This window comes from Pseudorca crassidens, chromosome 2 (genome assembly GCF_039906515.1).
Source record: "Pseudorca crassidens isolate mPseCra1 chromosome 2, mPseCra1.hap1, whole genome shotgun sequence".
Taxonomy (NCBI): Eukaryota; Metazoa; Chordata; class Mammalia; order Artiodactyla; family Delphinidae; genus Pseudorca; species Pseudorca crassidens.
Window position 1 is genome coordinate 11493069 of NC_090297.1, and position 893647 is coordinate 12386715.

At 49.4% G+C, this 893647-nt stretch overlaps 21 protein-coding genes, 6 long non-coding RNA genes, 3 other non-coding genes and 2 pseudogenes across 71 annotated transcripts; 19 read left to right on the plus strand and 13 right to left on the minus strand.

Annotated features, from left to right (window-relative positions):
• Window positions 1-34379: 34379 nt before the first annotated feature.
• Window positions 34380-239524, plus strand: LOC137215627 (transmembrane protein 51). Of its 4 annotated transcripts, XM_067721146.1 has the most exons (30): window positions 75731-75861; window positions 105238-105344; window positions 125561-125767; window positions 141820-142090; window positions 150024-150133; window positions 153223-153459; window positions 164846-164969; window positions 168580-168710; window positions 170979-171068; window positions 172112-172216; window positions 175745-175852; window positions 178592-178675; window positions 179712-179864; window positions 180737-180932; window positions 191909-191979; window positions 193591-193743; window positions 196913-197020; window positions 203901-204008; window positions 206405-206578; window positions 208710-208932; window positions 210451-210535; window positions 212129-212235; window positions 214023-214182; window positions 215397-215529; window positions 220081-220210; window positions 220880-221004; window positions 223924-224019; window positions 224442-224662; window positions 225204-225369; window positions 236828-239524. In XM_067721146.1, exons 2-30 carry the CDS (start codon window positions 105252-105254, stop codon window positions 236942-236944), a joined length of 4086 nt encoding a protein of 1361 aa, XP_067577247.1. In that variant the 5' UTR covers window positions 75731-75861; window positions 105238-105251; the 3' UTR covers window positions 236945-239524. The 4 variants fall into 4 exon arrangements, with proteins under 4 accessions (XP_067577227.1, XP_067577217.1, XP_067577236.1 ...); XM_067721126.1 differs by lacking the exons at window positions 105238-105344; window positions 125561-125767; window positions 141820-142090; ... (24 more) ...; window positions 225204-225369; window positions 236828-239524 and adding exons at window positions 34380-34618; window positions 71246-71320; window positions 71834-71898; window positions 77962-79104 and having other exon boundaries at window positions 75326-75861; XM_067721116.1 differs by lacking the exons at window positions 105238-105344; window positions 125561-125767; window positions 141820-142090; ... (24 more) ...; window positions 225204-225369; window positions 236828-239524 and adding exons at window positions 34380-34618; window positions 71246-71320; window positions 77962-79104 and having other exon boundaries at window positions 75326-75861.
• LOC137215641 (uncharacterized) lies at window positions 143640-155251 on the minus strand. The gene is made up of 3 exons (XR_010939357.1): window positions 155096-155251; window positions 150868-150945; window positions 143640-144299 (listed from the first exon to the last, which is right to left on the minus strand). It is a non-coding gene; the product is annotated as an uncharacterized lncRNA (long non-coding RNA).
• On the plus strand, window positions 188086-188192 carry LOC137220260 (U6 spliceosomal RNA). Its single transcript, XR_010941572.1, has one exon. It is a non-coding gene; the product is annotated as a U6 spliceosomal RNA (small nuclear RNA).
• An 8203-nt stretch (window positions 239525-247727) lies between the features above and the next one.
• EFHD2 (EF-hand domain family member D2) lies at window positions 247728-264518 on the plus strand. The gene is made up of 4 exons (XM_067721169.1): window positions 247728-248112; window positions 260226-260373; window positions 261573-261707; window positions 262741-264518. The coding sequence occupies exons 1-4, from the start codon at window positions 247808-247810 to the stop codon at window positions 262870-262872; spliced, it is 720 nt and encodes a 239-aa protein (XP_067577270.1). The 5' UTR covers window positions 247728-247807; the 3' UTR covers window positions 262873-264518.
• A 4160-nt stretch (window positions 264519-268678) lies between these two features.
• On the plus strand, window positions 268679-277080 carry CTRC (chymotrypsin C). The gene is made up of 8 exons (XM_067711596.1): window positions 268679-269362; window positions 270625-270716; window positions 270813-270910; window positions 271803-271928; window positions 272805-272941; window positions 273749-273894; window positions 274750-274902; window positions 275441-277080. Exons 1-8 carry the CDS (start codon window positions 269323-269325, stop codon window positions 275453-275455), a joined length of 807 nt encoding a protein of 268 aa, XP_067567697.1. The 5' UTR covers window positions 268679-269322; the 3' UTR covers window positions 275456-277080.
• An 8867-nt stretch (window positions 277081-285947) lies between these two features.
• LOC137220232 (chymotrypsin-like elastase family member 2A) lies at window positions 285948-305513 on the plus strand. The gene is made up of 8 exons (XM_067729989.1): window positions 285948-286011; window positions 286277-286362; window positions 291546-291646; window positions 292792-292920; window positions 296239-296379; window positions 301031-301172; window positions 302153-302305; window positions 305496-305513. The coding sequence occupies exons 1-8, from the start codon at window positions 285948-285950 to the stop codon at window positions 305511-305513; spliced, it is 834 nt and encodes a 277-aa protein (XP_067586090.1).
• On the minus strand, window positions 304519-335225 carry CASP9 (caspase 9). Of its 5 annotated transcripts, none has more exons than XM_067721299.1 (10): window positions 335085-335225; window positions 334633-334731; window positions 330533-330929; window positions 320559-320593; window positions 319459-319635; window positions 318941-319030; window positions 317617-317764; window positions 309077-309256; window positions 308335-308444; window positions 304519-306777 (listed from the first exon to the last, which is right to left on the minus strand). In XM_067721299.1, exons 2-10 carry the CDS (start codon window positions 334648-334650, stop codon window positions 306688-306690), a joined length of 1245 nt encoding a protein of 414 aa, XP_067577400.1. In that variant the 5' UTR covers window positions 334651-334731; window positions 335085-335225; the 3' UTR covers window positions 304519-306687. The 5 variants fall into 5 exon arrangements, with proteins under 5 accessions (XP_067577400.1, XP_067577411.1, XP_067577391.1 ...); XM_067721310.1 differs by lacking the exon at window positions 335085-335225 and adding an exon at window positions 331032-331189 and having other exon boundaries at window positions 334633-334771; XM_067721290.1 differs by lacking the exon at window positions 335085-335225 and having other exon boundaries at window positions 334633-334818.
• Window positions 335226-336767: 1542 nt separating this feature from the next.
• DNAJC16 (DnaJ heat shock protein family (Hsp40) member C16) lies at window positions 336768-374290 on the plus strand. Its single transcript, XM_067721274.1, has 15 exons — window positions 336768-337103; window positions 338940-339124; window positions 343718-343784; window positions 344803-345136; window positions 354198-354382; window positions 356169-356273; window positions 356974-357132; window positions 364666-364796; window positions 366486-366669; window positions 367648-367830; window positions 367972-368048; window positions 369187-369267; window positions 369359-369457; window positions 370030-370200; window positions 370700-374290. Exons 2-15 carry the CDS (start codon window positions 338958-338960, stop codon window positions 371094-371096), a joined length of 2340 nt encoding a protein of 779 aa, XP_067577375.1. The 5' UTR covers window positions 336768-337103; window positions 338940-338957; the 3' UTR covers window positions 371097-374290.
• Window positions 374291-374912: 622 nt separating this feature from the next.
• On the minus strand, window positions 374913-383346 carry AGMAT (agmatinase (putative)). The gene is made up of 7 exons (XM_067721336.1): window positions 383028-383346; window positions 381839-382041; window positions 379535-379583; window positions 378288-378483; window positions 377671-377850; window positions 376440-376524; window positions 374913-375112 (listed from the first exon to the last, which is right to left on the minus strand). The coding sequence occupies exons 1-7, from the start codon at window positions 383324-383326 to the stop codon at window positions 375039-375041; spliced, it is 1086 nt and encodes a 361-aa protein (XP_067577437.1). The 5' UTR covers window positions 383327-383346; the 3' UTR covers window positions 374913-375038.
• Window positions 383347-401755: 18409 nt separating this feature from the next.
• DDI2 (DNA damage inducible 1 homolog 2) lies at window positions 401756-443657 on the plus strand. 12 transcript variants are annotated; one of them, XM_067721190.1, is made up of 10 exons: window positions 401756-402031; window positions 411450-411579; window positions 414177-414413; window positions 416545-416671; window positions 419776-419903; window positions 423516-423644; window positions 427180-427283; window positions 430281-430470; window positions 435147-436679; window positions 442006-443657. In XM_067721190.1, exons 1-10 carry the CDS (start codon window positions 401894-401896, stop codon window positions 442068-442070), a joined length of 2781 nt encoding a protein of 926 aa, XP_067577291.1. In that variant the 5' UTR covers window positions 401756-401893; the 3' UTR covers window positions 442071-443657. The 12 variants fall into 12 exon arrangements, with proteins under 12 accessions (XP_067577291.1, XP_067577298.1, XP_067577355.1 ...); XM_067721197.1 differs by having other exon boundaries at window positions 443590-443657; XM_067721254.1 differs by having other exon boundaries at window positions 435147-435367; window positions 443590-443657.
• Window positions 428726-428829, minus strand: LOC137220281 (U6 spliceosomal RNA). The gene has a single exon (XR_010941592.1). It is a non-coding gene; the product is annotated as a U6 spliceosomal RNA (small nuclear RNA).
• A 5092-nt stretch (window positions 443658-448749) lies between the features above and the next one.
• Window positions 448750-490602, plus strand: PLEKHM2 (pleckstrin homology and RUN domain containing M2). Of its 4 annotated transcripts, XM_067721367.1 has the most exons (21): window positions 452691-452805; window positions 469906-470678; window positions 474491-474597; window positions 474989-475098; window positions 475669-475768; window positions 476317-476404; window positions 477248-477434; window positions 478756-478815; window positions 481853-482081; window positions 483570-484415; window positions 484726-484795; window positions 484942-485032; window positions 485395-485459; window positions 485793-485881; window positions 486436-486568; window positions 486807-486997; window positions 487358-487423; window positions 488166-488325; window positions 488649-488828; window positions 488911-489027; window positions 489675-490602. In XM_067721367.1, exons 2-21 carry the CDS (start codon window positions 470676-470678, stop codon window positions 489810-489812), a joined length of 3030 nt encoding a protein of 1009 aa, XP_067577468.1. In that variant the 5' UTR covers window positions 452691-452805; window positions 469906-470675; the 3' UTR covers window positions 489813-490602. The 4 variants fall into 4 exon arrangements, with proteins under 4 accessions (XP_067577450.1, XP_067577458.1, XP_067577478.1 ...); XM_067721349.1 differs by lacking the exons at window positions 452691-452805; window positions 469906-470678 and adding an exon at window positions 448750-448865; XM_067721377.1 differs by lacking the exon at window positions 469906-470678 and having other exon boundaries at window positions 452654-452805.
• Window positions 490603-492101: 1499 nt separating this feature from the next.
• Window positions 492102-496437, plus strand: SLC25A34 (solute carrier family 25 member 34). 3 transcript variants are annotated; one of them, XR_010939421.1, is made up of 6 exons: window positions 492102-492822; window positions 493441-493506; window positions 493607-493759; window positions 494118-494252; window positions 494894-496132; window positions 496224-496437. XR_010939421.1 is itself a non-coding variant. In XM_067721413.1 (5 exons), the coding sequence occupies exons 1-5, from the start codon at window positions 492403-492405 to the stop codon at window positions 495074-495076; spliced, it is 957 nt and encodes a 318-aa protein (XP_067577514.1). In that variant the 5' UTR covers window positions 492102-492402; the 3' UTR covers window positions 495077-496437. The 3 variants fall into 3 exon arrangements, 2 of the variants coding, with proteins under 2 accessions (XP_067577514.1, XP_067577515.1); XM_067721413.1 differs by having other exon boundaries at window positions 494894-496437; XM_067721414.1 differs by lacking the exon at window positions 494894-496132 and having other exon boundaries at window positions 492104-492822.
• A 560-nt stretch (window positions 496438-496997) lies between these two features.
• Window positions 496998-516008, plus strand: TMEM82 (transmembrane protein 82). The gene is made up of 10 exons (XM_067721410.1): window positions 496998-497226; window positions 497369-497441; window positions 497642-497816; window positions 498412-498829; window positions 500269-500456; window positions 500785-509061; window positions 509740-509867; window positions 510187-511386; window positions 515445-515546; window positions 515979-516008. Exons 1-6 carry the CDS (start codon window positions 497139-497141, stop codon window positions 500872-500874), a joined length of 1032 nt encoding a protein of 343 aa, XP_067577511.1. The 5' UTR covers window positions 496998-497138; the 3' UTR covers window positions 500875-509061; window positions 509740-509867; window positions 510187-511386; window positions 515445-515546; window positions 515979-516008.
• Window positions 511719-538251, plus strand: FBLIM1 (filamin binding LIM protein 1). 3 transcript variants are annotated; one of them, XR_010939396.1, is made up of 9 exons: window positions 511719-511755; window positions 515449-515546; window positions 515979-516248; window positions 521289-521467; window positions 522029-522146; window positions 524448-524617; window positions 530499-530677; window positions 530905-530985; window positions 531497-531614. XR_010939396.1 is itself a non-coding variant. In XM_067721389.1 (9 exons), the coding sequence occupies exons 3-9, from the start codon at window positions 515999-516001 to the stop codon at window positions 535654-535656; spliced, it is 1128 nt and encodes a 375-aa protein (XP_067577490.1). In that variant the 5' UTR covers window positions 511719-511755; window positions 515449-515546; window positions 515979-515998; the 3' UTR covers window positions 535657-538251. The 3 variants fall into 3 exon arrangements, 2 of the variants coding, with proteins under 2 accessions (XP_067577490.1, XP_067577502.1); XM_067721389.1 differs by lacking the exon at window positions 530905-530985 and adding an exon at window positions 535543-538251; XM_067721401.1 differs by lacking the exons at window positions 521289-521467; window positions 522029-522146; window positions 530905-530985 and adding an exon at window positions 535543-538251.
• LOC137215802 (uncharacterized) lies at window positions 516257-519737 on the plus strand. The gene is made up of 2 exons (XR_010939441.1): window positions 516257-518193; window positions 518306-519737. It is a non-coding gene; the product is annotated as an uncharacterized lncRNA (long non-coding RNA).
• Window positions 538252-545553: 7302 nt separating the features above from the next.
• LOC137215906 (uncharacterized) lies at window positions 545554-557403 on the plus strand. The gene is made up of 2 exons (XR_010939481.1): window positions 545554-545851; window positions 546905-557403. It is a non-coding gene; the product is annotated as an uncharacterized lncRNA (long non-coding RNA).
• On the minus strand, window positions 551909-557883 carry LOC137215905 (uncharacterized). The gene is made up of 4 exons (XR_010939480.1): window positions 556932-557883; window positions 555904-555985; window positions 553738-553868; window positions 551909-552207 (listed from the first exon to the last, which is right to left on the minus strand). It is a non-coding gene; the product is annotated as an uncharacterized lncRNA (long non-coding RNA).
• A 2168-nt stretch (window positions 557884-560051) lies between these two features.
• LOC137220233 (dehydrodolichyl diphosphate synthase complex subunit NUS1 pseudogene) lies at window positions 560052-563094 on the minus strand (annotated as a pseudogene).
• An 8812-nt stretch (window positions 563095-571906) lies between these two features.
• LOC137215899 (COP9 signalosome complex subunit 8 pseudogene) lies at window positions 571907-572730 on the minus strand (annotated as a pseudogene).
• A 4536-nt stretch (window positions 572731-577266) lies between these two features.
• On the plus strand, window positions 577267-672044 carry SPEN (spen family transcriptional repressor). 5 transcript variants are annotated; one of them, XM_067721418.1, is made up of 15 exons: window positions 577267-577905; window positions 613404-613724; window positions 616826-617302; window positions 642837-642997; window positions 645209-645409; window positions 648988-649139; window positions 652203-652328; window positions 652679-652792; window positions 653912-654025; window positions 654991-655091; window positions 660229-668335; window positions 668759-669232; window positions 669399-669593; window positions 669923-670081; window positions 670555-672044. In XM_067721418.1, exons 2-15 carry the CDS (start codon window positions 613525-613527, stop codon window positions 670684-670686), a joined length of 10713 nt encoding a protein of 3570 aa, XP_067577519.1. In that variant the 5' UTR covers window positions 577267-577905; window positions 613404-613524; the 3' UTR covers window positions 670687-672044. The 5 variants fall into 5 exon arrangements, with proteins under 5 accessions (XP_067577519.1, XP_067577517.1, XP_067577516.1 ...); XM_067721416.1 differs by lacking the exon at window positions 577267-577905 and adding an exon at window positions 588435-588557; XM_067721415.1 differs by lacking the exon at window positions 577267-577905 and adding an exon at window positions 588968-589380.
• Window positions 658418-658490, plus strand: TRNAK-UUU (transfer RNA lysine (anticodon UUU)). Its single transcript has one exon. It is a non-coding gene; the product is annotated as a tRNA-Lys (tRNA).
• A 1115-nt stretch (window positions 672045-673159) lies between the features above and the next one.
• Window positions 673160-703598, minus strand: ZBTB17 (zinc finger and BTB domain containing 17). 5 transcript variants are annotated; one of them, XM_067721421.1, is made up of 16 exons: window positions 703460-703598; window positions 701225-701311; window positions 679252-679458; window positions 678194-678382; window positions 677416-677556; window positions 676967-677086; window positions 676133-676371; window positions 675911-676053; window positions 675522-675822; window positions 675131-675218; window positions 674933-675049; window positions 674723-674843; window positions 674366-674496; window positions 673830-674039; window positions 673621-673710; window positions 673160-673544 (listed from the first exon to the last, which is right to left on the minus strand). In XM_067721421.1, the coding sequence occupies exons 3-16, from the start codon at window positions 679454-679456 to the stop codon at window positions 673261-673263; spliced, it is 2379 nt and encodes a 792-aa protein (XP_067577522.1). In that variant the 5' UTR covers window positions 679457-679458; window positions 701225-701311; window positions 703460-703598; the 3' UTR covers window positions 673160-673260. The 5 variants fall into 5 exon arrangements, with proteins under 5 accessions (XP_067577522.1, XP_067577525.1, XP_067577534.1 ...); XM_067721424.1 differs by lacking the exon at window positions 679252-679458; XM_067721433.1 differs by lacking the exon at window positions 679252-679458 and having other exon boundaries at window positions 677416-677578.
• Window positions 703599-709974: 6376 nt separating this feature from the next.
• Window positions 709975-712306, plus strand: SRARP (steroid receptor associated and regulated protein). The gene is made up of 2 exons (XM_067711610.1): window positions 709975-710169; window positions 711474-712306. Exons 1-2 carry the CDS (start codon window positions 710076-710078, stop codon window positions 711902-711904), a joined length of 525 nt encoding a protein of 174 aa, XP_067567711.1. The 5' UTR covers window positions 709975-710075; the 3' UTR covers window positions 711905-712306.
• A 6206-nt stretch (window positions 712307-718512) lies between these two features.
• Window positions 718513-722292, minus strand: HSPB7 (heat shock protein family B (small) member 7). Its single transcript, XM_067721539.1, has 3 exons — window positions 722092-722292; window positions 721501-721634; window positions 718513-720335 (listed from the first exon to the last, which is right to left on the minus strand). Exons 1-3 carry the CDS (start codon window positions 722273-722275, stop codon window positions 720156-720158), a joined length of 498 nt encoding a protein of 165 aa, XP_067577640.1. The 5' UTR covers window positions 722276-722292; the 3' UTR covers window positions 718513-720155.
• A 3171-nt stretch (window positions 722293-725463) lies between these two features.
• Window positions 725464-738190, plus strand: LOC137215916 (chloride channel protein ClC-Ka). Its single transcript, XM_067721509.1, has 20 exons — window positions 725464-725559; window positions 726159-726265; window positions 726926-727054; window positions 727805-727933; window positions 728896-729035; window positions 729377-729454; window positions 729547-729625; window positions 730164-730289; window positions 730659-730743; window positions 730854-730955; window positions 731509-731593; window positions 731851-732024; window positions 732489-732558; window positions 732728-732838; window positions 733202-733415; window positions 734275-734408; window positions 736072-736160; window positions 736308-736391; window positions 737152-737238; window positions 737720-738190. The coding sequence occupies exons 2-20, from the start codon at window positions 726166-726168 to the stop codon at window positions 737765-737767; spliced, it is 2064 nt and encodes a 687-aa protein (XP_067577610.1). The 5' UTR covers window positions 725464-725559; window positions 726159-726165; the 3' UTR covers window positions 737768-738190.
• Window positions 738191-738667: 477 nt separating this feature from the next.
• Window positions 738668-758286, minus strand: FAM131C (family with sequence similarity 131 member C). Of its 3 annotated transcripts, none has more exons than XM_067721490.1 (7): window positions 758055-758284; window positions 744700-744815; window positions 743780-743815; window positions 743421-743514; window positions 740738-740920; window positions 740361-740471; window positions 738668-739541 (listed from the first exon to the last, which is right to left on the minus strand). In XM_067721490.1, exons 1-7 carry the CDS (start codon window positions 758074-758076, stop codon window positions 739273-739275), a joined length of 831 nt encoding a protein of 276 aa, XP_067577591.1. In that variant the 5' UTR covers window positions 758077-758284; the 3' UTR covers window positions 738668-739272. The 3 variants fall into 3 exon arrangements, with proteins under 3 accessions (XP_067577591.1, XP_067577601.1, XP_067577598.1); XM_067721500.1 differs by lacking the exon at window positions 758055-758284 and adding an exon at window positions 744048-744130; XM_067721497.1 differs by lacking the exon at window positions 743780-743815 and having other exon boundaries at window positions 758055-758286.
• Window positions 758287-793345: 35059 nt separating this feature from the next.
• Window positions 793346-820791, minus strand: EPHA2 (EPH receptor A2). 2 transcript variants are annotated; one of them, XM_067721527.1, is made up of 17 exons: window positions 820575-820791; window positions 815846-815913; window positions 813430-814099; window positions 804997-805152; window positions 804559-804891; window positions 803906-804021; window positions 803282-803435; window positions 802705-802804; window positions 802176-802231; window positions 801804-801929; window positions 801525-801710; window positions 801291-801352; window positions 800977-801186; window positions 800620-800769; window positions 799666-799859; window positions 798908-799063; window positions 793346-794293 (listed from the first exon to the last, which is right to left on the minus strand). In XM_067721527.1, the coding sequence occupies exons 1-17, from the start codon at window positions 820657-820659 to the stop codon at window positions 794188-794190; spliced, it is 2928 nt and encodes a 975-aa protein (XP_067577628.1). In that variant the 5' UTR covers window positions 820660-820791; the 3' UTR covers window positions 793346-794187. The 2 variants fall into 2 exon arrangements, with proteins under 2 accessions (XP_067577628.1, XP_067577622.1); XM_067721521.1 differs by lacking the exon at window positions 820575-820791 and adding an exon at window positions 819325-819444.
• Window positions 817521-822071, plus strand: LOC137215945 (uncharacterized). The gene is made up of 2 exons (XR_010939500.1): window positions 817521-817612; window positions 820273-822071. It is a non-coding gene; the product is annotated as an uncharacterized lncRNA (long non-coding RNA).
• A 32155-nt stretch (window positions 822072-854226) lies between these two features.
• ARHGEF19 (Rho guanine nucleotide exchange factor 19) lies at window positions 854227-871540 on the minus strand. Of its 4 annotated transcripts, XM_067721573.1 has the most exons (16): window positions 871403-871540; window positions 864760-865203; window positions 864054-864338; window positions 863771-863879; window positions 863619-863695; window positions 863038-863300; window positions 862059-862219; window positions 861802-861954; window positions 861455-861584; window positions 861235-861309; window positions 860971-861060; window positions 860637-860797; window positions 858543-858701; window positions 858145-858224; window positions 856433-856537; window positions 855378-855981 (listed from the first exon to the last, which is right to left on the minus strand). In XM_067721573.1, the coding sequence occupies exons 2-16, from the start codon at window positions 865172-865174 to the stop codon at window positions 855827-855829; spliced, it is 2418 nt and encodes an 805-aa protein (XP_067577674.1). In that variant the 5' UTR covers window positions 865175-865203; window positions 871403-871540; the 3' UTR covers window positions 855378-855826. The 4 variants fall into 4 exon arrangements, with proteins under 4 accessions (XP_067577664.1, XP_067577674.1, XP_067577656.1 ...); XM_067721563.1 differs by lacking the exon at window positions 855378-855981 and adding an exon at window positions 854227-854765 and having other exon boundaries at window positions 863619-863879; XM_067721555.1 differs by having other exon boundaries at window positions 863619-863879.
• A 591-nt stretch (window positions 871541-872131) lies between these two features.
• LOC137215989 (uncharacterized) lies at window positions 872132-877958 on the plus strand. Of its 2 annotated transcripts, XR_010939527.1 has the most exons (4): window positions 872132-872356; window positions 872665-872783; window positions 873509-873782; window positions 875157-877958. It is a non-coding gene; the product is annotated as an uncharacterized lncRNA (long non-coding RNA). The 2 variants fall into 2 exon arrangements; XR_010939529.1 differs by lacking the exon at window positions 873509-873782.
• A 6239-nt stretch (window positions 877959-884197) lies between these two features.
• CPLANE2 (ciliogenesis and planar polarity effector complex subunit 2) lies at window positions 884198-891970 on the minus strand. Of its 2 annotated transcripts, none has more exons than XM_067721609.1 (6): window positions 891046-891970; window positions 890542-890664; window positions 890146-890216; window positions 889079-889231; window positions 887915-888051; window positions 884198-887675 (listed from the first exon to the last, which is right to left on the minus strand). In XM_067721609.1, the coding sequence occupies exons 2-6, from the start codon at window positions 890651-890653 to the stop codon at window positions 887426-887428; spliced, it is 723 nt and encodes a 240-aa protein (XP_067577710.1). In that variant the 5' UTR covers window positions 890654-890664; window positions 891046-891970; the 3' UTR covers window positions 884198-887425. The 2 variants fall into 2 exon arrangements, with proteins under 2 accessions (XP_067577710.1, XP_067577705.1); XM_067721604.1 differs by lacking the exon at window positions 890146-890216 and adding an exon at window positions 888351-888475 and having other exon boundaries at window positions 891046-891673.
• Between the last annotated feature and the right edge of the window lie 1677 nt (window positions 891971-893647).

An 893647-nucleotide genomic window follows, 5' to 3' on the forward strand; every position in this document is an offset into this window, starting at 1 on the left:
CTCTCACCCGGGAGTTCTAGCAAAGTCTCAGCGTGGAATCTCACTGGCTCAGTGGGGTAAGGTCACAAGCCCACCAGGGGTGGGATCAGCCCAGTGAGTCTCACATCTGGAGAGAGAATGGAGTGCCCTGGGACTCTCAGGGGACCATGTGGCGTGGAATCCTTTAACGTGGCCCAGGGGGCGGAGAGGGGCGTGGTTCTTCTTTCCTGAGATGTTTCCTCTCCCTAGCAGTGGGGCAGGGCAGCTGGACCCCAGGGAAGATGAGCCCCCTGATATTCAGAGAGGAAAAGAAACTTGAGTTCAGGTGCCTGACAGCTTACAGAAGCACCAGAAACAGGACTGAGAATTCAGTGGTCAGATCTAGTAGGAGCCAACATTGACCGGACGCTTGCCCCTGTCCTTTACGGCAGGGTTTCTCAACCTCCGCACGGCCAGCATCCTGGAGGTGCTTTGCGGGGAGGAGGAGGGCTGTCCTGAGCATCGCAGGATGTCTAGCAGCATCCCTCGTCTCTACTCAGTAGAAGCCAAGAGCATCCCACCTCCCGTCGTGACAGCCCCACATTTCTCCAGACTTTGCCAAATGTCCCCCGGGGAGGCAAAACCATCTGCAGTTGAGAATCACAGCTGTACATGGTTTTGCTCTGGATTGGCATGGTTCTTCTCATCGGACAGGTGGGAAAACTGAGGCACGGAGCTGTTACATAGACTCCCAGGGTCCTTGTGTGTGGAGCTAGGGCATGGGAGCTGGGATCTTAGCCCTGCCGACTGGCTCTCTACGGAGTCTGGGCTGGTACCCACTGGCCTGAGGCTGGCTGGCCACACCCAGCTGTTTACAGTAAAAAGTTCCTGAAGCCAGATGTTCCCAGGGCTGAAGAGACTTCCCATTGTTAAGTGCGTTGATACCGGAACACTCCCTCCACCTGGCAGACAAATGCTCTGTAAATTACGGGTTTAAAGGGCAAAGGCAGCCCCTGAGCTCTTGATTTCAAACAGGGTAATAATTTAGAGGTCAGAATGGTCTGGTTGAGTGAGCACTTATAATAGCTAATCTCACACCACATCTCTATCCTCCCCATCTTATTAAAAAACAAACAAAATAGGAAATAAGCAAATTAGCCATGCAGCCTGGCAGCAGCTGACGTGCCAGCCCACATTCCTCTCCCAAACACGCTAGGAGTTGGAGATCTAGCAGGGGCCGGCTGTCCCGCACCCCCCCCCACCCCCCACCCCCACCCCCGGCTCAGCCACAGACACAGGCTGTGTGGCCTGGGCCACTTCCTTTCCCTGACTGGGCCTCAGTGTCTCTGCTGAGCACACTTTCCCCTCTTCTGCTGGCCTTGTTCCACGCTCATCTCGGGTAATTCCTGGGGTTGGGGCCCTGCTGATCACGGTGCCCTGTTGCCCTGTGGCATCCACCATCCGCATCGCCCCCACCCGCGACTTCAGGTCACAGAGCACGTGATCCTGGCTGGAACAATCCCAACCCTGCAGCACCCCCATCCCGCCACTGCCGGTGGCCCCAGGAGTTGGCCCTGAGATCTGAGTAGGAAAGTCAGAACCTCTATCTAAACGGTTTCAAATCGTGAGTGGAAGGTTAGCTCTTGCTTTCCTTTCAGGTCTTGAGCTATGAGATGTTCCCCAGAGTCACAGGCTGCCATGTCCCTCCCACAAGGAGAAGCCTGAGAGAATGAGGCCAAACCAGATCCCCATATAAGAGGGGGGAGGGAGCAGGGCGGATTACCATATTCCCTGGATCCAACTGTCCCTTAAGCCAGCTTCCTGCGGGTTGGTTAAGTGATACCCTAACCCCTCCCACCTCTCCCATTCCTTCCCTGTATTAGTTTGCTAGGGTCAGCATAACAATGTGGCTTTTTAAAAACCAGAAATTTAATTTCTCACAGTTCTAGAGTCTAGAAATCCAAGACCAAAGCGTTGGCAGCGTTGGTTTCCCCTGAGGCCTCTCTCTTTGGCTTGTAGATGGCTGTCTTCTCCCTGTGTCCTCCCATGGTTTTCCCTCTGTGTGTCTCTGTGTCCTAATCTCCTGTTCTTATAAGGGAACCAGTCATACTGGATTAGGGTCCACCCTATAGACCACATGTTAACTTAATCACCTCTTTAAAGACCCCCATCTCCAAATACAGTCACCTTCTGAGGTACTGGGGGATAAGACTTCAACATATGAATTTGGGGGACATACTTCAGTCCACAGCACTCCCGCACAGGCCCCCCACTGCCTGCTTAAGTCGACTGGAATTGGGTTTCAGTCTCTTGACCCTAAAAGAGATGAGTTAAGCTACTCAACGTCCACTAGGCGTGACCCCAAAGCGATTCCTGTCCCTTCTCCTACCCCCTACATCCCACATACATATGCACACATGCTCACATGCACGCACGCACACAACCTACCCCTGAATTTCAAGCACTCTATCTGCATCACATAGAATAACATGGAAAGATGAAATAATCTTAAATTCTTTTTTTTTTTTTGGACTTCCCAGCTAGAGATGCCCTCCTTTGAACTTGTGACATTGCAAAGTTAGAGGCCAAACTGCATTTGTGGGAAAGATGCCAGCCTGTGTCTCCTCACTGCCACCCGCTGTCTGGATACCCCGAGGAATGTCGCCCCACTTTCCATTTCCTGACGGGTTTCAATGCCACTCTGTCCAGAAGGGTCTTCTCTGGGACCACTTAGCTCTAGCTCACAACACAGGTCAGTCCAGAGCCACGAGGGCAGAGCCAGTGTCACCCGAGGAACACTGAGCCCGAGAACACCTGGAGCCTGGCACTCCAGGCAGATAGCACTGTCTGAGGGAGAGCTGTAGACCCAACAACGCCTCTGGCCTCAAATAGTGGACAAAAAAGAAACAGAACCTGAAAGCAGGGGCTGTGAGGAAGGGGAGAAGCCTGTGGGAGATGCCTGTTAGGTGCGCAGGGGGCCAAGCAGCTAAGTTCACTGGCACCTTCATTCTCAGGAACTACCCGTGGCTGTTGTTTTGCGGCCACTTAACCCACGAACTCCAGCGTCGAGGTCGTCAGTAGCATCAGGCTGGCTTGCTAAAGATGGCATCCCTTTCACAGAGGCAGCCCCTCAGGTGTGTGGAGGCGTGGGGTGCAGTCTACGTTCATGGCAAAGCAACCTGCAACATCACCGAGGCCCATCTCCAAACCCAAGCAGAAAGTTCCTCTGAGGCTGGGCTCCCCAAGACTACCCTGACTGTGTCTGCCACACCCACAAACCAGCTCTACATTATCGATGTCACGTCTTAGTCCATTTGGGCTGCTATAACCTAGTACCCTAGACTGGGGGCTTCCAAACAACAGAAATGTATTTCTCACAGTTCTGGAGGCTGGAAGTGTGAGATCAGTGTGCCGGTAGGGTTGAGGGCTCTCACCAGAGCCCTCTTCCAGGTGGCAGACAGCTGTCTTCTCATTGTGTCCTCAAGAGGTGGAGGGGACCAGGGAGCTCTCTGGGGTCTTTTTAAATAAGGGCACTAATCCCATTCATGAGGGCTCCACCCTTGTGACCTAATCACCTCCCAAAGGCCCCACTGCCAAATACCAAAGCACTGGGGATCAGGTTTCAACATATGAATTTAGGGGGTATAACACTTCAGTCCATAACATTGCATATACATGTATTTTAAATTTGGCTCAGGCCCTACATTGCTACTTACTTCTGTGAAACCACAGACCCGTGATGCTGACTTTATTTTTTCTAACACATCAACATCCATATACACACGTGTACAAGTATGTACAAAGTATACGTACCTACATGTGAAGAGTGTGCCCATAACTATGTGAAGAGCTACTGCAGCAAATGCTTGTGTGTGCATCCCCCATGATCAGGCCACACTCCATGAGGGGTACAGGCGCGGCACTGGGAGCCACTCGTGTTCCAGAGCACAGACAGTGTTCTCATTCAGCGTCTGAAGACCTTGCATGACGGCAACCTGGTGTTTCTTAAGCAGCACACACACGTTGCACCTCTGACTCCCAGTTACAGACCCTCAAGCCTTCTCCTTGGTTCTTCTTCACGGTCTCCTCTCCTCTCCCTTCCATCTCCTCCTCTTCTGGACATCCCCTTCATAAATATGTCACTGAAATTAAACACGGAGCTCCCAATGGATCTGAACAGTAGACTCTTAATACAGGGCCCGTTTGCTGAGGGCCAGGCCCCTGTGTCAAGTGCTCTACACGTTATTTATGGTCTCAAGTTCTCGCAACAACCCCGAAAGACAAGACCTTGGCCCAAGGTCACAAAACCGGCAGTAGCAAAAGTAGGACTCTTGAACCCAGATACTTTTAATCACTATATTACATCCTTCCTTCACCTGGATGTTATGTTTCTAATAGTATGACCAAATAGAGCATCAGCTTTTTTTAAAAAAAAAAGTGCACATCCCACAGTTGGCCATTTACCTTATGGGCTGCTAAAATCAGTGGTGTTCAAGTCAAGCTGCCCTTGAGAGTCACTGGAGAAGTCATGGTAAGAATTCAGATTCCCAGGTCTTATCCCAAACTTAGTAAATTAGAATTTAGAGGTAGGGCTTGGGGATCTACATTCTAAAGCTAAACTGCAGGTTTTCTGATGAAGGAGGTGTGGAGTGGGGCTCAAGCAGATGTATTTTTCAAAACCTCTTTGCATGATTCTGTGGTACAGCTTGGGACCACTGCCCTAGGGTAATAACTCCAGTGTAGACGGTCCTTGGGCAGTTACAGCTTGCCGTCCCTCACCTCTCCACTAGATGGTGAGGTGATACGTCCCTCACCACCCCAGCCCAGCCCAACCCAGGAAGAGCAAAGCAGCACAGACGGCACAGCAATTCAGGCCCAACAAACCAGCTTCACAGGGATCCCTGTCCCCTCCCTGCAAGCCAAAAAGGGTGGCCCTTGTTTCCCCACAGAAGGCAAGAAACACATCTTCAGTGGGACAGGCAAAATTTGGAAGCCGGCCTCAGGACAAATTTGGAACCTGTTGACCCACCCAGATTCCCTCCCACCCAGGCGACCCCCCAGCGGGAGTCGAGCTGCGATATGGGCTGATACCAACCAGGACGCCTTCCTCTGCTGATGCAACTCCATCACGAGGCGCCAGCGGTTTCCCTTCCCCTGAGAGGGCCCGGGGGGGGGGTGGCCTCCAGGAGCAGGACACCTGTGGTGAGGCAGCTGGGGAGCAGCTATAAAAGCAGCCCCACAGGACCACGTGGGCAGCCCGGAGGGAGTCAGACACACAGCTGGGGCACCTGAGGAATGGCCATAAACTTCACCTTGTCCAGCACCTGCCTCCTCCTCACGTTCCTGCAGAAAAAATGCACCTTCATCCTGGCCTCTGGGCATGCCAAGGAGGGCCCCTCCCTCTGGGTGCCAGGACACCACAGGGACAATGGGGCAGCCTGTGGACTTATGGCTCCGCAAACATCTACCTCCTAATCCCCAGAACATGTGACTATGTTTCCTTACGTGGCAAAGGGGAATCACAGTTGCTGATGGAATTGATTGCTAATCAGGTGACCTTAAAATAGGGAGATTATCCTATTTTAGTATGGTCTGGGTGGGCCCACTGTAATCCCATGGGGCCTTAAAAGAGGACGAGGGAAGCAGAAGAGGAGAGCGGAGGGAGGTGTGACTAGGGAAGAGGGTCAGAATGAGGTGATGTGTAAAAAAGCCTCAACCACCATTTCTGGCTTTGAAGATGGAGGGAGGGGCCGCAAGCCAAGGAACTCAGGCACCTCTAGAAGCCGCAAAAGGCAAGGAATTGGATTCTCTTCCGGAGCCTCCAGAAAGAATGTGGTCCTTCCGGAGCCTCCAGAAAGAATGTGGTCCTGCCAACACCTTAATTTTTAGCCCAGTGAGGCCCGTGTCAGACTTCTGACCTACAGAACTATAAAATAATGCATTTGGATGTTTAAGCCACTACGTTTGGTAATTTGTTACAGCAGCCCTAGGAAACTAATACACGGGTCAAGGCAGCCTATCAAGGCGGATCACACTTGATCCTCAGCTCGGCCCCAGTGGCGCAGGCGAAACGACCTCCATTTTACAGACAAGGGTCAGTGAGGCTGAGAAATGTGCAAGTTTCACATCGCAGGTAAAGAGGAAAAGCTGGCATCAAACTGTTTCTGCCTGACTCCAAACCCGTGTTCTTTCTAAAGCACCTGATCTCAAATTGGTGCCCCAGGGGTGGCAGGCAGCTCCTAAAACAGCTCCAATGGTTCCACATCCTGGTGTTCATGCTCTAGTCAAACTCCCTCCCCTGGAGCATGACTTGCTTCTAAGAATACGAAACAGCAAAAAGGATGGGTGTCACTCCTGAGATTAGCTTATAAAAGACTGAACTCACTCACTCTCCATCTCTCTGTTGTTCTCTGGCCCTTCTTTGCTCTCATCGATGAAGCCACCTGCCAAGTTGTAAGCTGAGCTACGGAGAGCCCCATGTGGCAAGGAACTGAGGGCGCTCTCAGACCAACAGCCTGCAAGGACCTGATCCTGCCAGGGGATGAGGCTGGAGGCAGCTCCTGCCTTGTGGAGTCTTGAGCTGATGCAGCTCCTGCTGGTACCTTCACTGAAGCTTGTGAGTGACCCTGAGCCAGGGACCCCCAGCTAAGCCACGCCTGAATCCTGACCCTTAGAAGCTGTGAGATAATGAATGTTGTTTTTCCCGGGACCATCAAGTTTGGGGGAAATTTGTTACACAGCAGTAGATAACTAATACACCAAAGTAACAATGATTTACAGAAACACAGCACTTCCTTTCCGAAGTGTGTATGTGACTCTTAAAATTGTGATGAAAGCTGGGATGGGGACCACGCACCTCTAACTGATAAATGACATCTATTTCATAGGTAACAGAAATTAATAATGATAATAATAATAGTTCGTCTTACATAGTGCTTACTAGGTGCCAGGCACTATTCTAAGTTCTTTAAATACAATAAAATTCATTCAGTCCTCACAGCAACCGCACAAGCAAGTATTCTTAGTATCACTATTTTACAGATGGAGAGACTGAGGCACAAAAAGTTTAGGTTGTACTGTATATATTAAAGCAAATGTGAAGATTGTTTTTATTTTATACATATAGGGGTTTGTGTTTATTTAATATGGTGCTATTAATTATGTATCATCTTTTATATGTAGTGATAATCAGTAAATTTTTCAATGTGATTAAAGTTATATAATTATTTCTAACAATGCCACACATGTGCTATAATACATTGTTTTGTTTCCTTCTGTTGAACGGTCATACCTGAAGCATTAGCATGCCATGTTACAACTCACCCTGTCAGTGAGTCAGTGAATAATATAACTGAATTATTAGTATAAAAAATGCAAATGTCACACGCAGTTTTATGCATTTCATCCAAATATCCCTGAAGCCTATGCCAATGTTATCCTTGGAAGAAGAGCCTGAAAAGCTGTTGAACCACAGAAATACAGTTAAGCATTGCCATTCAGATCACCATTATTGTGAACATTTTAAAACAGACATAGTGAAAGAATTTTACGGCAAGCATAGGTATATTCACCACCCAGACTGTACCATTCACATTTTACTAAACTTTCTCTATCACATATCTATCTGTCTCTTATGCCTTTACCCATCCATCCATACATCTGATTTTTTATGCATTCAAATGTGTTTTATTGAGAAGAATGTAAAAGTTGCACGAATTTGTTTGAGGTAAACCACAGTATTGTACAGCAAGTCCGTGCTTGCCGAGATGTATTTCCAGCTCTGCCCCCGATCCCGGGGCACGGGCGCACTTCTTTTCAGGCAGGGCAGAGTTTGAGAAATGGCATCACATGGAGCCTGGGGGTTCTGGCCACGAATGAGCAGGTGTCTCTGCGGGAAGCTGTTGCCCAGGACAGAGGCCACCCGACAGAGGCCACCAGCCCTCACAGCACAAGGCTGAGGACATAAACACCCCAGGCTTGAAACACGGGGACATCCGAGGGAGCCTGGGGCAGGACCAAGAGCTCCAGGCTAATAATCTCAGCCCCCGGCCTGAGAACACGCACACCCCATGCTGTATTCTTTATGCTTCCTGTTGAAGTGGCACCCTCCTCACTCTGAGGGACTGGCCAACATTTATCAGTCACTTCCCACATGCCAGGTAATGTGATGGGCACTGGCCATTCATCAAGCGACCAAAAGTGCCCTGGCTGCTGCCCTCACGGAGCTGACAACATGGAGGGAACAGGCACCAGAGATTTTTTTTTTCCCTAAGTTTTCAAATTTTTTAATTTATTTTTCATTTTTTATTGGAGTATAGTTGGTTTACAATGTTGTGTTAGCTTCAGGTGTACAGCAAAGTGAATCAGTTATACATATACATATATCAACCCTTTTTCAGATTCTTTTCCCATATAGGGCAGTACAGAGTATTGAGTAGAGTTCCCTGTGCTATCCAGTAGGTCTTTATTAGTTATCTATTTTATATACAGTAGTGTGTATATGTCAATCCCAAACTCCCAATTTATCCAGATGACATTTGCGATAAATGTCACAAAGGCACAACCCAGCAGAGCTGAACTCCACCTTTCAGAGAAGGAGAAAGTGCTTTTCATTCTTTTCTTGATTTCTGCCCCCAGCTCTTACCCCATGAACCTCTTACAACGGTGGCCGGGAGCCCAGTTTGCAGTGCTGGGTCCCAAGGGTATGTAAGCACAGAGGAGGTCATTTCCCCTGCCCCAGCTGGGTACGTGCAGCCACTGGACCGCATCCTCCAAATTGCCACTTCCAGTCTAGTAGTAGGTCCGATTCCAGGGGAATGAGCCTCTCCTCAGAGCGCGATCACGGAGACTAAGACCCTGCCCGTGAGCCTGCCTGCTTGCCTGGGTTCAGATGCCCATGCAGCCGCTTACCGGCTGTGGGACTGCTAACCTCTCTGAGCCTCAGTCTGGTCATCTGTAAAATGGGGTGGCAGTAACCCTTCCCGGGTTGTCGTGAGGATAAAATGGGAAGGGACCCGTAGGCGTTTGGCAGCGTCTCCCCCAGGCGGTTGTTAGGGTTTACCGGTTACAGCTCTTGTAATTCTTCTTCTCTTCCTTGCACAGTTGTCCGAGTGAGCCCTTGTGACCCGTTGGGAAATTGCTGCCTCTGGGGGTGGGGGGTCATCTCCAGCCTGAGGCCGAGGAGCTGGGGCAAGGCGATAGCAAGATGCTGCTGCCTGGGCTCCTCGGGAAGGGCTGTGATGGGAGGAGGTGGGATGCGGGGACGTCGGGGAGGAGCCGGGCCAGGGAGACGGCCCTGCCAATGCTCCTTCCCCCGGGCCTCCTTCCGGGTCCTCAGCACAGCTGTGTGCCTGCTCGTCTCCAGCTGCTCCCTGAACTTCTGAACTCCCTCAGCCTGAGAAGTGGCCTTGTCCAGGAACCACTGCAGGCACAGAACCCACATTCTTCAGGAATCTTCCAGAATTGCCCAAGACAGGAAGACTCCTCGCCAGCCACAGGATCAGAGGAGCCTGGGATCAGCGCTTTGTTTCTTGACCAGGCCAGCCCAGGGACATGGGGGCTGGCTGGCGGGGCCCTGCCTTTCTCATGGACAGCGGGGCCATGAGTTCTGATGAGCTCACATCACAGGTGAGGGTGTCGAGGCTCAGAGAGGAGACGCGGCTTGCCCAAGTTGACGCAGCTTGCAAGGGTCAAAGCCAGGTATTTAAAAAAAAAAAAAAGAAAAGAAAGCCAGGGCTGGAGCTACAACTTGGATCTCGTTCTTCTTAATCCTGGCAGAGAGAACGGCTCTACAATCATCACTTAAAGAAGAAATCCCCAAAGCAGTGGTGGCTAAACGGAACCTCACGGAACCCCAGAAGCACACGGAGGAACACGCAGTCCACAGCTCCCCCCTGACCAGCAGCTACTTTGCTGCCACCCAGGGAGGCTCACTTGCAGCCGAAAGAGACAGGATTTAGCACCCGGACCTGTCTTCAAGGTTGGTCCCGGCACTTACCTCCTGCATGACCTTGGCCTAGATGAGAACCCAATCTCAGTCGCCACGTCTGGAAAGGGTCAAGGGAATAGTTGTATCCTTCTCTCCCTGGGCTGCTGGGGCACTGGATGAGCCTCGAGTAGAGGACATGGTGAGCAGCAAAGCCTTTAAATCCTGGGATAAAATAGTCACAGCTGAGCTCACCATACACCACGCACTAGAGCTCAGACTGGGGAGTGGTTCTAGCTGAGAGGGGGCAGGTGGCGCAGAGGAATAGTTTGGAATTCTATCTGGAACAAAAATACAGTAAGTCCCCTACGTACCAACCTTCAAGTTGCGAACTTTCGAAGACGCGACATGCGTTCGCATGTCCAAATACATGTTAGTTCATGTGTCTGGTGTACGCTGTCACGTGCGTGCATCCTCCACAGGTGGCTGTGCAGCTGGCCCACCATCTCCTATTGCTGACGGTCCTTCAGCTCTACCATCTCCCACCTCCTCTCCCTCCTCCAGTCAGTAACTCTTCTTGCCTGTTCACTCGATGCCAGCCCCTGGATGCCAGCTGTTTTACTGTACTACTGTGCTTTTCAAGGTACTGTACTGTAAGACAAAAATGTTTTCTTGGGCTTCCCTGGTGGCACGGTGGTCGAGAGTCCGCCTGCCGATGCAGGGGACACGGGTTCGTGCCCCGGTCCGGGAAGATCCTGCATGCCGCGGAGCGGCTGGGCCTGTGAGCCGTGGCCGCTGGGCCTGCACGTCCGGAGCCTGTGCTCCGCAACAGGAGAGGCCACAGCAGTGAGACGCCCGCGTACCGAAAAAAAAAAAAAAATTCTTTATTTTTTGTTTGTTTGTTTTTTTATGTATTATTGTGTGAAAAAGGATTATAAACCCATTACAGTACAGTCCTATATAGCCGATTGTGTTAGTTGGGTACCTAGGCTAACTCTGTTGGACTTATGAACAAATTGGACTTACAAACGTGCTCTCAGAAAGGAACTCGTTCGTATGTAGGGGACTTACTGAACATCACGCTGTGACGCTCACACGTTCATTCATCAAACACTTATCAAGTGCCTTCTCTGGGTGGGACCCCAAGCTTGTCATGGGCAATAAGGAAACCAATGGGACACAGTCCCTCCCCTCAAGGAGCTTACATTCTACTAGAAGAAGACATGTAAGCAAATAAATTCCCTGAAGAGTAATGGGAGCCTCAAGGGGCACCCGAGGCCCAGAAAAGGACAGAAAGAGGGGTGCCCGACCCCCTGGGACTCTCCAGTGTGCTTCATATGTGTGCTTGGAATGATAGAACAGCTGCTGTCTTTAACCAGAATTTGAGAAACATACAGGAAAGAGGAGAGAGGTGTCAGAGCAGAGTAGAAAGGGCCCTGCACCAGTGGTCAGAATATGTGAGTTCAAGGCCAGCACCGCCTCTGATTGGCTGTGGGACCCTGGGCATGAGAGCCACAGCCTTCGCTGGCCTCAGCTTCCCATCCGGAAATGAAAGCATCCGGATATTGCAGCCCTTCCAGCCCCGACAACAGGGATGCTGGAAAAGATGGCGATGTTATGATTAGGACACCTGGCCAAACAGGCCCTGAACTAGGTGGCCCAGCTGGACTGTGCTCCCCAGGGAGACAGCGGGGTGGGGGCGTGAGGGGCAGCCCCAGGCCCCTCCCTCAGTTCTGTGCCTTTGTCCCAGAGGTATCCTCCACCCTTCACAGGCTCATCTTCAACGTCCTCGTGGCTCTCCTTGAGAAGCAGAGCCCCGGTAATTAACGTTTCTGCCACACAGCACGTAGGGCTGCTGGGTTACTCAGCACGGCCAGGAGTGGGCGGAAACGACCTGTGTGGGATCACCACCTCGGGCTCAGCTGAGGGTGAACAGTAGGGCTGTGGATGGCCGGCTCCCTTATGCGTGTCGATCATGAAAGACGGTCATTATCGGGGCGGCCACTGATAAATGTGTTTGTCACACACCACTCATTTGCTGTACTATTATTCTATTATGCTGTACTATTATTCCATTATTCATTATTCTATTATTCATTTGCCTCATGAAATAAAATGGACACGGAAGATAGAACATGGAAAAACAAAAAAGATAAACGTATTGTACTATATGCCCAAAATATATGTATTAAGAGGGAGATGTAAATAGTTTTCTAATGACACATTCTATTAACTCTGAATCAGTACTTTTTTTCTATCAAAAATGTTAGATAACTTTTATAAATGAAAAGTTATTCCTATTGTTCCATTCCAGCACTTTCTACAGTTATTCATAGGACTTGCATAGATCCTTGTGGGCTAGCTTGAAAAACCACCTTGGTTTTCTTTTCTTTTTTCTTTCAATTTTATTATTTATTTATTTATTTATTTATTTATTTTTGGCTGCATTGGGTCTTCATTGCTGCGAGCGGGCTTCCTCTGATTGCGGCGAACCAGGGCTGCTCTTCCTTGCGGTGCACGGGCTTCTCATTGCGGTGGCTTCTCTTGTTGTGGAGCACGGGATCTAGGTGCGTGGGCTCAGTAGTTGTGGCGCATGGGCTTAGTTGCTCTGTGGCATGTGGCATCTTCCCAGACCAGGGCTTGAACCCATGTTCCCCTGCATTAACCACTGTGCCACCAGGGAAGCCCCACCTTGATTTTAATAACACTGTTGCTATAAGAAAATAATTTTTTATTCCCAATCACACACTTATCAAGAAATCTTTGGAATATAACCAGCTCCCATAAAGCTTTCTTGAATATTACAATCAGGAAAATTCAGTGTACAATTGTCACTGGTAATGTCATTGGGTAAATAAGGACAGAATAACTTTTTCTCCCCCAGGTAGCCATTCTGTTAAAGAAGCTCCATTCTGTTAAAGGAGGTCCGCACCTAGGAGAGAACTAGTTCTCAAGTCAACACCAGAGGCAAGATCTAACTTAAAACCTTCCAAGGAAGACACCGTTAATTTCACAGGAAAATGAGCCTATCAGGTAATGAAACTGGGGTCCTTCTACAGGGGGTAGGGCAATTTTAAAGATTCACAGACTCATAAAAGAGAACTTGGATCAAGTTCGCACTGCAGAATGGTGACAGAGTGCCTGAGATATTCATCCTCTCAGCCCTCAGGTGGCCCGCAGATGCACCCAGGCCTTACACCTCTGGCCAGGAGCAGCCTTATCTGTTGATCCCAGGGTGCCAAGCTGTGATGGAAAGCAGAGCCTTATTCAGGGGCCCTCAAGCAATAATAAGCATAGGAAACACCTGGCTGGCTGTTAGACCTACAGATGCCTCACCCAAGACACACTGAGCTACCCAAGGGGTTCTTAGTCCTGGAGGCTAGGTGCATAGAAACACCTGGAGAGGTTTCCTTAACCCTAACATGAGGGTCCCACCCCCAGAGATTCTTATTCAATTGGTCTGAGGTGGGGCCCATAGTTATTCTTTAAAAGGTGATTCTAACACACAGCCAGGGTTGAACACCACCGATTTTTCAACCCAAACTCCCACCCAATGTAAGAGTTTCCAAAGACACCTTAACAGGTATATATGTAGCCTAATTCCCAGACATCCTCGCTCTTTCTTGCCACTGAGACCAGAGTAAGCACTATGTAAATGCTGGCTGCCATTATTATTCTTATTGTTATTATCATTATTACTATCATCATTGGTATTTGGTCATACCTGTAAGTTCAGCCCACCGGTCCCCATATCCCAGATGCCATGACCCTCTGGTTTGGGTGGAACATGGCTAAGCCAATCAGAGTACTACTCCATTCCCTACATGCTCGCCCTCCTCCCAGTGATTGGTTCAGCAATGAGCATGTAACCCAATCAGAGCCAAAAAAGGTTTATATTGACATTGTTGGCCAAGACGATCTCTCTCTTTTCCCCCTTGTACCTGGGAGGATTGTCAGCCTAGAGCAGCCAGGGCCACCGTGATGAAAGAGAGGCTGCCTAAGATAAAGGCAGCACAGAGAAAAGATAAGCCAAGAGATGGAGAGAGACCTTATCTAGATGATGTCGTTATATAGGTGCCCTGGATCTAACCATACCTGAAGCTGGTTGTAGGCATAGATTTTACATTCCCTTTTCTGTGAGTCAATGTGAGATTGGTTTTCTAGGACTTGAATTGACAAAGACACCCTATCACATTACCTAACATCCCAGCTCACCTTGGACCCTACCCATGCTGACTACAGCCTGGAAGAGGGCTTCTGCCCCTGAGCCTCCTACTGGTGACTAGGGCATTGCTACCTGATTACAAGTTTCCCAGGTGCTAACTACCTGCTAGGCCACAATTATTCTCCATTGCTGTGCTCTGCTCACATGTCAGGACACCTCTGGGTCATCTTGAATTAGGATGACCAACCGTCCCAATCTGCCTGGCACTGAGGGGGCTCCCAGGATGTGGGACTTTTAGTGCTAAAACGGAAAATCCCAGGCAAACGAGGGAGGGTCACCTTATTTGTATTAGAACCAGAAACTGCTAGAACCACTGGAAATCGTCGTTGGCTCCAACAGCAGCCAACACAGCTGGGATTGCCCCCACGGGGCTGGCCTGCCCCAGAGGGAGGGGAAACACTGCCAGACCTTTCATCCTGCCAGCCTGCGCCCACCCACGCCTGAGACGGCCACCTCCAAGAAAGCAAGCACAGTACAAAGAGCCCACAGACGCATCCTTCCCACTGAGGGGAGCCTCATTGCCTCACAAGGCAATCCATTTTTTGGTTGGAAAATTTAAGGTGTTAAAAATAACGAGATCGGGACTTCCCTGGTGGCGCAGTAGTTGAGAATCCACCTGCCAATGCAGGGGACATGGGTTCGAGCCCTGGTCTGGAAAGATCCCACATGCCGCGGAGAAGCTAAGCCTGCGAGCCACAACTACCGAGCCTGCACTCTAGAGCCCACGAGCCACAACTACTGAGCCCTCGTGCCTCAACTACTAAAGCCCACACACCTAGAGCCCATGCTCTGCAACAAGAGAAGCCACCGCAATGAGAAGCCCGTGCACCGCAATGAAGGGTAGCCCCCGCTCGCCACAACTAGAGAAAGTCCGTGCGCAGCAACGAAGACCCAACAACGAAGACCCAATGCAGCCAAAAATAAATAAATAAATAAATAAATTTATTTTTAAAAAAATAACGAGATCATGCATATAAAGATTTTAGCACATCTGTAACTCTGTTTTGTAGATAAGTTCATTTGTACCCTTTCTTTAGATCCCACGTATAAGCTATATCAAGTTACGATGTAGAAAACAACTTACGGGCTTCCCTGGTGGTGCAGTGGTTGAGAGTCCGCCTGCTGATGCAGGGGACACGGGTTCGTGCCCCGGTCCGGGAGGATCCCACATGCCGCAGAGCGGCTGGGCCCGTGGGCCATGGCCGCTGAGCCTGTGCGTCCGGAGCCTGTGCTCCGCAACAGGAGAGGCCACTGCAGTGAAAGGCCCGCGTACCGCAAACAAAACAAAACAAAAAAACTTATGATTTCCAGGGGGTAAGGGGGGGAGGGATAAATTGGGAGATTGGGATTGACATATACACACTACTATGTGTAAAATAGATACTTAATAAGGACCTACTGTATAGCACAGGGAACTCTACTCAATACTCTGTAATGACCTATACGGGAAAAGAATCTAAAAAAGGGTGGAGATATATATATATGTATAACTGATTCACTTTGCTGTACAGCAGAAACTAACACAACATTGTAAATCATCTATACTCCAATAAAAAATTTTAAAAAAAGATTCTAGCACAGTACCTGGTATGCTGTGAAACCTAAATAACGATGGTTAGCTGATGCCCCTGCTCAAAACAAGGGTTGATTGTTTTCCCAATTAGCACTAATTTTATGGAGCTTCCTATATACCAGGTCTTATTCTAAGTACTTGAATGCTATTGACTCATTTAATCCTTAGAGTAACCTCAAGAGGTAGGTATTCCCATTATCCCCATTTTACAGGAGAGGAAACCCCAAAACTTACCTCATGGAGATTGAATCCATCAGCCATTATTCTGGAGTCAGCCTTCCCTTCAGGCCTGACTATTGTATAGTAATTCGACAAACATCTAACTGAACACTTGCTATGTGCTAGGCACTGTTCTAGGCACTGGGGATACTGCACTGAGCCAGACAGTCCCTGCTGTCCTGGAGCTTACATTCTAGTGGAAAGGACAACAATGAAGAAGGGAATCAATTGCAGAAACCAGCCATGCCAAGAAAGAAAGAGAGAAAAAGGGAGAGAGGGGAAGGAAAGAGAGAGAGAGAGAGAAAGAAAGAAAAAGAACGAAAGAAAGAAAGAACGAAAGAAAGAAAGAAAGAAAGAAAGAAAGAAAGAAAGAAAGAAAGAAAGAAAGAAAGAAAGAAAGAAAGAAAGAAAGAAAGAAAAGAAAAGAAAAGAAAGAAGAAAGAGCAAGTGAAAGAAAGAAAAAGAAACCAGCTGTGCCTGGCTTTTGCAAAAGGGAATTTCCTGGAATACTGGAATGAGCCCTCAGGGCATCACTGAATGAATAGACCTGCTGTAATGCAGATCCAGGGAGGGAACATCTGATTGGCCTGGGCTGTGTCCTGGGCCCACACCGAGGCTATGAGAGGGCGGAGCTTTTGATTACCTTCTTCTCCTCCTGACTGTAATCAGAGGAGATGAGGTAATTCCCCCCCAGAAGACATCAGAGGGGAGTATAAAGGGGAAATCCATGTCCGGCAGCCGGAAAACAACAAACATCATGACACCAGCCCTCAGACATTTCAAGACTTAGCATTCTACCGGTCTCTCCTCTGAGTTGAAACCCCTTGTTCCCCCTCTGGGTTCCATCAACCTAACCCTCGAACTGGATGACGTTAAAGCTGAAATCTACAGTCAACCAGCTGTACAAGTGACCAAGCCCCTGCCTGGTGGAGAAGTGGAGTGCATCCATCAGGGCCCAAGCAGAGAAACAGAACCAGCAGGAGATATGTATGAGGTGATTTATTGCAAGGAATTGGCTTATGCAATTGTGGGAGCTGGTGGGGCAAGTCTGAAATCTTAGGACAGGCATCAGAGAGGGCAGGGGGGAAGCCTGCTGTCCACAGGTTCCCCAGGTAGGATTTTGTCTCCATCAGCGAAGCCTCAGCTCTGCTCATAAAGCCCTTCAACTGATGGGATCAGGGCCACCCAGACTATCTAGGATAAACTCCTTTACTTAAAGTCAGTCATTATGAACCCTGATAACATCTATAACTATGTCTGTCAGCAACACCTAAATTAGCATTTGATTGAATAACTGGCCAAGTTGACACACAGAGGTGACCTCATTAAGCCTCTGGGAAGATGTGGCATGTTTAGGGTTGCCAGATAAAATAGAGGAAAGCTTAATGCCCAATTACATTTGAATTTCAGGTAAACGATGCATAATTGTTTAGTATATGTATGACAGAAAGAGAAAGAGAGGAAGGAAGGAGAGGAGGGAGGCAGGGAGGGAGGGAGGAAGAGAGGGAGGAAGAGAGGGAAGAAATATCCTTTAAAAGCCCACCTGCATAAAAAAAAAAAAAAAAAGCCCACCTGCATATGAAGACTTGGAACTCTGAAGCAACCCTGGGAAGGAGCGTGGCACCGAAGAACCAGGGGCCCCTCTCATTCACTAAACAGCTGTGAGTTTGGAGAATATTTATTGAGCACCTATTATGTGCTAAATACCAAAAGCTATAGCTAATACCCACATAGCATTTTCCATGTGCCAGGCACTGTTCTAGCTGCCTTTTAACTTATTAATTCATTTAATACATAAAACTCAGTGGGAGTAGGTATAATTCCCATTTTATAATGAGGCAATCAAGGCAAAAAGACTAAGAAATGGTCCACAGTCCCAGAGTAGGTAAATGGTAGACCTGGGGTTTGAACCCAAGTAGTTTGGCTCCAGGGCTCATATACTTGATGGCCTATGTACCAGTCAAGGTTCAGAGAAGCTAACCCAGTAGGAGATTAATACACACACACACACACACACACACACACGCGCGTGTGTGTGTGTGTGTGTCTATGTATATACATGTATGAGGGGAGGGAGGGAGAAAAATACCCTTTAAAAGCCTTTATGTATATACGTATACACGTATGTGGCACGGAAGGCACACGCTGTCACCTCCAGCATCACCTCACACTATTGATCACACAGGGTCAGCCCTATTTTGTGTAGAGGAAATGGCCCAAGGGTGTGGATACCAGGAAGGGAGGTCATTCAGGCCATCTCAGAGGCTCTGCCACACTTCCCCGCTAATCTGCCCCTCTAGATCCTCAGCTTGGTACTTGGGGAATTGACAGTCAACAAGACCAGCTCTTTCCCTGTCCTTCTAATGCCTTAGGGTGTGAGGGAAGACACAATCAATAAGTAAACAAATAAATAAATCATTACAAGTTGTGGTATGTGTTACAAAGAAAGCAGCAACTGTACCTGGGGTGACTGATCAGGGAAGGCCTCTCTGAGGAGGTGACATTTGAGCTGAGACCTGAAAGGTAAGAAAGAGCCACTAGTCAAAGAGTAGGGCTGAGCCGCATGTGCAAAGGTCCAGAGGTGGGACAGGCTGGCAGGAGCTGAAGGAGGAAGGTCAGTGGGGCTGGAGAGTGGCCTTACAGGAGTGCCATCGGGCAGGCGCTTGTAGGCCTGGTGAGCAGTTAGAGCTTCATCAGAATGAGCAAAGAGAAAGTGGGGGAGCAGACGAAGGGACAGGAGAGGAAGAATCAAAGTCACTTCCCTGTCCCAAACACACACACCCACACTCACATTTACTTGGCTGGAGGGATTGGGCCCTCACTGGAGGGAGACATAATGAGACCTTTCCCTGCTGACTCTGGGGAAGGGAACCTGAAGGAAGGGTCTAGAAGAATGAGAAAGACCCTTGTACCTGAAACCCAGTGGCCTTCTCCGCAAAGCACATCTGCTTCGCATTTAAGGTGCTGAAGTCTCCTATCAGGACCAGTGTTAACCTGCCAGGAAGTCCTGTTTGTGCCGCCTCAAATCATGACCAGGACACGCCTCCCTCCACTGTCCCCTCCTGGCCAAGCCCCATCATCTGTCACTGGGTTATCGTCACAGCCTCTTAAATGGTCTCCCTGCTTCTGTCCTTGTTCCCATCTATTCTCCATGCAGCAGCCAGCTCCTCTTAGAAACACTGTCAGATCCTGTCACTCCTCTGCAGGAAGCTTCTCTGAAGGCTCCGCATCTCACTCTGAGTAAAAGCCTGAGTCCTTCTGGTAACGCACGTGGTCCTACAGATCCCGTCTGCCCCTCACTTCTCTGACCCCATCTCCCACCACCCTCCCAATTGCTTGACTCACTCCAGCCAAATGGTCCTTCTCAATGTTCCCCAGATACCTTAGCAGACTCAAGCCTCAGGGCCTTTGCACTTGCTGCGCCTCCTACCTAGAACACTCTCCCCATCCTACAGCCCCCATCCCACTCCACGGCACCTCTCACCTCCTTCAAGGTTTCTGAATGTCACTTTCTCTGATCACTCTGTTCAAAACTCCAACTCTCCCCATCCCCCAAGCCTCTAATAGTTTCCATCCTCCTTCCTGCTTTGTTTTACTCTTTTATCTTTATCCAACTTACTTCACTTTCCTTCTTTATATGTTTATTGGTCTTCTCCCCTGACAGAATGCAAGTTATATGAGGGTAGGAATGCTAGTCTGTTTTATCCCCTGCTTATGCCCAGAGACTAAAACAGTACCTGGCACATAGTAGGTGATCAATAAGGTTTACTAAAGGATGAACAGAGTAAATCTAGAATTTGACGCTCAATAATCATAGAAGGATGACTACTAGTAGACTATAAACTTTTGGGATAAGTGTTCCAGTTTAGCCTGATAGCACTGGGGAAGATAAATGAATATAATCCCTTCCTCCCGATTTACCGATGAGGCCCCTAGAGGCCAGGACTCATTGTGTTCTGAGCCCTGTCATTTACCAGCTCTGAGGCTTTCGTCAAGTCACTTTTCGGGGCATCAGTTTCCCTATCTGTAAAATGGGAAGGATGGACTTGATCACCTCTGAGGTCTACCAGACATTCAAACATTTCAACAGGCACCATCAGGAGGGGAAGGGGGGACCTTTCTTCCAAGGTTCAGAAAATCTCTCATGCACATCGCCAGCGAAAGATCAGATGACATTTTTGAAAGGGGAAATGCTGTTGACAAGTAGCCAACTTCTTTTTACATCTTCTTAGAGTGCTGCAGTGCGGTGCCCTCTCTCTCCTTTCTGCCTCTCAGACCCTCACACCTGCAACCCCAGGGTGGCTATGTGGGGGGAAGGGGGAGGGAGGAAAACACACTAATGCCCTTTTCCCTTATTTGGAGCATTTTCAAATAGAATGCCTAAAAGGCCTGGAACCACTCCAGGGTGTATGCCTGACAGAAAAGGGAGCTTCTGTGCACTAAAAACTGGCGCAAATACGATCATAGTTGCTTTATTCTTAACAGCCCCAAATTAGAAACAGCCTGAAGGCTATCAACAGAAGAATGAAAACATCAATTGCAGTATATTCAGACAATGGAATACAGTACAGCAACGAAGAAGAACAAAGTACAGCCATACAAAAAGCCCGCCTGGATCTCCCAGACACAATACTGAATGAAAGAAGTCAGGCACAAAAGAGTACATACTGTATAATTCTGTTTATTCGAAGTTCAAAAACAGGCAACATTTATTTACGGTGATGAAGGTTAGAATTAAGATTACTTGTGGGGGACTTCCCTGGTGGCACAGTGGTTAAGAATCCGCCTGCCAATGCAGGAGACACGGGTTCGAGCCCTGGTCCGGGAAGATCCCACGTGCTGCGGAGCAACTAAGCCTGTGCGCCACAGCTACTGAGCCTGTGCTCCAGAGCCCTTGAGCCACAACTACTGAGCCCACGTGCCACAACTACTGAAGCCCACACGCCTAGAGCCCGTGCTCTGCAACAAGAGAAGCCACCGCAATGAGAAGCCCGCGCACCGCAACGAAGAGTAGCCGCACATGGCAACTCGCCGCAACTGGAGACAGCCCGCACGCAGCAACGAAGACCCAATGCAGCCAAAAATTAATTAATTAATTAATTAAATTTTAAAAGAAAATAAGTAAAACTTCACCTGAAAATATTTTTTAAAAAAAAGCTTTAAAAAATAAATAAATAAGTAAAAGGGGGCTTCCGGTGGTCCAGCAGTTAAGATTCCACGCTCCCAGTGCAAGGGGCCCAGGTTCAATCCCTGGTCAGGAAACTAGATGCCGCACGCCACAACTAAGAGTCTGCATGCTGCAACTAAAAAAAAAAGATCCTGCCTGCCACAACTAAAGATCCCACATGCCAAATAAATAAATAAATATTTAAAAAAAAAAGTAAAAGTCCTGAAACAAAGGAAGTTTCCAACACAGGCAGGTCGTCGACCACCCACCTGTAGCGGATTTCCACAAAATTGGGTGGCAGTTCCCACCTCCCCCTGGCAGCCCACAGAGTCACTAACTCAGAACTCAGCACATCGGGCCACTGCTTCCTCCTTCTGAGCAACCTGGTCCCCAGAAGCCAAGAGGACAAAGGGCCAGCTGCTTCTGGCTCTAGGCTGCGTGATTCACCCACCACCCTCCTACCCCTTCCTGTCTCCCACCTCCCTCTTGAGGGCCAAAGCCTTGGAGGGGTTCCAATTCCTCCATCTTTTGCTGGCCTCCTCCCCCCACAACCACCCTCCCCCTCACACACAGTGTTGCATAATCCTGGATGAGATGGAGAGGAAATCCCAGCCTGGCGCCTGCCTCCGGGCCTTTGTGGCTCTCTAGGTGAATTCCATGGAGCGTCCAGTTGGTTCTCCAGTGCCAACCAAGACGCTGGGGAGTCGAACTCAACTACCAGGACTAGGTCTCTGGCACTGCAATCATAGGTCTGCTGAGACCAGTGACTCCTGACTCAGGGCAGAGACCCCATCACTCCACCCCCTTCCTGACCTGGCTTCATTCACGTTGGGAGTTTCTCTCCAATAACAGTAAGAGTCTCCTTATACAGAGCAACTTTTCATTGCTTGCTGCTTCCTTTCACAGATGTCAACTTGTCAGGACTGTTACTGACCCCATTTTACAGATGAGGAAGCTGAGGCTCTGCCAGGTTAAATGACTCACCCAAGGAGCTGTAAACACAGAGCCAGGACTTGAACTCAGGCAGCTCAGCTTCAGTGCCATGTGCCCAGCAGCAAGCTAGACTACCTCACACAGGCACAAGTCTAAATATAAGTGCCGGCACTGTGAATGCTGCCTGGGATTAGCTAAAAGGCAATATAAGGTGCAAGAAATGGTTACGTTTCTCAAAGGAAAAGGTCCCAATTAATACAAAATTTTAAATGTTGAATTATGTTGAATTATGTAGAGAAAACCACTTTCTCCTTTCTGGCCAGAGGGCCAGTTAGCCTGATGGTGCTGTCCAAACTAGGTCCACAGGCTGTCCAAGCAGAATGGAACCGCTGGGAAAATCCAAAGGCATAGGGCAGGTCTGTCTTTTCCCAGGGCTGCACTGGTGCATTGTTACCAGCCCGCCGGCTGCAGAAAGCCTCAGAGCAGAGCCCGGGGTGGGCAGAGGGTTGGCAGGGCAGATGGCTTATCAGGTGCTCCTACACACCAGAGGTGAGGAAGGAATGCCTTCCCACCCAAGCGCTTAGAGAAAACAGGCCCCCCTCCCCGAAGCCCCAGGGACTTGCAAGCTCTTGGACTGCTCAGGGCCCTTTGACCGGAGACAGCCAAGGGACATGGCGCGAAGCTCTGCAGGGAGCTGAGCAGAAACCCAGGGCGCCCTAGGCTCTGCATTATAATTGGATTTTCCAAGAACTGGCTTTGTGCCGCTTTTCAAGCTGCTGATTTACAAACTGACCTCAGCCAGCATTTACTCTTCCCTGTAACTGGATTTGCCAACTCTCAGACTCGGCCTCTTGTATCATCCTTCCATTTTTATCCCTGCTCTTCTCCAGGGAGTCGACCTGGCCCCGCTGTCTGGACTCTCTTTCTGATGTTTAAGTGGAGTGAAGAGAGTCAATATATTACGCTGTGTCAATAACGGCCTCCTGTCAGTCACAGCCATTCTGCCAATCGTCTAGGGTATAGGCGGGCCTTAGGAAAAGTTCGACCAATGGCTTTTCACTTTCGCCCAGGTGACGCTTGTGACTGGCCCCGGCCCTGAGCAGACGGGCAGGGACTTGGGGGTGCAGGAAGCAGGGAAGGCGGCGGTGAAATAAAACCATACCTTTGTGGGAACCAAGTGGCTAGGAGGATAGGCTCTAGGTACAAGAGCCAACTCTGCCCCCAACTAGCTGTTGATTTGGGACAAACACTCCGTCTCCAATTTAAGGCCTAAATGAGATGCTGCATGTAAAGTGTTTAGCACAGCACCTGGCATGTACAAAGATGATGAAGGGTGACATTTTAACGGATGGTGTTCTTCAGTCCCAGTTTTTCTTCTTGTTTCAAGATCCTCGCCACCCCTAAAATTCAGGCAGCTGTTATCATATGTCTGCTGGAAGGCATGACACAGCGAAAAAAAGAGAGCCAAACAGTCCTGACTTTTGAATTTTGAAAACCTAGGAAGTCAGGGAAACAGAAAGGACTGATGTGAACGGACAACAGAATAGATGGGGGGCGGGGAACAACCCAGATGCTGGACTAGCAAGACTTCCTGCCTCTTAAGACAAAATAAAGCTTCCCACATCGGAAGGAGGAGGGCAAGTCTGAAAGGAAGCAAGGGAAACCGAGAACGGGCCCCTGGGCTGTGTCCCATTGTGTCCCTTTCCGTGTGGAGTCTGGGAGGGCAGCAGGACCCTAGATGGAATGGTCTATCTGGGCTGGTGGATCTGAGACAGCGCCATGATGTTTCTCTGCACCAGCAAGGGGCAGGAGAAAAATCGTCCCGGGGGACCCGAAAGTGGCAGAGGCAGGGAAGAGTGAGGGCTGCCAGCTCAAGTGTGTACACAGGCCAGACAGGTTTTATAAATGAGTGAATCCAGGCTGGATGTGTAACAGGGAGTGTTGGGGACGGTGGTGAATCACAAGCGGGCATGCCTGGTCTGAAGCGGCAGCCACTACACAGGTCCAGCAGATCACTGCTCCACTGGAATGTGTGCCCAGAGCCCTCTGCTCCAGACAGCTAGAGCCTTATGTGAAAATTCCCATTTCAAATATTGGTAACTAATTGTTTTTGTAATAAAATTTTGAAAAATAAATGCTATTTATTTTTCCTTTCAGTTTTCTTGAGATACAATTGAGATACAGCGTTGTGTAAGTTTAAGGTGTACAGCATAATGATTTGGCTTACATACATCTTGAAATGATGAAAACGAAAAGTTTAGAAAGCACCCATCATCTCATATAGATACAAGGCAACTAATTTTCAAAATTACTATATGGACCAAATCAAACCTACCTCTGGACTACACACGAATGAGAGGATGCCAGGTAGGGGCTCGTCATCCTGCCAGGTTTCCCCTGGGCCCAGCAGGGTGTGGGAGTTGGGGTGAGGGATGGCTCAGTGTGGACTTGCAGGGTCCACAGCCAGCAGCCAGTCTGGGTGGATGGCATTGGCTCCAGATGTGCTCCTAAGGTTGGGGGAGTGGGGTGGCACTACAGAAGGCCCTCAGAAGTTAGATGCAACCCCAGCAAAAGGGGGAAGGGAACATTTCTGCCACCTGGCAGAAGAGGGACTTGTGAGACAAATTAGGCTGAGTCATGGAAAAATAGTTACCTTTCCTGCCAGCTTGTGTTTGTGGTCTGAGTCTCACCTCCTCTGGAGATCTGGGACATTCAAATATTTCTATACTGCATGTGATTTTTGAGAATTCTTTTCTTCCTTATGTCCCTATGTATTCATTTATTTTATTAATCTATTATTTGAGTTAAGATCTTTATTTTGAAATAATTAGATTCACAGGAAATTTTGAATATACAGGAAAACCTTGTGTGTCCTTCACCCAGCCTTCCCCAATGGTAACCTCTTGCGTAACTGTGGTACAATAGCACAGTCAGGAAACTGGCACTGGTACAATTCACAGAGCTTATTCAGATGTCATGTTTGACATGTATTTGTGTGTGTGTGTGTGTGTAGTTCTCTGCAGTTTTATCACTCGTGTAAATCAGTATGATCACATGTGATCAGTCAAGATCCAGAACTGTTTCATCACCGTAAGCTCCTTCAGCTACTCCAGTGTAGCCACAACACTTCCCTAATCCCCATCCCCTCATCCCTACCCCCATCCCCTGCCAGTGATCTTCAGCTCTGTAATTTGGTTATTTCAAGAATATTACATCAATGAAATCATAGAGTATGTAACCTACTAAGATTGGCTTTTTCTACTGAGCATGATTCCCTCAGCTCAGCGTAAATTGCTGCATATATTGATCATTTGTTCCTTTTGATGGCTGCATGGTATTCCATGGTATGGATGTGCCAGAATTTAACCATTCCCCTATTGAAGGACACTCAGGTTGTTTCCAGTTTGGGGTTATTATCGATTCTTATGTATTTAAAATTAGTTAGAAAATGTCAGCCAGGGGCAGCTGTGTTCTGAGTTTGGATGGGGTACCATATTTTCTGTGGCCCCTCAGTCATGGAATTTTGCACAGACTTTTTCATTGGAACCCTGCAGAAGCCCTGGGAGGGAGGCAGGGCAGAGATTCAATCAACACAATTTCCTTGAGCACTTACTATGTGCCATGCACTAGATACTGGAGTTACGGTAGTGAATGAAACCAGTTAAAACCCCTCTCCTCATTTATTATCCCCACTACACATGTGGGAAAACTGTGATTTGCTCATGGTCACACAGGTAAGAAGTGACAGAACTGGGACTTGAACCCAGGTCTTCTGACTTCCAGGCCAGTACTTTTCTGATTATATTTCTCTGTCTACCCTCAATGACAGCAATATCAGAGCACAAAGCACATGCTGGGGATCCTGTGTGTGATGCTATAAACAGAGGTTCTTAACTGGGGGTGATCTACTCCCAAGGATGTTTGACCATGTCTGGAGTCAGTTTTGGTTGTCACAACTTGAGAGGGGGTTGCTACTAGCATCTAGTAGATAGAGTCTCAGGGAAGCAGCTAAACATCCTACAAGGCCCAGGATAACCCCCACGGCAACGAACGATCCCACCCAAATGTCAACAGTGCTAAAGTTGCAAAATTCTGGTCTAAAGAGCCAAGGGGGCTTCCCTGGTGGCTCAGGGAATCCACCTGACAATGCAGGGGACACAGGTTCGAGCCCTGGTCCAGGAAGTTCCCACGTGCCACGGAGCAACTAAGCCCGTGCGCCACAGCTACTGAGCCTGCGCTCTAGAGCCCGCGAGCCACAACTACTGAGCCACCGTACTGCAACTACTGAAGCCCGTGCACGTAGAGCCCCTGCTCTGCAACAAGAGAAGCCACCTCAATGAGAAGCCCACGCACCGCAACGAAGAGGAGCCCCCGCTCGCCGCAACTAGAGAAAGCCCGTGCGCAGCAACGAAGACCCAACACAGCCAAAAATAAATAAAATAAAATAAATAAATCTATTTTTTTAAAAAAAGTAGCCATAGGAGTCACGGACAAAGACAACAGCTACCCAGACAACGTAGTGTCATGTTGAACTTCCACCCAAGCCGACACAATCATGTACTTGACAGGTATGGTTAGAGTAGGTACATTGTTGGTTGGGGGCTGATGGAGGGTCCTTATGAAATAAGTACAAAGAACCATCACCTCCTCTATATCGGTGCTGGGAGGATTTTCTGCAGGAGACGAGGGTGCAGGGACAGCAGAAATGGTCGAAGACAGAGACTGGTGATGCAGAAGGGGTAGGAGTCCTATTCCTCCGTTCTGTGCTCTGCCTCCTCTGCTTCTCCTGAAGAACCTTGTTAATCCCCTCCTTCAGGTAGAAATGTACAAGAGGGCGGGGCTGAATACACCCAGCCCTTTGAGGAGCAGCAGGGAAACGATTGGACATTCAATCCACGCCATAAAGCGCACAAGAAACATAACTTCAGTTTTCAAAACGAGACTTAATTTCTACTTCATTTCTGGGTGGAAGAAATGATAGTTAATCAGAGTCTCCCTACTTCCTGTTCTGGATTGTGTCTATGTTTCTTATATGGGGAGAGGAGGTGCTCCCATAGGGCCAGACCTGGGTAGGGGGCAGGGGCGATCCGGTCTTTTCTGGCACCTACTGTGGTGGCCTCGTTTCTGTCTTCCAGGAGGCAGGTGTGCCCTCCCAGGCTTCCTGGAATCCATCTCCAGGCCCAACTTCTCTCTCTTTCTTCTCTCAGCTTCTTCTGCCCTCTTGGGCACACGGGAGACGTTGGCAGGGCCTGGCAAAGCCCTGCAAGGCCGTCTCAGCCCCTCTGCCAATCACTCTATGTGACCATCCCTTCCCTTCCCGTGCCACGCTGGGTAAGGGGAGACATTCTCCGAGGCTTGTCCCCAATCCACACTCCCTCCCCCAGACAGCACAGGGCCGCTGCTTTGGTCACGCCTCATCTCTCTGGAGACCCACATCTTCATAACTCTGCCCTCTACCTGCCCCCCCCCCCCCCTTTGACCTTAACTGGCTTGAGGGAAATGGCTCTTGGGTCTCAGTCTCCAAACATTTTGTTAATGACATAAACGTTATGCCCAGAGGCCTCCAGGCCTTCCTCTTTTGAAACTCAAAGGCCGTGTTCTTGCAACTCAAAGTCCTTGTTCTTGAAATTCAAAAGGGTTATCTCTGCTTTCCTGATGAATTGAGTCTTCCTCCAAAGCAAGAAGCGCCAAGGTCTGGAAAAAAGCAAAAGGGAGAAAAACAACTTTCATCAATATCACCAAATATTAGCCCACTGTGGCAGCCTGGGTGGAAGGAATGGGCCACCAGGACCCTAGCAGGTGTGGAAGACACGGCCATGCTCCTCCTGTTGGCCCCTCTCAGCCAGGGGAGCTGAATCTCTGTCCCCCTGTTCATCTTCCATCTTCTGAACCTGGATCAAGGAGTCCCTCAGGGTTTCATAAACACCACTTACATGAGAACCAGGGTAGAAAAGTAGGTGGGAGCACAGGCTCCAGGCACATTAGGATCATAGGCAGACGCCCCCCCCCCCACTTACCAGCTGAGTGACCTTGATTAGGTCACTTAGCCTCTCTGTGTCTCAGTTTCCTCATCTGTAAAATGGGGGAACTCTAGTACCCTCCTCATGTGGTTATGAGGATGATTAAATGAGACAGGAATTGTAAGGTGGGCAGAACACTGCCTGGCACACCGTCAGCGCTGTATGAATGGTGGCTGCTACTGCTATTCACTTATCCTAGAGGTGGATGTCTTTCCTTGAAATCCAAGTCCCACAGGGCCCTTGTGTTTGCTGCTGGTGGTTTCAATGCAGTTAGTTAACTGGGAGAGGATCAGGGCACCTGTGCTTGGTCTCTGGCCCTGCTTCCAGGCTGCTTGCAAAAGCTTCCAAGGGATTCTCTTAAGGTCCTTTTGTTGCAAGCAATGGAAACTCATCAGACTAGTTTAAGTAAAAAGGAAACTCGGCAGAACAGGAATACTGCTCAGCCTGAAGAACTGGAAGGCCGGCAGGAATCCCGGAAGCATCTCTCTCCCACTCTCTCTGCAGAGGGCTTTGCTGGTTTGGCATGTGCCAGCCCAACATGGAGGCCCTCCTATACTGATGGTGCCTGCTATAGGTGTCTGCCGGGGGCTACCAACAGTCATTGGCTTCTTCATTCTGTTGGCAAATCCTCCTTTTGTCTCAGGTGTCTGCACCAACCCCAAGTGACTCCAGGTCAATCCCAAGAGTCTACCCCAGTCTGGAGGGTCCTCGCTGCGATGGGGTTAGGAGTAGTCATGTGAGCCAGCTCCGGCAAGGGAGCGATCAAGGAACTTTCCTAGGAGCTTCTGGGAAAGGTTTCATCATTGATGGAAAAGGGACCCACAGGAAGAGAGAGCGACAGAGGAGGGAGCCTGAGGGAGCGTGAGTAAGGAGGCTGAGCACATCAGAAGGGCCACCTGATTATGAAGTCCCCGTGTGTCCTTTTCAAGGAGTCTGGACTGGATGCCGAGGGCAGTGGGGAACCGTTGCTCAGATCTGTGTTTCACACCGCTGACCATTCAACGGGGAGAACGGATTCAAGGGCGAGAGCTTGGGAGCCCAGTTAGGAAGTAGCTGGATGAACTGACTGATGATTATGAGATCTAGAGGAAGGTTCTACAGGGTGGGGCACAGAGGAATATGGGGTGATAAGGAGGAAGGATTGCTGGTTCTCTGTGCTCAGGTGTCCCAAAAACCTGTACCCCAAAGCCATGATGTCCTCACCAGCTCCATTCTGGGCCATCTGATCCATCTACACAGGCCCCATTAAGCTGGTAACTCAGGAAGAGATGTATTTCTTGAACAAAAAAATTTCAGGCAACGGGATGAAGTTGTTTTACTTAAACAAATTGTCCAATTATCCAATTTCACTTTGCACTACATGAGCACAATTTCTCACCGTGCAGACCTGATTAAACCTTCAGAGCGGTTGGGCCAGTATGTCATGGGTAATGCCTGCAAGCCATACACATCCTTTCCGGGTAGGTGACTAACGTGAACCACTCCAGGTGAAGGTCAGGTTACAAGTATGGTACGTGTTTTACTGCTGACTTTGGCAAGAGTCACAAGGTAGAGACATCATTCAGATCCTCAGCGTTTAGAAATGAGTAAAGGTGGGAAGAGGGGGTCATCTGCTCAGAACTGAGCAAAGGAAGAGTGGCAGATGGGGAAAGATCACAGCAAGAAAGGGAAGACACAGGGGCAGACAAAGGAGGGTGTGCTCTTGGTGGACCATACAGGTGGTTCCTGGCCCCCCTATTTTTTCTAAGTTTTATTATAAATTTAATACATTCTTTTTGAAAAAAATAATAATTACCTCCTCCATCTCTCCCTCCCTCCCTCCCTCTCTCTCTCTCTCTCTCTCTCTCTCTCTCTCTCACACACACACACACCTCTTCTCAATTTCTAAAGGTAACTACGGTTTGGTTTGGTCTGGTCCCTCCTGAACACTTTCTATGCGTAGTCAAATACATGTGTCTCCATCTGTTTTAAAAACCATTTGTAGGCTTCCCTGGTGGCGCAGTGGTTGAGAGTCCGCCTGCCGATGCAGGGGACACGGGTTCGTGCCCCGGTCCGGGAAGATCCCACATGCCGCGGAGCGGCTGGGCCCGTGAGCCATGGCCGCTGAGCCTGCACGTCCGGAGCCTATACTCCGCAACGGAAGAGGCCACAGCAGTGAGAGGCCCTCATACCGCAAAAAACAAACAAACAAACAAACAAAAACACCATTTGTGTGGCATCAAAATTCTTGGTCTCTTGCTTTTCTCAGTTAATGGTCTATCTTGGATATTCATCCCTGTGAGATAGTGCCTTCTCTCTTCATGACTGCATAGTATTCCAGTATGAGCCTGCACCATAATTAATTTAGCATATCTCTTTTTGGTGGCATTTAGCTTATCTCTTTTTGGTGGCATTTAGCTTGACAATGATTTTTCACCATTATAAATAATCAGCAATGGAACTCCTTGAACACATCTTCTTGAGCACACATGTGAGTTCTTCTGCAAGATGATCTCTTCCTCTAAGTGAATTTTTCAGCCTTACTTTATAACAGATTGTGGTCAGTCACTGACCAGAGACAGTCGAATATTTTAAATTAGTTACTTGCTCACTCAGGCAGAGCAAGTCAAAATGTACGCCAGGAAATGCTCGGAACAGCATCCAGTCCTCCTCAAATCCAGACTTTCAGAGCTGGACAAGTTAATGCCCCAAACGACTCATGTTCAGATGTCACTGGACCATTTATAAGGCACTTCTTCACATTCTGGTTCACCTAATCCTCATATTGGTCCTGAAAAATAGGTATTATTGGCATCACTCTTTTTACAGATGAAGAAACTGAGGCTCAGAGAGGATGAGACATTTGCCCAAGGTCACACAGCTCATAAGTGGCAGAGGATTCAGAAACCAAAGAGAGATCTGATGAAATCCTGCCTTCTTACTAAATCTATGATACAGGTTGTATCATGGTGCCTCACATGAGAAGAGCTTTACAGTGAATAGTTAGCTGAAAAGGTGGGTGAAATAAACATCTGCCCACGTGGCTGAGTTTGCAGGATGTATTGGTTTCCTATTGCTACTGTAACAAATTACCACAAACTCTATGGCTATGAGCAACACAAATTTATTATCTGACAGTTCTGGAGGTCAGAAGTCCAAAATCGGTCTCGCTAGGCTAAAATTTAGGTGTCAGCAGAGCTGTGCTCCTGCTGGAGGGTCTAGGGGAGAATCCATTCCTGACCTTTTCCAGCTTCTAGAGGCTGCCCACATTCCTTGGTTCATGGCCCCCTCCAGCAACTGCATTATTCTGACCTCTGCTTTCAGTGTCGCATCTCTGACTCCCTTATGAGAACCCTTGTGATCACATCAGGTCCACCAGGATAATTCAGGATAATCTCCCCATCTCAAGATCCTTAACTCAATCACATCTGCAAGGTCTCTTTTGCCATGTAAGTTAACATATTCACAAGTTCTGGAGATCAGGATGTGAATATCTTTGGGTGGCCATCATTCTGCCTACCACACGGGGTTCCTAGCATAGTTGTTACGAGCAAGTATATACCTTGGTTCAATTCTTGGCTCTACCACCTGCTAATGGATCCAGGGACGTAACTCCTCTGAGTCTTAGCTTCACCTGAAAAACAGGAATAATAGAATTTTCCTTTTAAGGCTGTTGTGATGATTGAATAACACAATGTTTGTGGAGCACTTGAAACATAGGGCTCGGTAAATGGTAACTGTCATCTTCCCCATTGCCTATGATGGTAACAGGTAACAGAAATTCCACCATTCTAGATTTATTTCTTTGGCTCTTTTCCCAAGGGCATGTCTCAGGCCCTTGTCAGCTGACAGTGGGATAAGGTGGCAGTTAAATTAAGTCAGGCTCCTCAATGGGACATAGAGAACCTGGGAAGATTCAGAGAAACTAACCACATAGAGGGAGAAGGATTGAAGGGGAGGATGACAAAGAGAAATATGGTTCCTTTGCCAGCTTCTGGGTTCTGCCTGTGGCTCAGCTTTGAGAGTTTCTCCAGCCTCTCCCCAGATTAGCCAGTGTCAGCCTGCCTAAAAGGAACACTCTGAAGATGATTTTCTCAGATAGACGAGACCTGCCCAGTTGGGTGTGCAACAGAGCAGGGCGGCTCTGGAGTTGGACCCTGGCATGGAAAAGTACTGAGGCCCTTTGCCTCTGGGTAGGAGCTGGAACAGCTGTCTGAAATGATCACCCGCAGTCCAGGCCTCTCCAAAGTTGGTCTTGCAGAGTGAAACGAAAACCAGATTCCTGGTCTTATCTGAGAGCTATGTGACTGTTTCCCATCACTCCTTCAGAGCCTGGAAGTTTCCCAAATTCATTGTCTAAACTTTGCAGTGGATACGCACAGCTCTCAAATGGGAGCCTGTTATCACAGGTCCCTTCTACACAAAGGTTCTCCCCATTTGCTAAGATAATGTTATTATTTGGGGCTTTCATTCATCCAGCAAATATTTACTAAGCACCTGCAGGGGGCCAGTATGGGGGCGCAGGGGTCCCAGTCCTCAGGAGAGCAGGAGGCAGACTTGTAAAAAATGACACCACTATGCAGAGTGCGACACTGGTGTCTTCTTCCTGAGTGACAGATAGGAAAAGCAGAGGAAGCTTGTCTCAGGGCCCAGAACATGACAAGTGATTTTTCTATAGCAGGGAGAGCACAGACTCTGGAGGGGACCAACTTGGGTCAAGCTCCTGACCCTTCTCAGCTGTATGACTTTGGGCAAATGACCTCAACCCTTTAAGCTTCAGCTTTCTGTTCTATAAAGTGGGCATAACTGATAACCATCTCCAGGGTTGTTATGAGGATTAAATGAGATGGTGCAAGGGCAGCAGGTGGTAACCTGGTGCTTGATCCGCAGTAAGGATGTGAGGAATACAGTTATTGATATACTTATGGAGACCATTACTCTGTTTCTCTAAATGCCTTTCCCACCCCCAAATCACAGGACAGCCCCAAACTGGCTTCTTTATAGACACGAGGGGCCTGTTGAACTGTTGCCATTAAGAAGCAACAACGGGAAAAAATACCCACATGTGACCACTCTGTAGGTATACACACATGGGGACCATGTGTACCCATGAAGTCAGCAGTTTGTAAGTGAGCTTGATTGCAATTACCAGCAGGGTGTCTATTTTCCATCCTGGACAGGGCAGATTCCCAGTAGGAGGCGCCTTCTGTCCTCAGCTAGATTCTCTGACACCCGGCCAGCTGCCTATCAGCTTTTCTCAGGACTTGAACTTCAAAGGGCTGGACACACACTGGAGAAATGGACCCTGGCCTGACCAGTCTTGGAATTCAGAACAATGTAAGGTTGAGAGAGGAGAAGGGCAACCTTCTCCCTCTGTGTTTAGAATCGGGCTGGGTCCCAGCAGCGCAGTTCCACAGCAAACCTCCAGGCAGCGGCCCCACGCAGGGTCGCAGGTTAGAGTCGCCCTCCCAAGCTGTGGTTCACCCTCCCCAGAGCCAGGCCTTGGGCAGCAGCTCTGGGGCTCTCAGCAGAGGCGGACCACCTCCCTGCCACCTGGTCGTTAGGACACCAACCGGTGCTTCCTTGGGCAAGTCCTCCGCAAAGCTGGGAACGGGCCTCCAGCTGGGGAGACACCCGAGCCGGGGCGGCCCCATCACGGGCGCGGGTGCAGGCACCTGGAATGGGCTCCACCCCGACCAAGGCCCAGGTGTGAGACCCGGAGGGCGCCCAGGGAGCCCGGGAGCGGGTGGGGAGCCGAGTCGAGGGCCTGAACAGACTCGCTTTTCAAAAACTCGCTTCCTCCTTTCTTACCTCCGCCCATCAGTTACCTCGCAGGGCCCCAGCCCTGGGCGGTGCAGGCGGGGCTCAGCACCCTGAACCTGCTGGAGGGTGAAGAGGGAGGCGGCAGCCTCCCCAGGAAGGGGCGGGGGAGTGGGGAGGCCGGTGCACCGGCTACCAGGTGAGCGCCTCACCAGGTAAAGGCGCGGCAGGCGGGCCCGCTGAGCTGAGCCACCGGGCCTGGTGGGGAATCTCTGCTCTTACTTAACCCTTAAAACCCGGACTCCGGGCCAAGACGCCTCTCCCCACCCTACCCGCATACATCCAATTCTCGGTCCCCCGCGGGGGTGGAAGGAGTCAGGGCCCTGTCCCCTCCCCCCCCCGCCCCCCACCCCGGTTTAGCCAACTTCATGCGTCCCAGCGCCCCCGGCCCGCACTCCTCCCCCAGGCGACTGGACGGAGTGGGTGTCCGCCCTCCGCAGCTGGGGCTCGGCGCCCCGGGCCTCTGGGTGGAGCAGACGGCCGGGCTTGGCGGAGAGGGTCGACTTGTGGGCGGTGCCTCTCGGGGCCGGAGGCCGCTCTGGGCCGGCACCGCCCTCCGTCTCTCGCGGTCCCTCCCTCCGGCACGCCGGCGCCCAGCGGCCGCGCTTCCTGCGTCCCCATCCCGGTGCGAGAGCGGGCTGCGCGCTCTCCGCCCCCGCGCTCCCTCGACCGAGATTCCCCGGAGCCCCCAGCCCCGGGATCGCGGCACCCGTAGGAGGCAGCCTGTGGGGGCCGGGGTCGTGTGGCCCCCAGCCCCCGGTCGCCCGACCGAGACCGAGTTGGACCCGCCGCTGCCCCGGTGAGTCTGCGCCTTCCGCCCCGCCGTGCCCCGCGGAGGGATTGTTCCCCACAGGGCCCCGGGGGGAGTCGACGGCTATCTGGGTCTGTCTGTCCGTTCGTCTGAGAGCTTCCTGCCCGGGGTCTTCGGCGGGAGGACTGTGTACTCGCATCCTCTGGAGCCGCGCCGGGCCAGTGAGGGACCACCCGGCTCCCGGGCATTGCGCTGAGGACAGCTGGCTTCGCCTGGGGGAAGGCAGCCGGCCTCCGGGCCCCCTGTTGGCGGGGACAGGTGCCATCCGCCTGGCGGATTTCGAACCCTTGGCCAAGGAGGCACCTTCCCTCGGTGCTTAGAGCAGAACGTCTCAGTAGGTCCCAGGAAACCACCCGGCGCTGCCCGAAAGAGCCCTTTCCCCCATCCCTTACTCCTTTTTGGAAAGGGAGACTTTTAAGGGATATAGATTCGTGTGTGTGTGTGTGTGTGTGTGTGTGTGTGTGTGTGTGTGCGCGCGCGCGCGTGTGTGTGTTAGGTACTAGAGGCAAAGGGTGAGAAATTAGTGTGAGCAATGGGGTGTAACTCAGGTTTCTTCACCTAGAAAAATGGGAGTGATAACCTCCCGGGGCGAGGTGGGGCATTAGTGCTTGCCGCAGAGCAAGTATCAATACTACTCAGGTCCAAATCAGATATCTAGTCTGCGCCCTGAAGGGAGCCCTGTGGCCCAGAATGCCAAGTCTGATTAAGAGGGATGGGCACTTTCAGAGCGAAATCTTTCCTAGCCAAAGGACGAGGGTGCAGGAAACCTGGACGTCCCTACGGTTTCCCGAGAAGCTGCGACGGGTCCTCGCTAACTCTGCGGGTGGTCCAGGAGCTGGGAACCCAGGTGTAGCCGGAGCGGGGTGGGCGGGGCCGGAGCCAGCCTGGCGGGAGGCAGGAGAGGGATTGCCCTCTAAGGCTGGCTTCTGGCTTTCGTTTTGAGGGGGGTCACTTCGAGGATGGCCTTCCTAGTGAAGGGTCGGCTCTGGGACCTGTGACTGGCTTTTACACTTTGGAGACGTCACACAGGGATCTTGACCTAAGTTGATAGGGCCAAATGGAATTGGGAGGGGGCCCCTTTCCCTCCAAATGTGTCCCTCCCCAGCTTGCCAGAGCTATCTCCCAGATTGGGAGAAAAGGCAGAAGAGGGAGAAAGGGGAGGAGACTGGCTGTGCATCGGTTCCTCACAATGTCCTGAGCTGCCAGTGGTTCAATGATTAGGGCCTCTTGAGTATCACAGAGGCCTAGGCCGGCCCCCTGGGGATACAGGGCCAAGGGACCTCAGAGAGTTCCCAGCCTAGTGAGTAGTAAATGGCACGTGTCGTGAAGAGGTGGCAATATAGTCAGACCCCACCGCTCCCTGGCTGTGTGACCCACAGTGTCACTTTGCCTCTCTGAGCCTCAGTTTCTTCATCTGTACAGTGGGAATGATAACCTAGGGTGAGGGGGGACATTCATGCCTCGCACACAGCAAGTACTCTGTAGGAAGCTATGGTACAGGTTTAGGGAAGAATGGAAGAAAGAAAGTAACTCAGGGTGAGGCGTACCAGCAGGTCCTGCTAAGAAAAGAACGTTAGTAAATTAAACGGTGAGGTGGAGTCTCAAGGGGACAGTGTAGGAAGGGTGTCTGGGCAGATGGAACAGCACAGGCAAAGGCACGGAGGTATGAAGGTGCACGAGGTGTGCTGGACCGAGGGAGGCGCTCAGGTAGTGGCAGGTGGGTTTGTGGGAGGATGCAGGGAAGTAAAGGGATTGGAGGGTCTGGAGTGAACTGGACTGGAGAGGTGGGGCGAGGTCATCACAGGTGGGACTTTATTCAGTGGACATCTTAGAACCGATCCACAGATGTTGACTGTGTGCCTTCTATGGGCCAGGCACTGTTCTAGGTGCTCAGTATACATCGCTGGACAAGAAAGACACAAATTCCGTTCAGGCTCTTTAAGCAGGAGAGTTATTTGATCCTGTTGCTGTGTTAGGAAGATAAATCTGGCTGCATGGAAGTTTGGAGAAGGCTGCTAGGGGAGAGGAGGCTGGCCCACAGGCTGGTGGAGGCATCAGGAATGAAGAAGCTGGCTTGGTGCCCCGCACAGGAGGCAGAGGTGGTCTTAGCATGTGACCACTGGTCAAGGAGGAGATCTGTGGATTCAGTGTGAGGCTCAGACTGCCAGCCTGTCCTCTACCAGAGCAGGGCCCAAGCCCCTCCAGCTGAGGCTTTCCAGCTCTCTGGTTTGAGAAGTCCCGAGCCCCAGGAGCGTCTGCGTCTATGCGAGGAGTGGCAATGCTGGAGACAGAGTCAGCAGCCCGTCTCCTGTTGGCATTTGCAGTGGGCAGCCTATCCCTTTGGGGGGGCTCCTGTTTTCCTGGGTCACGGTTCTGGTACATGTTCTTTCCTCCCTCTGCAGGGCTGGCAGTAAAGCCCTCAGAGCTCTTGGGCTGGAGGAGACCAGAGCTCCAGGACCTTTGGCTCTGGGCTTCTCATTCGAGGGACTGAGGAGAGTTTTCTCCCTAAGGGCCAGGAAAGTTCCCTAATCTCAGATGCCTTCTGACTGGGGATGGGGTGAAGGGTCTGCTTCTGGCTGCTGGCTTTTGCTTTCCCTTTTGTTGTGTCTGCTCTGAAGTTTAGAGGAGTTTTTTATTTGTTTGGTTGTTTTGTTTTGGTTTTTGCAATTGACAGCTGTAAGAGCATCCTTCTCCTGGTTATAAGTCTCCTTTACTTGGAGGTGGACCATGCACGGCCTTTCACCTGCCACGGGAGGACCCTAGAATGTCCTCTCATTTGACAAACAAAACTCAGAGAGGGGAAGGAACTCACCCAAGGGCCCACAGCAAGTCAGCAGCAGAACCGGATCTAGGTTCCTCTGCATCATCCCAGGAGACTGGCCACGTTCAAGTCAGAGACTTGTTAAGGGCCCCAGGTTAGTCCAGGGTGGGAGATTTTCTCAGCATCTGTCTTGCTCCTCCCCAGTTTGGACAGGTGGCCCCGTTTAGCCTGGTGATGTTTTTTTTCCTCCTTTCTTCTGGATTGAGGATTTGGTGCACCAGCCACCGTGCTGGGAGCTCTGGCTCCGCGGAGAAACGGGTCACTTGTTTGGCTTTGCCTGCTCCAGGCCACCCACACTGCCCTACCCTTCCTGGACAGCCCCGAGACGCTGGCCTGAGGTCGTGCTCCGGGGATCTCTGCTAAGTGCCTCAGGCTCATCCTCTGCTCCTCCCTCGCCTCTGCCCCAAGCCCTGGGTCAAGATGCTGGGCTGGCCCCCGCCTTCTAGTCTGTGTCGTTTACTCGGGCTGAGCAGCTGAAAGTTTCCTTATTCTCTCTTGCCCTAGATTTCTCAGACATAGCAGCCCTTCAGCCTGAGTGCTGGTTCCTTTAGCTCTTAGAATATTGGAGCCAGAAGGGACCTTAGCCATCCGAAAGTCCACTCCATTTGTTTCACGAATTGGGAGATTGAGGCCTAGGGAAGGGGGAAGGGAAAGGACGGGCCTGAGATCAGAGCTGGGGCTAGAACCCAAGATGCCCGATTCTGTCTTGAATGACTTTGAGGATGGTTCTTGAAGAAAAAACAAAACAGAGCACACTCCTCCTGCAAGGGCCCCTTTCTCCCTATACTCCACACTGCCAGGAATTTGGGGGGTACCCACAGTCACACGTCCAGAAGGAGTAAACGCTGGGGCCCCCAGAAGGCAAGGAGTATATGTATCTTGACGTTTTCAGGACCTATCTCTTCAAACTGACTTTCACGCCAGGGACTAAACTAGTGATTAAACTTACTTGCTGCTCCCTGAACCCTACTTTATCATGTACCCCTGGATAGACAGGCTCTTGAAGTTATTTTCTCCCCCAGGTTACAAAGGAAGTACATGCTGATTGTAGAAAACTCGGAAGGAAAACATCACGATACGCTGACAACCACTGTCGCCACGGTGGTGTCTTATTCAGACTTTTTTTGTTTGCTGGCTTGCCTGCTCTGCTATTTCATATCCTGGTCTTCCAATTCATCAATCACGATGTGTACTTTCCCCACGTGACGGTTTTTTCACACCGGTTCTAACCTGCCAGTCTCACGTGCTTCTACCATGTGATGACTGGAAGGTACTTAGGAGGCCAGAATTTTGTGGCCAAAATCAGAACGCTCCAGTAGCCCAAATTCTGTAACGCTATGCAAATTACCACTGTGGGACTTCAGGGGGCCACTTCTCGGGTCACCGTCACCATGGCTGTTGGGAAAAGGGCTGTGTTTACCAAATCTAATGCAAACATTGATTCTCAGTGAGCTTCTTAGAAATGGGGGACATCAGCCATCAGGGGTGGGGTGGGTGTGATCCCAAGATTCTAGGAGGGAGGGAGAGAGCTTCGTCTCTTCTGATCTTTTGCTGTGTTGGTTTTAACCTAGCCAGGTGCTTCCACCCTGTTTTTATCACCCCTTTCCCCAAATCTCCCCAGGACTAGGCACTGGGGTGGCAAGGGCAGGTCCCTCGAAAAATCAGAATTTGGGTTGCTTGTCTCCAAGCCCTACCTCTTGGAGAGGCAAAGATGGCAAAGACGTGCAGAGAATTTGTTACCGACTCAGGTGATAAGGTCAGTCACCCCACCCTGGGGACAGGATTTCCTGGCGTCTCTCATCCTCTAACAGGGTTGAAGCCTTGCTAATGCCATGTAAATTGTCAATACTAGTCGTGATCTTGGGGACTTCCCTGGTGGTCCAGTGGTTAAGTCTCCACGTTCCCAATGCAGGGGGCCCAGGTTCGATCCCTGGTCAGGGAACTAGATCCCACATGCTGCAGCGACGATCCCGAGTGTCACAACTAAAGACCCGGCTCCGGTTCACTGGGTTTTTTTTTTTAAAGATTTTTCTTTTTTTTGATGTGGACCATTTTTAAAGTCTTTACTGAATTTGTTAACAATATTGCTTTTGTTTTATGTTTTGGCTTTTTGGCTGCAAGGCATGTGGGATCTTAGCTCCCTGACCAGGGATCAAACCTGCACCCCCTGCATTGGAAGGCGAAGTCTTAACCACTGGACCGCCAGGGAAGTCCCTCACTGGTTTTTATATGGTGACCCTGGGAAACTTGGGATTCCTTGGACAGGTCCTAGAAGCAACTCAGGGGTTTGTGGGGACAGGGCTGAGTGGTGGGAAGCAGGGCCAGCTGGGCAGAAACTCTGCTTACAAATATTAAAGATGTCATGGTGCGAAGGATCCCTTTAAAGAGATTCTGCGACTTTAAAAAGAAAACGAAACCGCTGCTGGTCTAGCCACCTCGATTCTTAGAAGAAACTGAGGCCAGAAAACAGAGTCTGAGGCCTGTGCGGAGCAGGTGAGGGCTCTGAGGCCTCTCACATTGATGAGGGTCTTCAGATGAGGCACTAAAGTCAGTATCAGACAGAGCTCCTGGCTGGAGACACACGTTGGCCCTGCAGCCCGCTTCTCCTCTGGGCCACACTGGTATGTGCGCTAGGAATTCATGTTTATCATCATGACTGTAACTGTCGTGCCAGTGGTCCAGCTTAAATTGCACAATGCACAAAACAGTCATTTGTTCAATGCCAGCATTTAAAACACATCACAGGGTTGGTTAAGCCTGTTTAATGTCCCCAGAGCTTCCCTAATGGAAACATCCTACAGGCGATGGGCCCAAGGTCACCCAGCAAATCTTGGCAGAACCAGGATGAGAATTCACCAGTGAGAGAGGTCCTTTTTTGAGATTGTGGTCTCATATGATGTATAATTCTGGATGCCTCCAGGAGGTTCTGCTATTTTTTCTATTCAAGATGTCGAACCACGTGGCTCTAATGCTTGGTGAATTTTTTGTCTTTGCCAGTTGTTCCTCTTCACAGCTGGTCTGGGAGAGAAAAGGAGAGACAGAATTTCGTTACCCTTGTTCCACATTTTCCCCACCCCGACTGGCCGGGCTTGTGTTGGTTAGGATGTGGACATGGTTTCCTGAAACTTGGGCATGGGGGGAATATGATAAAAAACAAAACACTCACACTTTCAGACTCCATATATTACAGCTTCATTAGCTGCAGTGTGGTGGGTAGGGATTATATATTGGAGTTGCCTTTGGGTAATTGTTTTCAAACACTGACAAATGCAAATTAGACCATGGGGAGTGGGGAGGAAGTTGTCTTTGGCTGCCAAGAGCTGCCATTTTAAACGAATGTGCTGCTAGCATTGCGTGCTGGTCACGAGCTGGTGGGGACCTGAGAGGCCAGCTGCGCCCCCTCGATGGGGCAGTGGTCCCGGGAGCCACCGTTACAATACAGCTGACCAGTGGCAAGGAAACCCAGGAGCTTGGAGGAGTTGGTTTAACCCAGACTTGGAGAGTGAAGGAAGGATTTTCAGAAAGGGCAGAGTCTCAGCTGAAATCCGAAGGGGGAGCAGAAGGTCAGCAGCTGTGCCTGGCAGAGGTACAGCCTGTGCAAAGGCCCAGCGGCATAAGAGAGCTTAATTCACATGGGCTGATACTAGATGTGAAGGGCAGGGGTGGGAAAAACCATTTACTTGATTTCTTTCATTCAACCAGTATTCACTGAGTTCACTCTACAGGCCAGGTGTCCAGGGTTTTGGGGGGAAATGTTCCATAAGGGAGACTCAGTCCCTGCTTTCCTGGAGCTTACACCATACTGGGTTGGGGGAGGGGTCCGTACATTAGGAAACAAACAAGGGAACTAAACCAATAACCGTATCAGGCACTGAACTGAAATCTTTGCCGCTTCCCCACTGCCTGCAGGGTCAAGTCTGGGCTAAGCCCCTTCGCTTTCAAAGCTCTGAAGACTGGACTCTTTAGAGTTTAGACTCAGTTTACCTTTCCAGAACCATTCCGGCTGCCCCGATCCCTCTCCGCACCCCGGTGCTTTGGTCAGAAGGAACCAGGAACCGCTTCCCACCTCACTTTCCTTCCCCACCCATAGCCACGAACTTTGATGAATTTTCTGTCTAGAAAACCAAAACCAAAAGCAAAACTTGGAGAGGTGAAGGGCATTGTGCATGACCCTAGTGTACGTATCAAAACTAAGAAATTCACATTGCTGCAAGCTGGCTAAACGACAGACTTCACTGGGATCTCACCAGCGTTCCCACTGTCATGTTTCTGCTCCGGGATCTGGTCCAAGACACCACCTTGCGTTTAGTTCTCCATCCCCTCATCTCTACTGATCTGTGACCGTTTCTCAGTCTTTCCTTGAATTCCATGACCTCGAGAGCTCTGATGAGTACTGGTCAGTGTTTTGTAGGATGTCCCCCACTTTGGGTTTGTCTGGTGTCTTCTCATGATTAGACTGAGGTTTGAGGAAAGAATACTGCAGAGGTGAAGTGTTCTCGTGACATTATGTCAAGATTTCCACTATGTCGGCATGACTTATTGGGGGTGTTAACCTTGATCCTTTGGTCAAAGTCATGTCTGCAAGAGTTCTCCACTATAAAGTTACTCAAGCCCCTTTTTGTAAGAGGCTTTTAAAGCATGGTAGTAAAAGGTCAAATTATAAAATAAATTCTTGAAAGTGACTGACAGATTGGGCTTCTAAAGTTAAAAAAATTTCCATAGAGTAAGTATTAAACTGGAGCAATATTTGCAACACATCCAGACAAGGGGCTGTTTTCTGGACACATACAGGATCTCTTCTAGTCAGTGAGGAAAGGCTAAATGCCCTAGTTAAGAAATGGGATAAAGGAATATATAAAGAAGATGTGGTACATATATACAATGGAATATTACTCAGCCATAAAAAGGAACAAAATTGGGTCATTTGTAGAGACATGGATGGACTTAGAGACTGTCATACAGAGTGAAGGAAGTCAGAAAGAGAAGAACAAATATCATATATTAACCCATATATGTGGAGTCTGAAAAAATTGGTATAGGCGATCTTATTTACAAAGCAGAAATAGAGACACAGACGTAGAGAACAAACGTATCGATACCAAGGGGGAAGGGGGAAGGTGGGATGAATTGGTAGAGTGGGGTTGACATATATACACTATTGATACTATATATAAAATAGATAACTAATGAGAACCTACTGTATAGCACAGGGAACTCTACTCAGTGCTCTGTGGTGACCTAAATGAGAAGGGAATCCAAAAAAGAGGGGATATATGTATACGTGTAGCTGATTCACTTTGCTGTACAATATAAGCTAACGCAATATTGTAAAGGAAAAAAAAGAACAAATGGCATTGACCCATAATCATATAGGAAAAAACCCAACAATATTCAACCTCATCATATTAAAGAAGCTGCTAATTAAAACAATGCCATCTTTCACATATAAAATTTTAAATGTTTTGAAAAGTTAAAAAATTTTAAGCTGAAAAAAGGAATGCTGGGGCTTCCCTGGTGGTGCAGTGGTTGAGAGTCCGCCTGCCGATGCAGGGGACACGGGTTCGTGCCCCGGTCCGGGAAGATCCCACATGCTGTGGAGCGGCTGGGCCCATGAGCCATGGCCACTGAGCCTGCACATCTGGAGCCTGTGCTCTGCAATGGGAGAGGCCACAACAGTGAGAGGCCCGCGTACTGCAAAAAAAAAAAACAAAAATGGAATGCTGGGCTTCCCTGGTGGTGCAGTGTTTAAGAATCCACCTGCCAATGCTGGGGACACGGGTTCGAGCCCTGGTCCAGGAAGATCCCACATGCCGCAGAGCAACTAAGCCTGTGTGCCACAACTACTGAGCCTGCGCTCTAGAGCCTGCAAGCCACAGCTACTGCAGCCCGCATGCCTAGAGCCTGTGCTCCGCAACAAGGGAATGAGAAGTCTGCACACCGCAATGAAGGGTAGCCCCTGCTCGTCACAACTAGAGAAAGCCCCCGCGCAGCAACAAAGACCCAACGCAGCCAAAAATAAATAAGTAAAATAAATAAATTTATTTTTTTAAAAAAGGAATGCTGATATGGGGAGATGGTGATTTCACAAGCTCAGGGAGGGATTGTAAATTGGAGGACATTCTGAAAATGCATGTCAAAGCTTTAAGAAAGGTAGCAGTTTCAATACTAGGAATTTATCCAGAGGAAACATGATTGTATAAGGAGTTAGTTTCAACAGTTTTTTTTTCTTATAATAGCAATAAAGTGAGAAACCAACTGTGTGTCTGGCAGTAGAGGATTGGTTGTATAAATGATGGGTCCTCCATGTACTGGAATATTCCTCAGCCACATCAGTTTAGATGAACACTGATGATGTGCAAAATTGTTCATTATGTATCAAAAATTTCAAAGGTCACAAAAGCATACTGCAGTAAGATCTCATTTTTGTAAAATTTTAAAAAGTGTGTTTGTTTACAAAACACTCAAAGTCTGAACACCGTCATAGATATTATCAGTAGTTACGGACGGTGGGGTAATGGATGATTTTAATTTTCTTTCTGCTAATCTAGATTTATTAATTTTTGTTTAATAAACAGGCAGTATTTTTATAACAAGAGAAAATGTTTCACTGTTAAAAATCTCATAGGGTTTTGTGGATCCCCTTAGGGTTCCTACTAGGTAAGGTGCTTTGTGAGCTGTAGAGGGCTTTGCAATTATTAGCCTCTATTCCAGGTGATTCTTTTCTCATTTTTAACTTTGAGCATGTGGGTCTCCTTTCCTACCCTTAGGAAGCTGAGATAGGAGCAACGCGGGAACCACAGCAGCTCACTGATCTGTCTGTGATAGGCTGAATGTTTGTGTCCCCCCCCCAAATTCATATGTTGAAGCCCTAACCCCCGATGTGATGGTAATAGGAAGCAGAGTCTTTGGGAGATGGTTAGGTCATGAGAGTGAGACTATCCTCATGGGACTAGTGTCCTTACATGAAGAGGAAGAGAGACAGAGATCACCAAGGAAAGGCCATAAGAAGGCAACATGAAGGCTGTCATCTACAAGCCAGGAAGTGAGGCCTCACCGGACACCAAATCTGCCGACACCTTGTTCTTGGACTTCCCGCCTCCATAACCATAGGAAATACATGTCTGTTGTTTAAGCACCCCCTCCCCAGTCTACGGCATCTTGTTATAGCAGCCTGAGCTAAGATACGACCTCCCAGCATTATGATGCACACGTATATATATGTGTGTATATATAAAACCTGAAGTGTGTGTGTGCTTTACAAACAGTAAAATGTACCCTTTTTCATGTACAGTTCTGTGAGTTTTGGCAAACACAAACAATTGTGTAACCTCCACCATGAGGAAGATATAGAAAAATTTCATTAACCACCCCCCCACATTCCCTCATGCTGCCCCTTTGTAGTCAACCCCTCTGCCACCCCTGGCCATTAGCAGCCAATCATGTTTGCTGTCCTTGTAGCTTTGCCTTTGTTCCAGGATGTCATGGAAATGGAATCGTACAGTGTGAAGCCTTTTGAGGCTGGCTTCTTTTACTCAGCGTAATGCACACGAGACTCCTCCACGTGGCATTTGTTCCGCTGTGTGGATGTACCACAATTTACGTATTCCTTCACCTGTTGAAGGTTATTTAGATTGTTTCTGGTTTGGGGTGATTATGACTAAAGCTGCTGTAGACATTTCGCATGCAGATTTCAGGATGAACGTGAGTTTCTCATTTTTCTTGGGCAAATACCTAGGAGTGGGATGGCTGGGTATGTATGGTGAGTGTATATTTATCTTTATATGAAGTGGCCAAACTTAGAAAGTTTCATGCTGCGGATCCAAGGCGGGGAGGGGGAAAGAGAATGGACTCTTATTGAGCACCTACTGTGTGCCCCGCACGGAGCCAGGAATTTTACACACACAGCCTCAGGCAATCCTCAGCACAGCCTAGGAAGTAATGAGCTCTGGCCCCCCTTTACAGGTGACCCACAGAAAAGGCAGTTTCACATAATCTGACCTAATAAATGCAGAACTACTCTCCTTGACTCTGGGGGCAGCCAAAGCAGGGGCCATGGTAGGAGACCGTCTAAGCCTCCATGGTATGTCCTTTACTTCTACCCACCCCCGCATTGTTCCAGCATTTATACATCTTTATCACCTCTAGCCTAGCTCAGAGTCCATTTACTTGAGTGTGCACCCCTGAACTTCCGTAAGGTTTTTCCCAGCTCCTACTTCCAGGACCACAGCTGTATAGGGACCTAATAAAATATTAATAACACCCTCCCCTCCAATGTGGAACGTTAATGACCTGTGTTGAACACCCAGTAGAAACCACTTGTCATCTCTCCTTGAGTAATATTTTGCCTTTTCCCACCGTCATTCAGGGCTGCTGGTGACTCCCCCTACCTCCTCATCCTGCCATGCTGCCGCCTTGTGGGTGTCAGCTGAAATGTCCCCGTCTCTGAGAGACCTTCCTTGATCACCCTGTCCAAAAGACCATCTTCCCCCTTTACTCTTTCCTATTCTGTTTCCTTTTCAGAACATCTCTTGTTAATCCATCCCTCCATGTGTTTGTCTCGTTCAGTAGAAGAGAAGCTTCATGAGAACAGGCTTTGTCTTGTTCATGCCTGTGTTCATCATGCCGGACCCCCAGTAGTTGGTCAATGAGCGTTTGTTGAATGAATGAATGAATGACATCAGCAGAGATTTGTTGAGACTTTATGACGGGCATAGTTCCGTGCTCAGGGTTTGAGGAGTCCCAGAGAAATGTAAAAATGCCCCGAGGTGGCAATCAGAAGAACACAGGTATTAAGTCCTGCCTGCTTCACTTTTTTTTTTTTTTTTTTAAGATTTATTTATTATTTGGCTGCGTCAGGTCTTAGTTGCGGCATGTGGGACCTTTCGTTGAGGTGTGTGGGCTTCTCTCTAGTTGTAGCATGCCAGTTTTCTCTTCTGTAGTTGTGGCATGTGGGCTCTGTAGTTTGCGACATGCAGCCTCTCTAGTTGAGGCACGTGAGCTCAGTAGTTGCGGCGCGGGCTTAGTTGCCATGCGTCACGTGGGATCTTAGTTCCCTGACCAGGGATCGAACCTGCGTCCCCTGCATTGTAAGGCGGATTCTTTACCACTGGACCACGAGGGCAGTCCCCTGCCTGCTTAACTTTAAATTCAGTTAAAGAGAGAAAGTGGGAAGGAAAAAGAGTCCCTCAAGACATCCGAGAGCTGCTGGTGGCAGTTGGCTAAGACAGAGGACCTGCATTGACAGCTCAAAGGAGAGCTGCTTCCTGCTGGCTGTGGGGGAAGGGGAATCAGTTGGATGTGGAACCAACCAGGATGCGCCGCCTTCCTGGTTAGCTGGGGGAGGGGAGAAGGCCGAGGCAGAGAGACTCACAGTGTGCAGAGACGGGGAAGCAGACCTACGTGACCTCAGGGGCGACATCAGGACCGTTTCCCTCCCTCGGACGTGTCCCTGATGTTGCACCCATCTTCCTCCTGGGAGAGAGCACGTTTTTATCCATGCTGGAATCGTTGGTGCCTGGTACAGGGCCCTGCACACAGTGGTCACTCAAAGAACATGGGAAGTAAGGTTGAGCGGGGGGGGGGGTGCAGACCACACCCTCCCGGGAGATGGGACTTTGTCCTGTAGGCTCTGAGGGACTCCTTTGACGTTTTGACAGACACAGTGGCTGGAGGGTTGGCGTGGCTGCACTTATAGGCTGAGAAAGCCTTAGAGAAGCAGGTTTTAGTAATTCTCGCAATCAACCAGGCCTGAGGAATAGGAGGGAGATGGTTAGGGTAGGAAGAATCACTGCAAAGAAAGGCTTTGAGAAGGAAGAAGAAACAAGTTTGGGGACCAAGGGGGTGCGGAAGTGAGCAGGGGCTGCAAATGCGCATGTCTAAAAGGATGCAGCAGCGGGTGTTAAGGGGAGAGTCTGGCCAGACATGAGGCAGCAGGGAGTGGTGGGGACTGTGGCAGAGTGGAAGGCAGGCCCCTTCCATAGGAGACAGCTGTGACACAGCACCGGCTGCCTGTTACATGTGAGAACTGGGGCCAGGGCTACCCGGTTTTCAAGTTTTGTGTATGAGGTCACCACGTTCTCAGTGTTGGCAACTACTCTATAGCATATAAAATAAATAACACTTCACGGACTAAATAAGACATGTCCGTGGGCCAGATACAGCCCTTAGGCTGCCAGTTTAAGACCTGGAGGTGTGTCTGGGCTGGGGATGGAGTAGGGAGGAGAAGGAATGCTCAAGCACACTGAGATTTCAAGCCCAGGTCACCGGGAGAATGGTGGCCTCTCACACTGTAATTAGGAAGTCTGGAGGAGCGGGGGCGGGGAAGGATGATGTTGGAATGATGTGGACAAAGGAGGATGTCTGTGATGTATGACGAGGGACACGGACCAGCAAAAGCAGCTTTTCTGTGGAAACAGCTGGATTGCAAAGGCCGTTGGTTAGAGACTGGAGGGAGGGCCTGTGAGTGTGGTTCTTTGGTGATGGGGCTGGAAGTGGTCTCCCTGGGACCTTCTGTAAGGGGTTCATTCGTTTTAGATTCGGCAGAGGGTTCGTTTAAGATTTGCACCCTGCTAGGAGGCAAACGTAAGAACGCGGTGTTAGAGCCTTAGAGACACGGGTTTGAATCCTGGGTCGGCCCCCTGCTGTCAGGGACCTTGGGCCAAGTCTCTCTGGGGCCCCCCTTTCCTGGGTCTCTGTCCCACATGGATGAGAATGTTGGCCTTGACGGGTTGGGAGGAGGTGTCCCCAGCCCCTCCCCAGGTCCCTGTGCCCCACACCGGGCACTAAAATACTTGTCTTACAGTAACCCTCACCCCGCACGACCCCAGCCTCCTCTCCTGGGTCCAGGGCCTCGGATGGGATGCACACGAGGTCCTTCCTGGTTCCCCTCAACCCGCCTGGGCGTCGTGAATCCTACCTCCCCCAGCGTGGCTGCTGCCATCAGCCACCTAGAGCCACGGCACACCCTCAACACCCTTCACCGCGGGGGACTCTCAGCCTCCCGGGGAGAGATCCTGAGGTACAGTGAGTGGCCGCCTCCCTGGTCAGGGCGGCTGGAGGACATCCTGCGGCCCTGGACGCCGGTTCAGGGGTAGTTTTGTGTGACATGGGCCCTGTCCTCATGGAGCTTCTAGTCTCTGGCAGGAGGGAGGGTGACACAGGCTACTCAACACCAGACCACAGTGTTTGTGGTAACATTTATTGAGCACTTACTACAGGCCAGGCACCGGGTTACCTGGCTTCTCTGGGTTGTTTTCCTTAAGTCCCACAACATTGCACTAAGGGTCGTTCTATTATGACACCCACTTTACAGATGAGGAAACTGAGACTCAGCGAAGTCGCTTGCTCCCCTCCCTCCCTAGGTTGCAGAGCTGGGCCCCCCTGGCTCTCAGGAGACCCCACCATTTAGCTGTAGAGAGCCAAGCAAACGGGTGTATTAGGAGCATCACGGACAAGGTGGATTCAAGCTGAGACCGAAAGGAGGGAGAACACAGCTGGAAGGAACAGCCGTGCGCACGAGAGGGCCATGTCCTCTGTGCCCAGGCCCCGTGCGTCTGGGAGTATTTCTCAGTTGTCCACAGTCACCAGCTGCATCCTCCAAACCTAAAGTGGAAGAGAAATAAGCTCCTAGTGCTGCATCAGTACCAACTGGCTGAAGGCTGCCTGGCGTGGTGGTACGTGCCCTACCCGCTCGAGCTCATGGCTTCCTCTGGCAGCTCCATTAGAGAGACACACTTTATATTATGCCCTTTTTACAGCTCAGCTGAAGTAACTTGCTCAAGTTCATAACCAGGAAGCTGTGAAGCTGGGAGTCGAACCTAGAACCTCTTAGCTCCAGAGCCAGAACTTTTAACCCTTGCGAAGGTGGTAGGACTCTGCTGAGTTGACCCACAGGCCACGTGAGGCATGTGTGGCCAGAATCCCTGGGGCAGAGCTGAGAGGCAGTCTTGGTGGAGGAATACATCAGTCCCTGGTCCTCCCTGGCCCAGCTCTTAGCTGTAGCTCTTGCAAGCCTCAGCTCCCGCACTGGGTCCTTCCACCCTGCCTGTCTCTGCATCCTCATGCCCAGCTGACTTCCCAGGCTCCGTCTTGGTCCACACTCAGGATGAGGGTTCTAAGGCTTCCGTAAGCATCGGAATCACTCAGGGAGCTTTGCCAACAGCAGGTCCCGGGCCCCACCCCAGACTCTGCTTCTGTAAGTCCACAAGGGGGCCCTCCAATCTGCATATTTAGCAAGCCCCCCTCCCCACCTCTGTCAGGTAGGGGATGCAGGGGTTCTCAGATAATAGCGGGGCTCAAGTTCCGCTCCCTGACCCCCACCTGCTGCTCAGTCAGCCACGGCCACCTCCTTTATACACCTCCGGTTGCTTAGTCCTTACTCCAGTGCCACGATTAGTACTGCGGGTGCCCCCATTTTACAGATGAGGAGAGCAAGGCTCAGAAAGGGGAAGCGGTTTGCCTAAGGCCACCCAGGCAGACCTGGATTTTAATCACCACTGACTCTACCCACGTTGCTTTACTGCCTCTGCTAAATTGGCATTGGAGCTCCCTGCGGGTCCCCGGTGGGGTTTAGAGGAAGGGCTGTGAATGATGCATTTTCATCACATGCAATCTGTAGACGCTGGGGAAGGAGGCACGAACCTTAGTCAAAGCCTCGGCAACCAGAACACTCCTTGTGTTATCTCCATGGGCTTTTCAGCCTGGTGTGAACAGCTGACGTCATCAGTCAGAACTCCACGGGTTCAGCTTTCAAAGCTACATGTGAATCAAAATGTGGAATGACTCAGATCATTGGCTAGGAGGACGGATTCCTCTGTGACCCAGAGCAGGTCCAGTAACCTCTGGGGGCTTCTCCCCTAGATAGAGGGCTTCTCCCCTAGATAGACTAGGGAATCCCACCCCAACTGGGCTGCAGCACCCAGAGAGAGGGTGAAAGTAAATGCTTCTCCCTGTGCCCCAGCAATTCCACTGCTGGGTATTTATGGAGAGAAAGGCCAACAGCGACCCACCCAAACTCTTACACGTATATTCATAGCAGCTTATACCCAGCGGCCCAAACGAGAAAGCAGCCCAGGTGTCCACCAGAAGGTGACCAGATTAACAAACTGTGGTGTAGCCACACAACGGACTTCTGAGCAAGAGAAAGGAAGCAAACGAACTACAGACACAGGCAACACCGCGGATGAACAAAAGAAGGCGGACAGAACACACGCCGTATTGGTCCATTTATATAAATTCCTAGTACAGGCAAAACTAACCTATAGTGACAAAAAGCAGATCTGTGATTGCCTGGGGTGGGGGATGATTGGAGGAACGCGCACACAGGGAGCTTCCTGGGAGGGGCTTGTATCTTGATCTCAGCAGTGGTTACATGGATATATGTTGTTAAAACTTATCAAACTGTACACGAAGATCTATGCAATCTACTAGATATAAATTATACTTTAAGTAAACAAGTAAATGACCAGATGCCTCTACCCCAGCCCTGGCAACTCAGAGTCAGCAGTCTTGGGTGGGGCCCAGGGGCATCTGCATTTTCAGCAAGTACCACAGACAGCATCGACCTTCAGCCTGGGGTGGGCACCCCAGACTCTAATCGCTAAAGTTTCTTCTGGCCAGGACAGTTGAGTCTTTGAAGAGGTTGAGCATTTGCTCTGAGTCTGTTTTGAAGCATAAACCTAACTGGGGTCAAAGTCTGGTCCCGGGACTGACTCCTGATAACCGGCAGGAGCGGCTCTAAGCCACGCACAAAGCACCCTCAGTTACCGGGCTGATCCTGGCCGTGTGCCGGGCATCACAGGGTCTGCTGTGCTGGGGACAGAGGGCAGGACTCCCGCACAGGGCTGCGGACGCCTGCCAGGCGCTGGGCATCAGGCAGAGCTAGACAGGCCCTCTCTGGGTTCTGTCTCCCTGCCCTCCAGAAAATCATGACTTTGGCTGTGTGTTGAGGAGCTGTTGTGTTATACCGTTTTGTGTATACGTTGAATTTTATAAGAGGATGTTCTTAGGCACCTCAGCTCAGAGTCAGCCTAGGCTCAAGCCCCACATTTCCACAATTAGCTGTGTGTCTTTGTGCAAGTGACTTAACCTCTCTGTGCTCCTTATCTGTGAAACGAAGAAGATGACAATACTTCTTCGCAGTGCCTTGAGCAAGGGAAGCATTTAGCAAATGTTGGCTGTTACAATTACTATTACCTAATTGAATGCTTATAATAACCCTATGAGCATAGGTGCTATTCTTATCCTCATTTTACAGAGCCAAAACTGAGGCTCAGAGAGGTCAAGTCCCTGGTCCAAAGTCACACAGCCAGGACTGTGTGGAGCTGGAATCAAAACTGGGGTCTGCCTAACTCCTGAGGCTTTTCACTGCACCACACTGCCATCAGCTTTGTGGGATGGGGATCATTACAGAAGACCCCCATGCACTGGAATGAGAATCCATCACTAGTTGAACAAGAGATGTGCCCTTCTTCAGGAAGGCTGTGTGTACTGGTTCTGAAAGTGGGTTCACATCCTGGCTCTGCCAACTGTGGAACCCTGGGCAAGCTGCTTAACCACCTCGGTTTCCTCATCTGTAAAATGGGGGCACTAATCCCGACCTTAAAAGGCTGTTGTGAGGATGAAATGAGTCGGTGTGTATGTGGCACACAGAATGGCAGCCAGCACACGGTAAGCCCATAAGCCTGGTCAGCTTTATTTACCATCACTGCAAGCTTGCACACATCTCGGTTCATGACTGAGCCGGGTGGGTTAGAGAGGATGGGAGGTTGTCCTTCATGCCTTCGAGGAAGTGACAGGACAGTCTGCAGGGCGGCCTGGGGCAACAGGCAGAGAAAAGAGCCTTTTGAACCATGTGCAGGGAACCTGAAGTTCTGTGATTAAACCCTCTCGTGGATCCTCTCATTTTAAAAACTCAAAGCCTTGTTCCCCGCCTTGTCCCGTGTTTCCTAACCGTCATGTTTACTCTTTTGGAAGCGATTCGGGGCTGACAGTCCCTGTCATGTCTAAATGGATGGCAGGCTTCTTGCCGCTGGCTCTCAGGTTGGGGGGTGGGGTGGCAGCAGGTGCTAGACAAGACTGAGCTCAAGGTGGACAGACAACCCTTTTGTTTGTTGATTTTTTGGATTTCTGTTTTTGTTGTTGGTTTTTTTTGTTGTTGTTTTTTGTTTTTTTGCCTGCATCTTGGGAACCACAATGTGGGTTTCTCAAGCTGCTCTGTTTCGTTTGGGTTGAAAACAAAAATAAAAGGCAGGCCATCAAACCGTGACATCCAGCTGCCTGCATGAGACTCTGTGAAGGCTGGTTTATAAATGAAAAATGTGTGACCGCACTAGGCTGAAAGCAGAGGGGCCACACAGCACAGCGTGTCTCTTCTGGAGTCCAACCTCTGTGCTCTTCTTGGCCTGAAGAGGTGCCAGTCTGCCTCTCTGAGCCTCGGTTTCCTCATCTATGAAATGGGCACAATTGTGGCACCCACCTCATGAGGCTGTTGTGAGATGAGGCAGTAAAGGTCTTAGTCCAGTGCCTGGTACACAGTACAGATTCAACAAGCATGAGCTAACGGGATTATCGGTTTGCCAGCCCCACTCTGAGTTGAAGTGTTCAAGCTCTGGGTCTCTCACTGACTGGCTGTGTGACCTTGGGCTAATTAGTTCACCTCTCTGAGCTTCAGGTTCTTCATTTGCAAAATTGAGACCCTGTGTTCCCTATGTAAAGGCTTGTCCTGAGGATTAAATTAAGGAGGATAACTCCTAAAGGCAGCCTGGCACCGTCCTTAGGATATTCAAGTGATTGTGCTGCCAACTTGATGCTGGGGGCACACGGCCTTGACTCTCAGGGAGGTTGAACAAGGTCATAAGCCTCCCCCAAAGTGTCCCGGGACTGCGATGCTGGGGGTACCTGGTACAGCCCCTAGGGAATGTAGTTGATGCTTCTTGGAGTGAGGGAGAGGCCAGACACCGGTTACTTACCAGGTGGTGGTGAGGGGTGAAGGTGTGCCAGCCGACAGAGGGCACAGAAATAACAACTGTTCCTAGCTTGAGTGGCCCCTGGGTCTTTCGTGTTGGGCTTGTTTCTGGACTCATGTCTGGGAGTAAAATGTTTCATAGCAACAGTCGTTGGGAACATATGGATAGACAGACCTTGCTTACACAGATTCCGAATACAAAGACGCAATTTACCCAAAAAGCACATGAAGGGATTATGATTCCCCAACAGGAGAATTCTTTATTTTATAGAAGTATTCACTAGGAAATTCTTCTCAATGTCAGGCACCCCTCGTACATGTAGAGTGCTGTTTGATTTATGAATAAGAGGGCGGGATTGTGCAGTGGTAGCAGGTGTAGTTACAGGGGCTAGATCGCTCCCCACTCCACTCCAGGTGGAACCCCTGCTCTGCCTGTTACCATCTATGAGACCGCGTGTCTAATGTGCCTCTATTTCCTCATCTGCAAAATGGGGATTATCATAAATAGTACCTATCTTACCTCATAGGTTTCATGAAAAATAAACAAGATAACCCATGTAAAGAAAAGTTAATGCCACATAGTAAGGGCACAATACTTGTGGCTGTTATTAATTCCAAAAATATTTGCAGAGCATCTTCTATGTGCTGGTGCTGTCTGCCCTGTACCTGCCCTCATGGAGCTTACTCTGGGTTGTGGGATATGAGGGGGAGGGGGGGAGGCAGACAAAACATAACATAAACAAACAAGATGAATTCAGTTGCCGTCGTAGCTGTGTCCCAAAGCAACAGGAAGCTAAGAGGTAGGATCACCTGGGGAAATGCTTGCAAACATCTGGCTTGGAACTGCGATAGTGACATTTAAGTGACAGATGAGAGGGAGCCAGTGATGAGGGCAGAGTGGTGGGAGCATGGGGTGGGGGTGAGGGGCAGACTGGAGCAGCTCTTCAGAGACTTGAGATGCACCTGCACCTCACCTGTGGAAATGCAGGTGCTGCACCAGCAGGTCCAGGTGGATCTGAGGTTCTGCTTTTCTAACTAGCTCCAGGGCCACCAAGGCTGCTGGACCACACTGTGAGTGGCCAGTACCGGAAGACAGAGGGAGCCAGGGTCCAGGTGGCAGAGGGCATGGAAGGCAGGTGGGGAGTTTGGATTTTATTCTCGAAGGCAGTAGGAAGGCAGGCAGGAGAGTGACATGACGAAAGGATGCTTCCAGAAGCTCATTTTGGCTGTGTGGAGAAGACTTGCTGGGGCCAGGGTGGCAGCAGGGAGGCCAGGTAGGAGGCGATGTAATCGCACAGGTGACAGTGGCAGCAATGGAAGAGGCAGGAAGTAGGTTTGAGAACCGTGGGCAAGTAGACTGACGACACTTGCTGAGGTGTTGTATATAGACATCCTTCATAATCCTTTCTATCCTTCCTAATCTTAATAAATATTCTTGTATGCGCTTCACTTTAAAATATTTTAAACCAATAGTCTAGAGCAGTGGTTCTCAGCCCAGGGTGTACTGCCACCCCATCCCCAATCCAAGGGACATTTGGCAAGGTCCCAGCTGGGATCAAGATGCTATTGGCATCTAGCGGGTGGAGACCAGAGATGCTGCTAGATAGCCTATGATGCACGGGACAGCCCCCCAGCAAAGAATTATTGGGCCCAACACGTCAATGGTGCCGAGCTGGGGAAACCCTGGTGTAGAGGCATAGAAAGTCAGACATGCAGAGCCCCCCCCCTCACCCCAGCCCTACAACCCAAAGGGAACCAGTGTTACCAATTTGCTGCACAGCTGTCCAGGCAGTACACTGTGCATATACAGTACGCAGATTTCCTGTATCCCGTCTCACCCCAGAAGGGATGCTAGGGAAATGCTCAGAACCCGGGAGCGCTGAGCTGCACACGGAGGAGGGCATCTGTTTGTTTTGCCGAATCTGTTCCCACTCACTGGAGGTCACACCCAGCGGGAGGGGGGAAGAGGGAGGGGAGGGAGGGTGGGCAAGCGGCCTAAAACCTTATTCCTCTACAAAGTGTGATAGTCTTTCTTTTCTCCAAAACCGCACACTGTGAGGCAGGCAGCCTCTCTAACTGGGACTAACTCAAGGAATCCAGGATTTCAGTGCCAGAGGACACATTGGGATTACCTAGTTCCACCCAACCTCTTATTTCACAGATGGGAAAACTGAGGCCCAAGGCTTTTTGTAAATGGAAAAAATCCTTTTATAATAGTCTCTTCTTAAATTACTGGGATTTTAATGTCAGATCTCCAATGTAACGCACAGTCACAGCTTATGTTCCTGATTTTTTTTTTCTCTTGGACGCGTCCGTATGTGAGGTTGGTTACAGTGGCGGACAAAGGGGACGTAGTTTAACAAAATTAGAAGGCGAAAGACAATGTATTAAATTTCCCTGAAATCAGAATTGATTTCATTTTGAGAGTGTGTCCTCTACTCCAAGGTTCTCTCTTCCTGTCTTTACTGTCACGTCGGTCTTCCTGCTCTGGAAGGATGGCAGTAGCAGAGGGCAGGATGCTCTCGTTTGGCTTTGATGCCCTTACTGAGTGGAAGAGAAAGGTAGCGACCCGATGGCAGTCTTCTCAAAACAGCAGGAGGGATTTTACTGGTCTGTGAACTCCGAGGCGTGAGGAGCACTGGTTTCATCTGTTTTCACGGGCCGAACCGAGGGCGGGATCTGGCATCATTTTCACAGCTTTGGGGAGGTCCGGTTTCAATGCAGCCTCAGGTATGCAGTGCTGCCATGGGGGGGCCCTCCTTCCCTCACCATGCTCCTGTCCTTTACGAGGCCTCAGGGAGCCCCCCACGTGGAAAGAATGAGGCCCTGCCTCTGTAGGACCCCAAGGGAGGAGCGGCAGGTCTGGGAGGTCAGTTCTGGCAGCACTGAGGGCGCCCACAGCTGGAATCCAGCTGTGGTCTCCATCGGCCAGCCCTCTCCCCAGCCCCCCGAGGGGTTTGGCCTCCTGCCTGGAACCTTAGCGAGGAGGGGTGCATTAGGAAGGCTCCCCGGGACTCCTCTGTACCTGTTTTCCCAGATCCCCCAGCTGGAGCAGAGCCTGAACACCGAGCTAAGGGGTTCGGCCTTAGACTCTTTGGCACAGGGGCGCCCCTGACAACTTCTGAGCAGGCGAGAGACAGAACGAAAAAGGCTGTTCCTGGAGCTCAGAACGGCAAGAGCACGCTGGAGGAACTGGACAGGAAGGCGAGGCTGGGGCAGGGAGCCAGGTGGGCACAGGGAGGTGGGAGGGCTCACCCCGCAGCGGCAGCAGTGGAAACAGAAAAGGAGGAAGAGCAGGACGCGTGGGTGGGCCTCGGGCCTGGACGAGGTAGAGCCAGGAGTCACGGACGAGCAGGGTTTCCAGCCCTGGTGAGGAGGACGGCGACTCCGCCAGTGGGAGACTGCAGAGGTCACGGAGCCTTCTCCCAGCCCCAGTTACGTTATCTGCGGACATTGGGTCGTGGGGAGGATGCCGTGAGAGTGTGCGTGGGAACTGCATGGAAATCGGCAGGCCCCAGGGGCCGGCAGGCAGGTGCCAGGGGCCTGTGAGCAGGGCTTTATCCTGAGGGCCCTGGGGAGCCATGGAGGGGTCTTGACGCCGGTGGTGTGATCACATTTGCCTTTGGGAAAGAGCCCCCTGAGAGCAGTGGAGAGACGGCAGGCCGGGAGGCCGGGAGGCAGGGAGGCCCTGGAGGAAGCCTCTGTGGCCAGTATGCAGGTGAGGTGTGAGGTCAGCCTGGGCCAAGGAGGAGGTGGCCCTCCTGGAGCATGGCCGCTCCCCAGGGCGCAGCTCACTTGTCCCCTTTGTGCTCGGGCAACCGCCACGATGAATGCAGGGTGGCCAGTGTGGGTCCCAGCAACTCCGCTCTAGGGCTCTCCGTGACTGTGTCTGTACACACAAACCGTGCGCTGGGCAGGTCCCTGCGACAGCAGCCATCATGGCAGAGGCCCGGCTGTTTGACCAGAGAGGCAGCCGCCGCGGAGTGAGAGCGTGAGGCCCAGCACCAGATCCACCTTTCCTTTCAAAGAATCCCCCCAACCCCCCCCACCCCTCCCCTCCCCTCCCTCCCCCTCCCCCTCCCCCTCCCCCCCCACCGTGCCCGCCACCACGCAGCCCCCCAGCAGTGTCCTGGCAACTCCCCTGCCTCATCAGGGACTAGACCTTCATTACTCCTGCCTCTCCTCTCCTTTCTTCCTCCTGCCATGCTTTCATGGTGTCCACTCCATTTTTGTTCACTTTTCTCTCCTTCTTTGGGTTGTTTGTGCCTCTTTTTTCCTTCCTGTCCCCCTCCCCAATTTGTCAGTTCTCCTAGTTTTTCTTCTCTTTTGCCCCTCTTGGGTGTACAAGGCTGAGGACGTTTTGCTGCTGCTGGCTATCTCGGTGCCTGCCACAGTGCCTGGCCCACAGGGCACAGACGGCAGTCCCCTCGGGCATGTCTGCCTGTCCCCTGACACCACATGCCCTTCCAGTGCATTCCCTTCCAGGGCATTCCCTTCCTGCTTCCTTTCTTGCTCTGTGTGTATCCGTTTGCTAGATGTACATTATAACCTTGGCGATAACGTTTTCAAGGACAGGCCTGGTTCTCCCGCCCTCTATTTCCTGCTAACCACCTAGAGGCAACCCTTGATCACCCTCACCTGCTCTGGCTACCTTTGCTTCGGTGATAACGTTCTATGCCAAAACGCATGGAGTTACGATTCCTCAGCTGATCTTCAGATCTAAACACCCTGCAAGGTAGATTAAGGGCCAGACCTTGCATATATTTAATAAACTCCTGTGTTGTCCAGGCCCCTTGTGGGGCAGAGATGATGGGGCGTAGCTCCTGGCCTGAGGGGGACAAGGGACATGACCGGAACACCCACAGATGCACTGGAGACCGTGACACCCACTGTGGGGCTTCCGGGTAGATGATCCCGGTTCGAATCTGGACAGAGGCTGTCGTCTCTGACTGTTCCCCATCCTCGACCCCCTTCCCTCCTCTTACAGTGGGGATGAGGCAGCAGCCAGAGAGAGCTTTGATGATTCGGGCTACAAAGATGATGTGTGAGAGTGTCCAGCTCGGTGCTCAGGCCCAGGAAGGGCTCTGAGTGTGGGTGTCGGGTCACAACCCCTAACACTGTGCTGTGGCAGCGCAGAGAGGGGCAGAGTCCTTGCACATGAGACGGGGCTTCAAGCAGCCCCATGAGCCCCCAGTCCCAGGGGCTGAGCGAGGCCAGGAGAGGTGCAGGGTCAGCTAAGGCCTGGACCCTTAGCTCTAAGCAGGTTACTTAAGACACTGACTTGCATCTTCGTCACTGAGTGGTCCTGGACACATCCGTTCCATCTCTGTCATCAGCAAATCTCTGATTCTGATATTAGACAAAGGATTGCCGTGTTCATGAAAGCAGCGTGTAGATGTTTAAAAACTCATTCTTTAAAGCATGGCTTGGGGGCAGGTGAGAGGCAGGATTTTAGGGGGACTCTGGACTCAGACTATCTGGTTCACAGCCTCATTCTGCTACTTATTAACGTGAGGCTTTGGGCAAGTCATGTAACCTCTCTGGGCCTCTGTAACACGGGGATGGTGGCAGCGTGTTTGTAAAGATTAAATGAGATAATCCAGGCTCAGAGTAAGCATTCAATGCAGGTTAGCTGTTCTTATCATGACTGAAAGATGCAGGTTTCTGAAAACAAAAGGCCCTCTTGTAAAATATGTAATCCTCGCCCCCATTTGTAATGACACACCTAGTCTATATCCAGGTGCTCCTGATACCTGAGTGGGGATGCTTTTCCTGGCAGACAGTCAGTGAAACGCCGGTGAACCCCTGATGTACAGGAGTGTGCCTGGGGGCCCTTAGGGTATGCTGAATAATGAAATTAGGAATGAATAGTGACCCTCCCCTCCCCAAAGATGTTCACATCCTAATCCCAGAACCTGTGAATACGTTACTTTATATGGTTAAAGGGCCTCTGCAGATTCACATTATCCAGATGGGCATGATGTAGTCACAAGAATGCTTTTAAGTGGGAGGCAGGAGGGTCAGAGTCAGAGAAGGAAATGTGACGACAGAAGCGGAGGTTGGGAGATGGAGAGGAGGGGCCAAGGATTGCAGGCGGCCTCTAGAAGCTGAAGCAGGTGAGGAAACGGATTCTCTCCTAAACCTTCCAGAAGCAATGCAGCCCTGCTCATACCTTGATTTTAGACCTCTGACCTCCAGAACTGTAAGAGAGTGAATTTGTGCTGCTTTAAGCCGCTAAATTTATGGTAATTACCTGCAGCGTTACAGCAGCAACAGGAAGCTAACAGCCCCTCTTGGCGGGGGCGGGGGGTGTCCGTGGGTGTTTATCAGATTTTCATCTGTGTTGGCGGTCAGAGGATGAGCAGTCACTGGTCCCCAGCATCTCACCTGGCCCTGGAAGCCCCTGCTGGGTGTCGCCGTAGCCACTTTCCCCACCTTCCCCGGCCTCCATGTTCTCACAGAGCCCATCTGAAATGCAGGTGCATGTTTCACCACTAATTTCTTCTCTGGAAAGGCCTCTGAAAACAGCTGTCCTGTCACCCTGGGGATTCGTCAATCAGGGCCATGACACGTGCCCACGGAGGGTGCCTCCCCTGGTCCTCAGTCACTGCTGACACCAGGTCTGGGCCTGTCTCCAAGCTGCTGCTGCCCGTCTGGACGGGGAAACGGGCTGCGGTTCCAGCAGCGGGAGCAGCAGAGGCACCTCTTAGCAGCTGCCGGAGGCCACAACCTGGCATGTCACTGGGCTTTATCGTTCACTCACCCAGAAGAGCAACAGCTCCTCGGCAGAGCCCTCCAGCCTCTCACCTTCCCAGGTTTCCCACACACGTGGCGGGGGCAGCGAGCAGTCTCCAATTCTGGGCCAGACCTGGCCTTGGTTACATCACTGGGTCCTCAGAAGCAGCATCTCCCTTTTACAAATATGGAAACTGAGGCCTGCAGAGGTGAAGTGCATTGCCGGGGATGGGTGTACCGAACTGAACAAAGGTCCAACGGACTCTGTATTTTTCATGACACCACTAGGTCAGCTACTCATTCTTTTATTTAATTTTTTTAAATTTTATTTATTTAAAAAATTTTTTGGCTGCGTCGGGTCTTTGTTGTGGCACGCAGGACCTTCATTGTGGCACGTGGGCTTCTCCCTAAGTTGTGGTGCAAGGGCTCCAGGGTGTGTGGGCTCTGTAGTTGTGGTGTGCGAGCTCCAGAGCACGTGGGCTCTATAGTTTGCAGCATGCGGGCTCTCTAGTTGTGGCGCGTGGGCTTCGTTGCCCTGCGGCATGTGGGATCTTAGTTCCCGACCAGGGATCGAACCTGCGTCCCCTGGACTGGAAAGCGGATTCTTTACCACTGGACCACCAGGGAAGTCTCCTACTCTTTCTTTTATTAAATTCCCTGATACCACTATGTCATGCTTTTTTTTTTTTTTTAAGTTTTTTTTTTTCTTGGCCTCACCACGTGGCTTGCAGGATCTTAGTTCTTCGACCAGGGATCGAATCCAGGCCCACGGCAGGGAAAGTGCCAAGTCCTAGCCACTGGATCCCCAGGGAATTCCCCGTCATGCTTTGCATTCGCTCAGTGAACATTTATTCAGCTCCTCCTGCATGGACCAGGCCCGTTCCAGGACTGAGAGAAAGCAGCAAACAAAGCAGACAGAAATTCCCACCCTCGAGAGCTAACATTTCAGAACAGCCCTGTCCAATAGAAATAGAATGTGAGCCCCATATGTAATTTTAAATTTAACTTTTAAATGGGAACCATATGTTTTTAAAAGGTACAAAGAAACAGGCTAAGTTAATTTTAATAATATATTTTATTTAACTCAGTATATCTGAAATAGATCATTTCAGCATGGAATTAATTTAAAATGTTAATGAGATATTCTTATTCTTTCTAAGTCTTTGAAATCTGCTGCGTATCTTACACTTCTACAGCACATCTCACTGCAGACCAGCCACACTTGAAGAGCTCCTTTGCCACCCGTGGCTGGTGGCCATTGTATTGGACAGTGCGGCCCTTGCGTACAGCGAATTCCCACTGGCCATCCCAACAGCCACCTGGGTGTGATTGGTGTCACTCGCACCGCCCAGTGGAACTGAGCAGCCATCGGTCCATTCCTACCGCAGTCAGCTTGGGATTACGCTGGCCGCATTCAGCTCTGTGGCTTCTCACGGCTGGGTTGTTGTGGAACTGGGGAACCAGCATTTCTTTGTGGGGCGGTAGGCAGAGGTGCTGGGCCTCAGCTCAGAAGGTTGGGTTAATCCAGCCCTTACTTTGTGCCACATCCTCATCTGTGGGCCTTGCTGGGCTACTCTCTTGTTTTATTATTGTTGTTATTATTTCGTTTTCTTTTTTTCTCCCCTCCCCCATTCCATTTTATCTTTCCTCCCCAGGGCAACCATCCCAGGGGCATACAATGCCCTGATTGGCCAGACCTGGGGCATATGCCCACCCGTGGAGCCAGAGTTTGGGTCAGACACCTGGGCTGAGAGTGGAGAGGCCCTGGCCAAGGAAAACTAGAGTGCTGTTGCGCTAGGATTAGGAGTGGGCAGGAACAACAGCATCTTCTGAACTTCTCTAGGGTGCTTGAGACTAACTGCTGCCCCTCCTTGTTTGACACCTCCTCCTGGAAGGTCAGAACCTGTACCTTCTGGGGACCTCTTCCTCTCCCTGGGGAGCCCTTCTTGGCTTCTTTGCCCAGGCTCCCCTCTTTCCCCAGCTCTGGCTCTGGCTGTCTCGGAAAGACCATAAGGAGTCTTACAAATAAATTCACTGTTACTATTCACCAGGTCTGGGCTGGTTCAGGTGGTAAAAAGCCCTAAGTAACTGTAAATTCAATAAAATAAATCTTTGTTTTTCTCCCAAGTAAACAGAGTCCAGAGGTCAGCAGTCCAGGGCTGGGGGGCTAGCTCTGTGATTACCAGGAACCCATACCCCTTCTGTCTTGTTGCTTTGCCATCGTCTACCTCATGTTCCAGCATAGCTGCTGAGATCCAGCCATCATATCTGCATTACAGCCAGTAGGAAAGGGGTGGGGCGGGGCGGAAGACATGTCCCTTCCATTTAAGAACCCTTCCTGAATGACCCTCTCCCCTGATACTCACTTCTGTTTCTATCCTGTCGGCCAGAAGTTAGTCATATGGCACGGCCAGCTGCCCGAGAAGCTGGATAAGCCACGGGAAACTGAGCATCAGAAGTTTTCTTAACAATGGAGGAAGGGAAGAGTGGATATTGGGAACCACGCGCAGGCAAAACAAAACCATCCTACTGAGTATCAGGCTAGTGAGTTGTTGTCTCCTCTCAGGAGGTGCCCTATGCTTGGGGGTGAGCTGTGCCCTACAGGTGACATCTCACCTTAGCCAGCTGTGTCTGGCACATCCCTGAAAAGGTCACCCCTTTCCCAGCACTTAGCTGGGTCCTGGTTGGCACTTACAGGTCAGATGGCAGAGAGGAAAGGCAGCTGAGCTGTGCACCCTGAGGCCCCTGAGAAATCATTTTGTGCCTCAGCAGTTTCGTCGGGGCTCGTCTGTAGATGAAGAGGCCACTGCAATATCCCCTGTTGGTTGCAAAGAAAGCAGAATGAGTCTTTTTCTAAAAGTTCTAAAGTTCCTAGGAGACTTTAAAACCTGGGGGAACGAGTGGGTGGTGGTGCGTGTGGACTGGGGGAATCCAAATGTCATCCTTCCCTTGCTGCACCATGTCTTGGCGCTTCCTGTATACCCAGCACTGTACACTTAACGTGGATAAAACATTCACTCCTGAGCCCTGTGAGGTCGATTCTGTCTGTTCTAATCACCTCTGGACAGAGAGGGGTTTAACTCCAACCCTTGCATTGACTGTGCCTTGACCTCTCTGTAAAGTGAGGGTTACAGCAGCACTTCCCTCACAGGCTGCTGGAACAAGGGAGAAGATGTTGGAAAGCATGGGCTATGCCATGGAGGTAGTAAGCTCTCAGCCAGGGGTAGTTCTTGTTTTATCTCCCAATGTGAAAGAGGTCCCAAGCCCCCTAAAGCAAGCTCCCCTCCCTCAGCTGTTTTTCTCCTCCTCTCCTGCAGGCTGCCCCATTTTAACCTCGATTCTGGTTTTATGATTAAACATCATTGTCAATTATTTACAAGCCTGTCCAGATGAGTATCAGGGTTACAGGGGACTGAGTAACTCACACGGGGGAAGCTGGTCCTTGTGGAGGGGAAATGAGGGGAAGGAAAACAAGGAATTCTACCTTCTGACCACAGAGGCTGAGGTCAGCCTAGGGAGGGCTTCCAGCAGCCGGGGCGTGGAGAGGGGACTCTCCATCGCAGTGTGGGGACTGGGACGGGAGGCAATGGGTGGTGGGGCATGCTAGCTCTGGAATCAGACATATCCAGTTTGAACCTTTGCTGTACCATTCGCTGTGTGACTTTGAGTAGGTACCTTAACTTCTCTGAACTTCAGTTTCCTCATCTGCGAAACAGGGATCATTATAGAAACTTCCTCATTAGGGTTTTAGGGAAATTTAAACAGGATAGTAAAGAGTAAATCAAAATATAATTATATTAAATAAATAGTAATAATAGCTAATTAATGAATATTTATACGTGAAATATACTAAATTTTATAAATAATAAACAGAATTATTAATAATAATAAAAAACGCATGGAAAGCACCCAGCACAGTGCCTGGCAGTTGGTGAGTGCTTAGGAAATGTTCATGGGTGTTGCTACAATTCCAAAATGTAACCGTTGGAAAAAGAATTGAGTGTGACAAGTGACTTCCTAAAAATCAGAAGCAGGCGGAGGCCAGGGGGCTGGAGAAAGCAGCTCTGGCTAAAATGCTTCAAGTAGGAATTGCAGGTGGAAAGTGGAGAAGAGGGGGTGGAGAGAGTGTTGGACAGCTCAGCTGTGTTCCCAAAGGGCTCTTGGCAGAAGGTTTGGGAACCACTTCTATGGAGGCAGCGTTTGCTGTAGCTAAAAAAGAAAATGTCCAGATATGGGCAGGATAAACTTTCTCAGTCTGTGTCCTAGTCTCCAGAATCAGGGCCAGTCTGATAAAGGCCTGGGCACAGGGAGGGCTTTGGTTCTGCAAAGTCGGTCTCTCCTCTACACACCCCTGGTTTTGGTTTAAAGCCCCTCATATAAAGACCACATGAAATAGACATCCGCCTTGTTTTGTCCCCAGGGTTTAGGAACTGTAGCTTTGAGCCACTAGAAGAGCCTGCTGATACAAGGCTGAGAGTGCTAGCCTTTATCACAGTTGCTATCCCAGCAGAGTTAGAACAGGTGCAGACTTGGCTCGAGAGTGGAATCTCGGATTAACCTGTAAACCAGGTCAAGGGACGCTGGGTTGCCCAGCTTCCCTTCAACCTGGTCCCACAAGGAATGGGTGCAAAATTCACCAAGAGATTGGTTTTATCAAGACTAAGGAACTGTGCCTGATTAGACCAACTATTGGGTAACCAAACAGTCCAAGTGTCGGCAGGTGCCCATAGAAAGGTATAAACACGAATGCTGCCAGTATTCATTTCCTGTGGCTGCTATAAGGAACTACCCCGAACTTGGGGTCTGAAAACAACACAGATCTGTTCTCTTGCAGTCAGTTTCGTGGGCTAAAGTCACAGTGTCGGAGGGGCTGGCTCCTTCTGGAGCCTCTAGGGGAGAATCCGAGTGCTTGCCTCTCCCAGCTCTCGAGGCCGCCTGCTTTCCTGGGCTCGGGACCTCTCCTCTCATCACGCCAGCCTCTTCCTACCATCATCACATTTCCTACTTCCTCCTTTGACTTTTTGCCTCCCCCTTATAAGGACACTTGTAATTAAGTTGGATCCACCTGGATAATCCCAGCTAATCTCCTCAAGACCCTTGAGGTAATCACATCTGGAAAGTCCCTTTTGCCATACAAAGTAACAGTCACAAATTCTGGGCATTAAGATCCGCATATCTTTGGGGGCTATTATGCAGCCTCCCACATGCCTTTTCCCAAATTCTGAGAAACACAGGGCGGTGAGTCACAAATAGCCCTGAAGTGGACCCCGGATTCTTCTCCGTCCCCAACTTAAATGGCCTTGAATTAGCGACCCACGCGTTCTGGGCCTCTTTAAATGTGGATGGCCTCTCACCTGCCTCCACAGGTGTGTAAATGACAGCTGACGTGTCATTAGAGCAGTCGTTCTCTGCCAGGCACTGGGAGAAGGCCCTTAATGCCTTCACTCATTAATACATCATCTTTACTGTCCTTGGAAACTGTCAGGCCGGCTCCCGGCTCAGGGCCTTCGTTCTGTGGGTCCCTCTGTAGGAGGTGCCCTTCTCCCAGATCTCCCACATGCTTCCTTGGAGCCCTCACCTCCTTCCAGTCTTTGCTCAGATATCCCTTACCCAGTGACTGTGTTCCCTGACCACCAGATTTTATTTTATTTTTTATGTATTTTTATTTTTTGGCCACCCATGCAGCATGAGGGATCTTCGTTCCCCAACCAGGGATCGAACCCATGCCCCCTGCTGTGGAAGTTCAGAGTCCTAACCACGGGACTGCCAGCGAAGTCCCCCTGCCCGCCAGATTTTAAATTGGCACCGCCAGCTCTCCCTCCTGCCCAGCCCAGCATCACAGCTTTCCTCTAGCTTGGATCACCAGGCAACATCCTATAGCCTTTTCTCTGTTAGGCTGGTGGTCTGTGGGCTCTGCGAGACAAAGCTTCTGTCTGTTTTATTCATTCCTCTGTCCCCAGCACTTGAACGGGCCCTGGCACGTGGTGGGTGCTCAGTGACTAGTTTGTTGAGTGCATGAATAAGTACCTGTAACTCAAAACTTGGAGCTCCTAACGCATAACAGCCCGGTGAGGTAGATGCCAGTATCATTCCCCTCTTACAGATGAGGTGACGGGCTGAGAGAGGTAAGAATTCACCCTTCTAGGTAACAATGAAGTAGCAGAGCTGAGATACGGACGCAGCCTCTGGTCCGGAGCCCACCACGTGGTGAGTGGAGTTGACCTTTGCAGTCATCCTCCGTAGTCCCCGATTTTAGAAGTTCTCCCCTCTGCCCTCCTGCACTTTGTGCCGCAAAATGCCTCTTGAGAAGGATAAACCAAACGCATCAGGTTGGCGTCCAAAACGGCCCACTGCACAAGGACAAATGGTGTGTCCGGACGGCGCCCAGGTTCACACGAGCCTGGCCGGCAGCCAGTACCCTGACCGGGGGCAGCGAGGTGAGATGTGCTCCTCACTCCAGTCTCTCCCCACCAGGTCCCCGGTCCCCCCGCCTCCCCAGGCTCGGAGCTGAGCCTCAGACGTCTGTGCTCCTGGTCACAGGTCGGCCGTGACATCTCGCTTAACTTCGTCCTCGTGCCCAGAGGGTAGCCTCAGTGGCGGGACCGTGGAGCCAGCCCTTCGTAACAGGGATGCTGTCCTGCCTTGACCTGAGTTAATCAAGCTTGGCGAAAGGCTGGTCTTTTGTTGTTCTGAGGATGAGGAAGTTCTGAACGGGGTGCTCAGGGCCACCACCTCTAAGCTGTGAGACCTGGGCTAGTTTCTCAACCTCTCTGTGCCTCAGTGTATTAAGGGATAACATGGACAAAGTTGGGGACCTCCTCATATGGTTGTGGGGCAGAAAAAAGGTGCTAACCCGTGCAGAGCGCTTAGCGCGCGCCCGGCGCACGGGCGTGTCCAGGAAGCAGGGGCAGATATTTCACAGTCGCTGATGGTGGGCTGGGGCTGGGGTCGGGGCGGCCGGGTCGCGTGGTCAGAGCCTGTCCTCGGCCCTGCTTACCAGAGCGCGAGGCCATTGGTGGCTCATCCCTAGAGCCTGGAGAAGGATCAGGGTGTCAGACTCGCTTTGATGGTGACAGGAGCTCTCAGACTCCATCCTGGCAGGGAACACATAGAGATGTCACACTTTCCAAGAAATATTGAGTGTGGCCGGAGCCCTCGAGACTGGGCGCCCAGCGCCAGCCCTGTAAGCAGGGTCACACGCCAGCCACTTGCTTAGAGAAAGATACAGTGTCAAGCTCCCGAAGAAAAGGTACCTGGTTTGTTAACTTGCTCCTTCTGTTTATGGCTCCTGGAGTCTTCAGACTTGAATTTGCCTTCCGTAATTTCCTTCCTTAATTTCACCAACACTTCATGGATTAGCAAGGAGACTGGAGACGTCAGGTCTTATAAAATTCACTGATGTCTTATACTGCGGAGGAGAAGCTGCCTCTTTTCTCTGCAGGAAGTGGTGCATCCTGGGAGGTGTCTGCTCTCCCATCTCTGTGCACTTTCCCAGGCTGAACCCTTCCCACGGGACACCTTATCTCCTCCTGCCCCCAAACTCCGCCCAAGGAAAGGTTACAGATGCCTCCAGGTCCTACACAGCTGCTGCTTTATCCTTCCTCCTTCCTGCCCCCTTCAAAGTGAATTGGTCGCTCTCTCTGTAGGCTCATTTTACGTACCCCGTTTTAGTGCTTAGTGGTGCAAAGCATGGGCTTTAAAGTCGGACATACCTTACCCCTGCCTAGCTGTGTGACCTTGGACCAGTTACTTTGCCTCTCTGAACCTCAGTGTCCTAGGTAGAACTAATAACTATTAAATGATTATGCATGGAAAGAGCTCAACAGAGGGCCTGGCACAGAGTCGGCATCCAACGCACGTTCCCTCTTACCTGATGTTCACTTCCCTTCTATAAGAAAGAGTCACCTGTCTTCCTGCTGGACTGTAAAGGCAGTCTCCCACATCTGTGTATCCCCCAAAGCCCCCGGCACACAGTAGGGACCCAGGAATTGTTGGAAACAAATTCTTTAAAAAGTCATTTTAAAAGAAATGCACATATGTTACCCCTCCTGCTCTGGTGATGAAGCATCTCCAGGGGTGAACTGTGTGTTGCCCATTTCTGGCCTGCGTGCCCCACCCAGGGAATGGCCCACAGGGGGCTGGTGTGGTGCAAGGGAAAGGAGGTGGGCCTCCAAGTCAGCTAGATTTGATTGTGAAACTTGAATCTGCAGCTTACAGCTGTGTGACCCAGGGCAAATTACTTAACCTCTCGGAGACTCAGATATAGTGGGGCTAATCATCTTTGAAGGGCATCTGTGAGGATTGGATGCCTTTAGAAAGGGTGCCTGATTCCTTCTTGAACTGTTCCTATTATTATCATTACTCTGCCTCGCAGTTTACTCAATATCCTTTCTTTTTCTTTTTCCCATCAGCGCTCTCTGGCTCAGGCAGCCCTCCTCTCTCCTCTACCTTTAGGACTCATTTGCACAGTGCTTTTCGGTTTTTCCTGAGCGCACAGTCTACAAGAACCTGTTCTAAAAGAATAGGAACCCGACACCCCTTGACCTTGGCTCTTGGGGAGGTAGCCTGAAACTCCCCGGTGGGACAGGGGCAGCGGCAGCGGTGGCTCAGAGCCTTTCCTCCGGCCCCCACCCCTTCCCTGTGGCATGGGACTGGAACTTGGTGACAAAAGTGATTGTGAGCTGAAACTTGGCCAAAGGGCCCCACTGAATTCTTCCTTTGTGATGGGAATGTAGCACAGCCTGGTTCCTGCGAATGGAGCTGGGGATCCCTTTCCCAATTATGCAGCTTGGCAGGAAGAGTTTGGGGCTCGGGGAGAATGGTCAAGGAGCCTCTTTGTCACGGGGGCGGTTGTGCTGCCAGACACCTCCGACTGCCGAGAATCTCCTCCCCCTAAAGCTGGCCAGCCTGGACGCTTCTGGAACTGTGCCTTCCGGGGCCACAGGGTAGAGCTCAAAGGCCACGTGAGGGTCTAGATCAGAGCCCAGGTTTCTGAACTGTGTTCCAGAGAATTGCTGGGATTCGGCGAGACGTGGGGCAAGGGAAGGCTTGCCCATTAACGCTTGGAACCCTGTGCTGTTTCAGCCAGAGCACTGCTGTTTTCTATCGTTTGATTTTCTTTAAAGCATTGTCTTCATATTGTCTCTATGTCTATAGAGAGAGACTCTAATCCAAGTGTGGACTGGTGATAATGACCACACCCAATGCCCCACCCCCAGCTCATCCTGGTGAGCGCTCAGATGTCAGAGCTGTGACTACTCTCCCCAGGGCACAGCCCCTCCCCTGTCCCCAGGGAAATCCCTGGCTCTGGCTCTACTTGGTCAAAGATGTACGGGAAGAAAGACAGCAGGTGCCCAGGTTGGAGGAACAAAGCTCTGGGTGCTTACCTACGTGCTGGGAAGACCAGCGACCAGCTGAAACCTCAAAGCCCACCAGGGAATATTGATAGAGTCACCATCTCGGGTCAGAATGGAAGTCACATTTAACCTGGGTGCCTTTCCCATGTTGCTGGCACATCATTTGCATACAGACACAAGATTTGGGTATCCTGAAAATTAGCTCTATCTAATCCTCTCCTCCTCAGCGCCAACCTTGGACTAGGCATTTCCCCTAATTGATATGGGACATCAGTTAAACTTTTTAACTTGCTAGATAGTCATTCATTCATTCTACAAATAGTTATTAAGCAGCTGGTATGGTCTTGGCACACTATGCTGGGTGCTGGGCATACAGAGGTGAAGAAGGCAGACGAGAACTTACTTTCAGGGAGTTTACGCTCCAGTGGGGGAGACAAGGAAGCAACAGGAAAGCAAAACGAGACGATCATAGACTGAGTTAATGTCATCCATCCATGAGACGGAATGTTATAGGGACCGAAGCATGGGGCTTGAGAGTAGCTGGGTGAGGGAGGGGACATTATTTGTAGTGTGGTCAAGGAAATCCTCGCTGAGGACGTGGCATTTGAGCTGAGAGACAGAAGTAGTAAAGAAGTGGACAAACAAAAGAGACAGGTGGAAAAGTTTCGGGTATCAGGAAAAGTAAGTGCAAAGGCCCTGGGGCAGGGTATGCTTAGTGTGACTAGAAACAGACAGGAAGCCACAGAGGGTTGGTGAGCCAAGAGATAAGATATGAGAGAGGCAGGAGCCCAGTCTAGTCTGGTGGGATTTGAAGGCCACAGCGGAGGAGTTCAGATTTTATGCTAAGAGTTATGGAAAGACATTGACGGACTTTCAGAATCTCCTATTGCAAAATATTCCAGCCAGTCAAAAGAGTACATATAAGATATATGTGACGTTTAAGAAATAATTTAATAAACATCCTTGTACCCTTCACTATTCCTCCCCAGCATCATTTCTCACTCCTCCAGGGAGATAACTGTTATCCTAAATTTTAGTTTATAATTTTGCCTTTCTTCCTAATAATTACAAAGATAAAGCAATACATTGCCTGGTTTTGAACTTCGTATAAATATTATAGGATCATGCTGTGTGTGTTCTTCTGCAATTTGCTTTCCTGTTCAACCTCACATGTGTCAGAATGGGCCACGCTGGTGCATGTAGCTGCAGTTTATTCATTTTCTCTGCTGCGTAGTACCCCACTGGGCTATAACTGCATAGTCAGCTGCTGTCGTGGTTTATCCTTTCTCCTGGGACATGACATTATTCGATTTTCTAATGTTGAATCGACTCTACATTCTTGGGGTAAACATTTTTTAAAAATGTTGGATTCCATTAGGTGATATTTTGTTTAGGATTTTTGTTTCTGTGCCAGCAGATCAAATTGACCTGTCATTTTCCTCTCCTTCCCTGTCACTTTTGGGGTCAAGATTACAGATTCCTCATAACATGACCTGTGGAGTGTTTCTCCTCCTTTTACTCTCAGGAGCACTTGTGTAAGATGGAGAAAACCATGGAAAGATTTTGTCAGTGTAGCCGCCATATCATCATCCTTCTGCAGCCCCACTCTTGGTACAGAATCTTGAATTTTTTTTGCATGTCCCTTCCCTCCAAAAAGCAAACACGTGCCTCCCCCAGGAGTACCTCAAATTGACATGCTCACAGCCTACTTAGAAAGCTGCATTTCTGGTTTTTTACAGGTGGATCCTTAACTCAAGATTTTAGCATGAAGAGTTGTTGTCAGGCCTGCCTGGAGGCTCCCTAGGTAACAACAGGTAGGTGCCTCTCTTAACTGGTTCACCGTTTTCTTGAAAACCCGGATACAGGATCACTCGCTTATCCCTTAGGACTGCCTTGAACCTGAGCCATGATGGATCCAATTCCTGGGTCCAGAGGTGAGTCCGGCTGAGCTGGGACCCCAGGCTGTTCACCAAGGCTCCTCTGTTTTAGGGACATCTTGGAAACTATGTGGTCCAAATCCTCTAAGCACAAAATTAGCTTCTTTCCATTATTTTTGGAAGGGAAAGAACACCATGCTAAATATAACGTGGGTCAACAAGCCAGAAACAAGATAAATAGCTTCCAGCTGCACCTCAGGGAACTGGGTCTCCACACCCGCAGTGAACCGTCAAGATCTGGTCTCCAGAGGGAGGGTGGAAACGACGAACAGTTTTAAGCTACCATTGGACACATAACCCTGCCATGAACCCCCCCAAAAAACGCCTTTATTTCATTTTCTTATTTGAAAAGCAACACATTTCTGTGTTTTCCAATTCTTATCCTCCCAGAAAGAAAAAGAAAAGAAAAATCATTCTAATCCCAGCACACGGAGAAAATAACTGTAAATATCATGGTTTGTATAATTTGAGTGTTTTGAAATTTAATATAATACATTCATTGGTGTCTCTCAACCTTTTCTTCCCCGACTATCGTTCCTTCCCGGAGGAGTCTTTTTAGACCTTCCTTTTGTAATGCTCTCCCAACCCCCGCCCCATGAAATTGTCATGCCCGACATGCTGGGGATCTGGAGGACCACTGACTATTGTAACAGGTAAGATTATTTTGCACCATCCCCAAGAGTCAGTTGTTTCCCCCTTGTGGGTGATCTCACCCCATTGAGAATGCAGGCTTTAAATAATATTAAATAACAAACCTTTCTGTAAGAATTTACCGTGTGCTGGTCACATACTATTCTAGGTACTTTAGGTCTATTCACTTTTTTATGTATCATAACTCCCCTATGAGGTGCGTCCTAGAGAGCTTTTATCTCCATCTTACAGTTGTGGAAACTGAGGCACAGAGAGGTTAAGTAACTTGTCCAAGGTCACTCAGCTGGGAAGGTACAGAGTGAGGATCAGAGTCCAGGCAGCCTCGTTCCGAAGCTCACACTTAACTACCAAGCTATGTTGCCTTGTGACAACACATTCTGATTGTAGGAAATTCAAAATACAGAAATAGAGTAAAAGTTACACTTCCCAAGCCCCCTCCATCCCCAGAAGCAATCTTTGGCACAAGTTTGGAATGTGCCCCTTTTCTGGGACTTTACATACATGTTTGCATACAGGAAAATATATTGTCTCTTTTTCATTTTAACATAAGTAGGATCGTTCGGCCCATTCCCCTGTATATTCATATATACAGACCCATGTATGGAGTTTTATTAAAATTAGAATCACAGTGAACATACTCTTGTTTGACTTTAAAATGTGTCATTAGCTGCTTTGAGACCATAATTGAATAAGTGCGTGTACCATATTTTATTTAACCAAATCCAGATTATCGGCTATTTAAGTAGTTTCTAGTTTCTCGCTACTATAAAGCTATGATGAATATCCTTGCCCTGTGCATAATTTTTAGAAGTGGGAATTAATTGGAGCCTAAGGGTATAAACATTTTTGGAACTTTTGATCCACGACTGCCAAAACTTGCCATCCAGCAACATTGTATGAAATTGCCCATCCCGACACCCTCACGCACACTGAGTATTAGTGCCTGTTTTCAGTCATTGACAATTTAACAGGCCAAAAATGTGTTAGTTCTGACATGTTCATCTCTGCCCGTGTCTCTCATCGGGGACCTGTTTTACTCACGTGACAGCATAAGGCAAAGCTTGAATTGAGAATTAATGAGAAGAGGAAGCAGGGGGAGATAACATGGCCCCATCACTGGTTTAATAAACAGGCTGTCAGCCTCCTGGGAACGAAGCCTGCCTGTCCGGCCCTGAGCAGGTGCTCAGTAAATGGTTTCTTCATCTCTCCTGCTTCCAGCACGAGGCTCGGGCTGCACTTCTCCACCACGGAGCCCTCCAAGTCTGGCCTTGTCTCCAATCCATTTGGCAGGACCTACGCATTCCTAGGGCTGCCAAACCCCTCCTTCCCTTCACTGGCTGTGAGTGATGTGAGAAACACACAGCCTTGTGTATACCGCAGACTGTTCCCAGCTGGTCTCGCTGCAAATGTCTCCAGCAGGAATGGACAGTTGCTTAACAAAATCTGGGCAAGGAAATCCCAGGATGAAGGGCAGAGGCGCCTACAAAGGCCAGAGCTGCCCCTCTCACCACCCGCGGCCCCAACCAGCCCTGGGGGAAAATCAATAAGGATGGAGTCAGGGCTCCCTGTTCAGTGCTCTGTATGCATACACGTGCATGGTCATATACCAGCACGCATGCATGGGTGTGCATGTATGTACACACACGTGCCCAATGCATTCAGGGGCAGATGCAGATCCTATTATGTGAAGTGGGGCTTCTCTCACAGAGACTTTCCATATGCCCTCCAGCCTGACTTAAGACACCCAGCTGCCTAGTGCCACAGTTCCTTTCTTCCCACTTTGTCATTCCCTGTAGACTGTTTTCCTGCTGACCTGGAAGCCCCCCTAATTCTTAACTTGCTCACCAGTGTTTCTCCAGCACCTAACACTGCTTAGCAGACGCACAAGAAATATTTGTTGAGTGGGAAAAAAAAAAAAGAGAGAAGGAACTGACTTCAAGCCGATAGAGGATGTTATCCCAATTATTTTTAGAGTATTTTTGAACAAAGTGGCCAGTTTCGGATGGAGCCCTGTGCTGGATGAGAAAGCATCTCGGCAGCATCGGCTCTCACGTGGCCTGGTTAGCCGTCCTTTCGCAAGGAGCGGAAAGAATGCAGAACGGCAAACAGGACCTTGCCCATCGAAACAGCTGTAAAGTTTTACTGTTCTGCAAAAGTTGCTTAGGCAGGAATAACGTATCTGAGGAGTAATTAGCCAGGAGCCTTGCTCGCTGGTCCCCCCGCCCCCTGAAAGTGTTCTACCCTCAACTCTTCAAGTCACTGGCTGATCCGGCTCCCTCTCCCATCCAGCAAATGGTTACGGACTCCCAGGACGGCTGACCGCTGCCTTTAGCACAAGGTCTCTGAGCTGCTTCACGGGAGAGGGTTTCTCATCCAGTTGGGAACAGCAGCTAAGATGAAGGATGTGCAGGCTTCTGCCCCTTTAAGAAAAGCAAAATTCCGTGTGGCTGAAAAGAAGCGTGTCTTGCAGGACAGCTTCGTCCGGCCTCTGTTCATTTCATTCGTTTGATTCAGCAGACATTTTGGGGGGGGGGGGCCCTGTTACGTCCCAGGAGCAGAGTGAAAAACATGTGGTCACGGAAAGAGAGAGACTTGCCACGGTAGTTGCTGGTGGCTTGCGGGACACACGGAAGGGCAGCTGAGCCCCGGCGATCAGAGAAGGGCAGAAATGCCGGAGGGGATTTGCGAAGGAGGGCAAGGAAGGGCATGAGTGGGAGAGGCAGGGCCAGGTTGAGCCGGCCATGAGCATGATTCCAAGGAGCCTGGATTTTGTGCTGCGGGAAATAGGGAGCCATGGAGGGTGGGGAGGGTCCGCAGTCGGCTGTTGGACCGGGTCATATCATTGACCGATGCCGGTCAGCCAGGCGATTCTGTCACAACTATTGATCATGGCTCAGGCATGCCATCATTCACTCTCCTCGCCATACCCGGTAAGAGGTGAGATTTTATCGCACTTCATTAAATCCCACAAAATGTTTGAACCACCTGCAGCTCTGACCTTTCCGGCCTCTTGCAGGGAAAGGTCGCGCTTTTCCTTTTCAGGTGGGGGTAGGCGGACCACAGAAGGAATAGGAGCACGTAAGACCTCTGGAATGCATCAGAGGCGAGCCCAGCGAGAGCCTGTGACTCAGTCCCGCTTCTCCCCACCTCCAGGAGCACAGCCGCTGTGTCCACCGGAGCACTTGGAACCAGCACTGATTTTCCCCTCTCCTCTCTCTGCTTTCCTTCCAGACCTCCCAGCCGCAGCTGTCCAGACGGGATGCCTCACATTTGCTTGAAACGATCCCTTGAGAGTCTGGTTGCTGTTTCTTCAGCGTGGCGCTAGGGATTTAGCGCAAGGCGTTTACGGAGCTTTTGTTGCTGCTGCTGCCGTTTTTTATTTATTTATTTTCTTCCTTTGAACCCGGGCCTTGCCCCGCTCCCGCTGGCATGATGGCCCAGTCCAAGGCCAACGGCTCGCACTACGCGCTGACTGCCATTGGCCTGGGGATGCTGGTCCTCGGGGTCATCATGGCCATGTGGAACCTCGTCCCCGGGTTCAGCGCTACCGAAAAGCCAACCGCTCAGGGGAACAAGACGGAGATAGGGAGCGGCATTCTCAAGAGCAAGACCTTCTCCGTAGCCTACGTGCTGGTCGGGGCCGGGGTGATGCTGCTACTCCTGTCCATCTGCCTGAGTATCCGTGACAAGAGGAAGCAGCGGCACGCTGAGGAGCTGGCGCACATCCAGCACCCGGGGGTCGAGCCTCACGCCCACGAGGAAGACAGGTGAGGCTGGCCACCCGCCCCAGGCGGGAGATGGACGCGCACCCACATGTGCAGGGCTGAGCAATGACGAGAACATTTTAGTCAAGGAGGCTTTCTCCCATTAACGCTTCTGTAAAACAGTTTATCATTTTACCGATACCTTTGTCCTTCAGTCCCAAAGTTTCCCAAATAATGTGGCTTGAATGCATTACAGGTGTGTCCAGGTTTTGACACCTCCAGGGGTTCTGCATGGCTCCTGGGGTGGCCAGAGCCTGCACACTGGAAGCTTGTCCATTTACCCCAATGTCCTGTGTGTTTATGCTTTTAAGTTGAACAGGTTGGGAAGTAGTGTTCTCTTTGACCCAAAATGCCACGAACAGATTTAAAAGATAAGTGGTAAATTGGGGAACATATGATAAAGGTTGATATCCCTAGTATAAAAAGAGCCCTTACAAATGAATATGAAAGAGAAACACATCAGTAGGAAAATGGACAAAGGACACAAACAAGCATTTCATAGATATTCACACTGTAGATGTTCAACCTCATTAGTCAGGAAATGCAGACAACCAAAAAAAGGCATCGTAATTCCTTGCCTTTCATATTGGCCCAGACGGACTGCCCCCGGGGTTGGAGGTTTGTAGGGAAGTAGGTTGCTGACCGGAGTGTTGATTGACATAACCTTACTGAAGGGGCGTTCACAGTAAGAGGCCATATTAAAGATGTGTGCACCTATCAGTTCTCTTCCTAAGAGCTTATCTTTGGGAGACAATCACACAAGTGCAAAGGGTTTTGTGCTCATATGTTTATCAGAGCATTGCTGAGAACAGCAAAGACAGGTGACAACCTAATATCCATCAGTCGAACTGAAGTATGACACGCCCATTCAGTGGAGTGCTACACAGCCATCACTGATCTATGTTTGCTAATGTGGGTCCGTATCCACCACATGGAGAAAAGGAGGTTGTATATAACACAGCATGTTAGGAAAGGTTTTCATCACATCGTATGTTGTGGCTATGGAATTAGAGAAAGACCTGGAAAGGTATACGACAGAATGTTAACAGTGATTGTCCCTGGGTGGAACAATTTCAGATGTTTTTATCTTCTTCATTAGATTTTTCTGTGTCGTTTGCATTTTCAGTAAGAATGTCTTATCTCTATAGTGGGACGGGAGTTGTTTTTATTTTGGAAAAATTAAACCGATTTTCTGAGAGTAAAAGATAATCAGGCATATTCTAGAAAACTTGGGAAACAGAGAAAAGAACAAAGAAGGAAATCAGTCACCCATCATTACCCACCCTGGCTGTGAGCTCTCAAGTTCATTCCTAAAGGAGATGAGAGGAAAGCCCAGGCAAACAGTGAGGTTTCCGGTGTTGGCCATCATCCCCTGTACAGGGTCAAGTGTAGGGTGCTGGAAAATGGCTATTGGCATTACTCCCTATAAACATGTAAAAACTGCCCTGACCTTCTGGTTTTCTCTTTCAACAGTCAAATGAGACTAAGGCTGAGGACCTGACCTATCCTTTGAGTCTAATGGTGAACGTGGAAGACAAAATTACAGAATAATTCAAGATACATGTAAATTTTACATTCCAGATATTCCTTCTCTACCCAGGGACAACCATTTTGCTTCAAATTTGCAGCCGTTTCATGCATGTTGTCTTTGGTCAAAGGTTGCCCAGCTGGGCATCGGAATAGCCCACCCAGCATGCTATTAAGTGTGAGGCTAAAAGGCAAGGGAGGTTAACTCCCAGATGATATGGTGTAGTAGTTGAGAATGTGGCATTCATTTCCTGCCCTGCCACTTCTTAAAGGTATGACCAAGTCACTTAACCTCAATGTATCCATTTCCCCATCTGTAAAATGGGTATACTAATAGAACCTAACCCATAGTGTCATTAGGAAGATGGCATTGGTTCATATGTACTTGGGACAGTACCTGGCTCATAGCCAACAGTTGAAGTGTTAGCTCTTATTACTTCTTGGACACACTTGTTGTTTACAAGGCTGGCGTACGTGGTCCCAGTGGCAACATGGGATTTGGAGTCCATCTATCTGTGATTTTAAATGACTTGAGCGCAGGCTAACACCCCCGTGTCTGTGCTTGGTGTGTTGCAGCCAAGAGGAGGAGGAGGAGGCCTCCTCAAGGTACTACGTCCCCAGCTATGAGGAAGTGATGAGCACAAACTACTCGGAAGCAAGGGAACCGGACCAGAACCCCAGGATGAGCATCTCTCTCCCCTCCTACGAGTCCTTGACGGGGCTGGATGAGACAAGGCCCACCACAACCAGGGCTGACGTGGAGACCAGCCCGGGGAACCCCCCCGACAGGCAGAACTCCAAGTTGGCCAAACGCCTGAAGCCGCTGAAAGTTCGAAGGATAAAATCCGAAAAGCTTCACCTCAAAGACTTTAGGATCAACCTGCCAGACAAAAATGTGCCTCCTCCGTCCATCGAGCCTCTGACTCCCCCGCCACAGTATGATGAGGTCCAAGAGAAGGCCCCCAACTCCCGGCCCCCGGACTGACGACCCCTCCCGGGCGTGTTCCCTCCTGTCACTCAACCTCCACGCCAACAGATCCCGAATGAAGCCACTCAGCCACCGTTGAGAAGCGGAGGGGCCAGGTGTGTACTTAGCAATTTGGACGGGGCCGGGGGGTGAGGGGTTCTGGGATTCAGGAGCGACTCTGCAGCCCCCAGGACCTCACATAGTAGGTGCATCGGAAAGAGCTGCTGCTTCGGATCTCGTGATGCTGTGACCCTATCAAGGAACGGCACCGGCATCTTCCCCCCTTGTCCTTCCGCGACTCTGAATCGCCAGTGATGACACTCCTCGTCCCAATTAGGAAAGGATACCTAGCAACTGGTTTAGATTGTGGTTCTGTTTTGCTTCCACTAGGACTGTTTTGTTTCCAACTGAAGACAAGTTATGCCTTCGCTTTTTCCCTGGTATCCTGAACTGTGGGTAGGAAAGATGACCCGCTTTATGGAAAGGACATGGGCCCGTTTTGTGAATTAAGCCGAATGAGAGGCTGGATGATTACCCTGGGGTGAGACCCAGGTGGGGTTCTCAGAGCCCCTGATGCCGTCAGTTCTTCTGAGGGCCCAAAGCCTGAGGATGCATGAGATCCTAGTTTGAATTGGTAGACATTCCTAGTCTCTCCTGTGTAATGGCAGAAAAAGGAAAGCCGTCTGGGATGCTCCGTTCCTTCTAAAATGCCTTGCAACTGAGCTTTTTGTAATAAAATGTTTTATATGTCACACATTTGGTGCTGAATTACTTTAGCAGTTCTTCCAATACTGACTTGCTTAGGGAGAAATCTCACTGATGAGAATAATACTAGCTAATATATCCTGAACACGTAGTATCTGCCAGGCGCCGTGCTAAGCACCTCACATATTTATCCCATTTTCAGCTGTACCCAAGCCAGGTATTACTTCCTGTGGGTTAGTTCACGAAGAATCAGGTTAATTAAAGGGCCCCATGTCACACCGCTAGGAAATGACAGAGCTGGGATTTGAACCTAGGCCTCCAGGGCCTGAGTCCTTCAACACTCTAGTGTGCCACTCAGTGGAAAGGGCTTTTTCAGACTTTGAATGAGGACCTGTGCTTCCCAAGAGCTGAGACTGTCCCCGTCAACCCACATGCCCAACAGAAAGTTCTGGGTATTTAGACAGCTGCTGTCTACCTGTCTAAACATCCTATGACAGCTCTTCTGAGAACTGGCCCAGATGGGCTGTATGATCATGCAGAGTGAGCGTGTCCTCGTGGAGAGGGCAGGGTGCCTACCTGCGGAGCCCAGGAGAGAAATTCAACAAACGAGAACATGCAGCGGATGGCAGACTGCTGAGGCTGGGCTGAATGAGAGGACCAGGGACGTCGGGGGTCAGGGTCTTGACTGTGGAGTGGGAGTCTGGGAAGACAAATCTGAGTCCAAAGTTCCCTTCCTGGGACTTCCCTGGTGGCCCAGTGGTTAAGACCCTGCGCTTCCAATGCCGGGGGGCTCGGGTTCAGTCCCTGGTCGGGGAAGTTCCACATGCCATGCGGCGCGGCCCAGTAAAAACAAATAAAGTTCCCTTCCTGGTCCTGGCAAGCGTGGAGCGGGCCGCTGGGGGTCTGTGTAGCTAGGAGGGTGGTTAGAAGAGCACATTCTCAGGCCCTGATGTTTCCTAAAAGCTCCTGTGGGAGAAAAGGAGCGGCAGTTAGGAAGTCAAGCACCTTCTCATATCAGAATTGGCAACCATGCCTAAGTTCCAACCTTTCATTTCCTTATGTAAATCCATCTATAAAAAGGGAGCTGCGATACCGGAGCACCGGGTAACTGCCCGGTGGCCTGGGATACCCGGAGGCCTGGTCTGGTCCCAGCCCACCCCTGAGCCAGCCTGTGCCTCTCCATGTATCTCTGGGCTGGACTTGCTATTCATTTACTCCTTTTTTTAAATAAATTTTTTAAAATTTATCTTATTTACTTATTTATTTTTGACTGCGTTGGGTCTTCGTTGCTGCACGCGGACTTTCTCTAGCTGCGGCGAGCGGGGGCTACTCTTCGTTGCAGTGCACAGGCTTCTCGTTGCAGTGGCTTCTCTTGCTGAGGAGCTCGGGCTCTAGGCACGCAGGCTTCAGTAGCTGTGGTGCACAGCCTCAGTAGTTGTGGTGCACGGGCTTAGATGCTCCACAGCATGTGGGATCTTCCCGGACCAGGGCTTGAACCCGTGTCCCCTGCACTGGCAGGCGGATTCTTAACCACTGCGCCACCAGGGAAGCCCCTCATTTACTCTTAATGCTTCCCCCTGATGAGGACAAACAGGAGGAAAAAAGAAAGGGCAATAGCAAGATTCCAAATGAGCTGAGAAATGACCTTCTAAAAGGGCTCTCGATCTGGCCTCTGGTAGATGTCTGCCCAGCCTAGACCTTCCTCAGGAGAGAAAGAAGTTTAGGGCTTGCAGTGGGCTGACTGGTGGCCCCAAAGATCTCAGGCTCTAATCCCTGGGACCTGAGAATGTTACCTTACAAGGTAAAGTTTTGCGGATAGAAGGATTTTGAGTTGAGACTATCCTCGCCCTAAATGCCATCTGTAAGTGTACTTATAAGTGAGAGACAGTAGGAGATTATACACAAAGAAGAGGCGGAGGCAGTGACCACAGAGGCAGGACTAGAGAGACGCACCTACAAGGCAAGGGATGCCAGCAGCTTCTGTGGTTAGAGTCTTCTGAACTCCTTGGCTTTTCAGCTCCTAGGCTGTAAGACTTGAAGCAGCAAATGCCCCAAGGAGAAAAGCTGTACCAACTGTCAAGCTTGCGTCTGTGTTTCCCTTCTCTCCAGAACTTGGCCCACATGTCTCGGTGTCTCTCTAACATTCAGATGCCAGCGAACAGATGTTTTCTTACTTTATCCAGGTTTTCTAAAATTTCTTTAGACTTCACCTGATCTTATGTTATTATTGAACTATCATCTCAGTTACCCCTAGGAAGAAAATTTACAATTTTTAGAGAAAAGGGAACCCTGGTGCACTGTTGGTAGGAATGTAAACTGGCGCAGCCACTGTGGAAAACAGTATGGAGGGTTCTCAAAAAACTAAAAATAGAACTACCACATGACCTCGCAACTCCACTCCTGGGTATAAATCCGAAAAAAACAAAAACATGTGTTTTCAAAAACATGTATTTGAAAAGATACATGCACCCCAATGTTCGGAACATTGTTATTTACAATTACCAAGACACGGAAGCAACCTAAGTGTCATCAAGAGATGAATGGATAGGGTTTCCCTGGTGGCGCAGGGGTTGAGAGTCCGCCTGCCGAAGCAGGGGACGCGGGTTCGTGCCCCGGTCCGGGAAGACCCCACGTGCCGCAGAGCGGCGGGGCCCGTGAGCCATGGCCGCTGAGCCTGCGCGTCCGGAGCCTGTGCTCCGCAACGGGAGAGGCCACAGCAGTGGGAGGCCCGCGTACCGCCAAAAAAAGATGAATGGATAAAGAAGATGTGGTACATATAGCCAATGGCATACTACTCAGCCTTAAAAAAGAACGAAATTTTGCAGCAACATGGATGGACTTGGAGGGCATTGTGGTAAGTGAAATAAGTCAAACAGAGACAAATACTGTAGGATATCACCTGTATGTGGAATCTAAAAAATACAACAGACAACCGAATGTAACAAAAAAGAAGGAGAGTCACAGATACAGAGAACAAACTAATGGTTGCCAGTGCGGAGGGGGAGGAGGGGGCAATACAGGGGTGGGGAAGTGAGGGATGTGAACTGCTGGGTGTACGACAGGCTCAAGGATGTCTTGTACGACACAGGGAATATAGCCAATATTTTGTAATAACTGTAAATGTAAAGTAACCTTTAAAAAGTACATAAAAATTGTTTTAAAAAGAAATCATATTGAAAACTGGAAACAATTTAAATGTCCACCAACAGGAAAATGCACATATAAATTATTGTATTTCCTTACATGGGAATCCTACATAGCGAGGAAAAAAAAAGGGGGGGGATGCCAGCAGCCACCAGAGCTGGAAGAGGCAAGGGATGGATTCCTCCCTAGAGCATCCAAGGGAGTTGGGTCCTTCTGAAAAACCCTGATTGCAGCCTAGCTGATGCTGATTTGGGGCTCCCGGCCCCCAGACCCATGAGAGGATACGTTCGTTGTTTTAGGCCACTAAGCTTGTGGGAATTCATTACTATGTTTAGCAAACCAACACGGGGCTCCATCTTCAACTCATTAGAGACCAGCCCCCGCTTTGATCTGAACACTTCTGGGCTCTTCCTGTAAGGCAGGAGTGCTGTGGAAATTGCACGAAGGACCTTAGTTGTTTTGCATGTGTGGAAACAATCAAGTAGAAAATTATTCACGTTGTTCAGAGAATAGCTCATGGATGTTTAGTACGTAAAATGTGGAGCATGGACGCACCTCCGTCTAAAAGGAAGGCAGGGAGACTGTTAGCTGGGAATGGTAACGTAGGCTGGAGCCCTGAGCAGTGCCTAGGAAGACAAGGAAGTTATCTGCAAGAGTAAATTAAAACCAAAGCAGGAGGTCACTTTCACCTCAAAATTCCCGAAGGCACACTCGTCCTGCTTGCTCACTGGTTCAGACTTACCAGAGCTCTCTATCTTTTGACTACAAAAAAAGCTAAAAAGGTAAAAACCAGAAGAAAGACCCTGGCCCTTCCTTTCCTCTCCACCGTGTTTTTGTTCTTAGGGTAAATATTAGAAAGGCAGAGCCGGGGGAGAAAAATCAAAAGCCACCCACCTGTTCATGGGCCCTAACTGGCCCCAGGGCTATGAAAGAGCAAAGAAAATTCCCTCCTAGCACTCCCACCCCACCCAAAAGGAGGCATCTCAGCAGCCGTGTTGGTGCCATGTGACCTCCGCCCTCTCAAGTCACAGCCGATAGGTATGTGTTCACCTGACCCAGGAGAACCAATCAGAAGCTGGGCTGGGCTAGGCTCATCTCTCCCAGGTCCTGGGTTGGGCAATGTGGTATCAGGGATTAGGGGGCCACAGGTGAGTGAAGCAGGGGACGTACCTCAGCACAGAGAGAAGCTGACTGCTGAAAGAGGCAGACATGAAGATGAGACCTCAGACATAGCTGTCTCCTGATGACTTTCTGGTCTTTGGTCCTGATCCCTCGGAAAGCCCAGGCGTACTTCTGCCCCTGGGTTCCACAAGAAATGCTGTGTCCTCCCAATAAGTTCCCCTTTTAAGGTCGGATCCTAAATTTAGCCCATGTCCTTGAAGGTGGGCCCTGCCTTTGCATCATATCAGGCAGCGCTGGGCCCGCAGTGGATACTCCACCTGGTCTCAATTTTGATTGTCACTTTTCTCAGACCAGTTACAGTTCTGAGAAGGGGAGCCACAGGCAGATGATTGAGGTAGAAGATCGTGTTGGAGCACAACTGCGACTGCAGTGCAGAGCGCTGCCTCATGTGTGTGTGCAGCTAAGTCAACTGCATCCACCCACAGATAAGTATTGAGCTCCACAGATATGTGCCAGGGCACCGTTCTGGGTTCTGGGGATAAAGCATGAAGCCCTGCTCTCCACGGGAAGGGTCCTTGCTTGGACAGTGTTTCCCAAAGTGGGTCCAATGGCCTTGGGTGACAATGACCATGGTCATTTTGGACTGGCTTCTTGCACTGGATATAATAAACTTGAAAGCCACCAGGGAGCCACGTGACAGAGAAAGCTGGTCTGCAAGACGAGACTCATGAAGCAGAGGTTCACGGAGAAAACAGTCCTTCATAGAAAGAGATCTGGGTTCTCCTTAGCCTGGCCTCACTCACTGTCCTATAGGATGCCCCAGGCTACTTTCAATAAAGTTCTATCTTATGCTTAAATGAATTGCAGTGGGTTTCTGTTGCTTGATGCCACATGTCCTGAGATGCCTTGGTTGGATGAACACGTGTGAGATGGGAAAGCTAAAATAAACCCGCAACCGTGGAGCAGAACTGAAAATGGGACACAGCTTTACCCCTGGAAATGGATGGATCAATCTAAACCACAGGCCATAAAGGGCAGCACACGAAGAGCCCTTCTGAGGATTAATGGTCTCGTTTGTTGCCTTAAGGGCGCTGGCCAGGCCCATTTAGCTCCTAGGACAAATTGTGCTGAGTATTTCAGTGTGGAGGTACAAAAGGACAGCCCTGTTCTGTATGCAAGCGCAGAGGGCGAGAGATGGGCTTTCGATTGGGGAGGAGTTGTTTTAATCCAAGCACTGCTGCTTCCTAGAAGGATGATCGTGGGCTAATAATTTGATCCCTCTGAGCCTTCCTCTCTACACCAGCAAAATGGAGCTTCCTAATTTTGAGCACCTGAGGAAACCACAGACAAAGCGCCAAAGCTACACCTGACACAGAGTGGAGGCGGGGGAGGGGGGGTGCGGGTGGTGGTGGTCGGGGGGGAGTTGCCACGTGGTGGCTGTGACTAGACCACTTGACGATTCAAGCACTTCTCCAAGTGTGAGCCTCACACTCATTTCTGAAAACGTGTTTTGGGAAAATCCACCAGGCGCCACCAGTAGTTTGCAAGGAATCTTCACATAAAGCCATCTCCAGGAAAACGGCAGCAGGGCCACGTAGGTAAGACGAGTTGAGGCAGCCCTGGGGTCAGCCTTGCACAAGGCTTGGTTCCTCAAGGTACGTGATGGCAACTCTCATGGCGTCCGTTTTGTTTGTTTTCAGTCTAACGCCGAGTTGTCTGTGTATTCAGAGCTAAGTGGCTGGTACTAGGAGCCACAGCCGTCAGGATTCTAGCCACCGTCTTCCTGGTGAGTCCCCAAGCACATTTGCCGGGATTTTAATGGGAAAATGTCCCTGATTAGCTACATTTGGGAATCTCCAAGTTAAACAAAGTCTATTCATTCAACACATTTTTATTGAGCACCTACTATGTGCCACATGCTAGGAATAATCTGCAAACAAATGGATCAAGTCCCTGCTGACACAGAGGGCACATTTTGGGTGGAGGGGGGACATAAAATAAACCGATAAATAAAAATAGGATGCAATGTCAGAAAATGAGAAGCGCTGTGAAGAAAAATGAGGCAGGGTAAAGGATAGATGAGAAGGGATCACAGATCTGGGCCATCAGGAAAAGTCTCCGAGGGAAATAACGTTGCAGAAAAGTGACGAGTGAGCCACATGGATATCTGGGTGCAGAGAATTCCAGAAAATCTCTCAAATATCTGTGCGCATTATGAATCTCCAAACAGATGCCGTATGACGTCGCATTTCCCAAACCCATTTGGCCACAGAAACTCTTTTTCCCCACAGAGCATCTTCCAGGGTCAGCTTTCACAGAACACCCTGCAGGGTATGGTGATGGTTCAAATCTGATATTCTGCAGGGGGAGAAACAGGCCCAGAGCAGACAAGGGTTGTCCAAAGTCCTACAGCTCATTGATGAAGTTGTCCATTAGCTTTCTCGCTGTGTGGCATTCAGATCGCATATCACCAGTAAGGGCAAGCCACTAAGATGGCCCAGCGCCTGACAGTGGTGGTGGTGGGCAGCGGGGTAGAACCAAGTTCATGGGTCCAGGATGAGCCAGGCACAGGCGCCTGGAACCTCCAGCTCAGACCTCCCTGTGTCCACTCCCCGACAGGGAAGCGTGTGCCTCTGATGGGAAGCCTGCACCCCCTCATGACAGCCTCATGGCAGAGGGGTGGATGCTTTCCAAAGTTCTTGCCACCTGTGTGGGTGGTGGTTCACAAGGCACCGTCAGACCATTCAGAAGCACCTTTCACGCTGAGCCGACAGGAGAAAGCCATTCCCCGGTTTCTTTTTAGCAATGCAGCTGGCCTAGGAAGCGAGGTCCGAGAGTGACTGAAGATGGGATGGTACGTGACAGCGAGCCACAGCACATCAGGCTCAGATCCTCCAATAACTGAAGGAGAGTAGTGGTCAGGAAACCTGCTCTCCTTGGACACTGTGAAGCAAGCTGACCGAGAGGGAGGGAAAGATAGGGAAATACGAGCGCACAATACACAGATGCAAATTTCTCCAGAAAAGCCGCTAGAGAGAACATGCATACACGTGCACCAGACACCTTTAAAACGTAGCCCTGGCAACAGGAGTTTCCTCGGGGCCAACCCGCCTGACTGCCATGTGTGTCATCAGACCCCTGGAGCTCTGCACTTTCCAGGAAGGCAGTTAGGTGGATGACATGCTGATACAAGCCGACCAGCTCCCAGATGCAACATGGGACAAAACGTTCTCAACTTGCAGTGACGCTGTTAGGGATTCAAGGCAACGCCAGAACTGAATGTTCTCACCTCAGATCAGTGGTTCTCAACCAGGATTGGTTTTGCCCCCCAGGGGACATTTGGCAAAGTCACAGTGGCCGGAGGGGGAGCTGCTGCTGGCATCTAGGAGAGCAGGGATTCTGCTAAACAGCCACCAATGCATAGGACAGTCCCCACAACAAAGAACTGCTCTACCCCACAGTCAATGGGGCCGAGTTTGAAAAAACGCTGCCCTGGACAAAGGAAAATCCATTCTCTTGGGTGGTGAGGATTCCCGTCATAGAGCCTGGCCACCCGGTGTCAGTTCCATAAGAGAGAAGTGGGAAACAGTCATCCTTGGAGACCAGTCTGAGTGTGGTACTTACCATTTTCCTTTAAAGAAACAGTCTTTTACAAAGACTGTTTTCCTATCCCTCCCCAATCCAGAACTATAAATCAAATTCCCCATGGCATGATATAAACAGACTTCTCTTCCCTTTCTCCTTTTCTCTATCTCCAGTCCCAACCCTGTGCATTAAAACCTGGAATTTAATTGTAATATAAAAAATGTGGGAAAGAAAAGAGTCAGTAGTAGTTACAAACTCAAATTGATTTTGAGAAGTTTTAGATTATTTAAAAGCATACTTGGAACTAATGGAGGGTGAATAACAACAACAACAACAAAACGATCTAGAATGCAATTTGGGAAGCAAAAGTTATGGCAAAAACCCTTCTGGGCTATAGGTCTTCCTTATCAGAAAAAAGAACCAATGTCAAACAATACAGCATGCATCTCAGAGATAACCTAGGCTCAATACTGTATAAAATTTGGGAGGTGCGTGGGAACTTTAAACGCAAGAAAATATCCTTAGTGTTTATCCTCAAGATGACTTATTTCAGAATGCATCCTTGATGATTATGTCCAGTCAAGAAAAATCACCAGCATCTACTTTAACAAAACACAAAAGAGAGAAAAATCATATAATAATGTAAGAGCAAGCTTTTTCCTTCACTTTTTGGGTAAAACTTGACAAGCTGTGAATATATGTGTTGGTAAGAGAAATTGTGTGAATATTTGATATAAACAAGTGAATAAATGTACCTGCCTGTGCTTCCCTGGTGGCGCAGTAGTTAAGAATCCGCCTGCCAATGCAGGGGACATGGGCTCGAGCCCTGGTCTGGGAAGATCTCACATGCCGCTGAGCAACTAAGCCCATGCGCCACAACTACCGAGCCTGTGCTCTAGAGCCCGTGAGCCACAACTACTGAGCCCGCGTGCCACAACTACTGAAGCCCATGTGCCTAGAGCCCGTGCTTCGCAACAAGAGAAGCCACCGCAATGAGAAGCCTGCGCACCGCAACGAAGAGTAGCCCCCGCTCGCCGCAACTAGAGAAAGCCAGTGCACAGCAAAAAAAGACCCAATGCAGCCAAAAATAAAAATAAATGTACCTGCCTTATCTACATGCTGCCTCTTTCAAAGCTGAACAACAACCACAAAAAAGATAAAAGCTGCATTTTTTTTTGTTTCTGGCAAATTAGTTGTCTGTTTTAAAAATCAGATTCAAAGTATGAGCCCACAGATTGACTTTTTGATTAGGAAAGGACACACCGTTCTAGCAGCTGCCAATGATAAATTCATTTTAGCACCAAATGGGTTCTTGTAAATCAGCACAAAAGCATCAGAGAGAAAGATTCAGGAATACACATCTCACAGGAGATGCCGTGAGCGGAAGAGAGCAATAATTTGAAAGGTAGTGCTAAGTTTATTGAAAATATCCACTCCATCAATTAAAATGGCAAAGAGGAATTGGGACCAAAAAAATCTAACTGCTATTTACGATAAAAGTTGATTTTGATGTTTATTTCCCGAGTTTAAAAAAAAAATAAATTTAAGACCTAAGAGTTTTCCATTGACCTGAAAGCAGTAAAAATTGTCCATTCATCTTCCCTCAGGCCAATAATAGAAAGGTCTCAAGGGGCAGAATAGGAGCCAGAAATAAGATTGAAGGGGAAACAGTAAGGAGATGCACATCAAATGACTAAATTCTATGCGTAGGTTAAAAACAGACCATCTCATCGTCCTGCTTCATGTATAGCTGAATTCTCAGATGTGTACATTTTTATATGTACTTCCTCTCACTGAAACATATAAGTAAGAGCAATATGATTTTATCTCTATGGATTTCTTCAAGTCAGGGTTTCTCAGCTTTGGCACTAATGACATTTGGCGCCAGAGAGCATTTATGTGGGGGGGGGGCGTCCTGTACACTGTAAGATGTTTAGCAGCATCCCTGGCCTCTACCTACTGGACACCAGTAGCTCCTCCCAGGTGTGACAATCAAAAATGTCTCTAGACATTGTCAAAAGTCCCCTGGGAGGCAAAATATCCCTAACTGAGAGCTACAGCTTTAAGTCTACTGGGGGGAAATGCAGTATGGAGAAGTAGAAAAAAAACAGTATCAGCTGGGTGGCCATTTTCATGTTTATAAAAGGAAGATGTTGGTAACTGCATTCAGTCACAGGACTGGAAGAATCAAATGACTAAACTATAATGTTATATGTAATGAAAATGCTACAAAAGGGAGAGTTTTGAATAGGAATCGTGCTAGAGCTCATTTTGTCCAACTTCCTTGTACAGAGAAGGAAAACTGAGAGGCAGAGTTGTTTGTCTAAAGACCACACCAATGCAATACAAACATAGGTGGTTACAATTAAATACTGCATAGTTTCCACCTGGAAAAACAAAAACGCAGGAGCCAACCTGCATGAACCCCTGAGGTGGCATAGTATGAGCCTCAAACCAAATAATGAGTTCAGTGGATTAAAACACATCTACACTGTTTAAATCGAAGACTTCTAATGATTTTTTTTTTTTTTTTTTTTTTTTTTTTTTTGGCGGTACATGGGCCTCTCACCACTGTGGCCTCTCCCGTTGCGGAGCACAGGCTCCGGATGCGCAGGCTCAGCGGCCATGGCTCACGGGCCCAGCCGCTCCGTGGCATGTGGGATCCTCCCAGACCGGGGCACGAACCCGTGTCCCCTGCATCGGCAGGCGGACTCGCAACCACTGCGCCACCAGGGAAGCCCCCTAATAATATTTTTTAAAACTCACTGGTCACTTTGGCAGCTGCTTCTTTGAATACTGACACATAGAAGGAAAGAACCAATCTTTTATTCTGCCTTTCCTGAACCAACTGTATTTTATGATAAACAAAAATGGTTGATGAAGGATTCTAGCTAATAATGACCAACGGAATAACAATCAGAAAAAAATCACAACTCTGTGACCCCACAAGAAATACGGATCCAGGCAATGATCCTCAAAGGATGCTAAAGCTATTAGGCAAAAAGTTGATGGATGAGCTCAAGTGCCCACTTACAAATGAATCAATAAAACAAGGTATATACACACAATGAAATATTATTCAGCCTTAAAAAGGAAGGAAATTCTGATGCATGCTACAACATGGATGAACCTTCAGGATATTATGTTCAGTGAAATAAGCCGGTCACAAAAAAAGACAAATACTGTATGATTCCACTTATATGAGGTCCCTAGCGTAGCCAGATTCATCGAAGTAGAAAATAGATGGGTGGTTGCCAGGGGCTGGGGTAAGGGGAAAACGGAGAGTAGTTGTTTAAGGGGTACAGAGTTTCGGTTTTACATGATGAAAAGTTTTTGGAGGTTGGTTAAACAACAATGTGGATATCCTTAACATTAGTGAACTGTATATTTTTAAATGGTTAAGATGGTAAATGTTATGTTATGTATATTTTACCGTAATTAAAAATTAAAAATGTTAATTATTGGGGGAAAAAAAAGCTGTTGGGGACTTTGTAATGGATGGCTCAGTCTGTTAGCACTGGACCTACTGTTCAATCTCAATATCATTAAAAACGGGATGACCAGACATTATGTGCTCACTGTGCGATGCTGGACGGATCACACAGTACCGCCTATGAAGGCGTCTGGACAACAAAAAGACTTTGATCTCCTCAGACCTCTAGATCTAACTATTAGTTTACAGGAAACATGGGGAAAAGAGGAACAAGTTAACTGAAACCAAGAAGAAGTGATCAGCCACATCCAGGATGTGAATGTTCTACAGGACAAAAGACCCAGTTTCTCCAACAAATCAGTGGCTGGGGGATAAAAAAGGTCAGGGGCGGGGAGTTGCTGTTACAGAATTAAAGACATTTCAGAGACATTTCACATAACAACCAAATGTGATGTGTGGACCTTGTCTGGAAACCAACAGTAAAAAAGATATCTCTGAGGGAATCAAGGAAATGTGAGCGTGGACTGAATATTAGATGGTATTCAGGAACGATTATAAGTATTTTTAGCTGTGATAATGTCAAGGCAGGGATAAAGTAAAGAAAAAAAAGTCCTTTCAGTTAGGATGTCTTTATGGGTGAAATGACACAACTTGCTCCAAATTAACCTAGAAAAAAACTCAAAAAGGAAGAAAAAAGAAGGAAAGAACATTGGGAAAATGTTGAAGCTGGATGAATACATGGAGTTAATTGCACTCTTCTCTAGTTTTGTGTGTGTTTCCAAAATCCCATAATAAAAAACAATTTTTATGTAGGCAATCTCAAAGGAACATACAGACACACAACACAAACAGAGTGAGCTACAACCAAAGCGTAAGCAAATGAGGAAGCCATTACGTAAGCAAATGAGGAAGCCATAAGTGCAGGAAACGGGAGATGAAGCCCTGGGCCTTTGCAAAGTGAGCTAACCGAGTCTAAGATGCCTGTATTAAGCGGCACCCTCAAAGATGCTCTACCCCCTGGCAAGAGGAGGGCTTAAAAAAATTTTTTTTCTGGACTTTCAGAAAGGGGAGCCTATGAAAACCTGTAGTTTTCAATGTGGCTCTGGAGGGGAAAACTAATAATGGCCACAATAATGATGATGATGATGACCACCCTGAAGGTTTGTAAACACGTGGGGCTGGGGCTCGAGTTTATACTCCATGTATTCAGTGGGAAAACTCCAAGCTGAGGAAATAAATGTCAGTGTTCAGAGGTTATTAGCATCCCCGGCATCCAGCAAAAAAGACTTCCGAGAGAAAAGCAGCCAGGAATCAGACCCCTCAGGATTCCCACAGATTAAGTTCAATCAAAATGAGATCACAGTCAAATTACTAAACATCCAAGCAATAAGTCAGTATGAGCCAGAGTAAGCAGAAACAACAAACAAGACATTGAGACACCCCCCCCCCCGCCACTCCCACCCAAAGACTTCAGATGTTGGAATTATCAGATAACAGATTCTAAAATCACTATGTATTCAATATTTTTTTTAAAAGAAGGTTTTTAAAATGATCAAGGAATGAGACTATCAAAAATGGCCAGACGGGCTTCCCTGGTGGCGCAGTGGTTGAGAGTCCGCCTGCCGATGCAGGGGACACGGGTTCGTGCCCCGGTCCGGGAAGATCCCACATGCCGCGGAGCGGCTGGGCCCGTGAGCCATGGCCGCTGAGCCTGCGCGTCCGGAGCCTGTTGCTCCGCAACGGGAGAGGCCACAACAGTGAGAGGCCCGGGTACCGCCAAAAAAAAAAAAAAAAAAAAAACTGGCCAGGCGTTTGTCCTCAGGAGTTTGTGGGAGCACAGGAGAGCTATTTGACCCCTGTACTTTTGGCTCTTCCATTCTGGTGGGAAAAACAGATTTATTTACAGAATCAAATTATGCTGGCAGTAAAAATTCAAGTGCTTCCAGGAGCCAGAGAGGAAATGTGAGCAGTGCATTGGGCAGGCAGAACATAGGCTGTATCTAAGGAGGGAGCCTCTTCTCAGCCCCAGCAGACTGTTGATCTATATACAAGAAGAGAGTCCAGGTATTGCCAGATATTCCCATTTTCCAAAAAAAAAAAGGCATAAATCCAGATGTTAATGATCTGTACATGTCGGCTACTGTGGTAGACATCTGGTTTTTGTCACCTAATAACAATTCACCTCTCTTCTAAAATATTATGGTGTTACGATTCCCCTTTGGGAACAACACCTTTCTCCTAGTCTCAGTCCAGTTTCTCAGAGACGGTGTTGATTCCACCTCTGGCTGCAGGGATGGGCATGTGGCTCAAGCTCAGCCAATCACAGCAGAGCAGTCTCCTGGGCCACAATAATCGGCTCAGGAATGGGCCTGTGACCCACCCAGAGAAAATGAGAAGCAGTGAGGCCATTGGGGGAAGCTTAGGAAAAAGACTCTTATCCTTCCCTATGGAATTCAAAGCTGAGAAGATGTAAGGGCTGGAGCTTTGGCAGCCTTTTAGTGACCATTATACAGAGATTCTGTCTAAGGTTGGATCCACATGGTCAAAAGAATCCCTGATAGCTGGAGAGAGGCCAAGGCCTCATGAAATCATCTGAGCCTGAACCCAGAGGTTCCCTCTAGACTTTTCATTTTTGGTAATCGGTGAATTTGCATTCATGCTGAAGACAATTTGAATAGGCTTCTCTGTCACTCCACAGAAAGAGGCCTATCCCTTCAGCAACTAATTAACAGTCTTTTAACACACTGGGAAAGCCAGACAAACATATCTGAGGGCTGACCATGGACCTTCAGTTTGCAATCTCAGCACCTGGCCACCCCTCTCCTTCTGTACTACTGTACCTAGCTTCTCTTATTTCTCATCTTCTAGCCTCCATTCCCACTGCTCCTTCCTTGTACCATACTCTTCTCTCCCTGCTCTACCTCCTGAAATCCTACTCATCTTTCAAAACTCAAGTCAAATGGTTCCTTTTTTCTTAGCGCCTTTCCTGACAACCCCACCCTAAGCCCTACCCCAGGCAGAAGAAGATACCTCTCCCTCCATTCCCAGGCCCCTCTGACCCCCCGATGAACACTCAGCCCTTCTGCTGAGGATCCTAATTACCCAGCAACATTCCTGTCTCCCCTGCTTCTTCGTGATCCAAATTCAGACCCAGATTAGAAGGGATGATATTTGAGGCTTAAGTTTCAAAAAACAATCAGTTCTTAGGAGAAGTCAGAAAACATGGTGAAAGATGAGGATGTGGGTAAGGGATTAGAAAGAAAAGAACAGTTGTTCCGGGGAAAAGAGAGGGTCTCTGTGGCGTGCAGTGAGGAAGGAGGAAAAGCTGGACATATTTAGACCAAACGAAATGATTCAGAGGAAACCTGAGAAGCAATGTCTAGAGAGGCGTGAGGTTGATCTGACTGGAAAGGAATATAAAAAATGTGTGACGGGAATGACCCAAAACAACAACGACAAAATGCCCAAAATAGGTGCACTGTTCACATGAGAAAAGAATGCAGACAGCAGCAAGACGCTGAGAACCCTCCAGAAAACAAGAGAGAAGGTGACAAAGGATGAGGTCATCTCAAACCAGATAAACTGGAAGGCGTTCTATTGATTGAAAGGGTTTTTCAAAAGCTAGGGCTCATGTTGACTTGCCACTGATGGAAACTCAGGGCACCGAGGCCTTCTGGAATTTTCTGCTCAGCAGACAGACACAGGGAGGGTCCCAGGAGGCCATTTGCTAGATGTAGCAAAAGAGCTACCATGGGTCAAAGGTCAAAACAAGCAAGGTGTCAGTTTATGGGCCACCCCAGGCAAGCACTGTCTCGCTTTTTACTTCTAAGGACCGTGGGACCTTGTCCACTGTTCCCATGCCTCCTACCCCGGGACCAGTTCTTTCTTCATGTGATAAAATACCTAAGCCGGACAGTGTCCAATCACAGCGGCCCTTAACCTTTACTGGAGACATATCTGGTTGAGGCTCTGGGCCCTCTTCCCAGAAAAACGCACACAGCCTCAGACACAACAAAGTTTCCTTCCCATTTAAGCAGCTCATACCCGCCCTGGGGTCCATCTCTTGAACAATAGTTCCTAAACTCATTCCCTTAATCAAAAAAACATTTATTGAGTGCCAGTTACCTGCCAGGTACTGCTCCGGGCACCAAGGATACAGGGATCCTCGCCTCGTGGAGTGGACCTTCCAGTTTGTATCTGAGCCCTCAAATAGCGGCCCGGGAATTCAGTGATTCTGACATGGGGCCAGAATTAGGACCTGTCGTCCCAAAGAGCCCCAGCTCAAACACCCCTTCTGTAAGGAGAGAGGGGAGGAGTGTATTTAAAGCATGTGCTCTAACTGGGAAGCTCATAGCCTGCTGAGGGAGTGTAGAGGGTACCTGCACTTGGGAAAAATGTTTGGCAGAATCTCGTAAAGCCGGACGTACGTGTGACCCAGAAATTCTACTCCTAGATATATACCCAAGAGATATGTGCACATGTGCATACAAAAAGGTATACACAATAGCCCCCAATTATCCCTGGTGTTCACACCTCTGTGTCCCCTCCCCTTGAGACTGTACTGTATTTCTAATCAGATGCTGCAAAGGTGATGGGGATGTCATTTCTGTGATTATGTTACAGAAGATAGTAACTTCCATCTTGCCTGGAGACTCTCTCTATGGACTCTCACTGGCTTTGATGAAGCAAGCCACCTTATGGAGAGGCCCACATGGCAAGAAACAGTGCAGGATCTCTGGCTAACAGCCAGCAAGGAGGTGAGGCCCTCAGACTAACTAACATCCCGCAGGGAACTGTATCCTGCCAACCACCACATGAACTGGAAAGTGGATCCTTCCCCAGCTGAGCCTCAGATGAGACCCCAGCCCTGGCCACCTCCCTGATTGCAGCCTGGGAGAGACCCTGAGCAGAGAACCCAGCTAAGCAGTGCCTGGATTCCTGACCCACAGAAACTGTGACATAAGTGTGTGTTTTTTGGAGCCGTTAAGTTTGCCATAATTTGTTCTGCAGGAATAGATAACAGAGTGTAATGCAACGCAGCAGTGAGAATGAATGAACCACAGCTACGTCAGACAACGTGGTCGAATCTCACATAGTTGAGTGAAAGAAACCAGGCAGCAAATGGAATCTGTAAGATTCCATTTACATGAAGTTCAAAAGCAAGCAGAACTAATCTATGATTGGAAGTCAGACAAGCGGGAGGGGGTAACCAGAAGGGAGCACAGGGAGACTTCTTGGAGGGGCGGGGGTGGGGGGTGGTGTTCTGCTTCTTGATCTGGGTTCTGGTTAGGGTGGGTGCATACACTTTGTGAAAACTCTTCAAGCGTACACTTATCATTTGTGCTCTTTTCGAGATGTATATTATGTTTTGAAAACAAAAGTTTACAAAAAAGACAGTATGCTGGAGTCAAACAGCTAGGGTTCAAATCTTGGACCTATCACTTACAAGATTTGTAACTGGGCAAGTTACTTGACTTTTCTGAGCCCGCTTCTGTAAAATGGGTTGGGCTAAGAATTAAATAAAACAGTGTATGGCATAGCGGCTGGTACCTAACAAGCCTCAATAAATATTAGCTAGTTTGGTTAACCTCATTCATAATGGTTCATTGTTAATCTCAAAAAAAAAAAGTAGTGGAGGTTGACTTGCCTGGATGCCTGGGAGTCGAATTTACAGAGTTGTCCTGCAGGTGCCAACCCACAGAGACCAGCTGGATTCTCAGAACCCCTCTAGCAGTGATCAGGGGAGGAGCTCAGCCTGCCTCTGACACCCACACCCAGAAAGGTCCCTGGGCAACAAGCAAGATGATAGGCGAGTGTTCAGAGGTCAAGTTTGCTCTGGGTTGGGACTGAGACGATGTAAATCAAAGTTCTCCCCAGGATGTTTGTGATCGGGTTGAGATGGTGCTGTCCTCCCACATCATCAAGAAAACAACAAAAACAAACAGACAGACAGACAGCAATGCGGACATGCACAGAAGGAGTCTGTGGTATCAGGCACAGTTTAGTACTTCACACATATTAACCCATTTGATCTTTACAGTCAATGCTGTTATTACCTCCATTTTACAGGTGAGAGAAGTGAGGTACAGACAGAATAAAACAAACAAACAAACAAAACCAGGCCCATCAGAGGTGGGATCAGCACCCTTCATCTGCAGTTTTCAAACAGAACATACAGACTGGCCTCCCTGGCAAAGCTTTTTTTCTTTTTTCTTTTTCTTTTTTTAGAGAGAGTGACTTTTTGGTTTTGTTTTAATTTTTTTTAATTAATTATTTATTTTTGGCTGTGTTGGGTCTTCGTTTCTGTGCGAGGGCTCTCTCCAATTGTGGCAAGCGGGGGCCACTCTTCATCGCGGTGCGCGGGCCTCTCACTATCACGGCCTCACCCGTTGCGGAGCACAGGCTCCAGACGCGCAGGCTCAGCGGCCATGGCTCACGGGCCCAGTTGCTCCGCGGCATGTGGGATCCTCCCAGCCCAGGGCTCAAACCCGCGTCCCCTGCGTCCCCTGCATTGGCAGGCAGATTGTCAACCACTGTGCCACCAGGGAATCCCCCTGGCAAAGCTTTGGTTTGCAAGAGATGAATGTCCCAACCAGCCTTGTCTCTATCTGAGAAAAAACCTGGGTGTCTTCTCATTTTCTGACAGGGGAAGCGGGTGAGCACAGCTGCAGAAGGCCTCAGTTACCAGCTGTTATTTTGTGGTTTGAATTTATTTTTGTGAACCTGTGTGTGTGTGTGTGTGTGTGTGTGTGTGTGTGTGTGTGTATAAAAACCTGCATTTCCTTAGCCCATAGGGTCAGGTTATTAATGGGCTGTGGAGCCTCTAGTGGCCCTTTGCTCTCTCATCTGTCACCCTACTCAACAGCTTAGCTACTTCCTGCTCTTCGAGCACTCTCTCTTTTACTCTCCCTTTCTCCTGTTCCAGCTCTTTCCCTGGCTCTCTCTTACCCCTTAAAGGCTGGGCAAGCTCCCTACCTCTTCCGGGCCAGAGGCCAGCATTCATTTCTTGTTGGAATGCAGGAGACAACAAGCAGGTCTGGGGAGGGGGCACAGTGGATGGGCTCTCCCAGTCGAGGACAGCCCAGGGAAGGTATGCGGCCGAATGAGATTTTATGGGGCAGAGGTCCTGCAGGGAAGAAGCCCAGTGGGTGGCAGGAGAGGTCCGTGGCGAGCCCCAGCTACCCCCTCCTGGCCTCAGCACCCTTCCCCTCTTGCTGCGGGCACTGCCGAAACTTCAGGACAGCCGGAAGCCCAGATGGTTCAGGGCTGAGGGAAAGCAGGTGGTGAGCATGGGTGTCTCGTGGCTGTGACACCTGTCACCTGTAGTCCCCGGGGGAAAATACCTTCCCATCACAGTCATCTAGATTCAAATCTTTTTCTGGCTGTGCCACCTTGGGCACATACCTCCATGTCTCTTGAGCCTTATTTTCCTGTTCAAGTGGGAGTGATTTGATAGAAATAATACCCATCACGACATTTTTGAGTGCTTCTCTGCTGAGCTCACTGTTCCAGGGGTTTCACACACACCTACTGCCCCAGGTTATGGTGAGGATTAAATGAGATGATCCACAGGAAGGACTGAGACAGTGCCCTGCAGGTGGAAAGCCCAGAGTTAACATCACTCACTCCAGTATTATGAGGACAGCTGGGAACGACGAAGCTGGGACCTGAACCCAGGCCTTTCAGACACCAGCATTCTGATGCTGATGGAGATACAGTACAGCCTTGGTAGCCACCCAGAGCTCAATAAGATTGCTTGATTACAGGCATCACCAAGGAGCCCATATACTCCAGAAACCTCTTTTTTTTTTTTTGGCCATGCCGCGTGGCCTGCGGGATCTTAATTCCCCCACCAGGGATTGAACCTGGGCCACGGCAGTGAAAGCACCAAGTCCTAACCAGTGGACCGCCAGGGAATTCCCCAGGTGCAGTATTTTTAACACCCCATCATTGCAAAGTACAATTCTCACTCAGCCCAGGACATGCTATTATAAAGCCATGAGTTATTGGGGTATTTTATTTTCTGTTTTTGAAATTTAAGTAGATGACATGGAACTGGGTTTTAAGACTTTCACACACCCTTTGAGATGACGGTGCCAACCTGTGGGGAGCGGCAGGATACAATCAAGAGTTGGCAATTTCTGCTCCAGGGAGTCTGAATGTCAGCTTTGTTCTCTGTTTTGTATTTCGTCATTGAGAGATGGACTAATGGCAAATATGCTCTCCCAAGCCTATCAGGGGGCCGTGGGCTGCTCCGGCTCCAGGCTGGCCTCATGGGCTCCGTAGGGTCTGGCTGGCAGTGAGCAGGGTTTTGTTCTGTGCTCATGTTAATGACACTGAAGACAAGCATGGAGATGGGGGTGGGGCTGGGGAGGGCCATGGCTACAGAAGCCTAGGTCCTGGGGTAAGGACAGTTCAGCTCAGCAGCTCAAGAGGTAGGAGGCAAGGCTGTGGGCGGGTGGCAAGGGCTGCCCCTGTTCATTCACTCATTCATTCATACAGGCACTGTTCTAGGTACTGGTGATACAGTAGTGAACAAAAGAGAAAAAAAATCCCTGCCCTCATGGAGCTTAAGTTGGAGGGCAGGGGGGTGTTGGGAGTGGGGAGACTGACAACAAATAAGATAAGGAAACTAAATAAATAGCACGTTAGAGGAGTGGTAAGATGAAGGGAAGAGCAATAGCATGAGGTGTTTGTTTTGTTATTCATGTTTTTTTGGTTTTTTTGGTGGCGTCATGGGGCTTGCAGGATGGACCAGGGATCGAACCGGGCAGTGAAAGCACCGAGTCCTAACCACTGGACCGCCAGGGAATTCCAAGACCATTTTAAATAGAGTGATATTTGAGTAAAAATCTAAAGGAGCTGAAGGAGATCCCTGGGGGAAGTGCCTGGTAGGGAGAAGAAACAGTAACTGCAAAGGCCCTGAGGCAGAAATGTGCCTGGAGAGTTGAGCCTGACCCTCTCTGTTCATCTGAAGTTACCACTCAGGGCCCCAGCCTCTGTGGTCACTCCTCATACTTTCCTAGGGTCTTTCTGGTCGAAAGGAACTAACCCAGGCAGAACCTTCCAGGCAGACTGAGGGCCTGGAAGAGATTTCCAGGGACAAGTTCTGGGAGGGCTCTGCGATTCAACTGCGGGGTTGAATAAATCCTGAGCTTTTGCCAAGGTTTTAACAAGGAATTTGCAAGAATGCAACAAATTCATTCCTGGACCATGCTCCAGAGCTGCTTAATCAGAATCTCTGAGGTCTGTGCCAGGGAATGCGCATTTCTAAGAGCCTCTAGGCATGTGGGAGCATCTTTACCATATATTCCATCCCATATCGATTTCCATGATTTTTCTCTCTTATATCTTCTTCTAATTGACTAGAGTGGAGTCTGCCATCTTTCATCTTTCTTAGATGAATATTTTGAGTTTGTCTTGGGGCACCTTGTCAGTCATTTCCTGCCAGGGAAATGAGGCATTCTGTAGGTAGTCAGCGGGGCTGTGCTGCTCCCACACCAAAAGGGTTGATCTGAAAAAGGTGACATGGGGTGAGGGGAGATAGTTGGGATTTGCATGTCTTCTGCACACGCTCCTTCCCCCCCGTCCCGTGCCCATGGTGGGTGCGGGGGGGCTTCTTAAGGATCTGATCCAGGTCAACACTGGGGCCACCGTCTGACACTTGTAGGGACTCAGGTGATGTTTGTTGAAGTAAAGAACACATGAATGAATAAACGTGAGTTTTGACAGGGAAGGACAGGAACAGTAAGGTTGTGGGCTTGTAAATACCCTTTCCCTAGCACGTGGAAGAATCTTCCATTCTTTCAAAATTGTTCCTTCCACCCCATCCATCTCCCATCTCCACCCCCACCCCCAGAAGTGATGGTCCCCCCAGCTTACTCTATTTTCTCCTCCACAACAGAGAGAACTAGAGATTCGGGTGGGACGGGGATACTAACCTCCAAGCTTCTCGTGGTTCAGCTCCATTACCCTCCCACGCCTGACCACCCCCTCCTCAACGCACCTAGTCTAGAGCTAAGGTCAGTAGGAAGGATTCTTGAGTCTGCTCCTTCCCCGCTGTAAAACTTTGGGCTACTTATGTGAACACTGAACCCGTTTCCCCATCCTTGAAACGGGGCCGGGGACCTCTACGCGGCAGGTCGGGGAGGGCTCGCAGCGCTGCAGCGGGCTGTAATTGGCCGGGTGCTCCCAGCGCACCGCCCCTCGTCCTCTGGCGCCGCGCACGCCACGCCCCTCACCAGCACGGCCGGCTGGGTGGCGTTGCCGTGGCGACGCGCGTACACAGGCCGGGCCGGCGCTCGCGGGCTGTGGGCCGCCGGCTGGAGACTCCGCGGGAGTGCGGCCCGGCGGCCTCGCCCAGAGCGGGCCCGGCGCCTCCCGAGCGGTCAGGGCTCTCGGCGGAGGACGAGGCGTGGGCTTCTTCCTCTGGCCAGGTGAGAGCGGCGCGCGAGGAGGCGGCGGGCGGAAACCTGGGCCGGAGGAGGCCAGCCCTGCGAAGTCAAGGGCGTTGGGGTAGGCAGGGGACCCGGCCGCACCCGAGTCCGAACTCTCTGATCCAGGCTCGGGTCGCCAGGAGCACCCCCAGAGAAGGTGCCCCAATACCAGCCGTTCCTTCCTAAGTGCAGCCCCTACCTCGCCCCCCAAGGTAGCCGGCACGGGAGCTTTAGGCCTCTCCTGGGCACCAGCTCTTGGATGTCCTGTGGGTATAGCTGGGATTAAGAGAGGAACCCCAGTTTCCCCTGATTTATGGACAACACCCACCCAATGGTCAGAGACACACACACACACACACACCCCGCCCCTTACCTGAACTCTCCTTCTTTAAGGAACTTTGAGGCCACTGTAAACCTCAAAAGAAAGTTCGCTCCTATATCCCAATTCTGAGCCATCCAAAGTGGTCAGGGGGGATGCAGATGATTGAAGCTCTTGCTCTTTACCGTGGCTGGTGCTCCATGGCACTGAGTAAGAACGAGTTCACAGAGCTAAACACATTCAAATTACTTTTACAGTGTTTTCAGGCAAGGAGGCGATGCACAGGGCAAAATTAAGGTGGAGAAATATTGTCCAATCCAAAAGCTAAAGAGAGAGAATTTAGGTTTTCCAAGGAGTCATCTAAGATATATACGGACAGGAAAAATGAAAGGTGGTTACTATCAAAACTTCCTAGCCAGCTGGCTGTACTGACTTGCTTTGAGGTGTCTGTTTGTATTTTCATTCACTCAGCAAGTGTTTACCAAGCACCTACTATGTGTCAGGTGCTGCCCCCCCCCACCGCCCCCTACCCTGGAGAAGGGGTAATGCACAGAACTGGCAGGAACTGCAAAGGGTCTGACGTTTTACCCTGTTTGAAAGTTAGTAAGAGCCTGCCCAGCTTATAGTTCCTGGCAGAAGACAAGAGACTCCTGGGCCAGAAACAAAGAACTTTATTACTCACAGCACAGCCGACATAACAGGCAGCCAGAGCTGCATATGCACATTGGTTTCTGTTGCCCGGAAAGTCCCTCGGGGTGGTGCAGAACAGCCAGTGTGGATGCTGTGCCCACAGTGGGTCTGTGTGCCAGGTAAGGAACTCCAAACTTAGGAAACTGCAATCTTTGAAAGGGGCTGCTAGCAAACCTGCCCAACTTTTGCCCCAGAAGGAGCCGTTATCTTTATTATAAACATTACCTATATCCTCCCAGGCTGTTTGCCGTACAAGCATTCTCGGAAAGTTAGTGCAAGACAAAATCTTTCAATGCCTTTGCTCTGAAGATGGGTACAAACACAAAATACCCATGAAGAATCGCTTCTTAACAAAATGAACACAGTTCTGGTTTTCCAGGAACATATATCTTAGTGAAAGAGAAACAAACAGCAAGCATAACTAAATAAAGGAACAGAACATGTCAGAGAATGATAAGTACAAGGAAGGAAACACAGCAGGGGAAAACCAACAGGGGAATAACATGACTGAGGGTGCCTTTAGCCAGAGTGGTCAGGTGGTTGCCCCAAGGGGGGACGTCTGAGCAGAGAGAAGACCCCAGCCTTGGGGACGTCTGGGGTGAGAGCTAAAACACAAATATGCGCATTATCCAAGTTTAAGTTTTAGATGAGCGGCGTTTCCTGTGGTTTTCCTGCAGAAGAGACATTTCTTGAAAGTTTACATTTTAGATTAATTCGACTTGAATGTGTTGCTTGATAACATGGTTCTCTGCAATTGAAAATTAATAACTGAGGGCAACAGAGCATGGTTCTTTGGGAAGAGGAAATGTCTTTTCCCCTATATACATGACAGCGAACTTAATAAAATTTATTTCTCATTATATGAAAGCATATATATATATATATATATATATATTTTTTTTTTTTTTTTTTTTTTTTTTTGCTGTACGCAGGCCTCTCACTGTTGTGGCCTCTCCCGTTGTGGAGCACAGGCTCCGGATGCACAGGCTCAGCGGCCATGGCTCACGGGCCCAGCCACTCCGCGGCATGTGGGATCTTCCCGGACCGGGGCACGAACCCGTGTCCCCTGCATCGGCAGGTGGACTCTCAACCACTGCGCCACCAGGGAAGCCCAAAAGCATCAATATTTGTGGGACATCCACAGGCCTCAAAGTTTACAAATATAAACTATCCTGCTTATTTTTATTTCTCTTACCCTGACGTAGGGTCTCATCTTCCTTTCAGAGGATAGAATGCTGGTTTCAAGGACTTTCTTTTATTACATGTCCCAAGTGTCAGCAGACAGTGCAATTCCCCCACCCCTACTCTGCCCCACCAGCAGCAATGGAGGTTTGTACACTGGTTACATGCAAAGGCCCAGAGTTGTCACACACTTACTATTGTGTGACCGTAACTTCTCTGAGTCTCAGTTTCCTCATTTGTAAAGCGGGACAATCCTGACACCTACCTCGCAGGGTTGTTCTGAGGATGAAAAGAGGCCATGTGTGTAAAAGGATAGCCCAGTGCCTGGCACTTAGTAGGGATTCAGTGATGAAATGATGATGGAAATGTTGATGGAAAGCAGAGCCAGACCGGAGACCCTCTACGGTCACACCTAGATGATTTTTGTTTTTATCCACAGTCTAACAACTTCACACTTCAGTGACCTTTCAGTTGAAAGAGACTTGGGGACTTCCCTGGTGGCTCAGTGGTTAAGAATCCGCCTACCAATGCAGGGGACAGGGGTTCGAGCCCTGGTCCAGGAAGATCCCACATGCCTCGGAACAACTAAGCCAGTGTGCCACAACTACTGAGCCTGCACTCTAGAGCCCACGAGCCACAACGACTGAAGCCCACACACCCTAGGGCCCGCGTGCCGCAACTACTGAGCCCGCGTGCTGCAACTACTGAAGCCTGCACACCTAGAGCCCATGCTCCACGACAGGAGAAGCCACCACAATGAGAAGCCTGCGCACTGTGAGGAAGAGTAGCCTCTGCTCGCCGCCAACTAGAGAAAGCCCGCATGCAGCAATGAAGACCCAACACAGCCACAAAAAAAAAAAAAAAAAATGGAAAAAAAAGAAAAGAAACTTCCTTTGACATGGCATTGAGATGGATCAGGATTCAAATACCATGTGAATTATCATCAACGTCTTGGAACCTACTGAAGTCACTGAAATTTTTATGTTTTAAAAAACATGTATAGGGCTTCCCTCGTGGCGCAGTGGTTGAGAATCTGCCTGCTAATGCAGGGGACACGGGTTCGAGCCCTGGTCTGGGAAGATCCCACATGCTGTGGAGCAACTAGGCCCGTGAGCCACAACTACTGAGCCTGCGTGTCTGGAGCCTGTGCTCCGCAACAAGAGAGGCCGCGATAGTGAGAGGCCCGCGCACCGCGATGAAGAGGGGCCCCCGCTTGCCGCAACTAGAGAAAGCCCTCGCACAGAAACGAAGACCCAACAGAGCCAAAAATAAATAAATAAATAAATTTTAAAAACATGTATAGGATTTACTTTGAAATGCATTAAAATATAAAAGGTATAGATGGGTAAATATGTGATAAAGCAAATATAGCAAAATGTCGATTGTAGAATCTGGGTGTTGGTTATATAGAAGTTCACCATCCTCTTCTTTCAACTTTTCTGTGTGTTTGACATTTTCATAATAAAATGCCAGGAAAAGATATGTACAGAGTCTTGACCGTACAGCCAAGCTATAATCTTGATATTTTGTCTTTGGAAATCTTTTTTTTTAACCTAAATATATGAAGGAATGCAGTGATTTAAAAAGAAAGTATCTTCTAATGCCCATTTCCTTGATGACTGACTCTTTCGCACTTTAAGAAGCTCTGTAGAAGTTGCGGTTCCTTGAGTCAAAGTTCAGAAGCCCAAGATTAATAACAGTCATAATCACAGTAGGACAAATGGGGGTTTAGTGTAGCAATCCCCATTCTAGATGCTTCACATTTAATCCTCACAAAACTCTTTGGGATACAGAGTATTATTAGCCCCATTTTACAGATGAGGAAACAGAGGCATAGAGAGAGAATAAGTAACTCACCCAGAGTCACAGAGCTAGTAAGTGGTGGGTTAGTAACACTGAGCACTTGATTCTGTCAGATAACTAACCCCAAACTAAGCTTAATGGGAGGTGGAGAGCGGTTATCAGTGGAATTCAGATTTGTTTGGGTTTTTTTTTTTTGCTATTGCTTGTTTGTGCTCTGAGTTACATAAAGGATGTCCTCTTGTGATCAGAACCAAGCTCATCTATGCCGGATATCACTGTTAAAAGGACAGTCTTAAAAATGTGAGGAATTCTAATTGTGATCACTGTTAAATCCAGCTATCCACTCCTACCTCTGCTGACTTCTCCTGTGGACATTATGGTGTATTCCATTCATTCTAAATATGATATTGAATAATTAGAGGACTGTATTTTTCTAACAGAATTGTTTTCTGTAAACCTTTTATAGGGGAAGCAGAGAGTATGAGGGCCTATCTAAAGAGCGCAGAAGGCTTTTTTGTCCTGAATAAAAGCACTACGATTGGAAAGCATGAAGATTCAGACCTTGTTTTAGAGGTAAGACCTCTTCCTACCCAGTCCCCGACCCTCCCTACCCCTCACGCCACCAAAAGTCCTTACTGTTCTGTGGACTCCAATCTCTTCTAAAGCACAGCCTCTGGCTAACAGTCCCAGCCTTCCTCGGTGTGCCACCTATAACCAGTCCCCGCATGTGCTGGGTCTCCCTGGCACATGTGGTACGAATGAGCACAGTGCAAAGTGCGATGGGCCCTCTGTCCTTTGCTGACTGTGTCTGCAGTGTCCCACCCTGATGGCGCGGTTTGGAAGGTGGGCGTAGAGCTGATGCTTGACCTTCACCTGCTCCGCGTCTGGCAGCCACGGCCACCTGAAGTGCCCAGCTTGAGCAATGGCCTCTCGCCCTTTCCAGCGCTTCTGGAGACTGTGGGCCCCTCGGAGCCGTCCCCCGCCCCCACACCTCCAAGTAGTAAATCAGGGTAAGCCCCGGGCGTGGCCTCAGCGCTCTCTCATTTCATTTCATTCTCTGAATTAGCTGTGGCTTGGTCCACATTCCCAGCTCATTGACAGCCAAGGAAGTTGGAAGAAATTGTAAGTAAGGAATTATAAAAACAGTGGCTTTGAGCCTTTTAAAATTTTGAAAGGGATTAAAATATTGAAGCAGAAAGAGAAATGCAATGGAATCCCTTTACGACTGTGAAAGGCAGACCTCTCTCAGACTTCACTCGACAGATTTTTTAAAACTTTATTTTGAAATAATTATAGATGCACAAATCGTAGAGAGAATGGCATGAAGCATGTGTGGAGTTCTGTGCCATTTTACCACGTGTGGATTTGTGTGTGGCCATCAAGATACAGAAGTATTCCATCATCAGAGATGTCCCTTGTGATATGCCTTTTATAGTCACAATTCCTCCTCCCACCATCGTCCCCACGCCCCTAAAACCACTCATCTGTTCTCCGTCTCTATAATTTTCATCATTTATGTATGACCTTTGTGATTGATTTTTTTTTTTTTTTACTCAGTGTAATGCCCTTGACATCCATTTAGGTTATTAGCTTGTTCTTTTATTGCTGAGTAATAGTCCACGGTGTGGACGTATCACCTATGTTTAACCATTCACCTTTTGAAGGACATTTTGATTCCATTTGGGGCTATTACAAATAAATCTACTATAAACATTTGTGTACAGGTTTTTGTGTGAACATAAGTTTTTATTTCTCTGCAATAAATGCTCAGGAGTATGATTGCATGGATTAACATATATGTTAATATATATTCGGTTTGTAAAGAAACGGCCGGGCTTATCCAGCGTGGCTGTACCATTTTTCATTTCCACCAGCCACGTATGAGACACATCCTCACCAGCAATTAGCATAAACACTGTTTTTCATTTTAGCCGTTTTAGTAAGTGTGTAGTGGTATCTCATCATAGTCTTAACTTGCATTTCCCAAATCGATAGTCATGTTAAATGTCTTTTCATGTACAATAGTATTTGCCTTCTGCATATCCTCTTCGGTGAAATATCTCTTCCTGTCTTTTAAGCACTTCTAATCGAATTGTTTGGTTTTTTACCATTGAGTTTTGAGAATTCTTTATGTATTTTAGATGTGAGTCCCTTGTCAGATAGATGGTTTGCAAATATTTTCTCCCATCCATAGCTTTTTTCATTCTCTTAGCAGAATATTTCACAGACCAAAAGTTTTAATTTTTGATGAAGTCCAGGTAGTTATTTTTTTCTTTTATAGATCATGCTGTTAGTGTCATGTCTAAGAACATGCCACCAGGTCCCTGACCCTGAGGATTTTCTCTTATGTTTTCTTCTAAGTGTTTTATAGTTTTATGTTTAAATCTATGAACCATTTTGGGTTCACTGTTGTTTATGATGTGAGATTTAGGTCAAAGTTCATTTTTATTGCATGTGGACATTTAGTTGTTCCAGAGCCATTTGTTGAAAAGGCTATCCTTTCTCCATTGAATTGCTTTTGCAAGTTTGTCAAAAATAATCTGGCCATACTTTCTATGGGGGCTATCTCTTAGTTCCCTATTATGTTTCATGGATCTATGTGTCAGTCCCTCTACCATTATGACACAGCCTTGATTACTGTCGCTATACAAGTCTTAAATCAGGTAGAGTGATTCCTCCCACTTTTCTTTAAAAAAATTTTTTAACCTATTCTAGTTCCTTTGCCTTTCCATTTACATTTTAGCATAAGCCTGTCTGTATATACAAAATATCATGCTGTAATTTTGATTGGAATTGTGTTTAATCCTATATATCAATGTGAGAATAATTGATATACTCCTACATTTTCTTCCAATTCATGAACATGGTATATTTCTCCATTTATTCAGTGTCTCTCATGAGTGTTTTGTAGTTTTCAGCATACGAGTCCTGTACATGTTTTGTTAGATTTACACTTAAGTATTTCTCTCTCTTTTTTTTTTTTGAGTGATTGTAAATGGTATTACATTTTTAATTTTGGTGTCCACATGTTCATTGACAGTATATAGAAATTCAGTTGATTTTTGTATGCTTCTTGGTATCTTGCAACCTTAACTGCACTTTCTTATATAAGGGCTTTTGTAGATTTCTTGGGATTTTATACATAAACAATCACGTCATCTGCAAATAAGAACAATTTTATTTCTCCTTTCAGAAAAGGAGATGTGAATGCCTTTAATCTTCTTTTCCTTGCTTTATTTCCCTGGTTAAGACTTCCAGGACTCTGCTGAACAAGAGCAGTGTATAAATCCTTATATTCACTTGTTCCTGACCTTAGGGGAAAGCAGTCAGTCCTTCACCGTTAAGTACGAGGTTAGCTGTAGGGTTTTTATACATGTTCTTACGAAGTGCGAAATTTCCCCCTTTATTCCTCGTTTTCTGAGAATGTTTATTGTAAACTCAACAGATTTAAAGATAACTCCATGAACCTCCCCGTGAGATTCTCCTCCATGATACGGTCTCCCTTCAAGGACACAGAAAATCTGTGCAGTGTGCAAAGTGGGAGGAAAAAGAAGAAGAAGAAGCACTGTAGTTTCTTCTTTATCCTAACAAGGCATAGATTTGGGGTAGTTTTATTTCCTGTCTGGCTAAAGTAGAGACAGAGATCTCTGTTTTGAACCTGACTATGATATTAGAAAACTGTAGTAATTTTTAAAAGCACAGGCTTTGGAGATAGACAGACCTGGGTTTGAATCTCATTAGGCTACTTTGTGGCTGAGTGACTTCAACCAAATTACTTAATCACTCTGAGCTCCTTTTCCCTGTCTGTAAACCCCTTACCTCACAGGGTTATTCTGAGGATTAAGTGAGAAATGCACCTAAAGAGCCTGGCATGTGGTGCTCAGTAAATGACACAATGATCATTATTATGGTCTCATAAAACAGAGACTGAGAAGAATCCTCAGAGGTGCACAGGGTTGAGATGAGGATCCACTGACATTAATAAGCCATTTGGAAGAGGGAACCAATGATGACAGTTATTAACTAGACAGAAATTGAGTTGCATTCATTGTATAAAAATAATTGACTGCTTACTGCTCCTCGGACTTAGCTTAAGAAATACGTCACTGGGCTTCCCTGGTGGTGCAGTGGTTGAGAGTCCGCCTGCCGATGCAGGGGACACGGGTCCGTGCCCCGGTCCGGGAAGATCCCACATGCCGCGGAGTGGCTGGGCCCGTGAGCCATGGCCGCTGAGCCTGCACGTCCGGAGCCTGTGCTCCGCAACGGGAGAGGCCACAGCAGTGAGAGACCCGCGTACCGAAAAAAAAAAAAAAAAAAGAAAAGAAAATAAATACATCACTGCTGCCAGCTACAGTCACATTGATTTATGAAGGAATCAGTTGCATTTCCGGAAGCACGAGCTCATTTGGGATCCCTGGAGGACAGCTGATACATGAATTGCCAAGCGTTTTGGGGATAGACTTTTGACGGGCGCTTCTGTCTTCTCTTAGACAAATCATCTTCCCAAAGCTTAAATGGGAGAGGAGACTTGCTCTGAAGAGGGGTGTGGGGACATGGGTCCATTTTGAAGAATTGAAACCTATAGACATATCAACATTTTCCAGTTTTATAAAACAAGGTAAAAGTTGCCCCTCTGCTGACTTCACTGGGCCTTTCTGATCAGAAGAATCACCCCTGATCAGCTACGAGCCATCCCGAGGAATAATCCAGTAGTCAATTTATAGTTTATGTTATTGAGGCCACTAGAGGTCATTCCACTAAATAAAATTCAGGGATTTATATTAATAAAAAGTCATCCTTGCAATTACCCAGAGGTTACATCTAGCAAATAAAAAAGATTGTTTGTTTTATTTGCCTGGATCAATCCTAAAGAACAGGCAGTCATGCTTCTAAAGATCTCTTCTCATCAGCAAGGCTGACATGTTGTTTTGACTATTGGTATCGTAGTATTTCAACATCATTTACTCTTTCCAATAATGGAAGGTAGTTACATGCTTCTTGTTTTTAAAAATTGGGAGAAAGGAAAATATAAGGAAGAAAATAACAGTCATTTGTAATCATTTGGCTCAGGGAAAAATCAATATTGATATTTGCAGGGTTTTCCCGTCCAGGCTTTTTTTCTATATCCTGTAAGGAGTTTGGTTCCCTAAAGGCAATAGGAAGCCTGTTTATAGCCAGGCTAGTGAGAACTGTTTATAGTCAACAGTGATAACTGTTGTTATCACTCATTATTTGCACAGTATTTACCCAGAGCCTCAGCACCAAGCCAAGTCTAGGGGCACAGCGATGGCAGAACTGGACCTGGTCCCTGCAATCAGGAAGCTGCCAGGAGAGAGAGAAGTAAGTCAGATGATCCCACAAAGGTGTGACTAATTCCATTCCAACATTGGGGCTGTAAAGGAAAGGAATATGGAAGACAAGGAGGACTTAACTAGACAAAAGGAGAAGGGAATGGCATGTGCAAAGGCCCTGGGGTGGAAGAGCATATTGTGAGCCCAAGGGACTGAGAGAAAACCAGGGCGTCCAGAGTCAGAGTGGGAAGGAGGAGGGCTAAGTGACAAGTAGGCCTCCTTCGTGTCACCGTAAGGGTTTTGATCTTTATCTGAAAAGCTATGGGAAGAAGGCTTGAAGGCTGGTAAACAAGGGGCAGACCTGCCAGTGAGCATCCCGGCTGCTGTGTGCAGACGAGCCACCAGGAGCTCTAGTCACAGTCTCCCCTCTCCCGTCTTACACGGCTCAGAAGCCTCAGCCTTGCCCGTTTCACAGCTAAACCTTGCGAGTTGTAATTTATGTGATTTGATGTGTCTTGTAAACTGTAGTTTTTAGAGTTGGATATGGCTGTTATCTAAACGCTGCTGAGAAAGGGGCTCAAGTCTTCCAGAATGAAGAAACACCAAGCCAGTGGTTGTTGGATTTTCCATATGTTTAAGAGTGGTTGTTAAACATGAACTCCTAGACATTCTGACCCAGTGGGTTTGGGGTAAGGCCCAGGAATCTTCACATTTATATGCTCCCCAGGGTCAGGTGGGGGGAATGGAGTCCCCTGGAGTTGGTTCCAGGACCACACTTCGAGAACCCCACCATCAGTGTTCCCTCCCTCTCCCTTCTTGATCAGCAGAGCTCCTGCTTGTGTGGGTGTCTGTGTGTGTGTGTGTGTGTGTGTGTGTATTATTTCAATAAACCTTGTTTTGAGGAAAAGAGAAGCGAAGGTTAAACAATGAAGGGCTGACTGACCCTACCTCCTCCCCAGGGACTCCCCCAGTCCCACCCTGGGGAGGTTCCAGGATCCCTAGAAGACTGAGCTCTAGGACAGCCCAAGTCAGCGCAGGGCTGCAGCTGGGAGGGTGGAGATGGAGGAGAAAAAGAAAGAACAGACATGACAGGGGGATGAAATGCTGGTGTCCGCACCTCCACCCTCGGTGGTCAGTGTCCTGCCAGCTGGCTCCTTTCTTATGGGTAGAGCCATCTCTCCAGCCTGGGTCAGCCCTTCTCGCTTGGGATCGGAGGGTCGTGAAGCCAGACTGAATCTCACACACACACACCAGATCCCATCCAGCCAGATGACTCTCGTCCCTTTTCCTGGCCCTTGCCAGTTCTGGGCTGCCTCTCAGAAAAGAACCAGAGCCTACATCATAATCTTGTTTATTATTATTAAACAAGGCTGCTGGGACTGTCCTATTATTTGCATCATTTCACGGACGTGCAGGTATGTCTGCTCGTCAAAGGACACATACAGCTGTAACGCTGATGGGCATGGCCACGTTGCCCACCAGGGGTTTCCGGATGTGGTGTCCTGCCAGCAGTGGACGCCTGTCTCCCACTCCCTCCCCAGCCTAGGGTGCTGACCACCCATTGGATCTTCACTGATCTATGGGGTGAAGTATGGTACCTGTGTCATTTTAATTCACATTTCTCTTATGCTAAGCGAACACTTACATTGTGAGACATAAGGTGACAGGTGGACTCTCTGTGGGGAAATCCACGGAATGGAACAGGCCTGGGAGGGTGCACTTGCTGGCTCCCCATCTGCATCCCGCTTGTCCTCCCGCCTGGGGCGTGCTCCCATACCCCCCCCACCCCCACCTCACCCCTGGCTTCTCCCCAAGTGCTCCTCGCTCTGGGGGTTCACCTGTTTGGTCTCGCCAGTCCTCAGGGAATGTTTTGTCCCCTGTTTGGGAACTGGCGGCTGATTTCATTGGTCAGTTCCCACCACAGCAACTGATGGACCTAGTTTCTCACCGGCAGATGGAGGGCTTCCAAGAGGAAAAAGTTCAGAGGAAAGGGCTCGATCGTGATCTCATTTTTCTCATTTTTTTATTGTGGTAAGATATGCATAACATAAAATTTACCATCTTAACCACTTTTATTAAGTGTGCAGTTCAGTGGCATTAAATCTATTCACACTGTTGTGCAGCTGTCACCCCCATCCATCTCCAGAACTCTTTGAATCTTGCAGAACTGAAACTGCACCCATGAAACAACAACTCCCCGTGCCCCCCCATCCCAGCCCCCCGCAACCACCATTCTGCTTTCTGTCTCTATGACCTTGACTACTCTGGGTATCTCACAGAAGTAGAATCATAACAGTATTTGTCTTTTCGTGACTGGCTTCTTTCACTGAGTATAATGTCCTTAAGGTTCATCCATGCTGTGGCATGTGTCCAAATATCCTTCCTCATTCATCTACCGATGGACACTTGGGTTGTTTCCACCTTCTGGCTGTTGCAAACAACGCTATGAACATGGGTGTATAAATATCTCTTCAAGCCCCTGCTTTCAGTTCTTTGGGATATATACCCAAAAGTAGACTTGCTGGATCATATGATAATTTTATTTTTAATTGTTTGAGGAACCACCATGCTGTTTTCCATAGTGGCTGCACCAATTTACATTCTCACAACAGTGCACAAGGGTTCCACTTTCCCTGCGTCCTCACCAACACTTGTTATTTCCCTTTTTTTTTAATAGTAGCCATTCTGATGGATGTGAGATGAAAGAAAGATCATAATCTTTTGAATAGCATACGTAATACAAACAGCTACAGCATACATTTATGGACTGCTTACTGTATCTCACATGGCTTTATACATCATCTATGTATGTTCTGTATATCTATTTATAGAATTATATCCTCAAAACAAATCCTGTGCAGGTGAGAACTACTATTATCATTATTATCCTCATTTGATGACACGGAAATGGGACTCAGAAAGGTTAAGGAACTGGCCCAAATCACACAGCTAGTCGGGGGACGTGGGGCTGAGTTTCAGACTGAGCTGACTCAAGCTTCTAAAAAAAGAAGCTTCACTTTTTGAGTGTAAATTTAGCTTTGGGAACATCTAATATCTAAATTGGAAATTCTCAGTTAACTGCGATAACAAGATAATTGACTAAGCTAGGGAAATTCCACCCTGTGGAATCCAGAATGAGGGTTGTCAGTGAAATGTGAGATGAATGTTCTCGTGATCCTCATTCATGCAACGGGCTGAGGTGGCGCCATCTAGTGGGGGATTTGGGTAAAGAGGAAACGTTGACCTGGTGCTTTCCCAGGAAGAGGAGCATTGGGGCTGTTAAGTGGAGGCCCAGCAAGAACCACCACTCATCTCTCCAATCCAGCCAGAGTAAGTTCTCTGCTTATAAAGACTGGTGGGATTAGATTAGTCCCCCCTGGATAACCCAGGATAGTCTCCCTCTTTTTTTTAATTTTTTTTTTTTTTTGGCTGTGTTTGGTCTTCGTTGCTGAGCACAGGCTTTCTCTAGTTGCGGCGAGCGGGGGCTACTCTTTGTTGCGGTGCACGGGCTTCTCATTGCAGTGGCTTCTCTTGTTGCAGAGCACGGGCTCTAGGCGTGCAGACTCAGTAGCTGTGGCACGTGGGCTCAGTAGTTGTGGCTTGTGGGCTCTGGAGCGCAGGCTCGGTAGTTGTGGCACACAGGCTTCGTTGCTCCGCGGCATGTCGGATCTTCCCGGACCAGGGCTCGAACCTGTGTCCTCTGCACTGGCAGGCGGATTCTTAACCACTGCGCCACCAGGGAAGTCCCCAGTGCTCTTTTAAGAGCACTGATTAGTAACCTTGATATCTGCACAGTCCCTTTTGCCACGTAATGGAGCACATCCCCAGGTTCTGGGGATCAGGACATGGGCATCTTTGGGAGACCATTCTGCCCACCACATTAATACTACATTAATACTACATTAATACTACCACCACATTAATACTACCACCTGACTGGACCATTGCTTTGGGACTGGTCTGAGAGCTTTCTGGAGGAATCAGTAGGATCAATGCCACAGGCCATGGAGAAAGATGGCTGGATGAGCTGGAAGGTGATTAATACCATTAACCATTAAGGTTAATACCATTAAGGTTAATACCATTAACCATTAAGGAAGGTGTTAATACCATTAACAAGAGGGGAAGAAGCAGGATTGGTTGAGTGAGCACCAGCTCCAGGAAGCAGCCAGGCAGTTTGGGGCCTGGAGATGAACCAGGGGTTGGAAATACACATCTGCGAATCGAGGGGGTGGTACAGTGGCCCCAGCCCATGGACAGAGTGAGGAGGAAATGGACATCTGAGGGGAGAGCAGCCCGGCATGGAGACCTGGAAGCAGTCAGAGAGGTGAGGGAGCCAGAGAGCTGTTGCCAGGCTGAGGGGATTAATAACAGAGACAGCTTGCTTTGTGCCAGGTACTGTTCTTGGCACTTTCGAGTGTATTAACTCATTTCATCCTTAGGAGGTTAGTGTTGTTTGCCCCACTTTACACATGAGGGCGTTGAGGCACAGATAGGCTGAGTATCCTGCCTGAGGTCACAGAGGGAGGCTGGGGCACTGGGAACCACGCTCGGGCAGTCTGATTTCAGAACCAGCCTCTCCTGAGGCCTTGCCGGTCCACAGGGCTCTCCCGGGGAGACCGAGGAGGAAGGATCCAGCTGACAGGGAAGCAGAGAAGCTTCTTCTTTCCTTCCACTCCCAGACTCGTCGTCTCACCAGCGCCTGGTCATTTCCTCATTTCCTTATTCTTTTGAAAACCCCAATTTTTTACTATTTCTGCACTACATCCCTTTCCTGAGGCAGTGGGGGGATGGGGCTGGGGGATGGGATAGCCAAGAACCAAAAGGTTAAAAGAAATAGATAAAACACACACACACACACACACATACACACACACACACACACACACACACACACACACACACACACACGAGTTAATTTCAAAAATGTTATCCCTTGAGCTTCCCTGGTGGCGCAGTGGTTGAGAGTCCGCCTGCCGATGCAGGGAACACGGGTTCGTGCCCCGGTCCGGGAAGATCCCACATGCCGTGGAGCGGCTGGGCCCGTGAGCCATGGCCGCTGAGCCTGCGCGTCCGGAGCCTGTGCTCCGCAACGGGAGAGGCCATGACAGTGAGAGGCCCGCGTACCGCAAAAAAAAAAAAAAAAAAAAAAAAAAAAAAAAAGTTATCCCACTCCTTTGAACATTTCCCCAAGCAGTACCTTTTGTCAATCCTACGAAGCCCAGCTTATCAAACTCATTTTTGCTGCTCAGGGAGCAACTGAAGAGAAGCAAAGAACCATGCCCAGGCTGCACAGCTGGAAGGTAGCAGAGGTGGGACTTGAACTCAAGGCTTTCTAACTCCAGAGCCCATCCTCTTGCTCTTCATAGAGAACATTTCACATTTGCCATATGTTCTCTCCTAAGGGCTTTTGTATGTATCATTTATACGTCACCAGTAACTTATAAGACTGTCCTTTTGTTACCTTACAGATGAGGAAACTGAGGTATCACTTGCCTAAGGTCACCCTGCTAGGAAGTAGGAGAGCTGGACTCGAGCCCAGTCTAATAACCACCACATTGTCCTGCTTCCCCAACACCTGAACCATCAGGCCACGTGCCTCTCTCTGACAACTGTGTCACATGTCACAGGGAGGCCGAGAGCCCGAGGAGGGCCCCGAGGGCAATGGCAGTGGGTTGAGGACCCAGCGGGAAAGGAACGCTCTTGAAGCCATTTGACAATAAAGGACAGGAAGGGGGAAGGGGAGGCGTTTCTAGGCCGAGGGGATGGTAAGCACGTTCACAGGTTAGACGGAAGTTACACTGTCAAGATGAGGATGCTAAAGCGGAGATGGTTGAGGAGAGGGACCAGACGAGGGTGGGGTGAAGGCAGGACCACCCGGAGGCCCTTGGCAGCTAAGAGAAGCCTTGAAGGTCCCATCTGAGAGTTTCTCCATGCCTGGGAAGTCCAGGTCCTGGCGGGGGGCTGAAGGTACATTCACAGGGGTGTGGGGTGATAGACGGGAGTTTCATGAAGGGACTCCATAGGGAGTGGGCAGGGCTCAGAGAAACCACAAAGGATAGTGCAGGGCCCAGAGCTAGTATAAGTGAGGACTGTTCCCACCCCCAGAGCTGAGGGGTGAGGGGCAGGGGCATTTCCTGGGACCCGGAGACCCCGAGGGCTGGGTAGAGTCCTCTGAGAGAAGCTGTGTGGCCCCACAGAAAGGAAGCCAGGGGAGTAAGTACCCCAACCTCTCTCCTCCCTGCTCTGACCTCTAACCCCCCATTGGCCAAACCCAACCAGAAACCAGAGGCAAGGAGCCCATCAGCCCATGATGCAGCTGCACAGGTGGGCCTGCTGGGCAGAGGGCGCCGTGGAAAGGGATGGAGGAGGGTCGGGAGAAGCAGATGGAGGATGCCGGCAGGTGCGGGAGGTGAAGACCTAGGAGGCTGTTGTCAAAGTAGAATGAAAAGCCTAAGAGCAGGGACTTGCTGGCTGGGGGGCCCAAAGGGCACTGGGCAGCCTCGGGACAGAAGCATGAGGGTGGCAGGAGGGTTTGGGGGCCGGGATGGACTTGAAGGAGCTGGTGGGCTTGAGCAGGGCCCAGGCTGGGTGAGTGTAGGGCATTACCCACAGGGAGGGGAAGGGGAGCAAAGGCTATGTGACTCAAGGAGAGGACGAGAGAGAGGATAAGGAAGGCCGGGATCGGGAGGTTATGGTCTGAGATGGGGCTTCCCAGTTCCAGGTGATGCAGGGTTGAAACCTAGCTCCAAAGGGCGGTTCCAGGTACACGTCGAACCTCAGCGACAACGTCAGCGAACCTCAGGGCAACGTCATAACTAAGTCAGCTTCCCGGGGAGGCTTCCTCAAAGCACAGGAGTCATCAGAGCAGAATGGTCATTGTTGATAGATGTTTAAACGTCTCAATATTTTATGGACTCACTATATACTTTTTAAAGATATTTAAAATGCAGAAGCCTTTAAAAAATGCACTTGCTTTCTATATTAGGTCCTGCCTGTCTCCTCTCTCATTATTAAATCACTCTCTACTCTGGAAATCACAGGGTACAAATCAAAGGTGCAGGTTTTGGAATTAGACTTGGGTTCAAACCCTGACATTGCCCTGTGCCAGCATCTTGATGTTGAGTGAGTCACTTCATCTTAGCCACTTTTTAAATCGTGGTAAAATACATATACATTTTACCATCTTAACCACTTTTAAGTGTACAGATCAGTAGTTGTGAGTGGTTCACATTGTTGTGCAACCAGTCTCAGAATTTTTCATCTTGCAAAACTGAAACTGTACCCATTAAACAACAACTCCCCGTTTCCCCCTTCCCCAGCCCCTGGCAGCCCCCGTTCTATTTTGTTTCTATGAGCTTGACTACGCTATGTACCTCACATAAGTGGAATCATACAAAATTTGCCTTTTTGTGACACTTACTTCACATAATGTCCTCACGGTTCATCCGTGTTGTAGTAAGTGTCAGAATTTCCTTCCTCCTACACTGAATAATATTCCACTGTATGGATGGACCGCATTTTGCTTATCCAGTCATCAGTCAGTGGGCACTTGGGTGGCTTCCACCTTTTGGCAATTGTGAATAATGCTACTATAAACATGAGTGTGCAAATATCTCTTTAAGTTCCTGCTTTCAATTCTTTGGGGTATATACCCGGAAGTGGACTTGCTGGATCGTATGATAATTTTATTCTAAATTTTTTGAGAAGCCGCTATACTGTTTTTCACATCAGCTGCACCATTTTACATTCTCAGCAGTGCATAAGTGTTCCCCTACTCTACATCTTTGCCAACACTTGTTATTTTCTGTTGCTCTTTGTTTGTTTTTGTTGTTGTTGTTGTTTTGCGGTACGCGGGCCTCTCACTGTTGTGGCCTCTCCCACTGTGGAGCACAGGCTCCGGACGCGCAGGCCCAGCGGCCATGGGTCACGGGCCCAGCCGCTCCATGGCATGTGGGATCTTCCCGGACCGGGGCACGAACCTGCGTCCCCTGCATCGGCAGGCGGACTCTCAACCACTGCGCCACCAAGGAAGCCCTGTTTGTTTGTTTTTGATAGTAGCCGTCCTAATGGGTATGGGGTGGTATCTCACTGTGGATTTGATTTGCATTTCCCTAATGACTAGTAATGTTGAGCATCTTTTTATATGCTTGTTGGACATTTGTATATCTTCTCTGGAGAAATGTCTATTCCAGTTCTTTGCCTATATTTGATCAGGTTATTTGGGGGTTTTTTTGTTGTTGTTGTTGAGTTATAATTCTCTATATATTCTTCATATTAACCCTTCTTCAGAGTTGTGATTTGCAACTATTTTCTCCCATTCTCTAGATGGCCTTTCACCCTGTTTATTGTGTCCTTTGATTCACAGACGTTTTAAATTTTGATATAGTTGAATTTATCTATTTTTTACTTTTGCTGCCTATGCTTTTGGTATCATATCCAAAAAAGCATTGCCAAATTCAATGTCATAAAGCTTTCCTCCTGTGTTTTCCTCTAAAAATTTTATAGTTTTAGACTACGTTTAGGTTTTTGATCCACTTTGAGTTAATGTTTGTATGTGGTGTAAGGTAAGAGTTCAACTTAATTCTTTTGCAGTCTTTCCCAGCATCATTTCTTGAAAATACTGTTCTTTCCCCATTGAATAATCTTGGCACCCTTGTCAAAAATCATTTGACCATGTATGCAAAGTTTTATTTCTGTGCTCTCTATTCTATTCTATTGGTCTATGTGCCTGACCTTATGTCAGTATCACACTGTTTTGATTACTGTAGCTTTGTATGCAGTAAGTTTTGAAATCAGGAAGTGTGAGGCCTCCAGCTTTGCTTTTCTTTCTCAAGATTATTTTGGCTATTTGGGGTCCACTGAGATTCCATATGAATTTTAGGATGGATTTTTCTATTTCTGCAAAAACTGCTATTGGGATTTTGATAGGGATTGCATTGAATCTGTAGATCCTGCTGCGTAGTAATGACATCTTAACAATATTAAGTCTTCCAACCCATGAATACAGGGTGTCTTTCCATTTATTTGTGTCTTTAATTTCTTTCAGCAGCACTTTGTAGTTTTCAGTGTACACATCTTTTACCACCTTGGTTAAATTTATCCTAAAATATGTTATTCATTTTGATGCTATTGGAAATGAAATTATTTTCTTAACTTCCTTTTCAGATTGTTCATTGTGAGCATATAGAAACACAACTGATGTTTGTGTGTTGATTTTGTATCCTACGATTTTGCTACTGAATTTTATTTATTGGTTCTAAGAGGGTTGTGGTTTTTCATGGACTCTTTAGGATTTTGTACATGTAAGATCATGTTGTCTGTGAACAGAGATAATTTTAGTTCTTCCTTTCCAATTTGGATGCCTTTATTTCTTTTTCTTGCCTAATTGCTCTGGCTAGGACTTCCAATACTTTGTTGAATAGAAGTGGCAAAAGCAGGTATCCATATCTTATTCTTGATCTTAGAGGAAAAGCTTTCAGTCTTTCACCTTTGAGTATGATGCTACCTATGGGCTTTTTCATATTTGACCGTTATTATGTTGAGGTAATTTCCTTCTATTCCCTGTTTGTTGAGTGCTTTTATCATGAAAGAGTGTTGCATTTTGTCAAATGCTTTTTGTACATCAATCAAGATGATCATTTTTTTCCTTCTCTCTGTTAATGTGATGTATTATTACATGGATTGATTTTCATATGTTGAAACATCAAGTCTGCATTCCAAGAATAAATCCCACTTGGTCATAGTGTATGATCCTTTTAATGTGCTGTTGAATTCAGTTTCCTCATATTTTGTTGAGGATTGTGGTATCAGTGTTCATAAGAGATATTGGTCTGTAGTTTTCTTGTAGTGTCTTTGTCTGGGTTTGGTATCAAGGTAATGCTGTCCTCTCACTTCACCTTTTGAGTCTCAGCTTCTTCATCTCTAAGATGGAGATAATAATAGAACCCTGTTTAGAGCTGTCATGCAGATTAAATGAAAAAAATGCACACAAAATGCTTCAGCAGGGCCCAGTTCACAGGAAGCCCTCAAAATACGTTAGATGATGATAAGGATAATAATAATAATAATAAATAAATAACAGTTCATCTCATAGTTGGACAGCTCAGTAGGATGGAGCTTATACAGTCAGTCTGTATTAGCAGCAGGGCATCTGTCCAGTAGTAGCACTTAGCAATTTTCCAGGTAAAGGGAGCGAGTGATATTATAGGGCAGAACTAGGAAGCTGTCTCCTGGCCTAACACGTGGTAGAGGCTCACCCAATTTTGTGGAGTCATTTAAAACTTCCTGCTTGCTTTGATTTCTTAATAATGGCTTGACAGTTTTTGAGGAACTGAAAGTAGTGAAGCCTGGGAAGAGAAAAACAAAATGTAACACACAGAATTTCTCTCATTCATGGGTTATCAAATGTTCAGAGGACACAAAGATCAATGGGAATGGTGATGAAGATGATGTGGGTGACATTTTCCAAAGAACTAATGTGTTTTAATTTTTTTTAATACTTTATTTTTTTGAACAGTTTTAGGTTTACAGGAAATTGAGCAAAGAATACGGAGAGTTCCCATATATCCACCCCTCCAATACACACAGTTTCCCCTATTATTAACGTCATGCATTAGTGCGGTACATTTGTTACAACTGGTGAACCAATATTGATATGCTATTATTAACTAAGTCCATAGTTTACATTAGGGTTCACTCTTTACGTTGTACGTTCTTTCGTTTTGACAAACGTATAGTGACAAGTATCCACCATTACAGTATCATAAAAAATATTTTCACTGCCCTAAAATCCCCTGAGCCCCAGAGCCCCTGTGCCCCTGGCAAGCACAGATCTTTTACTCTCCTTATAGTTTTACTTTTTCCAGAATTTCGTACAGTTGGAATCATACAGTATGTAACCTTTTCAGACTAGGTTCTTTCACTAAGCAATATGCATTTAAGATTCCTCCATGTCTTTTTGTTATTGGATAACTCATTTATTTTTATCACTAATATTTCATTGTATGGATGTACCACAATTTGTTTATCCATTTACCTTTTAAAGCACATCTTGGTTGCTTCCAGTTTTTGGCAATTATGAATAAAGATGCTGAAGCACGTATCCAAAATAAATGAGTCTTCATGGATATAGAGAACAGACTGTGGTTGCCAAGGGGGAGGGGGTTGGGGGAGAGATGGAGTGGGAGGTTGAGGTTAGCAGATGTAAGCTGTTACATATAGAATGGATAAACAACAAGGTCCTACTGTAGAGCACAGGGAACTATTTTCAATAGCCTATGATAAACCATAATGGAAAAGAATATTTTAAAAAGAATGTATATATATGTATAACTGAATCACTTTGCTGTACAGCAGAAATTAACACAACATTGTAAATCAACTACACTTCAATAAAATAAATAAATAAACAAAAATAAATGAGTCTTAAAAGTCAACAATAAGAAACCAAACAACCCGACTTAAAAATGGGCAAAAGAGCTGAACAGACACCTCACCAGAGATCTACAGATGTCAAATAAGCATATGAAAAGATGTTAAACATCATATATCACTAAGGAATTTCAAATAAACATGAAATATCTCTTCATTTATTTAGACTACTTTGATTTCTTTCATCAACATTTTGTAGTTTTCTTCATATACCTCTTCATATAGCTAAGTATTTTGTTAGATTTATTCCTAAGTACTTCTTTTTTTTTTTTTTTTTTTTGGTGCTAATGTAAATGGTGTTGTGTTTTTAATTTCAAATTCCACTTGTTCATTGTTGGTATATAGGAAAGCAATTGACTTTTGTATATTAATCATGTATCCTGCAACCTGGCTATAATTGCTCACTAGTTCCAGGAGGGCTTTTTGTCAGTCCTTTGGAATTTTCTGCATAGACAATCATGCCATCTGCAAAATGGGCAAAAGACCTGAACAAACACTTCACCAAAGAAGATTTTTTTTTCCTTCCCAATCTATATATCTTTTATTCTCTTTTCTTGCCTTGTTGCATTAGCTAGGACATACAGTACAATGTTGAAAATGAGTGGTGAAAGGGGACATCTTCACCTTATTCCTGATATTAATTGGAAAGCTTCTAGTTTCTCACCATTAAATATGATGTTAGCTTTAGGGTTTTTATAGATGTATTTATCAGGTTGAGGAAGTTCCCCTCCATCCCTAATTTGCCAAGAGTTGTTGTGGTGGTTTGTTGGTTTGTTAGTTTATCATGGATGGGTGTTTAATTTTGTCAAATGCTCTTTTTGCATCTACTGATATGATGCAATTTCTCTTCTCTACACTGTTGATGTGATGGATTACATTAATTGATTTCTAAATGTTGAACCAGCCTTGCATACCTAGAATAAATCCCACTTGACTGTGGTGTATAACTCTTTTTATACATTACTGGATTCAATTTGCTAATATTTTGTTGAGGATTTTGCATCTATGTTCATGAGAGGTATTGGCCTGCAATTTTCCTGTTTTGTAATATCTTTATCTGGTTTTGCTATTAGAATAAGTTTGGCCTCACAGAATGAGCTGGGAAGTGTTCTCTCTTCTTCTATTTTCTGGAAGAGATTATAGAGAACTGGTATCATTCTTTCCTTAATGTTTGATAGAATTTACCAGTGAACCCATCCAGGCCTGGTGATTTCCACGTTGGAAGGTTATTCATTATTGATTCAAATTCTTTACTAGATATGAGTCTATTCAGAGTATTTATTTCTCCTTGCGTGAGTTTCAGTAGATTGTGTCTTTCAAGGAAATAGTCCACTTCATTAAGTTATAAAATCTGTGGGCATAGAATTATTCATAATATTCCTTTATTATCCCTTCAGTGTCCATGAGATCAGTAGTGATGCCATCGCTTTCATTACTGATTTTAGTAATTTGTATCTTCTCTCTTTTTTTCTTGGTTATCCTGCTAGAGGTTTGTCAATTTTATTGATCTTTACAAAAAAAAAATGCTCTTTATTTTGCTGATTTTCTCTGTTGTTTTCCTGCTTTTTATCTCATTCATTGCTTCTTTTCTTCTGCTGTGGTAGGCTTATATTGCTCCTCTTTCTCTAGTTTCATAAGGTGGAAGCTTAGATCTTCTTTTCAAATGTGTGCCTTCAATGCCATAAATTTCCCTCCAAGCACTGCTTTCACTGCATCTTGCAAATTTTCACAGGTTGTATTTTCATTTTCATTTAGCTCAAGATAAATTTTTATTTCCCATGAAACTTCCTCCTTGGCCCATCTGTTATTTAGAAGTGTGTTGTTTAATCTCCAAATATTTGGGGATTTTCCAGCTGTCTTTCTGGTATTGGTTTCTAGCCTAATTCCGTTGTGGTCTGAAAACGTACTTTACATAATTTCTACTCTTTTAAATTTGTTGAGGTATATTTCGTGGCCTGGAAAGTGGTCTGCTTGGTGAACGTTCCATGTGAGCTTGAGAAGGATGTGTGTTGTTGTGGGATGAAGTTGCGTGGTTGCCAGTTAGATCCAGATGACGATAGTGCTATTCAGTTCAACTTCATTCTTACTAATTTTCTGCCTGGTGGATCTGCCCATTACTGACAGAGGGCTGTTGAGGTCTCCAGCTACCATGATGGATTCATCTGCTCCTCCTTGCAGTTCTATTGGTTTTTGCCTCCCATACTTTGATGCTCTATTGTTGGGCACATACAATGAAGGATTGTTATGTCTGCTTGGAGAATCGACCCCTTTATCACTATGTATCGCCTCTCTTTATCCCTGATAACTTTCCTTCCTCTGAAGTTGGCTCTGCCTGAAATTAATATAGCTACTCCCACTTTCTTCTTGTGTTTCAGTATTTTAAGTGCCAGAGTGTTTGGTAGGAATTTGAAAGGCACAGTCATTTGAATCAGGCAAACCTGGGAACAAACCAAGCGAGTCAAACTGGCTGACTGTGGGCACACTTAATCATTCTATGCCTCAGTTTCCTCATCTAAAAAATGAGTAACTATCGGACCTACTGTACAGCACAGGGAACTATATTCAATATCTTGTAGTAACCTGTAATGGAAAAGAATCTGAAAAAGAATAGATATTATATATACGTATAACTGGATCACTTTGCTGTACACCTGAAACTAACACAACATTGTAAATCAACTATACTTCAATAAAAAATTAAAATTTTTTTAAATGAGGAAGTCTCCCTTTGAATTATTGTGAAGATGAAATGGGATAATGCAGTAAAGCACTTAGCAAATTTCCTGGCATTTGTGTAATTGCACATAATGTGTAATTAATATATTCTACTAATATATGCAGTTATATTATTATCTATTCATATAATATAAGCTATTATATTATTAATATAAGCTATTGGTTATAATTATATTGTGGGACGTTAGTATAGGTTTCTAAGTCCAAGTGCACTCTATGAAAGTTGGATGAGGCACTCTGAGAAGAGTAACTTAGAAAATAATTGCAAAGTCTCAGGCTGGGGTGGATGGCTCATAGGCAGTGTCCTGAGAAGACAGAAGACTTCACACGTGCCCTGCAGCCCATAGTACAGGGCACCGGGGCCAGGGGGAATGTGATATTTCCTCCCTGGTGCCGAGTTTTGCTCATTCTTCTTACTAAAGTGGTTACACAAGAGGTTTCTGACTCCACTGACAATTCACTGTCTGGGGTCTCCCTCTTTTGGGGGAAATGTGGTCACACTAGGGCCCCTATTGAAAAATAGATCATCTTTGGTTAGATAAATTCTGATAAGCTTTTAAGAAGCAACAGTAATAATTAATCACATGGGAAAAACCTTCATTGTACACCAAGGCTTTTAAATGTAGTTATAAAACTATGTTTTGTGGTGTGAGCTCAATTGTGTTTAAACTTTTTAAAAAGATTGTAAGCATAGAAAAAAGACTGGAAGGATGTGAACCATCGTGTTCACAGTGCCTGCCTCTGGGGGACGGGAGTCTAAGTGATTTTAATGTCTTTGTGTTTTTCTCTAGTTCTCATTTTCTGCATTATTACAAAAAAAATGTTATTTTAAAAATGAATAGAACAAACAAAAGAAAACAACAGTTATTACAAAACCTCCCCTTAACTTTAACACTTGCAGTAAATGGACAGTTGTCACTTGCCAACTGACCCTTCTGGTTTGTGTTGGGCCATTTCTGCTGTCTTGCCATTCAGGACAACCAAAAGGATACTTGCATGGGATCAGAGAACTACAAAGTGGCCAATTCCCCCCGAGTTCCCTCTTACCTCTGTGTTGCCTGACGCCCTACCCAAAAACTGGGCATCTATCCTGGGTCTGCTGTCAGGGTCTGGTGACCCTCCACTCACTAGCTGTGTGGCCTTAGGCAAGTCACTTCACCTCTCGGACCCTCAGCATCCTCCTCTTAAAATGAGGATTGCAGTGACCATCCAGCCAGATGAAGTGGTTAGCACATTGGGGCACCCAGTGTAAGTGGCACTAGTAAACATTAGGGCCCCCCTTGTTATTCCTGTTTTTCTGGCTCTGACTGTCCCCCTTCTCCATTTCAGTCTGCAGACATCGACAACCATCACGCGCTCATTGAATATAATGAGGCCGAGAGCAGCTTTGTTCTCCAGGACTTCAATTCCCGCAACGGCACATTCGTCAACGGGTGCCACATTCAGAACGTGGCTGTGAAGCTCTTACCCGGAGACATCCTGAGGTTTGGGTCCGGAGGGCTGACCTATGAACTGGTCATCGAAAACCCAGCCTCGGTGAGTCCAGGCCCCTGCGGGGTGGGGGTGGGGTGCAGAGGCGCCGTGTTGTATCACCTTCCGTGCAGCCTAGGGCTCAGATACGGCCACAGGTGGAGTTCGTCTGGAGCGCGTCACTCTGCTTTCGCGATTCCGCCAAGTTCAGACCCATCTCGTGGGTGCCGGGGGAGAGCGAGTCCTCGCGCCCTCTTCTGGGCATTTCGTGGAATTACATGCAAGAGTTGCCTAGCGACCAGCCCGGAGCGAGAGCATTTTCCTGAAAAGTGAAGCTTGGCGAGGGGAGGTGGAAAGCAGATGTGTGCTTTTGAAGATGCAGAGATGGATGCTTCCCTTTTAGGCAGATCAGTGCTCTACAACTTCCTAGCTTTGCGACCTCGGCCAGGGTACTCTGCATGCCTGGGTCTGGGTCTTCTCAGCGGTGCAGGGCGTTGAGAGAGTATCTATGTGTAAAAAGTCAAAGTCTCTGGCGGGAGTAAACGCTCAAGGCCTGATAGCTGTTATCACACCGGATCAGAAAGGTTCCCGGGATCAGGACCTAAAGTATGGCCCCAGGTTAAGCGGAACGTAACCCAAAACTCGCCCAGCAAAGCTCAGTCACAAGAAGTGTCTGGTTCAGTAGGGAGGAAGGATGGGGGCTGGTTAGCGACACAGTCCTGGGTCAGAACCCCAGCTCTGCCACTGGCCTACTCGGTGTGCTCTTGCACAAACCATCGGACCCCTCGGAACCTCGGTTTCCTCATCTACAAAATGGGGCCAACGACAGCAATGACCTTGCAGGCTTATCTCGAGGGCTAAATGAGATGGTTATAATTGTAAAACTCCCAGAATAATGCCCATTCGTGGTGAGCACGCAATTAATACCTGTCATGTGTGTCCCAGAGAGACGGTGTGTTAACCTCACTCGCCAGCACCGAGAACGCTGCATGGACTGAGACCTCCGAGGCTTCAAATCCTTTCTGGGACGAGGCTGGGTATAAATGAACAAAGTTTAGAGAATCTAGACAGAATCCTGGGTTGTGGGTCCCCTAGGCAGCCCTAAATACTCACTCAGAGAAGACCGGCAGCATCCCTCAGGCTGCAGGGCCCGTGACGCCGCATCCACCATGTTTGGCTTTGAAAATCTGGGGCAGTTTTCTCCTGCAGCTGCTCAGACCCCTTTTCCTCCTTGGACCAACATTAAAGTGTGCTCACTCGTGGGATGCACTGGGGTCCACTGGCCGCCCTGAGGAGGGGCTCCTGACCCAGCAGGTGTTGACCTGATCAGGGACTCTCAACCTGGGTTCTAAGGATCCCCCTCGTCAGAACCACGTGGGGAGCAAACCAACAGTGCAGGTCTGGGCTTCACCCCAGGCCTGAGGACTCATAGTTAGGATTCCCAGATGAAATACAGGACACCCAGTTAAATCTGAATTTCAGATAAGCAACAAATAATTTTTAGGTACCGGTGTGGCCCAAATATTGCAAGGAACCACTTATGCTAAAAAAATTATTTGGTGTTTATCTGAAATTCAGATTTAACTGACACCCTATAGTTTATTATGTATTTATTTATTCATTTATTTATTTATGCGAAATCTGGCAACCATACACATCCTCCCTGGGAGAGGGGCCTGGGAATATGCATTCTCACAAGCTCCCTGATGATTCTGATTCCCAATAGTAGGGAAACCCAAATTTAGAATCGTTTGTATGGAACACTTACAGAATTTTTTAGGGATCAAAGAAAAGGGGATTTCAAACTCCCAAGCCTGAAAATCCAAGTTCGCAAAGTTTGATTCAATGTGCCCCAACATGTCTGATTACAAGAATTTTTCAGGAGTGTTCAGTAAAATTACAGGTTCCCAGGCCCCCTCCCTGGGAAGTTCTGACTTTGTGGCTTTGCCCGTGGTGGGAAGAAGAGGGGGAGCAGCAAACAATATCTGCATTTTTTTCTTTTTTTTTTTCCTACAAAGATAGTTATTGAAATATTATTTATAGGGGCATAACATTTGAAACCTAAATTTTCATCAAAAGGGGGCATTGTTAATAAATTATAAGGAGTTCGTTTATATATGGAATACTGTTCTGCCTTTTGAAAACACAGCTTTATTGAGATATAGTTGACATGCAATAAATGGCACAGGTTTAAAGTCTGTAAGTGGATGGGCTTTGACATATGTGTACACCTGGGAAGCCATAGCCACAATCAAGACAGTGAACAGCTCCTTCATCCTCCAAAGTCTCCGATCACAGCATGTGTTGTTTGCTTGCTTGCTCTTAACAGCTTCACTGAAGCACAATTTACATAACAGAAACTTCACCCATTTTAAGTGTCAATTCAGTCAATCTTAATACATTTATGGAGCTGTGCAGCCAACACCACAACCTGCTTTCAGAACATTTTCATCCATTTCTATCACCCCAGACCTCGGAGAAACCTTGGAGGTACTTCACTTGGGGGTTTGTTTTTAACTTTTCATTTTCAAAATTGTGGTAAAATACACATAAAATGTACCATCTTAACCACGTTCAAGTGTACAGTTCACAGTGGCATTAAATCTATTCACGCTGTCGTGCAGCCGTCACCCCCATCCATCTCCAGAACTTTGTTCATCTTCCCAAACTGAAACTCTGTGCCCATCAGATAAAACCCCCTGCTTCCTTCCTCCCCTCCCACCGTGCTTTCTGTGTCTGTGAATTTGACTATTCTAGGTGCCTCATATAAATGGAATCTTACATTGTTTGTCCTTTTGTGACCATCTTATGTCACTTAGTATGATGTCCTCATGGTTCATTCCAGCTGAATAATATTTCATTGTATGGATTTTGTTTATCTGTTCATCCATCCATGGCCACTTGGGTTGCTTCCACCTTTTGGCCATTTTGAGTAAGTTTGTCACGAACATGGGTGTACAGATATGGAATGGGGACTTTATTTGACAAGGTGCTTCTTATATAATTGTGGGAAACAGTGCTGACGACCTCTAACCTTGAGTAGATAAGACGGAAGAAGATGCTTTGTAAGAGCAGCAGGAGGAATCACTGACGTGAACAGCTAAGCGATTCACCTGCTTTCCCTTATCTCACGCTCACAGCAACCTATGAGATGGGCTCTCCCGTGATCCCCATTTTACAGACAAGGAATCCGAAACTCAGAGAGGTTAAGTAATTTCCCCAGGGCCACACAGCTAGTCAGTGCAAATTAAACACGATCCCCACTTGCGGAAAAAGGAGGGGAGAAAACCATTTAGCCTGATGCTAGCTGGAGCAGTAGCCTTGACTGGTTTTCACACAGAGGAAAGCATACTCTCACGGTCACTCGAATATACACGGATTTTTTCAATTCTTATTCAGTACACGCACTTGCACGTTGCTTCATTCCTCGGGTGACTGCAGGCAGCTGCACAAGTGTTGCCCTGGCCTGGGCCCAGGGCACTTTGCAGGACTCTCCCCAACCCCATCTTCTCAAAAGTGCTCTCTGCCGGGGCGTCCCCAGCTTGAGAAGCTTCCATCCGTGACGCTCTTATTCATGGAGGGGCCCTTTGCAGGGCCCGCGTGAGGGCGGCCTGTGGACTGACTGACACGTTGCTACAAATTCCACTTCCTGATGACCCCAACCTGCTGGCTGTTTAAAAGAAGAGAAAGAGGGCTTCCCTGGTGGCGCAGTGGTTGAGAGTCCGCCTGCCGATGCAGGGGACACGGGTTCGTGCCCCGGTCCGGGAAGACCCCACATGCCGCGGATCGGCTGGGCCCGTGAGCCATGGCCGCTGAGCCTGCGCGTCCGGAGCCTGTGCTCCGCAACGGGAGATGCCGCAACAGTGAGAGGCCCGCGTACAGCAAAAAAAAAAAAAAAAGAAAAGAAAAGAAAGAAAGAGGGGAAAAAGGGAGAGGTATTGAAGAGCATCCCTCATCAAATATTTTGAAGCCCAGTTTTTCTAAGAAGTTCGTGGCCGTCTTGCTTCCGGCATGTTCTTGTTTCCAATTGATTTTGGGGTCCCTGGTGAGGGCGCTGTGTTTCCTCCTTGGGTGGAGTTTCCACGGGGGACTGCCCTGCTGTCATACAGGTTAAGTATGATGAGAACTTAACCAACAAAGAGTTCCCAAATGAAAGCACTTATTTCAGGTTTTGTGGTGACCATAACCAATAGAGGAGGGTGTGACAGCATTTTATTGGGGGAGGGGGGTGAGGTGCGGGGCGGTTAGGAATCCAGATGTGTTCGCAGGTGTCACAGTGGTTAGAGCACGTGCCCTGAGGTCAGGCTGACTCCAGCGCCGTCCCAGCCCTGTACTGGCTTTTATACTGGACATGCACAAATCATCTGCCTCTCAGAGCCTCGGTCCCTACTCCTGTAACAATAGTTCCTACCACCTTGAGTGACCGTGGTATTCAGTGGGCAAAGTACGTAAATTGCTTAGTCCAGCGTCTGGCACCTAATAAGCACATGATAACCCTCAGCTTTAGAGTCAAGCAGACCAGCATGGAGCAGCCAGGATGCCTCCTTTGTACGTGTCCTTCTGGACAGGGGAACCTCCCCAGACCTGCCCCCACTAGCACATAAATATATTTGCAGATAAATTACCCATAGAACAACATACAAGATGGAAAAATATAAAGAAAAACTCTTGTTTGACAAAGTACACTGGCAGCCAGGATGTGCCCAGGACCATACTTTGTAAGTCATAGGTCTCTCATCAAAGTATTAGCTAGGGCTGCCATATTGCACAACTCCAGGGTCACCATTCACAACGTGGTCCATGTGGATGGTGCCCACTGAAGCTATGCAGGACATAACCCGCAGGGCCGTCTGCAATGCCCTGAAGCAGCCGTTGATTAATACCATAGAGTCTTGGCACCAGGCGTGGGAAATTGAAGTCATAAGGTCAGGTGTGCCTGCCGTATCGTGGGTTTTGTTTGTTGTTGCCTTTATTCGTGCTTTCTGAGCTCTGGGAAAGGAGGTGTAGAAACAAGCTGTGCTAGTCACAGAGGCGCCATTCTTACAAGGCAGCTGAGTAAGGAAACCCACGTCACCCATATGTATAAATCATGTCTTTCTCTGTTCTGAAATACGGCAAAACGGAGGGAAATGGCCAGAATGAAAAAGGAAGCCAGGCGCCACAAATGACGTGCCGAGTTGCTCCATGAGGGGGTTGACAGCTCCTTGGCAGCAGCCCCCATCCCCATGATAGCCTGTGTCTGGCCTTCCCTGTAGCCTGCTCTGCCCTGTTCCCAGTCCAGCCAGACTCTCCCATGTGTCTCCTGGATACTGTCTTCTGTCCCTGCAATGTCATGACGTCCTGTCTTGCGAGAAGAGCGCCCTCTGTCGGCCAATATTCCTTGCTGCTTTAATGGGGAAGCTCTGCAGAACACAATCGAGAAAGCAAGGGCTTTGGAGTTTGATGGACCCAAGTTGAAATGCCAGCTGCAACTGACTTTACCTTTCTGAGCTTCAATTTCCAATTTCTTCCAAGGAGCTACTCGTTAATCCCAGGTCCCCTTTCCCCCTTCAGTTTTTTTTATAGAGGTCCCTGGGACCACCCCTATCATGGCATAAACTGAGGCTCAGAGAGTTTCAGCGACTTCCCCTAGGTTAGGCATCAGTCATATAGATCCAGAGCCAGGATTAAAAGCCAGCTCTCCTGAGTCCCTTGGAGGCTTTTCCTAATAGCACGAAGCATCGTGGGGCCGTGAGAGCCCAGGCAGGTCCTTCACTGCCCAGCGGTTAAGGAAGGTCTTGCAATTCCCAGTCCAACCTGCAATTTCACACGCTGACAGGGGATGATTCATTATGTGGGTAAAAACGAAGAAACTGATAATAGAAGAAAATGCATTTTCAGTTATCTGGCTTCCTTGCTTGTTGGGTTGGCTCCACTAACTTTTTTTTCAGCTGCACCAACGCAGGATCTTAGTTCCTCAACCGGGGATCAAACCTGCACCCCCTGCATTGGAAGCGTGGAGTCTTAACCACTGGACGGCCAGGGAAGTCCCTGGCTCCACTAACTTTTTTTTCTTTAATTATTTATTTTATTTATTCATTTCTGGCTGCGTTGGGTCTTCGTTGATGCACGCGGGCTTTCTCTAGTTGCGGCGAGCGGGGACTACTCTTCATTGCAGTGCGCGGGGTTCTCATTGCGGTGGCTTCTCTTGTTGCGGAGCACGGGCTCTAGGCGCGCGGGCTTCAGTAGTTGTGGCACACGGGTTCAGTAGTTGTGGCTCGCGGGCTCTAGAGCACAGGCTCAGTAGTTGTGGCCCATGGGCTTAGTTGCTCTGCGGCATGTGGGATCTTCCTGGACCAGGGCTCGAATCTCTGTCCCCTGCATTGGCAGGCAGATTCTTAACCACTGTGCCACCAGGGAAGTCCATCCACTAACTTTTTACCAGGGGTATTGCTGCCGTTCCTGGACAAATTCAGTTGCCCCCTTTCTTCTTCTTTTTTGATGATGATGATAATACCTGATGGCTAATGTTTTATGCTCATTTATTATGGACCAGGAAGTGTTCCAAGCATTTCATGTACACTATCTCACCCACTTCTCACAGACTAAGAAGTGGCTGTTATTATCCCTATTTTTTACAGACAAGGCACAAAAATAACACACTCATCAGGGTCACAGAGGAGGAGCAGAGCAGGGAGCTGGACCAGATTCTGTGTAATGCCAAATCCCAAGTTCTTAACCAGAGGTTGGCAAACTATGGCCCAGGGCCAAATGCAGGCCATCTCCTGTTTTTGTAAAGTTTCATGGGAACACAGCCATCCCATTCATTTCAGTATTGCCTATGTTGTCTGCTCCAACGGCAGAGTTAGCTGGGCAGATCATATGGCACTCAGGGCTGGAAATATTTACTGTCTGGCTCTACAGAAAACGTTTACCAGCCTCTGCTTGTAACACTATGCTGTACTGCCTCTTTCATTTTACTTGGTTTCTGAAAGAAGAACTTAAAATAGAGGGGGGAGCTGGGGAGAAAGAACTCACTCAGATTGAGCCTTACTGTGTGCCGGGAAATGTGCTGGTTAATAGCTTAAGTTTACTGAGGAATAAGAAAAAACAGACAAGCTGGAAAAATAAATTTTGAACAGTCTTTTCAACACCTCTTTAAAAAAGAGCTGGAAATATGTGGTTCTAAATATACATACACATATATATGCATTTGCATATATAGTAATAATATAATTACATTGACATGTATCTGATAAATATACTAGACATGAACATATTATATACACAACAGGTGCATATTATAAATGTTACCTGTTTCTTCAACTGGAAAGTTTTCTTTTAAAACGGTGAAATGTCGGGAATTCCCTGGTGGTCCAGTGGTTAGGACTCAGTGCTCTCACTGCTGAGGGCCTGGGTTCAATTCCTGGTCAGGTAACTAAGATCCCACAAGTGCAGGGCGAGGCCAAAAAACTAAATAAATAAAACTATGGAATGTCTTCCCTGGGTCACTTTTGAAGCAGAAATTTGGGGTTTGTAGCCTGAAGCCTGCTGTAGCTAGAGAACTACTTGTCTGTCAGAGTCTCTCAGCAGCGTTTTACTACTTGTCTTATGATCGGTTCCTTGGTCTTAAATCGTTCTTCTCTGGAGACGCTGCTTTACTTGTATACGTTTAAAGGTACATTTGGTGCGTGATTACAGTCTGGTGGGTTTTATCTGCGCGTGTCATTACCTTTAAAACAACTTTCATTCCGAGTACGTAGTGAGGCTTATGCTGAAGTCTCCATAAGCATACTGTCCAGGAAATCTTATCGTTTGCAAGTGTCAGAAAACCAACTAAAACTAGCCCAGGCAAAAAAAAAAAAAAAAAAAAAAAAGCTCATGTAACTGAAAAGGCCGAACGCTGCAGCGTAGGCCCAGCTGGATCCAGGCGCCCAAATCATGGTCAGGAATCTGACTCTTTCTTCCCTGTTAGCCTCACAATCTCAGAGAGACTCTCGCCTCCCCTGTAGGAAAGTGGCCCCCAGCAGCCCCGGCACCCTACAAAGTAGCCGTTCCAGGGAGAGAGCCAGCATCTTCATTGGCAGTGGCTTGGATCATGGGGCTTCCCCTGAACCAATCACTGAGGCCAGGGGCAAGGAGTGTGCTCTGATTGGCCAGGCCTGGGTTATGGGCTCACCCCTGGAGTGGAAGGGTCAGAGTTATATGGACTCGGGATTGTCAGGGAAAGGGTGTCTTCCCCGCAAAAAATTAAGGTGCCCGTCCAGAAGATGGAAAAAAGTGGATGCGGGGTAGGCAAAAACAAAGAAGATGTCCATGACATTAGGAAGCATTCCTATTGCCTAAGTGGAACCTTCCTAACGGGATTTGCCACTAGGGATCTGGGGGGAGGAAAATGACGAATAATCCACTTTTCCATTGGAAAAGTCCCAGGCCAGTCTCCAAGGAAGCAGAGTTGCTCATTTCTCTCCTCTGGTGAACAGGTGTGATGAGAAGCTCAGAGTCGGGGCCTTAGTTGTCCATGCCCAAGAAGGTGGCGTTTCCACGTTCCTGGGACCTCTGAATAGGGCCCGTTCTTGAGGAAGATGTGGCTTTACTGTACCCGGGGTTGAGAAGCCGGCAACTGAGTGAATGACCAGAGACCATGGTGCCCTTCACAACAAAGCCTCTTTCTGGTCAAGCTCTGTCATCTCCTACCTGACCTTGTAGGATTTCCTCTACCCTGTGCTCTTACAGGTCCTGTGGGGACCTACTGATGTGATGAGAAATCCTGAGGCTGGGCGTTTTATATCAAAGGCGATTTCCCGAGACCAGTGAAGTGGAGGGCATGGGGCAGCAGACAGCCTCAGGCTCGGCATCTGCAGCAAAAACTCACACAAAAGGACCCCTGAGGCTGTGTTGTCACCAGATGTCTACAGACGATGCAGATGACATCAGGGGAGGTGGAGATGGGAGCACGGGCTGAACCCTTAGCATCCTGCTGAGACAGAACCCAGACCCGGCCAGGAACCGGGCCGCTTCCTGCTTCCTCTGGCAGACCACACCCTTTGTTACCAAACCAGAACCACATTGCTCCTTCTCTTAACTTAGTTGATGATCATTCATTCATTCATTCATTCATTCCATCTCTCAATCTGGCAAGACCGAATTGGAGTAGGCCAAGTCTAGGAGTAGCAAAAGCTATTTGCAAAAATCCGGCTGTTTTCTCATTAGATTCTATTTCCCATTTTATGGACTGACCAGGAAGCTGATTAGAACTTGAAAGGAAAGGAAAAACCGTAAGATTGAAGATTTACAAGAAAATGGGGGCTGGGAAAAACCCAAACAAATGACTTTTCTGAACAGCTCAAAGGGACTTAATTCTTTTAAGTTCCAAAACCTAAAAATAATGTATAACTTGGCGGTTCTGTGTTCTAAATGTATAATCCTGATTTCTCACACTGAAACCCCGTACATAATTTACCCTTTTCTCTGAGTTACGGTGACACCCCGGGAGCCGTTGAGATAAAGGCCATTTGTCCTGGCACCAAGTAGCCTCCTCTCCTGGCTTCTGAGATCTACTGGCCATGTTTTATAGTCTCCATTCTGTCTTTCCAGGTCCATGGCTCCTCCATGCTGCGGTCCGTGTGCCTACTTGGCACCATCACCCCTACCCCCCAGGTCCTTCCAGACCTCCACATCTGTGTATGTTAAATTCTTCTGTATAGAAGACGGTCTCTTCTCCCTCCTTTATGTATTTACTCCCTAATGTATCTATGTCAGTATGGACTCATGTATACTTATTTTACACTTTGAGCTATAATCCAACACTCATTAACTATTTCATCGCTCAAATTCTTCCAGCCTTGGCCACTGGGAGCTCTTTCAGGTTGGTTGCTGTGTCCTTGAGCATCTCCCCACCTTTTCGTTTTGGGCACTTCCTTACTCTCCGCTGTTACAAGATGCGCCAGGCTTAGCATGTATTTTCCCCATCCCAGCCCCAGAATCAAAGTCCTTTTTATTTACACTCCATTTGCTAACTGTTCAGCTCAGTCAGCGAACACCTACCATGAGTAGCAGGCACTCTGCTGGGCGCCAGTACAGCCAGTGATTGGCTGGTAAGTATTTAACGACCAGCTCTCTGGAAAAAGTAAAGTACATGATGCATAGCATAAGGTTTACTGATATAAAGAATGTGTAGCGGGCTTCCCCGGTGGCACAGTGGTTAAGAATCCGCCTGCCAATGCAGGGGTCACAGGTTCAAACCCTGGTCTGGGAAGATCCCACATGCCGAAGAACAACTAAGCCTGAGCGCCACAACTACTGAGCCTGCGCTCTAGAGCCCATGCCACAACTACTGAGCCCGCGTGCCTAGAGCCGATGCTCCCCAACAAGAGAAGCCACCGCGATAAGACTGCGCGCCGCAATGAAGAGTAGCCCCCCGCTCACTGCAACTAGAGGAAAGCCCGTACGCAGCAACGAAGACCCAACGCGGCCAAAAATAAATAAATAAATTAAAAAAAAAAAAAAAAAGAATGTGTAGCCCAGTCTTTCCACATAACAAGAAATACAGTACTCTTTCTTGCAAATTCTGTATAGCCAGCTGAGTCTCACAGAATGCTTTCATTGACTTTAGCTGAACTCTTGTATCCACAGCCAATTTCTCATTGCAGTTGACGAATGAGAGAGTTCCCGACCTGAGCGCTGGTGGATATTTGGGGATATTTTGTATTTATGAATAATACAAGTGAAAAAAGAAAGACGTTAGAAGAACATCACACATTCATCAGGGACATGAGTGACTTTTTTGCTGCATCAGATAATAATTTTCAAATACTGGAAGAACGTTTCCCCAATTTTTTGTTCTATTCATAACATAATGGCTAAGACACAACATGCTTTTGTATAATCTGCATTGTTAACGTTTTCTCCATTACCGTCTTAAGTCTAGGCAATCAACAAAACAAACAAACCAAAAAAAATCAAGCTCTACATGAACCACCATTATTAAACCTATTTGTAAAAGTTTCTAAAAATCAAGCCCTGATTTATAACATTTCCTGATTTCTATGGTGTAATACGCCCTCCACGGTCAATTTCAAGCTCCCAATGACACATCCCTGAATACAGAGATGGAAAGAGAGGTGTGGTAACACATCACTATGTAGCATTTCCAACAGACACATATAGTAGAGCGAAATAACCTCAAGAGCATAGGTAATAATAAAATAGAGTAAAATAATTAGGAAGGGGTGAGTTAAGTTTGTATCGCCTTTGTTTCTGATATAATTTAATTGTAAATTTATGTAAGTTAATTCTTATTAATAGCTGTGTTTATCAACCAGTTGGCAAAATTCCTGGTCATTTAACAATCGGTTCTCTGGGCGGGTACCAGCTGGCCCCAGCACTCCTCTGGTACAGCAGTGAACATACCACAGGTCTTCCCGGATGGAGGCTGGGGTCCTCTGAGCTGCTTCCAGGGCATGGCATGTACCAGATGAATAACACATCCATAAGACAGTTGTCAGTGTTCCTAGAAAATCCCATTTCTAAGTAGCCCATGCGATGTCTTGTGGTTTTTCACACCATCTAATGCTCATTTCCTTTTTTTAACTTGGAAAATATCCTATCATTCACTAACCAGCCATCTAAGATCTGTTTGTGAGTATGGAAAGCAGGTAATAAATCATGACTTTGAGTAACCTAGAAGTCCTAAGAGCACAGATATTGGAGTCAAATAGTGTCACCGCTTCCTGGCTGTGAGACCTTGGGCAAGTCATTTAACCTCTCTGAGCTTCAGTTTCTTAATCCACATAATGAGGGGTAAAATGCCTCCTCCAAGATTATTCTGGAGATCAGATGAGACCACATGCGTTAAGTACCCAGCAGAGTGTGTGGCACATCTGTGGCTTCTCTACACAGTGGCTCATAGCCGTTGTATTGTCCACAATTACTTACAAATGGCAGAGCACATAACAAGCTCTCCAAGGGCAAGGTCTAAGTTTCCACCTTCTCTGCAGGCTCTGGGGCTTCCTGGCAGAATTCATGTGTACTGTAGGCACTCAGTGTGCAAACTACCTTGAATTTTTTTTAGGGTCTCCCATTCAACCTACACTCTTTACAGGGTTAGAAGCAGATATTGGAGACATAACACAAAGAACAAGTAGATAATATGAAAAAAAATGGATAGTGATTTCTTGAGTAAATCATTGACCCGTGTTTATTAAAGCTAATATAAATTCAGCCGTGGATGTGGTCATGGTTAATCCAGGTGGTTGACAACCTGCTATTTTAAAGGTAGTATGGAAAAGAAATCAGGAGTATAACATATGCTACCTCAAAAACAAAACAAAAAACCCAACCATGGCAACATACCATATGGTCAGAGAACAGACACAAAGAAAGAGAAAAGGCATTAGCATGTATTTTTAAACTAAAGTTTCTAAAATCAGACTTGGGGACTTCCCTGGTGACACAGTGGATAAGAATCCACTTGCCAATGCAGGGGACACAGGTTCGAGCCCTGGTCCGGGAAGATCCCACATGTTGCGGAGCAACTAAGGCCGTGTGCCACAACTACTGAGCCTGCGCTCTAGAGCCCAGGAGCCACAACTACTGAGCCCGCGTGCCCCAGCTACTGCAGCCCATGCGCCTAGAGCCCAAACTCTGAAACAAGAGAAACCACCGCAAGGAGAAGCCCGTGAACCACAACGAAGAGTAGCCCCCGCTCGCCGCAACTAAAGAAAGCCTGCACGTAGCAACAAAAACCCAACACAGCCAAAAATAAATAAAATTAAATCTAAAATAAATAAATAATAAAAACAGACTTGTCGATAACTGACCTTGACCCCATGCTTCCTGTACAGCCCAGAGCTGGCTTTTGATGTGAGTCTTTTTCTTATGTTTGCTTTTCTCCCTGCCTGTTTCGTTGTAGTTACCAGCAGCAATTTCTGAGAAAACCTTGACCTTCCCTGTGATAGAGCAAGCCGGCAAACTAGAGAAAACCAACTTTAACCATCTGACTAAAGCTACCCTCAACCAACACACTTCGGAGAAAAAGAAAAACGCAAACTTCATTTTTTAATTTTTAAACCCGAAGAGCTTGCAGTCTCTGCTGCATTTACACATCTTTCACTCCTTCCCCCAGGGGCCCTATCGTTCGGGCCCTATGTGCTGCAAGCGACAGAAACCAGCTCTAGCCGGCCTCAGGGATAGAGCCCTTCAGGGTAGCACCCCAGCCAGGGCTCAAAACCAACTTCCTTATCTTCCCCATCATGTTCACAGCAGCATAGTTACAATAGCCAAGAGGTAGAAACCACCCAAGTGCCCATGACGCTTAATGGATAAACAAAATACACTCTAAACTGTATGATGGAATATTATTTAGCCTTAAAAATGAAGGAAATTCTGACATGTTACAACACGGATGAACCTTGAGGACATTATGCTAAGTGAAATACACCAGTCACAAAAAGACAAGTACCATGTGATTTCACTTAGCTGAGGTACTTCGTACTTAGAGTAGTCAAATTCATAGAGACAGAATGTTGGTCACCACGGGCTGGGTGGCGGAGGGAATGGGGAGTTGTTGTCTAATGGTAATAGAGTTTACATTTTGCAAGACGAAAAAGTTCTGGAGATCCATCTCACAGTAATGTGAATATACTTAACACCACTGAACTATATACTTTAAAATGGTTAAGATGATAAATTTTAGGTTGCAGGTTATTTACCACAATTTGAAAAATAAACAGCTTCCCTCTCTCCATGTCTGGGCTCCGCTCCCTCATGCTGGCTGCATTCTGAAGTTCCACCAGGTCACTCCAGATCCTGGTGTCCAGCCAAGTCTTCTTGGGTCTCCTTGGCTCTGATTGGATGACTTGCCCCACCACTGAACCAATCAGTATGGCCAGGGAGTGTGATTGGCTGATTGCTTAGCCCCACCCACAGCAATGGGCCAACAGATTGGGAGGGAGATTCCTGGAATTTCCAGAAGAGCCGGGTGGGTTGTGGCCTGTCCACTACAGCAGTGGACCACTTGAGGCATGAGATATGACCACTCCGTTTAGCACCCTGGCAGTTAGTGGGCAGTGAGGCACATCTACCTGAGCATCCCAGCACAAAAGGAATTTCCTCGGGCTTCCCTGGTGGCACAGCGGTTGAGAGTCCGCCTGCCGATGCAGGAGACACGGGTTCGTGCCCTGGTCCGGGAGGATCCCACATGCCGTGGAGCGGCTGGGCCCGTGAGCCATGGCCACTGAGCCTGCGCGTCCAGAGCCTGTGCTCCGCAATGGGAAAGGCCACGACAGTGAGAGGCCCGCGTACCGCAAAAAAAAAAAAAAAAGGAATTCCTCCACACTACCCGTGGTCTCTAGATTTGTTTTCTAGCAGGCGGGGGTAAAACATATTCAAATTTCCCCCTTCCCACCTTCAGCCCTTTCATTCGATAAATCTTTATTAAATAGATGAGGAAAGGTTATAGGAATGATTGAGGCAAGACAGCCCCAGAGGAGAGGACGGGAAGGGATAGGATGGATGGAGAAGTTAGTGCAAGGCAGGAGCAGGACACCTCAGCTTCTGAAAGAGAGAAAAGAAGAAAGCTTAGGTGGAGACCGAGGTGCCCACACTGGAGAGAAATTCGAATCTTCACATAAGGTAACAGAGTTCTGGAACACTGCCAAGTCCGTTCCTGAAACAGGTTTCAACGGGGCCAGTGTCATCATAAATGCTGGGCCAGGTGTCGCCAGGCAATTGGAGTTTGATTTTCCTGAACAATATTCTCCCTGACTCCAAAAAAGTCTTCAGGGGAATTCACCGGATTCTTGACTTGGCTGGGAAAGACTGGTTTGGGAACCTGAGTGAGTGGAGAACCTTCCTCTTGAATACCATCCAGCTGGATCTATAGGAAGTTCTGTCTGCCAGCGCTCCTATTTCGGAAGCATTCTGTCCTGTTTCTCATTATGTGTCTCCGGTCTGCAGAAAGCGAAACGTGACCCGCCACAGGCAGCAAACCTTTGAACTTAGCTTCTTACTTGAAAAGTGTGTTTTTTTCTGCCAAGAGACTGGGGGCGGGAGGGGGGGCAGAGAAGGGAGAGGGAGACAGAGAGGGAAAGAGCTTTCCAGAACCCCAGTCCCACCACCCTCTCCACCACCACCTGAGCTTGGTGAATTCCTTAACCTCTCCATGCCTCATTTGTAAGCTAGGAATCAGGAGAGCTCCTCCCCTGCAGGGCTATTGTGAGAAATCGGTGAGTAATTACAATAAATGGTAGCATTCACGATGTCACGGTTCAACCACTAGGCTCGGGGTGGGACGGCCACAACAGCATTAACCAAGACAAAGCCAGGTGTCAGCACCTCTCAGCATTTGCTTCTCCCGGTTTAGATGGATTTTGATGTGCTGTCTGTTGAAAGTAGCTACAGACATCTTCCGCTGGGTCAGATGAAGAAAGGTTCCCTCGATAGATGTTTATGGAGCGTCTGCCAGGGATCAGATGTGGCAGATGTTGAGGATCACAGGTTAATGAGCCAGTTGGGGTGCGAGCCAGTTGGGGTGCCGGCCACCCCAGAGCTCTCGGCTTCGGGGAACAGACGGAATGGGAGTGCCAGAGAGAGACACAGTGTGGATGCGTGTGTCCTGGAGAGCTGAATCTCGGAGATGTGTTCCTTCATTCTTTCAACCAGTATTTAAGGACCTACTCTGTATGTGCCAAGGGTGTATTCTAGGAGCTGAGGATACGGTGCTGAGCAAGGTAGACAAAAAGCTCTCACCCTCGAGCTCAGAGGTGGCGTTCTACCTGCTCAGACGCTCACTACCAGATGCTCACTACCACATCTGTGATCCTGGGAAAGTCACTAGGTCTTGCTCAGCCTGGGGCTCATCACAGAGCATCAGGGGTATTAAATGAGGTAATGCATGCGAATCTTTTGACTGGGTGCCTGGCACGAAGGCTGCACCCAATAAATGGTGGTGCAATAGTGTGCAAGGTGACCCACGGTGGGGACCACCATCCCAAATTTGGGGAGAGTCTGGGAGGGCTTCCTGGGAGAAGTGACTTATACGCTGAAATCTAGGGCAGCAATTATGTCGCCGGGACAGAAGGGTGAAGACCACCCCAGCTGCTGGTAACCTCCCCTGACCCTCTTGTCTGCCCCTGCAGGTCTCCTTCCCATGGGTGAGGGGCCCAGCACCTTGGCCAAGGCCACAGCCACCTCGGGCCGCCCAGCAACCGAACCAGTCACCCTCACCACCACAGACCCCCTTCCACCCGGGCATCTGGCCAGCGCCAGTGCAGAGGAGCTGGTCCCCGGGATTCCCCGGGCCCCCCATGGTCCCACCTGCCTCCCACAAGCGGCCCGTGAGTGCCAGCGGGAAGATGTTCTCCTTCGTGGTGGACAGAGCTGCCCACAGGGTTCCCATCATCAAGCAAGGTACTCATGGGCGCTTCCATGGCAGCTTAGGGGATGGGCTTTTGGCTGGGAGGGTGGGTCTCAGGTTCTGCTTTCCCCTTTTCTTAAAAAACAATTTTTTATTGAGGTACAGTTGATTTACAGTGTTGTGTTAGTTTCAGGTATGCAGCAAACTGAATCTGTTAAACATATACACGTATCCACTCTTTTTTAGATTCTTTTCCCATATAGACCACTACAGAGTAATGAGGAGAGTTCCCTGTGCTGTCCAGTAGGTCCTTCTTAGTTATCTATTTTACATACAGTATTGTGTGTGTCAATCCCTCTCTTCCAATGTATCCCTCCCCCCTCTTATTCCCGGTAACCATAAGTTTATTTGCTACCTCTGTAACTCTCTCTCTGTTTCGTAGATAAGTTCATTTGTACCTTTTTTTAGATTCCACATATAAGCGAGATCATATGATATTTGTCTTTCTCTGGCTTTTGCTCTCTGATTCTGAAGTAGAACATAATCAATTGTGAAAAAATTGGGATAAGCAGAAAGTTAGAAAACAGTCAAAGATAAGCTGTCACCCTTATCACCGGAATCCTCCCTGTTGACTTTTTGGCACAAACTCCAAGACTGTGCTCTGCCCGTCTGCACACGTCAGTACCTCTGTGGTGAGTGTGTGTGTGTGTGTGTGTGTGTGTGTGTGTGTACGTATATATGAATATATATGAATGTGTGTCAGAATCTAAATTTATATACTTCGACTCAGATGTACAGACACATTGGTAACTGAAATCCCTCTTGCCTTAGGAGGTTTTTAAATATTTTATTACCATTTTACAGGTTAGAGGAGACTGAGGCTTATGGAGAAAATTACTTCTCCGGAGGTGATATATTCAATCTAATCTAATCTAACACTTTTCAGTCAAATTTAAGGCTGGTTATCTCAGTGACTGTCACTCACAGCCTGGTCACTTTGGGGACACACAGCCATCAGGGTTTCCTTCTTCCCCTCTCCCACCCCCCCCAGAAGGCCGCATGGCGTTTGGGGAGGAGACTTCCTGTCTGTCACCATCCTCCCGGCCTTGCCAGCCTTACTGGCAGAGTAGCTGGGTGGACTTAGTCCCTGGCATGATTCCCAGGTTTCTTCTGTGGCCACTGGTGTGAAGGTCCCATTCTCTGTTTTCTGCGTCCCAGCCCCAGACCCCTCTGAGTCCCCAGGTCTCTCGATGCCTCCACACCCTTCCCTGGTCTCACTCAGGACCACTCACCTAGTCACCTCCCTCAGCCATTCAAATAATAGTTATTATTCTGGGCTTCCCTGGTGGCGCAGCGGTTGAGAGTCCGCCTGCCGATGCAGGGGACACGGGTTCGTGCCCCGGTCCGGGAAGATCCCACATGCCGCGGAGCGGCTGGGCGTGTGAGTCATGGCCGCTGAGCCTGCGCGTCCGGAGCCTGTGCTCCGCAACGGGAGAGGCCACAACAGTGAGAGGCCCGCGTACCGCAAAAAAAAAAAAGTTATTATTCTGAAATATACAGACTAAGGAGCAAATGAAAGGTATCTCTGCAGTTTATATCATCATCATCATCTAAGGAACGCTCATGTACCTACCACCCAAGTTAAGAAATTACTCAGCCATTTCCCCCCAGCATTTTAATGTGAAAACTTTCAAACATACAGCAAAGCAAAAAGAATTTTACAGAGAACAGCTCTCCTCCTAATTCTACCGCTAACACTTTGCTGTACTCTTTATTACATTTCTGTCTACCCATCCTTCTCGTCCTGCATTAATCCATCTTATTTTTTGATGCATTTCAAAATAAATAGCACACATCTGTAGTCCCCCCCAGATGTTTTAGCACATATACCATTAACTAGAATTCAACATTTTTTGTCTCCTTCGTGTAAAATTAACACACAATGTGTATTAGTTATCATGATTGCATAACAAATTCTCCCCAAACTTAGCAGCATAAAGCAAAAATCAAACATGTGTTATCATCTATACGGTTTCTGTGGGTCAGGAATTTGGGAGCAGCTTAGCAGGATGGCTGTGGCTCAGGGTCCCTCGTAAGGCTGCAGTCATCTGAAGGCTTGACCTGGGCCGAGGATCCACTTCCAAGACAGCGTGCTCACATAACTGTCAGCAGGAGGCCCCAGTTCCTCACCACACAGGCCTCCCCAGAGAGTGGCTCGAGTGTTCTCATGGCACGGCAGCTGCTCCTCCTGAGCAAGTGATCCTGGAGAGCAAGATAGAAATTGCAGCATCTCTTGTGACGAAGCCTCAGAAGTCATGCTCTGTCATTGCTGCAACGTCCTGCTGGTTACACAGGGCGTCACCCTCCAGTGTGGGAGAAGACTACACACGGGCCTGAAGACCAGGAGGCGGGGGTTATCGGCAGTCACCTTGGAGGCTGGCTACCACACCATGAAAGTGTAGATCTTGAGTGTGTTCATTGAGTTTTGACGGTCATGTACACCTATGTAACCCGAATTCCTATCAAGATATAGAACATTACCATCACCCCAGAAAGTTCCCTCATGTCCCTCTCCAGTCAATTCCCAGCCCCAGGCCCCAGAGGCAACCACTCTTCTGAATTCTTTTCCCGCCATGGATTAGCTATTCCTGTTCTAGAATCTCAAGTACACAGAACCATGCAGTGCATGTTCCTTTGTGGAAGGCTTTTCTCACTCCGCATAGTATTTCTGAGATCATTCATTCTGTTGCAGGGATCGTGTTCTGTTTTATGAACATATATACAGGGTTTTGTTTTTGTTTTTTTTAATGCATCCTTGGACACATGGCACATGGGCTGTTTCTTTTCTTCTCTGTTTTTCACTCCGCCATTTAAATGTTTCCACTGTAATCACCGGTTTCTCCAGTGCCATGTTGAACTTGGGGCTTCTCTAAAGGACTTGCATCCCCCTGGAGAAATGAAGGGTGAGTCGTGTGGCTTAGAGTCCCTCACATCTACCTGGGCTCTATCTCCTCAGCCTCTCAGCCAGGTCTCATGTTTCCAAACGTTTGCCCTCGTTCCCCTGACTCTCCCCCCATCCTCAGAAAAGGACTTTCACCTTCCCTTGTGATGGGGAGTTCCTTTCTGTCTGGGCCTCTCTACTCCACGCTTTAGAGAAAACTCTGTGCTCCAGTCCTCCGTGCTGTCTCTTGACAGAAAACACCTATTTTTAAGAGTTCCGAGAAAACTCTTTCCTCTCTTAGCAAAGCTGGGCTCTTCAAATTAAATTGGTTTACTGTTAGACTGTCACCTTGCTTTAGACTTGAAAAATTCTATTTGAAACCCAAAGCCAAGGACCTATTTATTGCAGGTCAGGTCAGGGTTTCTCAGTCTTGGCACAGTGACATGTGGGGCCGGATGACTTCTTGTTGTGGGATCTGTCCTGTCCACTGTAGAATGTTTAGCAGCTTCCCTGACTCCTACCCGCTAGAGATACCAGTAGCAACACCACCACCACTACCCCCTAACTGTGGTACTCAAAAATGTCTCTAGACATTGCCAAAAATCAAAACGTCATTTTGCCTGGGGGCAAAATCACCCTGTTCTAGTTAATACTCATCCTTCCTTTTCCACAAGGCAATAAACCATCAGCTCCAAGGCCAAATCTTAACTGCAAGAGCTCATGGGAGGTGGGGAAGAATTACTGAGAAAAGAAAATATGTGGAGCGATTTGTTAAAATAGCATCTTGATTCATATATTTTCCCAATAATGGGATCATATGAACCTAACATAAGGAACCTCCTTTTTTTTTTTTTTTTTTGGCCGTGCTGCTCAGCTTGCAGGATCTTTGTTCCCCAGCCAGGGATGGAACCTGTGCCCCCTGCAGTGGAAGCACAGAATCCTAACCACTGGACTGCCAAGGAATTCCCTACCTGATTTTTAAAATTCAATAATATATCATAAACCTCTTCCCACTTCAATACATTTACTGCATAGTGGTTAAAAGCATAGGCTCTGAATCCAACAAACTTAGGTTCATCCCTTGACTCCACCACTTACCAGCTGTGTGTCCTTGAGCAGGTGACTTGACATCTCTATGCCTCATATCTCTCACATATAAAATGGAGATGGGAATAATAATGCCTATCTCACGGGGTTGTTATGAAGACGAAATCGTATCCTGCCCGTAAGTGCTGAGCACAGCACCTGGTGCATAGCGAACATTCAGTAAATAGTAAAATTTAAAAATTAAGTTATTACCTAACCAGGATTGTTATTTAAGTTTTATTTACAACTTACAATGTCTTAAAGACACAGTTAAGGTGCGCACACACTGCCCTTGCTGCAGACTGGTGATTATTGGAGAGCACCAGGACAGCTGGGGGTTGTTAAAATATTAAAGCAACTCCCCTGCCGTTTGGCCAACAGCTCACGCCCGAAAATTCTTTTTTTTTTTTTTTTAACATCTTTATTGGGGTATAATTGCTTTACAATGGTGTGTTAGTTTCTGCTTTATAACGAAGTGAATCAGTTGTACATATACATATGTTCCCATCTCTCTTCCCTCTTGCATCTCCCTCCCTCCCACCCTCCCTATCCCACCCCTCTAGGTGGTCACAGAGCACCGAGCTGATCTCCCTGTGCTATGCGGCTGCTTCCCACTAGCTATCTACCGTACGTTTGGTAGTGTATGTATGTCCATGCCTCTCTCTCGCTTTGTCACAGCTACCCTTCCCCCTCCCCATATCCTCAAGTCCATTCTCTAGTAGGTCTGTGTCTTTATTCCTGTCTTACCCCTGGGTTCTTCATGACATTTTTTTTTTCTTCTTAAATTCCATATATATGTGTTATCATACGGTATTTGTCTTTTTCTTTCTGACTTACTTCACTCTGTATGACAGACTCTAGGTCTATCCACCTCATTACAAATAGCTCAGTTTCGTTTCTTTTTATGGCTGAGTAATATTCTTAAAGTGCCTGTGTCCCCGTATCTGCCATCCCACCGCCCCAGCCCTCCCGACCCTCCCTGGGGCTTCTCCCCACTGGGACCTCTGAAGGATCCAGCAGCTAGAGTTAAGCCGGTTTTGTCATACACGGCCCTTAGGTTCTTTTTGATAAATAACAGTAGCCGGTAAAGAAGTTTGGGGCGGGTGAGGGGTAACTGCTCCAGCACTTCCCTGCCTGAGTGTAAGGAAAGCGAGTCTCAGAGCAAATTCTAGCCCCACAAAGACTTTGAGTAAACACACCTTCCCCAGTAAAGGGACCCCATCGATCAGCCTGTTCTGTAGGTTTGATGAAGTCTCCCCTCCGGCCATCATCTTTCAGGGAAGGGTCCCTCAAGACAGCCACGACAGGGTCGCAGAGGCAGCCTGGGTCACCCCTAGAGATGGCATCAGATGCCAGAGCTCTAAGCTGAGACTGGACAGGGGCCCAGTTAGGGTCAGACCCCGGGGCCCTCCCTGGGGACACAGGCCAGGCAGTACCTTCCTCCAGTGGGAGCCGATTTCTAGCATTCAGCATACCAGGTGCGAGGCCACCCTTTTACCAATAAGAACCCATTTCTGGCCTTCAGTTTGCTCACCAGGAAGACTCTAGGAGTCACAGCTGCCTCTGGACGGTAGCCTGTCTGATGTAATACTGCCCGGCCACACCAGGCCTGGGAACCACAGATTCTGGCAACTGACTGCCCCAGCCTGAAAACTAAATGACCGGCACACATATAGCATCAAACAGACTATGCTGAATATTTAGGAACTAAGCCACAGGCCTGTGACCATCCCTGATGCGCCACAGGGACCCCCCACAATTAGGCTGCATGTTAGAGTCAAGCCTGCACCAGAAGACGATTTTTTTAAAATCTCTTTTCTCTATTCCTTTTTTTTCCTAACCCAGTTGTAGATGTTGGCAGGAAAGGAGGTGTTTGTTAGGTCAGGAAGAAGGGGAACAGGGGGAAATGTTCTGGTTCTGTGCTTTCTGCTACGGCAGCCCCAGCCCCAGTGGCTGCTGAGCATCTGAGACGTGGCCCGTGCGACTGAGGAGCCAAACGTTTAATTTTAATTCATTTAAATTTAAAAACTGATATTTGATCCAGTTATTGAAAGGGTCGAAGTCTGTCTGGAACATGTTGAGTTGGCGAATCGACTTTTTCGACTCTAAGTTTTTGTGGAATCTGAAAACAGATCAAGTCTTCCTCCTGAAAATTCAGTTTCCAAATTGAGATGTGCTGTCAGTGTAAAATAAACCCCAGATTTCAAAGGCTTCATACCTCGAAGAAAAAGGATATAAAATATCTCCATATTTTTTGTCGATTACGTGTTGAAACGATATTTTTTTAATGTATTGGGTTAAATAAAATTTATCGTTAAAAAATTCATCTCTTCTTTTTACCTTTTTAACGCGACTACTAGAAAATTGAAAATTGCATTCAGTAGCGCGCATCAGGCACTGCTGCTGTAGTCAGTTAGGACTTAGCTGCTCAGGACCCAAGAGGGTCAGATGGGGGCCGTGAGCTTCAAATCAAAGTTTTCTAATCATGGACCTAGTTGGGGAGGTGGAGGGAGAGAAAATGGGCAGCTGCTGAAGTTCCAGGCCCTTCTGTTCCTCGTGCCCCAGGAAACACTGTGGCCAGGGCTGCTCATTCAACACGCAAGGCTGTGCGTTCTCCGGGCACCACAGGCCATCAGCTATGTCCACTAGAGGTTCTGGGGTCCACAAACAGGTTTGAGACCTGGCTGGGGGGCAGGAATCTTTGGCTCTAAAATGCATAAATAAAAAATGCAGAAGCAAAATGAATAAATGATTGAATGAATGTCCACAAACATGACGGTGCATGCTTCATTCATCATTAATGTTAATACTCATTAAAGTTTCATCACCTTTGAAAACAATTTCTTCAGTTTGTCACTTCACAAGAAGGTAAGATTGTGCAGTGACTGTCCAGAAACCATAGTCACTTGGACATTTAAAATACACTGCTTGGGCCCAAGTGATCTCACAAGTAGAATGATAGAAATCTTTACAAAAGTTTCTACACCAATAAAAAAAAAAATGTATTCAGTGTTGATGTGAGTGAATTGCGAGATGTCTGATGTGATACAGAGTGGGGCCCCCAAACATAATGCCATACTCCCCGAAAGTCATATAAACAGCCCTTGTAACATTGGGGTTAATAAGAAAAAAATTAGGAAAGCTTACATGTCTGTCAAGTGGATCCTAGTTAAATACATTTGGCACGCTTGTACAGTGGACCACAATGCTACCATTGAAAGGAACCCAGTACAGCTACAAATACTGACATGGGAAGATGTTTTTGATATTGTTAGCTGAAAAGTAAGCTGGAGAAGAATCTCTGTCATGTAAATCCATTTTTGTTTTTTGAAAAGATATGACTGCAATAAAAAAAATATAGCTAACGTTTAGTACTAAATGCTCTATATGAGGGGTCAGCAAACTTTTCCCGTAAAGAGCCAGATAGTAAATACTTTAGGGTTTGTGGGTCACGTGGTCTCTGCTGCAACTACTCAGCTCTGCCTTCGTAGCTGGGAAGCAGCCATAAATAATATGTAAGTGAATCACTGGCTGTGTTGCAATAAAGCTTTATTTACAAAACTAGGCAGAAGGCCAGATTTGGCCACAGGGCCATAGTGTGCCAACCCCTGCTCTATATCATTATTCTATTTAATCTCCAGATAGCCCTTTATAGCAGAGACTATCAGTGATCCTAAATTATATATGAGGAAACTAAGGCTTAGGGAGAGTAAATGACTTGCCTAAGGTCATCAGCTCTTATGCGGCATAGAAAAAAGTCTGGAAAGAGACACATCACAGTGCATCCGTGCAGTTAACGCTGGGGAAGAGAAATGAGGCGGCTCTTACCCTTTCCAGTACTCCTGTAATGCGTTCATTGCATAAGTCTCATGAATGTGAAGGTTAATCTGAAAATATTCTTTAAGACTTTGGGGAAACTCACAGTCTCCTCTGCATTCTCTGTCGACCTTGTGTGTTAGTGTGGACCAACGCCATGGAACTGTCGGAACAATCAGTGGCCGAGGAAATTCCTGGGGCAGGGTTCTCCAGAGAAATTTTTGTGGACCAGGACCTGACCCAGCACGATAAGGTGAGGGGTCTCGGGGAAGGACGGAGCTACAGCAGCAAGAGGGACCATGGAGAGATTGCCACTGCCTCTTGTTCACTGTGTCTCAAGGACTGCCCCTTTTTCCTACTTCCAAGAAACCACCTCTTCCTCCCAAGACGTTCAGCCAGGGTTGGCCATTGCTCATTTTATCCCAAATAACATCTACAGCTACAAGGTACTGAGCACCAACTGTGTGCTGGGCCATGTCCTGTGCACTTGACATTTATTAGCTCGTTAATCTTCACCATCTTCAAAATAGATTTTATCACCCTCACTTTGCAGATGAGGAAACTGAAGCTCAGAGAGGTTAAGTAATGTGTTCAAGGTTGCCCAGTGCAAGGAGCAGTGTTAGGATTCAAACCTAGGTCTGGTTAACTTCTCAGAGAGTACTTCTAACTCCCACACAGTAATCACTTGGTCAACCTTGAATGATGGAACAGTGATGCAAAAACACGTTCCTAGCAGGAGCAAGTGAGCACTGAAGTCAGGGAGGCCTGGGCAGAGAGACTCGTTAAAGAACCAGAGAGGTTTAAAGCAGGGATGCGAGCAGAACAGATGGATTCAAGGCATCCTGGGAAAGGCCCAGGTCAATTTCTCCCCGCTTAGACACGACCTGAAAGTTACTCTAAAAGAAGCAGTCTATAATATCTCGCTTTCCTTAAGGGCCAGGGCCTGCTCCCGCAGCAATTCTCGGAGTTTGTGAGGAGCAGACCTACCTGGGGTTCTTGTCAGACACGGAAATCCAAAACTTCAGGAGGCAGGGGGTTCCAACTCAGGCATCCTGGGACCAAGCTCTGAAAAATGTTGCAGAAAGGCGAGAAGCCACGCTCAGATTCTGTATTTATCGCTGTGTAACAAGCCACCCCAAAACTTAGTGGCTTAAAACAGCAATTCATTATTCCCCAGAATCTATGGGTTGACCTGGAAGGTTCCTTTGCTCGTGTCCCCTGGCCTCACTCATGCAGGCTCAGTCAGCCGCCGGCTTGGCCAGGCTGGTGGTCTCCATTGGCCTCCTTCCCACATCTGGGGCCTCAGCCAGGATGCCTGGACTGGTGGGCCCCTTTCTGCATGTGGATTTTCATCACAACACGGTGGTCTCAGGGTTCCCAGGGGGCCAGAGCAGAAGCTGCACAGCCCGTAAGAACTTGCCTGGAGATCATGGAGCATCACTTCCACTCCATTCAGTTGGTTATAGCAAGTCACAGGGCCAGCCCAGACTAGAGGGTGGGGAAATAGACTGGATGGCAAAGCTGCAAAGTATTTGTAGCCATTTTTCAACCTGCCTCAATTTAACTTGGAAATATAGTGCAACCACTATAAATTTGTCTATTTATAGAAAATTTTTATAAGCCATTTATAATTTTTTCTATTTATAATAGAAATAATTTTTTCTATTTATAAGCTATTTATACCCTGACTTGCCAGGACTCCTTCAAGTGACAATAAACAAATCAGCTTGAGGGGGAGCATTTATTAGCTCATCTTATTGGAAAATTTAAAGGGCCTCTAGCTTCAGGTATGGCTAGATCCAGGAGCTTGAATGATGTCATCAGAACACCTCCCCACTACCAATCTCTCCCCTCTGTTTCCCTCAGAGTCTGGCTTTCTACATAAGGCTGGCCTTGTGTGTTAGAAAAGACAAACTCAGGCAAACAAGCCGACATATTTAAAGCTTGTGATCCAGAAGAAGGCAAGCTCCTCTCCCTCTGTAATCGATGCGTGAAATCTCTGATTGACCAGCTTGGGCCACATGCACACAGGGAGGTGGGACAGGAAGGAGCAGGGCACATGACTGACAGTCCTACCCAGACCACACGGAAGAAGGAACGCTCCCTCCAAGAAGGGCAAGGGGACCCTCACCAGGAAAGCAGAACCCACGGCTGTCCGCTGCCCTCTGCAAACTTCTTATATTCCAGCACTGGCATGGGGCCTGGCACTTAGCTGCTGCCTGATGAATGTTTGTTGCATGAAAAATGAATAAGCACCTGGCTGATCATAACAGGGTGAAACAGGGGAAACTGCCCAGGCGTAGGGAACATGTCTGATGCTCTCTCTTGAAGTTTGGCCACCAGCGTTCACAAGGACCCAAAGGAAGGCCCCTGGCAGTAGTTGGCAATGTCAGACAGGCTTTCTCATGAGCGAGACCCTGTCCTTCCCCAGGTCACGGAGCCAGCAGGTCGTGAGGCTGACTGGACGGCTCCCCTGGGAATGAGCTGGCCTAGAAATTGCCCGTTTACCTCCTCCTGTGGCTGCTTTGGAAAAGGCCTCTGGGGCACTTTTCTTCTTCTTCTTCAGTTTTGCTGACATTTTATTGATAACTTCTGGTGAGAAGTTTGGGGCATTTTTTTTTCCTTTTTTGGAAAACCTAACAAATTCTTTGGCTGCAGAGCATTTTCACTGGAGAGACGGAGGACAGGGTTAATTATACCTGTGGGTAAAGTCTAGCAGCAATTTTGTTTTTCCAGCCGAAAGTTTACATGAGCCCACGCAAAGAAATCACCATTCCTGTCTCATTTACTTTCCAGATTCAGTCACCTGGAACAAATTCATACATGAATAGCGAAAAGAGACAGGAAGTACTAGAAGAGAGGAAAGGGAAAACAAATATTTCAGAACGTTTTAAGTTAAAAAAAAAATAACCCTCATTATAGGCAGAATGTAGTCAAACAGAACGTTGTTTTCCTGATTACCTTTCCTAGGTCCCCAGTGTGCTAGGCTGACTATTATAAATGAAAGTATTATAAGTAAACTTTCTAGCAACAAAAGTTCCCAAGTGGGATGGTTGTTCTTAATATGAAAGTATAATTCTCGGGGAAAGGAAAGTTTCCGTACCTGTGAGGTATAGACATCCATTACAGGAGTCTATATACAAGTACATCATTTTAACCAAATTCTTGTCTGTATGAGATTTTCCAAGCGACAGAGATGGCCTTGAAAGTCTGCTTTTTCCCTCCCTGCCTGCCCTCACCTTCCCAAAGAATGATACCATATTTTTCCTGTATTTCTTTAAATGGGCTCAACCTTACACCCAGACCCACACCTAGTAAATTTCCCATCTGGCCTCCACCCAGGATGAAATAATTCTGCTGCTGGGAAAAGAAGTCAGCCGTCTCTCGGGTTTTGAACTTGAATCCAAATACAAAGACTCCGTGATAGCAAGCCTGCACAACGAAGTGGCCAACCTGAGCCAGAAGCTGTTGGAAACAGCCGCCTCCAGGCAGAAGGAGAGGGTGATCCCGCCCAAGGTTCAGGTTCCGCACGAAGAGGACGATGCCCAACAGAGAGAGATCCAGAGCTTGAAAGACCAGGTAGGGCTCAGAGACAAGTGGGTCGGGGCCTTGGGGTCACAACACAGGGTGACAGCTCTCAGGGAGAGCCTGGGCAGAGCCACCCGGGTAGTTAGAAATGGGCAGTGAGCATAGCATGGTGGAGAAGAGTGCAGATCCAGGGAGTGGAGGGTTGGCAAGTTTCTAGCCTTGTAAGAACAATATTAGATTTGATTAAGTGCCTGCCATGCTCAGGCCCTGGTGCAGGCACTTTTGGTGTATTAGCTTATTTATTTATTTTTGGCTGCGTTGGGTCTTCGTCACTGCGCAGGCTTTCTCTAGTTGCAGTGAGCAGGGGCTACTCTTCGCCACGGTGTGTGGGCTTCTCATTGCAGTGGCTTCTGTTGCTACAGAGCATGGGCTCTAGACGCGCGGGCTTCAGTAGTTGCAGCATGAGGGCTTCAGTAGTTGTGGCTCGCAGGCTCTAGAGTGCAGGCTCAGTAGTTGTGGCCCACGGACTTAGTTGCTCCATGGCATGAGGGATCTTCCTGGACCAGGGCTCAAACCCGTGTCCCCTGCATTGGCAGGCGGATTCTTAACCACTGCACCATGAGGGAAGTCCCTGCATTAGCTATTTAAACCTCAGTCTTCTGACACATGCCATTCTACAGATGAGGAGACTGAGGCAGGCTCAGAGATGCCCAGGAGCTCGTTACAGCTTGCACAGCAAGTGAGAGGTAGTGATGTGATTTGGGTTCAGCTCTGCCATCTTGTACACCTCATGCTTTCACACCCACTTTGCATTTCCACCCAACTCCTGTCGCTTCAGTGACCACTTCTCACACCCACCCGGACCCAGCCAGAAAGAGCTGGAGATGGAGAGAAGGAACCCCATAGTGTTCCAAACACTGAGGCCTTTATCAAACCCTGAAGGCAGCTGCTGGTTCATTCATAGGGAATTTGACCAAAAACTCTCCACCCAGAATGTCTGGATTTACCAGTCAACTTCCTTTCTCCTGAAACTAAATACAACAAAGAAAAAAAATTTTTTTTAAGTTTTAAAGAACTACTTTAAAATTGGCCATTGATCTTGTACATAAATTATATCTCAACAAAGATGTTAAAAAAACAATTGGTCATTGATGAATTTTGGCCTCAGTGCATAATTCTGCTTAAAACCGTAGTCAGATTTGGTTCAAGATGGCGGAGTAGAAGGACATGCTCTCACTCCCTCTTTCGAGAACACCAGAATCACAACTAACTGCTGAACAATCATCCGACAGGAAGACGCTGGAACTCACCAAAAAAGATACCCCACATGCAAAGACAAAGGAGAGGGAGCAATGAGACAGTAGGAAGGGTGCAATCACAATAAAATCAAATCCCATAACTGCTGCGTGGGTGACTCACAAACTGGAGAATATTTATACCACAGAAGTCCACCCACTGGAGTGAAGGTTCTGAGCCCCATGTCAGGCTTCCCAACCTGGAGGTCTGGCAACAGGAGGAGAAATTCCTAGAGAATCAGACTTTGAAGGCTAGCGGTATTTGATTGCAGGACTTCAGCAGGACTGGGGGAAACAGAGATTCTACTCTTGGAGGGCACACACAAAGTAGTGTGCACATCGGGACCCAGGGGAAGGAGCAGTGACCCCGTAGGAGACTGAACCAGACCTACCTGCTAGTGTTGGAGGGTCTCCTGCAGAGGTGGGGGGCAGCTGTGTCTCACCAAGGAACAAGGACACTGGCAGCAGAAGTTCTGGGAAGTACTCCTTGGTGTGAGCCCTCCCAGAGTCTGCCATTAGCCCCACCAAAGAGCCTGGGTATGCTCCAGTGTTGGGTTGCCTCAGGACAAACAACCAACAGGGAGGGAACCCAGCCCCACGCATCAGCAAACAAGAGGATTAAAGTTTTACTGAGCTCTGCCCACCAGTGCAACAGCCAGCTCTACCCACCACCAGTTCCTCCCATCAGGAAACTTGCAGAAGCCTCTTAGATAGCCTCATCCACCAGAGGGCAGACAGCAGAAACAAGAAGAACTACAATCCTGCAGCCTGTGGAACAAAAGCCACATTCACAGAAAGACAGACAAGATGAAAAGGCAGAGGGCTATGTACCAGATGAAGGAAGAAGATAAAACCCCAGAAAAACAACTAAATGAAATGGAGATAGGCAATCTTCCAGAAAAAGTATTCAGAATAAAGATAGTGAAGATGATCCTGGACCTCAGAAAAAGAATGGAGGCAAGGATCGAGAAGATGCAAGAAATGTTTAACAAAGATCTAGAAGAATTAAAGAACAAACAAACAGAGATGAAAAATACAATAACTAAAATGAAAAATACACTAGAAGGAATCAATAGAATAACTGAGGCAAAAGAATGGATAAGTGACCTGGAAGACAGAATGGTGGAATTCACTGCTGTGGAACATAATAAAGAAAAAAGAATGAAAAGAAATGAAGACAGCCTAAGAGACCTCTGGGACAACATTAAACGCAACAACGTTCACAATATAGGGATCCCAGAAGGAGAAGAGAGAGAGAAAGGACCCGAGAAGATATTTGAAGAGATTATAGTCAAAAACTTCCCTAACATCGGAAAGGAAATAGCCACCCAAGTCCAGGAAGCACAGAGAGTCCCATACAGGAGAAACCCAAGGAGAAACACACCGAGACACATAGTAATCAAATTGGCAAAAATTAAAGACAAAGAAAAATTATTGACAACAGCAAGGGAAAAATGACAAATAACATACAAGGGAACTCCCATAAGGTTAACAGCTGATTTCTCAGCAGAAACTCTACAAGCCAGAAGGGAGTGGCATGATATACTTAAAGTGATGAAAGGGAAGAACCTACAACCAAGATTACTGTACCCCGCAAGGATCTCATTCAGATTGGGTGGAGAAATCAAAAGCTTTACAAACAAGCAAAAGCTAAGTGAATTCAGCACCACCAAAACAGCTCTACAACAAATGCTAAAGGAACTTCTCTAAGTGGGAAACACAAGAGAAGAGAATAACCTACAAAAACAAACCCAAAACAATTAAGAAAATGGTAATAGGAACACACATATCGATAATTACCTTAAATGTGAATGGATTAAATGCTCCAACCAAAAGACACAGGCTTGCTGAATGGATACAAAAACAAGGCCCATATATATGCTGTCTACAGGAGACCCACTTCAGACCTAGGGACACATACAGACTGAAAGTGAGGGGATGGAAAAAGATATTCCATGCAAATGGAAATCAAAGGAAAGCTGGAGTAGCAATACTCATATCAGATAAAATAGACTTTAAAATAAAGAATGTTACAAGAGACAAGGAAGGACATTATGTAATGATCAAGGGATCAATCCAAGAAGAAGATATAACAATTATAAATATATATGCACCCACCATAGGAGCACCTCAATACATAAGGCAACTGCTAACAGCTCTAAAAGAGGAAATCGACAGTAACACAATAATAGTGGGGGACTTTAACACCTCACTTATACCAATGGACAGATCATCCAAACAGAAAATTAATAAGGAAACACAAGCTTTAAATGACACAATAGACCAGATAGATTTCATTAGTATTTGTAGGACATTCCATCCAAAAACAGCATATTACACTTTCTTCTCAAGTGCACACGGAACATTCTCCAGGATAGATCACATCTTGGGTCACAAATCAAGCCTCAGTAAATTTAAGAAAATTAAAATCATATCAAGCATCTTTTCTGACCACAACGCTATGAGATTAGAAATGAATTACAGGGAAAAACCCGTAAAAAATACAAACACATGAAGGCTAAACAGTACGTTACTAAATAACCAAGAGATCACTGAAGAAATCAAATAGGAAATCAAAAAAATACCTAGAGACAAATTACAATGAAAACACGACTATCCAAAACCTATGGGATGCAGCAAAAGCAGTTCTAAGAGGGAAGTTTATAGCTATACAAGCCTACCTCAAGAAACAAGAAAAATCTCAAATAAACAATCTAACCTTACACCTAAAGGAACTAGAGAAAGAAGAACAAACAAAACCCAAAGTTAGCAGAAGGAAAGAAATCATAAAGATCAGAGCAGAAATAAATGAAATAGAAACAAAGAAAACAAGAGCAAAGATCAATAAAACTAAAAGCTGGTTCTTTGAGAAGATAAACAAATTGACAAACCATTAGCCAGACTCATCCAGAAAAAGAGGGAGAGGACTCAAATCAATAACATTAGAAATGAAAAAGGAGAAGTTACAACAGACACTGCAGAAGTACAAAACACCCTAAGAGACTACTACAAGCAACTCTATGCCAATAAAATGGACAACCTGGAAGAAATGGACAAATTCTTAGAAAGGTATAACCTTCCAAGCCTGAACCAGGAAGAAAGAGAAAATATGAACAGACCAATCACAAGTAATGAAATTGAAACTGTGATTAAAAATCTTCCAACAAACAAAAGTCCAGAACCATATGGCTTCACAGGTGAATTCTATCAAACATTTAGAGAAGAGCTAACACCCATCCTTCTCAAACTCTTCCAAAAAATTTCAGAGGAAGGAACACTCCCAAACTCATTCTCTGAGGCCACCATCACCCTGATACCAAAACCAGACAAAGATACTACAAAGAAAGAAAATTACAGACCAATATCACTGATGAATATAGATTCAAAAATCCTCAACAAAATACTAGCAAACAGAATCCAGCAACACATTAAAAGGATCATACACCACGATCAAGTGGGATTCATCCCAGAGATGCAAAGATTCTTCAATATATGCAAATCAATCAATGTGATACACCATATTAACAAATTGAAAAAGAAAAACCATATGATCATCTCAATGGATGCAGAAAAATCTTTTGACAAAATTAAACACTGATTTATGATAAAAACTCTCCAGAAAGTGGGCATAGAGGGAACCTACTTCAACATAATAAAGGCCATATATGGCAAACCCACAGCAAACATCATTCTCAATGGTGAAAAACTGAAAGCATTTCCTCTAAGATCAGGAATAACACAAGGATGTCCACTCTCATGGCTATTATTCAACATAGTTTTGGAGGTCCTAGCCACAGCAATCAGAGAAGAAAAAGCAATAAAAGGAATACAAATTGAAAAAGAAGAAGTAAAACTGTCACTGTTTGCAGATGACAGGATACTATACAGAGAGAATCCTAAAGATGCCACCAGAAAACTACTAGAGCTAATCAATGAACTTGGTAAATTTGCAGGATACAAAATTAATGCACAGAAATCTCTTGCATTCCTATACACTAATGATGAAAAATCTGAAAGAGAAATTAAGAAAACACTCCCATTTACCATTGCAACAAAAAAATAAAATACCTAGGAATAAACCTACATAGGGAGACAAAAAACCTGTATGCAGAAAACTGTAAGACACTGATGAAACAAATTAAAGATGATACCAACAGATGGAGAGATATACCATGTTCTTGGATTGGAAGAATCAACATTGTGAAAATGACTATACTACCCAAAGCTATCTACATATTCAATGCAATCCCTATCAAATTACCAATGGCATTTTTTACAGAACTAGAACCAAAAATCTTAAAATTTGTGTGGGGACACAAAAGACCCCGAATAGCCAAAGCAGTCTTGAGGGAAAAAAACGAGCTGGAGGAATCAGACTCCCTGACTTCAGCCTATACTACAAAGCTACAGTAATCAAGACAATATGGTACTGGCACAAAAACAGAAATATAGATCAATGGAACAGGATAGAAAGCCCAGAGATAAACCCACGTATCCATGGTCAACTAATCTATGACAAAGGAGGCAAGGATATACAGTGGAGAAAAGACAGTCTCTTCAATAAGTGGTGCTGGGAAAACTGGACAGCTACATGTAAAAGAATGAAATTAGAACACTCCCTAACACCACACACAAAAATAAACTCAAAATGGATTAGAGACCTAAATGTAAGACCAGGCACTATAAAACTCTTAGAGGAAAACATAGGAAGAACACTCTTTGACATAAATCACAGCAAGATATTTTTTGATCCACCTCCTAGAGTAATGGAAATAAATACAAAAATAAACAAATGGGACCAAATGAAACTTCAAAGCTTTTGCACAGCAAAGGAAACCATAAACAAGACGAAAGACAACCCTCAGAATGGGAGAAAATATTTGCAAAGGAAGCAACTGATAAAGGATTAATTTCCAAAATATATAAACAGCTCATGCAGCTCGATATTAAAAAAACAAACAACCCAATCCAAAAATGGGCAGAAGACCTAAATAGACATTTCTCCAAAGAAGACATACAGATGGCCAAGAAGCACATGAAAAGCTGCTCAACATCACTAATTATTAGAGAAATGCAAATCAAAACTACAATGAGGTATCACCTCACACCAGTTAGAATGGGCATCATCAGAAAATCTACAAACAACAAATGCTGGAGAGGGTGTGGAGAAAAGGGAACTCTCTTGCACGGTTGGTGGGAATGTAAGTTGATAACAGTCACTATGGAGAACAGTATGGAGGTTCCTTAAAAAACTAAAAATAGAATTACCATATGACACAGCAATCCCACTACTGGGCATATACCCAGAGAAAACCATAATTCAAAAAGCCACATGCACCCCAATGTTCATTGCAGTACTATTTACAATAGCCAGGTCATGGAATCAACCTAAATGCCCATCGACAGACGAATGGATAAAGAAGATGTGGTACATATATACAATGGAATGTTACTCAGCCATAAAAAGGAACAAAATTGGGTCATTTGTAGAGACACGGATGGATCTAGAGACTGTCATAGAGTGAAGTAAGTCAGAAAGAGAAGAACAAATATCGTATATTAACGCATATATGTGGAACCTAGAAAAATGGTAAAGATGAACCAGTTTTCAGAGCAGAAATTGAGACACAGATGTGGAGAACAAACGTATGGACACCAAGGGGGGAAAGTGGCCGGGGGTGGGGATGGTGGTGTGATGAATTGGGAGATTGGGATTTACATGTATACACTGATGTGTATAAAATGGGTGACTAATAAGAAAAAAACAAATAAACATTTTTTAAAAAGAGAAAAAAAAACGTAGTCAGTGCTTGGGGGCCTTGGTTCTCTTGTTCTCTGTTTACTGTCTTTCCCTTCTGTAACCGATGCTAAGTACACAGTCTCAGTCCTAGAAATGATGCTCTAGAAAGGACACAGATTGTGTATGGTGAACCTAGGAGATTCTAGCAGGAAACTGTAAGCTCCATGAAGGCAAAGGTTGGGCCCAGTAACCTTCTAGAACTCTGTTAGGACCGTGTCTGTTTGTTTGTTCTTTATTCATCCATCTGTCCATTCATTCAAATAAATATTTTGGGGGTGTCTATCCCATGCCACGCCCTCTTCCAGGCTCTGAGAATTCAGCAGAGAACAAGACAGACATGATCCTTCCCCCTGTTATGATGTAGTGAGGGAGACAGAATAAACAAGTAAACAAATACATGCTCTAATATTTAAATGAACTAATGACTCTCCTTCAAACCTGGTTTTGAAAAAACAATGAAAGTAACAGGTCCTATAGGAATTATTAGTGCGAACAGCTACCTTGACATGTAGCTGACACATTAATGAGCATCTTTTTCTTGAACTGAGCCCAATTTTGTTGAAATATTCCTTTCAGTTATTCTCCCATTTCAGAGCTTTCCTGAGAAAATGACATGTCTTTTTCAGGTACATGGACGAGGCTGAATTATTCCCATATACCTTTTTTTTTTTTTTTTGGCCGTACCACGCGGCTTGTAGGACCTTAGCTCCCTGACCAGGGATCAAACCCAGGCCTCCAGCAGTGGAAGCACAGAGTCCTAACCACTGGACCACCAGGGAATTCCCCACATACCTTTTATTTTAATTGAAATATATTTGACATATAATATTATATAATTTCCACATATCTTTGAATATCAGCAAGTCACAATTTGAGTATTATTTAAAGTGGCTGCCGATATCTGGGGGAAAAAATGTTTTTTTTACAAAGAAATTATCTAGAAATAATTACACTGATGCATCATGCTGTTGCCTCCCCTACCACTGGAGCTTCACTTATAACTGAAGGAGAATATTTTATAACAAGGCATACATGAACCAGAGGCTCCACTGGTTTGAACTCAAATCGAGTTTCATCCACTGACATTTTAGTTTCTTAACTATTCCACTACCTGCAGAGCATTCCACCAGAAGCGTAAGCCACATGGCAGGTTGATTTATGGTTCTGATTACTTTACGTGTTTTCCCTGGTCCCCGAAGCTGTGTGCATAATGATTTGCTCTCAAAAATCTTCGATCCGCTACAATATCACTAGAAAATTCTTACCTCCGCGTGCTCTTATATGCCTGTGCTAATTAGAAGCCAAATTATTATCTTGAAACAATCACTCCTCCTAGCACTATTAACTTTCTTATGATTCAGTGCCCATTTTATTACACAGCTTAACCGACATTAAACATCTTGGAATTTATGCCAATTACAAACAATATGGATATTTATTTTGGTAGTAAAAGTATCAAAGAGGTTTGAAGACTCTTTGGAGTTTTCCAGCCATCCGAAATCCTAAAACTCTGACGCTTAGATTGAAATATTTTAAATCTGTCAAAAGCACTGGAGTCTTAGAGGGGAACGTATGTTTTCCCTTCTGGAAGTTTGTCTCTGTGTGTTCTATCTCTGGTATCATGTAAATAAAAGCATTACGCTGAGAAGAGCTTACAAACACTTTCAGTGTTCCAAGGACCTTTTATGGAAAAGTTGTATTTCCCCCAACAGAGAAAAGTAAGATGTGAAAGAATTTTTTTACTCAAAGTTTCCAAAGCACAAGTATACAAAAGTATAGCCTTGGGGAGAGCGAGGGGCAGAGTGGCCTGTGTCCCCACAACTTCTAGCATAGACCACCCCCCAGTAATGTCTCAGGTGCCCCAGGGAAAAAGTAAGTGTAACTGCCCCAAATGTCATCGACTCTGAACCATGATGGTGCGTGAAATGAGTCAGAAAACTTGTGAGACCTTGACGCTTCTGTTAATTCTACCAGAGTAATAATGACAAGATTTCCAAGGACACAAACCAAGACCAAAGGCTGTGAGCGCCATCTGGTGGCCATCTCACCACGCCCGAACCCCATTACCTGGGCATGCCCACCCCCTTCCCCCAATCTTTTTTTTTTTTAATGTGATGCCCGCAACCTGGTCTGATGGTAAACAGGGAAATTCCTGTATTTCTTCTTTTGGGGGGATTATTTTTATTTAAGATACTGAGTCTCTATTTACTCTTATAACAGTTATTTTTAATTTAATGCACATTTTTAAGTTTAAAAAAGGAGCTGCTTCTACGAAAAATGCTAAGAAATTATAGTGGGGCTAGCCAAGAGACATGGGAAAAATAGTGAAAGTGGTATATGAGTGACTGAAGTTTAGGAACTCTCTTAGGGTGGGGTTGCCAGATAAAGTAAGGACACCCAGTTAGGTTTGAATTTTAGAATTTCGTTTTAGTGTGTGTCCCAAATATTGCATGGGACACACTTGCACTAAAATATTATTCATTATCTGAAATCCTATTTTAAGTGAACATCCTTTTTACCTCCCCTAAATCTGACAAACTTACCTTAGGAGAACAAAGAAATTGCACCCAGGACTTCCCTGGTAGCGCAGTGGTTAGGAATCCGCCTGCCAGTGCAGGGGACACGGGCTCGAGCCCTGGTCCAGGAAGATCCCACATGCCGCAGAGCAACTAAGCCCGTGCGCCACAATTACTGAGCCCTCGTGCCACAACTACTGAAGCCCATGCGCCTAGAGCCCATGCTCTGCAACAAGAGAAGGCACTGCAGTGAGAAGCCTGTGCACCACAACAAAGACCCAATGCAGCCAAAAATAAATAAATAAAATAAATAAATTTATTTTTTAAAAAAAGAAAAGAAATTGCACCCTTCTCCTTGTCACTGCCATTTTGATATCAAAACAAGCTAGCTCTTGTCCTGTCTACAGATTGCGTGGCATTTATGCCCCAATAAACGTGTCCCTGTGCGAGTACTGAGGCCTGACATCTGAAAAATCACAGGACAAAGGCCCACCGTGCACCCTGAGGTGGGAAAGTCCTGGCCACTCAGAACAAACAGTCTGGCCGCATCAGACCGAGAGGGAGGGGGTTCCGGGCCCAGCTCTCTTTCCCGGCCTCTCGGGTACCTGCTCTGAGGAGGCCAAGGCCTGGCAGCTACTTTCGGGCTCTTACCAACGTTGCCTTTGACGGAGAGCCTTCCGCGCCCCGCGTGTAGACCTAGACCCCTGGAGGGGGGCCCGCCCTCAAGGGGGCTCTGAGCCATGGACTTCGAGGGTGCTCCCAGCAGCCTTAGATAGAGCCGGGCTGTGGTCCTGTATTTCCTCTTAATAACAACCACACTGGTGTTTAAGTGAGCCTGGCAAGGCTTACAGATGCACACGTAAAGGTTACCAACCACCTTCCCCAGAGCCAGACGAGGGAAGCAGAAGCTAAAACACCCCGTGGGTAGTCAGAGGAGAGGACTGTCCCGGCTCCTCCCCCTGCGCCGTGTGCCAGGCATGATCTGAGCACTCGTACACACGCTAACTTATTCAAATACCTCTAACAATCCTATCAGGTTGGGACTACCATCACCCCACGTACAGACTGAAAAAAAGGAAACAGAATATGGTGTCCTCCTTGTGTTCACAAAGCCCGTAAGTGGCAGAGACAGGACTTGAAGGCCGCAGTCCGGCTCCCGAGTCCATGCCACGCTTTACAGCCTCCGACTTCTCATGCTCATTCCTAGAGCCACCTGGGAAGGAGGAACCAGGCAACTAAGGACTAGGTTTGAATCACACTCCCCCTCTGACCAGCGCGTGATCCCGCGCAAGGGACCTCGCCTCTCTGAGTCTCAACCTGCTCCCTCGCGAAATGGGAACATTAATGGGAACACCAGCCTTCAGCAACGCTGTGAGGAGTATCAGGGTAGCATGTGTGAATGGGCTTTGTAAACGCTGGCGTGTTCTGTGAGGTATAAACTGTCCACTGTTATCATCAGAGGGCGTTCAGTTTATAACCTGCTCCCGCCTCTTGAGCTTTGCTGTGCATCCCGTCAGTGCTGGATGATCTGGTACCAACAGCTGGTCTATTTACGGCTGACAATCCCCAGGTCACAGGAAGACAGCGGCACCTGAGCCCCCGGGTGGCCACGGAGATAAGGTTCGCGTCTCGATGACCTATGACACGGTGGTCACTGAAGGAACAGGCCCCCTCCCGCCCCTTCCACTAGTTGCAACTGAAAAGCTTGGTTTCCCCGACACCCCGACCCAAGATCAACCCGACTCTTTGCCCAACGCTGGAGAAGTACCAGCATGTCCTGCAGGCCTGGCTGGCCCCCTCTGACCGTGCGTTGCCTCCTTCCACAGATCAGTGCCCTACAGCAAGGCTACAGCCAGGTGCTGTGCCAGACCCTGTCTGAGAGAAACTTAGAAATCACATCCCTGAAGAACGAGGCCGAGAACTTAAGGAGGGAGACCGCCATCACATCAGGTGAGGCCTTCTGCCTTCGGGCCCCAGGGCTTCCGCCCTCCCCCTGCAGACATCGCCAGTCAACCACCACACCTGTGCCCGTGACCTGGGTGCAGCCTCAGGGATCAGAGTTCTCCCCCAGTGGAGGTTTCTTGCCACCCAGTCCCGAGGGCAGGGCCTGATAAATATTTGAGAGAACGTTATCTCTTGGCTACAAGGTCTCCTGAACACTGGCCCCACCAGGGAGAACACAGGTCGCCTTGTGGCTTGGGTGGTTCCACAAACCAGCCTGAGTGCCAAGTAGAGCGTGGACAAAATGGGGTCACTCTTTTAAGGCACCCTTTGTCTCAGCCATTTCAGCCGAGTGCACTTGGGCCCAAGTGAAAACATTTTCTAATTTTATCAGAGGTGGTTCCCTGATAAAGGGCTTGGGTGGGGAGAGGGGCAGCCAACGCACAGCTGTGGCTGAGCGTCGATTCCCTGGATTCTTTCATTCCTTCAACACGTTTATTGAGCACCTACTAGGTGTCAGGCCCCCTTCCAGGCTCTGGGGAGGGAGAGCCAAGCAAGACAGTCAGATTCCTGTACTCACAGACTTGGGAGGGGGTGACAGACAATAAAAGTAAGCGGATGAATAAACAAGCCCACTTCAGAGAGCAGCGGAGCTGTGGAGAAAATAAACTGTGTGTCGTGGTGGCCAGTGCTTCAAGGGGGGAGGCCAAGGGAGAACAGCTTAGTGGGTGTGCAACCATGGAACTCAGGTGGGGCTTGAACCCGTGGGCTGGGACTCGAACCCAGTCAGAACCCACTATCTTTTAATAGAGATCTCACATCTGGTTTCGGGACTTAATAAAGCTCAGGTTCTTTATGTCTCATCGCAGAAAGAATTCAGTGAGAGACAAAGTAAGAAGTGGATTTATTTAGAGAGAAGCACTCCACAGACAGAGCGTGGGCCATCTCAGAAGGCTAGAGGCCCCCAAATGTGGGGCGGTTAGTTTTTATGGGCTGGGTAATTTCATAGGGTAATGAGTTGGAGGATTATGAGAACTCTTAATATTTTAGGGAAGGGGCGGGGATTTCCAGGAATTGGGCCACCGCCCACTTTTTTTTTTTTTTTTTTTTTTTGGTGGCCTGTCCCGTTGCGGAGCAGAGGCTCCGGACGCGCAGGCTCAGCGGCCATGGCTCATGGGCCCAGCCGCTCCCCGGCATGTGGGATCCTTCCGCACCGGGGCACGAACCCGTGTCCCCTGCATCGGCAGGCGGATTCTCAACCACTGCGCCACCAGGGAAGCCCCACCACCCACTTTTTGACCTTTATGGTCAGCCTCGGAACTGTCCTAGTGCTGGTGGGCGTGTCATTTCGTTAATGTATTACAATGAGCCTGTAATGAGGCTCGAGTTCCACTGGAAGTCGAACCTTACTCCCCCTTGGACTCAGCTGATTCTAACCAGTTTAGGTTGTATCCTCAACGGCTACGTCCTTCTTTCGAGCGGACCTGTTTCCGGTGGGCAAGGACAAACCAAGGGCAAGTGAGGCTGCATGGAGTGCACAAGGGATTGTGGGGCTGGGCAGGGTCGGGGGGTCTGGGTTTTTATTCTAAGGGGGTTGGGAATCCAGTGGAGTATTTTAAGCAGAAACTGACATGTCCAGAGACCTGAAGAGGATGGGACCACTCACATACGAGGGGAGGGAGAGAAGCAGGTGACAGGGAGGAGGCAGTGAGCCTCGGAGGGGCACATCACTCTTAAAGCAGCCAGCGCGTGGCAGGAAACATACCCACAGCTGTAAAACCCAGGCACAGCACTGAGTCGCACGTGAATCACCATCTCTATGAATCTGCGCTTTTCTTCTGCCTCACTCTGCAACTTAATCACCCCCCCCCCACCCCCTGCTGCCCCCAGGTCTCTGCTTATGCTCCACCCTAACTTGGGATGTCCTCAGATATTTTCTGAGCACCTCCCCCAGGCTAGGTGCTGTTCTGGGCACCAGGAATGTTAAGGATGAACTCGCTGGTCCTCACCTTCCTCCCGTATGGCGGCCAGTCAAACCTCATCCAAGCATCAAGCCTGTCTCAGATCCCACTTTCTCCAATCAGGGAGTCGGGACAGACCTGGGTTGGGATAACGCTTGAGATAAGCTGGACCCACTCAAAGTGTGGCAAGCCCCAGAGGGATTTCCAAGTAACTTAACTGTGTCCTGGAGGCAAAGCTCATTTTTAAAATGAAATTCTGGAGCATTTTGTTCTTTATTTCATATACATTCTTGATTGACACCTACCAATGAAACTGGGCCTAATGTTCTTCCAAGAAAAGAACCGTATGAGATAACCCAATACCACTGCATTTACACACCCTTCTTCCCACTTTTATTCAAAATGATACTACAATGCAAGAGGGAAGAGATATGGGGATATATGTATATGCATAACTGATTCACTTTGTTATAAAGCAGAAAGTAACACACCCTTGTAAAGCAATTATACTCCAATAAAGATGTTTAAAAAAATGATACTACAGTAATAGAGTAGTTATCTATTGCTGCATAGCAAGTTACCCCAAAATGTAATGGATAAAACCCCAACCAATATTTATTATCTCACCCAGTTTCTGTAGTTCAGGAATCTGACGGGGGGGTGACTTTGAGTTCTCATGAGTTGCAGTCAAGATGTCGGCGGGGGCATCAGTCATGTCATCTAAAGCCTCGGGGGGAGCCAGAGGATCCCCCTTCAGAATGGCTGCTCGTGTGGCTTTTGGCTGGAGGCCTTAGTCCCTCAGCACACGTGCTTCTCTCTAGGGCTGCTTGAGTCTCCTCACAACACGGCAGTTGGCTTCCCCCAGAGTGAGTGATTCAAGGGAGAGCAAAGAGGAGGCCACAGTGTCTTTTATGACCCAGCCTGGGAGGAAACATTCCGTCATTTCCACAGTATCGTATTGGTTACCCATGTCAGCCCCATTCAGGGTGGGAGGGGCTACACAGGGCATGAATCCTAGGCGGCAGGGATCGTTGGGGTCATTTTGGAAGCTGGCTGCCGAGAAGAATAATAGGCGCCCTGTAACCAACATAATTCAGCCACTTGGTGTTCTTGGGACATATACCGTTTCATTTGACCCTTACAATAACTCTGTGTGGGACAGACAGTGGGAGGTGAAAGAGCTTGTCCAAGACCACCAAGCTAACAAGTGGTAGAGAGGGGTCCAACCAACCACCCCATCAATAGTGTCCAGCAGTGCCCTCTGCCACAAGCCCGTCTCCTGGCCTCTGGGGAAGAATTCCTGGACCTTCCCTGTGCTGCGGCTTTGTTCCCCAGGCCCATGGTGTGGCCTCTCCTCCTGGCTTCGCCTGGCCTGTGCCCACAAGGGGCCCCCAAAGGCTTCTCCTCTCGCTGGTGCTGACTGCCCCTCATTCTCACTGAAGCCTCAAACCATGTTCCATGGACTTTGCTCTCATTCCCATTCCTGCTCTGGGACCCTTGGAAAAAGCCTCCCCAGTTCTAGGCGGGCACCGGTGGTGGCCTGGGCTTGGAAGGTCTTGTCCGAACGTTGGCTGACAGCCATGGTGTTGCCAATAATCCTTCCTGCCTCTTTGACCTCCATGAGTTTTTTGTTTTGGTTTGGTTTGGTTTTTTTACAGAGATGGTGTCATCTTTGCAAAGAGATGTGTTAGTAAAGGATGATCAAGTTCAACAACTAAAACAGGAGGTGAACCAACTAAAGAGTGAGAACAAAGAAAAGGATCACCAGCTCCAAGCCCTCAGCTCCAGAGTGAGTGTCGGGTCATCAGCAAACTGTAGCTGCGAAAAGCAGACACAGTGGAGTCACATGACACACGGTGGTGAGATGAGGCCAGTGCCCAGGGGCACAGGGAGGGTAGCTGCTAGGCAGGTGGTCAACTTCTCTGCAGCTTTTCAAAGTACAGCGTGTATGTGGCTCAGAATAAGCATAATATATATTCAAATCCAGCAAACATTTTCTAACCCCTATTATAAATTAGTTTGTTTACTCCCAGCAACAAACACACTTATTAGCATATACTGCCATTGCAAAGTTTAATATTAAACAGAATACAATCTCTCTGTGAGCAAGGATGACCACACGGCTGCATCATGGTCCCAGCACCACTGGTTCTCATAATTGCCTTCAAAGCAGAATGTTTGAAGATCCAGGTGCAAACACACAGACTCTAATTTCTTCCTTAGACTTTAGTGTGTAGAATTTCTCTATGGAAAATGAACGTGGTAGGCAAGCAAAGAGCTTTTTACATGTAACTTTGACTATTTGCAAATCTTGCCTTCAATGCTAACTTCAGAATCCTGGCTCTATAGGGTAAGATTTCTCAGTATTTGTATGATGTGTCTGTTTCTGTGAGTCAAGGTAAAACCTCAAAGCTTTCATCTCAGGTGGCAACTCAGAGATTCCCAGCGGCTACCCGATAGCTAGGTCTGCATGGGGGTGGGGTGAGAACAGATCTTGAGGTTCCAAGGAAAAGGCACAATAAGTAATACCTGGTACGTAGTACCACACCCAGTTTGGAGCTGGTGAAAGGCACTGCATGAGTTTTGGGATCAGACAGACCAAGGTCCAATCCCAGAGCTTTCTTTGGTTGTAACTTATTTGGCCTCCATTTCCCCATCTGTGAAATGGGGATGACAAAATCGTTTTCTGAGAAGTGGGAGGCTGGTTTTAGTTGTGCTCCTCTGCCTCTTCCCCGGGTCAGCTGCTTGGCCAAGCCCTCTGCATTCGTTTCTCCCAAGCAGAGTGTCTTCCCAGACATGTGCTATAGCTGTTTTATGTGGGGGGTGTGTGTGTGTGTGTGTGTGTGTGTGTGTGTGTGTGTGTGTGTGTTGGGGACGGGAAGGGGATGCAGAGCTGATGCTAAGTAGAGGGAATACGCAAAGACAGCACCTGCTTGGCTCTTCTGCCTCCAGAAGTGCATTTGGATGATTTATGTCCCCGTTTCCCCTTCCTCGTTGACCTTGGAATGAGGTCCCTTCTCCTCTAGCCTGTGCCGGCCAATAGCACAAGGGCTCGTCACCACCAAGGGTACTGCTCTCGTGAACATTTGAGATGCCTTTTTTTTTTTTAATGACATACATCATGTGTGTTAATTTTAGAAAAATAAGTAGATGACATTGAAAAGAAAAAATAAAAAGAGAGGAGAGGAAATGCTACCTTGAGAAATCCGTGTTAATATTTTCATGTATGTTCTTCCAGTCTTGTTTCTATATATTGCCTAGAAATCAATCAATCAATCATTTTATAGTGAATTTATACAATTTTTTAAATTTTTAAATACTTACTATTTTCCCATGCTAATAAATCAACGCTCTCATCATTGGTCTTAAAAGCTACATACTTTCTCCTGGATGTACCCAGGGTTATAAAGTGCTCTGCTGTTATGAACAACACTTGGGTTGTTTCCTCTTTTTTTTTTTTTTTCCTTCCACTGTTACTGACAATTCTGTGCAGAGCATCCTTGAAACTACAGATTTACTTATTTCTCCAGCCGTTGTCCTTAAGGTACATTCCTCAAGTGGGCATTGCTGGGTCAATAGAAGGCGCACATCCATCCTTATGCCCCTAATGCCTGTTGCCGGGCCCCCCTCGGGAAAGACGGCTCCGTTTACCCCTCCACACCAGTCGGGGCAGTTGTGTCTTTGAGATGCAACCTGCGCAAAAGCCCTGAGAGGGACCCGCGCTCACTGGTTCCGCCCCCTCCACCCTCACCGGTCACAGAGTGAAAACATCCCAATTCCTGCACCCGAAGTACCCAGACTCTACCATGCTGCATTTCCCCTGCGGTGAAGTTTGCTGGTTTTTGAAGAGGAATTTAGACGCTCTATTTCTCAGAACTCATGAGAGGGGTGAACTGGGAACGACTGCAGGATCCCGAGCTCCCATCACACAAATGGTCTCGCGTCTCAGCATTCAGAGGTGTGATGGGGTTATACAGCAGGAAACACTCCTGGGCGTGAACACAGGGACTTGGGACCCCCAGCCAAGCCCCCGTGGCCTTGTCCTTTTTCTCCACAGTGCTCAGTGCTGAAAGAAGAGTTACAGAAGGAAGATGCCCAGAATGAGCACTGGGAAGCCCAGGAGAAAGAGTTAAAGCTCTGCAAAACCGTGCGTTGAACCTCCTCACCCCTAGGTGTCCACTGAAAGCCTAGATTGTGACCTTCAGGGTTTTGGAGGGGTTCCGTGGCCCATTAGCTAGCACAAGCTCTGGGGCTTTCCGGGTGTGTGTCTGTTAATGTAGTCTCATAATTCTTTGATTTGCTAGCCTCAAAGAGATGGGTGAAAAGACCATGGAAAACATACTCTCCCCAGATTTTCTGGGCAGTTGGCTCAAGGCCCCTCATCAGGTTTCCCCTGGGTAAAGGGAAGGGAGGTGGCCACCGTATGCTGCTAGAAATTCACCGTGGTCCCTACCCCTGGACTTGTGATGCCTAGACTTTCATGATCCACTGTCACAAGTTTCATCACAGCCCTGAGCACTGTTATTAACACAACTCTTCTTTAAGTATTTTTACTTAAATACATTCAATTTTACACCAATTCATAAAAACAAAATAAAAAGCAAATGTATCACTGGCCTTGTATGGAAGGTGAACATAAAAATTAATACAATGAAAAGATGACCATCTTTGGTCATCTTTTGTAAATGTAAATGTTCACCCCCTGTACCAACCGAACCCTCGTGCACATCACCAGGCATACGTTTTCCATCCGTTGGGAAGGACGGTGCCTGGGACAGGGGCAGGAGACGTGTGCTCTTCTCTAAGTCAGGAGCACACTTCTCTGCCTCAAATGAGAAAAAAGAAAAATTTCATTGTTCTTTTCTTCCAAACTGTGCCCATTGTGTCTTCCAAACAGCCCTTATTTAGATTGAACTCAAAAATATACCCCAAGGAAAGAGATTCTAATGAGTGGATAGGTATCTTGTACTGTTTAATCCAGGATCCATGCTAATCTTCAAAAGAAACTCAAATTTTCCCTCACCCAGCACTTTCATTGCATCCATTGAAAGAAATTCTACTTTGCCTTAAAGATGTAGAATTGGCCCCCAAGGGAAGGAATTAAGCAAATCCCAGACTAGGTTTCTGCCTTAATGAACCGGATGAAATGAGTTATGAAGTTGACTTCCCTGTTGTTGGAACTCTTTTCAGCAAATCCATGACATGGAGAAAGAAATGAAGAAGCTCAGGGAAGAGCTGAAAAGGAGCTGTACCGAGCAGAGCCTGATCTCTAAGACGCTACGGGAAAAGAGCAAGGTATGGCGGGGACAGGTCGGCCTGGCAACCACTCTGGGGCAAGCACTCCACCTGCATCATCTCTGTTCATCCTCACAATGACCCCATGCAGTCTATACTGGTGTTAACCCCACTTTACAGTCGGGAAAACTGAGGCTCACAGAGGTGAAGGAAGTTAACCAAGTTCACTTGCATAAAGTAGTTGTGCAGAACTTGAATCCAGGACTGCCTGACTCCAAAGCCCCTGTGTGTAACCACTACCCTAGACTGCCTTCAAATCTTAATTGTGAAATTATCTAAGAAAGAATTGATCCATTCAATCAAGTTTGCCAATGATGTTGTTCCAACTTTAAATTCTCATATTGATTTTTTTTGTCTTTTTGTTCCATCAGTCATTGAGAATGTTTTTAAAAATCTCAACATGTTTGTAATTTGTGTGTTTCTTCTTTTACTATTAACAATTTTTGCTTTATATATTTTGAGGCTGTGTTACTAGGTGCATATAAATTTAGAATCCTAATACTTCCTGTAGAACAAAACTTTTAATCATCGTGAAATGTCCCTTTTCATCTCTATTAGTGTTTCTCCCTTAACGTCTTCTTTGTCATTTAGCTTTCTGTTGGTTAGAGTTTTCATAGCATATCTTTTTCATACTTTCTCTGTCAATTTTTGTCTTAAGTTTTAGACATATGCCTTCCAAATAGTGTATCATTTTTACAAAATCCAGTTTGACAATCTTTGACTTTTAGTCCATTTATATTATGTAATTACTCATGTGCTGGGGTTTAAATCTACCTTAATGCTCAGTACCAGTTGTACCATCTGTGCTACATTCCTTTTTCTCTCCTTTCTTGCCTCCTTCTGAGTGGATGGTTTTCTCTCATTTCTCTCATTTTCTCTCATTCCACTTTCCCCCTCTATTAGCTTGGAAATATTTCACTTTTTTACTATTCTTTTAGTAATAGTAAGACAATAGCATTCATCCTTGACTCACACACTAATTAAGTTTTTCACTCTTCTACTATTCTCTTAGTAGTCATCCTAAAGACTACAATACGCATTCTTAACTTACCAAGAGGCAATAGTAGTTGATAATTACGCCCTTCTCCTTGACAGTGCAATGAGTTTCAAACACCTTAACTTCACTTACCTCCTCCAGATTTATAAGCCATTGCTGTCATTTTCTAAACTCCTCTTGATAGTTAAAACCCCAAAAGGCATTATTAGTGTTTTTCTATAGTCAGTATCATATCCACACATTACCCTTACTGTTGCTTGTCTTTTTCTGCCTCTCTGATCATCCACCTGGGTTCATTTTTCTTGTGTCTGAAGAATACCCTTTAGTGTTTTCCCTCACTGTGGCTCTGCTGATGACAAATCCTCAGATGTGCCTGTGTGTCTGTCTGGAGATGTATATTTAACCTTCATTCTTAAAACACATTTGACAGCGTGTTGAATTCTACAATGGCGGTTCTTTTCTTTCAGCACATTGGAGGTAGCATTAGATTGTCACTATTGTCTCGTGGCTCCTATTATCTCCAGTTAGAAGTCATCTGTAAGCCTAACTGTTGTACCTTTGCATAACCTGTCTTTTTCTCCAGTTGCTTTGAAGATTGTCTTTTCCCTTGATTTCCAGAAGTTTTTTCATGGTTTATCTAGGTGTGGATTCATTTTTGTTTACCTCGTCCAGAGTTCGTAGGGGCTTCTTGAAGTCCCTGGCTTGGTGTTTTGCCTTCGTTCAGGTGCTTGGGCTCTGAACCCCATAGGCAGTGGGGAGCTACTAAGGCTTCTGAACAAGGGACTGATGCAATGACATTCGTGGACAGTAACAAGGGTGAAAATGATAGTTAAATTTCTCATGTACTAGGCATTACCCTGAACATTTCATCTCTTCATCTTCACAGCAGCGCTGTGATCTAGAAATCATCCTCCCCATTTTACAGATGAGGAAGTCAAGGCTACTAGTTACTAGTACAGGAACTAACCCAACTGCACAGTCGGTTTTGTCTGACTCCGGGTTCATCTGACTTCAGTTACCCTGGCGTAGCAAACAGCCACATGCTACTGTTTACACTGAAATTAGTCAAAATTAAATAAAATTTTAAATTCAGCTCCTCCGTCACACCAGCCACATTTCGAGTGCTCGATACGCAGATGTGGCTGGTGGCTGCCGTATCAGACAGCACAGCCTCGCTCAGAGTACCTGTATCGTTGCAGAAAGTTCTGTTGGACAGAGCTGCCTTACAGCTGGGTAACTCTCACAGTACCGTTAAGATTGCACTGGAAGACACTAAACTAGAGGCGAGGAGGCCAGTTGTCACAGGCCAGCTTGCATGTGAGAGGGATTGGAGGACAGGCGTGAGACCACCGAGTGTGAGAGAGGGAGCAGGGCGGCCGCTGAAGGTGACTCTGAGGCTTGGGGATGGGAATGGGGGCCGTTCATGGAGAACACAGATAAGGGCAGAGTCCAAGGTTGGACCTGGCTTTTGCAGCATATGAAAAAGGCTGCTGAAATAGAAGTCAGAGCGTGTTTAGACCTGGGAGAAAACTAAGGCCCAGACAGGTTAGATGACTTTTCCAAGGTAACGGAGCTGGGTAGAGGCTCTTCCACTGCACCACACTACTCAGAAGAAAGCTCTTAAGGGCTTTCCTGGGCCTTTTATTACATCCCTGTGATCCCCCTCTTCAGATCCCTAATAAACAGCCTGTGAATTGGTTTCAGCACAAAATCTTTCCATTTATTTACGAGAGTTTGCCTCATTTCCTGTTAGTGCCAGAGCCCAGGGCTCAGCAGGTACGTCCAAGAATTGAGCAGCTGCGAGGCCTACACTGGCCAGCAAAGGGTAGCGTGGAGCATTCCCAAGCCTACCGCGCGTTGACTGTTACCCAGGCAAGGGGGGAAACGTAGGCCAGCTTCTCCACCTTTAAACGCCTTCCTTTGCAGGCTGCGATTCTTAATAGACATTGCTTTAGCAAGCCTGCAGAGAGGTTTCCACCAGTGAGTGTGCTCAAAGTGGTAACGACAAATAGTTATGATAATAATCCCAATAATAACATTTCCGAGTACCCATCACGAGTTATTAGAACGAGGCTGTGCGGCGGACATTCCCGTCCACCTTTCATAGGTTACAACAGTACTTAACACACTCACAGAGCCCTTAAGCACTATTCCAAACATTGAATCCCCACAATAACTCTGTGCAGTGGTACTGGTATCATCATCCCCATTTGACAGATGAGGCCACCGAGTCACGGAGCAGTGAAATAACTTTCCCAGGGTCGTACGGCTTGTTAGGGACCGAGCTGGAATTGGAGTCTGCGGTAGGACATAGTTGAGCCCAGGGTGCAGAGCTCGGCCCCTTCCCGTAGGGGGCGACTCCCTGTGAGTTTGCCTCCACCCCGTGCGTGCCTGTGACCCCTGCCACTGGGCTGCAGCTGTCCCTACCCCTCAGGGACTCCCCCACTGCCATTAGCCCCCCCAGAAGAGTTTCCCCAGAGGGCATGATGGTCACATTAGCAGCAAAGCCCACGCTTTCATCATCCTTTCAGGTTGAAGAGAAGCTTCAGGAGGATTCCAGAAGGAAATTGCTTCAGCTGCAAGAAATGGGGAGCAGAGAAAACCTCATTAAAGCCAATTTGGAAAGGGCAGTAGGTCAGGTAGGCGCGCTGCAGAGCCCCTTCACGGGACCGTGCCCTCCACGGAATCCCGCACCCAAGCGGCCAGCAGGGATGAGAGAGGAGGAAGACGGCCGGGTTCAGCTCACCCGCTTATCTCAGGGCAGGGCTTTGTGCGGTTTCCGCGTCCCCAGTGGACGTCACTAAAGAGGCTTTTCCTTCTGGGAAGCTGCCCACTCCAGTGTCTGCTGTTGCCTGGGACCCCGACCAAGCAGCCGGTCCCAGCTCAAGGCCCGCCCCCGTGAACCAGCTGTGCACTTCCCTCTTGAGAAGGGTTTGAGCTCTTGAGCCCAGTGGTGTTTCTAGCACTTTGTCTTTCACATTTTTTGTCCTGACGTTTACAGCGATCTTTCTTCCTCTGGGCCCCCAAACAGATGCTACCGTCAGTGTCCCCAGGGAAATGCCACATTTCTTTTTGTTTGTTTGTTTGTTTTGTTTTGTTTTGTTTGGCCAAACTGCGTGGCTTGCAGGATTTTAGTTCCCCGACCAGGGATGGAACCCGTGCCCCCTGCAGTGGAAGCACGGAGTCCTAACCACTGGAGCGCCAGGGAAGTCCTGCCACTTTTCTTAATAAATTAAAACCCAGAATACCACGGCTTATGCCAGATGGAGATGGGCAGGGTGGGGAGAGGGCCATTTCCCAGGGCTCTGACCCAAGATGGCCCAGTGGCCCTTCCTCTTACACGTGGCACAGACATGAGGGCCAGAACATGCAAATGAGCCTTCACCAGAGGCTAAGGGAGAGCAAACGAGAACCCAAGATGGGGCACTGGCCCTCCAGAACACGGCCCACCGAGGGCAGCCCATCTTGGACCCCTCCACAAGGCATCCTCTCCTGGCAGCCACGGCTCCAGGGGGACCAAGAACGTTTTGCGTGTATGTGTTTGTGCTTTTCTTTTTCTGGGAGAATGAGTCCACCTCCTCACTCACTGGATTCTCAGAAGGATCTGTAAACCACCAAAAAAGGTTAAGAGCCACAATCCTTAAAGGAGCCCTCCATCCCACCCAGCCCAGCTCCCAAAGCCCTTCCGCTTGGTAGCATCCAAGCCTGAACCATCAGTGTGACCGGAATTTGTCCCACGCGCTGACCTTCAGAGGCACCCACAAGTTAAATGACGATGCTGGCCCTCAGGCGGGTTTTAAAGCCTCTTCAACCAATTTCCACACCATCACCCCCGCTGTCCTTTCTCCTTCAGGGTGCCGACCCCTCAGCAAGGCAGAGAGCCCGCCAGCCTGGGCTTCCCTCTGTGCACCTGGGCTACCCCTCACCTTGCTGGCACTCTGCACCCACAGCGCATACCCGCTTTGAGGGCATGATCTGCGCCACTTGCCGAGGGCCTGGTCATGGCTCTGACCAGGGGTCATCCAGGAAGACCCTCAGAGACACTGAGATTCCTCCAGGTCTAGACTCGAGAGAGAGAGGACGGACGAGGCTTCTCTGCGCTGCCTGGGCTTTCCTGCTTCACCCCCTTGTCTCCACAGCCCGCTCCCGGCCTGAGGTCCTGCCCTTCCCCAGGCCAGTGACCACAGGACTCAGCTCATCGTCCAGCAGGACCTGTCCCTCCCTTCCCCCACCCCCCGCCAAGCAGTCCCGTAGGGCGCCTCTGGTGGTAATGTGGGCCATCGTCCACAGGGTCCTCTCTACATAAATAACCTCTTCCTTGGGCGAGCTAGGACCCTCCCTTGGCCATGAAACCAGCAGACGACCCAGAGTCCCTCCAATCACCCGGCTGGCTTCCGGCAGGATGACTGCAGAGGTGTCCTTAGGAGAGTCACAATTCCTCTGCTTGGCTTCCCAGAGCTCCCTGGTGTGCAGCAGACTCCTGTGTCTTGGGACCTGTGGACGTTCTCATTGATTCAGTGGCCCTTATGGTCCTTCAGGGCTCTGTTATAGAGCCTTTCATGACCACATTTTGCCAGTGAGCCAAAAACCCAGGCCAAGGGCCATCGTGTTGGTAAATTTCCAGAGAAACTCGGGCTTCTTTGCCGTTCAGGTCTCATGAGCCTGGGGCATCTTGAACTCGTCATTCTCGAAGCCCTGATTTAATTTAACTGCGTTGTTTCATCATCCGTAATAAGAAGACACCAGCACCAGGGAGGCACTCAGTAAAAACTGGCTGAACTGAAGTAGAGGACTTTGAACATCTGACCTGACAGATGTTTCTGTTATAAGCATTCAATGAACATTTATTGAGTGCCTGCTGTGTGCCAATCACTGCACCAGGCTCCGGGGACCTGGAGAGGAATACAGGAGACGTCGTCTTCAGGACACAAGGTCTAAGGCACAGAATGGCAGCAGGCAGCAACTCCTTCTCTCCCCAGGCGCCCTTGCTGATTACACGAGCTGCTCGGGCTGACAGCCTCAATATTTATCTCACAGCCTGCTGCCAACGAAGCAATCACGGAAGAGCGCTCCTGGCCCTGGACTTCCCACTGGATAATCTTCCGAGAGCCCGAGACGTGTGTGTGCTGACCATGTGCGTCGGCTGGGTTAGGCGGGCACACCTGAAAAGTCATTAGAGCCTGCGGTCCCCCTCTCTTGTGTGGGCACTGCCCCTTCCGGTGAGAGGTGAAGGTGTTAATTACCCATAATGACCACTAAAGGCGTGCAGAGCCTTCTCACCGATTTCTCCCAGACCCAGCGACGGAGGCGCCTCCCCCAGCCTTGCAGCTGCAGCTGCACCACTCACCTCATCCCCCTTCCCTTTCTTTGTGCTGCAGCTGGAGCTTTTCAGAAGTCAGGTCATCAAGGCCACGTACGGACGCGTGAAACCGTTCCAGGAGAAACCCGTCTCCGATCAGCAGGTTCGTGCCTCTTCCCCGCTTTCTCCTTCAGGGACCCGGGGCTCCAGACACTGGGAGCACATGTTCCTGGCTTTTGTGGGTGGCACATATTCTTCACGCTGTTGCTACACCGTAAAGATTTGTTAGGATTTTCTGGGACTTCCTGGCTTTTAAAGTAAAAGCCAGTTAAACTCCCTTGCAGTGTTTCTGTGAAAATCCAATTAAACCACCCAGGACCGTGTCTGGTCGCCAGACCCGCACGGTTAACCTCCGTTAGTCCCGCGAGGAAAGGGGCGGCCTCAGCATGGACGGTGCGTCCTCGCTCGCTCGTTCCTTCTGAAGAGGCATATGGCAGTGAGGGTGGGCCTCTGGCTGTAACGATTGCCTTATTATTCTTCCGTTTATCCTCTCCAACCCTGGGTGTCAGCGCACGGGTCAAAAGATCACCCCACGGGCTTCTCTTGGAGAACGTCCTTTTTAGGGGCCCACAGCATCAGGCTCAGCGTGATGAGTCACTCCCAGAATGCAGAAGAATCTAGGACACACTCGTGGCCACATGACAGGCCTTTGGCTCTTAAAAACCATCTCTGATCCTGGGAAAAAGCCCTGGTGACAGAGCCGACATCCACCCTCCAGAGCCATCGCCAAAACACGCCAGGACCTCCCTCCTCTGAGCTTAAGCTGAAGCCCTCCAGGTCCCCTCCCCCCAGAGCCACCCTGCATTTTAATTTATTTATTTATTTATTTATTTTTGGCCGTGTTGGGTCTTCGTTTCTGTGCGAGGGCTCTCTCCAGCTGCGGCGAGCAGAGGCCACTCTTCATCGCGGTGCGCGAGCCTCTCACTATCGTGGCCTCTCCCGTTGCGGAGCACAGGCTCCGGACGCGCAGGCTCAGCGGCCACGGCTCACGGGCCCCGTTGCTCCGCGGCATGTGGGATCTTCCCCGACCGGGGCGCAAACCCGTGTCCCCTGCATTGGCAGGTGGACTACCAACCACTGCGCCACCAGGGAAGCCCCATCCTGCATTTTAAATCTTTTTTTTTTCTTTTTCTCACCAGTTAATAGAGAAGATCACCAGGGTCACAGAGGACAATATCAACTTTCGGCAGAAAAAGCGGACCCTGCAGAAGGAGACCCAGCTCAGCAGCTGCAAACAGGAGGAAATGACAGAGAACATCGTGAAGCTGAAGACATCCTTAGACAGTTGCCAGGTGCCCCCTTCTCCATTTCTCAGATGTCCCCTGTGTCTCGTTTTTGTGCTCCTTGTTCAGGAAATTGTCCAGCTCTGCTTTTAGTCCACCTTTTCTCTTGTTGGAGAAATCTGTTTGGGATCAGAAAACAAAGGACCTCCAGAAATGCCTCCCAGGTGAACTTGGTGTGGCCAAGGAGAAGCTGCCCGACACACTCCAAGTATTGCCTTTGGGAGGCCCCAGACCCCGGGGAAAAAAACAGCCCCGTGTTATTTCCAGAGAAACCAAAGAAACGTTCTGCTCTTTATTTGCAGTTTTCTTTTCTGTCCCAGCAGCGGAAGGCTGCTCTTAGCCTTGTTGCCTTTGACTTTGGAGGAGATGCGACCAGAGGGTCTGGCAGAGCCCCCACTTCGTGGCCCCCACGCAGGGGTCCAGCTTATCACATCAGGCAGCTGCTTATGCTTTCTCTGGAAACACGCAGCTACTATTTGGGGAGTCTGTGCAAGTGCTGGCTTGTCAGCACTCTTTCAAATCAGGAAACCGCACTTTATGACCAGCTTGTGTGTTGATCTCAGCAAGAATTCTGTAGCCAGATTTGGTTCTCGTTTCAGCCAAATCGTCCTTGGCAATTTGGCTTTGGAAGTGCCTACACCTAAACAAAGGGTCTCTTTGACCATCCAGGGTCCAAATTAGAGTGCACATGAAATAAAAGCTGCCTCCTTCCTTCCGCCCCCCAAAAAACGCAAGTAGAACTGGACCGTCACAGGGCGGCCAACATACGGCGCTGCCTGCTTCACGGGCACGTCAGGAACACTGCTCTTCGCGGGTCACAACCGTCAGGTGCTATTTCTGGCGATGGTGCCCGGGCTCCTCACGACCTCATCTCTTTCCAGGCGTGCATGAAAATGTCTTGCTGTAGCAGTGACCTGAAGAAGGAGGTCGACCTCCTGCAGCACCTGCAGGTGAGCCCACCTGTCTCAGGGCTCCAGAAGGTGGCGCTGGACATCTTGCGCCTGTCACTGTCCTGGCTGGAGGAAACGGAGCATCTCCTCCACGAGGTGGGGATCCAGTTCTCCAGCTCCGACAAAGGTGATTGCAACTCTTTTCTCACATAGTTAGTTGCATGACTGAAATATTGCGCTGAATCTGATCACGATGGGACATCTGTTGAGGGAGCCTTCTTAGGTATGTGGCCAAGTGTTCCCTTCTCCAGACTTCACTTTGCTTCACCACTTGAGAAGCAGTGTTCCTGGAAAAAAGTATACAAGTGAGACGTGATTACTGGAGAAAAATGAGACGCAACAGAGGCAAAAGGAAAAATCGAAATTATGCTAAATCTTCTCTCTCCGAAGTAACCATATATATACATATATATAGTAGAGACTTCTTTAGAGCAGTTTTATGTTCATGGCAAAATTGAGAGGATGATACAGAGCTTTCCCAGGTAGCCCCTGTCCCCACTCATACACAGCCTCCCCCATTATCAACATCAGCACCAGAGAGGTGCAGTTGTTAGAACTGATGAACCTACATTGACGCATCATAATCACCCAAAGTCCATGGTTTACATTAGGGTTCACTCTTTTTTTTAAATCTTAATTTTATTGGAGTGTAGTTGATTTACAGTGCTGTGTAGGGTTCACTCTTGGTGTTGCCCATCCTATGGGTTTGGGCTTGGACAAATGTGTGATGACACGTATCCACCATTATAATGTCATACAGAATCGTTTCACTGCCCTGGCCTTTCTCACCTTCTGAGATGGCCCACGCTCTGCCTGTGGAGTGTGTTTCTCTCTAAATAAATCCACTTCTTACCTATCACTTTGGCTCTCACTGAATTCTTTCTGCGATGAGACATCAACAACCTGAGCTTCATTAAGTCCTGCAACCAGCAGGTCCACCAATAATGAGGCCAACCCCGGAGAGGAACCAGAGGCCCTGTAAGTCACGATTCTCCACCGGGAAGGTGGTCCAGTCCTGAAGGTGCCTTTGACCCCAAACCTACTGCCATAAGCAGAAGCCAGGGAGCACGGTGGGGGATGTGGTTCAGATCAGGCTATCTCTGAGCAGATGGGCGGATTCTGTGCACAAAGCCCTGGTATTAGGTCAACTCGATTTATGAGTTTCACTTCTCAGGTCACTGTATAACTACCTAGTAACAGAAAGTACAGAGAATTCATTCAAAGCCACCGTGGAGTCCATAGAGGGGAAGTGGGGTGGGTGAAGTTACAGATCAGGGACATGGGAATAAAGCAAAATGATGATTACCCATAAACCAGAATATCTGATATTCTAGAAATTGAGGAAAGTAAAGCTACAAGTTTAACAAAATAAAAAGAAGCAAAGGAGAAGCCAACTTCAAAGCCAGCCTATGCAATTCCTCCACGGCAGCGCACGTCTGTCTGACTGAAGCCTGGCTCTGCTGTTCCTCAGTGCCTTCCTATTAGTGTCTTAAGTAATCAACATCTCCAGTAATCCCTCTGCAGTGTTCAGGAATTCACCTCGTCATGGGGAAACTTGTGGTTTGAGGACTTATGTTTTTTGCAAAACTTTTCTTTTCAAAACTGGACATTTTTATTCCAAATAAAAGAAACTTATCCAAAAAAAAAAAAGAATAGTTTCACTGCCTGAAAATCCTCTGTGCTCCCTCCCTGCGCCCCCCCAGCCCCTGGCAACCACAGATCTTTTTACCGTCACCATAGTTTTTGCCTTTTCCAGGATATCCTGTAGTTGGAATCATACAACTTTTCAGATTAGTTTCTTTTATTTAGTAATATGCATTTTTGTTTCCTCCAAGTCTTTTCATGGCTTGATAGCTCTTTTTTTTTTTTAAGTCCCAAATAATAGTCCATTATCCATTCACCCACTGAAGGATATCCTGGTGGCTTCCAAGTTTAGGCAGTTATGAATAAAGCTGCCATAAACGTCCATGTGCAGGGTTTTGTGTGGACATGTTTTCAATTCCTTTGAGTAAATACCAAGGGCGCGGTTGCTGAATCGTGTGGTTAGAGTACATTTAGGTTTTTTTTTTAATTCATTAATTTAATTTTATTTATTTTTGGCTGTGTTGGGTCTTCATTGCTGCGCGCGGGCTTTCTCTAGTTGCCGTGAGCAGGCACTACTCTTCCTTGCGGTGCACGGTCTTCTCGTTGCAGTGGCTTCTCTTGTTGCGTTGCATGGGCTCTAGGCGCGCAGGCTTCAGTAGTTGTAGCACATGGGCTCAGTAGTTGTGGCTCGCGGGCTCTAGAGCACAGGCTCAGTAGTTGTGGCGTGTGGGCTTAATTGCTTCGCAGCATGTGGGATCTTCCCAGACCAGGGCTTGAACCTGTGTCCCTTGCATTGGCAGGTGGATTCTTAACCACTACACCACCAGGGAAGTCCCTAGAGTACATTTAGTTTTTAAGAAAACCACAAAACTCTTTTCCAAAGTGGCTGTTTTGCGTTCCCACCAACAATGAATAAGAGTTCCTTTTGCTTCACATCCATGTTAGCGTTTGGTATTGTCACTACTATCATATTTTGTGTGTAACTTCCAAGGCATTTTCCCATGGAAAGAGCTGTGTGATTCTAAGCAAGTTACTTCCCCTCTCTTTGCCTGTTTCTTTACCTGTAAAATGGGGATAATAGGGAATTCTCACCCCTTAGAATTGTGAGGATTAAAATGCATTGATATCTATAAAGTACTTAGAATAGTACCTGGCATAAAATAGGCACTACCTACATACATGTATTGATTTTTTAACTTTACAAAAGAATAATGTCATATTATACCCAATTTCCTTTAGTTTCGTTCCTAACAGTACATCAGGAACACCCTTCCATGTCAACACACACAGACCTACATCATCGCTGTCACTGATGGCAAGGAATCCCATCCTGTAGGATGTACCATAATTTATTTAGCCAGTCCTCTATCATGGGCATTTAAGTTGTTTCCAGTTTTTCATGCTTAATAGATGAGGCTGACATAAATATTATTCACACATACCTGTTCATCTTTTTATCATCCTAGATGTGGAAGGATATGAACCACTGTCATTCAACAAAGATTTATCGCAGGCCTCCTAGATACCAGGCACAGTGCAGGATGGAGATATAATGGGGTCAGAAACAGGTAGAACCCAGGTCACGGAGTATATGGATGTTGGCTGTAAAATTCCTCCCTCTTCGCTGTACATTTGAAATCTTTCATAACACAATGTTGGGGAGCTAACAGACACTATCCCTGAGCTTGTAGATCTTACGGTCTCAGGGAGGAATAGGGTGGGGCATTAAGTGAAAAATCACTCACATGTAAAACTTTAATCGTGACAGTTGCTTTGAAGGAGAAGTGCAGGGCTCTGACCTGGTCAGGGACGGCAGGGCACCTGCAGGATGCATAGGAGTTATTTGCCAAAGAGGGGAGGGGAGGGCATTCTCATGGTGGGGCCGGGGGCTTGCAGAGCCCTGGTAAGAAGCTCTGCTTTAACCTGAGAGCAGAGAGAAGCCCATGAAAGGTTTTAAGTAAGGAACTGATGGAACAGGCTTAGCATTTGGAGACAGTCATCTTGGCCACAAGTGGAAAATGTACAGGAAGGTGGCCAGCACAGAACCCCGGGAGAGCAGTTAGGAGGCTGTCACAAGACACGATGGTGGCCCTCACTGTGGCAATGGAGGGGATGGAGCAAGAGAGAAGATTCCAGGGGCATTTAAGAGATGAATCAACAGGCCTCAGTGATGGAGTTAGATGTGGCTAGAAGGGAAGTGATGGAGAGAAAGGGGGTTACAGATCTCCAGGTTTCTGGCTCGTGTTAAAAGTACAGATGTGGTTCCTTCACTAAAATCCAGAGTAAGGAATGCCGCAGGAGGACCAGGTTTGAGGGGGAAGATGAGTGTGAGGTGCCTGTAGACATCCAAAGTGAGGTGCCAAGGACGCAGCTGTCACCCTGGATGTCCAACCATATCAGTGATGTGGCCCCGGAACCCAGAAGAACATGTGCCACATAGCGGGTGCTTAGTCAGATGGGATGGATGGACGGGTGGATGGATGGAGGATGACTAAAGCCATACGTGTGAATGGTATCACTAGGAAGAAAGTGGTGAATGAGAAGGGAGAGCCCAGGGCCACACCTGGGAAACTCCAACATTTATTATTGATCCTTCTTGCCAAATCGCTCTCCAGAGAGGCTGCACAAATTTGACATTCTTACAATAATGAATAGAGGAGTGATTTTCAACTCAGGTGATTAAACAACCCCAGCCAGGATATCTCTAAGGTAATCCAGAAGGTGGTGTGAATTTCTTTTAAACGTCTTTAAAAAGAAAGGCAAAAATCAAGATTAACTTTTCTGTAAGTGCCTGCCCCTCACAGATAGCATAGAGAAGAGGGGGGCTGGATTTCTCCCAGCAACCCAGCCCCTCCCCAACCCCAGTATTACTGTTGTTGTAATCACGGCAGAGTCTGAGTGTGCATGAAACCAGGAGAGACGTGGCCCACAGTTCTAGCTGTTCTTCAAAATCAGAACTAAAACAAGGAAAGACCGTGATCTCTATCCTAGTAATAGCGGGGCCAAGCAATGTGTGCACTGTCCCCTCCCCAGACTCCAGGAGTCACTGAAGCCTCTGTCTCTAAATCTAGTCATACGTTACCATAAAGAAACATGGGTCGCAAAATTAAGCCATCAGGGGCTTCCCTGGTGGCGCAGTGGTTGAGTCCGCCTGCCGATGCAGGGGACGCGGGTTCGTGCCCCGGTCCGGGAGGATCCCACGTGCCGCGGAGCACGTGGGAAGTTAGTGAGGACGGCCCATTCTTTATTCATTCATTAGGAGAGGAAGTTGGTGGTAAAAGGCATTTTATCTTCCAGAACTAGCAATATTATGGCAAAGCCCCAAAAGCCTAAAAGAATGGGATGAACTAGAGTATCCCCTGTATTCTCTGTATTAGGTACTGCTGTACCTAGTTCCTAGAGGCATCTACACAAGGATGGTGGTGGTGAGGATGGTGAGGATAATTAAGGTGATGAGGGTGATGGTGATGAGGATGGCGATGGTCATGGTGGTGAGAATAATGATTAGATGGTGATGGTGACAACAGTGGCCATCATTCATTATTGAGCACTTATATTCTAGACAATGTTCTAAGTATTTTCCATACATAACCTCGGTTCATCATCACAACAACTCTATAAGGCAGGTAACATTATCCTCATTTTAGAAATGAAGAAACTGGCTCAAAACCTTTTTATGTGTTAGTCCACCATGATAAGTGATTCAAGGTACTTCCCATTACTGAGGCCAGCAGGGCATCCCCACTCACTCATCACCATACACAAACAGTCCTAAGAGCCTTCCGTGTTCACAGTTCCTAAGAGGAGGGTAGGAACCATGGTTTGTTTAACTCCTCCTGGGCACTTGTCACCGTGCTAGTTGTTTTACATGTACTGTGTACTTTCATCTTCCAGCAACTCAATGAGCCAGGTACTATTGTTGTCTTTATTTTGCAAGTCAGGAAACTGAGTATCCATAACATTAAGAAACGTGCTCAAAGTCGCACAGCTGGTACATGGTAGGGTCAGGACTCAAACTGAGGTCGTTGTGATCCTAGCACTTGTGTTTTTTCTGTGACCCCACATGCCCTCCGAAGATCCAGAGGGGTACCAGGTACACGCCCAATTCCTAGAGGACAGGTTCTGTCATTAACTTGAACAGAGACAAACCTGAGAGTTTCACTCCCTGGAGTGAAGGGCGTCTGATGCACACCACGGGCCTTGCCCCAGCAAAGCCCCATTTGCATTATAGCGAACAATTCTGAGTTCAGGCTTTGGAGACCGGCTGCTAAGGTTTGACTCTCAAGTGTGCGCTTACTCATTGTGTGAGCAAGTGTCGACTTCTGTGTGCCTCTGCCTACTTGGTTATAAAATGGGGTTAAGATCTCACCAGGTAGTTGTGAGGATTAAACGATGTGGTACCCAAATCAGGGGGTCACACGTAAGCCTTAGTAAACGGTAGCTGCCGTGAGCATCAGCCTTGAATACTTGTTGATTTAATGTGAACTGAATGTGGATGGCAGGCAGATGGATATGCGCACAGGCAGGGCAGCTTGATTGGCTCACGCCGAGGTGCCTTTACCTGTGACCCCTGCCGTATCTCTATTTGACAGCAAGTCAGATTTTCTTAGCCGTGAGCACTCAGTTCTCTTTCCAGGCCTTCTTCCTCGGCTCTTGACAACAGGCTGCATTTCCTAGCTGCTGAGTGGTAAAGCTGGGACTCCGTCCAGGTCCCTCTGACCACAAAGCCCCTTCTCTGAACCACCATACTACCTGCCTTTTAAAATACTGTCCTAAGGGATAAAACGCATGTAACGAGCTGGGTCTGTAAAGTCCTGGAATAAATCCCTCAGGGAAATCCAGGTTGAGTGAGTATTGTTGGATCATGTCATGAGCAGCCCAGGAGATTGGGGTCACTACTAAAGATCTGATTGATTAAGATATCACCTAACACCTGTCAGAATGGCCGTCACCGAAAAGAACACAAATAACAAGTTGGCGAGGATATGGAGAAAAGGGAACCCTTGTGCACTGTTGGTGGGAATGTAAATTGGTGTGGCCACTATGGAAAACAGTTTGAAAGTTTCTCAAAACACTAAAAATTGAACTACCATATGATCCAGCAATTCCACTCCTGGGTATTTATTCCCCCAAAATGAAAAACACTAATTCAAAAAGATACATGCACCCCAATGTTCATAGCAGCATTATTTATGATAGCCAAGATATGAAAGCAACCTAAGTGCCCATCAACAGATGAGTGGATAAAGAAGATGCAGTAGGGAATTCCCTGGTGGTCCAGTGGATAGGAGTCGACGCTTTCACTGCTATGGCCCAGGTTCAGTCCCTGGTTGGGGAACTAAGATCCCACAAGCTGCATGGCATGCCCCCCCCCAAAAAATAGATGTGATATAGATATATCTATGTATATCTCTATGCAGTGGAATACTACTCAGCCATAAAAAAGAATGAAATGTTGCCATTTGCAGCAACATGGATGGACTTGGAGGGTACTATGCTTAGTGAAATAAGTCAGACAGAGAAAGACAAATACTGTATGATATCACTTTTATGTGGAATCTAAAAAATACAACTAGTGAATATAACAAAAACGAAATAGACTCACAGATATAGAGAACTAACTAGTGGTTACCAGTGGGGAGCGGGAAAGGGGGAGGGACAAGTTAGAGGTAGGGAAATAAGAGGAGCAAACTACTGTGCTCACTTCAGCAGCACACACACTAAAATTGGAACCATACAGAGAAGATTAGCATGGCCCCTGTGCAACGACGACACGGAAATTCATGAAGCGTTCCATATTTTTGTGACCTGAATGGGAAGGAAATTCAAAAAAGAGGGGATATATGAATACATACAGCTGATTCACTTTGCTGTACAGTAGAAACTAACACAACATCGTAAAGCAACTATACTCCAATTTTAAAAAAGAGGTACAAACTACTATGTATAAAATAAGTAAGCTACAACGATATATTTTATAGCACAGGGAATACAGCCAATATTTTATAATAACTATAAATGGAATATAACCTTTAAAAATTGTGAATCACTATGTTGTACACCTGAAACATACAATATTGTACATCGACTATATCTCAATTAAAAAATTAAACAGCTGTGACCTAAAAAAAAAAAAAAATCTGATTGCTGAAGGATTACTGTGTGGTCCCACTGGAAGATAGGAAACATCTAAGGAGGACCTTAAAAGTTAGCTCCCCTCTCCTCCTGCCTGGTTTCTCAGCTTCTTTTGATAAGGGAAAGAAAGGACTTCTTACATTTTTCTTTGCAAGCTCAGTTGACTGTGTCTATTTCTGCAAGATTTTGTTGCAAATAAAAGGCTTCCCTGCATACATAGAAAATCGCTCTTTCTCAGATATCCAAGATATGCAGTATTTTTATGTGAAAAAAAAAGAAAAGCAAGTTGTAATACAATATGAACAGTGTTCTCCCCTTTTTTTTTTTTTCAAATGCCAATATCTGACCACAGGAGAAATCTGGTGGAAAAGACATATAAGTGTTGAGAGTATTATCCCAGCATGATGAGACTGCGTGAGCCTTGACTTTCACTCAGTCATTCAACAACTATTTATTGCAGGCCTACTGTGTGCCAGCACTGAGGATACAGTGGGGGGACACTTTCCACTTTATGGGTTTCTGCCCTGTTTGGATTTGTGTAACAGGCATGTGTAACTTTTGTAACCAGAACTATAATCAAGAATTGCTTCTTCTCCCACAGAAGAAAATCCCTCTTTCCAACAGCCCAAGTCAGCATCACCCATCTCTGCCATCTCGGGGTCCTCCGAGTGCCCCTCTCCTCACGCACCCTTCACATGAGCCAGCCCAGCCCTTCACTCTCCAGCCTCTAGTCTCTCTGAAAAGAGAATGACAGACCTAGGTCTGAATTCTGATCCTACTGCTTACCAGCTCCATAGCTTAACCTTGTTGAGAGTCTGTGTCTCACCTATAAATGCAAACACATTGCCTTGCTGGGCTGTTTGTAATGATCAGAAAATATCACGTGTTAAACTCCTGGCATGGTGCCTGGCACACAGCAAGTGGTTAATACTGAATCGCTATTATTATAATATTCTTCTTCTCACTCTTCCAAGCTGGAAATTCTCAGCAAGTGGCATTGTCAGAGGTCAAGGGCCCAGGCACGAGCCTGTTCAGCTCCCCTTCTGTCTCCCTCCGCACCCATCTTTTCTCCTTTCCCTCTATCTTCCCTCACTACGTTCTCTTTCCAAATGCAGCTCTTCCCTCCCTGAGTCTCCCCTTCTCTCTCCCTCCCAGACCACCTTGTGCACTAGCTCCTGAATCATGACCTCCTTCTTCAGCGTACACAGCCTCTCACTCCATCTTTCTCCTTTGTCATCAAACACGCGCTTCAAGCTGGTGCATCTTCACTGGGACCACTGCTTCTTCAGCTCCTTTTCTACCGCTCGTACTCCTGTCCCATTAAGACCTTGAAGTGCGTTACACCCTGTGTGCTCACCACCAACTTCCTACTTTGCCTCTTTGAAAACTGACGTGGCCCCCCTGCACTGAAGCCCCACCTTCCTCCGCCCGCCATGTTCTCTCTGGCCTACCCAACCCTCTCGGTTTGCTTTCTTGAAACCCTCTCATCTTTGATAATTACAGCTTGGGTGGGTGATGCTCCTGGCAGCCAGTAGGCAGAGGCCAGGGATGCTGCTAAACGTCCTACAGTGCCCAGGACGGCTCCCACAACGAGGACTGTCCAGCCCAACACGTCGAGAATGCTGCAGTTAAGAAATGCTGCTGGCTCCTTCGTCTCTAATACATCCCGGTTATTTTTCTGAAAAAAAAAAAAAAACACCCTTCATTAAGCCAACTCACTGCTCCATCAGAAGCTGAAATAGCAGTGACTCAGACCCTGGAGTCACACCACTGTGAGCCCAAGCCCTGGCTCAGCCATTTGCCAGCTGTGTGGCGTCCAGCAGCCACATGTCTCAGAGCCCGACTGCCTCATGTGTAAAAGGAGGCGATGGCGGGACAATATAGTGGGGTGATGCGCTGATGGCTTGGCAGAGGGCCGGGCACACAGGTCACACTCATGACATTTCAGTGATGTTTAACTCAAGTTTATACTCTTTAGGCTACTGTTCTAGGCTGGCCACAAATTGAACTCAGCTTTCCATCCCAGCTCTTCCCTCTACTCCTCCCCTCCCCCATCATCTGCTCTACCCCAGTTAAGCTCCACCCTCTTCCAGAACATGCACTGCATTTCCCCACCTCTCATCCTGCCTCCTGCCTTCACCTCCCGTATTAGTTTCCTATGGCTGTTCTAACAAATTACCACAAACTTAGGGGCTTAACACAACTCATATTTATTGTTTTACAGTTCTGGAGGCCAAAGGTCCAAAATCAGTTTTGCTAAGGTAAAGGCAAGGGGCTGGTTCCTTCTGGACGCTCTAGGAAAGAATCCGTTTCCTCACCTTTTCCAGTCTCTAGACTGGAAAAGGCGAGGAAATAAAAATTCCCCGCTTTCCTTGGCTCATGGCAGAGGAGCATCTTCAACTCTCTGCTTCTGTCACATCACCGGCTCTGTCTGTCTGTAGTCAGACTCCCTGTGTCTGCTTCTTGTAAGAACCCATGCGACTATATCGGGTCCACCCAGCTGATCCAGGATGAGCGCCCCCATCTCAAGATCCTTAACTTCACCACATCTGCAAAGGTCCTTCTGCCCTGTTAGGTAATGTTCACAGGCTCTAAGGATTAGGACCCAGACATCATTGGGGGGGGAGGCATCATTCACCCAACCACATCTTCCATTCTGAAATGCCATCCCCTCCAACTCTGCACACCCACCAATGCCCACGCCCAGTGGGTCCTCAGCCACGCAATGATCACTCCAGGCAAATGATGGCCCCTCCTCTGGGACCCTCACACTTCCCCACTCCTTCAGCCATCACTTCCACGCCACCTGGAGTCCCTGCCTGTTTCCTCCCAGGCACGTAGACCTTGTCTCTCACACTGAATGGCTTCATATCATCCTCTGCTCAGCGCACAGTGCTGCACACGGTAGACACTTAGTCGGTAGGAGCTCTGCAGGTGGTTTTATTGTCCTCCCACAAAAAGAAACTTGGACTTGAGCCCAACCGAAGCTGATCAACAATTTAAAAAACACAAGGTGGGGCTTCCCTGGTGGCGCAGTGGTTGAGAGTCCGCCTGCCGATGCAGGGGACACGGGTTCGTGCCCCGGTCCGGGAAGATCCCACAAGCCACGGGGCAGCTGGGCCCGTGAGACATGGCCACTGAGCCTGCGCGTCCGGAGCCTGTGCTTTGCAATGGGACAGGCCACAACAGTGAGAGGCCCGCGTACCACAAAAAAAAAAAAGAAAAAAAGAAAAAAACACAAGGTGGATGGCAATTCACGTTTCCTTGATGGGAGGGCAGCGTTGCCCTCACCCACCTGTCGGCAAGCTCTGTGAAGACATTATTCAGAAAGCAAAGGAAGTGAATTGAATTGATACTTACCTTCTTCTTCCTTCTCTCTTTAAGGATTGTCTTTGTATCTGAAATACCTTCTGGAACATTATAAAAAAATTACAAGCTGGACCCAGGAACTTCAGGTAATCTTTGAACTTCAAAAGTTCATTTCAGCTCCTCCTTAGAATTTACCTAGCCCGGAGCATTTTAACTCTGTTTCTCCTCTGTTAGGTAGTCAGCACACATCCTCCAAAAGGTGAAATGATACCTCCATTTGCACACGAAATGCTTCAGACAGGGTGGCTGAGATCTCCCAGGAGGGCAAGGAGGCTTGTTTTCCTCTGTCAAAAACCAGAAAAATTTAAATGCCATCAGATCTTTACAATTGTTTATTAAATGCAGTGGAAGAATTACAGCTAGCCACAGTATAGGCAGCAGAATTACGAAAAGTTACATAATGTCGACATTTTAGAGGCAAAATTATCCTTAGGGATTGTATCTCTCTGGTAGCTATTGCCGTATTAATACTGTATAATAAACAACCATAACACTTTTAGAAGTGTTCCACAGTTACTGTCTACTGATCACACATCTGGGGCCAGCCGCTAGGTGGGTCCGCTGGTCTTGGATGGACTTGCTTACGTGTCTGGGTGTTGGCTGGGCCTTGGTCAATATAGGCTGGCCTCAGCTGGAGCAGCTGTGCTCTGTTCCACGTGTTCCACGTGTCTCTGATCCTCCAGCAGGCTGGCCTGGGCACGTTCTCATGGTGCTAGCAGAGGAAGCAGACATCGGGAAGAGAAAGCAGGCCCAATCATGGAGTGCTTTTCAATCCTCTGCTTGTGTTATGTCTGCCAACATCCCATTGGCCAGAGCAAGTCACATGACTGAGTTCAGTGTCAGGGGGCGGGATATGGGTGGGTACTGCAAGTTACGGAGCCAAAGATATGAATAGAGGAAGGGTGAAATATTGGGACCAGCATTACGATCAACCCCAAAGACCATCTGGTCCAGGGGTCAGCAAACTTCTTCTGTAAAGGGCCAGATGGTAAACATTTTAGGCTTTGCAGGACATACAGCCTCTGCCACACTTATCTGACCAGCTGTTGTAGAGCAAAGGCAGCCATAGACAGAAGTAAATGAATGGGCGTGACGGGCATGCTCTGCTCCAATAAAATTTTATTTATAAAAATGGGCAGTGGTCCATATTTGGCCTGCAGACAGTAGTTTGCCACCCCCTGATCTAGTCCATTCTCCTTATTTTACAGAGATGGACAGTGACATTCAGAGGCTAGGTGACTGTTTCAACGTCACACAGATAGTTGGTGGAAGAATCAAGACAAAAGCTCAGGCCTTCTGGCCCTAGCTCACTGCTTTTTCTCTTACACTCAGCAAATAATAACAAATAAGTCTAACTACCATTTACTGAGCACCTACTATGTGCTAAACACTGTGCTAAAAGCTTTCCATCATTATCTCATTCTTACAACTCTAAGAGGTAGATACTAGTATTAACCTCGTTCTCTATACAAAGAAGTGTCTAGAAAGAACTAGAGCTGAGATTCTATCTAGATCTAGAGTCTGAGCTCTTAACCACGATGCTCTACTACTTCCCTACTAGTTACTAAGCTAAGCATCATTTTTCTGTGTTTTGAAGAAAGTTTTGTGAACCTTTGTCCCGCCCCCAAAGGTAGTGGAAATGACTCCTGCGTTAGTCCTGTCCCCCTCAGCTGCAGTTTCCCTTCACCTCATTTCAGATCAAGATCAACAGTTCTCAGGAAACTCAGCAGTATTTGCTGCAAGAAAAGTTACGGCAGCATCTGGAAGAGAAGGAGAAGCTGACCGAGGAAAGGCTACAGCAAGAGGAGAAGCTGAAAGCCAGAGTCAAGCGGCTAACGGAAGAGAAATCGGTAAGGTGGCCCCCGTCTTTCTCTTTACTACTGGAAACTGATGAAATGGGCTTTCCTATGAGAAACAGAGGGCGCGTACTTAGATGGAGAAATCTCAGCAACTCCTTGTTGGGAACTAAATTAATTAAAGAGGGTGAATGATGTAGGAGGAATTAACATGAAGCTTGAGTCCTAAAACTCAGAGATCAACTTGAAGATCAACTTGAAGAGGCAAGGTTATTGAAATGTCTAGAAATGGTACTTTGTTTATAAACTGCAGCTGATTTTATTGATACAAATCCCAGTCGTTACTGCAGGTCCCGATTTGTGTCTAAGTGTGTGCAAGACCAACCAATAGTATTTCAGTCTTCTGCTTTCTCTTCATGCATATCAGGGGAAACACATGGGGCTTCCCTGGTGGCGCAGTGGTTGAGAGTCCGCCTGCCGATGCAGGGGACGCGGGTTCGTGCCCCGGTCCGGGAAGATCCCACATGCCGCGGAGCGGCTGGGCCCGTGAGCCATGGCCGCTGAGCCTGCGCGTCCGGAGCCTGTGCTCCGCAACGGGAGAGGCCGCGGCAGTGAGAGGCCCGCGTACCGCAAAAAAAAAAAGAAAAGAAAAGAAACACATGGCCAAAACTGCTACTTACTTGTCCAGAAACCAGCCAATTAGAGGATACTTTACAGCAGCGCCTCTCAACTCAAAGGTGTCCACGGATCACATGGGGATGTTGTTAAAATGCAGATTCTGATTCAGCAGGTCTTGGGGGCGGGGGGGGGAGCCTGGGATTCTGCATTTCTGACCAGCTCCCAGCTGGTACTGACGGCACAGCTCTGCAGACTACATTTTCAGCCACAAAGTCTTAGAAGAAGGTTTTCCCCAAGTTGGCCGATAAGAACCACCTGGACGCTGGTGAAAAATATAGCTTCTTGGGCCCCACCCCAGACCCACTGAATCAGAATCTCAGGAGAAAGCCAGGAAACTGCACATAATGGGCTGATTCTCATCCTTGTCCTTGAGTTGGCCCTTTCTGATATTCAGGGACCCACCATGAATTTAACTACCTCGGTCACCATCATCCTAGATCAGTGGCTCATGACTTTGGCTGCACTTTTGTCACCTAAGAGATTAAAAAATACTAATGCCTTGTACCCCTCCCCCCACCCCACCCCCAGGTTCTGACCTAACTGGGGTGAGGGTGTGGCTCAGGCACTGGGATTGGTAAGCTCTCCCTGGTGGTTCCAATGTGCAGCCACGGTGGAGGGCCACAGCGTGCTGCCCCTCCTCCACCCCCCTCAAGACAGCAGCACCAGATCCGCTGGAGCCCAACTCCCCCCAGCACCTCCTTTCTTCCCCTGAGAAGGACTGGACCTGCCGTTTCCTCCACCTTCACCGGGAGAAGCTTGGTGACTTCCTGCTTGGACCGTCCTTCTGTCACACACCCTCACTCTCCAGACGTCTCCAAGAGGCAAAGACCTCTGCCTGCTCCCTTTCATCCTCTAGTTCACGCCCCGCTACCTCTTCTCCTGTCTGCCTCTTTCTCTGCCTTTCTGCCTTTTGTGAAATAAAAGATTAAAAAGGAAGAACCACCTGACCAAAATCACCTGTTAGCCACATAAAGGTACCATTAACAACTGCCTTTAATCAAGGCAGCTCCCTCCAGAAGGACAATTAGACATAGAAAAAGCCAGTGCCATTCCACAGAGAGGGAAATAAAACCAGAAAGAACCTAGCAATCTTCAAAATCTCCACCAGGCTCTCCACCTGTTCCCTCCCTCCTCTCTGATTAACTTCTCCCTTTGCCAAATGTCTTATTTTAGTTTTAACTTTGGTTTGACTTGTTCCCACTGTGGATGTACAGTATTGCAGCCCCAGCATGTTCAACATCACCTTGGGCACCGGCCTGAGCCTCCCAGACGCCCATTTGTAACATCGATTCCAACAGATACAGGGTTTCAAGGGCTGACATCGACCCCCCTTTAATCACAACAAAGCTTAGCGCGCACACCAGCCCATGCAGAGGGGGACGCAATGCCAGGGACCCACCAAGACAGAGCGCCACTGCTCATGTCCACTGTCGTCCCGTCGAGGGTCATCCTTCCCCAGACAAGCACATTGATCAGCTCGACCCCAGGGACTCATCTGAAAGTACTGTTCCAGACTCCAGTGCCAGGTGCCCCGATTTTAAGTGAACCTCCCTCATACCACATGACACCATCACCCCCACCCTTTCTAAAAATATGCTTGTCCGAATTCATTAATTAAACTCCTCACGAGTCCTAACTTGTCTGAGGACTCTGTTTCAAGGGTAAGAAATTCTAGGTTCCCTTATGGAGCCAACATTCTTTTTTTTATTATTTTTTATTTATTTATTTTTTTATTATTTATTATTTTATTATTATTCTTTTTTTTCTTATGATCTGTTAGCAGCAGTCCTCTGATTTGTGCACACACTAATGGTTTAAATCAGGGAGCAGCAAACTTCTTCCACGAAGAGCCAGATAGTATCTATTTTCAGTTTTGCGGGTCGTATGGTCTCTGTTGTGGCTTCTCAGCTCTGTTGTTGCAGTGCAGGGGCAGTTGTGGGCAACCCACGATGAGCATGGAGGGATGCCAATAAAACTTTATTTACAAAGAAGCAGGCAGCGGGCCAGATTTGGCCCAGATGCCGTAGCTTGCCAACTCCTGTCTCTAGGGTCAAAGGGACCAGGGTTCAAACTCCTGTTGACGTGATTTACTAGTAAACTGAACAGATTCCTTAATCTCTCTAAGCCTGTTTCCTCCTTTGCAAAGTTGAAATGACAGAAGAAATGATTAACCTTTACTAGTGAATAGTTATCATGTGACAAGTATTTCATGTGCATCATCTCATCTGCTCCTCACATCAACCCAATGCAGGAAGCACTATTACTGTCCCCATTGTACAGACAGGGAAAGTGAGGCTTCTAAAACTTCTCACTTGCCCAAGACTATACATCTAGGAAGGATCAACCGGAGGCTCTAATGTGGGCCTGCCGACTCCAGACCCCGGACTCTTAGCCCCTAAGTATACTGCCCACCGTTTTCTGTGGCAGTGAGAAGTGAAAGAGTTTTCTTGTTGTGAGAAGTGAGTGACTCCGTGCAGTGCCTGGCAGAGAGTCCAGATCCCTACTATGGTAACCATGTCTATTAAACAACAATCATGACTTTCAGGCTTTGGAGGAAACCATTTCTCAGGAGAAAAGCAGAGCAAAGGAAGCATTAGAAGAAGAACAGAGCAAAGTCCAAGAGCTGGAGAATCGCTTAACCCGCCAGAAGGAGGTACGCAGCTCGGGGAGATAGTTGGCTCCAGCCCAAATCCGGCTTGAGGGCCAAATGGAAGAAGTTTAGAACCACAGATGATGGGGAGAAGCGCGTGGCAGAGTTTCCTAGAGTGATTTGTCCTTGGGAGGGCTCAGCTAGTCGGGGAAGAAGCAAGGGGGACTCTAGGAGAGAACCCTAGAGCTGCAGCCTTCACAATTAGTTGGAAAAATTGTAAACAGCGTAAAATACAGCCTTAGATAGGCGACAAGTTGGGATTGGTGACATGAGCATGTACAGAGATTGTATCCCAAATCCCCAAAATGGAGGAATTACAGAATCGTGGGACTTCAGGGCTGCATGTATCCTCCAACAACATCCTAAAATCATCCAGCCTTCAGCTCCACCACCAAGGAATTTTCTGCAGCCCAGGGCAGTCTATCCCAGTGTTGATGCCTTGGGCTGGCGGAACATTCTTCCTTTAGGTTGAATTGACCCAGACTTTCTCCCAGAAGGGTTTCAATCCTCCACCCGCACCCCGGGCTCCTGCAAGACCCGTCTATTGAATACTTTCTCTTCCACAGAATAACCTTTTATAGATGCTTGAAACTAGAGGCACCCGCTCCTCTCCAGACCCAAGTGCCATTCCCAGCCCTGGAGCATGGCCTTGTTCCGCTCCTCTGAGCTGCTCTGTGCTCCAGAAGCCACAGATGGGCAGCTCACTGGCTGAAAAGGGCCTGCAGACATGTTACGTTTGGTCCTAGAGTGTTTTATCTTGAATTCATAAAATATACTGAAAAATCCAGATTTCCACCCTCTCTTGAAAAGTTCGGAAGTCTGGCCCTCCTTTCCACTTGGCAAAAACGGGCCGGAGTGGAACCAAATAGCAGAAGTTTGCCACAGTCCTTGCCATTCCCTATTGCATCACACACAACCCACTTCACTTTGGGTAACTGTCGAGCCCCTGTAGGCATCTGAGTTTGCAACCCATCATCTGTTTTCTTCCTAAAGTTTTTGTAGGCAAAACTGGACACAGTTCTCCAACATTTAGTGGCCTAGAGCAGGACTCTTCTCTCCCTCGTTGAAGATGTTGTACTTCTATTGATGTGTCCAAAATGGCTTTTGGAAAAGCCCTATTACAGTGTTCACTCATACTTACCTCGTGGTCACCCTCAGATCCCTGAGTCTTTTTTACAAAATGTTTTCGTTAGCGCTTCGGTCCTGGGGCAGCGCAGAGGAGTGAGGAGTGCAGGCTTTGCAGCCTGGCTGGGCTACTTACTGGCTCAATACCTACCTTCTTTAAAGGATGGCTGTGAAGATTAGAGATAATGTACACTAAAGTGTTTGACCCAGAATCATCTCTCAAAGAATGGTAGCTATTAATACTATCAATCACTGTACTTCCACTTCTGTTTAGGTACTTGCCTCCTACCAATCCCCCACTGCATCCCTACTCCTCAGAGGGAAACCCTGGCCCACCCACCAGTGAGGGAGAAATAATGAGCCTGGTGGGCAGAGCCCATGTCATTTGATCCGATCCAGAGAGGGAAAGTGTTTATGTGTTGGGTCTCACTCAGGTTTCCGGCGCAGCTGTGCTCTGCAGGCCTGTGTAAACAGTGTCAGTACCTGGTCCTGAGTTATTTCTCCAGGGGTGGCAAGGAGGAGGAGGGTGTCACAAGGGTTCCCGGCGGCCAAATGCCACTGAGAGGTCATCAGCACAAAGATGGGGAAGCCCCTTGATTTTAGAGATCTCGAGGTCACGGGGCACTTCAGGAGGGAGATTTAAGGAAAGCCTGGTGGTGGACAGCCCCATGGCAGGGAGGAGCTGTGGCCGGGTCACCCAGGCCTAGGACAGCGTCAGCCCACTTCTCCCGGCAGGACCTCTCCGTGGCTTCTTGTCAGGGGAACCTGAGATTAAAATCCCAGACACAGACTTAGATCAACCTCAAACAGTCCTTTGATTTTTCTTTCTATTAGACCTTCCTCCACACTGTCAGATGCATCTTTAAGGACGACAGAATCACTAGGTCATAATGCGGGTTTGGAGGTAACGTTAATGGTTAATTCCCACGACCTGCCCAGGAGCGTGGGAGCAAAGTGGCCCGGGGGGACGGGACCTGGGCGTGAGTCGCACGAGGACAGGCTTCCCTGTAGTGCATAGCGCCCGTCTCGGCTGCAGAGGAGCTGCCGAGAGCAAAGTCCCACGTGTAGATGTGAGATCAGGCCAGTGGGGCAGGAAAATGCCTCAACCTGAAACCCTTCTCAGACCTTCGGCTCCTCACGTCTCATGGGAGACGCCAGGCTCCCGCGATGTTACTGCGCTTCTGCTTCGTTGGGGGCTGGTATTGGAACAGCTGAGTGTTGGCGTTTTTTAAACTGCTTTTCACTGCAAAATATATAAAAATGTGTAGTATTTCCTCCATATTATGGATTAGATACTTTTGCAGGCTAATCTCGGACCCTAACCACCAGCTATAATGGAAACCGTGTTCCAAATTCCAGACCTCTGCCAAGCTGGTGTTTACAACACAACCCGTTTGAGAGTTGAGGTGCCCTTTCTTTTTGTTTGTTTTTTTTTTAACATAATGATGATGAATCTGAGGTGCCCTTTCTAGCAGTGACTAGAAACAGGGGCCTTACCGGCAACTTCTAGCCTTCTGCAATTTGCATAAACCATTTAACTGAACGGCTTATCGGCAAGCTGCTTCCTAGATGAAAGTCCCTGACTGCGGGCACTAATTACCAATCACAGCCCTCGCGTCCTCCCAGAGCTTCCCTTGTGAGCTTTGCCCCCGCCCCCCTAGAGATTGTTACGTGTGGCTCATTAATTCAATACACTGCCCTCCTCTAGAAACCTGATTGTCTCTCAGAGATTTACTTCAACAATGGGAAATTCCATTATTAATGAGATTCTTCTTCTTCTTATCACAGAGGCTGCCTGGCACAATGATAAGAGCTCAGACTCTGAAATAAGACAGGCTTGGTTGCCTCTGCTGGCTTGCTCCCTGCCAGGGCCTCCACCCACAGGCAACGTGAGGGGTTCAATCCTGGCCTCACCACTGACAAACTTCATGGTCCCCGCACCCTCACCAACTTTCCGTTCTTTAGTTTCCTCATCTGTTAAATGGTGACGCTAACTTCTCTGATGAGGTTGCCGTGAGAGTGACGGGAGTGAGAAGCGCTGGCCTTGGGCCCTGGCACGGAAGACCAACCCTCAACGTTTGAGCTACTGTCATTATTAGTATCATCGTTATTAGCAATTTTCCCCCTAAATGTGCAGGCAACCAAAAAAGACTGGTCATTGATTTTCAGATTTTGGAGAGCAGCATTGCCCATGAGAAAAGCAAAGCAAAGGAAGCCTTAGAGACAGAAAAGAGAAAAGTGCGAGATCTGGAGAACCACTTAACCCAGCAGAAGGAGGTCTGAAGAGCAGAGAGAGAGAAATTGGGTGGTGGCAGCCAAAAGCCCTTTGGAAGGAGCTCCAGAACAAGATGTGAGGCTGTGTTTCGGTGCCCTGAGGTAGAGCAGGTGGTAAAGCGGGCAGGTGGGGAGCCGTGCCTCCGTTCAGAGTGGCCGATATCACAACATAGGACTCACCAGCTGTATGACCCTAGGGCAGATCACCTAACCTCCTGTGCGTCAGTTTCCTCATCTGTAACATGGGGAGGGGTACAGTCCCTGCCTCGCGGGATTAAATGAGTTAGTGTATATTAAGTACTTAGAACTGCACTCGCACACAGAGGGCCGTCTTCAAAAGCACTGCTGGCCAACTACCTAGGGAAGGGAGTTGCACTCCAGGGGAGACCCGCTGGGTTGGAGTCTGGGTCAGTCCCTCAGCCAGCATCCTCCTCGTCGTCGAAAAGTATTTATGATGCACCCAGCGTGGGCACAGTAGGAAAACACCCTCTTGGCGCCAGCCTCCTAGTTTCATAGACTCCAAAGTAGACCCTCCCTGGGCCGATGGACAGATAGAGACACAAACATTGCAGCGTAAGATGGAGTAGACGGTACACAACCAGCTCACACGGTGGTCACATCAAATAAGCACCAGGGGTCAGTGCCTTCTGGAAGAGATGAGAAGCACACCCTCAAGGACAGGGTGATGTGGGAGGGGGAAGGGGTGTCCAAGTGCCAGGCCCAGGCCGAGCCAGTGACATCCACTGCCACCAGCCTGGGGACTGGGCTTTCCAGCCGGAGCCGCCATGAAAGGCAGGCCCCAAGGCTCAGAGGAGGGATGAACGCCCGAGTCATGCCGTGAAAGTCAAAGAAGGGCTCTCGGACCCAGGAGGCCAGGTGGCCGTGCCCTCAGTGACCTGTGATGGCATCTCCAGGAGCCGGACTGTAGGGACAGAGGGGGCACACACAGACATGTGCCGGCCCTCATGGAACTTCCAGAAACAAAGCTGGTGACTCAATGAATTGTTTAATTCAGTTTTATTCATCCATCTGCAAATATTTACTGAGTACCTACCACGTGCCAGACCTTATTGGGTGTCAGGGATACTGCAGAGCACTAGACGGACAACGGCCATGCCCCCCACTCTAGGGCGGAGGACAGACAACCATGTAAACAAACACAGGTGACTCCAGAGCCACAGGCTGTGGGGTAGACAAAACCAGGGTGGGTTAGAGAGTGGCCCGCCAGCGGGGAGGGCGTCTCCAAGGAGGTGACCTTGCGTAAGAACTGGAGGGCAGAGGGAACACCACGGGAACATCTGCGGGAAGAGAATGCCACTAGGTCAGGGGTTCCAAGTGCAAAGGAGAGGGACCGGAGTTTGCCAGAGGGACGGGGGCAGGACGGGAAGAATGAAATCAAGCTGGAACAAGACGGAAGCCAAATGGGTCAGAGGAAGAAAGCCGGAGGGAGACACACAGTAGGCGAAGCGAGGCATGGCAGCAGAGCTGGGTGGGCTAAAAGTGTCGATTCTGGTCCCAATTCCAGCTCTGCCCCAACATGCTGTGTGACTCTGGGCAAGCCCCTTGCCCTCTCTGTGTCCCCATCTCTAATGCGGGTGCAGTGACAGAGGTTTGTTTCGAGGAGTCCGTGCATGCATTGTGACCACCTCCGCAGGTGAGGTCAGAGTCCCGGTCGGGTGGGGAGGATGGAGTGCATGGCGGGATATGGGGGCTGGACAGGCAAGCAAAGACCTTGGGAGTGAGGCTGTGCCAGCCCCTGCAGGGAAGTGAGGTCAGAGTCCACACAGGGCGAGGGAGCTCCGACACAGAGCGAGCCTTGTTAAGGGGTAGAACCCAAACTGTGGTCACAGCTGCCCCCAGACCAGCCCTTATACAGATGGGCCAGGGGTGGGGCTTTAGAGTGTGGGCTCCCGCTGAGCAGGGTGGCAGACTCTGGGCCAGTCTACGTTTGAATACACAAGCATGTCTCCTGCCTCCAGGTAGGGTGGGGCTGGAATCAGGAGGACAGCTCAGGCCAGGTCCAGAAGCCAGGTGGCAGGGTGGCTAGGGCAGGGCACTGGCATCTGAACTGGCACCACCACTTCCAGATGGTGTGACCTTAATGCATTACTCATCCTCTCCCTGCCTCACTTACAGCCTCTGTGTCCTCACGTGCAGAATGGGGGGCAGACGCCACCTGGGGGCTCGCGTTCAGTGCACGGTGCAGGGGCTCATGTTGCAGAATTTAGAGCGTGGGCAGTATCATCATCATCATTTTCATTTGTAATTTGCCAAGCGGCGCAGAATAAGAGAAAGGAGGGTGCCCTCCCGTGGGGCATGTGGCCTCTTACGTCAGGCAGGACACAGACTCGCAGGGTGGGGTCTGGACAGTCTTAGGCAGACTTGGCAGTGGGAAAATGCCAAGCCCATGCAGGGAGGAGAGTCAGAGCCCAGGTGGGGCGGGGAGGCCCGTGTGCAGAGCAGGGCAGGGGGGATGGAGGCCCAGGACGTAATGCTAGAACAGCAAGGCTGTCGGGAAGATCCTCTTTTCTCCAGAGCCACCCACCCCCAAAGTGTAACAATGTCAGTAGACTTTCTTTTTACCCAATAGTGCATGTTCACTAAAGAAAATTTAGAAGATACAGACCAGTGAAAAGAAGAAAATATAAATTACCATAATCTCAATTCACCCCAAAATAGCCATTATTTATATTTTGGTACATAGCTTTCCAGTCTTTTGTTTATGCATATATAAATTACTTATTTCATTAAAATGTTATTCTTGCGAACTCTTACATTTGTACGGGAGGCATAACTACAAGAGTTTCAACAACTGCAAACAGGGTTTCTCGACCCTACTCTGGCTGTTTCCCTCCTGGGGCTTGTGTAGTTGAAGCTGGGCTCCAATCCCCTCTCCATCACCGTATCTGTGGGTATATGTTCTCAGTCCCAAACTGTCCTGGGCTTCAATTTCTGGACCCAAGCCTTTGTAGGCTGGAGAGAGACCGCCAGTGTCCTTTGAAGCCACAGGCGTCAGGCCTGCTGGCACAGGAGGTGTATCCCCCCACCCGCTCCCGCCCCCCACCCCTGCCCTTTGCCTCTCCTGCCCCACCTCCCAAGAAGCCAGGTACTTCCCAACAAGGGACCACACTGGTGCCGTCACCTGTCCGTTTAGTAGTTTAGTTCGCGGCTCAGCGCCAAATGTGTTGACCTGAACACTCACCAGCCTGTCACTTCCTGAACACCAGCCCAGAAATCCTGAAAGACGAATAACTCTCTCTTTTAAGGACACAACTAACCAAGACGTGACTTGCGGGTTCTCACCATGCTGGGCACGCCACCCTTCTCACCTCTCTCTCCAGCGAGCACCTAGTTCCTTGAGCTCTCACTCCCAAACCCTGACTCACTGGTGTCAACGATTACTAATCCTGGCTTCCCCTTGCTGTTGTCACTTCCCTTCCTTTCTCGTGCACACACCCTCAAACCGCTTGTTGTTGACTTCCAGATTTCAGAGAGCAGCATCGCCTACGAGAAACACAAAGCGAAGGAGGCCATAGAGAAGGAAAAGAAAAAGGTGCAAGATCTGGAGAACCGCATAACCAGGCAGAAGGAGGTATGAGTCTCAAAGCGGAAAAGGCATGGAGGAGCCAGCATGGCCGAGCACCAGGCTCTGGGGGCAGGCGGTTCAAATCCTACCTCTGCCACCCCCTGGCTGTGGGACACTAGGCAGGAGTTGCCACCTCTGTGCCTTGGTTTCCCCACTTATGAAATACAGATGATCCGATAGATCAACCTCATGGGGTTGTGAGGCTTGATTGCTAACATACACAGAGACAAGCGCCTGGCACTCAGTGAATGCTGCATGTTTTATTGTTGCTGTTCTTATTATTATCTCACAGCCAGGAAGTGGAGGGGCAGAATCTGAACCCAGGACTACCTGACTCTAGGACTTCTCATCATCACCCCTCCTCTCTCTATCCTTGACCTTGGTGTAGGCTCAGCTGCCCGGGGTCACAGAGGGGGCGGCAGGATATAGATGCCTGAATGTCTGATCGCCTTGGTGCTATTTCTCCACCAGAATCTGTCATCATCGCTATCATCATCTTCGTAATCAAACCACGTTTACGATTATTACTGAGAGTAGGAGATGCAGGAGAAGCAGAAGTTGTTGCACAGGACCCTGTCTTAGGCACCTCCAAGCTGGAGGACTGAATTCACCCCTCCTGGGTCCCAACAGTACAAGACACACACACACACACACACACACACACACACACACACACACGCAAGCTGATATCTCAAAAGTCAAGGCACGTGATAAACACACAACCTGACAATAGTGGGTTAAATTTAAATACAGGTAAATACAATTTCAAAGGATTTTCAAGACCAGATGGGGCTGGGACTTCCACGGTGGTCCAATGGTTAAGAATCTGCCTTCCAATGCAGGGAACGCGGGTTCGATCCCTGGTCGGGGAACTAAGATCCCACGTGCCGCAGGGCAACTAGGCCCGCACGCGCTACAGCCCACGCACCACAACTAGAGAGGAGCTCGCACGCCGTCACGAAGAGCCCTCTCACTGCAACGAAAGATCCCGCATGCCGCAACAAGGATCCGATGCAGCCAAATAAATAAATAAATAGACCAGATGGGACTAGACAGATCTTCAAGTCTATTCACATCGATCTTAGATCGTTTTCTTCAAAGAAAGGTTCCCAAATATTACCATACATAGAATCACTGGGGGGTTATTTTTTTCTTCTTTTTCTTTCTTTTTTCTTTTTCTTTATTTGGCTGCGCTGCACAGCATGCGGGATCTTAGTTCCCCAACCAGGGATCAAACCCATGCTCCTTGCAGTGGAAGCGTGGAGTCTTAACCACCAGACCGCCAGAGAAGTCCCCTGGGGGGGCTGTTCTGGATTAAATAATGTTCATGAAAAGGCTACATGCAGTATGATTCCGACTATATGACGTTCTGGAAAAGGCAAAACTATGGCGACAGTTAAAAGATCAGGGATTAAAAAAAAAAAAAAAGATCAGGGATTGGTTAGGGGAGTGGTGATAAACAGAAGGAATACGTAGGGTTTTTAGGGCAGTAAAACTATTCTGTATGGTACTATAATGGTAGACACATGTCATTGTACATTTGTCCAAACCCACAGAATGTGCAATACCAAGAGTGAACCCTAACGTAAACTATGGACTTTGGGTGACAATGATGTGTGGAGGCAGGTTCATCAGTGTAAGAAATGTACCAGTCCGGTGGGGATGTTGACCGTGGAGGAGTCTGTGCATGTGATGGGGGCAGGAGTTCATGAAAACTCTGTACTTTCTGCTCAATTTTACTGTGAACCTAAAACTGCTCTAAAGAATGAAGTCAAATAAATAAATAAAGTGCGTCCAGCCCCAGCACAGTGCCTGTCACGAAGCCCACATTCCACAGTGTTGGAGAATGGACCCAAGGAGGAGAGTAGAATTTCGACAAAGATCGGAAGAATGGGTCCCGGGAGGAGGGAGAATGTGTTGAGGACATGGCGACCAGAGTCCAATCTTGCCGGGGCCCCACGGGACGAGGGGAGGTCATCCCAGGGCCGAAGCCACAGAGGAAGATGGAGGAGTGTCCTGGAGGCAGGTCCTGTGACGAAGGGATGAAGGAACTTGGCACATTTATCCTGGAAAATAGATTTAGGGAGAGACATGACAGCCCTCCTCAAATATTTAAAGGGCTGTCTCATAAAAGAGAAATAAAACTTGTTCGATGAGCTCCAGGTGACAGCACTGAGCTCAGAGACCAGAAATCTCAACTAGACAGATCTCAGCTGCATATAAAAAAAGAGTTCTGTAATCATTGGAACCTTCCAGAGAAAACATGGACTTTGGACTTTAAAAGGATCAACAGAACAATACCAGAACAGAGGTCACCTCCTCTCTGAAAACAGGGGAGGGAGAGGCTAGGGTAGATATTTATACCTGAATTTCTGTTAATTTGATGTTTGCTGTTTGTCTAGGAAATAGATTTAAAAATGCAAAAAGAAGACATTTTAAATGATAAATTAAATGATGCATTGGCCATGGTAGAAAAGACTCAGAAAACAAAGACGGCTGAAAGTCTAAAAGCAGAGAGCCTCACCATGAAATTAAGTGAAACATTAGCTGAACTGGAAACTGCTAAGACGAAAATGGTAAGTCAGTGCCTTCTGGGGACGGGAGAATTCTCCCTTCAATGCGAGATCACGATGCCATGAGGATGCGTGGTTTAGACCAGGGGTTCTCAGCCTCTGCACTGTTGATGTTCTGGGTGGGGTAACTCTTTCTCATGTCCTGTGCATTATAGGATGTGTAGCAGCACCCCTGGTCTGTACCCACGAGATGCCAGTGGCACCCTTCCCCCAGTTGTGACAACCAAAAATGTCTTCCAGCTTTGCCAAATGTCTCTGGCAGGGTAAAATCACCCTCTGCTGGAAGCATTAGTTTAGTATAAAAAGTAAACAGAAGCTATGATGACGCCCTCTGTCCGGGGGCGTCATCATAGAGGTTTGTTTCGAGGAGTCCGTGCATGCATTGTGACCACCTCCGCAGGTGAGGTCAGAGTCCCGGTCGGGTGGGGAGGATGGAGTGCATGGCCGGTCACAATGCATGCACGGACTCCTCGAAACAAACCTCTATGATGTTGTAATTCAGGGTCTTCACAGGATCAGGCTGAAGCACTGAGCAGCCCCAGAATTTAGGGATCAGCGACTATTCCTCAGACGTTAAGATAATGTTTTTCAATTTCATCTCAGCATTCAAGGCCCTCCACCATCAGGGCTCAATATTGCACCCACCTGTCCTTCATACATTGAACAGACAGGTCTGTGGACAAGGAGTTGATGAGGATTGACCTGGCAGAAGTGCACAGAGTGAACCTGAGTGGGACTGGACTTGGAGGCACCGGCTCGGGGCGTGGCACGTTGTTGCTGTAGTCCTGAGTCATAGGACCTGGACACTCGGGGCAGCAGAGGAGGGGAAGGAAGGAGTCGCTCTGGAGAGAGTGAGCAGAAAAAATGGCAGGACTCGACAACTGACTGACAGGACAGGAGCACTGAGAAGAGGGAGGAACCAAAGGAGGCGGGCGAGCTTGGAGCCAGGGCACCGGGCGGGCTGATGACACACGGTGGAGATGCGGGGAAGATGGGGGTCGGGGTTTGTGTGTGGGGGAGGGGTCTCTTGTGGGAGAGGGGATGTCTTCTGGAGAAGGTGAAGAATTCAGACTGAGACGAGGGTGGGGTACCAAGTTCAAAAGTTGCCCAAACTTTTGGCAGGGCGATAAAATAGATTTGGGGCAGGAAGCAAGACATGGGAACAAAATTTGGAAGATAGCCTTGGGGGAGTGATTGTTGAGACAGCAGGCACGTGTGAGAGTCTCAGGCAGAGAATTTATGCATCTGGAGAAGATCAGAGGCTCAACGTGTTAAGGGAATCAGGAGGAGGAGGATGACGTCATCCAGGTAGCAGGAGAATGATGTCATCCCGAGAGGGGAGGAAGGTGGGGGGCGGTCAAGGGAAAAGTTCTGACTCACCATCAGGGGACCACTGATCATTTTTGGGGTTTTTTGTTTGTTTGTTTTTGCGGTACGCGGGTCTCTCACTGTTGTGGCCTCTCCCGTTGCGGAGCACAGGCTCCGGACGCACAGGCTCAGTGGCCATGGCTCACGGGCCCAGCCGCTCCGCGGCATGTGGGATCTTCCCAGACCAGGGCACAAACCCGTGTCCCCTGCATCGGCAGGCGGATTCTCAACCACTGCGCCACCAGGGAAGCCCCATTTTTGTTTTTAAGAACTACAAATTCATTCACTTTTCTCTTATAAAATTGTTCACTGATTAATTCAACCCACACTTACTGAGCATCTGGGTCTAGATGCTGTGGCAGGGATCTAGACACTGATGCTGTGGGCATATTGGTAAATAAGAAAGGGTAAGTTTCTGCTCTCATGGAGCTTACATTCCAGTGGGAGCAAGAAATAAAGACATGAGATCATTCAGATGGTGATAAGTGCCTCAGGGGAAATAAAACAGGATCATGTCTCCTTCAGATAGGCAGTCAGGGAGGGCCTCTCTGAGGAGGTGACATTGGAGCTGAGGCCTGTCACATGAGGCGTCAGCCATGCGAGGAGCTGGGGGAAGATTGTACCGTGCAGAGGGAACAGCACATGCAAAGGTCTTGGGGCGGGGCAGAGCTTGGTGCTGGTGGGTGCAGGGGGCCCATGTTGTTATTGCTGTTATCGTCCTCTTATCCAGCTCCCAACATCATGTTAACCACGTCTGTTTCCCCAGATCATGATGGAGGAGCAGATGCAGCTGCAACAGCTCACAGTAAGGGCCCTCCAAGAAGAACAGGAATCCCAGAAGCACGGATTTGAAAAACAGATCATGGAATACAAGGACCAAATCAAACAGCACACCCAGACGATTGTGAGTCTTGAAGAAAGACTCCAGAAAGTGACCGAACACCGTAAAAAAATAGGAGAGATTGCAACGTTGAAGGACAATGACCCAGGTTGGTCCAGAGAGACGCCGAGGAAATCTTAGTGCTCAGGGCAGGTTCTGATGACGCTGTGGGTCCCCCTAGGCTGATGCAGAAGAAAAGTCTGCGCCTCATTTAAAAGCTCCTCTATTGTCTGGAGGCCTTTTCTTCTTGTTACATAGCAAGGTTAGGCGCCCTCAAGGCCCAGGTTCAACAGAAGTAACAGCAATGAGCAAGGACAGCCTTTGTGCCGAGCCGGTCAGCCAGCGAGGGGCACAGGCTGCCGGGGCTGTTAGGGGTGTCAGAGCAGCACCACGGGAATCATCTTTTCCATGTGGAAACATCCCGTGCAGGGGCCTTTCAAAGGCATCTCTCTGCCATCAGCAATTTGCAACTTTGTCTAATGCACTTTTATAACCATCTGGGGTTTATCTCTTAAAAAAAAAAAAAAGAGGCTGAAGAAAGAACTCAAGAGTTGTGAGCACTTATTCGCCCTGAATGACCAAGGTGATGCGTAAAGCTAAAGACAGTGAGCTCTTGGAAGAGAGTTCTGGAAGTAGAGGCCTCGGGCCAGGGCTTCTCATCCTCGGCACTAGTATTGCCATTTGGGCTGGAGGGCTCTTGGTTGGGGGCCGTCCTGTGCATTCTGGGTGCTGAGCAGCCTCCCCGGCCTCTGCCCACCGGATGCCAGTAGCCCCCACCCCCACCCCAGTGCGACAACCAAAAATGTCTCCAGACGTGGCCAAACGTCCCCTTCAGGGTAAACTCCCCACTGGTTGAGAACCGTGGTCCGAGCCTCAAGCCAGTTGACAAGCTGTCAGGGCTCACCTCGTGGATTCATTCACTCAGCGTGCATAACTGATCATCTATTATGTCCCAAGCTCATTCTAGGCACTGGGGGTTCAGCAATGGACAGGCCAGGCAGCTAGCCAAATCTCTGCCCTGACAGGGGACCCAGGATGGACAGGGCACCGTGGCACGGGCACAGGACGGGACTCAGTCTCCCAGCCCACGTCCAGGTCGGAGGGAGGATGTCTCAGCTGGGACCCGAGAGCGACTACGTCTTTGTCACCCCACTCTTAGCTCCATGCCTGCCATCAAGCAGGTGCTCCCTAAGCATCTGTCGAACGAATAAATGAGTGGGTGAACTGAGGGTGAGGGCAGAAACTGGAAGGCGTGGGCTGAGGAGTAAGTGGGAGGTGAGGACAGGACGAGACTCTCGTCTGAGCGGACAGCAGGAAATAGGGCAGGAGGTGCGACCCAGGGGTTAAGGCTCCACCCCTCCTGCGCCCATCTCCTCGTCTGTCAATGGAGTCAGTGATCCCTGCCTTAGAGAGTAGCTGGGAAGATTTCATGAGCTCATACGTGGTGCGGCGGGAGGCGGCAGCCTGTGACACAGAACACACGTTGGTTCCCATTAGGTGGAGAGGGCTGGGGGCATAGGGAAGCTGTGTAAGTTGAGAAAGACATAGATGTGTTGATAAGCAAAGGGGAAGGAAGACATCCGTTGTGTAAGGACTGTGGTGACGCTGGCCTGTCCCTCTGATTCAGCCCAGGAGGGGGAAACACAGCAAGACACTGTGGCAGCACCTCCGGTGGAGAGCACCGCCAAAGACGCCATGTGTGGACACCTGATGTGAGTACCCGACCGGACCCCTGCTTCTGGCCACGTTGTCAGAGTCTGCAAAAAGGAGTTGAGTCTGGGCTATTCTTGCTGGTATTTGAGTTTTTCGATCCCTTTAGTTTCTCGATCATGTTCAAATTCCAACTCAACACTCTCCAGGTGTGTGGCCCCGGGCAGGTCACGTCACCTCCTGTGCCTCGGCTTCCCTGCTGGTGAGATGAGGTACATGAACTCCAGCTAATGCTATGACTGGCTACTTTTTCCAAGTACCTGCTCGAGGCAAGTGCATTCCTGGGTATTATAAGCGGGTTTCAAACACCACTTGGTGGAGTGGGTCCTGCAGATGGTTCAAAGTGAAGAGGTTGGACTAAACGACCTTGAAGCTTCCTCCCAACCCCAAAGTCCATACCTGGAGCCACAAAGAGCTGACAGTTTCCAGAGAAACAAAATCCATGAATGGGAAAGATCCTGAAAGCCACTGACAAGCAGTGTACAAACAGTAGGCAGGAATGTGATGCAGAGAAAGGATTCAGAAAGTTTCTCGAAAAAGACGAGCCACCAGCCTGAGCCCTGCGCCACGTACCAGTTACCAAAGTCTAACGTCACAGGGGTTTTGCCTCAAGAGGGCAAAGATACTCAGATACTCAGCCTCCATGTTCTGAAAAGTTCCTAACTGACTCCTCCTGGTAGAAAGAGCTCTCTCTAAAGACAGCAGTAGCCACGACCTGGAGAAGAATCAGCACCACGTTATTCTTCTCTGGTCCACTTCCTTAGCTGTGGACACCCTTGAGGCAGAGTTTCATCCTCAAGTTGGAAGAGTTATAGCCAAGGAGTAGAGAGAGAGACAGATAGACAGACACACACAGCACGCGTCTCTCAGGGCTGGGGTGTCTCACCCTTGCTCATAACCCCCTTCAAGGCACCTCTCCCACTGTCATGCTGGGCCCCTTCCCACGGAACACTGCTTCCCTGTCAGCCACCCTGATCGTCATGGTGCCAAAGACGTCCTGCCCTCTGGGGCATGGGGCCAAAGAGCTGCCCTCATCCCACCCTCCCTGTGTCCCCCTTGATTTTCTGGGCCCCAGGGCCCACACTTCTGCAAAGGGCCCCATGAGCACCACTCACTCACGTGGTACCACGTCTCTCCATCAGGAATTAAAAGAAGCTGGTGAGAGAACGGAAGCCATACCGTCCTCTTCTCTCTCCTCTTCCTCGTCCTCAAAGAATCCCTGAACCCACAAAAAAATAGTCTTCCTTCCTCTTTGCACCAAAGATCAAAAGTCCACAAGAGCATTGGTTCACGCTGACAGACGCTTGAGCAGCAAGAGGTTTCAACTTCATACTAGTCGTATCTCAACCTCAGAGCGAACCCGGCCGGGATCCTTTGTTCTGTCTCCATGTATTTCTTTGTAAGGAAGGTGGATCAAAATGGATTTTTGTTTTGAGAATTTTTAAAGAGTGTGCTTATCGCCCTTGCTGGGACTGGCATCACATGGACCATCACTGATTGGGGATCACTTTGCCTTTGTACTTGGCCCCTTCCAGGCACTCAAGACACCAGGGAGATTGAGTTGAACTGACTTGGTCTGTTTCTGTGAATTTCAGAGAGGACTTATTGACTGCTCAGAAGGAAATCCTGTCTCAGCAGGAGATCATCATGAGGTTAAGGAAGAACCTCACTGAAGCCCATAGCCGAATGTCAGATTTGAGAGGTGTGTACTCTTGCCCATGTCCCTTGATTTCCTGACCCACTTCAAGAAAGGAAAGAAACGTGTCTGAAGGGTTGGAAAGCTGGGCATTCAAAATCCCACTCAACCTGATTTCCTGGGCCGTCACAGTACTTTTAGCTCAGGGTCAGCAAGAGCTGTATCCTGGGTATTGAACTGATTCCTTTTGACATGGGGCTACAGGGAACATTCTCAGATGGCTCTGGACCTCTGTATGGAAACGCAACTTTCTTTTTCGGAGAGAATCTCTGATGACCACAGAGGATTTGTCTCTGGGGGCAAAGGCTTGGGGGTCAACCGTGGGCGCCCCTGGGCAGGCCAGCCGGCACAAGTCCTAGCACCCAACAGCTTAGGAACCTCAAGTAAGGTGTCCCCCGGGCCTCTCCTTCCCCTGATGCAGAAACACCTGCAGCACGTCTGCCTCCCAGGGTTGATTTGGACGTCAGAGACCACTAGAGTCGGGGCGAAATAGCTGCGAGGTCTGCTCTCTTCTGGACGGACACAAGTCTGACTGAATATTCCTACTTGACCCTTCTTCTCCCAGACTTCTATTTTTGCCTCTCTTCTTCTTGCTTCTTAGAGCTGTCTTCTTTTCCCATCCGTAGCTTCCATCCAGCCAAAGGGCAGGAGTCGGGGGCTGTAACTAGGTTTGGGGAGGTGGAGGGAGGGTGAGGAACACTCCTCTCGTCCCCATCTCAAATCCTGTGCACCTCAGACCTTCAGTGGTGTTTGCTCCTGTGTCTGGACCAGCTGATGCCCCCAAGGCTTTTATGGCAGGATTTCTCAAAGAGTGATTTTTCCATACCAAGTTATGAGAACACGTGGGAGAGAGGCTACAGTGTCCAGTTCTAGAACGGGGAGGCGCTGGACCCGGTTCCGGATGTGCTGTTTATTAGTTGAGCGACTTTAGGCAAGTCCCCTGACCTCTGTGAACCTCAGTTTCTGCACCTGTGACATGGGGGTGTTACTAGGAACTGCCTTGTAGTGTTGCTTTGAAGACTCAAGGCAGTGTTGGTGTCTTTTTTCTGGCCCTGCGGCATGTGGGATCTTAGTTCCCCGACCAGGGATCAGTCCCTCGCCCCCTGCGCTGGAAGCGCAGAGTCTTAACGGCTGGACCGCCAGGGAAGTCCCAGTGTAGGTGTCTTACTTTGGGTTTTCCCACAAGCAGACCCCCAAGACCAGAATTCCACTGCAGGTGGTTTATTTGAGAGATGATCCCAGGGAAGACAGCAGTGGAGGTGAAGTAAGACAGGAGGGGGAAGAAAGCAGATAACGGCTGTGCTGGTCCGTCAGTGGGCACAGTGGGGGACCGAGGTTACTACTGCAGTGTGGTCGCAGGGGTGCCACCTGGGGTGGGAGGGAGCTGGGCTGTGTACCCCAGCCTGTCTCCACCGGTCCGTGGTTGGAGGCTGTTGCCTCTGGCAGGCTCATGAGCAGAGCAGTCCCCGGAGGCCTCAGAACGCCATAGGCAAACATGCAGAGCAGGCAACTGAAGGTGCCCTAGGATGCCACAGGCTCACAGGTCCTGACAGCTGGGGCCGGGCAGGCGCCTCGCGGGCTGCCTCATGGCGCCAGCGCTCACTGAAAGGTAATGCCGTTTTGCTGTTTTTGGGGGGAAGACGCACGCAGACCTCCTGGCCGTTACTGAAGCCCCCAGAGCATCCCTGGAGGGTGGACCGCCTCGTGGCTCTTAGAGGCCTGGCAGAGCTGCTGTGGCCCTCGCGGAGACCCGGGGCGGGAGACCCCCTCACCAGCTTCCACGTCACTCCCAGGGGAGCTTAACGAGAAGCAGAAGATGGAGCTGGAGCGGAATGTGGCGCTGGTCCAGCAACAAAGCAGCGAGCTGAGTGTGCTTAAGGAAAAGATGGCACAGATGAGCAGCCTGCTGGAGAAGAAGGACAAGGAGCTAGAGGCCCTCAAGCAGACACTCAGGTGGGTAGGAAGGTCTGCACGGCGGGTGTGAGGAGCCCAGGCACACCCAAGTGCCCAGGGAGCCTGGCACAGAGAGGCAGAGCGGGGGGCAGGGGGGGGGTGCTCAGTCAATGCTGGTTGAAGAGTTGAATGAATGAGTAGATGAATGAATGACATACATTTCATTGCTTTACAACCTCATCATTTAAAACAAAGCTTTGCTCAGTTCTGTGCATCTAGACATTCCTGCCCAATATTCCAGATGAGTCTCAGCTTAAATGCCACTTCCTCCAGGAAGCCCTCCATCATTCACCATCAGGAAACATAGCCAAGGGCTCCTGCTCTGCCTGGGGTCCATCAGCTCCTTCATGCCACTTGAGTCAACCCTTCTCACACAGCCAGGCTGCTCCCACCTGCTGATTGTCTGCCTTCCCCATGAGAACCCCTGTGTAGACTCTATTGACTCCCCAGCATTCACACGGTGCCTGGCATATAAAGGAACGTAGTAAATATTGACTGTACAAAGGTATAGACTGGAGGTCAGAGGTCAGAGGTCAGCTTAAACTAACTATATTGTTGTTGTCCCACGGATTCGTCTCAAAAATACATGTGAGTTTGCATTTCCATCTATAGTGTATCCATATTTTGACATAAGATTAATGTTTTTCCCAAGAAAGTTTGCGTAGAATTGATATCTCATGTATACCCTGTAGCTTCATGTGCTCCGTGGTTCATGGCCAAGGCAGATTCACATAGTGGTTAAAAGAATAATCCAGGCTGCATGGATTCGAGGCCAGGCGCCTTCACCTACAAGCTCCACAACCACAGGCAAATTGCTATATGTCTCTCTCCTTGTCTGTAAAACGGGGCAAGCAGAGTCCCCACCTCATGGGACTTCTATGAGAAATAGAAGGGTTGACACATAGTAAGTGTTAGAAACAGCAGACACATAGTAAATACCCCCCATGAATGTCACAGCAGGTGTCCCGCAGACCCAATGCAGGAAGCGAGGATGGGTAGGGGCCTGCCTGTCTGGTCACTGTAGCCTTAAGTCCCCCGAAGCTCATTTCCCTAGAAATCTTCGGGCAGTAGACTTGAAGGCTCAAAGATTTTGGTTCCCTGTAAAAATGGGAGTCCCTTTTCCAATTCTGTTCGTGGGTACAAAGGTAATTCACGGTTCCCGGAATTCATGCTCAACCACTCTGCTGCCCAGTGTCTCATCTTCTCTGCCCTAGGGCCTCCCAAGAGAAACACAGGCTCCAGCTGCACAAGGAGAGGGAACAGAAGGCCAGGAACGCAACCCAGATGTGTGACATCTCGGTGCAGATAGAACCAATCCACACCGATATTTTCTTGAGCAGCCAGGAGGTGAGTGCCTGCCCTGTCCCTGGGCAGCTAGAAAGACAAGCTAAGAAAGAGCCCAGCAGTGGCTTTCTTTGTGCTTTTTTTTTTTTTTTAACAGGGTGATGTGAGGTTCCAGTTTGAATGAGAAGGCACAGCTGGGGAAGGGCGGTCCAGGCAGGGTAATGGCCACTACAAAGGCCCTGAGGCAGAAATATGTTTCAGGAGGAATATATGTGGGATGGAGGGCAGTTTGGGATCTAGGAGAACTTTTACTTTTATTATTATTTTGTGTGTGTGTGTGTGTGTGTGTGGCTGTGTTGGGTCTTCGCTGCTGCGCGCAGGCTTTCTCTAGTTGCGGCAAATGGGGGCTACTCTTCGCTGTGGTGCACAGGCTTCTCATTGCTGTAGCTTCTCTTGTTGCGGAGCACAGGCTCTAGGCACACGGGTTTCAGTAGTTGCGGCACGCAGGCTCAGTAGTTGTGGCTCGCAGGCTCTAGACTGCAGGCCCAGTAGTTGTGGCGCACGGGCTTAGTTGCTCCGCGGCATGTGGGATCTTCCCAGACCAGGGATCAAACCTGTGTCCCCTGCATTGGCAGGTGGATTCTTAACCACTGAGCCACCAGGGAAGCACCTTTCTTTGCTTTTGTAAACATCTTCATTTTAAGTTCCAAAAATATTACGTGCTTATGTGAAATGTATGTTATCAAGAGCTTGGCACGTGTGCCATCAGACCTTTTCCTCACAGAAACCACCACGTGCTCATACAGTCAGGATTGTGCAATGGTTGAAGGTCAGGCTTGGATTCGATTCCAATCTTGACTCCTCCACTCAGAAACCCTGTGACCTCAAGGATGCACCTGAGTACCAATTCCCTCATCTGGGAAGTGGGAGTAATCCAGTCACCGCCCCCCCATGGGGTTGTTGAGAAATGAATTTATACACACAAACACGCGCAAACTTACATATACATATATTTATTTAATAGGGTTTTTTTCAAAACATGGTATCAAGCCGCATATATTCTGCAACTATTTTTTTCTCACATAAGACTATTTAATGGGCATATTGTCAAGTAAGCATGTAAAGATCTACCTCATTCTTTTAAACGGCAGCAACGAATTCCATCACGTCCCTTTTATCCAACCAGTCCCATATTGATGGACATTTGTTTCTACTTCCACACGTTGCTGTAGTTAATATCCTTGTAAGTATGTAGAACAGATTCCTAGATGTGATTCCGAATGTCCAGAGGACAGCCTAAACTGTGCTTGGCATGGCAAAACTGCCTTCCCAAAGAGCCATGCCACTTACACTCCATGGCTGACTCTTGGCAACCTCTGCCCAGAGGCCTTTGCACGCCTGGAAGTCCCAGCGGCGCAGCACACAGGGATCGTGTCTTAGAGCGAGAACAGCCTTCAGCACGCGGTCCTCAATGGTGGCGCTCGCCTCTGTCCCCGTGGCAGGGGCCGTGATGCTCCCCATTGTACGTGGGCGGCTGACTGTGGGGATGGCGCTTCCTCGAGGCCCCAGGTTTCCTGGAGTCCAAGGATCTCCTTTGCTTTGTGAAACTAGAGAGCAGAGCGTTTCAGTAACGGGCTTTGGACTTTCACTTGGAGACAGGGCCAAATGTGGCAGCTTGCCTTCCTGCCTTCTCAAAGATGCCTTTCCCCTGCCAAAGAGCAGTGAGCCAGGGCCGCCCGCAGCGTGAAGGAAAGGGCTCAGTGGCCCAGCCCTCCGGCCCTGGCAACGATCACCATCCAGAGAACTTTAGCAGAGGTGTCTCCTCGTTACTAGGGCCACCTGGCGATGGGGCTGCAGCGGGTTCCGCAGCTGTGAGCTCCATGGGGCCGGAAGCAGGTCTCACTCCTGTCGGAATCCAAGCTCTTCGTGCAGGACCCGGCCCATATTCATTCACACGTTCAACAACTATTGAGCACCCGCTGTATGCCAGGCCCTGTGCTGGGCTCAGGGGAGGATGCTCAGGGTCCCTGCCCACACCAGACCCCCTGCGACTCTGCACGTGTTTGCTGGAAAGGACTGTTGACCAGAGGCCTGTGATTTTTAGTTTCTGTGACGAGGAGGGGTTCGTTGAGGAAGATGGGGGAGGGAGGCCACAAGATAAAAGTAAAAAGGATTTTTTCTGTCTCAGAACGGCTTTCCACACTCAGGCTACTTCCTGCTTTCTAAACCAGAGTGGGTCAGAGGGCTTAAGCATTGTATGAGAAAGAATCTCCATCTTCTCTAAATAAACGAATTCCCAGAAGAGCCATGAGTAAGGGTCACATCGGGCTCCGGCGAGCTCTGCAGGCAGAGGAAGGGCTGTCACCAAGCCGGCTACTGCGGCTGCCCCACCCCCAAGGCCGGCCACCCCTGCCCACCTCCTCCTCTCCAGCCTCCAGCGTGTGCTCACACACACACACACACACACACACACACACATTCCTTGTGTTTACTCCCAAGGCAAACATACACCCTCAAAGAGAGGGAGGCCAGTGTAGAAAGAGCCTGGGAAGTAAGCTGGCTGTAGCCAGGGTCGGGCTCCCTCGAGGTCCTACTAAGTGCAGCCGGGGGTAGAGTGCCCCCTTCTCTCAGGGACTGAGCCCTGGTCCCAGCAGGAACACTGGGGCAGACCCCTTCCGGCTCCGTATTTCTTGAGCCCCTACTATGCCCGGGGAATAAGGCTGGGCCCTGGGAATAGCACAGTCTACAATGGAGACAAACTCTGCTCTCACAGAGCCCACATTCTGGAAAAGGGGAGACACAGGCAATAAACAAGTCAACGTCGAACAAAATGTCCAGCGGGAGTGAACGCTCCGAGGAAAGACACAGCAGGATTCGGGGCAGAGTAGCGTGTGGGAGGGGGCCTCCCAGGAGGAGACCAGGAGCAGAGCCTGAATGAAATGAAGGAATGAGTGGTGGGGACACGGGGTGAGAAGTGGCCCCAGGAGGACCTCAGACGGCCCTGCTGGGCTCCCCGAGCGAGGCCATGAGCCTTGTGCCCATCGTGGCCAGCGTGGGGCCTGGCACATGTCACATGGGCCTTCAATAAGCATTTGATGAATCAAGGAAGGAAGAGCAAATAAATGTCCCTTTCCCTCTTCTCTGCTTTGTTTACCTGGTAGCATTTATCACTTTCTGGAATTTGAACATGTCTTTCTGCTTGTTTGGTGTGTCTGCCCCATAGAAATGAGCCCCCAGCAGCAGAGCTTTCTGCCTGGTTCCCCGATCTCTCCCTAGTGCCTAAAACAGTGTCTGGTGAGCACTGTCTCTCTGAACCAAAATTGTTATAAGATTGTGATAAAACAAACAAGTTGTCAGTTTCTTCCCTTTCTCGCCATTTTGACTGGGACCTTCCCTAGCCACAGTACTTACATCTGAAAACCATTCCCAACACCCCATCCCATTTCCAGTTTCTTTCTTTAATATCTATCACTGTCCACCATATATTTTCCATGATTATCTTGTTTATTGTCTGTCTGCTCACACTAGGATGCAGAATCTATGATAACAGGGATTTTGCCAGTTTTAGTCGCTGCTAAGTCCCCAGAGCCTAGAACAAGGCATGGCACATAGATGTGCTCAGTAAACCTTTGTGGTATGAATGAATGAGTGGATGAATGAATCACTTACCCTAGGGAAGCGCTGTTTAATTTGGAGTCTACGACAGGGCTTCAGGGGGTCCCTGAAGCTCCAGAAGTTGTCTGCAAATTTTTGTACGTGAATTTTTCTGGAGGAAGAAACCCGCATTCTTCCTATTCTCAAAGGGGAGAATGTGTACATGACCCTTAAGAGATGAAGAAGACCTTTCCTTGTCTGTGCCCTTCGTAAACCCAACTCTAGCGACATGGCGAGTGACTACCATATTGGATGATGCAGATAGAGAATACTTCCATTGTTGCAGAAAGTTCTGTTGGACCACGCTGTTCCAGAGAGTCCAGGAGTCTCAGAGGAGTGTTTTCCTTTCTGCAGACCAGCCAGGAGTCCGCCCATCAAATTCCCTCGAGCAAATATTAAACCACCATCCTTATTACTAGCTAAGAAGAAAATATCACATGTTCTTACCTAAAAAATGCCCCTCCAGGGACTTCCCTGGCGGTCCAGTGGTTAAGACTCTGCACTTCCGCTGCAGGGGGCGCAGTTTCGATCCCTGGTCAGGGAACTAAGATCCCGCATGCCGCACGGTGCGGGCAAAAAAAAAAAAAATGCCCCTCCAGGAGCGAATTTGATGTGATTGTTCAGAGATGACACCAGAATGACAACAAGTGGAAACCCAAGCTTAGATGAATATTAGAATAAAAAGAGAAATAAAACATGGGGATGGAACATAGAGGGGATCTCTTATTTATAGTGATGCTAAGTAGGTAGGAAAGTTGGAAATCTTCCTAGATGTGACTTTGTATTTGAAATGAAATTTTTAAATTCCTTCTCTGCTGAAGCCCCTTAATGATATTTTCCAAGGTACTAAGTAAGTGACAGGGTTTCTGCTAATCCATGATTTGTTCATGTTTCTTCAAACACAAGAGAGGGAGATTCTGATCCCTGATAAAGCTGCTGTCCTCACCATTCTGGCCACAGGAGCAGTCCTTCAGTGATGTAGGGGCCAAGTGCAAAGGGTCCCGACATGAGGAAGTCATTCAGCGTCAGAAAAAGGCCTTATCTGAGCTTCGTGCGCGAATTAAAGAACTTGAGAAGGCCAGCTCGTCAAGTAAGTTTCCTCCTTCTAGTCACCCGCTCTGTGCTGAGAGCCGTGGGCCCCAGACTTGAGGGTTCACTTTGGGGACTGACCAGTTTGCCAGGACCACCATCTTCTATCCCCATCATTTCATAACTAAAAGGGCATAGTTATAAAAAAAAAAGATGGGCAGGAAAAAAAAAATTGGGGAGACATGATCTCAGAGTCAAGAGCAGGCCTTGATATTAAATAAACAGGATTTCATGAAAAACTCACAACCTTGTCCTTCTTTTTCTGATTTCACTGTGGCCCAGTGGAAACTTTTTCATAGACTGATGCTGTGCAAGGACCAACCCTGGGGAACTTCCCAGGATAAATACCCTGTTTAGAGGGAATAGGGCTTTCAAGAAGCCAAGCCTGCTGCTGGGTAGAGCACTGGGCTAGGACACAGAAGCCTGGGTTCAAGTCCATCCTCATACCTGTGGCCGAAGGTTCACCCTCAGTGCCTCAGCCCCGTGAGGCTGCAGCCTCATATTAGCTGTGTGGCCTTGGACAAGTCATTTCACCTCTCTGGGCCTTGATTCCTCACCTGCCAAGAGAGGATGGCCTGTGGTAAGTGTCCAGTAAATAGCAGCTGTGATTTTTACATGCAGTAACTTCTTCCTGAGCCTTTCTTTTGAGTGTAAATTATTTCTTTTATAGATCATAAGGACCACATGGATGGATCATTTCTAGACTTAAAGACCCTCGGGGTGGAAAAAAATGTTCAGAAAATATTGGATGTAAAACCTGACTTGCCAACTTTTTCAAGAGTAGAGATCCGAGCGGTAACCAAAGAAAATTTGTCTCTGCACTGACTGACACGTGGAGAGGGTGGGCATGAGGACAGACACTAGCCGTGTGCCCTGGCACCACTGTATACATCATTGGTTCGAGACCAGGTCCTCCCTGATGGGCCAGCACCTGTATGGACTGGTCAGTGCCTGGCCGTACCAGCGGTCCAATGTTTGAATAGAAAGGCGGCTTCCCATCACGTACAGGATGATGTAGCATTGTACTGATGTTGGCCAGCTCAATCTCTGGGCCCTCCTTTTCACATCCCATGTTATATTCTGCAGAAAATATTCAACAAGCTAATGTACAACATTATGTCATGAGCTTGCCTAACATTTGCTTTTTGCTATAAACTGAAAAACATGAACACATAAAGGGCAGCAGAAGGGAGCCATGATGACTAAGAAGACACAAGTTCTAGAATCAGAGATCTGTGTCCTAATCCCAGCTCTGCAAGCTCTGTGACCTTGGGCAGGCGCCTAACCTTTCTGGGACTTCATTTCCCAGCTGTAAAATGATGATGGAAAAATTAAAGGAGATAATTATGTAAAGTGCTTATCCCAGTGCCTAGCCCATAGTTATTATTAAACAGTATTTAAACAGTATTATCCAAGAAAAGCTTCCCTTCTTAGGGAGCATAGTTTGTATCTGCCAGGATTTTCAGAAGTAATTTGATGGTCAGGTTGAAGGTGCCCGTATCCTAAATGGATGCTTGATCGGGTGTTTGATTGACACACGACAATGGACAGCTCAGGTCAGCATTAATCACAGGACCTGCTGGGTGTGGCTTGCTGCGGCAGCTGGTCTAAACCAGCTTTTAGAAAAAATAATAAAGCCATCCTATCTGTACCCGCATTTTCTCCAACAATTTTTCTAGACATTTGCTCACACATCTAGAGATGTGAGTCTTCAGAAACGTGTTGGTTTTCCTGAAAAAATTGAACCTTCCTTCTCTGAGGTTGGGAGTAGAGGGACCATCTCCAGGTGGGGAGCTCAGCTGGATCTCACATCCTGATGATCCTGCTTCCAAGATTTACCTTCTCCTCGGCAACAAGCCCTCATCCCACCACTGACACCACAGAGCAGGAAACCTCCCAACTCTCAATCCTCCAAGGTTGGCAGTAATTAAACGAAAGAGCAGGAGGAAGAATAGCTGACATCTGTTAACTGCTTACTGTGTGCCAGGCGTTGAGCTCAGCCGGCTACATGCCTTATCTCACTTAGCCATCGTAGCAGCCTTGTGTCATAGTTACTATTATTGTCCCCATTTAACAGATAAGAAAAATTAAGGCTTCGGGAGGTCAAGTACCTCACCCAAGGTCACAGAATAATGATTGAAGAAGCCATGGGTGTGTCCCTGGTGGTCTGTCTGCTAGCCTGCAGAGACCGGGTGGGGACTGTGTGATTGGATCCCGTAGCCCAGGTTCTTCCTTAGTGACCCTCCCCTCAGGAAAAGGAGGGGAATCTGGAGAGGTACAGAGGATGCAGCTCAGCGTAGCTGAAGCCACTGAGCAGCGTCTCAGGTTCTTTTTGCAGCAGATCTGCCCGGTTTATTGTCATCTTCAGATACCCTCTTTTATTCTCATCTCCACAGATACATAGACAAATATGGCCACTCTTATCTATCACAGTCACTTTGGGGGCCTTTAGATTTTTGTAGTTGTTTTTTTTTTTAGTCTCAGAGGTTTTCAGGGTAGTGCCAACAAATGCTAGGGCTAAGAGACGCTCATGGCAAGCATTAAAAGCCAAGTTATTTTTCAAGGAGGCTTATTATGGTTGTTTGTAGTCACTCAGATCAGGTCCCCTATTCAGTCTGGTGGCCTTTCCGTGCAGTCAGTTGGGCTTCCAGCAGCCAGCTGGCTGGTTGGGGTCTTAGGGAGATGCAGCTGCAAATACTACCTGCATTGGCTCCGGAAAGGGTCTGAAGTGACGCCCACCCACCAGGTTCCAGAGCTGGGAGAAGGTTTGGCCAAATTTTGTGAGGGTAGGGTTTCTGCTGCTTAGAAATGAGATTCCTTTCATAAAAAGGAGGGAGGCTATTTTCTACTTAACCTTCATTCGTTCATTCGACAAACATGCCCACTATGCACCACTCGGTGCCAGGTGCCACGCTGGGCGCAAGGAGGGGGATAGTGAGCAAAGGCAACGTGGTCCCCATTTCTCTGGAGCTTGTCTTCTCAACCTCGGCGGTACTGATGTTTTGAGCCAGGTAACTGTTTGTTTGGGAGACTGCCCTGTGTATCGTGGGGTGTTTAGCAGCATCCTTGTCCTCTACCCACTAGACGCCAGCAGCAATTATGACAAACACAAATGTGTCCAGGCATTGCTAAATGTCCTGGAGGGGGTAGGGTGGACAGAGTCACCCCTGGTTGAGAACCACTGGCCTAAAGGGAAGACAGACGAGACAGTGGCCAAAGAACGGCACAAGCGATGCATCATTTCAAAGGCAGTTGTGCTCCGAAGGGGTAGGAACACAGTCATAAAGAAAGCAGTTCACAGAGTCAGACTGGATTTAAAACCAACTCTCTTGGCATGGACATATATACACACACACGCTACCAGAGGTAGAATGGATAGCTAGTGGGAAGCAGCTGCATCGCACAGGGAGAGCAGCCCGGTGCTGTGTGTCTACCTAGAGGGGTGGGATAGGGAGGGTGGGAGGGAGACGCGAGAGGCAGGGGATATGGGAACATATGTATATGTATAGCTGATTCACTTCGTGATACAGCAGAAACTAACACACCATTGTAAAGCAGTTATACTCCAATAAAGATGTTAAAAAAAAAATCAACCCTCTCGAATTATTCTTTAGTAACTTTCCAGTTCTTCCATTATTCTTTGGGTTATTCTTCTGGATGTAGAAAATCATAATGGAATGCCAAGAGAGTTTTTTTTCTTTCTTTTTATTTCAGCCTCAGAATGGCCTTTCCAGCCCAGGGTCCATCATGGCCACTGAGAAGTTAGGGAAAACGGATGTGGCTGCGGCTTTAGATCTTAGTGAAAAGCTGGTAGGTACACCCAGCATCAGTCCCCTCCTGTCCAAACCTGCGTGCCCTGCAAATGGTTTAAACGTCAACCCCACATACATATTTATTTGTTACAGTAGCTCCACGAGACCCATCTACTATCCCAGCATGGGCTGGAAATTGCACAGCCAAATTCCTTGGAAGACTGGGTAGTAAGAGTGAATGTTTATGTCTGTTGTCATTCCCCCTCCCGCCCGCCCCCCAATTCTCAAAAAGGTATAGTGTAAATGGATGCGGGGAAAATGAAAGTCGTACTAAAAGCCCCAATGCACTCATTTGCAAAGCATGTGTTTCTTCTCTGCAATTGCAGAAAATGAATGAAACAGAATTAGACGTTTGCCTCCTCAAAGTGGCCACCAGCGGTCTTGGGCCAGGCCTCTTACCTGCGAAACGCTTTCTCGTAGTACATGGATATGAGCAAAACCCTCGGGAGTCTGATGAATATCAAAGATATGTCAGGTCACGTGTCCATGAAACACCTCTCCCCAAAAGAGAGGGAGAAGGTCAACCAGCTTCGACAAAGAGACCTCGACCTGGTGTTTGATAAGATCACCCTACTCAAGAACCAGCTGGAGAGAAAAGAAGAGCTTTTGAGGCGATACGAGAAAGACATTGAACAGCTCAGGTACGGCCCGTGTCCCCGGCAAAAGGCCCAGGCCTCCATTCTCCAGGCTAAACCTCGGGGCAGCTGCAGACCCGTAGGGACCAGGACAAGAGGACAGAGGCCTGGGTGTGGAGGGGGGAGGCGGGATGGTGACTCAGGGCCTGATAGACCCAAGTCTCTGGGCAAGAAAGCAGCAGATAAAGTACCCTACTCTCTCTTAAGGAATAAGGTGCACCTTTTATGAATGTGTCTGATGTTTCACCACGTGTGTGCTTTTCATAATTCCATCATATTTTCAGTGGTATCAGCTCCCCCACCCTCTCTGGGAAATTGGTAGGGCTGGTAGCATAACCTTTGCCACCTTCATGCTACACTTCCACAGCCCATGGGCTATTTATTCTGCCCTCTATTCCCCAAATCTTCATCCTTCTCCCCCACTTGTAATGAAACCGCTAAGTTAGGCATATATAGAAGTGTTTTGAGAATCTCCCAGGTCGGGGGCATTGGTGGTGAGTTGAGAAAGATGAGGGGAAAAGAGACTTTGTCTCTCCTTTGTGCTCAGGCAGAGCAAAGTGTCGGTTCAGATGTACCAGTCACAGGTGGCAAAGCTGGAAGACGACATCTACAAAGAGGCCGAAGAAAAGGCGCTGCTGAAGGAGGCCCTGGAGCGCGTGGAACAGCGGCTGCACCGGGAGAAGAGGGTCAACAGGGCGATCAGGCAGCAGAAGGTGAGAGGTCCCTGCTCGGAGCATAGCCTCTGAGGCTGCCCCTCAGCTCCCTTTAGAAGCAGCCAGCTGAGGTCCCAGTGGGATCCAGGCTGCACAGAATGCATTCGCCGATGCAAAGGAAGGTGGCAGAATAGCTTTAGCATTAGGCAGACCCAGGTTTAGACTCTTGTTCTACCATTTACTGTGTGACTTCAGGCAGCTTTCTTTCTTTTTTTATTTTTTAACATCTTTATTGGAGTATAATTGCTTTACAGTGTTGTGTTAGTTTCTGCTGTATAACAAAGTGAATCAGCTATATGCATACATATAACCCCATATCCCCTCCCTCTTGCGTCTCCCTCCCACCCTCCTTATCCCACCCCTCTAGGTGGTCGCAAAGCACTGAGCTGATCTCCCTGTGCCATGCAGCTGCTTCCCACTAGCTATCTACTTCACATTTGGTAGTGTATATATGTCCATGCTACTCTCTCACTTCGTCCCAGCTTACCCTTCCCCCTCCCCATGTCCTCAAGTCCATTCTCTACATCTGTGTCTTTATTCCTGGCCTTCCCCTAGGTTCATCAGAACTTTTTTTTTTTTTATTCCATATATATGTGTTAGCTTAACCTCTCTGAGACTCATAGTCTAGCTTGTCTCTATTTTTTTAAACTTGTTTTTAATTTAATTTTTATTTTATATTGGAGTATAGTTGACTTGCAGTGTTGTGTTAGTTTCAGGTGTACAGCAAAGTGATTCAGTTATACATATACATATATCTATTCTTTTTCAGATTCTTTTCCCATATAAGTTATTACAGAATATTGAGTAGAGTTCCCTGTGCTATACAGTAGGTCCTTGTTGATTATATATTTTATATATAGTAGTGTGTATCTGTTAATTCCAAACTCCTAATTTATCCCTCCCCACCACATTTCTACTTTGGTAACCATAAGTTTGTTTTCAAAGTCTGTGAGTCTGTTTCTGTTTTGTAAATAAGCTCATTTGTATCATTTTTTTAGATTCCACATATAAGTAACATCATATGATATTTGTCTTTGTCTGACTTACTTCACATAGTATGATAATCTCTAGGTCCATCCATGTTGCTGCAAATGGCATTACTTCATTCTTTTTGACGGCTGAGTAGTATTCCATTGTATATATGTACCACATCTTCTTTATCCACTCCTCCATCGACGACATTTGGGCTGCTTCCATGTCCTGGCTGTTGTGAACAGTGCTTTCTGAGACTCATAGTCTAGCTCGTCTGTATTTTTTTAACTTGATAATTCGTGTATCTTATCTTGTTCTTTCTATTCAGATAACTATTTTTTCTACCAGTTTTATTGAGGCATAATTGACATACAGCACTGTATTGAGCTTAAGGGTGTACAGCATAATGATTTGACTTACCTACCTCATGAGATGATTACCACAATAAGTTTAGTGAACATCCCGAATTTTTTTAAAGGCGGCTATTCTTACTTTCATTGTTCTGCCAGGTGCTAGGGATACGCCGATGAATAAGCTCTCTGAGAATGAAGATTTTGGTTTGCCATTCTGAGTACCCAGAATGGTACTCAAGTCCTTCTGACTTGGGGCTGTGTATTTGTACACGCATGCTTGCGTGTATGTGTGTACATGTGAGTATGTGCTGTGTGTTTGCACGTGTGTGTATTTGTATGTGTGTGTGTGTTGCCTGCATGAGCTCTAAGGAGGCCAAGGTCATAGAAGGGTGCCCTTCTCCTCAACCAGGAGGTGATGGTCAGATAGCTCCTTGCAGAAGCCTGCCCTCCATCCTGCAAACCTTCCAGGCAGTAGGTTTCCAGACAGCAGGCTCTCTGGCTTATAGCCCCAGAAATGAAAAGTGGCTGTCCTGCTCTGAGGGAGCCTGGATGCGGTGTTTCCAGTACTCACTGCTCTGAATTAAACATCACAGGCCTTAGTCTGCGTGTGTCATGGGGCTGCCTCAGGCAGAGGACAGCTTCCTTTCACGCCAAGCAATGCCAGGGAGAGCTGGGCCAGTGGCAGAGCTGTGACTTTCCCTTTGATGTGCCCTCTGGAGAGCTCACCCCTCCCTGAAGTGACCCCCCCCCACCGCCCCCAGGGCTTGGCAGGCTAGGCCCCAAAGCAGAGACACCAGACCACAGAATGGGACAGCAAAGGGCCCAAAAAAAGCCATTGTCATGTACTGAAAACCTGAGGATTTACATAATCAGGCTTCACATGCATTATTCATGGGCTGCCTCATTCATAACACAATGCAAGGGACGTGCCAGCCTGTTTGGCGCTAGACATCCTTCAGCCCAGAAGGGTCTGAAATGGCCAAGTTGAACCTGTGTCAGGGTCCCCAGAAGAGCTACAGCTAGTAGCTTTCAAATTCGTGGAATTCACAGTTGGGGGAAAGATGTATATGAACTACAGCCATGATCGTGGCATCGCCGATGGTATCGTGTACTGAGCACTCACCAAGGGGCAGGCACCTGCTCCACACCGCACATGCTTCATCTCTCCCGTCAACCCACAAGGGATGCTGGCAAGTGTCGGCCCCTTAGAGAGAGGGGGAAGCTGAGTTGACAGAGGGTACCGTTCCCTGGCTACTAAGCGGCAGAAACAGGATTCCCTCCCCACCTGCTGCCCTCCCCAGCCCATGTTCACTTTTTCACACCCTTTCCTTCTGGGTCTCCCTTACCAGGGTGGCCCCCTTGTATACCTCTCACCGTTGCTCCTGGGGTTTTCACTCCAGGACTCAGGTGCGCATTTCAGGCTTGTTATTAACATGTCGTCAGAAATCCCTGTTTGTCAGGATGAAAACAATAATAAATTTTAAAGTTTTGCTGGATTCTAAAGGGCACTTGTATACATCTGTCTTGGCATCAGTTCTTTCCAGGGAGTATATCTTCGTTGTTTTGAAGCAGAAATTAACAGAAAATAGAATTCCTCTTTTCTAACTTTTACACTTAGTATTTTCACAAGGAGCCTTAGTTTTTGTAGTCTCCTGTATAAAACTTTGAAACTCTTCACCCGTTCATAGAGGTGGCAGGGTTGAAGCACTGAGATGAAATTACACATCTTAAGCTTCAGCATTGCCCCCCCCCCAAAAATTGTAGTTTGTAGTTTTAATGTTTGACCATCTCTTCACCAAGCAGAACTTTCAAGAATCAAAAGTCGTATTTCCACACTAATACCTTTGGCTGTGAAAATGAGACTTGGTAGAAAATGCTGGGCATTCACAGAGAACGGGGTCTGTGGCTCTGTCCATGTGGCAGAGGGACGGGAACCGTGGCCCAGGCCGTGCTCACTCTAATCCACATCACTCGAGAAGCCGGCAGTGTCTCTCAGAGGCCGGATCTGGAGTCAAACAAATAGAGGTCAAGCCCCACCGCTGCCCCGAATGACCCTGAGTAAGTGGCTTGACCTCTGTATCGCAGGTTCCTCAACAAAAGCAACCAAAACTGTTAACAAGGGGCCGACTCCGTGGGGCAGCGGGAGGGTTAAATGGCAAAATGCCTGCAGCGCCTGGCACACGGCAAGCCCGGTTTCTAAGGGGGAAGAATAGGCAGCTCATGGATGGGTGGGGATTCCTCTATTTCTTTCAGGGAGCTTCCTGCCAGCTGACGCCTTCCCCGGTCCTCCCAAAGCCGGCAGCTCTTACGGGACACGCTCTTCTCTTTGGTGAATACGACTAGGGCCACGGCCAAGAAAGGACCCAGATACCTTTTGTGAATGGGTTAAGGCTGGGATTTTCAATAGGAAATTTTTAAATGCACAGAAGTTGCCACTTGAGAAGCACGCAAGCCCTTTCTTAGGGCTTGAAGCGTAAGAAAGGCTGAAGGGCACCGGCTGCTTCCGGCAGGAGAAGCCGCTCGGCTCTCCTGCCAATCAAATCTCCAGCCAATCAAGTCCTGGCTAGGGGGCGTGACCACCGCTTTGCCTTGTGGTCTCAGCCAGGAAAACCCCCTAACCTTCTCTCTGCTTAATTAGCTCGTATTCCTCTTCTTTAAGATGAGAATAAAAATGGCGCCTAACTCGTAGCCTTCCATTCAATGGGAGCTTGTATACAAAACCCTTAGCACATAGGACCACAAAGCATACATGCTCTCCTACCATCGTCATTATCCCCATTATTCTATTTAACTCACTCTCTTCCAAGATTTCCTTGGGCCCAGGTATTCTCAAGATTCTGGCTTCCTCCGTGCCACTTGTGGTTTTTTTGTTTGTTTGTTTTTTGCGTTACGCGGACCTCTCACTGTTGTGGCCTCTCCCGTTGTGGAGCACAGGCTCCGGACGCGCAGGCTCAGCGGCCATGGCTCACGGGCCCAGCAGCTCCGTGGCATGTGGGATCTTCCCGGACCGGGGCACGAACCCACGTGGCCTGCATTGGCAGGCGGACTCTCAACCACTGCGCCACCAGGGAAGTCCCGCAATTGGTAGATGTTGTGTAGGAGGAGCGTGGGATAGGAGGGGCTCGGGTGGTGCTCTTCCACCCACAATGATAAAGTAGAACCGTGTGGCCAGGCCTATGCAGCGTACGGATAGAAGAAGGCTAAAGAGAAAGACCCTCACCCACCCCCTTCTTCTGCCCACCAATCCCAGTGAATCCCAGCGTCTCCTAGAAACCTCAGAGGTGTGTCCCCGAATGGAACAGGTGGGGATGCATTAAACGCTGTTGTGCTTACCTGATATTTTCACTCGGGAACGGGAACGTTTAGAGGGTCTCGTACAGAGCAATGCCAAAGAATCAGCACCTTGCAACTGTTCCTTCAAAGAGAAAGAGAGGCAGGTACGGAGAGGTTTTGTGATCTTGCAGCCAGACACAAAGTAGGTACCTTATTTTCAAAGGGTAAGAGCTTATGGAGTGTAAATGCCAGCGTGGATGGCCCAAGAAACATCCACACGCCTCCAGTGCCTTCCCCTCCCCCACCCCAGCCCCTGCCCCTGTCCCTTCTCCTGAACAAACGACCTAAGGGACCCAGTATCTGGAGGTGAGAGAAGGCAGAAGGGCAGTGCCACCATCCTAGGTGCTAAATGATTTGGGGACATAGAGACAAAATCATAAGAAAAGGAGAAGGGGGGAGTGGGGAATCCCAGGAACCCCTGCCCTAAGAAGGAAGTATGTGGGTGAAAGAAGGGGGGAAAGTGGTACAGAATGGAGCCAGAAGTAAGGATGAAAGTGCCTGTTATAACGATCCCTTCACCTGCCGAAGGGGAGCCCCATTTGATGGTGGGCTTTCTGGCAGCCCATGGGAAATGGAAAACCCAGTGTGGTCCAGTGTTCACAGCATCCATGAGATATGAGGGATGTGTTGCTCAGAAGTGTTCACAGAACAAAGACAATACTGGATTTTCCCCCAGAGAGGACATTGTGTGATGTAATGGACAGCACCCCTGAGAACGGCAACGCGGTGTTGGCTGGGCCACATCTGTGCACAGCTCTTGAGACGGACTGATGTCGTCACATCCCAGTGAGTTCAGTAAAGTTCAGGAAAAGCAGGTGCACAGGGGCCAGCCTCTGCCCTTCAGTGCCCAGCTGCCCACTGATTGAACTTAATCCAGGAAGGAGTTTTGCAGCAATGTTCAAACTGGGGTTCCCTGGCGCCTTTGGGTGCCGTGGAAAGGTGTGACTCTCAAAGCACACACACCTTTCTCCCACCAGAGAAGCTCTCCATTATCTTATACCCCAAGTTCCTCATGGGATTTTGCTTGGATAAACGGTTCTGCAAAAAAAAAAGTGTTGGGGGGGGCAGGATGGGGTGGGAGAGAAGAAGGCTGTTGGTTTAAAACTAACCCCTGCTTTATAATATCTGGGAACTTGGATAGTGACTGTGTCAACTGAGTTTGTGATAAATACTGAGTGGCTGCAGGCTCGAGGCCTTCTCCACGGAAAACACCTGGATGGCAACTGTCAGTTCAATACGGGCCCATCAGCCTTCACGGACAGTCCTCTGAGGGTAGAGTTAGCATCCTTCTGGTAGAATGGAAGTGTCTTGTAAGCACCTATGCCCGGTCCCAAAAGACAGCCTTATTTCCTCCATGAGTTTTGTGACTACCCAGTAGGGTTGCCAGATTTAGGGGAAAACAAACAAAAAACATGATGCCCAGTTAAACTTTGATTTCAGATAAACAGCAAAAGCTATTCAGTATAAATGTCCTAAATATTACGCGGGGCATATTCACACTAACAAATTTGTTGGCTTCATTCTGAAATTCAGATTTAACTGGGCATCCTGTATTTTATCTGCCAACCCCTCCAACATGTCCTGAGCACCAACCAGACACCGAGCAGGGAGGTTCTGAAGCAGGTGTCGCAAGATGGCAGCCCACAGATATATTCCATTTGGCTCATGGGATTTTTTTTAAAGTTACGTTTCAAAATAGGGCAGTTTCCTGGAATACTCTGGATTTCCAGCTTCCCTGGGAAACTCGGAAGATCTGGCGACCCTAGGCCCACAGACCCACAAGCCACCATCACAAGCCTCCATCTTCCAGGCCCCTTAGAAAGGCACTGGGCTCGTGTGTTTGCTGCTGTCCACCACCACCCCAGCTCACTTCACCCACTTCTTTTACTTTCCTGGCCCCTGTAGGAGTCAGACTGGCGACCCCGGTGGATACTCAGGGCTCTCGGAGAAAGTCTCCTTCCTGACGCCACTGCACATTCACCTGCGGAGTGTCAGTCTGCAAGGGAGACCCCAGTTCCCTCTCACTTTTGTGTCTCCAGTGCCTAGGGGATGCTCTTTCTTTGATGAGCTGCCCCTGAGGTGCGGGGCCTTGAGCAGATCAGGGTCAGCAACGGTAATCAAACCCCAGGGGAGTGGCAGGCTCCAGATTTTCAGTGATGCTGGCTTCCCAACAGGCCCCTGTAGTCCCTGCCAGGGAGGTTAGCCACTGGGGCTTTCAACATTTCCACTGGGTGGAAAGCCACTGGACATCTACAGCCTCTTCCACTGATCTAGGAGGCTCTGCTTCCAGCTAAAGCAGATCTGTCCTCCAAGAAGAATGCAGTATCCTTCATAGCCTTCTTGGTTGACCACCTCCTTCTCTGCTGCAATCTGGAACAGAGATTCCCTAAAAGGTTCAGCAGGACAGTGTAGCATTGCCCCAAAGCCACACCCCCTTCTGCAGACCTCCATCCTCACCTCCTCACCTAGGAAGGCTCAACATTCCATCCAAATGGGTAGCATCTGAAAGTTGCGAAAAATCCATTTTTCTCTGATGCAAAAGGCAAAGAAGAACATAAGCTAAATTTTGTCAGTATTCTTTCTGTGTTAAAGAGATGAATGTTTGTAGAGATGGTGAAGAACTCAAAAGATGCAGAACTCACATTTCCAGGTGAGCCGGAAGAGAGAAGAGAGAAAACCATAGAACGTCAGCAGGAAGCCCAGTTGACAGTTATCCCACATCTATTATGTATTGGGCATTCGGCATGTGCCAGGCACAGAGCCAAACACTCGACATGCAGTATCTCATTTAAGCTTCACAACAACCCTATGGGGTGGGTGTTGTTATTATACCCAATTTACAGATGAGATGTCTGAGGCTCAGAGACTTTAGGAGAGCTGGGAATTAGTGCAGATCTGACACCCAGGTGAGGGCTAGCTTTTCCTCCTTTAGGTTATAAACCTCCAGGTAATAAACCTGATACATTTCCAGTGGCATTTCTCTTAAATTTCAAGGAAGCATCCTCTAGAATTCTCTTAAAAGTTGAGAATTAAGACTATGAAATCTTGAACATGTTGAAACATTGCCATTGACAAATCAGCCCTGGAACTGGAATTAAGCCAATCCACGTTCCCACTTTGCAGACAGTAGAGGCGAGCTCTCAGGAAGCTTGAAAGCCAAACACATTTTGGTTGAATATGAGAGAGGAGACATTCAAGTTTGATAAAAGGCCACAGTCATGCTGAGGCAACCACATTACCATGGGAAGAAACGAAGATATTCTAGGTGAGGGATATATTTGGAAAATAGAAGCTTCTCAACCAGCATCCTTGTGCTAAGACCAGAAGGTGGTTACTACCTAGAGCAGCATGTTAAGAGGATAGAGAGCACCCTGAGGGCCCCACTTGATCTGAGACGTTTGCCACCCTGCAAAGTGGAAATGACTGGAAGTTTGTTACTTATTCATTCACATATATGATTGAGCTGGGAGGAGGCAGAAACTGCCCTACATCTAGGTTTTGTCTGAGGACCACCTGGGGATATAAAGTGGCAGAGGGGGTATTGGGATGGGTCCTGGATGCTGTGGGAACATTGTGCTTCTCTGAGATGTGAGACCCCCTGGAACTTCACGCTGCCTCTGGCTTTAACAGAAGCGGGGCACATGGTGCTTCGGCTAAGAGCAAAGAGCCAGCTTCCCATTCTCCCTGCCCTCCAGCCTGAGCTTAGAAGTTTGGTGTCTAGGATCTCCTCAGTACAGAAAGGTTTCCTCCAGGTTCCTTGCCAAGTGTAACTTGGGCGACTCCTTCCTCAAGAGTGGGCCTGGAGTCCTTCGGGGGATGGAGTCACCAGGGCCACCTTGAAAAGGATGGTACGTGAAAAATCTGCTCCGTCTCGCCCACTCGTAAGAGAGTCTCCGTCTCTAACAAGCTTCAGAACTAACACCTCCTACCTTTTTAAGACCCTCTGGTTTTTTGTTTTCTGTCCTCCAAATGCCATTCATCGATTTTATATATTTTTTCCATTGCAGCTAACAGTCTTCTATAATTGTTTGTCAGTCATATGCTAAAGGGGGAAATCTTCTAGTTGACAAATATTTGTTGAATACCTAGTCTAGGCCACATATTGTGGTAGAAACTGGGGACAGAAGAATAAACAAGACGATATGATTCCAGCCCTCATTCATTCAACATATATTTGTTGAGAGCCTATGATACATGGCGGGGACTGTCCAGGTGTTAAGGTTCAATCCCGTTCTCAGTGGGAGCCATATCACCCCTGCGAGGCCAAAACTCTACTTTTTTAATGTATAAAGCGCAGACGTACGCACAGCGCTCTCTGTAATATTCAAATTTTATGGACATGAGAGCAATTAGGAAAAAATGCCTAGAAGAACGATACTGAAAAAAAGGGTGGGAAACACTGGGTTAGATCAGTGAAGAAACACACAAAACTCCCTGTCTTTCTGGGTTTTATTCTGGGATAAATAAATGAATATAATGATTAAATAACTGCTTTTTGAGGACAAAGGCCAGTGCACTGAGCTCAGGAGCGTATTTCACAGGGACCTCCCTCCCCCCCACTCCCAGGTCAAGGGCCAAGAGAGGCTTCCCTGAAAGGGGGATGTTTAAAACCAAGACCTGAGGTGGTGTGGGAATGAACTGGGATCTTTCTAGAACCGATGCTTGCAGATGCCCAAAGCAGCCACTCCAGTATGCCCTGAGTTAATTTCCAGTTAATTTCCAAATTTCCAACCTAGATGTTGTTCTTTAAATGAGGGGCTTCTACCCCTGCCTTGTCCTTCTAAGGATGGGGCATGTGGTTCCAAACACTCAGGCTGAACGCATGTTGCTGCCTGTGGTCACTGGTTCAAGACGGACCTTGCCAGGTTCCCCCAACCCTCGGGCCCACACTTGCATTTTCACGTTTCCCATTCCCCATCTCTTCCTTTTCCCAGTTCAGCCGTCCCGTCTGCCTTCTGCTGCCCCCGTCTCCCCACTTAAAAAAGGGGACCAAAGCTTACTCTGTGGTGCTTCCCACCCCAAGCTCGTGGCAGACCTGGGGCTCGGGGGACCCTGGGACCGAGGAATCTTTATTTTTAAACAAACACCCAGACTCCAACTCCGACAGCCAGCCCCACACCGGGTCAGGGCACTGGCATCTGGGAAGCACCCAGAGCCAGCAATTTTATTGAAAATCAAATAAAAAAGGATACAAACGAAAAGTGGTTTAGAGGCGAAAGATTTTCAACATTTCCTGTCTGTTTTCCTTTTATCTGGGCATTCCTGCCAAGATTTACTTTGTGGGCTAGTGTAGAGATGTTAGCCTTTCTTACCCTGAAATGATTTTTTTTTCCTTGAAATGATTTTGAATGCGGTCTCACAACACATTCAAGTCAGCCACTGGCACAGGTCTGGCACAGGAGGTGATTTTTAAACCTGTCTTAAAGAGAAAAGAGCTACAGAGATGGTCCTAACAGCCCCTTCCATTGAAATCCACCCAGAACCTCCTCTCAACGCCTGAGAAAGACAGGACATTCTGGTCCCTATTTGACAGATGAGGAAACCAAGGGTCACGCAGTCAGTGGCAGAGCTGAAACCACCTGACTGAAACCAGCTGAAACCAGCTGACTACCCACCAGCCCTCTTCCCCCAGGGGCATGTGTTGGAGTCAAAAACTTGCAGGAAGGCAGTGTGAAACCTGCTGGGAAGAAACTTGCAAGGTACAGTGGCATCTACAGTACACAGAACTGTGTGAGTGAGATTCTTGGGTTGCAATTAATAGAAACCTATTCAGAAAGGGGGGGGGGGGCTTCCCTGGTGGCGCAGTGGTTGAGAGTCCACCTGCCGATGCAGGGAACACGGGTTCGTGCCCCGGTCCGGGAAGATCCCACATGCCGTAGAGCGGCTGGGCCCGTGAGCCATGGCCGCTGAGCCTGCGCATCCGGAGCCTGTGCTCCGCAACGGGAGAGGCTGCAACAGTGAGAGGCCTGCGTACCGCAAAAAAGAAAAAAAGAGGGAGGGGGCTTTTTTAAGGATATAGGGGTGAGTGCCTCATAAAAAGTGAGAGCTGAAAGAGAGCCTGGCCTCGAAATAGAACTGGTAAGCCATCAGATCTCAGGCATCATCTCTTTTACACACACACAAGCATGTGCACGCACACACACAGGCCATATCTCCTCTCTGTGTCTCTGCATGGCTCCCCTGATCTCTGCTCTCTCCAGTCATGTGACAGGAAGGAATGACCTCACGGTCCCCCAGTTCAAAGGACCAGCCCAGGGAGCAAGTAGCATCTTAGAGCCCATAACCCCAAATCCTGGGAGTGACCATTTTAAAAGCCCAGCCCGTGCCAAGTGCCCGATCAGCTATGACCAGGGACAGAGTCACACACATGGCTGCCTGGAGCCAGGAGTAGTGCTCAGAAAAGGGTTAGACGACCCCCTAGAGTATCCTGCATTTTCCCCTCCTAAGACATCAGAGACATAAGGCATTCCGTTCAGTAACAGCTTTTCGAGCGAAAGTCCATCCCAATGAATGTGCCTATAATCAGAAACTCCTGGTTCGAAAAAAGATGCAAATGTAAGAAGAAAATGTTATCTGTGTATCTGGAAGAGTGTACACCAAAATGTGAATAAGGTTACCTGTGGGTAGTGTGATAATGGTGGATCATTTTACCTTCGTTTTGCTCACGTCTATGTGTGTATATAAATATTTTTTACAACAAAGATTTTATTTTGAGTAAAAAAAAAATGCCATTTGAGAAATATTTGGGGATGTACCTACAATTATAGAGTTTGGGCATTTGTTGCTCTTGCTTGTTGAAGGTTGGAGCCAGAAAAGACACCCCAAAGATGGACCAAGAAAGGGAGATGCTGAAGAGAGAAGCGTCCAGCAAATCCAGCCAGAACCTTCTGTTTTCTAAACCTGGTGGAAGGAACTAGAAACGTCGTCCCGCTGGGCCTCGCGTGATCCTCCGTGAGTCAGTGTAACTCTTCTGCATCAAACTGCTAAGATGCTTTTTTAGGACTTTAAAGGTTGCTACCGTAGTGTGTTGCTTCCTAGACTGGTATTTTGCACAATACTGTATTTTGGAGTGTGTGAGGAGAGGGGTTCTTTTCACAGATATTATGAATGTAAACATACTCAGGCATATGAAGAATAAGTTTGAAATTCAGACTCCTAGGCCCGGTAGATACAATTATGTGTTTGGGTAGTGACAAACCCAAATGTCACACCTCCAAGGAGCTCCAAGAAATCCGCAGTTGAGAAAACCCAGGGCGTGTACTGGGGCCACAGGACAGAATGGTAACCTCAGGGCTGTTGGGGCCATGGTATAGTGCATTTATATCTGAATTTATTATAATAAATTTGAACACCAACCTGTTTTATCGCTTCCCTAACAGTGAGTCATGTTTATATGGTGCTCTGCAGTTTTCAAAACACTTCTCATCTAATCCTCTACCAAGCCCTGGGAGGTAAATAGCATTATGTTCCCCATTTTACAAATGAGGAAGCTGAGGCCCAGAGAGGTTAAATGGCCCACCTAAAGTCACACAGCTAGTAAATTCAAGAATTGGGTCTGGAACCCAGGTTTCTAACTCCATCTCACGCTGCCCATTCTGCCGCACCAAGACAGCCCAGTAGGTCAAGCCCCAGGCCATCAGGACAGACCAAGTACCCAGTCATCAAAGAGCACACACTGCCCAGGTGGACACACCCCTTTCCCATGGTGTTCGAAGAGACCCTCATTTTTGCCTTCTCTCCAGCCATCTGGTCTCTCCCTGCCTTTCTTGTACGGCCAAAGACCACCAAACAAAACAGGAGGAAGGGCCAGAAGTCATGAATATCATTTATTTTTTATTTTTAAAAAGCCACAATAGGGCTTCCCTGGTGGCGCAGTGGTTGGGAATCTGCCTGCCCATGCAGGGGACACGGGTTCATGCCCCGGTCCGGGAAGATTCCACATGCCGCGGAGCGGCTGGGCCCGTGAGCCATGGCCACTGAGGCTGCGCGTCCGGAGCCTGTGCTCTGCAACAGGAGAGGCCACAACAGTGAGAGGCCCGCAAAAAAAAAAAAAAAAAAGCCACAATAAAAATATTTTGATATTTTAAAACCAAATGCATTCTTTATACTGATTAAAACTAGAAGGAAATGGGAAAAATTATTTGCAAGATCTTCCACTAAAGGTACTTCTTACACAGTGAGAAGGGTGAGCATCACCTGACCTTAAAAATAATCTTGAAAATCCCAGCAGTTTTCCATAAAGAACATATTACTTATACTGTACCATATCCCCAAATCCAAAACAGCCATCTCCAGCACCAGGAAAGATCACTTGGTCAGGCTAGTAGTTAGGCAGCTGGCTCACGTTTGGAAGCCAAATTGTGTGGGGAAAAAAGTACTCTGGTTGAATACAAATATTTGAATTTGCATAAGTTAAATGTAATGCCTATGTGACTCCACTGTATTTGAGGTCTTCCAAAGGACATGTTAATTTGTATCATATCAACGTTGCAACCCACAATGGCAATTTCCTTTCTCCACTCCTTGAACTAGATGGTTCTTTAGGTGTCTCCTCAGCCAACACCCCTTTCTCTGAGAATGCACATTCCCCAACCAGGTTTACCCTACCTATTGCTGCTCTCTTGGCCACACCTGATTGGCTGATCAGTAGATAGTCTACCCAAGCCAGACCAATCAGGTTTCTCTTCTAACCCAAGCTGGGCCAATCAGCACCTGTGCCCTTGATATTTGGAAGTGGGACACGGAGTTACCACACAGGGTCATTAATGGTCCGGAGCTGAAGGTCTTGATGCAGTTCCCAGCTGGGGTGGCCATTTCTCCCACTGTGTTTGGAGAAACAAAGCCAGTCTTAGAAAGAGATGGCCAGGATAGATAAGCAACAAGTAGAGGCAAGAAACCAAGACCCAGGGAATTCCCTGGCGGTCCATTCTGCGCTTTCACTGCCAAGAGCCCGGACTCAATCCCTGGTCAGGGAACTAGGATCCCATAAGCCACACAGCATGGCAAAAAAAAAAAGAAGAAGAAGAAACCAAGACGACCCCCAGAGAGACAGTGCAGCAGACACTACAAGCCCCTTAGTCATTGCCTCCCTCTACTGTATAAGCAGCATGCTAAATGCCCTCATTTCCCAGCCTCCCTTGCAGCTAGACCTGGCTGTGTTGTTCAGTTCTGGCCAATGACATGCAGGTGAAGGCCCTGGGCAGGGCTTCCCTTCTGGAATTAAAGGCAAGGCTTTGCTAGGAGAAAGTTTTTCTCTTTGTCCCTTTGCCTTGTCTCCTTTTTCTCTCCTGGAGCTCAGACTTGGAGCTGGAGCAGCCGTGGTTGGGGATCACCAGGTGACAAGCAGGAGACCAAAGCCCACCTCAAAGGACAATGGAGTAGAAAGACATGAAAAGTCTGGGTGGGAGCCTAGTGGCACCACTGTTCTCTGCACTGTACCTGAACTGCCTACCTCTGTACATCCTGTTGTATAAATAAATAAATCCCTATCAGTTTAAGCCACTGTGGTCAGATGTACCTGTCTGTGCTGTGGAGCAAACCACTCAAAACTTAGTGACTTAAAACAGCAACGATTATTCCTCATGATTCCACGTGTCAAGCTGGCCACTGGTACTGGTCCGGTTGGTTTGTCTGGGGCTAGTTTAGGGTGGCTGCGTGTACATGCCTGCCTGGTCATTGGCTGGGTTAGGGCAGTGGTTCTCAACTGGGGGCGATTTTGCCACCCAGGGAGCATTTGGCAATGTCTGGACACACTTTGGTTGTTAAACTGGGGTGGGGGTGATACCATCACCTGGGGTGGAGGCCAGGGATGCTGCTAAACACCCTACAGTGTACAGAACAGCTCCCCACAACCAAGGCTTATTTGATCCAAAATGTCAATAGTACTGAGAAGGAGAAACCCTGGTCTAGAAAGGCCTCAGCTGGGACGTCTGATTCTGCCTGGTGTGGTCCCTCATCACCCAGCAGGCCAGACCAGGCCACGTGTGGGGGGTACAGGTTTCCAAGAGCAACAGGAGAGAGCAAGCCCCAAAGCACACTTTTCAAGTCTCCACCTGCCTTGTGTTTGCCAACATCGCATCAGACAAAGCAAGCCACGTGGCTAGAGTTCATTTGGGAGGGGCTCCAAATGTTTACAATCTACCCACACGCAGGTTTCTGTTGTTTAAAGCTCAAGGCATTCCAACTGATGCAGAAAGTTGCCCTGATTCCTGATGACTTTCTGTTCCTGGTTTCTTTCCTTGGAAAGCCCATTCCAAGGCCTGCCCTTGGGTTCCACTAGGACTCTTTGTATCACTCAAGATTCTCTGGTTGCAAACAACAGAAATCTCCTGTGGCTGACTTAAACAGAAAAAGAGTTTACTGAAAGGAAATGAGGAAGGTTAGAGCATCAGAGGGCAAGCAAAGCTGAGGAGTCTGGACAGGCAGGAGCCGTCTTTTCTTCCCCATAGACGTCCCCTTTTTGCTTCAGCCGGTTTGAGTTTCTGTTATTTGCAACCAAAATGGCATTTACTAAGATGCTCTGCACAGCCCCAACTGGTAGCTCTGAGAAGCTACCAGAGACCTTTCTTTCCCCTGACGTTGTGCCAAGGGACAGCAAGGTACCTGCAGTCCCCCCACCAGAACTCCCAGTCTTCTGATCCCCCAAGAAGCTAAGCCAGACAACTTCCTTCCACCCTTGCCGATGGGGGCCCATTTGGATGCGTGACTTTGCAGATAAGGTGCCCTTCTCCGGCAACTTGGCAGAGCCGTCAGTGCCTGCTGTTGTGGAAACTGGAGTCATGAAAGCGTCTGCGGAAAAAAACAGCTTCCCCCGGATCCGCGTTCCAAAGTGTGTTCCTGGTAAGTGGAGTGGTTTCCAATTTTTTAGGTTCTTAGGAAGGAAAGCAATACACTAACGATGAGAGGAAACCCAAAACCTGCTAATGCTAATGTGCTCCTCTTTTTGTTTTTCATAAGTTTATTTATTTATTTTTGGCTGCGTTGGGTCTTCGTTGCTGCGCCTGGGCTTGCTCTAGTTGTGGCAAGCGGGGGCTACTCTTTGTTGCGGTGCGCGGGCTTCTCTTGTTGCGGAGCACGGGCTCTAGGCATGGAGGCTTCAGTAGTTGTGGCACGCAGGCTCAGTAGTTGTGGCTCACGGGCTCTAGAGCGCAGGCTCAGCGGCCATGGCTCACGGGCTTAGTTGCTCCGCGGCATGTGGGATCTTCCTGGACCAGGGCTCGAACCCGTGTCCCCTGCATCGGCAGGCGGACTCTTAGCCACCAGGGAAGCCCATGTGCTCCTCTTTTTCGTACTGAGTTTCCTAAAGCAGGAGTTAGGGAGCCAGGTGAGGGTAAACTCTTTCGGCTCATCAGCTTGGCCTCATTTCCATCAAGATGTGCCGCTTGCATCCGTCTGCTCCGTGTCCCGAGTTATTCTGGGCCCATTCATGATCTTATGTGCCTGCTTTTGTTTTTAAACATTTTTCTTTGTCCATCTGTTCCCCAGGAATCCATCGCAATGCCTCCGTCCTGCAGTGGGAAACATTAGCAGGCGCCTTGTTTTGAGTTTCCTCTCATCACATTGCTTTCATTCCTAAGACCCTAAGATATCGGAGGCAGAAATCTTACCTCTGGCTCGACGTGGTCTTATCGTCACAGATTAGAGGTGCCCTTTGACTGATAAACCTCTTTTATGGTTAAACAACCAGGCTTCATTCATTCCAACAAACACCAGGTACCTACTATGCGCCAGGTACTAATGATACTGTGCTCGACCTTGGGGCCTTAACCTTTGCTCCCCTTTCTTTTCACGGTCTAATCTGCTGCCCTCTTGCAAAGGAGTTGGAATATTTAATTTAGCGGGTGCGTTGCCTGGGAGAGCTCACCTGTGACATTCCCATCCTCTTTCGGCTTTCTATGAGATTACTACTGGGCCTTCTCTAGAGAAAGCTGCATGCAGCAGTGACCCTCTTCTGGGAGTTTCTTTGTGCCTTTCAACAGTTGAAGTTTAATAGCTAATAATAGCCAACTTTTTATAGCATCCTTGCCAGCCATCAGACCCTGCACTAAGCACGGTCCAGACGTTATCCCTCTCAGTCCTCACTGTCTGTGTCACTCCAGTTTCACGTGTGAAAATGATGAGAAGTAAGTTACTTGCCCGAGAACAGAAGCATCAGAGCCCAGACTTCGTACTCAACTGCTCCAATACATCGTTTTCCTCGGTGAAGTCCAGGAACCAGCTTGTTATCTACTGGTTGATGAGGATCAGGTCAGCAAACGTTGTCTATAAAGGGCCACTTCCCTTTGTGAACCATGGGGTCACTGTCATCATTACTCAACTCTGCCATTGCAGCATTATGCCTAAACAAATGAGCTTGGCTGTGTCCCAATAAAACTTTATTTGTAAAGATAGACAGAGGGCCAGATACGCCAACCCGTGTTAAACTCTCACCCAGACTAGATTGTTAATATCTGCGTGGCTATTGTCTGCCGCATGACTACCAAGAAGCCAGCTGGTCATCATCTCCGTCACTGAGAGTATTGTGAGCTTTTCCTACGTGCCATGTGCCACACGCTAAACGAAACACTTTACATAAATTTTCTCATTTAATCCTCTCAAGTACTCCAGGAGGAGAGAGCCATTCGAAAGGCCTCTCGAAAGGTAAAACAGGCTGCCCAAGGTCACCCCAAAGGGATTTTCAATCCCAACTCCTAACCATGACACCACACTGCCTCTCACCATCACAGTGCTGCATCTGGACAACAGGAAACTTTGCTGGTGAGTCTGGACACCTGCCTTCCACTGGACCAAGCCTGAAAGAACCAAGACTTCACGACACACCCCTTCCTCTCGGCATCCTGGTTTACTAGCCCTTCTTAGAGTCCCCTGCTTTCTTTAGTTACTACATAAGTTCAGGTGTTCCCAGCCTAGGCACCATGCTCTCTCTTTCAACCGACTTTGCCTGTCTCCGCCTTGTGTTAATTTTACAACCTTCCTTTCAGTTTCCCAAATCCTCATGTGCCCCTGCAGCGGCCACAAGCAGTGTTTACCCGTAACTTCCTTTTATTCCTTCCACCCTGTCTGCTGAGCAGAGAGCTCTAAATGACCTCTGGGCCACATCGATACCCAAGGACCAGCAGGTCACCCGGCCCCAATCCCTATCTGATGCGGCTGACGCTGTCCTCAGAGGAGCAGGGGACAGACACTTGAGAGGCTTGTTGTTCAAGAGATCCTGTTAACGTTTGTGTTGAGTCATGTGGGTGCACAGAGGTGTCACTTTAGCAGCTTCTCTTTCTTGGCAGTGACCTTGAGACCTGAAATCGGGCCACCAGATGCTCTGGAGGGGACACTGAGAAAACACGCAGTCCATCCTGAGCCCTCAGGCAGAGCGGGCCATCGTGCATCTAGTCAACCTCGATTTCTCCACCAAGGACCTTGGGCCAGGCTCCGTGCAGGGCACTGAGGAGACAAAACTGAGCCAGCCAGACAGGTCGCTTCCCCCAGGAAGTTGTGCTGGGGCGGGATGGGGTAGGAGGTGTCAGGTATTTTATTAAGAGCTTCATTGTGGGTTGTAATAAGTGCTGAGTCCCAGCCAGAGGCGGGCTTAGCTGGAACAGTCGTGGCCTCTGTCAGTCCCCCAGCGCGGGGTCCGACAGATCTCACTCTTCAAACTGGCTAGTCCTGCCCTCCCCACCCCCACCCCCACTCTTGCCCGCGACCAGAAGAATTCCAGGACCAGAGCCTGGTGCCAAACACACTTAATAAATAGGTCCTGATTGCCTGGACGCAGACGCACACTGCTTTCACAGAAGAGTATAAAAATCGAAATCAGCTGCCCGTATTATTGCCAGCTTTGGAAAGGGTCCAGGAAGGCACTGCAGATGCAACATTGCTGAGTTTTAAGCCACATGGTACACACACACACACACACACACACACAGAGTCTTTGAGTGTTTAAAACAGGGCTAAGACTCAGGCCAATCAGTGTTAATGTTGGACACAGAACCACCTGGGATTTAACAGAAGCAGAAATCACGCTCAGATTTTTTTCCTCCAGCCTGTCCAGTCGGGCATATGCAAATAATTTGAAAGACAATTTTGGTTTTCAAGCAGATTCAACGCATCCAAGATAACCCCCAAAAGAGAGCTCACTAGAGAGATAGGTTGGCTTCTAATGACCTGCAACCACCTGCAGGTCTTGGCCCCATCGTGCCCTTTTGCGCCTGCCCTGCTCAGCAGTCCCATGAGCGCCTGCCTGACACGGCTCCCCACCCCGATCCCCTATGCACAGCTTCCAGACTTTGCAGGAGGTGAGAAAGCCTCTGAGATCAACCAGGCTGTGACCCCATTCCCTGCTCTCACTCCTCCAATTGCTCCAAATGAGTATCTGGGTTGTCCCTGAACTTTGACCTCTGTGCACCTTTCTCTATCCATCACAGGTTTGCTGGTGAACACAGAGGGTTTGTGATGATTAATTAGTAAATTGGTATTTATAAAGTGCCAAGTGAATGATGTAGTTTATGAGCTGACTTTATCTCTGCTGGCCTCCCTAATCCCTTCTTGTTTTCCCAGCATCTCAAGCTGGAGGGACCACCCAGTTCCGTCCAGCTCTGGAATGCCCCTCAGAGTTCTCTCCATCTGCCCCCATCACCCAAGAGCTCTTCCCAACCCTTCCTGTGTCTCCCCCTCTTTTTCAAAGTGCTGTTGTTTTTCTTAATATTACCTTACCCCTCCTCAAAAGACAGTTACACAAGTAGATGTGGGAGGAAGCAAAGAAATATGTCAACGGTGACTAAGTCTGCCTAGCTCCCTTGTCGCTGGAGTATCGTCAGAATTGGCCCTCTCTCACCCCTGCCTCTGTAAAAATCCTTTGCCAAGTGTGTGATTTTTCCTGAAGATCATTCTTTCCGCATGACCAAATGCCGTAATGCATAACCAGTCCAGATCGTTTCTTTCTGCCTAAATCCATGCTTGGGACACAGCGCTCAGGGTCATCAGAAGTGATTTCCCCTAATGAACAGGCAACTGATGGTTCCTGGAAGTTTCACCAGCCAATCAGGGATCATCAGTTATCCCGGGCTGTTCTTCCCCCACTACTTCTCTGGTTTCTGAATAAGTGCTTTTCCTGAAGTCCAATGACCTTAGAAGGAAAGAGTTCAAATAAAATGCAGCCCCTAGCACGCATCTCTGTCTTTGGAGCGGATCAATAAGGCCTCTGAAATGAGGCAAAGCTCTGGGCAGCGTGAGCTCCCACTCCATGGTCACAGCGTCTCAGACCTCTCAACCCCTGAGCACCTGTGAGAAAATCAGCCCAAGAGGTGTTAAAAGGGCTCACCCATCCAGCAGCATTTCCTGAGCTAGGCCTCAACATAACTGCAGCAAGGTCTGGATGTTCTGCTCCCCTTTTACAAGATGCAATAGGTAATGAACTGGAATTCCCCCAACTGTGCATCACGGAGCCTGCCCTCCCTCCAGAGGGTTGTGTCCACATGAGCCAAATGGGTAATTAACCAGAGCATTTAATACATGCAGCCTGTGTGGTTAATTCAAACCAAAACCCCATGTTTTTCACATACATGTAAATTGTTTTTCAAGAAGGCAAACTCTCACCTAATCTCTTCACTGTCAAAAAGTTTGCTCCCAGATGCAAAACATTTCATAATAAAGGTAGCCCTGGGAATTCCCTGGCAGTCCAGTGTTAGGGATCCGCGCTTCCACTGCAGGGGGCACGGGTTCAATCCCTGGTGGAGGAACTAAGATCCTGCAAGCCTCACAGCGTTTCCAAAAAAAAAAGGTAGCCCTATTTCATGCAGACCCGCTATAAACCATAGGTTGGGGCAAGTTGAGGTTCATCAGATTTTTTTAAGTAATTAGCTGCTTTAAAAAGAAAGCTCAGAATTTGCAAACCCAAGCATTTGCAGGCATAATTTTTAAAGTTTTGATCTACACCCTGTCCCTAGTCTTTTGCATTCAGTAAAAAAACAACTATTTTGCTTCTGTTGGGTCCTTGAAGGACACATATGGAAGATATAGAAACTTACCTTTTAAAAGTAGCTGTACCAAGTTGCCCAAGACCAACAGAAACTTAATTCCAAGCTTTAAAAAAACAAAATCGTGTCATTTAAGCTGAACGTCTTTATTGGATACAGAAACAATCTCAAAAATAAGTTAATGTAAATTTCATATTTTCTTGAACCCTGAAGGTTTTTTTGTCAATTTTATTATTTTTAAAATGCCTTTTAAATTAATTCAGCAATATTCTTAAACCGTGGAAAATCAAAAAATATCAGTTGAGGGTTTGTTCTGTGCAAATCAGTCTGTAACAGCTTGCTGGTTATACATTCTCAAGGGCTCTCTGCCTCCAGAGCACTGGTTTTTTAAGCCCTAAGCCCATCTCTTCTCTGCACATTGATGGGTAGGAGCTGCTTCTGCAAAGGGGTCTTGAGCATCACCCTAACATTCTAGAGCAGCGGTCCCCAACCTTTTTGGCACCAGGGTCCGTTTTCATGGAAGACAATTTTTCCAAGGACGGGGGCGGGGTGGGGGGGAAGGTTTCGGGATGATTCAAGCGCATTACATTTATCGTGCACTTTATTTCTATCGTTATTACATCAGCTCCACCTCAGATCATCAGGCATTAGATCCCCGGGGGCTGGGGACCCCTGTTTTAGAGAATAAGCACAAAGCACAGTAGTGATTCTCAAACTCCCCTGGGTGTCTGCTAAAAATGCAGATTTCTCGGCCCCATTCCAGAGATCAGTTTTGCCGGTCTGGATTGGTGCCTGGGAACCTGAATTATTAACCAGCCCCACTCCTCCCCCGCAGTGGTTCCGCTGCTGGAGGTCCACAGCTTTGCAGTTTTAAGGTGACAGACCAGACCACAGAGAGAAATTCTCTCTGGTCCCTTCCTGACACCCCATCCCTTGAGCCTTTGAAGAGGACATCTCTTCTCTGGGGTCCCCACTGAAATGGCAATATCAAGATCTCCCTGTCAGTTCCCCTAAAATTAAGTCTCAGACGACCGCGTGGCCCAGCAGCTATTCTGCCAAGTCATTCATGTGATGTGCTGGCCCACAGGGAGAGGGCAAGGCTCTTCTCCCTCTCGCTCTCCCGCTATCTGCGAGGACCTCTCAGGGCTGAGGCCCAGGGCCATATCCCTCGCAGCTGCTGATCCATCCCTCTCCAAAAGATGCAGCAGCTCCACCTGCGGTTACGTCTAAACGGGGGTTCCTGCTCACCGGGTACACCTTCTTCATTACCTCTGCAACCCTCATCGAAAGCGACAGTGTGTAACATTGAGTCGTCTCCATGGCAACCGACAGGGTGTCACACCGCCATGGGATTACGACTCCACGGCGTGGGGATTCCAGAGAAGGGGTTGGGGGCGGCGCCCCCCTGCGCCCCAGACCCACACCCAAACTGCAGGGAAGGACCCCCTCGTCCTTCCCGCCTCGGTCCCCGGCCCCCAGCCCGACCTCTCCTGTTCAGCCGGCACAGTGAGGAGGAGAGGGGGGATGGGTTCTACGGGAGCCCCCCCAACCTTACGGGGGAGGATGGTGGCGGGCCCGGCGCCCCCGGTACACTCTAGTCGCGGAGCTCAAGCCGGAGCCCGAGCCCGCGCGGGGCGGGCTGCGCAAGGCCGGGAGCCGGGGCGGGAGCGGGCGGGCCCAGCGAGGGGCGTAAGTCCCACCTTCGGGGGCGGTGCCTGGCGCTGGGGAGTGTCAGGAAGAGGAAGAGCGCGGCCAGAGGCGGCGCGGGCGCGCGACTAGCAGGGTCCGGGGGCGAGCGCCGCGCGGGCCACCATGGCCACGGACGAGCTGGCCAACAAGCTGAGCCGGCGGCTGCAGATGGAGGGCGAGGGCGGCGTCGAGGCCCCGGAGCAGCCCGGGCTGAACGGGGCGGCGGCGGCGGCGGGGGCACCCGACGAGGCGGCCGAGGCGCTGGGCAGCGCGGACGAAGAGCTGAGCGCCAAGCTGCTGCGGCGCGCCGACCTCAACCAGGGCATCGGCGAGCCCCAGTCGCCCAGCCGCCGCATCTTCAACCCCTACACCGAGTTCAAGGAGTTCTCCAGGAAGCAGATCAAGGACATGGAGAAGATGTTCAAGCAGTGAGTGCCCGCCCGATACGGTTCCCCACCCACCCCGAGAGCCGGCCTCGGCTCCCGAGCCCCCGAACCCTGGACCCCGCGCCGTCCCGGGACCCATGCGGCCAGCCGAGCTCCCCGATCCCTGACACACCAGGGGCGGGGACCCCTGGCCCCTTCCAGATAATCACGAGGCTTCGGGACCTCCTCCCTACCACGCATATGGGTCTGGGGACCCGCGGCCCCTGGCACGCGACCCCTCCTCACCGTGACGCTGCCCCCGACACACCGCACGCGCGCACGCGGAGTGGGGGACCCCGCGGCTCCTTCTAGATAAGCACAGGGGTCTGGAGGGTCCGGTTCTCTGGCCTTGTTAGTGATGCTTCTCCACACGCGCGCACACCGAGATTGAGGACCCCGTGGCCCCCTCTCCCCCTCCTCAGCTACTTGAATTCCCAACCGCCCCCCCCCCACCAAACGCGGGTCTAAAACACACACCCCACCCTCCAGCGCCTCAACAAAGGTGACCATTCCTTTTACTGGGGTCCTTTCATTTACTCTGCTTATCTCAGATCCCTCTCAACGTGGGTTCTGGGCCGAGACCCCTCCCCCGCGTCCCCTCCACTTATTCAGCATCTGCCAGCAAACTGTGTCAAAGACCCTTCGGCCCCTCCCACCTCTGCCCTCATCCACTCCGTTAGCCAGGACCCCAGCCCTTGACCCTCAGGTGATCTCCCCAGGGAGGGACCGCTTCCTCCCTGCCCCTGACTCGGCAGGTATGTACACACACACACACCCGCAGCCACGTCCCTGCAGGGCCGAGTCCCCGCCTCCCTCCGCAGACCGTCCCTCCCTCCTCTTACCCTCGTCACCCCGCGACACCCAGCAGCTTTGCAGTCACTGCCCCCTGTTTTCTGTCAGAAAGGCCCCATCTCTCCTTGCCTCCCTTCCTCCACCGCGTGCCCCCTTCCCTCCCCACACAGGGTCCCTGACACCCCACACCTTCCCATCTGACTTGGCTGGTAGCTCTCACCTCTACCTTTACTCCATCCTTAAATTCCATACCCCATGCCCTCAGCAGGTTGGGCAGGTCCTTCCAGGCCTCTGGGCTTCCCCCTCCCCCAACAAAAAAAACTTTAAATCTCTGTGAAATGACTAGAGAGAAAGGCTTCCAGGTCCCCTTCCGGTCCATCACTGCATTCACCCAGTTGGGATTGAGATGGTCAGCCACGCTGCCCCACCCCGAGCAGTGAGGGGGGCCTGGGGCGGGGGTGAAGGTACTCAGCCCCCCTCCCTTTGGTATTCTTCCCTGCCCACCTCCTGTTGACCATCCCCCCTGCCCCTGGCTGGAGGGGAAAACAGCCCAGGGGTGTGATCTGGAGTAGATCTGGAAGTGGATCCAAAAGGTAGAACCGTCCTGAGGCCAAGTCTCAGGTGAGGGAGTCAGGAGGTCTGGCAGCCCAAGGTCGAGAGGAAGGGGCGCTGACCTCACCTTGGCTGGGGCAGTGTGCTCCGACCGTAAGCAGGAAGCCCCGGGTGGCGGGGGGAGGGTTTTGCAACCCCCCAGCTTGAGAAAGGCTCTTTCCCACTCCTCACTGCTTGCTGTGGCCCTGCTTCTGCATTTGGCCCCAATGCAGAAGAGGTTTTTGGTTCTCAGACCTGGATGGCTGGGAGCCCCATGTTTTTCCGAGGGTCAGCCTGGGGTGGAACTGAGTCCTTAACCCCACTCCAGGCCTCTGCATGGAGACCCCTGGGCCTTGAGGAGCCTGCTTCTTTGGCTCCAGGGTCTTGTCTGGGAGTTCTTCTCAAGTTTCTTCCTGATAAAAGACTGGCCCTATCAGGAGAGCAGGAGTTCCAGGATCGCAGCCTCAATAGAAGGCAGTCAGAACTTCCTTATAGACTCTGCCCCGCCCCCTGCACCCCCCCCCCCCCCCCCCCCCCCGCCGCCCATGAAGTACGAGGGAGATTATTCAAATGCGGCCACCATCAGTGCCGCAGGACTAAGGAGCTTCTCCGTTCCTCCCAGCAGCCCCATGACATAGAACTGTCGTCACCACCATGCCGCAGTTGGACAGTCTGGGCACAGAGCGGTTAGGTAACTTGCCAAGAATACACAGCTCAAAAAATGATGGAGTCATAATCTAAACCCAGGTCTGTGACTCCAAAACCCATGTTCTTCCCTCCTGGGTTTCCCGTCACAGACGTCTGCCTCCACGCGGGGAAACACACCCCTCCAACACCCGCTTCCGTGTGCATGGCTGAGTTTCTCCCACGTGGACCCACCACCAGAGTCATTCTCTTAGGCTTCATCCCCTCTACGCCCGCCAAAAACAAGAAGGAGCTGTTTGGAGACACGCTGAATGAGCAGGGACCTGGGAGGCTGCAGCTTGGGTGGAAGGGGCGCGTGACTAGGGGAATGGTCGTGAAGCTGCATTTGCAGCGCGAGCTCACTTTTTACAGAGGCTGTTTGGCTGTTAGTTTGGCGAGGGGTACTTTGTTGAAAATTGAGGGGAGCTGAACCCCTGGAAGCCCCCTCTTGGCACCACTACTGCCTGATGAGGTATTGGCAGGGGTGAGGGGGGCAGGAAGGGGTCAGGGAGATTCTAGGGAAGGAAGTACCACCCGCCGGGGGCCCTGGCGTGGATGGAAGGCTGCAGATTTTGTATTCAAGGAAACAAGGCTTCACTGTGCCAGCCGAGCCCAGCCCAGCCGAGTCCCGCCTGTGAACAGCCAACAGACGGGCTCTCATGGAAGACAAAACTCGCGTTCTGCTTCTGCTGTCCAAGAGGTGCTGCAGCCTCCTGGGTCCAAGCAGGGCCCAAGGATCACAGCCAAGGCTCTGCTGGGACACTTCCACCCTGATCTGCAGCTCCCATGGCAGAGGGGAGGGGAGCCTGGCCCCCCTGGGAAGCCATCCCCCAGAGCAGAGTGCAGGAGATGGGAGAGGGCAGAGGGAGCTGGGAGCTGGACTTGTCTTGGAGGCCAGGAGCTAGGAAGTGGGGCTTTGTCCTGGCTCTGCCACTCAGTTACCTAGTCTGCCTGCCCCCTCTGGGCCTCAGTCTTCCCATCTGTGAAAGGAGCATGATGTATCTGATGATTCCCAAAGGTGATTCACCAATGACTTCCTTATTTCTGAGTCGTCCGGAACCCTCCCGGATGGCAGAACTGCCTTCCAGGGTCTTCCAGTTCATCCATTCAGTGATCATCAGCAGATACTTCCTAAGGATGGAGATGGAGGGAGAAGAGAGGGGGCAGAGGGAAGATAGACGGGCTTTCCGTCATCGCTGACCTCACGCCGCTGGTAGTTTCCATCTGGGAGAGACCTCCGGGGTTGTCACCAATGCTTCTCCCCCATTTTACAGAAGAGGAAACTGAGGCCCAGGAAAGTGTAGTGACATTCCTGGGGAGGTTTTCCGTGGCTGAACCAGAGCATCCTTATCTATACAGTGGGAAAAGTGGTCCCTGCTTCTCGAGGTGGGGCGGGGGGAGGTGATGCACGCAGAGCTCTGGCAAGGTGCCAGGCACCTGGAGGCACCTGGACTCTCAGTCCTTCCTCCTCTTGCAGCCTCAGGCTGCACCCCTCACCTCTAATCCGACCCTCTGCCCTCCTCTGTCTGCCCATCCATCCAGGGCTGCTCTGGAACCCTCCAGGCAAGGGGCAGCCACCTCTGGCCTGGCAACAGCCTGCGTGGGGCTCTGCGGGGTGATGTAAGCCGAGACCTGCCAGAGAGGAAGGCAGCCATGTAATTCTGAACCCGCCGTGGAATCCGAGGAAGATGTCCTAGTTCCCTGCCCTGCCCAGCCTCGTCCCCAGCCACTTCATCTCATGACCCCTTGCGTCAGAGAAGAGGGGGGCTTCCCTCTCTCCTTCCCACCTTGCCCTCCCCTCCTCTCCACCTGCTACGCCTCCCTGGTGTCGCCCTAGGCTCCTGCAGCTCACAGCAGCACCACCGCCTCGTCCTTCCTGGAGGGCTGTCTGGTGCAGTGGTTAAGGGCAGGGCCTTTAGAGTCAGCCGCCCTGGGTTGGAATCCCAGCCTGGGGCCCTGGGGCAAGGCACGTAAACCCTTCTGAGCCCCGGTTCCTCACCCTGGAACAGGGAGAATAACAGAACCCACCTCACAAGGTTGTGACGAAGTGCCTGGCACAAAATAAGTACTTTCCAGGTTCCCGTCGCCACCATCCCCAGCCCTGGTGGTGGCGCCTAGCACGGAGATTCCTCCACAGAAGCCACTGGCTGACTCTACCTACCCCCATGGAGCTGCCCGGCCTGCCAGACTGTCAAGAACCCTCTTGCTTTGGGCCGGAGTGACGGGGACCCAGCATGAGAACCTTCTTTCCCTCCTGCTGAACCGACACTTTCATTGACGGCTACATATGGCTTTGATAAATAACAAAAATGGGAAACCGAATTCATGATCACTTAACTACGTGGAAGGCAGGTGGCAGAAAAAAGGGCAGCGCAGACAGCAGCCCTGGGATGACACAAAACTAGGACTCCAGCGCCCGTCTGCCACCGCCCGGACGGGGTGCTCTGCTTCTCAGCCCCTGTTTCCCCTGGGGCTAAAGAACCTGCCTGGTAAAGTCCTGAGGATTAAGTTTTAAAAAGTCCTGGGGAATTCCCTGGAGGTCCAGTGGTTAGGACACCGCCCTTTCACTGCCAACGGCCCACGTTCAATCCCCGGTCGGGGAACCGACACGCCTGACCGTGCGGCCAAAAAAAAAAAAAGTCCTGAGCCTTTGTAGAGAGCCCACCATTGTGTCTGGTCTGTGGGCTATTAAAAACATAGATGATGATTTTGAAAAGCTTAAAGTCCATTCCTTTGATCATATTTTATTAAGTTTCTGTGTGCAAGGTCCAGAGAATTAAGGGAAAAATAGAGTTCCTGCCCTCAAGAAGCTTAAAGTCTCACGGAGAGCAGTGGCATAGAGGGGTGGGTCTTTGGGGGGATAGAGAGGATGGGCCCACCGGGCTGGAAACGGCAGGTTCCATTTCTTTATTTCTATGACGAGGACTGAAGTTCTCCTGAGGGATGCCGTGCCGCCGGCCCTCCACAGCCAGCCCCCCGCCGCCACACCCTCTCCTTGTTAAATGGGACCGCCAGGCCCAATGGAGCCTGGTGTGTTATTTCAGGAACTGAACTTCATCCTCACACCAGCCCAGGGAGGTGGGTGCTGTCATTATCCCCATTTGCCAGATGAGGAAAGCAAGGCTCAAGGTTATAATAAGTGGCAGGGCCAGGATTAGAACCAGGTCTGCCTACTGGGAGCTCCCGAGGCCAAGTGAGGGCTGCGTTTATGGGAAAGGAGGAGTCCCAGAGCCTAGGCGGGGGGTGAGGGGGGAGGTCCTCTGGGGGTTCAGAGGTTGGGTCCTTCCCCCTGCAGCAGCCAGGAGCTTGCCTTTCTGGGGAGAAGCCCCACACCCCTGGGGAGGGAGGATTTCCTGGCCTCAGGCCTGTCCTCTGCTCTCCTACTTCCCTTCTGATTCTGAGTCACCTCTCCTTTCCGTCCCCCCAGGGACTTTCGGTTCCCTTTTAGTTTGCACCTTCCTGCCTTCTCTCCTCTGTGCCTCTGGGTTCAGGGCCTGGTTTCGGCTGTAGGAGACCCAGCCCTGCTGCCTAGGGCCCTTTCTGCAGGGCCAGCCTAGCCAGGAGCAGAGTCGCCCTGTGGCCTCAGCAAGGACAGTCCCCACATCCTCCATCAGCCGAGTTCCCTCTGACTGCCCAGCAGCCTGCTCCTCGGCAGACTTCTGCTTTTCAAGGTCTCTAGAGAAGCGAGGGTTCCGGGCCAGAAAGGTGCAGCCTGACGGAGCCGGGCCCAGGGACGCCTGAGCTGTGTGCAGACAGAGGGCCGCTGTGGCATCTCCATTGCAGGCACTTTGCCTCTTGTTTAATCCTGTCTCGGCATCCTGGAAGATGATCATCACCCCTTTCATAGATAAGAAGACCGGGTCTCAGAGAGGGTTCCATGACTTGAGGAGTGGAGACAGGATTTGAACGAGGGTCCTTCTGACTCCCACGTCCCTTTCTCCCATGGGACCCGAAGAGAGCAGCGTCAGTGTCCGCCAGGAGCTTGTTAGAAAGCTCAGAGGCTCAGGCTCCACCCCAGGCCTACTGGGTCAGAATCTGCTTCCCCACCCCTACCCCCCCCACCCCACCCCGGTACGCGGGCCTCTCACTGTTGTGGCCTCTCCCGTTGCGGAGCACAGGCTCCGGACGCGCAGGCTCAGCGGCCATGGCTCACGGGCCCAGCCACTCCGCGGCATGTGGGATCCTCCCGGACCGGGGCAAGAACCCGTGTCCCCTGCATCAGCAGGTGGGCTCTCAACCACTGCGCCACCAGGGAAGCCCAGAATCTGCATTTTAACAAGGCTCACCGGGTGTGCGCATTAAGGTTTAAGAAGCACTGGGCCACCATAGCTGTCTCCCTGCCACGTTACTTAGTCTGGGCAGTGAGGGGAAAACAAGAGGAAAGATTAAGTTAAATAGTAAACACTGGGTTATATTAGACGTTCAGTAAATGTTCTTTGCAATCACTTTTATAATAATTATTATTATTAGGGGCAGGCAGGGAAGGAGGCGGCACAGGGGAGAGCCCGGGAGGGGGGAGACCCACTGCTGAAACTACATGTGGAGGGAGCTGCCCTCCCAGGGTGGGCTCAGCATTAGGTGCTCGAACTTGAGGTTAGGACGCCCCCAAGTCCTGACAGCGCCCAGCAATTGCCATCAGCCTTGGGGGCCCCCACTTGATCCTTGGACTTATCGGAAAGCCGTGGAGGAGGCGTGAGCACCCCCCAGCCACACACTCACCCGTATGCACTCACACACCCTCTCCTTGGCTGACACAGGGCAACAGATCAAGTGTCAGAGTCCGCAGATAGGACTGGAGGAAGTGGTGAGAGGCTGGGCTTTCCCCCCATGAGTCAGGCAGTCTGGGGGTGGGAGAGTGCAGGAACGGATGGGCACTGCCGGCCGTCATCACCGAGCCTGTGGGCGTCCACCTGCACGGGGAGGCGGGCCAAGCCAACCTGCCTGTAACAGCTAGCAAGGCCAAAATATCCCTGTTGTCCAGAACTTTCCTGCCCCAAGCAACCTGCCTTCCCATTTTGCAGGTCAAAGAGTAGAGGCCTAGGAGCCTCTGGGGCCTCCCCAGATAGGATGGAGGAAGACCGGGTCTGTGAATGCTGAGAACAAAGCCAGGTGGGCCTGGGGGCTCAGCGGTCCATAAACACCACTCTCTCCAGCTGTCTGTCCTCCTTGGGACCCCCATGGGCAGAGGGGCCATGAGCAAAGGCCAGGGATGGGAACTAGAAGGGAGAGAATTGGGGTCCCCTATGCTCCCAGATCAGGTGTTCCCACCCTCCCCTTGTGCAGCAGCTGTGATGACTCCTCACTCTGCTCTCAGACTGTACAGCACAGCTGGTGGGTGGGGAGGGTCGTGCGTGAGGAGAAAGTTTCTAATAGTTCCAGAGCCAGAATGTGCTGCTTTAGGTAAGCAGTGAGCTTCCCGTCCTTAGAGGCATTCAAGATGCCAAGCAGGAAAACTGCACTGTGTATCTGACCCTCATGAATGGCTAAATGAGGTGGCCTCCAGTATCCTTCCCAGCCTGAGTTTCTTTGGTGCAGGGTCTGTAGGCATCAAGACGCAGCATAGTAGTTAAAAGCACATGTTTTTCATCAGGTCAGGGTTCTGATCCCAGGTGTGCCCTCGTCAGCTATGGTCTTGGCCCAGTCACTTTCTCCCTGAGCCTCAGTCTCCTCGTCTGTAGTATGGGGATATTTATGCCTGCTTCATGGGGTTCCTGTGAGGATCTGATACGAAACACTTGGCACAGTGCCTGGCACATAGTAAGTGCCCAGCCAAGAGCAGCCACTAATGATAATATTATGAAATGAGGGCAAGCCCTGCATGCTGTAGGAGCCGGCCACTGCTCTCACCCCCGTATCTCCGGGTTATCAGAACCGGGGGAGGAGGAGCCATCAGCCGGATGGGACCTGCAGCCCAAAGGGGCAAAGTCTGCCTGGGTGGTGGCCGCTGCTCCACGTGCAAGGGCAGATGGGAGGGGATTTCGTCACCAGCATCCGGGGCGGCAGCTGCTGAGCCCTCCCCGTCGAGAACTATTCAGGGGGAGGCTCAGAGGGGTGGTGGTTAGGCATGTGGGCACAGCACCAGGTGCAGCCGCCTCCCTCCAGTGCTGGAGAAAAGTGCTCAGCTCCCAGCCCAGGAGCTTTGTTGTCAGTCCTGCCGGACGGAACTGGCCCTCCCAGGCAGGGCCCAAGCCTCTCCTCTCAGCCCAGTCTCCCCCAGCCCTGCAGGCTTGGGAATCTGGGGCCCTCCATGGGACCGCCTTCCCAAGAAGAAAGCAGGCAGGCAGGGAGGAAAGCTTACAACTTTGGGAATCTTGCTTTTCTCCAGCTGTGTGACCCTGGGCTGCTTGCTACCCACTCTGGGCCCCAAGTTCCCTACATGACATGAAGGGGGTAGACCAGGCATCCCGGCGGATCTTGGGTACGGGCTCTTTTCCTGGATCCTCTGAGCCACCTGCAGCCTCAGCTGCGGCTCAGGGAGCGGGCTGAGGGAAGAGAGGCTCTCCCCAGTCAGGGATAGATGCCTGTTTCCAAGCATCTTAGAACACCATTCTCTCCTGGGTTGCCAGTGGTCCTCCTGCTGGTGGCACAGAGGCAGTCTCCCCCTTGGTCACTTCCCTCCCTGTCAGAGGAAGAACAAGAGAGTAATCCAGGACCGAGGCTTCTCTCTCTCTCTGCCCAGCGAGAGAGCAAAAGATTCTGTCCGGCTGTCTCTTCACCTCCCCAAGGGGCGGGGTCCTTGAATCAGGCCTAATGGGGGTGGGGGAGGGAAGTAGTGGGACCTTCAGAGAAGATGCTGGAGGGACCTCTGGGTCATCGTGTCCACCCGCTGCCTCCAGGCCAGTCTACAACAAGCATTTCCTCCCCGCCATGCACCATCAGGACTGGTGCCTGAGGGAGAAATTGTATTTTTTACCATTATTATTCTCAACACCATTTTTACATTATATGTGCAAAGTACTTAACTAGTGTCTGGCACACAAAAGTTCTCAATAGCGCCTATTCTAAAGAACTGCAGGGTTTAAGCACATACTGTGTACTAGGCATTTTACATCCGCAATCTCCTTTATCTCAAATCCCAGAGGTAGATGTTACCGTAGTAGTACTGTAGTTAGCGTGTAATGATTAAGTACTTATTGTGGGCCAGCCTCTGTGCTAAGAATCTGGGTGGATCATCTCTTAACTCTTGCCGCAAGCCTGGGATGGGTCTGATCTCCATGATGTCAGTGGTTCATAGGGTCATGTGACTTGAGCAGCGTCACCTAGCCAGCAGGTGGCAGAGCTGGGGTTAGTCTCAGCAGAGCTGCTGTGAGCACAAACCTCCAGGGTTTACCCAGGAACCTGGCTGATCCAATGACCCAGAGCCCACCCACGTCACAGCCCAGGGCACATGGTAGATGTCCACTCCCCCGGGGGCCTTGTGGGAACAACCCCCTCCAGTGTGGCCAGCCCCTGCATTGTCCCCCTGGGGGCAGGAGCCCGGAAGCAGTCATTGATTGATGCTTGATTGACACAGGCAGCGGTTCACGCCGCGGTTTGAGCTGCAGCCCAGCCAGGCCTGGGAGCTGCCAGAGACCGAGATCCAGAGCCCAAGTTTCTGTCCAAGTTTGGACACTTTATCTGCACTTCCTCTGAAACTGAGCCACCCCTGGCTGCAGGAGTAACCCTTGAGCAGTAAATAAAGCTGAGGTTCAAGAGAGGCAGGTGGGGCGGTGGAGAGAGTAGAGTGTGGGCATCACGGGGGGGGCGTCTGAACCCTTGGCCAGTGCCCAGACCTCTCCAGCCCCTGTCCCCTAATCAGTCACATGGGGACATAACTCTGACCCCCCAGGATTGCTGAGCGCAGAGAAAAATGCCTGGCACATAGTAGGAGCTTCATAAAAGTAACAAAGTCTCGTGATAGTGCTGGTAGCTGCAGCTTCTGGAGCCAGCGCTGTGTGAAGTGCTTGTCACGTGTGAACGTACCCAGTCCTCGCAGTGACCTTACGGAAGAGTCCCATCATACCGGGGGTTCTCTGCCTTGTCTCCTGGAGCCCAAGCAGTCTGCTCCAGCCCTGACATGTCGTCATTGGAGCCCGAGTTCAGAAAGAGGCGGGGGCTTTGTCTTCCACAGGGACGCTGAGGAGGGGCATCCACGTGACTTGCCCCGGGAAAGACTGACTCCCTCACCTGGCCACGCTCCAGGGCTGCTCCAGTACCGGTCACTAAGGCTCATGCAGCAGCCACCCAGCCCCTTACCACTGGCAAACAGGCTCCAAAGATGGAAGGGGGGCGGGGCTCCACCGTGTCCCCCACAGGGCCCCTTCAGCTCTAAGCGGAGCCTGGACCACGGGATCGTTGGCCTCCCTGACCCTCCCGAGTCCCACAACCCTCCACCACATCCTCTCGCATCTGCTTCCGCCTCGGCTGTGGCCACTGCTCTCACCCCGGACCCTTTCACCCCGTGGTGGGGAAAAAGGCCTCAGGACCCTGTGTTCCTGTAGGGTTCCCAGAGACCTATCTTCCGGTGCTGCATCACTTCCAACCACTGACTCACTTGCTCGTGAACTATTTTTACCCCTTGCACAAATGCTCTGCTCAGCGCTCCAGGCAGATGTCTCTGTCCTGCTGGCAACCCCAGGACATGAGTGGTAGGGGGTGGGGGGGTGGGGCCCAGCAAATGTGCAGGTTTATGAGCCCTACTGACGTGGGGTAGAAGCCCAGCCCCTTCCTTCACTGCTGTGTGACCTTGGGCAGGCCACTTAACCTCTCTGAGCTTCCATTATAAAAGAAGGTTATTATGAAGATTAAGTAAAATAAAGTATGGAAATTTCCCAGCACAAAGATAGGTTTCAAAAAGTGGTTGCTGTCAGATGTCCACAGTCATGTGAAGCTTATGTGTAATTAGAGATGGGTGAGGGGAATTGGGAAGCCCTGTAGAGGCCACAGGAATGAGATGTGTGTTTGTGTAGGAACTCCAAGTCTCCAGGAAGTTTCTGGAACTCAGCCCCTGTATGTCATATTGCTGTCACCAGCGCTGCCACCCAGCCATCTTGAGGCCTCAGGGACCGCACAAGCTTCTTTAGGCTCAGAAGGCCCATGTGACCAGCGCTGAGATGACTCTCCCCAGCCCACCAGGAGACAGGCAGGGCGGTTGCTTGGTTCGCCTTCTGATAAGAGGCCTGGCTGGGCGGCGGGAGCAGCACCCACATCTGCCATGCTGTGTGCTCCCGGCACAGGCAGCACCTCCCCAGCCAGGGCACGGGCCTGGAGCCCAGCTCTGACCCAAGCTCTTACCACAAGGAAGCCAGTCGAGCGAGACGTTTCGACTCTGCCCCTCACCCTGTCCCTCTCTCTGCCAGGCTGTTGTGGTAGAAAAAAGAGACCTGAAATGTGCAGGACAGAGGCACGGTCATCACGTAATCACTGTTCCAGGCCTTTCCAGCCACCCAGCTGGATCCCTGCCGCTCACTGCAGGCACCCTGCACAACTTGTTCCCAGAACACACCCCAGGCCACCTTCCAGAAAACTAGCAGTGGCCCCTCCCTCCTGTGACCTCTGGCCCTACCCTGAGACATGTGGTACCTTCTGCTTCCTCCTGGGTGGGAACAGGGAGAGGGGGGAGAGATGGAGCCAAGATGTCCCTCGAGTGCCTGTGGAGGTACCTGGAGATGCTCAGTGAGTTCTAACTTAAGGGCCTCCCGTCACAATCCTCACCCCCATGGTATTGTAAATTCTCCCTCCCTGCTTGTTCACATCTCATTCAGTAGAGAGGGGCTGTGGTTTCCGCTGCCTTGTGTAGCAGGTAAATTTGGCCAAAAGTTAGCACTGTTCAACATGTAGGAGGCTGCCAGGTCACGTGGTGAGCTCCCCATCATCAGAGGTAACCAAGCAGTAGCTGGGCCTCAAATTGGGAGTCCACCTGGGCCGAGGTCCTCTCCAGCTGTGATAAGATGACGTGTTGGTGGGAGGCACCTTTTGAGCCCCCAGGCTCCTTGTACTCTGGCTTATGACCACTCTGGTCAGGTATGAGGTGGCAGGATGTCCTTAGGCCTCTCTCTTTGCGCTCACAGGTACGATGCCGGCCGGGATGGCTTCATCGACCTGATGGAGCTAAAGCTCATGATGGAGAAACTTGGAGCCCCCCAGACCCACCTGGGCCTGAAAAACATGATCAAGGAGGTGGATGAGGACTTTGACAGCAAGCTCAGCTTCCGAGAGGTGAGCCCCACTCCCCGTGGGGGGCAGCACCGGGGGGTGGGGAGAAACTAATCCCTCTTTGTCATTGAGCGACTTTGTCCGTGAACGGCCACTGTCGAGTGGCTGATGGTTGGCTGAGTGAGGTGTCAGCGGATCCTAGAGCAGGTACCTGGGGAGATTCTGAGATGCCTAAGTGAGACAGAGGCACGTGCGTTCCTTCACGCAGTGAGCACTGCTGGAGTGACTTCTGTATACCTGACCCCGTGTGGGCTGTGGCAGTACAGAGAAAGGCCCTGTGCTCCGGGGGTCCTGGCGTGTAGAGGGGGAGATGCTCAGAGAGGAAATAACAGGATGCTGTGCTTCAGGAGAAGAGGGGACAGATGGGGGAGGGACATGCACTGCAGGTCCGAGAGGAGCCAGGCGCTGAGCTGGGTGACCTCACACTCCGAATCTCACTCAGGCCTCACTCTGAGACAGGAGCCACGAACGAGCCTGTTTGCTGGAGGAGGAAGCAGAGGCTCAAGGCCAGAGAGCAAGGGCCCTGGTCCCCGGGCAGCATAGGGTTAAAGGCCAGAGGCGGCCTCTGGAGAGTCAAGGCTCAGGCTGGGCCTCGGAGAACTGGCAGGAAGCACAGAAGAGGCGGGGCGAGAGGAGGGGGAGGGGGGCGCCTGGGGGAGCCGAGTCCAGGGAGGAAGGTGCGAGCAGCACACGGTGATGGTTTGGAGTCCGGACCCGGGTTCAAATCCTGCCTCCATCGCTTTCTGGTGCTGAGATTGGGGCAGGTTTTTTCTTGCCCCTGAGCCTTCCTCGCTCTGTAAAATGGGCAGAGCCATGTACCTTTAGGACTCAGTAAATGGAAGTTAGAGCGGATTGGTTTGGGGAACAGGGGAAACAAAGGTAAGAGGTAGGTTGAGGCTTTTAACGGGAGCTGAGCATGGGCAGAGCAGCCTGCAGTAGCCCCAGTCCTGGGGGTGGGGGGCAGGAGACAGGTCACCTAGCCTCCCATCGTACAGATGGGCAAACCAAGGCCCAGAGAGGGAGGGACGCGACAGCCTGTGCAGGACACAGAGCATGGAGGACGGAGAGCCCGGACCTCTAGCTCCCAGGCCTGTGAGTACCTCCTTTCCGGGGAGGCCTGCAGCTGGCCCCGGGTGTGGGCAGGCTCTGGCCCCTTTCCCTCTCTCCCTGACAGCATCAGTGTTCTGTTCTCCCTGCTGCAGTTCCTCCTGATTTTCCGCAAGGCAGCGGCTGGGGAGCTGCAGGAGGACAGCGGGCTGCACGTGCTGGCCCGCCTCTCCGAGATCGATGTGTCCACCGAGGGCGTCAAGGGGGCCAAGAGCTTCTTTGAGGCTAAGGTAAGGAATATGGGAGGAGGTGTGGAACCCAGACTGGGGTTGCCCTGACCCCCACGTGAGGACAGGTGTGGCCGGGGTACTCCGGGGCCCTGAGTTAGCTTAAGGGTCAGCACGTCCCCTTCCTGTCCCTGCTGAGACCGCAGACAGGAGGTGGGGAGCTGACGCCCCTCCTGGGTCGGTCAGGGCCCACGGCGCTCCTGGCTTCTGTCCCCTCCTGTCCAGCCTGTGATCCTTTCCAGCTTCTCTTTCTCTCCCTGCCCCAGAGGTGGGTAAGGGAGGGGTGTGTACTCTTGAAGAGGTGACAGGGGCCCCTTTGAGCTGCCCCAGCCCTGTACCCGGAGCCACTACCCGCAAAGGACTGGGCCTTAAAGAGTGGGCCCGGGAGACAGGAAGCAGGCCCAGAAACACAGCACTGGCTCCCGGGGCCTCTGGGAGACACTAGCCCCGCCAGCCCCAGCCGGGAGGGAGTATGATGGGCCCCAGAGGCCACCGCCGTGCACAGTACCCTCCCCTTTCAGCACACGCTCAGATGCAGGGGACAAGTATGGTTCCTGGATCCTGCCCTTCCCGGGCCCCGGGGCCCCTGCCTGTTCTTGCTTCTCCCCCTCCCCATGTTAGCTAAGAACATTCCTTCTGAAGGCCTCCTCCCACCTCCCTCTGGGCTTCTAGGGTTGATGGGATGTTTCCGGGTTCATCAGTGAACCCAGTGCATCTGGGCTTCCCAGGACAGGGGACAGGGTAAGAATAGCAGCTTCGGAAGCTCACATTTCTAGGACCCGTGCTCTGCAGCAGCTACTGAATATGTCTTCTCTCTTTCAATCCTCCCAACGTATCCATGAGGTCGGAGTTACTGAGCGCCAGGCTGTAAGTGGAAGCAGTGAGGCTCAGAGAGGTGACTGAAGTACCTGGCCCAGGACCAGGCTAGTGGGAGGCAGAGCTGTGTGTGCATAGGGGAGGGGGACAGCGGAACCAAAAGAGACCCCAGAGAGAGCCCCTCCGGCCCTGAGCCATTTCCCCCCCGACCCCACCCCAGGTCCAGGCCATGAATGTGTCCAGCCGCTTCGAGGAGGAGATCAAGGCAGAGCAGGAGGAGAGGAAGAAGCAGGCGGAGGAGATGAAGCAGCGGAAGGCCGCCTTCAAGGAGCTGCAGTCCACCTTCAAGTAGCGAGGCTGCGCCCCACCGCCTGGCCCCGGCCCCGGCGCCCAGTCCCGCGGGCGAGGGTGGCGAGGGCCGGCAGACCGCAGGCCAAGCCTGATCCTCGGCTCTGTCTGAAGGGACCATGCTAAAAAGCTACACGTGTCTGTGAACAAGCCGGCTGAGGGGTCTCCCAGAGCGGCTCGGCCCCTCCCCGCTCCCTTCCGCTGTCCCTGAGGCCCTGACACCAGCCGCCTCCCGGCCTGGCCCAGCCCTCCCTGGCCAGTCCTGCACCTCTCGCCTCCTGGCCGCCCACTGCCTGCTGCAGCCGCTCCTGCTTCTGGCTCTAGGGCGCTCCCTGCCGGTGGGCTGCCTGCACATACACTCCTCCCTGTGCCTCTCCCTTTCCACCTCCTCCTCTACCCCCGCAGAGACCACCTGCCCTTAACCCACAGGCTGCACTGCCCCTGGGGCCCTCGAGCGCCCCCCCCTTGACTGGGGGAGCGACAGGTGGCAAGGATCGTGGCCGGCCCCATAGAGCTGATGGGTGGCACCCAGGCTCCCCATCACCAGCACCTGTTCCTCTGGCCCTGCCTCCTCTCTCTGCTGGAATCAAGGGGGGGGCTTCTATCTTGGCGAAGGGACCCAGGCCCCTGGCACCCCATGCTGGCAAGGAGACCCCAGCTCTCTGGGGCCCAGCCAGGCAGGGTGAGGGGGCAGCTGTGCCAATCTACCTCAAGGGCCCACACTCTGCCGGCCATGCCACGGATTGTGGGCAGGGAAGGCTCTGAGGGCAGAAACACCAGTCCCTGGTCCCCTCCACTCCCCCCCGCTTTCCCTGGCCCTGAACAGCCTGAGGGTCTCTGGAGAGAAGAGGGTGGGGAGGAGGGATTGGCCCCTTCATAGGGAAGGAAACCAGCACGTCTCCATTCTCCAGGAGGCGTCCAAGAAGTGCTTTAAGTGGGACCAGGTTGTGGGGAGCAGGGGGCCTGGCTCGGCTCTTTCATGCCATCCTTCCCCAAGTGACGTTCACCGCCTTGTCACCAGCAACGGGACATGTCCTGTCACACCCACCCCCTGAGGGAGCATGGGGACCCCAGCCCTCCCCGTGCCCATCCCCAGATGGGCCGTGGCCAAGCCTGTGCCACCGGCCCGGCCCTACGCGGCTCCCGATGTGCTCGCTCACGTGTGTGCGTGTCTGTGTGTACGTGCGTCTGTGTCCATTGCTGTGTCGTGAAGCTGTGCCCGTCCTCCAGTCCAAACAAGCGCGTGGCCGCTGAGGCCACAGTTATGCAACTTTCAGTGTGTGTTGTGACAGCGTCACTGCTTTTTAAACTCGGTAACCCTTTATTTTAGTAAAATGCCCCAAGAGTCCACAAAACTCCTGTTGGACTTGCAGAGTTGGACTTGCAGAGGTTTTATTTTTTTGGCCTTAGAATCTGCAGGAATTAGGAGGTACTGACCCCAGTGCAGCAGCCTTGGCCCTGGATTGCGTTTGCCTTAGCGGATATGTTTATACAGATGAATATAAAAAGGTCTTTTTCTTTTGGCCTATTGCTTTTTTTTTTTCTCTCTCTTCCCTTCTCACCAAAAAAGAAAAAGGAAAAAAAAAAAAAGGCTACTTCTTCATTCGGTGGTACGATTATTTTTTTTAACTAAAATAAGATAAAATTCTATATTCTTATGTGTGTGTGGTTCTTGTTGGGGTGGGAGAGGGGAGGGGCTGGGAGAGGAGCGGACAGGATGAGGTCACCTGGGTGCTGGGGCAGCACTGGCTCAGGTGGCTCCCATGTCATTTCAGAAGCAGGGAGAAGAGGGACTCTTCCTAATGGGAGGTTGAGTTTGATGCTCACCTGCTGTCACCAGGGGCTAGTCTAAGCTCTTTATATGTAACAGCTCATTTCATCTGCACAGCCAGCCCAGGAGGGGGCTGGGGGTGCTGTGTTATTCCCAGATAAGAACAGAGACACTCAGAAAGTCTCCCAGAGGCACACAGGCAAGCGGGGCAGCTCCAGGCTGCTCGGTCCGCAGCTCGTGCCCCTACCCATCCAGCCGCCCTGCCTGGCAAGTTCATTCAGAGGAGGACATGCACCAGGGGTGGCACCGAGGCCACGGGGATTCTGGATTGAGGCACCCTAGAGCCCCCCAAGACTCTCTGCCACACTCAGATGCACCCCAAGCCTCCCCCGAAGACGGGTGGTTGGATGAAAGGCAAAGAGCCAGGTGATCCCTGGGTAGCTTTGGACAGATCAGGCTCCCGCTGGGTCTCAGTCACCCCATCTGTCCAATGAGAGGGTCTCAAAGTCTTCCCAACCCTTCGGTTTCCAGGTAGGGGGTCCCCCGTCCGTCAAGTGCACCCTGAGTTGGGGGTGCAGGAGTTTGAGATTAGGCTGGGCATCGCTGCCCCCGGGTGGACATGGGTGGTATGACAGCAGCCAGGATGCCCTCCACCTCTGGCTTCCTTACAGGCCCTGCTTGGAGAAGGCTGCGTCCTTGAAGTGTATTTCCTGAGAAAGGCCACTCCCACATGCCACCTGTGGCCTGAGATGCCACCATCATTAACACCACATGTTGGGTTAAGCGTCGCCCTTCAATTGCCTTCCCAAGGGCAGAGCATCAGAACCCCTGACATGCTAGCAAAAGGGTCTCAGAACTGAGGGACAGAGGATACTGACAGGGAAGGGCTAAAATTCAAGCCCCAGAGCCCCCGCCCAGCCGGCCCGGTGGTGGATGTGGGCCTCCAGCCCTCAGAATGTGAGGGACACAGGCCAGCGGTCCCACGCCAGGCCCTCCACCATCAGATCCAGCTGAGAGGAGCCCCAGCCTCGGCCCACACAAGACCTCCCACTCCCAGCCCAGGCAGAGGGCACGGGAGGAATAAGGAGGCCTGGAGTGATTCAGGGACCAGGAATGGGAAGGGGAGACGGCTCCTCAAACCCTGCCCATGTCCCGTGCTCTCAGTAAGCCCCCCGCCAAGTCCCGGTCCCCATCACCAAACCCCAAACCCCTCACTCGGCCCCCAAACCCTCTCTCAACACCCAGTACTTTCATCTGACTTTGAGGAGAAACACTGCCAGGCCCCAGGCCCACCTCCTTAGTGGGTCCCACCCAAGATGTAACACTTGCCCCCCGAAAGTCCTGTCCCGGCAACTAAAAATTATGGGCCCCGGTCAGTGGTACCTGCGCTGTTTCTCAGGCTCTCACCAACAGCCTCCCCGCTTGACTCCCAACCTTGGCATTGCTTCTCCTGGCATTCCCTTCCCCTGAGCCCAGCCTCTGCCAAGTCACCCATGGTTATTTTTCCAGCACAGTCTGGCCCTGAATGGCTGGGGGACATTAAGTGCCCAGATCCTGGGAGGCCCCGCTCCAGGCCCTGGAATACACGAGCTTCAGCGGGATAAGGATGAGGGTGTCTGGCATCGTCACAGTCTCAAGTCCTCATGTTCGTTTTGGACATGGAATCTGCAGAGAAGCCACCCTTTCCCACCTGCCCCCTATCAAGCTCCCACCCAGAACTCACGTCTTCTCGTTTGGGGCTCCCAGCTCTTGGCCCAGAACACTCCAAGGAACACTTATCACCCAGCCAGGCAGGGAGGTCCAGCAGTGCTGAACAGGGTCTTATCCTCTCTGTGGCCCCAGCCCTAGCACAGCGCCTACGCACCGGAGCTGCTCAGTGAGTCTGGGAAGAATGAAGGAATGAAGGGCTTCTGTGTACCTGGTAAGTCAGTGCCTCACAGTGTGGGCAGGCAAGAGTCACAGCTTTAAGTTAACCCAACACCAAGCCCCCTGCCCTCCAATCACAGCAATCCGCTCCCCCAGGGCGCCCTTCTGCAGTTATTCGCAAGTCCCCCTGGGGCTGCTTCTTCAATCTTGGTGGCCAGAAAATCAGGTCAGCCAGCCGAGTGTCACCACCATAACTTTAGGCATTTGGGCCCCTGACATGCGGAGGGGCCACAGCCAGGGCCAAATCGTCCATCAGTACGGTGGGCGCAGTGCCTGGAGCCCACAATAACTTTAAGGCCCACAGAAATGTTTTAGTTTCTCTTAAAATTGGCAGGAAAAAAATGAATAGAATCCGAACTGGATTATACTAGTCTTTATACCCACGCAGTCATAAAACATAAAATTCTTAATATTTTTTGGTGGAGGAAGGGGCCCACAAAGGCAAAAGGGCCCAGTGACAGTCCAGATTCAAGCTCTCTCATGAGAACCAGACGACCAACAACAATAATAATAACAGCCAACATTTACATAGTGCTTGCCCTATGCCAGGCACTCCTCACAATAACCCTATGAGGCTGGTACCACTTTTTAATCTCCATTCTATAGATGAGGATGTGGAAGCACAGAGAGGTTGAGTCACTAACGCAAGGTCACACAGCTAGGAAGTACTGGCTCTAGGTTTTCCGTCCTTTGGGAATATGGTCCAACACTAGGCAAAGCACTCAACATCCCATCTTCAGCCTCTGAAAAAGACTAAGGTGACGTCAGTTTTCTCCAAGCACAATTGCTGATGCTGTCTTACATAAAGGACCTCAACTGGTAAACGTCTCAAAACAATGAAGTTCCCCTAAAGCTGATGCTGTCTGCACCTTCCAGAGCAGCCAGCAACCTCCCTCTCCAAAAAGGTCAGTTTCTCTGTGAACATTCCAAAAGAAAAAAAATGAACAACTTTTTATCTGGTACCTTACTACCTATGTGCCTGTGCACTTGTGGCTATTTCTATATCAGAGTACATTTTGAACGTGTGGCTCGGGGCTCTGAGAATGACTGTGTTTATAACAGACTGCTTTCTATGTATGACACTGGTGTGTGTGTGTCTGTCTGTCTGCCTGTCCCTGTATGCTTGTATATCCATGGGCTTGTACACGTGACTGAGATGGGCGCCTAGACCTTGCTGTCTCTCTGTGTGTGTAAATCAGCAAACTCCCATCCACAGAAGCCCAGCTAATCATTTTCCCAAGTTGTTCAAGAGAAACTGAGGCCGCAGAAGTTGCCCAAGGTCCAGGGTCCAGCAAGTCACTGACTGCGACAGAAACCAGGAGTCTTGTCTCCTGCCCCCAGAACCCTGGCAACCCCCAATACCTCCCTAGCTCAGCCTGTCTCTCTTTACGATGTCAGTCCCCAGCCCAGGGTGACCCTTTGCAGAGTTTGGTGACCAACAGCTCTGGGTCTGAGGTGTGGTGGGCAGTAGTCACTGACCAGCCTCTAGAAGGCAACAGAATGTTCTCGCAGCGAGTCTGAGATCCCCCAGACACCCCAGTTCTGAGGCCTGAGGCCATCACCCCTACACACACTCCCTCACACTCCCTCTCTGCTGTTGCTTTTTCAGTCAAAACTTTATTGATTTTTAATATGACCGAAGTAACACACACTTGTCTTTAAAAAGGATTTAAGCTGTAAAAACGTGTGAGTTAAGAGTCCTCCTCTACCCCCAGCTCACCACCACGACCGGCAGGGTGTGTAGCGTTCTGAATTTCTTTATTAGGAAATAATTCCTAATGGGACCAGTGGGCCCAGCTCAGAAAACAACTTCCTAGGAGCACGAGAATGAGTCAAAAGAGGACAAAGGGGAGAAGTCGGGCCTCAGGACAAGTGGGTTAAACCAGATGGTCCGAGAGCCAGGCTGAGCCCAAACTGCTGGGGCTCTGGCTGGAACTTCTGGGCACACATCACAAATCCAGATCTGCACTCAACCTTGACATCCAAGTCATGGAATTTTAGGACTGAAAGGAGCCTGAGAGTCCATCTGGTCCTACCTGCCCATTTTAGAGACGGGGAGACTGAAGACCTTGCTGGGAGACACCTGAGCTGGCTCCAGGTAGGAACTTAGCCCACGCCTCAGCCTCCATCCAAAGCCTGGGGAGGAGGTGCTGGAGAGCAGGGGGTACCCCAAGACCAGACAGTATTAGTTGAATAAGGGAGAAAGAAAAGGACAGGAAGCAACCAAAGAGCTATAAAGACAGAGAAGGAAGCGGTGCGTCACGGGAGTTTGCGGCCCCAGACTGACGTTAGAAGCGCTGACTTCAAATCTTGGGTCTGTTGTTGCCCAGCTGTGTGACCCCGGATTGCCCCCGACCCTCTGAGTCTCAGCTTCGTGAAGTTTAATGAGCGAACAAGAGTGTCTACCGCGTGGTGTTGGGAGAATTAAGTGACTGCAAGAGGTATTGGGCACAGCACCCGGCACAATAAATGACAACTAAGAAAAATGAGTCAGGCCAAGCAGCGTGGCAGGGCCCCCCAAACCTGTAAACGTCAGATTTGCTCTGTCTCAGGATATTTGGGAAACTCCTGCCTCCACGCCAGCTCCATCTCCTGCGCAAATTAAACAGTAACCAGCCAAGGTCAGGGAAAGGGCCTTGACAGAACAGGTTCCTCCCAAGGGGTGGCTCAGCCTTGACGAGGTGGGCCCACCCTCCTCCTGCCTATAAGTGGGGACCTGGTCGCCGCGACGGCCACTCGATCCCGGGCACTCACGACATGCTGGGCGTCAGCGTCCTCACAGTGCTCCTGGCCTACGGTAAGCTGTGGCTTGGGGACCAGCGGCAGCCAGCGGGCTGTGAGCTTGGGCTGGCCTCCCGGGGACAAGGCTGGGGTCGGGGACCCTCTGCTCTCCAGGGCTTCAGGAAAGGAGTTTTGGGGTCCCACGTGGGTTCAGCTACTACTGACCAGCTGTGTGTCGGATGAGCCACTTGCCTGCTTGGCGACTCTGCTTCCATAGCTGCAAAATAGGGTTCATGTTCCGCACCCCAGGGTGAGGATGAGCCATGAGGTGTGGAAAGCACCAGGGGCGCAGAAGGCGCCTCACCCCGGGTGGCCCCGGGGGGCCTCAGGGCCTACCTTTCCCAGCATCAGCATCTCTCATTTGGGGATTCTTTGCTCCCCCCGCCATGCTGGTGACCTCCCAGATTGGGAATCCAGGAACTTGGCTCGAATGTCCCTCTCTCTTGGCGGGACCTGGACAAGCCACTTCCCCTCTCTAAAGCTCACTGGCTCTTCTGGCAAGTGAGAGCACTTGATTAAGAGTCCTCCAGCTAATAACAACAGTGATGATAACAATAGCTGCTCCTGTGTACCCCATGTTTGCTCTGTGTCGAGCACTGTGCTAAGCCCTTGACGATCAGGAGCCAATTTGATCCTACAACAACCTTGAGAGGCGGGGTCTGTTAATATGCCCATTTTACAGATGAGGACCCCGAGGCTCAGTGATGCTCCATATCTTGGTATCTAAGATCACATGGCTGGTTAGTGGTAGAGCCAGAATTTGAGTCTGGGTCTTCCTCACTGCACAGCACTCACTCTTGACTGTGCCACACAGCTCCCCAGCTATGACAGTCTGGAATTCTGTAGATTCAGTGCTCACACACCCACACTGTGCTGTGGCCTGAAAAGGGACAGCAGGGTAAGGTTGAAGGACACAGGTGTACCTGGGCACTCACACACAAGCCAGCCACTTTGGGCTTCCTTCAATGATTCGACATTCACTCTATACCAGGTCTTTTGCTCAATTCTTTACCTGCGTCATCTAATTTTTCTTAGTTGTCATTTATTTATGTCATGTTTTTTAAATTCTCAGGACGAACTTACCAGGTTAGCGCTAGTCTTCCCATTTCACAGAAAGGGAAGTTGAGGCCCAGCAAACTCGATGGCTTCCCCAAAGCCATGCAGGAAAAGTCAAACCCATGTCTGCCCAGCCCCCAAATGTGCGCTCTTTCCACCTGCCCCTTCCCCAAAGCGATGCCAGCCTGGCTCACCTGTGCTCTTCCTCTCCTGTATCCCCAGCCTCCAGCTGCGGGGTCCCCATCTTCCGGCCCAACCTATCAGCCCGGGTGGTGGGCGGAGACAACGCCGTTCCCCACAGCTGGCCCTGGCAGGTAAGCGCACTGCAGCAGGTGGGGAAGGCGAGGTGGAGGTGGGTGGGGAGCAGGTCCCTGGGGGCTGACACGTGGTCCTTCCCCATCCTCCCCCAGATCTCGCTCCAGTACCTCAAGAATGGCGTGTGGAGGCACACCTGCGGTGGCACCTTGATCACCCCCAGTCACGTCCTCACAGCTGCCCACTGCATCAGGTGAACGGGATGCTGCCCAGACACCCCACCCTCGCCCGGGGTCAGGAGCCTGATAAGCTGCTTTTCTTGAGCACACACTCCAGACACTGGGCTGAATAAGCTACTCCCATCCAGTAACTCAGTTGTTAATTTATTCATTCCACAAGTATTTACTGTGCGCCTACTGTACGCCAGGGAACACGGCAGTGAGGACACAGTCTGTGCTCTCAGGGAGCTTATATTCTAGTGGAAGACAGAGTGACAGACCATTCAACAAGTAAATATATAACAAAGCAAGTGGCAATGAAGAAAAATAAAGCAGAAAGAGAATAAAAAGTATGAGGAGTTCTATTTTAAATGACATGGCCGGGGGAAGATCTCTCTTGAAAGGAGTTGTTTGAGCAAAGACCTGAAGGAAATAAGGGAAGACGTCATTGGTCTGGGGGTAAGGTGTTCCAGGTGGAGGGAACAGCTGATGCAAAGGCCCGGAGGAGGGAGCCCACTTGGTAGGTTTGAGAAATAAAGTGGAAGCCGGTGTGGCGGGGCATTTTGTGTGAGAGGAGAGGAAGAGGCGGTTAGAGAGGAATGCAGGAGAGAGAATGCAGGCCAGCAGCATGTGGACTAGCTCATCTTCACAGCAGCCCTGGCAGGTGAGTTCCAAGATTATCTCCACCTTCCAGGTGAGAGAACTGAAGCCGAGCCTACCCACCTAGCAGTCAAAGTGGACTTGACTCCAAGACCAGGGTCCTTATCCCGTGCCCTGGGAAGGGTCAATGGGATGAACACTCCCTTCCCCCGAACAAGTCCCACGGTGGCCCCAAAGCTGGGTCACTAAAGACCCAACGTCCCCCTCTACCCCACCGGCCAGTGGGGACAGGAGGCCACCCTGACCCGGTCCCCTTGCTCTGTCCAGCAATACCCTGACTTACCGCGTGGCCCTGGGGAAGAACAACCTGGAGGTGGAGAATGAGGAAGGCTCCGTGTTCATGGGCGTGGACACCATCTTTGTCCACGAGAAGTGGAGCTCCTTCCTAATTCGGTGAGTGCCCAGCTGGCCATCCCACAGCCCCCTAGGAGCAGCTCAGAAGAAGGAGGCGTCCCTGAGATGCGGCCGGAGCCTGTCCCTGGACCCCATCCTTAGCCTGAACAGCCAACAGATGATGACTTTACGCAAAATGGCAAAATGCTAAGTGGAGGTGGACACCCCTCCAATACCCATCACTGGCCAAGGGTCTCTGGAAAGTACACAGGGAATAAGGATCCTGAGGCTCCCCCAGTATATTACCTGAAGTCTCTCAGCCCGAGGATGAGCCAGCACTCACCTTTACTGATGCATGCTCGCATTGTAATAAGCAGCTTACATGCCATCTCTTATTTAATCCTCACAACAGCCCTAGACAAGGAACCGAGGATCAGAGAGGTTAAGGAATGTGTCCCAGGTCACACAGCCCAGTACATGGCAGAACTAGAAATCAAACCAGGCTCTCTCTAGGGTTGTCCATTTTCATTCTGGCGACACGAAAACATTAAAAATTGCATCCGCAAGTGTTTTTATCGTTATAATTTCCAATTTGCTTAGCTGAATTTCAGTTGATACATAACCTTGCAGTGGTTCAGAAGGCTTCTGCTCTTGTCTCCCCTCTGTTAAGTCTTTCATGATGTGAAGACACAAGGTGGCGCGGGGTGGGGGGGAAGGGGAAGAAGCTACACCTACAGGAGCGGGTGATGGGGTTAGAAGGCAGATCATTGGTCCTCCGGCATCTCTGTCTGCCAGTAAGAAGCTGGAGGTCCAGGATATTTATGGAGGACCCCTGCTCACCCTTGGCCCGACTCCCAACTCACAGCCTGGGCCTCTTAGCATTGGCTTGGGGGAGCAGGCCCTCCTGCCATTCACCACCTCCACTTTGGATTCCAGCAATGACATTGCCCTTATCAAACTGGCGGAGCCCGTGGAACTGAGTGACACCATCCAGCCAGCCTGCCTGCCAGAGGAGGGTTCCTTGCTGCCTCAGGACTACCCCTGCTACGTCACTGGCTGGGGCCGTCTCTGGAGTGAGTATAGCCCCTGGCCAAACACGAGTGTCTTATTGGAGGAAGCAGCTCCCGTGATAAGCACACCACCCACATTTGCCCACCACTTTCCTTTTTGCCTTAACATCTTCACATCTTTTTTAATTTTGTAATAATGGTTAATATTTATTAAGCATATACCATGTGGCAGACACTCTAACAAGTGCATATAAAGGGTGTTATAAGGATTAAATGGACTAGAATTTGTCAAGGGCTTAGAACAGGGCTAGGCACATACTAAGTGTCATGTCAGTGACTAGTAAATAAATGAAACTAACCATCTTGGGGCGGGGATTAGATCTTATGACCTTATGTTATACCACACGCCCAAGTAAATTCCAACTGAATTAAAAGGTTAAATGCAAATAAATGAAACTACAGAATACTTAGATGAAAATGCAGATCCTCTACAATTTGGAAAGTTTGGGGGTGAGAAAGACCTTTCAGTGTGTGACACCAAAGGCAGAGAACTACAGGGAAACCATTGGCAATTAAAACCCCAGAACCCAAATTAAAGATAACTCAGTGGTTATTTCTTAAGGGTTTTCTATGGGTTGGTTCTGCCTTCCCTGCCCTTAGAGGGGTCTCTAACCCAAACAGTTCAGGACCATTGGCTCAGAGTCTCGCCTCTCAATTAAGGGCCTGTGTGTGGGTCCCTCAAAGTCTCTCCAGAACTCGCCCGGTCATGGCCCAGCCCCATCCAGCCCTCTGTTCCCTGAAGGCCTGGGCCTGGGCTGGCGCTGAGGCTGCCTGGGCTGACCGCCCGGTCACCACCCATTCTCTCTCCAGCCAACGGCCCCATCGCTGACGAGCTGCAGCAGGGCCTGCAGCCCGTGGTGGATCACGCCACATGCTCCCAGAAAGACTGGTGGGGCAACAATGTGAAGAACACCATGGTCTGCGCCGGGGGTGATGGTGTCATCTCAGCCTGCAACGTAAGTGTCGAGGCGCTGCCCCACGTCCCTACTGCAGGTGGCCAGATGGAAGGGGGCAGTGAGGAGGGCAAAGGAGTGAGAAGTGGGGAGACGCCACCCCCTCTCCCTGGGGGGAGACTGAGCCCTGGCTGGGCCTAAGAGGCTCAGGAGAAACTTGCCACTGTCCCCCTTCCCCTCCCCCACCAGCACTGTGGCCAGAGCATGAAAGTTGAATGTGAGTCTGAGTCCGAGTCCCAGCCCCCCACTTCATAGCTGTGTAACCTTGGGCAGGCTGTTTGATTTATCTGAACCTCAGTTTTCCCATGCATAAAATGGAGCGGTAGTAAGCACAGGGCTGCTATGAGGACTAAGTGAGTCTAACACAGGTAGAAGAGACTTCGGTGAAGTCCGGGCACACGTTCCTTCATACCATCAGCTCCGTTGGTCCAGGGAGACAGAAGACTCAGGGAGTCTGACACAGAACGAAGAAACATCTAGGACAATCGGGGACTGTCCCGTTTTCAAACACATGAGCCTCTCCCCACTTGCATTTTCTTCCCTTTTCTCGGGTCTCCTACACGGCTCCCAGCATGCTCATCCCTCTGGGCAGCTCAGAGTCTTAGGCGCGGTGACCTGAACAGCTAGGGAAACCAAGGCACAGAGAGGGTTCTCAACACCTCAAGATCACACAGCAAAGCAAGACCTAGTCTGACACCCCAGGGCCCCCCAGAATAAGGCCAAGTTACCCACAAACCACATTTTCTCTGCCTCCCTCACTATGGACACGCTGAGGCCAAAACAGGGGCTACCCATATGCCCCGCCCTGACCTTCCTGCTTCCCGAGCCTCCCTCTGACGCCCGCCCCGTCTGGCACAGGGGGACTCGGGCGGCCCACTGAACTGCCAGGCCAAGGACGGCTCTTGGGAGGTGCGGGGCATCGTCAGCTTCGGCTCCGGGCTGAGCTGCAACACCCTCAAGAAGCCCACGGTCTTCACCCGCGTGTCCGCCTACAACAACTGGATCAACGAGGTGGGTGCGCCTCCCCTGCCCCCTCCTCTCCATCCGCCCCTCACCCTCCCTCGCCCTTCCTTCACTGACTCCCCTACTCACTCTTTCACTCACTCCATTTACTCACTCACTCCTTCCAGAAGTTTTGATCGCGTGCTTATTGCAGGCAGCCTTGAGTCAGGGGCAGTGAAGCAAACGGCCATTCACTTCCCCACCCTTTCATCCATCAGCAAATACTTCTGTCCCAAGCCCAGGCTCCCCACCAGTGCCCCCAAATGTGAAGCGTGGCCCCAGCACAGGAGAGGGGGCAGCATGGATGGCCGTCTATATTTTGAGGGTGCGGGGACAGAGAGTCACCCTGGGCTGGGGGCTTCCACCCTGAGAGCAGGAGGTATCCTGAGCTCACCTGCACAGTGGTCGGAAGTGCCCGAGAGGGCCACACCCCTCGGGCAGAGGCAAGCCTGTCTTGTCAAGGCCCGGGGCTGCCGGCCATGTTCCTACCCTCCCGGCAGAGCCTCACACCCCGCAGAGTCCCTCACTCTGTTCTCTGCTTCTCCAGAAACTACAGCTGTGATTCATCCCTGGGAGCCAAGGCCGCAAATCCCGGCAACCACAATAAACCTCCTTTCCCCTCAAGCGACCTGTGTTCTTGATTTGCGCGTCCCCTGCGGGTTCCCGGGCTCTCTAGGGGCTGCCCGTTTCCATACCAGGGGTGCAATGAGAGATCCCCCTCAGCCAGCCGGGTTAGGCCTTGGAAGGAGCTGCTGGGGATGCTGGTGGAGGGGGCACCCCCAGGAAGCCACCTGGTGCCTGAGGGAATATGAGTTAAGGACACACCAGACACCTGCCCCATCCCCGCACATCTCATAAGCCGTGAACCACCGGGCCCTGATCAGACCGCAATGGCTTCCACACATAGTCACAGCAGGTCAGAGGTGGGAAAGCTTGTACTGCACTAGACAGGCAGGGCAGCTCAGGCCCAGAGAAGGAAAGAGCTGGGCCAGATCACAGGAGCAGACGTCCAGTCATGCACAGGCAAGAGGCTCAGGGCAGGGCCCTCTGGTCCTGAGGCCGACTAGAGGGCGAGGGGTCCAGAAAAGAGAGGGACCCAGTGTCCAGTGAGGTACATCCAAGCGGGACCCCCGACCCCTGACCATAGGGTCTCTGGTCCAGGGCACTCCTGGGGATGTGCTGCTCTATGGAGGGAGGTATCCCCAACCCGGCCGCTGAAGTCCTCCTAGGAAAGCCATCAACTATGGCTGCCTCTGGTTGGTCCATGAGTTGTCCAGTTTCTCCATCAGACTTTGGTTCCTGGAGATGGGGACCGTGGCCTCCCACGATGTCCAGCTCATTCTCAAAAAATACTTTATTTTCTCAACCAGCAATGGGACCTACAAGGAGCCCAGCACCAGCTCAGCCATAGGAATCTAGGGATGGTCCAGACAAGATTCCTGCTCTGCAGGAGACAGACCCATAAACAGATCACTGAGTTCCCTGGTGTAAGTGTGAAGGTAGGAATACAGTCCAGGAGCATGGCGAAGGGACACTTAAACCAGTGAGAGTAGGCAGGAAGAGTCCAGGATGGCTTCCTAGAGGTGGTGATGCCCAGTGTAATGTATTCTTTACATTTGAGCAGAAGGTACCAAAATACAGAAGATGCTGCTAGTTGCTTGACCCAAACTTCATTCCCAGCCTCCTCCTTTTGTAGTTGTCTCTATACTGGAGGCTAAAAATGCTAACTTCTTGCTGTCCCCAGGTCCCTTGCAGTTATAATATCAAAGTCATAGCTAACACTTACTGAACACTTACTCTGTGCCAGGCACCGTTCCACAGGTTTTACGTGTATTACCTCACTTAATCTCCAAAACAATCCTAAGACGTAGGTTATTAACATCATCCCCATTTCACAAATGAGAAAACTGAGGCTAGAGATGGTTAGTGACTTCCCAAGGTGATTTACCTGGGAGGTGATGGAGCTGGGATCCAGACTTTGTTAATCTGGCCCCAGAGCCCATGCTCTTGACCACCATTCTCTACTGCCCTGTGATGAATATGGATATGATGCCTGGAACTAAGGCAGCCTTCTTGTGGCGAAGAGAATTACAGAGACATGAGCTCAGACATCATCGAGCTGCAGATCTGATGCCAGCAACTGTTCTCTGAATGTCTAATTATGTAAAAACTAAATAAACCTGCATTTGTTTTAACCACTGTAGTCCAGTTTTCAGTTACTTGCAGCTCAGCACAGTCCTAAGTGATACCCTGGGGGATAACATAAGGGGTCACTTTCCTGACTGAGGGAAGGCCATAAGCAAAGTCATGGTAACTGCTTGGAAGAATCTCCAAGCAGAAGGTATTGCTAGAGCATAAGGCACAGGGCAGGGATTGGGTGACCAGTGGTCCTGGCACTGAGTAGTTTTCTAGGAAGTGGTACTTTCAGTGCTGTCCCAGGCAAACTGGGATGGTCAGTCACCCTAACGGGGAGGGGCAAGAGATGTGGCTAGAGAGTGAGAAAGGCCCTTCCTGGAAGGACTTGTAGCCATGGTAGAGGGTTGTTGGGACTTTATTCTGAGGGCAATAGGGAGCCGTAGAGTGGTTTTAGATAGAGAAGTGATCTCTGTGGTCAGATGTACACACTAAAGCATTCATCTGACAGCTATATGGAGGGTGATTTGGAGCAGGCAAGAATGGAGGCAGGGAGGCCAGTGAGGAGGCTGCTGCAATGTTCTAGGCCAGAATTAATGGCGCCCCAACCATCAAGCTGCAGATGGAAAGGAGAGATAGGTTCAGTAATTCAGTAATAATTCAGTAATTAGTTAAGAGGCATATGTATAGTGTTGGACAGCAGCATCCCCCCCAGTGCCAAATCTATATAAATTTTGGGAACGTGATTGGATGATCAAAGCTACTTTTTATTAGCTAATAAATGGTAAAACATAAGCCACAGTTCTCTCTGCTCAACAAGAGTGTAAAATTCTCAGATTCAGGGACAAGACCCACTGTTACATACAAGGGTCAATGCCTATCTGTGGTAGACAAAATACTAGCCCTCCAAAGACGTCCATGCCATAGATTCCAGAACATATGAATGCATTACCTTACGTGGCAAAAGGGATTTTGCAGGTGTGATTAATTGAAGGACCCTGGGATGGGGTGATTAGCCTGGATTATCCAGACGGGCTCAGTGGAATCACAAGAGTCCTTTTTTTTTTTTTTACATCTTTATTGGAGTATAATTTCTTTACAATGGTGTGTTGGTTTCTGCTTTATAACAAAGTGAATCAGTTATACATATACATATGTTCCCGTATCTCTTCCCTCTTGCGTCTCCCGCCCTCCCACCCTCCCTATCCCACCCCTCCAGGCGGTCACAAAGCACCAAGTTGATCTCCCTGTGCTATGCGGCTGCTTCCCACTAGCTATCTACCTTACGTTTGGTAGTGTATATATGTCCATGCCTCTCTCTCGCTTTGTCACAGCTCACCCTTCCCCTCCCCGTATCCTCAAGTCCGTTCTCTAGTAGGTCTGTGTCTTTATTCCCATCTTACCCCTAGGTTCTTCATGACATTTTTTTTCTTAAATTCCATATATATGTGTTAGCATACAATATTTGTCTTTCTCTTTCTGACTTACTTCACTCTGTATGACAGACTCTAGGTCTATCCACCTCATTACAAATAGCTCAATTTCGGTTCTTTTTATGGCTGAGTAATTAGATCACTCCCTAACACCATACACAAAAATAAGCTCAAAGTGGATTAAAGACCTAAATGTAAGGCCAGAAACTGTCAAACTCTTAGAGGAAACATAGGCAGGACACTCTATGACATAAATCACAGCAAGATCCTTTTTGACCCACCTCCTAGAGAAATGGAAATAAAAACAAAAATAAACAAATGGGACCTAATGAAACTGCAAAGCTTTTGCACAACAAAGGAAACCATAAACAAGACCAAAAGACAACCCTCAGAATGGGAGAAAATATTGGCAAATGAAGCAACTGACAAAGGATTAATCTCCAAAATTTATAAGCAGCTCATACAGCTCAATAACAGAAAAACAAATAACCCAATCCAAAAATGGGCAGAAAACCTAAATAGACATTTCTCCAAAGAAGATATACAGACTGCCAACAAACACATGAAAGAATGCTCAATATCATTAATCATTAGAGAAATGCAAATCAAAACTACAATGAGATATCATCTCACACCAGTCAGAATGGCCATCATCAAAAAATCCAGAAACAATAAATGCTGGAGAGGGTGTGGAGAAAAGGGAACACTCTTGCACTGCTGGTGGGAGTGTGAATTGGTACAGCCACTATGGAGAACAGTATGGAGGTTCCTTAAAAAACTACAAATAGAACTACGACATGACCCAGCAATCCCACTACTGGGCATATACCCTGAGAAAACCATAATTCAAAAAGAGTCATGTACCAAAATGTTCACTGCAGCTCTATTTACAATAGCCAGGAGGTGGAAGCAACCTAAGTGTCCATCATCAGATGAATGGATAAAGAAGATGTGGCACATATATACAATGGAATATTACTCAGCCATAAAAAGAAACAAGAGTCCTTTTAAGAGGGATTAGTCACAAGGAGATATGAGGACAGAAGCAGGGGGTCAGAGTCAGAGGGAGATCTGAAGATGCGATGCTGCTGACTTTGTAGATGGAGGGAGGGGCCACAAGCCAAGGAATGCAGGCAGCCTCTAGACGCTGGAAAAGACAAGGGAAGGGATTCTCCCCTAGAGTCTCCAGAAGAAACCAGCCCTGCTTTAGCCCAGTGACATCGATTGTGGACTTGTGACCTCCAGAGCTGTAAAAATGTACACTTTTATGTTTTCAGCACCTTATTTGTGGTAATTTGTTAAAGCAGCATAGGAGTTAAATACACCATCACTCCTCCCTTCCAGCAAATCTAAAGTACTAGGTGGGGAGTGTAAGAGGGTGGCAAAGGAAGGGTCAGGAAGGACTCCCTGGGATCTGGCTGGGATGAGAGCAAGGATCTGTAGACTTTGTCCAAGAGGTCACAGACCAGTGCTTGGGAGCCAGGGAGAGTGGGCACTTAGGGAGTGACCCTCCACCTCCACCTTCTGCCTTGGCAGGAGTTCCCCTGGCCTGGGGGCATGAGAGCCCTCATGCCAGTGACCCACTAGAGTGCCATTGTGTGTCTAATGCAGGCACCGTGGCTAGTGTGTACTGAGCACTTGGTAATCTGTGTGCCAGGTACCATCCAAGGGCTTTATATACTCAATCTCATTTAATAATCCTGGCAACCCCGATTATCATCCCCCTTTGCAGATGAGGAACCTGAGACTCAGAGGGGTTTAAGAACTCACCCAAGGGGCTTCCCTGGTGGTGCAGTGGTTGAGAGTCCACCTGCCAATGCAGGGGACACAGGTTCGTGCCCTGGTCTGGGAAGATCCCACATGCCGCGGAGCAGCTGGGCCCATGAGCCATGGCTGCTGAGCCTGTGCGTCCGGAGCCTGTGCTCTGCAACAGGAGAGGCCACAACAGTGAGAGGCCCGTGTACTGCAAAAAAAAAAAAAAAAAAAAAACTCACCCAATAACAATTTGATATCTATCTCTGAGTTCTTTTACAGGAAATAAGGCCCCCACCCAGGTGAAGGACAGTAACTTCAGGCTGAGCCCAAGCACGTGGTCAGAGCCAGAAGGCTCATGACGGAGATTCCTGGAACAGCACCCTGTCACCTGACCACCAACCAATCAGAGGAAGGTTACACACCTTGGAGCCCTCCCGGCAAATTTTGCCTATAAAAACTCTTCCCAAAAACCTTTGGAGAGTTCAGGCTTTTTGAGCATGAGCTGCCCATTCTCCTTGCTTGGCCCTGCAATAAACCATTCTCTGTTCAAAAACCAAACCAAACAAAACAAAAAGAAACCCTCACCCAAGATTGCACAGCTAGTAATGGGGCACCAGGACTTAAACCCAGGTAGTCTGACTCCAGAGCCTGTGTGACTAACAACCATGTTATTCTGCCATTAATCCCGAAATCTCAAGGCCCCCCTCACACACTGATTCCTCTAGTGGCCCTGCCAGGAAAGGGTGGAGGCTGTACATGTGCTGACAAGCTTGAGCGAAGCTGGCAATGAGCCCACGTAGACAGAAACCTAAGAGGAGAATTGTTGCTCAAAGACGTTCACAAAGGCTTTTACCCACTGTATCAGCTACTTCCAGCATAATTAATAATGTTGAGCAAAAACCAACCACAGATGCTCAGTGGAATCCAATGACAAGTATTTATTGCTCACACGCCTGGGGTCAGTTGGGGTCAGTTAGGTGGCCCTGCTGATTTTGGCTGGAATCACTCATATGTCTAGGGGTCAAGCCTGGGTCTGGCTGGGACAGCTCAGCTCCACAGGGCTCTCATCCTCCTCCCAGGAGGCCACCGCAAAGTTACATAACAAAAGGCATGGATACAGGGAGGGGTGAAGGATCAGAGCCATCCTGGCAATCTCCCACACACACACACACACACCCCCCCCCCGTTATCTTGGACACAAATTAATAGCATAAACTATGGCAGGGCAGAAGGGAAGGCGGTCACTATGCTGGAGCTCTGAACTCTGCCACTGATAGGCAATGACAGCAGCTGAGTCACTTAACCTCTCAGAGACTCAGTTTTCTCATCTGTAAAATGGGCACCTCCCCTCCATCCCTCCCTCCTTCCCTTTGGGAGCCAACAAAATAACAGGGGCTTGTGATCGGAGGCATCATTACTGCTACTGACCTCACACCTGGACCCCTGTTAGGAGATCCTCCCTCTCCCTTTTATTCCTAAGGAGAGGGAGCTTCATTCCCAGCAGGCCGTGGGGGTCAGTCCTCTGAAGCTCACTCTCATCAGGTGGGGGGCACCTATCTGCAAAGCTTCACAAGATGATGGGCTGGGGAGCAGGTAATGACAGAGAATAAACACAGAGCATCTTCCCAAAGCACTGATTTCCTATGAAGGTTGTGTGGGAAGAAAAAAATGCACATTAAAATAAACCCAGCTGTGCTATGAAATAAGCTGCAAAATTCAGATCAAGCTTTCAAGACGAAGAATGAGACTCCAGAGACATTTTGCTCTTGTGGTGACTGCTACATGCTAGACCCCACATCGTTAATCTACTGAAAACCGGAGCCTGCAAACCAAATCTATTTTGTAAATAAAGCTTTATTGGAAAACAGCTATGCCTATCGGGCTACTTTTGCACTGTAACAGCAAGGTTGAGTAGTTGCAACAGAGACCGTATGGCCCGCAATTCTAAACTATTTATTAGCTGGTCCTTTACAGAAACAATTTGCCAACCCCTGATCTCCTAGGATTCTTTGATGGAAAAGTTGGAAGAATTCTGTGCTATTCTGATAGCTGAGGCCTACAGGTCGAAGGCTTGAAGAGGGAACATTTTATTGAACATTTATGATTCTCAGTGTTTTAAGTGAATAAACCGTTGCTTAATTCTAACAACAATCCTAAGAGATAGATGGGATTGTTACTGTTGCATTTGGTAGGTGAAGAAATTGAGGTAAAGAGATGAAACTTGTTCTAGCCCAGGTCGCCTCAAATGTTAACGTGCAGAAGAATCACCTAGGTATCTTGTTAAACTGCAGATGCTGAATCAGTAGGCCTGGGTGGGAGAGTCTGCATTTCTTTTATATTTATATATACACACACATATATACATTTGACTGTCCCGGGTCTTAGTTGCAGCATACGGGATCTTCGTTGTGGCATGCGGGCTCTTAGTTGCGGCATGTGGGATCTAGTTCCCTGACCAGGGATGGAACCCCGGCCCCCTGCACTGGGAGCGCAGAGTCTTAACAACTGGACCACGGGGAAGTCCTGAGTCTGCATTTCTTTTTTTTTTTTTTTTTAAGATTTTTTTTGATGTGGACCATTTTTAAAGTCTTTATTGAATTTGTTACAATACTGCTTCTGTTTTATGTTTTTTGGTCACAAGTCATGTGGGATCTTAGCTCCCCAACCAGGGATCAAACCCACAGCCCCTGCATTGGAAGGCGAAGTCTTAGCCACTGGACCTCCAGGGAAGTCCCCCCGAGTCTCCATTTCTAACCAGATCCTAAACTAGGCTGGTCCAGACCACTCTGTGAGTAGCGACAATCCAGACCAGAGTCCCTACCAGGAGGCACAGGGGTGCAAACCCAAGCCTCTAAGCACGGAGCATATGGCGTCTCAGAGGAACCCTTTGAATGAGTCATACGCCCCGTGAGAAATTCGCATCTGCATCTCCCTGGCCCCGCTGAGACCTCAAAGACCCAGCCGAGGCTAGAACTTTACAGATTGCCTTGTTGTCCCACAACAGATCAACGGGGGACTGAGCCCCAGAGGGGGAAGTGGGCTGTAAAACCCACTCTCTCTCCCAGCCTCCGTTCCCCCTCCAGAAGCCTCCATTGTTATTTGGTGCTGTCCCTCCCCCGCACCTCCATCAGGAGCCTGGAGCCCAGATCTAGAGGTGGGACTTGTGCTCCACGCCTGGCCAATCCACCCTAGCAGCCCCTCCTCCACCACAACAATTGGTTCAGGGATGGGCATGCGACCTGAGGCGGATCCAATCAGAGAGAGTTGCAGGACTTCTGCGGGAACTACCGGGAAGCTCTCGCTCATTCCCTGATGTGTTTGAGGATGAGGGATGCGAGGCTAGAACAGCAAAATGGGGGAAAGAGGAAGAGGGGATGGTTTTGCTCTCCAGGGTACCTTCGACAATGTGTAGAGACATTTCTGGTTGTCACAACTTAAGGGAGGAGGGCAGGGACTGCTGGCATCTAGTGGGCGGGGACCAGCATTGCTGCTAAGTACCCTACAATGCACAGGAGGGCTCTCATCGCAAAGAGCCATCACCCAAAGGTCAACAGTGCCATGGTTGAGAAACCCTGGGTCAGGGATTCTGTAGCCCTCGTGTCCCCATAGGACCACCTGGAGCTCCTACAGGCCAGTTAATGGAGCCTGAGAGTGGACGCTCACAGTGGAAAGCAGAGCCAGAAGATGGAGAGGAGCCGAGTCCTAGGGACATCACCAGAGCCCTGGATCCAGCTGTGCCTGAAGTGAGCCCTGCTCCTGGACTTTTCCATCTTGTGTCCCAATGAATGACTCTTTGGCTTAAGCCTGTTTGATGACGTTTTCTGTCACTTTCAAACCCTCCCAGCAATATGGTGAAATAGGCCAGGCATATGTTCCTCTCACTGTTTCATTCATGGGCAGCCCCAGGCCAGAGGACCTGTGTGATCACACAGCAAGCCCATGGCATGCACAAAACTGGTATTTGTCCAGTGACCTCATACAGGGAAAATCTTATAGTAAAACAAACGCAGATACGTGAAACAGAATGGCATAGTCACATTAATTCAAGATAAAATAGGAAACTTCAGAAATAGTTTGTTGTTGTAGTGACTGCTACAGATTGTAAACAAGAGCCCACACTGTTAAAGGAGTTAGGGAATGCAGTTGGGACTAGAGCCCAGATATTCTGACGTCTAATGCAACGGGATTCTGTACCCCAGCCTCCTTCACCTTCCTCACGATCCTGGGGAGATTACAAAATTTTCTCACACCCATTTTCTCACCCATACAATGATCCTGCAATCAGGCCTGGATTGTTATTTAAGAAACTCGGGCCCAGGAGAGAAGTGACTTGTCCCTCCAAGCTATAATGCTCAGATCTGACTCAGTGAGGGCTTGAACTCAGATCTTAACAGATGGAGTCCACTTTCTGCTCTGCTTTTCTAGCTGGGCAAAAGGTAGAATCTGTGGTCACAGAGCAGGACTGTCTCACCAGAGCCTGGCCTGCCTGGCACCGTGCTCAGACCCCAAGCAATAAGAGTGAAGGTTTAAGGCAGAACGAGAACATCCATCAGGAACCCTCGCTCATTTTCTCCACCCGTCTCCCCGCCCCCCCACCCCCGCCAAAAACAAGGGGCTTATTGCAGTGCTAGGAGGACATTCGGAAGGCCACCTTCAGCAGCATCAAGTAAAAGGGCTTGGAAATCAGACCAACCTATGTTGGAATCCCCATTCTGCCGCTTAGAAGCTGTGTGTTCTTGGGCAAGTCACTTTACCTCTCTGAACCTCAGCTTCCTCCCTTGAAATATGAGACCCTTGTGCAAGGTTTTGTAAGGCTTAGATTAGGTAAGACATCTGAGTGCATCTGATGTATATGTTTGGTGAGTGTCAGCCTCCCTTTCTAAGAAGTTCCTGCTCTGACCCCACTTGGCGGATGAAGTTACTGGAGAAGTAAAAACTGTTGTCGTCTTAGGAAGAGATGATAGATACAGCCCTCCTCGGCCAGCACTCCCTCCTCACTGTTGCTGGGACTGCCAAACCCTACCTGTGTGGGTCTGTTTTGTGCTTCTCCTAGGTAAGCACGTTCATGTTTTTCAAATCCTCACCACATTGTTGCAAAACAGACTGGGCACACGTTTCTCTGCCTGGTTCACAGAAGGGCAGGCCCCAGGCCTAGAGACTTCCATGGCTTGTCCAGGGTCTCACAGCAAGCCATAGCATGGCCTGGAACAGGCTTCCTCAACCTCGGCACCACTGACGTTCAGGGTGGGATAATTCCTTGTTATGACGGGCTGCCGGGGGCCTTATAGGATGTTTAACAGCATCTCTAGACTCTCCCCACTACATACCAGTAATACCCCATCCCCAGCCAAAAATGTCTCTGGACATTGCCAAATGTCCCCTTGGTAGGCAATACCGGCTCCATTGAGAACCACTGGCCTAGAATGCTGTTTGCTCAGCACCCAACCTAATCTTTTCTATGAAAACACAACTCCAAGGACCAACAACAATATTTTTCTTCTTCCCCTAACACATAACATAATCTCTTAAAAGCAGATAGAACCCATATTTCAATATCTACCTTTGGCATTTTTTCAAAGTAGTGCCAGGGTGACAGGTGGGGGAAATGGAAAAAAATATTTGGACACAGGCCATTTTTCCATTGGGCTTGGAGAAAATCCCCATCTTGCATTCCTAGTGTATCTCTGGCCGATAAGTTCACTCATAAAACCAGGGCCTTAGCCAGGGCCACACATGTCGGACTCCTACAGACACACCGTGATCAGAGCCCTACTGCTGCCTACATTGGTGGCTGGAGGTAAGTCCTGTCACCCAGAGGCACATTTTCAGTCTCCTGGTGGGACTGGGGATGGGACCTCCCTGTACCCACTGGACTCAGTCCTGTGGTTATAAGAAAGCTGGAGTGAAGTTCCAAATAAGTGGAGCAAAGGGCAGGACTCTGCAACGTGTGGAGATCCCTCCAGAACAGGGATTCTCTATTTGGGATTTGGGAATTCAGCAAGTGTAGGTTACATCGTTTGGGTCATTGCTTCCTGGGCTCACGACCCTTTCTCTTTTTACAGCTCTCAGCTGTGGGCTCCCCGCTTACCTGCCCAACCTGCCCAGGGTGGTTGGAGGTGAAGATGTGAGAGCCAACAGCTGTCCCTGGCAGGGGAGTCCCCCCACCCCTCCACTTCTGCCCCCCTGCCCTTACCTACCTCACATCACCCCTTTGCCCTCCACCACGGGGTCTACTGCACTGGCAAAGGTGAGGATTGGTGGGGACTCAGAGAGCAGGATGGGAAAATTCGCCAATGAAAAATACATTTCTGTGCCCTTGGTCAACCTTGGGGGTGGAGGGAGAGGTGCCTTCTCCAGCGTTGATAAAGACCTGCCCTACCCCACAACCCATACACACAAATTCACAAGTACAGTCTTGCTCTGTTAACCAATCAGATGCTTGCTTACACATGTACTGTTATCCTACGAACCATTCATCACCCCCTATGCAAATATTCCTTGCTTTAAGGAACCAACCAGTACAAATTAATTATTTTTTATTTCTTTTCTTTTTGGCTGCGTTGGGTCTCATTTCTGTGCACGGGCTTCTCCTTGCGGTGGCGGAGCACGGGCTCTAGGCTCGTGGGCTCAGTAGTTGCAGCGCACAGGCTTGGTAGTTGTGGCTCGCGGGCTCTAGAGCGCAGGCTCAGTAGTTGTGGTGCACGGGCTTGGCTGCTCCACGGCATGTGGGATCTTCCTGGACCAGGGCTCGAACCCGTGTCCCCTGCATTGGCAGGCGGATTCTTAACCACTGCGCCACCAGGGAAGTCCCGCAAATTAATTCTTAACTACAGACAAGTAGATGTTACCAATGAAAGTAAATGCTTCCTTACCTTAAAATAATCCTAGTGATATGGAGACTAAAAATTCTGGTTGGGGCACGGGCACAAATCACCAGGACCTGTTAGTGGTAGGACTCCCGAAGAAAATACATGAGGCTGACATTGACATAAATAAATATTGTAAAATCTCTCTAATCTGACGTGATTGGGCTAAGTAATTGAAAGGTTGGTTATAGCGAAATTATTAGAAACCACACATCCATTTTTTAAACATTTTATTTTAATTTAAAACTTGTACATATATATTTGTTCACCAGTCTGTCTTGTGTAAACCACCCCCCACAACACATCATCTATAATTCCATTTCTTTAGAGTAGAGCAGTGACTGTGAGACATTCAAGAAGCCATCGGAATGAGCTCTTCCAGATTTTTATGACCTATTTTCTCAATTTTTCCGTTTTCTCTTCGATGCCTAATTTCACAGCAATTTTTCAAAAGTCAGGGTTATCTGGTCTCTTCCAAGCATTTAACTTAGTTTCCATATAAATCACAACTCATTTTTTGAACTCACATTTCATCGGTTACATGTTTAATCAATTTACATAATTACAATACAAGCACAGCTGGCATACACAGGTTTGGGAACAAAAAGGTTGAATTGGGGTGAGTGCTAGTGGTGAGCGTTCAGGGTGCCCCATAGCGCCGTCAGTATGTTTCACGGAGGGAATGGCAACATCCGTTCATCTTCCCCTCAATTAATAGATGGTGACCGATAGTTCGCAATTTATACACTTGGCTCTGTGTATGTTGCCAATTCTTTTGGCACTTCTCTCACACTCACATAATATATTTTTTCTGGAAAGTTGCAAGAGCGATCCTATACCTCCCCCTTAAGCAGAGGTCACCCTTGTGCTGAGAACCAATCAATGCTGCCTACCAAAATATTTCCTCATCCTCTGGACCCGCTGACACTGCTGGTACAAAAGCATCCTTGCCTTGGGAACTGATTCATGTTGGTCTTGGAAGTGTCTCTCTACACTTCCTGCTTCTGCTTCCCTGGGAGATTTTTTTATTGGGGTTGGTGGGCAGGTCAAGCAGGGTGGGGACCAGGGTGAGGCAAGCAAGGCACTCACTTTGGGTGCAAGATCTAAGGAGGCACCACAAAACTCAGTAACCAAAATGAATATTTAAATGCAATATTTTTTAAAAATCAAACTTTTCCATAACAAAAGATCAAAATTTTAAACAGATATAATTTGCTCTGAGTTGCCTGAGAGGTCTCTTTTGTTCCACACTCACCCCAAGATTATGACCCTAGATCATAACCCACCAGACACTTGAAAATAAAGTGCTATGTGATTCAAAATTAAAGTAGGATGTGTGAAGTTTCCAGACAGATCGTGGAGCCAGACGATCCCTGCTCTACCACATAGTAGCTGTATGAGTGGAGCAACTCAATTTACCTTTCTCGGTGGGTAATATTAAAAATGTACAACAGCCCGTATGGCGTGGACCACATTGTACAAATTTCTATTGGTTGCCTTAGTTTACTCATCTGTAAAATGGGAATAGTAATAGTGCCTCATGGGATTGCTGTGATTATGATGTAAGCTGATTCACACTCTGAGCTCAAAACAGTATCTAGTATATAGTAAGTGTTCAAATTATTAGACATTTAAAGTGTTAGCTATTGTAATTGTTAATCATCCCAAGAGCCCCTGACAGGCATTATGGCATTATGATCCCCATTTTCTAGATAAGGTAACTGGGGCTCAGAAAAGTTACATAATTGCCCAAAGTCACCCCGTTAGCCTGGCGGAAACTGGAGATTCAAATTTGGTTCAACCTTTGCTCTTTAGCTACCCACAAATTATATGGCCACACTTAGCTACCCACAAATTATGTTTCCATATTATTTCAAATTTTCACATCTGTAGGATGGTTTCAGCCTATTTTCAGATTTTGGGGGTGGGGACATCCTTTTAGGTGTCTTTTTTAATTTTGTCTAATTTTAAGCATTGTTTAAAAAGCCAGTTCATCTAAGGCCCCTTAAATGTCAAGCAAACAAGAAAATGCCACGTGGATAATCAGAAATGAGGATGTTTGGAGAAAAGCAGGCATCATTCCTGCTTTTCCTCCACGGGAACCCTGGTCAGAGCACACAATGCTCTGCTGTCACCTCCCTCCTCTCTGCTTGGCCTTGGCAAGGACTTGAAAGGAAGGGGAAGGAGATGGGACAGCTTTGGCAGAGAACCAAACAGTGCCAAATGCAACCGCCTTAAAGTTCCAACCCACACCTATTAAACTATCAAATCTAAATAGAAACACATTTTTGTTTAAAAAAAAATGAGGGACTACCCTGGTGGCGCAGGGGCTAAGAATCCACCTGCCAGTGCAGGGGACACGGGTTCGATCCCTGGTCCGGGAAGATCCCATATGTAGCAGAGCAGCTAAGCGTACGCGCCACAACTACTGAGCCCACATGCTGCAACTACTGAACCCTGTGCGCCTAGAGCCCATGGTCCGCAACAAGAGAAGCCACCGCGATGAGAAGCCCACGCAACGCAATGAAGAGTAGCCCCCACTTGCCGAAACTAGAGAAAGACCGGGCGCAGCAACTAAGACCCTATGCAGCCAAAAATAAATAAAATAAAATACATTTTTAAAAAATACAAAAATATTTTTTAAAAGTTGAGGAGCTGTAGGGTAAGGTACACTTATGTATGTTCATATTCCTATCAGTGGGTTTAGTCTTGAGGGAAAAACTAGAGCAACAGGTGACAAGCTCCGCAGGAAAGACCAGACCCTTGCCTGGTGAGTCTACTTTCATTCATTCACTCACTCATCCATTCATTCATTTATTCATTCATTCATTTGCTGATTCACTCACTTGTTCAATTTATTAAGGACCCACCATGAGACACGTACTGTTCTAGGCACCTGGAATACAGCAGTGGGAAAAAAAATTCACAGAGCTTATATTAAAGTGGGAGAGACAATAAACAATTGAATGGGTAAATTCATAATGTCAGGTGATGATAGATACTATGATGAAGAATAAAGCAGGACCAGAGGAAAAGGGATGTGTGTGTTCATATGTGTGCATACGTGTGTAAGGATGTACGTGTGCACATGAGCGTGCATACTCTGTTTTAGGTAAGAAAGAGAAGAAAACCTTGAGCACAGACCCGTAGGAAGTGAAGGAGAAAGCTATGCTAATACATAAGAGAAGAATAGTCCAAGCAGAAGGAACAGCAAGTGCAAAGGCCCTGAGGCAGAAGTGGGCTTGGTGTATTTCCAGAACCTCGTGGAGGTCAATGTGGCTACAGCAGAAGGGAGTGGGAGCCTATAAGGTCAGGGAGGTCATGTAGAGACTTGTAGAGCCTTGTTCAGTTCGGGGTTTCACACTGTGTAATAGGGGGAGCCACTGGCTGTTCGAGCAGAGAAGAGATATAATCATGCTTACATTTTAAAAGGATCATTCTGGCTGCTGTGTTGAGAAATGGGGTGAGGGAGGGGCCAGGGTGAGAGCAGGGAGAATACATAGGAAGCTACAATAATAATCCAGGTGAGAGTTAAATAAAGATGGTTGGGACCAGCAGTTGAGGTGGTAAGAGGGATGCGTTCTGTCTACATATTCTGGAAGTAGAGCTGGCAGGATTTGCTGGTAGATTAGAATGAGGAATATGAGAGAAAGAGAAGCAGCAAATTCACTGCCTAGTGTTTTGGCCTGAGCAGCAGGTACAGTGGGGTTGCCATTTACCAAGATGGGAAAACACAGACTTGGGGCGGGGGGGGAAATCAAAATTTTGGTTTACACATATTAAATTGGAGGAATATGTCCTAAAGAAATAGCTCCCAAGAAGGGAAAAACCCCAACAAGTCATGTTGCCGAAAGATGTTCAAAACAATCACTTTTTATTTATTTTATTTTTGGCTGCGTTGGGTCTTCTTTGCTGCGTGCAGGCTTTCTCTAGTTGCGGCGAGCGGGGGGCTACTCTCCTTTGCGGTGCGCGGGCTTCTCATTGTCATGGCTTCCCTTGTTGCGGAGCTCGGGCTCTAGGCGCGCGGGCTTCAGTAGTTGTGGCACGTGGGCTCAGTAGTTGTGGCTCGCGGGCTCTAGAGTGCAGGCTCAGTAGTTGTGGCGCACGGGCTTCGTTGCTCCGTGGCATGTGGGATCTTCCCGGACCAGGGCTCGAACCCGTGCCCCCTGCATTGGCAGGCGGATTCTTAACCACTGTGCCACCAGGGAAGCCCAACAATTACTTTTTAATACTGTCTTTAATTAAATTTTTGACATTTTGTTCATCAGAGATTTTTTGTGCTAATTTTCTAAAGATTATTAAAAATGTTATTTATCCTGATTACCGAGTTTCTTGGTGCCCCCTTAGATTTTGCACCTGAGGGGAGTGCCTTGCTCACCTGACCCTGGCCCCGCTCTCAGGGCTGGGAAGCTGCAGAGCAGAGGAGCCTGGTCCTTTCAGTGACCAGAGCACCTGCACTTCTTCCCAGGTCTCCCTGCAGTACAGCTCCAATGGCCAGTGGCGCCACACCTGCGGAGGGTCTCTGACAGGCCAAAACTGGGTCCTGACAGCTGCCCACTACATCAGGTGAGTGCTCTTCCCCAGTCTCCCAGCCCACTCACCCCACTGGCCAATGCTCATCCCTCAGAGTTGGAGCCCAGATGGCCTGAACCACCCTGTGTGAAGGAGCCTTGCACATAACCACTTCCTCAGCAGAGAAACAAGTTCTCACCAATGTATAGTTCCGTCTGTTGGTCAGTTGATGGGCCCATACGTGACATGGGTTAAGTATCCCTTGCGGGGCGCTGAGGGGGACTATGGAGAGGGAGGAGACCCATTTCCTGTCCTCTTGGGGGAACTAGATGTGGCCTCAGGATCTGGAACTGGGTTCCCTTGAGCAACTTGAACAACTACTCCAAGCCTCAATACCATCACCTGCTAAAAATCAGGTAACAGAATTTAGTGTGGATTAAATGTGATGATGCATTAAAGGGGCTGGCTCTTAGTAAGTGCTCAATAAAAGTGAACTGGCACCATTATAAAGGCCCACAAGGGACAGGAAGGGCTCTGTGACATTCGTTGATCACCTGTCCTTTTCCCTCCCTACAGCCTCTGCTTATCTCACACCGGTTGGTGCTCACTGGAGTTTCCGCTGGGCCAATGTGATGCTTTCATAGCCAGGAGAGGTCCCTTCTCCTCACCTGATTTACAAATTCTAGGAGGCAGGCGGGGGGAAATAATAGAGGCCTGGGCATCAGGAGTCCTGGTTCTAGCTCTGAATTGTCACTAACGAGCTGCAAAACTCTGGACCATTTCTCCTCCCTGAGCCTCAGGTTCCCCATCTAAAAATGGAAGGTGAGGGGTTAAATTAAAAGATGCCCTTGAGGATAAATGACTTCTGTTATCTCTGTATCCATCTCACCTCCCCGATAGTAACACAGAGTTTATATTATTATAATTTTTATTTTATATCATAGTTTACAGTTGGTATAATATAGTTGCAATTACTGTTTGGTTATAGTTATTATAACTAACCGATTGCCCAGAGGGAAGAAAAATTCCCAGCGCCAACTAGTAGCTCTTGGGGCAGGCACTGACTTGGGCCCATGCCAGCACTGGCCAGAGCCAGGCCTCCAGACAGTGCATTGATTGGGGTGTCCCTGCCCATAGGGGCCCAGAGAGAGGAAAGGACAGCCCAGAGCTTACCTTCCCCGCTTGGCCCCCTCTCCCAGTTCCTCCAGGACCTACAGCGTGCTGCTGGGCCAGCACTGCCTCGCCACCCATGAGCCCGGCTCGCTGGCCGTCAAGGTCTCCAAGCTTGTGGTGCAAGAGGACTGGAACTCCAACCAGCTCTCCAAAGGGTGTGTTCTGTCTGGGTGCGCTTGGGGGGTGGGTTGGCAGGGGTGCAGAGCGGGGATAGGGCGTCTCCCAGAAGGCAGTGGGTGCAACCCTGCCCCATCCTTTGCTCCTTCTGTAGGGAGTGGGGAGGAGCTCTCGGCCCCAAAGATGCCTGGGCTGGGCTGTGACTAGGGGAGGGAGAGGCATAGACTGTCAGAGCGACCTGGATCTCCTGCCAGTTAAGCCTGCAGCTCCCCTGTCCACCGCAGGCACTCACTGACCGTGTATTTATTCTGTGCCAAGTCCTGGGGACACAGGGATAGGTCTGCAGGTCCCACTATAAGTGGAGTCTATGAGTGTAGTAGGACACAGTCCCTCTGCTGTCCCCTACTCTGTGTCCCCTCCCAACACGCCTTTGACATTTTTCAAAGATTCCCTGATACTCTGCTGGGACAGCCTGGGGTAACACACACAGGAAGCTGGCAAGGGGCACAGAGCTCTGCAAAGCCCCCCAGTGATTGTTCCCCGACCTGCAAGGAGATGGCAACTCCGCTTCCCCCAACTCCTCGTAGACAAGCACATACCATCCTATGTTCACCCGCCATGTCCCACATGCCGTGCTGGGTGCTGGACGCACAGAGATGCACAGGTCACCACGCCAGCTCTCAAGGAGCCCACGGCCAGAAGTGTGGCTGGGAGGCAGTGCGGGGTGGTGGTTAGGGGTCGAGCTTCTGGAGCCTGGAGGCTTAGATACGAATACTGACCGCGTGGCCCAGCACGAGTTCCTTAGCCTTTCTGTGCCTCAGTTTCCTCTTTGGTAAAATAAGGACAGTAATAGTGTCCACCTCTAGGGTTGTTGCGAGGATTAAATGAGATAATGTATGTAAAGCGCTTAGAAAAAGTCCTGGCACATGATAGAAGCCGTATGTGTGGGCTATTCGCAGTAATAGTACAATAATGGTGCAGTAAAGAGGTGTAAGTGCTGGGATCTATGTCTGAGCCATCAAAGTAGAGGGGAGTGGTCCCAGGAAGTGGAAAAAAGGAGGGAGAGGAAGAAGAGGCAGGGAAGGTTCTCTGCCCGTCAGAAAACTGGCGGAATCAACCCCTTCCTCCCGCCCGGCCCACTCTCAAGGTGCATTAGAGATGAATTCACATCTAATTCCCCTTCTAGCCGGAAGTTTGCAAGGGCTGGGCCATGCCTGATTCACCCCTGAATCTCCACCCCCTACCCCAGGGAGCGGGCACATGTAGGGGCAGGGAATAGTTGCTGGAACATCAAACTTCTTTCATCATCACTAATCCTGAGATCCAGGTGGTATTAAACAAAATTCAGAGCCATGGGTTCACTCACGCCTTCATTCCACAGGTATCTGTTGAGCACCTACTATATGCCAGGCCCTGTTCTAGGCACCAGGAAACAACAGTGAGTGAAACACACAAGGCCCCCAGTCCTGCGGGGTTTAGGGGGCTGCCTAAACCCGAGCATCTCATTGCAGCTCAGGGAACTCCCCCTTTCTGATCACACAAGCAAGCATAGGCACTCCAGTGACCAGCAGAGACTGTGCCCAGCCAGCCTGGTCTTCCACAAGGACAGGCAGGAGTGGTGGGGGTCGCCAACCCTCCAGAACCTCACAGTCTAGGCCCCCTTCCCAGTGAGCTCTCTTCCACCCCCAGGAGTTAGTTTGCACAATCACGCCAACGAACACTTAGTGCTTTCCTTGTGCCAGGCACTGTGCTAGGTGTTTCCTGAGCGTTAGCATATTTATTCCTCATAACAGCCCCAGGCAGGAGGTACTGTTATTATCCCCAACTCACCGATGAGGAAACCACGACCTAGGAAGTGAAGGAACTTGCCTGAAGATACAGATCCAGAAAGTAGCATTAAATCAGGTGTGATGTGCCCAGCAGAGGCCTGATCTGAGCACATCTTCAAAACACTTTCCATCATCATTGTCGTCATGATTGTCCCCACTTTCTGGGGACAGAAAGTTGTCTTCCCTTTTCCTGCTTCCCCATCACCTTCCCGAAACCCAGAGGTATCCATCATCCTCTCCCAATCCCCAAGAGCAGATCTGCAGTTCCAGAAGGGCCTTTAGAAAGAAGAGCCCCAGCCATCTCTTCAAATCTGCATAATTTATCCACATGCAAGGGCTCTTCTGCAGCCCAAGGTGCCACTCTTGAATGGCTGCCCAGAAAGTTCATTCTGCCATATCGTCCAGAAGACTCTGCATCACAGCCCTGGGGAGAGCGGGCGGATGCCCTGTGGCCATAACACCCTGTGATCCTTCATCCGGGCAGCCTGCTGTGGTCCAGCACCGATGATGGTGCACAAAGGATGCGGGGTGTCCGTGAGTCATAAGTCAGTCTCTGCCCCCAAAGGGACTTGTCAACTAGATGAAATACACACAGACAAGACGCTGGAAAGCCGTAAAATGACACAGAATGGGTCCAGGGAAGCCTTAAGAGATGGGGAGGAGATGGGTGGGCAGAGAGTGGAGAAGGGCCTTTTCACATACACGTGGACTCTCTATGTGGCCTGGGCTTCTTCACGGCATAGAGGTTAGGACCAAAGAACAGGAATCCTGAAGGACCAGACAGAAGCTGCATTTTCTCATGCCCTAGTCTCAGAAGTCACATGGTGTCACTTCCTCTATATCACAGTCCCCCACCCCCCAACCAGAGGGAAGAAACCCAGTCCCCTCCTCTCAAAGGACAGAGTGTCAACATCACATTGCAACAAGCACCGATGGGATGGGAGATCTCATTGCAGCCATCGTGGAAAATGTAATCTGCCAATCACTAAAGGTTTCCTAGACAAGGACGTGAGACTAATGGATAAATCTGGCAGCAGGACTCAAGGTGGAAGGGTGAGAAAAGAGTAAAGGTAAAAAGGCCTTTCAGCCTGAACATCTACTGTTTTCTAAACCAAACATAGGAAGCATACAGCTGGGACAGACATTACCAAGCAGTCATGGATTTATTTCCTTGCTGACCCTGGACAGAGCCTCAGAATCCTTGTCAACACAGCCTGCCAGGCAGCCACAAACTAATCCATCAGAGTGGACATTGCAAGACAAACCTATTTGCCCTCCCTGTTCTGTACAGTCCCCTGAAAGGCCTCAGGGGAATTTAGGGCTCCAAGCTCCACCAGGGACAAAATGCAATCCTGGGGTTTAACCACAGCTGCTCCCCAATCCCTCATAGCCCCAACAGAAGGAAGATTCACCAGCAGGCTGGCCGAGGAGGGGGTTCGATGGTCCCCGCTGGGGTTAAAATCAGAAATATAATTGGGGCAGGACCAGTCAACCCTCTCTTTATGCTCTGCCTCTTGACAAACCCAGGAACGACATTGCCCTGCTCAAACTGGCCAACCCCATCGCCCTGACTGACAAGATCCAGCTTAGCTGCCTACCGCCCACTGGCGCCATTCTGCCCAACAACTACATCTGCTATGTCACGGGCTGGGGAAGGCTGCAGAGTAAGTGGGTGCTGGGAACCCCAAGGATCCCAAGGGAGGGAAGGGAGGCAATGTCACCCCTGTCCAGTCAGGGGCTCTCTCCCCACTCATCATCCAGGGAGTCTGGAAAAAATGGCTGCTGCCTTGGAGAAGCAGGATAGCGTAGATGGATAATCAAGTGGGGTTTATTCCAGGAATGCAAGGATTCTTCAATATACGCAAATCAATCAACGTGATACACCATATTAACAAATTGAAGGAGAAAAACCATATGATCATCTCAATAAATGCAGAGAAAGCTTTCGACAAAATTCAACACCCATTTATGATAAAAACCCTCCAGAAAGTAGGCATAGAGGGAACTTTCCTCAACATAATAAAGGCCATATATGACAAACCCACAGCCAGCATCGTTCTCAATGGTGAAAAACTGAAAGCATTTCCACTAAGATCAGGAACAAGACAAGGTTGCCCACTCTCACCACTCTTATTCAACATAGTTTTGGAAGTTTTAGCCACAGCAATCAGAGAAGAAAAGGAAATAAAAGGAATCCAAATCGGAAAAGAAGAAGTAAAGCTGTCACTGTTTGCAGATGACATGATACTCTATATAGAGAATCCTAAAGATGCTACCAGAAAACTACTAGAGCTAATCGATGAATTTGGTAAAGTAGCAGGATACAAAATTAATGCACAGAAATCTCTGGCATTCCTATACACTAAGGATGAAAAATCTGAAAGTGAAATCAAGAAAACACTCCCATTTACCATTGCAACAAAAAGAATAAAATATCTAGGAATAAACCTACCTAAGGAGACAAAAGACCTGTATGCAGAAAATTATAAGACACTGATGAAAGAAATTAAAGACGATACAAATAGATGGAGAGATATACCATGTTCTTGGATTGGAAGAATCAACATGGTGAAAATGACTCTACTACCCAAAGCAATCTACAGATTCAATGCAATCCCTGTCAAACTACCACTGGCATTTTTCACAGAACTAGAACAAAAAATTTCACAATTTGTATGGAAACACAAAAGATCCCGAATAGCCAAAGCAATCTTGAGAACGAAAAACGGAGCTGGAGGAATCAGGCTTCCTGACTTCAGACTATACTACAAAGCTACAGTAATCAAGACAGTATGGTACTGGCACAAAAATAGAAATATGGATCAATAGAACACGATAGAAATCCCAGAGATAAACCCTCGCACATATGGTCACCTTATCTTTGATAAAGGAGGCAGGAATGTACAGTGGAGAAAGGACAGCCTCTTCAATAAGTGGTGCTGGGAAAACTGGACAGGTACATGTAAAAGTATGAGATTAGAACACTCCCTTACACCACACACATAAATAAGCTCAAAATGGATTAAAGACCTAAATGTAAGGCCAGAAACTATCAAACTCTTAGAGGAAAACAGGCAGAACACTCTATGACATAAATCACAGCAAGATCCTTTTTGACCCACCTCCTAGAGAAATGGAAATAAAAACAAAAATAAACAAATGGGATCTAATAAAACTTCAAAGATTTTGCACAGCAAAGGAAACCATAAACAAGACCAAAAGACAACCCTCAGAATGGGAGAAAATATCGGCAAATGAAGCAACTGACAAAGGATTAATCTCCAAAATTTATAAGCAGCTCATGCAGCTCAATAACAAAAAAACAAACAAGCCAATCCAAAAATGGGCAGAAGACCTAAATAGATATTTCTTCAAAGAAGATATACAGATTGCCAACAAACACATGAAAGAATGCTCAACATCATTAATCATTAAATAAATGCAAATCAAAACTACAATGAGATATCATCTCATACAGGTCAGAATGGCCATCATCAAAAAATCCAGAAACAATAAATGCTGGAGAGGGTGTGGAGAAAAGGGAACACTCTTGCACTGCTGGTGGGAATGTGAATTGGTACAGCCACTGTGGAGAACAGTGGCTATGGAGGTTCCTTAAAAAACTACAAATAGAACTATGACATGACCCAGCAATCCCACTACTGGGCATATACCCTGAGAAAACCATAATTCAAAAAGAGTCATGTACCAAAATGTTCATTGCAGCACTATTTACAATAGACAGGAGATGGAAGCAACCTAAGTGTCCATCATCAAATGAATGGATAAAGAAAATGTGGCACATACATACAATGCAATATTACTCAGACATAAAAAGAAACGAAATTGAGTTATTTGTAGTGAGGTGGATGGACCTACAGTCTGTCATACAGAGTGAAGTAAGTCAGAAAGAGAAAGAAAAATACCGTATACTAACACATATATATGGAATCTAAGAAAAACAAAAAGGGTCATGAAGAACCTAGGGGTAAGATGGCAATAAAGACACAGACCTACTAGAGAATGGACTTGAGGACACGGGGAGGGGGAAGGGTAAGCTGGGACAAAGTGAAAGAGTGGCATGGACATATATACACTACCAAACGTAAGGTAGATAGCTAGTGGGAAGCAGCCGCATAGCACAGGGAGATCAGCTCGGTGCTCTGTGACCACCTAGAAGGGTGGGATAGGGAGGGTGGGAGGGAGGGAGAAGCAAGAGGGAGGAGATATGGGGATATATGTATATGTATAACTGATTCACTTTGTTATAAAGCAGAAACTAACACACCATTGTAAAGCAATTATACTCCAGTAAAGATGTAAAAAAAAAAAAAGGAATTCAGACTGCCTGGGTTCAAATCCAGCTCCTCCACTTACTTGCTATGTGACCTTTGGCACGTTACTTAATTAGCTTTTCCACACTGAAGTTTCCTCATCTGTAAAATGGGGATAATAACAGCACCTGTATCACAGAGTTGTCAATAATCCATGGGAAGCACTTAGCCCAGCGCCTGGCACATAGTAGGTGTTGTGTGTTAATTGTTGTCACTGTCACTATGACAGAATGAGGGTTACATTGACTACATGACTTCTGGCACAGAAGTCCCTTTTCTTTTTCTCCCCTTTCTTGGCCATGCCGCGCGGCATGTGGGATGTGGGATCTTACTTCCCCAGCCAGGGATCGAACCCATGCCCCCTGCAGTGGAAGTGCAGAGTCCTAACCACTGGACCGCCAGGGAAGTCCCCAGAAGTCCCTTTTTATGGCCCAAAGCCAGAGTCCAAAATAGCATTCACTCTGTGACCTCAGGATTCCAGAGCTCCACAAAGGTCCCTGGGGCCCTCATCAGACTCTCTGCTCCCCATCTCAAAACTCATCTGTCCCACGTGCCTCCTGACCTTGCTGCTCAGACCCTGGCTACATGTGGGTCTCCTTTTGACATAAGCCCTAAGGGTCAGAAATCCAATGACAGCAGGCCACCAAGAAGGAACAGAGGACCTGCCCTCCCCTTGTAAAATCACCAGAGGTTTGGAAAGCTCTAGGAAGGCTCATGCAGATAAGTGGTTATTTTTTTTTCATAATGACATAAATCTATAAGTGACACGTTTTCTCAGAGGTACATCAACACACATACACTCAAATTAGTATCACCCTCTTGCCTGGCTTATCTGCAAAAACATGGATACATGGAAACTCAGCAGAAGTAAGAAGTGGGAAGTGTATCTCATGCTTACTGAGATACAAGCACAACCACTGGTTCGTTTATCAGAAAACACCCAGGCAGAAAGTATTTCACTGGAGGCAGCAAGAGCCAGGGAAGGGTCCAAACGCTTGGCTTTATCCCCAGCTCTGTTGGTCACTAGCTGTGTAAACTTAGCTTCAGTTTTCTCATCTGTAAAATGGAAATACGGTTGGCAAAGGTTAAAAGAGATGACAAAAGAGATGTGAAAATGCTTATACACTTGCAAAATATAATACAGGTTAGACTAGATTTAATTAGGATGGTCTTGGGAAAGCTGCTTAATTTCTCTTGGCTTCAATGTCCCATCTGTCCCAATGTCCAAAATAGGAATAAATACTTACTGTGAGGATTAGCTTAGTATTTTGAACGGCCTAATAAAATGCAGGTGAAGAATATTATTGGTCTTTGACATGAGTAGCAGTGATGATAGTAATGAAAGTGATGGTGGCAGTGTCGTTGGGAGCCATTAGGAAAGCTCTACTTTCAATGCATTCAAATATTTTTCCCAAGCTGGGTCTCCAGATGCCAGCAGGCTGACCATCATATTTAAGGTAAGTGGTAGAAACCATGGAGCCAGCACAACAAAATGGAGAGTTGGTTATAAGGATTTAAGAGACCCAGCCAAGGCCAGAGACAGCCAGGCTTCAGGAACAGGAGAGAATCAGGGGCTGAAAGACTATGAGAAACTCAGGAAACCCTCTCTCAGAATTTCTTTTCTTCGTGGATCTACTTCATCCTTCTCTCCCTAGAAGAAAATGGCAGCCACTACCAACAGCTCCCAGATTTATATCCTCTCTGGCTGGGATTTCTTAGTCCCACCCCCAAATTCTCAGGAGAAGGAGCTCATTGGCTTAGCTGGGGGTCAGATGTTCACCCCTGAACCAATCAGCTGTGGCCAGAACACTACCCAATCAACTGTGAGGATACAGTATGGGCAAACATGGCTGCTCTCATGGCAACCCTATGGATGGAGGGAAGTAAGAGGGACCATAAAGAAAGAGGCTGGGCATCCACTACTCGCTTTTTCTCAGGAGTCCCTTTGTCCCTGTAACACCTTCTCTCTTGTCTCACGCAGCCAGCGGAGCTCTTCCTGACATCCTGCAGCAGGGCGAGTTGCTGGCTGTGGACTCTGCCACACGCTCCCAACCTGGTTGGTGGGGCAGGACTGTGAAGACCAATATGATCTGTGCTGGGGGTGATGGTGTGATCTCCAGCTGCAGTGTGAGTGCAGGAAGTCAGGTGACCCCACACACACACTGACAAAATGAGGCTGAGGATGGGAAGAGTCTCTCAGGGACCTGGACTCCATCCTCCCAGCTGCTAGCAAAGCACTGGGAAACAGCTTCACACATTTGAACCCTGACCTTTGTCCTTGCAGTCTCCAGAAAAGATATTTTGAGATTCTCCTTGTAGTAGTGTCCACCCTCTCACTGCTGGGAAGTCCTTCCTTGGGTCTCATTGAGGTCTCTCACGACTGTCATCTCTCTTATTCTTTCCTCTGTGTAGTAAGGGAGCCAAGGGGACATATTTGCTGGGTTAGGACCTTTCTAAGGTGATTTCAAGTTTATCTGTTGAATTAGTCCCATTCATGACCCAACGTATCCCTTCATGGTAGCTGCCACAGAGCCTTTCTGATACAGTGTCTTAACCAAAAGGACTTGCTATGTGGTGGACTTCGAAGCAGAGTGGGGACAGAGCGGGAAGGAGCTTCACGTGTCCTTCAGATCACACTGGGCCCCTACACTCTCTGCCCAGGCAGACGGGCCCCCGGGACACTCCGTCAACGGGAGGAAGTGGCCGGTGGTGATTGAGCGCGTGGCATTCTAACTCTGGCTCACGTCCCAGCTCCTCCACTTTACTGCTTGCACAGCCTGTCTGAGGGCTTCTGTCTTCCTCTTTGATGAAATGGGGATGCTGCAACACTTACCTCATAGGTTTTGGTAAAGATTAAACGAGATAAGGCCTATAAAGTGCCAGCAGCATTCCAGGCACACACACAGCTCCTGTTGGTATTATGGTGCCGTCTTGAGCTGTGACCGCAAGGCCTGGCCTCCGAGAATACGGCAACCCACCGCGGAACAATATAAATGCACTGCCAACATGTAAAACACGGGGCTCTGAAGGGTGGCCCCTTCCCCTCCCCTCCCATCGCCCCACCCAAGCTCAAAGGTCCCTCCTGACAGAACACTGGCCTTCCCCAGGGGGACTCCGGCGGACCACTGAACTGCCAGGCAGCTAACGGCCAGGGGCAAGTGCACGGCGTGGTCAGCTTCGGGTCCTCCCTTGGTTGCAACTACTACCACAAGCCCTCCGTCTTCACACGGGTCTCCAACTACACTGACCGGATCAATTCGGTAAGAACCGGACCAGCCCTGTGCCCCCCAGGCCCTGCCCTGGCCCTGGCCCCATGAGGGCCATGCCCACCTGAGTTCTGAGGACCCCCTCCCTCCTCTTGAGAGCTAGGAGGCTGCAGACCTGGGCAACCCCTGCAGGATTCCCCATAGGCCCCAACATTTCTGTGTGAGTTGAGTGAAAAGGCACATAGAGGGTGGTCTTGTCCAAAGAGGTTGAAAATAAAGGTTACTCCTCCAGCATTAATAGCAGGTTCCCTAGGATTCATGGGGTATTTTGGTTTTGCTTATCTACGTGTAGGCCCAGACCCCACTGCCCAATGCTATATTTATCTGCAAAGCCCAAAACCTGGTCGTTTGAGATCCTCACAGCCTTAATTATTGGAAATTAGTCATTCTAAAGGGTCCCCCAGCTGTTCTGTAGGGTGACCAATCATCTCAGTTTGCGCTGGACTGGGAAGTTGCCTGGGATGCAGGACTTTCTGTTTCAGACCAAGGCAGTCCAGGTAAATGGGGCTGAGCTGATCCCACTATGACTGTGAATGTGTCCCCAGAGAACTTTAGCCTGTGAGCTCAAAACCAGTGCCTCACAAACTTCCACACCAGCTCAATTCCTATTTTTAAAAAACAGTGAATAGGGCTTCCCCGGTGGCGCAGTGGTTGAGAGTCCGCCTGCCGATGCAGGGGACGCGGGTTCGTGCCCCGGTCCGGGAAGATCCCACATGCCGCAGAGCGGCTGGGCCCGTGAGCCATGGCCGCTGAGCCTGCGCGTCTGGAGCCTGTGCTCCGCAACGGGACAGGCCACAACAGTGAGAGGCCCATGTACCGAAAAAAAAAAAAAAAAAAAAAAAAACAGTGAATAAACATTCATTTATAATGAAAACCAGAAAAAAATTTTATTAAAAAAAAAAACCCAAAAACTGGCACCAATCTTGGGAGCAGCCATGGATACAGGGAGAGTTGTCACAGGAAGGGCAGGCCTTGGTGGGGGGGACCTGGGGGAGGGCGGAGGAGGCATCGTGCCTGGTAATGGATGCTGGAGGGGAAAAGCAGGACACCGTGCCGATCGGGGGCACTTTTTTACCCACCTCCCAGCAGTGCCACCACCTGGGTTTGCTCTTCTGTAAAATGGGACTTGAACTAGACCAGGACTCATCCACTTTTTTAGGAGGCAGAACAAGTCAGGGTTGTGGTGTTTGTGACAGAGCCCCCAAAGAAGGGAAAGCTGGCATCTGGTTTCATTATTTCAAGTTGAATTTACAGAGAGCTGTTTAATTAAATCAAACCGACACTCCATTATAAACTCAAATATGATGTCACAGCCGTGAGCTTGCAGTCCCAGGACGAAAACAACACTGTCAAATGGGCACTGTCAAAATAAGCAGGTGGCTGCCTCTGGGTTTTCCCATTAATACTTGAGGGCTCCTTGTTCATGTGTCTGTCTGCTGGCATTTCTCTACCAACAAGTGGTTACAGGCACCAGAAGTGCCAGGAAAGTTTGTTGGAGAAAGGTAAAATCAAGAAGAGAGTGGCCATTAACTTACCAGGTTCTTTCTGTCCATTGGGGGAAAGCTCTGGTCCCCTTTTGCCAGAGGAAAACCTGAGTCCAGCTTTGGAAGTGCACCAGCATTTCAAAAGAGCCCGAGACGGATTAGATGGGAGGATGCTTAGGGCCTTTTCCCAGCCAAATCCGAGAGTCCTTTCCAGCCCCAGCTGCCGCGTGAGTCACCATGAGGCTGGCCCTGGCAGCACCTTGGGGACCCCGAGCAGGGCCGGGAGCAATTGTCCTATCTTTTGGTCCCAGCATCAGCTGTTCCCAGCCACAGACACAAGCACAACAGAGCAGGTCTCAGCCGAAAGCCTGGCCAGATGTCAGAGGGGATCAATGGGGAAAGCAAGCCTTTCGAGGCAGCCGGGCAGAGGCCCTAGGCTCCCGGGACAGCAGCCAGGGCAGGCTCATGTGCCTGTGACAGGTTCCAGGAGCAGCAGAGCCAAGCTGCCAGCTGTCCTCTGGTAGAGGCCGCCCTGGCAACTGCAGAGGGGCCAGTGGAGCCTTGCAGTGGTCCCAGCCCAGGGGCACACCGTGTGTAGCTTGGAGTTCCAAACCCAGACAAGTGACGAGCCAAGGTCAGGGGCTGGGAAGCGATAGGAGACAGGTGGCCAAGGGCATTCATCCTTTCAACAGATGTTCGCTGAATGACAGCAACACATGAATCTTCAGCATTCACCAGCTTTATTTTTATTTTTATTTTAGAAGGTAATACATACTCTTGGTAAAAATATTAAAAGCATATCAAGTGTATTAAAAGTATATCAAGTAAAAAAGTAGACATCCCCCTTGTATGACATCTGCAGTTCTACCCCCCAGAGATAATCATAGCCAGTGGCTTGGTGTGTGGTCTTCTGGATTTATTTCGGTGCATCTATAAAATATCTATATACGTACATATAAACATACTGTCTTCTAACCAAAAATAGGATTTGACTCTCCATTACTGTTCTGCAGCTTAGTCGTTTCACTTAACACCATATCATACTTTACATGTGAGCCCACATATCTATGTCATTCTTTTGAACAGCTAAATAAAATTCCATAGTATGAATATAATGAATGAAGCTTTCACCTGTTTCCTATTTTCCACTCTCACATGGCTGCAGTGAACATCCTTGGACGTATATCCTTGCACACTGATGAGCGCATCTATGCTACACAGATCCAGCAGCGTCACTGGATCACGGAGTCGGCACGTTAGGATGTTTAGTAGATGCCAAACCGCCTCTGAAAACGGGTTACAGCCCCACTCCCAGCACGGGATGGCGCCTTGACAACAGCAGGGATTGTTAACAATTTAGGGGCTCTCAAACCTTTTGAGAAACAAACGAGATCTACAAACATGCCCGTCCATACGTTCGGCGTATAATTTTTTAAGAGTTCCCAGGCCCCCCGCCCTGAAGTCCAAACTGCACTCCAGGCTAAGACTCCTTTTTACAGGAAGCCCCAACAGGTCAGTGTAAAGCTGTGAGGACATCTTTTCTCTGGAGCATCATTAGAGCCCCTAGGGAGAGCTGCTTCAACGCGGGCCGCCTGATTCACACGGGCAGCGCGGAGCCGGGAGGGAGAAAGCCGGGAACCTGCAAGCAAGGCTCTGCTCTGCTCGGTTAACCAGATTATTTTCTTGTGTGTGTCCTGCAGGTGATTGAAAATAACTAACCACCAGAAGTCCCTGGGACTGTTTCGGACTTGGGAAGGTCACAAGAGGAAAATAATAATAAAATGACAACTACATGAATCACATCTTGGTGAGAGTCTTATTAGCAAATCGTCCTCATATCTAGGGCCCTGAAAGCAAGAAACAGGCTGGGGTCGAGGCAGCTTAAAGGCCTTGGCGGTGGGGGTAAGGGTGCGGGTCCTGCAGCCAGGAAGGCACCTGGAGGGATGGGCTGGACTCAAGAAGACCTGGGCCTGGCCAGGTCTCTCCACTGGTTAATTGTGTTCCCTGGACAGGTGACTTAACCTCCCCGAACACACGGCTCCCACCCCAGTCACCTTCCTGTGATGGGGTAGGGGGGAAAGTCAAAAGAAATAAGAGCTGGGGAAATGTTTCCCAAAACTCCGAAGTCGCCTTTATATAAGGAAGAATAAAGAGTTAGAGCAAAATGGGGGGGGGGGGGGGCAATAGGTGAAAGAGAGTCCACATTCACCTAAGGTTTTGTTTTGTTTTGTTTTTAAGAACACTGCAATATAGACAGAACTTGATAATTTTTAAAACTTCATTTAGAATTCACAGATTCTAACTCTTCAGACTCTAGCAGCCCAAACTGCTGATCTAAGAGATGCTGGTCTGTTTGTCACCAAAATGTCCTGTAGCTCAGTGGCTCTCCAGCGGGGGCCCACCAGGGAGATCTGGCAACGTCTGAAGACAGTTTTCGTTGTCACGACTCGGGGAAGGGGTGCTGCTCACATCTAGTGGGGAGAGGCCAGGGATGCTGCTAAACAGCCCACAGTGCACAGGAGGGCCCCACAACTACGGACTCTCTGGCCCCAAATGTCAGCTGTGCTGAGGTTGAGAAGCCCTGATGTGGAGAAAACACAGGGGTCACAGGCCGCAGCCACTAGGCAGGAACGGGCCACTGGCGAAGAGCCCCGTGGTGTCCACGGCGCTCTGCTCTCCTTCCTCCATCGCCGGTCATTTGGCTCCAGTTTGAAAGCTGCTAGGAGCCTGTCTGCAGCCCAGCGGGGGAAAGAGCAGACCTCTACAGGCTACAGAATCCTTCAATGGGTGTCAGCCACAGTTGTAGCAAAGTCCAGGCCTCAGCCGCCACCAGGGCTGGAGCAGGAAGGTTTGGGGGTGAAAGGTAAGGCCGGGTGAGAGGCCCCAGCCTCATTACGTTTTAAAGAAAAGTTTTTTCCGGAGGAAATTAAAACAGCCAGGAATCTGTTTGTAAACTCCTTTCACTGAAACAGCATTAGCAACCTGTGAAAACACGACCACAGGGAGGCCTGTGAGTTCTCTTGACTGAAGTAAGAATTCCAAAGAAGGGCTGGGGGAGCGTCCACCAAGTCAGAATTTTATTTTATTTATTTTTATTTATTTATTTGGCTGTGCAGGTCTTAATTGCGGAATGCGGGATCTAGGTCCCTGACCAGTGATCGAACCCGGGCCCACTGCATTGGGAGCACGGAGTCTTAACCATTGGACCACCAGGGAAGTCCCCACCGAGTCAGAACTTTATAAACAACTCTAGGGACCTCCCTGGTGGCGCAGTGGTTAAGAAGCCACCTGCCAATGCAGGGGACATGAGTTCGATCCCTCATCCAGGAAGATCCCACATGCCGCGGAGCAACTAAGCCCGTGTACCATAGCTACTGAGCCTGTGCTCTAGAGCCCATGCGCCACAACTACTGAGCCCACGTGCCACAACTACTGAAGCCCACGCACCTAGAGCCCATGCTCTGCGACAAGAGAAGCCACCGCAATGAGAAGCCCACGCACCGCAACGAAGAGTAGCCCCCACTCGCCGCAACTAGAGAAAGCCGGGCGCGGCAACAAAGACCCAATGCAGCCATAAGTTAATTAATTAATTAATTTAAAAAAAAAAGCTCTAGCTGCAGCCTCCTTGAGCGTGTGTGTGTGTGTGTGTGTGTGTGTGCACATGCGCACGCTGGGCGGGGGGATAGGGGAGGGGTTAGAGAACAAGCATCTCAACTATAAGTTTAGAAAACTCAAAATTCAGAATTTCAAAGCTCAGAAATTCACAAAGTTCAAATCAGACTGAAAGGTTTGCATGAAGGAAAGTTGAGAGAAGAGACTGGGCCCACGAGCCGAGTGCACTGCTTAGCCCTGATGGGCCCCCAGCTGCCTCTGAGACCCGCTCATCCGTGGCCATGGCTCATGGCGCCCCCGGAGTCGAGCTGCGTGGTGGCCCTGCACCTGCTTTTCTTCTCTCCTCTGCTCAGCAAAGCTCAGAGCCCGGGGCGGGGGGGGGAGCCTCCCCAGGAGGAGGTCCCAGCCCTTATAGCTCCTTCTCACGGCACAAAATACCTGAGCAGAGCAGGAGGGGCCCATGCGTGCTCCGAGACGCTTGGAGAAAGTAACTGCTCTGAGTGGGGCCCTATCCGGCTGTCCTTCCCTGTTGTCACTGCGGCCTTCCAGAAGGGGAGACACTAAAAGGATTCATGATTCTCGAGGGTCAAGAGTAGAAGGCCGTGCAGTGGGAAAACGGTGTAGGCCCCGCGACCTGCCTTCAGGGCCACGCCCAGGCACTGGGCCATCCCACCCTGGCACTGAGGACTGGCTCCATCAGTGGGCGGACAGAGGTGTCAGCCTGGGACCTCAGAGGCTGGGGAAAGCAGTCTTTTGCATGATGGGCAAATGTCACTGCAGGCAGTAATTTCTCGCATTAGAAGGAGCAAAAGCATCAACTCTCAGGGCAAGCCCGGTGCAGAAGAAACCTCTGGCTTGGGCTTGGGGCCCTGCTCAGCCCCACCACCTGCCCTGGGGAGGATACACTGGCCCTCCCACCAGCCTCACCCTGAGCAAGAGTGTCTGAAGGTCCTCGCAGTGAGCCCACTGCTCAAAAATGCTGTCCAGGGTCTCGATGTACCAGGAGCCACTCTTGGTATCCCTCCAGGAGACAAAACCTGCCGAAGGAGAAAGGCTGAACTTCATTGGGAAGCTGCCCCTCCCCACGTATGCAGACGGGCCCACCTCCACACTTTGACTGATGTACACAGCCAGCAGCAGCCTACATCTCTGTGCTCTGTCCCATCGTGATCTTATTTCATCCTCACCACTACCCTGTGACTTTGGTCACGGTTCCCATTTTCCTGACAAGGCAACCAAGGCTCGGAGAAGTCAAGTGACTCTCCCGAGGGATAAGAAAGGAAAGAAACTAACACTTGTCACACCTGCTATGTGCCAGGCACTGTGCTCAGTGGGGGAGCAGCCACCTTGTTAAAATCACCATGACGATCCCTAAGGTACAATGGATATACCCATTTTAAAGATGAGAAGACTGAGGCAGGGCCAGGACGAGGGTGAAGCGCATGAGGCACACCAACACAAGAATGCATGCCTCCTCACATTTTGCATTCTAGGCACCCTGACTGCCTCGCCCTAAGCTGAGGCTCAGAGAGGTGAAGTAACTTACTCAGGGTCATGAGAGGCAGAACGAAGTCTCACATGCAGGTCTTTTCTTCATAACACAGCTGCTTCTAGGGCAGATGGGGGGACCTGCTGGCTGGAAGGACAAGCTCTCACACGATCCACTCACCTGGGAAGGTGGAGTAGGACACCAAGATGTCGCTAGGTGTGGGCAAACTAGACACGGCATCCGGCTGGTCGAGGGTGACTGGGCCTTCCTGGAACGGGGTAGCATCTGGCTCAGGGTCGCTGTCAGGGGTCCTGTCTTCAGGGGAAGTGGAGGCCACCTCAAACCCCTGGTCTTTCTGCTCTGCAGGAAACAGAAACAGACAACACTTGCCAGTGAAAACACCCAGACCAGAGCTCCCACCAGCCTGAGAGGTGCCACCAGCCTGAGAGGCCTGGTTTCCTCTCGAGCCAGGGGCCTAGTGCTGGACAAACATGGGCAGGAAATCAAAACAGGAGCTTTACTTTTACTATAACAAGAGTTTTCCACATTCATTAAGTCAAGCTGGGGGTGAGGGCAAGAATGCAGAAATGTTTAAAACAGCTATAAAAATAAGTTACAAGGTATACACCCAAAAGAATGCGAACCAGGTGCTCAAGCAAGAACTTGTGCAGCAACGTTCATTACATTATTCACAACAGGCAAAAGCTAGAAACCACCCACGTGTCCAGGGACAGGTGAATGGATAAACAAAATGTCGTATAAACATCCAATGGAATATTGTTCAGGCTTAGAAAGGAATGAAGTACTGATACAGAAAACAATGTGGATGGGCCTTGAAAACATGCTAAGTGAAAGAAGCCAGACACCAAAGGCCACAGAATATGATCCCATTTATATGAAATGTCCAGAAGAGGCGAATCCAGAGAGGAGAAAGCAGATTGGTTGCCAGGGGCTGGGAATGGAGTGACTGCTAACGGGTAAGGAGTTTCTTTTGGGGAAAGATGAAATGTTCTAGAATTAGATGGTGATGATGGTCACACACATTGTGAATGTACTTAATGTCACCGAATTGTACAATTTAAAATAGTTAAAAATGCTAAATTTTATGTCATTAAAAAGTCACACTGGGGGCTTCCCTGCTGGCGCAGTGGTTGAAAGTCCGCCTGCCGATGCAGGGGACACGGGTTCGTGCCCCCAGTCCGGGAAGATCCCACATGCCGTGGAGCGGCTGGGCCCGTGAGCCATGGCCGCTGAGCCTGTGCGTCCAGAGCCTGTGCTCTGCGACGGGAGAGGCCACAACAGCGAGAGGCCCTACCGCAAAAAAAAAAAAAAAAAAAAAGTCACACTGGGACTTCCCTAGTGGTGCAGTGGTTGGGAATCCGCCTGCCAATGCAGGGGACATGGGTTCAATCCCTGGTCCGGGAAGATCCCACATGCTGTGGAGCAACTGAGCCCATGCGCCACAACTACTGAGCCCACGGGCCACAACTACTGAAGCCCACGCGCCTAGAGCCCGTGCTCTGCAACAAGAGAAGCCACCACAATGAGAAGACCGCGCACCGCAACGAAGAGTAGCCCCCACTTGCCGCAACTAGAGAAAGCCCACACGCAGAAACAGAGACCCAACGCAGCCATAAATAGATTAATTAAAACAGCATATAGATTAAAAAAAAAAGTCACATTATACAGCCTTATAAAGGAAGGAAATTCTGACACATTACAACATGGATGAACCCCGAGGACATTATGCTGAGTGAAATAAGCCGGTCACAGAAAGACAAATACTGCATGATTCTGCTTACATGAGGTGCCTCGAGTAACCCAATTCATAGAAACAGAAAACAGAATACTGGTTACTAGGGGCTGGAGGAACGGGGAATGGGGATTAGTGCTTAATGGGTACAGAGTTTCAGTTTAGCAAAATGAAAAGAGTTTTGGACATGGATGGTGGTGATGGCTGCACAACAGCATGAATGTACTTAATACCCCTCCAGAGCTATACACTTAAGACTGCTTCCCATGGTAAATGTTATGTGTATTTTATCACAAAGTTCTTAAATTAGAAGAAATTACCCCCCAAAAGGTCACAGAACAGTATATAACATATGACCTGTTTGGCATAGATATAATGGATAAATGGACAGGAGAGAAAGAGAAAAGTCTGGAAGGAAACACCAATTGTTAACAGTGGCTCTTCTGAAAACAAGAATGGGAGTAGGGATGGGCCCAGGACTTTGACTTTTCACCTTTATACACCTCTGAGGACTTTGATTTTGTTTGTTTTTTAATGAGCATGAACTTTTTTTTTTAAATAAATTTATTTATTTATTTTTTGGCTGCATTGGGTCTTCGTTGCTGCGCACGGGCTTTCTCTAGTTGCAGCGAGCGGGTGCTACTCTTTTTTTTTTTTTTTTTTTTTTTTTTTGCGGTACACGGGCCTCTCACTGTTGTGGCCTCTCCGCTGCAGAGCACAGGCTCCGGATGCGCAGGCTCAGCGGCCATGGCTCACGGGCCCAGTCGCTCCACAGCATGTGGGATCCTCCCGGACCAGGGCACAAACCCGTGTCCCCTGCATCGGCAGGGGGACTCTCAACCACTGCGCCACCAGGGAAGCCCCAGTGGGGGCTACTCTTCATTGCGCTGCACAGGCTTCTCATTGCGGTGGCTTCTCTTGTTGCACAGCACAGGCTCTAGGCGCGCGGGCTTCAGTAGTTGTGGCACACGGGCTCAGTAGTTGTGGCTTGCAGGCTGTAGAGCGCAGGCTCAGTAGTTGTGGTACACGGGCTTAGTTGCTACGTGGCATGTGGGGTCTTCCCAGACCAGGGCTCGAACCCGTGTCCCCTGCACTGGCAGGCGGATTCTTAACCACTGCACCACCAGGGAAGCCCAGCATGAACTACTTTTGATCTCATGAGTTTACCGACCAATTATTATGCACTTTGATCATTTTGTCCTTGTTGATTTTTTTGTAACCATATTTGTGGCTTCTTCCCCAAACACACATTAAATCTCAACATTATGATTCAAAACAAAACAAAGCCTGGCCATGTTGGCAGCAGCCAAAGACAACCATGGCTAATGGTTTGCTGCACCTCCTTCCAATCTTTTGTGTTTTGTTTTTACCTGCTTATTTGCAGGTTCAACTAATCATGCTTTATTCCCTTATCAGGGCATCATGAGGATTTTCCTCAGGTTACGATAAAGGCTTCTTTAAAATCATGGTTTATGACACAGATGGCAGAGACACATACCCACGGACTACCCCTGGGGTACAGAGCACCAACATGGGCACCGAGGAAGACAGAAAATAAGAAGATGGGGGAATTCCCTGGTGGACCAGTGGTTAGGACTCCGCACCTCCACCGGTGAGGGCCCAGGTTCAATCCCTGGTTAGGGAATTAAGATCTTGCAAGCCAAGCAGTGCAGCCAAAAAAAAAAAGAAGAAGATGGGATCCTGTCTGGGGAGCTAAACACCCAAACTGAAAAAACTCTGCCCTCAATTTACATTGAGACTTGGATTTTTTTTTTTTTAATTTAAAAAAAGGACTTCCCTGGCATTCCAGTGGTTAAGACTCCGTGCTCCCAATGCAGAGAACACGGGTTCGATCCCTGGCTGGGGAACTAAGATCCTGCATGCTGTGCAGAACGGCCAAATAGATAAAATTTTTTTAAAAACAAAAGATATAAAACTGATCTCTTTTATTTTTTGGTAGGTATACAGTTGAGGCAACTGTCCACTATCTTACAGTGTCCCCTATTAAGACAACCCAGGGGAGAAAAACTGTCATTCTTGGCACTTCTGTCTTACGAATACCAAATAAGGTGGATCTTATTAGCGATTCTACCTCACCCTATCGTGCCTCAGCGGCTGGAAAGCACAAAGCCGATCTGCGGGCCACCTCTAGCAAGCACGCAGAACCTCACGAGATGCACTTCTAGATGCCAAACTTACTCCTCTTCTTTCCTTGCATTTCTATTTCCTCCTTATTTTCTTTTTCTCTGTATTTTGTTCTGCTACATCACTTGTACTTCCTTAAGTTACCTCAAACCCTTTTATGGAAACCAAAGAAGGCATTAAGTCACAGGTAATGGGATCCATGGACATGTTTACACCCCTGATTCAGTAATTTCCTAAGGAAATAATTCAAGTGAAGCCAAAAGCCCTCAATACAAAGACATTGGTGGTCATGTGAGCCAAAAATTGGATACCACCGAAATGGCCAACACTAGGGATTGGTTTAGTAAGTGAGTGCGTATCACTACAACGCAAGATTAGAAGCCATTTGAACGGTGACAGTGGAGACTGTGGAGACGTGGGGTGATGCTTCAGGGATAAGGTTCAATGAGAAACGCAGACCACGCCCCTCGGCCAAGATCCAGAGGTAAAAGGGAAAATGAGGCTGCCACGTCGGGCTCGTAGGATTCTGGATGTTTCTTTCTTTAAGTTGCCATATTTTCTGTCTTTTCTGTTTTAAAACCCAAACTGCCCCAGAGCAGTGGCAGGCCTGGAAAACAGAGGGTTAGGAGTCAGGGCAGGATTCGGGCCACACACAGCGCAGCCACAGAGTCACTGGGGCGGTGACGCTGCAGGACATGTCCTGGGATGAGTTCCTCCAAAGCAGAGCTCACTGCAGAGTACAAAGTGTTACTTCAGAAAGGAAGCAGCTGAAAAGAGCTTCAGCAAAGACAGGCAGAGGGCCGAGGGGCCCGGGGTTCCGCAGGGGAGGGTTTCTGGAGCAGGCGGTTGTGACCCAGGCTCCCATGTGAGAAGGGAGAGCAATCCTGGTGGGAGAAACAGCACCTGTCGGGCAGGTCTCTGGGCAGGAGAGCTGGAGGGTTTGTGTGGCTAGATCCACAGTGGGTAATAGCAAGGAGGGAGGGAGGTCACAGTTCACCCAGGGAAGCTGGGGTCCCATCCACAGGGGGCAGAGACAGGACAAAGATGCTTCTGGAAACCCCATAATAATAACCCCAACATCTACTGATCGGACTTCCCTGGCGGTCCAGCAGTTAAGACTCCGTGCTTCCACTGCAGGGGGCACGGGTTCGATCCCTGGTCGAGGAACTAAGATCCCATTTGCCGTGCAGTGTGGCCAATAAATAAATAAATAAATAAAACCTTTAAAATGAAAAATCTATTGACCTCTCACCCCATACAACTAAAGCTCAGAAAACTCGGTAATTTGTCTGTGGTCTCACACCTAAGGCGCAGGGGACCAGGCCTCTGCGCCTCTCAACCTGCTGCTTCCCAAGCCTGCCAAGGGGGCCTCTTAGGTCTGTGAGAGCTGGACGCTGGCATAGCTGCCTCAGGTCACTGCTTCGGGTTGTTTGCTTGGTCGAGATTCTCGAATCTGTCCTAGGGGAAGTCGGACGGGGGAGGGGACCTGAGAGGGGAATCTGGGGCTGCCGCTGGGTCTGCCCTGGGAAGCAGGGTGCCGTGGGGGAGGGAGCGCTTCAGTGGGGGATGCCGTAGGAAGGGCCTAAGGAGACGGGTGGGGGCTGCCTGTGAAAATGGGACGATGGGATCTGAGAGGGGAGGATCGGGGTCAGAGGAAGAAGGGGTCAGACAGGGGATGCTGGCTGTGTCTCCATCCACGTGTCATCCTCCTACAAATCTGCTGGGAAGGCCTCGCCTATGGGTTATGCATTTAAGCCATTGCTTTCTTCTTAAGGAGGCTTATTGATTCAAAACTCCCTACAAGGAAGAATAACACCCCATAAGAATTCACAGTGGGAAGAGGAGCCGTTCCCTCAGCACATAAAATCCACAACCACTGTCGTACATTATTCTTCCTTTCCAGCTTCTCAGCATGATCTCTAAAGTTCTGGAGGGGTCACCCCAAAATTTAGGCCACTCGGCTCTGGCTGAGTTCATCATGCTAACACTGAAGTTTCACACCAAAGTTACTGACTTTGAGGTACGCTCTTCCATGTTGGTGCCCGCACTACCTCTTAACAAAGGGGCGGATGACATTTAGAAGATTTTTTAATTGATTTAAATTGTAACAACAGTGAATCTTAAAATAGCAACACAAGAGTCACCAAAATCCAGGGCAGACATTCAGAGACCTGTAAACAACACGACACCAGTCACCAGACACCAAACAACTGTCACTGACATTTGGGTATTTCTGTCCTCAGCTGATGGTGGCGCCACCATGTGGCAACAGCGTTAAACACAAGATCCCGCAGCAGGGAGCTAAGCAGAGACTGCCGCTCCGAAAGTGGCACCTTAATCACTGCGTTCCAGCTTTGCAATCCTGCTGTTGTCAGTGAATTGTTTGGTTTTGTTTTTAATGGCAGGAGTCCACATTACTTCAAACCATATTTTTGTATGGTTCTATTTCAAATTCAAACAGTTAGAATGCACATAAGATGCAAGCATACTGTGGGCTTTGTGCCAGGCTGGGGACCCAGCTGCAGGGTGGATGTGATTGGCTCTGCCCTCAGAGAGCTGACCAGGGGACGAGGCCATCTGAATGCAAGGAGAAAGTGCTAAGACAAGGGAAGAACGGGGGCTGCAGGAGCACAACAGCCGGCGCGAACCCTGACTTTCTGCAAGGAAGGAGGTGTTCAGGGAAGGCTTCCTGGAAGCGGTGACAATAAGCTGTAACCAGAAGGATGGATGATTAAGAGGTGGCCAGGAGACAAGGCAGAGGAATGGCACATAGAAGGCCTGAGGAGTAAGCCAGACCCTGGTGTCCTGGGAAAGCTGAGCAGCACTGGGGTGGGCACAGCGTGCCAGGCGGGGGAGGCAAAGAGGTCGGGCCCAGATCAAGGACCCAGCGGCCCTGCTAAGGAGTCCAAAGAGTAACACCACAAAGATCCTCCTTCGCTGCTGAGAATGGACAGTGGGGTGGGCCCTGGCCCAGAAGACCGGTTATCTTCCCCAGAAAGCTGGCACCCCGGCTCACCCTTCAGTCTGTTCTTCCTTTGATTCACAAGAGAAAGAGGGACCACACACTTCTGAGTAAGCACATCACTTGACCACACATTCTGGATCATAAGAAGAAAGACAAGTTACAAAGGATTTCAACCCAAGAACAGCAGCCTCTCCATCTACCTGTCATCATCACTCTGAGATAACTGCACTGGTGACAGGGGTGGGGCTCTTATGTGACACTGAGTCCTCTGGGGTCAGCAGGAGGAGGGAGGCCATGTTTCCAGTTAGGAAAATGAACCAGGCAATGTGTTAAGTGTGTTAAGAGACACACTAGGGCTTCCCTGGTGGTGCAGTGGTTAAGAATCCGCCTGCCAACGCAGGGGATACAGGTTCGTGCCCTGGTCCAGGAAGATCCCACATGCCGCGGAGCAACTAAAGCCCGTGCACCCCAACTACTGTGCCTGAGCTCTAGAGCCCGCGAGCCACAACTACTGAGCCCGTGTTCCACGACTACTGAAGCCCGCGTGCCTAGAGCCCGTGCTCCGCAACAAGAGAAGCCACAGCAATGAGAAGCCTGCGCACCGCAATGAAGAGTAGCTCCCTCTCGCCGCAGCTAGAGAAAGCCCACACACAGCGACAAAGACCCAACGCAGCCAAAAATAAATAAACAAATAAATAAATAATAAATTTATTTTAAAAAAAAAAAAGAGCCACACTGATTAGTATGTGAGCGATAGTAACACTAAGAGCCAGGCTCTGTTGCTATCCCTATTTGCCAAGACTTCTAGACATTAACTGGCCCGTGGCTGTGCAGGGAGTAGCTAACGCAGGATTTAACCCAGTGCTCTCCAGCACTCGTGGCCAAGTTATAGGCCTGGGTCATGATAGTGACTTAACACAGTTCCCGTCAAATTATAAGTTCCAGGGGACAGAGACCCCACCTCTGCATCTCTACAGCCTGGTGTATACAGCAGGTGGTCAGTAAACTTACTGGATGAATCATATGACCAGAGCCTGCCCTCCTAGACAATCTCTCCCATGACTCCCCCACCAATGTGGAATAGTATGGGACAAATCACCGTGTGCAGAAGAATATGCCTCAGGTGCCCACGTTACAGGTCTCTGGTGTGCACACTTGGCATGCAAGCTGACAGCTCTATGGTATAACAATGCCCGCTTCTCTGGCAGATCAGGCCAAGGGACAAGGAAGTGATATGCCTTTCAGACATCCCTGCCCCTGGAGACGCCATCATGTCCCATAATCCAGGACACATAATGCTGTTCTCTCTTCCCTCTTGTTTTATTTTATAAGAAAACCTGGTAACATTGAAGTAGGGCTCAGGTTTAAAATCAGGACATATAGCAAAACTACAAACAATCTAAATAATCCTTAAAAATTACTGAATCCCCAGAACCTAAGCCTTTGGGAATTCCAGTAGTTAATTCAGCAATGGCCTCCCTTTCTCTGCGAAAGGGGGAAGGGAGTCTGGTTGATGGAGGTCAGGGGAATGATGATAAGGAAAATGAAAGAGGTTTTCTCTCTCCTCTGCATTGTTTGTTTTTGCCAAGTCTCTGGGGTTGAAGTGGCCACAGCTGAATGATCCCCTGACGCTATGGCACTGTGGGACGGAAGACGCAAACCTCTAAAGGCTGGACAGAGCTGAAGCTACTCCAGCTAGGTGGGGGTGCCACATTCGGAGAGCAGTGACCATGTTTGGGACGCCCCCAGCTGCCTGGATCAACCCCTGGGACATCGAGGGAGCGATGGAGAAGGAAGTAGGCGGTGGCTGCTTCCCCACTAGACTCACAGGGGCAGGGAGGCTGAGGACCGGCCTACCTCCGCCACAGGCCTGGATGAAGAAGAGCTTGGGCTTCCCTCCCAAGCTGGGGCAGCCAGTTCCATTGAAGATGTTCACAATTCTCTCGACAGACACGGGATATCCATCCATGCCATAAACAGCGCCCGGGAACTGGAGGTGGCTAGCCTAGAAAACCATGAATCCTGGTGACAAACCCAAGAAGTCAGGGTAGGAATCCAACAGCCTGTTCGGAGGCTTTGTGGGGGCCAAGCAGTTAGAAGGTCCCACCCAGGGGCACAAGACTGAGTTACAGCAGGTCGGTTCCGGGCAGCCCCTTGTCCACCTCTACTGCAGGGGTCTGAAACTCACATGCCTATAAGCACCAGATAGCCTAACTCGAGGACACTGGGCAGCTACCTCCAGATCGGCTGCTCTCAGAGTGTGGTCCCTGAAGCAGCAGCATCAACATCACCTGGGAACTTGTAAGACATACAAATTCCTGGGCCCCACCCAGACTTCCTAAATCAGAATCCCTTGTAGTGGGACCAGCAGTCTGGTCCTTCAGGCACCTCTCTTGCAGTGAAACGTTGAGAACTGCTATTCTAGACGAATTCATCTCAAACTTTATGTGCACAGGGATCTCGTTAAGGTGCAGGCTCTGAATGAGGGTCCGCATTCTCGAGAGCTGCCAGGTGATGCCCAGGCTGCCGGTCTAGGAACCACACTGTGAATGAAAGAACCAAACGGGCAGCCCCTGCCCTGCCAAAGGCCAGAGCGTCGCTCCATGAGGATGCTGGCCTGAGAAGGTCAGACCTTTGGGGCTTTTCAAGAGAAGCCGGAAATCCTGATATTTGTGCTAAAGCTGCCAGTTTTGAAAACACTGTGCAACCCATAGGGGTTGTTACCTCTGTTCTGTCCAACCCCTCAACTCAAAAGATGGGGAAACTGAGGCCCAGGAAGGGGGAGGGGCGTGGCCACAATGACCCAGCACATTAGTGGCCAAGCCCAGAGTGGGTCCCAGTGTCCCGACTCCCAGCCAGCAGCAAACGGCCCGGAACAACACCAAGCAGGACCGAGGCAGGAACTGGGAGCTCTTATGAGCTGAGCCCAGCTCTGAACAAAATCCAGCTTGTCTTTTCCAGCCTCTCCCAGACAGCTTCTCCAAGGGACACCGTGCCACCCAGGAGGAGCATCAACCCCTCAGAGGGCAAATGGCTCCCGAGAAAACAACAAGAGGTGGACAGGGCCCCGCGGCTCTTCCTACAGGGCCAGGGTGTCTTGGACACAGGAAAGGACGGGGCTCTGCACAGCCTCTCAGGGCAGGCTTCCCAGGCACCTGCCCAAGGAGGTGAGGTCGCCTACCTGACAGCCATGAGAGAGGATGACCACCACGCAGCAGTCCAGAGCACTGTGGTCCTGCCGCGCCAGCTCCACCAAAGCCTGGACCATTTGCTACAAGAGAGGGCTGAAGGTGAGCCAGACCGCTGACGGATCAGGTCCTTGTCCCGGGCCTGCCCCCTGCTCCCAGGGCCAATAGTGAAGTAATGACAGTCACAGCAATCACAATAGCCACCATCCTTGGGGAAGGGATGCTGGGCTAGGCACTCTTTATTTACTCCTACAATGACCCTAGGAGGTGAGCATGGTTCTCGCTGTCTAGACAAAGAAGCTAAGGCTTGGGAGTCACACAGGGAGTGGGAGAGCCAGTCCTCAACCCGGATCTCTGAGTCTGAAGCTTGCACTGGTAACCACTGAACCATACTGCCTCTCACAGTCCTACAGACCGAAGGGCTCATCTTGGGGAGTCATTTGTTTCCAGGGTCCCTCGCAGGACACTACCCCGCCCGCCCCCCATCTCTCTCTGTGCACAGGGACCATACCTTGGCAGTCAGGTTACACTTCACCTCCACCACGAAATGCAGCAAGTGGAAGCGTTGCTGCATCCTCTCACAGTCAATACTGGAGCCCGTGCGGGTCCCGAGCCCCGACTCGTGGCAGAAGTTCACATTGTTGATAATGAGGCAGTGTCCACAGGGGTCTGCGTTCAGGACGTATGCCTGCCCAAGCACGGGGACCAGCGTAAACCGGGGTCTCGTTGCACTCCTCGGGAGAGAAGGCGACCCCCTGGGTTTCACTCATGGGGTAGACAGTTTAGAGAGATGGGACAGAGCATGCAGTCTGCCTCCCTCTGAAGCAGGGGTCTGGGATCTACACCCAGCATTCCAGACTGCGAAGCAGACTAGGGTGCGCACTAGCTGTGTGACAGATGAACAGCTAAACTTGGGACCAAAGATTAGCTCCCATCGCAGTATTCAGGGATAGGAGCTGCTAGCTTAGAAATCCAACTCCCCTAGACATTCATCCCAAAAGGACCTAGAGGTCGCCCAGTCCAGGGGAGCACCTGAGAATCGTGTGGTCAGATCTGCCAGCAGACGCTCACCCGGGCCACCCTCGGAGAGTCTGAGGCCACTTCCTCCAGAGGTTCAACGTTTCCCTAGTAATTCTCTCTCACAGCAGCCTGTTCTTTTTGCTTATGGTACTTAACAGTATTTATACTTATATATTTCTTTGTGTGACTAGCCTCTGCTAGGCTGGTGGCTCCAGGAGGGCTAGAAACTCGAGTGGTCTGTTCCCAGGTGTCCTAGCACGAAGCCCAGGGCTGACACACAGGAGTCACACGATAAATGCTGTGACTAAGACAGAGACTGACTTGGTGTGGGGTGGCTGCTGCAGCCGATTCTGATGCCCACCCCTCGTCAGATCTAAACTTCACAGACGAGGAAAGAGCAGAGTTAGACTATCTGCCGCAGGAAGAGCTGCACCAGGGCCAGGGTGCTGTAGAAGGCCTGGGACTGGGACCCTCTCTCCAGCTGGGTTGAGTTCCCTGGGCTCCTGACACAGCTGCAGGAAGGATCTGGGAAGTGGAGAGCCGAAGAACCCAAAGCCAACACAACTGGCCCCGAATCACATGAAGACTCACCAAGTCGGCATTTCCCTTGGCTCTGTCCTGAGCACCTGGAGAGAGAGAAAGAAGGAAAATGTGAATGTCGGGGTCCAACAGGGGAAGGGCAAGGGACACTGTGAGGACAGCTCCCACAGAAGCACAGAGAAGCAGGAACTCAGGAACCCTCAGGAACTGCTGGTGAGAGCCAAGTGGCACAGCCACCTTGGGGAACTGCTTAGAAGTTTCCAATAAAGTTAAACACACACCTACTCTCTGACCAGCAACTCCACTCCCAGGTATATATATACCCAAGAGAAATGAGCACAATGGGCACAAAAAGACTTGCCCGTGAATGATCACCGAAGACTTATTCATAATCCCCAAACCAGAAACAACCCAAACGTCCATCAACAAGTTGATGGGGGGACTTCCCTGGTGGTCCAGTGGGTAAGACTCCATACTACCAATGCAGGGGGCCCGGGTTCAATCCCTGTTCGGGGAAGTAGATACTGCATGCATGCCACAACTAAGAAGTCCACGTGCCGCAACTAAGAAGCCTGTGTGCCACAACTAAAGATCCTGCATGCCTCAACGAAGATCCTGTGTGCCACAACTAAGACCCGGCACAGCCAAAATAAATAAATTAATTAATTAATTAATTTAAAATGCTAAGTAAGTACTAGGGATGTAATGTACAACATGATAAAGATGATTAATGCTGCTGTATGTCACAAATAAAAGTTGTTAAAAGACTAAAAAATAAAAAAAACAAATTGATGGGTAAGCAAACTGTGATACAGCCATACAAAGGGATACCACAGAGCCTAAAAAGGAATGAGTTACATGCCAACACCATGGATAACCGCAAAAACCCAGGCCAAGTAAAAAAAAGCCAGCAGAGTATATATGGTGTGATTCCATTTATGTGAAATTCTAGAACAGAAAGACATAAGGAAGCTCCAGGTCTGCTCCCTCTCTGTGGAATCCATTGAGCCCAGCATACAGTAGGTCCTCAGGAAATAGTTGAAGAATGAATAAATAAGTAAAGATGGTCATTTTTCCTTCAGTATCAAAAGAGTTTTCATTTCAACTAGCAAGAAGTCAACTGGCCACCAGCCTACAAGGTTACAGGACTTTTTCTTTTTTAAACAAATAGAACACATTGACCATCTCCAAGTCACACTGGAGACTATTCTCATGATCCAACTATGGTGCCATTCATTGCTCAGAGTGGGCCTGGACCTTGTTGGGAACTATTCTTTTGCCAGTTTAAAAGTCATGCCAGGGGCTTCCCTGGTGGCGCAGTTGTTGAGAGTCCGCCTGCCGATGCAGGGGACACGGGTTCGTGCCCCGGTCCGGAAAGGTCCCACATGCCGCGGAGCGGCTGGGCCCGTGAGCCATGGCCACTGAGCCTGCGCGTCCGGAGCCTGTGCTCCGCAATGGGAGAGGCCACAACAGTGAGAGGCCCACGTACCACAAAAAAAAATAATAATAAAAAAATAAAAGTCATGCCAGAAATGCATTTACATTCCATCTTTTAAATTGGAAATGGTTTTACCTAGCCTGAAGACTCCTATTAGGCCACAGACTTAAATCTTTAACAACTGCTCATTTCCAAAATTCCACTACACCCCAAAAATATACCATTATCTACAACTGAAAAATGTATTCATTTCCTGAATTAGCAGTAATGATCCCTAAAGTGAGAGAGTAACATCATCAAAATGGCAGAATAAGAGTTTTCTACCGCCTTCCTCCTCCCAAAGAACACCAATTTTCACAATCACCCACAGACAAGAGTGCCTTTGTGGAAGTCCAGGAGTCCAGCAGAGAAGTTCCAGTACACGATTGGTGCAAAAATCCAACTATATAGGACACATTGAAGAGTAAAGACTGGAGGAGGTTACGCCTTCTTCAAATGCAAAGACAGTGACATAAGACTTTGAAGAACATGAAGAATCAAGGAAACAAGATTCCACCAAAAGAATACAATAGTTTTCCACAGTAACTGACCCCAAAGAAATGGAAATCTATGATTTGCCCAATAAAGAATTCAAAATTGTTTTAAGGAAGCTCAGTGAGCTATAAGAAAAGACAGAAAGGCAATTCAACAAAATCAAGAAACCTATACACAAAATGAGGAGTTTAACAGAGAGATGAAAATCTTAAACACATACACACACAAAAACTGTGGCTCAGAAAAATACAATGAATGAAATGAACTATGCAACAGAAAGCATCAACATCAGATGTGACCAAGCAGAAGAAAGAATCTGTATAGAAGACAAGTCATTTGAAATTACCCATTCAGAAGAAAACATAGGGAAAAAAATGAAATAGAACGAAGTAAGCCTATGTATGTAAAGCCTGTAGGATATCATTCAAAGAAACAATCTATGCATTATTGGAGTCTCAGAAGAAGAGAGGGACAAAGGGACAGAAAGCTTATTTAAAGAAATAATGGCTTAGAACTTCCCAAACATGGGGAGGGATTTGGAAATCCAAGTTCAAGAAGCTCACAGATCCCCAAACAATTTCAACCCAAAAAGATCTTCTCCAAGACACATTACAATAAAACTGTCTAAAATCAAAGACAGAGAGAGAATTTTAAAAGCAACAAAAGAAAAAAATTCCTCACATACGAGGGAACCACCTTACAGCTATCAGCAGACTTCTCAGCAGAAACCTTGCTGGCAAGAAGAGAATGGGATGATATATGCAATGTGCTCAAAGAAAAAAATTGCCTGCCAAGAATACTTTACCCAGCCAAGCTGTCCTTCAGGAATGGAAAGACTTTTCCAGGCAAACAAAAGCTGAGGGAGTTCATCACTGCTAGACCTGCCTTACAAGAAATGCAGAAAGAAAGTCTTCAGGCTGAAATGAAAGATGCTAATTAGTAACGTGGAAACACATGAAAATATAGAACACACTGGTACCTAGTCAAAATCAGATACTCTAATACTGTGGTGGTGGAGTGTTAATCACTTAACTCTAGTATAAAGGTTAAAGGACAAAAATATTATATATAACTATTGCTATAATAATTTGTTAATGGATACACAATATAAAAGATATAAATTGTGACATCAAAAACATAAAATTGGGATCGACAGATTCAATGCAACCCCTATCAAAATCCCAACAACATTTTTCACAGAAATAGAAAATAATCCTAAAATTTATATGGAACCACAAAAGACCCCAAACAGCTAAAGCAATCTTGAGAAAAAAGAGCAAACCTGGAGGTATCACATTCCCTGATTTAAAATTATACTACAAAGCTATAGTAATCAAAACAGCATGGTATTGACAGAAAAACACACAGATCAATGGACCAGAACTGAGAGCCAAGAAATAAACCCACATATATATGGACAATTAATTTATGACAAAGGAGCAAAGAACATACAATTGAGAAAGGAGAGTCTCCTCAATAAATAGTGTTGGGAAAACTGGATATTCACATGCAAAAGAATAAAATTGGACCCCTACCTTACACCATTCACAAAAATCACTCAAAATGGATTAAAGACTTAAATGTGAGACCTGAAACCATAAAACTCCTTGAAGAAAACACAAGACCTTAACACTAGTCTTGGCAACAATTTTTTGGGATATGACACCAAATTACAAGCAACAAAAGCAAAAATCAACAAGCGGAACTACATCAAACTACAAAGCTTCTACACAGCAGAAGAAAAAATCAACAAAATGAAAAGGCAACCTACAAAAGGGGAGAAAATATTTGCAAACTGTATATCTGATAAGGATCGATATCCAAAATATATTAAAAACTCATATAACTCAATAGCAAAAAACCCAAATAATCCAGTTAAAAAATAGGCAGAGGAACTGAATAGACATTTTTCCAAAGAAGACATACAAATGGCCAACAGGTACGTGAAAGTTGCTCAACATCACTAATCAGAGAAATGCAAATCAAAACCACAGTGAGATATACCTCATAGCTGTTAGAATGGCTATTTAAAAAGACAAGAGATAACAAATGTTGGCAAGGATGTGGAGAAAAGGGACCCCTTGTGCACTGTTAGTGGAAATGTATATTGGTACAGCCACTATGGAAAACAGTATGGAGGTTCCTCAGAAAATCAAAAATAGTAATACTATATGATCCAGCAATTCCACTTCTGGGTATATATCCAAAATAAATGAAACCAGGATCTTGAAGAGCTATCTGCACCCTCATGTTCACTGCAGCATTATTCACAATAGGCAAGACATGGAAACAACCCAAGTGTCCCCAGAAGGATGAATGGATAAAAAATGTGGTATATATACAATGGAATATTATTAGGCCACAAAAAAGAAGGAAATTCTGCCTCTTGCGATAACATGGATGGACCCTGAGGGCATTATGCTAAATGAAATAAGTCAAACAGAGAAAGACAAATACTATATGATCTCACTTACATGTGGAATCTAAAAAAGCCAAACTCATAGAAACAGAGAGTAGAATAGTGGTGGCTAGCTGGGGAAGTGGGGAAATGTTGGCCAAAGGGTACCAACTTCCAATTTTAAGATGGATACATTCTGAGGATCTAATGTAGAGCATAGTGACTATATTTAACAGTACTGTATTACATAGTTGGAAGTTGCTAAGCAAGTAAATCTTAAATGCTCTCATGACACATACACAAAAAGTGTTAATTATGTGAGTTGATGGATGCGTTAACTAGCCTTATCGTGGTAATCGTTCCATAGTATATCCATGTATCAAATCATCACCTTAAGCTTACACAATGTTATACGTCAATTATACCTAAATAAAACTTGAAATTTTTTTTTTACTTTTTACTTAAAAAAAGGGGGGGGCTTCCCTGGCAGTTCAGTGGTTAAGACTCCATGCTTCCACTGCAGGGGGCAGGGGTTCGATCCCTGGTCGGGGAACTAAGATCCTGCGTGCTGCATGGCGCGGCCAAAAAAAAAAGTAAAAATTACAAAAATAAAAAAAAAAAAAAATAGAAATAAATAAAAAATTTTCAAAGGTACACAAAGCAAAATGGTTGCTCTTGAGAGGTCCATAGGCTACAGGGACATGTAGAAGGAGTAAACAGACAAAGGTACCAAAATAAAGAGGTAGGGAAGGCTCGAGGCAGCAGTCACAGCACTAACAAAGGCAGGGAGGGGTACAAGAGCATGGCACGCTTGCGGACCCTCACGGAGGACGACATGGTCAGATGTACCATGCGTGAAAGCCGTTTTTCCCAAAATGACAGCTCCCGTGGGGACAAGAAGCACATATGGACAAGTGTGTGTGCAAAAGAATCAGTCATAGCCTGAGCATTACTGGGCATATGCCCATGTCTCCAGCACAAGGAGAAGGGGGGAAGCACATCCTCTCTGCTGCCCAAGGGAAGGAGGGGTAGATGTCCTAGCGCTGGCCCTTGCCAACTCAGAAATCACAGAAGGAAGCCAACCAGCCTGAGTGCTCGCCCAAGGCAAGGCCCCACGTGAAGTCTTTTCCAAGAATGGCTTCACTGACTCCTCGGAGCAGGCCTTGCAGCTGCGAAGGACTGTCATTTATCCCCAGCTGCCAGAGGGGAACTGGAGACTCAGAGAGCTTGACTGTTAATAGAAGGTGAACACACTCACCAGCTCCACGGTGAAGGGGCCAGGAGACCAGGTAGGGCTAAAAAGCCAACTTTCAAGAAAGTTTTAGCCCAGGTAAGCAGGCCACCATGATGGCCAATTTATGTTTATGTGTCAGCTCGACTGGACTACAGGGTGCCCAGATATTTGCTTAAACATTATTTCTGGGTATGTCTGGGAGGATGTTTCTGGATGAGATGAGCATTTCAATCTCCAGAATGAGTAAACAGATCACCCTCCCCACGGTGGGTGGCACCGTCCAATCCGTTGAGGGCCTGAATGGAACAAAAAGGTGGAGGAAGGGAGAATTCACTCACTCTCTGCCTGACTTTGAGCTGGTCATGGGTCTTCCGCCCCCAGACTGGAATGTACAGCATCAGCTCTCTGGTTCTCAGGCTTCTGGACTTGGACCACAAATATACCGTGGGCTTTCCTGGGTCTCTAGGAGAGCAGACTGTGGACCTTTCAGCCTCCACAATCACGTGAGCCAACTCCTTATAATAAATCTCTTTATACATCCCTATATCTATATTCTGTTTCTCTGGAGAACCCTGACTCATGCCGCCACCAACAGCTCTCCCAGCCCGCCCCCTGCAAGCGGTCCTGGCTGAGACAAGCAGTGACAAGGCATCATGTCCAAAACTAAGAAAGTTAATTCCATTCTGAAGGAAAAGGCATTTCCCACCGAACATCAAAAGACAAAGCCACCCACTCTGGTAAGTCCCCCAAAGCACTGTATTCAATTTCTTTGAGGCACTAACCACAGCGGTGATTAAAGACCCAGCTATGCAGGCATGGATTGAATGTCTGACCCTCCCATGTGAAGGCATGGACTCTGCAGCTTTGTTTAATGCTGCGTCCCCAACACCAGGCTGATGCCTGGGTCTCAGCAAGTACTCAGTAAATATCTGAGTGAACTAATGAGTAAATGGCACAAAAACAGGAACAAGAAAGAGAATGAGAGAATTAGTTCTTTATGAGGCAGTAGATGGAGTGGATCTGGACTTTGGAGCCAGAGTCCCTGGGTTCAAATCCCTACTCTACCACTTACCAGCTGCGTGACATTGGACAAGTTATTCAGTCTCGGGGCTGCTACAGTTCCCATCTGTATTACTGGATAAGAGGAGCAACTACCAACCTCATAGGGCTGCAGTGATGCCTCAGTTCATTAGTACATGTGAGGTACATAAAACCCGACACATTTGACAACTTAATAAAAGTGAGCTCAGCTATGATTATTATTAACACTCATACTCCAGAGCAGTATGTATATACAACCCCAGCACTCTTGACATTTTAAGCCAGATTATTCTCTGTTATGCGGCTGTCCTGTGCATTGTAGGATGTTTATCAGCAACGCTGGCCTCTACCCACTAGAGGCCAACAGCACTCACCCACCCTCAGTCGTAACAACAAAGTATGTCTCTAGACATTGCCAAATGTCTCTTGTGGGGAGGGGAGATTGCCCCTCCCCCTTGAGAAACCTTGACCTAGAGCACACTTTCCCATATTAACTTATTAAAGGCTCTGAGAAGTCCAGCTGATGGCCCTAATCCTACTCATCCACTGGTATGACTACAGAACTCTTCCTTTGTGGGTCACCATGAAACCGACCTTGGGAAACATTCCTGTGCAGTACTTAGGAGCCTCCAGCCCAGCTCCTAAAAGGGACATCCTTCAGCAGATCATGGGTGGATGGGGCAGTCGCTCTATTAAGCCAGGAGACCAAGGCCCAAGTCCTAGCTCTGACCTTGAACTTGCTTTGTGACTGAGTTGTTCTCAGAGCCCAGCTTCCTCCCCTGTAAATGGGGCATGATAACAGAGAAGCTTGCCCTGTCTACCACTGCACAGGGTTGTTCTGATGACCTGAAAAGCACTGTGTATCAATATATACATTTTAAAGTGATCTTATTATTGTTATTATCATTTACCCTTCAGATTTAAGCTCCCACTGGGAAAAAATATTCACAACAAACAGGAAATAAAATAACTCACACAAGACCAGGAAGCTTTAAGTCAAGACTGTTGGCCCTAAATGACTCACACTGACATTTCCCCGAACAAGATAGCAACAGTTGGACTTTGTATTTTGCCTCCCTCCCTAATGGTAGAATAATAATGCACATGAACAATTCCAGAACTGGTCTTCTTCCCCAGACCCTCAGTATGTATGTTTGTTTCTCTGCGTTAACGAGTCATCCAAAATCATGCAGTTATCCAGCACAGAAAACAGACACCACTTTTTGCCCATCACATAGGAAAAAATGTTAATACTCATTGTTGGCAAGCGTGTGGGAAAATGGTCTCCTTCACTTATGGTTGGTGTGATTATAAAATGGCATGTTTTTGAAGTCCAAGTTGGCAGCATCTATCAGATGGGAACATGTACACTTTAACCCAGTAATTCCATTTCTAGAAAATGTATCCCCAGTCGGAGATAGATGAACATGCAAGGCCACTGCAGAAACAACACAAATGTCCATTAACAGAGGTCGGATAAATGAAATACAGTGCAAAGTACATGTGAGACCATACAGCAGAGCAGACAGTGGGGAAGCCTGGATTGCAGTCCTGTTTCCACATCTCACTAACTACGTGATTTGGGGCAAGTCATTTCTCAATCTGTCACTCACTTTGCTCAACAGTAAACTGGGGAGTTCCCTGGCGGTCCAGTGCTAGGGCTCTGCACTTTCACTGCCGTGGCCTGGGTTCAATCCCTGGTGGGGGAACTAAGATCCCGCAAGCCGAGCAACATGGCCAAAAAACATAAACAAAACAAACAAACAAAAAAAACCCAGTAAATTGGGAAAACTGTAGCACCTACCTTACAAGAGAGTTGGTAAGATTAAATTAAATCATTTATTGAGGGGACTTCCCTGGTGGCGCAGTGGTTAAGAATCCGCCTGCCAATGCAGGCGATATAAGATCAAGCCCTGGTCCAGAAAGAACCCACATGCTGCAGAGCAACTAAGCTTGTGCTCCACAACTACTCAGTCTGCGCTCTAGAGCCCGCGAACCACAACTACTGAGCCCACGTGCCACAACTACTGAAGCCCGCATGCCTAGAGCCCGTGCTCCCCAACACAGGGGAGACATCACAATGAGAAGCCCGAGCACCGCAATGAAGAGTAGTCCCCGCCCGCCGCAACTAGAGAAAGCCCACGTGCAGCAACGAAGACCCAACGCAGCCAAAAATAAATAAATAAATAAATATATCATTTATTGAGCACTCCAGACAGTGCCTTGCAAAAAGTAAGCACTCAGTAAGGTTAACCATTACTACTATTATTATTATTAGCATCCATGCAATGGCCCACTAGGCATCCATGAAAAAGGATGTGCTGGATCTCCATGTGCTGCCATGGAAACGAAGCCCTAACAAAAAACCACATGTCCATCAACAAGAGATGGTTAAATAAATTGTGGATGATTCAGAATAAGAACTACCTTGTAATGAAAAAGAACTAACTACTGATACGCACAACCACATGAATGAATTTCACAAACATAATGATGGCAAGAGAATCCAGACTCAAAGTTTACATAGGATTTCATTTATATTGAAGTTCAAGGACAAGCAAAAGGGATCTATGACAACGGAGCTCAGAATAGTGATTCCCTTGGATGGGGTAAGAGTGGGAATAGACTGGAAAGAGGTACAAGAGAGTGTGATAGGACACCAGAATGTTCTATGTCTGTTTTTTGTTTTGTTTTGTTTAAATTCCTTAAGTAGAAAATGCAATTTTTTAAATTTAACTTTATTTTTTTAATACAGCAGGTTCTTATTAGTTATCTATTTTACACATATTAGTGTATATATGTCAATCTCCATCTCCCAATTCATCTCACCACCACAACCCCCCACCACCCCCACAGAATGTTCTGTGTCTTCAGGATCTGGGGTTTGGTTATCTGTGTGTACACATAGGTAAAAACCACCCAGCTGCACTCTTCGGATTTCTGCATTTTACCGGATGCAGCTTTGTGACCTTGGGTGATGACTTAACTTCCCTGAGCCTCAGTTTCCTGTGCCTTGCAGGGCTGTTGTGAGGGAAGGAGGTAAGGGTATGTACGGTGCCTGCTTGGGGCAGCTGCCTCCCTCCTGCCCCCAGGCCTGGGCTAGTCCATACCACCCACCTGGAGCCAAAGGCAAAATCCTAAACAATAGCTTGATCTGGAAATACTGATCAAAACCTCCAACATCCAAAACAGACTTCAACACTTGCTTTTCAGAGCAGGGGCTCTCCTGAAGACCTACCAGAACAGTCCACCCATCCCCTACGAGTACTCAGAAAGACAACAGCAAAATTAAATTAAGCCTCACCCTACCCAGCTGTACCACTGGTCACTCCTCAATGACCGCTCAGCACACCCACCTACCACCCACTCTTGGTACTCACGGATTTCGCTGAATCCTCCAGAACCAATGTCCACTGGCCTGGGGGCCTCTGGTCTGAGAACCTCGGGCCTGAGCTTGGCTGGCCAGAGCTCCTCAGGCCCCAGCACCACCGGAGCGAGTTTTCCTGGGCTCGGCCTCGACGGATCCTGCTCCGCCCCTCTCAGCTCCTTTGGCTTGAGGCTCACTGGTCCGAGCACCACAGGCTTGAGGTTCAGGGGTCTGATGGCCTCTGGATCCTGCTTTGCTGCTTGTCTGCTGGTTCTCAGGAACGAAGCCAGAGTCTCCTGGCCTGTGTCCTCTAAGCAGGAGATGAACAAAGGAAGGGCCTGACTCCCTCGGGTCTCTAGATCTGTGATCAGCTGCCTGGCCTGATCTCGCCGAGACCCAGAGCCTGCCCGCTGTTTGGAAAGAAAGACATGGCACTATTATCCACGTGCCTTCCTGCGAATCTCACCCTGTCCCCCCATTCCCCATCTACCTAAGTCTAAATAATCAGGCACCTCTGCAAACATTGAGCCTGTAGTTGCACTGAGCGTGTGCCACCTGCCAGTCTTTATCTCTTCAGTCAGTATGTTGGAGGTGTCTGCGGTGTGCCCAGCACCGTGCCAAGTGCTGAAAATGCAGCAGCAAAGCGTCGCAGTCTTCAGGGACCAAACGTCTAGCGGGGGATGTGAACAGACACATCAACGACACAGCAAAGAGAGAAGTGACAGAAGGGAAAGCACATGGGGCTGGAAGGGTACAGGGGCACTCAACTCAGCCTTGGGGCGTCAGGGAAGCCTCCAGGAGGGGCTATCTTAGCTGAGACCCCAGGGAACATTAGGAAGTGAGTAGTGAATTCAGAGAAATGAGAGACATAAGGGGGGAGACAAAGTGAGAGAGGAGACCTTTGCACTGTTGTGTCAAGAAAGCTGTGGAAGCCACTGAAGAGTTTTAAGAAGGGAGTAACGGGGACTTCCCTGGTAGGCCAGTGGCTAAGGCTCTGCGCTCCCAATGAAGGGGGCCCAGGTTCGATCTCTGGTCAGGGAACTAGATCCCACATGCCGCAACTAGGAGTTCGCATGCCGCAATTAAAAGTTCCCGCAAGCTGCAACGAAGATCCCGAGTGATGAAACTAAGACCCGGTGCAGCCAAATAAATAAACAAATAAAAAGAAGGGAGTGACAGAGTCAGATGCCTTTTAAAAAATCATCCTGGGACTTCCCTGGTGGCACAGTGGTTAAGAATCCACCTGCCCATGCAGGGGACACAGGTTCAATCCCTGGTCCGGGAAGATCCCACATGCCGCGGAGCAACTAAGCCCAAGTGCCACAACTACTGAGCCTGCGCTCTAGAGCCCACGAGCAACAACTACTGAGCCCGCGTGCCACAACTACTGAAGCCCGCACGCATAGAGCCCGTGCTCTGCAACGAGAGAAGCCACCACAATGAGAAACCCATGCACTGCAATGAAGAGTAGCCCCCACTCGCCGCAACTAGAGAAAGCCCGTGCACAGCAACAAAGACCTGTCACAGACAAAAATAAATAAATAAATTTATTTAAAAATTAAAAATAAATAAATAATAAAAATTTAAAAATCATCCTGGGGGTAGGGTGGACAATGGCAGGGAGTGGGCCATAGCCAAGTCAGTTGGTGGCAGAGACTTTGCAGCTGGAATGGAGAAAAGCGAGAGGACATACCAGAGAAATAAGGAGCGGAAATTGACAAGACTTGGGCATTGATCGGGTGGACTGTGAAGTTGCAGGAATGATCCAGGTTGACAGGTGTCAGGATGGTGGTACCAGACAACGAGACGGCGATCAGGTTATCTGCTGGTTGTCCTTTGAGGCCCAGCTCTGGGCAAGCTCCACAGGGATAAGACATCACCCTGTCCTCAAATATCCTACAGCACCGTGGTCCAAGAGAACTTTCCAGGATAATGGAAATGTTATCTGTGCTGTCCAATATGGCAGCCATCAGCCACACGTGGCTACTGAGAACTTGGGTCATATGACTGAGGAGCTGCATTTTTTGTTCAGTTTTAATTACTTCATATTTACATTGAAATAGCCACATGTGGTTAATGGCTCCTATATTGAATAGCACAGACCTTCATTGAGAAGCTAATTCTCATTAGCAAAATTAGCTGCATGCTTACTTCTCTGCAAGTAAATCGTGGTGTTTTGGTTTCTCTCAACATTTACTGAACACTCACAGACACTGTGTTAAATGCATCATTTCATTTAGTCCTCCTCAACAAACTTAAGGGGTTAAATTACAATTATCCCCACCTTATGGGTGAGAGAAACTGAGTCTAAGAAAGGTGCTGCAACTTGCTAATATGTAACAAAGCCAGATGACAGCCCAGATCCATGTGGCTCCGCCATACTAGGGGCGGCAAAATGGTGGCCCATTGTTCATAAGACATTCTTTAAAAATTCCAAATTTGTTGCTAACATTTTTTTTTATATTGGAGTATAGTTGATTAACAATATTGTGTTAGTTTCAGGTATACAGCAAGGTGATTCTGCTATATACATACAAGTATCTATTCTTTTTCAAATTCTTTTCCCCTTTAGGTTATTACAGAATATTGAGAAGAGCTCCCTGTGCTATTTTTGCTAACATTTAAAATCAGGGAACTCGACATCGAAATCAAGATTTCCAGCTTCTCGGGAATTCCCTGGTGGTCCAGTGGTTAAGACTGCGCTTTCATTGCCAAGGGCCTGGGTTTGATCCCTGATCAGGGAACTAAGATTCCACAAGCCACACAGCGTAGCCAAAAAAAAAAAACCCTAACCTGGCAACACTGGGCCAACATTCTGGTATAACCATACTCATCTGGAGCTGGGGGGCAGGGCAGAGGCTGCCCGCTCTAGTGCCCACCCATTGGGCCTCCAATGACATTCGAGTTTATGACTCCTGTGAATGTACCTGATGGCAAGGGTATGGCCTCAAATCACTTCCACTCCTCAGTACACAGCAGATGCTCATAAGACTTCTTGTAATATTATTATTCATTGGCAATTTTCCATATGATATTTATCCTATTAAAGACTTCCTCACTGGATCAGGCCAAGTTCCTGGATGATGCAGAAACTGGCCTGCAAGCAGCCCACAGGGCACTGTGCAAGGGCCTCTAGGAAGCCACACATTCCCACTGTATCTTGTGGTAAAAAAATACCTCCTGTGGGCTTCCCTGGTGGCGCAGTGGTTGAGAGTCCGCCTGCCGATGCAGGGGACACGGGTTCGTGCCCCGGCCCGGGAAGATCCCACATGCCGCAGAGTGGCTGGGCCCGTGAGCCATGGCCGCTGAGCCTGCGCGTCCGGAACCTGTGCTCCGCAACGGGAGAGGCCACAACAGTGAGAGGCCCGCGTGCCGCAAAAAAAAAAAAACCTCCTGTTCCCTCCTGACCTCACAGGCCTGTGGGGAGAGTCAAATAAGCCAAAGACATGACAGTGCTTTTAAAGAGAACCTCAAATGTTTGACTTTATTATTCTCTTCATTACCTGCAGTAGGCCCCTCATCTCCAAACCCCTTACAAAACATAATCGTAACTCATGAGGGGCTGGCCAAGGAGGACAGGGCACAGCCAGCTACCATATGATGTGCCCTCACTCTGTGCCTGAAACTTTACTGTTTCACACCCGTTATCTCTTTTAGCCCTCAGGACAGTACTGCTGTTGTCCCCACTTCACAGCCCAGGACACTGCAGATCGAAGAGGATACAGTGTCAGGCAGTCTGACCGCCCAAATGGGTTTCCTGAACCTCCACGTTAGAAGAGGAAAAAACAGTACACCGCTGCAGCAGCTAACGGTGTACTCTGATGGAATCGCTTTAGCAAACCCTCGAAAAGGCGTTTGGGGTTGTTTGGTTCCTCTGGGCAATTTAGTGGGCTCGACGCCCTCCGGGAAAACGGGGTTCCCTGACAATGGTTCCCCAAATGGAGCGGGTACTGCATGGCACAGACGCGAGAGGAGAGGGCGGGAGCTCGGCCATTAAGTCACGGTGTGGCTTCAGCAACCCTCTCCGCGCGGCCTCGCTGTCCCCGTCTGTGACCTGAAGTGTGCGCGGCGCGGGAAGCTGGGGGCGCCGGCTGGGGGGGTGGTGGGCCGCACCTGGATGTCCTCGATCATGTCGGGGGTGAAGAGCTCGCGATTCAGCAGAGCGTCCCAGAGCGCGGCCACCTGCAGCTCGCCGACCAGCCGCAACCGGGACTGCCGCAGGAGCCGCCGGTCAGCCTCGTCCATGTCGGACAGACGGCAGAGGCCCCGGCCGCCTCTGAGCGCTTCCGGGTTTCGGCCGCCGAGCCCCGCCCTCTCCTCAGGACCTGCCCCGGGACCTGCTACCGCGTTCCGCCCCGCCCCATCTCCCCACGCCCCTGGGTCCCGCCCCCAGGCACCGCCCTCGAAACCCACCCCAGCGTTACTGCACCGCCCTCCGGCCCCGCCACCTCACTACCTCTAGCCCCTCGGCTCCGGCCCCGCGCCCTGCCACGCCCGCAGGGTGCGACCCGCCCCCAGGGCACACCCGCGCAGCTCCGTCAAGGGCCCCTGCGGGAATTCATTACCACTTCGCTTTCGCAGACTCGGAGTGGGTTACTCTTCTAGTAAGAGACTGTCATGCCTGGAGCGATGGTCTGTCCCGCCCCATTCGACCCTCTCCTGGGCATGATTCCCCTCTAGCCCCCTGCCCTGCCCCCAATGAAACCATAAGTCTCCGCCCCGTGCCCAGATATCCTGGTTTACTTTGCCAAACTTGTCTCATGCAACCAAGTCCACCTTATAGGTCTCCCATTCCCCTCTTCCCTCCCTCCCACCCTAGCACCTCCCACAAAGAAAAAAACCGGCAGAAATCATGTCCTCTGATCCGTTTGTACGGCTCATTTCCTCATTTCAAAAATTGCTCCTATGTCAACTATATTTCAATTAAAAAAACATTGTGCTAGCCACTTTACATTGTATTACCTCATTTCTCCCTGACTACAATCCTACCAGGGTGATAGTCTTTTCCTCCATTTCCCAGATGTGGACGCTGGGGCTGTAGGAAGTGAAGTCACTGTTCAAGATCACAGAGGTAGTAAGTGGCAGAGGCGGGTGGGATTTAAACCCGAGCCCAGCTCAAGGTCCACACACAACCGGGAATCCACTTTAGAATGTATTCTCTTGAGCAGTGAAACCTCAGCCCCATTCATCCATTTATTCCCGAATATTTGTTGAGATCCTATCTGTGCCAAGGTCTGTAGAGGCACCAAGAATATAGAGACGAACAAAACAGACTTTAAAAGGCCTGCTTTTATTTATTTATTTTGGGCTGTGTCAGGTCTTCGTTGCTGCGCGCGGGCTTTCTCTAGTTGCAGCAAGCAGGGGCTACTCTTTGCTGAAGTGCGCAGGCTTCTCATTTTGGTGGATTCTCTTGTTGCGGAGCACAGGCTCTAGGCGTGCGGGCTCTAGGGCTCATGGGCTTCAGCAGTTGTAGCGCGTGGGCTCAGTAGTTGTGGCTCATGGGCTCTAGCGCGCAGGCTCGGTAGTTGTGGCGCATGGACTTAGTTCTTCCGCGTCGTGTGGGATCTTCCCACGCCAGGGATCAAACCTGTGTCCCCTGCATTGGCAGGTGGATTCTTAACCACTGCGCCACCAGGGAAGTCCAAAAAGCCCTGCTTTTAGGTGCTTACATTCCAGTGGGAGGAGACAGATTATAAACAATGTAAATAAATAAAAGATACAGTATGTTAGATAGTGATAAATGCAAAGGAGATAAAGACTAAATAAGCAGGGCAGGAGGACATGAAATCTCTTTCTTTACATCCCCAAGGAACCTATGTCATTGGCTCAATGAAAGTTTACCTCACTCACTTGTGCCCCTCCTCCACCGCCCCCACCAGCATCACCATACACATATCCCTTTCCCGTGCTTAGGACAGGACCTGGTACATTCTAGAGTGGAGATCGCTTTTGGTTATATAGGATTAGGAGTCCTGGATTCTAAGCCTTGGGCAAGTCCCTGCCCGTCTCTGGGTCTCAATCTCCCCCATCAGGATACGGTGGAGTTGGACTAGAAACGATCCCTAAGGTCCCTTCCAACTCTGACGCTCTAGGATTCTATGAATAGGGTTAAAGAGAATATAGGGACCAGCGACTGCTTCCCCACCCCAGCAACTGTTGTTAGACAAGGGCCATCTCCTGGTAGAAGTGGAAACTCCTCCCTGGGAAGGGGAGGTGTTTTGGCATCCCATCATGCATCGCGACTTCGCCTCGCTAGGAAGGACGTTTTAGCCTCTTTGGTCGCCACCATCCTTTTGGATCCAGCCGGAGCGCGAGCCTCGTTCCTATGACAACCGCGCCAGGTCCACGCGCAGACGGCGGGTGGCAAGGGTCAAAACAGATTTTCAAAGTTGAAGCCCTAGAACTGTTCAGTCCGCGCCTTCGGTGCGCCGGGCCTTTAAGTGCCACGTGACTGCCCTCCGGCTCGTCCCTCCTCTTTCCCCTCCCCAGGCCCCGGCGAGCGCTGGTGTGGACCGGAGGCTCTCGGCACCGCGGAGTAAGTGGAGCAGGGACGTTGCAGCCGGTTAGGACGGTGCCCTTTCCAGGTAACTACTTCCCGGCGTGACGCGCGGAGCCGCAGACGCGGCGGGGCCGGGCGGGCTCAGGGATCTCCCGTCAGTTCCTCCTCGTTCCCGGTCCCCGCTGGGCCCGGGGGGAACCCGGAGCCGATAGGGCCTGGCCCAGGGTTCTCGGGGGCGGCGAGGGATGCGGCTGTCTCCTGGAGGGTTGCGACCTCCGGGGGGAGCTCGAGGCGGGGCTCAGAGCTAACCATGTCTTTGGGACCGGCTGCCTGGTCCGGGGTATACTGCCCGAGGGCGATAGCCTACCTGTTGGGCAGGTTGTTTCCTGCCTTGAGGCCGGCACCGTCGAGCTGTCAGCAAAAGAACACAGCCCCCCGGCACTTGGGCCCTCTAAGTGGAGGCGACTGACACAGTTGAATAAGGCACTGGTTGCACTGCATGGTACAAAAAATAATGGCAGTAAATACCGCTTATTGGCTGCTGACCCCGTGCTCAGTAAATCCTTTACATACGTTTAACTCCCATTTTGATCCTTTCAAGGTGGTATTATTTACCCCCATTTTATGAAGGAGGACATGAGGCTTAGCAAGTGTTAAGTAATTTGTCCAAGGTCATAAAGTGGTAGAGGACAGACCCCAATGTTAGTCTGATTCCAGAGTCCATGTGCTTAATTAGTAGCTACATCACCTTCTCAGTTTTTAGCGTGCTGTATGTGTTTTGTGAGAGAATAGGTTATAGATTGACTTTACAGAAAAGAAACGGGTTTGTTTTAGGATTTTATTCAGCATGCTTGCAGTCCTAAACAGTGGCCATCAGATTAGTCAATTTCTTGAGGATTTAGACTCCCACTTGTCAAAATCCACAATGTTACAGCTTTGCCTCCCTTAAGTAAGGTGTCATATTAGATACTTGATCCTTAAAATTTTAGTGATTTGTGAGAAACCAAGATATGGCCCTTGAAAAATCATTGTGTGATATCACAAAGATCATACTCCTGGAGTGTAAATGTCCCTGCAGTACAGCACTACCTTGTTCATTTACCAGCCAGGATTATTTCCAAAATCCACAGTGAATTCAGTCACTGCACTCACCAGAGCTGGAGCTTTAACATTTGAAGACCATGCCTGGTCTACGATCTTTGCCATTAATCCCCCTTCACATGGCAAACTAAAATTTTTCTCACCACTTTTTTTTCATCTGAGGTCTCCATTTGTAATGACAGTATTGCTAGTGATTAAAGAACAGCTTCTTATTTTCTTGTTTGAATGGGCATGGTGAGAAAGAATAGAATTGGGGCACACAAAGTTGTAACTGCAGTTTTTTTTTTAGAGTATTTCACTTTCATTCTTATACTTGTTTAACTCCCAAGAGCATCACAACTATCTCATTTTGTAGTTTTGCACATGGTAAATCTTAAGATTTCATGAATTTGTTTAGCATGTGCTCAGTGAGGTATTCTCTAACCACATATTTTAAGTTTAAACTATTATTGTTAGAATAAGTGAAATAGTGTATTTGAGATGTAGTTGCCTTGATTTCCCTGTGTATGTTTTCCCACGTTTGCTTATTATTTCTTCTTCTCATTCGTTTTCAGTCATTTCTGAAGCTTTTCTGATACAAGGATTTTGGAGAGTTGCTATTCTTATTGCTCATCTCTTCATCTATAATAGTTCTTATTTGTGATATTCAAAAATAGTAGCAAGATTGTTCATTTAAGAAGATGTGGTCAAACAGCTTGGCACTTTTCCTGCAAAGTATCTTTTGTTTTGTTTTTCATCTGTATATCTTATACCTTTACCTAGAAAGCAAGACTCTCCAGATTTCTACCACTAAAACTTACTGCCTCTTCAATCATTTCAGCTCTGGAAAGGAAGAGAAATGGAAGTGAAAAAGTTGAGCATTTCCTGGCAGTTCTTGATAGTTCTGGTTCTGATCCTGCAAATTCTGTCTGCGTTGGATTTTGACCCATACAGAGTCCTAGGGGTCAGCCGAACAGCCAGTCAGGCTGATATTAAAAAGGCTTATAAGAAGCTCGCCCGGGAATGGTAGGTGAAACAAAGAAATAGCAGTTTAAAATAAGCTAAGCAGTTTTAGCAGGAGAATGAAGCCTAAATTATGGTTAGCTTTTATTTGTCTCTGTTTCTGTGTTCATTAAATATATAATATATATTTGTCTAACGTATTTTATGTGGAAGGACTTGTATTCGTGTGATTCTAGAATTTTTAGTGATGAGATCCAAAGCCTCTGTTAACTATGAAACCCCCTGTTAGGAATTCTTTGGCTTAAAGAATTGCCTTGATACTGTTCACTTATTTAATGTTAAAGTAAGTAGGAGGAAACTTTAATAAATATATTTTTAATATATATTATAAATTATATATATATTTATATATATAGTCAAGAGTGGATAAGCTGCCCTTCCCGTGATTCATAAAGTAACTCTTTTTTTTTTTTTTGCGATACGCCTGTCACTGTTGTGGCCTCTCCCATTGCGGAGCACAGGCTCCGGACGCGCAGGCTCAGCGGCCATGGCTCACGGGCCCAGCCGCTCCGCGGCATGTGGGATCTTCCCAGACCGGCGCACGAACCCGTGTCCCCTGCGTCGGCAGGCGGACTCTCAACCACTGCGCCACCAGGGAAGCCCCGTAAAGTAGCTCTTTATGAGTGCCGTTGCTAAACGGAACACTATCCAGTCCTATTGTCTAGATTATTAATTTTTAAGCTTTCAAAAAAATTTTATAGTAAGAGCTTTTGCCCTCAATTTAGTAAGAATATTCAGGAACTGAGTACATTACTTTAAAAAATTATCACATAGAAAACTCTTAATTTTACCTGTAGACATTGGGGAATAAGCAAGTGTTTGTGATTTAGCAGGCTAGCAATAAATTTAAACCTTATTTTGGACAAACATCAGTTTCTTCCACCGATGCCTTGGACATGACACAGTAGAAGCGCTAGATTATATAGCTGGAGGGGAGCAGCAGGAGGAGGAAGGGATGGTGAGGATACAGGCGGCTAAAGCTGGGTGGACCAACCAGAAGTAAGGAGAGGAAGTCTGGGATGGGAGCCATCATCAAGTACCTACTGCATGCTAGGCTCCAGGTTCTACGCTGTTTATCTCATTTAAACCTTATAATTACCCTTTGGGGGCGGATATTGCTGTCCCTGTTTTTCCGGGGAGGAACTAGGCTCACGGTTGGTAAGTCTGTATTACCTGTGGGTTCCATAGGTTGACCTTCCGCACCAGCAGGTAGTTTATTGCTGTTTTCTTTTTCTTTTTTTTTTTTTTTTTTTTTGCGGTACGCGGGCCTCTCACTGTCGTGGCCTCTCCCGTTGCGGAGCACAGGCTCCGGACGCGCAGGCTCAGCGGCCATGGCTCACGGGCCCACCCGCTCCGCGGCATGTGAGATCTTCCCGGACCGGGGCACGAACCCGTGTCCCCTGCATCGGCAGGCGGACTCTCAACCACTGAGCCACCAGGGAAGCCCTGCTTTTTTCTTTTTTAATCACTTACCCATCTGGGCAGAAGCGAGAGTGAGTGGGTTAGTGTCTGGGTGGGTAGGAAGTTATGCAGGAGCAAAGCTGCCACGTGCAGATGACACTGCAGGCTGTGCATGACTGTGCCTGACACCATTTTTCTTCAGTGAGAGATGCGTCTGAGTATTCAGTTGGTTGCAGTAAAGGTGAAAGATAGTTTAAAATATACTTTTGAATGTTTTGAATATGTAACTATCTTAGACCATATATTCATATCATGAGGAACCCAGAATTGGATACTAAAAACACAATCTCTGATTATGCATGGCCTCTTTCCAGGGACTCTACAGCAAAGTTGCTTTTTTTTCTACATCATTTCAGACGCTTGCCTCTTTGTATTTAAAGCAAAATACATAAATCTGCAATTCATAAGGTAACAACATTCTTTTAGACACAGTGTGGCCTTTGAAGTAATTCACAAGGTAGCAATATTCTTTTGGACAGGATATGGCCTTTGACACAATTTGAAAGCAGAAATGATAGCTTGGTTATGTGGGATCTATTAAAATGTACAGCTGTGACTTTTCTATCTTCCAGAGCTAAAAAAGGTGTTATGATATTAATTAAATAAATCATATGCTTCTCCTCCTTAATTAGAGTCTCTCTAGGCATAATATGTCACCATAGAAAGTCTAAAATTTGATCCAATGAAAGTCTAAAATTTGACTTCACCTTTGTATTTTCACTGTACTATTATTTTCTGCTGTTTTGGCCATGGCAGCATTTTATCAATGAAACAGTTTGTTTCATTTCATAATGGTTTCATATACAGTCGGCCCTTGAACAACATGAATTTGAACTGTGCAGTTCCATTGAGCCCCATGTTGTTCGAGGGTCAGCTGTACACTGAAAATAGCAGTTTCCCAGTTTGTCTTTTCAGAATGAGCTGTCACAGTGGGGAATGGTTCATTATTGAATTGGATTTGTAACCTTCCTCTGCTGTTTCACCACTTAATAGTATTTCTTACATTGCTCAAGAGCTTTCCCTTTGCTTGGTGAAACCTCTGGTGGGTTTTTTTTTTTTTTTGAGAGTTTTATTTGGCAAGAATTTTTAGGGCTTCAAGCCCGAGAGGCAGCATCTCAAGTAATCCTGAGAGAACTGCTCCGAGGAGGCGATGGGGGGAGCTAGGATATATAGAGGTTTTGCAACAAAGGGCAGGTAGTCCAGAAACCATATTAAATTACTTTTTATCTCAGAAAAACTGTTTCTCTCCCAATAATTAAGTTTTATTATCGGTACTTTTCTTTTGTCATCTACACCGGCAGAATAACTCCTCCCACCCCAAGAAAAAGGCATCATAAAATTTGATTTGAAGCAAATGGGTATAATGTAGTCATTCACCCCAACAGTAATTGATTGGTCTGATACTTTCCTGTATTACTTTTTCTACCTTTGTTTTTTTTCCCTTAAAGGTAGCGTTAGACAGCCAGTAGATACCAAGTACAGTATTTTCTTCACTTTGAAATTTAAAGGGTGTGTATAATATTGTAGTCTGTGAAATGTTTCATGTACACTGAAAATAGCATTAGATGGTACTTTCCTAGAGCTGAATTTATCCTTTTCTAAATGTTTTCAACTTTGTGGTATCTTCCTGTAATAAGGAAAATATTCCTTATAAGCTAAAACCGTCTTATGGTATCCTCCTTGTTCTTGGGCCTTGGATTCCTCTGTTTCAGGATCTGTGGTTTTAACCCAGGTCTCAATAGTCTGTCTTTGGTTCAGTCTCCTTAAAAGCTCCTTCCTACCCTTCCCTTCTTCCCCTACAGAGTTCTGTATGTTAAATCTTCATTTGTGCAATTGCATAATTTTTATCTTCTCAACCTTTGGCCTAAGTTGGAACATTGAAAGCACTTTTTTTTTTCCAGTCATCCAGAAACATACTTTGGAACCACCATCTTGTTTCCTTAAGTCATTATTTTCATTGACATCTAGCTGAGATTTTTTCCCTACTAATATTCGTAACAGGATTAAATATTTAAGGGAGGAATGATGTCTAAATTCAACAGCCAATAATTTGAAGGTTTTTTATTTTTAGAGAAGTCAGAATATTGGTGTAATTCATTCAAACATGTTCCTGCTAGAATAAGTTGGTCAAGTTGTAAATTTTTTTTATTCCGATATACTTGGTGCTGTTTTTAGTAGTCATTTGCTTCCCAGTGGATTGTTTCTTTCCAGAACCTTTGCTAGAGGAAATGTACTAGAAGTTAGCAGGAGTGATTACAAAAAAATAAGCTCTGTAATAGAATCTCTTAATAAAATGAACATTGAAAAATCAGTTGGTATAAAACACTGATTTAGATCTTAAACGGTTCTAAGGAAATAAAACCCAGCCCCTACTTTCCAAAACTTTAGAATCCCCAAAGCTGAAATTGGTACCAGTACAAGAAGATTACAGAATAATATATGGCAGCAAGATGGATACAGTTAATTGCCAACTGTGTATAATAGCAAATATTAGTTCCAATATTAGTTGAAATCACTTTGTACAAACTAGATTTTTCTCACATTTTAAAACATGTGGCCTTGTAATTATTATCCATTTGTAAGTAGGCAATCAGGCAGGTGGGATAACCAGGGGAATAGTGAAAACTAAAATGTTCTAATTTGAACATCAGCAGCAAGATACCATTTGGAACATGGTTGTTACTAAACAAATTCATGGAATATCCTAAAAACTGTTTGCTTTGTCTACCTGAGTTGTCAGAAGAAATACCTACATTGATACCATTCTAACATTGGGATGAAATGCTGCCATCCTGGGAAAAGAAGTTGGTTCTTACGGATAAGTGACTTGACCCTTGAGCTCCAGCAGTGTTTGGGAGCAGTGTAAAAACAGATACACATCCCACCCTTCCTCAGTGAGAGCCTGGAGTGCTATCTGGTGCATTGAACATGTGCCCAGCTGAAGCGCTTTGGGAAGAAATTGCTTGTTCACAGTTTATTTACTGTAGTCACGTGAAGCAACTAATTGCTTCTCCCATTTTGAAGAAACTGTCCTAACAGAATGCCCTTCCCTTTGCCTCTGTGTGTACGAAGATGTCAATTGACCATGTGTAGAACAGTAAATCCGTCCTCACTGCCTGCCCCTTTGTGTTTCAGGCATCCTGACAAAAACAAAGATCCTGGAGCAGAAGACAAGTTCATTCAGATTAGCAAAGCTTACGAGGTATCGTGGCAAACTTTGTGATGTATCTTTTAGCTCTTATAAAATATATCTTAGGTGATCAGTTTGGTAAAGTCCTCTCGGAGAGGGCATGTTCCCCATGCCCTTGACCCCGTTTCTAGGTGATGGTAGAGACAACATATTTGGCCACATCCAATATGTTGAAACTAGTACCTGAACACTCAGCTCTTAGGAAAACTGACCTATTTTAAAGGCTTTAAATGGAATTTTAGAGTCACCCTGAACGTATGTCTCTATTTCCTTATGTTACATGCTCACTTTGGCAGCACATATACTAGAAACTTATATTAAAGAATCACAGAACAATTTGCCTATATTTATTAAAGTGAATTAAGGTTACAAATACATTTAAACACAACGTTTTTAACAGTTTTCCAACGTATCAGGTTAAGTAAGTTGGTCTGGAATATGCAAGAAAGATAAGTCCATGGCTTCCTGATTTGTGTAGGGTAATGTTCTTCCACAGACAGTGCTTGGCTTATAGAATGATGCTTCATCCTAAAACAGGTTCTTGAATTTTAGACGTCAAAGTTACTTCTAAGTAAGACAAAGTCAGCTAACATACAGTCACAGAATTCAATCCTGTGGCTACTTTTTGGTGTTCTCAGCTTTCCATACCTTCGTTTGAATGACTCCAACCTAGATGGTATGACTGAGTCAACGTTCTCGAGGTTGAGCCCTAGCGATCAAAGTTATATTAAGTTTTCTTTGCTTTATTGACGTGTTTAGTAGTGTGATAGCTCAGAATCTTTAAAGCCAAGATGATCATGAGTAGCTACACAACTGAAGTATTTTGTTTCTGAAATACTTAATTTTTCTATTAAGAGAAGTGTTTCATGGTATATTGAGTGATTGTGTTTAAAACATCTAATTGTGTTGTATCTTTACATTTATTTTTTTCCTATGTCTTCCAAGCTGCTTACAGGAAAGTCCTTTAGATGATCTCTTTTTTTTTCTTCGTTTCCCGGATTTCTTAATTTTTTTTTCCCTTTCTTTATAGATTCTTTCCAATGAAGAAAAGAGATCACATTATGACCACTACGGAGATGCCGGGGAGAACCAGGGCCACCAGAAGCAGCAGCGAGAGTATCGCTTCCGCCATTTCCATGAGAATTTTTATTTTGATGAACCATTTTTTCACTTCCCTTTTAATTCTGAACGGCGAGACTCAATTGATGAAAAGTATTTATTGCACTTTTCACATTATGTGAACGAAGTGGTTCCAGATAGCTTCAAGAAACCCTACCTCATTAAGATCACCTCAGATTGGTGCTTTAGCTGTATCCATATTGAGCCTGTTTGGAAGGAAGTAGTTCAAGAACTGGAAGGGTTGGGTAAGATCATTTTATTCCTTGGAAGATGTTGGTATAGGAGAAGGTGACTTTTACATCTCTTGAATTTTATGGGATATTTGGGAGAAGGAACAGTTACTGTGACTTCTCTTCACAAATTCATGGTGACTGGTGTTTTCCTGGGGACACATTTTCAGAGAGGGGAAATGTGTAAGCCACTTTCATCAAGTTAGCGTTACTAACTGGAAGCTTTATCTATATAGTCTGCTAACATCTAGTTGAGGGCCTAATATAGAGGAAAAACTTAAAAATTATTGGTTGAACAAAGCAGCCCTCGAGCACCAGTTTTAATGCTGGTAGGATCTGTAGGTTATCCTTATGGTGTTTGTGATTTCACTCTGTGTATTAATTTGCTAGGGCAGCCATAACAAAATACCACAGACAGGGAGGCTTAAACAGCAGAAATTTATCTTCTCATAGTTCTCAAGGTTAGAAGTCCAAGATCAAGGTGTTGACAGGTTTGGTTTCTTGTGAAGCTTCTCTCCTTGGCTTGCAGATGGCCACCTTCTCCCTGTGTGTTCACATGGTCTTCTCTATGCATGTGTCTGGCTCTGGTGTATCACACTCTTTCTGTGACCCTAACAACCCCATTTTAACTTAATTACCTCTTTAAAGGCCCTATCTCCAAATATAATCACACTCTGAAGTACTGGGGATTAGAGCTTCAACCTGTGCATTTTGGGGGCATACAATTCAGCCTATAACCCATAGTATTCTAATGGTTATAGGTTACCACTCTCAATCACAGATTAGCCTTTCCTTTGTTCATAGGCACCACTTAGCGCCAGGAAAATTTTACTGATCCAGGAAGGATATTTATTTTAATAACTCCTAAAAGTTGGAATTACTGAATTAAATGTGTGTGCGTGTATATGTATGTGTTTTATAGGCATTAGCAGACCTATTGAGTAACTAAAAAGGGACAAACTCAACCATAGGGGCTGAGGGGCCTGGATTTCTCTGGAGAGCGTGCACCCCTGAAAGCCATCAGTTCATTTATTCTAAAGCAGACATTTCAACCTGTTGTCCAGAGGCACTCAGGTAGTCAGATTTGCCAGAATGCTTTCCTAAGATGTAATCAAGTTCTTGGAAGACAAGGGAGTAAGTTTAGCACATTGTCTCACATGTGGCAGGTGGTCAGCAGATGCTTTCTGTGGCGTCTGATGAACGAATGAGAGGCCGAGGTCAGGCGGAAGCCACCGGGTTCATCACACAGCACAGCTGCACTTTGTGCCATGCCAGGTGGTGTGCTGAAAATCATTTAACCTCTTCAGTCTAGGAGCTGACATTAAAACCCTATAGCAGGGCTTCCCTGGTGGCGCAGTGGTTGAGAGTCCACCTGCCGATGCAGGGGACACGGGTGCGTGCCCCGGTCCAGGAAGATCCCACATGCTGCGGAGTGGCTGGGCCCATGAGCCACGGCCGCTGAGCCTGCGTGTCCGGAGCCTGTGCTCCGCAACGGGAGAGGCCACAACGGTGAGAGGCCCGCATACCGCCAAAAAAAAAAAAAAAAAAAAACAACCCCATAGCAGAACGTAAACATTGACCCAGTGCATAATTTAGAACGGTAATGCATTTACACCAAGGTCAGATCAGAGCCAACAGGCAAACATACATGACGTGAGGCAACATAGCACAGTGGTCAGCTGTTATGAACACATGCCTTGGAGTCATATAGACCAGTTTTCAGATCTCAGCTGTATCATTTACTACTTTGTGTCCTTAGACAAATTACTTAGCCTAAGTTTCTTCAGCTCTAAAATGGGGTTATAATGTCAAACCAACAGGATTGTTATGAATATTAAATGAGAAAAAAATGTGTTTTAAGTGCCTGATATATATGAAGTACTTAATAAATGAACCTTAGAGAATTTCTGGTTAACGGGGTTTTCTGGTTTACCAAACTAAAATTTTTGAAAGCACCTATTTTGTAAATTCCTCTTAAAAATCTTTCTCAAATGTTAGTTTTCTTCAGCTCATAGACTGTCAAGCACTGACCTTTGCCTTATTTTTAGCTAAAGATGATTAGATGATTAGAAGCTGGCTGGACAGGAAATGGAGGAGTAACATTCAGGCAAGAGGGAACAGTGCAGGCAGGGCAACAAAGAGCATCCTCAGAAGAGCCAGCAGCAGGGTGTGACTTGGGTGCAGGTGAGAGTGGAGGAAGCAGGAAGAGCATGCTGGGAGCCAGGTGGTAAGGATCCTTGAAGTCCAGGCTAAGGAAGCTGGACTTTATTGTATAGTACGTAGTAAAGCCAAGAGTGATCTAATCAGGTCTGTGCTTTAGAAAGCTAACTGTTCAAGCTGCGTGAAGGACAAATTAAAGAAGGTGAGAATAGAGGCAGGGAGGTTACCAGTCCTGGCAAGACAGCAACCATTGGCCTGAGCTTGGGCAGTAGGAGCAGAGAGGGGCCAAGTGTCCGATATTTCAGGGGTAGGATCACGAAGGGACCTGGCACCTGAGGACCATTTAAATGTGAGAAATGAGGAAAAGAGAGGGAGTCAAGGTTGACTCTGCATTCTGACTTGAGCAACTGGATGGGCAGGAAATACAGAGAAGAGTTGAATTGGGGAGAAGTGATTCTAAATAATGACTGTGGTTTGGACATACCAAGTGCAATGACATGACAATAATAACATAAGCATAATAATAATAGCATATTTATTGACAGGTTACCGTATGCCAAGCACTAATGTGAGTATCAACTCAAACAACTCCTTGAGGCAGCTGCTGTTGTCATCCTGCTTTTATAGAGACTTGGCTCATATTGGTACCTTGTCCAAGGTCCCACAGTTGGTATTCGGCAGAGCTGAGATTCAAACCCAGGGAGTCTGGCTCTATAATCCACGTGGAGAACATGATGCCCTGCTTCCTTTCAGGGTCCTTAAATCTGTGATGATTGAAGGTCTTGCCATCCTTTGGGGTTGCTGTGCTGTATAATCCTAATAAGTCAGGACTCAAAATGACAAGGATGGAAGAAGATGGATTTAGATCCATAGAAGCAATGTTTATAGGAATTTAGTCTGTTCCCCCACCTCACCCCCCAAGTCTCCTCGAAAGCAGGTTTTGACTAAATGTATTAAATTAGTTTGGTTTTCCTCTTTGGAACATTCGGATTTGTTGAAGATTCCTGACAGTCAGGTTCCACTTGGAATGTTAGATGACATTGAGATGAGATATCCATGTATCCATGGCCAGTATCCATGGCCGCTCCCTGTCCGAGCAAGGCAGCATTATCCTTTAAGACAGTTACTGCAGAAAATGTTTCTATTCTGAGTTGACAGAAAGAGCGAACAATCTTAAAGATTAGCTGGGTGGTCTGGGGAAGCCTGGACATTATCTCAGAATAACATAAAATGCTGAATTGCAGTAAATGAAGGAAATGGAACAGTTGCACCCAGAGGAGAAATGTTGTAGCTATTTAGATGGAATCTACGGTCATGCAGTTTGGTAATAACTAGTGTGCAAAAGCATCCAGCATTTATAGACAACCATGCAGTGGAGGAGGGTCCAGAAATAGTCAGCACTGCCCCTGACCTTGAGGAGCTTACTGTTAATTGAAGAGAAAATAGGTACCCGGAAAATTCACACCAACCTCACATTCGCAAGTACAGAATAATATAGTACTACAGGAATAAGTAGAAGATGGTAAGGAATTCATTGCATGTTCTTATTTAAAACTTTTTTCTTGGGAGTTCCCTGGCAGTCCAGTGGTTAGGACTCAGTGCTTTCACTCCCATGGCCTGGGTTCAATCTCTGGTCCGGGAACTAAGATCCCGCAAGCTGCGTGGCATGGCCAAAAAAAAAAAGAACTTTTTTCTTAATGGACCAAGTACCATATTAAACACTAAAGTAAATATTATAACTCTTTTTTTTAGCATTTTACTTATTTTTCATTGTGCTAAATGCTTTGTATGGATTGTCTTTATCCCCAAAGTAACCCAACGAGGGAGAGACTATTATTATCCCTATTTTACAGTTGAGGAAACTGAGGCCCAGGAAGGTTAAGGAACAACTGAGGTCACACTGTTGATAAGCAGCAGTGTTGGGATATGGACCCAGAAGTCTAACGCCAGAGTTCAGTCTTAACCACTGTGATGCACTGCTCAGAAATAAGTAAAACCTGGTCCTCGCACCCAGGAAACTCAACTAAGAGACACACCTGAATCATCACAGCACACTCAGTGCTCGCTGGGAGCTGCAGACAGTTACCAGGGCGTCAAGGAGGTTGCGTGTCTTGAAATCAGATATCATTTTAGGGAAACCCAATTTGGATGATCATGTAGTGTTTATCCACCATGACTTCTTATTTTAAAAGAAAGAATAATTCCTCTCTTTCAAGGAATTATTCCTAAAAATAGCTAAGTGTATAACAACTTCATACTGTGTAGGAAAACGGTCTGCCTAGATACTAGTTATTTTTTTTTCCTCCTGAAGCTCTGTGTTCTTGATTTTGTGTTGTTTCACATCATTTTGCACCTTAGTAGTTTGTTTATTAACAGGTTTGTATTTAGCCAGATTTGACAGTGCCATGTTCTTTGAGTTGGCTCTGTACCATCCCTTAAGGCATATGGAAAAGTTGAAAGAAAGATGAATATGTGTATGCGACAGAGGGGAAAATGAAAGAATTTCCCTAAAAGACGTGATACACGTTTAGGATTGCATAATGAAAGCAAATATAATTTGACACCTCAAAAGAGAGATCTTTAGTACTTTACAGAAAGAACACCCTCTTACAAACTCAAAAAGAGGAGAAGGTATTTGTATTTTTAATTCCCCGGGATCTGCAAATTAGCCCGAAACATTGATCCGTAGAAAAATCAAATGTTTCTGAAAACGGTAACACACTTTGCCTTTCTTTTAAATTTGCTACTCAAGTTCGTGTGGATTCTGGTGTGTCCTTGTTATCCAGCCAGGTTATGCTGAATCAGGATAAGCATAGGAGAACTGTACTTGCTGAACTCGCTTTATGAACCTGGCACTTTGGAGTGTAGAGAGTTTCAAGGCAGAGGAGGAGACGATAGAAATTGTGTTGTCCACTGTAACTCAGAGACCCTAAGTCACCACCAGTCATAGTGGTCACTTCCCAGCCTGAGTCTTAGGGAGAAAACAGTGCTGTCGACTTTTCTGACTCTTCCTTCCCAGCTTGGATGGAGGGAGAGGAAGGGATTAGTTAGGTCTGGACTTTAAGGAATTTCGGTATTCTTATTATAATCTTAAGTATCTTTTCAAGAGGAAGAATACCACAAATTTAAACACCAAATATGTATCATTCTTTATGCTATTCTAATTCGTGTGATAGTCTATAGGAAAGAAGTAACATTCCTTCAGAGTTTAGAAATCGGTATAATATTAAGAATCGAAGTCCTTTGTAGAAATGATCCAAGGAATAGCCTTTTATGGACTGAGAAATGCTTATGTTTGATGAAGGTGATGTAGGTAATTCCAAGGACTCAATGGTAATTTTAAGTAAAATAAATGAAACCAATCACTTGTATTCTGTTTTAACTAGAAAAAAGCTATATTGATGGGAGCATAGGAAAGGTGGGGGGAGGATGACATAAAGAGTGGGAGTGTAACATTGTTTATCCCACTCCACACAAGGAAGGGAGAGAGACTCATGGAGGTTAAAATTCCACTCACATAAGAGACAAGTCTCTAGATCAGACTTCACACGGTCTGGATGAAATAATACTTAATAATAAGAGTTGTAATTAATTAGGCACCCACTATATTCCAGGCTCTGGGCTAGGCTCATTTTTATATTATGTCATTTAGTCCTCACAACAATTTATCTCCATTTTACAAATAAGGAAACTGAGGCTCAGAGAGGTTAAATGACTTGCCTAAGGTTGCACAGCTAATGGGTAGCAGAGCTGGAATTTGAATCTGGATCTGACTTTGAATACTTTATTCATTTACTTGTTTTTAAAAAACTGAGTGCCAGGAACTATTCTAGATATTAAGGATACAGCAGTAAACAAAATAGCCCCAAACCCCTACATTCATAGAGCTTCTATATTCTAGTGAAGAGAGACAAACAAACAAAATATACAGCCCCCCAGATGGTGGTAGAGTGTGATAAAAAAGGCCGGGTGCTAGGGAGTGCCGGGGTGAGAGGCTTCAGTTTTAAATCAGGCAGATGAGGAAGGGCTCACTGAGCAGGTGGCCCATAGGGGCGAGAGAACGAGCTTCCGGAATATCTGAGGGAAGAGTGGGGGGGAACAGCAAGCGCAAAAGATCTCTTCAGTTTCCTTTGCTCTCCCAAGACTCCTGCATCCCTTGTCCTGATTCTGGGCCCACCAGCCACCATTCTAATTACTGATTCTAGTCCCAAAGTCTGGTAGAGGGCACCGCTGAATGATGCAGTTACTGGGAAGGCATATTCCCCAGGATCAGTTAAATACGGTGGCTTCTGGCCTATGTAGTCATTGATGGTGGGTCCGTCTCTAAGAAATTGATCCCTCCAGCGTTCAGAGCCGAGGGTGGAAGAGGGTGCTGGAGACAGAAAGGAGCCAGGCTTTGCAGTCGGCTGGGCCTGGGTTCAAATTTTGGTCCTACTGCACTCTAACTGGGATGCCGGCTAGGTTGGCTCAGCCTCTCCAGGCACCAGCTTCCTCATCCATGAAGATGACAATACTTAACCACTCGGGGTTTGTGGATGTGAAAAGTGATAACGGATATAAAGCTGTAGGCATGCTGCCTGTCTTAGAAAGGGCTCAAGACACGTTGATTCCCCCCTTGGACCTTTGCTGTGTGGCCACTTGACCTTGCTAGGTGACGTCTCTTCTCGCTTTACATGAGACTGGGTCTCTCAGGTATGTGCCTGCTATGTTCTCGTTCTTTCTCCTGCTCACACAATCTTAGGTGCACTTTCATTTACTGACATTGTTCAGTGGTTATTTTTAATACCTCTAGTGATAGAATAGTGTACTAGACTTGACTCTAGAACATCAAGTTGGGATTCTTCTTCTGCAATCTTATCACCTCTGCAAACTGGGATAAGTCAGTTCACCTCTCCGAGTCTCTTTATCTGTAAAATGAGGGGAGTGGACTATGTGATGTCTGAGGTGCCTCCCTTCCTGCCCTTGAGATACTCACAGTCAGGTGGCGAGCAGATAGATTTGTTTAGCCTACTCAGCAATTTTAAAGTATTAAGTTTGCAGTCGCTGCCGTTTACTCAGCAATTCCATTTGGGGGATTTTTCAATTAAGAAGTTATCACACAAGTACACAAAGATGTGTGTACAGAGATGTACAAGGATGTCTATCGAAACATGCCTTATGATAGTGAAAGCCAGAAGCCATTTCAATGTGCAGCAATAAAGAATGGGTTAAATAGATTGATGGTCCAGTTTCAGTGATGAGCTCCTACTGTGTGCCAAGCTCTGTTCTGGTGCTTGGAGTACATCAGAGAACTAAACAAAGACCCCTGCCTTCAAACGGCTTACATTCTAACAGGGGAAGACAGACAATAAAAAAATCCACAGAATGAGGAACTTGGGCGGTGTGTTAGAAGATGGTAAGTGCTATGGAAAAGGGAAAGTGAGGGACTTGAAGGGGATCCTGAGTGTGGGGAGGGCAGTTTTAAATACAGGAGTCGGGTCGTCCTCATTGAGAAGGACCTGCGGTTGGTGAAGGAGCCAGCTACACAGATGTCAGGAGGTGCACCAGCCAGCACCGAGGCCCAAAGGCAGGAAGGAACGTGCCAGTGTGTTTAAAGAACAGGGATGCTGGGGGCTAGAGCAAGTGAGCCTGAGGAATGGGAGAGGAAGGGGGCCAGGGGCCAAATCCCAGAGGTCTTGTCGGCCTTTGTGAAGATTGCGGTTTTATTCTGAGTTGAAATGGGGAGGCTTTGCCAGATTTGGGCAGAGGAGCGACATGATCCGTTATTTATGTTTTAGAAGGAACAGTCTGGCTACCGTGTTGAGGACAGACAGTAGGGGGACAAGGAGAAACACGACACCATTGAGGAGGTTATTGCAGCAACTCAGGGGAGAGAGATGAAGATGCATAAGAGACGGGGTACAATGGAAGTGGAGAAAAACAGTCGGATTCCTGCTGTATTTTGAAGACAGGACCAACAGGACTTGCTGATGGATCGGATGGGGGGTGTGAGAGACGAGAGGGGTCAAAGATCACTCTTAAGACTTTCGTCCTGAGTAACGGGAAGGAGGGAGCCGCCGTCAATGGAAATGGTGAAAGCCAGGGTAGAACAGGTTTGAGGAGGAGATCAGGAGTTTGTTTTTGAAAACTTCATACTTAGAGGTCTGTTAGACACCCAAGAGAAAAAGCATATTTACTGCCTATTAACATTTACTGTATCTCCAATGTTTAGCAGAGGAGCTAGCCCTCCAAATACAGTGGTTGAATGAAAGACAAGAAAAGTTATTCAAATACTAAGTGAAATAAGTGTCAGATGATCCCATTTTATTTTATTTATACCTGTGTGTATACATACACACACACACATATTTGCGTAAGAAAAGGCACAGATAGATACCAAAATGTTAACAATAGTTATGTGGGATATGACCAAGTAATTTTAACCTAATCTCTTTCTCTTTCTGAGAATCTGTACAAAATCTCTATAAAATAGTTTATGTAAAAGGGAGACATGCTCTGAAAGGTGAGAAGATTATGATTCTAGCCCATCGTTAGATTCTAGGTTTTTTCAACCATTGCAGAGTTGATGATCCCTTGAATTGCTTACAGGTGGTGTTCTTTATGAATAGGAACACTGTGGACAGATTGTTCTTTTCTTTTGAAGTATTTCTTCATGATCTACTCCCAAAATTAGAAACAACGGACTGAAAGATAGAAAGATTTGTGGCCCTTCTTAAACATTGCTAGATGGCTATGCAGAAAAACTGAACCAATTTAGCATTCCGGCAGTGATAGAATGCTAGACAGTCTATCAGGAAAGATATCCCCTCCTACTAAGTCGGGATTTCATTTTCACACCAGAAAATTACTTAGCAGCATTTCTTCACCTGCCATGAGGGCATAAAAAGTCTTCACGGAGGTCTTCCATATTTTTCAGGCGTAGGAATCGGCGTGGTCCACGCTGGCTACGAGAGACGCCTGGCCCATCACCTGGGAGCACACAGCACACCAGCTATCCTAGGAATCATAAATGGGAAAATCTCCTTCTTCCATAATGCAGTTGTCCGTGAGAACCTGCGACAGTTTGTCGAGAGTCTTCTTCCAGGGAACTTGGTGGAGAAAGTAAGTACCTGGCTGAGAAGTAGTTTAAGAGGCTCCTGGGACTGCTGGCTGCCCTGAACTCTACCTGTGGTCATCCTCAGATCTGAGTTTCATTTGGGGCAGGGCAAGACACATATTAATTAATTAATTACTCTAACTAAATCATTTAAATGAAGTCTGCCAGAGACTGAAAATTGAAACAGATGAAGTAGAGAGACTGAAAGAATCATCCTTGTCAAAACCGCTGGGAAGACTTACACTGTCATAGGAATCTGAGCCTAAAATGAGAGTGCCTCTTCTTTTCTCAACAAAAAATTAGATCACAACATGGGATGAAGGAGGTCTTTCCAACTCATGCATGTGTTCGTTTAAAGATACTTTTCTTATGAGAGTATTCAAATTAAGTTATATTTGGTTATATATTTAATGATCATATCTATTGAAAACACCAGATTCCATGAAATCAGATATTATTTTTGGAACTTTCAAAACATATAGCGATGCAACAGTGTGAATAAACTTCACAAACAAAAGATTGAGCTAGAGAAACCAGGCACAGAAATTCCCACAAACTATAAACTATGATTTTTATATTTAAGAAGCATTTTTCCCTCAGTATCTGAGGTTAGAGATCACAGGAACTAGAAGAAGATTCTTATGTTGCTTTAAATGAAAATGATTCATTCTTTTAATAATACCAAGGAGAGTGAACATACAGATACTTCCATCCTATTTCTACACAGCCTGTCCCACCAGGATCATTACCCACAGAAGAAATATTTGTTGGAGTTACCTTGAAATTGTCAGAGAGCATTGTAGCCTCCTAAAATGATGATAGGTCCTGACAGGTCCTCAAACCTTTTTAAAATGCCTGTTGTATGTCAGACATTATGATAAGTGCTGAGGACACTTTCCAAGGAGCTCGCAGTCTAGTAGGTGATTGTTTCCATCCTATATGTAGAGAGCCCATCCTAGAGATTTGAGAAAGGCTTCCTGGCAGAAATGACCCCTGTACTGAGTTTGCCAGGTGAGGAGAGAGAAGGGAATGAGTTCCAGGCATACAGAGGTAGCCTGCTTTGTATGAAGTAGTCATTAGTGAGTGGGAGAAGACAGGATTAAAGGGGTTAATGGGAATCTCACTGTGAGGGTCTCCTTTAAGGAACTTGGACTTGGCCTGCAGGTGATGGAGCCATTGAAAGGGGCTGAGCAGTGGGGTGAAATGATGAGATTGCAGTTTTATATAGATCATTCTGGAAGCAAAGTGGAAAGATAAACTTTTTTGAACTACTATGAACATTTTCTAGATAGAAATTTAATTTATTCAAGTTTTTAATTTGTTTTCTTGGGATTATTTTAAGGCATAAACAGGGAAACACAAAAGTAGCAATTCAGATGGCAGTGAATGAACTTATGTAATGTATAGGTGGGGTGGGCCCACTTATTTTTATTCAAGCCGTTTTAAAAGAGCAGTTGTTGCATTATCTTCTAATAGATTAACAAGTGCAGTCTATAATTGAGCAAAAACCAACTTTGAAAGCTCATTTTTTTTATAGTATGGTCAGTAATTGTTTCAGAAAAGATTATGATTTCATTCTGTAAGGGTTGGATCACATGAAAATATGAAATCAATATCTCTGTTCTTTTAATTTTAGTCACATAAAGGCAAAAAATTAGTTGTCTGCATTTTTTATTTTTTACAAAACAATCTTTTGCACATATTTGATTTTGTTTAATTATCTCCTGACTGGATTATAATGCAGTTGTTAAGAATTAAATGTTGAAACTAACATCCTTTATTCAATTTAAGGTTACAAGTAAAAATTATGTCAGATTCCTCTCTGGCTGGCAGCAAGAGAATAAACCGCATGTCCTTCTGTTTGACCAAATGCCCGTTGTACCACTGCTCTACAAGGTACTTTAGGTGCTGGGTAATGTTTTCTCTTATTTTGGTGATTTTCTTTTTTGTGGGTAATAGCTCATCCCAAGAGAAATGCTTGAAGACCAGAAATTTGCTTTAACCACCATACATTGAGGACCTACTGATGCTATTACTGTGCTAGTACTTTCCACACACATAATAGCATTTAATCTTCAGAAGAACCCAGTGATACAGATTATTATCCCTACTTTTACTGAAGCTTAGAGTGGTTGTGTAACCTGCCCAAGGTCTCCCATGTTGAATATCGATTCCCTTGTAGCCTGTCTGATTCCGAACCTGCCCTCTGAATATATACTATACTTCTGTCTAGCACACCTCTGGTTATCACTGTGACATGAGATGGGAGAGGAAAGCGCTAAACCGTTGGCACGGTCACTGCCATCTTACCTAATTAGGGTACAGTTAACTCCTCAAACCTCCCACCCAGTACAGATCTCAGTAAGATGAATATCTTGCTCTGTCTGAAAAAAAGAATTAGTTGTTGTTTAGCTTTGTTGGTACAGTTTTTGTTCATGGAGCACCATAGCATTCCTACCAGGGAACGAGGGTGTAGCAGCCTGAGTGGGGCTGTATAAGCTAGCGTTCATCTCCACCCACTGATGAGAACAAGTCACACTTAATTTAGATGCTGTGCTATCAATTTCATTTCTTCCTCTCTGTTATGCCCTAACAGTTGACTGCTTTCGCGTATAAAGATTATTTGTCATTTGGATACGTGTACGTCGGTTTGAGAGGGGCGGAAGAGATGACGAGGCAATACAACGTCAACGTCTATACCCCCACCATCCTGATCTTTAAAGAACACATACACAAGCCTGCAGATGTTATCCAGGTATGTGAGTGTCACCTTGTTTCAAGATGGCCCTCCCATTTTATCTCAAGATGTCATATAAATAAACAGCAAAATCGAGCACAGCAGGAGAGGAGAAGAAACTAGTTTTAATCTCTTCCTTTAGGGACTTCCCTGACGGTCCAGTGGTTAAGACTCCGCACTTCCACTGCAGGGGTGCGGATTTGATCCCTGGTCAGGAACTAAGATCCCACATGCCTCGCTGCACAGCCAAAAAATTAATTAATTAATTAATTAACTAAATAACATCACTGGAAAAAAAGAAAAAAACCCATAAACTAAGTTAAAGAACATACGCTGAATATTTATCTGATCTTAAGATAGGGAAGGGCTGAAAACATTGGGGAAAATCTTGTTGGAAAATCTTAATAACTTGATTATAAGTTTTAAATTTTTATATAAATGCTTAAGAATTTTTGATTAAACAATAAGGGAAGTAATTACAACCAATATAAAAGGGATCATTATCTTTAATTTCTAATGAGCTTCTTCTAATCAAGGAAATCAACCGAAAACTTCTTGAGAATGACCACTTAATGAGTACAGAATGACCACTTAATGAGTACAGAGTTTTAGGGTGATGAAAATGTTTTGGAACCAGATAGAGATGAGGGCTGCACAACGCTGAATGTACTAAATGCCACTGAATTGTACACTAAAATGGTTAATTTCATGTTATGTGAATTTTACCTCAATTTTTAAAAAAATGTTTAAAACTCCCCCCCAAAACGAAGTGAACAAAATCCTGAGAAGAGATTCAAGTGACTAATAAACACCTTTAAAAAAATAAATCTCACTAATAATCAGAGAAAAGCAAAATAAACATTTTCTTCTCTCATCAAATTGTTAAAGATTTTTGAAGGAAAAATCCTCAGTAGAGTTGAGACTACAGAGAAACAGGGGCTTGTCTTTCTTGCCTTGCTGGAAGAAGCCTCAAAAGTTTTCCGAAAAGCGATTGGGTGATAAAACATCAACTGCCTAGCAGAAGAGCACTCCTGAGTACCTGCTGTGTGCCAAACACCGCTTTCTGTGCTGAGGGTGCAGCCCTGGACAAGACTGACAGAATTCCCCATCCTGTGTTCTAGTGGGGACGACAGACAATCAGCATAACATACTCTGTCGTGGTATTTATATAGTGATACGTGCCAAGGAGAAAAATAAAACAGGGAAGAGGGTATTATGGGAGAGGGTTCACATTTTTAAGGTGGAGCAGCCAGGAAGGGCCTCATTAAGGTGACACGAGGAAAGACCTGAGGGAGGTGAGATTACCTTTTAGGGCTCTATCCTAAAGGAATAGGAACTCAGGCAAAGAAGTACATACAGAGATGTTAAGTATCATTCATAATACCAAAAATGAGGTGGAAATATAAACATCCAACGGCAGGATAATTATTGGTACATCCCAGAGACTATTATATAGCCATTTAAAATGGCAACTCGAGAATACTTAATGATGGGTATAATTTTCCTAACATGATGTTACAGAGAAAGCAGGATGCAGAATTGTATATGCAGTTTATTCACTGACCTCAATTTTGTAAAGTGAGTGCATGTGTGCATGTGTACACACAGGAAAAAACTAGAAATAAATACATCAAAACATTAATGGTTATCTTTTGATGGCGGAATTAGGTATTATTTCAATATTTAGGTTTTCAAAAATCCCTATAATGGACATGTATTTTTTAATATTTTTAATGTTATTTTTTTTTAAATGGTCAAGAACCCTTTGATACTTTCTCTTATAGGAGGCTAGAACGAGAAGAAGGAGAAATTCTCTAAAATCCTTTATTCAGTACATTCACTGCCTGCCTGCTGAACACTAAATACAGAACAGCTCCGACATCCAGTTTAGTCTTCGTCCTCCTTTGACTCACAGTCAGGAGAGGAAAAAGACCGTCCACTGTAGTAGGTGTCTCACTAAGATGGAGGGTTCCTCCGGGTGCCCTGTGGATGTAGAAGGGGTCCTGAGACTATGGGACTAGGGTGTTGTGTGTGACAGAACCAGATGGGGAAAGTGGATAGTAAGGAAGGGAGAGCAGGTTTAAGAAGAAGGTAATGAGTTCAGTTGTGGACATAAGAATTAGAACTGCCTTCAGGAAACCCAAGGGGAGATGCCCATCAGGCAGGGCTCTAGATCCAAGGAAGGGCGGAGGGGCTGGAATAGAGATTTGTGAATCGTCAGTGACTGGTTAGAGGGTGAAATCTTTAGTGTGGGGAGATCTCGCAGGCATCGTATGTAAAGTAAGGAGAGAAGGCAGCCAAGGACAAAACTCTGGACAATCACCAGCAAATAAAAAGAGGGGAGGGCTTCCCTGATGGCGCAGGGGTTGAGAGTCCGCCTGCCGATGCAGGGGGCACGGATTCGTGCCCCAGTCCGGGAAGATCCCACATGCCACGGGGCGTCTGGGCCCGTGAGCCATGGCCGCTGAGCCTGCGCGTCCGGAGCCTGTGCTCCGTAGCGGGAGAGGCTGCAACAGTGAGAGGCCCGCGGACCGCAAAAAAAAAAAAAAAAAAAAAAAAAAAAGAAGGGATGCCTGATGGCGACTAAGAAGGAGCCAAGAGAGGGTCAGGAAGCAAACAAATGCCAGTTGTGGAAGAGAGGAAAGAAGGTCATCTCAATCCAAGATGAATCTGTAAGATTTCCTAAATTGCTTTTTAGTGATAGCTTGTACTCTTGGGAATTGTTATTTATTTATTCCCTGGGGAAAATCGTTAATCAGATACATTAACAAAATTGCTGGTGCAATGGATGCTTTACCAGTTTGCTCTTTATGAATGTAAAACTGCATTCTTAACATAAACTGAGTCCTCCCAATGGCAAGGGGCTTAGCAAACACTAGTAGCACTAGTGGTTTCTCTTAGCTCTAGTTAACTTGTTTTCATCTGCTGTACAGTGGCTATGGCCACATGATAATGGGTTTATTCATTCTTCTGTTGATGGACATTTCGGGGCTTTAGGACCAGTGATGCTGTGGACATCCCATGTATCCCGGTGTACCCAATCACAAGTTTCTACAGGACGGCAGTTTTAAAAATGTGGTTCACAGACCCCTGGGGGCGGGGGGCGGGGGTCCAAAAGACCCTTTAAGAGAGACTGTGAGATCAAAGCTGTCTTCACAGGAACCACTAAGACATAATTTGTCTTTTCTCTGTGTTGACGCTTGCACCGATGGTGCAAAAGCAATGGTGGGTAAACTTTCCAGTGCATAACCACCAAGTGCACACACCAAGGCCCGGGCACCAGGCTGCCGGTGGCCTTGTGTTCTTCACGCCTAAGCACTCACCGTAACAACACAGAGGGTCAACTCCCATTTCACTGAATAGCCTTGATGAAGCAGTAAGAAGTATGAATTTTATTAATAGGTAAATTGACACTCAAGTCCACGTCTTTCTGGTATCTTTAATGTTCTCTGTGACAAAATAGGAAGTGTGCAGAAAACTCTGCTGCAGGCCAAGTTGAGAGGGTGTCCTGGGGACAAATGTCTGTGTGGTTGCCTAACTCAGGAGTTTTGAACTGGCAACTTTTCTTTTTTTTTTTTTTTTTTTTTTTTTTTTTTTTTTTTTGATGGAACATCATTTTTTACTTGAAAGAATAATTGACGGACAACTATGGTTACTCAGATTTAGGGCAGACATTTTCTTTAAAATGAATGAAGTGAGCCTGGCACTTTAAGGGAAACAACTCACAGCATCTGTTGCTGACGATAGAATCCAGGCTTCCAAGGAAATTTTAATTTTGAAAAATTTGTATCAGCCATCGTGACCTTGATAGCTTCTCAAACTTGCTTACGAGATTGGTTCATCGATGTGATGCATTTTTTCATATGAATAAGAAAATTTGTCAGCGTCTGGGAGATCAGTGAACCAGTATTTTTCGAATGACCATGCATGAGCAAAAGATCCATTCTAAGTGCACGGCGATCAGTGAATTTTACCTTCTTTATTTTTGATCAGTGAATTTTAATTTAACAGAGTACTAGAAGTTCATGGATGGGAATTCCCCCGCGGTCCAGTGGTTAGGACTCTGCGCTTCCACTTCAGGGGCACAGGTTCGATCCCTGGTTGGGGAACTAAGATCCCCCATGCAGTGCAGCCAAAAAAAAACAAAAAAAGTTCATTGAATCCACATAGCAACTAACTTTTAAGAAACTACCATTTGTCCAGTTTCGGTGTAGTGGCAAAGAAGGATATCCACAGTTATCTGAAAAGCTATTAAAATAAACCTCCCTTTTCTAACCATATATCTGTGTGAGGCTGGGTTTTCAACCAAAACAATATGTGACCCCCGATTGTATATAGAAGCAGATATGAGAATCCACCTATCTCTCCTATGAAACCAGACATTAAAAAGATTTGTAAAAATGTAAAGCAGTGTTAATCTTCTCACTAAACATTTTTTGGTTTTGGAAATTATTTTTTTTAATGTTTAAAAAAAGTTATTTATGTTAACATATATGGCTTTATTTTTTTTAATGATTAAATATATATATATATCTTTGACTTTACTAGCTAATGTGTTTTCCTAAGTACATTTCCACCAACCACGTGTGAGTGTTCCATTGCTCCATATCCTTGCCAACACTAGACCAATTTAATTTTTCTGATATGAATGGTGTTGATTTTTATCAGATACTTTTTACACATCCATTATGATTATCCAGAGTTTTCTTCTTTCATGTTCTGTAATGTGCTAAATCATATTAATCATTTTCTAGTGTTAAACCTAACTTGCATTCATGAGATAAATCCAACAGGATCATTATTTATATTTTGCTTTCAGTATATTGCTGTATTCAGTTTGCTAACATTTTGTTTAGGACTTTCACATTTATGTTCAGAAATGAGATTGACTTCTAACTTCTCTTTCTCAAGATGCCCATGTGAGGATTTGAATCATGAAACGAGATGGGGTGTGTTCTCCCTTTTTCTCTTCTCGGGAAGACTTTGTATAAGATTAGATTGTCCTCCTTGAAAATTGGGTCAAAACCACCTACGTAAAGCCATCTCAGCCTGAGTTTGTGTTCAAGGAGAGATTTTTGACTACTGACTCATCTTCTTTAATGGTTATAGAACTAGTTAACTCTTCTCTTTTTCAGATGTTGTTTTATTTTTCTAGAAATTTTTCTGTTTCATCTAAATTTTCAAATTTAAATGTATATGTGTATATATATATGTGTATGTATATGTATATATTTTTAGTTTCTACAACATAGGGAGTGATTCCTCCTCGTCATCCTTTTTTTTTTTAATATTTATTTTTTTGGTTGCTCCAGGTCTTAGTTGCAGCAGGCTCCTTAGTTGCAGCTCCAGAGCTCCTTAGTTGTGGCTCCCCAGCTTCTTAGTTGCAGCACTCAGGCTCCTTAGTTGTGGCATGTGAACTCTTAGTTTCGGCACGCATGTGGGATCTAGTTCCCTGACTAGGGATCGAACCCTCATTGGGAGCATGGAGTCTTATCCACTGTGCCAGCAAGCAGGTCCCTTTTTTTCTTTTTTTAATATTTATTTATTTGGCTGCGCCCGGTCTTAGTTGCGGCACTTGGGATCTTCGTTGCCACGTGCAGGATCTTCCTTGTGGCATGCAGGATCTTTAGTAGCGGCATGCAAGCTCTTAGTTGTGGCATGTGGGATCTAGTTCCCTGACCAGGGATCAAACTGGGTCCCCCTGCATTGGGAGCGCAGAGCCTTAGCCACTGGACCACCAGGGAAGTCCCTCGTCATCCTTGATAATGGTTATTTGTGCCTTCTCTCTTATTTTCATGATTGGTTTTACCAGAGGTTTGTCAATTTTATTAGCTCTTCCAAAGAACCAATTTTGTTTTTGTTAATTCTTCTTCTTATATATTTATTTTGTTTTATTGATTTCTATATTCATCTTTACTATTTCCTTTTCTCTACGGTTTGTTTTTGTTTGTTTGTTTGTTTTTGCGGTACGCTGGCCTCCCACTGCCGTGGCCCCTCCCGTTGCGGAGCACAGGCTCCGGACGCGCAGCCTCAGCGGCCATGGCTCACGGGCCCAGCCGCTCCGCAGCATGTGGGATCTTCCCGGACCGGGGCACGAACCCACATCCCCTGCACCGGCAGGTGGACTCTCAACCACTGCGCCACCAGGGAAGCCCACTACGGTTGTATTTTTGCTGTAACTTCTTGATATGGATGTCTAGTTCATTAATTTCTTTTCTTTTATATTCATTTTAACATTACTCTCCAAGTACTACTGATACTTTATCTGAGTCCCAAAGTTTTGATAAATAGTATTTTCATTAATCACTTCAAATTCAAAATATTTTCTTATATCTGATATGCTTTCTTCTTAGGTCAATAAGTTATTCAGAGTTTCTTAATTTCTAAACAAAAAGGGATTTTCTGGTTTCTATCTTATATTGATTTCTTGTTTAATTGTGGTCAGAGAAGCTACTATATATAAAATTTCAGTCCTTTGAAATATATGAAAGTCAGTAATAACAAAGTGGTCATATTACAGTTTTGTTGTCCGCCTTTTATACTCAGTAACATTGTTACTTTGGAGTTTTGTGGGGGGTTTTGTTTCTTTCTTTTTGTTTTTTTGGCCACATGCAGCAAGGCATGCGGGACCTTGGTTCCCCAGGGATTGAACCCGTGCCCCCTGCAGTGGAAGCACAGAGTCTTAACCATCAGACTGCCAGGAAGTCCCAGGGAGTTTATTTTCAATTGTTCAGTTTCCTATAAATCTTGAAGTAAATTTGCCTAAAAATTCCAAATTATTGACTTTTTAAATCTGCTACCGTACAACAGTATATAAAAGTTGTCCAGTGAAAAGAGCACTTGATTTTTCCTTTGACCTGAGATAGCTACGTCATTGCTCTCAGCCCTGCTTTTTTTTTTCTTTTCTTTTTTTTTGTCTGCGTTGGATCTTTGTTGCCGCCTGCAGGCTTTCTGTAGTTGTGGCGAGAGGGGCCTACTCTTCGTTGCGGTGCGCGGACTTCTCATTGCAGTGGCTTCTCTTGTTGCAGAGCATGGGCTCTAAGCACGTGGGCTTCAGTAGTTGTGGCACGCAGGGTCAGTAGTTGTGGCTCATGGGCTCTAGAGTGCATGCTCAGTAGTTGTGACGCACGGGCTTAGTTGCTCTGCGGCATGTGGGATCTTCCCGGACCAGAGCTAGAACCTGGTCCCTTGCATTGGCAGACGGATTCTTAACCACTGCACCACCAGGGAAGTCCCAGCCCTGCGTTTTTTAAAACGATCACCACATGTTTATCTGCTCAAATGAGTCTGACGTAAGTGGTTTTATTACTTTAGCCAGGATCAGGCACTTGTTTTTTTTGGTTTTTTTTTTTTTGGCCGCGCTGCACGGCATGCGGGATCTCAGTTCCCTGACCAGAGATCGAACCTGTGCCCCCCACATTGGGAACACGGAGTCTTAACCACTGGACCGCCAGGGAATTCCCTCAGCTACATGTTTATTAAGCTGTAAGTAAAGCCCATTTTCAGTGAGAAAACTGAATCGGAATCCACTGTCTCTTGGTTTTTCTCCAGGCCCGAGGTATGAAGAAACAGGTCATTGATGACTTTATCACCCAAAACAAGTATCTGTTGGCAGCCAGGCTCACCAGCCAGAAGCTGTTCCATGAACTCTGCCCCGTGAAACGGTCTCACCGACAGAGGAAGTAAGGACTGAAGGCTTTGCCCCTGCTCATCAGTGCAGCAGAGGGGCATGTTGCGTTTTACTACAAGGCAGTTAAACGTCGACCCTGAGACAATCAGAATTTATTCTTCATGTAACAGATATTGATGAACAACTATGACAGTGAGGGGTATAACAGTCCAGGGCACCTTAGGACCAAATTATCGGGTGTGCCAGAGAAGATCCCCCTAAGAGGTAACACTTTAGCTGAGCCCTGAAGGATGAGTAGATTTTGCCGGGTGTCAAGGAGAGCCTGGGTCACTGTAGAGCAGCATGGAGTAGAAGAGAGTTACTGTTCCTACCAGAGTATTCCACACAGGGTGAGCCTCTGGGGGTCTTGGAGAGGAGCCAGGTTAATGACTAAACAGTAGAGAAGTGAGAGTACTGAGGAAATGGTAAAATAATTAAATGGGAATAGTAAGGCTGAGGCATACTTATTCATACAGAGTGTCTAAAGTCTGGAAATACAGGGAAAATACTTATTATACCTCTTTCAGATTAATGAATCAGTGCCTTTAAATTTAGGGCTGTTTCATCTGTGAAAGCTGTCTGGGTATGAGTGAAGGCTGTCTGGATATGAAAGGAAAACATTTTGATCACGTTATGTGAAAATACAACTAAAATATTGTTTAAAATAGGAAAACTTCCCTGTGTTTCCAGGCTTTTCAGTTTCCTTTATAGACTAAGAGAAGAAAGACTTTAATTAACCGTAAGGCAGGTGATCCTGGGCTTTAAGGATTGTTATTTATACCGCCTTCAGAAAGTATCCCCAGTCCACGCACTCCTCCCCTTCGTTAGCACCGCCACCCTCGCCAGGTCACTGTCACCTCTCGTCGAGGCCACCGCGTTAGCCTCCTAACCTCCTCTGCCTCCGCTCCACTCTCCCACCCTCAGTCAGTTCATGTCAGCCAGCGATCCTCCTAGCACTGTGAATTGGCTCGAGTGCCCCAGTCTCAGGGTCTTTGCACTTGCGGTGCTCTCTGCCTGGAGTGCTCAGACCCCACTTCCTCTTATGGCATCTCCTTACACCTCTGCGCAGCCAGCCTGATGGATCGTGACTCCCAGCCCACCCTTGACTCTCTCCCCTTCACTTCTTTTTTTTCTCATGACCCTTGTCACTACTTGTCACGATCTGTCCATCTATCTATTTGTTATCTGCCTTCCACACTGGAATATCAGCTCCATGAGGGCAAGAGCATTGTCTGTCTTACCTGGCATCTATTGAGTGCTCAGTAGTATTTGAGAGAATGAATGCATGAATGAATGACTAGATGAACTTTCCCTTGGCACCACTACAAAGGAAGCCCTTCAGAATGAGGCCCAGTGGCCCTGGCCTCAGATAGGCTCAACCAGCCCTGCCTACGGTGGGAGAACTAGAACAGGTGCCTTCTGCAAGGCCCTTCTGCATCAAGGGTTCAGTGACCATTGCCTTCAAAGGCACCTCTAAATGTCGTGAAGTTTGGTTTGGGGAGAGCATCACCAGTCTAGAAAGAAGCGGGTCCTTAATGCCTTGGACATTTTCTCTCATTAGAGGTTCCCCCATGAAGCTTTCATTCCTAAAACATGCTCGTTCACTTTGTAAATGAGCGTCTCCTCTCTTTCACCTTCACTTGCCATTCAGGTTCTAGCCGTGGCCTCAGGGATTAAAGTCTTCTCTTTTGTTGACATGCAGGTACTGTGTGGTTCTACTGACCGCGGAGGCTACCAAGCTGAGTAAACCCTTCGAGGCTTTCCTGTCCTTTGCTCTGGCAAACACGCAGGACACAGTGAGGTTCGTGCACGTCTACAGCAATCGGCAGCAGGAGTTTGCCAACACCTTACTGCCAGACAGCGACGCCTTTCAAGGAAAATCAGCGGTGAGTCGCGGATGCTGTCCTGGTCTCGAGCTCTTCACAAGCACGTGACGCTTAGTTCTGTGTCCTCCTTCCTCAGGAGTTTTCAGTATAGATTCCAGGAAGTCCAGGAATCTCTGAAGCCTGTTTGTTCCGTTTTGTTTTGCCTTATGTTTTCCGAGTGCTTGGAAGCCATTTGACTTTTTTTTTTTTAATTAAAGTATAGTTGATTTACAATGTTGTGTTAATTTCCGCTGTACAGCAGATTGATTCAGTTATATATACATTCTTTTTTATATTCTCTTCCATTACGGTTTATCACAGGATATTGAGTATAGTTCGCTGTGCTGTCCAAAGCCTGTTTTGAAAGCACTCCTAAACTAGTCTTTAACCATGCTGATTTCACCTCCTAGATTTTCAGCCTTGGACCTTCACAGAAAGCATCTTCCCTCTGGGTAAAGATTAAAGAGCATCAGCCCCTTTCACCAGTCTCTCCCCTTGGCAGGTCTAGTCTTACAGTACCTAGTTTGTAGAATCTTCCTTAGGCTACCAGTAATAGGCTTTCTAAATGTCTCCCTTCTGTGCTTCTGCCTCTTTTACTTCATCCTAACTGATTTCACCTTCCTTTCCCCTCCTTCATCATCACTCTCTGCAGAAGCATGAAATTCTTCTCTGTCTTTTTCATCATCTTGGTAATTATGGAAAAAAATCTCTCAAAAAAACAAAGGTTTCCTTCTTTATGGCATTAAGTCAGAAGTTATAGAACAAAGTCTATTGAGAAGAAGGAGCTTTAACTTTAGCAAAAGCTCTGGAAAGTCACCACAAAACTAATTTCTTTTGTTAGAAAAATGTCAGTCTCTTGCAGATATTGTATACTCATCCATACCTGTGTTTGAGCTTCGCTAGACCCGTTTTTTCCATCCTCCCTGGAAAAAACCCAAGCAACAGTAACTTCGCATTCTTTTGAGAATTCTCATGGTTTTTGCTCTCTTTTTCTCCCAGGTGTCTATCTTAGAAAGGCGCAACACAGCAGGGAGGGTGGTGTATAAAACCCTGGAGGATCCCTGGACCGGGAGTGAGAGCGATAAATTCATCCTTTTGGGTTATCTTGACCAACTGCGGAAAGACCCAGCTCTTCTGTCCTCGGAAGCTGTGCTCCCCGACTTGACCGATGAACTTGCCCCTGTAAGCACATAGCCAGGAGAGCGGGCACTGGGCAGGGCTCCTGAGCCCCCAGAGCAACAGTGCCATGTTGGAGGCAGGGGTCTTCTCCCTCCGGGGCTCAGGGGTTCAGGCCTGACCGTCACCCATTTTCTCCCTCAACAGATTTTTCTCCTTCGGTGGCTCTATTCTGCTTCTGACTACATCTCAGACTCTTGGGACGTCATATTTCACAGCAACTGGTAGGAGTATTGCCAAGTTTGAATTTCTTTCTCTCTGTTAACTACCAGGACCGCTTTTTTTTTTTGCGAAGAGTCCACTCTTCTTTGATTTCAGTGTGGACTCCATAGGCAGGTGGAAGAGTGTTTACATATTTTCAACAACTGTTCCCCTTTTTCTTTCTTTCAGTGACTTCCCTTTTTTTTATATTTGCTGATTGACCCTTTCCCACTGGTGGGGAAAGAAAGGATCACCCCTGGCTGCCCCTCCAGCTAGCAGAGCCTGGGACCATCCTCTTCATCAGAGCACCTCTGGTGTCCAGCACAGGGCCTGACACACATGGAGTCCAGTGAATAGATGCACAAATGAATCAGTGAATTAATTGGAGAAGGGAGGGCTATACCATTCCCACCCCAATGAGACCATGAGCTCCTGAGGACAGACCATGTCCCACTCATGTTCGTGCTTCCTGGCCGCCAACCCAGCTCCTGAAAAACATCAGGCCTTTGATGGGTGTTTGTGGGTGAATAAAATTTCAGAACACCTAGTGGAGATCTTGAGAAGTCAACGTTGCCTCCCTTCTCCTCCCTCTGGGCCACATCTGAATTATTCTGGCCAGAAAAAAATAAATAAATCAATCAAAATAAAGGAAATAATTCCACAGACCTTTTTAGTCACCTGATACTACCCTTGACATTAGAATGTTCCTCCATGTTTACAACTTAAATCGTTTGTTACCCATCTTATTGTTTCCTTCTGCAGAATTTAGTCACCAAGCCTGAGACACAAAAGCGTTTTGAATAAGTGATCTGTGCATTAGAACAGTGAGGGAAAAACCTCTGCTTTCACCACCACCACCCAAAAAAACCTCTGTTTGTATGAGATTAGAAAGTGTCAGACTTCCCTGGCGGTCCAGTGGTTAAGACTCTGCACTCCCAATGCAGGGGTTACGGGTTCGATCCCTGATTGGGTAACTAAGATCCCACAAGCTGCACGGCGCAGCCAAAAAAAAAAAAAAGGTGTTTGTTGATGTGAAAGCTTTTCGGTTTGGGGCTGTTTAGGGTTTTTCTCTTAAGCCAGAGAGGAGAAACCTACAACCATTCATTGGCACGTCACAGCAGCCCACATAGAGCTGACCAGAGCTTGTGAACTTCATTGTAGGCGGGAAATGATGCCCCTTCTGTCCCTGGTCTTCTCTGCTCTCTTCATCCTCTTCGGCACCGTCATCATCCAGGCTTTCAGGTAAGAGCCTCCGTGTCTGCTCAGTGCCGTGTCTGAAGGGTGAGCCCCGGACCGTACAAACCTTCTGGAAAAGTCCTTTTTCTTACTTCAGTGACTCAAATGAGGAGCGAGAGTCAAGCCCTCCAGACAAAGAGGAAGCCCACGAGAAGACCGGGAGGACAGAGCCAAGCTTCACCAAGGAGCCCAGCAGGTCGCCCTAACCAAACACCAGCACCTCGCCCTCAGCAGCAGCCCCGCGCGCCGCGGGGTCTGATAAGCAGCGTCCGAGGGGCTAGTACAGCTCAGAGCCCTGGCTCCCCCCCTTGTGAGAGATGTGGATTTAGGCAAGAGTCGCAGCTGACGAGCGCTGACTGAGACTGCCTAGGCGTTCAGACGCAGGACTAGTTATCTTCTCCTCAGTACCCTGAGTTTCTCAATCCCAGATTTAATCATGAAGGCGGGAAGCAAGCAAAGAAGCATGTCAGGGAGATGCTAGATGAGCCAGAAGCAGAGAACGGTGCGTCACCATAACTGTGTTGACCGCCTTCATCCTGTCCTAAAGCCGCTTCTGCACCAACTGCATGGCGGCCCCGGCAAGGCTCCTTACGGTCCCGGGATAACCAGACGGGGGTCAGTCCCGCCCTGCCCATGCGCCAGGCTCGAGACTAGTAAATAACATATCTAGTCTGGTTAGAACGTATCATTTTCTTCCACTTGTTCCTTTTAAAAGTCGTGGCATTCCCTTATCCTACAAGATGTTAATTCCTCAGTTTTTCTCCACAGCAAGATTCCTAAAAAAGGCTTTGTGGAGGTGACCGAGCTCACAGATGTAACATACACCAGTAACTTGGTACGCCTGAGGCCAGGCCACATGAACGTGGTCCTCATCCTGTCAAATTCCACCAAGACCAGCCTGCTGCAGAAGTTCGCTTTGGAGGTCTACACGTTCACTGGGTGAGCTCCTGTGTGCATGTGAGAGAGGGCAGGGGCTGTGGAAGCAGGAGGGGGAGAGCCTGCACCCTTGGGTAAGGAGGGAGCTGCAGGGGCTTTTTCCGTGCATGTTGGCTGTGACCTTTCCAACCCAGACCTCTAAGCCATCGTGTGGGGACCTTTCTTCCCCTTGACTGTTGGTTCTGAACAGAAGAGCTTGAACTCAGTCTTCCCTGAGTCCTTTCAGGAAACTCTCTTCTCTAGCTCTTGTGCCTTTTCCTGAAGCCAGACACCGAGAGTGATGTGAGTGACGCCCAGCAAGGGACAGGAAATGGATGAGGGGCTCTTGCCGCCATTGTAGAAGCCCTCCAGGTCCCGCAGAAATCCTTCGTTTCTTCTGTATTCAGGCCCCACCCAGCACAAAGCCTTTTCCTATTATTTAAAATCTGACTGAGGTCCTTGTATTCCCTGCGACTAAATGTGTCGGGAAATACCCTAAATCCTCCTTCTGTCCTTCCTACAGGAGCAGCTGCCTGCACTTTTCCTTCCTGAGTCTAGATAAACACAGAGAATGGCTGGAATACTTACTAGAATTTGCTCAAGATGTGGCCCCGATCCCAAACCAATACGACAAGCATTTCATGGAACGCGACTACACGGGCTATGTACTGGCTCTGAATGGCCACAAGAAATACTTCTGCCTCTTCAAGCCCCAAAAAACAGTCGAAGAGGAGGAAGCCATGGGGTCGTGCAGTGACCTTGACTCTTCCCTCCATCTGGGTGAATCTCGAGGGAAATCTTCTGGCCTTGGATCCAGGCCCATCAAAGGAAAATTGAGCAAGTTGTCCTTATGGATGGAACGGCTGCTGGAAGGCTCCTTACAGAGGTTTTATATCCCGTCATGGCCTGAACTAGACTGAGAATTTCTAAAAGAGGCTCGAACTCTTCAGACTTTTTAACAGGCCCCTGTGAACAGGTATTTTCAGGACTCAAACTATCACAATGGACAGAGTATAGATTTTAGATTATTCTTCCAGAACAGTGGCTAGAAGAATCTTTCCTTTGTCCTGTTCTAACCTAGGAGTGAAAAACACCAAACGCTGAATTCCCCAGATCTGAATACTTTCCTTTGGGTCTTTTTTCCTCATTTGAATGCCACACTATTTAAAATAGACTGCTCATTCCCTCTTCCTTTGTCGCCCCGCCCCGTGCTCGCCCCCCACCTCCCCTGTCCTGTCTCTGTGCTGTGGGACAAGCACAGGGCTGGACCCTGCAGCAGAGCCTGGGGGGACCTCGCGAGCCTGGTGTGCCGGTCGGGCCATCTGACCCCCGCCCCGCCTCGGCCGTGCTTCTGCCGCGGTGCATGCTGTAACGGTGGGACAAGCCACCGCAGCTTCTGGGCCCTGTGTCTCAAAAGAGGCCTAGTTCCAAGCGATCTTACATTAGTGGTTTTTTTGGTAGTAAATGGCTAAAAGTATATTTGGGGGGTATCCTCCTACAACAGCTTGTCAGCCACGGTTTTAAAAGGTTAGAACTGCGTGGGGGTTTCTGCACGTCTGTTTGGTTTTCTTCCCGAGACTAGAGAAGGGAGGGCTGGGCAGTGCCTGAGCGATGCCTTCTTGAGCATCCCATCAGCCCCCTCCCAAACACTAAGAGTAGCTGGGGAGGGATCCGCGTGGCAAGAAGTACTGTAATGACCTTGAGCCATTTACCTGTATGTTTTCAGATGCCTTTCTGCCTCTGTCAGTTTTAGGGTGTGGATATTAGGAGTCATAACTTGTAATCTTGCTCTCTGAACGTAGAGGTAAGCTGCTATAAGCCAGTAGATGTTAAACTGACGACACGTCATTCCTGCCGTGAGTCAGGCTCAAGGAACCTCTTCCCTACAGTGATGTCTCTTTAGTAAACTATCAGACATATCTTTGTATCAAGGAACTTAAAATTTCTCAGCAATTGTATTTTGAATACTGTTACCCCAAAAGTGCTGTATCTTCAAGTCCTCTTTGGTGACAAGTGAGCCAAGACACGTTCTAGGCTTCCGTTTTGCTCACTTTGAGCTTCTGGCCTACATTTTGATGTCTCATCTTAATTGTTTTCACTCTTAAGTTACAACTGCTTCACCAGTAACAGGGTCAGACCTGTCATCAGCACCCCAGCTCGCTGAGCTCCAGTGAACGATGGACCCCAGGCGGGGCCCTACCAGCCAGTTAAGAGAGCTTACCTTTTCTTTTTAGAGCACACCACCAGTGGAGTTTGGACAACCTCCAAGAGTTCAAATGTCAAAACAAGTTGCCTTTTTGTAAAGTGAAGGGCCAAAATCAGTGGTGGGGCAAAAGAGGTTAATATTGTCTTTAATCGCAATTGCTTTAAGCCATTTGGATTGAGCTACAGTGGCGAGTAACAAATTATTGGAGCCCAGAAATCCCTAGTTTTCATGGGATCTGTAGCTTTATTTAAAAAAATAAATCACTGCCAGGCTTTAGTTTTCCACATGATCCTCTAAAAGTGGGTGTTTATTCTTATTGCCATATCTCGTGGCATCTGGCCCAGGTAGAACTGATCAAGGAATTCATTTTTGGCTCTGTGATGCACCAAGTCCTCAAGATTATTTCCTGCATCTCTTGTGGCCAAGTTGCTTATACGAGTCGTGTTTTGGTTCAGTGGTAGGTTTTTATTTTTTTTAATTTCTGGTACTAATGGGATTCCTGACCTTAATTTCTGAAAACCAAAAACACCCCAGATTCGTTCACTTTAAAAAATTGTGGGCTTCCCTGGTGGCGCAGTGGTTGAGAGTCCGCCTGCCGACGCAGGGGACGCGGGTTCGTGCCCCGGTCCGGGAAGATCCCACATGCCGCGGAGCGGCTGGGCCCGTGAGCCATGGCCGCTGAGCCTGCGCGTCCGGAGCCTGGGCTCCGCAACGGGAGAGGCCACAGCAGTGAGAGGCCCGCGTACCGCAAAAACAAACAAAAAAATTGTATCATTAAAATAAAAAGCACCTTCAGACAGCTGCACCTTTCATTTGTATAAAGAAAGGAAAGTGATAATAGTGAAAACGTTCCTCGGAAATATTTCAATCCAAAAAACATCATCTACAGATCCGTTTGGGGGCTGGTAGCTATCTATGTCCCCCAAGAGGAAACTGGGAAGTTTTTAAACTGACCTTTACCCTTGACCACCCAAGCCTTTCCTCCTGAATGTCATTTCCATGAATTTGTTTACTTTTGTGTAAAATGTATGAGCCACTGTCCTGGTCAGCCAGCGCTACCATTTATCTTACATATGTAATCACACAGACCCAATTTTGGCTCTAAGTTAACTTCCTAGTCTTCGAGTGTCTTGAAACTGACAAAGTTGATGTTTTCAGAGGTAGGTTTTTCTGATTGATACGGACTCTGCATCATGTTTAGCAGATGAGGACAACAACTGGCCTAAAGCAAGCCTTTGTAGATATACGCACCCATTTTTTAAAAAATTTTTTATCAGCCCAGGTGTCAGTGGCACAATCTGTCTACCACCGAGTTCATCACCTCCAGCTAGGCAACATGTCAGCGAGCAGGCCTGCCCTAACTCCCATTGGGCACCACAGGCTTGCTGCCATCGCTTATTGACCATGAAAACTTGGTTGTGGTTTCAAATGATAGGTTGATTCCCTCCTTATTCAGTACGTAAATGTTTTCCTGCTATAAAAAGAAGTGGGATCTGAATGGGTTTTAAGTGATTTGCATTGTTTGGGGAAAGGGATTAGGAGCAAACACTCAAACATTTTTTTCTAAGTAAAATTCTTGAAAAGCTGATGCAAAACATTCTTTACAGCTGAAACGCTGGTCATGTCCAAATACCTGACATTGTCCCTTGAAACAAACGCAGCGTGTCTGCTGCCGAATCTGTTCAGTTTGTCAAGGAGGATGATGATGCTTTCGAGACAGACCTGAAAAGAAGGTGAATATTTTGCACTTTTGATACTCTTAGGAACAAATAACTTATTTGGCAAATGGTGTCTTTTTTATGTTGTTTTTGTTTTGTATTGTGAACAGGCACTGAAGCTGATGTTATTTTGTTTTAAGAATATTACAGACTGGAAACAGAAATAAACTATTTTAATGTGTGATGATTATGGGTAGCTCTTATGTCACGAGATGATGATTTGACCATGGACACATTATCAACAAAACTGAATTCGCATGTAACTCAACACATGCTTAAGGTCATCACGCCTCCACTGCAGATTTGGGGAATTGCTGTCATAGAGGGTGGGTCAGCTTGAAGAGAAGATAATGCAAAACAGGCTCAGAGGGAGCGGGTTAAGGCAAGGCCACTAAGAGCCAGCTGATGTCACCTGGTTTTGAAGACATTTCTGCATCTTCCTGGGCTTTTGAGTGGGAAGTTTCTTTATTAGGATCTGCCTGTTATTTTTTCTTTCAAACTTTTTCTGTGTTCACGATGGTCCTAAAACCAAGATGCTCCTCAGCGTAGGGGCTGTATTTTAAAGGAAGATACTATAGAAATATGGAATGTTTTTCTACAGTATTATTTCATAGGGTTTTTTCATCTCATTCCTCCAGATTATAGATAAACTAAATTCTCCATCCCTTTCCCCTTTATCCTCCATCATCATTCATCAAAGGAAAAAATAAAAAAAGCACAAGTGCATTTTTTTTAAGTTAATTCAAACACCTTAGGAATATTAGCTGTTTGGATTAGAGTTCTACTGTAAGCCCAGATTGTAGAGCCACTAATGACACTTTTAGCAGAACGTTTTATTGGCATAAACTCTTTAGTACTCAGATTGCTTGCACATAAGTTCTGGAGAATTTGTCATCCAGGTAAGCTCTTGTTTTATCTTGAACATCGTAGCACAACATTCAGGCGACTGTCACTTTGGGGAGAACACACAGCATCTCAAACAGCAGGTTAGCCGCCACGAGTGCTGTGTTTCCTACAAAGCAGTGAAAAACCCAAGCGTGAACACCACACAGACCGCCTCCTGAGGCCGAGCCCCTCGGGCTCCTCAGCCTTTGTCCCTTTGTGCTTCTTTTCCCAGAGTCCTGCCTTGCGCGCTCCTCTGCGGTTCCCCACCGCCCCGTGGACATGCTTTCCCCGGCGTTCTATCAAGCATCATTCAGAAAAGGTATTTTAAAATTCAGAAGGCTCTCTGTTTACTCTGAGAACAGATTTCCCCCAAAGGAAAACCTATCATATTGGTGTGTATCGTATTTACTATCTATCCTCTAAGGCTAACGGGCCTAACCCTGTAAGTTTTTCTAGATTAAAATTATTGGGATGGCATTGGCTTTGAATCTCTCTCCTAAACCAGCTAACTCCCCCACTTTATCAATATTAATAAATACCATTTATGCCTTGAGAATTCACTTTTCAATGAAATATCCAAGGCAGATGGCACTGGGCAGCCCTATCGCTGAACTGCACGCTGGTTTCTCTCTCTTCTGCTGACGGGTGGGCCAGCTATCAATCCTTAGCCACCTCCCAGGGGTTTTGTTAGGGTTCATTAGCTCACATCTGTATGGTGTACAGTAATAGGTTTATTTTCTTCACTGTAGGACATACTCAGCCGGTTCCCGAGTTACATAAAGGGACCCATCCATCTACTTATTAACTAGATTAATACAATTTAAACTAGCCGCTGGGACTTCCCTGGTGGCACAGTGGTTAAGAATCTGCCTGCCGGGCTTCCCTGGTGGTGCAGTGGTTGGGAGTCCGCCTGCCGATGCAGGGGACACGGGTTCGTGCCCCGGTCCGGGAGGATCCCACATGCCGCGGAGCGGCTGAACCCGTGAGCCATGGCCGCTGAGCCTGCGTGTCCGGAGCCTGTGCTCCACAACGGGAGAGGCTGCGACAGTGAGAGGCCCGCGTACCGCAAAAAAAAAAAAAAAAAAAAAAGAATCCGCCTGCCAAGGCAGGAGACACGGGTTCAAGCCCTGGTCCGGGAAGATCCCACATGCCGCGGAGCAACTAAGCCCGTGCGCCACAACTACTGAGGCTGCGCTCTAGAGCCCGCGAGCCACAACTACTGAGCCCATGTGCTGCAACTACTGAAGCCCACGCGCCTAGAGCCAGTGCTCCGCAACAAGAGAAGCCACTGCAGTGAGAAGCCCACGCACCGCAACGAAGAGTAGACCCCGCTCGCCGCAACCAGAGAAAGCCCGCATGCAACGAAGACCCAACGCAGCCAAAAATAAAAAATATAATAAACAAATAAATAAACTAGCCGCTGCCTACGGATCACATTTGTCTCCCTTACTCACCAGAAGGATCGTACGGCGGTGAAACCTCCACAAGATCACAACCCACCACGTTCAGTCCTTGACAACCCCGGATGATCTCCAGAGCCTGTCCAAGATGAAGCTTGAGTTGTCCAGAGAGGTAATCATTGACAACAGAAAGCAACCAGTAGAGGCCTCCATGGATTTCTCCCAACACGGTCCTGCCCTTCGACTTGGAACTGTCGCTTTCCCTCAATAAACATTCATTGACCACCAGGCACCCTGGTGGGATCACAGAGACAAACCAATCGCTTCAATGCCAGCATGAAGGGCTTCAGGAATAATCTGAGCACGTGTCGCAGCCTGAAGAGGCTGGGGAAGGCTCCTCCAAGGTGGAAACACTTAGCTCAAGGAACTGACCAAGCAGAGGAGTAGGGAGAGGGCAGCCCAGGGAGAGGGAAAGACACATGCAAAGGCGCCAAGACGGAAGAAATACTAGTAGTCAGACGTGGCCGGAGATAGGATGAGTGAGGGGCGTGGCAGGAAGAGCATCACTTTGCTTCCGTTCTGCAGGTGAAAAGCAGGAAGGATGCGAAGCCGAGGAATGAGGAGTGTGTTCTAGAAAACTGACGGGAACTGGGAAAGGCTTTAGAGAGGCTGTTATGACCATCCTCCTTTCTGAGAGGATAGAAGATAGTTGATTAGTTCAAGCAGTCTTCATTCATTTACTCCAGTATCTGTGAGTACCTCCTACTTATATGTCAGATACTCTCCTCGGCTCGGAGAGTAGTGAACAGAACAAAGGTCCACCCCTGGAGCTTTCCTTCTAGGTAGAGCCACCCTCCAGTTCTGCCTCCCTGTGCTATGCTCAGCATACCATGGGAGCTTTCTTTGGGGGTTTCTAAAACTCTTGAACTACCCTAGGAGGTGTTAATCCCACTGTGCATACCTTTAAAATTTAACCCCAAAAGGTAAGTTTGGTGTCTGAACAGGGGGCACTACAGTATTGTCCCCATGAACAGGTGGACTAGAGGCAGAAAGACCAAATAACGGACTCTTATATCCCAGATAAGAAATGAGGGCCCTTGCCAAAATCAGTCACTCATCAATAAGGGAGAATCCAAACCTGTGATCGGCCCTGAGCACAATAAAGGCCCAGGTGCTCTGATTTTAAAAGCCCATCCTGATGTCTAGAGGCTCAGTTCAGGTCCCAGGAAAGTGGGGAGCTAAGTGTCCTCACCCACAGGAAGTGTCGCTGGTGGAGCCTCCTTACCTGACTAGGGGTGAGACCAGCAATTTCGGGTGTCCCTGTCCCTGGGGCATAGGCAGGGTCCAAGCCGTCGATATCAAAGCTTATATAAATGGGTCTGACTCCCATCTGCTGCCTCACTTTTCCCATCAGAGGAACCAGCGACTTCATCCAGCAGTCTTCAGCCAGGACCACCCGGAAGCCCTGAGAAAGAATTGAAGAGCAGAAAGTTGACACTTGGGCCTGGCAGCATTTACTGGGCATTTCCTATAGGCCTACCCCGTGCTCAGCTTATGTGCACCTCAAAGTTGACCCCCAATATCCATGAGGAGGGAACTATCATCCCCATATCAGACCCATCGCCTTGGGTCTGGACCTCCTCCACTCTTTTCCAAGCCAGCAGCATCCAAGGGCCTGGTTTGTTTCTGCTTGTCCCCCTCCCCAGCGATAAGCGGCCTCCTTTGCCTCGTGAACTATCATCCCCGCTCCTATCTGCTCCACATGACGCAAACTCACCCTTCTGTCCCCACTTGGAGCTTGATTAGCAAAGTCCCTTTGAATCCATAGCCTCCACTGAGTGGGCAATGGAGAGGAAGGCACTTTGGGGCCGGGGACAGAGGGAGGGGCTTTCGGCCTGTCACCTGGCTCCGGCTGTATCTGTAGGTATCCAAGGTCATGGAAGAGCCCCGGATGCCGATCTGTACCACGCGCTTACAGTCCAGGAGTCCCTCGTCCACGCAACGGCGGAAGGGCGTCCCGTGATAGAGCTTCTCACCCAGGGCCTTGTCCGCCACGTCCGTGTGTGCATCCACGTGCACCAGCCCCATAGGCCCATGCCTGATGACAACAGGGCGGCTCAGAAGCCAGGCCTCCCGGTGGGGCCTGAACACCACCACCCTCCAGGCCGCCAAAACTTGATGACGATTCATAGCCGTGGAGGGGGGACCTGGCATCAGTTACCAGCCTTGCAACTGGTTTCTGTCTTCAAACCACTTAGCTTCTCAGAAGGACAATAAGCTCAGAGAAGTCAAGCAGAAGATAGTCACGTGCTTTAGCTGACACTCCCTACCTATCACCCAGAATTTTCTTCACTTACAGATGGAGAGGGCTGGGAGGTTGAAAGTAAAGGGTGGCGGCTCAGGTGAGCTCGTCTGAAGGCTCAACTAATCAGCACCACCCTTTCTCCAACTGCGGTAACCAAGAAGCAGCTTCTACTCAGCTCTCTCTCTATAATCCCCATCAACCCTGCCAGCCGCCCCAAAAAAACAGACAATCCAAATCAGTGCCAGGCAAACACAGCTTCCAGAAAAGCCTTGTACCCACCCACCCACCTCCAACCAGAATGCCACCCGCATAGCTTTCCTCTATATGAATTCTGGAGCTCACCACCTTGGCCCATCTGTCTATTTCTCAAACTAACTAACCAAAATTAGTCAATCCCTGCTAGATTTTCACTACTGGAAAAATTCATCTTCTCATCCTCTGGGAAAGGGGCCCTTTCAGGAAAAAACAGGGCCTCTCCTCAGCAAGCAACACCATTGTGCCTGTCAGTATTTGTATTTGGCCTCTGAAGCAAAACAGAAACTGAAGTTAACTGGGGTTGTGTATTTCACTAGGGGCTCATCTTCCAAAAACACAGGCAAATGCTGAGGCTGCATACCAGGGCAGATCTAGGGCAAGGGCGGGTGGCCAGGGTGTTAATAATAAATTGTCTTGGCTCCCATCTGCTGACTGACAGACACACCTGGAGCTTGACCTTAATTTTGATCCATAGAAGCAACTCAGTGGGGAATTTCCTATCGTCCCCAATAACCTGAGGCAGCAGAGGTCACCTGACGCCATCTAGCAGAAAGCAACTCATTCCCCAGCTCCGGCCTTTGGGACTTACTTTTCTGCCATCGCTTGCAATATAGGATAGGTGATTGTGTGATCTCCACCTTCAAGGAGACAAAAAAGAAGAAAACATCTGGAACGTGGATAAGATTCGAAGACCGTGTATCACCTAGAACGATCTTTAATCTGCCCAATTCTGCCACCCTTTCGATTAGACTGGAAGAACTATAACCCCAGCTAAAATATGATCTTGTTCAGTGGTGGAGAAATGGCCACTAAATGTTTGACATTACATTGTCATTTAAAAGAGGAAATTAAATTAAGGCTTATAGGGAAAATGCTCGGACCAGCTCTGTCCAGTTGAACTTCCTGCAGTGACACGCATGTTCTGTATCTGCACTGGCCAACATGGTGGTCACTAGCCATTGGCTATTGAAATGTGGCTCACGCAACTGAAGAATTGCATTTTTTATTTTATTTAATTGTAATTCATTTAAATAGCCACATGTGGCTAGGGGCTACCAATGGACAGCACAGGCCTAGAAAAGTATTACCATTGATAATTATTAATAACAACAACAGCTATATTTATGGAAGCTGAAAACATGCCAGTCACAAAGTTGGGCACTTTATATGCACTTTTGTTATATGCCCCTGACACAATATAAGAAGGTAGGTGGTGGTATTTTTATTCCCATATTACAGATAAGGAAATGAAACATCAAGAGCTAGTGAGAGGTGGAGCTGAGATTTCAAACCACGTCAGCCAGAAACCCCACTCCTTACCACTATGCTCTGCGGGCTGGGCCCTCTCATTTGGCAAAAATAAATTTGGATATTTAGAAAAAGGTACTATTTTGACTATTGGTGAACAGGAAGAGAAAGAACTGCTACAGTGAGAGTGGGGCGGGGTGGGGGAGGGTAAGAGGAAAGCTGCTCTATAGATTGACATAGACCCTGACGAGAGGAAAAGACCCCCTTGCAGTTCTCTCAAATAAAGTCATTGAAACAACGTCCTTGAATACTTAAGAAGTCACAACTCAGCCCCTGCTGGCAGCCTCCTCGGGCCTGGCATCAAGGGCTGGGACAAGGTGAGGTGGATAGAGGCACTTGCCGGATGCAAAATTGAAGGGACACCAAAAAAAAAAAAAAAACAAAAAAAAAAACTCAGTGATTGGGGAATTCCCTGGCAGTCCAGCGATTAGGACTCTGCGCTTACACTGCAGGGGACCTGGGTCCCATCCCTGGCCAGGGGACGAACGAAGATCCTGCAAGCTGTGTGGCCAAAACAAAACAAAAAAAACTAAGTAATCAAGATAAATATTATTTTAATGTAATATTTTAAAAAATCAAAATCAATGCAAAAGAAAAAAAAGGATCCATGATAGGAACTTCCCTGGTGGTGCAGTGGTTAAGAATCCGCCTGCCAATGCAGGGGACACAGGTTCGAGCCCTGGTCTGGGAAGATCCCACATGCCACAGAGCAACTAGGCCCGAGAGCCACAACTACTGAAGCCCGTGTGCCTCAGAGGCCGCATGCTGCAACTACTGAGCCCGTGTGCCTAGAGCCTGTGCTCCACAACAAGAGAAGCCACCGCAATGAGAAGCCCACGCTACTTTATTTTATTTATTTATTTTTCTTTTTTATAAATTTATTTTATTTTATTTTTGGCTGCGTTGGGTAGTCCCAGGGAACTGCGCCACCAGGGAAGTCCCTTTTTTTTATTTTTATTTTTGGCTGCGTTGGGTCTTCATTGCTATGCACGGGCTTTCTCTAGCTGCGGTGAGCGGGGGCTCCTCTTCCTTGCGGCGCGCAGGCTTCTCACTGCAGTGGCTTCTCTTGTTGCAGAGCATGGGCTCTAGGCACGCAGGCTCAGTAGTTGTGGCACATGGGCTTAGTTGCTCCGCAGCATGTGGGATCTTCCCGGACCAGGGCTTGAACCCACGTCCCTTGCATTGGCAGGAGGATTCTTAACCACTGCGCTACCAGGGAAGTCCCCCATGATAAACTCTAAATAAAGATAGGATCAGCAACTGTGCTGTTCTGAGCCATACTGGAACCTGAGGCAAAAAGAAAGGGAAATCAGTAATATGTATTGCTGACTTTTTGGCACCCCTTAAATTTTGCACCAAGGTGAGTGCCTCACTTGCTTCACCCTGGTCCATCCCTGTCAGTCACATTAGTCCAAAAATGTAAATATCCTCTCCCCAGGGGTTAAAATAAATGAACTAAAAATGTTCCCTTTCCTACTGTCTCCATATTGCCAGTGGCTCCCCCTGGAGAAGCAACCGTACTCCAGCTCATGATAAATAGACCCTGAGCTCAGAGAACTACCCTCTCCCTTGCAGATGACATTACCCAAGGTCAGAGGAATACAGCCAGCTGCTACAATCTTCTGATAGGCCTCTCGAATTAGGCGGCAGCTGTCCTGAAGGTTGTAAAGATTGACATTCACATCGCCTAGGTCTGCAACCATGAGGGACTGGAAGGGGAGGGCTCCTGTGCTAGGGTTGGCTGTCCGAAGCAGCACTGATTCTTCACGGATCCTTCGGGGTCCAAATCTGGAGGAGAAAGAATCAGCCTGTGAGCCATTCCTAAAGGTTCAGAGGCTCTGCCTAGGCCAGGGCTTCCCAGGCTCTGCGCTGGGGCTGGCTGAATCTTTGCTGCAGGGGGTAGGGGTCATCCTATACATTGCAGGACGTTTAGCAGCAACCCTGGTCTTTCCCCACTAGATGCCAGTAGCAGCCCTTCCCCCACGTTGTGATAACCAAAAATGCCTCCAGACTCTGCCAAATGTCCCCTGGGGGGAAAACGTCCCACACACGTTGAGGACCACTGATCTAGCCTATATAGTGAAGAGGTTAAAGGTACAGACGTAGAAGCCCACCAATCACCAATTTACTAAATGGCATTAGATAATTTCTTAATCTCCCTGAGCCTCAATTTCCTAAACTGTTGCTGCGGAATCGTAAATAGCTGATGTTCAATAATTAGAAAAATCGATTTTACTTCCTCTAACTTGATCTTAGGAAAACTGCCTTATTTTGGGGACTTCCCTGGCGGTTTAGTGGTTAAGACTCCGCATCTCCACTGCAGGGGGCATGCGGTGATCCTTGGTGGGGGAACTAAGATCCCCGCAGGCTGCGCGACCAAAAAAAGAAGAAAAAATTGCCTTATTTGGAGCAAATTCTTGAGTCACGTGACATCTAGAGGTTTGGGGAAGGGCAACCAGCTTCTGTTCTCAAACTTAATGTCCCCTGCTTCTGTAAACTGGGGTACCCACAGCCACCATCCAGCTAGGCCAGGGAACGGGGCAGGGAGAAGGCTCAGTCCTTAAACCCCATTTCTTTACCAATGGATGACACGGCTGAGCCCTCAGGGTTGCTTGAGGGAAACCAGCTGTCTCTCAAAGGATTGGGGCACTTTGGAGCCAGGCACTGGCTTCCAACTCGACCCTGGGTGAGGGAAAGCGCCTCTCCATGAGTTTTGTGTGCGCAGTGACCGCCAGGCTGTCCCAACACGTGTCCCCGAGTCCTTCGGGGCTTACCTCGCCCCGGGCCGGTTGGAGGTCCCAATGTCCAGCGGCACCCCGATGAAGGCGGCATCCAGCCCCTCGGGGGAGGCCTGCACGGGCAGCCGCATCATGGAGCAGATGCCCACTGACCGAGCCACGAACTCGGAGCTGGGAGGTTGGTTCCGGGGGGCGTCGGAGGCCTGGCGGCTCTGGCTGCTGCCGGGATCGCAGAGCCCCGCCGCAGGACGCACGCGACCCCCGAGAACCAGCCCCCGCGCGCCCCCGCCGCCCCCCGGGCCCCGGGCGCAGCCGGACGCCAGCAGCCGCAGCATCCCGCCCGCCCCGCTGGTCCCCGTAGCGGCCGGAGCGACTGTGCCAGCGCCCGAGACGCCCCGGGCTCAAAGGGCAGGGGCGCCTGGAGATCACGGGCGGGGGGGGGGGGGGGCCCAGGGATCGGGCCGCTCTCTCCCTGCACACCCTCCTGGACTTCGGCCTCTAGTTCCTTTCATAACTAGAGCCAGGCCCGGGACTCCCTACCGACGTCCACCGCACTGGCCCAGGTGGGTCCCTCCGCACCGAAATCAGGCCCTTGGCAGCTCCTTCTCCCAGAGTAACACCTAATGCAACTTCCCTGGCAGTCCAGTGGTTAAGACTTTAGGCTTCCACTGCAGGGGACACGTGTTCGATCCCTGGTTGGGGAACTGAGATCCCACAAAAACCTGAAAGATTTGAAGAGGAAAGACCTTTCTCTAAGCGAGAGAAATTGGAGCACTTTTTAAAAAATAATGTACCAAGAAATATCTGGGCGGGAGTCTCAGGAAGCAGAGTCTTTCTAAACTAACCTTTTTTAAAAAGGACTTAGAAGCGAGCCCACATGTGCAGTCCTCTTTATCCCTGGGGGGGGGGGGGGAAGAAGTGATCTGTAATGTAGTTATGGGAGCCAATTTGTGGTATTATATATATTTTAATCTCTAGAACTTGAGATTGAATGGGAAAGGCCCGAGTTTGCATTAGATTTGTCCCTTTATATAAAATCACACATGAACTCACACCACCCTGCAGGGTGAGGCAAAGTCTCCTAAAGATCAATAACAGGTACTCAGTGTGGCCACAGGCTGCCGAGCAGGTCCCTGCCATTTTCTGGAGCAAATGCAAGAATCTCTTGGTTATTCCCTTCACACCTTTTTAGTTTTTAATTAATTTTTATTGGAGTCTAGTTAATGTACAACGTTGTGTTCGTTTCAGGTGTACAGCAAAGTGAATCAGTTATACCTATACATCTATCCACTCTTTTTTATCTTCTTTTCCCATATAGATCATTACAGACGAGTGAGTAGAGTTTTCTGTGTTATACGGTAGGTCCTTACTAGTTTAACACCCTTATGCCCAGATTCTACCACTATTTCTTTCATATGGTTTGTCCTGAATGTATCATTTTCTTACTGTCTTTTTTTCCTTTCATTCTTCTCACAGGTATTTGCGTGCCTATTATGTGCCAGGCACTATGTGACAGCAGCTCCAACCTTCCTCTTCATCATTCGCTGCTGCCGAACACGCCCTTCCTTTCAATTTTCCGCAGGTGGCTTCTTTGACCAGCTGTGCCCCTGCTCTCCGATGGCCCCTTCTCTGATGGCAGTCTCTTCCAATAGCAAGGTAACCATTTTCACCTAGAGGCAGATAACTCACAACCCATATCCCAGCCCTGGGCTCCAGTCACCCATTTGCTAACTCCCTACCTGGATGTTTTTTTTGTTTTTGCGGTACACGGGCCTCTCACCGCCGCGGCCCCTCCCGTTGCGGAGCACAGGCTCCGGACGCGCAGACCCAGCGGCCATGGCCCACGGGCCCAGCCGCTCCGTGGCATGTGGGATCCTCCCGGACCGGGACATGAACCTGTGTCCCCTGCGTCGGCAGGCGGACTCTCAACCACTGCGCCACCAGGGAAGCCCTACCTGGATGTTTTGACAACACCTCAGGTGGGCTACAAGTTCAGCCAGCAACTTCCCACGTCCCTCTCTTTGATCCTGCCCCTCTCCCCCACCATCCTTTGGTAAGTCGTGATGGTTTCCCATGTGAAAGCTCTCCACGGCTACTCTGGTTCAAGCCTTCCCACCTCTAGCTTTCCAATTGGTCTCACCACAGCTAGTATCACATAGACTTTCCTGCCAGATAAAGCTTCCTGAAGCCAATCCACTTTCTAATCGTATTTCCAGTTATGCATCTTCACGCCCTTATCTCTCCAGCCATTGTTCACCTTACACAGCCCCACTTTCTTGCCTCCTTTCCTTTGCTGGAATGCTCTCTCCCTAGCTCCCATCTCCAAATGTCCAATGTTCAGCTGAAACCCGTGCTTACACGACTCTCTCTGTAACTCTCATAAAACCTTAACACTTTTCTACCTGGGATAAATTGGGATCTGGAATCAGAAACAACTTAAATCTTGGGACTTCCCTGGTGGGCCAGTGGGTAAGACTCCACGCTCCCTGTGCAGGAGGCCTGGGCTCGTTCCCTGGTCGGGGAGATAGATCCCGCATGCATGACGCAACTAAGAAGTCTGCATGCTGCAACAAAGGTCCCGTGTGTGGCAACTAAGATGTAGAGCAGCCAAAATAAATAAATAATAATTTTTTTTTTAAAGAAACAACTTAAATCTTGGGTCCACTATCAGTGAATCTCAATCATTGTTGGCAGAATTTCCAAATATTTTATATTATTTACCAGTTAAGGGATTCCCTGGCGGTCCAGTGGTTAGGACTCCGAGCTTCCACTACAGGGGGCATGGGTTCAATCCCTGGTCGGGGAACTGAGATCCCGCATCCCGTGCAACGCCGGCCAAAACAAAACAAAACAAGACAAAAACAAACAAAGAAACACCTATATAATTTACCAGTTAAAATTTCCCTAGGGGGGGTTTCTCTGGTGGCGCAAGTGGTTGAGAGTCCGCCTGCCGATGCAGGGCACACGGGTTCGTGCCCCGGTCCGGGAGGATCCCACATGCCACGGAGCAGCTGGGCCCGTGAGCCATGGCCGCTGAGCCTGCGCTTCCGGAGCCTGTGCTCCGCAGAGGGAGAGGCCACAGCAGCGAGAGGCCTGCGTACCGCAAAAAAAAAAAAAAAAAAAAAATTTCCCTAGGGTGTTCCCTGGTGGCTTAGTAGTCAGGGAACTGAGATCCTGTAAGCTGCGTGGCACAGCCCAAAAAAAAAAAACAGCTTACCCAAAAACTTTCAAGTAAATCTGTCACTCCAATAACTCATCATTTAACCTAGCCCACCAATGTGTACATCATTAAGACACCCCAGTCAGGGAAGGGTGGACCTAACATGTCAATCTGAGCAACTCACCCTTTTGAACCTATTTCCTACTCTGTAAAATGGGATGATAATCTTTACTGGTGGTTCTTATGGGGGTTAAATGAGGTCCACTGTGAAAGCACTGTAAACCATCCATTGATAAATAATAGGTAGCGTTATCATTGCATGTTTTATTTCCTCTACTGCAGAGTTTCCTCACCATGGTCATAGTACACTGGTATATTGCAACTGGGTTACAGGTTGGATACAACATAAAGATCCCATGGCCCTTGGGGCTGCCAGCTAGACTAAACACCTCTGGGTGCATGCAGCCCATGGGGAGCTCCTGCGGATATGATCCAAGCAGAACAGAGTCTGTCATCCTGCCTTTCAATCTCTACAAGTAGGCAGAAGGATCAGCAGCATTTGCTGCTTGCCATGTGTTACCACCTGGCCATCAACTTCAGAGGCCAGCTGCAGAGTGCACCGCTGCACGTTACAGACAAATGTCCAGGGCCCTGCTAGAGGAAGTGAGTTCCAGGGGCCAAGGGGGAGCAGCAGCAACCCGAGATGCAGCTGGTCAGGGCTGGAGGGGCGAGGACACTGGTTGGAGGGCTCTGGCCAGAGCAGCCCCAGATGGCTGACCCAAATCTGTCTTCACATAGTATCAGATATTTCTGTCCATTTTTGGCTGGTGTCCAAGCTAACTTCAGGGTGTGACTGCTTTAACAATGCTTATGGGCAGGGTGACATTAAAAATATTTAACATCTGAGATGGAACAGATATTGACCAATCAGAACAGATGCCAGGGGCTCTCCTGGTGGCAGAGTTGTTAAGAATCTGCCTGCCAGCTCAGGGGACACAGGTTCGAGCCCTGGTCCGGGAAGATGCCACATGCCGCAGAGCAACTAAGCCCATGCACCGCAACTGCTGAGCCTGCGCTCTAGAGCCCGCGAGCCACAACTACTGAGCCTGCATGCCACAACTACTAAAGCCCGCGCGCCTAGAGCCCGTGCTCTGCAACAAGAGAAGCCATCACAATGAGAAGCCCGCGCACCACAACGAAGAGTAGCCTCTACTCACCACAACTAGAGAAAGCCCGTGTGCAGCAACGAAGACCCAATGCAGCCAAAAAAAAAAAGAACGTATGCCAGCTGGCCATTAACAGTGAATACCAGGTGGATATCATCCCTGAAGGAATGTGCTTTAAGTCAGAGCTGTCATTATTTTTGTTGTTGTTGTTATTTATTTATTTATGGCTGAAGAAATATTTTATTTGGAAACTTTATATAAGCTCAATATTTAATGCTGTCTCTAATACTTTCATTTTATTTTTCAAATCATAATGATACAATATTTAGAAAATGGAATTTTTTTTTTTTACCAAATCCCATATAGATGCCCCTAAATCCCTCCTCCCCCTTCTTCCCCTTTACCTCAGTGGGACATACAAATTGTGTAATTTTTTTTTAATTTTTATTTTATATTGGAATATAGTTGATTAACAATGTTGTGTTAGTTTCAGGTGTACAGCAAACTGCTTCAGTTATATATATACATGTATCTATCCTTTTTCAAATTCTTTTCCCATTTACGTTCTTAAAATTGTGTAATTTTCTATGTGTGCCGCGACGGGAAAAAGGTTCCGAAGCTCTGTTCTAGTAAATTTTAAGTTCCAATATCTCCTTCTTCCTTTTGGCTGACCTCCAAGGGCAGTGCTTTGTTTAAAAAAAACGAATATAATAAATGTTTAGTAGGTGAGTGAATGATGAACAGTTCTTGCGGCCCCCTGTCTCTCTGTAGTTCAAAATGAGCCTTCGAAGGCAAGAGGAAGGGGAGGGAGATCATGAATTTACTGAAGAAAAGCCCCACCCAAAGAAGTTTAAAGATCACTGTTATGCAGTTTCAAAGTCAAACCAGGAGAGGGCACAGAAAACTTCTGCTTGATCATCTAACAAAGAAAGGAGAATTCAGAAAATGGACAGAGCTCTCATTCAATCGCTCAATCAGGTGACATACAGTTTAGATGGTTTAGTCAATCAGATTTCATCCTGACACCTCAACAATTTGATAATACAATAGGCTATCTTAATGTAATCTTTGCACCATTTGAGTTTTTCTTGAGGAAAAGGTTTAGATTTTTCAAAGCCCCGGTCAGTCTCCGATGCATTCCTTTTCTTCTCTTTTTTTTAATATTTATTTATTTAGGCTGCCCGGGGTCTTCACTGAGGCACGTGGGATCTTCGTTGTGGCACCCGGACTCTTAGTTGCCGCATGCGAACTCTTAGTTGCGGCATGCATGTGGGATCTAGTTCTTCGACCCGGGATGGAACCCGGGCCCCCTGCATTGGGAGCGCGGAGTCTTACCCACTGGACCACCAGGGAAGACCCAGAACATCTTCATATACGTGTTTGGAGGATAAAGATCAATGCTTGAAGTACAGATAGAGATCTCATACAAATACAGCATGTGTGATACACTATTTCCTGTAGTATAATAAAATCAGTATTTGTTCTGTTTCATGATGACTTGTTTTTACATTCCAATTTCCTTCTGAATTCAACACTTGCTATATTTTATCTCATTTGTCCTTCCAATTATCCTATAAAATAAATATGACATATTATTTATATTTAACAAGGAAACTGAAGTGCTAAGCCAGTGATGTTACTGCATATTACAAAGCAACTTCCTCCCTAGAATCCCTAATTAGAGATTATTTTACCTGTCAAAGGCTCTGGTCAGAGTGGTTGGGAGGGAGGGAATCTCATAATTTACTGGATAGCTAAGAGGATAAAAGGATTCCCCTGCATTGACATTATTCCCATAGCTACTTTCAAACTCATTTCAGAGCTCCACTTTTGACACTTAAGATTCAGACTCCAAATATGCACTTCAGGGCTTCCCTGGTGGCGCAGTGGTTGAGAGTCCGCCTGCCGATGCAGGGGACACGGGTTCGTGCCCCGGTCCGGGAAGATCCCACATGCCGCGGAGCGGCTGGGCCCGTGAGCCATAGCCGCTGAGCCTGCGCATCCGGAGCCTGTGCTCCGCAAAGGGAGAGGCCACAATAGTGAGAGGCCCGCGTACCGCAAAAAAAAAAAAAAAAAAAAAAAAAACAAATATGCACTTCATTACTTAAACCTGGTTTCTGGAACAATAGCCAGCAGCTAAGTAATCTGTCCTAGCTTGGAGTTCAAAAACAGAACAAGAATCATCATCAGGCTTTCTGATTTCTAATCTGTCTACTGCCTTGTGGGTGGGTCAAATACACATTTTTTTTTCTTGCCTTTTACTTGATTTTCTCTCTCCTTTAATGAAAAAATACAATCTTCCTTTTAAAATCTTTATTTTTTTTCTGATTACAAAACTAATACATGTGTAGGGTACAAAGTGAAAGTCCACCATAGTCTATCCCTACCTGCTCAAGGTTACATTTCAATGCATATGAGATTTTTGAAAATATCAAAACTGGGAGTTCCCTGGTAGTCCAGCAGTTAAGACTCTGAGCTCCCAATGCAGGGGGCGTGGGTTCCATCCTTGGTCAGGGAACTAGATCCCGCATGCCACAACTAAAGATCCCACGCACCGCAATGAAGATCCCAAGTGCCACAACTAAGACCCGGTGCAGCCAAATAAATAAATAAATATTTTTTTAAAAGATAATATCAAAACTGGGTTTAGCCTATACAAAATGGTTGGCAACTTCCTTTTTTCACCTTAAGATGCCTTGGGAATCTTCAAGATAAGCGTTTTGGTTTTTTTTTTAACTGCTTTATTTAGGTGTAACTTATATGCCACAAAAATCAACTCTTTTTAAGTGTACAATTCAATGATTTCTTCTCTAAACCTGTGCAACCATTCCACCACAACTCAGTTCTAGAACACGTCCATCACCCCCAAAAACTTCCCTCATGCCTGTTGATAAACTTTTTTAAAGGGTACATTTTTGTGGATAATTACAATCATGAATAACAAGTCCCAGAAATTTCCACTTTGCCTAGCTTTCATTTGCTGCTGGCAGGCAAGAAGAAAATTGCAAAAGCCCATCAACAAATGTTGGAAGAAAACACCACAAGCTGATCGACAGCTGTTTGCTCAAAATAGTTTATTCATCCACTCCAACTTTTACTGAGTGCCAGCCAAGTGCCGGGCTATTGGTTAAGTCTGTAGGAATATAAAAACGAGAATAGCTGTCTTCTCCTGGAATCAACTGGATGTGAGTTCAACAGTATGCAACCTAACTTAAGAGTTTCAATATTCAATGGGTTTGAGTGATAAAAGTGGTAAAATTGGTGTGATATTTGGACTTCCATTTCCAGAAGTCACGATAGAGAAACAGGGACCAGACTTACTGTTCCACCTACAACAACCAAAGGAGGAACAAAAAACTATGAAACAATGGTCTTTATACATTGGACATCAGACCACAAAGGATGGTAATCCTTGAGAAAGAAGCAAATGAGACGAGCCCTGTTACTGTCCCAGAACTACCTGAGTTTCCAGGCTACAGTGCAAGGATGGAAAACTGAGGCAGAGCTCAGTGGAGTCCCTGAGTCCGGCATACAGAGCTGAGTCCAAGGAGACCAAAGCAGCTAGAGTTCATAGGACGGAGTGACAGAGATGGGGGAGCAGTTCAGAGAAAGAAAAAACCCCACAGATTTCTTCTAGTATTCACCAAGGTACTGCTTAGCACCTGTGCACAAAAAAACTTCCCCAGGCTGGGGAAAGAACCACTTGAAAGGATTGGAGGGAAAGGTTCTTGACTCTTATACCCGGCTGGGAATAGTGCCTATTCCCACTAGCCAGATTAGAAAAATTCATAGTTTGGGAATTCCCCGGCAGTCCAGTTGTTAGGACTTGGCGCTTTCACTGCAGGGTCCCGGGTTCAATCCCTGGTCGGGGAATTAAGATCCCACAAGCTGCGTGGCACGGCCAAAAGAAAAAAAGAAAAATTCATAATTTATGGAGCATTGGGAAGAGTACTCATAGAGGTCTTGCCTGAGGGGGAATAATCAGTCCTAGAGTCAGCACTGCTCTCATCCTATCTAACAAATCTTTAAAAAAGCAAGACGCAAAAAAATCAAACTAATTCCAAAGTAATTTAACAACACCCCAGAACAAACCTCAAGTTTTATAGGAATACAAACATATACAGCACTGGGAATTCCTTGGCGGTCCAGTGGTTAGGACTCCGAGCTCCCAGTGCAGGGGGCCAAGGTTTGATCCCTGGTCAGGGAACTAGATCCCTCATGCCGCAACTAGTGGATTGCAGCATGAGGGATCTAGTTAAATCCCAAATAGATAAATAAATATTTTTTTAAATTTCCAAATTTAATGAAAACCGTAGATCTAAGCAGCTCAATGAACCCCAAGCACAAGAAACATTAAGAAAACTACAGCACCATACCTGAGTCAAAGAGCCTACTTGGGACATTCAAATCTTTCATTAATGACAACATAATGATTTTCATTAATTTTTATATATATGAAGCACCATCAATTCTATAAATCATTGTGGGGACTTCCCTGGTGGCACAGTGGTTAAGAATCTGCCTGCCAATGCAGGGGACATGGGTTTGAGCCCTGGTCCAGGAAGATCCCACATGCCATGGAGCAGCTAAGCCTGCGTGCCACAACTACTGAAGCCTGTGAGCCTAGAGCCCATGCTCCGCAACGAGAAGCCACTGCAATGAGAAGCCTGCGCACTGCGACGAAGAGTAGCCACCGCTCGCCGCAACTAGAGAAAGTCCGCACGCAGCAACGAAGACCCAACACAGCCATAAATAAATAGATTAATTAATTAATTTTAAAAATCATTGTGCTAGGTTCCTGGATATCTAATTTTTCTTATTCCATTTAAAATTTCTTCTCTTTTAACCAGAGGATAAATTGGCTAGTCTTCACTGCTTAGTCTCTGTGTTCAGAACTGCACATGTGTTCTAACTTGATGAAGCTTTTAAAGAAACAAAGGACTGGGAATGCGCGGGGATTCAGTGGGATTCAACTCCGAATATGGGTCCTCCTAGTTAAATATGTCCTTCAATGCCAGGGGAAATTTCACCTTCTCTATTTAAAAGCCTTTTTAACAACAAAAAGGCTGATAGTTTTAAGCCCTTTCTCTCAAATATTTTAAATCCTCAGAAGATCAAACTAACAGAATAACTGAAATGAGTACTGGATACAAATTCTATGTAGACTATCTGCTGTTTGTCATTTCCATCCTATGATTTTCCCTTCATATGTACAGAAAGTTCACAGATGTTAAGAAATTGTTGTTTGGGCATAAAATCAGATACAGAAAGGAGGCATTTGTGCCATTAACTAGGAATAGCAATTACCTAGGACGACTGCTATTTGAGCAATGCATCAGGCCAACAGCTTCTTCTGCACTTGGGAGCTTCCTGGACACACAGAAACTCTCAGGCCCTGCTCCAGACCTGAAGACTCATAATATGCATTTTAACAGGATCCGCAAGTGGTTGCTATACACATTCAACTTCGAGAAGCACTGGTGTCTGGCAAATAGTTTCTCTGATCATGTTTCCTTATGCATGAAAAAAAAAAAAGCGAAACCTGCCCACCTTATTTCACAAGTTGATGATTAGAATGAAATAAGTGAAACCCAATCCAAGTATAAGTTAGGAACACATGAAATACCAAACTTTCTAACAAGCAGTGCACACAAGTCCCAGGCACAACACGGTATTTCTGGATTAAAAATGTTGAACAGTGGGCTTCCCTAGTGGCGCAGTGGTTGAGAGTCCGCCTGCCGATGCAGGGGACACGGGTTCGTGCCCCGGTCTGGGAAGATCCCACAGGCCGCAGAGTGGCTGGGCCCGTGAGCCATAGCCGCTGAGCCTGCACATCCGGAGCCTGTGCTCCGCAGCGGGAGAGGTCACAACAGTGAGAGGCCCGCGTACCGCAAAAAACAAACAAAAACAAACAAAAATGCTGAACAGCAAAAAGACTGCCAATGTTACTAGATATCCCAAAGACAAGGCTTTTTTTAAAAAATTGCTAAATATATAAAAAAAAAATTTTAAGTATTTGACTCTTTTGACTTCTGGGAGTATCTTTTTTTTTTTTTTTTTAATCGAAATCTGTTATCCTTCAGTCTACAAGTACTCAAGACACAGTCGTTTCAGGAAAGCACAGCACACAGAGCTCCTATGTCTCTTTTCTGGCCAAAGCAATCAAGCCTAAGTCTTCACATAAGCCACAAGGAAGGAAACTACAGGAAGCCACGCCAGGGACTACTAACAGGCACTTGTCTCTCTGCCAGCCACTGCCTCAGTCACATCCTTGCCGGAACTAGAGTCTGAGCCGGTTCTCTAGGCTGAGGTGGCCAAGGCAGGGTGGACCGGGTCCACCCAGTGCGGCCCTGCGGCACCCCAGCCGCCGGGTTAGTCCCAGAGGAGCCGGAGCCCGCCTGATCGCGGATGCCCGGAAGCCCAGGTTCAAGCCTTGAAGGCGCAAGGGTGTGGGGGCCACCATCGGGGATTCCGCCAGAGAGAAGGCAGCAGCCGCAAAAGACCCTCCACTGGCGTGTCCAAGAGCCTGGGCCGGGTCTGAAGCTTCCACCACTACCTCCCGGGATAAAGCCAAGCAGCGCAAACTAGCGGGAGCTGGGGTCACTTAGCAACCAGGAGCCCAGAGCGCGGACGCAAGGCATTGGTCACGCGCGTCAGGTGATCAGACGCCACTGCCCACTGGGAGATTACAAAGCAGGCACGTGATGCGGCTCAGGCGAGTTTCTGCAAGGCTCTGGGACGGCGGGCGTGGTGATGGGGCTGGAGGGGCGTTTCTTGGGGTTTCCGCCCTGGAGTCGTAAGAAGTCCTGGCTTTGGCTGGCTTGACCGAAGAGAAACGCAGCCGGCAGTTGAGGCATTTCTGCGCCGGCTATAGCGAAGCGACGAAACGGTGCTGAATTGGGCTCAAGAGTCTAGTTTGGTCGTGCAGGAGCATTTCCTGAGAATAAGACTCGTCAGATGCTGAAATTTGCCTTCCGAAACAGAGACAGTTCTGACCAACCGGTTTAACACGAGCAAATGTTAGGATGCCAAGAAGTTTCGTGACAAATAAGGGGTGAAAATTAGGGATATAAAGGATACTGAATTGGGCAGTATATTCAGCGCTGGCTAAAAGAGAGATACTGCATCTGGGACGAGAGGAGTTTTTTTGGGGCGGGGGCGGGTAGAGGGACTGTCTTGCTGAAGTAGTTGTTGAAAAGGTAGAACTTACATTGTGAATTTAGAGAACTAATTCAGCTTCTCGTGAGTGAGGGGGCGGAGCCTAGTTATCCACACGTCAGTTCATGAAGTCTAGGTCCCAGCGTGCAGACCAGGATGTGTGGGCACCCTGCAACAGGCCTGTGAGGCCTGGCCAAAAAGAAAAAACAAAAATCTAATTTGAAAGGAATTTGAAGAGAGAACTTGGGATGGCCCAGCTCTTCTTTTTACAAACTGCCCAGGAGGTTGTTGGCAATCCTTTCATTCTAACAAATTTCCCTCTAGCAAGCAGAGGGGTTTGAAGTACTATTGGCAGGACTTCTTGGTGGTCCAATGGTTAAGACTCCGTGCTTCCACTGCAGGGTTCGATCCCTAGTCGGGGAAGTTCTGTATGACAAAAAAATAAAATAAAGTACTACTGGCATATGCCTTGCAGCTATCCTTGGGTCTTCTTTCACACCCCATATCCAATGCATCAACGAGTCCTATTGGCTATACCTTCAAAATGAGTTCACAATCTGACTATCTCCACTTTTCTCTACTTGCACATCTACCACACTGGTTAGATTCCCCCATGATCTTTCACCTGAGTTTTTGTAATAGCCTTCTAACTAGTCCACTTTTGCCTTCCTCCACAAGTCAGTCAAAGTGATTTTTTTCATGTTACTTCTCTGCACAACATGCTCCAGTAGCTTCTTATTTCAGTCAGTAAAAGCCAAGGTCCTTTCAATTACTTATCACATAATCTGGTCCGATGGGCTCCTATCCACTTCTCCTCATTCATTAATCTCCAGTTCTGTTCTTCATGGTGTTTCTTCAACAGGGCCAGTATCCTTCCATATTTAGTTCTTCACACTTGCTGTTACCTGTGCTGAGTATTCTCCCCAGATGTCCACATGATTCATGCCTTCACGTCATTCATTTGCTCAGGTGTCACCTTGTAATATAGGCTTTCTCTGACCACCATGTGTAAAGTACCAACCACTGTGTGCCCTAATTCCCCACCCCTCCCAAACACTTGCTTGCTGCTTGTTTGTTTCTTTTTTCTATATAACACTTATCACCACCTAACACATTTTATATGTTCTTTGTCTGCCACCCCCTCCTAGAACATAAACTCCATGGGGATAGGCACTTTGCCTTGTTTCCTGCTGTACCATTAGTACCTAGAACAATGTCTGGCATGCAGTAGGTGTTAATAATGGTTTGTTGAAGAAATAAATAAATGGTCTATGCCCCATACAGTTCTACTGCTGATTATGGTGAGTGGACCAAAGTTGCTCCATGTGGCTAAAGAACTTTGAACATATCCACAGTATTGTAATGACTCTGACATTGGCAGTGCCCACTCTCAGAATGCTTTGTATCCACTTTGTATCTTTTTTTTTTTTTTTCTCTTTTGCGCTATGCGGGCCTCTCACTGTTGTGGCCTCTCCCGTTGCGGAGCACAGGCTCCGGACGCGCAGGCTCAGCGGCCATGGCTCACGGGCCCAGCCGCTCCGCGGCATGTGGGATCTTCCCAGACCAGGGCACGAACCCGTGTCCCCTGCATCGGCAGGCGGACTCTCAACCACTGAGCCACCAGGGAAGCCCAGCTGATGACTTATACCCTGTTAAAATGCAAATACCCTAAGAGAGATCATATTGAGTTTCCGCTGTCACTAGTACCTTAGTGTGAATTAGTCCAAATCCTTTCTTGAGAGCAAGTTTTGAAAAGGCAAGTGAAGAAAGTAGGAGCACATGAGAAGTAAGAGGAACAGGTGGAGAGAAGTTCAGAAGCCAAGGAAGGAGCTTGCCAAGGACAAACTTTGGCTTATTTTGTAGTTTTGCCCAGGGCTGACTCTAATAATCAAAGTATATATTGATCTCTAGCTCCAAACTTCTGAGTAGGAGATTATGGCGCTTGAAATTACAGCCATATTTACCTGAAATGTTTTGATAGCCCAGTGAGTACAAGGTGCATCTGAAATGAGGAAGCGTTGACCTAGAATTTAGTGGGACTGAAACGCTATCAGATTTTAGGAAAGATAAGCAGGAAAGGAAGGAGGCATTGCATTATACATATGCACATGATCCCAGCCTAAGAAATAGGAAACCCAAAGAGTTTTTGTGTTAAGGTAAAATGAGAAAAATGGAGCATCATCTGCTATCAGTTGACGTGCCAGGAAAAATGAGGAGAGATAGGCCTCTTTGAGCAACCAGGAGCTGATGAGGAAGTAAAGTTTTAAAGAGCAATATATATCAATACCTGCTTTAAAAAAAAAGAAAGGCAACCTCACCAGACACCAAATTTGTCAGCACCTTGATCTTGGACTTCCCAACCTTCAGAGCTATGAGAATTAAATGGTTTACTGTTAAGTGCTGACCCCACCCCCCACAAAGAAAAAGCAGGCACAAATATCAAACAAATACTTACAGTATTTGGGAGATTTAATTCCTATTGTGTGGAATTTTTTAAATCAACTAGGGTAGATATCTTTACTGATTTGCTCTTTTGTGTGTGTGTGTGGTATGTGGGCCTCTCACTGTTGTGGCCTCTCCCGTTGCGGAGCACAGGCTCCAGACGCGCAGGCTCCGGACGCGCAGGCTCAGCGGCCATGGCTCACGGGCCCAGCCGCTCCGCGGCATGTGGGACTTCCCGGACCGGGGCACGAACCCGTGTCCCCTGCATCAGCAGGCGGACTCTCAACCACTGCGCCACCAGGGAAGCCCTGCTCTTTTTAATATACAGAAGAATTAGGCAAGAATCTCAAAGTAGACAGCAACTTTGCTGGTGGTGACCAAATGGTGAGGAAAGTCAGGGTTTTGGAGCACAGCAAGATTTCCCCACATTTAAAGTGCAGGCAGAGCATTTGTGTTCTAGTCAAATTGATGTTTTCACTCTTCGAGTTTCTTCCAGTTTGGAGAATCTGCCACTCACTAGCTGAGCGAACTTGGGTAAGTTAATTAAAATCCCCACACCTGTTTCCTTATCCATGAAATGGGAATGAATACTAATCGTTCCTATCTCTGAGGGCTTTTAGAAGGATAAAATGAGGTCTCACATTCAGCAGTGTAAAATAATGGTTAAGACTGTGGACTTGAGTTTTATTTATTTATTTATTGGCCATGCCCTGCCACTTGCGAGATCTTAGTTCCCCGACCAGGGGTCGAACCCGCCCCCCCCGCCCCCCTGTCCCCCCACCCCCCACACACACCCCAGCAGTAGAAACATGGAGTCCTAACCACTGGACTGCCAGGGAAATCCCTAGACTCAAGTCAGATTGCCTGACTGGAATTCGAGCTTCCATTTGTGTGTCCTTGGGCAAGTGACTGACCCCTCTCTATGCTTCAGTTTCTTCATCGGTAAAATGGAGATAATACCTCACAGGATTGTTGTGAGGATTAAATGACTCAACACGCATGACATTCATGGAGGAGTGCCTGGCAAGAAGTGAGCATTGCAAAGTTAGCAATCATTTGCAAGGTTCTTGACAAACAGCAATGATCATGGAACTTCTTGGTAGCCCTGCTTGTCCAGGCCTTGTCCAACCCACCCCATCCTGACTTCGAATTAAGGACCAGAGATGTCTGAAGCTATTTGTGGTCACAAGTAATAGAGGTGCAAAGTCCATCTCATAGAGTGGTGAGAGAGAAGTGGGAGGAGCTACTGTGAGCCAGATCACAGGCGGCAACTGATCAGAGTCCAAAAGGCGTGAGGCCCAAGAGGAAAGGGTCTGATTGGTAAAAAGCTGCGGGCTTATATTAGTTAGGATTCTTTTGGTTGCAAATTTTGAAAACCATAAGTCAAAATGGTTCAAGGAAAAATGTATCCACTCAAATGCCCATCAGCCACAGAATGGTTGAATTATGGTGTATTTCCCAAACAAAATACAACGAGAATGTACAAGTTATAATTACATACATCGATATGGACAAAACCCACTTAATGTCGAGTGAAAGAAGGCAGACACAAGACTACATGCTGTGTGAGTCCACTTACATGTGGTAGAAAAACAAAATGTATCTATGCTATTAAATGTCAGGATACTGGTTACACTTGGATGGGTTTGGGGAGGGAGAGTTAGTGATTAGAAGGAAGGCTATGGGACATCCCTCGTGGTCCAGTGGTTAAGACTTTGCGCTCCCAATGCAGGGGGCCCGGGTTCGATCCCTGGTCATGGAACTAGATCTCGCATGCTGCAACTAAAAGATTCCGCATGCCGCAACTAAAGATCTCACACACGGCATCGAAGATCCCACGTGCCACAACTAGGACCCAGCACGGTCAAATAAATATATATTTTAAAAGATTACTATTAATTATAGAAAGAAGGATAAGGGGGGCTTTTTTTTTTTTTTTTGCGGTACGCGGGCCTCTCACTGTTGTGGCCTCTCCCGTTGCAGAGCACAGGCTCCGGACACGCAGGCTCAGCGGCCATGGCTCACGGGCCCAGCCACTCCGCGGCATGTGGGATCTTCCCGGACCGGGGCACGAACCCATGTCCCCTGCATCAGCAGGCAGACTCTCAACCACTGCACCACCAGGGAAGCCCAAGGGGGGCTTTTGAGGTACTGATAATGTTCTGAACAGGGGTGTTCAGTTTGTGAAAACTCACCGTATACACTTAAAATGCATGCACTTTTTGTGTATTATGCTGCAATAAAAAGTTCTCTCTTTTTTTTTTAGTTTATTGGCTGTGCCTATATTCAGTGTACCAATTATTGTTCTTTGTAACAAACCACCCCAAAGTTAGTCATGTAAAATAACCATTTCATTATGCTCACAGATTCTGTGGGTCAGGAATTCAGAAAGAATACAGTGGAGGCAGCTCCATGATGTCTGGGGCCTCAGCTGGGAAGACTCAAAGGCTGGAGATGATTCAACAGCTAGGGTTGAAATCAACTGGAAGTGTCTTCATTCATGTTCTAGGAGGGTTTTCCTGGTAATTGGCTTTGATCTCAGCTAGGTTGTTGCCTGAACCATCTATACATGTTATCTCCATGTAGTCTCACTGTCTGGAGTAGTTTGGGCTTCTTCACAGCATGGCTGCTGGGTTCCAAGAGCAAGTGTTCCAAGAGAATCAGGCAGAAGCTATATTGCCTTTTATGAACTAGCCTCAGAAGTCACACAGTGACACTTATGCCAAAGTCCATCTGCCATAATTCAAATGGAGGGACATATACCCCATGTCTTAATGGGAGGAATGTCATGATTACATTATAGCATGAACATATAAGATGGAAGATATTGCCGTGGCCATCTTTGGAAAACAAAATCATTCACATCTGGGCACCAACAGAAAAAAATGTAACACAAAAATCTGTCAGCTCATGATTCCAACTTCAGCTGAACCCTTGATACCATCTGGCAATTCTACATCATTTCTCTACTCAATTTGCTTCAACTTACAATGGTTATTTCAAACCTTCTCTGCTGTAGTAGGCGCTAGGTATGTCTCACCTAAAACCTGTTACAACCCCTCCCCTGCCCCACCCCCCACCGCGCACCCCATTCATACCTTTTAATGAGGTGAGAAAACCTAAACACTCACTTTTCCTGGCTTTTTTTTTTTTTTTTTGCAGTACACGGGCCTCTCACTGCTGTGGCCTCTCCCCTTGCGGAGCACAGGCTCCGGACGCGCAGGCTCAGCGGCCATGGCTCAGCGGCCATGGCTCACGGGCCTAGCTGCTCCGCGGCATGTGGGATCTTCCCGGACCGGGGCACGAACCCGTAACCCCTGCATCGACAGGCGGACTCTCAATCACTGCGCCACCAGGGAAGCCCCTTCCTGGACTTTTCTTGCATCTGTGTGACACAGTTCTGGCCAGATGTAAGCAGAAACCTACTGGGGGACTCCTGGGCAACCTCTTGCTTGAACAAGAAAATGATGCATGGGGTGGAGACAACCAGCTATATCATGACCTTCAGGGAAAGGCCAAAAGATTTGCCAAAATACTGTCCCTTGTATCACTGAGTCACTGAACCAATGCTGCTGTCTACCTTCAGGCTTCCTATCCCGTAAGAAAAATAAACCCTCACTTGCGTAAGCCATTGGTGGTGGGCTTTCTGTACCTGATAACAACCACTCTTCTCCACCCCGCCCCCTCCCTCCACCTTCTGTCTTTATGCTCCACAGAAAACCTTCCCTCTTCCCTTACAGAGATACATCTTCTGCTGGTCTTTCGCTTACTTTCTTGCCACCAAACCTACCTACACTTACCTGCATCCATAGCCATCCTGACCCCTCCTTCCCTCCTGTTATAATAGAAGAGGGTGTCCCTACTCCGTGGATGGGGGAGTGGGGAGTAAATGGGGAGATGCCAATCTTGTATCCATTGTATCCTCCTCTTTCCCTTTCGGTTTTCTGACTCATCCTCATGTTTTGGGCTTCTATTTCTCATCAGCTATGTGGCCTTAAACAGGCCATTAAAGTAACACATATTTTATCGAGTGGATTCTAAGCTGTGCCCAATAAAAAGCACTGCAATAGGTGCTGGGGTTTGCCAGGGCTAGGAAAGAAGCAGTCCAAGTAGAGGGAAAACTATTTACGAGGCAGGGAAATGGAGCTTAGGAGGAACTGAAAGTCACAATGTGGCAGAGAGGGCAGAGTGCAGACAGGGCTCAGGAGGCAGGGCTGAAGAGCAAAGCAGGGGCCAGTGAGCAGGGGTTCGTGATTTTGGTTTTAACCCTAAATCATCAGAACAAGAAGAAAAGTAAGCTGTCTGAGCCTCAATTTCTACTTTGGAAAATATGTCTGAGAACAATCTGCTAGGTTCTCAGTCTCCTGTATCAGTCTGAGAGTTCGTTAAGGGCAAAGACCTGTATTTTTACGCATTTTTGTACCCACGTGGCTATTTGCCAACACGCGCTCAATAAATGCCTGTCGGATGAATAAATGAGATTTTGGAGTCCTCCACCGACGTCACTTACTAAATCAAGCAATTAATACTTATTTCTTTCTCTTCGTTTGCTCCCCTTTCCTCGCCCTTCCACCCTCTCCCGTCCCCAGAGCCCTGCAATCCTCTCCTACTTCCCGCCTCCCCTTCCCAGCTCCGCCCCTCCGGTGCGCCGCGAAGGCGGAGCGGGTCAGGCGGGCTTTACGGCATCGGCGTTGCGGCGGGGCGGGGCGCCGGGCGGCTGGCGCGCTTGGCGGCAGCGGTGGGAGGCAGGCAGGCCGGCAGGCAGGCAGGCAGACGAAGTTGCAGGCGGGTGGTGGCGGCTGTACTTGCTGGTGAGGGTGGGAGGGAGTGAGTCACTGAGCGTGTGTGAGGGAGGGAAGGAGCGAACGGGCGGGCGAGCGAGCAGCCCGCGCCGTCCGCCTGCAGCACCAGCCAGGCCCCGCCGCCGCCGCCCCGCGCCGAGGCCGGGCCGAGCCGAGCTGGGTCGGGCCCGGGCCATGCTGCTCACCGTGTACTGTGTGCGGAGGGACCTCTCCGAGGTGACCTTTTCCCTCCAGGTCGACGCCGACTTCGAGCTGCACAACTTCCGCGCGCTGTGTGAGCTCGAGTCCGGCATCCCCGCAGCCGAGAGCCAGGTACGCTGAGCGGCGAGTGGGGCCTCCCTCCGGAGCTAGCCCTCCCGCCTTGGGGCCTCACGCACTCCTTTTGCTGCTGGTGAGGAATTGGGGGGTGGAGGAGAAGCAGGATGGCCATTCCCAGCCCACCCCCGCATCCGGGAGGGAGCTGGAATCGGTGGCTGCCCCCATACGCCCCGAGCGTGGGGTGGGGTGCTGGGGGAGAGAGCGGAGAACCTGACCGCAGACGCACCCACTGCAGCCTGAGGAGCGCGTGCACTGTCGCGCGGTCCGCCCCACCTTGTGGCTCTTTGACCCCTTCTCTAATTTCTTGAGTTTGGGGTGTCGGCGTAGACCTAAGAAGAAGCCGTAGATTTGCAAGAGTTCATGCATTCTGCTTCCCCAACCAGAAATACCAGTTTGGATCACTGTGGTAGATGGATGTTCATCTGCTTTTTTGGAGAGGGCTCCTGCCTAAGTAAACGTAATTTACCTTTAAGTGTAGAGATTTGCGCTCGAAGTGAAGGGAAAAGTTTGAGACTTGCACCACCTTGTTTTGAAGCCTCTGGAAATGCTCTTTTCCCTACCACATGCGTTTCTGGTTAAATTATTATTTTTTTAAAGTAATTTATTAGTTCAACCGAAACTGTTTCTGTGGTTTCTTCCCTGGTAGTAGGCCAAGATCCCTCTTTCTTTCAGGTCACAGTTCAGTTTGGGTGAGTTCAAAGCTCAGTGCTAGATGAGGATATTTGCTTAAATATGGCCTCAGTGTGATTTGGTTGTTTCATTTCCCTTGCCCTGCTGGAAAGAAATTAAGCTGCTCTTACATTTTAATTTATTCTTAAAATGTATTCTTAAAATGCTCTGACGCTGCCACCAGACAGATTTGGTGGCAATAACTCTGTGGCCTTCACACTGAAACATCTAAATCCTGACTTGATAAGTGGGCCTCGGAGGGCATAGTCTAAACATTAAGAAAATTATAGAAGTCATCCAAGGCCCCAGAAGGTAAATCTTGATTTGCTACTGCAGTTATGAAATAGTTCCAAAAACTATTGCCTCACTACAGCTTGTTCTGCCCTGTGCTACGGTAAACAAGTGTGTCAATATTTTGTTCAGAAGTGAGTATGATTCCTTTACACTTTGAACTGTAGAACCTTGGCATAAGCTGAATATCAAGAAAGAATTTATTTGGGGGCACAAGGTGTCACTCAAATAGGCATTCTGGCAAAAGGGATTCTTGGAACTTCTGTAAAAAAAAAAAAGAAACCACAAAAACTCAGGAACCAGCTCCTGTCAATGAATCCCTCAGGTAGAGAGCTAGAAAAGAGCAGTTTAAGTAGGGAGGGAAAATCAACTCAGATTTTTGAAGGTGGCTTTTTCAGTTGTTTCTCTTCCCTCTGGCTGTGCTTTTACCCTGGTTATAATCACCAGCTGGTGGGGGAAATAAAAAATTAAAATGTAAATTGACTTTGTTGGGCTTGGGAGAAGACAAAGATTGTGATTTCTGTATTCCTGCACTTTTTGAGATGGCTGTAGCCGAAAGAGGGTGTCAGATCGAAAGACGATTAATTGTATGGTAAGGCAGGCACTGTCCTGCCTGTGCGGAAGGTTAGCAGTACCTTATTAATTGAACGGTTAGGCTAACTCCAAATTCTTTCTTATTCATTAGATCAGTGTTTTGGCATTCACTTCCTTCCCAAGCCAAATTAGCATATGGAAACCTGGGCTCCAACTAGTGTTAAGCCTGTATTACATAGCCGGTAAACAGCTCCTGTTTTTCAAGTTTGTTCTGTTGGCTCCATTGTAACCTAACACAGTGTCTATTTTAGGATGTCTGGTGGTCCGTTGTCTTTCAGTTGCTTGCCCATCAAGCAGGAACAGGATCCACCCTAGACACTTGAGTCATTTCCTTTCACCAAGTCATAATAGTAAATATCATTGTAGTTTTTATGCACAAATACATCATTTTCACTTACTTGGGGCCTCCCCCCACCCCTCCTTTACCTCCCAGGGTTCTCCCATATTACTCCTCTTCCCCTTCTTCCTCTCCAAGTTCTCCTGGTCTCTTTACCTTTACTCCTCTGACTTCCCTTCTCTGTTCTCGTTCCTTCACCTCCATTTCTGACTCCATTTCTAACGGGAATTTTTTTTTTTCTTGTTTTTGGCTATTCTTTTCTGTTACTGTGTGTCCAGACCACTGGTCTGCAAACTTTTTCGGTCACATATCCCTCTGAGTAAAATGTTTTGGAACATGCATCTGTGTGATGTATATAATAAATAATATATATGAACTAATGGTGTATGCATAATATAAATGCATGTATATTACATGTATGTAATAGCTGTAAACATCAATTATATACATGAAGTAATACCTTAGGTCATTATAAACAGGCACAGGATAGAATTTAAGGAAGGATAAACTAAAATGGAAATGCAAATTCTAATTATTTTCTGTTTTCTTCCTACATCCTTAAAGAACTGTGTCGCATGTCTGCCCCACATTAAGAATCACTGGTTTATAATTCAGTCTTTCAGCATCAGCATCGACTGTGCATAAGGATATGCTTGGAAAGGGTGTTAATTTTTAACAGCTCTAGTCTGATTACAGTAGTTATAATGCAGTGATAACAAATTTAGAATAGGAACAATCTCCACTTGCACATGTGATTGAAGCTGGGCATGTTCCATCTCTTAACACAAGTGTGGGTTTGGAAGCCGGTCATGGCCCTGCTTGATGCTTTGATGCAGACTTGGCTAGAGGAACTTCAAACAATTATTAAGAACTTAGCTTCACTTGAAATTAATATCTTTGCATTTTTGAAAGATTGTTATAATTTACCCCTGTAGGTGGCATGTGGTTAAAAAAAAAAAGTGTGCAGAATGTATAAGAACTCTCAAATGAAGGCATATTTAAATACCAAATAATAGCAGTAACTGTTCCTGGAAATGCAGCTCTGCACACAGCATGATCTATTTTGTTTAAAATAAGAACTATTTTGTTTATTTTTATTTATTTGTATATTTATTTTATTTTTGGCTGCGTTGGTCTTTGTTGTTGCACACAGGCCTTCTCTAGTTGGTGGTGAGCGGGGGCTACTCTTTGTTGCGGTGCGCGGGCTTCTCATTGCAGTGGCTTCTCTTGATGAGGAGCATGGGCTCTAGGCGCTCAGGCTTCAGTAGTTGTGGCACGTGGGCTCAGTAGTTGTGGCGTACAGGCTTAGCTGCTCTGCAGCATGTGGGATCTTCCCGGACCAGGGCTCAAACCCGTGTCCTCTGCGTTGGCAGGCAGATTCTTAACCACTGCGCCACCAGGAAAGTCCCTGTAAAACACTATTTTATTTATTGTTAGTATTTTTAAATAAATTTATTTATTTATTTTTGATTGTGTTGGGTCTTCGTTGCGGTGTGTGGGCTTCTCATTGCGGTGGCTTCTCTTATTCTGGAGCACGGGCTCTAGGCACGTGGGCTTCAGTAGTTGTGGCACATGGGCTCAGTAGTTGTGGCTCACGGGCTTATTTGCTCCGCGGCATGTGAGATCTTCCCAGACCAGGGCCCAAACCCGTGTCCCCTGCATTGGCAGGCAGATTCTTAACCACTGCGCCAACAGAGAAGCCCAAAACACTATTTTAAACCAGTAGAAACAGAATTTCTTTTGTAGCTGCTTTTGGCATGTTTATTTTCACAGGTAATTTTCATGTATTTCTTTTCTGATAAATACCACATATTCGTTATAGAAAACTTGTAACATATAGAAGAGGAGAAAAGAACACCATTACTTATTACCTTATAACTCAGAGATAACTGCAGTTTGCTTTTTAATGTATTTTTTTCTTCTTATATAGTTAAAATATATCTTTAAAACATATGGCCTGAACTGTAATAAACAATTTCATACCTTTCTTCAGTCAACACTGCATTGTCAGCATTTTCCCATAACATTTCAAATTCTTGCAGTTTATCATTTTAATGGCCACATAATATACCATCATACAGATGTACTGCAATTTATTTAACAGTTTTCATTTTGCTGTGCTTTTTTTTTTTAAGAAGGAAAGGAGGGCTTCCCTGGTGGTGCAGTGGTTAAGAATCCGCCTGCCAATGCAGGGGACACAGGTTCGAGCCCTGGTCCAGAAAGATGCCACATACCATGGAGCAACTAAGCCCGTGCACCCCAACTACTAAGCCTGCACTCTGTAGAGCCCGCAAGCCACAACTCCTGAAGCCCAGGCGCCTAGAGCCCATGCTCTGCAACAAGAGAAGCCACCGCAATGAGAAGCCTGTGCACCACAACGACAGTAGCCCCCGCTCACTGCAACTAGAGAAAGCCCACACGCAGCAACAAAGACCCAGCACAGCCAAAAATAAATAAATTAATTAATTTTTTTAAAAAAACTTTAAAAAAAAGAAGGAAAGGAGGGAGGGAGGGAGACGAGAGTTTGTGATGGTCTACTATTTATTTATTTATTTATTTAAAATTTGGCTGCATTGGGTCTTCGTTGCTGCAGATGGGCTTTCTTTAGTTGGGGCGAGTGGGGGCTACTCTTAATTGCGGTGCGCAGGCTTCTCGTTGCGGTGGCTTCTCTTGTTGTGGAGCACGGGCTCTAGGCACGTGGGCTTCAGTAGTTGTGGCACGTGGGCTCAGTAGTTGTGGCTCGGGGACTTTAGAGGGCAGGCTCAGTAGTTGTGGCACACGGGCTTAGTTGCTCCGCGGCATGTGGGATCTTCCCGGACCAGGACTTGAACCTATGTCCCCTGCATTGGCAGGTGGATTCTTAACCACTTAGCCTCCAGGGAGGTCCCTTGCTGGGCATTTGAATTGAATTAGGGACATTTGGAAGCAGTTATGAGTAACATGTCCATGGATACCTACATACTTAAGGCTTTTTTTTTTTTTTAAGAGGAATCTAGGATGTCCCTCAGGTTTGTGGGGTTTTTTTGTTTTTATTTATTTATATTTATTTTTGGCTGTGTTGGGTCTTCGTTTCTGTGCGAGGGCTTTCTCTAGTTGCAGCGAGCGGGCGCCACTCTTCATCGCGGTGCGCGGGCTGCTCACTGTCGCGGCCTCTCTTGTTGCGGAGCACAAGCTCCAGATGCGCAGGCTCAGTAGTTGTGGCTCACGGGCCTAGTTGCTCCGCAGCATGTGGGATCTTCCCAGACCAGGGCTCGAACCCGTGTCCCCTGCATTGGCAGGCAGATTCTCAACCACTGCGCCACCAGGGAAGCCCTATACTTAAGGCTTTGTCTCCATTTCTGATTATTTCCTCAGGATAAAGTCTTAGATATGGAATTGCCAGGTCTTTTGGGAGGCTTTTAGTAACTTGTCAAGTTATCTTCCAGAAGGGTTGTAAAAGTCAAGCTGACTATTACATGGGATGGTATGTGTAGATCACTTGGCATATAGTGGGCTTTCAACTAATGGTAGATACTATTATGAAGCCATTCAAATGTGATTCCAAGGGTTTCGTGGCCAGTTTATGACCCTTAATGCTAGAAATGTACTGTTATGATTTCTGTTGATTGATTGAAATCTCTCATTCAGAGACCAGGAAACATTTGACATCATGCCTAAAGGCTTTGGAGTTGTATTAATTAGTGTATTGTTAAATATTGGTTAAGATGAGAATTCAGTCTCTAGGGTGCCTCCTCTGGAGAAGTACTAGCAGTTGTGCCAGTTTTGGAGATTAAGACTTGTAGCAGGGCTTCCCTGGTGGCGCAGTGGTCGAGAGTCCGCCTGCCGATGCAGGGGACACGGGTTCAAGCCCCGGTCTGGGAAGATCCCACATGCTGCGGAGCGGCTGGGCCCATGAGCCATGGCCGCTGAGCCTGTGCGTCCGGAGCCTGTGCTCCACAGCGGGAGAGGCCACAACAGTGAAAGACCCGTGTACCGCAATAAAAAAGACATGTAGCTGTATAAATTTTTCTGTTGTATGTTCTTATAACTGGCAAAAATTGAATTTTGAGCCTTATAACCTTTGAGCTGGGTATTATGAATGGTAGAAAGTATCACCAATGCCGTAAACAAAACTCATTTTGTTTTGACTGGTAGAAATTTGAAACCATTGGTCTACTAGATACTCATATTAAGTTGGAAAATCATTCCGATTTATTCTGGAACTCAAGCTGCAGAATAATTGTCTTAGATTCTTAAGCCTATGTTAACAACAACAAAAAAAACCAGTTCTTTGTGGCAGTCATAATTTCAACTAAGCTACTGTTTGTCTCATCTATGTCCTTGGACTAGAATGGTATACACCTGCTGCTTTGTCAGTGTGAAGAATGTTTGATCCTTACCCACATTCTGCAGTCTAGTATTTTTAGGAGATTGGGGCAGATAGCAGTCTTCCACACTTCATGTTACATGTTGGATGGTACTGACTACCTGGATCTTACATTTTTGTTGTTAGGTCAGGCCGCCTTCTTTTTAAAAAATTATGTTGTCTGCTGAGGAAAAACTGTTTAGCTGAACAGTGATGGAATGATGTATGGCATCTGTAAAATGGGAATCAGAGAGTGAGGGGTTGGTAGTGAGTGCTCCTTTCTTCATGTTGAGGGCAGGGGATAAGTTGAGCAGTGGACAGTGTTTGATCCCCCTGGTGAGTAGAGGCCCTTAGGAGTGATAGGTGGCTTAATAGCTCTTGTAAAGGTCACCCAGCTAATTCACCATGCCACTTTGGACTTATATTTGGGAAAGTTGTATGTGGTACTAGGAAAGAGTGTGGGCTATAAAGTCAGGCAGATGTGGCTCCAATCCCAGTTCTCTTCTCAATAGCTATGGAGCCTCAGGTCACCTAACAGTAATTTGTTTCCCTGTACATGAAATGGGACAATTAATATCTACTTCATAAATTGATTATGAGACTTAAACGAGAGGATACGAGGATTAGGTGGAAGACTGCGAGAACCTAGTAAGATGCCGGCTCCCAGTAGGAGCTCACTCAGTGGTAGCCGTCTGCTATTTTAATATGGCTTTCCATGTAGCATATCCAGCCTGAAGAAAATTCAGGGATCTTGTGGATAGGAGCATTCTGATTCTCCTGAGTTTGATTTCTCGTTGTAGACAAGTAAATGTTCTCTTATAAGTACAGTTAGAGTACGTTGACTGATCCTGTGTCTCTAAATATACTGATAGTTGAATTTCTGACCCTAGAAAATTAAGGAGTAGGCCTTAGGCCACTGGTACTTTCATTGTGGTTGCTTCACAGAGTTGAAGCCCCCTTGTAGGAACTGCCTGCATGGCATTTCTCTTGCATGCCTCTTTCTTGCTGCACACCTCAACCCATGACACTTGTCACTTCAGATTTGTGGTGGTTTTTAAAGCAATCCCAGAAGTTATAATATGACTCAGGTTGTATTGCAAACCATCTATGTTGATTCTGGTATACTTTTACTATGAGATATATGCTTAAATAAGGGAGAGTGAATGGGTCGATAGAATGACAGTTGCAATCTATTGTAACAAATTTTAACTTCGCAGGTGAGGGTAAGAACTAACGATACTTTTTCTAGTCCTGTATAGAACTTAAAAAATATAATTCAGCCTACAAATTCTGCAGATCATTTTTTTGTTTAACCGCAGAAGTATTTGATTTTGGAAGGAACTAAATTGAGTTTCCTGTTCTATTTCTCATGTCATTGCAAATTCTGAGATCAGATATGACAGATCTTTTTTTTTTCCGGTTTAAATCCTGTATTTTTCAGGTTCTGTGTCAGGCAATTTTACTATGAGAGCTATGAGGACACTTGAGGAAACATTGTAAAATGGTAGTGTAGCAGAAAGACCTGGAAGGGATAGGTGTAATGATTATCTAGCCCCAACTGCTTGCTTGACAAATGGGAACTGTGAAGCCTGGACCAGCTGAGTGTCAGGGGCCCTGTCAGAGCCAGGACAGAACTCAAGTTCCTCAGTTTGCCAGTGGCCTCGTGGAAAGTGAATTGTTAAGAAAACCTTTCAAAGCCAGAGTCTGTTCTGAATGCCCCTCTACAGAGTAGGTCATGATGCGGGTTAGGTTTTGTGTTCCTTCATGGTGAAATCATAGTATGCCCTTTGTCCCTTTTCTTTCCACAGCCCGTTGTTTCATCTGTTTTTATGCTCTCAGGCTTTCTTCAGTGTTCGATTGCACATCATAAAAATATTTTCCTTAGTAATACATCCCTGATCCTTTTTTCCATCTGTGTTTAATTGTTCTTTTTTAAATTTCTTCCACTGTTATCTTCCACTCATAAACATAAAAGTGATAAAAGTTTGGGGAAGGTCGAAGAGAAGGAAGAACTCGGGAAGCTTGTGTGTGAGACCATTTAAAAGTGGACACAGTACAGTCATGTACTGCAGGGTGACTGGAGTTAACAACACTGTATCATATATTTGAAAGTTGCTAAGAGTAGATCTTAAAAGTTCTCATCACGGGGGCTTCCCTGGTGGCGCAGTGGTTGAGAGTCCGCCTGCCAACGCAGGGGACACGGGTTCGTGCCCCGGTCCGGGAAGATCCCACATGCCGCGGAGCGGCTGGGCCCGTGAGCCATGGCCGCTGAGCCTGCGCGTCCGGAGCCTGTGCTCCGCAACGGGAGAGGCCACAGCAGTAAGAGACCCGCGTACCGGGAAAAAAAAAAAAAAAAAAAGTTCTCATCACAAGAAGAAAAATTTATAACTATGTGGGGTGATGGATGTTAACAAAACATATCATGGTAATCATTTTACAATATATACATATATCACATCATTATGTTGTACAACTAAAACTAATACAGTGTTGTATGTCAATTATATCTCACTAAAACTTGTGGGTGGGGAGTGAACATATTATTTAATAGTATTGCAGTTATCATCCCCAGAATAAATCATTCCCATTTCCCTCCCTGCTCAATATTAAGTCTAAAATGGTCTACTTCCCATAGCTTTATTTGTCCTTTAATTCAGCAAATACTTGGGCACTATTTATCTACCAGGCCCCTGTTCTAGGCATTTGGGATATGGTGAAAAAAGTAAAGTCCTTGTCCTCAGAGTAGCTTACATTTTAGTGGGACAGAGAGACCATAAAGAAAAAATATATAATATGGGAGGTGAGGGTGCATTTTAAATATTAGGGAAGGACTATGAAGAGGTAGTGTTTGATCAGAGACCTTAAAAAAATGAACCGGGAAAGAACATTCCTCAGGTAGAGAGAACAACAGGTGAAACAGCCTTGAGGGGGAAGTTGCTGGTATTATTTGAGGAATAGCAATCATGGTATGAGATGAGGTCATGGGGGAGCCGAATTGTTTGGCCCTAATAGTTGACGAGAAGGATTTTGGCTTTTATTCTAGGTATGATGGGAAATCACTGGAGGGTGTTGAGCAGGGAGTGACATTCTCTAATGAAGAGGAAAACTGTAGTCTTTCTGTTTTGTGACATGTTGCTTCTCGGTGCTTTATTCTATTAAATCTTTTCTGGTTGCAGATTGTCTACGCTGAAAGACCTCTCACAGACAACCACAGATCACTGGCTTCTTACGGCTTAAAAGATGGCGACGTTGTGATTTTACGACAGAAGGAGAATGCAGACCCTCGCCCTTCGGTGCAGTTCCCAAGTACGGCATCTCATGATGGCTTCACAGCCCTGGCAAGCATTAGTAGATAGCATAGTTCAGAGTTTTGGATTTGCCTTGGATTCAGACTGTCAGGGTACAGATCCTGACTCTGCCACTTGCTTGCTGGGTAACTTCGGACAAGCTAACACTCTAAGTCCATTTCCTCATCTGTAAGATGTGTGTTATAATTAACCACAACTCGTAGGGTTGATGGGAGAATAATGCATGTAAAACCTTCAGCACAGAGCAAGCCGTCAGTAAATATTAGCTTCTGTTGTTATCAGTGATCATTTTATCCTTGAGAAGGACTTGAGACGCTGCATATGCCTCTGCTTCCTGGCTGACTTTTGCTGCTTTGTGTCTGGCATTCAGTGATAGGCCTTTGCTGAACATTTTACAATCAGCCAGGCACTTGCACCCACATTTCAGGTCATCTCATAACTTTTGTAGGGAAGAGATACCTCTTGACAATTTTTAAATCATATCTTCATAGCTAGTAAGTGAAGGCACAGGATTTAAAACTTGGTGCTTTTCCCGTTACACTGAGCCTTATGAACCTGAAGCAGCTGACCACCAAATCCTGGTTCTTTCCCACCATCTTTGTTAATCATGTAAAAAGAAACTGTTATTTATCTTACATGCTACATCTAGAATCTGTGCATTGGGAGTTAGGAAGTGTCTGTGTCCTTGAAATAGTGTGCAGAATTGTGTGGGCATCTGTGCATTTGATGGGGAGAGGGTCCATAGCTTGCTTCTGATACTCAAAGGAGTTTAGGTGTCTGGGTGATGACCGACTCCAGTTTAGAACACAGTGCTTCCATTCAGCCTGAAACTGGAGCTATAAGACACCATCAAGCCCTGTTACTTTCAGATCCAGATTACATTATTCCCTTGGGGCTGCTGTTAAACTTTAGAAAGGGAAGGGGTTCACATAAGCCAATCAGTAAAGCCCAAATCTTCCTGTGGTTTATTTGGTGAAATTGTTAGTTCTGAGATTCACTGTTTCTTGTTTTTCCTGTGCTGTGCCACAGGGACAAGAGAGCCAGTAGGTGGGGGAGGGGAAGCAATTCCGATCTATAAGGTAAACAAACAAGTTTTTCAAAATTATTCCGAAGTAAGTGGACTCTCAAGATAAGTATAACAAGGTTGAGATAAAAATTTCTCAACCCATAAGGAAGACCCACCCATATATGTTTTGCTGGTTGACCTAGATTAACTACCTCACAAAGATCATCTTATTCACTTCACTTTTTCATTGGTTCGAAGTTCATGTCCATGTACACGTACACACACACACACACACACTGCCAGCTGAGGTCTGTTTGAAGAAAAGTGCCTACTTGAACCCATGCTAAGAGGCACAAACCTTACTCCTGAGTTTAGGCATTTTCTTTTTCTCTTTGAAGTCCAAAAGGCTTCAGGACAGCCCCAGACTTGGAGCAGGTGCAATCATCAGATACATTTTGGGGTTGAAGAAATGTGGATTCACTCAGTCTTAGCCCATCATTCTGGTTATACCTAGGGTTTTACGTTTTTTGTTTTCTTTTTCCTATTTAAAAATACAATTCTTTTTTTCAATAACAGCTTTATTGAGATATCATTCACTACCATACAATTCACTCATTTAAAGGGTACAATTCACTGATTTTTAGTATATTCAGAATTGCCTAACCATCACTATGATCAATTTTAGCACATTTTCATCATCTTTACAAGAAACTCTGTACTCATCAGCAGTCATTCCCCACCTGCCCTCATGCCTCCTAGCCCTAGGCAACCATCAGTCTACTTTCAGTCTCTGTATTTTCCTATTCTGGACATTTCATAAATGGAATCATATAATATGTGGGTCCTTGAGGTAAGGTTCCCTTTTATTTTCCTTTCACTTTAGTAAGGTCAGCTCACCTTGGATTATGGAACCTGGGAGTGTGGCCTGTGAACCTGTTAAATCTTTTGGTGTACTGAGCACTGAGAACCTGTGCAGGTTTCTTTTCTTGTTTTTTTCTCTCCTGTGAAATGATTACACCTACTAGCTTTCCAGGGTATGAGAAGAGTTAGCAGTGATGCACAGATGAAAGTGTAAATTCAAAGAACTAATAAGTGTGGCACATACTTGTAGAAGTTAACATCTAACATTTATGCTGTTCACGTGATATGTATGGTATTCTTTACCCAAGGTGTCAGGGCTCTTTGGAGCATATGTGAAAGCAGACTAGGATTTTTCTTAAGAACCACATCGAGCTTTACGTGGTTATGTTTGAGATTGGCTTTGCTTTTTTAAAGACATAAGTAAGTAAAAACTTATTATCCTGGGATATTTTATAAGCCAAGAATTTGGGATTATTACCATTGTCTTCCTATCCCTACCTCTACTCCCCAACCCTCTGTTTTTCTATTCTTTCCTACCTATTCACTCTCGGACTGCAGTCTTTGTATTCAAGGTCAGCGTGAGAAAGAACCAGGGAAAGCGCATTCGGAATGTCTGATTACCATCTACTACTACTGCATACCACATATGTGCAAATCTGCTGTTTCCTTCAAATACTTGTTTTTATGGAGTCATTTGAAGTAAACTTCGAATCGATTTTCCCCAACAGACTTACCCCGAATAGACTTCCGTAGCATAGCTGTGCCTGGCACGTCAAACACCCGGCAGCGCCAGCCAGCAGGAGCACAGCAGTCCCACTCATCTCCTGGAGAGGTAGCTTCATCTCCTCAGGGCCTGGACAATCCAGCCTTGCTCCGAGACATGTTGCTGGCCAACCCCCATGAGCTGTCCTTGTTGAAGGAACGCAATCCACCCTTGGCAGATGCTCTGCTCAGTGGAGATCTTGGTAAGCTTATGAAATGTGAAGGCTGTCAAGCTGACCTGAGGTGAATAGTTGTATCACGGCAAATGTGGAGAAACTCAAGCAACTGGTGTGTTCAGCCCACTGTGTCGCATGTTGTATTGAACATATCAGTTGGTCTGTGAGAGGTAAATTAGCGCTGATGTCAAAGGCTGAGTTAGTTGGCAATAGTGACAGTTTTAGGGCTATGTAGAGTTCTGAAGCAGCTCAACCAGCACCTTCGTTTTCCTTTCCTTCCTTTTTTTTTTCCCTAATCATTTTAGCAGTGTATAACCCAGGTACAGATTTTTTTTTTAATTGAAGTATAATTGATTTACAATATTGTGTTAGTTTCAGGTGTACAGCATAGCGATTCAGGGGTTTTTTTTGTTTGTTATTTTGTGTGTGTGGTTTTTCTTTTTCTGCAGATAATATCTTGTAATGACCAGGTACTGATATTTTAACCTGTTTAGTTAGAACCTCAGTTAAAGAGAGTACCAGTTAAGCAGCTGATGCCAGTTAAAATGATTTCGTTCCAGGAAAACAGGTCCAGGGCCATCAGCCTGCTTGGCAAAGTGCAACCCCTTTATTCTCATTCACCCTAAATTGAACAGTAGTGCGGTTGTCACCAGCAGTTTATTTGGGGCTATATTTTAGCCATTCTTGTTTTTAACAGAACATTTGTTTTTAGCCATCTTTATGAATAAAGTTTTCTCTGCACATTTCTCCAGTTTTACTCCTGGGTTTATGAAACCCTACTGATTAAATTTTAAAACATAACACACTTAATAACTTATTCCTCAATAACCATTTTTAAAATTTAGGTAATATTTACCTACAGAGAAATACTTAGATTTTAGGTATACAGTTCGTTGAGTTTTGACAAACTAATGTAACCAGCACCCCAATCACAATATAGAACATTTCTTTCACTCCAGAAAGCTCCCTTATGTTCTCTTCTAGTCAGTTTCCTCCCCTTATAGGCTCCAGTATTCTGATACTTAGAGGTTAGTTTTGCCTAATTTTCATCTTCATGTAAATGGAATCATATAGTATGTCCTCCCTTGTGTCAGGCGTCTTTCACTCAGTGTTTTTTAGATTCATCCCTGTTGTGTGTATTAGTTCATATGACCATTATTTTGGTTTCTTTAATGTCTTATGCAGCGTATCTTGCCAAAGACCATGATGATGGCACTTGTACATTTATACATTTGAATGTACTCACATTTACGAGATAGCAAATAAAGGTGGTTCTTGTAACATACATCCATCTTACAGCAAGCAGTGTTTTCTCCTTGCTAATTTTCCTGCTTCGTATCCATCGGGTAATATAGACAAACAGTAGTTTGCTTATAATTTATCTGCTTTAAGGCAGAGTGTGTTGTAAAGGAAGCAAAAGTAGAAGAGGAAAAGAGGGATAGTAGTGCTCTCTTTTATTTCTAGGTAATAGGATAATAAGGGCAGTGGGGAGGGGAGGGGTAGCATCATTTATCTGCCACACTGATTTAAATTGAAAAGTCATCGTCTCTGAGATGATGTCTACAAATACATTATTTCTTTTATATATATATAAATTTATTTATTTGTTTGTTTCTATTTTTGGCTATGTTGGGCCTTTGTTGCTGTGCGTGGGCTTTCTCTAGTTGGCGGCGAGCGGGCTCTGCTTTTGTGGTGCACGGGCTTCTTACTGCGGTGGCTTCTCTTGTTGCAGAGAACGGACTCTTAGGCACGCGGGCATCATTAGTTGTGGCACGTGGACTCAGTAGTTGTGGTTTGTGGGCTCTAGAGCACAGGCTCAACAGTTGTGGTGCACGGGCTTAGCTGCTCCACGGCATGTGGGATCTTCCTGGACCAGGGCTTGAAACTGTGTCCCTTGAATTGGCAGGCAGACTCTTAACCACTGCACCACCAGGGAAGCCCCAGCAGATACATTATTTCTTTACACTAAATTTAGGTGAAGAAGTAATCTTTTCTGCAGAGAATAGAAAGTAAACGTTAATTGCTCATTTTAAATGATTTCTAGCCATCCTTTCTGCATCTCTTACAGTTGTATTTTGAGAAATTGTTCAGTGTGGAAAAATACTAATAAGGAATGAAAATATAATGGTTTTTAAGATTTTACCCACTGTTTTTGCAGAGAAATTTTCTAGGGTCTTGGTGGAGCAGCAGCAGGACCGAGCCCGGAGAGAGCAAGAAAGGATTCGTCTCTTTTCTGCGGACCCTTTTGATCTTGAAGCTCAGGCAAAGATAGAAGAAGATATAAGGTAATGACTCCTTTGCCCAAAGAGCAAGATTTAGAGAATCTAGGGTTCCCAAACTCCAGGTGATCTTGTATTTTTTGGGCATCTGCTTTGAGGTAGATTCCTTATTTTGCATCTGAGGTAGTAGCTTCAGTCTTCTAGTTTATTCTCTCCTCTTCCATTTTCCTTGCATTTTGATTCAACATTACAAAAGTACAGCTACCTAATTTAATGACTTTCTAAAATTTTGATAAAGACTCCCTGACTAGCCCACAGCACATTATTAAGGCAACTCCAGGTAGATGACCCCAGGACTGAGCAGAAGCCCCCAGTTTGGTGAGACTACTAGGCTGGCTACTCAAACTGATTGGGCACTCTTTCCTTAGACATAATGCATGAGCCCTGATTAAATCCAGGGCTTGGACATGACTGAATTGGAGAAAACTGTACAAAGAGGAACCTTATAGTCCTAAGTCCGGTCTCCTTCCACAGTTCTTGTACTGGGCTCAGCAGATAAACTGACTGCAGGACTGGTTTCTAGCTCCAGATTCTCTAGTGCTATGGTTCTCACCTGGGGCAGCATTAAAGTCATATGAGAAGCTTTTAAAAATGCAGGTGCTCAGGCTTTACTCCCAAATCTGATGAATCAGAATCTTAAGGAGTGGGACTTCCCTGGTGGCGCAGTGGTTAAGAATCTGCCTGCCAATGCAAGGGACACGGGTTCAAGTCCTGGTCCGCAAAGATCCCACATGCCGCAGAGCAAATAAGCACGTGTGCCACAACTCCTGAAACCCGCACACCTAGAACCTGTGCTCCACAACAAGGGAAGCCACCGCGACGAGAAGCCCTCGCACCGCAACGGAGAGTATCCCCCGCTCGCCGCATCTAGAGAAAGCCCTCACACAGCAACGAAGACCCAACGCAGCCATAAATAAATAGATAGATAGAATCTTAAGGGGTGGGGCCTAAGCACATACAAGGATACTAGTGCCAACCTTGGTCCCCTTACTAGTCACAAGCAAGAAGCTGTTCAGTCAGTCCCTTTGAATAAAAGAACAGTTGCTTTCCCCCATTCCAGATTCGGTTTATTGCTAGTTGTGAAGGGCTTAGTATAACTAAGAACAATAACTGTAAGGCTACTCCTTTTAGGGGCCTGATCATCATCTTTGGTTACTTAAATGAAGCCTAACTTGGTCATTATATTACACTGTTAACTTGGAAGTCAAATAAAGGGTTTCTTATTTCTCTGAGTACATTTGAAATCAGAGAAATGTAACTACACCAGAATCAATTGATAGCCCTAAGCCGTTCACTTGTGTTCTTGTCTGTATAGTGTTCCCATTAATTGTATTGGATACTAATAACTATCTTTGAGAAACATCCCGCTAGTTAAATCTATGCAGAGAAATGGGAAGATATTTGTGTTTTCTGAACTAGACCGCATTGCAGCTATAAGTGAGCCTGACATAACTCTCAAGAACAGTTGCATTCAAGCCAGGAAGCAGGAGGGGTGGGCGGGGCAGTGGGGAGACATCATAGCCAAACCATGACACCGAGCTATTGGAAGAGAGGTGAAACGAGGCACATCCATAGGCTCGTGTTTCTTCCCAGGGGTGAGGTAGGGGAACTGGGACAATGCATGTGTTCTTTTAGAGGAGAAAACCTTGTGCCTGTAAAGTGACATAGAGCCCAGGATAGCCAAAGTAACTGGTATTATTTCAGATGATTTTTTGCTGAAATGTATCTTGGTTGGAATCAAAGTAAGGTCAGGAGTGCACAACTAATTTTAGGTTATTTTTAAATTTAATAATGTGACCTAGGAGAAAAGCTGTGTAATTGTATAGAATGCCTATAGCAGTTTTATTTGATACGCTACACCAGTGATTACACAGGGTATGTGTACACTGAGGTATATAGTAGCTCGCATATTTGCCGGGCTAAATTAAACAAGTTTACCTTTGACTTTCTGAAAAATTTAATATTTTATTATAGACTGGCTGATAAAGCCATCAGTACAATTGGGCTAGAGTATTATTACAGAAGGGACCGGCGCTACAGTTTAGAATAGAGGTCAGCAAACTTTTTCCATAAGGAGCCAGGTAGTGAATATTTTAGGCTTTGCCGGCCATGCAGTCTCTGTCGGTAGCACTCAGTTCTGCCAGTGCAGTGTGAAAGCAGCTATGTGAACGGTGTGGATGTGTTCCCATAAACAAACAGTGGGCTGTAGTTTGCCAGCCTCTGGCTTACAGCTGTAGTTGATCCCACCTTGGACCCTGTTGTGTAATTGTCTCAGTCTTCAGCAAAGTTGCCTGGCCCCAGCTGTAGTTTAAATTAATGTTTGTAGTGTTTTGATGATGTTTCTAGAAGAGTTGGGGAGGAAGACATGAGATGCTGGAGTAAGCTGGAACTCCGTTTTATGTGCTTTTCTCACGTAAGAATTAGAATATATTCGATTTTGAAGAAATATTTTGATGGACCAGGTGAACTATGACGCATGTGTGTGTGTATAGTTTTCTAAGTGACAGCCAGGTAGTTAGATATTTTTGAGCGTCTGCTCTTACCTTAGCATTGTGTACTAGATGCTTTATACCTCTCAGCGATCCTATGATAGAAATTATTGTTCTCGTTTTACAGATTAGAAACTAATCTAATTTTGTACAGATTTGGAAATTAAGCAGCAGATGTAACACAAGCAGTTCAAACATCTGTATATTATATTTGCAAACTATTTTTAATGCAGTGGACATAGAAAATGTACCCAGATACCCAGTAAATCCTCAGTTTAAATTGGAGCATTGATGAAATTCTAACATTCTACAGGATAAAAAGTGTTGTGACCCTTACTCTCCAGAAGTTTGTTTTCCTGTTTCTGAGCTTGTAAAAGGAACATAATTGTTTTTACATGAAGGTGATTTGTATGCCTTTAGATTTTCTGCCCATTATATATCTCACTTCCTCCTGCTAAATCACATATTTCAGGATAGAGCACCAATTTCCATTTCCACGACTCAGCCGCTATAGTTGGAGGAAAAGATATGTACAGGTCTGTTTTTAATATTGTGACTTTGAAACAGATTGCTCTTCATGGAAATAATGCTTTTAGTGTGCCTGGTTTTGGTTTGTTACAGGCAACAGAACATTGAGGAAAACATGACAATAGCTATGGAAGAGGCTCCGGAAAGTTTTGGCCAAGTAGTGATGCTTTATATTAACTGCAAAGTGAATGGACATCCTGTGAAAGCCTTTGTTGACTCAGGTGATGTCTCCATCTTTTGTGTCTTTGTCTCTACATCCAACGTTCTGACCTGACACAGGGAGAAGGGGAGACTGGTGTCCGTTAAAGATGGCAGTAGTCCTTTGGACAGCTAACTAACAAGCCCAAGGGTTATTGTTTCACTTGCCAATCTTTTCTTTGTAATAGGTTTTTCTTTAATTATTTCTTAACCAGTTTTGTATTTTGCAGTGTCTTCCTTTATCTTCCTACCTCCCCTTATTTGGCATCCTAATTTCTAGGATACCTCTATAAGAAACGGGAGTAAATGGGTTTAGAATAAGGAGCTATAAGAAGGAGGTGTGTAGGGCTTCCCAGGTGGCGCAGTGGTTGAGAGTCCGCCTGCCGATGCAGGGGACATGGGTTTGTGCCCCGGTCCAGGAAGATCCCACATGCCGCGGAGCGGCTGGGCCCGTGAGCCGTGGCCGCTGAGCCTGCGCTTCCGGAGCCTGTGCTCCGCAACGGGAGAGGCCACAGCAGTGAGAGGCCCGCGTACCACAAAAAATATATATATATATAGAAGGAGGTGTGTAGGGTAGAGGTCAAACAGATATTTCAGCTTGGTCTGTGTGCCAGCACTCTACCAGGAGCTGTGAGGAGTATAAGGGTGTATGGGGCATGGTTCTTGCCCTTAAAGAACTTACCAGCCAGGTCAGGAGACGAGAGTTCCCCACTTGAGCATTCAGATAATGCCTGTACTAACTGGCACCTTTTCTCTTAATAACAACACTTTGCTGTTTAGTAAGACCACACAGGGCAGCACCATGTGAGTGTAATCGAGTGGTCTTGTGCCTTCATTCTAGGTATCTCTCTTGAGGCCGTGAGATAACGAGTGTGTTCCTAGAGAAGTAAAAACCCCTGCTCAAGTAGGTTTTCTTCCACTCGTTCATCCACAAATACCTGAGCACATGCTAGGTTTCAACTGTTAAGAGTTTGTGTCCTGAGATGCATATGTTCCTGGGAGGAGTAAATCTGCTGATTATTTACTGTTGAGTGCTATGTGCAGGACCTTGTGCTGAGTGCTTGGGGGTAAGACTGGAGCTTCATAGGGCTCCTATGAGTGAGAGATAAATTCATAAGAGACCCTGATATAACACTCAGCATTTATTGAGCCCTTACTATGTGCCAAGCACCATGCTAGGTGCTTAGTATATCATCTTCAATTTTATTTAATCCTCAGACTATCCCTATGAGCTGTGTTCTGTTATCCCTGTTTTACAGATGAGGAAACTTAGATATAAAGGGGGGAAGTCACTCTTCCAGGTATTCAAAGTTCATGAGCAGTAGGCTTTGGATTCAGCCCCAGATCTATCAGAACTCTTAACCACTGTGCAAAAATCAGATGTGTGTTGGATGAACATAAAGACCACATTCTCACTCTGACTGGGTTGCTCAGGCGTGGCTTCTCCAAAGAGAGGGCATTTGAACTGAGCTGTCTCCATGGGTAGAGGATTGGAGCTTTGACCTGAGTCTTAAGAAAAGGCAGGAGAGCAGTGAAAGGGACCCTTCTCATCCTGGGTTTGCAGACTTTACACCAATAACTAGCTTATGAGGAGTAGAGTGAGGAAGGGGGGAAGAAAAGAATTGCCTTCCCAAATTCCCTTTTCCTTCATTATTTCTGGGCCTTCTTGACTCTAACCTTCCTCAGATGCCAAGAGGTTTAAGTGCCCATAAAGTGTAAGTTATCTGTGAGTAATATGAACAGGAAGTGTTGAAATTGAATGAGAGGAGAGATCACTGGGAGAGGACAGTCAGCTGGGGAGGAGATGCGTCTTGAGCTGGGCCTTAAAGCATAAGTAGAGTTCAGAGAAAGCAAAAGTAGAGGAAGGGGCACTCTACAGGAGGGTCAGAGTGAGTAAGAGACAAAGGAGACACCTTCCTCTGCGTAAAGTGGAAGGTTTACAGCAGTCAGGCTGTAAGGCTGGTATCTGAGGCCGTTTGGGCTGCCATAACAACACCGTAAACCGGGTGGCTTATAAACAACACAGATTTATTTCCCGGTTGTGGAGGCTGAGAAGTCCAAGATCAAGATGCTGGCAGAGGGACTTCCCTGGCGGTCCAGCGGTTAAGACTCCGCGCTTCCAGTGCAGGTGCGGGTTTGATCCCTGGTGGAGGAGCTAAGATCCCACATGCTGTGCAGCGCAGCCCAAAAAAAAAAAGGTGCTGGCAAATTGGGTACCTGATGCCTAGTTCATAGATGAACATCTTCTCCCTGTGTCCTCACATGGTGGGAGGGGAGAGGGAGCTCTCTGGGGTCTCCTTTATAAAGGCACTAAATCCCATTCATGAGGGTTCCACACTCATGACCTAATTAATCACCTTCCAAAGGCCCCACTTCCTAATATCATCACATTGGGAATTAGGTTTCAACCTGAATTTTGGAGGGACACAAACATTCAGTCTGTAGCAGCTGGAAATAGTTGGACCAGGGTGAGGTGGGATCTGAGGCTGTGGTGATGTGGGTTTGAAGATCTTATAAAGAGTAGGAACCTTTGAGGACCTTTGAGCAGATGAATAAGGGATCTGAAGAAGGTGGTATTTTAAGAAGATTGAAGGCAGTGGCAGTTCTGGAGTATTCTGTACCCCTAAAGATCAGAACTATTTCCTTGCTTTAAACTGTATATCCACAGAAAGGATTGGAAACCAGAGAAGTTGTCCACTAGCTAGAGGGATAGAGTGTGAGCCAGGTTGACTGCTATGGTTAGAAGAAGAAAGGTCAGAAATTGCCCAGAATGTATTAACAGGATTGGAACTGAGTTTGAGAGTTGGGAGAAGGCTATAAGAAGAGGGGTCGAAAGTGAACAGTTGCCTCTGTTTTATGGTTGTAAGAAAAAGGATTCCATTGGCAAAGAGAGAAATCCGAAGTGAGAATTATTTGGGGAGAAAGAGTATTTATACCTATTGGCTTTGAGATAGACATGTCCAAACACACAGGAATGTGGAACTAGATTCTGTGGGAGAGATTAGGACCCTAGGTAAAGATTAGAGAAGTGTCTGTCTTCTGCACAGGCTGACTCCAGCTCTGTGGGTGAGTGTATGTAACCAGGAGAGAAAAGACCTTAGTGCCCTCTTCCTGATAGGAAAGAGGGTCTAATTGTTGGAGCAGAGAATGGAGAGTTCAGTTATAGTTTTTTGAGAGACTGCATGATGTATTTTTTAACTGGTAAATTAGAGTGTCCCAGAGTTTGAAATAAAAATAACTTGGTAAGATGTTTAGAGATACTCAGTGAAAACTGATCTGAGGGTGCAGTAGTGCTTAATTGAGTGTTTCCATCTGTAGACATAGTTTGACTTTTTGGAGATCCTTTCCACGTAGTTTTGCTTTCTGTGTTTAAAGTTTTAAAATACCATTTAATTATTACATTTAAATAATGTTATTTCCCTCAATGTGAAGTTTCTACACTGTGTTTCAGATTGCAATGTAAAACTGAAAGTTGAACTAAGTGTAGCAGGAAGCCCGCTAGGTAGGAAAAATCATACACAGACAGAAGCTTGGGAGTATGCTTGCTTTCTGCCCTGTTCTTAGTGCTGCATTTTTTTATCTTCCCACACATGTGGATTTTATCTTTGTTATCTGATGTTTCCCTCCACCTCCAGGTGCCCAGATGACCATTATGAGCCAAGCTTGTGCAGAAAGGTGTAATATAATGAGGCTGGTGGACCGTCGGTGGGCAGGGATCGCCAAAGGAGTGGGCACCCAGAAGATTATTGGAAGGGTACATCTAGGTGAGTGCAGGGCACTGGGAGTCTTTGTAGGGTAGTGGACTTTAAAAATTCCTTTTGGATAGGGGCATCTGATCCAGCACGCCCAGTCCCTAGCAATTTTAAATCCTATAGTCTACCAGAGTTATAATGTAACATCGTTTAGCTGGTTACAAAAAAACACCAGTCCCCTATGTACTTCTGTTTACTGTTGGGGTGAGGCGGTAGTCACCTGGCTGAGCAGAGTGCAGGAGAAGGAGCACCGAGGTGCAGTTGTGCCTCCACAGCCCTTCACCACTGCTCCTGCTTTGGTCTCCCTCCACCCCCGTTTGCAGAGGTACTTGTTTCAACCAACTCATCAGCCTCTTGGGATAAAAAGGGTTGCTGCTTAGTTTTCCTTAGTGTCATCTGCTTTCTAGTTCCAAAATTGTGTTTCAGTTATCTCTTCCATTATTTTTGGGCTTAGTAATCTGTACATTTTAAAAGAAAAACAACTTTTTATTGTGGTTTTTTTTAGGAGTAAGTTAAGTTAAATACATGTGTTCAGTCCTTCGTCTTTAATCAGAATTGTTCTTCTCTTTGTTTTTTTCTTTCATTATCCATTTAATTAGTTGCTCATTGTAGAGAATTTTGAAAGTATAGAAATGTGAAAAGAAGCAAAATTAATTCTTTTAGGTGAGAATGCATCAGTAGTAGCATTTGGACATATCTCTTTCTGGCATTGTTTTCTTGTAAAAGGGGATCATATAATACTATATAGAATTTTTATACTTTGCTTTAAGAAAAAGTAAGACCATTTTCCAAATGCCATTATAAATTTTATAAGCATCACTTTAAGTAAATGCATAGCATTCTGTTGTATGGGTTTAATGGTCAACCTTTGGGATATATTTTTCCCCTAATATTTTGTCATTGTAACATGGAAGTGCATTTTTGTGCAAACTGATTTTTTTTTCCCTTAGTTAAAATTCCCATAAGTGAACCTACTAAATCCAAGATTATGAATACCCTTTAAGGCTCTTGATATTGTTAACTGGTACCAATCTAGTTTCTCCAGCACTGATTGAACATTCACGTTAATTTCCTTATACAATCAAGTATTCTTAGTTTTATCCCTTTAATTTGCAGATAAAAAGGTGGGTTTTTTTTACTGTAAATGACTTTTCTTTCATTGCAAGTGGTAGTTTTTCTACCTGTTTTCCTCTTCATATCTGTTTCATTTTTCCTGGTTTAATACATTTGTCTATTATTAGAAGTCTCCGTGTTTTCTATTATTGATTTTCTATAGAATAAGGATAGTTTAAATACCTCTTATGTGCTTTCTTACACACAATAGGACTGAAATTGGGTAAGAATACCACAAACCAGTTGCTTCAGAGTCTGAGTTCTTAGATTTCTCATGGTTTTTAGTGAGAAGATAATAGGAGACAAAAAATACCAGTCCCTTGTGTCCTTCTTTTGGTTGCAGAGGTTGTACCATTTTGCAACTTTGGCTATGATAGGTATCAAGAAAACCTTATAACAGTAAGGGTAGTCTAAGTAAAGGAGAGCTACACCATGGATAGGAAGTTTCAATATGTTGGAGGTGGTAGTTCTCCCATGTTCGTCAACAGAGTCGTTGTAATAAATTTAAAACCCCAATAAATTGTTTTGTTTTGTTCGTGAGACTTGATGTGTTAATTTTAAATTTTATGTAGGCCCTTTATGGCAGGAGTAGTCAAGATACTCTGGAATAACTTCCCCTTCTAGATAATATCAAGACCAAAGGACTAGAACAGAAACAGACCCATGCTTAACATGAACCTTGATAAATGAGAGGGGAAGTCTTATGGAGCAGTGGGAAAGTTTTAGGAAATGTGCTAGGACGATTGGGTATCCATGGGGAAAAAATGAATTGGAAATGGGACCCTGTCTCACATCACACACAAATGTCAATTCAAGGTTGATTAAAGGCCTGGATGTGCAAAGCAAAGTCAGGCTTTTAGAAGAAAATATAGGAGAATGTCTTGTGTAGGGAAGGGGTTCTTTAAAAGATACGAAGGAAATTATTTGATAAATACAGCCGATTAAGAACTTTTCATCAAGCACATCTTAAAGGAAGTGAACAAACACAAACTAGGAAAGAACTTAATAACATGTATAACTAATAAAGGATTCATATTTAGAATATATATGTATTCTGTATGTTTGTGTATCCTCCAACTCAGTAAGAAAAACTGGTATATAAAAAATTGCAGAAACATTTGAACAAGCACTTTAAGAGGAAACTCAAATGGTTAATAAGTGTGAAAAACTGCTTTATCTCATTAATCAGGGAAATAGAGAATTACTTGCCAGATTTTAAATCTAACAATATTGAGTGTTGGGAGAATGTGGAACAATGGGAACTTTCCAAAAACCCCTGGAAACATTTTGGAAAATAATTCAGCATCAAGTAGAGCTGAGCTAATATCCCCTAGAGCCCTGTATGTTTTTAGAGTATACCTTAGAGACACTCATGGCACACCAGGAGACAAGTGCAAGAATGCTCACGTTAGCATTGCTTACAACGGCAGAAACTGGAAGCAACCCAAATGTCCCGTAGCAGCAGAATGGATAGATAAATCAGTGGTGGTGTCTTAAACATTACAGTACTCACTCTTAGGGGTGGTATAAACGAAAGAAATATAGTCACGTGCACCCACAGGAATAAAATATCTCAAAGTATCTTTTGGGTAAAAGAAGCAAGTCATAGTTCAAAACCACAAAACTAACCAAAATGTTGCTTAGAAATCATAGAAAAATGGTAAGAAAAGATGGGAATGATTAACATAAAAACCAAGATAGTTGGGAGGGTTGGAGGAGGCAAAGAATAAGCTATGATCAGTAGGACATACAGGAAACTTCTTAGTTTTCTGTTTCTTAACCTGGGAAATAGATGCATGGGTATTTGTTTTATTATGCTTTATACTATATATATACAGTATATATATATATATATATATATATATATTTCATATACTTTTCTGCTCGTAAGACATAGTTAATGACAAAGTCATCTTTTTTAAAAAAAACATCTTACATATGAAATAAGAGGAGTAATTGAGGAAAGAGGCAAGGCAGGAGACTTCAAGCAAAGAAACTTGGTTATAACAGGCAGTAATAAACAGTTTACTTCTTGGAGCTTAATTTAAAAGGTTTAAAGTGTACTGATTTTATTTTCCTTTTAGAAAGTCTTTTGTAAGTGTACAGGAAGCAGGTGGTTAATATTGGAGGAATTGGTCTTGGTTTTTTTTTTTTTTAATTCTTAATGCCAGCTTTCCTCACCAGCTGAGCGTGTATCATATATCAAGCCAGGTCTTGTGGGCAGTAGTTCTACCCAATCCACTTTAGGAGCTGGTGCCTTCATTGGCTTTTAACCTGATTATTGGTCTTACTGGATTTTCATCCTTAACTCACTTGTTTGCATGCTTTGGCTTGACTTTGACTGATTGCAGGAAGAAAGACACAGAATGATAGATACATTTCCAGACCTTCGCTGGAAAAATCAGTAACCTCTTCCTTTCTTCATGTGCTTTAGCTCAGGTTCAAATTGAAGGAGATTTCCTGGCGTGTTCCTTCTCTATACTTGAGGAACAGCCCATGGACATGCTTTTGGGACTGGACATGCTAAAACGGCATCAGGTAATTAAGAGCTTCACTTTCTTTTTGCGTTGGCTTTTTGTGTGTTAAATGGTTATTCCATCATGGTTGTATATACTGGAAAATTAAGAAGCATGACTTCAAACCTGGAAAGGTCCTTAATTGGTGATGTTGTCATACAAGGTTTGAAATTCTGTATCAGTAGAAATAGAACCTTTTTGTGAAATCTTTCTGAATCTGTTGAATCTTGCCATCTGTTTTGAGACTATACTGGACAATTTGGTTCCCTTGTGTAATTTTTAGTTTCTGATTAGAACTCAAGTCATTTTTTTAAAACATTTTTTTTAAAATATTTATTTATTTGGCTGCTCTGGGTCTTAGCTGTGGCATGTGGGATCTTCGCTGCCAAGTGCGGGATCTTTTGATTGTGGCATGCGGGATCTGGTTCCCAGATCAGGGCTTGAACGCAGGCCTCCTGCATTGGGAGTGCAGAGTCTTAACCACTGGACCACCAGGGAAGTGCCTCAAGTAATTTTTTGATGGGTTTGTAGGGAGATGTACATAATACACAATGATGATTTTACTGCTAGCCTAAGTTTAGTAAATCCTTAGTAGCTGGTCAGACAATACTTGGGGAGAAGAGCTTCGAGATTAAGGAAGAAGTTGTACATAAGATGTTGGGAATGGAAATGTTTATTTAGTACAGGGAGAATGATTTATAAATATTTTCATTTGCAGTGATTTTTATATTTCCATTCCGAAGCTTAATAATTTGTTTAAAGATAAACTTCACTCATTGAAGAAGCAATTATTGTGCTCTTGGGTAGTAAAAATTTTCCCAACAAGGTTTCATATCTAGTCAACATTTTTATGTCACTAATATTCTTTTTTTTCTGTTTTAAATTGGAGTATAGTTGATTTACAATGTTGTGTTAGTTTCAGCTGTCTACTCTTTTTTAGATTCTCTTCCCATGTAGGTCATTACAGAGTATTGATTAGAAATCCCTGTGCTGTACAGTAGGTTCTTATTAGTTATCTATCTTATCGATATATATAGGTCATTACAGAGTATTGAATAGAAATCCCTGTGCTATACAGGTTCTTATTAGTTATCTATCTTATCAATATATATAGGTCATTACAGAGTATTGAATAGAATTTCCTGTGCTATACAGTAGGTTCTTATTAGTTATCTATCTTATCGATGTATATATATATAGTAGTGTGTATATGTCAATCCCAATCTCCCAATTTATCCCTCCCACCCTTTTCCCCTTGGAAACCATGAGTTTGTTTTCTACATCTGTGACTCAGTTTCTGTTTTATAAATAGGTTCATTTGTATCATTTTTTTTAGATTCCACATATACGCAGTATCATATATTTGTTTTTCTCTGACTTACTTCACTCAGTATGACAATCCCTAGGTCCATCCACATCACTGAAAATGGCAGCATTTCGTTCTTTTTTATGGCTGAGTAATATAAAACTATGGAACACTTCACGAATTTGCGTTTCATCCTTGCGCAGGGGCCATGCTAATCTCTGCGTCGTCCCAGTTTTAGTATATGTGCTGCCTAAGCAAGCACACTAATACTCTTTCTTAAATGTTTAGTGTTAAATTCCCATTGAAATATATTGATATTCCAATCAAGGTGCACAGTTTTAAGTAGAAGGAATGAGCGAATGCACATATAAATGAAACCTGATTTATTAGCTTGTTGCTAATCTTTCCCTATTTATTTATTTATCGCTATTTTTAAGTCATGGTATAGACTAGCAGTCTCCAGCTTTACGAATTCAAAATATATGTGTGTAACTGTCCTATATTAAGTAATTATAAAAATATACTGATGGGCTTCCCTGGTGGCGCAGTGGTTGAGAGTCCACCTGCCGATGCAGGGGACGCGGGTTCGTGCCCCGGTCTGGGAAGATCCCACATGCTGTGGAGCGGCTGGGCCCGTGAGCCATGGCCGCTGAGCCTGCGCGTCCGGAGCCTGTGCTCTGCAACGGGAGAGGCCACAACAGTGAGAGGCCCGCATACCGCAAAAAATAAATAAATAAATAAATAAATATATATGTGTATATATATATATATACACACATATATATATATACTGAAAAAGAGGATCGCATAAGTATGAAATACAGAATACTTTTGTAGAGCTCGTCTTGTCCATATATCACTTTTGAGACCATTGGCATAGACTTTAAATATAAGCTGTACTTTATCCACTAAGCAAGAAGCAAAAATGTAGACCTATATAAACGGTATGTCTCAGTTTTAGTTTTTAAAAAGTCACTGATACGTTTCTAAAAGGCGTGGCTGCTGATTATGGCGTGTGCAGTTTTCCATGATTATGGCATGCAGTTTTCCAAATTTTGTACAATGAATATGTATCACATTTGAATTCAGACATGAACAATTGCTGTGTTTGACAAAGAAGTGTAAACTGTATCCCATAAAGATCATTCTGCTGTACAGTTTAAATATTAAAAAAGATTCTGGGGCTTCCCTGGTGGTGCAGTGGTTAAGAATCCGCCTGCCAATTCAGGGGACATGGGTTTGAGCCCTGATCTGGGAAGATCCCACATGCCATGCAGTAACTAAGCCCATGCGCCACAGCTACTGAGCCTGCTCTCTAGAGCCCTCGCACCACAACTACTGAGCCCACGTGCGACAACTACTGGAGCCCGTGCTCCGCAACAAGAGAAGCCACTGCAATGAGAAGCCTACGCACCACAGCGAAGAGTAGCCCCTGCTTGCCGCAACTAGAGAAAGTCAGTGCGCAGCAACGAAGACCTAACGCAGCCAAAAACAAATAAATAAATTGAATAGATATTTTAAATATATATATAGATATAGATTCTAAACTAACAATGTTACATAGCTTAAAGTTTAAATACTTTAGATAAAATTGGTTTTTTGAGCCATCTCTGTCAGTGTTGCTCTTTGTGAATGGAGTTTTAAATTCAAGATCATAATTTTCCTGCATCGTGTTCTATCTGCTATCATCAGTGTTTGGTTTCTTTTTCTAAGTGTTCCATTGACCTCAAGAAAAATGTACTCGTGATCGGCACCACAGGCTCAAAGACCACCTTCCTTCCTGAGGGGGAGTTACCAGAGTGTGCCCGGTTGGCATATGGGGCCGGGCGAGAGGAAGTACGGCCAGAGGAGATTGCAGACCAAGAATTAGCAGAAGCCCTTCAAAAATCTGTAGAGGATGCAGGTATTTGGAGTGGCCAGGCTCTTAAATAATACTCGTTATTGGTGGGTGAGCCAGGGAAGTTGGAGCTTCAAAGGGGAATAGGGACCTTTCCAGTCGTAATCAGTCTCATCGTCCTGTTGTAGGTATGTTCCTTGTCTTCTTACTGCCTCTTCCCATCTCTAAATACAGTACAGAAAACCTCCCGTGTTTCAGTAGATCCAGAAATAGCAGTCCATTGCTGTGTGCAAGATAGAGTGGGGAGTTCTTTGCTTAGGCACATTTTGGTGGGATTCCTAAAGAATCTTGTTTTTTTTTTTTTTTTTCTTGAAGAAAATTGTAACAGTAAGCAGAAACTTCCTTTTGAGTTCAACATTTCCTGGAAATTTTCTTGTTTTCTTAGGCCCATTTATTTTGGAGGATGACGTTGTGTCTGTGACTAAGCAGCACTAAGCTTTTTAATATCTACTGAAAGTGCTGCCACCGAAATGAAGCTACGTAATATTTTTTTTCCCTAAGTCTCAGTTGTAGCTTCTTTAATTCTAAAGATCAAACCAAGTTTTCTGGGTAAAATGGAGGGACACAGTTATGCCGAAATTCCACTTCTGTGGATAAATTTTCCCCGTCTGTTACAGAACAGTGACTCTGGAATATATTTTCTAGAAGCTAAAGAGAATTAACTTTTAAGTTTGAGTTATTTTAAAGTCTTGAGCTGTAATTCTTCATTAGTGACTAATATCACACATTGCATTTGCTGATATAGTAAAATGTATTAGAGCTACAAGTTCAGGGAATAGCTTTCTCCTAAGGACAAAAAAGACAAGAGCTTTAACAATAAGCAGCCAGATTTTGCCAGCGTGTATCACCAGAGAACATCCGGTGGTCTCGCCTTGAGATTCTTTAGAATGAGCGTGAGTAGCAGATGGAGTTTCCAAGCCGGCTTTGTTCAGAATCTGCGCCACCACCACCTTTTGGCTCAGTTTTACATATGAAGTACAGTTTGGGTTGTGATTTAAGTATTTGGTAGGAAGGGGAGAATTTTGAACAACCAGACAGAGAAAGACTAAATTAATAGTTTTAACCTTACCCGCAAGGCAAGCTTGAATGAGTTTGACATATCTACTTAGAAGGTTTTACTTTTTGTTTTGTTTCGTTTTGTTTAGTAACTTGTCAGCTTAGTCATAATACTATACATTAATAAAATGAGGGTATGTTATCATTTTGTGAAACCTCTGTTGTTCCCCCCACAGTTCTGGTGCTTTTACTTGAGAAACACTAGCTGATGGTAGCAGTGCTTTATAACCTACTGACAGTTACCCTCTTTGAGTAATTACTTTCTTTTAATAAAAAGTTGAAGAGATTAAAATAGAAACCACAGATGTTTTCAGCCATAGTGAAGGAGGTGTACCAGTTTTAAAGGATTAAAAGGAAGTGGCTCTTTACCCATGTGACCTTTTGTTACTGACAGTGTATGTATGGCTTGCGCTAATTTTTGTAATGTTTAGTGAGGTAATTCTTCAACATCAGATTCTATTTGTTTGGAACATCAGCTTCCCACTATTATCAAAATCACCTACCCCTAGACATAGTAGGTGAATGTATTTTTGCTAAAAACTGTCTCTTTGGTGGATACTCTATAGCAGCATATCTTTATCTTTTCTATTGATTAAAAAATAATTCAAAAAAGTAATAATTCAGAGTATTTTAAAAAATAAGGTAAGCCAGGATAAGTAATCATGTTTGGTTTGTTTTTCTTCTAAAAATAAATCTCAACTGAAAAAGAAACTTTGAAAGTTTCTGTAATATGTGTTTGCTCACCTTGACTCCATAAGATTTCCATATCGTGTAATTCTGTCTATGGATCTCCTTTTTTTTCACCTATTTCACATGTTTGCCCATGAATTCTCTGTGTAGGTGTGTAAAATTAATTTCTTTCCAAGTTCTGTTGAAAATCTGTTGAAGTTGACACATTGCTTTATGTATTGTGAGAGAATTAAAGCAACCAGCAAATCTTTTTGATGTCCAAACTACAGGAGCGTTCCCCCACTTTGACTCTACCAGTTCCTGATCTTAAAGATGGCAAAGGAGTGGAGACTATAACCCTGCATGCTGTGTGGTTTGCATTGTTAACCCAAGGTTTGCTTGTCTGTTTCCTAATTCAAACAGAGCGTCAGAAGCCATGATGCATGTAGTGTGTGTACTGCAGCTGGAGTGGGCCCCAGACCAGGTACTTATAGACACCACGTTAAGCCTTCCACCCAGTCATCGTCTGTGGTCTGAAAGACTTCGTATCCTCAGCAGCTCTAGAATTTAGCTTCTGTCATTCACCATTTCACCTTGTTTAATCTGGTTACAACTAGCCTGTATGTGTATTTGTATGTTGGCATACATACATATCTAAGCATGGTTTCCTATTTAAAATTTTATCAGTCATTAGAACAGTTCGAGGGGGAAAAAACCCCAGCGAAAACAAATGACCACTGTGAATATCAAATCAAGAATATTAGCATCACAGCACTTTGTTGGTGGAGATGACTGTGTTATTAGGGATTTTGTAAGTCCCTTTCTTCTGAAAAACGGACAGTGTATTTTTCACATTACTGCACACAACTACCAGCATTATAGAGGGGCTGAAATTTTCATTCTGTTGAAGAAGAAATGGAAACAGGCCAGGTGACTTGGCCATTGTCACAGAGTCAATAACATAGGCAGGACTGAAGTTCAATCTTCCAACAAGAGCTGAAACTTTGCTTTTCCCTCTCTCCCTAGCCTGACAGTTTTCCACAGGAGGCTCTCTGCTTCCATCTCCCTGTATGCAGATATGATAAATGTCAGCCTGAGTGCACTGACTGGTCTGTTAAAAGAAGGAAAAGTGGTCTTTTCAGACTCTACCAACCTAGGACTTTATAGGGGTTTGCAGGCTGGTTGTAATTAGATATATAGCATTTAATTGCTTCTTTCTTTCATTTTCCTTGTAAGGATGGGTTAAAAGCAGCCATCTTTAATTATTAATGTCCGTTGACCTCATCCTCTTCTCCTGTCCTATAGTACTGACCCAGTCCTCCCCTACATTTAGGACTTAGGCCAGTGAAACTGACCATCTCAGCTACAGGAGGACTATATGCTGCTTTCATAGTGAGTACGGAGTACTTTGAGGTCATGTTCACCTTCACCTCCCCCAGCTGTTATAACTGACATACCGTTGCCAGAAGGCCATTACCTTTGCCCACCTCTGTGCTGCTAATAACATGGATATTTGACTACAGTGCATCTTTGTGTTCTCATTAACTCGAAATTGAACCTCTTTCAGAGTCAGCCTTAGAGATTGATAAATAAAACTGATAAATGTGTTTCTAGACTCTAGTGAATATAGTTTGCACTGAGATATATGCTGTTTTCCTGTTTATCCCTAAACTATAAGATTATTTCACAAGAAGTCAGTAACTTCCTGACATAGTGCTTTATCTTTTCAAGCTGTTAACCTGTGTTGGATTAGAATGATTTAGAGCCTTTTGAATCATAACTGCATTGCTTCATGACTTCTTAAGTCATGAAGCAGTTGAGTTGCATCTGTCCTAATAGTTTGTATTGTGATGTCATTTTTTGTTACCAGCCTTTGACTTTTAATTAACAATCTTGTAATAATTGCATAGAGGTCAATTTTTAATTGGATTAGTGGCAAAAGGAGAGTTGGAACTGATGTTTAATGACATCATGATGTTTGCATTGAGGTGTGGTATTTAATCCTTCCATTTTTTATGAGTGGTCAGTAAGTTGCAGTGGATCTAGATTGTTAATTGCTTATTGGAAAACTTATGAACTATATCCCTCCACTGCCCTCCCCTGCCCACATTTCCCTGCCCTTAAAGTACTTAAATATTCTCACTTAGTTGTTGCTGTGATAAAGTAACTGATAATCCTTTTTAAAGTTGCATTATTTGGTAAGATAATAATTGGGATTTAATCTGTTTGATCTTTAGCGCTTTTTTTTGTTCTGAGTCAAGCTCATATAGTTTTTGGAATGTTTGGATAGAAATAAATAGAATGTTTGCTTCTCTGTCTTCTGAAGGTCCCTGAGTAGTATCACATTCTTATTTCTCTTTATAATTCCTGCTCTGTCTCAGATATACCTGGTTTAGACTTCTCAGTGTTCACATTTGACACTCTGAAAGAGAATTGGCACAAGAATCATTCTAGTACTGAAATCCTCAAGATTGTATTGTGCTTTTAAGAATCACCTGAGGAACTTACTGAAAATACAAATTCCTGGGTTTTATCCCAAGGATGGTATCCAGAATCTGCATGCTTAGGAAACATCCCAGGTGATTTTAGGGCAAGTGATAGAGAAAACACACTTGGAGAAAATATTCTAGAGTTCTGAACCCACTGAGAATAAAGATACGTAAATGTCCTTCAGTCTTGAGCACTAACTCAGCCCTTATGTGGTACTTAAATAAAAATATTGAATTACAGTACACATATTTTGTTAAGAACATGCCTACCTCTTATCCTGATGCTATGATGTTAAATTGTCCACCACGATGAGAATGGTTCTTGTATAAAGTCTATAAATATAAGACAAACCCCAGTTTAAGGACCTGATTTTGTTCTGTCCTGTTTAGATTTGTGTTCTCTGATAATTTAGTGGACTTTGTAACCTGCTAATTAATCTTTTTTCCTTTGACTGTTGTTCTATGTAGAGAAAAGCGGTAAAGAAACTACCTCACTGGGAATGTCATCATTACCGACTTCAGATGGATTTAACCATCAAGCCCATCCTTCAGGACAGAGTCCTGAGATTGGTAATCCTTCACGTCTTGCTCACTCTGTCTCTGCTTCAGTCTGCCCTGTTGAGCCCAGCGACCCAGACAGCATTGAACCTAAAGCTCTGAAGGCTTTGAAGGCTTCAGCTGAATTCCAGGTAACCTGTGAAAAGAAAGAACATCTTCCTCTACAGGATCTTTCTGATTGTGCTTCTTCAGCAGACAGTGCTCCAGCAGACCAGAGGCCAGCTATGCCTTTGCAGAATTCACTCGAAGAAGCCATTGTTGCAGGTAATCTAGAGAAATCTGCTGAAAGAAGCACCCAGGGCCTCACATCTCATCTCCACACCAGACAGGAAGTTAGTTTATCTGTCACTGGGATGGAAGAACCACAGAGGCTTAAAGATGAAAAGGGTTGGCATCCAGAATATCAGGACCTGAGTCAAGCGAGTGGCCTTCAGCAGCATGAAGAACCGAGGACTGGACAGCATGAGGTTATACGGCAGAATGCTCCCCATGACCGAGCACGTCTCTGTAACACAGGGGACCTTGAACTTCTTGGAGAAAGGCAACAGGATCAACAAAGAAGTATTGGTTCGGAAGCTACAATGGAAGGAGACAGGCTAGAGCAGACTGTGGACCTTTCGGGTACAGAGAAAAATATTCTACCTTCAGGGTGCTTTGGCTGCTCAAGTTCAGAAACACTTATGGAAGTAGATATAGTTGAACAGTCCCTAGCTGCTGTGCTCAATTCAGCAGGTGGTCAGAATACCAGTGTCAAGAACATCGGTGCATCTGATCTCACCTTAGATAATCCCTTGATGGAAGTAGAAACATCAAAATGTAACCCTTCCTCTGAAATTTTGAGTAATTCCATTTCCACTCAGGATTTACAGCTTCCAGAAAGTAATGTTGAAATGTCTGGAACAAGTAAAGAATACGGGAGTTGCCCCTCCTCTTTAGTAAGTCTCTGTGGCAGTTGTCAGCCATCCATAGAGTCCACAGAGGAATCTTGCTCATCTGTAACGGCAGCCTTGAAGGAACTTCATGAACTTTTGGTCATTAGTAGTAAACCAGCTTCAGAAAACACATCGGAAGAAGTTATCTGTCAATCAGAGACAGTAACTGAGGGCCAAACAGGTATTAAGGACCTTTCTGAGAGATGGACCCAAAATGAGCATCTTACAGCTACCCAGAGCAAACACTGTTCACAGATCTCCTTTCATCAGGCCACATCTGTAACAGTGAAGACAGAAGAATTAACATACACTTCAACTGACGCTGGAGTAGAAGATGAAGAAAATATTAACTTCAGGGGTCCAGGTGATGGCGTATTAACTGATAGGGAAGGTGTCCCCAAGTCTAAGGAGTCAGTAAATGAGAGCAGTTCTGTCACTGTAGCCTCAGCTGAAACGTCCAGTCAACTACATTGCACCTTTGGTGCAGAAATTTCACCCAGACTTTTAGCAGGTGAGGAGGATGCACTCAATCAGACTTCTGAGCACACTGAGTCCTTGTCATCCAGTTTCATATTGGTTAAAGATTTGGGCCAGGGCACACGGAATCCAGTGACAGACAGGCCTGAGACTAGAGAAAATGTCTGTTCTGAAGCTGCAGGGCCACTTCTAGAATTCGTACCACCTACCAGCCAGCCATCATCAAGTCCCTCCTTTCTTGCACCATTAATTTTTCCTGCTGCGGACATTGACCGGATTCTCCGTGCCGGCTTTACTTTGCAGGAAGCTCTTGGGGCTTTGCATCGAGTTGGTGGAAATGCAGACCTTGCACTTCTTGTTTTGCTAGCAAAGAACATTGTAGTTCCTACATAACCATGGAAACGTGGGCTAGACCATACTCCATTCCCTTACAAAAAGCTATATATTTACACATACACACTCACCACATATACAGTATATGTAGAAACCTGCAAGCAGAATGTTGAGCCAGATTTTTTTTAAAGATTTTTTTCGGCCAAAGTAATTTATGATCTCTTGTCTGATGAATTTGTCTATTCTATTTGTTGAAATTTGGGCCTTTTAAAATGTATTGGCAGTATGTGCATACAGGAGCTTTTTATTAACATTAAGATGATGTATTCTGGAATGAAATTGGTGGTTTTGTGTATAGCATACCATTTTAGAATGAGAGTGAATGCTTTAAAAAGCAGAAGCCGTGAGAAGTCCCACCACCCATGCAGCTAAAAACATCATAATTTGGCTGTGTCTGTGCTGTAGGCAAGGTGTGGCTTGTTGACTCAGTTTTTGGTTTACAAACTTGATTACATGGTTTGGTGTTTGGAATCATACTTAGTGCTTTATGTATTACGATTCATCAGTTGTCACAGGAAACTGAAGAATATCTCCTAGAGTGGTATGTTTTTATTCGTGTGGTTAGGACTTGACATTTTAATGGGATGAGTTGGGAGGGTTTAAAACTTGGGCTGCTTTGTACATCACAGGCTGCTGCATGGATTGCCAGATACCTTGGGTGGGATACTGTGAGGGAATTAACATTAGCGCGAACCATGGTGCTACCCAGATTTAAAAAAAAGAAAGAAAAAACTGTAATTCCATTTGCAAATGTCATGGTGATGTTTCAAGAACTGTGAGTGAAAAATAATGGCCTAAACACTGGAGTTAACTAGTGACTGGGTTTGGTAGCATCTCACTGATCACAGCTCAACCCTTAGTGACTAATGATGAGCTTATGTTCAGCTAGTGGGTTGGTTGCCAGCAGTTTACTTCCTTTCCAAACGCATCTTCTTCTAGGAAGTTCTTCTAAAGCTCAGTTTGAGCTGTGATCTGAGTGAAATATTCAAGTGTGATAAATAACCTTGTCACTGGTTTATCTTGGTGCTTGGAATGGTCAGTGTATTTGGTGAGTGTCTTTCATGGCAGTGGAAATAGTAATTGGAGTTTCTGACTCAAGTGGCCTTGGTAGAGTTTTCCATCCTTTTCTTTCCTCAGGAGTTTCTTTTTTTAAGCAAGGTTTCGTCATATTTGTGTTTACACATGTCAAGTTAGAGTGGGGCATAGTATATAGATGTATTTATTGTGGCCTTTTTTTATATGAGGACTAGCCCTTGGAAATCACTGTCCTGTGGGCCCCACTGTGCAATAATTCTACTGGGTAGATTTTAGATACTTTTTTTCGTGGAAAATAAACCCTCTTAAGTACCTAGCAGGAATCTGAAATCTTGGTTTTATTGAAGAGAATTTTGAGAATGATAATTCCCTATTCCAGGTTATAATTTGCAATGTGTTTGGAACAGAAGCTTCAAAAGGGTGATTTGTGAACTTTTAACTTTAAGTGATTTTTGTCTGAAGTCTTACTCTCTTTAAAAGCTTATTCTTTCTGTCAAAATTCACGTCATTGAGCACAATCAAAATGGAGGCTCATATCTCAGGAGTTTTAAAATGTTTGATTTGGGGGCACTTAGACATTTCTTTTACCCTATTCCATGTTCTTTCTTTTAGCTGTGAGGTTCGTATGTGTGTTAGGAGCCTGAGTGATATGATGGAAAGTTGCATAGATTCCTCATGACCCTCTGAAGTTAGGGAATGGTTGACAGAAAGAGTTGTAGTTTACTGTGTTCAGAAGGGCGCTCAGAACAGGTTAGCCAGATTGTCTTTAAAGTGTTCTTTTAGACGATCACGTGCTGTAGATCCTTTTGCCTGCTCTACACCAAAGATGTAAGATGCACTAGGAACCTGCTTATAGGATTTCTGTCAACCGACTCTCAGAGCTGTGACTGTAATTAAGTAGTGGTGCTATGATTGAAGCAAAATTTAGTAGCAATGCAATGGGCCCCTGATTTGCGTTATGGGTATGCTTGGGAATTTATTCTAAGCTTATAAATCTTTAGGGTCACAAAGTGGGGTGAGTCTATGACAGTAGACTCCTCCAAAAAGGCCTTCTGTATGAAGATGGGCCTCAGAGGTTTTTTGTACTAGCAGTTCCTCTGACTACTGTTCAGAGGCTTGGCCACTGAATTTTCACAGTGTGGAGATTTGGGAGTCAGTCCCAGGTGGGATATAGAATATCAATCTGGAAAAGGTTTCATTACGATAGCTTTTATTGTATGTATATGTATATTTATTTCTAGGAGAAAATTGGATAGGCCTATCGTTGTACATGTATTCTTATTAGGAATACTTTGAGCTTAACCCACTTGCCAAATATGCTTGTCCTTTTTCATCATTTATCTTTCAACTTATAATTGCTTTTGATTTTTTTTTTTTTTTTTTTTTTTTTGCAGTATGCGGGCCTCTCACTGCTACGGCCTCTCCCGTTGTGGAGCGCAGGCTCAGCGGCCACGGCTCACGGGCCCAGCCGCTCCGCGGCATGTGGGATCTTCCCGGACTGGGGCACGAACCTGTGTCCCCTGCATGGGCAGGCGGACTCCCAACCACTGCGCCACCAGGGAAGCCCTGCTTTTGATTTTTTAAATCTTCCTGTCCATCGTTTGTATGAAAGTAAAGTTGTTGACATTGTCAAGATTTTAAATCATTTTTAAATTTAGCAGTTGTAAAACACAAAAGGAATTCAGGAACATGACACTAGTGAACCTTCATTTTCAATTTTTATTCAAAGTGCAGAAATTAGAGATTAACTTCTCCAAGGATAGGATAAAATCATTGTGAACTCCTCTGGTTGCCAACAGAACTGATAATGGCCAGCCATAACCAGTAATGGGCTGCTTTACTGGATAGCTCCTTTGCCATAACCGGTAATGGACAGCCTTGTGGTCAGCACGTACCTCCAAGGGTGGTATCTGTTTATTCACCAAAGAGAGGAGAAGATTTACCTATATGACTTCTGCAGTTTCCCTTTAGTTGGTTCCTGTGTATAAGAATGTGCTTGGTAACCAGACAGCTATACCTAGGCTATAGATTTTGCCGTTGCAGCTGGTAAGAATTATTTCCACTCGTACCTCTTTAGGCATCCAGACATCAGCCAGTAGCCTTCATCCCACAGTTTGGGCTTTAGCTATTAACATATAAAGATTACCAGTTGCAAAGGGAACTACATAGATGGTGAGTGTGTATGAAAACTGTCCTGCCTTGCAGCCTACAGAACTTTCCAGAGCTCCTTGTCTCCATATATACTGAAGGGAGACACACACCTTGTATTTTTTCCCAGAGCATTTCTCCAGTAAGAGAGTTACATGGAAAGATATATGAGACTTTGTGTCACTGATTCTGTGATAACCAGCTAAGGTGGAATCTGCCTGTTTTTCCCTTAGCACAGCTTACTATCCCTAGTAAAAGCCATAAAAATTTCGTTGGTTTAACCATCAGTTCATGTGTATATATACATGTGTGATAGACAGATATCCTACAGTTAATTTTACATAGATTAAAAAGCAAACAATTTTTATATCTACAGATGTAGTCTTCAGTTATGATGGTTTTTATGTATATAAAAAACAGCCTTGCAAGTAACTGGCCAGAAGAGTTGCAGTACATTCTGATTTCCTTTTCCTATCTCTTTGCCACCTGCAGAGAGTATAAGCAGGATAATTGAACTGCTGCATATTTCAAACTAGTTATCAGTGGTGACATATCACAAGAGAAGCTAACTGGATTATGCATTCTCTAGCACAGATACCAAAAAGCCAAATATCTCCTTTGAATTTGGTGACTTAGTGTAGTCCACGGCTGAACTAGAAAGAGACAGAGTTCTCAAGAGTTCCCTTCCGAGAAGATGAATGTTAACTTAGTTCTGTAAGATAAAAATAGCTTTCTTTTTGAAAGATTTAAAAATGCCAATTCCTGTTAACAAAAAAGTAAAAATTCAAAGCATGTCCTTGAGAACCAGAAATGTAAAATCATGGCTCAAATTCTCTACCTTTGTGGTCCCTCGGTAGATGTTACTAGGAGTTCATGGAGTAAATCAAAGAACTTAGGGGAGGAACCTTTGATATGCTTGATTTTCTCTTGTGCCTTAGTTTCTCCAAATAGCAGAGGCATCAAATTTGGGTGGGGAATAAAAGTGGAAGGAGGGGGGCAGCAGGGAAGTCTGAAAATGGCTCTCCTGGAGATAGGCATGCGTGGAGTGGTCCTAAGGCTCACCTTTATTGTTGGTTGAGAATTATTCTGCACCAAATCGTTAGATTTCCCCAGGTAGAAGGATTATGACACGGCTTTTTTGTATCAGGTATACCCCCAAAAATGGTTTCTAAGCGTTTATTATGTTCTTTGTGGCACTGTCAGTATTGTGGTGAAGGCAGAGCAGAAGTTCAAGAAAATCTTATATTACAGGGAATGTTTACTCTCTTGAAGGCTATGCAGTTTGAATCTTTGAATAAGAGTTCATTATTCATTCAAACATTAAGTGCCTGTGTGCCAGGTACTGGGGAGCACTGGGGATACAGGAGTGACTAAAACAGACTGGAAGCTGCTCTTGTGAAGCCTTCAGTCCAGTAAAGAGACATGAAACAAATTTTAGCTTCAAGTGCAACATCTATTTTTGCCTATTAGCATCATTTATTTTAAAAGTCATATTAGGATGATTTGGTTCAAATTCAGAGAAAACTGGGAAAATCAGGCTCAAAATGGAATTAGATGCTGTGAACCTAAAACTGCTCTAAAAAAAATATTTTTTAAAAAGTGGAATCGGAGAAACCAACAAAAAATGTTCTAACATTTGGTAGAAACACTTGAAGAGATCAAGGATTCAGAAATTAACGTATACTGTTGGTGGAGGGGGAATTAGGCAGGATAGAAGTGCAAGTGCAAGTAAATGGAAGATGACCTAATATGCACCAGTGACAGTCAACTTTTCCTTCCATCAGGACCTCCTTCCATGCAGGATAGAAATACGGAGTGTGCTGTGGCATCCTTCCCACTCCCCCTCTGAGCACGGCTGCTCTGGAATACTAACCATCTGGGCCAACAGGACTTAGCAGAGGATTCTGGGGGATTTGCTGTTTTAAAGCAGCTGAGTGCAAGATGTGAAAATAGGAATCAAGAGCAGAAAATGTAGCAAGCAGTGGTTCGGGGACTGGATGGTGGGCAAAATTTATTTACAAGAAGATTCAAGGCTCTACCTAATGCTTCTACAGGACAGCTCCATCAAAAGGACATTCTTTAACCCATTATTGAAAACATCACCGTGTATGTAGTAATCCTGAAGGATACAGGTAGAATTTCTGGACCTTAACTGCTAGTGACTTCTGAGGTTTACAGTTAGAAAACTCTCACAGGTTTATCTGTTATGTATCGGTGATTGGTAATCTAGACCCTCTGGGGGCTGTGAAAGGTGAGAGGATATAGCAGATAAGATTCAGAGCACAATCTTAGGGAATGAAAGCTACAGAGAAAATGGTGCAAGGGCATAGGAGTTAGGGGATATTTCTTTTACCTAAAAAAAGTTAAGCAAACTACAGAAGACTTGGGGTGGGGGTGTGGAATACAAAATTAGAATAATTTTTACAGAATTATATTTCTTTGAATACATACCATAGGAAGGTTTTCATTAGCTGACTTGGGGAAGGGGCATGCTGGTATATTTTTTTCCTGGGAAGATGCATGACTAATAATAAATTATTTTGTTTACCATGAGTTTGTTTTACGTACAACTCTGAATGATGCATCAGTGACTTAAAGAAAGGTAGACCTCTGTAATTTCCTATCAGAGGCAGTCACATCAGTTTGTGTCTAGATTCCTTTGGTCTGAGATTACCCGATGCCCACCAGACTTCCTTTTCTTTCCCTGAAGGCCCCAACAGCTTTGAGTTTATGCTTCCCATCTGAGACCTTTCCCTCTGAATGATAATATTTCCATTCTCTATTCTCCTGATCATCCTTTTGAAATAGTTCTGGTGATATACTCAGATCAATGTATTTGTTTTTTTTTACTATGCGCTTACAATGAACATTGACTTGCCCATTTTTATTCAAAATTTTATTTCCATGGCAAGTTGGGCTAATGGGCTTTGCACTCAAGTAAGGTTTGTTTACCAGTTTTGTAGCCATATTTGGCAAATTTTAGCAAATAGAAAAAATCCCTCTTTTCCCCTTTGTTCTTGGCAGTCGTACTTTTATTGCTTTCCTGATTTTTCTTTAAGCTTTGAGGCTACTGCATCTTACAAGAGCAACTAGGCTGATTGGCAAAATAGGCTTGCCAATCAGTAGCTCTTTTACTCCCATAATGCTTTGGTTTTGAGAGTTGGGAAAACTCTGAGAACTTAAGGGAACCAAACTCAGGAATCCCACAGTTGGTTGCATTGTGCCATTGGTTTAGGGGCTAGACATAGGACCTGTCTGCAGCTGAGTGAACTAGATGAATTTGGGTTTGAGTTTTTGTCAGATACTGAAATGTAAGTCAGCCCTAAGTAATCAAAACACTTTATTTTCTTTTTCTTTTTTTTTAATAGGAACTTTCTGAAGAAAAAGTGATGTGTAAAACATTTGATATTTAAGACAATAAAGTTTTTATCATAAACTCTTGTTTGATCAGTTTCTTTTAAATTGAGATGGTTGGTTACTTTTGTCCTTGTCTCTGTCTCCCTGCCCTTTAAATAACTTATACCCAGGCACTGTGACTTGTGGCCATGAACCTAAACGCCAGAAGAAGTGGGCATCTCCAAGCCATTAGTCACCTCCAGGTAAACACTGCAGGAGGCCGTGGCCATCTGCTGATGGGAAATGTCTGCACTTGGTGACTGCACAAGCAGTGGATGCACAGCAATAGGAACAACACTGGTGACAGGGTATTGCGGTTCAGACTAGTCTCTAGAGCTCGGCTGCTCGGGTTTGAATTCCAGCTTTGCCACTTGCTAGCTGTGTGACTTTGGGTAACTTGCCTAAACTTTCTGTACCTCAGTTTCCCTGTCTATAAAATGGGGGGCTTTTGGGGTGGTCATAGGGGTTTGTGAGTAAGTTGGAAACACCCTGGGATGTTAACTAGTGTGGAGTTACTGCTTTGTGCATGAGTTTGTGCTGTGGGGCCTTTATTTGAAAGGATTTCCAGTGTACATGGCTCAGCTTGTATATACAGGGAGTAGTTTGAACAAATCCCCCCGTGTTCTGTTATCTTTCCTTGCCTTAATAAAAAGAATGCTGAGAGCAAAGCCTACTTCTAGTTGGAGGTAAGAAGTACTAATTATTTTGCCATTGTTCAGATCTCAATCTTTTGATAATCAGTTCACTTGAAATGAGATTTCTAGTACTTGATAGAGTGGTAGGAAATTGTGAGACATTAGTTATCGGTGGAAAGAATTCCAGGTCCTTGGCACAGAGAAAGGGGAATTCACTGCATCTTTATTTAAAGAAAAAAAAAAGGTTTAAAAAGTATCAGGGAAATAAATGCTTTGGGGGATTTATGGCAGGAATCTATGTATCTACAGCTTGGAGGAGGAAAATTTAAGAAAAGGGTAGGATATACATTTAAAAATAGAAATACAGAGAAATGGGAAAAAAGACTTCAAAAAAGAACATAGTTCTAAATTTCAGAACGTGAATTAAGCAGAACATATTGCCATGTTACATAAAAGCGCTAAACTGTCACCAGATACTGCTTCCCTGTTCAGAACTATTAGTGTTCTAATGGGATTAACCAACTAACTATACCAGTCCTTATCTATGGATTTTTGTCCTTAAAAAAAATTAGGGCTAGGGTGGCTTGGTTCCTCCTAGACAGTTACTAAAAGCCAACATTTTCCCTGTTCGACTGCAGATACCTGAAGTTGAAGTTCCCTGAGCCAGAAATACTTCCCTGCCCCAACCTTCTCCTCTGTGTCTTTCCCTGAGAAGTAAATGGCAACTTCACCCTTCCAGTTGTTCACTCAAATGTTGACTCCTTCCTTTCACAACTACGTCAACCCATCCTAAATCCTGCTGGCTCCACTTCAAAATATATTCGAAATCTGATCCTTTCTAGAACCGTGGTCAAGGCACCATCACCTCTTACCTGGGTTATCGCATTAAGTCTCCTGCCCTTGTCTACATGATGTTCTAAGCACAACAGCCAGCATGATTCTGTTAAATCAGATCACACCTCTCCTTAAAACCCCTCAATGGGCCCCCATCTCACTCAGGGTAAAAGCCAAAGCCCTTATAATGCCTCCAAGGCCCCTGTGTACCTCTCTGCCTTCACCTGCCTGCCTCCCCCTCACTCGCTCAGCCACCCTGAACTCCATATTCCTCGAGTTCACCATGCTCTTTCTCTTCAGGGCCTTTGTATTTGCTCTTTCCTTGGTCTGGAATGTTCTTTTCCCCCCGAACAGCTTCATGGGTTTTTCTTTCACTTCCTTTAGGTCTTTACTCAAATACCACCTCAGTAAGGCCTTCTCTGTCTACTTTATCTTGTCACTTCCCTTCATTTTTCTGCTTAACACCTACACTACCTACCATACTCTGCATTTCAGTTCTGTCTCATATTATTATCTTTCTCCCCCATTAAGATGTGAGCTCCATGAGAGCAGGGATTTATGTCTCCTTTTCACTGCTATCTCCCAGTGCTTAGAACTTTGCCTTGTGCATAGTAGGCCCTCAGATATGTATTGAAGTAATAAATCTGTAAACAGCGTCATGCTTCCACAGTTTATCATCTCAAAGGCCCATGAGTAGAGTGACAAACTGCCTGAAACCCAGCCAGGTCACTGAGGTCAGTTTTCAGGTTTAGGGATTCTAGCCCAGGATGACTGTTGACCTTGAGTTTAACGTGGATTTTAAAAGACAGATGACAAAGAATTCCCTGGCTGTCCAGTGGTTAAGACTCGGCACTACTGCCGTGGGCCTGGGTTCAGTCGCTGGTCGGAGAATTAAGATCCCGCAAGCTGTGTGGTGCGGCCAAAAAATAATTTTTTTTTAATAAAAAATTTTTAAAAGGTGGATGACATTCTGAGGTTAGTAAGTTTGCAGGCTTCCATGTGAGCTAGTACTTTTTATCAGACCCACATCTAAGACTAATCTGGACATTGGCAAACGGCACCTCTCTGCTAACGGTTATACAGACTTGGGCCGTAATTCCTCATCCATTGTCTTCCTAGAATAGAAAAGGCCCAAATCAGATGTAAAGAGAAGCAGCCTTATATTTGGCTCTAGTTCTCTTTCTGTGCTTTTACTTCTAAGGCCAGCTAAAAAATTTTTCTGCATCCCTATTGAATTAAAAATTAAATCAGGGACTTCCCTGGTGGCACAGTGGTTAAGAATCCGCCTGCCAATGCAGGGGACACAGGTTCGAGCCCTGGTCCAGAAGATCCTACATGCGGTGGAGCAACTAAGCCCGTGTGCCACAACTACTAAGCCTGTGCTCTGGAGCCTGTGAGCCACAACTAATGAGCCCACACACCGCAAATACTGAAGCCCGCGTGCCTAGAGCCCGTACTCCGCAGTAAGAGAAGCCATCGCGATGAGAAGCCCACGCACCGCAAAGTAGCCCCCACTCGCCACAACTAGAGAAAGCCCGCCGCAGCAACAAAGACCCAACACAACCAATAAATAAATAAATTTATAAGAAAAAAATTAATCAAGATACTACTCAATAAACATTGAGTATCATGTGCCAGACACTGAGTTGGTGCTGTGAATGCAGCATTGCATGAACTAAGCAAAGGTGCATATTCCCATGAAGCTTATGTTGTAGCAGTCTCTTTGAGGACTGACAACAGACAAGAAAATGCAGATAGTAATACATTCTACAATGAAAATTTAGTAGGTCGGTGTGCTATAAGGGATTAGAGGCTACTTAAATATGGAGTAATGAAGGAGAAAGATCTTCTGAGAAGCTAACATTTAAACTGAGACCTGGCTGGCTAGGCTCCTGCCAGGTAAGGATTTGGGGTGCACTGTGTTAGGCTAGGCTGAGGGAACAAAGAGGCCAAAAATTTCAATAATTTATTACAGAGTTTTTATCTTGCCTATGCTATATAGTCCAAGACAGGTGTTCCACTGGCTTAACAGTCCAGCCTGAAAGTGCATCACTTTATGTCTGTTCACATGCCATTGGCGAGAACGTGATAAGGTAGCCAGGCCTGCTGCAAAGAAGGCTGGGAAATACAGTCTAGCACTGCCTGGCTACAGTGCTGTCACTGGAGCGAGCAGATTTTGGTGAACGGCTAGAGGCTTCTGCCGCCCTGGGGAAGAGGTTTCCCAGCAGAGGCCCTCAGATGTGAACACACAAGCTTGTTTAAGAAACAGAAGGTTGGTGGGAGCTGGCACACGCCAGCGGACAGATTAGGAGATGAGTCAGGCGGAGAGGCTGAACCAGATCAGCTCTGGCCTCGGAGGCCAGAGAAGAGCTTGAATGTCATTCCAAATGCTCTGACAGGAAGCTGTTGGAACCTTTTTGAAGCAGGGAGGTTGAATGATATCCCAATTTTCACCAACCCATCTTGCTGGCTGGACAATAAGGAGGAAGGAACTGGATGTTCAACATTTTTTTTGTTTTTTGGCCGTGTCTCATGTCTTGAGGGATCTTTGTTCCCCGACCAGGGATAAAAGCCAGGCCCATGGAAGTGAAAGCACTGAGTCCTAACCACTGGCCCACCAGGGAGTTCCCAGATGTTCAACATTTTAAAATAAAATCCCCTAGATTAAAGCTGCCTTGTTTGGGTTTCCACAGTCCTGGAGTTACAGATTGTAGGCACTTGCAGGTGCCGGAGTTAAGGTGTGGGAACCCGGACCATTGCTGTTTTGTACAGTCAGCCCCTCCTCCCTCCCCTTCTCAGATGGAGAGCAGCTTCACAAGGCTGACGGCCAAGGAAATATTTACTCCCTCCTCTGGAACTATAAATATATTTGCCTTGAGTTGGGGAGAGGGGAGGAATTAGTCTCTTAAACCATCCTCCACTTCCAATTATCTTTTTCTTTTTTTTTTTTTTTGGCTGCGTTGGGTCTTTGTTGCTGCGCGTGGGCTTTTTCTAGTTGTGGCTAGTGGGGGCTAGTCTTCATTGCGGTGCACGGGCTTCTCATTGTGGTGGCTTGTCTGTTGCAGAGCACGGGCTCTAGGCACGTGGGCTTCAGTAGTGGCAGCACTAGGGTTCAGTAGTTGTGGCTCGCGGGCTCTAGAGCACAAGCTCAGTACTTAGGGTGCACGGCCTTAGTTGCTCCGTGGCATGTGGGATCTTCCCGGACCACGGATCGAACCTGTGTCCCCTGCATTGGCAGGTGGATTCTTAACCACCGCGCCACCAGGGATGTCCTCCAGTTATCTTTTAAGAGGAAGTTGCCGGAATTTGTTCTTATTTTTTTCCTCTCTGTGGCAGTACACACCTTTGGAAAGAAGAGTAGAGGCGACCTGGTGGGCCAGGTCTGTGGTAGTTTTACGACCTCACCTGCCTTCACTACTTCTTCCTTCATCTGACGGTGTTCAGCCGTAGGAGACTTAGGTGTGGACAATATTTTTTTAAAAAAAGAAAGATCATTTTTCCTGTGTCACTGGTTTGGAAACTAAGACAGATTTGTCCGAGGCCCTAGAGTGACTCAGTCCAGGCTCTTGATGCCTCAGAGTCTCATGCACTTTCCACATGATCAGCAAAGTCTTGTGCAATAAATGAATAGGTTTCAATTTTGAACTTAATGACTCGCAATACCCAGACTGATGGGCACTCTGTTTTTTTCTCTTTCTTTTTCTTGTTTATTTATTTATTTATTTAATTTTTGTCTGTGTTGGTTCTTTGGTGCTGCACGCAGGCTTTCTCTAGTTGCGGTGAGTGGGGGCTACTCTTCGTTGCGGTGCTCGGGCTTCTCACTGCGGTGGCTTCTCTTGTTTCAGAGCGCAGGCTCAGTAGTTGTGGCTCGCGGGCTCTAGAGTGCAGGCTCAGTAGTTGCGGCGCACGGGCTCTAGAGTGCAGGCTCAGTAGTTGTGGCTCGCGGGCTCTAGAGTGCAGGCTCAGTAGTTGCGGCGCACGGGCTTCATTGCTCCACGGCATGTGAGATCTTCCCGGACCAGGGCTCGAACCCGTGTCCCCTGCATTGGCAGGCGGATTCTTAACCACTGCACCACCAGGGAAGTCCCGTCCTTTTCTTATTTTTGATAGGCAGGGATGGATTCCATATTTGAGCTCTGGGCCTGGGGCAATTATCTGCACATGAAAACACACACTGGGCCCCCTCCCCTTCCCTGCAAGAAGTCTTGTGAGACTAAAATATACCTCACTTCTCCCACCCACTCACATACCTATGCAAACCTTAGGAATTTGCTAGGTAGTGAGACCATAAGTTCCTCCTGAATGTTGTAAAAAGTTGAATCTGACCATCCCCCAATGCGTGAAGATAGAAACAACATGGCAGAAATGCCACCATCTTGCATCACACCTGTTAATCACAAGTGATAATAACACCTGTTGAAGCTGTCTTGTGCGCAAGCCATTTATAGGAAGGTGGTGACCAGCAGAAGATGCTGCCCAGAAGATGGCTTGCTATTAACAGCAGGGAGGAACCGCGAAGCTAGTTTGTTCCACTTTGGGTTGAATGGATTCTCAGAAGCTGGAGTTGCATCAGATAAGTTGGGGCCTGTAGGCACCCTGTCTGGGTGGAGTGGGAAGGGAGTGCATCAAAGCTGTTAGACCAACCGGTCATTCAAGCTGGCTTTCCTCCTGCTTGCCACAAACACCTTTGGACACCAGGCTATTTCTTTCCGAATTCAAAGTAACGTGTCCTTTGCCTTCAGCCTTTTCTCTACCTGTCCAGTGACTGCAGCCTCAATCCCCACCTGTCCTTCTGCCCTCTGCCTGGCTCCACAGAGGCTGTTATCTCCTATTTTCCTGAACTCAGTAATATTATTATTTTTTTAATTATTTATTTTGGCTGCGCCGGGTCTTATTTGTGGCATGTGGGCTTCTTAGTCGCGGCATGCGGACTCTTAGTTGCGGCATGTGGACTCTTAGTTGTGGCATGCGTGTGGGATCTAGTTCCCTGACCAGGGATTGAACCCGGGCCCCCTGCATTGGGAGCATGGAGTCTTACCCACTGGACCACTAGGGAAGTCCCCTGAACTCAGTATTATTAAGAAAATACCCTGGGGACCTCCCTGGTGGCAAAGTGAATAAGACTCTGCACTCCCAGTGCAGGGGGCCCGGGTTCAATCCCTCGTTAGGGAACTAGATCCCACATGCATTCCGCAACAAAGGAGCCCGCCTGCCACAACTAAGACCTGATGCAACCAAATAAATAATTAATTAATTGATTTAAAAAAAAAAAAAAGAAAATACCCTGGGTTTAGGGATTTTACTTCTTTCCCTAAAGAGTTAGACCAAGTCCCTGTAGGGCTACCTCTTAGAATAGTACGAAGAAATGTAAAGGGATCCTTGGCTCAGAAAAGGGTACAAATTGTTTCTGGGCTCCACAATTTGCTGTATGATTTTAGGCAAATTACCCTCACCCCTCAGTTTATCCATGGGTACAAGAATTGTTATTTGAGTTTTTTTTTAAATATTTATTTATCTATTTGTTTATTTGACTGAGCCAGCTCTTTAGTTATGGCATGTGGGCTCTTAGTTGCAGCATGTGGGATCTAGTGCCCTGACCAGGGATTGAACCCAGGGCCCCTGCATTGGGAGCATGGAGTCTTAACCAATGGACCAGCAGGGAAGTCCCAAGAATTGTTATTTGAGGATACATGAGACAAATGTATGGAAAGCACTTAGTTCAGTTCATGGCACATAGTCAATACTCAACACATCATTATCATCGTCGTTGGTACTAAGAACTCTTGCCCTTGATCCTGATCCTGGGTGGTAATAGAATGCAGCAATCTGTTTCTCCTTCCTTTTCCTGACACATACTTTTGTCCCCTTATCCAGTCACATAAAAACAAAAAATATCTACTACCATCTTGGGTCTTTCCTGGGGAACTGAGGGATGGGGAGATATCTTTCTGGTGTGTATAGGGTGGAGTCCATCTAGGATAAGGTGTACAATCGGTGTTTCAGATCAGTGCTGGGGTGAGTGGGTTTTGGAGGCTGAGGGAAGTGTAGCCTGAGCAGAGGAGAGGAGAAACTGGGGAGCTATAGCTGAGAATTGGGGTATCTTGGTTTTTAATAAATTTTATTTATTTACTTATTTATTTATGGCTGCATTGGGTCTTTGTTGCTGTGCATGGGCTTTCTCTAGTTGCAAAGAGCGGGGGCACCTCTTCATTGCGGACCACAGGCTCTAGGCACGTGGGCTTCAGTAGTTGCAGTGCGTGGGCTTCTCACTGCAGTGTTTTTTCTTGTTGCTGAGCACGGGCTCTAGGCACATGGGCTTCAGTAGTTGTGGCACGTGGGCTCAGTAGTTGTGGTGCACGGGCTTAGTTGCTCTGCGGCATGTGGGATCTTCCCCAGCCAGGGCTCAAACCCGTGTCCCTTGCATTGGCAGGTGGATTCTTAACCACTACACCACCAGGGAAGCCCAGAATTGGGGTATCTTAAGAATAAAAAGGATGACGATCATTTTACAATATATACATATATTGAATCATGTCACGCACCTGAAACTAATATGTTGTATGACTATATCTCAACTTTTAAAAAGCGTAAAAAAATAAATACAATGATATATATTGACACACAAAAAAAAAAAAAGGAATAGAAAGGAGGGACTAATGGATGTATCAGGAATATACTTATTTGGGAACCAAATGAGTAAGTGAGCCAGGTAGGAGACTGAGAACCTTAAGTATAAGTGGCTGCAAAACATGGTGAAATTTGGGAAGGAGAAGGGGAATTGTTACGGTGGGTTTCAGGGCTGAGGCAGTGGGGGGCCCTCAGGATATGTGGACCAGCTTTAGAAGTGGGATCGGGGTGAGAATTGGCAGGGGCATCAGGACCGAAGATGAAGGTGAGGCGAAGAGGGTGTGTTTTGGAGGTGGGGAGGGGTACCGAGGACCCGGAGTGGCCTGAAAGTTTGGGACCGGGAGGTGAGGGTGGGGAACCGAGGAGTGGAGTGACCGGGTCCTCTGGCCTGGTGAGGGCCAGGCTGGCCGGTGGGGACCAGTCGGCCGGGGTCTGTGGGCAGCTCCGGGAGGGAGTCTCTGCGCTGCCAGAAGCCAAGGGGCCTGAGAGCCGGAGTCTGAGCATTGAGGGCTCTCGGGAACCTCGGGGCTAAGGAAGGGGACGCTACCGATGGAGTCTGGGCCGTGGGGGTCTCCGGGAGGCGAGGTGTCCAGATCCCTGGAGTCCGACGGGGCCTCCGGGGGCCTCGAGCGGAGCGGAGGAGGGCCTCCAGGGTCTCTAAGAAAGGCCGGGGGACCTGGGTCTGAGGGCCGACGGCGTCTCCGGTGTCCCGGCTCTACGGGCGCGGGCGCGGGCGCGGCGCCGGCGTCCCAGCCCGACCGCCGGCCTTGGCGCCGCCCCGCCTGACATCAGTTCCTGCAGCCGCCGCCGCGCACAGCCCGTGGCCTCCTACCCCGCCGGCCGCGCTCCGGAGCCGCCGGGCCGCGGCGGAGCGAGGGGCCGGGCGAGGCGAGGGCCGGGCGGTGGGCGCCGGGCCCCGCGGCCGGCACGACGGAGCCCCCGTACGGCCGGCGGCAGCGGTTGCTGGCGGCCCCGGGGCCCCGGCGCGGGAAGCGGCGGCGGCGGGGCGGCGGCGGCGGCGGCGGCGGCGCCATGGAGCCGCGGGAGGTGAAGGACCGAATCCTGGAGAACATCTCGCTGTCGGTGAAGAAGGTGAGCGCGGCCTTCCCTCCCCGGCCCGGGCCCCGAGGTCAACCCGGCCCGCCCTGTCCGGGCCCCCGACTCCATCCAGCGCCCCCTTCTTCCCCCTGGTCGTTCGCGCGGGCCGGGGTCCCTCCTGTCACCGGGGCTCGGGACACCGCCCTCACCCTCCGCGACCCCGAGGACGAGGAGCCGCCGGGAGCCCCGGGATTTTGGAGGGGAAGCCCGGCGGCTCACGTGAGCGCCGCTGCCTCCGAGCTATTTTTAAAAAACAAAGTTGAGGTCAGCATCCTGGGAGCTTCTACAAGCCAGGCCTGGGGGCCCTGAGTCACTTAGAGGGGCCGCCACCCGCCAGGACCACCCACTCTGGGGGTAGCAGCAGAAAAGCTCTGGGAGGGCCCCACCTGCAGAGCATCCCTGGGCGGCGTCGCTGCATCCTCGATCTCCCCTGTGTTTGCCTCTCGGGAGTGGCAGTCTGGGTGAAGGCCCGTGATAAGCAGCTTCCAGTCTTCCCAGTTCTGGGTGATACTGCCTCTGGTCTTGGGAAGTTCCTTGAAAAATCTTGCCCAAGGATGGCAGTTTTGAAGAGGCTTATTTCAGAGCTTTGATTGAGAACCTAAAGCACCTTGCATTTTGGACAGTGACCTGTGGAACATGGTGACACTACGGTGTATGGGGCTCCTTGCAGTAGAGATCATGTCCCAGTTCCAGGTAGAGAAAAACTATGACCTATTAAGGGCATGTAACTAGATGTGTGAAGGAGTCAGCTTATCTGAGGAAGGGTCCCAGATAAGGGACAAAAGGTAGAATTCATATTCACTTAAAACCAAACCAGAATTGATAATCATTTGAGGAATATTGTTGGAATGTTTTCCTAATTTGAATTCCTAGTTCACCTGATAGTCGCAGAAACTGTGAGATGGTGGTGGAGGCAGGGATGACTTGATGGGTAGGAGGAGGCTCATCAGATTGGTTTAATTACTTCAACAGACCAAAATGAAGAGAATTCATGAAATCAACCCTTAAATTTGGTTTTTTTTAATATTTATTTATTTATTTTGGCTGCGCCGGGTCCCAGTTGCGGCACGCAGGATCTTCCTTGCAGCATGTGGACTCCTTAGTTGCGGCATGCATGCGGGATCTAGTACCCAACCAGGGATCGAACCCGAGCCCCCCTGCATTGGAAGTGTGGAATTCTACCCACTGGACCACCAGGGAAGTCCCAAATCAAACCTTGTATTTAAATAACCATGTTTTGGTTCGAGCCCTGGTCTGGGAAGATCCCACATGCTGCGGAGCAACTAGACCCATGAGCCACAACTAGTGAGCCTGCGCGTCTGCGGCCTGTGCTCAGCAACAAGAGAGGCCGCGATAGTGAGAGGCCCGTGCACCGCGATGAAGAGTGGCCCCCCGCTTCCCGCAACTAGAGAAAGCCCTCGCACAGAAACGAAGACCCAACACAGCCAAAAATAAATTAATTAATTAATTAATAAATAACCGTGTTCTCCCCCCACTTAAATTCCTCAAAAGCAACATAGGCAAGCAATTTTACCTTTCATAAAGATCAGTGTAGCATACAAAGAAAAGTCGATTCAAAATGTGCTCTTACTAAAAGGTTCCTCTAAAAGTACAACTAAAAGCAGCATTGCAAACATCCAATGAAAGTTTTATTTAGTTTTCCTGAGCTTTGCTAATGCAATGGGGTATTATTTTTGCTTACTCAAGGAGTGTAGGATGAGCAAATGGTTTGTTTAAAAGCAATCCAGGGACTTCCCTGGTGGTGCAGTGGTTAAGAATCTGCCTGCCAATGCAGGGGACATGGGTTCGAGCCCTGGTCCGGGAAGATCCCACATGCCACGGGGCAACTAAGCCCGTGCGCCACAACTACTGAGGCTGAGATCTAGAGGCTATGAGCCACAACTACTGAGCCCGCATGCCACAACTACTGATGCCCACACGCCTAGAGCCTGTGCTCCTCCTCAACAAGAGAAGCCACTGCAACGAGAAGCCCGCGCACCGCAACGAAGAGTAGCCACTGCTCGCCGCAGCTAGAGAAAGCCCGTGCACAGCAACGAAGACCGAACGCAGCCAAAAGAAATAGATAAATAAATAAATTTTTAAAATAAATACATAAATAAAAAAGCAATCCATCTTTGGTAATGGAAGACAAAGGAAGACTGCTGACCTTTCTAATCTAATCTGGGCTGGTCATGGCTTCATGTAGGCCTCGTGTTTTATCTTTAGATTTCCAACTTACAAATAAATGGGGAAAGTCCTGGTAGAAAGGGGGTGGACATGTGTGTAAGCACGAATCTTCTGAGGGCAGAGAGCCACTCTGTGAACCAGCCTGCCATTTATGAAGGAGTTGGGTGTGCTTGACAAGACGCTTATCATTGGATGCGTTTGGACAAGCGAGGGTGAATCAGAAGGTATGTCGCACGCTAGAAGCTGGAAACCCATCCGCGGGTGAATCGCAACAAGAGGCGTGACTAGCATCGTGGGTAAGAACATGGGTTCTGGAGTCTGGTGGCCTGGATAGAACCCCTGCCCTGCCAATGAATAACCCTGTAACCTTGGGTAGGTTCCTTACCCTCTCCGTGCCTCAGTTTTCTCGTCTGTAAAGCAGGGATGAAATCAGTGCTGTTGTGAAGATTTGATGAGAGTCTGTATGGACAGTGTTTAGCCTGGTGCTTAACCCAGTCTTAGTAAGCTGTCTTAGTCTGTTGGGGCTGCTGTAACAGACCACGATAGACTGGGTGGCTTATAAGCAACGTACATTTATCTGTCACAGTTCTGGAGGCTGGAAGCCTGAAAACAGAGTCCCAGCATGGTCGGGTTCTGGTGAGGGCTCTGTTTGGGGCTGGGTTGCCGACTGCTGACTTCTCCCTGTGTCCTTACGTGGGGGGGTGGGGGGAGGGAGCGCTCCTGGGTCTCTTTTATAAGAGAATTAATCCCATTCATTAGGGCTCCACCCTCATGACATAATCACCTCCCAAAGGCCCCACCTCCTAACACCATCACCTTGGGGGTTAGGATTTCAACATACGAACCTGTAGGGGGACACAGACATTCTGTCTATAGCATAAGTGGTCGCTTTTTCTGTTTGTGGTAGAGCCAGTTCCTCCCTTTCACAAGGTCTGAAGGTGGCTAAACGACCTTACCACCTAGACATTGCTAATGGGCCTTGTTACCCACTTCCTTTGTATGTTGCGTTTCAGAGAACTATTTTATGATTCTGCCATATGAAGGGCATTTGGTTTTCTGAGTCAGAGTATCTGCTTCTAATGGGAATCGGTTCAGCTACAGCAGTAGGCATGGAGGGCTAGCCGTCTTGGGGTCGGATTTGACCTTGAGCACCAATCCCTCCTGAATTTGTTATATGGTACCTTAAGAGTTGCTTCGCCTGTTTTGCCCATCCTACCGCTAGTAAAATGGTCTAACCGATCCTTTCATAAGGACGTTGCATGAAGAAAATGAGGTGTGATTTCTGCAAAAAAAAAAAAAAAAGATCCATGTGTGTTAGCTATGTTTGCAAAGGGTATTTGAGAACTTTTTATTGAAATAAAATATACCTACAGAAAATAGCATATACCTACAGAAAATAAAATATACCTACACTCCTAGATGTAGAGCTGAGTGAGTTCTCACAAAGTGAGCACATCCACATATCCAGCACCTAGAGCCAGAAACGAACACAGCCATCATCCCAGAAACTACACCCCCAAGTGCAACCACTGTTCCTAAGCAGCGTTGTTGAGTTCAGCTATTTTCACACCTAGATTTGGTGATGCTGAACATGCCCTGTAACACCAGTGCAGTAGCTGATCCAGGGAACCTGTGTTCTGATATGAAGGCAGGATTCCTGGGAGTTAGAGAGAAGTGGAGAGTTTAATAGTTAGCACAGTTAAATGATAATGATAACAATAAAAGGCAAGTGCAATATGAAACATCCCAGATGCAGACAATAAAGCTTGTGGTTTCCGATTTGTTAATAGCTAAAGAGAGACGTCCAAGTTAAAGAGTGTTGGCATTTTGAATTGGCATGTGGTTCTACTAAATAACATCTTCTCCAGGGGAGGGGAGGCAGTGGGTTTCACGAGAGTTTTGTTTTGTTTCTGAGGAGCGTGTCTGTTGCATACGCTTGCAATCTGAACAAAGGCTCTGCAGTGGAAGGCAGCCTCTGCCCTCCAACAGTTCATATATTGGTTGGAGGGAGGATTTAAAAAGTCACCAAGGCAAGGAGAAGCCTCAGAGAAGGCGAGCTTAACTGAGTCTTGACAAATTGGTAGAATTCAGAGACAGAGAAGAAGTGGGCATTTAAGATAGAAAGTAGGCATTTAACATCCCCAAGGCAGTGGGGACATCCAGGTGGCCTTCTGAGGACACAGAGGAGACAGAGCAGTCTCGGGAGTGTGGAGGGTTCTCCTCGATACGGCTGGAAAGTGCTTTCCATCGAAGCTGTCCAGCACAGTGGATACAGACGCAGGTTACAAATTCAGGGTACAAATACAAGTACACAGACCTCGATTTGGGTTTGAATTTGGGGTTTGTCACTGACCATGTTGACCCTGGCAAATCACTGTACCTCAATTAGCCTCAGCAGTCAGAACCTACTCATAGTTGTAATGAGAATGAAATTACAGGAGATGACACACTCAGAGCACTGAGTACAAGATCTCATGCATAACAAGGCCTGAATAAGGTATCAGCTACCATTAGCACTTGCAAGTGTATGTGTGAACCCTGCCATTTTCTCTTGTGTAGTTTTCAAAGTCTTACACTACACTCCTCTGTTCCTTCAAGCTCATGGTTTGTCAAGACTTTTTCTTCAAAGACCAGATGGTAAATATTTTCAGCCCATGTGGTCTTCGTTGAAACCATTCAGTCCTGCCCTTGTAGCTCAAAAGCAACCACAGACAAGCCATACACGTAGCTGGATTTGGCCCAGAGCTACTTGTATTTGTGCACAAAAGTGTCCTCCCCAGGGTAGGCTAGGGATCGCTTTCAAAGAAGCTGGTGTGATGGCCAGTCCCATAGTCAACGAAATCTCTATTGTCACTGGGTTTTTGCACTATGTCAGGCTTGTGGAATGAATACGGACACTCGTAAATACCACTGGATGTGTGTCTTTCAAAAACATTTACTGATCACCTTCCTTCTGTCCTCACTGTCCTAGGCCCTAAAAGGGTAGAACCCGGCCAAAACCCACAGTCTTCCAAGTGAGATCACACCCCTGGTTTCAGGACTTAATGAAGCTCGGGTTCTTGATGTCTCATCGCAGAAAGAATTCAGTGAGAGCCAAAGTGATAGGTAAGACGTAGATTTATTTAGAGAGAAACACTCCACAGACAGAGCATGGGCCATCTCAGAAGGCGAGAAAGGCACGAGGGTGCAGGGTTGTCAGGTTTTATAGGGGTGGGTAATTTCATAGGCTAATGAGTGGGGGGAGTATTCCAGCTATTTTAGGAAGGGGCGGGGATTTCCAGGAATTGGGCCACCGCCCACTTTTTGATCCTTACTGATCTTGGAACTGTCATGGCGCCTGTGGGTGTGTCATTTAGCTTGCTGATATAAGCATATACTGAGGCTCCGGGTTTGGGGGGCCATCTTGGACCCATTTGGTTCTAATCAGTTTATGTCATGTCCTCGGGCTATGTTATTCTTTCAAAGGTTGTGCCCTGCCCCTTCCCTCCTGTTTCAGGAGGAGAAAGTGATAAGTTAGCAGACAAACCAATACAAAGACCTTCATATTGTGATGTGTCCTGAAGGCCTCGGTCAGGAAAAGGTGGTGAACTGGCAGAGGGTCTGCTGCAGAGGGGGGTGGTCAGAGGAGACTTGCCAAAGAGGTGACATTGCTTCCAGCAAGGGACACTGACTACGATGAGAGAGTGAGACATTAGCCTAGGAAGATGAGGAGTTGTTTTAAAAAATATACAAATATCTCAGAAGTGTATAAAATGAAAAGTAAGCGACCCCAGTTCTCTGTCTCCTCAGCCCCAATTTGGATCCCCTTAAACAGGGTGAATAGACTTGTACTGATAAAGTAACCCTCCTTGAGAGAATGTTCCTAGGTCGGGACCACCTTCTCTCACAGAGGACAACCCAGGTCCCCAGTGCCCTCAGTCTGGGCGGGTTGCCCCACCGGGCTGGGCTCTGAGTGGCCTTCTATTTCCGGCCAGGCATACCCTGCGTTGAGCGGGGGTCTCCTGAGCGGGGTCCGCTGACGCTGGTCTAAGAGCTGCAGCTGTTCAGCCTCGCCTGGCAGTGCAGCTGAAACGGCTGGGTCCGGTGGTGGGCTCTTTGCGCCCATTTTTCCACTCCACCAGAGAGGTTAGATCTGCCAGTACATTAAAAATGAGCTAGGGCAGCTCTTTCCCAGAGAGGGCGTGGTAGTTAGAGCTATGTGGGAATTACACTGACCATTTGATTTCAATCAATAGTTTTGTTCTCTTGGCTTCATGGAAAAACTCTTAAGAGTTTTAAAATCTTAAGCATTCTGAAAACCCCTGATGACCTGAGTCACCTGGGCAAAGAGCTCGATAAAATAGTAAGTATCCACACACACATTTTATAAACAGAAGTGTTAAGGGCTCCCCCTCCCCTGCCCGAGTCCTGAGGTTGGCAGTAGCTCTCTCCTCTCCGCTCTCACATCACGGAGGCTACCTAGAGAGGGATGAGTGGTTCCAAGCAGGAACCACTTAGGTGTGCCCCTGACCCCCCGAGTGACCCCACCCAGGCCCAGCATGAGACGCTAGTGGAGAAGCGGTCACTGGTTTTTCTGAGCCCTGCCTGAGTTTTACTCTGGTTCTCCTTTTGCAAGATGCTTCTCTGATGTTAGGGCTCTGTTTGCAGGCTGGTGACATTGTGGTCCTTTCCACCCCATCACAGGACACCCCGGGCCCTCTCTTTCTCCTCCGTGCCTTGGCTCTAGCATCAGCCTCATCCACCTCGAAAGGCCCCGTTTGATGACTGGAGGCCAGGCAGAAACAGGTCTGCATCAGGCAGCGGCAGCTCCGTTCAGTTGGGGTGGGCCCCAGCCGTCTGTGTAATCACAGTGGACACACGGAGTTTCGGAGGGAGCAGTGGCGATTCCTGTGGGTCCCCCTCAAAGCTCATCCGGCTGGAGCCCGTTGGGAAAAGAAATTTCCCGGCAAGATTGAAAGGCTGCCAATGGCTGACAGAAACGTCAGGCCTAAAAGTTAATGCTGAATGAGGGTGGAGTGGTCAAGACGTTTCCACGTGGAGAGAAAGGAGCAGGTATTCTGGGTGCGAGCATTGTGGAAGGAGAAAGCTGGCGTTTGTAGGTGCTGGGGGCGCTCTGGGTGGGTCATTCTCCCCCCTTGAGTCTTCAGGGCTCATCTCTGGCATCAGGATTTGCCACCATGGCAAGGAGAGTGTGGTGCCACTGAGGCTGGCAGTGCCCTTATGTCCAAGGAAAGCAACGGGCCTTTTCCCCCTTCGATAAAAAGCTCTCCCGGGGGCTTCCCTGGTGGCGCAGTGGTTGAGAATCTGCCTGCCAATGCAGGGGACATGGGTTTGAGCCCTGGTCTGGGGGCATCCCACATGCCGCGGAGCAACTAGGCCCGTGAGCCACAACTACTGAGCCTGTGCGTCTGGAGCTTGTGCTCCGCAACAGGAGAGGCCGCGATAGTGAGAGGCCTGCGCACCGCGATGAAGAGTGGCCCCCGCTTGCCGCAACTGGAGAAAGCCCTCACACAGAAACGAAGACCCAACACAGCCAAAAATAAATATAAATAAATAAATTTTAAAAAAAAAGTTCTCCCGGGTGACCTCAGTGCTGATGGAGCAGGGACCCCCCCCCCACCCCCCGCCCCGGTACAAGGCGAAGTAAGCGACCCTGGGCCCAGAGCTCTCCTCCCTGGGGCGGGTTTGGGTGACCGTTCCTTTCCAGCCCTGTCCTCCTCCTCATTGCTGCTTGCTTGATGTCTCGATGTCCTAGAACTTCCATTTGAGGCAGGGGAAGAAGGACAGTTTCTGGGAGAGTCCATTTGGCTGGAGCTGAGAGTTTAGGTCATTGATCTGTTGGTTGTTATGACTACCTAGGGTTCCAAGAGCATCTCCTCTGTCTTTCTAGCAAAGCAACTGGTTCTGCCACAGAGACATTCTCCCATCTTACGTATTTGTAATTCATCTGTATTCCTTTTGCTTCTAAGTAGTCACAAACATTATAGAAATGTATAAGGAAGAAAGTGGTCCTTTCCTATAATCGCCCCTCCTCCCTGGCTATCTGTACTTAAGAGTTAGAGCTAAAAGAGTCTAAGAAACCCAGTAACATGTAAGAGCAAGGGAAGGGCTAATGTAGACTTGAAATCCACACTTAACTTTTGAAAGTAGTCAACTTCTGTTCACACTTCACCCTAAGTTCTGTATTTTTGGTGTTACAGACTACTGAGGCGCGAAATGTCCAGACACGCTAACAGGAAGGGGAGTGATCGTAGCAGAATCCGTACACTTAATGCATTCACCACCTGCTGTTCACACACACTTCCTCAGTCAGGCGCACAGCAGACTTGCAGGATGGCTCACGATCCCTGTTTAATACACGAGGGAAGTGAGGTTTAGAAAAGTAACGCGCCCAAGATTCTAACCCTCATAAGGGGCAGGTCTGGACTTGAACCATGTTTCTCGCTCTCGCTCTTTCCATTTCTCTGAGCCTTTTCCGTCTCCATCATGTCTGTCTTGAAATTATAACAGATAATCCATCCCCACAGGTCAGTCTTGTGGGCCAGTCCGCTATAAAACCACCCGTTCACTTAACAAATGGGTGCCTGTGTTGTGCTGGGCACCCGTCCAGTCACTAGGAATCAGCAGTGAACAGAGCCCACCAAGCCCCTGCCCCCTCGGGGCTGACACTCTAGAAGACAGACCAGCGTTAAACAAATCACAGCGGATGGGGTGTGTGCCCTGCCCCAGGCCCTCCCACGTGTCCTTCAGGAACCTATCCATGGTGCTCTCGGCACACTTCCTGACCCTGTATTTACACCTTCAGCCTCCAAAGTCTCTGACTGTCTCACCTCTCAACCTAAGTCGTGATTTAGACAGTGACTGGATGGCCATTTTCCTCAGCAACGGTATGGTTGTCTGGGTGGGGGACATTGCAGGTACGGTGGAGGAAGAGGGAAGTGAAAGATGAACACAGCCAGTGAGGCTCCCAGGCTTTGGAAGACTGAGTAAAATGAGGCTTTGAAAAACTCCCTCCCTCCTCCCGCCGGTGCTACACACAACACTGAATGTGAGCGCTCAGAAAACAGAGAGCGGGGGCCCTGCCAGCTTCGGCTTCCGTCGCAGCGTACAAGGATGGAGTAGAGTCCTGCCTGCGGCGTGTTCTTTCAGGCCATTGGTTGGCTTCTAGGTCTCTGGTGTTTGCCCAGGGACCTCTTGGGAGGGCCTCTTACATTTTCCTCTCCACTCTGAAAGGAGCCCTTGGTCCCTCCATCAGAGGTCAACGCTGTGCTGAGTTCAGAGGCAGAACAATCGTAGTACCTCGGGGCTGGGACACTCCCCTGCCAGGAAGAGGAGCATTTAATTGCTTTTGGAAACCATATTCTGTCAAAGTACCCAGTTACCAAGAGATCTGTGCCCAGCTAGGCTAGTCCCCTCCTGCTGTCATCGTTCCAACACCCCAGAGAAAGCGCAAAAAATGAAATCCATGGATAATCCAAGTACCTGCTTTTTTTTTTTTCCTTTGGGCCGTGCCACGCGCGCCTTGTGGGATCCTAGTTCCCTGACCAGGGTTTGAACCCGGGTCCCCTGCAGTGGAAGCACGGAGTCCCAACCGCTGGACCGCCAGGGAATTCCCAATTACCTGCTTTTTTCATCTTTTCCCTAGTATATCTTTCAGCAGAGCTAGGCAGAGAGCCTGCCAACTCCAGCAAAGGGGCTAATGAGCAGTGATTTGGGAGGTGGGAACGAAAGCTGTATAATTGGGTGTATTTAGTGGCAAATGAACGGTTAAGAAGCGTTGATTTCACCCAACTTGCTTCAGGAACGATGCAGGCCATGGTAAACAAACAGCGCACCCTTTATGGCAGCCCTACATGGGGTGGTGCCAGTCAGTCCCAGGATGCCACCAGCCTGGGCACAGGCCTTTCCCGGGCAGGGGCATGGGCTGCAGGACTGTGTTTTTCATGCCCACCGAGAAACCAGGCCCGTCGTTTCTGAATGGCAGGATCTCTGACTGGTTCTTGTGCAGAGGTGATGCCTGGGTTCTCTAGTTCTATAATCGACTATAATTGATTGTCATTGGGAATGAGCTATTTTCCAGGCTAAGGTAGGGTGGGATCTCAGGTGAGGGATTTTAAAATGAGGAGAATGAGTCAGAAACATTGCGGTTGCCTGGGGTTGGTGGAGCCGTGGACACCCAGTGGGCCTTAGCTTCTGTGGACATTCTCATGTTGTCTAGGAAGGAAGTGGCTGGAACCTTCCCGACGTCGCCCCCCTAAACTCCCAGCTCCCATTCGATAGAGCCCTGGGAGTGGCCCAAGACCCCTACTGCTCTGTCCTCCTCAGTAAGACGCTGGGATGAGCACTTTCCGGATGGTCACAGCAGGTGCCCCTGACCTTCACTTTATCCCCAGGGAGGATGGAAGCAGAAGGGGCTCCAGGAATAGCTACCTCTGTGGTATCTGAGCACACCGGGCCAAGACGCTGCAGTAAAGCAGAAGGACCACTGGACAAAGCCAGGAGGTGCAGGAAGCGTCTTCACTTCCCTGGGCCCCAGCCTCCCAGACCCATGAGATGAGGGTTCTGGCTAAGTGATTATTTTTCTGATTTTCAGTGCATTCAGTAGTTAAAGTTCCATTCACTGAGAGCCTCTCCCTTGCTCACTCTAACTGCCCCCCACACCCTCCTGAATGAGAGGCTCCAGGAGAGGAAGACGGTAAGAGGCCCTCCCGAGAGGTCCCTGCGCAAACACCAGAGACCTGGAAGCCAAGCAACAGCCTGAAAAAACACGCCACACACAGGATTCTACTCCATCCTCGAACCACTGGTGATTTCTAAGGGCTCTTATGCCCTTAGATTCTGAAATTCTTCATCCTGGCCAGCGCCCAGCCTTGTCTTCGATTCCAATGGAGAGTCTTTCCAGAAATGCTGTCGACAGTAGCCTTCCTTTCCTTGGATCATGTAAAGCAGGCATTATTGTTCTTTTTTTAAATTTATTTATTTATTTATTTTTGGCTGCGTTGGGTCTTCGTTGCTACGTGCAGGCTTTCTCTAGTTGCGGCGAGCAGGGGCTACTCTTCGTTGTGGTGTGTGGGCTTCTCATTGTGGTGGCTTCTCTTGTTGCAGAGCACGGGCTCTAGACACGCGGGCTCAGTAGTTGTGGCACTCGGGCTCAGTAGTTGTGGCACACGGGCTTAGTTGCTCCGCGGCATGTGGGATCTTCCTGGACCAGGGCTCGAACCCGTGTCGCCTACATTGGCAGGCAGATTCTTAACCACTGCGCCACCAGGGAAGTCCCGGCATTATTGTTTTTAAGAAGCTTTGCTAAGATTTAAAAGACTCCAGCCTGCCTGCCTTATTATTTATTTATTTGTTTACATTTATTTTTGAGAGGAAGGGTGGTGAGCACTGGCCTTCTCTTCAGATCCATGAGAGTCTGTGTCTGAAGCCAATGCAAACTACTGGTGCGGCATCAGGGTGGGGACGTTGATTCGGTGGCCGCACCAACCCTTCTTTAGCCGTGTCTGCCATGGACGAGCCCTCATGGGGTCCCTCTCCCTGGGGGCGTCCAGGCTTCCAGGTTTGGGGACATCCTAACCCCAAAGTAATAAATGGTATCACACAGTCTGACCTCTGCCTGTCCTCGGAGGGTCTGCCTCAGAAAGAAGAGCAAGTGTCCGCGAGGCCCACAGGTGCAGCTTGACCCAGCAGGGGCCCCACGGTGGCTAGAATTCCAAAGGCAAGGTGGGCAGAGACCTCCCACTTCCCGCAGGCCTCGTCCCTCCCCCATGCCGCACCCCAGCTGCAGCCGGTGAGAGGCAGCCCTGGGATGAGGTGTCCAAGTGGGTCCTGCAGCTCGGGGTGGCTCCAAGTTGGAGTTGAGCTCGTGTAACCAGGGCCATCGTTGGTTTAATTTGTAAAAGAGGTGCTCTGAGGTCGGCTGGCAGCCCACCTCTCTTCAGCTGGGGTCTTTTCTGCTGTTGGATTTCTACTTCCTAGGCCTGCACTGGGAGGGCTGTTCTAAATGCTCTGTCGTCTAAATACATCTGGTCCCCGTGGAGCCGGTAGAGCAGCTGCTGGTACCCGGCGACCTCCTCCCTGAGCAGCGGGAGAGTCTCCTGTGTTCAAGGTCCGTGTCCTCCGCCAGGGATGCAGCAGGCCCAGCAGTGAGCCCCTAAGTGGTTGGGCGGCTCACACGGGCGTGTCGCCAGCCTGGGTCTGTCCGGCCTCACAGACTCTCCTGCCTTTGTCGGGGCAGGGACTTTTCTCCTGCTCTGTAAACCTAGGCGTGCGGAGCCCCCCACCCCACCCCGCCCGCCCCAGTACAGACGGTGAGCAGAGTGAGATTTCAGATCCCCGGCTGTTTGCTGAGCAGCATCACAGCCTCTTTGGTCTCAGCTGACCAGGGAGGAGGAAAGGAGGGCCCCTGCAACCAGCTCATTTTCACTTGGCCGTTGTTAATCTTTCACAGCTGCCGTGGAGTTACCTATTAGGGACCAATTCTGGAAGGATTTCTTGGTACCGACCATAGAACTAGAAATTGTTTCATGGTTATGCGTCCAGGAGAGAGACAAGACTGAGAGGGCCTGGCTGTGGCAGCTCCAAGCGGAGAGTGGGACTAACCCTGATTAAAATGCCCGGAGTGAGGCATTTCTTGGCTTGCGGAAGTGCGCCACCCCCATGTCCCTGCAGCCACGGGGCCTGGCACAGTCTCGTGATGGCTGGTTTTCCCAGAGGGCTCAGCAGGGAGCACCGGCCTCCTGGCCGTGAGAGTCTGGGGTGAGCTGAACCCAGCTCTTCCTGGCCTGGGTGCCCAAGTGCACCCGGAGAACCGGGAACAGGGAGAGAAGAGCAGCTTAGCCAGTCCGGGTGTGGCCTGGGAGCATGACTTGGAGATGAGGCCTGAGTTCAAGGACTCTCAGGAAACCATGGCTTCAAAAACAAGTTTTTAAAAATAAATTTCTTTATTTTTGGCTGTGTTGGGTCTTCGTTGCTGCGAGCGGGGGCTACTTTTCGTTGAGGTGTGTGGGCGTCTCATTGCGGTGGCCTTCAGTAGTTGTGGCTCACAGGCTCTGTAGTTGTGGCTTGCGGGCTCTACAGCGCAGGCTCAGTAGTTGTGGCTCACGGGCTCTAGGGTGCAGGCTCAGTAGTTGCGGCTCGTGGGCTTAGTTGCTCCACGGCATGTGGGATCTTCCCGGACCAGGGCTCGAGCCCGTGTCCCCTGCATCGACAGGCAGATTCTTAACCACTGCACCACCAGGGAAGCCCTAAAAACAATTTTAAATCTTATTCTCTCTCTCTTCATTCTCAGCGGACCTTGCTTATTGTTTTTTAATTTAAAAAAAAATTTATTTATGTTTGGCTGTGTTGGGTCTTCATTGCTGTGCGCGGACTTTCTCTAGTTGCGGCGAGCGGGGGGCTACTCTCCCTTGCGGTGCGTGGGCTTCTCATTGCAGTGGCTTCTCTTGTTGTGGAGCACGGGCTCCAGGTGCACGGACTTCAGTAGTTGTGGCACGTGGGCTCAGTAGTTGTGGCTCATGGGCTCTAGAGCTCAGCCTCAGTAGTTGTGGCGCATGGGCTTAGTTGCTCTGCGGCATGTGGGATCTTCGCAGACCAGGGCTCGAACCCGTCTCCCCTGCCTCAACAGGCGGATTCTTAACCACTGCGCCACCAGGGAAGCCCTGCCTTGCTTATTTTTAAATTTTCTTCCCATGAGAATTTTTTCACCCTCCCTCCATCAAGCTCACCAGCCCACCTGGGCTCCCATCTGTGGCCACCCCTACCCTGGGCAGTGGATCCCACCCCGTCTTTCCTGTTCAAGGACTTGGCTCCTTTACTCCACCCCCATTTTCCTGCCACCTTTTTGGCAAAGCTGGTCAAAGGAGTTTTCTGTATTGCTGTCTTCTCTTTTTTCCTTCCTTCCTTCTCCTTTTCTCTCTTCTAACCAAATTTAATAATAATTTTTACCCCGTGTCATCAAACATCTCCTGTTTTCAAGTTCCACTTGCCTCATCAATGTCAGTTTACAAATACCTCATTTGCTTGAAACAGGTCCCAAAAAAGCTCTGACTCTCCGTGGCGGACTCCTCCCAGGCTTTCTTCCCTCTCTCTTCACCCCGATTGCTTTTCATCCAGGTTCCCGGCCCCTCCCTTTATGTGGAAACGTGACCCGATGGACTGATCGTTCCCTCCCCCTGCAGACTGTCTTCATGTAGCTTCTGGAGCACACACTGTCCGGGTTGTCCACTGCCTTGCTGCCTGCGCCTTCTCAGTCTAAAGCAGTGATCCTCAGCCCTGGCTGGGCATTCGAATTATCTGGGGAGTGTTACTAAGAAATGCTGGTTCCTGGGCCCCGCCTCCAGAGTTTCTGCTCCGGTTGATCCGGAGAGGCGCCTGGGCATTGTTCTTTTCCTCCAGTTCCCCAAGTGGCCCTGTCGTGCAGACTGCGGGAGGACCCCTGGTCTGACACTGGAGCGCCCTGGCGTAGTGCTCAGATGCTCCTCTCTCTGCATTCCCAAGATGATCTCATCCAATTCCACAACTTTAAATACCATCCAAAGGCTGATGGCGCTGACCTCCCTCTGAACTCCAGACCCATTTGTACAACTGTCTCCTTGACATCTCCACTTAGATACCTGATAGATGTTTCAAACTTACCATGGCCGGCGCAGAGCTCCACCTGATCTGGAAAGGGCACTGCCGTTCAGTTGCTCAGACCAAAAGCCTTAGAATCATCCTTGGCAGCTTTCTTTCTCTCCTTCCGCACAGCTAATCCATCAGTAAGTCCCTGGGGCGCCACCTGCAGAGTAGCTCTTAAGTCTAACCCTTTTTTGCTTCCACCGCTACAGCCAGCTCCAAGCCTCCATTATCCATCCGCACTGGTGATAGCCTCCCAGCCAGTCTCTCTGCCTCCACCTTGGCCTTCCAGAGTCCGTATATACACCACACATATGCTAGAGCAGCCTCATAACATACATATTGGATTATATTACCTCCCTGTTTTCAGTGACTTCCAATAACTTCCCATCAAACTAGGAATGAAATGCCAAGTCTTTTACCACAGCCTGAACACCTGCACATGATGTGGCCCTTGGCTGTTCTCTGAGCTCGTATCACTCACATCCTTGCCACACCAGTCTCCTTCCGGTTGCCCCTGCCCCAGGACCTTTGCACATGCTGTCCTAACTAGAATGCTCTTCCCCTAGTTACCTCAGTAGTCATTTCCTCAGTGAGATCTTCTCTGACCCCATATTTATAACAGACCCCTGATCACTGCTTTGTTTTTATATAGCATTATTCATCCCTGGCACTATATTATGTATTTGCATACGATTTACATTTTACAAGGGCCGGGACTTCTGTATAAGAATAGCAGCTGGTGTATTCATAGTGGGTGCTCAGTAAATCTTTGTTGAAATATATGAATCTTCAAGGCTCGAGCCTCCTCTTCTGGCCACTGCTGAACTGAGCATTGGGCGAGAGACATCTCCTGGCCCAGCCTGTAACAGGTGTGCATTCCTTGTCACCTCTGCTTAAGGCTCTAGACCAGAGGTCGGCAAACCTTCTATAAAGGGCTGGATAGTAAATATTTTAGGTTCTGCAGGCCATACAGCCTCTGTCTCATCTACTCTGTTCTGCCATCATAGTGCAAAAGCAGCTGTAGATAATACAAAACAAATGGGTGTGGCTGTGTTTTAATAAAACTTTATTTACAAAAATAGGAGGCAGACCCACTGGCCATAGTTTGCTGACCCCTGCTCTAGACCCCTACTAATTCTGAAATTTTCAGCCTTTTCCCCAAACTTTCATGGGCATAAAGGAAACATTCAAAACCACTTGGCAGTCTGATCAGCAGGATGAATTTCTTCCCAGAAGTGAGGAAAGCTCCTCCTGGAGCAACTGTGGCTGATTTAACCAAACAGTGCACTTCCTCACTGCTGGGAAGAGGCCAACATGGGGCAAAAGGATGGAGAGAGCAGGCAAGCTTTCTTCTTAAAGGAGCCACACCAGCCTTTCTCCTCCATCCATCTTCCAGGAAGCAGAGCTGCAGAAGACACTGGTCTCATGTGCACTGTGGGCTTTTTAGTTCCTGTGACTTAAAAAAGAGGGGAGTGCGTTTCACTTTCTTGGGTTCTCCTACAACATATTAGAACAGCATATTAGAACAACACTTTATCTACGTCATTGACTCGGGGATCTTGAAGCCACGTTGGATGAGAAGACCTGGCTTTACAATCTGCCTCTACCACTTACTAGCTCTGTGACCTACTTTACGGGGTTGCTGTGATGATTAAGTTAAGTAGTGTTTGTGAAGTACGTCATCACAGCTGCTAACATTTATGAAGTGTTTCCAAGGCATCGTGCTCTTTGATAAACAGCTAAGGTATTATCTGAACCCTCGCGCAACCTGTAGGGCTGTAGAGCAGGAAACTGAGTTTAGAGAGGTTAAGTAACTTGCCCAAGGCCACACAGTGAGTGGGTAGCAGAGCCCACATTCAAATCCAAGTTGTAGGGCTCCCCTGGTGGCGCAGTGGTTAAGAGTCCGCCTGCCGATTCAGGGGACATGGGTTCGTGCCCTGGTCCGGGAAGATCCCACGTGCCGCGGAGCGCCTGGGCCCGTGAGCCATGGCCGCTGAGCCTGCGCGTCCGGAGCCTGGGCTCTGCAACGGGAGAGGCCACAACAGTGAGAGGCCCATGTACCGAAAAAAAAAAAAAAAATCCAAGTTGTCTGCTGCCTTCCTAGTGCACATAACAAGCATTCAATAAATGATGGCTCTAATTACAGCCAGTGGTAGCTCCACCAGCAAGTATTGTGTGTCACTGAAGAGTAACTTGGAGTAAAATTTGTCCATTATCCTCATTTCATTGATTCGCTTGCTCAGGGGCCCTCAAATGAGGCCTCGATGTTTGCTCTCCTCCCACTTTCAGAGCCTGTGACCTTCCTGGTGCCGTGAGTGGCTCCTCGCAGCTGCCTCTCCATGGCGGGGGAAGAAGACTTCAGCTGTGCATCTTTATGTGGTGCTTTCTGACCAGCTCCCGGAGTGTGAGCTCAAGCTGTTGGCAGAGCTCCTGAAACGCTCCCATCACTGACTCAGAGACAGTCCCTTTCGCCTTCCTGCTCCTCTCAAGAACTGTGCTGGGTTGTCACATTGATGGAAGGTCTCCTTGTTCCCTGAGATAATGGAAAATTTTTATCAACCTGCTGTAAAAGAGTGGTTAAAGAATAGGCTTTGGAACCACCTGCTAATGAGCTGGTGAACAGGATACTGGTTCTTGAGAGCAGAGAACATCACTGAGTCTTCTTTGCCCCTGAACTTACGTTTAGCTAAGTGGTGTGTCATTGGTGTGGCTGAGAATATGGGTTCACTGTTGCTTCTGTTTATTTGAAGTGTAATTAACTTACAACATTATATTAGTTTCAGGTGTACAGCATAGTGATTCGATATTTCTATTCATTATAAAATCACCATGATAAGTCACCATACAAAGTTATTACAGTAGTATTGACTATATTCCCCATGCTGTACATCAGGGGTCCCCAACCCCCGGGCCACGGACTGGTACCGGTCCATGGCCGGTTAGGAACCGGGCCACACAGCAGGAGGTGAGTGGCGGGCGGGCGAGCGAAGCTTCATCTGTATTTACAGCCGCTCCCCATCGCTCTCATTTCCGCCTGAGCTCCACCTGCTGTCAGCATTATGGTGAGTGGTATAATTATTTCATTACATATTACAACATAATAATAATAGAAATAAAGTGCACAATAAACGTAATGCGCTTGAATCATCCCGTAACCATCCCCTCCTCCCACCATCCGTGGAAAAAATTGTCTTCCAAAAAACAGGTCCCTGGTACCAAAAAGGTTGGGGACTGCTGCTGTACATTACTTCCCTGTGAATTATTTATTTTATGACTGAAAGTTTGTACCTCTTAGTCCCGTTCACCTATTTTGCCCATCCCTCCACCCCTCTCCCCTCTAGCAAACCACCAGTTTGTTCTCTGTAGCTATGAGTCTGTATCTGTTTTGTTATGTTTGTTTGTTTTGTTTTATGGCTGAGTAATATTCCACTGTATATCTACCACTTCTTTATCCATTCATCTGTCAATGGACACCGAGATTTCTTCCATAGCTTGGCTGTTGTAAATAATGCTGCGTGAACCGTCCTGTGGCTTCATTATTCTTAAGAATGTTGCCTAGGGGCTTCCCTAGTGGCGCAGTGGTTAAGAATCCGCCTGCCAATGCAGGGGACACAGGTTCGAGCCCTGGTCCGGGAAGATTCCACATGCTGTGGAGCAGCTAAGCCCGTGCGCCACAACTACTGAGCCTGCATTCTAGAGCCCGTGAGCCACAACTACTGCAGCCCGCAAGCCACAACTACTGCAGCCCACTTGCCTAGAACCTGTGCTCCGCAACAGAAGCCACCGCAATGAGAAGCTGGCGCACCGCAACAAAGAGTAGCCCCCACACACCACAACTAGAGAAAGCCTGCACGCAGCAACAAAGACCCAACGCAGCCAATAGATAGATAGATAAAAGAATCTTGGCTAATGCTTACTGAGCACTCGTTGCTTACCAGGATCTATGCTAAGCCTTTTGCATGCTTTATATCATTTGATCCCCTAAACCAACAGACCTTTCTGCAATAATGGACTGATATCTATATCTACACTGTCCAGTACAGTCGCCACTGAACATTTGAAATGGGGCTAGTGCAACTAAAGAACTGGATTTTTACTTCTGTTTAATTTTAACTTTAATTAAATCCAAATAGTCACATGTAGCTAGTGGCTGGCTGTATTGGACAGCTCAGCTCTAAACTATCTTTTGAATCCATTTTACAGATGAGAAAAAAATGAGGGTTAGAGGGTTAATTTGCCAAAGCTACTCAGCTCTGTAGTAGCAGAGCCAGTCTTTGGACCCATGTTTCCTGTCCAGAGCCCTTGCTTTTCACCACCATGTTATACACTCTTTCTATTATACTTTTTGCAGAAATTGTCTCCTGGTTAATTGTCTCCTGGTTACAGACTGTTCCCTAATTCTTAGTACCATGTGTATGTATGCAGCCTCTCCCCTTCAAATGTGAAAGACCTATCCAGAGAAAGCTGGAAAACTTACCAAGTATGTAAAAAAAGACATGCATAAATGGAAAAAAAAATTCCATGTTCGTGGATGGAAAGACTCAGTTTTGCAAAAATACCATTTTTCGGGCTTCCCTGGTTGCGCAGTGGTTGAGAGTCCGCCTGCCGATGCAGGGGACGCGGGTTCGTGCCCCGGTCCAGGAAGATCCCACATGCCACGGAGCGGCTGGGCCCGTGAACCATGGCCGCTGAGCCTGCGCGTCCGGAGCCTGTGCTCCGCAATGGGAGAGGCCACAGCAGTGAGAGGCCTGCGTACCGCAAAAAAAAAAAAAAAAAAAAAAGAATGGAGTGGATCTGTATGTAATGATATGGAAGTATACGTTTGACGTATTGGAAGAAACATTGGTTCAATTAGACAAAATAGTCTAGAAAAATGACTTATTAAATCTTTTTCTATTAAGGAAAAGGTTTCAGAACAATGAGTACAGCGTGATCCCATTTCACTTTTTTTTCTTAAGTCTCTGTATGCAGGAAAAGAGTTGGGAGGGCACACACACAGGCTGTTCCCACTGGGGGACAGGGGAGAGGAGGTCTTTACATTTATACACACTTGCATGTTGCTTAAACTTTTACAATGAGCAAATACTGCTTTCAGAATATTTATTTTTTAAGGTATCTTGACCTGAAAAAGGAGTCCTGAGTTCCAGCCATGGCTCCCTCACTTAGCTGAAAATCATAGTGAAGGACTTAACCTTTGTTGGCCTTAGTCACCTTCTCTGTTTAAAAATAAATCAGGGGGCTTCTCTGGTGGCGCAGTGGTTGAGAGTCCGCCTGCCGATGCAGGGGACGCGGGTTCATGCCCCGGTGCGGGAAGATGCCACGTACCGCGGAGCGGTTGGGCCCGTGAGCCATGGCCGCTGAGCCTGCACGTCAAGATCAGTAAAATTTTAAACTTTTCCATGTTTTTCAAGCATGGTGGGTGTGGCTACTTTTATAATCAAGAAAATAAATAAGCCTCTGTTTTCCTTCTTTAATAAGGGAGTTGTACTAGTTCTCTAAAGATCCTTCCAGTTCTAACATCTAAGAATCTCTGATCTCAGATTTACTTGGATTTTGAAATTAAAAACAAAAAAAACAAAAAATACCTGGCCCCCGACGTCATGGTTCTCAGTACTAAGCCGTGCAGGCATACCTTCAGCCACTGCAGTTTTCGTAGGCTCTTTGCTCTTTCTTTCAGTTCTAGAAACCTCTCCTCCTGGGGCTCTGTTTTGCCTGCCTCTTGGAAGGAGGGGCAGACCCTGCAGGACCGAGGCCTGTCCGGGGCCAGCAGGGCTGCTGGGCTTACTCCAGGCCACAGAGTAAGAGAAGCTATTTTTGTTGTGGGAGCTGCATTGTTGGCTTCTCGCCAAGAGCGCGTGCTTGCGGGCGTGGTCGATGTGTCCTGTCTGCTGCTGCTGTCTCTACCACTGCTTCCAGAAAAAACCTGAGAGCACGTTTCCCCAGAACCAGGAGCTTAAACCTGAGACGGGTGTACAGGGATGGGTGCTCTTTTTTGTGTGTTCTTCCCCTTCTGGACATTAGAAGGGCAGCAGCAGACCAGAGTGTGGCCCAATGAAGTGGGAAAGACTTTTCTCCCGGCGCTTCGCCTGACAGGGCCCCCTCCTCACTGTGGCTGCAGAGAACTCAGTCCTGATCTGGGCTTTCTTGGCCTTAACAGAGCTGAGCGAGCTGCCCTCACCTCCGTCAGCCTGCTGGGGTTTCCTCAGGCTGCAGCTCATCTCGCCTACTGGCCAAATCTCCTGTTTTCAGTCCAGCCTGGGAACAGTGTCCTTCTTGGTGTGGGGCTTGACCTGAGCCTGGCAAGGTACCTGGATCCTTATCCAGCCTGGCCGGCTTCCTCAGGTAAGTCCAGCGTCCCATGTCAGCCTCTGGCAAGAAGGCCGTTGGAGCAGGTGCCCACGTCCATCAGCCCTTAGTTTGTGCAGAGGGACAGCTCCAGGCCGGGCCACCGTGTGACCAACTCCAGGGGCGGGGCAGGGGGATTTACACGGGCACTGAGTGTTCATTTATATGCGTAGCACTGTAGGTAGTGCCCCTGGAGTTGTGTAGCTCGGCGGCCCTGGCTTGAAGCCTGGTACCACCGGACACCCACATCATAGACCATGAATTCCTCACCAGCATCGAGCTGTCATCGTGCCAAGCACTTACTGAGTGCCTCGTGGGGACTGGGCTCTAAGTGTCCTCCTGTGCCTCTGGAACATGCAGTATAGGATAAGCAGTTGGTGGAGGCAGTTTGAGGTCGACTCTCTGCTGGTCAACACAGATACATCCTTTGACTGGTTTTCTCAGCTCCCTTCTTGATTCCAGAACTTCCATGGCCCTCCTCTTTATTACCCATTTCTAATCTGGGGGAACTGCCTTTTTTCCCTTTCAGTTGCAGAGCTACTTTGCTGCATGTGAAGATGAGACCCCTGCCATCCGGAACCACGACAAGGTCCTGCAGCGTCTGTGTGAGCACTTGGACCACGCCCTGCTCTATGGGTAAGGAGGTGGCCTCTGGAGAGGACAGTACAGAGCAGCAGGGCAGGACCCCGAGCCCGTGAGTAGCCCTCAGAGGGAAGTCCCTAGCCTCGTCTGCCTTTTATTTCTTCTTTCCCTTAGCAGAAAACAATTTGTCTCACTCAGGTGGGCTGCAGACTGTCTGGGGTTATCCCAGTAATCCGTCTCTGAGCGGGCATGAATGACTGGGGAAAGGATTAGCGACAGATGAAATGATGGTGTGAAGGCCTGGTGGCTGCCTGGGGGTCCCGCTGGGAATCCCTTGCTTTCAGCCTTGGGCTTCCTCCTGACACGAAGGCTGGTGGACCAACTGACTGCAGCTTCCCAGGGTGGCCCCGTTTAGGTCATAGCAGCTCCTGTCCTGTTTTCTCAGACTGCAAGACCTCTCATCTGGCTACTGGGTGCTCGTGGTGCATTTCACCCGGAGAGAGGCCATCAAGCAGATCGAGGTGCTGCAGCACGTGGCCACCAACCTGGGACGCAGTGAGTAGTACCGGGGGGACTCGGCGACGGGACCAGTCCCGCCCTCCCTGTGGGCAGCTTGGGGCTCAGGTGTGACCTCAGGGTCCGCCCGGGAGGCCGAGTGCCTTGTGGTGTCCAGTGGCGGAGGCTGGTTAAAATGCCAGCGCCCTCCACGAGGCCTCTCTTCATCCCGCACATGACATTTGGCCGGAGCATTGTGGCTGTGAGGAGGGAAAGTGAGATGCTGAAGAGAGCGGGGCTCCTACCAAATCCCAGCCCGAGCACCTAGTGGGGGGGGTCTCGCCTCTCTCCCTGAGCCAGGGTCAGTGTCAGCTACAGGATCGGTGAAAAGTCCTTGCACTTCTCAACCCATCTGGAGTTTGCGACCTGCCCCGTTCATCCAAGTGTCCTGGCCAGTTACAGGCTAGGGTCTGACGGGGAAAATCAAGGTCTCAGGGTGCGGTGCTCCGTCAGGAGAGAAGGCTGCTGGGGCGCTGGCTCCCCTCCGCCATTCTTGCTGCCCTTCCCGCCCTTGCTGGGCCAAGGAAAGCCAGCACCCCTTAGTGGCTTACTCCTGCCCTTTGTCTGCAGGCCGGGCCTGGCTGTACCTGGCCCTCAACGAGAACTCCCTGGAGAGCTACCTGCGGCTGTTCCAGGAGAACCTGGGTCTCCTGCACAAGTACTACGTCAAGTGAGTGTCCGGAGCGCTGTCTCACGCCGCTCCAGGGCGACCGAGCCCCGTCCCAAAGTCTCCCGTCACACGCAGACACCGCGCTGTGGCACCCCGAGGCCTAGCCTGGTGGTGCGTGCTGAGGACACGATGATGGCCAGAGGGCCAGTGGAGCTTGCCTGTGCCGGCCCTGGCCGGGTGTGCTGGTTCCGGCCGGGCTCCTGGGAGCGGTTTGGTGCCTAGTCGGCCCCTGCCCGATCCCCCACCCAGGCCTCAGTCCTGACTGGAGGCTCAGCCTCTGCTGGGGTTGCCGTGGGAACGGGATTTAGAGCAGCTGCCAGAGCTGCTGCGGCCCCGCCCCGTATCTGAAGACACAGGCAGGGCAGTAAAGTGTCGTACGGCCCCGAAGTCAGCCGGAGAGCGCTGGAAGGGGGTGGGTGAAGACCGCATCAAGCTTGGGGTGGAGGGATGCCACATGCCTAACCTCAGCGCAGCTGGCTTGCGGGGGAGGCGGGGCCGCGCTGGTAACCAGACCCAGAACTACCCTCGCCCCTTCCCGTGTCTCGCAGGAATGCCCTGGTCTGCAGCCATGACCACCTGACCCTCTTCCTGACCTTGGTGTCTGGGCTGGAGTTCATTCGGTTCGACCTGGACCTGGTGAGACGCCACGGCTCTCGCTGCTCCTGGGGGCAGAGGGGCGGGCGGGTTGGGCACGTGGTCCCGCTCAGGGAGGCTGACGGGTGTGACTGAGTCTGAGCGCCGTCCTTTCCGTTCAGGTGAGGGAACAGCTCAGGGTCTGACCAGTGGAACGGTGTGGGGTTGAGGTGATTCTCTCTTGGCCAGAATTCCTGGTTTGGGGGACTCCTTCCTGTCTCTCTGTCCCACATTGGAGAAAAGCCGCATTGCCTGGAGCATTTTAGCACTGGAGTATTCTCCTTCGTGATCAGGACGTGAGTCGTCGTAGAGAGACGAGGCAGGTTCATCCCTGTGCCTCCCGGGATCCTGCAAGCCTCTCAGCTCCCTGCTTCCCGGCCTCCCTCACGGTCACGGTCACGGTCACGCACTGGAGAGGTGCAGGGCGGCCCAGGAGCTGCAGAAGCTCCTCTGCGGTCTTGTCAAGATGCACGCAGCCGCCCCGTCCTAATTGGGTCACCAGCCTAGGTCCCAACCCCGGCAGCACAGACCGGAAGAGGAACTTGGCTACTGAAAAGTAGTAGAAACTGGAGCAAATGAGCGACTCTAATATACAAGAGGTCAAGGAGGGTCAGAAGGCCCAGTGGGCACTGTCATCTCTGGGCCCCAAGTCCACAGCCTTACAAACCACAGCCGTTCACAGTCCTCCTTTGAACAGCTTATTTCTGGATTTAGCACCTTAAGGACATAGATTTCCAAAGAAACACCGGCCTGGGAGGGTGTGAAGGCAGATCCTTGGAAGGCCGTGCCTTTGGGTCCACCCAGGCCTCCCATCACCCAAGCCTGCCTCTCCCCTTCTCTCCCCAGGACGCCCCCTACTTAGACTTGGCCCCCTACATGCCCGACTACTACAAACCCCAGTACCTGCTGGACTTTGAAGACCGCCTCCCCAGCTCGGTCCACGGCTCGGACAGCCTCTCCCTCAACTCCTTCAACTCCGTCACCTCCACCACCCTGGAGTGGGACGACAGTGCCATCGCCCCATCTAGTGAGGGTGAGTGCCCGGGGCGGGGAGGGTCCGGCCTCTGTGGCGAAACGGATTTGGAGCCGCGTAAGCCTGGCTGAGGGGAGTCTTTCTTGGCTGGTTCTGGTCCAGTGGTGGAAATTCGGAGTTAAACGGGGCCAGTCGTTTCCCAGATCTTCATTTCCCCAGAGTCCCTGTGGTGGCTCAAAAACTGATACTGGGGGTAAAAAGCCAAAGTGAGATCTTACGAATGTTAGACCCTTTTGCAGAAACCTGTAGCCATATGCCCAGGGCCGTTCTCTGAGGTCGGGGGGATTAGCAGGGCAGCCTGGAAACTCTTCCTGACATTCCAGGGGTGAGTGCCACCCACTTCGGGGGAGTTCATCCTACCCTCGATTTTAGGTGGAAAGAGTCTATAAGCGACCCCTAGAAGGAGGAGGGAGGACCCGATGGGTCTAAAGTTTGGAGGAAGACTCGCCCCCCTTTCCCATGGGTCCATCGATTTCCGAGTCCCTCCCGTACCTGCCAGCATGTTGGAGGTGTTCACACTCATCACACTCATGCCATCAAAGACTGAAAACGTCCTCACGCCTGTAGGTCATTTGTTATCTTGGTCCAACAACTGGTTGGAACAGCCTGATTTCTTCCAAACCTTCGGCCTCCGTGTTCATCTAATAAAACTGGCTGTTTTCCCCCCCTCGTCGCCTGTGGGGACCAGAGCTCTTCATTTATGGGACCCCACCTGCAGGGAAGGGGTTCCAAGCACAAGTTCAGCCCCAGGGACTCCCTACAATTGCATTAACATTGAGACCTTGACCTTCTTCTTTCTTTATTTCTGCCTGTGCTGTGGCGCTATGTCCCAGGGAGGGACATAGACCGCTGTTAGCAAGGCCTGTGTCGCTCGTTGTAGAAGCAGGAGATGGCAGCTCAGTCTCCTTGGGTTGGGCTCAGGGGCTTTCGCCAGAAGCCGGAGGGACAGGCCTCAAGGGAGCTGCCAGATTGCCCAGGGAAAGAAGTGTCCCCTTGAGCCCACCTCATCTCAGCTGCTGGGGGTGGAGGGAAGGAAAGCAGGGACAGGAAAGGAGGTTAGGTACAGGGGAGCCATGTCCTTCTGGGGTTGGAACCGATTGCCCCCAGGTCTTTCTAGCTGGTCAGAGGCTACTGGGCCAGTACCGGAGCTGAGAAGGAGCTGGGGTCCTCAAAGTTCCCCTGATGTTGTCAGATAAAATGTAGAAAGTTTAATTTTTCCTCTCTTGTTTTCTCCCAATGTCTCCCACCCTGTTGCCCCCACCCTCCCTGCCCTTCCACTGCCTGTGTTTCTAATCTTCAGTTTTGTCCCTCATTTTTATAGATTATGATTTTGGAGATGTGTTTCCAGCAGTGCCGTCTGTACCCAGCACAGACTGGGAAGGTGGGACAGAGTCCGCTGTTACCCTCTTTTCCTGTTTTGCAACGTTTCCATACCAAGCTTGCTGCATGATTCAAAATCAGCTCATTATTTATAATAATGTCAATGATCATAATAAAGCCAAGTTTGGTGTTCTGGTAGATGGAATTCTGCAGTAGGAGAACTTGACCTTGAGTCCTAGGCCAACCCCTTCTCCCAGTGCAGGACTCCTGCCTTTATGCAGTGGCCCTGTGGAGTCACTAAGTGCCTGCGTTTCGGGGACACAGGGATCACCCTTCCTGACTCCAGTGCCAGTCGATGCACCAGATGTGCGCAGGGAAACACTGCCTTTGAACATGTGGGTTGTAGGCTCCTATTCAGGTCAGATGCGCTTCTGTATCAGAAGCATCAGGAAGCAAAGGCAGAGGGGCTCGATTCTGTTCTTAATGGCTTCCCCTCGGGTGTTTTTGAAAGAGACTGAGGTCCAAATGAGGGAAATTGCCCTGGCATGACTGAAACTCCCTCTAGGGAGATTCTCTTTGAAGTTTTAAGGCCGACTAAAATAAAATCTGTCAACCCTCCCACCCTGTCCACTAGGTGGCAGCAATGCTTGGGCATTTTTCTGCTGGTGACGCCACTTCTGGGCTCGAGAACAGTCATGAGGATTCCTGGGATCATTCCAAGCAGAGGGCATGTTTCTGAGAAGGTTAATCCTTCCTCCTTAAAGCTGAGGCCATAACCAGACCCGCCTTACTAAACAGCCTCTTGCCCTGTGGGCCACTTCCACCCAGGATGGGGGCAGGGGGGCAGCCTCTGGAGGAGGAGGTGCCGACTGGTCACCCAGAGCCGCGGGACCGCGGTTCTCCCTGCTGCTCGGAGCTGAGCCCCGTGTTGTTAGAGCCGCCATCTGATAGATGATCTTTTCCCAAGTAACGCAAGTGTGCAATAGCTTAAGTTAGAGGGAAGATATCGCATTGGGAAAAATAAATTATGTCATCTGGCCAACAGAGTACCATGGAAGAGTCCCCCGTTTTAAGTTAAGATGAGCTTGAAATCCAGAATTCCATCATAACAACATCATTTATCCTTTCAGCCTCTCTTTTCGCAGCGCACATGGGCATTGATTCCGCCCCCCTCCCCCCTAACAACTAACCTCCTCCTGACTCAGCTACCTGCTGCCTGTTGCAGTCACTTCACAAGCAGGGCCTGAGCCTCGTCTGCAGCCCTCCAGAGCTCCCTGTGGCCTGAGAACTAACAGCCCAGTCACACTGCTTGCTCGGGCCGGGCCGGGCTCCAGGGCGGGCTGAGATTGTCCCAGCAGCCATCTCCTGCTTTCCTGAGTCCCTAGAGCACTGAAGCCTCCCTGAGCCGGTTCTGGAAGCTTCCTTGGGGAGGCTTTGTCTTCTCCTCAGACCTGGAGGAGAGCAGGATTTGGAGGGCAGCTCTGGGCCCTGGGGTGGGGACTGGGGAGGCCTTCCCATGGTCCTTGGCTCATTTACATAACTGGGGGGTAGGGACTTCCCTGGCGGTCCAGTTGGTTAAGACTCTGCGCTCCCACTGCAGGGGGCACGGCACGGGTTTGATCCCCGGTCGGGGAACTAAGATCCCGCGTGCTGCTGCGCAGCACAGCCAGAAAAAAACCAGAACTGGTGGGTATCCCAGCCTTGACCCCCACCACGTCCGATGGTCTGCTTGCCCACCTCTTGGGACCCCCTCCCCAAGGGGGATGTAACCGCACATCTCGGGCTGGACCAGGAACGCGTGGGCTTGGCAGGAGGCCTCTTTCACGCTGAAGGGCAGGCTTTTCTGCGTCTGAGAACCAGGGTTCTGGCTGGGGTCCCTGGACATCTGAAGACAGTCTCATATTTCACTAGTGTCTTTCTGGCAGAGCTGGGAGTTGCTTTTTGCCCCCTCATTTGTCCTTATATTAAAAGACAGTGTACTTCTGATGATGTGCTGCGTCAGCAGACAGCTGCCCAGTGGTTTCCAAGATCCACTAAGCAGGTTGGCCCTTCCAGGTGAGGCTGAGGGTGGGAAGCATGTTTGCCACGTCTCCTCTGGCAGATAAAGGCCAGCAAGATGTGTGCGAGCTGCAGCTGGAGCGTGAACATCCTGTGTGCTTTGCCGTTAACTGTCACCCAGGCTCTTCTGCCAGCATGGGCGGCCTCCCATCTGCCACTGGATAAACACCCTATGTGCTTTCATGCTGACACTCCCTCCCCTCTGCGTCCCGTTCCAGTGACCTGGGATGGATGGTTGGAGGTGAGGGCAGCCGTTAAACCAGCTCCTCTCTAGAGGGGCTGCGTCATCTCCCGGGGGGAGCCCTGGGAGAGAGTGTGCCCAGAGAGGACCAGTAGGCAGGCTGAGGTTTGGATGAAATGGAGTTCTCAGCACCCGCCTTAAAGGGGTGCCCGGTGGGATATCGAAGGAGAAGGGCCCACAAGGCATCTGTGGCGGCGAGGGGCAGCTGCTCTGCGCACCTTTCTTTCTCTGCCCTGGGTCCTTCTTCCTGCCCCTCCCCCTCGCTCTTCACCCTTGGACCCTATCCTGGCCTTGCAGCCTCTGCACCCCTCATTTTCTCTGATCCTGGCTCTCTTCTCTCTTCCTTTGTTCCTTTGTATCTGCCACTGTGGGGGACCCTTCAGAGGGCTTTGGGTATCTCAGTCTGGTCAGGGGTGTCTGGCGCTAAAGGAGGCTCTAAGGTTAAGCTGAGAGGTGTGCAGCCCATCTTCTGAGGCATCAGGGTCACCATCCCCAAGGGTCTTAAGCCTGGAGGCTGCTTAACCTTGGAGCTCTTAACTCAAACTTGGCCACATTGTTGTGAGCTCTCGGTGGGGGGGGGGGCCCAGTGGTGGTGGTGATGGCATTCCTCCAAGTTGCTCTTAAAGCACAAATCCCGTGTCCTGTTGGCCTGGGGCTTCTACTCCTGAAACAAGGCCACCCCGATCAGATTTCCCTGAAAAGAACTCACCTGCCTCCCTCTTGAGATAAGGCATGCTTTGGGGGCCTGTGGTCCCCAGCTGGTGTCTGACGGGCTGTCTCGTGTTTCCTGTTCTCCCAGATGGAGACCTCACAGACACTGTCAGTGGCCCCCGCTCTACTGCCTCGGACCCGGCCAGCAGCAAGGCTTCCACCAAGAGTCCCACCCAGCGCCACAACCCCTTCAATGAGGACCAGGCAGAGACCGTGTCCTCCTCCGACACCACCCCTGTGCACACCGCCTCTCAGGAGAAGGGGGAGCCCCATACCCCGGACTTGCCAGACACCTGCACAGAGCTCGAGGTCATCAGGTCAGTGGGGAGGGGCCTCGAGAAGCTGGGTGAGTGTCCTGGTGTCCATCCTGTCCACTCCTAGCATCACTTTTTAGTGCACGCAGAGTAGGACCTTCTCCCCCCCGGAGGGCATTTGGACATCTTCCCGGAGACTAGGTACCTCACCCCTGCTCAGTAGTTCTTTGATCAAGAGGAAACAGAGGGCCCGAGTCTGGAAGATGGGTGACACAGGCATCAACATGGCCAGCCTCTGGGGCCGTGCCCAGACTGCTGGGGCATTTGTCTGGTCCATCCAGAAAGCACCTTCAGCCTGGACTTCGTTCCAAGGGAGTTCTTGGACATTAGAGCACAATTTCTGAGATTCGTACTAATTCTAGTTCAGCATGGCTCGCTGCAAGAAGAGCATCTTCATCGTACTGCTGGGGACGTAACAGGGAAGGAGGAGGTGGGTGGCAGGTTGGGAAACTCTTGGCCCAGAGCCTCCTCGGCTCCCTGACCTCCCTGGCTCCTGCTCTGGAGTCTCTCCACCCTGAATAAGAAGATGTGCACGTCAGACCTCCCAGAGGCTTGCCGGCCCAGGGTGGGGGAATTGCTCCCTAGTGACTGGAGCCAGGAGTCCAGCTCCCACAGGCTGGTTGGAGTCCAGAGCAGCTTGAGTGGTTCAGACCCAGGGTTGCTTAGCCAGGCCCACTTCAGCCAACTCGAACCAAGGAGTTTGAGCTCAGAAGGCTTTGATTCTTTTGAATTATCCTAATGACCCTGCACGGCAAGGAGGGTCAGCTCAGGGTCGGCTGCCCACATCCTAGGGGGAGGCTGAGTAGAGGGGGCCACTGCTCTGACCAGCCATGGCCTGTTTTTGTTCCCTAGAGCACAGCTAGCCCAGTGGTACCATCAGCTAGAACTCACAGGACCCGCTCAGGGCTTCCTCTGGCCGCTGCCGTCTGTGCCTCCCTCGTGCTGGCCCTGCCTCTGCCGGCAGTGGGAAGTACTTGGGGCCTGAGCTGCTGTCGGCCCCGGCCTCCCTGGGCTGCCTGGGACCGCTGAAGCTCTGGCTGTGCTCTCAGAGGTCCCTCGCCCAGGATCACCTCTTTTGAAAGACATTGTTTTTTAAATGATTTTTTTTTTTTTTTTTTTGGCTGCGTTGGGTCTTTGTTGCTGTGTGCGGGCTTTCTCTAGTTGCGGCGAGCGGGGGCTGCTCTTCGTTGCGGTGCACCGGCTTCTCATTACGGTGGCTTCTCTTGTTGTGGAGCACGGGCTCTAGGCCCATGGGCTTCAGTAGTTGCAGCACACGGGCTCAGTAGTTGTGGCTCGTGGGCTTAGTTGCTCCGCAGCATGTGGGATCTTCCCAGACCAGGGCTCGAACCCATGTCGCCTGCACTGGCAGGCGGATTCTTAACCACTGAGCCACCAAGGAAGTCCCAGATCACCTCTTTGGACCCAACCCATCTCGTTGCCCTCAGTACTGGGGTGCTCAGATTCAAACCTCTCCCCATCACTACCATCTAGGGTCACCAAGAAGAAGAAAACTGGCAAGAAGAAGAAGCCCAGATCGGATGAGGAAGCAAGTCCACTCCACCCGGCCTCTACCCAGCACACGTGTGCCAGGCAGGGCAGTGGTGACACCCTCGTCAGCAGCCCAGGCCCCGGGCGGGTCTCCCCAGACAAGACCCTCGCCTCCGCCGGGGAGGAGACAGAGGGGCCCGGCAGCACAGCCGAGGGCAGCGAGCGCTCAGAGCCCGGCCAGGTGGGCCTGCTTATCCCCGAGATGAAGGACACCTCCATGGAGTGCTTGGGGCAGCCCCTAAGTAAGGTCATTGATCAGCTCCACGGGCAGCTGGACCCCAGCACCTGGTGCTCCCACGTCGAGCCCCCCAACCAGTCCTTTCGGACTGGCTCTCCCGGGGACGCCCCGGAGAGGCCGCCATTTTGCGACTTTAGTGAGGGGCTTCCAGCCCCAATGGACTTCTACCGCTTTACCGTCGAGAGTCCAAGTACTGTTGCATCAGGTGGCGGCCACCATGACCCTGCAGGGCCTGGCCAACCGCTGCATGTTCCTGGTAGCCCTGCGGCTGCTGGCCAAGAAGAAGAGGGAGGAGGACGAGGGCCGGGACAGGCGCCTCGGCCCCTAGAGGACACCCCGGGGGAGACGCAGGAGCCAGAGGCCCAGGAGCTGGAGACCCAGTTGCCCCTGGTCGGTGAGGGACCTGTGCCTGAGCAGGAGCCTGGGACCCAGGAAACTCTTTGCCAACTCAAGCGAGACCAGCCCAGCCCTTGTCTGAGCAGCGCCGAGGACTCTGGGGTGGATGAGGGGCAGGGGAGCCCTTCGGAGATGAGCCACTCGGCAGAGTTCAGGTGAGCCAGTCTGTCTATGCCGCTTGCCTGAGACGCCCCTGTCGTCGATCAGGGCACGTTGGGCATCTGCCCTCCAAGTACACCAAGCACGACTCCCGGAAGACCTAGCCTGGGCTGGGAGGTAGGAGGGGGGTGCGGTCCTCCCCTCCCTCACTTTGGCTCCTGGTGGGGGGCGGAGCCGCTGCCAACATGAGACCTCGGGGTGCCTGCCTCGGCCCCGTGCATGTGTGTCGCCCATGTGCACCGGTGCGGCCCCTCGCGGCCCTGCCCGGCCTGACACCGCGCCCTCCTGCGCTCACCCCTCCCACAGGGTAGACAACAATCACTTACTCCTGCTCATGATCCACGTGTTCCGAGAAAACGAAGAGCAGCTCTTCAGAGTAAGTCCCGGGATCTCAAGAAGGAGCGAGAGCCCGCGCAGCAAGGGCGAGGCCGGATGGGCCGCCACTTCCGCTCCGAAGGGGAAGCGGGCTGTCTGGGGCAGCGCGGGGCCCCAGTGCCTGACCCCTGTGCTTCGGCCCCTCAGATGATCCGGATGAGCACGGGGCACATGGAGGGCAACCTGCAGCTGCTGTACGTGCTGCTCACAGACTGCTATGTCTACCTGCTCCGGAAAGGTGCCTGCCGCCCCCAGGCTAGGCCAGGGCAGCTGCCGAGGGCGTGGAGGATGAGGCTGACGGCTGCCCTCGTTTCCTTCCCCCCGCCCCCCGCCCTGAGTGTCATTGATCAGCACAGAGTGCTGAAGAGCACAGAGTGCTGCCCGGCATGTGGTGATGAAACAGGTTGGCAGCAGTCCCAGCTGCCCCAGCACATGAGCCTGGGGCCCCCCTCCATGAGCACCCCATGTCGTTCTCCTACCTCGCCACTTCAGATCGCAGGGCAAGGACGGGTCCTCATGGAGAAAAGGTCTTAGAAAATGGAGCAGGGGGAGGACAGAGAGGCCACTGGGGGTAATAGACATTGGGGTCTCCTCTCTCAGGGGCCACAGAGAAGCCATACCTGGTGGAAGAGGCTGTTTCTTACAATGAACTTGACTATGTGTCGGTGAGTACAGGCTCCGTGGCTGGTGTGTGCCGTAGGGCAGGGCTCCTCGGGCCGCCCCGCCTCAGACCTGCAGAGCGAGGCTGACCCCTGCCTCAGCCCCAGGGGTGGGTGCCAGCTCTTATCTCTGAGCAGCTTCTCTACCTGAGCCGGGGATAAGAAGCAGGCTTGAGCGTACCTCTTCCTCCGCTGTGCATCTGACCATCCCTCCCCACCTTGTGGTGACCTCAGAGTGCGCTGCCTCCCTCCCCAGCCCGCCCTCAACCTGGCCCCGGCTGCCCCTTCTGGCAGCTGCGGCCAAGCCCCGTGTGCATGTGAGGGTGTGGTTTCTGGCAGGTGGGCCTCGACCAGCAGACGGTGAAGCTGGTGTGCACCAACCGCAGGAAGCAGTTTCTGCTGGACACGGCGGACGTGGCCCTGGCCGAGTGAGTGACACGCCCCCTTCTGCAGGCCTGGCGAATCGGCATCTGCCACTGGCCTGGCCACGCCCTTGGGGCTGGAGGGTGGCAAGTGGGGTGCGAAGGGCAGAGAAGCAGGGAGGTGATGGGCACACTGACCGACGGGTGCCCTCAGACCCTGAGTGGCCCACAGAGAGGAAGGGGGCCGGCAGGAGTGATCCCCACAGCAGAGAAAGCGCAAGCCCGGCTGCGGGGCCTTGGGGCCACATGTGCCCCCTGTGCTTCCATACGGAAACTGTCCTGAGATCAGGTCTTTGTACAAGTCCTGCTGCTTCCCTTGAGGTCACAACCCAAGACCCCTCGGCCGCTGGGAAGGGTTAGGCCTTTCCCGGCCGCAGTTTGATGATCATGGACTGCTGCCGCGTCACTGCCCCACCCGCCACCCGGAGCTGTGGTCCCAGCCAGGTCCTCCCCGCAAGATCCTGTGACCCCTTCGGGCCGGAAGTCCCCAGGACTGTGCCATGTCCCTTTGAGGGGTGGGGGCCTCAGGCCTCTGACAGCAAACCCCACTCCGCATACAGGTTCTTCTTGGCTTCTTTGAAGTCAGCCATGATCAAGGGCTGTCGGGAACCACCCTACCCCAGCGTCCTGACTGATGCCACCATGGAGAAGCTGGCACTGGCCAAATTTGTGGCCCAGGAATCTAAGTGTGAGGTAAGCACCTGGGGAGGAGGGGGTGTCGTCCCCGAGATGACAGCCCTGGTATTAGGGTCAAGAGGTGCAAATAGGTGCAAATAACTGTCTTTAGCGTTTCTCCATCACCCACCTGGGAGGGGCTCTCCCTCCCGGCCTGTCCCCCTCCCCACTTGGGGTGTGTCCTGACCCCGCCAGCCAGCGGCCACTCCCGCTTCTGGCCCAGACCTCACCGCTCTGTCCCCTGCCCCCTCCCCAGGCGACCACTGTTTCTGTGTGCTTCTACGGGCTCGTGCACTGGCAGGACCCCCAGGATGAGTCCCTGGGCCGCATCCCCTGCCACTGCTCACCCCCTGAGGGTGCCGTCACCAAAGAAGGCATGCTGCATTACAAGGCGGGCACCTCCTACCTGGGCAAGGAACACTGGAAGACGTGCTTCGTGGTGCTCAGGTGGGAGCCCCCGCAGCTCTGGCCCGGAGGTTGGGATGGGGGACAGCGCCCTCCCCGTCAAGGGCTTTGGAGCAGATATCCCCTGGGATCCCAGATCTTCTCTGTAGAGCCAGCCACCTGGGGCCCAGGGAAGCCCAGAAGTCCCCAGGTGAAGACCGGGGCTGTCCCCAGGGCTGGGGGCACGCGCTCCCTGCTGTGCCTCTGCAGTTCTTCCTCCACCCTCCCTGCCGTAGAAGGCAGGCCCCGGGCTCCTTGGCCTCTGGGGTTCAGGCCCCAGCTTGTGGGGGTCCCTGGGATCTGTTCCACCTGGCCCCCAGTTCCTGGGACAGGCCTCACCCCTGCCACGTTGTGCCCCTGCAGCAACGGGATCCTCTACCAGTATCCCGACCGCACTGATGTCACCCCCCTGCTCTCAGTGAACATGGGGTGAGTGTCCTGGGCAGTGGGAGGGGCCGGGCAGGTGTCGGGGCCTGTGTCGCTGCCTGAAGGTCAAGGCTCCGGCTGGGCCTGAGCCTCAGGGCTCCCGTCCTCCCTGGCTTGAACTGGCTCTCCCTCCTGTCAGTTGAGCACCCCCCCTCGGCCCCACCCCCATTTAGTGCCCTGGGGTCTGCTGAGCTCTGGGTGAACAGGGAGAGGGTGGGGAAGCAAGAGGAGCTTCCTGCCTGGAAAGGATCCCAGCAGGTAGGGGAGGCGTCCCCCGATCTGATAGGGGAGGCGGTCCTTTCCCTGGGAAGCGCTTGACCTGATGGGGAGGATGGACACACACACACACACACACACACACACACACACACACACGCACACACGCACACACGCACGCATGCGTGCGCTTGGAGGAAACATCCGGCCCGTAAGGGGAACAGCAATGAATGTGCACTGATTCCGAGAGGGCGGGAGCCAGGAGCTGATTCTCAGCCCTCACCTGGGCCTGCTCAGGTATCTAGACGAACCTTGGTGATTGTGCATAAAAGGTGTTACACAGAAAAGGGGCGGGGCTGCCCAGCAGCTTTGCGCCTCTCCTTCGAGCCGGAGGGCTCTGGCCCACCTTCTGGTGTCCTCCAGCCCTCGGGACTCCGGGGCAGGCCAACCCCAGGGGCTCCGCCCGCGCCCCTCGCCCCCCTGCCCCCTTGCTCCCTTGCTCCCGTTTCACCCTCCACCTCTGGCCCAGGGGGGAGCAGTGCGGTGGCTGTCGGAGATCCAGCACCACGGACCGGCCCCACGCCTTCCAGGTCATCCTCGCCGACCGGCCCTGCCTGGAGCTGAGCGCCGGCAGCGAGGCTGAGATGGCTGACTGGATGCAGCACCTCTGCCAGGCCGTGTCCAAAGGGGTGAGGGCCTCCTGCCCCACCGCTCACCACCTCCCAACCCCACCCCGGGTCCCCAGGGTCCCTTCCCCAAGCCCATGCGAGTCATGCAGCGGCCTCTGAGGACCAAGATGGGACTTCCAGGGGCCAGCCCAGGAGTGCACCCTGGAGGTTAGGGCCGCCTGTGGCCTGACATTCCCACCATCACCCCTGTCGGCCCCTGTACTCCTGGCCTCTGGAGGGAGGGGCAGAGGGGCTGGCAGGCCCCTGACGCGGGGAGTCCTGGTGCAGACCAGCCCTGGTGAGCTCCAGCTTGCCTTTCCCCTCCGCTCTGCTGGTGCCTTCAGGTCATCCCCCAGGGGGTAACTCCCAGCCCCTGCATCCCCTGCTGCCTGGTGATCACGGATGACCGCCTCTTCACGTGCCACGAGGACTGCCAGACCAGCTTCTTCCGCTCCCTGGGCACTGCCCAGCTGGCCGACATCAGCACCGTCTCCACTGAACCGGGCAAGGAGTACTGTGTCTTGGTGAGTCGGGTGGGGGGCGATGGAGGCAGGCCCTAACGAAGGAGCGCTGTGTCTGCTCACCTGGGGCCCCCGCTCTCCCCAGGAGTTTTCCCAGGACAGCCAGCAGCCCCTCCCACCCTGGGTCATTTACCTGAGCTGCACATCTGAACTGGACCGATTCCTGTCTGCACTGAACTCCGGGTGGAAAACCATCTACCAGGTACCCGGCTGCCCAGGCCCCTGCGGAGTGGAGCCGTTCCCTAGGGAAAGGAGCCCCTGCACGGCACAGACCGAGGCAGGAGTTGGGGGCCTGGGGCAGCACCATACTAGGAGCTCTGGGGTGGACATGAACGTGTAAAACCAAAGGGGCAAGACCCTGCCTCCCAGTGAGTGTGAGGCTAAAGCTAAGCATAGAGCCCAGGAAACGCCATTCCTGACCTTCTCAGTTACCCTGAAAAAGCCGGCATTAAGTGCCTACGGTGGGGCTAGAGCTGTGCCCGGATGATGGGGGCATGGAGCGCAGCACCAGGCTGAGAGGGCCTCATCGAATGCCTGCACAGATCGCAGTCTGAGCGCGTGCTGGGCTGCCCCGCGGAAGCTCCGGACCAGCCCTGGGCGGAGTTCCACGGCCCGCCTCCCGGCCCCACCCCCAGCCCCCTCCTCCGAGAACCGGGGCCTTCCCTGGAAGGAGGCGGCTCAGGGAGCCGCACCCCGTCGGCCTGAGCCCCTCCTTGAGGAGCCCGAGATCTCAGCAGCGTGGATGTAGTTTCAGGGCAAGGTTACACCCGGTGCGGGGGAACCCCACGGCCCCTCGGCTCCCTGGGGGCTCTCGGTGCAGCCCTCAGGTTCCCTGCACGCCCCACCCAGGTGGACCTCCCCCGTAAGGCCATCCAGGAAGCCTCCAACAAGAAGAAGTTCGAGGACGCCCTGAGCCTCATCCACAGCGCCTGGCAGCGGAGCGACAGCCTGTGCCGGGGCAGAGCCTCCCGGGACCCCTGGTGCTGAGGCAGAGCTGGCGGGCGTCCTGGAGGGGCCGGAGAGGGAGGTGGGCGAGCGGCTGCTGGGGCCAGGCTCCCGCCCTCGTTCCCGGGCAGCAGAACCACCGAGTGGGGCTTGAGACAAGGTCTCCCTCCCAGGGACCCAGAACGGGTGCCCAGCACCCTGGGCCTCCTGCCCGGCAGGTGGCAACTGGGAAGTGCTGGGGGCAGAGGGTCCGAGCCCTATGGGCTCTGCAGATGCACGGCCCCCTTCCCCGGGGCCACCGCCTCACTCCACGAGGGGAGCAGGACTCAGAGGGCAGGAGCCCCTCTTCCTCCCCTGGGTCAGGGGCCCGGGCAGAGGCTTAGGCCGCCCTGGGGGCTCTAAGTGCCCGGCCATCCCTGTTCATGTTTGAACATTCACCCGGCTGGGAGGGAAGCTGGAACACCGCGGTCTCAGTGCATGTCTTCTCCTCACTAGCTCCATCCCCAAGCACACTGCTCCCTGCCTTCCAGGGCCCGGGGGGTTGCAGGGGGCCGGGATGGCCCTCCCTGGCTACCAGGAGGCCCTGCATGTCCACGGCCCCCTACCTCCCCTCCTCCAAACCTGGCAGTGCCTGTAGGACCCAGGGATCAGGCCATCTCCTTTTTGCCAGGAGCAAAGGGGAGGGAGGAGGGCTTGGAGAGGAGCAAAGCCCACCAGCCTGTGTCCCCTGCCTGGCTGGAGCCAGGTCCTTCCCAAGAGGGCCCTCTGGGGGAAGGGGTCAGGTGGCCTGGGTTTTGTTTTTTAAAATAAAATAGACATGTTATATTGCCAAGACTCGTCACTGGCCCTTTTTGACCAGGGTGGAGGTGAGGGATCTCCGGCACCTCCTCTCAGGCCACTCGGCCCTTTGTTCCTCGTTCATTCCACAAATGCTCTTCCGTCAGATGCTCTGTGCCCACACTGGGATCCAGATCACTGGCCGCTGCCCCCCAGCACTCACTGAGTGGAGGAGTTCGGGCCCTGGGAGCTTCTTGGCCGGACCTTTGCCCTCCTTCCTGTTTCCTGCAGTGGCCAGGGGAGGGCAGCCACCAGCTCGGGTCCCAGGCCGTGGCTACACTGCCAGGGCAGGGCACTCCTGCCTGCCCTGCCTCCCCCAGCTCTGGGGGCTGAGTGCCGGCCACTCGGGATCAACCCGGGAGAATCCAGGCTGTCCCCAAGACCTCTTGTTGAGCTGCTACCCCGGGGCTGGCCGGAGGGTGCCCAGCCTGCCAGGCCTAGGAGGAGCTCTGCAGCCCTCAAGCCCCTCAGCACTGCGGCCTCCAGGGCCTCACAGCTGGGAGGAAAGGGGTGGCCACCTGGAAGAAGCAGGTGTGGAGGCCACAGAGGTGGGGTTCTGGGCAGGGCGGCCCTGCCTCTGGTTCTGATTGGGACTCGGGTGACGCAGGGTGGCCCTGGCAGGCGAGAGGTACCATGGGGCCGAGGCCGAGGTGGGCAAGGTGGTGCCGGCCCCCGACCTGAGCAGCCTGGCACCTGACAGTAATGCCCGGGGCTGGGAGGTCCCTCTTCACCAGGCACAAAGGTCCATTCCCATGCCTGGGCCTCTGCTCCAGAGAACCACAGCCCAGGAGCAGCTCCCACCAAGAGGAGGGGCAGGACTAGGGGGCAAGTCCTTACCAGGTGAGCGACCAAAGCTGCAAGGTCACTCCTTGAGACACAGTGGCCCTTATTTTTCCATCTCCTACCCACCCAGGGCCCCCAGGCAGGGGGGGATGTGGGCCGCCTATTACAGAGTGAAGCACTGTGCTAGGCGTTCTTCACACATCTGTGATCCTCCGAAGAACCTCTGCAGTGGGTATCCATATCCCCATCTTACAGATGGAGAGACCGAAGCTCAAAGAAAGGAACTGACTTGCCCAGGGCACACATAATAGCCGCTCCTGGGATCCCAGATCAGTTCCACACGACTCCGGAGCCCTCTGCTCTCACTGGCAGTGGGACCACAGACCGTGGGAGCCAGACTGGAAGACTGAGGCCGGGAAAGGGGACGGCACACAGTGGCAGGGGGGCGGGGCGGGGGGGGGGGCGTTGCTGAGCTGCTGAGAGGAGCCTCCCAAGCAGCTGCCTCTTGCCCAGGGCCCTGAGCTACAGCAGGACTGGGCAAGCCCGAGGGAGGGCAGCTGCGCCAGCGCTTTGCCCAGGGCCAGAGGGAAGGCTGGGCACCAGCGCTTTGCCCGGGGCCAGAGGGGAGGCTGGAGGACCCGAGGGTCGGGAGGAGGTGTCTTGGCTCATTGGCACTTTCTGCCCCACCCCCCCACCCCCACTCCCCCGTGTCTCCCTTGGGGCCCAAGTGACCTTTCCCCCAGATCCCAGGGTCCAGGCCCTCCCCGGCAGGGAGGTGTGGGGGACGTAGGAAGCTGGGATTGGTCCAGAGCCGGCGGGGGCGTGTCCCAGGCTCCCAGGAAGGAGCAGAGTAGGTGGACTCCTGAGATAGAGCAGGCCGCCTGGCAGCAGCCGGCCTCTCTGACCCGGACCTCTGCCCTCCAGACATGGCCCCAGGCTCCCTCGATCCCCAGCCCTGTGGCCCTGTGGGAGTGAAGACAGCCTAAGCACCGCCACCCCAGGGCCCGTGCCCATGCCTCTGACACGGGCACAGCCGGCCCCTGGCCCGGAGGCCAAGGAGACGGTGGCTCCAGCTGTGGACCTGGTGCTGGGCGCCTCGGCCTGTTGCCTGGCCTGTGTCTTCACCAACCCCCTGGAGGTGGTGAAGACGCGGCTGCAGCTGCAGGGGGAGCTGCAGGCCCGGGGCACCTATCCTCGGCACTACCGGGGCTTTGTGGCCTCCGTCGTCGCTGTGGCCCGTGCAGATGGGCTGTGCGGCCTGCAGAAGGGGCTGGCTGCCGGCCTCCTCTACCAGGGCCTCATGAACGGCGTCCGCTTCTACTGCTACAGCCTGGCATGCCAGGCCGGGCTCGCCCAGCAGCCGGGTGGCACCGTGGTCGCGGGCGCTGTGGCAGGGGCACTGGGAGCCTTCGTGGGGAGCCCTGCTTACCTGGTGAGTGCCTTGTCTCCATCTGCTCCCACCCTGGGACCCAGCTCCCATGGGGGCTCTGCAGCCTCCTGGGCTGGCCTCCGTGGAGCAGATGGGGTGGGGCTGCTCCCCGGGACATCCCTGCCCAGGCCTGGAATCTGCCCCTTGGTCCAGGGCACCAGGGCCTCGCCCTGAACCTTGCTCCCCTGGGGCCCCCGCCCCACTGGTCCTGAGCCGGGGGAGGGGGCAGAGGGTGGCAGGAGGTGTGCTAGCTCAGGGCCACGTGGTCACTTGTCTTCCTGCATGCCCTGTGCAAGTTAAGCATAAAGCTTCCATCGAGAGAGGGCCCCACATCCTAGCCTGGATGCTACAGTCATCATCTCTCTTGGTCCCCAGAGCAGCCTTCCAAGGGTGAGCAGACAGGCGGAGAGAAGGTTAAGTCACTTGTCCCAGGTCACAACCAGATGCAGACCCAAGCCGACTCCAACCTTATTCCACACACACACACCCCCAAGGCTGCGGGTGTGGGCTCAGGGAGGTCTGGGTGTCAGGGCCTGGGGAGGGGTGCCCTCAACACGCACAGCTCGTCCAGGGTCTTCTAAGGTTCCAGCCCCAGGCCCTGTGTCACCCCTGCTCTTCCAGGTCAAAACGCAGCTGCAGGCTCAGACGGTGGCCGCGATGGCTGTGGGACACCAGCACCCTCACCAGGTGGGGACCGTCACTCCCTGGGGCTTCCCCGGCTGGGTGGGCTGGATGGGCCCCTGGGCGGGCAGGGGCTGCCCAGTGACCCTGTGCCCTCTCCCTGCAGAACGTCCTGGATGCCTTGGGGACCATCTGGCGGCAGCGGGGCCTGGCGGGGCTGTGGCAGGGTGTGGGTGGGGCCGTGCCACGGGTCATGGTGGGCTCGGCTGCTCAGCTGGCCACCTTCGCCTCCGCCAAGGCCTGGGTGCAGGAGCAACAGGTAAGGAGCGGGGGACACCCGCGCCCCTTATCGCGCCTCCACATCTCCAGCTGGACCCCACGCAGGGAAGCCCAGGGGGTGGTGACAGGCCCCTTAAGAAAGCCGAGGGCCCTGACTCTGCCCTCAGGGCTGTGATTCCGGCCCTCGGGTCCAGCAAGAGTGGAGAGTCCGCAGTGAACCCTCCAGCTGTAAAGGAGCTCACGGCGGCGGGGGGCGGGGGGGGGAGTGGCCGGAGGGGCCTCATCTGCCCCCCTTTCCCTAGCTCTTCCAGCCCCCGGGCGCTGAGAGGATGGGGTGGGTGCCACGTGGGGGAGGGGGGAGGGCACTACAGGGCTCAGCAGCCTGTATGTCCCCACAGTGGCTCCCAGAGGACAGCTGGCTGGTGGCCCTGGCCGGGGGCATGATCAGCAGCGTAGCTGTGGTCACAGTCATGACCCCCTTCGACGTGGTCAGCACGCGGCTGTACAATCAGCCTGTGGACGGAGCGGGCAGGGTGAGCAGGGGACAGAGTGGGGGAGGGCGTGGGAGCTGGACAGCATCCCCCAACACACACACATACACACACACACACAGCCAGAGACACGGAGAAGTGTGCCCCACACACACACACACATTAATTCGGCTTGTTTGCTGAACACCTATGTCCCAGGCACGTACTAAGCATTTTCACACCTGGATCCTATTCTGTCCTCACAACAACTTTCGTTCTCCTGATGAGAAGACTGAGGCTCAGAGAGATCAAGTGACTTGCCTGAGGTCACGCAGCCGGTAGGTGGGGGAGCCTGAACTGGAATCGAGGCCTGACCCCCCAGCCTCACAGGTGCACAGGGGCCGTCACGTACACTGGTGCAAGGTGTGCCGAACACAGAGGTGCCCTCCACGGGCTGAGTTAGCGGTGAAATCCACCCGCGTGCCACTAACCAAGCTGAGCGCCTGGCCTGGGGCTGTGGCTGCCTGGAGGAAGAGGCCCTTTTTTAACTTTCACAGCCCGAAGGGTTACTGTTATGTGATTTGCCGAGCTTGGGGGAGTGCCCTTTCTGATGTGCCACAGAAGCCCATACACAGACACACCCCATTGTGCCAGCCAGGGCCCCACGACACCTGTAGTGATGTCTGCCCTGTGTCTGTCCCCAGGGCCGGCTGTATGGCGGCCTCGCCGACTGCCTGGTGAAGATCTGGCGGCAGGAGGGCCCCCTGGCGCTCTACAAGGGTCTGGGCCCCACCTACCTGCGCCTGGGTCCCCACACCATCCTCAGCATGCTCTTCTGGGATGAGCTCCGGAAACTGGCCTGGCGGGCCCAGCACCAGGGCAGCTAGGCGGCGTCCTTCACCCTGACACAGCCGTGCCCTTGGCAGGAAGCGACGGCCTGCTCCACCTGGGAATGGCCGTCCAGGAGCCCGCCCAGGCCCAGGCCCTGCCGCAGGTTCGGGGAGAGTGTAGACAGCTGTGGTCAACCCAGCCCCGTGGCCCACCCAGGGCCAACAGATCCGCCTTGAATCACCACCCACTCTGTTCTCCAGAAAGTTTCTCTTCCCTTTCTGTCCTGGGTAACCTTATCCCATTGTTATAATAACTCCTTCAGGGTGTGAACGTTACCACGAGCTGGGCCACTTACGTGCGCCAGATCGCTTAGTCCTCACACAGTAGGAGACGGTGAAATGCTCCGTTACTGTTTCGGAAGCGGGGGCTCAGAAAGGTGAAGTGCTTTGACCACAGCCACACAGCTTTGAAGGGGCAGAGAACCCAGCTCTGCCCAGCCCAGACCTGTGCCCTTGGCAAGAGCCAGGACCGTGGGTGCTGGGGTGCCCCTGAGGGATCACTGTACACGTGGGGAGGCCCTGGGGAGCACCGTGAGGCCGTAATGTCAGCGTCTGTGCTAGACTGCCAGGGCCGCCGTCATAGAGGACCTCAGACCAAGCGGCTTAAACAACAGAACGTTACTTTCTCATAATTCTGGAGGCCAGATGTCTGATCAAGGTGTCGGCAGGGTTGGTTTCCTCTGAGGCCTCTCTTCTTGGCTTGCAGATGGCCGTCTTCTCCATGTCCCCACACGGTCTTCCCTCTGTGTGTCTGTGTCCTAGTCCCTTCTTATAAGGACACCAGTCATATTGGATTAGGATCCACCCTTAATGACCGCATATTAACTTACTCATCAATACTTCCTTTGAGAATTGCTTTCTTTAGGACTCCAAAGAGTCACGTTCTGAGGTTAGAACTTCAATAGATGAATCTGGGGAGGGGGAGGGGACACAATTCAGCGCATCAACTGAGGGCTTTTACTGAGGGTCCCCTAGGTGCCCAGCACTGTGGACATTGGCACAGATTCTCACGACAGTCCTGGAAGGTAGCGCTTGATGGTGCCCGTTGTTCAGGTGAGCAGACTCAGGTCCCGGGAAAGGAAGTGACCTGCCCAAGGTAGTAGAGCTGGGCGGCCTCCTCCCAGGCTCTCTCCCCACGCTGCAGCCACCCTCCCACCATGGGCGTGTTCCTAAGGCCTGCACCGACCTTTGTGCTACAGAAGTGGATGCTGAGTCCCTGACGGGGCAGGACTGGCGGAGAGGTCAAGCAGCCTGAACTACCTTCCCTGCCACACCCCATGTCTGCAAAGAGCTGCTCCCCAGGGGCAGCCCTACTGCACACTCCAAACCAATAAAGTTTTCTATTTTGTCTACTTCAACGACTCCCCTCTGCTGGCAGCCTCAGTCTCCCGACCCCCGAACCCACACCCTTGGCTCGCTCTCCTCGGTCTGAGAAAGGAGGATCCAAAAGAACTGGGGCGAGCCAGCCCCGCCCCGTAGGCCAAGTGAGGCCTGCCACCTAGTGGACACGGGGAGGATCGTCAAGGCGGGCTGCCCTACGGCGCAGGAGGGGAGGGCCCAGAGCTGGATCCCAGCCCCGGGCTGTGGCGGGAGCGACGCCCCCTTCCAGACCTTGGGCTGAGAGAGCAGAGCCTGACCTCAGGCTGTGGGGAGATCGAAGCCCCCCTTCCAGACCTTGGGCTGAGGGCGGGACCCAGACTGGAGGCTGGGGGAGGGCAGAAGAGGCGAGGCCTGGGGCTTCAGGAAGGGATGGGTGGCAAGGCCCAGGGGTGGGTTGGTCTCTGTCCTGAGAAAAGCAGGACAGAGACCAGCCCACCCAGAGATGCCCCCCACCCCATGCTGCCCAAATGGGGAGACCCTGGGCAGCGGTCTTAACCCAGCAGCCCAAAGGTTTAAGGCCCTGGCTCTCCTCCCCTCCCCTTCCCTCCCTTCCCCTCGCCTGGGCTTTTGACCCCTCCCAGCCCCTCCCCTCGCCTCCACCACCTTTGCCCGGTGGTGGTGACGTTGCGGTGTCTCTGGCGCAGACCAGGCCGGAGGCTGGGGCTGGATCCTGGCGGCCATGTTCTCCCTGCTGTCCCTCCCCTCCTGGCTCCCCAGCCTCCCCTCCCTTGAGTGGGGCTCCGGCCTCCTCGACGCCCTCCTGCAAGGTGAGCCCCTCCCCCATCCCCCTCAGCCCCACCCCCTCCGGGGCACCAGCCCGGCGCAAGACGAACCCCACCCACGTGCGTCTCCCACCGCCCCCTCCTCTAACCCTACCAAGCTGCCTACCCTCCCTACTAACCCCGTCAGGCCTCGTCGGGGCCTGCGGAGTCTCCGTCCTGAACAACCTCCTGAAGGTCTACTTCTTCGTGGGCTGTACCAAGTGAGTGCCCGCCTCCCCGGCCCCCTCCCAGGCCCCTGGAGCCCACACTGCATGCGACTCTGGCCTCCTCCGAGGGCAGGACTGGGAGGGAGAGACCACCCGTCCTTAACCCCCAGGGTGTGGCTGGGGGCACCGGTACCCCCTCCAGGGACGAGGCTGGTGGTTCTGCCCCTCTGCCCGTGCCCCCTCTACCTCCACAGTGACCCGGAGCGGCGGCTTGAAAAGGAACGGCTGCGGGCCCAGTGGGCCTCGCTGGAGACCGTGCACCTGGCAGGGCTGGCCCTGATCCTGACCGTCGTGCAGGTCCGGGTGGCCGCCCTTGTGGTGCTCGAGTTTTCCCTCCGGGCTGTCTCCATGCTGCTTTCCCTGGACAAGGTAAGACCACAGGCAGGTGGTGGGTGAGGACTGCCCGGCCCTGGGCCCTAGTTTTCACCCCCAAATACAGGAAACTGGGCCCGGTTGTCATCGCCAAAGCCAAGTCTCCACTCAGAGTGGACACCACCCCAGTCCAAGAAGATAACACAGCAGCTCCCGGATGTCGAGAGCTTCCCGTGAGCCAGGCACGGTGCTAGATGCTTTGAGTGCATCGTCTCATCCTCAGAACCACAAGGGATAAAAGTCTGCTGTGATTCCGATCTCCCACATGGGAAACTAAGGCTCAGAGATGCTACGTGGCTTATCTGTGGCCAACAACCAGCAAGAAGTAGAGTCGGGCTTTGAACCCAGGCTTCGAAGGCTTTGAGCCACCACCCTTCAGCAAGCAGATAGGTCCCAAGTAATAATCACGATTGAAATTAAGCTGAAAGAAATGATTCCAGTAGGGCTTGACCTGAAGGCAATATTCCCTCTTCGGGAACGGCCTCCCACAGAGTGGACCACCTGTACCTTGACACCCTCTGGGTCCCCGCGCGGTGAGGAGTGGGCTGAGCGCACACAATCGTGGCCCCTCTCTGCCCCCTCCCCCTCCCAGGGCGCCCGGGGCACCGAGAGGCTGCAGCTGTACCTACTGTGCCAGTACTCGCTGGGCTGCGGGCTGACCTGCAGCCTGAGCTTCCTGCAGGAGGGCGCCCCGCACCGCACGCTGAACCTGCTGCTGGGCCTGGGGCTGGCCGCGCTGCTCCGCTCGGGCACCCGGCGCCTCCGCCGCCACGTCTGCCAGCTCTACGAGCTGCACAGTAGCCAGCGCTACTGTGGGGTCTGCCTGGGCCTGCTGGCTGGCGCTTGCAGCCTCCCCCGGCTGCTGGGCCGCGCCCTGGCCGTGACCTTTGCAGTGGGCAACCTGGCAGCCGTGACCCTCCTCAACCGGGACTTCCTGACCACCTCGGAGGCTGTGCGTTTCTGGATGCCGCTCACCATCTGCTACGCCCTGCTGGTCATCTACATGCAGGGTGAGGGTCGCGGGCGGCAGTTCATTCACTCGACACTCACATCCCACCGTCTGACCCAGGCCCAGCGCTGTGCTAGGCCCTGGGGAGGCCGACGACACTCAGACCCTGCCCCTGCCATCCCAGAGCACCCAGCCTGCTAGCAGGGGCCACACAGTGGGGCAACTCAGATAAGGGTGCAGCGTGCAGGGGGAGCCTGGAGACACGGTACTTGAATTGGGCCTTGAAGGATAAGCAGGAGCCCCTGGGAGAGTTGAGGGAGCAAAGGAAATCCTGGCAGAGGGAACCATAAATGCCAAAGCCCAGAAGTGAGACAAGGCATGAAAACGGAGTGCTGTCACGGAGGCAAGTGGAGCAGATGAGGCTGGCTGGGTTCACAGGGGCCTGATGGAGAGCTGTCATCATCCTGGCAAGGCAGTGTGATGAGAAGCCATTGCAGGGGTTTTTTTAATTTTTTTTATTTTATTTTTTTATTTTTTACTTTTTTGCGGTACACGGGCCTCTCACTGTTGTGGCCTCTCCCGTTGCGGAGCACAGGCTCCGGACGCGCAGGCTCAGCCGCTCCGCAGCATGGGGGATCTTCCCGGACCAGGGCACGAACCCGTGTCCCCTGCATCGGCAGGCGGACTCTCAACCACTGCGCCACCAGTGAAGCCCCATTGCAGGGTTTTAAGCAGGGGAAAGTGACCTGATCAGATCTGGGCTCTAGGAGGAGCCACCTGGTTGCAGGGTAGGGATGGGATGGAAGAGTCAGGACAAGGAAGGGCAGTCAGGCAGGCAGAACAGCAGGTACAAAGGCCCTGTGGTGGGAAGGAATCTAGCATGCTTGGTGAAAACTTGGATCGCTGGGGCTAGAGAGCAAGGGGGACCAAGTCAGAGATGAGATGAGGTCGGAGAGGGGACTCCGGTCACATGGGGCAGGACCTCCCAAGGTGAGGAGTTTGGAGTTTACTCCAAATGCACTGGGAAGTCCTGGGAGGATTGTAAGCAGGGGAATGATTTCACCTCGTTAGTGTGTTGGGAAGACTACCGGCTGCTGAGTACACGCTGAGTTGTAGGGTCAAGATCAGAAGACGGGAGCCCAGTGAGGAGCCTGCTGTGAGAGATGAAGGGCGCTGGGACCCAGATCTACTTGGTAGAAAGAGCTCATAGGGCTTCCTGATGGAACGGACGAGGGAGTGCAGGAAAGAGGAGTCAGGACACCTCCTGTCCTGACTGCAGGGGGAGACTGGGGGTGGGCAGTGAGGCCTGGGAGGAAGAAGCACCCCTGTAGTTGCTGGGAGTGGGTGTGGTGTGAGAAGGAAGGGAGCGGGGCTGCCTGGCGAGGGGAAGGCACGCGCTGAGGAGAGCGGCGGGGGGAGCTGGGGGGTCCAGGCAAGCGACTCGGCGGGACCTCAGGGCAGGCAGACAGGCGGACGGTGACAGGGACCGTGTCTCTGCAGAGGAGCGGCAGCAGCATCCCGGCCTGCAGAGCCAGGTCCAGACGGTGCTGGTACGCATGTGCGGCCTCTTTCTGCTGCTGCTGACCGTGGGCCGCTGGCTGGACCTCGTGGGCATCTTCACCTCCCTGCTGGGCGAGTTCTGGTGCCTGCTGGACACCCGCACCCTGTTTGATCTTTGCCAGATACAGGTGGGCACCCCCTCCCTGAACGTGCCCCAGACACTGAAGCCTCACTCCAGACAGCCCTGGGAGCCTCGACAGGTTTTCAGAAGAGCCGGGTGACCTCCGTTGGGGTGGGGGTCGGAGGCGGCTGAAATCCCCTCTCCTACCTGGGGTTAACTTTTGACCCCTCGGTAGCCAGGGTCACTAGGAACGGGGCGGGCGCCCCCCACCCTATCCAGTGCCCCAGAAGACCCCGAACGGGAGGAAGGTCCTGAAAATCGGGAGGTTGAGGCCCCCCTGTGGGGTGGGGGAACTGAGTGGCACCCTCCATCCCTTCCTCCCTGCCTGCCCGCAGGATTTTCCATCCCAGAGGCCTTCCGCGTCAGCTCCAAGCCAGCCCCGGCCCTCGGCACCTGCCCGGCCGCAGGGGACGGCCCCCTCTTGACTTAGCTCAGCAAGGACCCGGAGTCTCTCAGAGCCGCCCGGGCTCACCTGGAGGCCTTGACCCCAGGATACTGCCTGGCGGCAGGACGGCAGGGCTGCCCCCCACCTGGAGCACTGGGGGCCCCCGGGAGGGAGGAGAGGATTTGGGGCTGGGCCCCTCAGAGGGTGGGGATGCATGGAGGCTGCTGGGTTAACCCTCTTTTTCTCAGGGTGGGCAATGGGTACAGCCCCTCAGCCCTGCCTTCCCGGAGCGTTGGGGGGTGGGGAGAGATTGTATCCTCAGAATGGCTTCCTCCTTTACCAACCTCCCTTGCCCTGTCCACAGACAGTAAAGGTGATTCTCTCAGATTTGTCTCAGAATCATGAACGCACAGAGAGGTGAAGAGGCTTTCCTAAGGCCACAGAGCTCTCTGACTGAGGCAGGCTCCTGGGATATGGGCCAGCTGGGTCCCTGGGGTTCAGGAATTTACTATTGTTGTGGCTGAGGACATGACAGGGATGCAGTGGCATGGATGGGCACGTGGTCTGGGACTCATCTGCTTCTTGGGTGGATGATGACCGCATCCTGTCCCATCCTAGGCTAAGAAACAACTGGAGGGAGTATGATGCCTAGGCCTCTATTGGTGCCCTTTGTCCCCAGCCTCTGACCCTGACACGAGGATCCTTCCCGTCTCATCCCTGTTCAGCCTTGTATCCCCTGCAGGGCCCAGCTCATGAAGGCCACAGAGTATATGGAAAAAGGTTGGGTACCAGCTCCCCTGCTTACCTGCTGTGTGGCCTTGGGTAGGCCACTGCCCCTCTCTGAGCCTGTCAGAAGAACAACTACCATGTGTTGGGCACTGCGCTGAGCATTTTTATTATCTCATTTCATTTTAACATCAGCCCCAAGAGGCAGGTACTCTTATCCCTTTTTAAAGTCAGAAACCGAGGCTCAGAGAGACTAAGTAACTTGCTCAAGGACACACAGCTAGTTAGTGGCAAGACAGGATTTGAATCAGGTAGCCTGACCCGCAGAGTTCAAGTGCTGTGCATGTTCCCTGCTCCCCACTTCTTGTTGAAGAATTGGGGCCAGGGAAACTAACAGAGGTGGGCGTAAAAAATATGGCAGGTCCATTCCTGGTAGGTTCTGGAATGTTGTTCCCACCACCTTCTGTCCAGGTTAGCCTGAGGCTCTACCCACACCCATGTTCTCCTGGCCCAGGCACCCAGCCCACGAGGTAGTTTGTGTCCATGGGGATTGAGGGCCCCAACTCAGAGGCCCTTTCCCAGGAGGGACCCCATACAGCAAAGGAGACTGCCAGCCAGGGGACTTCCAAAGGGGTTGTGAGGGTCAGGTTGTCTGGGAGAGGCAGGGGAGGCACCAGGGAGGAGGTGGGACCTGGAGAAGTTTCTTTGAGGATTCCAGGCTCGAATGGGTCCCACTTCTCAGCAAAGCCCACCGTGGTCACCCGAAGTCTACTGCTTTGGAGCAGACAGAGTCTGGCCTAAGATTCCACTCCCCACCCTGGGTGCACCTGAGATACAGGGACAGGCTGGCCCCAAGGCCGGACGGGGCGGTTTCAGCTCATTCCTCCAGGAATGGCCACCAACAGACAGTTCGAGCCCAACTTCTGATCCCCTGCTCTCCATCCCACCCCCAGGAGGGGCCTTTCAGCCCCAGAGTAACTGAGGTGGGGGACGTGCCTGTGGATGCCCCTCCCCCAATACAGAACCCAGCTCCCCTCTGCCTGGGAGTGTGCTTGGTTCCCTCTGGGCAGGAAACTTGCCCCAGTCTAGGAGGAAATGGCTCAGTTAGGTGAGCACAAGGCCAGCCCCTTGCCAGAGCCAGACTGGACACCGGGTTCCAACTCGGGCCTGATGTTTTTGCTGGAAGGTTCCCTGGCCTCCCAGCCCCCCACACAGCCCGGGACCCGGTGGGGACAGGGCTGGGAGGAGATTGGACTTGGCAGTCCTTTCCTTTTTATGGGCACAGGGACTGTTTTCCAAACAAAAATTGGGCCACGTGGGCTGGAATAGTATTCTTTTCTTATCTATTAAATTATTTTTGTGAAAAATCTGACAAGGGTATAAAAATTAGATCACTCTAGTGAGCCCTACCAAACAAAGAGAACTAGGCCTGAAGTCCAGAGGGTAGAGGAGATCGAAGAGGTACGGTCTGCAACAGGGCCATGAAGCTGAACTTGTTCTGCCACGGACCATGAGATCCCAATCCTGGGCCCGAAACCACATCCTTCTGAAGAGGTGGGAAACCCGAGCCCCAGTCCCTGCTGAGAGGGAACGGTACCTCTGGAGCACCTGGGGTTGGGGTGAGCCTTCCTCCTCCCTCCTGAGCCCCCGCACCTGTGGGTTTTCTGAGCTATGGCATTGTCCCTCTTGATGTCCTGCATTCCTTCCCCTATTACTGAACATCTGCATGGGGCGAGGCTCTGGGGCAAACACTGAGGATGAGCAAGATGCCCAAGTAGCAACTGGTGCTGGGGAAAAAAAAAAAAAGTTGGGCCTGGGGACAGAGTGACGGGGGTGAAGGGGGGTGTATTTGTCATCTACAGCTATGTAGCAAATGGCCCTGAAACAGCAGCGTAAAGCAACAGACACTTATCGTCTCGCTTTTTCTGGGGGTTGGGAATCCAGGTGCAGCTTGGCTGGGTCTTCTGGCTCAGAGTCTCACAGGCCACATCAAGGTGTCACCTAAGGCTGTGGTGTCATCCTAAGGCTCGACTGGAGCAGGATCCACTTCCAGTCTCACTCACGTTGCTGTCGGCAGGATTCAGTCTATCACGGGCTAGTGGACCGAGGGGCTCAGTTCCTCTCTGGCTATTGGCCAGGGTCTCCCTCAGTTCCTTGCCACGTGGGCCTCTCCATAGGGCAGCCCACGACATGGCAGCCAGCTTCCCTCTGTGATGCAAGTCAGGGAGACAGACAGAAGATGAGCAGGACAGAAGTCACTGTCTTTGTAACCCCGTGTTAAAAGCGACATCCCACTCTTCTGCTCTATTCTGTTGGTTAGAAGCAAGTCGCTGGGTCTAGCCCACCCTTTAGAGAAAGGGATTACACAAGGGCATGGCAGAGGGTGGGGGTTCTCAGGGGGCCGTTTTAGAAGCTGCCTTCCACAGAAGGCTTCTTTGAGGAGACCTGAATGGACTGCAGGAGCAGGCCAAGCGGAAAGCTGAGGGAAGAACACCCCAGGCTGAGAGAACGGCACGGGTAAAGGCCCTGAGGTGGGAACAAGCTGGGAGAATCCAGGAACAGCAGGAAATTTAGCATGGCTGGAGCCTCACAGAGAGGATGGAGTGGCGGGAATGAGGTCACAGAGGTGGGCAGGGACCAGATTGCTCAGGGCCACAGCCAGCATTAGGAATTTATTCCCCTGTGACGGGCAGCTAGTGGAGGGTTTGCACATGGAGGTGACATAATCTGACTTTTACGTTTTTATTTTATTTTATTTTATTTTTTTTTTTTTTTGCGGTTCGCAGGCCTCTCACTGTTGTGGCCTCTCCCGTTGCGGAGCACAGGCTCCGGACGCGCAGGGTCAGCGGCCATGGCTCACGGGCCCAGCCGCTCCGCGGCATGTGGGATCTTCCCGGACGGGGGCACGAACCCGTGTCCCCTGCATCGGCAGGCGAACTCTCAACCACTGCGCCACCAGGGAAGCCCTGACTTTTACGTTTTTAAAGGATTCCTCTCCTTGATGTTTTTAGAATAGACAGTGTAGGAACAGTAAACCAGTTTGAAGGCATTTAAAACAACCCAGATGAGAGCACGGGGGCTTGGACCAGGGTGGTGGCCGTGGGGGTGGCCAGGATGGTTGGATTCTGAACATGTTTTGAGAGATTGATAAGATTTCCTGGTCAATTAGATGTGGGCTTGAGAGGAAGAGAGGAATCCTGGGAACTCTTTGATTTGGGACCTGAGCAACTGGGTGAATGAGATGAGGGCCTCCAGGGTCAGAGCAGGGTTACCTCAAGCAGGTGTGGTCAGCATCAGTGGAGGGTCCAGGTGTTGTGAAGGGTGTGATGTGGTCTGGGGTTCAGAGAGACCTCTCTGACAAAGAGCTGCAGAAACCAATCCTGAAGGTTGAGGGGGAGTTCCCAGGACATGGGGTGGTGGTGAAGCCCAGGCAGGTCTCAAGGCTCCTGAGTGGCCTGAGGGATGGAGGAGGGGTCGGGTCAGTGTGGCTGGAGCCCAGGAGGCAACGGGCACAGTGGTGGGAGATGCTGTCACGGAAGTGGGCTGGGGCCAGATCGCCAGGACAGGGGAGGGGTTTTGCGTTTTCCCTAAGAGCAGCGGGAGCCGCAGAAGGGGTGTCGGGGCGTGTGATGATCACGTGCTGCTTTAGCGAGATGGCCTGGCCGGCTTGGAGAGTGGATTGCAAGGAGTAAGAGCAGGGCGAGTCCAATTTTAAGGGTCTCCTTTAGGGACTTCCCTGGCGGTCCAATGGTTAGGACTCCACACTTCCAAGGCAGGGGGCGCAGGTTTGATCACTGGTCAGGGAACTAAGATCCCACATGCCGCATGGTGCGGCCGAAAAAAAAAAAGAAAGGGTCCCTTTTAGAAAAAAGCATACAAAATTCATATGAAAGTGAATATTGATTGAGAATGGGAAAGAAAAGCAGGTCGAGCTGCTGGAACCCTGGAGATCTGGGTCCTTCTTCTGACATCTCTGTGGGCAGTTTGCCAGGAACACTTAGAGAGAAATGTTTCCTGAGTGTAACCTGGCTGCCCCTCCCTCCTACAACACTTCATTACTTCCAGAGACCCCCAGTCCTCACAGGGGCCGTGCAAGTGAGAGGCCTGGGCATAAGTTTCATTAACTTCACAGTAAGCCCACCTCTGCGGAAGAGAGAAGCGGGGAGGCCGGTGAGGGGCCCTGGCAGGGTCTAGGCCACATTACACTTCAGCAAGGAGGCGTCTCAGGGATGGGGGTCCTCACTGCCAGAGAGCAGTGAGGTGTTGGATAGATGCTGGTGGAGGCTCGCAGTGAAGCGGGAGCTCAAGGAGGGGCCTGGGGTCGGTGGGGGAACGGGGCTCTGCCCCCTGGCAAGCAGCCGAGGGCTTGGGGCAGGCTCAGGGACCCTCCCAAGTGCGTGATGCCAGGACTTCCCTTCCTCTGTCCACAGAAGGGGCTCTGACCTTCAAGGCCTGGGTCAAGGACGGGCCTTTCCGGCCCACTGAGACTCACGCCCCACCATGGCCACCCCACACGTCCCGCCCCTCATCGTGAAGGCTGTGCGGGTGTGCTTAGTTGAGGGGGGGCTGTGGGAACCAGGGGGTCCAGCCAGAGCCAGCTCAGGACACTGGACCGGGAGGGGATTAAGAGCCAGACGTTGTTGTCACGGCCAGGTCTAGAGGCTGGGCCCTGCCTGGCCCAAGTGGACACAGGCTTGGGGGCCTGAGAGTGGGGAACTCCATGTGGCTATAACTGTGGCTTGGTTACTCCCTACTTGGTTTTTGAACATTTCCCTACACGCTTGGCCTGTTTAGTAAAAGGGCTTGGAGCTAGACTACATGGGCTTGAAAGAAGCTTCCTAACGGAGATGACCCTGAGCAAGTTACTCTCTCTGTGCCTCAGTTTCCCCACTTGTTGAGAGGACTGAACAGGATGATGGACGTAGGGCACTTAGACCGGAGCCTGACTGTGGCCTCTAGGGCCCTCCACATCGCCCCCTCCCCACAAGGGACTGCAACTCAGTCTCGGCCAAGCCCTTCTGGTGTGAAGGGTCAGTGAACACGCTGAGTAAGAGGGACTGGGAAGGAGGCACCGGCTCAGGCGGCAGAAGCAGGAACGGATCTCAGCGAAGCAAGAGAATGAAGAGGTCTCCCGCCACCCCGTTTTGTCCACCAGACTGTTCCCCGGGTAGAGGAAGAAGAAGCATGTTTGCATTTTATTTGCAAAGAGCTGCGTGAGGAATTGTAAGCCTGAGCTCCGTATTTTTCTTGTATTATTTTCCCCCAGCCTTCAGGACGACCTTGTAAGGAGTTGATTGTTCTTTTCTCTATCTTCCCAGAGAACACTCAAGGTTCAGAGAAATTAAGTGACTTGCCCAAGGTCACAGAGCTACTAAGTGGGGGAGCCAACATCCAAATTCAAGTGGGTCTGACTCCAAAACCCAGGCTTCTTAACGGCTCACTACCCTTTACTACTTCTCATATGATTTGCATATGCAGCTCCTTAAGACCCCCTACTCTTACTCCTGCATTTCATCAGAATTACTGAGACCCTACTATGTGCCAAGCACTGTGCTGGGTGCTGGAGACATGGAGAATAATAAGACACAGCCCTGCTCCCCGTTTGGTGGGTAAAGCATATTGGTTCAACCCAGCAGCCTTGAAATGAATCCATAGGATTGACATGAGTCCTGACACCTGGAGTAATCAGAGCAGGCTTCTCAACAGTGGTGACAGTGGTGCAGAGTTTGGAGGAAGAGATGATCCAGACCCATGGAGTCTCACCAATATTCCTCATGACTTTGCTTTAAGCCACAGAAATAGTTTTAACTGGTTGAAGAAAAATGAAGAAAAAAGAGAATGCATTGGCTCCAGAGATCCAGAGGTAGGACTTCAAGCATGGCTGGATCCAGCAGCCTAAGTGATTATCTCCTTTTTTTAAAAAGTAAATTTATTTATTTTATTTATTTATTTTTGGCTGCATTGGGTCTTCATTGCTGTACGCAGGCTTTCTCTAGTTGCAGCGAGAGGAGGCTACTCTTCGTTGCGGTGTGTGGACTTCTCATTGCAGTGGCTTCTCTCATTGCAGAGCACGGGCTCTAGGCGTGCGGGCTTCAGTAATTGTGGCACGCGGGCTCAGTAGTTGTGGCTCGCAGGCTCTACAGTGCAGGCTCAGCTGTTGCGGCGCACAGGCTTAGTTGCTCCGCAGCATGTGGGATCTTCCCGAACCAGGGCTTGAATCCGTGTCCTCTGTATTGGCAGGTGGATTCTTAACCACTGCACCACCAGGGAAGCCCATTATAGATTTGGGTCTCCTTCTCTATCATCTTTGCCCTGCTGTCGTCTGTCTTGGTCCAAGTGTTGGCATAAATGGTGCCAAGCTTGCATCCTGTCACCCTGGAAAAATACTGCCTCTTTCTACATAGTTCCAGCCAGGCACTGAGAGTGGGAGTGAGCTTTCCCAAAGAGAAATTGGGTGCTGTTACCAGAATCCAAGAAAGTGACACTAACTGACAGGAACCACGATGTCCCTTCGATTCTCCAGCAGAACCAAGTCTTCCTTCCCTTCAGCACTTTTGTCCATCTCACTATAATATCCCAAAACCTCTGTCCTCTATATGATAGGAAGAGGAAAGCAACTCACCTGAACACCTACTAAGCGCCAGGAAAATTCATCCACATTCATTCCAACAAATCCTCGCAAAGCCACAGGGAGGTTCTGCTATCCCAGGTTCACGAGAGGAAACTGAGGCTCAGAGAGAAGTGACTTGCCCAAGGTAACAGGCTGGCATGTGACAGAGCTGCAGTCACTCACAGATACTGCTGTTACTCATATCTGTGCTTGCCCCCCTCCCCCTGCAACCTGCCCCTTCTACAGTTTGTGGGAGCCCCCACTTCCCTGCACTGCTGCACCCCTGCCCAGCCCCTAGCACAGTAGGTGCTCAGGAAACAAGTGCTGAACTGACCCGACTTCAAGCAGGCAGAGGGGACGATGGAGGGAGGGAGAGGAGCAGAACCAGGACAGGGAGGCCCAGGGGGGTTTCTGAGGCTGTTTGCCAAGCAGTAGACCCCAACCCGGGTGTATGATTTCAGCTTCACACGTGGGCACCCCTAGGCTAGGACTGACGCTTCTGCTCCGACCTGGCCCAGGTGGAGCCTGTCCAGGGGAAAGGCAATTGGACCAATGGATGCTTCCCCACCTTGGGGTCACTGGCTCCCTGGGGGCTGCAGCTCAGGGAGCCTCAGAGGAAAAATCACAGAGGGGAGGACACCTCCATGCCACTCTCCCCAGGCTTGTCACTTTTCTTGGATCTAGCTGCAGAGCAAAGGGACCCTGTGAGCAGAGAGCTCTAGAAACCAGGTGAGAGTGATGTGGGAACAGCCAGCGCCACCACTGGTGGGGCACCAACTCTGGACCAGGCCCTAGTGCGCCCTTTCCCTGCCTCTGTCCCCAGCAGCTCTGCAAAGGGGAGTATTCATGTCTTCATTCGAGGGCAATCAGTCCAGCTGCCCCATGTTACAGGTGAGGAAACAGAGCCTCCGAGAGAGAAGGAACTTGTCCAAGGTCACAGCCAGCACCAGGGTGTGAAGAGTTAAGCCTAAACCTGACCTCAAAGCCCATGTTTTCCCTACTGCCTTCCTCTCCCTGGAATGCTCTCCCCTATTCCTCTTGTGGCTGGTTCCTCTTCATATCCTCCCAGAGAGGCCTGCCCTAGCCCCACCCACACCCTTATTCTGTCTCAGCCCCTTGCTTGTTCCTTTATAGCACACATCACCGCCGGTAATTATGTTCATTTTTGCTGGGAGTTCCCTGGCGGTCCAGTGGTTAGGACTCAGCGCTTTCACTGACTGCCAGGGCCTGGGGTTCAATCCCTGGTCGGGGAACTAAGACCCCACAAGCCAGCCGAGGACACAGTAGGTGCCCGACTGCTCTGTGGGCAGTAGGTGCCGTGTTCCCCAGCACACTGGACAGCAGCAAATGTCCCCACTGCCCTGGACCTTGCCCCTGTCTCCCACCCCTTCCCTGCCACCCAGGGTCTCAGCTGCCACAACCCTAATAGAAGATTGAGCCCCCTTGCTCAGGGGCTTGGCAGAAAGCTGCCCGAGCCTGGCAGGACAGGAGGACGGGAGCAGGGCCTCTGAGCTGGCAGACAAAGGGCGTGTGTTCTCATCCAGCGCACTTCCTGGGTTTCCATTGCAGGAAGCCGGGCACCTGCTAAGGTGACACCGACACCAGGGCTGGTGCGGATGTCCTTTGTCCGGGACGCTCCTCTCCACCCTGGAGCAGCGGCAGAGCTGGGACAAGCGACCAGGGGTGTTGGACAGCCGGTAAGTGGTGGCAGCTGGGCCTCACATACCCCTTGGACCTTCTCCCTTCCCAAGCCAGTCTTAGCCCAGAGCAGGTGTGGGGAGGCCTGGCTCCTAGGTGGAATCGCTGGGACCTTAGACAAGGCTCCAGGTCAACCCTTCGGTGCCTCCTTGTCCCACCTGGAGGTGCGGTAGGAGGCTCAGGGGTGTATCGTGGAGGAGAGGGAGGGCAGCTCCATTTTTATTTGTTTTAACTAAGCTTCTGGGTCACAAAGCACTTCAAAAGGGGGTTCTATGGCTGAAAGTGTCTGAAAACCCCTGGCTCGCACTTCCTCCTTAGGGTCCTTCCTGTGGCTGGCGTCCAGTGACTCCCTCCTTCCTCCTGGGGGAAGGCATAGGGGTCTTGCTCTGAGCAGTGCTGCAAAGGGAAGTGACCTTACCAAGCTGGAGAATGAGCCTGAGCAGGGGCTCAGGCAGCCTTGAGTGTGAGCCCGCCTCTGCCAAAAAGCGAGGGAGTCACCTCTCTTCCCACCTTGAAGGGCGGCAGCTGCACCAGCCCCTGGGCAACATGTGTGCCCGGGGGCACCGCTGGTCTGGGTTTGAATCCAGCTCTGCCACTTGCCTCTTGTGTGACCTTGAGCCTCTGTGGGCCTCAGTTTCTCGTCTGTGAAGCAGGGATAATCAGCCCTTTCCCATAGGGCTCTCCCGGGGATTAAATGGAAAGGTCTGTAGGCCGAGCATCAGATAGAAAGCCCCTATAAACGGCAGCTACTGTGATTACTGTTGTTATTGTAGAGTGGCTGAGAGGATCGGATGAAAAAAGGGATGACAAGGGGGACAGGAGCGGTGACAAAACGTAGGTGAGGGATTTAAGGAGGCGGGATGAGAAGGAAGAGCGCGGGACATGGTGTCCAGGTCCCCCCCAACCCCCATGAGTGTGGCCCACAAGAGCAGCCCCGGAGCCCTCCCCGCCAGCACGACTCCAGCTTTGGGCCCGCAGAGGGGAGCCGGACCCTGCCTGGCCGCCCCACAGATGGCGCCGGGTCCCGCGCTCCTCTGGCCTCAGCCACTGTGGCTTTAATCAAAAGAACAATCTGTTTGCCTCTGAATCAGACCCAGATTCCTTTTCCCAGCAATGTTCCCTGGGCCTCCAGGGACTCAGGCGGCCCATCCAGGCTCCATCTCCTGCCCCAGAGCCCAGCCTCGGCTTCTCCCTCCCCATTCCACGTTTGGGGGATGGGGGTGCAGGAGGCGGAAGGGGGTCAGGTACAGGGCCCAGGGTGGCAAACCGGGTGACCTGATTGCCAGCTGGGCCCTGTCGACCAGGCCTCCTGGAGGAGCCTGTCCCCCCAAGACTCTAGGACCCACCTGCAGGGTGGCTTAAGGGCCCAGACAGGTCATTACCCCCATTTCAGAGGCGAAGAAACTGAGGCCCAGGAAGGTGGAGTGACTGCCTAGGGTCACATGATTCAATCCAGATCCACCTGACTCTTAAGACCTTGGGAGATCCCAGGCCAAACTGGTGGAGCCACCAACCCAGGTGACTGGGGGAGGGGGAGGGGAAGGACCACTCTGGGTTCACAAAGGACGAGGAGGGTGGGCAGCGGAGGAGGCCTCCCACCCTCCAGGCCTGGGTCGAGGGGAAGGGAGGAGTGGTCGAGGGAACAAAGGGAGCGGGGAGGGGGCGGCGCGGGGCGCGGCCGGGCAGGTGGGGGGGCAGGTAGGGGCCGCTTCCGCCCGGCGGGAATCCCGGGCCCCCTCCCCCAAGCTTCACCTTTTATGGTAAGGCGGCCGGGGCGGCGGGGCGGAGGGAGCCGAGGGGGCGGGGAGGGGCGGGAGGCGCCGCGCCGCTCCCGGTTCTGCTCGATCGGGTGACCGACCGGAGCCGCCGGGGGCGCGGGCGGCCCAGGTAAGCGGGGCGGGGGTGGGGTAGGGGTCCTGTCCTTCCGTCCCCGCCCCGGCGACAGACAGGTGACAGCACGGGCAGCCCTCGGCCGGCGCCCACTCTGCTCCCCAGCCGGGACCCCAGCCCCCCAGCCGGGACCCCAGCCCCGTCGCTCCCGGAGGGGACCCGCGGGACGAGGGGCCGCGGGCTCTGTCCTTCTGTCTCAGTCCCTCGGTCTCTGTCCTCCGAGTGGAGGGAGGGCAGTTCTTGGGGGGAAGGCTGAGGTCCCTGCCCGGGAGCGGCACGCGGAGAGCAGGGACGGGCAGGGCGGAAGCTCCCGCACAAAGAGGACAGCGTCCCGCACATGGATCGAATTAAAGTCCTCGGCAGCGCCCCACAGTGACCCGGCCGGCCGGCCCGCCGGGCTGCTTGCTAGAGGGCGCTGGGTTTCCGGAGCTCCGGGGTGCTCCTGGCCCCTTTACCCAGCCAGGGTCAGGCGAGGGGAAAGAGAGGCCGCAGTGCTGCCCCTCTCTGGGCCTCAGATCCTCTCGGGGGCTGGGAAGGGGTGGGACTGGGCGATCCCCAAGGTGTGTGCCTGGGGCATCCTGGCCTGGGTCCTCCTGCAGCCCGGATCTGAGGACCCCGGGAAGAGGGTGGGCAGCACCCAGATCCCTGCTCTTCATAATGATGGAAGCTAAGTCCTGGTCCTTGCAGGCCCCCCAGGGGCTCCTCCTCCCCCTCTGGGGCTGAATAACCAGTTAGCTTTCTCTTGGCACCTACCAAGTATCAAGATTTTGAGTACCCCTCTCCTTTTATCCTCTCAGCCACCCTTCCAGAAAGACCTCATTCTTCTCACTCTATGAAAAAACTGAGGCCCAGAGAGGTTCAGTGACCTGCTCAGGGTCGCCCAGCAGGAAGGAGGGGGCCCAGGGTGAACTCAGCCCTTTGTGCCTCCTCTGCTTCCCTGGGGTGGGGGAAAGGAAGAGGGACCTCCTGTGCCAGGCTGCAAGGTCCCCTGCAGGGGGCGTGGGGCTCAGTCTCACTCCCACCTCCAGCAAAGTTTAGCTCAAGCCTAGGCTACAGCTTAAAGGTAGTTCCAGAGGGTTCTGGAGGGGGTTAGAAGGAGCGTTACAGGGGACAGTGTGGCAGCAGGGGTGAGGTGGGGTAGACTACCCCACTCCTGGAGGCCCTCCGGCTCAGCCAGCCCGGGCCCTGCCCTGGGCCGCAGTCGAAAAGCCCGGCTGGGTGGGTGGCTGGATCTCAGCCTCCTTCCTTCCTCTTGACAGGAAATGACTTTCCTTCCCTTTGTTTCCACTTTCTCCGCTTACCCAGCTGGATCTCAGATTCGCCCTCTGGGGGAGGAAGGGTGGCTGCCGAGGGTCCCCTGGGCTGGGCTGGCGGGGAGGCTGCCCCACAGGGAGCTCTCTCACCCACAGCCCACACTAGGGTGACCTGGTGGGCAGTGGGACCAGGGGGAAGCCGAGGCTCCCTTTCGTTCCCCGGGGCTGACTGACTGGGCTTTGAAAATCCCTAGCCCGGCCTCTTCCCCTGGGGCCTGAAGTCCCTGCCGGAACCGCAGGGGAGGGATGGGGGTGGGGGAGTGCTGCCCAGCTGTGAACATCTGGTCTCAGTGCTGGGACGTTCGCCTTAGACATTTTCTGAGAAACCAGCAGATCTGATTTCCCGGTGGGGGTGGGCCGGGATGGAGTGGGGTTCAGGGCAGGAGGGGAGGGAGGCAGAGGAGGCATCCTCAGCTGTCTCTGGGGATGAGCCCAGGATATGCTGACCATCAGATAACTGGTCTGGACTGGGCCACCCTGGGGTAAGAACAGGCCTGGGAATTTTGCCCCACCCCTCCCCCCCACCCCTACCCATCCAGGGAAGAAAAAGTGTGTCCTCTCAGGCTCAAGGATACCCCCTGGACTTCCAGGTTGGATGGTGCCCTGTTAGAATTCCAAGTCTGCAGCCTCTTGCTTGGGGCCTCACCTGGCCTCATCTATAAAGTGGGGACATAACGCAGGCTGTGTTGAGAATTAGGTGACTTCTGAGGCTGGGAAGGCACTCTTCATAGTGCCTGGCACAGGGCGAGCACTTTATCAGTGAGTGCCCTTGCTGTTTCTTGCATTTAAAGGTTAAATGCACTCCTTGCTGTTTCTTGCATTTAAAGGTTAAATGCACTCTGAAAGTTGTTTGCAAAAACAGATTCTTAAACTTGTAACGAAGTATGAAATTGAAGTCGAGGACAGCCAACAGAAGCAGATGTACTTTCAAACATCACTTACAAAACAAACAAAAGAGAAGTACTTTAAAAGAACTTTTAAAGCTTTATTCATATATTGGTTTCTTATTCAGGTTTCTTATCAGAACGACCTGCACGTTTTAACCAAACACAAACGAATTTAAAAGGAATTTAGGAGCGTATGTTGTTGTTTTTGTTATTATTATTCTCCATCAGTCTCCAAGAGAGCCCACGGTGGCCAGTGGAGGGAAGCCTTTGAGTGGCCACTTGGGCTCCAAGTCCACGTTAGGGTCCCTTGGGGCCTCACCCCCAACCCACCCAGCCCCACCTCTCCAGGTTCACTCTTTGGGTCCCTCTTTACTCTCCTCCCCATGAATCTATGGGCCGGGCTCTGGGGCCATGTCGGCGTGGCCCATATAGAAAGTAAGATAGAAAAAGGGCACAGTCCTGAGCTGAGTGTGGTCGACTCACCCCAGCCCATGACCCCACCTCATCCCTAGCTCTGGAGCCTACTCTCTGCAGGAACCACCTGAGAGAAGGAAAATGGGCTCTCCCCGGTGGGGATGCCACCCTGCTCCCAGATCCAAGCTTTGATGTCTACTGTGAGCCAGACTTGGGTCACACAGATATCACAGACACAACTGAAGGTAGATGAGGTCACTTGTCAGTTGGGGGGGGGCAGACATGGTGATGGTGAGTCAGCTGTCATTGCCCTGTGGAATAGACAATCGCCCTGGAGTCGGGAATCAGGGGAGGCTTCATGGAGGAGGTGATGTTTGCTCTAGGCTTCTAAGGAAAAACTGAAATTCACCCTGCAGCAGGGAGGAGAGGAAAAACAGGTGGTGGAAACATGCCAGAGCAAGTAAGGGAGAAAGATGGTCCAGGAACCGTGCGTGGTCCAGGGTGGTCAAAAATAGGTTGAGGCCAGGGAAATTTAGACTTTATCTTGAAGGTAGTAGGGAGCCGTGGAAGGCTTTTGACTAGAGGAGAAACTGATTTATGCTCCAGAAAGATCACTCCAGAGACAGGGTAGGAGGCAGGTTTGGAGATCATTGAGGCACCCTCACCCCTGTGCCTGAACCAGGGCTGTGATCTTGGAGATGAGACTGAGTGAGACATTCTGGCCATACAATCAAGACTTGATTGGATGTGGACTCTGATGGCGGAGAAAATGATGCTGGTTTGTGAGCTGGGCCGGGAGAGGGCAGAAGAGCCGAGTGGCCAAGAGCATGGGCTCTGTGTTCAGATCCCAGGTCTGCTGCTGCGTGACCCTGAACAAATGACTTCCACCTCTTCACCTGGGTTTCCTCATCTATAAGATGGGCACGTGATTGTGCGGTAATAGTGCCTCTCCCCGCAGCGGTGGGAGGATCTGTGAGTTAATGAACAGAAAGTGTTTAGGGCCCTGCTGGCACAGAAGAGGGCTTGGTAAATGGTAGCCGATTGTTCTTCTGTCCCCTTTGCCTCCTGGAAGCCAGCCCTGATGTTCTGACGAGAGTCACACTGTTTCCCGCCCACCGTGGAGCTGGCCTGAACGTTGGGGACATCACCTTTCCCAGGAAAATCCAGATCCCAGGTGAGGGAGTTCACTTGGGGTGTGGCCCTGGGCTGGGACGAGCAGTCAGCTGCCCTGGGAGTGGGGAGCTGCAGGAGTGGCCCCTCCCTCACGCTCCCGTAGAGGAGGGAAATTAATCATTTGTGAGGTGAGCAGGGCAGGGCTGCCTTCTGCTCCTCCAGGTGTGTAGGTCTGGGGGAGGGGTATTCAGGACTGCCGGGTCCCACCCTGTGGCCAAGCCACCTGGTGGGCACCTGCGCTTCCCTGTGGGACATCCGCAGCCCCTTCCGTGGCTGGGTGGGGCGCTGGCACTGTGGAGTGGCTGCTCCTGTCTTGTTGGGAGGGGAGAGGCTCCCTGCCCTGGGGGTGTCTGCGTGCCCAGGTGCAGCACCTCTGCCCCGCCCCTGCCATGCCCTGAACCCTGCCCAAGCCTGCGCCTCACTCTGTCCCCAGCCCCACCAGAAGCTGAAGCAATGGCCTCAAAGCCTGAGAAGAGGGTCGCCTCATCTGTCTTTATCACCCTGGCACCTCCACGTCGAGATGAGGCTGTGGTTGAGGAGGTGAGGCGGGCAGCTTGTGAGGCCCGGCCTGGCTGCCCCCGGGAGTCTCCTGCTCCCACGAAGGCACCCGGGGCCGGCTCTGCGGGGAGGCTCCGTTCTTGGACACCCCCCAGCAGGGCTGCAGCCCCAGTGCCAGCTGTTCCACATCAGCTCTCCAGTGGAGGTAAGAGGGCGAGGGCGGTGGGTGGGAGACCCGGTGAGAGGCATCACCAAGGTGGGGAGGAAATGGCAGGCTCTGAGGTCATTCGTTGAGCACCTGCTGTGTCCCAGGCAGCCTCTGGAACCTTCCTGCCTGGGTTCGAATCCTGGCTTCTCCGCTTCTTGACTGTGTGACATTGGCAGGCCACTTAACCTCTCTGTTCCTCAGCTTCCTAATCTGTAAAATAGAGATAATGATAGTACCCACCTCAAAGGGCCCTTGTGAGGATTAGATGAGCTAATACATATGTAAAGTGTTGAGCCCAGCGCCTGCCATGTAGAAAGTGCTAAATACCCACTGTTATTATTCTGGGCCAGGCACTGGGAATGTGAAAAGAGAGAAGGTTTTCAGCCTGCATGAAACTTACCTCCTGGTGGGGGAAACAGAGGTAATAAAAACATAAAATATAACATCAGGAAGACACAAACACTCTACTAGAATAGAACACGGTGAAGAGCTGGGGAGGTACAGCTTTTTATGGGGTGCTCAGGATGGCTTCTCAAAGAAGGTAAGCTCAGTTAAGACCTAAATGACAGAGTGGAGCTAGAAGGGAAATGGGAACAGTAAGTGCAAAGGCCCTGAGGCAGGAATGGATTTGACAAGTTGAAGGACCTGAAAGATAGTTTTGTTTTCTCTTGCGCTCTGCCATTCACTTGCTGTGTGGTCTTAGGCAAGCTGATTCCTCACTCTGGGCCTCAGTTTCTTCCTCTAGAAGATGGAAATTTGGTCACGTATGTGATGTGAAATCTCAACTGTTGGGTAGAAGCAAGGAAGGATGACAGCCTAGGGGCCCGAGGTGGCTCCTCGTCTGATAGGGCACCAGCTCGAACAAGGAGGCACTGAGACGCTTAGTGCGAGAGGCCAGCCCGGGAAGGCAGGTGAACGCCCCGAAGTCCTCAGAGCGAGGCTAAGGCATCCTTGTGCATCCATCACCATGGAAACCACCTAGAGGCCAATGGGAAGCACCAATTATGGGAAGCCACAAACAGATGGGAGAAGGGACCACACGTGGATACACGTGAGAGTCCATGAATATTCGTGTAACATGCTTCTTCATTATGACGCAGCCTCCTAAACTGATCTTTCCTTCCTAACCACACGTGCCAAGAACAACCTCCTCCTGCTGCTTCTCTGTACAGGAGAAGCAGGACCATGATGACCAAAATTCACACATCAGGACATTGATCCAATGGGGGAAAAAAAAATTATGGCCCTTCTGGGTAGGAGAGGGAGCCGAGGAAATATAGTTTAGTTGCCCAAATGCCAAACTTGCCTGGACCTTTTCATGGGGTATTGGAATTACAGGCAGAAGATCCAGGGAGCAGGTTTTGTGGTAGCAAAACCAGACCAGACCTTCCTCGGGTGGGATGGCCTTACAGTGGCTGGTCAGGCATGTTGCTGGCCAATTTGGCAAACACAGAGCACGGGGAATCTTGGGGTTCAGGCCCGCTGGGGTGAGATAAGTTCTAGGTGAGCAGCGGTCATGAGTCTGGCCTGACTGCAGAACACAGAGGTGAGCCCTGGGGGTCTGCCTTCTGCTCAAAGCCAGCTCTGCAGCAGGCTGTCATCGGACACCTCACCTATGCTTGTCCCCTTAGGAATCCACCAGCATTTCTTGAGCCCTTTCATCCTGGCAGAAATCCCCCCCATCTCTCTCTTGAATTCCTGCCCACCCTTCACAGCTGAATGTCGAGAACCTCAGGCAGGTCCTGGGAGAGGCCTCAGCTCTCCTGCTGTCTCTTCCTGACCTGGTTCCCGACTCAGTCAGCTCACGTAGGGCAGAGTCTCACACTTTAGCAGCGTCAGCATCCCCTGGGGGCTTGTTCTAACACAGCCAGCTGGGCCCTACCCTGGGCCTTCCTGATTCAGCAGGTCTGCGGTGGAGCCCGAGAATTTGCATTCCTTACATGTTTCCAGGTAAGGCTGATGCTCTGGTCTGGGGACCACACTTTGAGAACGACTGTTCCAGTCCAAAGGCATTAATAGGTTAGACTTTCAGAAGAGAAGAGTAGTTCTCAAAGTGTGGCCTTTGAACCCGAAGTGTCGGTATCACCCAGGAAATGTAAATTCTAGTGTAAATTCAAAACGCAATTCCAAAAAGGTCAATTCCCAGAGCTTACCCCAAACCTGCTGAAGCAGAAGCGCTGGGGTGGGCCCAGCCACCTGCGTTTGGACAAGCCCCCAGGCGATTCTGAGGCAGACTCACGGGTCTAGAGCAAGCTTCGCATCTGTATAGCCCTTGGGCAGAGGGGTTCTTACCTTTGTCAAATGGGTGGGAAACCTGAACCCAGAGAGGTGCCCCAGCGATCATGCAGGGAATGGGACCAGAGCCCAGGTCTTTAGGCGGCAGGGCCTTGAACATTCTCTGTCTGCTCTCCCAGGGTGTCTAGGGCGGTCTGACCTCGCTGGAGCCTGGCCTACCTTGGGCCCCCATGACAGGAGGTGGGCAGAGTGCCTCCATGCCCTCTATCCCGGGGCGCTATTAATAGCACTCCCCTTGAGTGTGGCAGTGGGCACAGCCCTGCGCTGCGGCTTCTCTCCCGAGTTGCCCAGTTGCCACTCCCCAGGGAGCTGGACAGCCCCTTGTCAGGGCAGCCTGCAGAGGTGGGATTACACTATAGTGAGTGTTCCTGGATGGAGGAGATCCTCCACCCGCCTCCTCCCTCCCTGCCGGAGGCACCCGCTGGCTGGCAGATAGGGTGGAGTCCACCTCCTCACCCGCCATCGCCCCACGCCATGCCACTCCTGTCCTCTGTGTGTATGTGTGTGTTTGCGGTTGGGTTGTTGTTGTTTAATGAAACTTTTAAACATACACAGAAGTAGGGAAAACAGTGCGAGGAACCCTGTACACCCCGCATCCGGCTCCAACAGTCATCAAGATTTGCCTACCTTTGTTTCATCTGTTCCTTTTTTTCTTTTCCTTCGTGAAGTATTTAAAAGGAAATGCCAGTAATCAAGTCACTTCAGCCCCACATTCTTCAGGGTGCATCTCTAAATATGGCCTTTCTCTTACATAACCCCAAGGCCAAACAATGCGTAACAAAGTCAACAGGAATGCCTTAGATTATCTAATAGTCTATCCATAGTTAATTATCCCCAAACTGTCAAAAAATGCCTTTTAACTGTTGGATTGTAGAGGAATGGATTGTGTCTTGTATTTCTTTTGAGCTGTATCATTCAGTGGAATATTTAGCTTTTCCTTGTCTACAAAATGAGGAGAATTAAATGAGAGGATTAATCCTTTGAATCAGAATCCAAGTAAGGTCCATAGCAGTGCTGGCCGATAAAAACATCATGCAAGTCACAAATGCGAGCCTCCTATGTAATTAAGAATCTTCTAGCATCCACTCTGAAAAAAGTGAAAAGAAATACATGATATTACTTTTAATGGTATATATTATGCAACCCAATATATAAAATGTATTATCATTTCAGCACGTAATCATTATCAAATTTTTTTTTTTTTTTTTTTTTTGCGGTACGCGGGCCTCTCACTGTTGTGGCCTCTCCCGTTGTGGAGCACAGGTTCCGGACGCGCAGGCTCAGCGGCCATGGCTCACGGGCCCAGCCGCTCCGCGGCATGTGGGATCTTCCCAGACCGGGGCACGAACCCGTGTCCCCTGCATCGGCAGGCAGACTCTCAACCACTGCGCCACCAGGGAAGCCCCTCACGTTGTTTTTTAGTACTAAGTTTTCCAGCACATCTCAGTAGCCACATGTGGCTGGTGGCTGCTGTACTGGACAGCACAGATATATACATTATATATGGTCATTTTTCTTAGGTCTCTTAATTCTAGGGACATCTCCTCTCTTGGTCTCTCCCATGCCATTAACTTCTTGCAGAAACAGGGTCCGTTTCTGTAGAATGTCCCACACCCTGATTTGTCCCTTTGCCTCCCTGTGGTCTCATCCAACTTGCCCCTCTGTTTTCCAAATTTATTATAAATGGAGTTAACTCTAGAAACCTGATTGGTTTGAGTTGGGGTTTTTTTTATGTTTTGGGTTTTGTTTTTTTTTTTTTTTTTTTGCGGTACGCGGGCCTCTCACTGCTGTGGCCTCTCCCGTTGCGGAGCACAGGCTCCGGATGCGCAGGCTCAGTGGCCATGGCTCACGGGCCCAGCCGCTCCGCGGCATGTGGAATCTTCCCGGGCCGGGGCACGAACCCGTGTCCCCTGCATCGGCAGGCGGACTCTCAACCACTGCGCCACCAGGGAAGCCCTGTTTTTCTTTTAGTAAGGACATTTCATCAATGGTGCCCATCCCTTCCTATACATAACACGAGTCAGAAGACTCCTGATGTCCGCTGAGGTTAATCGGTGGCTTCAGGTGACGACATCTGGACCTTTCCTTTGGAAAGTTCGCCACCAACTGTCCGCTTGATACTTTCAACACCTAATAGTCTGACTCTATCATTTAACTAGGTGGTGGTTCCCACCCTTGAGTGGCATCAGCATCACCTGGAGGGCTTTTTAAACACCCCATGACTGGGAGCCAGCCCAAAGTTTCTGATTGTGCAGCTGCATGGCAGGCCGAGAAGTTGTGTTTCTAACAGAGTCCCAGGTGGTGCCATGCTGCTGGTCCAGGAGCCACACCTTGGGAGCCACAGTCTTGGGGGTTAGTTTAGCTTGCATCCGCACAGGCGCCCTGGCACCCGGGTGGGGGAGGCTCTGCTAGGAAGGGCTTTGGTGGCTACCGTTTTCTGAGCCTGTGCCACGTGCCAGCCACCGTGCCAAGCCCTCACCTGCATCATTTCATCTAATCCTCGTTAACAACCCTAAGCGACTGAGACCCATGTTCCAACTGAGCAGACTGAGGCTCAGAGAGATTGTTTCATGCCGAAGGACACACAGCAAGTCAGTGGCAGAGTCAGAGATGGAACCCAGGTCCGGGTGACCCTGAACCTGAGCCTTTAGCCACCATGCTGCATGGCCTCCTGGGCAAGTGTCACCTCCTCTGTGCACCTGCAGAGACTCTGGCCAACCCACCCTCCCCTTCTGGTTGCAGGATGTTCGCTTCCTCCTCCTCCCCTGGATGGCGAGGACACACTCCCCGACCTGGACCTCCTCCCACCTCCGCCGCCGCCCCCCCCTCCAGTGTACCTGCCTCCCGACGAGGAGCCCCCTGCCCCGATGGGGGTGTCACTCATTTCAGACTTAGAGCAGCTGCCCCCACCCCCGCCGCAGGTACTGCCAACCCTTGGTCCCTGACGGAGCCCCGTGGGTTGGGGAGGGAAGGTCGGGGCCTTTCGGGGTTCTAGGCCTAGAGGTTGTTTGGTCCCTCCTCCTACTTGAGGGCAGTCCCTCTTCAGAACTCTTTCAGGCTGGTAAAAATTAGACGTGGTTTTCAAGGTCCTTGGAGAAGGGGTGCCACACCCTTCCCCCCGCTAAGTGCCCCCTTCATCTCTGAGGACGGCATTCCGCTGTGTCTAACCTAAATCCCTTATGCTGCATTGAAAACCCATATTTAATCCTCTGCCCTTAACAGAGGCGTTGTAGAAATGGGAGAGGTTCCAGGCCAAGGGAAACCCTGATTCCAGGAGATTCCTTAGAAGCAGAGGGAAGTAGCTTTGAAGGAAGCTACTTCCCTGGGTGAAGGAACCCAGGGCAAGGAGCTGGGAGATCTGGCCTCAGTTTCTGCCTCTGTACAAAGGGGCTAATTGCGCGTGGTGCCACCACATGAGAAGCAGAGCTGAGAGGGCTGTGTGCGGTCCCCACTGGGTGACTCCTCCCCTTCTATCCCCGCAGCCCCTCGTGGAGGGGCCTCCCCTGCAGCCTCGGCCCAGTCATCTCAGACCCACAGAAGAGGAGCTGCCGCCTCCCCCAGAGGAGCCTGTCGGCTTCCCCGAGAGAGAGGCCTCCACAGGTATGGGCACAGGGACGGAAGGACTGTGTGTGACCCCCAGAGGCCCTCGTGCGGCCAGCATGAGCTTCCGGGGGGAACCAGGAGAGCAGGGACCACCGTGTCTGTCCCAGCTCACAGTATGGTGATGGGCCTTATAGTTGTGCATCAATTTTATTTTTATTGCATTAACCTTTTTTCCTTTATAACTAAAGTCCATTTAAATATTGATCAGCAAAATTTGCCATGATAGCAAAAATGCCCTAAGTTTTTTCACTATATAATTTTTTGAATACATAACACCCTTACATAGTACAAAATAAAAAGCACAAAAGGGCACACTGTGAAAAGTCTTTCCCCTTCCGCATCCCTGTATCATCTAGTTTCCTTCCAGATAGACAACCTGTTAATACCTTGTGCATCACCTTTCAGAGATATCTTACGCGTATGCAAGCAGATACAGATATATCCTTCCCCCATTTCCCCACAAGTAGTAGCAAGCTCTGTGCTGTTTTGCACTTTGCTCTCATTCCTTTGTAGTCGTAGAGCTCACTCCACATCAGAACATAAAGAGGCTCCTTGTTCTTTTCCACAGCTGTGTAGTATTCCTTAGCAGGACCCGACCACAGGGATTTAACTAGTTGCCTGTGGACGGGTGCTCAGGTGGTAATGCTGAGTGAATCGCCTTGCACCTCATCATTTTGCTTGTGTGCAAGTTTGTGAGATAAATTCCTAGAAGAGGAAGCACTGTGATAGTTTTGCCACGTTGTTTTTCTTGGTCATCCAGATCTACATTCCCACCAACAGTGTCGGAGTGCCCGTCTGCCCACAGACTCTCCAGCACCGTGTGTTACTTATTTAATAAATGGCTATTAAGTGCCTACCAGGTACCAAGGCCTTCTCTAGTCCAGGGTTGTAAAATAATTCTCCTCTGGTTTCTTCCAGTGTTCTTATGGTTTCCCTTTTCACATTTAGATCTTTGATATGTTTGGTATTATCTGGGTGTAAGGTGTCACAACAGAGATCCCTCTTTTGACTTTTTTGCAGATGGCAACCCAGTTGTCCTAACGCTATGTGTTTCTTTTTTTCTTCTTCTTCTTTCTAGTTGTGGCGCGCAGGCTCCAGGGCACGCGGGGCTCTGTAATTGTGGCACGCGGGTTCCAGAGTGCATGCGCTCTGTAGTTTGTGGCATGCGGGCTCTCTTGTTGAGGCGCGCGAGCTCAGTAGTTGTGGCCGTGGGCTTAGTTCCCCCGCGGCATGTGGGATCTTAGTTCCCTGACCAGGGATTGAACTCACCGTGTCCCCTGCATTGGAAGGCGGATTCTTTACCACTGACCACCAGGGACGTCCCACACTATGTGTCTTGATTTTAGCTTTTTAAAGACCCTTTACCTTTTTTTTTGGCCACGCTGCTTGTGGGATCCTAGTTCCCCAACCAGGGAACCAGGGATTGAACTCGGGCCCTTGGCAGTGAAAGCATGGAGTCCTAACCACTGGCCTGCAAGGGAATTCCCCACCTTCCTTCTTTTTCATTTTTTTTTAAAGTAAGGTTTTATTTATTTATTAATTATTATTAATGAGCTCAAGCTCTTTGCTGTGAGTGGGCCTCTCATTGCGGTGGCTTCTCGTGTTGCGGAGCTCGGGCTCTAGGTGCATGGGCTTCAGTAGTTGTGGCACGCAGGCTCAGTAGTTGTGGCGCACGGGCTTAGCTGCTCTGCGGCATGTGGGATCCTCCTGGACCAGGGCTCAAACCTGTGTCCCCTGCATTGGCAGGCGGAGTCTTAACCACTGTGCCACCAGGGAAGGTCCCCCACCTTCCTTCTTTTATTTATTTATTTATTCATTTATTTATTTTTGGCTGCGTTGGGTCTTCGTTGTTGCGCGCAGGCTTTCTCCAGTTGTGGCCAGCGGGGCTACTCTTTGTTGCGGTGCGCGGGCCTCTCATTGAGGTGGCTTCTCTTGTTGCGGAGCACGGGCTCTAGGCGCACGGGCTTCAGTAGCTGTGGCTCGCGGGCTCTAGAGCGCAGGCTCAGTAGTTGTGGCGCACGGGCTTAGTTGCTCCGCGGCATGTGGGATCTTCCCGGACCAGGGCTGGAACCCGTGTATCCTGCACTGGCAGGCAGATTCTTAACCACTATGCTGCCACGGAAGGCCCCCCACCTTCCTTCTTAATGCCCATCATGACCCTGCCCATGAGCTGAGGCTGCATTTATAACACCCGGGGGTTTCAGACAGAGACCTGGCACTCTGGGCTGGTTCTGGGTGGCGACTGGGTACAGTTCTCCCAGGCTGGGCGGGTCATGGCCTGTATATCCTCTACCCCAGACGTCTGTGCCTTCTGCCACAAGACCGTGTCCCCTCAAGAGCTGGCTGTGGAGGCCATGAATAGGCAGTACCACGCCCAGTGCTTCACGTGCCGCATCTGCCGCCGCCAGCTGGCCGGACAGAGCTTCTACCAGAAGGATGGGCGGCCCCTCTGTGAGCCCTGCTACCAGGTAAGCCCCAGGGCAGTTCCCCAGGTGCCTGGCACTGAGCTGGACACCTGGGAGATGTGGTATCATCTCTTTCTCCACAACAATCTGGGGAGATAGGCACTAGTGACCCATTTTACAGATGAGGAACTTGAGGCTCAGGGAGAAGGAACTCAGCCAAGGTGTGTTTGTTCCCCGTGGCTGCCGTAACGAATGACCACGACCTCGGTGCCTTCAAACAGTACACATTTATCCTCTCATGGTTCTGGAGGTCCGAAGTCCAAAATCAGTTTCACTGAGTCAAAACCAAAGAGTTTTGCTCCCTCCAGAGGCTCTAGGGGAGAGTCCATTTCCTCACCTTTTCCAGCTTCTAAAGCCATATTTCTTGGTTCCTTCGTCCATCTTCCAACTCAGCAGTGTGGCATCTTGCATCAGTATCTCTTTTCCTTCTGTGTCAAATCTCCCTCTGCCTCCCTCTTGTAAAGATACTTGCGATGACATTTGCGGCCCACCTAGATAACCCAGGATAACCTCCCCATCCCAAGATCCTTAACTCAGTCACATCTGCAAAGTCTCTTTTGCCATGCAAAGATGGTCACAGACTCCAGGGCTTAGGATCCAGATATCTTTGGGGGCATCATCCAGCCTTTTACACTGTCACCCCAGGGCTGTCTGGTTCTGAACCCTGCCCGTGGTTATTTATTTATTTATTTTTGTCCATGCCACGCGGCTTGCGGTATCTTAGTTCCCCAACCAGGGACTGAACCTAGGCCCTCGGCAGTGAAAGCACTGCGTCCAAACCACTGGACCACCAGGGAAGTCCCATCCTGCCCGTGGTCTTGCTGCTCCCTCACCTAGAGCCACAAGGTTCCAGTGCACAGTGTGACGGGGCATCTCTGGGTACCAAAGACAGTCTGAGAGAGCTAGTCTGGATGCCAAGGTGTTGGAATTGCTAACTCTCCTGTGGCGTGTGGTGGCGTTTTTCCAGGTAGTGTACAGAACTCCCACATATGCATCACCTGGGGGTACAGTGGATCTCACCTTGTCCTTGTAGATTGGTAGCACCTGGCAATCTGCATTTTCCACAAGTCTCTCAGGTGATTCTTTTTTTTTTTTTTTTTAAACATCTTTATTGGAGCATAATTGCTTTACAATGGTATGTTAGTTTCAGCTTCACAACAAAATGAATCAGTTATATATATACATATGTTCCCATATCTCTTCCCGCTTGCGTCACCCTCCCTCCCACCCTCCCTATCCCACCCCTCCAGGCGGTCACACAGCACCGAGCTGATCTCCCTGTGCTATGCGGCTGCTTCCCACTAGCTATCTACCTTACGTTTGGTAGTGTATACATGTCCATGCCTCTTTATTGCTTTGTCACCGTTTACCCTTCCCCCTCCCCATAGCCTCAAGTCCATTCTCTAGTAAGTCTGTGTCTTTATTCCTGTTTCACCCCTAGGTTTTTCATGACTTTTTTTTTTTTTTCTTAAATTCCATATATATGTGTTAGCATACGGGTCTCTTGTAGACAGCAAATATATGGGTCTTGTTTTTGTATCCATTCAGCCAATCTGTGTCTTTTGGTGGGAGCATTTAGTCCATTTACATTTAAGGTAATTATCGATATGTGTGTTCCCATTCCCATTTTCTTAATTGTTTTGGGTTTGTTATTGTAGGTCTTTTCCTTCTTTTGTGTTTCTTGCCTAGAGAAGTTCCTTTAGCAGTTGTTGTAGAGCTGGTTTGGTGGTGCTGAACTCTCTCAGCTTTTGCTTGTCTCTAAAGGTTTTAATTTCTCCATCAAATCTGAATGAGATCCTTGCTGGGTAGAGTAATCTTGGTTGCAGGTTTTTCTCCTTCAACACTTTCAATATGTCCTGCCACTCCCTTCTGGCTTGCAGAGTTTCTGCTGAAAGATCAGCTGTTAACCTTATGGGGATTCCCTTGTGTGTTATTTGTTGTTTTTCCCTTGCTGCTTTTAATATGTTTTCTTTGTATTTAATTTTTGACAGTTTGATTAATATGTGTCTTGGCGTATTTCTCCTTGGATTTATCCTGTATGGGACTCTCTGTGCTTCCTGGACTTGATTAACTATTTCCTTTCCCATATTAGGGAAGTTTTCAACTATAATCTCTTCAAATATTTTCTCAGTCCCTTTCTTTTTCTCTTCTTCTTCTGGAACCCCTATAATTCGAATGTTGGTACGTTTAATGTTGTCCCAGAGGTCTCTGAGACTGTCCTCAGTTCTTTTCATTCTTTTTTCTTTATTCTGCTCTGCAGTAGTTATTTCCACTATTTTATCTTCCAGGTCACTTATCCGTTCTTCTGCCTCAGTTATTCTGCTATTGATCCCATCTAGAGTACTTTTAATTTCATTTATTGTGTTGTTCATCGTTGCTTGTTTCATCTTTAGTTCTTCTAGGTCCTTGTTAACTGATTCTTGCATTTTGTCCATTCTATTGTCCATTCTATCTCCAAGATTTCGGATCAACCTTCCTATCATTATTTTGAATTCTTTTTCAGGTAGACTGCCTATTTCCTCTTCATTTGTTAGGTCTGATGGGTTTTTATCTTGCTCCTTCATCTGCGGTGTGTTTTTCTGTCTTTTCATTTTGCTTATCTTAGTGTGTTTGGGGTCTCCTTTTTTGCAGGCTGAAGGTTCGTAGTTCCTGTTGTTTGTTGTGTCTGTCCCCAGTGGCTAAGGTTGGTTCAGTGGGTTGTGTAGGCTTCCTGGTGGAGGGTACTAGTGCCTGTGTTCTGGTGGATGAGGCTAGATCTTGTCTTTCTGGTGGGCAGGTCCACGTCTGGTGGTGTGTTTTGGGGTGTCTGTAGACTTATTATGATTTTGGGCCGCCTCTCTGCTAATGGGTGGGGTTGTGTTCCTGTCTTGCTAGTTGTTTGGCATAGGATGTCCAGCACTGTAGCTTGCTGGTCGTTGAGTGAAGCTGGGTGCTGGCGTTGAGATGGAGATCTCTCGGAAATTTTTGCTGTTTGATATTATGTGCAGCTGGGAGGTCTCTTGTGGATCAGTGTCCTGAAGTTGGCTCTCCCACCTCAGAGGCACAGCACTGACTCCTGGCTGCAGCACCAAGAGCCTTTCATCCACAGGGCTCCTTAATTTGGGATGATTGGTTGTCTTTTCAGGTATTCCACAGATGCAGGGTATATCAAGTTGATTGTGGAGCTTTAATCCGCTGCTTCTGATGCTGCTGGGAGAGATTTCCCTTTCTCTTCTTTGTTCTCACAGCTCCCAGGGGCTCAGCTTTGGATTTAGCCCCGCCTGTGCGTGTAGGTCGCCGGAGGGCGTCTGTTCTTTGCTCAGACAGGACGGGGTTAAAGGAGCCGCTGATTCGGAGGCTCTGGCTCACTCAGGCCCGGGGGTAGGGAGGGGCACGGAGTGTGGGGCGGGCCTGCGGCGGCAGAGGCCGGCGAGAAGTTGCAGCCTGAGGCGCGCCTGTGCGTTCTCCCGGGGGAGTTGTCCCTGGATCCCGGGACCCTGGCAGTGGCGGGCTGCACAGGCTCCCCGGAAGGGCGTGTGGCTAGTGACCTGTGTTCGCACACAGGCCTCCCGGTGGCGGCAGCAGCGGCCCTAGCGTCTCATGTCTGTCTCTGGGCTCCGCACTTTTAGCCGCGGCTCGCGCCCGTCCCCGGAACTCTCTCAAGCAGCGTTCTTAATCCCCTCTCCCCGTGCACCAGGAAACAAAGAGGGACGTAAAAGTCTCTTGCCTCTTCGGCAGTTCCAAACTTCTCCCCGGACTCCCTCCCGGCCAGCCGCGGCGCACTAACGCCCTGCAGGCTGTGTTCACGCCGCCAACCTCAGTCCTCTCCCGGCGCTCCGACAAAAGCTGGATCCTCAGCTCCCAGTCCCGCCCGCCCCGGCGGGCGAGCAGACAAGCCTCTCGGCTGGCGAGTTCCGGTCGGCCCGATCCTCTGCGCTGGAATCTGTCCGCTTTGTCCTCCGCACCCCTGTTGCTGTGCTCTCCTCCGCGGCTCCCAAGCTCCCCCACTCCGCCTCCCGAAGCCTCCACCCGCGAAGGGGCTTCCTAGTGTGTGGACACTTTTCCTCCTTCACAGCTCTCTCCCGCTGGTGCAGGACCCTTCCCTATCCTTTTGTCTCTGTTTAGTTTTTTCTTTTGCCCTACCCAGGTACGTGGGGGGTTTCTTGCCTTTTGGGAGGTCTGAGGTCTTCTGCCAGCGTTCAGTAGATGCTCTGTAGGAGTTGTTCCATGCATAGATGTATTTCTGGTGTATCTGTGGGGAGGAACGTGATCTCCGCGTCTTACTCTTCCCTCTCAGGTGATTCTGATGCACATTGAAGTCTGAAAACTACTGATTTAAGGTGTTAGAATATTTGGAGTCGGGACTATTTAGAAAACTCAAAACGATCTGATCCCAGGCAGTAAGGTGCTGTGGAAGGAGAAAGGAGCCAGGCCACCCCACCCTGACCCTCGGACCCCATCCACATGACAGTGGGGGGTGTCCTTACGCTCTTCCCCAGCTTGGAGCCAGGCAGGGGTGAGACACTGAGGCGAAGAAGGGGTGAGGGTGGGCTTACAGCTGGGAGCAGCCAGGAGGGGCTTCAGCAGTGTGCTGGTGAGACAAGGGCTGCCCCCAGGATGGTGGGGGGCGGGAAGCAGGGAGAAATGCTGCCCCCACCAAACGTATCTGTCCAGAGGAAATCAGGTTAAGATGAACAGGAAGGGGAAGAGACATGTAGGGGAAAAGGTGGATGGGTTAGCAAGAGGCCCCGTGTTCTGCCTCAGTGATACCTACTCCTTTCTTTCTCCTTCTCTCTCTTTCTCTCCCTCTCTCTCTCTCTGTCTCTCTCTCTCTCATCCCTCCTCACTCCAGAAAGGATTTGAGGCAGCTTATAAGAATGCACATATACCTGTAGTCAATAATAATGTTGTACGACTTCCCTGGTAGTCCACTGGTTAAAACTCCGTGCTTCCACTGCAGCGGGCATGGGTTCAGTCCCTAGTCGGGGAAGTTCTGCATGCTGCACGGTGCGGCCAAAAAATAATAATAATGTTGTACACATAAAACTTTGTTGTTGGGCTTCCCAGGTGGCGCAGTGGTTGAGAGTCCGCCTGCCGATGCAGGGGACACGGGTTCGTCCCCCGGTCCGGGAAGATCCCACATGCCACGGAGCGGCTGGGCCCGTGAACCATAGCCGCTGAGCCTGTGCGTCCGGAGCCTGTGCTCCGCAACGGGAGAGGCCACAACAGTGAGAGGCCCGCGTGCCGCAAAAAAAACAAAAAAACAAAACAAAAAAAAACTTCGTTGTTAAGAGGATAGATCTCATATTAGGTATTCTTACCACAGTAACATAAAAAAAAAATTTTAGAGGATACATATAATACCATGAGATATAAAATAAATAGATAAAACAGAGGAAAATCAAGGTAGACAGTTAGTACCCCAAAAATATGTGAATGAAAGACCCCTGTACTCATCCTAAAAGTGGAGCATGGAATTGGACTGTGAGCTTCCAAGTGGCCAAATGGAAAAGGGTAATAAGTTTCGAGGTTTATCGTCCATAAAATAAAAAGCACAGCAATTCCTCTGGGAATGCCTTTTACTGACTCTGAAGTTTTAGAGAAATTTCTCCTATGGGCCCTTATGGACCCTGGCCTCAAGCATTTCCTAGTAACAAAAAAAAAATGCAGTCATAGCTTCATGGCAGGATTCCTGACTGTACACCAGGGATATAGTGCCAAACTCGATCCCCTCTAAGCAATGTGAAGGTTTGGGGGTAGTAGTTCCAGGCCAATTGCATGAATGTGAGCACCTCTCCCGTATCTCTGCCTTCCGGGCCCCTGTGGGTAGCCAGTCTGATGCCCCTTGTGGCTTGGAGTGGGCACACCCACGGGATGGCTCTGAGGCAGTGGCCCTCTGTCCCAGGACACCCTGGAGAAGTGTGGCAGGTGTGGCGAGGTGGTCCGGGAGCACATCATCAGGGCCTTGGACCAGGCCTTCCACCCGACCTGCTTCACGTGTGTGACCTGCGCCCGGTGCATCGGGGATGAGAGCTTTGCCCTGGACAGTCAGAATGAGGTGTACTGCCTGGACGATTTCTACAGGTACAAGAGGGGTCCGTGCACTGCATGGGGCACGGAGGACAGGGTGGGGCTCAGGCGGGATGGAGGAGTCGAGCCTGAGTGCTGGGGGCTGGGTCAGAGCTGGCCTGCAGAATCCAGGACTGCCTGTTCCACATACCCTGTGTTTGACTTAGCACCTGCTTGCAGCTGACACTTTTTGAGCAATTCCCCTTGGGTTTAAGCCATTTAATCTCGAAACTGTCTTACAGGCAGGCACTATTAAAGGTTCTGTTTTAGCAAATGTGGAAACTGAGGCATGCAGTACATAAGTACCTAAAGTCTCCCCGATCGTAAGTATGGAAGCTGCGATTCAACCCCCACTGACCTGATATCCAGGCCTTGCTCTCAAACCCCAGACCGCAGTGCCTCCCCTCAGAGCTGGAGCCATATGGAGTGGTAGCAACACACATCTGCAGGGCCCCATCCCTGCCCTCGAGTTGCTTGCTGCCCAAGGGGAGAGACAGGTGTGCCTAGTAAAAAACGAAAGAAGAAAAAGCAGTGACCTATAATACAAGACAAATGCAATGGGTGCCCCCCTGCTTTCTTAAATTCTAATGTTCCCATCACTTACTTGCCTTGAGCTAGTTATACCCTGGGAAGCAGGGTCTAATCACACAGGTCTCTCCATCCGCTCCTGCCAGGAAGAAATAGGCATGTGTGGTCGTAGCTCCAGGTGTAGTTAGATAGCAACGGGTCTGAAATAGCTCTGGGAGGCGAACCAGAGCTGGCCCGCGTTCTGACAGCTAATTTCTGTGGTTGTCGACGTGAACGCCTCCTGAGCATAAGTTTCTTTCCCTCTAGGAAATTCGCCCCTGTGTGCAGCATCTGTGAGAATCCCATCATCCCCCGAGATGGGAAGGATGCCTTCAAAATCGAGTGCATGGGAAGAAACTTCCACGAGAATTGCTACAGGTGTGAGGTGAGTGGAGCAGCGCTGATTTAAAGATGCAATTGGTCCTGTTCGATCACCGGACAAACCCTGTTGAAAGCCTGCTGTGTGCCAGGCCCTCGGCCAGGACAAGTCCAGGTTGGGGCTCTGCTCTCAGATGGCTCACCATCCAATAGCAGAGACAAATGAAAATGAAAATAATTACAAGTATGCTCTATTAATCAGAACTCTTTGAGTTAATGATAGAAACCAAACTCAACCTGCTTTCCGCAAGAAAGGGGATCTTAACGGGAAGGCTCTTGATGGTGATATCACTGATGACATCAAATGGTATCATAAGGCTCTCTCTCCATCTCTCGGTTCTGCCTTTCTTGTGTGTTTGCTTCATTTTCTCTTCCTGGGGGCTGGCATCCTCTGTGGGGCTGGGGGTACAGTGCGTGGCCATGGTTGGCTCAGGTTTATATCCTTCCAACTTAGAAACCCCATCCAGGGATCCCGTTCAGTCTCAAGAAGGCCTCTGATTCACCCAACATGGGTCACATGCCCATTCTAGACCAATCGGTGACCAGGGGCTATGATTGATAACCTCTGGGGCCAGGCAGGTAGGACTGTATGAAACAGATTGGGATTGATACAACCACTGGAAAGAAGAAAGGGATGCTGGGCAGACCCACACCACAGATGTCCTTTTCAGGTGCTAAGAAAGAGCATGTATAAATCAGCGTTGGGACAAAGAAGTCAGTGATCAAGTGATCAAGGCTGGTGCAATCAAAGGCACTCTTAGAGGAGGCAGTACTTAACCTGGGTTTTGCAGGTTGAGTAGGAGTTTGCCATGTATTCAGAGCGGGGAAATGAAGTCCAAAAGGAGGCATGGGCCTGTGAAATCCTACTGTGGCACAAACAGCCTGAAGAACTGGAGGAAGTAGAAGTTTTGAGGTGTGTCTGGAGTGTAGAGTGCTGGATGGTGTGGTAACAGTGTGGCCAGAGAAAAGGAAAGGGCCCCCTGTGCCAAACGAATGAGTCTGGACTTCAGGCTGCAGGGAGTGGGGAGGCTGGTTAGAAGCTGGTGCAGCAAGAAATGCCTGGGGAGTCGCACAGGCCCCACACTCAGAAGGGTCCCGTGCTTGCTTTGAAGCTCTGCTGTCATTTTCTTTTAATCCTTCTTTTTTTTTTTTTTTTTTTGCGGTATGCGGGCCTCTCACTATCGTGGCCTCTCCATTGCGGAGCACAGGCTCCGGACGCACAGGCTCAGTGGCCATGGCTCACGGGCCCAGCCGCTCCACGGCATGTGGGATCCTCCTGGACCGGGGCACGAACCCGCGTCCCCTGCATCGGCAGGTGGACTCTCAACCACTGCGCCACCAGGGAAGCCCTAATTCTTCATTTTTGAATAAGGGATTCTGCATTTTCATTTTTCCCTGAACCCTGCAAATTATATAGTCAGTCCTGCTGGGGAGGCTGTAAGAGCCCTCCCCTACCTCTTCCTGTCACCTCCATGTCACTGATGTTTCTGTCTTCTCTGGTGATGGTGACAAAGGTGTCACCTAAGTGGAGACTCCAGAGCAAGTCTCTCTTTTTTTCTTTCTTTCTTTCTATTTTCTAATTGAAGTATAGTTGATTTACAATGCTGTGTTAGTTTCTGGTGTACAGCAAAGTGATTCAGTTATACATATATATATTCTTTTTCATATTCTTTTCCATTATGGTGTATTACAGGCTACTGAATATAGTTCCCTGTGCTATACAATAGGACCTTATTGTTTACCTATCCTGTCTGTAATAGTTTGTAACAGAGTAAATCTCTTAATCAGCCAGTGAGTGATTCCAAACATTTATTTACTCACATTTAAACAGATATGTAGGGAATTCTCTGGTAGTCTAGTAGTTAGGATTTGACGCTTTCACTGCCATGGCCTGGGTTCAATCCCTGGTCAGGGAACTGAGATCCCACAAGCCTCGTGATGCAGCCAAAATTAAAATAATAATAATTAATAATAAAAACAGATATGTAGAACTAAGAAGCATTTTCGCTGAGGGTGACCAGGGAGTTTAGTCCAGAAGTTGACACATTGCTTCATGATTATGTTGATTTGTTCTGGTTCAAAGTCCGGCTGATAACGCATCTTGAAAGAACAATGGTGAAATTCAAGTGCTGTTATCGCTATAGCCCACATTAGATCCAGTGGTGATTGCATTTCCCCGGGCCTGGCTGGTGAGCAAATAAGCCCTCCCTGCTCCTCCTTGGTCAGCTAGGCTGAGGCTACTGGGAACATTACCCAGCCTCTGCCATGAGTCAGAGTTTGGACTCCACCAGCTGCATTTCAGGCTGTGAGGCTCCAACCACAGTGGCCTAAGCAGATGTGGGTGCTGTTTCTCTAGGAAGGGAAATGGGTTTCAAGATGCCATCCACGCTCCCTCCACCATGCCTGCCTGCCTTTTTTTTTTTTTTTTTTTTGGCTGCACTGCCCTGCATTATGGGATCTTAGTTCCCTGACCAGGGATCGAACCCGTGTCCTCTGCAGTGGAAGCTCAGAGGTTTAATCACTGGACCGCCAGGGAATTCCCCATTCCTGCCTACTTTGTGGTCCATGTTATTTCTTACTATTGCTGGAAGGGGAACAATACCTTCATACTTGGCTAGTATCGTATTTATTTATTTATTTATGGCTGTGTTGGGTCTTCGTTGCTGCGCACGGGCTTTCTCTAGTTGCGGCGAGCAGGGTCTACTCTTCGTTGTGGTGCGCGGGCTTCTCATTGCGGTGTCTTCTCCTGTTGCGGAGCACGGGCTCTAGGTGTGCGGGCTTCAGCAGTTGTGGCACGCGGGCCTAGCCGCTCCGCAGCATGTGGGATCTTCCCGGACCAGGGCTCGAACCCATGTCCGCTGCATCGGCAGGCGGACTCTCAACCACCGCGCCACCAGGGAAGCCCTCGGCTAGTATTTTTTAATATATAAAATGCTTTCATGCACGTCTCACCTTATTTAATCCTAATGATGATCTTTCGATATGGGAGTTCCCGTCTCCATTTAAGATGAGGAAACTGAGGGTGAGAAGAGTGGTTCTGCCCCGTGTTCTTCTGGGCTGGGTTTGGGCAGCTTTCTGCCACCTGACAGCTCCTTCGCAAACTGCGACTCGGTCATGGTTGATTCTCATTTAGAAGAGGTCACGTGTGCCCCTGTGGGACTTTAGGCTTGGCACTTGGTGCTCTCAGAATGCCGCACAACTGGCTGTTAGGGATAGCACAGGTCCTGGCACTAAATAGCCCAGAGTCCCCTTGAGACACTCGAGGTGCAGTTCCAGGGAAGAGACACACAAGGGTGTCCTCCCCAGCTGGCCGAGCTGGGTCAGGGTGGCACCCGTGACCCCAAAGTTGTCCCTATGGAGACCAACCCCTCTGTTCGGATCAGTGAAGCTTCCAGGGGACGCCAGCCGTGCCCTGAGCCGGGTCTCTGGACATTCATCGTTCCTGTTATTTCCTGTGTGTGCTCGAGTGAGGCCCAGAGCAGGTGTGGGCTCGTGGCAGAACGGTGAATTTGGCAGTTTGGGCCCCAAGTCCCCATCCTCCAAATTCTAAAATCTTTTGGTGATTTAGAAAATTGGAAATATTAAGGTTTGTGCTAGTGTTGTAGCTGTTCAGGCAGTGGAACAACAAAAAGAACCCTGAACTCTGAGCCTGGAGACCCCATCCTCTCCCAGCTCTGGAACCAGCTGTGCGACCTGAGGCAGGCCGCACCCCTCCCCGGACCTCAGGGGGAGGGTGTTAAGGCCCTTCTAGCCCTTTCCACGATCCCTCAGGGGGCTTCTCCACCAAAGGGCCCCCTCTTCTCCCAGTGTCCTCGGTTCTCCCCTCAGCTGATTGAGTTAATTTCCTCAGTGGATGCTGGCGAGTCCCACCTGTGCAGACTCCGCGCCGCTGTGCTCAGGCCTGGGGTCCATCCACGTGTGCCTTGTTCCCGCAGGACTGCAGGATCCTCCTGTCTGTGGAGCCCACGGACCAAGGCTGCTACCCTCTGAACAACCGTCTCTTCTGCAAGCCGTGCCACGTGAAGCGGAGCGCTGCGGGCTGCTGCTGAGGGCACCGTGGTCGCACACCAGCCCCACTCGGGGTCCCTCCCCAACTCGTTTCCCTTCCTGACGTGCTCTTGCAGACTTTCCTTCTGAGCCACACAGGGACCAGCCTGCAGGCCTGCCCCTCGTGTCCGGGACCCAGGCCTCCTCCCAGCTGAGAGCGCCCTTTAGACTCTCAGCCATTCCTTCTCTGCTCTGGGCACCGGGAGGCTTCCGTACCGTGAGTGTCATGCCTGGGGGTCCCATCTCCACGACTCTGGCCCCCCTTGAGCACTGGCCTTGGCCTCCATTTCCAGGGGTGAGTTGGGGTGAGTCTCTAGATAGCACCCTGTGTCCCTAGCAGTGACACGTTAGCTCTGGAGGTGCTGAGACCAGCTCTGCCTTGCAGGACTGAGCTGTTTCAGGAAAACTGCAAAGTCCCTTAAAAAGCACTATTTTTAAAATTTGAAGTTTAAGTGATGAGAAACATTCTTCGGATTTTTGGGAGGGGAGGTGGGAATCTTAAAAGAAAATGCCTTCCATTGTTCATAAATGTACAAGATTGTGACCTACTGGTGGCATGGCCATGGACTTCCCACACTGGGGACATGTCATGCTGACATGGGGCCGAGGCATGAACCCGAACATCAGAGGCAGGAGTGAAGGATGACATGCTGACACCCAAGGAAGTCGGCAACCCCTGCACCCTGGCTTCCGGCGCCTCCTTCTGTGTGCGACAGTGATTCAACAGACATGGATTGAGTGCCTGTTGTATGCTGGGGAGCAGAGTACAGGGGCTCTGAGTGTTCGTCCTGCAGCAGCTTCGACTACGGCCGTGCACACGCGTGCGCGCGCACACACACACACACACTCCTCCAGGACAGCAACAGGGGTGTCCCCCAACCCCTACTCGGGCCCTCCAGCCCAGGCTGCCTTGTGACCACTGCCTTCTCAAGGCCACACCTAGAAGATTCTTCTTCTCTTTTAAGGAAAATCATTTTTGTTGCTTTGTCCCTTCTAAGACATTTTGTAGAACATGAACACATTAAACAAGATGTGCTTTCCTCCCTGGGGCTGTCTCGATGTACCATGTGCTCCTAGGAGGATGCCGTGGTACCTCCAGGTACCGGGAGAGATTCCCTGTAGGGCCCCTTAAGGGCTTCAGACCGGAGCACAGCTTCTTGCCCGAAGCTTAGAGCAGTGAGTCGCACACTCCAGGTCTTCCCATACCTCCACAATTTCTATCATACAAGGACCTCCTATTCTATTATCTCCTTAATATTTTCTTTAACTCAACATCCTTTTTTTTTTTTTTTCCTCACTTACCGGTTTAGTCTTAGGTTAACTAAGCAATATATCCATGCAGTCACGTGTCGATGTCTAGCTATACATGAAAATAAATGCATAACTATTCGAAGTTTGTCTGTGTTCCAACTAAGGCCTCACCTAGGTAAATGCTGGCCTTTGATAGTAGCACCAGAAAAATGTCTGGGCATATCTGCTCAGTGTGGCATGAGTGTCCAGCAAGTGCCTGTATCCCCTGCCCCCAAACTGGGGCTCTTCTCAGCAGGTCAAGAAGCTCCTGTCCCTTCTCATCGCCAGCAATGAAGACTTACCCAGGCCAGCTCGCAGGTGCACTGTTCCTGGACACACCCACCAGCAATGACGTGGCTGCTGGGTGACCAGGGTGGTCCCTGCAGGAGGCCCTCTAAGGCCACCAAGTCCTTTAGCAGAGTCAACACCACCCTCAGGATGTGCTCTCTGCACGTGGGCCACGCTGCCCGTGAGGTTGCTCGCCCGCTGCAGCTCGGACACCACCTGCTGGGCCTGGTGAGCACAGCTCCGGAGAGAAGGATACGGGGCCAGAAAGGGCGCTGGACCTGGAGGCAGGTGACCCCGGTCTCAGACCTGGCTCTGCTGCTCTACAGCCTGGACAAGTTATTAATCATCTGAGCCTTGCTTTTCTCATCTCTAAAATGGAAGCAATACTGGTATCTATCATAGAAGATTGCTGGGATAGAAGTGTTGGGCTGGTGAGGTTTCTGAGAAGCTCTTGAGTCCCTTGTACCGTCTGGTGCTGGCTGGCAGTTCTTAGCCATCGCTCCTGTCAGCGTTCCTCCACGGTCCTTTTGAAGCCCATCAACCAGAGACCACTGGGGACATGCCCGTGGTTCGCAAAGTTGGGTTTATCGTGCTGGCTGCAGGGGGCGGGATGCATCTCGGCGAGAGTTGGGGGGCCCCTAGAACTTGGGTAGGTATTGAGGGGTTTGGGGAGGATTTGAGGAAGCGGGGCTTTGCTCCAGATGTGTGCTGTCGGGAAGCAGGGGCGTTCTGGGCTTGCGAAGCTTGATTCTCTTCTATCTAGGATGTGGCACTGGCTGTGCTTGGTAGGGGAGCAGCAGCTGCTCACAGGATGAGGGATATTGGCCATTTGTGTATCTAGCCCAGAGGGGCTGGGCTCCAGGACACGCCTACAGTGCTCTGTGAGGCTGGAGCTCACCAAGGCCCAGAGATGAGGGCCAGGCTAGCAGCTCCCAGCTGTTGGGACACTTTTCTCTCTCAGTCGCCAAGTTTGGTTTGGTGTGGTTTTTCTTGTCATTAAATTGTCATCTTGTGCTGTGGTTCCTCGTGTCCCGGCCTCTTTCTGGTTGGTTGTGTTTGGAAGGGTGGCGTCTGGATGAAACTCTGGGGGCGCCTTTGTCTTCTGGGCGTACATTCATAAATCACTCCAGAAGGGGACACTTCTAGGGAGATTTATGCAACGTAAAATAAGCCAGTCAGGAAAAGACAAGGCGCTGTGTGATTCCACATATGTGAGGTCTTAGAGTAGTTAAATTCATAGAAGCATGGTGGGTTAGGGGCTACCGGGGTTAGAGAGTTGTTCAGCGAGTACAAAATGTGAGTTTGCACAATGAAAAGTGGTCTGGAGAAGAATGCACAACAGTGTGAATGTACTTAACACCGCTGAACACTTAAGAGTGGTTATCTAAGGAGCCCGCCTGCCGCGACTCAGGAAGCCCACGTGCCGCAACTAAGGAGCCCGCCTGCCGCGACTCAGGAAGCCCACGTGCCGCAACTAAGGAGCCCGCCTGCCGCGACTCAGGAAGCCCACGTGCCGCAACTAAGGAGCCCGCCTGCCGCGACTCAGGAAGCCCACGTGCCGCAACTAAGGAGCCCGCCTGCCGCGACTCAGGAAGCCCACGTGCCGCAACTAAGGAGCCCGCCTGCCGCGACTAAGGAAGCCCACGTGCTGCAACTAAGGAGCCCGCCTGCCGCGACTAAGACCCAGTGCAACCAAATAAATAAGTTAATATTTTTTTAAAAATGGTTATGGTGGTAATTTTATATTATGTACAATTTACCACAGTTTAATAGTATACATAATTGAATGCTTGGAGACAGGGTGAGGAGCTGATAAAGTGATGTAACAGTCCCGAGGGGGTGACGTGCCATGCCCCACACTGGGGTCCTAGGAAGGCTGTCCATTACTGTGCGCGAACCCAGTGAGTGAGATGCTGCAGGCTGACCTGGGCTTCCTGAAGGCAGGTGCTATGCACGGCCACTAGAGGGCAGCATGGGCTAGCGAACCGGACATTGAGCCCTGGGGAGCCAACGTTCTCATGCCCCTCACGGGGTCCTCAGCTTCTCCAGATGCAAAATGGGAATAATTCCTGCCTGCCCACTGCACATGGTTGCAGTGAGGCTGAGAGAAGAAAACGACTTGGAAAACTAGAAAGTGAGCGATGTGGCTGTGGAATTGCTGCAAGTGGAACATGGGTGTTGGAGGGAGACCCATGTCAAGAGACTGAATTTCTCATCTGCCCAAACCCCTACCTGTTAGGAGGGTCCCCTGGGAGTTCCCATGCTGCCACCCCTGCAAGTCTATATCTGGGAACCTGGGCTCGGTAAGCATAGAATTGGGACAAGGGACACCGTGAGATTGCTAGGGAACCCTGAGCCTTCCAGTTTGTCACCCTGTCCCCAGAGTCCCCCTTAACCCGAGGCCACACCCAGCATGTGCCAACCCCTTCAGGGCAACCAAATGCTGCTCGCTACTCTGCTAGGGACACAAATGGTGGAAATGAGGGATTAAAGGAGAGCAGAAGGGGATCAAGTTTGGGGAGAGAAGAGAAGACTGGGCTGATAAGGAAGAATCCTAGTGGCCACAGGACATTTGCAAAGAAATGGTTTTATCAGTTTACAATACAGTTCTCATCAGGTGAATAGCTCCTCCTAAAAAATAGTAGTCTACAAAGTAGCTACTGTTAATATCCCGACTCAAAGACAAGCTGCGCGTCAGAGAATCAGAGAGATGGTGTAACTGCCGAGGGCTGCACATCAGAGTCAGGATCAAACCAGGTCCAGTAAAAACTACAGGCCAGTGCTACAGACGCAGATCACAAACACCCACATTCTAGAATGTTCCAGAACCCATCGTGTAACACAGATGCCAAAATCCATCTGAAAAAATTCTTAAATGTTTTGAGCCCTTCATCTTAAGAGCGGCTGATTTTAGGCTGCAGGCCTCTTGCAAGTGAGATGTACTTTCCCGGATGCATTCAGAAAGGATCTTGTATTTATAGTGTGTGAATCACACTAATCTCGTGAATGAGCATCAGCACAGAGACCTTGGACTGTGCCCTACCCATGACCTTCCTTCTGCAGAAAATACATGTTCACTTCAGTGGAAAACTACAGACTGTCTGCACGCAGCACCATCTTCCTGGTTATTGGATTCTAGCCTTTCATTGTCTTTCAGCTATTTTACAACTCTGTAAATTGCAGTAACTGAGAAATCCCCTCCTTAGAGGTTCCCCCATCCCCTTGTGGACAACTCAGTTTCACCTACATCTGCCCATTCATTTCAATATTCCTGACTTATAAACGTGAATGTCCTTCTGCTGCGGGTTGTAACATCCACCTGGTTCCCTTCTGAGTTAAACAAAATGTTTAACACGTATTCATTTTTTTTTTATCTGTATGGGAGTCATGATTAGTCATGATTTTATCTTTTCTTGAAAACGATCTTTTTTTTTTCTTTTTTTCTGTACGCGGGCCTCTCACTGTTGTGGCCTCTCCCGTTGCAGAGCACAGGGTCCAGACGCTCAGGCTCAGCGGCCATGGCTCATGGGCCCAGCCACTGCGCAGTATGTGGGATCCTCCCAGACCGGGGCACGAACCCGTGTACCCTACATCGGCAGGTGGACTCTCAACCACTGCACCACCAGGGAAGCCCGAAATTGATCTTTTAACACACGGTCTTAACGAGACCTGGCTCTCCCTCTGGTTAAGCCTCTAACCAGCTACTTGACCTGAAGACACAATCTCTTTAGGCCTGAGGGTAAGGAAGGGCAGAGGGAGCTGCCTTTCTGAGTTCTTGTTTGGGGCGAGGCTGGAGAGCTGGGGATGATTATCCCTGACAGGGTTTCAGCAAGGGTACGAAGCAGACGGAGGTGGACCTGGGATGGGCACCAGGCCTGCCTGACTGGGAGGCCCAGGCTGTGACCACCTGCCACTCGGTGGGGCCAGGGATGGCCCACACTAACTGATGCTGGGGGGCCGGCCGCTGCCCCACAGAGCCCTCCCCACATCTCCTCACATCCCCTCCTTACATCTGAGGAAGCTGAGGTCCAGGGAGATGCCATGCACAGCCAGCGGCCACAGTGGGACCATACCCTGGGATTTCTAACTCAATCTTTAGGGCCTGCTCAAAGCAAGGTCGGTAGGGCCTGTCCTCTTCCCCGGTAAAGGGGCCCAGAGGGTGAGGGGCAGGGCCTCCTCTAGACATAACCCTTGACAAGAACTTGGGGTTGAAGAGATCTGGGCTTCTCAGTAATGATGACGGTGACAGTAGTAACAACAGCTACCATCTCGTGGGCAGGAAATGCCGGTATGAAACAGGAGGGAAGGGGGCAGGGCACAACCTTTAAAAGAATGACATAGCCCGAGGACACAACATAAACTGATTAGAACCAAATGGGTCCAAGATGTCGGATGAGTCGACTTCCACTAGACGTTGAGCCTCAGTATACGCTCACTGTAACATGTCAACAAGCTGAATAACACACCCCCAGGCGCCATGACAGTTCCAAGGCCGACCATAAAGGTCAAAAAGTGGGCGGTGGCCCAATTTCTGGAAATCCCCGCCCCTTCCCCAAAATAGCTGGACCACTCCCCCCACTCATTGGGAGATGATACCCACCCCTATAAAACCTGACAACCCTGCACCCTGGTGCCTTTCTCGCCTTCTGAGATGGCCCACGCTCTGTCTGTGGAGTGTGTTTCTCTCTAAATAAATCCACTTCTTACCATCACTTTGGCTCTCACTGAATTCTTTCTGTGATGAGACATCAAGAACCTGAGCTTCATTAAGTCCTGAGACCAGGGGTGTGATCTCAGTTAAAAGAACGTGGGTTCAAGTCCCAATCTGGGTTTTGGTTGGGTTCGAGTCCCAGTATTACCGAGTCCAAGCTTGCTCTGCTCACCCCCAGTAAATCGGAGACAGGCGTTGAGGCAAGGAATAACGACTTTATTCGGAAAGCCGGCAGAACGAGAAGATGGCAAACTAATGTCTCTGAAGAACCATCTTCGCGGGGTTTGGATGCCAGTTTTTCTTTTACAGAACAGAGAAGGGGAGGAGATGAGGAAGTCAAGTAAAAAGGCCATAAGATTTGCAAATGTCCCCTGGAATGGCCAGCCTCAGGGAGGGGATGTGTTCATTTCTTCTTTCTTTTTCTTTCTTTCTTTCTTTCTTTCTTTCTTTTTAAAAACGATTTATTTTATTTTTATTTATTTTATTTTTATATTTGGCTGTGTCAGGTCTTAGTTGAGGCACTCGGGATCTTTCATTGCAGTGCGGGCTTCTCTCTAGTTGTGGCATGTGGGGTTTCTTTCTCTCTAGTTGAGGCACGCGGGCTCAGTAGTTGTGGCATGTGGGATCTTAGTTCCCCCACCAGGGATCGAAACCACGTCCCCTGCATCGGAAGGCAGATTCTTTAACACTGGACCACCAGGGAAGTCCCAATTTCTTCTTTCTTGCATCCATCCACAGGTGGACAGGGTCAGGATGTTTCCCTGAACAAAGGCACTTTGGTTTAACATTCAGGTAGAGGGGCAGGGTTCCCTGAGGCAGGCCACTTTGTATAGACAGTATCCTCCTAGTGAACAAAAGCACTGGGAAGCAAAGGTTAAAGTGAAAGAAACAGATCCAACATGAAGTCAGATTTGACTCTTCCCTGTTACACCAGCACGTGGGTTCAAGTCCCAATCTGAGTTGCATGGTTTCACATAGACATGGTCTCTTTTAGTCCTTGCTCCTGCCATGAAGTAATTACCTGTGATCCCACCCTTCAGACAAGGAAACTAAGTCTCAGGTCGCACCACGAGTGGCTTCCAGCTCTAAATCCCTTTCCTCCACTGCTTTTGCTGCCTAGCAAGTCACTTACTCCTCTGATCTCTTCTTCCTTCGTCTGTAAAACAGAGATACTTATAATTTCCTCATCACAAATAGCGTATGACTAAATGCAATGTGGTTCTCTGGATTGGATCCTGGAACGGAAAAAGGACATTGGTAGAAAAACTAGTGAATTGGATAAAGTGTGGAGTTTAGTGAATAGTTTTTTTTTTTAATATAAATTTATTTATTTTATTTATTTTTATTTTTGGCTGCGTTGGGTCTTTGTTGTCGTGCGCGGGCTTTCTCTAGTTGCAGGGTGCGGGGGCTACTCTTTGTTGCAGTGTGCAGGCTTCTCATTGGGTGGCTTCTCTTGTTGCAGAGCATGGGCTCTAGGAGCACAGGCTTCAGTAGTCGTGGCACTTGGGCTCAGTGGCTCATGGGCGCTAGAGTGCAGGCTCAGTAGTTGTGGCGCATGGGCTCAGTTGCTCCGCGGCATGTGGGATCTTCCAGGACCAGGGTTCGAACCCATGTCCCCTGCATTGGCAGGCAGATTCTTAACCACTGCACCACCAGGAAAGCCCCTAATGAATAGTTTTGTACCACTGTTGTTTTCCTCGTTTGGACAAATGTGCTGTAGTTATGTAAGATGTTATCAAAAAGGAAACTGGTGAAATGTGTAAGATAACTCTCTTTGTGATCTTTGTAACATTTCTGGAAATCTAAAAATTATTCTAAAATTAAAAGTTTATTATTTTAAAAGTAACTGGACAAAGGAGAAGGCTGTGAGCTCCAGGAGGCACTGCCCTTCGCTGACAGGAAGACACGAGGACAAGAGGAGGCCATTCTGCAAATGAATCTGTTTGGCTGGGAGGGGGGGAAACGTCTGCAAAAGGGGGAGGGATCTACTGATGGAAGAGAGGGCAGGGAAGGAGAGGTGGGGGACCCAACCCAATTTATGTGGATTTCTGTTCTCAATAGTTCCCAGGATCAGAGCAAGCCCCTGGTGGCCCCATATGGCTGTGGCCAGGCAGGCAGTGTAAACAAAGCCTTGGGGCTGCCATTCCCCCACCCAGGGGGTCTCCGTATGGCCTGGGAGTCCTGGGGTGCGGTGGGGGACCACGCCAGCAACGAGGAGACAGATGCCAAATGAGGGGTGGGTGGAGAGGAGATTTCAGAAAATCAGGGTGAGCTTTAACCAGCGTGGGTGGCATTTTTTTTTTTCCTTTCTGTAAACAGAGCAAGAATTCCTTAGGAGAGAAAATACAATCCAGCCCAAGAATCTTGAGCTGGTCCTTTAAAGCCAGCGGGGCGCTTGCAAAGTTCAAGTTGAGACCGGCTGGAGCAAGAGAGAAACCTGAGAGGTATTAGCCTGAAGGCCTGATCAGAAGGCAGATCCAGAAAGGCCAGGGAGGGTTGTGAAAGCTCTGTTTGGGGCCTCTGAGTCATGGGCCAGTCAGCTTGGGACTGTGGCCTGGCTGAGCCCAGATGGAACCTCCCTTGAAAATCTACACCCCTCCATCAGCACCCCACCCCCACCTCCTGGGCAGGGCACAGCTCTGGGATGGCCACAAGCAGCTTGCCTGGAGCTTCCACTTCATTCATTTTTTCATTCATTCATTCAAATATTCCTTGACCCCTTCTGTATGCCGTCATTGCCCTTGGCACAGAACTCAGTTTAATGAGGGAGAGAGAAAACAGAACAGCCTCTGCTGGGGGACACACATAACTGGCAGGTCAGGAGAGGAAAGCTGGAGAGAGCGTGACGTCCACTGTAGGATGAGTGGGGGTCAGCGAGCTGCTCTTCCAGAGCGTCCCAGGTGCTTGCTCTCTGAACTGGGCAGCTGCATGTTGCTGGGGGCGTGGCAAGGGGCGGGAATGAGGTCCAGCCAAGGTCAGGACCAAGTCAGCAAGGGCCCTTGGGCTATGTGAAGAGGATGAGACTTTATCCCTGAGGGCAATGGCCGGATGGAGGAACCCCAAGCCCTGGTAGAAATCCAGAGCCAGGGAACCAGAGGACGTGGAATCCAGCTGCGCATTCTCACAGAAGTGGAGACTGGAGCCCAGAGAGGGTGTGAGACCTGCCCGGCTCACACAGCAGGGTAGCACCATGCCCAGGTGTCCTGATTTCCACAACAGGGTTTTTCCCGCCCCTCCCACTGTTTCTATTATCTTCCAAGACTTACTTGTGGACCCAGGCAGGTATCTGAAAACATCTCGAGGTAGAAGAACGAAGGGTGTGGGCGGGCGAATTGGGTCGGTGTTTTGAATAGGCTGACCCAGGGCAGAGGATCCCCTGGGGGAAGGAGGGCAGAGTTGACTTGCCCCAAAGGATGACGTGAGTCACTGGGGAGCAAGGCTCGCACTTCCTCCTTCCTTTGGGCTTTGGTCTCAGTTCCCTAGAAGGAGGCACAGCCTGGATTCCTGGGGGCGGCCCCCCTCCGGGCAGGTCCAGACTGGGGTGCCTGGCCATCTGCAACCCCAACTCCTTCACACTCCCTTTCTGAGGCCCTGGTAAGTTTCCCTTTTGGCCTCTGGTCTGACTCAGGCTCAGCCCGTCACGTGGACATTGGCTGCAGGAAGGTGCGTCCTCCCCGCTCCCACCCTGAGCTCAGCCACGCTTCCTCTGCCCTGGGCCACGCCCCCTCCTTTTTCTCCGGAGGAGGAGCCGCTCCGGCAAAGAACCCGTGGCAGCCCAGCCCTGGAACAAAATACCGACTGCAGGGTAGGGCTCTTCGGAGACCAGGTCACCAGAAAGCCCCTGGACAGAGGACCAGAGATAATGATCCCTCGTGGCCGTCACCGATTGAGGACCTACTATGTGTCAGGTGCTAACGCAGCCAACAGCCCCAAGAGGCAGAAATACTAGTGTCCCCATTTTACAGGGAGAAGAGAAGGTGGGCCACGGTCATGGGGAGTGAAGGATCGTGACATCCGGGTAGCCCCGAGGACCCACTCGGGACTCAGGTCACGGATTTTTTTTTAAGTGGGTGCGGCTGGGAGAATTCCCTGGTGGTCCGGTGGTTAGGACTCCGTGCTTTCACTGACGATGGCCCAGGTTCAATCGCTGGTGGGGGAACTAAGATCCCGCAAGCCGCCGGGCACCGCCAAAAAAATAAAAAATAAAGTGAGGCGTCTGGCAAGGTGGCGTGTTTTGCTCCAGGCGCATCCAGCTGCCCAGGGGAGGCGCAGAGTGGGCGGAGAGTTGGGTTTGACTAGGGTTGGGGTCAGGAGCAGGGAAGGTGGTGGAAGTGTCAAGTGACAGGGTAGGAAGGGCAGGGAGGAAGGAGGGGCTGAGGAACGGTGAGCAGGGGGTGGGCTCCGTGACCGCTGGGGTTGGGGTACCAGAGGGAAGGGAGGAGGTGAGGGGCAGAGGTCAGTCCGTGGAAATCATCGAGGTGGTGCAGGCCCTGGCTCTGGGGCTCTGAACGCTGGGGCAGCCTTTGCTCGCAGGATGTGAGCTGTTTGCTTCCCTTTGTGTCCTCATCCCGCAGGCTGCAGGGAACAGGCGCTCCGTGAATATTTATGGAGTGAATAAGTGGCTACTTGGGGGAGCCTGGGGTGGGGTGACTTTCCTCTTTCTACTGTGGTTTTTTAATAACAGCTTTATTGAGCTATAATTTACATACCACAAAATTCAGCCTTTTGAAGTTGGGGGTTTTTTTTTAACAGTAGTTTTTGGTATATTCACAGAATTGTACAGCCATTGCCACTATCTAATTTCAGAACATTTGATCACCCCCAAAAGAAACCCCATACCCCCTTTCCCCATCCCCTCAGCCCCTGGCAATCACTAATCTACTTCCCATAGGTTTGCCTATTTTGGACATTTCTTTCTTTCTTTTTTTTTTTAACATCTATTTGGCTTTGTTGGGTCTTAGTTGAGGCACACGCAGATCTTGGTTCCCCAACCAGGGATCGAACCCACGTCCCCTGCATTGGAAGGTGGATTCTTAACTACTGGACCACCAGGGAAGTCCCATAGTTTGGACATTTCTGTCAGTGGAATCATACGCTACATCGTGTTTTGCATCTGGCTTCTTTCACTTAGCACATTTTCAAGGTTCGTCCATGTTGTAGCTCGTGTCGATACTTCATTCCTTTTCATTGTCAAATAATATTCCATTGTGTGAATATACCACATTTTGTTTATCCATTCATCAGCTCGTGGGCACTTGGGTTTCCATTTTTTTGGCTGTTAGGAATAATGCTGCTATAGGGCTTCCCTGGTGGCGCAGTGGTTCAGAGTCCGCCTGCCGATGCAGGGGACACGGGTTCGTGCCCCGGTCCGGGAAGATCCCACATGCCACGGAGCAGCTGGGCCCGTGAGCCATGGCTGTTGAGCCTGCGCGTCCGGAGCCTGTGCTCCGCAACGGGAGAGGCCACAACAGTGAGAGGCCCGCGTAAAAAAAAAAAAAAATGAAAAATATAATGCTGCTATAAACATTCATGTACAGGTTTTTATGTGGCTATATGTTTTCATTTCTCTTGGGTATATACCTAAGAATGGAATTGTTGGGACAATTCTTACATGTTTGAATTCTTTAAAATGAGCACATAATTCTTTTACAAAAAACCAATTTAAAAAAAAGTCATTTTTCTGGGGACTTCTCTGGCAGTCCAGTGGTTAATACTCTGTGCTTCCACTGCAGGGGGCACTGGTTTGATCCCTGGTCAGGGAACTAAGATCCTGCATGCCATACGGCGCAGCCAAAAAAAAAAAATCGTTTTTCCAAAAAGATGATCTGAATCCATAGAAAAAAACAGTGCATCAAAATCTGTGATAGGGAAGAGGTGAGGACGGCCAGGACTGAGGCCACCACCTGGTTGTTGTGTGACTCTGAGAAAATCACAGCCCTTCTCGGGGCCTGGCCTGTGAAATGGGGGTGGGGCAGGGTGGACAGGGCAGCCACAGAGGACTGAGCTGGAATGAAGACTTCTCAGGGCCCACCCAACCCTGACAGCTCAAGGTCTTGAGGCGGGCTGGGTTTCCACACCTGGTTAGAGAAACAGATGAAGGAAATGATCTGGTCTTTTGAGTTCTCTTCCTGAAAGAATAAACAACATGATACTGGTGGTCCAGGCAACAAGGCCAAATTCAACCCAGAAGAATGTGTTAGGTCACTCCCTCTACAATCCCTCATTGAGATGAAGACATATTTAACTCTACCTGCTATTTATCTTCCACTCTAAACCAGTGCTTCGCGAACTAAAATGTGCATAGGAAATCCTGGGGATCTTAATATGCAAATACTGAATTGATAGGTCAGAGATTCTGCAATTCTAATGAGCTCCCAGATGACGTCAATGCAGCTGGTACCCAGACCACAATTTAAATAGCAAAGGTCTAGGGACTTTCCCGGCCGTCAGCGCGGCCGAAATAAGTAGCAAGGCTCTCTCCCTTTGCAATTTTCTCATTATCCATTAGGAAATCTGTCCATATTGGATGTATTTTTTTTAAATCGATCTCCTCCACTTCATTTTTTTTTTTCAGTTTTACTTTTTGACCGCGCCCCGCGGCATCTTAGCTGCAATCGAACCCGCGCCCCCTGCAGTGGAAGCGCGGAGTCGTAACCACTAGACCACCAGGGAAGTCCCCATTGGATGTATTTTAATGGAGCTCTTGGAGTTGTTGGATGAGTAGGTGAGTGAAAGAACGAAATGCTTATGTCTGTCCCAGGAAGAGCGTAAAGGGAAACAATGTCATTTCGTCCTTGCAATAACACTGTGAGGTTAGAAGGTTGTCCCCATTTTGCAAATGGGGGGTGGGGGCGTGTTCAGAGAGGGCGGGCAAATGGCAGAGTTATGGCTTGTTCTTTGATCTGACTCCAAACGTAGTGCCCGCTCCCTGGCACGGCTCGGTTCCCACCTCCCTCTCTCTCCTGCATCTCTGGAGCCGCCATTCAGCCTTGGGTTTGGAAACACTTGCTAGCCCTAGACAGAAAAGGGGTTAAAGACACCTAAGCCCTAGGAGCTGCTCCCACAGACATGAAAATTTATGTGACAAAGATGTTCCCTGCAGCAGCCTTTATAACAGAGGAGAACTAGAAATTCCATTGCACTCAGTGGAATTGCTAAAAGATGACTTAAAACTATAGAAACTGCCTTCCTGTTAGCTTGTATCACTTGTCATCTCCTTCTTGGCTTTCATTACTACTTCTTGTTTGTTTCTTGTCTATGTCTGTCTCATCCACTAGAATGTAAATTATTTGAAAACAAGAACATTGTTGGGTCCCTAACTTCTGAGCAGGGGTTCAATAAATGTGGAATGAATGAACCTAAGCATTTTGCAATAGCAAGTAAAGAAGCCATTGCAGAATGTTATGCACAAGATGATTCTTTTTTTTTTTTAAATGTTTGAATGCAGGCAGAGAAAAATCTCTAAGACCATATATTAATTATCTTGGGGATTGGGACTGGGGATTAGGTGTGGGTGATCCTCATTTTCCATTGTTTCATTCTGACTTTTTTTTACTACAAACATGAATTTCTTTAGTAATAATAAAAATAAATGTTTTTAAAAGAATAATCATTCAGACTTCTTTCTATGTACGCAAGCATGGATGTATGAGGGTGTTTATTCCAGCACTATTTATACTGGCAAAAAAAATGGAAATTATCATTTGCCCACTTTAAGATATATATTGTTTTAATTTTTTACAATGAATATTGTAATGGACTGAATGTTTGTGTTCCCTCAAAATTCATGTGTTGAAATCCTAATCCCCAAGGTGATGATATTAGGAGGTGGGGCCTTTAGGAGCCCTCATGAATGAGATTAGCGTCCTTATAAAAGAGACCCCAGAGATATCCCTCACCCCTTCCACCATGTCAGGATACAGCAAAAAGATGGCCATCTATGAAGGAGGAAGCAGGAACTCACCAGATACCAACTTTGCCAGTGCCTTGACCTTGAACTTCTCAGTCTCCAAAACCGTGACAAAATAAATTTCTGTTGTTTATAAGCCACCCAGTCTATGGTATGTTGTCATAGCAACCCCTATGGACCAACATGGACTTGCACAGTTGAAACAAAAATTAACAAGAGGGTGATGTATAGGCTGGTTGGCTTATAACCCAGAGAGCAGCCAGCCAGAGAGGCTCCCTGCCAGGCCACAGTGCAGGGGCCACTGCACCTGCCAAGCTTATGTTGTTCTTTCTTCTCCCACGTGTCATGTGAGCAGTAGAAATAGTATCTAGCAACTGTGACCACAAGTGGGGAATAGGTGACCTGCTTTAGAGCCCAAATGCCCAACTCTCTGCTGCTGTCTCCTTAGGGACAAAGGTCAAAAGCCCTGCTGAGGGCTTCCCTGGTGGCACAGTGGTTGAGAGTCCGCCTGCCGATGCAGGGGACACGGGTTCGTGCCCCAGTCCGGGACGAACCCGCATGACATGGAGCGGCTGGGCGCGTGGGCCATGGCCGCTGAGCCTGCGCGTCCGGAGCCTGTGCTCCGCAACGGCAGACGCCACAACAGTGAGAGGCCCGCGTACCACAAAAAAAAAAAAAAAAAAAAGCCCTGCTGATGCCAGGGCCTTGTCCCTCAAATCAGTCCATTACCTCCCAACATCCAGGCTTGTCTCTGGAAGCTAGGTTTTCTCTCTCTGGCTCAGCCTTCATGGGCTACCAGCCCATAATGACCACACACTCAGGACAGCATAAACAAAACCCTTGGATGAGAGAGCTGGGCTATGTTCTTGGAGCAATCTGGGGAAATAAAACTCAAGTCCAACGTCTGGCTCTGTTGGGAGATTTACTTGCCTCATTATTCATGGTAGTGAACCTCTCTTTTTTTAAAAAATATTTATTTCTTTATCTGGCTCTGCTGGGTCTTAGTTGTGGCATGCGGGATCTAGTTCCCTGATGTTGACCTAAAAAAAAATGTACAATGTGAAAGTTGCAAGTTATGTTTTATTTGGGGCAAAATGAGGACGGTAGCCCAGGAGACCTCGTTTCAGATAGCTCTGAGAAACTGCTTGGAGGAGGTGAGGCGGGAGCCAGGTTGTATAGAAGTTTCATAACAAATTCTTCTAGCCCCTTAAATATCTTTTAAAATTGGGGTAAATAGAACAGACTTGTTTGGCTTTTAATTCTGGGGACCAGTAGGGGGTCCCTTTTGGCCCATTTAACCTTAGGTAGGTAGTGTAGTAATATCAAAACTTTGTGTTTTAATCACATAAATGTCCATTTTATTTATCCAATTTTAAATAACCATCTAAAGACTTCTTTATTCATTTGACATAATTCCTTTAAAATTTCTACCTTATTGGAAATAGTATCTAGACTTTCCTTACAGGATTTTTCATGTTAATATTAATTATTCTAATGCTTTTATTAGCATCTGTGAGACCCACTGAGGGAAAGTATAGACCACAAATGAAGCTTCCCAAACCAGTTTTTCTTACTTGTTTTAAGTTAAAGAAGTTCTTAGGTTAATAATCTGATATATTTCTTTCTTCCACCTTTAATTTGATTTTTTTGTTTGTTTTTATAGGTACCAATAAAACAACTGTTTATAATGAGAGTGCTAGATTGACCAATTTGTTAGTTTCTCCAACTTTAAAAGGATCCATCATTTGGCCATTCATAAAGTATATACATTTATAGTGATTCAAACCATTAAGATGCAAAGGCTTCCCCATAAGAGAGCAGGGGAGGATGTAACCTAAGTAAGATCTGGAGAGTTTACTCTCAAAAATAGTATGGCAGAGGTCAAATTTTCAAAACACGTACATACACACATAGACATACATGGAACGTCTTAGGAAGATCAGGTAGGACATTTACCTCTCAAAGACACAGAAAGAGAAATGCAAGTTTCCCCCAGAAGGCTTTTGTTTAAAGTCAGAATTCTGAAAAAAATATTTTTATCAAGCGAGCTTCTTTTTTAATAAATTTATTTATTTATTTTTGGCTGCATTGGGTCTTCATTGCTGCACGCCGGCTTTCTCTGGTTGTGGCGAGCGGGGGCTACTCTTCGTTGTGGTGTGTGGGCTTCTCATTTCGGTGGCTTCTCTTGTTGCAGAGCACGGGCTCTAGGCGCACGGACTTCAATAGTTGTGGCACGTGGGCTCAGTAGTTGTGGCTCGCGGGCTCTAGAGCGCAGGCTCAGTAGTTGTGGTGCACGGGCTTAGTTGCTCCGCGGCATGTGGGATCTTCCCGGACCAGGGCTTGAATCCATGTCCCCTGTATTGGCAGGTGGATTCTTAACCACTGAGCCACCAGGGAAGCCCAAGCCAGCTTTTTAACCTTAATTTAACTGTGTATGCAATAAAAGAGGCTCCTCATTCTTAGGGTGAGATTTCCTTTAATTTCCAGTTAAGTAAATACTAATTGTTATAGATCTGAAAACCCAGGCATGTAGGTCCAGACGGTTAACTCAAATTCCTTAGCAAATCCCAATGGATTCTGACTTAGATCAGGAAATTCCTTAGCCAAGGCTCTAAGTTCTGCTTGGGTCCAGGGTGTGTACGTAAGCAGAGAGGATGGTTCACTTCTCCCTGCAATAGGCTTCTCCTTAAAGGGAGCTATAATCACTTCTGATTTTTTATCCTCCTTTGCTGGGGAAGAGGGAACAGCAGGAGACAGAAGAGTTGGAAGAGAAAAAAAAATGGCATCTGGGTCAGGCAATTCTGATAGAAGAGGACATGTGGGAGGAGCAGAGGGACAGACAGAGTCAGAGACAGGGTGCTAGCGGCCTTTTTTAGTTCTGATATAGTTTCAAAAAGTTACTCTACCATTTTCTCTTTTAGAAGCTTCTAGGTACCAATCAATGGAAGCATTCATTCAGTCTGTTTGATCTTACGGCCGGCTTTTTTTTAACTGTGTGCGCAACTATAGCAATTTGGGACTATCAGAAGAACCCCAATTTGGCTATTTTAGGTTGAGCTCTCCTGTAGCATAATTTCTGCAATTAACTAGGTACTTGCAAGTCTGAGCTCCATACAGTGTTGTACATGAATCCGGCTGGGGTCTTAGTTGGAGGTTGCTTTTCTGACACCCTCGTTTTTGTGTTTGAGAGATTCTAGTTCCCTTTTAAGTTGAATTTGTCAGGGATAAAATTTACTAGTGAAATTGTGTGGTGGCCAGCGTGCTGCTTGTGAGCTTAACTCCTCTAAGCGTAACCCTAGAGTACTTTCAGCCCCCTTATGTGTCTCAGTTTTTCCCTTCAGTGGTCTAAGACTACCGTGGGTGCTCAGATCGCTGAATGGCCAATTTTTATCTGTGACCCCTGGACAAGTAAGTGTTTTGATTAATGAGTGGGTTTCCCTATGGGACCGCTGCACGGTATGAGGCCTTTGCCTCCATCACTCCTGTAAATTTATCAGTCTCCTGAGAAAGCCATAACTGGCCGGGAGGAGTCTTGTCCCTTTTCTTTGGAGTAACACTCTCATGTAATATCTTCACTTTTATCCCGACAAATTCCATTAAGGCAGCTGAACTGAGGAAAAGCGTCAGATCAACCTCTTACCTAACCACTCAGCCAGGACCACTCAGTCTCCTACAACTGAGCAAACCCTGGTATCTTTCAGCCAGGCCCCCCCAGTATCTTTCACCTGGGTGGCTTTTTGCCTGGTATCTTTCAACCAAGCCCCGCCCCCCTCCCCCCACACAGTATCTTTCAACTGATCGGGAGCAGTTACCTTCTATACACCACCAAATAAAACTCAGGATCATCAACCAACACAGGAGATCCGAGAACCAGGAGAGACTTACCCAAATTCATCTGGACTCTCCAAGGAGGCAGACGAGTGCCAGGGGCCTCTGCTGGTACCAAGGCTCCAGTTCCTCGTAGAGTTCAGGTGAAGGAGAGAAGTCCACTCCGGATCCCTTCGTGGTCGCCGTGACTGTTGACAAAAAGAAAAAAAGGACAATGTGAGAGTTGCAAGTTGTTTTATTTGAGGCAAAATGAGGACTGTAGCCCAGGAGACAGCATTTCAGATAGCTCTGAGAAACTGCTACAAGGAGGTGACGGGGAGAGCCAGGTTATATAGAAGTTTTATAACAAAAAGCAGGTAGTCTGAATATCAAAAGATTATTGTTAATAAAGAAAACCAGATATCTCAAGTTAAGGAATTTAGCAGTTTTCTATGTATGGGGACATGCAAGAGTCTGGGCTCACTGAAATCATTCCTTTGATATGCACCTCAGCTAGTTGGGCCAGTATCCCATGTTTTCACATCCTGAGTTTCCACAGGGCTGCAGTCTGATAGCTGCTAGATGGCAGGTGTTCTTTTTTTTTTAATTTAATTTATTTTTTTTTAAAGACCCAAGCTCCCTGATGGCTTTTGGGGGAAGGGTTTTTCTTTGAATTTAATTTATTTGTTTGTTTATTTATTTATTTTTGGCTGCGTTGGGTCTTGTTGCTGTTTGCAGGGTTTCTCTAGTTGGGCCGAGTGGGGGCTACTCTTTGTTGCGTTGCACAGGTGGCTTCTCATTGCTGTGGCTTCTCTTGTTGCAGAGTACAGGCTTCAGGTGCGCGGGCTTCAGTAGTTGTGGTGCATGGGCTCAGCAGTTGTGGCTCATGGACTCTAGAGCGCAGGCTTAGGTGTTGTGGCGCACAGGCTTAGTTGCTCCACAGCATATGGGATCTTCCCGGACCAGAGATCAAACCGTGTCCCCTGCACTGGCAGGTAGATTCTTAAACACTGCACCACCAGGGAAGTCCCGCATGTATTCTTTTCAGCCCTGGGCTTCCTCAGGGCTTACCGGCTCACATTGGAGGGCTGCAATCATTGACGACTGTGAATCCTTTCTTTAAATATTCCATTTATCACTGACCCAGGCCCCCTGTAGTGCAAGCATGGAATCCTAACCACTGGACCACCAGCAAATTCCCAACCTCTCTTTGATAATGATCTCCCAGACAAATATTAACTCAGCCGTGGATAGAATGTTAGGAATACTTCTTGCCTTCAAAGACCTGACAATGTATAATTATAAGTTCAAAAGAGATAAGTACCTGCAATTTAGGGTTCTGTAGAGACCAAGAGGGCCCTAAATGCTTCCATTCTGGGTGGCTCCCAGTTCATTACCCAATGAAGGGATGCTGAAATAGGTTTACAAAAATTATAGTACGTTCTAAATGTTTACATTAAACAAACTTTAAAAAAAAGTTTTATTTTATTTTTGGCTGCCTTGGGTCTTCATTGCTGCATGCAGGCATTCTCTAGTTGTGGTGAGCAGGGGCTACCCTTCGTTGTGATGCGTGGGCTTCTCATTGTGGTGGCTTCTCTTGTTGCGGAGCACGGGCTCTAGGTGCGCGGGCTTCAGTAGTTGTGGCACACGGGCTCAGTAGTTGTGGCTCGCGGGCTCTAGAGCACAGGCTCAGTAGGTGCGGCATGCAGGCCCTAGAGTGCTCGGGCTTCAGTAGTTGTGGCGCATGGGCTTAATTGCTCCACGGCATGTGGGATCCTCCTGGACCAGGGATCAAACCGTGTCTCCTGCATTGGCAGGTGGATTCTTAACCACTGTGCCACCAGGGAAGTCCTAAGCAAACTCTTTTATTTTTTTTATTTTTATTTTTTAACATCTTTATTGGGGTATAATTGCTTTACAATGGTGTGTTAGTTTCTGCTTTATAACAAAGTGAATCAGTTATACATATACATATGTTCCCATATCTCTCCCCTCTTGCATCTCCCTCCCTCCCACCCTCCCTATCCCACCCCTCCAGGCGATCACAAAGCACCGAGCTGATATCCCTGTGCCATGCGGCTGCTTCCCACTAGCTATCTACCTTACATTTGTTAGTGTATATATGTCCATGCCTCTCTCTCGCCCTGTCACAGCTCACCCTTCCAGCAAACTCTTTTAAAACACACATATATCACAATGCAATTATGCTAGTCACAAGATTATGGGAATTATAAAAATACTCACGCACAAGAGGCCACAGGCTGCGCGGCCAGGTAATGGGACAGAAGTTCATAGTTGTCTGATGGATATCTTCTTTCACTCCTGCCTGGGAATCAGCCACAGTAGAGAATGTTTGGTGCCTCCCCCTGAATGGCCGTTCTCTGTCACATCACACACCTGGTTTTCATCTCCACACTTACCTCCATCAGATATAGTCTTATTGGCAAAACAAACAAACAAACAAAAACATGGGGACTTTCCTGGTGGTCCAGCGGTTAAGACTCTGCGCTCCCAATGCAGGGGACTCAGGTTCGATCCCTGGTCGGGGAACTAAGATCCCGCAAGTCCCCGGGATGGCCAAAAAAAAAAAAAAAAGTCTCATGTGTTTCCTGATTTGCTGAATGCCCCCTTTAGAATAAGAGTGCCACAAGACAGAGATCTCTGTCCACTTCACCCCTGACTGGCACATGGTAGGCACTCCGTAAATTTTGGTTAAATGAATGGATATATGATATCCTCATTTATAAGAACTCATTTATGTTCACATAAATGAGGCTACCCCCCCACACACACACAGTTGGATTTAGTGATAAGAGAGACTAAATTCCCTAGGGCATGATATTTCCCGGGGCAGATTAGTAGATCAATGGTGTCCCTGGCCCCTGGCCCCCTATGAATTCAGGGAGGTGATATTTGAACTGGATTTAGGGAGATGAGTGTGGTGGGGATTTGTGGGGAAATCCATCTGCCCTTCTCTCTGAAGGACATTATGAGGGAAAAGGCTGTTCAAGAGACTATTGCTAAGTGAAAAAGCAAGGTTCAGAAGCGTTTCTCTAAAATGATCCCATTTTTGCAAAAATCAATAATGTTACTACTTATAGAAAAGGTTGAGGAATACACACCACGTTGTTGATGGTCTTGACTCTGCAGAAGAGAGCATTTTAGGGAGAGTTTACTTCTCTTGCTCTGGGTTTATATAGTGCTTAAATTTTATGTATTATGTCATGCATATTTATTATCAGTAAAAAAAAAAAGATAAAAAATAACCTTACCTTGAATTGTCTTACAATGTTTCATATGCTTTCCTTTTTCCTTTCTTCATAGAGACTTGTTTTGTTTTCAGATGAGTCAAGATGATCAATTACAGGAATGCTCCCAGGAGCCTTTGAATTATGCAGCGTTAATTTGTCTTTAAGCAGAATGCCCCCAGACTGCAGGACTTTGAGTTGATTTTAGGATGTACAAAAGAAAACATATATCAAGAAGCATAATAAACTGTGAACTTGCTGCTCAATTTAGGAATTAGAACATTACTGATAATGTGTCCTTCTCTGTCCCATCCCCTGAGTCCCCACCAGAGGAAACCACTATTCTAAATTTTGTATTCAGGGAATTCTCTGGCAGTCCAGTGGTTAGGACTGTGCGTTTCCGTTGCTGGGGCCCTGGGTCTGATCCCTGATCAGGAAACTAATTCCCACAAGCTGCAGCGTGGCCAATAATTAAATAAATAAATTTTGTGTTCAATATTCTTCTCTTTTTATTGTTACTCCCTTTTAAAAAATAATTTTTGACCTCTCACCTTCTGAGATGGCCCAAACTCTGTCTGTGGAGTGTGTTTTTCCCAAGCCTGTTCTCGCCTTTTGAGATGGACTGAATTCTGTCTATGGAATGTGTATCTCTCTAAATAAATCCACTTCTTACCTAAGGAAAGTTTTTTAAATATAAAATACAATATAATTTTTATGATAAATGCATACATCCTTGATCAATGTATTTGTAAAAATTCATCAAGCTGTATACCTACAACTTGTGTACTTTCCTATCTGTATGTATGAACATCCATCAAAAGTTAACAATAAAAAAAAGGACGGGGGGCTTCCCTGGTGGTGTAGTGGTTGGGAGTTCGCCTGCCGATGCAGGGGACGCGGGTTCGTGCCCCGGTCCGGGAGGATCCCACGTGCCGCGGAGAGGCTGGGCCCGTGAGCCATGGCCGCTGAGCCTGCGCGTCCGGAGCCTGTGCTCTGCAATGGGAGAGGCCGCGGCGGTGAGAGGCCCGCGTACCGCAAAAAAAAAGAAAAAAAAAAAGAGGACAGGTGCTCAGATAGTTCTGCCCTAAGACCAATGTAGGAGGAACCCCTGCCCTGGGCTCTGCTTTAGAAGACCCTGCTTAGTGGCAAGTCCCCAGAGCCCAAGGGATGAGCCCACCCAAAGCCCGTGGCCCAACCTCTCCACCTTATTCCAGGGGGACTCTGAAATTTCCGGCCCCTATACTCTGAGTCAACTTCCCAGGCCTTCCCAGGACTCTTCCTGAGTCCATTCTTCTGAATATTGACTGTCTTGCTGGTGTGTGGGCCCCTAAGCCAGAGGAGCGGCCAAGGGCTCTTTTTTTTCTTTTTTTAAAGAATGTCACGGGGCTTCCCTGGTGGCGCAGTGGTTGAGAGTTCGCCGAGTCCGCCTGCCGATGCAGGGGACACGGGTTCCTGCCCCAGTCCGGGAAGATCCCACATGCCGCGGAGCTGCTAGGCCCATGAGCCATGGCCGCTGAGCCTGCGCGTCCGGAGCCTGTGCTCTGCAACGGGAGAGGCCACAACAGTGAGAGGCCCGTGTACCGCTAAATAAATAAAGTGCCAAAGAAATATAAATGATTATTAAAAAAAAAAAAAAGAATGTCACAGGTGATTTCTCCAGAGGGTTCTTCCTTTTCTTTCCTTTTTAAAATTTTTAAAATTTATTTTTTGGGTGCGTTGGGTCTTCGTTGCTGCGCACAGGCTTCTCTAGTTGCGGCGAGCAGGGGCTACTCTTCGTTGCTGTGTGCGGGCTTCTTATTGCGGTGGCTTCTCTTGTTGTGGAGCACGGGCTCTAGGCACGCGGGCTTCCGTAGTTGTGGCGCGTTGGCAGGCTGGTTCTTAAACACTGCGCCCACCAGGGAAGTCCAGGGCTCTCTTTGTAGGAAGCGTGACTAGCTCCTAGACGCGGAGGCTGAGGTGCCCACACCTGTGTGCATGAGGCTCCAGGTGCGGAAGAGCAGTAGAGGCGGGAAGAGGAGAAAGGGGGAAAGGCTGCAGGCCAAGAGCCGACTCTCCTCCAACTGCCACCTCTAGTTTGGAACTCCAAAGAGTCAAAGAACTGTACATTTGAACCTGGACTTCCAAGCTATTATAAAGTTGTATTTGTCAAGATGGGAGAATAGAAAAATATTTGAATTAACAGTTTGTTTGCTTGAATTTTAAGTATTTAGACTCAGGTATATGAATCTCCAGTGGTACTCTAGTTCCAGGTCCTGCAAATGTTAGGGATGAGGCTGTGCCCGGGGCCCACTCCCAGAGGGGATGTGGCCCGAGGATTTCTTTGTTCTTTCTTTCTTTTTTCTTTCTTTTTTTTTTTTTTTGTGGTATGTGGGCCTCTCACTGTTGTGGCCTCTCCCGTTGTGGAGCACAGGCTCCAGATGCGCAGGCTCAGCGGCCATGGCTCATGGGCCCGGCCGCTCCGCGGCACGTGGGATCTTCCCGGACCAGGGCACGAACCCGTGTCCCCTGCATCGGCAGGTGGACTCTCAACCACTGCGCCACCAGGGAAGCCTCTGAGGATTTCTTAAAAGCCCCTCAGGTGATTCTCATGTGTAGCCAGAGTTGAGAACGTCTGTTTTAAGATATCTTTTGATTAGTGTTTTTTTTTTTTTTTGGCTGCATTGGGTCTTTGTTGCTGTGCGCGGGCTTTCTCTAGTTGCTGTGAGCGGGGTCTAGGTTATTTTTCATACCTAATATTTAAACTAATCCATTCTATTTTTTTTTTTTTTTTTTTGGCTGCGTCGCCCAGCTTTCGGGATCTTAGTTCCTAACTGTCAGAGAATTCCCTAAACTACTCCATTCTAAATGTACACTTTCAGGGGGAGTTCCCTGGTGATCCAGTGGTTAGGACTTGGCACTTTCACTGCAGTGAGCCTGGGTTCGATCCCTGGTCAGGGAACTAAGATCCTGCAAGCCGTAATGAGGGAAGAAATATTAAACACCTATCAAAAAATCATTTATTCATTTAAAAAACAACAGAATCGGGCTTCCCTGGTGGCGCAGTGGTTGAGAGTCCGCCTGCCGATGCAGCGGACACGGGTTCGTGCCCCGGTCCGGGAAGATCCCACATGCCGCGGAGCGGCTGGGCCCGTGAGCCATGGCCGCTGAGCCTGCGCGTCCATCCGGAGCCTGTGCTCCGCAACGTGAGAGGCCACAACAGTGAGAGGCCCACGTACCGCAAAAAAAAAAAAAACCAGAATCAGTGAACATGCAAAATTAAATTACTTTTGTAGACTTTGGTAATATTTTATTACCTACACAGACCTCAATCTTACTTAAAGATCTTTTTATGCAAAGTCACCATCAGGATTTACTGAGAAAAAATCGTGGGTATTCACATGGCCCTAAATGTCCTATTCCAAAGAGGAACAGGTGACTTTTGAGGAAAAGAACTGCCTTGGTAACCTCCCTCAAATACTTATTTTAAATGAGCATAGTTAATGGAAATATTTTGTAAACCACCTTTGGGTACTACAGAGCACAAGGCCCACCAAACAGAAAAGGAAATCAAAACTTTCTTTCCTTATTCAGGAAACTTTCCACCTTTACTTTTAAGATTACAAGCTTTTCACCTTTTTTTGACTGCTTCATGCAATTTTTAAATTTTTTAAAATTCTGCATTTCGATGTTGTAAGAGTTCTTTTTCAAATGATCTTCAGAACACAGACAACAGAGCAACACTCTCAAGTCATATTGTTTGACAGCGATGAAGAGATGAAAATGGACGGATGTCTGAAAAGAGGTATTCCCTCTGCTCCAAAGGTGAGCAAACTTTTAACATGTGAGCAACACAGAACTCCATTCCTCTGGCGATCCCTCAAACTCAGAATGCTTCCATTTAATAAGTCGATATATTATTCTTTTTTAAAATTTTATTTATTTACTTTTGGCTGCGTTGGGTCTTCGTTGCGTGCGGGCTTTCTCTAGTTGTGGCGAGTGGGGGCTACTCTTCGTTGCGGTGCGCGGGCTTCTCATTGTGGTGGCTTCTCTTGCTGCGGAGCACGGGCTCTAGGCACACGGGCTTCAGTAGTTGTGGCTCACGTGCTTAGTTGCTCCGCGGCATGTGGGATCTTCCTGGACCAGGGCTCGAACCCGTGTCGCCTGCATTGGCAGGCGGATTCTTAACCACTGCGCCACCATGGAAATCCCTGATATATTATTCTTAAAAATTAAAGTTGGATCACTAGGAAAGACTGAACAAAAGTTATTCCCCTTCCCCCCAAAACGACAACAAAACAGCTTTAATCACCTCCTTCTCTCCCCACAAAAACAGGGAAGTAGTTGGGGTTGAAGCCTTTAAATCTGAAATTTCAGCTCCTAAAACATTGCTGCTCTTTGCTCAGAAGTGCAAGTCCACATATTTTCTTCTCCAATATTTCCCCCATTTATAAGTTTATTTCCATACATGCATGCATGCACACACCCACACATACTCACTCACACGTGCTCTTAGTCTCAAGTGAGACACTTTTTTTGTGTCTGTTGATAAATTATGAGGATTATGAACTAGGTGTGTACAGGATTTCAGAGGTGCTTTGTCAACATGAGTCACTTGAGTCCTTTTCTCCAAAAGCCTGAAATCAAATTACACAGCTGAAACTGTTAGGTGTCCTTTTGGGGGGCTCCGAAGAGCTCTGGTCCTTTATGTCTCAGCACAGAAAGAATTCAGTGAGAGGCAAAGTGATAGATAAGAAGTGATTTATTAGAATAGGATGCTATGAGGCTTACAAGCGGGCAAGCGAGAGGATGCTGCCCGGGAGAACTTAGTGGGCTACACTTTTATAATCAAAGGAAAAGTGGGGAGGAGGAAAAGACCACCTTCTGCCTCATTCTTGGGTAGATGTCATGCTTCCATCATTAGCTCCTCCTCCAAGTTGGGCAAGGGAGTTTTCTTGTCCCTACATGGTCAAGCTAGGGCTGTCATGGCACTATGGAAAAATTATTTTAGGTCTTAGTATAATGAGGGTCTTTCACTTTGAAATGTCACCTTTCCATAAATTATTGTTTTTAATGTGTGCAGAGAGCATGTCCTAGGGGTCACTAACTTACTGAGCTCACTGGGCAGGATGTGGGTCTCATGCCACCATTATTTTATTGTTTTGGGGCATGTCTCGTGCTTCTGTTGCATAGTTTTGTTGCTAAGCAAGCCTGCTTGGTTTCGTGCATAAGCAAACCTGCTTTCTTGAGTGATCATTAACTTAGGGGGGTCTCCCATACTTTTTTCTTTACTTACAATCCCCTAGTGGGATTGACTATTTAATTACCTAAATTTGTCCCTTTATTCTGTCCCTATCACAACCAAGGATCACTACTTTCCCAGATGCTGTTCACAGGCTGCATATTGACGAAGGGCAGAGAAAAAGTCCTCATAACTGATGTTTAGGTGGGAAGGCAAAGAGACAATCTCTGTCAGGCTGATGTGCCAGGGCAGAAAGCCTAGTGCGCTGTCCTCAGGACTAAACTTCAGTACTAAATCAGGACCACGGGCACCATTCGAACTAAATAAACGGTCTGATATATCTACATCCAAATCTGTGGATTTCTTTTGCTGCTGGGCTACTGACTGGCAAAAGTCTTGAGCAGCTGTCACCATATCTGCTTTTGCATCTTCTGGGGACAGCACCTTGACTGCCGAATGGCAATCTTCGTCATTACGATTTGCAAATTCTGGTGAGTATTTGGAACCATCTATGTCCAGAAGTTCCTGCTGTTGTTTTAAGATTTCATCCGTCAATCTGGAGTTATTTCTTTTGAAAATTCCTTTGTGGTCGTAGACGCTGATGTAAGAGGTGCCCACTGCCATACATCACACCACGAGGCTTGCGATGTCGGAGAAGCTGGGCTCTGGCTCTTCAGAGATCCCTAGGTCTACGTGCACAGGCAGCTTCTTCAAGGAGCTGGCGTCCTCGTGCCATTGCAGCCACGGGTGGGCGGCGAGCGGGGCGGGCTCCCCGCGCGGATGCCTGTGGTCAAGGCTGTTCCCGCCGACAGCCGGGGGCTGGCGGAGCGCGAAGCCGAGCGGCGCTAGGACCGCGGCGGAGGCGGCGCAGCAGTAGCTCCGCCAGGTCCAGTTCCAGGTGCCGAACCGCAAGCGAAGCCGGGAGGTGAAAGTGCGGTGCAGGCCGAGCAGAGCCTGTAGCCCCGTCATAGTCTCGTGGCGCCCGGGCGTCCTCTCCTCCCCCTCCCCCTCCCCCACCCGCGGCCAGACCGCTTCTTATCCGGCTATCGCCCCGCGTTCCCCGCCCCCCGCCCCCGAACCCCTTTTTATACACTTTTTTTTCCGAACCCCTTTCTGCTGCGAGCACTTCACCTCGCCTCCGCCGCTAGCTCCCTCCAACACCAGACTGTTTGAACCACGCAGACCTGAGTTTGCACACTGGCTCTGCCAGCCTAAGGGCTTAATTTGAGTCCCAGTTTCCTCCTTTATAAAGTTAGGATAATGCTGCCTCCATCACACAGTTGTAATGAGCCGAAGTATTGGAAAGGGCTTTGTAAACTTTAAAGCTCCTACCAAATGTTAGCCCTATGAGCAAGATGTCCGTCTAACCTTCTGGATGACCGTCATCCCAAAAGATTACTCTCCATAGTCTTTCCTAAGCAAGAAGAAAAGAGATTTTTGAGAGTAAGTTTTGTAATTCACTTACCCTAACACCATTGGGCAAGAGCTGAATCACAACATGTGAATTACAGCCTGGACGAACGCTTGCTAGAAACATTCTCCAACATTTTTAGCTAAAAAGTTGTTCATTCCTCAGTGTTCTCCCTCTTTTGCATCCCACACCCATTCAAGGACTGACTCAGTCGTAAGGCAGAAGTAGCATGAATTCAGCTGCAACTTTGTATTTAACATCTTCTTATATTCTTACACTGAGCCAAACTTCTTTAGGTAAGAAGAGCCCGGGAACTGGAGGTCTTCAAGAAACCGAATCAGAAGTTGCCAGAGATGTCGGGGATTCAGACATTAGGTGAGAGGTTGGACCAGATAAACACTAAGATCTCTTCCAACTGTAAAGGTCTACATGGAAGAGTTCCTGCCTCTAGAAGCATAGAATCTAATTAGGGAGATAAGACGCGAAGAACATGAAGGTGTTGTAGAAAAAAGGCCAAAATGAGTGACAATGAAGAAAATGCTATACGATCTCAGAGACCAGTGGGAGCTGGAGAGGGGTGCATTCTTTTTTTAAAAAAATTTATTTATTTTATTTATTTATTTTTGGCTGCATTGGGTTTTCGTTGTGGTGAGCAGGCTTCTCACTGTGGTGGCTTCTCTTGTTGCAGAGCACGGGCGCTAGGCGCGTGGGCTTCAGTACTTGTGTCATGCGGGCTCAGTAGTTGTGGCTCACAGGCTCAATAGTTGTGGCTCACTGGCTCTAGAGCACAGGCTCAGTAGTTGTGGCACACGGGCTTAGTTGCTCCGTGGAATGTGGGATCTTCCGGGACCAGGGATCGAACCTATGTTCCCTGCATTGGCAAGTGGATTCTCAACCACTGTGCCACGAGGGAAGCCAGGGGTGCATTCTTGCAGGTGAATCTTGAGGTGAAGCTGGAGGGGTTTGTTGGATTGGGAAGGGGAAAGGGAAGAGAAAAATACATTTGTAGCAAGTGGCAATGGATGATATTATCCAAGGTTGGAATTCAATTCAACAACCATTTACTGAGTGCATCTGTGGGGCAGATACAAACATAACTCAGTATTTTAGTCCTGAAGAAATTCTGAAATATCATCTTGGTGTCAGGTGAGTGACTTCCTCTTCAAACTGGTTGGTTCTGTGGACAACGGGGTAGGCTGTTCTTTGATCCAGGGCAGTGATCCACCGGAGTATGTGGAAACCTGACCCAAGGATGGTCCAACAGCATCAAGACAGGAGTGGGCTTCTGGGCTCCTTCCTCCATTTGCTCCTCCAGCCCTCTCAACCCTTTTGCTATCAGTTGCCTACGTAAAATCCACTTCTATTTGAACTACCTAGACTATTTTCTGTTTTTCCTAACTGTTCTGATATAGCATTCGACAAACTGATAATTTAAAAAAACAAAATATGGGAATTCCCTGGCAGTCCAGTGGTTGGGACCCCAAGCTCTCATTGCTGAGGGCCCTGTTTAGGTCCCTGGTCGGGGAACTAGGATCCCGCGAGATGCGCAATGTGGCCAAAAAATTAAAAATAAATTAAAAAACGCATTGTATGGTGATAGAAGTAGTCACTGGGCACCCAGAAGAAGCCCTGGACCCACGTAAGGCACAAACTCTCATTGGGATAGCACTGAGATTGGTCTGGCTGGGGCAAGGATACTCTGGGAGGTGGCTAAGTCGAGAAGGAGAAGGCTGGAGAGATTCACTTCACTGACTGCTTATTGCCAGACTTTCTTCTAGGCACTGGAGCTTACATTTCAGCGGGAGAGTAAACAAGAGATCGCAGATAGAAATAAGCACAAAGAACAATAACATAAGGGAAAGATATAGGGCAACGGTGTGGGAGTGTTCTTGATGGTCACAAAGGACCTAAGGAAGTGCTAGCTGAGATCCAGCGATTGATGTCAAGGAGACTTGTGTGTGCAAATCTAGATGAAGAGACAGCAAAGAGAACATCCTGAGGCGGGAATAAGCATTGCGTATTTGAATTACCACTGCAAGGAATGGTGGCAAGTTTTCAGCTGGGTGAGGCGTGAGGGTTTAACCCCTTGAGGCGCTCCTTGGAACTGAGAGGTATGGTTTAATAAGTCAGCGAATGTGACTTGGGACAACTAAAGTTGGCAGGCTTGGATTAGCTGTCACTCAAGGAAGGGTGGGTCCTTGGTCTGTAACTGCCAATCAGGTTGTGGAGATTTTAGGGCAGCCGCAGCAGCAGCAGCAGCAGCAGCACTGCAGTTGAAGGAAGAGTACAGCCTGCTAGTCAGAGGGAGGCTAGAGGCAGCAGCTACCTGTCATCGCTACTTGCTTTCTGGAAACTGTTGGGATATCGTAGAGCTCACAAACTCTCATACATGTTCTTAGTTCCCGGGGGGTACAGAGGATCTATTTTATTCTCATATTGTAGATGAGGAAACTTAGTGAAATGCCTTACCCTTTACCTAGTGAGCTACAGGTTAGGCTGAGACCCATTTATCCTGACTTCCAGATGAGTGCTTGTTCCTTAAAGACGGTCATGTGAACTCCAAGATATTAGGGACTTTAAAAAGTGGATGTGTGGGGAGAAGCTGACTTCTGTCTCACCCCAACTCTATGTTTTCAGTTGTATCTTGACTCCCCACCTTCCATTTCCAGACCCACACAATGATGATAGTTAAATGTATTACTGCAAATGCAAGAATACAGCATTTGAATGTGAAACAAATCTGAAATCAATGAAACAGGTAACGTCCTGGAGCAGTGCTGTTCAGTAGAAACATGTCAGCCACGTATGTTACATTTTCTAGTAGCTCCTTTTTATAAATAAAAAGGGACAGAGTAAATTAATATCTTTAATTTAATTCAATATATCAAAAATATTTTTAAAACAATCAATATAAAATATTAATGAGACAGTTTAAATTCTAAGTCTTCAGAATCTGGTGTGCGTATTACACTTAAGGACATCTCAGTTTGGACTAGCCATATTTCAAGTACTCAATTCAACTTGTAGCTTGGACAGTCTTGGTCAGTGCAGTTCTAGAAGTAGAATTGCTAGTCTTTGAGGCTGACCAGTGTGAAGTTGGCAGACATCTTTTTGGGGACAAGATGTCTTCTAACATCCCTCATGTCACACGAAATAAGCATGTACTAGGCCATCCTTCAAGAAAAGGAAATGAAAAGGAACTATAGCTAAGTCAACTTTTTAAATTGTAAAAGATTGTATTGGAAGGGCTCTCTGAGATGACCTAGTCCAGAAGTTGGCAAACTTCAGCCCTGGGCCATATCTGGCTCACTGCCTGCTTTGTTTTTTAAATTTAATTAATTAATTAATTAGGCTGCGTGGGTTCTTCGTTGCTGTGCGCGGTCTTTCTCTAGTTGTGGCGAGCGGAGCTACTCTTCGTTGTCATGAGCGGGCTTCTCATTGCACTGTCTTCTCTTGTTGCGGAGGACAGGCTCTAGGTGCACCGGTGTCAGTAGTTGCGGCTCGTGGGCTCTAGAGTGCAGGTTCAGTAGTTGTGACGCACGGGCTTAGTTGCTCTACAGCATGTGGGATCTTCCCGGAGCAGGGCTTGAACCCGTGTCCCCTGCATTGGCCAGCGGATTCTTAACCACTGCGCCGCCAGGGAAGTCCCTGCCTGTTTTTTTTCTGTGGCCTGAGAGCTAAACAATGGTTTCTACATTTTTAAATGGTTAAAAAAAACTAAATGAAGAATAATGCTTCATGACGTGAATATTATATGAAATTCAAAATTCAGCGTCCATAAAATAAAGTTTTTTCAGAACACCTCCACCCTCATTTGCGTACATTTTGTCTACGGCTGCTTTTGAGCTACAACGACAGAGTTGCCACAATGACAAGTGACCCACCAAGCTCTTTTACAGGAAATGTTGGCTGACTCCTGCGCTGACCAGTCGTTCCCATTCTATTGGTAGGGAATTGAGGCACAAAGAAATGACGGGCCTGAGATCACACAGTCCGCCAGTGGCTTAAATGAGAACTCAGCGGTGCCCTGTTAAGTGTTCTTTTCACTACACCATCACATAAAAGCAAAAGCTTCTCAGTTTATCATGATAATGTCTGCTTGGTCCTTTTACTTGCATATCTGCTTCTCACCCGCAGGCCTAACCTAGGTTTCAGTAGGGGCGGCTGCAGTCTGCAACCTCGAGAGGGCAGCAATGGTTAAGGTGACTCCAGAGTGCAGCCTCTTATCCAAGAAATAACCAAAATAGAGTATATTGTCCCGACTTAAAAAAAAAAAAAAAAGGAAAAAAGAAAGCAGGTCAAAAAGGGCCTGAGTTGCTTTTGATGATGACATGCATACATACTAGTGCAAATGTAAGGCATTTTCAGTTTTTTTTTTTTTTTTGGACAAATTGCCAAAGGTGAGTTCACGCTCAGAAAATCTCCACATCTAGCTGGAATTGAAAGAACAAAAGCCAAATCGGCAGCGAAACAAAGGTAGGCATTTAAGAGAAAAGCACCCACACATTAAAAAAAAAAAATCTATTTTCTGAGTATTGGGGGAACATGGAGTGGAAATTAGTTCTCCTCGAGCCCTAGGGACAGTTTTAAGTAGGCGAGTGGAGCTGTGCTCATGACCCAGATTTGTCCTCGTTCTGAGTGGGCTGAAGAAGGGGTTCCATCTCTTCATTTGGGGGATGTCTAATCATAAAATGTGTCTAGTGAGGCTTACAGCCTAGTATCTATGAAGTATCATTAATATTTGCAGGGCTTCCCTGGTGGCGCAGTGGTTGAGAGTCCGCCTGCCGATGCAGGGGACACGGGTTCGTGCCCCGGTCCGGAAGATCCGCGGCTGGGCCCGTGAGCCATGGCCACTGAGCCTGCGCGTCTGGAGCCTGTGCTCTGCAACGGGAGAGGCCATAGCAGTGAGAGGCCCGCGTACCACAAAAAAAAAAAAAAAAAAAAAAAAAAATTTCAGTGGTATGTAAGATCCTTCATATTAAAAGGTGCCCTGTGCAAGATGCAAGATAGACTGGTGTTACTGTGAGGGCAGATATATTTTGTGGATGTCACCACTGTTGTTGTTTACTGAGGTGTCATGGGAAAAAAAAGTAGGTTAAGACCAGGTGGCACAGTCTTTCAACGTGACCTAGAACTGGGCCACAGGAACCTGTATAGGCAGACTATCACATCAGATGGTGTAGGAGAAATCTCCCCAAGAATGCATAACTCCTCAGAGGCAGAATGGTTAGTTTCATGACACATAATCACGCCTGGAAGAAATCTGGTGGGGCTAATTAGAAACACACATATGGCACTCCCGACTTTACAGGGGAGGGGACTGAATTGTATTACTCAGCAAATATTTTCCTCAGCCTGAGCTTGACTTCTGAGATTTTCTGAGAACTGAGCATTTTTTCTAAGTAATCCTAAAAGGCCTGGTGCTGGGTAACAGCAGGAACTAGGCTGGTAGCCTAATTAAGCATCCCAATACTGCAATACTTAAAAACACTTATGGGAACCCCAATGAGTTCCTAATGTCTAATTCCTAAATTTAATCCTAAAGTGCTCCACTGAATCCTCTTGTATGACCTTGGTTAATTATGTAATATCTAATCACCAGAGATAACGATGAAAAATTGAAAATGATGGCATGAGCTGATTCACTCTCCTTGCAGGTATTCCATCAGGACCAAAGATTAGGGCTTCTCCTAGGAATAAAACTTCAGCATATAGGGAATTGCTTTCAAACTCTAGCAATTAAGTGTATTACTTACTTTAGTCCCTGGAATGATAAGAAAATGGAAATGAACTGAACGGGATTTTTTTTTTTTTTCAGTCACAACTCTGGTCCAAATCAGTCCTATAATGTGGGAAGACCATACAGAATTATCATGAAAATAGTCTGGTGTACTTGGAGTATGTTAAGAAATCCTCAGCAGAAATATCATTATGTTTAAACCTTTTTTCTTTTACCTAGAAAAGTAAATCCACAACTCCAATACTGTATTTACTTTGGAACTTATAAATTACCAGAAAATAAAACAAAGACAGGAAGAAAGAAAAGAAAAAGAGAGGTATTATACCACTCATATGCCCAGTATTGTAAATATAACTTGGGACTTAATTTACGACATTGCATAAAGCTAACTGACTTAGATGGTTTGGGTTTTCTGGCCTTTGTATATTTTTGTCAGTTCTGTAATGTTACATGGTTTATAGGATCAAATCCTATTTTACAAATTCAAATACAAAGGTTGTATTCCACCTTTGAATTTCAAACCAGTTGACAGAATCTTTAGGTCTTGGTATATCCCTCAAAGGAAAAAAAAAATCCAAACTAACAATGACTCTGTTTCCATATTTATATTGTATTTCTCATTTAAGGAGTCAAAAACTCAGTGGACTTTACTCCAACTCTTTCTAACATAATACCTTGGATTTCAGTAGCATTTCTCAGATTATAAAGTACTTTTACATCCACTCTCTCATTTCATCGGGTCTTCAGAACAACCCTGTGGGGTAGGTATGGCATACATAGTACAGTTCTTTAATAGATTAATTTCCAAAAATTAATTCAATGAATATCTATTGAATAGCTATTGTTTGCCAGACACTCTTTTAGATAATGACCATTCAGTGGAAAATAAAACACACCAAGGGCCTGCAAAAAATGTTTGTGATTTGCCCAAGACCATAGAAAGTAAATCCAAAACATTTTGACTGTTCCCATCCTCAGCTGGAAAAACGGAGCATGGAAAACTTACTTATCTCGACTCTGTCTCTTAGTACAGTAGTGGCATTTCTTGTATAGACTTGCTCACCAGCATTTGCTCCCATACATTCCAGCTCCTGGTCTTTCACTAGATCAACTATTTTATACTCCCAGCTAAGGTCAATTCCTTGGGACTTCCTTGGTAGTCCAGTGGTTGAGAATCCTCCTTCCAATGGAGAAAAGTGGGTTCGATCCCTAGTCAGGGAACTAAGATCCCACATACCGCTGGGCAACTAAGCCCGAGTGCCACAACTACTGAGCTCACGCGCCTCAACTAGAGAGAGAAAAAACCTGCATGCCACAACTAGATAGAAACCTGCACGCCGCAACAAAAGATCCCGCACGCTGCAACTAAGACTCGACGCAGCCAAAAATAAATAAATAAAATAAGTCTTAAAAAAAAAAGTATTGAAATTCTTCCCCCTTAAAAACAAACTTCTCGGGAATTCCCTGGCGGTCCAGTGGTTAGGACGCCACACTTTCACTGCCGAGGGTGTGGGTTCAATCCCTGGTTGGGGAACTAAGATCTGCAAGCCGTGCAGTGAGGCCAAAAAGAAAAAGAATAAATAAAATAAAAACAATCTCTCAATCCTACTTCCCCCCCAGCCACTCTCCCCTTACCAGGGACCACTCCATTTTTCTTCTCTTCTTTCACAGCAAACTGCTCCCATTCTCTAATTTATAAGTCAAATAAGTATTTATGGAACAGATACAGAATAAATGAACTAGGAATGTTTCACATGAAGATAAGTAAGTTTGAATATTCAGAGGACTTGTAACAAAAAAAAACAAACAAAACAAAACTGGTTTTATATTTCTCCAAAAGGGAGAACTGTTAACCATTGGCTAGAAACATCCAGAATAATATTTGCACATATAGTTTCAATACAAGGGATCCTACACTTTTTCAAAGTAAGAAATCTTTTTTTAAAAAAATAGTATTCTTGGACCTTCCAAGGAAGTCGATTTTTCATGACATATCCTCCACACCAGCAACTGATGCACTCATACCATCAGAAATACATCTCAAGTCAACTAACTGGTTTGTTAAGGAAGTGGTCTTTTGTTCCTCAGTTATATTTTAAGTTCCACATCAGGGATTCTCAGGAGGTATGAGAAAAGTCCTACAAAGCAGACATATCAGAATCCCTGGAATTCTGATATTCCATTCTAGGGAGACAGTCTCCCTTCAACCCCTGAATGACTCTCTTACCAGTACAAATCAGTATGAATTGATGGAAGTATAGTCTGTGCTAGTACAAGAGAGTAATTAGAAAATATAAACTACATAATGAGCTAGGCTTCATAAGTAGAAACTGTTTCAACAATTATTAAGCATAAATGTTTCAGGATAAAATATACATAATACTTTATATTTTATCACAAGCTCCAATAAGGAATGATAAAGTAATACAGTTGAAAGTAAAAATTTTAATGTCTGTATTTATCAGAACACAAGATTCTGAAGGTGGAGCTTGAGCCCAGGATGATAAACACATTTTCAAATAAAGCATGTAGCAAAACTAGTTAACTGTTGTTCATTGGGGAACTACAGCAGGCTCCAATATGACAGGTGGAGAAAACCTGTTAAAAGGAAACTTCTGGGCACTTACCTTCTAGGGCATTACCATTCTTGTGATGGAGTCAGTTTGTCATCATTGTTCTAATACTTTTACAGGAAGTCCAACAAAAGTTGCAAAGTCATCAGCAATTATTGAAGTATACACTTGAGAAACCAGGGTAAAGTCTGCCTTGTTGCATCTCTAAGCACTGCACGACTGGCTGGCTGAATCACCTCAGACCACTGGTGAGCATCAATACTTATATAAATTCCAGGAAAATCTCTCTGCTAGATTCTTCGTCCTACTAACCAAATTCTTCTAAGTACTGACCAAATTCCAAGTTCAGAATTTTCAGATTTCATAAGATAGTATTCTTTCTCAAAGAAATCGTGCATTATTCAGATCATTATGGAACAGATACAAGGCTAGCAGCAGGCCGTATCTTGAGAGTGTAATAACTCTTCCAAAAGCCTAAAGGTTTTGAGTTTCTGATTCTTGCACTGATCCAGGAACTTTTTGAAACTGACAGTACTTTATATCACCATAGTCCCTGGCATCTTTATCTCCAAGTCCACTGTAGTACTTTTCCAAAGGTCAGACTTCATATACTAATTTTTTTTTTTCAACCCGGTCCAATCAAGCTTTTGTCCCTTCTGCTCCATTAAAACTGCTCTTGCCAAGATCACCAGTGACCTCCACATTGCTCCAAGAGTCAATTCTCAGGCCTCACCTTAACCTCTCAGCAGCATTCCACAGTTGATCACTTCCTCCTCCTTCAGATATTTTCTTCACCTGAATTCCAGGACACTACTCATCTCTTGGCTTTCCTCCTGCCTAACTGGTTTGTTCTTACTCAGTTGCTCTGCAAGTTCCTTGCTTCTGAGACCTCTTAAGTGAGAAATGCCTCAGGGCTTTCCTGGTTCTCTTTCCTTCTGTATCTACACTTACTCTCTTGGTGATGTCATTCCGTTTCAGACTTTAAATGCCATTTATATGCTAACAACTCCCAAATACACACGTACACACGATTATGCATTTTATATATATATATATATATATATATGTAAAACACATCTTCAGAACTTCATCCTGAACTAGACTCATATCCAACAGCCTACCTAATGTCTCCATTTGAATATTTAATAAATATCTCAAATTGAACATGTCCAAAACTGAACTCTTAATATTCCCCTGGATAATTGTTCTATCTAGTGTTTCCTATTTCAGATGACTGCAACTTGATCTTTCTCGTTGCCCAGGTGAAAAACCTCAGGCTCATCCTTGACACCTTTTATGAACTCTATATTCAATCCTTCAAAAAGTCCTCTTGGATTTACCTTCAAAATATATCCAGGATCCCTTAGTCATTAAAGCTCTCTTATTTTTCATTTGGGTTACTGAAAGAGCCTCCTTTCTAGGTTCCTGCTTCTATCCTTGATTTTTTTTTTAAATTTATTTATTTTATCTTTGGCTGCACTGGGTCTTTGTTGCTGTGCATGGGCTTCCTCTAGTTGCGGTAAGCAGGGGCTACTCTTCGTTGCGGTGCGAGGGATTCGCATCGCAGTCGCTTCTCTTGCTGTGGAGCAGGGGCTCTAGGTGCGTGGGCTCAGTAGTTGTGGCGCACAGCCTTAGTTGCTCCGCGGCATGTGGGATCTTCCCAGACCAGGGCTCGAACAAGTGTCGCCTTCATTGGCAGGCGGACTCTTAACCACTGCACCACCAGGGAAGCCCCTATCCTTCATCTCTTATTCTCAACGCTTCTCAAAACCTAAGTCATACCATGCAACACCTCACCAATTAAAAGCCAAAGCGTTCCTGCTATGGCCTACCAGGTAGTGTAGATCTGCCTCTCACTCCCTTTACCTCTTTGACATCCATCATATCTTATACTCTCTCCCTTGCTCATTCTGTTTCAGCCACACTGGTTTACCCTGCTGCTTTTCATGTGCCCGTCATGCTTCTACCTCAGGGTCTTTGGACTTGCTGTTCCCTCTCCCTGGAATCTCTTCCCTAGATATCCACAGTTTGCTCCCTTAGCTCCTTCAAGTCTTCAGTATTTTCTTGAGGCCTACCCTGGTTGCCCCATTTGAAACAGCAACACATGCTTCCTCTCTCTTATCTTTATATTTCACCATCTTACTGCTATTATTTAATTTCCTTTTTATTGTATTTATTGCCTCTTCTTCCCCTCTCCCCCACAATAAGCTGCACGAGAACAGGTATTTGTTTTATTCTGCAACGTATCTTAAGTATTTAGACTAGGACCTGGCACAAGGGTGACGCTCAAAAATTATCTGTTGAGTAAAGACCCTGATTTTAGAAGTCTTTTTGATGTGTTGTCTAACTTGGCCATTTAAAACTGTGATGCCAAAATGATAAGCCTACAGGTTTCATATAATCTGCACAATTGTCTTGTTTTAGGGATGACCATATATACTCTGGCAGGACAAACAAATGTTGGGCTGTTCAGGAGTATTTTTAATTTGTAGAGATATATTTCTATTTTAATAAAAAATATACTGTTGGCTGCAAGGATTTGTTCTTTGAACTCCAGTACTTCTGAAGTGCTGAACTTCTCAGCTTTGCCTCAGAAGGGAAGAGACTATTACAGCATGTGGGAGTGCTTAACTACGGCCAAAAATATTTTGAAAAACTTCTCATATTACTAAAGTCTTTAAAGAAGATCATTTATCTTTTCCAGGAAAAGGTTATTATTGTTTTAAATTTGCTTCTACGCCAGAGTTTGACATGAAAAGCTATCCTTTCCTGGAACAATGAATAGAGATATTTAATATTTCTATATGTTGTTTAGAAAAGTTGCACACAAGCTTCACCAAATGCCAAAAGATAAAATCAAAGGCATGAGCCAAAGAGGCCTAGCACGTACCACTTCAATTCTACACCAGCTGTCTTAAGGATCTGGGTATAATTAAAGGTTTTGGTTAACACTTAATTTCTTTCAGGGAACACAAACTGCTACAAATTAATTCAAAACCTGTTTTAGAATAAGAAAGAAAAACTAAAGGAACAATGGATTGGTAATCCTGGAATTCACTAGTCCTGCCTGCTTCGACAAAGTGAAGAGACCCAGGACTACATATACAAAAGTATTTTCACTCCTGGGGCAGATTATGAGACTATGAAAAGTTGGAAAATGTTTTGAGGCCAACAATAGAAGGGGAGAATGGGGAGGAGAGTTATTCCTGAATTTCTGTTCGACTGTTTTGCAAATGTATGGCATTGGTCATAAGGGAGAAGTGAACAGTGCAAGACACTACCTACTTTTTTTTTTTTTTAAGTGGTATCACTTTTTAAGTTAACCATTTTTTAGAGCAGTTTTAGGTTCACAGCAAAATAGAGCAAAAAGTACAGAGTTCCTATATACCCCGTGCCCTCAACACATACAGCCTCTCCAACTACCAACATCCCACATCGGAGCAGTAAATTTGTTACATTTGATGAGGGTACATTGACACATCATCACCCAAAGTCCACAGTTTACATTAGGGTTCACTCTTGGTACTGTAAGTCTATGGGCTTTGACAAACATATAATGACACATACCCACCATTGTATCACTGCCCTAAAAAGCCCCTGTGCTCTGCCTATTCATTCATCCCTCTCCACTAACCCTTGGCAACCACTCATCTTTTTACTGTCTTCATAGTTTCGCTTTTTCTAGGATACAGTTGGAATCATATAGTACATACACAGATACTACCTACTCTTAAGAATATACGAATTGCGGGACTTCCCTGGTGGCACAGTGGTTGACAATCCGCCTGCATGCAAATGCAGAGGACACGGGTTTGAGCCCTGGTCTGGGAAGATCCCACATGCCGCGGAGCAACTAAGCCCGTGCGCCACAACTACTGAAGCCTGCGCGCCTAGAGCCTGAGCTCTGCAACAAGAGAAGCCACGACAATAAGAAGCCCACACACCACAACAAAGAGTAGCCCCCGCTCACCGCAACTAGAGAAAGCCCACGTGTAGCAACGAAGACCCAACAACGAAGACCCAATGCAGCCAAAAATAAACAAATAAAATAAAATGAATGGGATTACTGCAAAAAAAAATATATGTATATACGAATTGCAAACATTTTTGTGTAAAAAAACGATGTGCTTTTGTGTTAAATGTAATAGCTAAAGATGTGAAATAAGTACTCGTTTTATAAATTTAAAAAATTCGAATTAGAATTGTTTAAACATACTTCTATGTCTGTACAAAGTGAAAGAAAGGTTGTGCGATCATTCTCTGAATTTCAACTGCTTGGCTAATTAGGGGCATAATATTTTGTTTGCATTATTAGGATACCATATTCTAATTTCCCAATAAAACTAATAGTTTCATACTATTTAATTTTGGTTGTGTAGGCAAAAAGTAACAGCATTTAAAAATAACACATTTCAGGGACCTCCCTGGTGGGGAGGCTACTGTGGAAAAAAAAAAAAAGTTAAAAACAAAAATACCTTGTACAAAAAGCAAGTCTAGAAGACAAATTCAGCAGCATTACTGTTGAATTTCCTGGCTTTGTTGATTCGAGTCGCAAAGTTAAGATTAACAATGCCAAGATTCATATTTAAATATGTCCCTTGAAATCAGGAAAATAGCTCTTTCAGGATTTCAAATGATACTGGAAGGCACAGAACGGAGATTTTATTGAGTCAATTTGTTATTCACATACTCACAAAGGATTTTAAAAAGAAGTCAAATGGAAGATATTCTCAATAGACAGAAATAAGACATTCCAATCTATTGTTCCAGTTTATAGCTCAGATATAAATGGGCTATAAAACCTGATCTGAAAATAGTTGCGCAGTGCGTGCTTCACAGCCAGCCAATGAAAAGCAACGTCTCGTTTCTCCTACAGCTGACAGCCCTCCAAAGACACTACTTTTTTTTTTTTTTTTAAAGAGACCAACCTCTTGGTTACACTGGCGTTTAGCACCTTTGTTGGGTCTCCCAGCTCCGAAGTTTTAACTTCTATTTGCGGAACGCCACTGTGATTCAAGGCATGGCATTCCAGCGGGCTTAGTACCCCCGGCAGCACAGGGCTGCAGAAAGCGCCTCCACTCTCAGGGTGAAATTACAGCTTCCCACGCTCCAGTTCTGAGCACTACCTTGTAAAATCGATCCCTTTCACACTGCAAGGGTGGGGGTGAGCAATCCCACTTTTCAAGGGCTTAGAGAGCAGAAAGAATTCGGGACTCCGTGCACGCCTCTCGGAGCTTTTCAGAGGTTCACACGCCGCGCGCACCCGGCGCGTGTCCGGGGCGGGTCGCGGCACAGCCCGAGCCGAGCCCAGAGGCGAAGAACAAAGGGCATTCGCCCGCCTTCGCTGCCGGAGGCTGCCCGCGCGCGCTCGCCGGCCCCGCCCCTCCCCCCCACCCCTGCGGCTGCGCGAAATGGCGGCCACACCACAAAATGGCAGCCCGAGCGGGCCCAGGCGAAGAAATGAAAGGCGCCGCGGACCCCTCCCCCACAGCGCAGCAATGCCAGGCCGAGCTTTCTCCTGATGGCACTCAGGGGCCTCGGCGCGCCTCCTTAGCCGCACGGAGACACCACGGCCTCCCCGCGGCACCCCGCCGGGCAGCACCGTCGGCCACCCCGCCTCGAGTCCAAACGACGCAGCGGCTTTATGCCTGGACTGCCTCTGCTCTTCCAAACGGGCCCCTCTTAAGGAGTCTCTTACTTAAGGGGGTACAAACTGGAAAGAACTGAGCGTGGCACACCTGCCGGGCGACCCTTGCCCGCTCAGGTCGCCCCTTGGGCAGGGCGCGGGGAGGGAGCAACCTTTTCTAGGGTCTCCACACTCGCAACTTTAGCTCCAGGTCACCAAAGAGAGGAAAGGGGTGATCAAAGAAGCCCCCAAATGAGGGGGAACTAAGGAACCAGGGGCCAAAGCCCCAGACCACTCCTTCAGCAGCCACGTCGACCCCAACGCACTGAGCCCACACCCGAGAGCGCAGCGAAGAGCCGCTGGTGGCCCGTCGTGCGCGGGCAGCTCCAGAGCGCGGATGTCGGCTTTCCCTCCACCACGCAAACATCCAGTGAGCGTTTTAGGTTTTTCATCGTTCCCCCCTGCCCTCTCCCTTCTCCCTGTGGTGAGGGGCCTCGGGGGCTGGGCACAGGTACAGGAAGGAGCGGTTGCTGTGGTCCCCTTGCTTTTTCCCCTGGCGTAAGGGTCTCGATGGGCTTGGGCTTTGCTTTGGTCGTGGCTTGATGGAGGCAGGGTGGTGGCGGTGTGCTTTGGATTTTTCGCTTTTCGTTCTCTCAAACGCTCGTTTCCCTGCCCTCCCCATCCCCCAGCTTCCCCTGAGCTCCGTCTTTCCAGAAACTTCTCAGGGAAACTCAGCAAAAAGCCGTAGGCTCCGACACCACCTTCCTCCCGGAGCATGCGCGACGCACTGGGCGGCAAGCTCAACGCCCGAGTGTACGAGTGTGAGAGTCGTAGGTGTGCGCGCGCGCGCTCGCCTTGCGGGGCGGGGCGGTTCTCTCACAATGAAGGGAATAGGTTTTTCTCCCCTCCCCCAACGTTCCGTCGTTGCGCAAGCGCGTTGAGCCAACTCCCCTGGCCTTTTGAGAGTAGTGGGGGAGGGGCAGGCCTAAAGCTCTGGAGTCGCTGCTCCGCGCGCCTGCGCACTGGGTTGGCCGCGATTTTTCCGCGCAGCTTGTGGTAGTGTCTTTGATGGTGAGGTGCGTCTGAACACCTCGGTTGTGCCCTACTCACTGTGTCCTCTATTCCCTCTCGCGAAAACTGTAGCCTCTTGAGGGGTTATTAATTACGTCCCGCGGGTTTCCTGAAGATTGGCCTTCCCTTTGTGTCTCAGGGCTAAGGTTGCACCGTGTCTCGTTGGCCCCCTTCCACCCCTGCCTGTGCCAGGACCCCAGACTGGAATCGGTGACTGGAGTGTGTTGGAGCCTTCTCCCAAGTGGGGGAAACAGCCCTGGCCGAAGGACTGGGTGATGGCCGCGCTGGCTTCCATCAGGAACTGCCTGCAGTTCTTGCTTACTAAGCCAAAATAAAGGTGTTCTTTATTTGGTACGCTGCCCTTGGTCCTCGACACCAGCCTCTGCTCGGGCTGGCGGGGCTGGCTGCTGGGTTGGTCCTCCATGTATGGATACAGACAAAGAAAGGGCCTTGGCGTACCGCTCTGTCTTCATTTGCAGAATTGAGCTTGGAGCGTGGTAACCATAGTAACCGCATTTACTCTCTTAAGGTGCCTATTGTTTTGTTCTCCTTTCCTCTTCCTTTAGGAGTGTGATGGAAATTACTGCCAGAGTTGTAGGTTCTTAACCCGCCCCCCCTCCCACCCCAAGCTCTTTACCTTGCCATGTAATCCACTTCCACCCAACCCTGTTTTTGAAATCCAGAAGGTTAAGTAAGGTCGTCTTGGCAGGGCATGGAGGCTTGCCACTTTTCCAGTCTGAGCTGTGTTTCCTTGCCACTTTTCCTTTTGAAGTACCTTCGTTTCCCCAGTGGAGTAATTGTCTTCCTATATTCGTTAGCCGGGTAACATATTCAAAGCCTCAGAGATGTAAGGTTTAAAAGAGGGAGCTTGTTTGCGAAAAAGGCACCTTTCGGGGCTCCAAAAGACTGACGTGGCGGTTGCAATTTGGCATTTTATCATCGTGAGCGCTTGCTAACTCGCCCGCAGGTGCTAGGGAGCCATTGACCACACCGAGTCCGAGGTCAGTCCAGGTCATCGCTGTGGGAGGAGCCACTCAGTGGGTCCCACCTCAGGGAGATCTTTCTTCCTGGTGGGAATTTTGAGTTGGTGCCAGATTACTAGCAGGAACTCTTAGTTATCTCGAGGCTGTTGAAGTTCTAGCAAGCAATAGAATTCTACCCCTGCTAACAAGGCTGTACTGTCATTTGAGGCTTGGAAATGACCAGATCAAGAGTCCCTTGAGTTTGCAGAACTTCTGTTAGAGATTCTGCCTTAACAAATTATGGTTAGTGAGAGTATTTAAAGACAAAGTTCCTACAATAAGGATAATGCTACTAAAAAAGGGGAAGAAAAATTTGAGTATGTACGTTTTGCAATTTTAGAAAGGCATAAAATCAAAGTTTTTATGTGCTGTCTAATAATTAGAATCTTGCAAAACTGATCTCGAGGGAAACAATGTATTTAAGTTGAAAACTATGGAGAACAAAAGTAACCAAGTTTAAAGCCACTTTTTCGGATGAATGTTTTTAAAGTAAAGGGTTTAGGCTTGGGTGTGTGTTTAAATTATCTTGTGGGGGTGGGCAAAACACAAACCCCTTTTATTAGTTCGTCTCACTGCACCCCTCCCACCAGCTAACAGTATACAGTGAAATCTTTAGTTGTGACTCTTGCTGGTTCTGTTTTCTTAGAAAAAAACATTTTAAGTTAATCTCCTATCTTCAAAGAGAGTTATCTTGGGACTTTCTTGGTGGTGCCGTGGTTAAGAATCCTCCTGCCAAAGCAGGGGACACGGGTTCGAGCCCTGTCTGGGAAGATCCCACATGCCGCGGAGAAGCTAAGCCCGCGAGCCACAACTACTGAGCCCACGTGCCACAACTAACTGATACCCGCGCACCTAGAGCCCGTGCTTCACAAGAGAAGCCACTGCAATGAGAAGCCCGCGCACTGCAACGAAGAGTGGCCCCCACTCAACGCAACTAGAGAAAGCCCGGGCGCAGCAACGAAGATCCAACGCAGCCAAAAATAAATAAATAAATAAGAGAGAGTTATCTTGAGGCGAATGCTTTTCAGCCAAAGAATTTTCCAAATAAAACTGTAAGGGATGGTTCCTAGGACTTTTGTAGTATATAGCCTGAAAAAATTCTATTACCTCCTTTATCAAAATACTGAAATTTAACTTTTAAATATACATTTAAAAATAATTCCAGCATTTAACTCAGAAATGCATCATATCCTACCTAGCCTTTAAACAGAATGTGGTTTTATTTTAAGCCAAAGGTTTCAAGTGTCTAATTATGGCATATCATGTAAAATTAGCAATCATTACCATCCTGAAGATTAATAGCAAAATATTGAAGCAGTTACGTGATTTAAAGAAGCATTACTGGGACTTCCCTGGTGGCACAGTGGTTAAGAATCTGCCTACCAATGCAGGGGACACGGGTTCGAGCCCTGGTCCGGGAAGATCCCACATGCCGCGGAGCAAGTAAGCCTGTATGCCACAACTACTGAGCCTGCGCTCTAGAGCCTGTGAGCCACAACTACTGAGCCCACATGCCACAACTACTGAAGCCCGTGTGCCTAGAGTCCGTGCTCTGCAATAAGAGAAGCCACTCATTCACTGCAATGAAGAGTAGCCCCTGCTCGCTGCAACTAGAGAAATCCTGCGCGCAGCAAGGAAGACCCAACGCAGCCAAAAATAAATAAATAAAGGGCATTACTATTAAATAGCAATAATTTAATTAAAATGGAAACAGGTTTTTTTAAAAAAAATAAATTTATTTATTTTTGGCTGCGTTGGGTCTTCGTTGCTGCGCGCGGGCTTTTTCTAGTTGTGGCGAGCGGGGGCTACTCTTCGTTACAGTGCCTGGTCTTCTCATTGGGTGGCTTCTCTTGTTGCAGAGCATGGGCTCTAGGCGCATGGGCTTCAGTAGATGTGGCACTCAGGCTCAGTAGTTGTGGCTCGCGGGCTCTAGAGAGCAGGCTCAGTAGTTGTGGTGCACAGGCTTAGTTGCTCTGCGGCACGTAGGATCTTCCTGGACCAGGGCTCGAACCCGTGTCCCCTGCATGGCAGGCAGATTCTTAACCACTGCGCCACCAGGGAATCCCAGAAACAGTTTTAAAACATATTTGGAACAAGTTCATGATGTTTTGAATTCTCTACTTCAAACTAGAGCAAGGCTTTCAGAGGAGCAGTAGGGGAGCTTAACACCCGAAGTCTGAAAATGTCAAGACACATGTAATAAGTTACTAAATATATTTTATTTGGTATCATTGTTTTTGAGATTCCCATCAAGTGCACTTTGATAGTCTTCTCTGAATTAAATAGTAGCCTTGATTTGCATTATGTGTATTCTGCTGACTTCCTGATGTTTAAGTGACAATCTCTTAGACCTGGGGTGTTTTTGCTGTTGTATGTCATTTATGATGAAGAGGTTAAGTTTTTTCTCACATGAGGATTAGTAGTAGAATTTTAAAAGGTTGAATGAACTCTCTGAATTAACATAGAGAATAATAACGTTTTGTTCATGTGGGATCTGTTAACATAAATATGTTGATTTAATGTAGTGAAGTATCAGCATTTCAGAGGAGCCCTAAACTAAAGTAACCCAGATGCTGACTTCCAGCTCATTTTACTGTAACTTTTTCTAATTACAAGAGCAATATATGTTAACCAAAGAAAAGTTTAGAAAATATAGATGAATAAGAACTTTAAAAAAAATTGAATTCTACCACATAGGCACAACCATTATTAATATTTGCAAGTATCCTTCCAGTCTATCTTTTATTCAGTGCCATAAACATTAGTAAATTGTATTCACAATTCTAACTATTAGGTATAATCTACTGTATAGCACAGGGAACTCTGCTCAAAGTTATGTGGCAGCCTGGATGGGAGGGGAGTTTGAGGGAGAATGGATACAGGTATATGTATGGCTGAGTCCCTTTGCTATGTACCTGAAACTATCACAACATTGTTATTATTTATTTATTTACTTTAAAAATTTTATTTATTTCTTTATTTGGCTGTGTTGGGTCTTCGTTGCTTCACGCCGGCTTTCTCTAGTCCTGGCGAGCAGGGGCTACGCTTCGTTGCGGTGCGCGGGCTTCTCATTGCAGTGGCTTCTCTTGTTGCGGAGCACAGGCTCTAGGTGCACGGGCTTCAGTAGTTGTGGCTCGCGGGCTCTAGAGCACAGGCTCAGTAGTTGTGGTGCATGGGCTTAGTTGTTCTGCAGCATGTGGGATCTTCCTGGACCAGGGCTCGAACCCGTGTCGCCTGCACTGGCGGGTGGATTCTTAACCACTGCTCCACCAGGGTAGTCCTTATCACAACACTGTTAATCGGTTATACTCCAATATAAAATAGAAAGTTTACAAAAAATAATAAAAGGTATATTAGCAGTATTTCCTCATAGAAGGAAGAAAGTTACCTTTAGCAACTTTCCAAGGAAATGGTGGAAATATAAAAATTGATTTTTTAAAAAAGAAAATATCAGCCATTATATTCATTTCTGGAAAACCAAAAACAATGTGGAATAAATTATTTAGCTTTCTTAGAGAATTGAACAGTAAAGTAGATTATGAAGTGTTATGCTGAAAGAATGATTTCGAGAAGGACTAGCTAGCTAATACTATTCATCTGATTGGCGTTTTGATCATTTATGTATATATAATTTCACTACAGTGAGCCTGCTATATCAAAATAAATCCGTTAATAGACTGGTCTGTCTTTTTCACTAGTTGACCCTCAGAACTAGCAAGATGTCAAACACTCTTTGACAATAATATATTAGTGTTGTCTGTTTTATTTTCTACTGTTTAGGAAAAAGCAAAAAACAAACCCTGATTCTAATAATAGGAGTTTGTTAGTATTGACAAGTTCTCATGTGGTTGGGTCTTTGATCATTTTAGAGCTAGTTAATATATATTTATATGATGCCTTTAGGAACAGTGTTTATATTTTAAATATATGTTTTCTCATGAAACAGTTCAATTTTAATAGTGTGGAACTCGATTGGTAACAAAATTTTTGTTAAATATCTGGTAACTATTCTGTTCTCCTGTTTAAATGGTGGTAGTAATTTATCTGCTCTATTGGCTGGGTTAGCATTCAGAGCCTGAGTTTGAGGCTCAGATGCTTTCCCCAACTGGGCTTCCATTATGCATGACTGAACTCTTTGAGCACATCTAGCATGCTAAATACAGGTGCTCTTCACAGTGTGAAATAAGACCTGATTAAAAACACATCTTTTTTTTTTTTTTTTTTTTTCGGTACGCGGGCCTCTCACTGTTGTGGCCTCTCCCGTTGCGGAGCACAGGCTCCGGACGCGCAGGCTCAGCGGCCATGGCTCACGGGCCTAGCCGCTCCGCAGCACATGGGATCTTCCCGGACCGTCCGAACCCGTGTTCCCCGCATCGGCAGGCGGACTCTCAACCACTGCGCCACCAGGGAAGCCCAACACATCTGTTTTAATTCCACTTTTCAAATGCCTCTGCTTTAATGTCACCTTTCTGAATTGTCTTTCACACTCAAATGGGGAAATTCACTTCACCATCCATTTATCATAGATGAGAGAAGAGATCACACCCTACGTTTTGATCATTTTCAGTGAGCGTCAATTATTAATTGTTAGACTAAATTAAAAAAATCAGAATAAGAGTGGGTTGTATTTCTATTGAAAACATACAAAAATAAATGCTTATGAAAAAAATTTGTAAATATTTGTAACAAGGACAGAAACAAAGAAAAGCTTTCCCAGTGTTTCCTGATACATTGCCAATAAACATGAAAGCACTGAGAAAACCCAACACTTGATTTGGGGCTGTGCAAAGGGCATGTACTTACCAGTTTTGTTGTTATTAAGAGTTTTGCAATAGAAAAAGTCAGCAAAAGAGTGCAAGGAACTTCGTACTTGATATGCAATCACTGCATGTTGATTTGATTATAAGACCTGGCTATAATCCTGAAAATGTTATAAATTGATCATGGTATGTTTTTAACTTCAACTGATGCTTACTTTTGGTATTCAAATGAAATTAGCAGTCAACTTAATAGTATTCATGATATTTTTATTCTGTGTTACTTCCAAATACTTTTACATATATTATCTCATTTGATACTTCTAGCAACCTTACCAGGTAGAGAAAACAGATATTTTTATCCTCATTTTGCAGATAAGGGTATTGAGACTTTGAGGATTTAATTGACTTTACCTAGGCTGTATAGCCAGTGACAAAATTGGAACTGGAATTTTTGACTCTTTATTTATTTTAAAAAATTTATTTATTTTTGGCTGCATTGGGTCTTCGTTGCTGTGCACGGGCTTTCTCAGAGCAGGGGGGCTACTCTTTGTTGCGGTGTGCAGGCTTCTCATTGCGGTGGCTTCTCTTGTTGCGGAGCATGGGGTCTAGAGCGCAGGCTCAGTAGTTGTGGCACGTGGGCTCAGTAGTTGTGGCTCATGGGCTCTAGAGCACAGGCTCAGTAGTTGTGGTGCATAGGCTTAGTTGCTCCGCGGCATGTGGGATCTTCCCGGACCAGGGCTCGAACCCATGTCCCCTGCATTGACAGGCGGATTCTTAACCACTGTGCCACCAGGGAAGCCCCTGGAATTTTTGACTCTTAACCCAGAGGTACTTCCATTATACTATAATGTCTCTCATTCATACCATCAGTGTTTTTCAGTATCCCCCAAAGTTCAGGGTCAAGTAGCATTATGCTTAAAGAATCTGTAAGGAGCATGGACATTACTTTTAACCTGCAAATATTAACTTTTATAGAGATGGATAGAATTCCCACCTGAATTGCTCATTTGAACTTAGCATCTATAATGTGAACTATTTTTCCTTCAAATGAATCTGCCTTATTGAAATTAGAATAATATTTTTGGGGACATCATAGGAACACATTAAAAATTTGAACAGAAATGAAATTTGTTTTACACATTAAATAATCTGCATGTCTATTTAAGCTGATGTATTGACATTTTATAAACTGAGAATTCTCTTTTGATAAGTGTGTATCAGATTTTTTAAAACCCAAGAAGCTAAAATGAACACCTTGGGTGCTATTTTTGGTGTCTGTAATTCTGAAAACAAGTATTTTGATGAAAGTAACACTTCAAGAGAATCTGAGTATGAGGTGCTATCAAATGATGTTTAATGGAATTTTGCGAGCATATGTGTGTGTGTGTGTGTGTGTGTGTGTGTGTGTGTGTGTGTGGTGTGTTTGTGTGTGTGCGCGTGCAGGCGCGTGCCTTGCTGCTTGTGGGATCTTAGTTCCCTGACCAGGGATTGAATCTGGGCTCTGGGCAGTGAAAGCGTGGAGTCCTAACCACTGGACTGCCAGGGAATTCCCTAGCCTTTATATTGTTAAACAGAGACGGTTTCTCAGTTGTTTGATAAATCTCTGGTAAAATGAGAAATGATAATTAACTTAATTTGGCATTTGCTAATCATCTTTTTGATATCCTGTGATCTCTAAAGGTCTTTGGGAGAACTTTAACTCAACTTTGTTTAACAATTTGTATGTTAGTAATTTTCCACGCAATTTCTCTTCTGTTACCTCCCAAAGGTGGGGAGCTTGAAAGGATTTGCAAACAACTTTGTCCATTTCAAATTAAATTTTATATAAAAATTATGTATCTACTCTGCTTTCTACATGGGGAAACAGCACTGCTGTAACAAGACCTTTAGGATAATCTAAGAGAACTACATTAAAAAAAAAATTAGCTGGCAAACATGTTGCTTTTAATTTTCATTTAATGTCTCCTTATTCTTGTGCCATGGAGAAAGTATAAATACCTCTTAGTTGGTTCTTTGTTTTAGCTTATCCTTTTACTGTTCTGTGGGAGTACATAGATGGATACAAAATACCACATTTAATAATGACTCTAACTAGGCTCTCTTCTGAGATTTTGCTCTGAAAGCCCCCCCCCCCCTTTTCAGCCCTTTAATTTTCTTCAGCATGATTTTAACTGAAGGCTGCCTTCAAGGTGAGATATGCCCTTTATTTCTCTAATTGCAAGGTAGTGTTTTCTGAATCCTCTTCTTTGTTGCCCCTTTTAGTGTGATTGAGCTCAGCCTTTTCTGTTCTTCCTGGTGACACCAAGAAGATGCAGCTAATTCAGGGCCTATCAGGTTTTATTTATTTCATTTTTAAAAATTTATTTATTTATTTTTGGCTGCGTTGGGTCTTTGTTGCTACACGCGGGCTTTCTCTAGTTGCGGCGAGCGGGGACTACTCTTTGTTGTGGTGTGCGGGCTTCTCATTGCGGTGGCTTCTCTTGTTGAGCACGGGCCCTAGGTGTGTGGGCTTCAGTAGTTGTGGCTTGAGGGCTCTAGAGCACAGGCTCAGTAGTTGTGGTGCAAGGGCTTAGTTGGTCCGCGGCATGTGGGATCTTCCCGGACGGGGGCTCGAACCCGTGTCCCCTGCTTTGGCAGGCGGATTCTTAACCACTGCGCTCCCAGGGAAGCCCCGCCTATCAGGTTTTAAATGAGTAATTTACATAATATTTTTAAATGTGTTTCAAATTGTGGTTGCTAATATTGAAATTTATGCTTCGTGGAAAAATGCCCATCGGTTCAACACTAACTGCAGCCACATATACAGAACTATGAAGTTCATGAGTTTAGGTAACTGTGCTGGCCTGACACTCCTTATGTGATAGTTGTGGCAAATGTAAATGGCTAATCCTACATCTGAATGTAGGTTGATTTGCTTTCACTTTTACTGAGGAATCAATTCCATAATATTTTCAAGAACAAAAATTTCCATATCATTTAATGACTGATTTGCATGAAGACAAGGTCAACCTCTGTGGTGGCGTTAAAGGCCTTAACTGAATTATGAATGAGTGCCGTTATTGTGGTGGTGCTTTTTCTAACTTTTCTAAACCACCTCTTTCCATTTCTGCCTGTTACTGGCCGGCCCCTCCCCCCCGCAAAAAAAGTGTGTTGAAATAGAAAATGTAAACATAAGCCAGAAAAATAGCATAGAAAAAAATTAAATTACCTGGCTCAAAATCTAGAATTTTTAGAAGTAACTTGTCAAAATTCCAAATATTATTTCAATGGATGGTAAGGTTATTACCTGAGCTAGCACATCTTGTTCTGTAATTGTTGCAACTGTGTAAGTAAGACAAGGGCTTGCTTAGCCTTCTAACATCCTGAGAGAGGAAGGAAGAGAGACGATCTTAGTTGAGAGTTGAGTAGACCTGCTGAGATCAAGTTTAAGTATAGACTATTAAACCAAATGCAAGAAAAGTTGATGTGACTCTCTGACACATCATTAAGAAGCTTATGTTAAACTATATGGCAAACAAAAAAACTACTTGGAGCTTTACCATATGTGGAATTAAAGAAACAATTTATGCACAGGTGACCCCATATATTAGTACTATTTATTATGGTGACCATATTTTCCAATTCAAAATAGCACAGTTTGATGATAAGTTGGCTTGTATCAATATTTATGGAGAAAGTGTATGAGATCGAATATTTAAAATCTGGTCTGTACCTAAAGCACTACACCTGTGATATTTTATTTCTGTAGATAGAAAATGTAAAAGAAAGCTGAGTTACTGACTGTTCTAAAAAATTCCATTTTTTCTGGACTCAGTACTGTTGCCTTAATTTTGTGGGTTTTCCCCGGGGTTCTGTAAACTAAAAGGTTCAACTGTAGGCTTTAAAATTTAAAAGCTTTTAGGCCTGGAAAGGCTGGAGTTCTAATCCCCTCCTCGGCTTAGATATTAAATTATATAGCAAATCCTCTGAGGGGAACACCATCAGGCATGTAACCGTCTCACTTCATTCAGTTCTATTCCTGGTATGCCATAACGATCAGCAAAGAGAACGTGCAAACGGTTTCGCAAGATTCTATATAAAATGAAGTTGCTTAATGTTACATTCTTGGGAGGGATGGGTTTCTGAAGCCGTCACAGCTTAGCTGGGCCGTGAGAAGGGCGGCCTTGTTCTGACACTTTCCCAAGCAGGCGCGTCTCTAAGTGCCCGGAAACGCCAGAAGCTGGCCAAAGGTGAGCAGGGGAAGAGGTCCTGGCTTCTCCTAGCAGAGAAGCCTTGGCAGCCGCTTTGACACGCAGCCCTGTGAATACCAACCCCCTTTCTCTCTTTTATTCCCCCAGGCCAGCGCCTGGGACCCCCTACTCGAGGGGCTGGAGGCTATGCCCGCCTCTGCAAGCGCGGGGCCCCAGCCCTGACACGGCACCCGCCCTAACAGAGTGCTGCGCGCCTGCGCACCGGGACCGAGCGCGCGAGCGTTCCTTCCTGGCCCTGCGTTCCTCCCTCCCCCGCGCGCCTGCGCATCGGCTGGGAGGAACTCGGCGTCTCAGCCTCGGCGGGCTGTCGGGAGGCTGCGCGCGCGCCCGAGGTGAGGGAGGCGGGTCGCGCGCGCCGGTGGGAAGCGTCCGGCTGCCACAGCGCCAGCTCCGTCGTAGTCGCTGCCGCACGGGTCTCGCTCGCCCCTCCTACCCGCTCCCCCTCCCGCCGCCTCCCGAGCGCATGCGCCGCCGGAGCGCGGGGGTCGGCTTCGGGTGTGTGGTGGCGGCAGAGCGGAGCTGCGAGGCCCGAGAGTCAGAACCTGGGGGAGAGGGATGGTCTCTGCACGGGGGGGAGCCGGAGGAGCCGCCGCCGCTGCCGACGCCACCGCCGCAGCCGCCGCCGCCGCCGCCTCGGCGCCCGCCTCCCGGCGCTGACGGGCTCGTACGAAGCCGGCGAGGGGGAACCAGCACCAGCGGTCGCCGGCACACCGCCCAGCATGGTCCGGGAAACCAGGCACCTCTGGGTGGGCAACTTACCGGAGAATGTGCGGGAAGAGAAGATCATCGAGCATTTCAAACGGTGAGTGACATGAGGCCCGGGGCCGCGCTCTGTCCTCGGGCGCCGCTGGCCCCTCCGGCCCGTTGCCGGCCCCTCCCCGTGCGCGGAACTGGTGAGGAGACCCGGGCCAGACCCACGGACGGGTGCGGGGGGCGCCCGGCTGCCTGGCCGCTGCTCGGCCCGTGTCGCGGCGTTGGGCCTCGGGCCTCGGCGGAGCGGGCCCGGCTGCCGCCCTCTCCGTTCCCAATAAGGAGGCGGCTGTCTCTCGGCCTCCGCGAAGCCGGCGCCGGGAGGGTGCCCTCAGGCTGGCCAGCCGGCGGTGGGGTCGCGTCCTAGCGCGCCGCTGCCCCGGCTCCGAGCAGCCGCCCCCGCCGGCCCGGCAGATGCGGCGGAACCGAGCCGCCGACGGGCCGGGACCCGAACCCCTACCCCGCCCCGACAGCCCCCGGCCCGGCCGACTCCAGAGTCCCGCAGCAACTCGCGCTTCTCGCCCTGCGGACGCGTGGACATGTCTGACCTAGAGAGGGTTTTGTGGGGAAAGGAAAGGTTATACAAAAACAAAAGTCTTGGTAGGTATCGTAGGGATATCTCGGAACTGGGAAGACCCTGCTGGATTCTAGGGACCTCTCACGGAAGGTTCACAGACCTAGAAACGAAATGGAAATGGCAAACGCAAATGTTTTGATTTCTTCCCCTTGTTTATGTGGGGTTGGGTGGGGGGTGGTGTCTGAAAATAAGTTGGTGCGTCTGTTTCGGCTCTTTTCGCCTTTCTCCCTTCAGCGCTCTGGGGTCCCTGGATGAGGAGGGTGGTGGGGACCGAGTGCTCGCAGAGGAGGAGCCACCTCATGTAGCAGAGTCCCCACCGCGCTGTGCTCCCAGCCTCGGGAATCTCCGCTGCTGCGGCCGCGCCGGCGTTAACACTGCAGAGCCTTTTTAAAAAGGATGGTGTTTCCCTCCCACCCAGGATTCCTAAATCAGTGGTTAAAAAATGCATGCCTTTTCAGATTAGAAGATGTAGCTCTTTTAAAAAAAGATGTAGCTTTTAAAAACGTTCTTCCCAGAATATTTTTTTTTTGTTCATAGCGGAGTAGGAATGAATGTTCTTATTACATTTTACTTATTTAGTAGCTTTTACCGTTTGATTTTGTTTTGTGAAATCTATGTGGGTCATAGCTGATAGAGCCCTCCATGTGAAATACTGAAAATGACGGTTTACTTACACTGGTGTAAATTGAGAAGGACTGTAGCAGATATGTGATTGTCCTCGAAAATTACTGTTTCTTGCGATATTAAAGACTGCGGAAGGTTTTAAGTTTGGTATACTCTAAATTCCTCTTACTGTCTACTGAGGGAAGGGGAAATTATGGAGCGTCCTTATTAGTGAGTCACCATGGGAAAAAGAGATTGCGTCGCTTGCTCTTGAGCAGCTTGCATAAGGAAATGGAAGCAGAGGCAGCGGAGCTCCGCTCTTTCAAATGGAGGATCATTGATTCTGTTGGTGGTTGCTGTTACTGGGGTATTAAATCTTCACCGCTGGAGCGCGCGTCTGCGCGTGTCCGCGTGTGAAAAGGAGCCTGGAATAGTGAGGCCGTTCATAACCCGCTAAAGCTGTCCTCGTTAGGACTGGGGGAGGCGCGCTTCCAGGCACTCCCGGTGTTTACTACGTTGTGCTGAGAAATCAGGCAGCGGGAAGGCAGGAGCAAAAACTCGCCTCTGTCCCCTGTGACAAAGGGGAGATTTCGGGCTCAGTGGGGAAACAGATGGGAACTCTCCGTGGCGCTGCTCCACCCCTTACCCCGTATGGAGGCCCCATATCTTCAGTATTTTGGTGGAAAAATCATTTAGGTGCAGATTATTGGACTGGAAAAGCCACTTAGATGTGCTCACTTTTATCTCCTTGTGGACCTTCTCTGTAGGTGTCTGCCTGGGAAATTCGTATGCACCGACGTGCAAACACGTGCATTGCAGCATTTGCTTTGCCCCCTCAGTATCATGTGGCCAGACGTGTCATTTCGCATTATGCAGATTCTAGAGACACTGTATGCCTGTCGCGGGGAGTTTGACCCCTCTGCAAGATGAGGGGTTAGAGAGGAAAGAGGAAATCGTCCGAGGGAGTTTTGGAAGGTTTTTTAAGTGGATGGTGCTGCCGGCCGGCTTGTGTGAATGACTTTCTAAAATGGCGGCCAGGACCCACTTTAAGTGGGAATCAGCAGAGCAGATCTCAGAATGCACAGAGGGAGGAGCGGGCAGAGGATTCGAGCTGCCTTGGAAAGCGGCGGTCTGGAGGAACGTTGCTGTATTAAAGAGGGCTTAGCTGGCACATTGCTCACGACTGCATTTAAAGGAGTGTGTTACGTATTGCAGAGCAAAAGCAGATGCTATTGATAAGATTATCTTAAAACTAAGTAGACCTAGTGTCCCTGAAATTCCTTTATTTTAAAAGCGACTTTTGAAAATTTTAAACAAGTTTGCTTAGTTCTTTGGGTAGATAGTGCATTCTTAGTGGGTTTAAAGAGTGTAAAAAGGTTTACAGAGAAAAATCTCCCCTTTACCCCGACGCTGGGAATTCCAGTTCCCACTCTCCCCTTCCCATCTCCACCCCCTAACAGGTAATCTCTATTTCTGGCTTCTTGTGTATCCTTAAAACGGGTACAAGAAATGTTCTTGCTGATCCAGCTGTGAAGCTAAATGGACTTTGTTTGGAGAAATTCAAGGTCTTTTATCCTTATTGTAGAAAATGTTTTGTAAAGTGTGTGGTTGCTACCGGGAGGAAAACTAAATGTGAATGATTTAAGTGAAAGGGATAAAACGGTGCTTGTACCAGAATGAGAGTTCTGCAAGAAAATTTAAGAACATCCAATTCTGATGTCTTCTAGAAATCATAATGAGAAAAACCATGCAATACCTATACTAAAACTGAGGTTGAAGTGCCTACTTTTACCGTTTTCCCTAGCTGATTTCAACGTTAATAACTGTTTTACAGGATTAAGAGGTGTACACTGGGAATACATTATATAAAATGTTTTCAAAATGAATGTTCTCGTAACGGTGATTAGGCTTTTGTAGTAAGTATTTGGATTAAAAAAATGATTAAATGAGGCAGCTTTGGGAGCAGGGCAGTTTAAGAGGCATTTGGGATGGGGGAGGGTCAGAGCCAATTCTTTTATTTATATTTTGATCAGTGTTTTTGGTAGAAAATAGGTTGAGGGAAGGTTGCTGATTTGGCTTTTTTTTCCCCTCTGTGCCAAAGAAAGAGCAAACCTTTAAAATGTAATCAGAACATTTTCAAAATTTGGCTTTACCTTCTTGCAATAAGAATAATCTATTGTGCTCATGATTTTAACAGCATTCAATATGCTGACTGAAAAGAATTAAATGAGTATTTCTGAATCAGATTTAGTTAACAAAGATCCATTGCAGGGACTGAATTTGCACAATAGAGAAAGTCCTTTCCTTTGTATGGTATGTTAGCTGGATTGAAGGGGGAAGGGAGGAGTTATACAACAATTGGTCGCTGTCTTAGTTGTTAGAGGGAGAGAGGTGTGTGCAAAGGCGACTCCCTGAATCAGAATGAGCAAATGAATAGAACCCTTTAAAGGACATAAAAGTCTCTGTATCTTATTTTCAGGTTTGAAGTAAATCACATATTCAGGTTCTTCCCATCCATTCTCCACTTCTAGAGAATAAGTTAAAGATCACAGAGAGGTTGAGCAAGGTAGCAGCTCATGTAAAAATTTTGTCAAAGAATGAAACTCATTTAAAAGTGTTTTGTTTTCTTAACTTTATTTATTTTATCTTGCTGCGGTCACTTTCTTTAACCTCTTTATTGGAGTATAATTGCTTTACAATGCTGTGTTAGTGTCTGCTTTATAACAAAGTGAATCAGCTATACATATACGTATATCCGCATATCTTCTCCCTCATTTTGCTAACTTTACATGTCCAATCATAATAGTTTTCCTGAGTTTAAATAGCTGGAATATATGTTATGTTACATGAATTTGGTTTACTTCTGGGACACAATATAAAGTATTGTGGTAAAGTTTCCTTGTCCTTACATACTCCTATAACTAGAGATACTTTTAGACTTAAACAAATTTGACTCCCTAGCCCGCATCACTGCTACATGGTTTATTCTTTTGAGCTGAGCCAGTTTCTTTGAAGAAACCCCTCTGTTTTTGAATGTTATAATTTTGAATACCTATTTTCATGACAGGCTTTTTGAACATTAAAAAAAGTAAAGTAAAATAATTTTATACTTATCTTGAGAAATAGCATTAGAAACTAATACAGAATACTTGCGATGTTGTATTTTATTTCCTGAGTTAGAATGCTTCTGGCAGATTGGAGGAAAACATAGGGCTCAGTGCCAAGAAGAATGATGGTGTTTGACTTGTATAGAGGGCACCTTTTCCCAACTACGTTTCTTGTGGACTCTTGATTGCTCAGGCGTTGTATTGTTTGGTATGCTTATGAAGAGATTTCGGGCTTGATTTAGGAGACATTTTTAATCCTGTACGCACCAGTGGTTTGGAAAGACTTGTATAGAAGTTATAGAGATAGTGGTAATGTGGAAGTTTTTCCAAATATTCTTCCAAGTCTCATTTTCCTCTTAGTTTGAAATTTTGCCTAAATTAAAAAAAAAATTGAAATATTTCATGAAAACTAGCATATTCCAGTTGGAGACTATATATTTTTTTGCTTTTACTTTTAAGACTCCCTAGTGTTTGAGCTGTATTTAACTAGTCACAGTATTTAGAGTAAACGCTGTAGGCTGAAAAATACCTTGAGTATGTATATTCATTCAGATTGTGCTCCTGAATGTTGATGTTGGATGATTTGAAATAAATAGTTGTTCGTCAACTTTAAACTGACATATTAGTCTGCTGAACAAGGAGACTAAATAATGTAACACTTTTCTATAATTCAATTTCTAACCTTTACTGTTTGTTTTGTTTAATGTTTTCTTTATTATTATATGTCTTACAGCTACTCAAAAATTTTTTTAAAATTTTTTCTTTCTTTCTTTTCTTTTCTTTTATATTTTGGCTGCGTTGGGTCTTCGTTGCTGCTCCCGGGCTTTCTCTAGTTGTGGCAGGCGGGGGCTACTCTTTGTTGCAGTGCGTGGGCTTCTCATTGTAGAGGTTTCACTTGTTGTGGCACAGCATGGGCTGTAGGTGCTCAGGCTTCAGTAGTTGTGGCACGCGGGCTCAGTAGTTGTGGCGCACGGGCTTAGTTGGTCTGCGGCATGTGGGATCTTTCCGGACCAGTGCTCGAACCCGTGTCCCCTATATTGGCAGGCAGATTCTTTAACCACTGTGCCACCAGGGAAGCCCGCTACCCATATTTTGAATGAAAATAGCATACTCTATTGTGGAAACCAATTAGGATGTTTAGTCAATTTATTAGAAATTATATAATTTTGCGTGCTGTCTAGCTGGTTTTTAGTGTGTGGAAATACGCTTTGCAGTGAAAAGATGTTCTTGGTATGATATTAAAGTATTGCAATATTCCGATTTTTCCCCCTACATGTGGCACTGTCTGCCAAGTTGAAAATTATAAACATCTAAAAAAACCCCACAACGGGATGTCTCTATAAAACCCTAACTTAAATTTAGTGAATTTTTGGATTTAATTACTTAGGATTTCATTTTGAGTATAGGGATGAATTGAAATCTAGCATGTTTAAAGATTTTTATTATATAAGAACTGCTCCACCTCTTACAGCTAAGGAATATTTCTGGGAAAATTCAAATGGAAGACACCTATTATTGCTTGTGTTATGCACTTGGTGCTAGATTTTTAGTCCAGCATTAAACTCTGGGGGTATGTGTATGTCTTTGTATCTTTGTATTAGATGCTGAGTTTGGGTGACATTGACAAATGAAATTAAGATTTTTCTGTTTATATCTTGTATTGGCTTTGTTACATTTGTATCATGTTTACACACAGTATGTGTACTTTTACATATAATACATTTATAGTTTCTTTGATTCTCAAAATTGACTCTGATTTTTTTAGAAAAATACCCCATCATTTTATTCCTTTGATTAAAAAACTAGGGGCTTCCCTGGTGGCGCAGTGGTTGAGAGTCCGCCTGCCGATGCAGGGGACACGGGTTCGTGCCCCGGTCCGGGAAGATCCCACATGCCGCGGAGCGGCTGCGCCCGTGAGCCATGGCCACTGAGCCTGCGCGTCCCGAGCCTGTGCTCCGCAACGGGAGAGGCCCCAACAGTGAGAGGCCCGCGTACCGCAAAAAACAAACAGACAAACAAAAACCCAAAAAACTAGGATATTTTTACTCAAAAACACTTTGTATTTTACAAACTATATTGGATGTATAGTGATTTGCATCTTTTGTAAGTCAGTAAATTGGTAGGTGGTGGATTTTTGTTTCAACCATTAATTTTTAAAATTTATGCTGTCTGCAGTAAAGGCTCTTTTTCACTCAAGATTTTTTTATTCTTTATTTTAAAAATTTTTTAATTTTTATTTTTTGGCCACGTGGCTCAGCATGCAGGATCTTAGTTCCCCGACCAGAGATCGAACCCATGCCCCCTGCAATGGAAGCAAGGAACCCTAACTACTGGATTGCCAGGATATTCCCCACTTAAGATTATTTAAGTAACCTCGGATAAAAAGAAAAAAGATTTTAAAAGTTTATCGCTTTATTATATCAAAAGGATGTTAGAATGAAAACTATTACTATTTAGACCAGAATTTAGGAGGAGGTACTTAAATTTGGATAGGAAAATAGTATGTCTTTATTTTCACTAACTTCTTAATCAGAATTTAGCATTTCCATCAATTATAACTATATTGTGGTGTAGTACCAACCTGGTAGTATTAGTAGTACCTGTGATGATTTCACCACCAACGCCAATCAGATGTATTTTCATATTTTACATTACAGTTGTTGCAGATATTTCATTTATGCTCATCACAACTTAGAAATGACAATAGCTGTTAGACCTGCTGCTAAATACTTATATTTAATGCATCAGTAAAGATGCATATATATATTACTGTATGATCAATCTGTGTTGTAGATATACTTTTAAACTTTACCTTGGAGAATTTTGAACATACACAAAAGTAGAAGAATAGTAAGTAAATCTCATGTACCCATTGTTCAGCCCCAATGACCATCAACCATGACGTATTCTGCCTTATGAGGAAAAATAAAGCAGAGGAGGGGATGGAGAGTAAATGCGGGTGGGAGTGACGAGGAAGGCCTCTTTGAAAATATGGCATTTGATACACAGGAATGAAGGCCTATCCATACACGCAGATCCACTTCTCGCCTTCCTATGTGTTTGTTTGTTGTTTTTCATTTAAAATTTATTTTGAAATAGTTCAGGAAAAGTGCAGAGAATTCCCACATTCACTTCACACAAATTCCTCAGTTGTTAGCATTTTGCCACATTTGCTCCATTACCTTCTCTTGTCTTTTCCTGGCATGACATCCTTAAATTCTCCAGTGTATATCTCCCCAAAACTGCATTGCACCATACAGTATTTTCGGCAAGGAAATCAACATTGGTATAGCACTATTACTCAATCCATAGACCTCATTCAAATGATGCCAGCCATCCCAACAATGTCCCTCTTTCCTTTTTGGTCCAGGATCCTAGCCGGTACGTGTTGTTCGTCTGGAACAGTTTCTTACCCCAATTCTCATGTGCCTGATAGTCTTAAAGAGCACAATTCTTTTTTTATTTTTAATTAATTAATTTATTTTTGACTGCGTTGGGTCTTCAATTTTTAATTAATTAATTTATTTTTGACTGCGTTGGGTCTTCATTGCTGCGTGCGGACTTTCTCTAGTTGTGGCAAGTGGGGGCTACCCTTCTTTGCGGTGTGCGGGCTTCTCATTGCGGTGGCTTCTCTTGTTGCGGAGCACGGACTCTAGATATGCGGGCTCAGTAGCTGTGGCTCGCGGGCTCTAGAGCACAGGTTCAGTAGTTGTGGCACACGGGCTTAGTTGCTCCGCGGCATGTGGGATCTTCCCAGACCAGGGCTCGAACCTGTGTGCCCTGCATTGGCAGGCAGATTCTTAACCACTGAGCCACCAGGGAAGCCCAAGAGCATAATTCTTTCATTCTGCAGGCTGACCCTCTACCCAGGTCTGTCCAGTATTACCTCATGACCAGATCAGGTCTTGCAATCTTGGCAGGAATACCAGAGAAATGATTCTGTGCTTTTTCATAATATGGAGACAGTATTGGATCCATCCCACCACTGGTGATGTTAACTTTGATCACCTAATAAAGTTAGTGTCTTCACCATTTTTCCCCCTTTATTTGATTAGAATTTTATGGGAAGATATTCCAGTATTACACTGATAGTCTCTTCCATCATCAACCCTAAACCCAGTAGTCTTAGCAGCTATTGATAACTTTTTGTGAAAATATTTATTTATTCATTTATTTATTTTTGGCTGCATCGTGTCTTAGTTGCGGCATGCGGAATCTTTTGTTGCAGCATGCGGGCTTCTCTCTCTAGTTTTGGTGCATGGGCTCAGTAGTTGTGGCGCGCGGGCTTAGTTGCCCTGTGGCATGTGGGATCTTAGTTCCCCGACCAGGGATCAAACCCACATCCCCTGCATTGGAAGGCAGGCTCTTAACCACTGGACCCCCAGGGTAGTCTCCCATTGATAACTCTTGACTGTATTATATACTGCTGTGATTGTTGCCAAATGAGCATCTATTACTGTGATTTCTTATACATTTATTCTGTAGGTAAGAATTTTCCATAATTATATTTGGAAATATATATACACACACGCATATATATGATTTCCATTTTTTTCAATGGGTTTTAATTCAGGACTTGCTTATTTTGATACCCAAATCATTCTAGATTTGACCAGTGGGAGCTCCTTCAAACTGGCTACTGTGTCCTTTTGATATCTCGCCACTACTCTTTTAAGCATTTCTTTATTTCTGGCAACAACAAAGGCTCATCTTGTATTTTCCCTTTCCCAGTCCTGTAATCAGCCATTCTCCAAGAGACTCTGGTTCCTTTTAGGGAGGGATGGTATTTAGAAACCCAAGATCTGGGTGCACAGTTTACCCATTGCTGCAGAGCTAAGAGGATATGTATTGTGTGTGTACACATGTATATATGTTTACATGTATATATAATACATGTATCTCTATATAATATATTTTGAAACTATGTTCACACATGTTTCAATACATGAGGATTCTTTGTAACCTCCCCATTTCCATGTTTATAAATCCCTTCTCAGACAGTGAGAAACTTATTATTCTCAATATATTTACTTAGTTGCCCAGTATGTTCTTAGTGTAACTAATAGGCCAACCACTCTGCCTCCCCCACCTCTGCCTGCCACCTCTGGGCACCTCACCCCTGCTGCCTCTGCCTCAAATCACCTCCCTTTTGGCTTTTCTCGTTGGAAACCAACATTGTGGGGGAGGTGGAAGGCAAGGCAAGAAAAGGAAGGTGGGGCTGGAAATGACTTGCATGTTTTTGTCTTCAGTTTTTTCTCTCATAGGAGGCAACTTGTGGATGAATGAATTACCTGCCTCTGGTACCATTTGTAAGCAGATTTAGAGCTACCCCACTTTTAAAATTTTAGTTTTGGTTCTACTTCCACCACTGACTTTATGACATGAGGTTAATCACAGGATCAGTATGAGCTGTATTATATGCTGAGTCATTCAGAAGAGGGGCTAGTAAGAAGGGAGTTTGTTTTTTAGGTATCATCATTGCTCCATTTATTTGGGCGTCAGTCACTCACTTTGTGTGGTATCTCAGCAAAATCTTGCCCTCGCCCCACTTCCCCCAGGCTTATTGACCTCAACCTTATTTCTTTTTTTGTTTAACTTAAAATTTTTAATACTAATTTTAAATTAAGAAGTTTTAATTAATTTAATTCTTAACTGAAGTATAACTGTCATATAACATTATATTGGTTTCAGGTGTACAACATAATGATCTGATATTTGTATATATTGCAAAATGATCACCACAGTGAGTCTAGTTAACATTCCTCACCATACATAGTTACAAAAAACGTTTTTTTTCCTTGTGATAAGTACTTTCAAGATTTACTCTCTTAAAGTACTTTCAAGATTTACTCTCTTAGGAACTTTCACATATGCAATACAATATTAACTGTAGTCACTGTGCTGTACATTATATCCCCATGACTTATTCATTTTATAATTGGAAGTTTTTATCTTTTGAGCCCTTGCATTCCACCCGTCACCCCAACCCCCAACCACCAATCTGTTTTCTGTATCAATGACTTTTTTTTTTTAAGATTCCACATATAAGTGAGATCTTATGGTATTTGTCTTTCTCTAACTTATTTCACTTAGAATAATGCCCTCAAGGTTTATCCATGTTGTTGCAAATGGCAAGATTTCCTTCTTTTTTACGGCTGAATAGTATTCCATTGTATGTACGTCCGTGTGTGTGTGTGTGTGCGCGCATATGTGCACACTCCACATATGCCACATGTTCTTTATCCATCCATCAATCCCTGGACACAGGTTGTTTCTGTATCTTGGCTTTGGTAAATAAAATGCTGCAATGAACATGGAGATGCATATCTTTTCAAATTGGTGTTTTCCGTTTCCTTGGTTATATACCCAGAAGTGGAATTGCTGTGTCATATGGTAATTCTATTTTTAACTTTTTGAGGCACCTCCATACTGCTTTCCATAGTGGCTGCATCACCTTTTTTTTTCTGCTCCCTCTACACTACTCTTCACCCCTGTCCAAAGAGTTCCTTAATGAATCAAAATCTTATTCCTTTGCACAAGCCCTACAATGTGTATAGTTGGTATTATTTTGAAGTAGATCCCAGACATCTTATTTAATCCACAAGTATTTCAGTGTTTCTCTCTAGAAGATAAGAACTGTTTAAAGATGTTCAGCAATACTGTGGTATATCCTTATTTCAAATACCCAGTCAGTATTTTCAAATATCCAGCCAGTACTTGAATTTGTAATTGTTTTAAGAATCATTTTTTTTCACTCAGTCTCTAAATAAGGTACATAAGATATATTTTAAAAATTTTATTGAGGTATAATTTGCATACAGTAAAATGTACCTATTTCAAGTGTTGAGTTTGTTGAATTTTGAGAAATGTAGGCATCCTTGTAATCACCACCACCACAGTCAGGATACCACAGTTTATTTACTTACTGATGGACATGGGACTGTTTCAACCTTTTTTAATCCATAGGTTTTAATCTCTCTCTCTGCTTACAACTTAATTTGTTGGAAACCAAGTTGTAGAGTTTCTCAGTGTGTGTTTTGCTGATTACATGCCTGTCCTGTGGTATACATTAACATCACCTTTTGTCCTCTGTATTTCCTGCATGTTCAAAAGTTGATAATTGTATTTCAATATAATTGGTTTCTTTGTAATTCGTGCATTTTACTTGATTAATTTAGTAATAGTCCAAGAAAGGGTTTATAGGTTTCACTGGCTGTCAAAGCAGTCCGTGGAAAAAAGTGTAAGAAATATTGGTTTAGGCAAACCATTATGTTAAGAATAGAATGCTAGCAGTATATTTAAGTACTTAACTTTAGCTTTGACATAAAAAGGTTGAGGTTAAAAAGTTAAGAATCACTGAAAAACTTTAAGACTAGTAAACAAAACAAAGATAGTGTCCTGTGAATAGCTTTATTTTTCCCCTCCTCTTTTTCCTCATTGTAAACTTATAGGATTAGAACTGCTGTATTTCTTGTGGGAATTTTTTTCTGTTTTTTCATCCACCGGCCCCCCACCCCCACCCCGCCTCAGTTTTATCGTAGAAATCATGGAATCCTTAGATTTTTTAAGGTTGTTCCTTTTAGTCAGCTTGAATTCTTTCAATGAAATGAATTTCAAGCACATCCAATGTTAGAATTAAATGCCATAATAGATATTAATTTCTCTTATGTGAGGGGGTTCAGCCTTAATCAAAGAAAACAAGATTTGCAAAAATCTCAATTTATAGAGAGTATCTAAAATTCAGTTAGTATGTGATACTGTATATAAAAAAGACAGGGAATTCCCTGGCAGTCCAGTGGTTGGGACTCCGTGCTCTCACTTCCTAAGGCCCAGGTTCACTCCCTGGTCGGGGAGCTAAGACCCTGCAAGTTGTGCGGCGCGGCCAAAAAAACAAAAACCAAAAACAAAATAAGACACCTTAACTCTTCAGTAAAACATTTATTTGTTTATTTATTTAAATATTTATTTTGGCTGTGCTGGATCTTCATTGTTGCACTCGGGATCTTCGTTGTGGCACGTGGGATCTTTTTTGCAGCATGTGGACTCTTAGTTGCAGCATGCAAACTCTTTAGTTGTGGCATGCATGTGGAATCTAGTTCCCTGATGAGGGATTGAACATGGGGTCCCTGCATTGGGAGCGTGGAGTTTTACCCACTGGACTACCAGGGAAGTTCCCAGTAACACATTTATTATATAAAGTAGGTACATTTATTTTCTCCCATGAATTGAATGGGTCGGATTATAAGATTTATAAGGGGACTTCCCTGGTGGTGCAGTGGTTAAGAATCCGCCTGCCAGTGCAGGGGACACGGGTTTGATACCTGGTCTGGGAAGATCCCACATGCCGCAGAGCAACTAAGCTCGTGCACCACAACTACTGAGCCTGTACTCTAGGGCCCACGTGCTGCAACTGCTGAGCCCCCGTGCTGCAGCTACTGAAACCCATGTGCCTAGAGCTTCGCAACAAGAGAAGCCACCGCAATGAGAAGCCCGAGCACCGCAATGAAGAGTAGCTTCCGCTCACTGCAACTAGAGAAAACCCGCGCACAGCAACAAAGACCCAATGCAGCCAAAAAAAAAAAAAAAGATTTCTAAGGTCTTTTTAGTTTAGAAAATCTTGTTGTAGGGCACACCGTGTTAGAACTGGCAAAGGGTCTTTATTGGCATGGAAAAATATTAAATGACAAAACAAGGTGTAAAATGGGACATGTAACATCTCTGTGGGGTCAGTGAAAATCTATACGTGACTCTCCTGTGTCAGCTTTTGATACAAATGGTGTTTCCATTGATAACTGAAAATCTAAAGTGAGAGATGAATAAGTATAATATTAAAAGCTCTCTCATGCAAAAAAAAAGAAAAGAAAATCTTATTCTAGCCATTCTCCATAGTGTATAAAGGTCACTGGAATGCTGTGAAGATTTTTAAAAAGTATATTTTGATGATTAGTTGGATTATAAAAGAGCTTAATATCTAGAAATACTGTGTAGCCATCATACAAAACATTGGTGTACCAGTTCCTTTCAGATAAATCATCTCCTAACCAGCTATGCTCATCAATCAAAAATAGGCTTTCTTGGGTTCAGACTTAAGTGGCATTTGTAACGTTTCAAATAGTTTTAAATTATATTGCAGTTAATTTAAAAAAATGGTGTCTGTGCTTTGTTATACTAATCTAAGGTGTATAATGATATACTGTAGTTTTTCTTGTCACTTATACCTTTCTGTGTTTTTTTTTTTTTTATGAAGTAGCCCTTTCCACGGTGGTTTTTGACACATATTATTCCTTTTCAGCAAGTTTGCTGTGCCGCTCTAAAAGTAGATGTATAAAGGGAACTTTAGTCACAGCTTGGGGTCTCACAAGGTTATGACATTTGATTTCCTTTGTGTTGATCTTATTGGAAATTTGTATAAAGGTTTTGCTTGTAAAGAAAAGCTTTTTAGTTCTAGAGATTATAATTAATGACTAAAGTGTTGACTGGAGAAATTTGCATATTTAACAGGTTTCAAGAATGATTGGCATAGAGACTGGTGACTTATTTCTTAATTTAATAGGCTTAATTTCATGCAGAGTTTTTATTGGGAAGCATGATTATTTAAACGTTTATAAACCATTGGAAGTGAGTAGAAAAACCCAAAGACCTTTTAAGATTAAAGAGTGATAAAGAAGACCCATTTCCTTAATCTGGAAGTATTGGTAGTCTTTAAAGATTTACAGAAATGCAGTGGTGATAAAAAGAATATGGAATTTATGTATATTACAAAAAGATCACATTTGTCCTGATTCTGTTCTAAGTAACCATATATTGTGAAATAAGGATAGAAGTCTAATCAAGTGAAATATTAGAGGGAATTTATAAATTTCTGAAAGTCTTTTTTTAAACTGTTATTTTACTAAGAAGTAAGCCATAGGTTAGGCTTACTTAGGCTTACTTAGGCTTAGGTTAATTTCCTTCTCAGCAGTTGTACTGTAATAGTCCTATTAAGCCAGGTAGGAAGCACATTTTCAAAGAGTCCTTTGTATTTACACCCCGGACTCTTGATGTGGATTTTTGTTAGTTTCTTGGCTTCTGCTACTTCAACTTTGTTTTCTCCAGCCTTCCCCTTTTGATCAACTTGCCTTGCTCCTTTTTTTCTTCATCTAACTGTTTTATTTACTGCCATTACTTTAAGAAATGGTTAATCATGGTCATTTGCATTCTCTTTACAATCGTACTTGAGCTTTTCTCAGTACTATGTAAATCAGACACATTTATGAAGTTGTTCATTAATTATTGTGAGAAGAAATGTCCAAAAGTTAACTTAGTGGCCACCATCATTGTCTGTATTCCTGCATTGTGTGTGTGTATGTATATATTTATATATATATATATTTTAATATTTATTTATTTGGCTACACCTGGTCTTACGGCACGTGGGATTTTGCGGCGTGTGGGATCTTTAGTTGCGGCATGTGGGATCTTTTAGTTGCGGCATGCGGGATCTAGTTCCCTGACCAGGGATCGAACTCAGGCCCTCTGCATTGGGAATGTAGAGTCTTAACTGCTGGACTGCCAGAGAAGTCCCCTGCACTATATATTTTGACTTTTAGAGTGTAAACTCCTCCCTCCTATTCTCTGAAGAAGTACCTTATGAATTCTTTCTAAGATTGTCTAAAAGATTCAGGCTTCCTATTTTATGTAGCCAGTAACGTCTAAAGATCATAGAATCTTTGGGATTGTTTTCTCCTTATAATTGGATAATCTTTCAGAGGTTTATGTATCAGTTGCGCACTCTCTTTTTGTTAACAATTAATTTTAGTTAGTAAATAGTTATTTTGCACCATAAGATTGGTGCAAAATAATGCATGTACGTATTTTTTTCACTGAAGTAATGGTGCCGTTAATAGTTCTGAAGAATTTTGTCATTCAAAGCTTTACTGAAAACATTGCCTTTTCCCAAGAGTTGTAGTCATCAAGTTTTCATGTACAGGAATCTAGGCACTAACCATGGATTTGATAAACAGCTGACTATAGTTTTGTTGGTTGAATTAAGCTTATCTTCAGTCTTCAAGTTTTCTTAAACCTTTTCTAATTAGAGTCAATAAATCGTTTCTCATCTTAAAAAAGTAATGTATTATGTTCATAGAAGCATTTACAATAGCCAAAAGATAGAAGCAATCTAAGTGTTCATGACCCATGGAAGGATAAACAGAATGTGTGACAACAAAATACGTATCACGGAGTATTATTCAGCCTTAGAAAGGAAGGAAATTCTTCTTTTTAAAATTGAAGTATTGTTGATTTACAGTATTATGTTAGGAGAGGAAATTCTGACACATGCTTCAACATGGATGAACCTTGAAGACTTTATGCTAAGTGAAATAAGGCTGTTACAAAAGGACAAATATTGTATGAGTCTACTTACATTAGCTTCCTGGAGCAGTCAAATTCATAGAGAAAGTGGAATGGTGCGTTCCTTTTTTTTTCTTCTTCTTTTTTTTTTTCTTTCTTTCTTTTTTTTTTTTTTAACTGTTATAAGTAGTGTTGCTTACTAAACAGTCTATCAAATTGTCTTCCTAAGAGGTTTCTCTAATTTATACTCCTGCAGACGGTGTTATGAAAGTATCTATTTTCTTAGACTCTAGCTAATATCTAGGTATTATTAAAATTTAGGTCTTTGTGTTGCATGGCATTTTTTTTTTAATTTGGATTTTTGAAATTTTGAGTGGAAATTGAGCAGCTTTTTTGAGTGTGTTTGTTTTGTTTACCATTTTGTGTGTATGGGTGTATTTTTAAAGAATTTCCTGGAACTTCCCTGGTAGCGCAGTGGTTAAGACTCCGTGCTCCCAGTGCAGGGGGCCTGGGTTCGATCCTTGGTCTGGGAACTAGATCCCACATGCATGCCTCAAGTAAGAGTTCGCATGCCACAACTAAGGAGCCAGCCTGCTGCAACTAAGACCCGACGCAACCAAATAAATAAAATAAATATTAAAAAAAAAATTTCCTATTTGGGTATTTTGCCTGTGTTTTGTTTGGACCTCTGTCTCCCTTGATTTGGAAGAATTTTTATATTTAGGAAATCACTTATTTCTCATGTGCAAGTATTTTTCCCCATGTGTTTTTTGACTGTATTTTGCTATTTAGGAGCTGTAATTTTTATGCGGTTTAATTTATATGGTCTTTTCTTTTATGACATAGGGATTTTATCTCAGGCTGAGAGTCTTTCCCAGACTACAACAAACTAACATATATATATATATATATATATTTATTTATTTTTGTCAGAGAGAGAACACAAATCAGCAAAATATTACAAATCATTCTCCCCCCGCCCTTCTTTTCCCACCTCTCCCCCATTCCTCCAAGTAGAGAAACATTTTAGGATATTAGTTTTTTCTAAAATGAGGCTAGGGGTCCTGTGTTTGACTGCGCTTTGCTGGCTTTAGGGATTCTGAGTCTGTTTTTTTCATCTTTAGTAATCATTTGTACTTACTCCAAAGATAAAGTGATTAAAGGGAAATATATTAATTATTTAAGAATAATTTTAAAATCTTTTATACATAAATTTATTTCACAGTAGATTTCCCGAAAGAATTCTGTATCTCCATGAAGTGAAGATAGGTTTTGGCTGTCATCTAATGGGTTACTTATCTTCCCAGGCAGGCATGCTTGAAATAGAAAATGTCTTCCTTAAATGTGCCCATTTACAGGAAACATGGCAGGCAGTTGATTTGTATTGAGATAACGCAGACACTTGTGACTAAAGGATATGTAAAATCTGTTGTATTAAAAGACGGTGACAGGGACTTCCCTGGTGGTCCAGTGGCTAAGGCTCTGTGCTCCCAGTGCAGGGGCCCCAGGTTCAGTCCCTGGTCAGGGAACTAGATCCACATGCCGCAACTAAAGATCCCGCATGCCACAACTAAGACCCAGTGCAGCCAAATAAATAAATATAAAAGACAGTGACAGGTACTATTTTTTGTCTTTTTTTCTTTTAATAATAGTTTTAACGAGATATAATTCGCATGGCATAAAATTTTTCCTTTGAAAAGTGTACAGTTGTTTTTAGTATATTTGCAGAGTTATGCAGCCATCACCACTAATTTCAGAACATTTCCATCACTCCAGAATGAAACCCCCATACCCATTAGCAGTCATTCTCCATTCTTTCTTCTCCCCAGCTCCTGGAATCCACTAATCTATTTTCTATTTCTGTGTATTTGCCTATTTTGGACCTTTCACATATATATGGAATCATAAAATATGTGATTGGCTTCTTTGCCTTATAGTGTTCTCGAGGTTCATCCATGTTGTAGCATGTATAAGAACTTCATTCCTTTTTATTGCCAAATGACATTCCATTGTATGGACATATACCACATTTTAAAAACTCCACTCAGCAGTTGAACGTTTGTTTCCATTTTTTTGGCTATTATGAATAATGATACTGTGAACATTCCTGTATGTGTTTTTATGTGGACTTCTCTTTTCAGTTCATACCCAGGAGTAGAATTGCTGGCTTATACGGTAATTCTAAGTTTAACATTTTGAGGAACTGCCAAATTGAATTCCAAAGTGGCTGTACCATTTTACAATCTCACCAGCAATTTATTAGGGTTTAGATTTCTCCTTATACTTGTTATTGTCTGTCGTTTTTATCAATATTCTAGCCATCCTATTTCGTGTGAAGTGGTATCTCATTGTGGTTTTGGTTTTTATTTTCCTAAAGTCTAATATCGTTAAGCAAATTTTTGTGTGTTTATTGGCTATTGGCTGTTTGTATATATTTTTAGAGAAATTGTCTATATCCTTTGCCTATTTTTTTTTTTTTTTGCGGTACACGGGCCTCTCACTGCTGTGGCCTCTCCCGTTGCGGAGCGCAGGCTCAGTGGCCATGGCTCACGGGCCCAGCCGCTCCGCGGCACGTGGGATCTTCCCGGACCGGGGCACGAACCCGTGTCCCCTGCATCGGCAGGCGGACTCTCAACCACTGCGCCACCAGGGAAGCCCCCCCTTTGCCTATTTTTAAATTGCATTTTTTTTTTCATTGTTGAGTTGTAAGAGCTCCTATCAGATAAATAATTTGCAAATATTTTCTATTTTCTGGGTTTATATCAATTTTTGATCATTGTCTTTGGATAGAGTAAAACTGTTAACTTGTAATTTATCATTGTCATGCTAACAATTTAAATTTATCTTTGTCATTCTAGATAATTGTTAAACCAAGTTCTTCTTTTGGATTTTAACTTATTTTAACTGATATAATGAGACATATGACATATTAAAAATATTACTATCTTACTTGGTTATGTCCAAATTGCAGGAGTTTTGCCATCTGAGTATATGATTCTGAGCTACTTACTACATTTAATGGTTTGAAGTATGGGCGATATCAGTAATTGTGAATGAGGTAGCTTTAATGTCTGCCTTACTATGTTGATGACAAGAAATAGCCGTGATTAATTTGAAAAGATTGGGATTGTACACTTAAAAATGGTTAAAATAGCTAATTTTATGTTATATTTTATATAACAATAAAATTTTACAATAAAAAATTTTAAAAATTTGATCTGTGATTATGTAGGAAAAATGTGTCCAGTTCCAATTTAAATGCTGTTATGATGCATTAAGTTTCTAGGGAATTCTGCCTTTTGGCATTCTTGAAGTATTTGTAGTCACTGGTATAGAAAATAAAATAAAGGTCTAACACAGAGGGGAAACCAGTCTTTTGGTTTAAATATAGGATCAAGTGGTTGATTTATAAATTAGTAATTCCTTCATAAAAATTTTTTACTATGAAAGGGTTATATAAATAAGTGTTGATGTTACTGCATTATTGCAGATAATTTGCTGGTTGTAATGGGTATATTTATGACCCAACTGTCTGAGTTTGGAAGAGGAATGATTTTGAATATTTTCATAATATAAAAAATAAGTGAGCTTCCCTGGTGGCGCAGTGGTTGAGAGTCCGCCTGGCGATGCAGGGGACGCGGGTTCGTGCCCCGGTCCGGGAAGATCCCACGTGCCGTGGAGCGGCTGGGCCCGTGGGCCGTGGCCGCTGAGCCTGCACGTCCGGAGCCTGTGCTCCGCGGCGGGAGGGGCCACGGCAGTGAGAGGCCCGCATATGGTAAAAATAATAATAATAATAAGTAAACATAAACATTTATTGTTTCTACTATTATAGGTCACTGAACCAGACTGTAATACTCATCTCTTAGGCCTTTTTATCCCTTACAGCATGCTCATTTGCTTTTCGCTTTCTGTCTATTCATACTTATTGATCGTTTTCTTTTGAATAAGGAACAGCTTAGCCATGATGGTGTGGAAGGGTGGAAAAGTGGGCAATACGCAAAGAATTGATAGTTTGATAAAATATGTAATCTTTGGAAAATGATGTATTGGGTTTTAGATGAATGGGTGTTTTAGGTTAATTGCATGCCTCTTCAAAGAGGCAGATATTCTCCTCATTACAATTCTGTAAGTCTATCCTGAATAACAGGTAAATGTTTCAAGAATGACTTGGGGAGGATTGTTTTCTGTAGTAGGAGGACTTGTGTGAAAACGAATTGTGGCTATTCTTTGTTATTGCTTATTATTAGTAGGGGCACTTGCAAAAAAAGGTAGGATTAAAATAAATAATTGCATTCTTATTGATAAACCAGCTAATAAAAGATAAATGTAGTAACTTTTAGAAAGAAAGGGTATTGAGAGAATTCATTGGGTTTTAGCATACTAATGATCTTTAGCTTTATGTATTTAGTGTTGCTTTGGAAATTAACAAAGTAAGTTTCTTGTAGAGTTGAGGAAAAGTTTAGAATAGGAGGAATCTTCTTTTCACATATCAAGGAGCTGAAAATTGTAAATAAATCAATTCCATGAGACTAGGGATCTTTGTTTTATTCCCTGATATGCATCAAGTGCCTACAACAGTGCCTGTTAAGAACCATAAAATTAAAAATAATTGATTCAGGATTAGAACCCTACTCTTTTCTCATAGTGGAGGAAAAACATTAGAGTATATCATGATGCTCTCAAATGTAAAATGTGAGGCCATTAATACACTGCAATTATATTCTTCAAGGAGATGCTAAGGACTGTAAATTTGACTGTATAAATAGTCACATGTTGAAAGACCAAACATCTCAGCAAATCTGGCATTGTTTTGGGTTATTTTAAAATTCTCTCTTAAAAACGTAGAAGAATTATAGTGTATGTTGATCAGTTTAATATTTTTTGATGGTGAATATTTTTGACCAAACAGAAACCAATTTAATGTTGTTTTTTGATTGTGTTTTTGAAGACAAACCCATTAGATTGTTATATACTGCAGCTTGTAGCAATCAAGCACACTTTCTTAATTTTATGTTCTTATTTAAAAAAAAAAGGTTTTCTTGATTCTTTAAAAATTACAAATGAGTTAACTTATTACTACAACCTTTGACTATGTAATTTAAGAAAATATTTTGTGCATATTACTGGAGACTATTCCATAGGTTCTCTGAAAACCTGTAACTAAGGCTCTATGTTTAAAAAAAAGAAATACTATTTAACTGTGGTTTTATTATTTTTGCTCTTTTTTTTTAATTAGTAGATGTCAGTAAATGTTTCGTTTGAATACTTAAGGAATACTTGAATACTATAGGAACTGTGTTGTTTTGGAAAGAGTAGATAAAATCAGGACATCACATTTACATTTACCAGCTGAGTTCTCATGGCTGTGAAGAGTTAACAGGTTTTTTTTTTTTAGTATAGAAGAGTAATGTAATACCTGATAAAGTTCTCTTATGTTAAATTTGGAGATAAATTCGTATTTTGTTTCCAGAGTGTACTCTCCTTATGTAAAAATTATGGGAACCGTTAGCCCACCCTTTTGAAGACGGAGGGCCATTTGACTTTGTTCTGCATGCATAATCTATGCATTAAGTATTTGGTTCTTCTTTTCCGTATTGCATTTAGCTCTTTGTTATTAAGAATTTAAGCTTAAATATTTGTTTTCCCTGTATTACACTTTGGCGAACTGACTTTTTTGATGGGGAATTGGCTGATGCTTCCCTCTTTTTTTCTTCTTTCTAATAGAAAAACCTATGTAGTCTTGGGCTTAGTGATAAGTTGTGTGTGTGTGTTAAAATATACAAAATTTATTATCTTAACCATTTTTAAGTGTACAATTCAGTGGCATTAAGTGCATTCACAGGGAATTCTCTGGCAGTCCAGCGGTTAGGACTCGGCGCTTTCACTGCCAGGGCCCAGGTTTGATCCCTGGTCGGGCAACTAAGATCCTACAAGCTGCTTGGCGTGGCCAAAAAAAAAAGTGCATTCACAATGTTATGTAACCATCGGCAATATCTATTTCTAGAATTTTTTTCATCCCACACAAAAACTCTGTGTCTCCCCAGTCCCTGTTAACTTCTGTTCTACTTTCTGTCTCCATGAATTTGTCTATTCCAGATTCTTCATGTAAGTGGAATCATAAACTAATTGTGCTTTTGTGTCTGGCTTATTTCATTTAGTATGATGTTTTCAAGGTTTATCCATGTTGTAGTGTGTATCGAAACTTCATTTCTTTTTATGTTTTAATATAATATTCCATTGTTTGTATATGCCACATTTTGTTTATCCATTCATCCATTGATGGACAGTCGGGTTGTTTCCATCTTTTGGTTTTTGTGAATAATGATGCAGTGAACATTCATGTAATGTATCTTTTTGAGCCCCAGTTTTCAGTTCTCTTGGGTATATACCTAGGAATGGAATTGCTGGGTCATATGGTAATTCTGTGCTTAACTTTTGGAGAAAAATGCCACTTTCCACAGTGGCTACGCCATTTTACAGTTCCACCAGCTATGCAGGAGGTTTCAAATTTCTCCATATCCTTGCCAATACGTGTTTTGTTCTGTTCTGTTCTCTTTTCTAATAGCAATCCTAGTGGGTGTGAAGTGGTATTTTATTGTGGTTTTGATTTGTATTTCCCTATGCCTACTGATTTTGAGCATCTCTTTCTGTGCTTATCTGCCACCTGTATTTCTTCTTTGGTGAAGTGTTTTTCCTATTTTTTATTTTTTATTTTTTACAAATCTATCTATCTGTCTAACTATCTATCTATCTATCTATCTATCTATCTATCTATCTATATCTATGTTGGGTCCTCGCTGCTGCGCGTGGGCTTTCTTCAGCTGTGGCGAGCGCGGGCCACTCTTCACTGCGGTGCACAGCCTTCTTATTGCGGTTGATTCTCCTGTCACGGAGCACGGGCTCTAGGCACGTGAGTCTCAGTACTTGTGGCTCACAGGTTCCAGAGCGCAGACTCAGCAGCTGCCGCTCCGAGGCATGTGGGATCTTCCCAGATCAGGGCTCGAACCCGTGCCCCCTGCATTGGCCGGCAGATTATTAACCACTGAGCCACCAGGGAAGCCCATCTTCCCTATTTTTAAAAAATGGGTTGAGTTGTAAGATTTCTTATATTCTAGATACAAGTCCTTTGTCAGATACATTGGAAGGTATTTTTTTTAATGTTTGTATGGAAAGAACTATTTCAGTTTCTATTTTTCCCCCGAATTTAAGAGATCCGTTCATCAGTTAATTTACGCCAAGTAATTTCGTTACATCTAGTTCAGTGGCCTGATGAAACTGCATTTTAGGATTATGTTTCCCTTCTGAGAGGTAATAACTTAAATCATACTGGAGGATGTAAAAGGAAAGTTCGGCTTTCTGATAATGTTGTCAGCTTCTTCAGGGGAAGTGTAAAATTATGATATTGGGGACTTCCCTGGTGGCACAGTGGTTAAGAATCCGCCTGCCCATGCAGGGGGCACGGGTTCGAGCCCTGGTCCAGGAAGATCCCACATGCCGCGGAGCAACTAAGCCCGTGTGCCACAACTACTGAGCCTGTGTGCCACAACTACTGAAGCCTGTGTGCCTAGAGCCTGTGCTCCAGAGCAAGAGAAGCCACTACAATGAGAAGCCCATGCACTGCAGCAAATAGTAGCCCCCATTCACCACAACTAGAGAAAGGCTGTGCACAACAGCGAAGACCCAATGCAGCCATAAATTTTAAAAAAAAGAAAAAAATTATGATCTTGGATTGTCAGCATGTAAGAGTGCTATATTTAAAAGTGCTGTGCCCTTCTTTCTAAAATGCCAAATTATAAGTATACATAAGAGCCTGTCAAAAGATTTTCTGATTTATTAATTTATATAAATAACAATTATACATAAATTATAAATTTTAACACTTTTTCTTTTAATCCCCTGGAAAAGAGAATTAAACGGCAAAAGATTACATTAAAAACTAGACGCAAATGCACAAAATATTTGAATTTATTTTGCCTTCCAGTAAGGAGTGTTTGAAGTCATCTCATTTTTTCACTAAGATCATTTTCACTTAATGAATTAAATTAAAATGAGATCTGTAAAATAGCCATTTTTAGCTACAGTTTTTACTTTAATGAAAATCTCTTAAGATTGGTAAGTTACTTGGATTATCTTAGGTATAATATCCTTTTTTAGAATGTAAAAATGCCTAAAAACTTCTGAGAGTCATTTCAGCTAAGTGTTCCAGGAAGGTAAAAGGCAGTTTATAGTAAATACTATATTTAAAAAGTTAGAGCAATAAAATAATGTGGTAAAAATGTTTGTAAATATTTGCCTCAAAAAAGAAAAATGTGAGTTTAAAAGCCATTTTAAATTAATTTGCAACCCCTCCCCCATACATGCATTATGTAAATTGTTTAAAAATAACAAACAGTTTTTAAAACTATTTTTGGAAAATTATTACTATGCAACAATAACGTTGACTTTATTTTTTTTCAGATATGGCCGCGTGGAAAGTGTCAAAATTCTCCCCAAGAGGGGTTCTGAAGGAGGAGTGGCTGCCTTTGTGGATTTTGTGGACATCAAAAGTGCACAGAAGGCTCACAACTCAGTCAACAAAATGGGAGATAGAGACCTACGCACGGATTATAATGAACCAGGCACCATTCCGAGCGCTGCTCGGGGATTGGATGATACAGTTTCCATAGCATCTCGTAGTAGAGAGGTTTCTGGGTTCAGAGGAGGTGGTGGAGGGCCTGCTTATGGCCCCCCACCATCACTTCATGCACGAGAAGGACGTTATGAGCGGAGACTTGATGGGTAAGTTCCAAGGTTTCTGTAGGCAGGTATTTTGTATTTGATATGGTGAAACAGAAACTCGTATTTAGGGGCCCCAGATGGATTTAAAGTTTTGGGCATTCTCAATGTTTCCTATTTTGGGTTGGAAACGGAAGTGATTTCTATCCCAGTGGCTGGTATCTTATGGAATCGTAGAGGATATTTCCTGCAGCTGGTTGGATATCTACTCCTGAGATATAAAGTGGTGGAAGATTTTATATTGCAGCATCATTTTTGGAGTTACCTGTCTTCTAGAATTAATTATTCCTTCTCTTGGATAATGTTAAGTCTTTCCTTGGATATATCCCTTCTACCTGATGGAGCTACTTGGCTACAGATTTTGTGGTTGTACTATATGGAATATTTCTGGAATATTAGAGCCTACAGATTCTTTTAGAATTTGATATCTGCTTCTCAGTTTTCACTACACAAAGTGTACAAACGAATTGGATTGTCACCAAAAAACCTAGCAGACCATATGATTCAACCTCTTGGATTCTACAAACAATACTTTAACCTGGAAATGTGTACTTGGATGAAGAAGAGTGAAGGCAATGCTTCATTTTTCCATTTTGGATCTACACAGTTTCCATGTTGGAATTATACTCCTTGATGGAATGGGGAAAAATTGAGATGATGGACGTTCCTAAATCCTGGAATATAGCCATTCTTTTCTGTTTGCTGGAATGTATGGGATGTTGTGCAGTCAAGATTCCATTAGCCCAGGAGAAGAGGATTACTATCTTGTTTCTTAAGCAAGTTGCTGTCCAATTAAAGGTACTTTAGCTTTGAACATATGGTGACCATCAGTTGTGGATACAGCAATCAAAATTGACTGTGCTGGATGGCTACAAAGGTGAACTGTTGGCGAGCAACTGTGCCTTCCTCATTTGGTGGAATTGTAGAGGATATTTCCTCTTCTGTCAGCTGCCTGATTCATACTTAGGGCTGGACATTTTTGTGAATGTGGATCAATTTATAATTTTCTGCTATCTCAAGAAAGAAGTCTGGGGGTTTGAGAGTTACAGTTTGTCTGGGACTGCTTGCTTCCAGTGGAATTATTTTGTCTGGTCATTAAGATTTTTTTTTTCCTTGTGGTTCATCTAAATATCATTTGACACCCTTACCCATTAAGAAGGTGGATTACCCCCATAAGAGGGGCCAAAATTGGGGAAGTTATGTTCACAATTCTCTCCCTAGATTTAATTGGGATTATAGGTCGTGTTTCCACACTTGGAAAAGGTTGGTATGTCCTGACCTGTGTATATTAGCCCCTCTCCTAACCCAAGTCAAACTTTCTTTTTTTCCCACTAACTCTAGAATCATTTAGTACTAATAGATGAATCAAAGAATAGCTATTAGATTTCAGCTCTGCTAGCTCTGTGCCTGCCTTCTATATCTTCCTAATGGTTAAGAACTTTGCATATTTATAAAATATCAGCTGTAGCAGTAATTCTCCTAGAACTATTGCCTGTTGCTTCTGTTATATCATTAATAACAGCTCTTACTGATTAACATTTGATAGGGTACTAATGGAATTATTTATGAAATTTTCTCTTGTCTCAAAGGAACACCTCTTGTTTGTTAGAAGTTGAAATATCTATTCAAATTCCAGAAATAGTGAATAAAAAAGGAGAAAGTCATTTAATATATTTAAGTAGGAAAGATAATACTGAATTTTTGCCATGCCAGTTGCTTTTAATAATAGCAGTAAAAAGAAAAAAACAGCCTAGGAGAAGGTATGGTTGCTAAGTGAAATGGTGGGTGAAAATGAAGGTTAGTGGAGAGATTTGGAATCTAAGCACGTATTGGGGACATAGTATTAGTTGTAAGATTTTGCCACATATTCTTTATTGGAGAGATTCTAATTCTTCTATGTCTTTCATAATTCCTTAATCACTTTTGATAGAAGATAGACCCAAAGGTGAGGTTGAGAAGAGACTCAACCTCATGTTTGAGATTCAAGTGAAATTGTCTTTTAGGAACTCTCTTAAGTAGAGAACTTAAGATTTCTTTGTAGGATTGGAATCGGTTTTTAATATTAATACGTAATTGCATGTGTGTAATTGTACATGCAACAGTTTTTGTACTCTTCGATTGACAAGTATTCATGCCCTACAGGAAGATTTTTTAAAGTTAAACCATTGCTAATAGCAGTTTTTAGCGTATCTTAACGGTTTCCCAAGTTGACTTATTTCATCAGAGGCAATTTGAATATAGCTGAACCCTAAGAGAATATATTTCCTGTAACCATTAAGTAATATATTAACACATTGAATCATGGAATAGGCATTTTAAAAATTATGTGGAATTTGATAGCACAAGAAGATAAAATAACCATTATTCTTTAATTAGTTAAGTTCATCATAGAATAGCATGTGGCAGCCCAATATTTTTATATCCCAAGTGGTTTTTTGGTTTGATTTTCTTTTTAAAATTCCATTATTAAATGTGATTGTTTGGGCACAACAATTTACATAATTTAGTAATTTTTATAATTACCCAAGAAGTTGAAAGTTAATAAGAAAAAGTTACACTTAACATTTTTTTCTGTACTTCTTTGAAAATGCCCTCCTATTTCTGGGACATGGGCATGCATTGCAATGGGGCTTTCATGTCTGTGTGAGAAATCTATCATGGAAATTTTGCCTGAAATACACTTGCAAAGTAAATAAAGTTTGGTATATATTTTAATCAGATGAAAGTATAGAAAACTTTCATATTAAAATGAAAGTCTCTTCTTGTTCCATTAAATTTAAAATAAAAAGGAGATGGCATATGTATATTTCTGTTTATAAGCCAGAAAATCCCTAATAAAAAGAACAACTGACTTGCAGAACACTAGTCATGAAAGTCCAATATACAGTTACAACAGTGATTTCTCAGCTGTGAAAATAAGTTTTGGAGTCAAGTAAAATGTTAAGCTTATTAGTGTTTGCTTACTAAGTAGGTTAATGCTGTTTAGAAAATGACCAGTTGCAAAGACAAAGACAATGCTCAAGTGAATGTTTGCATGACTTGCTTTTAGTTTTGCTTTCCCCTTTCTGATTGATTAAATATTTTTCCCCCCCTCCTAAATGCAGGGCTTCAGATAACAGGGAGCGTGCTTATGAACATAGTGCCTATGGACACCATGAACGGGGGACGGGAGGATTTGATCGGACAAGACATTACGATCAGGATTACTATAGAGATCCTCGCGAGCGGACTTTACAGCATGGGCTCTATTATACTTCTCGGAGTCGAAGTCCAAACCGTTTTGATGCTCATGATCCCCGATACGAACCTAGGGCTCGGGAGCAGTTTACACTGCCCAGTGTGGTACACAGGGATATCTACAGGGATGATATTACCCGGGAGGTACGAGGCAGAAGGCCAGAGCGGAACTACCAGCACAGCAGGAGTCGCTCACCACATTCATCCCAGTCTAGAAATCAGTCTCCTCAGAGGCTGGCTAGCCAAGCGTCTAGACCCGCAAGGTCCCCTAGCGGCAGCGGCTCTAGGAGTAGATCCTCCAGTAGTGATTCAATCAGCAGCAGCAGTAGTACCAGCAGTGACAGGTAGGTTAACAGCCTTTTGTTGTAACAGATGAGCTGTTGAATAAATTGTTACAAATTTGCTACTTTCAGTGGTACTGATTTTTAGTATAGTAATATTTTTAAAAGAAAGTAATCTTGGATCATGTATATAATGAATGAAGAAACTTTGATTAGCATTGTGGCCATTGAATTAACCATTCTCCCAAGTACTTAAAGCTAAATGATGATTTGCAAATACTGTTTCATTCTCCAGTTGCTCAACATTAAAATTGCCAAAAAGGAAGAAAAGTAGTAACGTTACTTGTATGAAACAAATCTTGTGCCACGTAATGAACTTTTAAAAGTTCTTAATTTCTTAGGTATATAATACTATTTCTATTATTTGGTTGAAAATTTGTAAAAGCGCTATTTGGGTAAAGATGTATTGGTGAAATATATTTTTGACATACTTATTATCAATGTATAAATTAACTTACGTATATTTTAACTAATTTTAACATCAAGATGGTAGTCAATTTATAAGCAAGTAGGAAAGCTTTCTTTAAATTCAGGTTGTAACTTTGCTGTTCACTAAGGCTGAGTAAGCTCATTTCATTAGTTGGGAATTTTTTTTACAAAGGAGTTTTATTCCAAAGATGAAAATAATAAATTGAAAATAATCTTAACAAGAAACAGCTTAGAAGTTAGGTATATGGGTTTTGAAAAATAATAGATCAAGGTAGACAGTATACTACTTTTACAATCTTTGGACAAGTTACTTAAGCTCTCTAGGACTCAGCTTTCTCATCTTTTATGAGAACCATGCTTCATAAAGTTATTTTGAATATTAAAATGAAGAAATATGTAAAGTGCTTAGCTTGATACCCATATATGTTAAATGAATACAACCTTTAATAACTGCTAGCTATAATTATTACTGCTATTCAGTACTTCACATGTTGATAGTCTTTTGAGTATTTCCCATTTCTAGTGATTGTTATTCAATCTGTTAATCTCAGATATTCTAGTTTTAAATTTAGGTGGTGTGTATATTTATTTATTTATTTATTATTTTTTGTCTGCGTTGGGTCATAGTTTCGGCACATGGGATCTTTCGTTGCGGCGTGCTGACTTCTCTCTAGTTGTGTTGCGAGGACTCCAGAGCGCGCAGGCTCAGTAGCTGGGGCGTGTGAGGGCTTAGTTGCCCCGAGGCATGTGGGATCCTAGTTCCCCGACCAGGGATCCAACCATCATCCCCTGCATTGCAAGGCCGATTCTTAACCACTGGATCACCAGGGAAGTCCCAGGTGGTGTGTGTTTTAAATTTGCAAGATACAGATTCTTCAACCTGATTAAAAATGCCCAGATTATTTTTCCTTTAGTATTGCCTGTTTAGAATTAATTTAAGGAAAGTAAATGATCATGGAATTGATAAATGGCTCCTTTTAGGCCTCTTAAATTTTCAAATTCAAAATAATAAATGGAAACATTTTATATCTCTGTCTATCTAGATATAATTCAAACATTCTAGAAGATGTAGCATATTATAATGAAACAAGCACTTAGTTTAGGAAGTCAGGAGAGTTAGTTTCTGGCTTCAGCTTTGCAGCTCTGTGACATGGGTAAAACCCTTAACTTTTGATTTCATTTGGTATATTATTGAGTTAAATGATTGACAGTATTCATTTGAATTCTATAAACTGATTATAAAATCTTGTCATGATTCACTTTCTTCTACGTAGAGTTGTCTAAGATACTCAAGTTTTTAGTCATTTTCCCCAAACCTACCTCATTAAAGGAATGGCACTGCATTCCACTGGATCAAACCTTTTTGAGAAGTCAACCAATTGTGGAAGTGTAGAAGTTAGAGGTGAAACATAATTCAAGGCTTTCAGGATGGCATTGTACTTTGGTGGGAGTTACAGTGGTTTGAGATCTGGCCCTTGGCATTGTGGGCTCAGAAGCTTGAACCCATAGGTGATCTGATGAATTTGATGGAGATAATTCCCTGTTTACATAATCAAAAGAAACAGTTATATGCTTCTGAACATTTACATTTAGAAAGATAACTGCCACAAAGGCAGGATGAGCTTGGAAAATCTACATGGGGACTAAATTACAACCGTAGAGGATATTTTCTCTTCTGTCAGCTGCCTGATCCATACTTAGGGCTGGCAGTTTTTATGATTTAGGGCTGTGAAGGATATGTATTCTTCTCTTCAACAAGAAGAGACGAATTTTAGGCTAGACAGGGAACATTGTGAGCAGAAGGAACAACTTGAAGAGATACGAGTGGGTGGAAGAATGTTTTGAGAACAGCAAATAATTTAGTATGACTTAACCACGCTAATGTTTTTGGGTTTTTTTCTTTATGCAGAGATGAGCCGTTGAAGGATTGAGAAGGGAAATATCTTGTTGAGATCTGCTTTAGGAAGGCATCTGGGAACTTAGAATAGGAAAGACAGAGATTCCAGTTAGGAGACTCTTCCAGTATTTCGGAGAAGACAAACTTGGACTATGAGAGTTCCTAACTTGGGAAAAGCGGAAGGGACATTGTATTAAGAATCAGATTATGTTGATTTATGAAAAACAGCATCAATTTTTTTTGAAGATATGACCAAATGATGAGCCTTTTGGTGTCATCCTGTAAGAACAGGGCCAGGTCTTCCTTTGTGCACATTGCAGAGCCAACCAAGTGTTTTTATTGCCCTTCTCTGAGTACGTGTTCAAATAGTTGAAATACTTAGATACAATTCTTAGCTAATAGGAAGGTAAAAGCAAAATTGATGTAAATAGTTAAAAGATTTGGTCATTATATTGTGATTGAAGCAAGTACAGAGAAATAAAATCCTTTGGTGTTCAGAGTATATCCATTATCCCTGGGTTCATCCCCCCTTTTATCAGATGTCCTCTTTTCCTCTATAATTATATTGATTTTAGAATGTACTATTTTGAGGTGTTATGTCAACTCAGAATGTTTAATGCCCTTTGGAAGAACTAAGTTCTTTTTTGTAATCTCTAAAACTTGATTGTGAAATGGTGACATTCCAAGTCCTTAAAAATGTTTAAAAGCAACATGTAATAGTAGACAAAATATAGCTTGTTTTAGCTATAAAAACAAGTTTGTATTCTGTCTGTATGACTGGGAAATTAATCATCCTCCATCCCCCTTAATTGTTACAGCTTTGGTGAACAGATTCCTAGCAGTGCATTTCAGATGACTAAATGTGGGATTGATGAGAGTCTAGTTGTGAAGTCCTTATAAATGATACACTTAATGTTTCTGCCAAACTATTCACAGTATTTAGCTGGTGAGAAGTTTGGGGGAGGAGGGGGGCTTAATGTTACACACTTTCCTGTGTGCAGCCCTGTGTTGCTGTATGTCTGTTTTCTTTCTCTGCCTTGGTCATTTAGGGAGTCCCTTTGCTTTTCAACATAAAAATTTAAATACATAAATTCCACAGAAGCATTTATTTTAAGTCCTTGATTGAAGTTGAACGTATTTTATTTCTGTAGTTCCCTATCAGTTCTTTTTTTCTATCATGTTGTTAAGAATTTGTTTTAATTCAGGCTACAGGAGTTGAAGAATTTATTGAAATTAAATTAGTTCATAATATCCTTTCCTACTATCTTAAAGTAATTTTAATAGAGATTTGTTTCTCCGTTGTTTACTTTTTTTTTTTTTTTTGTGGTACGCGGGCCTCTCACTGTTGTGGCCTCTCCTGTTGAGGAGCACAGGCTCCGGACGCGCAGGCTCAGCGGCCATGGCTCACGGGCCCAGCCTCTCCGCGGCATGTGGGATCTTCCCGGACCAGGGCACAAACCCGTGTCCCCTGCATCGGCAGGCAGACTCTCAACCACTGCGCCACCAGGGAAGCCCTCCGTTGTTTACTTTGATCACAGCCAAAGATGATTAGGCTGGCTCAGGGTCCCTGAACCTTTTTTTTTTCCGGCTGTGCTGCGCAGCTTGTGGTGGGATCTTAGTTCCCTGACCACGTATTGAACGCAGACCCTCAGCAGTGAGAGTGCGGAGTCCTAACCACTGGACTGCCACGGAATTCCCTTTTTAAATTTTATTATTATTATTTTTTTGGTCCCTGAATTTAGATGCAGGGGAAAAAATTACATCTTTTCACTAACCTGAAAGTGAATTAAGCATTGCCTCCCATTATATGAAAGTAGCCAACAAAAAAACAGTAGATTAGCAGTATGACTGATTTTGTTCTCAGTATAAATACACAGGTAATTTATGATTATTATAGTTGCAGAGATCTCAAAATTGGGCTTATATTAATCATGAGTGGGAAATTGTTATTAAACTCAGTGTTAGGTATTGTTATTTAATGTTAATAAAGACATTACTATATCACAAAATTTTAAAACATTTTAATAACTGTGTCAGTATAATTTGTTTCCATTTAATTCCTATTTATTTTATTTTATGCATTTAGAAACATTATTCTGAAAAGGAGTCCATAGACTTCACCAGATTGCTGAAAAGGGGTCCTGGCTCCTTTGGAGCTGCAGTTAGCCCTTGATTCTATATCCTGTAAAGGTTTACAGAATGAATGAGGGGAAATGGATGAAAAAGTAATGGGAGGGAGTTGAGATTTGGATAATCCAAGACCTTTTCTTATTTTATCCCTTCCCCCTCAGTAGATTACTTCCCTAAATCTTCTTTCAGTTTAGATAAAGTTAACTTTTTTTTGGAGGGGGGGCCCTGCTGTGAGTCATGTGGCATCTTAGCTCCCCGACCAGGGATCGAACCTGTGCCCACTACATTGGAAGTGCGGAGTCTTAACCACTGGATCGTCTGGGAAGTCCTAAAGTTAACTTTTGAGTTTATATTCAGCCATCTATTTGTTTAACATATATTGCTTATTTTTTGCACCGAATTTATGAAATAAAATAGCTGGTTGTATGGAGTCCCAAAAATAGAGCCAGTTTGGATTAAACATTGGCTGTGGCTAATCCAAAACAAAATCTACATATGTCTAATTAAGAGTTAACATGTAATTAAATTAACCTGGGCGTCTATGGCTAGGTGCATCTTTACAGTTTTATCAAAGGCAACCCCATCTTCTGCCCCCTTAAAAATTTTGGAGGTGTCTTGTCAGCCTTTTTCTTTTTGTTCCTCTGAATCCTTTTGGTTTGTCTAAAGAAGAATATGTCAAGTAACTACAGACTTTCATTCTTTCTAATCACAGAAATAGGCATTTAGTTGGAAACGCTTAAAATAAATGTAGTAGGAGTAAGCACAGAAAAACTACATGAAAATAACTGTAGTGGGTGACATCTCATTGTCTCTTGTCTCTGTGGCTTTCAGTAAGCCCTGTGGCCTTAAATTGTGCTTAGTTTACCTGTTTGAAAAAATCAGAATTTTAGAGCAAGCTTTCTTCTTAAGTAGATTTTAAGAATTGAAATAAGTTGATTTAAAAACTGTATGTTGGGCTTCCCTGGTGGCGCAGTGGTTGAGAGTCCGCCTGCTGATGCAGGGGACACGGGTTCGTGCCCCGGTCCGGGAAGATCCCACATGCCGCGGAGCGGCTGGGCCCGTGAGCCATGGCCGCTGAGCCTGCGCGTCCGGAGCCTGTGCTCCGCAACGGGAGAGGCCACAACAGTAAGAGGTCCGCGTACCGCAAAAAAAAAACAAAAAAACAAAAAAACAAAAAAACTGTATGTAGGGAGTTCCCTGGTGGTCCAGTGGTTAGGACTCAATGCTTTCACTGCCCAGGGCCTGGGTTCATATGTTGGAATATATAAGGAAGAAGCTTGGAGACAGGAAGTGGGAGAAAAAGACACACATACAGTATCAGTTCCAGGACAGGAAAACTAGCATGTGAAATAGTCTTTGTGGTGTTTATTTAATGTAATAAGAAAAGCCTATAGACCTGCAGGCAATCAGACTTTTCAACTCTGATGCCGTATTAAGATAACGGCATGCTTTATGCCCATCTCTTGTCCAGTATATTAGCTTTGCATTAGAATAATTACTTTTTATTGAAAGGGAAATGAAAAGTATTTCTTATTGCTGGTATTATTTGTAGAACTTGTTTGTATATTTCTTTTATATGTTTTGAGTAAAATATATCAGGGCTTCCCTGGTGGCGCAGTGGTTGAGGGACTGCCTGTCGATGCAGGGGACACGGGTTCGTGCCCCGATCCGGGAAGATCCCACATGCCGCGGAGCAGTTAGGCCCATGAGCCATGGCTGCTGAGCCTACGTGTCCGGAGCCTGTGCTCCGCAACGGGAGAAACCACAACAGTGAGAGGCTCGCGCACTGCAAAAATAAATAAATAAATACATAAATTAAATATATCAAAAGTTGTCTATAACCGTATTAATTTTTTTCTGTTAGACAATATAAGAATATTTTACCTGAATTATAGTTAAATAGTAATTAGAATATTGACCAAATTCTGGATTTTTACAACAGTTAAAAGTTAAAAGGGAATGTGACCCTTTTAACTAAATAAGGATTAACACGACGACAGTCCCTAATCTTTTTCTTTTTTAACAAAGACCAATTCTACTAATCATTTTGTGAATGATCTAGACATTTTATTTTTATTTATTTTTGGCTGCATTGGGTCTTTGTTGCTGCGGGCAGGCTTTCTCTAGTTGCGGTGAGCGGGGGCTGCTCTTCGTTGTGGTGCGCAGCCTCTCATTGCGGTGGCTTCTCTTGTTGCAGAGCACGGGCTCTAGGGTGTGCGGGTTTCAGTAGTTGTGGCGTGTGGGCTCAGTAGTTGTGGTGCACGGGTTTAGTTGCTCCATGGCTTGTGGGATCTTCCCTGACCAGGGATCGAACCCGTGTCCCCTGCATTGGCAGGAGGATTCTTAACCACTGCGCCACCAGGGAAGTCCTGATCTAGATGTTTTAGATTTCTTAGAGGGGGAATTTTATTCAAATATCCTTTTGTCTGATTTCATGAGGAAGTTTTGCAGTTCATTTAGTTTATGAGAGAGGACTTCCTTTCAAATTCATATAGAAAAATTTTCAAAATTGCTGTCATTCTGAAGCTTTGTGGAAGAACATGGATGAAGCTGAAAATGTAGTTCCCGGTGGTTATTGGATAAGGTTGCAATGCATGTATCAGAGTGATAGTGACAGTGTACTTTCCATTTCTCTTAAAGTCTGCTTATTTAGAATGTTGATTGGGGGAAGGAATGCTCATTTTATTACCTGGCTGTATAATTTGTTATGATATATATTACGTGCTAGACCTGTCAGATATGGCACCAGTTTTAACAAATACATATATGAAGTAAGAGTCAGTTTCTTAAAGTTGTTAAAGGAGTTAATAATTAGTGGGTTTTTTGGTGATCATTGCAGTGCTTACTCATAAAAACACATTTGTCTGAAGTTTTAGCATCAAAGGTGATCTTATCTATAATAATGAATAGTAGACAGATAATTTCTGTTTAGCCGTGTGTGCTTTGAAGAGAAATACACCCCCCATATATATTAATGTATACATAAATTTTTATTTTTATTTATTTGGCTGCACCGCACGGCATGTGGGATCTTAGCTCCCCGACCGGGGATCGAACCCGTGCCCCCTGCATTGGAAGCGTGAGTCTTAACCACTGGACCTCCAGGGAAGTCCCTATTTTTATTTTTATTTTATTGGTAGTATTCTTTTCCATTCTCATCAGTGGCAGGCAAAATGAAGAGCCCATATTTTGGAAACAACATTCCTTTGTAGGCTACTGTATAGTTTGTTACTGGGCAGCAAGCTACACACTTCTGCCTTTTGGGGTCATGTTAGCCAGCCAAGCCTTTTTTTGTGCTAAATATGGAAAATGGAAGTGTTTGCTTTCTAATTGCTCTGGTGGGCTTAACTTTCATTATGGAGATTTATAAATCAGACTAGTTCCTTTCTGGTTTTCCTTTTTTGTCAAGTACAGCATTTCAGTAAGGCTTTTGAGAGGTGTAGTTGTTGCCAGTTTTAGCATTCTGTGCGGAATGGGCAGTTGGCTTCGGAAACAAGTGCGGGACTGACCCATATTTGCTGTACTGGGAACCTTGCTTTCATTTCGAGCCTCTGCTGCTAGGGAAATGAGAATGAGGTAGGCTTAGATCTGAGAATAAATGAGGAGAGTTCATTGTGCGCCGCCTGAGCAGCCAGTGCCTCTGAATATGGTGGGGAAAGCTAGGAACTGCTTGTTTGTGACTGAAACCAGACTAAACTGGAATCATCCAGTTTGAGTTGGCTGCTTGCCACCTCCCAGAGGCTTCCTTATTTTGCCAGAGTTTTTGCCTGGCCCTCAGCCCAGGGAGTGGGGCTTGCGCACTGTGACCAGCTGCTTAGGGGAGTAGAGGCTGTGAAGTGGGTGCCAGTTAACCTGGGTTTGTTCATGGGAAGGAGGCACTTCAAATAAAGGATTGAGGAGCCGAAGGCTGGAAGCTGGTGTGAATGCTACTATTTTCAGTGCATCTTTCCCTTATTACTCCCTTGCTTTAACTGTAACTTTCTGTCTTATGCCCCTTAGAAACTAAGGCTGGAAAAACAGCTTCTGTCATGCTGCTGCTTGGGTACATCACAGCATGGTCTGCGTTTAGTATTAAAGAATTTATTACCAAAAAATTAATTAATTACCAAAGTTCCCCGGGAACTTGCTTTTAGTTGTTAGTCTGTTTGCAGTAAAGAACTCTCTCCCATGCCCCTTTTCATTCTTTCCGCTGGGGTTGTGCTGGAGTTTATTTTGGTTTGATTGATTGTTAGGTGGAAGGAATGAAAATAGGTTTCTGGGGTAAACTTGTGACTTGGTATCTTGTGAGTTTTAATTTAACCTTGAAGTAAATTTTTAAAATGTTGCCTTAAAAATTAACAAAAAGTAATTCACATTAAAGTCCTGAACAACAAACTTTAAAATTAAAAATGCTATGCTAGATTGTATTTGATTTAGAAGCAAACTCTTTAAAAAATGCTTAAATTGGCATATTTTTAGTGTCATGACTGCTTTGTGCATAGCCTCTCTGTCAGCTTTCCTCTTTGACAAGGGAGTTAAACGTGGCCTAATTCCTGATCAGAGAACACTCAGAAGTCACTAAGAAATATTAAAGCCACAAATAAAGGGGTACATTTATTTTTGTCTTTATCAGCGCCAGGGCTATATAGAAAATGTAAGTTCCTATAACCTTGCTTATGTTTTAAACTTTTGGAATGACATTGAAACCTCTGTTAGTCTTTTTTACTTACAGTGAAAGTTTGCTCAGAGCAGTTTCAGAGACCTTGTTATTCTCTTTTATCCTTTTTGGGTTGTTTTCACTTGGAGGCCTTCTATGGTAATTCTCAGAAGTCATGATATAATTTTACCCTGCCCTGAACAAAGGGATCATCCATGCACAGAACTAAAGGAAAATGTGGTGTTCTCATTTTAAAATAAACATTAGCATTTTCTGAACCTCAGAATTAGCCAAGATTTCATTACCCACACCCTCTCCTTAATTTTTTTAAAAAAATCTGTGTCTTAGACTACAACCTAAGTGCTTACCTTTATCTATAAAGGGTAGGTGGTTTTTTTTGTTTTTTTTTTTTGCAGTACGTGGGCCTCTCACTGCCATGGCCTCTCCCGTTGTAGAGCACAGGCTCCGGATGCGCGGCCTCAGCGGCCATGGCTCACGGGCCCAGCCGCTCTGCGGCATGTGGGATCTTCCCGGACCAGGGCATGAACCTGTGTCCCCCGCATCGGCAGGCGGACTCTCGACCACTGCGCCACCAGGGAAGCCCTAAAGGATAGTTTTGTGATTGCTTCTCCTGTGAGAAAACGGAAAGAGCACCCTCTGATAATTTATTTACTTAAATTATTAGTCATTACTTAATCTAAATGCTGTTAGGGTTTCCTGCTGCTACAAATTGTATAAAGTCATTTCTGTGGAACGTCTTCCTAAAAGTCTACTTTGTAGGATGAATGAACTTCCTCTTTCCAGGTAGACAAGATAGTGAAATATATTTTAAAATTAACTTTGCAGAACAGAGTTGGTTTTTCCTAAGAATCTGAGTTACACTCTTTTTAATTTAATTAATTTATTTATTAATATTTATTTATTTGGCTGCGTTGGGTCTTAGTTGCGGCACATGGGATCTTTCATTGTGGCTTGTGGGCTTCTCTCTAGTTGTGATGCATGGGCTCCAGAGTGCACAGGCTCAGTAGTTGTGGCATGAGGGCTCTCTAGTTGTGGCACATGGGCTCAGTAGTTGTGGCACCTGAGCTTAGTTGCGGTATGTGGGATCTTATTTCCCCAACCAGGGATCAAACCTGGGCCCCCTGCATTGGGAGCTTGGAATCCTAACCACTGGACCACCAGGGAAGTTCCTAACATGGTCTCTTATTTAAGGCTGATATGCTTGTTTATTGGGGAGCTTTCTGGTTCTAGAACTAGGTTGTCCAGTACTGTATCCACTAGCCACATGTGGCTGTTGAGTGCTTGAAATTTGGCTAGTCTGTGCACCAGTACTGATCCACACTATAACATGGATGAACCTCAAAAAAATGCTTAGTGAAAGAAGATGGTACAAATCATATGATTCTCTTTATGTAAAATGTCTAGAATAGGTAATTACAGAGACAGAAAGTAGATTAGTGGTTACCAAGGCTGAGGATGGAAGAGAATGGAGAGTGCTGCTAATAGGTATGAGGTTTCTTTCTGGGGCAATGCAGATGTACCAAAGTTACATTATGGTGATGATTGCATAATTCCATAAATATACTAAAAACTACTGTATACTTTTATTTATTTTTTGCTGTATGCGGGCCTCTCACTGTTGTGGCCTCTCCCGTTGCGGAGCACAGGCTCCGGACGCGCAGCCTCAGTGGCCATGGCTCACGGGCCCAGCCACTCCACGGCATGTGGGATCTTCCCAGACCGGGGCACGAACCCGCGTCCCCTGCATCGGCAGGCGGACTCTCAACCACTGCGCCACCAGGGAAGCCCCTTTTTTATTTATTTTTTATATTTTTAAAAATTTTATTTATTTTTGGCTGCGTCAGGTCTTTGTTGCTGTGCGCGGGCTTTCTCTAGTTGCAGCGAGCAGGGGCTACTCTTCATTGTGGTGCGTGGGCTTCTCATTGCGGTGGCTTCTCTTGTTGCGGAGCATGGGCTCTAGGCGCATGGGCTTCAGTAGTTGTGGCACGCGGGCTCAGTAGTTGTGGCTCACAGGCTCTAGAGTGCGTGGGCTTCAGTAGTTGTGTCACTTGGGATTAGTTGCTCCGCGGCGTGTGGGATCTTCCTGGACCAGGGATTGAACCTCTGTGCCCTACATTGGCAGGATTCTTAACCACTGTGCCACCAGGGAAGCCCCAGTAGAACTATTTTTAAAAATACAGAATTTTGATGATATAGCACACAAAAAAAAGTATTACTGGTTTTTATGTTGAGATAATATTTCAAGTATATTACATTAAATAAAATACGTTATTAAATTTCACCTGTTCTTACTTTTTACATTTAATTTATTTTGGCTGTGCCGGATCTTAGTGCAGCACTTGCGATCTTCGTTGCGGCATGTTTAGTTGCGGCATGCGGACCTCTTAGTTGCGGCATGTGGATCTCTTAGTTGCAGCATGTATGTGGGATCTAGTTCCCCGACCAGGGATTGAACCCTGGCCCCTGCATTGGGAATGCAGACTCTCACCCACTGGACCACCAGTGGGTAAAAGTCTCTTACTTTTTGAAGTGTGGCTATTTAAAAATTTTAAATTACATTTTTGACTTCTATTAAATTTCTGTTGGACAGCACAGAATAGAAATGAGCTCTGTCAAAGTAGAATGTCATGGAGTAATTTGTGTGTCCATTTACTGCTTTTCATTTTGTTTAAAGAATAGAGTCCACTGTTTTATTCTCAACACCCTTTCTACTCTTTTGAAATTATGGATTAATGGAAAAAGTTCTTGGGACTTGTAAGCTTAAAATATATATTGAACTATTTTGCAGATTCTGTCTTTAACAAATTTAGGATTGGTCAGGCTAAAATATTAAAATTCATGTTGATTTCCAGGGTGGCCAAGGGAATGTCTCAGCTGTTGAAAAACTTTAATATTTAAGTCCCCAAATAAATTAGTTTAATCCCCCAAGAAGAAAATTAAGTCATCTTAACCAGAGTAATTTTTTTTAATTAAAAAAAAAAACCACACACACAACCCCTTAATCTGAAGGTAATTTTGAAGCGATGGCTAATACTTTTGATAGAGGTTTAAAATGTGTCTATTAACAGGCATGGAGTTCTGGTGTTGGAATTAGAATAAGACACACATTTTATAGATGCTCGTCTTGCTTCTAGATATGATTTATGTAACCACACCTGGGGAGTTCCATGGTTCTTTGAATGTTATTTTTGATTGTTTGGGGAGGGGCAAAGTAGCTTCCTGAATGTGCTGTGTCATGGTGGTTGGAGCCATTTGGAGTGTAGCTTTGTGTTTGTTTCCACTGGAAGAAACTGCAGAGGAGTTGTTTAAGTAGAAGGACTTTAGGTTGGAGTTTCTTAGTGAGTAATTTGAAGTCATTTATAAATAATTAAACAAGTGCATCAAACAGTGGGTGGCTTTAGGCTTCCTGGTGGGGAGTTAGGTGCCCTTCTAACCTCTTGAGTATGGAGCTGCCTTAACAAAGAGTTCAGAAGTGGGAAATAGCAAACTTTTTTATTCTGGATAGTAAGGAGATGTAATTAGCACCAAAGTTAAATTGGAAAAAGGCAAAACCCAAAGTTCAAATTTACTTGCAGATTTGGTAAAGGCTACGGCATTTGTACATAACCATTTGGAACTTAACAACAACGACAGCAGAACGGTTTCACATGATCTGTATGCTTTCTTGGTTTATGCCTTTTAAACCATTTAGTTGTTCATATAAGAAATATATCTAGTTTTTATACTGCATGTGGTTAAGGAAGTAAGAAATCCCGCTGTTACAATTAACAGTTTAGATTTCTCCTGAGTTTGTCCCTTGAGTGAGGCATCCATCCCGTGGATGTTCTAAGGGCTTTGCTGCCATACAGAAAGATTTCTTGTTCCTTAGGCAGGTGTGTTATATCTGCTTATTACTTCTAGGGCGCCTGCATGTTTGATGGTTTTTGCTTTGAGTTACCTGAGTAGCAGGTTTTGTGAGTCTTAAGGGATTGCCAAGAATGTAATGACACTGCAGGCCTAGGCTCTTTGGAATTTAAGACAGAAGTACTCTTGGCCCTAAGGGCTGTGTTTTGGACACAGAATATGTAGAAAAATAATTTTTTCACTTTATCCTCTGTGAATTTTGTACTTAGCAGAATCTGTCAGTAGCAGAATCTGATCACATATCTGCCCCCAAAAACCTGTTTTAAAAAAAAAGTGGTAAGCTGCACTTTGTGACTAGGTCTCTGCTAACCCATCATCTTAATAATTCTTAAAGTTAACTAGGGAATTTTTTAGAGTCCCATAAAGCCCACCAGCAAATACGCCACGCGATTCTTAGTGATAGATTTATAAGAGCATAGCCGCTTTTCATTTTTGCTATTGTTATTAGAATACTTAGATTTGAAACCACGAAATTATGCTTTTAATGCCAAAAACTTGTAAGCCTTCAATTTTTAAAAAATTGTGGTAAAAATATACATAATGTGAAATTACCATTTTAACTATATATATTTTTTAAAATTAGGTCTAAGTTTCCGTGTTTTTTTAAACAATTTATTTTATTTATTTATTTATTTTTGGCTGCGTTGGGTCTTCGTTGCTGTGCGCGGGCTTTCTCTAGTTGTGGCGAGCGGGGGCTACTCTTCATTGCGGTGCTTGGGCTTCTCATTGCAGTGGCTTCTCTTGTTGTGGAACACGGGCTATAGGCATGTGGGCTCAGTAGTTGTGGTGCACAGGCTTAGTTGCTCTGCGGCATGTGGGATCCTCCCGGACCAGGGCTCGAACCCGTGTGCCCTGCGTTGGCAGGTGGATTCTTAACCACTTCACCACCAGGGAAGGTCCTGTCTTCCTTTTTAAGACTGAAAAATATTCCTTCAGGCTTTTTTTTGGGTAACCTTTAATTATCCAGCAGTCATCCTATAGATAAACTATTTCCATATTCCTTTTAATTCTACTAAAAATAGTAGTAAGCTTAAAACATTAACTTGTAGCTGTAATTGCATCCCAAAGAGTTACTTGTGCATAACCACACATAGCATATTTACACTTAATTTTAAACAGTATTTTCCACCAAAATAAGGTGCTCTTTAAAAACCTGTCTTTAATGATTTTGTTTTTTCCTTCATTTATGTAAACTATTGGACTTTAGAATAGGAAGATAAATAAAACCAATTATTTTAATTACTGTGGTTGAATTTGCCACCACTTTAGTGACCATGAACACTGAACATGTTTAATCTTATCTGCCTATAAAATGGAGCCAGTACCTGTCTAAGGTTTAGGCATGCTTGATATTTATAAATGCTCACAGGGGAAGGCCACTAGAACTCAAGAAAAGTTAATTTTTGAGGTCTAGATTTTCTGTTATACTTAGAAATCCTTAGGAAATAAATTATTTTTTTTATATCAGCAATAAAAACTGATTGCAGTGAAAGGAAAAAATACTGCTGGTGGATTATGGCTCTCTTTCTGCTTCTACCTGTTTCTATTAAGAGAAGACTTATACACACACACTTAGGAATATTACTCAGCCATAAAAAAAATGAAATAATGCCACTTGCAGCAATGTGGATGGACCTAGAGATTACTATACTAAGCAAAGTAAGTCAGAGAGAGAAAGACAAATATCTTACGATATCACTTATGTGTAGCATCTAAAAAGATGATACGAGTGAACTTACAAAACAGAAATAGACTCACAGACATAGAAACAAGCTTATGGCAACCAAAGGGTAAAGGAGGGGGGAGGGATAAATTAGGAGTTTGGGATTAACAGATACACACTACTGTATATAAAATAGATAAACAATAGGACCTACTGTATAGCACAGGGAACCATATTCAATATCTTGTAGTAACCTATAGTGGAAGAGAATCTGAAAAAGAGAATATAAATAACTGAATCACTTTGCTGTACACCTGAATCTAACACAACATTGTAAATCAATTATACTTCAATTAGAAAAAACAGATAAATGATGGAAAAAACTAGGAGAAAAAAACTTCCTCTGTTGTCAGTTTCACTCTTAATTTATTTAGTCATAATTTTTTAAATCAGATCTTTTCCCATTAGAAGTCTTTGTGGTTTCTAATGATAGAAGAAGAAATATGTGGACCAAAACAAAATTGAAGTTAAAATATTGGTTCCATAATTTAAAAAATGCGTTTTCACTGTTTAATATATTAATACAGTTTTTCTCAATAAGTATCCTAAATACCAAGAATTTAGGCAACTTTTCATTAACTTTGGCTCTAAAGAGTTTAATTTATCATTTATACAGTCGAGTCCTAAAGTGCTTTCCCCGTTTCTTTTGCAGTAGTTGCAGAATCACCAGTTAGAGCTGACTCATTTCTCTGAAATCATTTCTGAGGAACTTTTACCTTGATAAGCCAGGTTGTGAGACCTTTTGATTCAGCAGAGCCTTATTGACAAAACCCAGCAGGTAGCCTGTTACATTGACTGGTTTGGAATCTCATTTTTTTCTAAGGCGCAAAGAGAAGAACAGTTCATTTTTGTTTTTTTTTTTTATTTGTTTTTAAATAATTAATTTATTCATTTATTTGTTATTTGGTTGAGCCGGTCTTAGTTGTGGCCCATGGGCTCCTTAGTTCTGGCACATGGGCTCCGTCGTTGCAGCACGTGAACTCTCAGTCACGGCATGCATGCGGGATCTAGCTCCCTCACCGGGGATTGAACCCCGGGCCCCCTGCATTGGGAGTGCGGAGTCTTATCCACTGCGCCACTAGGGAAGTCCCAAGAAGAATAGTTCATTTTGTACTTTACTTCTTAGGTCATGTTTGTATGTGTGTGTTTGTGTGTGTTAAAATAACATAAAATTTACCTTTTTTTTTTTTTTTTTTTTTTTTTTGCGGTATGCGGGCCTCTCACTGTTGTGGCCTCTCCCGTTGCGGAGCACAGGCTCCGGACGCGCAGGCTCAGCGGCCATGGCTCACGGGCCCAGCTGCTCTGCAGCATGTGGGATCTTCCCGGACCGGGGCACGAACCCATGTCCCCTGCATCGGCAGGCAGACTCTCAACCACTGTGCCACCAGGGGAGCCCTAAAGTTTACCATTTTAACCACTTTTAAGTGTACTGTTCAGTGGTATTAAGTACATTCACCTTGTGGTGCAGCAATCACCACTGTTCATCTCTAGAACCCTTTCATCTTTCCGTTAAACAACTCCCATTCTCCTCTGCCCCAGCCCCAGGCTATGCCACTATTCCTTCTGTCTTTATGAATTTGACTGCTGTAGTTCCTTCAAAAAAACTGAATCATACAGCATTTGTCCTTTTCTGACTGGCTTATTTCACTTAGCATAATGTCCTCAGGGTTCATACAAGTTTTAGTGTATGGCCGAATTTTCTTCCTTTTTAAGGCTGAATAATATTGCATTGTATATAGATACCACATTTTGTTTATCCAGTCATCTGTCGCTATATACTTGGGTTGCTTCTACCTTTTGGCTGTTAAACATGCTCTGAATGTGGGTAAACAAATACCTATTCAAGTACCTGCTTTCAGTTCTTTTTGTTATATATCCAGAAGTGGAATTGCTGAATAATTGTGGCAATTGTAAGTTTTTAAGGAACTACCATACTGTTTTCTATAGTGTCTACACTATTTTACTTTTCCACCAGCAGTGCACAGGGGTTCCAGTTTCTTTACATCCTAGCCAACACTGTTATATTCTGTTTTTTGATAATAGCCATCCTAATGAGTGTGAAATGGTATCTTGCTGTTTTTTTTTTTTTTTTTTTTTTTTGAGGTACATGGGCCTCTCACTGTTGTGGCCTCTCCCGTCCCGGAGCACAGTCTCCGGACGCGCAGGCCCAGCGGCCATGGCTCACCGGCCCAGCCGCTCTGCGGCATGTGGGATCTTCCCAGACTGGGGCACGAACCCGTGTCCCCTGCATCGGCAGGCGGACTCTCAACCACTGCGCCACCAGGGAAACCCTTGCTGTTGTTTTGATTTGAATTTCTGTAACAATCATGTTGAGCATCTTTTCATGTGTGCCTTGGCCATTTCCATCTTCTTTGGAGAAATGTCTGTTCAAGTTCAAAGATGCCCATTTTTGCATCTGGTTGGTTGATTGGTTTTTTTGTTTTTGTTTTGCTGTTGAGTTATGTTTTCATTCTTAAAGGCAAATTTTAAAATGTCTTAAAGTTATAAGACAAAATACCGCCTTAAGCTCTTCATGCAGAATAGAAGTTTTATTCATTCTCTGACCATGGTACTTGATGAGAAAAAATCTAGTTGTGATACTAAACTACCATCTTAAGTCCCTAGTTTGAGGGTAAACAAAGCTATTGAGCTGAGAAACAATTTTAACATGAATTGGAATAGTTATCATTGATGTAAGCCTTACTAGGGTAGGGGTAGCAGTACTATATATTTCACCCATTATTTGTTCAAAATTATAAAATAGTTTTGTCTACAAATACTTTGACCCTGCTATTGACATGGCAAAACACATACTGTAAAAAGCTATTTGCATTTTCTCTTTTTGTCACGTTTGCCAGAATCGAGTGACATCAGAACGTTTTGGATCCCAGCTTCTTCTCAGTCTAATCTTTAGAAATTGACCTTTTTTTTTTTTCCCCTGTAAGTTTGGACTTATTCAAAGATTTTTATGAAGTGATACATTAGTAATAAGGAAGAACAGTGACTGTAAGGATCCTGCATTTGAATCGCAGCTTAATATTAGCATGTTGGATTTTCAAAAGAAGGGAAAGCGGTCAAAGAAGGTCATGTAGGCTGGGGTTTCTCAACCTTGGTACTATTCACTTTAAAAAAATAATAAATTAATTTATTTTAAATTTTATTTAGTTTTGGCTGCGTTGGGTCTTAGTTACTACGCGTGGACTTTTCTCTAGTTGCGGCAGGGGGAGGCTACTCTTCGTTGCAGTGTGCGGGCTTCTCATTGCCATGGCTTCGCTTGTCGCGGAGCATGGGCTCTAGGCACGCGGGCTCAGTAGTTGTGGTGCACGGGCTTAGTTGCTCCGTGGCATGTGGGATCTTCCCGGACCAGGGATCGAACCCGTGTCCCCTGCATTGGCAGGCGGATTCTTAACCTCTGTGCCACCAGGGAAGCCCCCACTATTCACTTTTGAGGCCAGATAATTCCTTGTTGTGGTGCTGTCCTGTGCACCATAGGATGTTTAGCAGCATCCCTGGCTTCTACTCACTAAATGGCAGTAAACTTCACCACCCACCCACAGTTGGACAACCAAAAATGTCCTTTGGGGCGCGAAATGGCCCCAGTTGGGAGCCACTGATGCAGGTATTCACAATTATAGGATTTATGAATGAAATTGAATAGTGCAAAATCCACACTCTGGACTTTGTTAGATATTTAGAGCACTGTTTTATGTGTTATAATGGTGCTTTTGCTTTCATCCCAGAAAAATGTCTATTTTAAAAAATCATCTTCTACCAAGTTCTAGATGACAGGATCCATGAAGTGTTTTTGTTTTTACAGTTACCAGTGATTTTTCAGTCAGGTTATTAATATATGTCAAAGTCCTAGAGTCTTGGCTAGAACAGCCATTAACATTAAAGAAGAAAGACATACTTTGCAGTTTCCAACAAAGTAATATTTTCTCAGAAATGTTCCTTTCACTCTTAGATACTGAATGTAGTTAATACCTTCATTTTATTGAGCTTGGTGTACTTTCCTAGGCATTAATTTCAGTTGCTTGGATAATTCAAATCAATAACTTTCTGGAGTCACACATCCATTACATATTGAGCACCATGCTAGGCTCTGTTTACAAAGATGAATCTAGTCTTGGACTTTTAGGAGGCTGGTAAAGGAGTAGTTATAATACAGAGTGAAAGGGTTTGAGATAGACATTGTAGTAAAAGAGGCTTAGAAATACACAACTAAGAAAGCAATGAATGCTGTGGGGCGGGGTGGGAATGTCAAGAACAGCTGCAGAGCAGGAGGTTAACACTGGAGCTAGCTAATCCTCGAAGGCAGGGCAAGCAGGGAGGGACAGAAAGGTGTCTTCAATAGGAATAGGTATGGACAAGAGCTCTCATATTCTTGCTGTATGCTAGGCAGAGTGCTAAGTACTTTACAATCACAAACTCATTAAATTCTCACCATAGCCCCTCACAAGTGATAGGTATTATCACCATTTACATACAAGAAAGTGAAGTATTAGAGAGGAAGTAATTTAACCAAGGACTTATATCTAATAAGAAAAAAAGGGGGGTGCCCATGATTAGAAACTGGTATACTCTTTTTTTGTTTTGGACACGCTTTGCGGCATGCGGGATCTTAATTCCTCGACCAGGGATCGAACCCATGCCCCCTGCTGTGGAAGTGCAGAGCCCTAACCACTTGGTGGCCATTCCTGGGCCACCAAGGAATTCCCAAAACTGGTATACTCTTATGTGGATAGATCATTAGTGGGTAGGTTAAAGAGTGACAAGGGAATGAGAATAAGCGACTAGAAAATTAGTTTGGGGCCAAGTTGTAAAGGGTCCCCTCTCTCCCTTGTTGGACAGTGTGGAGCTGTCAGAGCTGGAAGGTTTGGAGGTAGATGGAGAGTCACAGAACCCTAGAGTTAGCAGGACCTTTGAAGGTTATGAGGTCTGGTAACCCACTAGGGAAATTAAAGTTTAGAGAGGCAAAATGTGGTACCTTACCAGACTGAACAGTTGAGTATTTCCTTCCTGATTTTCTTATAAAACAAAAAAGACAGAGACTTAATTCAGGTTGTATCAGAAGTGGTAGAGTTGAAAATGGAATTAAGATTACATCAGAATGCCTACTAAGCTAGTGGGGTTTTTGTTTTTAGTTTAAACTTTCTGGGCTCAGGACCCTTTTGCATTCTTAAATTATTGAGCTTTTGTTTACTTTGTAATATCTATTGACATTTGCCATATTAGAAATTTAAACTTTAATTTGAAAATTTTATTAATTCACCATAACTTTTTTCTTTCCTTTTAAATTTTAATAGTTTATTTGAGCAAATATCTATTTGAATTGGGCAGCGCCAAACTGGAAATGGTTAGGAGGGCTCCATCAACAGGAGCTGCGGGAAAAGCTTTTATAGAGAAAAGCAAAGCAGAAAAATTAGTTGATCAGTTATAGCTTTAGCGTTTGCCTTATTTGGAAAAGCCTCATTGGCTGTTTGTTATTGGTTGTCCTTAGGTTTGATTTCTTAGCCTTGAGGCAGTTACAGGCTTAGGTTTTAGTTTGCTTATGTAGGGTTGCTAAGGTATTAGAACCACCTCAGTCTAATGGTCTCCTTGTTTAATTAATTTAACACATTCCCCCCTCCTTTTGGCCCTCCTCTCATATCGGAGAGTTTAACCAAAAATTTGGTGATAGTGCCACTCTTGGTCACCATCAGGTTGTTGTTTTTGTCTCGTCGTGAAACTCATAGGTTATGAGTCTGGTTTGTGGAAGAATTGTTTTTGCTGTTCATCTCATTGTTTATCTTATTTCTCTGCAAGTGCAGTGAGACCATCTGATGTATTGCTGATGGCTACAGACATGAATTTAAGACCCTTGAGAGAACATAGCCCACCAGGGAGATTATAATGATGACGGTCAGTCGGATAATACCAAGAGACTGAGTATGCTCCTTAGGGCTCCCTATGAACCAAACAAGTTCTTATCAAATAAAGCAAAGAATGTACCCAAAGGGCCATCAACCTGTTTTACGTCAAGAGGCTTGTTTGTTAATTTCCTGTATTTGCTATAGTATGAGAGGATGTGATCCAGTTATAGCAGGAGGTTTTTGCTATGGCACAGACTTACGGCTTGTTTTGCCAGTAAGTAATCGAAAGCAATGCTATTATCCAAAACCACCTTAGCAAGAAATTTTAGGGACTTTTGTTGTGGAGCTATGGCCTTAGTGGTAGATTTAGAGGCAGTTGCCAGAGTTAAGGAACATTGTCTTTCTGTGCATTTACAGAGAGCAAAAGCAAGAGGCAAAAAGGCAAACGGAATAAAGGTTTCATATTGGAGACAAAGATCTTCATCCATGATATTGGGAGAGCCAAATACCTCAAGATGTTGTCTGCTTCTGGAGAGGAAGCTCCAAAGTCTATTTTATTTTATTTATTTATTTAAAAAATTTATTTATTTTTATTTTGGGTGGCACTGGGTCTTCATTGCTGCATGCAGGCTTTCTCTAGTTGTGGCGAGTGGGGGCTACTCTTTGTTGCGTTGTGCGGGCTTCTTATTGCAGTGGCTTCTCTCTTTGTAGAGCACAGGCTCTAGGCGCGTGGGCTCAGTAGTTGTGGCGCACGGGCTTAGTTGCTCCGCAGCATGTGGAATCTTCCCGGACTAGGGCTCAAACCCATGTCCCCTGTATTGGCAGGCGGATTCTTAACCACTGGGCCACCAGGGAAGTCCCTATAAACTTTTTATTGAAGTGAAGTTGATTTACAGTGTTGTGTTAGTTTCAGGTGTACAGCAAAGTGATTGAGTTATACATACATATATATCTTTTTTTTCCAAATTCTTTTCTCTTATAGGTTATTACAAAATATTGAGTATAGATCACTGTGTTATACAGTAGGTCCTCGTTGGTTATCTGTTTTATATAGTGTGTATATGTTAATCCCAAACTCCTAATTAACCCTCCACTCCCTTTCCCCTTTGGTAACCATAAGTTTGTTTTCTGTGTCTGTGGGTCTATTTCTGTTTTGTATATAAATTCATTTGTATCATATTTTTTTAGAGTCCACATATAAGTGATATCATATATTTGTTTTTCTCTGTCTGGCTTACTTCAGTTAGTATGATAATCTCTAGGTCCATCCATGTTGCTGCAAATGGCATTATTTCATTCTTTTTTATGGCTGAGTAATATCCCATTGTATAAATATACCACATCTTCTTTATCCATTCATCTGTCATGGACATTTAGGTTGCTTTCATATCTTGGCTATTGTAAATAGTGCTTCAATGAATATTGGGGTGCGTGTATTTTTTCAAATTATGGTTTTCTCCAGATATATGCCCAGGAGTGGGATTATAGAATCATAAGGTAGCTCTCTTTTTAGTTTTTTAAGGAACCTCCACACTGTTCTCCATAGTGGCTGTACCAATCTACATTCCCACCAACAGTGTAGAAGGGTTCCTTTTTCTCTACACCCTCTTCAGCATTTATTATTTGTTGACTTTTTGATGCTGGCCATTCTGATCAGTGTGAGGTGATACCTCATTGAAGTTTTGATTTGCATTTCTCTGATAATTAGCAATGTTGGAGATATTTTCATGTGCCTCTTGTGGCCAGGTAAATTTGAAGTTCACTTTCTTAAAACTATTAGTTGATGCACCGTCATTGCCACTACTTTAGACAATTTAGATTGAAAAGCTTCTTATTAACTACTTCTGGCTTTTAAGAAACAACTAAAATACTGTATATCATAAATTTTGGTGAATTCTTGTGATTCTTCTGTTTTAACAAGATTCTGAAAATAAGGATTTTTTAAAGTTAAAATTGACACACATATTCTGGGCACTTGGATTTTCTTTCAGTTTATAGGACTAAAAAGTATTTGCGGGGGCTTCCCTGGTGGCACAGTGGTTGAGAGTCTGCCTGCCGATGCAGGGGACACGGGTTCGTGCCCCGGTCCGGGAAGATCCCACATGCCGCGGAGCGGCTGGGCCCGTGAGCCATGGCCGCTGAGCCTGCGCGTCCGGAGCCTGTGCTCCGCAACGGGAGAGGCCACAACAGTGAGAGGCCCGCGTACTGCCAAAAAAAAAAAAAAGTATTTGGGGGTCTAAATTTGTGCCCCTGTTTTGATTCAGGACCTTAAAATCCATAGTACATTTAATAGACTACACTGGAAATATACATTGCAGTTTTGGGTTAGCATATTAAAATGTGAACTCAAAAGTTGTATCGTTTTATCACTTCATAATTTATTTAAAAACCTTTCCTTCTTTTTAGTTATAACTTCAAATTGGTCGACAGATATTTCTGCCGGTTAAATTTTACATCTTGTTTCAAAATTGGTGTGGTAGCAGGGAATTCACCAAAAGTGTGATGACATTTATAACAAAACTAATTTCTGTCACTATTTTATACTTTAAAATCATTGCTCCCATTGATTCCTTTGCATTTTTATAATATGGACTTAAACAGAACTTTGTTGGCTCACTATTTTAGTACCCAGAAATTCTGCTCTTGCCCATATTTGTTTACTTCTTTTTTTAAAATTAAATTAAATTAATTAATTAATTAATTTGGCTGCGTTGGGTCTTCATTACTGCGCGTGGGCTTTCTCTAGTTGTGGCGAGCGGGGGCTACGTTTCATTGTGGTGTGCAGGCTTCTCATTGAGGTGGCTTCTCTTGTTGCAGAGCATGGGCTCTAGGCGCGTGGGCCTCAGTAGTTGTGGTTCGCGGGCTCTAGAGTGCAGGCTCAGTAGTTGTGGCGCACGGGCTTAGTTGCTCCATGGCACGTGGAATCTTCCCAGACCAGGGATCGAGCCCGTGTCTCCTGCATTGGCAGGCGGATTCTTAACCATTGTGCCACCAGGGCAGCCCCTATTTGTTTACTTCTTTACCCACTACGGCCATTGATTCCTCTACATTTTTAAAATATGGACTTAAACAGAACTTTGTTGGCTCATTATTTTAGTACCCAGAAATTCTGCTCTTGCCCATATTTGTTTATTTCTTTACCTACTACTGCTAAGGAATTTTGGTGTATATATTATTGGTGGTATTGTAATTAAAGTGTTTTCCTTAATGGTTATTTTATGATTCCTTGGAATTAAATTGATAAGTCACATACATATTCTATACTGTAGTCATCTGGTGGCCTTATGAATAATCTTGTATTGCTTGGAGTACGTTATACATGTAGAACATTTTTTTCTTTCTGTGCTGAAAACAGAAGATAAATTAATTTTGTTAACCCTTAATTTGAGAAAGTACAATGTCCTATTCACTTAGTACTAGTAATACTACTTTTGCTTAATGATACGGAAAAAAATTTATTGATGGGAAAATTGAAACCGAGTCATTTCTAGGAGGCTTGGCAATGATGACTTGTGGTTCTACCTTGAGGCTTTTATCATAGTAGTTTGTATTTTGTAACTCAGGTATCTACTTTTGGCTCTTACTGGCATAGGTTTATTTCTTTATGTTTCAAACTGCAGAAAGCTCTGGTAACTTCATAAAGTTTTTATCTTTTGCCTTATCATGTGAGAGCTAAATAAAAATGCTATGTAAATTCTATTTTCTTATGGTATTTCTTTTTTTAAAAAGTGATAGCAAATTTGTCTCAGATCCTGGAGTTAGGCTTATTCATCTGGCTGGTTTAGAGTTTGTATTGGATGTGAGAGCTGTAGTCTGGGCGCAAATGACAAAAACTGTTGAACCTGTCCTCTACGGAGTGTGCCTGAAGTGGATTAACTGCCTGCACTCCCCGCCCCCCACCCCGAGTTATTTGCTTTTAGGATTAAGTCTTCCTCAGCAAGGAGGGGAGAGTATGAAGCAAAATTTCAGAAACCTGTAAATAGCTTTTTATTAATGTATTTGATAATGCTATAAAAGAACTTAAAACCGTAGCAGTCTTGTACATGCAGTACTGAAATAATTTAATATTTCTCACATGGTTCTTGGGCATAATAAACTTGTTCTGACCATGTTGGTAATATTTTCTCCTTGTCTTTCAACTGTGACGGTCTCTCCCTTAGAGGTTTGTATTAAACTGAAGAGAGAAATTAAATTTCATTGCCTCTCATTTCCCACATTATTCACAAAGAGCCTAAACTAACAAGACTCAAGTAACTTATATTTCTTTATTAGTCCTTCAAAAATTTAAATTACCTGGGAAATTATTTTGGATGTCTATTTTTTCCTAAAGATTAACTTACCCATGAGGCGGTGGTGGTAATAGTAGTAACAGTAATAGTAACAGAGCATTGCCACTTCATTTATGGATTGCCGTCATATTCCAAACTCTGTTAGCCTGTGTGTTATTTTTTTAAACTCTTAACCTTGTGTTATTATTTCCATTTTACAGATGTAGAAACTGAGGCTTAGCAAGAGGTTAAGTGACTTGTCCAAGGATACATGCTGTATGTCTGAGCCAAGATTTGAATCGAGATCTCTGAATCCAAAACCCATATATCCACTATTCTATTAATATTACCCTTAAGTCATTTGTGTTTACTAGTCATATTTCATTTGGAAAAAATTGTTCAGATTTTGCACAGAACGAAACATTGGTCTTTCGGTGGCATGTGGTGATAAAACGTTGTTACTTTTACTTCCACATTCCCAGGCTGGTATTTGCTGTCTTCTGCCATCTCTGAAGGTAGAGTAATGAAATAGATGTGGAGAAGGTAGGGTGTCTAGAAATCCCAGATCTGAAATTTAGACCTTTTAATTATTGCCATTTGTTAATTTGAAGAAGTTTTATATGCGACTCATTTCCTGTTTGATTTTTTCACGTAAGTTTTTGTTCCCCCCTTCTGTAGCACTGATTCCAGCAGTAGTTCAAGTGATGACTCTCCAGCCCGATCAGTTCAATCTGCAGCAGTCCCAGCACCCACTTCCCAGTTGCTTTCATCCCTGGAAAAAGATGAGCCCCGTAAAAGTTTTGGGATCAAGGTTCAGAATCTTCCAGTACGCTCCACAGGTAGAATTTTGTTACTCTACTTTCCTCTCTGCTACTGTTGGGGCACGAGAGATTGAGCAACTTAAATTCTATACTTTGTACAGAATTTGTTTAAATAGCTCTCTTTCTTATCTGACTGTGTTGGTAATATTTTCTATTTGTCTTTCAATTTGACTCTCTCCCCCTTTTTCTTTTTGTGGTTCATTGATATTTAATGCCGTGTAATAAAAAGCAAGTGATTATAACTGTATGTAGTTTCTAGATTGTTATATATGTAAAGATTGCATGTTACTTATACTTAATTATATACACATATATAAATACACATTATTACGCATATTATATGCATATACATATACACACATAAAGACTTTATGGTGCGTGTTATGTAAAGAAAGCATGGTTCATTTTTTATTATGAATGTATTTAAAAAAATTTTTTTTTGGCTGCGTTGGGTCTTCATTGCTGTGCATGGACTTTCTCTAGTTGCTGTGAGTGGGGCCTACTCTTCATTGCGGTGCGCGGGCTTCTCATTGCAGTGGCTTCTCTTGTTGTGAAGCACGGGCCCTAGGCATGTGGGCTTCAGTAGTTGTGGCTCGCAGGCTATAGAGTGCAGGCTCAGTAGTTTTGGCGCACGGGCTTAGTTGCTCCATGGCATGTAGGATCTTCCCGGACCAGGGATCAAACCCATGTCCCCTGCATTGGCAGGAGGATTCTTAACCACTGCGCTACCAGGGAAGTCCCAAAGCATGGTTCATTTTTGAATAAAAATGCTTTCTGGATTAAATATTTTGATATTAGAGAAAATTTGGTACGATGAAATTGTAGAAATACTATTTTCAGTTAGATTTATATTGGTCTGGAGTCCTGTGTGAAATAACTTGGATATAAAAAAATTATGATAGGAAATCCACTTCAAAACATTAACATTATAAATGAGGAAAGTCATGAATAATCACTTTATATAGTTAAAAGCTATACCGTTGTCTTTTATTCCTAATGTTTTTGACTGACATTTGGCCATAATATGTTTTTATTTCTATGTCAGGCATATTGAGTATGTGAACAACTGTTAGTAGATGGTCTAAACAACTGTTAGTAGATGGTCAAACCAACAAAGACCAAACTAAGCATTTCTTAGCTAAGTGCATTTTAATGATTACTTAAATTATTTATTAAAACAGCCTATAAAACCTACATACCAGGTTTATGAATAGAGATATTGAGACACAAATGTTGGTGAACTTTTGATTTAGATTACTTTGTAATTTAGGAATGGACAGGGGTTATAATTGGCTTGTCTTTCTCTAGAATTTTATTTTTTTTTTATTTATTTTTTTTTTTGCGGTACGCGGGTCTCTCACTGCTGTGGCCTCTCCCGTTGAGGAGCACAGGCTCCGGACGCGCAGGCTCAGTGGCCGTGGCTCACGGGCCCAGCCGCTCCGCGGCATGTGGGATCTTCCCGGACGGGGGCACAAACCCGTGTCCCCTGCATCGGCAGGCGGACTCTCAACCCGTGCGCCACCAGGGAAGCCCTACAATTTTAATTTTTATAATGAAGCAAATTAACACAAGACCTCCAGATAGTATAATTCATCTGTAAAAGGCCTTAATGTTGTTTAGCATGTTACATGCCATTTCCCACACAATTTTATCATCAACATGATGCTTGGAAAACTAGAAATATGGCTTTCTTTCTAAGTCTTTAAAGTTTTATATATGCATATATATGTGTGTTTGTATAGTTTTTATCATGAAAATTTTAAACATACCCACAGTAGAAGGAGTAGCAAAAATGAACTCCCCTTATACCATACCCCAGATTAAAAAATCATCAATATTTTGCCACATTTGCTTTGTCCGCCTCCATCTTCCTTCTTTCCTGTTCTTTGTTACCTTTTTATCGTAAAGTAAATCCCTGATGTTACATCATTTCACACTTGACTTAAAAGATCTATACTTTTGTATTTATTTGTAAAATATAAGGGTATTTTCCTGTGTAAGCATGATATCATTCTTACCTAACAAATAACTAGTAATATCTTCTAACCCCCGGTTTATTTTCAGAATTGTACGGTAGTCTCTAAAATTCATTTTTAGAGTTATTTGATTTGAAAAAGTAAAGTTTTAATGCTAATTAGGTCAAAAATCAGACTAAAGATTTAGTAGCTTACACTTCGAGTTGTAACTAAATTAGAAAAATAAGCAACTTGTTTTTGTTTGGGGATTTAGATACAAGTCTCAAAGATGGCCTTTTCCATGAATTTAAGAAATTTGGAAAGGTGACTTCAGTGCAGATACATGGAACTTCAGAAGAAAGGTATGGCCTGGTATTCTTCCGGCAGCAGGAGGACCAAGAAAAAGCATTGACTGCATCAAAAGGAAAACTTTTCTTTGGCATGCAGATTGAAGTAACAGCATGGATAGGGCCAGGTAAGAGACAAGGAAGCTGAGTTTTAGTGTAATTTTTATTCCATCATATGAAAGGGCCACATGTTATCCTGAATGTGGACAGTATTCCAGCTCTGTTTATTTTATTTTATTTTTTTTTAACAATTTAAATTTATTTATTTATTTTGGGCTGTGTTGGGTCTTCGTTTCTGTGCGAGGGCTTTCTCTAGTTGCGGCAAGCGGGGGCCACTCTTCATCGCGGTGCGCGGGCCTCTCACTATCGCGGCCTCTCTTGTTGCGGAGCACAGGCTCCAGACGCACAGGCTCAGTAGTTGTGGCTCACGGGCCTAGTTGCTCCGCGGCATGTGGGATCTTCCCAGACCAGGGCTCGAACCCATGTCCTCTGCATTAGCAGGCAGATTCTCAACCACTGCACCACCAGGGAAGCCCCCAAGCTCTGTTTTTTAAAACATACCTTTGGTGTCTTCTGTTTTAAAGAGTGGTTACATTTTGTCATTCAACTTAATAAAATAGGTTGTTTTGGCTAGGAAGGGTTAAAGATTCTTCTGTTTCTGTTAGAGAGCATGCTAACTTTTAAGAGTCGTGAAAGGCAAAGTATAGTCCGTTGTTGAATCCTGCTTTCCCAAAAGGATTGAGTTGATTGAGATAAGGTGATAGTTCCGAGAATGACGACAGAATTATTCTGAATTAGAAAACAGACTATATCAATTTGAGGGACTAGTTAGACCAGTTTTCTTTCCATTATGCCCAGCACAAATTGGATCTGTTATTCTAGCTTCCATGACCTTGAAAGATAGTGGCAGAGTGGCAGGACTAAGTCTTTTGAGTGCAACCCGTTGAAAATTTCAAGGGGACATTTTATTGTTTGAACCTACCTGTAAGACCTATCTATTCTAAGGCAGGAAGTCTTGTCAGGCATGACTTGGGTCAGTGTTTTTCCTGTTTCAGAACCACCTGCAGTGCTTGTTTAGAATACAGACTCTTTGATCATACCGCAGCTTACTGGTTTAGAATTTGCATATTCAAGTTTTAAAAACCCCTGATTTACTTGTGAGTAAATCTGTAGAAGAATGAATAGAAATGTTAAAATTATGCATTCACATTAAGTGTGTGGGACAGTTGAACTTTAAGACTAAAACTTTGAGTGGAATTTATAGGGTAAACATAGCCCATTTTCTTGGAATATTCATTTTATGTGACAATTAAGAGGAAAAAAATAGAATTTCCCTGGTAAGAATGTGTCATTTGTATATTAAAACAGGCACAGTCAGGGTTGTTAGAGTGAAGGCTATAAAGTGTGCATAATTTTATGATAAAACACAGGAATTCAAAGACATACTATTTTTTCAAAGGAATTATAAGTTATGCCTTCACATTCCCTCCTCTGCAAAGTTTGAGATGTACTGCCCTAACTTGTACTGGGCTAAGAGCAACTCAGGAGTTCTTATTTAACACAATTGGAACAGGTCAGAACTGACTTTGAGGAATAATATTTAGAATGTCATATCATCTCTGTAAGTTTTTAGAGCCATATATGATTATTAACTAGTGGGGATCTAACTCAGGGGCATTATCAATAGGTGACTTTCTAATCTCCAAGTAGTGGGCTTAGCTTGAGATATTTATTGTAAAAAAAAAAAAATCATTTTACCTAATTAGTTAGCACCCAGGATGTTAATTGGGGCTTTTTAACCACCTACCACTGAAGATGTTGAGAAGTTTGATTGGTTCAAGCATCGGAGAGCTGAAGGTACTTTTTCCAGATGGGACAGCATTGAAACACCAGTTTAAATGGGATATTTGAAAGCTGAGTAGGGACACTTGGTTGGAATTAACGCTGTTGGATGGTTGTCATAAATGTTTTATATTGAAATGTATGGAGCTGATTGCTTCCTTAGGTCAAGGACGTCTTGGAATTAAAAAGATCCAAATCCAAGAAACCTAACTCTGTAGACAGACCTCTGGTGGCTTCTAAGATTGTGCTTTTGTACTCCTATGCACAGCATTACAATCCCCTAAACATGAAATTGCAGGATAAAACAGTCTTTTCAATGATGTGTAGGACAGTAAGACTTAAAACTGGTCATGAAGGTTGAATAGATTACATGTGGAAAAGACACTCCCTCCCTGCCCCCAACTGAATTTCTGATTTTGAAATTTTAAGTGAGCTATTTGGTAGAAATGAATTCATTACAGATTTTAATGGTTGCAAATCATGCTTTATCCTTCTGATTCTGCTTTTTTTTTTTTTTTATTCTACGCCACGTGGCTTGCAGGATGTCAGTTCCCCAGCCAGGGATTGAACATGGGCCATGGCAGTGAAAGCCCAGAATCCTAACCGCTAGGCCACCAGGGAACTCCCCTGATTCTGCCTTTTGAAGTACAAACCTCAAGATGTGCCTGAATTATTTTTTTCTTTTTCTCCTTTTAAATGAAATATTCCTAAGTATGTGCCCTCTGTTAGTTACATAATTTTAAGAAGACCTAGTTGAGCTTAAAATGAGATATACCCCTGTGAAATAAGATGAAAATGTAGAGATAGGTGTATGAGTGCTGGACAGTTTCTGGGTCCACCTGACTGAAAAAGTATGTACTCTCTGATGACACAGGTAAGATTAAGCTGAGCTGCCATTATCAAACTGGAATCAGGAGTGAGATGTGTTCTGGCTGAGTTCACCCAACATCTCAGAAGTTGAGTCTTTTTAATACCGGTGTTGTCATTGACATTATCAGTAATGTTTCAGTGGCTGGCACTAAACACTTGGATTTAGTCAGGTTGATCAAATACTAACTTTCTGGGATGGGTTTGTTTTACATTAAAAAAGAGAGCGAGAACATACAGGCTGTATTATAATTACTATCCAGAAAACGTTGACTGTCCCTGCCCTAGACGAAGTTAATAAATGGAGCTTCAGAGAAAGCCTGTGATTGAATTAGACGTTGAACCAGGGCTTTTGATCATAAGAAGTAGAAACCTTAAGAGTCATTTAGTCTCTTTCTGTTTGTCATTGGGTACCATGCAGCACCAAAAGAAGATATTTCATAAGCGTTACTTCAGTCAGTTTTCATACAAGTATTATTCTTGTATTTAAAAATTGCTGCATTTAGACAGTTGGGTATGGCAAACATAAAATGCTAACTGTTTTATAAAATGTTGAAATGTAAATTAAATAATGAAGCTGGACTATTTTTAGCTGAATTTTATGTTTATTTCAGATTATAGTTTTATACTGCACATTCAGAGCCTGCCACATAATTTTGGAACCTAAGATTAGGCTCAAATAATTACTATTTTTTGCTGGGGATTAAAACCTATTTCTGTATTAGTGATTATTTTTTAAAACAAATCAACTTAGATTGAAATTCAGTCTTCTTTTCTATTTTAAAGATCAGGGTGTTAACTTTCTCTTAATTTTTTGGACAAGTTTCTCTAGCCTCTGTATTCTTCTTTTGATTTGGAGCTGTTTCTGATGGTGTGTATAATTTTTCAGATTATATGAGAATTAATCCCAATATTTCAGAGATCTGATTTTTTAAAGTAGATTTTCCCATGATATATGAATATATTAAAACACTCTCTGTCCCCATCCCACTTACAGAAACAGAAAGTGAAAATGAATTTCGCCCTTTGGATGAAAGGATAGATGAATTTCACCCCAAAGCAACAAGAACTCTCTTTATTGGTAACCTTGAAAAAACCACTACTTATCATGATCTTCGCAACATCTTCCAACGCTTTGGAGAAATTGTGGTATGTTTTGTTTTGTTTTGTTTTTACAATAAAAACAGTGTTAGATCTTTGTCACAAAACATAAAGCATAGCAGAGATTATATTTGGAAAAACGATACTTAGATGGTGTAATGAATATTTTTCCCATTTGCCCTATGTGGTTTATTTTTTTTAAACATTTTTTTATTGGAGTATAATTGCTTTACAATGGTGTGTTAGTTTCTGCTTTATAACAAAGTGAATCAGTTATACATATACATATATCCCCATATCTCTTCCCTCTTGCATCTCCCGCCCTATGTGTTTTTAACTGCTGCTAAAAGATGATCTGGCAAAACCCAGCAGGGACTGCTTTATGTGTGTATGTAAAAATATGTAATTGTCTGTATTTTGTTTACATATATATTTTCCTTTCCACTTTTCTTATCTTTGTCCATCTGGTGCTGTTTTAATGCCATCTCTAGTCCTGTGGGTTGAAAGGAAAATCTGGAAGAGAAAACGTGTTTGTAAGAAAGAAGCAGCAGATTAGTGTATGATTATTTTTATCACAATGCACATCAGAAGTACCTTGGGGATTACTAGAATGTGGATAGCATTCTGGAAACTCAGTTCTATTTTGAAATTCTAATTAGAATCATTTTTCAAATTACGCAAGTAATTGTTAGATTTAGGGATAGAAAGATTTTTCTATTCCCCATGACTTAAAACTTGAGTCATATTATAGTGAAAATAGTTTGGCTGCAGCTTTGTACCCTTAGGATATACTATTTTGTTTTGTGTTTGAAAAAACAGGGAAATACTTCTGTTTTCCTAGATTTTCTCTATATTAATAACAGTGAAGAAAGTACTCTAGTATATTTGGACTTTGGAGAGTAAAAAAATGTTTTGGATAGAAACAGCTATTGTTAATCTTTTAAGGGTGTATGTGATGTCCATTTATCCATCTGTATTTATACACTAATGCTCTAAACAAAAGATTCTTAATTTTTTAAATGACATAATCTAGTCCTGTGAATAAAACATTACTTGTGCTTGTGGCTGAGCTAAGCCTCATCTTGAGGGGCTTGAGGCAAGAGATTGCAGTGGTTGGTAGACGTGGCGGAAAAGAGAAGCTGCATATTTAGATGCACCAGCAAAACACTCATCTTTCTTTTTCAATTATTTCGACTTTTCTCAGTTTCGTATTTTTGTGAGGGTAGTGTATACTCTTTTTTTAATTTAAAGTCATTTATTTTATTTATTTTATTTTTGGCTGCACTGGGTCTTTGTTGCTGCATGCGGGCTTTCTCTAGTTGCGGCGAGCGGGGGCTGCTCTTCGTTGTGGTGCGCGGGCTTCTCATTGCGGTGCCTTCTCTTGTTGTGGAGCACAGGCTCTAGGCACGCAGGCTTCAGTAGCTGTGGCTTGCGGGCTCTAGAGTGCAGGCTCAGTAGTTGTGGCGCACGGGCTTAGTTGCTCCGCGGCATGTGGGATCTTTGCGGACCAGGGCTCGAACCCGTGTCCCCTGCATTGGCAGGCAGATTCTTAGCCACTGCGCCACTAGGGAAGCCCAGAGGGTAGTGTATACTCTTAATTCCAGCTCTACTGCCTACCTGGATGAGTGACTAGACGCTCAATTACCTATCTGGGCTCCAGCTTCTTCTGTCTTTATACCACGATCTGTTATTTAATTTGCTGTTTGGCATTCATGAGGCTTTGAATTGATAAAACTTTCAAACATACTTTTATTGAATGTAGCTGTTACTATAAATTTTGGAGGAGTATAGAAGTTGTATTTGGGCACATGGATACATTTTCATCATCAGGGTTGCTAAAAATGGGATGATTATTGTGTTTTAAGAGCTATGGTTATCAATAAGGTGGACATGTCAGTACTCTGTTTGAAAACTGTTATCTTACCATGTTTGCAATTGCTCATGATTGTCACTGTTTTAATGACATACAGTCTTTGAGAACATGGTCTTCTACTTACCGATAACGGATCATGCTATAGCCGGAAGCACCGATTTAGTGAATCTACCCACCAGTATTCCTTTGAAACATTTCTCTTTAAGTAGAGCTATCCTGGGTTATTACATTCTACATAATGATGAAAACAGCTTCTGTTTACCATTACTTAGAAAAATTTTGAGTGTAAATTATTGCTTTTTTTTTTTTAAAGACCCATCAAACAGCTCTTTAAATGCATTACTCATTTTGCTCTGTTTCAGGTTTTGATTATTGGCTTGTGACCCTTAAGGAGGCTTAGATAATCACAATACATAATCTGCACTATATGGCCCAGCTCATTATTGTTTAAGTACAAGTTTTGCCATCCAGGTGTCTGGTTTCTCTGGACCATTTTCCTGTGTAAGCCAGGTTTTTTCACTACCTCCTTTTAATAGGCAGGACCGGAGTGTCAGATGTGACTACAGGTTTTGAGCATTCCAAAGAGATGGGGGTATTCCTTTATAGAGTGTTTCTTTAATCCAGGGATGGTGTTCTAATGCATCTTCACGGAGTAGTTCAGGTATTTATATAATCCATTCATTCTGGTTATGAGAGATTATTACCACATTTATCATCACCAGGTTTGATTCAGTTAGATATACTGATAGAATGAGTCTTCTAATTTAGGATTGCGTATTTTAAATCACTTTTTGAAAACTTGATTTCTTTATCATTCTTACTCTTCTCAGATACTATATTTTAAATGGCTTACCCCTAATAAGGATTTTAGATATTGCAGAAGAGAATTATTTCTTAGATTTTCATTAAATAGGCTGCTTTTTTTTCTTCTCATAAATGTCTCTTAACACAGGTGTTGTGGATTTAAAATTTTGAGTTTTGAGTTGCACTGCAGTTGCTCTTCTGCAGGGAGCTTCACATGAGAAGGATTTCATGGTTTGTGACTACAAATGCTGTGTTGAATAGTTTTTTAGGCTGTTAATTTACAGTTGCATTAAGATGTATAATTGTAACTAGGAAAATGATTTGGGGGAATATGACTATTTTGAGAAATATGTAGCTCATATGGACTTGGTTTATTCTGATTTATTTTTTTATTGGCATATCACTAAGTGGTATCCATCCATTGGCTTTTTCAGGATATTGATATTAAGAAAGTAAATGGAGTTCCTCAGTATGCGTTCTTGCAATACTGTGATATTGCCAGCGTTTGTAAGGCTATTAAGAAGATGGATGGGGAATATCTTGGAAATAATCGTCTCAAGGTAAAGGAATTTACATAAGTTATTGTACTGTTAATAGTCGCTGCGTTTTTTTTTAAGATTTGGAGTTTTCTGTTCATATGTCTGATTATTTAAAATTGTAGTAGTACAGTTAGATAACCATAAAGGTGATAAACCTCTTCGCATCCTTATCCTGTTATACTGTAATCTGAGTTAATCCTCGCTTAGCCAGGCAGGATAATTTTTGTGTCAGTTTCTGTTTGATTTTAACCTGATGGTTCCCACTTGAGGTGTTGGTTTGATAAGATTCCTACAGAAGACAAGTTTTCTCAGAATTTTGTTGTTGAATAATTGGTGACTTAACTAATAGAAATTTTGCCTTTTGTATTCAGCTGGGTTTTGGAAAGAGCATGCCTACAAACTGTGTGTGGTTAGATGGGCTTTCTTCAAACGTATCGGATCAATATTTAACACGACATTTCTGCCGATATGGGCCTGTGGTGAAGGTAGGTGGGAGGTTTGGTTGTGTGGTTTAAAGTTATTTCTGACTCCCTTTTTTTGGTATTCTGTCCTTTCAGTCCCAGTTTCTAGTACTGACTTTTTCTTTTCTTTAGTAACTCATACATTAAAATTCTCTTTTCCAAAATTGGGTTTAGAAGAGCATTTGCATCTATTAGCTTATGATATGAGTATTTTGAGAAACTTCTAGAACCCGCCAAAATGATTAATTTTGGAACTAATCTGCATAATACTGTTAAATAGAATATTTCTTAGGGATTTCTGTAACTTTATCTCACATTAAGATTAGACAGCCTAATTATATAATTACTCACATTCACACTAATATGTAATTAGACTTGATTTTTTTTAAACCATGATGACTTTAAAGGGACACACAACAGAATACTCATCTAACCAATGTTTGTTATGTAACACATTCACAAACATAACAGGAACAGGGTCTCTGGGCCCCATTCCGTTATGCGAAGGTAAAGATTTTAACTTCTTGAAAGCAGATTTACACTGTGGTAGGTATGTTGCATAACTTTGACATTTCTTTAAATGTAGCTTTTGTTGTTTGAAGAAGCACATCTTAAAGACTATTAGTATAAATAAAAAATCTAAAAGCTTTAAGACAGTGCTGCTTATGACCAAAATTCATTGCAACTTACTATTTTTTTCTTATTTTTCCTTTGCTATAGTGTAGTTTTTTCTTTTTTTCTTTTTTTTTTCTGAAGTACAGTGGATGTACAATATGAAATTTATGTTGATTCAGTACTCTTTACTTTTTTCCCCCTTTTTCAGGGGTGTTGTTTTTTTGAGCCAAAATGAGTCAGTCAACATAAAATAAAGAAATAAAGTAAAATAAAGTAAATACAGAAAAACAAAGTAAAGGCATAATATACCTCAAGCCACAATATCCATGGTTCTAAATGGTCCCTATGACATTTTGTTGTGTTTTCAGTATAACATGCATCATCGGAAAAGCCTGAAATTTTTTCTAGAATTAAAAAGTATATATATTTTTTCTTAGCAGTGTCACTGTGATTTAGAATTTTGTTGAGACTGACACTAAGTCTAGTGGATGAGCCTCTTGTTTTTTTTTGTCGTCGTTTTTTTTACAGGTGGTGTTTGACCGCTTAAAAGGCATGGCCCTGGTTCTCTACAATGAAATTGAATATGCACAAGCAGCTGTAAAAGAGACCAAGGGGAGGAAAATCGGTGGGAATAAAATTAAGGTGTGCAGAATGACTTCAAACAGAAGCAAAACAAAATCGTGTTCAGATCCCAGTCTCTTAATAATTGGCATTTTGTTGGTTTACAGGACATGCAGTATATATGGCCTCAGTTTCTAAGGGCGATATTACATTTTTTATATTTGGCTAGCTACTTAAGGGCACAGTGTCTTTTAAACCATTAGCCACAGAACCTTCCCTAAAAATCCTCTCATTCAAGGATGTGTGCTTCTCTACGCCCCAGGTACCTGATGCTCACTTGTGTGCTTTTAGTGCAGGCTGGCCCACAGTCACCTGTGGGTTTCTGCACACCCAGGAGCTCCAGGTATCAGTCCAGCTTCTTGAACGATCCTCTCTTCATCTTCTTTCCTCCTCTCCTAAAGAGTGGGTAACCACTGAAAGCACGATATTTGTCTGGTGTTTTTGTTTAGAAACTTTTGTTTATGATAGTTTGAAGGAATTTTTGCACTTAATAACTATGACAGTTAGATTGAAATCAGTCTTTTCGAAATAAGATATTGATAGATGGTGGGTATCATGCTTTAAGTGACTCTGAGTCCTGGCTGTGAGTAAAGTTCAAACGTTCTTCCATATTTTATGTTCTAACTGTGGTTCCAGCAAATTATGCACAGTAGATTACTGGATTTAGTTGGTCTGATTATTTAATTGACAACCTAGAATCATGATAGGTATGTTTCAGTTTTCCATATTGCTTTTTCCACGCCTCAGGATTGGGTTCTAGAACTTTAAATTGTAATTCTTTATCAAGATTTGTGTAGAATTTGAGAGAGATTTCAGGTTAAAAAAATACAGTTTTAGTTATGAGGACTGTTTCACTTAGATAAGTTACTTTTTCTTGAAATTTATCCAGAAGGCTATGTTGGGAAGAATTTTTCAAATTTGGTAACACTTTCCATCATTAAAATCTGAAACTTGGATTAAACACGCAGTATTCTTTTTTTTTAAAGGTGGATTTTGCAAATCGGGAAAGTCAGCTGGCATTTTATCACTGTATGGAAAAATCTGGTCAAGATATCAGAGACTTCTATGAAATGTTAGCAGAAAGAAGGTATGTATTTTAAACCTATCACCATAGCTTGAATTTTAAAATTTCTAATACGTAAAATTTAGATGGGATTAAATTTTGTTTTTTACCCCTTATTGCTACTCTCATTCCCCCCAAACTTATCCCTTTTATCCCCACATACAGAAAGAAACACATAAAAAACACATAAAGGGACTTCCCTGGTGGTCCAGTGGGTAAGAATCCGCCTTCCAACGCAGGGGACACCGGTTCGATCCCTGGTCTGGGAACTAAGATCCCACATGCCGTGGGTCAGCTAAGCCTGCGTGCCGCAACTACTGAGCCTGCATCCTCTGGAGCCTGCGTGCCACAATGAAAGATCCCGCATGCCGCAACTAAGACCTGACGCAGCTGAATAAATAAATATTTTTAAGAAACAAAACAAAAACAAACACACATAAAAACTGATTTTTATGGATCCAGTTTTCATGTAGCTCATGGGAGTTGGGGTATTTTCTCCCTGAGAATACTCATTAAAAGAGTTACTGTTTTCCAGATTATAACTATGTACAAATCATTTTGCCTTACAGTTTTAAATTAAATATAACTTGTTGAAATGCATTGTAAACTTTTTTTTTTTAATTTATTTTTGGCTTTGTTGGGTCTTCATTGCTGTGCGGGCTTTCTCTAGTTGGGGCGAGCAGGGGCTACTCTTCGTTGCGGTGCACAGGCGTCTCATTGTGGTGGCTTCTCGTTGCAGAGCACAGGCTCTAGGCACATGGGCTTCAGTAGTTGTGGCACATGGGCTCAGTAGTTGTGGCTCGCGGGCTCTAGAGTGCAGGCTCAGTAGTTGTGGCACAGAGGCTTAGTTGCTCCATGGCATGTGGGATCTTCCCGGACCAGGGCTCAAACCCGTGTCCCCTGCTTTGGCAGGCGGATTCTTAACCACTGTGCCACCAGGGAAGCCCCTCATTGTAAACTATTAAATGCCCTGTGAATTTAGTAGTGACAACATCCAGGTTGTCACCACGCATGAGCTCATAGAATTAATTTAAAAAAACAGAAACTTTCAAAAGACTGTCAAGAGCTTTGTTTTAAATTCAGATCTCTTAAATTTGTGAATCAGTAAGCCAAAGCTGATAGAAATTGGTAAGTTTAGCTGTGTAAAAAGTAAACCTTGGGAATTTCTTGGCGGTCCAGTGGTTAGGACTGGGTGATTTCACTGCCGTGGGCCTGGGTTCAATCTCTGGTCAGGGAACTAAGATCCCGCAAGCCATGAGGCACGACCGAAAAAAAAGAAAAGAAAAGTATACCTTACTTCTCCTTGTTAATGTTTTCAGTCATGGGACTGTAGTATTTTTTTCTGCAGCTTGTGGGAACATTTCACAATCGTTTAAGGTCTCACAGTCTGAATCAGGCTGTCTCCGTTAGCTTAAAAATTGCCCCAGAACTGATGATTGATTCTTTTTTAGACTAAATATATTAAAACACCCTAACAGTGTCACCAGGTTCTTCAGTAGCTGATCACATTTGAAAATGGAAACTATCATCCCTATGATGAACCTGTTTGTCCAAACATGCCTCTGATTAAGTCTCCTGGAATGTTACTGCTAGGTCTCCACCCCTTCAGATGTGTGTTAGACAAAAGACCGTTTGACAAATGCCTTTAGACACTCAAGTTCAAGTATAAAAGGGCTTTATGGCCAGGATGAGGCAAAATCCTGATCGTGCTCCCAGAAACCTGTTGAATGCACTCCCTTTTTACTGCCTCTTCTTGCCACTTCATTTTTGTTTAAATCATAGAAGATATGTATTTCTTTTTCATTTCCTCATGGAGTATAGTGTAATGGTCATTGAATACTTGAGAGGTTTTTTAATGAAAAATGTCCCCTACAGCCAAATTTCCAAAAGGTTGAACTTCTAAGGTTTCGATGGTTTTTCACTAGTGGATTGGAATCCACATTCTAAATTTCTCTCTCTCTCCCTCTCTCTCTCCCTCTGTGTGTGTGTGTGTGTGTGTGTGTGTGTGTGTATGTATGTGTGTGTGTGAGAGAGAGAGAGAGAGAGAGAGAGAGAGAATGAACATATGTAAGAGAACGTAGGTGTCTGTGGGGAGGGTTCTCCATCTTGGTGGCCCTCATCCCCCACCGCAGCAGTCGGAAGTCATTGTTAATACTTTAAGTGCTTATAGGAATTCGTACCTATAAGTGAGTGAAAAGTGTGTTGATGGTCTAGTGGCACTTAAGACATAAAAATTCCATTAAAATTGTCTGTGTGCACATTAAATATTTTTCAAAGAATGGTATCTTGTGAGGGCTGGATAATGTTGTGTGGGTGTTAATTTTTGTATATTATCACTTAAATTCACTCACTTTACTGATGATCTGGCTCTGGCTTTGTTCTTTGGTTCTTACCTGTGGTTATTTATCTCTGTTGAATGGAGTTTATCTCCTAAAGTGGGAAGCAGGAGGGTGTGGGACTTTACTGTGACCCAGTTTTGCCCCATTTGGTTTCAGATGGCAGTGCTTCTGGAATGCATTCCTTGCAGTAGAACTTGAGAATCTTTGCCCTTTCCATAGAGTGGAAGGAAGGCATCCCACTGAATAGTTGATGAATAAGTGGCGGGGGGGGGGGGGGAGCTTTGCCCCTAATGACAGTTCAGGTCAGGAATGCAAATGATGATCCATTTACATAGTGCCCTGCAGTTTAAAAGTAGTATTTCTTTTATTCCCTTAAATACAGTGTCAGGGAAATAGGGCTGTGGCTCTTGTCATGTATTACTTATGGTGGGAACTGAAGATCAGGTGACTTGGCTGATAAGGTCACAGGCTAGTAAGTGGTTGGGCTGGGGGTAAACCCAGGGCTCCTACCTGGTATGCATTGAGCCTTCCAGTTTACCAAAGTGATTCTCAAGACATTTATAGGGTCACATTATGCTTTAGATGAATTTCCCACTTACTTACGGTGGTTTGGATATTGTGCAGTCATGGGAACAGAGTTCTCTGAAAACCTGACATTTCAAAGTTCCTCAGAGCCCTGCCAGAGCCTTTTGTGTATAGTACCAGTGTGCAGTTGTATTGTCCCTTGCATAAGTTGAGTTCCTTGGTGGCAGGAATGCTCATTTCTTTTGGTAGAGCCCGGCAAAGTATGTACAAAATCATCATCTATTAAACTGAACAGTGCAGCACTAATGTTTACACGTATATCTTTTGACTTCTGTAACTTTTTTTTTTTCATATTTTGGATATAGTTTTAGTTTGCTTATTTTAGAAAATATCTGGAAACCATTTTTAAACGTACTTTTAATGCAGGCAGCAAACTAGTGGCCATTCTAGGTGTCTTAACCACTTTATATTAGAAAGTTAGGGAATTCCCTGGTGGTCCAGTGGTTAGGACTCGGCACTTTTATTGCCAGGGGCCCAGGTTCAGCCCCTGGTCAGGGAACTAAGATCCTACAAGCAGTGCTGTGGCCAAAGGAGAAAATAAAGCTTGTAGTGTGTTCACCTTTACATAATGAAAGTGATGCTTCCTTGGAGTTTGTATTTATGATGGTAATGAGTTAAATTAGCCTAATTTCATTCCTAGTAACATCTATTTGCAAGATGGCTGGCCAGTATTGAGGCAAAGAATCTGATTCCTGTGGAACTGTAGAAGGATCATCTTGAATCAAATCAAGTCAGATATCATAGATATGTCATAAACTATTCTCTTTGAAATGAGAAAGCTCAGTATAAATGCATATAATAATGTGTTATTGATGCTTCCAGTGTTTGAATGGTAAGTCTAGATGCTTCATTTGCTGTTGAAACTGGGTTAGAACATTGCCCAGTAGCAACTTTGACATATTTTTCTAAGGTTCATTTTTTTCAACAAATGAGTACCTGCTGTGAGCCGAGAAGACAAAAGCTCATGCCTTCAGAGGTTTAAGTTCTAGGTTCGTTATGTTTCATTGAGCCGCCACTGACAGTACTATGTAGACTGAGTAAGCCATACCTGCTTGAAAGACAAAAATGGAAAGTGAACAAGAGTAAAGGAATTGGCCTCTATCACAGGTGAATTTCATTTTATACACCATACATGTTCTTGAAATTTAATCTTATTTTGAATGCACTGGGACGTGTCACTGTGGGAGAAAATCTGAGGTGAATTCTTTTACAATTAAGGAATTATCTCACACAGTTTGTAATCACCTAATTTGTTAGTTGGCAGGTTGGGGAAAAGTAACTACTGAAGGCCAAGTATGTGCCTTGTATTATGTTAGGAAAGTTTTTACAAATGTTATCTTATCTAATCTTCTTAAGATCTTTGTGAAGAAGAGCTATCATTTTGTAAGTGAGGAGACTGAGCCCAGGGAGACTGGCCCCCAGCGTGTGTGGGGATTTTTTTTTGTTTTGTTTTTTTAACATTTATTTGGCTGCGCCGGGTCTTACTTGCGGCACATGGGATCTAGTTCCCTGACCAGGGATTGAACCCGGGCCCCCTGTATTGTGAGTGCGGACTCTTAGCCACTCGACCACCAGGGAAGTCCCCAATGTGTTTTTTTAAATTGTGAATTGAGGTAGAGGTGTTACCGATATACAGGTTGCATAGGTGGGAAGATTTTAGTTAAATTGTTATCTTTTCAAACAGTACATTTGTTTCCCAAGTTGTGGTAAGAATATCTTTTGGCAGGAAAGTAATTATGAAAGACTTAGAAATGTGGGATGTGATACTGTTTAATACTAGTGCTCATCATAAGTCACGACAACCGATACCAAAAGAATAACAAGGGGCTGAAGCACTGCTGTCCAAGTCCAATAGAAATGTAATGCAAGCTGTATATGCGGTTTTGCATTTTCTAGTAAAACTAAAGGTAAAATTAATTTTATTTAACCCAATATGTCTGAAATACTGTTTCAGCATATACTCAATCTGAATAAATTATTGAAGTGTTTCTTTTTTTTGAAACTAAGTCTACCAAATCCAGTGTGTATTTTACACTCACACCTCAACTGAGACTAGCCAGATTTCAAGTTCTCAGTAGCCACATGTGGCTTGTAGGTATGGTATTGGTCAGTGCAGTTCTAATGATTAAAAAATGGAAAAGATTTTTGGAAGCAGGACTTTGTAATCTCATATGTATGATTAATGTGTAAGTGACGAGGAAACAAAAAACTAATACATTCTTTTTTGTCTTTGGCAGAGAAGAACGAAGGGGATCGTATGACTATAGCCAAGATCGTACATATTATGAGAATGTTCGTACTCCAGGCACATATGCTGAGGATTCCAGACGGGACTATCCAGCTCGAGGGAGAGAGTTTTATTCAGAATGGGAAACTTACCAAGGAGACTACTATGAGTCACGATATTACGATGATCCCCGGGAGTACAGGGATTACAGAAATGATCCTTATGAACAAGATATTCGGGAATACAGTTACAGGCAAAGGGAACGAGAAAGAGAACGGGAAAGGTTTGAGTCTGACCGGGACAGAGACCACGAGAGGAGGCCAATTGAACGCAGTCAGAGTCCAGTTCACTTGCGACGCCCACAGAGTCCTGGAGCATCACCCTCACAGTCAGAGAGATTGCCTAGTGATTCCGAGAGGAGGATTTACAGCCGATCCTCGGACCGGAGTGGAAGCTGTAGCTCGCTTTCCCCTCCAAGATATGATAAACTTGACAAACCTCGTTTGGAACGCTATACAAAAAATGAAAAGACAGATAAAGAACGAACTTTTGATCCTGAGAGAGTGGAAAGAGAGAGACGTTTAATAAGGAAGGAAAAGGTGGAGAAGGACAAAACTGACAAGCAGAAACGGAAAGGAAAAGTTCATTCCCCTAGTTCTCAGTCTTCAGAAACAGACCAAGAAAACGAGAGAGAACAAAGCCCTGAAAAATCAAGGAGTTCTAATAAACTGAGCAGAGAGAAAGCTGACAAAGAAGGAGTAGCAAAAAACCGCTTGGAGCTCATGCCTTGTGTGGTTTTGACTCGAGTGAAAGAAAAAGAGGGGAAGGTTATTGACCACACTCCTTTGGAAAAGCTGAAAGCCAAGCTTGATAATGACACTGTCAAGTCTTCTGCCTTAGATCAGAAACTTCAGGTCTCTCAGACAGAGCCTGCAAAATCTGAGTTGTCTAAACTAGAATCTGTTAGAATGAAAGCGCCAAAGGAAAGGGGGCTTTCAAGCCACATAGAAGTGGTAGATAAGGAAGGCAGGCCTAAACCCAGGAAGCACCTAAAACCAGAGCAAACTGTTGATGGGGTAAGTGCTGTGGATCTGGAGAAGCTGGAAGCGAGGAAAAGGCGTTTTGCAGATTCCAATTTGAAAGCAGAAAGGCAAAAATCAGATATTAAGAAAAGTAGCCCAGAGATGGAAGATGCTCGGGTGCTTTTAAAGAAACAGCCTGACATATCATCTAGAGATGTCATTCTACTGAGGGAAGGAGAGTCTGAAAAAAAGACGGTGAGGAAAGAAATTCTTAAAAGAGAATCTAAAAAAATCAAACTAGACAGACTTAATGCTGTTCCCAGCCCCAGAGAGTGTCAGGAGCTTGCCAGCGTTTCTGTTGGGACTGTATCAAGGCCCAACTCAGATCTGCAAGCAAGGCTGAGAGAACCAGTAGGTGAATCTGTGGAAAACCAAGAAATCCAGTCAAAAAAACCCACTCCTTCAAAACCACCACTTAAACAGCTGGAGCTATTAGATGATCAAGGACCAGAGAGAGAAGATAATAGGAAAAACTATTGCAGTCTTCGTGATGAACCACTTGAATGTAAATCAGGCCAAGATAAACCACATTCAGTAAATACTGAAGAAAAAATTGGCATTGATATTGATCACACGCAGAGTTACCGAAAACAAATGGAGCAGAGTCGTAGAAAACAGCAGATGGAGATGGAAATAGCCAAGTCCGAAAAGTTTGGCAGTCCTAAAAAAGATGTGGATGAATATGAAAGACGTAGTCTTGTTCACGAGGTCGGCAAACCCCCTCAGGATGTCACTGACGACTCTCCTCCCAGCAAAAAGAAAAGGATGGACCATGTTGATTTTGACATCTGCACCAAGAGAGAACGGAACTACAGAAGTTCACGCCAAATCAGTGAAGATTCTGAAAGGACTGGTGGTTCCCCCAGTATCCGACATGGTTCCTTCCATGAGGAAGATGACCCTGTTGGTTCCCCTAGGGTAATGTCAATAAAAGGGTCTCCTAAAGTAGATGAAAAAGGTCTCCCGTATTCTAATATAACAGTCAGAGAAGAGTCCTTAAAATTTAATCCTTATGATTCTAGCAGGAGAGAACAGATGGCAGACATGGCCAAAATAAAGCTGTCTGTCTTGAATTCTGAAGATGAACTAAATCGGTGGGACTCTCAAATGAAACAAGATGCCAGCAGATTTGATGTGAGTTTCCCAAACAGCATAATTAAGAGAGACAGCCTTCGAAAGAGGTCTGTACGTGACTTGGAACCTGGTGAGGTGCCTTCTGATTCTGATGAAGATGGTGAACACAAATCTCACTCACCCAGAGCCTCTGCGTTATTTGAAAGTTCTCGGTTGTCTTTTTTATTGAGGGACAGAGAAGACAAACTACGTGAGAGAGATGAAAGACTCTCCAGTTCTTTAGAAAGGAACAAATTTTATTCTTTTGCATTGGATAAGACAATCACACCAGACACTAAGGCTTTGCTTGAAAGAGCTAAATCCCTGTCTTCATCTCGAGAAGAAAATTGGTCTTTTCTTGATTGGGACTCCCGATTTGCTAATTTTCGAAACAACAAAGATAAAGAAAAGGTTGACTCTGCTCCAAGACCTATTCCATCCTGGTACATGAAAAAGAAGAAAATTCGGACTGATTCAGAAGGAAAAATGGATGATAAGAAAGATGACCATAAAGAAGAAGAACAGGAAAGGCAAGAATTATTTGCTTCTCGTTTTTTACACAGCTCAATCTTTGAACAAGATTCCAAGCGATTGCAGCATCTAGAGAGAAAAGATGAAGAATCTGACTTCGTTTCTGGCAGGTTATATGGGAGGCAGACATCTGATGGAGTGAATAGCACAACTGATTTGATTCAAGAGCCAGTAGTTCTTTTCCATAGCAGATTTATGGAACTCACACGAATGCAACAGAAAGAAAAAGAAAAAGACCAAAAACCCAAAGAGGTCGAGAAACAGGAGGATACAGAGGATCACCCCAAGACCTCAGAATCTGCTTCTGAAAATAAAGAGTCGGAACTGAAAACTCCACCTCCGATTGGGCCTCCTAGTGTCACAGTTGTAGCTCCAGAGTCTGCAGCAGCATCCCTGGAGAAGACAGCTGCTGAAAAAACAGGAGAGGTGCCTTCAGTGACAGAAGAGAAGACCACTGAGCCAGCCTCTGTCTCAGAAGAAGCAAAACCTGTATCTGATCTGACTCCCATCGCTGTGGAACAACCTGAACAAGTAGACTTGCCCCCAGGAGTGGACACCAGGAAAGACGTTGCTGAGACTCCTTTAGTTGTTGAAGAAAATTCATCAGTCGATCAGCTGCCTTATTTGGATGCCAAGCCTCCAACTCCTGGGGCCTCATTTTCCCAGGTAGAGATCAGTGTAGACCCAGAGCCTGACAGTACCCAGACACTTTCAAAACCGACTCAGAAGCCTGAGGAAGCCGATGAGCCAAAAGTGGAGAAGCCAGACTCAGCTGCTAACGTCGAACCTAATGCAAGTCAAAACGCTGAAGATGTTCACGAGGTCCCGCCTCCAGCTACTGAAGGTGTAGAGGTTGATCCTCCAGTTGCTGCAAAAGATAAAAAGCCGAACAAAAGTAAACGTTGCAAGACCCCCATTCAGGCAGCTGCAGCAAGTATCGTGGAGAAGCCTGTCACAAGGAAGAGTGAGAGGATAGACCGGGAAAAGCTCAAGCGGTCCAGTTCTCCTCGGGGAGAAGCACAGAAGCTTTTAGAATTGAAGATGGAGGCAGAGAAGATTACAAGGGCTGCCTCTAAAAACTCGTCCGCGGACCCTGAACACCCTGAGCCAAGCTTGCCCCTCAGCCGAACCAGGCGCCGGAATGTAAGGAGTGTCTACGCAACCATGGGTGACCACGAGAGCCGCTCTCCAGTCAAGGAGCCCGTTGAGCAACCACGAGTGACCAGGAAGAGACTGGAGCGGGAGCTGCAGGAGGCTGCAGTGGTTCCTACAACCCCTAGGAGGGGGAGGCCTCCAAAAGCACGCCGTCGAGCTGATGAAGATGATGAGACCGAGGCAAAAGAGCCAGTGGAGACAGTCAAGCCAGCTGAGGGGTGGAGGTCCCCACGATCCCAGAAAGTAGCTGCTGGTGTCCAGCAGGGGAAAAAGGGGAAAAATGAACCAAAAGTTGATGCTGAACGTCCTGAGGCCACCACTGAGGTGAGTCCCCAGTTAAACGTGAAAGAAAATAACACAAAATCCAAGACTGATAAAGAAGAAGCAGGAAGTGAACAAAAACGTGATAGAAAAGAAATTAGCACAGACAAAAATCCACCCGAAACCCCCCCAGCTGAAGTGGTGGAGAAAAAAACAGCCCCTGAGAAAAACTCCAAGTCCAAGAGAGGAAGATCTCGAAACTCTAGATCAGCGGTGGACAAATCTGCAAATCTGAGAAATGTGGAAGCCACTGTAAGTCCCGGCGCGGCTGCAGGCCCTGCGGGACTGCCGGCGGAGGAGGCGGCTGCAGTCGCGGCAGTTTCCCCTGAGAAGAGCGAGAGTCCCCAAGAGGAGGCTAGTTTATCGTTGCGTTTGAGCAGTGAGCCAGCTGATCTGGACAAGGAACCAGAGAAGGAAGATGGGTCTGCCTCTAAGCCGTCCCCGGAAGCAAATCAGCTAGCCAAGCAGATGGAGCTGGAGCAGGCCGTGGAGAACATCGAGAAGCTCGCGGAAACCTCCACCCCCACGGCTTTCAAGGCGGCAGCTGCAGATGCCCCAGAGCGCCTCTCCACAGAGGACCGGGACAAGCCCGCACACCAGGCCAGCGAAACAGAGCTGGCTGCGGCCATCGGTTCCATCATCAATGACATTTCTGGGGAGCCAGAAAACTTCCCAGCACCTCCACCTTACCCTGCAGAGTCTCAGACAGATCTTCAGTCTCCTGAGGAAGGAATGGAGCCTGAGACCGATGAGGCTGTGTCTGGCATCTTGGAGACTGAGGCTGCTACAGAATCTTCTAGGCCACCAGGCAGTGCACCTGACCCCTCAGCAGGCCCAGCAGATACCAAGGAAGCCAGAGAGAACAGCAGCGAAACCTCCCACCCAGTGCCGCAAGTCAAAGGATCAAAAGAAGCAGAAGTTACTCTTGCTCGGAAAGACAAAGGGCGCCAGAAGACCACTCGATCACGCCGCAAACGGAATACAAACAAGAAAACGGGGGGCGCTACAGAGACCCATGTCTCTGAACCTGACCAAGTTCAAAGCAAGAGCCCTGCTACAAGCGAGGGGGCCACGACACAGCCCCCAGAAACTCCACAGGAAGAAAAGCAGAGTGACAAGCCCCAGTCCACTCCCCCTGAGTCATGTGCTTCTGACCCAAGCAAGACTACATCCCAGGGAAATTTGTCCCAAGAAAGCAGTGTTGAAGAAAAGACTCCAACCAAAGCATCTGCGCTCCCAGACCTTCCCCCAGCCTCACAGCCAACCCCCGTGGATGACGAGCCTCGAGCCAGATTCAAGGTGCACTCCATCATTGAAAGTGACCCGGTGACCCCGCCCAGTGACTCAAGCATGCCCACCCCCCCAATTCCTTCCGTAACGATAGCAAAGCTCCCACCCCCTGTCGCTGCTGGGGGGATCCCACACCAGAGTCCGCCGACGAAGGTGACAGAGTGGATCACGAGGCAGGAGGAGCCACGGGCGCAATCCACCCCATCTCCGGCCCTTCCCCCAGACACAAAGGCCTCCGACATAGACACCAGCTCCAGTACGCTGAGGAAGATCCTCATGGACCCTAAGTACGTATCTGCCACGGGCGTCACTTCCACGAGTGTCACAACTGCCATTGCAGAGCCTGTCAGTGCTGCCCCTTGCCTGCATGAGGCACTGCCCCCTCCGGTTGAATCTAAAAAGCCTCTTTTAGAAGAAAAAGCAGCAGCTCCAGTAACTAACACCTCCGACACACAGGCCTCAGAGGTTCCAGTGGCCACCGACAAAGAAAAGGTGACTCCAGTCATTGCTCCCAAAATTACTTCTGTTATTAGCCGGATGCCTGTCAGCATTGATTTGGAGAATTCGCAAAAGATAACTCTGGCGAAGCCAGCTCCTCAGACCCTGACTGGCCTGGTGAGCGCCCTGACCGGCCTGGTGAATGTCTCCTTGGTTCCAGTGAATGCGCTGGCCGGCCCAGTGAATGCCCTGAAAGGCCCTGTGAAGGGCTCAGTGGCCACGCTGAAAGGCTTGGTGAACACTCCCGCTGGCCCCGTGAACGTCCTAAAGGGACCAGTGAATGTTCTGACAGGGCCCGTGAATGTTCTCACGGCTCCAGTGAACGCCGCCACGGGCACAGTGAACACTGCCGCGGGTGCGGTGACAGTTTCCGCAGGCGCGGTGACTGCTGCATCTGGGGTTGTGACTGCCACGACAACAGGTGCAGTGACTGTGGCAGGTGCAGTGATTGCACCATCCGCAAAGTGCCGACAGAGATCCGGCACTAATGACAACAGTCGGTTCCACCCAGGGTCTATGTCTGTGATTGACGACCGTCCGGCAGACACGGGCTCTGGCACTGGGCTGCGTGTGAACACGTCAGAAGGGGTTGTGCTGCTGAGCTATTCGGGGCAGAAGACTGAAGGCCCACAGCGGATCAGTGCCAAGATTAGCCAGATCCCCCCAGCAAGTGCAATGGACATTGAGTTTCAACAGTCGGTGTCCAAGTCCCAGGTCAAACCCGATTCTGTCACGCCATCTCAGCCTCCGCCCAAAGGCCCTCAAGCTCCTTCAGGCTATGCAAATGTGGCCACCCATTCTACTCTGGTACTAACTGCCCAGACCTATAACGCATCTCCTGTGATTTCATCGGTTAAGGCCGACCGTCCGTCCTTGGAGAAGCCTGAGCCCATTCATCTCTCTGTGTCCACACCCGTCACCCAGGGTGGCACAGTAAAGGTCCTCACCCAGGGCATAAACACACCCCCGGTGCTGGTTCACAACCAGCTGGTCCTCACCCCAAGCATAGTCACCACTAACAAAAAGCTTGCTGACCCCGTCACCCTCAAAATAGAGACCAAGGTCCTTCAGCCAGCAAACCTGGGGTCCACTCTTACACCCCACCACCCTCCTGCTCTGCCCAGCAAACTGCCTGCAGAAGTGAACCACGTCACCTCGGGGCCCAGCACCCCGACAGATCGGACTGTCTCCCATTTGGCAGCCACCAAGCCAGATGTGCATTCCCCTCGACCTAGCGGGCCGGCTCCGTCCCCATTCCCGAGGGCATGCCACCCCAGCAGCACCACATCCGCCGCGCTCTCCACTAATGCCACGGTCATGCTGGCTGCGGGCATTCCTGTGCCGCAGTTCATCTCTAACATCCACCCAGAGCAGTCCGTCATCATGCCACCCCACAGCATCACCCAGACCGTGTCGCTCAGCCACCTGTCACAGGGCGAGGTGAGGATGAACACGCCCACGTTGCCCAGCATCACCTACAGCATCCGACCAGAGACACTTCATTCTCCTCGGGCCCCCCTGCAGCCCCAGCAAATAGAGGTCCGGGCCCCGCAGCGTGCGGGCACCCCGCAGCCAGCCACAGCTGGTGTGCCCGCCCTGGCCTCCCAGCACCCTCCAGAGGAAGAAGTGCATTATCACCTCCCCGTTGCTCGAGCCGCAGCCCCTGTGCAGTCGGAGGTGCTGGTCATGCAGTCTGAGTACCGACTACACCCGTACACTGTGCCCCGGGACGTGAGGATCATGGTGCATCCTCACGTGACGGCCGTCAGCGAGCAGCCCCGGGCAGCGGACGGGGTGGTGAAAGTGTCACCAGCCAGCAAGGCCCCTCAGCAGCCAGGGAAGGAAGCCGCCAAGATGGCAGATGCCAAAGCCGCCCCCGCCCCCGCCCCCCACGGCGAGGCCCGCATCCTCACAGTCACACCCAGCAACCAGCTGCAGGGGCTGCCTCTGACCCCGCCTGTGGTGGTGACGCACGGGGTGCAGATCGTGCACTCCAGCGGGGAGCTCTTTCAGGAGTACAGGTACGGGGACATCCGCACCTACCACGGCCCGGCTCAGCTCGCGCACACGCAGTTTCCTGCTGCTGCCTCCATTGGCCTGCCTTCCCGGACCAAGGCTCCTGCTCAGGTGAGAGCGCCAGAAATCTGCCTTTTGGTCCACATGGTGGTGGAGGTGCCAGTAAGGTCCCTGAAATATGTTGTCCTTGTTGTGGATTTAAAGAGGCGCTTCCTAAATTTCAGGATGGAGGGGTGAATCACAGCACGGAGAGCCCGGGGACATGGAGGGAGCTCATTGTGGGAGCAGGTGGCGGGGCGGCTCTTGCCTGCGGTGGGTGAGGAGGTAGGGAACAGGTGACCTTTCACCGGAACCCTCAATCCTGAATGCCCAGGAGCATGGCCGTCTGGTTAAAGCCCCTTCCGGGGGCCTGGCCTACAGGAGATGCCCTGCAGCTGACCTGCCCAGGGGCTCACGGCTGCTTGGTTGGGGCAGGATGTTGTTGGTGCGTAACAGACTCTGACTCTGTTCCTTTCTCTTCCCGCCCAACTCCAGGGCCTCCCTCCTGAAGGCGAGCCCTCGCAGCCTCTGCAGCCTGCGCAGTCCGCACAGCCGGCCCAGTCCACGCAGACCTCCCAGCTCAGCCAGCCAGGCCAGCCACCAAGCAGCAAGATAACTCCAGTCTCCCAGGAGGCAAAGGGCACCCAGACAGGAGTAGAGCAGCCGCGCCTCCCAAATGTACCTGGAAACAGGCCGGCGGAGCCTCATGCCCAGGTCCACAGGGCACAGGCGGAAACAAGCCAGACCTCCTATCCCTCCCCCGTGTCTGTCTCGATGAAGCCTGACCTCCCGGCCCCTCTTCCTGCTCAGGCTGCCCCAAAGCAGCCATTGTTTGTCCCTGCACCCTCAGGCCCCAGCCCCCCTCCAGGACTGGCTCTGCCGCATACTGAAACCCAGCCCGCCCCCAAACAAGATTCCTCTCCTCATTTGACTTCCCAGAGACCTGTGGATATGGTCCAGCTTCTGAAGGTAAGCCTGGGCAGGGCCTCCCCTACCACCCTTCGAGCTTTGTGCTATTGTCAGTGTCCCGAGAGCCCCACTTGACTTAGATCAGCAAGCTGCTGCCTGGGGCCGTGGCCAGCACAGCTGTGTTCTCCAGCCGTGAGCTCACTTCTGTTTGTTTCCCTGTGAGCAGAAGTACCCCATCGTGTGGCAGGGCCTACTGGCCCTCAAGAACGACACAGCTGCTGTGCAGCTCCACTTCGTCTCTGGCAACAATGTCCTGGCCCATCGGTCCCTGCCGCTCTCTGAAGGAGGGCCCCCCCTGAGGATTGCCCAGAGGATGCGGCTGGAGGCCTCACAGCTGGAGGGGGTTGCCCGAAGGATGACGGTAAGACTCAGGGCCCAGGTGAGCAACTGCCCCGCCCACAGCAAGGGAAGGCACGGGTGGCCCCCCACTGCCTGTCTCCGTGGCTTGTCACGGGGTGCAATAATGGCTTTCTTGGAGGGGATGATGAAGGGCATGTCCTCTCTCCACTAGGGGTGTAAAGTGCCTCTAGATCCAGAGATGCTTTTTTTCATTCAGCAAATATATGGATGGCCCTCAGGGTCATCATAGAGGTGGGGATTGAGGAGCCGAATCATCTGGGTTGGACAGGCCTCTTCTTGGGCTGTTTTGTGAGGTGGCCCCCCGATCACTGACAGCTTCCTGTTCCCCAGGTGGAGACAGATTACTGTCTGCTGCTGGCTCTGCCCTGTGGCCGTGACCAAGAGGACGTTGTGAGCCAGACCGAGTCCCTCAAGGCTGCCTTCATCACGTATCTGCAGGCCAAGCAGGCAGCAGGCATCATCAACGTTCCCAACCCTGGCTCCAATCAGGTCAGCCCGGTGTCCTGCCTCGGCGCACACACGTGGGGCTGGTCTCGGCTGGTCAGGCCGTCTGACTGATCTGGTGGCATGGGCTGCCAGTGCCAGCCAGAGTAGTCAGGACAGCTTCCCAGAGGAGCTGGACAAAGGGGCATTCTGGATAGAGGAAACCAGTGGAGTGCATGGGCCTGATTACTGCTGCCCATCCTGGAGACAGTCAGTGGACGGCTGAGGCAGCAGAGGTTTTTCTTTAGCTTAAGGATAGAGAAGAAGTTCTCAGGGGTTAGTTTCATGTTAGTTCTCTGATACCTAGTTTTCTTCTGGTAGACAGTCTTGGAGACCTTAGCTGGTTGGGAAATTGACTCAGCCTGGCTCTCTGTTGGGCCTTTGGGCCCCCAGTTGGAAATGTTTTAGGGAAGAGTGGTAGTGGGGTGGGTGACGTGAAGACAGGAGGTCCCATTTTTCTCTCTTGTCCCTTTCTCCAGCCCGCCTACGTGCTGCAGATCTTCCCGCCCTGCGAATTCTCTGAGAGTCACCTGTCCCGTCTGGCCCCCGACCTCCTGGCCAGCATCTCCCACATTTCTCCCCACCTCATGATCGTCATTGCCTCTGTGTGAGCCACTGAATGGTCACCACTCGGCGTATCTTCCTGAGGCTCTGCAGCAAAAAATAAAACACAGGACAACCCAGCCAAGTGGAGGAAGAAGCTGCCGAGGGGGACAGACTCCACTGCCAGACGGCCAGCCTCGCTCTCCTACCCGCCCGCCCGCCCGCCCGGCTCAGTCAGACAGACCCCCGCCCTGGGCAGTGGTGCTGCTACTCGTATGTTTACATGACATTTAGCCCAAGGACAGACCACCAACCAATGGACTTGCAGACACCTTGAGGCTGGGTTTCTCTCTCCTCCTCTTGGAGAAAAGGAACAGGGCAGTGGAATTTTTTTGTTGTTTTTGTTTTTAAGAAACAAAACAGAACTGCCTTTGCACTAAATTAGTGACTTGGACTTTTGCACAGTGAAGACAGGCTGTGACACTCTGGATGTCTTGGTGTACGTGAACACACATGGCACACACATCGCAGACTCTCATGCAGGACTTCAAACTTCTGCTGAAACCTTGGGGTCAAGGAACATTTCATTGGGCTGTGTTGTCCCCACCCCTCCCTTCCCCTTGCTCATTTGGATGTCATCTCTCTTTAATTCTCCTGCTGCCACCATCTTTGATTCACCCAGGATGTACAGTTTACAATCAGAAAAGAGCAAACAGAAGGATTTTCTCTCTTGGTGGAATATGCAGAACTTGGGATGTGTGTATATATAAATATATAATATATATAAATATATATAATACTGACTTAAAAATCAAATTCCCCGACATACATTTTTTTTAATCTGTGCCAAAAATGTGTTTTCAGAAAAAATCTTATTTTCATACTCAGACTTTGTATTGTCACTCATTTGTATAAGTGCGCTTCGTTACAAAACGGGCCCTGCTCCCGCAACTTGGAAGTGTCACACACACAAAAAGAAAGACTGTACAAAAGACTGGCTTCCCTTCTTCCTGTGACCTTGACCTCTCCCCCGACTTCCTAACACTTATTAATTTATGAAAACTGTTTTTCTCAGCGCAGTTTTGTTTTGTGTGTCCATTGGATTACAAACTTTATTAAAAAATACAGAACATGTCAAGTGTGGATGTGATTGTCGCTTGGATGGGAGGGCCAGGGGTCCTTGGCTTATGGGAACAGCTAGCCTTCGTCCCACTTTTGCTTTCAACCCCCCACCACGTCTGTATGTGGAACCTGTTATTTCCTTTCTGCCACTGATCTTCCCAAGGATCATTTTATCTTGTACAAAAGAAGATTTTCATCACAGACTGAACTTGAACTGTTCTTCAGTGCTGTGGTGTTTATCTGACACTTCAAGGTCCCAATTGGCTCCTGCGTAATGTCGAAGGCACTTCAAATTTGATTGATTGATTGATTAAAGAATAAAGCCACCTCCCATTCAAACTCAGAAACATCTTAAGGAAGCCTTGGGGTCTTGCCTCTTGTCCCTTCCTCCTCCGGGTGTGGTGCAGGCTGGCCCTGCAGCAGCTGCCTCCCAGTTGGCACTGGTGGGCCAAGCTTCCCCAGCAGCTGGACCCACCACAAGCTGGGGAGTTGGGCGTGGGGGACGGGAACACAAGGACCACAGAGTTGCTGGTCTCACTTGCAGTATCCCTGGGGCTCCTCCAAACAGAGCTATGCTTTCGGTGGGAGATGGTACCATCTCTGAGTGAGGAATTACAGGTGCAGGGGACAAGCTGTATGGAAAAGCGGCAGAGACGGCATCTCATGTCTCCCTGCTGACAGGTAAGAATGAGCTGCTTCACAGTCCGCATTGCTGCTCCTGGTTTAAGCAGTGCTGCCATCTCCCACCTCCCCATCGCAGCTCCTGGCTGCTCATCCCTGTCCCTCCAGGCTCTCAGCCTTGTAGAGACGCCACTGATTCAGGGCAAGTAAACGTTCTCAAAAGATGACACTGGCTTGGCCCCGATCTTGCGGCCAGGGTTCTACCGTGAAGCGAGCGTGGAGCCTCTCCCTCTTCCCTAGGCCCAACAGAAGCAGGCCTGCTGCCTGTTGGGTCTGGTGCTCTGCCTACCTTGCTGTTCTGGCTGAATGGGCCCCCGAGCTGGGCTCTGTACGGGTGGCCTGGATCCTGGTAAGCAGTTGTGGCCAAGCCCTGTGGGCCCAGCTCCCAACACAAGGGCGCAGGGTCACAGCCGTGGCTCCACAGCGGAGGGAGGTGGAGAGGGGAGGTCCGATCCTCACGCCGGGCCGACGAGAAGCCTCCAAAGAGGAGGCCAGATGGGGCTCGTGGAGCCGCAGTTTCTCTGGCCTGAGTGTGCTGCCCACACCCCAACTCAGGCAAAGCAACCAGCTTGCTTCTAGACGGGTCCCGGGGCTCCAGTCCCATCCTGCAAAGGGACAGCCTGGCTTCCCCCACAAGCAGGTCTCTGCCGAATGGTCGCTGGGTGGAGCAACCCTTCCTCGGCATCAGCCCCAGCTGCCAGCTCCCCGCCCCAGCCCCACAGGGAGCTATAGGCAGCGTTAGAAAATAATCAGATTTATTCTCTCTAGGGAATGGGCTCACCCCTCTCAGTTCCAGGGTGCCGTCCAACCTTAAATAAACAGGAGGAGGGGGTGCCTGCTCACTCAGCAGATGGTGGACATTCAGGGGCTGTGGGAGGTGTCTCTGCCAGGGCCGGCTGCCCATCAGCCCCATCCCGAGGGCGGAAGACTAGCTCCCCAGCCTGCAGCACCTGCCCGGCCGGCCACGTGCTGCCTGGCCCGTACTGCTGGTAGAAGTCCGCATCCGTCTGGAACATGACCAGTGCCTGGGCCGTGTGGATCCGCACGTGCTGGGCCAGGCTGTTGGCATCCAGGAACTTATCTCCACAGGAGTCACAGGCGTAGAGGATGTGAGTGTTGGGATCTGTGGGAGTGGGGCTGCAGTTAGGACAGGAAGGGCCCCTGGGTCCAGCAGCTTTCCCCCAGGCAGGCCCTCTCACCTTCTTCCTGCACTTGCTTCACAGCTTTGCTGATCTCGGCTTTAAGTACTTCTGTCTCATCTGCGGTCACCGCCGCCCCCACTGGCACCACTGTGGGCGGCATCGGCAGAGCCTGAGACCAGACTCACCTGCCCCTTTGCTGCCACCCCAGAGGCAACCCCTGCTGTGACCACCCCCTGCTGCCCTGGGAGCTGAGTGACGGTCCGCACCTGTGAGCTGAGTGACGGCCGTTGCCGCCAGTGCCTCGGTGGCCAGCGTGACCATGTCATCGACGGTGACCACGCTGACCTCACCGCCCTCCTCTGGCTCCAGGATTTTGATGCCTGCCTTGCCCTGGTGCACAGTCTTCACATGGGAACGAAGGTTGTCCACCCGGTTGAAGCCGCGACCGCACTTGTCACACAGGTAAGGCTTCTCTCCTGGGGGGGGAGGCAAGGTTCTCTCCTGCCATTGGGGGGGGGTGCAGGGGGGGGTAGGACCTCAGTGGCCTCCAGCTTCCCCCGCAGCCCTGTCTCTTCCAGCAGGAAGCGCTCTGGGGCGGCCACCTGAGGCACAGGGAAGCTTCCAGTGGCCCCTGCACCTTCCAGAAGCTCTGAAAAAATGGGGCCCTCCTTGGAGTTAAACTGCTTTCAAGGCCGCCTTCAGCAAGTGCCGGCACCGAGGGCTGGGGTCCGGGGTGCCTCCCACCCCACCACGCGCCCCAGAGCCAGGGCTTGGGACAGAGAGGCGGGTGGCACGCACTCACCAGTGTGGATAATGATATGCTTGGACAGGTCCCCCACGTTCACGAAGGCCTTGCTGCACACGCTGCACTTGTGAGGACGGATGTTGTCATGGTGGCGGATGTGATTGGCCAGCTGGCTAGACTGGACAAATCTGCAGGGCCAGAAGGAAAGGCTTACACAGAACCGCCCAGGCCTGGGCCGGGGGTGCTGGGCTGGGGCCTCCCACCTCAGGGTCTAGATCCGAGAGGACGCCGGGACCTGCGCCGGAGCAGTCTGCCCGGCTACCGACCGAGCCCTGGGCTTATTCTCTGACCCCCTCCACCCAGCCGAGTGCCAGGACCCCACAGGACGCCGGCCGGGGGCCGGAAGGGCAGGACCTCTTTCCGCAACGCTCGCAGACGTAAGGCTTCTCCCCGGTGTGCTGGCGCACGTGGGCGATGAGGGAGCTGGCCTGGGTGAAGGCTTTGCCGCACATCACGCACTGGCATGGCTTCTCACCTGGGGACGGAGGCAGGGGACGGGAAGGTGTCGGCGCCTGCTCTCCTCCCTTGTGCCCGCACCCGGGCGCCGCCGGGCCGCTCACCCACCCGTGTGGATGCGGACGTGCCGCTGCAGGGCGCCGGGGTCAGCGAACTGCCGCTGGCAGTGGACGCACACGTAGGGCTTCTCACCACTGTGAATCCGAAGGTGCCGCTTCAGGTTCCCTGTGGCGAGACCGAGGGTGGGCCTGGCACTGGCGCCCGGGGCCGGGGGCGGGGCCGGGGGCGGGGCCAGCCGGGCCCTACCTGAGGTGGTGAACTGCTTCCCACACTCCCGGCACTTGAGGGGCCCGTCGGCGATGTGGATCTTCAGGTGGGCCTTCAGGTTCCCCACCTGCGCCCAGGCAGGGGGTCAGACGGCAGGGAACCACCGATTCTCGGTCCTCCCGGGGGCCTGTGCGGGGCTCCCCCTTTCCTCAAGGCCGGGGGAAATGGGAACACCACCCCCCTCAGTTCTTCCTGGCCCGCGCCCGCCCCCCAGGCCTGCCTTCCCAGTTTGCTCGGCAGAGCAGTCAAGAGCTCCACCCGGCAGGATCATTTTCTGCTCAGCCACCACCACCTACTTCCCCGCTAGGCACCCCGGGCCCCCGAGACGGAAGCCGCCGGAGCACAGGGGCCCGGGGCCGGCTCCCCCCACCTGGTTGAACTTCTTGTCGCAGTGAGGGCACTTGTGCTCCTTGTCGGTGTCGTGCGTCTCCAGGTGGCGCATCTTGGACGTGGGGTCGGAGAAAGAGCGGCCGCAGTAGTCGCACTGGTAAGGCTTCTCGCCGCTGTGCACCAGCTGGTGCCGCTTGAGGTTGCCCGACGTGGTGAAGAGCTTGCCACAGTCCTCGCAGCGGTAGCGCGCCTCGCCCGAGTGCCGCTTCTTGTGCAGGTTCAGCAGGCTGATGAGCCGGTAGCTCTTGCCGCACTCCTCGCAGCCGTATGGCTTCAGCGGGCTGGCGGCAGAACACGGGGACAGGAGGCTCGCAGGGCTCGCGGGGCCGGGGCGGGTGGGCGGGCATGGGGGGCGGCCGCTGGGCCTACCTGTGGGTCTTCTCGTGGGCCTTGCAGGCGGCCGGGTCGGAGAAGGCCTTGCTACACTCCCGGCACGAGAAGGGCTTCTCGCCCGTGTGGATGCGGATGTGCCGCTTGAAGTTGCCCGTGTGCGTGAACTCCTTCCCACAGTCCTGCGGGCACAGGGGGCGGGGTGTCAGGGGCGACGCCGGGCGGGGGGCCGGGGTGGGGCCGCCACTGCCCAAGGCGCACCTCGCACTTGTGGATGACGGAGCCGTACGCCTTGGACTCCGTGCGGTCGCCGTAGGTGCCCGAGCGCAGGCCCCGCGCCTCCGCGCCGAGCTCCTGGCCCGAGTCCGTGCTGGCCGACTCCTCGCTCTCCTCTGGGGCCTCGCCCTTTTCCAGCGGCGGCCCCTCCTCCTTGACCACCGCGGGCACGGCGCCCTCCTCCTCTCGTTCTTCTCCCTTCCTGGCTGGCTCCACCTCCATTTCTGCCACAAGAGGGGCAGACGCTGAGGAAGCCGACCTGGCAACTGGCCAAGTGAGGCCTGGGCACGGCTCATCTCTGCACACACCCTCTCTCTGCGTGGGCGCCTCGCAGGGGCAGGGCAATGTCTGGGACCCGCTGATAAATGGTCCCCAGCACCGCCAGGGCAAGCCCAGGGGAGACCAATGACCGGGACAGTTGCTGCTTGGAGGACGCAGATGGGCCTCAGTCCACCGGGGGCCCCATATTTGGCGACACAGGTGGGAAGGGTACCGTCAGCCAACAAGCACCGGGGGCGGGGGCTGGGGTGGGTGCCATGGGCGGCCAGGTTCCGCCACGGTGCTCAGCCCAGGGAAAAACAGCAGGGCCAGTACTGCGACAAGGACACTTCTGTGCTAAAGGGAAGCATGGCCAGGGTGTACAACCAAGAAACTGATGTCAAAATTCAAGAATGAGGAAAGATGTCGGCCCAAAAGCTGATGTGAAAGACTGACTCACAGTGAGATCAGCTAAGGGAGGAAGAGAGCTGGCGGAAGTGTGTGAGACGTGTGAGTGGGGACGCTTGCGTGAGGGAGGGCGCCCCAGCTGGCAGAGGGTACCTTGCTCTGAGCTCTCCGACAAGGCAGCCTCGGCCTCAGCAGCAGCCATGCCACTCGTGGGGTCCGGCTTGAGCTCCACAGGCTCCCGGGGGGCATCGGCCTTCTCCGTCTGCTCTGCACCTGGGGTAGGGGTGTGGGGGCATCCGGGGCTGGACTGGCACCCTCTGTCCAGGGGCTGGTCGGCTCTCCTGGACCAGACCCCTGGAAGCGGCTATGGCCCCAGGGGTGGGGGGAGCACATCCAAGCTCGGGATGCTTGAGCCTCTGCTCTGGCTTCAACAGATGCCCCAGAAAAAATAACCGGTGGTTTTGGGTAACCTGAGCTCAAGGGATGCAGTTGCCTGTGCCTCCCTCCCCCAGGAGCCTCCTGAGAAAGCTGCTCACTGCGCTGGAGCCCACGCTGCTGGCAGGTGATGGACAGTCAGCCAGGTTCTCAGCATCACAACTCACCGCTGGCCGCGCTCTCGGCCTGGCCGCCTCGCTCCTCTTTGGGCTCCCTGCCCAGGCCCGCGGGTGGACTGCTTCTGGCCAGGTCCAGCTCGCTCAGTGTAGTGGCAGCCGTCTTCTCTTCTTTGGCCCTCTTGTCCCCCACTGGAGGTGGAACAGGACAGACCTGCCATTTCCCATCAAGTGTCCACCACTTGGCGGGGTGAGGTGGCCCAGAGCTGGCAGCTCTTCCAAACCTCCCTGGGGATACGTCTAAGGAGCGGCTTGTTGGCTTGCTCATTCAACAGATTATTCACAGGCACCGACATCACACCAGGCTGCCGCCGGGCCTGGGGTACAACAGTCACGGTTGCTGCTCCCACGGGGCTTGCAGACTGGTCGGGGAGACAGTCGTCACACGTGAAATGACTCTGAGCAGAGATGGGTGCTTACAAGGAGAGGAGCGTGGTTCTCTGAAAGTGTGCCACAAGGCACGTGGCCCACACTGGGCCGCAAGGGGCCTTCCTGAGGCACTAAGGGGAGCAGGAGTAAGCGTGTGGGAGAGGAGACCTGCCGGAAGAGGGAAGTCCTGTGCAAAGGCCTTGAGCCAGGCATGGCTGCCGGTGCCCTCAGTCAGGGAGGGCAGACGGGGCCCCTCTGAGAGGCATTCTCAGACTTCACTGCAGCTGCTCCTCACGAGCTCCCCACAACACAGGCGAGGCCAAAGAGGTGACACAGAGAGGCGGGGGCAGAGCTCCCATCAGAAGCCACCTGCTCAGGAACAGCCTGCCAAGAATCTTACCTTCCAAGGCCGAGGACTCCATACTCTCCCCAGGGCTGGCAGCCGGCTCAGCCAGTGACTTGAGGGCATGGCAGGCCGTGATGATGTCCTGCATCTGCAGGAAGCTGGCCACAGCCAGCACATCGTCCACGTTCTCAGAGCTCAGGCTCAGCTTGGCCGTGTACATAAACTCCAGCACCTGCCCCAGGCCTGCCAAGGACACAGACAGCCATCACGGACCCACCTCGAGGCCTGGCCCCAGCAGCCTGTCCAGCTGCCCCACTCCGTGGCAGGATCCAGGGATTTGTGAAAAGCAGCGGGGCAGTGGCAGCCCACTGTCTCCCCATCTCCCGTGCCAGTGGAGAGGCGGGCAACCTGGAGATTCTCAACCCAGACAACAGCCTCCAAAAAGCAGCACACCCATAGAGGGCGGAGGGTGTGAGTGCCCACCCTGAACACTCTCTGCCCATCCACTGCACTTCACCACCAGAGGACAGAGCCTCTCACCACTGGCTTTCATCAGGGCTCTGCCACAAACTCTCTACCTGACCTCCAGGCCAGTCACCTGACCTCTCTGGGCCTCAGTTTCCGCATGTGTAAAATGGGGGAACGACAGCTTGCCCGAACTTCTGGCGGCATGGCACGTCATTCTGGGTTGGGAACCTGAACCTAGGACAGTTAGTTCCTTCCTCAATCCCAGGACCTTCCTGACACCCCTCCCCATCCTAACCCTTGCCGTTCCCATCAAGGTGAGCACTGGGGTAGGGGGTTGAGGACTGACTCAGCAATGGAAAGGGACCAAGGCTCAGAGCCCTCCCGCTCTCTGTCCCTCCTGACGAGCTTGTCCTGTGTTCACTCCGGAGCTTATCATGAGCCCTTCCTGCCAGCTCTCCCCTTACCACCCCACTCCCAGTCAAAAGAGGCCCCACAAATGTGGTAGGAACTTGGTACCCACGCACTCATGGCCGAGTCTTGTGTGGGAGGTCTGGCGCACCCCACAGCTGGAAGGTGCTGCTCAAAGGAGGGCCTCACGTGGCACGGGGCCCGCCACAAGCTCGGCCCTGGACCCAGTGGGGTACCTGCCGCGTTACTGATGTCCAGGTGCACCACATCCTTCTGGTCCACGAAGAGCATCTTGAAGTACTCGCTGCAGGCCGCCAGCACTGCTTTATGAGCCTTAAAGTCAACACCATCCACCACAAAAGTGCAGTCACACAAAAGCCCCAGTTGCCGCTGCTGGTTCAGCTGCTCCAAGACATGCTGGCTGTGCTGGGGAAAATCCATGGCTGGGGAAAGCCACAGAGCCCTCGAGTTAGCACGAGGGAGGACACCAACCAGCCCCAACAGCAATCCCAGCACTCCCAGGTGAGAAGCAGGGGGATGGGTGGGAGGGTGAAACCAAATCCACACAGGGCAGGTGCCTCTGCAGGCCCAGACCGACGGGGGGTGGCTTCTAGATTCCTGTGCTAACTGGTCAGGAAAGTTCCAAAACGCAAGAAGCATGGAGGGACCAACACAAAATAGCCACCTTTGTGCCTTGCCAGGTAATGACATTAAAAAATCAAAAACCAAGCACACACAAAACGCTGATTACTGTCAGCATTTCAAAAAAAGAAAAAGACACGGTCGCTTAACTTTTTTATTACAAAAAGAATGCATGACATAATCTTAGACTAAAAGACAGATCTTTCTCGACTGGATAGATCTGGCTTCATGAAAACCTTTCTATTTTGTTCTTATTTTTCTCAGTTCGTCACGTACAGGTGAAATATGCGCTTGGGAAGGCAGACGTTTCATCATCCAGCATTTCAGGAATCAGCCCCTCTCCCGCTGCATCCACAGGGGTCTGTGCAGGTTCCCTTGTCCTCGGCAAAGCCTGGCCCTCGGGGGTGAGGATCCATCTCTCTCCCCCACTTCCCCAACCTCTGATTCATGGGCTCAGGGAACTACACGAGAGCTGGTGAGCCTTCTGCGTCCAGAAACCTCTCTAGGCTGTCCCTCGAGAAAGAATGAACTCTGACCCTGAGGCCTGGAGTTGCTGGCCTGGCTGCAGTTTCTCTGTCAAAGGCCTCACTTGCTGCCTGGAAATTTCACAACTGTCTCAAGTAAAAATGCTCACAAAAACTCCATGGCCTGGTGCCGAATCATCCTGAACTGCCCAAGCCAGGCCTAAGTTAAGTATCTAAAACGGCTCTCCCCTCCCCCTCAACACCACACCAGAGCCAGTCTCAGGATCGGCATTTTCTAGGGAAAAGCAGCAGACTCTCCTTTCAAGAAAGAACCAATTTCTAAGTAAACGTCAGTGCCCACTCCTGGAACCACATTACATAGATCCAACCAGGCTGGGCTGTCACGCCTTGGCCTGGAATCTGATAAGTGGCAGTGGTTTCTCTTCCAGTTCTTCTAGAACTTTTCCTCTGAGGCCTGGGTCTGCTCAGAGCTGCCCCAGGTGGTTTCTGGGCAGGTGAGCATGACCCTGGGAGGCTCTCGGCCTCCAGGTTTCAACAGCCACTCACTGGCTCCGGCTGTTCCCCTGTTACATCAGCCTCTCGGGGCTGAGTCACCACGCTGCAGCTCTGGAGCTGCAGTGACCATGTATGGCTGTCTGGCTGTGATGAGACATAACGAAAGCCACGCCCCCGCCCACGTAGCTTAGCCAGCACAGATCGGCTTTGAAGGATGCAAAGCCCACCCACCCATGGTGTCTGGAAACTTTTCACAAGTGGAAGGGTGTATTTGCTGAACTGGGAGAAGTCACCGAGTAGGTGGGTAGGGCTCCATCAAGTAAGAGGGGACAGGCAGTGGCAACAGGCCGTGTGCTATGGGGTGCCAGCCCCTGAGTCATGAGTTCAGAGTTGCTGCTGCTGGAGACTTGAAAATACCCTTTGTCTCCCTCCAACGTCCCCAGGACGGTCCTTTGGTCCCAGCCTCCACACACAAGCTCCCAGCCAGAGGCACAGTTTCTTGGACCGCTCAGATCATAAGTGGCTGAGGCGCAAGCTCTCGTATAAGCAGAGGAGAGCCGGAAGCCAGCCCTGGAGTCAAGAGGTCAGGCGCAAGGCAGCTGGGCCCGCTGCGTCTGCTGAACCACCTGCTCGGTTACAAACCAGCCGGCACAGCACGGAGCTGCCGGAGCAAAGGCTGCTACTGACCAGGACACCCCATGAAGGCATCCTCCTCTAGGTCTTCAGTTCCTAGAAAAAGCAAGTTCTCATTCGTGACCTCGAGGGATACAAGGGAGAAGTTCGGCTGTTCTGTTCCTGAGCAGGTCAAAGCTAAAACAGAGAAGTTTTGGAGGACATGGAAAAGAGCCAGTGTACAGCCTGTAGGGTTAAACAGGCAGGCTGGGCACTTAGGCCTAGGACCTAAAGGGGGTACACACAGGCAAGGTGTAAATGGAACCAAAGGCAGGGGGCAAGGAGAGGCCTGGGCCAAACCGACCTGAGCTGTCTTCTCTCTGCTGTGGAAAAAGCCACGTGAGCAGACAAACGTGTGCACGTGTGCATGGGCAGCCCCTGAGCTCCCATCACCAGTTCACCCTCTTTGTCCTCAGGTGAAATACCCTCCAAGTGCAGAAAGGGAGGGGCCACCAGGGCCCACAGGTGCCTTCTCAATCAGCTGCAGAATAATCCCCTTCAGAACTTCCCAATCAGATCCAAACTCTTCCCTCCTGGCAATGGACCTGGCTCCCTCACCTTCACCAGGAGCCAACCCAGGAACTGAACTGGGAGGAAGAACCTCCCAGGCTCAGGAACAACTGGGGAGCACTGGCTGAGCACCCATGCCCTGTGCACCCCCCCCCACCCCCCGCCACCGCCAGGTACAGAGTTGTTCCCAGGCCCCTGGGCTGGAGCCTGCCGAGAACAGAACCCTCCAGCCAGAAAGTGATCTGACTTGCTGGGAAGACAAACATGAGAAAAGACTCCTGGCCAACAGGGTGGAAGGGACCTACCAGCTCCAAGGTCAGGTGGTTACTGGCCTTGCCTGGGACCAAGGCTGAGAGGAGCCCTGGGGGGGGAGGGGGGACGACACATCAGGACGGGGCGCACTCACTTCCAGAGGCCTTGGGAGAAGGCTGGTACAGGTCCCTGTGAGAGGGTGGGCGGTGGCCCAGCACCCCAGCCCCTCCCCGCCCCACACACGGGGGAGCAGCTGCGCGCCACGAGTAATGTTTTCCACCCAAAGTTAACTGCAGTGTTCTGATGCGAGATGCCCGCCCAGAAGTGGGCTCCTCCCCAAATGTGGGTGTCGGGAGAACACCAGAGGCTTCTGGAATCCCTCTGAGGCCTCCAGAGCTGTTCCAACGAGAGAGACAGGCCTCAAAGAGCATCTGTTCTGACAAAACCAAAGACAGAAATGGACGAGAGAGAAAACACATGGGGATAAAAGGGAAGGAGGAAGCAGGGAAGGATGGGGCAAGTAGGGAGAGGAACTAGAAGGAAGGAAGAAGGGAAAAAAAGGCCATCCCCACAAACAGATAAACAGCGCTAAAACATGCACTCACAAGCCCCATCTTGTGACCGGCCCCCCAGGGGGTGTGAGGGCCCTTGGGGGGCTTGCCGAGTGCTAAATGGTGTCACTTGTCAGCAGCACCGTGGATTTTATAATCGCACAGCCCCCCGGGGCAGTGGAGCTCAGAGCCCCCAGGCTGTCGTCCGGTGCTCACCCACTCACCTCCCCCAGCTGCCTGCCTGCTACAAAGCTCCAACAGCCCCTCTCTTCTCCCCAAGACGGTGCGGTGAGCCGGTGAGGGGTCAGCCGGCTCGGTCCTCCCCTCAGAGGGGCTGAGCTAGAAGCAGGCCGTGCCCCACCTCCAAACCGAGGTGAACTGTTGTTCTAGAATGAGCATGCAGTCCTCTGACTGTCTCCTCTTTTACACTCTACAGTGAAAGGAACCCACCAGGATCTGGCCAAGCTTAGAGGGGACCAGGAAAAGAGGTGAGCGCGTGGGGCAGGATGCACCTGCCTGGGCCACACAGAGGGACACGCGGGCCCCAGGGGCGGGCGGCGATGTGGGAGCCGCGTCCCGAGTGCACGCAAGGAGGGAGCGTTGTCTGAGGAGACCTGAATACAGTAACAAGATCAGCAGCCAGCCCGCTGCTCATGACCCGTGGCGGGGATCAAGTGCGGTTCTGCCGGCCCGCCCGCGGTGTGCGGTGCCCTCCGCTAAGCACGAGAGTGGGGTCCCCTCCTCCTCGTTTCATCTTGCTTCAAGGGTGCTACGTGTGGGCCTTAGTTAAAGCTCCTTCTAAGAAAGACCCCCAAAACATAGCACAACAGAAAACTCACACAGAACTAGACCGCAGAGCCCATCGAGCCCAAAGCCCTCGTGTTTCCGACCAACTCCGGCCTGCGAGCGGGCACCTTCCATGACACTGCCGTCTGCTCGGTCCATATCCCTGACTGACGGGGCAGACCTCGGTGTCAGAGGTGGGATGCTCCCCTGAGGACAAGCAGCCTAGCTGGACACAAGCCCTGGCCAGCCTCACAAGGAATTCATTTGGGAACGAAAACATGAGGGACCTGGGGAAGCCCTGCAGTGCGGATGCAAAGAGGCGACCCGGACATGGATGTGCGGGCACCGTGGGCTCAGTCTCTGAGGATGGCCGCCAACAATCCCTTCCATCCGACCACACCTGCCGTGAGACTCCAGCTGAACCCGGGCGGCCCTGGGATGACTCTGACCAGCAGGATGCAGTGACTCTGTGCCAGTTCCAGGCCTGGCCCTTAAGAGGTCTGGAAGATTCTGCTTTGCTTTCTTGGAACCCGGCCACTCCACTGCAGTGATGGCCGGGCGCTCCTGTTGCGGGGGAGAGGACACATGGAGGGGCCCTGGAGGAGACACCAATGTGCACGGGCCCCCTGAAGAAGAGCCGAGATGCCCCAGCTGACAGCACCAGGGCTCCAGCCCAGCCACTGGCTGAATGCTGGCACGCGAGTGACCTCAACACCTTGTAGAACAAAAACAACTGCCCAGTCGACCTACAAAATGGGGAGAAATAATAAACTGCTGATGGTTAAAGACACTAAGTTTCGAGGTGGTTTGCTTACAGCAAGAGATAACTGATACAGATGGTAAAACTGTAAAGCAAAGGGGATGACTGACAAACCATTTGAGGGCAACAGTTCCCTCTGGACGGGAGGGTCCTCTGAGACACTGGGGGCGCTCTGTTTCTTCATTTGGATACACTAGGTTTATTAGTTAAATATGTGCATTTCATATACTTTTATACGGGAACATTTTTCAAAATTTAACAAAATTTGTAATAAGAAAAAAGTGAGGTAAAAGTGCCACACTCAATCCGTGCAGAGATGGGCTGTTTCCAACCATGTTCCCAGACGCTCTGGCCAGGGCTGCCCTGAGGAGGGGAAAGAGCCGCAAAGGCGGACGGGAGTGACGGGGGGTGGAGCGCCGGAGAAAACACAATCCATCTCATTTGTCTTTCGGATCCAAAACATCCGCACACAGACTGCTGCCGTGAGAAAAGTTTCTCCCTGGGTCGTGAAATCCACTCTGCTCAATTCAACAAAACCTGAATCCCAGATCCCCACAGCAACAACAAAATGGCATTTATGGAGGGTCTTCAACACGCCAAGCAGCACGGCACCACGTGTGGCACAGTCCAATCACCTAAAAACTAAGAGCATGGCTACACCAGGCCCCAAGCTCCGCCCTGCTGCCTCCAACAGTTAGGACTTGAGAGGCAGCTCGGCACCAGGAAGGCAGCAGAGCCTCTGGGGCCAAAGCCAAGTAGGCTCACCTCCAGGTCCTGCCTCCTACCACACCCGCAGGTGACCTACAGCAAAGCTCTCCTCTGGCATAGTGGAGCCAGGGGGACTACCTCCCACATTCTTTACAGGATTAAGCTAGGTAACGTTAGCAAAGCCTGCCCAGTGCCTGGCATGTGGTAAGCACTCAGCAAACGACTGTTACCAGGAAGCAGAGATGCTGACTCTACGTATTTTTTTAGGCCAAAGACCACATCAGACGGTTTCTACATATCCTTTTACGCTGGGCACCTCGGGTGTACTCAAAAACTGCTTGGTGGGCTTGCCCGGTGGCGCAGCGGTTGAGAGTCCGCCTGCCGATGCAGGGGACACGGGTTTGTGCCCCGGTCCGGGAGGATCCCACATGCCGTGGAGCGGCTGGGCCCGTGAGCCATGGCCGCTGAGCCTGCGCGTCCGGAGCCTGTGCTCCGCAACGGGAGAGGCCACAACAGTGAGAGGCCCGCGTACCGCAAAAAAAAACCAAACCAAAACAAAAAAACACCCTACTTGGTGACTTGAACCTTGTTTAGATGTTGTAATCACAACCCATTATTCCTTCTGAATGCAGTCTGGAAAAATCCCGGAGCCCAATTAACATGAAGAGACGGGGGGCACTGGGCAAGAACCACTCAGAGCAATTTTCTCTGTCAGGCAAGCACTTTATATTGAACAACTATTCCATAAACCCCAAGGGTGCTCCTGGCTGAAGGCTGGAGCGCCTGCCCAGAGCTCTAAGTGGGTCCACAGAGCAACGCTCCATCTCAGAGTCAAATGGGCGCCTGTCAAACATGAAATATCGCCCAGGTTATTAGCAAGCACTGAACTGCCTGCATTTCCAAACTGCTGCACAGAGGGAAGCCATTAGCCAGGAAACAACTGGCCTACCACAGGAGATGCCCCCCAATCTCGATGAACAACAGTCCCCAGCTCCCAGAACATGCTGTGCCAGTTGCAGGCCTGGACAGGAGACAGCCATCCAAGGGCCTCGAGGCACCTGAGAGCGATGACAGGGATCAGCGTTCCTGACTTTCCAGAAATACTGGTGGCTCGTGTACACAACCTGGCGTACACGAGCTCAGGCCAAGGGAACAGAAGTTCCCAGCAGGCCAGCCCTGCAAACATGAAAGCTACCTGCTCGACTCCACCAAGCCACCTGCTGTGACAACCCGTCCCTTTTCAGCGCAACGTGGCAGAGAAGCAAATATCAACAAAACCAACCGTACTGGAACTTTCCTCCTTGCCCAGGAAACACAGCTCTTATATTAAGCTTGTGTTTCTCCAACTTTTAGAAGTCCATTTCCACTTTGTAAAAACACACAAACCTGACTCAGCCCTTCCCAACAGCCCCAAACGTTTCATCTTCTCCTGAATAGTGGCCCCGCCCTGAAAAAGCACTGCTTCCTTCTACAGAATGCTCCCTGCCAAGATTCAGTACCGTTTGCTTTGAAGTTTGTGTTATAAAAAACACTGACTTTTTTCTAAATCTAAAAATAATGTCTGAATATAAAATTAAACCGTGCTATTGACTTTGCTTTTCAAACTATACAACTTGTACTATCTCTAAATTTAACCACACTTCTGAAGAGGGAGTGGACATCCCTTTCCCTGACCCCCGATGGACCCTACTGCTCTAGGAACGTGGCTGAGCGGGAAGGCTGGCTGGCCCTGAAGAAAGTGTGTCCTGTACCCCAGCACCTGTGCCAGTTTAGAACCCATCACGCTAGTACTTGCTCTGGGGACTCCTGCAGCTTGACACGGGATAAATCAAGGGCCTTGCTACCAAAAAGACAAAATCAGAACGTGTGGGACTGGCATGGGGTCTGATCATTCTCCCAACGTCTCCCCTGCTCCCCTCTGCCCAGTACTCCCTGAGTGGTGGTGGCACATGGACACAGCCTGAAATTATACTGGTAGGTGGACTCCCCTACCAAGTTTAATAAACTCATTGCTGGGTAGGCCGACTTCTTGTTTCCTCCTTACAGCTGTTTATAGCACCTACCCTAGGACTTTGCCCTCAAATCAAGTTGGGGTACAGGCCTGGTATAGAACCAATTCCTGGCCTTGTTGAATAGGACCAACTCAAGGTCAAAATATTCTGAAATGATCATTGTACTTTTGGTGCTTGTTAACTGAAAAAATATAGACAAAAACCACTATGAAAAATGAATTTCCCATCTATTAATCACAACAGCACTAACATGTATTTGAGAAGCAGTTCTATGTAAGTGAAGGATAAATCTCCCCTAATATACAGAAGGTCTGTGGTGTGATACAGCCGCACAACTACTCATACATACTGCATTCCCCCAGGGGTCCTCAGTCCATAAATTAAGAAACAGATATAAACAAAGGTCAAAGAATTTCTCAAGCATTTAATGAGTGCCTACTCTGTGCTCACCTTAGGGGCAGTATTCTCACTTTGAGCCTGGTGGGGAAGACAGGTAATAAATCAATATAATACATAATGTCACATACTAAGTGCTGTGAAGAGAACCAAAGCAAGCCAAGGCAGGGGCTATTAACTACCTAAGAGAAGGTCAAGGAGGACCTCTCTCGAGGAGGTGACATTTAAGCAAAGACCAGAATAAGAGTGAGCCATGCTACCATAAGCCCAGGGACCGTTACAGTAGGTACAAGGTAGAGCAAATGCAAAGGTCCTGAGACGGGTGTGGCCTTGGCAAAAGAGGCTGGCGTGCCTGAAAAGGAGGAAGCGAGTGGGAGGACGAGAAGCGCTGAGGTTGGCAGCAGGAGAGGCTGCGATCACTCAGGGTTTTAGAGGCCAGTTAGGCTTTGGAGTTCTAAGTATGCTGGGGCGCCCTAGGAGGGTTGAGAGCAGAAGAGTGACTGCAAGGGGGCAAGCGTGGACACAGGAACACCAGGGAAGAAGCAAGAGAGGGAGGTGGCCTCCACGTAGGTGGAGGTGGAAAGAAGCAGTCAGATTAGGGATATGTTTTGGTGGAGCCAACATAATGGCTGATCAAGTAGCTGTGGGTTGTGAGAAAAGAAAGGAGGCAAGGATGACACCAAAATTTTTAGCCTGAGAAACCTGGCCAAGGTTTTAGCCTGGCCAAGTGGCAGTGCCACTGACTGGGGTGAGGAATGATTGTGGGAGCAAAGGTTTAGTGGGAGGAAAGCAAGAGTTCTGTTTTGGCCAACTACGGTTGAGATGTCAACAGCAGAGATGGTTGAACAGATCTCTTCACTTCATTCTAGTCTTTGCCACAAGATGGAATGGGACCACCCTGGGAGAGATTATTGTATAAAGAAGAGACAAGACGTATGGACTCAGACTCAAAGCACATGCATTTGAATCCTGGCTCCAATATTACCAAGGGGGGCTCGAGCAAGCTTCCCTGAGTTCTAGATTGCTCACCCGTTAAATTGGAGAACCACCATATACACAATGGCTGTGAGGATTAAAGAAGATAAATAACAAGGAGTATTGCACAAATCTTGGCAAAAGTAGAATCAGATACTTTTTCTCTAACAAAGTCTGTGACTGATACACAGTGAAACAAACAAGGAAAAATTAATTAAAACAAATTAATTAAAACAAAACAAACCAGGTTATCCCAGTGAAGTCCCTTTACCAGTGAATCGCAGAGCTGCTTTTGGAAAAGGCAGCTGGTCAAGGCCTCGGGAAGGCAATTGGAGACCAAAGTAGCCACACTCTAGTCCAACGTGACAAAAAAGCACATGGACTTTGTTCCTACCTGGCTTCAAACTTCTGCTGTCAGGTCTTTGTGATTGTGTGACTTAGGGCAGAAAGCCTGGGAAGAATCACCCACTCAAGTTAAATATAGATGGATTCGGGGTCCAATCTTTGCATGTGGTGGGCTGAGGGGACAGGGTAGTGGACAGTACTTTAAAGTCAACTGCAGAGCACTACCTAGTGCGGGTGCCCTGCTGGGAGCTGGCGGCTCCAAGGGGAGTAAGGCCAAGGCTGTCTGGGCACCCACTCTCGAGGACCTTCCCCCGGAGAGAAAGACCCAGACTGTTACCCACTGATGAGAGCTGAAAGGTGCCGCTAAGTGCCAACCTGGAAGGAAGTGGTGCTTAGTACATCTAAAAACACACGAACAAAGTCAGGAAGGGTGTCCAGGTAAAGATCAGCACAAGCAACGGTGTTGGATGCATGACAGAGAGTGGTGTGCACGCTTGGGGACTGGGCCGGGGGAGAACAGCACGCTTCACATCATGAGATTAACAAGTGAGTGGAAAATGTGGTGAGAAATGCAGCTGGAGGGACAGGCTGGAGGCCACACCTATCACACCAGGACTTAGCTTCATCCCCAGCTGATGGGAGTCACGCCAGGGGTTTAAGCAAGAGAGAGCCACGGTCAGACTCACATTTCTGAAAGGTCACTCTGGCTGCATGAGTATGGAGAACAGGCTGAAGGGGCAAGGGCAGAAGCAGAAAAACAACTCAGGAAGTCCCGCAGCGCTGGACCCTCAGGACGTGAGGAATGGGACGACGTCACCCCCCGCTGGCACCAGGAGGATCTGGCTGGTGCCCAGAATCCAACACAATTACTCCTCGAGTGCCCCAACATCCCTTAATATTTAGTATCCGACCCTTCCTGGGAGAAGCTGGGCCATGCTGCTTGTCCAAAACCACATCCCAGGCTGAGAATTCCTACCTCTTACTCACGTTTCAAAGAAAACGCCCACATCTCTGCAGGGACATAACAAGAAAGTGGTAACGGGGATCCCCTCAGAGCAGCAGGGAAGGGTGGAAAGGACTTACACTTTTCACTCTGTATCCTTTCTGGATTTTTTGTTTGTTTGTTTTGTTTTACCATTTGTAAATGTTATCTATTAAAATATTAAAACTGAGAAAGTAAAACAAGGAGGGAAGGAGGGAAGAAAGAAAAAAGAGAGAAAAAAAGAAAATGTCCACAAAGTCAGAGTTTCTTTGTTTCTATTCACCGTAAACCTTTCAGACATTTTCTACAAGACTTGGTGACTGAAAACTTCTCAACAGGAAAAATTTCTCATAAGGGAAATGGAAAATTATGATAATTTGCACAAAGAATGTGTCACTCGGGAAAACATGATGAGCAAAAATTCCTTAAGGGGACAAAATGGAAAATCCCCTAGAAGAGCAGCTGGTAGCCTTTTCCAGACCCAGATGAACCCCTCCGACACTTCAAAGGCACTGAAGGCCTCTCCTGGGAGAGTCACACACACTCAGGGGGCTGACTGACTCCCCACACCCGCTTAAAACCCCTGCCTTGGAATCCAGCCAAAGCTGGTTAAGTCCCTGGGGTAAGAGTACTTAAATCTCTGCGCCTCAATTCCCTTTCTGTAAAATGCAGATGATAATAAAAGTTTCCACTTCACAGAGCTGCCACTGGCCATCATCATTCTTTCTGGGTTTTTTTTTTTTTTTTTTTGCTGTACGCGGGCCTCTCACTGTTGTGGCCTCTGTCGTTGCGGAGCACAGGCTCCGGACGTGCGGGCCCAGCGGCCATGGCCCACAGGCCCAGCCGCTCCGCGGCATGTGGGATCCTCCCGGACTGGGGCACGAACCCGTGTGCCCTGCATCGGCAGGCGGACTCTCAACCACTGCGCCACCAGGGAAGCCCCATCATCATTCTTATATGACTACATATAAACCAATGCCAGCAACATCGATCTATTACAGGAAAATGGGGAACCCAATGCTCTCCTCTTGGCCCTATCTTTTAAAATGGACATAAAATCTCATCAGTAACCCAGGCACCCACGACAGATAAAGCTTCAACCTGAAAAAAGATCAGGAAAAGGCCCTGCAAACTGCAATGCTTATTCCACTCAACCGTAACCATAAGGCAAGGCAGAGGTGCTTTGTACTTGAAGGCAAAAGCTACCTTCTTTTTTTTTAATTAAAAGGTTATTTATTTATTTATGGCTGTGTTGGGTCTTCATTGCTGTGTGCGGGCTTTAGTTGCAGAGAGCAGGGGCTACTCTTCGTTGTGCGAGGGCTTCTCATTGCGGTGGCTTCTCTTGTTGCGCAACATGGGCTCTAAGCGCACAGGCTTCAGTAGTTGTGGCTCGTGGGCTCTAGAGAGCAGGCTCAGTAGTTGTGGCGCACGGACTTAGTTGCTCTGTGGCATGTGGGATCTTCCCGGACCAGGGATTGAACCCGTATCCCCTGCACTGGCAGGTGGATTCTTAACCACTGCGCCACCAGGGAAGTCCCGCTAACTTCTTTCTACAAAGAACATGATGATTTTGGAGGAGCAACGAGGCTTTCATTGAGGAAGAGGATAGACTATAACAAGTCCAAAGGAAGGATTAGTTGTCCCATGGTATTAGTTAAGATCAAGTATCCAAAGCAAAAGAAAAAAGTAGGTTGAATACTAATTATTAGGAGGTAGACGTATATGGACTTCAAGGTAGCACATGCTTTTCATGTGACTGACTTTTTCTGGGTTTGTTTCCTCATTACGATTAGTAACTGTGAAGGTCCCTTCTACTGTTAAGATTTAATAAATGCTGAGTAAATGATTTCATTAATAAGACTACAAATGCATGCATTTGAAGTATAACAGACACCATGTGAATGACAATGAAAATGAGATATTTATCTAGCATTTAGCAGAGTTTTTTTTTCATCTAAAACTTTCCCTATATTGGAAATCTTAAGATTTCCAACTATGAACATGAACTATGAATATGAACATATAGGACATGAACACCAACTACAAACTGTATACGAACATCTATGAACTATATAAGCCAACATCAAGTCGTACATTTACTATTCCAAATAAGATTAAACTAAAGTTAATATTCTGTAAAACTTGAATGGGCAAAACGAAATGTGTAAGAGGATATTTTAGAGGAATATTCTAGGAGACCTCAAAACCTTAAGATAGGCCTGGACAGAAAGTGGTCAAGAATTCAATGTCTCAATTTCCAAGGATTTCTTAAAACTGTGAGGCTACTCAAATCCAGATGCTGAGTGTCGCTCCAGAAGAGAGTGTTTGGACAGCAGCCCTGGGAGGATTAGAAGCAGCTCAGGCCCCAGCGCTGGCCCTTGAAGAAACAGTGCTGCGGACCTCCTGCCCCTCCCACCCACCACCTGCAGCAGCGTGAGGCCTTTTAATGGATGACTTGCAACCCTGGCGGTTTTTCAGCCAGCTATTTTGAAGTGCGAGCTTCTGAGAGAAACTTGGAAACCACCCTAAGTGCTGCCTGGTTCTAGGGCAGGCAGGCTGAGAGACAGAGACAGAGAAAGAGAGACAGAGAGAGCACCCGCACGGCCATGTAAGGAAGCCGGCCAGCCCCAAGGGGCTGCTTATGGGGACTAGGGTGGGGAAGTGAGGGTACACAAACTTAATTCTTAGGGGTATGAAAGACTGGTCAGAAACCTAAATGTTCTGTTTCATTCACATTTCTACCCTTATCTTCTCAACTTCCCAAATGCAAATATAAACTGGGGGGAAATGTTTACAGCCTATATGGAAAATAAGGGTTAATAGTCCTGATATATAAAAGGCTCTTAAAATTAGTCAACAGTGAAAACGTACATCCACACAAAACTTGTAGACAAGTGTTCACAGCAGCGTTACTCATAATAGTCAAAAGGTCAAAACAGCCCAAATGTCTATTAACTAATGAATGGATAAATAAAACGTGGTATATCCATACAATAGAGTATTATTTGACAATAAGAAAAGTACTGATATGTGCTACAACCTGAACGAACCTTGAAAATATTGTGCTACGTGAAAGAAGCCAGCCACAAAAGGCTACAAGTTGCGTGATTCCACTTATATGAAATGCCCAGAACAGGCAAATCCATAATGATAGAAAGTGGTTGCCTAGGTCTGGGGGAGATAAAGGTAAATGGGGAGTGACTGCTAATGGGCTGTGGGCTCCTTTTGGGGACGATGAAAATGTTCTGGTGGTGACGGCTGCACAACTATGTGAATAAACTAAAAGCCATTGAATTGTACACTTAAAATAGGTGAATTGTATGGTGTGTGACTGTCTCAATAAAGCTGTTATTAAAATTAAACAACAAGAAAAAATCTCCCAACAGAAAAATGAGTCAGAGAAATGAACAGGCAATTCCCAAAAGAAGAAATATGAGTGGTCAATATACTCGATACAGAAAAAAGACGTTCAACCTCACTAATAATCGAATATGAATAAGTACAAGTTACCACTTCCAGTTTCAAACTGGCGAAGACTGAAGAGACTGAGTTTCCACTGTAGGTCAGTGTATGTCCCCAGCGAGCAGAAGCAGAAGGTGGTACACTGGGTCAGACCTGTCACTACCGCTGTAAGTTCTAAATACATTCACTGGTTAGGTACAAATTAATGCTTGGATGTAAGTAACTGATCAGACAGTCCCATGCAGAGGCTACAATTTCCCAGAGTGATGGGGTATTACCCAGCAGTAAGGAAATCGTGAGTCCTGGTAAAGGACTGCGGGTGGGACTGTGGGACTGCATCTAGAGAAAACACAGTCTTGCTAATAATAAGTCCCACCATGCTAAATGCTTGAGGGGAGGTTACTGCCAAGAGAAATAGTAGGCTCGCTGTTTCCCAAGGGCAGCGACCGGTGGAGAGCACATGTCTAACAGGGGCCACTAAGGGAGTAACTGGAGTAGCTGCTGTGGCAACCTGCCTGCAAAGTGTTTCCTATATACATGCTACCTCATCCATACCCACAACAGTCCTCTGGGAGGGTATTAATATGATCACCCCCATTGTGCAGATGAGCAAAATGAGGCTTAGAGGAGATGTCATCCGACCCAGGTCTCAACGACATGCCCAGATTCAAGGCCAAAGTCCACCACACTCTACAAGCTGTCCTCTTTTCACTTTAAACAAGGACAAAACTTCTGTGGACAGACACGGAATTCTGGGTTCACCAGGTCCTTAGTCTGTCCCAAAAGGGCAAATTCTCTGTCATTAATTGGCACTTACCAACCCCCTTTCCTTATACTAATCAGTGTCACAAAACATGTTATAAAAAAAAGTCAGAAGTGAACATTACTAAGTCTTAGTTCTAACCTGCAGAGTTTGTGCTGCCAAATGAAACACAAAATTGAAACTCGGGGGCATCTTAATTTCTGGAAGCATGGCACACCAGGTACGCTGGCTGGCTCGCATTACAAACGGCTACAAATACTGAAGAAAAATTGTTTGACATCTTTTAAAATGCATCGAAGAACTGGCAAGTCAGTAAGGAATACTGACAGATGAAACAAACTTAAGCAAAGGCTGGAATCCAGAGAGCAAGTGGAGCTATAAGGGTGGGCAGCGACGGCATTTGCAGAACTGAGCGAGCTCGAGTTCTCCCCCTGCCGCCAAGAAGGGAGGTCTCTCGGGAGGGCCCTCCAGAATAAAGCTGGCCCCAAAGGGTTACATCTTAGTGGAAAGAAGATGGCACAGAAAAAGCCTATATGAAATCTTGGCACCAAATGGAAGGGTATAAAATTCTCCCTGGGAGAATCTGTAACCGTTAGATGGCCCCCAAATGGACTACAGCCCAAATTAACACATTATAAAAGGTACACTTCAGGTAGCTAAAAAGTGATCCCAGAATGAAAGTATTAAATGCAAGAAGGAGTGAGAACCAACTAAAGTAGTAAGAAATAAGTAAATCTAAACAAATACTGAACAAATGACATCTTCTAAAATTGAAAAAGAACACACACAGCTATAGAATAAAAGTTGAGGAGGGAGTGTTAGGAATTAAAGTGAATTAAGGTCCTAACTGCTTGAGAGTAAAGTGTAAAGACACTGACTAAAGTTAGAATTTGCTAAGTTATGTAAATTGAGAGATATATTCGTGGATCAGAAGATCAATATCATAAAAATGTCAACTCTACCCAAATTGATATGTAATAAATTCAATTCTAATAAAATTCAAAGCAATTCTAATAAAAGACTCCAACGATTTTTATGAATTTGATAAGCACAATCTAAATGAAGATGGAAAAGCAAAGGGCCAAAGCCTTACCAGATACCAAGAATTATTATATGAAAACTTGGAGTGTGACACTGGCACACAGATAGAGAACAGATGGAAAGAGGCCAGAAACAGACCCATATATTTGTGGACACCTGATGTATGATAATGGTTACTGGTGACATTAAAGACCCACAAGAAAGGGATATATTCTTTCAATAAATAGTACTGGGACAATCTGATGTGCTTATTTAAAAAAAAGGAAAAAGAAATTAGCTCCTTATCTCACACCATACACAAAAATAATTATAAACAGACTAAAGAACTTAATGTAAAAGGCAAAATCATAAAATGTTTGGAAGACGATATATGGGGGAATACCTTTATAAACTTGAAGTAGGAACTTCTTAAAAAGAAACAAAAAGTGCTATTAAAAAATTGATAAATGACATTAAAATTAAGAATTTCTGTTCATTGGGGACTTCTCTGGTGGTGCAGTGGTTAAGAATCTGCCTGCCAATACAGGGGACACAGGTTCGTGCCCTGGTCCAGGAGGATCCCACATGCCGCAGAGCAGCTAAGCCCGTGAGCCACAACTACTGAGCCTGCGTGCCACAACTACTGAAGCCCGCTCGCCTAGAGCCTGTGCTCCACAACAAGAGAAGCCACCACAATGAGAAGCCCACACAACACAACAAAGACCCAACGCAGCCAAATAAATAATTAATTAAAAAAAAAAAAGAATTTCTTTTCATTAAAAAAAAAAGCTAGAGTGACAAGACAAGCCACAAACTGGAAGTGGATAATTACAACACAACTAACTGACAAAGGATTAGTATCAAAACAAAAAACAAGAAAAAAAGTCTACATATAAATAAAAAGACAAACAATTCAATAAAAAAATAAGCAAAAGATTTAAGCAATTGTTTCAGAGAAGCTGAAACCTGAATGATCCATTAATGCATGAAAAGATGCTCAACACACTAATAATCATGAAAATGCAAATCAAAACCACGAGGGGGCTTCCCTCATGGAGCAGTGGTTAAGAATCCACCTGCCAACGCAGGGGACACAGGTTCGATCCCTGGTCTGGGAAGATCCCACATGCCGCAGAGCAACTAAGCCTGTGCACCACAACTACTGAAGCCCGGGCGCCTAGAGCCTGTGCTCCGCAACAAGAGAAGCCACCGCAATGAGAAGCCCACACACCACGAGGAAGACTAGCCCCCGCTCACCGCAACTAGAGAAAGCCCGCGTGCAGCAACGAAGACCCAATGCAGCCAAAAATAAATAAACAAAATAAATTTATTAAAAAAGAAAAAAACATATAAGGTATCACTGACCTTCCAACAGGTTAGTAAAAATTTTTTAATGTGATAATATCATTGTTTGGAGGATGTGACGCTAACAGAATTGTCAGTTGAAGTGTAAATTGCGGAAACCACTTTGGAAACTATTTGGTCAAATTGCAGATGCACGCACCCTGTGATCCAGTCCTCCTCCCAGGGATGTACCCTGAGAGGCTGTACACATGTGTCCCAGGAATGGTCACAGCATCACTGTCTGTCTCAGCAAAATACTGGAAACAAGTCAAATGTCCATCAACAACAGAATGGATATGTTCTCATACAATGGAACATAATTCATCAGTGAAAATGAAATACACCTATATGTAACATGGCTTAATCTCAAGAACATATGTTAAGGAAAAAATTTAGATCACTGAAAAATAATGAAATGATTTATTTAGTTCAAAAACATGCAAAATTAAACAATACATTGCTTAGCAATACAAACACATGTGGTAAAACTATAAAGAAAAGCTAGAGGTGGGAATTCCCTGGCGGTCCAGTGGTTAGGATGCAGAACTTTCACGGCTGTGGCCCACGTTCAATCCCTGGTCAGGGAACTAAAATCCCACAAGCAGGCTTGGCACAGCCAAAAAAAAAAAAAAAAAAGTAAAAAATAGAAAAGCAAGAGAATGATAAAAGCCAAATTCAGTGATTAGGTGGGGGTGGGAATGGGACAGGATCAGGGAGGAGCACTCCAAAGGTAACGGTAACATTCTTTTCTGTAAACTGGGTGATGGGTACATGGGTGTTCCTTGTATCCTTTTCCTTTATACGGTACAGTATTCTTTTGTATCTACTCAATATTTAAAAAGACAATTTACAAAATTAAACAATGTTCCTTCTGACTTTAAGCAATGATTTGAAGCATTAACTTGGGCAGCTGACTGAGTTACACTAAACCAGGAAAGTCCCTGACAGGGGCCCACCCAGCCCTGAGACTATAGTAATGAGAAGTGCTTCACCACCCTGGCTCCGAAGCCGAAGCTGGAGAGATACAACTTCCCACTGAACCCTGGAGCCTTCCATTCAGGACAGGAAAATTACTGCTTAGATTAATCTGCCAGTACAGGAAGTAGTGCGGGTGGGGTGAGGAGAACAGGTTCTGCTGCCAGACCTTTTAAGACCAGAAGCTGAGTATGTTTTTGATGTAACAATGAACCCACCAAGCCTCCCTTCGGGCTAGGTCCCTACTCTCGGCTGGAATTGCCACCTCTGAGGCTCTGCATTCTGCGGTTTAGACATGAGTGAACAACTCTCAATTCTAACCATGCCCTTTGCTTCCTTCCTTTGAAGCTCAAGGCTGATCTCTCCAATTCATAACAAGCAGGTTTGAATGGAAGAGCCCATGCTCTGGTTTTCTGTACGTATCTGTGACTACATTATTGAGGTCAACCTTAATTGGTCCTTGGACTGTTGAGCTACTGACACCCATGAGGACCTCCGAGAGTGCCAGGCACCTATGCTGACACTCAACACACACATCTGCAGCAAATGCTGAAAGCACTCGGTGCTAAAATGCCTACTCTTTGTGACCTCTGTGATTTCAATCATTTAAAAATGTGGCCAGCAAAAGAGGTAGATTATGGTCTCCAGGACAATATGCTTTGTGCACAAAAGGTACTGGGAGTTTTTCATTTCCTCTAAGGTTGGGGTCCCTCCCTTTTGTGGTGTCTGTTACCCTGACAGACACCATGTCTGAGTACCTCCGTGCCACCCACACGGCGCCATCTTGGGGGAATTCCAGGACGGTAGAGAGTGGGCCACCTGCTCTCTTCTGTGGCAAACTGTTAAAACTGAAGCTCTGCCCACAGAGGCTGCCCTTTCAGCGTTCTAAATGGAAGGTTCAGTATATGTGCAACGAAACCAAGCCATTTGGCACTTAAAAATGGTCTTCCTTATATATACATACAGACATATATATGCACAGAAGAGCCCGGGCACGACACACAAACGCTGTTAACAGTTATCTGCGAGGGGAACCGGGTCAGGCGTGGGAGGGTGACTTACTTTCCCCAGTACTTTTGTTAGAACCTTCTGATTTTTGGACCTCATGCATGTATTCCTGTCCTAAACATTTTTTTCTTCCTCAACTCTGCACACTTTCTTTCTTGACCCTCACAGGGTCATCCTCTCCTAACACATAATAATGCTGGTTACCAATTACGGAGTCAAGGACTTGACTAAGCATTTTACATGCATTACCTCATTAATAATTCCACCCAATAAAGTTAGTGTGAGGTCATCATTATCTCCACTTCACACCCGAGGAAGTGGAGGCTTAAGAGAGGTCAAGTACTTCGCCCAAAGGCACACAACTAGTAAGTGTAAGGACCAGCTCAGGTATGCTTGGCTTAGAAGTTCATGCTTCTAGCCGGCACCCTGTACCTCAGGGGTTCTTAGCTGGGGCAATTTTGCCCCAGGAGACGTACAGCCTCCTCTGGAGACATTTTCAGCTGCCGTACTTGGAGGCAGGTGGGGGCTACTGGCATCTGTGGGCAGAGGCCAGAGATGCTACTTGCGTCCTGTGCACAGGACGGCCCCCAAGACAAAGGCTCACTAAGCCCCAAATGGCAATAATGTTGACGCTGAGAAACGCTGCTCTACTGGAAAAAGAAAGACAGAGAAACTATCTCTGACCTAGACTCTCATAGTTTAGGTCATAGTTTACCATGTCCACATCTCATATTACACCCAAACACCAAATAAGCCATTGGGTTGTCCTCTCTTCATTAATAGTATGCCAAACCCTCATCACACTGGAGGTCTCTCCAGCCCCACTGGTCGATCATCCAGTCATCCAACAATGTTTACTGAGCACCAACTGCGTGCCAGGAAATGACCTACACAGTGGGAATACCAGGAGGAATAAGACCCTGTCTCTGCCCACGAGCTGCTGGTGGTCTCACAGGGAGACAGGCAAGATAACCTATGATCATCATAGGAGGTAAGAATGTACTCCGAGGGGCTTCCCTGGTGGTGCAGTGGTTAAGAATCCGCCTGCCAATGCAGGGGAGATGGGTTCGAGCCCTGGTCCAAGAAGATCCCACATGCTGCGGAGCAACTAACCCCGTGCGCCACAACTACTGAGGCTGCGCTCTAGAGCCCGCGAGCCACAGCTACTGAGCCCACGTGCCACAACTACTGAAGTCGCGTGTCTAGAGCCCGTGCTCCACAACAAGAGAAGCCACCGCAATGAGAAGCCCACGCACCACAACGAAAGGTAGCCCCCACTTGCGGCAACTAGAGAGAGGCCGCACACAGCAACAAAGACCCAACGCAGCCAAAAAAAAAAAAAAAAAAAGTACTGCAAGGTCATTGCAGGATGCTAAGAAATCACAGAGGAGGGGCTCCAAACTCAGCTGGGGCGGGGGTGCAAGGGTGAGTAGGGCTGGGAGAAGGTTTCCCAGAAGCATTTGAGCTTGAAGGAGTTAACCAGGCAGAGGGAATCCTTTCCTTCCCAAAGGACCCCTCACCAGAGCTTTCAGAATATGGTCTCTGAGAATCCAGGTTGACAACTTTAATTAGAACATTGGTGGAACTCCTGAGAAAAACAGGGAGTGCACAGAGCAGTCCTTGATCCTCTGAGTACAACCTGGATAATTCCTGCCTCGAGAGGGACAGACCGCAACCTGGCTTCCCTATCGGTCTGGGTGTTCTTCAACCGCAATCCTAACGTGTTTCTCTGGCTTCGAACCACCCCACACCTTGCAGCAGGAGGGAACTGACATGTTCACAGCAGATCCCGTGAATTACTTGCTTGACCTCACATAATTCTCAAAACAGTTCTCTGAAGTAAACATTGTTATCCCTATTTTACAGATGAGGAAACTGAGGAAGAGGAATGAAGTAACTGACCCTCAGGACAGAGAGCCACTAACCAGGGAAGCAGGGATTCACACCCAACTCCAGAGTCCTTGCCGCCTCTATCTGAGGGGACCTTTATAGTTATCAATCCAAAACATGTTATGTACTCTGAATCTTCACCACCTCAGTACAGCCTTCCAACGTCAGTCATCCTCCTTCTGTACACCACACACTTTTGAACAGGTATCTGTGGTGTTCCTTGTGTTGTACTGTGATCACCCATGTGGCTAAGAGCTCCTTGCTCCCAGGATCCAGTCTCACTTATCTTCACATCCTGAGCCCCCAGCGCAGTGTCTGACACGTCAGGCACAGAAAACACTGAATGAGTAAACAAGCCCGGACTCTCTGGGCCCAAGCAACACAAACTACTCAAAGCCAGGGGAGCCTGCCTTGGAGACCCAGAGGCCTGGGAAACACACCCCACCCTCTTTCACCAGTGCAGTGGACTTCCCTTGGGCTGGGCCCAACCCCCAAAGCCAGCAATCTAGTCACACTGGGGACAGAGAAGGTTCTGTCAGCCAGCTTTCTCTCTAGCACTGGAATAGTCGTGATTCCTCCTTTGGTTGCACACCAGATGCTTGTGTTTGGGGACATGCTGTACAAAAATATGTATCTCTAAACATTAGAACCTTAAAAGGAATAAGCGTGTGCTCCCCACTCTGTCTTTCCCTCTCTGCCAGACAAAGTGCATCTGTGATGGCAGGAGCTAGAGCAGCCAGCTTAGTCCATGAGATGGAAGACTGGGTTTGAGCAAGGAGAGCCACATGATCAATGAAACCCTGTGTCTGGATAACTTCATGGAACAGAGTGAGCTGCCCTGACCAGCTCTGACTGCCTACTTCCAGGCTGTGAAGGAGCAAGGAATAAATTTCTATTTCCTTTCAGCCACCATATTTTGGAGCATTTTGGTTTGTACTTACTTAAAACAAGGTGTGAACATTGCCCAGGGATTAACCTAGCATGATCTTTGTTAGTAAAACGACAATAATGTTATCAACATTCTCCCAACCAAACTAACTAGGATTTTGTCATTACTGTATAATTTTAAAGAAAAAGCTATCTTAAAAGGGTGATTTGAATCACATTGAGCCTAGAGAAGAAGGACAAACAAACTGACCTCCTGGTTTGTTTCATCTTTGAGTATTACGGACATACCTCAGATTTCCAAGTAGCCCAGGCTACTCTGTTCTGACAGTTTGTCTGGGCCAACTCCAGCTTGGCGCTCCTCCTCCAGCTCATTACCTGAATCGAAGACCAAGTGGAAAAACTGATGAGAAACTGCAAGGTATCTGCTCCCTAAGAGCTGCCCTTCCATCCACCAAACACAGGCAAATGCAGAGCACTGAGCACTGAGCCTGGCACAAAGTGTTCAGTAAGCGTTAAATTGGATTGTTACTGGCCTGCTGCACGCCAGCCCCTGTGCTGGACATCTGAGACACAAAGATCAATAAAGCCAGTGCCATTCCCTACACTCAGGAACGCCTGCTGACCGAAAGACATAACACGAGGTCGACAAGCAAAAGCGATGAGGCTGTGTCCAAGTATCATTACAGCGTTAGCATTCCTCCGGGATGTCCCGGACACCGTGCTTCTCATTCCAGACCCTCACCCAGGTGACACATCCCTGCCCACAACTTTAGTGACCTTCGCTGGATGCTAGATCACCACTGGACAGCTCCACTTGGACGTTTTACAGGCACCTACTTTCAACATGTTCAAAACGAAATTTATCTTCCCTCCTCAGACCTGCCCCCCATCCTGCCCCCTATCCCACTGAGCCGCACCACCAGCCACCAGCCAAACATGTGGAGTCAACCTGACTCCTCCCTGCCTCTAAACCCCTCATCTAAGTAATCACCAACTTTGGCCAAGTCTACCTCCAAAACATCTCTCCCCACCCTTCTGCCTCTAATCTAACTCAAGTCCACCCTCGTTTCTCACCTGATAGTTCTAGTAACCTCTTAATTGGCCTCCGGGCCCACTCCCTTTAATATGTTCTTTAACTAGAGTGATCTTTCTAGCCCACAAATCTGACTTTTAAATGAAGTCCCATTAACCTAAAATTTCAAGTCCACAGCTAAGTTTAAAAGGCCCTCTAGGGGACTTCCCTGGTGGTCCAGTGGTTAAGACTCCGGCTTCTACTGCCTCCACTGCAGGGGGCATGGGTTCGATCCCTGGTCAGGGAACTAAGGATCCCGCATGCTGGCCAAAAAAAAAAAGAAAAGTGGGGAGGGCCCCCTAGGACCAGACCAGACTGCCTCTTTAGTCTTACCTCTAATCTCTGTCTCTAGGCAGAGAACTTCATTTAATTATTACGCTGGCTTCCCAGCTTTCTCACAAACTCTATCTTCAACTGAGAATACTCTCCCTCTTTCCTGCCCGTGCTCCCCAAGCATCCTTCAGGTCTCAGTTTCCTGGGGAACAGAAGCCTCCCTGGATTCACCTAGACTGAGTGAGGTGCCTCTACTCAGTGTTTCCAGAGCAAGAACTTTTCTGCTTTTCTTCCATCATATCAGAATTGCCTATGTATCTGTATGTCTCCCACATGAATCTCTGAGCTCTGGGTGATGATGTGGATACGAAAGATGACAGCAACAAACACATACAGCGTTTACTTTGTGCCAGGAAGCATTCTCAGTACTTTACACCTATTACCTCATTTAATCTTTATAACCATCTTAGGAAGCAGATTTTATTCTCAACTCTGCTTTAAGGATGAGGAAACCGTGACAGGGAGCGAGAGACTAACGAAGGACACAGTTGGCAAGCACAGAGTCGGGATTCAAACCTGGCTGCCAGGCTCCACAGTTTAAACTTTTTAACCACTATGCCAGTCCGGATCACTCTCTCTATCCCCAGAACCTATCAAGAGCTGAACCACTGTCTGTGGAACCAACGAATGAATGAAATAATCTTATACAGGGGCAGTGTCGGCCTCCTACACGTCAAGCTCCTCCTAGGCCCTGACAGGTTTGTGCCGTCGGGCTCCGCCGGCCAAAGAGAACTACGCCTGCACCCCGCCACCTCGCGGCCTCAGAACGCCCACCAGCTGCGGCGCGCGGGGTCAAGGGGCGGTGACAGCCGGGCGGCAGGGGCGGAGATGCTACCAGCTGGGGTGTCACCCAGCCCGGAGGCGACTCGCGCTCCCTCGCCGGGACGGCGGGTCCGGTCCGCCCGCCCACTCCCCGCCCGCTTGCCGGGCGGCGCCCCCCACCCATTTGCCCCGCACCCTCTTGTCCTGTGGGGTCCCCTCAGTCCGGGTTCCCTTCTCAGTCCACTTCCCTCCCCTCCCCCACACAACCGTCCCCGGCGTCCCGCCGCGCCCCATCCTGCGCCGCCTCCGCCCAACTCCTGGGACTCCTCCGGCCCCGGACGCTTGCTGACCCTCACCTGCCATGTCCTGGACCCCACCGCAGAGGGAGGTGCATCACGGCAGCGAGGAGGCCGGGGACAGCACTTCAGAGCAGACAAAGGGCGCCGCCATGTTGGAGTCGGGCGGAACCGACCTCGCTGGCTTCCCGTCTGCAACTTCCGGCGCATGCGCAGCGTTCGCCCTAGCCGTAGCTCGTGGACAGGCGCATGCGCCTACTGTAATAACAGTTACTTCTACACTTAGAATTGTTCGCCTTGTAACCGTTTCTTGGTTTTCTATTCCAAATATCACAATAACAGCTCCTACGTGTTCAGAGCTTACTGTGTGCCAGGCACTGTGTTAAGCGCTTTATGTGCATTATCTCAAGTCCTCGCACCAACATACGATGTTTTTGTTTCCCTTTTGAAGAAGGGAAAACGGAGTCTCAGGGTAAATGAATTGCCAGCTGTCCCGCATCTTGCAAGTGATGAAGCAGAGATGTGAACCTAGTTGTGGCATCAAAGCTGCAGAACCACGATTATGTTTTTCTACTTTCTGAGCCAACCACTGCCCGCTTCCCTGTTTAGAGGAGATCCAGGATTAGCCTGGATGTGAATGAGGGTGCCTGGAAACAAAAGTCTGCCTGCAGACGTGACCAGCCACTCTGTGGCCTCTTTCCAACTTTTCAGCACCTTCAGGCCATTGACTTTTCTACTTCCAAACAGTTCCTCGGCTTTCTCCTTTCTTCACTTCCGACCCTATTTATTTTTCATGATCCATAATTTTAAAAACACTCTTGTCACAATCCAAAACTCCTTTGCTCTTTGTCTTTTTGTCACATGGATTTGGTAAAAATTTCAGCCCTGGGTGAATCCAACTGCTCCTTTTCCCTTTGCTGACACCTAAACAGCCAAACACAATTGGAGAAAGTACCCAGTGGGACAGACTGTTCCCTACAAATCCATGACTGCCAGCCTTAAGAGGGACTTCAGCAAATGTCAGTCTGGCCAATTGACTGCTCCTCTCTTCACAATAACTAGAGAAACTAAAAAACTCAGCAGCAGTTGACTTCACCCTTTCATTTACAGGAAAATGATAGCAAATCTGATAGGAATTCTCCTGTCTTCCCAATACTAAGCATGCAAATCTACTTCTGAGTCATCTGTGTTGGATGTAGTCAATTGAGACTCGGCATCCATTCCTTCCAGAATTTAAAAAGTTAAAATTTTATTTCCCAGACTCAGTAGCAGTTAGAATCCCAGATACAGATGGTTCTGCCAGTAGGTAAGATTTGCAGGGTGGAAGAGAGGGAGTAGCCATTGGCCTGCTGATGTTAGCTGATTTTTGCTGACAAGAAAGGTCATGCAAATGTGGGGGGTTGCAGCAGTGCATTGTGGCCAGTCTCCAGCTTCATGAGTGTTCAGAAGCATCTGTGAGATGTTGCCAGCCGAACTCAGCATTCTAGTGCCTGGGAACCAGCTTCTAGTCCCAAATTTAGATCCATGGACCCTTGCTGTGGTGATACGTTCTTGAGTGCAATAATCTCAGGGGTGGCCTCTCAATTCCCCATCTTCCTGATTGTGGCAGAAGTAATAGCTCCTAACTGGTGAGTTCAATGGTATTCTGGGAGCCATTAATAAAAGCCCAGTCTAGAGACCATTTTTTCAGCCCCTCCAGTAAGTTTGTAAACATTTAATTCTCTGTATTAAATCCATTTCTAGTTAAAATAAGCTTAGAAACAAGGTAAGGGATCTTTGCATTGATGGAAATGTTCTGTACCTTGACTATGTCAATATAAATATCCTGGTTATGATATTGTACTATAGTTTTGCAAGGTGTTACCATTGGGGGAAACTGGGTAAAGGATGGAGAGGGGGATGGAATTGCTCTGTATTGTTTCTTACAATTGCATGTGAACCTACAATTATTTCAAAATAAAAAGTTTAATTAAAGAGAAAGTCCAGCAAGGTTTCTATTTCTGCAGGAAACTGACGCTCAAAGATGGAAATCAGGGCATTAAGTTTGAAGGTGATGCAGATCTAGTCTATTTCATGCAGGCAAAAAATAGTTACATAACTTACCATTCATCACAATAAGTATTGTTGCCTAGAGGAAAGTGCCTAATGAAGGTAAGGCTGTAGATGGAGCAGTTGCTACAACTGACCATTATGGTGAGAGTGAGGACCACAAGGACTGTGGGGTGAACTGGCTGTTATAATTACACTGAAGAGTTTCAAAAAAGAAATATTTAGGGGTTAAATTCTCAGCTCAAGACAGAGCCAGAGAACCAGGGCCCACTCCTGATTACTCTAAATATGTTTTCTCATCTCTTGTAGCCACAGGGTTTATGCAGTCAAAAATTGGACGGAGCTGATCCTGTGAGTTGCTAAACTCCAATATAATTGCAATGTAAGTTGTAATATAATTGCAGTATAACTGCAACGGGCCAGATGCATTGACTGGGAACAAGGGACATTTAGGAATCGAAATGGGGATGTTTGGGTGGATGCAGATGACTGAGTCCCCTGACTCCCCAAATCCAGAATTCAGTGAAACTCCCATGCCACAGAAGCAGTCCCTCCTCCCATGGAATGGGCTGGTCCTGCTTTCCCTGGAGAGCATGTAATAACCTCATAGTAGGAAGTTATTTTGCAAGGAGATGCTGGTTCCTTTCAGAGACCACTTCACCATCCTTCATTTGTCTCCAGATCTATAAAAAGAGTCTAATTCCAAAATGCCCCAGGGAACAAGCATAGAGTCTGGCTATGGAGATGGTTTACACACAAGAAAGAAAGAAGGAAAGGAAGGGAAGGGAAGGGGGGTGGAAGGAAAAGAAGGAAGGAGGGAGGGAAGGAGGAAGAGAAAGAAAGAGAGAGAGAGAGAGCACCTTAACTAATAAATGAGCTGAAGCCTGGGGAATATAGGTGTAACTGGATTCTAAAGGTGCTAGGTCCAGGAGGAAGGGAGATTACATTAGACTTGGCAGAATGTCTCGATACAAATGCACATTACAGAGATTTGGGTGTTTTAATGTTCCAGCTGAGAATGGTTCTAACAGCACAGTTGGTTGAATAAAATCTGGACCCCATAGTGGTCTTCATTAAATGACGGTGAGATGATGGAAACTCTTTAGAGTAATAGAGAGGAAGAAGTGCAAAAATTTGGGCAGGGTGGTTGTATACATGGGAGTAAGTATACGTGTGTTGATTGAATGAGTGAAGGACTGACTTTCCTGGTTTCTCACTAGGGGCCATTCCTCCAGTGTATTACTAACTGGCCCCCTCACCCTGAGCTCCTCCCCCTCTAATCCCCTCTTCCCCTTAGCCCCCAGAGTGAGACACAGGTCCCGTCACCATCTCCAAAGTCTCCGGCCTAAACCTCATCCACCCCCTACCCTAAAGTCTTCCCAAAGCTCAGTCACTATTTACACATGGGCTACCTTGCATTTTCCCAATAAGGAGATTTTTTTAAACTGGTTGGCCAGCTTGTGGATGTAAACTTGAAGCACTGTAGATAAACTGACAAATGTCTATTTATACAATTTAGTTTATCATTTTGATTATAAACAGCTTAAAAATCATGAATTATATAACAGTGTATTAATTTATAAATGCTACTTTTTTTTTCTCTGCTCACTTTTCATGTAATGGTTTCCTTTACTCTTCACAGACATCCTCGGCACACATCCTTGACATACACTTTTAAATTCCTTTTCATTTTGAAAACTTTGTTAAAGTACACAAGCGTAGTGAAAGTAATGAAATATTTTCTATACCCCTATTTCCCAGATTCAACAGTTAACTTTTGCTAAGTGTACTTAGGATATCCTTCCTTTCTTTCTTTTTTTTTTTTTTTTAAGATATTGGGGGTAGGAGTTTATTAATTAATTAATTTATTTTTGCTGTGTTGGGTCTTTGTTTCTGTGCGAGGGCTTTCTCTAGTTGTGGCAAGCGGGGGCCACTCTTCATTGCGGTGTGCAGGCCTCTCACTATCGCGGCCTCTCTTGTTGCGGAGCACAGGCTCCAGATGCGCAGGCTCGCTAGTTGTGGCTCACGGGACTAGTTGCTCCGCGGCATGTGGGATCCTCCCAGACCAGGGCTCGAACCCGTGTCCCCTGCATTAGCAGGCAGATTCTCAACCACTGCACCACCAGGGAAGCCCCTCTTTCTTTTTTTTTTGGCTGCACTATGAGGCATGTGGATATTAGTTCTCCCCACTGACCAGGGATGGAACCCGTGCACCCTGCAATGGGAGTGCGGAGTCTTAACCACTGGACAGCCAAAGAAGTCCCTATCCTTCCTTTCTTTTTTTTTTAAATTTATTGAACATATTTGTTTTTGGCTGCGTTGGGTCTTTGTTGCTGTGTGCGGGCCTTCTCTAGCTGCGGCGAGTGGGGGCTACTCTTCGTTGCGGTGCGCGGGCTTCTCATTGTGGTGGCTTCTCTTGTTGAGCACGGGCTCTAGAGCACAGGCTCAGTAGTTGTGGCCCACAGGCTTAGTTGCTCCGCGGCATGTGGGATCTTCCTGGACCAGGGCCCGAACCCGTTCCCCTGCATTGGCAGGCAGATTCTTAACCACTGCGCCACGAGGGAAGTCCCTGTGACATCTCTTTCTAACCCAACCAGGAGAAGGTCTCCAATTATAAGGACTAGTGTGATTAGATTGAACTCACTCAGATAATCCAGATCAATATCCCTATCTCAAAGTCCACACCTCTGATAAATATATATATTTAAATAAATATATATTTGGTCTTCTGGTTCCTGGCACAGAGCTCCTAACAGCCTTGAAATTTCCCAAGTCAGAAGAGTGAAAAGGGTGTCTTTTGTTATGTAAATGAGGTGACTTTTGGAAAGCCCCTGTGTCACCTAAGAATGTGGGCAGGAGAACCAACCACGTGATTAGAGGGTTGGAACTGTCAGTTCCACCGACCCACTGACCTCTGTGATGTGAGCGGGGATGGAGACTGATGGCCACCAAAGGCCAGTGATTTGATCAGTCGTGCCTATGTAACGAACCTCCATTAAAACCCAAAAGAACAGGGTTTGGAGAGCTTCTGGGTTGGTGAACACGTGGAGACTGGGAAAAAGTGGCGCTCTCAGACAGTGTGGAAGCTCCTAGCCCTCCACACATACCTCGCCTGTGCATCTCTTCCTGAGTTATATTCTTTTTTTTTTTTTTTTTTTTCGCGGTACGCGGGCCTCTCACTGCTGTGGCCTCTCCCGTTGCAGAGCACAGGCTCCGGACGCGCAGGCTCAGCGGCCATGGCTCACGGGCCCAGCCGCTCCGCGGCATGTGGGATCTTCCCGGACCGGGGCACAAACCCGCGTCCCCTGCATCGGCAGGCGGACTCTCAACCACTGCGCCACCAGGGAAGCCCAGTTATATTCTTTTATAACAAACTAGTAATCTAGTAAGTAAAATGTTTCTCTGAGTTCTGTGATCAGCTCTAGCAAACTAATCGAATCCAAGGAGTGCATTGTGGGACCCTCCCATCTGTAGGTCAGAAGCACAGGTGACAAACCAGGACTTGTGATTGATGTCTGTGACAGGCAGTCTTGTAGGACTGAACTCTTAGCCTGTGAGATGTGAAGCTATCTCCAGGTAGGTAATGTCAGAAATGAATTAATTGGTTGGTAATGTGGAACAAAACAAAACAAAACACATCAGAACTGGTGTCAGAATTGGAATACCCTTAATCACACCTGCAAAGATGCTTTTGCTGTGTAAGGTAACATTTTTCACAGGTTCTGGGGATTAAGGCATGGACATCTTTGGGGTACCATCTTCTACCATACATAGTTACTTATTTATAGTAGTACTACTGTTTCTGTTTAATGAAGCCATACCAAGTTTCCTCTTGTGGACAAAGAATGTCACCTGCCATAACAGTAAACAAAGGATGTTGCAGCCATCAGGCCACCAGCCAATGCAGCCACCCCAACAGTGCAACCTGAAGGGATCCAGGATGGAGAAAAACAGGATACTGACCCTAGGTAAGGTGGAGCCCTCATGATGCGGTTAGTGCCCTTGTAAAAGGGACCCCAGAGAGCTTTCTTGCACTTTCTGTGAGGTGAAGACACAGTAGAAAGACAGCCATCTATGAACCAGTAGGCAGGTCCTTACCAAACACTAAAATCTATAGGCGCCTTGATCTCAGACTTCCCAGCATCCAGAACTGTGAGAAACAAACGTTTGTGGTTTAACTCGCCTAGTCTATCACTGCTTGAACCGACTAAGACATGGACATATTGTCAGCAGTATTCCATATAGTTCTTAGGTAGAAAAGAAGCAAAACTAAAAACAACTGAAAACTGGGAATGCAGCCAGAGAATGACTGAGGTTTGGGAAACTGAGGCCTGGATGAGAAGGTTCCAAGGCTTGTCTCAAGTGAGGAAGCAGCTGGAGTTGGAGGAAACAGCATCTGTTTGGTAGAAGGCCTACCTCCCAGTGACCCGACAGCAACCCTGTTGACATAACCCCGTTGATCAAAGCAATCCCCCAACTGCTCCAAGCCAGTTCCTGTGGCTCGTGGTGGAATTCACTCAGCGGATCCGGAGCTGGTAAATATAAAACGTTTGGTCCTCGGGTGGGAGCTGCATCCTGGAAAAGGCTGCTGACAACGGCTCCCTCTGCCAGTGCTAAGCCAGGCGCTATGGAATCAGTAACAGTCCCAACAGAAGACCCCAGGGACCTGAGAGCCTGCCCCAAAGTCAGGGGCCTGGAGACGGGCTTGGAGACTAGCTCAGGTAAGAGGTGGCAGAGGGTGCCTCAGCCCTGAAGCTGAGGGGGCTGGGCAGGCTGGGGGGTGCTGGCAGCAGAGGGCAAACACCCTCCCCTCTGGGGCCACCAGGATTCTCAAGCCATGGGTGGGCTTCAGTTACAGTTGAACCTTGAACAACTTGGGGGTTAAGGGCGCTGACCCTCCACGCAGTAGAAAATCCGCCTATAACTACAATCAGCCCTTCGTATCTGAGGTTCCACATCCACAGATTCAGCCTACTACGGATTGTGTAGTAATTGGTATTTATTGAAAAACATCTGCATATAAGTGGACCTGCAGTTCAAGCCCGTGTTGTTCAAGGATCGACTGTATTTCCTGTGTTAACTAACCTACCAGCACAGAAGCTTCCTTCTGAAGCCTGTGCCGTAGTGAAGAGCACGTAGTGAAGAGGATGGATTTGTTTATTATGTGGGTAACTTGAAATGTTACTTTTCTAAGAGCACAGGCTTTGGGTTCAGAGAGACCTGCTCTGGCCTTGCTTCACCGATAAATCGATTGACTGGTTCTTGGCTTCTCCCCGTTTGGCGGGGTGGACAGAGCAGGGATCCCCAGGGCAGAGGGGACCGATGGACAAGATTATGGGTGGGGAAGGAAGAACAGCATGATGTTCCCTGAGGACCACCAACATCTGTACAAGCTGAGCCTCACCTGTAGTTTCCTCACCTGTAGAAGGCGGCCGGGGGTCTCCTCTTACTCCTCACTACAGTGCGGCCCGTGGACCAGCAGTACCGGCATTCCCTGGGAGCTTGTTAGAAACGCAGACTCTCAGGCTCCACTCCAGACCCGCTCGCTGTACCAGAATCTGCATGTTCACAAGATGCTCAGGCAGCTCGTGGGCACAGCGGGGTTGAGAGGCTCTGATGCAGTGGCCTCCATGTTCCTGGAAGGCAGAGAGCTGATAGGGGGAAGCCAGGTTTAAACTCAGGTCTCCCCAGTGCTGAAATCCACGCTCTTAGGCCCCGCTGTCTTCCCATCTTTGCGCGCCAACTAACACGCGGTTAAATCCCTGTTGACTCTACTCCGTATTCTGTAATAACCTACACGGGAAAAGAATCCGAAAAAGAACGTATGTGTGTATATGTATAACTGAATCACTGTGCTGTACACCTGAAACTAACACAGCATGGTAAATCAACTACACTCCAATATAAAATAAAAATTAAAAAAAATCCCTGTTGAATGAATGAACAAGTGAATGAACACATGAATTAATGGAACCATATCCCTTTCAGTGCTAGCACAAATCTTTGGTCTTTTCCTTCCTTCTAGGTGGAAAGCCGGCCCGCCATCAGAAGGCCATCCCCAAAGCTCACTTAACTTTCGTTATCGACTGTACTCGTGGGAAACACATCTCCCTGGCAGCACTCCCAGGGCCACCCCGCGTCCCTAGTCCCAACTTAGGACCTGTCATCCCTCCAATGAAGACTTACATCTTGTTATGTGGGGAAAACCGGCCCCCCCATATAAATCAGGAGGCTCCCCTAGGTGGGGGAGGCCTTGCCCAGACCAGGGGACCCCTGCCACCCTGCAGAGAGACTACGGCCCCAGATTCCTCCCCAGCCAGCCCACTCTGCCTCCAGGGGGCTCCTGAAGCCAAGGGGGGCCCTGCGAAGACTGTGTCCTCGAGGTCTTCAGCTTGGGGAACGGTCATCGTCTCGCTCAAAGCCCTCTCCTCCTGTGTCTGTGCGCAGGCTGATTAACTGGAAGAGCCTGGCCAATGGAGGAGAGGGCTGGCAACCCACGCTCCAGAGTTCAGCAGATGCAGTTCCCAGGGTTCACTCCCTCTTCCCCAGCCAAGCAGAAGTCTTTTGTGCCTGAGCCAGGGAAGGAGCATTAGATCCCTAAAGGACATCTGAAACAGCCACGAGTATCCTACTTCTCCATCCTCTGCATCTTTGTTCACCTTTCAGCGGAAGCAAGATAAGGCAACGCCACATAGAAAGAGACTCATTCACTAACACAGCAAATTCTGAAGGAGCATCTCCACATGCCAGGCCCTGCAAAGTGCTGAAGAAGATACTACAACTTTCTTGGAGCTTGTACTCTTGGGGGTGGGGAAGAAAGGTTAAACAACCTAATAAAGATGATTTTGAACAGTGTAATGAGTGCTGTGTAGAAACTGAAACAGGGGGCTGGGATGGAAAATGATAGGGCAAAGAGCTTTTCTGATACACTGATTGGGAAAGGCCTCTCTGAGTGGGTAACAAAGTATGATCTAAAAGATGAGAAGGAGCCAGCACTGCGAACCATACTCCCTAGGGTCACCTGGTTGGCATCTCATCCCAGAGCAGGAGTCAGAACCTCCCAGCACAATGGGCAGGGGTAGCACATTGCCTGCTGTCAGCTCACGTGCAAGTGTGTAGGTCACTAGGGATCACCCGGAGGGCACAGGACTCAGGATGGGAGAATCAAGGGCCCAGGTGGGATGGGAAGTAAGGGGAACTGGCTTCTCAAGAGGGGGCAGAAGTACTCAGAAAGGGAATGGAGTATCATGTTTGAATGAATGAAAATAAGAGATATTATTTATTGAGCTGCATACCAGGATTATACTGCCCTCTAGGGATACAGAAAAGGGGGCTGGGGGCTTTGTCCCTACCCCGCAGGGCAGTCCTGTCCTCAGCAGGAAGTGGGGGTTGCTGTGAGGGGAGGTGTAGGTCTAAGAGATGCACAGAGCTGTGTGAGATTCATCTGAGGAAGAGTGTCTCAAGGCTCTTGGTTTAAAATTGCTGAATGTTCATTTATTCAATGACGGTTTTACTAGGTTCCTACAAACACTAGTGGCTAACATGTACTGACCATTTGGTCTGTGCCAGGGATGTGACATCCTCCAAGTGTCAGTACCGGGAAGCACTGTTTTGTACCCATTTCACAGATTAGAGAATAGAGGCACAGAGAGGTTGAGGAATGCACTCAAGGTCTCATAGACTAGTGCAGTTGGGATTCGAACCCAAGCCAGCCTGGTGCTCAATTTCTTGCTCTTAACTGTAGAGCAGATGGCCTCTCATCCTGGCAGGGTCTCTTCTAAACAGAGGGGATCTAGAGAGAGCAGACCCTGTCCTCAACGAGCTCACAGCCTGGTGGGGGAGGCAAGAAGAAGGTGACTATTGCAATAGCTTCTGGTAAGTGCAACAGTAAGGGCACAGAGAATGATGTTGGTGCTGGAGGAGGATGCCCAGCCCATTAGGGAGAGGAGATCAAGGAGGGCTTCCTGCAGGAAGTGGCATCTAAACTAAAATCTGACCAGTGAGTGAATCATACAAAGGCAAGGGGGCCGGGGTGGGGAGTGTTCCAAGGAGAAGGACCAAAGTTATTCAGTCTGGCTGGAGTATTCATTCACTCACCAAGTATTTGTTGGGCACCCACTGTGTGCTACTCTCTGGGCTAGACCCTGGGATGGAGCAGTGATAGACAGACAAGGCCCTGCCATGAAGGAGCTTATCCTCCAGCTGGGGGAGACAATGCATGTACACACTCGAAGCAGAGAGGCCAGAGAAGTGACAGGGACCATATCATGTGAGGCCTTGCAGGCCACGATGAGGTCTTTGTTTTTTATTTGTTTTTTGGGCAGCGCTGCATGGCTTGTGGGATCTTAATTCCCCCATCAGGGACCGAACCTGGGCCTCCCGCAGTGAGAGCACGGAGTCCTAACCACTGGACCGCCAGGAATTCCCGAGGTCTTTTTATTTTATTCTGAGATGGGGATCGTTGGAAATTGTGAGCAGACAGCAACATGACCTACCTTTAAAAAAATTCCTTAGCTCTTGCGCTGGGATAGGAAGGCAGGGGAGGAAGCTGAGGAGGCTGCACCTTAATCCAGGCAAATGGGGTGATAGTCTGGATTAGGGAGGTGGTGAGAGAATAGTCTGGACCACATTTACCCACCTCCTCTTTCCTCCCCCTGCTGAGAATCACTGGACTAGAAAAGCCCAAAGACGTCGCTGCAAAGGGAGTTTGAGACCCACAAGGAAAAGTGTGGGGCTGCGGGTCTAGCTTTGCGCCAGTAGGTGTCGCCCTATCATCAGAATGGAGGCACCACCCCCTGGTCTGGGTGGGGAGGGCGGGAACCTGCGCGCCGAGGGGCCGGCGCCAAGGGGCCAGCCATCTGGTGCGGTCAAGTTTTCAGAAGCCAGACTTTCATTCTAACCAGAATCCCTCTCATCTAGAAAAATAACTACTGATATTTTTATGTGCACCACCTCAGTTCTTCTCACACTAGACCCAGGAGGTGGGTATAATTTTTGTTGCCGTTTTACAGGTGAAGAAACTGAGGCACAGAGAGATGAAATGATTTGCCCAAGGTCACCAACTAGAAAGAGGCAGAGCCCAAATCCCAATCCCAAGCAGTGTGACTATGTAGTCATAGCATCATAACCCCGTACTGTGCTGTAAGGTGCTCTGTTCATGTGTGTTGAATGAGTGAAGGAAGGAAGAATGAACATTCTCCGAGGACCCAGCCTAGGGCCTGGCAGTGTGTAGGGAGTGTTTGGGGGTCGAACACGTGAGTGAGGCCCTCACTGAGCTGGGGGTACGCAGGTGCAGGAGAACAGCTCAGTCTCTTCACCACAGTCCTGTGAGGTGCTGTCCCATTTTACACATGTGGAAACTGAGGCTCGGGTAGGTTAAGCAACTGGCCCACGGTCACAGATAGTAAGTGGCAGAGCCAGGGTTGAAATGGAGGTAGTTCGCCCTCCGAGCTTTACCTACCCACAATACTGCAGGAATTTACTGAAAAACTGTTGAGAGGATGAATCAACAAAGAGATGAAAGACTTTACTGAACCAGTGAGTGGAATGTGTGAATCAGTGAATGTGTTTCCAGGTTGGCAGTTATGCCTAATCAGGACTGTGTCCCCAGTGCCCTAAAAGTGCCTGGTACATAATAGGTGGTCAAGAATTGTGTGGGAAGGAAAGAAGTAAGGAAGGGAGGGAGTGAGGGAGGAAGGAAGGAAGGAAGGAAGAAAGGAAGGAAGGAAGGGGGGGATGAAGGGGCAGATTTGCTGTCCTGCTCTCTCCTCTCTGGCTCCCTGGGGCCAGCAGCCTCGCTTTGTGCCCTTCAGGGAGGCACCTCAGAGGGTCCCCACTCGGTCTAGCAGCCCTCAGGCTCCCATGGAAGATTGACCCTGGGTCCAGGCCCTGGAGGGCCTCAGAGCTTAGGACTGGCCTGGCTGGCTGCCCAGCGTGAGCCCCAGGCCAGCTGTGCTGACTGTAAACAACACCTCCTCCCCTGCCCAGAGGCTCCTGCTAGCCGACTCAAGTCACCATGCCCCTCAGGACCCTCTCTTGTTTGAGGGCAGAGCCAGAGGGTGGAAGCTTGGTTTTCCCTGTTCAGAAAACAAGCACAGAGATTTTAACAGGAGCTTAGCATTTATCGAGCTTATACTAAAACACCATCTCTCTCTGGTTGCTCACAGCAGCCCTGGGAGGGGGTTACTTGATCTTTGTTTGTGACGAGAAATTAAGGCTTCCAGGTGCTTTTCTCCCCCACCTCTACCACCAGGACCCAGACAGGTCTTCTGAGAGGACCCTGGGGAACATACCTTTTAGCTCCGCCTCACCTGCTTTTCCTGGAAAGAAGACCCCAGGTACAGGGCAGCTCCTCTGCCCTACCAGCCCAAGTCTTGGTCTTTTTTCTTTTTTAATTTATTTATTTGGTTGCACCAGGTCTTAGTTGCAGCAGGCAGGCTCCTTAGTTGCAGCAGGAGGTCTTCCTTAGTTGCAGTAGGAGGGCTCCTTAGTTGTGGCTCGCGGGCTACTTAGTTGCGTCACGAGAACTCTTAGTTGTGGCATGCATGTGGGATCCAGTTCCCTGACCAGGGATTGAACCTGGGCCCCCTGCAGTGGTAGCACAGAGTCTTAACCACTGTGTCGCCAGGGAAGTCCCCCAAGTCTTGGTCTTGATGGAGCCAGAGACAGTGTGGGTGAACTGGGGGTGTCAGGATCCAAATCTAAATGAAATAACAGGGCTCTAAATGAGCCCTTCTGGGCATTTTCAATGCATGGCATATGTGGGCTAGAGTCAACCACCATGTGCCAAGCCCCTTAAGTGAATTACAGAACCACCACAGCAGGTAGATCCTATTAAGCACCATTTTATGGTGCAACGGAGGCACAGAGAGGTTAAGTTACTTACTCAAGGTCACAGAGCTCAGGAGCAGCAGAGCCAAGATCTGAAGCCAGGCGCTGTGACTCCAGAGTCCGCAATCGACCCTCCACCCTCTACTGAGGCCTCTTAGCTTTTAAAAAAATTCTACAAACATTGACTTAGCTCCTTTCCCATGCCAGGCTTGGGAGCAGGAGGGCAGAATAAGGCATCTTCTGCAATGGCAGAACTGGGATCCAAGGCAGACTGGGAAGAGGATGGAGGCAGGGGGGAGATGGAGGGGTACAATGTTGGAGGTGAGTCAGGGAAGGGTGGCCTGGGGATGGGGGGTTGGTCTGGTAGAGAAGCTCTGGCCTGCAGTTCTAGAGTCCTGGGTCTTCACCTCATCTCTTCCACTGACTTGCTGTGTGACCCTGGGCAAGATCCTACCCCTCCCTGGGCCTAGGTCCCACCATCAAACCATGAGGAGTTTGGAATAACTCCCAGAGGACACAGGGCTGGCCAACCAAGCCTCAGGGTCTGCCCTCACTCCCAGGCATGTGCTCCTTTCATCTGAATTTGAGCTTCTTTTAAAGACAAGTTTTGGACCTAGGGTTCTTTGGGCTCTGTCTGTGACTCCGAGCTGGTAGCTCTGGAGGGCTTTCTGGAGGAGGAGGCTTTTGGCCTGGGCTAGGACTTTGAAAGTGATGGAACCTCCTAAGTCCTCCACACCCCTCTGGCACCACCTGACCTGGACCTTCTTGCAGGTCTCTAGCCCTAGAAGGCTGCATCTTTTCAACCGCCTCGGCCTCCTGCCCACCCCCACTCCAAAAGCTCTAAGATGTAGGAGTTCCCCTTCCCTATACAGGAAGGGAGCAGGGGAGCTGCCTCGGCCCTTTGGTGGTGGGGGACTGATCTGGGGTGACCCAGCAGAGGACCTTCTAGAGTCACAGACAATGATTCAAATTCCAGCCATACCACTTCTAAGCTGGGTGACCTTGGGCCAGTTGCTTGACCTCTCTGAACCTCCTGTCCTCCTTGGTACCTACCTTGCGTTTGTGATTGTTGTGGGGATGAGCATGTGTTTGGCACACACTAGGTGCTCAATGGATGGGGCTGCTATAATCATTCTTCACGGGGCGGGGGCGGGGCCCAGGGCCCGCAGCCAGGCCTATATTTAGCCTAGAAAGTGTGGGGGACCAGTGGAGACAAAGCGTGGCGGCCAGCCCAGGCGCCAGGGGGCGGAGCCAGCGAAAGAAAGCCTGCAGTCCCCACGTCCCCGCCCTCCTCTTCCGCAGGGTCACCTTGGCAGGAGGGCACCTTCACTCTAGACGTGGCTAGTCCCCAGCGGCCGCTCTGTCCGCGGCGCAGCCCTCATCCTCTAAAACCGGGATCTGGGGAGGGGACTGCTGGGGCCTGCGGGGTGGGGAGTATTCGGCCCCACTGGTGGCTTAAGGAAATGCCCCCTTTCCCAGCCCAGCTTCCTGCCAGCCCGGCCCAGGGAGGGACGCCACTGGGGTCGGGACGCCAAGGTGAGCCTGACCCCAAGTGGGGGTCGAGGGAGGGGGAAAGCTGGTCCGGCTCCTCCCCGCAACTCCTCGCCGATGAGTGTCGGGCTGCAAATAGCCCACTGGAATCAGTGAGTCACGGAGGCTGGAAATACCGCGCCCCCGCTTCCCTCCCCTCCTCCCGTCTGCACAGAGCTGCGCGGAGCAGCTCCGCGGAGGAACTCCGATTTCAGTAGCGCCTGGGGGTGTGTGTGTGAGTCCCTCCAAAGGGTACTCAGACTCCCTGAACCAGTCAGCTTCCCAGCCAGGTTTCAACCGGGCTATGCCCCTGGGGTTGTGTGACTCTAGGCTAGTCACTCGGCCTCTCTGGTCGTCAGAACCCATCTGGTACGAGATAGGCTTCAAGAGCAACCCAGTGCAGCTGGCCCAACTTTGGTGTCCCTGTGCTTGGGACAGTGCCTGGCAGGTAGCAGCAGGGGTTGGCAGTTGGAAGAGAAGGCGATGCAAGGTTTTTCAGAGAAATAATTCCCAGATTATTGCCCTGGTGGGCCTGGGAGCCAAAGGAGGGGGCCGAAGGACACCCACATTTCTGTGAGGTCTTGAACTTTGCTTGAGCTACCACCCCTGCCCCCAAATCTCAAGAAAGGTATGTCTTTTCATCCCCGGCCTTCGCACTCTGCTGCCTCCAGCCCCATCCCAAGTTTGAGAACTTCAGGCGGGTGTTCTCCAGAAGTCCATGATTCTGTTGTTTATTGTGTGTGCAGGGTACAATGCCAGAACCCTCCTCTGCGCCCCCCACCCCGAGTCATTTCCTAAGGGCCCCAGAATGGCAGGGGTGAGAGGGCACCTTACAGAACACTGACCAAAGAGGTGCAGAGGGCCGAGGCTGGCCTTGTCACTTGCTCCAGGGGCCCCGACTAACTGGGAACCACCCTTACCCATCACCCCTACTTCTGTATGTGGGAGACTGAGCCAGGGTCACGGGGGGCAGTTGGGGCTCCCCAGAATGAAGGCAGACGGGAGGTCCTTGCCCTGGACTGGGGACTGGGAGGGAACTGGGGTGGGGACTCTTCCTGTGATTAGGACATTCTCTAGCAGGAAACTGTGGGCACAGGGCGCACAGGCTGAGAGGCAGAATAAGGAGAACTACCCCCCATTGCACGGAGGGCTGGGAGGGTGGTTTGAGAGCAGCTTCTGACATTGTGGGTTCAAATCCAGCCATCAGAGGTTAAGCTGGGCGCTCAGCTGTTCAGACTCCGTCCCCATTGAGAAGAATGGAGTTTGCAAATCTGATTTTAGAGCGTTCCGAATTTGGCTTTAACCAGTGGTACTGTTCAGTATTTGAAGGACAAAGATAAGTGTGCACGTGTGCATGTGCATGTGTGTACGCCTGTTTGTGTGTGTGTGTGTGTGTGTGTGTGTGTGGTATACACACACCAAGCCTATAGCTTCGCGGATTATAGAGGAGAGGATGGGGGAGGTGAATGGCCACAGGGGAAGGTTGGCAGGAAGCTGGGGTCCTACCTTGAGGACCCAAAGCCCCATGCATGCTTCCTCTGCTGGGTAAGCTGTCTGCAGTGGAGGCAGCCCCGGGAGCCCAGGTCTCTGGGTGGGAGGCAGAAGGATCAGCCCCACCCCTTGGCCCAGGCTTACCTGGGGGCATATGAGCAGGTAACAGACTGTTCACACAGTTTATCACGAACCAGCTGTATTGGAAAAACCCCATCTATATACAGACACAATGTGGCCCTGCGCTGGCACAGCTGGCTGGCTGGGGCACCTTGTGGGCAGACAGCCTGGCAGCTGGTTCGGGGCTTGGAGGGCAGCATAGGGGAAGCAGACCATCATGGCTGTCTCTGGCCTCCCTGTGCCCGGGCAGTTCACTTTAGCTGGGCACCTCTGCCTGTGATCTCCCTCTGCCTCTCCCGCTCCCCTTAGCCAAGGGGGTCCCAGGTCCCCAGTCCCCCTGCCCCTGCCCTGCAGAGACTCCATAGATCAGAATTTGTCTGTCTGTCCTGCAGATGATTTGCCCAGAGATCCTGCCTGTCCCAATCCCCCTTCCCCAAACTGGCTTCTTCGGGATCTCCTGTTCTCCATCCCAATCCCTTTATTCTGGATTAAGTGAACGAGGCCATATCTGGAATCTGGGCGCCACGGGTGAAGCAAGGGGGTCCCTGGCCTGCCCTGGGTAGAGCAGAAGGCCACATTTGGAGGGGATGACCCATCTGGGGTCTGGGGTTGAGGTGTCAGGGCCTGAACCTGGGCTGAGATGTCCCGGAAGCTGTCATGAGGGGGTCAGGAGAGCCACTCTGGCCGGCCAGTGGGGGAGAAGATGGGGGAGCTGGGGGAAGGGAGTGGGAGGCCCTCAGATTTTTATCTCGGTCCGGAAGATCTGCTGGACGTGCTCCGTGTGTGGTTGGCGCCGAGCCCGGATGGTGAGGCTGCCATCCTCCCTCAGGGCCGAGGTCACCGACGTGGGGTCCACGTCCTCCGGCAGTTGGCACTTGTGAGCAAAGGTGTTCATGACCGTGCCATCAGCTGCCAGCTGGGGAAGGGGTAGTGGGTCAGGGCAGGCTGCCCCCCACCCTTGTCCTGCTCATGTCCAGCCACAGCCCCTGCTCCCCAGTCTAACCCCAGCCGGGCCCCCTGTGCCGAGAGGTCCTGCTCTCAGGTGCAGAGGCCCGGTCTAGGGGCTGGCCAGGGCTGAGCAGGGACAGGTGCCGAGGTGCTTAGAGGAGCTCCAGTGGTCCTGGGGGAGAGGCAAGGGCTTGGTGGGGGAGCTCAGATGGGGAGGAGACTCAGTGGCAGAATCTGGGGCTCCTGAGCAGCAAGGAGGTGGCACAGAGCAGAGCTGAGCCCTCTTGGATACCCGGATACACGGTGTCTACCGTCAGGGCTCGGCTGGCGGCCCCTCCTGCGTGACTCAGCCAGCACATAGTGTCCAGAGGAGCCTGGGGCGGCTGAGTCACTGGTGAGGGTGGCAGGGCTGGCACGTGCTGCCCACTGGTCCTGGTGCGCACAGTCCTTGGCTTCCCTGACAGGCGCCCCTCGGGCATCCAGCCTCCTGTGCTCAGGGGAGAAAGCCAGGCCAAGGGGGATCCAGAGGCAGCCTTGGGCCAAGCCTCTTCCCTAAGGAGCAGCAGTGGCTCTGGCCCGCTGGGGGCAGCATCCCTGTGCAGCCAGGGCCACACCCTCCTCCAGGGTGCAGGCCTCCTGGGAGCTGGGACTCAGAGACCCTAGTGACCAAGTGACCCTGAGACCTGTGCGTGGAGGGAGTGTGGGGTTTGGGGGGTGTGTGACCCTGAAGTGCAGGGCCTCTGCAACCTTGGGCCTAATTCAGGGGTCCAGAGGTGAGGGACCAGTGAGGCCCCCACCTCTCCAGATGCCCACGGGAAGGGCTATCCTGCCTCAGCCACGATCTCCCTCCTCTCATCTCCCTTCTCACCTCCCTGCAGCATCCCTCCCCCCCTCCCCCATCCCCTGTGGCTTCCTCAGCTGCCCTGGACTCCGGAAGAAAGCATCTGGGAGCCTGGTGCAGAGAGAGGCAGTAACGGGGGTCCCGTGGCCCACCAGCTACAGGAGCGAGGCCTCTAGTTTGTCCTGGGGGTTGGGGGGTACTGGGCAGGGTGCGGGGTCCCGGGATGAGTGGGGACACGGGGCAGAGGGTACAGGCGTGGGGCCCAGGGTCTGGGGGCAGGGAGCGGGCTCACCTTCTCAGCTCGCACCTCGATGTTGTTGTTGGAGGTGGTGACGATGATGTCTTCAGGTGAGAAGTCGCTCACGTCCACAGCAAACTCATAGGCATCTCCCAGGGTCTTGATGTTGCCCTGCCCCCCGGGACGGGCTGTGGGGAGGGCTGCCGTAAGCAGAGCAGCGGGCTGGCTGGCACTCAGAACCCAGGTCTCCGGCTCCCCCTCCGGAGGGAAGGGGCTGGCCGTCTGGGCCTGAGCTCCCCCTCAGCCGTAGCTGCCACCCGCCCTCTTGCAGCACACCTTTTCTGCCTGGGGGGTGGGGCCTTACCCAGCACAGGTGGGGTGGTGTGTGTATATGTCTGTAGTGACCCACCCCAGGCCTGGAGTAGGGGTGCGTGTAGCTGAGCCCCAGGCCAGAGCTGTTTCTTGAAGGCCTGCCTGTTCTCACGGCCACATCTGTCTCTGTGGCCGCATCTGTCCCAGTGGTCACCCGCGGCGGCAGCTGTACGGCACCTGCTCCCAGCAGCTCTGCAGCTGCAGCTACGGCGGGGGGTGCGCTGGAGCAGGTGTCCCCTCCCTGGGCGCCTCCCCTCCCCACGGAGGACTTGCCTGGGAAGGCCAGAGGCTCCGAGTGGGGCCGCATGAAGCTGCCGAAATCCTCGGAGAACATGCTCAGCGCCTTCTCCATGGGCGGCTCCTGGGCGGGCAGGGTGCGGGAGGCTGAGGAGGAGGAGGAGGAGGAAGAATGGAAGCTTCTCTCCGCTCTGAAGGTGGAGGAGGTCCTGTGGCTCATCCACGGGCGGGCGGTCGGGCCCTGGCCAGTGGGCAGGGTGGACAGGAGGGCGCGTGGGCAGCAGGCTCGGAGGGAGCGTGCCGGGCCCCGGCGGCCGCCGCTTTATAAGGCCCGACCGTCCCTGGGCGCGGGGCCAGCCCCTTGTCTACCAGCTAAATTTAGTCCTCTCGGTGGCCCAGAGGGGCTGGAAATCTTCTCCAGTGAGACGGCCCTGCTGACAGTCCAACACAGGCAGGCCCAGGAGGCTGAGCTCACTGCCTGGCATTCCAGGCCGATAACTCCAGCCCTGGAGCCTCCCATGGCAACGAGGTGGGGACCCATGCTGTCCCCTCACCACTCAGACCCCTGGGCCCACCTCAGGACCTTGTGTGTGTTCCGTGTTTCTGTGTCTCCCCCACCAGATTGCAAGCTCCTTGAGGACAGGGTTTTCTCTCTCTCCATCCCCTCTCCCCCAGAGTTCCAGCCCTTGGGGAGAGGGATCTAGGTGTGGGTGATCAGGGCAGAAAGGCCCAAGCCCCTGGCTCTGGGGAGAGTGGGAGATGCAAGGTCAGGAGGTCAGGGGTGCATGGAGGACCCGCACCTGCTGGACCCCTGTGTGAGGCGAGGGGTTCCCTCCCTCAGGGCAGATAATGTTCACAGCCATCTCTGAGGAAGGACTGAGACAGCCCCGGAGGCGGGTATAGAATGTGCAGCTGTCCCCCTGCCAGCTCCCACGGGGACCCAGATTTCATGCTTACCTCCCTCCCCACCCCCCACCTCCCAACTCTGGAGCATTTCGGGACCCAAGAGGAGAAAGCTGAGGCCGGGCTGGGGCTTGGGCCTGGACTCAGGGGAGGAGAGCAGATAATTTAGTAATGGTCCTTAACAATATAGAAGGTTATGTTCCCAGGAAATGTCTGCTTGACCTCCAGTTCAGAGATGCTGGGGGTGGCAGCGGGCAGGGTTTCAGTGAGAGGTAAAGGAGACTTCCGCAAGACAATCATTCTAGCTCTGACTTCTGAGGTGCCTGCTGGGCACCGGCTCCTGGCTGTGAGCTCTCCAGCATGGCCTCATTTGATCCCCGCACGGCTCAGGAAGGAGATGGTATTCCCATTTTATAGATAGAGAAACAGAGCCTCACAGAGAGCCTGGGGCTTGCACACGCACAAGTGGCAGAGCTGGGATTTGAACCCTGTCTTATCTGATCCAAACCCTCCAGGAGGCCAGGGTGGCCTGAACATTCGTGTATGGAGACAGTCTGGTCCCGAACGCCCCTGAGAAGCACCTCTGCCCATGCACAGATCATGCGGGACCAGGGCATGAAGCAGGGAAGGCCGTTCTGGGAGGCCGGGGGTCCTCTGCTGCCCAAGTTGCAGTGTGGGGCCTCTGCTCCCCCCTCCAAATCCTGCCCTTCCTTCCCAGATCAGCTCCAGTTCCTCCTCCTCCATGGAGCCCTCTCTGATTGCTGCAGCCCACACAGGGGGGCCTGCCCAGATGCCCGCTGTACCAACTGGCTTTGCCCACCCCAGCACCTGAATGTGACATGGTCCTCCTGGGTCCTCTCTCCCCTATCAGACTGGCAGTTCCCTGGGTTAGGGGTTCGCCTGTCTCCCCGTTAGATTGGGGGCTCCTGAAGGTAGGGACTGTTTCTCTTTTCTCTGGCTCCCACAACACTTCCTCCCTGCGGCAGTGGGCGGGGGGGTCCATCAACACGGGTAGCCACTGGTGCCGGTAGTCCGTGAAGTGGGGTCAGGGTGGTGGCTGGAGCCAAAGGGGTCTGTCGGTCTGTCTAGTGGAGATTCCTGCCTGGCTTGTGTCGCCCATCCTGGCCGACGGGGTTCCAGTAGGGCTGCCAGGAGGTTACCAGCACTGAGGTGAGGTGGAAGGAGGGTGGGGTGGGGGTGGGGGACCAAGAAGCCTGCCACCCGCCAGGGAAACAGGAGCCAGTGGCTAAATGCAGACACAAGGCCGCGGCGCCGCGGGCCTGAGTCACTGCTCCTGGACGGCAGACCTCATTACCCACCCCCGCCCGCTTTGTGACCTTAGAGGAGTGACTGCACCTCTCTGATCCTCCATTATTATCTGCAAAATGGTGATACTGTGCCTGACCCGCAAGGGTGCTGGGAGGATGAACTGGGTTCCGGACCTAGTGTGCATGTTCCTACATTCCGTTGGGGTGGGACAGGGTCTGTGGCATTTACGTAGAAGCCCCAAGCAGAGCCACTGCCCATTGGGTGCTGTGGTTTGAGGCACTCTTCTCAGACTGGAGGGTCTGGACATGAGGATCTAGCCCAATTCCCTTCCCCCGCTCCAGCTCGTCGGCCCCCTCCCCAGCTCTGAGCAAGGCAGGTCTTCAAGGCAGGACCTCAGAGAGGTGTGAAGCCTTTGGAGTCAGGCAAACCTGGATGGAACTTTTGACTTTGTGCCTCAGCCTCTGTGACCCTGGGCAAGCAAGCAGCCTCAATTCTCCAAAGCTCCGTTTTTTTATTTAAATATTCATTTATTTATTTATTACTTATTCCTTTATTTTGGCCGGCCCGTGTCTTAGTTGTGGCACTCAGAATCTTGGTTGTGGCACGCGGGATCTTTAGTTGCAATGTGCGGACTTCTTAGTTGCGTCATGTACGCGGGATCTACTTCCGTGACCAGGGAGCAAATCCTGGCCCCCTGCACTGGGAGTGTGGAGTCTTACCCACTGGACCACCAGGGAAGCTCTGAAACTCCATTTCTTTAAAATGGCCTAATACTGCCCACCTCGCTGGGTTTCTCTGAGCACTCACTGATTTGGAGGAGGGTTGAGCACAGTGCCTGGCATATAGCAAAGGTGCAGTAATGATAGCACCCCTCCCCTATGGGTCCTTCTCCTCTTCCTTCTCTGCTCTTTCAAACCCCTCCCATGCCCAGCTCTGAGAACCCAGGGCCCTGACCTTCAGCCCCTGCAGATGACCCCTCACCATCGTGCTGTGTCATGAGCTTCCCCCTCCCAGGCCCTGTGTACCCCAGCCAGTAGCTGGGTTGGGTGCCACCCGCCTCTGTGTGGCTCTGGTAGGTTGGGGAGCCCCTGCCCCTCGTCCCTCCTGGCTGCTCTGGCCTGCACCACTCAGCTGGCCGGGGCAGTTCCAGTTGGTTTGTCAAGGACATTCTTAATGGCCAGGGTAAACCCCGGCAGGGTGGGGCGGGGAGGAGGGGGGGCCAGGATGTTGATTGGTGGAACACACACCTGTCCAGGTGCACCTGAGCTGCAAGCAAAGGAGTCTCTGTCAGAGGAGGGCTGGCTGGGGCCACAGCAGAGCGGACTGACAAAGGTGAGGGGCCGCCGGGTGCAGAGCTGGGGCAGGGACTTGGATGGAACCTGCCAGGACCAGGGCAGGCAGGGCAGGAGCAGGAAGCTGGGGGGCAGGGAGCCAGCACCTCCTTTGGACCCTCACGGCTTCTCCTTCTGGGCCTGGGGTTTTCCTGACTCTGGCCTGAGCCGAGGGGTTGGAGGCTCAGGGATGGGCATGGGGAGTCAGAGTGGTCCATGGGGACCCCACCGTGAGACAGTGACTCCCCTGGGCAAGGAGACTGCTCTGAGCAGCGGGAGCAGACAAGCGTCCAGGGAGGGTAGGAGTGGCAGCCACAGGATGGGGAAGGGGGCTCTGAGCCTGGGGTGCGGCCTTGATCAACCTGCTGCTGGACATGTAGGGGACAGCTAGGAACCACTGCCCTCATCCTAAACATTAACACACACACTCGCACCCTCGGGGTCACCCCCTCAGGAATGAAGGCACACCAGACCCACGTCCCCTCCTGAAAATGCCACCTTTCCCTTCTATCTGGGAAGTAGATATTGGAAGGGCCCAGTGGCTGGGTAAGGGCGTTGGAGCAGCTCACCAAGGGTCCGTCTGCCTGTCTACTCTCTCAGGGGCCTGATGGAGGAGCTGGTAGGGCTTCGTGAGGGCTCCTCGGGGAATCCTGTGACACTTCAGGAGCTATGGGGCCCGTGTCCCCGCATCCGCCGAGGCATCCGAGGTGACAGCTAGGTTCCCTTCCGCTCCCTGTCGAAAACCCCTCGGGACATCACCCTCCCTGGGTCCGCCTCCCCACCCACCTTGGAGCCCAAGAGCTGCCCCCATCCTGGGCGGCAGGGAGGGTGGGGATCTGTCTGCCAGTCTGTGGGACAGATGTGCTAGAGGTCTGCTCTCTGCCTTTTGGGAACGCAGCCCCCAGGCCTGATCACTCCGCCGGGGACCTTGCTAGGGGCCCAGTGGGTGCTCTCTGGCCTGACACCAGGACAGCCCCACCGGTCCTTGGACCACAGAGCAGTCTCTCTAGACTCTCGTGTCCTCTAAGCTATGTCCCCTGCGGAGATGCTGGAGAAAGTGTAGTTTCCAGCTCTCCCTCCACACCCTGCCCTCTCTGTCATTCTTCCATAAGTACCTCAGGAAGGGGCAGGGGTGGGGAGGGCGGGTCGGTCAAAGGCTCCCTCCTGGCGGGGCCAATAGGTCTGGCGCCCACCATGCTTCCACCTTCACTTGCACGAATCCTGCTGTCTCTCACGTGAGGCAGAGCCCCCTCCCAGCTTCCCTGGATTCGACCACCTGGCCCCAGCCCCACACAGCCCCTGCCCCCCGCCCCCGCCCCGTGCCCTCTCACTGGGCCCTGGGCTACCACCTGATGCCCCTGCCCCAGGTGGCCTCGAGTGGTTGAAGCAGAAGCTGTTCCGCATGGGTGAGGACTGGTACTTCCTGATGACCCTCGGGGTGCTCATGGCCCTGATCAGCTACACCATGAGCTTCACTGTCGGCCGTGTGGTCCGAGGTAACCCCTCCCCGGCATGCACGCCTGCTCTGGACCCGGGGCTTTCGAGCACGCTTTCGGGATGCCAGATGGGCCGCCAGGTGCAGCGGGGGTGGGGGAGGGCTCTGGGTGGGGAGGAGGCCTGGGTCTGGTCCTGGCTTTGCTCTTGACTTGCTGTGTGACCCTGGGCAGGCTCCTGCCCCTCTCTGGGCCTCAGTCTCCTCATCTGCCCAATGAGTGAAAGACCAAATAGTCCTTCTTCCTCTGAGCTCTATGCCCACCGCTTCCTGCCGCCCCTGCTCCCTTCTCCTCCCTCCTTGCTCTCAGCTCAGTAACTGTGGGGGAGAACACTTGTCTAGACCACCAGGCATAGAACGTTCTCTCCCCATGCTTCGGCAGGCTCTCTCCACCCTGAGGTCTCCCTGGAAGAGGGGGCACGGGGCAGGAAGTGTCTAACACACCTTCTCTGGGAGACTTGCTCAGGTGGGATTACGAGGACCTGCCATGCACCAGACCTCATCTGAGAGCCCATTTGACAGATGGGGAAACAGAGGCTCAGAGATGTTGAATGGCCTGCAAAAGGTCACTCAGCTAGGGAGTGGCAACACTGGGATGTGATCCAGGGTCCTACTCTTGCCTCCTCTTGGGGATCTGCCACTTACTGGGTGGTCCTGGGCCACCGCCCTCTGAGCCTCCATTTCCTGGCCAGCAAGTGGGTGCCTGAGGGCGGCAGAGCCCGTGGATGGCTCCCTGACTCCCAGCTGTCCCCAGCACACAAGTGGCTGTACCGGGAGATTGGGGACAGCCACCTACTCCGGTATCTCTCCTGGACCGTGTACCCTGTGGCCCTGGTCTCCTTCTCCTCAGGCTTTTCCCAGAGCATCACGCCCTTCTCGGGAGGTAAGCCCATCGCCCCACCACTCACCTGTTTGCCTTGCCCCTCGGTGCCCACCGCCCAAAGCCTTTTCCTGTCCTTCGGGGCTCCTGATGGGGGGAGGCAGGAAACAGTAACCCCACTTCACAGCCAGAGAAGCCAGGCTCAGAAGAGTTGTGTAAGTTGCCTGAAGTCACACAGTGAGAAGGACAGATCTTTTTTTTAAAATAAATTTATTTATTTATTTTTGGCTGTGTTGGGTCTTCGTTGCTGCGTGCGGGCTTTCTCTAGTTGCAGTGAGCGGGGGCTACTCTTCGTTGCGGTGCTCGGGCTTCTCATTGTCGTGGCTTCTCTTGTTGCGGAGCACGGGCTCTAGGCACGCAGGCTTCAGTAGTTGTGGCACGTGGGCTCAGTAGTTGTGGCGCATGGGCTTAGTTGCTCCGCGGCATGTGGGATCTTCCCGGATCAGGGCTCGAACCCGTGTCCCTTGCATTGGCAGGCGGATTCTTAACCACTGCGCCACCAGGGAAGCCCCAGAAGGACAGATCTTGCTTGACTCGGGTCACTGTTGGCTCTGCTCCCTTTCTGAGGGCTCCTCTGGGCCGGCACCATGGCTCCCCAGGGAGGGGCTCACGGAGGGGCACATCTCTTCCAGGCCTCTCAGCTCTGCTTTCAGCTCCAGGCCAGCCGCACAGGGGAGCTGCAGGGATGCATCTGGGTGGCCTGAGCTTCTCTCCTAGGTTCCCCCCATCCTGCAATAGCTGACTGGCAGGACCAGCTGGAAGAACGTAGGCAATTCACATCCCCTCTCTGACCCGCAGCTTCCTCATCTGCAAAATGAGTTTAGGAATCCTAACTCACAGGGTTTAGGAGAGCTGATGAGATCACGATGTGAAGCCCTGTGCAGGGTAAAGCGATAAGGGTTTATCTAGATATCGTCCCTCCTCTTCCTCCCGACCCCCACCCCGTCCATCCATCCCCTGCCAAGGTTCTGGAATTCCGGAGCTGAAGACCATCCTGTCGGGCGTGGTCTTGGAGGACTACCTGGATATCAAGAACTTCGGGGCCAAGGTGGTGGGCCTCACCTGCACCCTGGCCACGGGCAGCACCATCTTCCTGGGCAAAGTGGTATGGACGGGCATGAGAGCACCCCACCCCGTCCCACCCTGCCCTCCTGCCCCCTCTGCCTTTTCTCCATCCCCACCGAAGCTAGGTCAGGGGGAACTCAGGCCAGGGCCTGCCTTCGCAGGGCTGAGTCTTGGGGAGGAGACAGGCCAGGTCCCCAGAGTATGACAAAGGAACTGGGGAGATGGAGGCATAGGGAGTGGGTGGGACGGCCGAGCTGTCTCTGGATGAGGCTCCCTCTACCCCCAACCCTGGGCCCGGAGCGGGAGGAAGGAGAGAAGCAAGGGCCCCGGCTCCCCTCAAGGGGCGGACCCTGTGCCCTGTGCGCACACCTCCTCTGGCAGGGCCCCTTCGTGCACCTGTCTGTGATGATCGCTGCCTACCTGGGCCGCCTGCGCACCAAGGCCATTGGGGAGTCTGAGGTAAGGGGCTCATGGGCCCCCCCTCCTTGGAGGAAAGAGACGGAGGGGAGGGCGGGGGCTGACTCTCAGCGCGGGACTCCGGATCCCCCCAGAACAAGAGCAAGCAAAACGAAATGCTGGTGGCGGCAGCGGCGGTGGGCGTGGCCACAGTGTTCGCAGCGCCCTTCAGCGGTGAGGCCCTCCCCCTGCACCCCGGGCTCCCACCCCCGACCCCCAGTCCCTCCCCTGGCGGACTGACCAGCTCGCTCCTCCGCCCAGTGGAGGAACCCGCAGGGAGGATGGCGGCTAATCTGGTCTTGGTTGTTACTTCAGTCTTACCGGGAGGGCAGAGCCGCCCCAGGGTGGAGGTGGGGGTGGGCGTCGAGATGCTTCACGGTCACATTAGACAGACTTGGGTTTGAAACTCAGCTCGCCTTGCGTGACCCTGGGCCGGTGAGTTCAGTCCTCAGCCTCATTTCCTCATCTGTAAAATGGGGATTGTAATCGTCCCCACCCCAAAGGCTGTTGTAAGGTTTGGGATGGCCGAGAGGAGCGCCTACAAGCCTGTTCCCTAGGCAGGGAGCTCCCGCCCTGCCCTCCTCTCCCCTCAGCTCAGGACCAAAGAGAAGGGGTGGCCCTGTCTGTTCGGGCTGTGGGAGAGCAGGACAGGAGTGGTCAGGGCGCTGGGATGGGCGTGGTGGTGTCTGTCGAAGCTCAGTGTTGCCCCCAGGCGTCCTGTTCAGCATCGAGGTCATGTCCTCCCACTTCTCGGTCTGGGATTACTGGAGGGGCTTCTTCGCTGCCACCTGTGGGGCCTTCATGTTCCGCCTCCTGGCTGTCTTCAACAGCGAGCAGGGTGAGCCCCGCCCTAGACCCTGCCCCCTGCCCCGCCTTCCCTCCCTCCTCCCTCCTCCCCCCTCCCCTCCCTTCTCCCCTCTCTCTTCCCTTTTCCCTCTTCCTCCCCTTCCTCTCCCTCCTCCCTCCTTTCTCCTCTCTCTTCTCTTCTTCCTCTCCGCTCCCCTCCTTCTACAAGTGTGGAAACGAATTGACCTGGATTGGGCATGAAGGATGGGAGCCCCGAGGGTAGAAGGGGGAGGCAGGGCCAGGGAAAGGGTATTTGGGGGCAGGACATGGCAGCACCTCCACTCCTGCCTGTTAATTCTGAGCCTTCGGTTTGGCTGGGGTAGGAGTGTGGTCCCTGATCCCCACTCCCCTCCTTTCCCAGAGACCATCACCTCCCTCTACAAGACCAGTTTCCGGGTAGACGTCCCCTTTGACCTGCCAGAGATCTTCTTTTTTGTGGCGCTGGGGTGAGTGGATGACTCTAGCCCCTCAAGAGCCCAACTGGGGGCCTCCCCCAGCCTGAACTGCTGCCCTCGGTTCTGGCGAGGGGCTCTGGACTCCCCTCCCCCCCTTGCAGGGCCATCTGTGGCATCCTGAGCTGTGCTTACCTCTTCTGTCAGCGAACGTTCCTCGGCTTTGTCAAGACCAATCGGGTCCTCTCCAAACTGCTGGCCACCAGGTGGGCTCTGAATGGGGGCCAGGGACCCCGCAGGGTGATGCCCCTAGACTCTCCTGAGCCTTATATGGAGATCCCCACCCCTCACTAACACCCCTGTCCAGGTCCCCATAGTAACGGCTCCCCCACTTACTAGGCTCCCAACCCCAATATTTGAGCCCTCCCTCCCTCACTAACCTCCCTCCCCCTCACTGAACCCCTACTTCCCCGTGGAGCCCCAGGCCCCTTACTGAGCCCCGTCTCCTTCCCAACCTTGTCTGCCCCTTGGCGTTGGCATTTCAGAATCAGCCCTCCTCCACCTTGGCCGGTCCTGCCCTGGTCCCACCTGCCTGGCGGGCAGCCCGCCTGTGTCCCAAGCTCTCCTATGAGCCCCGACCCCTGCTTACCCGAGCGGTGTGGGGCTGACCCCCACCCGTCCCCTGCTCCCTGCTCCTGTGCCTCTTTCTCCCGTCCCTGCCTCAGCGTCAGCCAGCAGGGTGGCGGCCCGCTCCGTGGGGTGGGGGGAGGGGAAGAGGACGGCTGGCACTGGAGCTGGCCCTCCGCCCCCACCCCACAGCAAGCCTCTGTATTCCGCTCTGGCGGCCTTGGTTCTCGCCTCCATCACCTATCCCCCTGGCGTGGGCCGCTTCATGGCTTCTCGGGTAAGGGGTGCTGAGCTGGGGTGGCCAGAGGGGGGAATGCCCAGTCGTTGTCCAACTTGTGCCCATCATCTCAATCCCCACAACGCCTATAAGGGGATGGCTGTGCAGCTCCAAGAGGGCCAGAGCCCTTCCCAAGGTCTCCCCCCAACAGGAAGTGGCAGATGAGGATTTGAGGCAGGGTCAGGCAGTGGGGGGGGGGGGTGGCAGGGACTGCTGTCCGGCCCTCACGCAGAACTCCAAGCTGCCCCCTTCTCCAGCTGTCCATGAGGGAGCATCTGGACTCACTGTTCGACAATAACTCGTGGGCGCTGATGACCCGGAACTCGTCCCCACCCTGGCCCTCGGAGCCCGACCCACAGAACCTATGGTTCGAATGGTACCACCCGCAGTTCACCATCTTTGGGACCCTCGCCTTCTTCCTGGTTATGAAGGTGGGCTCCCGGGGCCCCCAGGGATGTGCACAGAGCTGAGGCCAGCCTTGGGTGGGATGGGGTACCTCCCCATAGCATGTACATAGCGCAGGGCCTAGGCCTTCATGCAGACTCCCTGGCCTGACCTCTGCCCGCTGTGTGGTCCTGGGCAAGTTGCTTCAGCTCTCTGAGCCTCAGTTTCCTCATCTTTAGAATGGGCTAGTTACTGTGCTTACATCAAGGAAGGTTGAGAGGGAAGAAAGGAGAGTCCCTGGCACAGTGCCAGGCACACAGTAGGCACTTTGCCAGGGTGGGGATCCTTCCCCTGGGCACACCTTCCCTCACACCAGATACTGGCGATGGGCATGTGCCTGGGCATCCTCCTTCTCCCTGGGAAACCCCCCTGCCCCCTGTCTTGTCCCTCCCTTGCCTACTCTTGTCCAGCTGCCTCTAACCTCTGCCCCCTCGGTTCCCGCCACCCACAGTTCTGGATGATAATTCTGGCCACCACGATCCCCATGCCCGCTGGGTACTTCATGCCCATATTTATCTTCGGTGAGTCTGGGGTGTTGAGGGTCTGAGAAACTCAGAGTTATCGGGTCAGGGCCATGGCTCCTGGTCCACCCACCTCCCCAGGATGGTACTGAGGTTGATCCCCAGGGATGGAGGGCTGTGGGGACTGGGTCAGCCTGGCTCCCTGCCCTCACCCTAAATCTGTGACCAGGAGCTGCCATCGGGCGCCTCATAGGGGAGGCCCTCTCTGTTGCCTTCCCAGAGGGCATCGTGGCTGGAGGTGTCACCAACCCCATCATGCCTGGGGGGTATGCCCTGGCAGGTGAGTAAACCGGGTTCCCACCGGACGGGCAAACATCGTGGGTCTGGGCTGGACCCGGAGAATCAGCCAGTAGCTCTGCAGGGCATGGGGAGGTCATTAGCCTCCCAATGAGCCCCACCCTTCCCTGAGCCCTTCCCCTTAGCCTCCATTACTTTTTCTAGCTCCTGTCATGTCCCTGGTGCCCCTTCTTCCTTACTGCTCTTTCCCTCACCAAGCCCAGGCATAGGGCACTTCCAACAGTGGCCAATGTGTGGCCTCTGGACAATTCCCACCCCAGCCCATGGCCATAGTCACAGTAGCCTTGCCCTTTGCATGAAGCTGTCTCCTGGCCTGAGCCCCCCTCCCTGGCTCTGCCCCCTGCAGGGGCTGCGGCTTTCTCAGGGGCTGTGACCCACACCATCTCCACAGCATTGCTGGCCTTCGAGCTGACTGGCCAGATCGTGCACGCACTTCCTGTGCTGATGGCGGTGCTGGCGGCCAACGCCATCGCCCAGAGCTGCCAGCCTTCCTTCTACGACGGCACCATCATTGTCAAGAGACTGCCATACCTTCCGTGGATCCGGTGCCGAAAAATCAGGTGAGCGGCGTCTGCTCAGGCTGGCTGACTGAGGTGATGGTGTCTGGGTGGGCTGACCTTGGACATGGGTGAGCATGGGAGGGGCCGACACATGGCTGCTCCCTAGTCTCCATTCTCGCCAGCTCCCTGTGTGACCTTGGGGGAGTCCTTGGCCTCAGTGTCTTACTGGTCATCAGTCGGTCTCCACAACAGTAGGACAGATATTGCCCATTTGTCAGAAAGTGGGGCTCAGAGAGGTGCCACGTCTTGCTCCAGGTCACACAGAGAGTCAGCGCCAGCTCTGGGAGGCCCCACTCCTGCTCTGCTGTCCTCACTGGGGCGTTGGGAGCTGGAGGTGGGACTGGAATACTGCAATGGAAACGAGCTTTGAGGTCCTGACTCAACCAGACAGGGCCGAGCAGCCTCTGTCCCCAGAGAAGCAGGACTAAGAGGCTCTGAGAGCCCTGGGTCCAAGGCCCAGCTCCAAACATGTGCAAGTTGCCCCCTTCTCCAGACTCAGTTTCCCCATCTGTTAAATGGGGGTGGTTACTCCCGTGATTTTCAAACTTTAAAGCTCTTTTTTCCCTTTATGCCATAAAACTTTTCTTCAAATGAAATTCTCCAGCGACGGCTTCTGAATAAAACAGGTCAAAGTAGAGCTGGTGTAGGGGGGAGATAGGGGTCCAGAGGGCATAGGCCAGCTGGTCCCCAGGTTCCTCCCTCCCTACCTTGGGGTGCTAGGAGCTGTTCATCCCAGGAATCTCTTAGACCCTGCCCATGCTGAAGAACCGGCAAAACTCCTCCTGGCTCGCCCCAGCTTGTCCAGGGGTCTGGATAACCCGCCACCCCAGGACCTGATGGGAGCATCCCTCTGCCCCAGCTCTCACCATGTAATTGTGGAGCACTTCATGAACTGTACCATCACCACGCTGGCCAAGGACACACCGCAGGAGGAGGTGGTCAAGGTCGTGACCTCCACAGACACTGCCGAGTACCCCCTGGTGGAGAGCACAGGTGCCCGACAGGAAGGGGGAGCACGAATGGGGAGGAGGCATTCCCTCTACCTTCCTCTTGGACCTGGGAGGGTCAGGCCCAGGAATGGGTAAGCAGGGCATTGTACCTATCAGGCACCTGGATCCAAAACCGGGCTCTGCAACTGTGTGACCTTGAGCAAGTCACTTCACCTCTCCGAGCCTCAGTTTCCTCATTGGTAAAATGGAGGTAATAGCCATCCTACTTGCGGAGCTTAGTCCTACTTACGTCCTACAGTAGGATGATGGGAACACTACTAGGGCCTCCCAGAAGGCTCCTTCCCTCAGTCTCCCCTTCAGGCATTCCCCAACTGAGTCACCTCCCTCAACCCTGTTGCCATGAGAAAGACATCCTTTTAGAGAAAAATGAGTGGGGGCCCTTGTTAAAAGACACATAAGCTGAATTTTGGGAGAGGACCTAGCTAGAGCATCATTTCCCTCTAGGACAAGTACAGTATGAGTGGGAAAGATAAGCTGGGGGGTAGGGAGGGGACAGCCATGCCCCACTCAGGGCCACTGTCAGCCCATATGTCCCCTTTGTGCAAATGAAACAAAATGCACACTTGGCAGCATAGCACAGCTGGATTTTGATCCCCACTTGTCCTTTGGGCAGGTATCTTGTGCAGTGAGCAACCTGCACAACCGTATGGGTCATCCCCATACCTACCCCAAGAGGCATAAAGCTATTTATGAGCAGCAGAACTGTAGTAAATCCCTTAAGCTCTATGAACTGCAGTTGCCACATCTGGAAAATAGGGAGGACAGAGTTGTCAGAGGTTCTCATCCCAAAGGCCAGGCCCTTCTCCCCACCCAAATTGGGACACCTATAACATTATCCCACAGAACACGCCAAATATCACACTTGAAAATACCTGCACATGGGTGACCCCTCAAGAAGCTTCACCCCACTGCTAGAACAAGACAGACTCCACTTCTACCCTTAGAGCCACAGGAAGCAAAGAGTTCCCAACCAGCACAGGCCCAGCCTGTGGGACCTGCTGCTCATCCAAGAAACAGCTTTAATTGTTTTTGTTTTTAAACAGGGAGCCTTCGTATGTCCAGTTGTAAAGTTTTTATTTTACTGGACAAAAATCAAAACTATCAGGCTGTCCCTCAAAACGAAATACCTGCAGACTCCAGTGGTACCCTGCAGTGAGGCTCGCCAGGCCTCCAGCACACAGGAGGACCTCAGGACATGGCGGCCTTCCAGGTTCATGCCTTCACTGGGCTGAGCCAGTGCAACTTCCTATGGGAAACGAGGGACAAAGCCCAGCCCTGACGCACAGACAGTTTCATGCAGGTGTCCCAGACCTGCTCCTGCCTTGAGGCCCTGCCAGGTGGGGCATCTTGGGGTGGGCAGGTTACCTCCCGGCCCCCTGGCAGCCTTACCTGGCCACCCTCAGCTACCACTCCTCCACGTCAGAAGCTGAGTGACCTTGGGCAAGACAACTAACCTCTCTGTGCCTCTGAGCCTCGGTTTCCTCTCCTGTAAAATGGGTGATAATAGTTCCTGACCCATAGGTGCTGTATGTTCCCGAGAGTCATGAGAACACCCAGCATAGTTCTTGGCACATCGTAGCAGTCCAGTAAACGTAAGTTCCTTTTTCATAATGTGGCTTTTTTCCTCTCCCTCTCCACTTGTCCAGAGTCTCAGATACTGGTGGGCACCGTGCGAAGGGCACACCTGGTGCAGGCCCTCCAGGCTGAGCCACCCTCCCGGGTTCCAGGACACCAGGTGAGTGCTCATATGAGGTGTGAGTAGAGGATGGGGAGTCAGCAGGGTTGTGAGGGGAGTGGCCAGCTGATAGCCTGTGGTTTGAGAGGGGCTGCCTGGGGAAGGGGGAGCTGTCCCAGGCCCCCATAACCCTTCCCCCATCCCCAGCAGTGTCTGCAGGACATCTTGGCTGGGGGCTGCCCCGTGGAGCCAGTGACCCTGAAGCTGTCCCCGGAGACCTCCCTGCACCAGGTAATGGCGAAATTTTTCGCTGTGGGCAGACAGGGGCCCTGGGATAGAGGGGAAGAGCCTGAGAGGGAAACTTGGCTCCAGCTTCCCGGACATGCTGTGTGGCTTTCTGTTCCTCCTGGGCCTGCTTCCTCACCTGTGGAATGGGCATGCAGTTCCTGCCCTCTCTGTCTCTCAGTTCCAGGGCTGTTGGGATGATGCAGAGACTAGGGAAGAGGGAGAGCTTGGGAACCAGAAGATTCTGGATGGAAAGAAAGAGTGGTTAAAAATATGTCTTTTCATCAAGGCACACGTGGGTTTCAATTTCAGGTCTACCACATTCTGCCTGTGTGATCTTGGGCAAAGTACTTAATCACTCTGAATGCTGATCCCCTCCCCCCTGCAAGCACAGAGCCTGGCACATGGGTCATGGAGGGACAGAAGCAGGTTGGGGACCTAAGGGTGGCCCCAACCCCTCTGTGCCAGTGGATGATGCCAGATGATGCTGAAAAACGGGTCCTTTCCACTAGTCCCTTGTGTGGACTCTGGGGACCCCTGGTGGTCACATTGGACATTGCAGGCCCAGGTCTTGGTCTCCCACCCACCATCACAGCTGTCCAGCCCTCCCAGGCTCAGAAACAAGGTGGGGTGGGCACCACTGGGACAGAGCCTGGCCCGGGCCTTCACCTCTGCTCAAAGCTGCCAAGCTAGGAAGAAACTGAAGCCAGAGGGTTCGGGTCGGTGTCACCTATCCTCCAGTGTTTCCTAACCGCCCCCCCTGCAGGCACACAACCTCTTCGAGCTGTTGAAACTTCAGTCCCTCTTCGTGACGTCTCAGGGCAGAGCTGTGGGCTTCGTGTCTTGGGTGGAGGTACCATGGTCCCAAGGGTGGAGCAAAGGGGAGGAGCCATGCTCAAACAGGCTGGGGAGGTGGGGGGGGCACCAAAATTCTGCCATCAAATTTGGAGGGGCCTTGGGACTTCCCTGGTGGTCCCGTGGTTAAGATTCTGCTCTTCCACTGCAGGGGGCGTGGGTTCGATCCCTGGTCGGGGAACTAAGATCCCACATGCCGCACAGCGTGGCCAAAAAAAAAAAAAACTTGGAGGGGCCTCATGGGATTCTGATGAGCCTCATTTCCTGGCCCAGAGTAGCCAGCCACTTGGTCCAGCTACCTCTACCTTATTTTGTGGCCAGCCCTGCCATTCTCTGGGCCTCAATGATCTGATCTATGCAATAGGGAGGCACTGGCTCTAAAATTCACTCCAGAATCAACCCTTAGGGGAGTCAAACTATACTGGTGCCCCCCACTTGCAATCTCCTCTACATCCTCCCCACTCTGTTCTCTGTTCTAGTTGAAGAAAGCAATTTCCAACCTGACAAACCCTCCTGCCCCAAAGTGAGCCAGCCTGGCAAGATGAAACAGGGCCCCTCAGCTGCCCTGGTGACGGAGATGGGGCAGAGACCCTGCCTCTCTCCCCCCCCATCATAACGCACCCCTCCCCTCCAGCCCAGCTCAACTCTTCGGCAAAGTAGGCAGCTAAGCTAGCACTGAAGAGGCCCCATAGTCACCACGTCCCATTCTCCATGAAACAAGTGCTACCTGCCTTGAAGGACAAATCCCCCTCTGGACAGAACTCAGAACGCAAGACAGCAGAAAACCAGCATATGGTGGGTGCTCCATGAAAGAATCAAATTCACGAATGAAGACATTGGGATATTCTGTCGCCAAGGGCACGCAGAGATGCCCTCTGAGGGTTGTATGACTCCCAACCGGAGGCTCCTGAGAAAAAATAAAGCTGATTGCCAGAGCCGTCTGTCCCTCATCTCAGCATCCAGGGTGTTATCTTGCCGCCTCAGCAAGGCCACATTCGCCGGCCCTGAGTGAGCTCTTGGGGGCCCCCTGGTGGTCATGTGGGCCTTGCAGGCCTGGGGCCTGGTTTCCCACGCCTCCTCATGTCCCCCTTCCCGGCAGTGAGTTATGAAAGCAGGTTCCCACCAGGTCTTATGATGCCTGTCGTCATGTGTGAGCACGACCCTGTGGCCCAGTTTCCCTCACTCCAGCAGCCTCAGCCTCCTCCTTGGCTGAGCCAGGGTTGACACAGCGGGGTCCCCACGTGTGGTTCCTTGGAGAGTCCACAGAGCCTTAAGCATCCTCCACGGGGACCCTCCTGGCTGCTGGCAGCAGGTTGACCAGCTGTCTGTGTATTTTGGGGGTAGGGGCCCTCTCCAAAGTCCTTCTAGAGCTCCCCCCGCCAGGGCCTGAGGACATGCCGTCCCCAGCAGAGACCAGGCCAAGTTCCTCCAGGGTGAATCCACCACTTTAATGTCTTCAGAGAACCTTCAGGGAGATGGGAGGAGAGAGCAAGGATGGGGGAGCAGGGCACCAGGGAGCAGATCCAGAGAGTGACGGACAGACAGACACTCCAGAGACAGAATCCTCGTGAAGAGCACTAAGGAGCAGATGTTAGGTACCCCAAGAGGCCACCCCGCCTCTGGTGGGGGGCAGGAGCACAGAGGGGAGGGGCGAGGAACCGAGCCCTGGGGTCGAGGCGGGTCTCCCAGGCCCCTCCGCGGTTGTCTGCCTGGGAACCTGGCTGTTGGCCCCTCTGGGCGGCCTGCCTGCTGTCTGCTGAGAGTCCTTGAGCTCGCTGATGGCAGAAACTGCAGGGGAAGGTGCCCGCCTGAGCCAAGTAAAGAGGGAGAAGGGGATTACGGCTCCCACTGCGGGGGGCAGGTCCACAGAGGCACGGAATGGTCCCCAAGGAATGCTGGCCCCCATCCCTGCCGCACCCACCCCGTGCCTGCCCTGAGGGGTCAAGAGATGCCCAGCCAGACCCTGGTGTCCTGATACACCTGGGCTTCCCACCAGGCAAGGTCATGGCGTGAGCAGGCTCCGGCCCCCGCCTCAGTTATAGAACACCTCGTCCTCCTCCGAGAGGGAGCCACTGTCCACCGACGGGAGGGAGCCCTGCAGGCGGGCCCCACCCTCGGGCCCCGGGGCCCCCAGGAGCCGCTGCCAGCGCTGCTGTTCGGGGCTGGGGGGCTGCGGGCCAGAGGCTATGGTGGGGGGCTCGTCAGATGAGGGCCATCCATCGGGGGAGGAGAAGGCCAGAAGACTGTCATCCTGCGAGGGGACACTCAGAAGACTGTCCTGAAGGTAGATGCTCTCCAGGTCTGGAAAAGCAGCAGGGGTGTGGGGGTGAGGAAAGGAGTTCAGAAGACCCGGCTCCACACCCTCTCCGGGAGTGTGAGGCAGGGAGAGGGGCAGAAGACCTGCCTCCAAATCTGGCTTTGTCACTGCCAAGCTGTGTGACCTTGGTCACGTCACTGAACCTCTCTGAGCCCCAGTTTCTCCCTCGGGGGGTGACAGGGTGGTGGTGGCAGTGGCAGTGAGCAGAATAGTTAAGAGCAGGCTCTGGAGCCAGAGCCCTCAAATCCCTCTGCGCTCTGAGAAGTGGGACAGCCAGCGCTCTTCCCAGGCCTCCACTCCCTTCCCTGCCCTCACTGTCGCCGGGAGGAGCAGATGAGATAGTGGGTGCAGGTGCCACCTAGGACCCAGGCTCCCTGAAGCCCTCGGTAGTAACCTGGGGTCCTAGAAAGGTGTTAAGGCTCAGATCCTGGCTCTGATGCCTGTAGCTGTGTAATCTGAGGTGAGTGTCTTGATGCCTCCGTTTCCCTCATTTGTAAAATGGAGGTAACAGCACCTACTTCCTAGAGCTGTCATAAGAATAAAGTGAAATAACACATGTAAAGCACTTAGCACAGTGAGCACTTAATTCATGTTATCTATCTGTCTATCATCTATCTTTCTCTCCTTTATGCTCGCGGCACTCCTTGGGCAATGGGCAGGGCAAGGATCACCAGCCCCATTTTTCAGATGAAGAAAAACTAAGGCTGAGGGACAGAGGGGCTTGTCTGAGGTCACAGGGCAGAGCGGGCACGCGGCCCCAGCTCTGCCACACCCAGCCCACCCTGGCGCCCGCCGGGCTGTACCCTGTAGCTGGATGACGTCCTGGGGGCTGTTCTCTGGGGGCAGCTCCTCGTCGTCCAGCGAGGACCAGGCACTCAGTGTGGCCTCCGTGATGGCAAACTGCTCGGCAACCCCTGTAGGGGATGGACCCGGCTCAGCAGGGGCACGGGCAGAGGGTGTGGGGGGCCTCCGGTGCCAGGTCAGGCTGGCACCAGACACTGCCTTTGGGGCTGCCCATCCATGCCCGGGCACGCTGATCAGCATGTGCCCACCAATGCCCCGGCCACCCCATGGCATTATTCTTGCCTGCCCAGACGATGCCCAGGTGGTGACCCTGGGTCCCCTAAGGACTACAGCCCCAGCCAGTCCCCGTCCCCAAGCTCCCCCTCCGCCCTCTGACCTGCAGCAAAGCGGGCCTCGCGCAGCTCATCTGGGAGGCAGCAGTAATGCTCGTCCTCGGCTGTGGACAACTCCCAGCCTGAGCGCTGGGCACTCCAGCCCTTCCACTCGATGAGGTGGGCCACGCGGCCACGTGCCATGGCCGTGGGCTTTGTGATGTGGTCCTTGATGCTCTGCACCACTCCTGGGGCAATTGAGGGCAGCTGAGTGATGGCTCTGACCCAAGGCCCAGCTCAGGGCCCCACCCCCAATACCCCAGGCCCTCCAGTACCTCAGGGCAATCCAATGGCCTGTACCGCACATCCATTCAGCGCCCCGTCCTCTCCCAGTGCCCTGCGTCTGCAAAACCCACACCCACAGAGCCTGTACCTGTCCAGTTCCTCCCGCCAGGACAATGCCTCGTGCCCGTTGCCCGCCTGCCCCGCGCCCTCCCACAGCCTGAGGCCCTCTCACGGAGATGCTCCCCACACATCTGCAGGCCCCACGCCCCCCGCCGTGTCCTGCTTCCAGTCAATGCTCCTGCCCACCTGGCGCTTCTTCTCCAGACCTGTCACACCCTTCATTCCCTCTGTGACCAAGTTTATACCCTTCTGCTCAAGGAGATTCACTCAAGGATCCATTCAAGACCCACCCAGCCCTCCCTGTATCCATTAGTTAACAAGTTCCAAGAGAGAGCAGCTCCTGTGCCTAGGACACTGCCCGCTCAGCTGAGGGTGAGACCTGTAGCAGGCAGGGAAGGCTTCCTGGAAGAGGTAGACTGGAGTCCAGCTTGGAAGGCAGCTTGAGTTGGATAAACAGAGGCAAGACTGGAGGCTATTCCAGAGATGAGAAGAGGATGAAGGCATAGAAGAGTCTGGCATGGTTCCAGGACCACTGGGGACAAGACATGGGGCAACACGAGGAGCAGGGAGGCAGGAGAGGCTGGGAAGCCCAACAGGGGCCAGACCGGGGGCTCAGTGAGCCAGACTGAGGGTGCCACTGTTCTTCTTAGAGCAATGGGGAGCCATAGCAGGGTAATGAGCAAGAGAGTGACAAGCCAGACCTGTCGTTTAGGAAGAACATTAGGGGCCATTTAGAAGAGGATTAGGGGCCAAGGGTGGAGACAGGGGGACATTAGGGGCCATTGAAGGGATCCAGCAAGAGACAGGACAGGGCTGGGCAGATGGGGAGGAGGGCCTGGAGGGGTTCTTGTGAGTAGACCGGTCGGATGTGGAAGATGATAGATAGAAGGTTGGCAAGAATGATTCGGCATCTCCTTTAACCCAGGCTGAGAACTCAGATCTGGGAGTCACTGGTCCCAGAAGCCATGACGTGAGAAGCAGCAATATTTAAGAAAGAAAGGCATCCATGAAGGAAACTGAGACATAAAGCTCTGGGGAAATGGGAAAGATGGAGGTGGAAAGAAGGGGGAGACCCCCCCCACAGGTTGGGGAGTGCTGGCAACCAGAGAAGGTTTCTGGAGGCGGTGGTTCAGTGGCCCCCCGAGGCGCAGGTGAGGTGGAGGGAAGGGGTTTCAGGTGGAGGGAACGACAGGGGCAAATGTGCGGGGGCAGCAAGGGCCCCCTGGGGAGCTGTGAGGGATGTAAAGAATGGGAGCCTGAGGATCAAGGAGCAAAGCTGCGAGCAGAGGCTGGCCGGCTGAGAAGAGCCGGCGCTGTGGTCAACGCGGGGCAGATGCCGTGCTGGTCCGGCGTGCCCACCCCCTGCCGCTGCAGGTGCTGCTGCCGGCTCACACCTGTGCCCTTCTTGGGAGCCTTGCCCTTAGCTGATGGGAGCTGCCTCACCCAGAGGTGCTCGGAAGGTGGCAGCCAGTGATGGACCGATGGAGGAGTAACATGAAACCAGCCACCTTGGGACTTCCCTGGTGGCGCAGTGGTTAAGAATCCGCCTGCCAATGCGGGGGACATGGGTTCGAGCCCTGGTCCAGAAAGATCCCACATGCCGCGGAGCAACTAAGCCCGCGAGCCACAACTACTGAGCCCGCGTGCCACAACTACTGAAGCCCGCGCGCCTAGAGCCCACGCTCCACAAAGAAGAGTGGCCCCCACTCACGCAACTAGAGAAAGCCCGTGCACAGCAGTGAAGACCTAACACAGCCAAAACAAACAAACAAATACATTTATAAAAACAAAACCCAGCCACCTCGCCCCAAAGTGCCATGAATTCTGCGGTGCAAGTCATGCTCCTGTGCTCCCCATGGGATCAGGCTGAGAAAGACAAGACTTCCGCAGCTACACCTCTGCTGAGCTCCCTCCCCTGCCCTGTCCTGCTGCCCTTGCTCCCTACAGGCTTCCTCCGGGAATAACCTCTCAGGAAATCACTAGCACAATTCCCCTCTTGGGCTCTGCTTCTAGGGAATCTGACCCAAGTTGGCACGAGGGCAGGTTTCATGTGCTGCAGAGAAGCAGGGAGACCACAGCTGGCAGACACCTGGAAAACTGGGGCCATCCCCTCAGAACTTGTGGAGGACCCAACAATTTAACCCATGGTGGGGTCGGGGGCGGGGTGGGGTGGGCAGGAGCCCTACGTCCTGCAGAGCTCAGCGCGGAGCCTGGCATTTAGAAAATGCTGAATCCAGCAGGGCCGCGTCCCTCCAGCTGCAATTCAGCTTTGACCTTCCCACCGCCAGGGCCTGGGGGTTGCTGTGCGAACTTCCAGGACAGGAGAGGGCAGCTGGAGCTTACCCACGAGGGACGAGGTGGCCAGGGCTGCCACGTTGTAGTTGCTGGAGCAGGATCTGGAGTCGGACAGGTAGCCGTTGGTGGTCTGGAAGCACCTCTGGAGAAACAGGGGTCGGGGGTGAGCAGGGTGGGGCAGACCTGCAAGATGATTTCCCCCCACCCCTCCCATCCCCATTACGCACCCTCCCCACATCCTCTGGCCATCTTGCCACTCCTCCACAGGACCATCCCCAGCCCTGTTTCCATCAGGCCCCCCTCCCCCAGGGCTGGCAGCCCTGTGTGCCCAGGCTGGGCCCAGCAGAGGGAGGGGCAATGGTGTCAGCTGGGGCTGGCTAGACTGGGGGATGGGCAAGTGCACTGACCTGCCAAGGATCCCAACAGAAATCCATCTGTTTGTCCTAAAACAAGAGGAGAAAGAGGAACAGGCAGGGTCTGGCCCACTGCGCCAGCAGATGGCGCGAATCCTGGAGCCCTGGCTGGTGGTGTGGGTCAGCCTTCTGGTCGCCCCTGAGGTCGGGGTCTGCCTATTCATGGGTCATGCCCTGGTGTCCCCTGGCATGCAGAGAGAGGAGCGGGGGGTGCAATGATGGCTCTGCCAGGAGACGCAGTGGGTTAGGGGATAGATCAGACCTGGGCTGGCCTTTGACTCTGCCACTTCCACCTGGGTATCCTTGGACTAGTGACTTAACATCTCAGAACATCAGCTTCGTCCTCTGTAAAATGGTAACAATGCCATTTATCTCACAGGTTGTGCTGAAGCGTAAATGACATAACGTAGGCAAAGTGCCTAGCACGACGCTTAGCATGTGGTATGTGCTCAAAAAAAAAAAAAAAAAAAAGGGTAATTATATCAACTGGTAGGTTCAAGCCACAACCTCTGGGGCAAAGATGGAAATTATGCACGGGATTTGCGGCCCTAGCAAGATCGTCCTGATCTACCTGGACTGAGAATTCCATTCCTGTACTCTCCAGCTGGAGTGCAGGCTGCTAAGGAGTCCGTGGGCTGGTAACAGAACATCTAATCTGCAAGGCTGAGTTAACTTGGGTGGGAAGCCCTTCAGCGTGGGACTCTCTTTTCTAAATAGGTCTGGTCCAGTCCCTGATGCCCAGCCCAATTCAGACCTTCATCCAGCTGAATACCAACCCTGAGGGGTAGCGGCCAAGTTCGGCAGGGACAGAGGAGGCTGAGATGGTTTCTGCTCCCTGTGGGGAGCTGTAGGGCACAGCCCAGGAACCAGGGCATACGTGGGGGTGAAGGTGGGGACGAAGCGTGACCAGTTACCTTGCCAATGACATGGTCTGGAGCCATGATGGGTGGGCGGCTGGAGGGCGAGTCTGGGCTCAGGGGGGCCGTGCCCTGGGGCATGGGGCAGTCCTTGTGGGAACTTGTGAGCAAATCTGGAAAAAAGAAAGACAAGGAACTTAGAAAAGCCCAGAGCTCTCTTGCTCACGAAGCTTGTTCAAGCCAGTCCTGAGAGATGGGCGTTGCTATATTATTACATCATTTCGTAGAAAACAGACTCAAGCTCACAGCAGGTGAGGAGTCCAGCCAGATCCCCTCAGTGGGGGTTACTTGCCCCCTGCTTGTTACTCCATTTGCACTAATTCTAGTACCCACACTCCAGCAATTTTTTGACCTCACGGAGACCTCCAATCCACTTATTCTACCTTCCACTAACTCCTCATGTCCTCACTTCCCTCCTGGCCCAGCTAAGACTTACTGGCGCATCCTACAAGCTCTCCTTTGCAGACGCCCTTAACTCTCTTAACCCTGTTTAGTCTAACCCTCTGCCTGCTTCGTGCCTGGACCCTTCGAGCTGCACGTCGCTGGGGAAAGTCACGGGCGTCATGTTAAACCGGCGCCTGCCAGCCTCACACAGCCCGCTACCCAAGGATCCTTCTAGGTTTCTGATTCCTGCTAGTTTGCGTCCTGCGAGGTTGACTACCTCATCCTCTTTCCTTCTTGAACTCCCAACACTGACACCCCTGCTGCTCCCCGGACCTTGCTGCTGGCTTCTCTCCAGCCCTCAATGCAACCCAGGAGCCATCAGAAGGCATCACCCCACTCTCTCCACCTCAAATCATTGCCCTGCCCGCATGCCACATCGTCTGCTTTCCTTCTTGTGACAAAGGAATAACTGTCCCCGCTGGGTCCAAGACCAGTCCCTCCCCGCCCCCGCCCCCCGGGGGTCTGGGCTCCGTCTCTGCCCTCCCTCCAGGGCAGGCTTCTGTGCTTTCTCGTGTTGCCTGTGTTCCCTCCCGACCAAGCCAGTCCATCAGCGTGGCACGGGCTGCAATGCCTCGCGGCCCAGGGACTCTTGCCAGCATCCCCTCTCCTCTCTTCTGCCTCATGGAGTCCCGTCACCTCTGGGCCAGCCCCCAGCCCCCTCTCTTCCCCCCTTTAAAGACCTACTCCCAGCCCCTGCTTCCCTCTACTCCGTGCTCACTCCTCTGTCCCCTTCGTGGCCAGACTTGTGTCCGACCTCTACTTCCCATCTTTTCCCATTTTCTCCTCCGCCTGTCCCAACCAGCCTTTCATGAGACAGCCCTTGGCAAGTGGCCAGAATCCTGCACGCGCGGGGTTGGGGGGGCGGCAACTTCAGCGGCCCCATCTTCGGTGGCCACCCAGGAGGCACAAGGGTGTCGCCCATCCCTCCTTCCCTCTCCAGCCACACCCTTCTCCCGGCTTCCCTCCCACGTCCATGGCACTCTTCTTCATCCTCCCTCACTGCTCATCCCCTGAGCCCACCCCACCGCTCCATCCCGCGCCCCTTGCCTCCCTTCTCTCTCTCCCAAGAGATCTCACCCATATGAGGCTGACACCCACATTTACACCTCCAGCCCCGACTCTTTGCTTGAGCTCTTGAATGAGTTTCCAGCTCCCTACATGGGTGCCCAACAGGCATCTCAAGCAAACCCCGGGCAAAATGGAACTTGCAAACCTGAGTCCACCTTCCTTTACTTCCCCAATTCTAGAAAATGATGCAATGGTCCGCCCAGCTGTACCAACAAAAAATCCAGGAGCTTTCTGGGTGTCCTGCTTTCCCCACCTCTCCCCAACAACCCCATCCAATCACCCAGCAAGTCCCACTGGCTCTCTCTCAGAGCTCCATTCCAGATTTATCCTTCTCCATACCCGCCACTGTTCCCCTGGTGGGACCCATCACCTTCTCTCACCAACAGTCACCTGCTTCCCCTCCTGGCCCTGCCATCCACTCTCTACCCAGCAGCACAGGGACATTGCATTCCAGGTCAGACTGTCTTCACCTGCCCTGGCTTCCTTGCATCGCACTTTAGGAGAAGAGCCAGCCCCTCACCTCGGCCTTCAGGGCCGTACACGTCAGCTTGCCCACTCCTGACCTCAGTCCTCTGCCCGCCCCCTCGCTCACTGTTTCGGCCACTCTGGCCTCCTTACTGCTCCTCCAATGGCCAAGCTTGTTCTTTGGCCTTGCTGTCCCCTCCCCTGTGCCTGGAACACTCTCTCCCCAGATCTTCCTGAACCTCATCATCCAGGACTCAGCTCAAGAGAGCCCTTCCCTGGCCACGCTGTTCAATGTGGCCCTCCCTGTCCCCATGCCGGCCACCAGTCATCACCCTCTGATATTTTTGTTTATTTAAGAGTCCGACCGCTCTCCCCACAACGAAAGTGAGCACCTTGAGCACGGAGACCATGGCAACCCTGCTCAGCGCTCTGCGTCTTAGAGCCCCGCCTGCACTTAGTAGGTGCTCTGTAAACATCTGTGGGGATGATGTCCACCTTTATTACAGCATTTAGCACAGGATGTCTGGTAAAATTATTTATGTGTGTGGTGGGGGCGGGGCAGGCATCGGCCTGCCCCTGATGCATCCCCAGGGCCCACCACACTGTAAGTTCACAGTCCTTGCTGAGGGAATGAACACCTTGACCTGAGCAACTGGAATTGCTGGACTGAATCGTTGGGCCAAATTGAAGAGGACTCCTCCACCCCCCACCCCCCCAGGATGACAGAGAACACCATGATCATTCATTTGATTCATGCATTTAGTTACTCTTCCATTCACTGAAAAGTATTAGCTGAGCACCTACTATGCGCCTGGGGACACAATGGTGAAGAAGACAGAGGTGGTTTCTGCCCTCATGGAGCTGACGTTCTAGTGAGGGAGAGAGACTATTAACCGAAAACTCACAAATGAGTCAGACCCATTAGGAAACAATAATAGCTATGAAGGAAAAAATGACAGCGTAAGTGGGAGAGGCTAGAGAGGGCTTCTCAGAGCTGAGGCCTGAGCATCAGGAAAAGCCCTGTTATGTCCAGATCTGGGGGATGATCGTTCATTCATTCATTCATGCATTCATTCATCCATCCATCCATCCATCCATTCCTTCACCCGCTGAGCACCCATCTACTGGACGTCTACACTGTGCAAGCACCTGGGTACAAGGTAGGATTAACTCCATCCCTGCCCTCGGGGAGCTCCCAGTTTGATGCAGGAACACCTCCCCCGCAGAGCCCCTCATTCAAACACAAGGCTGAGCCAGGGGAACAGCAGTACCAGAGGACCGCTCTGCTTTCTACATTCTCCTTTCTCAGTGTGATGGCAGAGCCCCCACCTTGACCTAGAGAGGAAGGAATCTGTGGCTCAACCTGACAGGTGAGGAAACTGAGGCACAGATGGAGAAGCCACTAGCCCCAGGCACACAGTCAGTCGCCGGCAGTCAGGACCTGAGTCCTGTGGGTCTGACGCCGAGGTTCACTCTCTTCCAAAGCACAAAAAGAGTTTTGATGAGCTCAGGGTGGGGGTTGGGGGCTGCGCAGGAGAGCTGATGGCAGGGAGTTGGCCAGGAGGTAGGCGGTCCAGGAGAGCTGGGGATGGTGGTGCGGGAAGACGGTGGGGACGGCGCGGGTGGGCGGGGCTTGCACGAAGCCATGGGGTCTGGAAGGAGTCGGCCAGGAGCAGAAGCGTCTGGGCTGCCACAGGGAGGGGTCCCTCTGCGGGACACTGGTCCCAGCCTGCAGCCTATCCAGCCCTGGGCACTGGCTCCCACCACCCCTTTCTGGCTTGGGCCAGCGCGGGCAGAGGCGGAGGAGCTGACGGCATGGAAGCCGACGGGGCTTCCTGGAAGAAGCTGAGGCCAGGGAGGGTCTGAGGCTGGAGATGAGAGACGTCAGGCAACCCCAGAGACGGGGCTGGGGGCGCCACTGGTGGATGGAGGAGAGTGGGCTGAACTGGAGACTCGGGGTACAAGGGAGGGAAGAACTGGGTGGCAGGGGACGGTGTGGCTGCTGCACCCAATCCCCCAGATCCCGGTGGATCTGTTTCTCCCGATTTTGTGCACCCACAGCCCCCTCCCCACGTACTTTGCTTCCAACAGGCAGCACCTGAGGCTCTTTCTAGGCGGGCTGCCCGCGGGCAACTGGGCTGAAACTGAGAAGTGATGCTGCTCCCACCGGAGCGGCCCTTAGCCCATGACTGGAGGGGCAGGACCCCAGGTCCTCTGTTTTGGGTGGGAAAACACTGAGCTTCACTTTCATCCCAGAGTTCCCTGTGGGATTAGGCGGAAACCACCCCCCGCAGGACGACAGACACCCTTTCCTGGCTGCATCTCCTCTGCCTCACTCTCTCCACTCCTGTACTGGTTTCCTCTCTAAGATTTCCTTCACATTCCAGCTGTACCCACTCACACTCCAGCTGTACCCCCATCCCCGTTTCAGGGTCTGCTCCTGAGGAACTGCTCCTAAGACAGCTGGGTGAGGCTCTGGTGCCAGACTGCCCGGTTCAAATCCTGGGTCTGCCCTTTATGACCGTGGGACCTTGAACAAGTGACTTTGCCTCTCCAAGCCTCTACTTCCACATCTGTAAAATGGGCAGCTGAGGGGGACTGCTCCTGTTCCTCAGGAATTGTCTACCAGGATCCAAACTGAGAACCAAGACGCTTTGAGGGCCCCGCTTTTGAAGAAAGTCGCTGTCAGGGGGTGGAGGCGGGATGGGGGTAGCAGACGCTCTCTTCAAAGTGGCTGAAACCGGCTCTGCTACCCCAGCCGTCAACCCCCTTCTGACTCTGACTACCTATTTCTCCCCACGGGGGCTCCCAGAGACTCCCCTGCAGAAATCTGGGAAGCTTGCAAAGGGGAACATTGTGTTGTCAAGGGTCAAGGAGATACTGAGGAAGGGGCCAGGTTTAAGCCTTGCTCCGCCCAAGGCTCCGTTTTTGCTCCATTCGTGAGCAGTCCCCTAAGAGGGCTGCTTGCAGGCAAGAGGACCCCAGCCCCAAGAGGCTGCAGGGTGGATCACTTTAGGGGGAAAAGGGAATTCGGCAGGGAATGCAAGAGGTCAAATCAGGTCAGATCTCCCACAACATGGGCTCTATAGTGGGGAGCCCCTCCCGCCGCCACCATGGCTCCCCAGAGAATTCACACGTGCTAACCCGAGAGACCCTGGCCCCCCTCCCACCTCATGTCCCTCCTCTCCTCCTCTCTCACTCCAACACACTCCTGCCTCAGGGCCTTTGCACTGCCCGTTTGTTCCTTTTCTCCATCTGGGACTCTCCTGCCACCTACAGGTTCACTCCCTCCCTCCGTTCATGTCTCTGCTCAAATGTTACAACCTCAGCGAGGCCTCCCCCAACCATCTTATTTAATATGACACCCGACTCTTTCTATCCCTTCACCCTGTTTTACACCCATCACTCCACAATGTGTGTGTCTGTTTCCTTGTTCATGGTTTCTCACTGGAACATGAGCTCTGTGAGGACTGGGACCTGGTGTTATTTGCTACGTTAGTCCCAGCACCTGCCTAGGGCCTGGCACATAGTAGGTGCTCATTAAACATTTGTTGTAAGAATGAATATTTGCTTGCCTACAACACAGAGGCTTCATCGCTGAGCCAGTGGTAGCCAAGGGAGACCACTAGAGCTCCAGATAAATACAAATGTCTAGGCCATTTTTTCTCAAGTTCCTCATGCCAGACCCCACCATGTCAGAGAAGAAAGGGACCCAGAGAGGAGAGGGAGGCCTGCAGAGTAAAGAGCAGCCAGCCATGGCCGACGGGGAGAAGGAGAGGGTCAGACGGGGTGCGAGATGCAAGTTGTCATCCAAACTGGGTGGACTGGACTTATTGTCCAGAAGAGGCTAGAGAGTTCTGGAATCTGCCCGAAGGCTGTTACGGGTGGGCAGGTCAGGGAGGTTCAAGTGAGACTGTCTGGAGAGGGGACTGGAGAAAAGGACAGTGGAGCCAGGTTAAGCCCCCACCCGCTGAATCCACAGCTCAGTGACCCGGGTGCTAAGAACAGCGAGGGCAGCGTGGGATCATGGGGGCTAAGCCGTGCACCCCATAGTGTCCAATACATCTTGCTCTTTATGCCCAGTCCTGGCTGTGTGACCCTGACAGAGTCCTGCCCCGCTCCGGGCATCAGAGTTTCCATGTGTGCAAAGGCAACGTTCCAGGTCCCTCAAAGGTGGTGTTCAAACCAGGGGCGCAAAAAAAAAAAAATTAAAAAAAAAAAACAAAAAAACCAGGGGCGCATCCTTTAGTGGGTCAAGCAAGCAATTTACTAGGTCATATTTTAAAAGAATGAAGTAGAATTGAGTAGAATAGAAAACATCAGAACCCACTGCAGAGACAGGCTAAGTCTTATTTCACGAAGCCTCTGTTTAAATTGCACAGACACACATGTGTGCACCTGTGTGTGTACTGGATTACGATGCGAAATAATTTATTCTTATGGGTCCAGTCAAAAAAGTTTGAAAGTCGCACTCTTAAGGTGCCAGCGTGCACAAGCTGGGGCCTCCAAGGTGGAGACAGGGTGATGCTGGCTACAGACTACCCCTGGGAACTCTGAAGGGTGAGGGAATATCTCCAGGCCCCTGCCCATCGCCCGAAGCTGTTTTAGAACTCTGCAACCACAGGCCAGGGAGCAAGGGGAGCTGGCAGGTGATGTCCAAGGCCTGGAGGGACGTGACTTGAACAAAGTGATCTGTCGACGTGGTGGCGGACGTGGGCTCCTGGCTCCCAGCCCCCTCCCCAGCTTTCCTGCCCCCCACCTCAGCGGGGGTGCAGGCGCCTCTGCCAAAGCTGCCTTCTCCCCTGAGGACTTTGGCCCCGTGATGTCACAGACTGGTTGCTATGGAGACGTCAGGTAATGAACCAGCCCAGGGTGAAATCACAGGCTGCTTTTCGCCCAGCTGGGACTGGCAGCCACGTCACCACCGGCAACTGGAAAAACACAGCTTTCATGTGGGGTGGGGGCTGGGGGATAGCCTGAGGAGACCCCTAGCCTCTGCTCCTGTGGGCACCTTCCTCTCCCAAGGGAGCTGTGGAGATACCCCCCCCTTTCCCAGTCCACACCCTACTTCCCCGAACTCAAGGTCTGAGGCTCCTTCTGACTGCCCCCCTCACCCACCTGCCCTGGCCACAGAAGTGACGGGCCTCTGGTTGCCACGGCAGCCTGGACGGGGCCACCCTGATCCTTCAAAGAGAGGGGTGTCATCTAGATGTCCCCTCCATCCCTCTGCCTTCAACCGGAGCTTCCCTGCGAACCAAGGATGCTTCCTGCCTTCCCATGCCAGCTCCTCAACCTGCTAGAGTCCAGCCACCCGAGCAGATCCTCCTGATGTTTCACCTAAACCCCCCTGGCTGCAAATGCTCCCACACTGGTTTTCTCTGCTCGTTCCTTGGGTGCGTCTGCAACACTACCACCCAGATTCTTCTCACTTCCTTCCCAGTCGTCCAGCCTCTTGAGCTGTTCCTTGGTGCCTATGTCCCAGCCCACTTGTCATCGTGGCTGCCACCTCCCCCAAAGTGTCTCCCAGGGCTCCACACCCCGGGAGGACATAGTGGTTCCAGGCTTAACCTTGCTCTTTCTCAGCAGCCCAGAGAGGGCAGACCTCCTCTTGAAAGCACACAGTAAACTGAGCAGCAGTCGAAGCCCCTTGTGATGACCCTCCCTGGACAGTCACGGGCCTCCCCACTAAGCTTCTTGGGACCCCTGCGGCCAAGGACACGATGCGGTCCTCCAGCCATCTGCACCCTAGGTGTGTGCCGCGCAGCTGTAACATGCCAGGTTCCTGCCTTGCACCGAAGACAGCACAGCGGGCAAGGCCTTCCTTGCACAGTCCCTGCCCTGGGTTTAAATCCTGGCTTTTCACTGTCAGCTCCAGGGCTGTGCGCCTGTGACGCGGCCCCTGGGAGCCTCAGGGTTCTCATCTGTGAAATGAGAATACTGGCGGGTGGCCGTGAGGATGAAGCACTCCATAAACGACAGCGGCTCTGTCCCCCCTCTCCTCCAAGACCTCACATCCTCTTTCTGGACCCTGGGACAGATCTCAGGCACCACTCCTCTGGTCCTTCCCCAGGGCTGGAGCTTGCCCTGGGGGACTCTGCAGACGGAGGCCACCAAGGGTGAGTCCTTGTGAGTCACTGCCATGGCCGCAGTCCGTCCCTCTGAACTTGGCAGTGGCCTGGCCTTTAGGAGACAAAGTGCCCCCCGCCCCCCAGGACACAGATTTACAGGTCACCAGGTCCATGTCCACGGCAGTAGCTCCATAAGTGAGTCGATACAACTCAGAGCTGCCCAAAGGGGTCCCTTTCCATGTTCTCTTCAGGACTTTCCACACATCCTAGCTCCTTTTTACTCCCTCTGCCATCTGTGGCCCAACTTCTTTGAACACCCTGATCTAGCCTCACCTCCTCCAGGCAGCCTGCCTAGATTGTCTTCAGATGTATTAGGCTATTACCTTACCAGCAGCCCTAATGGGCAAAGTCTGGCATACAGTGATTTGCTTGCACTGTTTATTGAACACCTACTATGTGTCAAGTACTATCCTAGGCCTTTCGATCCATTATCTCTGATTCAATCTTAATAACAACCCAGCAAAGTAGGTACTGTTATGCCCATTTTACATATGGGGAAACTGAGGCTCAGAGAGGTTAAATCACCTCTGCAAGGTCACCTACTAGTAAGTGGCAGAAATGAGGTTCAAACCTAGGCCAGTCTGAAACGCCAAAGCTTGTGCTCCAACCACTGACCAGCGCTGATCTCCTGAGAGGGTCCTCAGGCTGTTTTTCCACCTGTGTGTCCGGCCTCCCCCACTAGACAATTCCAAGGGCAAGGCTGTGTCTCCCTCCTCAGACTGTGAGCTTCTAAATGGCAAGGCCGATGGGGGCGGGGGATGAATTGGGAGATTGGGATTGACATATATACACTATTGATACTATGTATAAAATAGATAACTAATGAGAACATACTGTATAGACAGGGAACTCTACTCAATGCTCTGTGGTGACCTAAATGGGAAGGAAATCCAAAAAAGAGGGGATATATGTATACGTATAGCTGATTCACTTTGCTGTACAGCAAAAACTAACACAACAGTGTAAAGCAACTATACTCCAATAAAAATTTTTTTAAAAAGGGGGGGCAAGGCCCCATCTACCCCTTCCTCAGTCTCTCCACCGTGCCCAGGGGGACTCTGCTCACGGCTCTGCTAGGGCCAAGGTGAGACGGGCCTTGGGGGCTGGGAATGGAGGGGTCACAGTCAGCGGGCCTGAGTACTGGGGGTGGTTCTGGTCGGCTCCTTTAGAGCTTGTGCCTCCTCCCAGACATAATCAGATGCCTGGCCTTCCAGAAGGAACTCCTCGGTCTCCAGTTTCTGCTCTCACCACCCGCCAGTGCCCGGTGCACTAGACCCAGGCGGGAGGTGCGGGGGGTGGGGGTGGGGCAAGAGGCTGATGGGTTGGCCTGGAGGAGTGGGCTGGGGCGGAAAGGGACAGGCAGAGAGGCTCCGGAGCCAGGGGCATGGGATGGGCACTGAGAGACCCGGAGCTGGACAGAGCGGGGTAGACAGATTGCTCTGTACAGATTGTCACCATCGGTGGTAGCAAAGCCCAAACCGAATGCTAACACTGGAGTTATTCCAGAGGGCTGAATTTCTCGAGCGTTGGCCACACGCTCAGTACCTCCCTCCATGTGGGGACATGAGAAAGCAAAGGGCAGGTGTTCCGTGCTCAGGCTCTGGGATCCTGGATCCCAGACAGTCCTGGATTCAAATCCTGCCTCTCTGTGTTCTGGCTGTGTGACCTCAGGTAAGACCCTTCCCATCTCTGAGCCCTACATCCCCCCTCCAGGGCTGAATGAGGACTAACGAGGCCAGGTGAGTGATGCCTCAGGCAGCGCAGGATAAGCAGCCAACAAATGGTGGCTTAAAAATAGATAATGAACACAAAATAGCCTCCAGAAGCAGCCTTTGTTGCCTTAATCTGGTCCCAATCACTTTCCCCCATGTTCTCAGCACCTCAAATGCTTGTTTCTTTTCCCATGAGGCAGGACGGTGCCCTGAAGCCTCCGTAGCTTGCCCTTTCCCAGCCAAGAGAGGGTCTGGATTAGCTGTCTACACGGAAGGGTAATAATAAGAATTAAAGTGACAGCTAACACAGTATTTACTACATGCCAGGTACTGGTCTGAGTGCTTTACGTGAATTAAGTCATTTAATCCCCTCCCAGTAACTCGAAGATGTCAATACCAGTGTTATTCCCATTTTACAGACGAGAACACTGAGATACATATACAAGGTTAAGTAACTTGCTGAGGTCACAAAGCTAGTGGATGGCGGAGCAGGGATGCGAACCCAGGCTAGCCGGCTCCAGAGTCCACACTCTTTTTTTAAAAAAATTAATTAATTTACTTTTGGCTGCGTTGGGTCTTCGTTGCTGCATGCGAGCTTTCTCTAGTTGCGGCGAGTGGGGGCTACTCTTCGTTGTGGTGCATGGGCTCTAGGCGTGCAGGATTCAGTACTTGTGGTGCATGGGCTTAGTTGCTCCGTCACATGTGGGATCTTCCCGGACCAGGGCTCTACCCGTGTCCCCTGCATTGGCAGGCGGATTCTTAACCACTGTGCCACCAGGGAAGTCCCAGAGTCTGCACTCTTAGCCTCCCAGGCCTGGCTCGCAGAAGCTAACTGCTGCCCAGTGCTGGGATGGGGTGGCTCTCCCAGGTGTGGCTTGCACCTGGGGTTTGGCTGGGGTGGCCCCCGTTGCACGTGGGCTCTGGACTTGGTATGGGCGTCAGCAGGAGGTCAGCAATTCCTGGCCTGGCTGCAGGTTGAGCCCTTGACACAGGGAAGTGCTTCAAGTAACAGGGCTGTTGTTAGCAACTGGTGCAGGTGTGGAGACCCAGAGGCTCGTGGGGGCTCCAGCTGGCAGCTGGAGAGGAGTAGGACAGCCCGGCCCTGGGTCCGAGGGCTGGCTGTGTGGTGCAGAGGACAAGGGCCCAGGCTCCAGAGTCAGCGTGACTGGTTTCAAGTCCTGCTTCTGCTCTTTCTTTCTTTCCTTCTCCCTTTCTCTCTCCCTTGGTTCTTTCAAAATATTTATTTATTTATTTTTGGCTGCATCGGGTCTTAGTTGCGGCATGCGGGATCTTTCACTGTGGCACGCGGGCTTCTCTCTAGTTGTGGCGCGAGGGCTTAGTTGCCCTGCAGCATGTGGGATCTTACTTCCTTGACCAGGGATTGAACCTGTGTTCCCTGCATTGGAAGGCGGATTCTTAACCACTGGACCACCAGGGAAGCCCTGCTCTTTCTTAGCTATGCAGCCTCGGGCTCTGCTCAGTTTCCCTGCTTGTAAAAATGGGGACTGTGATAGTATAAGACCCCAAGTTAGCTAGTTGCGCCTTGAATGTTCCCACCAGTACTCGGTAAGCCGTAAGCACTCTGGGAGCATTAGTGATGACTAGAGGGGTGGGTGGCCTCCACTTAGTGGTTTGGTCACCCAGAACCCGGAGTACTGGGATGACGGCTGTCCTCTGCTGAAGTGGTCTCACACCTTCTTTACGGGCATCCAACTCGCCTGCGTGCATGTTGAGACTGGAAGTAGGCCGACCCCTCAGGACGGGGACAAGGTCAGAATACACAACGGGGAGCCCAAGCCACTGAAGGAAGGGTGGAGAAGACCCATCTCAGGCCAGTGTGACCTCAGACAGGCAGGGCAGAGGGTTCCAGCACCAGGTATGGGGTAGCAGCCAGAGGACCTGGGTCCCAGCCCCAATCCTGGCACCACCTGGCAGCCTGACCTTGGTCTGCAGGTCACAGGCAAGTCCACCTGGGGCTGGGCCTCCAGCACCTGGCACAGGATGGCCAAGTGATGGGGGAGGGACACAGTCAACAAGGAAACTCCAGATCCCCAACACCTGGAGCCTGCCCAGAGCCTTCGAGGTTTCTGCAGACACACTGAGAGCCTGTGGGTTCTGAAGAACACGAAATACTCTTCACTCTTAATACCACCTTCCCCTCTGGCCAGGCTGTAGGCGTCAGAGCACATGCTGTGCTGGGCTCACCGCCTCTGGGTGCCCAGCATGTATACAGTGCCTGGCACACAGTAGGTGTCATGCTAACAGCAGCTTAATGAATAAATAAGTGAATGAACCTTACGCAGCCTAAGCCCCACCCAGGATCCCAGCCCCGACACCCTCCTGAGACACCCTAAGCCACTTACCTGAATGTCCCACATGGACTTGTGGGCAGAGCCCCACAGAGGCCAGAGGATGGGGGGAGGGGACAAGGTCCCCTCCAGAACCTGCCCAGCCCCTCCCCAAGGCCTGGGCATCCCTCCACACCTGAGTAAGCTACTGGGGGTGATGGGTGGGGTGGCAGCCCCCCAAGGCCATGGTTGGAGTCAGTGGATTGGGCTTCAGCCTGCAGAGCTGGAGCCAAGGCCTCAGTCACCCCCTCACCTCACCCCCCCCAACTGGTCCCACTGTGGGGTGAAGTTACCAGGGTGGGAGAGTGACCCAGCCAGCCTCTTCTACAATGCTGCTCAGCAGCCTGTCGGGAAACTGATGGTGGGGAGGGTTCCAAAGACCCATCTGCCCACCCCCCCTGCTCTGTGTAGAAGTCCCTGCCACCCCCAAACCTCCCCCCACCCAGGGCAGCTCTCTCAGGCTCCCTGGGGACCACCTTGGGGAGAGCCATGGAGCTCAGGCACAGAAGGAGAGTGGGATAGTGCCCAAAGGCCCAGGGGTTACTGGGAACATCAGCTGTCTCTGTCCCTTCCTGTCCCCTGACCGAGGATGGGGGTGGGGCTGAGGAGTTAGGGATGAGGGTGGGGGAAGGGGAACCTCCTTTATAACCTGTTCATCTCCATTAACCCCTTGCTGCCAATGGGGTTCAGGGTCTCTGAAGACAGGGGCATGGGGTAAGGGGACAGAGTGGGGACACTGAACTACTAAGGCCTGTGTCTTGCGGGGTGTGGGAAGGAGGGTCAGCTTGCTCTCCTGGTGCCCCGCAGTGACCCCAGAGAAGCCAGGAGCAAGCAGAAGCCTCCGTCCCTTCCGAGGCACACGGCAGGGGGTGTGTGGCTGCCTGCTGGAAAGGAAGCGACCCTGCTTCTGCCGCCTGGTGCGGTGTGGGTCTAAGCGGGGCTGGGGATGCGGTGACCTCCCCACGCTCTCTCTCCGCGCTGCTACCCCCCCCACAACGCCCTGTCCCCCTTGGGGCACCGTGTCCCCTGGGGCTCGGCGGGGGTGGGGTGCGGCCGGCCGGGAAGGGCGGGTCGTCCCCACTACCCCCACCGAGGTTCTTTGGAGCGGCCGAGGGGACGTGCGCGCGTCCCCGGCGCGGGGCCCCGGACGCCCGATGTCCTTCCCTTACGGTCCGCGGCCCCCTCACCTCGCGACACGCAGGAGCCCATCACGGGGCCGCGGGGCCGGGCCGCTGCGCCTTGGGTGCGCCGGGCCGCCGGGCGCTCATGTCTCCTCGGGCTCGGGGCTCACGCGCGGCGCTGGCGCAGCGGAAGCGCGGACGAGCGGAGAAGGGGCCGGGGCTCCGCTCGCCTCAGCCGCCGCTCCCGCCGGGTCGTCCACGCCAACGCCGCCGCCGCCGCCGCCGCCGCCGCGCCCGGCTCGCCTCGCGCCGCCGCCTCGCGAGCCGCGCCCGCCCCTGCCAGACGCGGGCAGCACGGCGGGCGGGGCGGCCCCGCGGAGCGCTCGCCCGGAGCCCCGAGCCCCGAGCGCGGAGCCCGCGAGGCCGCTCCGCCCCCAGCGCGCCCGCCGCCTGCAGACCTGTTGCAACAGCCCGGCCGGGGGGTGACGGCGGGGTAAGCAGGAGCCCGGCGGGGGGCGGGGGGAGGGGAAGGGGAGCCAGAGGGGGAACTTCTGGCCCTCCCGCCTCCCGCGCCACTAGGCGACAGGGGCTGAAGGTCAGGGAGGAGGGCGGTGGGGGCGGGGAGATTCCGGCATTTGGGGCACAACCTGGCCGAGCGCAGTAAAAACAATTCCATTGTACCCATTTTGCAGGGGAAGAAACAGGCTCACGGAGGTCGGATGCCTCGCCTGAGGTCCCTTAGCTGTGAGGGACATCGACTTTTGACCATCAGCTTCTCAGTGGGGTGACGGCGGCCCAGGCTGGGGATACAGAGGGTGGGGATGGTGTACCAGTGGCCTCACTGACGGATGAGAGTTAAACTTCACTCCACGGGGTCAGGCGGGTGAGAGGCCTGGGCTCTCTCAGCCCTGCACCTGCCGTCCGATGGGGCCACAGTGGCCCATCTGATCACTCACACTCTCTCACGTACCTACTCACGAACACATGTGTGTACGCACTTGCACGTGCACATCCACACACTAACAGCCACACACACTCATATTTACACACAGACGCCCCGCCCCACCCCCCAGCTCCACAGCAGATCTTCCCCTGCACGCTGCTCTTCAGCATCTGAGCGCTCACTTTCACATCCTTCTGTCTCACTCCATCTTTACACCTACCTGTGCACCAGGCAGGGCAGGTGTCACTGTTTCCCTTTTACAAGGGAAGAAGCCAGGTTCACTGGTTCTCTTCGAAAACCTGGTGATGGCCCAGCAGGACTCTGAAGGATGAACGAGGTTTGAGGCAGGGGTGCGGGTGGAGCCGGAGGCCTCTAGCAGGGCAGGATCTGGGTCCTGTGGGACTGCTGGGTGGCGGTGGGGTGAGCAGTGGGGCGGGTGCTGCCGTTTTTCTCTTTCCCCAGGCCTGGTGCCCTCTTCAGAGTAAAGTCCTGATGGGGAGTGACCCTGGCCACGGGTGTCAGCAGAACTGGTGTGAATGTGGCTTCAGCTCACACAAGCTGTGTGACCTTGGGAAAGTTGCTTCACTTCTCTGAGCCTCAGATATTTTCTTTGTTAACTGGGGGTAAAAATTTTACCTCATGGGATTGCTGTAAGAATCAATGAGATAATTGTGCAAAAGGACTGACACAGTAGGTTCTTAGAGCTAAAAATAATTAACGGTGATGGTGAACACAGGTGTGATGCACTATTACTTCACCAAGTGTCCCTACCCCCACGGGAATCCTGAAGAAACTCCATTAAGTGGATGTGCTGGTGTGAATAAGACGCCGGTCCTAGAGTCCAGTGCTGTACTCAGACATGGGTGCTCAGAGCCCTCCATGCTCTGCCCCCATCAGACGAGCCTCCCCCCCCCAAGTCTGGTTTGGGGGAGGCTAGCTCTGAAGGGACGAATGCCTTGCTCAGTGCCAGCCCTTGTGTGGAAAAGGAAAGGCTGGCCTGCCTGCAGCCAGGCTCTGGGGTCCTGTGCTACGTGGCCCAGGGTTGGGGCGGCAGAGGTGTCCTTTCTGTTCTTCCTGTCATGGAGTGGCTGGATCTGGCTTGGAGGGAGGGCTCTGACTCACCATGACGCAGGACGCTCGGTCACAGCTGCAGATGCTCCCAGCTGGCAGCCTGGCAGCTCTGGGGACAGAGGGGACGGGGAGGGGGACCCAGGCAGAGAAGATGTGCAGCTCACAGGGGAGAGAATGCCTGGGGAGCCCACTGTGCCCCCTTCAGCCCAAGACAGAGATAGGTGGATGAGTCTGGGCCATGGCCCCTCCCAGGGTCCCTTGCTCACCAACTCAGAGACATGTCTGGGGTGGGGGTCTGGCTATCTTAGCCTCTAGCATTCGTGCTGGTCAGTTCCACCCTGACTCAATCCTTTCATTGTACAGATGGGCGCTCAGAGAGGGGCAGGGGCTTGTCTAAGGTCACACAGTAAACTGGCAGCAGAGTGAAAACTAGAACCCAGGCCTCCTGCCTGTCAGCCCATCCCTGGCACCAGCCTGAGACTGGGCCATGTGGGGTGGGCAGCTCCCCTTGCACACCCACATTCACCTTCCCAGTCCTTGGAATTCTGCTGAAGTGGACGATTCCCAGACAGCTCTAAGATGTGCGGTTATCCTTCCCTGGGGCAGGCCGTCCTTTCCCAGCTCAGCCCACAGCCCATCTGCCCAGCGACCTTCCACTACACTCTCACCAGCCATCCAGGGGATGAGGGAAGAGGGGGACTCCTGGTGGGTGAGGGGACCAGGGGAGAGTGCCCAGGCCATGCCCTTCACACTGTGAATCTCACTCTCGCATCATGATTTGGGGGACCCAGCCAGAGCCCCCTCTCCTGTGGCCTGCCCCACTTACTCCTGTTCAACAATGGACATCCACTAGTCCTGAGTGCCTGGCCCCGGGCTGGGCGCTGGAGTGTGGAGAGCAGTTGCTGCAGGGTTTGATCGGAGGGAGATTAATCAACGGGAGCCTTTAGAGTGACGAGTCAGACTCAGTCCTTGCCCAGGCAGCCCCGGGAGGGGGGACGGTGCGGTGCACGGGGAGCCACGTGCATAAGTAACTCGGGTCAGGGTGGACAGCAGTGCATCCCCATGCCAGCCATGTGGTAAGAGGAGGGGTGCTTCTGCCAAGGGTCACGAGGATGGTTTCAAGGCGACAGTGACCCTGCAATGGAATTTTGAAGGTTAAGTGGGATGCTGGCAGATGGAGAGGGAGGAGGGCTCTGTGTACACAAAGACTTGGAGGCAGGGATGCTGAGGGCCCCATGGGGGACTGGCGTCTATAACATCCGGGGGTCCAGTGGGAGAGGACGAGACTTCAGACTGGAGTTGCCCACCTCCCAGCCTCAAACATCTCCTCAATATTTGTTTTCTCAGGAAAGGCAGGCAGAGCTGGATAAGCAGAAAGAGAACAGAATTGGAAACCAGACAGATCTAGGTTTAACTCCTGTGCCCAGAATAATACATAGTAGATGCTCAATAAATATTTGTTAACTGAAGGCAAGAAAGTGAGACTTGTCCAAGGCCACACATCTTGAAAGTGGTTGCAACCAGGACTGATTCAACCTCTCATTCGCCCAGCAAATACTTATTGAGCACCTACTATATGCTCCGCTCTGAGTGGTGCTGATATCTCAGCATGATTGAGACAGGTCCCCGTTCACTGGGGGAGGGAGAACAGACTGGTTGGGGAGGTTGGCATTAACCCAATAATGACCCAGGCAAATTGAGACTCACAGCTCCGGAAAGTTCTAGGGAAGAGCTCTTGAGAGGGTAGAAGAGAAGGACTTGATCTGGTCTCGCAGGTGGAGGGAGCATCCAGGGGAGGTGACAGTGACTGAGTCCACAACTGAAAGACGAGTGGGACCTGGCTTGGCAGAGAGAACAGCACAGGCAATGGTGTGGAGGAGGGAGGAAGTGTTCGATTCCCAGGAAGGAGAGAGGGCCAGGGTGGCTGGAGCACAGAGGATGAGACGGAGGCAGGGGGTGGCAGGAGTGGGCTGCTGCAGTGCCTCACGCTGGGATCTGGTCTTTATCCAGAGAGCACTGGGAAGCCCCAACCTCTGTTTCTTCATCTGCAAACCGACCTTCCTTCCAGTTATTTTTGGGATGGGAGGTTGTTGAGGCCCAGATGAGGGTCCCAATACAGTTCCCTGTTTCTCTGGAGGCCCAGCCTGGCCTGAGGGGCCCAAGGACCAGGGCTTGGGGCCTTTCTGGGAAGCCTGAGAGAGAAGGCCACAGGCTGACCTCAGAATGTGTCCACTCTTAGCTCCAGCCTTGGGCCTGGGGGCTTCTAGCCAGAGCGGGGTGACTGGTCAGAGTTCCCTGTCTTCCCCCAGGAAACAAGCTGGACTGGGTGGGATGGGGAGAGGGAGAAGGGTAAGCCCACAGTCTGATGGGGCGGGGGAGAGAGAGTCCTCAGGGACTTCCAAGTCTGCTGGAGGAGACACTGTAATAGGCACTGGTGACACGGGTGAAACCAGCCCCGGCCCTGGGGGGGCTTCTAGCCTGGTGAGTGAACAGGTACACTGAGTTCAGCTCTAAAATGCCTGACCCAGGCCTGGTCTACAGTGGCTGCTTCATGACAGGATCCCTTTCTCAGGGTTCAGAGGCTGGTACCCTGACTCCTGGACTTCAGGATCTCTGCAGGCAGGGAGGAGGCCCCCCTGCTAGGACCAGGGTAGAGACACTGGGTAAGGCTCACCTGAGATGCTTTTCCTGAGCCATGTGTGTCATGTGGCATATGGCCACCAGGGGGCAGCCTGAGACAGCATCATTCTTCACTGCTTCCATTTTCCTTCCTCTCTTGGCCAATTGACCCAGAAAGTGCCGTGTTTGGCAACTCAGACCCAGCCACGGTTCAAGGCTGTGCATCATGTGCCCGGCACAAAGGTGCCCAGCCGAGGGGGAGGACACTGAAACCCTGCCTGTGCTCTGGTCACCAAGCCCTGAGCTCTGGCATGGGCTGGGTCTGCCCTAGTATGGGATGCCTTTTCCTTAGCGCAAAGTTGTCATCTGCTTTCCACGCTCTGTACTGCAAGGTTGCATCCACCCACATTCGCACAGAATCTCCATCTAGGCCAGCAACACTCCTGAGCTCAGACATCACCTGGTCCTAACCCCCACTGTGCAGATGTGGAGACAGACCAAGGGAACCAAGGCCAGTTAGTAGCAGAGCTGGGACTGAAACCCCACAGCCAGCAGGACTGCCTGCTCCACCTGGAGTCTTCAGGTGCCAGGTGCTACCTCTTGGAGGCCTGGCCCTGCCTAGGGGTCCCGGGAACCAGGGACTGAGACCTTTCAGGAAGCCTGAGAAAAAAGGCCACAGGCTGACCTCAGAATGTGCCCACTCTCAGCTCCAGGCTCAAGACTGGGGGCTTCCAGCTGGAGTGGGATGACAGGTCAGAGTCTCTCCCAGGCAACCAGCTGGACTAGATGGGGAGGGACAGAGAATAAGCCCCCAGTCTGATGGAGGAGGCACAGCTACTGTGCTGGGCACTGGGGAGACACCAGCCCCTGCCCTCGGGAAGCTTCCAGCCTGGTGAGTAAACAGGTGGTGAGGTGTCTCCAGCATTAGGACCGATGTCCCCCAGCTCCTTGAGAGACAGGCATTCTCATGGTCATTACAGGCGTACCCCCTGCTGACCTCGGTGGGGCCATTGGTAGGGGTTTGGGGCACAGTTTCAGGTGTTTGGATTAATAATAGCAACAATAATAATCATGGCAGCTGAGACCTTCCCGTGTGCCAGTGCTGAGACCCTTTCTGGTCCTGTCCTGTTTAATCCTCCCAGTAACCTTAGGAGGTGTGTTCGAGCCGTGGCCATGCTGGGGCAGCCCTGAGAACCCCAGCATTCCTCCTCTGTCTTGACCTTGGGGGCGCTTATGAGCCTGGTAGCTTCTGGGACCTGGCAGCATTGCCTCCATTCCTGCCTCTGGACCTTTGCACAGACTGTGTGCTTCCCCTCGATTAGTCCATGTCACATGTATCCCTCAAGTCTCAGCCACAGAGGTCTTCCCTGTTTCCCTCCTCATTCCTGTCTACATTCATCAAATATTGATCAAATCAGCACCTGCAATGTGCTGTCTGCTCAAATAAGGGGATATAATTGAGAGTAATCAGACAAGTCCCAGCTGTCTTGGAGATTAGAGTAGGTGTCAGCAAACTATGATCTGTGGGCCAAATCTGGCCCTCAGCCTATTTTTGGAAATAAAGTTTTATTGAAACATATCCATGCTCATGTGTTTACCTATTTTCGAAGGCTCTTTGCAATGGCAGAATTGCGTACTTGCAACAGAAATCTTATGGCCCTCAAAGCCGAAAATATTTGCTATCTGGCCCTTTGCAGAAAAAGTTTGCCAGCTCCTGACTTAGAGTCTTGCAGAGAAGGCAAACATTAACAAGCCACTGGAGGGACTTCCTGGGTGGCGCAGTGGTTAAGAATCCGCCTGCCAACGCAGGAGACACGGGTTTGAGCCCTGGTCTGGGAAGATCCCTCATGCCGTGGAGCAACTAAGCTTGTGCACCACGAGCCTGCAAGCCTGTGCTACTGAGCCTGCGCTCTAGAGCCCGCGAGCCACAACTACTGAAGCCCACGCACCTAGAGCCTATACTCCACAACAAGAGAAGCCACCGCAAAGAAGAGTGGCCCCTGCTCGCCGCAACTAGAGAAAGCCCGCATGCAGCAACGAAGACCCAACGCAGCCAATAAATAAATAAATAAACAAGCCACTGGAATAAATAATAAACTGACAAATTGTGAGAAGTGCCAGGAGGGGCATAACAGGGGCAGGAATTCAGACTTAGGGTTAGACTGGTCACCATTTCTTCTTACCTCCCACCCTTGATACCCTGATCAGGTCAGTGGAGGCAGGATGTGGACAGCATATACAATGTGCTGGCCCGTCTGAAGGTCAAGCCTTAGACTGGAGTCTCCTCCAGGGTTGTGTTTATGGCAGAGGTGAGGGTCCTGCTGAAATCTGCCGTTTGGACCACTGCCCTCATTCTCACATCACCAGACCTCAGAGTCAGTCATGAGCGCTCTCACGTCCTCCATCTCTCGGCCCCTGGGATCCCCTGGGAGGCAGGCAGAGCGGGAAGTACTGTTCCTTTTACAAATGGGACAACAGAGGCTTGTTATGTTTAATGACTTGGCCAAGTCTTGCTGAGCTGCAGGCAGAGATCTTGATGTTGTGGGAAAGCCCTGGACCGTATTTAGGACAACAGGGTTCTAGCCCAGGAATCATTTGGGCAAGTCTGTTCCCCTCTGGGCCTCAGTTTGTTCATCTGTAACGGAGAAGGTTAGGGAAAGGAGCTCTTTTCTGGACCTGCCAGCAGCACGCTGGGGCTCACGCCATCCCTCTCCAGGCCTTGGTTGGTCTCTGTAAAGTGGGGAGAGAAATGCTGGGCCCTCACACACTCCTGGGGCTGGGCCCAGGCTAGGCAGATCACAGATGGGAAAGTCCTTTGAGCTCAGGGGAAGAAAGGAGCTGTATAAACCCAGGGGGTTATTAGGGTGATGGGGATGGGGCCTGAGCTGATGGTCCCAAGGCCCCAGGGCAGTGTGTGATCTGACCAGCAGAGGGCACTGTGGGGAAGCTATGGCCAGCTCCTGAGCTGGAATTATTGTCCCTCCTGGAACACAGTTTGAGGCCCTTCTGTGTGCCTAACCTGCAGTGCTGGATGCGGGGACACGGCTGTGAATGAATAGGACCCGAGATGCTCCCAATCTAGGGATGGGGTTGGGGTGGGGACTTGAAGCAAACAGGCCTTAATACTGAGATGGGCACTCTGGCCGGGCCAGGCAGGGATGGTGACCCCCTTGCTGGAGGCTCATGGGAAATCAGAGGTCAGAGGTCTGAGCTGGACAGCCAGAGAAGTGAGGCATACGGGCTGCCTGGGCTTGAATCCTGGCTCTGTCACCTATAGACAAGTTACTTCACCTCTCTAGACCTCATGCTCCTCACCTGTAAAATGGGAATAATAATTGCACCCACCTCACAGAGCTGTTGTAAGGACTAAATTAGCTACTCCTGGGTAACACCTTAGACCAGGGCCTGACTCATGCAACTTCCTTAAATGTTGCTATTGTGACCTGAACTGGACAGTTTGGACGTTGGCAGCTAAAGCCACGAGGGGTTCTCCTCCACGGATAAGGACAGGGCTGAGGATGGAGCCACCCGGAGAAGAAAAGGGAAAAGGAGAGAAAGGCACTGCTGGAGAGGGGGAGGGGAGCACAAAATTGGGGAGGAGGAAAGAGTAGCTAAGCACCCAGTGCAGCCCCAAACTAAACTCCCTGCTGAGTCACCCCCTCCCAGCCCCCTCCCCAGCTGTGTGCTCTCAGGCATGCTCTTGGGCCTCTCTGAGCCTCAGTCTTCTCCTCTGTAAAATGGGGTAATATCTCCTGCATCACAGGGCTTCAAGGCTTCCTTAAGATGGCTTGGCTCTGAGAGGAGTGGAAACGCCCCCTGCCATCTTGTACTGTAACCCCCGGTCCCATGAGGGGGTGGGTCTGGCTCTGGCCCCACAGACTCCCGGGCCTTTTGTTTAGAAAAGCAGCCAAAGAGGAAAACCCCCCAAACAAACACAGCCCAGCTGGTCTCTGCAGCCCTGACCAGCCCTGCCCTGCCCACTCCTGCCTTCCCAGCCCAAGAAGTGGGTGGGGTGAGTGGGGGGAGAAACTGACACTCTGGGAAAGTGTTTCTCCCAGTGCAGGGGGGGCAGTAACCAGGTCAGGGTGGAGTTGATGGAAGGGCCCCCAGGACTCACCTGAGGGATGAGATGTTCCCGTTCCAGCAGGTAGGCAGTGAGGATCAGAATCCCCTGGGAAGCTGGTTAAACATGCAGGTTCCAGAGCCCTGCTGCCTCCTCCCCCCAACCCCGCCACCCAGGTCCTGATTCCCTAATCTTGTGATGACCCCAAGCCCTGTGGGATTAGATGGAGGAGGCCCAGCTGGGCCTGCTGGGAAAGGCAGAAGCCAGTTTCGGGAAGGGCCTGGGGTGGGGTTTGTCTGAGGATGGGGGACTCTTCCAGCAGGCTTGGAGGCCGAGGACATGGCAACCATGGAAATAAGGAAGCCAGAAGTGCAGGAGAAGAGGGGCTGGGGAAAAGACGCACAGAGGGATGGCAAATAAATTCAATTAAAAATAAAAATTCTGGGCTCCTCTGGTGGCGCAGTGGTTGAGAGTCCGCCTGCCGATGCAGGGGACACGGGTTTGTGCCCTGGTCCGGGAGGATCCCACATGCTGCGGAGCGGCTGCGCCCGTGAGCCGTGGCCGCTGAGGCTGCGCGTCCGGAGCCTGTGCTCCGCAACGGGAGAGGCCACAACAGTGAGAGGCCCGCGTACCGCAAAAAAATAAATAAATAAATAAATAAAATAATAAAAATTCTTAGGATTCTGCATCTCACTGTGTGAAGGTTTTGGGTTTTTTTTTTTTTTTTTGGCAGCGCTGGCATGTAGGGTCTTACGTAACTCCCTGACCAGGGGTAGAACCAGCACCCCCTGCACTGGAAGCACAGAGTCTTAACCACTGGATTGACAGGGAAGTCCCCTGGGTGAAGGCTTTTTATACATTGTCCTTTCGGTCCTTATCACCAGCCTAGGAAGTGGGGGTTATTTTCAGGACCATTGTACAGATGAGGAAACTGAGGCTCTGAGAGACAAGGGCCAGGATTCCATATCCCATCTGCCTAGGAGAGCACAGGAAGCAGTGCTCTCTATGTCAGGATGTGAAGATGGGGTGCAGGAGGTAAGGCTGGGTCACCGGGGCTTTGTCTAAGGCTGGTCCCTTTGGGGACCCTGAGCTTCAGAGTAGAGTCGTTGTGACACTTCCAGCCCTGGCAGGGGGCAGGATGAAGGTCATGGCTGGCCAGCAGCAAGGTCCAGAGCCTTCTAATCCTGGAGAGCTAGGGAAGAGGCAGGCATCGAGGGTGTTGCCGGGCTCTGGACACACCCTGAGGAGGGGGAGACGTGGCCGCAGGGACAGTAGCTACTTCCCCTGCCCCCAGGGAAGCCGCAGTGTCCTGGCTGAAAGCTGCCTCCGCTGCCTGATTCTCATCCAGAAAACTCTGCACTGCTCTGAGGAAGACCCTCCCTGGGGGCCCTGCTTTCCCAGGAGCACACCTGTGCAGACCCTGATCCACGGCACAGTCAGGCAGCGGGGCTCTGGGGTCCATCCTGGGTCAGTATCACTGCGGGAGTGTAACCACTTCCCCTCTCCCCACCACTGAGAAGATCTAGTTCACGGTCAGGCCCTGGGTCCCAGGCTTTCGGTCGGAGAGCCTGGTTCAAATCTGGAGGTGAATAAGAGGCTGTCCAGGCTGGGAGTGCTCCTGTGGTAGAGGGGACGATAGGCGGGGAGGCAGGAGCTAATTCTGCAGGACTCAGGCTCCCAGCCTTGGAAACCCCCTGGCTGGGGACTTGTCAAGGGATTCTCGGTCCCAAACTGCCTTGCTCCCTCCCTGGCCAGGCTGCAGGCCATCTTCAGCTTTCAGTCTCTCTCCCTTCTACCTCACTTTACGCCCATTTTCAGTTCCTCTTCCCATGTCTCCCTAACCCTCTCCCCCATGGCTAGCTAGGGCCCGCAGGCCTGGACCACCTCGGGTCAAGTGCCCTCTGATCTAATTTGGACCCACACTTCCTCTCATTCTTAACCCCAGTGTGGGCTGGGCGCCTCCTGAGAGGAGGAGGGCGAAGACACGGGGGCTGCAGGGTGGAGATGGGGTTGGGGAAGCAGATCTCCAAGCGGGAGATGGGAAGAAGCTCTGGGATGCTGGACTGCAAAGGGAGATTCAGCTGTGGCCAAGTGACTTAACCTTGCTCTGCCCCAACCTTCCGGGGTGGCTGTGAGGATTAGGGGATGCTGCACCTGGCATGCACTTAGTCTTCGAGGAAAGTTTGCTGTTATCCTCATTGGAGAATGGCCTCACATGACCTTGTCTCACCCCCTCACTTCTCACTGGGGAAACCATGTCTCAGAGAGGGTGTGGGCCCTGTCCCGGGTCACACAGCACTCAGATGGCTAGGCCTGCGCCTTCCTGTGTGGCAGGCTCCATTGTGCTCTCCCCAGCAGGAAACCGCTGTGCTCAGCAGCCTGGGTAGCAGAAAGGAGGAACGAGTTTGGCTACGTGATCTGCAGGCCCCGGAGGCTGAACCAGGCCCAGCACCAGAAAACAACTTGCTAGGGGCAGCCTGGGCAGGGCAAGAGGGGTGGGCACCAGGGCGGAGACCTCCCTGCCTGGAAATGGAGATGTGGGCTGAGCTGCAGCCTTACCCTGGGCCCCAAACCTGCCTGCAGGAGGGCAGCTGGTCTGTTCATTGCTCCCCAGAAGAGCAGCTGCTTGGGGGAGGAGAGGGCACACGGGTGGGCAGCAGGGCCAAATGGGCACCTGCGGCACCTGGTGGTGAATTGCACAGGCTGCCCACCTGCTCATCAGCTCCGGTTTACAGGGATTTGGGCGGCAAGAAGGTGAGGGCTCGGCCCTGGGCTGGGCCTCTGCTGGGCTGCCCGGGTGGGGTTCAGAGAATGGTGGAGTGTCTCTTTGGGCCTCAGTTCTCCTGGCGACTCATGAGGGGACAGTTGCGTCCCTCACTCTGGACACAGGGCTGACTCGGGGTCAGGAACCCAGCTTGAGGAGAAGGCCCTCTGGGCCCAGCTGGTTCATGGTCGGGCTGGTCACCACAGGGAGGGCCCTGGAGGCCAGACCCAGCAGCCAGTGCGCTACCAGGAAGCACAGTGGTGCCACTGAAGGATCCAGCACAGGGGTGGGTGCTGGTCAGATGAGGCTGCTGGAAGGGCCAGACTGGAGGATGGGAGGCCAGAGGCGAGGCCACAGTGTGGGCAGCAGAAGGGGTCTGGAACAGGATGGAGGGAAACAAGGTTTCACAGAGGCCGAGTGGATGAGGCTGGAAGCGTGGGTGCCGGAGCCGGCTGCCTGGGGTCCGCCCCCAGCTCCTCGTAATGCTGTGTAACACGTGGCGGCACATTGATGGTGTATTAAGTCCCCTGGACCTTGTTCTTTGCACGTAAAACAAAAGTGAGTTTGGAACTGGGTCAGAACAGAAAACCCCCTGCCTCGTTCTCTGGACGCCCCAGCACAAATTCTCCGACCAGAGGATGCCTAGAGCAGGACAACGGGGCATAAAGAAGCGGGAACCGGAACGGGATGGGAGGTAGAGCTCTGGCCTGGACAGCAGAGGGGCTGGCGAGGAAACTGGTGTCCCTTGGGGCAGGTCCAAGAAGCCAAGGGCGGCCTCGTGAGCTGGGGTGGTGGGCGTTGGGTAGAACCTCAGCTGGTGGGGTCTGGACGCCAGTGTCATTAGGGGAGCCAGCTGTGCAGCTGGGACCCGTTGCTGAAGGAAATAAAACTCGGGGAGGCGACTGGAAGGGAACACCCTGTCTGGATGATGAGAACCCCTTGTGATGGGCCCAGCTGCAACCCTGAAGGGAGCTGCTGGTCTCTCCTTCTGCAAACTGCCACACATCCAGGCCACAATCTGAGACTCTGCCTCACTCGTCTGCTCTCTGAGACAGAACAGGGGCCGCCACAGGACGCATATCTCCCAGCTTACCAGCCTCGGACTCTCTAAGCCCCAGTTTCCTCATCTGCAAAATGGGGCTACCATGATGCTTGCCTCAGGGTGCCGATGGGAGGAATAAATTAAACCACACGTGGCAGATACAAATTGCCTGGCACACCTGGCTGCTGGCATGACATGGTGTGTCCTCACTTAGACCCTGAGAGGCAGATACACTCTGCCCATCATACAGAAGAGGAAAACTGAGGCTCAGAGAGGTTCAAGCGATTTGCCCTGCAATTCTAACCAAGCAACTCCCAACCCTGGTTCTCTCCATGGTGATGGCAGGCAACGTGGAAAGGAATGGGTGGGTGGGTAGGTTTGGGACGGGATCCACATGCCCTTCACCTGGTATCAGGAGAGGTGACCTGGCTCCCCAGTCGCATCCTACATCTCTCCTGGCCCATCTTCCCACTCCTGCCAAAGGCAGGACCCCTAGAGGGGTCAGGTCAGCAGCTCCATAAGCCTCCCTTGCTGAGTCCAGCATGCCTCCTTGGGCTACACTGGCTCTTGGGTCTAGGTTGAATCTTTCCCACTTTAGCTCCAGCCTGTTTCCTCCTCACCTGCCGCTGGGCTGGCAACTGGCAGCCACCCTTACTGAGATGCACCCCCAGTCTACTGGTGTGGAAGAGAAGTCATCAACCCCTTGCCGGGGGCATTGTCCTTTCTGGCCCAGGGGTGCCCTGAAGCACTACCAGCCTCCCCCGGGAGGAGGGTCTGCAGTTCCTCAGACTCAGAGGAGTTGCTGTGGGCCCGGGACAGAAATCAGGCAGAGAGAAAAATCAGACATCTAGTTGTAAGCAAGAGTCTGGAGTCATCTTCCTCCGGCTGTGCATTCTGGTGCCCAAATCCAGCAGGGCCAGAGCATTGAATGCCGACTGAAGCTGGGCAGAAGCCAGCCAGCTTCTCCTGGCATGCCTGCAGGTGAGCAGACAGTGAAGCCAAGCGCCAGCTCATCGCTTGGGTGTAAACAGCAGCCCAGCGGGAAGTTGGCAGCCACCTCCTCTGCCCTTTCCCCAGCGCCCTCCCCGGGAGCACGGCCCAGGGAAAAGAGGGTGTCCTGACTTGTTGGAGGAGTTCCCATCCCACACCTGTGCCCATATTGGGTGGGTGTGTGGGGTGACTGAAGGGGGCCCGCAGAGAATCGTTGTCCTTCTGACCCGTCCCAACCCCACGTCTTCTCGCAGCTGGTGCTGGGAAGGCTCCAGGGTTCTTGGAATGCTGAGGCCCCCGTCTCATCCACCCCAGCCCAGATGCCTTTGCCACTCACTCCCAGGGCCCGTGCCAGCAGGGCAGAACAAGCACCATCTGGGAGCTGGATCGTGCCCCGAAGGGGGCCCCTTGGCTCCCGTTCCCACCAGCTGAGAGCTGTGTCCCTTGGAAGGAGGGGTGCAGCTCCAAGGTTTCCAGAACGAGGAAGAAAACAAGTCTCCACAGAGCACTAAGACCCGATGCCCTGCGCTTTACAGACACTCTCTGCCTTGTTTGTCCCTGTCTCCCCAGTGGCAGCCACACAGCAAGAGAGCAGGGTTTACTTGTGGAGTGAATGAATGAATGAGGTTCAGAGAAGGCAAGCGATCTGGGCAAGGTCACATAGTCAGAAGGTCGTTCAACTGAGAATTGACCCTGGCTAGTTTGAGCCCTAAACCCAGGCTGTTTCTGACACCCACCTACCATGGTGGGAGCATCACACAGGCACACATGCAGGTGCCCCTCCCCTGCTGTCAAAGTCCTGCCCACACACATCCACACACCTACACACACAACCCTCAGCTAAGAGACACCCCCTGCCATACCACTTAAGCCCATGTAAGGGGCCCTCCCCATGCCATCTCCGGCAGGTACATCAACCTCCTTCTGTGTGGGCCTCACACCCTCCTCTGTCGCCACCCACTCCTCCACGCCTGGAGAAGGCAGGACGGTGCATGCCCTCTTCTACCTCCACAGTCCTGGCACCCTCTCTGCCTCTCCGGACCCCACTAACCACATCAGCACCACAGAACATCGATGCTGGGAGGGCACCCCATAGTGTATAGATGGTCAGACCTGGGCCAAAGAGTGGGCAACATCCAGGACATGGTGCTGGAGCTGGTACCTGGGCAGAGTTGGGGGTTCGGCTGCCTTCGGGGCAATTCCAAGATTTGGGGCCACCTCCCCTCTGTGTCACATGGTTCAGCCCCAGGAAGCAGCTGAACATGCAGACCGGAGGGGCCAGGACCTCCTCCTGCTTTGTACAGCCCCAGAACCGCTTGGTGACCAGCTGGCATCTCGGGTCCCTGGGACTCACCCTCCAAAGCAGGCTGAACCTGGAATGGGCCCCTTGTCCTGCTTCCCCACTAATACAGGGCCCACAAGGCAGGGGTGGTCAGGGAGAGTCAGGGACCCCCGGGAAGAACAGATGGCACGTGCCACACTGTGCTAGAGATGCTCCACACGAGTTTCCATTGAACTTCACAGCAACCCTGGGAGATAGACAGGGACCAGTCTCATTCCCATTTTCTAGATGGGTAAACTGAGTCCCAGAGTGTTAAGGATCTTGCCCAAGGTCCCCCATCCCTGGCATACAGTAGGCACTTGCTAAGTATTTGTTGAGTGGATGCAGTTGCAAGGGAGGGGAAGGAGACTTGTCTAAGAGCCTGAACAGAGGCAGAATTTGAACCCAGGTCTGACTCCAAAGGCTCTTGGCTTCCCTGTCTCAACTGAGCTTCCTCGGCAGCCTTGGGACCCACACACAAGGCATAGCTGACATTTACCCATTATGGGTCTCCTGTGTGACGTGGCCAGCTTTCCAAGGCTCCGTGCTCTTTCCTTTCACACTGAGAAAAAGAAAAGCAGCCCCTGACATCCAGGAGCTGGCTCGGTGCTCCGGGCTAGGCCACCGTGCAGTCCTGTTAAGCATAAGCAATTTCATAGATCACCAGCGTCAGACAAGGCCCCTCGAGGACCATGTTGGATCAAGACAGAAAACAAGACCACTCCGTAATCATGTCTGAACACAGACAAAAAGTGAATGTGGTCCAAACCACAAAAATGACCAAACACCCCAGCTGAATGAGTGACGACTGCTTCTTTGCCAGTCACAGCCTGAGCTTCAATTCATCCCCCTTCCCTTCCAGATTAAAGCCATGAAGATACCCAATCACAGAATCACCCCCACTTCCTGATGCATCCAACCCAGAGCAAAGCTCTATTCCCTCAAGCCCTCCCCAAAGCTCCTAACACCAGCCCAGATCCCTTCCCAAGTCCTGCCTAACTCCCGCTCACGGAGCTGTCCCTCAGTTTGGTCCCTCAGTTTCCTCCCTCGTTGCAACGAGCAGTAAAGCCAGCTTTGTTCGGGTGTGTTTCTGGTGGTCTCTGGCTGGGAGGCATTGACAAAGTCTTAGAAAAACTGCACAAGACATGTTTTGCTCAGCCCGTTGTGTTGATGGCCCTAGAGCCACAGGCCAGGGACGTGTCAGCCTCTGATGAAGCATGACGGGGTGGGAGAGGAGCCCGTAATCTCCCTCTGTTCCCAGGAGGCCGACTTTCAGGCTCTGGGGCTGGAGAACAGTTAACTCCTTGGTTAATTCCCGCCATCCCAAATGTGAGCCTTGAAACCTCCCCTCCCCACGCCCCACCCTGGCAGGTGTCAGACATTTGTGCTGGGGAGGACCGGAGAAGGGAGTGAGTGCTGGGCCAGGGGCAGGAGACCTGGGTTCAGCTCTTGCCTCTGCCTCTCATTGGCCGTGTGACCTGAGCCTCCGTTTATCCATCTGGACGATAGGGTGGGGCTGGGTCTGAGTGGGATAGAGGAACCCCTCCAGGTATGATCAGTTACACAACTCCCTGCTATAACCCTTCAGTGGTCGGGACAGAGATCTCCTAGTCTCCCCTCTCAGCGCCTGGTTCCCTGAGGGTTAACCAAACTTCCCTTCCAGGCTTGAGGTCTGGGTGACCTGGGGGCAGGTGAGGGACTGGGGGTCCTATATGTCCCCAGTCACTAGAATTCTGGCTGGATAGAGAAGAGCGTTACTCGTGACTGTTTCTGAGGGCTCAGGGCTTGGCCTCTGCGCCCCGTCACACCCATCCCTCCAGGTTCCCTAGATCAGGGACCACATCCAAGCCAAACAGGACGGGAGGATGGAGCCGGAGGTGCCGCAGGAAGGGCCTCGGGGCCTGTACGGAGGACTCTCTGGCAGAGGCCGTGGAGGAAGACAGTCTGTGTAGCTTCATTCAGCTCTATATCCTGCTTCTCTTGTGACAAGGGGATGTGGCCATTCCCCATTCTGCCCCAGGCAGGAGGGGAGGAAGGAGGCCGAAGCTGAGGGACTGGGGCGAGCCAAGGATGGTGACCTTTCCTGAAAGGGATCGTTTGGTGCGGAAGGTCAAGGGAGTTTGCCTTCCCGCAAGTGTGGGGCCCTCTAATCTTTGCAGCCCCGTCTTTGGGAGAGGAAGAGGGAAAAGGAGAAACCATAAAGCAGTCAGGGGTGCTGGACCCACCTCCCAGCTTCACCCTGTCTCCTCCTCCCTCGCACCTCATTCTTTTTTTTTTTTTTTTTTTTTTTGCGGTACGCGGGCCTCTCACTGTTGTGGCCTGTCCCGTCGCGGAGCACAGACTCCGGACGCGCAGGCTCAGCGGCCATGGCTCACGGGCCCAGCCACTCCGCGGTATGTGGGATCTTCCCGGACCGGGGCACGAACCCGTGTCCCCTGCATCGGCAGGCGGACTCTCAACCACTGCACCACCAGGGAAGCCCTCGCACCCCATTCTGATTCACCAACTCCACTCTGCACCTTCACAGATGATCACTCTGCCTACAATGCCCTTCCCTGCCCCACTTGTATTTGCTGGGTAATTGCTACACAACCCTCAAGCTTCAGCTTAAATATTACTTCCTCTTGGAAGCCTCCCCTGGTTGAGTCTCCTTGCAATGTACTCCGTGGCTCCCTCTGCTTCTTCCTCCCAACCCTGATCCCACTGGGTTGCGAACAGCTGTTTATTACCCTCCTCGAGGGTAAGGGGCAGCCTCTGTGCTGTTCCCCGTTGAATCCCCAGGGCCTAGGATGGGCCTGGCAAACTGTGGGTACCACATAAATGTTTGATGGTAAATAAATACAGTGATGGAGATATGGACTCTGGGTACCAGGGCGGAGAGCAAGGTACCTTGATTTGGGAGAGCCTCTGGTGGCAAAATTCTGGGTAGGGCTTTGAGAGTAAGAGTGCCTGAGATGAGTAGGGAGGGGGTACATCCTGAGCACAGCCTGGGCAAAGGTAAGGAAATGCCCATGGGAAATTATGGATTTGCAGAGACTTCTGCCTCCAGTGATGGTGGGATATGTAATTTGGACCAACCCTCCTGCTGAAGACACGAGTCCCTAGATCCAATTCAGAAACATCATGTTCTTAAGACCATCGAACAATTAACAAGAATTCCCTAGTAAGAATCTAGGAGAAGGCAAAAATCCAGAGAGGAAAGCCCAGTGTGGAGATCACATTTGCCAATCTGGAAGAAAAAGCTTTGAAACTGAGCTGTGGTTTTGATGGCCTCAAGGGGGGCAGGGAAGGAGGAAGAATAAACGGTAAGCCTAGCCTTTTGTCCAAGATGGGGAGCCTGATATCCCACACCTTCTTTAACCAGAGACATCTTCAGGATAAGGGTGAACCAGAAGAAAACCAAGCCTTGAGCCCAGTCACCCGGGTGACCCATGAAACTCAAGACTTGAACTTGAATTACAGTGGCCTTAGATTAGCAGTGTCTCCAGGTGCTTGGTAGAAGCAAACAAGACACTTGTCTGGAGGGAGGTGTCATCATCTTAGGCCTCATGTTATTTTCACAAATAATTTTCCAATACAGTGAGCTGAACACAGTCAAAGATAATTAGGTACATAGGGAACAAGACACCACGAGCAAGAATCAGCACAAACAGAAGACAACAGAAATAATAATTATGTATCATGATAGAGGTGGTAACTAACACTATGGTGGTAATCGTATTGCAATATATAAATGTATCAAACCAACATCCTGTACACCTTAAACTTACACAATGTTATATGTCAAATATATTTCAATAAGTTTGAAAAAATATGACAGAAATAGACCACAATGACTTCATATATTGGAATTATCAAAAATTATGGCCTTAGAATCACAGGTTCAAGGACTTCTCTGGTGGCACAATGGTTAAGAATCCACCTGCCAGGCTTCCCTGGTGGCGCAGTGGTTGAGAGTCCACCTGCTGTTGCAGGGGACGCGGGTTCGTGCCCCGGTCCAGGAAGATCACACATGCCGCGGAGCGGCTGGGCCCGTGAGCCATGGCCGCTGAGCCTGCGCGTCCAGAGCCTGTGCTCCGCAACGGGAGAGGCCACAACAGTGAGAGGCCCGCAGAGCAACTAAGCCCGTGCGCCACAACTACTGAGCCTGTTCTCTAGAGCCCGCGAGCCACAACTACTGAGGCTGCATACTGCAACTACTGAAGCCTGAGCACCTAGAGCCCGTATTCCGCAACAAGAGAAGCCACCGCAGTGAGAAGCCCGTGCACCGCAACGAAGAGGAGCCCCTGCTCACCACAACTAGAGAAAGCTTGTGCGCAGCAACGGAGACCCAATGCAGCCAAAGCTAGGGAAAAAAAAAAAAAAAAAAAAAAGACCAAGTGTTCTGAAGCCAGACACCCCCAAAAAAAGATTTCTTACAACTCAACAGTAAAAACGACAAACAACCCAATTTAAAAATGAGCAAGGGATTTGAACAAATATTTCTCTAAAAAAGATATATGAATGGCCAATAAGTACATGAAAAGGTGTTCAATATCATTAGTCACAGGAAAATGTAAATCAAACCCACAAGTAGACACCATTCACACCCACTAAGATGGTTACAATAAAAAAGACATTAACAAGTGTTGGCAAGCGTACAGAGAAACTGGAATCCTCATACATTGCTGGTAGGAATATAAACTGGTGCAACCACTTTGGAAAAGAGTTTGGCAAATCCTCAGAAAGCTAAATGTGATCCAGCAATTCCATTCCAACAGAGATATCCAAGAGAATGAAAAACATATGTTTACATAAAACTTCGACTTGAATGTTTATAACAGCATTATTCATAATAGCCAAAAAGTGGAAACAATCCAAATGTCCATCAACAGATATGGTATATTCATACAATGGAATATTTTTCAGCCATGTAAGGAATGTAGTACTGAAACATTGTAAATGAACCTTGAAAACATTATGTTAAGTGAAAGAAGCCAGATACAAAACTGTGTATTCCGTTTATATGAAATGTCCAGGATAGGCTAAGTCATAGAGATAGAAAGTAGATTAGCGGTACGTAAACCGTAGCAATATGTCTTTGGATCTGTTTCCTAAAGCAAAGGGAATAAAAGCAAAAATAAACAAATGGGGCCTAATTAAACATAACAGCTTTTGCACAGCAAAGGAAACCATTGACAAAACGAAAAATTCAACCTACTGAATGGGAGAAAATATTTGCAAATGATATGACTGATAAGGGGTTAATATCCAAAATATATAAACAGCTCATACAACTCAACATCAAAAAAAGAAAAGCCTGATTTAACAAATGGGTAGAAGACCTAAATAGACATTTTTCCAAAGAGGAAATGCAGATGGCCAATAGGCACATGAAAAGATGCTCAACATTGCTAATCATCAGGGAAATGCAAATTGAAACCACAGTGAGCTATCACCTCACACCTGTCAGAATGGAGATCATCAAAAGGAGAACAGATAACAAATGTTGGCCAGGATGTGGAGAAAAGGGAACCCTTGTACACTGTTGGTTGGAATGTCGATTGGTGCAGCCACTGTGGAAAATGGTATGGAGGTTTCTCAAAAAACTAAAAATAGAACTATCAGATGATCCAGTGATTCCAATCCTAGGTAGATATCTGAAAAAAAACTAAACCACTAATTTGAAAAGATACATGCACCCCAATGTTCATAGCAGCATTATTTATAATTGCCAAGATATGGAAGCAACCTAAATGTCCATCAACAGATGAATGGATAAAGAAGATGTGGTATATATATATATATATATATATATATATATATATATATATATATATATATGATGGAATACTACTCAGCCATAAAAAAAGAATGAAATTTTGCCATTTGCAACAACATAGATGGACTTGGAGGGTATTATGTTAAGTGAAATAAGTCAGACAAGAAAGACAAACACTGTATGATATCACTTATATGTGGAATCTAAAAAATACAACAAACTAGTGAATATAACAAAAAAGAAACAGACCCACAGATATGGAGAACAAACTAGTGGTTACTAGTGGGGAGAGAGAAGGGAAGAGGGGCCAGATAGGAGTAGGAGATTAAGAGGTACAAACTATTATGTATAAAATAAACTACCAGGGTATACTGTACAACATAGGGAATGTAGCCAATATTGTATAATAACTGTAAATGGAGTATAACATTTAAAAAGCGTGAACCACTATATTGTACACCTATAACATATAGTGTTGTAATATAAACTATACTTCAATAAGAAAATTTTTTAAATAAGAAAAAGAAGGTAGATTAGTGGTTGCCAGGGGTGGGGGATGGGAGAGAATGGGGAAAAACTGACAGGTACAGGGTTTCATTTTGGGGTGATGAACATGTCTCGGAATTAGACAGTGTTGATGATTGCACAATCTTGTGAATATAGTAAAAGTGACTAAATTGTGTATTTTAAAAGGGTGAATTTTATAGTATGTAACTTATATCTCAATTTTTAAAAAGATCCTCAGAGATAATGTTAGCTAATAATAAGGGCTAACATCTGTGAAGCACTATGTATCAGACCTGTTCTAAGCACTTTACATGTGTTAATTCACTTATTCCTCTCAGCATTCCTGTAGGTAGGTACTGTTACTGTTCCATTTTACAGACAAAAACTCAGATGGAGAGAGGTCACTTGCCTAAGTTCATCCAAGTCAACCGGTCATTGTTCAAACAGGGAACCTGAGGCCCAGAGAGGGGCGATGACTCACCCAGGTCACACAGCAATGTAATGGCAAACTCAGAACCAGAACCCAGGGCTCCTGCATGGTTTCCTTCAGGAGGCCTTCAGAATCAGGTCTTGTTTGGGCTGGGGGTTGCCATTAGGGGTCTGTGTGCCCCTAGAGGCCCCAGGAAAGTTTTTGCAAAGGATTAAAAAAAAGAACAGCTCCTGAGGCTGGAACGCTTACCATAAGCCAGGCACTATGCTCAACGCTCTATGCCTCATCCCAGTGAAACCTCCAAAACCCCTGTTTATCTTCCCCCACATTTTTTTTTTTTTTTTTTTTTTTTGGCTGTGTTGGGTCTTCATTGCTGCGCACGGGCTTTCTCTAGTTGCGGTGAGTGGGCTACTCTTCGTTGCAGTGCGCGGGCTTCTCATTGTGGTGGCTTCTCTTGTTGCAGAGCACAGGCTCTAGGTGCACGGGCTTCAGTAGTTGTGGCTCACGGGCTCTAGAGCGCAGGCTCTGTAGTTGTGGCGTAGGGGCTTTTTTGCTCTGCAGCATGTGGGATCTTCCCGGACAAGGGCTCGTACCCGTGTCCCCTGCATTGGCAGGAGATTCTTAACTACTGCGCCACCAGGGAAGTCCCTCTTTCCCCTTTTCACTGTTGCAAACTGGGGCCTCAGAGAGATGGTGGGACTTTCCCAGGATCACACAGCTAGTAAGTGGTGAAGCCAAATATTAACTCAGCCCTTGGGATTAGCATCCATGCTCTAACCACCGCACGATGAAAGGATGCATGAATGAACGAATGAATGAATGAGAATTAAGGAGTTCCCTGGCAGATCCCAGGCCCAGAGTGTCACTCGATTGTCATCACAGATGTTGGGGGAGGGGACAGGACCAGGGAAAGAAGTTTTGGGGACATGGGACGGGACCATGCAGCTGCTGGTTGAGTCAAGAGTTACCAGGGCCTGGCAGAGAGGGCCCAGCAACACGAAAAGCGGGGCGGTCAGTGGGCTCTGGACTGGGAGGGGCCTCCTGCTAGGAATCTGGGCAGCAAACAGCTCTGGGCAGCCTTCCAAGTTCCTCTCCCCGTCCCCGACAGACCAGGGCACCCACAGCTTGCTGGTGAGAGCTTCTTCCTCTCCCTGCCGTGATGGCCCCTCTAGGTTGTAGTTCTTCATTAGGGGCTGCCAGCTGGGGCAGGGAGGGCCCCAGCGTGGAGCTGAGCACAGCCCTCAGACTCAGCCCGGGCTCAGCCCAACCTGCCCTGCCAGGGAGGCACGAGGAAGGGGGACACCTCCTGTCCAGCGCCCAGGAGTGCCTGGCTGAGTCCACAGTGACTCAGGGTAGTGGATGTGGTCCCCATGTGGTGACTACGGGGGGGGGGATCCCCACGGTGTGGAGCCCGCCTGTCTGGGTCCCCAAGTCTCCTCATTGTAGGAATCTGCAAAGATGAAACTTATCTCCCTGCTGACTTGGGGTGGAAAGAGCGCCATGACCTCCTGCTTTTCAGAAGCCTCAGCTCCACTGACGGCAGCTCACTGAGTGAGCTGATTTGCTGGGGTTCAAATCCCAGCTTGGGCGTTGGCTAGCTGTGTCACTTTGGGCAAGTCACTTGATATCCCTGAGCCTTGGTTTCCCCTTCTGTGAAATGGGCATCACAATGGTGCCTACCTCATAGGACTGAGCTAAGCAAAGTTCTTAAAACGGCCCCTGGCTGTTCTAAGTGAGCTTCAATCCTTTCACCCAGTGCTCAGCATCTGGGTCCCGCTGGGAGCCAAAGTCCCCAGCCTTCAGGGAGCGCACAGCCAAGTAGAGGGTAGACAAACTATAAATAAGGATTTGAATAAATAAACAAGATCTTCAGGAATTGGGGAAAAGTGCTGGGAGGGAAATACTCAGAGGTTTATGATGGAGAGTGCAGGAGGGAACGGGGGTGTCAGGGAAAACCACTCTAAGGAGGGAATATTTAAGCAGATTCTGGAAGGATGAGAAGGCAAGCAGCTATGTGATGATCTGGGGAGAGTGAATTCCAAGCAGGGCCAACAGCACGTGCAAAGGCCCTGAGGCAGGAACTTTGGCACGCCTGGGAACAGAAGGGTGATGGGTATGCTGGACAATTCTTGGTTGTACAGGATGTCCTATAGGATGTTTAGCAGCATGCCTGGCCTCTACCACTAGACACCAGTAGCACACACACACACACACACCCCCCCCAATTCTGACAAACAAAAATGTCTTCAGACATTGTCAGATGTCCCGCTGGGGCAAAATCACCACGTTTGAGAACCACTGGGTTAAGGTAAGCACAGTGAGAAGTCAGCCAGGTTGCCGGGCCCATGGTGCCTCATAAGCCACTTAAGGGGTGTTGGATGGTGGGAGAGCCAAAAAGGGATGGGGATGTGGCTGGTGAGAAGCAGACGCCTGGTCCCTGCCCCAGCCCTGCCAGGGTGTGGCCCAGACCCAGCTTTGCACAGCCTCCTGGATGACCCCCACGCTATTCCTCCATCTGAATTGCCCCTCCTGTCTCTGCCAGTCTCCCCTCTTTGCCCCCCCATCCTCTCGGGGCACACTCTGGGACCACTCCCTGGCCTCCTCAGCCTCTAAGCTTTTGCTCCTTTAGGTAGACCACACCCTGGCATGCACAGATAAGAGGTCCTCAGAATATCGCCTTAGGCAGAAACAGAGACACAGATGTAGAGAACAAACGCGTGGACACAAAGGAGGGAAGGTGGGCGCCGGGTGGTGGTGGGATGAATTGGGAGATTGGGATTGACATGTATACACTAATATGTATAAAATGGATAACTAATAAGAACATGCTGTATAAAAAATAAATAAAATAAAGTTCAAAATAAAATAAAATAAAAATCATGGTTCTTATAATCTCCCCCAAAAAAGTATTGCCTTAGGGACGGGTGATCTTAGACCCACTGACCAGAACAAAAGCAGACATAAGGGGTCCTCCCTTGGTCCCCCACTCAGGGGAGGCATGGGTGGGAAGCTGCCTAGACTACAGCCCCGTTCCCTCCAGGGGAGCCCCACCCCTCCCCCATCTCTGCTCTCTGCCTCCCTTTCTCCAATTCGCCCTCTTCCTGGGCATCTCTTGTCTCCCCTCCACCAAACCGACATCCGCCATCATCCTGTCTGTCTGTCTGCCTCCCACCCCACCTCATCCCTCTGGCTCTGTCTCTGTCCTTCCCTGTTTCTCTCCTCGCTGCCTTGGTCTCGTTCCCTCCCTCAGCACCCCCTACTCCCTGCCTCCCCCCACCCCGAGTCTGTCTCTCTCTCCCCTAGTGGCTCCAGTGGTTTGGACAAGCTCAGCTCCCTTCTGCCCAGATGACCTCACTTCCCCACCACACGCAGGCACGCACACACTCACTGTCACACACAAATACAAGCTACACACACACATGCACACACTTTGGTCCCTGGCTGGGTTTCCCTCAGAATCGGAAGGGCCCCAGCCCCAGCGCTGGTCTACCTGGCCAGGTCCGAGGGTGGTGGAGAACCATTCACGTGCCCTGCACCTGGCCTGCACCCTGCCTGGTCGCTGAACAGCAGTCCCTCAACCCCCACCCAGCAACCTCCCTCCCATCTCCCCCTGGGGCTGCGGGGGCAGGCTCATGTTTCAGGGTCCCCCCTCCACTCCCCAGGAAGGACTAGCCAACTCCACTGTCCCCCACCCTCCCCTCTGCCTTCTACGGCATAGGAGCTGGAAACCTGGGTCCAGCTGGCTTAGCCTCCAACACCCTGGGGGACCGTGAGCTCGTGCCTCAGTTTCTTCCTCTGTTGAATGGACCTTGACGTCCATCTTGCAGTACTTCTGGAAGGATCAAATGTGCTAATTCAGCCCCGTGCCTGGCGCACAGCAGGCACTCGCAGACACAGACACGAGGATTCTGGGGACAGCCGCCTGCCTGCCTGGCTCCTACCCCAGTCTAAGCCCTGGGCACCTCTGTAGTTAGCCCCCCACCAGCGGTCTGTCTCTAGGAGAACTTCCCGGCAGACTTGAGGGGTCGGAGGGAAGGGGGAGCCAGCCTCCTGCCTTCTAATTTAGATTCCTGGGTTTATGGCAGGAAGCACAGTGAGGCTGACGCTGTAATTAAGGCAATTCCTGAGGCTGCGGCAGGAGGCAGGGAGAGGAGCCCACCGCAGGGCCGGCCCCCTCTTCTCTCTACCCCTCTGCCAGAGGCCCCGGCCTCAGACCTTCAGCAGGCTCCTCGGCCTGCAGTCCCCTGCTCCTGCACTCCATTTTGCAGCCCGGGAAACCAGAGACGGGTAGCTGCATTCCAAGGGTCACACAGCACTCAGAGACACATGCCTGAGCCACCCTCGGGGGTTCCCCTCTGCCAGCTATGGTCCAGCCCAGGGTGCAGGGAGAGTCCAGACACGTGGCTTCTTTGTTCTGTCCACCCCTGGACCCCAGACCCCATCTTCCCTGAGTCCCCCTCCCCCCACATTCCTGAGGTGTCTGGGCAGAATCTGGCCAGGGCTGTGGCAGGAGGGCAGAGCCCGCCCAGGGGTCAAGACCAGGGCAGCAGCCTGGGCCTGAACACCCGCCTCCCTCCTCCCAGCTGGGCCTGCCCTAGCTGAGGCCTGGGACTGTACTGGGGTCTGCGGTGGCCTGGGAGGGGACCTGGGGACTCAGCATCTCTGACAATCCATCCCAACCGTAGGGCCCCAGGGCTGCAGCTCAAATCCTCACTCTGCTCCTCGCTGGGTAACCTTGGGCCACTCTCCTCCAAACCTCAGTGTTCTCATCTGTACAAAGGGTGCAGCCATTACCAGGGAGGCCAGTGCTCCCCCCTGCCCCTGGCTAGGCTCAGAATGAGATCCCACCAGAGTGTGTATGGCCTTCACCGGTCCCTACGCTCCCTCTAGGCCCAGCCCTCAAGGCTCTGTGGCCCTGGGCAAACCTCTTGCCCACCCTGGTCCTCTGCATCCTCCTTGGGAAAAATAAGGGGCTTGAACAGAATCAGGGGCTCAGACCCTGGGATTTCACATGTCAATACCAATTCAAAACATAAGGGCAGGCGTGGGTGGGGCTGTGACTTTTTGCTTTGCCAAGTTTGGATATTTTTAACAACATCATCAAGGGCAAAGACACAGGAAGAGCAAGGTGAGGCAGGGCGCTCACACTCCACGGGCCCTTCTTCCTTCGTAGCCTGCTGCAGACATCTTTGCCCCAGACTGCCTCGGATTCTGGACTGGGCTCAGGGCTCCGACCCAAGGGCTGGGCTGTTTGGTGCTCATGCACATGTATGTGTGTGTGTGTGTGTGTGTGTGTGTGTGTGTGTGTGTGTGTGTGTGCTCGTGCGAGTGTGTGTGTGTGTGTGTGTGATGGTGGGCAGGGGAGGCTGCTGCTGAGGGGCGGGAGTGCCACTCTCACACTGTAAGGGGCCAGCGCTGCCCAGAGGCTCAGGGCAGAGCCAGTGCCCAGCCTGGGCCCCATGGAGTGAACGCTAGGCCTCGGTAGTAGATATTGATGGGGCGGGGGCAGGAGGGGGTGCCGGGCATTCTTCAGGCTGGGGAGAAACAGGACTTTGTTGTCCGAAACCAAGCTACCCCTGGCCTCTTTGCACGCCCAGGCACTCTGCCAAGGATGGAGAAACCCACTTGGGAGGCGGTAGGGGTGCTGCCGAGGCCTCTCCTGGAGCTGTACCTACCCCCACCTAGGTGTCCCCGCCCCAGCCGGCAGTCGAGGCCCCAGACAGGTTCCAGATGCCAGCCTGGAAGAGCTTGGCGGAGGGTTGAAACCCAAGGAGAGATGGAGGTGGGGCAGGGGTGCCAGGCCTAGGGACTCCCTGCCCCCACCTCCAGCTGAGGGTGCGGAGAGGGTGGGTTAATGATTTGGAGGAGAGTTCTCGTCCAGCCCTCAGGACAATCCCTGAGAGGGGTACAGTTTGTTCCATTCTGTGGATGTGTAAACGGAGGCTCAGTGAGGGAGAGTAAGCAAGTTAGTGGCCAACGAGGAGCTGCAAACCTGGTCCTCTGACCCCAGACCTTGAGCCTCAGGAGTCCTGCCCCCTCCTCCCTCAGGGACCCCTGAGTCCCTGTCCAAAGTGGCCAGGCCTGGGGTTGGTGCTGACCACCGCCATCCAGGGTTTCAAGGATCAGACGACCCAGCCACAGCACCAACCAGTATGGCTCTCAGTAGGCGCTAAATAAATGTTCACAGATGCTGCTGGGTGACAAGCTCTGTCCCTCTCTAGGCCTCGGTCCCCCGTCTGTGCGCAGAGGCTGCTTCCCCCAGGTCTGTCTTTCAGGGACTTCCGCCATCTGACTCCAGCTGACTCTGCTCCTTCGCCCCGCCCGGGGCCCCCTGGAGCCCCCAGGGCCTCCCGTCCTCATCTCAGGGTGACTGTCATGTCAGGCGTCCAGGAGGGGTTTCTGCCTCTAGCCTCCTCCTCACAGGTTCTGGCCCCAGAGCTGAGGGTGACCTGGGGCGGGAGGTGCAGGCCCTGGACTCTCTTTATCTCTGCTGTCCTACTTGCTGGGAGCCCAGCGAGGAGCCCTGGGGACATGGGGCCAGCGACTGGTGGTGGCAGCAGGGCCTCCAGCCCGACCTGGAGACACAGCTAGGGGAGGTGGCAGGCTCTGGAATGCACAGCCTCTTGCTGTCCCCTCCCTCTGCAGCCAGTGACTCACTTCAGACAGGGTTAAAGTACAAAGCGCCTTCCTTTGTCCCCAGCTCGTGCTTAATAGGATTGGGCAGGGGGTGGGGAGCGGGCCTCTGGTGGGGGGCACCTCCCTCTCCATGGCCACAATGAGGCCCTGTGACATCATGCTGCCCCCCGCCGTGATGTCAGAGGCCACCACAATGGACCTTCCCACACAGATGGCTGGGGATGTGGTGGGAAGGCTGTGGGACCGGGACACCTGCATCCTCCGGGACTCAGTCCTGTTCTGGAGAGCAGGCCCTGCAGGGCCAGGCAGGCAGTGGCTCTGGTCTTACAAACGGCAGGCAAAAAATTTTACAAGGGGACAACACAATCCTGAAAAAAAAAAAAGTTGAGATTTTTCTTGCCCAACCCCCTCCCCCCATGTTAAGAACCTGCTCCTTGGTGCCACCCTCGGGATCGAAATTAAATCCCTAGCAGGCCAACGAGACCATCTCAGAAGGCCAGCCACACTGGCTGTCCTTTGGCTTCTGAGATGAACCTACCACCTCATCCTTCAAGTCAGCTTAGAGGCTGCCTCTTCCAGGAAGCCTTCCCTGACCCACCACAGACTGACCAAGTTGCTCTTTCTCTGGGTCATAGCACACAGTACTGAACTTTTGAGTATTCTTGTTTCCATGAGTGTCTCTCCCCAGGCAGACTGGGGGGTGGGGGGTTCTGTGAGGGGACCACTTGGATTCTCCCACTACCCACCCTTTCCCTAGTACCAAGAACCATTCACTGATTCCTACATTAAATACGTGAGGGCAGCCCACAGGAGTCAGGTCTGGGGATCCAGGAGCCACAAAACAGGCCTGCCCTTGCCCTCATGGAACTGGCTGGCGGGCAGGAGGTGGCGTCTATGACAGACGATTATCACATCATGTGAGTCTGTAGCTGCAGAGTCAAAAGTGCATGAAGGGGGCTTCCCTGGTAGCGCAGTGGTTGAGAATCCGCCTGCCAATGTAGGGGACACAGGTTCGAGCCCTGGTCTGGGAAGATCCCACATGCCGCGGAGCAGCTAGGCCCGTGAGCCACAACTAATGAGCCTGCGCGTCTGGAGCCTGTGCTCCGCGACAAGAGAGGCTGCGATAATGAGAGGCCCGCACACTGCGATGAAGAGTGGCCCCCGCTTGCCGCAACTAGAGAAAGCCCTCACACAGAAACGAAGACCCAACACAGCCAAAAATAAATAAATAAATAAATTAGTTTAAAAAAAAAAGTGCATGAAGGAGATATGGTGGGGGTCGGGGGTACCTTTAAGTTGGGTGATGGGGGATCCTCTCTGAGGCTGTGATGCATGCGTTGAAAGGTCAGAGGAAGCTGGTGGGTCATGCCAAGGGTGTGTGGGAAAGAGGTCCAGGCAGTGGGTGGCACAGAGTAGGCCCTGGAGAAAGCCTAGTCTCGTTCACTCAGAAACGCATCAGTGAATATGGGGAGGGGGAAGGGTAAGCTGGGACAAAGTGAGAGAGAGGTGTGGACATACATACACTACCAAACGTAAAATAGATAGCTAGTGGGAAGCAGCCTCATAGCACAGGGAGATCAGCTCAGTGCTTTGTGACCGCCTGGAGGGGTGGGATAGGGAGGGTGGGAGGGAGGGAGACGCAAGAGGGAAGAGATATGGGAACATATGTATATGTAAAACTGATTCACTTTGTTATAAAGCAGAAACTAACACACCATTGTAAAGCAATTATACTCCAATAAAGATGTAGAAAAAAAAAAAAGATTCAAAAAGAAAGAAAAGAAACCCATCAGCGGGGAGCAGGGCTCTGGGCCAACGTACCAGGTTCTGATCCTGACTCTGCCACTTGCCAGCTGCGGGGGTTTGGGCAAGCCTTTCCCTTCTGTATACCCCACGGTAGGGTGACCAAGTAAGTTATCATGGGCAAATGGGGTACACAGTCCCCCTGCCCATGGGGTAGATGATAACAGTTCCAGTTCATGGAGTTCTTGAAGAAAGGGATACGGAGGAAACTTCTGTCCCTCACTTGCTCAGAGGAGCTAGTGAGGGACAGACGGACTCACCTTGAATGTCATTCCAGCCCCGTTGTGGTCCATGAGCTGAAGCCACATGGGAGAATGGGGCTGGTTTTTCCCAAATCAGTTGGTAGCAGGAATGGTTCTGGAGGTCTCCTGGAGGATGGAGAACTTGAGTTGGGCCTGGAAGAGTGAGTGCAGTTTCCTCAAGCATAAGTAAAAGAGGGGAGTCTGTGCAGAGATGGGGGAGGACTCAGATGGGGAATTGCGAACAGGTTGGGGTGTCTGGAAGGAGCAATGGGAGAGGTGTGGAGTTTGGGGGAAGAGGCGTGTGGAGACGTCCTGGGGCTTTGGAGTGTAACTGTCTGGGCCCAGACGCTGGGACTGGTTTGCCTGGCCCCGAGGCTTGGTCCCTGGGGGAAGGACCCCTCCGCCCAGCAGGAGACCTGGTCACGCAGCTGCCTGGCTGCCAGACCAGAGTGGAAACTGCATCCGTCCATCCAGGCTGCCGAGGCTGCTGGGGAATGTGATGAGGCTGCTGAAATGGGGCCCCTGGCAGGGGGGATGCAGCCGCGGCTTCCCAGAAACCCCCGTCTGGTTCTGCCAACAGAGAATAGCTGATAAGGTTTGCATTAGAAAACCAGACCCTGAGGGGCTGGAGTGGGGCCTGCTGCCTGGAGCTGCCTGGGGAGAGGGTGCCAGGAGTTGGGGGGGGCAATCTGTGGTTGGGGGCAGGAGCCCCTCAGCCCAGCCTGGATGGACTTCCTCGCACCCTCCATATGACAAATGGAAAAACCGAGATGCAGCGCCCCAAGGGACACAACCAGGGTCCCACAGCAAGGTCATCAGGAGGTGACAGAGCCCCCTTCTTCTTCTAGTCAAGGGACTTCCTGCTGCCCTGCTTCCTAAGAATCCCACAAACTCCCAGATGTCACTCAGCAGCAGGCAGTGGGATGAGATAGCCCTTGTCTCATATTCTGCTCTGTCACCTCCTGGCTGTGGGGTCTTGGTCTGCTACCATAACCTCGCTGAGCCTCAGTGTCCCCATCTGTATAATGGGGACAATCCATGCCTTGCAGAGTCATTGTGGTCTTTCAATAAGACAATGTGGGTCTCGGGCTTAGCACACTGACTGGCACATAGTGGGTGCTCAGAAATGCTCAATCCCTTCTCCTTTACTGCTTGCATGCGTGGTCCTGGCCAGCCAGCGAGAGCTGAGGCCGTCTGCATAGCATGCCTCCCGGACACAACCCACACGTGGGGATATTGAATAATCTGGCTCCATATGGCTCCACTGAGCCCCCAGATCCCCAAAGCGTGGCCCCTCTCTCCTTCATTATTCGTTTATTGAGCAAATATTTATTGAGGGCCTAGTGGGTGCCAAACACTGTTCTGGGGAGGGGGCCACGAAGGCATGGCGATCACGCGCAAAGGCACAGAAGACCAGACGTGAGAATGCAAGCACTTTACACACCGCACGCATCCAACCCCTGTTCTAGCGGCATCTGTCGTGTACCAGGCCCTACCCTCAGCCCTGGGCCACAGCTAGAGGTGGGGAATGGGGCGAGGAGGAGGGGTAGAGAGCTTGCCCACTCCTCTATGATTTACTAATTAACTAGAAGACCCAAGGCCGGTGCCTGGTGATAGTTTTGACTTGCCACCCAGACTGGGAGCAGAAGAGAAAGAGGGCAACTCCCCAGCCAGCGTCCTTGCAATTGCTGCCTTTGCCTCCTTTAGGGCTTTGTTGGGCCCATCAGAGGGCTGCCAAGGCCCCTGCAGCTCAGAGCCCAGGGAGGGCAGTGGGCTGCAGGCCCACTTCCCAGCTGAGATGACTGAGGCCAGAGATGAAGGTTCTGCTTGGGGTGGGAATGAGAGCAGGGCTGGCGACATAGGGCTGCTCGTGGCGCAACAGCCAGGGGCCAGGGTGGCCTTGGAACCAGCGCAGGGCTTGTCCTGGTCAAATGAGGGAGGCTCAGGCCCCACTCACAAAGGTCTGGAGTATGGAGGGCAGGGACAAGCTCTTCTGGGGACCCTTCTCTCCCCCTCACCTGATGGACTCCCTCTTGACCTTGGCCTCAACTTGGATGGCTTCTCTTCTTGCAAGAAGCCTGCCTGAACCTTCCAGGCTCAGTCAGGTGCCCCCCTCTGGCTCCTATGATACCCAGCTCCTCTCCTTCTTGGCCTGAGTCCTGCTGTGTTGCCACTGCTGGCCCTGCCTGGCTAAGAGCTCCTTGAGGGCAGAGAAGGACCTTATTCATCCCTACCACCCCAATGCCCAGCATGGCCCAGAGCAGGAGGAAGCAGCAAACAGTCTCCATCCTCTCCCCTCCCCACTCCAATCTGGGTGCCCGGGGTGTTGGGCCCCTGTGGTATTTGGAGACCTTGGGCAGGTTATGTGGCCTCAGTTTCCGGAGGTGCCCATTATAGCAGAGAGAGGAGAAGGTCCTGTCTTGGCAGTTGAAGGTGGCAAACGGAAAACCATTTTGTCAAGACCCCAGACTGCCTGGGCTCAACTCCTGCTCCTTCTGTGCCAGAGCCAGTGGCTCTGGCGAGTTACTTAACCTCCCTGTGCCTCATTGTTCAAATCTATAAAATGGGATAATGATGGTACCTACCTCGAAGGGTTGTTGGAAAGATTAAATGAGTAAATATGGGCAAAGCACTTGGAGCAGTGGGTGGCACCTGGTAACTCCTGTGTGTTTGCTGACATCCAATCAAATTCAAGCAACATATTCCTGGGTTTGTTTGTTTGTTTTTTCACTGATGATGTTAACCTAGTTATGGTGGTGTTTGCCAGGTTTCTCTACTGTAAACATTTTTTTCTTTTTCTTTCTTTTTTTTTTTAAACACTTTTTATACTTCCTTTCTTTGGAGGGTTTCACTAGGTCCAGTCCACACTCAGAGAAGTGGGGGACTAAGCTCCACCTCCTGGAGGGGGAAAACCTACATGAATTATTTATACAGAAATTCTTCTGTAAGGGAGATGTGTCTAGTCTCCCCCATTTATTTATTTCTTCTATCATTATATCAGTACGGACTCATGGATATTTATTTTATACTTTGGATGATAATCTAATTCTGTTATTTGCTCCGTTGCTCATCCTGGTTTAGGTTTGGCCATTGGGATCTCTTTCGGGTTGGCTCCTGTTCTGATATCCCACCACCTGTTTATTTTTTGAGCATTTTCCAGACCATTTCTCCAGACTCATCTTGCATTTTTCCCTGCCTCAGCCCTGGAATCAGTCATTTCTCTAAGGAGCTCTGATTCCTTTTATTAGAGAGTGGTGTTTAGGAACCAAGATCTGGGGGCTGGACGTGCTTATTGCTACCAGGATGTCACAGCTTCTAGGCCCTTTAGAGGGGAGAACTGGGTCTGCCTTCACTTAAAAAATTAAGTTTCCCCTCTTGCCAATCGTGGGGTCTGTTGGAGGCTCCAGACGGCTGCCCACTGGCCTTTGACCCAGTCTGTAGGCCACAGGCCTGTGCGATGGCATAGGCCCTTAGTAGGCCTTACGTCCACTGTGAGAGAGTGAGCGAGGGAACACAGGCCGCCACCTCCGCAGCACGCAGAGCCACCTCTCGTGTCCACTGGTGCTCACCAGTGGGGCCATCGGGTGGCTGAGTCGCTTTGGGAATGGGACTGAGCCTGTTCTCAGGTGCCCTCACAGCCCAGACCACTGGGGGATCATGACTTGCTCCTTGCTGGACCAACAGCTTTGTCAACAGTGGTGGTAGTTGCCACAGCCCAGCAACAGAGCCACGGTGGCCACCTGGGGCACGACAGGCAAGGGTCAGGTCCCAGGAAGGCCTGACTCAGCCACCATGCCCAGCACACCCAGGTGGACCAGTGCTAACGGGAGAAAGGTCTGGTGAGCTGGTCCCTGTCCTCTCTTACCTTTCCCAACCCCAGCCCTGCCCAACACTTCAGGAAACACTGATGCTCAGTGGGCCAGGACCCAGAGCTCCCCATGGAGGCAGCTCTCCGCAGCTGTAGGGAGTCAGGGCAGAGTAGGCATCTTGAGGCCCCAAGGCAAGCTGAGCGCCCTCCCGACTTTGCCAGGATGTCTCCTGTCTCCCCATAGCTCTAGGCTGGGAGTCAAGAGGCCCGAGTTCTGGGCCTGCCTCTACCAGTGACTTCTGTTTGGGGCACTGTAATCACATCTCTTCCTATTTAAAATCTTGAGTGTCTCCCCATCGGCCTCAACTTAAAATCCCCACTCCTGGAACTGCCTTACAAGGCCCTGGAGATCTCTTCAGCACCCTACATCACGCCCTAATAACACCAAATTGCTTGTGGTTCCTCCTTACAACATCACTCGGTTTCCTACCTCCACAGTTTACTCTGCCTGCATCACCCTCTCCCAATGCTTCACTGGTTAATTCCTACTTGTCCCTGAGCTCTTAGCTCTGGATCACCTCCTCCAGGAAGGCTTCCTCCTGTGCCCCAGACCACTTCTGCTCATCTGGTCCTGTCTCTGGTCACCTGCGTGTGACACCTTCCTAAGGCCCACTGTGAACAACCTCTGGCATACCGGGCAGCAACCTGGTACAGTGGAGAAGGTTTGGGGTGTAATATCCGGGCTTTGGCTTCCCTCAAAGCCTCTGTTCCTTCCTGCTGTGTGACTTCGGGCAAGTCACTGCACATCTCTGAGTCTCAGTCGCCCCTCTGTGAGAAAAGCATCTAACTGGGATTCAAGGCCCTGCTTTCAAGTCTGGCCTCTGCCTCTAACTCACTGTGTAGCCTTGGGCAAGCCCTGTCACTGGGCCCGGCCTCAGTTTTCTTCTTCTGTAAAATGGGGCTACCCACAAAACTCGGAGTGCTGAGGCTCCAACAAGCCCAAACTTGTGAAAAGTTCTGTAAACCTCAGAGCCCTACATGGATGAAGAATCTATGTCAACAACTCCGTGGAGATGTGTGGGAGGGAGGCTGATGGGTGTTCTCACCGTTCTCCCCCCGCCCCACCCCCACCCCCTAAGCCCTCCAGAAGCCTTGAGATCAAAGGTGACAGAGGCCTGTTGGCACGGAAGCCAGACTCGGCAGGGCCCGCTCCCTGGCCCTCCGCCCACCTTCCACCCACCCCATTCCCAGGGTTACATGACATGCGTGCCTTGCGTAAGAAGCTGTGTTTAAACACTCTGGGTGGGGTGAGCCCTCCCCCACGCACTGCTGACACAAAGCCACTCCGACCCCACTGTTTGAACAATCTGCAACTTTATTTCAGAGCAGAAATAAGTCATTTCCTAACAATAAATATAAAAAAAATAATAATAAATTAAGGTTCGAAGAGAAATACGCAACAGAACAAAATCATTAATACTGACAGAGTAGAAAATGTTGCCTAAAGGGGTGAGAGGCCGGATGGGCCAGCCCCCAGCCTGGGAATGTCTGACACAGGCCATTGTCTGCCCCCAGTCCTAGCCGGGCCCCTGTCACACACACATTCTCTCCACAAAGTACAAAATATATATTTAAAAAAAAAAAAACCCTCCACACAACCAAGCATCCTGTGAGGGCCCCGAGGAAGCAAGTGTTTGGCCCGTGGGGGCTGAGGATGGGGCCTGGGGGGCTGAGGAAGGCACTAGAGGGACGGGAGAACCGCTGTGGGTCTTGCCCAGCTGACTTTGCCGTTTGTCCTCTTCTCGTGAGGTACCCTGCTCCTGTGACTGCTGCAGGCTGACCGCCCCACCTCCTGAGACGGCGAAGGGGAGGTCAGTTTAGCAATGTCCCACGTGTGTGTCCAAAGGCCTTGGCGGGGCTCCTACCCCAGGGGATGCTGGGAACACGATGGTGACCGCTAAGTGCTTGGCTGTCTGTCCTTTGTAGGTGAAGAGGCCCCCCTGCCCAAGGTCCCTGAGCATCTCCTCAGCTCAGGCCAAGGTATCGTCCAAGACCCCCCAGCAGAGCCCTCAGGGTGGCATCAGTAAAGAAGGACTAGAAATAAATAAGGTCCCTGGTGGCCCAGCATGGAGCTGGCAGGAAAGCCAGTCTGTTTCTTCAAGTATTCTTAGCTGAGGGGGTCACGAGGTCTGTCAGGGCTCAGATGGGGATCCCCACTGTGTTCACCTGGTCCTTGAGGCCCAGCAGGCTGTAGGCAATGCGCTTCTGGTGGCCGGGCAGCCGCACCCCAATCCTCTTGATGTCGCTGTGCGGGGGAAGGAGAGAGGGAGAGTGAGCGGCCTGCTCTGGAGAGGTGGGCAGCCATGGCAGGGAGGTGAGGGGAGAGAGGAGGGACTGGGGAGGGGGCCCTCGGTGCCTGGGGGGCAGAGCTCGTAAGGCAGAGGTCTGATGAGTGGATGCATATCCGGAAAGCCTGCCGACAAAATTCACAAAACGATTGAAGCGCTGAACGCGAGCAGCTTTGTTTTTTTTTAAATCAAATCTGCACAAAATCTATGGTAGGTGCTGTTTTTGCCCCCATTTTGCAGACTAGAAAACTGAGGCTCAAAGAGGTGAAGTGACTTGCCCAAAGTGACCCAGGCTAAGAGGTGGAGGAGCTGAATCAAGCCAGCTGTGAACAAAGGCTTCCCTCCCCCACCCTGGGGTCTGTCCCCAGGTAAGGCTCCTCCCCAGGCAGCACTGATGCCATCACCAGATGCCAGGGACCCTCTGGGGGTGTCGCGCAAAGCTCTCTGCCCGAGGTCTCGTCACAGCCATCGCCTTATTTCACCTCCACTCCCTCCAAGTTCTCATAACGGAGGAAGGACTCAGGAGATCCTTGCTGAGGGGCCATCAGAGGTTAAAGTCCTGCTGGTCTCTAATGGGAGGGGCTTTCAGGTGACCAGATCCAGTGACTAGGTTACCCTGAGGTAGGGGTTTTCCCTTTAGGGACCTCAATTTCCTCACCTGTAAAATGGGATAACAGTGCCTAACTGGAGAGTGGGAGATCCCGGATACTGGTGGCAGAGGGGTAAGGCGGCATTAGTACCAGATAGAAAGACGCGCCCAGAAGCCCATAGCCCTTCCCTGCCCCTCCTTTCCATGCCCCTCCATCCCCTTGTAAAACCACTTACACTCCAAGAGCCCTGGAGCAGACCTTACTGCTTACTCTGGGAGTTTCCTCCTTCACCATCCTCGTCCACCAGCCCAAACCCATGAAAACACCAGGTTTTTACGGGCCCTCTCCTGGCTGTAAAGGGAGCTAACTATACGGTGCAAGCTCCTATTTGCAGTTCCAGAGACATGACTTTCAGGTGTGTGGGAGGGCGGCTCAGGGACTGAAGCAGGAAGGCCAGGAGTCAGACATCTGGGAGAACTTCCTAACCTAACACTACAGCGCCATTTCTAACCTATGCAGTTGAGGGTGTTGGAAAAGAAGCACAGTTTTCCCCATACCTGCAGGTCTAAGTGTGGCTCCCAGATAAGTATTCGGACCAGCAGGGAAGGAGGCACTTACTGAAAAGGCAGGATCCTGGGCCCAACTCCAGACTCACTGACTTTGAAGTTCTGAAGGCAGGGCAGGGAGTCTGCATTTGATCAGATCCCAAAGACCCTGATGTATGGTTTAAGGACCAGTGGGTTATGTTAGCTATAGCAGAGCAACGGTAGGGCCTAGTGCCCCAGGCTCATCCCCTCACTCCCAGCCCCTCCCAAGGTCCAGGATAGGCCTGGTAAACAGTAGGCCCTCAAGGAGTGTCTGCCGAATGAATGAATGAATGAATGCTTTAGTGGCGACTGAGCCATTGCCCAGGCTGCCTGGGGCCCCTCTCCCAGGTTGGTGAAGTTAACCTGACAGGGCGGGAGCTGAGGGTGCTTCTGAGGTCCATCTAGGAGGAGGAGTCCTGGGCTGGGAGGCAGGAGGCCGAATTCTAGTCCTGGATTCCACCAGAGCCTCGGGTGGGTCCTGTCCTGTCTTTGGGCCACAGTTTCTTTATACGTAAAATAGGAGCTCTGATTAGATGCTTCTAAGCCACCTGCCCCAGCCCCAGTCTCTTCCAACACAAAGCCCCCCAAACCTTCCCTGCCTCGTTTCCTAACTATAAACAGGGACACACACAGGATGAGGCTCCCAGACCGGCCAATGCCTGCGGCCTCTTGCAAGTCTGTTCCTGCCCCAGCCTCAGTTCCCCACTCGGAGATCCAAGGCAGTCCCTTCCTTGGATCAACTCTCATCACAGGGGTGGGGAAGCACATGACTGAGGCCGCCTTCTTCCTGAGCACTCGCAAGGCCAGCCCCGGCCTCAGGGAATTCAAAGGCCACAGTCTCCCCGGTGAGCACCGACTGTGCTCTGGTCCTTGGTGCAAGGAGAGTGGAGGGAGAGGTGGCCTGATCATTCATCCTCTCAGCAAACATCCCATCAGCGCCACGCCTGGCACTCGGAGACCAGAAGACCCATCCGCCAGTGTCCCCACGCCCTCTCAGGACGCCGTATGCCACAGCCTCGCACACCGGATGGGCCTTTTGCTGGACTGGGTATTTTTCTGGGGTGTGACATCCACTGCTTTCATTAGCTCCTCGAAACACATTTAGAACCACTCACTACTCCAGCTAGAAACTCAAGTGAGTCCAAAATAACACAATGCATGCTCAAGATGAGAAAAGGTGGCCACTGTGGGACCACAGGGAACCGGGCGGCCAGCCCCCTGGGAGGGGCCAAAGGAAGCAGGGAGGCAAAGGCGGGGGTAAGGGCATTGAAGCCGAAATCCAGACCCCATCCCAGAAGGGCTGAATTCTGAGAGCGGCTCAGAGCCTCGCACTGGGATCCACAGCATGTGCAGACAGAGCTTTCGGGGTGCAAAAGCACTTTGAGACCCCCCTTTCTTTCATTTAATTGAAGTAATGAAGGAGGCAGTGGTGTGAGTCACACAGGCCCCAGATCTGAGCACCAGTGGAGCTGATGGGAGGAGAAGCAGCGTGGAATGACTTCCTGCCTTTATGCAGGCCTTTTCAAAACACAGCACACACACCCTCCACCGATCCAAGACAGCCCCGTCCCTGCTCCTTCCTGCTCGTGGGAAAGGAATTGGCCGAGGAGCACCCCGGGCTATTTCGGGAAGCTTCTACGAACATGTGTTTCCTGTATGCACTTCTCCGTGCCCTCAGCTCTGCTCACCCAGGAGAGAAACTGTACTGTCCTCAGTGGGAGCTCCTGGAGGGGCAAAGGGGGCCGTTCCAGGTTCCCAGGTTAGAGGAGGGAGCCGAGGAACCCTGGTATTTGCCCGCAGGCTATGGGTGGAAAGCAAGGGCATGGAGGAAAAGGGAAGAGCGACATGGGTTAAGCCCTCACTGCGTACCAGGCATATCATCTGTATTGCACCCATGCAATCCCCACAATGGGGAAACAGAAACCAAGGTTCAAAGATGGAACCTAATTTGACCAAAACCACCGGCTAGGGAGTGGCCAGTGTGGGCTCGAACCCAGGTGTGACTGCAGAGCCCAAGCTTTGGACCCTGCAGTTGGCTGGAAACAAAAGATATCCTGGGGCCCGTCTCTTCTCTCCACATTTCCGTGCCGCCCTCTGGTCAGCTCTGTCCCTGCCTGACTTTCATCCCAGCCTTCCCCTGGGACAGGCTGGGGCCTAGTCTGAGAGGCCTTGAGCAACAGGTCAGAAGCCCAGTTGAGCAGTTTTCAGAGGCCTTGGAGAATGTTCAGACACAGGCCCAAATCCCAGAACTGTGACCCAGAACTGTGGGACGCCTGGGTCATCCCTTCCCATGTGATTCCCAAAACCTCTCAGCCCCAAGGCTCATTCCCACCATGACCTTGGACCTTACACAAGCTGGGCTATTGGGAACTAACAGTATTTTTAGAAGCACAAAAAGCTAAGAGGGTAATGTCTTCTCCCTCCTGGGGTGGGAGGAGGTGTCCATGCCAAGTCCATGCCGGGAAGGGTCCCTGATGCTGCAGCTGGGAGGAGAGGAGAGCTCCCATAGGGCAGCCTGACAAAAGGCAGAACCCAGGGCCAGGGAAAGGGGTAACTGCCACTTCTTGCCAAGCTGGACCGCAGAGCTGAGAGTCAACCACACGGGGAGAGGTGCCTGGGATGGGCTGGCCTGGTGCCCTCTCTCCTCGGCATCAGCCAGGGAAGTCCGAGGGCTCTGCCCATTTCTTCTCAGCGTCCTGGAGAGGAACACTGCCCCTAACTGGCTGCGTGACCTCGGGCAACCTATGTAACCTCTCAGCCTCAGTTTTCCTACTTAAATAGGGAAGTAATAATAGCATCTATTCACAAGGCAAATAGGGAATTCAACCAGGTGATGGCTGTGAAGTGAAGCCTTTCTTTTCTCAGCTACAAATTGTGTGACCTGGAGTAAGCTGTGTAACCTCTCTGAGCCTCAGTTTCTCCACTAATGACCTCCATGGTCCCTGAGCTCTGGATCCTGACTGACCAGGGCTGGAATCCCCCAAATGGCCATGGACCCTGGGCTGTACTGTTTCTGACCTGCCCAGTGGGACTACTGACGGGAACCACCTGCCAAGTTATCATGAGGGCTGATTCAAAGTGCTCAGGCACAGAGCTGGCACAGCTCACGATAAATGCTATGGTTATGTTCACAATTACTATTATTTTCTCACTGTGGAAAAAAGATGTAGGAAGGGGACGGAGCCACGAGTAAGTGACCAGAATTGCTGGCTGCCAGCCTGGTTCTGCCCTTCCTGCAAAGCCACCCTCCCCAAAAGAGAAGGAGAGAGAAAGAGAAGAGAGGGGAGCGTTGGGAAGGTAGAGAGAAGAGCAGATGGGTGGTGGAGCCAGAGGCAGCCTGGGGAGGCGGGAGGCGGGAGAGGGCAGGCACGGGCGGGGAGGAGCGCAGACTCACTCGTTGGTCATCTGCACCACCTTCTCGATGGCCGTGTAGCCGGCCGCCAGGAAGTGCTCAGTGTACTGCTGCATCTTGATGGATTCCAGCCACTCGGACACCGTGCGGAAGGGCACACCCTCTGAGCCACTGGTGCTGGGCAGCCGGATGGACACCCTGCAACAGGAGATACCGGCCCGCGAGTGAGGGGCTGCAGGGTCCAGCCCACGATGCTGCTCCCTAACCCCGGCAGTTCGCTCAGCTGCCCTGTGCCTCGGTTCCCTCAGCTGGACAACGGGGCAGCCACGTCAGGTGGGCTTCCGGGAGTCTGCCTGATGTGTCGGGAGCAGTCAGTGTTTATAGCTCCTGCCACCCCTCTGCTTCTACTGATGATACCACCACCGGTTACTACAAAATAACCAAATGTTAAGAGAGTCAGGTTTTCAGAGTCCCGGTCCCAGCCTGGCCACTTGCCAGCACATAAGACACTTAATTGCCCTACGTCTGTTTCCTCATCTACAAAAGGGGGATGATGACAGGACCCAACTCCTAAGCTGTTTAAATGAGTTAAGACACGTTAAGCGCTGAGTGCCGCGCTGGCACATTTACTGTGTGTGCTGATTGGTTCCGTTAGTGCCTCCTGAGCCAACCCAGTCCAGTCTGAGTAAAGCCCACGCGTAACTTCTGAGCCCCTTGCCCACCACCCCTGGCTGCCCATTACGCTGAAGTGGCTCAGGAGTAAAACTGGGGGCCCCCTGGACTGAGGGTATGGAACCCACCGGGGGTCGAAGTCAGCCAGGGTCTTGAGGGATTCGGGGGCGCGGATGAGCTTGTCCAAGATGCTGACAATGTCGGCGAACTTGGGGCGGCGGGCGCGCTCCTGCTGCCAGCACTGCATCATGAGCTGGTAGATGGCGGAGGGGCAGTCCATGGGTGTGGGAAGCCGGAAGCCGTCATTAATGGCCTTCATCACCTGGGGGAGGGGGCGAGCAGGATGCTCAGGGGTGCCTTCACAGCCCCCAAACTCCCCCATACACAGGGGCTGCTAGAGGAGAGAAGGGGAGCCCCCGAAACAGCGGGGTTGGCCTCCTTCCTTAGGCACGACACACAACCTTCAGCACTACACAAAGGACAGGTGCTAAGAGGATGTCTCCAGAGGAGGAAGGGTCTCCTGACTTTGTTCCCTCACAGGGTATCCTGGGCAGCAGCCATGCTGTGTGCCCTGCAGCAGCCTCCCCGCGGTCTCTGGGCACCTATACTCTCTGCTCCCTTCAGCCAGAGCACTCTTCCCCTCCGTGTTCTCACCCGGCTGCTGCTGCTTTATTGTGCCTTAGTCCTAGCTGAGACGTGACCTCCTCTGGGAAGCCTTCCAGGCCTCTAGGCTGCATGAGGCACCAGGCACTTGCGCGCGCGCGCACACACACACACACACACACACACACACACACACACACACAGATACACACATGCGTGCACGCACACACTTCCCCCACACCCACTACTTCTTTCCTCGTCCTTCTGCTGAGTGTAAGCAGGGACTGGGTCTGGAGCTCAGCACAAGGCCTGACACATGGTAGGCCCTCAAGAAACATTCACTGAACGAACCAGTGAAGGGGTGTACCAGATGAAGATTAGCCCCCAAAACTCTTCTCTGCCCAGCCCCTGGGGTTCGAGGATGAGTAAAGGGTTTCAGTTCAGATCCGGATGGGGCTGGGCAGGGCGAGGGGGCCTACCTCGTGGTTCGACAGCTCCCAGTAGGGCCGCTCGCCGTACGTCATCACTTCCCACATGACGATGCCATAGCTCCACACGTCGCTGGCGGAGGTGAACTTGCGGTAGGAGATGGCCTCTGGAGCCGTCCAGCGGATCGGGATCTTGCCACCCTGTGGGGACCTGGCCAATCACTATTGTCCCCTAGGCCACCCCCAGGACGATCGCAGTCAGGGCCCCTCCTCCATGCTCCCCAGAGGTGTTCTTGCCACCTGAGGCCCACGCCCCAGGTGGGCAGGGGAGAGGACCCCGGAGCAGAGCGAGGGCTGCTTCACCTCACTGAGGCCCCCATCCCAGGTGACAGCCGCCCCAGCCCTTACACTGGTGGTGTAGGTGGCCTCGGGGTCGTCCTCCAGCACACGGGACAGGCCGAAGTCAGACACCTTGCAGACCAGGTTGCTGTTGACGAGGATGTTGCGGGCAGCCAGGTCGCGGTGGACGTAGTTCATGTTGGCCAGGTACTTCATGCCGGCCGCGATGCCCCGCAGCATGCCCACCAGCTGCAGCACGCTGAACTCGCCATCCTTCTCCTGCCAGAGCACAGGCCCTCAGCTGCCAGCCAGCCAGCCCCGCGCCCACCAGGGCCCCTAAGCGCCAGCCACAGATCCCGCCCCGCCCCGGCCCACGTCCTTACCCGAAGGAACTTGTCCAGAGCCCCGTTCTCCATGTATTCGGCGATGATCATCATGGGCTTGTCTGCAGGGGTGAGCACAGGTGTGAGGGGATGGCCACAGGTGGAGGGAAGAGGCGCAGGCGGGGCGGGGCTGGGCACAGCTCTGAACAGAGACCCTATTAGAGGCCCCGTGGGCAGCCCCTCCCCCACCCCCCACGTGGGTCTCCCACAGCCCACTCTGAAGCCGGGCCTCACATTTGGAGACAACGCCCTCCAGGCGGATGATGTTGTGGTGGCTGAACTGGCCCATGATGCTGGCCTCGCTGAGAAAGTCCACCCGCTGCTTCTCTGTGTAGCCGGCTTTCAGCGTCTTGATGGCCACGGGGACCTCCTTCTTGACCGACACCTTCAGCGTGCCCTTGTACACCTCCCCAAACTCTCCTGCAGGCAGGCGATGTGGGAGACATCCCAGTCAGCCCGGGCGTCGGCTGCTCCCAACCCGTACCAGGCCCCTCGGCGAGCGCTTAACCTCACCTGCTCCGATCACCTTCTGCCGCGTGACACTGGACGGATGGATCTCGGTGGTGAACTTGAGCACAGCCTGGTTGGGGTCTTCGTATGTGTGTGGGTCCACGTATGTCTTCAGGGGCTTCAGTTGTTCTGGGAGGGGAAGGAAGGGCAGGGTCACAGACAGTCTGGGGAGGGGAGGGGTCCCTACGAGGGGCTGCCTTGGGGGAGGGGGAGGAGGAGTAGGCAACAGTCCGGGCACCTCAGGAGCCTCTGGCTCAGCCCTCTGAGCTGCCCAAGGACGCCCAGGGAGTGCTCTGGCTGCCCCCATCTCTACCACAGAGCCGGGGAGGCCCGTGGGGACAGCAGGCCAGGCATGGAGACGGCGCTGCATCTCACCTGACTTGGAAAAGTAAACGTCTTCCGAGGACTGGCGTGTCCGCAGGCTCTTCCTCCTGAGAGACCCCATGGGAAACCAAACACGCAGGGAGGTCAGTGACCTGCCCCAGCCGGGGAGCCTCCTGACCCTACTCTGGTCCAGGTTGCGGGCCTGGTGCGCTCAACACTCTGCTCAGTCGGGCAGAGGCATGGAAAAGGCCAGGGGAGAGGAAACGAGCAAGCCGGGCTCACTCCTTGGGATCTACACCCCGTAATGGCCCCTTAAGTGGCTGTAATGAAGGCTCTCCTCATTAGAGCTCCCCAGAGCTTCCTGCCCGCGTGTCCCGAGGAAGTGTGGACGCACTGTCATAATGACCACCATGCCCTGAGCCTCGCAGGTGCTGTGCTGAGCCCTTGACAGATCATTACATCTTTACAGCCCCCCGGGAGGCAGGGACTAGATTTCTATCAGCCCCAGTTTCCATACAGGAAGCTGAGGTTCCTGCCCCTGTGTCCCACCTAAGCCCCCAGGGCATAGGCTCCAACGAACCTGCGGTGGATGAAGAAGCCAATTCCTGCCAGCACCAGAAGCAAGACCACACCAACGGCCAAACCACCAATCACTGCCATGTTGCTAGATCCTTCCACGGCTGCCAGGGAGAGACCAGCAGGTGACAAGGGAGCCCCCCCCTTCAAATCATGGTAATACCCCCGGTTGTACTTTAGGGCCCCAAGACACCTGCCAGGTGCCTTTACTAGTGACGGTCCATGAGGATATTTATTCCCATTTCACAGATGGCAAATGAGAGGGCTTCCCCAGGGAATAGAGCAGGTAGTCTCAGGTGTGTGGGACTCTCTCCGCGATGCAGGATTTGAACTGGGCCCGCCAATGCCACAGCCCACATCCTTCCTTCTCACAACACTGCCCTGGGTACACAGCTGGTTCCCACACCCCCAGCCTTCAATTCTGCCCCCTCCCCACACTGGACTGACCCACACTGGACTGTCCTAGGCCCTGGCCGACCAGGAAGGGGACACTTCTAAGTTCTTTGCTCCATTCCCTCCGCCCACAATGTCCCAGTTGTTTCAGGACTCTGGCCTGGCCCACACCCCGGTCCCTGACTCACACAGTGTCTGGAACTCGTGCACCTTGCTGCCAGCACCCTGGCCCTCCTGCGTCAGCGCCTGCACCTGGACCAGGTAGATGGTGTCCGGAGCCAGGTCATCCAGGGTCACGGAGAAGCCTTCAGTGCGGCGCACGTTGTAGCTGTTGGAGTCCCCCTGTGGGTGTTTGGCGGGTGGAGGGACAGACAGTGAGGGCAGGGCCATCAGCTTAGCCTACCAGGGAGCAGCCCCAGCTTAGCAAGGTGACAAGCTATGTTAGCAACCTCGATGCTCACCTTACAGAGGAGGAAGCTGAGGCTCAGAGAAGTGAAGCGACTCACTCCAGGTCATAACCAGCAAATGCGTGACCCAGGACTCAAACCCGGTCTGTCTGATCCCCAAGACCTGGCTCCCCACCACCCAAGACTATCTCTTCTGGGGATTCCAGAACACTATGTCTTCTTTCCCACAAATCTCTGCTGGGCTGGCCTGGGAGAGGCAACTCTCAGGAAGACCCCAGACCCCACTTTCCTCATCTGCAGAACAGCGCTTCTTCAGATGGCTGTGTTGTGCAGTGAGCGTCTATGTGACCAGCTGGTCCTCTGTTCGAAGCCCAGCGGGGACAGCCCCACCCCTTTGAGAGTTACCTTCTTGCGGTAGGTGACCTCGTACTTCCACACGCGGCTCTGCTGCGGTGGAGGAATGCTCCAGGAGACGCTCAGCGAGGTGGTGCTGCGGTCCTCCAGCTTCACCTTGGGGGGCTCTGGGCAGGACGGTGGGGGGAGGGGAGCGGTGTGAAAAGCCACACGGGGGAAGGGGAGTAGTGGGGATGCACCCAGACGCATTCCCATCCACAGCCCAGGCTCCTTAGATCCCGACCTGGGATTCTCAACTTCCAGCTCCAGAGCACAAAGTCCCAGGCTGGGCCCCACCACAGGCCGGCACATCGGGGGTACCCTGTGAGTACTTATGAGTGCATAAATAATAAAACCAAAACAATATCTGACTCTTGCTATAACCTCTTTATGGACCAGGCACTGTTCTAAGAGCCTTATATACAAGAGTTTATTAAATCCTCTCAAAAGCCCTAGAACGCCCATTTTACAGGTGAGGAAACTGGGGCTCAGAGAGGTTAAGTAACCTGCCCACCGTCACAGAGCTTGGAAGTGATTACAGGGACTGTGTCTTTATCCACTTGCTGCTGTCTCTCTCTGAACCCAGCCGAACCCTGAGTGGCCATCCTCATGAAGCCCCACCTGGGCGGGCCCCAAGGGCACAGCTGCCACCCCTGGGCCCTCACCTGTCTGGTTGATGCTGACGCTGGCAGTGAGGAAGCTGCGGCTGGTCACCAGGTCCGAGACGCCGTTGCGGGCCTCTACGGTGAAGGTGTAGTTCATATGGGGCTCCAGGTCGCTGACTGTCACGCTGGTGCGGGTCAGCCCGTGCGGTGGCTCCGAGTAGCGCACGCTGGCCTCGCAGGGACCGCACTCGCCTGACTCGGGCCAGCACTGCTCGCAGGTGACAGTGTAGGTGATGTCCTCGCGGCCCCCGTTGTCCTGGGGGGGCGTCCAGCGCAGCTCCACTTTGGCGCCCATGCCCACAGCCGTGAGGTAGTGCGGGGCGGAGGGCGGGCCTGTGCAGAGGGCAGAGGGCAGAGCTCGGATCCAGGTAGGCCTGGACATGTCAACATCACCACGCCCAGCTCTGTCACCCCTCCCTGACCCACTGTGAGACTCACGCGTGCAGAGCAGTGAAAGTGGGTCCTGCGGGGCCCGGAAATAGCCTTCCTCACACTCGCAGGCGGTGGCCCCCTCGGAGGACGGCAGGGTGTGTGGGGGGCACTCCAGACAGGGGCTCTCGGATGCCTCGGACTTGAAGAATCCCGGCGAGCAGGCTGGCAGGCACAGGGACAGACATCAGCTCAGCCTGTTCTCACCCCGAGCGACTTTTCCCTCCCTGGCCCTGGGACCCCTGGCAAGTCACTAAACCTCTATGGGCCTGTTTTGTCATTGGTAAAAGGTCTTGTGATGAGAAAATGTGTGGTAAGCACCTAGCTTGGGCCAGACACCCAGGAAGTGCCTTGCCTCCTGCTCCAAAGCTTTGCAGCCCCCTCCCCAGTGGCTCTGGCAAGAAGCACCATGCCCCTGAGCCTGGCATTCAAGGCCCACGTCTCACCTTCCAGCTTCCTAAGAATCCTATCTCACAGCTGGCCCAGCCTTGGACAGAGGCTGGAGAGATCCTTTAATCCGTGCGGACCAGCCTGGCAGGTCCCCACCTGGACTGAGAGCTGCCCAGGGCAGTGACTGCTTCTTCTTCGCCATTTGTGTTTGCTGACTCACAGATCAGACGGGGGCATCAGGATGCTACCTCTGCAGGTGCGCCCCCCGCCCTGGGACCCGACCGCTTTCCTGTTCCGGGGCTGGCTGACCAGGAAGCAGGAAAGGCCAGGCCCCCGGCATTTTCTCTGGACCTGCTTTCAGGGACCCAGTCATTTCCGCCACTCACAAGGGCGGCCAGAAAGCAGCTCTCCCTCCCCCGGTGGCAGGTCCTGTCCTGGCCAAGCCGGGGGAGCTCAGACACCTGACTCCAGAGGCTCCTTCCTCCCACCACCCTATCCTGCCCCTGCCTGCCCCTGCCCCAAGCCCTTTCCTGGTCCCACAGACAGGGAGCTACCCAGACACTGTGCAGGGCTGTCCAGGGATTGCGCAGCTGCTGAAGTGGCCAAGGTGGGGTGGGGTCACCCAGGGACCTCTTACCCAACCCTACAGTTATCGTTCCCGCCCTCAGCTTACTCTGGAGAGGGTCCTGAGATACCTCCAGCCTCCAGCGTCATGTTCATCAAACACTGATCCTCAACTCTGCGTGCAGCCCAGTGCATGGACCTCGAGATGAGACAAAGCCCCTGACCTCTGGGAGCTAGAGCACGTGACAATGTCCACCATACAGGGGTGGGCAGCAAGGACCTACTGCACAGCACAGGGAACTCTGCTCGATGTTATGTGGCAGCCTGGATGGGAGGGGAGTCTGGGGGAGAATGGATACACGTATACGTATGGCTGAGTCGCTTTGCTGTGCACCTGAAACTATCACAACATTGTTAACAGGCTATACTCCGATATAAAATAAAAAGTTAAAATAAATAAATAAATAAAGGGGTGGGCAAAGGGCTAAGGGGGTAGAGACAAGCTTGGCTGGAGGTTTGTGGAGTCATAGAGGAGATATTTCAGCTGGGGTTTAGAGGCTGAGTAGGAGTTCAGCAGGGCAGAAATACTGGGAGGAGGAGTTAGGGGTGAGAAACAGCAAGGCTAACACAGGAAGTATGAGTGCCTTTGTGGTCGGAAATCAGGGAAGCAGCAGGCAATGAGGCTGAGTGATCTCCAGGGACCAGATTGAGAAAGGCCTTTAATGCCAGGTCAAGGACTTTATCCTGGGGGCAGTGAGAGCCATTGAAGGTTTGATGTAGAGAATAATGGCATAGTCAGATCTACGTTATCAAGAAAAATCTGTGGACAGTCTCCCTCCTTTAGTCCTCTATGCGAGCAGAGAGAGGTGGGGAGTCAAGGGACAGGACTCAAAGGACACCCAGTTCCTAAGGTCTTGGATAGTGACTTCCCGTTAATGACTGCTTGCTGGAGGCCCCAGGGGGACCATCCCAGAAGTCCCTCTCACCTCCTCTGGCTGTCCTGCCACTTCAGAATGTCAGCACAGGCCCTGAAAGAGCTCAGGCACACGCTGTAGGGAAGGGGGCTTGTCCAGGACAGAAGGGACCTGGGACCCGACTTGCTCTGTGCAGAGCCTGGAGCCCCAGTTACAAACAGCCACCACTGATTCAGCAGCGCTGTGTGCAGTTCCTGGGCTATGCACTTGACATTCATTTAGTCCTCACAATAAGTCTGTTATACTAGGCACTGTTATCATTCATTCCACTTTGGAGGTGAGGAAACTGAAGCTCAGAGAGGAAAAAGAACTTGGCCAAGGTCAACAAGCTCCTAAGACACGAACCCAAAACCTAAACCCAGGATGCCTGACCTCGAACCTCCCTCCTTTCTCACAAACATTTCAGTTTGGAGCAAAGAGAAATCAATGTTCTGAAACAAGCCGGAAGAGAGAGGAGAGGAGGTCCGACCTGCTTCAACAGCCAGAAAATCCCCAAACTAATTTCAGAGCAGCTGGGGGGCGGGGCGAGGGGCTGTGCCCCCTCTTAACATACGTCTTCTCATACTGGGCACATTTATGTCCTATGGGGAGGAAAGCTTAGAATCAAGCCCGGGGGGTGGGTGGGGGTTTGTTGGGGCCTCCAAGCGGCCTCCTTCAAGGAAGGCCCAAAGGTCTTTCAAGTCTCCTATTGTATTTAAGAAATCCACGTGTATTTTGCAGTCCTCCTCATAACTTATCTGTTACGATACAAAAATAGCTCTCTCCTCCCCCAAATCTTCAAGTAAAAATGAGACTTCAGAAAGCTGGGCTATGTTTATCCTGGGATCTCAATTCCCCCAAATGCCCTGACTTGTCCACCCGAGGGGCTCATACTCAGGGTAAGTGCTGGCTCCAGGTGGTCCAGGCCCCGCGGAGTAGGGGTGCTCAGGGGCCCCTAGAACACTATCGCACCTTCCCAGCTCAGGCTCTCAGGCTGGGGAGGGACCACGAGCCCCCACAAGGTTTTAGCCACCTGCAAAACCCACAATGTCCCCACTCCCCACCACGTGGTTGCTCCCCAGCCCCCAGCCCTATGCCAAGAGGCGGAAGTGGGGGAAGAGGCGGGTTCCATTCTTTGGTCCCAGAGCCCGGGGGTGGCCCGTCTGCTGCCAGCAGGAAAGAGGGAATTTGGAGAGATTTCCGCTGCGGATGTGCCAGATATTACAGTGGAGAGGCAGCACCAACAAGGCATGTACTTGCCTGACGAGAATGTGGTGCCCCCTCCTCCAACCACAGAACTTCAAGGGGCCCTGCCAGAGTGTGCCCGTGCTCAGGGGCCCCAGAGTTCATGTGTCTGACACCAGCAGGCCCCTGTGTCTTCCTGACTTTGCCTGGTTGGATTTCCTGGCGTGCAGGGCAGGCAAGTGGGGACAGGGGTCACACTTTTGGTGTTCACACATTCTCAAACATACTCACATACACAAACTACCCATGGTGCCTTCGCCAACCAGCAAACTCCTATGCATCCTTCAATACCCAGCTTGAGCTCTTCTACACAGCCCTCCCAGACTGCCCAATTTCTGGTCCCCTTCTGACCATTAGGGCATCTATTACTCACTCTTATGTTTACCAAATAGAAATTGAGCGTTTCCTACGTGTCTGGCACAGTGCTGGGTGCTGGGAGACCATGGCAAGATAAACACTGTTTCTGCTCCAGGGGAATTCACAGCCTGGCTTTCATGCTCCACTGGAAATGATTTCTGCACATATTAGGATCCTCTATGAGACTGGCAGCTCGTGGGGAGCAAGAATTATCTGTGTCCCGTGTCCCAGCACAGGGTCTGGCATGCAGTAGGTGCTCAGCTAGTGTTTGCTGACTGGATGGATGAATGAATATGTGAGTAAAGACAAAACCCACGTGTTCATTAAACACGAGCTCTAGGGCCACAGAAATGAGCGGTGTTTCAGTTCCCAGGGAGACCCTGCGGGGACAGTGCACCGGGACACCACCTGCCTGGCACCGGAGGCTGACTCTGACACACCTGTGGAGAACTCCTCTGACCCCAGTCGCCTGGCAGGCCCGGGGCCACTCCGAGCAGGGGAACTAACTGGGGCATGGTGACTGCACCCAGGGCTGCACCCCAGCTTTTCCAGTTCCCGATGCCCGCCCCTCAGATGGCAGCATGGGGTGTGACTCAGGGACATACACCCTCTGGCATGACGCAAATCCAGCCCCTGGCAGAGCCCCTCCCCCAAGGCCCAACAACCTCCCGGGCTGGTGGTGGTGGCGAGGTCACAGGGTCAATCACAGGGTCAAGAGGTCGCAGTGACAATTCCCTGCAGCCAGTCACCTCCCCAAGCCATGCCCAGCTGACGACCACGTGCACCCCCTCAGTCCAAGGATGTGAAGCCTGGACTTTGTCTGGTGCCCTGATGGGCAGCAAACGGCGACCCCGTAAGTTACTGACCCTGCAAATGAGGGGAACTGATAACTCCAGACCCCGGCAGCTTCTCAGTCCCCAGCAGGCCCTGTCGCCCCCATGGAAGCAGTTGTCCCAGTGGCCCAGTTGCTGCTAGCACCTTGCCCTTTTCCCACACACCCTGGGGAATTATCTGTACGCATTCCTCCACCAAGCTGTGATAAGCACAGCCTCTGCTTCCCGCTGTCTCCCTACCACCAGCCTTTTATCTTCTGTTTGCTTTCCCTGCCTCCTTCCTTCCGTTCTGGGGACTCACTCACCTCAGCGAGGGAGGGAGGGGCCGCCCCATGGAGCTGCCAGCGTCTGAATTTGCCCCCAGTGTGAGCTGAGGGCAGGGTGAGCAGGGCACAGAGGTGGGAGCTGCCACCCCCAACCCCCCATTCAGGCCAGAGGAAACTCCACAGAAATAAGGCCCGGTGGCACTCCCCAGGGAGGGGACAAGCCCAAGAGTCACAGCGCACAGAGTTCCCTACCTGGGGATCAGCCCTGTCCCGACTGCCAACAGCCCCTGCCATGGCTCAGGGACACCCTGTCTAAGGACCACCTCAATCAGCTCCTCCCCTTCAACTCTGGACCCTGGGAGAGGCCTGGGCCACTCAGGATGCCAGCACTAGGACCCGGCTCCTTGCACACATTGTGAGGTCACCCAGTCTGCAGGTTGCCAGAGCAACCCAGGTTCTCAAAAGGAACCACGGCAGAAAGTCACAGGAGGTAGGCTCTGATCGCTAAGTCAGCAAGGCTCCAACCTACCCATTTTACAGGTGGGGAGAATGAGGCCCAGAGGGGACTCACCAAGGTCACACAGCTTGTGGGTAGAAAGATATATGCCAGGGGCACTTGGGGACAGCCCTCCCCATGCCAGGCCCCAGCTCTTTTGGTCACTGTTTCCTCTTTCTGGGCCTCAGTTTCCTCATCTGTAAAATGAGGATAAAGTCCTCAGGTTCTCTGGGTTGTTTGTGAAGACAGAAGGAAACCTCGCTTGGGAAATGCTCAGCATGGGATGAGGTGTCCATGAACTGGGGGACAGAGAAGCTGCAGGAGCGAGGGGCTGGGCCCCTGGAGGGAGCAGCAGCCTCCAAGGAGGGAATTCCTGACCCTGCAGCCCCACCTCCAGCTCCGGCCTCCCAGCTGCTGGGCTGAGCCTCTGGCCAAAGCCGCTGGCCACCTGCTCACCTGGCCGGCTGGGGCCCCACCAGCTCAGCTGCCGATGCCAGCACAGGAAGCAGAGACAAACAGGGAGACAAAGCCTCCCCGGGGGAGATGACGGTCAGCCTGAGTGACTCCACTGTCCCCTAGGCAGGCCTGGGGAGGGAGGGCGGGGAGTGGGGGAGCTGGAGGGAAGCTGGCTCATTCCTGACATAGCTCACAAGAGCTCTCTGGGCAGTGTGCCCACCTGTCCGCACAGCACCTGGGAGGTGCCTCTCTTCCGTTGTCCATTTAACTCTTTCTTGAGCTGAGAGCTTCCTGGGGAAAGAACTCTCAGGAGAAACAAACTCTGGGAATAACCTGGACCAGGTGCTGGGTGACCTTGGCCTGCCCAGCGCCCTCTCTGGGCTTGGTTTGTCATCAATAAAAGCCACAATGGGAGAATCTGGGTCCATGGCCCCGTGGAGGGTGAGGCGGCGGGGGGTGGGGGCAGGCAGACCCTGCATCTCTCTCCATTTCTCCCTTAACATGCTCGGTAAGAGCCCCTCAACTACCTCACATCCTGCGCCAGGACCCACCATCCCGGGGCTGCCCTGAGAGTCTGTCCCAGGGCCAGGAGCTGAGTCAGGGATTCCAAAGGAACTGGTCATTTCCCACCCCGTTTCCTGACCCATCCTCCAGCTTGGACGCTGCTGCATCACCTAGATTCAATCCTGATGCAACTAAATCTTAGCTGTGTGACTCCAGGCAAGTCTCTTCACGTCTCTGAGCCTCAGTTTCCTGTCTGTTAAGTGGGGCTGATAACAGTCCCTGCCTCTCACGAAAGGTGGTACAGATTCAGCAGGAACAAGATAAAGTGCTCGCCGAGCTCATGCCTGCCCTGGAAGAGCACTTTTCTTTTCTTTCCTTTTTTTTTTTGAAGAGCACTTTTCTACAGGAATTACTGTTATTATCTCCACTGGCATCCCGGTCAGGGGTGCTGGGGAAGGTCTGGAGGGATAAAGAGTAGCCGGGCTGGGGGTTCCCAACCACACAGCGGGTCCCTAAACCATGCTGAAGGGAATTTTGGGAGAGGGACCCTAAGGAGGAAAAACCAAGGCAACAGGTGGCCGGCAGTGGAGAGGGTCCCACAAGCAAAGTCAAAGATTTCGCTCCTGGAAACCAGTCCTCCCTACCCTGGGGTGGCTCAACTCTTCACAAACAAAGCCTGTGAGGCCCTGACCCCCCACTTCCTGGGGAGGGAAGCCTGCCCCCCTTCCTGGAGAGAGACACCCCTCCCCAACCTCAACTGTCCACTTATCTCTGCAGGGCCTGAATCACCAGCCTGTGGAAAGTTTTCAGCTGCCCCTCACCCCGCACCCCTGCATTCTTGTGTGAGGATGTCATGTGGGAGGAGTCTGCTCAACCCACTGGGCTCCCTCGCACCCCCCCCCCCCAGTCATTGTCTGAAACTGGGAGTGTGCACTTGAGGTCACCTAAAGCAGGGGCCGCCTGAAGAGCAGAGGAGAGCTGGGAGGACAACAGGGTGGTGCGAAGGGCCAGAGCAGAGACTACACCACAGGCACAGAAAGGCTCTGAGGGGACATGTCATTCAGGGGTTTGCAGACTGTGTTAAGCAGGGTTCTGAGGATTTGTTTTAAGAGGCAAGTGGAGCCCATGAGAAAGGGCTTCAGGCTCCTCCAATACCTGAAACCCTTTCATGGGTTGCAGGATCCATGGCTAAAAACCAAGTATACAGTCTGCTAGTATAGTTGAACTTCTTGTCTTACGGACAAGAAGCCTGAGGCCAGAGATGAAGAGAGATTTACTGAAGGTCACTCAGTCGGTATGTATAGCTGTAGGGCCTAACCCCCCAATTTCTCAACACCCTGCTTATCTCAGCAAAGAAGCTCCCAGAGAGAGGGGATGAGCTGGCCTTCCAAAGGTCAGCCTACATTCCACAAATGCCCTGCCCCACAGCCATTTCCAGAAAAAGTCACCCATTGAAAAAATCCACGTTGCTCTAGAGCTTTCCGCTGTCACAGGTCCTGGCCGGGCCAAGCCACAGCCTCCCAGTGTGAGCTCACTAATGCCCAGGCCCTGTTCCCAGAGAGAGACTGATTTAATTGGCCCCCTCTCTGGGCTCAATCTGTCATCAGTAGAAGCCCCGATGGGAGGATCTGAGTCCATGGCCCTGGGGAGGGTCAGGTGGGGAGGGCAGATCCTGAGTATCCCCCCCACGCAGGCATTTTTCAAAAAGCTCCCCAGGTAACTGTCATGTACAGCCAGGGGATGCGAATCCTGGTTCAATTCACTCACCTCCATGTACGAAAGAGGAGCCTGAGACCCAGAGAGGTTAAGTGACCTGCCTAAAGTCACAGGGAGTTAACAGAGATGGTACTAGCTCCTGGGACTGTGCTATGTGCCCACAGTGCTGGTATATAATAGATACTCAAGATATACTTGTGGGATGAATCAAAAATAACAATCACACTTAAAAACGCTTATGTGTCAGACGCTGACCTAAGAACTTTACAAGTATTAAGTCATTTGATTATCATAACAACCCTACAAGATGGGCACTATGTTCATCTCCATTTTACAGATGAGGAAACCCGGGCACAGAGAGGTTAAGGAACTGGCTTAAAGTCACACAGCTAAATGTAAACCTGGGATTGGAACCCAGGTATTCTTTCCTAGAGTCTTCACTGGTAACCTCCATACCGTTTCTCAATGTATTCATTCTCGGTGAATGAGTGAATCCAATCATAAGGCCAGGAAGCCTCCGAGATTTTCACTAACAGAACCACTGCATGTCTGAGCAGGGACAACCTTACCAAGATCCCCACATCCCAGAGCTGAGACCAGATACTGGACCACAGGCTCCACCCCAGTACCCCCTTCTCTGCCACCACAGCGCCGTCACTCACCCTGGCAGGCGTCCTCCACCTTCTCGTAGCCTGCTTCGCACAGGCACTGGCCAATGAGCACTAGCCACTCGCCATCCACTGCGCAGTGCATGCGGGGCTCCTCACCCCCGGGCGGCACCACAGCGTGGTCCAGGCAGGTGCCATCCACGATGGCCAGGGAGGGCGCGTCGGAGCCCGCGATGGTCTCGGGGAAGCGGGCCAGCCCCTTCAGCAGCTTGGGACACTTCTTGTAGTAGACGCGGACAGAGAGCAGTGCCACGCAGGCACCAATGTCCTGAAAGGCCAGGTAGAAGCCCTTGCGGCTGAGCGGCCCCACGGAGCGTTCCTCCACGTTCAGCTTCACGTGGCGTGCTTCGAAGTCGCTGCTGACCGTGATCTCGTCGGGCGCGATGGTGTCGATCTTGGTGAACTGGCGCTTCTGGAAGTTGGTACCATAGTCCACGTCAGACTCGGCGTAGTAGAGGTTGAAGGTTTCCTTGCAGGAGCTCGCGCCCCCAGGGAAGCTATTGCAGTCACGCACGGTGAACTTGAGCTCGATGAAGATGCGCTCGGCCTCACCGCGGTATACCCAGTTGGTGCGGAGCCAGTTGTCCTGGTCGCTGGCCACCACATTGCACACGGAGTACATGTAGATGGGCATGTCGTCCATGATGTTCTGCATGAGGTCCCACTGCACGGGGCCGACAGGTTAGTGTGGGCAGGTGCCTGGGGGAAACTGAGGCCCAGAGGCATCGCCCAGGTGGCAAAGCTGGGCATCAGGAAGCTGCTCTATGGTTCCTGCTGTCCTCATTCTACAGGGAAGGAAACTGAGGCCCAGGGAGGGGCTTCAAGTCACCGTCACACACTACAAGTGGCTGAGCTGGATCTGACCCCCTGGTGTCCCTGACCCCAGTGTTGCAGTGCTGAACCCGTATACTATACAGTGAGCTGAGGGTGGAGGCTGGGGGTCCCATGTGACCTCAGGCAGGTCACTTAAACTCTCTGAGCCTCAAAGTCCCCATTGTACAATGGGGGCAAAAACTACCTCACAGAACTGCTGTGAAGATAAATGACAGAATGCCGAGTGCGGAGCATATTGCCTGGTGTGGGTGACAGTCATACAAGGCAGCTGGTATCATTATCATTATTCTCCCTATTATTATTATCATTATAATTCACTGTGTAGACGTGTGTGAGTGGCAGGGAAGAGGTTAAGTCAGAATCAATGGATAATCCCCCATCACTCCTCAGAACATTGCTCAGCCTCCTCCAGGAAGACTTCCCAGGTTGGGCCAAGATTGGGGCAAGTGCTTCCCCCTGGCTCCCACAGTCTCTGTTACCTTAGCACCTAAGTGGTGACAACTACACCTGGCTCCCACACGAGATTCTGAGCTCCTTAGGGCAGAGACTGCATCTAGTTCATTTCTGTATCCCCAGGGCCTACCTGAAATGGAGTAGGTACTCAGGAAAGTATTTGTTGAATGAATGAGCAAATGAATGAAAAAACCAGAAGGGGCCAAGGAAAAAGACCTGGGCTGCATTGTGTCACACGGGCCTCAGATGCCCTTGGGCCTCAGTTTCCCACTCTATATAATGACTGGGCTGCATTAGGTGATCTGTGCTCTCTCCCAGCTGAACATTCCAGGATCTTGGAAATCCACTAGAGGTAAACTCCAGGCCTCCTCGGAGCTAAGGTGACCAGGGACAAGTGCCTGACTCCGCAGGTCTGGCCAGCAATAGAGACTGTCCCCAGCTATCCCCCTGGAGACACCGCTCTCCCCAGCTAAGGCCCCAGAACAAATTCAACAAGGGGAAAACTGAGGCCCAGAGAGCAGCAGTATCCTCCCCAAGGCCACACAGTCGTCACAGGCAAAGCCAGGGAGAGGACCCTGGGGTCTGGCCCACCGGTCCAGGTCACAGCAGGGCAGGGCAGAGGGAGGGGAGGGAGTGAACTTGGGTGGGAAGGAGGCAAAACAAACTCAACCCCGAGCAGGAAAGGGAAACAACAGCTGGAGGAGCGGGGAGAGGGCCCGGCAGGAAGGAACCTGATCCGGTTTCCCGGGGCTGTGGGGACCTGGGAGCCCACATTCCCTGTCTCTTCCTCACCCCTCACTTCCTGTGCTGGGACCTCAAAGGCAGGGGGAGCCTTTAACCCCTTCCCACCCAAGAGGGGAATGAAGGGAGCGAGAGGGGGTCCCTTTTGACGATCAGCCTTCTGGGGCATCCAAGGGTCCTGCTCTGCTAGGGCCTTCAGCTGTCTCCCCAGTTCTTTCCACCTCTCGGGTCCCTTCCCCATCTTCCAACCCCAGCCTGCCCAGTTGGTGTGAGAAGCAGGAACCTGAGTTTGAACCCTGGCTGAGCTGTTTGATCTGGGCCAGGCCCCATCCTCCCTGGGTCTCAGCTTCCTCATGCCCACACCCGCACCCTGAAGGCTTACCCCTTTGCCATATGGGTGTGTGAGCCAGCCGAGTTCCCCTTTAGCTGCAGCAAAGTCCAACAGGACGACTGGAAGAGATGAGAGAGGGCGCTGGGTGAGCTTGGGGGTATCTTCAGGGGTCAGGCCATGGTGGAAAAGGTGAGAGTCCCCCAGGAATCCCAAGAAGCCCTGAAGGCTTCCTCAGCCCTCAGAGGGAGACCCCACCACACAGGGTCACCATGTCCAAGAGACCCGTCTCTCCAGAAACAGGGAAGCAGAGCTCCAGGCAAGGGATGGGACCTAGTCAAAGTCACAGAGCAGGTTGGGTGAGGCCTCACGTCTCCCAGCCCACGCCGCCCCCTCAGCAGCCCCCAGCTGGGCAGAGCAGGACAGAGCTCGGCCCAGCAGGGGAACAACAGCTGGGTAGAGAGCTGGGGCGAGCAGGGCTATTAAGTGACACCACGCTGCCCCATCTGCTTCCTGAAACAGGGCCCCTCCGCAGCACTTCACATGCACGTGGGCCTTGGAGGCACTCTTGTTCGCTCCTGCCACGTCCCCTCCATACACACACAGCACAAAACACCCTCAGCCCCACCCAGGCCACGTAGCACATGCCTATGCAGCACATGTATGTACACACATGTCTCATGGCCCTCCAAGAGGAGAGAGCTGTTCACAGGTGGGAACAGCTCCAGGGAGGGGAGCAGGATTGGTGGGGGGGTCTGGAAACCGATCTTCCCACCACAAAAGCCACAGAGCAGGCAGGATAAAGCCCTGAACCCACAGGGGCTTTTAGGAGGGACCCAAAGATACACACAGCTGGCGAGGTCCCCTCCCTGGGAAAATCGCTCCCGCTGCCCCCGTCCCTCACACCCTGGCCACTGCCCTGCCACGGGTGCCTAGGGGACCAGGGATGGAAACCATTAAAGAGGACTTCCAGGCCCAGAGGGACCAGGTGCCAGGACCACACTATCCCCAGGGAGGCATCTGGAGCCCGAGGGAAGGACACATTGCCAGGGGTTTCCCTAGATCCAGCCCCATCCCCGCTTGGGCACCTCCCACTGGTCCACCCCGGGTTCTGCCAGGCTCAGGGGCTACAGCCAAGACCCAAGACCCCAGTATGGCCCCCTCCTCCATTTCCAAGTAAGGTCCAGGTAGCTGCCAATAGAAGCTACCCTCCCTGGTGGATAACGAGATTGGAGAAACTGAGGCATGGACCCTATACAAGGTCCCTGGATTCCAAGAGTAAAGCCCTAAGGTGGGGGGGGGGGTAAGGGACCAAGTGCTTACTTCCTTTGGAGTCTGGAGCATGAGGAATATGGCCTCAGAAGGTGCATTCCTCAAGGCCTAGGCCTGGAAGAATGACTCTAAGGGTACAATCCCAGGCAGGCGGAGATGGGCCTGATTTAGAGAGATGGGGAGGGAGGGGGAGAGGGGCCTGAGGAGAGCCTGAGAAACCCTTTCCTGAGGACAGACTGCCCTGCTCGCCTGGGCTGGAGGCCCCCAGGCCTAGGGATGAAGCACTGCCACCTGACCGCTGCTGACCCGGGCCAAGTCTCTCTAGGAAGGGCCTCACAGCCCAGACAGGGAGAGGAAATCCGACGTGGCACCGGCCCCAAGGCTGAGGGGACAGGGGAGGGTGGCTGGGGGGTGGGTAGGGCAGGGATTTGTTCGGACATGCCCAAGGCTCAGGCTTGGAAAACTCACTAACCCCACTAGCAAATGGAATGTCCTGGCTACACAGGAAGGAATCTGGGGGCTCCAGCTGGGTGTGTAGGGCGGACAAAGGTGAGTGTCCCTCAAGGTCCTGCACACCCCCCTTCCTTAGAGGCGTGGGAAGCTGCAGTCTGCGCCCCTGGGGAAGGGGGCTCATGGCTCCTAGGCTCTGAAGGGTTAACCTGGCACGGAGGGACCCCCACCACCCCTGCCAGAGCTCGCTCCCCTTCCAGACCCAGGCCTGGCTCTAGAAATATCACAGGGCTCATCAGAGAAGAAAAGAAGCCTTCACACAGGAAGGAGCCCCCTCCCAGGGAAATTCCCTAGAACCAATCACCAGGAACAGGCGCCCAGCCCCGGTCCCTCCACCCTGCTGCACGGGTGCGGCCTCTCCCTGAGCGGCCTCCAGGGTCTGAGGCTCCTGGAAGGGGCAGGGGCCAACAGCCCCTCGGCTGGCCCCCGAAGGCTTCACTGAGAAGCCTGGGCTAAGCAGGGCTCATCCAGGAGCCCCCCCGTCCCTCCTCCCACCCCCAGGAAAACCTCCTTCTCAGTCTGAAGTTCCATCATAAATGTCATCCTTCTGGGTCCATATTGTTTTAGGGCTCTTTACTCAAAGGCAGTGCGACCACCCACTCCCCTAGTGTCACCTCCCTGCTCCCCCCATCCCTCCTGAACCGAGACCAGCTAATTGCTAAAGAAGCAGGGAGGCGGGGGACTGGGGGGCGGGGAGGGGGAAGAATGAAGAAGAAAAAGGGAAGGGGACAGAGAGCACATTGGGCTCTTAGGGAATCCAGAAGCCAAGGACTTTCCAGGCCTTCTGAGCGTTCTCCAGCCCACCTCCCAGCTGCACCTCAAGTCAGCAAGCCCTGCAGCCCTGCCCAGCTATTCTCCCTTCTCAGAAAAACCCAGCACACACCCGGGTGCGGGGGCCCTGGGCTCCGGCAGCCCAAAAAGCCACATACATGCTCAGACCTAACCCTCCCTATACAGAGGGCCCTAGTGAGGGAGGGCTTGGGCCTCCCTGTTTCCCCATTTGTAAAAGGAGGACAGACTCAGTGGCTGTTGAGAATTTAACAGGCTCCATCTGGGTCTCCCAAGGCAGCCTGGCTCCTCCACTCACGGGGAAGGAGAAGGGAAGCGAAGAGCAGCTTCACTTGAAGGGTTGAAGGGACTCGTGTCTCTGCACCCCCAACGCAGCCCCAGGCAGATCCAGCCAGAATCCCGGCAGCTGGGCCATCACTCCCCCACCCCCCCACTACGGGCACACCTCCTTAGGGAGTCCTTCACAGGGACTCTTGAAGCCTAGGGAAGAATGTTCCCCTGTCCTTTTCCTCCCCCCGTTCCATGGGGGGGGCACTAGTCTTCTAGGCTGGGGAGGGCTCGGCAGAGGGGCACAAGGACAAGGCTGCAGCACAACAATCGCCCAGTAGCATCCCTCCTGCCTAATCCCCCCACCCCCCATGGGCAGCCTTCAAGAAAGGCCTGTAGTGAATCCAGCTGTCTCTCCCCTTCTCTCCAACCGCAATCCCCCGGGAAGGGGGAGGACAAAAAGCTGAGGGGGGGGGCGGGTATTGAGGATCACAGAAATCCCTGCCACCCACTCCTCCAGCACATTGGGACAAGAAACCCTGAGTGATTCAGGGACGGGGACAGGATGCCACCCCCGCCTCCACCCTCCAAGAGTTCCAGCTCTGGCCTCTTTGCCACCGAACTTGGAACAGCAAAACCTCCAACCCCAGTTTGGGAGGCGGAAAAGGAAGGCAAGGCTCAAGGAAACTTCTCACCGGGCCAGGGCTTCCTCCGCACTTCCCCCTGGTGGAGCCTGCGGAAACCTCCCTCGGCCCCGGCGAGCGGGCAAAACTCGTTCTCAGTCGGAAACTGAAACCGGCCTCGGCTGGATGGACAGGAAGGTCCTCGGCCAAGGGCAAGAGCCCCCATCCTCTCTGCGACCCTAGCCGAGGGGCAACGTCCCCATCCACCACCCGCCCCGCCCAGGGCAAAGTCCGCGGCCCCTCGCGCAGTGCGGCAGCGGGAGCGCTGGGGCGGGGGTGGGTGATGCAGTCCCTCACCCCCGGGCGCTCGGACTCTCTGGTGACCCTGGGGTGACGGCTCCACACCTTGGGCGGCCGCGCCCCCACCTGCCGCATTTCCTCGTTCTGAGTCACCCCTTGCTCAGAACGCTTGACTTTGGGACTTCCTGTCCGCTCTCGCGGCCCCGAGCCTTGCCCCCCGAGCCTGGGAGTGCGGGGAGGGAAGGAGGGAAGGCTGTGCGTGGGCAGATTGGCCCGAAGCTCCCCGCAAGTTCTCCTCCCCGACTGGAGGCATAAGGCGGCGTGGAGAAAATCTCAGGGAGCTGGGGCTTCTGCAGGGGTCTGTCTCCTCGCCTGTCGAAGAGACCCCTCCCCAAAATGAGGGGCCTCCACAGAAACGCCTTTTCCACAAAATCGGCGCAAGCAGGTTAGCGAATTCACCGTGAAGCTGAGCCGGCGGAAAGGCCCCCAGGTAGCCCATTCTCCAAGGGACCCCGAGCCCCCGCCGGGACGCGTTCCTGAAACCGCCACCCTGGCTGCAACCGTGTGGCCGCCCTGAGTCCCCCTTTTCTTTCTTTCTTTCTTTTTTAAAATTCTTATTGGAGTATAGTTGCTTTACAATGTGTTAGTTTCTGCTGTACAGCAAAGTGAATCGGTTATAGGTTCATATATACCCTCTTTTTTATATTTCCTTCCATTTAGGTCATCACAGAACATTGAGTAGAGTTCCGGGTCCCCTTCTCTGCGGCCTCTGAACCCCGCGCGCCCAGGCCCCAACCTCTTAGTCCCCGGAGCCCCTATAACCCCGGGTGGGGGAGTCCCAAATTCGTCCCGATCGCAGCCAGCAAGTCCTCCCGACCTCAGCACTCCGGGACTGGGCGGCGCCAGGTCAGTTTCCAAAGTTGCGCGCGTCCAGGCGCGCCTGGCTCTGGGAGGAGCGGGGGTCCGGGGGTCCGGCCGCCGCGGCTGGGTCGGGCCGGGTGGCCGTCGGAGCGCACACTCACCTTCCTTGCCCTGCGCCGCGGCAGCCGCGGCCAGCAGGCAGCCCCACAGCAGGGCGAGGCAGGCGCGGGGTGCCAGACGCTCCATGTCGCGCTCCTTGCTCTCAGCCCGGTTCTCCGTGCCCGGCTCCCGCACGCCCGCGCGCAGGCCTCGATGTCCGGCTCCCTCCTGCCGCCTGCGCGTAACTTCTGCCCCGAGTGCTTAATGGAAGTTGAGTGAGAACCGGCTCCTGTTCATTCATGTCCCGCGCTGACGTCAGCGAAGCCACGCCCTCAGGAATGTCTTTAAAGGGGCCGGGCTGGCACCCAGCGAGAAGGGAGGGGAAGTCCCGAGGGGGTTGGAGGGGCTCTTTGGGCCCGCTGGACTCGCTGGCGCCCCCCAGGTCCTTCCAAGTTTGAGCGCCTCCAAGCGCCAGTGCAACCAGGGCTAGTCCTCGAGGATCTCTGAGCCGGGAATCCTCGGCCCAGACGTGGGGATGGTTTTGCGCTGAGCCATCCCCCACTCTCACCCTTTGCCCTCTGGGACCGAGCTCAACGTTGGCCCGGTGGCCTGAACTGAAATGGCCTGGAGGGTCAAGAAGCAGTTGCCTGCTTAGCAGCTTGCCTGGAAAGAGAGCTCCAAAATAGACCCAGATGCCCCTCTTCCTGGGATTTCTAAACCGTGCACCAAACCGTCGGCGGTCAGGGGGAGCTTCTCTGCTCAGGGGCCTCTAAGAATACAGTAATCTGAGAGCAACCTCATCTAAAAATGAGCCAGACATGCATGATCTCCTTTAATTCTCATCTGGGAGGTAGATGTCATTATCCCCATTTTACAGACGAGTAAACCGAGGCTCCAACAGCTTAAACAATATGCGCAAAGGTTGCACAGCTCAAAGGTAGTAGAGCCAGGATTTGAATCTGGGTAGTCTCTGCTTTAACCACTGCCCATATTGGGAAAGGTTGGGCAAGAGGCTGCTGGGTAGAGCACCCCTATGCCCCAACCCTGGCATGGTAGAATCAGTTGGTCTGTTTTGACACTTTGGAGGACAGGACACCTGCTTCCCACCTGCCCCTTCAAGGGGCCTCTCCCCAACGGTTCCTCAGACATGAGCTCATCTCCCCTCCTGACAGAAGTGGCTGGTGCTAGTGAAACAAACGGGAAATGTCCTCTCTCCTGCCTGCCTGGCCTCCCACGGTTGCCTGTTGCCCAATCGCCATTTGGCCAGTCCAGTCCAGAAGGAGCAGCTGTAGCAAGCCTGGCTTCCTGGGAGGCTACAACCCCCTCTGCCCACCTCCTTCTCTTTCACCCCATCCTCTTCTTGACTCTCCTGGACCTGCTCACCAGACAGCCACACTGACTTACTCTGGTACCTAGGTCCTCCCTGCCAGATGTGGACATCTTGGCCCCTCAGCCTTGGCGCCAGCCCTTGGGAAGCGGGTCCAGACATCTCCCTTGGAAGGGGGTGGGAGGGTTAATTACAGGTGTTGGGATAGTATAATTAAAGCCTTTGACCAAGACGATGGGAGGAGAGCCTTGGTCTTCTGAGTGTGTGAGTGTGCAAGTGTCCATGAGATTGAGTGTGTGGACATGTGTGTGTGTGTGTGAGCATGTGTGGACATGAGAGGATCTGTGTGTGACTGTGAGTGTGCCGTACTTGGCAGTGGTCAAGACTGTAGGCTGTAGAGTCAGCCTATGAGTTTTTGGACATTTCACTTCTTGGAGGCTCGGTTTGCTCATCTGGAAGATGTATAAACCTACTTCAGAGGGTTACTGTGAAGATCAAATGCGATCATGCATGTTAACTGCAGAAGCCAGGATGACGGAACGCGCTTGTTAAGCCTCAGCTGTTATTATGGTCACACGTGGTGCGGCCAGAGGAAGCAGCATCTGTAGCGGGTGGGGCGGGCGGTGTGCACAGGGTGCTGCGCATGGCCGGTGAGGGGTGTGTGTGTGTGTGTGTGTGTGTGTGTGTGTGTGTGTGTGTGTAGTACATGGTATGGATAAGTGTTTTGCATTTTGTGTTGAACCCTCTGGGCTATGGACATTGTGTGGTGAGCGTAAGATTTCCTGTATGTTGTATGTAAGACTTTGTACATGTGTGTTACATACCATTGCAGGCTCTGAATGTTGGGCGCGTCACTAGAAGACGCGATCCAAGAGGGCAGGGATGTTTGTGGAAAACAGGCAGCATCTGACACATAGTGGGTATTCAGCAAACCTTTGCTGAATGTATGAACTGATGAGTGAATGAAGGTGTTGGCAAGTTCGACATCATGTGAAAGTCGTTGTGTGGCATGTGTGGGTTTGCATGTGTGGGTTTGCATGTGTGGCCCCGCAAGGTTGAACCCACATGCTGGGGTGCAGGCAGGCCCTGTTGGCTGTGGGCTGAGTGCCTGCAGGATGTGCCCAGCTGTGGGCTGAGAGCCCAGAGCTAAGTGTGGCTCATCTATGACACAGGACATGAGCAGAGGCGTGTGGGAAGCGTGGTGTGAGAGGGCAGCAGGGCGTGGAGTGGGGGCAGCTCCTTGGTCTTTAGTCACTCACCTGGTGACAACGCCCTTCCCTCTCTTCCTGTCTCACCCTGAGTCCCTCCCGCTCTGGGTGACTGGATGCTGAGAAGGAAAGTTCTTCGGTGAGTCAGTGCGTCTTATAAAGCGGCACAGAAAAGTGGTATTTATAGTGACATAATAAACCTAATGGGGATGGAATTACCCCATAAAGGCCCCAAAGAGCCCTCGGGGCCTGAGCAGCAAGTAAGCCTTCTGGTACGGGCAGGTGGAGCCTGAGAGTGTGTGTGTGTGTGTGTGTGTGTGTGTGTGTGTGTGTGTGTGTGTGGTTGCACGGACCTCACCTCCTAATCCCCACCTCCAGCCCACCAGCCTGCTCAGGTGCCCACCCTTTGCTAGGACTTGGCTAGGGGCTGGTGGCAACCAGATGACAAAGATAAACACTGAAACAGTAGTTTCACCCAGGAGGTGAGCACTGTTACTGTGCCCTGTTGCAGAGCATCAGACTTGCTTGTAAAAGCTGGAAAACAACTAGCGTTCTAGCCCAGGCAGCCTGAATGCGGCACACCCCCTCCCAGGTACCTCTTTCCACTGCCTCTCAAAACACTGAATTCCACAGAACCCAAAGCGCCGCCCCAGCCCAGATGCCTGGACTTATGCCCTGCTGGAGTCTTCAAGGCCAGTCCAATGAGTACCTCCGCAGTGAGGTCCCCAGGGATCAGGCCCTCCCTTGAGCCTCTGGAGCCCCTGTACCACATGCCCTCCAGGACCCTGGCCTCAGCCAGCTCAACTCTTTCTTGTCTTCGGAGCCTCTGAACTGTCTCTCGACTAGACTGTAAGCTCCCTGCGGCAAGGAACAAATCCAACACCCCTTTGCAATCCTGGCATCAGCTAGAACGGTGCCCCGTACAAGGACTCACTCAAGAGGTGCTCACAATTGATGGTGACCCTCTAAATCAGTTCTCTCCATTCTTTCAATTCATTTTCTCAAAGGCCTACTATGCGCCAAGCCACCTTTACCTATGCAAACTCATCTCATCCTCCCAGAAGCCCCGGAAGGGTTAATATGGTCCCCATTTTTGCAGGTGAAGAAAGTGAGACTCAGAGAGAACTTGCTTGCCTAGAGTCATATAGCCAGGACATGGCAGAGGTAGAACTAAAAAGTTAAGTGTGTTTCAGTCCAGAGCCCGGTCTAGCTGTGTTTCTTTGAACACACCATGTGTTTTCATGCCTGCATCCCGTTGTCCAAGCTATACCCTCTCCCTGGATGCCCTTTCCACCTCAGCAACTCCTATTCCTTCTTCAAGGCTTACCTTGGAGCAACACAGAAGAGACACTGGAGCCCCCAAATGGAGGCGGGCACCTGGCCTACAGCATGTGCCGAGAGAGATCTGGTGGGTGAATGAATGAATGAATGAGTGATGGGTCCAGTAGACCTGGACTCTGCCATTTAACCACCTGTGTGGCCTTGGGCAAGCCTTATCATCTCAACTGCCACGTCTGTAAAATGGGCATGATAATAATGGTTTCCACCCTCCAGGACTGCTGCTGGGATTAAACGAGATTATATGTTAAACCCTTAGCACCATGTCTGGCACAGGGTGAGTGAGCGTTACATTTTAGCTACTGTTACCTTTACAATCCAAAGTCACTTCGAAAAGCCAGCTGGGCACTCCTAGGCAAAAAAATCATCTCACCCTGGAACAGACCTCAGCTCTCACACTGTGTTATAATTACTTCCTCACCTTCCCTCCCCTTTAAGCAGGGGGCTCCTTGAGGGATAGAAGCCCAGTTTTATTCCATCCTGCCATGCCCCATGGAGACTGGCATACAGTAGGTGCTCAGTAAATGTACCTAGTACCACGCAGGTTCTAGGACTCCATCTTTCTCAAAGGAACACACTCCCCAGTTGCAACCACACAGTGGGACTTGAAGTTCAGCTTTTCAGGCAAGGTTTTTGGAGTGAACTTGCCTGAGCAGAAGTGTTACTGAGCTCCCCTTCCCCAGTGAGACGGTCAGGGAAGGGGAACTTAAATGTGGGCTCCCTCATTTGGACAGGGGCAGTGTGGGAGGAAGGCCTCCCATAATTGTAGGGCTTCCCCCATCCCCAGAGTTGGGTCAGAGGCTGTGCCGCTTCCTTTGGGACTTGCTCAAGCTTCCTGGGATCCTTTGAAGTGGGTTCCCTGAAAATCCTGCCTGTGGGGCCTGGATAAGGGACAGAGCCTCTGGGTGGGGTGGGGCCTCAGTTGGGAGGAGGGGCGGGAGTGAGGTGTGTCCCTGATCAGTGTCGCTTGGGTGCCCATCTTCTGCCTGCTTTGCACCTGGATTCAGAGCCCCCTTCCTCCTGTGCTTGGCTCCCGGACGACACCCCCCATTCCTCTTGGCCTTCTCTTCCCCATCTGGCCACATCCTCTTCCCCTTCCAAACTGAGCTTAGACCCCCCTACCCCCCACCCCAGAAGCCTTCTCTGATCCCCGGACCACTGGCCTTTCTCCCTTCTCTGAGTGCCAGTCCTTAACCAGGTGTTTAAAAAAATCAAAGTAGGGACTTGGGTTAAGACTCCACGCTCCCAATGCAGGGGGCCCGGGGGCCTGGGTTCGATCCCTGGTCAGGGAACTAGATCCTACGTGCCGCAACTAAGAGCCCGCACATGGCAACGAAGATCCCGCGTGCTGCAAACTAAGACCCGGTGCAGCCAAATAAATAAACAAATAAATATTAAGAAAAATAAACTATTAAAAAATCTAAGTAAAAGCAGAGCCCATTTGTTGAGCCCCGATTATGTGCCAGGCCCTGACCCGAGAGCTTTGTAGCACCACCTCATATATACACACAAGCACCCCGAGAAGCAGGGACTCTACCCCCATTCTACAGAGAACACTGAGTTTCATAGAAGTCAGAGTCACTTGCTCAAGGTCAGGAGCCTGAGGGGTCAAAGCCCCTGCTGGGACCACCTCGCCTCCCCTGACCGAGTCATAGCAAGGCCACTGAAAGGGAGTCTTAGGAGATCAAGTCCAATCTCTGTATTTTACAAAGGAGGAAACTGAGGCCACAGAGGGGGAAAGAACTTGCTGGAGGTCACAGAGACTGCGTGAAGACTACAGACCTGGCCTTCTGAGTCCTAGCTCAGTGTAATCGCTTCTCTCTTTTTCTGGCGGGGGTGGGGGGGGCGGCGCAAGAGGCATGTGGGATCTTAGCTCCCCAACCTGGGACGGAGCCCGTGGCCCCTGCAGCGGAAGCGCGGAGTCCTAGCCACTGGACCACCAGGGAAGTCCCACTAATCACTTCCCTTGGCCTTCAAAGGCTATCAGCTGCAGGGAAGGCGCCTCAGCAAGACCTTTGGCATCAGTGAATTTGGACACAGGGACAGGGCAGCGCTGCCTCAGGGCTTTTGCGCCTGCTTCTCCCTCTGCCTGGACCGCTCCCTCCCCCCACTCAGTTTTCAGGGCCGGCTCCCTCACCTCCTTTAGCTGACCGCTCTATTTAAAATTAAACCGCAACACGGGGCCCCACCCCTGGACTCCCTACTTCCCTTCCTTGCTGTTTTTCTCCATCTCACTCACCACCCACTGCCATGCTCTACATATGATTGTTTATTTGACTATTGTCTGTCCCCCTCGCCCACCCACCTCCATTAGTGTGTCAGCTCCCAGAGGGCCGGGCTGCTGCCTGCCTTCTTCATGGTGTACCTGCCCCGGCAGCCCGGCCTGGAGCTTTGTGGAATGAAGGAGCCCACCGTGTGGCAGCTTCACAGCACAGTGTGATCTGGGCTAGCTGTTTCTGTTCTCTTTCCCTCACTTTCCTCGTGGGTACCTTGGGGGGGAAACAGTGGCTCCCCCACTTAGAGAAGATGGCCCAGGCTACCACCTGGAGCTCAGCCACACCCAGAGGCCCAGGACGCATTCCAGAGACAGGACTAATGGGGGGTTCCTGCTACTGCAGAAGGTGGGGTGTGTGACCAGGGGCCCCAGTGGATTTACCTGAGTTCCAGGATCCTCTGCTGTGGCCCTGGGGTGCTCAGACCTGCCAGGTGCTGTTCCTACATTATCTTATTTCACCCTCACAACAGCTCCTGTGAGCGGCATGTTCCCCATTTCACAGACAAGGAAATTGAGGCTTAGACTTAGACAGATGAAGTGACCTGCTCAAGTCACAAAGGCAGGATCCGAATCCAAGCCCGTCGGGCTCCGTGGCCCCCAGTGCTAACCAAGGGTCCGGAGGTCACTCCTGTCCCTGCTCCCTGCTCTGTGTTCTGAGGGTCCCCCTGCCAACCAGAGTCCCCTGTGCAGATGTGGCGAGGCGGATCTGGCCGTGGCTGGCAAGGGGCTGAGGGTACACTTCTGGCTTTCCACAGCCACCATCTCCTGTGAGGAGCATCACCTCTCGAGATTCTGTTTTCTCCTTGGTCAACTGGAGATAAAAATAATACAATACCCACCTTGTGGGGGAGCCGTGAAAGTATAAGCAACTCTCTCAGCACAATGCCTGGCACGTGGCAAGTCCTCCGCAAATGTCAGCAGTGATCATTTTTATTGCTGACACTGTATTTGGGGGCCCAGGTGCACAGTACCTGCCAGGCACCACCCGCCTGCCTGAGTCCTGTCTGTTTGGCCTCAGGCCTGGTGGAGGCTCAGAGGAGGAAGGGAGGAAGGGTAGGAAAGCTGCTCTGTTTGCTTTCTGAAAACCTCCTAGTCTGACCCCAAGCCCCTTTCCGCCCTGACACCACTGACAAGCACACAAGGCTTCATTCACCAGGAACCCTGCCCTAGGTCCCCTTCCCACCATGCCCTGGATAAACCCAGCAGGACCCTACTAGCCCCTGAGGGAAGGGCAGGGACCTCACACTCCAGGCCTCTATTCTCATGCCCATCACCAGGCCTGTGTGCTCACAAGTCTACACACACACTGAGAAGTACTGTGAACACAGCCATGGCCCCAATACTGCATATGTCTGAACACACACACACGTCCAGGCACGCATGTCTAGGGGACTCGGTAGGGACAACCTTGGGACAAGACAGGAGCTCCTAACCCACCCCACCCTTGCCCCTGCTTCCTGTCCTGTCTCCCTCCATCTGTCTAGCCGTCTCCATCAACCAGTCCCAGCAGGGCCTTGGTCACTCCTCAGCTATCTTCCCCATCCATCTACCCATCCATCCACGAGTCCATCTGTCTGTCCACCTGTCTGTAGCCAGCCCAGCACTGAGCATCCATCCTCACCCAGTCCTAGGCATCATCTCTGGAAGAACCTCCCCAGCAAGACCCTGTCCCCTCGCTCAGCAGGGTCTCTCATCACTCGTCCACCCCCCACCCACCCCTCCCCCACTCCTCATCTGTCTCCCTCATCTGTCAGTCTGTCTGTCCCTCTATCCATCCTTACTTCCTTCCTTCATTCCCCAATGGGCCCAGCCCCTCACAGCCCTCTCTGTGTCCCATCCATCACTTCCCAGACAGCCCTTCCCAGCCAGGTAGTCACCTCCTGGCAGCTCCTGTGTGTCTATCTTTCCACCAGCCCATCCATCCATCCATCTGTCTGCCATCCCATCCATCATGCCCCAGCCAGTTGTCCAAACTTGCCACCACTCACATATTCCCTGGTTGGACCCCTGAGGTGCTCCCAGCAAGCCCTAGGTAGGGTGTGTGTGTGTGTGTACGGACACACACATGCTCACATCAGTAGATAGCTCTGTGACCTCTGACATGCATTGTGTCGAATCCTGTGCTGAGCACGAGGGGACCAGAGACTTGGACACAGCCCTGCCTTGAGAAGCGTGTGTGTGTGTGTGTGTGTGTGTGTGTGTGTGTGTGTGTGTGTGTGTGTGTGTGTGGAGTGTGTGTGGAAACTGGGAACCTTGGTGGGGACCTGGGGGGAGGGCTATTTTACTGTGTATTCTTCCTGTTGCAGTTGACAATTTCACTATATGCATCAGTGACCTATTCAAAAATAAGTACATAATATGAAAAAAAATTCAACCTCTATTCTTATCTCTTGATTCCTTAAGAGGTACCTGACCAGTGCCCCCAAGATTGGGGGCCCAGGCACCCACCATCCCTGGCGTCCCAGACTGGGGCCACCCATCCATCTCCATCCGAGGGCACTCCCCTTCCTCTCCAGCTTCCGAGAGACAGAGACGCGCTGAGACAGAGGTGGAAGCTGCGGGAGAGCCCGGAAAAGCCCGGAAGGAGCCCGGGCCACGTGGAGAGGAGAGAGCCGGAGAGGAGGCCGGAGAGAGGGGAAGGCTGAGCGAGACAATAGCCGGGGGCCGAGGGGGGCGGGGGTTGGACTCCGGTTCCCTGAGGGGCCGGCGCCCACCTGCCCGGGAGCGAGGCAGTGAATTAAGGGGCCCGGGGCAGGGAGCTGGGGTGGGGCGGGGGGCGGTGCGGCCCAGCATCCCCCACCCCCGCGCCCCTCTCGCACCCCGCCCGCCCGGGCTGCCAGCCCCGCAGGTGCAGCCTTTGAGGGTTGCCGCGTGCGCTTTACTGCCGGCCCGAGCCCATTCCCCGCTGCGAGGAACCGCCTCTGCGCCTCGTAAAGGGGTCGGGGGCCCGGGAGGGGCGGCCCCCGTCGCCATGGAAACAAGGGCGGCCCTGGGGACGGCGACAGGGGACGGGGCATCCGGGCCCACGCGCTCCGGTGCGGTGCGAGCTTTGCTTGTTCTTGCCTTCGAGTCCCAGGCGCTCCTCCTCCCCAAGCCTCATCACCCCAGCCTTTAAAAGTAGCCTAGGGCCTCACTGGTGCTTCACAACGATAATAATTAGTAATAAATCACAGCGAGATTCGCTGAGTTTTTATCTCTGTGCCAGGCACTAGGTTAGAGCTGCACATCCGTTTCCTTTTGTCCTCACACCAGCCCTGTGCCTGAGGCAAAGGAGAAAACTAAGGCTGGCAGAGGGCTGCTCCGGGTCTCACCGCTGGAAAACGACCTCCTGGTTCTGGCCTCAGTTTCCCCATCTGTAAAAAGGGAAGGTGGGATGGGGTTCAGCAGCTGACCAGCCAAGGGCAGGAACTAGATCACAGGCTTGTCTGGGGGGGGTGGGTCTGGAGGGCTGCCTGGAAAATCTTGACTTCGAAGGTCTTTAGCGGGCACGCAGGCTCCGGTTTGTCCCGGTGCCTATGAGACACACCCACTCTCCACACGTGCCCCACGTGAGTCGTGCCCCACGTGAGTCCCGCCCCACGTGAGTCCCGCCCCTGTGATCCTGAGTGGGTCTCTCCAGGCCAAGCCCCTGGAGATTCGACAGAGGTTCGAAGGAACCCCCCAGCTTCGACATTCCGAAGAGACTTAGGTCATCATGAGGGTGACTTGGTATACTGCCTCCCCCCCTCTGACTGGGTGTTGGGGGGAGGGAGGGTAGAGGGGGGGTTCCTGCCTCTCCCATTAGACCAAGTGCTCCTAAGGTCCAGTACGCCTCTGCCACTTCCCCAGGTCTGTGGCCACGAGAAATGTGCAGACCCCAGTGGCTGAGTTGGTTGACTATGTCTGTCCATGGCCAAGCACGTCCCAGGGGTCTGTCCCAGCCCCTCCCCGTGCCCTGAGATCTGGGCTCCACAGGACTGGGTTCCTGGTGAGGGAAGTGCAGGCTCCACCATGGAAACAGACAGCCTCATCCGAGACCCCCAGACCCTTCCCCAGCACAGGCTTGGAAGGGGAGAAAGGGGCCCAGGGGCCGCCTCCCAGGTAGTAATCACCCCAGAATTATCATCCCCTCTGCTTCATGCCCAGCACATAACCAACAGTGAGCCGGTTATTTTCACGCCCATTTTATGAGTGGGTAAACTGAGTTCAAAGAGGGACAATCACTTGACTAAGATCACCCCCTGAAAAGTGGCACCCCTACTCTTTCCCCTCACACCCTGCTGCCTCTGTGTTTGTCTCCCAGCACACCTCATACTGACTTGGAACTGACCGTTGACACGTCATCCGTCATCCGCAGTATTGGGTGAGCACCTTGAGGGAAGGAAGGGAACAAGGTTTGGTTTGGTTTTGCTTTGTTTTAAATCTGAGGCCCCAGTGCCCAGCTCAAAGCCTGGAACATAACAGGCTTGTGGATCACACCTGATCATATCTGTTCTCTTCCACATGCCACGTAGGTGCTGCTGCCCCGAGTCAACCCAACCAGGGTTTATTGAGCATCTGCTGTATCCTGGGCACTTTACACATGTCACACTTGGTATAGATCATCTCATGGCATGCACCTCCCGCCCCGTGGTCTCTCAATGACTATTTGCACTTCCCCACTTTACAGACGAGGAAGCCAAGGTTCGGGGCAGTTGACATTTGAAGCCAGATCTATGTGTCTCTCACACACAACCTCCCCCTGGCCAAATGGGCATTAACCCAGGAGAGAGAGCAGGGGGCACTGAGCCTGGGCACCCTGCCTGGGGCATGGCTGACTTAGGGGTCCACCCCAGAGACAGAATGCTGCTGGTGGGGGGTGAGGGTTCCCTCTGCGGTCCTGGAGACCCTGCCGCAGTCCCCCAACTGCATGTACTTGTGCGTGCACTTGTGTGAAGGTTCACAAGCAAGGGTGTGTGGGCACATTGCATGTGAGTTGGGGGGGTTCTGAGCAGGGCCGTGTGGGCTCATGTGGGTGCCCACGTGAGTGTGTAAGGACGCGTATGTGCCCACGTCTGCGTGTCCCAGAGTAAGGGAACGGGTGGGGGAGGGAGGTGCCAGGCATGTGAGCTGTTACGATCCGCATTTCACAGCTGAAGAAACTGAGGCTCAGGGAGGTGAAAGGACTTGCTCAAAATCATACAACTAGCATGTCTGGCTGCGTGTGCGCACAGATGTGCATGTCTGTGCCCGGGTGTGTGTGTGTGTGCCCGCGTGCGGTGGGCAGGGTGGGGTGGGATGAGGAGGGAGGGCTGCCTGCAGCTCCATCCCTGTAACAGAGCCTCCCTGTCTCGCTGGGGCCTAGAGGAGCAGTGGTAATAACTGTTTTGCACAGCGGATCCACCTCATGTCACAGCCCGAACCTGTGCCCCGGGGCCAGTCTGGCAGAAACCCCCCCCCCCTTCCCCAGCCTGGGCCTGACCTCAGGCTGATCCCTGGTGCGGGTGGGGGTGTCTCTGGGCCCTGCCCTGTCTTCCTCGCCTCCAAATTGGCCTGACCAGGCCCAGCAGGTGAAGGGGTTGGACTCCAAGCAGGCCTGCTGGTTCGCAGCCGTGCCCGCCTGCCTCCCTCTGCCCTCAGACTGTGAATCCCCCAGGGGAAGGGCACAATAGGTCCTCCAGCAGTTGACGGGATGCTTTTCCAGGAACGGCCTGTGTGCCCTCTCCCGAGACGAGGAGCTCCCTGAGGGCAGGGGCTGTGTCTCTTTCATTGGAGGAGAGATATTCCCAGGGCAGGGGCCAAGCCTTCCCCCATCAGACAGGGACCCCCCAGCCCAGCCCATCAGCTCAGGGCGCACATGTCAGAGGAGGCCCCACAGACACGGCCTCTTTCAGCCCTGGGCCCCCAAATCATTGCCATCTGTTTGAGTCCCCTCCCCCCAAGCCTGAGAGGGGAGGCAGGGCAGGGGGCAGCAGGTCCTCAGACCCAGGTTGAGGCCTCGGGCAGTGGGGCATAAACTGGCAGGCAGGCTGGGAATCAGACCCACTGCCCCTCTCCCACCCCACCACGTCTCCTGCCCCCACCCCGGCTCCCACGGACTTTGACCACCCCTTCCTTCTCTTATCAAACACCACCAAAACCAGCCATCGAAACTCCTGGCCTCCTGACCCCGCCCCCCACGTGCCCCACCGTCTGTCCCATCCTGTCTCCCATTGCCCACAACCCGCCGGTTCCGTTCCAAGGGAGACCCGGCGGGGAGCAGAGCTGGCACCGTGAGGCCAACGTCCGAGACGCTTCTACGTCCCGGCCCTTCTTGGCCCAGGCTCCTCCCACCACCACTCTTGTTTCTCCTGGGTGCGCCCCCCTCTGCCCTCTGGGTGCCAGTGGGGGGTGGAGGGGGTGAGGGTGGTGCCCAGGGGCATTGCCCATAAAGATAAAGGGAATCTGAAGGCAGGCACCGCCAGGAGATCAAAGGCTGGCCTGGAGGGTGAGGCCAGCCAGCGGAAGTGACTTGTCCCTAATCAAGAGCAGATAGCACTGAGGAGGACGTGGCGGGCCCCCGCTTTCCCTTCCCCATCAGGGCTTGGAGAGACCCTCGCTGATCCCAGCAGAGACGGGAAACTGAGGCCCCAGCGCGGGAGGGGCTGGTCCAGGAGCACGAGGCCAGGCCTGGGGGAACAGGGGGTCCCTCCCGACCACCCTGCACGGTGAGCAAGGCTCTGAGCCACAGGCCTGGCCCTGCCCTTTGCTCACTAAGGACCCGGCTGCCCCTCAGTTTCCCCATATGAAACATGGAGGATCAGGATAGTGAGTCACTTTTATTAGAGGAGATAAGAGGCCTGGCAAAGCAGCCAGCATGGCGCCCGGCATATGGAAGGCGACACTGAAAGCCCAGATGCCCCCACTCGGGTCTGAAGTCCTCGCTCTGGGCCCTGAGCTCCACTGACTCAATTCCTTTGCAGAGAGCCTCTTGGCTCCCCACGCAGGACTCAGCCCGACTTCCGCCACTAAGGCATCTCCCCCCACCCCCCTCCCCCTGCAAGGGAAGCAGAGCTTCCTTCTCCCCTCCTGCCACCACCTTCCTGGTGATGGGGGTTTGCTGGGAGCGACAGGGCTGCGCGGCCTGCTGACTCAGCGCCTGGAGCTGGGACTTGCTTAACAACCAGCACAGGCCCCGGGCAAACAGAGCCGCGGGCCGCCACGCCCGCACCACAGGAATGCAGCGGCATTCCTGGGGGTGCCTGCAACTGGGGGCAGGTCAGCACCTTGCTCTGCCACCTTGGCACCGGGAGGGAGGAGGGGGCCTCAGACAGAGGCGCAGGGCCTTACAACTGTCCAGGCCCTGGGACCAGCCTGCTGGGATCCCAGCCCACAGCTTGGCATCTGAGACCGGGGGCCAAAGTGAGGTCGTGAGGCTCTGACATCTTTATGAGCTGTGTGACCTTGGACAAGGCCTCTCTGAGCCTCAGTTTTCTCATCTGTCAAGTGGGGGATAAATGATTCTGGTGCAACTGCTGTGAGGATTGGATGAAAGCACGCAGGTCCAGGCCTCAGCACAAGCCTGCCTCACCGAAGGATTCAGTGAAGGGGGCCCTCAGGCATCGCCATGACAGAATGAGGAGGTCTTCTGGCTCTGGGGCCCTAGAAGGAGAATGAGGCCCAGAGAGGGATTTTTACCTCCCTGACGTCACACGGCAGGGCAGAACCTCAGGGTCCAACTGCTCCCCTCATCCTCTACACCCACCCAGAGCCCTCACTGTTGAGACCCGCACTCCCTTCTCTCCCAGGTGAGTCTGAGTCGCAGGTCAGTGAGGACCCCCAGGCCCCACTCCTCACACTGGCCGGGGGCAGACCTGGTACAGGAGGCTCTGGGTGGGGAAGCCCTGGGCTTTCATCTCCCCTCGTCCTGGCACTCCGGCCTCGTGGGGTCCCCTGTCGCTCCTCGGCTCTTCTACCAGACCTGGCACAGTCCGGGTGGCACTGCAGCCCTCGTTCCCCAGTGCCCCCCTCAGGCGCTCAGGAGGGGAAGCTTCCCCTAGGAGAGCCCCTCTCTCTTCCCTTCTGCCAGCTGGTGTGTCCTCTCTCTGCCTGCGTTTGCCCTTTTCTCTGTCTCTGGAAGAGGCCACAGGACAGGGGTGTCTTAAGCACAGAGGAAACTTGTTTCATGAAAAAAGCCCTGCGTGGGAGCTGGGTCACCTGGATTTGAAGCCTGGCTCTGCCTCCGACTTGCTGTGTGAACTTGGGCAAGTCCCTTCCCTCTCTGGCCTTCCAATTCCCATCGTTACCTACACTGCCGCTGGCCCTGAGGACTACGTGAGATCAGGGGGTGCCCAGCACATAGTACGGAGTCCCATGTGAGTGTCCCCAGCTCCTCCCCAGCACCCGCAGCCTCTCACTGCCTCCTTTAATCCCCCCAGATCTGCCTGCCTTTGATACTCCTGTCGGTGGCTGAGCCAGGGTTCTGAATAGGAAGCTGAGGGCTCCCAGGCTGTGGGGAAGCAGGCAGGAGCGGAGCCTGCCAGGCCTGCGCACGGGAGGGGCGGCGGGCCCCTCGCCATTCACCACTAAGCCTGGGTCCGGATGCCTTTGTGCCAAGAACAAAACCCCAGGGATCAGTTGTCCTCAGACCTGCCTCTCAGCTCCGGAAGGGACAGGAGCCCGGGCCTGAGGGTGGAGGGCGCCCCCTCCACGGGCCCTGGGATGCCAGGGGCTGGCTTCACACCCCAGAAGCTCCTCACTGTCCCAGGGTGTGGGGCTGTGGTGGGTGAGCAAATCCGGGTTCAAATCCCACATTTTACTCATGAAGAGATTTGGGTGAGCGCGTTCACTCCTCTGGGCCTCGGTTTCGTGATCCGTGAAGTGGACGGACGTTATGATGGCTCCAACCTCATGGGGTGTGAGGATTCAATGAGACGCTGCATTCAGCGCTTAGCAGTTTCTGGGGCCCCTTAGGTGCCCTACAAACGCTAGCTGCCCTCAGACTAGCTTCACTCCTGCCTGGGCCCCTGGGGCTTAGGCCAGACCACAATTTGGGGTCTGAGTGCAAAATATGTGCGTGTGAGATGGAGGGGCTCTGAGCAAGCCTGGCCCGCCTGCTCTTCCTCGCATAATCCCCTCCATGGTCCCCACGGCACACAGGTCACTCCCAGCCAGGTGCCCTCGACCCAGGGCTGCAGGGACCCCTGCTGACCAGGCCCCAAGTTAATGCCGAGCCTGACCCTGTCCCTCCTCCTGGCCACGCTGCCCCGCCTGGCCCTCGGACTCAGGCCTCATCGTGGCTGGTTGCTCCCAGCCCGGAATGACCGCGAAGCTCTGGCAGGGGCAGCCCCCTTGGGGGCGTATCTGGGAGAAGCCTCAGGGGCCCCGCCTGCTCTGGGGTCCCTCCTGGGCCCCTCAGGCCTGAGCGGTGCCAGGGGACGAGGCTCTGTGTCAGAGGTGGCTGAGAGCAGAGCCCCAGGCAGCTATGACTTGAGTTTCCCAGGCAGGGGGCCAGGAGGCCCGTGGGCACACTCTGCCTGGGGCCTGGGTTCCAGCCAACCGTCAGCAGCAGAGATTGTTGGGTCGGTTTTATTTTAAACAAAAAAGAACTTTGAGTGGAAACATGTGTCTCTTCTTCTCCCCTCCCCCTCTCTCCCTCTCCTTCTCTCTCCATTTCGTTCTCGAATATTTCTCTTTTGGGGGCCTCCCTTTCTCTGTTTTTCTCTGTCTTGCTCTATTTCACTCTGCCTCCCTGCCTCTGTCTCTGTCTCTGTCTATCTCTGTCTTTCTATCTCTTGACTTCTCTGTCTTTCTCCATCTCTTTCAGGGGTCGAGGGTGGTACCGGACTCCCTCCCTTGGGGTGTGGCCCAAGACGTAGCATCCCACCCCTCCCTACAGGTGCAATCCCCAGCGGTGCCGTGGAGGACTGAGTCCCCTCCCCTGGTGTCTGAGGAGCTGAGGCTCCAGGACCCCAATCTTCCATGCTCCTGCTGTCGGCCCCTCTTCAAACCCCAGCTTCCCCAGCTCTGTCCCTCTTGTGTCTGTTTTCTATACCAGGCACCTAGACAATCATTCTGCAGCTTAAAACAAGTTTTCAACCACTGGTCTGGTCCAAACCGCCAATTTTGCTGCCAGAGAGACTGGTGTCAAGGGGCGGGGGTGGGGTGGGGGGAGGGACCATGAATCGCCCAAGGCCACACAGGGAATTAAGGGCAAAGCTGGGCAGACCCAGGTCCCCACCCGCAGGCAGCATCATCTACACCTCAGGAAGGGGAGTGTTCCACCCCCAGACTCACCTTCACTCCACTTCTCAGGGCCTGGGGCTTGCAGGAGGGTGGTCACCAGCAAGAGGGAAATTGTAGGCCTTGACTGGTCACCCATTCCCTCCAGCACAGCCGTGTTCCTGCGCCACTACCTTCCAGCCCCTTCCACCACTCACCAGGTAGCAAAAAAGAGACTGTCCATCCAAGGACCGGGTCCAGGTCCCAGCTCAGCCTCTGAGTCCTTGTGCGACTATGAACATGACCTTTCCCCTCCCTGGCCTCAGTTTCCCCATCTTTGCAGCAGAAGGCTTGTCTTTGCCATAGGTCCCTTTCTGCCCTAATATTTTGTTGTGTTCTCCTGTTCTTTACAAAGAATCTTTTAGAACACCTGGCCAGGAATGCAGTCTTCCCTCCCAAAGTGAGAAGGACCCTTCTCAACATGATCAGCTCCCCTTAGCTGCCAGGCTCACTGCCCCTGGATGCAGGCGTCTTAGGTGCCAAAACCAAGAGGAGAGATACAGAGTGGGGCATGGCACCGTGATCTGGTACCCCACTGTCAAAGGAGGGCTCCCTTGGGTGCCCAGGGTCCTGCCAGCATTCAGGGAGGGATAGGAGGGGCTGCATGGGTGGCGGAGGGGAATTCCTCCCCCCTCCCACGGTACAGGAATTAAGCCAGGGTGAAAGGAGGGGATTAGCCAGACTCGGGCAGATGAGCCTGTCTTTCCAGGTTTGGGCAAACTCTGTTGTCACCACTGAGCTGCTCTGCCCACCCCCTTGCTCCACCCGCTTCCGGAAGTGGCCCAAACAGAAGGGCGGGGGGCTTCGTGGTCACCTCCACTGGGCAACCCAGGAATCCTTGGGCCGGGAATCAGAAAGGAAGGATAGGCTGCCCAGGAGTCCAGGGGTGGGAAGGGGATGAGGTGCCGGTCTCCCACAGCTGAGGCTCCTGGCTGCCCTCTGGGCCCCCTCAACACGCCCCAGCCAGGGCTGGAAGGTGGGACCTTCCACGGTGCCCCCCTAGACTTGCTGATCTCCCGGCCTCTGGGTTGGAGCGTAGAAACAACCCATTTCATCCTCACGACAGCCCTGCAGGTAGGAGCCATCAGCACCTCCACTTTACAGCCGAGGAAGATGAGGCACGGGAAGGGGACGAGCCTGGCCTGACGGGCTGGAGCTGTGGCTCGTCTGGCTCAGGGAGAGCGTGTTGTTAACATTTCATGAGTGTTGTGAGCCAACTTTCATTGGTACCTTGAAATAACCGTGAGTGGAAGCATCTACACCATAGCAATCAGCAAATGAGGCAAACCAGAGCATTTGTTTTCTCCTTTGAGAGGGCCAGTTGGTAAACATTTACCAGCTCACCAGTGGCTGGAGGCCACAGCTTTTATAATGTCTCGGGAGGGTCCCAAGCTTAGAAAGTTTGAGAGCTCAGCAAGACTGCTCCCTTGTCTCAAGATCTGTGACAGATCTGAGTATGTCTGACTCCAAAACCAAAGAAATTCCTTCCTTCCTTCATGATGCCAAGAGATAGCTTCTCCTTCTACTCCGCCATGATAACTTCCTGTCCAGATCAACAGACCGTCCTGGCTGTCCCTTGGGGGCAGCGATTAAAGGTACTGCAGGGTTCAAGGTGCCTGGCCAGTATGCCCTGCCCTCTGACACTATGCGATCAATTCCATAAACATTTACCAAGCACCTCACTTAACCTCCCTGAGCCTGTTTCTTCAGCTGCAGAAGGAGGTTCATCCACCTGACAGCATTCATTCATTCATCCATCCATTCATTCAGTCAGTGGCTCCCATGTGCCAGTCACGTAGTGTCTTGAAAAGATTGGGATCAGCATTCCTGCTCTGAGCCGTGGCTCTGCCTCTGCCTTCCTATGTGACCTTGGGCCTCAGCCTTCCCATCTGTACTTTGACATCGTCTGTAAGGGTTTATTCCAACTCCGCCCGCATTTCAGGGGGTGTTGCAGGGTCCCAGGACAGCTGTTGGTGAAGCAGCTGGATGTGACGGTCATCAGGGTAGCTAGCCTGGCTGAGGACACAAAGGCAACAGCGGCTTATGCCCTGGAGACAAAAACACCCATGTCATTCACACCAACAGTGGTCCCTGTTTCTGTCTACTTGAATGGAGAGTTCAGAGAGCAGGGAGTTGTGGGATACTCAGGCAAGACTGCCCGATGGGGCAATAACACAGTAACAGCGAACATTTTTTTTTTTTTTTGCGGTACGCAGGCCTCTCACTGCTGTGGTCTTTCCCGTTGCGGAGCACAGGCTCCGGACGTGCAGGCTCAGCAGCCATGGCTCACGGGCCCAGCCACTCCGCGGCATGTGGGCTCTTCCCAGACCGGGGCGCGAACCCGCGTCCACTGCATCGGCAGGCGGACTCACAACCACTGCGCCACCAGGGAAGCCCCAAAAGCGAACATTTAATGAGCACTTAGTCTGCGTCAGGGTCTGTGCTAAACACACGCTCTAGATCTCATTTAACCTTTACAGACTCGCAAGATGGGAACTCGTATGACACCCATTGTGCAGGTAAGGAAGCTGAAGCTCAGGGCAGGGAGGTGACCAAGATCACCCATTTATTGATAGCGATTTATTGTTTCATAGGGTCAGAGTTTCAGTCTGGGATGATGACAAAGTTCTGCAGATGAATAGTGGTGATGGTTGCACAACGATGTGAATATACTTAATGCCACAGATCTGGATACTTAAAGATGGGTAAGATGGTCAATTTTTCATTATATGTGGTCTATTTTAACACAATAAAAAATCAACTAAAAAAGTATTTATGGATCTCCAACTATGTTCCAGGCACTATGCTGTATATCTCGGACACCAGGGAACAAAGCAAATGATTATCTCTGCCCTCGTGGAGCTGACATTCTATAACAGTGCCGTCCAAGAGAACTTTCTGTGGATGGAGTGATGGCTGGATGGCAGTGTTCTGTATCTGCTCTGTGCCATATGGTGGCTCCTGAGAACTGGCATTGTGGCCAATGCCCCCGAGGACCTGGCTTGAATTTTATTTCATCTCAATGAATTTAAACGTAAATAGCCACCTGTGGCCAGTGCCCACTGAACCGGAAGGTGCAGTTCTCAAAGGTCAGTCGTAGCACAGGTACATGGTAGAGCTGGGGTTAGAACCCATGGTTGTCCGTCTAACCTGGCTTTGTCTTCTTCAAGCTTTTCACCACTGTGTGTCAGCAGTGTGGGCCTCCTGCATCTGAATCACCAGGGAAGCACGCTCTGAATTCAGATCCCCGGGTTCTCCCTCAGACCCACTGAATCAGAAAGTCAGAGGATGGGGCCCAGGAGTCTGTATTTTTGTCGAGGTTCCTGGGTGATTCTGAGGCACAAGAGTTCAAGTTTGAGACCCACCACACTACTTGTTCAAGACTCCCAGCTGGGGAGGGTTTGAATTAGGTCTGACCTGTGCTGGGCCTTCTCAGCCAGGCCTAGGTCTGCCCAACCCGACTAACCCAGTAACTTGTTCTGGCTACCAGCCTGTGATTCCCTGAAGAGCGAAAAGATTTGGCCTTTCCATACTCTCTGCGGAGGAGCTGGGGACGGCTCCTGAGCTCCCTGTCTCATGCCCCAATCTCTGGGTTCCCCAGTCAGCCAGTTCAAGGCTTGGGCCCTAGCTGGTGGGCAGCAGGAGAGACAGGCTTGGCCCAGCTCCCCAGGGCAAACCAGCCTGGTCAAGTAAGGGGAGGAAGGAAGCAAAGCCAGGCCGGGGGCCAGTGGGGACAGGGGTGAGAGGTGATGCGGGCCTCAGGAATTTGAAAACAAACATTTAGCCAGCAAAGGAAGAGGCTGCTGTTGGTTGCTGAGCTAGGGCGGGCCCAGTTCCCTCCCTCCCGAGGCAGGGGTGAATCCCACTCCTGCTGATCATGGCCCCTGGCTGGAACCAGTGCCTGGGGAGTTTCCACTCACCAGCAGGATGGGAAAGTCTTTTGGGGGGTGTGCCCAGACACTGGAGCATCCTGGCTGGAGTGAGGAGAGGAAGCAGCAGAGAGCAGGGTGCTGGCAGTACCCAGGAGGAGGCCCAGCAGCAACAAGTTGCTTCATCAAGCTTTTATTGAGCACCCAAGGTATACCAAGAATTCAGAGACTAAAGCACTGCCCTACTAGAGAGGGAAGCAGGCGCAGGGGGAAGATAATACTGAGGGAAGCCCAGGAGCCTCTGCAGAGGATATCAGAGAAGGCTTCCTGGAGGAGGTGGCACCTGAGCTGAGCCCTGAAGGACACATTTTGCCAGGGCAGAACAGAAACATAATTCTCACCCCTCCTTTTCCCAGAGCTAGCACTCAGTGAATGGATGAGTGAGTGAGTGAGTGGCCAGCAGATATGTGGAATGAATGAATGAACGACCTACGAAATAATGTGAAGTCTGAAGTCTCAAGGTCCAGACTGCAAAATCCAGCTTCCCACCACTCAGCTATGAACTCTCCTCCTAGTCCTGGGGCTGTGCTCCCATTTGGTATCGGGAGACTCTGGAGCCAGCCTGTAGGGGTTCAATCCCAACTCAGTCACTTACCATCTGTATGACTGGGGGTAAGTTACTTAACTTCTCTGTGCCTCCATGAAATGGAGGTAGTAAGACAGCTTACTTTTGTGATGACTGAGTTAGTACAGACAAGGAAAGGGCTTAGAACAACGCCAGGCATGTAGCGAGAGCTACCTAAGTGTTTGCTAATATTATTTAGGCACTAGCTTATTCATTAATTCACTCACTCACTTATTCATTCACTGATTCACTCTACTCAATCCACCACTCCCTTCCCACTCTTCCCACTTCACCGGTCATTTGTTGAGCAATCCTGGTCCCCAGGCTCTCTCCCCTTCTTTCCCAGCCCCCCTTGCGAGTCCTGGATGGTGCCCACCACACTGCTAATTACAGAACAACTTCACTAATTCCTCCCAAACCCAAAAAAAACAAGAAGACGCTGTCTGGAGCAGGGGTGCCGTGCTACACCAGAACCAGGGTGTGGGCACTAAGCCTACAGCATGGGCTCCTTGGCCGGGGGCCATCACCTGGAGCTGCCCCGGAGAGGACCAGGCCTCCCCTCCGAATCCCCCCACAAGGCAGTCTTGTCCGCTCTCCTCTTGGACAGGCTGGATTCTTCCAAGTCCTGACCTCGCCCAGATGGTGGCCTCTGGCCGTGTCCATTCCCTGCCCACACCTCAGGCTCTGCTAATGCCAGGAACTCAGAGCCGGCTCAGGTGGGAGACTCAGGTGGGAAGCTCGAACCCATTTCACCAGTGAACCAGGGAGCTGTATGATGAGCACGACGATTGATGCTGATGGATGTGAGGTGGGCGAGCAGAAGATTCCACAGCTCCCTTCTCCCCCACAGGCCCTGGGAAAACAGGTCATGCTGGAGGAGAGTCTGTAAAAGCCATTAATTCCCTGAACACCTCTTGCCTGCCGGCACCCTCTGGGCCCCTTCTATCCTTTGAACAGTAAGGCCCAGTGGGGTGACAACCTGCATCTCATCAGTGAGGAAACTGAGGCTCAGAGAGGTAAAAGGACTTGCCCAAGGTTACAGAGCCGGTACGTGTGGTCCCGGAATTCACACCCAGGTCTCCTGACACCCCCTCCTACTGCAGAGCGAGCAAGTCTGGCATCTGGGAAGTTGGAGAGAGGCTGGTTCGGGGCATGACGTGATGTTTGGGCTAGAGGTTGGGGCAGGAGAGAAGGAGAGCGAGAGAGGCAGGGCTGGTTGCCAGGTAGGAACAATGGTGCAGGGTGGGTAGCGGGAACCTGGCCAGGTCCGGGGATCCTGGGCAGGCCCTGCTGGGCCCTGGAAGCAACAGGTTCATCTCGTAGAGCTGCTAGGGTGATACCAGCCTCAATCCGTTGACTCAGCGATTGCGTCGGCCTTTTCCTGGAAACCAGCAGACTCGGTGGGGGTGTCCAGTAGGGAGGCACCTGTTTGGGAAAAGGGGATGTGGGCCCCCCTTCCTTCCCTATGCTCCTCCCCGAGCCCGTTCACATGTCCTCACCTCCAGGTGCACTGACTGCACGCTTGGACCCCAAAACCACCCCCAGCAGCCCGAGTGGCTGTAGGGCTGAGTGGCCAGGGTGCCACTGGGGCCCTGAGTGACCAGTGCCACCAGCCACTACCTCAGCCGAGAAATACAGCCTTCCAGCACATGTCCACCCCTGCCTTCGCAAAGCCTTGCTTCACCCCACCCTGCGGGGGGCAGGTGTAGACAGGCATTGAGGCAAGGTGGATGTGACACCATTTGGTGTCACTCTTCTTTGGCGGGTCACAGCTTGAGGGATATCAAAGTCGGGTTCGAGGCATCCCACTACCCGCTGGGCACAAGATTTACCGGGGGGGGGCCAGGAGCACCCCCAGTCCACAGGCAGGAGGAGGGAGGGGCAGGAGGCCCAGCAGGGCCAGTCACAGGCACTTGTCACGCCCTGGAGGGGATAATAGGATCAGGGGCGCAGCTGCTGAAACTGCATCATTCCCACACCCAGGCAGGATGTGAGCAAAGAGGGAGGGCAGAGGCTCCGGGGGAGCCAGGCAGAGGGGCTGAAGCCTGGCTGGGAAGCAGAGATGGCCTGTGAGCATCTCAGTATCTTCACTTCTCTCTGAGGCTCGGTGGGCTCCTATTCATCCAGGGGTGTGCTGGTGAAGGATTAACAAGCTCTGACGTCGGGTGGTGACAGGGATGGGGGGCAGCTGGTTTCAGTAGCGTAAATACGCCCAGCATGGCTCATTTCCAGCACCAGCCTGACATCACTGAACGCAGAGCTGGGAAGGGCTGCTCCTGAGCAACCGTCTGAGTGAACCGTGGTACGACACTGCCCCATGCTTCCCATCCCCATCTGCCCACCTTGCAGGGCTGCTGTGAGCACCGTGGTGACTGGCGGACATGCATGGGCTTCCTGAGTTGGGAACCGCTGCAGAGCTGGGAGAGGGTGGTTGTTAGAGCAAAGGACTTCAGGGAGTAGGCCCTGGGTCGGGTGGGTCTGGGTTTAAAGAGGCTCTGCTTCTTATTTGCTGTGTGACCTCACTTCCTCTCTCTGAGCCTCTGTTTCCTCCTTTGAAAGATCTGGAAGGTATATATAGAACCTGTTTGGAAGGTTGTCACAGGGGTTAAGGAGATAAACAACGTGGATGAAATGACAAACAACATTTAGTACCTGGTGGGGGTGATTTTATGGTCGCATTGTGCAGCCAAGACCTTGGCATAAAGATTCAGACATCCCAGGGCCAAGTGGGTGGTCTCCGGAGCCTCTGGAGATAAGCATCTTTCAGTCTTAGGAATTCTCCCTTCCCCTTCGCTCCACCTTCGGGGCAGTCTCAGAAGGAAGGGGCTCTGAACCCAGCTCAGACACCCGCTGCCCACATACATGTATTCAATAAGCCTTAAGCACCCCTGAGAGCTCGGCCCATGCTGGGACCCCTGAAGGAGTCAGAGTGCACGGCCCTCAAGGTGCCGGCCGTCCAAAGGGAGCATAGAGAAGGTGACGTACCCTGTGATGCCGATGCCGTGGATTCCAGGGCTATGGGAGCACGAAGAGGGCTCCTGACCCAGCCCGGGAGTCAGCGGGGGGCTTCCTGGAGGAGGGTGTCACAACCAACCGCCATCTTGCTTGTCAGACGTTTTCCTCTCAGAACTGAAGTCAGGACTGGGCATGTGCTCCTATTTCCCAAAGGCTGTGCCATCTCTTGCCCCCTGGCCAGCCCGCTGCTCTGTGCTCCTACCCTCCAGCACACAGCTAAGCATCAAGAGGGCTCAAGACCCAAGGATGTGAGAAATGGGCAGGGCACCACCCTCAGGACCTCTGGGTCCCAGTCCGGGGCTCTGCTGCCCTCTAGTGGCAGGACTGAGAAGTACTCTGCTCCCTCTAGAGCAGCGGTCCTAACCTTTTTTGGCACCAGGGACCGGTTACGTGGAAGACAATTTTTCCACAGACGGAGGGGGATGGCGGGTGGCGGGAGATGGTTTCTGGATGATTCAAGTGCATTATATTTATTGTTCACTTTATTTCTATTATTATTACATTGTAATATAAAATGAAATAATTATACAACTCACCATAATGCAAAATCAGTGGGAGCCCTGAGCTTATTTTCCTGCAACTAGATGGTCCCATCTTGGGGGTGATGCGATACAGTGACACCCGAAGTGTGTTGCTTATGTCCAGTCTACTAGGTAAGATGCAGCTTAATTGTCACTTGCCACTCACTGATAGGGTGTTTTGTTTTGTTTTTGTTTTTTAAATGTTGAGCCTTCTTTTATTTATTTTTATTTTTGGCTGTGTTGGGTCTTCGTTTTTGTGCAAGGGCTTTCTCGAGTTGTGGCAAGCGGGGGCCACTCTTCATCGCGGTGCGCGGGCCTCACACTGTTGCGGAGCACAGGCTCCAGACGCGCAGGCTCAGTAGTTGTGGCTCACGGGCCTAGTTGCTCCGTGGCATGTGGGATCTTCCCAGACCAGGGCTCAAGCCCGTGTCCCCTGCATTAGCAGGCGAACTCTCAACCACTGCGCCACCAGCGAAGCCCACTGATAGGGTTTTGATATGAGTCTGCAAGCAATTGATTTATTATGGTCTCTGTGCAGTCAAACCTCTCAGCTAATGATAATCTGTATTTGCAGCCGCTCCCCAGCGCTAGCATCACTGCCTCAGCTCCACCTCGGATCATCAGGCGTTAGATTCTCATAAGAAGCGCACAACCTAGATCCCTCGCCTGCGCAGTTCATAGTAGGGTTCACGCTCCTATGAGAATCTAATGCCGCCGCTGATCTGACAGAAGGTGGAGCTCAGGCGGTAACACGAGCGATGCGGAGGGCTGTAAATACAGATGAAGCTTCGCTCGCTGGCCTGCCGCTCACCTCCTGCTGTGTGGCCCAGTTTCTAGTAGGCCACAGACCGGTACTAGTCCATGGCCCAGGGGCTGGGGACTCCTGCTCTAGAGGAAACTAGTTAATGAACAGCAATCACTTTTTTAAAAAAATGATGATGATGATATTCATCATTTTACAATTTGTAAAGTACCTTCTCAGTCAATCATAGGCAGCAGGGGGAGGGTGCAGGATACTGGACTAAAATCATACGGGATTTAAGTCCTGAGTCAGGTTCCAGCTGGTTATGTGACCTTGGACAAGTCATGTCACCACTCTGAGCCTCATTCACTCTGTAGAATGTGTGACAACAATAGGGTTATTGTGGGAATTCCCTGGCGGTCCAGTGGTTAGGACTCTGCACTCTCACTGCCAAGGACCCGGGTTCACGGAACATGACCAAAAAAAAAAAAAAAAAAAAAATTAGGTTATTGTTAGGATGAAATGATGTTAGGATGAAATGACCTTATGCATGGCGCATAATTTGAACTGAAAACAAAACCACCATAATTGTTATCATAATAAAACTTGCCCAGTCTGCCATATATCATAATGCTTTTTGTCAAGTCCTTTTTCAAACTGTCACCTCCTTTAATCTGCATTATCATTCCAATTTAACAGGGGAGGGAATTGATCAAAAATGGGAAGTAACTTGCCTAGAGCATCATGGCTTATAAGTGGTAAAACCGGACTCAAAGCCAGGTCTGCCTGACTCCAGCTCCAGTGCTCACTTCCCCACACCCTGCTTTGGAAACTCTAAAGCACCTTAAAATTTCCCGAGTCCTTATTGCCTGATTTAAATAAACAAGCACAGCCTCTGCCCGCTTCAGCCTCTTTCTCCACCTTCTCCCACACCCACACCAATGCCGGGTGGGCCTAACAGCTGACCCCTTCTCTCCTTGCTGACCAGGTCCCTGGCCCTCAAGGCAGCACGTGAGCCAAGAGCTTGAGAGTGGCTTCCAAAATTCATCTTGTCCGTACTCCTGCACCCCAGCCCAGCAGATGACTGTTCATCCTGTTCTTCACGCTGCTCAGGGGAGGAGATTCCATAACTCCACTTCCTCCACCCGCCCAGGTGTTTGTTACAGTTCCCACAGCTCAGAAGTTCTACTTTATGTCTAATCAGAGTCCTTCCTGCTGCAGTTTTGGCCCATTTCTTTTTGTTCTTCCTCTGAGGAGTGTCAGAAATATAATCTTGGGCGGATACTTGAGGCCCAGAGAGAAGGACCCTGGAATGGGGAAGGATCACTCAGGGACAGGAAGTGAGAGCTGAGCCCAGGTTCAAATCCAGGTCAGGGCAGCAACAGTGGCTGAGCTGGTCTCCTGGCGCCCAGGGCAGCCTCATCCGCAGCCTGAGGACACGTGTGCTCACCCCCTGCCCCACTGCCACCATGTGGCTCCTAGCAGGGGTGTGGTGTGGGAACCGAGGGGAGGAGCAGGTGCGAGGGGACACAGAGACCTCAGGCTCAGGAGTCACGTGGAGCTGGGTTCGAATCCCCTTAAGCCCCTCAACAAACATTTGCTGAGTGTCTCCTCTGTGCCAGGCGCTGCATGCGGCACTGTGGCCACAGCCGGGGTCCCTGCCCTGGTGGAGCTCACAGTCCAATGGGGCAGTGACAGTCAACAGGTCAATAGATAAATAAACAAGGAATCCCAGAGTGGCAAGAGGGGAGGTAGGGAGACCACGTATGCCACGGTGATTATGGAAGGGGTCCTGAGGAGGTGGCATTTGAGCCAAGTTCTGAATAACAAGAAGGGGCCAGACCTGAATATCTGAAGGGAGAACATGCCAGAAGGAGTGAGCAGCCAGGGCAAAAGCCCCGAGGCTGGAACGAGCTTGTAGTCTAAAGACCAACTAGAAAGATGGACAGGGCAGTGAGACTGCATGGGGTTCTCGTTTCTGGACTCACATGGTGCCTTTCTCTCCCTTTTCTTTTTTAAAGGATTTTTTTTTTTTTTTTTTTTTTGGCCGCACCTCGCAGCATGTGGGATTTTAGTTCCCTGACCAGGGATCAAACCCACGCCCCCTGCAGTGGAAGTGCGGAATCTTAGCCACTGGACCACCAGGGAAGTCCCCCGTGCCTTTCTCTTTGAGTGTCAGTCTTCTCTGTAAAATGGAATCAACAATACCCCCTTAACATGAAGATGGACATACAGGACTTACCCCAGGGCTTGGTAAGTGGTCAGTAAATGGCACCTGGTATTTTTTTTTTTTAATACATTTATTTATTTATTTATTTTTGGCTGCGTTGGATCTTCATGGCTGTGCGAGGGCTTTCTCCAGTTGCGGCAAGCAGGGGCTACTGTTTCGTTGCGGTGCGTAGGCTTCTCATTGCGTCTCCTCTCGTGTTGCGGAGCTCGGGCTCTAGGTGCGCAGGCTTCGGTAGTTGTGGCACGCAGGCTCAGTAGCTGTGGCTCATGGGCTGTAGACCGCAGGCTCAGTAGTTGTGGTGCACGGGCTTTGTTGCTCCGCGGCATGTGAGATCTTCCCAGACCAGGGCTTGAACCCACGTCCCCCTGCATTGGCAGGCGGATTCTTAACCACTGCGCCACCAGGGAAGCCCGGTACCTGGTATTTTATCATTGCTCTAATAACAGGTTCATGGGTGGCATCCTTCAGGTTTACTTTCAACACCATGCCCCAGCCCCAAACTACCCACACCACGCACACGGGCTGCTCAACCATTCAGTGACGTGTTGAAGTGTTTTAGGTCTTGTCCAAGTGTACTGCACTTCACAGTTTATAAAGCATTTCCTCCCATCTTTCCATTGCCCTGCAGAGTTAGGTGGCTGTGGAAATCTTTGGAGTCACTGGATGGCAGAGTGTCTGTCTGTCCCGGGCCCACAGCAGGTGCTCAAAGGATTTCAGGTCCAGGTCCTGCCACTCCTGCCTCCATGATGAACTTTCAAATTCCAAAGGCCTTTCTTACCAAACTTCCTTCATCTGCAGAAAGGATCATTTTCCAGCCACATAGATTCCTAATCCTGGGAGGTTCTGAATCACAGCTAAGCTCTGTTGGAATCAGAAGCTGAGCCTCCGTGTAAACCCAGAAAGAATACTGGAGCAAGAATGATCCTTGGACCCTCTCACATGGAAGCAAATCAGGAGCAGGCCAAAGTCAAGGTCAGGTCAAGGACTCAAGCCACTGACTCCTTCTCTCTTCCTGACAGGAAACAGCTTCTCCTCAAGCCGCTGGTTCCCAGAGGAGGGCAAATCCTGGGTATCTCTGCTCTGCTGTGTCCTTGTCCTGCCACCTCCATTTCAGCTTTTCAAGTTGTAGCTTGGGTGACACCACCTCCAGGAAGCCTGCCCTGATCCCTTGTAAGAGCTGGCTGCTCCCTTATTTGCCCACCCACAGCCCCAGGGTTCCTCCCACCAGGGTTAAGTTTCTGTTGAAGTTTACTCACAGGTATAAAGTACACAGATCTTGAGTGGTTAGCTGAATGGATTGTCCCCAAATGAACAGCCTGTATAAACAGCATCATCAGACTCCTCCCCCATAAGTTACTAGTCCTGCCGCAGGGCATCTCCACCCTGACCTCTACCCCTCAATTAGTTTTGTCTGTTTCTGTACTTTATGCAAAAACAATTATCTAAGAAGTCCCCTTTTGCGTCTGGCTTCTCTCTCTACGCATAGTTGCCGATGGTTTATTCTCATTACTATTCCAATGTGAACGGTAATACTCATAGCATTCCCATGTGTGACTAGACCAGAATTTATCCATTTCACCATTGATAAGCATCTGGGTAATTTCCAGTATTTTTGCCAGTTAATGAACAGTACTGCTAAGAACATTTTAAATAGTTCGTGTTTTGGGGGGCACGTGTGTACAGATTTCTGTTGGGCGTATATGCAAAGAAAGAAGCAAGGGACTTCCCTGGTGGTCCAGTGGGTAAGACTCTGTGCTCCCAATGCAGGGGGCCCAGGTTTGATCCCTGGTCAGGGAACTAGATCCCACATGCCGCAACTAAAAAAGATCCCGCAGGCTGCAACTTAAAAAAAAAAAGATCCCGCACACCGTAACGAAGATCCCACGTGCCGCAACTAAGACCTGGCGCAGCCAAAATAAATAAATAAACAAACAAACATATATATATATTTAAAAACAACAAAGAAAGAAGTGAAATTACTGGGTCATAGGGTGGGCATGTACTCGGCGTTAGCAGATGCAGCCAAATTGTTTTCCAAAGTAGTTGTGCCAGTTTACACACTGCCAGCAGAGTAGGAGAGTTCCTGCTGCCCCACATCCTGCCCTACTCTCAAAACTGTCTGGTAGCCCCCGCACTGCATCTGTTCACTTGTCTGTCTCACCAATTAGGGTAAGAGGAGGCTGTCTGAGCCCACCTGGCCCACAGGAGACACAAATGAGAGAGAGGAGAATGAAGGGGATTAGAACGAAGCACAGAAGGGGACTTCCCTGGCAGTCCAGTGGTTAGGACTCTGCACTTCCACTACTGGGGGCCCGGGTTCGATCCCTGGTTGGGGAACTAAGATCCCACAAGCCACGTGGTGTGGCCAAAAAATAAACTGTAACAAAATTAACTCTAAACAGACTGCAGTAGGGCTTCCCTGGTGGCGCAGTGGTTAAGAATCTGCCTGCTAATGCAGGGGACACGGGTTCAAGCCCTGGTCCGGGAAGATCTCACATGCCGCGGAGCAACTAAGCCCGTGCGCCACAACTACAGAGCCTGCGCTCTAGAGCCCGCGAGCCACAACTACTGAAGCCTGCATGCCTAGAGCCCGTGCTCCACAACAAGAGAAACCACCACAATGAGAAGCCCGCACACTGCAATGAAGAGTAGCCCCCGCTCGTTACAACTGGAGAAAGCCCGCGCGCAGCAACGAAGACCCAATGCAGCCAAAAATAAATAAATAAAATAAACATATATATATATATATATATTTTTTTTTGGCGGTACGCGGGCCTCTCACTGTTGTGGCCTCTCTCGTTGTGGAGCACAGGCTCCGGACGCGCAGGCTCAGCGGCCATGGCTCACGGGCCCAGCCGCTCCGCGGCATGTGGGATCTTCCCGGACCGGGGCACGAACCCGTGTCCCCCGCATCGGCAGGCGGACTCCCAACCACTGCGCCACCAGGGAAGCCCAAAATAAATAAAATTTAATAAAATAAATAGACTGCAATAAGTTAAACTATATTAAAAAAAAAAAAGCACAAAGAGGGAGAGAGGGAGAGAGAGGAGAGAGGGAGAGAATGAACAAAGAAAGGTGAATATCTCTGTGCTGTGGGCTCCATGCTGGCTGCCCCGGAGGTAAGCGCCTGCTGGGGCTGAAGCTTGGCTCCTGGCTCACCCTGAAACCTCACTGTGCCCTAAAAATGAACAATTGAATAAGTTTCTTTCTCAATTCATTTCAGGATAAAGTCTTCTAAACAATACGTTCAGAGTTTGGGAACTTTTGGGGGGGCGGAGAATAGCAGGATCCCCTCAGTCACTGCAGAAGGGGCTTGGCACTGGGCGGGAAGCCTTTGAGATGAGCTCCTGGAAGCCCACGGCTTGGACACTGGCTGAGCAGACAGCCTCAGGGGCCAAAACCCCTGCCCCAGACATGCCCACCCATCTCCTGTCCTGCCCAATAGCACCCCCACCTCCCTCCGTCTCCTGCAGCAAGCAGGGGCAGGGCCCTGGGTCCTTGGCCAAGGCCAGATGCCAGGGCACAGCCTACTGGGCAGAGGTACCACTGAGAGAGGGGCTCCCCCAAGATGGCTTGCCTGGATATACTTCCTGAAGTAGACCCCATGGGACCCTGTGCAGCCTGCCTCTCTGCCCGGCAGCACGGCCCCAAAGAGAGCCACCCCCTGCCCCCGCCAGCTCCCAGCAGCCTAGCCCAGACTCCGGTGTCAGCCAGATGTGCCAGGGCAGGTTGAATGAGGAGCGCTTGTTTCCTCTGCTTTGCCAACCTGGTGCCAACCTTGGCTATCTCCGTGCAGATTCAGCACTGGAAGAAGCAGAGAGGCCGTTTGGTCTTTACTCAGTGCAGGGAAGTCCCATTCCTGGACTTTCCGAGTTCCTTAAATCCTCAAGAAACAGAGGCCTCACCACCTCACAAGGGCTCCCGTGTTTTGGCTATGCAGCTCTCACAATAAAAGCCACCATTTTCTGCAATTTCTTATGGACCAGGCACTGTGTCAACCTTACATACTTTATTTCACAGTGGCTCCGTGAAGTAGGTACTATTATCACCATCCCCATTTTGCAGAGGTGGAAACTGAGGTTTAGAGCCATTATGCATCTTGCCTAAAATCACATTTTGTGTGTGTGTGTGTGTATATATATATATATATATATATATGTATTTTTTTTTCCTACCTCTGTCTGATGAAAGGGCCTAGAAACAGTGACACCTCAATAGCAATGAGCACATCCAGTGCCCAGATCTTAGTTTCTAAACACCACCCTTCAGTAAAAGGAACCATGCTCCTTAGAGAAATGGCTGATTCTGGTGCTGAGAAAGGGAAAATACAACATGAACCTGGAGCATCGTGTGCCAGAAAGTAAGGAAATGCTCAAAAAGAAAAAAAAAGGATGGGGGATATCACAGACACAGGAGCTAATCTGACAGAGTTCCCAATGGCCAAAGCTGGAACAATCTGAACAATAAAATAAATAACTTAGTATTGAATTATAACCCAAAGAATAAAATAGATAAAGGCATGGGTCCACGCTGATAGAAATAAATGGGGGGAGGGGGAGGTGGGAGGAGGAAAAATCTTCCTAACAGAAGAATTCAAAATAATATATGTAGATATAGCTTCCAGGAGGTGGAGTATGGCTTCCCCCCAACTTGAGTGTGGGCTCCACTTGCTTCAAATAACAGACTGTGAAAAGGAGAAAATAGTTACTTCACAGTGGAAAAGGCTGGCAGACACCAAACTCAACCATGTAATCAAGGTTAACACAACCAGTAATAAGTCATGGGGACATGATGTGCCTCCTGGGATGATGTGACAAGAAGGGCACTTCACCTCTGTGGTCTCCTTTCCCCAAACCCACAGCTCCTGCCCAGTCACGAGCATCACACAAACCCAAACAGAGGGACAGTCTAACAAGATACTGACCAGAACTCCTCAAAATTGTCAAGGTCATGACAAACAAGGAAAGACTAAGAAACGGTCACAGACTAGAGGTGTCTAAGGAGACGTGACAACTGCATGCAATGTGGGAACATGGACTGGCTCGTGGAACAAAAAAAAAGGACATTAGTGGAAAAACTGGTGAAATCGGAAGAAAATCTAGAGTTCAGTTAATAGTCATGTACCAGCGTTGGTTTCTTAGTTTTGACAACTGTTCCATGGTCATGTAAGATGTTACCATTAGGGGAAACTGCATAAGGGGTATACAGAACTCTCTGTATAATCCTGCAACGTTTCTGTAAACCTAAAATTATTCCAAAGTAAAAGCTATATTTTAAAAACTCATACGGGGGGGCTTCCCTGGTGGCGCAGTGGTTAAGAATCCGCCTGCCAAGGCAGGGGACACGGGTTCAAGCCCTGGTCCAGGAAGATCCCACATGCCGCAGAGCAACTAAGTCCGTGCGCCGCAGCTACTGAGCCTGCGCTCTAGAGCCTGCGAGCCTCAACTACTGAGCCCACGTGCCACAACTACTGAAGCCCGTGTGCCTAGAGCCCATGCTCTGCAACAAGAGAAGTCGCCGCAATGAGAAGCCCGCGCACCGCAAAAAAGAGTTGCCCCTGCTCACTGCAACTAGAGAAAGCCCACGCGCAGCAACGAAGACCCAATGCAGCCAAAAATAAATTAATTAATTAATTAAAAAAAAGTCATACGGGGGACTTCCCTGGCAGTCCAGTGGTTAAGACTCTGCACTCCCAATGTGGCCCAAAAAATAAAAAAATCATACAGGATATAAATGAACCAGCATTCAAATTCAAATATGTCTGTCCCCTTAGCCCATACATTCCACCTTCCCTGCACCATCTCATGTTAGAAAGTCATTCCCAAAGCCTTCTTCATGGGTCTGAGCTTCTTCCCATCTGCCCATGTTTGCCCTCTCGGACCACCCTAACTCATTTGTTTCCTTTGCCCCATGACCTCCTCTTGAGAGATGAAGGATGCTCCTATCCCCTCAGGTGCGTACACATCTCCAAGCTCATTATTCCCAGGTCCTTCCACTCTCTTGGGTGACTTGGGTTTCAGTGAACATTGGCCTCCCTAGCGCCTACTCCTCCTTTGCAGCAGCCATCAGATTCCACTTGGGGATCCATTGGGGTTCCAGAGAATATAACCTGGTTCCAGAGATAAAGCACATGACTTAGGCTAGGTCTATTAGCACACACCATTCCTTGGCCACCGTGATCAGCCCAGAGGTAGCAATGTGACCCAAGCAGGTCTAAAACATCCCGGGACTTTGACAGGGAATGCTAGGACAAAGACAATTCTCTTCCTCCATTTTGGATGTAAATGAAGAAGCCCCTGGAAGCCTTAGGATGAAGCCAATTATAGGGAAAACAGTGTAGAGAAATGGAAAAAGCTGGGTTGTCAGTGACATCAATGAGCCACTGGATCAAGCCTTGCCTGAAGCCCATCCTGCCACTACACTTCTCAGTTGGCTGAGAAATGCTCCCCCCCAAAAAGATATCCACATTCTAATCCCTAGAACCTGTGAATGTTATCTTATAGGACAAAGGCAGGGGAGGGGGGTTCTTTGCAGATGGGATTTAAATTAAGGATTATAGGATGGGGAGATTATCTGGGTGTGCCCCAAATGCAACCACATGTATTCTTTTATTTTTTTTTTAATTTATTTATTTTATTTTTGGCTGTGTTGGGTCTTTGCCGCTGCGCACGGGTTTTCTCCAATTGTGGCGAGCAGGGGCTACTCTTCGTTGCAGTGACCAGGCTTCTCATTGCAGTGGCTTCTCTTGTTGCCAAGCATGGGCTCTAGGCTCATGGGCTTCAGTAGTTGTGGCTCGCAGGCTCTAGAGCGCAGGCTCAGTAGTTGTGGTGCACGGGCTTAGCTGCACGTGGGATCTTCCCGGACCAGGGCTCGAAGCCATGTCCCCTGCATTGGCAGGCGGATTCTTAACCACTGTGCCACCAGGGATGCCCCAACCATATGTATTCTTATAGGAGGGAGGCAGAGGGAGATTAGACAGACACACAAAGAAGGCAATGTGACCGCGGAGGCAGAGAGTAGAGTGATGCGGCCACAAGCCATAGAATGCTGGCAGCCACCAGAAGCTGGAAGAGGCCAGGGAACAATTCTCCCCTAGAGCACATCTCCTCTACAAGACAGAGCACAGCCCGGCCGACACCTGGATTTTGGCTCAATGATACTGATTTCAGACTTCTGGTCAGAATTGCGATGGAATAAATTTCTGTTGTTTTAAGTCATCTAGTTTGTGATAATTTGTTAAAGAAGCTGTAAGAAAAAAATCCAAGAACTAATATATTCTCTTTAATATTTAAGACTGTTTGAATCTGATATTTTGTTAATTGCAGCCCAAAGCAGTCTAACTGATATAGAGCCCCTCTCTCACCCTCCTCTGGTTAAGAGGTAAACTCTACAGAAGGGCCAATGCCCAGTGGGAGGCAGCCAGAGACCCTCCTGATCTTTAGCTGGGGAAATAGGGCTGGGGTGGAGGCAGCACCAAAAGGCTCACAGACTCCAAGCAAAGGCATTATGGGACTTTATTTACAGACAGGTCACAGCAACCAGGGCCCCCACAGGCTCAGGCCAGAAGACTCCAGATATATATACATGTACAGGTCCCAGCACCCAGCAGCACCACAGCCATTGCCAGCCAGGTCCCTGCCAGAGGGACCAAGAGTCAGGCAGTGTCGAGGGCAGGAAAGGGAGAGGGCCCCAGCCCTTGCCAGATATCAGAGGTCACAAGTTGTGGCCCCCAAGCCAGAGGAAGAAACTACCCTCGTCCCTGAATTGTGGACACTGAGTAGTATGACAGGGGAGAGCCCCTCCTGTGTCCAGCCTGTACTCTCAACGCCAGGTCTCGGAACAGAAGTCCCAGTGCCAGCATCTTGGGGCATGGAGACACTGCAGGCCCCCTCCAGGCCTGTCCAGGAGCCGGGTGTGGAGCAGGTGTCCCAGGCCATGGCTGCCCATCACACGGGCTCCCCCAGTTTGCTGGCGGCAGTTGTGATCCGCTTATTTTCCCGGAGGTTTCGGAGGCGGGCACTGAGGCTGCTGATCTCTTCCACGTAGGCCTGGGGCACCCACCCTTTCTCACCATCTGCCAGGCGGACCCCCTCCAGCCAGCCTACGGGCACATAGGCCAGGAGTTGCATCAGTGGCATCAAAGGAACACCTGGGCTAGGTCTGCGAGGAAACACCTAGGCCCTGATACAAGCCTCGTCTGCAGCCCTGGGGCCGAGGTGACATCATCTCAGCATCCCCCAGATCCCGGAAGGAGCATGCCTCTAGCAGACTTGTAGATAGCTTCTGACCTGTTTTTCCCGACATCCTCTGAGAAGGGATTTCCCACTCTCCCTCATCAGTTACTCTCAATCCTAATCTTTGCAAGCAGGAAGTTCCTCCTCTTGTCTAACTTGATTCTTTTTTTTTAATTTTTTTTTTTTTTTTAACTTGATTCTTGAATGCTGTGGTTGACCAACACTTGCATAACCTTTTTCCTGTGCAGTCTTAGCTACCTAGCTACTTCCTGCCACCGAAGCCCCATCAGGGCGGCCTTCCCAGGAGGCCCCTCTCACCATCACTGGTCCGGGTCCTCACTGCCAGGATGTCAGTCTTCTCCAAGGTCAGCTCATCTGGCTGCAGTGCCTTGTATGTCCTGACACACTGAACCTGGGGGCGGTCTGAGAGCCCAAGGGAGAGTGAGGGAGTCCCCAGGGTAGGATGGGGCAGGGGGAGGCAGGGAAAGGCAGCAGGAGCAAATAAGGGCTGGGAGGGTAGTCTCTGCTGCTGCTTTTCCTCTGTCCACCCTGGCCACTCTTTTCTCTGACCCTAAACACAAGTTCTAGGTGAATCCAGTCTCTCCCGGCTTCAATACTGCTTCCGTGCCTGGGCTCTCATCTTCCCAGCTCAATTCAATACTTTGTTCCTAACTTCCTGGTCTAACTGCCCCCAGAAAGCCCCCACAAAACAGTAATGGTCCCTTTGTATGTCCCCTCATGCTACTCTGGTGTTCCCTCCAGTCCCTCCTTCTCAGCTGAGATTCAAGCCACATCACTCCCCCATTTATAATCCTCCAGGGCTTCCCGCTCCTCTTAGAATAAAATCCAAAGTCCTCCCCACAGCCTACAAAGCCCTACACAGCCTGGTGTGGCCCCCCTTGCTAACCTCCTCACCTCCCTCATCTTCCCCTCTCTCCTTCGCTCATGAAGCTCAGTCACACTTGTCACCCTGCTGTCCCTCAAACACTCTAGGCTCCCTCCTCCTTCAGGGCCTTTGCACTGGCTGTTCCGCCTTCCAGGAATGATTTTCCCCAGATCTTTTCATGGCTGCCCCTCCCCATCCTTCAGGGGCCTTCCCTGACCACCTCTTTGGAGTGGGAAGTTTACCCTCCAACCCAAACAGGACCTCTAGCTCAAGTCAGAGAATCAGCTCCAGTCCAGGCCCTCAGCTGCGTCTACCACACTAGGTGGGCTGGGAGTATCGGGAAAACCACAGGCCTTGGGGCTAGACCAGCTTATTGGCTGTATGACCTTGCAGGTTACCTAACATTCCTGGGCCTCAGTTTTCTCAGATAGGAAAAATGAATAGGATTTTTGACTAATGACTAATAGGATCGTCATGAGGATTAAATAAAATAAAGGCACATACAAAGCCCCTAGCACCCTGGCACATGGAAGGTACTGGGTGGAAATGAGTTCCCTACCTTCCCCTTCATTAGCTTAGCCTTAACATCCTCTCTCAGAAACCTTCCAAAGCTACCTGGTACCCACTACACCAAGATGCTCTCTGATTGGGCTGCACCCTAGCTTACCAGCCTCATTTCATACCCAGAAGCCTCTGGCTCAACAGAGCAGATCCCTCATCCTACCACCCCCACCCCCATGCCCCAGCCACTCTGGTTTCCGTCCTCTTTGCAACTGATGCAATGCTAGAGACAGACCTGAGTTCCAGTCCCAGCTCTGCCACTTACTAGCTGAACTTGGACAAGTCACTTTACCTTTCTGAATCTGTTTTCTAACTTGTAAAATGGGGACGAAATGGGAGGATGTAAAAGGCTATGTCATCTCCAGGGTGCTACCTGTGCACGTGGAGGTTGGTCTGTCCTATGTCAAGCCTACCCATCCTTCAAGCTTTCACAGAGCTGTCCCTGCCTGCCCCAGGCCAGTTGATCTCTCTTCGCACTAGCCCCGCTGGCAACAGGACACCCGGGGCTGGAGGAAAGGGGAGAGCAATGAGGTACCCAGCCCAGGGAATGTGGCTCCAGTGGGGGTAGGGGGCAGGCTGTTACCTTCCCCCTCGCTGATGACCTCCCTGTCCTCCTGGGGGGTAGAGGGGCACATGGCTGAGATCCATCGCTGCTTCTCACTTCTAGGGAAAGGGGGTCTGAGTTGTCACAACATGCAAAGTGCAGTCTCCCAGGGCCAGGGTGGTGAAACCGGAGCTGGGAGAACTGGATACGATGTCCAGACCTGGGACCCAGAATCAGGTCTTCTCTACCCCAGGACCCACCCACGGCCCTGTTCCCAAGCCGGTGCCCACCCAGCTCTGAGCATAAGAACAGAACAGGTGCAGGACACCCTGGATGCCAGCTCTGCCCATGTCCAGCCTTATGCCACCATCCTGAAGCCAGAGATAAAGGCCTTGTGCCTGCCGGGGGGTCCTCTCCCCACACCCAAGCCCACTCACTCTGTCCGGGCCCTCAGCAGGAACTGGTGCTTCGTGTGCTGCCCATGGAGGAGCTGAAGGAGGAACACGTGGCCAGGGATGCCCTGGAGCTTCAGGCTCAGGTCCTTCACCTGCAGCTCAGCCATCCTGGCGTGGACGAAGACGGCGAATTTCCCCAGCCTGCAGGACCAGAGGAGGCGAGGTCAGCCTGGCCCCCACCCTCAGGACGAGGTGAGTTCTGATTGCAAGAGAGGAGAAGGGGTCACCTGTCCCTCTAGGACCCTCCTCAAAGAAACCTGGCTGCACAGGATACCGCTTCCCTGGCAGCCAGCAAAGTCCCTAAAAGGAACGGGGGCTGCATTCGTGCCGGCTCACTGACAGAGGTGGAAGGTGATGGAGACCAGTCCCTGGTCCCCAGGCACACTCTCCACTTCTCTCTGAACCTCTTCCTGGAGGCTCTGCTCCGAAGAACCAACTGGGCAGCTCCCATGATGAGATCTATGGACTGTTTCGTGTCTGACTCTCTAACAGGTAGAGAAGCTGAACTTTGTCTCGTTTGCCGCTGTATCCCAGCGCCCAACACTGCCAGGCCCACTGTTTGGGTCTGATAAACCCTTGTGGGAAGGATGCGTGGGTGGGTGGGTCAAGGATGTTCCATAAATTCCTTCATCTCAACCCATCTAAACAAAACCAGTATCTCCTACCCTAAACCAGGTCCCTTCACTGTTCCCCATTCCAGTGAAAGACGCCACCAAGTTACCCAAAAGGAGACTCAGTCCTCATTCTCACCTCTTTCCTCCCGCTCCCCCGACACCCAACCAGTAGCTGTGTCCTATCTGTCTATCTCCTTATTGTCCCCAGAATCCAGTTATCCCCAAGCCCATTACCACTTCTGGAGCATTTACTCTCATTTGGGCAGTTACAAGAGCTTCTGGTCTCTGCCCTTCCAGCCCATTCTCCAAATTGGCCTGGAGTAAATATCACGCCTCTGCTTAACTCCCCATGTTCCCTACTGCCTTCAGAAAGTCTAGCCTCCCTGCCATGACTTTCAACATCCCAACTTCCTTCTCCTGCCCTTCCCCTCTATAAATCCAGCCATACTAGGCTTCATCGTCTCCCAAACATACTCTGCTCTTGTACCCTTCTGTGACTTGGCTATATCCCCCCAAATTCCTCTACCTGAAAAACTCCTACTTATCCTTCAAAACCCAACTCAGATGTTCCTTCCTCTGTGAAACTTTACTGATTCTCATCCCACACCAGGGGATACTACAGTATACTACCCCCTTCCATCAAAACCCTGAACAGGTGGTTATCAGGATGTATTTTCACTGGTCTGAGAGCTCCTACACACTTTGGAGGGCCCAGTATAGAATAGGGATTCAGTGATGCGTCATTGAATGAATGAGTAAATCAGCAATGAACTCTTTTCACGGCATAGGATGTCCATCCTTTTCATGGCATAAGATGTCCCATCCAGCCTTAAGGCTTACATCATTCCAGAAGTCTCTCCCTCATCCCAAACTTATAATAATCAAGGCTAATACTGAGTGAATGTTCATTATGTACCAGGCACTCTGCTAAACTCTTCACATATTATCACATTGAATCTCCCTTCTCTTTTACATATGGAAGACAGGACAGTACAATAGTTAAGAGCCTGCGATCTGGCATCAGACAGACCTGGCCTCCTCCTGGCTCCTGCACTTACTAGCTCTATGATCTTGAGAAAAACAAGGGAGACTACTTCTCAGGAAGATGATTAGAGGATTAAAGGGAACAATCCACACCGCATGCCTGGAACAGAATACACGCTCAGTAAATGTTGATTAGTATCATTATGACTCAGGGGAGACTGGGACTCTAGGGTTGTGCTTTTAATCTCTGCTCCAATTAGCTTAAGCTCAGAGCAGCTTCAAAGTTCTTGGCACACAGTTCAGCCCTTGATTCTCAGGTCCAGAAGATGGACTTGCCCTGGCTCTGCCTTTCCTAGGGGAACCTCCAAGGCTCAGGGAGCCCTGGGAGCACAGCCTGTCAGATGGACTGATTGTGAGCCCGTTGGCAGGGAAGAAGAGAGCTCCACTCTCACCTACACCCACCCCCGCCCCGACTCACTCCTTCCTCCGGGAGAGCAGCAGGCAGTCGTTGAAGAGGTGCAGGTAGACCGCCTTGCTGGACAGCTTCAGCTTGGAAGGGGGTGCCGCGGGCAGCGGGGCCAGCTCCACCAGCTCCCCGTGCCGAACCAGCCAGCGGGCCTGCGAGATCAGCGGGAAGATCTGGGAGGAGAGAGAAGGCAAGCGGGAGCCCAGGTCAGGCCGGGGGCAGCGGGGCAGAGAGCACAGGGCAGGGGATGGGAGGGTTGGACAGTGATGAACTGGCTTGCAGCCCCCAGGGAAGGAGACAGGGCTGCCCCTTCGCGTGCCCCATCCTATCGGCTGAGGTCACGCACCTTGCCCTCAAAGTGGATCTTCTTGCTCAGGTGGATGAGCTCCTCCGTCCTCTTCATGGACTGCACACTGGCATTGCACTCTTGCACCAGCTGGGGAGACCAGAGGTGGGTCACCTGCAGCGCCCCCTACCCCGGCTCCCACAGCCCAGCCTCAGGCTCCCACCTGGGGACCAGAGACTCTGAAGGCTGGGGCTCCTTTAGAGGCACACAGGGATTCCGGGGAGGCCCTTGGAAGCCAGACATCCCCCGCCCTGCCGAGCTCACCTCCTTGAGTGCGTTGAAGGCCCTGGTGGCCATGTCTTCGTCTTCTGAACCCTGTGCTGTCCGTTTCAGGATGTTCTGGAGGGTGGGGTCAGCACAGTGAGGCAGGCTGTGACCTCTCCCAGTGACCCTGCCCAGCTGTGGGTGCCCGGAAGGGGCTGCGGAGGGCACAGCAGCATCTCCCCCACCCAGCCCTCCCCACAGCCTGGTGCCCTCTAGGTACCTCCACCAGCATCTTGAGGCGGGTGATCCTCTGAAACGGCAGGATGAGGAAGGAGGTGAGGGGCAGACGCTGGCACACGGGAGACTCCTCCAGGCGAGCCAGGATGCTGGGGAACTTGGGGTTCTCCAGGCTGGAAAATGGGGAGAGGGGAGGGTCTGCGATCACAGGTGACCCTGAACTTCTGGATCCACGACTCCAGCCACCCCCTTTGTCCTTGAGGTGCGTTCTCAGGAGAGAGCCCTTCTCAGGTACCCTTCCCCTCCCAGGTCACCCAGTCCTCTGCACCTACTGCTGCCTGAGACTCCCCTATCCTCCCCCACCTCCCCTTTCAGAGCCCCCAGCCCTACAGCAGCCGCTGGTAGGTGCGCTCCTGATAGGCCTGGTTGGTGACATAGGGCAGGTAGACGCGGCGGAAGGCCGGACAGTGGTGCAACACAATATCGCACACGCTGAAGCGCAGGACATCGGCCTCCAACCGCTGCTCCAGGTCCTGTAGGAACCTGAAAGGTCAGAGAGGGGTCAGGGCCAGCACCAGGATGAGACCCCAGATATGGGAGCCCAGGCTCGGTCCCTGACTCCGGGCGAGGCCAGACCACTCCCTCACCTCTCGCTGGTGCTCTTGACCTCGGGCAGTTTGGAGAACAGCCACTGCTTGTCCTGCACCCCCAGGCACTCACTCAGCTCGGCCGAGCCTAAGAAGTGGCCCACGGCCACCGACAGGCTGTGGATGTATGAGGCTTCGGACGTAATCAGCTCAAATTTGGCCTGAGTGAGGGCGGACGCAGGATTGAAAAGGCGGAACCAGCCCACGCTGAATGCGACCGCTTCGCCCACCACGCACACCCCAAGCCCTGGACACCACCTCCTCAGACGTAGCTGCACTCCTGTGTCGCCTCCCCTTCTAGCCTCACCCAGGATCTGGCGCCAGATGGGGTTCGGAGACACGCCTCCTGCTTCTTGCGATTGTCCAAACCCTACTGCAGCCCTGGTTTGCGCCCCTAGCTCCGCCCATCCAGCCGGGCCCTAGTCTTCTGATGGCCCTGCCCCTCCCTGGTGCGCCCTCCCATTAGCCCCGCCCTCCCTCCGACCCCGCCCCTGCTCTTCTCGCTAGGTCCTGCGCGCACCTTGCGTTTTGCGCTCTGCATGGCTCCCCCATCCCAGTCCCCGCTTTCAGTGTTCTCTGTCATAAGGCCCAGCCAGATTCCGCCCTTCCTCTGGCCCTGCCCTATCCTAGGCCTTGCCCCGTTGACACCGCCCCTCCATCGAGCTTCCCCACTCGCCTTTGACTCCAGGGCTCCTGCGTCCTCGCTTGCATCCAGCCTCACCTTGTCGTGTTCTAGACCCATCTTCCCCATTGACAGCCCCTCTTTTGTGGCCCCTCTTTCCCCGCTGGATCCCATGCCCACCTAGTGCAGTTTGTAGTCCCGCTGGCCGGGTACCCCTGCGGCCCGCGTCGCCGCAGAGTCCGCGGACCACCTACTCCTGACCCCGCCCCTTATGTTGCCCCGGCCTCTTTGGGCCCCAGGACCGCCTCCCACGGCTGGCAGTCCCGCCGGCCCCGCCCGCCGGGTCCCGGCGCCCACCTCCTGCAGTTTACAGTCGCGCAGGCTCAGCGTAGCCAGGACGCCGCTGCCGCGCACGTCGGGGATGTCTTGCCACAGCGAGAAGGTGGAGCCTCGCGCCGAGCGCTGCGCCCGGAAGGAGCTGCTCGGGGAGAGGTTGGCGCGCGGCGGCCCGGGCCCCTCCTCCGCGCCCTCGGCCTCGTCCCCCGGACCCTCCTCCTCGCGCTGCTGCCGCCGCAGTTCGCGGGCGCTGGCCACGTCGCTATATTCCTGGTAGAGGACCGCTGGGCGGGGAGAGGGGCGGGGGAGGGCCGTGGGGCGCCCGCCAGACCTGCCCGGCTCTTCCCAGGCTCCCCCGAGGGCCCGCCTCGCTTAACCAGCCTTTCCGATGGTTCGGATAGCGGGACTCAGTGAATTCATTAATTCACTCACTCATTCCACGAACACTACTTGAGCACCAACTGCGTGCTAGCCCCTGTGCTGGATACTGAGAGTTCAATTCTCTCCCTCTCACAAGAGCCCTACCTCTCAACTCTCCAAACCCCAGTTTCCCAGTACACCAAAGCCCCCAGACCCTTCCTCGGTGACCCCCTCCCACGTACAGTTAAGGAGGAACCGTGACTGGCGCCGCTCGCTGGCGCTTCTGGAACCCGGAGCCGGCTCTTCCTGCGCATCTAGCCTAAGAAAGGGAGTGTCAGGGCCCTTCTTCACCTGTACCCCGCCTCGGACCCAAGGCCGCAGTGGGAGGTGGTACCTGGGCTCGGGCCAGCTGCCGTGGCCCCCGCTCAGGTCAACAAGAGCCGGCATCGCCATAGCGTCCACCCGCATCTCTACACAGCGCGACTCTCTTCCAGACGCTTTCCCTGGAGGGGGCAAGAGCTGAGGGAGGGTGGCCCCAAGAGTGGCGCTGGGCACCGGGGCACCACCACACTCCAGTTGACCAGGCCCCAGTCTCAGGTATCCAGTGAGCATGAGCTGTGCCCCACCCCGCGTCTGGCTCTTGGGCTGTTCTTAGGGCCCAGGGGAGGAGGCTGTACCTTCCCGGGCAGCAGCTCCAGGGCCTGACCCTGGGGTCAGTGCCCTGGCTGCCGAATTCCGTCCCAGGCGCAGGGAAGAGTGCAACCGGGTCATCAGCTCAGAGGCTGAGAAGCGCCTCCGCTCAGGCCCCTCGAGGCCCACTCGGGTGGGCCCAGGCAGCTCCAGCGGCCTAGGCTCTGCTGTGCTCAGGGCCTGTTCTGTCGCCTGGCTTGGCTCTAGGAAGACAGCATGGGCCTCAGGGCTGCCAAGGGCCTCTTCTTGCTGGTACACCCGCATCTTGCGCCCTGCAGGGGGAGGTGGGGTGAGAGAGAATAGGCTGGCACCCACTGGGGTCTCTCCTCTCCTCCCTGCCACCACTCTGTGGCCCTGAGCATCAGCGGGATGTGCCTATGAGAAAGGCCAATGTTTTTGCCGGGTACTTTCCCCAGAGTAATGGGACCAACAAGAGGGGCAGAGAGGAAGCAAAGTGCCTGACTGCAGTCGGCAACGGGTGGGCAAAGGACCAGGGAAGCCAGGCCAGCCACTCACTGTGTAACCTCGGACAAGTCACTTGCCTCCCCTGAGCCCCAGTTCCCTTATCACTAAAATCTATCACTTGTCCCACCTATTTGGGGAATTTGGGGGCTTACGGGTCCTAAAAGAGCCACCCAACCTCTTCCTCGTCCTCCCCACCAGGCCACCACCCCCCCACCCTGAGTGACTCACAGGCTGACTTCTTCTCCGAGCCGTGGCTGGCCCGGCGCTGTGGCTGTAGGTGCTGGGAACTCCAGGGTCCCTCCAGAGCTGGGGACTGGGCACTAGGACAGTGTGGCCAGCTGCCAGCCCTGCTGGGCCGCATTCCCCCACCGGTAGAGATCTCGGTGTCTGGGCCTCCTGGGGATGGTGGCCATAGCAGCCCTTGGAGAGGAGCAGGGGTCCCCAGAGACCAGCGGCTGCCAGGTGCCTGCAGCTCCTCTGGAGCGACGGGGAAGAGATCCAGACACACAGGGCTCGGGGGCTGCAGGGTGGGCAACTCCGCAAAGGACAGACTCTCCTGCTGGCACACAGCTACTGGGCGGTGGGCAGTGCCAGGTGGCCCAGCCAGATGGGACTGGAGGGCGGGAGGTGGCCCACAGTCCATTCCTCCTTTGCTCTGCCACCCACCTGGGCCTGCAGGGGAGAAGGCATCAGAGCGAGACACAGGACAGCAGGGCTGGCCAGTAAGCACCATGTCCTGGAGACCTGGACAAAGCCTTGTGTACACACATCTGTACAAGCACACACACACCTTATTATATAGTAATAGCTGATGCTTACTTGGCACTTACTGAATGACAGGCCAAGTACTTTACACATCTTATTTCATTTAATCCTCACAACAACCCCGAGTTGATACTATTATTAGCCCCTTTTTATAGGTGACGAAAGTGAGGCACAGAAGTTGTTATTTGGTAAATAATGGAGCCAGGATTCAAACCCAGGCAGTCTAGCTTCTGAGTCTGTGCTTTTAAGCACCTTGCACATTTCCTAACTCTCACTGACATGCAATCAGACATACAGATACACACATTGTCACACAAACCCATGTCTGTTCCATGCACATCCACACACATTTTCTTCCAAGTATACACATTGGCATACATACTTGCACAGATACTCAGACATTTCTAATTCGCAGGCTCACACACATTTTTATACAAGTACATATATTCACTCAGACTTTCACAAACATATGATGACCCATCAGATATTTCCATATCCACTCAAGTTTTCTCACACTCCTGTTCCATTCACACTCACACACCATGATGCAGATACAAACACACAGGCCCAGAAATCCTTGCTTTGGTGTTACCCAACCTCCCCTCCCGCGCCCAGAGTTGTAGCCTTTAGCGCTGAGTGGTGCCCACACCCATGCCAAGCTGGCTGGGAGGGTCACACACTGGCAGACGGGCCACCACGCAGATCAGACTGGGCCCTCCCAAGAGACGGGCAGGGAAGTGCCCCAGCCCCTCAGCTTGGGGTGAGGGAGGGGTTCTTCCCTACCCCAGCTCCCCGCCCCAGGATCGGGCCAGGCTGAATGGGTCCTCTCTGGGCAGGACGTCGTCCCGAGGCAGGCTGCCGGAGCCTCAGGACAGGTCTACTGATCAAGGGGTCTGAGCCCCCCAGCCCTTGCCCCGTGGCCCTTTGCCTGCTGCCCTCCTGCAGCCCCTCACCTCTCCAGCCAAGGCCCACAGCTGATGTCGCTCGGCTGCTCCGGCAGGGGAAGCCCTCTCTCTGCCCAGCTGGCTGGGGGAGATCCCACCCAGACAAAGAGTTTGATTCATCAAACCCTGTGGTAAGGCAAGCGGGTAGGGAGGGAGGGAACAGGCAGCGGGCTGGGCGGGGGCCTACCCTAGCCTGGCCTCGCTGTGGGCAGGCTGGGCAGCGAGGACCCCCCAGAGGCCCCTTCAGGCCAAAGGGGCAATGCCCAGCCTCGCAGGGCCAGGAGACCCAGGAGACAGAGACTGAGAGACCGAGGGACTGAGACCTGGAAAACTGAGACCCTTTAGACAGCAACCCAGAAACCAAGACCCCAAAGCACTCAAAACCAGAAAACCACAGACGCTGAGACATTCAGGGACCCAGAGATGGAGACACAGAGACAGAGACACTGAAAATTTCAGACAGACCAGATATTCAGAGACAGATGTGAAGCCCGGAAAAACTCGGGGAGACACATGGGCAAATGTTTCATGCCCCGCAGGATTGCCAGTCTCGTGGGGAAGCCAGAAATGAAAACAGTTACAATCCAGGTTGGCAAGAGCCAACCCAGAGGAACCGTCAGATTAGGGTGCTGGGCTCCGCTCAACCCGGGCATTCCAGGAAGGCATCCTGGAGGAAGTGAGAGTGAACTGTTCTGGCTGAAATACCCAAGGACCCAGGTCCACAGAGATAGGGAGAAAGCCTCGGCCTGAGAGAAACAGTGACAGTGTCAGTGACCCTGGGAGAGAGGGAAAGAGGGGAGGACCCAGTGGAGGACAGCTGGATCTGTGACTGGGTCCCACTCTCTGCAGTCCCTCAACCTGCTTCCCCTGCTTTCTCATCCCCTGCCTGGAGTACAGGTAGGGTGGCTGCTCCTGAGGGACAGTTACTCCTCCAGACCCTCCCCACAGGGAGCAAGTCTCTTCTTATCTGGTAAATGGGACAGTCATGCTTCAAAACGCTAATAGGAGAATTAAGAATAATTTAGGGGGCGCTTCCCTGGTGGCGCAGTGGTTGAGAGTCCGCCTGCCGATGCAGGGGACGCGGGTTCATGCCCCGGTCCGGGAGAATCCCACGTGCCTCAGAGCGGCTGGGCCCGTTAGCCATGGCCGCTGAGCCTGCGCGTCTGGAGCCTGTGCTCAGCAACGGGAGAGGCCACGACAGTGAGAGGCCCGCGTACCGCAAAAAAAAGAATAATGCAGGGGGACTTCCCTGGCAGTCCAATGGTTAAGACTCCTCGCTCCCAATGCAGGGGGGCACAGGTTCAATCCCTGGTCGGGGAACTAAGATCCTGCATGCCTCACGGCGCAGCAAAAAAAAAAAAAAAAAAAAAAAGAATAATGCATATGAAGCACCTATCACACAGTGGGAGCTTTGCAGTTGACAGTCATTCTTCTGAGTGTTATTAGTCTTTCTCTAGTCAGATGGATGGCTTCAGCCATCACAGAATTAGGGAAACTGAGGCAGTGAGGGTGAGACACACCCCATTTTGTAGGAGCATGTGTCAGGAGACACAGGGGACCACTGCCCACCAGACAGGTCTCTTTCTCTGCTGGAATCAGAAGTCCTTAACACAGAAGTCCCACTTGCTTCTGTGGGTACACATGTGCAAGAATACACACTCTGCTCCCTTGTATTCTGGGTGATTCTCTCCACTTGGGTTCTGGAAGCCCCTAGAGGGCAGGGAGGAACCCCCTGCCCTTGTCAGTTGCAGGGACAAATGAGCAAAACATGGAACCCTTGGGGCAGGAGCACCCCCAATTTTTTTTTTTTTTTTCCGGTACGCAGGCCTTTCACTGTTGTGGCCTCTCCCGTTGCGGAGCACAGGCTCCGGACGCGCAGGCCCAGCGGCCACGGCTCACGGGCCCAGCCGCTCTGCGGCATGTGGGATCTTCCCGGACCGGGGCATGAACCTGTGTCCCCCGCATTGGCAGGCAGACTCTCAACCACTGCGCCACCAGGGAAGCCCGCACCCCCAATTTTTAAAAAAATTTCTTTTTTTGGCCATGCCACGCGGCATGCGAGATCTTAGTTCCCTGACCAGGGATCGAACCTGTGCCCCCTGTCATGGAAGCGCAGAGTCCTAACCACTGGACCACCAGGGAATTCCAAGGAGCACCCCCTATTAAAGCCTCAGAGGAGAAGGCTGAGTAAATGGAGGGGGCGTGTAAGGCTTCCTCAGGGGCCACAAGGCTGGAGGCAGGTCCCTAGGGAGGAAGTCAGGAGTGGGTCAGCCTCCACCTCCGTCCAGGCCAAGGGACAATGAGAATGACCCATCTAGCCAGGATGCCAGCCCTGTGGCCTTCCATGGATGTTGTCCACTCAGCCTCAATGCTGGGGACCAAGGAGGGGCAGAACTATGTTCATAGTGTTTATAGCTTATCCCTGCTAGAAGAAGAAAAAAAAAAAACCTCAGGAAGAGACTGGCCCCAGGTAACAGAGGGACATTACCTGCCCAAGACATTGTCACGGGATACTCTAGTGCCCACTAGGCAAGGGTCATTCTGGAACCCACAGGGGAAAACCCCTGCCAACGTTCAAGGCCCTGCGTTGACACTGGCCTTAGGCAAATCATAGCCTGGGCCTGGGCCTGAGTGTGCCCATCTGTAGAGCAGCCCCTAGGGCCCCTCTCAGCCACCCCACCTAGGAAACTTTGGTCATCGTGAGTATCTCTGCAGGCTGAGAAGGATGGGCAGGGCCAGAAAGTGTCCCATCCAGTGGGCACTGCTAATCACATGGACAATGGGCCCACTTGGTAAGGCTGGCAGGGAAGGTCCCTGGACACTACTATGGTCCGAAGAAAGCATCTCTGACCTCCTGTGCCCAGCTTTTCCCTTCCCCCTCCCTGGTGCCCCCTGCCCTGCTGCCTGAGGAGTAGGGCCCTGCCAGGGCCCCTCTTCTCCTTAAGGGACAAGGCCAAGTGGGAGGTCATGACTGGAAAGGGAATCCAGGCCAAGCAGGCTGTGGAGCCCCAAGAGGCCTTAAGTGTGTGGGAGCCAGGATCAGAGGCCAGGCAGGCTGCACAAAGGACTCGCTTGGGAAGACTGGCGGGAGGAGGAAGGGGTTGCTGGCAGCCAGGTGGGGCCCTACCTCAGCCAGGGAGCTCCGTCCAGCCTCCAGCACGGTCCAGGGCTCCAGGACACCCTGAGAGCTCTGGGGATGCAGCCGGGTCCTCAGGGGGCGATGTCAGCATGGCCCCTGAGCCAGGCAATGCAAGCTCCCGGGTATTGTGTGGGGCAGGGAGAAGGGGAGGCAAGGGCGGAGGGAACCTCGCGGGCGGGCAGGCGGCTGTCTCAACGTGCCTGCTCCCCGCCCCCCTTTCCCAGAACCGGTTTGGCCAGTCTGAGGTACAAGAGGGGGGCTGGAACAATGGGAGTCCTATGCCCAGGAGAGGCTCTGAAGGACCCCAGACCGACATCCTAAAGATGGGGGAGGCACTGCTTTTCCTCCCAGGGGACAGACAGGTCACCCCTCTTCTGGAGCTTCCCAAATGTGAGATGTGCTCAGGGGGCTTCTTGGGGCTGGGGAGCATCCTGGGAGTTTTGCAGAGAAACTCCCAAGCCTTGGTCTCCTCAGGGATCCTGAGAACTCTGCAGTGTGTTGATCCTCTCTGAGCCTGCTACAGCATCTATAAAGGGATCACTCATCTCTATGGTTGGGAGACGGAAATCGTGAAAACCAGTGATGTGACACACCTGGCACCATCCTGGCCATCCTCCCAGCATCACAGCTCCTCATGAATGATCTGTCCTCCCCTGCTACCTGTAATGACCCACCCTCACCATCTCCAACAGCCTCCTCCACCAGACTTCCCAGGCTCTAGTCCACACTGAATGAGCCCTCAAAAAACCAATTCAATGTCCCGAATGGATAAAGAAGATGTGGCACATATATACAATGGAATATTACTCAGCCATAAAAGGAAACGAAATTGAGTTATTTGTAGTGAGGTGGATGGACTTAGAGTCTGTCATACAGAGTGAAGTAAGTCAGAAAGAGAAAAATAAATACCGTATGCTAACACATATATATGGAATCTAAAAAAAAAAGAGGTTCTGAAAAACCTAGGGCCAGGTCAGGAATAAAGACGCAGATGTAGAGAATGGACTTGAGGACACGGGAAGGGGGAAGGGTAAACTGGGACGAAGTGAGAGCGGCATGGACATATATACACTACCAAATGTAAAATTGCTAGTGGGAAGCAGCCACATAGCACAGGGAGATCAGCTCTGTGCTTTGTGACCACCTAGAGGGGTGGGATAGGGAGGGTGGGAGGGAGATGCAAGAGGGAGGGGATAGGGGAATATATGTATACATATAGATGATTCACTTTGTGATACAGCAGAAACTAATACACCATTGTAATGCAATTATACTCCAATAAAGATGTTAAAAAAAAATTCAAATAGCCCAGTGGTATGCAATCTTTGCATGCCTTCTTTTTTTTTTTTTTTGGCCACGCAGTGAGCCTTGTGGAATCTTAGTTCCCCGACCAGTAATTGAACCCCCCGCCCTGGCAGTGAAAGCGCCGGAGTCCTAATGGACCACAGGGAATCCCCTTCGCATGCCATTTATTTGAGCAATTGGTAATTGCCAGACACTTAATATGAAGATGTATACAAATACTAATACTCACGTTGCTTAACAACTCTTATTGTACACTCACTGTGTGCCAGGCACTGTTCTGAGCACTTCACATAAATAATCATTTAATATCCACCACAACCCAGACAGATACTGTTACTGCTCCTACTTACCAGATGAGGACATGAGACTTGTACATGTTAAGTACATTATCCCATTTAAATCTCTCATCAGTTCTATGAAGTCCCTACCTTACAAATGATGAAATTGAACTTGCCGAAGGTCACACAGCAAATAAAAGTCAGAATTCATATTCAGACCCAGGTCTGTGACTCCACCACCAATCTGTGCCCTTAACTACTGCCCAGTACTGTCTCACCAGGCTTTGCGGAGGATCTGGTGAAAAGTGTGTGGAAGTCCATTGGGAGGTGTCTCAGCTGACCTAACTATAGACACTTTCATTACTATTGACACACTACAGGTCTTGATGAGCATACAGGGCAGGAGGTCCACGCCCAGACCCTAATGAGCTCTCCCTTACCAACTGCTGACCATTCAGTTCAGAGAGGTTAGGTCCCTTCACTCCTTCATATCCACTTCGCCCCCCAGAGCACAGTCACATAATGAGGAGACACTGCACAGAGTGGTTGGGGACCAGATGTCCATGGAGAGGTGGCACGCTGGGGCGCAGAGAGGATTATTGTCAGCGTTGCACATAGAGCAGGACACTGGAAACATGAAGAGGGAGGCAATGCAGGACTAGGGGTCTTCAGAGAACCCCAGCCCTCTCATCCCAACTCCAGGGCCGACCTTGGGGCCGCTGGCCAGGGTACTGCCCAGACCCCTAGCTGGAAGCAGAGGACCCCAAAGGAGGGAGGATCCTGGGGGAACTAGGGTCTTGGAAGGGCAGTCTCTCCTCACTCGACCCTACGTCCTGGGCTCTGGGAACAGCGCCCTTGCTGCAGTGGACGGAAAGCAAGGCTAGGTCAGGCTGAGCAGGAGGGCCCTCCAGAGCAGAAGCGACAGTGGTGGAAACAGTGTAAAAGAAGGGGCGTGGCGTGCGCGGAGCTGGATGAAGAGGGAGGCCAGGCGAAAATTTGAGGGCAAGCGGCCAATCCTCCCCCTGGGCGAGGCCAAACAAGAGGGCGGGGCAAGAAAGCAGAGCCTAGGCCTGGGGGCAGGCATAGGTGCGCGGTCAGAGGGGTGGGGCCAGGGTCCGTGGGCGGTGCTAACCGAAAGTAGCGCCTCCCTGTCGTCCTCCAGCGCCTGCTTGGCCAGGTAACGCTCGCGCTTTATCTTGGTAGCCAGGGCGGCTGGCACGTCGGGCACGAGCCAGGCGATGAGGCCCAGGAAGAACACCACGTGCTGGGGAGAAGGAGGGGCCAAAGAGAAGGACTGCTTTAGCAATCTTAATCTGCCGAGCGTTTACTAAGTGCAAGGCACTATTCTGAGGGTTTCCGGGTATTCATTCAGTTAATCCTCACAACTCTAGGAGGTGAGTAAATTACTTCCCCTGTTTTACCTGTAAAGAAACCGAAGCATAAAGAGGTCCTCATTTGCCCAAAGACAGGGAGGTATAATTCGAACCCCTTAACACTAGGGACCCCGTTAGAATCAGAGCTAGAGAAAGAGGATCTTGAGCAAAGCTGGAAGGAGCTCCAGGGCTGTTGCCAAGAGACAATAATAGTAGTAGTCGTGACATTAATTCACTGCGCACCCACTATGCTGTGCAAGTACTTGCCACTGAATCTTCAGAGCGATCCTATGAAGTAGATCCTATTCTGTAATATACCCCGTTTACAGCCAGTCAGCCGCACAGCCTGAACTTGGACCCGGGTCCGTCCGACGCACAGATGGCTGAGCCTACCTCGAAGGCGATGATGAAGCCCAGACGCACAGCCAGCAGCTTCCAGTAGAAGAGGGTGAGATTCCTCTGAGCGCCGCGAAAGCCCTTGTACCTGGGTTGAGGAGGGCGCGGGGTCCCGCGATGTTCTCGACTCCGCGACCGGCACTCCCACCCCTCCCCACCCTAGAGCCTGGCCCTGCCAGGTTAGCAGTACCCTCAGCCAGCTCTGCCCTCTAGCCGCCCCCTAGACTCAGCTTCCTGCCCTCCCAGTTAGGCCCCGCCCCACCCCTCCCACAAGCTCACTGCCCCGCCTCCAGATTCAGCACCCCGCCCCCAGCCAGGCCCAGCGGGTCCGCAGACTCAGGGCCCCGCCTCTCCCAAGCACGCCCCGCCCCACCGCGTTCAGCCCCGGCCGGTCGTTCTCCCACCTGCAGGGCGTGTGGTTGCCCTAGGCAAGGTAAGCAGGGGGTGTGGGCGCCAGCATGAAGTTGACGTGGCAGGAAGTCCGAGGTGAAGGCCATGAGGAAAGCCTGCAAGGGGGCTTCACAGGAAGGCCGTCCCGCCTTTCAGGGCCCAGTCTCCTAACTCATCCCCGCCCAGGTCCAGCCCCACTCCCGCAGGCAGGAGCCTGTGCCCGAGGATCCTAGCCTTCTGCCCCTATTTCCCAATCTCTCACCCTGATTTCCACCCTCAGCCCCCATTTCCCTATTCCCGAGCCTCCTCCCAGTCTCTGATCTTCATTTTCCCCTCTGACCCTGTATTTCCCTCCTTACCCCCCTCTCCTCACATTCACGATGACAGAAAGGTAGGCAATGGCTTCAAGCAGGAGCAGCCGGGTCCGCTCAGCCGCCAGCCACCAGTACTCACACAGAACTTCTGGGTGTCCGGTCGGATCTCCACCCAGTTGTTGAGCAGAGCAAATAGGGGTGCCGGTGGGAAGGCTGCCACGAAGATGGTGATGAACTTAGACTGGAGTTGGGGAGTGTCAGGCCTGGGGTCACCTCCCCTGCTGGGCCAGGCCCCCAGGAACCCTGCTGGGCCTGGTACTGCTGGGCCACTGCTCACCCATCTCCAGGTATTCATCAAACTGGCCCTTGAACTCAATGAGCTCACAGTCCTCCTCCCAGCGCCGCTGCTCCTGCCTGATCTGGGTGTCCTGCAGCCCGGCCAGGTGTCTCTTCTGCCGCCAGGTCTTCAGCTTCCTGGGACCAGACAATGCCATTTCTATCCTCCCACTCCCTTAAAGATAGGCACCATGATAATTCACACTTTACAGAGGAGGAAATGGAGACTCAGAGACCTGGCCCAAGGCTCCCCAAGTTGTAAATGGTGCAACCAGAGCTCAAGTCCTGTTTGTTAGACTCCAGAGTCCAGGGCTCTTAAACTCTGTGCTTCCTACATGGCCATCCTCGGTCTCTGAAAGCCCTTCCCCAATCTAAAATGCTAATAGAAAGCCCTCCTCTTTCCTGTTCAGCATATCATTTAATCCACTCAACTCTCTTGGAGAGGTATTATTGTCCCCATTGTACAGGTGAGCAAACTGAAGCTTAGAAGCAAAGCCAGAGCTTACAGGAGGCAGAACTAGGACTTATGTTCCAGGGTCCTGACCCCCATGGTGGGGGGTGGTTTCTGCTTTGCTCTCATAAAGGCCCCCTGCCCCAGCCTGACTAGGCCCAACCCCCAGATCATCCCCTGCGCTCACAGCACAACGAACTCCTGCACGTTGCTGACCAGCTGTTTGCCCACTGTGATGATGAAGAGCTGTTGAGCAAGCTCGAGAAGTCAGCCTCCAGGCTCACTGTGATTGGCAGACACACAGCACCTTACTCAGGGCTTAGGTGCTGGCCCCCTACTCCTTGGAGGCCCCAGAGGCAGATCCTGCCCTGCCAGGCCTGAGGGTGTGATGCCCCCCGCCGTCCCGCAAGAGCTGGCTCTCTAAGGATACTCACGTCTTCGTTCCACATGCCAAGCAGCCTGCCGTGCTCACCAGGGTATCCCACAAACCTGTAGACCTACCGCATCTGTTGGCAATGTGCCCACCCCTTCTGGAGCCAGGCCACAGCTAAACTCCACGCTGAGGCTGACCTCTCTCCCTGCCCACCCACTGAGAGATAACTCTGGTGACCGGGCTGCTGGGAGGCCTTGTCCCACCGCCCCCAACTAGGCTATGTTCCCAAGGCCTGTTGGGACCATGGCCCATATCTACTGCTCAACCCATAAGAAGTCAATTGGGTATTTCTGGCCCAGGAAGAGGGAGTCATGCTGCTGGTGGGGGGAGGGGTGGTTCTTTTGGTGATTCTCCCTCCCATTCCTGCCAAATGACAATGGCAATTACACAGTAACACCACCTCCTGGGAGTCTAGCCCTTGAGGACTCCTGACCCATCCTTGTTAAAAACTGGAAGCTCCTAGAGGGAAGGCCCAGCTCTGGTTCGTTTCTGTGTCCCCAGCATCCAGTCCAGACTGCTCAGTGGAAAGGCGACCACAAAGATGGTGATGAAGCCAAATGTCAGCAATGGGAGGTTGAGTGAATGAATGAATGCAGGTGTTCGAGTTTCACATTTACCCAATGATGCACTGGAATATTACAGTTGAGAAAATTGAAGCCCAGGGATTTCCTTGGGGCAGCGGTTCAGACTCCATGCTCCCAATGCAGAGGGCCCAGGTTCGATCCCTGGTCAGGGAACTAGATCCCACGTGCATGCCACAACTAAGAGTTCACATGCTACAACTAAGGAGCCTGCGAGCCACAACTAAGAAGCCTGCCTGCCACAACTAAGACCCAGCACAACCTAAATAAATAAACATGTTTTTTAAAAAATTGAAGTCCAGGGAAATCAAGGACCAACTTCAAGGTCAAGACCTTGGTAGAGACAAATCTAGAGGCTCAAGGATGCTGCCACTCTGCTGGCAAATCATCTGAGAGTCGACAGCCTTGGTGGGGGTGGGTGGGAGAGTCCTCACCTGCCTTTGAAGAATGCCACAAAGAAGGGAGAGGAGTAGATGGACTCCCCTGGCGGTCCAGTGGTTAAGGCTCTGCACTCCCAGTGCAGAGGACATGGGTTCTATCCCTGGTTGGGGAAGATCCAGCATGCTGTGTGGCGTGGCCAAGAAAAACAAAAAAAGAAAGGAGAGGAGAGAAATTGACAAACTGGAAGATGAAGACTTTAAAAGTGAAGGCATCTTCATGGAGGGTCTGGGCTCTGTGCATCTCTGGGAAAAAGGCAGAGCTGGTCAGAGTTTTATTGAGTGTAAGGGGGCAGGCCCAGCCCATTGGGTCAGCTCATATGCTTCTGTCCCCAATCCACCTTCCCCTAAGGCCAACCATGCCCCCCTGGCCACCTTCATCTGAGGTTGGCTGAGCAGGCTGGGGACACCAAGGTGGGAGCTGCAGGCTCTGAGATGCACGGAGCCCTGCCTCAGGGCTCACAGTTCCCAAGTGATGCCAGGACACCCCTGCGATCTCCTGCCCTTACTCATCCCACCTGGTGAGCTGCTCAGCCAGTGAGGTGTAGATCTGGCCCAGGAGGAGGATTAGTACCAGGTAGGGCACAGTGCTGCCGATGTCGGCAATATTACCAGCCTAGGCAGCATGATGGCTATCACCTTGAGCCCAGCCACGTGGAGAGGCAGAAGGAACTTGAGGATGCCCCCGTTGTGCCCAGAGTCTGGAACAGTGGTCCCACCCTCCATTGCTCCAAGGGGCACTCACCTGGGTCATGAGCACAGAGTTGGCCGTGTGGAACATTGCAATGCTGATGATGCCACAGTAAATGATGACAGACACCAGGAAAATCATCAACACACAGAGCTGGGGGCCAGCAGGGAGAGCTGTCAGAGCTGGAAGGCAGGTTCACCAGGGCACCAGCGCATCCCGGAGGGCACAGTCCTTCCAGAGCAAGGGCCCAATGCCCCCTCACCATGATGAGGATGGCTGCAGAGCTGGTGAGTAGGCGGGGAAGACGGGTGTGGGGTGGGAAGTAGGGCTCCTTCAGGCCTGTCACTGGGTTCTGGGCCATCTGTGGGGCCAGGGCAGCAAACTCTGGATGTGGGCACTCCTATCAGAGGGGGCAACAGAAATGTACATCCCAGGGCCCAAGGGTCTGGGTGTCATGACCCTGGGGTGGGGGAAGCCTCCTGCCTTTTCCTGTTTGCACAGGGAGCTCTGGAAATGCAGGAATGAGGTCTGATTCATTTTTGTTTCTGCAGGGCCTTTTTTCCCCAAGGCCTGGCTAAGAGCCTGTGGATGGATGGATGGATGGATGGATGGGTGGATGGGTGGGTGAGTAAACAGAAGTAAACAACAAATGGATGCACATGTAGGAGAGGGCTGGATAGTCTGAAGGACGGGTGGCAGTAGGTGGACAGGTGGGCGGGCAAACTAGACAGGCAAATCTCTATAAGTGAATGCACAGATGTGTGGGTAGACGGGCAGATGGGTGCATGTATGGATGGATGGCTAGGCGGAGGAGGACACGAGGGTGTGGTTGGATGGACGATGGACATGAGGATGGATGGGTAGATGGATGGATGTGTGGATGAATACATAATATATTAGTTATTCAATAACTATTAACCGACCACATACACTCTGCAGTAGATACTGGATATGACATGATGAACAAACTGGACAAAATCTAAGTCCTAACAGAGTTTACAGTCTAGTTGGGGAGACGGACATTAGATAAATGAACACAAATATGTACTTGTGAATAACTCTTATGAAGGAAAACTGGTCTTCAGGGATGGTCACTCAGAGGAAATGACATTTTAGCGAGGACCTAAAAGACAAACAGGTGCTAAGTAATGAGAAAATGAAGGGGAAGCACGGCAGGGGTTGGGGAGGAGACTGTGTGCAGAGGCAGGGTCACTCTTTGAGTCACATGAGTTGTATAATTCACTGCTCTAAGAGGTGCCGGGGGCTTCCCTGGTGGTGCAGTGGTTGAGAATCCGCCTGCTAATGCAGGGGACACGGGTTCGAGCCCTGGTCTGGGAAGATCCCACATGTCGCGGAGCAACTAGGCCCATGAGCCACAACTACTGAGCCTGCGCGTCTGGAGTCTGTGCTCTGCAATAAGAGAGGCCACGATAGTGAGAGGCCCACGCACCGCGATGAAGAGTGGCCCCTGCTCGCCACAGCTAGAGAAAGCCCTCACACAGAAACAAAGACACAACACAGCAAAAATAAATAAATTAATAAACTCCTACCCCCAACATCTTCTTAAAAAAAAAAAAAGAGGTGCCGTTCACAATGACTTCGTTACTTCAGTTTTTCCTTCCTGCTTTTTCAGTCCTCCAGAACCTGTTTAACCAATCAATACCTTATATTAAATCCTCTCTGTTGAAATAACTAGTCTCGTTTCTATCTTCTTGTCAACCCTAACTGTTGGATGGATTACATTATGGATATCTGGACAGATGGATAGGTGGAGAGATAGATTTGTGATTCACAGATTCACCCATCAAATGTTTAATGAGCACTTTCTATATGCTAGGGACTGTTCTGGGCCCTAGGGAGACAGCAACATCACACACAAGGTCTCTGGAGCTCACATTCCAGTGGCAGAGGACAGACAAAAAACAACAAACAAGAAAATGTAGTGATAAATGCTGTGATGAGATTAAAACAGTGATAGGGAGCCTCTTCAGACTGGGTGATCAAGGAAGACCTCTTTATTTTTATTTATTTATTTATTTTGGCCACCCCCTCGCAGCTTGTGGGGTTTTAGTTCCCCGACCAGGGATTGAACCCAGGCCCTTGGCAGTGAGAGTGCAGAGTCCTAACCACTGGCCATCAGGGAGTTCCCAAGAAAGTCCTCTTTAAAAGGGTGACATTTAAGTCAAGATATGAATGACAAAAAGCAGGCCATATAAAGTCTGGAAGAAGATTCTAGCAGAGAACAGCCAGTGCCAAGGCTCTGGGGTGGAAATAACCCTGTCCTATTCAAGAAACAGCAGGGAGCCAGTGGAGGCAGTGGAGGAGAACTAGGCAGAAGCCAGATCACACAGGGTTGTGGGCTGCTGTGAGGGGCTTAGATAGTTTTCCAAGTGCATATGAGAACCCACTAGAACGCTTTGAGTAGGATAATTCAGGATGTGATTCGTATCTTCAAAAGATTGCGCCAGGGGCTTCCCTGGTGGTGCAGTGGTTGAGAGTCCGCCTGCTGATGCAGGGGACACGGGTTCGTGCCCCTGTCCAGGAAGATCCCACATGCCGCGGAGCGGCTGGGCCCGTGAGCCATGGCCGCTGAGCCTGCGCGTCCGGAGCCTGTGCTCCACAGCAGGAGAGGCCACAGCAGTGAGAGGTCCGCGTACAGAAAAAAAAAAAAAAAAAGAAAAGATTGCCCTGGCAGCTGGGAATGGATTGAATGGGGGCAAACATAAGAGCAGAGAGATATATTGGGAGGCTACTGCAGGGGTTCAGGTAAGAGAGAATTGTGGTTTGGACTGGGGCTAGGGGGTGGGGAAAGTGAGGGTGGCAGTGGAGACGGAGAAAAGCAAACAGATTCAGGATCAATGATTAGATGTTTGGATGGACAGGTGGATGGCTAGATGGGTAGATGAGTGGAACGCTTCTCTCCTTCTTCCCTGTTTCAGGAAGAGTTTCTCTTTGAGCCTCTAAATGCCTCTAGTATTTAACTTCACCAAACCTCATATCATCCTGATGTCAGGGGAGGGTGGGAAAGTGACCCAGGAAAATTGTAGGGAAGAGTCAGATCTGGATCCTGGGATGCTGGACTCCAGAGTCCGAGCTGTTCCCAGCATGCCTTATGGCCTCTGAGAACTGCAGGAAGCAGAGTTCTGGGCCTGGAGGGCTGAGCTGGGCGTCACCTCCTCTTCCTGGAAGTCACTGCAGTCCCAGTGGTGGGCCAAGGTGGTACTCTTGTGCTTCCAGTGCTCCAGGAAGGCCGTGGCCCAGAAGCGCATGAAGATGCTAAAGAACACAGTTCCCAGATGGTCAAAGAGACGGCCCATCTGCAGAGGAGGGGGAGAGGGCGCACCGCCCTCCCAGCAGCTAGGCCCAAGGTGCTGGGTCCCAAACACCTACCCATTCCCTTGCTCTCTTCCCTGGCTCACCTTGGCCATGGGGCAGATCTCAGAAGTATTCCATGTGGCACAAGTATCACAGAGTGAGCACACGAGGAAGGAACTCCTGCTCGCACAGATCTCCTCCCTATGAGCAAAGGGTACCCCATCCCGGGAGGGTCTATCCTCAACCAGCCAGCTGACCCAGCCCATGCAGCTCATCCCCCCAGCACTCCCAGTCATCACGCTGGTACATTTGTGCCCATGGTAACTAGGCCAGAGGTAAAGACCAGGGTACCCACAAAAGCAGCACCCAGGCTGTGTAGGTGACAGAATGTGGGGGGACGGAATGCTCATGAGCCTCCATCTCTGTACTCAACCCCAGCTCCCAGCCCTCACCCCCAACACCAGATGCACCAACCAAAGTAGATAGCTGCCTTGTCCCCAAAGTCCTCCTGTATGTGGTGCAGGGGCTGGTACTTTTGCCAGCACCCCCAGCAGGCCCAGTATGAATACAGCAATTGTGGAGGGTTGAGGTCTGCACCAGGCACCTGGTACCCGGGCAGATCACAGGGGCCCTAGGGAGAGGAAAGGCGGGAGGGCTGCAGGGAAGTCCCAGAATTTTCTCCTGATGCCCCTGCAGTGGAAGAAAGCTGGGTTTGTGTCATCTCTACCTCACGCAGTGGGAAGGCTGCAGTGTAGACTCCCTCGGTCAGCAGACGGGCCATGACCATCTTTGCACGTTTCTCTTTCCCATAGATTGTTCGGGCCAGGATCTCTGCCACCTGCCAGAAAGAATTCTGGCATCAACCCCGCCCCCGTAAGGTCCCAGCTGGACTCTCCCCAGGCAGTTGTCTCACCACTTGGTGCCTGTGGGTGCTGGAGAAGTAGGAGCCATGGGAAGCCCTGCCCAGGAATCTGTGAGCAGAGCAGGGGTCAGAAGCTGAACCCTCCGCCGAATGCGAGACCTAACACGATGGGAGGGCAGTCTCTAGGCTGGGGACACAGGGATAAAACGTGCCATCTGGACTTCCCTGGTGGCACAGTGGTTAAGAATCCACCTGCCAAATGCATGGGACACAGGTTGGATCCCTGGACGGGGAAGATCCCACGTGCCATGGAGCGACTAAGCCCGTGCGCCACAACTACTCAGCCTGCGCTCTAGAGCCCGCGAGTCACATCTACTGAGCCCGCGAGCCACAACTACTGAAGCCCGCGCGCCTAGAGCCCGTGCTCCGCAACAAAAGAAGCCACCGCAACGAGAAGCCCGCGCACCGCAACGGAGAGTAACCCCCGCTGGCGGCTGCTAGAGAAAGCCCGCGTGCAGCAACGAAGACCCAACGCAGCCAAAAATAAATAAGTAAAATAAATTTATTAAAAAAAAATGTGCCAGCTGCTAAAACCAGAGAGCCCTTCTCCCCACAAAGCTCAGCCTGGGCTGGGTGTTTTGCAGCCAGGCGAGCATCTGAGGGGCATTGAACGGGTGGGAATCAGGGACGGGGAGCCGCTCGGGCACGGCCTGAACCCCAGGCTGCGGAAAGGACAAGCCTGAGACCTAAAGTGAGTTAAGCAGGAGTTGCCTCACTGGCAAAGCAAGGAGGAGCAATGGAGCCTCGATTTGGCTAAGCCTGCGGCTGGCGCCCCTCCCCTCTGCGGGAGGCCCCGCCCACCCGAGACAAGTCCAGCTTGGAGCGGCGGATAGTCCAGTGGCTTATTGGGCACGTGTTGCTGCAGAGGTTGCAGCAGGCGAAGGCGCCGCAGTAGCTCCCCCCACCCCCCGTCCGAGTCCGGGTTACGTCGGGCCTGCAGGACTAGGGCAGGGTCACCGGTACCTGGGAAGACTCCGCCCCCGGGCTGACCTCGCCCCGGCTCGTCCCTCCCACCTACAGCGGCACACGCTGGCTCAGTTCGTCTGCCAGCAGCTCCCAGGGCGCACAGCTTGGCGAAGTACACGGCGAGGGCGCGGCGCTTGGCGAGACACTACTCCTTGGGGGGCCGGGGTCTCCGGATGGGCCAGAGCCCGGAGCCCCACCTCTCATGATCCCGCCTGGGAGTGACAGTTCCCGTTCTGCGCGCGCGGGCCCTTGGCCACCTTCAAAAGCGCTTTGATTTGCGTTTCCTCGTTTGAAATTCAAACGAGGGGAGAACTAGCACCCTCATTTTACAAACGTGGAGACAGACGCAGACGCTGAGTAGGCCGGAGTCATAGAGTAGTGGCTGCTGGTTCCCATTTACTGAGCACCTCCAATGAGCAGGCCGTGGGCTGAGCGCTTTGCACGCTCGCCAGTTTAATCATCACAGCCCCTCTATGGGCTGACGCTACGGTAAAGCCCATTTTACAGATGAGGTACTGAAGTCGCTTGCGCAGGTCACAAGGCTCGTTAGGGAAGCCCGCGCTCGGCCTCGGGGACTGAGCCCCCGCAGCCCGACCGCGCCGCGCTCACCTCCTCCAGGAGCAGCCCGGCCGCGCTCAGGTTCCTCTGGAACTTATCGCGCCAGCTCCGCTTGCAGGAGTCGCTGTCACCACGCCCGCCGCGGGGATCGCAGCTTCTCCTCCCTCACGAGCAGGAAGTCTGTCCCATCGCGGGGGCAGAAGGGCAGTTAGGAACGGTCTGCCCCACCCTACCCCACTTCCACCCTGGGTGGGGAGTTGGGGGCTGGGTTTATCAGTCCCACTAAGGCCCAAATTAAAGGAAATAGTTCGTGGGACTTCCCTAGCGGTCAGTGGTTAAGACTCCGCGCTCCCAATGAGGGGGCGCGGGTTCGATAGCGCGTGTCGCAACTAAAGATCCCGCAGGAGACAACGAAGGTCCGCGTGTCACAACTAAGACCCGGCACAGCCAAATAAATAAATTTAAAAAAAAAGAGGAAAGTTCGCGCCACAGCAAGAGCGACTGGGCTTAGCTCAAAGGAGGAACTGCCCATTGCAAGAAAAGGACCAGAGATGCCACGGGATTCCTCGCGGAGGTAAGACCTCTCTTTCCTCCCTGTAAGAGAGGGACGGCGGGTGGGCTACTCCGGCTGCCAGAGTGAAGCGGTGAAGTGGGGGTAAGAGTCCTGTCTGGCCCCAGTCTCACCGATTTCGGTTTTCCAGTCGCGGAATATGTTGCCTCCGGAGTCTGGGACACAAATGCTGCAGCGGGACGCGCAGAGACGGTCGTCCTCCGGTCCTTGTCCTCGGCACCATCGCCGTCCTGGGCGCAACAGGACCGGAGTGCGGGTGAGAGGACCCCGGCGCAGGTGCAGGTGCCAGGAACTTCTCCACCAGCCCAGCTGGGCCGCCCCTCCTTCCGCCCACCCGCCCGCCCACCGCTGGCTAAATATAAAGCGCAACAGTGGAGGCGCTGTCGGCGCGATCTGCGACCCTTCTCCCTCTTCTCCACTCGCTCTCAGCCCCAGAAACACCACCACTACCATAAGTAACAACAGCGACAAAGACAGTAGCCAACGTTTGCCTGGCCCAGTGCTAAATATTTTACACGCATTTACTTGTTACAACTCAGAAGAAGTGAGCGGGTGCTCTTGTTCTCTCCATTTTATAGATGACACAAAGGAATTACAGTGACCAACCCAAGGTCACAGCTCTTCACCTTCCTTCTGGACCACGGCCCCAAGCCTCAGTCGGTCCCCTTTGCTCCCAGGAAACACCCCTTCTTTCTAGAATAGAATTGAACACCAACTCTCCCCACTTCACCTCGCCCCCACTGACCCAGCCTCTAGGTCTGAGGTCACAGGGAGGGAGGGGCCCCCCCACCCCCCTACTCCCAGCTTGGGCCTCTGGGGATTTGCCTCCACACAGCTCTGACTTGTCTTGGGCCCTGAGCCCCATGCCACCCTCTGGGCACGGCTCCCCCAAGTCTGTTTCATGGCACGGGGTGGAGGCCGGGGGTGGTGTCATGGCTGGCACCAGGCTGCCCTGGGAGTAAGGAGATCCAGGGCAGCACCAGGGAGTCCCACCCCCATTCCGGACTCACCCAAGGCTCTGGAGGCCTGCCCAGCAGCCTTTGCAGATCTGGCTCCTGCATCTCCTTTCTCATCCTGGGAGCAGGCAACTTGCCTGGGGTTCTCCTTGTTGTCCACAAGGCCGGGCTTGGCTGGTGGCTGGCAGCAGGCAGGAGCTTCACTTACCAGCTCACTGTGGCCTGGGAAGGATGGGGGAAGGAGAAAAAGAGGAGAGGGAGGAGGGAGCCAGGCACCAGTACCGTATTTCCCCTCCTACAGGCAGCCCCAGGCTTCTGGTTGGAAAAGCAAGACCAGATGGGATCATGTGAGGGGCTGCACCCAGAAGACACCATTGGGGGATGAGGGGAAGGGACAGTCCAGGGGAGAGGGGTACGGAAGGCTAAGGGCATCAGGGCTGCTCCATGGCTCTGCAACCTTGGAGAAACGCCTGACCCTCTCTGGCCTCAGCCTCCCTATCTTAGTCCATTGGACGGCTATAACAAAAAACCACAAACCGGGTAGCTTATGAACAACAGAAATTTATTTCTCGTGGCTCTGGAGGCCGGGAGTCCAAGATCATCATCACAGCCCAGTTCTGGAGAGGGCCCTCTTCCTTGTTCGCAGCCAGCACTTTTTCTCTGTGTCCTCAGATGGTGGAAGGGGCTAGGCAGCTCTGTGGGGTCCCTCTTATTAGAGCACTAATCCCATTCATGAGGGCTCTGTCCTCATGACCAAATCCACTCCCAAAGGCCCCTAATACCATCACACTGTGGACTAGGATTTCAGTGTATGCATCTTGGGGGGACACAACCATTTGGAGCATAGCACTCCCCCTCTGTAGGAAAGGGGCTTGGGGAGGGAAGAAGAGGGGGCTGGGATGTCCTGACAAACAGCACCAGGGCTGGGCTGCAGCACATACACACCCCCATCCCTGGAGAAGCTAGTCCCTCCTCCCTCCAGCTTCCCTCTAGAGCCCTGAAGTCTGTGGGCTCTAGGGCCCGGAGGAGCAAACATGGCTTCCCTCTTCCCAAGGATCCCCTCTAAGTCAGGGCTCACCCCTGAACCAGCCTGGGGGCACAGTCACCACCCCTTCCCTCCAGGTAGCCTCAGGGCCCACAAAGGGAGCAGCAGGGTATTTGCCTTTGAGCTGTCGTAAGGCTTAACCTAACGGTGGAATTTCTGGCACCAAAATGGGGAGAAGGCAACTCCCCGACTTCCGGTGGCCTCCGGACAGGCCACAGGATGGCCTCTGTCTCCAAGGCCCTGAGAGAGGAACTTTATCTGGAGTCTGGACCCTCTCCTGTGCAGGACCTACCACATGATTGGTGGTGTCCAGTGGAAAACTATTGAAAAATTATTAAGGATTTCAAGATGGCAACAGCAGAGCATTAAACCAGGTGTGGGCCCCCCAGTGCAGAGCCCTGTGGACTGCTCAGGTGCCAGGCCCACAAAGCCGGCCTGAGTCCGTGTGTGTGTGCGCACACACATTCTCTTCTCATTCGCTCTCCACGACCCTGCCCAGAGTCCACTCTGTGGGGACAGCCACCAGCTATTAGGAGAATTATGGCTCTGCAGCTCCCTCCTCCCTCATGCTTCCAGTTCTCTGTACTTCGGTGGAGGCCTCTAAGGGGATAGCCTATGAAATACTAAAGTGGCACTGGGCCTGGGCTCTGAGGGGCTGAGAAGGCAGCGCTGGGACGGCAGGTGGCCGGCTCCAAGTCTTAGCACCGTTGTGGTCCCCACTTCGTTCTCACTCAGGGGGAAGGGAATTGTTTACCTCCTGGTTTGGGGTGAAAGTGTGTGAGGGGTCGATTCTCCGACTGGAGCAGTGCTAACCAGTGCCAACCAGTGTCCCGCTCTGCTGTGGGGAGGATCTAGGTTACTTCTCCACAGCAGCCTCTGGCTCTTGGCTGAGCTGGTGGCCAAGAAGGATGCTGACGCTTTAAGGCCTGAGATAACTGGCTGGGATGTGGGGTAGCTGGTGCCCACTACACACACGGGTATCCATAGCTGGAAGGCCACATTCCAGCCCAGAGGCCACCTTTGCTGGGTCCTGCCTTGCTCTGCCTGGTGGGTGAGGTCTACTGGAGCTAAGACCAGAGGGAAATGGGCCAAAGCAGAGCTGAAGGCGGCGGTGGGACACTCTGCGGCGCGGGAGCAGGAGTCGGCCGGTGGGCTGTGCAGGCTGTGAGGCCTGGGTCCTGCCCAGCAACATTCCTCCTCTGGGACATGGGCTAAGCTCAGGTCTCAGCTCTGAACCTGAGTTGGGGGTAAGAAGGTGCTAAAATCAATGCTTTAGGCCCTGGAAAGGTTGACAAACCTACAGGCAGTGCACAGGGTGGACAGACTGACAAGCAGTGCCATGCAGGCCATCAGTAAGCCAGGAGCGTAAGCCAGGGAGAGCATGCAGGAGCCTCCTGTGTGTGCCAGGAGGGAGAAGCGGGGCAGCATTTTAGGGCAAGTACTGGTGTGTGTGGGCACATGATCATGCGTGTGAGTGTGGAGTGTTCAGAGCTGCTTTCTCGAGAGGGGGCTCTGAGGGTCAGCTGGCTGACCTGGGCATCCAGGGCCCTTCCAGCTGGGTCAGACTCAGGCCGGCTCTCTGCCCAGGGGTCCATCTATGGGGCTGGAGAGGGTGTCACCGGGGAGGGAAAGAAAGTATAAAGGCCGATTTTGTAGGCACCTGCCCGCAGGTGCCTACAACTCTAGCCCACATTCACTAGTGTCTGGCTGATGGGGCAAGGGCACAAGGTCACTCACCTTCCTGCTCCTGTCTTTGCTGGCCTCCTGCCAGCTCACGCCCTGACCCCCCACCTGGCCCAGTCCCTGCCCAGTGATACTTTCTGGTTCCCCCAGGCTGGCAGGGCCCCTGTCCTAAGCATAACCTGACAGCTTCATGGTCAAAAAAAGGAATTCCAGAGTGACGTGCTTGCCTCCTGGACACACAGGTGGACTACATTTCCCAACTTCCCCTGCTGCTCTGTGTGACCATGTGACTAGGTGCTGGCCAATGGAATGTGGGCAGAAATGAGGCACACTGTCCTAGGCCAAGTCCATAGAAACCTGCTGGGGGACCTTACACCTGCACTCATCCCGTCTGCTGACGGGATGTTGATGCCCCAGGACAAACTGGGAAGAAACTCATTGAAGATGTCAGAGGCTGGGTCTCTGAATCAGTGTATAGAGCAGAGCCTCCCCACCCACCTTCACTTCCACCTGAGGTGAGACATAAAAAGAAAAAAACTTCTATTAAGTTAAGCCACTGAGAGTTCAGGGTTTACCTGGTACAGCAGATGGTGTTACCTCAACTAACACGTACAGGCTCTGACTGAAGTCACCTGAGGCCCAGGGCCCAGCTGAGGCACCCCCTCTCCCCAGTCACACTCCATGGCTGCTGCAGAAGCGGGAAGGGCAGGGGGAGGCTGGGGGATGCCTGAGCCCTCAGGCCTTGCGCATACAGTTCCTCCGTTTCCAGAAACCCAGACTCCTAGGGCAGAGGGAGGAGGCCAGTGGACAGCCAGATGCCCTCAGATGGCTGCCCTACCGAGCCTTGTGCCCCACTTCACTGCCAAGAATTCCACAAGGAAAGTGCTCTGGGGCTGGGAGCCTTCTCAGGCCACCATTCTCCCCGACTAGGACCCTCTGGCCAGCCCTCGGGATGAGATCAATATTCCTGTCCCAGCCTTGGGCCCTGGGTCCTGCTCTGGGTCAACTGAGGGTGGGGAGTGCCCACTCATCATGCCACCACCCCTCAGCTGGGGGGGTCCTCTGGGGGGTTGGGGAGCAGGCCAGCTGCCACCTGGTCCTGGTGCCACAACTGCTCTGCCAGGCCGTTGAGCACATGGGCAATGTCGGCCAGCCCAGCCCGCCCATCCAGCGTGCGTCCATCTGCCAGCCGTCGTCCTGGCACACTCTTCACCCGCAGGAGGGGCAGCTCCCAGGCCTGCCGGAAGGCTGTGAGGTCACGCTCAGGCACGTCCGTGTGCATATACTGGTCAAATCTGGAGGAGGGTCAAGGAGCCTGGCCGGGCACCTCTGCTTACCACTCCATCAAACCCGGCCTTCTCCCTCCTCCCTTGCCCCCAACACCCAGGGTCTGGGGGAGGCCCTGTTGCAGCCTTTAAGATAAAGCCCATGGGGCTGGACCCCATAGCTGGGCAGAGGCAGGCTGCCTGACACCCTTGCTCCGTGGCTTGCCAAGTGTGGCCTCTGACAGTCCTAGGGGCCACCCAAAGGATACTTGGAGCCGATGACCATCCTGACCGCACCAGGGGCCTCGCCTGCTACTCGGGCCAGCTGTCCAGGGAGGTCTTCAAAGGAGGCCCGGTCAGTGAAGGAGAAGAGGAAGAGGAAAGCATCTGTTTTCTCCTGGCAAGCCTGGGGATAGAGGCTGATGAGCGGCTCACGCGGGGCTTGTAACCAGAGCCTATGGGCTGCAGGGCCCTGAGAAGTCTCAGCACCATCCGTCCTTTCACAGACCGGGAAACTGCGGCCCAGAGCAGGGAGCGGCTGCTCCCAGGGCAGAGGTCTCCCCGCCCAGGCAGCATCCTCAGTCCATTCACGCCCACTGCTGGCTCCTGCAGACCAGGCAGGCCAGGCTCAGATGCCTGTGCTCAGAAGCCCACCTCAGGCAACCAGCCCCTCCTGGACCCACCCAGGCCCACCTTCCTGCTCACCGGCAGCATGTGATCAAACTTTTTGAGCGCAGACTCCCCGCAGTCCCAGAACTCAAAGCGGAACATGACAACACGGTCGCTGGCCTGCAGTTTGGCCGGCCAAAATACCACGGTGGTCTGGATGCCTGGGGAGGCCGGGGTCAGTCACTCAGCATGGGGAAGGCAGAGGTGGAGAGGAGTAGGGGGCCCAGAAGGAACAGGAAGAGGAGATATGTCCCTACCTTAGGGGGTCCTCAGTCTGATGGGGAAGGCATAGTCCCTGACGTGGGAGAATTCTCAGTCCGATGGGGGAAACTGCCCTGCCCCAGAGGAGCCTCCAGTCTACCAGGGAGAGGCGGCCCTAGCCCTAGCCATGACAAAGTAGTTTCCTCTTGTGCACTGGGGAAGCCAAAGGTCCCGGAATACTCTCAGATATTGCAACATGATGGTCAATCAGCATCCAGTGGAAGGAAACAAGAAAGGAAGATCGGTGTTTTCTGAGCACCTACCCTGTGCCAGCTCAGTGCTAGGCATGTTACCACCACTATCGCTAGCACCAACCCCACCACAACCCCAAGGGGTTGGTACTATTATCCTTTTTGGACAAAGGAGCGAATGTAGGCTCAGAGAGGTGAAGTGACTTTCCAAGGTTGCAGAGTAAATGGTAAGGCTGGTTACAAATCCCAGCTTATGTGGTCCAGGGCAAGTCTTTTCTCCACCCCAGGGAAGGCCTCCTAGGAGGGACTCACCAGTGGTCTCGTGGTGCACCACGGGCACCTCCAGGCCAGCCAGCTTGGCCACCAGCGCTGTCTTGCCCACACCACTCTTCCCAGACACAAAGATCTTGTAGCGGGCGGTGTCAATGGCCACAGGCGGGGAAAGCACTGGTCGCTCGAGCAGCCCTGGGGCAAGGAGGGATCCAGGCGGGGTCAGGGAGTCAACGTGCACTTGCCCCGTCATACCTTGGATGTACAACCTCATCTCTCAGGGCTTCTTCAGTGCCAACCAACCATTCCCTATACAGCACTCATGACAGAGGCCTGGGATACAAGCAGCATCCCCGGAGGAGAAGCTCTGCTGGGAACACCTGTGCTCCATGAACTGGGCCACTGCCTACTCCAAATAACACCATTTTTCAAAAAAGTTTGATGCATGAGATGATTTTTATTATTTTATTTTATTTTTTGCCGCACCACACGGCTTGCGGGATCTTAGTTCCCCAACCAGGGATCAAACCCAGGACCCGGCAGTGAAAGCACTGAGTCCTAACCACTGAACAACCAGGGAATTCCCTGAGATGGTTTTTATTAATACTATCACATATCCTAGATTTCCCACAGGTAAAAGAAAGGTTTTTCCTAATTCTCTCCTCAGTGAAGAAATATCAGCAAAAGTATTCTTAATTAATATAAACTCCTTAGAACCAATACAGTGAGATATTTATGAATGTTTATTTATTTATTCTTTTTTTTTTTGATCCCATCTTGCAGCGTGTGGGATCTTAGTTCCCTGACCAGAGACTGAACCCAGGCCCACAGAAGTGAAAGCACCGAGTCCTAACCACTGGACCGCCCTGAATGTTTTTAATTTAAAGCTTGCAAAAAATAAAGTATACACTGTGATCCATCTATAGGTGTAGGACCTGAAAGTCCTAAATTGTGGGTTGCCTGTCACTCTCTGGTCTTAAGCCTTCTGCTGTTTTGTCTCTCCCGGCCAGAGCTGGACTCCTGCAGCCGATGCCAGGCCCCTCTGCTGGCCTGTCAGCTGACCTTGCCTGCGTGAGTTAGCTTCATCCTGGGGAACATGAGTGTCTTACCCTGGAGACAGCAGGATATGGAAGAGGCTTGTCTCTACTCACTAGGGGATCTTGGACAAGTCTGCAACGTGCTGTTGAGAAGGTTAAATTGGAGTCCATTGTATAAAGTGCCCAGCAGAGGGCCTGCCACCAGCTGAGGCCTCAATCAACAGCCTCTCTGGTGACAGTGGTTCCTGGCAGGGTTTTGGCTGTTTCCATGGCTCTGATGACAGAATTAACGCTAAGGAGGTTTGGGGGTGGGGACCCCAGGATAGGGCTTCTGGGGTCCCCAAGGTTGAGAAGTGCAGTGGAGAAGACCCTCACTGCCCTGCTTCTCTGCTCCACGCCCCCCACCACAGGGGACACTGTTCTCCCCAGGGAGTGGCAGGTGACAGGCTGGGGGAGGGGGGCACTTACCAAACACCCGCCGGCGGTTCTTGCGCAGGATACAGGCCAGGTACTCCTTGCCCTCGGCGCTCTCGTGCCAGTCTGGGACAATCACTGAGCCTGGGGCAGGTAGTCTGGCCATGGCTAGGCAACCTGACGGGGAGGGGAGATGGTAGAATGCTGAGAGTAGGGGATGGGAGAGGGTAACTGTTCTAAGCTGTACCCGTGAGGCCTCTTAACCTGCCCTCAGACTCTCCCCTGGAGCCCCAGCTCCCTCCTTGGAGGATGGAGCAACTATGGAGCCCCACCCTTCTCATTATTACGACTAACATTTTTGGAATCCAAGCTCCCTTTCAACATCCTGAGGTGTTACACACCCCCGTCCCCCTCTTATCACCCAAAAGGTGCAAAACCATAGTCCTTTCTCCTCCGTATTGCTCCCTGGGGGACAGCCATCCCATTATTGCCCCAGAGGGCATTTACACAGTCCCTAGCTCCCTTGTCACCTCCGGGGGGTGGGGGAGTCACACAGACCTGCTTCTCCTCTGCCTCCTGGATCCTGACTCCCAAGCCCACCCAGCCTTCACCATCAGCAGTCCCCGCGGGCGAATGGGCCCGGGTGGAGACCGCCCCTTTAAAAGCCCGCCCAGCGCTCCCGCCGCCCAGCCCGCCGAGCCAGCTTCCGCCCTGCTTGCGTCCGGCTTCGGCTCAAGCCGCCAGCCCAGGCTCCGGTGCTTGAGGCGCATGTGCGGAGGCTGTTGTCATGGAGACGCGGGGGGCGGGGTTAGGCTGCCGGGTTCCACGTAGGTCTTATGTGTGCAGCCACCCCGGCTCAGAGACACCCTGGACAGGGACTTGCCCTCTGGGCCGTGGATCCTCTTCACTTTGCTCAGTCCCAGCCCCAGTCTTTCCTACAAAACTTGATCAAATCCCCCTTCTCCAGGAGCCTTCCCTGCCTCTTTGCTCCTCAGTTTCCTCTTCCATAAAGTGGAGGTAAAATACTACTACCTCCTAGGGTTTACAACACTGCCTGGTCCATAGCAGTGCTCAATAAGTTTACTTATTATTGTTGTTACTTATTCCTGCTCGGCAGGAACTCGATATGAATTAAACACCACTGGCTTCACAGATGGGGAAAAAGCTGCTGAGAGATGTCAACGGACTTGCTCAAGGTCTTAAAGTCACTCATTTATTGATTGATTGATGTCACTCATTCAACAAATAATAACTGAGCGCCTATTGTATGCCTGGCCTGTTCCAGCTGCTGGGAATACAATGGCAACAAGAAGTCCCTGCCCTCCTGGAGCTGATGTTTCAGCACTGAGGCCATGAGCCCTTCTCCACTGTTCCAACACTGGGCATTAGGCCTGTTACCCAGTAGATGGGTGCTCAGTAAATGCCCATTAGTTGGACAGGACGCAAAGTGGGTCATTACTGACAGGTTGTCTATTACACTTTTTTTTTTTTTGGCTGCGTTGGGTCTTCGTTGCTGCACGCAGGGTTTCTCTAGTTGCGGCGAGCAGGGGCTACTCTTTGTTGCAGTGCGCAGGCTTCTCATTGCGGTGGGTTCTCTTGTTGAGGAGCACAGGCTCTAGGCACGCGCGCTCAGTAGTTGTGGCTCGTGGGCTCTAGAGCGCAGGCTCCGTAGTTGTGGCACACGGTCTCAGTTGCTCTGCGGCATGTGGGATCTTCCCGGACCAGAGCTCGAACCCATGTCCCCTGCATTGGCAGGCGGATTCTTAAGCACTCTGCCACCAGGGAAGTCCTCTATAAGTTAACTTTTATTGAAGGCCAACTAAGAGCCAGACAGTGGGGGCTTTACAGAGGTTAGCTTGTTTATTTCTATAAACAAACTTGTGGAGTAAATATTATTATCCTTCTTTTCTTTTACAGATGAGGAAACTCAGAGACAACGGGATTGTCTGAAGTCACGCCATACAGGTGGTCAGTGGGAAAACTAGGCTCAGAACCTAGGGTTCCTGGACTCTGAAGGATGTCTCTGTTCTGCCAGATGGGGTCTTGTGTTTTTAAAACTTTGACCCCAGCCACTAGGAGGGCCATTCCTAGTAAAGCTGAAAGCAGCCAGAGGGCCATGAACCCACAAATCATTGAGGTCCATTATGAGGCCCCAAGGGGGTAGAGGGGACAGGGCACTTGCCCGCAACTTGCTTGCACTGCAGCTAGGCAGAAATACAACAAATGAATAACCATTCCTACAGGATTCTGCAGCTTGAAACCATTGCCTGTACTCCCAGGTCACTCAGTTCCCCTTCCTGCAGTTCCTAGCGCATCTGCCAGAGGTGGGGTTAATCACAGCTGTGTGGAGTTCACACCGTGGACCCCGAGTGCCTCAGTCACAGGCCTCAGATCTGATTTATCTCTGGGTTTCCAGACTTCACACCCAGCCCTGTTCAGGCTTGGCTTGTGGAGGGCTCAGGGAGAGTGTGAGGAAAGGGGGCAACTCGACAGAGTGAGCTTACTAGTTAACCTGGAGGCCAGATAAGATGTGAAGTCCTCTTGGGCACAGAGAGGGAGGCTGGCGGTCAGAGGAGCTAGTGGCTGGAGGGTTGGGGGGATCAGTCTTCACTGCCCTCAGGAGCTCATGGAGAAGACACTTCAGTGAGCGTCAGCAGCCTGTTCAAAACATGGGTTCTCGGGCCCCGACCCCCAGGGATTCTGCTTCAGGGGGTCGGATGGGTCTGTGAGCCTGAACATTTAACAAGAGCACTGGGCAGCTCAGAAGCTGGGCTCTGCATCAGTCGGCTTGGGCACCACAGACGGGGTGCTGTAAACAACAGAAAGTGTCTTCTCACAGTTCTGGCAGCTGGAAGTCCAAAACCAAGGTGCCAGCAGGGTTGGTTCCTGATGAAGACTTTCTTCCTGGTTTGCAGGCAGCTGCGGCCTCACAAGGCCTTTTCTCTGTTCACACACACCCTTGGTGTCTCCTCCTCTTTTCGTAAGGACACCAGTAATATTGGGTTAAGGCCCCACACTTATGACCTCATTTAACCTTAATTACCTCCTTAAAGGCCCCACCTCCAAATAAGTCACATTGGGGGTTAAGGCTTTAACACGCGGTGGGGGTGACACAATTCAGTCTGAAACAAGGCCCAAAGGCCTCATTGAACATGGTCAC

Coding starts and splice junctions, on each gene's coding strand:
- LOC137215627 (XM_067721146.1), top strand. CDS start 105,252: ATGAGGGCCTATCTAAAGAGCGCAGAAGGCTTTTTTGTCCTGAATAAA. Junction 197,021..203,900: donor GCTTAACCCGCCAGAAGGAG/GTACGCAGCTCG, acceptor GTTGACTTCCAG/ATTTCAGAGAGCAGCATCGC. Junction 204,009..206,404: donor GCATAACCAGGCAGAAGGAG/GTATGAGTCTCA, acceptor CTGTTTGTCTAG/GAAATAGATTTAAAAATGCA.
- EFHD2 (XM_067721169.1), top strand. CDS start 247,808: ATGGCCACGGACGAGCTGGCCAACAAGCTGAGCCGGCGGCTGCAGATG. Junction 248,113..260,225: donor ATGGAGAAGATGTTCAAGCA/GTGAGTGCCCGC, acceptor TTGCGCTCACAG/GTACGATGCCGGCCGGGATG. Junction 261,708..262,740: donor AGAGCTTCTTTGAGGCTAAG/GTAAGGAATATG, acceptor ACCCCACCCCAG/GTCCAGGCCATGAATGTGTC.
- CTRC (XM_067711596.1), top strand. CDS start 269,323: ATGCTGGGCGTCAGCGTCCTCACAGTGCTCCTGGCCTACG. Junction 269,363..270,624: donor CACAGTGCTCCTGGCCTACG/GTAAGCTGTGGC, acceptor CTGTATCCCCAG/CCTCCAGCTGCGGGGTCCCC. Junction 272,942..273,748: donor TGGCTGGGGCCGTCTCTGGA/GTGAGTATAGCC, acceptor TTCTCTCTCCAG/CCAACGGCCCCATCGCTGAC.
- LOC137220232 (XM_067729989.1), top strand. CDS start 285,948: ATGTCGGACTCCTACAGACACACCGTGATCAGAGCCCTACTGCTGCCT. Junction 286,012..286,276: donor GCCTACATTGGTGGCTGGAG/GTAAGTCCTGTC, acceptor CTCTTTTTACAG/CTCTCAGCTGTGGGCTCCCC. Junction 301,173..302,152: donor GTGTGATCTCCAGCTGCAGT/GTGAGTGCAGGA, acceptor GGCCTTCCCCAG/GGGGACTCCGGCGGACCACT.
- CASP9 (XM_067721290.1), bottom strand. CDS start 334,764: ATGGACGAGGCTGACCGGCGGCTCCTGCGGCAGTCCCGGTTGCGGCTG. Junction 319,636..320,558: donor CCAAGGGAAATGCCGACTTG/GTGAGTCTTCAT, acceptor GTGCTTGGGCAG/GCATACGTCCTGAACGCAGA. Junction 319,031..319,458: donor AGTGTAACCTGACTGCCAAG/GTATGGTCCCTG, acceptor CCTCTCTTGTAG/CAAATGGTCCAGGCTTTGGT.
- DNAJC16 (XM_067721274.1), top strand. CDS start 338,958: ATGGAAGTGAAAAAGTTGAGCATTTCCTGGCAGTTCTTGATAGTTCTG. Junction 345,137..354,197: donor TCAAGAACTGGAAGGGTTGG/GTAAGATCATTT, acceptor CATATTTTTCAG/GCGTAGGAATCGGCGTGGTC. Junction 364,797..366,485: donor CGGTCTCACCGACAGAGGAA/GTAAGGACTGAA, acceptor GTTGACATGCAG/GTACTGTGTGGTTCTACTGA.
- AGMAT (XM_067721336.1), bottom strand. CDS start 383,326: ATGCTGCGGCTGCTGGCGTCCGGCTGCGCCCGGGGCCCGGGGGGCGGC. Junction 382,042..383,027: donor TCCAACCGGCCCGGGGCGAG/GTAAGCCCCGAA, acceptor TTTCTCCTCCAG/ATTTGGACCCCGAAGGATCC. Junction 377,851..378,287: donor ACAGATACAGCCGGAGCCAG/GTGACAGGCCGA, acceptor ATTCTTTCTCAG/GGCTTCCGGGTGGTCCTGGC.
- DDI2 (XM_067721179.1), top strand. CDS start 401,894: ATGCTGCTCACCGTGTACTGTGTGCGGAGGGACCTCTCCGAGGTGACC. Junction 414,414..416,544: donor TCTGCTCAGTGGAGATCTTG/GTAAGCTTATGA, acceptor CTGTTTTTGCAG/AGAAATTTTCTAGGGTCTTG. Junction 427,284..430,280: donor ACATGCTAAAACGGCATCAG/GTAATTAAGAGC, acceptor TCTTTTTCTAAG/TGTTCCATTGACCTCAAGAA.
- PLEKHM2 (XM_067721349.1), top strand. CDS start 448,758: ATGGGCACTCTGTTTTTTTCTCTTTCTTTTTCTTGTTTATTTATTTAT. Junction 448,866..474,490: donor GCAGGCTTTCTCTAGTTGCG/GTGAGTGGGGGC, acceptor TTTCCCTTTCAG/TTGCAGAGCTACTTTGCTGC. Junction 486,569..486,806: donor CCCAGGAATCTAAGTGTGAG/GTAAGCACCTGG, acceptor CCCCCTCCCCAG/GCGACCACTGTTTCTGTGTG.
- SLC25A34 (XM_067721413.1), top strand. CDS start 492,403: ATGCCTCTGACACGGGCACAGCCGGCCCCTGGCCCGGAGGCCAAGGAG. Junction 493,760..494,117: donor CCTGGGTGCAGGAGCAACAG/GTAAGGAGCGGG, acceptor ATGTCCCCACAG/TGGCTCCCAGAGGACAGCTG. Junction 494,253..494,893: donor CTGTGGACGGAGCGGGCAGG/GTGAGCAGGGGA, acceptor GTCTGTCCCCAG/GGCCGGCTGTATGGCGGCCT.
- TMEM82 (XM_067721410.1), top strand. CDS start 497,139: ATGTTCTCCCTGCTGTCCCTCCCCTCCTGGCTCCCCAGCCTCCCCTCC. Junction 497,227..497,368: donor CCTCGACGCCCTCCTGCAAG/GTGAGCCCCTCC, acceptor TAACCCCGTCAG/GCCTCGTCGGGGCCTGCGGA. Junction 498,830..500,268: donor GCTGGTCATCTACATGCAGG/GTGAGGGTCGCG, acceptor GTGTCTCTGCAG/AGGAGCGGCAGCAGCATCCC.
- FBLIM1 (XM_067721389.1), top strand. CDS start 515,999: ATGGCCTCAAAGCCTGAGAAGAGGGTCGCCTCATCTGTCTTTATCACC. Junction 516,249..521,288: donor ACATCAGCTCTCCAGTGGAG/GTAAGAGGGCGA, acceptor TTCTGGTTGCAG/GATGTTCGCTTCCTCCTCCT. Junction 531,615..535,542: donor AGAATTGCTACAGGTGTGAG/GTGAGTGGAGCA, acceptor TTGTTCCCGCAG/GACTGCAGGATCCTCCTGTC.
- SPEN (XM_067721415.1), top strand. CDS start 589,298: ATGGTCCGGGAAACCAGGCACCTCTGGGTGGGCAACTTACCGGAGAAT. Junction 652,793..653,911: donor GATATGGGCCTGTGGTGAAG/GTAGGTGGGAGG, acceptor TTTTTTTTACAG/GTGGTGTTTGACCGCTTAAA. Junction 655,092..660,228: donor GAAATGTTAGCAGAAAGAAG/GTATGTATTTTA, acceptor TGTCTTTGGCAG/AGAAGAACGAAGGGGATCGT.
- ZBTB17 (XM_067721421.1), bottom strand. CDS start 679,456: ATGGATTTTCCCCAGCACAGCCAGCATGTCTTGGAGCAGCTGAACCAG. Junction 676,054..676,132: donor CCGTCATCCACAAGTGCGAG/GTGCGCCTTGGG, acceptor CTGTGCCCGCAG/GACTGTGGGAAGGAGTTCAC. Junction 674,040..674,365: donor GCATATCATTATCCACACTG/GTGAGTGCGTGC, acceptor CTCCCCCCCCAG/GAGAGAAGCCTTACCTGTGT.
- SRARP (XM_067711610.1), top strand. CDS start 710,076: ATGGAATCAGTAACAGTCCCAACAGAAGACCCCAGGGACCTGAGAGCC. Junction 710,170..711,473: donor GGGCTTGGAGACTAGCTCAG/GTAAGAGGTGGC, acceptor CCTTCCTTCTAG/GTGGAAAGCCGGCCCGCCAT.
- HSPB7 (XM_067721539.1), bottom strand. CDS start 722,275: ATGAGCCACAGGACCTCCTCCACCTTCAGAGCGGAGAGAAGCTTCCAT. Junction 721,635..722,091: donor GGAGCCTCTGGCCTTCCCAG/GCAAGTCCTCCG, acceptor CCCTCCCCACAG/CCCGTCCCGGGGGGCAGGGC. Junction 720,336..721,500: donor TCGAGGTGCGAGCTGAGAAG/GTGAGCCCGCTC, acceptor CCCCTTCCCCAG/CTGGCAGCTGATGGCACGGT.
- LOC137215916 (XM_067721509.1), top strand. CDS start 726,166: ATGGAGGAGCTGGTAGGGCTTCGTGAGGGCTCCTCGGGGAATCCTGTG. Junction 729,455..729,546: donor AGGCCATTGGGGAGTCTGAG/GTAAGGGGCTCA, acceptor GGATCCCCCCAG/AACAAGAGCAAGCAAAACGA. Junction 731,594..731,850: donor GCCGCTTCATGGCTTCTCGG/GTAAGGGGTGCT, acceptor CCCCTTCTCCAG/CTGTCCATGAGGGAGCATCT.
- FAM131C (XM_067721490.1), bottom strand. CDS start 758,076: ATGGGCTCCTGCGTGTCGCGAG. Junction 743,515..743,779: donor TCTGTTGGGATCCTTGGCAG/GTCAGTGCACTT, acceptor CTGTTTCTCCAG/AGGTGCTTCCAGACCACCAA. Junction 740,921..743,420: donor GGCCACCTCGTCCCTCGTGG/GTAAGCTCCAGC, acceptor CAATTGCCCCAG/GAGTGGTGCAGAGCATCAAG.
- EPHA2 (XM_067721527.1), bottom strand. CDS start 820,659: ATGGAGCGTCTGGCACCCCGCGCCTGCCTCGCCCTGCTGTGGGGCTGC. Junction 804,892..804,996: donor ACTTTCACTGCTCTGCACGC/GTGAGTCTCACA, acceptor CCCTCTGCACAG/GCCCGCCCTCCGCCCCGCAC. Junction 801,353..801,524: donor GGAGGGCGTTGTCTCCAAAT/GTGAGGCCCGGC, acceptor TCACCCCTGCAG/ACAAGCCCATGATGATCATC.
- ARHGEF19 (XM_067721555.1), bottom strand. CDS start 865,174: ATGGACTGTGGGCCACCTCCCGCCCTCCAGTCCCATCTGGCTGGGCCA. Junction 863,880..864,053: donor TGGAGCTGCTGCCCGGGAAG/GTACAGCCTCCT, acceptor TGCCCCCTCCAG/GGAAAGCGTCTGGAAGAGAG. Junction 855,982..856,432: donor GAGGACCCGGACCAGTGATG/GTGAGAGGGGCC, acceptor ATGTGCCCGTAG/GCTGGCTGGAGGGGGTCCGC.
- CPLANE2 (XM_067721604.1), bottom strand. CDS start 890,653: ATGGCCAGACTACCTGCCCCAGGCTCAGTGATTGTCCCAGACTGGCAC. Junction 888,476..889,078: donor GGTGCACCACGAGACCACTG/GTGAGTCCCTCC, acceptor CGGCCTCCCCAG/GCATCCAGACCACCGTGGTA. Junction 888,052..888,350: donor AGTTTGATCACATGCTGCCG/GTGAGCAGGAAG, acceptor CTCTATCCCCAG/GCTTGCCAGGAGAAAACAGA.